Source organism: Ranitomeya imitator, chromosome 1 (genome assembly GCF_032444005.1).
Source record: "Ranitomeya imitator isolate aRanImi1 chromosome 1, aRanImi1.pri, whole genome shotgun sequence".
NCBI classification, from domain to species: Eukaryota; Metazoa; Chordata; class Amphibia; order Anura; family Dendrobatidae; genus Ranitomeya; species Ranitomeya imitator.
Window position 1 is genome coordinate 99,713,213 of NC_091282.1, and position 1,153,433 is coordinate 100,866,645.

The 1,153,433-nt window shown below is 44.5% G+C and overlaps 6 protein-coding genes across 16 annotated transcripts; 4 read left to right on the forward strand and 2 right to left on the reverse strand.

The window, feature by feature from the left end:
* Window positions 1-138,626: 138,626 nt before the first annotated feature.
* KIF2A (kinesin family member 2A) lies at window positions 138,627-228,474 on the forward strand. 6 transcript variants are annotated; one of them, XM_069749157.1, is made up of 21 exons: window positions 138,656-138,942; window positions 164,334-164,428; window positions 177,254-177,373; window positions 177,994-178,048; window positions 179,028-179,150; window positions 180,450-180,550; window positions 182,917-183,012; window positions 183,305-183,359; window positions 185,026-185,188; window positions 185,872-185,962; window positions 187,885-187,948; window positions 193,883-193,974; window positions 201,893-202,035; window positions 202,216-202,420; window positions 210,832-210,942; window positions 217,430-217,497; window positions 220,652-220,765; window positions 223,891-224,041; window positions 224,906-225,007; window positions 225,471-225,606; window positions 228,060-228,474. In XM_069749157.1, exons 1-21 carry the CDS (start codon window positions 138,882-138,884, stop codon window positions 228,143-228,145), a joined length of 2,232 nt encoding a protein of 743 aa, XP_069605258.1. In that variant the 5' UTR covers window positions 138,656-138,881; the 3' UTR covers window positions 228,146-228,474. The 6 variants fall into 6 exon arrangements, with proteins under 6 accessions (XP_069605300.1, XP_069605258.1, XP_069605276.1 ...); XM_069749175.1 differs by having other exon boundaries at window positions 138,681-138,942; window positions 179,028-179,093; XM_069749168.1 differs by having other exon boundaries at window positions 138,689-138,942; window positions 179,031-179,150.
* An 18,271-nt stretch (window positions 228,475-246,745) lies between these two features.
* Window positions 246,746-267,891, reverse strand: DIMT1 (DIM1 rRNA methyltransferase and ribosome maturation factor). The gene is made up of 12 exons (XM_069749301.1): window positions 267,296-267,891; window positions 265,136-265,209; window positions 264,938-265,024; window positions 262,615-262,676; window positions 259,918-260,011; window positions 259,355-259,404; window positions 255,922-256,045; window positions 255,296-255,388; window positions 254,720-254,784; window positions 248,139-248,202; window positions 247,392-247,498; window positions 246,746-247,304 (listed from the first exon to the last, which is right to left on the reverse strand). Exons 1-12 carry the CDS (start codon window positions 267,351-267,353, stop codon window positions 247,262-247,264), a joined length of 921 nt encoding a protein of 306 aa, XP_069605402.1. The 5' UTR covers window positions 267,354-267,891; the 3' UTR covers window positions 246,746-247,261.
* IPO11 (importin 11) lies at window positions 267,573-895,806 on the forward strand. Of its 3 annotated transcripts, none has more exons than XM_069749262.1 (30): window positions 267,573-267,705; window positions 285,914-286,064; window positions 295,153-295,253; window positions 329,811-329,883; window positions 329,986-330,189; window positions 367,589-367,721; window positions 373,340-373,398; window positions 377,876-377,924; window positions 384,605-384,675; window positions 397,039-397,231; window positions 400,159-400,311; window positions 403,564-403,607; window positions 415,197-415,287; window positions 415,744-415,791; window positions 418,437-418,542; window positions 420,155-420,281; window positions 449,215-449,248; window positions 452,635-452,675; window positions 458,249-458,365; window positions 475,323-475,436; window positions 509,607-509,722; window positions 536,071-536,147; window positions 572,140-572,219; window positions 575,041-575,121; window positions 613,271-613,366; window positions 614,532-614,645; window positions 620,844-620,965; window positions 682,350-682,445; window positions 733,862-734,009; window positions 895,522-895,806. In XM_069749262.1, exons 1-30 carry the CDS (start codon window positions 267,605-267,607, stop codon window positions 895,684-895,686), a joined length of 3,105 nt encoding a protein of 1,034 aa, XP_069605363.1. In that variant the 5' UTR covers window positions 267,573-267,604; the 3' UTR covers window positions 895,687-895,806. The 3 variants fall into 3 exon arrangements, with proteins under 3 accessions (XP_069605363.1, XP_069605371.1, XP_069605379.1); XM_069749270.1 differs by having other exon boundaries at window positions 733,862-733,952; XM_069749278.1 differs by lacking the exon at window positions 733,862-734,009.
* On the forward strand, window positions 460,181-465,187 carry LOC138657493 (squamous cell carcinoma antigen recognized by T-cells 3-like). The gene is made up of 3 exons (XM_069745273.1): window positions 460,181-460,975; window positions 464,682-464,742; window positions 465,150-465,187. The coding sequence occupies exons 1-3, from the start codon at window positions 460,181-460,183 to the stop codon at window positions 465,185-465,187; spliced, it is 894 nt and encodes a 297-aa protein (XP_069601374.1).
* Window positions 655,455-663,809, forward strand: LRRC70 (leucine rich repeat containing 70). The gene is made up of 2 exons (XM_069749289.1): window positions 655,455-655,569; window positions 661,813-663,809. Exon 2 carries the CDS (start codon window positions 661,820-661,822, stop codon window positions 663,668-663,670), a length of 1,851 nt encoding a protein of 616 aa, XP_069605390.1. The 5' UTR covers window positions 655,455-655,569; window positions 661,813-661,819; the 3' UTR covers window positions 663,671-663,809.
* On the reverse strand, window positions 833,446-837,311 carry LOC138663112 (uncharacterized). 4 transcript variants are annotated; one of them, XM_069749238.1, is made up of 3 exons: window positions 837,160-837,311; window positions 836,907-836,972; window positions 833,446-836,466 (listed from the first exon to the last, which is right to left on the reverse strand). In XM_069749238.1, exons 2-3 carry the CDS (start codon window positions 836,922-836,924, stop codon window positions 834,829-834,831), a joined length of 1,656 nt encoding a protein of 551 aa, XP_069605339.1. In that variant the 5' UTR covers window positions 836,925-836,972; window positions 837,160-837,311; the 3' UTR covers window positions 833,446-834,828. The 4 variants fall into 4 exon arrangements, with proteins under 4 accessions (XP_069605339.1, XP_069605320.1, XP_069605350.1 ...); XM_069749219.1 differs by having other exon boundaries at window positions 833,446-836,972; XM_069749249.1 differs by having other exon boundaries at window positions 833,446-834,735; window positions 836,328-837,311.
* Window positions 895,807-1,153,433: the final 257,627 nt, after the last annotated feature.

Sequence of the window (1,153,433 nt, forward strand, 5' to 3'; positions counted from 1 at the left end):
TATTATTATGTAAACCATGTCTCCTATCCTGTCGGCTCCTGCATTGATTTTACAGAAGCCGATAAATGAATTAATAGCTATTCTTCAATCTATCTCGCTATGCACTATAAAGGTATATATATACTATATATATGTGTGTCACTGACATGTACAGTACAGACCAAAAGTTTGGACACACCTTCTCATTTAAAGATTTTTCTGTATTTTCATGACCATGAAAATTGTACATTCACACTGAAGGCATCAAAACTATTAATTAACCCCTTTCTGACCTCGGACAGATAGTACGTCCGAGGTCAGATCCCCTGCTTTGATGCGCATCAAAGCCGGGACATGTCAGCTGTTTTGAACAGCTGACATGTGCCCGTAATAGGCGCGGGCAGAATCGCGATCTGATGGCACCTATTAACTAGTTAAATGCCGCTGTCAAACGCAGACAGCGGCATTTAACTACCGCTTCCAGACGGGCGGCCGGAAATGACGTCATCGCCGACCCCCGTCACATGATCGGGGGTCAGCGATGCGTCAGGATGGTAACCATAGAGTCCTAGAGACCTCTATGGTTACTGGTCACCGGTGGCTGTGAGCGCCACCCTGTGGTCGGCGCTCACAGTACACCTCCATTTCTGCTACAAAGCAGCAATCAGCATATCTGCTATGTAGCAGAGGCGATCGTGCTGTGCCTGCTTCTAGCCTCCCATGGAGGCTATTGAAGCATGGCAAAAGTAAAAAAAAAAAGTTAAAAAAAATGTGAAAACAATAAAAAAAATATAAAAGTTTAAATCACCCCCCTTTCACCCCAATCAAAATAAATCAATAAAAAGAAAATCAAATCTACACATATTTGGTATCGCAGCGCTCAGAATCGCCCGATCTATCAATTAAAAAAAAGCATTAACCTGATCGCTAAACGGCGTAGCGAGAAAAAAATTTGGAACGCCAGAATTACGTTTTTTAGGTCGCCGCGACATTGAATTAAAATGCAATAATGGGCGATCAAAAGAACGTGTCTGCACCAAAATGCTATCATTAAAAACATCATCTCGGCATGCAAAAAATAAGCCCTCAACTGACCCCAGATCACGAAAAATGGAGACGCTATGAGTATCGGAAAATGGCGCAATTTTTTATTTTTTTTAGCAAAGTTTGGAATTTTTTTTCACCACTTAGATAAAAAATAACCTAGTCATGTTAGGTGTCTATGAACTCGTACTGACCTGGAGAATCATAATGGCAGGTCAGTTTTAGCATTTAGTGAACCTAGCAAAAAAGCCAAACAAAAAACAAGAGTGGGATTGCACTTTTTTTGCAATTTCACCGCACTTGGAATTTTTTTCCCGTTTTCTAGTACAAGACATGCTAAAACAAATGATGTCGTTCAAAAGTACAACTCGTCCCGCAAAAAATAAGCCCTCACATGGCCAAATTGACGGAAAAATAAAAAAGTTATGGCTCTGGGAAGGAGGGGAGTGAAAAATGAACACGGAAAAACGAAAAATCCCAAGGTCATGAACGGGTTAACACATGTGGAATTATATACTTAACAAAAAAGTGTGAAACAACTGAAATTATGTCTTATATTCTAAGTTCTTCAAAGTAGCCAACTTTTGCTTTGAGGACTGCTTTTCACACTCTTGGCATTCTCTTGATGAGCTTCAAGAGGTAGTCACTGGGAATGGTCTTCCAACAATCTTGAAGGAGTTCCCAGAGATGCTTAGCACTTGTTGGCCCTTTTGCCTTCTCTCTGCGGTCCAGCTCACCCCAAACCATCTCGATTGGGTTCAGGTCTGGTGACTGTGGAGGCCAGGTCATCTGGCACAGCACCCCATCACTCTCCTTCTTGGTCAAATAGCCCTTACACATCCTGGAGGTGTGTTTGGGGTCATTGTGCTGTTGAAAAATAAATGATGGTCCAACTAAATGCAAACCGGATGGAATAGCATGCCGCTGTAAGATGCTGTGGTAGCCAAGCTGGTTCAGTATGCCTTCAATTTTGAATAAATCCCCAACAGTGTCACCAGCAAAGCACCATCACACCATCACACATCCTCCTCCATGCTTCACGGTGGGAACCAGGCATGTAGAGACCATCTGTTCACCTTTTCTGCATCGCACAAAGACATGGTGGTGGGAACCAAAGATCTCAAATTTGGACTCATCAGACCAAAGCACAGATTTCCACTGGTCTAATGTCCATTCCTTGAGTTCTTTAGCCCAAACAAGTCTCTTCTGCTTGTTGCCTGTCCTTAGCAGTGGTTTCCTAGCAGCTATTTTACCATGAAGGCCTGCTGCACAAAGTCTCCTCTTAACAGTTGTTGTAGAGATTTGTCTGCTGCTAGAACTCTGTGTGGCATTGACCTGGTCTCTAATCTGAGCTGCTGTTAACCTGCGATTTCTGAGGCTGGTGACTCGGATAAACTTATCCTCAGAAGCAGAGGTGACTCTTGGTCTTCCTTTCCTGGGGTGGTCCTCATGTGAGCCAGTTTCTTTGTAGCGCTTGATGGTTTTTGCAACTGCACTTCAGGACACTTTCAAAGTTTTCCCAATTTTTCGGACTGACTGACCTTCATTTCTTAAAGTAATGATGGCCACTTGTTTTTCTTTACTTAGATGCTTTTTTCTTGCCATAACACAAATTCTAACAGTCTATTCAGTAGGACTGTCAGCTGTGTATCCACCTGACTTCTGCACAACACAACTGATGGTCCCAACCCCGTTTATAAGGCAATTAATCCCACTTATTAAACCTGACAGGGCACACCTGTGAAGTGAAAACCATTTCCGGTGACTACCTCTTGAAGCTCATCAAGAGAGTGCCAAGAGTGTGCAAAGCAGTCATCAAAGCAAAAGGTGGCTACTTTGAAGAACCTAGAATATAAGACACAAATTGATGCCTTCAGTGTGAATGTACAATTTCCATAGTCATGAAAATAAAGAAAAATCTTTAAATGAGAAGGTGTCCAAACTTTTGGTCTATATATATATATATATATATATATATATATATATATATATATATATATAATATCTATTCTATCTATTCTATTCTAACCTGCCAGTGTGATTTTACTGTATACCATACATTAATTACCACCTTTTCTTCTTTCTTTCTATCTATCAATTATATATATATACCGTATTTTTCTGACCATAAGACGCACTTTTTTTCCTCCAAATTTGGGAGGAAAGTGTGGGTGCGTCTTATGGTACGGATGTAGCATGTGGGGAGGGAGGCAGCAGTGAGTGGGATCGCACTGTTATCCCACTTCAGGATGTCCCCACTGCCCAGAATCAGCTCTGGAGAAACCATGTGCTCCCGACGATTAAGTGCAGTGAATATTCATTAGCGGCTCCCCGCCCACCTATCAGCTGAGCGGTGAGCCAGAAGCAGCAAATGCTTAAGCAGGGACACACATGGCTTCTCCAGCGCTGATTCCTGCAGCAGCTGGGCAGGTCTGTGTGTCTGGGGGAGAGGAGGCAGCAGCAGGGGCCAAGGGAGAGAGGAGATGGCTGCATACCTGCCTGCCATGCCTGGGCTGGACGCTGAGTTCTGTGCAGGAGGACCTGTGATGATGTCAGGAGTGGGCGGGCTGGAGCATCACATGGCAGCTCAGAGCCCTCCCTCTTCTTGACATCATCACAGGTCCTTCAGGCTCTCCAGTCTCCACACTGCAGCTTCCTCATAACCTGTGCTATGGAAATGAAAGAGGGACTGCTCTGTGCACAGTAATGGGATGCTCCAGCTTTAACCTCACCATAGTGTGGCTGGCTGCCACATTTAAGAGGTTAGTCTTTACAAAACACAATAAAGCACTCTGCCACTCCTTTGGTGAACTATAACTCCCAGCATGTCATAGGATCTGCAGGACATGCTGGGAGTTATAGTTCTCAAATGGGATTTTAAAGCAGCACTCCAGTGTTATTTTGCAGTGCTGGAGTGGTGCTTTAAATATAAGCCCTGTGCCCCCATTCTTATACTCACCCTCCAGCATCTTCATATAGTACTGTACAGACACCACACTTGTCCCGCAGCTTCCAACATAATAACATACTATTATATATAATAACACCACATATAATAGTATGTCATTTATGTTATTAAATATTTTACCACATTTTTTAGCTTCAAATATTTTTTTTCCCTATTTTCCACCTCTAAAACCTGGGTGCGCCTTATAGTCCGGTGCGTCTTATAGTCCGAAAAATACGGTATATATATATATATATATATGTGTGTGTGTGTGTGTGTGTGGTTTGATGAATATTTCCTTTGAAAACGATGTGTAAATGACAGAGAACTGCCTTATGTAAAAGCTCATGTTAAAATCGCAATGCACTCGGATGTAAATCGGATGCTAGATGTGAATATCGCCTTGTACTCGCATGACACTCGCATGACACTATAGCACTTTTCCCTTTTTCCCAGAAATCGAAACGTTTTTTTTTTTGCGCATATGGGTATGAGCCGTAAAAGTGAGGTTTGCGTGTTCAGGGTGCTGCTGTCTTCACAAGATCTCATGTGTCGTCACAGACTCATTCCTGGAGAGTAGGGTTGAGCGAAACGGGTCGAACATTTTCAAAAGTCGCCGACTTTTGGCTAAGTCGGGGTTTCATGAAACCCGATCCGACCCCTGTGCGTGGTCGGCCATGCGGTACGCGACTTTCGCGCCAAAGTCGCGTTTCAATGACGCGAAAAGCGCCATTTCTCAGCCAATGAAGGTAAACGCAGAGTGTGGGCAGCGTGATGACATAGGTCCTGGTCCCCACCATCTTTGAGAAGGGCATTGCAGTGATTGGCTTGCTGTCTGCGACGTCACAGGGGCTATAAAGAGGCGTTCCCGCCGACCGCCATCTTACTGCTGCTGATCTGAGCTTAGGGAGAGGTTGCTGCCGCTTTGTCAGAAGCAGGGATAGCGTTAGGCAGGGTCCATTAACCACAAAACCGCTTGTGCTGCAGCGATTTGCACTGTCCAACACCACCCTCGGTGTGCAGGGACAGTGGAAGTTTTTTTGTTTTTTTTCCCCCTCAGCGCTGTAGCTCATTGGGCTGCCCTAGAAGGCTCCCTGATAGCTGCATTGCTGTGTGTACGCCGCTGTGCAAACCAACTGCTTTTTTCAAAGCACAAATCCTCTTGTTCCTTCCTTTCTGCACAGCTATCTTTTTTGTTTGTCCACACTTTTTATTTGATTTGTGCATCAGTCCACTCCTTATTGCTGCCTGCCATACCTGGCTGAGATTACTGCAGGCAGGGAGATAGTAATTGTAGGACATTCCCTGTTTTTTTTTTTTTTTGGTGGGAGATTAAGATTGGCAATTTGGCATTTCTGCTAGAGTGCCATCCCTGTGTGTGCCATCTCTCTCACATAGTGGGCCATAGAAAGCCTTTTCATTTTTCTGTATTTTTTTTTGTGGGGTGTATAAATTCTCCCTGATAAAAATACAGTGGGAGATTAATATTAGCCTTTGGGCTTGTGTGCCAGTCCTGAGTGTGCCATCTCTCTCACAAATAGTGGGCCATAGAAAGCCTATTTTATTTTTTTTGGGGTTTTATAAATTCTCCCTGAAAAAAAGGGAGATTAATATTGGCCTCTGGGCTTGTGTGCCAGTCCTGAGCGTGCCATCTGTGCCAGCCCTGAGCGTGCCATCTCTCTCACAAATAGTGGGCCATAGAAAGCCTATTTAATTTTTTTTTTGGTTTTATAAATTTTCCCTGAAAAAAGGGAGATTAATATTGGCCTCTGGGCTTGTGTGCCAGTTGTGAGCGTGCCATCTGTGCCAGCCCTGAGCGTGCCATCTCTCTCACAAATAGTGGGCCATAGAAAGCCTATTTAATTTTTTTTTTTGGTTTTATAAATTCTCCCTGAAAAAAAGGGAGATTAATATTGGCCTCTGGGGTTGTGTGCCAGTTGTGAGCGTGCCATCTGTGCCAGTCCTGAGCGTGCCATCTCTCTCACAAATAGTGGGCCATAGAAAGCCTATTTAATTTTTTTTTTGGTTTTATAAATTTTCCCTGAAAAAAGGGAGATTAATATTGGCCTCTGGGCTTGTGTGCCAGTTGTGAGCGTGCCATCTGTGCCAGTTGTGAGCGTGCCATCTCTCTCACAAATAGTGGGCCATAGAAAGCCTATTTAATTTTTTTTTTGGTTTTATAAATTTTCCCTGAAAAAAGGGAGATTAATATTGGCCTCTGGGCTTGTGTGCCAGTTGTGAGCGTGCCATCTGTGCCAGTCCTGAGCGTGCCATCTCTCTCACAAATAGTGGGCCATAGAAAGCCTATTTAATTTTTTTTTTGGTTTTATAAATTCTCCCTGAAAAAAAGGGAGATTAATATTGGCCTCTGGGCTTGTGTGCCAGTTGTGAGCGTGCCATCTGTGCCAGTCCTGAGCGTGCCATCTCTCTCACAAATAGTGGGCCATAGAAAGCCTATTTAAATATTTTTTTGGTTTTATAAATTCTCCCAGAAAAAAAGGGAGATTAATATTGGCCTCTGGGCTTCTGTGCCAGTCCTGAGCGTGCCATCTGTGCCAGTCCTGAGCGTCCCATCTCTCTCACAAATAGTGGGCCATAGAAAGCCTATTTTTTTTTTTTTTGGGGTTTTAGAAATTCTCCCTGAAAAAAAAAGGGAGATTAATATTGCCCTTTGGGCTTGTGTGCCAGTACTAAGCGTGCCATCTCTCTCTCTCTCTCTCTCTCTCTCAGTCAGTGGGCCATAGAACGCCTATTTTTGGTTTTATTTGTTTTCTAAATTCTCCCTGAAAAAATCATTTTATTTTATTTGGTTTCTAAATTCTTCCTGATAAAATCATATTTTTTTTATTATTTTTTTTTCTAAAGTCTCCCTGAAAAAAACAAAACAAAAAAAAAAACAAACAAAAAAAACAGTGGGGGATTAATATTGGCCTTTCTGCTTGTGTGCCAGTCTTGACTCCTGTGTGCGTCATCTCTCACTCAGTGGGCCATAGAACGCCTATTTTTTGTTTTATTAGTTTTATAAATTCTCCCTGAAAAAATCATTTTATTTTATTTGGTTTCTAAATTCTTCCTGATAAAATCATATTTTTTTTATTATTTTTTTTTCTAAAGTCTCCCTGAAAAAAAAAAAAAAAAAACAGTGGGAGATTAATATTGGCCTTTCTGCTTGTGTGCCAGTCTTGACTCCTGTGTGCGTCATCTCTCAGTCAGTGGGCCATAGAACGCCTATTTTTGGTTTTATTTGTTTTATAAATTCTTCCTGAAAAAATCATTTTATTTTATTTGGTTTCTAAATTCTTCCTGATAAAATCATATTTTTTTTATTATTTTTTTTTCTAAAGTCTCCCTGAAAAAAAAAAAAAAAAAACAACCAAAAAAAACAGTGGGAGATTAATATTGGCCTTTCTGCTTGTGTGCCAGTCTTGACTCCTGGGTGTGCCATCTCTCTCTCTCTCTCTCTCTCTCTCTCCAATTGTGGTCCATAGAAAGCCTATATTTTTTTTCCTTGATTTGGGTTCCAAAATCTACCAGAGAAAATAACTACATCAATCATTGGTAGAAAAATATTGGCCTCTGGGCTTGTGTGCCACTCCTGACTCCTGTGTGCGTCATCTCTCAGTCAGTGGGCCATAGAACGCCTATTTTTGTTTCTATTTGTTTTATAAATTCTCCCTGAAAAAATAATTTTATTTTATTTGGTTTCTAAATTCTTCCTGATAAAATCATATTTTTTTTATTATTTTTTTTTCTAAAGTCTCCCTGAAAAAAAAAAAAAAAAAAAAAACAAACCCCCCAAACAAAATGGGAGATTAATATTGGCCTTTCTGCTTGTGTGCCAGTCTTGACTCCTGGGTGTGCCATCTCTCTCTCTCTCTCTCTCTCTCTCCAATTGTGGTCCATAGAAAGCCTATATTTTTTTTCCTTGATTTGGGTTCCAAAATCTACCAGAGAAAATAACTACATCAGTCATTGGTAGAAAAATATTGGCCTCTGGGCTTGTGTGCCACTCCTGACTCCTGTGTGCGTCATCTCTCAGTCAGTGGGCCATAGAACGCCTATTTTTGTTTTTATTTGTTTTATAAATTCTCCCTGAAAAAATAATTTTATTTTATTTGGTTTCTAAATTCTTCCTGATAAAATCATATTTTTTTTATTATTTTTTTTTCTAAAGTCTCCCTGAAAAAAAAAAAAAAAAAAAAAACAAACCCCCCCAAAAAATGGGAGATTAATATTGGCCTTTCTGCTTGTGTGCCAGTCTTGACTCCTGGGTGTGCCATCTCTCTCTCTCTCTCTCTCTCTCTCTCTCTCCAATTGTGGTCCATAGAAAGCCTATATTTTTTTTCCTTGATTTGGGTTCCAAAATCTACCAGAGAAAATAACTACATCAATCATTGGTAGAAAAATATTGGCCTCTGGGCTTGTGTGCCACTCCTGACTCCTGTGTGCGTCATCTCTCAGTCAGTGGGCCATAGAACGCCTATTTTTGTTTTTATTTGTTTTATAAATTCTCCCTGAAAAAATCATTTTATTTTATTTGGTTTCTAAATTCTTCCTGATAAAATCATATTTTTTTTATTATTTTTTTTTCTAAAGTCTCCCTGAAAAAAAAAAAAAAAACAAACCCCCCAAAAAAATGGGAGATTAATATTGGCCTTTCTGCTTGTGTGCCAGTCTTGACTCCTGGGTGTGCCATCTCTCTCTCTCTCTCTCTCTCTCTCTCTCTCTCTCTCCAATTGTGGTCCATAGAAAGCCTATATTTTTTTTCCTTGATTTGGGTTCCAAAATCTACCAGAGAAAATAACTCCATCAATCATTGGTAGAAAAATATTGGCCTCTGGGCTTGTGTGCCACTCCTGATTCCTGTGTGCGTCATCTCTCAGTCAGTGGGCCATAGAACGCCTATTTTTGTTTTTATTTGTTTTATAAATTCTCCCTGAAAAAATCATTTTATTTTATTTGGTTTCTAAATTCTTCCTGATAAAATCATATTTTTTTTATTATTTTTTTTTCTAAAGTCTCCCTGAAAAAAACAAAACAAAAAAAAAACAAACAAAAAAAACAGTGGGGGATTAATATTGGCCTTTCTGCTTGTGTGCCAGTCTTGACTCCTGTGTGCGTCATCTCTCACTCAGTGGGCCATAGAACGCCTATTTTTTGTTTTATTAGTTTTATAAATTCTCCCTGAAAAAATCATTTTATTTTATTTGGTTTCTAAATTCTTCCTGATAAAATCATATTTTTTTTATTATTTTTTTTTCTAAAGTCTCCCTGAAAAAAAAAAAAAAAAACAGTGGGAGATTAATATTGGCCTTTCTGCTTGTGTGCCAGTCTTGACTCCTGTGTGCGTCATCTCTCAGTCAGTGGGCCATAGAACGCCTATTTTTGGTTTTATTTGTTTTATAAATTCTCCCTGAAAAAATCATTTTATTTTATTTGGTTTCTAAATTCTTCCTGATAAAATCATATTTTTTTTATTATTTTTTTTTCTAAAGTCTCCCTGAAAAAAAAAAAAAAACAAACCCCCCAAAAAAATGGGAGATTAATATTGACCTTTCTGCTTGTGTGCCAGTCTTGACTCCAGGGTGTGCCATCTCTCTCTCTCTCTCTCTCTCTCTCTCTCTCTCTCCAATTGTGGTCCATAGAAAGCCTATATTTTTTTTCCTTGATTTGGGTTCCAAAATCTACCAGAGAAAATAACTCCATCAATCATTGGTAGAAAAATATTGGCCTCTGGGCTTGTGTGCCACTCCTGATTCCTGTGTGCGTCATCTCTCACTCAGTGGCCCATAGAAAGCATATAGTTTGTTACATTTGTTTTCTAAATTCTCCCTGCAAAAATCTATTTTTTTTTTTTTGGGGGGGTTTCTAAAGTGTTCCTGAAAAAAATAAAAATAAAAAAAAAATAATAGTGTGACATTAATATTAACATTTGTGCTTCAGTGACAGTCCTGCGTGTGGGGCATCTCTCTAATTTGCAGCCACCAAAAACAGAGTGTGTAACATTGGGCCTGATTTTCGCTGTGGTCTCACCAACCTGTAAAGGGGTAGCTAAATCATACTGAAGTTATAGCTCACCGTGTAAGTTGTGTGACTGCAACAAATAACGTTAGTTTGGTTACGTTTTTAAAACAATGAGGAAGTCTAGTGGAAGAGGTCGTGGCCGGGGGCGTTCATTGTCAGCTGGTAATGAGGGTAGTGGTAGTGGTGGAGCATCAGGTGGTCGTGGGGAAAAAAATATTGCACCTAAGTCTGGAGCTGTGGAGCCAGGTTCGTCGTCCGGCTACACAAGGCCTCGAACGCTCCCTTTTCTGGGATTAGGAAAACCGCTTTTAAAGCCGGAGCAGCAAGAGCAAGTTTTGGCTTATCTTGCTGACTCAGCCTCTAGCTCTTTTGCCTCCTCTCGTGAAACTGGTAAAAGTAAAAGCAGCGCGTCGTTAGTGGATGTTCACGGTCAGGGACAAGTCACTTCCTTGTCCTCTTCAGCAAAAACAACAACAGAGAAGAATGCAGCAGGCGACACAACGGGTTACTCCATGGAGCTCTTTACACATACCGTCCCTGGCTTAGAAAGTGAAGCAGTTAACAGTCCATGCCCATTACAAGTTGAATCTGACATGGAGTGCACTGACGCACAGCCACAGCCAGACTACTATGCTGGTCCTTTGACTCAGACCACAACATTGCCCTCGCAGGGTGCTGATCAAGAATCAGACCCTGATGAGACTATGTTGCCCCATCACGAACGCTATACCACCAAACGACACGGTGACACAGACGAAGTTGCGCAGTAGGTACAAGAAGAGTTATTAGATGACCCAGTTCTTGACCCCGATTGGCAGCCATTGGGGGAACAGGGTGCAGGCGGCAGCAGTTCTGAAGCAGAGGAGGAGGAGGGGCCGCAGCAGGCATCAACATCGCCACAGGTTCCATCTGCCGGGCCCGTATCTTGCCCAAAACGCGTGGCAAAGCCAAAACCTGGTGGAGGACAGCGTGGCCATCCGGTTAAAGCTCAGTCTGCAATGCCTGAAAAGGTATCCGATGCTAGAAAGAGTGCAGTCTGGCATTTTTTTAAACAACATCCAATTGATCAGCGCAAAGTCATCTGTCAAAAATGTTCTACTTCCTTAAGCAGAGGTCAGAATCTGAAAAGTCTCAATACTAGTTGCATGCATAGACATTTAACCACCATGCATTTGAAAGCTTGGACTAACTACCAAACGTCCCTTAAGGTTGTTGCACCCTCGGCCAATGAAGCTAGTCATCAACGCAACATCCCTTCCGGCAGTGTAGGACCACCATTTAGCGCACCACCTGCTGTATCTGTGCAGGTATCTTTGCCAGGCCAAAGCAGTCAGGGTCAGGGAATCACCAGTTTCGTAGTAGGAAACACTGCATCTAGGGCACCGGCGGCAACAATACCATCTCCCACCGTCTCTCAGTCTGCCATGTCCACCGGCACCCCCGCTAGTTCCACGATCTCCAGCTCTCCAGTCCAGCTCACCCTACATGAGACTATGGTTAGAAAAAGGAAATACTTAGCCTCGCATCCGCGTACACAGGGTTTGAACGCCCACATAGCTAGACTAATCTCGTTAGAGATGATGCCCTACCGGTTAGTTGAAAGCGAAGCTTTCAAAGACCTGATGGACTACGCTGTACCACGCTACGAGCTACCCAGTCGACACTTTTTTTCCAGAAAAGCCATCCCAGCCCTCCACCAGCATGTTAAAGAGCGCATCGTCCATGCACTCAGGCAATCTGTGAGCACAAAGGTGCACCTGACAACAGATGCATGGACCAGTAGGCATGGCCAGGGACGTTACGTGTCCATCACGGCACACTGGGTAAATGTGGTGGATTCAGGGTCCACAGGGGACAGCAAGTTTGGGACAGTTCTGCCTAGCCCACGGTCTAGTAAACAGTAGTCTGTAGCCGTTCGCACCCCCTCCTCCTCCTCCTCCTCCTCGTCCTCCTGCAGAAGCAAGAGCTCGTCCACAGACCGCAGTCGCACAAACACTCCATCCGCACCTGCCACTGTTGCACACCAGGTCTCCCATTATGGGGCAGCTACTGGCAAACGTCAGCAGGCTGTATTGGCTATGAAGTGTTTGGGCGACAATAGACACACCGCGGAAGTTCTGTCCGAGTTCTTGCAGCAAGAAACGCAGTCGTGGCTGGGCACTGTAGATCTTGAGGCAGGCAAGGTAGTGAGTGATAACGGAAGGAATTTCATGGCTGCCATCTCCCTTTCCCAACTGAAACACATTCCTTGCCTGGCTCACACCTTAAACCTGGTGGTGCAGTGCTTCCTGAAAAGTTATCCGGGGTTATCCGACCTGCTCCTCAAAGTGCGTGGACTTTGCGCACATATCCGCCGTTCGCCTGTACACTCCAGCCGTATGCAGACCTATCAGCGTTCTTTGAACCTTCCCCAGCATCGCCTAATCATAGACGTTGCAACAAGGTGGAACTCAACACTGCACATGCTTCAGAGACTGTGCGAACAGAGGCGGCTGTTATGTTTTTGTGGGAGGATACACATACACGGGCAGGCAGTAGGATGGCAGACATGGAGTTGTCAGGTGTGCAGTGGTCGAAGATTCAAGACATGTGTCAAGTCCTTCAGTGTTTTGAGGAATGCACACGGCTGGTTAGTGCAGACAACGCCATAATAAGCATGAGCATCCCCCTAATGCGTCTGCTGATGCAAAGTTTGACGCACATAAAGGAGCAGGCGTCTGCACCAGAGGAAGAGGAAAGCCTTGATGACAGTCAGCGATTGTCTGGTCAGGGCAGTGTACATGACGAGGTACCGGGCGAAGAGGAGGTGGAGGATGAGGAGGATGATGGGGATGAGTATATTTTTAATGAGGAAGCTTTCCCGGGGGCACGGGAAATTGGTGGCGTGGCAAGGCCGGGTTCTGGTTTTTTGAGGGACACAAGTGACGTAGATTTGCCTGCAACTGCCCCTCAACCAAGCACAACCGCAGATTTGACAACGGGAACTTTGGCCCACATGGCGGATTATGCCTTGCGTATCCTCAAAAGGGACACACGCATTACAAAAATGATGAACGATGACGATTACTGGTTGGCCTGCCTCCTTGATCCTCGCTATAAAGGCAAATTGCAAAATATTATGCCACATGAGAACTTGGAACTAATATTAGCAACAAAACAATCAACTCTTGTTGACCGTTTGCTTCTGGCATTCCCTGCACACAGCGCCCGTGATCGTTCTCACACGAGCTCCAGGGGCCAGCAGACCAGAGGTGTTAGAGGGGCAGAAATCAGAAGTGGCGTTGGCCAGAGGGGTTTTCTGACCAGGTTGTGGAGTGATTTTTCTATGACCGCAGACAGGACAGGTACTGCAGCATCAATTCAAAGTGACAGGAGACAACATTTGTCCAGTATGGTTACAAACTATTTTTCATCCCTTATCGACGTTCTCCCTCAACCGTCATTCCCATTTGATTACTGGGCATCCAAATTAGACACCTGGCCAGAATTGGCAGAATATGCATTGCAGGAGCTTGCTTGCCCGGCAGCTAGTGTCCTATCAGAAAGAGTATTCAGTGCTGCAGGTTCAATACTAACAGAAAAAAGGACTCGTCTGGCTACCCAAAATGTAGATGATCTAACCTTCATTAAAATGAACCACAACTGGATTTCAAAATCTTTTGCCCCACCCTGCCCGGCTGACACCTAGCTTTCCTATGAAAAGGTCTTGCCTGTGGACTATTCTGAATGACTTTTCCAATCTCGTAATTTTCTTCACCTGATTGTCCAGCATACGACATGTTTCCACCTCACGAAATGGCCAAACTCCCCACACGGGGCCGTGCTATCGACACTTTGCGCTTGGACCCTTGAGAGTGCTGTTTGTCTGAAGAGGTGGGTGTGGCCGCTTTTGGTCGACGGCACTGCCACTGGGTCCCTCATAGTACAATAAAGTGTCTCTGGCGGTGGTGGTGCGCACCCAACGTCAGACACACCGTTGTAATATGAGGGGCCCTGTGCCTGTACCGCCGGCCACAAGACAGTTCCCCCCCCCCAGCTCAAACAGTGCTCTACCACTAGCAAAATTATCTCTCACAGCTTCACCAATGTGTAGTCTAGGCGCTGACATCCTTCAATGCCTGGCACTGACAATACCATTGTTTTGACATTTTTGTTATGTTAGGCCTTGGAAGCCTGTCTGCGGTCCCTTCTTTCTACAACTACTACACTGACCAGGCCACTGCTGGCCGTGTTACCCTGGAACCAATTTAAAAGTGCCTACAGTCAGCCCAATTTTGTTATGTTAGGCCTTCGAAGCCTGTCTGCGGTCACTCCTTCCACTAGACTTCCACTGACCAGACCACTGCTGCCCGTGTACCCCTGGAACCAATTTAAAAGTGCCTACAGCCAGCCCAAGTTTGTTATGTTAGGCCTTCGAAGCCTGTCTGCGGTCACTCCTTCCACTAGACTTCCACAGACCAGACCACTGCTGCCCGTGTACCCCTGGAACCAATTTAAAAGTGCCTACAGCCAGCCCAAGTTTGTTATGTTAGGCCTTGGAAGCCTGTCTGCGGTCACTCCTTCCACTAGACTTCCACTGACCAGACCACTGCTGCCCGTGTACCCCTGGAACCAATTTAAAAGTGCCTACAGCCAGCCCAAGTTTGTTATGTTAGGCCTTGGAAGCCTGTCTGCGGTCACTCCTTCCACTAAACTTCCACTGACCAGACCACTGCTGCCCGTGTACCCCTGGAACCAATTTAAAAGTGCCTACAGCCAGCCCAAGTTTGTTATGTTAGGCCTTCGAAGCCTGTCTGCGGTCACTCCTTCCACTAGACTTCCACAGACCAGACCACTGCTGCCCGTGTACCCCTGGAACCAATTTAAAAGTGCCTACAGCCAGCCCAAGTTTGTTATGTTAGGCCTTGGAAGCCTGTCTGCGGTCACTCCTTCCACTAAACTTCCACTGACCAGACCACTGCTGCCCGTGTACCCCTGGAACCAATTTAAAAGTGCCTACAGCCAGCCCAAGTTTGTTATGTTAGGCCTTGGAAGCCTGTCTGCGGTCACTCCTTCCACTAGACTTCCACAGACCAGACCACTGCTGCCCGTGTACCCCTGGAACCAATTTAAAAGTGCCTACAGCCAGCCCAAGTTTGTTATGTTAGGCCTTGGAAGCCTGTCTGCGGTCACTCCTTCCACTAGACTTCCACAGACCAGACCACTGCTGCCCGTGTACCCCTGGAACCAATTTAAAAGTGCCTACAGCCAGCCCAAGTTTGTTATGTTAGGCCTTCGAAGCCTGTCTGCGGTCACTCCTTCCACTAGACTTCCACAGACCAGACCACTGCTGCCCGTGTACCCCTGGAACCAATTTAAAAGTGCCTACAGCCAGCCCAAGTTTGTTATGTTAGGCCTTCGAAGCCTGTCTGCGTCCCGTTCTTTCAACTACAACTACACTGACCAGGCCACTGATGGCCGTGTTCCCCTGGAACCAATTTTAACTTGCCTACAGCCAGCCCTATGTTATTATGTTAGGCCTTCGAAGCCTGTCTGCGTCCCGTTCTTTCAACTACAACTACACTGACCAGGCCACTGATGGCCGTGTTCCCCTGGAACCAATTTTAACTTGCCTACAGCCAGCCCAATGTTAGGCCTTTGATGCCTGTCTGCCGTCACTCCTTCCACTAGGCCTCCACTGACCTGTCTATTGCTGCCCGTGTACCCCTTGAACCAACCTAATAAAATATTTAAAAAATTAATTTGATTATAAAAAATAAGATCGTGTTGAGATCTCAAATGCAGACATTTTAACAATCAAAACAAACACACAACAAATATCTGGAACTGTACTACAAAGGTCCAACAGCTACAATTTCTTTCTCCTGCAAGAAGTTAACTGAAAGTTTTTTGGAGTTGTTAACACAGATATGGCATCCACCGAGTGTTGTCCTGTCGCGTCTCCTTTAAATTATTTCCAATAAGATGTTAAACTATTAATTTAATAAAATCAATAATTAAAAAAATAATTGAGTAAGTCAAAAGCACATTGCAAATAAACATTAATTACAAATCAAGAAGCATGGCGCGTCCGAGGGTGAGTAGATACCGAATAAGAATATAATCACCCTCGGACGCGCAATGCTTATTTACAACAGCCTTCCTTCCTAAGAATCAGCCCTTTCGTGGTGTAGAGAGAGGTTGTGTTACACTCCAAGGTGTTCCCCGGGTTGCCTTTCATGAGCTTCGATCTTCCGGCTCTCGTTTAGTAGTTGGTGGAAACTACGCTGCATTAGGCCTACAAATTTGGTATGGGGTGTAGAGACAGGTTGTGTTACACTCCAAGGTTTTCACCAGGTTGCCTTTCCTGAGCTTCGATCTTCATGCTCTCGTTTAGTAGTTGTAGAAAAGTACGCTGAATTAGGCCTACAAAATGGGTATGGGGTGGAGAGAGATGGTGTGTTACACTCCAAGGTGTTCCCCAGGTTGCCTTTCCTGAGCTTCGATCTTCCGGCTCTCGTTTAGTAGCTGTTGGAAACTACGCTGCATTAGGCCTACTAATTGTGTATGGGTGAAACAGTGGCGCATCTGCGGTCCCTCCTTCCACTAGGCCTCCACTGACCTGTCTACTGCGGCCCGTGTACCCCTTGAACCAACCTAATAAAATATTTAAAAAATTAATTTGATTATAAAAAATAAGATCGTGTTGAGATCTCAAATGCAGACATTTTAACAATCAAAACAAACACACAACAAATATCTGGAACTGTACTACAAAGGTCCAACAGCTACAATTTCTTTCTCCTGCAAGAAGTTAACTGAAAGTTTTTTGGAGTTGTTAACACAGATATGGCATCCACCGAGTGTTGTCCTGTCGCGTCTCCTTTAAATTATTTCCAATAAGATGTTAAACTATTAATTTAATAAAATCAATAATTAAAAAAATAATTGAGTAAGTCAAAAGCACATTGCAAATAAACATTAATTACAAATCAAGAAGCATGGCGCGTCCGAGGGTGAGTAGATACCGAATAAGAATATAATCACCCTCGGACGCGCAATGCTTATTTACAACAGCCTTCCTTCCTAAGAATCAGCCCTTCCGTGGTGTAGAGAGAGGTTGTGTTACACTCCAAGGTGTTCCCCAGGTTGCCTTTCCTGAGCTTCGATCTTCCGGCTCTCGTTTAGTAGCTGTTGGAAACTACGCTGCATTAGGCCTACTAATTGTGTATGGGTGAAACAGTGGCGCATCTGCGGTCCCTCCTTCCACTAGGCCTCCACTGACCTGTCTACTGCGGCCCGTGTACCCCTTGAACCAACCTAATAAAATATTTAAAAAATTAATTTGATTATAAAAAATAAGATCGTGTTGAGATCTCAAATGCAGACATTTTAACAATCAAAACAAACACACAACAAATATCTGGAACTGTACTACAAAGGTCCAACAGCTACAATTTCTTTCTCCTGCAAGAAGTTAACTGAAAGTTTTTTGGAGTTATTAACACAGATATGGCATCCACCGAGTGTTGTCCTGTCGCGTCTCCTTTAAATTATTTCCAATAAGATGTTAAACTATTAATTTAATAAAATCAATAATTAAAAAAATAATTGAGTAAGTCAAAAGCACATTGCAAATAAACATTAATTACAAATCAAGAAGCATGGCGCGTCCGAGGGTGAGTAGATACCGAATAAGAATATAATCACCCTCGGACGCGCAATGCTTATTTACAACAGCCTTCCTTCCTAAGAATCAGCCCTTTCGTGGTGTAGAGAGAGGTTGTGTTACACTCCAAGGTGTTCCCCGGGTTGCCTTTCATGAGCTTCGATCTTCCGGCTCTCGTTTAGTAGTTGGTGGAAACTACGCTGCATTAGGCCTACAAATTTGGTATGGGGTGTAGAGACAGGTTGTGTTACACTCCAAGGTTTTCACCAGGTTGCCTTTCCTGAGCTTCTATCTTCAGGCTCTCATTAAATTGTGGTTAAATGGAACAACTGCATTTGGCGTACTAGTTGGTTTGGGGCCTACTATCGGTGTCTGCCGCTCCTTGCTGTTCTCCTGGTTTCCTGTCCTGAAATTCCATTTTCAGCCTCTCGTTAAGTAGTTGTTAATGTTAAACTGCATTTGGCCTACTAGTTGGGTTGGGGCCTACTATCGGTGTCTGCCACTCCTTGCTGTTCTCCTCCACTGAACAAAGCTGTGCCGCCTGTTTACTACGGTTGCCAATTTTGAACTGCATTTCGACTACTTACTGATTTGGCCCTACTCTCTGTGTCAGCCTCTCATTCCAGTTGTCCTCCACTGCAATGCCCCCTGGTTATTCCTGTGTTACCAATTTTGAACTGCATTTAGCCCACTTTCTTCTTTGGGCCTATATCTGTGTTTCCACTTCATCGTGCCCATTGCCCAGCCAGTGATAGATGAGTCTGCTGGTACATTGACCCATAACGCAACATTCCCCGTGCACGCTACACAACAACATTGTGACCCTGCTGAAAGTCAGGTTGCTCTTCCCGCATACCATACCACCTTACACGGGGACAAAGAGGAAGGTGCAGATGAAAGTGCAGGTTCCTTCATCAGGTGGGGGGAGGAATACTAGTTGGCGACGTCACTGGCACAGGGCCTCTCATAGTACGCAAAAGTGTTGCTGCCGGTGGGAGGCGCCCCCGCCGTGCAAACACACCGCTGTACTTTGAGGGGCCCTGTGCCAGTGCCAATGCCAACGAGTGGGCCCCCCCTGCTTGCTCAGGTTCACAGCACTTGCAAAGTTGAAATACTTACCTCTCCCTGCTCCACTGCCGTGACGTGGTCCAGATTTCCTGGGCCCACTAATTACTTGAACCAGCCCTACCCCCCACAACTTTAGCCAAATGACCCCCAATTTCAAATGCCTTCCAATTATTATAAGGTAAATTACGCTTGACAAGCTTCATTAAGAAGAATGGATGGTTTTGACATTAAAATGGGCACTCTAGGTGTTTTCCTGGCCCCCACTCACTGCCGACTATGCTGCCCCATTGACTTGCATTGGGTTTCGTGTTTCGGTCGATCCCGACTTTACGTCATAATCGGCCGATTTCACTCGACCCGACTTTGGACATAGTCGGGTTTCGCAAAACCCGGCTCGACTCTAAAAAGGTCAAGGTCGCTCAACTCTACTGGAGAGATTTTCCCTTCATGTGTTTCCTCCTTACGTACAACCTATTTTTCAGCCCTCCCTGAGAAAATAAATGCTCCCCCCCTCTTTCAATACTCTGATATGCTGTGTACAACCTCATTCCTGCTGCGTTTTCTTGCACCAAGAGAAGAGGGAGAGCAAACAGCCATCAAAGCTCGGAGCAGAACTTTGATGGATCTGTATCTGATTTACGGTAATAGACCACTGGATAGGTGAAGGATGAACAGTATATACACTGCAAAATCAAACTGGTAGGAAATGTTTAATTAAGACTGTTTAGAAAGTTTCATAATTTTGTATTTAGGAAATAAATGAACAAAAGATTCAGTCAAAGATGTATATAACTTTTGAATTGATTTCTTTGTTAAAAGTGTTCAGAGGAAAGGCATCATTATAAAATAAGAAATAGGTGTCACTTACCATACAAAACTCCACCACCTCTGTTCCCTGCGGAGACCATTGAGTCAACTGACCACTAAAGCAACTAATTGGCTGCAAGGTCAGTGATGAGCTGTTCCTGATCTAGCTTCTTCAATAACCCCTGGCCTTGGACTAAATTTGTTTATGTGATGCTGATCTCGGAATCATCTAACACTTCTATCTTTATCTGCATCAATTAATCCAATGGGTTAATTTAATGGGTCTCATGCATATATTACAAAGACTGACCTATTGAGAAGATAATGCAGGCGACTAACCAATAATGTAAAAAGCTACATATTTTATTGAAAAATAATAATATCATTTATGAACAGCCAGCAATCCAAACAATGTAAAGAACAACAAAAGACGGAAGAAAGGGTGGAGTAAGTTGAAGAACCACTGGAGCATGTGTGAAACGCGCGTTGGGCAGTCTGGACATCTTGAATAGTTTTTTTTTTTTATTTTGGTTGGTAATGTGCTGCTATTTATGTATTATTTACATGTATTTACCTTTACTATGTGATGTGGTGCTGTGTTGTGATAATTACTTTCAAAATGGCCTCTTTACATCACTCTTAAGCATCAGCATAAACCTTTTACGCTTAGCTGACATCCTGCAGCATATTGCAACTTATTATTTTTTCCAATTTCTGGTACCACTTATGTACATATGCATATACCATATATTTATGGATTTTTATTCTCATTGATCGCAACATGAGGATATAAATACCAATGAGTCTTCAATTTGATCCACCCTTTCTACTGCTATTTTTTGTTCTTTACATTGTTTGGGTTCCTGTACTGTTTTTATTTGGTTTTCTTACTATTTCCATAAAGTAGCTTTTTACATTACTGGATAGTCGCATTCATGCTCCTCTCGATAGGTTAAACTTTTATCTTCATGTGTGTCACTGATGCTCAATCCTGAACCTTGCCCTTGTTTTTCAGGATTAAGCTTCCATCTACGCTCTAGACCACTACACCTAGTAGCTCCTGGTAGTGACTGCTGCTCCAGCTCCACATAGACCTCAGGTCACTTCTCTTGGCTACTACCATTTCTAACTGTGGTTCTGGTAGCTGTACTGTTAGGCCGGGGTCACACTTGAGAGTGTGATGAGAGAATCTCGCGCAAGTCTCTCGCATCAATACCCGGCACTTTCGCCAGCACTCAGACTGGAGTGTGCAGCTGCATGTATTTCTATGCAGCCGCACCCCCTGGTCCTGAGTTCCGGTGGCAGTGCCGGGTATTGAGGCGAGAGACTCTCGCGAGTTTCTCTTATCACACTCGCAAGTGTGACCGCGGCCTTAGCTTGACTGTTGACTGTTAACTTGTTCCACCTATTTACCACTGTCAGATAGAGACTCTTCTGGAACATGCAACCTGGGAATTCTTCTGCAGCCAAATTCAATCTTATTTGTGGGGGCAAGGTCGAAGACTAGGGGATGACTTCGGCTCATTATAAACCCATCACTTGAGAATTAGGGCTATAAACTGTGTGATATTCACAGCACAAATTGCCTTAAAATAAAATATGACTAAATAAAACACAGCCACAACAGCCAAGAATCCTTTAAAGCAGTGTTCCCCAACTCCGGTCCTCAAGACCCCCCAACAGGTCATGTTTTCAGGATTTCCTTAGTATTACCAGGTGATAATTGCATCACCTGCGCAGGCAATAATTCCATCACCTGTGCAATACAAAGGAAATCCTGAAAATCCTGAAAACATGACCTGGTGATGGGCCTTGAGAACTGAAGTTGGGGAACACTGCTTTAAGCCAGTTTCACACGTCAGTGGCTCCGATACGTGTGGTGACAGTTTTCTCACGTAACGGAGACACTCACACACGTAGACACATTAAAATAAATGTATCTCAGCAGATGTCAGCGTGTTTTCATGGACCGTGTGTCCGTGTGCAAAACACGGAGACATATCAGTGTTTGTGGGAGCTCATGGATCACACGGACCCATTAAAGTCAATGGGTGCGTGTAAACATGTACCGCACACGGATGCCGTCCGTGTGCTGTCCGTGTGCTTTTTTTAAAGTCATAGGGTTAAAATTGAAACAAATTGTTTCAATACACGGACACGGACACATGGACAGCATACAGACTATAAACACAGACACATGGATAGCACACGGATGACACACGGATGGCCTACGTGCACACACGGACACACGGATAGCTCCGGGACTATTTCTTCCGGTACCGGAAATATCTGGACGTGTGAGACTTGCCTTAAAGGAGCCTAGGACTATCTAACCGGATTCCATGTAAGGCCAGGATCACACATACACGAGATACGGCCGAGTCTTGCAGGTGAAACCCAGCCCTGGCTCCGGCACTCCAGAGCGGAGCGTGCAGCTCCATGTATTGCTGTGCGGCTGCACGCTCCGCTCCGGAGTGCCGGTGCCAGAGTTGGTTTTTCACCTGCGAGACTCGGCCATATCATATCATATATGTGTGATCCCAGCCTTAGTCAAAAAAAAGTCATGTAAAAATAATATATATATAAAAAAAAACCTCACATACACACAAGCACATTTTTTACAACAAATAAACTTTGTTAAATATCAGTGACTCCCAAGCATTAGGGTATGTGCACATGTTGGGCCTGATTCATCAAACCTTTCACACCAGAATTTTGGCGTTAAAAGCTTTTTTTTAAAAAAAAAAAAAATAGCAAAATTTAGCAATTTTTTGCAGTTTTCTTCCAGCTCCAGGTATTTGCAGCTTTGCAAATTTGCAGTGTTTTTATTTGCATTTTTCCTTATACATTTGAATGGGTGAAAAAAAATGCAAAAACGCTAAAACAATTGACATGGTGCAGATTTGAAAAACTGCATTGAATGGTTCAAGTCTGCAAGGAAAAAAATAAGCCTCATTTGCACGAGATTTCAGAAATCTCATTCACTTTGCTGATACTGTAAAGAGCAGGGGGTTTTTATCCCAGAAAAAATGCATGAGAAAGAAACAAAGTGTGTGAACAAGCCCTTAGCTAGCGTGTTTTTTATTTTACATGGTGTTTGATGAGTTGTGTTTTCCAAGGAAAGAAAATAATATGTCCTTCTTCATTAGAAGCTAGAAAATAAGTCAAATAATATTAATACTAATATCAGTACTGAAATCTGGCACCCTGCTAAAGTAAAATTGGTATTGCAAACAAAAAAAAAGCTTATACTACCATGTCCAATAAAAAAATGTAATGTCCCTAGGTATGCAAAGAGGAAAATCCAAAAAGTATTCATGTTTTCAAAGCCAAAAATAAATATATAATAAGTATTTGGAGCCATTCCTACAGCACGAAAATCTTCTTTTTGCAGTTTTGTATGAAGAAGTGAATAGATGTTATTATGCCGGACCAGATGAAGGCTCCCAACCTTACACCACAGTAAAGTCCTTCATTTATGCCCCAAACAAACCTCCACGATTTTTTCCATCTTAAAAAATGTATCTCTTTTACATATGTCTGTACTTTGTAATTTATAGCCTACCTCTCCCTCTGATCTATGGGCATTTACTCTGCGTTTTATGTGTCTTTTGAGGATTTTCAGTTTTGCATTGTAAAAAAAAGAAGTCTTTTTGACTGTATATCATCAGCATCTCCAGAACAGGGGGAAGAATGATGGCACATTTCAATGCATCGCCACTTTCACTTTTTTGACATATAAGAAAAAAAAAGTATTGCTTATTTATATTCTGGAGCTGGATCGGCTCTGCAGAGCTTGGCTAATGAAACTTACCATTGTCACACTGGAGGAGGGGTAATAATGACATCTCCGGCATCTCATCATACTGCGCCATTTCCATTAATCAAATGAAGGGACTAATAAGAAGAAACATACCGTAATTATCTCAGAGGCTCTGCAGCAGGGCCGGCTCCAGGTTTTTGAGGGCCCCGGGCGAAAGAGTCTCAGTGCCCTCCCCCCCCCCTTTAACACATACCACGATTCATGATGCCCAGATACAGCAGAGAAATATAGGTATAGTCCAATGCCATAATTCACTTCTTACATGAGTGACAGCTATTGTAAATTCTGCAGTGTATATATACAGGAGGAGAGGTACTGTGCGGTGTATATATACAGGACAGGAGGAGAGGTACTGTGCGGTGTATATATACAGGAGGAGAGGTACTGTGCGGTGTATATATAGAGGGGAGTGGTACTGTGCAGTGTATATATACAGGGGAGTGGTACTGTGCGGTGTATATATAGAGGGGAGTGGTACTGTGCAGTGTATATATACAGGGGAGTGGTACTGTGCAGTGTATATATACAGGGGAGAGGTACTGTGCAGTGTATATATACAGGGGAGCGGTACTGTGCAGTGTATATATACAGGGGAGAGGTACTGTGCAGTGTATATATACAGGGGAGAGGTACTGTGCAGTATATATATACAGGGGAGAGGTACTGTGCAGTGTATATATACAGGGGAGAGGTACTGTGCAGTGTATATATACAGGACAGGAGGAGTCGTACTGTGCGGTGTATATATAGAGGGGAGTGATACTGTGCGGTGTATATATACAGGGGAGAGGTACTGTGCAGTGTATATATACAGGGGAGAGGTACTGTGCGGTGTATATATACAGGGGAGAGGTACTGTGCAGTGTATATATACAGGGGAGAGGTACTGTGCGGTGTATATATACAGGGGAGAGGTACTGTGCAGTGTATATATACAGGACAGGAGGAGTCGTACTGTGCGGTGTATATATAGAGGGGAGTGGTACTGTGCAGTGTATATATACAGGGGAGAGGTACTGTGCAGTGTATATATACAGGGGAGAGGTACTGTGCAGTGTATATATACAGGGGAGAGGTACTGTGCAGTGTATATATACAGGGGAGAGGTACTGTGCAGTGTATATATACAGGGGAGAGGTACTGTGCAGTGTATATATACAGGACAGGAGGAGTCGTACTGTGCGGTGTATATATAGAGGGGAGTGGTACTGTGCAGTGTATATATACAGGGGAGAGGTACTGTGCAGTGTATATATACAGGGGAGAGGTACTGTGCAGTGTATATATACAGGGGAGAGGTACTGTGCAGTGTATATATACAGGGGAGAGGTACTGTGCGGTGTATATATACAGGGGAGAGGTACTGTGCAGTGTATATATACAGGACAGGAGGAGTCGTACTGTGCGGTGTATATATAGAGGGGAGTGGTACTGTGCAGTGTATATATACAGGGGAGAGGTACTGTGCAGTGTATATATACAGGGGAGAGGTACTGTGCAGTGTATATATACAGGGGAGAGGTACTGTGCGGTGTATATATACAGGGGAGAGGTACTGTGCAGTGTATATATACAGGGGAGAGGTACTGTGCAGTGTATATATACAGGGGAGAGGTACTGTGCAGTGTATATATACAGGGGAGAGGTACTGTGCAGTGTATATATACAGGGGAGAGGTACTGTGCAGTGTATATATACAGGGGAGAGGTACTGTGCAGTGTATATATACAGGACAGGAGGAGTCGTACTGTGCGGTGTATATATAGAGGGGAGTGGTACTGTGCAGTGTATATATACAGGGGAGAGGTACTGTGCAGTATATATATACAGGGGAGAGGTACTGTGCAGTGTATATATACAGGGGAGAGGTACTGTGCAGTGTATATATACAGGACAGGAGGAGTCGTACTGTGCGGTGTATATATAGAGGGGAGTGGTACTGTGCAGTGTATATATACAGGGGAGAGGTACTGTGCAGTATATATATACAGGGGAGAGGTACTGTGCAGTGTATATATACAGGGGAGAGTTACTGTGCAGTGTATATATACAGGACAGGAGGAGTCGTACTGTGCGGTGTATATATAGAGGGGAGTGGTACTGTGCAGTGTATATATACAGGGGAGAGGTACTGTGCAGTATATATATACAGGGGAGAGGTACTGTGCAGTGTATATATACAGGGGAGAGGTACTGTGCAGTGTATATATAGAGGGGAGAGGTACTGTGCAGTGTATATATACAGGGGAGAGGTACTGTGCGGTGTATATATACAGGGGAGAGGTACTGTGCAGTGTATATATAGAGGGGAGTGGTACTGCGCAGTGTATATATACAGGGGAGAGGTACTGTGCAGTGTATATATACAGGGGAGAGGTACTGTGCAGTGTATATATACAGGGGAGAGGTACTGTGCGGTGTATATATACAGGGGAGAGGTACTGTGCGGAGTATATATAGAGGGGAGTGGTACTGTGCAGTGTATATATACAGGGGAGAGGTACTGTGCAGTGTATATATACAGGGGAGAGGTACTGTGCATTGTATATATACAGGGGAAAGGTACTGTGCGGTGTATATATACAGGGGAGAGGTACTGTGCGGAGTATATATAGAGGGGAGAGGTACTGTGCAGTGTATATATACAGGGGAGAGGTACTGTGCATTGTATATATACAGGGGAGAGGTACTGTGCAGTGTATATATACAGGGGAGAGGTACTGTGCATTGTATATATACAGGGGAAAGGTACTGTGCAGTGTATATATACAGGGGAGAGGTACTGTGCGGAGTATATATAGAGGGGAGAGGTACTGTGCAATGTATATATACAGGGGAGAGGTACTGTGCAGTGTATATATACAGGGGAGAGGTACTGTGCATTGTATATATACAGGGGAAAGGTACTGTGCAGTGTATATATACAGGGGAGAGGTACTGTGCGGAGTATATATAGAGGGGAGTGGTACTGTGCAGTGTATATATACAGGGGAGCGGTACTGTGCAGTGTATATATACAGGGGAGAGGTACTGTGCAGTGTATATATACAGGACAGGAGGAGTCGTACTGTGCGGTGTATATATAGAGGGGAGTGGTACTGTGCAGTGTATATATACAGGGGAGAGGTACTGTGCAGTGTATATATACAGGGGAGCGGTACTGTGCAGTGTATATATACAGGACAGGAGGAGTCGTACTGTGCGGTGTATATATAGAGGGGAGTGGTACTGTGCAGTGTATATATACAGGGGAGAGGTACTGTGCAGTGTATATATACAGGGGAGCGGTACTGTGCAGTGTATATATACAGGACAGGAGGAGTCGTACTGTGCAGTGTATATTATTATTATTATTATTATTTATTATTATAGCGCCATTTATTCCATGGCGCTTTACATGTGAGGAGGGGTATACATAATAAAACAAGTACAATAATCTTGAAAAATACAAGTCACAACTGGTACAGGAGGAGAGAGGACCCTGCCCGCGAGGGCTCACAATCTACAAGGGATGGGTGAGGATACAGTAGGTGAGGGTAGAGCTGGCCATGCAGCGGTTTGGTCGATCGGTGGTTACTGCAGGTTGTAGGCTTGTCGGAAGAGGTGGGTCTTCAGGTTCTTTTTGAAGGTTTCGATGGTAGGCGAGAGTCTGATATGTTGTGGTAGAGCATTCCAGAGTAGGGGGGATGCACGAGAGAAATCTTGTATGCGATTGTGGGAAGAGGAGATAATAGGGGAGTAGAGAAGGAGATCTTGTGAGGATCGGCGGTTGCGTGCAGGAAAGTACCGGGAGACGAGGTCACAGATGTATGGAGGAGACAGGTTGTGGATGGCTTTATATGTCATGGTTAGGCTTTTGTACTGGAGTCTCTGGGTGATGGGGAGCCAGTGCAGGGATTGACAGAGGGGAGAGGCCGGGGAATAGCGGGGGGACAGGTGGATTAGTCGGGCAGCAGAGTTTAGAATAGATTGGAGGGGTGCAAGAGTGTTAGAGGGGAGGCCACAGAGCAGGAGGTTACAGTAGTCAAGGCGAGAGATGATGAGGGCATGGACTAGGGTTTTTGCAGATTCTTGGTTTAGGAATGTGCGGATCCGTGAAATATTTTTGAGTTGGAGGCGGCAGGAAGTGGAAAGGGTTTGGATATGTGGTTTAAAGGAGAGATCAGTGTCAAGGATTACCCCAAGACAGCGGGCTTGTGGGACTGGGGAGAGTGGGCAGCCGTTTACTGTAATGGATAGGTTCGTTGGGGAGATCGCGTGAGATGGGGGAAAGATGATGAATTCTGTTTTGTCCATGTTAAGTTTTAGAAATCTAGTGGAGAAGAAGGATGAAATAGCAGACAGACATTGAGGGATTCTGGTTAGTAGGGAGGTGATGTCTGGTCCAGAGATGTAGATCTGTGTGTCGTCAGCATAGAGATGATACTGAAAGCCGTGAGATTCTATGAGCTGTCCCAGGCCAAAGGTGTAGATGGAGAAGAGCAGGGGTCCTAGAACTGAACCTTGCGGGACTCCGACAGATAGGGGGCGAGGTGAGGAGGTGGTGTGTGAGTGGGAGACGCTGAATGTACGGTCAGTTAGGTATGATGAGATCCAGGATAGGGCCAATTCTGTGATGCCAAGGGATGAGAGGGTCTGCAGCAGCAGGGAATGGTCCACTGTGTCAAAGGCAGAGGACAGGTCCAGGAGGAGGAGGACAGAGTAGTGTCGCTTGCTCTTGGCGGTTAATAGGTCATTGGTGACCTTAGTTAGGGCAGTTTCAGTGGAGTGGTGTGACCGGAAGCCTGATTGAAAGCGGTCGAAGAAGGAGCAGGAAGATAGATGGGAGGACAGTTCAATATGGACATGTTGTTCCAGTAGTTTTGAGGCAAAGGGGAGAAGTGATATAGGGCGATAGCTAGATACAGAGGATGGGTCAAGAGAGGGTTTTTTGAGGATAGGTGTGATTGTGGCATGTTTAAAGCTTGAGGGGAAAATGCCAGTTGTTAGTGATAGGTTAAAGAGATGGGTTAGGGTTGGGATGAAGACTGTGGTGAGGTTTGGGATGAAGTGGGATGGGAGTGGGTCAAGTGCACAGGTGGTGAGATGCGATCTTGAGAGTAGAGTGGAGAGTCCGTCTTCTGTAATGGTGGAGAAGTTGGTTTTGGAGGTGGAGGGCTGGGTAGTTGGGAGGAAGGGTTCTGGGGGTTGTTTACTAAAATTGTCTCTGATGTTCTCAATTTTCTGCTTGAAAAATGAGGCGAAGTCTTCAGCTGAGATGAGTGGGGAGGGAGGAGGTGCTGGGGGACGGAGGAGAGAGTTGAAGGTGTTGAATAACTGTTTGGGGTTGTGAGACAGGGAGGATATGAGAGATGAGAAGTAGGTTTGTTTTGCTGTGGCGAGCATGGTTTTGAAAGCAGTGAGGGACTGTTTGAATGCGATGAAGTGCTCGATGGAGTGGGATCTTTTCCATCTGCGCTCAGCAGCTCTGGAAGCTCGCCTCAGTTCTTTTGTCATGCTGGTGTGCCAGGGTTGTCTGTTGATTTTGCGAGCTTTGGTATGTGTGAGAGGGGCAAGAGATTCCAAAGCTGCAGCTATTGTGGTGTTATATAGAGCGGCAGCATCATCCGCATTGTGTAGGGAGCTTATGTCTGTGAGAGGGAGGAGGGATTCAGAGAGTGAGTGAAGATCAAGGTGTTTAAGATTTCTGCGAGGGTGAGAGAGTTTGTGGGGTGGGGGTTGTAGACAAGGAGTGGAAAGGGAAGAGAATGTAAGTAGGTTGTGGTCAGAAAGAGGAAGAGGTGAGTTTGAGAGGTTGGATAGGGAGCAGAGGCGGGTGAGAATGAGGTCCAGTGTGTGACCATCTTTGTGGGTGGCTGTAGAAGACCATTGAGTGAGGCCAAAGGAGGAAGTGAGAGATAGAAGTTTAGTGGCAGCTGAGAGGGAAGTGTCAATGGGGATGTTGAAGTCGCCCATGATGATAGTGGGGATGTCGGCGGCGAGGAAGTGGAGTAGCCAGGTGGTGAAGTGGTCGAAGAAGGTGGTGGCTGGCCCTGGGGGACGGTAGATGACAGCCAGTTGGAGGTTGGAGGGGGAGTAGATGCGCACAGAGTGCACCTCAAAGGAAGGGAGGATAACAGAGGGTGGCAGTGGGATTGGGGCGAAGGAGCAGTTATCTGACAGGAGAAAACCAACTCCTCCGCCATGCTTGCTGCTGGGGCGGGGTGTGTGAGAAAAGTGGAAGCCACCGTAAGAGAGTGCCGCAGGGGAGGCTGTGTCAGAAGGGGTGAGCCAGGTTTCAGTGATGCCGAGGAAGGAGAGTTTGTTATTGATAAAGAGGTCATGGATAAATGGAAGTTTATTGCAGACAGAGCGTGCGTTCCATAGTGCTCCAGATAGGGAAATTGGGGGAGTGGGGGCAGGATGAATGGGTATGAGGTTACTGTGGTTGCGAGGACGTGTAGAGGATCGTGGCAGGGGATTAGAAATGAGTGTGGGGATGTGATGAGGAGGGCCAGGATTTGGGGATATGTCGCCAGCAATGAGGAGCAGCAGACAGAGCGTTAGAAGGTGTGAGCTGGATAGGTCATGATGTGGCCGTGTGTGCCTGGCGAGAAAGGATTGTATGTGGAGGAATAGTTCTGTGGAGGAGGTGAGATGACTGGGGAGGATGGAGGGAGAAATGACTAGTTCTTTACTGGGTGGAGGGACTACAGGAGATAGGAAGAAATAGAGTAGTATGGGGGTGAATGTGAAAAGAAACCGAAACATTATAGTGGTTTTCTATTCCTTTACCTTCCAGTCAATTCCAGTCCAATTCTAGTCTAATTCATAGCAATTAAAAAACTGCAATTTCTAAGATGGTCAGACACGTCTGGTCAGACTCATGGCTATGAATTTATGGGCACCTAAGGGCTCACAGCTGAGAGGGAGGATGTGGGCGTGTGTGTCTAGAGCACATGTTCACAGTTAAGCCAGGTCATAAAGAGGGGGTGGGGTAGATGGCCACTCAGGTATGCAAGCAAGAAGCAAGGGAAGTGAAATACGAATGGATAGAAAACAATGGGTAAGCAAAGCATACCAGGTGGGAATTATATGCAGTTCACATAAACACACATTGCAGGAAAGGTAGAGTAGATGGACAGCAGCATACCAGGTGGGAATTATATGCAGTTCACATAAACACACATTGCAGGAAAGGCAGAGTAGATGGACAGCAGCATACCAGGTGGGAATTATATGCAGTTCACATAAACACACATTGCAGGAAAGGCAGAGTAGATGGACAGCAGCATACCAGGTGGGAATTATATGCAGTTCACATAAACACACATTGCAGGAAAGGCAGAGTAGATGGACAGCAGCATACCTGTGGGTAGACAAAACAGCTTGATTAGAGGATACAGGTGGTGATGAGGATGATGAAAGTACAGCAGTGATGAATGCTCAAATGCCCCATGGAATTCTAGTCTAATTCATAGCAATTAAAAAACTGCAATTTAAAAATGCAATTTCTAAGATGGTCAGACACGTCTGGTCAGACTCATGGCTATGAATTTATGGGCACCTAAGGGCTCACAGCTGAGAGGGAGGATGTGGGCGTGTGTACCTCTCCCCTGTATATATACAGGGGAGAGGTACTGTGCAGTGTATATATACAGGGGAGAGGTACTGTGCAGTGTATATATACAGGGGATAGGTACTGTGCAGTGTATATATACAGGGGAGAGGTACTGTGCGGAGTATATATAGAGGGGAGTGGTACTGTGCAGTGTATATATACAGGGGAGAGGTACTGTGCAGTGTATATATACAGGGGAGAGGTACTGTGCAGTGTATATATACAGGGGATAGGTACTGTGCAGTGTATATATACAGGGGAGAGGTACTGTGCAGTGTATATATACAGGGGAGAGGTACTGTGCAGTGTATATATACAGGGGAGAGGTACTGTGCAGTGTATATATACAGGACAGGAGGAGTCGTACTGTGCGGTGTATATATAGAGGGGAGTGGTACTGTGCAGTGTATATATACAGGGGAGAGGTACTGTGCAGTATATATATATACAGGGGAGAGGTACTGTGCAGTGTATATATACAGGGGAGAGGTACTGTGCAGTGTATATATACAGGGGAGAGGTACTGTGCAGTGTATATATACAGGACAGGAGGAGTCGTACTGTGCGGTGTATATATAGAGGGGAGTGGTACTGTGCAGTGTATATATACAGGGGAGAGGTACTGTGCAGTATATATATATACAGGGGAGAGGTACTGTGCAGTGTATATATACAGGGGAGAGGTACTGTGCAGTGTATATATACAGGGGATAGGTACTGTGCAGTGTATATATACAGGGGAGAGGTACTGTGCAGTATATATATACAGGGGAGAGGTACTGTGCAGTGTATATATACAGGGGAGAGGTACTGTGCAGTGTATATATACAGGGGAGAGGTACTGTGCAGTGTATATATACAGGGGAGAGGTACTGTGCGGTGTATATATACAGGGGAGAGGTACTGTGCGGAGTATATATAGAGGGGAGTGGTACTGTGCAGTGTATATATACAGGGGAGAGGTACTGTGCAGTGTATATATACAGGGGAGAGGTACTGTGCATTGTATATATACAGGGGAAAGGTACTGTGCGGTGTATATATACAGGGGAGAGGTACTGTGCGGAGTATATATAGAGGGGAGAGGTACTGTGCAGTGTATATATACAGGGGAGAGGTACTGTGCAGTGTATATATACAGGGGAGAGGTACTGTGCAATGTATATATACAGGGGAGAGGTACTGTGCGGTGTATATATACAGGGGAGAGGTACTGTGCGGAGTATATATAGAGGGGAGAGGTACTGTGCAATGTATATATACAGGGGAGAGGTACTGTGCAGTGTATATATACAGGGGAGAGGTACTGTGCATTGTATATATACAGGGGAAAGGTACTGTGCGGTGTATATATACAGGGGAGAGGTACTGTGCGGAGTATATATAGAGGGGAGTGGTACTGTGCAGTGTATATATACAGGGGAGCGGTACTGTGCAGTGTATATATACAGGGGAGAGGTACTGTGCAGTGTATATATACAGGGGGAGTGATACTGTGCAGTGTATATATACAGGGGAGAGGTACTGTGCAGTGTATATATACAGGGGAGAGGTACTGTGCAGTGTATATATACAGGGGAGAGGTACTGTGCAGTGTATATATACAGGGGAGAGGTACTGTGCAGTATATATATGGAGGGGAGAGGTACTGTGCAGTGTATATATACAGGGGAGAGGTACTGTGCGGAGTATATATAGAGGGGAGTGGTACTGTGCAGTGTATATATACAGGGGAGAGGTACTGTGCGGAGTATATATAGAGGGGAGTGGTACTGTGCAGTGTATATATACAGGGGAGAGGTACTGTGCAGTGTATATATGGAGGGGAGTGGTACTGTGCAGTGTATATATACAGGGGAGAGGTACTGTGCAGTATATATATGGAGGGGAGTGGTACTGTGCAGTGTATATATACAGGGGAGAGGTACTGTGCGGTGTATATATAGAGGGGAGTGGTACTGTGCAGTGTATATATACAGGGGAGAGGTACTGTGCAGTGTATATATACAGGGGAGAGGTACTGTGCAGTGTATATATACAGGGGAGAGGTACTGTGCGGTGTATATATACAGGGGAGAGGTACTGTGCAGTATATATATGGAGGGGAGTGGTACTGTGCAGTGTATATATACAGGGGAGAGGTACTGTGCGGAGTATATATAGAGGGGAGTGGTACTGTGCAGTGTATATATACAGGGGAGAGGTACTGTGCGGAGTATATATAGAGGGGAGTGGTACTGTGCAGTGTATATATACAGGGGAGAGGTACTGTGCGGAGTATATATAGAGGGGAGAGGTACTGTGCAGTGTATATATACAGGGGAGAGGTACTGTGCGGTGTATATATACAGGGGAGAGGTACTGTGCAGTGTATATATACAGGGGAGAGGTACTGTGCAGTGTATATATACAGGGAAGAGGTACTGTGCAGTGTATATATACATAGTAACATAGTAACATAGTAACATAGTTAGTAAGGCCGAAAAAAGACATTTGTCCATCCAGTTCAGCCTATATTCCATCATAATAAGTCCCCAGATCTACGTCCTTCTACAGAACCTAATTGTATGATACAATATTGTTCTGCTCCAGGAAGACATCCAGGCCTCTCCTGAACCCCTCGACTGAGTTCGCCATCACCACCTCCTCAGGCAAGCAATTCCAGATTCTCACTGCCCTAACAGCAAAGAATCCTCTTCTATGTTGGTGGAAAAACCTTCTCTCCTCCAGACGCAAAGAATGCCCCCTTGTGCCCGTCACCTTCCTTGGTATAAACAGATCCTCAGCGAGATATTTGTATTGTCCCCTTATATACTTATACATGGTTATTAGATCGCCCCTCAGTCGTCTTTTTTCTAGACTAAATAATCCTAATTTCGCTAATCTATCTGGGTATTGTAGTTCTCCCATCCCCTTTATTAATTTTGTTGCCCTCCTTTGTACTCTCTCTAGTTCCATTATATCCTTCCTGAGCACCGGTGCCCAAAACTGGACACAGTACTCCATGTGCGGTCTAACTAGGGATTTGTACAGAGGCAGTATAATGCTCTCATCATGTGTATCCAGACCTCTTTTAATGCACCCCATGATCCTGTTTGCCTTGGCAGCTGCTGCCTGGCACTGGCTGCTCCAGGTAAGTTTATCATTAACTAGGATCCCCAAGTCCTTCTCCCTGTCAGATTTACCCAGTGGTTTCCCATTCAGTGTGTAATGGTGATATTGATTCCCTCTTCCCATGTGTATAACCTTACAGTTATCATTGTTGAACCTCATCTGCCACCTTTCAGCCCAAGTTTCCAACTTATCCAGATCCATCTGTAGCAGAATACTATCTTCTCTTGTATTAACTGCTTTACATAGTTTTGTATCATCTGCAAATATCGATATTTTACTGTGTAAACCTTCTACCAGATCATTAATGAATATATTGAAGAGAACAGGTCCCAATACCGACCCCTGCGGTACCCCACTGGCCACAGCGACCCAGTTAGAGACTATACCATTTATAACCACCCTCTGCTTTCTATCACTAAGGGGAGAGGTACTGTGCGGAGTATATATAGAGGGGAGTGGTACTGTGCAGTGTATATATACAGGGGAGAGGTACTGTGCGGAGTATATATAGAGGGGAGAGGTACTGTGCAGTGTATATATACAGGGGAGAGGTACTGTGCGGAGTATATATAGAGGGGAGTGGTACTGTGCAGTGTATATATACAGGGGAGAGGTACTCTGCGGAGTATATATAGAGGGGAGTGGTACTGTGCAGTGTATATATACAGGGGAGAGGTACTGTGCAGTGTATATATGTAGGGGAGTAGTACTGTGCAGTGTATATATACAGGGGAGAGGTACTGTGCAGTATATATATGGAGGGGAGTGGTACTGTGCAGTGTATATATACAGGGGAGAGGTACTGTGCGGTGTATATATAGAGGGGAGTGGTACTGTGCAGTGTATATATACAGGGGAGAGGTACTGTGCAGTGTATATATACAGGGGAGAGGTACTGTGCAGTGTATATATACAGGGGAGAGGTACTGTGCGGTGTATATATACAGGGGAGAGGTACTGTGCAGTATATATATGGAGGGGAGTGGTACTGTGCAGTGTATATATACAGGGGAGAGGTACTTGCGGTGTATATATACAGGGGAGAGGTACTGTGCAGTATATATATACAGTGGAGAGGTACTGTGCAGTGTATATATACAGGGGAGAGGTACTGTGCGGTGTATATACGTCAACAGCCACCCAGCCCAGGCCCCTAGCACCTGTCCTGTATATATATTATATACACTGTATCTATACAGGCTGTGCTGGGGGCCTGGGCTGGGCGGCTGCTGTAGTATATATATGTCAGCTGCAGCCGCCCAGCCCATGGCCGCCCCCCCAGGTCACCCAGACTGTCAGAATATACAGCGATATAGCATGGCACTCACTCAGGTGCCGGTAGCAGCTCCTCCAGTCAGGAATCTGCCTGTGCCTGATTAGTTCAGCACTGCACACAGCCAGGAGAGCAGAGCAGGAGAACTCTCCGCCCACAATGTCACGCTGGCTGTGTCCTTAACCCCTATGTGCCTGGCCCTGCACTGACTGAGAAGATGCTTGTGCCAGGCAGGGCAAATTGAAAGGGTAGAAAGGGTTAAAGCGGCCAAATGGATGTATGACTGCGTGAGTGGGCCCCCCTGTCTTGTCAGGGCCCCGGCACTTGCCCGGGTGCGCCGGGAGCTGACGCCGGCCCTGCTCTGCAGTCAGAGTATAGTAAACCGCGGCACATTCAATTGCGGCTGATCGATGGAAGCAAGACAAATAAAATAATATAAAATAATGAAAAAAAGCAGGAAATCTTATTGATTATTCTAAGGGCTTGTGCAAGGAGATCGTATAATTGGTATGAATGAGATCCGATAAAACATCGGATTGCCCCCAGACCAATATTCTTTAATAGGGCCGTGCATATGTCCGATTATTTTTTCTCAGACAGAGAAAGTACAGAGAGGAAAAAATAGCAGCATGCCCGAGTTGGCCATGCAAGTCAATGAGGCCATGGAAAACATGAATTTTTCATGGACTGACAGAATGGAGAAGATGGAGACATTTTATTTTTTGCCATCTTTTCATCTGAGCGAATCGGATTATGCTATGCACTCACTCCGATCAAAGTGTAATTAATCATCCTGATGCTCTCGTGTGTAGAGTTGAGCAAATTTTTCCAAATTCGGTTCCGATTATGATCGGTGCCGAATATTGTTTTAGCAATATTCTCTGAACACAGCCGAACGTCATTGGAGTCAATGGGGGTAGAAATGAACATATATATTCAGGACCGATCATCAAATATAAATTCAGCACAAATAGGGTACCAATATGGCAAATTCAGATTCGGCGACCGATTCTGAACATATTTGCTCAACTCTACTCTTGTGACCCTAGTCTAATATTGACCTCTGCCAGTCCCGAAACCTTGGTTTTTCCAGCTGATTGACAGCCAAGCATCTGCTGAAGACCACCATGCCTGTCATGATGGTTTTCCTGTGAACGTCAGCTTCTGGCCGGTGTTAGTGTTCATACGAGACTGAGATTTTTTTCTACACCCAGCAATACTGTGGTACTACACTATATAGCACAAGTGATCGGATGATTGCAGGTTCAAGCCGCCAAGAAAGCTAATAAATGCAATTAAAAGTGAAAAAAATATTTTAAACAAATATGAAAAAATATAAATATAATAGTTCAAATAACCCCAATTAAAGATAAATAATTTTAAAAAAATACACGATGTGGTTACATCAGGAAAAGCCAAAACTATCAAAACATAAACTTTATTAACCCTATTGGTAACCAGTGAAATAAGAAAAAAAATCTAAACGCCAGAATTACGTTTTTTCGGATGCTCTAACTCTGCAATAAGACGCCACTAAAACATTGTATTTACCTCAAAATGGTATCAATAAAAACGTTGGCTTAGGGAGCACAAAACAGGACACAGCCCCATTGACCAAACTTGGTCTCAGGTTACAGGTCTCAGAAAATGGCGGCAGAAGCAATTTTTTTTTGACAAATCTCTCTTTTTTTTTTTTCTTTCGTTACTTAAAAAAATATGTTTATTTGGTATCCATAAGGCTTGATGGAAAAGTCAAAACGTTATGGCTCTAGGAAGGAGAAGAGAAAAAGATGAAAATGCAAAAATGAAAAATAGCCATCTCTGGCAGGGGTTCAAACATTGGGCTCCCCATAATAAATAGATGTGTCAGGTCTTCCAGAGAAAGAGCACCTTTTTGTAACCACTCCTCTGCCCTAGCTATGGCCAAATTCAGATCTGGTTTTATTTTGTTTGTTCTTAAAAAACAGACCTTTTTAATAAGTGTCCTGGATCCAATTTTCACACATTTTTGGTCCGTTTTCAAGTATGCAAAGAGAAATATTCCAAGCTTCTCCTACGTTTAAAACAGTAAAAATCCGTGTGCTGCCCATTCACAGATGCATTAATTTTAATAGTCAAATTTGATTAGTGACTTTGACAAAAAAAGGACACCTTTCCATTCTTTGGGGGGTGGACACTTGGTCGGCCAAATAAAAAAAAGAAAGCTCAGACCTGTAAACAGCCCCATAGATTATAATGGCTGCATGGTCGACCCTTGAAAAACAAGGATAGAACACATGAAAAATGGACGTCTGAATGAAGCCTAATGGATGAATAGGATTGCACCTCTATTAACCCAGAATTCTGTAAAATTAGATTTGTAATACTAGTTTAACCTGAATTAGTAATTGTAAAGCTGCCTTTTCTCCCAGGTACCGGCTTATTTGAATTTGATGTAGATACTAAAATTTCCAAAAGTTTGAAAATGTTGAGTTTCCTTTTACAATATACAGTGTAAATTCTCCGAGCCCATTAGGATTTCCTGTTAATGTTGGCTTGATTTAAGGTAAATGGCATCGCGGAGTGCAAATAGCATAGCATGTTACAAATGCTGCAAATGGGTTTAAGGTAAATGTTACACGACTGCCCGGCTCTTAGCTAGGATTCTGGAAAACAAATAATTCATTCACTTCTCACATTTGCCTTTTTTCACTCTAGAAGAAGTATACTGGACTTTCCATAGAATAATATAGTAATAGCAGCAAGAGAAATAGCAATGTGCAGCGCTGGGATTGTAAGAATTCTAATGCTGGTATATTTTTTTACCAATACACAGACACATATGAGACTCCCGAAACACCATTATTCCCTAAATGCTCTCTAATCTACATCTGCTACAGCACTCAATACACTATTCATTTCTGTAAAGAAGACCTGTCACTTGCCATAAATATGTGTTTTTTGGGGTGTTTTTTTTTTTCGCTTGGTCTGAATGTTGCTGGATGCCTGAATTTTGCTATTTTTCTTTTGCTCCTGCTTCTCTCTGCTCATGAGATACGGCATACTTTCCCTGCATGAAAATCTAGTATGGTCATCCATGTAGGCAGAGTCGTAAATTTGTCTCTATGGAAGTTTTTATGAGAACTTTGCCCACCTTCAAAACGAACCTGAAGACCTACCTCTTCCGGCAAGCCTACAACCTGCAGTAACCACCGATCCACCAAACCGCTGCACGACCAGTTCTGCTCTCACCTACTGTATTCTCACCCATCCCTTGTAGATTGTGAGCCCTCACGGGCAGGGTCCTCTCTCCTCCTGTACCAGTTATGACATGTATTGTTTAAGATGTAAGGTGCCGTGAAATAAATGGCGTTATAATGCGTCGTGCTTTTGCGGACCGTCGGGAGAAAAAAACCCTACATGTAAGGTTTTTTTCTCCCGACGGACCGCTTTTTCCGACCGCGCATGCGCGGCCGGAACTCCGCCCCCACCTCCCCGCACCTTACAATGGGGCAGCGGATGCGCCGGAAAAATGCATCCGCTGCCTCCATTGTGCAATGCGTTAAACGCTAGCGTCGGAATCTCTCCCCGACGCATTGCGACGGGGAGATTCCGACGCTAGTGTGAAAGAAGCCTAACCTAGTTCTTTGGGGAAACTAGTAGAACCCATGATTTGTGGTCCTTTGTACTTCCATCTCTTTTAGGCTATGTTCACATATTGCGGGTTTTTTATGCCAAGTTTAAGCTGCATTTAAGCTGTTTACAAAAAGCAGCTTTTTCTTAATTTTAGCTGCGTTTTTTGCTTAGTTTTTGCTGTGTTTTTGGTGCATTATTTTACTGCAGTTCTGTCAGCGTACATCTGTCTTTTGTGCTTACTGATAAAGTTTAGTGCATCAAAAAAATCAAATTCAAGTTCATCAGGTTTTGGCACCAAAAACGCAGCAAAACCTGATACACGCGTTGTTTCCTTAATTTTTTAAGCGTTTTTGCACTATATTGCTTTCAATGGGTGAAAAACACTGAAAAAATGCTGAAACAAATGACATGCTGCATTTTGCAGACACCAAGCTCTTATGACAAAACAGTCAGAATATAAAAACCAAGGTGTGTGCATGAGGTTTCTGAAATCTGATTGACTTTGCTGGTACTGTGAAAATGTGCATAAAAAACGTGTGAACATAGCCTTAGGTAAAGTACTAGCGATGCCCCTTTTCTTCCTGTGTGTAATACAATAAATACAATACACGTGGTTTGGGATCTAAGAGCAGACAAGCCTTATACACTGACAGACACTGGCTGTGTGTTCTTGTCTCCGAGGAATCGCTATTAATTGGACCAACATTAGCAGATCTGAAGGTCCCTTGTGTCTCACCCCAAGTTAGCTCTCCCAGGAATGGGGTTTCCACAACAGCATATGACAGGTCCTCTTTAGGCAGCTATGTCAGGCTGGAGAGAGTCTCACCATAGTGTTCTTCAATGTCCTACCTCAGCCTTTGGTCTCTACCCAATTGCCTTTGTTGGTGACTACTTCCTGGTCTATCAACAGCAGAGACCCTCAGCACTAAGTTTGCACTCTGCAAAATTGTGCCAAACCTCCTCCTGTTATATACACATGACTGCCCCTCCTGAAAGAACACCAAGCTCTTTCTGGGCCTAACCAGTACGGCATACTTCCAGTATCTTACATCTAGAAGAGCTCCACTCCATGTTTAGTAACAACACCCATGCGATGGAGGTATAGGGAGCTGTAAGTGTGGCGCCCCAGGGTCCTTGTCATCACAGTAGCATTGCTTTCCTCACGGGGAGAGTGATGTTGCGCTTGAAAGCAAGAAGGGATAACTGCAACCAGGTTCCACAAACATGCAACACATTCACACTCCAGGCCACCAGGGGGAGCTTTTGATCCTACTTACTAGGTGTCTGAGGCAGAAGAAGGTTTTACAGAGCTGTGCCACCGCAGTGCAGCAGCTTCTGGAAAGAGACATTGAGAAAGCCGAATACATTGCAGAGAACGTGCAGAAGGGCAAAGCACAGGAGAGGATACCAGGGGGAGACCAGCCCCGAGCAGGCTGCCTCCTTCTGAGGCGCAGAGACCGGTAGCCGGAACACCGAGGTTGTAAGGACTTCTATGACTTACATCAGAGACTGGCAGGACAGCTGAACTCCAAGTTACCTGTCTGATCTAACACCCAGGAGGCACAGTGGCACCTCTCAGAGGCCGGGGCGTGCTAGAGTCCCTGTAAACAGCCTCAAGCCACCAGTCATATGGGTTATGTCCTATCCTACCCAGGGGACAGAGAGAGAGATAACATCTGTGAGGACCTTATGTGGAGCTTTAAGCCATAAGGGACTACACCACCGCGGCGCTAGAGGAAGGCTTTTGATTTCCACCTGGATAAGGGAACTCCTAACTTGCCTTCAAGCTGGCTGGACTCTGCCTGCCCTGTGATCTGGTACCCTGGACTGCGGATGCTGAAGTCTTCAGTAAACCAAGGTAAAGAGACTGCAAACCTGTGTCCTCATTCTTTACTGCACTCCTCACAATCTTCCATCTACACACCAGGAGCTCTGGGGATATACTTCACCTGTGGGATGGTATACCATCTAACTGCCATAACATCACCCCAGAGGACCCCTTAAAGCAGCGTCGGTTCCCACTGACCGAATACCACAGGTGGCGTCACAAACACAAACTTTATTCCCTTTAAAGACCTTTCCCTTTAACGTTGATGCCCAGGGCCATGGACCGTGTGAACCGCAAGACCCGGTACCGAGTACCCCATGGCCCTGTGGGCGCGTCATAATCAATCATCCAGACCACCTCCAAAATCACCTAAATACAATGCAAAACAACATGATATAACAAATAATAGTTCTTTCAATCCCATAAGGACACAGACATTTTTTTTATTTTCCTTTTTCATTTTCTATCCTTTTCTATCAACTTTTCTTTTTTTCTGTCTATGTAGCTGTACAAGGACCTTTTTATTTTTACAGGACAAGTGGTAGTTTTGAATGGCGCCATTCACTTTGTCTTATTCAGCATTCCAGTGCCAACTGAGAAAGTCTGCAGTGCCCGCTTCTGGCTCACACAGTGTACAGAAGTAGCCGCTAGACCAGAAGTGGTGCTAATGTTTTTCCCTAATCTAGAATCCACAGAGACTTTTGACCAGTATGGGGCACACAAGGTGAATGTTCTTAAATGGGTGTTCTACAATGTGGGCACCACAACTAGGATGTAGCAGTAATATCTACACACAGGAGAAAATTGAAGAAAAAAAACTCCAACTATATGAGGAAGAACACCTGATATATTTCTAAATTATCCCAATGGTTTCCTGATTCCGTGCTGCAATGCATCGTGAGAGCTGAGTTGACAGCCATTGTTTCTCCTCGGGGGTGTAACTATAGTAGGTGCAGGCGGGTGCAGTCGCATCCCTACCCTGGTTCCTAGAGGACCCAAAATGTATCTGGTCCATATTTATTTATATTACTCACTGATATTACAGTGCCATTAATTCTCCAGCGCTTTGCAGACATTATCATCGATGTGCCCGGTGGGGCTCACAACCTAAATTCCCTATCAGTATGTCATTGGAGTAAAGCTATGAAAAGATCAGCACTAATAAAGACCTGTAATAGATGGAGGGTCCTGTTGGAGATTTTGCATTGGAGCCCACAAGCTTTACGCTACTGTTTCCACCTATCCAGCTTTCTTTTTCTTCCCTGACAAAGAGTGAAACACGTGACCGCTCATACAGGAGAAGCTGCAGCCAGGAGATGAAGCAGCCAGGGAGCCGGGTAAGTATTTTATTAACAGCGGGGGGGGGGGGGGGGAGGGGGAGCACACAGGGGGTGGAAGGGGGGTGGGGACAGAGAACTTTATTTTAAACACCAAAAAGAAAAAAAGATTTTTCATATCATCTCTCCAGCGAACACTGCTGGAGAGAAGAAATGAATGGCGGCTTCAGCACCACGCTGGGGGGACAGCGCTTACTGTTGCGCTGTCTCCTGCACGGCACACGGACTGCACACGGACAACATCTGTGTGCGGTACGTGTTTTACACGGACCCATTAACTTTAATGGGTCCGTGTAATACGTGCGCTCCCACGAACACTGACATGTCTCCGTGTTTTCCAAATGGACACACGGTCCGTGAAAACACGCTGACATGTGCAGAGACACATTGATTTTAATGTGTCTACATGAGTCAGTGTCTCCGGTACGTGAGGAAACTGTCAGCTCACGTACCGGAGCCACTGACGTGTGAAACCGGCCTAAAGGAGTTTGGAAGCTAGAAGCCACTGAAGACCGGCCTCGGACAAGTCATTCAAGACACATAGGGCCCGATACATTAGAATTACTTTTTGTATTCCAGTTTTAATTAAATGGACCGCAGGAGTGAGATGCACCTAATTTATTAAAGGCAATCTGTTACCAGGATTTTGCTATGCCATTTGAGAGCAGCATGATATAGGCGAAGACACACTGATTCCAGTGATGTGTCACTTACTGGGCTGCTTGTCGTAGTTTTAATATAATCACAGTTTTCTCTCCTGCAGATCTAGCAGTTCTCTGAATGATGAGCCCTGTATAACCCCACCCACACCACTGATTGGCAGATTTACATGCACACTGTGCATAGTCAGAAAGCTTCCAATCAGTGTTGGGGTGTGTGGTTATACAGAGCTCAATACTATGGAGGACTGCCTGACAGCAGGTCTACTCGTCCTCCAGCGATAATCTCCTGCTGATAAAACTTTTTATCAAAGACGACAGCAAGCAGCCCAGTAAGTGACACATCTCTGTCCTTACATTATATTGCATATCAGAATCAGACTTTTAATTTAAAAAGGCTCAAAAAGAACAAGACAGCCCTCCTCCCAAAAAAAAGCATTTTGATTTTGCACCAATTAATGAAAAATTTTGTTCCCATTTTCTTGAATTTGGCACAAAAGTCCAGCGCGAAAAGGAAAACAGTAAAATGAATTTAAAAGAGGCAAATTATCATGATTAATCAGGGCAGTAATCTGTACAATGTAGTTGAAAGCGGAATTACGCTTACATGATTTTTTTCCATCAGCATTGTTCCCTCCATGGATGCTGCATTCACCCAGAAGCTTTACTGTAACAGCCGTACGTACAAAGGCACCTACAGAATATGAATATTCAGCACAAGAAATGTACAGCTGCTCTGGAAATAATGAACACATGTGAGAACAATCTGTCTCTTTATTTACTAGTAATTAGATTATGTGTTTTTTTTTCTTTTGAAGAAAATAAGCTTTATTGCTTCACAGAACAACAGATTACACAGACACTCCGAGCCCTTTGTGTTGTAGCTGCTCATTGTTCAGTTAGTAGAAAGAACGGGAACGCAGCGCCATCTGCTGACATGATGATGCAATGTCAAATAAGTGGGGTCCAGTAAAAAAAACGGTGTATATTGCGCCATCTCCAGTGTACTCGCCTCATCCGGCCCACTTTACACTAATTATCTGCTGCACTCTACAGACACATTTGGAGAAAATCACACCAGCGCAACTTTTAATCTCCTCTTTAATTTCCTGACCGACTACATTTTCAGGCTTTATCATACCCGTGTTTTAAATGTCTTTAAAAAATGTTCTCATTCGGATATTTATATCATTTTTGCCTTTTTTTGCGATACTTGGTGCTTAATTTTATGCCGTTTTTATTCCCTTTTTTTTGCTGATATTGGAAGAAAATGTAAATGTTTGTTTATGACTACAAAGGATTGCTAAGATAATTTTAAATTGTGTTCCCCTTTCCATAGAGCTTTTATATGTTTGATTTTTTTAAAAAAAAAACAGGGGGCAGAGCTAGAAACAGCAATTTAGACTGGCTGTGTCTCTTTTGTTTTATTTAGTTACATTTTTGTTTTATTTATTTTTTTACTTATTTTGCACACTGTTCCCTCCATGAGGTCTTCAAAGACCATTGGAGAGTATTTTAACATATTAATAAATCCTTGTTTATTTCTCCTGTAATTGGAGCTGGCATATCAGCCACAGCTACAAGGAAATTTCAGCCTCCTGCCTGTATAGAAAAGCTGACTGGGGTTCCTAGGACCCAGAAGCTCCTGCTCCTTCCCTACAACCAGGGATCACATGACCACTGGGTCTGGAGAAGGAAGCACTGTCAGAGAAGAACAATTCAAAAGATAAACCTTTTTTGTCTTTTCTGTGGGGAGTCTGGCTGTGCCTGACAGTTAGCTTCCCAACCTTATAGCCAGGAGCAGGGCCGGACTGGGACTAAAATTCAGCCCTGGCATTTGAAGTCACACAGGCCCACTTGTCACATGGTACTGTATAAAATCTTTGCACACTTGTAGGTTACAAGAAGTGAGGGGAGTGTAACACGACTATATAACATATAATCACAGCTGTATCCAGCATTACAGCTCAGTCCTATTTATTGCTTTTAGTTGCAGTACCAAGAAAAGCCGCTACTTTAACTACATAACTGGATCTCGTAGATAATGAAGGGATTGAGATGACCAAAGGCTATGGAACCTCATTCTGATGCTCCATAAACTTTGCCTACAGTCACTTTTGGTTCCGCTGCGCAGCACGAGACCCGGTGACTCTGAAGAGCGGTGACATTAGTAACGTCACCGCTCTTCAGATATTCCGGGTCTTGCGCTGAGCTCGGTGACTGTGAAGAGCAGTATTGTTACTACCGTCACCGCTCTTCAGAGTTTCTGGGTCTCGCCAGGTCTGGGCTAATAGTGGGGGTTTCTGCCCCATAGAATGTAATGCAGCCAGCCCCCCATAGAATGTACTACAGCGCAGCCCCCATAGAATGTTATGCAGCCAGCCCCCATAGAATGTAATGCAGCACAGCCCCCATAGAATGTAATACAGCGCAGCCCCCATAGAATGTAATGCAGCCAGCCCCCATAGAATGTAATGCAGCCAGCCCCATAGAATGTAATGCAGCCAGCCCCCCATAGAATGTAATACAGCACAGCCCCCAAAGAATGTAATGCAGCCAGCCCCCATAGAATGTAATACAGCGCAGCCCCCATAGAATGTAATGCAGCCAGCCCCCATAGAATGTAATACAGCACAGCCCCCATAGAACGTAATACAGCGCAGCCCCCATAGAATGTAATGCAGCCAGCCCCCATAGAATGTAATGCAGCACAGCCCCCATAGAATGTAATACAGCGCAGCCCCCATAGAATGTAATGCAGCCAGCCCCCATAGAATGTAATGCAGCCAGCCCCATAGAATGTAATGCAGCCAGCCCCCCATAGAATGTAATACAGCACAGCCCCCATAGAATGTAATGCAGCCAGCCCCCATAGAATGTAATGCAGCACAGCCCCCATAGAATGTAATGCAGCCAGCCCCCATAGAATGTAATGCAGCCAGCCCCATAGAATGTAATGCAGTCAGCCCCCCATAGAATGTAATACAGCGCAGCCCCCATAGAATGTAATGCAGCACAGCCCCCATAGAATGTAATACAGCGCAGCCCCCATAGAATGTAATGCAGCCAGCCCCCATAGAATGTAATACAGCACAGCCCCCATAGAATGTAATACAGCGCAGCCCCCATAGAATGTAATGCAGCCAGCCCCCATAGAATGTAATGCAGCACAGCCCCCATTGTTGTGAATTCTGTTGTCAAACTCCCTCCTGTGGTCGTGAATGGTACTTCGGCGAGTTCTGTCTATGGGCTCCCTCTGGTGGCTATGAGTGAAGCTGCTGCTTCTGAGGTTCCTTACACAGGTGACGTGGGTTATCCTTTGGTTGGCTGCTCTATTTAACTCCTCTCAGATCGTTACTCCATGCCAGCTGTCAATGTTTTTGCATTGGTTCAGTTCGCTCCTGGATCTCTCTGGTGACCTGCCTTCTCCTGCAGAAGCTAAGTTCCTGATAGTCATTATTTGTTCATTGTTTTCTTGTCCAGCTGGTTATTATGATTTTGCCTTGCTAGCTGGGAGCTCTGGGATGCAGAGTGGCCCCTCCACACCGTGAGTCGGTGCGGAGGTCTTTTTTGCACACTCTGCGTGGTCTTTTGTAGGTTTTTGTGCTGATCGCAAATTACCTTTCCTATCCTCTGTCTATTTAGTAAGTCTGGCCTCCCTTTGCTGAAACCTGTTTCATCTCTGCGTTTGTGACTTCCATCTTATCTCACAGTCAATATATGTGGGGGGCTTCCTTTACCTTTGGGGAATTTCTCTGAGGCAAGGTAGGCTTTATTTTCTATCTCTAGGGCTAGCTAGATCTTAGGCTGTGACGAGGCGCCTAGGGAGCGTCAGGAGCGCTCCACGGCTATTTTTAGTGTGTGTGATAGGATTAGGGCTTGCGGTCAGCAGAGCTCCCACATCCCAGAGCTCGTCCTGTATGAGGTTTAACTATCAGGTCATTCCGGGTGCTCCTAACCACCAGGTCATAACACCCCATAGAATGTAATACAGCCAGCCCCCATAGAATGTAATGCAGCCAGCCCCCATAGAATGTAATGCAGCCAGCCCCATAGAATGTAATGCAGCCAGCCCCCCATAGAATGTAATACAGCACAGCCCCCATAGAATGTAATGCAGCCAGCCCCCATAGAATGTAATGCAGCACAGCCCCCATAGAATGTAATGCAGCCAGCCCCCATGGAATGTAATGCAGCCAGCCCCATAGAATGTAATGCAGCCAGCCCCCCATAGAATGTAATACAGCGCAGCCCCCATAGAATGTAATGCAGCACAGCCCCCATAGAATGTAATACAGCGCAGCCCCCATAGAATGTAATGCAGCCAGCCCCCATAGAATGTAATACAGCACACCCCCCATTGCCCCACAATCCAGTTATCACTCATTGATATATTTATAAAAAAAAACACTCTCCTCACCTCTCCTCGTGTCGCACGCTGCTACCGGCTCCGGTCTCAGCAGCTGCAGTCTGCCCGCCCGACACACAGCAGGTACGTGATGATATGATGTCATCGTGCACCCGCAGTTTCAGAGGCAGAGAGGGGAATGAAGGGAGAGGGAGCGTTAGCGGACGCTCTCTCCTCCATCATTGCATTTAACTGTACTGGCGTCATAGACGCCGGTATAGTTGAATGCGGCGGCACTGGCAGGTGGGTGAGTCGGCGGCGGGGGGTTGAGTCGGCGGCAGGGGGGGGAGTCGGCACTGGCAAGCGTCCCACAACTGCCACCAGCCCTTCTGGCATTTGCCAGAAATGCCCGATGGCTAGTCCGGCCCTGGCCAGGAGCATAGCTACTGGGGGTCAGAGGATGCGGCCGCTCGGTGCTCAGATGGGCCCACCCAGAGCTATGCCATCCTAAACAATATTGGTGTGCGCTTTAAGCCTACAGTCTACAGAATGGCAGGATCAGGGGCAGAGATATTGCCTGTGCAGCCGGTTCAGCTGCACTGGAACCCATGGGTGAGGGTGACCCTATCAAGAAATGTAAATCTCTACCAATTGGCACTTGTTTCCCCATCTATTGTATGCGCAGCAGTATGAGGGTAGCCTACAGCACACACCACAGCTCATCCACTGCCGTAAAATCACTGCTGTTTTACCCATCATGCAGGAAGCTCAGTAGTCGGAATCTATAGGGAGGGAGAAATTGTTTACCGGTGCACTGCAGTCTACAGGGCCGAGAGCAGACAGTTTAGAGAGGTTCCGTGTGTGCACGTCTCTCCCCTGCTGTTTATCTGTGTTCCTCTGGGACGGACCAGCTCACTGCACTGCGCTCATTATAGGCCCGGATTCCACAAAGGAACACGCTGAGTTCTGCTTACGCTAGTTGGGACCAGGATTTGTGCCCCGTGACAGTAAAGCGCAAGAGACCATCAGGAGCCAAAGCTTAGTCCACTCTGGTCCAATCCTGCCAATCCTGAGAGGTTTCCATCTACGGACAAGCCGAGAAGATCGGGAAGAGAATTCAACAGACGGAATGCGACTGTGGATGTGAGAAGGGCCATCAGTCCCAGCTGTCCTCTACGGTACCGCGGTCAGCTTGGATGAGGTTCTCAGGTTGGGAGGGGGATGGTTGGTGCTTGGGAGGCTCAAGGGCTTTGATAGACTACATCAGAGAGAGATTTGAGGCCTAGCGGGAAAACCCGGTGACCCCAGCTAGGGTCAGAATTGCAGACAGAGAACTTATGCGGTGACTCCCAGGCAGTGTCGGACTGGGTGCCAAGGGCCCACCAGTAACAATGACTGTGAGGGCCCACTTTTCACCTGCATATAAATATAACACTACACTACAATACCTCATTCACAAACTTTCCTATATCTCTATATAATAATAAACTGGGGAGTTTGATGAATGATAGGATGCTGTTTTTTTCTGTACAGTGTAAATCATGTGAATTATGCCAAGTACTGCCCATATAATGGGGTTGGGGCCCATATATGCACACGGGCCCACCGGGGGATTCCCCTGGCACCACCATTGTGAACAGAACATTGATGTTAGATGAAGACTTTCTTTGCTTTTCCAAGTTTATTGTTATCTTTGTTTGGATGTTGATCTGCAGAGTTACTAACACTAATTGTTTAGAGTTACTTTAAATCAATGGATATGAATAGAACTATGATCTGTTTCCGCCTCATGCCTGCATCACATATATTTCAGTGATCATTTGTGTGCATGCATGCTGTGTTTGTGCTAATGGTTATGGATGGAATTGATGAAGGATGTGTATAGAGGGGCTTTTCACAATATTAGAATATCATCAAAAAGTTAATTTATTTCAGTTCTTCAATACAAAAAGTGAAACTCTTATGTTATATAGCACAAGCCTCCTCGGTATCCAGATTTTGGCGCCAACAGACACAAGGCCGGAACAAAACCTTTAGTTAGGTATGTTGACTCTACGGACGTTTTCCTACCGGAATCAATGGCCAGAAACCCTGGATTTTTCACTATGTTTTCATGCTGTTCAGTAAGGATCCTTGCTACATTCAGGTGGTGACACAGCACGCAGCGAACTCCAGGAAGGACTTATGTTTTCCTCTCTGTTCTGACGGAAGAGGAGTCTCTGTGAAACAATATAAGGTGGAGCAGTGATTCAGCTCCAACAGACTTTGTCCACGGAACCCTCTCTGATGTGTAAATATATATATATTTGGTTAATTTTGTAATATTCTCCATATGGTCAAGAATGGACTTTTCCTCTAGTTTCTTGAGCCTATACAGGGACGGGAGGGGAACATTTGGTTGGGAAATAGGAATATAAATATAAATATCTATTATTAAGATTGTGAACCACTGTGCTAGACCACAGGCGAGCCCGTGCTTTGTACTTACTTAAAGGGAACCTGTCACCTGAATTTGGCGGGACCGGTTTTCGGTCATATGGGCGGAGTTTTCGGGTGTTTGATTCACCCTTTCCTTACCCGCTGGCGGCAAGATTGCCTTGCGCAGGCGTGTACTACGGAGGACATAGAATGAACTTCAATCCAATATTGCAGCCAGCATGCAGCCAGCGGGTAAGGAAAGGGTGAATCAAACACCCGAAAACTCCGCCCATATGACCGAAAACAGGTCCCGCCAAATTCAGGTGACAGGTTCCCTTTAATTAAACCAGTTTTCTCTCAGGGTGTAATAAAGTAACGGTGGCCAGTTCAGACAGGCACGCCATCAGGTACCGTATTTTTCAGACTATAAGACACACTTTTTTCCCAATAAATTTTGGGGTAAAATGGGGGTGCGTTTTATGGTCGCAACATACTTACAAATCCTGTGGCGGTGGCAGCAGTCCGGATGCAGCCTCCCTTCCCAGGCCGGTGTGGCTGTGGCGGTGCGACGGGGCTCTGTGGTGTGGTGGTGGCGGGCTGTGCTCCAAGGCAGTGGCAGCGGCTCTCTGTGCTCCGTGGGGGGCTCAGCCAGCGTTTCGTCAAAGCCCGGGGGCCCCCGCTCATCCGTTAATGCCATCAGCGAGGCTGTAATCTATGGCAGTCTTACTAAATTCAAAGGGTTTTTCCATATCAGAAAAATTATAAAAATGGAATGATTTCAAAACTGCAGAAAAAAAGACATAGACCGCACATCAAATGTTATGCAATACATGAGATTTTTAGACAACATTTTGATTTAAACGTATCAGCGACTGCCGGGTCACGGCGAACTCTGTAGTCAGGGACTTTAATATCACTTTACAGAAATCCTCCAATTCTTCAATTTTCTGCCATGAGGAATAGGTGTAATGATGATGCAATGTATCAAGAGGATTATTCTAAACTATCGTTAAGTTACCCTGCATTGTGGACTCTGAGAGCTGGGTACATTGACATGCATTGCCTGCGCATAATTAATGACCATTAAATGTAGAAGGGATATTGCATATTCTATACACGTTACTCCAGGGATGCATGAAGAGGCACGGCATCTAGTAGAAGTTTGCATTATGCCCATAGTTTTGGCTATGTTCTTTATAGCTACAAATTCTAGCTGTATAGGCAATTAAATTTGCCCCTTTAACACTGATACCAGGGCATGTATTTGTTTTCTTGTAATATGTATTGTGTTCTAGCTACATTTACTCTACACTGTAATAAATATGTTGGATTTTGCAGCATGGATGGAGCGCGCCATCTAGTGGTGCAGAACGAAACCTCGGGTTCAAATTAAAACTTCAGCTTTCAGTCATGAGGTTGTATCAGCCATTTTTATTTTATTTTTTTATAACTGAGGTTTTTTTTTACATTTTTAAAATATAAAGTTACAGAAAAAAACAACAGAGAATATTCAAACATCGTAGTTTGACTTAGTAGTCTATTAATGACAGGAAATAAATGAACTCAATGCTGAAGAACCCATTTCTTACATCAAACATTGCACCTGAATAATGCCAAGGCAAAACATTGGCAAATGATGGATGTAACATATTTATATATTAATATTATTTAAAGAGGTTGTTCAGGATATTTCTTTTCTCTTCTTCATTATAGGCTAGCAGAGCTAAAAAAAAAACAAAAAACAAACAGCTACTTACGGGTACTCACCCTATGCAGGTCCAGCTATGCTTCTCTGACACTGCCCCGGTCTTTGTTTACAGGCTGCAGCGGTGACTTCATAACTACAGTGCACGTGACCACTGCAGCCAATCACTGGATGCTGCCAACATAGGCAGAGCTGCTGAACTCAGTGATTGGCTGCAGCGGTCAAGTGCATTGTAGTCATTATGTCACCGCTGCAGCCTGTAGATCAAACTAGGGCAGCAGCAAACAAATATGGAGCACGAGCAGCACATTCAGCGAAATGAACCTTTTATTAACCCATGCGATGTTTCAGCTCCAGTTTTAGCTCCGGAGACTTTTCTCGAAGACAGCAGCAAAGATGCATCACTGGACTAATGTAGGGTAACAGTATGGAGTCACAGTATGGGGATGGAGTAACAGCTGTGATTAGTATCATATAAATCTGCAATACTATAATAAAAAAAATCAAGGAAACACCTTTAATTTAAGACTATGATCTCTAAGATTACTCTGAAATATTATAGCCATGTCATATCACCCATATAATAGTGTTCCCTAAAAAAATTAATTAAATAAAAGAAAGTTTGGAATATTGGAAATATTTCCTACATAATTCATGGTGTGTTTATGTGACAATACACATGAAAAATCTTGAAAATTTTCTATAAGCTGATATATCCTGCTTCCTGCAGATTGATTCTCAGTTTGACTGTGTAGACTAGGACAGGATGAGCAGAGTCATATCTTCTCATTACCATTGCTAATTGGGTAAGTCAGATAGTGCTTGCAGGATTATAGTCAGGTATGTTTTACTCTAAAATGTGGCAGCTGCAGAATCGTTCAGGGCGCATAAATCTGATGACAAGGACCCTTTAATAACAGTTTTATGTCACTGCTGGAAGTCTAGACAAGCCATGATAATAACACTATAAACACAAAGAAGACTGTAGGCATCTTCCCTCACTTCATCGCTTTCTGGAGACTCTATATAGATATTTATCATCTGCCATAAAAGAAACAATCATTTGCATTTTTCTATAATGTCTTAAGAAGTAATACTGAATAAGGCCTTGTTCAGACGGCCATTTTTCATGTACATGTGCTATGCATGGTTTACACGGACAGAACATGTACTCATCATTTATGATGCTGTTCATATTCCTGTGTTTTTTTGCAGACTGTGTATTCTTTCAGAGATCACGGAGAAGTCAGTTTTTTATCGGCATCATGGACCAAAATTACCAATACATGTCTATGAGTCTGAAAATGATGGATTGCACACTGATGGCATCTGCGAGCTGTCTGTGATTAACTTTGTATTGGATAGGAAAAGCTTTGTCCTTTATTTATTCATGTAATTATCTAAAAGTGAAAATCACTGAAGAAATACTGATGGTAGGAACTGACACACAAACACCGATGACACTCATACCAATTTTTTCGTATTCTTGAACAAACAAGGACGTCTGAGCGAGGCCTAATTGCATATTTAGAGCATGCTTACACCTTAACGGGGTTTTCCCACTAACAAAATTTAGAGAGGACACTGTGTGTGTAATAAGGGATGGTAATATACATAATAAAGGAGACAATGTAAGATATACAGCATATATGTGTGTGTTGCTATATATATATATACATATACAGTTAGGTCCATATATATTTGGACAGAGACAACATTTTTCTAATTTTGGTTATAGACATTACCACAATGAATTTTAAACAAAACAATACAGATGCAGTTGAAGTTCAGACTTTCAGCTTTCATTTGAGGGTATCCACATTAAAATTGGATGAAGGGTTTAGGAGTTTCAGCTCCTTAACATGTGCCACCCTGTTTTTAAAGGGACCAAAAGTAATTGGACAATTGACTCCAAGGCTATTTCATGAACAGGTGTTGGAAATCTCTTCGTTATGTCATTCTCAATTAAGCAGATAAAAGGCCTGGAGTTGATTTGAGGTGTGGTGCTTGCATTTGGAAGGTTTTGCTGTGAAGTAAACATGCGGTCAAAGGAGCTCTCCATGCAGGTGAAACAAGCCATCCTTAAGCTGCGAAAACAGAAAAAACCCATCCGAGAAATTGCTACAATATTAAGAGTGGCAAAATCTACAGTTTGGTACATCCTGAGAAAGAAAGAAAGCACTGGTGAGCTCATCAATGCAAAAAGACCTGGGCGCCCACGGAAGACAACAATGGTGGATGATCGCAGAATAATCTCCATGGTGAAGAGAAACCCCTTCACAACAACCAACCAAGTGAACAACACTCTCCAGGAGGTCGGCGTATCAATATCCAAATCTACCATAAAGAGAAGACTGCATGAAAGTAAATACAGAGGGTTCACTGCACGGTGCAAGCCACTCATAAGCATCAAGAATAAAAAGGCTAGACTGGACTTTGCTAAAAAGCATCTAAAAAAGAACAGCACAGTTCTGGAAGAACATTCTTTGGACAGATGAAGCCAAGATCAACCTCTACCAGAATGATGGAAAGAGAAAAGTATGGCGAAGGCGGGTACAGCTCATGATTAGGGTTGAGCGACCTTGACCTTTTTAGAGTCGAGTCGGGTTTCGCGAAACCCGACTAGCTCAAAAGTCGAGTGGAGTGGAATCGGCCGATTATCGCGAAAAGTCGGGGATCGACCGAAACACGAAACCCAATGCAAGTCAATGGGGGAGCATAGTCGGCAGTGAGTAGAGGCCAGCAAAACATGTACAGAGCCCATGTTAATGGCAAAAACATCCATTCTTGTTACTGAAGCTTGTCAATCTTAATTTAGCTTATAATAATTGTAAGGCATTTGAAATTGGGGGTCATTTGGCTAAAGTTGTGGGGGGTAGGGCTGCTTCAAGTAATTAGTGTGCCCAGTAAATCTGGACCACGTCCCGGCAGTGGAGCAGGGAGAGGTAAGTATTTCAACTTTGCAAGTGCTGTGATCCTGAGCAAGCAGGGGGGGCCCACTCGTTGGCATTGGCACTGGCACAGGGCCCCTCAAAGTACAGCGGTGTGTTTGCACGGCGGGGGCGCCTCCCACCGGCAGCAACACTTTTGCGTACTATGAGGGGCCCTGTGCCAGTGACGTCGCCAACGAGTATTCCTCCCCCCACCTGATGAAGGAACCTGCACCTTCATCTGCACCTTCCTCTTTGTCCCCGTGTAAGGTGGTATGGTATGCGGGAAGGGCGACCTGACTTTCAGCAGGGTCACAATCTTGCAGTGTAGTGTGCACGGGGAATGTTGCATTATGGGTCAATGTACCAGCAGACTCATCTATCACTGGCTGGGCAATGGGCAGGATGAGGGGGAAACAGATATGGGCCCAAAGAAAAAAGTGGACTAAATGCAGTTCAAAATTGGTAACAGGACTAACCAGGGGGCATTGTTTTGTTCAGTGGAGGACAACTGGAATGAGAGGCTGACACAGAGAGTAGGCCCAAATCAGTAAGTATTCTAAATGCAGTTCAAAATTGGCAACAGTAGTAAACCGGCGGCACAGCTTTGTTCACTGTAGGAGAACAGCAAGGAGCAGCAGACACAGATAGAAGGCCCCAACCCAACTAGTAGGCCTAATGCAGTGTTGTTTTCAACAACTACTAAACGAGAGCCAGAAGATCGAAGCAATGGAGAGGAAACCTGGGGAACACCTTGGAGTGGAAGACACCGTCTCTACACCCCAGACCCAACTTGTAGGCCGAATGCAGTGTTGTTTTCAACAACTACTAAACGAGAGCCAGAAGATTGAAGCAATGGAGAGGCAACCTGGGGAACACCTTGGAGCGGAAGACACCGTCTCTACACCCCAGACCCAACTTGTAGGCCGAATGCAGTGTTGTTTTCAACAACTACTTAAGAAGAGCCAGAAGATCGAAGCAATGGAGAGGCAACCTGGGGAACACCTTGGAGTGGAACACACCGTCTCTACACCCCAGACCCAACTTGTAGGCCGAATGCAGTGTTGTTTTCAACAACTACTTAAGAAGAGCTTTAAGATTGAAGCAATGGAGAGGAAACCTGGAGAACACCTTGGAGCGGAAGACACCGTCTCTACAACCCAGACCCAACTTGTAGGCCGAATGCAGTGTTGTTTTCAACAACTACTAAACAAGAGCTTTAAGATTGAAGCAATGGAGAGTCAACCTGGGGAACACCTTGGAGCGGAAGACACCGTCTCTACACCCCAGACCCAACTTGTAGGCCGAATGCAGTGTTGTTTTCAACAACTACTAAACAAGAGCTTTAAGATTGAAGCAATGGAGAGGAAACCTGGAGAACACCTTGGAGCGGAAGACACCGTCTCTACAACCCAGACCCAACTTGTAGGCCGAATGCAGTGTTGTTTTCAACAACTACTAAACAAGAGCTTTAAGATTGAAGCAATGGAGAGGCAACCTGGGGAACACCTTGGAGCAGAAGACACCGTCTCTACACCCCAGACCCAACTTGTAGGCCGAATGCAGTGTTGTTTTCAACAACTACTAAACGAGAGCTAGAAGCTCTAAGCTATGGAGAGGAAACCTGGGGAACACCTTGGAGCGGCAGACACCGTTAGTAGGCCCTACCGAAGTAGTAGTAGTAGCTCCAATGCAGTTTTCAAATTCCTATAGGCTGAAAACCAGACTATTGACGCTCAGCTTTTTTAAAAGGAGGACAGCTGTATTGAGTGGCGCAGACAGACACAGGTAGTAGGCCTTAAACACAACATTTGGCTCAATGCAGTTTAAAAAAAGGTTACGGGGTACACAGGCAGCATTGGTCTGTTCAGTGGAGGACAATTTCAATTATGGGCCACAGACAGAGTTTGTATGCCTACTATTAAAAAAAGGATGCTCTATGCAATTTAAAATAGATTCCAGGGGTACACGGGCAGCAGTGGTCTGGTCAGTGGAGGACTAGTGGAAGGAGGGACCGCAGACAGGCGTAGTAGGCCTAACATAACAAAATTTGGCTGTAGGCACTTTTAAATTGGTTCCAGGGGTACACGGGCAGCAGTAGACAGGTCAATCGAGGACTAGTGGCAGAAGGGACCGCAGACAGGCGTAGTAGGCCTAACATAACAAAATTTGGCTGTAGGAACTTTTAAATTGGTTCCAGGGGTACACGGGCAGCAGTAGACAGGTCACTGGAGGACTAGTGGAAGGAGGGACCGCAGACAGGTGTAGTAGGCCTAACATAACAAAATTTGGCTGTAGGCACTTTTAAATTGGTTCCAGGGGTACACGGGCAGCAGTAGACAGGTCACTGGAGGACTAGTGGAAGGAGGGACTGCAGACAGGCGTAGTAGGCCTAACATAACAAAATTTGGCTGTAGGCACTTTTAAATTGGTTCCAGGGGTACACGGGCAGCTGTAGACAGGTCACTTGAGGACTAGTGGCAGGAGGGACCGCAGACAGGCATAGTAGGCCTAACATAACAAAATTTGGCTGTAGGCACTTTTAAATTGGTTCGAGGGGTACACGGGCAGCAGTAGACAGGTCACTGGAGGACTAGTGGAAGGAGGGACCGCAGACAGGCGTAGTAGGCCTAACATAACAAAATTTGGCTGTAGGCACTTTTAAATTGGTTCCAGGGGTACACGGGCAGCAGTAGACAGGTCACTGGAGGACTAGTGGAAGGAGGGACCGCAGACAGGCGTAGTAGGCCTAACATAACAAAATTTGGCTGTAGGCACTTGCAATTCTCTTGCAGGGGTACGCAGGCAGCATTGGTGTTGTCGGCGGAGGCCGATTGTAATGAGTGTCTGCCAGTTAGTACTCCAAAAAAATAATTAGATGTTAATGTCTCGCATTACAACAAAACCAAAACACAAAAGGGTGGAATACTTAGGTACAGGGGTGGGCTCCTCTACTGAGTTTTAGACCTAGTAATTTGGCACTAATTATTTACTGGTGTAAATATAGGACACTGCCCCTGACTATGTTAAGTACCATCATACATGTCAACACATTGGTATTGTCAGTGCCAAGCATTGAATGATGTCAGCGCATAGACTAAACATCGGTGGAACTGTGAGAGATAATTGTGCAAGTGGTAGAGCAATGTTTGAGCTGGGGGGGAACTCTCTTGTGGCCGGCGGTACAGGCCCAGGGCCCCTCATGTTACAACAGTGTGTCTGACGTTGGGTGCGCACCACCACCGCCAGAGACACTTTATTGTACTATGAGGGACCCAGTGGCAGTGCCGTCGACCAAAAGCGGGCACACCCACCTCTTCAGACAAACTGCACTCTCACGGGTGCTTGCGCCAAGTGGCGAGACCACGGCCCCGTGGGGGGGATTTTGGCCATTTAGGGAGGTGTAAACATGTCGTATGCTGGACAAACAGCTGCTGCAAATTACGCGATTGGAAAAGTCAGTCCGAGTAGTCCACAATCAAGACCTTTTCATAGGAAAGCTAGGTGTCAGCCGGGCAAGGTGGGGCAAAAGAATTCGAAATCCAGTTGTGGTTCATTTTAATGAATGTTAGATCATCAACATTTTGGGTAGCCAGACGAGTCCTTTTTTCGGTTAATATTGAACCTGCAGCACTGAATACTCTTTCTGATAGGACACTAGCTGCCGGGCAAGCAAGCTCCTGCAATGCATATTCTGCCAATTCTGGCCAGGTGTCTAATTTGGATGCCCAGTAATCAAATGGGAATGACGGTTGAGGGAGAACATCGATAAGGGATGAAAAATAGTTAGTAACCATACTGGACAAATGTTGCCTCCTGTCACTTTGAATTGATGCTGCAGTACCTGTCCTGTCTGCGGTCATAGCAAAATCACTCCACAACCTGGTCAGAAAACCCCTCTGTCCAACGCCACTTCTGATTTCTGCACCTCTAACACCTCTGGTCTGCTGGCCCCTGCAGCTCGTGTGAGAACGATCACGGGCGCTGTGTGCTGGGAATGCCTGAAGCAAACGGTCAACAAGAGTTAATTGTTTGGTTGCTAATATTAGTTCCAAGTTCTCATGTGGCATAATATTTTGCAATTTGCCTTTATAGCGAGGATCAAGGAGGCAGGCCAACCAGTAATCGTCATCGTTCATCATTTTCGTAATGCGTGTGTCCCTTTTGAGGATACGTAAGGCATAATACGCCACGTGGGCCAAAGTTCCAGTTGTCAAATCTGCGGTTGTGCTGGGTTGAGGGGCTGTTTCAGGCAAATCTACGTCACTTGTGTCCCTCAAAAAACCAGAACCCGGCCTTTCCACGCCACCAATTTCCCGTGGCCCCGGAAAAGCTTCCTCATTAAAAAAATACTCATCCCCATCATCCTCCTCGTCCTCCTCCTCCTGTTCGCCCGCTACCTCATCCTGTACACTGCCCTGAACAGACAATGGCTGACTGTCATCAAGGCTTTCCTCTTCCTCTGCTGCAGACGCCTGCTCCTTTATGTGCGTCAAACTTTGCATCAGCAGACGCATTAGGGGGATGCTCATGCTTATTATGGCATTGTCTGCACTAACCAGCCGTGTGCATTCCTCAAAACACTGAAGGACTTGACACATGTCTTGTATCTTCGACCACTGCACACCTGACAACTCCATGTCTGCCATCCAACTGCCTGCCTGTGTATGTGTATCCTCCCACAAATACATAACAGCACGCCTCTGATCACACAGTCTCTGAAGCATGTGCAGTGTTGAGTTCCACCTTGTTGCAACGTCTATGATTAGGCGATGCTGGGGAAGGTTCAATGACCGCTGATAGGTCTGCATACGGCTGGAGTGTACGGGCGAACGGCGGATATGCGAGCAAAGTCCGCGCACTTTGAGGAGCAGGTCGGATAACCACGGATCACTTTTCAGGAAGCACTGCACCACCAGGTTTAAGGTGTGAGCCAGGCAAGGAATGTGTTTCAGTTGGGAAAGGGAGATGGCAGCCATGAAATTCCTTCCGTTATCACTCACTACCTTGCCTGCCTCAAGATCTACAGTGCCCAGCCACGACTGCGTTTCTTTCTGCAAGAACTCGGACAGAACTTCCGCGGTGTGTCTGTTGTCGCCCAAACACTTCATAGCCAATACAGCCTGCTGACGCTTGCCAGTAGCTGCCCCATAATGGGACAACTGGTGTGCAACTGTGGCAGCTGCGGATGGAGTGGTTGGGCGACTGCGGTCTGTGGACGAGCTCTCGCTTCTGCAGAAGGACGAGGAGGAGGAGGAGGGGGTGCGAACAGCTACAGCCAACTGTTTCCTAGACCGTGGGCTAGGCAGAACTGTCCCAAAATTGCTGTCCCCTGTGGACCCTGCATCCACCACATTCACCCAGTGTGCCGTGATGGACACGTAACGTCCCTGGCCATGCCTACTGGTCCATGCACCTGTTGTCAAGTGCACCTTTGTACTCACAGACTGCCTAAGTGCATGGACGATGCGCTCTTTAACATGCTGGTGGAGGGCTGGGATGGCTTTTCGCGAAAAGAAGTGTCGACTGGGTAGCTCGTAGCGTGGTACAGCGTAGTCCATCAGGGCTTTGAAAGCTTCGCTTTCAACTAACCGGTAAGGCATCATCTCTAACGAGATTAGTCTAGCTATGTGGGCGTTCAAACCCTGTGTACGCGGATGCGAGGCTAAGTACTTCCTTTTTCTAACCAGAGTCTCATGTAGGGTGAGCTGGACTGGAGAGCTGGAGATCGTGGAACTAGCGGGGGTGCCGGTGGACATGGCAGACTGAGAGACGGTTGGAGACGGTATTGTTGCCGCCGGTGCCCTAGATGCAGTGTTTCCTACTACGAAACTGGTGATTCCCTGACCCTGACTGCTTTGGCCTGGCAAAGAAACCTGCACAGATGCTGCAGGTGGTGCGGAAAATGGTGGCCTTACACTGACGGAAGGGATGTAGCGTTGCTGACTAGCTTCATTGGCCGAGGGTGCTACAACCTTAAGGGACGTTTGGTAGTTAGTCCAGGCTTGCAAATGCATGGTGGTTAAATGTCTATGCATGCAACTTGTATTTAGACTTTTCAGATTCTGACCTCTGCTTAAGATAGTTGAACATTTTTTACAGATGACTTTGCGCTGATCAATTGGATGTTGTTTAAAAAAATGCCAGACTGCACTCTTTCTAGCATCGGATCTCTTTTCAGGCATTGCAGACTGAGCTTTAACCGGATGGCCACGCTGTCCTCCAACAGGTTTTGGCTTTGCCACGCGTTTTGTGCCATCTACGGGCCCGGCAGATGGAACCTGTTGCGATGTTGATGCCTGCTGCGGCCCCTCCTCCTCCGCTTCAGAACTACTGCTGCCTGCACCCTGTTCCCCCAATGGCTGCCAATCGGGGTCAACAACTGGGTCATCTATAACCTCCTCTTCTAGCTCGTGTGCAACTTCGTCTGTGTCACCGTGTAAGTCGGTGGTATAGCGTTCGTGACGGGGCAACATAGTCTCATCAGGGTCTGATTGTGGATCAGTACCCTGAGAGGGCAATGTTGTGGTCTGAGTCAAAGGGCCAGCATAGTAGTCTGGCTGTGGCTGTGCATCAGTGCACTCCATGTCAGATTCAACTTGTAATGGGCATGGCCTGTTAACTGTTTCACTTTTTAAGCCAGGGACGGTATGTGTAAAGAGCTCCAGGGAGTAACCCGTTGTGTCGCCTGCTGCATCCTTCTCTGTTGCTGTTTTTGCTGAAGAGGACAAGGAAGCGACTTGTCCCTGACCGTGAACATCCACTAACGACGCGCTGCTTTTACATTTACCATTACATTTACCAGTTTCAGAAGAGGAGGCAAAAGAGCTAGAGGCTGAGTCAGCAAGGTAAGCCAAAACTTGCTCTTGCTGCTCCGGCTTTAAAAGCGGTTTTCCTACTCCCAGAAAAGGGAGCGTTTGAGGCCTTGTGTAGCCAGACGACGAACCTGGCTCCACAGCTCGAGACTTAGGTGCTATATTGTTTTTCCCACGACCACCCGATGCTCCACTACCACTACCATCATTACCAGCTGGCAATGAACGCCCACGGCCATGACCTCTTCCACCAGACTTCCTCATTGTTTTAAAAACGTCACCAAACTAACGGTATTTGTTACTGTCAAACAACTTACAAGGTGAACTCTAACTTCTGTATGATTTAGATATCCCTTTATAGGTGGGTGAGACCGCAAGGAAAATCAGGCACGATGTTACACACTGTTTTCTGTGGCACCAAATGAGAGAGATGCCACACACGCAGGACTGTCACTCAAGCAGAAAGGCCAATATTAATCTCCCACAGGTTTTTTTTTTATTTTTTCAGGGAGAATTTAGATACCAAATTTAAAAAAAAAAATACACTAGGCTTTCTATGGCCCACTATTTAAGACAGATGGCACACTCAGGACTGGCAGACAAGCAGAAAGGCCAATGTTAATCTCCTACAGGTTTTTTTTTATTTTTTCAGGGAGAATTTAGATACCAAATTTAAAAAAAAAACTAGGCTTTCTATGGTCCACTATTTAAGAGAGATGGCACAATCAGGACTGGCAGACAAGCAGAAAGGCCAATATTAATCTCCCACAGGTTTTTTTTTTTCAGGGAGAATTTAGATACCAAATTTAAAAAAAAAAACAACTAGGCTTTCTATGGCCCACTATTTAAGACAGATGGCACACTCAGTCAGGACTGGCAGACAAGCAGAAAGGCCAATATTAATCTCCCACAGGTTTTTTTTTATTTTTTCAGGGAGAATTTAGATACCAAATTAAAAAAAAAAAACTAGGCTTTCTATGGCCCACTATTTAAGAGAGATGGCACAATCAGGACTGGCAGACAAGCAGAAAGGCCAATATTAATCTCCCACAGGTTTTTTTTATTTTTTTCAGGGAGAATTTAGATACCAAATTAAAAAAAAACAAACTAGGCTTTCTATGGCCCACTATTTAAGAGAGATGGCACAATCAGGACTGGCAGACAAGCAGAAAGGCAAATATTAATCTCCCCTGTTTTTTTTAATTTTTTCAGGGAGAATGTAGATACCAAATTAAAAAAATAAATAAATAAAAGGCTTTCTATGGCCCACTATTTAAGAGAGATGGCACGCACAGGACTGGCACTCTAGCAGAAAGGCCAATATTAATCTCCCACAACTTATTTTTTTAGGGAGAATTAAAAAAAAAAAAAAAAAAAAGGGACTGTCCTACAATTACTATCTCCCTGCAGTAATCTCAGCCAGGTATGGCAGGCAGCAATAAGAAGGAGTGGACTGCTGCACAAATTACATTAAAAGTGTGGACAAACAAAAAAGATAGCTGTGCAGAAAGGAAGGAACAACAGGATTTGTGCTTTGAAAAAAGCAGTTGGTTTGCACAGCGGCGTACACACAGCAATGCAGCTATCAGGGAGCCTTCTAGGGCAGCCCAATGAGCTACAGCGCTGAGGAAAAAAAAATGTAGCTTCCTCTGTCCCTGCAAACAAAAGGTGGTGTTGGACAGTGGAAATCACTACAGCACAAGCGGTTTGGTGGTTAATGGACCCTGCCTAACGCTATCCCTGCTTCTGACGAAGCGGCAGCAACCTCTCCCTATGCTCAGATCAGCAGCAGTAAGATGGCGGTCGGCGGGAACGCCTCTTTATAGCCCCTGTGACGCCGCAGACAGCAAGCCAATCACTGCAATGCCCTTCTCTAAGATGGTGGGGACCAGGACCTATGTCATCACGCTGCCCACACTCTGCGTCCACCTTCATTGGCTGAGAAATGGCGCTTTTCGCATCATTGAAACGCGACTTTGGCGCGAAAGTCGCGTACCGCATGGCCGACCCCACACAGGGATCGGGTCGGGTTTCGTGAAACCCGACTGTGCCAAAGTCGGCGACTTTTGAAAATGAACGATCCGTTTCGCTCAACCCTACTCATGATCCAAAGCATACCACATCATCTGTAAAACCCGGCGGAGGCAGTGTGATGGCTTGGGCATGCATGGCTGCCAGTGGCATTGGGTCACTAATGTTTATTGATGATGTGACATAGGACAGAAGCAGCCGAATGAATTCTCAGGTATTCAGAGACATACTGTGTGCTCAGATCCAGCCAAATGCAGCCAAACTGATTGGTCTTCGTTTCATACTACAGATGGACATAAAACATAAAGCCAAAGCAACCCAGGAGTTTATTAAAGCAAAGAAGTGGAATATTTTTGAATGGCCAAGTCAGTCACCTGATGTCAACCCAATTGAGCAGCATTTCACTTGTTAAAGACTAAACTTCAGACAGAAAGGCCACAAACAAACCGCAACTGAAAACCACTGCAGTGAAGGCCTGGCAGAGCATCAAAAAAGAGGAAACACAGCGTCTGGTGATGTCTATGAGTTCAAGACTTCAGGCAGTCATTGCCAACAAAGGGTTTTCAACCAAGTGCTAAAAATGAACATTTTATTTAAAAATTATTGAATCTGTCCAATTACTTTTGTTCCTTTTAAAAACAGGGTGGCACATGTTAAGGAGCTGAAACTCCTAAACCCTTCATCCAATTTTAATGTAGATACCCTCAAATGAAAGCTGAAAGTCTGAACTTCAACTGCACCGGAATTGTTTTGTTTAAAATTCATTGTGGTAATGTCTATAACCAAAATTAGAAAAATGTTGTCTCTGTCCAAATATATATGGACCTAACTGTATATATATATTGTGACAAAACACTCTGGGATTGCCTTTGCTGGGGTCAAAGGACACGTGGTTTGTGCATTGAATCTGAGGCGTACAGCAGGTTTCTGAGCAGGCTGACCTCAGGTCAGATTTATTAACGTGAAAGCAACACAAAAAACAAAACATAAAAATAAATCCTAGCCTGTCCGGCACTAACTAAACAAATACGTTGCTATCTCAACAACTGGGGGGCTTCTCCCACCCAGCTAACATCACACAATTCTTGAGCAGAGCTCTTCACTCACGTTTGTCTCACACAGGCAGGCAATCTGTGTGCCCCAGGCAGACACTGGAAACACCCAGCTGGTCATCTTTTATTCCTGCAATCATTAACCCATTAGCACCCTGAAGATACTGAGTGGCCTAATTCACATAGGACAAACACCTGGGCGAGATATATCTGCCTCCAACTACCACACCAGCATGAGTCTTACATATCCCCCCCCCCCTTGCTCAGACCACTCCGGTCGAGCAAGAACACTTTTGAAACAGTGCACTCGGGATAGGGCATCGGCGTTCCCCATCTGCACCCCAGGTCGGTGCTCCACCGTAAAAGAGTAAGCCTGCAGGGCAAGGAACTACCGGGTTACCCGACTATTACGGTCCTTGTGGAGGTGCATCCACTTGAGAGGGGCATGGTCTGTGACCAGCCTAAACTTCCTACCAGCCAGGTAATACTTGAGGGAGTCGAGAGCCCATTTAATGGCTAGGCACTCTTTTTCAACCACCGCATACCTCTGCTCATGTACATTCAGTTTCCGACTGAGATAGAGGACCGGGTGTTCGACTCCGTCCCTCACCTGGGAAAGTACAGCTCCGACACCAGTATCAGAGGCATCAGTTTGTACCACAAACTCGCTGCTGAAATCAGGAGTCACTAGTACGGGCTGAGAGCACAAAGCCCGTTTCAGGCTGTGGAAGGCCTCTTCAGCAGCTGAGGTCCATTTTACCATGACGGAACCCTTCCCCTTGGTAAGATCCGTCAAGGGAGTAGCCATGGCTGCAAAATTGGGTATGAACCGGCGATAATAGCCGGCAATCCCCAGGAAAGCCTGCACTTGTTTCTTGTTCACTGGTTGTGGCCAGCCCTGAATTGCCTGTATTTTGTCGATCTGGGGTTTAACCACTCCTCGGCCAATCACGTAGCCCAAGTATCGGGCTTCTTCAAGCCTGATGTGGCATTTCTTGGGGTTTGCCGTTAAACCTGCATCTCGCAGGTCATCAATCACCGCTTGTACCTTCTGGAGATGAGTTTCCCAGTCCATGCTGTAAATTACGATGTCATCCAGGTAGGCAGTAGCGTACTGTCTGTGAGGCCTCAAGACTCGATCCATCAATCTCTGGAACGTTGCGGGAGCTCCGTGAAGTCCAAACGGCATATAGACATACTGGAACAGACCTTCCGGTGTAGCAAATGCCGTCTTCTCTCTGGCCGCCTCGGCCAGAGGAATCTGCCAGTACCCCTTTGTTAAATCCAGGGTCGTAATGTATCGGGCTTTACCAAGCCGGTCGATCAACTCATCGACCCGGGGCATAGGGTACGCATCAAATTTAGAAACTGCATTCAGTTTCCTAAAGTCATTACAAAACCGGATGGAGCCATCCGGTTTAGGTATCAACACAATTGGACTGGACCAGGCGCTGTGTGACTCCTCAATGACTCCTAAGTCCAACATTGCCATCACTTCCCGGGAGACGGCTTCACGGCGGGCTTCCGGAATCCGGTAGGGCTTCACATGAACAGTGACGCCAGGCTCTGTGACAATCTCATGTTTCACCAACTTACTCCGGCCAGGTTTTTCGGAGAAAAACTGTCGGTTCTGTAACAAAAATTGCTTAACCTCAGATTTTTGTCGTTCTGAGAGAGTCTCAGCAACCTGCACCTCTGGTACAGTAGGTGAACAAACCGGACGGGGCAGATCCGCCGTTAGGGCAGAGCGGTCTTTCCAGGATTTTATCAGATTCACATGATAAATCTGTTCCGGTTTTCTCTTACCCGGCTGGTACACTGTATAGTTCACTTCACCAACTCTTTCTCGGACCTCAAATGGGCCCTGCCATTTCGCCAGGAATTTACTATCCACCGTAGGGATTAGGACCAACACCCTATCGCCGGGTGCAAATGTACGGACCTTAGCGCCTCTATCATAACTTTGCCTCTGGGCTCCCTGGGCCTGTAACATATGGTCCCTAACAATGGGCATGACAGCGGCAATACGATCCTGCATTTGTGTTACACGGTCGATCACCGTTTTAAAGGGAGTGACTTGACCTTCCCAGGTTTCTTTTGCGACGTCCAGCAGTCCCCGGGGACGACGGGCGTACAACAGTTCGAAAGGCGAAAACCCTGTGGAAGACTGGGGAACTTCCCTAATGGCAAACAGCAAATAGGGTAACAAGTAATCCCAGTTCTTCCCATCTTTGTCTATCGCCTTCCGGAGCATCTGTTTTAAGGTTTTGTTGAAGCGCTCAACCAGGCCATCTGTTTGAGGGTGATAGACAGACGTACGCAACGGGTCTATTTGTAAGAGCCTGCAGAGCTCCTTCATTACCCTCGACATAAAGGGAGTCCTCTGGTCGGTGAGTATCTGTTTTGGAATTCCCACCCGACTAAACACTTGTACCAATTCCTTGGCGATCGTCTTGGTAGCTGTGTTACGCAAAGGGACGGCTTCCGGGTAACGAGTGGCATAGTCCATGATGACGAGGATATGTTGGTGCCCACGTGCGGATCGGGGAAGGGGCCCAACCAAATCCATCCCAATTCTCTCAAAAGGGACCCCAATGATAGGAAGGGGTACCAAAGGGCTACGGAACTGAGATTTAGGGGCCGCGATTTGGCACTCTGGACAGGACTCACAATAGTTACGCACATCACAATGTATTCCAGGCCACACAAAACAATGCAATATCCTTTCTGTGGTTTTCTGTACCCCCAGATGCCCCCCCATTATATGTCCGTGGGCCAAATCCAGTACCTTCCGCCGATAAGGTTTGGGTACCACTAACCGTTGCACTGTGTCTTCCCCTTTTTTTTCTACCTGGTAGAGCAAATCATTTTCAAGAACCATATACGGGTACGCTAGCCTAGTGTCAGGTTCTACGGGTACCCCATTTATCATTTTTACATTTTTCCTAGCCGGAGTTAGGGTAGGATCTTTCATTTGCTCGCTGTGGAAGTCATCCACCTGGACTCCCAAATCTGGCAGGCAGGGTGCCGGATGGCTGTCTGCCTCCGCCTCTCGCTGAGGTTCCTCAGTTTCCTCTGTTTCCCCCGCCATGACGGAGAAGGGGTACTGAAGGTTAGATTCACCAACCTCCCCAGCAACATCTTCCTGTGGGGTCTCCTCTAGGGACTCGGGACCTCCAGATGGCATGGTAGAAGATTCACGGGTACAGCTACCGTGAAGGAGCAACTGATTCTCCCACAACTGCCAGAAATAGGGAAAATCCCTGCCCAGGATTACATCCTGTAACAATGCGGGGACGAGTCCCACTTTGTGCTGCACTGACCCATAGGGAGTAGAAATCCATATGACCGCTGTTAAGTACGAGCGGGTGTCACCATGCACACACGTCACAGAAAACTTGTCAGACGGACCAGACGGAAGTGCCACCAGACTAGCTTTCACCAGAGTCACCACACTTCCAGAGTCTAGTAATGCCACAACATTTTTCCCATCAACAGATAATTCACACAGGTGTTTCACTGTATCATTTTGACCCGCATTCACACTCACTAGCTGTGTAACCAAAGACATGCGTTTTCTAGAGTCTATAACATCGCACTGCATGGGTTCAGCGGTAACAGGACAGTTCGCAGAAACATGACCCTTCTCATGGCAGCGGAAACACCTAACAGGTCCCCTACTGAGACCACCGTCCAATACTCTTGGTCTCGGAGTGCGAGCAGTCCCGGACTCCTCCCCCACAGTTTTAAGCGATTTTCCTTCACCCGTGGTCCCTGGAACAGTCTTACCGGTTCCACGAGGAAGAGGCACAGACCGGGAGTTGGCGGTGTCGTCGGGAAGTCCTTCTGCCACGGAATAACGTTCGACCAACTCCACAAGTTGATCCGCTGTCGTGGGATTTCCTTGGCTTACCCACCTTTTCAGCGCTGGGGGTAGTACTCTCAGGTACTTGTCCAGGACAACCCGCTGGATTATTTCGGGTATTGTCAGTACCTCGGGTTGCAGCCATTTCTTTGTCAAGTAGATCAGATCGAACATCTGAGACTGCGCCGGTTTATCTTGCTGGTATGTCCACTGATGTACCCTCTGTGCACGGACAGCCGTCGTCACACCCAGCCGGGCCAGGATCTCAGCTTTCAGCTTCTCAAAGTCCTGAGCGACCTCCGGGTCCAAATCATGGTAAGCTTTTTGGGCCTCGCCGGAGAGAAACGGGGCAATCAAATCGGCCCATCGTGCCTTCGGCCACTTCTCTCTCAATGCCGTCCGCTCAAACGTTGTCAGGTATGCCTCGACGTCATCTTCTGCAGTCAGCTTTTGCCAGTATCGACTCACATGGATTCTTCTGGACTCTGCTTCCGGGTCAGCGTCAGGCATGCTCACCAGGCGCTGCGCCACCTGTTGGAGAAGTTGGCGGTCTGCAACCATCATGTCCAGTAACTCCTTCAGCTGTGCGGCCATCAAGCGATTAGCTTCGTGCTGTGCGGCAGTGGCCTGCTGCTGTACGGCAGTGGACTGTACTAAGGCTTTCACCACGTCTTCCATGCTGTCGCCTGTGCCACGGTATGCCCGCGTTCTCCACCACAATGTGACAAAACACTCTGGGATCGCCTTTGCTGGGGTCAAAGGACACGTGGTTTGTGCATTGAATCTGAGGCGTACAGCAGGTTTCTGAGCAGGCTGACCTCAGGTCAGATTTATTAACGTGAAAGCAACACAAAAAACAAAACATAAAAATAAATCCTAGCCTGTCCGGCACTAACTAAACAAATACGTTGCTATCTCAACAACTGGGGGGCTTCTCCCACCCAGGTAACATCACACAATTCTTGAGCAGAGCTCTTCACTCATGTTTGTCTCACACAGGCAGGCAATCTGTGTGCCCCAGGCAGACACTGGAAACACCCAGCTGGTCATCTTTTATTCCTGCAATCATTAACCCATTAGCACCCTGAAGATACTGAGTGGCCTAATTCACATAGGACAAACACCTGGGCGAGATATATCTGCCTCCAACTACCACACCAGCATGAGTCTTACAATATATATATATATATATATATAGTGAGATGGCACTCCCTGAGTGCGTTGGGGGACACTCGCTTGGCAACGGGATTAAAGCACACAGTAACATTTTTCTCACATAAACAGTCTATCCGGTTTATTTCCAGAGCATAAACCGCATCACAAACAGTTCTTTATATACATCAATGGAACATAATAACCACCAACAGTCTTTTCCAATGGCAGATACTTCTCTGCCATTATTATAACCCCCTTTCTGGAGTTACCTTCCTGGAGCTCCTGCTCCACACACTGACTCCTTGTCAGTCCTTGTTCCCAGGGAAGCTGCCTAACTGGGATCACCGTCCCGGACGATGCTTTGCTCACCAGGCCACCAGACAGTTTCAGACCCACAGAAGGACCGTAGCTTCCCCAACACAGCCATCACAGTCTCGGCAGGACCAAGGCCTCACCCCATGCTCGTCAGGACTCCGGTCCTACTCCCAGGACATCCAACACAGAGGCCATCCAGGTCCATGGCCTCTCCATGTGCTATTCAGGGATCCAGTCCACACACAGGACTTCCCAACACACATGCCTTCCAGGTCCACATCCTCTTAGTGTGCTATTCAGGGATCTGGTCCACACACAGGACCTCCCAACACACAAGCCTTCCAGGACCTTACACACTGACCATGTAACCAGACCTCAGTCACATTATATCACAGAAGCCACTCCCATAGATGGGAGCCAGACCCGCTCAGAGAGAGACCACTGCAAAATTTTCAGTTTGTCTATTTTTCTCTTTATAAGCATATTTTTGAGTAAAATGTAAATTGTTCTTTTATTCTATAAACTACTGACAACATGTCTCCGATTTTCCAAGCAATACATTTTGTATTTATTTTCTGAAAATGAAAAATGATCAAAATAGCAAAAAAATGCATTGCTTGCAGACCTCAAATAATGCCAAAAAAACCAAGTTCATAATCATTTAGAAACAACAATACTAATGTTTTAAATCAGGAAGAGTTCAGAAAGCAATATTTTGTGGAATAACCATGATTTTTAATCAGAGCTTTCATGCGTCTTGGCATGTTTTCCACCAGTCTTTCACACTGCTTTTGGGTGACCTTATGCCACTCCTGGTACAAAAATGTAAGCAGTTCTTCTTTGTTTGATGGCTTGCGACTATCCCTCTTCCTCTTGATTACATGCTAGATGTTTTCAATGGGGTTCAGGTCTGGAGATTGGGCTGGCCATGATAGTTATTTGATGTGGTGGTTCTTCATCCACACCTTGATTGACCTAGCTGTGTGGCATGGTGCATTGTCCGGCTGGAAAACCAGTCCTCAGAGTTGGGGAACATTGCCTGAGCAGAAGGAATCAACTGTTTTTCCAGGATAACCTTGTATGCTGCTTGATTCATATGTTCCTTGCAAAGATTAACCTGCCTTGCTAAAGCATCCCCAGATCAACACCGATCCTCCACCAAATTTCACAATAGGTACTAGGCACTGTGACTTGTACGCCTCTCCAGGTCTCCGTCTAACCATCAGACGACCAGGTGTTGGGCAAAGCTGAAAATTAGACTCATCAGAGAAGATTACCTTACTCCTGTCCACTATGGTCCAATCCTAATTGTCTTTGGCAAACTTCAGACTGGCTCTCCTTTGTTTCTCATTGATAAAAGGCTTTTTTCTAGCTTTACATGACTTGAGTCTTGCCTCAAGGAGCATGTTACGAACTGTTCTTGTCGTGCACTTCACCCCAGCTGCCATTTGTCATTCCTTTTGTAGGTCACTTGATGTGATCCTGCGGTGGCTGAGTGACATTCGAATAAGATGATGGTCATCCCGGTCAGTGGAGAGTCGTTTTTGCCCTCTGCTGTTCTGTAGTTTTGCTGTCCCCACTGTCTACTGCTTGACCTTGTTGTAATGGCCTGCCATCTTAGAAATTTTAAGGATGGAGGCAACATGACGCTCACTGTGTCCCTCTGCTAGTAAAGCCAGAATTTAGCCCTTCTTTTCCTCACTTAAGACTTTTCTTTTCAACTCCTTTGGCATGGTTAAAAGTTATTTTTTCATTCCTATCACTCTTGGGATATTACTAGCACTTGTTCTGCCATCCAGCTTGTGCTATTGCAAGAGGATTGTGAACACCACAGCAGGGGTTTTTTTTATACTTTCCTTCGTTAAATAAGATTTGGTTCAGGTGATCACCTAATCTGAAGCACATTAAGTAGAATGAGGTGTACTCTGGTGGGAATTCAACTGACACTGGAATGGAATGGCTGTCAGACATGTACAGAAGCTGATTTTTATAAAACTGTGCAGTGGTCGCTTAATTTTTGCCAGAGCTGTATATATATGTAGAGAGAGATTTTTCACCATGAAAGGATGGGGGCCAAGACACGTTTCTTGCATAGGGACCACAAGTTGTCAGTGTCTGCCCCTGACTTAATATACATGGTACAATTGTAGAATAGCAGGAACATGGGATTCAGTGACAAGCAGGAGGCAGAACAAGAGTTTAAGGGTTTATTACAAGGGATACTCCTCGCAGGGAGAGGAAGGGTTAAAAGGGGAATAAAACTGGGTTTAGTGTCGGGGTGAGAAGAAACGGCTATGAAACAGGTAAACTTATCTGTCTGATGGATTCCGGGTTGTGGAAGCTTGAAATTCCACGGTGGCGCCATAGGTGACACGTGAAGTCTCTGGCCTGTTCCTGAAGGAAGATGAGGCACTGTCTCTTGACGGAAGCAGCGCATCCTGCCTCCCCGAGGCGAGGTCCAAGGTTACCGGAATGAAATATGTGGTGTGAAGCAGTCTCCGGAAAGTGCCTTAGTCCAGTGGCGGTGACGGGGATAGAGCTACCCGGCTCTATGTTATTTGCCTGGTCAAGTTTAGGCCGCGCACTCGCGGCAGTCAGTGGAACAATGCGGGACAGACCCTCAGTCGCAGGGGTGAGCGGGCACACGAAGCTACAACCCTCACAGTCAGTATGGGACTGAGGAGCTGCAGCACAGGCCTGGACTATCGCGTAGCCCCACGAAGAGTAAGTCAACCTTCTCAGGCTTGCGTGCTCTGTCTTCCGCCAAGTGTCCTGCTTTGCCGCGCACCGCGCCTTTTATGCCTGACACGCCCCCTACAGTCGAGTGCAAAGGTCTGTCCGGGTCAGAAAGCTTTCCCCCCGGCAACAATGATGACAGCCTCGATTGTTCTGGAACCGACAAGAGAGAGGCATCACCGGTAGTGTTGAGCGATACCGTCCGATACTTGAAAGTATCGGTATCGGATAGTATCGGCCGATACCCGAAAAGTATCGGATATCGCCGATACCGATATCCGATACCAATACAAGTCAATGGGACACCAAATATCGGAAGGTATCCTGATGGTTCCCAGGGTCTGAAGGAGAGGAAACTCTCCTTCAGGCCCTGGGATCCATATTAATGTGTAAAATAAAGAATTAAAATAAAAAATATTGATATATTCACCTCTCCGGCGGCCCCTGGACATCACCGCGGGTAACCGGCAGGCTTCTTTGTTTAAAATGAGCGCGTTTAGGACCTGAGAATGACGTCGCGGCACGCGACCAATCAGAAGCCGCGACGTCATTCTCAGGTCCTAAACGCGCTCATTTTAAACAAAGAAGCCTGCCGGTTACCAGCGGTGATGTCCAGGGGCCGCCGGAGAGGTGAATATATCAATATTTTTTATTTCAATTCTTTATTTTACACATCACTATGGATCTGATACCGATTCCCGATACCACAAAAGTATCGGAACTCGGTATCGGAATTCCGATACCGCAAGTATCGGCCGATACCCGATACTTGCGGTATCGGAATGCTCAACACTAATCACCGGCCTAGTCCAGCTTCCTACACAATGCCTAAGGGCTATGGAGAAAGCCACAGAGCAACAAAACAGGAAATTCCAGCTTGTACTACTGTTTGTGTAGTCTGTTCCAGACTTCTGCCATTAGAAACAGCAAGGGCTTCCACCACAGATGGAAGCATAGAGGGTTTTTCCTGAGTGTCAAGAGTGAACTTGCCAACAAGACAAAAAATAGCTTCCAAGAGAGCAAGGTTTTTGTCATTGTAAGGCCCCTTTCACACATCAGTATTTTGCCATCAGTCGCAATCCGTCAAATCTTAAAAAAATGCCGCTGGATCCGTTTTTTTCTCATAGACTTGCATTAGCAACGGATTGCGACGGATGGCCTCACGTTTCATCCGTCGTTCGCCGGATCCATCGAAAATTGTTTGTCCAGCGGCTGGAGACAATGGACATAGTAACGTCTTTTGTGTCCGTCGAAAAAACGGACCATGACGGATCCGTTGCCGTCCGTTGTTTGCTAGAATAGAAGCCTATGGTGCCTGATCCGTCAAATCCGTCAACGGATTCTGTTTTTTTTTAACTGAGCATGCTCCGATTTTTTTAGGATCCAATTCACCGGATCAGCTAGTCGGATCTGGAGAAAAACGGATCCGTCGCATCAGTTTTTCACAATCTATGACGGATCCGTTTTTTTCAAAAATCGAGGGATTGCGACTGATGGCAAAAAACTGATGTGTGAAAGGGGCCTAAGGAGTGTCACACCAGAGGAGTCTGAATGCCAGCCCTGTGCAATTGTAAGAACAATTGAGGTGTCATAAAACTGGTAAAACACTTACCTGTGTATAAATACCTGATAATGTGGCATCCAAATGCGCGGTGGGCATTGTGCGGGTCAGTGTTGTCTATTGTTGCTTAGTATCGGTGGCTTCCGGCCCCTAGAGTGCTGACGCCTGCGCAATGCGCAATGGATAACGCTGTATGCCACCTGTCTTTGCTTGTCCTGCCATTTCCGGGCGAATCTTCACAGCTGCGTCCACTTGGACGCCACATTATCAGGTATTTATACACAGGTATTTGGAGCGAAAACCATACACCCCTGATGAAGCCACCGTAGTGGCGACACGCGTAGGGTACTCGCTCTCTTTCTGCCTGTCAGTACATTTGGGTTATTATACCCGCTAACTTTTTGGGGAGGTGACTGTTGTGCATGCCCTTGTTGGTTTTACATGTAACCTAAGTGTTCATTCATAGTGTTATGCTTCTGTACTAGTACCGGGACAGTCAGGGCTATTGTGCTGGTCCAACTCCGTATTATTTGGGGTATAGGAGTTTTTTGGCTTATTCTGAGCTTTATGTGCTATCTGCCTGCATTTATTTAAGTGTTTCCATTATATGTGCATTGTTATATGGCTTTGGGCCTCACTCTAAGTTCATCCAGAGCTCTTGTACCTATATTACACCCATTTATTTCTATCATCGCACTCTCTTGGGTGCTTTGTAGGATGTATGTACGTTGGTTTTGACACTATGTATGGTTAGGAATATGCTGTCCATATAGTATTGTGAGGAGCAGTTGCACACTTATGTCTGTCATTATTACTACCATTATATATGTTCTCTCCCCTTCTACATATGTACAGGCATGTGCCATTTGTTTGGCACTAGTTTAATATGTGCTTTTAGATGTTTTTAATGTCCTTTTGTCCTGTGTTATATATGTTATACCCTAATAAAGCTGTGTTTTGGAATATATTCTCTATTGATTGGTGATCCCCATTGTATATGGCCTGTGCTTCTTTCTCTGTTTTTTGCAGTGAAGACATCGCTGAATCGGCGTCACACACGCCGATTCAGCGATGTCTGCGGTAGTCCAGCGGCGAAATAAAGTTCTGGACTTTCTGCTCCGACCAACGATGTCACAGCAGGATCCAGATCGCTGCTGCGTGTCAAACACAACGATATCGCTATCCAGGACGCTGCAATGTCACGGATCGCTAGCGATATCGTTGTGAAGTTGGTCAGTGTGAAGGTACCTTTAGTTTTAAAACGGTAAAAAAAATAAAAATAATTAAAAAAAAAAATTAAAATCACCTACTTTTCCCAATCTGAAAATAGACAAATTAAAAAATATATAAAAACAGCATCTTTGGTGTCATCATGTTCATAAAAATCTTATCTTCTTATATGTAAAGGTAATTTCGGTACGGCGATTCCTGCTTTCACTTGAATTCCGCCAACAACCGCCAGTTACAGATAACCTTGGCAAAGGCCAATATGGCTGAAACGTCGGATACTATCTGTGTACATTGGTGGAGGATTAATAAAGCATCACTTTAGGAAAAACAACCTATGGTACTATCATTTATTAATTTTTTTTAGTGCTAAAATTTCCTACATAAGTATTATTGATGGATGTCATTCTTCTAGGCGCGAATCATACACAGCAGAACAGACCTTTTCTTCTTAGAAAATATAACATTATTATCAAACCAATGCAGTAAACGCCACAACAAAAAATCCTAAAGTTAGAATTGCATTTTTTCGGTCTTTTCACCTCCCAAAAAATAAAATAATAATAAAAAAAAATGTCTCATATACCCCATAATAGTATTATTAAATAATTCAGCTTATCTCAAAAAATACATAAAGTCATACAGCTACACTGACGATAATATCAAAAAAGTTATGGGTCTTAGAAAATGGCGACATAAAAGACAACTTTAGTTTACAAAGTTCCGTATGTAAAAATATATATAAATTTTGTATTGCCGTAATCACACTGATCAGGAGAATTATGTTATCAGGTCATCTTTAACCATGTAACAAATGGTGGAAAAAAAATCGTTTTTATTCACTATTTCACCAAAGTTGGATTTTGTTTTTTTTTGTTTTTTGGTAAATGAATGGTGATATTCAAAACTACAACTCGACCCATAAAAAAACAAATTCTTATAGGGCTATGTCAATGGGGGGAAAATGTACTACTGATTGATGGCTGGGGGTTTCTTTTTCCAGTAAAAGATAGCATTCCAGACTTTAAAATCCCTGGCAAGTCGGCAAATTTTCTGTCAATTCCACTAGTATTAAACAGGAGCGTTCTAATATATTTTCTAATAGTTTTGTCATAAAATATAATAAGTTGATGATACATGCTAAGACAATTGGGATCAAAGGGTGGAAGGAGAGGTTTGTAGATGTTTTTCACGCTTGCTGAAGGTTAATGAGACATATATCCCAGGATATAAAACGAAATGATGGTTTATTCGACGCATTTCAAAGTACAAATAACTTCTTCATCAGGAAGGACCACATAGAGAATATAACTTTTAAGGCCTATAATCAGAATGTAAATTGCCAATGTTAACATTCATTAAACTAATATATTTATGGGCTCAAGATGAGCACTCCTGAAATGAATGGCGTCTTCCATATTGAATAATCAAGTAGAGTTTATATCTGCCCCCATTTCATTAACGTAGACTTAGTACTGAGGCCGGCGTCACACTAGAGAGTTTTAAGGACGTATGAGAGGCGCAACAACAACGCAGCTCCTATCTGCCGTATATTTCGCAGCCGTATTTTACAGGCTGAGAAAATCGCAGCATGCTGCGTTTGTCAGCGTATTTCGCAAAAAATCCACCAATGAAAGTCTATGGGGGCGAGAAAAATATGGATTACACACGGACCATCAGTGTGACTTGCGAGAAATACGCACCGGTGTTCTATAGAAAAGCCGGCAATTCAGTGCGGAGTACAGTAAAATCACACTGACAGGTTAGAATAGAATAGATAGAATAAATATCTGCACATAGTATAGGTATATATATATATATTCACTGTGTGCAGAATTATTAGGCAAGTTGTATTTTGATCACATGATCCTTTTTATACATGTTGTCCTACTCCAAGCTGTTCAGGCTTGAGAGCCAACTACCAATTAAGTAAATCAGGTGATGTGCATCTCTGTAATGAGGAGGGGTGTTGTCTAATGACATCAAAACCCTATATAAGGTGTGCTTAATTATTAGGCAACTTCCTTTCCTTTGGCAAAATGGGTCAGAAGAGAGATTTGACGGGCTCTGAAAAGTCCAAAATTGTGAGATGTCTTGCAGAGGGATGCAGCAGTCTTGAAATTGCCAAACTTTTCAAGTGTGATCACCGAACAATCAAGCGTTTCATGGCAAATAGCCAACAGGGTCGTAAGAAGCTTGTTGGGTAAAAAAAGGCGCAAAATAACTGCCCATGAATTGAGGAAAATCAAGCGTGAAGCTGCCAAGATGCCATTTGCCACCAGTGTTGCCATATTTCAGTGCTGCAACGTTACTGGAGTAACAAAAAGCACAAGGTGTGCGATACTCAGGGACATGGCCAAGGTAAGGAAGGCTGAAAAACGACCACCTTTGAACAAGAAACATAAGATAAAACATCAAGACTTTTTAAAAGGTTTTATGGGCTGATGAAATGAGAGTGACTCTTGATGGGCTAGATGGATGGGCCAGAGGCTGGATCAGTAAAGGGCAGAGAGCTCCAATCCGACTCCGACGCCAGCAAGATGGCAGTGGGGTACTGGTATGGGCTGGTATCATCAAAGATGAACTTGTGGGACCTTTTTGGGTTGAGGATGGAGTGAAGCTCAACTCCCAGACCTACTGCCAGTTTCTGGAAGACAACTTCTTCAAGCAGTGGTACAGGAAGAAGTCGGTATCGTTCAAGAAAAACATGATTTTCATGCAGGACAATGCTCCATCACATGCCTCCAACTACTCCACAGCGTGGCTGGCCAGTAAAGGTCTCAAAGAAGAAAAAATAAAGACATGGCCCCCTTGTTCACCTGCTCTGAACCCCATAGGAAACCTGTGGTCCCTCATAAAATATGAGATCTACAGGGAGGGAAAACAGTCCACATCTCGGAACAGTGTCTGGGAGGCTGTGGTGGCTACTGCACGCAATGTTGATCGTAAACAGATCAAGCAACTGACAGAATCTATGGATGGAAGGCTGCTGAGTGTCATCATAAAGAAAGGTGGCTATATTGGTCACTAATTTTTTGTGGTTTTGTTTTTGCATGTCAGAAATGTTTATTTCTAAATCTTGTGCAGTTATATTGGTTTTCCTGGTGAAAATAAACAAGTGAGATAGGAATATATTTGGTTTTTATTAAGTTGCCTAATAATTCTGCACAGTAATAGTTACCTGCACAAACAGATATCCTCTTAAGATAGCCAAATCTAAAAAAAAACACTCCAACTTCCAAAAATATTAAGCTTTGATATTTATGAGTCTTTTGGGTTGATTGAGAACATAGTTGTTGATCAATAATGAAAATAATCCTCTAAAATACAACTTGCCTAATAATTCTGCACACAGTGTATGTCAGTGAGACACACACACACACACACACACATATATATATATGTGTATATACAGTGGGGCAAAAAAGTATTTAGTCAGTCAGCAATAGTACAAGTTCCACCACTTAAAAAGATGAGAGGCGTCTGTAATTTACATCATAGGTAGACCTCAACTATGGGAGACAAACTGAGAAAAAAAAATCCAGAAAATCACATTGTCTGTTTTTTTAACAATTTATTTGCATATTATGGTGGAAAATAAGTATTTGGTCAGAAACAAACAATCAAGATTTCTGGCTCTCACAGACCTGTAACTTCTTCTTTAAGAGTCTCCTCTTTCCTCCACTCATTACCTGTAGTAATGGCACCTGTTTAAACTTGTTATCAGTATAAAAAGACACCTGTGCACACCCTCAAACAGTCTGACTCCAAACTCCACTATGGTGAAGACCAAAGAGCTGTCAAAGGACACCAGAAACAAAATTGTAGCCCTGCACCAGGCTGGGAAGACTGAATCTGCAAAAGCCAACCAGCTTGGAGTGAAGAAATCAACAGTGGTAGCAATAATTAGAAAATGGAAGACATACAAGACCACTGATAATCTCCCTCGATCTGGGGCTCCACGCAAAATCCCACCCCGTGGGGTCAGAATGATCACAAGAACGGTGAGCAAAAATCCCAGAACCACGCGGGGGGACCTAGTGAATGAACTGCAGAGAGCTGGGACCAATGTAACAAGGCCTACCATAAGTAACACACTACGCCACCATGGACTCAGATCCTGCAGTGCCAGACGTGTCCCACTGCTTAAAGGGAACCTGTCACCTGAATTTGGTGGGACTGGTTTTGGGTCATATGGGCGGAGTTTTCAGGTGTTTGATTCACCCTTTCTTTACCCGCTGGCTGCATGCTGGCCGAAATATTGGATTGAAGTTCATTCTATGTCCTCCGTAGTACATGCCTGCGCAAGGTAAGATTACTTTGCGCAGGTGTGTACTACGGAGGACAGAGAATGAACTTCAATCCAATATTGCAGCCAGCATGCAGCCAGCGGGTAAGGAAAGGGTGAATCAAACACCCGAAAACCCCGCCCATATGACCCAAAACCAGTCCCGCCAAATTCAGGTGACAGGTTCCCTTTAAGCCAGTACATGTCCGGGCCCGTCTGAAGTTTGCTAGAGAGCATTTGGATGATCCAGAGGAGTTTTGGGAGAATGTCCTATGGTCTGATGAAACCAAACTGGAACTGTTTGGTAATAACACAACTTGTCGTGTTTGGAGGAAAAAGAATACTGAGTTGCATACATCAAACACCATACCTACTGTAAAGCATGGTGGTGGAAACATCATGCTTTGGGGCTGTTTCTCTGCAAAGGGGCCAGGACGACTGATCCGGGTACATGAAAGAATGAATGGGGCCATGTATTGTGAGATTTTGAGTGCAAACCTCCTTCCATCAGCAAGGGCATTGAAGATGAAACGTGGCTGGGCCTTTCAACATGACAATGATCCAAAGCACACCGCCAGGGCAACGAAGGAGTGGCTTCGTAAGAAGCATTTCAAGGTCCTGGAGTGGCCTAGCCAGTCTCCAGATCTCAACCCTATAGAAAACCTTTGGAGGGAGTTGAAAGTCCGTGTTGCCAAGCGAAAAGCCAAAAACATCACTGCTCTAGAGGAGATCTGCATGGAGGAATGGGCCAACATACCAACAACAGTGTGTGGCAACCTTGTGAAGACTTACAGAAAACGTTTGACCTCTGTCATTGCCAACAAAGGATATATTACAAAGTATTGAGATGAAATTTTGTTTCTGACCAAATACTTATTTTCCACCATAATATGCAAATAAAATGTTAAAAAAACAGACAATGTGATTTTCTGGATTTTTTTTTCTCAGTTTGTCTCCCATAGTTGAGGTCTACCTATGATGTAAATTACAGACGCCTCTCATCTTTTTAAGTGGTGGAACCTTGCACTATTGCTGACTGACTAAATACTTTTTTGCCCCACTGTATATATATATATATATATATATATATATACACATATATATATATATATATATATATATATATATATATATATATATATATATATTTAATACAGCGCTAAATAGAAAAGCCCGTAATTCAATTGCCAGCTTTTGCTATCTCCTTCCCAAACCCGACAGGATATGAGACATGGTTTACATACAGTAAACCATTTCATATCCCTTTTTTTTACATATGCCTCACTAATAATGGTAGTAGTGTGCGTGTGTAAAATTTTGTGGCTCTAGCTGTTAAAATAAAGGGTTAAATCACGGAAAAAATTGGCGTGGGCTCCCGCGCAATTTTCTCCGCCAGAGTGGGAAAGCCAGTGACTGAGGGAAGATGTTAATTGGTCCCCCCTGGCTAAAAACATCTGCCCCCAGCCACCCCAGAAAAGGCACATCTGTAAGATGGGCCTATTCTGGCACTTAGCCTCTCTCTTTTCACTCCCCTGTAGCCAGGGCCGGACTGGCCATCTGGCAATTCTGGCAAATGCCAGAAGGGCCTGTCTGGTCATGGGCCACCTTGTGTGCTATGTTGTTAACAGAATAGGTGTTCTCAAGACACCCATGCTGTTAAGAGTTGTGATGGAGCACAAAGTTGCTGACTCCGTCACCTAACCCCAGCAGGCCACGGGCATCATTAGAAATATTGGTCTTGTAGAAAATCTTCCTTTCCTCCATCCAGGTTAATATTAGTAATATATTCCATCTGGTTCATGGGGATGGGACAACATGGCTCTCTGTGATTTCAAATGCCAGGACTGAATTTCAGCCCTAGTCCCATACCTTTCCGCTGACTAGTCATGTCCCACGCTGTAAATCCATCTGAAGGGGTTAAATAATTTTAAAAGCAGGAGCCTGCTAATGCAGCTGTGCTCCTGCCTGTAAAAACTAGGGAATTAATGGAATGCAGGGGAATGTAGCATCGTAGACTTGCAGTGCTGCGCCCCCTGCTGGCATAACCGCATATGAACTCTAGCGTGGGAATTTTTCTGAATATTTTCTCACGCTAGAGTTCATAAGAGGTTATGCCAGCAGATGGATTTACATCGTGGGACTTGACTGTAACGCCGTAGAGGTATGGGATATTGTTGTTTTTTTATTTTAACTTTGTTTCAGGTGAGAAGGGTCTTCAATTGGATTGAGCGTATAATAAAGATATTACAACACCATGTGTATTTATTTCATTAAAATACTTTTTCCAAATGTGTGTGTTTTTTTAACCCTTTATTAATATTGGATTAATAATGGATAGGGGTCTTATTGACACCTCTCCATTATTAACCAGGCTTAATGTCACCTTACAATAGCAAGGTGACCTTAACCCTTTATTACCCTATATCCCACTGCTACAGGGGAGTGGGAAGAGAGAGGATAAGTGTCAGAATAGACCCATCTTACAGATGTGCCTTATCTGGGGTGGCTGGGGGCAGATGTTTTTAGCCGGGGGGGCAATAACCATGGTCCCTCTCTAGGCTATTAATATCTGCCCTCAGTCACTGGCTTTCCCACTCTAGCGGAGAAAATTGCGCGGGAGCCCACGCCAATTTTTTCCGTGATTTAACCCTTTATTTTAACAGCTAGAGCCACAAAATGTTGCACACGCACACTACTACCATTATTATTGAGGCATATGTAAAAAAAAAGGGATATGGAATGGTTTACTGTATGTAACCCATGTCGGGTTTGATAAGGAGGTAGCAAAAGCCGGCAATTGAATTACCGGCTTTAAGCTATTTAGCGCTGTATGAAATATAAATATATACAGGGTGGTCCAAAAGTAGGTGGACAGTATGTGTAATAGGGTTATGAAGGGGGAGATTTATCAAACATGGTTTTTGGGGTTCAAAGTTCTCACCACACATCTAGATAAGTTTCTTGGGGGGTCTGGTTTCCAAAATGGGGTCACTTGTGGGGGGTTTCTAACAGGGGCAGACTGGGCCGGGTGACAGGAATGCATTTGTCCCCGGGCCGCTGCCTAAGCCACTGCACAGGGTCGCTGGAGGACCTGTGATGAGCAGGAACAAGAGGGCGGGACACGCAGCGTTCACCTGTGGCCGGAGCCATGGCCGGCTTCAGTAATGTGCACGCTGCGGTGAGAGGGGGCAGCTCCTGGCACACAAGAAGAGGAGGAGGAGGCTGTGTTACTTCCATAGTGATCGCACGCAGCCTCCTCTTCTGTATGCAGATCTGTCTCCCATGTCTGCGTGCTCAGCCAGGCCTGGAGGGGGAGGAGCTACAGCATGCAGAGCAGCAGCACAGGATGGCAGGACATGGACAAGATGAGAGGAAGATGCTCTGTGTGCCCACAGTCCAGCACACGCCAGGTAACCTCTCCAGCTGCCCATCTCAACAATTGCTGTGCTAAGTGGCAGGGGGAGGGGGGCATTTAACAAATTAAACATGGCAGGTCGTCAGAGTATGTGTGTTTTCCTGAATATGTGTGTGTGTTTTCCTGAGTGTGTGTGTGTGTGTTTTCCTGAGTGGGTGTGTGTGTGTTTTTCTGAGTGTCTGTTTTCCTGAGCGTGTGTGTTTTCCTGAGTGGGTGTGTGTGTGTGTATGTATGTGTGTGTGTTTTCCTGAGTGTGTGGGTGCGTGTGTTTTCCTCAGTGTGTGTGAATTTTCCTGAGTGTGTGTGTGTGCGTTTGTGCCCGCACGGCAGCAGTTAAAGCCGCAAGCCAATCAGAGGCTGGCAGCTGACATCAGCGCGCATGTCGCCAGCATATGACGTCATTGTTATTCGCCGGCGAGTCCGCTCTGAAATGCCAGGGATGGACGTCGGCACTGGACCGTGGCCAGGTTAAGAGAAAGGTGTTTTTTTTATTTTTATTGAATGCGGCAAGCCCGGGGCAGAATGGAGACACGGGGGCAGGAATGGAAACAACACGGGGCAGGAATGGAAACAACACTGGGCAGGAATGGAAACAACACGGGGCAGGAATGGAAACAACACAGAGGGTAGGAATGGAAACAACACGGGTGGCAGGAATGGAAACAACACATGGGGCAGGAATGGAAACAACACAGGGGGCAGGAATGGAAACAACACAGAGGGCAGGAATGGAAACAACACAGAGGGCAGGAATGGAAACAACACTGGAGGCAGGAATGGAAACAACACAGGGGGCAGGAATGGAAACAACACAGGGGGCAGGAATGGAAACAACACATGGGGCAGGAATGGAAACAACACAGGGGGCAGGAATGGAAACAACACAAGGGGCAGGATGGAGACACAGGGGGCAGAATGTGAGACATGGGGGCAGGATGGAGACAAATAGGGCAGGAATATGGAGACAGATGGGGCAGGATGGAGGCGGGCAGGAACATGGTGCAGGATGGAGACACATGGTGCAGGATCATGGGGCAGGATGGATACAATGGAGATATGGGGTGGTAGGATCATGGGACAGATGGGGCAGGATCATGGGACAGATGGGGCAGGATGCGGAGATCATATGGGGCAGAATGGATCCTTATGTGGGCAGAATGGGAGAACATAAGGCTGGAGCCAGGAATGAGATACACGGGGGCCAGGATGGGGGATATTATTACCATAGGGGCTAATTAAGGGATATTATCACGGCAGTGATGTATTTATTTTATTTTTTGAGGATACTGTTTTAAATGATGGGGCGGTCCTGTTACTGTGCAGAGCGACATTATGTCGCCCTTTTTCTTCATCTGGTGCAGTGTAGAAGTTTGGAAAAAATGAAGTAATGTGTTCTGCAAGCGGTGCTCTAGATAACTGTGTTATTTCCTGCAGAGACCGATCCTGGCTGGAAGATGTGATGGCGGTCTGTGCTGGTTGAGGATGAAAAGCAAAGCTGAAGGACTTCACGTAGAGATGTCACTGGTGAGTCAGTGTGTTACCTGTACACTGACACCATACACTATATACAGAGTTCCTGTGCACAATGTCACCAGTGATCACTGTATTACATTTACACTGACACTATATACAGAGCTCCTGCATATATTGTCACTGGTCATCACTGTATTACCTTTACACAGACACTGCATACTAAGTACAGATCTCCTGTGCAAAGTGGCACTTTTGGTGATAGTATATTATTTTTTTTTTATTATTGATGATCAGTATTGTAGTATTCAGTCACTATGTGGTGGTAATATGTGGTCCGGTCATGGTGTTGCAGTATTTGTCTCTTGTATGTGTTATTATTCGGTAACTGTGCTGGTAATATGTGGACTGGTCATGGTGTGGCGGTATTTGTTCCCTGTATGTGGTGTTATTGGTCACATGTGGTGGTAATATGTGATCTTGACATGGTGCGATGGTGTTTGTCCCTTGTATATGATATTAGTCGGTCACTGTGGTAATATGTGAACTAGACATGGTGTGGCAGTGTTTGTTCCTTGTATGTGGTAGTATAGGTCACTATGTGGTGGTAATATGTGGTCTGGTCATGTTGTGTTGGTATTTGTTCCTTGTATGTGGTTTTATTGGTCACCATGTGGTAGTAATATGTGGTCTGGAAATGGTGCAGTTGTATTTGTCCCTTGTATGTGATATTGTTGGGTCACTGTGGTGGTAATATGGTGTCTGGTCATGGTATGGTGGTATTTGTCCCTTTGGATATGACATTATTGGTTATTTAAAAAATTGAAAAATAAATTAAAATATACCTAAATTTTTAATAGGTTAGCGTAGAGTAGGGCTCTGCCAAATGAGTTTACCTTGTCGTGGTGGCAGATTAGAAAAATCTTTTGGCCAAAACAATAGCTGCTGGCTATATGGCTGCCGTCACACTAGCAGTATTTGGTCAGTATTTTACATCAGTATTTGTAAGCCAAAACCAGGAGTGGAACAATTAGAGGAAAAGTATAATAGAAACATATGCACCACTTCTGCATTTATCACCCACTCCTGGTTTTGGCTTACAAATACTGATGTAAAATACTGACCAAATACTGCTAGTGTGATGGCAGCCTATGTGTGATCTGGTGGTGGGAACTGTTAATGTGTGATTGGTGAGAAGTGGAGTTTTTCTAAGAGAGAGCGGTGGGGCTGTGGACAGTTCGAGGGGTGGAAGCGAGGCTGGGGTTAGAGCCAGGGCAGAGTCTCAATGGGCCCCGAAAATTTGGCCAGTATGGGGCCCCAAAATTCCTAGTGGCAGCCCTGTTTGAAGTATCTGTATGGTGATGTTAAGGAGGTTTTTTATGCTGCCGTTCTGGAGTTATGGAGGTACTGTATGGGTGGCGAACAGCGGGAATGGTGAGCAGTGATCCACGTATGAGCTGAAGATTACATGGCCTGACAAGGGGAGAGGAGGGAAGGGAGTATTGGGCAAAGTGTTTTACTGCTAGCGCATTTCAAGGACTGTGGTGTGTGTGTGTGTCATTATACAGTGGGGCTGTGCGTGTGTACCATTATACAGTGGGGTTGTGCGTGTGTGTGTCATTGTTGCATTCACTCTGTGTCATTCTATGTGACTGCAGACTTGTGAATCCTCACATTGTTCGCAGTGCTTTGCTTATTCAGTGGGTGTGTGACTGCAAGTTTGTGATTTGCATACATGCGGTCACATGCCGACTAGACTTGCATGGCCTAATGCAACTGTATTGAACAAGGCCAGAAACAGTCTACTCAGAATGTGGCTGGGAATATATATATATCGCATGCTTGTGGTCACAAGACCACCTGTTCCCGCCACCAGAGAATCTTCACAGCGCACAGTGCGCACGATATGAGGATTCACACATAGTGACTGTAGACATGTAGCATAAGATCCAACAACCCCTTTAAGGATGGGCCACTGCTGTGTGCTTGCCCCCCAGGCTAAAATTTGCCAGCCAGCCCCTGGTTTCTACTGTTTAGGTACATCAGGGGCTTTCCAAACGCATTCCAAAATGTCACTACTTCCCTTCCGAGCTCCGACGTGTGCCCAAACAGTGGTTCCCCCCACATATGGGGTATCAGCGTACTCAGGACAAATTAGACAACAACTTTTGGGGTCCACTTTCTCCTTTTACCCTTGGGAAATAAAAAAAATTGTTGCTAAAAGATCATTTTTGTGACTAAAAAGTTAAATGTTCATTTTTTTTCTTCCATGTTGCTTCTGCTGCTGTGAAACACCTGAAGGGTTAGTAAACTTCTTGAGGCTATGTGCACGCGTTGCGGATTCTCTGCGGATCCGCAGCGTTTTTTGCAGTGCAGAAATGCTGCAGATCCGCAATAGATTTACAGTACAATGTAAATCAATGAGAAAAAAAAATGCTGTGCACACTTTGCGGAAAATCCGCTGCGGAAACGCTGCGGTTTAAAAGAAGTAGCATGTCACTTCTTTTTTGTGAATCTGCAGCGTTTTGGTACCCATTCCATTAAAGAAAACCGCAGGGGTAAAAAACGCAGCAAATCCGCAAGAAAACCGCAACAAAAACGCTGCGGAACTGCACAGAAAACGCAACAAATCCGCAGGTGCCTTTTCTGCCAGAACAGGCAGAATCCGCACCGGAAATTCCTAAGCCTAATCCGCAACGTGTGCACATAGCCTGAATGTGGTTTTGAGCACCTTAAGGGGAGCAGTTTTAAGAAAGGTGTAACTTTGGGGTATTTTCAGCCATATAGACCCCTCAAAATGACTTTAAATGTGAGATGGTCCCTAAAAAAAATGGTTTTGTAAATTTTGTGGTAAAAATGAGAAATCGCTGGTCAACTTTTAACCCTTATAACTTCCTAACAAAAAAATTTTGTTTCCAAAATTGTTCTGGTGTAAAGTAGACATGTGGGAAATGTTATTTATTAACTATTTTGTGTCAGTCTCTGGTCTAACAGAATAAAAATTCAAAATAAATATTATTAATAATAATAATAATAATAATAATATTAATAATAATAAATCTTATTATTTTCTGTCCAACTACTTTTGGACCATCCTGTATATATATATATATATATATATATATATATATATATATATATATATGTCTCACTGATATACATATATATATATATATATGCATATGCATCTTCACTGACTTGACATCACCCCTCTCAAAGCTGGAATGGTGTTTTCAAAGCATTGCCCATGTGTTCTCCAAACCAATCTCCAGCTATCAATGTGTCAAAAATAAAAATGCAATTCATCGCTAAAAAGGGCACTTCTGCCTGGGGTGGATTAAGGGTAGCCAGGGCCCCGGGCTGTTCAGACTCTGTGGGCCCCCCGGTCATGTGACGGGGTCATCATATACCTGAACCAGATTATTCCAGAAAAATAGTTGCTGAGTGAAACTCCACTTCTCACCTATCACACATTAACAGTTCCCATCACCAGATCACACATATAACCAGCAGCTTTTGTTTTGGCCAAAATATTTTTCAAGCCGCCACCATAACACAGTAGACGCTTTTGGCCGGGCCCTACTCTTTTGTAACCTATTAAATATTTGTTAAAATATGCAATACAATTTAGATATATTTTTATTTATTTTTCAATTTGTAAAATGATCAATAATATCACATACAAGGAACAAATTCAACACCATGACCAGACCACATATTACCACCACATAGTGACCAAATAATAGCACATACAAGGGACAAATACCACAACACCATGTCCAGACCACATATTACCACCACATAGTGACCAAATAATAGCACATACAAGGGACAAATACTGAAACACCATGACCAGACCACATATTACCACCAGGGACCGAATAATATCACATACAAAGAACAAATACCAACGCACCATGACCAGACCACATATTACCACCACAAAGTGACCAAATAGCACATACAAGTGACAAATACCGCAACACCATGACCAGACGACATATTACCACCACATAGTTACTGAATACTACAATACTGATCAGTAATAAAAAAAATCACAATACCATTACCATAAGTGCCAGTATTCACAGGAGATCTGTACAGCATCTCTGCCCCATTGTCCAGCATCTCTGCCCCCAATGTGCCCAGCATCTCTGCCCCCAATGTCCAGCATCTCTGCCCCAGTTTCCAGAATTCTGGCCCATTGCTGCTCTCAATAAAATAATTTAAAAAACGAGTTCTTCTCACCTGACCGCGCTCCTTCGGCAAAGCTCCCTCCCCGCAGCTGAAGCGCGCACTCGCCGGCGACTGACAATTTTATCAGACGCCAGTGACGTGTGTGCTGTGGCTCAGGGGTGTCAAACTGCATTCCTCAAGGGCCACAAACAGGTCATGTTTTCAGGATTTCCTTAGCATTGAACAAGGTGCTGAAATCATTATGTATGTAGGTGATTAAATTATCATCTGTGCAATACAAGGAAATCCTGAAAACATGACCTGTTTGCGGCCCTTGAGGAATGCAGTTTGACACCCCTGCTGTGGCTGATGTCAGCTGCCAGCCTCCGATTGGCTAGCGGCTGTTAACTATTGACGTGCGGGCGTGGGCCCGCACGTCAATAGCGTTAAACTGCTACAGTGCTGGTAGGGGCCCGGTGAGCAGATGAGATGGGGCCCAATGCGGGCCCCCTCTGCCCACCAGGCCAATACGTCAGTCAGGGCAGTAATGCCCTGATGGCGGCGGTCAATCTGAATGGAGCGCCCCCAGACACAGGGCCACAGGTTACTCGGTACCGGTCCTCTCTGTCTCAGTTCTGGGGTTGTCACAGTGGCGGGACCCGGTCCGTGACCCTGCTAAGGGGCGTCCAATGAAAGGGTTCGTGACGCCACCTGTGGTGTTCGGTCAGGGCGACCGACGCTGCTTCGGGGTCCGCTGGGGTGATGGAATGGCAGCTAGAAGGTATACCTTCCCACAGGTGAAGTGTATCCCCAGGGCTTCCCAGTAGTGTAGGTGGCGATGGTGTGAGGCGCAGTCAATAACGAGGACACAGGGTTGCAGTCTCTTTACCTCTTTACTGGTGACTTCAGGATCCTCAATCCGGAGCACTGTTAACAGGGCTGTTGTGAATTCTGTGGTCAAGCTCCCTCCTGTGGTCATGAGTGGTACTTCGGCTGGTTCTGTCTATGAGCTTCCTCTGGTGGATGTGAGTGGGGTTGCGGCTTCTGAGTTTCCTTCCTCAGGTGACGAGGTTAAGTCGTTAGGTGCTGCTCTATTTAACTCCACCTAGTTCTTTGTTCCTGGCCTCCAGTCAATGTTCCAGTATTGGTCTTGCTTTCTCCTGGATTGTTCTTGTGGCCTGTCTGCCCTGCATAAGCTAAGTTTTGCTTGTGTTACTTTTGTTTGCTATATTTTCTGTCCAGCTTGCTATATTGGTTTTCCTTGCTTGCTGGAAGCTGTGAGACGCAGAGGGAGCACCTCCGTACCGTTAGTCGGTGCGGAGGGTCTTTTTGCCCCTCTGCGTGGTTGTTTGTAGGATTTTGTGCTGGCCGCAAAGCTATCTTTCCTATCCTCGGTCTGTTCAGTAAGTCGGGCCTCACTTTGCTAAAATCTATTTCATCTCTGTGTTTGTATTTTCATCTTAACTCACAGTCATTATATGTGGGGGGCTGCCTTTTCCTTTGGGGAATTTCTCTGAGGCAAGGTAGGCTTATTTTTCTATCTTCAGGGCTAGCTAGTTTCTCAGGCTGTGCCCGAGGCGCCTAGGTTTGGTCAGGAGCGCTTCACGGCTACCTCTAGTGTGGTATGATAGGATTAGGGATTGCGGTCAGCAGAGTTCCCACGTCTCAGAGCTCGTTCTATGTTAGTAACTATCAGGTCACTTTGTGTGCTCTTAACCACTAGGTCCATTGTGGTTCTGAATCACCTGTTCATAACAGTACTGGAGGCCCAAAGTACTAATGCTTCTCAATAGTGGGAAAAGAGAAGTTCTGAGACCATTTTTTTTTCTCTGTACTGTGTTTTGCCTTTCTTTTCCCCTAGACATTTGGGTGGTTCAGGACACAGGTGTAGTGATGGACATTAAAGATCTGTCTTCTTGTGTGGATCATCTCACTGCAAGAGTACAAAATATTCAAGACTTTGTGGTTCAGAATTCTATGTTAGAGCCAAGAATTCCTATTCCTGATTTGTTTTCAGGAGATAGAGCTAAGTTTCTGAGTTTTAAGAATAATTGTAAACTGTTTCTGGCTTTGAAACCCCGCTCCTCTGGTGACCCAGTTCAACAAGTTAAGATCATTATTTCTTTATTACGTGGCGACCCCCAAGACTGGGCATTTTCCCTTGCGCCAGGAGATCCTGCATTATGTAATATTGATGCGTTTTTTCTGGCGCTCGGATTGCTGTATGATGAACCTAATTCAGTGGATCAGGCAGAGAAAAATTTGCTGGCTCTGTCTCAGGGTCAGGATGAGGTAGAGATATATTGTCAGAAGTTTAGGAAGTGGTCTGTGCTCACTCAATGGAATGAATGTGCGCTGGCAGCAATTTTCAGAAAAGGTCTCTCTGAAGCCCTTAAGGATGTCATGGTGGGATTTCCTATGCCTGCTGGTCTGAATGAGTCTATGTCTTTGGCCATTCAGATCGGTCGACGCTTGCGTGAGCGTAAAACTGTGCACCATTTGGCGGTATTATCTGAGCATGGACCTGAGCCTACGCAGTGCGATAGGACTTTGACCAGAGCTGAACGGCAAGAACACAGACGTCAGAATGGGCTGTGTTTTTACTGTGGTGATTCCACTCATGCTATCTCCGATTGTCCTAAGTGCACTAAGCGGTTCGCTAGGTCTGCCACCATTGGTACGGTACAGTCGAAATTTCTTTTGTCCGTTACTTTGATCTGCTCTTTGTCATCCTATTCTGTCATGGCATTTGTGGATTCAGGCGCTGCCCTGAATTTGATGGACTTGGAGTATGCTAGGCGCTGTGGGTTTTTCTTGGAGCCCTTGCAGTATCCTATTCCATTGAGAGGAATTGATGCTACGCCTTTGGCCAAGAATAAGCCTCAGTACTGGACCCAGCTGACCATGTGCATGGCTCCTGCGCATCAGGAGGATATTCGCTTTTTGGTGTTGCATAATCTGCATGATGTGGTCGTGTTGGGGTTGCCATGGCTACAAGTCCATAACCCAGTATTGGATTGGAAATCAATGTCTGTGTCCAGCTGGGGTTGTCAGGGGGTACATGGTGATGTTCCTTTTCTGTCTATTTCATCATCCACCCCTTCTGAGGTCCCAGAGTTCTTGTCGGATTACCAAGATGTATTTGATGAGCCCAAGTCCAGTGCCCTACCTCCGCATAGGGATTGTGATTGTGCTATCGATTTGATTCCTGGTAGTAAATTTCCTAAAGGTCGACTGTTTAATTTGTCTGTGCCTGAACACAACGCTATGCAGAGTTACGTAAAGGAATCCTTGGAGAAGGGTCATATTCGCCCGTCGTCGTCGCCATTGGGAGCAGGGTTCTTTTTTGTGGCCAAGAAGGATGGTTCGCTGAGACCTTGTATTGATTACCGCCTTCTAAATAAAAATCACGGTCAAATTTCAGTACCCCTTGCCGCTGCTGTCTGATTTGTTTGCTTGGATTAAGGGGGCTAGTTGGTTCACCAAGATAGATCTTCGTGGTGCGTATAATCTTGTGCGTTTTAAACAGGGCGATGAATGGAAAACTGCATTTAATACGCCAGAGGGCCATTTTGAGTACCTGGTTATGCCATTCGGGCTTTCTAATGCTCCATCAGTGTTTCAGTCCTTTATGCATGACATCTTCCGAGAGTACCTGGATAAATTCCTGATTGTATACTTGGATGATATTTTGGTCTTCTCGGATGATTGGGAGTCTCACGTGAAGCAGGTCAGAATGGTGTTCCAGGTTCTGCGTGCGAATTCTTTGTTTGTGAAGGGGTCAAAGTGTCTCTTTGGTGTTCAGAAGGTTTCATTTTTGGGGTTCATTTTTTCCCCTTCTACTATCGAGATGGACCCTGTTAAAGTTCAGGCCATTTATGATTGGACTCAGCCGACATCTCTGAAGAGTATGCAAAAGTTCCTGGGCTTTGCTAATTTTTATCGTCGCTTCATCAATAATTTTTCTAGTATTGCTAAACCGTTGACTGATTTAACCAAGAAGGGTGCTGATGTGGTCAATTGGTCTTCTGCTGCTGTGGAAGCTTTTCAAGAGTTGAAGCGTCGTTTTTCTTCTGCCCCTGTGTTGTGCCAACCAGATGTTTCGCTCCCGTTCCAGGTCGAGGTTGATGCTTCTGAGATTGGAGCAGGGGCTGTTTTGTCGCAAAGAAGTTCTGATGGCTCGGTGATGAAACCATGCGCCTTCTTTTCCAGGAAGTTTTCGCCTGCTGAGCGTAATTATGATGTTGGCAATCGAGAGTTGCTGGCCATGAAGTGGGCATTCGAGGAGTGGCGTCATTGGCTTGAAGGAGCTAAGCATCGCGTGGTGGTCTTGACTGATCACAAGAACTTGACTTATCTCGAGTCTGCCAAACGGTTGAATCCTAGACAGGCTCGTTGGTCGCTGTTTTTCTCCCGTTTTGACTTTGTGGTTTCGTACCTTCCGGGCTCTAAAATTGTGAAGGCGGATGCCCTGTCTAGGAATTTTGTGCCCGACTCTCCGGGTTTGTCTGAGCCGGCGGGTATTCTCAAAGAGGAAGTAATTTTGTCTGCCATCTCCCCTGATTTGCGGCGGGTGCTGCAAAAATTTCAGGCTAATAGACCTGACCGTTGCCCAGCGGAGAAACTGTTTGTCCCTGATAAATGGACGAGTAGAGTTATCTCTGAGGTTCATTGTTCAGTGTTGGCTGGTCATCCTTTAATCTTTGGTACCAGAGATTTGGTGGCTAGATCCTTTTGGTGGCCGTCTCTGTCGCGGGATGTGCGTTCGTTTGTGCAGTCCTGTGGGATTTGTGCTCGGGCTAAGCCCTACTGTTCTCGTGCCAGTGGGTTGCTTTTGCCCTTGCCGGTCCCGAAGAGGCCCTGGACACATATCTCTATGGATTTTATTTCAGATCTCCCAGTCTCTCAAAAAATGTCGGTCATTTGGGTTGTTTGTGATCGCTTCTCTAAGATGGTCCATTTGGTACCCTTGTCTAAATTGCCTTCCTCCTCTGATTTGGTGCCATTGTTCTTCCAGCATGTGGTCCGTTTACATGGCATTCCGGAGAACATCGTTTCTGACAGAGGTTCCCAGTTTGTTTCGAGGTTTTGGCGAGCCTTTTGTGCTAGGATGGGCATTGATTTGTCTTTTTCCTCGGCTTTCCATCCTCAGACAAATGCCCAGACTGAACGAACCAATCAGACCTTGGAAACATATCTGAGATGTTTTGTTTCTGCCGATCAGGATGATTGGGTGTCCTTTTTGCCTTTGGCTGAGTTCGCCCTTAATAATCGGGCCAGCTCGGCTACTTTGGTTTCGCCGTTTTTCTGCAATTCTGGTTTCCATCCTCGTTTCTCTTCAGGGCAGGTTGAGTCTTCTGACTGTCCTAGTGTGGATACGGTGGTGGATAGGTTGCAGCAGATTTGGACTCATGTGGTGGACAATTTGACATTGTCTCAGGAGAAGGCTCAACGTTTCGCTAACCGCAGGCGCTGTGTGGGTCCCCGACTTCGTGTTGGGGATTTGGTTTGGTTGTCATCTCGTTATATTCCTATGAAAGTTTCCTCTCCTAAGTTTAAGCCTCGTTTCATTGGTCCGTATAGGATTTCTGAGGTTCTTAATCCTGTGTCTTTTCGTTTGACCCTTCCAGCTTCTTTTTCCATCCATAACGTATTCCATAGGTCATTGTTGCGGAGATACGTGGCACCTGTGGTTCCATCCGTTGATCCTCCTGCCCCGGTTTTGGTTGAGGGGGAGTTGGAGTATATAGTGGAGAAGATTTTGGATTCTCGTATTTCGAGACGGAAACTCCAGTACCTGGTCAAGTGGAAGGGTTATGGTCAGGAAGATAATTCCTGGGTCTTTGCCTCTGATGTTCATGCTGCCGATCTGGTTCGTGCCTTTCATTTGGCTCATCCTGGTCGGCCTGGGGGCTCTGGTGAGGGTTCATTGACCCCTCCTCAAGGGGGGGTACTGTTGTGAATTCTGTGGTCAAGCTCCCTCCTGTGGTCATGAGTGGTACTTCGGCTGGTTCTGTCTATGAACTTCCTCTGGTGGATGTGAGTGGGGCTGCGGCTTCTGAGTTTCCTTCCTCAGGTGACGAGGTTAAGTCGTTAGGTGCTGCTCTATTTAACTCCACCTAGTTCTTTGTTCCTGGCCTCCAGTCAATGTTCCAGTATTGGTCTTGCTTTCTCCTGGATCGTTCTTGTGGCCTGTCTGGCCTGCATAAGCTAAGTTTTGCTTGTGTAACTTTTGTTTGCTATATTTTCTGTCCAGCTTGCTATATTGGTTTTCCTTGCTTGCTGGAAGCTCTGAGACGCAGAGGGAGCACCTCCGTACCGTTAGTCGGTGCAGAGGGTCTTTTTGCCCCTCTGCGTGGTTGTTTGTAGGTTTTTGTGCTGGCCGCAAAGCTATCTTTCCTATCCTCGGTCTGTTCAGTAAGTCGGGCCTCACTTTGCTAAAATCTATTTCATCTCTGTGTTTGTATTTTCATCTTAACTCACAGTCATTATATGTGGGGGGCTGCCTTTTCCTTTGGGGAATTTCTCTGAGGCAAGGTAGGCTTATTTTTCTATCTTCAGGGCTAGCTAGTTTCTCAGGCTGTGCCCGAGGCGCCTAGGTTTGGTCAGGAGCGCTCCACGGCTACCTCTAGTGTGGTATGATAGGATTAGGGATTGCGGTCAGCAGAGTTCCCACGTCTCAGAGCTCGTTCTATGTTAGTAACTATCAGGTCACTTTGTGTGCTCTTAACCACTAGGTCCATTGTGGTTCTGAATCACCTGTTCATAATACAGGGCTGTCTGAGACCGGCCGGTCCGAAGGCACATCCAGAGTTCCCTTTGCAAGTGGAAATCAGTGCCTACCAACGAGCGCCTGTGTGTTGCAGTCCTTCCCTGCTGAGCATTCGGGATAGTCCTCACAACTGTCGTTTCTATTCTGATGTTCTGCTTCGTCCCCCAGTTTGTTATGGCTAGGATGCACCCGTTTGACGGAAAGGCTCGGAGCTATTCTGAGACCCTAGAGACGCCCCTCTCCATGTTTGCCCCCTATGTCTTCTTAGGTGTTGTATGTTAGACAGCCAACCTAAAATCAACTGTCCTGCCTCTGTTTGAAGTAATGCTTGGAGTCAGTTACTTCCTCGGCGTTCTGGCCACCAGCTATGCGCCTCAGTAGGATGTTGCCGATCTCGGGGCACGACTCCTACTGGTTCTCCTTTGTGCTTTGATCTCGTTTCTCACTTCTCCACAATATACTTCGCTTCGTGTCCTTTCTTTAGATACCGCCGCAAGGTAGTGCAGGCGCGGTTCTGTAACGATCTGTCCTTGTCGCTAAGTCACTGCCAGGTTCCCTGTTATGAACAGGTAATTCAGAACCACAATGGACATTGAAGTTCAGAGCACACAAAGTGACCTGACAATTACCAAAAACAAAGGACGAGCTCTGAGACGTGGGAACTCTGCTGACCGCAATCCCTAATCCTAACACACCACACTAGAGGTAGCCGTGGATTGCGCCTAACGCTCCCTATGCAACTCGGCACAGCCTGAGAAACTAACTAGCCCTGAAGATAGAAAAATAAGCCTACCTTGCCTCAGAGAAATTCCCCAAAGGAAAAGGCAGCCCCCCACATATAATGACTGTGAGTAAGATGAAAATACAAACACAGAGATGAAATAGATTTAGCAAAGTGAGGCCCGACTTACTGAATAGACCGAGGATAGGAAAGATAGCTTTGTGGTCAACACAAAAACCTACAAACAACCACGCAGAGGGGCAAAAAGACCCTCTGCACCGACTAACGGTACGGAGGTGCTCCCTCTGCGTCTCAGAGCTTCCAGCAAGCAAGAAAAACCAATAAAGCAAGCTGGACAGAAAAAATAGCAAGCAAAAATAACACAAGCAAAACTTAGCTTATGCAGGATAGAAAGGCAACAGGAACGATCCAGGAGGAAGCAAGACCAATACTAGAACATTGACTGGAGGCCAGGATCAAAGCACCAGGTGGAGTTAAATAGAGCAGCACCTAACGACTTAACCTCATCACCTGAGGAAGGAAACTCAGAAGCCGCAGTACCACTCTCATCCACCAAAGGAAGCTCATAGACAGAACCAGCCGAAGTACCACTCTCGACCACAGGAGGGAGCTTGGTCACAGAATTCACAACAGTACCCCCCCCTTGAGGAGGGGTCACCGAACCCTCACCAGAGCCCCCAGGCTGACCAGGATGAGCCACATGAAAGGCACGAACCAGATCGGCAGCATGGACATCAGAGGCAAAGACCCAGGAATTATCTTCCTGACCATAACCTTTCCACTTAACCAGATACTGGAGTTTCCGTCTCGAAACACGAGAATCCAAAATCTTCTCCACTATATACTCCAATTCCCCTTCAACCAAAACCGGAGCAGGAGGATCAATAGATGGAACCACAGGTGCCACGTATCTCCGCAACAATGACCTATGGAACACGTTATGGATGGAAAAAGAAGCTGGAAGAGTCAAACGAAAAGACACAGGATTAAGAACCTCAGAAATCCTATATGGACCAATGAAACAAGGCTTAAATTTAGGAGAGGAAACCTTCATAGGAATATAACGAGATGACAACCAAACCAAATCCCCAACACGAAGTCGGGGACCCACACAGCGCCTGCGGTTAGTGAAACGTTGAGCCTTCTCCTGGGACAAAGTCAGATTGTCCACTACATGAGTCCAAATCTGCTGCAACCTATCCACCACAGTATCCACACCAGGACAGTCCGAAGACTCAACCTGCCCTGAAAAGAAACGAGGGTGGAACCCAGAATTGCAGAAAAACGGCGAAACAAAAGTAGCCGAGCTGGCCCGATTATTAAGGGCGAACTCAGCCAAAGGCAAAAAGGACATCCAATCATCCTGATCAGCAGAAACAAAACATCTCAGATATGTTTCCAAGGTCTGATTGGTTCGTTCAGTCTGGCCATTTGTCTGAGGATGGAAAGCCGAGGAAAAAGACAAATCAATGCCCATCCTAGCACAAAAGGCTCGCCAAAACCTCGAAACAAACTGGGAACCTCTGTCAGAAACGATGTTCTCTGGAATGCCATGTAAACGAACCACATGCTGGAAAAACAACGGCACCAAATCAGAGGAGGAAGGCAATTTAGACAAGGGCACCAAATGGACCATCTTAGAGAAGCGATCACAAACCACCCAAATGACCGACATTCTTTGAGAGACGGGGAGATCCGAAATAAAATCCATAGAGATATGTGTCCAAGGCCTCTTCGGGACCGGCAAGGGCAAAAGCAACCCACTGGCACGAGAACAGCAGGGCTTAGCCCGAGCACAAATCCCACAGGACTGCACAAAAGAACGCACATCCCGCGACACAGACGGCCACCAAAAGGATCTAGCCACCAAATCTCTGGTACCAAAGATTCCAGGATGACCAGCCAACACCGAACAATGAACCTCAGAGATAACTTTATTCGTCCACCTATCAGGGACAAACAGTTTCTCCGCTGGGCAACGGTCAGGTCTATTAGCCTGAAATTTTTGCAGCACCCGCCGCAAATCAGGGGAGATGGCAGACAAAATTACCCCCTCTTTGAGAATACCCGCCGGCTCAGACAAACCCGGAGAATCGGGCACAAAACTCCTAGACAGGGCATCCGCCTTCACATTTTTAGAGCCCGGAAGGTACGAAACCACAAAGTCAAAACGGGAGAAAAACAGCGACCAACGAGCCTGTCTAGGATTCAATCGTTTGGCAGACTCGAGATAAGTCAAGTTTTTGTGATCAGTCAAGACCACCACGCGATACTTAGATCCTTCAAGCCAATGACGCCACTCCTCGAATGCCCACTTCATGGCTAGCAACTCTCGATTGCCAACATCATAATTTCGCTCAGCAGGCGAAAATTTCCTGGAAAAGAAGGCGCATGGTTTCATCACCGAGCAATCAGAACTTCTCTGCGACAAAACAGCCCCTGCTCCAATTTCGGAAGCATCAACCTCGACCTGGAACGGAAGCGAAACATCTGGTTGGCACAACACAGGGGCAGAAGAAAAACGACGCTTCAACTCCTGAAAAGCTTCCACAGCAGCAGAAGACCAATTGACCACATCAGCACCCTTCTTGGTTAAATCAGTCAACGGTTTAGCAATGCTAGAAAAATTAGCGATGAAGCGATGATAAAAATTAGCAAAGCCCAGGAACTTCTGCAGACTCTTCAGAGATGTTGGCTGAGTCCAATCATAAATGGCCTGAACTTTAACAGGGTCCATCTCGATAGTAGAAGGAGAAAAAATGAACCCCAAAAATGAAATCTTCTGAACACCAAAGAGACACTTTGACCCCTTCACAAACAAAGAATTAGCATGCAGGACCTGGAACACCATTCTGACCTGCTTCACATGAGACTCCCAATCATCCGAGAAGACCAAAATATCATCCAAGTATACAATCAGGAATTTATCCAGGTACTCTCGGAAGATGTCATGCATAAAGGACTGAAACACTGATGGAGCATTAGAAAGTCCGAATGGCATAACCAGGTACTCAAAATGGCCTTCGGGCGTATTAAATGCTGTTTTCCATTCATCGCCCCGTTTAATACGCACAAGATTATACGCACCACGAAGATCTATCTTGGTGAACCAACTAGCCCCCTTAATCCGAGCAAACAAATCAGACAGCAGCGGCAAGGGGTACTGAAATTTGACCGTAATTTTATTTAGAAGGCGGTAATCAATACAAGGTCTCAGCGAACCATCCTTCTTGGCCACAAAAAAGAACCCTGCTCCCAATGGCGACGATGACGGGCGAATATGACCCTTCTCCAAAGACTCCTTCACGTAACTCCGCATAGCGGCGTGCTCAGGTACAGATAAATTAAACAGTCGACCCTTAGGAAACTTACTACCAGGAATCAAATCGATAGCACAATCACAATCCCTATGCGGAGGTAGGGCATTGGACTTGGGCTCATCGAATACATCCCAGTAATCAGACAAGAACTCTGGGACCTCAGAAGGGGTGGATGATGAGATAGACAGAGATGGAACATCACCATGTACCCCCTGACAACCCCAGCTGGACACAGACATTGATTTCCAATCTAATACTGGGTTATGGACTTGTAGCCATGGCAACCCCAACACGACCACATCATGCAGATTATGCAACACCAGAAAGCGAATATCCTCCTGGTGCGCAGGAGCCATGCACATGGTCAGCTGGGTCCAATACTGAGGCTTATTCTTGGCCAAAGGCGTAGCATCAATTCCTCTCAATGGAATAGGACACTGCAAGGGCTCCAAGACAAACCCACAGCGCCTAGCAAACTCCAAGTCCATCAAATTCAGGGCAGCGCCTGAATCCACAAATGCCATGACAGAATAGGAAGACAAAGAGCAGATCAAAGTAACGGACAAAAGAAATTTCGACTGTACCGTACCAATGGTGGCAGACCTAGCGAACCGCTTAGTGCGCTTAGGACAATCGGAGATAGCATGAGTGGAATCACCACAGTAGAAACACAGCCCATTCTGACGTCTGTGTTCCTGCCTTTCAGCTCTGGTCAAAGTCCTATCGCACTGCATAGGCTCAGGTTCATGCTCAGATAATACCGCCAAATGGTGCACAGATTTACGCTCGCGCAAGCGTCGACCGATCTGAATGGCCAAAGACATAGACTCATTCAGACCAGCAGGCATAGGAAATCCCACCATGACATCCTTAATGGCTTCAGAGAGACCCTTTCTGAAAATAGCTGCCAGCGCACATTCATTCCATTGAGTGAGCACGGACCACTTTCTAAACTTCTGACAATAAATCTCTATCTCATCCTGACCCTGACACAGAGCCAGCAAATTTTTCTCTGCCTGATCCACTGAATTAGGTTCGTCGTACAGCAATCCGAGCGCCAGAAAAAACGCATCAATATTACATAATGCAGGATCTCCTGGCGCAAGGGAAAATGCCAAGTCTTGAGGGTCGCCACGTAATAAAGAAATAATGATCTTAACTTGTTGTACTGGGTCACCAGAGGAGCGGGGTTTCAAAGCCAGAAATAGTTTACAATTATTTTTAAAATTCAAAAACTTTGCTCTATCTCCAGAAAATAACTCAGGAATAGGAATCTTAGGTTCTAACATAGGATTCTGAACCACTAAATCTTGAATATTCTGTACATTTATAGCGAGATTATCCATCAAAGAGAACAGACCTTGAATGTCCATGTCCACACCTGTGTTCTGAACCACCCTGATGTAAAGGGGAAAAGAAAGACAGAACACAGTGCAAAGAAAAAAAAATGGTCTCAGAACTTCTCTTTTCCCTCTTTTGAGAAGCATTAGTACTTTGGGCCTCCAGTACTGTTATGAACAGGTAATTCAGAACCACAATGGACATTGAAGTTCAGAGCACACAAAGTGACCTGACAATTACCAAAAACAAAGGACGAGCTCTGAGACGTGGGAACTCTGCTGACCGCAATCCCTAATCCTAACACACCACACTAGAGGTAGCCGTGGATTGCGCCTAACGCTCCCTATGCAACTCGGCACAGCCTGAGAAACTAACTAGCCCTGGAGATAGAAAAATAAGCCTACCTTGCCTCAGAGAAATTCCCCAAAGGAAAAGGCAGCCCCCCACATATAATGACTGTGAGTAAGATGAAAATACAAACACAGAGATGAAATAGATTTAGCAAAGTGAGGCCCGACTTACTGAATAGACCGAGGATAGGAAAGATAGCTTTGTGGTCAACACAAAAACCTACAAACAACCACGCAGAGGGGCAAAAAGACCCTCCGCACCAACTAACGGTACGGAGGTGCTCCCTCTGCGTCTCAGAGCTTCCAGCAAGCAAGAAAAACCAATAAAGCAAGCTGGACAGAAAAAATAGCAAGCAAAAATAACACAAGCAAAACTTAGCTTATGCAGGATAGAAAGGCCACAGGAACGATCCAGGAAGCAAGACCAATACTAGAACATTGACTGGAGGCCAGGATCAAAGCACCAGGTGGAGTTAAATAGAGCAGCACCTAACGACTTAACCTCATCACCTGAGGAAGGAAACTCAGAAGCCGCAGTACCACTCTCATCCACCAAAGGAAGCTCATAGACAGAACCAGCCAAAGTACCACTCTCGACCACAGGAGGGATCTTGGTCACAGAATTCACAACAGTTCCCACACCTGACAGGGAGCCCCTCTGAATCTTCCCCGCAACACCCCCTGCCACGGGATGTTGCCTGGACAAAACCCAGCCAGCTTCTGACTAACTTCCAATCCAACCCCCAGTTTTACCAAAGTGTGAGGAGTGGCCTAATAAATAGAACCTTTTGCTCCCCCTGGTGGCCGGAGTGTGAAGTGTAGTGTGTGACTGTGATACCTGGTCAGGTGAACTCCTTTAGTGCCATCAGACGTACCATCACTCCCCTTAGTGGCAGAGCGACATTACTGCAACGACCAGATCTTTGGGGCGCTGCACTCCCCCCGGTTAAATCCAGTACTCCCGGACTGGGAAGAAGAACAACAATACATGTTAGCAAAAGACATACAAATTTTTGAAATACAGGGAACAAATAAATATAACAATGCTTCCCTTTATGGGAGGTGAGAACACTTGAACGTTACAAACAAAAACAAGATCAAATATTTTAAATAACACTCTGACTATAAATAACTTCTGGTACCCTGCCGGGTATTCTACTAAGTGCAAATTCTGAACAATAATTTAACTTCTCCTTTAAGGGCATATAGGCTGAACCCACTAAAGGCTTACTATAAAAATACTATAATGCAAACTTAACTTTTTCTTTATTTTCTGTCTTTACAAATGCAGGACCGCCTAGCTCCTTGTCTGGGCCTACTGCCATCTGTTCTTCTGTCAGCGCAACTAACCATCTTTCTATGGTTCTCAGGAGGACTCTCTAACCCCTACGGGTTCACTGTGTTGAAATTCGGCTTCCAACTTTTCCTGTCCTCAATCTCTAGTAACATTATTAACATTTCCTAAATCTCAACATTATTACAATTTAACTTTCTTAAGGCAACATTATACTTAAGTGCAACACGTGAACATTCTCTTTAAGAGGGAACTAAGTCTCTTTGAGATAGAGAGAATCTGCACTATCTGCAAGTCCTATGGAAAGCAAGAACTTCTATGCTGTATTCATAAACAGTCTCTTCAAAAAGTCCTCTTTCCTTTGTAAAACCAGTAGAGGGCACCTTCAAGAAGGTGCGAACTATTTACAAAACAGCTTGTGAACCATTCACCGTCCATGATTCGGCAGTCTTTTAAACAATGATAAACTTGTGCAAAGTAGAAAAATGTAAAACAATAGGGATCCCGGGTCAACAAAGGGATCCCTTTAAGAAATAACCCTAGACGGGTTTAAAGCAGCAAAAGCAGGAAACAGTTAACTATTTACAGTTCGGGGCTTCGAGGTTTATTCTCGCGACGGTAGGTTGCAAAGCATCAGTTGGTAGCGAACACTTCCTGGCCTGGGAAGATCTGTATCTGGACTCTCATCTGATGCCGTATTACCGTCGTTGATTTGTCTCCCCGATGTGGTCAAGTCATTAGTGGGTCTGATACGGATATCAACTCTGGTAGCAGATTCAGCAGGAGGAACAATACTCACGGTGACAGTGGTGCTAGGACCCGCTAGTTCCAAGACTAGGGGGTTAATGTTGTTAATCTTAATCGCGGCAGTAGATGGCGCCACAGTAGGCTCATATCGTTGAACATTCTTGGCATACCATCCTTGCTCACCCCTGTGGCAGGTGTAAGTCACATGATCCCCCCTGCACAAGCTTCGATTAGCGGCCCCACCTCGGGACGGAATTTCCACGTTATAGTTGGCAACGAAGATTTCAGTCAGCAGTCCCGGCTCTAGTATGAAGCCCCAACCCCTTCTCGGGTAAAAGGCTAACACTGTCCCTCGTCTCACCGGATCCTTTTTGCCAAGTTTAGTCTTAGATTTCGGTACTTTTTGGACAGTCTGTTTTGTTTGTTCTCGGCTTTCCCATTGTGAAACTAAGCATTGTCTGTACTGCTCCCAGGTGAGCCCAACAACGTAGGAGCCCTCCTGTCTGGACCCGTCTGGTTGGATCCTTGGCGCATCCCATTCAAAGATCACCCCCTCGTGGCTCATGTCTAAAGTCTCACCCATAGATATCGGTAGCGGGGGCAATATCCCCTTCATGGCGTAAAGGGCTGTCGCCCCAATCTCGGCAGCAGGAGACCGGTCATAGATGGGATGGGGAGCGGTCGCCGGAGCTGGATCGGTCGGTGGGTCGTTTTTGGTACCTGCGTCTGACATGGTCCCACCGATGTCGGTCGGTCCCGCTGATGAGGACACTGGAGTCTGCTGCGGCTCGGACCGCGGTTCTCCCGATACAGCCCTCGGTGATGGCTCTGACCTACATTGCTTCACATCGGCTGGCTCCACGCTCGGAATAGGCTGACTCGGCTCCTCCGCCCGCGGCTCCAAGAAGTCCGAACCCTCCAGCTGCGGCAGCTTCGAGTCCGGGTCCACCTCCGGCTGATGGGGACAGGCCAGGATCACTCCTTCGTCGTTCGGGTACCCGCTGGTCGTCATCCCCACTCCGGGATCTGCGATGGCACACACACGCTGCTCCTCCATTTTCTGGGGGTGGAGCTCTTTCTTGTCTTGGTTCCCGCCGTTGCAAATCAGGGGGCGGTTCTCCTCTGCTTCGGGGCAGATCGTCCTCCCGCAACAGTAATCGGAGGGGGCGATCAGCACTTCTGGCGCCACTTCGATAGTCTCCTCCCATAGCACGCCCTCCTTCTTCTCCTGCACTCCTCGTGGCGCGGCAATGGCGGCGGTTTTGGCAGGAATCTTGGCAGCAAATAGCAATACACAGTCTCGGCAACAAATCACAGTTGAAACACGTTTCAATCACAGTTACAAGGCACACATGACCTGATTCTTCAGGCTTAAGCACGATCCTGTTCGTGATGCCAAGTTGGAGCGCCCCCAGACACAGGGCCACAGGTTACTCGGTACCGGTCCTCTCTGTCTCAGTTCTGGGGTTGTCACGGTGGCAGGACCCGGTCCGTGACCCTGCTAAGGGGCGTCCAATGAAAGGGTTCATGACGCCACCTGTGGTGTTCGGTCAGGGCGACCGACGCTGCTTCGGGGTCCGCCGGGGTGATGGAATGGCAGCTAGATGGTATACCTTACCACAGGTGAAGTGTATCCCCAGGGCTTCCCAGTAGTGTAGGTGGCGATGGTGTGAGGCGCAGTTAATAACGAGGACACAGGGTTGCAGTCTCTTTACCTCTTTACTGGTGACTTCAGGATCCTCAATCCTGAGCACTGTTAACAGGGCTGTCTGAGACCGGCCGGTCCGAAGGCACATCCAGAGTTCCCTTTGCAAGTGGAAATCAGTGCCTACCAACTAGCGCCTGTGTGTTGCAGTCCTTCCCTGCTGAGCATTCGGGATAGTCCTCACAACTGTCGTTTCTATTCTGATGTTCTGCTTCGTCTCCCAGTTTGTTATGGCTAGGACGCACCCGTTTGACGGGAAGGCTCGGAGCTATTCTGAGACCCTAGAGACGCCCCTCTCCACGTTTGCCCCCTATGTCTTCTTAGGTGTTGTATGTTAGACAACCAACCTAAAATCAACTGTCCTGCTTCTGTTTGAAGAAATGCTTGGAGTCAGTTACTTCCTCGGCGTTCTGGCCACCGGCTACGCGCCTCAGTAGGATGTTGTCGATCTCGGGGCACGACTCCTACTGGTTCTCCTTTGTGCTTTGATCTCGTTTCTCACTTCTCCACAATATACTTCGCTTCGTGTCCTTTCTTTAGATACCGCCGCAAGGTAGTGCAGGCGCGGTTCTGTAACGATCTGTCCTTGTCGCTAAGTCACTGCCAGGTTCCCACGCCTGACAGGGACCCCTCTGAATCTTCCCCGCAACACCCCTGCCACGGGATGTTGCCTGAACAAAACCCAGCCAGCTTCTGACTAACTTCCTATCCAACCCCCAGTTTTACCAAAGTGTGAGGAGTGGCCTAATAAATAGAACCTTTTGCTCCCCCTGGTGGCCGGAGTGTGAAGTGTAGTGTGTGACTGTGATACCTGGTCAGGTGAACTCCTTTAGTGCCATTAGACGTAGCATCACTCCCCTTAGTGGCAGTGCGACATTACTGCAACGATCAGATCTCTGGGGCGCTGTACAAGCGGTAGCCCAGGGCCCCCCACACCACTGGGCCCTGGGCTACCGCCCAGATTGACCTCATTATAATCTGCCCCTGACTTCTGCAATTAGTTAATCCTTTGTTTTCGATGCAATAATAACTGGAGATTGGTCTGGAGTCCACTTAGGCAACACCATGAAAAGACCTTCATCAGGCTTATTCATACCCGTCCTACTTCTGGGTTTATAATATGGGGTGATATTATGAATGGTAGCCAGACCCCTGGAACCAGTGTTACGGCCATATCGCCAAAGTGCCCCAGTAGTAGTTTTTTAACAAGACAACACCAGGATGCATATTGCTGATGCTAATATGAGCATCCTACATGGCATCAAAGTGCTACCTTGGCCTACAGCATCTCCGAACCTGTTTCCCATCTAACATATCTTGGATGTTATTGGACAATAATTGTAAAAGAGCTACCAATTAAAAAATGTTGTTTCCATTTTTTTTATCATTTGCATCTCATTAACATATCTATCAATTCTGTGATTTCCATCTTTTCATGACTTTTCCCTCTTGATGTTGTAATTTCAATGTTGAAGAATGTATGGCTACTTTCACACTAGCGTTAACTGCAATCCGTCACAATGCGTCGTTTTGCAGAAAAAACGCATCCTGCAAAAGTGCTTGCAGGATGCGTTTTTTTCCCCTTAGACTTGTATTGACGACGCATTGCGACGGATTGCCACACGTCGCATCCGTCGTGCGACGGATGCGTCGTGCTTTGGCGGACGGTCGGAAGCAAAAAACGCTACATGTAACGTTTTTTGCTGCCGACGGACCGCTTTTTCCGACCGCGCATGCGTGGCTGGAACTCCGCCCTTACCTCCCCGCACCTCACAATGGGGCAGCGGATGCGCCGGAAAAATGCATCCGCTGCCTCCGTTGTGCAGTGCGTTAAACGCTAGCGTCGGAATCTCTGCCCGACGCATTGCGACGGGGAGATTCCGACGCTAGTGTGAAAGTAGCCTATAGAAAAGGAACATTTTTGAACTCTTGTCATTTTCACACTATTCCATGGGGGAGGTCTAGAATTCTACTTTCTGTTCTTTCAAGAAATCCTCATGTAGATTAGCAGCGATATACTGACTCAGACCCAATACTTTGTATTGAAGCATCTAATGAGCGTGTGCAAACGTCATTGTGAAGAGAGAAGGATAAGAAAGAGCTGTGAAATCCCATATAGTAAGGGTACCGTCACACTATACGATTTACCAACGATCACGACCAGCGATATGACCTGGCCGTGATCGTTGGTAAGTCGTAGTGTGGTCGCTGGGGAGCTGTCACACAGACAGCTCTCCAGCGACCAACGATGCCGAGGTCCCTGGGTAACCAGGGTAAACATCGGGTTACTAAGCGCAGGACCGCGCTTAGTAACCCGATGTTTACCCTGGTTACCAGCGTAAAAAAAACCAAACACTACATACTTACATTCCGGTGTCTGTCCCTTGCCGTCTGCTTCCCGCACTCACTGACTGCCGGCCGTAAAGTGAAAGCACAGCACAGCGGTGACGTCACCGCTGTGCTCTGCTTTCACTTTACGGCCGGCAGTCAGTGAGTGCGGGAAGCAGACGGCAAGGGACAGACACCGGAATGTAAGTATGTACTGTTTGGTTTTTTTTACATTTACGCTGGTAACCAGGGTAAACATCGGGTTACTAAGCGCGGTCCTGCGCTTAGTAACCCGATGTTTACCCTGGTTACAAGCGAACGCATCGCTAGATCGGTGTCACACACACCGATCTAGCGATGACAGCGGGAGATCCAGCGACGAAAGAATGTTCCAAACGATCTGCTACGACGTACGATTCTCAGCAGGATCCCTGATCGCTGCTGCGTGTCAGACACAGCGATATCGTATGGATATCGCTGGAACGTCACGAATCGTACCGTCGTAGCGATCAAAATGGCACTGTGTGATGGTACCCTAAGTGGTGGATGGTGTGTTACATTATCTGATGCATATACAGGTGTTACCTGTCATGGTAATTCTGTCTGTGATGAGAATGACACTTTTGAAACATTTTCTGCCAAAAAAACAAAAAGTAATGACTCTAAAATAGTCCCAGGGGTCAGTGTGAAATTTGCAACATTTGATTTTTTTAAAATACAGATTGTGAAAAAAATGAAGATATATAAAAATGAAACTTTGCCCCCCAAAATTTAAATATACGTATTACTAAAAAAAAATGATTGAAACAATAGGTCATGTATCACTAGGAATGCTGTTTCTAGACAGTTGGCTACCTGCCTGTGAGATATGAAGCCATTCTTGCTTTGCGGAGGATCCCATCCATGATGTCTATATAGTCCTATAGGTGATATGGATAGGGCTTGTCTTCAGGTGATGATAACCCTCTCAATGTTTAACCTCCTGAAATGCTTACTCACGGTGACCTGTTTGGTGTATATCGCTAGTCATAATTTATGTCACTATTTCCATCTTGAATTATTTTTTTAACTCTTCAACCTAAAATTTAAAAAAAAAAAAAAGGTTAAGTTTCTACAAAAATAAAAAAAAATATTTCTTGTTTATTTCATATTTAGGTCTGAAAATTCTTCTTCCTCAAAATAGATTTCCCAACTTCCTAAATGTAAAGTTGTACTTGGTTTGCATGACCTCAGTGAGGACTTCAACTCAGGAAACAGCTGAACATCTGACACTGCTCCCCCATGACCACAATGCTGGCATTTGTACAGCGCAGGATGTGGGGAAGGACTAAATATTTTGCAGATCTTGATTGCTGCCCATATACTCTTATTTTATCACTGCTATGGCAGGTGCAGACGGGCGTATTTAGCGTATTTTTGGTCTGAGTGTGATCCAACAAAACATCGAACCCAACCCAGACCAATGGGGCCATGTACATGTTTAATTTAAAATCGCTGCATGCCCGAGTTTGATCCAATATTCAGCTCACACTTGGCCATGCAAGTCAATGAGTTCTTGGAAAACATTGGACTGCAATCGGATGCCATCTGAGTGCAATCCAATTTCTGCACACTGAAACAATGGAGAAGATGGAGAAATCATTTTCTCCATCTTCTGCTCATCCGAGAGAATCAGATCACACAGTGATCAAACGCTAATCAGAGTTTGATCAGAGTGTCATTTTCATAATCATGGGTTTCAGAGAAAAGGAAGAGAAGCGGCACTCACCTCCGGCAATTTCTATAAAAGGCACTTTATTTCAGTCATAGGGTTGCGCACAGAGACATCAATGAAATGTGCAACAGCTGTTTCACATGAGTACACGCTGCTTCTGGATCACACCAATAAAACAAAATACAGTGCCTTTTATTGAAATTGCCAGCAGTGATTGCTTTCCTCTGAAACCCATGATTTAATACACGTTTTAAGTTGAGCACAGCAACATATGGCGATTATAACCCGGATATTTTTTCTTTGACCCTTATTTGCATAATCATCCAGATTCTCCCAGATTCTCTCAAATGAGAGCACCTGCCCCTAAATTTGTATCTGACAGAAGAAAAACTCTGTATAGCTCTATGAAAAGCGACTTATGCAACAAGTGTGTATAAAAAAAGTGTAATATGATAATGTGCACGGCTGGCATCACCACCCGGCAAACCCTGGTAAGTGCCGGATCCCAGGACAAAGGGAGGGGTTGGGGACCGTCATCCTTCAAGTACTCACTTCAGCGATGCTCCGGTCTCTTCTGCGTCTTCTGACTCACTGTGATGTATCAGGGCAGAGGTTGTGATGATGTCACTACAGCATGCCCTCTGCCGAGCAGTGCAGAGAGTCAGAAGACACCGAGGACACCACAGCAGCAAGGAACAAGGAGAGGCGAGTATTTATTTTCTTATGTATGTAGCAATATATGAGGTCATTATACTGTATGGAGGACTATATGGTGCTCATAAGGCCGGTTTAACACGTCCAGATAATTCCGGTACCGGAAAAAATCGGTACCGGAATTATCCGTGTCCGTGTGCCCCTACGTTTCTGTGGCACATCAGTGTGGCACACGTGCAGCACACGTGTGCCGCCCGTGTGCCCACTGGGTACCACACGCACCGTGCTGGGTACCACACGTACCAGCATCTGGTGCTGAAGCCCCGATTCATATCTTCCCTGCAGCAGCGTTTGCTGCAGAGAAGATATGAATAATAGTGTTTAAAATAAAGATCTATGTGCCCACCGCCCTCCCACCCCCTGTGCGCCCCCCCGCTGTTCTGAAAATACTCACCCGGCTCGCTCCCTCACTGGCGCTGCTTCCCGTTCTGGCCGCATCTTCTCCTGTATGCAGTCACGTGGGGCCGCCGATTACAGTAATGAATATGTGGCTCCACCCCTATGGGAGGTGGAGCCGCATATTCATTACTGTAAATGAGCGCCCCACGTGACCGCATACAGGAGAAGATGCGGCCAGAACAGGAAGCAGCGACAGCCAACGAGGGAGCTGGGTGAGTATTTTCAGAACAGCAGGGGGCGCACAGGGGGTGGGAGAGTATTATTCATATCTTCTCTGCAGCAAACGCTGCTGCAGGGAAGATATGAATCGCAGCTTCAGCACCAGTGGGGGGGACAGCGCTTAATGTAGCGCTGTCTCCTGCACGGCACACGGACTGCACACGGACAACGTCCGTGTGCGGTACGTGTTTTACACGGACCCATTGACTTTAATGGGTTCATGTAATACGTGCGCTCCCACGAACACTGACATGTCTCCGTGTTTGGCACACGGAGACACGGTCCGTAAAAAATCAATGACATCTGCACAGATGCATTGATTTTTATGTATCTACGTGTGTCAGTGTCTCCGGTACGTGAGGAAACTGTCACCTCACGTACCGGAGACACTGACGTGTGAAACAGGCCTAATACTGTATGGAGGACTGTGTGGTGCCTAAAATAGTGTATAGAGCACTATGTGGTGCCCATAATACTGTATGGAGGACTATGTGGTGCCTATAATGGTATATAGAGGACTATGTGGTGCCCATACTACTGTATGGAGGACTATGTGGTGCCCCTAATAGTGTATAAAGGACTATCTGGTGCTCATAATACTGTATGGAGGACTATGTGGTGCCCCTAATAGTGTATAGAGGACTATGTGGTGCCCATACTACTGTATGGAGGACTATGTGGTGCCCCTAATAGTGTATAGAGGACTATGTGGTGCCCATAATACTGTATGGAGGACTATGTGGTGCCCCTAATAGTGTATAGAGGACTATGTGGTGCACATAATACTGTTTGGAGGACTATACTGTACTGTCTAAAATAAAAAGTCTGCAATCATTTTGTGTGCTGTGCACTGCGAGGATTTGCTGGTTTCTGAGTTATTGTAGAATTTACAATATATATCACTCATGTAATATAAGAAGTAAGTAAAATCTTTGGCATTGTACTATACCTACTGTATATTTCTTATCTGTGCGTCATGAATCGTGGTATGTGTTGAAGGGGCCCACTGAGACTCTTTCACCGGGTCCCTCGAAAACCTGGAGCTGGCCCTGGTCATCTGCATTGGCTTGTAAGAAAACATTTTACACAGACAAATGGATTTCATGTTTTTCTTCCCTTTGCATTGAGTACAATGATGTATGTCACACACACACACAACAACTGAAGAAGACTAGCCAGTCCAGGAATTGCTGAAGGGAAATGTGAATAAAGGTACCTTCACACTGAACAACTTAACAACGATATCGCTAGCGATCCGTGACGTTGCAGCGTCCTGGATAGCGATATCGTTGTGTTTGACACGCAGCAGCGATCTGGATCCTGCTGTGACATCGCTGGTCGGAGCAGAAAGGCCAGAACTTTATTTCGTCGCTAGACTCCCGCAGACATCGCTGAATCAGCGTGTGTGACGCCGATTCAGTGATGTCTTCACTGGTAACCAGGGTAAACATCGGGTTACTAAGCGCAGGGCCACGCTTAGTAACCCGATATTTAGCCTGGTTACCAGTGTAAATGTAAAAAAAAAAAAAAACACTACATACTTACATTCCGGTGTCTGTCGCGTCCCCCAGCGTTCTGCTTCCCTGCACTGTGTCAGCGCCGGCCGGCCATGAAGCAGAGGACAGCGGTGACGTCACAGCTCTGCTTTACGGCCGGCGCTTACACAGTGCAGGGAAGCAGAACGCCGAGGGACGCGACAGACACCGGAATGTAAGTATGTAGTGTTTATTTTTTTTTACATTTACACTGGTAACCAGGGTAAACATCAGGTTACTAAGCGCGGCCCTGCGCTTAGTAACCCGATGTTTACCCTGGTTACCCGGGGACTTCGGCATCGTTGGTCGCTGGAGAGCTGTCTGTGTGACAGCTCTCTAAGTCCGGAGGAGAGTTTGTTATTCTTACAGCAGAAGAAGGGTTAATCAGCAAACAAATGGACAGCTGCAGGTCCTAGAAACCACAGGATTTTGCAGAGAAGACAGTCAGCTGGACAAATGATGACCTCTGCATTCACTGGACAAGGGGTGAAACCTGATGTGAAGCCCTGCAAAGGAAGGCGGCCATATGAGAAGAGAGCAGGGGCCAAAGTAGGAACAGGTGCAGATCAGGTACTTTTTTTTTTTGTGACACACGTGGTCATAAACTTATTTTTATGATCTGATGCTCCAAAATTTGATGGGGACATTAGCATAATTGCCAAAATTTCTGGAGGCATTAAACTTAATCCCACCCCGCACTCTTGGGATTCCCCCTTGTCCGCCCAGGAACTCCTTAACTTTTGGGCAAGGTTTCTAAAAAGAAGGGTGCTATCTCTTCAAAAGAAGGGTGCCGAGAAGGAGAAAACTAACTGGTCAAAGCATATCCACAGATTAGTGCTATGCACCTGAACAAAACCTACATGTGCATTTAAAAAAAAATACAAATTTTAGCAGTTTCATTGTGTATAGGGTGGGCCATTTATATGGATACACCTGGGTGGGCCATTTATATGGATGCACCTAAATAAAATGGTTGGTGATATCAACTTCCTGTTTGTGGCACATTAGTATATTGGAGGGGGAAACTTTTCAAGATGGGTGGTGACCATGGCAGCCATTTTGAATTCGGCCATTTTGGATGCAACTTTATAAATGGCCCACCCAGGTAAATCCATATAAATGGCCCACCCTGTATTATTCAAAGCTATACAAATGATTAGGCAAAATGTGGGAAACATCCGTTCATGTGGGCTCTTTTCTAATAAACTACACTTGAAAAAGTAAAAATGTAAGGTTCCCTGTCTGCAAGTGTAAACATGCCCTATTGCACAAAAATGATGCAGTATAGATATTTAGTGATCACCCGGTAAAATGCCTAGAGGACACCTTTTAGGCAAACATTTGTCTATCAGAGTAACGGGAGTAAATGTAAAATGCTCGTGACAAACATGATTTCATCACAGCCGATTTCTGTCCAACTTCACTTTCTGCACCGTGAGATGGATGAGAAGTTTCAGCCTTTGCGACTAACTTTTATAGTCAAAGAGAAAAAAAAGGAAAGCGTAATAGGCTATAAGTCGGCCATTAGGCTAGGGCACAAAAGCTTCAAAAAAGAAAAAAAGTTGCAAACTAAAAAGAAATATATGGGTTTTTCAATGTCATTATCGCATTAAAGTTTGACAAATAAAACCTGAATTCCTAGTTTTGGGATTTTTTTTGCTCATTATGACACCCAACAATTGTAATAAAAAGTCGTATGTACAGACAAAATGGTATCAATGAAAACTAAAGCTTGTGATATAGAACATAAGCCCTCACTCAGCTCTTTTGACGTAAAAATGATGGCTCTCAGAATATGGTGACACAATTTTTTTTTTTTTTTTTTAATGCAGTGTACTTATTTATTTGATATCACTGTAATAGTTCTAATCCACAAAATGAAAGATAAGAGAAATTGAGGGCACAACAAGTATGAATTGGGATCATCAACCACACAACTAAAATGTACGTACCGTACTGTCATATGAAAAGAAAGAGAGCTGTGTAAAGGAGTCAGGATCACTAAGCGTAAAAGATCATCCAATCTTTATTGAAACAACAGACAAGTTACATAATTACTGAGAAGCAATTAAAAAGCCAAAAGACTACAAATAATTACCAGGAATATCCATGTAAGGACTAGCGACCTTATCCATGTTCATGTAAGGACTAGCGACCCTATCCATGTCTCGGTAAGGACTAACGACCCTATCCATGTGCCTGTAAGGACTAACGACCCTATCCATGTCCATGTAAGAACTAACGATCCTATCCATGTCTGGACTAATGACCCTATCCATGTCCCTGTAAGGACTAACAACCCTATCCATGTCCCTGTAAGGACTAACGACCCTATCTATGTCCATGTAAGAACTAACGATCCTATCCATGTCTGGACTAACGACCCTATCCATGTCCCTGTAAGGACTAACAACCCTATCCACCATGTCCCTGTAAGGACTAACGACCCTATCCATGTCAATGTATGGACTAACTACCCTATCCATGTCCATGTAAGGACTCGCGATCTTATCCATGTTCATGTAAGGACTAACGACCCTATCCATGTTCCTGTAAGGACTAACGACCCTATCCATGTCCATGTAAGGACTAGCGATCTTATCCATGTTCATGTAAGGACTAACGACTCTATCCATGTCCATGTAAGGACTAGCGATCTTACTCATGTTCATATAAGGACTAACAATCCTATCCATGTGCTTGTAAGGACTAACGATCCCATCCATGTCCATATAAGGACTAACGACGATATCCATGTCCCTGTAAGGACTAACGACCCTATCCATGTCCATGTGAGGACTAACGACTCTATCCATGTCCATGTAAGGACTAACGACCCTATCCATGTCTCGGTAAGGACTAACGACCCTATCCATGTGCCTGTAAGGACTAACGACCCTATCCATGTCCATGTGAGGACTAACGACTCTATTCATGTCCATGTAAGGACTAACGACCCTATCCATGTCTCGGTAAGGACTAACGACCCTATCCATGTGCCTGTAAGGACTAACGACCCTATCCATGTCCATGTAAGAACTAACGATCCTATCCATGTCTGGACTAACGACCCTATCCATGTCCCTGTAAGGACTAACGACCCTATCCATGTCCATGTGAGGACTAACGACTCTATCCATGTCCATGTAAGGACTAGCGATCTTATCCATGTCCATGTAAGGACTAATGACCCTATCCATGTCCCTGTAAGGACTAATGACCCTATCCATGTCCCTGTAAGGACTAATGACCCTATCCATGTCTATGTAAGGACTAACGACCCTATCCATGTCCATGTAATGACTAACGACCCTATCCATATCCATGTATGGACTATCGATCTTATCCATGTCCATGTAAGGACTAACGACCCTATCCATGTCCCTGTAAGGACTAACGACCCTATCCATGTCCCTGTAAGGACTAACGACCCTATCATGTCCATGTAAGGACTAATGACGCTATCCATGTCCCTGTAAGGACTAATGACCCTATCCATGTCCCTGTAAGGACTAACGACCCTATCCATGTCCCTGTAAGGACTAACGACCCTATCCATGTCCCTGTAAGGACTGACGACCCTATCCATGTCTATGTAAGGACTAACGACCCTATCCATGTCCATGTAAGGACTAACGACCCTATCCATGTCCCTGTGAGGACTACCGACCCTATCCATGTCCATGTAATGACTAACTACCCTATCCATATCCATGTAAGGACTATCGATCTTATCCATGTCCATGTAAGGACTAACGACCCTATCCATGTCCCTGCAAGGACTACCGACCCTATCCATGTCCATGTAATGACTAACTACCCTATCCATATCCATGTAAGGACTATCGATCTTATCCATCTCCATGTAAGGACTAACGACCCTATCCATGTCCCTGTAAGGACTAACGACCCTATCCATGTCTCTGTAAGGACTAACGACCCTATCATGTCCATGTAAGGACTAACGACGCTATCCATGTCCATGTAAGGACTAGCGATCTTATCCATGTTCATGTAAGGACTATCGACCCTATCCATGTCCCTGTAAGGACTAACGACCATGTCCATGTGCCTGTAAGGACTATCGACCCTATCCATGTGCCTGTAAGGACTAACGACCCTATCCATGTCCATGTAAGGACTAACGACCCTATCCATGTCCCTGTAAGGACTAATGACCCTATCCATGTCAATGTAAGGACTAATGACCCTATCCATGTCAATGTAAGGACTATCGACCCTATCCATGTCAATGTAAGGACTATCGACCCTATCCCAATATACTCACTGAGGTAACCCACAAAAAAAAATTGGTTTTCAAGGATTTCAAATGCAATACCCTGGGAAAAAGTAACAACCTTACAATTAGACCTAACAGTCAATAGAAAACAATGAATGCGGCACCAGGACCAAGACACCGGTATGATATCAGTGTACCCTGCTAAATAGCTCCTTTTACAGTCCCGTTAAGAAAGGAACCTGGATGCTACCAATTATGCAGTGCAACAAATGTCCAAGAGAAAGAAAGGCAGCACTTACCGTTCCAGTCCGATCGCTGCCTGCTCTTGTTCTCCCCGCTGCTATGTTTTGAACCGTTGTGAATAAAGGATTGTGTCAAGAAGGGTTAGTGCTGCCTTCCCTTTGTCTTGGACATTTGTTTCAATTAGTCCTACTGGCATACAAAAAGAACCATAATATACAATGCGCAAATACAAATGAGGCAGCTAGACCAGAATACAGGATAATCAATGAAAAAATGTTGTAGAACCATATGACCATACAAATAATACTGATAATTTGTATGAGAATATTTTGTGCTGTAACGTAATGAAGTGCTAGTGCTAGTACTAGTGGTGCTGGAGGCAGATAGCCATATATAGAAATAAGTGCAGGTATTTTAAAAACATGCCTGCCTGCGCAGTGGACACTTCTGGATGCTGTTCTGAACTTTTGTTCTCTCGCTCATCTTGTCACATGGTAATGATTAGATATCTTATAGACATTGTGATGCAGTGACCCCTGTGGCAGCTAGGGGGCGCTGTGTGTGCTCTTTGGGATGTGCATGGAGGCATATCCATTGTGATAATGGTGGTGAAACAGTGACTGGCTGTGTTGTGAATGGCCGATATGTGTCGCAGAGGGAGTCTGCGTGGCAAGTCTGATGCAATGTTGTTGTTCTGGGACCTGTAGTCCCTCAAGAGTGTATATGTATGGTGTAGTTGTAAGGGAGACTTACTAGGCTAGTTGTGTGAGATGGGTGGGACAAACTAGCCACACATCCACACTCCCACCCAGGGGAGTGGTTAAGGGTATATAATGTGACCAGGGTGTGGGTCACAAGTTCCTGTGTGGTTCCAGAGGAAGGTGTTGTGAATTCTGCTCTTGGGCTCCCTCCGGTGGTTATGAGTGGTAGTGCTGCGGTAGTTGGATCGCAGCATTTATCAGGTGTATCCATTTTTTGCAATTTGGGCTGGGCTATTTAAGTCCTGCTTTATCCTTTAGTCAGTGCCTGTTGTCCATTGTTTTTGGAGGATTCACATCCATACCTGGTCTCTCCTGTTCTGCTGTTCATTTCATCAAAGATAAGTTCTGGCTTTGTTTTTGCTGTCCACCTGCTGTGGACCTTATAGTTCTGTGCATTTTCATGTTTTGTCTTGTCCAGCTTTGTCTGTGAAGGATTTTTTTGCAGCCAAGCTGTGTCTCTGGAGATGCAGATATACCCTCCATGTCTTTAGTCAGATGTGGTGTTTTGTATTTTCTGTGGTGGATATTTTCTAGTGTTTTAATACTGACCGCATAGTACTCTGTCCTATTCTTCCTTTTTAGCTAGTATGGCCTCCTATGCTAAATCCTGATTTCATGTCTGCGTATGTTATTTTCCTCTCCTTTCACAGTCAATATTTGTGGGGGGCTGTCTATCCTTTGGGGATTTTCTCTGAGGCAAGACAGTTTTCCCGTTTCTGTCTTTAGGGGTAGTTAGTTCTTAGGCTGTGTTGAGGGGTCTAGGGAGTGTTAGGTACCCCCCACGGCTGCTTCTACTTGCGCTGCTAAGTTCAGGGTTTGTGGTCAGTACAGGTACCACCTTCTCCAGAGTACGTCTCATGCTGCTACTAGGCCACCAGATCATAACAGTACAACTGGCCAACAATGAGTTAAATGCATCTCAGAAGAATGGAAGGAAGCTCTTGAGCCATTTTTTTTCCAGTCTGTATTGTGTTTTCTTCCCTCTTAATCTCTGGGTGGCTACGGAACCTAGTAATAACATGAATGTTCAGGAGTTAGTTTCTCGGGTGGATCAGCTTGCTGCTAGGTTACAGGGTATTTCAGATTTTATTATTCAGACTCCTGCCTTAGAACCTAAGATTCCCACTCCTGATTTATTTTTTGGTGACAGATCCAAATTTTTGAGTTTCAAAAATAATTGTAAACTGTTTTTTGCATTGAGACCCCGTTCTTCTGGTGATCCCATTCAGCAGGTTAAAATCATCATATCCCTGCTGCGTGGTGACCCACAGGATTGGGCATTTTCACTGGAATCTGGCAATCCTGCTTTGCTTAATGTTGATTCTTTCTTTCAAGCATTGGGGTTATTGTATGATGAGCCTAATTCTGTGGATCAAGCTGAGAAGATCTTGTTGGCCCTGTGTCAGGGTCAAGAAGCGGCAGAATCGTATTGCCAGAAATTTAGAAAATGGTCTGTACTGACTAAATGAAATGAGGATGCCTTGGCGGCAATTTTCAGAAAGGGTCTTTCTGAATCCGTTAAAGATGTTATGGTGGGGTTCCCCACGAATGCTGGTCTGAGTGATTCTATGTCTCTGGCCATTTAGATTGATCGGCGCTTGAGCGAGCGCAGAGTTGTGAACACTGTGGCGTTGTCCTCCGAGAGGAGCCCTGAGCCTATGCAGTGTGATAGGATTTTGTCTAGAGCTGAACGACAAGGATTTAGGCGTCAGAATAGGTTGTGTTTTTACTGCGGCGATTCTGCTCATGTTATTTCTGATTGCCCTAAGCGTACAAAGAGAATCGCTAGTTCTGTTACCATCAGTACTGTACAACCAAAATTTCTGCTATCGGTGACCTTGATCTGCTCATTATCGTCATTTTCTGTCATGGCATTTGTGGATTCAGGCGCCGATCTGAATTTAATGGACTTAGAATTTGCCAGACGTTGTGGTTTTCCCTTGCAGCCTTTCCAGAACCCTATTCCTTTAAGGGGGATTGATGCTACACCGTTGGCTAAAAATAAACCTCAGTTTTGGACACAGCTGACCATGCGCATGGCGCCAGCCCATCAGGAAGATTGTCGTTTTCTGGTGTTGCATAATTTGCATGATGATATTGTGCTGGGTTTTCCATGGTTACAGCTACATAATCCGGTGTTAGATTGGAAATCCATGTCTGTGACTAGTTGGGGTTGTGAGGGGGTTCATGGTCATGTTCCTTTGATGTCAATTTCCTCTTCCCCCTCTTCTGAAATTCCTGAGTTTTTGTCAGATTTCCAGGATGTATTCGATGAGCCTAAATCCAGTTCCCTTCCACCTCATAGGGACTATAATTGTGCTATTGACTTGATTCCAGGTTGTAAGTTCCCTAAGGGTCGACTTTTCAACCTGTCTGTGCCAGAACATACCGCCATGCGGAGCTATATTAAGGAGTCTTTGGAGAAGGGGCATATTCGGCCATCTTCTTCACCATTGGGAGCAGGGTTTTTTTTGTTGCCAAGAAGGATGGCTCCTTGAGACCGTGTATTGATTATCGCCTTTTGAATAAGATCACGGTCAAATTTCAATACCCTTTGCCTTTGCTTACTGATTTGTTTGCTAGGATTAAGGGGGCTAGCTGGTTTACTAAGATTGACCTTCGAGGGGCATATAATCTTATTCATATTAAACAGGGTGACGAATGGAAAACTGCATTTATTACGCCCGAAGGCCATTTTGAATACCTAGTGATGTCATTCGGACTCTCTAATGCCCCATCTGTGTTCCAATCCTTCATGCATGATATCTTTCGGAGTTATCTTGATAAATTCATGGTTGTATATTTGGATGATATTTTGATTTTTTCCGATGATTGGGAGTCTCATGTGAAACAGGTCGAGATGGTATTTCAGATCCTCCGTGATAATGCTTTATTTGTGAAGGGGTCGAAGTGCCTCTTTGGAGTGCAGAAGGTTTCTTTTTTGGGCTTCATTTTTTCTCCCTCATCTATAGAAATGGATCCGGTTAAGGTTCAGGCCATTCATGATTGGATTCAGCCCACATCTGTGAATAGCCTTCAGAAATTCTTGGGCTTTGCTAATTTTTATCGTCGTTTCATTGCCAACTTCTCCAGTGTGGTTAAACCTCTGACCGATTTGACGAAAAAAGGCGCTGATGTGACGAATTGGTCCCTTGCGGCTGTTTCTGCCTTTCAGGAGCGTAAACGCCGATTTACTTCTGCCCCTGTGTTGCGTCAGCCGGATGTTTCTCTTCCATTTCAGGTTGAGGTTGACGCGTCTGAGATTGGGGCAGGGGCCGTTTTGTCTCAGAGGAATTCTGATGGTTCCTTGATGAAACCGTGTGACTTCTTTTCTCGGAAGTTTTCGCCTGCGGAACGCAATTATGATGTCGGCAATCGTGAGTTGTTGGCTATGAAGTGGGCATTTGAGGAGTGGCGTCATTGGCTTGAGGGGGCCAAGCACCGTATTGTGGTCTTGACCGATCATAAGAATCTGATTTACCTCGAGTCTGCCAAACGACTGAATCCTAGACAGGCTCGATGGTCCCTGTTTTTCTCCCGTTTTGATTTTGTGGTCTCGTACCTTCCTGGTACTAAGAATGTTAAGGCGGATGCCCTCTCTAGGAGTTTTTTTCCTGATTCCCCTGGGGTTCTTGAGCCGGTCGGCATTCTGAAGGAAGGGGTGATTCTTTCTGCCATCTCCCCTGATTTACGACGGGTTCTTCAGGAATTTCAGGCTAATAAACCTGACCGCTGTCCAGTGGGGAAACTGTTTGTTCCTGATAGATGGACTAGTAAAGTGATTTCTGAGGTTCATTGTTCTGTGTTGGCTGGCCATCCTGGGATTTTTGGTACCAGAGATTTGGTTGGTAGGTCCTTTTGGTGGCCTTCTTTGTCGCGGGATGTGCGTTCTTTTGTGCAGTCCTGTGGGATTTGTGCGCAGGCTAAGCCTTGCTGTTCCCGCGCTAGTGGGTTGCTTCTGCCTTTGCCGGTCCCTGAGAGACCTTGGACGCATATTTCTATGGATTTTATTTCAGATCTCCCGGTTTCCCAGAGGATGTCGGTTATCTGGGTGGTTTGTGACCGGTTTTCTAAGATGGTTCATTTGGTACCTTTGCCTAAATTGCCTTCCTCTTCTGATTTGGTTCCATTGTTTTTTCAGCATGTGGTTCGTTTGCATGGCATCCCAGAGAATATTGTGTCCGATAGAGGTTCCCAGTTTGTTTCTAGGTTTTGGCGGGCCTTTTGTGCTAGGCTGGGCATTGATTTGTCTTTTTCTTCCGCATTTCATCCTCAGACAAATGGTCAGACCGAGCGAACTAATCAGACTTTGGAAACTTATTTGAGATGCTTTGTGTCTGCTGATCAGGATGATTGGGTGGCTTTTTTTGCCATTGGCCGAGTTTGCCCTTAATAATCGGGCTAGTTCTGCTACCTTGGTTTCGCCCTTTTTTTGTAATTTTGGTTTTCATCCTCATTTTTCTTCAGGACAGGTTGAGCCTTCTGATTGTCCTGGTGTGGATTCTGTGGTTGACAGGCTGCAGCGGATTTGGGCTCATGTGGTGGACAATTTGGTGTTGTCTCAGGAGGAGGCTCAGCGTTTTGCTAACCGTCGTCGGTGTGTTGGTTCCCGGCTTCGGGTTGGGGATTTGGTCTGGTTGTCTTCCCGTCATGTTCCTATGAAGGTTTCTTCCCCTAAGTTCAAGCCTCGGTTTATTGGTCCTTATAGGATTTCTGAGATTATCAATCCGGTGTCTTTTCGTTTGGCCCTTCCAGCCTCTTTTTCCATCCATAATGTGTTCCATAGATCTTTGTTGCGGAAGTATGTGGTGCCCGTTGTTCCCTCTGTTGATCCTCCGGCCCCGGTGTTGATTGATGGGGAGTTGGAGTATGTGATTGAGAAGATTTTGGATTCTCATTTTTCGAGGCGGAAGCTTCAGTATCTGGTCAAATGGAAGGGCTATGGCCAGGAGGATACTTCTTGGGTTGTTGCCTCCGAGGTTCATGCTGACGATTTGGTTTGTGCCTTTCATTTGGCTCGTCCTGATCGGCCTGGGGGCTCTGGTGAGGGTTCGGTGACCCCTCCTCAAGGGGGGGGGGGGGGGGGGGTACTGTTGTGAATTCTGCTCTTGGGCTCCCTCCGGTGGTTATGAGTGGTAGTGCTGCGGTAGTTGGATCGCAGCATTTATCAGGTGTATCCATTTTTTGCAATTTGGGCTGGGCTATTTAAGTCCTGCTTTATCCTTTAGTCAGTGCCTGTTGTCCATTGTTTTTGGAGGATTCACATCCATACCTGGTCTCTCCTGTTCTGCTGTTCATTTCATCAAAGATAAGTTCTGGCTTTGTTTTTGCTGTCCACCTGCTGTGGACCTTATAGTTCTATGCATTTTCATGTTTTGTCTTGTCCAGCTTTGTCTGTGAAGGATTTTTTGCAGCTAAGCTGTGTCTCTGGAGATGCAGATATACCCTCCATGTCTTTAGTCAGATGTGGTGTTTTGTATTTTCTGTAGTGGATATTTTCTAGTGTTTTAATACTGACCGCATAGTACTCTGTCCTATTCTTCCTTTTTAGCTAGTATGGCCTCCTATGCTAAATCCTGATTTCATGTCTGCATATGTTATTTCCCTCTCCTTTCACAGTCAATATTTGTGGGGGGCTGTCTATCCTTTGGCGATTTTCTCTGAGGCAAGACAGTTTTCCCATTTCTGTCTTTAGGGGTAGTTAGTTTTTAGGCTGTGTTGAGGGGTCTAGGGAGTTTTAGGTACCCCCCACGGCTGCTTCTAGTTGCGCTGCTAAGTTCAGGGTTTGCGGTCAGTACAGGTACCACCTTCTCCAGAGTATGTCTCATGCTGCTCCTAGGCCACCAGATCATAACAGGAAGGTCCTGGAGAGCCTGTGTGTTGGGAGGTCCTGGGAGTAGGACCGGATCCCTGAATAGCACACTGAACTACCTGTGTTGGATTTCCTGGGAGTAGGAGTCCTGAAGAGCACATGGTGGGACTTTGGACCTGGTGGCCTGGGGTGTTGGACAGAGGTCCTGAATAGCACCTGGACAGGTCACATGCTGGTGTGTTGGATTTCCTGGGAGTAGAAGTCCTGAATAGCACACTGAACAACCTGTGTTGGACTTCCTGGGAGTAGGAGTCCTGAACAGCACATGGTGGGGCTTTGGACTTGCTAGTAGCCTGGGGTGTTGGACTGACGTCCTGAATAGTACCTGGACAGGTCATATGCCTGGGGTGTTGGACAAGGTTCTGAATAGCACCTGGACAGGTCACATATGCGGTTCATGTGAGGAGGAGATAGCAGAGTGTTGGATTTCCTGGGAGTAGGAATCCTGAATAGCACACTGGGCAACCTGTGTTGGGAGACCTGGGAGTAGGAATCCTGAAGAGCTCATGCTGGTGTATTGGGAGGTCCTGGGAGTAGGACCGGATCCCTGAATAGCGCACAGAAAGACTATGATTCTTTATGGTCTATGTGGGGGAAGCTACCGTCCTTCGGTGGGTCTGAACTGACTAAGATATGCCGCCCAGACAAGTTGGTGATCCCTGTGAGGCAGCTTTCCCGGAGGAGTGGACTGACAAGGAGTCAGCAGGTGGAGCAGGAGCTCCCGTCAGGTACCTATACAGACTGTTGGTGCTTGTGATGTTCCATGAACTGTGTGGTCTCCCACGGTGACTGAACGGAGTGAGGTTCGGCGTGTTTAGAGACCGCAACCCAGTGTCATATGCGCTATATGTGACTAGGGACATTGGTGAAGAGTACGGCGTACCAACACCCATGGTAACTGGGCAAAGTGAGAGGTCCAGCATGTTTAGTGTCTGTGAGACAAAGCCGTAAATAAAGTGTTGAAGACAAAGCTGCAAGTTAATGTCACCAGTTGGTGCCTATTGTGTTTGATGAAATGTAAATGTGAACTGTGCACAACCCGGTTTATGACACTTTAATAAACCATATAGACTGTGTTTAAGTCGAAAATCGTGCCTGACTACGTTAATCCCGTGCCAAGCGAGTGTCCCCCAATACACTTAGTGAGAGCAATCTTACAACATGTATAAGTAGGGCTACGTTCACATTAGCGGTGCGTCGGGCGCAGCCGCGGCGACGCATGCGTCATGCGCCCCTATATTTAACATGGGGGCGCATGGATATGCGTTGTCTTACATTTTGTGACGCATGTGTCTTTTTTGGCGCAAGCGTCAGGGCGCAGAGGACGCAGCAAGTTGCATTTTTTTGCGTCCAAAAGCAAGCCAAAAATGGACGCCTGCGTCACAAAAACATGCGTTTTTGCATGCGTTGTGCGTTGCGTCGCCGAAGCAACACACAACAACGCAAATGTGAACGTAGCCTAAGACAGACTTTTGCCTCTTTCCCACCATCACCCCTGAGGAAGCCACGTGCTATGGCGATACGTGTGTTGTTTCCTGCTCTGTATTGTATGATGCATACAGGTCCCACTATGCGTGATTTCATTAATTACTAGGTTGTCAGTCTTTGTTTACCCCGGGTTTGCCCTATGTCTTATATCGAGCAATTTTGATTTATTTTGGTCTGATTATTTTCTATAGCTCCTGTTTTGCTTGTCTCATCTAGCAACCTCATTTTGCGCATTTGCATATCATTGTATGCGAATGTGTTAGAATTTTTGAGCAGCTTTAACGCAATTGGGCCTGATAGTTTTTCATTGATTATCCTGTATTCCGGTCTAGCGGCCTCATTTGTATTTGCACATTGCATTTTATGATTCTTTTTATATACAAATAGGACTAACCTCAGCGAGCATATTGGAATAGGGTCATTAGTCCTTACATGGACATTACTGGTGGTTATTTGTAGCCTTTTGCCTTTTTAATTGTTTTTAATTAATTACCGTATGTCTCTTGTCTGTTGTATCAATAGAGATTGGTTGGTATTTTACAATTGGTGATCCTGACTACTTTACATACTGTTATTTGTTCAGGATGTGGTAAGTGTACAGATATAAAACAATGGCATAATTGCTGGGGGGTTTTTTAACTTTAAATAAGGAAATACTAAAAGTTATTAAGTTATATAAACCCCAAAATGGTGCTACAGACAAACACAACTCATCATGCTAAAAAGAAGCCCACCTATAGCTATGCTGACAAAAAAAATATGGCCCATTTAATGTGACGAGGAAAAAGCAGGTGAGTTTTTGTGTAGGTTCTGCACTGGAACAGCACCACTGCGGGAGAGGAACATAATCTGTTTACATTTCCAATGGGCCCCGTTTTATTTAAAGGGAATCTGTCACCAGGTGTTTGCTACCCTATTCAAGAGCAGAATAATGTAGGGGAAGAGATCCTGATTCCAGCAATGTGTCACTTACTTTGCTTGTTGCTGCAGTTCTGATTGAAAACTATTTTATCTGCTGCAGATCCAGCAGTTCTCTGAATACTGAGCTCCGTATAACCCCGCCCACACCACTGATTCGTAGCTTTCTGTGCACTGTGCAGAGGCAGAAAGCTGCCAATCAGTGGTGAGGGAGCTGTTGGACTGCATGGCAGTAGGTTTACTAGTCCTCTCCTTATCAACCCCTGCTGATTAAACAATGATTTTATAAAAACTACGCCACACAGCCTAGTAAGTGACACATTGCTGGAATTAGTGTCTGTGCTCTGACATTATGCTACTATGAGATTAGGTAGAAAAAAATTGGTGACTTTTCTCTGTAGGAAAAACTGTCAAAGTAGTGGACTTCCCCTTTAAAGAAGCTCATTAACTATTTTTCTAAATTAGACTTGTGGGGGTATACAATCTAATCTGAATCAAGGATGGAAATTAATAGAAGACGGCTGTTAATCCTTGGGATGGACACTATGAACAGTGAATTCCTTCGGTCTCGGCAATGCTGTATTGAATTTTTCAGTGATACCTTCAAGGATGTTCTACACCAATACATCTAATGGCCTCCATAGACATCAGACTAAAATTGTCCAAATCCACTGATATTGGTGCCAACTTTCTAATGTGCACAGGAGCCTCCTGACTTTCCCCTTGGGGGAAATAAGAGTCGGCAAGTTACAATTTTGACTCCTGACCCTTTTGTTAAGGTACCGTTACACTAAACGACTTACCAACGATCACGACCAGCAATACGACCTGGCCGTGATCGTTGGTAAGACGTTGTGTGGTCGCTGGGGAGCTGTCACACAGACAGCTCTCCAGCGACCAACGATCAGGGGAAAGACTTCGGCATCGTTGAAACTGTCTTCAACGATGCCGAAGTCCCCGGGTAACCAGGGTAAACATCGGGTTACTAAGTGCAGTATTTACCCTGGTTACAAGTGAACACATCGCTGGATCGGCGTCACACACGCCGATCCAGCGATGACAGCGGGTGATCAGCGACCAAAAAAAGGTCCTGATCATTCCCCAGCGACCAACGATCTCCCAGCAGGGGCCTGATCGTTGGTCGCTGTCACAAATAACGAGATCGTTAGCGGGATCGTTGCTACGTCACAAAAAGCGTGACATTGCAACGATATCATTAATGAAATCGTTACGTGTGAAGGTACCTTTACTCAGTATAATTTGCGGCCAGGGCCATCTGATAATGGCTTTCTCCGCTCTCACCTTTGGAAACACATGGAGAGTTTGGCTAAGCTGAACGCTCGTGTGCATGGGACAGTCGAGAGAGACGGCTGTCGGCACGACTGTTTGCTCTACTGCTATCTAATGTGTGTAGGGGCCTCCAGTCTATCTTGATAATATTCTTACATCGCCTTCTCAAGTCTATCCATTTTCTCTACCACATTCCTTGTCTCTGTAAAGATTCACCAAAAATGTTGCTTTTCAATATTGGCTCAGAGATCTCAAGGCTCTAACCTAGGAAGGGAAAGATTATAAAGACTGGACGAACGGTCACGAAACTCTTCTTGGCACTCAAGGAGGAATAAGTAGGAAAAGGAATAAATACTGTACACTCATTGTGGCATTCTTCTAGTCTACATGAAAAAAACGCTTATGAAAAATGTCTCATATTTGACTTTAGAGTTTATAGGGAACCAGTCACCATTATAATGCAGTCCTGTCTGCAGGCACAATGTTATAGTGTGGGGGGAACTGAGTAGATTGATATAAACTGAAGTTTTATGAGACAACATTCAGCATAACCTGTTCTTTTTAATCACTAAAAAAATGCATACCTATATATGAGGATGAACTTTGCTGGATAACATTTCACCTATAGATGATTCTTAGACTAGTTGTTTTTCATCTGTTTTCAGATAATCAATAACAACAACTTTTCTAACTTTAACCTTGGAAATCCAGAGTTATGTTGTCTGCTGCCACATTCCTGCTGATTGCCCTCATCTCACCGATCGGCAGTGGGCGGTTAGTCATCATCCTGCTGTTGCTTGGTCATCCCAATTATTATGATAGTGCACTGCCAGATATGGTTCCAGTGCTTATAAAGGGTACTTGACTAATTTCTGATGTCACCAGTTTTGGAATATTCATCGCATACAATGTTGTTTGCTCATGGCTCAGTGTTCTTAGGGCACTGCCAGAGTTTCAGATATGAAACCATCCAATTCAGTAGCATTAGGATAAGGACAACGTGTCCGGCTGTGATAAAAAGTTACTAAGCATGATTTAAATCTATAAAGATTATTATATACTAGATGGTGGCCCGATTCTAACGCATTGGGTATTCTAGAATATGTATGTAGTTTATTTATGAAGATTTTAGAATAATGCAATGAATACACAGGATTCGGCCGCCGGGCGCAACTAATCAGTGAAGCGTGGTTGAAATCCCGCGTCAATTCGCGGCCAGACTGCGCCTGTCTCTGATTGTTTGCGGCCGGCCAGGTGCGACGAACACGTAGTATATAGCACAGTCTACGTAATATATAGCACAGCCCACGCAGTATATAACACAGCCAACGTAGTACATTAAACAGCCACGTAGTATATTGCATAGCCGCGTAGTATAAAGCACAGCCCACGTAGTATATAGCACAGCCCACGTAGTATATAACACAGACCGCGTAGTATATTGCACAGCCACGTAGTATATAGCACAGCCCACGCAGTGTATAACACAGGCCGTGTAGTATATTGCACAGCCACATAGTATATAGCACAGCCTACGTAGTATATAGGACAGCGACGTAGTATATAGCACAGCCCACGCAGTATATAACACAGCCCATGCAGTATATAACACAGCCCACGTAGTATATAGCACAGCCACATAGTATATAACACAGCCAAGTTGTATGTTGCACAGCCCACGTAGTATATAGCACAGCACACATAGTATATAGCACAGCGAGGTAGTATATAACAGCCCACATAGTAAATAACACAGCCACATAGTATATTGCACAGCCACGTAGTATATAGCTCAGCCCACGTAGTATATAGCACAGCGACATAGTATATAACACAGCCCACATAGTATATAACACAGCCCACGTAGTATATAACACAGCCCACGCAGTATATAACACAGCCCACGCAGTATGTAACACAGCCCACACAATATATAATACAGCCCACTTAGTATATAGCAATGTGGGCACCATATCCCTGTTAAAAAAAACAATGAAAATAAAAAATAATTATATACTCACCTTCCGTCGGCCCCCGGATCTAGCCGAGGTCTTTAGCGATGCTCGTCACGATGGTCCGTTCCCAGTAATGTCTCGCGGCAATAACCCGTGATCATGTAGCGGTCTCGCGAGACCGCCACGTGATCTCGGGTCATTGCCGCAATGCATTCTTGGGACCAGAGTGTCGCGAGGAGAGGGAAAGGCTGGCGTGGATGGCGGGAGGTGAGAATATAATGTGGTTTTTTTTTTTTAACATGATATGTTTTTACTATTGAGGCTGCATAGGCAGCCTCAATAGTAAAAAGTGAAGCGGTAAATCCTGCCCCAATATCGCTGATTGGTCGCGGCCAGCCGGGCGCGACCAATCAGCAATCCGGGATTTCTGTTACGGAAGTTACAGACAAACAGACGGAAGTACCCCTTAGACAATTACATATATAGATTGAGAGTTTTTTTTAATATGGATTTTCCTGTTGCAAAGACAAATCCAGAAATGTAATTTTTTTGTCCACAGCTTAAAAAACACTCTGAAAAAATGCCCCATGCACAGTATAGGTGCATATTTAAGTGAGTAGACCAGGATTTTTCAAAAATGGGCAAAAAAGTGTTAAAATAATAAACCCCCATTACTTCGGTGGTCCCCAAATTCCTTCATTCCTTGATATCACTTTCATCGTTCACAAAACCACACAGTTAACGAGATATTACCATCTCCAAGATGCAATATGTAGTAGGTGTAATAATAATAACACAGGTCTGCAAAAGATAAAATTTCAAGAGCTGTTTTGGTTATTCCACGTAATCTTTGTTTCCTGGTGCGCTGAATTCGAAAATGACCTCCGTTTTGGCATAGGACATCATGTTCCCTGACGATTTAGGGTAACTATGTTAAATAAGGCAATACTGAAAAATAAATGAAAATAGACTTAGAAAATTAATTTTTTATTACAAATTTTTCATGAAAATCATTTTTGAACTGCAATGAGCTCACTAAGACTCACTAAACTCAATTTGTTTCCTCTGTGAGGCTCCTCTTGGTACATTTATGCTTGTGAGTAGCCTCTGGAATGTCTTTCTGAAGCGTCCAACAGTAGTCTGCCAGTACTGTAAAGCTCCATTTTCCCTGGTGTCTTCTTTCCATTTCTCAATGTCCTGGTGGAATCGTTCACCTTGCTCTTCACTCACAGCTCCCAAATTTTCAGGAAAGTAGTCAAGGTTGAAATGGAGGAAATGCACTTTCAAACTCATCAGGCAATCTACGCTCGTAAAGCTTGAAATGCTTTCAGCTTATTAAAGTAATGAATATGCGGCTCCACCCCTATGGGAGGTGGAGCCGCATATTCATGACTGTAATCGGCTGCCCCACGTGACCGCTCATACAGGAGAAGGTGCAGCGAGGACAGGACGCTGCGAGGGAGACGGGTGAGTATTTGAGTAACAGCGGGGGGGGGGGGGGGGAGGGCGCACAGGGGGTGGGAGTTGGGTGGCGACAGGGATCTTTATTTTAAACACGAGGACAAAAAAAAGGATTTTTCATATCTTCTTTCCAGCGAACGCTGCTAGAAAGAAGATATGAATGGCCGCTTTAGCACCACGTGTGGGGGGGGGGCAGTGCTTACAGTAGCGCTGTCTCCTGCACGGCACACGGACTGCACACGGACAGCGTCCGTGTGCGGTACGTGTTTTATACAGACCCATTGACTTTAATGGGTCCGTGTAATCCGTGCGCTCCAACGAACACTGACATGTCTCCGTGTTTTGCACACGGACACACGGTCCGTGAAAACACGCTGACATGTGCAGAGACACATTGATTTTAATGGGTCTACGTGAGTCAGTGTCTCCGGTACGTGAGGAAACTGTCACCACACGTACCGGAGCCACTGACGTGTGAAACCGGCCTTAGTGCAACAGGTGAAGGACACATCATGCTTACTTCCAGTTCTAAGGTATCCAGCAGTGCCATCAGCTCAGAACTAGCAGCAAACGGTGGAGCCCAGCTACACTCACCTGCAGGTCACAGAAGTCTGGACATAAGTGGTCTTCATGAAATAACTGCAATCAAAAGATGTATTTTTAACATGGAAACAAGTCCAACTATGTATGAAAATATAGGAACTGGGGTGCACAAAAATGGCTGCAGGTGCTCTCAACAGATAAGTCAAATCTTGAAATATTGGATGCACCAGGCAGTTTGTTCACCAAAGGGCTGGAGAGTGATACAATAATGAGTTTCTTCAGGTGCTATTAAAGATCGGTGGAGGTTCATTGCAACTTTGGGGCTACATTTCAGCAAACAAAATGATCGATTTGATCAGGAATAATGTTGTCTTCAATAATGAGAAATGCAGTCAGGTACTTATGCATCATGCAATACCTTTAGGGAGGTGTCTGATTCTATAAATTGATTCTGCAGCAGGACAATAACCCTAAACATACAGCCAATGTCACCTAGAAGTATCTGCAGCATAAAAAAAAACATGGAGTCCTGGAAGTGATGATATGACCCCCACATAGCCCTCATCTCAACATCCTCAAGTCTGTCTGGGATTATATGAAGAGACAGAAGGATTTGCACAAGCGACATCTGCAGAAGATCTGTGGTCAGTTCTCCATGATATTTGGAACCTCCCTGCTGAGTACATTCAAGAATTGTGCAAGCATACCTGGAAGAAATGATGCAGTTTTGAAGGCAAAAGGCCGTCACATCAGATATTGATTTTATTTAGATTTATCATTTGTTTTTCTTTTCACTTTGAATTTTGCTACTGTAATTGAAAAAAAAAAAACTACCAACACTTTTATTTTTTAAAGCGTTCTTACTTTGCAGCATTTTCCCCATAACTGTCGAAAACGTTTGCACAGTATTGTATACATGTACACGACCGTTCAAAAGTTTAGGGTCACCCAGACAATTTTGTGTTTTCCATGAGAACTCATACTTTTATTAATCAAATAAGTTGCCAAATGAATTTAAAATCTAGTCCAGACATTGACAAGGTTCGAAAATAAGATTTTTATTTAAAATAATAATTTTCTTCTTCAAACTTTGCTTTTGTCAAAGAATGCTCCTGAAACGCCCGCCAGGGCAGCAGGGTACTCGGTACCAGGTCCGGTCTTAAAGGGGATGTCACGGTGGCTGCGACCTGGTCCGTGGCCTTGAGTGCCCAATGAAAAGGAAAGGTCTTTAAAGGGATTTGTAATGTCTGTTGTTTGTGATACTACCTGTGGTATTCGGTCAGTAGGGACGACGTTGCTTAAAGGGGTCCTCTGGGGTGATGTTGTAGCAAGATGGTAAGGCTTCCCACAGGTGAAGCGGGGTCCCCAGGGCTCCCAAGGTGTGTAGCAAAGATGGTGTATGCCGACAAATAAGTGGAGGACACAGAGTTTGCAGTCTTTTACCTGGTTTACTGAAGGTAGCAGTCCTCAGTCCAGGGTACCAGGTGTAGGGTAGCTGTAGACCGGCCGACTTGGAGACAATAAGGGATCCCACTCCAGGTGAGGTCCATAAGCCTTTCCTACTTGCGCCAGATGGCGAGGTCCCTGCGGCTTAAAGCTTGCTGACAGGGTCCCCTCTCTCCTGTCCTAAAACAGATGTCTGTACAATAGGCAGTTTGAGCCTGTTTAAAGGATGTCTTAGATGACTCGGATCTTAAGGTCACTGCTTCACCTCAGACCTGTTACAGGCAATTGACATATAGTACTATGCCCTCCGATTCTGTTGCACGTCCTGGAGAACAACACGACCTCGGGCTCCCGGTACCCGGCTTCTGTGCTCTGGCTCTGAGGGTGTCCTTCCGCTGTTCCCCTCCTGAGCCCTTTCCTCCACTGTGCTTCTTCCCTCTAAGCTCCTTCACAATTCAACTCCTCTCGTTATCTCTCTTTCCAGAGGCTGCAGCTCCCTCGTGGCTGCTCGGCCTCTACGTCTACTCCAGATGTCCTTCTGCTCTCCTGGAGACCAACTGTCTCCCTCCAATGTCTCTCTCAGACTGCCTGGCTACTCCTCCAGACCAGGATACATAAAGTGTAAGGAAGCTCCCTTGAATCCAGGTCCCCCTCCTGGCCTAGATTCAGATGTGTTGAATGTGAGTGCCTTACCTGATAGAAAGAATCCCCCTTGCCTCCTAGCATGACATCACCCTCCCCGAAGGGAAGGCAACATCACTGCAGCAACCGGCTACCTGGGGTGCTGCACTCCCTTTGCAGCAATTACAGCATTGCAAACCTTTGGCATTCTAGCAGTTAATTTGCTGAGGTAATCTGGTGAAATTTCCCCCCATGCTTCCAGAAGCCCCTCCCACAAGTTGGTTTGGCTTGATGGGCACTTTTTGCGTACCATACGGCCAAGCTGCTCCCACAACAACTCAATGGGGTTGAGATCTGGTGACTGCGCTGGCCTTTCCATTACAGATAGAATACCAGCTGCCGGCTTCTTCCCTAAATAGTTCTTGCATAATTTGGAGGTGTGCTTTAGGTCATTGTCCTGTTGTAGGATGAAATTGGCTCCAATCAAACGCTGTCCACAGAGTATGGCATGGCGTTGCAAAATGGAGTGATATCCTTCCTTATTCAATATCTCTTTTACCTTGTACAAATCTCCCACTATACCAGCACCAAAGCAACCCCAGACCATCACATTATCTCCACCATGCTTGACAGATGGCGTCAGGCACTCTTCCAGCATCTTTTCAGTTGTTCTGCATCTCACAAATGATCTTCTGTGTGATCCACAAAAATTTAAAATAAGCAATATATTTTGTTCAATTTCACAATTGTGTTCCACTTGTTGTTGATTCTTCACCAAAAATTTACATTTGGTATCTTTATGTTTGAAGCAGGATATGTGGGAAAAGGTTGAAAAGTTCCAGGGAGCCGAATACTTTCGCAAGGCACTGTATTTAAAAATTCACCAACCCAGTGTAAGGCAATAGTTTTGCCACAAGCCAACATATTAACCTGTCCAAAAATCCCTACAATAGCCTGCTATCCCTTCCTGACAGTGGGGGTTGGCACCCTAAAAGATACGATTGTTTTGGCGCCTCCACTCCATGGCGGCTGTCCCAGATTTGCCCTGGTAGCCCCTAATGATCCACAGGTGGGAATACAATAAGCATAGTAAAGAATAGAATGGATAGAACTTAATTAACAAAAAAATATATCTGACAGGTTATGAACCAGTTCACTCTTGTATAGATGACAATCAGGAATAATACTTCTTATCTTAGGATGTAATACACTATAGCAAAGACTGTATAGCAGCAAGGAAAATTGTGCACCTCATACAGATACGACACATAAATTGTGGGGGTCAAAATCCAAATATAACAATGCTCTCCCCACTAAACAAGAAACAGTTGACCATATAACAAGAGTAAATCATTAAATCCACATAATTGTCAGGAACAACAAGGTTTGTTCATAATAATTCCTGTTATGATGCGGTGGTCTAGGAGCAACATGGAACGAGCTCCGAAGAAAGTGGTAACTGTACTGACCGCAGTCCCTAAGCTCAACACAACACTAGAAGTAGCCGTGGAATGCTCCTAACTCTCCCTAGGCATCTCGTCACAGCCTAAGAGCTAACTACCCCTAAAGATAGAAGCAGGAAAGCTATCTTGCCTCAGAGAAAATCCCCAAAGGATAGATTAGCCCCCCACAAATAATGACTGTGAGTGGAGAGGGAAAAGACATACACACAATGAAACCAGGATGAGCACAGGAGGCCAGTCTAACTAAATAGATAGGACAGGATGGAATACTGTGCGGTCAGTATAAAACACTACAAAAATCCACGCAGAGTTTACAAAAAATCTCCACACCTGACTAAAGGTGTGGAGGGCAAATCTGCCTCCCAGAGCTTCCAGCAAGACAGAATTAATTCACACTGATAAGCTGGACAAACATAGAAAGCACAGAATGGATAAGTCCACAATCTATGGACAGAAAAGGGCAAGCAAAAACTTAGCTTAGCTGAACTGGTCAGGATAACAGGGAACTCCAAAGAGATGTGAATCCAACCAGGAACCATTTACAAGTGGCACTGGCTGAAGATAGAGCCAGACTTAAATGGCCGAGCAGAAGAGACGATAAGTGGAGGCAGCTGATGACAGCTAACTCCAAGGAGCAGCCATACCACTAGAAACCACAAGAGGGAGCCCAAGAGCAGAACTCACAAAAGTGCCACTTACAACCACCGGAGGAAGCCCAAGAGCGGAATTCACAACAAATTCCCAACCAACAATAAGAATACACAGCGGGGATTTTAACCCCTACTTAGCTCCAGCCTTGACGAGTTTACGTCTTTAGGGTTCATCAGGAGGCCCAATAAGGAACCTAGCAGTGCCACAGATGTGAGGTGTCCAGATGAAAAGGCATACCTCAATGTCTGTGTTCTTTTGCCCATATTAACATTTTCCTTTTATTAGCCAGTCTCAGATATGGCTTTTTCTTTGTCATCTGCCCTGAAGGCCAGCATCCCGGAGTCGCCTCTTCACTGTAGACGTTGACACTGGCATTTTGCATGTACTATTTAATGAAGCTGCCAGTTGAGGACCTGTGAGGTGTCGATTTCTCAAACTACAGACTCTAATGTACTAGGCTTGTTGCTCAGTTGTGCAGTGGGGCCTCCCACTTCTCTTTCTATTCTGGTTAGAGCCTGTTTGTGCTCTTCTCTGAAGGGAGTAGTGCACACCGTTGTAGGAAATCTTCAGTTTCTTTTGGCAATTTCTCGCATGGAATAGCCTTCATTTCAAAGAACAAGAATAGACTGTCGCGTTTTACATGAAAGTTCTTTTTTTCTGGCCATTTTGAGAGTTTGATGGAACAAACAAATGTAATGCTCCAGATTATCAACTAGCTCAAAGGAAGGTCAGGTTTATAGCTTCTCTAATAAGCCAAACTGTTTTCAGCTGTGCTAACATACTTGCACAAGGGTTTTCAAGGGTATTCTAACCATCCATTAGCCTTCTTACACAGTTAGCAAACACAAAGTACCATAAGAACACTGGAGTAATGGTTGTTGGAAATGGGCCTCTATACACCTATGAAGATATTGCATTACAAACCAGACATTTGCAGATAGAACAGTCATTTACCACATTAACAATGTATAGAGTGTATTTCTGAATCATTTAATGTTAGCTTCCTTGGAACAAATTGTGCTTTTCTTTCAAAAATAAAGGTACCGTCACACATAGCGACGCTGCAGCGATACCGACAACGATCCGGATCGCTGCAGCGTCGCTGTTTGGTCGCTGGAGAGCTGTCACACAGACAGCTCTCCAGCGACCAACGATCCCGAGGTCCCCGGTAACCAGGGTAAACATCGGGTAACTAAGCGCAGGGCCGCGCTTAGTAACCCGATGTTTACCCTGGTTACCATCCTAAAAAGTAAAAAAACAAACGCTACATACTTACCTACAGCCGTCTGTCCTCGGCGCTCTGCTTCTCTGGTCTGGCTGTGAGCGCCGGGCAGCCAGAAAGCAGAGCGGTGACGTCACCGCTCTGCATTCCGGCTGACCGACGCTCACAGCCAGAGCAGGAGGAGAGCAGAGCACAGCGCTGGAGGACAGACGGCTGTAGGTAAGTATGTAGTGTTTGTTTTTTTACTTTTAGGATGGTAACCAGGGTAAACATCGGGTTACTAAGCGCGGCCCTGCGCTTAGTTACCCGATGTTTACCCTGGTTACCAGCGAAGACATCGCTGAATCGGTGTCACACACGCCGATTCAGCGATGTCTACGGGGAGTCCAGCGACGAAATAAAGTTCTGGACTTTCTTCCCCGACCAGCGATCTCCCAGCAGGGGCCTGATCGCTGCTGCCTGTCACACTGGACGATATCGCTAGCGAGGACGCTGCAACGTCACGGATCGCTAGCGATATCGTCTAGTGTGACAGTACCTTAAGCAAATTTCTAAGTGACCCTAAACTTCTGAATGTATAGTAGTGAGAAGAACTAAGTACACCCTGTTTGAATTATATAATTCATGTATCAGGACATGAAAAAAATCTGGTCCTTAGAAGTTCTTAACATTACGCAAATACAACCTCAAATAAATAACGTATGAAAGTTACACCATGTCAATACTTATTTAACACAAACTAGCCAAAAATTGTAGAATCCTGCATTTTACCTGCGGATTACCTGCGGATTTACCGCGGTTTTTGTGCGGGTTTTCACATATGTTTTACATGTGCGGATTCCAATTATGAAGCAGGTGTAAAACGCTGCGGAATACGCAGAAAGAATTGACATGCTGCGGAAAATAAACCACAGCGTTTCCGTGCGGTATTTTCCACAGCATGTGCACTGCGGATTTTGTTTTCCATAGGTTTATATGGTACTGCACAACGCATGGAAAACTGCTGCGAATCCGCAGTGTCAAATACGCAATGTGTGCACATACCTGAATACTCAACCTCTACCGACAAGCCTACAGCCTGCAGTGATCCTCAACCTACTGAACTGCCGCACAACCAGCTCTACCCTCACCTATTGTAGACTCACCCATCCCCGGCAGATTGTGAGCCCCCGCGGGCAGGGTCCTCCCTCCTTATGTACCTGTTAGTGCCTTGTTTTATGCTCATGTTTATTGTATTTGTCTATATTTGCCCCCTTTTTCCCATGTAAAGTGCCATGGCATAAATAGCGCTATAAAAATGTGAATAAAATAATAACACCCTTATATTTAAAGGGAATCTGTCGGCAGGATTGTGCACAGTAACCTACAGACAGTGTCAGGTCGGCACTGTTATACTGATTACATTGATACCTTGGTTGAGGAAATCCATCTTGTGGTTGTTTAATCTTTATTTTCAGTTTTGAGTTAATGATATGCTCCTGCTCTGGGGCGGCCTGCGGGGGTCTTCATGTGGTGCTCTGCTTGGGTATTCATAATGCAGATTGCTGACAGGTCACTGATCCCTCACCGACCTGCCCCCTACTTTGAATAATGAATATCTGTACATACTTAAAAAAAAACCCAAAACCTTTTGCAGGCAGGTGCAGCCGTAGCACCGGCGCTGCAGCATAATCGCATGTTTTATGTACCAATAATAACTGTTCTTCATGTTATTCAGCTAGAAAACAAAATGTGAAAATGGTGCCCGCTCCCCCTGCGTAGGTAGCAGCTCTCGGTGTATGTAGCTGTGAGGCGATAGCTGCTGTGCGCATGCGCCGGTGGCGCCATCTTATTAGAAAAGAAAAAAAAATTCCTTCTCCAAGGTGGCGCCGCCCGCGCAGTAGCAGCTTGGCTATCTCTGAAAACTACAGCCTGGGACGCAGAAACAGCCCTCACACCGCCCCATCGATGGGAAAAGAACACATTTGGCTACTTTCACACTGGCGTCAGCACGGGGCCATCGCCATGCGTCGGCCCGACGGACGTTGTGAAATAAATGAACAACGGGGGCAGCGGATGCAGTTTTTCAACGCATCCGCTGCCCCATTGTAATGTCCAGGGAGGAGGGGGCGGAGTTTTGGCCGCGCATAAGTGGTCGAAAATAGCGGCCGCGACGCACAAAAAAATGTTACATGGAACTTTTTTTGTGCCAACGGTCCGCCAGAACACGACGCATCTGTCGCATGACGGATGCGACATGTGGCCATACGTCGCAATGCATCGCTAATACAAGTCTATGGAGAAAAAACGCATCCTGCGAGCACATTTGCAGGATGCGTTTTTTCTCCAAAACGACGCATTGCGACGGACGTCACACGACGCAAGTGTGAAAGAGGCCTTACATGGCGTCGCCTAGTGTCGCCGTAAGCGCAGAGCTGAAGGAGCACGTTTTCGGGTCCTTTTTACCGCCCAATGAACGCCATAAGGAATTGCATCTCTTTCATCTCACTTGACGTTTCTTTTCTGTTTTTTTAGTGCATCATGTGGTGAAGTGAATGGTGTCGCTCCAAACTACAATAACAAGATCTTATTCAGCTGTGGAGACACAAAAATAAAAAATACAAGTTCAGGATTTTGGAAGAGAGTAACATGAGTTTGCAAAACAAAAGAAATAAAACTTTTGCATGAAATAGAGTCATTGCACAAGTCCACAGGCTGTTGCCTATAGCAACCAATCAAAGAGCAGCTTTCATTTTTCAACAGCAACTTAGAAAATGAAACGTGAGCTGTGATTGGTTGTTATCGACAACACTTTTTCACACTGTACTTTGTCACAGAAAGCATCCTAGACCTAATGTGTGAATGGAGCTTTTTTTCCAGTGAGTTCAGTGCGCTCAGTGCGCGTCCCCGGCCATTCCGCGTACATTCACCGCTTATGTATGTTTGCCGGTTGGTCCTGGATATACTAGACTTCCTTCTACGCATGCGCGTCTTTCTAGCAGCTCGGGTGACGTCAGCGCGCACGCGTGTTGCGGTTCCTCCTAGTTTCAGTTACGTCTCCTCCTTCTCTGGCTGTGAATGTGACCGGCAGAGGCGCCTCACCGCCCGCACCCCACCTCCTCCAGAGCCCCGTCCCGTCCTCCCTCCTCCTCCTGTTTCCCCGGCATCGCTTGGCCTCATTTTTCAAACAATAATAGGCAGTGTGTGCCCACCGAGCGCGGGAGAGCGGCCGGCAGCAGCAGAAGGGACCGGGGCACGGAGGAGGAGGCGGCGGCATGGCTTCCAGCTTCGGCAAGATCCAGATTGGGATCTATGTGGAGATCAAGAGGAGCGACGGTGAGTGTGGTGTCCATTCATTCTGTGCGGGAGCCGCCATTGTGCCGGGGCCTCCCCGAGAGGGCAGGGCGGCTGCAGAGCATGGAGCGGCTGTGACAGTGCGACTGATGGGGCTGGGAGGTGCTGTGCTCATCGGGCGATGGTTGGCTGCGATCTGATGGGAAATGCTGGTGACAGGAGATGGCATGTCTGCGGGGCTGGAGAGCGGGGGTCTGGGGGCCAAGATGGGACAGCAGAGTATGGGGCATAGGACTGATGGGCCGGGGCGTGGAGGGGGCGACTGCGTAGGACGGGCCGGAGCGTGGAGGAGGCGACTGCGTAGGACGGGTCGGAGCGCGGAGGTGGCGACTGCGTAGGACGGGCCGGAGCGCGGAGGTGGCGACTGCGTAGGACGGGCCGGAGCGCGGAGGAGGCGACTGCGTAGGACGGGCCGGAGCGCGGAGGGGGCGACTGCGTAGGACGGGCCGGAGCGTGGAGGAGGCGACTGCGTAGGACGGGCCGGAGCGCGGAGGTGGCGACTGCGTAGGACGGGCCGGAGCGCGGAGGTGGCGACTGCGTAGGACGGGCCGGAGTGCGGAGAGGGCGACTGTGTAGGACGGGCCGGAGCGTGGAGGGGGCAACTGTGCAGAACGGGCCGGAGCGCTGAGGTGGCGACTGCGTAGGACGGGCCGGAGCGCTGAGGTGGCGACTGCGTAGGACGGTCCGGAGCGCGGAGGGGCTGACCGCGTAACACGGTCCGGAGTGCAGAGGGGGCAACCGCGTAAGACGGTCCGGAGGGGGTGACTGCGCAGGATGGGCCGGAGCGTGGAGGGGGCGACTGCGCAGGATGGGCCGGAGCGCTGAGGTGGCGACTGCGTAGGACGGGCCGGAGCGCTGAGGTGGCGACTGCGTAGGACGGGCCGGAGCGCGGAGGGGCTGACCGCGTAACACGGTCCGGAGTGCAGAGGGGGCAACCGCGTAAGACGGTCCGGAGGGGGTGACTGCGCAGGATGGGCCGGAGCGTGGAGGGGGCGACTGCGCAGGATGGGCCGGAGCGTGGAGGGGGCGACTGCGCAGGATGGGCTGGAGCGTGGAGGGGGCGACTGCGCAGGATGGGCCGGAGCGTGGAGGGGGCGACTGCGCAGGACGGGCCGGAGCGTGGAGGGGGCGACTGCGTAGGACAGGCTGGAGCGCGGAGGGGGCGATTGGGCAGGACGGGCTGGAGTGTGGAGAGGGCGACTGGGCAGGACGGGCCAGAGCACGGAGGGGCCGACCGCGTAAGACGGTCCGGAGCGCGGAGGGGGCGACTGCGCAGGACAGGCTGGAGCGCGGAGGGGGCGACTGGGCAGGACGGGCTGGAGCGTGGAGAGGTCGACTGGGCAGGACGGGCCAGAGCACGGAGGGGCCGACCGCGTAAGACTGTCCGGAGCGCGGAGGGGGCGACTGCGCAGGACAGGCTGGAGCGCGGAGGGGGCGACTGGGCAGGACGGGCTGGAGCGTGGAGAGGGCGACTGCGCAGGACGGGCCGGAGCGTAGAGGTGGCGACTGCGTAGGAATGGCCGGAGTGCGGAGGGGGTGACCGCGCAGGACGGGCCGGAGCACGGAGGGGGCGACTGCGTAGGACGGGCCGGAGTGCGGAGGGGGTGACTGCGTAGGACGGGCCGGAGTGCGGAGGGGGTGACTGCGTAGGATGGGCCGGAGCGTGGAGGTGGCGACTGCGTAGGACGGGCCGGAGCGCGGAGGGGGTGACTGCGTAGGACGGGTCGGAGCGCGGAGGGGGTGACTGCGTAGGACGGGTCGGAGCGCGGAAGTGGTGACTGCGTAGGACGGGCCGGAGCGCAGAGGGGGTGACTGCGTAGGACGAGCCGGAGCGTGGAGGTGGCGACTGCGTAGGACGGGCCGGAGCGTGGAGGTGGCGACTGCGTAGGACGGGCCGGAGCGTGGAGGGGGTGACTGCGTAGGATGGGCCGGAGCGTGGAGGTGGCGACAGCGTAGGACGGGCCGGAGCGCGGAGGGGGTGACTGCGTAGGACGGGTCGGAGCGCGGAAGTGGTGACTGCGTAGGACGGGCCGGAGCGCGGAGGGGGTGACTGCGTAGGACGGGTTGGAGCGCGGAAGTGGTGACTGCGTAGGATGGGCCGGAGCGCGGAGGTGGCGACAGCGTAGGATGGTGCGGAGAGGGCGACTGTGTAGGACGGTCTGGAACGTGGAGGTGGCGACAGCGTAGGATGGTCCGGAGTGCGGAGAAGGCGACTGTGTAGGACGGGCCGGAGCGTGGAGGGGGCAACTGTGCAGAACGGTCCGGAGCGCTGAGGTGGCGACTGCGTAGGACGGGCCGGAGCGCGGAGGGGCTGACCGCGTAACACGGTCCGGAGTGCAGAGGGGGCAACCGCGTAAGACGGTCCGGAGCGCGGAGGGGGTGACTGCGCAGGATGGGCCGGAGCGTGAAGGGGGCGACTGCGCAGGATGGGTCGGAGCGTGGAGGGGGCGACTGCGCAGGACGGGCCGGAGCGTGGAGGGGGCGACTGCGTAAGACAGGCTGGAGCGCGGAGGGGGCGATTGGGCAGGACGGGCTGGAGCGTGGAGAGGGCGACTGGGCAGGACGGGCCAGAGCACGGAGGGGACGACCGCGTAAGACGGTCCGGAGCGCGGAGGGGGCGACTGCGTAGGACAGGCTGGAGCGCGGAGGGGGCGACTGGGCAGGACGGGCTGGAGCGTGGAGAGGGCGACTGCGTAGGAATGGCCGGAGTGCGGAGGGGGTGACTGCGCAGGACAGGCCGGAGCACGGAGGGGACGACTGGGCAGGACGGGCTGGAGCGTGGAGAGGGCGACTGCGCAGGACGGGCCGGAGCGTGGAGGTGGCGACTGCGTAGGAATGGCCGGAGTGCGGAGGGGGTGACTGCGCAGGACAGGCCGGAGCACGGAGGGGGCGACTGCGTAGGACGAGCCGGAGCGCGGAGGGGGTGACTGCGCAGGACGGGCCGGAGCGCGGAGAGGGGTGACTGCGTAGGACGAGCCGGAGCGCGGAGAGGGGTGACTGCGTAGGACGAGCCGGAGCGCGGAGGGGGTGACTGCGCAGGACGGGCCGGAGCGCGGAGAGGGTGACTGCGTAGGAATGGCCGGAGCGCGGAGGGGGTGACTGCGTAGGAATGGCCGGAGCGCGGAGGGGGTGACTGCGTAGGAATGGCCGGAGCGCGGAGGGGGTGACTGCGTAGGAATGGCCGGAGCGCGGAGGTGGCGGCTGCGTAGGAATGGCCGGAGCGCGGTGGGGGCGACTTTAGGTCTCTGTCCTTGTCCTGGTACCGGAGTCTGGTATATTATCTGGAGATGGATGAAGGCGGTACATGATCCCTCTGCTCCCATATATCAGTGTGTGCAGGTGACACCCTGGGTGGCAGTAATCAGGGTCACTGTGGGGTGCGCTGCTAGGTGTATGTTGTGGTGTCACTTTACCTAGTGACCGGCTGCATAGTGTCGGACAGACGGCTGCTGTGTGTGGCTGCGCAGTCTCTGGTTACATTAACACCTTTCTCCCCGTTCTCCATCCTCTTTGTCTTTTGCATGTAGTTCTTCATCTTTCCCTGCTCCTTGGTGTCAGTGGTTCTGCAGTCAGGGCACATGCAGGGAGCCGCATCCTAATGACTATTAACTCCGCGTGGCCCACCACCCTGCTCCATGCTCCCCCCCCATCGTGCTGAGATCCCGGTACATTTGCAGTGGCGGCACGTTGTGGTGACGCGCTCCCCTCCTCGCTGAATGTTAGGTGATCATTGCCACAGTAACCGGGATCACTACAATGAATGACTTAATTGTGTCAGGCGCTCGCTGTGTACGCTGCAGGGCTGCCGGCTGGGTTTGGCAGGTGTAAGCCTTATCTTCTGGGTCTGGGATTTGTGGGTGCAGAACTGTGCGTTAACCCCTTTATGACCTGCAGGAAAGCCCATGGCCTTTGTGTTTCCCTTTTTTTGAGATTGCTGACATCCCTGTCCTGGAAACATAAAATGTCAAAAGGACCTAAATCCCCCTGTGCCCAGAGCACTCCCTCCTCCTCCTCCAGGCAAGGGGTCGTAGCGGAGATTCTCCTCCACGAGGTGTGCGGTGCACTGCATCAGGATGCCCGGCCCTGCCTGCTGATTGGTCCGCGTGTCCTATCATCCTATCGCTGGCACTGCGTACGAGTGCCAGGACTTGTTGCTATGGCCAGGCTGGTGAGATGGAACGCTTTTTTTTACTGTATGGTGGCACATGGTTCTTATACTGTCATCACCTGAGCTCAATCCTCCAGGATCATTCGGGAGACCCATGTGGTTTGTTATTATTCAGCATCACAAAGCTCAGGGCTGGCGCTGTGATGCCACCTTCCTGCCTTACATCCCTGCATGGTATTTATGTGGCACGGACAGCGTATTAAGGAAGCTCTGCACTCCGCACACTACAGGATGAACTTTTACTGCACAAGTTTAGAGTTTCTGCTCTGATCTTTTCATGAAGTCGTCATTTATTGCGAAGTCCATCTATAAGCCATCACAGACGCCAGTAACACCGGATGGCATTTTTTGGTGCCAGCTCTAGAATGACAGCCGTGATCTGATCAGTTCTCTCTGCTCTGGTCATAGCTGAGGACGGACTCATAGATTTGCTTGTCGCTGCCAGTCCTGTAGGCTTTGATGGAGGAGTTGTGCATGTTCAAATGGAGCTTGTGATGAAAAAGGTTGTAAAAGCTAGTGACAAATATGTGTCGTCTGGAAACTATTAGGGCGCAGGCAGATGGCTGTTTAAATTGGACCGAGATCGCAATGCAGTGCACGGACTGGCCAGCGGCCCTCCTCCCGACCAGCGTGTGACGGCTTCATGTATTTCTATACAGCTGCCACATTCCGGGTGGGAGAACCGCAGCCACTCCGAGCATAGTATTATCATCTGGGTCCGAGTTATAAATCACACAGCGTCTTCTGTGCCTCTGCGGGGGTCACTTAGTAAATTTTGTCTATAGCCTTAACAGGCACATTGAGAAAGTGATCTCTGCTCCACGCAGCAATCACAGTGATCTGGCAGGTCACAAAAGCAGACTCATGACGCCGCAGCGGACTGGAGCTGCGCTGGAAACGTCAGAAGACGGCGATCGGCTCACCTTTATCTCCGCCACTCCTATACCTCCTTTCCCTTCTCCATAGACTTTCATTAAAGTAACTCTCATCAGGCAGTGAGCTGAAACTCTGTCCTCACTGAAGAAAGTCTAAAGAGGTTGTCTGCTACTTATCCTAGGATAATAATGGCTGAAACGTTACCATATCTCATGCACGCACTGTGCAGAAAATTGAGCAGAGATGCGGGTTTTCTTTTAGCCAGATCTTATAAATTTGCGCTGTATATTTTAGGCACTTATTTTGACCGTTGCACTAAAGCTAGGTCTAGAAACCGCCAGCTTTAGATCATTGCTTGCCATCGTGTGCGCTTTGCCTACATAATCCGCCATTTCTTATCAACGAGGTGGCCGGTAACCTAGGCAACAAGCAGTAAACTATAGAATTAAAAATCCTTCTGTTCTTGGTAGTGGAGAGTATTTTTAATAGGAGGTAAGGTACAAAGTTACTTGTTGTTGTTTACCCATTTAAGATGAAGTAGACAACCCCCCTTTAAAACAGTAGAATTGGGCAGGGTATTACAGTTTGATAAATACCTGATAATCTGTATATAGCGTAGTTCCCCTCCACGCCCCATACTTGTCACTGGCTTGTGTCTCCAGGCGTCTGATGCAGTCATTGATTTCAGGAAGAAAACTAGTAATAAATGTAGCAGTAGTGATGACACATGAGCCATGCGGTGCAGGAATGTGCTGATTGACGTAATAATGGAAACTTTACCCACATTTACGTAGCCTTCAGGTCCCGGCACGGTGGACTGGACACAGATTCTAGTCGTTGACTAGCAGGAAAACAGGATCTGACTACTAATGTTTCCCACAAAGGCCCCTTTAACACATGTTTTTTGCTATCAGTCGCCATCCATCGAATTTTGGAACAAACGGATCCGGCGACTGATGTTGCCGGATCCGTTTTTTTCTCATAGACTTGTATTAGCGACGGATTGTGACGGATGGCCTCACGTTTCATCCATCGTTCGCTGGATCCGTCAAAAATTGTTTGTCCGGCGGCCGGAGACAATGGACAATGTAACGTTTTTTGTGTACGTCGAAAAAACGGACAGTGACGGATCAGTCGCCGTCCGTTGTTTGATCGAATGGAAGCCTATGGGCTCCGGATCCGTCAAATGACGGAATCCGGCGACAGATTCCGTTTTTTTAAACTGAGCATGCTCCGATTTTTTTTTTTTTTTTTTTCAGGATCCAATTACCCGGATCAGCTAGTAGGATCCGGCGAAAAAACGGATCCGTCGAGCCAACGGATTGTGACTGACTGCAAAAAACTGATGTGTGAAAGGGGCCTAAGTTAATCAACTACTGGGCCACCCTTTATTAAAGGAGCGGTCAATTCTAGTATTTAAAAAATTAAAATAAAAGTCCCTTATTTTACCATCCATGTCTCCACTATTGCTCCCAATGATATGGGCTACAGCTCTGCCGCACAGGTGTACTGTAGACTGTATAGGTATCCGCAATCCTTGCTGCTGTGGCGACCCCCTTTGGCTCCGGGTCCACCACAAACTATCATTCCTCTACAGGGCAAGATGCAGAAATTGGTCTTTCACCATCAGGTTCTTCAATTTCTTGAAGGTGGAAATTGATAACCCTGGACCCCACTGCTCATGGTTGTAAGCCCGTCCAACCCATCACCGTAGCTGTGGTTAGCTCTACGATGAAGGATCTGGAACCCTTTGCTGTACACTTCTGGAGTCAGCTGGTACTTCCTTATCAGGGCCTGTCTGCTGCCCTCATAGTCTCTATCTTGTTCTCGAGGGAGAGCGGCAAACACCTCCAGAGCTTTGCCTCATAGCCCTAGGGCTAAAGGTACCGTCACACTTAGCGACGCTGCAGCGATACCGACAACGATACGGATCGCTGCAGCGTCGCTGTTTGGTCGCTGGAGAGCTGTCACACAGACAGCTCTCCAGCGACCAACGATCCCGAGGTCCCCAGTAACCAGGGTAAACATCGGGTAACTAAGCGCAGGGCCGCGTGCAGGACAGTATCAAGCCCACTGGTTATCGGGCAACTGGTACCGTCTGCAGGCCTTTTTGAATCCCCTCAAAAATGTGTCCAGATCTGCGTCCTTGTCCATGACGGGAAAATGCTTGGGACGGGGTATAGAGGCATTGACAGTACTGGACTCAATGCTCAGCGGGGTACACTGCTGTATCTAGAGACAGGCTAACGCCAGCTTGTCGCTCTCGCGCTGCAATATCATGTGACTGTCGCAGACAATCAGTGGCTTCAGCCTTAAAGGGACACTGTCACCTGAATTTGGAGGGAACAATCTTTAGCCATGGAGGCGGGGTTTTGGGGTATTTGATTCACCCTTTCCTTACCCGCTGGCTGCATGCTGGCTGCAATATTGGATTGAAGTTCATTCTCTGTCCTCCATAGGACACGCCTGCACAAGGTAAGATTACCTTGTGCAGGCATGTATTACGGAGGACAGAGAATGAACTTCAATCCAATATTGCAGCCAGCATGCAGCCGGCGGGTAAGGAAAGGGTGAATCAAACACCCAAAAACCCCGCCTCCATGGCTAAAGATTGTTCCCTCCAAATTCAGGTGACAGTGTCCCTTTAACAGTTCTGGCCAAGCAGAAGACTCACTAGGTTGGAATTGGAAAAGCTGCAACCAAAACATTTTGCTAGTCATCAGCTTTCTTCTATGCAGAGAAAACATGAATGGATGGTTTCCCAAGTATTTTTAAGCAACCGGTAAGTGAAAGATGGACCGCACATGGCTGCCATCTTTTTCCGTCTGTATTTCTGTCCACCTGTTCACTTGAAGCACAAGTTGAACCAGAGGAGGACATGTTTCCTTTTTATTTCATGTGGCCCTCTTGTATAGCCCCATAGAATATGATGTGCCCGTGGAAAACATGGGTGAAAATAAGGCCTGGCAACTTGCATTCGGGTGGAATACTTCATCTCCATTCCTGTAAGTTATGTTGTAGGTTGTCCACATGAGAGCGTCCTGCTTACACTTGTATAGGTTTGCGCTGTGTGAACTTCTGTTTCCTGGCAGGAAGATTGCTTGCTGACTTCAGAATAGGGCGAGTATCAACCATGTGGTAGAAAGACGCTGGCACAGGGATCATGTTATGCTTTACCAGTTGGGGCCAGTGTTAATGGAGCCCATTAGATGAGATACCTGGGACAGCTGGCCTAGGTTAGGGAATGGCAGGTACTATGCATATGGTGTCAGGGAGAGCACTGCAAGGGGTGATAGAAATCAGTGCAGATACGTGATCATTTGTATAAATTTACCCATTAAGGGAAAACGGTCACCCTCCCCCCACCCCCCGGGACGATAAGACCTATTAGGCTATGTGCACACGCTGTGGATTTTGCTGCGTTTCCGCAGCTGCGGGTCCGCAGCTGCGGGTCCGCAGCGGTTTCCCATGAGTTTACAGTACAATGTAAACCTATGGGAAATGAAAACCGCAGTGCACATGCTGTGAAAAAAAAACGCGCAGAAACGCAGCGGTTTACATTCCGCAGCATGTCAATTCTTTGTGCGGATTCCGCTGCGGGTTTACACCTGCTCCAATAGAAAACTGCAAGTGTAAACCCGCAGTAGAAACCGCGATAAATCCGCAGTAAAAACCGCAGCGGTTTTGAACTGCGGTTTTTCAAAATCCGCTGCGGAAAAATCTGCAGTCCTCCTGGATACGTGTGCACATACCCTTAATATGGGCATACAGGTGATAGAGATGCTGCACTAGTCCTACCTGTATGCCTCATGTTAATGGTTTTGTTGCTGAGAAATCTTATTTTATTTCCTTATGCTAATTATTTCTTCCAGGCTCCGGCGCTTGTGGTGCTCGTTACAATACTACCCTCCTCCCATCATTGTCAGTTACGGCCCCTGAATCCCACGCCTGCGCCCCGCACTCCCTCAGCAATGCCTTCTATGGAGCTGCTATCAGGGATCTTCTGCGTAGGAGACTTCCGCTCCAGTGACCTTCGGGGTGCGCGCCGATAAGGTGCTCTCCCCACTTCCTCCCTGCACAGTCATCGCTAGGAACCATATTTACACAGCGATGACTATGCAGGGAGGAGGTTGGGAGAGCTTATTATCGGCACGCACCCCGGAGGTCACTGGTGCGGAAGGCGCCTGCGCAGAAGATCCCTGAATGCAGCGCCCATAGAAGGGAGGATGAGGTATGTACTTCTGAGGGAGTGCAGGGTGAAATAAAATAAGATTTCTCAGCAGCAATACTATTAATATGAGGCATACAATACAGGTAGGTAACATTTGTATCACCTGTATGCCCATATTAATGAGTCATATACGTCCCAGATTGGGACAAATTCCCTTTAAAATAGGGGTAAATCCCAGCAGAACATGTCTTGTTCTCACAGAGCAGAGCCGTTTCCTACATGAACATATGACTGCGTCAGCCATACATTGGTCGCAGTGATGAAGACGTCTACAGACACCTTCCTACCGCAATACACCGGTAATGACTTCACAGGCTCTGGGGCTGGATACATGGTAATACGGTGCGGTATGTGGTGTGCGATACCGGTTCATATTATGTCCTCATGGTATTCTGCCATTTTTAAAAAGGAGAATGACCTGTTTGAATCAAGAAAAAAGTGTTTTTATTTTATTTTTTCATAGCATGAACGTTACTGAAAAAAAAGGTAAAAACAAACAAGCAAATACTTTCACACTTGCATTTTTTAGCTTCCATCACAATCCGTTGCTTTTTGAGAATATGAAATCGACAGAGAAATGAAGCCAGCTCGCCACCTTCCAGGTGCACAGAACCCCCGTCCTGATAAGACGATGTGCAACATAAGAGAGAAAAAAGGGTCTTTGTTCCAGCTCCTTGAGTAAAATCTTCAAATTTATTTCACGAATTTAAAAATAACAAGACATGCTCCAAGACCGCACCAGACGCACACAGAAACAGCAGGGACGCGTTTCGATCACAACAGCGATCTTTATCAAAGCTTTGATTTTTGAGGATCCTGCATTTTCCCATAGACTTGTATTAGCGACGGATTGTGACAGATGGCCATCCGTCGCGTCCGCCGTGCACTGGATGCGTCGTGTTTTGGTGGACTGTCGTCACGAAAACATATTCAGTGTAACATTGAACATTTGTTCAAACATGTTCAATGTAACGTTTTTTCGTACGTCGGGTCCGCCATTTCCTACCGCGCATGCGCAGCCGGAACTCCGTCCCCTCCTTCCCGGGACTTTACAATGGGCAACGGATGCGTTGAAAAACTGCATCCGCTGCCCACGTTGTGCCAAATTTTCACAACATGCGTCGGTACGTCGGGCCGACGCATTGTGTCGGCCCGTACCGACGCAAGTGTGAAAGAAGCCTTACTGGACCTAGTATTACTCACACTTCCTGTTCTGTGTAGATTACTTTTCAACAGTCTCATTATCAATAGACTGTTTTACAATGGCAGAGATACAATGGCACAGTAGATAAAGCAGGATTCACCATTGGCAGTAGGCAGTGTCACAGCTCACCTCCTCCCCCTCCCTTCACAATGACCAGATCAGTGTGTGCCAAAAAAACTGTCCTCTACAAGTCAGATAGGCAGAGCCTGTTACTGCCCAGGTCAATGAGGCTGCTGAAAAGAACAGAAAGTAGTCTAGTATTGGGCCACTGAAAATTGCCGAAGATTTCAGATTTTTTTTCTTTTACACATAGATCAGGATATGAATGACTGAGGGGCTTCGCTCGTTCTTCAATAGCGCCCCCCTTTCCTGCCGCCCAGCTTTCTGCTTGCGTAGGGGTGCGGTGCTGTACTGAAGACTGACAGCTCTCGGACCAGCGGCATGGTTCACCACTGCTCTAAACCGTGCGTTCTCCCGTCCTTCCAGCAGAGGTAACATTACGAAAAGTGCAGGGGCACTGAATCGGGCCGGACCTAGCAATGCAGTCCACTATAATGCAGCACTTGTAGTGTCTAAAGCACAGAGCATACCAGCACATGCTCCTTACACAGGAAATCGGCCATCTCTGACTGACTGCAGAGGTGGCTGGTAACCTAAGTAACGAGCAGTAAACTGTACAAATCGCTCCGTTTTTGAGAACCAATGATTTTTTTTAATAGGAGCTACATTGCAAAGTTACTCATTTTTACCAGCACTTTGCAATTTGATTCATTTAAGAAATTAAGACAACCCATGTAAAAAAAAAAAAATATATATATATATATATATATATATATATATATATTTACCATCCTGACTAAACTTAGCGGTATTAATGCTTACTGTTTGCTCCTGGGCCTAGGCTCTTTAGATGCAGGCCTAGTAGAGAAATGTGTGTTATCCCTTTTGTGGCTGCAGGAAATCCCATCGCCTCGTGTTTCCCTTGATTTATTTTCTTTTTCAGCAGAATAGTGGTAATCCGAAACAAAAACACCAAGAGCAGGAACTAGAGCTGTCCCCCTTCTATCCAGGCAGCAATGGGGGTCCGAAGATTCTCCTCCTCTGTGTTCTGGCGGGATTATAGGAAATGTGGGCCAGTACAAGTGTCCGGACTTGTTGTTGTGGCCGATTTCCTTACTGTTATGACCTTCGCTAAATCATCCGTGATCATTCGCTGTTACAACGGGAAGACCCATGTCATTTTTTTTTTTATGCTGTCACAAATTTCAGCATTGACGATGTGATGCCAGCTTCCCATATTGCAGAGTGAGGCTAAGTTCACACTGGGCGTTTTTAATGCAAAGTCTGAGATTTCAGCAATCTCATGCTCACACATTATTTTTTTGTCTTCAGGATTTTGGGCATTGCATGGTTTTTTTTTTGTGTTTTTCACCTATTGAAATGAATGGGTGGTGAAAAAATGCACCAAAAATGCAGATATCAGGTTTTGCTGTGTTGTTTTTTTTTTGTGTGTCACAACCTGATTCTATAGAATAGGACTTTTTTTTTCCAACACTAAACTTTATCTGCGTGCCCAAGAGACAAATCTAGCATGCCAAAACCGCAGCAAAAAAATGCAAGAAAAAACAGTGAATCAATAAAAACCTGCTTTTATTCTGCAGCTTCCACCATATGGTTCCAGAGATATGGGCCTTTTTACTTGGTGTGCCCATTGTGGTCAATTTTGTGGTCTTTTCCAAGTGGGCCGGGTTCAGTGTAATAATGCAGAGCAGCCTAAAGACTCCCCCCTTCAGATAATACTCTGAGAATCGCCCCCTTAATATAGACCATAGAAATTGACAGGAAATAAAATAGCCCATATCTCCGAAAACGTATGGTGGAAATAAAAACAGCCAAAACCGGAGAATTTAGGAGAGTAGTGGGAATAAGAAAAGATCAGAACCTTGTCACTTGTGACCTGGTGGCACGGCAGCTTTAAGGAGTCTGTGAACCCTGCAGACTATAGGGTGGACATTCATAGCCCAAGTATACAGTTTCTTCTCTCATCTATTCTTGAAGTCGTCATTCCCTGCGGCTCTTGTCTCTAAACCCTCACAGATGCCTGTAGCACCGGATGGCAGCTTCTGGTACCAGCTCGAGAATAAGAGTGGTGATCTGGCCGCCTCTTTTCCCCCGGCCGCCTCTTTTCCCCCGGCCGCCTCTTTTCCCCCGGCCGCCTCTTTTCCCCCGGCCGCCTCTTTTCCCCCGGCCGCCTCTTTTCCCCCGGCCGCCTCTTTTCCCCCGGCCGCCTCTTTTCCCCCGGCCGCCTCTTTTCCCCCGGCCGCCTCTTTTCCCCCGGCCGCCTCTTTTCCCCCGGCCGCCTCTTTTCCCCCGGCCGCCTCTTTTCCCCCGGCCGCCTCTTTTCCCCCGGCCGCCTCTTTTCCCCCGGCCGCCTCTTTTCCCCCGGCCGCCTCTTTTCCCCCGGCCGCCTCTTTTCCCCCGGCCGCCTCTTTTCCCCCGGCCGCCTCTTTTCCCCCGGCCGCCTCTTTTCCCCCGGCCGCCTCTTTTCCCCCGGCTGCCTCTTTCCCCTGCTCTCGCTCTAGCTGAGGATAGGTTTATAGATTTGCTTGTTCTAGGCTCGGCTGTCTCTGCCAGTCGCATAGACTTTGAATGGAGCATCCGAGCACATGCACGACTGCCTCTCCTGGCAAACTGTGGACAAGTGTAGATAGACTTGTATCACAAGAACGGCCGTGGTTTTTTAGCTGCTTGTGTGCAGTTCTCCATTCACTTCTATGGGCATTGTTAATAATTGCTTTGATGGGCGACTTGTGCTTCAAAGTCACAGACCCCAAAACACGACATTTAATATGAAAAAGATGACTGGATTCGCCGTAATCGCTGCGGTGCGACACCCGCATGGTATCTTGCTGTAACTACTAATCAGAAATGGCGCAGTAGGTTCCTGCAGGTGGGAAGGAGGTGGTGCACGGGGCTCCCACCCAGGGGCCACAGGCTACTGATGTGACCACTGGACCTCAGGGTCCTACTAATCACTTCGCTCATCTCTATAAATCAACGATTATTGTGCAGCACACCGAACCCATGATTTTATTTTTTAATTTTTTTATATGTAGAACTGTTTGAGGGCTTGTTTTTGGCTTTGAGAGCTATAGTTATCTTCTTAGAGTATATACCGTACAAATGTTTGCTTTTTATTCCATTTTTTTGGGGGGGATGCCAGAATACAAAAAAAGCCTTATTCAGATTTTTTTTCCTTTTCCTATACTGTGTTTATCGTTAAATAAGTTTAGATTTTTATATACCAGTATTACATTTTTCCAAATGCAGCAATACCAAATATTTAAATTTTTTTATGGGGAAAAGGCTAGTTAAAACTTTTTCTATTTTATTTTTTTCTATTTTTTTTAGCTTTTAATTTTTTAAAAAATTATATTGCATTTTTTTCCCTTTTTTTTCCATGGGACTTGAACCTTCAATTGCTTGTTCTATATACTGCTATGCTGCAGTATATAGTAAAAATAACCGTCTCCTATGTGAAAACAAATATGGTGGTACAGGGAGCTTTGAGTACACTCCTCGATACCACTGGTTCTGGAGTATGGGCGCACGCAGTAATCAGAACCGTTTTTATGCCGCTGTCAGAGATGGACAGCATCATCCAAATGGATAAATATCAGTTAGCAGGCGACCTAATGGGGCCTGCACCCCCGCAATGTGTGGGGCCACAGCTCAAGTCCTGAGCCTGCTCTGATGAGCTGCACTCTTGGTTTTTGCATTAATTATATGCTTGTGTGGGACATCGGGCCCCGTGGTGTTTGTGCTGAATCCTCCGACCATCACTGCTTGTGCTCAGAAGTCCAAGAACAAAGCTCTTCTGTCATTTATCTGGACTTTGTAACATATGGAGCCACATTTATTGTATCCTTTTTTATTGTATATCTTTTTTACCCGCTTCGCATGTTTTCCCTTTGCAGTGCATAAGGTGAAGGCCTCTACAAATCTATTTGAAAACCGTGCAGCTTTTACAGCAGATTTTTACTTTCTGGCAATCGTTTTCATGGTTTTGCGCATTAACCCTCCTCGTTCCTCTGCCAAATGATGCAGCCCTGCCCGCTGCGCTTCTGTTACACGGCTGGTTTGTCTGGCCCGACTTTTGGGCTATGTTCACATGCAGCTTTTTTTAATGCAGATTAAAAGCTTGTTTTTACAGTACCAGCAAAACCTATGAGATACAGAAATCTCATTTTTACCTGACCGAATTTACGAACTAACCTGCAGCTTCTTAATTCTTTCAGCAGTTGTATGGCATTTTTTTTTCACCCATAGAAAGCAATGAGAAAGTCATAAAATGCTGCAGTGTTTTTGGTGACTAAAACTAATGTTATTAAACTTGTACTGTAGACAGAGTACTAAAAAAACCACTTAAAAATAAAAATGCTGTGAGACGAGTGTATTTTTACTGCCATGAAAGCAGGTGTTGGCAGTAGAAGAAAACGCTGCATGTGACCATAGTTTTTCGGGGTGGTGATCTTTACAGTTTACAAAAGTTTTCCTGCTGAAATAGCTGTTTTTTAGGCAGCTTAACCCCTTCAAGACCTTGCACTTTCCCATTTTTGCGGTCTCATTTTTCACTCCCCTCCTTCCCAGAGCCATAACTTTTTTTATTTTCCTGTCAATTTGGCCATCTGAGGGCTTGTTTTTTTTGCAGGACAAGTTGCACTTTTGAAAGACATCATTGGTTTTAGCATGTCGTGTACTAGAAAACGGGAAAAAAATTCCAAGTGCCGTGAAATTGCAAAAAAAGTGCGATCCCACACTTGTTTTTTGTTTGGCTTTTTTTCTAGGTTCACTAAATGCTAAAACTGACCAGATATTATGATTCTCCAGGTCATTACGTGTCCATAGACACCAAACATGTCTAGGTTACGTTTTATCTACAGTAAGTGGCAAAAAAAAATTCCAAACTTTGCTAAAAAAAAAAAAAAAAAATTGCTCAATTTTCCAGTACCCGTAGCGTCTTCATTTTTTGTGATCTGGGGTTGGGTGAGGGCTTATTTTTTGGGTGCCGAGCTGGCGTTTTTTAGGATACCATTTTGGTGCAGATACGTTCTATTGATCGCTCGTTATTGCATTTTAATGCAATGTCGCGGCGACCAAAAAAACGTAATTCTGGCGTTTCTAATTTTTTTCTCGCTGCGCTGCTTAGCGATCAGGTTAATAATGTTTTTTTTTTTATTGATCGGGCGATTCTGAACGCGGCGATACCAAATACGGTATGTAGGTTTGATTTTATTTTATTTTGAATGGGGCTAAAGGGGGGTGATTTATACTTTCATATTTTTTTTTTTTTTATTTTTTTTTTTACTTTTGATTTTTTCTACTTTTGCCATGCTTCAATAGCCTCCATGGGAGACTAGAAGCTGGCATAGCCTGATCGGTAGTGCTACATAGCAGCAATCATCAGATCACTCCGATGTAGCTGAATTACAGGCTTGCTATGAGCGCCGACCACAGGGTGGTCACAGCAAGCCAGCATCAGCAACGATCATGTGACGGGGGTCGGCAATGTGCTAATTTCCGGCCCGATGGCCGGAAGCGCCAGTTAAATGCCGCTGTCAGCATTTGACAGCGGCATTTAATTAGTTAATAGCGGCGGGTGAATCGCGATTCCACCCGTCACTATTGCGGGCACATTCGAAACAGCTGACATGTCCCGGCTTTGATGCGGACTCACCGCCGCAGCCCGCATCAAAGCGGGGGTACCGACGTCTGCAGTAAGCAGTACAGAGTTAAAGGGATTACGTCTTTTTTTTATGTAGCATGTCAATTCTTTGTGCGTTTCTGCAGCGTTTTTCACCCATTGACTTCAATTGAGTCAGTGAAATCCACAGCAAAAACGCTGGTATAAAAGTGTTTGCGGATTTGCTGAGGTTTTTTGCATTGTACCATCTTCCTATGGTGTTTCCCATGCTGTCATCTGTGTGACAGCGTGGGAAACACCGGCGCGGTCATTTTTATCGTCGGTAATGCTACCACCGTTTACTGTTGGTCAGAGTGTTGCGGGGTAACGCTGTTGGATGTTAGTGTGACCCCGCAGCTGTGACTGCGACCTGCGGAAAAGCTACCGCCGGAAAGACTGTCGGTCAGAACGCTGCGGTGTCATGCTGTCAGATGTCAGCGTGACCCCTCAGCTGTGACTGTGGCACACAGGCATGGGCTGATGAGACTACTGATAAGTGACAGCAGGTGCCTCTGATGGGAGACGTAGTCTCATCTGGTGGAGCCTGTGCTCACAGTTTAAAAAAAAAAATTAAATTACATACATATTCAAATAAAAAAAACCCCAAAAAGCATTATACTCAACACCAAATCCCCGATGCCCTCGTCTCCTAGAAATAATGTAAAATAATAAACCAGCATATACTTACCTGTCCGCCATAGTCCAGGTAATCCAGATTGTCCCACGGCGATCTCGCGTGTAGAACAGTCACATCAGGAGATGTGACTGCTCTACCCAGTCACCGGCGATACACTGACAGGAGGTAATCACTGAGCTGCCGTGAGAGAGTTCCCCGGAGTTCATCAGCTCCGGTGCTCTCACTTACGCCACCTCTTCTGCATGGGAAAGTTCTCACGCAGCTGTGCCGTAAGTGAGCGCACCGGAGCTGATGAACCCAAGCTGAAGTCCGGGGAACTCTCTCACCGCAGCGCAGTGATACACTGCGGGAGAAATTACCTCCTGTCATTGTATCGCCGGCTGTCTTTGAGAGCAGTCACATCACTGATGTGACTGCTCTTAAAGTGATCAGGATTGTTATGGGACATTAGGTTAGGAATATTGTAGGTTATTATTTTATTTTTGTTACAGGAGACGTTGGCGACAGTGTGGATTAGGCGTTCAGTAAGGCTGCTTTCACACATCAGTTTTTTGCCATCATTCACAATCCGGCGAATTTTGAAAAAAACGGATCCCGAAAAAATTGCTGCCGGATCTGTTTTTTTCTCATAGACTTGTTTAAGCGACAGATTGTCCCTGTCCGTTTTTTCACCAGACACACAAAAAAACAAACATAGTAACGGTTTTTGTCCGTTGAAAAAACGGACAGCGACGGATCCGTCACTGTCTGTCGTTTGCTGTAATGGAACCCTATGGCGCCAGATCCATCAAATGATGGAATCCGGCAACGGATTCCGTTTTTTTAAACTAAGCATGCATTTTCCATTCTGGGGTCTCTCTGTCTCTCCCTAGTCGGATTCGGCGAAAAAATGGATCCGTTGCATCAGTTTTTCACAATTTGCTACGGATCTGTTTTGTTTTGTTTTTTTCAAAATTCGCCGGATTCAGCCTGACTGCAAAAAAAAAGATGTGTGAAAACTGCCTTAGTATGGTTTAATTAAGATTATTAAAGGAGACTGTCAAATAAAGGACTTTATTCTGGATGTCTGAGATTTTATACAGTACCACTGTGGGGTTAATAATGGATAGGTGTCTTATAGACATCTCACCATTGCTAACCTGTGGGCTTGATGTCACCTGACAATTCAATGGTGACATCAACCCCATAAATATGAACCCCACTTGCCACCGCCACAGGGCAAGTGGGAAGAGCAAGGCTAAGCGCCAGATTAGGCGCATCTTATAGATGTGCCTTTTCTGTGGCGGCTGAGTGCAGATGTTTTTAGTCTGGGAGAGGTCAATATCCATGGCCCCTTCCTAGGCTATTAATATCAGCCTGCAGATGTCTGCTTAGCCTTCGCTGGTTAGATCTTATCGTGGGACCCTATGTCAATTTTTTTTCTGGGCTCCCCCTGTAAACCAGCCAGTAAAGTCGAAGCAAACAGCTGTGAGCTGATATTAATAGCCTGGGAACCTTTATGGCTATTGGCTCCTTCCCAGAATATTAACAGCAACCTTCAGACTTCGACTTTCCTTCTGCTGATTATTTAAATTATGCGGGCGCCTACACAATTTTTTTTTTCCATTTTTTTTTCTTTATAAGGCTATGTGCACACGTCAGGATTTTCTGCAGAATTTTCCTGAACAAAACCGGACTTTTTCTGCAGGAAATCCGCATGTATTTTTTTCTTCTTAGTTTTTTACCGCGTTTTTTTGTGTTTTTTTTTCCCGGAGCTTTCCCAATTCAATTAAATAGCTGTAAAAACGCGAAACATCCGCAAAATGAATGAACATGCTGCATTTTTTTTACCGCGATGCGTTTTTTCGTGGAAAAAAAGCAACATATGCACAAAAACTGCGGAATGCATTATAAATGATGGGATGCATATGTGTGCGTTTTTTAAGCATTTAAGCGTTTTTTTATAGCGGAAAAAATGTGAAAAATCCTGAACTTGTGCACACAGCCTAAATGTCTGTTTTGCTCCTGAGGTAAGGATCTCGGCTTCTAGTGGAGATGAATCTGTGCTTCAATTTATGTGCATGCTCAGTAGTGGGGCAAGGCTGTGGAGTCAGAAGTCAGAGATATTGAGGAGTCAGAGTCGGAGGTTTGGCTTAAGGTACCGTCACACATAACGATATCGTCAACGATATCGTTGCTTTTTGTGACGTAGCAACGATATCGTTAACGAAATCGTTCTGTGTGACAGCGACCAACGATCAGGCCCCTGCTGGGAGATCGTTGGTCGCTGGGGAAAGTCCAGAACTTTATTTCGTCGTTGGATCTCCCGCTGACATCGCTGAATCGGCGTGTGTGACGCCGATTCAGCGATGTCTTCACTGGTAACCAGGGTAAACATCGGGTTACTAAGCGCAGGGCCGCGCTTAGTAACCCGATGTTTACCCTGGTTACCACTGTAAAAGTAAAAAAAAAAACCAGTACATACTTACATTCCCGGTGTCTGGTCACGTCCCCCGTCGTCAGCTTCCCGCACTGACTGTGAGCGCCGGCCGTAAAGCAAAGCACAGCGGTGACGTCACCGCTGTGCTTTACGGCCGGCGCTCAGTCAGTGCGGGAAGCTGAAGGCGAGGGACGTGACCAGACACCGGTAATGTAAGTATGTAGTGTTTTTTTTTTTTAACTTTTACAATGGTAACCAGGGTAAACATCGGGTCACTAAGCGCGGCCCTGCACTTAGTAACCCGATGTTTACCCTGGTTACCCGGGGACTTCGGGGACCAAACAGCGACGCTGCAGCGATCGACATCGTTGTCTAGATCTCTGCAGTGTCGCTTAATGTGACGGTACCTTTACTCCACATCCCTGGTTCTGAGGTGCAGTATACAGCAGAGCTGAGAACTAACCTCACCCACACCAGGCTCTGTATGTAAATTGTAAATTGACAGTGAGCTGCTTATCACAGGAAGGTGTGTGGTCGGATGAATGCCCGCGCGCCAGCTAGTCACCGCAATGATAATTCCCCAATAATAAAACCTTTGTAAGTAAACAGCATACAGCCTGATAAGGCTACTTTCACACTAGCGTCGGAATCTCCCCGTCGCAATGCGTCGGGGAGAGATTCCGATGCTAGCGTTTAACGTACTGCACAATGGAGGCAGCGGATGCATTTCTCCGGCGCATCCGCTGCCCCATTGTAAGGTGCGGGGAGGTGGGGGCGGAGTTCCGGCCGCGCATGCGCGGTCGGAAAAAGCGGTCCGTCAGGAGCAAAAAACGTTACATGTAGCGTTTTTTGCTCCCGACGGTCCGCAAAAGCACGACGCATCCGTCGCTTGACGGATGCGACGTGTGGCAATCCGTCGCAAATGCGTCGTCAATACAAGTCTATGGGGAAAAAACGCATCCTGCAAGCACTTTTGCAGGATGCGTTTTTTCTGCAAACGACGCATTGTGACGGATTGCAGAAAAAGCTAGTGTGAAAGTAGCCTAAGTCACACATCTGTGAATTCAGTGTTTTATCCCCTACCTTATGCTGTCCTCAGATTACGTAGCAAAGATCTGCTGACAGATTCCTTTTAAGCAAAATAAATCGCAACTTTTGGCATTTTTGTCAGTAAAATGCAATTTTTTTGGCCCGGAATATGTATAACTCCTACATACCCTCCAGTCACGGGTCTGAAACTGGCAAATCCCTGCAGCCCACAGTGCGAGCGTTAGGGGGGTTTCATAAGTCTGCAGTCACACAGAGTCACTGCAGACTTATTGTTTTGGACCCGACAACCCCTTTAATGATATTGAGGGCCAGAGCGTACAGAGTCAGGTCACCACAGCGCCATCCATTGGACAGTGTGTATGGAGCTGTGGCTTTCTAGTTCTGTACAGCTGATCAGTGGGGATGCTGGGTGTTGGTGTCCCCAACACATGGGTGGGCTTATTAATACTGATGCAGTGCATTTAAAAAAAAAGTAAAAATGGTGCAAGACTAAATATGGAGTTTGGTCGTAATGCTACATTTTCTATCCATTTTAGTCCAAAAATTGACAGCCTTGATCAAAATACAGCAGGTTGCTTTCTATGAATTTGCATGTTCGGCCCCCAGGCTTGCACTGCTTTTTTTTAACATTTTTTTTATTTTTTAATGCAAAGTAAAAGTTGCTTTTTACAGTACCAGCAAAAGCTGAGATGTCCGAAATCTCCTGCACACAATTTTCTTTTTCCTGACCTGAATTTGAAAACTACTTTTTGTTTTTTAAAGCTGTCAATTTTTAAGAGTTTTTGCAGTTTTTTTTTTACCCTCAAAGTCATTGTGCAAAAAAAAGCAAACCCTGCACTTTTGCTGCATTTTTGGTGAAGTTTTATAAACAGCTTTTTTTTACTGCCAGGAGAGCAGGTTTTGGCTGCAGAAAAAAAACGCAGCAGTAAAGCAATGTGTGATCTTGGTAGTAGTATCTTAGGCTACGTTCACATTTGCGTTGTGCGCTGCTGCGTCGGCGACGCAATGCACAACGCAAACAAGAGCACATGCAAAACGCATAGTTTTGCGACGCATGCGTCCTTTTTTTGCCGGATTTTGGACGCAAAAAAATGCATCTTGCTGCGTCCTCTGCGCCCTAACGCTTGCGGCAAAAAAGACGCATGCATCGCAAAACACATGTTAAATATAGGGGCGCATGACGCATGCGTCGCCGCGGTGGCGCCCGACGCACCACCGCAAGACGCTAATGTGAACGTAGCCTTACAAGGAAAAAAAAAAAGTTTTGGCAGCCTTTGCCCTCATTCAGAGGTTGTGTATGTCCTACCCATGTTTTTCACAAAGCCAATATAGTCTGTTGAGCTGCTCACATGTCCATGGATGTTTTTTTTTTTTTTTTTCAGACCTTTTGGCTAAAAAATCATGGAGACGTCCATTTTGGTTCCTAGTCACCCATACTTGTCTAATGGTCTGAGAAATTCACGGCCATTTTGATAACAATCAATGCTTTTTCCAGCATGATGGAGACAATGCCATAAGGCAAAAGTGGTAACTGAGTGACTTAGTGAGCAAAACATTGAGATTTGGGGTCCAGAACTTAAGCAGTGAGCGCTGACAAGCAGCTGAACTTTGGACTGGCAGTTACCTGGTGTACGGCCGGCTGTACGCTGACACAGTCCTCCATTATTTCTGGATGGGCCCTTTGTATATCTATTGCTCGCTCTGTCACATCACGGACATTAGTATGAGGTGAATAAGTGTTTCTAGACCTCATGATGGCAGATTTTCTGCACCACCATAGTACGCACTGTCTGTAGTCATAAGTGGTTAATCTGACCAGTTATTTAGTTATTCCTGCTCACGTCTGTAAAGATGAACATGTGGGACTCCAGCCGAGGAGCTGACGTCTCTGAGCTGCAGACAAGTAGCAGTTTCCTCCTATTTTTAGGTCCACAATTAAGACCTACTAATTAGCGTTTTATCTCCACTGGTGTGGCCACAGAGGCTCCTGTGTCTTCTCTGTAGCATCTCCATCTAGATATCTGTGCATTTTGGGAACCTCATTTTCAGCTCTGACTGAGGCTTTAGGGCCTGTTCACACGTTGTGTTTTTCAATGGTAAAAAACGCTGCAGTTTATAGTGCCATTAAAGGAGGTTGTCTAGTCAAAACTGATAAGTCTGCAGTCAGTCTGTGTGACAAGCCCTTCTCATCTAGTGTTTCCCCGAGTCAATGCTTTTCCACCCATTCAAATGAACGGGGGAAAAACACAGCAAAGTTGTGCGTAAAAACGCGTCAAGAGCGAACATTATTGTACGTCGAGGTTTTCGTGCTGAGGCCATGTGCACACGTTCAATATTCAGTCAGTTTTTTACCTCAGAATTTGTAAGCCAAAACCAGGAGGAGAAAAATCTGAGGAAAAGTATAATAGAAACCCGTCACCACTTCTGTATTTATCACCCTCTCCTTGCTTTGGCTTACACATACTTGGTAAAATACTGACCAAATACCGAACGTGTGAACATGGACTTACGCTCTGGTGCAGAAAAATCCTCTACAATCACTGATCATGGGCACAGAGCCTGGTGGTTCAGTCCAGTATCGCATGCCATCAGTTTCTCCCTGTTTCGCGGTTATTATATCAGTACATTCCTATCTGATTTTTTTCTGACAATGAAGCTAAACATGATTACTTGTATTAATACAAGAAAAAAAAGTCTCGCCACCCACAGTACTGATGAGAAAGAACAGGGAAGTGATTGTACGTGGAGCGTGGGGACTGGGTGTGATAATGTAGCATATTAATTAACGAGGGGAGAACCTGTTGGATCACTGAGATGCACGGACGATCAGTTCACATTTTGCCTCATGAGTCTGCATCATACTTTTTGCCTTCTTTATATGTTCTGTATAGTCTGATAATGGGACTGAAGTATCTCGACAATTGTTGCTCACGCTTGCAAATATGAAGTATGTCCTCATTGTCGATCCACCAGATCCTTATATTGGGGGGGCTGCTTGTTGCAGAGGTTCTACATGATTGTGATGTCTAAGGTCGGGGCACTGTGCATGTTCTGTCATACCAAACTCCCCCAGCCATGTCTGGATGGAGCTTGCCTCCACTGGGCACAGTCATGGGGAACAGAAAATGGCCTTAAACTGTTCCAAATTACAGAAGCCAAAATTGTTCAATATGGCCTGCTGAAGCATTGAGATTTCCCTTCGCTGGAACTAAGAGGCCAAAGCTGCCTCCCTAAAGAAGAAACATCCCCAGGGTATTCCTGTACTTCTCCTTCACCAGACCTTACAGTTGTTACAATGCAGTCAGGCCGGTAACGTTCTCCTGACATTCGCCAAACCCAGAGAATCGTGAGTCCATCACTCCACAACAGAGGCAGCCACTGCTCTACAGTCTAGTGGTGGCAGCTTTAGGCCATGTTCACACAGTGCGTTTTTTACTGCGGAACCGCCGCGATTTTGCCGCTGCGGCTCCGCAGCTGTTTTCCATGCAGGGTACAGTACACTGTACCCTATGGAAAACAGGAACCACTGTGCACATGATGCGGGAATCGGGAAAAAAAGCCGCGCTGAATAGCCGCGGTAAAAAAGAAGTACCATGTCACTTCTTTTTGCAAAACTGCAGCGGTTCTGCACCCATTGACCTCCATTGTGAGGTCAAACCCGCCGTAAAACCCGCAGATGAAAAATATATCTGCGGGTTTTACTGCGGTTTGTGGTGCAGAACCGCTGCAGTGTGGCTGCCCCCCGTGCCCCAATCCCATCCCCCCATGCTGTGATGCCACCCCCTCGTGCCCCGACGCCCCCCCCCCCGTGCCCTCATCTCCCCCCTTATACTTACCCGGCCTCCCGGTGTCCGTCCGGCCGTCTTCTCCCTGGGCGCCGCCATCTTGCAAAATGGCGGGCGCATGCACAGTGAGCCCGCCGAATCTGCCGGCCGGCAGATTCGTTCCAAAGTGCATTTTGATCACTGAGATATAACCTATCTCAGTGATCAAAATAAAAAAAATAGTAAATGACACCCCCCCCCCCCTTTGTCACCCCCATAGGTAGGGACAATAAAAAAATTAAGAATTTTTTTTTTTCCCCACTAAGGTTAGAATAGGGGTAGGGGTAGGGTTAGGGTATTTTCAGCCATTTTAACCCTAAAAAACTTCCTAGAAAACACACAGACTCTGCATAGAAAACTGCATCAAAAAACGCATCAAAAAATGCACAAAAAAAGCACCAAAAAAAGGACCTGCGTTTTCTGCCAAGAGCTGCGGTTTTTAGTCCTGAAAAAAAAGGAGGGAAATCAGGAACGTGTGAACATACCCTTACACTACTTCACCCGATGCTTGGTGCCGTACGGCCATGACGCTCCCGGCACACAGTTTCTGTGCTGAAGGCAATACCAGAGGAGATGTGGACTCTGCAGTTATGGAGTCAGCGGAGCGTTGGTGGCTTTTATGCCCTCTGGTTCGGCATGGTGAGGGGTGGTATGTTATATACCGGGGGCCATGAGGCTGAATGAAAACGTGAATTCAGTAAGACGTGTCCGATACGTTTGCCCATATAGTGTGAATCCGATGTAAGTATGAGTTTATCATGGGAGCCACGGTGCTGGCCACTCCTTATATATATGAACAGTGCCCACCACTCCATTAGAGGAGAGCAATCATTCTGCTTCTGTTTGGTGACCGGAGCTGTTTGGTGAACAGAGCTGATGGCACCGAGTTTTGTGCACAGCCATGCTGGATCCTCTGGTAGGAGCGCTGCTCTGCTAGTAGAGAGCTCCTAATTATGGACTCATCCCCCTATTAAATTTGTTGCTAAATTACCTGTCTGAAATGGACAAACCCATTGGACTTGAATCTTTAAACTGAAGTTTTCCTTTCCATTCACATCCGAAGCTAAGTTCAGAGTTCCACCTGTACAAAGTAGTAAATCAGGACCGTGGGGTATTTACACAGGATGACCACTGTCATGGACTTCTGCACCGCTTGAAATATCTGGCTCAGTTTCTAATTTTGGCATTTTTCATTAAACGAGCTCCAATTTATTTTCTTAGGTCGAATTCATCAAGCCATGGTGACGTCTCTGAATGAAGACAGCGAGAGCATCACTGTCGAGTGGATTGAAAATGGGGACACTAAAGGAAAAGAGGTAACGCTGCCATTTTTGGGCAATTATGTTTCACTACAGTAGTGCGCCAAGATAAGACTGGGTTCATATTGTGTTAATAGCAGCCCGTTAAACACATACATTAACGGGCTGCTGTTAACGCAAGTGCCGTTATGGCAGCCCGCTAGCGCAGATAGAGCATCTGCTAGCTCTATCTGCGCTAGCGGTGACGGACCCGGAAACGCTGCAGCCCGCATCTCAGGGTCCGTCACTCAATAATGGCACATGGCTAGCGCACGCCCATTGTGGGCATGTGCTAGTGATGTGTCCGACGTTGCATTCAATGGCGGCGTTACCGGACTACGTTACACCGCGGTCTAACGGACGCTAGGAACGCAATGTGTACCCAGCCTAATAGTTTACTTTTTTTCCTACTGCATGAGGCTGTGTGCCCACGATCCGAAAGTAGCAGCGTTTTGGATGCAGCACATTTTCGCTGGATCCAAAACGCTGTGTTCTATTGAATGCAGTTAAATCCGCATGTGTTCACTGATCCGTGTTTATTTACCGCATCCAAATACGTTCTATTGGTGAAATTTCATTTGCAGAGACTAGCGTCTCCTCAAGAGAAATAGACATGCTGTGGATCTGAAAGACTCACCTCATGTCAGTGTCCGCGGGAGATCCGCATCGTGGGCATGTGATTTCTAGAAGTCCCATCCACTATGCTGTATCATCTGGCCGCTGCGGTTTTGATGTTGCATAAAAACACGGCGTCAATACCTTCAGCAATTCGTGATCAAGGGCATGCACCCTTGTCTTGCTTAGCATCTACTTTTCAGTGTTTTGCATCTTGTGGTCCGATCAGATCTATCTTACTGCTAATATTATTATGCATTGTCCGTTAATCTATAAAGGTACAGTCCTGAACTAGCATGTGAAACCAACATTTCAAGACCTGTCCTGGATCAAACCTTGTGGATTTGGAAATCATTTGATGATTAATTTTATTCCCACCAGCTGACAAATCCAGCCTGCTCCATCTCTACATATGGTGAGGAAGTGGCAGACCACCCCTCATATGCAGAGGGGGTACACAATGTAATCCGATCCTGCATCGGCCTCTTTTACCAGTGCTGCTGCTCATATGTCACTTACTGCTATCACCGTACATAACGCAGCAGTGTGGGAAGGATAAACTGCGCTGTGAGTACTCTGTGGCTGTGGATTTCTTTTGTTACTATTTGCTGCTGATTCTGGGGGTGTGATGGTTTCTTGCCTTGTTTTTAGTATTGTAAAGGGAGTTTTCTGTGACTACGGGGAAGTGAGGAGCCTGGTATGACTACAGGAGATGAAGAGCCAGGTGTGACTACTGGGAAAGTGAGCGGAGGGACCAGGTGTGACTACACAAGAGGAAGAGCCAGGTGTGACAACGTGGAAGTGAGAGGAGAGGCCAGATGTGACTACTGGGGAAGTGAGAGGAGGGACCAGGTGTGACAACTGGGGAAGAGAGAGGAGGGGACAGGTGTTTCTACTGGGGAAGTGAGAGGAGGGGCCAGGTGTGACTACTGGGGAAGTGAGAGGAGGGGCCAGGTGTGACTACTGGGGAAGTGAGAGGAGGGGCCAGCTGTGACTACTGGGGAAGAGAGAGGAGGGGCCAGCTGTGACTACTGGGGAAGAGAGAGGAGGGGCCAGGTGTGACTACTGGGGAAGAGAGAGGAGGGGCCAGGTGTGACTACTGGGGAAGAGAGAGGAGGGGCCAGGTGTGACTACTGGGGAAGTGAGAGGAGGGGCCAGCTGTGACTACTGGGGAAGAGAGAGGAGGGGCCAGCTGTGACTACTGGGGAAGAGAGAGGAGGGGCCAGGTGTGACTACTGGGGAAGAGAGAGGAGGGGCCAGGTGTGACTACTGGGGAAGTGAGAGGAGGGGCCAGCTGTGACTACTGGGGAAGAGAGAGGAGGGGCCAGCTGTGACTACTGGGGAAGAGAGAGGAGGGGCCAGGTGTGACTACTGGGGAAGAGAGAGGAGGGGCCAGGTGTGACTACTGGGGAAGAGAGAGGAGGGGCCAGCTGTGACTACTGGGGAAGTGAGAGGAGAGGCCAGATGTGACTACTGGGGAAGTGAGAGGAGGGGACAGGTGTTTCTACTGGGGAAGTGAGAGGAGGGGCCAGGTGTGACTACTGGGGAAGTGAGAGGAGGGGCCAGGTGTGACTACTGGGGAAGTGAGAGGAGGGGCCAGCTGTGACTACTGGGGAAGTGAGAGGAGGGGCCAGCTGTGACTACTGGGGAAGAGAGAGGAGGGGCCAGGTGTGACTACTGGGAAAGAGAGAGGAGGGGCCAGGTGTGACTACTGGGGAAGTGAGAGGAGGGGCCAGGTGTGACTACTGGGGAAGTGAGAGGAGGGGCCAGCTGTGACTACTGGGGAAGAGAGAGGAGGGGCCAGGTGTGACTACTGGGGAAGAGAGAGGAGGGGCCAGGTGTGACTACTGGGGAAGTGAGGAGGGGCCAGCTGTGACTACTGGGGAAGTGAGGAGGGGCCAGCTGTGACTACTGGGGAAGTGAGGAGGGGCCAGCTGTGACTACTGGGGAAGTGAGGAGGGGCCAGCTGTGACTACTGGGGAAGTGAGAGGAGGGGCCAGGTGTGACTACTGGGGAAGTGAGAGGAGGGGCCAGGTGTGACTACTGGGGAAGTGAGAGGAGGGGCCAGGTGTGACTACTGGGGAAGTGAGAGGAGGGGCCAGATGTGACTACTGGGGAAGAGAGAGGAGGGGCCAGCTGTGACTACTGGGGAAGAGAGAGGAGGGGCCAGCTGTGACTACTGGGGAAGAGAGAGGAGGGGCCAGGTGTGACTACTGGGGAAGTGAGGAGGGGCCAGCTGTGACTACTGGGGAAGTGAGAGGAGGGGCCAGGTGTGACTACTGGGGAAGTGAGAGGAGGGGCCAGGTGTGACTACTGGGGAAGTGAGAGGAGGGGCCTTAGCTCATATACGATTTTTGTGACAGATTCCTTTTAGGCTGTGTGCACACGTTGCGGTTTTTTCGCATTCGCGGTTTTTCCCGATAAAAACGCTATAAAACCGCAAAAAAAAAAACGCATACAATAAGCATCCCATCATTTAGAATTAATTCTGCATGTTTTGTGCACATGATGCGTTTTTTTCCCGCGAAAAAACCGCATCGCGGTAAAAACCGCAGCATGTTCATTAATTTTCCTTTTTTTTTTTGCGGATTTCCCACTCCAAAATGCATTGGGAAGTGTCTGGAAAAAAAGTGGCAAAATCGCGGCAAAAACGCATGCGGTTTTCTTGCGGATTTCTTGCAGAAAATGTCCGGAATTCTCAGGAATTTTCTGCAAGAAATCCTGAACGTGTGCACATAGCCTAAGGTTTCAGCATATTTTTTTTAATTTCCTTGGCATTTTACATTTCATATTTTCAAAATAGTTTTTTTGTTGAGAAAAATACCTATACGAGTGAAAAACAATTCATGGATTCCATAATTGTAATTTTAGGTCCATAAACCTGCTCGGACAGTACTGCGGATAGTCAGTGTGTGTTATGTGTACATTCAGGCTATGTTCACACATTGCGGTTTTTACCGCGGAACCGCGGCGATTTTGCAGCTGCGGGTCCGCAGCAGTTTCCATAGCGTTTACAGTAACATGTAAACCCTATGGAAACCGCAAACCGCTGTGCACATGCTGCGGGAAAAACCACGCGGGAACGCAGCGGTTTACAACCCGCAGCATGTCACTTCTTTGTGCAGAATTGCAGCGATTCTGCACCCATAGAAATGCATTGATCCGCTTACTTCCCGCATGGGGCTGTGCCCACCTTGCGGGAAGTAAGAGCGAATAATGTGCGGGTGGTACCCGGGGGGGAGGAGAGGAGCCTCTCCTCCAGGCCCCGGGAACCATATTTGAGTAAAAAAAAAAAAAAAAAAAGAATTAAAATAAAAAATCATGATATACTCACCTCTGAAGTCTCAGCGCTGCACGCGGCCGTCCGGTCTCAGGTTTGCTATGCGACCAAGACCTGCGGTGACGTCGCGGTCACATGACCGTGACGTCACGAAGGTCCTGGTCGCACAGCATCTTTGGAACCGGACCGCCGCCTGCAGCGCCGAGGAGATCGGGACGTCAGAGGGTGAGTATATCATTATTTTTTTATTTTTAACATTACTATTGATGCTGCATATTGCTGCATATGCAGCATCAATAGTAGGGGTAAATCCCGCAGCGGAACCCGCAGGACAAACCGCGATAAATCTGCAGGGATAACTGCAGCGGGTTTGCCCTGCAGATTTATCAAATCCGCTGCGGGAGAACCCGCAGGGACAGGACGCAACGTGTGAACATAGCCTCAGTGATGGTGATGGATTAGTGGTGCAGATTCCTGGGGCGCCACCACTAAATGTGCGAACATGACGCCCCGCCATCTTGGTGCCGTACTGGTATTACGAGGCAATCCTGCTCCTTCCCCTATAATTGTAGCTGGGAATCCACCTCCATAAATAAACTACTCCCCAGAACCACCAGCTCTTTGTGTTTGTTACTTACCCTATGAACTTGCTTCCTACAGCGCGGAGATTATTCATGTCCTGCTCGTCTCCTGTGTGTCATACAGCAGATACAGCGGAAACAGAGGAGTAGACAAGTGAGCGGGGGATGCACTGTGTGTTTTACAGAAGAGTTGTCACTAAATTAATATTAATTAATACAAAATGTACCCCCTACAGAAAAATTAATTGCAGGTTTGGTTTTTGCAGGACGATTTGTATTTTTCACAAATGCATAGGAATCTTATTTTATGAGGGAGGCAAGATTCATTCTACGATTTAGACCATGTTGCATATAGGATGATGTTTTACGAGTCATGATTATGACGACACAAAACTTATATCCCATATATTGTTTCACATGTGGATCAGTCTAATGTCTTGTTTTTGGTTGAATGAGTTGTCGTTTTCATTGGGATACATTCAGACAGAGGGAGCATCCTGCTGTCCAACACCTTAGCTGCCTTGGCTGCCCTCGTCTGCGCCATCTAAGGTGTTACGGTTGGGATTTGCACTGTCTCCCGTACCGACAGTGGAGGATTATGTATTACTGCACTACTCCTGCTACTGATCTCATAGATGCACGGACAGCTCCCACATCATCGTCATGTTGGTTTTTTTTTTTTTTTAGATAACGTTAACATATAGTGATGCTTCTTTTTAATTCTGTGACATGTTGTATATTTTTGGACATCTCACCCATGCTGCATTTTGATAAAACCCCACTGTCCCCAATAAACGGCAACCTTGTGTTTCTAGGCTATCCAATGTTTCATTATAGACTTTAAGGAGACTGCCTTGTATGAAAGGTACTCCGACCCAAACCCACCAAATGGAGACTGCTTTATCTGGAGCTCCAGGTGAAGCAACAGCGAAACACTTCACATGATTGCAGTCACCATTAGGTGGGTATGAGTATTGTGGGACTGTTTGGGGGGGAGAATTGATTTGTTTCGCTCATTCTAAATCAGTTAATACATTTCTTATGTGATATGTTTAGTGAATCCTACATTGAGCAGGGGGTTGGGGATGAAGACCCTGGAGGTCCCATCCAACTCTAACATTCTATGATAATTTATGTGCAGTCTCTTTTGCTGCTGTACTTGTTACTTAATGGCGATTGCATTTTCTTTATCGCCTCTCATTGGGGGACACAGGAACCATGGTGTATGCTGCTGCCACTAGGAGGCTGACACTATGCAAATAAAAAAGTTAGCTCCTCCTCTGCAGTGTACACCCCACCGACTGGCATTATACTCTCCAGTTTAGCTTAGTGTCAGTAGGAGGTGGACACGGGTCTTTCATTAGACCCTTAACTACCTCAATGTGCGTCGTTTTTCTTTCAGGTTTTCGGATGGGATACAGGGTGAGCAGTCACACCTGTAGTCCCACATTATGGACTATGAGTACGGCGTGTACTGCCACCCCGTATCCTCATAGATCCCTATCCAGGACCAAGATCCTAGCACACAAGCGTGCTTAGAAGTCCGGTCCTGGCTCCGTCCCCCACCCACTCGCCCACCAGAGCCTGTCGGTTGTGGAGACGAGGACGTCCATCAGCTCCCTGGACGTCTCATCCCCCTTTCAAGGTTAGTACCAGCGTGGGATTTTTGAGGTAAGTATCCGGCGCCGCGGTTTCCCCCCATCCCTTCCTAGAGTTTCCTGGGGGTCTTACTAGGGGCTCCCATATCCCGGGTCGCTGCTTGCATGGATTCCCGCAGCACGACCTGGGCTTGCAGTTTTCTCTGCAGACCCTCTCTTACGGACGCGGGGCCGTTATAGGCTGCCGCGCCGTTTGCCTACCAGTGTGGGCTCCGCGTTTCTCCTCCTTCGATAGGGGCCACATCTTCTCCCCGCGGCGCACTGCCTCTGCGCCGCGGTTTTCCAGGGGGCACACAGGCGCTGCGGCCCTGTCGGGCCGGCGCGCCGCAGTTTTTGCCGGGGGCTTTCCGGCGCTGCCGCCTTGACAGGTCGGCTCGCCGCGTTTTCCGGGGCACTCAGGCGCTGCGGCCCTGACAGACCGGAGCGCCTCTTCTTCCTGCGGTGCGCTGCTCTGGTGCCGCAGGGGGCTTCTCGGCAGCAGGTTTCTCTAGCGGCGCAGCCTAGTAGGCTGCTGCGCCGCCTGTGTTTATGACGGCGCACCTTTCCAGCGCATCTTTCCGGCGCCGCGGTTATCCTCCTCAGCCGCCGGCTCCTACTTTAGGCCCCGGCTTCTCCCGGGGCCTACTTCCGGTTTGCGCGCTCCCTCTCTTCTGGTCTGCGGGCGGGCTTTTTTTCCCGCCCGACATATTTGTCCTGCCCACCGGCGCCTCCGTGGCTGGCTCCGCCCACTTCCTCCAGGGATTAGTCACTCTTCTGGTGTGCACTCTGCAGCAGCACCTGCTCAGCCCCGCACGTGTTTTTTACTGTGAGCTCAGCGATCTGCGCAGAACACGGCCCCTCAGGACAGGAGTTCTCAGCGGACTTGTGGGACATCTTCCAGGACCGGGTCCGTGAGTAGCTGCACTGCAGACTGACACCCTTCTCTGCCCCACTGTCCCCTAACCCACTGGCATCTTCAGGGATCTCTCAAAATGTCTTCTAAAGGGGGCCGCTCTCGTCCCCCTACTTCTTCATCTTCTGCCTTAGTCACGTACTTTGCATGTTCGTCCTGTAACAGCAAACTTCCCTCAGGTCAGTCCTCCCCGCTGTGTCAGTCCTGCAGCAACCCAATTGTTCCCACCGCCCAGGATCCTCCGGCTGTTCCGCCCGAGAGTGATCCCCCCCATCCCAGGCTGGGCCGCCTCTCTGTCCCAATCGGTGGCCGATTTAACACGGGTATCTCAAACCCTGGTGTCCGCGCTGGATCGGTTACCCCTGCAGACCCCTGCCGTGGCCAGCGGGTCGCAGGAACCGCCGCCCGAGACCTCCTTGCTAAGCTACAAAAGGTCCAGACAGGAACGTCGGTCTGAGTCCTCTTCGCGTTCCATCTCGCCGCACGGCCCTCCCCCGCGGTTGGTGTCCCACCGATCCTCCTCCCCTGAGTCAGGCGAGGCATTATCTGATGCGCCCTCAGAGGATATTTCGGAGCTGGATCCTAACCAGATCGCCACCATGAGTGAGACGGTCCAGAACCTCATTCGGGCTATAAACCAAACCTGTGGCATTCAGGATCCCTCTACGGAACCCGCAGATCAGGCGGTTTCGTTTAGACGGGCCAAACCACCTTCAAAATTTTTCGCTCCTCATCCTGAATTTGAGGAAATCCTGGCCAGAGAGAGAGAGAATCCAACCAGACGTTTTCAGAGGGGTAAACGCCTGGGGGTGTTGTATCCGTTTTCACCAGAACTTACCGCTAATTGGACGGTCTCTCCCTCGGTGGATCCCCCTGTTTCCAGGCTGTCCACCAACACGGTGCTTCCACTGTCCGGCGGAGCGTCTCTGAAGGATTCTAACGACAGAGTTATAGAATCCTTCGCGAAATCTGCCTTTGAAGCGGCTTCAGCAGCGCTATGTCCAGCCTTTGCTTCCACTTGGGCTTCAAAATCCATCTCAAAATGGGCCAAGGATCTACGGCGAGGTATCCTGGACGGGACACCTCCCGCGCAATTAGCGGAACTTGCCAACCAGATTTCTCACGCTGGTGAATACCTGGTTTCCGCCTCCCTGGATGTCGCGTCTTGTTCGGCTCAGGCTTCCAGCAATGCCGTTGCCATCCGCCGGACCGTTTGGCTCAAGGCCTGGCAGGCGGACTTGTCCTCCAAAAAGTCCCTCACTAGTCTGCCCTTCCAGGGTTCTCGTCTCTTTGGTTCCCAGCTGGACCAAATCATTAAGGACGCCACCGGGGGTACAAGTTCTCTTCTCCCCCAGGCTAAACCTCGCCGCCCTCCTCCTAGACGGCAGTTTCGCTCTTTTCGGCCTTTTCGTCGCTTCGCTGCATCAAACTCTTTTTCCCAGCAGCAGCAGAGGCCACAGGCACGTCAGGAGAAGAAGGCGGTGTCCTTCAGGCCCACTCCGTCCTGGCGTCCTCGCTATTCCCAGGGTAGATCGTCCAGGCCCAGGACTGGAAGATCCACCTCCGCATGACTCTCGGCAAGACTCCAGCCCAACTCCCAGGTTGGGGGGCCGTCTTCTCCGTTTCAGGGACGTCTGGATTTCCGCAGTAGAGGATGCATGGGTCAGGGAAGTTGTATCCTCTGGATACAAAATAGAGTTCGCCTCCCGACCCAGGGATCGTTTCTTCCAATCCCGTCCTCCAAGAGATCCCGCTCTAGTTCCAGGCTTCTTTGCAGCCATCGCTTCTCTGCTCAAATCCGGGGTAATCGTTCCCGTCCCAGAAAAGGAACGGTACACGGGTTTCTACTCGAACCTCTTTGTGGTACCGAAAAAAGACGGCAAGGTTCGTCCCATTCTGGACCTCAAATTGCTGAACAGGAGGGTTCGCCTGAGACACTTCAGGATGGAATCCCTTCGTTCAGTAATTGCTTCCATGGAGGCTCAGGAATTTCTATGCTCTATAGATATCCAGGACGCCTACCTACATGTTCCGATATTTCCCGGACATCACCGTTTCCTGCGCTTCGCAGTGCAACAAGATCATTTTCAGTTCGTCGCCCTGCCATTCGGTCTCGCAACCGCGCCAAGGGTGTTCACGAAAATCATAGCGGCGCTGATGGCCATCTTGAGAGTCAGAGGCTTGGTCCTGTTTCCATACCTCGACGACATCCTCATCAAGGCTCCGTCCTTTGCTCAGGCCCACGAAAGCCTGTCCATTGTTCTCGACACCTTATCCCGTTTCGGGTGGCTGGTCAACCGGAAGAAGTCCTGCCTTATTCCTTCTCAGCGCATCATCTTTCTGGGCATGCTTTTCGACACTCGTCAGTCCAGAGTCTTCCTTCCCAAGGACAAGAGATCCACCCTTTGTCGGGACATACGCTTGCTCCAGGGTCCTCGGCCTCCCTCCCTCCGATCGGCCATGAAGGTTCTGGGGAGGATGGTAGCTACCTTGGAAGCGATCCCCTTCGCCCAATTCCATTCTCGACCCCTTCAGCAAGCCATTCTGTCTCAGTGGGACAGGTCGGTCTTCTCCCTGGATCGGCCGATCAGACTCTCCTTTCGGGTCAAGCGGTCTCTCAACTGGTGGCTGACGTCACCTCTCATCTCCCAGGGCAGGTCCTTCCTTCCGGTTCACTGGCAGGTGGTGACAACGGACGCCAGCCTGATCGGCTGGGGTGCGGTTTTTCGCCACCTGACGGTTCAGGGCCGTTGGTCGCCGCAGGAGTCTTCTCTGCCGATCAACGTCCTCGAAATTCGGGCCATCTTTCTGTCCCTCCGCCATTGGGAAAGGATCCTCAGGGGCCTTCCAGTCCGGATCCAGACGGACAACGCCACGGCTGTGGCATATGTCAACCATCAGGGGGGGACTCGGAGCTCCTTGGCTCTTGCCGAGGTATCCAAGATCCTCCTTTGGGCAGAGGCAACGGTTCCGGTGATATCCGCGGTGCATATCCCCGGCGTGGAAATCTGGGCCGCCGACTTCCTCAGCCGCGAGGGTCTCGCAGCAGGGGAATGGTCCTTGCATCCGGAGGTCTTCCATCAGATTTGTCTTCGATGGGGAACTCCGGATGTGGATCTCACGGCGTCTCGAATCAACAGGAAGGTTCCGCAGTTCGTCTCCAGGTCCCGCGATCCTCTCGCAGTGGGCGTCGATGCTCTGGCCATTCCTTGGTCACAGTTCGAACTGCCCTACCTGTTCCCACCCCTTCCATTACTTCCCAAACTGCTGAAGAAGATCAAAGCGGAAGGGGTGCCGGTCATCCTGATCGCCCCGGATTGGCCCAGGAGAGCTTGGTTCGCGGAACTCGTCAACCTTCTCGCGGACGCTCCCTGGCGCCTTCCAGACAGGCCCGATCTGCTGTCCCAGGGTCCGATCTGCCACCCGAATTCTCGGTCGCTCAGTTTAACGGCGTGGCTGTTGAGACCGCGGTTCTAAGAGCGTCCGGCCTTTCGGACCGGGTGATTCACACCATGATTCAGGCTCGGAAGCCTTTGTCTTCCAGGATCTACTACCGCACCTGGAAGGCCTACTTCCGTTGGTGCGAGTCCAACCGCGTTCCGCCTATGGTTTTTTCCCTGCCTTCTCTTTTGGCCTTCCTTCAGGCAGGACTGGATTCGGGCCTGGCTCTTAGTTCCCTGAAGGGTCAGGTCTCTGCGCTTTCCATCCTCTTTCAGAAGACCTTGGCCTCTCGGCCACAGGTTAAGACCTTCTTTCAGGGGGTAGCCCACGCCGTCCCGCCGTACAGGGCCCCTGTGGAGGCATGGGACCTAAACCTGGTACTGGACGTTTTGAAGGTTTCTCCCTTTGAACCTCTTAGGGAGATTCCTCTATCAGTTTTATCTTGGAAGGTGGCCTTTCTTGTGGCCATCACGTCCATTCGCCGCGTTTCCGAGCTGGCGGCACTGTCTTGCCGCCCTCCGTTTTTGGTCATTCACCAGGACAAGGTGGTCTTCCGACCCCCACCTTCTTTTCTTCCTAAGGTGGTTTCCACCTTCCACCTCAACGAGGACATCGTTCTACCTTCCTTTTGTCCAGCTCCGACTCATCCTCTGGAGCGATCGTTGCACAAGCTAGACCTCGTCAGGGCAGTGAGGATTTATCTGGATAGAACATCCTCTTTCCGGAAGACGGATTCCTTTTTCATCATTCCTGATGGCACGCGCAGAGGCCAGCCGGCTTCTAAAGCGACTATTGCTCGATGGATCAGAGTGGCAATTTTGGAGGCTTACCGGGTCAAGAACAGAGTGCCCCCTCCTGGGATTAAGGCTCACTCTACCCGGGCAGTCGGCGCCTCCTGGGCGGTGCACCACAGGGCTTCCGCCCTACAGCTTTGCAAAGCGGCAACTTGGTCTTCCATCCACACGTTCGCCAAATTTTACAAGGTCCATACCTACGCATCGGCGGACGCCAGCCTAGGCAGAAGGATCCTGCAGGCGGCAGTGGTGAGTCCTCTGACCTGATGGAAGTCTGTTTTTCCCGCCCTTGGGACTGCTTTGGGACGTCCCATGGTTCCTGTGTCCCCCAATGAGAGGCGATAAAGAAAACAGGATTTTTGGTTGCTTACCGTAAAATCTGTTTCTTGAAGCCTCCATTGGGGGACACAGCTCCCTCCCAATGTTTTTCTGTTGTTATCTGTTCTATGACTGTTCTCACGTTACAGTTCTCAAGTTTGTGTTTATGGTTTTCAACCTTGTTTCATTATCTCCTACTGCTTTCTCACTAACTGAAGAGTATAATGCCAGTCGGTGGGGTGTACACTGCAGAGGAGGAGCTAACTTTTTTATTTGCATAGTGTCAGCCTCCTAGTGGCAGCAGCATACACCCCATGGTTCCTGTGTCCCCCAATGGAGGCTTCAAGAAACAGATTTTACAGTAAGCAACCAAAAATCCTGTTTTTTTGTGTGTGTTTTTTGGAGGGTGGGTGGGTTGCTCAGTGTCAAAATTAACTCAATTTACCCGCTGCCTCTGGTGATGTCCCATCTAGACTCCATGACCTCTTCAGCTAATCACTGGGCTCTGTGGTGATACCTGTATAGTTGGCACTACAACTGCTGCCGTCATGTGCATTTTAGCCGTGATGTCACCGCTGCTGCCTGTCTACATAGACCAGGGCGAGTGGCGGTAAGCAGCGCTGTGGAGTCGGAGTCATGGAAATTGGGGAGTCGGAGGTTTGGCTTACCGACTCCACAGCCCTGGCGGTAAGGCAGCGCTGGAGCTGCGCTGTGTGATTAAAGCTTGTTTTGTTATTTTTACACTGGCGAGTGAAAATAATTCAGGAAAACTCCTCTAAATAGTTTGTCCTGGGTTTTATCAACCACCTTATGTTGACAAATCTAATAAGGTAATAACCATGACACCTGTCAAAAATTTTATCTCGCAGGATATATATATATATATATATATATATATATATATATATATATATATATATATATATATATATATATATATATATATATATATATACATACATATATATATATATATATATATATATATATATATATATATATATATATATATATATATATATATATATATACACACACACACAGCGTATATATTTTGTATGCTGTATAGCCATCTATATGGCGCTGACTGATGCTTGTAATGCCTTTTCATTCGCCTGTGGCTTGAGTAGCCGTATTACCCAGTTCATGGCAGCTTGTACATTTCTAGAATAGATGTGTTGCAAGAAATGTACATTTTTTTAGGTGTCTGATTTCAGTGACTGTAATGGATTGGTTAATAATATATTCCTTTATTTTTTCAAAGATTGATTTGGAGAGTATATTCTCACTCAATCCTGATCTGGCCCCTGATGAAGAAATTGACCCTGGTCCTGAAATGCCTCCTCCCCCTACTCCAACAACAAAAGTTAACAAAATTGTGAAGGTTAGTTGCGTAACTAAATGAAAACTAAGTGTCCTGGAGCTTCCGTTCCCTCCTGCCATTGTCTTACCTGCTCTGATATAAAAACCCATCTCTATTTTAATTGTATGTAGTTTGACAGATGCACAAGGACCCGCCCCATCTCCCTGTAGGCGGGCGAGGGCCCGGCCCCAGCTCCCTGTAGGCGGGCGAGGACCCTCCCCCACTACTGACAGATCGGTGCGCTGCTCCTCCATCTGAGCATGCATGTGTTCTGTGTCCGGAGATGCGAGTGAGCCGATGTCGGGCACATATGACTGCAGCTTATTTCCAAAGAAAACAAAAAGATTGGGCATTTGAATGCAACTTACCCAATTGTCCTCTCTCCCAACATCATCTGTCAGCATTGGCCACCATTATCATTAGATGTCCAGCAGATCCTGCTGATATTGGTGTGTTTGGGTAACTTTACTGTGTGTGTATGTTACCCACCAGCAGTTCTTCATAGATATAAGGGAGGTGCTAATAGGGCACAGTATGCTATTGGAAAAAAAAAGGTGGCAAAGAAAATTATGTATTTTGCCCCAAAAGTTGCACCAACCACCCACTTTTTTTTCTTCTCAACATTTTTTTCTCTTTGATAGAATCGGCGCACGGTGGCTCCAGCGAAGAACGAAACACCTGCAAAGGACAATAGAGGTAAGATTGGCGCTTGCTGCGGCTTCCATGTTTTCCACTATTCCATGTCTGCCGCCATCTCTGCTGATGTCAGGGAGCAAAATTACCCATGCAAGTCTGAGTCCATGAAAATCAGGGACAACCCACGGATGGAATCTGTGTGTAATCTCTATGCTGTCCGTGATTAACATTGTGATGTGTAGAAGAAACTTTTTACAATTTTTTTTTTTTTCCATATGTAAAAATCACTGAAACAATGGTAAACTGTTAGTAACTGAAACGCTGATGAAAATCACTGATACCACTCAGACAGTTTTGTATATATGCTAAAAATCACTGACGGCCGGCCTTGGGTCAGAAATCTGCGGTCAATCTATGTGACTGCAGACTTGTGAATCCTCACATCTTGCTCATCATGAAGGTTCTTCGGTGCCTGCAACGAGCGCTCATCTGACCTCGGTTAGACTATTTTCATACATGTGGCCACATTCCAACTAGACTGTATCTGGCCTCGCTCAGTCTAGTAGGCATGTGACCGCATGTATGCAAATCACATACTTGCAGTCACACTCCCACCACATGTGAGGATTCACATAGTGACTGCAGACTTGTAACCTAAGGCCGAATAACCCCTTTAAGTGAAAATTTGCTGTTCGCTGGAACATCACTGATCCCTGAATGGGGCTCTGCAATTTTGCATCTGAATTGAGTATTTGCACCACTTTATTTCTCTCATATGGGGCAGCTCGCAGCGCTTGGATATCTCGGGCGGTCCCATAAACAATGGCAGAGCAGTGGTACGGATGCTTCGCCACCGCTCCGTTCTTTGGAATGGTGGTGGGATCCCCAGCAATCCAATCTGCTAGTTGTCACCTAACCCCTTGGATAAGTAATTACTGACGATCTGAGTACAAAACCCTGCTTCTCTTACATGGAGTTATTCACGAATTGTCATTGTCCGCTGAGTCTAATTCTTGTTTTTTTTTAATCTCCCTTTCAGCAGTCGTTTCAGCCCGGGCACGGCCAACCCAACCCGTAGAACCGCCGGCCTCTGCACAGCAGAATGGTAGTGTTTCAGATATATCTCCAGATCAACCTGGAAAAAAGGACTTTGGCCCTCCTTGTATGTAACATATGTCTAGGATTGCTTCATATTCTATGTGCACTTTCCCACACGCTGCCTAGAAGCCATAAGCACTCAGTGTTAGTATCGCACCCGACGGCGGACTCATGGGACCATGCCTACAGGAGCATCTCTAGCGCTTTTTATCTTTTTTTTTTTTAGTTCTTTTTTTACGTGAATCCCCATATGTGCGCACTCATTTGCATGCAAATATTGTCCTTTTTTCTTTTGCATGTAACATTTCTTTGAGCTTCCGTAGTCCTTGTTATTGGGACCATGCACATTACCATCTGCCGGGAGCCATGGCTACTGACAATGCTTTGTATTGCTCTCTGTATTATCCCGGTAGTGATTTTAAGATGGTGCGTGTTGCTTAAAGCACCACTCCAGCGTGTTTTTTTTTTGTATTTCAGTGCTGGAGTGGTGCTGCTAATCTAATTTACCCTGACCATCATCTGCACTCCCAGTGAGCATGTGCGGCGGTCAGTGCAGCTAAACGGCCGCTCCGTCATGGTTTAGCTGCAGGTTTTCATAATTGGCTAACCACTAATTATACGTGGCAGGTTTATACAAAGCTGACTATCAGCATAACGTGTGTCAGAGTTTCATTGCCGGAAAATAAGCCTCTGCCTGTAGTGGTTTATATAGAAGGCCGCCGCAGCGTAATCCTCGATGTGACAGCCACCTCTGAATAGGCGGCTGACGGTGTCGGTGTGCGAGACGCCAACTCGGCAGTGAGGATATCCCTATTTCTGTCCTTAGCTGTGCGGATAGACTAATGCTGCATAGTATTAATCATGATGCATGTACTATAGCCGAATAGCTGCAGACCTGACCCAGATGTGTCATAAATGTGCGGCCATCAAGGGTCTAACCTCAAAGACCCTCTTCTCCAACCCAATGAGGTCCATCTTGGTCCTCCTACCAGCACAGAAATGGCGGCCACCTGGATTACTGGGAGGACTATTGGGTAGATCCTGGTGATCTAATTGTATTACGTGTCGCCGATATGTCAGAGGGTTCTGTTATGTTATGTCCAGCGATGTCATGGAAGGTGTCGGGGAGTGGATGGGTCACTACTTCACTGGCCTTTTTCTGTCATTATAACACCTCTGATTTGCCGACCTCTGTTCTATAGTTTCCTTGCAGGGTGTTTTTTTTTTTTGCTTTGTGTTTTTCTTTAGTTTGTTGTATATAGTGCACATTTTATATAAAAATAATATCGCTTCTAGGCATCGTAGCTAACATTTGTGTGGTATTGGTGCTCTCTAATATGGTGACTGTTCTGTTGTTCACCAGCCAGGAGAAAATCTAATTGTGTGAAAGAAGTAGAAAAGCTTCAAGAGAAGAGAGAGAAAAGACGGTTACAGCAGCAAGAACTGCGGGAGAAGAGAGCCCTGGTGAGCAGACGCTTGTATGGCCTGTGCCCCCTCTGATCCGCTCCGGACCACTATGACGGGAAGGTCCATCTTCACATCCAGATGTCTTATGGTTTCCGTGCATCTACGTATAGATCTGTTTAGTGTCTCCAGTGCTTGTAATGGTATATACGGTACATACGTTGTGTAGTCTGATCCTGTATAAGTGCCTAATTCCTACTGACTTGGAGCTGGTAGTTTGCCAGAATAGGGGCTCAGATTAATGAGTGGTTTGGGAGCATTGCTTGCATGTTCTGTACCGACTCCCAGGTTTGTCCGTATACCTGCAGTCCTCTGGAAAGCTGCAGATGATCCTGCATTCACCGCTGCTGTTTGTCCTATGGTTTTATCTCACTCCACTGAACATGAGAGCGGTGGGGCTGAGGTTAGTGAGGCTTTTGGTCAGGCAGCAGAGAAAAGCTTTCCTCTTCTCACAAGTGCTTTTACTGTACAGAGCATCGGCCACCGGAGTGTAGAAGTCCCATGTGTAGTATTATGCAGAAGACTTTTTTTTCCCCTAAAGTGTAAATTGGCCTAAACAGGTGTCTGTGACCCTTGTGCCGTTGACAGTGCTCCCTCTGAAGACACATGTCTGCATAGGAGCTGTGGACATTATTGATTAGATTTCTTTGTAATTGCTTTCATTTGCATCTTAGGTCTTTAAAGTGGCGGCACCAAGTACCATATTTTGCAGTTTATAAGACGCACCTGATTATAAGATGTACCCCAAATTTTGAGAAAAAATAGGAAAACATTAAGAAAATGTTGGTGCTTGTTACAATTCATGTGTCTTATTGCTTACCAGAGGTGGTGGCTGCGTTGAAGCGGGGTCCCAGGATCGCTGCTGGCGGAGGCAGGAGTGGGGCGATGCTGCAGACCCAAGACTGGGAGAAAGGGGTGTTAAGATGTGCAACGCTTCGGGTGATCGGTGGTGGGGGGGCTCTGCCAACATTTTGTGAAAGCCCGGAGCCTTTTCACTTCCATGGTTTACTTTGCGGTGGAGTCTTGGAAAATGGCTCCCGGGGGTGGCGCATCCGCAGATGGAGATCTTGGCGCTGAGATCTCCATCTGTGCATGCGATACCCCCGGCAGCCTTTTTCCCTGAGTCCACCGCAGTGTAAACTATGGAAGTGTGGGGGCTATGGGCTTTCACAAAATGTTGGCGGAGCCCCACCACCACCGATCACCCGAAGCGTCGCACATCTGAACACCCCCTCATCCCAGACTGCGGACTGCAGTAACGCTTCACTCCTGCCCCCACCAGCAGCGACCCTGGGACCCCGCTCCACCGCGGCCAGTAAGGTATATTCAAATTATAAGACTCATCCGCATTTTCCCCATTTTGGGGAAAAAAGATGCGTCTTATAATCTGAAAAATAAGGTACATGCTATCCTATATCAGTAGGATAGAGTTAGGGGATATTTTATTGATCACTGGGGTCTGAGAGTTGGGAAGTCCACCGAATCCAAAAGCAAATGAAGCATCGAGGTTGCACACATCTGCTCCGTTCATCCTCTGAGACTGCTGGAAATTGGCGAGTGCATTAGTCGGCTATCTCTGCCAGTCTCATAGAGAAAGAAAAGAAGAAAAGTGCCATGCTCGACCTCCGCTGCACTCAGACGGGGTCCTGCAGAGCGCTCTTCTCTGGATCACGGAGGGTCCCAGCTGTCAGACTCCAATGATCCTGCAGTCAATACTTGCACAGGCGCTGTAGATGATTCTGATTTTCCCTGCTTAGAGGAAACCTGTCGTCTGATCCTTCTGCCGCCGTGCATGTTGTACTCTGAAACGTTGCAGCATGTAGGACTAAACGTAGTGTGAAGATCTGTCCGGGGGCTGTGTTTCTGCTGACTAGTCTGTGGTGTAGGACCCTGGTGGGTTCTCATCGCTCTGCTCCTTCAGACTGATAGGTCTTTCTCTATATATACACATACGGAGACTTATCTGTCAAAGCTGTGTGGTGGAGGTCAGCTGCCGGGGTCCTACCTCAGATTACTCATTGGACATCTTCACGTGCCGCAGAGTCCGAGTGACGCATGCATGGCTGCGATTGGCATCCAGACTGATTACTTCTGTCCATGGTTGGGGCAATATCCGTTGGATGTCGGACTCTTTTTAGCAAGATGGTGGTTCTGGTGTTTTGGTTTTTTGTTCCCTGCAATATCAGGAATTTCACCGGTGCCAGCAATGTTCTATTAGGCTAGGACTGCACCAAGACTTTCTGCAGTAGAGCGTAGTCCTGGCCTTACGGGTAGGCAGAGGAGCCGACGGCACATGGATGGCGGCACACTTCTGTATGACGTCATCATTTACGATCTGCCAATATGTCGTCTTCTCACATTTGTAGGATGTTGATGCTACCAACCCAAATTATGAAATTATGTGCATGATAAGAGATTTCCGAGGAAGTTTGGATTACCGGCCCTTAACTACTTCAGATCCAGTAAGTTCGATTTTTCATTGCTCCGGTTATGTATTTGTTATATTCGTGGGTCACTTTTAGATGTCAGTTTTGTCATATTGCAGTGACCGGACCTCCTACAGTTACTGATCTGACATCAGCAGAGTCTTCTATGGCTCAGGAGAACTGCAGGAGGTCCCGGCATTGGGGGCTATGTGCCGAAGATAGAAAGCAGCCATTTTACTCCGTGTAAAGCCCCAGTCCTCCTGCGTGTTCGCAGCTTCTGTGATTTGCAGTTGTCAAAACTAATGATGTATCTTGTCTTTCACTACAGATTGATGAGCATCGGATATGTGTGTGTGTTAGAAAGCGCCCGCTAAATAAGAAGGGTAAGCACCGATGTGTACGGGTAAACTCGCCTCCACTTTTCTGTGACATGGTAGACTTTGTTAGGGGAGCTCCGCTACTTGGTTCACCCACCGACCACCAGTGATCTTCCAACATGTACGACGCTTGAGCTAAGCGGGTGATATTTACTAGGTATACACTAAACTGTCACAGTCGCATGGCTCGTTAATACTTACCGCCATGTTTTATTATTTGTGTCTGCTTTGGGCCGATCTGCCGTGCTTCATGCTAGGCGGAATATTGTGCCACTGTGGGTGCCAAAGATAGCAGGAGCCTGGATTCCAATGTGCGTGGTTCCTTGTACATGCTTCCACATTGTGCTTGGAAATTTCATCACTTTTTTTTCTGCCTTTTTTTTTCATTTGCAACCCTGTAAATTCCTTAAAACGGCTGTCCAATGAAAACAAATTATTGCCTATTTACACGGAAGGTGGTAACTTGTTGATCGGTGGCTCTCTGATTCATGGGATCTGCACCGATCGGCAGAATGGAGCACAATTGTTCCCGACAGGTAGCTTTTATCCCCAGTACAAAATGGAGCGGCTGGACAAACGCCAGACCACCTCTCCATGCATTCTATATAGTGCTGTCCAAAGTGCGAATGCCCTATAGATAATGAATGGCGCTGCAGTCGAGCACGCACACTACTGCTCGCTTCAATAATGGGGATAAAATTGCCCCATTCTGCCAGTCGGTGCAAGTCCCAGAAGTCAGACCCCCAGTTATCAACCAGAGTAGATAAATGATGACTTGTTTTCAGCGGTCAGCCCCTTTAAATATGAAAGTTGATGGCATTTTACTCATGGGCAGAGAATGCCCCATTTAGGGTGTGATGCTTTTTGGTAAGTGCTGTGCTGATTATTGGGCACCGTCCCTGTGGCTGCGGACATTTGGTAGCCGTGGTGTCTGACAAGGTGGGCTCCACATGATATATAAATGTCTGAGTATTGCTGGCAGCTGATGTGGCATCAGAAGTATCAGGCGCCCTGATCCAACCTCTTGTTTAGCATCAAACATGTCTCGAATAACTCCAGGACAGTGACCGCTTAATTGTGCTGCGTCTGCACTGAAAAAGAAATGATGTGAGGGCACCCGGGGACATAAGTAGCGGGAGACACAGGAGGTTTACATCAAGTGCAAAAATAAATCACAGGAAAATCAGAGAAGTTTCACCCCTTCATGACCAGGTCATAGTGTATCTTATGGAATGACTTAACCGAATACTCCAGACTTTTCACTGTACATGGGTTGTCACGTCCATGTGTAGATGATACGTTGTGAAATAACGCGCCTCCTCTGGGGCTGCAGACTGGGCAGCCTGTGGCCACTGTTTCCTCTTACAGCCTATGGATAAGTGGTTTGGCATGGCTGCTTGCTGGCACAAATGCAATGTCGGGCAGCTGCATTTTGTATATTTGAGTACTGAGGTGACGGCAGTTTGTTAGTGTGGAGGGGTTATCCAGTGCCTGTGACTTCCACATCGGGTTGTGTGGCATCCATTGGTGCTGCCCAGGGATTGTGCTGGGGTCCTATTAGAATAGAGATGCTTGGAGGGTGCCCACCGATACCTGGCAAGAGGCTGATGGACCCCATGAAAGTGAGAACACCGCTCCGAAGCTCGATTGTCACATTTTCCTTTTTTTGCAGAGAACAGTGTGAAGGATCTGGATGTGATCACCATTCCTAGCAAAGATGTGGTGATGGTGCACGAGCCCAAGCAGAAGGTGGACCTCACGAGGTTCTTAGAAAACCAAACGTTTCGCTTTGACTATGCCTTTGACGAGACTGCGCCAAATGAAATGGTCTACAGGTAGGTAACCGAGCACTGTCCTGGCCTCGCTGTATTGTCTGTAGAAATGTGAGTGCATCGCCCTTCTCACAGCGAGTACGGCACAATGGGCTGGCAGGTATCACCGACAGAGGATTCCACCGCTGAGCTGGGCTGCCGTCACCGCTCCTCTGACAATTGTAGGAGCGTTCCCCGCAGCAGCATTCTGCAGGCTGACCTCATTCTAGGTGTGTTTCACTGAAGGAATTTCCATGACGCTGATTCTATAGATTTCCCTGCAGAACACAATGATGACATTTCAGAACTTGTTTTGTGGTTGTTCTTTATCATCTTTTCCATTATTATGTATCGCAGTGCTGCAGAAAGATCAGAGTTGCTCTCGGTCGTCCCTTTACATTTATAGGGTACAATATGTATTTACTAAATTCATAAGAGACCCCCGGTGAGGACCCAGCAGTGCAGAACAGGCCAAAAAAATCTGCGCTGAATCTGTCCCGGGCATTTGCTTTCAGTTTTGCGCTTGAAACCTTAAACCTGTCTGCTTTGAAGAATTTGCAATAGTTTTGCATGTAAATTTGTAGAAATTGGAATCTTAAAAGCTTATAAAAAGGTAGAAAGTACAAGATAAGTTACAAACCCCACTGTACTGACTACACCAGCAGATTGCCCCTGAATGTTAATAGAATCTTTTTTTCCCCCCTTAGGTTCACTGCTCGGCCTCTTGTAGAAACCATCTTTGAAAGGGGAATGGCCACTTGCTTTGCTTATGGACAAACTGGAAGTGGGAAAACCCATGTATGTATTTTGCCTCTTCATGTTCTTTAACGGGAAGGTGCCATTAAAAAAAAAAAAAGTTTTTTCAACAGCTGAAAAAATGTAAATTAGTAATAACTTTTTAGTTGAAAAAAAAAGTTTTGAATGAAGTAAAATATGAAAAATAATTTCAAAAAGTGTAATATGGGCTGTGTCTGATCACGTGTGTGACGTCTCCTCTCCTCCCCTTCAGGGTAAGAGGGTGAAGTTTAGGATCACAGTGCGGGGCCATTTTGCTGGTGATACAGACAAGTAGACGTCACCGAGGCCAGCAGCCCCGATTCTGTTAGTGCTGCTCGCTGTATCACAAGCTGGGGTTAGATACGTGCAGTGTATCGCACACGTAGAGTAACGCGCTGGGATAAGATACAATGCTCAGTGTAGACTGCTCCTATAGAAGTAGTAGACTTCTATGGGAGCAGTGGTGTAATGTGTGATCCAGCTCCATCCATTTTATGGGAGCAGTTGTGTAATGTGTGACCCCTCTTCATCCACTACATTGCTACTCCCATAAAAGTAGACAGTGAGGTCACACTTTACAGGACTGCTCCTAGTAACTGGGAGGAGTGGTGTAATGTGTGACCTCGCTCCGTCCACTTTTATGGGAGCAGTGGTGTAATGTGTGACCTTGCTCCGTCTACTTTTATGGAAGCAGTGGTGTAATGTGTGACCCCTCTCCATCCACTTTTATGGGAGCAGTGGTGGAATGTGTGACCCTGCTCCGTCCTCTTTTGTGGGAGCAGTGGTGTAATGTGTGACCCCGCTCCATCCTCTTTTATGGGAGCAGTGGTGTAATGCAGGGGTGTCAAACTGCATTCCTCAAGGGCCGCAAACCATGCGTGTTTTCAAGATTTCCTTAGCATTGCACAAGGTGCTGTAATCATTATGTGTGTAGGTGATTAAATTATCACCTGTGCAGTACAAGGAAATCCTGAAAACATGACCTGTTTGCGGCCCTCGAGGAATGCAGTTTGACACCCCTGGTGTAATGTGTGACCCCGCTCTGTCCCCTTTTATGGGAGCAGTGGCGTAATGTGTGACCCTGCTCCGTCCTCTTTTATGGGAGCAGTGGTGGAATGTGTGACCCCGCTCCATCCTCTTTTATGGGAGCAGTGGCGTAATGTGTGACTCCGCTCCGACCTCTTTTATGGGAGCAGTGGTGTAATGTGTGACCCCGCTCCGTCCTCTTTTATGGGAGCAGTGGCGTATTGTGTGACCCCGCTCCGACCTCTTTTATGGGAGCAGTGGTGGAATGTGTTACCCTGCTCCGTCCTCTTTTATGGGAGCAGTGGTGGAATGTGTTACCCCGCTCCATCCACTTTTATGGGAGCAGTGGTGTAATGTGTGACCTCGCTCCATCCACTTTCATGGGAGCAGTGGTGTAATGTGTGACCTCGCTCCATCCACTTTGCTGCTTTAATGCCCAGTTCCTGCCTCTTTAGAGTGTGCTTTCAGCTGCTGCTCTGCGAGAGATGTACTCTATTTACAGGCATTCAGAGTAGGAGACTTTCCCTGTCTGAGCCTCTCTCCACACCGAGACCTTACTGCAGCATGATGTTTGGGCGAGAAGAAAGCAAAATAAGGAAATAAAGCCCATCACAACATTTCATAACTTTGCGGTGGCTGGAGAAGATGACTAAATATAAAAGTTTTCTTACTCTTTCGAGTCTATTCACACTTCATTTCATTGGACGACGTGAGAAAAGCAAGCATCTGTCTGACGGGTCCATTGGGCAATGCCTTCCTGCTCTGCGGATAGTCTGCGTGTTGTCATAGTATGATCTTCAGCGATCCGCACGTTATTGGATCAGATTAGGTTTTCATTCCATGGCTCTTGATAAAGATACAGGATTTTTACGTGTACTGGAATGGAAACTTATTTTATTCTTTGATCTGCATTACAGACCATGGGTGGTGATTTTTCTGGAAAGAATCAAGACTGTTCAAAAGGAATATATGCTCTTGCAGGTACAACTTCTAATAGGAAATTGCAATCTTTCATCTATCCATGCGTACTGAACTGTGGTGTCACGGAACAGCTCCTTTTCACAAACGCTGACAAGAGAGCGTTCTTAAAGGAATCTGTCACCAGCTATGCTGTGGAATCACAGGGTAGCCTTATGTAGGAACAGCGAGCCTGTACTTACTGGACTGCTTGGCGCAATTTTGAGAAAATCCCTGTTTTTTCTGCTTTGTGTAGCAGAGCTCAGAATGCTGAGCTGTGTATAGCCTCACCCACACCACTGATTGGCAGCTTCCTGTGCGGACTGTATTCCAGTATCTTTGTGATAATCTCCTGCTGAGAAAACACTGATTGTACTGAAAGTACAGCAAGCTGCTGAACAAGTGACACAGACTTGGAATCAGGCTCTCTCCCTCTACATTAATAATAATAATAATAATAATAATAATAATTATTATTTTATTTATATAGCGCCAACATATTCCGCAGCGCTGTACAAATTATAGAGGGGACTTGTACAGACAATAGACATTACAGCATAACAGAAATCACAGTTCAAAATAGATTCCAAGAGGAATGAGGGCCCTGCTCGCAAGCTTACAAACTATGAGGAAAAGGGGAGACACGAGAGGTGGATGGTAACAATTGCTTTAGTTATTCGGACCGGCCATAGTGTAAGGCTCAGGTGTTCATGTAATGCTGCATGAACCAGTTAACTGCCTAAGTATGTATCAGTACAGACACAGAGGGCTATTAACTGCATAAAGTGTATGAGAACATGATACGAGGAACCTGATTATTTTTTATTTTTATTTTTTTATGATAGGCGACACAGGGATTGTTAGGTTAATGCGTTTAGGCGGTAGGGCAATCTGAACAAATGAGTTTTTAGGGCACACTTAAAACTGTGGGGATTAATCGTATTAACCTGGGTAGTGCATTCCAAAGAATTGGCGCAGCACGTGTAAAGTCTTGGAGACGGGAGTGGGAGGTTCTGATTATTGAGGATGCTAACCTGAGGTCATTAGCGGAGCGGAGGGCACGGGTAGGGTGGTAGACTGAGACCAGAGAGGAGATGTAGGGTGGTGCTGAGCCATGGAGTGCTTTGTGGATGAGGGTAGTAGTTTTGTACTGGATTCTGGAGTGGATGGGTAGCCAGTGTAATGACTGGCACAAGGTAGAGGCATCGGTGTAACGGTTGGTGAGGAATATGATCCTGACTGTAGCATTCAGCACAGATTGGAGCGGGGAGAGTTTGGTAAGAGGGAGGCCGATTAGTAGAGAGTTACAATAGTCCAGACGAGAATGAATAAGTGAAACAGTTTTTGCAGAGTCGAAAGTAAGAAAAGGGCGAATTCTAGAAATATTTTTGAGGTGCAGATAAGAAGAGCGAGCCAGTGATCGGATGTGGGGGGTGAATGAAAGCTCAGAATCAAGGATGACCCCAAGGCAGCGGGCATTATGCTGCTCTCAGATTTTTTAGCAAACCCTGCTGACAGATTACCTTAAACACTCATCGATATGTATGTCTGTGCATATTGGGGTAGACACAGGAACCGTTTCTATTTAAAATCCGGCTGATTTATTGCAGTCCTCATAAACCATGTCACCAGAAAACTTAAAAAACAGCCTTTGTCCGGCACAAGGAAAAACATTAAGGAACGAGTCCATACAATAGTGCGGGTTAGAGTCCAGCTTCTCTGTCCTTTTAGCAAAGGCGCTCAATCCAGGAGATCTGCAACCTATTGTATATACACACATGTGGTATGTAGTCGGCCATCACTCATCTATACGCAGCAATCGCATTGAGTAATTATTTCCTTCAGTATTTTTGGTTGTAACCCTGGATCACTTAAACTATATCGATGGACAATGTAAAACTCTTTAATTTCACTGGTGCAGAATGGACAATTTTCAATCCGATTTGAACCCATTGAGGCCGAATGGCGGAGACTTGTCTAAGAGTTAGAAAAACGACCAGAAGAGAACTCCTCCAAAACTAAAGTGTAAACAACAAGTCTTTATTGCATGCTCACAATCTACTATGTAATTGTCTAAAGGTACCTTCACACTGAGCGACTTAACGATAGCGATCCGTGACGTTGCAGCGTCCTGGCTAGCGATATCGTTATGTTTGACACACAGCAGCGATCAGGATCCTGCTGAGAGATCGCTGGTCGGAGCTAGAAGGCCAGAACTTTATTTCGTCGCTGGATCACCCGCTGACATCGCTGAATCGGCGTGTGTGATGCCGATTCAGCGATGTCTTCACTTGTAACCAGGGTAAACATCGGGTTACTAAGCGCAGCCCTGCGCTTAGTAACCCGATGTTTACCCTGGTTACCCGGGGACCTCGGCATAGTTGGTCGCTGGAGAGCTGTCTGTGTGACAGCTCTCCAGCGACCACACAGCGACGCTGCAGCGATCGACATCGTTGTCTTTATCGCTGCAGTGTCGCTTAATGTGACGGTACCTTAAGGGTCACTTCCGTGTCTGTCTGTCTCGGATATTCATTGGTCGCGGCCTCTGTCTGTCATGGAAATGCAAGTTGCTGATTGGTCTCACCAGCTGCCTGTCATGGCTGCCACCGTACGATTAGTCCCTCCCTACTCCCCTGCAGTCAGTGCCCGGCGCCCGCTCCATACTCCCTGCAGTCAGCGCCCGCTCCATACTCCCCTCCAGTCACCGCTCACACAGGGTTAATGCCAGAGGTAACGGACCGCGTTATGCTGCGGGTAACTCACTCCGTTACTGCCGCTATTAACCCTGTGTGACCAAGTTTTTACTATTGATGCTGCCTATGCAGCATCAATAGTAAAAAGATCTAATGTTAAAAATTAGTCCGACGATGCGCCTGCCGCCAGCTTCCGTTCCCAGAGATGCATTGCAAAATTACCCAGAAGACTTAGCGGTCTCGCGAGACCGCTAAGTGATCCGGGTATTTTCGCAATGCATCCTGGGAACAAAAGATGGCGGCAGCCGCACGCGCATCGCCAGAGGTTGCTGGATCTACGCTGGATCCCGGCGGGTGAGTATATAACGATTTTTTATTTACATTTTTTTTTTTTTTTATCAGTGATATGATGCCCACACTGCTATATACTACCTGGCCAGTGTTAAATACTGCGTGGGCTGCGTTATATACTACATGGCTGCTATATACTATGTGGGCTGTGTTATATACTACGTGGCTGTGTTCTATACTGCGTGCTATGCTATATACTACGTGGCCACTGTTAGATACTATGTGGGCTGTGCTATATATTACGTGGCCGGTGTTACATACTACGTGGGCTGTGTTATATACTGTGTGGCTGCTATATACTGCGTGGCTGCTATATACTGTTTGGGCTGTGTTATATTCTACGTGGGCTGTGTTATTTACTGCGTGGCCTATATTAACGCATCGAGTATTCTACAATATGTATGTACTATGTACTCCTATATACTACATGGCCTGTGCTATATACTATGTGACTGCTATATACATACATACATACATACATACATACATACATATTCTAGAATACCTGATGCGTTAGAATCGGGCCACCATCTAGTAATATTAAAAACACATAACAGAAGGCGAATGAATAGGTGGTATCTTAGTTACATGCAAAAATCATTGGCACATTTGTTATTAAATCTAGCGCAATGGAGTAATTTACATCTACCGTATTTTTCAGACTATAAGACGCACCGGACCATAAGACGCACCCCAAATTTGGGGTGAAAATTGCAGAAAAAAAGATTTTTTTTATAAGATGGGGGTCCGTCTTATTGTCCAAATTTGCAGTATCTTACCTGAGGGATGGCGGTGGCAGAGCAGGGTCACAGGAGGCATGGTGTCGGCAGAGGTGGGGTGATGCAGTACGGCGTGCACCTGAGCAGGGTCCCTTCCTGCTTAGATGGGCGACGCCACGGCTTGGTGTCCATGGGGGAGTTTCAGCAGTGGTGTGGCAACGGCAGAGGTGTGGGGATGATGAGCGATATGACGTGAGCAGGGTCTCTTCCACAGGTGAGGTGACGCAGCGGCCCGGTATCCAATGTGAGCAGCAGAGCCGAGTTAATCACCGGTTTCTTGGCGGCGGCCATCTTCATGAGGCCGCGCGTGCGAAGATGGAGTGCTCTGCTTCCCGGGGCTTCAGGAAAATGGCCGCGGGAGGCCATGCGTGCACAGATGGAAATCGCGGCGGCCATTTTCCTGAAGCCAAGATCTAAATCTGCGAACTCGGCTTCAGGAAAATGGCCGCCGCGATCTCCATCTGCGCACGCGTGGCCTCCCGCGGCCATTTTCCTGAAGCCCCGGGAAGCAGAGCAGTCCATCTGCGCATGCGCGGCCTCAGGAAGATGGCCGCCGAGAAATCGGTGATTAACCCGGCTCTGCTGCTCACATTGGATACCGGGCCGCTGCGTCACCCCACCTGTGGAAGGGACCCTGCTCACGTCATACCGCTTATGATCCCCGCACCTCTGCCGCCGCCACCACACCACTGCCGGTTAGCCTGCATTACGACTATAAGACGCACCCCCCATTTTCCTCACATTTTTTGGGGAGAAAAGTGCGTGTTATAGTCCGAAAAATACGGTAATTATACATGTAAAATAAAATTAATAAATATTTTCCACTGTTTGGATGTAGTAACAGAAAATCCATATATGATCAGGAACGCGATCTTAAAAGTTTAAGTAATTGTGAATTGTATAAATAAACCAAGCAAAGGAAAAAATTGTATCGCTATATAAATCAACAGCGCTACCTGCTGGACAATGATGTGTAAGGCGCTTGTTGTAAGATGCATTGTACAGTGCATATGTAAATGTATATACAGTAAATGTACAAAACATGCAAAAATAAGTGAAAATAAATAAAGTCCGTCGTGGAAGATGCAATAACATGCTAGTGCAAAAACCTATTTCCAACACCTAATGAAAGACTATTGAGGATGCATGTATCGCTGCATTTGTTGCAAGAAATGAATCGCACGTTTAAAGAAGCGATGTGGCTAGGAAGCACGGGTAAAAATAATATATCAAAATAAAATATTTACCACCAGTCCCCCTGACGCACGAAAGAGGTTCCTTTCTGAACATATATGGATTTTCTGTTTCCTACATCCAAGCAGTGGAAAATATTACCTTTATTCTGTATTTATTTGCATGTATAATTAGCTAAAGGGAGAAATTTACACCTAGAAGCTGAGTATTCTAAGATACATGCAAAAATCATTGCACATTTAATGAAGACACCACCTGTTCATTCTCTGCATTGCAGCTCCTTCTTTTATGTGTTTTATGTGAGCATCGTTTATGCTTTATCTTTGGAGGAGTTCTCGTTTTGTCTTTTTTTCTCATTCGTTTTTGAACTCCTATTTATGGATATTTCCCTCCTTCCTTGTGCAAGAATTAGACTAGTGCAATGTGCAATTTCTCCGAACACATTGACGTTCCATATAGAAAATGTATTACTGAATAAGCCTTTTCACTTTAGTGGGTCAGTGTTGAGTCCCGGGGAAAGACTGATCTACAATCTGGCTGCACCTGCATGTGAAAGTCGTGTTTTTTGCACAGATTCTTCCAGAGGTTCCCAATGCAATTCCGCCAAAAAATCCACAAAATTAATGAAGATCCGGTGGTTTTTTTTTGTGGAAAAAAATGCAGCATGGGCAAAAAAATTGCGGAATGCATTAAATTGATGGGATGCTTAATCTAAGCGTTTTTTTAAGTGTATTTGCAGCGGAAAACCACCGTAAAAACACGAAAAATCCGGAATGTGTGCACATAGCCTCAAGACATCTCCGTTCTGCTGCTCACTTTCACCTGTTAATATGTGTAGCTTTGTCATTACATCCTTCTTCCATCTTTCATCCCGGTCCATATCTTTATCCTTAATGGAATTTCTGGTGTTTTTAATCTGATTTTTTTTTTTCCTCACACAGCAAGAGATGTATTTCAAATGCTAAAGAAACCAAATTATAAGAAGCTGGAACTTCAAGTCTACGCTACGTTTTTTGAAATCTACAGTGGTAAAGTAAGTGTTTAATGATTGCAAAGGACTTTGGAAGTAAAGATCCTTTAATTTGCTTTTTATATGTATACCCCGGCGCTCCCAAACATTTTGGATGTAAGTTGAAGCTGCTGGTGCCTAGACAGCTGCTGCGCTCAGTCTGTCCTCATCATAAAACAAAGCCAAAATTTATAAAAGGTCACCGCGCTAAAACTACTAAAAACAAATAAATAAGTGGATAAGAAAAGAACAAAAAACAAAGTCCAGCTCACCATGTCGACATTCCCAAGTGCTCGGAGCACGGAACCGCTGTGCCAGGGCGTAGACAAACAGGAAAGAGAAGGAGATCCAGCTCAACGATGTAGTGAAAAATCCATAGTTTTATTTCACTTCAAAATATAGTGTAAGGATAAAACATCAGCATACAGAAAAAGTTAAAAACCAAGGTCAACGCGTTTCCGGTGACTAAGCACCCTTAATCATGATCATGATTAAGGGTGCTTAGTCACCGGAAACGCGTTGACCTTGGTTTTTAACTTTTTCTGTATGCTGATGTTTTATCCTTACACTATATTTCTCTTACTCCCATGACGGCACCACGGAGAGAGAGGGATCCGCCCTCAGGGACAGGAAACCCACAGGTTAAAATGGCGGGACCTCTCCTCCACCTCAGTTCGGTTTCCTGTCCCTGACGGGGAACCCACAGTTACCTGACGTCGCGGGATACCGGGGACCATCTGGCCGAATTCAGGCAGCGGGCGGCCCTGCCGCGGTCGTAGGTGGAGGTCCTCCCTGAAGGCACAATCCGGGGTCGGCGGGCCTTGTACGAATGTGCAGGGAAGAGGCAGTGAAGAGGACACCAGTCTGCCTCTTTCCTTCAGCAGCAGCAGCTGGTAATAGCTAGCGGCGGCTACCTGGTATGTTACCGCCGGCTTAGGGTCCTGGGAGGAGGTGGCGGCGGTCACCAGCAGGAAGCGCCAACAGGAGACAGCAGCGGCAGCTGCTGCAAGGCTTCCGTCCCTCCTGGGAGCCGACAGGAGCACGCGCGCGCCTGGGGCTGGCGGCGCATGTGCGGGGGTCATTTCCGGGTCGGCGCAGGGCACCTCTGGGAATCCGGATGCTGCTTTGTGCTGTATGCTACAATATGAAAGCGGAAGAAGAAGAACGCTAGGCAGTTAGCAGAGGAAACTGCAATCCCCGCAGAAGAAACGACCGCAGCAGCGCCATCACCTGCAGCGGAGACCGCAACAGCAGGGCGGACCTGTGCAATGCCACAACTCGGGATCACAATGCAGCAGAGGCTCCAGCGGATCCGGGAGAAAATCAACGGTTCAAATGGAGGAAGCTTCCCCAAACACCAGAACCGGTATCTCCCCCACATTAGGAGGGTAAGTGACCTCCGTGAATGTATATATTCCAAATAGGGATTCATTGTGGAAAGGCACATCGAAAATCAAACATAAAGTGTGCCCACTTTGCTCCACAAATTTACCCGCTACCTGGGTAAAGAAACTATGCGACATGCATAGAGAACACAATAGGTAAAAGAAACGCAAGGCCAGACATAAATCCCAGGAGTCTAGCGTTAAGTATAGTTCAGATAGCTCTACGTCCTCCTTTGCATCCTCAAAGGGTGGAATCTTATGTTTGACGGACTAGAACAAAGGAATCGCAGGGCGTTCCTGTTAAATAAAAGATTCGGGCCCTAATAAAAAAGGAGTGGTAAAGGCCAGATAAAAAAGTCTGTTAACACCTAAGAGAAAATACCTATTTGACCAAAATTAGATGTCGCAATTGCGAAGACCTCTAAAAAAAAAAATAAAAAAAATTTTTTTGCATTGCCCTTTGAAAGCATAGGAACTCTCAAAGACCCTATGAATAAAAGGGCCGACATCTTCTTAAAAAAGGCTCCTGGGAAGCAGCTAGCGGGGGTTTAAATCCCGGGATAGCTGCTACATATACTGCCAGAGCATGACTAGATCACCTGGAGACCCAATTAAAAGATAAGACTTCAAGAGAATCTATACTAGTCTCGGTGTCAGTAATGAGGGGAGCCGCAGCATGTATAGCGAACTCCTCCATAAATTCAGTGAGACTGACAGCAATATCAGCCTCATTCTCAAACGCAGCAAAAAGAGCGCTGTGACTGAAGTGCTGGCCAGGTGATCTACAAACTAAGGCCAGCTATGCTCCATACCATGTCAGGGCGAATTTTTATTCGGGCCCACCCTGGATGATATTCTTGGAAAAGCTGTGGAAAAGAGAAAAAAAAAAAAAAGCCTTCCTAGGTTTTCCCAATCAGTCTTATAGACGGCCCTTTTCAAGGTTGAGGATGGGAGGATAAGAGATTTAAAGGCAGAGACTTCATGTTTAACAAACAGGATAATAAGCGGCCCCAATGAAGGTGCGCCTCAGGTAGGAGGGAGACTGACATACTTTCTCCAATTCGGAAAAAAAAAATTAGTAAACATAATCAAGACGGGTCTGAAGTTGAATTTCCATACGATGCCACATCATCAATTTGTCGCAACACCACAGAGGGAATCAGAGATCAAATAGCTGGCCATTCAAAAGTAAGTCTACAGTCTCCTTTTTAAAGAACGTCCTACAGGAGGTCCCACAGCAGGAGGGGACAACAGGTTTCTACTCCCCTCTTTTTCTATGGACAAAGCCAGATGGAACTTTCAGGACAATAATAAACCTGAAGAACTTAAACAAATACCTTGTGATAGACAGCTTCAAGATGGAAACAATAAAATCATGTGTCAGAACCCTTCATCTGTCTTGCTTTATGACTGTAATAGACCTAAAGGATGCATACTACCATGTGCCGATCCATCCGGATCACCGAAAATATCTCAGCGTGGCGGTAGTGATGCAAGGGGAATTGAGGCATTATCAATTCAAAGCTCTCCCCTTTGGTCTTGCCATAGCCCCGAGGGTGTTTACAAAATTAATGGCAGAAGTGATGGCTCATATAAGGGAACAAGATGGGTTAATTGTTCCTTATCTGGACGACCTCCTAGTGATGGGCAGATCCTCTCTACATTGCAGTCAGCAGTCGGACAAAGTGACAACAGCCCTATCAAATCTGGGTTGGTTTTTGAACCTAGAGATATCCAAAATTATCCCAACACAAGTACAGCAGTACTGGGGGACAATAATAGACTAAAAAAAAAAAAAAAACGAGAGTCGTCTAACAGAGTTAAAAATTTCCAACATGACACAGTTGGTGAAGCACTTATAACATTCTCCAGTCATTTCTTTAAGGAAAGCAATGTCTATATTAGGATCGATGACAGCCTGCATCCCGGCGATCCAGGGGGCTCAGTATCATTCCAGAGATCTCCAGTGGGAAATCCCACCTAGAGGGAGATTTAGAAAAGCGCTTGAAAATCTCCTCGCAAACAATGACTTCCCTAGCCTGGTGGATAGACTCGACCAATCTCGCCAGGGGGGGTTCCATGGATATGGCCGGTCTCAGTAACCCTCACCACGGATGCAATTCCATGGGGTTGGGGAGCTCACTTAAAAGATCAAATTGCCCAGGGCCCATGGTCAGAGGGGGAAAGCTCTTCACTTCAAACATGAAAGAGTTTTTTGGCAGTAAATACGCGCTAGACCATTTCTTAGTTCCCCTCCGTTCCCATCACGTAAGGGTACTGACAGACAACAGGACGGTAGTGGCGTATTTGAATCACCAGGGGGGTACGAGGTCCCAATCCCTGATGGAAGTAACGAAATCCATTCTGTTACAAGCAGAATCCAACCTATCCTCCCTAACAGCCCTTCTTATCAAAGGGTCAGAAAATCAGACAGCAGATTTATTAGCAGAACACAGCTAAAACAGGGAATTAAACCAGCAAATATTTAATCACATAGTGGACCGTTGGGGGACCCCGGATATAGATCTATTCGAGAACAGTCAAAACCAGAAAACAGAGAAATTCTGTCCAATAGATCCACGGGGGAATCCAGTGACCCTAGACGCCTTTCTAATTCCCTGTAATTTCCAAATAACATACGCCTTTCCCCCGATAGCATTGATTCCATTAGTCCTGGGGAAATTCCAGGACGACAGAGCAAAGATGATCATGATAGCCCTTTTTCTTTTGGCCAAAAAGAACGCGGTTCCCATGGCTACGCCTAATGTCGGTAACAGACCCTTGGGTCCTCCCAGATATCCCGAATCTTCTGCGCCAGGGGCCAATAAACCATCCACAAGTAAAAAAAAAAAAAAAAAAACTTGCATATGGCAGCCTGGAATTTGAGAGGGAACTTTTGACCAGGAAAGGGTTTTTCTCCAAATTTAGTCTGAACTCTGTTAACCAATAGGAATCGAGTAACTACCAGTGCGTATGGCAAAGTCTGGAAAAGATTCCTCTCTAATTCAGGTATCAGCTTATCGGGAGAGACCCCAGTTCAGGGAATACTAGAATTCCTCCAAAAAGGATTAGAGAAAGGCTTGGCAACGAGAACTCTAAAAAGTTCAAGTCGCAGCATTGGGCGCCCTTTATAACTGTGACTGGGAAGGGAACACTAGATTAAAAGGTTCGATAAAGCTTTAACTAGATCTAGGCCAGTTGTACATCATACTACGCTTCCTGGGATCTGAACGTAGTACCTTCTGCACTAACCAAAGCGCCTTTTGAACCCTTATCACAGGCTTCCTTAAAAATAGTTTCCCTGAAAACCTTGCTTCTGTTAGCACTAACCTCGGCTTGCAGGATCAGTGACTTACAGGCTCTATCAGCTTATCTGCCTCTAACCCAGATATAAAAGGACCGCGTAGTCCTTAAAACTGATCCATCCTCCCTTCCTAAAGTGGCATCACGCTTCCATAGATCCCAGGAGATATCCTTACCATGTTTTTGTCCAACCCCCCCCCCCCCCCCAAAAAAAAAATATATATATAAATAAAAAGGGGAAAAACCTTGCACACACTGGATGTGAAGAGATGTCTCACCCAATATATATCAGCCACGAAGGAGTGTAGGAAAGGGAGGTCTCTGTTTGTCTATTTTCAGGGGCCAAACAAAGGACACAAAGCATCAACAGCCACGTTGGCAAGATGGATGTGGGACGCCATTGCCCTGTCATACGCCTCATCCAAGGAAGCCACTCCAGAAGGAATTAAGGCTCATTCAACCAGATCGGTGGCGACCTCTTGGGCAGAGCGAGCTGGATCATCACTTGACCAGATATGTAGAGCAGCCACTTGGTCCTCTTCCTCTACTTTCTTTAAGCACTACCAGCTGGACCTATCTTCCTCTTCAGACTTAACCTTCGGGAGAAGGGTTCTGGAAGCAGTAATCCCACCCTAAAACTCACATCCTATGAAATTCTCTCCGTGGTGCCGTCATGGGAGTAAGAGAATATCGTAGTTACTCACCGATAACGGTATTTCTCTGAACCCATGATGGCACCTGTATATTCCCTCCCTTCACATATGGGTGTGCACACTTCTAGTTAGCCATTAATGCTTAGCCACGCGGTGGGGGAAAAAAAAAAAAAAATTTTTTAAATAACAATATAATGATGATAAACGATGACTTGAAAGACTTTCTGTGTGTGTAAATAACTACTTAAGTTACAGGTGAAGTCCTGTCAAGGATCTATAAAACAAACTGAGGTGGAGGAGAGGTCCCGCTTTTTTAACCTGTGGGTTTCCTGTCCCTGAGGGCGGATCCCTCTCTCTCCGTGGTGCCGTCATGGGATCAGAGAAATACCGTTATCGGTGAGTAACTACGATATTTGAAGTGAAATAAAACTATGGATTTTTCACTACATCGTTGAGCTGGATCTCCTTCTCTTTCCTATAAGAAAAGAACACACCACTATTTGGCTAAAAGACCATTCCCATATTGTCCAAAAATGGTTTGATACTTTCTAGATAGATATAGATAGATAGATACACCAGTTGTTAATGTATGGCCAATCTTTCTAGGTATGCTGGTTACTAGCAGATAACCAATCAATATTAGCAGTCATACAGCGGGGAAACAATAGCACAATAGGTCCCAGACATATGCAACTCAAAAAAAGTCTTACTTTTTGATGATGCATCGCTGAGATGTCGGTGCTGTGTATTCACTGCCTCGAAGTGTGCTGGCAAGGATGGTCAGTAAGCTGATTCCAAATGAGCAGAGGCAGCTGCTATTTGAAGAGAACTTAATGTGTGCGCTAGTTCATGGAATGCGCTGACATGCAATGCCTCCGTGAGTTCAGCTTGGGGGTCAGTGCGGTAGAGAGCGGTGGAGATCAGGGGAGCGTCCTCCCCTATTGGTAGAGCACTGCTACGCTCACCAGAGATCCCGACAGGCGGCGTTCCTCGGCTGAAGGTGCCGCTAGACTGTAGCAGTGTGTGGAGAGGTCTGGGTGACGTCACCTAGAGCTGAGACTTGGAGAAGGGGGACGCCTCGAGGCAGTGAATACACAGTACCAACATCTCAGCGACGCAACATCAAAAAGTAAGACTTTTTTTTGTGTTGCATATGTCTGGGACCTCTTGTGCTATTGTTTCCCCGCTTTATGACTGCTAATATTGATTGGTTATCTGCTAGTAACCAGCATACCTAGAAAGATTGGCCATCCATTAACAACTGGCATATATAAATGTGGTGAGGTTTGGGATGAAGTGGGATGGGATCGGGTCAAGTGCACAGGTGGTGAGATGCGATCTTGAGAGTAGAGTGGAGAGTCGATCTTCTGTAATGGTGGAGAAGTTGGTTTTGGAGGTGGAGGGCTGGGTAGTTGGGAGGAAGGGCTCTGGGAGTTGTTGACCAAAACTGTCTCTGATGTTCTCAATCTTCTGCTTGAAAAATGAGGCAAAGTCTTCAGCTGAGATGAGTGGGGAGGGAGGAGGTGCTGGGGGACGGAGGAGAGAATTGAAGGTGTTGAATAACTGTTTAGGGTTGTGAGACAGGGAGGATATGAGAGATGAGAAGTAGGTTTGTTTAGCTGTGGTGAGTGTGGTCTTGAAAGTAGTCAGGGACTGTTTGAATGCGATGAAGTGCTCGTTGGAGTGCAATCTTTTCCATCTGCGCTCAGCCTTAAAATATTGTATGTTAGTTTTCAATTGCACAGTTTTCGTATAACCAAAAATCATGCCCATTATTATTACAGAATACGGGCACAAAATAAAGGATGAATTGGCCTCTAAGAGTACGTTTACATGGTTCCTACACAGAAATGTCCAGTTATTCGACACCTTCCATTGATCTGAGCGATTCCTAATCAGCCATCATGGGGTCTGAATTATACACTGCAGAAACAATGTTGTGACCTGTCCCTTATTGATATGGATTTACAAAGCGGGTCAGATAGCGATACATGAATTAATCCGCTTGTCGATTCACGACACAGAAACCTGCAAACCTCCAGCTGAAATCTGAGGGTTCGCCTGCCATATAGATCACTGTGGATTCTCTTTGACACATTTTTCGTCACGAAAAACCTTCCATGTATGTCAACATGAAAGCTTCACCCACACAACCTGTGCACGGACTGGTCGCAGTTCTCCTGACCTCCAACCTGACAGCCTCAGAGGGATATATGAGGCCGTCATGTTTAGGACTGTGTTATACAGACATATGAATTTCGCCTAAGACATGGGAGCCAGACTGGTGATGGTAGAGAAGAGCGGCGACATGGAGCTTATAGTATAAATTCACTGGCAGTGGGCGAAGCGCTTTATCTATGACCTGCGGAGCAGGTGAAGGCCACTTTCCCACTATTAATGTTGATGGTCCAAGACACCACTGATCACCAGGGTACAGCGCCTTCAGTTCTCCTCGTATAGTTGGCGGGGTAGACTTCCTCACTTGGCTGATTCCATGTCTCCCGTATTCTTGTGTCTCGCCATCACTTGAGGCTCTCAATGGTCAGTCCTCTGACCCAGGAATAGGAGATACATTATCGAGGATTTGTTCTTTGTTTTAAGGTTTTTGACTTACTCAACCGGAAAACCAAATTGAGGGTCTTAGAAGATGGCAAACAGCAAGTTCAGGTGGTCGGCCTACAGGAAAGAGAAGTGAAATGTGTAGAAGATGTTCTGAAACTCATCGAGATCGGCAACAGCTGCAGGTACGATCTGCGATGAGACCGCTTTATGCATTTATTGGGCCCTATTATTATGTAGATTTCGTTACCTTCTACTATTATAAGGACGGACTTATTCTCATTTTTAGCCATGCTTCCCATTTCCCCCATGTACTATACAAGAGAATTGACTGTTTTGTTTTTGTTCCCCCCTCCCCACTTTAGGACGTCCGGTCAGACCTCGGCTAACGCTCACTCTTCTAGAAGTCATGCTGTGTTCCAGATAATTCTGCGACGGAAGGGGAAACTCCATGGTAAATTTTCTCTGATTGATTTGGCTGGAAATGAAAGAGGCGCCGACACCTCGAGTGCGGACAGACAGACACGACTCGAAGGGGCCGAGATTAACAAGAGTTTATTAGCACTAAAGGTGGGTTTTTTTGCACTGAAAGGCAGATTGTCGTGTCAAAAAAACGTGCTGTGATTGGATCTATCTTCTGCCATCTTGGTTCTCTTATGAAGCCCGGCCAGCCAGGTTAAAGTCCCATACGGCTGTTTAACCCCCTAAATGCGAGGGGATGGGGGGAACATTTAGGAGGCAAGGAGAGAGAGGGGGGCTCCCTCACCCATCCGATCAGCGCCCCTGCTATGTCATCGTCAGAGCCCAATGGACATCACAGCAACCCGAGGTTGTCATGTTGACCTCTGGGTCTACCAGCGATGGTGGCTGCTTAGACCATGCCAGAAGCATTTTCTAAGAGGCTTCTGTAAGTGTAATACTAACATGTATAATGCATTGCAATGTATCGTACAAGAGGTCAGAGTAATAAAAGTTAAAGTCCCATAGAGGGACTAAGTAAGACAGTAAAAAAAAATTGAAGAAAAATATTTAAAAAAAATATTGTATACCCTTATTATACTTACCTTTTTTGTAAAAACAAAAATAAACAAAACAAAGTACACACATTTGGTATTGCCGCGTCCGTAACGACCTGATCTAAAAAAATTGTCAAATTAGTTAATCTCTTCAGTGGACACCATAGCAAAAAATAAAAAAAAAAATGGTGCAAATGGCCGAAAGTTTTCTCACCCTTTAAATTGTTCTAGAAGAAGTCAGATTGTACATAATTTCACACAAAAAAACAAAGATGAATCAGACAAAATTGTTGGTACCATCAGCTTAATATTTGGTTACACACCCTTTGGAATAAATAACTGCAATCAGTCACTTCCTCTAGCCATCAGAAAGCTTCTTTCACCACTCAACTGGAATTTTGGTCAACTTCTTCTCCCAACTGAAATTTTAAGATTTCCCTACAGGTGTTCAATGGGAGTTAGATTTGGACTCATTGTTGGCCGCTTCTAAACTCTTCAGCACTGTTTCCATCCATTTTTGGGTGCTTCTTGAGGTGTGTTTGGGGTCATTGTCCTGCTGGAAACCCATGACCTAGGACGCAAACTAAGCGTTCTGACACTTAGCACTACATTGCGAACCAAAATCCATTGGTAATCTTCAGTTTTCATGATGCCTTGTACACAGTCAAGGCACCCAGTGTCAGAGGCAACAAAAATGCCCTAAATCGTCTTTTAATTTCCACCATATTTGACTGTAGGTACTGTGTTCTTTTCTTTGTAGGCCTCATTCCATTTTCAGTAAACAATAGAATCATGTGCTTTACCAAAAGCTCTATCTTGGTCTCATCTGTCCACAAGATGCTTTCACGAAAGGATTTTAGCCTACTCACGTACATTTTAGCAAAGTGCAGTTTAGCTTTTTTATGTCTGTGTCAGCACTGGGGTCCTCCTGGGTCTCCTGCCATAGAGTTTTTCATATCATTCAAATATTGAAAGATAGTTTGCTCTGACACTGATGCACCCAGAGGCTGCAGGTCAGCTTGAATTTCTTTGGAACTTGATTGGGGCTTCTTATCCACCATCCGGATTATCCTGCGTTGCAACCTTTCATCAATTTGTCTCTGCCGTCCACGTCCAGGTAGATTAGCTAAAGTGCCATGCGTTGTAAAGTTCGTGATTATGTTGGGCATTATAAAGAAACATCAAGATCTCTGTCCCCCGACAGTTCTCTTCTCCTTTTCCTTTCTCCATGCTTAGTGTGGCACACACAGACACACAATGTCAACCCCTTCTTCTTTATCGCCTCTCATTGGGGGACACAGGAACCATGGGTGTATGCTGTTGCCACTAGGAGGCTGACACTATGCAAATAAAAAAGTTAGCTCCTCCTCTGCAGTGTACACCCCACCGACTGGCATAATACTCTTCAGTTTTTAGCTTAGTGTCAGTAGGAGGTGGACACGGGTCTTTCATTAGACCCTTATCTACCTCAATGTGCGTCGTTTTCTTTCAGGTTTTTCGGAAGGGATACAGGGTGAACAGTCACACCTGTAGTCCCACAAAGCGGACTATGAGTACGGCGTGTACTGCCACCCCGTATCCTCATAGATCCCTACCCAGGACCAAGATCCTAGCACACAAGCGTGCTCAGAAGTCCGGTCCTGGCCCCGTCCCCCACCCACTCGCCTAACAGAGCCTGTCGGTTGGAGGAGATGACAGCTCCGTGGACGTCTCATTCCCCTCAGGTTAGTAACGGCGTGGGATGTTTAGGTGAGTATTTCCCCTCCATTCCCCCGGGATCTTTTCTCAGATGTCCCCCGGTCCTCCCTCACAATGTGGGGGCATAGTAGTCCCTAAATGCGAATCTTCTCATGGCGTTTATTTTATAGGGATCCCAGGGACAGCCACAAGGGCAGTATCTCATTTTCCTAAGCTCTCCTTCATTGGCGGCCGCAGTGCTCTCCCTGCAGCCGCACAGCTCGCCACAATGTCTCCCTTACAGTGTCACAGCCTAGCAGGCTGCCGCGCCGCTCCCCCTGCGGCCTCACTGCTCGGCGGCCACAATGTGTCCTGTGTCTGCACGGCGTCCTTGGCAGGATGCCGTGCCACTTACTTTCTGCGGCGCTCCTGCGCCGCGATTCTCCGGCAGCGCCGGCTTCTAATTTAGGTCCCGGCTTCTGCCGGGGCCTACTTCTGGCGCCGCGACCCCGCCACTTTCGCTTTCTTCGCTTTCCCGGGCGGCCTTGGCAGGCTGCCGCTCTACTCAGTCCCTGCGGCGCACTGCTTCGGCGCCGCGGTTCCCTTCTCCGGCGGCGCCGGCCTCTAATTTAGGTCCCGGCTTAGGCCGGGGCCTACTTCCGGTCCCGCGCTCCTCCACTACCGCTTCTGCGGGCGGGCTTTTTCCCGCCCGACATTCCGTGCCCTGCCCACCGGCGCTTCTATGGCTGACTCCGCCCCTCTTCCAGGGACAACGTCTGTGGGCCCTCACCGCTTCTCAGGAGCAGTTGCTCACGCAGCGCGACCCCCACATCGCCACCGCACTCCGACTACAGCACCTCAGGGCAGGAATTTCACCTTGTTTTCATCGGAGACCCACCGCAAGCGGAACATCTTCCAGGACCGGGTCCGTGAGTAGCTGCACTGCAGACTGACACCCCCTCTGCCCCACTGTCTCCTAACCCGCTGGCATTTTCTTCAGGGACCTTCTCAAAATGTCTACCTCTAAAGGGGGCCGCTCTCGTCCTCCTGCTTCTTCCTCTTCTGTCTTAGTCAAGTACTTTGCATATTTCAGTCCTGCAGCAACCCGATCCCACTGCCCAGGATCCCCCGGCCGATCCGCCCGAGAGTGATACCCCTATCCCAGGCTGGCCTCCTCTCTGTCCCAATCGGTGGCCGATTTAACACGGGTGTCTCAAACCCTGGTGTCCGTGCTGGATCGGTTACCCCTGCACACCCCCACAGTAGCCAGCGGGTCGCGGGAAATTCCGTCCGAGCCGTCCACGGCTAGCCGCAAAAGGTCCAGACAGGAACGCCGGTCTGAGTCCTCTTCTCGCTCCATCTCGCCACTCGGTCCTCCTCTGCGGTCGGCGTCCTCCCGATCCTCCTCCCCTGAGTCAGGCGAGGCGTTCTGATGCCCCCTCGGAGGATGTTTCGGAGCTGGATTCGAACCAAATCGCTACCATGAGGGATATGGTTCAGAATCTTATTAAAGCGATAAATCAAACCTGTGGCATCAAACAGTCCTCTACGGAACCCGCAGATCAGGCGGTTTCGTTTAGACGGGCTAAACCACCTTCCAAGTTTTTCGCTCCTCACCCGGGATTCGAGGAGATTATGGCTAGAGAAAGAGAGAACCCGACCAGACGCTTTCAGAGAGGAAAGCGACTTGACGTGTTATATCCCTTCTCTCCGGAGCTCTCCGCTGATTGGACTGCTTCTCCTTCAGTGGACCCTCCAGTTTCCAGACTGTCCACCAACACGGTTCTCCCACTGTCCGGCGGAGCATCTCTGAAAGATTCTAACGATAGGGTCATAGAATCTTTCGCGAAGTCAGCCTTTGAGGCGGCCTCAGCTAGTCTTTGCCCGGCCTTCGCTTCCACTTGGGTTTCAAAATCCATTTCCAAATGGGCCAAACAGCTCCGTCAGGGCATTCTGGACGGGGTTCCATCCGGACAGCTGGCGGAACTTGCCAACCAGATTTCTCACGCGGGTGAATATCTGGTCTCCGCCTCCCTGGACGCCGCGTCTTGTGCGGCTCAGGCGTCCAGCAACGCGGTTGCCATCCGCCGAACCGTTTGGCTTAAGGCCTGGCAGGCGGATTTGTCTTCTAAAAAGTCCCTTACCAGCCTGCCTTTTCAGGGGTCTCGTCTCTTTGGTTCTAAGCTAGACCAAATCATTAAGGACGCTACAAGGGGCACGAGTTCCCTTCTTCCCCAGGCCTAGCCTCGATGCCCTCCTCCTAGACGTCAATTTCGGTCCTTTTGGCGCTTCGCGGCATCAAATTCCTTCTCCCAGCAGCAACAGAGGCCACAGGCCGTCAAGAGAAGAAGACGGTATCCTTGAGGCCCACTCCTTCCTCGCTACTCCCTGGGTAGATCCTCCAGGTCCAGGACTGGAAGGACCTCCTCGGCATGACTCGACTAGTAGCCAGCCCACCTCCCAGGCTGGGCGGCCGTCTCCTCTTCTTCACGGACGTCTGGATCTCCTCGGTAGAGGACGCTTGGGTCAGGGAAGTTGTATCCTCAGGAACTCTATCTTGTATCCCTTCTCGACCCCGGGATCGTTTTCTTCGAATCCCGACCTCCAAGAGATCCCGCTCTAGTTCCGGGTTTCTTCGCAGCCATCGCGTCTCTCCTCAAAGCCGGGGTAATCGTTCCTGTCCCAGAAAAAAGAACGGTTCACAGATTTCTACTCAAACCTTTTTGTGGTACCGAAAAAAGACGGCAGAGTGCGTCCCATTCCGGATCTCAAATTACTGAACAGGAGAGTCCGTCTAAAGCACTTCAGGATGGAATCCCTTCGTTCGGTAATCGCTTCCATGGAGGCTCACGAATCTCTGTGTTCCATAGATATTCAGGACGCCTACCTCCATGTTCCGATATTTCCAGGACATCACCCATTCCTGCGCTTTACGGTGCTCCAGGAACACTTTCAGTTCGTCGCCCTGCCGTTCGGTCTTGCAACCGCCCCAAGAGTCTTCACGAAGATCATGGCGGCACTGATGGCCACCTTGAGGGTCAGAGGTCTGGGTCTTTTTCCATACCTCGACGACATCCTCATCAAGGCTCCGTCCTTTTCTCACGCCCACGAAAGCCTGTCCATCGTTCTCGACACCCTAGCCCGTTTCGGGTGGTTGGTCAACCGGAAGAAGTCCTGTCTTATTCCTTCTCAGCGCATCATCTGTCTGGACATGCTCTTCGACACCCGTCGGACCAGGGTCTTTCTCCCCGAAGTCAAGAGATCCATTCTTCGTCGGGACATAAGCGTGCTCCAGGGCCCTCGGCCTCCCTCCCACCGATCGGCCATGAAGGTTTTGGGGAGGATGGTAGCAACATTGGAAGCGATTCCCTTCGCCCAATTTCACTCTCGACCTCTTCAGCAAGCCATCCTGTCTCAGTGGAACAGGTCGGTCTTCTCCCTGGACCGCCCCATCCGACTCTCCCCCCGAGTCAAACGGTCTCTCTACTGGTGGCTCATATCACCTCTCATGTCCCAGGGCAGGTCCTTCCTTCCAGTTCACTGGCAAGTGGTGACGACTGATGCCAGCCTGCTCGGCTGGGGTGCAGTGTTTCGCTACCTGACTGTACGGGGGCCGCTGGTCGGCGCAAGAGTCAGCCTTACCGATTAATGTCCTCGAGATACGGGCCATTTTTCTGTCCCTTCGTCACTGGGAAAGGATTCTCAGGGGCCTTCCTATCCGAATCCAGACGGACAATGCCATGGCGGTGGCATATGTCAACCATCAGGGGGGAACTCGGAGCTCCTTGGCCGAGGTATCCAGGATTCTCCTTTGGGCAGGGGCAACGGTTCCGGTGATATCCGTGGTGCATATCCCCGGCGTGGACAATTGGGCCGCCGACTTCCTCAGCCGTGAGGGTCTCGCGGCAGGGGAATGGTCCTTACGTCCGGAGGTCTTCCATCAGATTTCTCTTCGATGGGGGACTCCGGACGTGGACCTCACGGCGTCTTGAATGAACAGGAAGGTTCCGCGGTTCGTCTCCGGATCTCGCGATCCTCTCGTAGTGGGCGTCGACGCTCTGGCCATTCCTTGGTCACAGTTCGGGCTGCCCTACCTGTTCCCACCCCTTCCCTTGCTTCCCAAACTGCTGAAAAAGATCAAAGCGGAAGGGGTGCCGGTCATTCTATCGCCCCGGATTGGCCCTGGACAGCTTGGTTCGCGGAGCTCGTCAATCTTCTCGCGGACGCTCCCTGGCGCCTTCCAGTCTGGCCCGATCTGCTGTCTCCGGGTCCGATCTGCCACCCGAATTCTCGGTCGCTCAGTTTAACGGCGTGGCTGTTGAGACCGCAGTTCTAAGAGCGTCCGGCCTTTCGGCCCGGGTGATTCACACCGTGATTCAGGCTCGGAAGCCTTCGTCTTCCAGGATCTACTATTGTGCCTGGAAGGCTTACTTCCGTTGGTGCGAGTCCAACCACGTTTCACCTATGTCCTTTTCCCTGCCTTCCATCTTGGCTTTCCTTCAGGCAGGACTGGATTCGGGCCTTGCTCTTAGTTCCCTAAAAGGCCAGGTTTCTGTACTTTCCATCCTTTTTCAAAAGACTTTAGCTTCCAGACCACAGGTTAAGACCTTCCTTCAAGGAGTATCCCACGCGGTCCCTCCGTACAGGGCCCCTGTGGATTCATGGGATTTAAACCTGGTACTGGACGTTCTGAGTGTTCCCCCCTTTGAACCTCTCAGGGAGGTTCCCCTATCAGTTCTGTCTTGGAAGGTGGCCTTTCTTGTGGCCATCACTTCTATCCGCTGCGTTTCTGAGTTGGCGGCCCTCTCTTGCCGACCTCCGTTCTTGGTCATTCACCAAGACAAGGTGGTCCTCAGGCCTCCGCCTTCCTTTCTTCCTAAGGTGGTTTCCACCTTCCATCTCAACGAGGACATCGTTCTACCTTCCTTTTGTCCAGCTCCGACTCATCCTCTGGAGCGATCGTTGAACAAGCTGGACTTCGTCAGGGCAGTGAGGATCTACTGGGATAGAGCGTCCACTTTCCGGGGGACAGATTCTCTTTTCATCATTCCTGATGGCCCGCGCAGAGGCCAACCGGCTTTTAAGGCGACTATTGCTCGCTGGATCAAAACGGCAATTCTGGAGGCTTACCGGGTTAAGAACAGAGTGCCCCCTCCTGGGATCAAGGCTCACTCTACCCGGGCAGTCGGTGCCTCCTGGGTGGTGCACCACAGGGCTTCCGCCCTACAGCTTTGCAAAGCGGCAACCTGGTCTTCCATCCACACGTTCGCCAAATTTTACAAGGTCCATACCTACGCTTCGGCGTACTCCAGCCTAGGCAGAAGGATCTTGCAGGCGGCAATGGTGAGTCCTCTGACCTGATGGAAGTCTGTTTTTCCCGCCCTTGGGACTGCTTTGGGACGTCCCATGGTTCCTGTGTCCCCCAATGAGAGGCGATAAAGAAAACAGGATTTTTGGTTGCTTACCGTAAAATCTGTTTCTTGGAGCCTCCATTGGGGGACACAGCTCCCTCCCAATGTTTTTGTTATAGGTTCTATGACTGTTCTCACGTTTACAGTTCTCAAGTTTGTGGTTTTGGTTTTTCAACCTTGTTATTTTTCTCCTACTGCTTTCTCACTAACTGAAGAGTATTATGCCAGTCGGTGGGGTGTACACTGCAGAGGAGGAGCTAACATTTTTATTTGCATATTGTCAGCCTCCTTGTGGCAGCAGCATACACCCATGGTTCCTGTGTCCCCCAATGGAGGCTCCAAGAAACAGATTTTACGGTAAGCAACCAAAAATCCTGTTTTATCTGGTTTCAGGTGTGATTTCCATATTGCCCACACCTGTTACTTGCCACAGGTGAGTTTGCAGGAGCATCACATGCTTGAAACAAAGTTGTTTACCCACAATTTTGGAAAGATGCCAACAAATTTGTCTGGCCACTTTTGGGGTTTTCTGTGAAATTATGTCCAATTTCCCTTTTTTTTTTTTTCTCTCCTGTTTTTGTGTTGATCCAATACACACAAATGAAATAAACGTGTGTAACGAAACGTGTAATTGCAATTTCAGTTATATATGCACATCTGTTTGTGTATATTTTCCTTTCTATTTGAGTTTGTGGAGGAAAAAACAAGCCCAAAGAAACTGAAAATGTCCACGTCTCCAGGGGGTAGCAATTAATATATTGAGTATAACATTAGTGATGCATTACTGTTTCATCCTCAAAAGTGCTTATGTAATCAATTCTCCCCAAAATGCTGGATTTGTTTCTCCATAGATGATCTGCTTCTTCTTTGTCTTCAGGAATGCATTCGAGCCTTGGGTCGGAACAAGCCTCATACGCCATTCAGGGCTAGTAAACTGACCCAAGTTCTGCGGGACTCCTTCATTGGTGAAAACTCTCGTACCTGCATGGTAAGCCTCAGCTCTGTTTGCAGAAACCTCTAACAGCGGCAGGAGTTGTATACTTTTATAATAGAATGAAACACTGAATGATCCATATTTTTCCAAGATTTTTTTTTAAAAATATTTTGTTTTAATTTTCTTCCCATTTTCGAGATCTGCTTGCTGTCAGTGAAATGAGTATATATTTGCACCCAATTCAAATATAAAGATATACATGTAAACTATCTGCTGTGGATTTTTCACACCAAAAACTGCAGTAAAATCCATGTTACATGCTAAGGCTGCATGATAAAACATTGTAAAAGGTGATATCTGCAATGAAAATCTGCATATTAAAATCCACATCACAGGTCATTTTATGTCCGGAAAATAAAATTTCATCCATTTATTTTTAATTCTCATTTTTTTTCTGAGCTTGTATTGACTATGCCTGCACCACATCACCCTTCTCTGACTTTAAACTGAGATCCTGAATTTGATAAATTAAAACAAAGTATATTACGCTGCATTTAGACGGACCCTTAATTGTGGAATGAGCGTTCCTAGATATTCCTTTTTTTCTGACAAACGACTATCTGCCTTTCTGAACAGGCCAGCAAACTGCTTGCACGGGATTAAAATGCAAGCTGAAAGATCACCACTTTCGGTAGCATGTTGTCTTGTGTAAACAGAAGACGTGCTGCCGATAACATGATGGTTTATTCGCGCAGATAGTCAATTTATTTTACTCGCTGACATAATCACTGTTCTCATTGGGGCTCACAATTCTAAATTCCTTATCGCTATGTCTTTTTGAGTCTATGCGCAGAGAGCTTTTGTATTAGCAATTGTTCTGAAAGTATAGGATTGTGGTTTACCAATCTGACAGACTATTAAAGAGGACTTTTCACCAGTTTGAGCATGCTGAACTGGACAAATCAGGGAACAATAGCTGTAGAATTGAATAAAATGTATTTTTTTTATTCCGCCTCTCTGTTGAAGGTGTTAACGTTTAGGCTATAATTTGTTAAGCCCAACTGTGCACTACCTAAGATTTTTCTCAAGGGGTGTGTACTTCTTCCCCTGTATGCGTTTGATCAATCAGTGGGGGGAGGAAAAAGTACACACCTCCACAGTAGCTTAGAACAGGCTTTCTCCTGTGTGAGGCATTTAATGACTGTTCTTTTCACTGATCTAACTGCAGAGGTATGTGTGACTGCAAAGTTCCTTGAGCATATACATTTCAGCTTTCATGTCATGGCAGCCAGTGTGGGGGAGAGAGGGGCAGTACGCCAGATCTGAGCTCTGTCTGATTATTACAAATACCTCTGCAGCTGTAGTTCTCCTTTCACAGCGCTATCAGCTCTGATGTACCCCTCTTCCCCCTCCGTGTCTGCTGTGAGATGAAAGATGAAAGCTTTGGTAATTCCAACAGGTTGTAATCCCATACCGCTCAGCACATGGATCAAACTGTCTGTCATTACATGTCTCACATAGGGGAAAGCCTGTTCTAAACTATTGTGGGGGCGTGTTCTTTTTTTCCACTTTATGTTGCTGCCTGCTTATGATTGGTCAACTTATGCAGGGGAAGAAGTACACACCCTCAGAGACAAATCTCTGGTAACGTCCTTTGGAACTATATCATAAATTATAACCTAAACTTTACACGATAATATCTCTGCAGCAGAGAGCAGAAATAACAATCAACAGTCATGTAATAGCCTGTTTATACAGTTAGATTGCATTTATATGCACAGAGTGGTCTGTAACGGGTCATTCTGTGCACATAGACTACCATTGTTTACCCAGGGTGATGTGCTGCCAAGAACGATGATTTTTCTTTATCGCCTCTCATTGGGGGACACAGCAACCATGGGTGTATGCTGCTGCCACTAGGAGGCTGACACTATGCAAATAAAAAAAGTTAGCTCCTCCTCTGCAGTGTACACCCCACCGACTGGCATTATACTCTTCAGTTTAGCTTAGTGTCACTTGGAAGCGGCTTCAGCGGCTCTATGTCCAGCTTTTGCTTCCACTTGGGCCTCAAAATCCAGCTCAAAATGGGCCAAGGATCTACGGCGAGGTATCCTGGACGGGGCGCCTCCCGCGCAATTAGCGGAACTTGCCAACCAGATTTCCCACGCCGGTGAATACCTGGTCTCCGCCTCCCTGGATGTCGCGTCTTGTGCGGCTCAGGCTTCCAGCAATGCCGTTGCCATCCGCCGGACCGTTTGGCTCAAGGCCTGGCAGGCGGACTTGTCTTCCAAAAGTCCCTCACTAGTCTGCCCTTCCAGGGCTCTCGTCTCTTTGGTTCCCAGCTGGACCAAATCATTAAGGACGCCACCGGGGGTACAAGTTCTCTTCTCCCCCAGGCTAAGCCTCGTCGCCCTCCTCCTAGATGGCAGTTTTGCTCTTTTCGGCCTTTTCGGCGCTTCGCTGCGTCAAGCTCCGATTCCCAGCAGCAACAGAGGCCACAGGCACGTCAAGAGAAGAATGCGGTGGCCTTTAGGCCCACTCCGTCCTGGCGTCCTCGCTACTCCCAGGGTAGATCCTCCAGACCCAGGACTGGAAGATCCACCTCCGCATGACTCTTGGCAAGACTCCAGCCCAACTCCCAGGTTGGGCGGCCGTCTTCTCCTTTTCAGGGACGTCTGGTTTTCCGCAGTAGAGGACGCAGGGGTCATTGAAGTTGTATCCTCTGGATACAAGATAGAGTTCACCTCCCGACCCAGGGATCGTTTCTTCCAATCCCGTCCTCCAAGAGATCCCGCTCTAGTTCCGGGCTTCTTCGCAGCCATCGCTTCTCTGCTCAAATCCGGGGTAATCGTTCCCGTCCCAGAGAAAGAACGGTTCACGGGTTTCTACTCGAACCTTTTTGTGGTACCGAAAAAAGACGGCAAGGTTCGCCCCATTCTGGACCTCAAATTGCTGAACAGGAGAGTTCGCCTGAGACACTTCAGGATGGAATCCCTTCGTTCGATAATTGCTTCCATGGAGGCCCAGGAATTTCTAGGCTCAATAGATATCCAGGACGCCTACCTCCATGTCCCGATATTTCCCGGACATCACCGTCTCCTGCGCTTCGCAGTGCAACGAGAACACTTTCAATTCGTCGCCCTGCCATTCGGTCTCGCAACAGCGCCAAGGGTGTTCACGAAGATCATGGCGGCGCTGATGGCCATCTTGAGAGTCAGAGGCTTGGTCCTATTTCCATACCTCGACGACATCCTCCTCAAGGCTCCGTCCTTTGCTCAGGCTCACGAAAGCCTGTCCATTGTTCTCGACACCTTAGCCCGTTTCGGGTGGCTGGTCAACCAGAAGAAGTCCTGCCTTATTCCTTCTCAGCGCATCATCTTTCTGGGCATGATTTTCGACACTCGTCAGACCAGAGTCTTCCTTCCCAAAGACAAGAGATCCACTCTTTGTCGGGACATACGCTTGCTCCAGGGTCCTCGGCCTCCCTCCCTCCGATCGGCCATGAAGGTTCTGGGGAGGATGGTAGCTACATTGGAAGCGATTTCTTCGCCCAATTTCACTCGCGACCTTTTCAGCAAGCCATTCTGTCTCAGTGGGACAGGTCTGTCTTCTCCCTGGATCGGCCGATCAGACTCTCTTCTCGGGTCAAACGGTCCCTCAACTGGTGGCTGACGTCACCTCTCATCTCCCAGGGCAGGTCCTTCCTTCCAGTTCACTGGCAGGTGGTGACAACGGACGCCAGCCTGTTCGGCTGGGGTGCGGTTTTTTGCCACCTGACGGTTCAGGGCCGTTGGTCGTCGCAGGAGTCAGCTCTGCCAATCAATGTCCTCGAAATTCGGGCCATCTTTCTGTCCCTCCGCCACTGGGAAAGGATCCTCAGTGGCCTTCCAGTCCGGATCCAGACGGACAACGCCACGGCTGTGGCATATGTCAACCATCAGGGGGGGACCCGGAGCTCCTTGGCCCTTGCCGAGGTATCCAAGATCATCCTCTGGGCAGAGGCAACGGTTCCGGTGATATCCGCAGTGCATATCCTCGGCGTGGACAACTGGGCCGCCGACTTCCTCAGCCGCAAGGGCCTCGCGGCAGGGGTATGGTCCTTGCATCCGGAGGTCTTCCATCAGATTTGTCTATGATGGGGCACTCCGGACGTGGATCTCACGGCGTCTCGAATCAACAGGAAGGTTCCGCAGTTCGTCTCCAGGTCCTGCGATCCTCTCGCAGTGGGCGTCGATGCTCTGGCCATTCCTTGGTCTCCGTTCGAGCTGCCCTACCTGTTCCCACCCCTTCCATTTCTTCCCAAACGGTTGAAGATCAAAGCGGAAGGGGTGTCAATCATCCTGATCGCCCCGGATTGGCCCAGGAGAGCTTGGTTCGCGGAGCTCGTCAACCTTCTCGCGGACGCTCCCTGGCGCCTTCCAGACAGGCTCGATCTGCTGTCCCAGGGTCCGATCTGCCACCCGAATTCTCGGTCGCTCAGTTTAACGGCGTGGCTGTTGAGACCGCGGTTCTAAGAGCGTCCGGCCTTTCAGTCCGGGTGATTCACACCATGATTTATGCTCGGAAGCCTTCGTCTTCCAGGATCTACTACCGTACCTGGAAGGCTTACTTCCGTTGGTGCGAATCCAACCACGTTCCGCCTATGGTTTTTTCCCTGCCTTCTCTTTTGGCCTTCCTTCAGGCAGGACTGGATTCGGGCCTGGCTCTTAGCTCTCTAAAGGGCCAGGTTTCTGTGCTTGCCATCCGCTTTCAGAAGAGCTTGGCCTCTCGGCCACAGGTTAAGACCTGTCCCGCCGTACAGAGCCCTTGTGGACGCAGGGGACTTAAACCTGGTACTGGACGTTCTGAGGGTTTCCCCCTTTGAACCTCTTAGGGAGATTCCTCTATCGGTTTTATCTTGGAAGGTGCCCTTTCTTGTGGCCATCACGTCTATTCGCGGCGTTTCCAAGCTGGCGGCCCTGTCTTGCTGTCCTCCGTTTTTGGTCATTCGCCAGGACAAGGTGGTCTTCCGGCCTCCACCTTCTTTTCTTCCTAAGGTGGTTTCCACCTTCCACCTCAACGAGGACATCGTTCTACCTTCCTTTTGTCCAGCTCCGACTCATCCTCTGGAGCGATCGTTGAACAAGCCGGACCTCGTCAGGGCAGTGAGGATCTATCTGGACAGAACGTCCACTTTCTGGAAGACGGATTCTTTTTTTCGTCATTCCTGATGGCACGCGCAGAGGCCAACCGGCTTCTAAAGCGACTATTGCTCGCTGGATCAGAATGGCAATTTTGGAGGCTTACCGGGTCAAGAACAGAGTGCCCCCTTCTGGGATTAAGGCTCACTCTACCCGGGCAGTCGGCGCCTCCTGGGCAGTGCACCACAGGGCTTCCGCCCTACAGCTTTGCAAAGCGGCAACTTGGTCTTCCATCCACACGTTCGCCAAATTTTACAAGGGCCATACCTATGCTTCGGCGGACGCCGGCCTAGGCAGAAGGATCCTGCAGGCAGCAGGGGTGAGTCCTCTGGCCTGATGGAAGTCTGTTTTTCCCGCCCTAGGGACTGCTTTGGGACGTCCCATGGTTCCTGTGTCCCCCAATGAGAGGCGATAAAGAAAACAGGATTTTTGGTTGCTTACCGTAAAATCTGTTTCTTGGAGCCTCCATTGGGGGACACAGCTCCCTCCTAATGTTTCTCAATTTCTATGTTCTATGACTGTTCTCACGTTTACAGTTCTCAAGTTTCTGGTTATGGTTTTCAACCTTGTTGTTTATCTCCTACTGCTTTCTCACTAACTGAAGAGTATAATGCCAGTCGGTGGGGTGTACACTGCAGAGGAGGAGCTAACTTTTTTTATTTGCATAGTGTCAGCCTCCTAGTGGCAGCAGCATACACCCATGGTTCCTGTGTCCCCCAATGGAGGCTCCAAGAAACAGATTTTACGGTAAGCAACCAAAAATCCTGTTTTTTTTAATATAACGCAAAAAATCATTTCACCCGGCGAACCAGTGTTTTGCTCATTCAGCCGGTGAAAAGAAATCTGTTGTTCGCACTACAAAATGAATGTGAAACTAGCGTCCCTAGTAGCGCTCTTTCACCATAGTCGTGCAGTGTAAATGCTCCCTACTTGAATGTTTGCTTAGTTGATGGCTTTACACTTAGACAAAACTGTCATTTTGAGTAAATGTGAATTTTTTTCATAAACATACCCAATCTGCTTTACTCCATATAGATGAAGCTACGCCAATAATCTTCTAAATCCCTGAAGAGTACTATAGAAAAAACCTTAGTGTTCATCCGTATCTGATCCTGTTAATGTACAGAACACATCTGATATGGCAAATTCTGTGTACACTGATTTTACTTTTTTGTATTACCCTTGCCGAGGCTTTTTTGGCCAGTTATCATGTTTTGCGTGCAAAATCCAATAAATATGTTTTGAAGATGAAACAAAGTGTATTGGAAAGTTGCCGATTAGAGAATAACTAGGCTCTATTTTAATAGAATCGGAAACCAATTTCCAGGTTTGACGATGAATAATTGTGGATTTACTTGTAGATCGCTACTATATCTCCTGGAATGGCATCTTGTGAAAACACCTTAAACACCTTAAGATATGCAAACAGGTAATTCTTCAGCAGATATACGGACTAATGAAAAACAATTCCTAAAAAAAAGAAAGCCATTCTTGCCTTCGGGATCTGTTTCCCCACTTTGCCGCCGCTGCCATGTTGGTCTCCGATGGTGCTGAAGTGACGACGTCCTGACCACCTATCAGTGACCTCATTGATCAGGTCAGTGGCGTCCGTGACATCGCCACTTCCGGTCTGGTGGACAGCTTCAGAACCATGGCCTTTTTCGGGGAACTATGGCTTTTTTTTTTTTTTTACTATTTATATAGATGGCTTCCCAATGGTAACTTTGTATGCATGTAAGTATATAGGGATTGGGGTTATTTAGGGGCAATATCCTGGGATTACTTGCTGAACACGTGGCACATAGTTGGCTTCAAAGTACGCAGATCACGAATTTGGTTGGCACTGCCAATAGAAAGCAGGAATTGCTGACTGTCAGTGTGAATTTTTTGCTTAAATGTCCGATCTGACAATAGTATTTATTGTATCTCGATGAGTCACTGAGTTATACGTTAATCTGTATCGTGCCCAATGGTCGTGGCATGTAAAAAGTTTTTACTGTTATTGTGAACAGTTAAACAAGTTGAAGATTAAATGATCTCTAAAAGGCCTAAAGTTAAAGATGACACATTTCCCCAATAATATATTGTTGTTTTTTTTTTACATTTCAGAAATTACAAAAACGAAAATGGGCCAATGTAAAAGTTTTGCCACCCTTGGAGATTTGTGTGCTTAGATAAGGTTTCAGACCTTAGCCTGTTAGGGTTATGGCCTGTTCACTGTCATCGTTAGGAAAGTCCAGGTGATGCAAATTTCCCAGCTTTATAAGAATCTAGCCTCCTCTAACCTTGTGCCAAAAAACAGCAGCCATGGGTTCATCTAATCAGCTGCCTAGCAGTCTGCAAATGAAAATGGTGGAGGCCCACAAAGCAAGAGAAGGTTATCAGGAGATAGAAAAGCGTTTTCAAGTTGCCTTTTCCTCAGTTACAAATATTATTAAGAAATGGCAGTTAACAGAAGCAGTGGAGGTCAAAATAAGGTCTGAAAGACCAAGCAAAATTTCAGTGAGAGCTGCTCATAAGATTGCTAGAGAAACAAATCAGAACCCTGCTTAACTGCAAAAGATTTTAAGAAATATTTAGCAGACTCTGGAGTTGTGGTACATTATTCTACTGTTCAGAGACACCTGCATAAATATCGACTTCATGGAAGAGTCATTAGAAGAAAACTTCTCTTGCATCCTCACCATGAAATTCAGCATCAGAAGTATGCAAAAGAACATCTAAACAATAGTGATGAGCGAATATACTCGTTACTCGAGATTTCCAGAGCACGCTCGGGTGACCTCCGAGTATTTGTTAGTGTTCAGAGATTTCGTTTTTTTCGCTGCAGCTGGATGATTTACAGCTACTAGCCAGCTTGATTACATGTGGGGATTCCCTGCCAACCAGGCAACCCCCACATGTACTTATGCTGGCTAACAGATGTAAATCATTCAGCTGCGACGATGAAAACTAAATCTCCGAGCACTAAAAAATACTCAGAGGACCCCCGAGCGTGCTCTGGAAATCTCGAGTACCGAGTGTATTCACTCATCACTACTAAACAACTCTCATACATTTTGGAAAGAAGTCCTGTGGCCGATGAGGGTAAAACAGAATTCTTTGGCCACAATGATCAAAGGTATGTGTGGAGAAAAAATGGGCACAGGATTTCAGAAAAAGAACAACTCGACAACCATTAAGCATGGGGATGGGTCAATCATGCTTTGTGATTGTGTTGCAGCCAATGGCACGGGGAACATTTCACGGATAGAGGGAAGAATGGGTTCAATGAAATTTCAACAAATTCTTGCTACGAACAGATCATCTGTAAAAAAAAAAAAAAAAAAAAAAGACAAAAAAAAACAAAGCTGAAGTCTGAAAAGAGGATGGCTTCTACAAAAAGAACAATGATCCTAAACACACGTCAAAATTAGAGATGAGCGAATTTGATCGGGCCAGGGCTTATCCGGCAAGCTATAGTGCTTTCTGAATAAGCTGCAGAGGGAACTTGCTTCCTGGATCACTTCGGCTGATCAGCAGTTCGGCTGCGCAGCTGCATGTGTTGCATGCCTGTGTGTTGGGCTCTCCATGCTCTGTTGTGACTGTCACACAGCCGCGACACATGCAGCTGCAGAGCTGGACAGCTGATCAGTCGGAGCGATCCAGGAAGCCGGTTCCCTCTGCAGCTTATACAGTAAGCACTATAGCTTGCCGGATAAGCCCTGGTCCGATCAAATTCGCTCATCTCTAGTCAAAATCCACAATAGACTGCCTCAAAAGATGCAAGTTGAAGGTTTTACAATGGCCCTCACAGTCCCCTAATCTGAACATCACTGAAAATCTGTGTCTAGACCTCAAAAGAGCAGTGCATGAAAGACGACCCAGGAATCTCAGAACTGGAAGAATTTTACAAGGAAGAATGGATGAAAATCCCTCAAACAAGAACTGAAAGACCTTTGTCTGGCTACAAAAAAAATGTTTACAAGCTGTGATATTTTCAGTAGGCGTGCTACGAGGTACTAACAATGCAGGGTGCCCAAACTTCTGTATTCGCCCATTTTCCTTTTTCTAATTTATAAAATGTAAAAAAAAAAAAAATAAATAAAAAAAAAGAATAACAAAAAAAAAATAAAAAAAAATAAAATAAAATATATATATATATATATATATATATATATATATATATATATATATATATATATATATATATATATATATAATTTAGGCCTTTTACAGATCATTTCATCTTCAACTTGCTTAACTGTTGACAATATCAGTAATTTTGACCAGGGGTGCACACACTTTGACCTTCCACTGTATGTAATAACCACTGATGGTTCTTTGGTCTGTCCATGAGTCCAGGACCCTCTGGTACCCAGCGCTCGCCCATCGTGCCAGTTGACGCTGATGGGCAGATCGGCGATCATCAGTGATTGATATTCCTGAGTCAGTGCTCCTATTACTGCATGTTACAGATAATGTCTAGCTGCTGCATATTGTGGATATTTCTCTGTTTTCTGCTTTCCTGTATGGACAATGCTAAAATGTCTTCTTTGCTTGTCACACTTTGCTTCGTGCTCCTGCTGTGTCTCGGGCTCCAGGGTAAAGGAATTTGGGATTAGTCCATCGGATATTCCCTTCTCTCAGGGTAGCGGAAGTCGCTCTGACCTCTCTCCTTCCTATGAGTATGACGACTTCTCTCCTACGCTCACCAGGTCTCCAGCTCTTCTCCTGTATACTTGTGGCCTGTCCCTTTCTTTACCGCTCACCTTTTCAGTTCACTGTCGTCTTGCATGTTTTCTTTACATTTTCATCATAAGTTTGTAGCGCACATTTCCTTTTGGTCATGTTTTTGCATTGAGTTTTTGTTGCTGTGAGTGTGAAGAGGTTTCCTTGTTCCAGCGTAGAACATCTTTTCATAGCCAACAATTACCGCTGCTGATTGTTCCCCAGTCCTGAGGCTTGGTGACAATGGCAGCTATGGCAGTCGGGTCCTTACAGCTCCTTTGGTTTCTGGCTAATATCGTGAGAGCCACAGTGAGGAGGAACATATGCCTCCATAGTGGTTATGGGCAGGGGCTGTTTGGACAATTCTTTAAAAGAGTAAATAACGTAGGATTAATGATGAGCCAACGTGCTGGGATAAGGCATTTTCTAAGCATGCTTGTGTTCTATCCTGCCTTGTCGAAAACTATGTTTAAGTCCCCATGGCTGCATGTCCCACCGATGTTCGGCAGCCGCAACACATGCATGGATTGCCTGTGTTTTTAGGATCCGTGCCACAGAATAGTACGGGACATCCCTACGAGAACTACACCATGTTCCAAATTATTATGCAAATGATATTTTTTCTCGGATTTTCCTAAATGGTCGGAGCAAATGACAGTCAGTCTAATAAAAGTCATCACCCGTTAGATTATACATCGAGTTTTATTGAAGAAACCTCCCAATGATAACAGTATAATCTCCAAAATAAATAAAAACTCAAAATGCACTGTTCCAAATTATTAGACACAGTAGAATTTCTAAACATTTGATGTTTTAAAGAACTGAAAATGCTCATTTGTGGAATTTGCAGCATTAGGAGGTCACATTCACTGAACAATAAAGCTATTTAACTCCAAAACCTCCTAACAGGCCAAGTTAGGCTGGGTTCCCATTGCGTTATGGGACCGCGTTTAACGGACAGCGTTGCACGGCGAAATTAACGCCGTGCAACGCGTCCGTTATCGCGCCCATTGAAGGCAATGGGAACGCGCTTCACTGGCGCGTGCCATGTTCGGCACGCGCTAGCGACCGCCGGTGTTTCCTGGCGCGCCGCGGACGCTGCAAGCAGCGTCCGAGGCGCGCCCGCGGTCCGTTCCCCGCTCTCGCAGAGTGGGGACGTTACCGCGACCCCGACCGCAGCCCCATAGAAAATATTGCGTTAGCGCAATCCGCTAGCGCTAAACGGATTGCACTAACGCAATGTGACCCTAGCCTAACATGTTAACATAGGAACCCTTCTTTGATATCACCTTCACAATTCTTGCATCCATTGAACTTGAGTTTTTGGAGAGTTTCTGCTTGTATTTCTTTGCATGAAGTCAGAATCGCCTCCCAGAGCCGCTGTTTTGATGTGAACGGCCTCCCACTCTCATAGATCTTGTGCTTGATGATACTCCAAAGATTCTCTATATGGTTGAGGTCAGGTGAAGATGGTGGCCACACCATGAGTTTATCTCCTTTTATGCCCATAGAAGCCAATGATATTCTTTGCAGCATGAGATGGGGCATTGTCATGAATGAAGATGATTTTGCTCCTGAAGGCACGTTTCTGCTTTTTAGACCATGAAAGAAAGTTGTCAGTCAGAAGTGCTATTTACTTTACAGAGGTCATTTTCTCATCTTCAGGAACCTTAAAGCGTCCTACCAGCTGTTTCCCCGTGATTCTGGCCCAAAATGTGACTCCTCCACCTCCTTGCTGATGTCGCAGCCTTGTTGGGACATGGTGGCAATCCACCAACCATCCACTACTCCATCCATCTGGACCATGCAGGGTTGCTTGACACTCATCAGTAAACAAGACTATTTGGAAATTAGTGTTCATATATGTCTGTGCCCACTTTAACCATTTCTGCTTGTGAACACTGTTTAAGGGTGGCTGAATATTAGGTTTATGCACTACAGCTAGCCTTTGAAGGATCCTACACCTTGAGGTTCGAGGGACTCCAGAGGCATCAGCAGCGTCAAATAACTGCTTACTGCTTTGTAATGGTATTTTGGCAGCTGCTCTCTTAATCCCATGAAATTGTCTGGCAGAAACCTTCCTCATTATGCCTTTATCTGCATGAACTCTGTCTGTGCACTGTTTCAGTCACAAATATCTTCACAGTATGATGATCACTCTTAAGTTTTCGTGGAATATCTAATGTTTTCATACCTTGTCCAAGGCATTGCACTATTTAATGCTTTTCAGCAACAGAGAGATCCTTTTTGGTTCCCATATTACTTGAAACCTGTGGCCTGCTTAATTATGTGGAACATAATTTTTAAGTAGGTTTCCTTAAATTAGAATCACCTGGAAAACTAATTATCACATGTGTTTAAGATTGATTTCAGTGATCCATTGAGCCCTGAGACACAATACCATCCACAAGTTTATTATAAAAACAAAACAAATCTTTGACACTTAAATCCAATTTGCATAATAATTTGGAACACAGTGTATTAACCCTTGTGACTAAAGAGGGGTTCCTGAAGCTGAGAAGAACATGAAATATACTAGTGGGTGTTAGTTTTTTTTTATACCACCACTGATTATCACTTCTGTGACCTTTTCTAATTGGTAAAAAGGTTTGCAAGGATGTTTTGGGGGTGAAAGACTTTCTTTAAGGGTCTATAGTCAGTGTGTGATGACACGTTTTTTTTGTTTTGTTTTGTTTTTTTTTTTGGGTGGGTGGGGGGGGGGAATGGGATCATATTTTGCAAAATTGCAGCGAAATCTGACACTTGACAGAACCCTCTGATGCTTATCAAGCATGTGTGGGGCCCACAAGCCCTGCTGTCTCCAGCCTGGAAAAAACGAGGTCTTTCAGTGCATCGTGTACCATTCACTCCCCAGAGCAGCATCCTACACGGCCAGTAGATCGGGGTCCTCTGTGGGGGGATGAGGATAGTGCTGGCACTTCACAAGTCTGAGCTCTGGAACAAGGAGGTCTCACGGCTGACATTATACATTCAGATCGTTCCTCTCGGGATTACTTTTTCTATATTATTATTTTTTTTCTGTTGACCGAACATTTGACAAGAAAGAAAAAGCCTCTGAGCCCCCGGACTAATGATCTGCTGCTCGTTACAGGGTGAAGGAGCTGACCGTGGACCCGAGCACTGCAGGAGACGTCCGCCCCATGTTACATCATGCCCAGAACCAGCTGGATGACCTGGAGTCGCTGTGGGGAGTGGGCAGTTCTCCGCAGAGGGATGACCTCAAGCTCTTATGTGAACAAAATGTGGGTGGCTGCACACGTCACACCGGCAGCTCCGTGACTTGGTCATGTACATTGTGCCCCCTGTAACTTACGTCCTACGCGGTGACCTGAGGGATGGTTGGTGCCCAGAATTGCTCTGAGCTGTAAATGTGACCCTGGAGTAAAGGGTGAATCATATCTGCTGCTTTGGAGGGGCAAATCTTAAAAGGGTGGTTTGTATAGTCGAGTAAAAAAGAACTAGTGCTGGATCAGTGCCCAGTCCTGTCCTCTGTGGCTGCCGGGCCATGACAATCTTCACTGCATCTCCAACATCCTCAGCGCCATTTGCACTTACGAGACTACATGATGCACATACTATCAACAGGCGAGGCTTAATGAGTGCAAGAGGCGGCCATGATGCCCGGCGCAGAAGTGAAGACCGGCTGCCACCATGGACCAAACTATACACCGGGCCAGGACTGAGCAAATCTTTTTGCTCAATTCCAGTAGTTTGGGAATAGAATAGAAAAAATCTTGACCCAACCAGAAACTACGCCCCCTATGCCCAAATGGTGAGTGTAACACTGCAGTTCATCCTTATGGAGTGAGGTTCGGCTGCAGTACTACACCAAGCCCACAGACTAGAGTGGCGCTCTTTCTGGACAAAAGTTACACTTTCATGCCGTGTCATATTCTGGCATTGGGATTAATAAATCTGAAAACCATTGTGCGCCCTTCGCACTAAACCACGGCCACTTTTACAGGTTTTAGGGCTCAGTTTACTTCCACAACTGGTGTAAATGGCCTAATAAATACGGGCCATAGATTTTTTTTTTTTTGCCTTGTCGCCCAGAACCATTCATTCTCACTATTTAATACGTGTTGTCATTTTTGTATAATATTCAGGAGGAAGAGGTTTCGCCGCAGCTCTTCACCTTCCACGAAGCCGTGTCTCAGATGGTGGAAATGGAGGAGCAGGTAGTAGAAGATCACAGAGCTGTGTTCCAGGTGGGACCCACACGTCATATACATAGTTCTTGTGTGGAGCATGAGTGATGTCTATAGATGCACTACCTCCTGTAGGTTTATAAGTGGGGGTCAGAGTTGTGCTATGTACAGCGAAACCTCCACATACCTCATCCGGATCCAGTGTCGTGTGACAGATCCATCATATTTCTGGATTGTTCTTGCAATGGAAATTGAAGCCTTTCATGTGAGCAGTCAGTGGGTGATTTGGGTGTAGATGTCTCGCTGCTGTCTGCAGCCTCCACATTAGCTGCTTATACCTGTAGGTTGATGTTACCCTATGGCCCTTTCTTGTCCCTGGCACTCTCAGGAGTACCCTCTACCATAGTTATAGCCCCTTACAGTGCCCATCCCGTGTCTGATGACTGCTGCCGCCACTTTCCAGCCCTTACACTTGTGACCTCCCAGCATAATCTCAGGAGTTGCTGATTTGTTTCATGCATAGGAATCGATACGATGGCTGGAAGATGAGAAGGCTCTGCTAGAAATGGCTGAGGAGGTGGATTATGACGTGGATTCCTATGCTACACAACTAGAAGCAATCCTAGAACAGAAGATTGACATCCTCACTGAATTACGGGGTACGTACGAGGCTACTCGTCAGTTCTGCTGACCACTGCCAGCACTGGATCCTCAGTAAAGGCCATCAACATCAAGTTAGTGGGATTGGGTTCTGGATACTGCCAGGTGATTGGAGGAACTGCAAGCTCATCCCCTTGTTTGCTAGTATTGCTACGTACTTCTGGCAGTGTCTTCGCCTGGTATTAAGGCATAGATTCATTTCCTTTGTCAGATCCACTCTTAGGGTATGTGCACACGTTCAGGGTTTCGTGCAGAAATTTCCTGACAAAAAACAGACTTTTCAGCCAGAAATCCCCCTTCCTTTTTTTATACGTTTTTTTCTCATTTTTTTGCGTTTTTTCCCAATGCATTAAATAGCGGGAAAAACGTGAAAAATCCGCAAAATTAATGAACATGCTGCTTTTTTTACCGTGATGCGTTTTTTCGCGGGAAAAAACGCATCATGTGCACAAAAATAGCGGAATGCATTCTAAATGATGGGATGCATAATGTATGCGTTTTTATCACGAAAAAAAGCGAAAAATCCTGAACGTGTGCACATACCCTTAAAATTAGAGCTGTGCCTGTTACACAGTAATTGGCACTTGACGCTTACTTCAGTGCTGCAACTTTTTTTAATCAGTTGATTTATTGGGGTGCCAAGAATTGGACCATCTGGTAATAATGTAGGTTGTAATGTAACAAAATAGGTAAAAACCATGGGGTGGGGGGAGAGACTTCCGCAAGCCACTCTATTTGGCATTGCTATATTCAGAAATGTCGGCTCTATCAAGATATAAAATAAATAATCCGATTGGTAAGAAGAAAAAAAAAAATAACAAAACTCCAAACTGCTTTTTTTGGTCGCCTCAACATTGCAATAAAATAACAGCGCCAGGCCAGTTTTACCATATAGTGAACATGGTATTAAAAAAAAAAATTGTTATAGCACTTTTTTTTTTGCAATTTCAGCTGCTTTGAATTTTTTTTTTTTATTTTCCAGTGCAGTATATGGCAGTATAAATGGTGTCATTCAAAACTACAACTCATCCTTCAATAAACAAGCCCTCGTATGGCTATGTAAGGCCTCGTTCACATTTACGTCGGTACGGGGCCGTCGCAAACCGTCGGCCCGGCGTACGTTGTGCAAAATTGTGCACAACGTGGGCAGCGGATGCAGTTTTCCGACGCATCCGCTGCCCATTATGAAGTCCGGGGAGGAGGGGCGGAGTACCGGCCGCGCATGCGCGATCAGTAATGGTGGATTCAACGGACGAAAAAACGTTCCCTTGAACGCATCCGTTACACGACGGACGCGATGTGTGGCCATCCGTCGCAATCAGTCAATAAAAGTCTATGGCAAAAAAACGCATCCTGCGGGCACATTTGCAGGATCCGTTTTTTTACGAAAACGACAGATTGCGACGGACGGAAAAAACAGAAGTGTGAAAGAGGCCTAACTGGACAAATACAAGTTCTCACTGTTGGAAGAAGTAGAGAGAAAAATGGAAAAGCGCTAGTTGGTGTTCATGGCAGCTGGGATCTTGCTGGAGACCCCCATGGCTGCCATCTTGGAATTTCTGTTTAGAGCAACCACAGGCTGAGCTTTATAGGAGACTGAAATTTACGCTACAGTTACAAACGATCGCAGGTTTGTCTTTTAAGGAACTAAAAAATATATAAAAAGGAATGTTCTAACTGCCCACCTTTTTAGCTATTAAAAGTAAAGAAATTAAAAGTATAAAAAAAAAATTTGGGGTCTGCATGTCAGTAAAAGTCCGTTCTACAAAAATATAACATTATCCTGTTAGATAAGCTTTGTGAAGAGAGAAAAAAAAGAAACCTCAGAATTTGTAGTTTTTCAGACCCTGCACTATTCTGGTCTCAAAATGGTATGTATGCAATCGTCCGCTCGCAATGCAAAAAACAAGTCTGAAACGTAAAACAATACGGCTCTCAAAAAATGGCGACACAAATCAAATTGCTTTTTTTTTTTCCTTTTAACCTTTTCACTAGACATGAGTAAATATCGTTGGTAATACCAGGTCATTTTACCATATATACATTGATCATGAAAATATAATGGAGGAATTGCATTTCTTCTCTCGATTTCATTCTTGGATTTTTCCCCCCCCATTTTTCCAGTACTTTATATGATAGTCATTCAAAAGTACAACTCGTTCCCCAATAAACATGCCCTGATACGGTTGTGTCAATAGGGGGAAAAAAAAAGTTATGGCTCTTGGGGAAAGGAGAGAGTAAAAACTAAAGCGCATAAATGAAAAATGGCCCAGTCCCAAAGTGGTTAAAGGGATCTTCTCGGACATCATTTATGGCACGGCGTGCCGGGCTATGGAATGAATACCTCTCCGTTCATGGAGGGGTGTGAGGGGCCCTAAGACGGGTCTGTCAGGTATTTATACCACATGCGATGGCTGAGATGGGACAAGTAATGGACTGTTTGTTCTTTCAGATAAAGTGAAATCGTTCCGAGCTGCTTTACAGGAGGAGGAACAAGCCAGCAAGCAAATAAACCCCAAGCGACCACGGGCCCTTTAAGAGAAGGCTTGAATGAAGGACGACCGTATAAAAAACTTTCTCCTGTAACATAGAATTATTATTATTATTAAACTGTGGCCGTAAAAACCCCATTACTTGAACCGTTAAGTCAACTTTTTATACCGTCAGTGGAAATGTCCTTCTCTTTCTGTTGAACGGATGTCTAACCACTACACTGACGAGCGGCACAAACTTATCGGTAGGGACTACGAGGCACTTTGTCCAAAATACTTCATTCAATGTCTCATTTTTCACACGTTTGTCTTTTTTCTTTTTGTCATTTTTTTTTTCTTCCTTTTTTTATTTTAATAAATAACTAAAAAACTTTGTACGGGAGGTAATCCTCCAATTTTTTTATTTTTTTTTTTGCCATCCAAAACTTCATATTGCTGCAAAATGCTAAAAGCTGGTTGGAAGCTCCCTGCATGTTTGCCTAATCCATCGGTGATTGTACAGGTCCAGATATTATGGACTCGCTGTGCACAGCTCCTATGTGCCTTCCTGAAGGCTACTGACCCAACATGTTTCGTTACGCACAGCCTTAATAAATGCTCCAGTTCATCACATATCTATGTTTGTGGTAGGATGTGCAATACGGAAGAACAGAGGTTATACTGTACAGAACAGCGTAGGTACATATACCGTATATATTTTATTTTTCTTTATTTTTTATCTCCCTCCAGCTCAATGCACCTTATATACCGTCGTCTTTAATTTTTTAATTTGATTTCTTTTTTAATTTAATTTCCCCCCATTTGGTATTTGCCAACTTTCCCCCAAGAAGTTACAAATGTTTTATTTTAACCTTCAGTCTCTACATTGAGTTGACATAGTGTAAATTGTATAGCTGCCAGCTAATGTGAAGCCTGTCAAACCAAAATCCTTGTATGACCCAGATGCCCGTGGTTCTTTGGCGCTCAAGATGGCCGCACATCGTGGAGATTGCCTGTGTGCAGGCGTCGTTCTTGTGGCTGAACTTACCTGCTGGATGCCGGTGTACGGGGCTGCCTACATTTAGGGAAGGATTTATCTGTCATATGATATACTGATACTGATGGAAAGATTTGTTTCCCCATATATGTGTATATGGGTGTGCAAACGTCTGTACAATTCACCAATGTGGAGCATTTGTGGCCTAACAGGACAATCCACCTTTCCATTCTATCTGTATAGATGGCTGTGTGTGTTCATTAATGAGGGGCGAACGTGCTCGGATAAGGTGTTATCTGAGCATGCTCAGGTGCTAACCGAATATCTTTGGTGTGCTCGAATATTATGTTTGAATCCCCACGGCTGCATGTCTCGTGGTGGTTCAACAGCCACAACACATGCAGGGGTTGTCTAACAAACAGGAAATCCCAATATGTATTGCGGCTGTCAAACCACGGTGAGAAATGCAGCCGCAGGGACTCAAACATATAATTTGAGCACACTGTCAGCAGCAAAGCATGCTCAGATAACACCTTATATGAACACCTTCCCTCATCACTAGTAGTCATGCAATAAATGCTTAACGCCATTACAAAAAAGGTCTTGAATACGGGCTTTGAATAGACTGTAGATGGAACAGTTTTTATCTGCTTCATAAACACATTTCTTGGCAGCAGAAAATCTGCAGCATTTTACCGTACCAGCAGAGGGAATGAGATTTCCTGCACCCGCTGCTTATTTTTTCTATGCAGTGTCAGATCTGTTTCATGTCAGTTCTTGCAGCAGTTTTTACCCATTAAAATGAATGGGGAAAAAAATGAAAGCACATGCAAAACTGTAGCAAAAGAAAAACGGGCTTATTTCCACGCAGCGTTTTTCCTGCCGACACTGCAGATTTTTCTGCAGCAAATGCTGAACATGGAACCGTTCAATCAAGGCGGATGTGATTTCAGGAAGACTCTTACCCACTGTGCCCTTTTGTTGCATTTTTCCCCTTATGCTTTCTATATGGAGCCTGGATAAAATGAATGTAAATAACGCAGTTGCATTTTTATCTGAAAATTTATCCCTGCAATAACGAGCGCATTAAATACTGCATCAAAACATAGAAAACTAGGGGAAAACGCGTTAAAAGTGCCGCAAGTGTGCAATAATGAGAGCAGATGGCGTAATTGGTGTAGATGACGGCGAAGCACAGACCTTTTGGGGTCATGTACGTGACCGTATCGCACCCCCATGCCAGCCCTGAATTGTATGAGGAGGTGTAACGTGGCCGTGCATTTTCTGTACACCTCTGACTTTATAATGATATTTCTGGTATTTTGCGCCATAGTTCTGAGTGCAGTTGTGGCGTTCTCCATCAGATGCCGTATTCCAGAGATGTGCACCAGGAGCATTGTGCCTCCATCACATGGCGCGGCTAGAAGTAGCCTCCACATTGGCACAGCGCGCTTGTGGTCCTGTAGTTCGCCACCATACGGGCTCTGTGCATATGGCGCTGCCCTTGGTGTAGCTTGTTTGCACATAGAGGATTTCCTGCCTCCTGTGATCCAGCTGCTCCTTCCATCTTTTATTAGGTATACCCTAAGACCGGACCCGGCTGCTTACTGCCGTCCATGGTGCCTGCGTCTCCTGTAAAATACTCATCCGTGACTCCATCTTCCGCTTGTACAGTGCACATGGATTATTACTGTATAATTAAGATTTTATTTTTTTTTTTACTTTTATATTAGAAAGGAGTGCGGCCATTAATGAAGTTTAGGTGTGGCATTTGCTTCACTGACAGAGTGATGGCGCTATTCCCCATTTTGCACCACGTTTTACTGTCTAAATTCCAAAAGGAATAAAACAAATGTTTGCGGTTAGTCCATGCTGTTCATCTGTACATTTCATCATACAGAAGGTCCTTACCGGTGACCATCAAACGATATAAAGTATACAGTCACTGCCTTATGTTCATTCTGTTAACTTCTGCCTTTCGCACACTAGTTAACAATAAACAGAACAATGTTGGCAAGAATGGCGCTTCTCTGCTTCTGTCTGCTTACTGTCTTGGCTGCATGTGAAGAAGATAATGGTTGTTACTTATCATGCCGATAAAACGTATTGGGTATGAAACTTGCCGGAGATGGGCTGAGTTGATAAAGGGAATCTGGTAGCACGGAATGACTGTTCAAACCAAGCTCAGGATCTAGGTGCACCCTTGGTGTGGCCAAACAGTTAATACACCTTCCAAGCTTCTTGTATTCCCTCTTTCTCCACCACCAACTCTTCTTTGATTGTCAGCTCCGGTTCTATAGAGGAAGAGATGGATGGAAACAAGTAGGTGGGAAGGTGCACGTAAAGGTTTGGCTGCACCAAGGGCGCACCGAGCTCATGAATTTAGTTTGAACAGTCATTTTGTTTATATAGGTAATTTAAAGGTAAATGCATCAGTTTCTTTCTCACTGATGTTGCAAAGTTTATGTACCGGCAATTCCACAGGACACGTACGGTAACGTATATCACGATTATCTAAAAGGGCGCTGTGTGGTCGGAGCAGTCCCTATGTTATAAGTAAGCGCTTGTTTCAAGGAGCGAGTGCCCCCTGCATTGTTCTCTAGGTTTGTACATAGCCATGGCCAAAAGTATTGACACCCTTGCAATTCTGTCAGATAATACTCTTTGGTATTCTCTTCATTTAATTTGTCTTAAATGAAAAAACACAAAAGAGAGTGAAGCAAAAAGCAAGACATTGATCATTTCTCACAAAACTCCAAAAATGGGCCAGACAAAAGCATTGGCACCCTCAGCCTAATACTTGGTTGCACAACCTTTAGCCAAAATAACTGCGACCAGCCGCTTCCGGTAACCATCAATGAGTTTCTTACAATGTTCTGCTGGAATTTTAGACCATTCTTCTTTGGCAAACTGCTCCAGGTCCCTGATATTTAAAGGGTGCCTTCTCCAAACTGCCATTTTCCAGGACGTCCTCCTGACAGCACCCTGGAGGACGTCCTCCTCCCCTTGCTGGGACAGGAAACAGACGAGTTTAAAAGGTCATGTCCCACCCCCAGTCCTCAGTGTTTTTCCTGTCCCTGCAAGGAAGGGACGCACGAGCGAAAGCTGCGCAAGGCTTACCAGAGCTCAGGGGGATCGTGCGGCTTGCCAATACCCTTCCCCCTGTCAAGAGGCTCAGGGCAGAAACCCTCCGGTGGGGGGTCCCTCTGCTCCAAAGACCAGGAGTGGGACGAGGCTCCTGGTGGCAGCCGCTCCTCCTGGTGGGAGGCTCTCGGCTGCGGACGCCATCCACGCTGAGTGCAGACCTCCAGGAAGCAGTGCGGTGTCCAGCATGGCGTCTCCAGACGGAAGTTCCCGGGGACGCGTCACTTCCGGTTTTTCGGCATCCGGTACCGTCATTTCCGGTATTGCTGCATGTGTGGGGGAAAGCGTGCATTCCAGCGCGGATTGCAGAGCGGCTGAAGCGTTCCTGATCTGGCGCTAGGAGCCGTGGGGACCTGCAACTTTCAGCATGGATGTGAGCATGCCAGTCGAGGAGGGGGTAAGTGCGCATAGCGCGGATTCCCCTAATTGTACGCAGGAGCAGGCTTACCCCAGTGCTTATCCCTACCTTATGTCTTTAAGGATAAGGGAACCCCCGCTGGCCCCTCTGGTCAAGTTAAAAGATCCGGCAAGGCCTCTGGGAAATCCATTAGATGCCCTATTTGTAGTACGAAGCTCCCAGACTCCCATGGGAAAACCTTGTGTGCAGATTGCACATCTAAGGTTATGAGGGACGAACAACCCGCACTGCTGTCTGAGATGAGGTCTCTTATACGCGAAGAAGTACAAGCTTCTTTGTCTAGCATGGTGCAGAAATCCAGTCCTATTCCCAGCCGCAAGAGAGCCAGACGGGAGCGAGACTTAAAAGAGCAGGAGTTTACTTCTGAGGACAAGTCTGACTCAGAAGACTTCGTCTCAGAAGAAGATGGAGAAATTCCGTCAGGGATCCAGGACCACCAAAGAAAATATCTCTTCCAAGCTGAAGAGACGAATGACCTTGTGCAGGCTGTACGTTGCACTATGCCGATAGAGGAAACTGCTAAGCCACAATCCAGGCAGGACCTGATGTTTGGGGGACTTATGTCACGCCAGCAAACAGTGTTCCCGGTCAGTGAGCATATTAAGGCTATGATACTGGAGGAGTGGAAAGAGGCGGAACGCCAGCTGGTACTATCTAAAGACTTCAAAGCTCGTCTACCATTCGAGCCTGAAGACATAAGACTTTGGGAAGAAATTCCCAAGGTAGATGTTCCAGTGGCAAAGGTGGCTAAAAAGACAGCCATACCATTTGAGGACTCGTCAAACCTGCGTGATCCCATGGATAGGAAGACTGACATACTGTTGAAAAGAGCCTGGGAATCTTCTGCGGCTCTAATTAAAACTAACATAGCTGCTACTTCGGTAGCTCGGTCTACGTACCTATGGATGGGTCAATTGGAGGAGCAAAGAAAAAAAAAAGTTGAATTCCAGCTCCTTAAAACATGACGTTTATTGTATCCAAATAAAAAATCCAAATGTCCATGGTGTGCAACCTCCCACCGGTAAGTGCCTGGGATGACAGAGATAAACGGCTACGCGTTTCGATCGGAGTGATCTTTATCAAAGCCATGGCTTTTGGATTTTTTATTTGGATACAATAAACGTCATGTTTTAAGGAGCTGGAATTCAACTTTTTTTTCTTCTTTTCTCTGATGATTGGATCGTCTTCCTGCAGCGGAGTTCCGTGCACCTGCGGTGATTTACCGGTGAGCTGGCTACAAACTCTTTTTCTCTTTGTTATTATTTATACAATTGGAGGAGCACCTGTCCAATAAGACCCTGAGATCTGAAATACTAAATTCTCTCCCTAGAATGAGATCCGCCACGGCTTTTCTGTCCGATATGACTGCTGAGTCAGTCAGATTTTCGGCTAGAAGTGGTTCCCTATCCAATGCAGCTAGGAGGGCGGTTTGGCTGAGATCTTGGTCTGGGGATAATGCTTCTAAATCTAAACTATGTTCAATTCCCTTCTCAGGAGCAAGGGTATTTGGGCCCTCCCTGGATACTGTTCTAGAGTCGGCCTCTGACAAAAAGAAAGGGTTTCCGGAAGAGAAACCTCAGAAACCTCAGTCCTTTCGGAGGGGATTCCCCTTCAGGAGACAGTCTGATTTTAGAGGAGGTAGATCCAATAGAGGTTCTTATAGGGGTTCCCGTAGCCAGGGAAATAGAAACAGAAGTTTCTTCTTTAGTCCCTCCTCAAAACCTAAGCCACAATGACGCCACACTCATAGGGGGTCGGCTCCGTCATTTTACGCACAATTGGGCCCGGGTCACCCAGAACCAGTGGGTCCTTCGGACCGTGTCAGAAGGCTACAATATCGAGCTTTACTCCCCCCCCACCAGACATTCATGTGCCTACGGTAGTATCGCGAGACTCTCCCATGATGTTAGACCTAAGGAATATGCTTTCCTCAGAGGTCATAGTTCCAGTACCACCACTAGAGGTAGGCCTGGGGCATTACTCCTCCCTTTTCTCTATAACAAAACCATCCGGCGAATCTCGCACGATAATAAATCTGAAACCTCTGAATGCCTGGGTCAGATACAAGAGGTTCCGTATGGAGTCCATTCGATCTGCAATCCTCCTCATAGATCAGGATGCCGTGATGTGCACTCTCAATTTGAAGAGCGCCTATTACCAGGTTCCCTATACATACCAAAAGAAACTGGCGCACAGCTATAAACCTATATATATATAAACGGGGGGTGCAAGCAGCAGCATAATAACATGACAAAAAGAAGAAAGAAAAGACGCTGCTACAAAAATTGCACACCACCCAGTATATAGACATACAAAAACAAAACACTTTATTGGCATAGACAATAAAAGCAATTAAAATCATAGAACCACTGTAAACCACCTGGATATAAATACATGTATTTATATCCAGGTGGTTTACAGTGGTTCTATGATTTTAATTGTTTTTATTGTCTATGCCAATAAAGTGTTTTGTTTTTGTATGTCTATATACTGGGTGGTGTGCAATTTTTGTAGCAGCGTCCATTCTTCTTTTTGTCATATTACCAGGTTCCCATCCACCTTTCATCTCGGAGGCTTCTGAGGTTTGCGGTAGTTCTGCCGTCCGGGACCTGTCACTACCAGTTCCAGTGCCTTCCGTTCGGTCTTGCCTCAGCACCCCGTATCTTTACGAAACTGGTGTCTGAGATTGTTGCTTTCCTAAGGAACCAAGGGATCATAATAATCCCATATCTCGACGACTTCCTCCTGGTAGCAAGAACGTCAGAGATTCTATCAGACCACAGGAACCGAACCATTTCTGTGATGGAAGAACTAGGATGGGTCATAAACTGGCGGAAATCCAACCTAACTCCAGAGCGCAGGAAGACCTTTCTGGGAGTATGTCTGGATTCAACAAGCAGAATATCACTCCTACCCGAGGCCAAGTTGGATGCTTTACAGTCCCAGATCTGGCTCTTATTAGAGCACAGAGTATCGATAAGGACGGCCATGAGAGTTCTCGGTCTAATGACGGCTTGTATTCCATGTGTAAGATGGGCACAGTTCCATTCAAGGCCACTGCAGAAATTAATCCTTTCCAGATGGGACAGGCACCTGTCTTCTCTGGACAGTACTTTAAGGCTACCACATTCCGTAAGAAGGTCTCTCCTCTGGTGGACAGAGCCAGCGAACTTAAGAAGAGGAGTATTATGGTCTGCCGATCCCCATGTAGTAGTTACTACAGACGCCAGCGCCTGGGGCTGGGGAGCTCATTTAGAAGACAGGATTCTTCAAGGGAGATGGCCGGAAGACGTTATCCACTGCTCCTCCAACTACAAAGAGCTGTACGCTGTTTGGGAGGCCTTGAGAAGGAACAGACATATCCTGGAGAAACGCCATGTCAGAATAATGTCCGACAACGTGACAGCAGTCTCTTTCCTGAAACATCAGGGAGGCGCAAGACACCATCTGCTCCAGGAATTGGCGGGGAGAATATTTCGTTGGGCAGAAAGATCAGTCCTATCCATTAAGGCGATTCACCTGGAAGGCTCCCAGAATGTCATAGCAGACTATCTCAGCAGGAGAAAGGTGTTCGCAACAGAGTGGGAACTCAACCAAGATGTCTTCCAGGACTTGTGTCTACGCTGGGGAACTCCTTGTATAGACCTATTCGCAAACAGGAGAAACTCGAAGGTCTCAAAATTCTTCTTTCTGAACCCTTGGGATCTTCCGGAAGGAATAGATGCTCAGAGCCAGGATTGGACGGAACCTCTCTCGTTTGCATTCCCTCCTCTGGCATTAGTCCCGGCTGTTCTCAGAAAGATCAAGGAGGATCAAGCTCGTGTCATATTGATTGTTCCATACTGGCCAAGAAGGAGTTGATTTTCCCTTCTATTAGAGCTGGCAACCGAGAATCCAGTAGAGCTTCCTCTCAGAGCAGATGTAATCCACCAGGGTCCGGTATTTCACCCGAACCCAGAGAAGCTCCATCTATCAGCATGGATCCTGAAGGGTTCATCCTGAAGGCAATAGGTCTGTCAAGCCAAGAAATAACTACTATCAAGTCCTGTAGGAAGCCTGTTACATCAGCAATTTACCTGAAGATCTGGAGGCGGTTTTGTCTGGAAGGTGGCAGGTCTGAGGTTTCGGCAGGCACTCCCGACTTACCTGGAATTCTAGATTTCCTACAGGCTGGGTTTGACAAAGGTCTCAAACCAAGCACCTTGAAAGTGCAGATTTTGGCACTTAGCTCCTTTCTTGACTATCCCCTGGCGACTCACCGGTGGATAGTTAGATTTATCAGAGCCACCCAAAGGTTGCGCCCCACCATTAGACACTTATCGCCCTACTGGGACCTTAATTTGGTCCTCAAATTCCTCTGTAGGGACCTCTATGCTTCAACTGATAATATGCCCATCTCGGTTCTCACACGTAAAACGGCTTTTTTAGTAGCAATTACCACGGCTAAAAGAGTGGGGGAAATTCAGGCCCTGTGCACTAGGGACCCGTACCTCCAAATTAGAGAGGACTGTATAATTCTTAAACTAGACCCCTCTTTTATTCCAAAAGTAGGAACAATTAAAAATAGAAATCAAGAGATTGTGTTACCATCTTTCTGCAATAACCCTGCCAATGCTAAAGAAAGGGCCCTTCATTCGCTGGATGTCAGGCAGGCAGTTCTTGACTACCTGGCAGTCACCAACTCATGGCGCATTGATCCGAACCTATTTATTCTGTATGGGGGAAAGAATAGGGGTAAGAAGGTCTCTAAGGCCTCTATTGCGCGGTGGATCACGTCTGTGATCTCTGAGGCCTACCAGTCAGAGGGTGTCTCTCCTCCAAAAGGTCTCCATGCACATTCTACTAGAGGGATGGCTACTTCTTGGGCAGAGAGGGCAGGCGCCTCTAGATCAGATCTGCAAGGCAGCGATGTGGGCTAGTGCCAACACCTTTTGTAAACATTATAAACTTGATGTTTTGTCTGGTCAACATACTGCATTTGGGAGAAAAGTTCTCCAAGCGGTAATCCCACCCTGAGGAGGTGCTTTGGTACTCTCCAGGGTGCTGTCAGGAGGACGTCCTGGAAAATAGGTATTAAGCTTACCGTTAATGATGTTTCCAGGAGTCCATCCTGACAGCACGGGTAGTTCCCTCCCTGTAATATCTAATCTATATCAGGTTATAGTATCCTGACTTGTATGTAACATGTTCCTAGCATATGATGTAATATGTTTTTGGATACAATGTAATATGTGTGTTACCATTTTCTGCATTTCCTTGAAGCAGTTCTTGTTACAACACTGAGCACTGGGGGTGGGACATGACCTTTTAAACTCGTGTGTTTCCTGTCCCAGCAAGGGGAGGAGGACGTCCTCCAGGGTGCTGTCAGGATGGACTCCTGGAAACATCATTAACGGTAAGCTTAATACCTATTTTTAGATCTCTCCACAGGTGTTCTGTGGGATTCAGGTCTGGACTCATTGCTGGCCAACTTAGGCTGCTTTCACACATCAGGTTTTTTCTTTCAGGCACAATCCGGATCCGTTTTTTTCTTATGCCAGATCTGTTTTTTCCCATAGAGTTGTATTAGCGCCGGATTGTGCCTGAAGGACATGCGTTTCATCCGTTTTGTGCCGGATCTGTCCCTTCAGGCTTTTTTGGCGGACACAAAAAACGTTCACTGCAACATTTTTTCTGTGCGGCGAAAAAGCCTGAAGGGACGTTTCCAGCAATAAACGCATGGAACGGATGTGTGAATGAACGTTTCCGGCTACCGAATTCGTTTTTTACACATTGAGCATGCCCAGAAGCTTTGTTTTTGATAAACTGGCATTCTCTCTCTTTACACCGGATCCGCGTTGAAATCTCTTGTCAATTTTTATTTTTCGTCCACATCTAGGGAGGTTAGCCACAGTGCCATGGGCTTTAAACTTCTTGATGACAGTGCGCACGGTAGACACAGGAACATTCAGATCTTTGTTCTAGCTCACTCTCTGACTTTGAAGAAGAAGAAGTAAACAGGCTCCTTGCATCTTCTCGCCCGACCACTTGCACCAGTGACCCCATTCCGTCACATCTCCTCCAGTCCCTTTCCCCAGCTGTCACCTCTCACCTAACAAAAATATTCAACCTTTCCCTCACTTCCGGTATTTTTCCCTCCTCATTTAAGCATGCCATCATACATCCATTACTTAAAAAACCATCCCTCGATCAAAACTGTGCCGCTAATTATAGACCTGTCTCTAATCTTCCCTTCATCTCTAAACTCCTCGAACGCCTGGTCCACTCCCGTCTTACCCGCTATCTCTCAGATAATTCTCTTCTCGACACTCTTCAATCTGGCTTCCGCTCTTTACACTCTACTGAAACTGCCCTCACTAAAGTCTCTAATGACCTACTAACAGCTAAATCTAATGGTCACTACTCCATGCTAATTCTCTTGGATCTCTCTGCAGCATTCGATACTGTGGATCATCAGCTCCTCCTCACTATGCTCCGCTCCATCGGCCTCAAGGACACCGTTCTCTCCTGGTTCTCCTCCTATCTCTCTGACCGATCCTTCACTGTATGTTTTGCTGGTTCCTCCTCCTCTCACCTTCCCCTTACTGTTGGGGTTCCTCAAGGATCAGTCCTAGGCCCCCTCCTCTTCGTATACTGCCCCTATTGGACAAACAATCAGTAGATTTGGTTTCCAGTACCATCTCTATGCTGACGACACCCAATTATACACCTCTTCTCCTGTTATCACGCCGACCTTTTTAGAAAACACCAGTGATTGTCTTACCGCTGTCTCTAACATCATGTCCTCCCTCTATCTGAAACTAAACCTGTCAAAAACTGAACTCCTCGTGTTCTCTCCCTCTACTAACCTACCTTTGCCTGACATTGCCATCTCCGTGTGCGGTTCCACCATTACTCCAAAGCAACATGCCCGCTGCCTTGGGGTCATCCTTGATTCTGACCTTTCATTCACCCCCCACATCCGATCACTGGCTCGCTCTTCTTACCTGCATCTCAAAAACATTTCTAGAATTCGCCCTTTTCTTACTTTCGACTCTGCAAAAACTCTTACTGTTTCACTTATTCATTCTCGTCTGGACTATTGTAACTCTCTACTAATCGGCCTCCCTCTTACCAAAGTCTCCCCGCTGCAATCTGTCCTGAATGCTGCTGCCAGGATCATATTCCTCACCAACCGTTACACCGATGCCTCTACCTTGTGCCAGTCATTACACTGGCTACCCATCCACTCCAGAATCCAGTACAAAACTACTACCCTCATCCACAAAGCACTCCATGGCTCAGCACCACCCTACATCTCCTCTCTGGTCTCAGTCTACCACCCTACCCGTGCCCTCCGCTCCGCTAATGACCTCAGGTTAACATCCTCAATAATCAGAACCTCCCACTCCCGTCTCCCAAGACTTTTCACGTGCTGCGCCGATTCTTTGGAATGCACTACCTAGGTTAATACGATTAATCCCCAATCCCCACAGTTTTAAGCGTACCCTAAAAACTCATTTGTTCAGACTGGCCTACCGCCTCAATGCATTAACCTAACGATCCCTGTGTGGCCTATTTAAAAAAAACAAAAAAAAAAAATCAATCAGGTTCCTCGCATCATGTTCTCATTCACTTTATGCAGTTAATAGCCCTCTGTGTCGTTACTGCTACATACTTAGACAATTAACTGTTTCATGCAGCTTTACATGAACACCTGAGCCTTACACTATGGCCGGTCCGAATAACTAAAGCAATTGTTACCATCCACCTCTCGTGTCTCCCCTTTTCCTCATAGTTTGTAAGCTTGCGAGCAGGGCCCTCATTCCTCCTGGTATCTGTTTTGAACTGTATTTCTGTTATGCTGTAATGTCTATTGTCTGTACAAGTCCCCTCTATAATTTGTAAAGCGCTGCGGAATATGTTGGCGCTATGTAAATAAAAATTATTATTATTATTATCTTTGGAGATGGACTTGTAGCCTTGAGATTGCTCATGCTTCCTCACAATTTGGTTTCTCAAGTCCTCAGACAGTTCTTTGGTCTTCTTTCTTTTCTCCATGCTCAATGTGGTGCACACAAGGACACAGGACAGAGGTTGAGTCAACTTTAATCCAAGTCAACTGGCTGCAAGTGTGATTTAGTTATTGCCAACACCTGTTAGGTGCCACAGGTAAGTTACAGGTGCTGTTAATTACACAAATTAGAGAAGCATCACATGATTTTTCGAACAGTGCCAATACTTTTGTCCACCCCCTTTTTTATGTTTGGTGTGGAATTATATCCAATTTGGCTTTAGGACAATTCTTTTTGTGTTTTTTTTCAGTTAAGATAAAGTAAATGAAGATAATACCAAATAATTTGTGTTTGCAATCATTTTCAGGAAGAAACTGAGTATTATCTGACAGAATTGCAGGGGTGTCAATACTTTTGGCCATGAGTGTACTTGGTGCCTGCCTCCCTCTTTTGATTGCTGGCTGCTGTCTTACGCGAATGGGCAGTAACCTAGTGTGAGCGTTTCCATGAGAAAATCCTAGCGCATGTGCCACACTACGTAACCTCGCATGTGCAAGATTTGCCAGCGCTACACAGTTACATCGGTGGCAGAGAGGGATGGAAACGAAGTGTGGGCGTGCATCTTTCAGACTTGGCTACAGTGCTTGCCGAAGAAGCTGCACAGCGAACCCGGATACCTGGATCGCTCCGGCTGATCAGCTCTTTGGCTACGCAACTGCATGTGCCGCGGCTGTGTGACAGTCACAGCACATGCATGGAGAGCCTGGGGGTTGTGACTGTCACACAGCCGTGACACATGCAGCTGGCCAGCCGGAGCGATCCGTGTTCCCAAAAGCTGTTTCTTCGGTAAGCGCTATAACATGAGGGAGCCGACGGTGTTCGCTCCTCTCTAGTGACTATCTCCTGGGACGAGGATATCCTGAAATTTGGGGATCTCGTAAAATTCCAAAAGACTTGGCACATTCCACAACAAGCCCCCATATGAGCCCACAAAAGGGAGGTATGTTGGCATACCCTTCATCTAATAAAAATCAGAGTTTGGGTCTTGGTAGTTCTGGAAGGTACAGCTTGCTATGGGTTCTGCCCGTTTCTAAGGAGTACCTACCTCCGGTTAGCACCGTTTGTATATGCAGTATTGTTTCTTTCCTCATTTTGTATCTGCTTTGTGCATTTTTTTTATTATAAAGACTGCCTATCTTTCTGGATTAAGTATATATAATTTAATAGCTCCGTTCCTTTTGCTTCGTAAACCGCACCCCTGAAGCCACACACTACCTGTAAGCCCAGGGTCACACTTGCGAGAAACTCACGCAAGTGTCTCACATCAGTACCCGGCACAACCGCCAGCACTCGGACTGTGCAACTGCATAGAAATACATGCAGCTGCACTCTCCGGTCCCGAGTGCTGGCGGCAGTGCCGGGTATTGATGCGAGAGACTCGCGCATCACACTCACAAGTGTGACCCCAGCCTATCAATGTCCAATGGTCTCCATGTGCCTGTATGAGCTCCCTACAACATCTGGGCTTGGTCCTGATGAGGCGGCAGATGTTCTTAGGGATTTCCTCCCAGACCTGGATTAAAGCATTAGTCAACTACGGTAAAGTCTGTGGTGTAACGTGGCGATGGTGGATGGAACAAGACATGTTCCAGATGTTCTTGATTGCATTCAGGTCTGGGGAACGGGCGGGCCAGTCCATAGCATCAATGCCTTCATCATGCAGGAACTGCTGACACACTCCAGCCACGAGACCTAGCATTGTGATGCGTCAGAAGGAACACGGAGCACCTGCTCATACAAGGGGTCTGAGGATCTCATCCCAGTACCTGATGGCAGTCAGGATACCTCTGGCGAGCACATAGGGGGCTGTGCAGTCCTCTAAAGAAATGCCTCCCCATACAATTACCAACTCACTTGCAAAGTGGTCATGCTGGATGATGTTGCAGGCAGCAGAACATTTTCCACGGCGTCTCCAGACTCTGTCACATGTGCTAGTGTAAACCTGATCTCAACTGTGAAGAGCACAGAGCGCCAATGTTGAAGCTGCAAATTTTTCTGTTCTCTGCAAATTGCCTTGGACGGTGTTTGGCTATAAGCACAACACTAGAGTTGAGCGAATTTCCTTGGGTCCCCTTATTCGGCAAGCTATAGCACCTATCGAATAAGCTGCAGAGGAACCCAGCTTCCTGGATCGCTTTGGCCAATCAGCTGTTCGGCTCCGCAGCTGTATGTGTCGCGACTGAGTCACTGTCACAGCACATGCATGGAGAACCTGTTTGTTGGGCTCTCCATGCATGTGTTGTGACTGTCACACAGCTGCGACACATGCAGCTGCGGAGCCGAACAGCTGAACGCTGGAGCGATCCAGGAAGCTGGGTTCCCTCTGCAGCTTATTCGGTAGGTGCTATAGCTTGCCAAATAAGCAGGGACCTGAGCAAATTTGCTCAACTCTACCTAACACCGACTTGTGGACGTTGGGCTTTCATACCACCCTCATGAAGTCGGTTTCTGACAGTTTGAGCAGACACATGGATATTAGTGGACTGCTGAGGTCATTTTGCAGGGCTCTGGCACTGCTCCTCACACAAAGGAAGAGGTAGGGGTCCTGCTGCTGGATTGTTACCCTCCTTTGACCCCCTCTATGTCTCCTGGTATCTGCTCCCTGCTCTGGGTACTGCTGACAGACAAAGCTACCCTTCTTGCCACAGCTCGCATTGATGTGCCTTCCTGGATGAGCTGCACTACCCAAGCAACTTCTGTGGGTTGTACACACCGCCTAATGCTACTGTGCGGTTCCTCTAGGGGTGAGCGCAATGACAAAATGCGAAAGTGACCAAAACAGCCAACAAGGATGAGAACGTAAAAAATGGTCTGTGGTCACCCCCATGCATAACCACTCCTTTAGAGGGGTGGTCTTGCTAATTGCCTATCATTTCTGCCTGTAGTCTGTTCCATTTGCACAACAGCAGGAGAAATTGATTCACAATCGGCATTGCTTCATAACTGGATGGGTTGATTCCACAGAAGTGTGATTGACTTGGAGTTAAACACAATGTAAGTATTCCTTTTACTTTTTGAGCAGTGATATACAGTGGGGCAAAAAAGTATTTAGTCAGTCAGCAATAGTGCAAGTTCCACCACTTAAAGGGAACCTGTCACCTGAATTTGGCGGGACTGGTTTTGGGTCATATGGGCGGAGTTTTCGGGTGTTTGATTCACCCTTTCCTTACCCGCTGGCTGCATGCTGGCTGCAATATTGGATTGAAGTTCATTCTCTATCCTCCATAGTACACGTCTGCACAAGGCAAGATTGCCTTGCACAGGTGTGTACTATGGAGGACAGAGAATGAACTTCAATCCAATATTGCAGCCAGCGGGTAAGGAAAGGGTGAATCAAACACCCGAAAACTCCGCCCATATGACCCAAAACCAGTCCCGCCAAATTCAGGTGACAGAGTCCCTTTAAAAAGATGAGAGGCGTCTGTAATTTACATCATAGGTAGACCTCAACTATGGGAGACAAACTGAGAAAAAAAAATCCAGAAAATCACATTGTCTGTTTTTTTAACATTTTATTTGCATATTATGGTGGAAAATAAGTATTTGGTCAGAAACAAAATTTCATCTCAATACTTTGTAATATATCCTTTGTTGGCAATGACAGAGGTCAAACGTTTTCTGTAAGTCTTCACAAGGTTGCCACACACTGTTGTTGGTATGTTGGCCCATTCCTCCATGCAGATCTCCTCTAGAGCAGTGATGTTTTTGGCTTTTCGCTTGGCAACACGGACTTTCAACTCCCTCCACAGGTTTTCTATAGGGTTGAGATCTGGAGACTGGCTAGGCCACTCCAGGACCTTGAAATGCTTCTTACGAAGCCACTCCTTCGTTGCCCTGGCGGTGTGCTTTGGATCATTGTCATGTTGAAAGACCCAGCCACGTTTCATCTTCAATGCCCTTGCTGATGGAAGGAGGTTTGCACTCAAAATCTCATGATACATGGCCCCATTCATTCTTTCATGTACCCGGATCAGTCGTCCTGGCCCCTTTGCAGAGAAACAGCCCCAAAGCATGATGTTTCCACCACCATGCTTTACAGTAGGTATGGTGTTTGATGGATGCAACTCAGTATTCTTTTTCCTCCAAACACGACAAGTTGTGTTTCTACCAAACAGTTCCAGTTTGGTTTCATCAGACCATAGGACATTCTCCCAAAACTCCTCTGGATCATCCAAATGCTCTCTAGCAAACTTCAGACGGGCCCGGACATGTACTGGCTTAAGCAGTGGGACACGTCTGGCACTGCAGGATCTGAGTCCATGGTGGCGTAGTGTGTTACTTATGGTAGGCCTTGTTACATTGGTCCCAGCTCTCTGCAGTTCATTCACTAGGTCCCCCCGCGTGGTTCTGGGATTTTTGCTCACCGTTCTTGTGATCATTCTGACCCCACGGGGTGGGATTTTGCGTGGAGCCCCAGATCGAGGGAGATTATCAGTGGTCTTGTATGTCTTCCATTTTCTAATTATTGTTCCCACTGTTGATTTCTTCACTCCAAGCTGGTTGGCTATTGCAGATTCAGTCTTCCCAGCCTGGTGCAGGGCTACAATTTTGTTTCTGGTGTCCTTTGACAGCTCTTTGGTCTTCACCATAGTGGAGTTTGGAGTCAGACTGTTTGAGGGTGTGCACAGGTGTCTTTTTATACTGATAACAAGTTTAAACAGGTGCCATTACTACAGGTAATGAGTGGAGGAAAGAGGAGACTCTTAAAGAAGAAGTTACAGGTCTGTGAGAGCCAGAAATCTTGATTGTTTGTTTCTGACCAAATACTTATTTTCCACCATAATATGCAAATAAAATGTTAAAAAAACAGACAATGTGATTTTCTGGATTTTTTTTCTCAGTTTGTCTCCCATAGTTGAGGTCTACCTATGATGTAAATTACAGACGCCTCTCATCTTTTTAAGTGGTGGAACTTGCACTATTGCTGACTGACTAAATACTTTTTTGCCCCACTGTATATCTCAATGTTGTTTGAGCATCTGCGTGTGTACATGTGTGAGAGTCTATGTAGCGAGTGTAATGTGTGCTTTAGGCGGCATTATTCTATGGACGGTGCACAGTATTATTAGTATATAAGACCATACACACAACATTATTGGCCTCCGCTTGATTTATCCCTCCAATGGATGCCATACAGTGGTATTTGTCACCTTTAGCCTCCCATATTATACCAGTTTACCTTTTTTTCTGTACATTGTACACAATAGCACTTTTTTACTATGATATTCTAAACATTTTGTGGTATATTGGCCTGAAAAAGACATACCGATAGGAAATTTAGATTATGAGCCCCATGGGGGACAGCAATGATAATGAGTGCAAACTGTAAAGCGCTGCGGAATATGTTAGCGCAATATAAAAATAAAGATTATTATTATTAAAAAGGCAGAAAGGTTAATGGTTCTCCAGAGACCACCATTGCCCCCTTGTAATTTTGCAAAAGAGTGTTGACAGCATAAAACTGATTGCAGATTGAAATATATGTATGTGACGTGCCCAAATATCTGCAAATTTAATTTCTGCATATTGTAAAAGGGGTTCTGTAAAACAGATTTTTGGTTTGGAATTTACAGCTAAAATCTGCCAGAAATAAGACGCATCTGTGGCTACAGTCACACAATCAGGAAAGGACAGGGAGTGTCAGTCTATTGAGAGGCTCAGCGTAAAAACTGCAACATTTCAGGAAAATATTTTACTTAAGTTGAGCAAAAAGATTGGCAAGGCTCTGGTCTGGCATCCATGTTAGTGGTGCGTGGCAGCTGGACAAGGGCATGGCAAGCTTCCTCAGCTGACACTTGGCTGCTGGCATATCCAGGGTACCTCTTGCATTTACGAGGCCCCCATGACTTTGAGATGCACATCACACGAGGCCAGGATGTTGGCAATCGAGTGTCAGCCAATGAAGTTTGCATTGCCCTGATCTGTCTACCAAGGAGTATCGATGAGAATGCCGCACCACAGCCCAGCAAATCTTATTGTTCCACTTACATTTTTGTTTTTCTACAAATAACCAAAACTGAAAGCATTAAAAAGGATGCAGCATGAAACATGATGTCTTGATACATCTTTGTTTTACTTTTTAAATAACATTTTTCCAGTTTCTGGTAAATTTCATCACTCACCCGCAAGCAAAATATTTGCGGAACTTAAATGTAATTTAGGATTACATAACAAGTATGGAGATAAAGGGCTGTACAAGGACATCATTACATACAAGTGAGTCGGCCATATAAATCAGACATATTGGAAAGCAGTGCTCGGACTGGTCCGACCCGAGTGTGACACCTTCATGTATTTTTATGCAGCTGTTACCCTCAGGTCGGGAGAGCCGGGGGTCCGATTGCTCCCTTACTGTATCTGTAGAATGTCAGCTCTATGCACAAAGGAGTCCAAGCTCAGCGCCTGAGTCTTCTGTGCACAACGCCGGTCCGGCTGGGTGATGTTCCTCGCTTACGTACATGGCCACTTCTCTGTACGCCAGGATAGTGGCTCTGTGTCGACCCCAGACATTATATGAAATAACACAATACCCTATTAAAAGTTTATAACAACGTCAAAGTCTCCAGAAAATTAAGAGAAGTGGATTCCTTCTGCATTGAACCCGTGAAGTAATCTGTAAAAGAGAAAAAAATGGATACATTTAGATAAAATTCTAAATACAATTTCTAGATATAATTCTTGCAACTCAATGTGAAGTCACCTGATAAAATCATCGATGTCCATAGTACGGGCTCGTTTTTCACTGAATCCGGTGTCTGCGAGGATTTTGGCAATTTTCTCAGCTATGCTGAAGTTTTCTGGAATTGGCTGTCAGGAAGTGAGAGTTTTGTGTTACATTATGTCAGGTCTCCTTGTTCATGGTCCTTGGACAAGTCCACATTACCCACACGAATGCCTATTGCTGCCATTTCTCCACCCAAAAATTAAATACTCCGTGTTGCATGGTTTCCTACATCTCAGATTGCAGCTACAAACTATATGGCCGTCCGGTCTCGCTCCACTGCAGGGCAGACGCTGCCCGTACACAGGAGATTTTTCTTGGCAGATTAAGTCAGTTTTGAGAGGTTTAATCCATAAAGTCTAATGTGTAGGGACAGCCCAGACAGACAGAAATGTGATCCAGTGAGATCATGTGGGTGCTCGGAGGCCGCTGACCTCTCTCCTATAGAAACAATACAGGTGTCATGGTTTATACAGATTTGGGGAATCTGTCACCTAAATGCGGAAAAAAAAAAATTATAGAGATGGACGGGGTCAGTTTCACCACTGCCGGGGCACAATCATGTCCAATGTGGACAGTAAAGCTAGCCGCCCACTGCACTAATGTTTTGGTGACCTGAATCCTTCCTATTTTTTCTATATAAATAAATTGTAAGCTGGTAATAGTCAGAGGTGATGTGACAAAATGTGACACCCCAGGGGCGACATTCTGTATATTAGCACTTACAGTGTTGTGCAGGGAGCAGTGTATCCTATAATTCTTCTCCAGCAGCTCCTGGACCGCACTGGATCTGGGGAAAAAAAAAATATATATTTTAGCAACACAGATACAGTACAGACCAAAAGTTTGGACACACCTTCTCATTTAAAGATTTTTCTATATTTTCATGACTATGAAAATTGTACATTCACACTGAAGGCATCAAAACTATGAATTAACACATGTGGAATTATATACTGCTGATGACTGATGACTGCTTTGCACACTCTTGGCATTCTCTTGATGAGCTTCAAGAGGTAGTCACCGGGAATGGTCTTCCAACAATCTTGAAGTAGTTCCCGGAGATGCTTAGCACTTGTTGGCTCTTCTGCCTTCACTCTGCGGTCCAGCTCACCCCAAACCATCTCGATTGGGTTCAGGTCTGGTGACTGTGGAGGCCAGGTCATCTGGCGTAGCACCCCATCACTCTCCCTCTTGGTCAAATAGCCTTTACACAGCCTGGAGGTGTGTTTGGGGTCATTGTCCTGCTAAAAAATAAATGATGGTCCAACTAAACGCAAACCGGATGGAATAGCATGCCGCTGCAAGATGCTGTGGTAGCCATGCTGGTTCAGTATGCCTTCAATTTTGAATAAATCCCAAACAGTGTCACCAGCAAAGCTCCCCTACACCATCACACCTCCTCCTCCATGCTTCATGGTGGGAACCAGGCATGTAGAGTCCATCCGTTCACCTTTTCTGTGTCCACGGTGGTTGGAATCAAAGATCTCAAATTTGGACTCATCAGACCAAAGCACAGATTTCCACTGGTCTAATGTCCATTCCTTGTGTTCTTTAGCCCAAACAAGTCTCTTCTGCTTGTTGCCTGTCCTTAGCAGTGGTTTCCTAGCAGCTATTTTACCATGAAGGCCTGCTGCACAAAGTCTCCTCTTAAGGCTGCCGTCACACTAGCAGTATTTGGTCAGTATTTTACATCAGTATTTGTAAACCAAAACCAGGAGTGGGTGATAAATGCAGAAGTGGTGACCTGTTTCTATTATACTTTTCCTCTAATTGTTCCACTCCTGATTTTGGCTTACAAATACTGAGGTAAAATACTGACCAAATACTGCTAGTGTAACGGCAGCCTAACAGTTGTTGTAGAGATGTGTCTGCTGCTAGAACTCTGTGTGGCATTGACCTGGTCTCTAATCTGAGCTGCTGTTACCCTGCGATTTCTGAGGCTGGTGACTCGGATAAACTTATCCTCAGAAGCAGAGGTGACTCTTGGTCTTCCTTTCCTGCGGCGGTCCTCATGTGAGCCAGTTCCTTAGTAGTGCTTGATGGTTTTTGCCACTGCACTTGGGGACACTTTCAAAGTTTTGCCAATTTTTCGGACTGACTGACCTTCATTTCTTAAAGTAATGATGGCCACTCGTTTTTCTTTACTTAGCTGCTTTTTTCTTGCCATAGTATGCATCAGACTTCTGCACAAAACAACTGATGATCCCAACCCCATTTATAAGGCAAAAAATCCTACTTATTAAACCTGACAGGGCACACCTGTGAAGTGAAAACCATTTCTGGTGGCTACCTCTTGAAGCTCATCAAGAGAATGCCAAGAGTGTGCAAAGCAGTCATCAAAGCAAAAGGTGGCTACTTTGAAGAACCTAGAATATAAGATATAATTTCAGTTGTTTCACACTTTTTTGTTAAGTATATAATTCCACATGTGTTAATTCATAGTTTTGATGCCTTCAGTGTGAATGTACAATTTTCATAGTCATGAAAATACAGAAAAATCTTTAACCTTTGTCATGCTGCATAATTTTACAACGTTAACAGGCTGAAGAGGTACAATTGTACCTTCATATATATTTTATTTAAATTTGGCCAATGTATTCTGGACCAAAACTGCAGAGATGTCACGAAATTTCAGCCCTTTTTTCGAAAAAAAAAGTTATTGCAATTTTAAAATGGAATAGTTACAATTGTACCCAGTGGCGTAACTACAAAGTTAGGGGCCCCGGTGCGAACTTCCAAATGGGGCCCCCCCCCTGCAGCCCTGCCATACAACTCAATGTAACCCCCATAGAATAATGGCCACACATGATGCTCAATACTGTATAACGGCCACCACACATGATGCTGCATACTGTATAATGGCCACACATGATGCTCCATAGTGTATAATGGCCACACATGATGCTCCATAGTGTATAATGGCCACACATTGCTCCATACTGTATAATGGCCACACATGATGCTCCATACTGTATAATGACCACCCACACATAGTGCTTCATAGTGTATAACGGCCACACAGTTCTCCATACTGTATAATGATCCCACATAATGCTCAATACTGTATAATGACCACAAATGATGCTCCATACTGTATAACGGCCACACATGATGCTCAATACTGTATAATGACCCCCCTCCTGTATGCATGGCTCATCTCCCTCCTATCCCATATACATAGCTCATATTACCCCTCCTGCATGCATGACTCATATCTCCCCATGTATGCATGGCTCATATTCCGCCCCTGTATGCATGGCTTATATTCCCCCCTGTATGCATGGCTCATATTCCCCCCCCCTGTATGCATGGCTTATATTCCCCCCTGCATGGCTTATATTCCCCCCTGCATGGCTCATATTCCCCCCTGCATGGCTCATATTCCCCTCTGCATGGCTCATATTCCCCCCTGCATGGCTCATATTCCCCCCTGCATGGCTCATATCCCCCCCTGCATGGCTTATATTCCCCCCTGCATGGCTTATATTCCCCCCTGCATGGCTTATATTCCCCCCTGTATGCAGGCTTATCTCTCCGCTCCTGCTCGGCGCGCCGGCTTATGTCCTCCTTCATCCCCCGTCCCCCCGGCCCTCATACTCACCTGTCTTCCCACTGCACGGCCGTGCCGACATCCCTCGCGCTCTGTCCCGACTCCAGGCGGCGGCGCCGGCGCAGCACCTTCTTCCTGCTTGAGCGGTCATGTGACACCGTTCATTAAGATCATGAATATGCGCATATTCATGAACTTAATGAGCGGTGTCACGTGACCGCTCAAGCAGGAACGAGCTGCAGTGCAGACGCCGAGACCATCGCTGGAGCAGGGTGAGTATTCAAGGCAGCGGCAGCGGCGGCGGCGGGGGGGGCCCTGGAGCGGGGGGAGGCACTGCCAGTCCGAGCCTGCCTGCCGGGCCCGGGCCCCTGACCTGCCGGGCCCGGTCGCATTGGCGACCGCTGCGACCGCGGTAGTTACGCCACTGATTGTACCTACTCAGCCGGACGAAGGTTAAATGAGGTGTGTCCAAACTTTTGGTCTGTACTGTATATACTGAGTATGATACATGCATGTCTATATGGCTGCCATCATATTTATATTCCTAATAGAAGGCTACTTCTGGCCACAGAACACAGCGGATGGCTGGCAAATCCTGACAACAGTCATTGCAGCCATGAGTTTAACAATGACTGACATACTGGATATACATTGAGGGTTTGTGGTCCTAAAATACGGGACCAAAGAATGAGAGTGCTACTGCGACTCCACCTAATACATGAAACCTACAAGAGATCAGGAGTATACTCTCATGAATATAAATATAGAAAAATAGAGCCTTAAGTCGTTAAATGGTAGTATCAAAAGTGAATATTTGTTTAACAAAAGCTCATTAATACTACAAAAATGGCTAAAAGCCAAAATACACAAGCACATGACGAGAGGACAGGGGAAAGAAGACATAAAACAAAAAACAGCCAGAGAAGGTTCATCCCTATATGCTGGTACTAGAACAGAAGATCGATACGATCAGAGAAAGCTTTGGCCCACAGCGCCCACTGCCCCTCTTAGCTGCTCAACCCTGCTCCTCCAAAACCAGCTTCTCCACCATGACAGAAGATCAGCTCTCCACCCTCCTGTCAAGATCACACCTCACCACCTGCACGCTTGACCCGCTCCCATCCCACCTCATCCCTAACCTTTCCATGGTCTTCATCCCAACCCTAACGCACCTCTTCAATCTTTCACTCACAACAGGTGTCTTCCCCTCATCCTTCAAGCATGTCAAGATCACACCCATCCTCAAAAAGCCCTCCCTCGACCCATCCTCTGTGTCTAGCTATCGCCCGATATCTCTTCTCCCTTATGCCTCCAAATTGCTGGAGCAACACGTCCATCTTGAACTGTCCTCCCACCTCTTCTCCTGCTCCCTCTTTGATCGGTTACAATCAGGCTTCCGAACCCATCACTCAACTGAAACTGCCCTAACTAAAGTCACCAATGACTTGCCAGGAGCAAGCGACACTACTCTGTCCTCCTTCTCCTGGACCTGTCTTCTGCCTTTGACACTGTGGACCACTCCCTTTTGCTACAAATTCTCTCATCTCTTGGCATCACAGACTTGGCCCTTTCCTGGATCTCATCATATCTGACAGACCGAACATTCAGTGTCTCCCTCCCCCACACCACCTCCTCACTTCGCCCTTTGTCAGTCAGTGTTCCTCAAGGCTCTGTTCTAGGACCCCTACTCTTCTCCATCTATACTTTCGGCTTGGGACAGCTCATAGAATCCCACGGTATGCAGTACCATCTCTACGCTGATGACACGCAGATCTACCTATCCGGACCTGACCTCACCTCCTTACTTACCAAAATCCCGCACTGTCTGTCTGCTATTTCAGCCTTTTCTGCTCGCTTTCTACAACTGAACATGGACAAAACAGAATTCATCATCTTTCCCCTATCTCACTCTACCCTTCCACCAGACCTATCCATCAATGTCAATGGCTGCTCCCTTTCCCCAGTCCCACACGCCCGGTGCCTCGGGGTGATCCTCGACTCTGCCCTCTCTTTCAAGCCACATATCCAAGCCCTTGCCTCCTCCTGCCGTCTCAAACTCAAAAATATTTCCCGGATCCGTGCTTTCCTTGACCGCGACACCGCAAAAACGCTAGTGCATGCCCTTATCATCTCCCGCCTCGACTACTGCAACCTCCTACTCTCTGGACTCCCCTCTAGCACTCTGGCACCGCTCCAATCCATCCTACACTCTGCTGCCCGACTAATCTACCTGTCTCCCCGCTATTCCCCAGCCTCTCCCCTATGTCAAGCCCTTCACTGGCTTCCTATCGCCCAGAGACTCCAGTTCAAAACCCTCACAATGACATACAAAGCCATCCACAAACTGTCTCCTCCATACATCTGTGACATGGTCTCCCGGTACCTACCTACACGCAACCTCCGATCCTCTCAACACCTCCTTCTCTACTCCCCTCTCATCTCTTCTTCCCACAACCGCATCCAAGACTTCTCCCGTGCTTGCCCCATACACTGGAACTCTCTACCCCAACACATCAGACTCTCGCCTACCATAGAAACCTTCAAAAAGAACCTGAAGACCCACCTCTTCCGACAAGCCTACAGCCTGCAGTGACCCTCAACCTACTGAACAGCCGCACAGCCAGCTCTTCCCTCTCCTAGTGTATCCTCACCCACCCCCTGCAGACTGTGAGCCCTCGCGGGCAGGGTCCTCCCCCCTTATGTACCCGTGTGCCTGTTATCTGCTCATGTTTAATGTATTTGTCTATATTTGCCTCGTATTCACATGTAAAGCGCCATGGAATAAATGGCGCTATAAAAATGTATAATAATAATAATAATAATAATACTAGGAGTGGGTTTGAAATTTGTAAGACAGGCATCCCACAGTCCAAAAGTAATTACATAGGGAGCCCATGTATGCAAATACCGTTACCAGTATAACTAAAGTACCCTCACTCATAAGACCTAACATAGGCGCGAAACGCGCGTTGTGGCCTATTTTCAGCCTGCCGAGGTTTCTCCCTCCCACATGGGTAAGCACTCGCTGTGTTAGGTCTCATGAGTGAGGGTACTTTAGTACTGGCTGTTTTTTGTTTTATGTGTTCTTTCCCCTGTCCTCTCGTCATGTGCTTGTGTATTTTGGCTTTTAGCCGTTTTTGTATTATTAATGAGCTTTTGTTAAATAAATATTCACTTTTGATACTACCATTTAAAGACTTAAGGTTCTATTTTTCTATATTTATATTCATGAGAGTATACTCCTGATCAGTCATTGCAGCCATGCAGGGTCAGACATCATGGAAGAGAAAGGGATGGATGCAACAGGATGGAGGTTTCTGTACTACGTCTTTGACCCTAGAGACCATTTGTAAGTTATGGCAGATGTACATGGATAATGGGGATTGGAAAATCTTAGTAGATTGTTCAGCCCCCAGAAATAAGTTATGTTCAGCTTAAAAGGAGTCTGTCAGCACAAACTGACTGTTCAAACCAAGCACAGGTGCTCCGTGCACCCTTGGCGTGGCCGAGCAGGTCACTGCACCCTCTCACCCACTTGTTTAACATCTATCTCCGACCTTTTCTGGCTATAGTAAAGTCAGAGCTGTCAATCAAGGAAAAGGGGGTGGAGATAGAAGCAAAGCAAGTAGGTGGTAAGGTGCACGGAACTGATTGGCCACATCAAGGGAGCACCGAGCGCCTGTACTTGGTGAGAACAGTCATTTTGTGCTGACCAACTACTTTACATTGCACGTGAATTATAGACAACACTTACTTAAATGCCGATGAAAGGATTTTGTTTTTCCTTACAAATGCAATTCTCACCAAACCGTCCCATTCCTAGAAAAAAAGCAAGAATGGAATTATTCATGAATCAGACCATGCAAAATCCTTACATAACACCCATGGGTACGATACTTTTCCTCTATCTCTACCCCTTCTAGTCTTTGATTAACAGCTCAGGCTTTATAGAGGCAGAAATAGATGGAAAACAAGGTGGGAAGGTGACCTGAAATGTTTGGCCACACCAAGGGTGCACTGAGCGCCTGCGCCTGGTTTGAACAGTCATTCTATGACTCCCTTTAAGCTTCTGTTGTGTAGACAGGTGATGTTTGGCCTGAGGACAATGATATGCTGTGAGAATGGCGGTGTGGTCGGCCTTTGTGATTAAAGCGCAGGAGAAGGGCTTACAGATGGCAGTCGCTTAACACCCGTTGGCCCTGTAATGTCTACTGGAGGACGTCCCTTGCGTTACCAGTAATCTCAGATTATATAATGCTATTTTACCTTAAGACCTATAGTAGGACATTTACCATCACAGCTTTCATGGCGATAAGTTTTTTCAGCGTACCTGAAAGTTTATGGGAGGAGGAGGATTTCTAGGCTCTATTCTCACAACGCTGGACTCCACTTTTGGAGGGGGTCTGAAGTTGTTCTTTCCAACCTGTAAGTGGAAAATAAAAGATGATATTAGGATGTGATCCTGCTTCCATGTGACGGCACCACACACAGAAGATTGCACCGATCCAGTCACATCACAAACTTGTATCAGTGAGACTCAAATGCTAAAAAATCCTCAAATCACTAGAAGGGAAGGGCAGAGACACAACATCCTGACGGATGGAGAGTTTAGCCATCCACAACTGAATACTGTCCCATCAGGGTTTCTTTTTCTAACCAAGAGTCAAATTAATGCGGCAAAATCTGACAGCCACAGAATGATATCGCCCAGTGAACAGCACATTAATGGTATGGCCCAGGAAAGATACACAGGTTTTAAGACATCAATCCAGATCTCGGAGACTGGGTACAAAGTGTCCCTGAGTACTGTGCTCTCAGGGGTGGACAGAATTGCTCAATAATGTGACGTGGCTCAGGACAAACAAGTGAAAATGATGAAAACTTCTGACGATTCCGTGAATATGCAAAGGGCAACACAGAAAAGTGGTGTGCCCCGAGGAGCCAGCGCCACCTTACCTTCATCAGGTGGTCTACACGAGCCAGGAGCTGGGTGTTAATGGACAGGCGGCAGTACAGTTTGTCTCCGGGCTGAGCCACCAACCGCATGGCAAACTCTCTCTGAAACATCAGCACCGCACATCTACAAGGCGAATGAAGAGCAAAAACAGCACAAATAAAGTAACATAGTAACATAGTAACATAGTTAGTAAGGCCGAAAAAAGACATTTGTCCATCCAGTTCAGCCTATATTCCATCATAATAAATACCCAGATCTACGTCCTTCTACAGAACCTAATTGTATGATACAATATTGTTCTGCTCCAGGAAGACATCCAGGCCTCTCTTGAACCCCTCGACTGAGTTCGCCATCACCACCTCCTCAGGCAAGCAATTCCAGATTCTCACTGCCCTAACAGTAAAGAATCCTCTTCTATGTTGGTGGAAAAACCTTCTCTCCTCCAGACGCAAAGAATGCCCCCTTGTGCCCGTCACCTTCCTTGGTATAAACAGATCCTCAGCGAGATATTTGTATTGTCCCCTTATATACTTATACATGGTTATTAGATCGCCCCTCAGTCGTCTTTTTTCTAGACTAAATAATCCTAATTTCGCTAATCTATCTGGGTATTGTAGTTCTCCCATCCCCTTTATTAATTTTGTTGCCCTCCTTTGTACTCTCTCTAGTTCCATTATATCCTTCCTGAGCACCGGTGCCCAAAACTGGACACAGTACTCCATGTGCGGTCTAACTAGGGATTTGTACAGAGGCAGTATAATGCTCTCATCATGTGTATCCAGACCTCTTTTAATGCACCCCATGATCCTGTTTGCCTTGGCAGCTGCTGCCTGGCACTGGCTGCTCCAGGTAAGTTTATCATTAACTAGGATCCCCAAGTCCTTCTCCCTGTCAGATTTACCCAGTGGTTTCCCGTTCAGTGTGTAATGGTGATATTGATTCCCTCTTCCCATGTGTATAACCTTACATTTATCATTGTTAAACCTCATCTGCCACCTTTCAGCCCAAGTTTCCAACTTATCCAGATCCATCTGTAGCAGAATACTATCTTCTCTTGTATTAACTGCTTTACATAGTTTTGTATCATCTGCAAATATCGATATTTTACTGTGTAAACCTTCTACCAGATCATTAATGAATATGTTGAAGAGAACAGGTCCCAATACTGACCCCTGCGGTACCCCACTGGTCACAGCGACCCAGTTAGAGACTATACCATTTATAACCACCCTCTGCTTTCTATCACTAAGCCAGTTACTAACCCATTTACACACATTTTCCCCCAGACCAAGCATTCTCATTTTGTGTACCAACCTCTTGTGCGGCACGGTATCAAACGCTTTGGAAAAATCGAGATATACCACGTCCAATGACTCACCGTGGTCCAGCCTATAGCTTACCTCTTCATAAAAACTGATTAGATTGGTTTGACAAGAGCGATTTCTCATAAACCCATGCTGATATGGAGTTAAACAGTTATTCTCATTGAGATAATCCAGAATAACATCCCTCAGAAACCCTTCAAATATTTTACCAACAATAGAGGTTAGATTTACTGGCCTATAATTTCCAGGTTCACTTTTAGAGCCCTTTTTGAATATTGGCACCACATTTGCTATGCGCCAGTCCTGCGGAACAGACCCTGTCGCTATAGAGTCACTAAAAATAAGAAATAATGGTTTATCTATTACATTACTTAGTTCTCTTAGTACTCGTGGGTGTATGCCATCCGGACCCGGAGATTTATCTATTTTAATCTTATTTAGCCGGTTTCGCACCTCTTCTTGGGTTAGATTGGTGACCCTTAATATAGGGTTTTCATTGTTTCTTGGGATTTCACCTAGCATTTCATTTTCCACCGTGAATACCGTGGAGAAGAAGGTGTTTAATATGTTAGCTTTTTCCTCGTCATCTACAACCATTCTTTCCTCACTATTTTTTAAGGGGCCTACATTTTCAGTTTTTATTCTTTTACTATTGATATAGTTGAAGAACAGTTTGGGATTAGTTTTACTCTCCTTAGCAATGTGCTTCTCTGTTTCCTTTTTGGCAGCTTTAATTAGTTTTTTAGATAAAGTATTTTTCTCCCTATAGTTTTTTAGAGCTTCAATGGTGCCATCCTGCTTTAGTAGTGCAAATGCTTTTTTTTTTTTTTTTTTGAAAGTCATTCAGCAAATTACACCACTGGAAATAGAAGAGTCTTTGTAATGGTGGCTTAATGGATTCACTACTACTTGGTAAGTACCACCATCATGTAGTGCAGGAAGGCTGTATTGGGACTTCATGTATCCAGACACGGAGGTCAGGAGATGGAGGCCAGACACGGAGGTCAGGAGATGGAGGCCAGACACGGAGGGTCAGGAGATGGAGGCCAGACACGGAGGGTCAGGAGATCGAGTCCAGACACGGAGGTCAAGAGATCGAGTCCAGACACGGAGGTCAGGAGATGGAGGCCAGACACAGAGGTCAGGAGATCGAGTCCAGACACAGAGGTCAGGAGATCGAGTCCAGACACAGAGGTCAGGAGATCGAGGCCAGACACAGAGGTCAGGAGATTGAGGCCAGACACAGAGGGTCAGGAGATCGAGGCCAGACACGGAGGGTCAGGAGATCGAGGCCAGACTTGGAGGGTCAGGAGATCGAGGCCAGACTAGGAGGGTCAGGAGATCGAGGCCAGACTAGGAGGGTCAGGAGATCGAGGCCAGACTAGGAGGGTCAGGAGATCGAGGCCAGACACGGAGGTCAGGAGATCGAGGCCAGACACGGACTAAGGATTGGAACCACAGCTATCTAAGGCGCATGACTGTAGCGTTAGAAGCTCATCTCCACAGGTCGGACTTCCCAAACTTGTGTGATCGGCTGCAGAGCCGCATCTGATCAGATATTGAAGGAAACCGCACATGGAGTTGTTGCAGTCAAAAATGACAAACTTTCTAGTGGAAACCGCTTGGAAAAAAACTCATTTTTCCTTTCTGTTTTTCCCCCAGTCTCCTGATTGAACACTTAGTGTGCAGTGTTTACCATCAGGAGCCACTTCAAAGAAACGACATGCACTTTTTTCCATAAGAAAAAATATATATTAAAAAACGCTCAAAAGACAGAACGTACAACAACAAACGTGATTGTACAATAGAAATAAATAGAAAGTCTTTCAAGCGTTTTTTTTTTCCATCCATAAAATAAACTCCTTAAAACTTCTTTGAGCACATACGCCAACACTACATCGCGGGCATGTAAAGCAGGGAAGGGGCAGATGAACCAGAACCAGAGACACTTGTGCAGAGTAACTATTATCTGCTATATACAGGGAAGGAGGTCCTGTTCACGGAGAACTTTCCCTAATAGGGTTTGTGAGAAGAGTCCCCTAGTGACACAGCGCATCCAGATACTGATTAGACGCATCGGTCTATGTGAGATCTACTCATAACTCACCTGAAGAATGGTCTGTGAAGAAGAAGCTTGAAAACAAACGGTGAGGAGATCTACAGAAGAAAATTATCACTGTTACACAGGAGAGGTGGATATTAAAGCCGTTTCTAACAGAGGCACGACCTGCCTGTTCTACATGGCGCCGAACAGTCACTGACCGCTCCTGCCGGTGATATTGCTGCTCCACATCCACAGAGCAGTTCTTCTTCTTCCGGGCTGCTCTGTTGGCGGGACATAACTGCCGACGTCATGCTGATTGTCAGCCAGCACCCCGCAATTAGGCAGCGGGGAGCCAGCTGTCAATCAGCATGACATAGGCAGTTACGACCCATCAACAGAGTAGAGCGGAACAGAAGACACTGCTCTGTCGAAGTGACGTCAGCAGCAGCCGCTGAATCGGGACGGCTGGGAGCCGGCGGAGATCGGCAACGTGCACAACATGGAGTTAGTTAGCAGCTACTTGCCTGTTAGTTCTTAGGCATACTATATAAAAACAAAATCCCTGAAAGCCCCTTTACATCCATGGAAAGTCCTATAGGAGCAGGCAGGAGCGAAGGTTACAGTACCTGGTAAGGTAAATTGGCCACACACAAGTCAAAAAACGGCAGATCGGCCTTCAACACGTCACCAACCAGGACTTGTAGTTTACTCGACACAGGCCTAGAGGATAAGAGAAAACACATCAGTCCTAAGATTTCCACCACTTCAAACTTAGGCTGGAAAATGTTCTGATTCACGGCAGACATGACTGCCCTCTGAGACCAGCCTGAAGAAATAGCGGCGCACGCATCCACCGGTATCCGGCTGGTAGAACTAGAATCTGGTAACTGGGGAACGGACTTAAAACTACATCTTCCAAATTCATGAATCTTCTTGTCAGTCATGGGCCCGACTACCAACAGATTTCTAGAGATTTAATAACTATATTGATTTATTCTTGTTACAATTGTCCAGTTCTCCCCATCACAAGTCCCCCCCCCACAGCTGTCAAAACACTACAACGCCCATCAGGTAGTCATGCCATGCTAGGAGTTGTAGTTTTGCATTACTGCAGGTTGGGAAAAACTCCATTATTTACATGCAAAAAACACGCCATCTAGTGGCTTCACAGAGAATTGATAAAGCAAAATGTTTAATGCTCCATCACTTTTCAAGATGATCTAAAAGTTACAAATTAACCCTTTCACACAAAGCGATTTTCCATGTTTTGTGCTCTTGTCTTGTTCCAAAAGCCATAATTTATTTTTACCATGTACATAGCCAGTAGGGGGCTTTGTTTTTTTAAGGGATGAGTTATATCTACTACTCATTTTTCCAAAAATGACCCCAAAAACCAAAGTTTCACAATTGTTTTAGACAAAGCATTATGATTCCCCAAAACAATTAGATAAGGGCGACACCGATATTGTATGTTTTTTTTTTAAGTAGTAAAAGAGAATTTGGAAATTAAAAAAAAAAAAAATAATAATAATTATTTACACTTATATAAACAATTTCTGAGACCTGTAACATTTTCACATGCATGGAGCGGTGTCAGTGCTTGTTTTCAGCGTGGTGCGCTGTCTTTTTTAATTGATGCTATGTTGGGGTAGATCCGGGCTTTTGCTCGCTTTTTACTGCATTTTTTTTATTCTAAGTGTTGTGGCGACCAAAAATACGCAATTCTGGCATTTATAATTTTAATGTTAACTTCGTTTACCGTTCGTGCTAATTTGTTTTTTATTTTGATGGATCGGACTCAGCGATACTAAATGTTTGTTTTTTTGTAATTTTGGTATTTTTAATAGGCGAACGATCTTATTTTTTATATTATTTTTACAATTTTAAAAACCTTTTTTTACTTTAATTCTGTATTTTCTTTAGGGACTTGAACCTGCAATTGTCTGATCGCTCATATTATATAAAGCAACATTGCAGTAAATAGTAAACATCCCGGTCTCTTAGGAGCGATTGGTCTTCACTGTCACAGCAAGCATGGGCTCCTTCAGCAGACCCCCAGATGCAATGGCAACCCATCGCCACCCTGCAGTCAGGACGAGGCAGGGCCGAGGGAAGCGTTGGACCAGTGCGTTCCCTGGACCGCGTGCTTTCAGTGCGGCTGTCAGATTGCACAGTACATTGGATGGTAAAGTTAATGGTGTGGTTCAAAGCTACAACTTGTCCCTCCCTAAAATAAGCTGCCGTGGTGACAGGGAAAAATCAAAAGTCATGGCTGTTGGAAGAAAAAGTGTTTTAAAAAAACTCAAGTTTTAAAGGGAACCTGTCACCTCAAATTGGCGCACGCGCAGTATGCTTTACCCAACTGCGGGCAAAGCCGAAAATCATTACTGCGCATGCGCACTATGTCCCGCAACACAGCGAAATACTTCCGGGACATAGTGCGCATGTGCAGTACTGATTTTCGGCTTTGCCCGCAGTTGGGCAAAGCATACTGCACGTGCGCCACTGAAGATTGCATTGCGCACGCGCCAAGTATGGAGCACACATACTCTAATTCACTAACATTGCGGACAACAGGGATGGACGGGGTGGAGAAATAAAGACGAAACACCGCCCATCGGACCGGTAAAAACTAACTTAAATATCCTGCCAATTTGAGGTGACAGGCTCCCTTTAAAAGTCAGAAGGTTGGTTTCTGAATAGATCGGTGGGTGTCCATCTGCTGGGACCCCGCAAATTGCCTAAATGGGGCACTTTAAATTTGGGCTACAGTTCACATGCCCATTGCTTTATTCATTCTCTATAGGGCGGCCAGAAAAAGCTGAGCGCAGAATTCAGTAGTCCCATAGGGAATGAGTAGATTGGCAACTGAATGCTAACAGGGATAAAAGTCCCAGCGTTCGGACCCCCACTGATCTATACGGTAAGTTAACACCTATCCTGTGGGTAGATAATAACTTGGTTTCATTGCACAACCCCAATAATGTAAATTAGTACCTGTGTTTTTGTTGCATTTTTGTAATGTCAAAAACTTAAAAAAACAAAACAAAAAAAAACACACACGTGTTTCAAATAGAAGAGAAAACAAAAGTAAGTCGATGGGAGAAAGATGCCACAGTAAAAAAGGTCTGCAAACACTAAAAAGTTCAGTATGTACTGCATGTATTATTTCCGTACTGACTCGCAATGAACATCTGGCCACAGACTTTTGGCTGCAGAACTGTTTCCTAAAAACAATGGGTTTAGATTCGCCCCCGATAAAAGTCCCAGCACGTAAGGCTTCCCCCAGATGTAAGGGATAGTGCACCCCTGTGTAGACTTACGTGCCCTGGACTCTCTTCTGAAGCTCAGCGACGAGTCGAGTATCCAGTTCACAGGCGACAACCTGGAAAGAACGAGATGGGAGATTATTAATTTATTTTACTCACTTATATAGCACCAATAATTCCGCAGCACTTTATGGGGCTCACAATCCAGATTCCCTATCGGGATGTCTTTGGAGTGGAGGAGGAAACAGGAGGAAACCCACACAACCACGGGGAGAATATACAAACTCATTGCAGATGTTCTTCTTGCTGGGATTTGAACCCAGGACCCCAATGCTATAAAGCAACAGTGCTATCCACTGAGCCACCGTGCTGCTCATATATAGTACAGTGCTAATGACTGAGCTGCTGTGCTGTCCATATATAGTACAGTGCTAACCACTGAACCACCGTGCTGCTCATATATAGTACAGTGCTAACCACTGAGCCACCGTGCTGCCCATATATAGTACAGTGCTAACCACTGAGCCACCATGCTGCCCATATATAGTACAGTGCTAATGACTGAGCTGCTGTGCTGTCCATATATAGTACAGTGCTAACCACTGAACCACCATGCTGCTCATATATAGTACAGTGCTAACCACTGAGCCACCGTGCTGCTCATATATAGTACAGTGCTAATGACTGAGCTGCTGTGCTGTCCATATATAGTACAGTGCTAACCACTGAACCACCATGCTGCTCATATATAGTACAGTGCTAACCACTGAGCCACCATGCTGCCCATATATAGTACAGTGCTAATGACTGAGCTGCTGTGCTGTCCATATATAGTACAGTGCTAACCACTGAACCACCATGCTGCTCATATATAGTACAGTGCAAACCACTGACCCACCGTGCTGCTCATATATAGTACAGTGCTAATGACTGAGCTGCTGTGCTGTCCATATATAGTACAGTGCTAACCACTGAGCCACCGTGCTGCTCATATATAGTACAGTGCTAACCACTGAACCACCGTGCTGCTCATATATAGTACAGTGCTAACCACTGAGCCACCGTGCTGTCCATATATAGTACAGTGCTAACCACTGAGCCACCGTGCTGCTCATATATAGTACAGTGCTAATGACTGAGCTGCTGTGCTGTCCATATATAGTACAGTGCTAACCACTGAGCCACCATGCTGCTCATATATAGTACAGTGCTAACCACTGAGCCACCGTGCTGCTCATATATAGTACAATGCTAATGACTGAGCTGCTGTGCTGTCCATATATAGTACAGTGCTAACCACTGAGCCACCGTGCTGCCCATATATAGTACAGTGCTAACCACTGAGCCACCGTGCTGCTCATATATAGTACAGTGCTAATGACTGAGCTGCTGTGCTGTCCATATATAGTACAGTGCTAACCACTGAACCACCATGCTGCTCATATATAATACAGTGCTAACCACTGAGCCACCGTGCTGCTCATATATAGTACAATGCTAATGACTGAGCTGCTGTGCTGTCCATATATAGTACAGTGCTAACCACTGAGCCACCGTGCTGCTCATGTATAGTACAGTGCTAACCACTGACCCACCGTGCTGCTCATATATAGTACAGTGCTAACCACTGAGCCACAGTGCTGCTCATATATAGTACAGTGCTAACCACTGAGCCACCGTGCTGCTAATATATAGTAGTGCTAACCACTGAACCACCATGCTGCTCATATATAGTACAGTGCTAACCACTGAACCAAAATGCTGCTCATATATAGTACAGTGCTAACCACTGAGCCACCGTGCTGCTCATATATAGTACAGTGCTAACCACTGAGCCACTGTGCTGCTTATATATAGTACAGTGCTAACCACTGAGCCACCGTGCTGCCCATATATAGTACAGTGCTAACCACTGAGCCACCGTGCTGCTCATATATAGTACAGTGCTAACCACTGAGCCACCGTGCTGCTCATATATAGTACAGTGCTAACCACTGAGCCACCGTGCTGCTCATATATAGTACAGTGCTAACCACTGAGCCACCGTGCTGCTCATATATAGTAAAATGCTAACCACTGAGCCACCGTGCTGCTCATATATAGTACAGTGCTAACCACTGAACCAAAATGCTGCTCATATATAGTACAGTGCTAACCACTGAGCCACCGTGCTGCTCATATATAGTACAGTGCTAACCACTGAGCCACCGTGCTGCTCATATATAGTACAGTGCTAACCACTGAGCCACCGTGCTGCTCATATATAGTACAGTGCTAACCACTGAGCCACCGTGCTGCCCTAATGACTTTCCACTGCATGTCCCGGCGTCTTGGTGCAGCAGACGGACAAGTCCCACCATCCTGATGAACATCTTACTTTTTTGGCTTTCTCCAATAACTTGACAGTCATGTTCCCCGTGCCGGGGCCAACCTCCAGCACAACATCTGTGGGTCGTATTGCAGCCTGGAAAACAGACACAATCCACCGGTCACCATCCATAAACCATCTCTATGTACCCCACACATGAGGCATCATCATCATCATCATCATTGGCAAAACACACAGAACACAAACCTTATCAATGATGCTGTTCACGATGAGCGGGTTTTTCAGGATATGCTGACCGATGCCAGTGTTGAACATAACCCCTAAAAAAAAGAGAAAATACAATATAAAAAGGTTTTTTTAAATAACAAATGCAATGAATTTCAGGTATATTGGAGACAAACACAGGGGGCGACAGAGCGATGGAATCAAAAATATCATTTGGCTCCTAAACCATCAGAATTTGGAGTGGGAGGTGTCGTTTTACCTGAACTAGAAACGGAATATTCTAGCCCCCTGCAGTCGGTCCCCGGAAGTGATGTCCCTCTAAAGTGGGCAGACGGTCGATTTTGGGATTTGAATCAGCAGTTGGTGTTTTTCAGGGGTGAAATGACTTTGCGCCACTGATCATACACCAGGATTACACACACAGTGATGGCAACGTCCGATTCGGCTCACTGCAGACCGGCCCTGATGGGTTCTGGGCATCAGAGCGGGCAAACAGACAATTTCCACAGATTTACACATTTGCCTGCTTTGATGCCCAGAACCCATCAGGGCCGGGGCTGCACTGACCTAAAATCTGACGTGGTCATCACTGTGTGTGTAAGGCCGGGGTCACATCTGCGAGTGCAATGAGAGAAATTGCGCATCAATACCCGGCAGTCAGGACAGGAGCGTTCAGCTGCACGTGTTGCCATGTACGTGTTGCCATGTACGTGTTGCTGTGCACGTGTTGCCATGTACGTGTTGCCATGTACGTGTTGCTATGTACGTGTTGCCATGTACGTGTTGCCATGTACGTGTTGCCATGCACGTGTTGCCCTGTACGTGTTGCCATGTACGTGTTGCCATGTACGTGTTGCCATGCACGTGTTGCCCTGTACGTGTTGCCGTGCACGTGTTGCCATGTACGTGTTGCCATGTACGTGTTGCTGTGCACGTGTTGCCATGTACGTGTTGCCATGTACGTGTTGCTATGCAGCCGCACGCTCCGGTCCTGAGTGCCGGGTATTGATGCGCAATTTCTCGCATTGCACTTGCAGATGTGACCCCGGCCTAATGCTGTGTGGGATCAGTGGCCCAGTGTCATTTAACCCTTTCAGTAACGCCTTTTGATGCCCATTTTGTATCAGCCGCTGGTAAGTGCAATCACATCAGGCGCCTCGCTGCATTGATTATTATTTTATATTTTTGTGGTTAAAAATGTAAAAAACAGAAAAAAAGACCCTGTCTAAGGGTATGTGCACACGATGCAGATTTAGTGCATTTCTGCTGCAGAACTGCACTGTGATTTACAGTACAATGTAAATCAATGTGAAAAAAAAGAGCTGTGCACATGGTGCAGAAAAATCTGCGCAGAAACGCTGCAGATTTCAAAGAAGTGCATGTCGCTTCTTTTGTGCAGTTCTGCAGCGTTTCTGCGCCCTCCATTATAGAAATCTGCAGGGGTAAAATCTGCACAAAAACTGCAACAAAAACTGCACCTGCGGATTCTGCCAGGAGATGCAGATTTAGTGCAGAAAATTCTGCACCCCATTTCCTACGTGTGCACATAGCCTAATAAGAAACCCTCCTCAGCACGGTCACCTCCGGGGATCTCTGCGTCGTGCTGCGCCTCCATTAGGCTGGGTTCACATTGCGTTAGTGGGTGTCCGATGACGGAATCCGTTACATAGCGCCACTAACGCAATGTAACGGATCTGTTAGCGCACCCATTGACCGCAATGTATCTAACGCATCGCTAACGTATGCCATTTTAGGCATGTGTTAGCGATGTCCTGTTATTTTCTGACGGACCTCGAACGCTGCTTGCAGCGTTTTGGGGTCCGTTCTCGCTAGCGCAGATCGGGCACCTGCGCTAAACGCGATCCCTTTTCAGACATTGCGTTAACGCAGTCCGTTAGCGTATGCGCTATTATTATTATTCCTCCTGGAAATAATCTGACAATGGGGCGGCACCAGTCGGAGGCGTGTCGTGTCCCCTCACTTGTGATTGGTCGGTCTCAGACTTTTATAGGAAAACTCCACCAAATAAATGTCCACATTTCCAAGAGGAATAACACAAAGAAAAGATGTTGGAGATGTTGTGTGGGAGATCAGAGCCGTCAGGGTTGCGGTCAGAGACACGGGCACAGTGCTGTGCACACTCCCTGCGGTATCTGGAGCCGCACACGGCCCCGCACTCACCCTGGCTCCGGGGCTCCTGGTGTTTGCGGCTTTTCTTCTCAGACTTCACTTTCGGCATCTTAATCTTCTTCTCGTACTAAACAGCTAAACTACAACGTGCTAAACTCCAGGCCGGCGCGGAGGAATGACGTCACCAGTCCCCGCCGCTGTCGCCAGATGCATGCCGGGAAGTGTAGTCCTGAGCTTCTGAAGTGGCGGCTCCAGGAGAGGAATATTACAGTATAGAGGTAGCGCAGCGGCCCGGGTGAGAGACGGCTCCGGGCTGCACGGTCCTGCTCGGTGTAATGGCGGCGCGGGGTCTCCTTGTCTATGACTCCGTGCACCTGCCGGGAGGACGGCCGCACTCTCGCGATACTCGCTCTTCTCGCGCTGCTCTCACGTCCACTGCGCACGCCGGGAGCAGCAGAGAGGTGAGTGTGCGATCAATGCGAGTCCCGTCCTCGCCCGCGCTCCGTGTGCCCGGGAGCCACGTGCAGCTCAGCCCTTGTGTGTGCAGCCCGGAGACCCCGTGTGACCGGCGCCGCTCTGCGGGTGCAGACTGCAGCTTACCCGTCCGGTGCATGCTCTACTGCCCTACATGCCCCAACACCGGGGGAACGGAACACAGGGGCTCTCCGGGGGCAACAATCACAGGGTCCCCGGAGCAGTGTCAGAGTAATGCCCCCACAACAGCGCCGGCCTCAGTACCCCCATAACAGCGCCGGCCTCAGTACCCCCATAACAGCGCCGGCCTCAGTACCCCCATAACAGCGCCGGCCTCAGTACATCCATAACAGCCCCGGCCTCAGTACCCCCATAACAGCGCCGGCCTCAGTACCCCCATAACAGCCCCTGCCTCAGTACCCCCAATAACAGCCACGGCCTCAGTACCCCCATAACAGCACCTGCCTCAGTACCCCCATAACAGCCCCGGCCTCAGTACCCCCAATAACAGCCCCTGCCTCAGTACCCCCATAACAGCCACGGCCTCAGTACCCCCATAACAGCGCCGGCCTCAGTACCCCAATAACAGCGCCGGCCTCAGTACCCCAATAACAGCCCCTGCCTCAGTACCCCCAATAACAGCCACGGCCTCAGTACCCCCATAACAGCACCGGCCTCAGTACCCCAATAACAGCCCCTGCCTCAGTACCCCAATAACAGCCCCTGCCTCAGTACCCCCATAACAGCCACGGCCTCAGTACCCCCATAACAGCGCCGGCCTCAGTACCCCAATAACAGCCCCTGCCTCAGTACCCCCAATAACAGCCCCGGCCTCAGTACCCCCATAACAGCGCCGGCCTCAGTACCCCAATAACAGCCCCGGCCTCAGTACCCCCATAACAGCACCGGCCTCAGTACCCCCAATAACAGCCACGGCCTCAGTACCCCCATAACAGCACCGGCCTCAGTACCCCAATAACAGCCCCTGCCTCAGTACCCCAATAACAGCCCCTGCCTCAGTACCCCCAATAACAGCCACGGCCTCAGTACCCCCATAACAGCGCCGGCCTCAGTACCCCCATAACAGCGCCGGCCTCAGTACATCCATAACAGCCCCGGCCTCAGTACCCCAATAACGGCCCCTGCCTCAGTACCCCAATAACGGCCCCGGCCTCAGTACCCCCATAACAGCGCCGGCCTCAGTACATCCATAACAGCCCCGGCCTCAGTACCCCAATAACGGCCCCGGCCTCAGTACCCCCATAACAGCCCCGGCCTCAGTACCCCAATAACAGCCCCTGCCTCAGTACCCCAATAACAGCCCCTGCCTCAGTACCCCCAATAACAGCGCCGGCCTCAGTACCCCCATAACAGCGCCGGCCTCAGTACCCCCATAACAGCGCCGGCCTCAGTACCCCAATAACAGCCCCTGCCTCAGTACCCCAATAACAGCCCCTGCCTCAGTACCCCCAATAACAGCCACGGCCTCAGTACCCCCATAACAGCGCCGGCCTCAGTACCCCAATAACAGCGCCGGCCTCAGTACCCCAATAACAGCCCCTGCCTCAGTACCCCCATAACAGCCCCGGCCTCAGTACCCCCAATAACAGCCCCTGCCTCAGTACCCCCAATAACAGCCCCTGCCTCAGTACCCCCATAACAGCCACGGCCTCAGTACCCCCATAACAGCGCCGGCCTCAGTACCCCAATAACAGCCCCTGCCTCAGTACCCCCAATAACAGCCACGGCCTCAGTACCCCCATAACAGCACCGGCCTCAGTACCCCAATAACAGCCCCTGCCTCAGTACCCCAATAACAGCCCCTGCCTCAGTACCCCCATAACAGCCACGGCCTCAGTACCCCCATAACAGCGCCGGCCTCAGTACCCCAATAACAGCCCCTGCCTCAGTACCCCCAATAACAGCCACGGCCTCAGTACCCCCATAACAGCACCGGCCTCAGTACCCCAATAACAGCCCCTGCCTCAGTACCCCAATAACAGCCCCTGCCTCAGTACCCCCAATAACAGCCACGGCCTCAGTACCCCCATAACAGCGCCGGCCTCAGTACCCCCATAACAGCGCCGGCCTCAGTACATCCATAACAGCCCCGGCCTCAGTACCCCAATAACAGCCCCTGCCTCAGTACCCCAATAACGGCCCCGGCCTCAGTACCCCCATAACAGCGCCGGCCTCAGTACATCCATAACAGCCCCGGCCTCAGTACCCCAATAACGGCCCCGGCCTCAGTACCCCCATAACAGCGCCGGCCTCCGTACCCCCATAACAGCCCCGGCCTCAGTACCCCAATAACAGCCCCTGCCTCAGTACCCCAATAACAGCCCCTGCCTCAGTACCCCCAATAACAGCGCCGGCCTCAGTACCCCCATAACAGCGCTGGCCTCAGTACCCCCATAACAGCGCCGGCCTCAGTACCCCAATAACAGCCCCTGCCTCAGTACCCCAATAACAGCCCCTGCCTCAGTACCCCCAATAACAGCCACGGCCTCAGTACCCCCATAACAGCGCCGGCCTCAGTACCCCAATAACAGCGCCGGCCTCAGTACCCCAATAACAGCGCCGGCCTCAGTACCCCAATAACAGCCCCTGCCTCAGTACCCCCATAACAGCCCTGGCCTCAGTACCCCCATAACAGCGCCGGCCTCAGTACCCCAATAACAGCCCCTGCCTCAGTACCCCCAATAACAGCCACGGCCTCAGTACCCCCATAACAGCGCCGGCCTCAGTACCCCAATAACAGCGCCGGCCTCAGTACCCCAATAACAGCCCCTGCCTCAGTACCCCCATAACAGCCCTGGCCTCAGTACCCCCATAACAGCGCCGGCCTCAGTACCCCAATAACAGCCCCTGCCTCAGTACCCCCAATAACAGCCACGGCCTCAGTACCCCCATAACAGCGCCGGCCTCAGTACCCCAATAACAGCGCCGGCCTCAGTACCCCAATAACAGCCCCTGCCTCAGTACCCCCATAACAGCCCTGGCCTCAGTACCCCCATAACAGCGCCGGCCTCAGTACCCCAATAACAGCCCCTGCCTCAGTACCCCCAATAACGGCCCCTGCCTCAGTACCCCCATAACAGCCACGGCCTCAGTACCCCCATAACAGCGCCGGCCTCAGTACCCCAATAACAGCCCCTGCCTCAGTACCCCCAATAACAGCCACGGCCTCAGTACCCCCATAACAGCACCGGCCTCAGTACCCCAATAACAGCCCCTGCCTCAGTACCCCAATAACAGCCCCTGCCTCAGTACCCCCATAACAGCCACGGCCTCAGTACCCCCATAACAGCGCCGGCCTCAGTACCCCAATAACAGCGCCGGCCTCAGTACCCCAATAACAGCCCCTGCCTCAGTACCCCCAATAACAGCCACGGCCTCAGTACCCCCATAACAGCACCGGCCTCAGTACCCCAATAACAGCCCCTGCCTCAGTACCCCAATAACAGCCCCTGCCTCAGTACCCCCAATAACAGCCACGGCCTCAGTACCCCCATAACAGCGCCGGCCTCAGTACCCCCATAACAGCGCCGGCCTCAGTACATCCATAACAGCCCCGGCCTCAGTACCCCAATAACAGCCCCTGCCTCAGTACCCCAATAACGGCCCCGGCCTCAGTACCCCCATAACAGCGCCGGCCTCAGTACATCCATAACAGCCCCGGCCTCAGTACATCCATAACAGCCCCGGCCTCAGTACCCCAATAACGGCCCCGGCCTCAGTACCCCCATAACAGCGCCGGCCTCAGTACCCCCATAACAGCGCCGGCCTCAGTACATCCATAACAGCCCCTGCCTCAGTACCCCCATAACAGCCCCGGCCTCAGTACCCCCATAACAGCGCCGGCCTCAGTACATCCATAACAGCCCCGGCCTCAGTACATCCATAACAGCCCCGGCCTCAGTACCCCAATAACGGCCCCGGCCTCAGTACCCCCATAACGACCCCGGCCTCAGTACCCCCATAACAGCCCCGGCCTCAGTACCCCCAATAACAGCCACGGCCTCAGTACCCCCATAACAGCGCCGGCCTCAGTACCCCCATAACAGCGCCGGCCTCAGTACATCCATAACAGCCCCGGCCTCAGTACCCCAATAACAGCCCCTGCCTCAGTACCCCAATAACGGCCCCGGCCTCAGTACCCCCATAACAGCGCCGGCCTCAGTACATCCATAACAGCCCCGGCCTCAGTACATCCATAACAGCCCCGGCCTCAGTACCCCAATAACGGCCCCGGCCTCAGTACCCCCATAACAGCGCCGGCCTCAGTACCCCCATAACAGCGCCGGCCTCAGTACATCCATAACAGCCCCTGCCTCAGTACCCCCATAACAGCCCCGGCCTCAGTACCCCCATAACAGCGCCGGCCTCAGTACATCCATAACAGCCCCGGCCTCAGTACATCCATAACAGCCCCGGCCTCAGTACCCCAATAACGGCCCCGGCCTCAGTACCCCCATAACGACCCCGGCCTCAGTACCCCCATAACAGCCCCGGCCTCAGTACCCCCATAACAGTGCCGGCCTCAGTACCCCCATAACAGCCCCGGCCTCAGTACATCCATAACAGCCCCGGCCTCAGTACCCCCATAACAGCGCCGGCCTCAGTACCCCCATAACAGCCCCTGCCTCAGTACATCCATAACAGCCCCGGCCTCAGTACCCCAATAACAGCCCTGGCCTCAGTACCCCCATAACAGCCCCGGCCTCAGTACATCCATAACAGCCCCGGCCTCAGTACCCCCATAACAGCCCCGGCCTCAGTACCCCCATAACAGCGCCGGCCTCAGTACATCCATAACAGCCCCGGCCTCAGTACCCCAATAACGGCCCCGGCCTCAGTACCCCCATAACGGCCCCGGCCTCAGTACCCCCATAACAGCCCCGGCCTCAGTACCCCCATAACAGTGCCGGCCTCAGTACCCCCATAACAGCCCCGGCCTCAGTACATCCATAACAGCCCCGGCCTCAGTACCCCCATAACAGCGCCGGCCTCAGTACCCCAATAACAGCCCCGGCCTCAGTACATCCATAACAGCCCCGGCCTCAGTACCCCCATAACAGTGCCGGCCTCAGTACCCCAATAACAGCCCCGGCCTCAGTACATCCATAACAGCCCCGGCCTCAGTACCCCAATAACAGCCCTGGCCTCAGTACCCCCATAACGGCCCCGGCCTCAGTACCCCCATAACAGCACCGGCCTCAGTACCCCCATAACAGCCCCGGCCTCAGTACCCCAATAACAGCCCCGGCCTCAGTACCCCCATAACAGCCCCGGCCTCAGTACCCCCATAACAGCGCCGGCCTCAGTACCCCAATAACAGCCCCTGCCTCAGTACCCCCAATAACAGCCACGGCCTCAGTACCCCCATAACAGCACCGGCCTCAGTACCCCCATAACTGCCCCGGCCTCAGTACCCCAATAACAGCCCCGGCCTCAGTACCCCCATAACAGCGCCGGCCTCAGTACCCCCATAACAGCCCCTGCCTCAGTACCTCAATAACAGCCCCTGCCTCAATACCCCCAATAACAGCCACGGCCTCAGTACCCCCATAACAGCGCCGGCCTCAGTACCCCAATAACAGCCCCTGCCTCAGTACCCCAATAACAGCCCCTGCCTCAGTACCCCCATAACAGCCCCGGCCTCAGTACCCCCATAACAGCGCCGGCCTCAGTACCCCAATAACAGCCCCTGCCTCAGTACCCCCAATAACAGCCCCGGCCTCAGTACCCCCATAACAGCGCCGGCCTCAGTACCCCAATAACAGCCCCTGCCTCAGTACCCCCAATAACAGCGCCGGCCTCAGTACCCCCATAACAGCGCTGGCCTCAGTACCCCCATAACAGCACCGGCCTCAGTACCCCAATAACAGCCCCTGCCTCAGTACCCCAATAACAGCCACGGCCTCAGTACCCCCATAACAGCGCCGGCCTCAGTACCCCCATAACAGCGCCGGCCTCAGTACATCCATAACAGCCCCGGCCTCAGTACCCCAATAACAGCCCCTGCCTCAGTACCCCCAATAACAGCCACGGCCTCAGTACCCCCATAACAGCGCCGGCCTCAGTACATCCATAACAGCCCCGACCTCAGTACATCCATAACAGCCCCGGCCTCAGTACCCCAATAACGGCCCCGGCCTCAGTACCCCCATAACAGCGCCGGCCTCAGTACCCCCATAACAGCGCCGGCCTCAGTACATCCATAACAGCCCCTGCCTCAGTACCCCCATAACAGCCCCGGCCTCAGTACCCCCATAACAGCGCCGGCCTCAGTACATCCATAACAGCCCCGGCCTCAGTACCCCAATAACGGCCCCGGCCTCAGTACCCCCATAACGGCCCCGGCCTCAGTACCCCCATAACAGCCCCGGCCTCAGTACCCCCATAACAGTGCCGGCCTCAGTACCCCCATAACAGCCCCGGCCTCAGTACATCCATAACAGCCCCGGCCTCAGTACCCCCATAACAGCGCCGGCCTCAGTACCCCAATAACAGCCCCGGCCTCAGTACATCCATAACAGCCCCGGCCTCAGTACCCCCATAACAGTGCCGGCCTCAGTACCCCAATAACAGCCCCGGCCTCAGTACATCCATAACAGCCCCGGCCTCAGTACCCCAATAACAGCCCTGGCCTCAGTACCCCCATAACGGCCCCGGCCTCAGTACCCCCATAACAGCACCGGCCTCAGTACCCCCATAACAGCCCCGGCCTCAGTACCCCAATAACAGCCCCGGCCTCAGTACCCCCATAACAGCCCCGGCCTCAGTACCCCCATAACAGCGCCGGCCTCAGTACCCCAATAACAGCCCCTGCCTCAGTACCCCCAATAACAGCCACGGCCTCAGTACCCCCATAACAGCACCGGCCTCAGTACCCCCATAACAGCCCCGGCCTCAGTACCCCAATAACAGCCCCGGCCTCAGTACCCCCATAACAGCGCCGGCCTCAGTACCCCCATAACAGCCCCTGCCTCAGTACCTCAATAACAGCCCCTGCCTCAATACCCCCAATAACAGCCACGGCCTCAGTACCCCCATAACAGCGCCGGCCTCAGTACCCCAATAACAGCCCCTGCCTCAGTACCCCAATAACAGCCCCTGCCTCAGTACCCCCATAACAGCCCCGGCCTCAGTACCCCCATAACAGCGCCGGCCTCAGTACCCCAATAACAGCCCCTGCCTCAGTACCCCCAATAACAGCCCCGGCCTCAGTACCCCCATAACAGCGCCGGCCTCAGTACCCCAATAACAGCCCCTGCCTCAGTACCCCCAATAACAGCGCCGGCCTCAGTACCCCCATAACAGCACCGGCCTCAGTACCCCCATAACAGCGCTGGCCTCAGTACCCCCATAACAGCGCTGGCCTCAGTACCCCCATAACAGCACCGGCCTCAGTACCCCAATAACAGCCCCTGCCTCAGTACCCCAATAACAGCCACGGCCTCAGTACCCCCATAACAGCGCCGGCCTCAGTACCCCCATAACAGCGCCGGCCTCAGTACATCCATAACAGCCCCGGCCTCAGTACCCCAATAACAGCCCCTGCCTCAGTACCCCCAATAACAGCCACGGCCTCAGTACCCCCATAACAGCGCCGGCCTCAGTACATCCATAACAGCCCCGACCTCAGTACATCCATAACAGCCCCGGCCTCAGTACCCCAATAACGGCCCCGGCCTCAGTACCCCCATAACAGCGCCGGCCTCAGTACCCCCATAACAGCGCCGGCCTCAGTACATCCATAACAGCCCCTGCCTCAGTACCCCCATAACAGCCCCGGCCTCAGTACCCCCATAACAGCGCCGGCCTCAGTACATCCATAACAGCCCCGGCCTCAGTACCCCCATAACGGCGCCGGCCTCAGTACCTCCATAACGGCGCCGGCCTCAGTACCTCCATAACGGCGCCGGCCTCAGTACCTCCATAACGGCCCCGGCCTCAGTACCCCCATAACAGCCCCGGCCTCAGTACCCCCATAACAGCCCCGGCCTCAGTACCCCCATAACAGCCCCGGCCTCAGTACCCCCATAACTGCCCCGGCCTCAGTACCTCCATAACGGCCCTGGCCTCAGTACCCCCATAACGGCGCCGGCCTCAGTACCCCCATAACGGCGCCGGCCTCAGTACCTCCATAACGGCGCCGGCCTCAGTACCTCCATAACAGCGATAGATTAATTCCTGTATAGCTGCTCCAGCCTTGTTGCCTCCATAGCAGTACAAGTCTAATTGCCTTTTTAACCTTGACAATCTTGAAACCGGAGCCCGACTTACTATACCAGTGTCGCTATACTGCCCTCCATGATGGTGCTAGTCTAATATCAGTGCATTACCTCTATATCATTAACCCCTTCACTCCCCAAGCCTGTTTGCGCCTTCATGACCGAGCCAATTTTTACAATTCTTCTGACCACTGTCCCTTTATGAGGTTATAACTCTGGAACGCTTCAACGAATCCCACTGGTTCTTTTTTAATGCAAAATTGGTAGGAATCGTTAACAGACATCATTTCATGTATGGAGAGCCTCTAATGTGCCTAAACAGTGGAAACCCCCCACTAGTGACACCATTTTGGAAACAAGACCCCGCAAGGAATGTGTCTAGAGGTGTGGTGAGCACCTTGAACCCACATGTGTTTCACAGAATTTTACAATGTTGAACTGTGAAAATGAAAAAAAAAAACATTTTCCAGCAAAAATGTTGGTTTTGACCCAATGTCTTCATTTTCACAAGGGTAATAGGAGTGAAGTGGACCATCCAGTTTGTTGTACAATTTCTCCTGAATACGCCGATACCCCATATGTGGTCAAAAACTACTTTTAAGGCAGAGTGCAAAGGTCAGGAAGGAAGAAGCACCGTATTAGAGTTCAGATGTTGCTGGAATGGCTTGAGGGTGCCATGACACATTGGCAGAGCCCCTGAGGTGCCAGAACAGCAGAACACCTCATAAGTGATGTCATTTTACAAACTATACCCATAAATGTAAGCCATAATCATCAACATTAACAAATAAACACTTGAAATACACTGTGTGCAGAATTATTAGGCAAGTTGTATTTTGATCACATGATCCTTTTTATACATGTTGTCCTACTCCAAGCTGTTCAGGCTTGAGAGCCAACTACCAATTAAGTAAATCAGGTGATGTGCGTCTCTGTAATGAGGAGGGGTGTTGTCTAATGACATCAAAACCCTATATAAGGTGTGCTTAATTATTAGGCAACTTCCTTTCCTTTGGCAAAATGGGTCAGAAGAGAGATTTGACGGGCTCTGAAAAGTCCAAAATTGTGAGATGTCTTCCAGAGGGATGCAGCAGTCTTGAAATTGCCAAACTTTTGAAGCGTGATCACCGAACAATCAAGCGTTTCATGGCAAATAGCCAACAGAGTCACAAGAAGCGTGTTGGGCAAAAAAGGTGCAAAATAACTGCCCATGAATTGAGGAAAATCAAGCGTGAAGCTGCCAAGATGCCATTTGCCACCAGTTTTGCCATATTTCAGAGCTGTAAAGTTACTGGAGTAACATAGTAACATAGTTAGTAAGGCCGAAAAAAGACATTTGTCCATCCAGTTCAGCCTATATTCCATCATAATAAATCCCCAGATCTACGTCCTTCTACAGAACCTAATAATTGTATGATACAATATTGTTCTGCTCCAGGAAGACATCCAGGCCTCTCTTGAACCCCTCGACTGAGTTTGCCATCACCACCTCCTCAGGCAAGCAATTCCAGATTCTCACTGCCCTAACAGTAAAGAATCCTCTTCTATGTTGGTGGAAAAACCTTCTATCCTCCAGACGCAAAGAATGCCCCCTTGTGCCCGTCACCTTCCTTGGTATAAACAGATCCTCAGCGAGATATTTGTATTGTCCCCTTATATACTTATACATGGTTATTAGATCGCCCCTCAGTCGTCTTTTTTCTAGACTAAATAATCCTAATTTCGCTAATCTATCTGGGTATTGTAGATCTCCCATCCCCTTTATTAATTTTGTTGCCCTCCTTTGTACTCTCTCTAGTTCCATTATATCCTTCCTGAGCATCGGTGCCCAAAACTGGACACAGTACTCCATGTGCGGTCTAACTAGGGATTTGTACAGAGGCAGTATAATGCTCTCATCATGTGTATCCAGACCTCTTTTAATGCACCCCATGATCCTGTTTGCCTTGGCAGCTGCTGCCTGGCACTGGCTGCTCCAGGTAAGTTTATCATTAACTAGGATCCCCAAGTCCTTCTCCCTGTCAGATTTACCCAGTGGTTTCCCATTCAGTGTGTAATGGTGATATTGATTCCTTCTTCCCATGTGTATAACCTTACATTTATCATTGTTAAACCTCATCTGCCACCTTTCAGCCCAAGTTTCCAACTTATCCAGATCCATCTGTAGCAGAATACTATCTTCTCTTGTATTAACTGCTTTACATAGTTTTGTATCATCTGCAAATATCGATATTTTACTGTGTAAACCTTCTACCAGATCATTAATGAATATGTTGAAGAGAACAGGTCCCAATACTGACCCCTGCGGTACCCCACTGGTCACAGCGACCCAGTTAGAGACTATACCATTTATAACCACCCTCTGCTTTCTATCACTAAACCAGTTACTAACCCATTTACACACATTTTCCCCCAGACCAAGCATTCTCATTTTGTGTACCAACCTCTTGTGCGGCACGGTATCAAACGCTTTGGAAAAATCGAGATATACCACGTCCAATGACTCACCGTGGTCCAGCCTATAGCTTACCTCTTCATAAAAACTGATTAGATTGGTTTGACAGGAGCGATTTCTCATAAACCCATGCTGATATGGAGTTAAACAGTTATTCTCATTGAGATAATCCAGAATAACATCCCTCAGAAACCCTTCAAATATTTTACCAACAATAGAGGTTAGACTTACTGGCCTATAATTTCCAGGTTCACTTTTAGAGCCCTTTTTGAATATTGGCACCACATTTGCTATGCGCCAGTCCTGCGGAACAGACCCCGTCGCTATAGAGTCCCTAAAAATAAGAAATAATGGTTTATCTATTACATTACTTAGTTCTCTTAGTACTCGTGGGTGTATGCCATCCGGACCCGGAGATTTATCTATTTTAATCTTATTTAGCCGGTTTTGCACCTCTTCTTGGGTTAGATTGGTGACCCTTAATATAGGGTTTTCATTGTTTCTTGGGATTTCCCCTAGCATTTCATTTTCCACCGTGAATACCGTGGAGAAGAAGGTGTTTAATATGTTAGCTTTTTCCTCGTCATCTACAACCATTCTTTCCTCACTATTTTTTAAGGGGCCTACATTTTCAGTTTTTATTCTTTTACTATTGATATAGTTGAAGAACAGTTTGGGATTAGTTTTACTCTCCTTAGCAATGTGCTTTTCTGTTTCCTCTTTGGCAGCTTTAATTAGTTTTTTAGTAACAAAAAGCACAAGGTGTGCGATACTCAGGGACATGGCCAAGGCAAGGAATGCTGAAAAACGACCTCCTTTGAGCAAGAAACATAAGAATAAACATCAAGACTTGGCCAAAAAATATGTTAAGACTGTTCAAAGATTTTATGGACTGATGAAATGAGTGACTCTTGATGGGCCAGAGGCTGGATCAGTAAAGGGCAGAGAGCTCCACCCCGACTCAGACGCCAGCATTGTGGAGGTGGGGTACTGGTATGGGCTGGTATCATCAAAGATGAAGTTGTAGGACCTTTTCGGGTTGAGGATGGAGTGAAGCTCAACTCCCAGACCTACTGCCAGTTTCTGGAAGACAACTTCTTCAAGCAGTGGTACAGAAAGAAGTCGGTATCGTTCAAGAAAAACATGATTTACATGCATGACAATGCTCCATCACATGCCTCCAACTACTCCACAGCGTGGCTGGCCAGTAAAGGTCTCAAAGAAGAAAAAATAATGACATGGCCTCCTTGTTCACTTGATCTGAACCCCATGGAGAACCTGTGGTCCCTCATGAAATGAGAGATCTCCAGAGGGGGTAGCCGAGACCCTGATCATGTTCTTTGTGGTCTCGGCTACCCCCCGCAGCCGAGACCCCAAAGATTCTCCCGGTGCCGGCCGGCGGGCGCACTGCGCATGCGCCTGCCATTGTGAAGATGGCGGCGTCCATCGGGAGCCACGAGAAGCACCGGGGGGACACAGGTAAGTATTGGGGGGCTACCTGGGACCCCATTTCTCTGTCCTCTGATGTGCGATCACATCGGAGGACAGAGAAATTAAAAAGAAATCGCGTTTTTTTTTGTTTGTTTTTTCGATCGCCGGTAAACGGTTAATTACCGGCGATCGCAAATGCGGGGACGGTAAAAAAAAACCCGAATCATGTTCTCTGGGGTCTCGGCTACCCCCGGCAGCCGAGACCACGGAGAAAATCCAACTCTGGGGGGCGCTATTTACTTTTTCCACAGCGCCGTTAATTAACGGTGCTGTGGTTTAAGTACCCTTAGCGGCCGCCGTTAAAAGGCGTATCGGCAGTCGTTAAGGGGTTAAAATAGTAATTAAAATGTATTAATGCACTGTTTGCAAACATTTCTATATGAAAAATATTATATATTTTTCTATAAATATACATATTTACCACTAGGGGGAGCATTTTCCGTTTTATACCTCAAGCAGCTACAGTAAGATTTAGCAGCTGTACTGTTAGCAGCAAAATTGGGGCAGTAACTGCTGACATCACCATTTCCCTCCCCTTTTGGGTGGTCTAATATCCCTGGGGCAGAATGAAGAGCAGCATCACGGGGCAGCACCATTTTGTGTGTGACTGCCCTGTGACCTGCTATCACCAGCAGTTACTGCATAAGAGGCACAGCTTGTTTACAGAGGAGCAGAACACAGTGGGCTCAACAGCATTTTTTGTGAATAACAGTCTTGCCATCCCCCTTCCCCCACCTTAATCCCTGTCCTGTCAGCTGCCCTGCTCTCTCTCCAGGTGTCACCTCCCTCTCTGCAGGCTGTGAGTGCAGCTTACCAGAGATCACAGGGACTGTGTGTGAGGGGGAGGCGGAGACACAGCAGGAGAAGCACACAGGGCAGGGTGCGAGGAGCAGAGGATGTCTGCCCACTGTGCCCAGGACGTGCCTGCTTGGAGTACAGAGGAGCAGTGAGGGCTTCTTCTGTCCGAGTCCGCACCATGTGTGGAGACGGGAGCAGCGCCGTAGGGAGGAGACACATCCCGACCCAGGCTGCCCGGCTAGGTAAGACCTGAGTGCTCCGATCGCCGGCCACGGCAGCACTACCGCAGGACCTCTTCATGCCCCATAGGGGACAGGAAAAACACTGGAGGTGGCAGGAAGGGGAGGGTATTTAACCTCTTTGTGTTTCCTGTCCCCCATTAGGGCGGGGAGACATCCTCCAGTACCGCTGTCGTGGAAGGTGACTGGAGAAAAATATTTTTTTATTTTCACGACTCGACATTCTAAACTTCTGTGAAGCACTTGGGCATTCAAAGTTCTCATCACACATCTAGATAAGTTCCTTGGGGGGTCTAGTTTCCAAAATGGGGTCACTGGTGGGGGGTTACTACTGTTTAGGTACATCAGGGGCTCTGCAAACGCAATATAACGCCCACAGACCATTCTATCTAAGTCTGCATTCCAAAACGGCGCTCCTTCCCTTCCGAGCTCTGCCGTGCGCCCAAACAGTGGTTTACCCCCACATATGGGGCATCAGCGTACTCGGGATAAATTGGACAACAACTTTAGTGGTCCAATTTCTCCTGTTACCCTTGTGAAAATAAAAACTTGGGGGCTACAAAATCTTTTTTGTGGAAAAAAAAATATTTTTTTATTGTCACGACTCTGCATTCTAAACTTCTGTGAAGCACTTGGGCATTCAAAGTTCTCACCACACATCTAGATAAGTTCCTTGGGGGGTCTAGTTTCCAAAATGGGGTCACTTGTGGAGGGTTTCTACTGTTTAGGTACATCAGGGGCTCTCCAAACGCAACATAACGCTCGCAGACCATATCAAAGTCTGCATTCCAAAACGGCGCTCCTTCCTTCCGAGCTCTGCCGTGCGCCCAAACAGTGGTTTACCCCCACATATGGGGTACCAGCATACTCAGGACAAATTGGACAACAACTTTTGGGGTCCGATTTCTCTTGTTACCCTTGTGAAAATAAAAACTTGGGGGCTACAATATCTTTTTTGTGGAAAATTTTTATTTTTTTATTTTCACGACTTTGCATTCTAAACTTCTGTGAAGCACTTGGGCATTTAACGTTCTCACCACAAATCTAGATAAGTTCCATGAGGGTCTAGTTTCCAAAATGGGGTCACTTGTGGGGGGTTTCCACTGTTTAGGCACATCAGGGGCTCTCAAACGCGACATGGCGTCCGATCTCAATTCCAGGCAATTCTACATTGAAAAAGTAAAACGGCACTCCTTCTCTTCCAAGCTCTGCGGTGCGCCCAAACAGTGGTTTACCCCCACATATTGGGTATCGACGTACTCAAGAGAAATTGCACTACAACTTTAGTGGTCTAATTTCTCCTGTTACCCTTGTGAAAATAAAAATTTGGGGGCAAAAAGATCATTTTTGTAGAAAAAATGTGATTTTTTTATTTTCACGGCTCAACGTTATAAACTTCTGTGAAGCACATGGGGGTTCAAAGTGCTCACCACACATCTAGATAAGTTCATTAAGGGGTCTAGTTTCCAAAATGGTGTCACTTGTGGGGGGTTTCCACTGTTTAGGCACATCAGGGGCTCTCCAAACGCGACATGGCGTCCAATCTCAATTCCTGCCAATTCTACATTGAAAAAGTAAAACGGCACTCCTTCTCTTCCAAGCTTTGCGGTGCGCCCAAACAGTGGTTTACCCTCACATATGGGGTATCGGCGTATTCAGGAGAAATCGCACAACAAATTTTGTGGTCTAATTTCTCCTGTTACCCTTGTGAAAATAAGAATTTGTGGGCAAAAAGATCATTTTTGTGTAAACAAATGCGATTTTTTTATTTTCACGGCTCTACGTTATAAACTTCTGTGAAGCTCTTGGGGGTTCAAAGTGCTCACCACACATCTAGATAAGTTCCTTAAGGGGTCTAGTTTACAAAATGGTGTCACTTGTGGGGAGTTTCCACTGTTTAGGCACATCAGGGGCTCTCTAAACATGACATGGCGTCTGATCTCATTTCCAGCCAATTCTGCATTGAAAAAGTCAAACGGCGCTCCTTCACTTCTAAGTTCTGCGGTGCGCCCAAAAAGTGGTTTACCCCCACATATGGGGTATTGGCGTATTCAGTAGAAATTGCATAACAAAATTTATGGTTACATTTCTGTTTTTACACTTGTGAAAATAAAAAAAATGGTTCTGAATAAAAATGTTTGCAAAAAAAAGTTAAATGTTCATTTTTTCCTTCCACATTGTTTCAGTTCCTGTGAAGCACGTAAAGGGTTAATAAACTTCTTGAATGTGGTTTTGAGAACCTTGAGGGGTGTAGTTTTTAGAATGGTGTCACACTTCATTATTTTCTATCATATAGACCCCTCAAAATGACTTCAAATGTGATGTGGTCCCTAAAAAAAAAAGGTGTTGTAAAAATGAGAAATTGCTGGTCAACTTTTAACTCTTAGGGTACCGTCACACTATAACATTTTGATCGCTACGACGGTACGATTCGTGACGTTCCAGTGATATCGTTACGATATCGCTGTGTCTGACACGCAGCAGCGATCAGGGATCCTGCTGAGAATCGTACGTCGTAGCAGATCGTATGGAACTTTCTTTCATCGCTGGATCTCCCGCTGTCATCGCTAGATCGGTGTGTGTGACACCGATCTAGCGATCTAGCGATGCGATCCAGCGATGCGTTCGCTTGTAACCAGGGTAAACATCGGGTAACTAAGCGCAGGACCGCGCTTAGTTACCCGATGTTTACCCTGGTTACAAGCGTTAAACTAAAAAAAAACAAACAGCACATACTTACATTCTGGTGTCCGTCAGGTCCCTTGCCGTCTCTGCTTCCCGCATTGTGACTGCCGGCCGTAAAGTGAAAGCAGAGCACAGCGGCTGTGCTTTCACTTTCACTTTACGGCCGGCAGTCACTGAGTGCGGGAAGCAGACTGCAAGGGACCTGACGGACACCAGAATGTAAGTATGTGCTGTTTTTTTTTTTTTAGTTTAACGCTTGTAACCAGGGTAAACATCGGGTAACTAAGCGCGGTCCTGCGCTTAGTTACCCGATGTTTACCCTGGTTACCCAGGGACCTCGGCATAGTTGGTCGCTGGAGAGCTGTCTGTGTGACAGCTCCCCAGCGACCACACTACGATTTACCTACGATCACGGCCAGGTCATATCGCTGGTCGTGATCGTAGGTAAATCGTATAGTGTGACGGTACCCTTATAACTCCCTAACAAAAAAAAATTTTGTTTCCAAAATTGTGCTGATGTAAAGTAGACATGTGGGAAATGTTATTTATTAACTTATTTTTCCTGACATATCTCTCTGATTTAAGGGCATAAAAATACAAAGTTTGAAAATTGCAAAATTTTAAAAATTTTCACCATATTTCCGTTTTTTTCATAAATAATCACAAGTAATATCGAAGAAATGTTACCACTAACATGAAGTACAATATGTCACGAAAAAACGATCTCAGAATCAGCGGGATCCGTTGAAGCGTTCCAGAGTTATAACCTCATAAAGTGACAGTGGTCAGAATTGCAAAAATTGGCTCGGTCATTAAGTACCAAATTGGCTCTGTCACTAAGGGGTTAAGCTTAATTTAACAAAAAAACAAAATACAAGAAAACTGGTGGCACCTTCCCTTTAAGTTGCCTAATAGTTCTGCACAGTAATAGTTACCTGCACAAACAGATATCCTCCTAAAATAGCCAAATCTAAACAAGAACCCACTCCAACTTCCAAAAATATTAAGCTTTGATATTTATGAGTCTTTTGGGTTGATTGAGAACATTGTTGTTAATTAATAATAAAAATAATCCTCTAAAATACAACTTGCCTAATAATTCTTTACACAGTGTAGACCACTATGTTTGTAATGACTATATATGATATACGAGTTTCACTTTTTGTATTCGAGAACAAAAAATTAACTTTTTGATGATATTCTAATTTTGGGAGAAGCACTTGTATATATCTGTCCTATATAGACACCTACAGTGGGGAGAATAAGTATGTAACACACTGCCGATTTAGCACTTTTTCTAGGGTTTGGCAGGTACCTATGTGATCACTTTTTATTTTATGCCAGGCATATTGTGTGTCTCTTTTTGAGACATTCCTAATAGTATACTTATTTTTTATTCATTTACTTGTGAATATATTGATTAATAAACTCATTATATTTGATATCAGTGTATGGATCTCTTCTGTTCCTGGGTTGCAGTATGTGAAGTGCATACTCCCGGCCAGTTTTTGAGCTATCACAATTCACTTGTATTGGTCTAGGCCACGCACGTCTAGCCGGCACGTGATTACATACCGGTATATACAGACTTGTACCCCAAGGCCAGACAAAACCTTTCAGCAAGGAATTAAACGCTGGCGCCTTCCTTTTGACATCTAGTAAACTATGGAGGGTCTTCCAAGCAGAAAACTCTTGAAGAATGGCCGGCTCACTTCTTGGTGCCATTGGAAAACTAAAATAGTTAAGAGACGCTCAAAAACCGGAACAGCCAGGGCAGTGGAGTTGGTAAGCCAGACCTCTGACTCCGACTCCTCAATTTTCATGACACCAACTCTACCAAAAAGGGCTCCAACTCCACGACTCCGACTCCAAAGCGCTGCTGAAAATTCCCCGCATTTTTATACAGTAGCATTGTGGATGAGATTTTATGGGATCCGATTCTCATGTAAAAAAAAAAATCCACAGCATAAATAGACCTGTTCTGTGGATTTGTAGTCCGCCGCTTGTCAATAATTCTCATTCTTCTCAATCGCTACCTGTTCACACCTTGCAGTGCAGTGTAACAAATTTGCAGCTTTTCTGCAAAGGAATCTGCAATAACACTTGGTAGTTTTCTGTGGACACAGCCCTGTTAGACATAATGAGAATATAAGCGGGTCCATTACTGATCAGGATATAGCGGGAAGCTCGGATGGCTGGGGTTGGGAGCAATCATTTCACACCAAGGCTTTATTTCCCTTTGCTGGTGTTAGGACATTTGCTGACTTGTGAGCTTTTTCTTCTGCAGGTTCCCGGATCTGATGGATCTGAACAGTGCCAGCAGCGTTGTGCTTCAGGTCCTGACACAGGCGAGCAGCCAAGATTCGAGGGTCCTGAAGCCGGCGGAGGAGCAGCTCAAGCAGTGGGAGACCCAGCCCGGCTTCTACACCGTTCTCCTGGTAGGTCCTAAGGGCGCTGTCACAGGCCTTCATGTTGATTGTGAAGCCTAAAGATGATTGCACAAAGAGCAGAAGTAGAGTCGCTCCTGTGTAATTCCTCTCCCACTCCTGACACTGGACTAAAATACTGCATCAGGATGGCTTGTGTGAACGCACCCATAGAGTACGTGCACCCGTTATCTTCAGGCAGGTCTGATCTGAAACCCCGGCTGAAAAAGCTCCCAGAAAATGCTCGAAAGAATGATCACATGCATTTTTACATTTTTATGGAAAAGCGACTCGCTGTTCGAATGTTCAGTCTTTTAGCAGTGAGCTGACCATTTTTCAAGCATCTTTACTCTGAAGACAATGCTTATTTTACAATGCAAGACAATGGGAAGCCTCAAAAGAATCCTTGATAGCTTTACAAGTATCTTCGCAGCGGTTTTAGCTTTAAGGAAACACTAGTGATTTCTTTATTATTGAATGGGGTTAAAAAGAAAAAAAAACTTCCAGAAAACACCAGTAAAAAAAAACAAAAAACAAGCAGTCAAAAAAAAGAAAAGAAAAAAGCTCAGGAAATGGCCCCCTTCAAAAAAAGCACGAAAAAGTGCTCCAGGAAAAAACACAAAACTCTGGTGTTTCCTTGAATAGTAATTTTCTTGAAAGGCTCAGCAGGGTGTACACACAGCCTAAGGGGAGGTTCTCATGTTGTGGATTTTCATTGTAAATTTGCATGCAGAAAATGTAAAACCTAACGGAATAACAGCCAAGTAGCTAAAACCCCAACAACTCTCATCCACACGTTGCTGAAAAGCTTCTGCACGGAAATTGACATACGGTGCAAATTTTTAAGATTTCAGTTCTTCTTGTAAAATCAGCGTGGATGTCTCTTTTTTGCAATGGAAAAGGTGAAATATGCGCCAAATTTGCAGCAAAATTCACAACGTGTGAACTTCTCCTTGTTTTGTAAAAACAAAATGAGCAAATGCCCTGCAGACTGCAGTAAGTAAGTAAATAATAATAGTGCAGGGTATTTGCTCATTTTGTTTTTATCTTTGGTTCTGTTTGTTAAATGTTAATATGCACCTAAACGTTGCACTTACTCCACCATGTATTCCGGATCATTTTCTTGGTTTTGTTTTACTTTTTTCGTACTCTGTAAATATACGTGCATGGTTCCCGTTGTATGGACTGGGAATTTTGTCTATATAGTTTTCATCGGGTGGGTGTCTGAACTGTCAGGACCCAGGTCCTGCTCTGCCACCGTCTATTTTGACATCTGCGGGCATACAGGTCCTTCTCAAAAAATTAGCATATAGTGTTAAATTTCATTATTTACCATAATGTAATGATTACAATTAAACTTTCATATATTATAGATTCATTATCCACCAACTGAAATTTGTCAGGTCTTTAATTGTTTTAATACTGATGATTTTGGCATACAACTCCTGATAACCCAAAAAACCTGTCTCAATAAATTAGCATATTTCACCCATCCAATCAAATAAAAGTGTTTTTTAATAACAAACAAAAAACCATCAAATAATAATGTTCAGTTATGCACTCAATACTTGGTCGGGAATCCTTTGGCAGAAATGACTGCTTCAATGCGGCGTGGCGTGGAGGCAATCAGCCTGTGACACTGCTGAGATGTTATGGAGGCCCAGGATGCTTCAATAGCGGCCTTAAGCTCATCCAGAGTGTTGGGTCTTGCGTCTCTCAACTTTCTCTTCACAATATCCCACAGATTCTCTATGGGGTTCAGGTCAGGAGAGTTGGCAGGCCAATTGAGCACAGTAATACCATGGTCAGTAAACCATTTACCAGTGGTTTTGGCACTGTGAGCAGGTGCCAGGTCGTGCTGAAAAATGAAATCTTCATCTCCATAAAGCATTTCAGCCGATGGAAGCATGAAGTGCTCCAAAATCTCCTAATAGCTAGCTGCATTGACCCTGCCCTTGATGAAACACAGTGGACCAACACCAGCAGCTGACATGGCACCCCACACCATCACTGACTGTGGGTACTTGACACTGGACTTCAGGCATTTTGGCATTTCCTTCTCCCCAGTCTTCCTCCAGACTCTGGCACCTTGATTTCCGAATGACATGCAAAATTTGCTTTCATCAGAAAAAAGTACTTGGGACCACTTAGCAACAGTCCAGTGCTGCTTCTCTGTAGCCCAGGTCAGGCGCCTCTGCCGCTGTTTATGGTTCAAAAGTGGCTTTACCTGGGGAATGCGGCACCTGTAGCCCATTTCCTGCACACGCCTGTGCACGGTGGCTCTGGATGTTTCCACACCAGACTCAGTCCACTGCTTCCTCAGGTTCCCCAAGGTCTGGAATTGGTCCTTCTCCACAATCTTCCTCAGGGTCCAGTCTCCTCTTCTCGTTGTACAGCGTTTTCTGCCACATTGTTTCCTTCCAACAGACTTACCATTGAGGTGCCTTGATACAGCACTCTGGGAACAGCCTATTTGTTGAGAAATTTCTTTCTGGGTCTTACCCTCTTGCTTGAGGGTGTCAATGATGGCCTTCTTGACATCTGTCAGGTCGCTAGTCTTACCCATGATGGGGGTTTTGAGTAATGAACCAGGCAGGGAGTTTATAAAAGCCTCAGGTATCTTTTGCATGTGTTTAGAGTTAATTAGTTGATTCAGAAGATTAGGGTAATAGGTCGTTTAGAGAACCTTTTCTTGATATGCTAATTTATTGAGACAGGTTTTTTGGGTTATCAGGAGTTGTATGCCAAAATCATCAGTATTAAAACAATAAAAGACCTGACAAATTTCAGTTGGTGGATAATGAATCTATAATATATGAAAGTTTAATTGTAATCATTACATTATGGTAAATAATGAAATTTAACACTATATGCTAATTTTTTGAGAAGGACCTGTATAGTGAGGTGAAATACTAGAGTTAGGTACTTTCCTGATTGGGTCACCTTGTCGTGGCAGGATGGCTTTTTTTGATTAATATAGTGTTAGCTAAGTGCCCCTATGCTCAAGGCTGTGGAGTCGGTAAGCCAAACCTCCGACTCCTCAATTTCCATAACATTGACTCCGACACCACCAAAATGGGCTCCGACTCCATGACTCTGACTCCACAGCCCTGCCTATGCTATTTACATGTATTATTACATAGTTACATATTACATAGGTATTTTCTTACTGCAGGGTATGTGCTCATTTTTTATCCTAAGTCCTTTCTCTGCATAAAGGCAGAAGCTCAATAGAGAAATGGGTCATGTTCATACCTGTGGTAGTTGTGCAGCCAAATGATTGTTCTCTTAGGACAGTGTTCCCCAAGTCCGGTCCTCAATAGCCACCAACAGGTCATGTTTTCAGGATTTCCTTAGTATTGCACAGGTGATAATTGCATCACCTGGACAGGCAAGCATTCAATCACCTGTGCAATACTAAGGAAATCCTGAAGACATGACCTGTTGGTGGCTCTTGAGGACCGGACTTGGGGAACACTGTCTTAGGATATAGAGGCTTTCATTTTTTTTTTTTTTAAAAAACATTTCTGCAAAGAAATCATGAGTTTTCCCAACCCAAATTTACGTAAAAGACACTTATTAAATAAGCTCTTTTTTCAGTGGGAACATTGCACCGCTTCTCATACAGCCGGTTTCCAGAAAAGCTGCAAGAAGTGACATAGCTAATACCGCTGTAATTGGGCTGATTCCAAGACCGCAGTGGATAGCAGATCACGGATTAGTCACATGACAGTTTACACTGGGAAATCGCGGCTGAAAGTTGGGTTTTGTCCCTAATTTCTGCAGCAGATTCTGAAGCAGTACATTTTTTGGACGTGTATTGGCTGGTTAGCGTAATTTAAGAATGGAATGAAGTATTTTGGGCAAGTGCCGGTATCCCCCACTCAGGTGCATCAGTATATACCCACCTAGCAAGGGAGTCAGTAATCGAAGGACCCCTTTTCCTATAAGTGAGGGTCTTCCATCCTCATGTGGAAGTTTCAGCTTTCGACACGGTCTTTCTAGTAGCTCGTCCGCTGTCACCATCTTGTACCCGTGACGTTGCGGGTCTTCTTACACCGAATGGATTAATAACGACTCCTGTTTATGGGTCTTCATCTCCTGTGCGTTTCTTGGCGTCAGTCTGATCCGCGGAGATTTCCGCCTGTCACTTGACTCTCGATGAGCCGCGCTCGCTTCATTTATCTCACTTTCTATTGGCAGGCCTTTCTTCTGCTGTCAGATGCATTGTCACATTTTATCTATGTCCAACTGACATTTTTTAATGTTTTCTTGACGTTTTTCTGCTTTCTGTAGTTCTGGCTCCACGATTTGATTTTTTTTCTTGTACACATGACATAAATTTCATTTGATTCTCGGTTCACATTTTATTTTGCACTCAGTCTGCAAAAACTTTGCATGAATACCTCCAGACCGCTCACTGCGATATCCTGCGTGTTTATATGGAAGCTCAAACTTTGTTAAAGGGGTGTTCCCACCCTAGACCTTTATTGTCTATAGTTTGACAGATGCAGGACCATCTGGGACCCATACCTACCACCAAAATGTGCGGAACCCCCCCCAAACCTTGGCGCTCCAGTTGAAGCAGCTTCTGGATTCAAGCAAAGAAGAATGAGCGGAGAGATATGCAACTTTCGGAATCGGGCAACCATGCTTGCTGTCCATCTGTTCTGTGCTTGGATATGGCGGCAGACAGCTGCTGGCAGGGCAGTACGGGGGGATCAGTGGACGTCTACAGGCACAAACTGCTCCACCAGCTCCGCTGCCTGCGAAAACACACGTAACAGTTCTCAGACCGGTCACCAGGTCAAAAGTGGCCCATTTTTGCTTCTGTTTTATTCCCTCTGCTTACTTATTTACTTACCACAGGGTATTTGCTCATTTTGGTTCCTTTTTTCCCTCTTCTTTTTTCCCCTTGGTAAAGAGAAGAAAAATGACTCTTAAAACACACTCCAATCAAAGTTTTTATTCTTCTAATATATTGCAATCACCATATTATATATAGCACTGTGCACTGACAATTGCTAACTTTACCTCTCTACTCAGCTAATTCCTCTCTTTTCTCTGCTCTATGTAGACACAGGAAGTCTCTTGTCCCTGCATTTATCTATTCCCTTCTTCACCTCCTGATCCAGCTGCACAAACACCCCCCCCCACCAGGGACTTTTGCAGTGATGACTCAGACAGAGGAAAAAGTACCTCCTGTTTCTACATAGAGTTTAGAAAGATTCAGCTAGTCAGTTATTAATCACTGATGTCATAGACCTAATGGAAAAGCGAAGAATTAACTGGGCAGAAAGGCAAAATGAGCAGTTGTAAGTACACAGTGCTGTATAATATGATGACTGCAATATATTAACAAAATACAAATTTTGATGGGAGGAGGGGTGCTTCTTTAATAAAAAGGCCCATATCTCTGGCTGATTTTTTTTAAACACTTTTTAAAAAAATCAGTACTCATGCGATCAGCTGGAACGCAATAAAAGCAAAAACTGGAAACTTTTGAATTGGTGATGTGTCCTCTTTAAGATCAGGGATGCAACCGCAGGGGTGTAGCTAGAGTCCAGTAGTCCCACAACGTGCCACAGGATCTTCTTCCTGTTCACTGCAATGAAGTGATGACCTTGTGCTCGATGCTGATGATCTCCGCTCCGAGCCTCGGAGGCAGAGCAGGGAGCCATTGACTCTCTGCTCCTCCATAACTGGATATGTGTCCTCAGGATCTGGACCCTTTTTTATCAATATCTTTGACACAGTGAAGAATAACTCATGTAAATAAGACCCTCTACCACATTGATCTATTCGCTGAACTAAGGTTTGTTTTGAAACATGACCGAAAAAAACCATAGCAAGCGATTGGAGGTTGGTCAAACTCTGAGGAGATATTTGCTTCATCTGGTTGAACGTATGGCCTTGGTGCCGCAGGTCTAACCCCTGAGCCATTCTCTTCCCACAACCTCAAAATGGGCATTATACCCTTTTCCCAAAATAAAATAGTCCGTCGTGGTCGTGGCCCTTGTATGTAGATGTCTGCGTTAAGCATTGACTCTTCGTATCCATGTACTTTGTTTTTTAGGCTTCAATAAAATTGTTTTGTGGCTCATTTAATAGCGCTTGTGTCACGGCCTCCACAGGTTTATTGTGTCTGTGTGCGGCTAATGTTGGGAATAACAATTCGGAGCGGAATTTAATATTCACCTTTAAACACAATGATGCATACAGATTCTTTTTACAGACAAGTGTGCGTCGGAGGCAGCGCATCTGTTCTCCTCGGGGCCCGTCCTGGAACAGTCACTTAAAAAGCAAATAGCGGGAGGGTTATTGGTGATGATGGCGGCTGTCTGACCTTTCTCTTTCACTATGCTGGAAATCCCTCCTTCAATCAGCACCGAGGCAGTTTCTAAGATCATGTAATTGTACCTGGTAAATGAGGATTTATTTCACTACTCGTTTCAAACAGTCTTTTTGCGGTGAGGAAGAATGACGGAGCGTCTCCTCTGTTTTGCGTCTGATCCCTTTCATTTAATGTGTTGCTCTCTGTATGCTTTGCTGAGTTTCACAAAGATTTGGAATTTTAAGATTTCTTTTTTTTTTTAATAAATATTTTAAAGGGTTATCTGGTACTTAACAGTTGATGACCTATCCACAGGTTAGGCCATTAGTATGAGATGGCCCCTACACAGAACAGAAACTGCGCCGACAATGTGCGGGCGGGTGACAGCAGTTTTTCAAGTGGCTTTTTCATGAGCTGTAAAGGTGCTGTCCAGTGATGGTATATGCGTCTTCGCCGCGGTTTTTCGCTGTGAAAACGCATACACAACACAACCCATGTTAAAAATAATTAAAAAAATAAAAACTGTTATAGTCTTACCTGTCGACGTCCCGTGCAGCCCCCGCAGCCTTTCCGATGCTCGCGATCCTGCCTTTCCCAGTGATGCATAGCGAGACAATGACCTGTGATGAAGTAGTGGTCTTGCGAGACCACTACGTCATCGGGTCATTTCGCTATGCATCACTGGGAACGGGAGCTGCCGGCAGCATCGCTAGCATCGGGAAGGCTGTGGGGGCTGCGCTGGACGCCGGAAAGTGGGAATATCACAATTTTTTATTTTTTTTAATTATTAACATATCTTTTTACATGCAGCATCAATAGTAAAAAGAGAGAGCGAGAGAGAATTTCCCTGATGGGAAATTCTTCCACACATGCTTCCATTATAGCCAACGACGGACAGCGCAGGATCCATCGCTGAGCGGTTTTCCGACGTACACAAAAAACGTTTCTATGTGTGTTGTCTCCGCCCGACGGACAGTGATTTTACGACGTATCCAGTGCACAACAGATGAAACGGACCCTGCTCTAATATTCAGTGCAGGTCCCAATGGTTGGATCCCACCATTCATCAAGTTACCACCGGTCCTGTGGATATGTGATAACTTATTTTTATTAGGCAATCCCTTGAAGTCCTGGACAACCCCTTTAAAGAGAAAAATACTAGTGATGAGCAAATATACTCGTTACTCGAGATTTCCTGAGCACGCTCGGGTGTCCTCCGAGTATTTTTTAGTGCTTGGAGATTTAGTTTTAATCGCCTCAGCTGAATGATTTACATCTGTTAGCCAGCATAAGTACATGTGGGGGTTGCCTGGTTGCTAGGGAACCCCCACATGTAATCAAGCTGGCTAAGAGATGTAAATCATTGAGCTGCGGCGATGAAAACTAAATCTCCGAGCACTAAAAAATGCTCGGAGGACACCCGAGCGTGCTCGAGAAATCTCGAGTAACGAGTATATTCGCTCATCACTAAAAAAGACAAATCCACTGGTCAATGTTGTGCTGTTTCTGAAAGAAAGCAACCATGTATTTCTAATCCTAAAAAAAACCACTTTAAGGCCCACCACAGGCAAAAAATTTCAAGAGATCGCTCAGACTGTGCTTTTCTATATAGGAGTCTGGTGTAATGTACCAGGGAACTTTTTTCAGCACATTATTTGATAAAGTAATCAGAGATCTACAATGTCCCGCAAAAACAAACCCTCATAGCTATGTCGATGTAGAAAAATATATATATATAGTTCTTGCATAAAAGTATAAAAATAAAATCATGTCCAGGTCGTTAAAGGGAACCTCTCATGCTGAATATGGTATGTTATCTGCAGGCCGTCTGTTACACAGCAGGCGGAGTTCAGCAGATTGATGTTCAGTTTTGATAGAAAGTTTGGGTACATTTTCATTCATTCTTGCATTTTATTCATTGAAATTCATGGTGATGGTATTTGGTTGAGTCCAGTGGGAAGGCGGCCTGGGTGTCCTTCTTCAGACACATCTCACCAGCCTGGTGCAAAGCTCAGACATTGCACCACGTGGGACTTCTCGTTTAATGGTGCACTCAGTAGGTAACAAAAGTTGCACATTTTAGCTCCGATATGGCGTGTGTCTATACTTGCACTTTTTTTTTTAGCAAGAAAAAGTGTCTCAAACACTTTGATAAATTCCACCCCATGGGGCAGATTCATCAGATGTTTTCAGAGATCTGATGTAAAACTGTTTGCCCTGTCCAAAATTTTTTTAGTTGCGTAAAATTCTTGCAACCTTTTACATTTTTTACATTTTTTTAAAAATCCGTCCCACCCAATGTTTGAGCCCAGCCTAACAAATTCCACGTATCATTATTGACTCCACAAAAACAACATAAATTTAAGGCAGAAATGTCACTAACTGGTGTGATATTTCTGCCTCTGAAATATTCCAAATTTATTAAAAAGACCATTTATGAATGGATTTGGTGCACCTCACTCCGGCGCACGCTTGGCATACTAAGCCCCAATCTTGATGAATTGGCCTTTATATGTTTTCAAAGGGATTCTGATCACTCTCTATGTGTTGAGTTTGTTTTTGTTTTGTGTTTTTTTTATATTTTTTACCCATAGTTTTGGTATTCTTGCCTTGCAAAATACAAAATTCTGAAACTATCAAAAAGAAAAAGATACCAGTGTGAACAAGGAAAATGTACTACCACAAATTACTTTATTCCTTTCTTACTTTGTGTGTTTCCTTTGGCTATAACTTCTGTCTTGTAACTTGCTGTGTTTTTGCTTGTAGAATATCTTCTCCAATCATTCCCTGGATGTGAACGTGCGATGGCTCGCCGTGCTCTACTTTAAGAACGGGATCGATCGCTACTGGAGAAGGGTGGCCCCGAAGTAAGTCCCATTTTTCTAGTGCAATGCGTCCCAGGTTGTTGCTTTCTTGTTGCGCTCCTCTCATCATGGCGAGGTTTTATCTTCTACTTCCCCGATACAAAACCAATGTAAATTATTAATTGTGATGTATTTTAGTATGTGTTAGTGCAAAGACCCTGTCCTCATTCTCGCGGCCTCATCCATAATGCAGGCTCTGATTTATTCATCACTGACAATTTATAGTGGGATGACGCATTCTTGTGCAATCCTAAATGACTGATTTGGAGACTTGACGCAGTATGATGTTTTATAAATGTGTCAGAGGAATGGAAATCTGCTGGTGTCATGGCAGACAGCAGTAAGAGAACAATTGTACATTGACAGAAAATAATATGTATATGGCCGGACCCCTGGTATGTTTCCCCCTGGTATGTAATGCTCCGCAGCACAGTCAGAGTGGGCTGCTGCAGTGGGATTATTTTTTTTTATGTGGATCGTCTCCAAAACTGCTTCAATTACTCTTTGAATATTTTTCTTTACGATTATATGGTCAAAATCCACATTGCTATGTCTCATAAGATTTTGAAAACCGCGCCAAGGAAAAAGCAAAGTGACATGTTAAACATGGGATATGGATTCCTTGTGGAATCTGCACGAAAATTTACATTGAAGTACAAGGCTATGTTCGCACGTTTTTCAGCTTTTTGTTCATTTTTTTAATGAAAATTTTCTGCTTTGTTTTACAGTACCAGCAAAGTCTTAAGATTTTAGAAATCGCACGCACACAACTTGTTTTTTTTTTTCGTCCTCAGTATCTTGCGCAATACCTTGGTTTTTGCAGAATGCAACAAGTCACTTCTTTCAGTGTTTTTTCAGCATATTTCACCCATTGAAAGCAATGAGTGGCCCCCCAAAAAAACGCTGAAAAAATGTTGCGAAAGAAATGTTACTCAACGTGTGCACATAGCCTAAAAGGCTGCAAAAATTGTGTTGGGGGGGGGGGAGAGCTTTAAAAAATGCATCATATCTGAAAACCCTCATCAAAAAACGCATTGATGTCTGAAATGGATTTACATTGAAATTAGATTTTATGCCCTCCTGAAAATCCTCTATGTTAACACTCCGAAAGCCACATAAAAAATGTTTCGGAATCAAAGAAGTGCCATGTCGCTCCATTTATTTTATGCATCTTGGTTTATTAATACCTTTTATATGAATATTAATGTGGATTTCCCATTGACATGAATAGGCAGCTTTTTCGTAGCGTTTTTAAAGTGTTTTTTATATTGATTTTGGCATGGATCCACTTAAAAATCCATGTAAAAATAACTGTGAGATCGTATTGTTAGGTCCTGTGTGTTTGAAGGCGGCAACAACAGAAAGGGTGAGATCTGTCTCTTAGAGTGACATGCTGTGGACTTTCAAAGCAAATTCATACACTGAAAGGAGGTCAATTATTGGCCAAAATCTCTCTGTCTAGATAGATAGACATATCAGGGTTATTCCTGAAAAAGCAAGTTAGGAGATAACTGTTGGGGTTATCTCCATTGTCTATGGGACTGTTGTGTACAGCACTGAGCTATTTCCAACCGTTGGGATCTCCAGCATTCTCAATGTGATGACTCTGGAACTCTCCTTGAAAGTTACGCTCGCGCTTGGCCCCTACACCATTCATTGTCTATGGAACTATCTACAGTAGTACAACACTTGGCTATTTCCAGCAGTCCCATAGACGATGAGTGGAGCAGAGGCCGAGTGTGCGCATCTCCTCTTGTTTGAAGACGAGAGAAAGAGGCCCTTTTTCGATCTTCGGATACCTGGGTCTGTTGGCCCCCCAGATAACTTGCTTTTCTGGGAATAACTTTTACCCTAAACATCCATGGTATGTTCTGTGGCAGAGAACAAGTGGCAGAGAAGGTTATGGACAGCTGCTCTAGTTTTCCTACCGCCATACATTAATCCATAACCCTAATATACAAAACCACACATGGCAAAGCAAAAATTAAAAAAAACATGGTTTCATAGGGAAAATTTATGGGACCAAATATATGAGTAATAGATGAGGACAGACATGCCGTGGTCATGAGGTGCCGCAGTTTTCTATATTTGTTGGCAGACTCATTATTCTCCAGCTCCATTTTTGGAGGGCCAGGCTGTAAAGAACAGACGTCTGTACCAGTAGATGTCACTGTAGATTCACTGATGGTGGATCCCGGACGGAGCGAGGCCGTCATTTCTCAAACACTTTCTGTATGATATTGAGACTAGTTGCTTTATAAACTGAGGTAATTTACGCTACTGATTGATGTCGCTCCAAATCCCAGAAAGCAGCAATCATGTCCTTTGTTCAATGGCAAAATCTGACCATGAGATGAGTACTTCAGGTACAGGGGTAACAACGATGACTAGGCCTGGGTGTGGGTGGTAGTCCGTCTGGGTGCGTGATATCGTGGGGACAGAAAATGGACCATAAATGACGGCCGTGTCTTATTGGGCCTGGACAGAAAACACATCTTTATATCTGACCGCCAATACTCCTTGTCTAACTTCCACCATTTTTGTGACCTCTGCTTGCTGTCTTTGAATAGGAACTTTTCTCTTTATCAACCTGCAAAAGGGGATTTTCTAAATGTCTGTGGGCAGACATGTCAGTAAGAGATTCATCTACAGTACAGACCAAAAGTTTGGACACACCTTCTCATTTAAAGATTTTTCTGTATTTTCATGACTATGAAAATTGTACATTCACACTATGAATTAACACATGTGGAATTATGTAGTTAACAAAAAAGTGTGAAACAACTGAAAATATGTCTTATATTCTAGGTTCTTCAAAGTAGCCACCTTTTGTTGTGATGACTGCTTTGCAAACTCTTGGTATTCTCTTAATGAGCTTCAAGAGGTAGTCACCGGAAATGGTTTTCACTTCACAGGTGTGCCCTGTCAGGTTTAATAAGTGGGATTTCTTGCCTTATAAATGGTGTTGGGACCATCAGTTGTGTTGTGCAGAAGTCTGGTGGATACACAGCTGATAGTCCTACTGAATAGACTGTTAGAATTTGTATTATGACAAGAAAAAAGCAGCTAAGTAAAGAAAAATGAGTGGCCATCATTACTTTAAGAAATGAAAGTGAGTCAGTCCGAAAAATTGGAAAAACTTTGAAAGTGTTCCCAAGTTCAGTGGCAAAAACCATCAAGCGCTACCAAGAAACTGGCACACATGAGGACCACCCCAGGAAAGGAAGACCAAGAGTCACCTCTGCTTCTGAGGATAAGTTTATTTGAGTCACTAGCCTCAGAAATCACAGGTTACCAGCAGCTCAGATTAGAGGCCAGGACAATGCCACACAGAGTTCTAGCAGCAGACACATCTCTACAACAATTGTTAAGAGGAGATTTTGTTCAGCAGGCCTTCATGGTAAAATAGCTGCTAGGAAACCACTGCTAAGGACAGGCAACAAGCAGAAGATACTTGTTTGGGCTAAAGAACACAAGGAATGGACATTGGACCAGTGGAAATCTGTGCTTTGGTCTGATGAGTCCAAGTTTGAGATCTTTGGTTCCAACCACGGTGTCTTTGTGCGACGCAGAAAAGGTGAACGGATGGACTCTACATGCCTGGTTCCCACCGTGAAGCATGGAGGAGGAGGTGTGATGGTGCTTTGCTGGTGACACTGTTGGGGATTTATTCAAAGTTGAAGGCATACTGAACCAGCATGGCTACCACAGCATCTTGCAGCGGCATGCTATTCCATCCGGTTTGCGTTTAGTTGGACCATCATTTATTTTTCAACAGGACAATGACCCCAAACACACCTCCAGGCTGTGTAAGGGCTATTTGACCAAGAAGGAGAGTGACGGGGTGCTACGCCAGATAACCTGGCCTCCACAGTCACCAGACCTGAACCCAATCGAGATGGTTTGGGGTGAGCTGGACCGCAGAGTGAAGGCAAAAGGGCCAACAAGTGCTAAACATCTCTGGGAACTCCTTCAAGATTGTTGGAAGACCATTCCCAGTGACTACCTCTTGAAGCTCATCAAGAGAATGCCAAGAGTGTGCAAAGCAGTCATCAAAGTAAAAGGTGGCTACTTTGAAGAACCTAGAATATAAAACATAATTTCAGCTGTTTCACACTTTTTTGTTAAGTATATAATTCCACATGTGTTAATTCATAGTTTTGATGCCTTCATTGTAAATGTACAATTTTCATAGTCATGAAAATACAGAAAAATCTTTAAATGAGAAGGTGTGTCCAAACTTTTGGTCTGTACTGTATACCAGACCACACAGGCACCTCAAATACAATATCAAGGGTGCTAGGATGTATTACACCAGTTCACTACGAGAACTAAATATAAAACTATTTACTTTATTTAGTCACGGGTAAGATCACAAATAATAAAAAACATATTAGGGATAGCATGAAATGACAAGGATTCACCAAAACAGGTGACAACACCGTGCCCAACAGGTATACAATGTCCAAATATTGTAAACAAATATATGCTCCACAATCAGCTCCAAAAGTGCAAGTGCATTGTGCAAATATACAAAACAATAGCAGTACATATCCATCACTTAGTGAGTAGGTTTTAGTAATGTACATGCACAAAGTGCAAAGTATCCCCCGGAAGAAGGTACTACGCCGAAACGCGCATTGGGGTGGGTGGCAGCGCGGTCCCCCAGGTAATTCCATTGACAGTCCACGTTACCTTTCTTTATTGATCTTGCTCTGTGTTCACTTTGAATCATTACTATGACAGCTATGTCAGGTTAAATTGCACTTTGTGCATGTACATTACTAAAACCTGCAGGATTGTCGCCCGTAGGGGTATGTTATTTTCTTATATTGCAGGCCAGTTTTAAGTCATATTGGTGGTTATTACAGGGTTAAAACTATATAGTGTGAAACGCCTGAATGTTTCAGAGAACAGATCACTGCTTGTCATTGTGCAGCTGGCTGATTCATTCTTCGCTTTGTTTGGAGACATGAAAAAGAAAAGAAGAACGATCACAAAGCCCAAAGTGTAATACAAAAGCTTAAGGCTGTGTGCACACGATGTAGATTTGGTGCAGAATTTTCTGCATAAAATCTGCACTAAATCTGCATCTGCTGGCAGAATCCGCAGGTGCGTTTTTTATGCGTTTTTTGATGCGTTTTTGATGCGTTTTTTACCAATGGATTTCTATTATGGAGGGTGCAGAAACGCTGCAGAACTGCACAAAAGAAGTGACATGCACTTCTTTGAAATCTGCAGCGTTTCTGCGCAGATTTTTCTGCACCATGTGCACAGCTTTTTTTTTTTTTTCACATTGATTTACATTGTACTGTAAATCACAGTGCAGTTCTGCAGCGTTTCTGCTGCAGAAAAATCTGCTGCAGTTCTGCACTAAATCTGCATCGTGTGCACATACCGTAAATCATTTTATTATAAAATATATATTAATACAGGCAAGAGGAAGAAAAAGTGCATATGTGCGGCGCAAAGGTACATAGATAGTGGCCAAGTGACTGTCTACACTAGCAACCAATATTCATAACCTACTATGTATTTCCATTCCCTCTATAGTCACCTTATGGCTAGGTGTCAATAAATCAAGCCAGCATTGTGGCATGGCATCATAGCCCTTAATACAGTCACATACCTCCCAACCGTCCCGGATCCAGCGGGACTGTCCTGATTTTGACAGTCAGCCCCGCGATCCCGGGCGGGACATTAATTGTCCCGCACTGGTTGGGAGGTATGTGAATCACCCGGTCGGTCAGCTGAGAGCTCCCTGCACCCGGCCAGCACAGAAGCACATAATGGCTGCTCTGTGCACAGGACCTGTGATGAGGTCACAGGATGGGAGGAGTCAGGGGTCACATGATCGGATTCGGGAGGAGGACCTCCGTGTACAAGACTTTGCTGGTTGCCATGGCGCCGGAGGAGGGTAAGGCAGCGTATGTGTGAGGTCAGGAGGTGTTTACAGGGTGGATGTAGCAGAGCCGTGTGTGTAAGGGGTGTACGGAGCCGTGTGCATGAGGTGTACGGAGCGCAGCCGCGTGTGTACGAGGTGTACGGAGCCGTGTGTACGAGGTGTACGGAGCCGTGTGCATGAGGTGTACGGAGCGCAGCCGCGTGTGTACGAGGTGTACGGAGCAGAGCAGCATGTGAAAGGTGTACGGAGCGGAGCCGTGTGTAAGGGGTGTACAGAGCACAGCCGCGTGTGTACGAGGTGTACGGAGCGGAGCCGTGTGTGTAAGAGGTGTATGGAGCACAGCCGCCTGTGTACGAGGTGTACGAAGCCGTGTGTACGAGGTGTACGGAGCACAGCCGCGTGTGTACGAGGTGTACGGAGCACAGCCGCGTGTGTACGAGGTGTACGGAGCCGTGTGTACGAGGTGTACGGAGCCGTGTGCATGAGGTGTATGGAGCGCAGCCGCTTGTGTACGAGGTGTACGGAGCAGAGCAGCATGTGAAAGGTGTACGGAGCGGAGCCGTGTGTGTAAGGGGTGTACAGAGCACGGAGTCGTGTGTAAGAGGTGTTCGGATGAGAGCAGAGTGTGAAAGGTGTATGGAGTGGAGCCACGTGTGTACGAGGTGTACAGAGCAGAGCCACGTGTGTACGAGGTGTGCGGAGCAGAGCCATGTGTGTGCAAGGTATACGGAGCGGAGCAGAGTGTGCAATGTGTATAGAGCGGAGCCGTGTGTGTCTACGAGGTGTACGGAGTAGTGCCGTGTGTGTACGAGATGTATGGAGAGGAGCCGTATGTGTATGAGGTGTACGCAGCGGAGCCGTGTGTGTGCAAGGTATACGGAGCGGAGCAGCTTCTGCAATGTGTATGGAGCGGAGCGGTGTGTGTATGAGGTGTACATAGTGCCGTGTGTACGAGATGTATGGAGCGGAGCCGTATGTGTATGAGGTGTATGGAGCGGAGCCGTGTGTGTATGAGGTGTATGGAGCGGAGCTGAATGTGTATGAGGTGAACGGAACGGAGCCGTGTGTGTTTGAGATGTATGGAGTGGAGCCGTGTGTATGGAGCGGAGCCGTGTATGCAAAGTGTACGGAGCGCAGTCGCGTGTGTAGGAGTAGCTATGTGTGGCCATTATACGGTACGAAGTATCATGTGCGGCCAATATACAGTATGGAGCATCATGTGCGATCATTATACAGTATGGAGCATCATGTGTGGCCATTATACAGTATGGAGCATCATGTGTGGCCATTATACAGTATGGAGCATCATGTGTGGCCATTATACAGTATTGAGCATCATGTGGGGCCATTATACAGTATGGAGCATCATGTGGGGCCATTATACAGTATAGAGCATCATGTGGGGCCATTATATAGTATGGAGCATCATGTGGGGCCATTATACAGTATGGAGCATCATGTGGGGCCATTATACAGTATGGAGCATCATGTGGGGCCATTATACAGTATGGAGCATCATGTGGGGCCATTATACAGTATAGAGCATCATGTGGGGCCATTATACAGTATGGAGCATCATGTGTGGTCATTATACAGTATGGAGCATCATGTGTGGCTATTATACAGTATGGAGCATCATGTGTGGCCGTTATACAGTATGGAGCATCATGTGTGGCCGTTATACAGTATGGAGCATCATGTGTGGCTATTATACAGTATGGAGCATCATGTGTGGCCGTTATACAGTATGTAGCATCATGTGTGGCCGTTATACAGTATGTAGCATCATGTGTGGCCGTTATACAGTATGGAGCATCATGTGGGGCCATTATACAGTATGGAGCATCATGTATGGCCATTAAACAGTATGGAGCATCATGTGTGGCTATTATACAGTATGGAGCATCATGTGTGGCCGTTATACAGTATGTAGCATCATGTGTGGCCGTTATACAGTATGGAGCATCATGTGGGGCCATTATACAGTATTGAGCATCATGTGGGGTCATTATACAGTATGGAGCATCATGTGCGGCCATTATACAGTATGGAGCACTGTGTGGCCGTTATACAGTATGGAGCATCATGTGTGGCCATTATACAGTATTGAGCATCATGTGTGGCCATTATGCAGTATGTAGCACTGTGGCCATATTTTTTGTTTATAATTATTCTTTATGAACAGTGTGATCAGCAGTGCTAAATGGGTGTGGTTGAGACGTGGATATGGGTGTGACTAGTGAATGGGTGTGGTCAGAGGCGTGGCCTAAAATTTGCCGCGGCACGCGTTGCGCGCCGCTAACTTTGTCCCTCTTTCCCAGCTTCAAAAGTTGGGAGGTATGACAGTCATGGACTGCATTAGACAATTAAACACAATGGTACCATAACTTAAGAGACACCACTAAGAGGGAAGCTCGGTCACACGTACACTCCCTGAAGGAATAAGGGGAATACAATACTGAGCACTTTTTTTACTTGCCATAATTGAAATTACAGTGGATTTCCCTTCCTTTGTTTTTGTCTGGTAGTTTAGTTGCTTGTAGTTTTTATTGATTTTGCTCCTCGTGCAGTGACTTCCTATCATCTTTCCTTCAACTTTGACTGTTGTGAATTCTGTTTTCGGGCTCCCTCCTGTGGTCATGAATGGTACTTCGGCTGGTTCTGTCTATGGACTTTCTCTGATGCCTGTGGGTGTTTCTGAGTTTCCTTCTACAGGTGACGAGGCTAATTCGTTAGTGGGCTGCTCTATTTAACTCCACTTGGATCCTTGTCCGATGCCAGCTGTCAATGTTGTAGCATTGGTCTAGTTCGCTCCTGGATCTTCCTAGTTACCTGTTTCCTCCAGCAGAAGCTAAGTTTTGCTTTGCTTTTTTCTTGTTTGCTATTTTTTCTGTCCAGCATGCTTATGTGAATTTTTGCCTTCCTTGCTGGAAGCTCTGGGACGCAGAGGGGTGCCTCCGCTCCGTTAGTCGGTATTTTTCCCTGCACTCTCTGTGTGGCTTTTGTAGGGTCTTCTGTCTGTTTAGTAAGTTGGGCCTCTCTTTGCTAAATCTATTTCATCTCTGTGTTTGTGATTTCATCTTACTCACAGTCAATATATGTGGGGGGCTGCCTTTTCTTTTGGGGAATTTTCTCTGAGGCAAGATAGGCTTGTTTTTCCTATCTCTAGGGCTAGCTAGTTCTGAGGCTGTGACGAGGTGCCTAGGTCATGATAGGAGCGCTCCACGGCTATTTCTAGTGTGCGTGATAGGATTAGGGATTGCGGTCAGCAGAGGTTCCACTTCCCAGAGCTTGTCCTGTATTAATGTGCTATCAGGTCTTTTCTGGTGCTCTAACTACCAAGTCCACTATTTGTCCTAACCACCAGATCATAACATTTGACCAAGTTTCCTGTGCCTTTGTAGCTCACACATCCCCAAAACATCAGCGATCCACCTCCATGCTTTACAGTAGGAATGGTGTTCCTTTCATCATAGGCCTTGTTGACCTCTCTCCAAATGTAATGTTTATGGTTGTGGCCAAAACGTTCAATTTTGGTCTCATCACTCCAAATTACCTTGTTCCAGAAGTGTTGAGGCTTGTCTCTGTGCTGTTTTGCGTATTGTAGGTGAGACATTTTGTCTCATTTGTGCAGTAATGGCTTTCTTCTGGCGACTCGACCATGCAGCCTATTTTTCTTCAAGTGCCTCTATATTGAGCATCTTGAAACAGCCGCTCCGCTAGTTTTCAGATAGTCCTGTATTTTAGCTGATGTTATTTGTGTGTTTTTCTTTGCATCCCGATCAATTTTCCTGGCAGTTGTGAATGACATTTTTATTGGTCTACCTGACCATGGTTTTGTTTTGACAGAGCCCCCAATTTTCCACTTGTTAATCCGAGTTTGAACGCTGCTGACTGACATCAATTCCTTGGATATCTTTTTGTATCCCTTTCCTGTTTTATACAGTTCAACTACCTTTTCCCGTAGATCCATTGACAATTCTTTTGCTTTCCCCATGACTCACAATCCAGAAATGTCAGTGGCTGGATGAAAGATGCAAGAGTCTGTCTGGATCCTAGAAACTCACTCAGCTTTTATGCACACACACTGATTACAAGCAAACAGGTCACAGGTGAGGATGTTACCTTTAGTAGCCATTCAAACCCACTTGTGTCAACTTCTGTGGATGTTATCAGGCCAAAATCACCAGGGTATGCAAACTTTTGATCAGGGTCATTTGGATGTTTTGGGTTGTCATTATGATTTAAAAACACAGTAGTTTGGCATTAAATGGCTTCACCCAACCACTAACCATGAATGGAGTAAAAGTTTTGGTGTAATCATTAGTGATGAGCGAGTATACTCATTGCTCGGGTGGTCTCCGAGTATTTGTAAGTGCTCAGAGATTTAGTTTTCCTCACATCAGCTGAATGATTTACAGCTGCTACATGGCTTGAATAAATGTGGGGATTCCCTAGCAATCAGGCATTCCTCACAGGTACTCAGCCTGGTTAGCAGCTGTAAATCATGCAGCTGTGTCAACAAAAACTAAATCTCCGAGCACTTATACATACTCGGAGACCACCCGAGCGTTCTCTGGAAAACCCGAGCAACGAGTATACTCGCTCATCTCTAGTTATCATTCATATTCTCTGCAAAAAAGGCAGAGAAAGCAAAAATTCTGCCGGGGTATGTAAACTTTTGAGCACAACTGTACATAGAAAGCTGTGGAGTTGGTGAATGCAGCTTTCTGAGCTCTGCTACATGCTACAGCTAAAAACTCTTAGGCTATGTTTCCACCGTCAGGAATTCCTGCGCTTTGGATGCAGCGGATACCCCACTGTGCCCAGAGCGCCACCCCCTGTTGTACGCGCGGTAATTCCGGATGTGATCATTGAACACATGTGGAATCACCGCATCCTATACATAACTGTGTTATTTATCTTGTGGAGACGGAGCATCTCCGTAAGATAAATAGACATGCTGCGGTCTGGAAAGACGCTCCGCATGTCCGGTTACGCAGGGCCGCCGGATGCGTGGCTGCACGCAGTGTGGAGATGGGATTTCATAATATCCCCTCCACTGTGCTGTAACATCTGGCCGCTGCGGATGGGACGCTGCGGCTGTACGCAGTGCCCAATCTGTAGCAAATCCTGAAGGTTTCCTGACCGTGGAAACATACCCTAATTGTATCACATCCAGATAACTAAATGACAATCGCAGGAAGCTCTTTTTCCTACATTGTGCTTCTCTCAGATTAGGTAGCAAAAAATCTTCTGACAGATTCCTTTAAGATTAGTTTTCTTAAATGGGTTATTCCACTACAGAGAATTCTTTTAATGTCAGAAGTAACTACTGTGGCGATCATTTTGATTTTTGCATGTTTGGCCTTTGAGACCACCAGCATACAGCGGCAGATGGTGGTCTCCACATTGTACATGGATGGCCTGTTGGGACTGACCTGCTGTAGCCAGGAGTAACTAAAGAGTAAGAAGAAACCGCAGTGTTACACTCCATGTGCCGCTCACATCCATCTGATAACATCTGATCCGTGGGGATGCCACTTGTCGGACTTCCACTGATCTGATATCGATCATAGTAGTCAAAAATGCCTTGGAAAGCATACTTGCAGTTTCAGGTCACCTCCAGAATTATCTGTGTACCTAAGGAATAAAGTGATTTCTGTCCATCATATGACTTAAATCCTACATTGTTACCTCTCTCTTTACTTATCAGTTGTCCCCGAGCTAGTGGGTGTAGACTATCTACTATATTGTCATCCATATTCAGTGCACAGAGCCATGAGGAGATCCTGTTTCCCTATATCTCTATAGCACACCCTTGCAAGCAGTAGCTGCAGCATATACTGAGCAGGGTAGATGTGAATACGGCTCTGGGGTGAGATATCACCCTTACTAGAAAACTACAGCATCCTATGTGTGTATTTCACTACTTCTTTTCGTCTCAGCCCCTACTTCTTTTTCCTTGTATGTCTTACTTCTTACTCTATAGACTTTAATATGGAGCTGTGGTCTGTTAGGTTTAAGCTGAATTTTTTAGCTAATGTTTAGTGGAGGGGGAGGAGAAGTGGCTCATCAGTGGGAAAAGAAGCCACATTTCGGAGGTATTTTTACACGTTTATAAGGAAGTTTGGTAAATCAATCTTCAGTCAGCTCCCTCTAGTGGAGACTATAGACAGTCACAATTTGATGGCCCCTAACAGAGTACCATCCCATATGCAGACGTAATATTGGTTGGACCTCTGATTAAAGGTGAACGTTTATCTTCAAGCTTACAGTACAACTTTTTTTTTACCAGTAAGTTCACCGAATTTCTGCTGTTTCTTTTTCCTTTTTTGTCTTTCTTCTAATTTGTGAGCACTTGTGATGTGAAGTGACACAATGGTATTATTTTACATCTCAGCTGTTGAACCTTCTACCATTTGAAGCCAGTGTTACAGTACAGACCTGTCATCAAAGACTTTCAATAATCCTCGCTGACAGAGGGCATTAATCATGAGCCGAGTATCCCGCTGACTCAGTCAGAAATGATCCCAACTTCCCGAAAATCTGCACATAGTAATTTCTGCACTAAGGATGTGTCAAGCTGAGCTTTAAAGAGACGGCGTCCTACAGAAGCCACTAAAGACATCATTTATTTTACAAATCAGTCGCTGTGTTCAAAAAGCACAAACGTCCTGTCACTGCACCCTAGTCGCCTGTTTACTGACTAAATTATTTGCTTGTCTTGAATAGTCTTAGCATCCTGTTGATTGCCACAATTTAGCAACGAGTAAGCACAATAAAATATGCAAAAATTCCACCCTGAACTGCCCATCACGAGTGCGATCAGTGCCGTAAGTCAGTAGAGATTGTGCAGTGAGACCTTTAACCGCTTCTTACTAGAATCCATCACTCTCCCCATAGGGGTACGTTCACACAATGTCTATTTTGTCTGGCGGTTCTGCCTGAAAAATCTCCCAGAAAATGCTCAAAAGATTTAACATATCCATTTCTATATAAGAGCAACTTGCTCATATTTTTCGTATTAATTTCTCCCATTTGCTTCCAAATTCCTTGAGCAGCACGTCCATGCTGAAATTTCCTCTCACTTTGCATCTAACTCACTCTTTGATAGCCTACAATCTGGCTTCGGCCCCCATCATTCCAAAATGATGCCTTGACCAAAATTACTAGCGACTTACAGCCAAAGCTAACAGACAATTCTCTATACTCCTCCTTCCAGACCTGTCCTTTGCCTTCGACATAGTTGACCACTGCCTCCTACTACAAATCCTTTCTTCCTTTGGTGTCAAAGACCTTGCCCAATCCAGGATCTCCTCATACCTTACCAACCGCACATTTACCGTTTCCTACTGCCACACTATCTCCTCATCTCGCCATCTCTCGTAGATGACCCTCAAGGCTCTCTCCTAGGACCCCTAGTCTTCTCCATTTATACCCTTGGCCTGGGACAACTCATAAAGTCCTATGGCTTCCAGTACTATCTACAGTCAAGGAAATAATTATTTGATCCCTTGCTGATTTTGTAAGTTTGCCCACTGACAAAGACATGAACAGTTATGAGTAACATTGAGATATAGAATGTCAAAAATAAAATCCAGAAAACCACTTTGTATAAATTGATTTGCATTTTGCAGTGAGAAATAAGTATTTGATCCCTCTGGCAAACAAGGCCTAATATTTGGTGGGAAAACCCTTGTTGGCAAGCACAGCAGTCAGATTTTTTTGTAGTTGATGATGAGGTTTGCACACATGGCAGGAGGAATTATGGTCCACTGCTCTTTGCAGATCATTTCTAAATCATTAAGATTTTGAGGCTATCGCTTGGCAACTCGGAGCTTCAACTCCCTCCATAAGTTTTCTATGGGATTAAGGTCTGGCTAGGCCACTCCATGACCTTAATGTGTTTTTTTTGAGCCACTCCTTTGTTGCCTTGGCTGTATGTTTTGGCTCATTGTCTTGCTGGAAGACCCTGCCACGACCCAATTTTAATGTCCTGGAGATTGTCACTCTGGATTTTACAGTACATGGCTCCATCCATTCTCCCATTGATGCGGTGAAGTAGTCCTGTGACCTTAGCAGAGAAACACCCCCAAAACCTAATGTTTCCACCTCCATGCTTGACAGTGGGGACGGTGTTCTTTGGGTCATAGGCAGCATTCTTCTTCCTCCACACGCGGCGAGTTGAGTTAATGCCAAAGAGCTAAATTTTTGTCTCATCTGACCACTGCATCTTCTCCCAATCAGTCACAGAATCATCCAGGTTTTCATTGCCAAATTTAAGATGGGCGTGCACATGTGCCTTCTTGAGCAGGGGGACCTTGTGCGCACTGCAGGATTTTAAACCTTTACGGCATAATGTGTTACCAATGGTTTTCTTGGTAACTGTGCTCCCAGCTGCCTTGAGATCATTAACAAGTTCCCCCTGTGTAGTTTAGGGTGATCTCTCACCTTCCTCATGATCAAGGATACCCCAAGAGGTGAGAGTTTGCATGGTGCCCCAGATCGATGTCGATTGACCTTCATTTTGTATACCATTTTCTTACTATTGCACCAAAGGTTGTCTTCTTCTCACCCAGCGTCTTACTTATGTCTTTGTAGCCCATTCAAGCTCTGTGCGGGGCTATGATCTTGTCCCTGACATCCTTATAACGCTCTTTGGTCTTGCCCATGTTGTAAAGGTTAGATTCTGACTGATTATTTGAGTCTGTGAACAGGAGTCTTTTATAAAGGTGACTATGTAAGACAGCTGTCTTTAATGCAGGTAACGAGTTGATTAGGAACATCTAACCGGTCTGTAGAAGCCAGAACTCTTAATGGATATTAGGGGATCAAATACTTATTTTTCACTGCAAAATGCAAATAAATTTATATAATTTATACAATGTGATTTTCTGGATGTTATTTTTGATATTCTATCTCTCAATGTTAAAATTAACCTACCCTTAAAATTATAGACTGTTCATGTCTTTGTCAGTAGGCAAACTTACAAAATCAGCAAGGGATCAAATACTTATTTCCTTCACTGTATATGCTGATGACACTCGGATTTACCTCTTTGGCCCAAATGTCACCTCTGTGCTGTCCAGAATCCCAGTGTCTATCAGCCATATCCTCCTTCTTCTCCTCTCGCTTCCTCAAGCTCAATGTGGACAAATCTGAACTAATTATCTTTCCTCCACCTCACATAATTTCCCTACCTGATCTATCACAATAAATGACATCACACTTTCTCCTGTACCAGAAATCCGCTGCCTCGGAGTAACCCTTCACTCTGCCCTGTCAATAAAACTGCACATTCAAGTTCTCGCCACCTCCTGTCGCCTCCAGCTCAAAAATATTTCCAGAGTCCATCCTTTCCTCAACCCTCAATCTACTAAAATGCTTGTGCATGCCCTCATCATCTCCCGCCTCGACTACTGCAACATCCTCCTCTGTGGCCTACCTGCTAACACTCTCACACCTCTCCAATCTTGCGGACCAATCCTTCAGGTGTTTTGTGGTCTGAAGATGCGCCGTAGTTTACAATACAAATCAATGTGTGACGATGCACGAAGAAAAACGTAAAGTGGACCCACTGGACCGTGACGACGAACCCCTCACGGACGAGCTGATTAGGTGGACCGCCCCCTATACAGGGAGAGTTAGGGGCAGGCCCGTGAGGGACTATAGCCTCGGAAGCTGGGGAAAACAATACTGATAAGGACAAAAGAAAACGTGGGACCAGGAGAACCAGGAGAGATACCGGATGAGCGAGATTGGTAGAGACACGGGACGGAGGACAGGAGTGCAGAGTTGCAGGACTGTATAAACAGAGGCTGTAGAGACACAGGACTGTAAAGGAGCAGGACTGCTATGATAGGTGGCACACGGGACTGGACTGAAGAGACCCAGGGAAGCAAAGGCACAGGGACACAAGACTGGCAATACAGGAAGAGCAGGAGCACTGGAACGCAGAGACCCAGGGAAGCAGACACACAGGTATGGCGCTGGAAGAAATACAGAGAACCAGGATCAGGGGAAACAGGGACAACACAGCACTAGCGAGGGGCCAAGAAGACTTGCAACCACAAATGATCTACAGGCACAGAGGATAGGGTGGGAGCAGCTTACATACCGATGCGACGCAGCACTTCCGAGTGAAGGTCCTCCAAGACGATCGAGAGGACGAGAAGGAGCGCCAGTGGGAATATCAAAGGTGCGCACGCGCAGTGCTGAATCTGGTGTGCGCGCGCCCAACGAGCAGGAGCGGCCGGGAGCGAGCGCAGAGAGGAGGACACCGCAGGAGAGGAGGCGTGCCAGAACGCCAAAGACAGGTGAGTATGACAGGGCGCGGGAGGCGGCAGCGACAGCGGCATGACACAATGGAAAGGTTCAAAAGATGCTTGAATGTCTTTTTGAGTGTTTTCACTTTGAAACTGCTTTCTTTTAGATCGGAGAAAAAAAAAAGTGATTGGAAAATGCCAGTGCCAAAGACCACCCGAAAACATTGGAAAAACACTCAAATAACTCACCGCCAGTCAAAAATAAAACACACTCTCAGGAAATTGCCAAAAAGACACAACTGTCAAAAAGATGCTTTAGGACAAATACGCCAATAAGTCCTGAAGTCTCTTCCGTTTGGAAAACTTGGCATTTACGCCCACGTGTAAAAGGGGTTGTGTTCACATGCACTTAAAGTAATCATTACATTATGGCCCTAGACTTATGTGGGTCCGCCATTTTCCTCTTGTACTCGAGCAGAAGACAAAATCACTTTATTACCTTTTTTGATTTCTTTTTTTGTAGGATGCACAATGCTCAACAGGCGCTTGTTCTGAATGTAAGCACTGGCAACGACAACGCTTCTATTGGACCCAGTGATAACTTCACCACCAGGTGTCTGCTCAGCTTGGAAGAATTTAGGGGTCCTAGCTTACCCACCTCTAAGCTGTTATCCCCTGTAACTGGGGTGTCTGTGGATACAAGTTATTTGTTGTAAAGTGTAAACAGTAAAATTATACATATATATTGTTACAATTCAAATATTTTTTTATAAATTGTGAACCCCCAAAGGGTCACTGAAAAATAATGCACTTTCTCCTGCATAAAGCAAAGCCTTATAACGGCCATATCCATAAACAGTATAAAACCACTAGGGCTGCTGAAATGTGGAGGGGGAAAAAAGACTGGTCATCAAGTCTTTCTGGCCTGGTCATTAAGGAGTTAACAGCATTTCAGGACTTGGCGTGAAATTGATTATTGGGATTTTTAATTACCGGTATTTAAAACGTAATTAAAGGGTTTTTCTGGGAATATACATTATTGACCTGTTCTTCGGATAAGCCGCTGATGTGAAATCTGTGGGTGTACGACCCCCGCTGACGAGCAGAATGATGGCCGTCCCCCAAGAATTCCAATCCCTTACTGTGTATGCAGGCTCCGCCGCTCGTCCTGGTACTGCCGCCGTGCCCCATATATATGCATAGTCTGTGTACATCACCCGGGAGAACAGGATCCAGTAGAGTTGTTCACCCTTTGATGCCAAGCATTGATGCCGGATAAGCTACCTGTGCTGCTTTAATGAAAAGTGTGTGTCGACTGACAGTCCTCCAGCACAGCGAGTAATGGGTTAAACTATTGGATCAAACCCTGCTGAAGTAGTAAGAATCTGCAACGCTTCCGGTTATGTGTGCAGTATTGGCGTACTGAAGAGTTTGGCCACTGCTTTATTTTTAATGATGGACTATCCTTATAATAGGCCACCAATATCTGATTGGTAGGGGTGCGACACCAGCACCTCCCCGATAAGCTCTTACTGCTGGCCAATGAAAGTTCTCAGATGCTACCGGAATACATTAGCTCTATCAAAACGGGTACTATGGATCCATCCCTCATTAATTTGGATAGTGAGTGGATCTGCTTTACCCGTATATAAATGATGGAGCTGCTGTGTTCCGGCAGGATCCGAGAACTTACGACCGTTGCTGGGTATTGCACTCCTCACGGTCAGATATTCATGGCATGTCCTAAGGATAGACAATCAATTAAGCAAAGTAGGGGCCATCTCTTTTAAAGGGAATCCGTCAGCATAAAATGACTATTCAAACCAAGCACATTCATATAGTCCACCCTTGCCATGGCCATCACCTTCCCACCCATCTATCTCAACCCTGCTCTTACTTGATTGACAACTCTGGTTGTACGGGAGTCCAAGATTAATGGAGAACAAATAAAGGGAGAAGGTGCACAGAACTGCTCGGACACGACAAGTGTGCACCAGGTGAGCACCCGTGCTTGGTTTGAACAGTCATTTTGTGCTGACAGTCTTCCTGTAAATGGCTGTATATTTAATGTAGCAATACGTCCGCTTCTAAAAGTAATGAAATATAAATTCTCCTTAGAATTTTGTAATAGTCCCCGCTGGGTCTTAACATAGTTTCAGAACCAATTTGTGAGCCGCCTCAGTGTCCCTATCGCCGGTATCTTCATTTTACAGCAGCTGCGGTATTATATAACAAGGACATGGAACTGCAAAGTAATTTGTGGCCCCAATCGTACTGATTTTATATGCAAGATAATGGAGGTTATGATCCTCTTTTATGTGAGGAAGAAAGTGCCGAGAACTATTCAGGAGGGTTCATTTAAACAAAAATAACACAAAAGGTTCTTCTTAATTTTCCCGACGCTGTGTTCTGTGCCGACTCCCTTGTTAGGCACACAGTGGTAGCATTATTTATTACGCCCATAGCGTCTCACAGATTGACAGTGACCCACATTGAACTTCAAGACGGCTATTGAAGAAAGTTGGCAAGTCATTAGACGTTAAGATAAGAAGGGAAGAAAGGAACGTTTGCAAAAGCCGAGATGTTTGATATGTGTGGACAGAAGCTCTAAAAGCCATCTGATGTAGTTGTCAATCCGCGTTCTTCTGATCCTTCACAAAGTAAAGGAGAGCGAACAAGATGCTTCTGAACAGAAGCGAGACGCTCTCCCCTCTCTGGATTTTTAGCACCCCCCCTTCTTACCTTCTGATGTCACCTCAGTTCTGGCTTCTTGATATGCCTACCTTGTCTCGAATTTGCAGTACAAACAGTAGATTTGTTGTGCTGGTCTCCTGTCCCATGTGTTCTGTCAATATACAAATTTATTTTCATGTAATGATTTTTTTTTTTTTTTAGTCACTAAATAAAAACTGAAAAAAATGAGCCGAAGTATAATTTGGTACACATGCAACGTATAGGAGCACGTTCACACTGGCCATTAACCCCTTTACCCCCAAGGGTGGTTTGCACGTTAATGACCGGGCCAATTTTTACAATTCTGACCACTGTCCCTTTGTGAGGTTATAACTCTGGAACGCTTCAACGGATCCCAGTGATTCTGACATTGTTTTCTCGTGACATATTGTACTTCATGACAATGGTAAAATTTCTTTGATAGTACCTGCGTTTATTTGTGAAAAAAACGGAAATATGGCGAAAATTTTGAAAATTTCGCAATTTTCCAACTTTGAATTTTTATGCAATTAAATCACAGAGATATGTCACACAAAATACTTAATAAGTAACATTTCCCACATGTCTACTTTACATCAGCACAATTTTGGAACCAAAATTTTTTTTTCTTAGGGAGTTATAAGGGTTAAAAGTTGACCAGCAATTTCTCATTTCTACAACACCATTTTATTTTAGGGACCACATCTCATTTGAAGTCATTTTGAGGGGTCTATATGATAGAAAATACCCAAGTGTGACACCATTCTAAAAACTACACCCCTCAAGGTGCTCAAAACCATATTCAAGAAGTTTATTAACCCTTCTGGTGCTTCACAGGAATTTTTTGAATGTTTAAATAAAAATGAACATTTAACTTTTTTTCACAAAAAATTTAATTCAGCTCCAATTTGTTTAATTTTACCAAGGGTAACAGGAGAAAATAGACCCCAAACATTGTTGTACAATTTGTCCTGAGCACGACAATACCCCACATGTGGGGGTAAACCACTGTTTGGGCGCATGGCAGAGCTCGGAAGCGAAGGAGCGCCATTTGACTTTTCAATGCAAACTTGACTGGAATTGAGATGGGACGCCATGTTTCGTTTGGAGAGCCCCTGATGTGCCTAAACATTGAAACCCCCCACAAGTGACACCATTTTGGAAAGTAGACCCCTTAAGGAACTTATCTAGATGTGTGGTGAGCACTTTGACCCACCAAGTGCTTCACAGAAGTTTATAATGTAGAACCGTAAAAATAAATAATCATATTTTTTCACAAAAATTAACTTTCCGCCCCCAATTTTTTATTTTCCTAAGGGTAAGAGAAGAAATTGGACCCCAAAAGTTGTTGTACAATTTGTCCTGAGTACGCTGATACCCCATATGTGGGGGTAAACCACTGTTTGGGCGGATGGGAGAGCTCGGAAGGGAAGGAGCGCCGTTTGACTTTTCAATGCAAAATTGACAGGAATTGAGATGGGACGCCATGTAGGCGTTTGGAGAGCCACTGATGTGCCTAAACATTGAAACCCCCCACAAGTGACACCATTTTGGAAAGTAGACCCCCTAAGGAACTGATCTAGATGTGTGGTGAGCACTTTGACCCACCAAGTGCTTCACAGAAGTTTATAATGCAGAGCCGTAAAAATAAAACAAAACATTTTTCCCACAAAAATTTTTTTTAGCCCCCAGTTTTGTATTTTCCCAAGGGTAACAGGAGAAATTGGACCCCAAAAGTTGTTGTCCTATTTGTCCTGAGTACGCTAATACCCCATATGTTGGGGTAAACCCCTGTTTGGGCACACGGGAGAGCTCGGAAGGGAAGGAGCACTGTTTTACTTTTTCAACGCAGAATTGGCTGGAATTGAGATCGGACGCCATGTCGCGTTTGGAGAGCCCCTGATGTGCCTAAATAGTGGAAACCCCCCAATTATAACTGAAACCCTAATCCAAACACACCCCTAACCCTAATCCCAACAGTAACCCTAACCACACCTCTAACCCTGACACACCCCTAACCCTAATCCCAACCCTATTCCCAACTGTAAATGTAATCTAAACCCTTACTGTAACTTTAGCCCCAATCCTAACCGTAACTTTAGCCCCAACCCTAACTGTAACCTTAACCCTAGCCCCAACCCTAACTTTAGCCCCAACCCAAACTGTAGCCCTAACCCTAGCCCTAACCATAGCCCTAACCCTAACTTTAGCCCCAACCCTAACTGTAGCCTTAACCCTAGCCCTAACCATAGCCCTAACCCTAACCCTAGCCCTAACCCTAGCCCTAACCCTAGCCCTAACCCTAGCCCTAGCCCTAACCCTAGCCCTAACCCTAGCCCTAACCCTAGCCCTAACCCTAGCCCTAACCCTAGCCCAAACCCTAGCCCTAACCCTAGCCCTAGCCCTAACCCTATTGGAAAAATGGAAATAAATACATTTTTTTAATTTTTCCCTAACTAAGGGGGTGATGAAGGGGGGTTTGATTTACTTTTATAGCGGGTTTTTTAGCGGATTTTTATGATTGGCAGCCGTCACACACTGAAAGACGCTTTTTATTGCAAAAAATATTTTTTGCGTTACCACATTTTGAGAGCTATAATTTTTCCATATTTTGGTTCACAGAGTCATGTGAGGTCTTGTTTTTTGCGGGACGAGTTGACGTTTTTATTGGTAACATTTTCGGGCACGTTACATTTTTTGATCGCTTTTTATTCCGATTTTTGCGAGGCAGAATGACCAAAAACCAGCTATTCATGAATTTCTTTTGGGGGAGGCGTTTATACCGTTCCGCGTTTGGTAAAATTGATAAAGCAGTTTTATTCTTCGGGTCAGTACGATTACAGCGACACCTCATTTATATCATTTTTTTATGTTTTGGCGCTTTTATACGATAAAAACTATTTTATAGAAAAAATAATTATTTTTGCATCGCTTTATTCTCAGGACTATAACTTTTTTTTTTTTTGCTGATGATGCTGTATGGCGGCTCGTTTTTTGCGGGACAAGATGACGCTTTCAGCGGTACCATGGTTATTTATATCTGTCTTTTTGATCGCATGTTATTCCACTTTTTGTTCGGCGGTATGATAATAAAGCGTTGTTTTTTGCCTCGTTTTTTTTTTTTTTTTTCTTACGGTGTTTACTGAAGGGGTTAACTAGTGGGCCAGTTTTATAGGTCGGGTCGTTACGGACGCGGCGATACTAAATATGTGTACTTTTATTGTTTTTTGTTTTTATTTAGATAAAGAAATATATTTAGGGGAATAATATTTATTTTTTTTTTTTCATTATTTAGGAATATTTTTTTTTATTTTTTTTTTACACATTTTGAAATTTTTTTTTTAACTTTTTTACATTGTCCCAGGGGGGGACATCACAGATCAGTGATCTGACAGTGTGCACAGCACTCTGTCAGATCACTGATCTGACATGCAGCGCTGCAGCCTTCACAGTGCCTGCTCTGAGCAGGCTCTGTGAAGCCACCTCCCTCCCTGCAGGACCCGGATCCGCGGCCATCTTGGATCCGGGGCTGGAGGGAGCAGGGAGGGAGGTGATCTTTGATCGCGGTGTGCCAGGGGTTAATGTGCCGGGGGCGGTCCGTGACCGCTCCTGGCACATAGTGCCGGATGTCAGCTGCGATAAACAGCTGACACCCAGCCGCGATCGGCGGCGCTCCCCCCGTGGTCATGGGGGCCCACCCCACCTCGACGGGATAGTACGTCCCATGTCAGAAAGGGGTTAAGCAAATAGAAGCTGCGATGGAAACAAAATGAGCAAATACCCTGCTGTAAGTAAAACATTATAGTGCATATCAATAACATAGGGCACTTAGTAAACACCCAAAACATTTTGTTTAAAAAGCGAAAAGTCATCCCACCACGTCAAGGTGTACCCAAATCGGGACAGTCCTATGTATCTACTAGGTTTTCACTAATTAATTGAGTTGAAATGCTTAAATAAATAAATTAAATACACAGGGCAGAAGAATATAGGGGTGTATATAGCTGTGTTTATCACATATAGACTGGACATAGGATCGCTCTTTCGGTGAACCGCCCAGAGAAGAATTGGTAAGGTTAACATATAGGAAAATTGGTTAGTTTAGTATTTTCCAAAAAATTGAAACTGCTTTTCCTATTTGCATTTTCAGTGTTTCTTCTTGAGATGTGGAGTGCCCGCCTGGGCCTTGGGGTTATTCGGTAGCGGGCCAGTTCTTAAAGGGGACTTGTCGCTGCAGCAGTGACCGGTGCCGTGGCCCTGGGCATCCAATATAATAGTCAATGAAGTGGGGAATTAAAGTTTATGGGATTAAAGTTATTGTTCCTGACGCCACCTGTGGAATTCGGCAATAAAGGTGATATTAGCTGACGCTGCTTAAAGAGACCGCTGGGGCTGATGGTGATGCAGCAGAGTTGGCAGTGCTCTCCACAGGCAGAGCTTTAGTCCCAGGGCACTTAGGTTGTAAAAGATGAAGATGTTGATAATGGATGTGGTGCAGGGGGGATGGCACAGTAAATAAGTGTGAGGATACAGCAGGGTGCAGTTTCCAATGCTTTACTCACAGTTCTTATTTGCCCCATCCGGGGTGCTGTGTCCTCCGGTTCAGTGGTCCAGGCAGCTCTCAAGCAAATTGGGTGCACTTTCCAGAACCCCCTTTCTTATGTCCTTGTCTGGCCGTCTCTCTGCACTGGCTTCACCTCTCCTTCCCTTCGCCTGCCACACAGTATCCCAAGCCAGCAGCCATGGATCTTGTCGGGTGGTGAGCTCTTGTCCCCCTGGATCCTATCCGGCTGCCTTTTGAGCGAATGTGTGCAGATGTGGCTGTGCTTCTTGCAAAAGCCACATCCTCCGGTTATCTAGCCGAGTCCTTAATTTCTCCACTAGAATGGGGCCGATCCCATGACTGCGACCTGGTCTCTCCTCCTGACTATGGTCAGCGTGAATATGAGCCCCATGGGTGGACTTCTCACTACCCGTGCCTCTTGGACCCCTTCCTTCTCTTCCTTCTGTAGTTTCACTTTCCTTCAGCTTTTTCTCTCTCTAGCTCCCTCTGACAGGGAGCTCCTCAGCACCTCTGCTTCTTTTCACTTCCTCTCACTGACTAACTTTCTAGATCTTTCCTGACTCCCCCTACTGTTTCCATGACATCTCTGCTTTCTCCACCCACACCCTCTACCTATTAACCCTCTCTAGACTGGGATGAGCCCATCCTCCCTAAGGGTACACCCAGATTCCTTGACTGAAGTGTCTAGTGTTGGATGCTGGTGTTGGGGTTCTGTGCAGTGCCTCTCCTTACCTCAGAGTGGAATACCACACCTCTGGATGAGGTGCAGTATCTCTGTGGCGACTGGACCCCAGGGGCACCACAGACCCATTAGTGGCGTCTTAAAAAAAAAAGCATGTTAATCATGCCTTGTGGTGCTTCCATGTAATGGCATCAGCTAGGCATTTTTCCATCTTTCATAGATGACCTGTCACTTGAATATGTAATTTTTTTTTGCCTGGTATAAATGCAGCTTTTCTCCTGAATTCGGCGTTGCTTTAATTATTTTTCTGCTTCTCTCCGTTCCTGAGCTATGGCCCTCCCTTCTTTGTATATATATCTAGTCTTGTTAGTCAAGAGGGCATAGTCTTGATTAACACACCCACAGAAAAGAATTGATGGTCCCACCCTGTTGACTAATTAGACTATATTTACATACCACACAACCACCCCTATCTTCGAATATCGGCGAAACCCGCATAGGGGCGGCCGGCTGGGGTCCAGGGTCTCACTTCTCATGTACGTTTTAGCACAGCACATGCAGTATATGAGGATTATCCGTGTTGATTTGCACTATTGGCCCTGGTTGCACTTTATAGTGATTCTTTGTACCTGAACTCTCCTGCATTTGCAGATTACGCTCTGCCGGGCACAATTTGAGTTCAGGTGAACTGTCTTTCTATATACTATGGCTTGTGTGCTATCTTTTCTTACATGGTTTTTCTATTTGTGGATGATTAATTGGACATGATTAGCTATAAAGTACCATTGCACTTTATATCCATTTGTATTTATATATGACAGTCTATAAAACAATGTAAATTTATGATTACTTGAAATCTTTTTACTTATTGATACTATTTATTTATTGATACTGTTGTTCTCATACCTGGTTCTATTTCCCCTTTAGTCCTGCTTGGTTTGCGGTACTCCATACTACTTTATTGATTTTGGTTGTTATAATTAATAAAATATTTGATTTTGCTAAAAAACTCTTGACCTCTTTTGTCTTTTGACACTAATAGGGGTGGTTGTCTGGTATGTAATTTTGGAGTTTATTCTTACTTTCTACCTGGTTTGAGATTTCTGGTGTTTAATTATATTTACATACTAGCTGAAGAGCCCGGCGTTGCCTGGGCATAGTAAATATCTGTGGTTAGTTATAGCACCTCACTTCTCTTATTTTCCCATCACGCCTCTCATTTTCCCAATCACATCTTTCATTTTCTCCCTCACTCCTCTCATTCCCCCCTAACACTTGTCATTTCGACCTCACATCTGTCATTTTCCGATCACTCCACTATTTTCCCTCACTCCTCTCATTTTGCACTCACACCTTTTCATTTTTACCTCACACCTCTCATTTTCACCTCAGTATATACATGTTTGTCATCTCCCTTATATATAGTATACACCTGTATGTCATCTCCTGTATATAGTATATATCTGTATGTCATCTCCCCTGTATATAGTATATACCTGCTGTGTGTCATCTCCCCTGTATATAGTATATACCTGTATGTCATCTCCTCCTATATATAGTATATACCTGTATGTCATCTTCTATATATAGTATATACCTGTATGTCATCTCCTCCTGTATATAGTATATACCTGTGTGTCATCTCCCCTGTATTTAGTATATATCTGTGTGTCATCTCCTCCTGTATATAGTATATACCTTTATGTCATCTTCTATATATAGCATATACCTGTATGTCATCTCCTCCTGTATATAGTATATACCTGTAGGTCATCTGCTCCTGTATATAGTATATATCTGTGTGTCATCTCCCCTGTATATAGTATATACCTGTGTGTCATCTCCTCCTGTATTAGACCTCATTCACACGTTATTTGCTCAGTATTTTTACCTCAGTATTTGTAAGCTAAATTGGCAGCCTGATAAATCCCCAGCCAACAGGAAGCCGTCCCCCTGGCAGTATATATTAGCTCACACATACACATAATAGGTCATGTGACTGACAGCTGCCATATTTCCTATATGGTACATTTGTTGCTCTTGTAGTTTGTCTGCTTATTAATCAGATTTTTATTTTTGAAGGATAATACCAGACTTGTGTGTTTTAGGGCGAGTTTCGTTTGTCAAGTTGTGTGTGTTGAGTTGCGTGTGGCGACATGCATGTAGCGACTTTTGTGAGATGAGTTTTGTGTGGCAACATGCGTGTAGCAACTTTTTGTGTGTCGAGTTGCATGTGACAGGTTAGTGTAGCAAGTTGTGTGCAGTAATTTTTGCGCATGGCGAGTTTTGCGAGTGGCGAGTTTTATGTGTGGTGCCTTTTGAGTATGTGCAAGTTTTGTGTGAGGCAACTTTTGCATGCGTTGCAACTTTTGTGCATGTGGCAATTTTTCCGCGTGTGCAAGTTTTGCGTGTGGCGAGTTTTGCACTTGTGGCGAGTTTTGTGTGAGCCTAGTTTTTGCATGTGGCGAGTTTTGCGCATGGCGAGTTTTGAGCGGCGACTTTTGTGTTTCGACTTTTATGTGGCGAGGTTGGTGTATGTGTGGTGAAATGTGTGCTGAGGGTAATATGTGTTCAAACACGTGGTAGTGTGTGGAGCATTTTGTGTGTGTGTTCATATCCCCACGTGTGGTGAGTATCCCATGTCGGGCCCCACCCTAGCAGCTGTACGGTATATACTCTTTGGCGCCATCGCTCTCACTCTTTAAGTCCCCCTTGTTCACATCTGGCAGCTGTCAATTTGCCTCCAACACTTTTCCTTTCACTGTTCCCCATTATGTAGATAGGGGCAAAATTGTTTGGTGAATTGGAAAGCGCGGGGTTAAAATTTCACCTCACAACATAGCCTATGACGCTCTCGGGGTCCAGACGTGTGACTGTGCAAAATTTTGTGGCTGTAGCTGCGACGCCTCCAACACTTTTCCTTTCACTTTTTCCCCATTATGTAGATAGGGGCAAAATTGTTTGGTGAATTGGAAAGCGCGGGGTTAAAATTTCACCTCACAACATAGCCTATGATGCTCTCGGGGTCCAGACGTGTGACTGTGCAAAATTTTGTGGCTGTAGCTGCGACGCCTCCAACACTTTTCCTTTCACTTTTTTCCCCATTATGTAGATAGGGGCAAAATTGTTTGGTGAATTGGAACGCGTGGGGTTAGAATTTCGCCTCACAACATAGCCTATGACGCTCTCGGGGTCCAGACGTGTGACTGTGCATAATTTTGTGGCTGTAGCTGCGACGGTGCAGATGCCAATCCCGGACATACACACATACACACACACACACATACACACACACACATTCAGCTTTATATATTAGACTAGCTGAAGAGCCCGGCGTTGCCTGGGCATAGTAAATATCTGTGGTTAGTTATAGCACCTCACTTGTCTTATTTTCCCATCACGCCTCTCATTTTCCCAATCACATCTTTCATTTTCCCCCTCACACCTCTCATTTTCTCCCTCACTCCTCTCATTCCCCCCTAACACTTGTCATTTCAACCTCACATCTGTCATTTTCTGATCACTCCACTATTTTCCCTCACTCCTCTCATTTTGCACTCACACCTTTTCATTTTCACCTCACACCTCTCATTTTCACCTCATCACCTCAATATATACATGTTTGTCATCTCCCTTATATATAGTATACATCTGTATGTCATCTCCTGTATATAGTATATACCTGTATGTCATCTCCTCCTGTATATAGTATATACCTGTGTCATCTCCCCTGTATATAGTATATACCTGTGTGTCATCTCCTCCTGTATATAGTATATATCTGTGTGTCATCTACTCCTGTATATAGTATATACCTGCATGTCATCTTCTATATATAGCATATACCTGTATGTCATCTCCTCCTGTATATAGTATATACCTGTAGGTCATCTGCTCCTGTATATAGTAGATACCTGTGTGTCATCTCCTCCTGTATATAGTATATACCTGTATGTCATCTCCTCCTGTATATATATGTACTTGTATGTCATCTCCTCCTCTATATAGTATATACCTGTGTGTCATCTCTCCTGTATATAGTATATATCTGTGTGTCATCTCCCCTGTATATAGTATATATCTGTATGTCATCTCCTCCTGTATTAGACCTCGTTCACACGTTATTTGCTCAGTATTTTTACCTCAGTATTTGTAAGCTAAATTGGCAGCCTGATAAATCCCCAGCCAACAGGAAGCCCTTCCCCTGGCAGTATATATTAGCTCACACATACACATAATAGACAGGTCATGTGACTGACAGCTTCCGTATTTCCTATATGGCACATTTGTTGCTATTGTAGTTTGTCTGCTTATTAATCAGATTTTTATTTTTGAAGGATACCAGACTTGTGTGTGTTTTAGGGCGAGTTTCGTTTGTCAAGTTGTGTGTGTTGAGTTGCGTGTGGCGACATGCATGTAGCGACTTTTGTGAGATGAGTTTTGTGTGGCAACATGCGTGTGGCAACATGCGTGTAGCAACTTTTTGTGTGTCGAGTTGCATGTGACAGGTTAGTGTAGCAAGTTGTGTGCAGCAAGTTTTGCGCATGGCGAGTTTTGCGAGTGGCGAGTTTTATGTGTGGTGCCTTTTGAGTATGTGAAAGTTTTGTGTGAGGCAACTTTTGCAACTTTTGTGCATGTGGCAATTTTTCCGCGTGTGCAAGTTTTGCGTGTGGCGAGTTTTCCATGAGGTGAGTTTTGCACTTGTGGCGAGTTTTGCAAGAGCCTAGTTTTTGCATGTGGCGAGTTCTGCGCGTGGCGAGTTTTGAGTGGCGACTTTTGTGTTTCGACTTTTATGTGGCGAGGTTGGTGTATTTGTGGTGAAATGTGTGCTGAGGGTAATATGTGTTCAAGCATGTGGTAGTGTGTGGTGCATTTTGTGTGTGTGTTTATATCCCCGTGTGTGGTGAGTATCCCATGTCGGGGCCCCACCTTAGCAACTGTACGGTATATACTCTTTGGCGCCATCGCTCTCATTCTTTAAGTCCCCCTTGTTCACATCTGGCAGCTGTCAATTTGCCTCCAACACTTTTCCTTTAATTTTTTCGCATTATGTAGATAGGAGCAAAATTGTTTGGTGAATTGGAAAGCACGGGGTTAAAATTTCACCTCACAACATAGCCTATGACGCTCTCAGGGTCCAGACGTGTGACTGTGCAAAATTTTGTAGCTGTAGCTGCGACGCCTCCAACACTTTTCCTTTCACTTTTTTCCCCATTATGTAGATAGGGGCAAAATTGTTTGGTGAATTGGAACGCGCGGGGTTAAAATTTTGCCTCACAACATAGCCTATGACGCTCTCAGGGTCCAGACGTGTGACTGTGCAAAATTTTGTGGCTGTAGCTGCGACGGTGCAGATGCCAATCCCGGACATACACACAGAGAACAGTGGGATTTACTTTATGTAAAAAATATATATAGTGACGGCTCGTCTTTATATTATAATGATGTGACGACAACCTCAGAAAATCGAATGCAAATGACACGGCAGATTCACCACAATAGTGCTAACATCTGGAGGACAAAACCTTCTACACTAAAAGAAAATCCCGAAGTTTGTGAATGTACCATAAGAAAACTTTATTTGTTAAGATATGTAATCAAATTTCACAAAACAAACTGCATAATTGATTAAATAGACATCTTAGACCTAGTGAGGCTGGAGTATTCACTCGGAAATCCATATCAAAGTGGCTGTATAATCTACATATGAAATTAGCATTTTATGAGTTCAGCCAAAATGAGAGTTTAGAATTAGTGCAAGTGTATTCAGCCTTATTGACAGCGGCAGCTTGTACTCAACAGTGTAAGGTCTCAGTATCGGCATAGATGAAGGACATTTAGAAGCGGTCAGTCAGGCTAGGTGGGTAGAGATTCCTCAGCAGGGAGAAGGTGCACTGAGGAACGGTCAGGCTAGGTGGGCGGAGATTCAGCAGCAGGGAGGAGGTGCACTGATGAACGGTCAGGCTAGGTGGGCGGAGATTCAGCAGCACAGTGGAGGGGAACTGAGGAGCGGTCAGGCTAGGTGGGTAGAGATTCCTCAGCAGGGAGGAGGTGCACTGAGGAACGGTCAGGCTAGGTGGGCAGAGATTCAGCAGCACAGTGGAGGGGAACTGAGGAACGGTCAGGCTAGGTGGGCAGAGATTCAGCAGCAGGGAGGAGGTGCACTGAGGAATGGTCAGGCTAGGTGGGTAGAGATTCCTCAGCAGGGAGGAGGTGCACTGAGGAACGGTCAGGCTAGGTTGGCGGAGATTCAGCAGCAGGGAGGAGGTGCATTGAGGAACGGTCAGGCTAGGTGGGCGGAGATTCAGCAGCACAGTGGAGGGGAACTGAGGAACGGTCAGGCTAGGTGGGTAGAGATTCCTCAGCAGGAAGGAGGTGCACTGAGGAACGGTCAGGCTAGGTGGGAGGAGATTCCTCAGCAGGGAGGAGGTGCACTGAGGAACGGTCAGGCTAGGTGGGAGGAGATTCAGCAGCACAGTGGAGGGGAACTGAGGAACGGTCAGGCTAGGTGGGTAGAGATTCCTCAGCAGGGAGGAGGTGCACTGAGGAACGGTCAGGCTAGGTGGGCAGAAATTCAGCAGCACAGTGGAGGGGAACTGAGGAACGGTCAGGCTAGGTGGGCGGAGATTCAGCAGCAGGGAGGAGGTGCACTGAGGAACGGTCAGGCTAGATGGGTAGATATTCCTCAGCAGGGAGGAGGTGCACTGAGGAACGGTCAGGCTAGGTTGGCGGAGATTCAGCAGCACAGTGGAGGGGAACTGAGGAATGGTCAGGCTAGGTGGGTGGAGAGTGGAAGGGAGGAGGTGCAGTGAGGAACAATCAGACAAGGTGGGCAGAGATTGGAGATTCAGCAGCAGGGTGGAGGGGAACTGAGGAGCGGTCAGCCTAGGGTGGGGTGAGATTCACCAACAGGAAGGAGAGGCTCTGATAAGCGGTCAGGCTAGGTGGATGGAGATTCAGCAACAGGGAGGAGGGCCACTGAGGCGCTTGTCCGGCTAGTTGGGTGGAGATTCAGCAACAGGGAGGAGGGACACTGAGGAGCGGTCAAACTAAGTGGCTGGAGATTCAGCAGCAGGAGGGAGGGACTCTGAAGGGCTGTCAATTGGGCTGGGATGGCAGAAATTTAGTTTAAAGTTTACAAATAATTATATAGATTATACGAGCATCTTGACACTGATCTACAAAGTAAGCACAACAACTTCATCAGGTTTCTTTAATAATGTATGCAGTTTGTATTGTAGAAAAATTTGGTCAGAGTGATCTGTGGTCATTGGCACCTGATGCTTTACCTGCCCCTGTGTCGCTAACTATGACTGCCTGCTTTCTGCAATAAGAATCAATCCTTATCCTGTTGTCTGAGACTTTTTTCTTAGAATACTTGACCCTTTCCTATTAAATAAAGTTTTCCTTTTCAACCTTTAACATTGAAATTCACTGGCAGATCAATTTTATAATTACAGCTATAAATTTCAAGTGTTGCTCTTAGCGCTCAATTGGACCTGAGTGAATAATATCCATTTTATTGTAAAAGTCATATTGATCATTTTTTTTGTGCTAAAATATTTTATTCACTCAGAAAAGTATTTTTCTATTCCGGATTGTCGTAAACATTTTTCTTCAGCTTTTTGCTTCCAGACCTTTTTGCATCGGTATGTATTCTGGTATGATGGCGTGGTACCATTCCTCATCCATTCTGCTCTCTGGTGCCAGCTCTTATGGTGCTTTTCTGGGTCTTCTATCCAAACTACCATACACATCTGCAGCATAATCTAATTTATTGATTAGCAAGGGTCCCTTACTGAGACCATTGTTTAATTATATTTTACTTTTTAATGAGTTTTCCTTTTTGTACTTCTGCCTTAAAGGAGTGTCACGATTCCTCCGCTCAGTGTCAGTGGACGCAGTGAGTGATTGCTCAGTTGTCAAGTCTTGTGCAGGGGAGGGCTGAGCTGTAGGTATTTTGATTGACAGCTCAGATGTCCAATTTGAGAAGGTGGTTGAGCTTACTTTGTGTTTTTCTTTTCTTAGTGATTACCTAGCTATTTTACTTAGATGTCAGTCTCCGATAACTGCCAGTCGTAGCTTTCAGCTCAGTGTGGTGTTTTCCCTGTGCTTTGAGCCCTGAATTCAAACATTCTGATCTTCTGTTGCTGGACCTTGGATTTGTCTATTGACTACCTGTCTTCCTTGACACGCTCTGACCTTGGCATTCTGACTCTGGACTGTGACCTGACTATGCCTTTGTCTCTTCCCTCTGTTTATGATGTACCCTCCTGGCTCTTGACTGACTACCCTGACTCATGGCTTGTCCGTGAGAAGTGACTTAGCTTCACAAGGGATTTTCCAAGACTAAATTATTGATGGTTTATTCTAAGTTTTTATGTAGATTCTGATTTACGGCTCCTTGACATTTGGGACGCCGTTGCCCAAATGGGGCTGAGCTGCAGTGACATGTACAGTTACACATAAAATTCAGTCACTGCATCTGAGTAACTATTAAACGGACCACAGCCCCTCATTTTAAGGCTTGGCTGGATTGCTACCTGTAAACTATCAATGTTTGAGTCCTGAATACCCCTTTACAGGGTATTTCAACAGTCATTCTGTGCTGACAAAATACAGGCACTTGGTGCCAAACATTTAAGAGCACCTTCCCAACTAGAATCATAGAATTATAGAATGTTAGAGTGGGAAGGTACCACAAGGGTCATCATGTCTATAGCCCTGCTCAATGCAGGATTCACTAAACCATCTCAGACAGTTGTCTGTCCAGCCTTTCTTTGAAGACTTCAATTGAAGGAGAACTCGCCACCTCTTGTGGCTGCCTGTTCCACTCATTAATCACCCTCACTGTCAAAAAGTTTTTTCTAATATCTAATCTGTATCTTCTTTTTTAAAGTGTGGTGCCCAGAACTGGGCACAGTATTCCAGATGAGGTCTGACCAAGGAGGAGTAGAGATGGATAATTACTTTATGTGATCTAGACACTCTGCTTAATACATCCTAGAACTGCGTTTGCCTTTTTTGCTGCTGCATCACACTGTTGACTCATGTGCAGTCTGTGATCTACTTGTTTTCCCTCTATCTCCACCTCCTCCTCTTCTTTGATTGGCAGCTCTAGCGTCATAGAGCCAGAGAAAGGCAGAGAGTGATGAAAAACAAGTAGGTGGGAGGGAGCACTTAAATGTTTGGGCGCATCAAGGGTACACGGAGTGCATGTGCTTGGATGGAGCAGTCATTCTGTGCTCACTGAGTCCATGTAAAAGCATGCAAAAAAAACAATGGTTTGCCATTGCATGGCTTGACACCTTTGAGGTTATGGTTATTATGTACCCCATTCTTTGCCATTTTCTTAGTCGTAGATTGTCTTTTATTTCATTCTTTATTCACTTTACTGTGTCATTTTATTTCATTGTATTTCTTCATTTTTCCAGCTTCATTACAAATGTATTTCTATTATGGTAAAATCCGTTGTACCGCTGCAAAACTGACTTTTTATGAGGATCATTAAAAAAAAACCCTTAGGTCTAGTTAAAATCTAATCTCTTTCTCAGCTGAGCCTGATTGAGCGATATTCTAGCACTAGTCGCAGGTGTTGGCAATTCCACCTCGGTCGTGCTCCACACTGCAAAGCATGCCATCAGTGATTTGTGTGTAGGTGGTCGGCTGACCGCTCATTTCTGTAGCTAAGTTAGTTGGCCATAGAAGGGGCAGATTTAGTTGCTGAAATGAGAGAGTGAGTGGAACCTCATCTTACACTAAAGGTGGGAAGTTGGACAACCCCGAGACTGGGACCTGGGCAACCTCTACTCATTTTTAGTACAGAATCCCATTAAATGGGCTATCTCAACTTGATAAATGGGTAAAATTGCAAATCCGAGGGATTTCTAATTTTATCGTTTACTGTTCGTTGCCTAGTTACCGGCCACCTCTTCAGTCCATCAGTGGTAACCAGTCTATACTAGGCAAGGAGTGCAGTATTTATAAGCTCTTTGTTATACAGCTAGAAAGTTTTGCTCTTAAGATAGGCATATCGCTGAACCAAGCTCAGAGTCGCTGCGCTCCTCCGATGCTGCCAAGCCAAAACTGCGTATGCTAATAACATGGGAGGATGCACCGTTTTGACCAGCGCCTCAGCCATGCCACCGGGCTGAACTGCCAATTATCATGAACGCACCGCCCTCTGACTAGCACGGAGGCCGGGAAGCAGGGGAATGAAACGCTCCTGAAGACTGAATTTAGAATAACAGTTTAATGACCATTTTGACTGGAAATGTAGTTCAGTAAGGGGTGTTCTGTGACTTAAGCACAGCACTATATACCGTATGTTGATTTGATGGCATTATTGGCATAACTCTCTCCAACAGCAGCACTCTCACGTTCTGCAACTCAAGTTTGGATATTCTGTTTTTCTTTTGTTCTTTAACAGTGCCCTTTCAGAAGCCGAGAAATCGACATTGCGCGCAGGACTCATCACCAACTTCAATGAGCCAGTAAATCAGGTTAGTGCACTGTGGTACTGATGAGTAGCTCGCACGTTGCATCAGGATCCCAACGGAAAAGGATTTTCCATATTTTGCCTTGTTTGTCTGTCCGTCTTCTAGATTGCCACCCAGATTGCTGTCCTGATCGCTAAGGTCGCACGACTGGACTGTCCGAAGCAATGGCCGGAGCTGATCCCTACCCTCATTGAATCAGTAAAGGTTCAGGATGATCTGAGACAGCACCGCGCGCTCCTCACCTTTTATCACGTGACCAAGACCTTGTCTTCTAAGAGACTCGCTGCAGACAGGAAACTATTCCAAGATGTAAGTGCGACTCCGACACGTAATGGTCTTACTTGTTGAGTTAAAGTGTTCGATCAGTGTCGCTCCTCAGGTATCATGAGTGTTAAAATCTATACCCAACCTCTCATCTGTCCTCCCTCAATGCCTTTCACTGCAGAGGGACGGAGATAAGACCGAAACAGTATTCTGGCTACACAGCCCCCTAACACAGTATGATGTCTCCACAGCCCCCTAACACAGTATGATGTCTACACAACCCCCTAACACAGTATGATGTCTCCACAGCCCCCTAACACAGTATGATGTCCACACAGCCCCCTAACACAGTATTCTGGCTACACAGCCCCCTAACACAGTATGATGTCTCCACAGCCCCCTAACACAGTATGATGTCTACACAGCCCCCTAACACAGTATGATGTCTCCACAGCCCCCTAACACAGTATAATGTCACCACAGCCCCCTAACACAGTATGATGTCTCCACAGCCCACGCACACAATAAATATGATGTCTACACAGCCCCCTAACACAGTATAATTTCTACACAGCCCCCTAACACAGTATGATGTCTACACAGCCCCTTAACACAATATGATGTCCCCACAGCCCACGCACACAATAAATATGATGTTTCCACAGCCCCCTAACACAGTATGATGTCTAGACAGCCCCCTAACACAGTATGATGTCTACACAGCCCCCTAACACAGTATGATGTCTACACAGCCCCCTAACACAATATGATGTCTCCACAGCCCCCCAACACAGTATGATGTCTCCACAGCCCCCTAACACAGTATGATGTCTCCACAGCCCACGCACACAATAAATATGATGTCTCCACAGCCCCCTAACACAATAAATATGTCTACACAGCCCCCTAACACAGTATTCTGTCTACACAGCCCCCTAACACAGTATGATGTCTCCACATCCCCCTAACACAGTATGATGTCTACACAGCCCCCTAACAGTATGATGTCTACACAGCCCCCTAACACAGTATGATGTCTCCACAGCCCCCTAACACAGTATGATGTCTACACAGCCCCCTAACACAGTATGATGTCTACACAGCCCCCTAACACAGTATGATGTCTCCACAGCCCCCTAACACAGTATGATGTCTACACAGCCCCCTAACACAGTATTCTGTCTACACAGCCCCCTAACACAGTATGATGTCTCCACATCCCCCTAACACAGTATGATGTCTACACAGCCCCCTAACACAGTATGATGTCTCCACAGCCCACGCACACAATAAATATGATGTCTCCACAGCCCCCTAACACAATAAATATGATGTCTCCACAGCCCCCTAACACAATAAATATGTCTACACAGCCCCCTAACACAGTATTCTGTCTCCACAGCCCCCTAACACAGTATGATGTCTACACAGCCCCCTAACAGTATGATGTCTACACAGCCCCCTAACACAGTATGATGTCTCCACAGCCCCCTAACACAGTATGATGTCTACACAGCCCCCTAACACAGTATGATGTCTCCACAGCCCCCTAACACAGTATGATGTCTCCACAGCCCCCTAACACAGTATGATGTCTACACAGCCCCCTAACACAGTATGATGTCTACACAGCCCCCTAACACAGTATGATGTCTCCACAGCCCACGCACACAATAAATATGATGTCTCCACAGCCCCCTAACACAATAAATATGATGTCTCCACAGCCCCCTAACACAATAAATATGATGTCTCCACAGCCCTCTAACACAATAAATATGTCTACACAGCCCCCTAACACAGTATTCTGTCTCCACAGCCCCCTAACACAGTATGATGTCTACACAGCCCCCTAACACAGTATGATGTCTCCACAGCCCCCTAACACAGTATGATGTCTCCACAGCCCCCTAACACAGTATGATGTCTCCACAGCCCCCTAACACAGTATGATGTCTACACAGCCTCCCAACACAGTATGATGTCTCCACAGCCCCCTAACACAGTATGTCTCCACAGCCCCCTAACACAGTATGATGTCTACACAGCCCCCTAACACAGTATGATGTCTACACAGCCCCCTAACACAGTATGATGTCTCCACAGCTCCCCACACAGTGTGATGGATCTCACAGTCTCCCACACACATAATGATGTTCCTAACAGCGCCCCACACATTGTATGATGGTTTTCACAGCCCCCACACATATGGTATGATGGCCTTCACAGCCTCCCACACAGTATGATTCCCACAGCCCCACATACACAGCCTCCCCCGATACACAGCCTCCCATATAGAATGATGGCCCCCATAGACCCCCCACAAAAAGTATGATGGTCCCCCATGCCCTCCCCATGCACAGTATGATGGTCTGAATAGCCTGCCACACACTGTATGATGTCCCCACAGCGCACCAAGCACAATATGATGGACCTCATAGCACACACAAGGTATGATGGTCCCCACAGCCCCTCACAATATATGATGATTTTCTCAGCCCCCCTATATACAATGTTTGTCCTCACAGCTCCCCTACATCCCTGTATACAGTATGATTATATATATATGTTTGTCCACACACAGCCCCCTTATGCACTGTGAGCCCACACATTTACACATATAGATTAATATATTGACATACCCGCCTTGCTTCCCCGTTGTTGCGACACTTTGTTATGGTCTTTGATGTGTGCAGAGTTCCCGCACACCAGACGCGATGTCGTTGCATCTGCTGTCCCTATCACATATGCTGAATGTTATAAAAAGGAGCGGCGTCTCCATCCTGCACCATCATATTCACCGCTTTTGGCTTTCTGAGGATGCAGATGGAGGTTATATTGAGACACTGGGCCGGGGAGGGCGGCCGCATGGTGCGGCCCATGGGCCAATGTTTTCAGGCCTCCTGTCCATGTACGGTAGTTTAGATTTAGGTATCCGCTATCCTGGAGGAGCTGTACAATGAGCCACCGTACTCCTCTCTATCAGGTGATTGATTGGCAGCACCCACTTGAATCTCCATTTCTGCTCTATACATTATACCCTGGAGACACAGCAGTAGTAATAGAGCTGCCATCCCAAATACGGTGAGAAATGTAGACTGGTCTGAAACCTTCAGATATATACGGTAAGCACATCCTAAATGAGGGGTTAGATATATCCCATAATGTATTGTGCATTGCCCCAATACTACAAAGTACCCATTGTCTGGTCATTGAGCGATCGTCTGATTCCTATAGCCAGGAGGACATCATGGATTACTAGCAAAACTCTTAACCCCCTCTTGATATGTTTCGTTTTTTGAAGTGATCTTCTTGGTCATGGGTGCCAAGGTTGTCCCCTCTCAGGCCTCCTGTATCATTGTTGTGTGCTACATGTATACTTTTATATGTATGGCTGTATAATGTTCTCACATTTTGTAATTTTTTGAGAATACCAAATCCTATCATGGAGGCGTCTTATTGTGTGTGTTTTACCTAGAAGGCTAGTCAGTGACTACCTTTACGGCCATCAGTTTTGTGTTATGTTTATACTTGGGACCAATCACAATTTTTGGGGGACAATCCCATGAACCAGACCACAAAAGGGATGGGGGATTCTGCCACATCACTCCCAAATGTTGGTTGTTCTGGAACATTTAGGGGTTTTGTAAGAGGTTTCTCTAGGTGGGTCACAAATTTAGTATTGTAACTGTTGGTATGGATAAATTGGTGCATGGCTTTAAGGAGTAGTAATATTATTATTTTTTGTTGGTATTACTGATGTACAGTGATGGCTTGCAAAAGTATTCACCCCCTCGGCTTTTAACCTATTTTGTTACATTGCAACCTGTGTTTAAATATTTTTGTAACCTGATTTGTGTGTGATGAATCAGCACTAAATAGTCTACGTTAGTGAAGTGAGGAAAAAATATAGGCATAAATTAAATTTATGGGATCAAATAACTAAAAATTGGCATGTTCATATGTATTCACCCCTTTTGCTATGAAGTCCCTAAAAATTTCATGTGCAAGCAATTACTTTCATAAGTCAGGTGCTTCATTAAAGGAAGTCCACATGTGTCCAATCTTAAGAGTCCTATGGTCTGTAATGTAACGCCAGGCATCACTAACCAAACACCATGCAAACCAAGGAGATCTCCAAGCAAGTCAGGGACAAAGTTGTTGAGAAGTTCAAGTCAGGGTTGGGTTATTAAAAAAAAAAAAAAAAAAAGTCCCAATCTCTGATGATCCACTGGAGCACCATGAGCAACATCAGATCCATTATCATCAAATGGAAAGAATATGTTACCACAACAAACCTGCGAAGAGATGGCCGCCAACGAAAACTCTTAGCCTAGGCAAGGAGGGCATTAATCAGAGAGGCAGCACAGAAGATTGAAGGCAACCCTGGAGGAGCTGCAGTTTCCAAGCAGACACTGGAATATCTGCCTAAACGACCACAATAAACCGTACTCTCCATAGAAGTTGCCTTTATGGAAGAGTGGGCAGAAAAAAGCATTTACTTACACACAAAAATTGTAAGACTCGTTTTGAATTTGCCTAATGTCATATGGGACACTCCCCAAATATATGGAGGAAGGTGCTGTGATAAGATAAAACCAAAATTGAACTTTTTGGCCACCAATGAAAATGCTATGTCTGGAGCCAAGCTAACAGCCCATCACCTCAAGAACACAATTCTCACAGTGAAACATGGTGGTGGCAACATCATGCTGTGGGAACATTTTTCGGTAGCAGGGACAGGGAAAATGGTCCTAGTCGAGGGGAAGATGGATGCTTCAAAATACAGGGATATTCTTGAGCAAAACCTGTTTCAGTCTGTCAGTGATTTGAGACTTGGATGGAGGTTCACCTTCCATCAAGACAATGACTCAAAGCATGCTGCAAAAGCAACACTTGAGTGGTTTAAAAGGGAAACGTGTAAATGTTTTGGAGTTTCCTAGTGAAAGCCCAGACGTTAATCCAATTGAGAATCTGTGGTTGGACTTGGACATTGCTGTTCACTAGAGGAAATCATCTCACTTGAAGGAGCTGGAGCATTTTTGCCTTGAGGGATGGTAAATAATCCCAGTGGAAAGCTCATAGAGATTCATCAAAAACACCTGTAAATACCGCAAAAAGGAGTCTCCACAAAGTACTGACTTTTTTGGGGGGTGAATAGTTGTGCACACTGAAATTTTCAGTTATTTTATCCTATTTGTTGTTTGTTTCTCAATAAAAAGAAAACCAAATAAGTGGGGTGAATACTTTCACAAGCCACTGTATACTCTGCTGTCTTGTGGCTACATTCTTATTTAATGTCATTCTCCGTGGTGACTGTCGTTTCTTTCAGCGTATTCCTTGTAGCCCGCTCACCATCACCCTCGGCTGAATGCCACTTTACACATTTTGTTTCTTTAATTTACTTACAACTATTTACAGTTTATCACATAAAAATGACTGTGAATGGCTCGTCGTTTCCAGTGATTGCTCTAAGCTCATTTTCAAGAGCTCCTCAAGGATGTGAAACGGCTTCCGATTTATTTGTGGAAAGAAGCTGAGTTGAGTGGGGATTTCACAGGCCGGTGTCCTCCACACGTGCGGAAGTGTGATAAAATAATAAACGTGTTCTCAAGAGTCTCCGGAAAGAAATATCTTCACAGACGACACGTGTTTTCACCTCCTTCTTTGTGCAGAATTTCATTTTACTATTCGTATTGGGTTATGGAATAATTAGTGTTGATGTCTCGGTCTAGGGCAATAGGTTTAAAGAGAACTTGTCACTGATTCATGCTACCCAAACCACGAGCAGCATGGGTCAGAGCCTGGATCGCGATTACCGATAGGTATGTTTCTTGCTGAAACGCTCTAATGTTTCAGAGAAAAGATACTTTAAAAATTCGGCTGGGGACCATATTTGGAAATGAGACTAGTCTGATACTCCCCACAGCCAGCGCTGCAAGAAGTGATTGACAGGTCTCACGCTATGGGATCCTTGTGCCAAACCAGGCCTTATCTGAACTGAGGAACTGAAAGGACAGCCAGACGTAGCTCATGATTAAAGAGGTTTCCACTACTAGGACAACCCGTTCTTAAACATATTAAACTAAATGTTCGGCCCCGATAAAGTAATAAAGCCTATACTCGCCTCCTGTGCTGGCTCCCTTCCAGCGGTGTCGACACTCGCGGTCCCGTGGCTGTGTTGCGGTGGAATGACACATGATGCCCGGCGCCCAATCAGTGCTGACGTCACTATCTACACCTTTGTACGAAGGGCACATGAAGAGGAAGTCTGCGATCAGCTTCATCCCTGGTTTCCTCTTCATGTTCGGTTCGTATGAAGGCGGGGACAGTGACGCCAGCACTGTTTGGGTGCCGGTGTCACAACGACCGCACGAGGAGGAGTGGAGAGCGAGTGTATACACCGCGGGAATGTCGCCGGCACGGAAGGTGAGAATAGACTTTATTATTTTATCAGGGCTAAACATTTAGTTTAGGAAGGGCTTGTCCTAGTAGTGGACAACCTTTTTTAAAACCTTGGCTTGGCTTGGCTTGGCTTGGTTGGATGGCTTTTGTACTTTTTGGTCAAAAAATGTTAAACAGCTACCTTACATTTTTAACGTTTGCAGCAATATTAGAGTTCATGTATTCATTAATCACATGCTGGAGATGGACACCAAGACTTTGTAGACTACACTAGCTGTCCTCCTCTAGTAGGCGTATTGAACTGAAAATGGCGCACAACCAAACACTCGGTGACGCCGTCTGTGTTATTATAGTCTGGCTCCCCCTCTCTGAGCATACGCCTGAATCCCATATGAAAGGGCCCTTGGACAAGTGACTGATACATATCTTAGTCCAGCATTTTATACAGTTTTCTTTTCCACAGCACATAGTATGGTATATAATATGGTATAGTCTTTACCAGTATGAAGATCCCTGACTCCAGTGATGCTTGTATTTTGCTTTTTATGTTTTTGTTTTCTTTTGTATTTTTTTAGTTAGAAGCTTTACAGTTCCTCTCTTATCTTACACAGATGCGTATTGTATCCTTATTTAGGAGTCACACAAAATGGACTAAATTATTGCAGAATTACTTTTTTCCATATTTTATTTTCCGATGATTATTTTTTATAGTCTAAAAGTATGATAACTTTTTTTTTGTATTATCTTTTCCTGCTATGACGATGCTCTCCGCTCACTTGGGTCAGTGATAAAGTAAAATGAAAATCTCATTTTGGTTATATATTTCCTAATCTCACATACGGCTTAATCCGTCTCAGGAAAGTTCCATGATAACGCTGCTCTTGCCTGTTAATTGGCCTGATTTGCATGTAATTAAGGGAGTGGGGTAAGCACTTCTTAGCAGCCCACCATATATCACGCCATTTCTTTCCATCTATTCTACTCTATGTGAGCCGTACTTGTGCGGCCGCTGCTGTGAAGTCGTGCTTTATAACCTGTGGATTTCTGCTGAAGACATCACTCCCAATATTCCCGCAAGCAGCACTATGGTTTTCTTGCTTTCCCGCCCACTTGTTTGGCATCTGCTGTCATTTTGTGCCTCATGAATGTTTGCAGTGTTTGTTTAGTGCATTTTTTATATGAATTTCTGCATCCAACACAGAAAGTAAAATACATTGTAAATCATATTACACAAAATATAAATGAGGCCCCCAAAAATGTCCCTATCTGCCAACCTCATTATTACTTATCATCCTGCCAGGCAGAACGGAGTGATCATTTGCTGAGCCGCTTGCACATGTTCCAGCAGTTAATGATCCTGACTTTTGGGGTCCGCTTGCCAGATGTTTTCTCACTTTTATTCCATGCCTCCCTCTTCTTTCTCCCCTTTCCATAGACATTAATAGGCAGCTGTAATCTGATCCCTAAGTGAACTGGCAGCTGACTTGCCTTGATCAATACGGATTTTAGCTGAATACATTACTTACGTTTGTTTTTAAATTACGGGTTTTGTACAAGATTATACTGAACCAAAATATATTAGTAATTTTATATCCTTAACTACTGTAGTTTTGGGTGCACTGTGTGAGCCACGTCTTGCATTACTGATCTTCTTCCTCAAAGTCAATGGGACTGCAAAATTGCATCTGGGTATTTGGATCAGTGTCAAAGCCTCTATATGGGGGCTCAAAGTCTCCTTTTAAAAGGAGTCTGACAGCACAGTGCAGGCACTCGGTGCACCCTTGGTGTGGCCAAACCTTTAAGTGCATTTTCCCACCTACTTGTTTTCCCTCTATCTCCACCCCACTAATTTGATTGACATGTTTGGCTTTATAGAGCCAGAGAAGGGCGGAGATATATGTAAAACAAGCAGGTGGGAAGGTGCGCTTAACAGTTTGGCCACACCAAGGGTGCACCGCGTACCTGTGCTTAGTTTGAGCAGTCATTCTGTGCTGACACAGATCTCATACAGTATGAAGACCCACTGTGAAAATCACTGCACTATATCACAAGTGCCATTTTCTCATGCCCACATCTCAGTGCCCCTCCTCTGCTGAAAACTCATGCTCTGCAGTATAAGGTAATTGATAACTTCTGCCCAGTGCCGATCTCTTGCATTTCAGAGGGGACACAGACCACGCATGCCGACGTTTCTGTATTATCCGCTGACCTCATGTAGACAGAGCAGCTGCTACTCCTCTGCTCTGATCTCTTGTTTAAGAGTCACTGCCGATATCATCCTAATTTACCACTGGCTCCCCGCTGTCTAACTGCGGGGAGCCGGCTGTTAATTAGCAAGACGTTGGCAGTTACGCCCCTTCGACAGCAGAATGGAAGAAAATGACTTGCTTTGCTGACTGGAGGTGAAATGAAGCAGGATAGTCACCGCCCGTGCTGGAAGAGGTGGTCCCCGTGCAGAACAGGCAGGTAGTTAGCAACTTACTACCTGTTATTTTTTAGCCCCATATGCAAAAATAGTAAAAGTCTTGGGTAACCTCTTTAAAAAGAAAAAAAATCTGTGCATGTCTGGTATTGCCGTGACCGTCCTGGCCTGGAGAATCGTCCTGCCAATTCATTTTTACCATACAGTGAAGACCGTGAAACCTCCAAAATCAATGGTGGAGTTACATTCTTTTCTACTTTTTGCCCCACTTGCAATTTTTTTTCATTACATTTATATGGTAGTGTGAGTCATTCAAAGCTACAGTCCATCCCACTAAACAGCAAAGGAAAAATGCAAGAGTAAAAACGAAGATTGGCTGCAGAGGCGAGGGGTTAATGAGGAAAGCGGTGCGTTATCTCATACACTGCGATCCTCTGTAACTGCGTCAGCCCACGAGAGATCTGCCTTCCCGCAGCGCATTACTGACGGATCCGGCATCATTTGTTGAAGGGCATTGCGTTATTCCTTCCGACTGCTTATTTGCCTCGTGTAGATTGCTTGTCAGGTAGAAGCATTCGTTATATAAGAAAAAAGTGTAATAGCCGTCCTGACACGCGAAAGCCGCCATCATTCGTTAATTTGTCATCCTCTTAAATAATTGAAAACGAAGAGTCGCGCAGTATAAACCTTTTTTTTTTTTTTTTTTACCAAGTATTAAATATTCTATTCAGCTGCTTTTTAAATTAGTTTTGAAATGGTTTTCCGTGACTTGACGGTTGAAATGAAGTGCAACGTAAATCCCAATCATTATATCAAGGGGTAGAGCGAAACTCTGCGCCAGCCGTATCCCCTCCCCCACCCATCTCCCTCGTTTTCCTAATATCCTTGCTATTAAGTAATTGGCTTTTACCTTCTTTTCGCCTGAAAGTTATTTTCAAGTCCTGCGGTGACGGTCCCAAGCTAGTTTAGAGTGCAGACTCAATTTCATATGTAATGAATATATTTCTTCCCCTCGGAACCAGTTGCTATAGTGAATATAGCAATATGCTCTTAAAGTCTTACCTGCTGCTCGCTGCGTCCCAGCCTGTTGTCTATTATCCATCTGTAAGACTCGGGTAATTGGAGTTTAGGCCGGAGAGTGACATGAATCCGAAGCGGTCATTATAATAATGTTATAATACATTTGACATTTCTTCGATTTAAAGGGTTGAAGCACTTTTTATGCTTTTTAATTCCCTATCTAATCACTCGCTCATATTGCCTGTGTCTTAAAATCATCCCCCAAATCCAACCTTTTCTCAACTTTGAAACTGCAAAAACTCTTAGTCGCTCTCCTTCATTCTCGTCTGTACTACTGCAACTCTGTACTGATCGGTCTTCCTCTGACCAGACTTTCTCCTCTCCAATCTGTGCTGAATGCGACAGCCAGGATCATATTTCCAGCTGCTACACCGATGCCCCCACCTGGTGCCAGTCATTGCACTGGTTGCCCATCCGCTACAGATTCTTAGGGCACTGTGCTATATGTATATATTTTATATAGTTATTAGTAATATGTCAGTGTTGGCAAGTGGATTCATATGACGACACCTTAGTGAATTCCCAGGGCAATATTTTAATCATCTAGTCAATCTTATTGGTTTGCCTGCTTTTTTCAGCTCCACTATCATTTTGTGGGCTGAATTTTTCTAAAGTAGTATAATTAGGGCTAATTACCATCAACAAAAATTTTATAGGATGCCATATTGTTCGTATTAGATCACTGGATATAAATACATTAGCACACCATAGGAAATGTACAATTTCTCATCTCTTATTAGTTTGTCCTTGAATCTTTTGTAGTCGTAACTATTTTTAATCAATAAAAAAGTATTCTTATATTTTAATTAGATTAATAAGTTATATTTTATATTAGCTATTACTCCAATTGGATTAGACAGTGAGAAGAATACAATAGAAACATATCTCTCTGACCCGCAAAGATCTCCACATTTCGGCAACACCCTATATCTCCTCCTTCATGCCTATCACCCTACCTGTGCTGTCCATGCTGCAACTGATCTAAGACTAACATCCTCCATAAACCGAATCTCGCATTTCCTTTTCTTAGACTTCTCTCGTGCTGCGTCAGTTTTCTGGAATGCACTTCGCCGCATGGTCTTATTAATACCGAGGCCCACATTTTAAAGGGTGCTTTAAAGACACATTTCTTTACACAGACCTATCACCTCAATTCACTATAATGGCTTTTTCCTGTTCCCTCTTTCTAGGTTTTCATTAGATCCCTCCTATTCATCTGTCTCCACATCCTCCATGCACCCAGTAGCACTTAATAACTGCACGTCGATATTGGCTGACAAGCACGTTCTGCCTATTGTGTCCCCCTATTTCCTTACAGGTTGTAGCTTGTGATGTCTTTCTTGTCTGTATATGTCCCTGCTTAATTGTAAAGTAGTGCGGAATATATTGGCGCCATATACATAAAATAATTATTATTTTACTTGTTGGAAAGTTGACACGGAGCTCAGTTATCCCACAAACGACAGCTTGTCACATTGCAAACTGCTGCCAAATCTGATTTGTCTTCTGTTGCTGAAGGTTTTGGTTATTTTTACGGTATTTTTTTTTGTTATATGTAGACCTATTGTAACCACTTTGCAGTATATTTTTACTATTTTTTTTTTATAGCTGTAGTTACATATTTTATCCAGATGGGGGAGCTGTTTAACAAGTTACTGTAAAAATCAAACTGTAGGTCTGTAATTTATATAGAAAAAAAAAACAGGAAAATCTGCATTTGGGTTACTGGGTGAAATTGTCCACTTATAGGAATAATGCAATTTACTAACTAATTTCTATAGAAAGAGGGCAGAAGAACGATAGGTAGGTATTAATAGAAATGTATGGTAGATAGAGAACCAGTAGCTGGTGTAGTTATGTGTATAATATAGCAGGAAATTAGAATATGTCCCTATACATAAAGGATTTTTGGGTTTCTAGGTGTCTCGTTTGTCATATGTCATTTGACGCTTGCATTATAAAGAGTACCATAGTTATATAACATGTAGATTATGGTGCAATGCTGAGAATGTAGCTAGAAATCTGTAAAATACACGTATGTTATGAAAGGTAATTCAGTACCACAATGGACATAGAGGTCAGCGCACATACAGTGACCTGACAATAACCCAAAAAACAAGAACGAGCTCTGAGACGTGGGAACTCTGTTGACCGCAATCCCTAATCCTCTCCGACCACACTAAAGGCAGCCGTGGATTGCGCCTAACGCTCCCTATGCAACTCGGCACGGCCTGAGAAACTAGCTAGCCTGAAGATAGAAAATAAGCCTACCTTGCCTCAGAGAAATACCCCAAAGGAAAAGGCAGCCCCCACATATAATGACTGTGAGTTAAGATGAAAAGACAAACGTAGAGATGAAATAGATTTAGCAAAGTGAGGCCCAACTTTCTGAACAGAGCGAGGATAGGAAAGGTAACTTTGCGGTCAACACAAAACCCTACAAAAACCACGCAAAGGGGGCAAAAAGACCCTCCGTACCGAACTAACGACACGGAGGTACACCCTCTGCGTCCCAGAGCTTCCAGCAAGCAGTAAAAAACAAAATGACAAGCTGGACAGAAAAAAACAGCAAACAAATAGCAAAGAGGAACTTAGCTATGCAGAGCAGCAGGCCACAGGAACGATCCAGGAGGAAACAGGTCCAATACTAGAACATTGACTGGAGGCCAGGATCAAAGCACTAGGTGGAGTTAAATAGAGCAGCACCTAACGACTTCACCACATCACCTGAGGAAGGAAACTCAGAAGCCGCAGTACCACTTTCCTCCACCAACGGAAGCTCACAGAGAGAACCAGCCGAAGTACCACTTGTGACCACAGGAGGGAGCTCTGCCACAGAATTCACAACAGTACCCCCCCCTTGAGGAGGGGTCACCGAACCCTCACCAGAGCTCCCAGGACGACCAGGATGAGCCATATGAAAGGCATGAACAAGATCGGGAGCATGGATATCAGAGGCAAAGACCCAGGAATTATCTTCCTGAGCATAACCCTTCCACTTAACCAGATACTGGAGTTTCCGCCTTGAAACACGAGAATCCAAAATATTCTCCACAATATACTCCAACTCCCCCTCCACCAAAACCGGGGCAGGAGGATCAACAGATGGAACCATAGGTGCCACGTATCTCCGCAACAATGACCTATGGAATACGTTATGTATGGAAAAAGAATCTGGAAGGGTCAGACGAAAAGACACAGGATTAAGAACCTCAGAAATCCTATACGGACCAATAAAACGAGGTTTAAACTTAGGAGAGGAAACCTTCATAGGAATACGACGAGAAGATAACCAAACCAAGTCCCCAACCCGAAGTCGGGGACCCACACAGCGTCTGCGATTAGCGAAACGTTGAGCCTTCTCCTGGGACAAAGTCAAATTGTCTACTACATGAGTCCAAATCTGCTGCAACCTGTCCACCACAATATCCACACCAGGACAGTCCGAAGACTCAACCTGCCCTGAAGAGAAACGAGGATGGAACCCAGAGTTGCAGAAAAACGGTGAAACCAAGGTAGCCGAGCTGGCCCGATTATTAAGGGCGAACTGAGCCAAAGGCAAAAAGGACACCCAGTCATCCTGATCAGCAGAAACAAAGCATCTCAGATATGTTTCCAAGGTCTGATTGGTTCGTTCGGTCTGGCCATTAGTCTGAGGATGGAAAGCCGAGGAAAAAGACAAGTCAATGCCCATCCTACCACAAAAGGCTCGCCAAAACCTCGAAACAAACTGGGAACCTCTGTCAGAAACTATATTCTCTGGAATGCCATGTAAACGAACCACATGCTGGAAAAACCAAATCAGAGGAGGAAGGCAATTTAGACAAGGGTACCAAATGGACCATCTTAGAGAAGCGATCACAGACCACCCAAATGACTGACATCTTTTGAGAGACGGGAAGATCTGAAATAAAATCCATAGAGATATGTGTCCAAGGCCTCTTCGGGACCGGCAAGGGCAAAAGCAACCCACTGGCACGAGAACAGCAGGGCTTAGCCCGAGCACAAATCCCACAGGACTGCACAAAAGTACGCACATCCCGCGACAGAGATGGCCACCAAAAGGATCTAGCCACTAACTCTCTGGTACCAAAGATTCCAGGATGACCAGCCAACACCGAACAATGAACCTCAGAGATAACTTTATTCGTCCACCTGTCAGGGACAAACAGTTTCTCCGCTGGGCAACGATCAGGTTTATTAGCCTGAAATTTTTGCAGCACCCGCCGCAAATCAGGGGAGATGGCAGACACAATTACTCCCTCTTTGAGGATACCCGCCGGCTCAGATACACCCGGAGAGTCGGGCACAAAACTCCTAGACAGAGCATCCGCCTTCACATTTTTAGAGCCCGGAAGGTATGAAATCACAAAGTCAAAACGGGCAAAAAACAACGACCAACGAGCTTGTCTAGGATTCAACCGCTTGGCGGACTCGAGATAAGTCAAGTTCTTATGATCAGTCAAGACCACCACGCGATGCTTAGCTCCTTCAAGCCAATGACGCCACTCCTCGAATGCCCACTTCATGGCCAGCAACTCTCGATTGCCCACATCATAATTTCGCTCAGCAGGCGAAAACTTCCTGGAAAAGAAGGCGCATGGTTTCATCACCGAGCAACCAGAACTTCTCTGCGACAAAACAGCCCCTGCTCCAATCTCAGAAGCATCAACCTCGACCTGGAACGGAAGCGAAACATCTGGTTGACACAACACAGGGGCAGAAGAAAAACGACGCTTCAACTCTTTAAAAGCTTTCACCGCAGCAGAAGACCAATTGACCAAATCAGCACCTTTCTTGGTCAAATCGGTCAATGGTTTAGCAATACTAGAAAAATTGCAGATGAAGCGACAATAAAAATTAGCAAAGTCCAGGAACTTTTGCAGACTTTTCAGAGATGTCGGCTGAGTCCAATTATGGATGGCTTGGACCTTAACAGGGTCCATCTCGATAGTAGAAGGGGAAAAGATGAACCCCAAAAATGAAACCTTCTGAACACCAAAGAGACACTTTGATCCCTTCACAAACAAAGAATTAGCACGCAGGACCTGAAACACCGTTCTGACCTGCTTCACATGAGACTCCCAATCATCCGAGAAGATCAAAATGTCATCTAAGTACACAATCAGGAATTTATCCAGGTACTCTCGGAAGATGTCATGCATAAAGGACTGAAACACTGATGGAGCATTGGCAAGTCCGAATGGCATTACTAGATACTCAAAATGGCCCTCAGGCGTATTAAATGCAGTTTTCCACTCATCGCCTCGCTTAATACGCACAAGATTATACGCACCACGAAGATCTATCTTGGTGAACCAACTAGCCCCCTTATTCCGAGCAAACAAATCAGATAACAATGGCAAGGGGTACTGAAATTTAACCGTGATCTTATTTAGAAGGCGGTAATCTATACAAGGTCTCAGTGAACCATCCTTCTTGGCTACAAAAAAGAACCCTGCTCCTAATGGCGACGATGACGGGCGAATATGCCCCTTCTCCAAAGACTCCTTCACATAACTCCGCATAGCGGCGTGCTCAGGCACAGATAAATTAAACAGTCGACCTTTTGGGAATTTACTACCAGGAATCAAATCGATAGCACAATCACAATCCCTATGCGGAGGTAGGGTGTCGGACTTGGGCTCATCAAATAAATCCCGGTAATCAGACAAGAACTCAGGAACCTCAGAAGGGGTGGATGACGAAATAGTCAGAAATGGGACATCACCATGTACCCCCTGACAACCCCAGCTGGACACAGACATGGATTTCCAATCTAATACTGGATTATGGACTTGTAGCCATGGCAACCCCAACACGACCACATCATGCAGATTATGCAACACCAGAAAGCGAATAACCTCCTGATGTGCAGGAGCCATGCACATGGTCAGCTGGGTCCAGTACTGAGGCTTATTCTTGGCCAAAGGCGTAGCATCAATTCCTCTCAATGGAATAGGACACTGCAAGGGCTCCAAGAAAAACCCACAACGCCTAGCATACTCCAAGTCCATCAAATTCAGAGCAGCGCCTGAGTCCACAAATGCCATGACAGAATACGATGACAAAGAGCAGATCAAGGTAACAGACAGAAGAAATTTTGACTGTACCGTACCAATGGTGGCAGACCTAGCGAACCGCTTAGTGCGCTTAGGACAATCAGAGATAGCATGAGTGGAATCACCACAGTAGAAACACAGCCCATTCAGACGTCTGTGTTCTTGCCGTTCAACTCTGGTCAAAGTCCTATCGCACTGCATAGGCTCAGGTTTAAGCTCAGGTAATACCGCCAAATGGTGCACAGATTTACGCTCGCGCAAGCGTCGACCGATCTGAATGGCCAAAGACATAGACTCATTCAGACCAGCAGGCATAGGAAATCCCACCATGACATCCTTAAGGGCTTCAGAGAGACCTTTTCTGAAAATAGCTGCGAGCGCACCTTCATTCCACTGAGTGAGTACGGACCACTTTCTAAATTTCTGACAATATACCTCTATTTCATCCTGACCCTGACACAGAGCCAGCAAATTCTTCTCTGCCTGATCCACAGAATTAGGCTCATCGTACAGCAATCCGAGCGCCAGGAAAAATGCATCGATATTACTTAATGCAGGATCTCCTGACGCAAGAGAAAATGCCCAGTCCTGAGGGTCGCCACGCAAAAAAGAAATAACGATCCTAACTTGTTGAACTGGGTCACCAGAGGAGCGAGGTTTCAAAGCCAGAAATAGTTTACAATTATTTTTGAAACTCAGAAATTTAGTTCTATCTCCAAAAAACAAATCAGGAATAGGAATTCTCGATTCTAACATAGAATTCTGAACCACAAAGTCTTGAATACTTTGTACTCTTGGCGTGAGCTGATCCACACATGAAGACAGACCTTTAATGTCCATTGCTACACCTGTGTCCTGAACCACCCAAATGTCTAGGGGAAAAAAAAGGCAAAACACAGTGCAAAGAAAAAAAATGGTCTCAGAACTTCTTTTTTCCCTCTATTGGGAATCATTAGTACTTTTGGCCTCCAGTACTGTTATGAAAGGTAATTCAGTACCACAATGGACATAGAGGTCAGCGCACATACAGTGACCTAACAATAACCCAAAAAACAAGAACGAGCTCTGAGACGTGGGAACTCTGTTGACCGCAATCCCTAATCCTCTCCGACCACACTAAAGGCAGCCGTGGATTGCGCCTAACGCTCCCTATGCAACTCGGCACGGCCTGAGAAACTAGCTAGCCTGAAGATAAAAAATAAGCCTACCTTGCCTCAGAGAAATACCCCAAAGGAAATGGCAGCCCCCACATATAATGACTGTGAGTTAAGATGAAAAGACAAACGTAGAGATGAAATAGATTTAGCGAAGTGAGGCCCAACTTTCTGAACAGAGCGAAGATAGGAAAGGTAACTTTGCAGACAACACAAAACCATACAAAAACCACGCAAAGGGGGCAAAAAGACCCTCCGTAGCGAACTAACGGCACGGAGGTACACCCTCTGCGTCCCAGAGCTTCCAGCAAGCAGTAAAAAACAAAATGACAAGCTGGACAGAAAAAAACAGCAAACAAATAGCAAAGAGGAACTTAGCTATGCAGAGCAGCAGGCCACAGGAACGATCCAGGAGGAAACAGGTCCAATACTAGAACATTGACTGGAGGCCAGGATCAAAGCACTAGGTGGAGTTAAATAGAGCAGCACCTAACGACTTCACCACATCACCTGAGGAAGGAAACTCAGAAGCCGCAGTACCACTTTCCTCCACCAACGGAAGCTCACAGAGAGAACCAGCCGAAGTACCACTTGTGACCACAGGAGGGAGCTCTGCCACAGAATTCACAACACACGTAGCAATCATATGCACAGGAAAAGGTCATCTTACAGTAGGACGCTGCGAGCCACGGCCGGTGGGAGGTTCTGACTCGTGGATGACTCCTTGTCCTGGACTTGGAGCACCCACAGTAGCGTAAAGAACTAAAAGTATTTCTTCAGTACAGAGTTGAAACCTTTCATTTTACTTCCTTAAATCAGATAATATAAATTCACCGCCACTCATTTTTGGCTTTACTACATGTAGCTTTGCCTTAGACCCTATGCATTGCAAAGTGAAATCCGCAGTGAAAGAGCAAGAGCATAAATTCACACGCTATGGAATGGGATCGACATGATCGATTTTTTTTCAGTCAATGAAAGTTTTCATCATCCTAGCTTCTCTTGTTATACGCTGTGGATTCCCTCCCGCAGTGAAAACATTCCTGTAAAGGAAATGTCCAACGCTAAAAAAAAAAATATCTTTTTGTAGGCATGGATCTTTTCAAACATTAATGTTGTCCAACACAATGCATAGCACTTAAAAAAAAAAATACATAGAAACCAAGTTTCTGTGATACCGTATGATCCCAGAAAAAAAGAAGCGATCTACTTCTACTTCTAAGTCTACTTCTAAAGCAGATAGATGAAGCTGCAACCCATAATGAGGTCCTGGTTATGGGGGACTTTAACTACCCGGATATTAACTGGGAAACAGAAACCTGTGAAACCCATAAAGGCAACAGGTTTCTGCTAATAACCAAGAAAAATTATCTTTCACAATTGGTGCAGAATCCAACCAGAGGAGCAGCACTTTTAGACCTAATACTATCTAATAGACCTGACAGAATAACAAATCTGCAGGTGGTTGGGCATCTAGGAAATAGCGACCACAATATTGTACAGTTTCACCTGTCTTTCACTAGGGGGACTTGTCAGGGAGTCACAAAAACACTGAACTTTAGGAAGGCAAAGTTTGACCAGCTTAGAGATGCCCTTAATCTGGTAGACTGGGACAATATCCTCAGAAATGAGAATACAGATAATAAATGGGAAATGTTTAAGAACATCCTAAATAGGCAGTGTAAGCGGTTTATACCTTGTGGGAATAAAAGGACTAGAAATAGGAAAAACCCAATGTGGCTAAACAAAGAAGTAAGACAGGCAATTAACAGTAAAAAGAAAGCATTTGCACTACTAAAGCAGGATGGCACCATTGAAGCTCTAAAAAACTATAGGGAGAAAAATACTTTATCTAAAAAACTAATTAAAGCTGCCAAAAAGGAAACAGAGAAGCACATTGCTAAGGAGAGTAAAACTAATCCCAAACTGTTCTTCAACTATATCAATAGTAAAAGAATAAAAACTGAAAATGTAGGCCCCTTAAAAAATAGTGAGGAAAGAATGGTTGTAGATGACGAGGAAAAAGCTAACATATTAAACACCTTCTTCTCCACGGTATTCACGGTGGAAAATGAAATGCTAGGTGAAATCCCAAGAAACAATGAAAACCCTATATTAAGGGTCACCAATCTAACCCAAGAAGAGGTGCGAAACCGGCTAAATAAGATTAAAATAGATAAATCTCCGGGTCCGGATGGCATACACCCACGAGTACTAAGAGAACTAAGTAATGTAATAGATAAACCATTATTTCTTATTTTTAGTGACTCTATAGCGACAGGGTCTGTTCCGCAGGACTGGCGCATAGCAAATGTGGTGCCAATATTCAAAAAGGGCTCTAAAAGTGAACCTGGAAATTATAGGCCAGTAAGTCTAACCTCTATTGTTGGTAAAATATTTGAAGGGTTTCTGAGGGATGTTATTCTGGATTATCTCAATGAGAATAACTGTTTAACTCCATATCAGCATGGGTTTATGAGAAATCGCTCCTGTCAAACCAATCTAATCAGTTTTTATGAAGAGGTAAGCTATAGGCTGGACCACGGTGAGTCATTGGACGTGGTATATCTCGATTTTTCCAAAGCGTTTGATACCGTGCCGCACAAGAGGTTGGTACACAAAATGAGAATGCTTGGTCTGGGGGAAAATGTGTGTAAATGGGTTAGTAACTGGCTTAGTGATAGAAAGCAGAGGGTGGTTATAAATGGTATAGTCTCTAACTGGGTCGCTGTGACCAGTGGGGTACCGCAGGGGTCAGTATTGGGACCTGTTCTCTTCAACATATTCATTAATGATCTGGTAGAAGGTTTACACAGTAAAATATCGATATTTGCAGATGATACAAAACTATGTAAAGCAGTTAATACAAGAGAAGATAGTATTCTGCTACAGATGGATCTGGATAAGTTGGAAACTTGGGCTGAAAGGTGGCAGATGAGGTTTAACAATGATAAATGTAAGGTTATACACATGGGAAGAGGGAATCAATATCACCATTACACACTGAACGGGAAACCACTGGGTAAATCTGACAGGGAGAAGGACTTGGGGATCCTAGTTAATGATAAACTTACCTGGAGCAGCCAGTGCCAGGCAGCAGCTGCCAAGGCAAACAGGATCATGGGGTGCATTAAAAGAGGTCTGGATACACATGATGAGAGCATTATACTGCCTCTGTACAAATCCCTAGTTAGACCGCACATGGAGTACTGTGTCCAGTTTTGGGCACCGGTGCTCAGGAAGGATATAATGGAACTAGAGAGAGTACAAAGGAGGGCAACAAAATTAATAAAGGGGATGGGAGAACTACAATACCCAGATAGATTAGCGAAATTAGGATTATTTAGTCTAGAAAAAAGACGACTGAGGGGCGATCTGATAACCATGTATAAGTATATATGGGGACAATACAAATATCTCGCTGAGGATCTGTTTATACCAAGGAAGGTGACGGGCACAAGGGGGCATTCTTTGCGTCTGGAGGAGAGAAGGTTTTTCCACCAACATAGAAGAGGATTCTTTACTGTTAGGGCAGTGAGAATCTGGAATTGCTTGCCTGAGGAGGTGGTGATGGCGAACTCAGTCGAGGGGTTCAAGAGAGGCCTGGATGTCTTCCTGGAGCAGAACAATATTGTATCATACAATTATTAGGTTCTGTAGAAGGACGTAGATCTGGGTATTTATTATGATGGAATATAGGCTGAACTGGATGGACAAATGTCTTTTTTCGGCCTTACTAACTATGTTACTATGTTACTATGAAGTAGTTAAAAAAAAAAATTCAAAGTTTTTATTGAGAATGAATGAAAAACTATGTAGAACAAGGAGAACCTCTAGAGGAACACGAAAAATCTGTATATAGCAACAATGGTATGGACCAATAGGCTAAGCCTTTATAAAGGTACAGGGTAATATAATGCTAATGCATATACAGAACATATACTGCTCAACAAAAACTACACAATGTAACCCCAAGTCAATCACACTTTTGTGAAATCATCCTGTCCAGTTATGAAGCAACACCGATTGTGAATCAATTTCTCCTGCTGTTGTGCAAATCGAACAGACAACAGGTAGAAATGATAGGCAATTAGCAAGCCATCGCCTATAAAGGACTGGTTCTGCAGGGGGTGACCACAGACCATTTCTCTGTTCTTATCATTTTTGGCTGTTGTTTTGGTCACTTTTGCTTTTTTTTGTTGCTCTCACTCCGAGAGAGTTTACAGTAGCATGAGGTGGTGTCTACAACCAACAGAAGTTGCTCAGGTAATGCAGCTCGTCTGGGATGGCACATCAATGAGAGCTGTGGCAAGAAAAGAGACAGACCAGGAGATCAGCAGCAGGACCGCTACCTCCTTCTTCTTTGTACAAGGAGGTGCAGTGCCAGAGCTCTGTAAAATGATCTCCAGCAAGCCACTAACATCCATGTGTCTGCTCAAACTGTCAGAAGCAGATTTCATGGGGGTCTGACGTCCACAAGTGGGTGTTGATCTTAAAGCCCAACACCGTGCAGGGCGATTGACATTTGCAGAGAACACCAAGATTGGCAGATTCAACACTGGTGCCCTGTGCTTTTCACTAATGAAAGCAGGTTTACACTGAGCACATGTGATAGAGTCTGGAGACGCCATGGAGAATGTTCTGCTGCCTGCAACATCCTCCATCATGACTGGTTTGGCAGTGGGTTGGTAATGGTGTCCATGTGCTAGCCAGAAGTAGCCTGACTGCCATTAGGTACCGAGATGAGATCCTCAGCCCATTGTGAGACCATATGAAGGTGTGATTGGCCCTTGGTGCCTTTTGATGCATGACAATGCTTGGTCTCATGTGACCGAAGTGTGTGAACAGTTCCTGCATGATGAAGGCATTGATGCTATGGACTGGCCTGCCTGCTCCCCAGACCTGAATCCAGTCAAGCACATCTGGGACATCATGTCTTGTTGCACCCACCAACGCCACGTTGCACCACAGACTGTCCAGGAGTTGGCGGATGCTTTAGTTCAGGTCTGGGAGGAGATCCCTCAGGAGACCATCCGCAGCCTCATCAGGAGCATGCGTTGTAGGGAGCTCATACAGGCAAGTGATGGCCACACACAACTACTGAACATGTCTTGAAGCATTTCCACTAATTTGATGTTCCACTTTGATTTTGAGCATCATTCCAAATCCAGACCTCCATGGGATATTTATTTTGATTTACATTCATAATTTTTATTTTTTATTGTTCTCAATGCATTCCATTATGTAATGAATACCGTATATACTCGAGTATAAGCCGAGATTTTCAGCCCAAATTTTTGGGCTGAAAGTGCCCCTCACGGCTTATACTCGAGTCATGGTCGGCGGGTGAGGGGAAGAGAGGACTGTCGCATACTCACCGGCTTCCGGGGCTCCTGGCGCTCCCCCTGCCTGTACCATGGTCTTCGGTGTCGCAGCTCTTCCTCTGTTCAGCGGTCACGTGGTACCGCTCATTAAAGTTATAAATATGGACTCCACTCCCATAGAGGTGGAGCCGCATATTTATTCCTCTAATGAGCGGTGCCAGTGCCTCTGACAGAGGAAGAGGCTGCTGCACCCGGAGACCATCTGTCCGGGAGAAGGAGCCAGGGACGCCGGGAGCATGTGAGTATTACATATTTACCTTTCCACGTTCCACCCGCCGGGCGCCGCTCCTTTTTCCCGTCCTCTGCACTGACTGTTGAGGTCAGAGGGAGCGATGACGTACTAGTGTGCTGTTGTGAATTCTGTGGTCAAGCTCCCTCCTGTGGTCATGAGTGGTACTTCGGCTGGTTCTGTCCATGAGCTTCATCTGGTGGATGTGAGTGGGGCTGCGGCTTCTGAGTTTCCTTCCTCAGGTGACGAGGTTAGGTGCTGCTCTATTTAACTCCACCTAGTTCTTTGTTCCTTGCCTCCAGTCAATGTTCCAGTATTGGTCTTGCTCTCTCCTGGATCGTCTTGTGGCCTGTCTGCCCTGCATAAGCTAAGTTCTGCTTGTGTTAATTTTGTTTGCTATTTTTTCTGTCCAGCTTGCTATATTGGTTTTTCTTGCTTGCTGGAAGCTCTGGGACGCAGAGGAAGCACCTCCGTGCCGTTAGTCGGTACGGAGGGTCTTTTTGCGCCCTCTGCGTGGTTTTTTTGTAGGTTTTTGTGCTGACTGCAAAGCTATCTTTACTATCCTCAGTCTATTCAGTAAGTTGGGCCTCACTTTGCTGATACCTATTTCATCTCTGTGTTTGTATTTTCATCTTTACTCACAGTCATTATATGTGGGGGGCTGCCTTTTCCTTTGGGGAATTTCTCTGAGGCAAGGTAGGCTTATTTTTCTATCTTCAGGGCTAGCTAGTTTCTCAGGCTGTGCCCGAGGCGCCTAGGTCTGGTCAGGAGCGCTCCACGGCTACCTCTAGTGTGGTGTGATAGGATTAGGAATTGCGGTCAGCAGAGTTCCCACGTCTCAGAGCTCGTCCTATGTTATTAGTAACTATCAGGTCACTTTGTGTGCTCTTAACCACCAGGTTCATTGTGTTTCTGAATCACCAGTTCATAACAGTACTGGAGGCCCAAAGTACTAATGCTTCTCAATAGAGGGAAAAGAGAAGTTCTGAGACCATTTTTTTTCTCTGCACTGTGTTTTGTCTTTCTTTTCCCCTAGACATTTGGGTGGTTCAGGACACAGGTGTAGTGATGGACATTAAAGGTCTGTCTTCTTGTGTGGATCGAGATGATCTGCAAGAGTACAAAATATTCAAGACTTTGTGGTTCAGAATTCTATGTTAGAACCTAGAATTCCTATTCCTGATTTGTTTTCTGGAGATAGAGCTAAGTTTCTGAGTTTTAAAAATAATTGTAAACTATTTCTGGCTTTGAAACCCCGCTCCTCTGGTGACCCAGTTCAACAAGTTAAGATCATTATTTCTTTATTACGTGGCGACCCTCAAGACTGGGCATTTTCCCTTGCGCCAGGAGATCCTGCATTATGTAATATTGATGCGTTTTTTCTGGCGCTCGGATTGCTTTATGATGAACCTAATTCAGTGGATCAGGCAGATAAAAATTTGCTGGCTCTGTGTCAGGGTCAGGATGAGGTAGAGATATATTGTCAGAAGTTTAGGAAGTGGTCTGTGCTCACTCAATGGAATGAATGTGCGCTGGCAGCAATTTTCAGAAAGGGTCTCTCTGAAGCCCTTAAGGATGTCATGGTGGGATTTCCTATGCCTGCTGGTCTGAATGAGTCTATGTCTTTGGCCATTCAGATCGATCGACGCTTACGTGAGCGTAAAACTGTGCACCATTTGGCGGTATTATCTGAACATAAACCTGAGCCTATGCAATGTGATAGGACTTTGACCAGAGCTGAACGGCAAGAACACAGACGTCGGAATGGGCTGTGTTTTTACTGTGGTGATTCCACTCATGCTATCTCCGATTGTCCTAAGCGCACTAAGCGGTTCGCTAGATCTGCCACCATTGGTACGGTAAAGTCGAAATTTCTTTTGTCCGTTACTTTGATCTGCTCTTTGTCGTCCTATTCTGTCATGGCATTTGTGGATTCAGGCGCTGCCCTGAATTTGATGGACTTTGAGTTTGCTAGGCGCTGTGGGTTTTTCTTGGAGCCCTTGCAGTATCCTATTCCACTGAGAGGAATTGATGCTACGCCTTTGGCCAAGAATAAGCCTCAGTACTGGACCCAACTGACCATGTGCATGGCTCCTGCGCACCAGGAGGATATTCGCTTTTTGGTGTTGCATAATCTGCATGATGTGGTCGTGTTGGGGTTGCCATGGCTACAAGTCCATAACCCAGTATTGGATTGGAAATCTATGTCTGTGTCCAGCTGGGGTTGTCAGGGGGTGCATGGTGATGTTCCATTTCTGTCTGTTTCGTCATCCACTCCTTCTGAGGTCCCAGAGTTCTTGTCGGATTACCGGGATGTATTTGATGAGCCCAAGTCCAGTGCCCTACCTCCGCATAGGGATTGCGATTGTGTTATCAATTTGATTCCTGGTAGTAAGTTTCCTAAAGGTCGACTGTTTAATTTATCTGTGCCTGAGCACGCCGCTATGCGGAGTTACGTAAAGGAATCCTTGGAGAAGGGTCATATTCGCCCGTCGTCGTCACCATTGGGAGCAGGGTTCTTTTTTGTGGCCAAGAAGGATGGTTCGCTGAGACCTTGTATTGATTACCGCCTTCTAAATAAAATCACAGTCAAATTTCAGTACCCCTTGCCGCTGCTGTCTGATTTGTTTGCTCGGATTAAGGGGGCTAGTTGGTTCACCAAGATAGATCTTCGTGGTGCGTATAATCTTGTGCGTATTAAACAGGGCGATGAATGGAAAGCAGCATTTAATACGCCCGAGGGCCATTTTGATTACCTGGTTATGCCATTCGGGCTTTCCAATGCTCCATCAGTATTTCAGTCCTTTATGCATGACATCTTCCGAGAGTACCTGGATAAATTCCTGATTGTATACTTGGATGATATTTTGGTCTTCTCGGATGATTGGGAGTCTCACGTGAAGCAGGTTAGAATGGTGTTCCAGGTCCTGCGTGCTAATTCTTTGTTTATGAAGGGGTCAAAGTGTCTATTTGGTGTTCAGAAGGTTTCATTTTTGGGTTTCATTTTTTCCCCTTCTACTATCGAGATGGACCCTGTTAAAGTTCAGGCCATTTATGAGTGGACTCAGCCAACATCTCTGAAGAGTCTGCAAAAGTTCCTGGGCTTTGCTAATTTTTATCGTCGCTTCATCAATAATTTTTCTAGTATTGCTAAACCGTTGACTGATTTAACCAAGAAGGGTGCTGATGTGGTCAATTGGTCTTCTGCTGCTGTGGAAGCTTTTCAGGAGTTGAAGCGTCGTTTTTCTTCTGCCCCTGTGTTGTGCCAGCCAGATGTTTCGCTCCCGTTCCAGGTCGAGGTTGATGCTTTTGAGATTGGAGCAGGGGCTGTTTTGTCGCAAAGAAGTTCTGATGGCTCGGTGATGAAACCATGTGCCTTCTTTTCCAGGAAGTTTTCGCCTGCTGAGCGTAATTATGATTTTGTCAATCGAGAGTTGCTGGCCATGAAGTGGGCATTCGAGGAGTGGCGTCATTGGCTTGAAAGAGCTAAGCATCGCGTGGTGGTCTTGACTGATCATAAGAACTTGACTTATCTCGAGTCTGCCAAACGGTTGAATCCTAGACAGGCTCATTGGTCGCTGTTTTTCTCCCGTTTTGACTTTGTGGTTTCGTACCTTCCGGGCTCTAAGAATGTGAAGGCGGATGCCCTTTCTAGGAGTTTTGTGCCCGACTCTCCGGGTTTGCCTGAACCGGCGGGTATTCTCAAAGAGGGGGTAATTTTGTCTGCCATCGCCCCTGATTTGCGGCGGGTGCTGCAAAAATTTCAGGCTAATAGACCTGACCGTTGCCCAGCGGAGAAACTGTTTGTCCCTGATAAATGGACGAGTAGAGTTATCTCTGAGGTTCATTGTTTGGTGTTGGCTGGTCATCCTGGAATCTTTGGTATCAGAGATTTGGTGGCTAGATACTTTTGGTGGCCGTCTGTCGCGGGATGTGCGTTCGTTTGTGCAGTCCTCTGGGATTTGTGCTCGGGCTAAGCCCTGCTGTTCTCGTGCCAGTGGGTTGCTTTTGCCCTTGCCGGTCCCGAAGAGGCCTTGGACACATATCTCTATGGATTTTATTTCGGATCTCCCCGTCTCTCAAAAGATGTCGGTCATTTGGGTGGTTTGTGATCGCTTCTCTAAGATGGTCCATTTGGTACCCTTGTCTAAATTGCCTTCCTCCTCTGATTTGGTGCCATTGTTTTTCCAACATGTGGTTTGTTTACATGGCATTCCGGAGAACATCGTTTCTGACAGAGGTTCCCAGTTTGTTTCGAGGTTTTGGCGAGCCTTTTGTGCTAGGATGGGCATTGATTTGTCTTTTTCCTCGGCTTTCCATCCTCAGACAAATGGCCAAACTGAACGAACCAATCAGACCTTGGAAACATATCTGAGATGTTTTGTTTCTGCTGATCAGGATGATTGGGTGTGCTTTTTGCCTTTGGCTGAGTTCGCCCTTAATAATTGGGCCAGCTCGGCTACTTTGGTTTCGCCGTTTTTCTGCAATTCTGGTTTCCATCCTCGTTTCTCTTCAGGGCAGGTTGAGTCTTCGGACTGTCCTAGTGTGGATACTGTGGTGCATAGGTTGCAGCAGATTTGGACTCATGTAGTGGACAATTTGACATTGTCCCAGGAGAAGGCTCAACGTTTCGCTAACCGCAGGCGCTGTGTGGGTCCCCGACTTCGTGTTGGGGATTTGGTTTGGTTGTCGTCTCGTTATATTCCTATGAAAGTTTCCTCTCCTAAGTTTAAGCCTCGTTTCATTGGTCCGTATAGGATTTCTGAGGTTCTTAATCCTGTGTCTTTTCGTTTGACCCTTCCAGCTTCTTTTTCCATCCATAATGTATTCCATAGGTCATTGTTGCGGAGATACGTGGCACCTGTGGTTCCATCCGTTGATCCTCCTGCTCCGGTTTTGGTTGAGGGGGAGTTGGAGTATATAGTGGAGAAGATTTTGGATTCTCGTATTTCGAGACGGAAACTCCAGTACCTGGTTAAGTGGAAGGGTTATGGTCAGGAAGATAATTCCTGGGTCTTTGCCTCTGATGTTCATGCTGCCGATCTGGTTCGTGCCTTTCATTTGGCTCATCCTGGTCGGCCTGGGGGCTCTGGTGAGGGTTCGGTGACCCCTCCTCAAGGGGGGAGTACTGTTGTGAATTCTGTGGTCAAGCTCCCTCCTGTTGTCATGAGTGGTACTTCGGCTGGGTCTGTCCATGAGCTTCATCTGGTGGATGTGAGTGGGGCTGCGGCTTCTGAGTTTCCTTCCTCAGGTGACGAGGTTAGGTCGTTAGGTGCTGCTCTATTTAACTCCACCTAGTTCTTTGTTCCTTGCCTCCAGTCAATGTTCCAGTATTGGTCTTGCTCTCTCCTGGATCGTCTTGTGGCCTGTCTGCCCTGCATAAGCTAAGTTCTGCTTGTGTTAATTTTGTTTGCTATTTTTTCTGTCCAGCTTGCTATATTGGTTTTTCTTGCTTGCTGGAAACTCTGGGACGCAGAGGAAGCACCTCCGTGCCGTTAGTCGGTACGGGGGGTCTTTTGCGCCCTCTGCGTGGTTGTTTGTAGGTTTTTGTGCTGACCGCAAAGCTATCTTTACTATCCTCGGTCTATTCAGTAAGTCGGGCCTCACTTTGCTGATACCTATTTCATCTCTGTGTTTGTATTTTCATCTTTACTCACAGTCATTATATGTGGGGGGCCTTTTCCTTTGGGGAATTTCTCTGAGGCAAGGTAGGCTTATTTTTCTATCTTCAGGACTAGCTGGTTTCTCAGGCTGTGCCCGAGGCGCCTAGGTCTGGTCAGGAGCGCTCCATGGCTACCTCTAGTGTGGTGTGATAGGATTAGGAATTGCGGTCAGCAGAGTTCCCACGTCTCAGAGCTCGTCCTATGTTATTAGTAACTATCAGGTCACTTTGTGTGCTCTTAACCACCAGGTTCATTGTGTTTCTGAATCACCAGTTCATAACAGTGTGCGCGCCGCCCTCTGCCTGAACAGTCAGTGCGGAGAGACGCCGAGACGGGACGCTGAGGAGCTGCGGGCAGCAAGAGAGGTGAGTATGTCATTTTTTTTTATTGCAGCAGCAGCATTCTATATGGCACAGCTTTATATGGAGCATCTATGGGGCAATAATGAACGGTGCAGAGCATTCTATATGGCACAGCTTTATATGGAGCATCTATGGTGCAATAATGAACGGTGCAGAGCATTCTATATGGCACAGCTTTATATGGAGCATCTATGGGGCCATAATGAACAGTGCAGAGCATTCTATATGGCACAGCTTTATATGGAGCATCTATGGGGCCATAATGAACGGTGCAGAGCATTCTATATGGCACAGCTTTATATGGAGCATCTATGGGGCCATAATGAACGGTGCAGAGCATTCTATATGGCACAGCTTTATATGGACCATCTATGGGGCAATAATCAATGGTATGGAGCATTATATGTGGCACAGCTTTACATGGAGCATCTTATGGGGCAATAATGAACTGTATGGAGCATCTATTTTTATTTTTGAAATTCACCGGTAGCTGCTGCATTTCCTACCCTAGGCTTATACTCGAGTCAATAAGTTTTCCCAGTTTTTTGTGGCAAAATTAGGGGGGTCGGCTTATACTCGGGTCGGCTCTTACTCGAGTATATACGGTAAATATTTGCAACTGTAATATTTCATCCAGTGATATATAGGATGTGGTATTTTAGTGTTCTCTTTATTTTTTGAGCAATGTATAAACTTCCCAATATACTCAAGGTTAGCCAGGATTTCAAGATAATATCATGATCCCAACAGTGCTGTTTCCCCAAATACTATAATATCCGTATGAATGTTATAGTTACCTATAGTCTCCTATAGTCCGTGAATTTGCTGCCACAAAAGGTCTAACAGGCTGGTGTGCCCTCTGCTCCGACCTTTTTTCCACCTCACTGGCTTCTTGCTGGGTTCTTAGCCAATTGGTCTATACTATTGTTGTTATATACAGGTGTTTGTTGTTCCTCTAGGGCAGAGTTCCCCAACTCCAGTCCTCAAGACCCACCAACAGGTCACGTTTTTCAGGATTTCCTTAGTATTGCACAGGTGATAATTTCATCACCTGCTCATTCCATTAATTCCATACCTATGCAATACTAAGGAAATCCTGAAAACATGACCTGTTGGTGGCTCTTGAGGACTGGAATTGTGAAACACTGCTCTAGGGGGTACTCCATGTTTTACATAGTTTTTTTATATTTATTCTCAGTAAACTTTGAATTTTTTTTTTACCATTTCTTAGATCTCTTCTTTTTTTCTGTGATCATATACAATGGTGTTCAAAAGTCCTGCATAGGCGTGAAGAAAACTATACGTTTCATACTTCTGCATCTCTGCAGTGATACTGCAGCTGCGCTGCGCTGGACCTACCCAGGACCCACGTGTCCTTTTGCAAGCAGGATATCCTTTACACCGTTCAGTGAATTTTGCCAACAGCGAATATATGAATAAGACCCTATGAGGGTTGAAACGTTATGTTCTTGTCGTCTCACCATTTTCTCTATCCCTGCACCAATTCCTTATTCATGAATTGAGTTATTGCCGCATCTACACCTGTATAATAGTCTTCACAAGCATCTGTCAAGAGTGTGCGGCGACTTGAACATTAAGGTACCGTCACACTTAGCGACGCTGCAGCGATACCGACAACGATCCGGATCGCTGCAGCGTCGCTGTTTGGTCGCTGGAGAGCTGTCACACAGATCGCTCTTCAGCGACCAACGATCCCGAGGTCCCCGGTAACCAGGGTAAACATCGGGTAACTAAGCGCAGGGCCGCGCTTAGTAACCCGATGTTTACCCTGGTTACCAGCGTAAAAAAACAAACAGTACATACTTACATTCAGCTGTCTGTCCCTTGCCGTCCGGTTCCTGCACTGACTGCTGGCCGCAAAGTGAAAGTGAAAGCACAGCACAGCGGTGAGTCACACAGCGGTGACTCACCGCTGTGGCTGTGCTCTGCTTTCACTTTATGGCCAGCAGTCAAGGCAGGAACCAGACGGCAAGGGACAGACAGCTGAATGTAAGTATGTACTGTTTGTTTTTTTACGCTGGTAACCAGGGTAAACATCGGGTTACTAAGCGCGGCCCTGCGCTTAGTTACCCGATGTTTACCCTGGTTACCAGTGAAGACATCGCTGGATCGGTGTCACACACGCCGATTCAGCGATGTGTACGGGGAGTCCAGCGACGAAATAAAGTTCTGGACTTTCTTCCCCGACCAGCGATCTCCCAGCAGGGGCCTGATCGCTGCTGCCTGTCACACTGGACGATATCGCTAGCAAGGACGCTGCAACGTCACGGATCGCTAGCGATATCGTCTAGTGTGACAGTACCTTAACTCTAACTCCTTATTCAGATAAGATTTCCAGTTCCATTCTTTATTAGGCATGCTGCCCCCCTCCTAGAAAAGCACAATTAGATGCAATTTAAATGGCTGTCCTCTTTGACTAATAGTTGGGGTGCACTTGGGGTTCACTCTGAAGCCCTAAGGGCTTAGTCAGGCGGCCGTATAACTTGGTCCGAGGTCGGAACGCAGTACACGGACTGGCCAGCAGCTCTCCAAACACGAGTGTGACAGATTTCACGTATTTCTATTCCGCTGTCACGCTCTGGTTGGGAGTGCCGCCGGCCAGTCCGCGCAGAGCGGTCCGACCTCGGTCCAATGGATACGGCCGTCTGACTGCGCCCTAACAGAGAGTATGGACAGGTATTGACCACAATGGATCAGAACTGGTGATGAGCGAGTGTACTCGTTGCTGGGGTGGTCTCCCGAGTATTAGTGTTCGGAGATTTAGTTTTCATCGCCTCAGCTGAATGATTTACATCTGTTAGACAGCTTCATTACATGTGGGGATTCCCTAGCAACCAGGCAACCCCCACATGTACTTCGGCTGTCTAGTAGCTGTAAATCATTCAGCTACTGCGATGAAAACTAAATCTCCGAACACTAAGGCTATTTGCACACATTACGGATTTTGCTGCGGGTCCGCAGCAGCTTTCCATGCCTTTACAGTACAATGTAAACCTATGGAAAACGCAATCCGCAGTGCCCATGGTGCGGAAAAAAATTCACAGAAACGCTGCGGGTTACATTCCGCAGCGTGTCAATTCTTTGTGCGGATTCCGCAGCGGTTTACACCTGCTCCATAATAGGAATTCGCAGGTGTAAAACCGCAGTGGAATCCGCACAAAATCCACATAAAATCCACGGTAAAAAAACGCAGTACCTTTTACCTGCGGATTTCTCAAATCTGCTGCGGAAAAATCCGCAGAGCTCAAAATTACGTGTGCACATACCCTAACTAATACTCGGAGGTCACCCGAGCGTGCTCCGGAAAACCCGAGCAACGAGTACATTCGCTCATCACTAATCAGAACCTTGACGTTACAACCAGAGATGTAGGTCAGGTTAGACCACTCTAGGAACCATTCAAACGTTTTTAGTGGGCTAGCAAAAGAAACCATGATTTGAGGCAGGGGGTACAGGGCTTCCTGGGACATTGTCAGTAAGGCTATGTGCCCACGTTGCGTTTTTTTAAGCGTTTTCGCTGCGTTTTTCCGCCGCGGAAATGCTTAAAAGACGCCTACAAAACGCATCCCGTTATTTTTAATGGCATTCCGCAATGGTTGTGCCCATGCTGCGTTTTTTTCCGCATTAATTAATTTTGCAGAATTGCATCGATTTTGTCACTATAGAATTGTATTGGGATGCGTGAAAAAAATGCCTCAAAAACGCGAGAAAAATGTGAGTGGATTTCCTGCCAAGGGTGTCCGGTTTTGATGAGGAAAATTCTGCTTACATTCTGCCACATGGGCACATAGCCTAAAAGCCTGCCTGTTAGTTTTGAGATGACACAAATTTGACGGATGGGCGCTCTCTACATATCCCAGAGGTAATAACTCTCTGTACATTCATACACCCTCATTATATCGGAATTAGTTATTGATTAATTGTCCACTTCATGCGGGAAAGACCTCTTGGTTTCTTCCCTCCTAAATATGTGATGAAACGGCAGCCCCATGTAAGGCTACCGCTGAATAATCAGCTCAGCCCGGAGCAGATGCTGTCATACCTGCTTACATTACATTTAAGTGGCCCATTAGCCCAATCAAGTTCTCATGCGGTTTTCTACCACGCCGTGATAATTGATGTCTATTGATGAACACTTTTCTAGTTGATAAAAAAAAAAAATGACGAGGTTTGAGAAATGGCTGCTCCACATCCTTATTGATATTTTGCGGTCTCCCGTTTATGGATAAAGTAGAAGGCGGATAATCATACATCTCTTCTTGAGAGCACAGAGATAATTATTTTGCTTCAGTAATTGAGATTCTCATCAATGAAACATTCCACTCGTAGCCGTACACCTGCTGTGATTTTAGAGAGAGGTAATAGGAGTTTGCTAGATGGATTTGAAGATGCCATCTGAATTTTAGGAGAACGTCATAAATAAGACCAATATTTAAAGGGAAACCCAACTGCTAGCTGCTGTCCACACCTTCACAGACAATTTTTTTTTTCTATTGTTCATCTGCTTGCTAAAAGCAAAGCTAAATGGGTTGCAAATTGTTCGTAAAAACAAGCACATTCACGTCTTATCAATAATCCTCTTCGTTCTTAAGAACTTAGGGATTTTTAATTGTTTAGTTTACAAAAACCGTGGAGCGCGCCAGCTCTTTGCTTTACGGGATCCAGCTAGCTTCAAAGTTGAATTTACAAAAAAAAAAGCTGCAAAAGCCAAATGGTGCTAAATGTTTTAATAAAACCCTTTTGCAAATTTTAGCTATAAATACATGTAGTTAAGAAAAACAAATGTTGCAAAGGTGAACGCCACCTTTAAGCATTAGGATTCACTTTCGAGGCAGCATTAAAGAAAAACGAACACTCGAGCTGTGATTCTTTCCAGGATTTTACTCATTGTGGTTTTTATAGCTCAGATGGGCAAAATGTGCTAAGAGTTTATTATGGTGAAACCCCAGCCAGTATTGTACGTGCACTAGGAATCATTATCCTTTACACTGCTGTGATTAAAGTGGAGTATAGAGCTGGGAATAAGAAACAAAAGATACCCGCGCAGTTTGGGTTGCGATGATAAATGTCCCTTCTGATAACACGCTGTCCTTTAGCAGAACGCTGCGGCTCCAATGGTATTTTATCCAGCTACGCAATATGTTTTTGCATTTCAGACAAGTAGCGTCTAATATTGCTGCTAATTGTAATTGTCGGAGATGAGACCGGCTGTAGGAAATGTAATAGGTGAAAATGAAGTCTGGTCTCAACTAATACCGGGAGTAAACATGGCCCTTCTGGTGCCTATCACTCTCTACACCCCATACATATTAATGGTAGGCTCAACTCAACCACTACTGGCATCAGCTTATCTAGCGTGAGATCAAAAAGGTCTTCACCAGCATCATCTGTCAGGAAGAAGTCAAGATGACCCCGGACACACTGGACGGTCAGCCAGTCCAACGTTAATGGTGTATACGGAGGTACTCTAATCCCATGTCACACTTCAGTAATGTCAGTGCTGTAAGGATTGCAGCCATGGGACCTGACAGTGACATGTAAAACATATTGGTGCTAATACCTAGATGTGATGCGAACAGTCTCCCAGCCACATTAGCCTTTCCTACTCCCTACAGTCCCCAGTTCCCCCAAGTCAGCAAGATTATTCGTAAATATCTACCTGTCACCAGCTAAGATGACACTTTACGTACAATTATTAAGCCGGGCTGCAGATGCATTACTAAAAGGGGACTCGCCCTCGGCAACATGCTATCTCCCAGTCTTCTAAAAAATCCCAGCTCCCCTTCCACCTGGCTGTCTATTAGGGGCTTCCATAAATGTGGGGGGAATAGATGTAATGTCTGCAAATATGCCCTGAATGGAACAAGGTTTTTCCTATTTCATCCACCATTAATTTAAGTCTTTTATTAATTGCGACACCAATCATGTAGTATACTGTATCAGATGTCTGCAATGTCATATTAACTATATTGGCTGTACAATCCTCAAGCTCAAAAAACGAATAGCGGAACATGTATCCAATGTAACCTGCAATAATGGCTCCTGTTCTGGAGTGACTAAGCATTGTGTTTGCAGCCACAAAGGCGACTGTTACGTGATACGGAACCACTCAGCACCCAGAATATGTTGTGCAGTTATATGTATGTATAATAGGTTCCATGTGAGATGCATGTCCCTAATGCATCAGCCCACAGGCTGCGCCCCTGGGCAGAGGGGACACGATATTCCCCTTTTGTCTGCCCCCCCACCTTTGTAATTCCCACAGTAAATATCGTCAGGCTCCGGCCACCTGCGGCTATAGTAATGTATGTCTGGCCTGCCGCTTTTCTATTGGCCTGCCCTGTGTATCTGTGTGATATATTCTGTGTCCTGTGAGCAAAGTGTTGTCAGAGTGGAAATATGTGGAGAAGCAGTGATCTTTTATATGCGCCCATGTAACCAAGCAATTCCAGCCAGCATCCTTCATTCAGACTCCAACCAAAGCAGAGTGGACCTCCAGAAACACAGGGTGGTACTGAAAGAGGTACCCCAGCTTGGTAGACCCCGTTACAGCGACCTTTCACATTTTGCCTTTTTTTTGGGTTGGAAAAGGACTTTAATGATGAGGGAGGCATTCTGGATTCTGCTTCTCAACCCCAAGTTCCCTAATGGAATGAATGTTAAGAACGATCTGCTCTACATATGTTAATAGCTTGTCACGTCTGTGGTTTCTGCTCGCCTGTTTCTTTCTCCTGCTGTAATTGATTTGTAATCAGCATTGTGCTGGGATTGGACATTCCTCCCTATATAAGTCTTTTTTTCTTTTCTGATATCCTATGACTAAGGGTGCACAATGCACCTGAAACGCGTCAGGCTGTTTATGGGGTTTACTTCTTTTTATATCATGGATTAATAAATAAACTTGTGTGAATTTTACCTGGATGATATGCTATCTACAATCCTTTTTTTTTCTACTGCTTCCAGTGCTGTGTTTCACCAGCGGGATTAGCACCCTCCAGCTCCATTTTTGCTGCTTCTTGGAATTTGGATTCCAGCGCTGAGGCTCCCTACCTTCCTCGAGGTGTAATGTTGATCTGTCTAGAGTTGGGCACCTAGGACGGAGTAATTGTATTGCTGCATTTAAGGGCCTTGCACGTGAACGTATTTTCGTTTTGAGTGTGATCCGACGAAACATCGAATTGCACTCGGTCCAATGTTATTCTATGGGGCCGTGCACATGTCAGATTTGTTTTTACTCAGACCGAGTCTATCTGAGGCAAAAAATCTCAGCACACAGCTTGCATCTGTAAACCGGATCACATTCGGCCATTTAAGTGTATGAATCCGTGGAAACCATCACACTTCACTGGGATGACATGCGGCACAGACTGACAGAATGGAGAGGATGGAGAAGTATTTTATTTTCTGTCTTCTTCACATCCCAGAAAATTGGATCACACCACGATCATACTCTGACCAGTGTGTGATTAGGGTAATCGGCCTGATTCTCTGGGATGAGCGAAAATAACGCTGTGTGACCCTAGGCTAACTTTTGGTAACTATAACAGTATAAATGCACCGAAATGTTAAGCAGCAGCACTGAATGTCAAGCAGCAGCTGCAATAACGAACAAGATGGATCTGTAAAAATATAACACTACTCCTCTATAAATCACTTTTAAGGCCACTTTATGTATATGGGATTCAGTTTTGGTCTCCACATTTGAAAAAAAGATATTGGAAATTTAGAGTTGATTCAAAGGTGGCAGCTAGATTATTACATGGGATGGAAGGCCTCTCCTACTACGGAGAGGTAGAGAAGTTGGGTTTAGAAAAAAGTCATCTCAAAGGAGATCTCATTTACATGTATAAATACTTGTATGATTACTACAAAGGACGGGCACATGACTTATTCCTTCCTAGGACCTTACAAATGACAATAGAGCAATTATAGCATTTATTACCTGTAGAGTTAAAGGGATTCTGGCATCTAAGCAGGAAAGGGTTTTTTACAGTTAGAGCAGTCAGATTATGGAATGCCGACCACAGGAGGTAGTAATGGCATCTAAAAGAAGCGCTGGATGCTTTTCCAAAATAAATACCATTATGGTCTACGAATAATCTAGCAATGGATAATGTATAATTGATGGAGAACTGTATCCACATAACTATGGAGCATAATGCAGACTGTAACACCAGATCAGTACCGGCTAATCTATTAGATGGATTATTCCGACCTCTAAACTAGTGTTCATTAGTGACTTACCCCGACCTTCTGAGACGTACGGTCTTAGCCATGGAGACATTTTCTATCCACTTGCGTTGATAATAAAGTGTAATATATTTTCCTCTGCTGTGTTTATCTGTCACCAAAGTCACAGGAGATTCCTCCGACTCCGCTGGACTTTAAAGACAGAGTAATTTTTCACGTTAATTCCCTGCACTGCATAGTATGTATCATTGTCAGTCACTTAGAGAACTCACTGACTGCGGTTTCCTGTAGATTAATCTTGCAGTAAATGTAAGGTGACTGGATGCTGAATGCCAATTTAACTTTGATTTAGTGAAGCCCTGAAACGCTCTTCGCTTTGCTGGCGTTTTCTTCGCTCTTGACTTGTGTTTTCTGACGACACTTGGATTGATAATTGCCGTCTCTGATCTTTTTTTTCTATGTTGCTTTCTAGCTGGCTGCGGAGGTCTACGGCTTTGCCTGCTGCCTGTGGAATCATCACGCTGACACGTTCCTGCGGCAGGTCTGCGCAGAAGGGGAATCGGCAGCTGTGAGCTCCTTAGAAAGAGCCTCGCTCTCATTAAAAGGTGCACACTAAAGTTTAAAGGTTCTGATTACCCAAATTTCCTAGTATGACAATCAAGTCACTCCTCCGTCATGGTTCTTGTTCTGGAGCTGCGATCTCCAACCTGTCGCTTTCCAGAGACATGGAATCCTAGAGATTGGTGGTACCCTGGTCCAGTGGCCGTGGCAGTATTCTGTGGTCGCTCAACAGGAACCCTTCACACGTCATCCTACCCGCTGTAAGCCCTGGCGTCTCTTTTAAATAGTAGTCCTGGCCCAACGTCATGCGTGCATCATGTTGTAGCAATGATGTTGCACCGTGCCAACGCATCAGAGATGGCAACAGGGATTCCAGCAGATAGGAGGAGGTTCGAAGGGCTCAAATCCGACGCCCAGGATCTTACAAACGTATTCACTGCTATTAAATCTACAACTCTGAGCAACATGCCTAAGACATCTAGAGCAATCAGAGTATGCGAAGTATAGCAGATCCATATTGGCGGGTCATAGGCACCCACCAAAGTCATGGGGCATCCACACCGACAATACAGATCCCCAAATCTTATACTTTCATTAACAATCCAGTCTTCCAATAAACGGGCAAAATGTGATCGCTGGCGTGTTTTATACGGGCTGACGATCAGGAATGAACGTTCTTACTGACGCTCCTTTACTGATTTTCGGCTTGTGCAAATGCACTGTAGTCTTCTACACTGATAAGGGATTAATAATTACAAGGGCTAATACCGCCCATTGCAGTGCCCATGAGACTTGCAACTTGTTTCTGGACCAGATCTGCAATATATTCTGAGGCAGTCAATTGGGGCAGTGAAAAAAAACTTTTTAAATTGTATCAACGAATGGCAGCAAAGAACTGCAAAATATATATATTTTGTTAATTTAATTTCAATTAATGTCCCCACAGAGGTCTTTACAATAAATCTAATGTGTGTGGATATATATATATATATATATATATATATATATATATATATATATATATATATATATATATATATATATACATATACAGTACAGACCAAATGTTTGAACACACCATCTCATTTAAAGATTTTTCTGTATTTTCATAACTATGAAACTTGTACATTCACACTGAAGGCATCAAAACTATGAATTAACACATGTGGAATTATATACTTAACAAAAAAGTGTGAAACAACTGAAATTCTGTCTTATATTCTAGGTTCTTCATAGTAGCCACCTTTTGCTTTGATGACTGCTTTGCCCACTCTTGGCATTCTCTTGATGAGCTTCAAGAGGTAGTCACCGGGAATGGTTTTCACTTCACAAGTGTGCCCTGTCAGGTTTAATAAGTGGGATTTCTTTCCTTATAAATGGTGTTGGAACCATCAGTTGTGTTTTGCAGACGTCTGGTGGATACACAGCTGATAGTCCTACTGAATAGACTGTGAGAATTTGTATTATGGCAAGAAAAAAGCAGCTAAGTAAAGAATAACGAGTGGCCATCATTACTTTAAGAAATGAAGGTCAGTCAGTCTGAAAAATTGGGAAAACTTTGAAAGTGCCCCCAAGTGCAGTGGCAAAAACCATGAAGCGCTACAAAGAAACTGGCTCACATGAGGACCGCCCCAGGAAAGGAAGACCAAGAGTCACCTCTGCTTCTGAGGATAAGTTTATCCGAGTCACCAGCCTCAGAAATCGCAGGTTAACAGCAGCTCAGATTAGAGACCAGGTCAATGCCACACAGAGTTCTAGCAGCAGACACATCTCTACAACAACTGTTAAGAGGAGACTTTGTGTAGCAGGCCTTCATGGTAAAATAGCTGCTAGGAAACCACTGCTAAGGACAGGCAACAAGCAGAAGACACTTGTTTGGGTGAAAGAACACAAGGAATGGACATTAGACCAGTGGAAATCTGTGCTTTGGTCTGAAAAATATTTAGAATTGAGAGTCCTCAGTGGTTGATACCTTTTAATGGCTAACTGAACACATGGTAACAAATTGCAAGCTTTCGAGACTACACAGGTCTCTTCATCAGGCAAGCTTGCAATGTGTTACCATCTTTTCAGTTAGCCATGAAAAGGTATCAACCACTGAGGACTCTCAATTCTAAATATTTTTCTATCTACTGGCTAACACGGTACTAAGATATATTGCTTTGGTCTGATGAGTCCAAGTTTGAGATCTTTGGTTCCAACCACCGTGTCTTTGTGCGACGCAGAAAAGGTGCGGATGGACTCTACATGCCTGGTTCCCACCGTGAAGCATGGAGGAGGAGGTGTGATGGTGCTTTGCTGGTCACACTCTTGGGGATTTATTCAAAATTGAAGGCATACTGAACCAGCATGGCTACCACAGCATCTTGCAGCGGCATGCTATTCCATCCGGTTTGCGTTTAGTTGGACCATCATTTACTTTTCAACAGGACAATGACCCCAAACACACTACCAGGCTGTGTAAGGGCTATTTGACCAAGAAGGAGAGTGATGGGGTGCTACGCCAGATGACCTGGCCTCCACAGTCACCTGACCTGAACCCAATCGAGATGATTTGGGGTGAGCTGTACCGCAGAGTGAAGGCAAAAGGGCCAACAAGTGCTAAGCATCTCTGGGAACTCCTTCAAGATTGTTGGAAGACCATTGCCGGTGACTACCTCTTGAAGCTCATCAAGAGAATGCCAAGAGTGTGCAAAGCAGTCATCAAAGCAAAAGGTGGCTACTTTGAAGAACCTAGAATATAAGACATAATTTCAGTTGTTTCACACTTTTTTGTTAAGTATATAATTCCACATGTGTTAATTCATAGTTTAATTGCCTTGAGTTTGAATTTACAATTTTCATAGTCATGAAAATGCAGAAAAATCTTTAAATGAGAAGGTGTCCAAACTTTTGGTCTGTACTGTACATTCTGTATGTTTATTACAAAAAAATATTATGTTGTACAACAACAGAAATAGGAAAAAATATTATATAAATTCTCCACCATTAATACGACGTTATAGAGCCATATCATTCAAATAGACACAACAGTTTTGGCTGCTGAAATTAAAGAAGGCAGGGTAAAAAAAATTTACTAGTCTGACCTGTCTGATGAAAAAATACTTCACTGTCCAATCCTACGACAGTGACAGTACTTGGGCTGGTAGCTATAGCCCCAATGACAAAAGCTGTCCAAATGTCCCAAGACCTATCTATGGTTCACATAAACCATCTAAGGTAATACATTTGCATCACACTTTCATTATAAGAAAAACTTTTTCTCGGCCTCAGACTTCTTTATTTTTCCCCTTATCTACTATATAATTGTCTAAGGGTCACTTCCGTCTTTCTGTCTGTCCTTCTGTCACGGTTATTCATTCGCTGATTGGTCTCGCCAGCTGCCTGTCATGGCTGCCGGGACCAATCAGCGACGGGCACAGTCCGGAAGAAAATGGCCGCTCCTTACTTTTGCAGTCAGTGCCTGTCGCCCGCATAGTCCCCTTCGGTAACTGCTAACACAGGGTTAATGCCGGCGGTAACGGAACGCGTTATGCCGCGGGTAACACACTCCGTTACCGCCGCTATTAACCCTATGTGTTCCCAACTTTTTACTATTGACGCTGCCAATGCTGCATCAATAGTAAAAAATGTAATGTTAAAAATAATAATAATAAAAAAAAAACCTCCGTAGTCGCTCCCGCCGGCCGCCATCTTCCGCTGCACTTTCCGGTGGCAAAGATGGTATGGCAGATGGACCTGCCATGACGTCACGGTCATGTGACCGCGACGTCATCACAGGCCCTGCGCGCATGCGCGACATGGACCTGCCATGATGTCATGGTCATGTGACCGCGACGTCATCACAGGCCCTGCGCGCCTGCGCTAGAAAGACCTGCCATGACGTCACGGTCATGTGACCGCGACGTCATTACAGGTCCTGCGCCCATACCAACGCTGGGACCGGAAGCTGCCGTGGACTACAAGGGGCCTTCAGAAAGGTGAGTATATGTTTATTTTTAATTTTTTCACCTGTGACAAACCTGGCTTGGCAATATACTACGTGGCTGGGCAATATACCACGTGACTGGCCAATATACTACGTGGCTCTGTGCTGTATACTACTGTGCTGTGCAATATACTACGTGGCTCTGTGCTGTATACTACGTCACTGGGCAATATACTACGTGGCTCTGCTGTATACTACGTTGCTGTGCGATATACTACGTCACTGGGCAATATACTACCTAGCTGGGCAATATACTATGTGACTGGGCAATATACTATGTGGCTGCGCAATATACTACGTGACTGGGCAATATACTACGTGGCTGCGCAATATACTACGTCACTAGGCAATGTACTACGTCACTGGGCAATATACGTGGCTGGGCAATATACTACGTGGCTGGGCAATATACTACGTGGCTGGGCAATATACTACGTGGCTGGGCAATATGCTATGTGGCTGGGCAATATACTACGTGGCTGGGCAATATACTACCTGGCTTTGCAATATACTACGTGGCTGGGCAATATACTACGTGGCTGGGCAATATACTACGTGGCTGGGCAATATACTACGTGGCTGGGCAATATACTACGTGACTGGGCAATATACTACATGGCTGGGCAATATACTACGTGGCTGGGCAATATACTACCTGGCTTTGCAATATACTACGTGGCTGGGCAATATACGTGGCTGGGCAATATACTATGTGGCTGGGCAATATACTATGTGGCTGGGCAATATACTACGTGGCTGGGCAATATACTACGTGGCTGGGCAATATACTACCTGGCTTTGCAATATACTACGTGGCTGGGCAATATACTACGTGGCTGGGCAATATACTACGTGGCTTTGCAATATACTACGTAACTGGGCAATATACTACGTGGCTGGGCAATATACTACGTGGCTTTGCAATATACTGCGTAACTGGGCAATATACTACGTGACTGGGCAATATACTGCGTAACTGGGCAATATACTACGTGGCTGGGCAATATACTACGTGGCTGGGCAATATACTACATCGCTGGGCAATATACTACGTGGACATGCATATTCTAAAATACCCGATGCGTTAGAATCGGGCCACCATCTAGTTTAGGTAATAATCTTTTTACATATTGGACAAAATGTCCTACAACAACAGTTTTATATTAAACAGAACTATAAAATAGACCTGGCAGATGATGTAAAGGAAAGCGATCGATCCTTGGAACTTGTCGCTTTGCTCTGACTTCAATTATTGAGTTATTAACTCCGGCTTGAAGGATTTTTCCCATGTGATAATTTCTCATGTCACCCTTTGAAGCAATGGGGAAGTGGGAATCTAGAAAATCAAAGCGAGTCATAATAAATGTTAACCTCTGGAGGAAAGCAATGAGATAGAGAAGGAAGAATAATAAATAACATCACCAATACAAAAAGGATGCATGGATAAAATGCAAATGACAGCGACAAAGTGGCTGAATTTGGCCTTTTAGATTTCATCACTGTTGTTTTTCGGTGAGGCCAGTGACTCTGGGAACCTTTCCAATCATCTCGACTTCTGCTTTCTGCCTTGAGTTAAATGCTGCTCAGGGTGGGATTTATTTGTTTGCAGAATATGATCATCAAGGTTGTGGCCTCTTTTGAATTAAAGTGCATCTTTTGTGTTTGTATCTTTAGTTTTGCGTAAACTGACGGTTCATGGATTTGCCAATCCTCTCCAGAATGCAGAAGTCATGGTAAGGACACATTATAATTATCTCAGAATTGTAAAATGGCCTTTATTTGTGCTTGTGTATGAGAGCTAGTGATGGCAGCAGCATCCTGGACAATCAAGACTTGCATCCAGCCTCTTTGATACAGAAAAGCAAAAGACACAAAAATAACAAAATAAAAATTTGGCAGTAAAAAAAGGGATAAAAAATTTAAAACAACTCTGGGAGATAATTAATGGCATCCGCTGTTTAGCTTCAAGCCGAAGACAAAGTTGGACTAGCCTGTGATTAATCAGAAATTAGGCTTGCCTATCCCCCACCTTGTCAGTGTTCACATGACTCGGATTAGACTATAAGTGGTGGCTTTGATGCTTAAAGGGGTTATCTACTACTAGGACAACCCCTTCTTGATCAAAATGTTTGGCCCCGAGAAAATGAAAAAGCTTATACTCCCCTCCCATGCCGACGCCATTCCCACGGTGTCCGCATTCGCGCTCCCGGGGCACCCCTCTAGTGTTTTAATAAATGACGCCGGCGCCAAATCAGTGCTGGCGTCACTGTCCCCGCCTTCAGACAAATCGAACATGAAGAGCAAGTCCGGGCTGCAGCTGATCTCCGACTTCCTCTTCCTGCTCAATTTGAGGCAGGGACAATGACACCAGCACTGATTGGGCATTGGCGTGACGTGTCACAACAACGCACAAGAACCCCGAGGAGAGAGAGTGCCGACACCGTGGGAACAGCGCCAGCACGGGTGGTGAGTATAGCCTTTATTATTTTGTGGGAGACAAGCAAGGAGTATGAGAAGAAGCTGTTCAAGTAGTGGACAACTTCTTTAAGGCCACAGTAAGACGGCCATATAAATCGGATCGCAGTGCATGGCTTGGCCAGCGGCTCTTCCGACCCGAGCATGACAGATTCATGTACTTCCATGCATCTTTCACGCTCAAGTTGGGAGATGCGCCAGCCAGTCTGTGCCGTGTGGTCCGAAATTGGTCCGATTTATGCTGTCATCTGACTGCTCCCTTAAGGGAACCTGTCAAGGCAGGTAACGATATTAAGTGTCAACCTGAAGTTAAATAGCAATATAAAGGTGCCCAGTCACTGTATTGAAAGTGCGGCTCTCGGAAGAAAATGAACTTTATTCTACCTGGAGCCGCAAGCTTTCAGTTATACAAGCACTCAGTATACTGTGAACAACAGCTGTGAGTATGCCCCAGCACTTGGACAGCGCTATCTCTGCAGTACATCAGTGCAATGCCAGCTGTCAGGCAAAGTGCTGGGCTGTGCTTACAGCTATCACTCGCAGTATACTGAGAGGTGACGGTAGTTGTGCTGGCACACCCGTAATGCTGACAGGCGGCAGCTCGCGGGAGGAATAAATGTCACTTTCTACTGGGAGTTGGATTTGAAATTCAGTGGCTGAGCACCTTTGTATTGCTATTAAGATTAATAGCGTTGTCCAACCTACAATATTTTCATCCAAAAGGCAAGTTTTATTCCATGTTCTATGGAACAAAACCGTTATTATCACCAAACACAAGCATAAAGGGTAAAAAACTATTTCCAAAGACCTTAGTATTCCAGCTTCAATAGTTTGAAATATTATCATAAAGTTTACTACTCATGAAACAAATACAAATTTTCCAGGTGAAAAGTGGAAAATTAGCAATCTTATTGGTGGAATGTTCTGTGTACAGATGAAAGCAAACTAGAGCTCTTTAGCAATGTATACCAGCATTATGTATGTAGATGAGATAAAGCCTAGTAAGAAGGTGCAACCTACATCCAGTAAAGCATGGTGGAGGCTCCATAATGGTGTAGGGCTGCTTTGCTGTCAGTGTGTCTTTTGGGGCTGGATACTTTTAATGTGTTCCAATAATAATGAAATCAAAGGATTATCTGAACATTTTGGAATTAAATTTGCTCAAAAGTGGAAGAAAACAAAAAAAAATGAGTCCAACAGCAGGATAATAACCATTGAATGGAGCTGTGCCTTTCCGCACTATTGTATACATCCGACTGCAGGATCTAATAACAGCTGATAGGTGGGTGTCGGACCAAGCAAGCATTGCTGCACTAGGAGCAACGTTGTAACAAAATTGTCCATGTCTTAAAGGGGCCGCTTTCGGAAAGCCCCTGTCCTTCGACCACAGTTTGTTCTGTGATTGTCGGCAGCATTGACGTCACGTTGACAGCAAATCAGTCAGCACTGCAGACAAAAACAGACACCAGAAGCAGCGGCGTAACTCAGCACCCGGGGAAGTTTCTTTTTAACACAAACTGGAGCTGGGGGAGGGGTTTTCTGAAACTGGAAAACCCCTCTAAGGCTTGCGTGTAAAGTCTTTTATTTTGCATTTCTGGCTAATTTACTTTTTTTTTCTCTGCCTGTCTGCCTCTCTAAGCGTCTGTCCGTCTCCCTGTGCCACTTTCTCTCTACCTTTCATTCTGTGAATCCTTCCATTGAGGTCCCAGCAGATTTCATCTGTGAAGTCGATGCAGTGGTAGATTACCCATCTGACCCCTGTAGAGCAGACGTCCGTGTTTGACTATCGGGCTGCGCCCCACAACCTCCGTTCATATTTGCTGGATTATTACCTGTGACTTTAACATTTGGTCCGCAGTCTCCTCCGCGATCTTTCTCTTCGGCAGACGCGACGCTGCGCTCTTGCCGGGAAGATGGAATGTGATTATTTTTGTCAATCAATTTACAGATGAGTGACAGAGCGCTAATTGACTATTAGAGCTCTACCTACATGATCAAAATGTTATTACGGATAATTAGCGTCTGTTAACACACACACTGCTCGCTGAATATAAAGTATCATTGACAGTTTCCTGATAACATGGCAGCGCTGTTATGGAGGGCTGACTACCTACAGGAGGGGGATACATGCACCCTGCACAGGACTCTGGCACCATACACATTCATGGGATTCTGCTATTAGGGGCAATGGAGCTTTGCTTCATAATTAACGTAACTGGCATCGGCTATCCACATGACAAGGAAGAACTTACTTAACAATTCCGTTTAGTTTGGTCATGCTGATTATCATGATGTAGGTGCCCCATAAACCAGAGACGATTTGCCTAAACTCACGACGCTAGGAGAGACGAAAGCTGCTTTACCCCGCACATTCATTTATCGCCTGATGGTTTCATGATTGTCGAGCTCTGGTTCACAGAAAATCCACAATTTAGCAATCAAAGGCAAAGCCATACGTTATGTTCGGTGTGTAATACCTTTGAACTACTCAGAGCTGGGTTTAACCTATATATTTAAAGGGAATCTGTCACCAGGTTTTTGTGAGCACAGAGACCCCGATTCCAACTGTGTACCACTTACTTGTCTGCCTGCTGCAGTCTGGACATAATCCCTGTTTTTTCCCTGCAGATTCATCAGTTCTCTGAATGCTGAACTCTATATCCGCGCCCACACCACTGATCATCATGAAATCTGGCACTGGCACTTCTTGTTTAGTACAGCTTGCTTTTTAGCAGGCTCATTATCATCACAGACAGGATTACTGAATTTTTCTACTATATTCTTTCTATTTTGCCTTTAAATGAGAATTTAGCAATTATTTTGCTATTTCTCAACCTTGTTTACCAGTAAACCAGTCTGTGAAGTCAGGGTTTCACCTGAAGAGTTATAGATGAACATTCAGCCGCTGACCCTTCTAAATAGAAGTTTTGTAGATGTGCAGTGGACAGGACTCCCTACAACATGAGGCATTGCTGGAAGATGATGGATATCTACTATATAATTGTCTAAGGGTCACTTCCGTCTGTCCTTCTGTCTGTCACGGTTATTCATTCGCTGATTGGTCTCGCCGGCTGCCGCGACCAATCAGCGACGGGCACAGTCCGGAAGAAAATGGCCGCTCCTTACTCCCCGCAGTCAGTGCCTGTCGCCCGCATACTCCCCTCCGGTCACCGCTAACTCAGGGTTAATGCCGGCGGTAACGGACCGCGTTATGCCGCGGGTAACGCACTCCGTTACCGTCGCTATTAACCCTGTGTGTCCCCAACTTTTTACTATTGACGCTGCCTATGCGGCATCAATAGTAAAAAAATTTAATGTTAAAAATAATAATAAAAAAAAAAAACCCTGCTATACTCACCCTCCGTAGTCGCTCGGCATATGCAGCATCAATAGTAAAAAGTTGGGCACACTTACAGGGTTAATGGCAGCGTTAACGGAGTGCGTTACATTACATTATGCCGCGGTGTAAAGCAGTCCTAAAACGCTATGTGGCGCTGACTGGAGGGGCCAATTCGTGGCCGGACTGTGCCCAGCTGGCCGCGACCAATCAGCGACCCGGGATTTCCGTTACAGAGAATCAGACAGACAAACACACGGAAGTGGACCATAGACAATTCTATAGATAGATATATAAATAACAAGTCACAGATAAAAAACCTCACACTGTTTCTTGTAACCAGTGCTTCTTGATCATAAGAAAATGATGGTGAAATTAACTTTTTTTTTTTTTTGCAGGGATTTCTTCATGCCGTGTTTGACCGAATAAGACAGTTTTTAGAATGCAGTAAGTAATGTATTTTTTATGTTTAAAGGGAGTTTATCTCCTCCAATACTCAAATTAAACTGCTCAGACATTTATGCAGGGCACTTGGCTCCTGTAAAAATCAGACTGGTCTTACAGATTGAAATTATTTTGTTTTATTACATTTGTAAATGATGGTGCTTCGGTGCACCCTTGGCCAAATACTCAGTTCACCATTCCGTCCCCTTAAAGAACAACTCCTCCTCCTCTGATCAAAATTTTTATACTCTAAGGCTATGTGCACACGTTCAGGAATTCATGCAGAAAATTCCGGACATTTTCTGCATGAAATCCGCAAGAAAACCGCGTGCGTTTTTGCCGCGGTTTTGACGCGTTTTTTCCGCGGTTTTTTCCGGACACTTCCCAATGCATTTTGGAGTGGGAAATCCGCAAAAAAACCGCAAAAAGATAGAGCATGTCCGGATTTTGTGCCTGATGCGTTTTTTTTGCGGAAAAAAACGCATCATGTGCACAAAACATGCGGAATTCATTCTAAATGATGGGATGCTTATTGTATGCGGTTTTTTTTGCGGTTTTATAGCGTTTTTATCGGGAAAAACCGCGAAAAAACCGGAACGTGTGAACACAGCCTAAGGGTATGTGCACACGTTCAGGTTTTTTTGCATTTTTTTGCGTTTTTCCACGATAAAAATGCTATAAATACTCATTAAAAACGCATGCATTATGCATCCTATCATTTAGAATGCATTCTGCAATTTTTGTGCACATGATGCGTTTTTTCCATGAAAAAAACGCATCACGGTAAAAAAAACAGCATGTTCATTAATTTTGCGTTTTTTTCGCGTTTTTCCCGCTATTCTATGCATTTGGAAAAAACGAAAAAAGAAAAAAAAACGCGGAAAAAAAACGCATGTGGATTTCTGGCAGAAATGTCCGGTTTTTGTCAGGAAAATTTCTGCCAGAAATCCTGACGTGTGCATATAGCCTTAATATACTGCAGTCATCATATTATACAGCACTGTGTCCTTACAATTGCTCATTTTGCCTTTCTACCCAGATAGTTCTTTTATTTTCCATTATGTTGATTAAAAACTGATCAGCTGAATCCTTCTAAGCTCTGTGTAGAAACAGGAGGTCAATTTTCTCTGTATGAGGCATGAGTCACGGCAATTCTTGGCAGGGGGGAGTGGAGCAGCTGGGTCAGGAGGTGGAGAGAGGAATTATAAATGCAGGGACAAGAGACCTCCTTTTTCTACATAGAGCAAAGAGAAGAATTAGCTGGGTAGAAGGGTAAAATGAGCAATTGTAAGTACACAGTGCTGTATAATGTGATGATTCTAATAAAAGGATAAAAACTTTTTTGGGAGTGCTTCTTTAATGACCATCCTTTGACTCTCCCCTTATGGTGGTTGACAACGTTCACTTGGAGTGCTGTTTGTATTGAATTTTTTGCTCTCTGATCACCTTGACCTGTCTGCAGCTGCTGCTCACTGCATTTATTCGCCCAGTTAGGGTAATCGATGTTGACAGGAGAGGGAGATAAGAGCACTCACAGTGTCACTCTCCTGTCAGCATCGGCCGCCCGCTGCTGTGTGATCCTGTGTGCAGCGAGTGGCCATTGCCAACACTATACAGGCATCACACTGACACCGTGTAAGCTCTCAGCTCCTCCACGTGCAGACATCGCAGACCGTGCTCCCTGGAGCCCTGTCAATCATCACAAGGTCAGTTGAACAGGAGAGTAGTTGATGGGACATAGTATTGTACTGGGCCACACCAAGGGTGAACCGATGCCCACTCATTTACATATGTAATGAAACATAATTAAACTCTATACTACAAGCCTGATTTCTATAGGGGATCACTCCCCTTAATGTGTAATTGAGAAATGGTTTGTTTTCCATATTGGGGGTGACAGGCTCCATTTTAATTGTCTGTCCATAAACATAAATGTGAATAGATAGTGTTGTAGTACATATTATTGTTTTTGTGCCATTTTTAGACTAATTCATAAAGTAAATCATCAGACTTTTTATATATATTTGTTTTCAAGTCGCTGTAAATGATCTAAAACAACGAAAGAAGCCATAGTCGCCTAATCCTCACACCGCTGATCCGGCCATGATGCTCCGACCACCTTATTTAATACAAGAGATCATCAGCATGTGACTGCTGTAGCCAGTAATGGCCCGAGTAGTTATGTGCCATCACGGCTGCCATCGCTCCGGGTGATGCCAGTAGTAACGCACATGGCCACTGCCTGGCACGCTGCCCACTTGTAACAGACACCAGGATGGCGGATCGGGCATTATCACTGGAACTGTGAGCGACACTAGCACTGGTTATTTTGTTATTTTACACCATTTATCAGCTGCTTAAAAATTTGCATTTGTGAAACCCCCTATAAATATCTTACATACAATAGATTGGATGTGGTTACCCCTCTAGACATCTAAGAATCATGCAGAGATTTCCTTTCCCAAATTTGTCCTTTCTGTTGACTTTCAAGAATTTTAATTAACATTCAACAAGCAAATAAAACTAGTTGACTTCCAGGTCTCCGTATACCGGGATGTAGCGCCCCCTTCCTCCTGGATTTTCCTTCCTCAGTGTAGCATCTCCGTAGAAACATATTTGTCTTTTCAGAGAACCTATAAATGACACTAAAATATCTTATATAAGTAGCTGTGAAGCCCCCGCTCCTGTGAGTCACATAAGCCCTCCGTGACGAGCCGTGCAGACAAAGCCGTAGACACTTGCGTGAGAGACGATAATGTAATGAGCAGAGGGTGCACCTGTGTGAGACGTCTGCAGAGGATCTGTCTACTCTCCTGAGAAGTCTGTCCTAGAAAATACTTACATTCCCCATAAAATAACACTAAATGTTGCCACATGCAGTTCTATTAGTCTACCTGGAGATTTATGATTTTCAAGAAAGGTAATTCCAGGGTTTGAATACACTGCTCAAAAAATAAAGGGAACACTTAAACATCAGAATATAACTCCAAGTAAATCAAACTTCTGTGAAATCAAACTGTCCACTTAGGAGGCAGCACTGATTGACAATCAATTTCACATGCTGTTGTGCAAATGGAATAGACAATAGATGGAAATTATTGGCAATTATCAAGACACCCTCAGACCACATCTCAGTACCTATGCTTTCTGGCTGGTGTTTTGGTCACTTTTGAATGTTGGTTGTGCTTTCACAGTCGTGGTAGCATGAGACGTACTCTACAACCCACACAAGTGGCTCAGGTAGTGCAGCTCATCCAGGATGGCACTTCAATGCGAGCTGTGGCAAGAAGGTTTGCTGTGTTAGTCAGCGTAGTGTCCAGAGGCTGGAGGCGCTACCAGGAGACAGGCCAATACCAGGAAATGTGGAGGGGGCCGTAGTAGGGCAACAACCCAGCAGCAGGACCGCTACCTCAGCCTTTGTGCAAGGAGGGGCACTGCCAGAGCCCTGCAAAATGACCTCCATCAGGACACAAATGTTCATGTGTCTGCACAAACGGTTAGAAACCGACTCTACGAGGATGGTCTGAATACCCGACGTTCAGAGATGGGGGTTGTGCTCACAGCCCAACACCGTGCTGGACACTTGGCATTTGCCACAGAACACCAGGATTGGCAAATTCGCCACTTGCACCCTGTGCTCGTCACAGATGAAAGCAGGTTCACACTGAGCACATGTGACAGACGTGACAGAGTCTGGAGACGCCATGGAGAGCGATCTGCTGCCTGCAACATCCTTCAGCATGACCGGTTTGGCAATATGTCAGTAATGGTGTGGGGCGGCATTTCTTTGGAGGGCCGCACAGCCCTCCATGTGCTCGCCAGAGGTAGCCTGACTGCCATTAGGTACTGAGATGAGATCCTCAGACCCCTTGTGAGACCATATGCTGGTGCGGTTGGCCCTGGGTTCCTCCTAATGCAGGACAATGCCAGACCTCATGTGGCTGGAGTGTGTCAGCAGTTCCTGCAAGATGAAGGCATTGAAGCTTTGGACTGGACCGCCCATTCCCCAGACCTGAATCCGATTGAGCACATCTGGGACATCATGTCTCGCACCATCCACCAACGTCACGTTGCACCACAGACTGTCCAGGAGTTGGAGGATGCTTTAGTCCAGGTCTGGGAGGAGATCCCTCAGGAGACCATCCGCCGCCTCATCAGGAGCATGCCCAGGCATTATAGGGAGGTCATACAGGCATGTGGAGGCCACACACACTACTAAGCATCATTTTCTTGTCTTGAGGCATTTCCACTGAAGTTGGATCAGCCTGTAACTTCGTTTTCCACTTTGATTTTGAGCATCATTCCAAATCCACACCTCAGTGCTATATTAGTTGTGATTTACGTTGATCATTTTTAGGTTTTATTGTTCTCAACACAATCCTCTATGTAATGAATAAAGATTTACAAATGGAATATTTCATTCAGTGAAATCTAGGATGTGGGATTTTAGTGTTCCCTTTATTTTTTTTGAGCAGTGTACAGTGTTAATTTGACAGCTCTCTAATATGTATAGAGAGCTTAAGGCGTGTGGCTGTTTTTTCATCCTAATCTGAGAGCAGCACATTGTAGAGATAGATACCCTGATTCCAGTGTTATGTCCCAGTATACTGGATTGCTTGCTGTAGTTTTGATAAAATCATTATTTTATCAGCAGGAGATTATCACTAGAGGACTAGTAAACCAGCTGCCATGTAGTCCTCCATATTCATGAGCTCTCCACCACCACTGATTGGCAGCTTTCTGTGTACACTGTGCATAGTCAAAAAGCTGTCAGTGAGTGGTATGGGCGGGTTTATACAGCTCAGCATTCAGCATTCAGAGAACTACTACATCTGGAGCAGAGAAAGTATTAATTTTCAAAAAACTGCAGTCAACAGCTCAATAAGGGATACATCGCTGGAACCAGGGTCTCTGCTCCTACTTCGTGCTACTCTCAGTTGAGGTAGCAAACATCTGGTGATTGACTTGTACAGTGATGCAGAAGACATAAGAGGGTAGAAGATAATAGAGGGCGCAAGACATTAGGTGAGGGTAGAAGCTCCTTGTGATGACATGGGTGGGTCAGCGAGTGCCCAAAACCGCATGGATCAGGGCTCATCCAAACAAACGCCCACTGTCCTTTTACTATGGGCATAATATTACTCAGTCAAGAAAGGGTGAGGGTAAAATAGTGTGGTGATAACTTACTGAACCACAAAACAGACAAATAACACACAGAACAGTCCAAGCAAAATACTTAAGATGGTGCAAAATTACAGAGTCTCACCCTTTGGCTGACTATCTGGGATAAGAGCAGTTGTGACTTCAGAGCTTCCAGGGCCGACTCCCCCCACCTGTGGCACGGACAGAGAGTAGGCAACGACAAGCTTAGGAAGCTGACAGTCCATTAAGGTACAAGGCCAGGTGACCGGAGGGTCACAACCTGGCTTCTCATGGAGCCAGGTGACTGGTAGGTCCCAATCCTAGCTTTCCCAAAAGTATCCATGGGGCTCAGGAGACTGGTGGGTCCAAATACTGACTTCCCCAAACGTATCCATGGTTTCACTGATGGTCAATAGTGCGGATCTGTATTCTTTCAGCCAGGGCCGTGGTCCCCTAAGCTGGCATCTTGTAGAATGTCAAATCTGTGTCCCTTCTGATGGAGCCATGATCTGGCAGTTATCCTGTAGAGTGTTCCTGGGTGTGGTTTGGTAAAGAGTCTCTGTTTTTTGGATCTTTTGGATGTATTGGACGTGTTGTTACAGAGGCATATCCTCTTTATATAGTTCACAACTGTTGTTCTTCAAGCCATCATCCAGAGGTCAAGAGCTATGTGTGATGAAATTAACTCACATTATTTGAGTATTTACTCAGTTAGTATATTTTTTACTCCTCTGTTTTGCAAGTCAGCAAGCCACAAGACCCACACAATGGTCAATTAACATATTAAGCAAACATTCATTGTTCAATGATCCTGCATCACTGTCTTGCAAAGATAACAGTCAATAAGCTGTAGGAGCTGATATAAGTGGCAAACATCAGTCATTCTAAAATATCAAAAATCAACGTTTAAGACTCATATGACAACACTGTATGGTTCTTGACCAACTAAAGAACAAACACATAAAATTCAAAAGTCAACATATAGATAACAATCTATGCCTCCTGGCTTATTGAAAATAGACGTCTGGATAATTAAATGCTGTGTCGTCACACTGCTCATATAGCGGTGTGTTGGTGGCAGCAGGGTTATTGAAGGTTGTGGATTTTCCTCAAAATATATTTTTTATGTTGTTTTTGAAGGTTTCGAATGTGGAAAAGTTTGCCCGGTCGTGGCAGTGAATTCCAGAGCAAGGGGGCAGCACAGGATATGCTGACGTGCCGCCTCCCTAAACAGTCTGATGCTGTCCTGTCTATGCTGACTGTAGAGATCGTATTATTAAGAGGCATTGCGACTCAGTTGTCAGTTTATTCCTACATTTCCAGGAGGAATAGTAGAGGAATGGCACGGTGCAGACTTCTAAAGATGCTCAAAAATAAACTTCTTTGCTGCTTATCTAACAATTTCTAGGGGATCTAATCCACACAAGAGAAGGGTTTGTAGGACAATTTTAGACTGACTTGTAAGGTTTGTGAATAACACATTATCATTCTCCAGGTAAAAGTATATATTTTTTAATCAGTTGTAATTTTTTGTATTTTAGGTCGAGGGGTCGGAGCCGAACATTCATGCAGGGAGAGGCTGGAAAAGGTCATCATACTATTCACTAAAGTGGTAAGACGTCAGCAGATGCCACCAAGGCAGCTTCAGTCTTCACGTCAATGTCGTGCCCTGATCTCCATTCAAGTCATGATTGATCTGTATTCGTTAAACCTGCTGCTTTGTCGCCGCACCAATTCCTTTTTCCGATCGTCACTTAGTCCACTTCAGCTGAAGTGCGGAGTGAAGCCTTTATCGCCGGCACCTGCCTTTGCCTTTAGAAATATGTTTTTAACGTTAAAATGACCCACGGCTTGAAGAGGATGGAGGAGGCGCACGCACCGCAAGGAATACCGTTCTCTTTGATGTTCCTCCGTTCATGGTCTGCGCTTCATCTCCATTACATTGCACATATAATAGGCTACAGTATGGAGTGGGAGAGCGACAATTACCACGAGCTGTTCCCTTTTTCCTGCTGTCACATAATTCACACTTCAGATCGCTCTCTACTCCTCTGTGTTCGGGGAAAGCTTCCCTCTCCTGTGCTCGGTAACGTCGCCACTGTAGTTCTGTGGCCTCCACATCAATACTCAGGGAACGATAGCCTCAATTTGTGCTTGTTTTCATGTCTGTTCTCTAGAATATAATGTGGCTTTTTATGACATCAGGATGTACGCTCTCTAGAAAGTACTGTGGCTTTTTATTACATAAGAAAGTACGCTTTCTAGAATGTACTGTGGCTTTTTATTACATGAGAAAGCACGCTTTCTAGAATGTACTGTGGCTTTTTATGACATCAGGATGTGCGCTTTCTAGAAAGTACTATGGCTTTTTATTACATGAGAAAGTACGCTTTCTAGAATGTATTGTGGCTTTTTATTACATGAGAAAGTACGCTTTCTAGAATGTATTGTGGCTTTTTATTACATTGGGACGTGCGCTCTCTAGAATAGACTGTGGCTTTTTATGACATCAGGATGTGCGCTCTCTAGAATGTACTGTGGCTTTTTATTACATGAGAAAGTACGCTTTCTAGAATGCACTGTGGCTTTTTATTACATCAGGATGTGCGCTCTCTAGAAATTACTGTGGTTTTTTATTACATTGGGACATGCGCTCTCTAGAAAGTACTATGGCTTTTTGTGACCTCGGGACGTGCGCTCCCTAGAATGTACTGTGGCTTTTTATTACATTGGGACGTGCGCTCTCTAGAAAGTACTGTGGCTTTTTATGACATCAGGATGTGCGCTCTCTAGAATGTACTGTGCCTTTTTATGACATCAGGATGTGCGCTCTCTAGAATGTACTGTGCCTTTTTATGATATCAGGATGTGCGCTCTCTATAAATTACTGTGGCTTTTTATGACATCAAGATGTGTGTTCTCTAAAATGTACTGTGGCTTTTTATGACATCAGGATGTGCGCTCTCTAGAATGTACTGTGCCTTTTTATGACATCAGGATGTGCGCTCTCTAGAAAGTACTGTGGTTTTTTTTACATCAGGATGTGCGCTCTCTAGAAAGTACTGTGGTTTTTTTTACATCAGGATGTGCGCTCTCTAGAAAGTACTGTGGCTTTCTACAACATCAGCACGTACGTTTCTAGAATAGACTGTGGCTTTTTATGACACCAGGATGTGCGTTCTCTAGAATGTACTGTGGCTTTCTATGACATCAGGATGTGCGCTCTCTAGAAAGTACTGTGGCTTTCTACAACATCAGCACGTACGTTTCTAGAATAGACTGTGGCTTTTTATGACACCAGGATGTGCGCTCTCTAGAATAGACTGTGGCTTTTTATGACATCAGCACGTACGTTTCTAGAATAGACTGTGGCTTTCTATGACATCAGGATGTGCGCTCTCTAGAATATACTGTGGCTTTTTATTACATGTGAAAGTAGACCTTTATAAAACACTTGTGGAGCTTGTAAGCAATGAAGTAAATGGAAGCCGCTCTCTCCATAGATTGTAGCCGAGGAGATATTCCGAGATCTCAAGGTTTTGTAGCCTCGTGTGACATTGGCCTTAATTAATGCGGCTTATCTCAAAACAGCCATTAATCTCCCGCAGATCTGAGCTGCAGCAAGCAATACTGACTCAAGAAAGTGTCATTATCATTTCAGCCAAAAGTGTCTGCTAACATAATCCGCGCCATTACCGGAGAGCGAGCTAATGGCTCATATTGGCAGAAGGGTGGGCGATATTTTGACTTTCTGTTTCTACGGTTTCTGTTCTAGCTTCAGAGTAAATCAGTGAAACTTACAGACTTTTTATCAGAAATGGAAAGGTGACCCTGCGACGTTACCTCTAATTCTATTAGATTGTCCATGTAAAGTTACATGGAAAGAATATTATCCATCCATCCGCTGTCCGGAAAAAAAATAACAATTCGCGAACATGTTTTCGTAAGTATTTTGTGCTGTTCCTCTATTACTCTTCTTGGAAACTTACGTTCCCAGCCAATCAGATGTGTGTGGACAATGATAGACTGGTCTGATCGATGGGGTCCATATGCTTTAAAGGGGGTGATCTTGTACCACCTGAGGCTGTTCTGCGTGGGATCTGAGCGGTGCTGATGGGTCTACGACCCCACACACCTGCCGAGACTTGTGTATGATCAGCAGGTATCGTGCACGTGTCTTGGTCTGATTAAACAAACGTTAAAGGGGGTATCTGGCATCGCTAACCGTGGTGGCGGAAGTGAGCGGTGCCGATGACGTTGCAACCCCATATTTAGAAGAGGTGGAACAGGAAATTATCAAAATTATCAGGTTTGCTTCAGAACACCTTTATTGCGTTGTTTCCAGATCCAAAAAGACACATTGCATCTGCGAATACGCTCTCTGGAGCGCGACCTTTCATGTCACAGACCCTTCGTCAGACTGAGTGTAAACGCAAAGAGGTAGGACAATATAAGAAAACCTAACCCCATCCAGACACGTGTATGTTCAGGAGGTATCGTGTACGTGTCCTGGTCAGCAAGTATGCACATGTCCTGTCTAAGGAGCCGGACACCCGATCGTGCACTCGTCCGCGTCAGATGACCCCTTTAACTTGTTTTTTTTTTTATTGGCTTAACCCTGGTTTATGTTGAACTAATTGGTGAAAATAAATATTTGATACACTGACGATTTTGCTTTTTTTCCCCCCACCTACAAAGAATGGAGAGGTCTGTAATTTTTATCATAGGCACAGTTCACCTGTGAAAGACAGAATCTAAAAATAAAATCCAGAAAATCACATTGTAAGATTTTTCCTTCATTAATTTGAAATTTATTGCATTATATAATTATTTGATACAATAGAAAAAAAATATTTGATACAGAAACCTTTGTTTGCAATTACAGAGGTCAGACATTTCCTGTAGTTCTTGACCAAGTTTGCACACACTGCAGCAGGGATTTTCCCCCCTCCTCCATATAGATCTTCTCCAGATATTTCTGGTTTCATCGCTGTCGCTGGACAACATTGAGTTTCAGCTCCCTCCAAAGATTTTCTGTTGGGTTCAGGTCTGGAGCCACTCCAGGACCTTGAAATGCTTCTTACGTAGCCACTCCTTAGTTGCTCTGGCTGTGTGGTTTGGGTCATTGTCATGCTGGAAGACCCAGCCACAACCCATCTTCAATGCTCTTACTGAGGGAAGGAGGTTGTTGGCTAATATCTTGAGATACATGACCTCATCCATCCTCCCTTCAATGCGATGCAATCATCCAGTCCCCTTTGCAGAAAAGCATCCCCAAAGTATGATGTTTCCCCACTATGCTTCATGGTTGGGAGGTATTCTTGGGGTTGTACTCATCCTTCTTCTTCCTCCAAACACGGCGAGTGGAGTTGATACCAGAAAGTTGTATTTTGGTCTCATCTGACCACATGACCTTCTCCCATGCTTCCACTGGATCATCCAGATGGTCATTGGAGAACTTCAAACAGGCCTGTCATGTTCTGGCGTGAGCTGGGGGGCCTTGCGTGCCCTTCAGGATTTTAATCCATGATGGTGTAGTGTGTTACTAATCGTAATGTTTGAGACTGTTGGCCCAGCTCTCTTCAGGTCATTGACCAGGTCCTCCCGTGTAGTTCTGGGCTGATTCCTGGCCTTTCTTAGAATCATCCTTACCCCTGGAGGTGAGATCTTGCGTGGAGCCTCAGACTGAGGAAGATTGTCAGTCATCTTGTGTTCCTTCCATTTTCTAATAATTGTGCCAACAGTTGTTGCCTTCTCACCAAGCTGCTTGCCTACTCATTGGTGGCGTCAGCGCAGCGGGACTCTTCCCATATTTACTCCATAAAAACTGAGGAAGGGAAAGTGGTTACCCAGGGTGGGCAAATATTAGAAGTTTTTTGGGCATTCTATAGTGAATTATATTCCTCTAGGGGGGTAAAGGGAAAAGAGGAAATGACTAGCTATTTGAATGGGGTTGAGTTGCCAAGGCTAAGTAAGGAAGACTGTGAATGGATGGATAAACCGCTTGGGGAGGAAGAGTTAAGGGCAGCTTTTTCAGGTATGGCGGGGTGGGGGGGGTAATGCCCCAGGGTCTGACGGCATTCCGACTGAGGTCTATAAAATTCTTCAGGATGACTTAGTGCCTAAATTGGAAGGGGTATTCAATAATTCGTTGGAGAGGGGGGAGTTGCTTCCGTCTATGAGGGAAGCTATTGTGGTGGTTATTCCTAAGGCTGACAGGGATCCACTGTTGCCAGAGTCTTACCGACCTATTTCACTTTTAACGGCTGATATTAAGATTCTGGCTAGGGCTCTGGCGAACAGGCTGACCCAGGTGATTGATAAACTGATTCATTCGGACCAGTCAGGCTTCATGCCCAACAAATCAACGGCACTTAATTTGAGAAGGTTATTTTTAAATATGCAAATCCCTTCTGATAATGCTGGTAGGAGGGCTGTGGTATCTTTAGATGCCACTAAGGCATTTGACTGTGTAGAGTGGAATTACTTGTGGTCGGTGCTGGATCGGCTGGGATTTGGTCCCAAGTTTATCTCTTGGGTGAAGTTGCTGTACTCTGACCCAACGGCCAAAATTAGAGTTAACAATAATTTATCGGTGAGTTTTTCCCTGTTTAGGGGCACTAGGCAGGGGTGTCCGCTGTCCCCGCTGCTTTTCGCTCTTGCTGTAGAACCGCTGGCAGCCAAAATAAGAGGTACACAAGAGGTGAGAGGTTTTGTGTATGGTTTACAAGAAGATAAAGTGGCCTTGTATGCTGATGACATTTTGTTGTTCCTGGAGGATTCGGAGGGGACCCTTCACAATGCGGTAGCTATTATTGAGGAATCTGGGAGGTATTCAGGTCTCAGGATCAACTGGGACAAATCTTGTATGATGCAGATTGATGGGGACAAGGTAGGTGATGATGGGGGGGAATCCACTTTCCAGATTAACCCCTTAGTGACCGAGCCAAATTTTTGAAATCTGACCAGTGTCACTTTATGTGGTAATAACTCTGCAACGCTTCAACAAATCCCAGTGATTTTGAGATTGTTTTTTCGTGACACATTATACTTTATGATAATGGTAAATTTAGTTCAACATTTTTTGTGTTTATTTATAAAAAATATAAAAAATTTGAGAAAAATGTTAAAAAATTAGCAATTTTCTAAATTTGAATGATTATCCCTTTAATCCAGATAGTCATACCACAGCAAACCATTAATAAATAACATTTCCCACATGTCGGCTTTACATCAGCACCATTTGTAAAATGTTATTTTATTTTGTTAGCATTTTAGGAGGTTTAAAAATGTAGCAGCAATTTTTCATTTTTTCAAAGAAATTTACCACATTTATTTTTTTAGGGACTTATCCATGTTTGAAGTGACTTTAGGGGTCCCATATATTGGGAAACCCCCAAACGTGATACCATTTTAAAAACAGCACCCCTAAACATATTGAAAACTGCTGTCAGGTAGTTTATTAACCCATCAGGTGCTTTACAGGAATTAATGCAAAGTGACATGACAGAAATGAAAATGTGTATTTTTACCACCTAAATGGCCCTAACTTTTGAACAGGTTACAACAGCCGTCAGACTCTAAGGCCGCTATTTGGTCATGAATTGCCATCGCAAACATCAGGACAACAAAATCATGATCTGAGGGCACCAATTGGGATAAAGAAGAAGCCCCCACACTCTGTTAACCATTTATAATGATGTAGTCACTATTGACAGCAGCATCTAAGGGGTTAAACAGATTTAGAAGGTGCAAATACTGATCATGGCTGATACAGCAAGTTGTCAGCTATAGTGTACAACCAACAGATGCTGGATTGTCATCTGTATGGGGAGGCCATTCTCTTATATGTCAGGTCAGTTAAAAGGCGTATTGGCGGTCATTAAGGGGTTAAAGGTGGTTCATAAATTTAAATACCTGGGGATTCAGATTGCTCTCCCTTTAACTAGTTTTGAGGAACTGAATTTAAGCCCGTTTCTACAGAAGATTTGCACCAAAATTTTGGCATGGAAAAAATTGCATTTGTCGGTAGTGGGTAGGGTAAATCTTATAAAGATGATTGTAATGCCACAGCTTCTTTATGTGATACATAATTCTCCCATTTGGATCCCACAGTGTAGATTTCGTAAGATTAGGTCTTTGTTTGGCGATTTAATTTTGGGGGGTAAGTGTCCAAGGTTCAAACAGGAGATACTTCAAAGGCCTAAGGCAGAGGGTGGGTTGGCGCTTCCCAATCCCTGGTTATACTTCCTGGCAGCACAGTGCCAGCATTTCAGGGGGTAGGGAGATGATACGGGGAGAGAGTTAGTACCCAATTGCTTGAGCTCTTTATTTACAGGAAAGGTACTGAGCGAGAGTCTGGAAGGAGGTCGCTTTCAAAAATTGGGGTCTCAATATTGTACCATTAGATTAATCCATAAGGTATGGGTAACAGTCAAGACTATTAGGGGTGTGGGGAACCTTACCAGATACTCACCGATTTGGGGAAATTTGTATCTACCAGAACTTGGGCAACTGAAGGGGTTCCGAGCTTGGATGGAGGCTGGCATTAGTAGGATTGGGCAGTTGCAGTCTCAGGGTAAACTTAGGTCTTTTGAAGCACTGCAGGAGGAATTTTCAATTGCCGCGGTCTGAACTATATCAGTATAGCTGCATCTCTCATGCATATTTAGCACAATGTAAAAGGAGTCCCATAGTGTTGCAAGTAGATCTTATGCTGGACTTTATCCTTAAAAACAGTGGTACGAAGGGGGCGATTTCAGGGATATATGAGTATCTCCTTTTTTCTTTTCTTGATAAACACCCTATTAAGGCTAGAGGTAAATGGGAAGCGGAATTGGGAGAAATTGATCATGATAAATGGGAATCAATTTTACAGTACGTGCCTAGGATTTCTATGAGTGAACCGGGGAGGCTGTCACAATTATTTGTAATTCATAGGGCCTATAGAACGCCCGATTTATTATTCAAGGCTGGGATGAGGTCTGACTCGCAATGTCCTAGGTGCTCACAATTTGAGATTCTTCATATGATGTCCTTCTTTTGGATAGTAGTATTAAATAGAATTGAGGTGGTATATAATTGCACTGTTCCCAGACATCCCCTGGTTTGTATTTTGGGGTATGTGGAGGACATAGTAATTGACAAAACACTCAAAATTGTTATTGCTAGGTTGTTATTTATTGCTAGGAAATTGATCGCCAAGTTTTGGATTAGGGAAGAGCCTCCGACGAGGGGAGATTTTCTGGCGCAGGTGGACCACAGTCTTTCTTTGGAGAGAAGTATATACACTAAACGTCAGAAACTGGACCTTTTCTATCAGCTGTGGCAACCTTGGCTTGACTTGAGCTAAGGGGTGGGCCCGAATTTGTGAACTCTAGGGTATCTTGGGGGGGTTTGGGAGCATGGTTTACAATCTATAGGATGACGAAGATCGGTCGGCTCTTGGCGGGTCTCAAAGTGGGGGGGGAATGGGGTTAAGTTGATATAAAAAAGAAAAATGTTATTGGAGTTGTATGCAAATTGTATTGAATATTGTTTGTATTATTTTGATTGCCTAATAAAAATTTATCTGATCAAAAAAAAAAAAAAAAAGCTGCTTGCCTACTGTCCTGTAGCCCATCCCAGCCGAGTAGGAGGGCTTCTTAAAGAAAATTGGCTTAGCATATGTTAAAGTATTGCAGATTTACCGCTCTCCTGCAACAATGTACAGTACGGTTCCTGTAGATATCATTTTCAAAACCCCATCCAGATGGAGCAGAAAAAATCTGCACAGAAATCATGACATACAGCAGATATTGTGACCCGCAGCAAGCTTCTTTTTATGTTGAGAGTCACTGGTTTCTCAAACAGGTGGTGGATCAGCAGTAAGTGGTTTTCAGTGGATTTGCAGTGAGATCCACTTCAATACGAGCTGCACTACCTGAGAACGGCCACTAAAGTTTCCAGAACTGTGAAGTTTCAGCTCCGAACTTTGTATGACGTGAGCTTAATTAGGGGGGAGCTGGGTGTTGCACCCCTTCCAAACGCATCTTGATGACCCATTTAAAGACACATGCACCATTATCTGCCTGCCCCATTCCAAAATGAAATATTAAAGTATTGATTTTTTTAGTATCTATGACTTTTTATGTTTACCCCACCATATAGAGACTAAATTGTTGCTTTAAGAGTCTTCCAGGTATTCCGTATTTAGCACTCGGGGTCATTGTTTTTGCTTTTAACTACAAGTTGATTTTTGTGACAGTTTCCTAGTGAGACTACTTTAGTTGTCGGCCAGCGAGCCATAAATCATGCGGCAATGTGTTGTTTGTGCCTCATTTATAGAAGATGTGGAAGGGCGCGGACGGAAATGAAATTGCGCTAGGTCTGTGCCATGCTGCCAGTCGCCGTCTCCATCGCCTGGCGACATCTAATAATATTTCAGGCATTTCAGTAATGACATTTATTTCTATTGAAAGCTCTGGAAAGGATCGCTGGTCACAAAGCTAAAACCAGAAGAAATGCTTTAATAAGAGTCGGAGTAGAATGATTACTATTCCATTATGGACCAGGGCAGTCCTGCGTATGGATGCTCTGCGCTCCCATGCTATGCCATATTTCTGTGTGATGGTATTTATCTTTTGGCCAGTCAAGTATAGTAGATAATTGTGCCCAAAGCCGCCGGTGAGGTTGGCAATGACGTACGGTTGTTTCTACGTAAGACACAGTGACCGAACCATACGGGAAAAGGCTGGCCATCACCGAGAGCGGGGGACATGAGTGACATCTGGGAAAGCTAGCAATGGAAATTCGGAAATCGAATCCTTAGCAATTTCCTAAAATAATGATGTTGCATAGATCCCTTTGGTCATGTGTGGGATCAATTTAGGCAATGATGGAGAGTAGACGAAGAGAAGCCATATTCACCATGGCTTCCCTCTTCTTCCAGAATGAAAGCACAATTTTTGTCAACCTGTTGGGTCTTTGATTCGCAGATACTGGGACCAAAACGAAGGTTTTCTGGTTTAGAAAAATACACCTTTAGGCTTCATTGCAATGTCCCTTCTTCACATCCGTGTTTTTTTTTTTGGGCGATTAGAGCAGTCTACGCTGCTGTTCACATATCAGTGTCTTTTGTGTATCCTGTGTCCGCGCAAAAATCACAGAGACATCTCTGTTTTTGTTTCCTTCAGCACAGATGAAAAGTGCCCATAGAAATCTGTGAGTCAGTGACTTATCACAGACGGCATCAATGAACAGTCAGTGTACTCTCCATGATTAACACTGCAAAGTAAAGAGGCTTTGTCATTTATTTCTCCATATGTGAAAATCACTGATGAAACACTGAAGGGAAAAGTGGACACACTGACCAAACACTGCTGGAACGCAGATCCAAAACACTGATGACACTCATGCCATGCTGTACATGACAAAATATAGATGTCTGACTAAGGCCTCAGGCTGGGCTACAACTCCCGGGTAGTGAAGCCAAGGATCACTGCTATATCGCGGCATAATGCATGTGAATAGTACCGCAAAAAGTCTGAGCCAAGTGCATTTTTATGACTAGCTTGTTGCAGCACCTTACAGGATACTGTACAGATGAATTCACTTGAATTATGCTGCAACATACAGCGATATTTGGCCTGAGGCAAGATGCCTGTCATCGTCTGGGACAGCAAAGACCCCCGGCTGGGGGAAATCTAAGCTGGCCAGACACTTGGAGGAGAGAGTGTGCTGCCCCAGATCCATGGGCAGTGAAGCAGGCACCGGGACCGTGTGGTGCTCCGCCGAAGGGACTTTAAGCGTCCAGATTCCGGCGTATGGACTATCTACACTCTCGGTCACCGTGGCTGTGGTGGGTACGGCTGTGGATGTCGTTAGGGAGAGAGCAGGAAGTTGATGTTGCACTTTCTTCAATCCTTTTATTAAACAAAAAAAAATAGAAAAAACGCAATAGCACTCACCAATCAGTGGCAATTCAAACGTCCTTTATTAGAACATGCAGCAAATCATCTTCACGGTTCAAGGGAGGGAGTGAAAGTAGGAGTGCGACAGGCAAGACGACGACGATCGTTTCGCGCTAATATCAAGCGCTTCCACGGGTCTCCTTTTATTAAACCGTTTTCCCTGTTGGATTGCAAATTGAGCCTGGCACTGAGTCTGTCCTGTCCTTTTCTGTACAAGGTGCCGAGGTGTATAATGACTGTGGCCTAGTCGAGTCGGCTGGGACTACCACCCCGTGTCACCTTGTTACATATAATATTTCTGGTTTTCTATATGAATTTATCTCATATACAGGTATATATTTATATCAGCAGAGTATTATTTTTGTAGACACATCTGACATCTTCTTCTTTGATAGGTTCCCTAAAAGTTTACTTAGAAGTTTATACTCTGTGACTCTTATATAGCAGTCTTTTGATTCTGTGATGTTCGTATACAATTCAGCCTTAAAAGAGCACTGAGATCTCACGTTTCCCCATTAAAGAAGCACTTATCCTGCCATCAAAGTTTATATCCTCTTAATATATTGCAATCATCCTATTATACAACACTGTTTACTTACAATTGCTTACTTCGCCTTTCTACCTTTTCTCTGCTCTGTGTAGAAACATAAAGTTTCTTCTCCCTGCATTTATCATCCCCCTCTTCAACTCCTGACCCAGCTGCTTCCTCCTCTCCCTGCCGGGGGCATTTGGGCTGCATGCTTACGATCAGTACTACAACTGTTCTGGACACAGCGTATTTTCTCTGCATCCAAAACACTGTTGTTCAGTACAAGCACGGTGGATGGGATTGATAGAATCCCGTGGCACTGTGCTTCTTTTCTACACTGCATAAAATCAAATGCGGTGCGGGTTTCTGAGCCGCAGCATGTCAATTTCTCTTGCGGGAAAGCTTCGTCTTCTGTGCAGAATTTCCCCATAGACTTGCATTAGATGCGGTAAATTTGCAGTTTACAAAAAAGCACGTGCGTTGTAGCCCAAAAATACGCAAGGGATAGTATGGGGGAGTCTTTTTTCAAATAAAGTGTTTTTTTTTCTGTGTGCGTTTTTATTTTTGATTACTGGGTTAGTAATGGGGGTGTTTGATAGACACCTCTCCTTTACTAACCCCAGGGCTTGAGGTTAGCTGTGATTTTTGACAAATCACAGCTTATATCACCCCCAATACTTTTCCCCCGACTGCTACCGCGCCAGGGCATTTGAGAAAAGTCTGACAAAGCACCCGAATTGGTGCATCTAATGTGATGTGCCAATTCTGGGGTGTCTGAGAGATGGTGTTTTTAGGCTGGGAAACCATGAACCTTCCCAGCCTGATATTATCAGCTCACAGCTGTCTGCTTTACCTTTGCTGGCTATAAAAAATACCCCCTATCCCCCAACCACATTTAGTTTTTTTTTATTACGGTAATTTATTAGGTTAATACAAATAAACACTCGCTGCACTGATTATATATCTCACAGATATCTTTCTATCCCATATCTATATCTACAGTGGAAACTAGAAGTAATAAAAAGGCAACGCATTCTCTCTCCCATTATTCTGGCATTTGGCAAATCTTAATAATTATGGTAATCCTAATTGACCTAAAATAATAATAATAATAATTGTGATTTCATGTCAGATATTGAGAAAAACATGCAGATGTGTCTATTGATATAGTGTAGGTAAACTTCTCATCTACCTATATCATACCTATCTATATCTTTGCACTTCTAATCTAACATACCAAAGAGAGACAAAAGAGAGATTCTGCTAGCCGCTTATAACCACGTGATGTCATTAACCTAATGGAAAAGAAGAATTATCTGGGTAGAAAGGTAAAATGAGCAATTGTAAGTTCACAGTGCTGTATAATATGATGACTGCTATATATTAAGAGGATAAAAACGGTGATGGGAGGAGGAGGAGGGCTTCTTTAATATTCTTTTTATTTTACTATTTTTTAAGTAATTAAAGATTCAAGATTCCTTTCTTTTTCCCCCAGCTTTTAGATTTTCTGGACCAGCATCCATTTGCGTTCATTCCCCTGATCCAGAGAGCGCTGGAGTTTGCAGTCAGCTATGTTTTTACGCAGACCGGGGATGGGATTGTGTTTGAGCGTTTCATAGTTCAGTGCATGAGTCTCATCAAGATGATTGTGAAGAATGATTCTTTCAAGCCATCCAAAAACTTTGAAGGTACTGCATTTATTTTCTTCAGGACGACAAATGAAATCAGTGTTTTTTCTTCTTCTTCCCATTGTCTTTATTTACTCTTATTTCTATATCCCATATACTAAACTTTTATTTTTTTGTTTTTTTTCTAAAGGTCACTTACACCTTTGCCAACAATATATAAATATATATATATTTATTTTTGCATAAATACTATAAAAAAAAGCAACAAAAAAATTAAGCATTATTGCAAGTAGTGTTGATGCCATCCTCCCGTTTTGTGTCCACAGCTCACATGCAGTTCCGTTTGTCTGTATGTTGCGTGTGGTCTTGTCTTGCGGTCAGTCCCATGTTGCTCTTGTGTTTGCCTTCTTAGGTTGGTAAAAGGAAGGAGTAGAGCTTGTGGAGATAAACGTGACTCTTAGGTCAGACTACACACAAACACTGCTTGTAGTCTGTAACCATAGAGACACAGTCACCTTCACAAATTGGTAGATTTTTAATAATGCATCAATTGAGTTGCAAAAGTGGTTGAAAAGCACACAATCACATAAAAAAGGTACGGTAGTTTAGCGACTTTCACAAATCCTTTGGAATTAGTGACCTTACAGAATGGGTTTTGTTCTTCCTTCAATGGAATCTGTCTGCACATTTTGTTATGTAATCTAACAACAGGATGATGTAGGGACAGAGACCCTGATTCCAGCGATGTATCACTCAGTTTACTGGGTGCAGCAGTTATGATAGAATCACAGTTTTCTCTGCTGCAGATTTAGCAATGCTCAGAGCCGCCCACACCACTGATTGGCTGCTTTCTGTGTACACTGTATACTGACAGCTAATCAGTGATGGGCCGGGGTTGTACTAATAGACACATGACACATAGTCCTGTAGTGATAATCTTCTGATGATAAAACACTGATTGTGTTGAGACAAAAACACAGCCTAATAAGTAACACATCACTACAATCAGTATCTCGGCCCCTACCTCTTCTTGTGCTCAGATTACATATCAAGAACCTGCTGACAGATTCCCTTTAAGACTGATAGGTGCCTCAGCCCACTAGTCTGACTTTTAGGACAAGGTGTTCTGTTGCAGATCCTATGAGAGATTAATTCATCTGTTTGCACCATCTACCTAGTGGCAAAAGGTCATAAAAGTGGCTTAAGGTACCGTCACACTAGACGATATCGCTAGCGATCCGTGACGTTGCAGCGTCCTCGCTAGCGATATCGTCCAGTGTGACAGGCAGCAGCGATCAGGCCCCTGCTGGGAGATCGCTGGTCGGGGAAGAAAGTCCAGAACTTTATTTGGTCGCTGGACTCCCCGCAGACATCGCTGAATCGGCGTGTGTGACACCGATCCAGTGATGTCTTCACTGGTAACCAGGGTAAACATCGGGTAACTAAGCGCAGGGCCGCGCTTAGTAACCCGATGTTTACCCTGGTTACCATCCTAAAAGTAAAAAAACTAACGCTACATACTTACCTACCGCTGTCTGTCCCCGGCGCTCTGCTTCTCTGGTCTGGCTGTGAGCACAGCGGCCGGAAAGCAGAGCGGTGACGTCACCGCTCTGCTTTCCGGCTGCCCGGCGCTCACAGCCAGACCAGAGAAGCAGAGCGCCGGGGACAGACAGCGGTAGGTAAGTATGTAGCGTTAGTTTTTTTACTTTTAGGATGGTAACCAGGGTAAACATCGGGTTACTAAGCGCGGCCCTGCGCTTAGTTACCCGATGTTTACCCTGGTTACCGGGGACCTCGGGATCATTGGTCGCTGGAGAGCTGTCTGTGTGACAGCTCTCCAGCGACCAAACAGCGACGCTGCAGCGATCCGGATAGTTGTCGGTATCGCTGCAGCGTCGCTAAGTGTGACGGTACCTTTACTCCTGTTCTCAGAAAAAAAAAAAAGTTTTGCTTTTTTCCTGGCGCTCTCAGGCTAAGTGCACACGTTGCAGAATTGCCGCGGAAATTTCTGCTGCAATTCCGCAACTCCTGCCGCGGGTATATCACATGCGAAATTGGCATGCGTATTCCCACTAAACACTAGCGTTTTACAAGCGTTTTTAGCTTGCAGAATGCTAGCGAAAACTGATTGACCGGTCACACAATCATAGTGTTTGACAAGCATGACCAAGTTTTTACTATTGATGTGGCCTATGCAGCATCAATAGTAAAAAGAGCTAACGTTAAAAAAAAAAGTAATAAATTATGATATTCTCACCTTCCGGCTTCCCTCGCAGCTTTCCCGCTCCTCGCGATGCTCCGGTCCCAGTAATGCTTTGTGGCATGACCCCAGATGACGTAGCGGTCTTGCGTGATGCTACGTCATCACACGTCATTGCCGCAAAGCATGCTTAGGAACGGGAGCGTCGCGAGGAGCGGGAAAGTTGCGGGGGACGCCGGAAGCTGAGAATATCACTATTTTCTATTTTAATTCTTTTTTTTAACAATTATATGGTGCCCAGTCTGTGGAGGAGTCTCCTCTTCTCCACCCCCGGTACCATCCGCACATGATCCGCTTACTTCCCGCAAGGTGGGCATAGCCACATGCGGAAAGTAAGCGGAGCAATGCATTCCTATGTGTGCGGAATCCCCGCGATTCTGCACTTTAATGAACATGCTGCGTTTTTTTCCGGAATGCGATTCCGCCGCGGAAAAAAAATGCAGCGTGTGCACAAAAAATGCGGAACGCATTCTAAAAATAGGATGCTTAATGTATGCGTTTATTTTGCGGTTTTATAGTGAAAAAAACGCGAAAATTCCTAGACGTGTGCACACAGCCTTACAGTTTTTCTAATGAGTGGATGAGGACTAGCAGTATGGTGGGAACCAACCACGGGCCGACACTTTAGTCTGTGGCACACTGGCAGCCCAAGATGAACCACATGTTGATTTTTTACGTGCGATTTAACATCTGAAACCATCTCACATACGTTTGTTTGTTTTTTCAGACAGCAAACCAGAAACCATCAATGCCCACCAAATCAAAATGTCCTTCTTCACGTACCCGACGCTGATGGAGATATGTCGCAGGCTGGTCACACATTACTTCCTTCCCAGTGACGAAGAGCTGGCAATGTGGGAGGAAGATCCCGAGGGTTTCGGTAAGAGCGCACCCTCTTCATGGGACTTCCCTTGGAATTGTTATGCCATTTTGGAAACTTCTTTTTAATTGTCTTGAATATAAAATATTTAACCGTTTGTTGAAGGTGTAGAGGGAACAATGATGATTTTCTTTCTTGAGTTAACCATTTTTATCATTTTTAGTGCCGTTATTTTGAGCCGTATCCACTTTCCCATGCCATTAATAATAAGATTTGCCACTAAACTCCATTGTGCCCGTACTAGACATTTTACGGCGGGCTCTCATTGAGATGAGCGGAGGTAATCCCGGCTCAGTGAGTCCCACGTTCATTAATCACAGCCTGGCCACCTAGTTACGAGGTTTGATCACTGAGCCACCACCGGCTCCGTCGTATTGGATTTCCAGGTTCCAGAGTCGGCTCTCTAGAGAAATGCGTGCATACATTTTCACGATCATGTTTCCTGCCCAGCAGTTAATTGCTTTCAGCGTGTGATAAATAGTTTACGACCGTTCCTCTGGGGTCTGCGTTCACGTGGGCAGCGCTGCTCGCTGTGTGATCCAGGCTGCCCAACTCTATACTTCTGCTTAACACAATTGTTTTTTTTTTTATTTTCATGTCGTAACCCTTTCCGGTGGATTTAATTGAGAGCAATGACTCGCAATGGCACACAGGCATTAAACTTTCATGTCGGATGTGACTTCTATTTTTTTTCTGCTGGTGAAAAATTTCATACGATCGAAAAAAACCAGACACATTAAAGCAATGCATTATACTGGGGTCACGTGCCATTATTATCCCCATAGGCAATAACAGAAGTGGTGCTCAACATGCATATTTAATGGGTATTACCATCTCTTGCATTTATAGCAGGCAGCCATTGCCGTATGTGAATTTCCCAGAGGAACATGCATGGCTTATAAGTCTCCTCACTCTGACATGCCAGGCCTGGCTTGTCACTCTGCACAATGAGAAACGTTACCCCTTACATCCTAGACTCCAGAAATGAGCTTTACTTAAATAGCATTTTAGCAATTTCTAGTTTTATCACTAAGGTCCTTCTTCAGGCTTAGTGAACAGGTGTAATGGCAAAGTGGAAACCCACGATACACCATCAAAGCCCGATAGATGTGGGTCCTAGTTTGGGGACTTTCACCTCTCTTGAGCAGGGGTGTCAAACTGCATTCCTCGAGGGCTGCAAACAGGTCATGTTTTCAGGATTTCCTTGTACTGCACACAGGTGATAATTTAATCACTAACTCATTATTTGTGTAGGGGATTAAATTATCACCTGTGCAGTGCAAGGAAATCCTGAAAACATGACCTGTTTGCAGCCCTCGAGGACTGCAGTTTGACACCCCTGCTCTTGAGGACAAGGCCCTATCTCACACCACCTGGAGTAGATAGGTAGCTGCACATGTGTAGCTCTCTCCTCACACTTCTGTGGGTGTTTGAAGCGCTAAATCCACTGCAACTATAGTTAAAAGGACAGGGAAGCGAGTCAGAGTTGATGGGAAGATGGATGAGCTAAATACAGGGCAATCCTGGGAGGGAAACCTGTTAAGAGGTTACAAAAGACCCGAGACTGAGGCGTAGGTTCACCTTCCAGCAGGACAAGGAGTCTAAACATCCTGCCAGAGCTACAATGGATGGTTTATATCAAGCATAGTCATGTGTGTGAGTGGTCCAGTCACCGTCCAGACCCAAATCCCACTGAGAATCTGTGGCAAGACTTGAGAATTGCTGTTCACAGACGCCTCCATCCAATCTCATGGATTGAGAGCGATTGTGCAGAAAAGAATGGGTAGAAGCAGGGCTGTGGAGTCGGTAAGCCATACCTCCGTCTTTCCATGACTCCGACTCCACAGCCCTGCATAGAAGCTGGTAGAGACAGACCCCAAAAGACTGCTGGTCCTATGAAGTATTGACTTGGGGCTGAATACAAATGCACGTCACAATTTTCAGATACACATTTTTTAAATCATTAGAAAAGCCTGTATCGTTTCCTTCACACTTCCCAAATGCTTTCTAGTTTGTGTTTGTGTATCATATAAAATCCCAATAAAATAGATTTACGTTTCTGGGTGTAACGCAAAAAAATGTGGAAAGGTTCACAAAATCTGAATACTTTTTGAAGGCACTGTGTGTGTATATACAGTAGGTAGGAGGTGTGCGGAGACCCCCACCGATCGCTCTGCACTGCACAGCTGTATGAGCAGTGAGCGGCTTACAGGCTCATTAGTAAGTGTATGGGTTTGTGCACCACTATCGCCACTGAGCAGTCTGCAGACCCATAGCCTTACTATGGAGCCCGTACACAAGACAGTGGTGGTCTCAGGACCCAGAGCCCCACTATCAGCATCACATAGTGCAGGGGTGTCGAACTGCATTCCTCGAGGGCTGCAAACAGGTCATGTTTTCAGGATTTCCTTGTACTGCACAGGTGATAATTTAATCATCAACTCATTATTTGTGTAGGTGATAAATTATCACCTGTGCAGCACAAGGAATTCCTGAAAACATGACCTGTTTGCAGCCCTCAAGGAATGCAGTTTGACACCCCTGACATAGTGGCTGTTATAAAATGTACATTTTCTTGTTAAAGGGAATTTGTCATCAGGTTTCTGCTACCTCATCTGAGAGCAGCGTAGTGTAGGCACAGAGAAGCTGAATCCAACGATGTATCACTTTGATTACTGAGTGCAGCTGTTCTGACACAGAGCTTTTATATTTAGCAATGCAGCAGAGCTGAGGAAGCTAACCCCGCCCACAGCAGGCTCTGTCCATAGACAGTGAGCTGCTTATCACATTAGAGGGTGTTGTCGGTCCAGGAGGCATGTGCTGCTGGGTCACAGCAATGATAAGCACTTGGTGCTAAAATAATAATTGTAGGCAAATAAAACCACATTTCTGAAATCTGTGTTTAACCCCTACAGCATGCTGTCTTCAGATCACATAGCAAAAACCTACGGACAGATTCCCTTTAAATGATGATTGCCTTTGAAACTGTTCAATTCTGTCTGCCTTCGGCTTCCACTAGAGGGAGCCCAGGAGTATGCTGCATACCATCTAACTGCTCAGCTATTTCCTAAGCTCCCCCTAGTGGTGGCTACGGAGAGGTGATAATTGCATAATTAGTGATGCATTGGTTTAATGCATCCTATGTCCTTGCGGGATCTTCTTTACATTGCGCCGAGAATTTTTTGTGTAATTTGTGAGTTAGAACTGATAGTGTCAGATTCGTGCCAGTAATCCTTCTCATTTTCTCTGCAGCCGTGGAGGAAAGTGGTGGAGACTCATGGAAGTACAGTCTGAGGGTACGTTTCCTAAATTATTCAGCCTTGCCCTTTCTTACAATTCATGAAATAGGTATCATCGCTGCTCATGCGCTACAACAGGAAAATGTTCTAGAATTACATCCTTTAGGTCCTAAGGGTCTTTCTTCAGAATGTCATCTTTCCTAATCCCCTTCTGTTCTCCAGTAAAATAACCTTTTCAGGATACTTTCTTTAATTTTCTATATGGATTTTCAGCTTTAATTTTTGCTATGTATTATTACAGTTTGCCCTTTGCATATTAACTTTTTGGGCGGTATGATACATCCATGTACAAACACGCGTCAACATCTTAATGGATGAAAGTTCTCAGCAAAACTGAAGATTTTGTAATGCAAGTTATATTATTAACCTTAATTTGTGTTTAATTTCCTTTGTGTGTATTGAAGTAGCCCCCAAACAACAGAGGAAAAAAGGCAAAATTTCGCACAAAATCCCAAAAATGGGCAAGACACATTTTTTTGCACCCTCAACTTAATATTTGGTTGCACACCTTTGGTATAAATAACTGCAATCAGTCGCTTCCTGTAACCATAAACAAGCTTCTTACACCTCTCAACTGGAATTTTGGACCATTCTTCTTTTGCAAGCAGTTCCAGGTCTCTCATATTTGAAGGCACCTTCTCCCAACAGCAATTTTAAGATCTCTTCACAGATGTTCCATGGGGTTTATATCCGGACTCATTGCTGGCCACTTCATTGCCATGGGTCATAAACTTCTTTATTATGTTGCTCACCGTGGACAAAGGATCATCCAGATTTCTGGAGATGGACTTGTAACCTTGAAATTGTTGATATGTTTTGACAATTTTGGTTCTCAAGTCCTCAGACAGTTCTATTATGCTCTTTCTGTTCTCCATGCTTAGTGTGGCACACACAAACGCGCAATGCAGAGATTGACTCACCTTCTTCCCTGGTTTCAGGTGTGATTTTCATATTGCTCACACCTGTTACTTGCCACAGGTGAGTTTGACTGAGCTTCACATGCTTAAAACAAAGTTGTTTACCAACTATTTTGTAAAGGTGCCAACAATTTTGTCCGGCCAATTTTTGGGGTTTTGTGTGAAATTACCGTATGTCCAATTTGCATTTTTTTCTCAGGTTTTTGTGTTTCAAACTTCAAACAAGAGCAGGATTTATTAACAGATGCATAAATCTTACAAACCAAAAAGTTTTGTTGCTCAGTTAAATTTTTATAAATTTTAAACATAAAAGTGTGGGTCAATTATTATTCAACCCCTAGGTTTAATATTTTGTGGAATAACCTTTGTTTGCAATTACAGCTAATAATCGTCTTTTATAAGACCTGATCAGGCCGGCACAGGTCTCTGGAGTTATCTTGGCCCACTCCTCCATGCAGATCTTCTCCAGGTTATCTAGGTTCTTTGGGTGTCTCATGTGGACTTTAATCTTGAGCTCCTTCCACAAGTTTTCAATTGGATTAAGGTCAGGAGACTGACTAGGCCACTGCAACACCTTGATTTTTTGCCTCTTGAACCAGGCCTTGGTTTTCTTGGCTGTGTGCTTTGGGTCGTTGTCTTGTTGGAAGATGAAATGACGACCCATCTTAAGATCCTTGATGGAGGAGCGGAGGTTTTTGGCCAAAATCTCCAGGTAGGCCGTGCTATCCATCTTCCCATGGATGCGGACCAGATGGCCAGGCCCCTTGGCTGAGAAACAGCCCCACAGCATGATGCTGCCACCACCATGCTTGACTGTAGGGATGGTATTCTTGGGGTCGTATGCAGTGCCATCCAGTCTCCAAACGTCACGTGTGTGGTTGGCAACAAAGATCTCGATCTTGGTCTCATCAGACCAGAGAACCTTGAACCAGTCAGTGTCAGAGTCCTCCAAGTGATCATGAGCAAACTGTAGACGAGCCTTGACATGACGCTTTGAAAGTAAAGGTACCTTACGGGCTCGTCTGGAACGGAGACCATTGCGGTGGAGTACGTTACTTGAGAAATCGCTCCTGTCAAACCAATCTAATCAGTTTTTATGAAGAGGTAAGCTATAGGCTGGACCACGGTGAGTCATTGGACGTGGTATATCTCGATTTTTCCAAAGCGTTTGATACCGTGCCGCACAAGAGGTTGGTACACAAAATGAGAATGCTTGGTCTGGGGGAAATTGTGTGTAAATGGGTTAGTAACTGGCTTAGTGATAGAAAGCAGAGGGTGGTTATAAATGGTATAGTCTCTAACTGGGTCGCTGTGACCAGTGGGGTACCGCAGGGGTCAGTATTGGGACCTGTTCTCTTCAACATATTCATTAATGATCTGGTAGAAGGTTTACACAGTAAAATATCGATATTTGCAGATGATACAAAACTATGTAAAGCAGTTAATACAAGAGAAGATAGTATTCTGCTACAGATGGATCTGGATAAGTTGGAAACTTGGGCTGAAAGGTGGCAGATGAGGTTTAACAATGATAAATGTAAGGTTATACACATGGGAAGAAGGAATCAATGTCACCATTACACACTGAATGGGAAACCACTGGGTAAATCTGACAGGGAGAAGGACTTGGGGATCCTAGTTAATGATAAACTTACCTGGAGCAGCCAGTGCCAGGCAGCAGCTGCCAAGGCAAACAGGATCATGGGGTGCATTAAAAGAGGTCTGGATACACATGATGAGAGCATTATACTGCCTCTGTACAAATCCCTAGTTAGACCGCACATGGAGTACTGTGTCCAGTTTTGGGCACCGGTGCTCAGGAAGGATATAATGGAACTAGAGAGAGTACAAAGGAGGGCAACAAAATTAATAAAGGGGATGGGAGAACTACAATACCCAGATAGATTAGCGAAATTAGGATTATTTAGTCTAGAAAAAAGACGACTGAGGGGCGATCTAATAACCATGTATAAGTATATAAGGGGACAATACAAATATCTCGCTGAGGATCTGTTTATACCAAGGAAGGTGACGGGCACAAGGGGGCATTCTTTGCGTCTGGAGGAGAGAAGGTTTTTCCACCAACATAGAAGAGGATTCTTTACTGTTAGGGCAGTGAGAATCTGGAATTGCTTGCCTGAGGAGGTGGTGATGGCGAACTCAGTCGAGGGGTTCAAGAGAGGCCTGGATGTCTTCCTGGAGCAGAACAATATTGTATCATACAATTATTAGGTTCTGTAGAAGGATGTAGATCTGGGGATTTATTATGATGGAATATAGGCTGAACTGGATGGACAAATGTCTTTTTTCAGCCTTACTTACTAACTATGTTACTATATTACTTATGGTATTGACTGAAACCAATGTCCCCACTGCCATGAGATCTTCCCGGAGCTCCTTCCTTGTTGTCCTTGGGTTAGCCTTGACTCTTCGGACAAGCCTGGCCTCGGCACGGGAGGAAACTTTCAAAGGCTGTCCAGGCCGTGGAAGGCTAACAGTAGTTCCATAAGCCTTCCACTTCCGGATGATGCTCCCAACAGTGGAGACAGGTAGGCCCAACTCCTTGGAAAGGGTTTTGCACCCCTTGCCAGCCTTGTGACCCTCCACGATCTTGTCTCTGATGGCCTTGGAATGCTCCTTTGTCTTTCCCATGTTGACCATGTATGAGTGCTGTTCACAAGTTTGGGGAGGGTCTTAAATAGTCAGAAAAGGCTGGAAAAAGAGATAATTAATCCAAACATGTGAAGCTCATTGTTCTTTGTGCCTGAACTACTTCTTAATACTTTAGGGGAACCAAACAGAATTCTGGTGGGTTGAGGGGTTGAATAATATATGACCCTCTGAAAAGACTTTTCACAATTTAAAAAAAAAATAAAGAAATAACATTCTTTTTTGCTGCAGTGCATTTCACACTTCCAGGCTGATCTACAGTCCAAATGTCACAATGCCAAGTTAATTCCAAATGTGTAAACCTGCTAAATCTGCAGGGGGTTGAATACTACTTGTAGGCACTGTATATATATCTCAACTTGCACATATCTTCACAGTATCAATCAAATATGGTGTCAAGTCTTACATGGGTTGTCTCCTCTTGGTAAATGGGCAAAATTACCGTACTGACTGCTTGTAAAAACAAAACTCTTTATTAAAAAAATCTTCTCTTTTCTCAAGAATGGAGGGATTGTTAATTTTATAGTTTACTGCTCTTTGGCTAGGTTACTCTGATGGACTGCAGCGGTGGCCGATTTCCTAGACAAGGAGCGTGCGCTTACAAGCTGATTGGCTTAGAGCTCTGCAGCCGGCGGGATCTGGCCAGCTTCAGTGCTTTTCCGATGGTGCAGCAGTGAAGCTGCCTCTATTTGCAGCATCAGAGAGTGCACGGTTTGGGTCAGCAGTGCAGTTGTGCCATCAGCATGAACTGTCAATCAAAAGGCGTGCCACCCTCATCCCCGGCAAACTGGAACGTGGGAGAGGCGCATTCCTGAACAAAATTTGAAGGGTTGTCCTCTTCTGAACATCCACTTATTAATTGCCCAAGGTTAGGTAAGAAATGTAAAAATATCGACACTCACTTTCTGGATTAGTCTGCTTTTTATTTAGCTCGGCTTTGACAAACAATTGGACAATTGTGTATCATTTTTTTCTCTTACCTCCCTGTGCTCATTAATAAGGGATTATCCTATATTAGGGAACTAATTTAATTTGAAAACGACCTTGATCATGGACAGGAGGTAAATAAATAATGTGAACTGAACTGAACAATTGCTAACGCCTTTTCATACAGGACGAGGACTAGAACTTTATAAAGTGCCACCTATTGTAAGTAGCAATCCTAATAGTCAACGTCATCCCTTTAACTAGCCTTGCTACTTAGGATCAAAGCCAGAACAGAATCTCAATTTGCAGACACAGTGTTTCGGGATATTGCCCCTCATCAGTGCAAAGCATGAGCTCTGATTTAGCTTGGAGGCTTAAAACAGGCATCTAAGGGGTAACATTGCATGCGTCTCTGAGGTATGCTCTTTGCACAACATTTTTTATTGTCCTGCTTCTCATAGTATCCTGTATTGTTTTGTGTCTACAGCTCCCATGCAGAAATTGTGTGGCCATAGTAACACAAAATGAATCTGTTTTCTATCCTTTCCCCAAATTGTCGATTACTCACCAAATGTACATCATTGAGCTGCAGGTGACAGATCGAACGGGGGTTTATCAGCAAGACAAGTGATGTTCTTAGGTATTTGGTTTTGAATACTGTCCTTGGGACTTTAAAATTACATTTTTATTGAACGGTTAAATAATTTTCAATCACAAAAATACAACTAAAGAAAAGAATAGCTTGGACAATATCCGCATCGATATATCATAGAATATAAGTATAACGTCCAATAAAACATCAAGTTATAGGAAGAAAAAAGAGGGAAGGGAATGTTTTAGGCCATCAGTAATACAATTATGAAGTTACTAAAATCCAGTGGAAACCGTACAGAGCATAGCCAGGCGCGAACCAACGCGGAGCACAAACCGGAGAGAGAAGAAACGCAGCGGAGAAAAGGGTGGGTCCCATCAGTCTGATGTAAGATCGTAGGCATCGGGTTCTGGGGGTTCAATCACAGTATCTATCACAGCCAGTGGGGGATGGGGCAATCGCATGTTCCATCCTATTAAGAAGGGCTATCTCACAGAACCACTCCTCCACAGTAAGTACTTTTCCAGTGACGAGGATTGATATTCTTAGCAGCCTGTACAAGGTAGCTTAGTAAAGACCTTTTGTATCTGGTGAAACTAGTTGGGATCATAAAGAGCAAAAGAGATTCAGGAGAGCCCGGCACAGAGAGACTAGTCATTTTTTAATAATCTGAATTACCTGAGTCCAGAAACCTCTTATTATGGGACAGCTCCACCAAATGTGTGTCATCGTCCCCTCTTCCACTCCACATCTCCGGCATCTATCTGATACTGCAGGAAACCACATAAGAAGTAATATGGGAACCCGGTACCATCTGGAGATGATCTTAAAGGGAACCCCTCCCTGTTGGTTTTGCTGTATGTCCGAATAAAGTATGACGTTTTTACCTGGGTAAGTGCGCTCCATCTTCATTTTTTTCTTAAAGGGAACCTGTCACCTCATTTTTGAGCTCTAAGCTGCGGCCACGGCCTTTCGGGACTTATCGACAGCATTCTAGAATGCTGTAGATAAGCCCCCAATCTAACCTGCAAGAGAAGAACGATAAGCTATATTATACTTACCCAGGGGTGGTCCGGTCCGATGTGCGTTGCATTTTCGCGTCCGGCACCTCCCATCTTCATACGATGTCGTGATCTTCCTTGCTTCTTGTCGCGGCTCCGCGCAGGCGTACTGATTTGCCCTGTTGAGGGCAGAGTAAAGTACTGCAGTGCGCAGGCGCCGGGAAAGGTCAGAGAGGCCACAGCTCATAGCTCAAAAATGAGGTGACAGGTTCCCTTTAAAGGAGGTCTCTTGAGTTTTGGTTGCAATTGATGTTTTGTGAGCAAATTGAAAACAATTAGCCTATTGTGAGTCTTCAAAAAATTTGCCCAGTTTTCAATAGGGTGGTCTGACAGTTGTAGTATGGGCTATTAGGGGCAGCACGGTGGCTCAGTGGTTAGCACTGCAGCCTTGCAGCGCTGGAGTCCTGGGTTCAAATCCCACCAAGGACGACATCTGCATCGGGGACAGTGATGATAATATGTGCAAAACTGTAAAGCGCTGCGGAATATGTTAGCACTATATAAAAATAAAGATTATTATTATAAAGTGTTTATAGGCAATGAGATGGGGTGCAAGGGTGGAGACGACGAAAGGCATAATTTTTCAAAATTTGTAAGATTGAGCCCTCTATCTTTGCTAACATGGGAATAGAAATGTTGCAACTGTCATTCATAGTCGGCTCCTGGAGGGATAGAGCAGTCCCGAAATATTAGATAGTATATGAGCAAAGTGAAGAGGGTGATATTTACTTCTCTCCAGAAATCGATTGGAAGATAGCCCCGGTAAAATGGTGGGATTGTCTGATATTGAGTATAATGGGCCCCGAAGGTCAATTAGAGAGATCTTCTTATTGCCTCGACACAGGGATAGGATTGTACAGTATGTGCTGTAGGATTGTTGAGAGGGTTTAAGGGCTGAGGAACGTGGGTTCCAGGGAAGTGTAGTTAATGCTCTTAGACAAATAGTTTGTGCTATATGAACCCAAAGCCTCTCATGTTGATGGTGAAAATAATTGAGTATTCTAGCATGGACTGCGGCCATATAGTATTTTCTACAATCCGGGAGACCGAGGCCTCCCATCTGTTTAGACCTGACTGATATATCACCACGAATACGTGGACGACCATTCAGCCAGATGAACTTACAAAAGCTACTACGTAGATGTTTCCAAAAGGTTTAAAGGGATTCTGGTCGGGATAGTTTGAAAAAGGTAAAGCAGTCTAGGTAAAATATTCATTTTTAATACATTAGCTCTGCCAAACCATGAGAAATCCTTCACAGTCCATGACTTAAGGTCCTTATGGACATGACCAAGTAAGGGTTTGTAATTGAGGTGAAACAGTCGAGAAAGATCACTATGTATGTGTATACCTAAATATTTTATACCCTGTGATGGCGAAAAAAAAGGGACATTTGATTGGATGCCAGCCTGAGCGGTAGTTGGCAAGGAAATGTTGAGTGCCTGAGATTTGAAGTGTTTTGGAAATTGGACCATGTGCTAAAATTATCCACTTCTGCCATGATAGATGAAATAGACGTATGTGGGCTTGTAGTGTACAGAAGGACATCATCCGCAAAGGCGGAGCACTTATATTCCATTTGCCCCATAGTAATACCTTTAAAGGGAACCTGTCACCTGAGTTTGGCGGGACTGGTTTTGGGTCATATGGGCGGAGTTTTTGGGTTTTTGATTCACCCTTTCCTTACCCGCTGGCTGCATGCTGGCCGCAGTATTGGATTGAAGTTCATTCTCCGTCCTCCGTAGTACATGCCTGCACAAGGCAAGATTGCCAGGTGACAGGTTCCCTTTAATATCAGGGTTATCAGGAATAGAGGATAGTAAATGTTCTATCACTAGGATATACAGGAGAGGGCACCCCTGCCTTGTTCCTTTAATCTCACTGTAGGGTTAGAATAGAGGGCCATTTTTTTGAGTTTTTTGAGGGCGTAATAGATGGCTGACCATGATATTCTGTCAAACGCTTTTTCAGCGTCAAGTGACAGTATTGAAAGAGGTATGTTTCTTGTTTGAGCGTAGTGAATGATATCAATGGTTTTTAGTGTGTTATCACGGGCCTCTCTACCGAGACGTTTTTTATTCTATCAATTTGTAAAATAAAAAAAAAATCTAAATATTTGTTTTGCTTTTCTACTTGTCATTGTAAAAAATGTTCTTGACAGACTTCTCGTTTTCTTTACAACACGTAAAGCAAACCAACACAACTGCGTAATGTCGGACTGTGATGCCAAGGTCCCACCAGTTACCTACTCCGGGGCCCCACTTTTCTTCTACATGTAAATGTGAAATTATCCTCAGTCACAAATTTATATCACAATGAACTGGGTAAATTGATAAATGAATAAGATGCCGCTTTTTTTCTGTATTCAAGTATATTGGTCCATGTACTGCTCATATAAGAGGGCGGTGACCACTCCTACACTGGGGCCCACCGGAAGATTCTCCTGCTCTCCTGTGGGCCAGTCTAAGCCTGCAGTACTGCGTTTTACCCATCATTAACTGGCAGCAGTAGGACCTATTGCGGAAAAGGACTGGGAAAAGAAAGCGCAATAGGGTCTTATCCAATGACAGAGGGGTGTGAAAAGAAGGGCAGAATGCACTCACCTTGCTCAGTAGCTGGAAGACAACATATAACAGGCACATTTCACCTGCTGCACAAATACGGAGCAGACAACCACAGACACAGAGGAGGAGAATGGAGGTATCACTATGCGCTGCTGAAATCAAACAGTCGATGAAAATAAAACATTTATTTAAACAGGTTTAAAAGTCAACGCGTTTCGAGGTCACGCAGGACCTCTTCATCAGGACAAACCTGGATTGATAACGAATGGGAAAGTAGTAAATCTATAATTATTTTATTCTAGATTTCCTACTTGATTATCTTTTCTGAACTCAGAAAACCTCTCTAATTATTTATCCTGTATATGTGTATCTCTTTATTGGCTTTATGCGTTGCCACCTTATGTAAATGTTCTGTAAATTGATAACTACACGACTGTTTGCTTTTCTCACATGGAAAGTGTCTTGTCTATCAAAGCTTTTATTGTGTACATCAAGGAGATGCAGACGTACCCATGTAAAAATAGCAAAAAATATTACAAAGTAAAGGAATAACATGCCAGACATGACAGATGCTGTCATAAAGTAAGGAGCCGTAAAGAAGAAGTACATACGGCTGTCTACTTTCCATAAATTCACATAAGGAATGGAAGATTATTCACTACTGAATTCCAAGATTCATTCATGGCACGTCCACATCTGGGATAAACATTAACTGATATATCGGGTGGGGTATAACGTGTGGAGAGGGGCGACCAGGTACAGAGGATTAGGCAGACCCGCAGCCACAGGCATTGCGGTACAGTCTGGAACCGGTATTGTACCGATGTCTCAATGCTCCCTTATGAAATGCAGAAGGTCTAAGCCGGTGGGATGGCTAACTACTTCTTCAGGCCCAGAATTCCCATAATCCCAATCGTTGAATATTGATCTGACTTGTTATTTAGCGATATCATGAGTTTATCCATATTTCTCAAATAATCTTTGAGCTGGATGTGGGTGTTGCACCATTTTCCTTCAAAAGAAAAATAAGTCACTTGGCATTAGCTTTCATTCCATGTTTGAGGGGTTGTTCTTGTTGGATGATGACAGATGAAAAGTGTAGAAAAACCAGCAATCAGTATCCAGTGTCCCTGCAGTGCCACCAGTGGTGAAACTATGCATTACACTGTTCTCGCTGGAGCCAACAGTCTGTCTGATTAAAGAGGACGGGTCATAAGTGGGCAATTTTTTGGTAATATTTTATTCCCACTGCACCTGTTATGACCTGGTGGTTAAGAGGCCACACTGATATGACCTGGTGGCTAGAACGCAACATGGAGCGAGCTCTGAGAAGGTGGTATCTCTACTGACCGCAGTCCCTAATCCTAACAACAACACTAGAAATAGCCACGGGATGTTCCTGACTCTCCCTAGACACCTCTTCACAGCCTAAGAAATAACTACCCCTAAAGAAGGAAATAGAAAGCTATCTTGCCTCAGAGAAAACCCCCAAAAGGAAAGATAGCCCCCCACAAATATTGACTGTGAATGGAGAGGGAAATGACGTACACAGAAATGAAATCAGAATTCAGCAAAGGAGGCCAATACTAAACTAGATAGACAGAGAGAAAAGGATACTGTGCGGTCAGTATAAAAAGCTACAAAATCCACGCAGAGTTTACAAAAATGAACTCCACACCGACTCACGGTGTGGAGGGGCAAATCTGCTTTCCCAGAGCTTCCAGCTAGCCTGAATAAGACATAGTGACAAGCTGGACAAAAAGAGAAATATTTGCAAAGCAAGAGAGTCCAAACAAATGGACAAACAAAAACTACCAAAAACTTATCTTCTGCAGACAAGGACTGGCCAATGGCCATATTAAAATTCTAAGGAGAGAACCAAATCCAACCAAGAACATTGACAGCAGGCATGGACTAAAGCCCAGAGCAGGTTTAAATAACAAACCCAGGCAAGGCGATTAGTGAAGGCAGCTGCTACAGCTATTTAAAGGAGCAGCAGTTCCACTCGAAACCACCAGAGGGAGCCCAAGGGCAGAACTCACAAAAATACCATTAGCAACCACAGGAGGGAGCTCCAGAACGGAATTCACAACATGCACCCCTGGGTATTTAATTTTTTTTTTTGCAAATCCGAAGCGAAGACATTAAAAAGAAGCTCTAAATAAAAAGGCCCATCTCTCTGGAACCATATGATGTAATTAAAAAAGAAAAACTGTATTACTCAGGGGAGCAGAGGGAATAAAATATCAGCTAAACTGGACACTTTTAATACTGTGACAGATTCTCTTAAAGAGTAACTACATTTGTTTTATTTTTTTATATTTAGTTATTAGTCGTCCTTTTTTCTAAGTTTGAAAGTATGAACTTTTGTAATATTCTACACTACAATCTTTTACTTCCTTTTCTCCCAAATAACATGTCTAAAGGTTTGTTTTAACTGACTAGTTCATGTTCCTTTAGAAGCTGCTTTCAACTGTTGCTCTAGCAGGGATCCATACTCTATTTACAAACACTTTTGAACCTCTGCTCCTCTCCATCCTGGTCAGACAGGGAAGGTTTAGTAAATAGTGTTTGAGTATGGATTCTCTTTGAGCAGCAGTTGAAATCAGCTTCTAAAGGAGCATGAACATTAACTATGTAGTTAAAACAGCACTTTCAGTATGGTGTATGGGAGAAGGAAGCAAATTAAGTTAAAATAGTAAAATAACTTTGCAATGCATAGAGAATTATTATGTTACTCTTTGAAGTGTGGATAGGCTACTGTAGATCCACACATGGAGATTTAGAGTCTAGAGTTTCTTTTGATTCTTCTTTGTCTGTATTAAACCTTTGAGAATTTTCTGTTTCTTCCCCAGCTTTGTTCGGAAGTGCTTTTCATTGATATTTTCCATGAATACAGTCAGACTCTCACACCCGTGCTCTTAGAAATGGTTCTTGCCCTTCAAGGTAAGTGTTTTTTTTATTGACATGATAGAAGTGATTAGGGTGATCCCTCAGTCGCATTGTCCTAATTTCAGTAATGAGATGACAGTAATGGAGTAGCACTAAATATCAGAAGCTTTTGTTTTTTCGTTTTATGAAAAAATATTGACTTTTGTTACTACAATAAAATGTCACGGTCTTATTAAGTGAGAGTAAAATATAAAAAAAAAAGAAGAAAGAAATAAAAAAAAAGAAAATAGCAATTTTTTTGTGTCGTAGGGAGCAAAAGTTTAGGAAAATGGGTAGAACTTAAGGTGCCCATAAAGAAAAGTGAGCAGTTGACAGATGTCATGGAAAGATGGATCGGGCATATTAGATTTCAACATACTCGAGTTTTTATTTCCGTGGCAGATAAGCTGCTGCCCACCTCTATATCCTGCAGTTTTTTTTTTTTGCTTATGATTCCCTTTTTGTTTTCAGGTCCCACTCCTTTGGAAGACCAAAATGCGATACTTATTAAAGAAACTGGTAGGTATCATGAATTCGTACCCTTGTCACTTTTTATAGAAATGTTATCAATTAAAGTTCATCTCTTGCTGTAATATGAGGCTTAACCTGGCAGTAAGTGTTCAGTTTCCTGACAGCGCCACCACAGGGGAAACTAAGTATAACACATTACCCACTCAAATCAGTGCCCTGTGTGTGTAATGTAGGACGGGACAGATCCTCGAGTGAGAAACACTCAGAATATCCTCTCTCCATGAGATGAAAATCCTGAGCAGACAAACTCCTCTATTAATACTCTAGAATTGCCTAACAAGATGTATGGAGTGTTTTTTTTTTTTAACTGGTACAACCAAGTAATGCCTCTAGGGCAGTGGTGGTGAACCCTCCCGATGGGCATGAGTGCAATCTAGTCAGTACTACCACCACTGCCACTCTCCTCTGCATGCGTGCCATCTCCTCAGCCCGCGTGCCATCCACCTCATCACTTGCGCCGCCGCCACTCTCCTGCAAGCGTGCTCTCTCCTCAGCCCTCACGCCATCCACCTCATCACTATCACCACCACCACTCTCCTCTGCACGCGTGCCCTCTCCTCAGCCCTCACGCCATCCACCTCATCACTATCACCACCACCACTCTCCTCTGCACGCGTGCCCTCTCCTCAGCCTGCGTGTCATCCACTTCATCACTGTCACCACCTCCAGTCTCCTCTGCACGCGTGCCCTCTCCTCAGCCCGCGCGCCATCCACCTCATCACTATCACCACCACCACTCTCCTCTGCACGCGTGCCCTCTTTTCAGCCCGCGCGCCATCCACCTCATCACTATCACCACCACCACCACTCTCCTCTGCACGTGTGCCCTCTCCTCAGCCCGCGCGCCATCCACTAGCGCCGCCGCCACTCTCCTAGAGTCTAAGATCTACACTTTCATGTGGGTGTTGTGACAACTGTGCAATCATCAGAACCAGGCAGTGATGGATTGTCATTGAAAGGAAAAGCCAGCTCACTGTGGTAGCCTAATTTGATCCAGAGCTCAGAGTAACATCAGTGCCTGGGACAGGAAGTGCCATGAGTTAAGGTGTGAACCAGTAACGCGTAGGTATTTTTCTTGATGGACTAAACCTTGAATGTGAAAATGCCTTTTGAACCTTTTCAATAAAGATGGAGATTTAAATCCATGAAGTTGGATCTTCTGTTAAAGTAGATATGGATTATGCCTGGACATTGATCCCTTAAAAGGGTTGTCCATGACTTTAACATTGAGAGCCCATCCTTAGGATAAGTTATCAAAATCTGATCTGTGGGAGCGTGACATCCAGCACCTCCACTGATCAGCTGTCCCTGGTGTCAGTGGCTTCAGGAACTGCTCAGTTATGGAGGTGCATAACACAGCTCCGTCAACTATATAGTGGTCACAGCAGGGTACTGCACATCTGCTCTCTGTTCAAATCAGTAAGGTGTGGCTCCCTATTCAAATCAATAGGGTGTGGCTCCCTATTCAAATCAATAGGGTGTGGCTTCATATTCAAATCAATAGGGTGTGGCTCCCTATTCAAATCAATAGGGCGTGGCTTCCTATTCAAATCAATAGGGTGTGGCTCCCTATTCAAATTAGTAGGGTGTGGCTCCCTATTCAAATCAATAAGATGTGGCTTCCTATTAAAATCAATAGGGTGTGGCTCCCTATTCAAATCAGTAGGGTGTGGCTCCCTATTCAAATCAATAGGGTGTGACTTCCTATTCAAATCAATAGGGTGTGGCTCCCTATTCAAATCCGTAGGGTGTGGCTCCCTATTCAAATTAATAGGGTGTGGCTTCCTTTTCAAATCAATAGGGTGTGGCTGTGCTGTACCCGGCTGCGGCCACTATTCAGTCAACGGAGCTGTGTTATGCACCTCCATCCATAACTGAGCGGTTCTGACCCACAGTTTGGCCGGGTTCTGGGTGTTTCACCCACATTCAGCACCCCCTATCAACCCATCAATGATCTATAATGTGATTGCGGGTTACTAATTGTTTTCTCCAATAGGCATGTGCCTTCTAGGCCATGTTGTAAAAAATAAATCAATAATTTGAAAAATAATCCCACTTGCCCCAAAAATAGTAAAAGTTTTGGTCCATGTACTTTATTTTTGTTGCAATAGCAAACCACAGAAATTGATATAGTCTCTCTGAATATACAACAATCCATGGAAAAGAAAGAATAGAGTTTTTATATACCCCAAAATAACAAAAAAAAATACAATTTGATTAGTAAAGACAGGCAAAATAAAAAAAAAGTTGTTATTCTTGGAATGTATTAATGAAAAAAATTGCCCTGCTGTATATAATAGCTGGCCGTGTGGTAAGGGTTAATCCCTGCTGGGGAAGTGAGGTGATAGCATTGCATGTAATGGGCGTCTGACCGCAGGGATGCTCTGTAGTCGGGGCTCTGACAGGGCGGCCATGTAGAATTATGGTCTGGAGATGGCCACGTCCAGCGCTCGACCTGTAGGTCACGTTTCATCTCCCGCTCTCTGGATCAGTGGTGGTCTCATCAGTCAGACCCTAAATGATCATCTGGTAGCTTTCAGAATGTTTTAGGCCTTTCTCTTACAGAATTTCGTTCCTTTTTTGTTTCTGTTCTGTAAGTACCAACAAATCCCCTTTCGTTCATCTTCCCCCAGTTTACAATGCTGTGGGACTGGCCGCCTACGAATTATTTGATAGCGTGGACTTCGATGAATGGTTTAAAAGCCAGTTGCTAGGAGAACTGCAAATTACCCATGATAGGTAAGAACATTTCATCCATCTACAGTGCGAAATCACTTTTTTATTATTTTGTGTGTCGGCCGTATGATTTATGTCACATGAGTAACTCGCTTTATGGCACCGCTGTGGCAGTAAGAGGAGATGCTGCACGTCTCCCGTGATCTATATAGAACATACTTCGCTCACAGAGTTTTGTGCTTTTATATATATAGTTCTATATTTTCATAACCAGGAATATTTTCAGATTTCATTTCATGAGAAAGATTAAAGAGGTTGTTCACTACTTTCTCATTGATGACCTCTCCTTAGAGATTGGTCGTCAACGTTTGATCGGTCGGGGTCTGACATCCAATCGTTGTTCTCCGTGTTGGTGGTGGCTGGAAATGCAAAATTGCGGAGCTGCTCCGTATTCTGGTAGTGTAGAGCACATTTGCCTCCTACTGATTTGTGCAGGAGGCCGCTACCTGAAGATGGAGAAGCTCCGCAATCGAGCTGTTTTTGCCGCTTGTGCCAACACCAAGAACAGTTAATTAAATGCTGGGCGTCCGACCCCAACCGTTCAGACAGTGATGACATATTCATAGGATAGGTCATCAATGAAAAATTAGTGGACTACCTCTTTAAAGGGAATCCAGGTTTTTGCCCCCTTATCTGACAGCACCCTAATGTAGTGGCAGATAGCCGAGCCCAGTAAGTGATATATTCCTGGAATCAGGGTCTCTACCCTATGTTGTTCTGCTCTCAGATAAGGTAACAAAAACCTGGTGACATATTCCCTTTAAACAAGACCCTATGCAAGGGAAAAAAAACTGTATAGACGCATTGCTTAAGCGTTGCCATGGCTTACTTTTTCACAAAAGCGCAAAGGGTCCCAGAGGTGAAATCATTAAATTATGACGTATCCCAGTGACACGTCTTTGTTTTAAAGGCTATAGTCACCACCGACATGAAAATATTGATTTTTACCAGTTACCTTTTAGATAATAATACTGCAATAAGCTCCAGTCTCCAATTTCATTCCTTCATTCATTTTCAGACTCCTTGACATGCAGGTTGTAGCCCTATCCAAGTTTCATATTTTTGTGTTATGGGAGTGTCTGTCCCAGTAATACATGTTGGATGTGAGGTCTGTGTATATACAGACTGCTGGCTGTTGCCGCCTTCACTTTCTTTCATGGTTCAGCCCAGCTGCAATACTGCATGTATTTCCTCTCCCACTCCATGTCTATAGCCTCACCCTCCATGCGACCGTAGATACTTTCCCCTGCGTACAAACCTCTCCCGCCTGCTATTGCTGGCACTGAGAGAATGGAGGGGTGTGCAAGCCAAGCTGTCAGAACAAGGAGCAGGAGCTCTGATGGATTGCCATCTTTACCTTTATTTATTTGCAGAGCACTGAGAAAGATAAAGTACTTACAGACACTATGCAGCAGCAAAATGGTACAACATTTTCAATGAAGATAATATATCGAAGGGTGCTTTTAGGAATCAAATGAACAATATGAAAAAATCTGTGCACAAAATTGGTCCTTTTAATAAAAATATAATACTCCGCACTGGCCAATAGAGATCGCACAATAGACAGACTCTCTTTTCTGTTCGGCATGTTGACTGTTGCATTTGATTTTTCTAGGTATAAGTTGTTGCGACGGAGAGTAATCTGGTTGATCGGACAATGGGTTTCTGTAAAATTCAAGGCCGATTTGAGACCGTCGCTGTATCAAGCAATTCTCAGTTTGCTACAAGACCAGGACTTGGTTGTAAGTAGGCGAACTGTTCCGCTTCATCCCGGCTTCATTCATTTATGGGACACGAGTTGATAATTGCTAATTAAAAATTGATCATTTAGTTTAAAAAAAAAAGTTGATAATTAAAAGTTGTGAGAAGAAAACTGAGCATTAGGGTCTGAAATGTTTGCGTTTCACCCCAAAAGATGAAAAGTAGCAGCTTAGCGGTGAACGATCCTTTCCTTTCCCAGCTTTGTATTTTCGAGGATTCTGTCATTAAGTATAAATCATTTGTAAAATTAATGTGAGATGAGATTTTAATGTGCTCCGGCTCATTGCAGCGCGAGGCAGCTGAGCCTTTCCATCCGCCGAAAATAGATATCAGATGTCAAAGGCTTCATCAGAGAAGTAATTGGCGGGAAAATGGGAGGAACCAGAAGCTGGAAAGAAACCAGATCGGTGCTTAATGAGCGCCAGGACTCATTAGCCGCCAGCATGTACATAAAGCGCGGGCCCGGACAGGACTGCCAATGAAGGCTTTACATTCTTACCGTTAGGACGCTTCAAAATCTCAAATCAATGTCTTCCTATATCCTTACAAGGTCAAAGAATTGTGATCTCTAGGTTCCTTTATCTGGTATAAAAATATTTGTACCCATCGATCGATCGATTGAGCTACCTGTCATGATATTTTTCGGTATTCTATAATTATTACCACTGGGCCCTCCTGCTGTGGGCTGCAGCTGGGACTCAGTAGTCACAATCAGTGACTAGCGCTCGTGCAGAGTCTCCCAGGTGATAGAATATCACCATGTCACCATTTTGGAGAACAATTTAGGGGTCTAAACGCTACGGATGGGTTCCCTTTAAGCCGAGAGATCCGCCTTTATGTGGACCTGCCACCAGATTTTGCAATACTAACTTCATATATTATTAAAGTTGTTACCCGGGATTTTGGTTATTTTTTTATATGGGGCTAAGAAACAACAGGCAGGTAGTTTTAATTTCGCTATTGTTTTTATTTTATTTTTTTGATTGCACAGGTCAGTTCCGATTACTACAATACCAAACGTTCATCATGCATTTTTTTTTCTATTTAAGTGATGAAAAAAAAAATTCAGAGTATTGTAATTTTATTTAAAAAAACACATTTTTTTTGCTGTCACCATTCTACAAGACTAGTACATATTTTATTTTTCTGTTGATGGGGCTGAGTGAGTGTTTGCTTTTTTATTAGTCTAAGGCAGGTGTGAGTGGTGTGTGGTGTATGTGTTTGACATGTTAGCAATATTTGTGCTGCATGTGTCTGATATATGAACGGTGTCTGCTGCATTTGCCATATATATCAGCGCTGTCTGTGCTGCATGTGTCTGATATATGAGCGATGTCTGTGCTGCATGTGTCTGATATATGAGCGATGTCTGTGCTGCATGTGTCTGATATATGAACGGTGTCTGTGCTGCATGTGTCTGATATATGAGCGATGTCTGTGCTGCATGTGTCTGATATATGAGCGGTGTCTGTGCTGCATTTGTCTGATATATGAGCGGTGTCTGTGCTGCATTTGTCTGATATGAGCGGTGTCTGCTGCATTTGATATGTGAGCGGTGACTGTGCTGCATTTGTCTGATATGTGAGCGGTGTCTGTGCTGCATTTGCCATATATATCAGCGGTGTCTGTGCTGCATGTGTCTGATATATGAGCGGTGTCTTCTGCATTTGCCATATATATCAGCGCTGTCTGTGCTGCATGTGTCTGATATATGAGCGGTGTCTGTGCTGCATGTGTCTAATATATGAGCGGTGTCTGTGCTGCATTTGTCTGATATGTGAGCGGTGTCTGTGCTGCATGTGTCTGATATATGAACGATGTCTGCTGCAATTGTCATATATATCAGCGGTGTCTGTGCTGCATTTGTCTGATATGTGAGCGGTGTCTGTGCTGCATGTGTCTGATATATGAGCGGTGTCTGTGCTGCATGTGTCTGATATATGAGCGGTGTCTGTGCTGCATGTGTCTGATATATGAGCGGTGTCTGTGCTGCATTTGTCTGATATATGAACGATGTCTGCTGCAATTGTCATATATATCAGCGGTGTCTGTGCTGCATTTGTCTGATATGTGAGCGGTGTCTGTGCTGCATGTGTCTGATATATGAGCGGTGACTGCTGCATTTGTCATATATATCAGCGGTGTCTGTGCTGCATGTGTCTGATATATGAGCGGTGTCTGTGCTGCATTTGTCTGGTATGTGAGCAGTGTCTGTGCTGCATTTGTCTGGTATGTGAGCTGTGTTTTTGCTGTGTGTCTGATATGTGAGTCGTGCTGTTTCTGCTGCATGTGTCTGATATGTGAGTGCTCTGTGTCTTTTATGTGAGCGGTGTGTGTCTGAAATGTCAGCAGTGTGTGTCTGATATATGAGCAGGGTGTATTGTATGTGTCTGATATGTGAGCGGTATTTCAACTGAATACTGGAGTAGGCAATCCCAGTCTTGGCCATCCTTCTCCACGACCTTGTTAAGCATGGACTTTAGTGTTTTGTTGAACCTCTCCACAAGGCCGTCCATCTGCTGATGGTACACAGACATCCTGTGTGATGTAATTTGGAGAGCCTTACATAGCTCTCTCATTACCTTGGACATGATCGGGGATCCTTGGTCCGTCAGGATCTTCCTTGGCATGCCCGTCTGGGAGAAAATATGGACTACACCTCGGCCTTTACTCTTGGTGGATGAGTTAATCAGTGGTACCGCCTCCGAGTACTGTGTTGCATAGTCCATGACCATCAAGATGTATTGGTGGCCACTGGCGGATTTAACTAGGGGTCCACCAGGTCCATGGCAATTCGGTCAAATGGGACCTCTATAATAGGTAATAGAACAAGGGAATTGTTGAAGTGAGAAACTGGAGTAGTTAACTGACATGTGGGTCAGGATCGACAATAATTAACAATATCCCAGTGGCACCCAGGCCCAGAAGAACTTAGGAAGGATCCACTCTTGGGTTTTGCTGTGCCCAGATGCCCCCCCAAGACATGAGAATGGGCCAGGTCCAGTACCCTACGCTTACAAACAGCTGCTCTAATACTTCCCCTCTCTATTTAAGGACCTGATATAGCAAATCCTCATAAACTGCGAAATTAGGAAGCCTGGTGTCAGCCCCCGGTTCTTGGGCAACCCCATTTATCACAGTAACATTGCCCATACCTCTTTTTAACATAAGGTCCTCTATTTGAGCAGTCCTATAATCCCCCCAGAAACCCACAGCTCAGGAATCCTCATAGGTCACTGTCTCGTCTTCGTCGTCAGCAAGGGGAACTTATCCGCCTCGGACTGCAGTGGGGATTCTTCATGGGCGAACTGGCTCCTGTCTAAGTTAGCGGGCACCCCGCCTTTCCCCAAGAGTCGCAGAACAGGCTAAAGTCTTTCCCGATTATCACTGGGTGTAGCAAGTCTTTGACTACTTCAACTTTATGGGACTCAATGCCACGGTTCATTTTATAGTCACTCTGGTGACGAGGTAGTCCTTGGTGTCCCCATGGATACAGCTGACGCCCACATGTTTCCCTGGGATCAACTAGTGGGGGAGTGTGGCCCTTCCAAGGTCACCAAAGTTCTCTGAGCCCAAGAGTCCCGACACCCGTATTCCATTTTTTGTCACAGGGCATGCCAGTCCATCTGTTCAAAGGACATAGGACAACGGCTATGTGTCCAGGACTGTGACATCTCCTGCAGAGCAAGATTGTGGGGGAGTGTGGCCCTTCCAAGGTCACCAAAGTTCTCTGAGCCCAAGAGTCCCGACACCCGTATTCCATTTTTTGTCACGGGGCATGCCAGTCCATCTGTTCAAAGGACATAGGACAACGGCTATGTGTCCAGGACCGTGACATCTCCAGCAGAGCAAGTCTTTACCAGCGGCCTTTGGCAACCCCTAAGTGACCTCTTGGGAACTCTGACTTCCCCCCGTGATGGCTTTACTACCCCTCTTTTGGGACTCTGGCTCCCTCTGGGTACCCCAGTAAGGGGTTGCAACACCACTAATATTTCTTAGGGATCTCTCAACCACCTGGTGCGTTTCTACTAGGCCAACCCGGTCGTCCGCATTTCGGGGATCTCACTGGGTTACCCAGGTCTGCACTGGCCTGGGAATGAAGGGATTCTGGCCATTAAGACCCGCTCTACTATCTGTGCTGGGGTGGAGGACTCCGGCTGCAACCACTTCTGTACCAAATGCAGCAGATCGAACATTTGGGAGCGAGGTGGTCATCATCACCTGGGGTCATTTTTTGCATCGCTTATCTTACCACTTTCTGGACATACGTATCATCACCTGGACTTGGGGAAGGACCGGCTGGTCTCCCATGGCGTCTGCGAGAAGTTCAATCTGCCACATAAGCACCTCCTGTTGCTGTTGGAGCTGCTGCTGTTGGAGCTGCTGCTTCAGTTTATTTGTTCCTTGTGCACTCTGCTGCTGTTGTACCTGCTGCTGCTGCTGTTGATGCTGCTGTTGTTGGACCTGGACCAGGTGTTTGATCAGCTCCTCCATACTGTCTGATGTCGCTTTTTGTCTTATGGCCGCCTTCATCCAGGACATGCAGTTTGTCCACAGCCATCACACGTGCTTCCTTGGGAAATTGGCCGCACTTCCAGCACCTGCTCACTCGGCAGCACACAGATGTAGGCACATGAACACCGTCTCTTTAAGTCTCTCACTGGTTTTTTTAAGGGGGCTGCATAAGCCAGTGCAGAGTAAGCAAAAATAAGCAAAGCCTTTATTGGCCAAAGGAAAAACAAAACTTAACATACAGCACAGTCCGTGTTGTTGTGGGGATCCACCCGTTCAGGAGACAATAACATGCAAGGGTTCAGCTTCCTTGTAAGGACTAAAAACACAAAAAGGAGGAAAAAAACTCCACTATTCTAGAGAAAACACAACAAGAAAAACAGGCAAAAGGTGCTTACCTGTCCAGGCCTCAAATGAAATGCACTAATATGGTTCAGTGGGCCCAAGTAAAGATGGCAATTGCACAGGTGCGGTAATACCAAATGAGACAGCCAGCCTACAATCAGGGAATGGCTGCTTGGCACACCAGTGCAAATAAATAATCTGCAGCAGTGTTCACACAGAGTATGCAAAGGACGTCACGACACATAGCACCGGAGTTCCACTCTCCAGGCCTACCGAACCATCAGAAGGCCGACAATTTATATCCCAGACTATACCATAGGGTGGAGATATAGAGAACAACCTCCCATCCACTCTATTGTTCTAAAAAAAAAACAACAGCCCTTAAAATGGCCAATTAACCCCTTTCAACACCTAGTGTGCTGGACCAAACGTCTATGCTTCAGATCACCGAAGCTAGTAGCCTCAATGAAACATATCTCCCCTCCAGTGACTTTGTCACAGTACATGTAAAAAACAACCTGAAATTCCTGTCCTTGATGTGCGCTCTCATTGTGGTCCTCTTTTCTATCTGATCTTCGCTGAACTAGTTCTAGAAAGTGTAAGTTTGTAACTAGATTTATCATTATTAAGGGCAATTTTCTTAATTAGCAGCTTGTGTATCCCATAAATAATCTTGAAGTCCCGTCCAAAGTGTGATCGATTCACGCAAACTTCAACAAATGCAGAATATCTCATTATTAATATGTATCAGGCGATATCCCCTTCTTCTTCACTCACTAAGAGGCAGAGAAGGAGGCGGGGGGGGGGTCACAAAAATCACATTAGTAATTTCTTTAATTGGCTAAATGCTGTATCGTTTTGTCAGCATTGTTCAGGACAGGCAGCATAATGAATACATTTCACGGCAGCGAGCCGCTCCTCATTAAATAACTGTCAAGCGTTTCCTTAAGGTTTTACTAGAGAATTTTTTCTCAGCCCTTTAAGCTGTAATAATTTTACTATTTATAATGACAGTAATTGAAGTAATAGGTACTAAATGTTAATTGCTATTTATGAGAGCGCATATTCATAAGGAGATGGTGTTTTGATATGAGTGGTTATGTTACAAACTAAATCACTATTTGGAGTATATAAAGCCCTTACTTTATTTGCAAAAGTGTTAATCTATATAATTGGTATAAAAAAAAATGACATTTTGCCACTGTTTTAAGTTTTCTATGTACGGTGTTAATTGTTTTGTAAAAAATGACATGTTAAAGGGAACGTGCCAGGTTCCCAAATGTCCCCACACTTCCACCAGTCTCATACAGAGCCTTATTCATGCTTTTTAATAAAGTGTGTTGTGTGATAAAACTGCTGTGCTAAGCTGAAAAAGCACTTTTTCATGGCTTTTTCCTCCTCTCATGTATGCTAATTAGCCGGGACTAGTCCAGTGGGGGTGTCTATTCCCCGGACTAGTCCCTGCCGCTGGTGTGAGACATCTCAGTAAGTTATACAGAGCCAGAATCTGGGTGTCTGTCCCTATTTTATGCTGCTCTCAGATGGTTATTCTTTTTCAACAGACTCTGTCACCAGGTTTTTGCCATCTGAGAGCAGCATGATGTATGGGCAGAGACCCTGATTCAAGCGATGTGACACTTACTGGGCTGCTCGCTGTAGTTTTGATAAAATAACTGTTTTATCAGCAGGAGATTACCACTAGAGGACTAGTAAACCTGCTGCCAGGTAGTCCTCCATATTCATGAGTTTTGTATAACACCACCCACACAACTGATTGGCAGCTTTCCTTGTCCACTGTGCATAGCCAGGAAGCTGCCAATCAGTGGTGTGGGGGCGGGGTTATATCGAACATGATTTTATCACTGCTACAGTAAGCAGCTCATTAAGTGACACATCGCTGGAATCAGGGTCTTTGCCTCTAAATTTTGCTGCTCTCAGATAGGACAGCCAAAACTTGGATATAGATCAGTGGGGTCTGGTCAGTTGGTTCAGCAAGTCCTATCGATATGCCACAACTGAAAAAAATCCTTTAATTGGTATTACTTGCAGCGCTGGAATCCTGGGTTCATATCCCACCAACGACAACATCTGCAAGGAATTTGTATGTTCTCCCCGTGTTTGCGTGGGTTTCCTCCGGATTCTCCGGTTTCCTCCCACATTCCAAAGACCACCTCTCGCTGTGCCGTCTGCCTTTACTAACATTTATGATAGAGTGGGTCGTTCTAAAGGCTTCCCGATACCAGTATGGTCCTTTACGAGGACGCCACCAGTGTAACAGGTCAGGTTGTGAAATTATCTGGGCTGCTGAGTTCCGGTAAAGTGAAATCTAAATGCTTCAGCAAACAATTGGACAATTGTAGCCGCCACATTTGTGGGAACAGTTTGGGGACGGCCTTTTCTGTTCCCAACACTGTGCCCCAGTGCACAAAGCAAGGTCCATAAAGACATGGTTAGGGCAGTTTGGTGGAAGAACTTGATCGGCTGCACTGAGCTCTAACCTCAGCCCCAGCCAAAACCCTTGGGAAGAACTAGAATGGGGATTGTGAGCCCGGCCGTCTCCTCCAACATCATAAATGGTCTTCTGGATGACCGATCCCTCCAAACTCTTGTAGAAAGTCTTCCCAGAAGAGTGGGAGTCGTTATGTCTGTAGAGTGGAAATCAGCTCCTCAATGATGTCTATGGGTTTCCAGCTGTAGGATGGGATGTTATAAAACTCCTGTAGGTTTCCCGATACTTTCACCAACCTAGGGTATATCGATTGCAGTGTTTTCCAGACTACGGCTCATCTGGATGTTTGGTGCCAACTTCTCCTGCCATCCAGAGAGCCAGCACGTCAGACAATTAAGTGCCGTATTCTGCCATACAGTAGGCTTCCTTCTCCTTGGCTTCTTAGACCGCTCCTAATGGAGAATTAATTGACTCTCCTACAATATACAGTTCTTGTCTGGTCTCCAGACTTGTTGATGGTCCCTCCTACGTGTCTGAGCGCACTGTTATACAATAAAAACATGCAAGCAATGGGAGTAAAGCGTGAAGGAGCGGGAGTAATTTAAGGAAATGGGTGCTTCGGAGAGAAATTGTATAGCAAAAAAGAGAGAGGCTTAAATTCTGGCTTTCTGCTCGGCAGCAGCACAGAGACAAATCTTCCACGTCTCGGAGATCAATGTGACTATACAAAAACATTTCTTCAAATGAGAGTTCATACACTACACGGATTAGGAAACCTTTCTCAGGGAAAAAAAAGTCGCCAATTCGCTTCTTAATTTTTTTCTTGTCTTTCATCTTCACATATTCCAAGCTTGTCAGTACTAAGTGCTAGCGCTAAATGTCGGAGAAAGAGAACGGAAACTTACTGGGGTTTAGGACAGGTGATCGACAAATGCAAGTTAATGTGTTTCTTGCTTTTAATAACATCCAGCAAGACTGCGGAAACCGATAAAGCCGCTCTGAATCCGGCAGCAGCAGGACGTTACCAATGGTTTATCAGATGTGCGGCGACAATACATGTGTGTGCTGCCATTACTGCCCGCCGGCTGATGCTTTGTCTTTTGTTCTCCCCCGCGGTTTGTGTTGTCCTGTATCTTTGTTCTCTTATGAAGTATTCTGTCTTTATTGCTGCTAACAATGTCGTCCGCCTATCTCCACCTTCTGTAGAAAGCGTCCACAAGGGTGCAATAATGTTTTTGTTGACTTGGTAATTGGAAAATAAATTGCCTTTTTCGCACGGAAATTGGAATTAAATAGTTATCTGCTTGCGAGCTGGAACACTCTTCATGTCCTGGCTGACATCTATGTGCTCATATACAGAAACATGATGATAATCTCCTAACATATATTTCTTCGAAGAGACGTCTTCCTTTGCTTTGAGCCATGCTCATTTTTGTTAACTTGTCGGGAGCAATTTACTTAAAAACTCTACATGGTAGATTATTACAAGTTTCTCTTTATTAATAGGGTATTTGTGTCTGATGATTGCTGTTAGCTGCTGACAGTATGAGCGTTCTGCCATCTATCCTCACCGCCCTATGTCCGTGTATGCTCAGCGTGGCCAAGCCTTTGTGTTTTCAATGGGCAGAGGGGAGTAAGCCTCCGTCAGAGGTCTGTAGCACCAGATTATCTCCAGCCAGGAAAACACAATTATTCTTTTATTTCATAATTCCAATTCTTCTCTCTTTTGATATCAACTGTCAGTGGAGAGTAGGTAGACCATCAAACACATCATGCATAGAGATTGTCCATTACTTTTTGATTGATGACCTATCCTCAGGATCGGTCCAATATCTGATTGGTTGGGGTCCGTCACCCGTGTCGGTAGCGGTGTGCGGCCGGAAATACCGCTCTGTCTGATAGAGGCCGGGAACTGCGCATTCGCTTCCTATTGATTTGATTAGGAGGCAGATGTGCAGTACGCTGCCAGTGGTCAGCAACACAGATGACGGATGATCGGCGGGGGTGCCTGGTGTCGGACCCTGAGGATAGGTCATCAATGAAAAGTAATGGACAGCCTGTTCAAAGCAAAACCAAAATAATGAGTCAGAACACGTGTTGCTATAAGTGCAATGTTTAGGTGCAGATTCACACCGTGGCCCTTAACAAACAAAACTAAGGATAAAAGCAAATGATCACATACCCTTCAGTAGGTAAATAGTAATAATTAGTGATGAGCGAGTATACTCGTTGCTCGGGTTTTCCTGAGCACGCTCGGGTGACCTCCGAGTATTTGTAAGCGCTTGGAGATTTAGTTTTTTTTTTTTTTTTTTTTCAAATCTGTTTATTAAATTTTGACATTTCCAATACAAACCAAACATTTCCAATTCAAACAAGACAGTGGAAATAACAATAACCCAGAACCCACCCCAACCCAAAAAACCCTATCTCTGCATGTGTATAGACAACGAGATGTATTATGGAATTGGTGTGTTGCCTCCTATCCGCTGTAGTAAATACCATTGGGTATTCTCAAATTGCGTTCTTAGCCTCTCTCTAGTCTCCAGAGGAAGAGACGGAATGAATGTAGCCCACGTGGATAAAAATCTACCCGCCAACTTCTCCCTGTTAGTCAATGCGTCCATCCACTCCATTCTAAATATGAATTGGATTTTGGTGCGGATAAAAGAAAGCGATGGGACTGTTGGACTCAACCACTGATGTAGTATACTTTTCCTAGTCGCTGAAGCCCATATCGTGAGTGTTGCTTTGGTATATCTGGGCAGTTTGTGAAATGTCTCGTCTAGAATATTAAAAATAGCCCAGTGTGGAGTGAGTGTGAAGTTGACTCCACACAATCTCTGCAGTTCATCATGAACATCGCCCCATAACGCTTGAATTTTCGGGCAACTCCATAAGTGGTGAAATATGTCGGTGTTGCGAGATTTGCATTTAGAACATAGGTAAATGGTGGAGGGAGACATCCTAGATTGTAAGCAAGGTGTAATGTAGGCTCTGTGTAATATTAAGAGTGTCATGTCAGTGTAGCTGCTATATGGCAGAATTTTCCTTTGTGCCGAGGTAGTGTCAAGGAGGTCCTCCACCCTGAGGCATGGCAAGTCCCTCAACCACCTCGCCACTCCCGTGGTTTTTCCTTCCCAAGACCACTTTTTGCGAATCGGCGAGTAAATGCTACTTATAGAGGCCGGTTGGGATTTGGCATTTCTAATAAACCCATCCAGGTTGATTCTCCCCTCTACCGCCCCCCCATCGACTGACACTTCTGTGCTAAGCTACGTGCCTGAAGAAATAGGAAAGGTCTATTACTAAATAGTGAGAAGCGCTGTGACGCCGCTTCATAGGATAACACCGAGAAGTTGAGATCCAATAGGTCAATTACCTGCCCACAACCCTGGGAGGCCAAAAGTTTGTAAGAGGATGGTGCAGAGCCCCTCAAGAATCCAGGGTTACCCAGAAAAGACTGATATGGGGATAAACCAGTCTTTAGTTTACAAATTTTGTACAGCGTCGCCAAGTCAGTAATGTTTCCCATAGTGACGGGTGTTCCTGTATCCCCTTTGGAAGATCCTCCCCATGTAAGTGTAACAGAGCCGACAACGAGATATGTGGGTAGATTTGTTGTTCCAGATTGACATTAGCGAAGTGAGAGACACCCCTTATCCAGTCAATGGCATATCTAAAATTAGCCGCCAAGTTATATCTTCCCAAATCAGGAAGATTGACCCCGCCCTCCATTCTTGTCACCTGCAATCTTGCAAAACTTATGCGTGTTCCACCTCCAACCCCCCAAATAAATTTACAAAAGTTTGAATTCAGTAAACCAAGATCTGTTCTAGACAGGAGAAGGGGCAATGTTTGAAAAGCATATAGCAGTTTAGGAAATACATTTTAATTAAATGACATCTCCCGGAGAATGACAGTGTGAAATGTTTCCACGAATGGAGGAGGTTAATTATGGAGGAGATTAATGGTTTGTAGTCAGCTCTATATAGAATGGATGGGTCCGTCGGCAGCCTTATCCCCAGATATTTGATTGATTCCTGGCTCCAATGGAATGGGAACAAGGGATCACCCCACTTCCCGGACCTGAAAACCGCCAAGGCCACAGATTTACTATAGTTAACCTTAAATCCGGAGCAAATGCCAAATTTCTCTAAGATAATCATAATGGCCGGGATTGCTTGAGCTAGGTTGGCAATGAATAAAAGAACATCATCAGCAAAAGCTGAAATTTTAATGGATGCAGCCCCCACCTTCACCTCTTCAAATGTTGCCTTGTTTTGCAGCGTCCTCAGGAATGGATCCAATGCTATATTAACCCCTTCATGACCTTGGGATTTTTCGTTTTTCCGTGTTCGTTTTTCGCTCCCCTCCTTCCCAGAGCCATAACTTTTTTTATTTTTCCGTCAATTTGGCCATGTGAGGGCTTATTTTTTGCGGGACGAGTTGTACTTTTGAACGACATCATTGGTTTTAGCATGTCGTGTACTAGAAAACGGGAAAAAAATTCCAAGTGCGGTGAAATTGCAAAAAAAGTGCAATCCCACACTTGTTTTTTGTTTGGCTTTTTTGCTAGGTTCATTAAATGCTAAAACTAACCTGACATTATGATTCTCCAGGTCAGTATGAGTTCATAGACACCTAATATGACTAGGTTATTTTTTATCTAAGTGGTGAAAAAAAATTCCAAACTTTGCTAAAAAAAAAAAAAATTACGCCATTTTCCGATACTCGTAGCATCTCCATTTTTCGTGATCTGGGGTCGGATGATGGCTTATTTTTTGCGTGCCGAGATGACGTTTTTAATTATAGCATTTTGGTGCAGATACGTTCTTTTGATCGCCCGTTATTGCATTTTAATGCAATGTCGCGGCGACCTAAAAAACGTAATTCTGGCGTTTCGAATTTTTTTTCTCACTACGCCGTTTAGCAATCAGGTTAATGCTTTTTTTTAATTCATAGATCGGGCGATTCTGAGCGCGGCGATACCAAATATGTGTAGATTTGATTTTTTTTAATTGATTTATTTTGATTGGGGCGAAAGGGGCGTGATTTAAACTTTTATATTTTTTTGTTTTTTTCACATTTTTTTTAACTTTTTTTTTTTTACTTTTGCCATGCTTCAATAGCCTCCATGGGAGGCTAGAAGCAGGCACAACTCGATCACCTCTGCTACATAGCAGTGATCTGCTGATCGCTGCTATGTAGCAGAAATGGAGGTGTGCTGTGAGCGCCGACCACAGGGTGGCGCTCACAGCCACCAGTGATCAGTAACTTCCGTAATTTCCGGCCGCCCGGCCGGAAGCGGTAGTTAAATGCCGCTGTCTGCGTTTGACAGTGGCATTTAACTAGTTAATAGGTGCGGGCAGATCGCGATTCTGCCCGCGCCTATTACGGGCTCATGTCAGCTGTTCAAAACAGCTGACATGTCCCGGCTTTGATGCGGGCTCACCGCGGAGCCCTGCATCAAAGCAGGGGATCTGCCCTCGGACGTACTATCCCGTCCGAGGTCAGAAAGGGGTTAAACAAGAGAGGAGACAAAGGGCAGCCTGACACGTCCCCCGCTGGATCTCAAAGGGCCTAGACAACATGTTATTTACAGACATCCTAGACAATGGCTGTCTATAAATTGATTTGACGGCTTCACAGAACCATGGGCCAAATTCTTTAAACGATAGCAGCTCGTATAAGTAATCACACGAAACCCTATCGAACGCCTTATCAGTGTCAAGGCTAACCACGATAGTTTTCATAAGTTTATGCGCTCTACTATAAGATATGGCACCCAGAGCTGTCCTGATGTTGTACGTAATGGATTTCCCATGCACAAAGCCAGTTTGCTGTGGCGAGATTAAATTTGGGATTATTCTTTGTAGTCTGTCGGCCAGAATTTTAGTTAAAATTTTGAAGTCCGAATTAAGTAGTGAGATGGGTCTATATCCTTCAACTTGCATATGATCTTTACCCAGATTTGGAAGGACAATAACCACCGCCTCATTAAACCGATCAGGGAGATGGCCAAATTTAACTGTTATTACAGTGGGGCAAAAAAGTATTTAGTCAGTCAGCAATAGTGCAAGTTCCACCACTTAAAAAGATGAGAGGCGTCTGTAATTTACATCATAGGTAGACCTCAACTATGGGAGACAAACTGAGAAAACAAAATCCAGAAAATCACATTGTCTGTTTTTTTAACAATTTATTTGCATATTATGGTGGAAAATAAGTATTTGGTCAGAAGCAAACAATCAAGATTTCTGGCTCTCACAGACCTGTAACTTCTTCTTTAAGAGGCTCCTCTTTCCTCCACTCATTACCTGTAGTAATGGCACCTGTTTAAACTTGTTATCAGTATAAAAAGACACCTGTGCACACCCTCAAACAGTCTGACTCCAAACTCCACTATGGTGAAGACCAAAGAGCTGTCAAAGGACACCAGAAACAAAATTGTAGCCCTGCACCAGGCTGGGAAGACTGAATCTGCAATAGCCAACCAGCTTGGAGTGAAGAAATCAACAGTGGGAGCAATAATTAGAAAATGGAAGACATACAAGACCACTGATAATCTCCCTCGATCTGGGGCTCCACGCAAAATCCCACCCCGTGGGGTCAGAATGATCACAAGAACGGTGAGCAAAAATCCCAAAACAACGCGGGGGGACCTAGTGAATGAACTGCAGAGAGCTGGGACCAATGTAACAAGGCCTACCATAAGTAACATACTACGCCACCATGGACTCAGATCCTGCAGTGCCAGACGTGTCCCAATGCTTAAGCCAGTACATGTCCGGGCCCATCTGAAGTTTGCTAGAGAGCATTTGGATGATCCAGAGGAGTTTTGGGAGAATGTCATATGGTCTGATGAAATCAAACTGGAACTGTTTGGTAGAAACACAACTTGTCGTGTTTGGAGGAAAAAGAATACTGAGTTGCATCCATCAAACACCATACCTACTGTAAAGCATGGTGGTGGAAACATCATGCTTTGGGGCTGTTTCTCTGCAAAGGGGCCAGGACGACTGATCCGGGTACATGAAAGAATGAATGGGGCCATGTATCGTGAGATTTTGAGTGCAAACCTCCTTCCATCAGCAAGGGCATTGAAGATGAAACGTGGCTGGGTCTTTGAACATGACAATGATCCAAAGCACACCGCTAGGGCAACGAAGGAGTGGCTTCGTAAGAAGCATTTCAAGGTCCTGGAGTGGCCTAGCCAGTCTCCAGATCTCAACCCTATAGAAAACCTTTGGAGGGAGTTGAAAGTCTGTGTTGCCAAGCGAAAAGCCAAAAACATCACTGCTCTAGAGGAGATCTGCATGGAGGAATGGGCCAACATACCAACAACAGTGTGTGGCAACCTTGTGAAGACTTACAGAAAACGTTTGACCTCTGTCATTGCCAACAAAGGATATATTACAAAGTATTGAGATGAAATTTTGTTTCTGACCAAATACTTATTTTCCACCATAATATGCAAATAAAATGTAAAAAAAACAGACAATGTGATTTTCTGGATTTTTTTTTCTCAGTTTGTCTCCCATAGTTGAGGTCTACCTATGATGTAAATTACAGACGCCTTTCATCTTTTTAAGTGGTGGAACTTGCAATATTGCTGACTGACTAAATACTTTTTTGCCCCACTGTATATAGCTCACACAAGTGAGGGGCCAGGTATGTCCCTAGAATCTCATAGTGCTCGTTGCTGAATCCATCTGGGCCTGGTGCCTTAGATAATTTAAGTTTATTTATGACCTGTAAAATTTCCGAGGGTGTTATGGGGGGAATTAATGGCCTCCCTCTCTTCCTCCGTGAGTGCAGGTGCAAGGTGCTCTCTGAGAAACTCCCCACTCCTCCCTCCACCCGGCTCCGATCTGTACAAATCGCCAAAAAAATGATCTAAATTCATTCACTATCTCCTCATTGTTTGTTAGAATGTGACCGTTGCGTTGTTGTATTTTATTTATTCTTGTTGCTTTGAGTTTGCATGCAGGGTTGAAGGCTTTGCGCCTGGCAGCCAGGGCTGCCGAATAATCCTGGAACAGGAGTAGTTTGTGGTTTTCATACAACAGGGATCGTTGTTTTCTGTACGCTGACAAAATGCGGACTTTGTCTTGAAAGTCTAGGACTTTAAAGATGACTGGTCTCGGTCTGTCACCTTCCCCTCCTCTCGGGGCCCCAGCCTGTGTGCTCTCTCAATGGCCATTGCACCTGATGCTGGTAGTACCCCAAGAGATTTTGGCAGCCATTCTGATGCTATTTTGACCAACTCCGAGGGAGGGACAGACTCTGGGAGGCCTATAAGTCTCAGGTTATTACGTCGAGACCTATTTTCAAGGTCATCTACTTTGTCCATAAGGTCTGAGATGTCCTTTTCTTTGCCATCTAGTTTGTCTTTGAGGGCCTTGGTAGAGTCCTCCAGGTCTGAGATTCTTTGTTCCGCTTCTGCTATGCGCGCTCCCTGAGTATTAACTCGTGAGACAGTTGTGTCCAAGGAGGTTTGAAAAGCTGCTAAACGGTTGTCTATCTCAGGCATCAACCGATCTATGATAGCAGTTGCAATTGATTGTGGGTTCTCGGTGTTAACGTCAGCGTTTTGAGACGTGGGAGATGTGCCTGCCTGGTTGCTTGTGGAACTTCTGCCAGACTTGGCATTTTTACCCACAAATTTGTCCATGATGAGATAGATGCCTGAAGTAGTTAGTAAAGTTGTCAGTGATATCGCTATGCGCGTTAGTTACATCTGAGAATAGATTGGGAAGTCTTGTAAATTGTCACAGCTTTGCTGCCAACTTCCACGTTGTGCAGGCTTTTTCCTCAGTCTCTCACAATTATTGTGCCAGAGGGATTTATAGAGCTCCTCACCAAGATATTACAAATAAACTTCAGTCAGTATGTGGCTGTGATTGGAGTCTGTGCTGTTCTGAATTGTTTGGCTGTACAGTTTACCCAGCAGAGAATTAATGGTGTTGGCGCAACTTTCTGCAAAATGGCGATGGCTCTCTGTCTCCTCTCTCTCACCTTCCCCGTCTAATGTCACTATTATCACCTCTGTCCTTCTCAGACCCCGCTCACCTTCCTCCAGAAGCAATTGCCAACCCACTCTGTCTCCTGCAGTAGATCTTCAGTGTGTTGCAGCCTGTAGCCTGTGGTAAGAGGACTTAGCACGTTCTCTGGCAGGACGGCGCCGGACTGATTCCTGCTCCCACACCTTCTTATCCTGCCGCTTCTAAATTTACCTGTGCCTGAGGTACTGCCGCTTCCCCCGTCACCGGTCACCTTATTTCAGCGGCAGCAGCAGTGACTTGGCTCTCTCACCCTCTCCCGGCCTCCGGTGTGATGAGGCTTGGCGCGCTTTTCGGCAATATGGCGCCGATTCACCTGCTCTTCCCGTGCTGTCTCTCTTCTTCCCCGCTGCCGCTATCGCTCGCGGGCAGGAGCACCACAGGACTCCACCGATGCCTCTCACCCTCCTCCTGGAGCTATCCGGTGAGTCCGCTCAAGTTTCTGATGGGGCGCGCTGCTCGCCCTTCCCCCACCGGCTCCTTCTCTGTCTCAGACCTCCGGCTGTTGATTATGAGCGGCGCTGCTTGCGGCACAGACTGCGCCCTGTGACTCCGAGGGAAGTCCGGAGAGCTGGGTCAGTGTTTGTTGACCCTTGTCCGGCCCTTATCCTGGCCTTTGTGTTATATGATATGACGCTAATGTGCTTTATATGCGTCCACGGTCCAGGAGCTCTTGTTAAAAAGCGGCCATCATCAGGCTCCGCCTCCCGGAACGAGATTTAGTTTTTGTCGCGGCAGCTGCATGATTTACGGCTGCTGGAGAGCTTGAATACATGTGGGGATTCCCTAGCAATCAGGCAACCCCCACATGTACTCAGGCTGGCTAGCAGCCGTAAATCATGCAGCTGTGTCAACAAAAATGAAATCTCCGAGCGCTTACAAAAACTCGGAGACCACCCGAGCGTTCTCTGGAAAACCCGAAAACCCGAGCAACGAGTACACTCGCTCATCACTAGTAATAGTACATGTAAATAACATAGGCTGATCAAAAGAGCGTAGATTTTTGTCTGATAAATTACAGCAATGTGAATGTGCACCTGCTCATCCAATTCTGGAACAATTTCAAGGGTGCCAATACTTTCGGCCATGACTGCAGGCATTAAGGGCTCGCTCACACAGGCGATGACACTCTTTTGAGAGAATCAGATGGATTATGGTAATGACACCCTGTTGAATCTGTAGTCCGAGTGTCAGCTTACTGTGATCCGATTCTGCTGCATAAGAGAATTGTATCAAAGGTGTGGAGAACCTAATTTCTCCATCTTCTCCATTGTCTGTATCTGCGTATATCGGACTGCACTGAGATGTCATCTGAGTGCAGTCCAATGTTTTACACACAGCCATAGACTTAAATGCACGCGATCTGATTGGTGGAGCGGATTCGGCATGAAGAAAACGCTTATCAGTAATGCGCCATAGTATAACATTGGTCCTATAAAACATCGGATGGCACTCATCCGAGTTATACGCTTGTGTGAGCGAGCCCTAAGGATGTAAAGCTTGAGGGCTCCCTTGCTGTATACGAAGCCCCAGGACCCATCTGATCAGTGTTAGCTCTGGTAATGGATCAATGGTGTGATGTTGCTGTTTTCTTGCTCTTAGATTATATTGGATGGTTTGCTAATAACCGTTTTTGTCTTGTGAAGCAATTATTCTTAACCGTTTTAGGTCTCCAAATTACCTCTAAAATTTGTAATAATTCATATTGATGTTTATTCATAATTTTAAACAAATTCTTAATATTTTTTCTGATTCCAAACCTTTCTCTATCCCTTAAATGGGAGATAAACTTTCATCAAACTTTGCATCATTCAATAGTACTAGTGAATATTAGTAGTGATGAGCGAATATACTCATTACTCGAGTTTTCCCGAGCACGCTCCGAGTATTTTTTAGTGCTCGGAGATTTAGTTTTCCTCCCCTCAGCTGAATGATTTACAGCTTTTATCCAGCATAAGTACATGTGGGGGTTGCCTGGTTGCTAGGGAATCCCCACATGTACTTATGCTGGCTAACAGATGTAAATCATCCAGCAGCGGCAATAAAAACTAAATCTCCGAGCACTTATAAATACTCGGAGGGCACCCAAGCGTGCTCGGAAATCTCGAGTAACGAGTATATTCACTCATCACTAAATATTAGATACTTTAATAGATCTTACCAGAGAAATGCGCCTCCTCCCCCACTTATGAGCCATTTCTATCCCTCTTCCCGACTCTATCCCTCACCGCTTCATGAACTGAGAAGAGAAGAGCGACCAAGGTTATTAGAGAACTGGGGGGTCTGCAATACCAAGATAGGTTATTACACTTGGGGCTATTTAGTTTGGAAAAACGAAGACTAAGGGGTGATCTTATTTTAAAGGGAACCTGTCACCCCGTTTTTTCAGATTGAGATATAAATACTGTTAAATAGGGCCTGCGCTGTGCGTTACTGTAGTGTATGTAGTGTACCCTGATTCCCCACCTATGCTGAGAAATACATTACCAAAGTCGCCGTTTTCGCCTGTCAATCAGGCTGGTCTGGTCAGGTGGGCGTGGTGACATCGCTCTTTTCTTCCCCAGCTTTGCGTTGGTGGCGTAGTGGTGTGCGCATGTCCAAGTTCCGAATTCCCTGCGCGCGCGCGTGAAGAAACAGCGCGCGATCTGCGCTATTATCCCTTTCATCGGTGGGGGCGGCCATCTTCCTGGGGCCACGCGTGCGCAGATGGAGTGCTCTGCTGCACGGGGCTTCAGGAAAATGGCCGCGGGATGCCGCGCGTGCGCAGAAGAGATCGCGGCGGCCATTTTCCCAAAGCCGAGTTTGCATCTCGGCTTTGGGAAAATGGCCGCCGCCCACGGTATGCTCTGATATGGGTATACCGTGAAGTTTGGTAGAGCAGCTTAGTTTACATTTTTTGCAAAAAACGTATCAACCAAATACCCTGTTTTTTACATCTTTTACTAGCACTTGCGGATTACTGCAATTTTTTTCAAACTGAGTGTTTTTGGTTTTACTATTCTCTTTTGTGTCTTCAGAAAAGTATAATGTTACAGGGTATATACACTAGATTCCTTGAAAGGGTGTTGATCCAGGGAACTAGTCTGATTGCCGTATGTGGAGTCGGGAAGGAATTTTTTTCCCCAATGTGGAGCTTACTCTTTGCCACATGGGTTTTTTGCCTTCCTCTGGATCAACATGTTAGGGCAAGTTAGGTTAGGCTATGGGTTGAACTAGATGGACTTATAGTCTTCCTTCAACCTTAATAACTATGTAACTATCATCTGTGTCTTGTTCAGACAAGGTGGACTGCCAGAACAGTGAGGGGTCAGGTTACACTATACTCTATAGCTGAATGAGGAGCAGAGTGAGAAAATAGAAAGCTCAGCACCTTCTTTATCACTCCCTCTGCTAACAAATCTTTTACATCACCCCAGAACCTGATTCACATCTGGGCGTTGTATTTTGCCCTCCATTCTGCTTCTGCTGCTCTCTGGGGGCTAAAATGGAAAGAAGAACAGGAATTCCTTCATTGTGCTCCCTATGGGAGACATCATAGTAGCCAGTCTCCTCCCACCAGCTCAGAGTCAATTGCTAAAGATTTTGAGCCTGCAGAGGGGAAAACTGGTGAAAATGCAGAGTGCATGTTCTATAATGGGCAGAAATAGTTTACTTCCTCAAGTGTATTCTGAAAAGTTATTTGAAAGTATGGTTCCCCTTTCAGGGGTGGATGACTAGTGAGGTCTCCTCTGTTGAGATGAGTTGATTTTAGCTGAACACACAAGATGTCATGATACAATTGTCTCATTTCGATCGGCAGACCTCAGCTGTTTGTCTGCTTTTCTCTAATCCAGGCTTTACGTTGGTTATGTCTGTGGGGATATTCGTATATTGGATTATTCCAAGCACCACTACATATCCTTTCTCCCCTGCACACATCATCACAGTACAGTCTACACTGGTCCTTCTCATCTGCAATATTAAAGGGAATCTGTCAGCAGCTTTTTGGTATGTAATCTGAAGACAGCATGAGGTTGGGGTTAAAGCACCGATTTCATCAATGCCTCTCTTATTAAACTCTGCGGTTTTGTTTGCTTGCAGTGATTGGTTTAGCACTAGCAGCTTATCATTGCTGGGACGCAGTAGTGTGCTTTCTAGTCTGACACGCCCCCTCCTGTGATAGGCAGCTCACTGTCTGTTGACATTGTACATACAGAGCCTGGTGTGGGCAGGGGCAGATTTTTTTTCACTGACTGAATCTGTGTTTGCAAAAAACCACAGCATGCTCCATTTTTTTCTGGAAATCGGATGATGCTCACCCATTCAAGTCTATGGATGTGAGAAAGTAATATTATGCCACACAGAGCCCTATAGAATCTGATTTTTACAGATATATTGCAATTCTGTAACCTAGAAACTGCAAATGGTACCACCAGCGTTGAACCTTCTCTGCCTCTGTAATTCTCTTAAAATGCTTCATTGGGCAAAATATTAGAAGAAGTGTCTGGCATTAGAAATAAGACTGCGTTTGCTTCCAGAAATTGTGCCACTGTTATCCATGGGCAGTGTCTGGTGCGGTAACTCAGCCCCACTCGAGTGAATGCAGTAGATCTGAAATGTTAGACACACAAATTGGGGGAGGGGGGGAGTAGACCATTTTTTTTTTCTGACCCCATAAAACCCTTAAAGGAACCTATCCCATTGTACATTCACTCCTAACATGGTATTGAGCAAATTGATTTCCAGGTTTTGTAGGACAAAGGTCCAATATAATTTGTCTTTAAGGCTACTTTAACAGTATCGTTAACTGCAATCCGTCACAATGCGTCGTTTTGCAGAAAAAAACGCATCCTGCAAAAGTGCTTGCAGGATGCGTTTTTTCCCCATAGACTTGTATTGACGACGCATTGCGACGGATTGCCCCACGTCGCATCCATCGTGCGACGGATGCGTCGTGCTTTGGCGGACCGTCGGGAGCAAAAAACGCTACATGTAACGGTTTTTGCTCCTCACGGAGCGCTTTTTCCGACCGCGCATGCGTGGCCGGAACTCCGCCCCCACCTCCCCGAACCTCACAATGGGGCAGCGGATGCGCCGGAGAAATGCATCCGCTGCCTCCGTTGTGCAGTGCGTTAAACGCTAGCGTCGGAATCTCTGCCCGACGCATTGCGACGGGGAGATTCCGACGCTAGTGTGAAAGTAGCCTAATACATTTACCGTATAACTTTTTTTATGTTTAGAAGTTTAGGGGGCGGTACTACTGTGTAGAACCGCCTACTGGACTCCTAAATTTAAAAAAAAGAGATGCAAATTTATAAAATACAAGTCATGATGAATCTTTTTCTATTCAGCTCCTTCTGCCCTATAGATGTTACCTACGGATCTGCAGCTGTTTTTAATCCCTTGCAGGATTATCGGGATTTCTGTAACTTTGATTACTATATTTGGTGAAATTCTACACTTGTTTGTCGCAGGCGAGGTATACACCCTGTAATAAATTTGGCAAAATTTGCTTGTTTTTATTTTTTTTTATACTTATATTTGAAACATCACTAAATCTCCTCCAATGTTCCCTCTTCCCCAAAACTTGATAGATTGTGATTGGCCAAGCCAGCAGCGGATAGTAAAGTATTGTCATTATATGTTATTACTGATCATTTACATATTTTCCAGTGTGCCATCTGTTTCTCACCTTCATCAGAATACTTTTTTTAATCTGCTAATTTAACACTGACAGACTGGGATATGTAAATTTTCTGTTGTCCAAAATGCTCAGTTCTTTCTATGCTGATATAAAAATATACGGTAATCTGATTAAAAAAAAAAAATTCCTTGCACCTCTAAAATGTCATTGCATCTGTGTCGTTAATTTAGAATCGGAAGGCAGGAGGATTTAGTGCAGATACGCGCAGATAGCTTAGGACAAACTCTGTGCTGTTAAAGACAATTAATTGTGCCATTAATTAAAACATTTAAAGATAAGCGTCACATGGAGGCTGATAAGCGTGCAGTTCTATCGCCTTAATGCCATCATGAACAGTGCAGCTTTCAGCTTAGATTTAGTCGCTTTGCAGTCAGGTTTCGTCTGTTTATCTGCATCTGCTAATTATAAGCGGTCTAATTAGGTAAGGTCTAGCTGCCAAATCCCCCCTTACCATTATTACAATATCTGATAACACGTGACAACTACAGCAGGTGAAATAAAAATTGAACACATCAACAATTTTCTAAGTAAATATATTTCTAAATGTGCTATTGACATTACATTCTCACCAGATGTCGGAACAATCCATCCAATCCACACAGGCATAAACATCAAATCATAGACATCCATAAATTAAGTTATGTGTAATAATAAGAAATGTAAAAAAGTATTGAACACACTTACTAAAATTTAAGTAATACTTCATACAATATCGTTTGTTGTTGATGACCGCTTTATCTCACCTTTTGTGTGGAGAAACTAGTCACAGGCATTGCTCAGGTATGATTTTTGCACATTCTTTCAGACAAACACTCTTCACATCCTGAAGGTCCCGTGGGCTCCTTCTATGAACTCTGAGCTTTAGTTCCTTCCATACATTTTCTGTTGGAGTCAGGTCTGGTGATTGGCTCGGCTATTCTAGCAGCTTGACTTTCTTTCTCTGAAACCAATCGAGAGTTTCCTTTTTTGTGTGGGATCATTGTCTTGCTGAGATTTCCAACTTCATTTCATCTTCGTCATCCTGGTAGATGGCAGAAGATTTTTTTTATCAAGAATGTCTCAGAACTTTTGTCCATTCATCCTTCTTTCAATTGTATGAAGTTCGCCAATGCCGTATGGTGAAAAACAGCCCCACACCATGATGTTACCACCTTCAAACGTCACTGTTGGTATGCTGTTTTGGAGTGATATGCTGTGCCTTTTGGCCTCCAAAATGGTGTGAATTATGGCATCCAAAGAGTTAAATTTCGCTCTTATCTGACTAGACTATATCCGCCTACTATGGCACACACTTGTCTAAATGTTGTCGAGCAAACATTAAATGCTTTTGAACATGCTTTTTGTACCATACAGGCCATGGAGGCTGAGTGCATTACTTAAAATTTTCTTTGAAACAAATTATACCTGCTGATTTCAGGTCTTTTTGTAGCTCTCCACAGCTGGTCCTTGGCTCTTGGACAACTGTTCTGATCATTCTTTTCGCTTCTTTGTCTGAAATCTTGCTGGCAGCTCCTGGTTGTGGCCAGTTTAAAGGGGTTGTCCGATCCAAATCAATAAGTCTGCAGTCACTATGTGTGACTGCAGACTTATAAGTCACCCCAGCGCACGCACTGTGCTCTGCGGGGTTTGCCAGTTTCTGAGCGGTTTCACCGGTTTTATGCATGTTCTTTCCACTTCCGGATTATGGCCCCAACAGTGCTCACTGGAGCCTTCAGTAATTTAGAAATTCTTCTGTAACCAATGCCATCGGTATGTTTTGCAACATTAAGGTTGAGAAGGTCTTAGATACATAGTTACATCGGTTGAAAAAAAGACCTAGGTCCGTCAAGTTCAACTTTTTTCCAACAATTGTACATCTTGTCACTAAACTAATTATAACCCACAATGTTATGTGTACTAAGGAAATCATCCAGCCTAAAAGCTGTTATAGTATCTGCCATTACTACCTCTTGTGTTCGGCATTCCACAGTCTGACTGCTCTAACTGTAGTTTTTGTTGAATCAGTTGCATGATTTACGGCTGCTAGCCAGCCTGAGTACATGTGGGCGTTGCCTGGTTGCTAGGGAATCCCCACATGTATGCGAGCTGTCTATCAGCTGTAAATCATGCAGCTGAGGCAACGAAAACTAAATCTCCGAGCAGTTACAAATACTCGGAGACCACCCGAGCAACGAGTATACTCACTCATCACTAGTGACCACACAAGTGATTTATAGAGGGGTAATAATACATTGGGATTGCTGGATTTTATCTCTCTTTTTATACACTCTAAATTCTTGTTTGCTATTGCGGCTGCTTCCTGACATTGAGTACTGCTGCTCAGCTTACTTGTAACTAGAATACCCAAATCCTTTTCCTGTTCTATATTCCCGAGTATACTCTCATTTAACATATACGCAGCAATAGGATTCCTAGGTGCATCACTCTACATTTACCTACATTAACTCCTTCACCCGAAGCCTGTTTTCACCTTCCTGACAAAGCCAATATTTACAATACTGACCACTATCACTTTTTGAGGTGATAACTCTGAAACACTTCAATGGATCCCACTGATTCTGAGATTCTTTTATTGTGATATATTGTGCTTCATGATAGTGGTAAAATTTCTTTGTTATGACTTGCGTTTATTTGTGAAAAAAACAAAACAAAACGGAAATTTGACAATAATTTTGAACATTTTGTTTAATACACTCCTCATAGTCCTCCATATAGTATAATACACTCCCTATAGACATCCACATAGTTTAATACACTCCCTATAGTCATCCACATATAGTAGTTTAATACACTCCTCATAGTCTTCCATATAGTATAATGCACCCCATAGTATAAAGTACCCGATAATTCTTCATTTAGTATAATGCATTCACCTTAGTCCTCAATACAGTATAATGCAGGTTCCATATAGTACATATAGTTTAATGCACTGCCCATAGTCCGATAGAGTATCATGCAGCCACCCCATAGAATATAATAAAGCCCCCTCAGAGAATGTAATGCAGCAGCTCCCCATAGAATATAATGAAGCCCCTCATAGAATGTAATACAACCCCCTATAGAATATAATGTAGTGCGCTCATAGAGTATAATGCAGTCCCACCATGCAATATAATGTAGTCTCCCCCATAAAATATAATGCACGCCCCTCATATAGTATAGTGCATCCCCATAGAACGTATAGCCCCTCATATAGTATAATGCCCCCTGTAGAAGATGATGTAGCCCCCCTCATAGCGTATAATTCAGCCCCCCATAGAATATAATGCAGCCCCCCTCATATAGTATAATGTAGCCACCTCCTAGAATATAATCCAGCCCCTCCCCCCCAGAATATAATCCAGCTCCACAGACCTACAGTATTGTGGCCATCAGTACTCACTCGTTAATATATATATATATATATATATATATATATATATATATAAATACAAAACCACAATACTCACCTCTCCTCCTCATTCCCCGCTTGTCCAGGCTCTGCTCCAATCTCAGCAGCGGCACTGCCCGGCGCACAGCATGGTGTGCGATGAAGTGACGTCATTGTGCACCCTCTGTGTCAGAGGCAGAGGGGAATGAGGGGGAGGGAGTTGCATAGTCTGTCTGCCCCTAACACCGGCTGTGTGTGTAAGCTATACTGAATTGGAAACTAAAACATAATGCAGATCAACAGCAATGCCTCCACTTATTGGACAGCAGTGTGAGCAGCCTCTTCTTACCTCAGCACCACTGGTATCTCCAGTACTAGATTATATAGACAGAGTGGACAGCAGTGTGAGCAGCTTCATCTTATCTCAGCACCACTGGTATCTCCAGTACTAGATTATATAGACAGTGGACAGCAGTGTGATCAGCCTCTTCTTATCTCAGTACCACTGGTATATCCAGTACTAGATCATAAAGACAGAGTGAACAGCAGTGTGATCAGCCTCTTCTTATCTCAGTACCACTGGTATCTCCAGTACTAGATCATAAAGACAGAGTGGACAGCAGTGTGATCAGCCTCTTATTATCTCAGCACCACTGGTATCTCCAGTACTAGATTATATAGACAGAGTGGACAGCAGTGTGAGCAGCCTCTTATTATCTCAGCACCACTGGTATCTCCAGTACTAGATTATATAGACAGAGTGGACAGCAGTGTGAGCAGCCTCTTATTATCTCAGCACCACTGGTATCTCCAGTACTAGATTATATAGACAGAGTGAACAGCAGTGTGATCAGCCTCTTCTTATCTCAGTACCACTGGTATCTCCAGTACTAGATCATAAAGACAGAGTGGACAGCAGTGTGAGCAGCCTCTTCTTATCTCAGTACCACTGGTATATCCAGTACTAGATTATTTAGACAGAGTGGACACCAGTGTGATCAGCCTCTTATTATCTCAGCACCACTGGTATCTCCAGTACTAGATCATAAAGACAGAGTGGACAGCAGTGTGAGCAGCCTCTTATTATCTCAGCACCACTGGTATCTCCAGTACTAGATTATATAGACAGTGGACAGCAGTGTGAGCAGCCTCTTCTTATCTCAGTACCACTGGTATATCCAATACTAGATTATATAGACAGAGTGGACAGCAGTGTGATCAGCCTCTTATTATCTCAGCACCACTGAGATCTCCAGTACTAGATTATATATGCAGAGTGGACAGCAGTGTGACCAGCCTCTTATTACCTGAGCACCACTGGTATCTCTAGTACTAGAACATATAGACAGAGTGGACAGCAGTGTGAGCAGCCTCTTCTTATCTCAGCACCACTGGTATCTCTAGTACTAGATTATATATGCAGAGCGGACAGCAGTGTGACCAGCCTCTTCTTATCTCAGCACCACTGGTATCTCTAGTACTAGATTATATATGCAGAGCGGACAGCAGTGTGACCAGCCTCTTCTTATCTCAGCACCACTGGTATCTCTAGTACTAGATTATATATGCAGAGCGGACAGCAGTGTGAGCAGCCTCTTCTTATCTCAGCACCACTGGTATCTTCAGTACTAGATTATATATGCAGAGTGGACAGCAGTGTGATCAGCCTCTTATTATCTCAGCACCACTGGTATCTCCAGTACTAGATTATATAGACAGAGCGGACAGCAGTGTGAGCAGCCTCTTCTTATCTCAGCACCACTGAGATCTCCAGTACTAGATTATATATGCAGAGCGGACAGCAGTGTGACCAGCCTCTTCTTATCTCAGCACCACTGGTATCTTCAGTACTAGATTATATATGCAGAGTGGACAGCAGTGTGAGCAGCCTCTTCTTATCTCAGCACCACTGAGATCTCCAGTACTAGATTATATATGCAGAGCGGACAGCAGTGTGACCAGCCTCTTCTTATCTCAGCACCACTGGTATCTTCAGTACTAGATTATATATGCAGAGTGGACAGCAGTGTGATCAGCCTCTTATTATCTCAGCACCACTGGTATCTCCAGTACTAGATTATATAGACAGAGTGGACAGCAGTGTGAGCAGCCTCTTCTTATCTCAGCACCACTGAGATCTCCAGTACTAGATTATATATGCAGAGCGGACAGCAGTGTGACCAGCCTCTTCTTATCTCAGCACCACTGGTATCTTAAGTACTAGATTATATATGCAGAGTGGACAGCAGTGTGAGCAGCCTCTTCTTATCTCAGCACCACTGAGATCTCCAGTACTAGATTATATATGCAGAGCGGACAGCAGTGTGACCAGCCTCTTCTTATCTCAGCACCACTGGTATCTCCAGTACTAGATTATATAGACAGAGTGGACAGCAGTGTGACCAGCCTCTTATTATCTCAGCACCACTGAGATCTCCAGTACTAGATTATATAGACAGAGTGGACAGCAGTGTGAGCAGCCTCTTCTTATCTCAGCACCACTGGTATCTCCAGTACTAGATTATATAGACAGAGTGGACAGCAGTGTGAGCAGCCTCTTCTTATCTCAGCACCACTGAGATCTCCAGTACTAGATTATATATGCAGAGTGGACAGCAGTGTGAGCAGCCTCTTCTTATCTCAGCACCACTGGTATCTCCAGTACTAGATTATATAGACAGAGTGGACAGCAGTGTGACCAGCCTCTTATTATCTCAGCACCACTGAGATCTCCAGTACTAGATTATATAGACAGAGTGGACAGCAGTGTGAGCAGCCTCTTCTTATCTCAGCACCACTGGTATCTCCAGTACTAGATTATATAGACAGAGTGGACAGCAGTGTGAGCAGCCTCTTCTTATCTCAGCACCACTGAGATCTCCAGTACTAGATTATATATGCAGAGTGGACAGCAGTGTGAGCAGCCTCTTCTTATCTCAGCACCACTGAGATCTCCAGTACTATATCTGATAAAAAGAGTAGACATCTGTATAAGAGGATTCTTCTTGCCTCAAACCCCTCCCACCCACACCACGATATCTCCAGTGTTAAATCAGAAAGACAAGGTGGAAAGCAATGTGAGCAGTCTCTTCTTATCTATGCACATCTGATAGCTCCAATATTGGAATGTCCAATGGAAGACCCATTTTCCTACACGTCCAGAGAGGCGATGCAGCTTCCTACTACTACTATTCAGTTACCTGTCTTCTTATTACCATTCTAGGACTGCTTTCTGTTAGAGTAACAAATCTGCGGCCATTTTGATGCCCTACATTGATTACCTCAGTAGGCAAAACAAATGTATTTTACTAGTAAGAGGTATGTAGGGATTTATTTGTAATGACATTTTGTTTCTTTATTTTTTTCTTTTCCCTTTAACAAATGTGTGTGTTATCGCCGTTACAATATATTTACATAATGCTGTAGTAACGGCACATAACCGGCATCTTTAATGACAGAGGTTTGTTTTATCTTTTGTATTCTTGTCTTCCAGGTTCGCATTGAGGCAGCTACAACCTTGAAGTTGGATATCCTTCGGCTGTGTGTTTGCAAATGGAAATATGTTGCTCTATTCATAAATGCCATCCTAATTAAATCCGTGTTGCCCCTGCTGAGCACTGCGGTACCACTTTGCCCTTAAAACTGTTTAAGCTTCTGAAAATAGAAATAATTGATTATCAAATATGAACGGTGACAGTGACAACAGCGTTTGTTTATTGAACGCGGCCACAATTTCCAAACTTTGCATGAGTTCCATTGTAACAAATGGCAAGGGTCGGCCATGTAGGAAAATTAATATTATTAGCATTAATAATATAAAGTGAATGTACATTCATAATAGTAAGCCTATGTAGGTAGTCAATTCAAATATGTGACTGTTCTGGCAGATATCAGAGGCTGCAGATTATATATTAGACTTTAATCTCTTTATTTAATACACACACACTGTGGTGCAGTTACCATGTAGAAGAGTGTGTATGTATATACAGTACAGACCAAAAGTTTGGACACACCTTCTCATTTAAAGATCTTTCTGTATTTTCATGACTATGAAAATTGTAAATTCACACTGAAGTCATCAAAACTATGAATTAACACGTGTGGAATTATATACTTAACAAAAGTGTGAAACAACTGAAATTATGTCTTATATTCTAGGTTCTTCAAAGTAACCACCATTTGCTTTGATTACTGCTTTGCACACAAGAGGTAGTCACCGGGAATGGTCTTCCAACAATCTTGAAGGAGTTCCCAGAGATGCTTAGCACTTGTTCGCCCTTTTGCCTTCACTCTGCGGTCCAGCTCACCCCAAACCATCTCGATTGGGTTCAGGTCTGGTGACTGTGGAGGCCAGGTCATCTTGCGTAGCACCCCATCACTCTCCTTCTTGGTCAAATAGCCCTTACACAGCCTGTAGATATGTTGGGGTCATTGTCCTGTTGAAAAATAAATGATGGTCCAACTAAACGCAAACCGAATGGAATAGCATGCCGCTGCAAGATGCTGTGGTAGCCATGCTGGTTCAGTATGCCTTCAATTTTGAATAATTCCCTAACAGTGTCACCAGCAAAGCACCATCACACCTCCTCCTCCATGCTTCACGGTGGGAACCAGGCATGTAGAGTCCATCCGTTCACCTTTTCTGCGTCGCACAAAGACACAGTGGTTGGAACCAAAGATCTCAAATTTGGACTCATCAGACCAAAGCACAGATTTCCTCTGGTCTAATGTCCATTCCTTGTGTTCTTTAGCTCAAACAAGTCTATTCTGCTTGTTGCCTGTCCTTAGCAGTGGTTTCCTAGCAGCTATTTTACCATGAGGGCCTGCTGCACAAAGTCTCCTCTTAACAGTTGTTGTAGAGATGTGTCTGCTGCTAGAACTCTTTGTGGCATTGACTTTTTCTCTAATCTGAGCTGCTTTTAACCTGCGATTTCATTTCTGAGGCTGGTGACGCGGACAAACTTATCCTCAGAAGCAGAGGTGACTCTTGGTTTTCCTTCCCTGGGGCGGTCCTCATGTGAGCCAGTTTCTTTTTAGCGCTTGATGGTTTTTGCCACTGCACTTGGGGACACTTTCAAAGTTTTCCCAATTTTTCAGACTGACTGACCTTCATTTCTTAAAGTAATGATGGCCACTCGTTTTTCTTTACTTAGCTGCTTTTTTCTTGCCATAATACAAATTCTAACAGTCTATTCAGTAGGACTATCAGCTGTGTATCCACCAGACTTCTGCTCAACACAACTGATGGTCCCAACCCCATTTATAAGGCAAGAAATCCCACTTATTAAACCTGACAGGGCACACCTGTGAAGTGAAAACCATTCCCGGTGACTACCTCTTGAAGCCCATCAAGAGAATGCCAAGAGTGTGCAAAGCAGTCATCAAAGCAAAAGGTGGCTACTTTGAAGAACCTAGAATATAAGACATATTTTCAGTTGTTTCACACTTTTTTGTTAAGTATATAGTTCCACATGTGTTAATTCATAGTTTTGATGCTTTCAGTGTGAATTTACAATTTTCATAGTCATGAAAATACAGAAAAATCTTTAAATGAGAAGGTGTGTCCAAACTTCTGGTCTGTACTGTATATATATATATAGGGAGAGAGACACACACACACACTCTTCAATATGGAAATTGCAACACCAAGAGGGAAAAGTCGTGGAATTTTGGAAATCACAGGGTACATAGACATGATCTGCAAATGATGAAAAAAATGGAAACATTTTTGCAACCATCTCGATTTGTTCAGTATTGAGTATTAGCACCAGGTGCAGAAATACACACCTTAGAAGCGATCAGTGAGGCTATTAATGGTTGTCTGAGGAATGTCCTGCTCTGCTGAATGCACTTTGGCAAATCATCAAGATCCGCTGCTGGCTGCTCCTTATGCAATTGCGGTCCAATGACATGAGAGATGTGCTTGATGGTAGATAAGTTCAGAGACGCAGCAGGTCGTGGGTGCATTTGCAACGTGTGGCCTAGATTTGTCATGTTGAAAAATGTCTCTCCTTGTACACTTTTGTGAAATGACCATACAACTGGTTCTACGACCAAATTAATGCAACGCCGAGCTGTTTGTGTGCATGGAATGAAGACCAGAGGGGTCCTGTTTCTGTGCATTATGCTGCTCCATAGTTCAGGAAGTAGAGTAGGACCGGTGTGATGTTCCCCCGTGAAGGACTTCTTCATGTTCTTGCCCTACAGATGGAGGCTAGAATGGGGGTCTAGCCTTTTCAATGACGAGTCCCACATTTACCTTGGACACAATGATAGCCAGAAATTGGTCTGGAGGGCACATGGGTAATACTGTGATGAGGCCTTCACAAGGGAATGTCCCACCAGTCCTACTCCTGGAATTATGGCGTGGCATGCCATAATATATGATAGCCTGACCCCTGTAGTCTTCATTCCAGGTACACTAACAGCTCAGCCTGACATTGATTTGGTGGTGTGACCAGTGGTACGGCCATTTCTCCATGATAACGCCAGGCCGTATTTTGCTTGTGCTACTGTGAGCTGCCTGAATAGCCTGATGAGTTGCACGCCCAAGTGCATTCAGCGTGCAGACCATTCTTCAGATCACCATTAACATCCTCATTGATGGTGGCCAAGGCTGTAAGTGTGGGGATTTCTGCACATTGTGCTCTTACTCAGTACTAAATTGAGATGTTTTGAAAATGTGGTTTCCATTATTTGCATATCATTAATATGTATATCTGTCATGTGACTTCCATAATTTCACTGCTTCTCCCTTAGTGTTACAGCTTCAATGTGGAGTATGTATATAAATATACACTTGTATAATTATTCTCCAGTTCTGCTGCGCTTACAGCAGTATAAGCGTCAATAAGGCTCATTGTTACTGTACTAATTCTTTATGGTTGACCTTTTCCTTAATTTTCCAATTTACCAGTTGATGATTTTGAGTTCAGGACTGAACCATTTCTGCCGGTAGGTGCAATAAATACCAATAACAATGTTGGTAATATAGGATGTGGATGCAGTTTTTGCACAAAAAATGTTTTCTTACAGTTCTCTTATTTTGATTCTACGCTAAAGTTTTTAACTGATGTACTGTTAAAATAATATCTACCGTAATAGTAATAGTTTATGTCCTAAAACCAGTAAGAACAACACATAGACATTGCCATGAGTGAGTCCATCCTAAACAGTGGTTGGCTTTTCAGTAAGTGAATTTTGAAGACTCTCCTTTGTGTGCCATACTCACTTCTATTGAGAAGCATATAATGGGAGAATTCTGTCCGTGTAGATTTCCTCGACATATCAGGCGCCAGGCTTGTTGTATATTCATCTGCTGGTTCTGGAAGCCTGTGTCTGGAGTTTGTATTTGTTCCTGCAGTTTCTGTCTTTGGTTTCCTTTTAAGGTACAGTTACACTAAACGACTTACCAACGATCACGACCAGCGATACGACCTGGCCGTGATCGTTGGTAAGTCGTGTGTGGTCGCTGGGGAGCTGTCACACAGACACCTCTCTCCAGCGACCAACGATCCGGGGAATGACTTCGGCATCGTTGAAACTGTCTTCAACAATGCCGGAGTCCCCCTACAGCACCCGGGTAACCAGGGTAAACATCGGGTTACTAAGTGCAGGGCCGCGCTTAGTAACCCGATATTTACCCTGGTTACCATTGTAAAAGTAAAAAAAAAAAACACTACATACTCACATTCCGATGTCTGTCACGTCCACCGCCGTCAGCTTCCCTGCACTGACTGTGTCAGCGCCGGCCGTAAAGCAGAGCACAACGGTGACGTCACCGCTGTGCTCTGCTTTACGGCTGGCGCTGACAGTCAGTGCAGGGAAGCTGACGGCGGTGGACGTGACAGACATCGGAATGTGAGTATGTAGTGTTTTTTTTTTTTTTAACTTTTACAATGGTAACCAGGGTAAATATCGGGTTACTAAGCGCGACCCTGCGCTTAGTAACCCGATATTTACCCTGGTTACAAGTGAACACACGCCGATCCAGCGATGACAGCGGGTGATCAGCGACCAAAAAAAGGTCCTGATCATTCCCCAGCGACCAACGATCTCCCAGCAGGGGCCTGATCGTTGGTCGCTGTCACACATAACGAGATCGTTAGCGCGATCGTTGCTACGTCACAAAAAGCGTGACGTTGAAACGATATCGTTAACAAAATAGTTATGTGTGAAGGTACCTTTACTGCTGCATACTATGGTTAAGGAGCTGATATTTACTCCCCAGTACACGTGGCTTTATAAGTGACGTGCCATTTCTCATTTGTCATCATTGTGCAATAACTCTTTGGCTATATTTGCTTACTAAGTAGAAGGCTACTAGTCTAGAACTTACCCCTAAACCCCCAATGGCAGTAGGTTACTGTTCTGAACACTTTTTGTAACATTATGTTTCTATAAGACTTTTTCTTTGACCCTTTCATTTCTGCAGACAAGACCTGGGCAAACTGTGGTCTTCAGGCCACATTCTGCCCTTTGAATGTTCCTGTCCGACCCTCGGACTGAGACAGCGGAAGGGCTGAAAACAGTGGCCTACAACTGCACAATACGGCCTCCCTGCCCTGCGTCCCGATTTTCTTCTATCTTCATGCTCGGGGGGCAAATAGTGATGGATGTAATGGTGAAGGCTGGAGCCCACGGTTCCTTCTTCCACCATTCAGCGTGTGTGACCGAGACAGCAGACCTGTAGACATCCTTATATCGTGTGCTTGCTGGATTCAATCTGCTATTCTGGAAGTTCAGGCTAAGAAAGCGCACCACCAGCTTGGTCACAGCTCTCTCCACCTGATTAGTAGGAGCCTCCTGTGCTGTATGCCTCTTGGATAGTCTACAGTCCAAAAGTTTGCAGAGCTCTTACCTTTGTGTCGGCAGAAGGGTTCAGCAAGCTGCAGTCACTCGGTGGTAGCCTGACTGATTGCTATTCTTCCTTCTGTAATAGTGTTATCTTTCCCCACTCCAAGACTACTTTGGGATGTCCCATGGTTTCCTGTGTCCCCCAAAGAGGTGTCTGAGATTTTTCATGCTCGCCATAAAATCACTTTCTCGTAGCATTCATTGGGGGATCCATCAACGTCCCTTGTTTTGGTACTCAATATGGTTGCCTACATGCCAGGTGTAGTCTGCTGGGTAAGAACCAAGTTTTGTTTATCGGTTTGTTCTTAGTGTGAGTTTCCTGGTGGAAGTAGACTTCACCCCATGGTATGCTTCATTTCCACAATGAAGGCTACAAGAAACATCTTACAGTCATTACTAAAAATCCTCTTATTTTTTTTGTCTGAAACGCACTGGTGCTTCAGAGAAGATATTGTTTGAAGATGCCTTTCCCAGCGCTGCTCCAGGTGATTGACAGGTCTTTATATACATACACGAGAGAGACCTGTCAATCACCTGGAGCGCAGTGCTCATGATACAAACACTTTATTGATCCTGAGGGAAATTACGGATGTGAGGATCCACATATTTGTAGTCACGTAGATTGACTGCAGACTTGTAGCTTAAGACTGGACAATCTCTTTAAGAGCGGCAAGTGTTAATGTGTCAATGTGTCATCACTTGATGAGCTCGTGTCGGCATGCCATTACTCTCTATCCCCAAGTGATCATCTTCTACTTTTCTCTCTTGCCCAGCTGTCACTATGTGAGATAGATAAGATGTTGGATCTGGAATAAAATGCTTCATCTATTCCCACTTCTGCTTTTTTTTTATAAATTTACTGAGTAAAATACCCTTTGTTCTTTTTTCCATTATTCATCTGATCAGTTTTTGTGACGTTCATTCTAGTATTTAGAGGAGATGGGATTTTTATGAGCATGCACATACATTTTATCCCTGTAACCTCAAATTAACGAGATTGATAATTCATTTACACTACTTTATGGCATTATAATGTAGCAATCAGATATCTTAGATCGTCTAAACGCATGACGAGGTTACAGTTCCGGAGATGCAGTATTTTTGCATAATGGAAATACCGACTTTTGCCGACAATTCTGGAAAACATTAACTCTGTCCATAGTCTGGAACTAATTGTTGGCTGATAATTTCGATCTACGAGGTGCTAATCATACTTAGTTTGTTTAATGGTAACTTGACAGCTGATACATGCTGCCCGAACCACAGGCAGTATGTATCCCGTACTGGCTGTATGATCTCAGCCAGCTGTTTTTGACTTTGAAACACAGCGGCCTTTCAGAGGAATACATACTTTAAAACCACTTCGAAGACTAGTCGAAAGGCAGGTTTCTGGCGGCTTCTTCCTCCCTTCACACCTCGGATGACCGATCTGCCCCTGCGTGCGTGTATAGGGAGAAACCGGTCACTCTTGTGGCGTGGGCATGAAGAAGTTGCTGGGGACCTGCCTTTCTGACTAGTCCCCCGTGCTTTTAAAGTGCAGGATGATTCACGCACTACTGTACCCGGAAAAATTGCTGTAATTTCTAAAAGAGACCATCTATCATACTGAAACTTGGACTTGTACATACCTTGGTTCATAAGGAAGTGATGTTTTAAAGCAAATGTTAAAAAATGTCTCCTGTTCGCGTTCAAGCACTCGTCATTCCATGTTGTTGAATGTTTTCCTCACGACGTCTGGGGTCATTGCCTGAATTTCTCGCTGTATGTTTTCTCAGAGTACCTGTAATGTTCATGGCTTATTACTTTACACCAAACCTTTCAAATACCCCATTGGAAAAATCTGGCGGTGATAAATCAGGCGACCTTGGTGGCCACAGTCCCTCAATAACTCTGTCGACGTTGTTATGTGGAATACGACATGCCTTTCTCCTTGGAAAACCTGTGCAACAATTTACGTGGAGATGCCAGAAGTCGCTGTTTGGCATCTTGATTTGTTTCCTCTGACATATTCGGACGTCCTCCATCCCTATCCAGTAATGTTCCTCTACGTTCCAGTTTATTCACCAATGACAGAATACATGGTTTGGATGGCAGATTTCGATCTCTAAACTTCTTTAGAAACTCAGTTTGGCAGTTTTCACAATGAAAGCCGATCCTCCATACTGTATCTGTACATTGTTACCAAATGACAAAGGAATTCTGCAGGAGTGAAATGCAAGAACCAAACAGTAAATGCAAGTCTATCTTGTTGTGGAGAAGATCGGCGGGGCGAGACCACTCGGCGCAAGGATGTTTCTTACTGCTGAGGTTCATTGCACTTTCACTTCTCATGAACCAAAATATGTACAGTCTAATTTTCTGTATTGTCGACCGTCTCTTTTAGAAGTTAAACCAATTTTTCCAGGTAAATCAGCAAGTGTATGTTTTTCTCTGAAATTGCGCAGCATTTCACAGTCAAACATACCTGTCTAACATCATACAGCCAGTGTCCGATACAGGTTCGTGCAGCATGTATCTGCTGTCAGGTTCCCTTTTATGAGAGTCTTTTATGTGAACCTGTCATCTCTCCTAATCACCGCTGTCTCTTTAGTGGCCGCTGCCTTCTACTGTGAAACAGCCCCTATTATTTGAATAGAACCACACCAATCTGATATTGATGACTGTCCTATGAATAAGGATAATATAATTGTAGTGGAACACCCATCAAGTTGTCCACTAATTGGACAACTTCTAAAACCCCTAGCTTGGCCCCATAAAATAAAGCTTATACTCACCTCCCATGCTGGCGCCTTTCATGTGGTGTCGGCACTCGCTCTTCCAGGGTTCCGGTGCTGCTGTTGTGACATGTGACGCTGGCGCCAAGTCAGCGCTGGCCTCACTGTCCCCACCTCCTGTCGAAATGAACATGAAGAGGAAGTCAAGGACTAGCTGCAGCCTGGACTCCCTCTTCATGTTTGATTTGTCCGAAGGAGGAGACAGTGATGCTAGCGCTGATTGGGCAATGGCAGCACGTATGACAACAGCAGCACCGGAGAGTCAGTGCCGACACTGCGGTAACTGTGACGGCGTGGGAGGTGAGTATAAGCTTTACTATTTTATCGGGGCCAAACATTTTGATCAAGAAGGGGTTGTCCTAGTAGTAACCCCTTTAAAGCTTATGTTTCCCAATCAATCATTTTTACCAAGATCTGCCCTTGATCTAATATTTATTGCGACAAGGCTGAAAAATGGGAAAATAAAAAATTGTGTTGTGTCCATAAACATTAGGTAAAATGTCTGCCAGTTTTGATGACTTCTGCTTGATCAATGAACATCCTACTGTTACTGGGGGTTGTCAGACTCTATTTGGATGGCAAAGTGAAATAAAGATTGGGTATATTGGATTACATGCCCACCCTTCCATTCCCAGAGGAGATAAGCCGCTGCCAGAGGAGAGGGGTCTTCTTGTTTATCTCCCCCTTTCCAGGGAGGAATCCTGCATCCTCTGCTGAGAGTGCATGTTAATTGGTGAAAAAATAGCTGTGAGTCATTTCAAGCGCCCATCGAAATAAACCTGCACTCTCTGGGTGATCCTGCATGTGTGTGAATATATACATTAAAAATACATACTTTATAGTCATTTTATTTCTATTTTTGTGGGTAAATAATCTGTCTGATTTTCTTTGTCTCAGTACCTGGAGTCCATCTTCAGTCTGCTTTTCCAACTGCTTCAGCAAGTTACAGAATGCGATTCAAAGATGCAGATCCTCCATGTCCTGTCTTGTGTCATAGAAAGGGTGAATTTGCAGGTAATTATGTAACTGCGTATGCTTTTCTGCAGGACGGTGCTTTGATTTAGCATGTTGAGTCTCGAGGGGGTCTGATCTGCTCTGGGCAAGGTTCACATCCAGAGCTGGAAACAATTGATCGGTGAGGGTGAAAGGTCTCGGACCCCTCTGAGTTTGTCACTGATGACATTGTCCCCAGGATCAACATCATAGTAGTGGAAGTAGAAGGGTAGGCTTCTAGAAAGATGTGGTTTAGTGATATCTATTTAGCAAAGAAAAAAAAAAAAACTTAAAGGGGTTCTCCAGGAATAGAAAAAAACATAAATACCGGTAACTAAAGGAATTGTCATCATAAATAAATTTTAGTGATGAGCGATCATGCTCCAATATGGTGTTATCCAAGCATGCTCAAGTGCTAATCGAGCATGTTGACGTGCTCGAATACTATGTTCGAGTCGCCACGACATGTATCGCGGCTGTTCAACCGGCACAACACATGCAGGGATTGGCTGTCTGTTAGGCAACAAATTGTTTTTTTTTTTTGGCATAGACCTACGAGCGCCTGTTATTTGGAAGGATGGGTTCTACTTTTGAATGACGCCATTCATTTTATCATGTGATGTACTGGAAAACGGGAGAACATTCCAAAACTCAATGCCACCATTGTTTTTTGAGTTTTGTTCTTGCAACGTTTATTATATGGTAGGAATGAGTTGGTAATATGATTCTCCCAACCATTACGAGTATGCATAGGCTTATGGGGGGTGGGGGGGAGGTTAAGTGGTGGAAGAAATTCTGAAATTTGTTAAAAAGAAAAAAAAAAACATAATGTTTTCAATTTTGGGTGGATAGGGCTGGGTCTGGTTTTGTTTTGTTTTTTTACAGCCTGAATTGTTTTTTGTTTTATACCTATTATAAGTACCCCTTATAAGTATATAAGGGGACAATACAAATATCTCGCTGAGGATCTGTTTATACCAAGGAAGGTGATGGGCACAAGGGGGCATTCTTTGCGTCTGGAGGAGAGAAGGTTTTTCCACCAACATAGAAGAGGATTCTTTACTGTTAGGGCAGCGAGAATCTGGAATTGCTTGCCTGAGGAGGTGGTGATGGCGAACTCAGTCGAGGGGTTCAAGAGAGGCCTGGATGTCTTCCTGGAGCAGAACAATATTGTATCATACAATTAGGTTCTGTAGAAGGACGTAGATCTGGGGATTTATTATGATGGAATATAGGCTGAACTGGATGGACAAATGTCTTTTTTCGGCCTTACTAACTATGTTACTATGTTACTATGTATTTGCTGTTGTTTTGATCACCTCTTATTGCATTTTTTCTCAATGTTGGTCATAGAGCTGCAATTTTAGTGTTTTACATTTTTTTTCTCATTTCAGGGTTTACTAATCATGTTAATTAATTTTATATTTTACGGATGTGGAGATACCACCACATACTTGTGTTTTGTTTTAGCAACCTTTTCTTACCTCAGCACCCCTAGTATCTAGTGTTAGATCAGATAGACATGGTGTACAGCAATGTGAGCAGTCTCTTCTTACCGCAGCACCTCTGGTATCTCCAGTATTAGATCAGATAGACTGGGTGGACAGCAGTGTGAGCAGCCTCTTCTTTCCCCAGCATCCTGACATCTAGTGTTAGTTCAAATAGACATGGTAGGCAGCATTGTGAGGAGCCTTTTCTTTCCTCAGCACTCCTGGTATCTCCAGTGTTAGATCAGATAGATATGGTGGACAGGAGTGTGAGCAATGTCATCTTACCTTACCACCCCTGGTATCTCCAGTCTTAGATCAGATAGGAGTGGAGGAAGGAGAAGAGGAAATGGAATCAGACAGAGAAGAGCACGAAGGTGGCTCACCTGAGGGAACCGGACAGTCCTCCTCCTCCGAGGAAGACAAGAGAGAAACCGAAGCAGAAATTCAGAGACTTGAAGAGCAGCTTTCTATAAATGCCTTTGACTACAACTGCCACGTGGACCTCATAAAACTCTTGCGGCAGGAAGGAGAATTGGATAGGTTAAGACGCGCCCGTCAGAAGATGAGTGAACTGTTCTCATTATCTGAAGAGATATGGTTGGATTGGATGAAAGATGAAATGAAGATTGCAGAAGACGGTTCAAGTCGTGAGGTTGTTTATGAGCTGTTTGAGAAAGCTGTGAAAGAGTACATTTGTCCAGAAATTTGGTTGGCGTATGCACAGTATTCTATTGGAGGGATGGGAGAAGAGGGTGGCATTGCCAAAGTTCGCTCTATCTTTGAGAGAGCATTAACAGCTGTTGGACTCCATATGAGCAAAGGATCGACCGAATGGGATGCCTACAGAGAGTTTGAGAATGCAATATTAGGAACCTTACAGCGTTTGCCGGGAACCATTCCTTCAGCAGAGCAACAGCAGATGCTGACTACCCAACTTGAGAAGATCCACACACTTTTGAAACGCCAGCTAGGTGTACCCCTTCTAGATGTGGCATCAACCTATGTAGAGTATGAAGAATTAGATATGGTGGACAGCAGTGTGATCAGCATTTTCTTACCTCAGCACTCCTGGTATCTAGTGTTAGATCAGATAGACAGGATGGACAGCAGTGTGAGCAGCCTCTTCTTACCTGCACTCCTGGTATCCAGTGTTAGATCAGAAAGACAGTGTAGACAGCAGTATGAGCAGCCTCTTCTTACCGCAGCACCTCTAGTATCTCCAGTATTAGATCAGATAAACATTATGGACAGCAGTGTGATCAGCCTCTTCTTACCACAGCACCTCTGGTATCTCCAGTATTAGATCAGATAGACAGAGTGGACAGCAGTGTGAGCAGCCTCTTCGTACCTCAGTACTCCTGGTATCCAGTGTTAGATCAGATAGATATGGTGGACAGGAGTGTGAGCAACGTCATCTTACCTTACCACCCCTGGTATCTCCAGTCTAAGATCAGATAGATATGGTGGACAGCAGTGTGGGCAGCATTTTCTTACCTTAGCATCCCTAGTATCTCCAGTATTAGCTCAGATAGATGTAGTTGACAGCAGTGTGAGCAGCCTCTTCTTACCTCAGCACTCCTGGTATCTCCAGTATTAGATCAGATAGACAGAGTGGACAGCAGTGTGAGCAGCCTCTTCTTACCTGCACTCCTGGTATCCAGTGTTAGATCAGAAAGACAGGGTAGACAGCAGTATGAGCAGCCTCTTCTTACCGCAAGACCTCTGGTATCTCCAGTATTAGATCAGATAGACAGAGTGTACAGCAGTGTGAGCAGCCTCTTCTTACCTGCACTCCTGGTATCCAGTGTTAGATCAGAAAGTCAGGGTAGACAGCAGTATGAGCAGCCTCTTCTTACCGCAGGACCTCTGGTATCTCCAGTATTAGATCAGATGGACAGAGTGGACAGCAGTATGAGCAGCCTCTTCTTACCGCAGGACCTCTGGTATCTCCAGTGTTATATCAGAAAGACAGGGTAGACAGCAGTGTGAGCAGCCTCTTCTTACCGCAGCACTCTGGTATCTCCAGTATAACATGCAAAAGTCCAGTAGGAGCACATCACCCCACACATGAAGGGAGATGGCAGAGCTTCATATTGCACTTGTTGACCAATTCCTGTCCTAATAACATTTTAGGACAGGTTTCTGTCATTGTAACACGACAGTGGCCATTTTAGTTTCAGAATACGGTACTTACCTCCTTAGTCAAAATGCGTGTACTTAGGAATTTATTTTTCAAGACATTTCCTTTAGTTATTTATTTTTTTCCATTTCTGGAAATTCCCTTTAAATATAAATTACTACTTTGAATAAGAAACATCTTTGAAACTGCATTGTGCTGTGTTTCTACTATTCCTCCTGTGTGAATACACTGACAATTAGGTGTTCATAGTTTCTTTGTCAGTTAGTCAATTATTCCAGTATCAAATTATGTTAGGGAGTAACCTATTGTAAGGGAATGGTGGCACCTAATTGTTAATTTATCCAAATATTTCCAGGAATAATAACAGAGGAATGATACAATGCAAGGTTCTGTGGCAGGTGCTGCTCAAATGTTATTTTAATGGGAAAGCAAATCATTTCTCCTTCGCCTCATTGGGGGACACAGGACTGTGGGTGTATGCTTCTGCCGCCAGGAGGCTGACACTAAGTAAACTTGAAAAAAAGTTAGCTCCTCCTCCATCGTATACACCCTGACACTGGCTACCAGAGACTCCAGTTTATGCTTAGTGTCTCAAGGAGGCACATCTCTGGGTCCTGGATCTTTGGACCCGATTTTCAACATCTTTGGATTGAAGGGGCGACGGACCTTTTTGAGGGTCCGATCTCCCCAAACCATCAACGGGCAAGTACGTGCGATTTTTCTCCACGTATCCTTTCCCGCTACGTGGGATTCTTCACCGGACTTGGCCCTGACCACCCTGAGGTAGCTAGACTCCAGGCTGTACAGGTACCCGTAGATATCCGTGTGTTCCCTCCTGATTTCTACACCCCTGCGAGGCGGTGTTAGCTGGGGTGGTGGACGGTCCCTCTCCTTATCCTGGGGATAATGGAGATAGGGTTCCTGCACCGTCATTTGTTTTACCCCTCGCTGAGTGCGGTGTGACAAGGGGGGCTCCTGGCATTACCTGCTGCTGCGTCCTCCGGGAGTGCTGTGCCTTTTTGGCTTTGCTCGGCGCTGCGGCGTTAGGACAGCGGCGCTGCAGCATGATCCGGCGCTGCGGAGTTAGGACATCGGCGCCGCAGCGTTAGGAGCAGCGCTGCGGATGTATGATGCGGCGCCGCTGTCCCCCCAGAGACTTCGGCCCTGCCTGGCTTCCTGCGGGCGTGGGGCAGCTTCCTGGAGCCCGGGACTTCCGCCAGCAGACCGCGCTGTGAGGCTCCGCCCCCTCCGGCGCGTCACTTTCGGTTCCGGCTTCTCCTTTCTCTGAGGGGGAAAAATTGAGGCCCGGCTTCGGGCCTGCTCCAGGCCGCAGCATTGATTGGCGGTTCCTCCCCCCTAAGGCCTGCTGTGCATATAAGACAGCGCATTTGGGCTCCGCATCGTGCTTTCAGGATCCATCACTGGGGACACAGGACTGGGGTAAGTGCTTCTCCCTCCATCTGGCTGAAGCATTCTTTTTGTCCCAGTCTCTGGCCCTGGGTATAGCTTTACGGATCATTATGTCTAGAAGGGTTAAGACTCACACTGTTCTTTTTACCAGTTGTGTATCTTGTCGTGCCCCTTTTCCGCACGCCCAAAGCAATCGCCTCTGCGAGGCCTGTGACTCTGAACGCGCCCAGGAGCCCCCCCCCTGCCAGTTCTCCAGTAGTCTCTCCGGCTCCGGTCCCTCAAGCAGATGCTGGGGCAACTCCGCCAGAATGGGTAACGTCCTTGTCGCAATCCATGGCGTCCCTTACTGAAGCGATCAAATCTCTGCAGACCCCGGCAGTCAGGGCCGGTAGTCCACCTGTCTCGGAGAGGGCCTCGGGGTCTCAGGAGTCTTCGGCCTGCAGGGGCCGCGCTCTCACTAGGCAGACGCATGGAAAGCGGATTCGCAAAGCGTCGTCCAGGCACTCAGGTGCTTCCGCATCCTGGAGTTCCGTATCTCGTTCTCCTTCCCCTGCAGAGAGCGGGGAAGTTGAGACTGACTACGAGTCAGAAGGGTCTCTTAATTTTGAGAATCCTGGGTTTCAGGAGTCTGTAGATAGCCTAATTGAGGCTGTCAATCAGTCTTTGGGGATAGAGGACGAGCTCGCCTCATCTTCTGATCATAAGGTCTCATTTAAGCGGGCTAAACGGGCCCATAGGGTCTTTTCCTCTCACCCTGAGTTTGAGGACCTGATTCGACGCAACCGGGAGCACCCGGACAAGCGCTTTTCAGGGCAAAGAGCTCTGAAGGCTAGGTATCCCTTTGCTTCGGAACTTTGTAGTAAATGGGCAGAAAATCCTTCTGTAGATCCTCCAGTGTCCCGTTTAGCCTATAACACGTTGCTATCTCTCCCTAATGGCTCATCGATTAAGGATCCTACGGATCGTCTTATAAAGAGCTTGGCTCGTTCCGTCTTTGAGGCCTCAAGTTCGGCACTTTTTCCTTCCTTTGCAGCAACTTGGGTTGCCAGGGCTATGATATCTTGGTCAGAGTCGTTATCAAAGGCTCTCCAAGAAGGTAATTTGTCAGCTGAATTGGCAGAAATGTCATCTCAGGTAGCAATGGCTGGTAGCTATCTGATTAACGCATCCCTAGATGCGGCAGATTGTGCTTCTTCGGCTGCGTCTAATGCTATTGCCATCAGAAGGGCCCTTTGGTTAAGGTCCTGGCGGGCTGATTCTACCTCTAAAAAAATCACTTACATCCCTACCGTATCAGGGTGGTCGTTTGTTCGGAGAGAAGCTGGATCAGCTCATTTCTGACTCCACAGGAGGGAAGAGTAAGTTTCTTCCTCAGCAGAGGTCTAGACAGAATTTTCGTCACCAATTTCAGGCCCGTTTTAGAACCTTTTGCAATGTTAGATGGGCCCCAGCATCAGGCTCTCCTGCGCAGGGTCGACCCAATCAGGACCGAGACGGTTGGATCCCTTATACGGCCAGCCAGGGGGGAAGAATGCGTCCCCAGTCCACTAGATCCAGAGGATCTAGGACTGAAAGATTTTCGGCTAAGTGACTGGAGGCCTCCTCTGGGTGTCTCCAACAGAGTAGGCGGACGTCTACTTTTATTTCGCCAGGTCTGGCTTCAGGTAATCCACGACCGGTGGGTTGGAGAGCTCGTATCATCAGGGTACAAAATAGAGCTGGTTCAGCTGCCTCCCCCCCGGTTCTTTCCATTCCGTCTTCCCAGGTCCAAGTCTCTTCGTCAAAGCCTGTTCAATTCCGTAGAGTCCCTTCGTATCAGCGGTGTCATTTCTCCTGTTCCAAGAGAGGAAAGGTTTCAGGGCTTTTATTCCAATCTTTTTGTAGTGCCCAAAAAGGACGGAGCAGTGAGGCCTATCCTAGATCTCAAACTCTTAAACAGGTTTGTCCGCGTTCGTCACTTTCGGATGGAGTCTCTACGGTCAGTTATCGCCTCTCTGGAAAAGGGAGAGTTTTTGGCCTCAGTAGACGTTCAGGATGCTTATCTACATATTCCCATCTTTCCGCCTCATCAAAGATTTCTCCGGTTTGCCGTAAACAGTCTACACTTTCAATTCACGGCATTACCCTTCGGGCTGGCCTCCGCTCCCAGGGTATTCACAAAAGTCATGTCTACTGTAGTGTCCATTCTGCACTCCCGAGGTATAGTTATCTTGCCATACCTAGACGATCTGCTGATCAAGGGACCGACTTTTCAATCTTGCAGGGAAAATGTCGGCATCACTCTGGACACCCTTTCTCGTCTAGGTTGGCTGGTAAATTTAAGGAAGTCATCCCTACAGCCGTCACGGAAGATCTCATTTTTAGGCATGATCTTCGACACCTCTCAGGCCCTATCAATCCTTCCCCAGGACAAGGTCCTAGCCCTTCGGCGGGAAGTGAAGAATCTTCAACAACCGTACCCTCATACGATTCGGTCTGGCATGAGGGTGTTAGGAAAGATGGTTGCAACTATAGAGGCGGTTCCGTTTGCGCAGCTTCATCTTCGACCCCTCAAACAAGCTATCCTATCAGTATGGAACAGAAATCCTCTCTCTCTCAACCGCAGATTTCGGTTGTCTCTCCAGGTCAGGCAGGCCCTCTCTTGGTGGCTAAACATAGTAACATAGTAACATAGTTAGTAAGGCCGAAAAAAGACATTTGTCCATCCAGTTCAGCCTATATTCCATCATAATAAATCCCCAGATCTACGTCCTTCTACAGAACCTAATAATTGTATGATACAATATTGTTCTGCTCCAGGAAGACATCCAGGCCTCTCTTGAACCCCTCGACTGAGTTCGCCATCACCACCTCCTCAGGCAAGCAATTCCAGATTCTCGCTGCCCTAACAGTAAAGAATCCTCTTCTATGTTGGTGGAAAAACCTTCTCTCCTCCAGACGCAAAGAATGCCCTCTTGTGCCCGTCACCTTCCTTGGTATAAACAGATCCTCAGCGAGATATTTGTATTGTCCCCTTATATACTTATACATGGTTATTAGATCGCCCCTCAGTCGTCTTTTTTCTAGACTAAATAATCCTAATTTCGCTAATCTATCTGGGTATTGTAGTTCTCCCATCCCCTTTATTAAGCAGCTCATCTCTACTCAGGGGGAAGCCCTTTCCCCCAACCAATTGGCTAGTGGTCACAACAGATGCCAGTCTCCTGGGTTGGGGAGCAGTATTCTTTCATCACACAGCTCAGGGGCTCTGGTCTCCTCTGGAATCAGCCCTCCCCATCAATATCTTAGAGATTCGAGCAGTTCGACTAGCCTTGTTACATTTCCACCATCTTCTGGCAGGTCGCCCTGTCCGAATTCAATCGGACAACGCCACAGCGGTAGCCTACATAAATCACCAGGGGGGCACCCGCAGCAAGGCAGCCATGCAGGAGGTAAAACAAATTCTTCTCTGGGCGGAGAGAAATCACTCTGTGATCTCAGCGGTCCACATTCCGGGCGAAGAAAACTGGGCGGCAGATTTCCTAAGCCGTCAGGGTCTAGCCTCCGGGGAATGGTCTCTCCATCCCGAGGTATTTTTGCAGATATGCAATCTTTGGGGGACTCCGGACGTGGATCTAATGGCGTCCAAAACGAATTGCCGAGACCCCCAGGCAATCGCCGTGGATGCGCTGGTACTGTCTTGGAACCAGTTTCATCTCTCTTATCTGTTCCCTCCTCTGGCTCTGCTCCCGAGGGTAATCAAGAAGATCAAATCAGAGAGAGTGCCGGCCATCCTGATCGCTCCGGATTGGCCACGACGGACCTGGTATGCAGACCTGGTACAACTTCTCGCCGGGGTTCCTTGGCGGCTCCCCGATCGGCCGGATCTTCTATCTCAAGGGCCGATCTACCACCAGAACTCAGAGGTCCTACGTTTGACGGCCTGGCCGTTGAATCTTGGGTTTTAACTCAGGCAGGATTTTCTCAAGAAGTGGCTGATACCATGATCAGTGCACGTAAGTCCGTCTCGGCCAGGATTTATTATCACACTTGGAAGGTGTTCCTTTCCTGGTGTAGAGAGCGCGGGCTGCCTCCTCTGCGTTTTTCTGTTCCAAACATTCTAGCCTTCCTTCAAGCAGGCCTTGATTCTGGGCTTGCTCCAAGTACCCTTAAAAGGCAGATTTCGGCTTTATCAGTCCTTTTTCAGCGCAAGATTGCTACTAATCGTCAGGTCAGGACTTTTTTCCAGGGAGTCGCTCATAAGGTCCCTCCTTATAAGACTCCTTTGGAAGCTTGGGACCTTAATCTGGTCTTAAGGGCTTTACAGAACGCTCCCTTTGAGCCTCTTCAAGATGTTTCTTTGATGTTTCTTTCTTGGAAAGTCGTATTTTTAGTGGCCATAACGTCCATAAGACGGGTATCGGAGCTGGCAGCCCTTTCTTGTCGTCCCCCTTTTTTGCGTTTTCATCAGGACAAGGTAGTGCTCAGACCAGCACCGTCCTTTTTGCCGAACGTTGTTTCATCATTCCACATCAATGAAGATATTGTTCTGCCCTCTTTTTGTCTGGCACCTACGCACCGTGTAGAAAAAGCTCTCCATACGTTGGATCTGGTGAGGGCTCTGAGGAGGTACGTTTCCCGAACGGCTCCTTTTCGCCAGACAGATGCTCTGTTTGTCCTTCCGCAGGATCGCAGGAAGGGATGCGCGGCTTCAAAATCTACCCTGGCCAGGTGGATAAGGGCGACCATTCAGGAGGCTTATCGCTCCATGGGCATGACGGTTCCGGCCGGAATCAAGGCTCATTCGACTAGAGCAGTGGGGGCTTCCTGGGCCATTCGGCACCATGCCTCAGCAGAACAGGTTTGCAAGGCTGCGACCTGGTCTAGTCTGCATACGTTTGTCAAACATTATAATGTCCACTCCCAGACCTCTGCAGATGCAAGTCTGGGTAGAAGGATTCTTCAAGCGGCAGTGGCGCATTTATAGACAACCATCATCTGGATGTCTTTTACTGGTGAGTTATTTTTTCCCACCCAGGGACTGCTTTAGGACATCCCACAGTCCTGTGTCCCCCAATGAGGCGAAGGAGAAATAGGGATTTTTGTATTACTCACCGTAAAATCCTTTTCTCCAAGACGCTCATTGGGGGACACAGCTCCCTCCCTGGTAGCCTTATGGCTGCTTTGGTTATATCTGATTACATTAGTCAGTAGGATCTTTTCTAGACATAAGTTTTCTGTATTTATGCTGTTATATTATTTTTTGTGTTTTGTTCTCCTGCTTTTTGCACCAAACTGGAGTCTCCGGTAGCCAATGTCAGGGTGTATACGATGGAGGAGGTGCTAACTTTTTTTCAAGTTTACTTAGTGTCAGCCTCCTGGCGGCAGAAGCATACACCCACAGTCCTGTGTCCCCCAATGAGCGTCTCGGAGAAAAGGATTTTACAGTGAGTAACACAAAAATCCCTATTTTAAATCAGACATATCAGGAGTAGTGACAGGTCCTCTTTAAGGACTATATTTCCAAAATGTCTATGTAGCTCATTTTACTTTTCAGGATTTACAAAATGTAAGTTATAGGCTTGTGCACATTTTGCATCAGTATATGCTTCCTAAATTCAAGGTTGAGCAGTTTTCTAAATCATTTTTATTACATTTTTCTGCCATTTTGCTGCTGCGGTGACAGCAAGTCCCTTATCTTGGTGAGTTATCACCAAAAATGTTACAAATCCATCAGGATTTTTTTTCTTGGTCTTGCCAGATCTCTGTCCATTCCTTTTTTCAGTGTTTGGTCAGTTTCCAACTTACGTCCTATCGGTAACTGCGATTTCCGGCCTGGCTCTGGGATTCAGAATCAACAGAATCCTAAGCAAATTTATTTATTTAACTCACTTATATAGCGCCATTAATCCCACAGCACTTTACAGACATCATCATCACTGTCCCCATCGGGGCTCACAATCTACATTACCAATCAGTATGTCTTTGGGGTGTGGGAGGAAACTGGAGAACACTTGAGGAAACCTACGCAAACACGGGGAGAACATACAAACTCCTTACATCTAAAACTATTGAATTTGGGTTTCGATATCCTCGTCCAGTCCGGACATTGCCATTTCCACTATAGCGGTGAATGTCAAACATGTGAAACGTCCATCGAGTCTGCAGCAGGCAGGGGGAATATTTGTGCACAGATCTCCATGACATGGACGGGGGGAAAAAAGTATCTCAATGAAGGCAAGGAAAACAGTCTGTCATAAAAAAAGAAAAGAGTAATAAAATTCACCGCACTCTCTATAGATCAATTATGCAAAAGGTGCTGAAATTTATTGACATAAACTGGGAGCATAACAGAATATTGCAGTATATGCGATTAACAACGTTTCGGCTCAACCAGAGCCTTTATCACGTATCGCTGTGGAAAAAGGAATACGCAGAGAAACAAAAAATAAATATAAATAAAATCAACATAATAAAATAAAATAACATGACAATGATGGGTCATCCTTGAGATCAAGTGACACATGTCCACCAACAGACATATGTGGACGTCTGAAGAAGTGAAGAATCAGGAATCAAGTGTCAGGGTAGGGTGCAAAAAGATCCTGCGTCTCCTGCGGGTAGGGATAGTATAGTGAGTATACTATGATGCCAGAGAGAAAGGAGATAATCCAGATCCAAAACACACAACACATTTATGCCCCATAACAATAGTATAAATCAAATGATCCAGAGCCCATGATCAGAGACAGTAGCATAGTTGGTTACCTTGTTCCAGTAATGGAATAGAGTGTAGAGAGGGGAGGGGAAAGAATCCCAGCAATAAAATGTAAGCTCTGTAGAAGATAGTAAACAAGGAATAACTTGGATAAGTAATGAAGAACGTGCCCATAGAGTCTGATAAAGTACCTCAAGCAATGCCCTGAGTACGCTTATAGAGGCTCCCTTCAGGAAATGTGGACCTGTGTGGGGTAAATGATATGTTTGTATTGCCCCTGAGGAGATAGTGTATAAGGGTTAATAAGTGCAGGAGGACGTGCCCATAGGAACAGACTAAATACCTTGCAGCAGTGTGATAGCTACGCCTGCAGAAGCTTATTAGTGAACGATGTGGACCTGTTTAAAGAAAACAGTATGCATATATCTCTAATGAATTGGTCTGATGTAATCCGAGACGAGTGCCAGCGGTATATGAGGTTTACCTGTGTTAGAGCGGCGCTCCCGCGCTGTGCTCTGGTGCCGCGTTGAGCTGGTCTGCAGCAGGGACCGCATGTGTGTGTTAAATGGTCGCCGCACCGGAAATGGAAGGTGCGGACCGGAAATGACGTATCGCTACTCACTCGGACCTCAGTGCGCATGCGCAGCCTCTGTTGTAGCAACCCTGTAGCCATGTGCTGTCTGTGGCTGGGAGTGCAGCACTGTGTGAATGAATGGAAGGCTCTGGCGGGGATGTAGCATGATATGGGGACTATGTAGTGGCCGTAACCGTAGTAAATCGCTGTAAGATAATAAAATAGGCTCTGGCGGGGATATAATGTATTACGGGGACTATGTAATGGCCATAACAGTAGTAAAACTGAGTAACCCCTGCAGGATAAGGTCACCTAGAATCAAATGTTTAAAATATATAGGAAATATATAGGAAAGGATAACAATTGAGGGGAAAGGATTACAGGTAGGGGGCCGGGGGCAACTCACCCAGTTTAGTAATAGTAGGTCTTTTGAAGTCCTAAATTATCGGGTGTGAAAGAAAGGGGATATAGTTATTTAGTGAGATACATTAACAAGGCTCATACTAACCAGTCAATCTCTCTATTGAGTCCTTTGGGAGTCAAGGTATCCAATTTATAGATCCAGTGGGTTTCACGTGCTTTAAGAAGTTTAATATGGTCACCCCCTCTTCTAGGGCGAGGGACATGTTCGATGACCTGAAATTTGAGCTGGGCCACAGTGTGTCTAGATTTTGTAAAATGATCCGGTAGAGGTAACCAATTTTTGCCGCATCTGATTGTGGACTTGTGGCTGGCAATTCTGTCCTTTATATGTTGCGTGGTTTCTCCTATGTATAGGAGACCACATGGGCATTTAATAAGGTATACCACAAAATTTGAGTCACACGTGTAGAATCCACGTACTGGATAGGACTTACCGGTTCTTGGGTGGGTTATAGTATCTGATTTAATGACGTTCGAACAAGCTGCACAATTGAGGCAAGGAAAGGTGCCATTACGTCGGGTGCCCAATAGTCTCTGCGTAGTAGTAGACCGTTTACTGCCAATATCGGCCCTCACGAGTTTATCCCTAATGTTGGGGGGTCTTTTATTGCACATCAGGACTGGTTCTTTGAAAGGAGGGATGGACGGATAAGATTTGGCTAAAAGAGGCCAATGCCTCCTGATGATGGAGTGAACTTTTGGTACCAATGGGTGAAATACATGTACAAATGGAATCCTTTCATGTGTGTTTCTCGGAGGTCGGGGTGATGGGGGTGAAAGAATACGTGCTTTTTCTTCTATGAGGAGTTTTGGAGGGTAATGTCGTGCTCGGAATTTGGAGGTCATGGCATCCAGTCTGTCATTCAGCGTGATTGGGTTGGAGACAATACGTGCTACTCTGTTAAGTTGGGAACGCGGTAGACTGTCTTTCAATGAGCGTGGATGGCAGCTGGTGTAAAGAAGGAGACTGTTGCAGTCGGTAGGTTTGCAATAGATGTCGGTAGACAGGTCTCCGTTAGAGTCCTTAAGGACCATGGTGTCCAGAAAAGATACTGAGTGGGTGTTGTAATGAATGGTAAACTGGAGTTCCGGGAGGATAGAATTTAAGTAAGAATGAAAAGATAACAGTGTATCTGTAGTACCCGTCCAGATGAGAAAGATGTCATCAATGTATCGATGATAGCATGCTACATGTTGTAAGAAAAGACTACTGGTAAACACATGAGTTGTTTCAAAATGGTTCATAAACGCGTTGGCATAAGCCGGCGCCACATTCGAACCCATAGCGGTACCGCACTTCTGGATATAAAAAGTATCCTCAAATAGAAAATAGTTTTCATACAACACTAGGGTGAGTAGGTCCAGGCAGAACTGGATGGCATCTTCCGGTAATGAAGATTGACATAATAGTTGTCTAGTGGCCTCAATGCCTTTGGTGTGCTGGATAGACGTATAAAGGCTACAAACGTCTAGTGTAACCAGGGTACTATTGGATGGTATCCTGGCTAGCTGTTTGATGACGTCAAGGAAATGTCCGGTGTCCAATAGAAAAGATCGAGTGGTTTTGACTAGTGGTGTAAGGATTCTTTCTAGAAAGACAGATAGGGGAGACAAGACGGAGTCCGTTGAGGCAACTATAGGTCTGCCAGGGGGATTTTGTAGTGATTTATGCACTTTCGGTAACACATAGAACACTGGTGTCACAGGGTGAGGATTAGTAAGAAATGATGCTGTTTTTTGATCAATGGTATGACGGGTCAGATATGTGTCAATAACTGTTTTTATTTTCTGACTAATGGCTGTAACTGGATGTCTAGAAATGACATCATAGGTGTTGGTGTCTGCCAGTTGACGGTAAATCTCACTCATGTATTGTGTACGGTTCATCACCACAATAGCTCCCCCTTTGTCCGCTGGTTTTACTATAATAGATGTATTAGTATGTAGTGAGGACAGAGCTTGTTTCTCAGTGGAGGTAAGGTTAGAGTGTGGAGGAAACAGACCAAGCCGTTGTTGGTGTATAAGAGAATCGACCTCTTGGTCCACCAGAGAAATAAATGTTTCCGTAGCATGATAGATCCTAGGAGGACAAAAGTTACTCCGATTCCGGAGCCCAAGGTTAGTGATGGATAATGTGGGTAACATATCATTATTAGTAGTTGGAGGTATCGGAGTACGAGTAATGTCTGTATTTAGTCCAAAATGAGTCTTTAATCTGATTGTCCGATAGAAACTCTCCAAGTCCTTCTTAAGTTGCAAGGCGTCCCAGTTCGGAGTAGGGCAAAAAGAAAGTCCCTTCTGGAGTACTGAAAACTCTGCGGGGGAAAGAAGGTAATCCGATATGTTGATCACTAGGTTAGTGGTCTCACCTGTGATCTTGTTGTCATTTTTTCGCTTTGCTCGCCTAATGGGTCTCCTTGGTGATGCCCTCCTCTGGGTCCCTTGGATAAAAAACGCCGGCGGTTGGAATTGGTATTGGTCGAGGAATCGCTTTCGGAACTGTGAGATCCATCTCGGCGTGGATATCGCGATCGGTGCCAGGTGGAGGTAGAGGAATCGGTCCATTTGTAAACCTTGTTGCTGGCGTAGTCCTCAGAGTCACGTTGGAATTTAAGTCTTTTGCGCTCTTGTAGAACCTTCTGGTGATCAGCAAGTGCTTTTTCTGTTTTGGTCTTGAGGGAAGACCACTCCGTGGAAGAAAGGGTAGTAGAAAGCTGTGCCTCTATATTCTGAATATTCTGTTTAGTCTCCACTATTGCCTTTTGGAGGAACTCTATAGTGAGTATAATTATATCCAGAGAGCACTTGTTGAGAATTTTTTTGTATTTCTCACAATATTCCGGATTATCGGAAAAGAGAGTGGGATGTAAGTTGCACCTGAGTCCCCTTGGTATCTTGTTTTGCCTATGGTATTCGGCTAGAGTGGTGCAATGTAGGTCGTAGGAGATAAGTCTACGCCTTTCTTTCTCAAAATCCCTGGTCCTCAGTTCATGGACTGGGGTCCGGAGGAATTCGCTAGAACCTGTCACATGGGACAGTATATCAGAGCTAGTGGCAACATCATACGCAAAGGTGTCAGTAGACATGAGAATACTTGCAATGATGTACAAGGAATAGCCGGTGCAACAGCTATAAAAAAAGAAAAGACATGATGAGAAAATTTCAGGATAGAAGCTGTGATCGCTAGATACAAACACCTCACATCCAGCCTATATTTATGGAAGGGACACTCCCACAAGAGAAAAAGCTGACATTTGAAATTGTATGAAAATTGCATATTGTCGGGTCTGAAAATGAATGAAGGAATGAGGATGGCAGGCTGAAACTTTGTGCAATTTTACTACATAAAGTGTCCATAAGCTTTAAGACAATATATATAATCTGCAACAGCTCAATAGTAATTTAATTTCTATTATTAAGATATATTGTTTTCAATGTAAAGTACTTTGTTCTTATTGATTTGGGGAGGATGAGATGAGAATGGCTTGAATATGAGTTAAGTAAGTAAGTGATCGTGTCATTGTGGCCATAGCGGAATGAGAGTTGTAAGTGCTTAACTGAGAGTCCCTGCATGGATGGAGCACATTGCATTCATGTATAAGTATAGAACCAGAAACACATGGGCTACTTGCACATTGAACAAGTCTGTAGGAACCTGTTCACACCTCCAAAAAACTTGAAGACACAAAAAAGCACAGTGAGGTCAAAAATACTCTGTTGTAAAAAAAAAATCACAGTAATAAGCAAGTGCTTGTCAAAAGATGGAAAAAAACAGGGTATTTAGTTGATACGTTTCTTTGTAAAAAAATGTATACTAAGCTGCTCCACCAATCGTCAAGGTATACCCATATAGAGCAGTCCTATCTAATGTATATAATCCCTATCTGATGTATTTAAAAACCTGATCATCTGTATAGTACCTGTATAAGCAGGGTTCAGAGAGGGAATATCCATGTGGACATGCTAGATGGAACAGCTTAAATGCAAATGACCCATAAGGAGTGGTAGACTCCCCAGTCTTGTAGAAACAAGAGAACAATTATAGAACCAGAAACACATGGGCTACTTGCACATTGAGCAAGTCTGTAGGAACCTGTTCACACCACCAAGAAACTTGAAGACACAAAAGCGCACAGAGAGGTCAAAAATACTCTGTTGTAAAAAAAAATCACAGTAATAAGCAAGTGCTTTTTTTTCATCTTGGCAATTATAGTAACATGTTGCGATGTGTTTGCCATTCATAGATTCGGCCTTTCGTTGGTTGTCTTGTTCAGTATTTACCTCTCCTGTGGAAGCAAAGTGAAGAACACAACATGCTGCGATGCGCCATCCTGACGACATTAATTCACCTGGTGAAGGTAATCATCAGTCCATTCCCTATTCGTTATATTGGATCCTAGCTAGGGATGAGCGAACGAGCTCGGATGTTTATAGTTGTGTACTGGACATACTGGTGCCGAAAAACCTGGCTGTTAGGTTGCCAAAAGCCCAATAAAACGTAGCTGAAAAGGAAATGTTAAAGCCTTCACCTGTACTTGATTTCACGGAGTCTTTTAGCTCCGGTCCGCTGAAAAAAAAATGTCTGTAAAATTGCTGAAAAAACACCTCTTCCTACTCATTGACATTGAAAAATGACTTGCTGTTCGCACATTCAGTCTTTAATGTATTTTTAATTAGCTCCCTTTAAGCCTTTGTGCACATGTTTAGAATTTGTGGCAGATTTTTCGGCTGTGATGAACAGTTATTGAAGGTAAGACTCTTTTCAACAGTTGCTTGTTTTTTTTTCAGTTTTTTTATTTGCTTCCATTTTTTCCCCCCATTCATTTGAAGGTGAGGGGGATGTTGCAAAAAGAATGGAGACCCTGCAGATTTGAAAAATTTCTTTGAAGGTTTACATCTGCAAGGAAAAAATAAGTAGCGTGTGGATGAGATTTCAGAAATGTCATTCACGTAGCTGATACCGACAAACTCTTTTTTGTCCACAGTAAATAAATACAGCACAAATGCAACATGTGAACAAGCTCTAAGTGTTTAAAAGAAACGACCTGTCGATTATTTAGGCGTTTTCAGCTTTGAATCTGCTCCATACACAAGAACACCATGAAGAGCCTTGGGTGTTTTTTTTTTTTTTTTTTAAACTTTTCGTAAATGTGCTTGAGACCTTTTTGTCTACAAAAATGTTACTATTTCATTCATTACTTAATGTAGATTTACATTAACTATGACTGGGACCAGCCTGCAGGTCCATGGAATCCGCACTTTAACTGCTTAACGCCCTTCCATGTACACTTTTATTTTAGGTCACTAAGGAAAGTATAAAGCTGGCTCAGGAGCTAAGCCTTCTCGACACCAAATAGGTGCTGGCTGGGTTACACAGCCGGCATCTGTCTGTAACTGCAGCAACTGGAGCTTACTCCGATCTCTGCATTTAAATAATGACATTGCTTTCATCGGCCCCTTGTGACTCGTTTACAAAGTTGATTAAAGTTATCATGGTAGCCATGGGGCTTGCTGAAGGTCCCCGAAACTGCCCTTTTAGTCCTCCTATGAACCAGAGGCTGGGCTTCAGCATTGGACTGGGGTGCCAAGGGCCCAGCAGTAACCAACTTTAGGGCCCCACTTTTCAGCTACATGCAAGTGTGACATTATCCTCAATCACAAATTTACATAACAATGAACTGCATAGATTGTAAATGAATAAGATGTTGCCTTTGTCTATACATAGTGATTCAAGTATATAGTGCCAAGTACTGCTCATATAAGAGGGTGGTGGCCCACTATTGCACAGGGGCCCACCGGAGGATTCTCTTGTTCTCCTGTGGGCCAGTCTTCATAGGTCAAATGTGATTTTGCTATCTAACCTGCAATACTGTGGCATTGTGTATAGCACAAGTGATCGAACGATTGCAGGTTCAAGTACCCTAATAGGAGTAAAAAAAATAAAGTGAAGATAACAAAAATAACAGTTTAATACATATATATTATTATTTAACGACCTTCAGTTCAGTCTCGAGCCATGGTGACTTGATGGATGAACGCTCTGTAGGAAGATTGATCTTATGCAAGCCGAGATAGATCCACCAGTGTGTTCTTCATCGTTATCTCGATAGTATTAAGCCATCGGATTGCTGGTCTTTCACTTTGTCTTCTTCCTTCTATTCTTCTACCTCAACCTCCTTCAAAAATAAGGAAATGTAAAAATTAAATAAAACATATTTGGTGTCACCTTGTTCAAAAAAAATCTGATCTGTGAAAATATGAAATTATTGAAGAATGTACTTCGAATGCCAAATTATAAAGAGGAACGACTGAGTTGCCATTTTTTGGAGTCTCCACATCCCCAAAAATTTCAATAAAAGTAGATCAAAATGTTATGTGTACCCCGCAAATGATATGAATAAAAAACGTCCGCTTGGGAGGCAAAAAAAGACCCCTAATATAGCTACTTTACTACTAAAATAATGATATTAAGAAACCTGGAGAAGATTGGTATTGACGTAATTATGCAGATCTGGAGAATCGTGATGCAAGGTTCTTTTTTATAAACAAGGAAAGCAAAAACCATAACCCAACAAACTATCTCAAACAAGTACGTCAATGAAAAAAATTAATAAGTTATCACTATTAGAGTAAGAGGAAGGAAAAATGAAAAGTTCTCTTGTCCTTAAAGGGAACCTGTCAGCAGAATTTTGCTAAGTAAACTACAGGCATTGTGATGTTGTCGCTGTTGTACTGACTAAACTGATACCTGGAGTGAAGAAATCCATCATGTGGTTTTTGTGTAATCAGTGTTGGAAGTTTTCAGTTAGGCTAAGTTCACACTGGGTGTTTTTGCTGCATTTTTTTCTGGAGCAAAACCTGATTTCTCGACGGGAAAGAACCTGCAGCAAAAACGCATGTTTTGCTGCAGTTTTGGTTCATTTTTTTCATGCATTTTTTGGGCTAAATTGTGTCTTTGTGCATGCTAATGAAGTGCCCCCAGAGAAAAAAAACTACTTCCTGTAGAACCACACTTCTAGATCACTATTGAGTTAAAAAAAACACCTCACAGCACTCGGACCATGCTAGTGCTGTCAGATTTTTACACACCGATTTCCTTTTAAAAGTCGGCAATTCAGCAGCCGCGTACAATAAAATCACAGCAGGGCCCGACAGGATAGAATAAATGGATTACATTCAATATATACACCTAGAATAGATATACAGATCTCAGTGACATATACAATTAGTACAGTGTGTGTGCAGCTTACTGTACATGTATTTAATTATTGAAAGATTATTTTTCTGAATAAAAATGGCGTGGGCTCCCTCATAATTTTCTTAACCAGTAGAGGGAAAGCCGACGGCTGGGGGGCTGATGTTTATAGCCTGGGAAGTGGGTAATACCCCTTGAGCTTCCCAGGCTATTAATATCAGCTCACAGCTGTATATATATAAATAGGAGAAAAACTGGAGTAACCAATAAATAAGTTAGAAAGTACAAAATTTATTTAAAAAAAATCAAAGAAAAACACATATAATAAAATTGTCAATCAGGACAAGGACACGGAAGTACATACAGTAGTGAGGTGCACATGGGAGTTCAGAGGTAGTACATCTATCTGATTTACATAAGTAGAGCCAAAAATAAGGCACAATAAATAAAGTCCAAGTATTGTATAACAATGCGGGGATCCACAGCAGCAGTGGGAGCTCTATAGCAAGGTTTAAAGCCAAAAGTAAGGCAAAAAAAAAAAGTCAGGGTAAATCAACATAGATCAAGCCCAGCTGGAGATCCGCAGAGTAAAGGGACTGTATCATAAATTAAGGGCAAAACTTACCAGGCCCAGTGCACAACACTACTCAGATGGTAATGAGCCCCAAATGATGGCCATAAAATATTGTGAATGTGGGTTGATACTACTTAGTATCCCCACTTTTGGCATATTAAATATGCAATGGGGTTTTTTTCTTCTGTGTCACAGCTGTATATGTAGCCTTTACTGGCTATAAAAAAGGGGGAACCCTCCAAAAAATAATGTAGGGTCCCCCTATAATTAATAACCAGCACAGGCTAGGCAGACAGCTGCGGACTGATATTAATGGCCTAAGAAGGAGCCATGGATGTTGCCCCCCCACTTCCAGGCTAAAAACATCAGCTCTCAGCCGCAGTTCAAATTCACCACAGTGAAATTCTCCCAGTGAACTATGGTGAACTCGCCTCTGTGGGAATCTCACCAATGTCACCACAGTTCAGCCCAGCAGGGAATGCAGCCTCAGTGACCTCGATGACGTCACTGCCGGTCACTGATGCTGCTCTCACAGCAGCTCACTCACCAGTGGTTCTCAGCAACCGTCAAGGTTGAAAATTGTTTATCCCCAGACATGGGTTACGGTGTGGGACAGAACAATGGACAGATGAGGGATATGGTTGTTTTTTTATTTTTGTCTTATTACAGGAGACCAGGGATTCAGTGGAATTATTTTTAAATAAAAATGTAAAATCATTTTGTTTTATTTTTGTTAAAAGACTATATTCTGGCTGTGTCTTTATTTACAAAGTAACTATAGGATTAGTAATGGATTGGTGTCTTATAGACACCTTTCCATTAGTAATCCGTGGGTGTGATGTCACCTGACAATACAAAGGTGACATCAACCCCACAAATTTGAACCCCTCTCGCCACCACTACAGGGCAAGTGGGAAGAGCCGGGCAAAGCGCCAGAATTGGCACCTTTTCTGGGAGGTTATGGGCTACTATTTTTAGGCTGGGGGGATCAATATCCATGACACCTTACCAGCCTGATAATACAAGCCCCCAACTATCGGATTTATCAAGGTTGGTTGTCAAAAGGGGGGTGATCCCATGCCATTTTATTTTTTATTATTTATTTAAATAATTAAAAATACGGCGTAGGGACCCCTCTATGCTTGATAACCAGCTGAAGCTGACTTGTTATCAAAAAAACAGGGGAATCCACACAGGTTTATTTTTAATTATTTACAGCGCAGGCTGCAGCTGATGAATACTCTCATCAGCTGTTCTTGTTCTCGCTGTTATTAGCGGCAGCAAACGTCGGCTAATGGGAGCAGTAGTCCCATCAGCTGACACTAGTGACCGAAGGTAAACTTTATACCTCAGATCACAGCTGCTGGCTCACGCTGTCTTTTGTCTGAGTGGGAACTGCAGCTTTCTGACCGGCGGTGATGATTTTCCTGCCGATCAGAAGCAGTGTTTGCTACGATGTCATGCAAATGACAGCGTGGCAAACTCTTTAGTGACTGGGGTCCTGGTTCGGGTCCGGGTTCTGTTCTGGTACCCGAACCACAACTTATTATAACTGTCCGGCCAAACCCAAACATCCAGATGTCCGCCAATCTCTAACTATAACCTGTCTGATGTCACCGCGAGCATGAGAAAGTTCTCACGCTTGCAGTGCCGTCTGGAAGGTTATAGGAGTTTACCGCGAGACGCTGCTCAGTGTCTCTGCTGGATGGCAGGCTCTGAGGTCACATCCTGCTGTCCTTGACTTTTCTGCAGCTTTTTTTCACCACCCATTCAATTGAAAGGGTTAAAAACGCTAAAAGAAGTGACATGCTCTATGTCCAAAATAACATATAAAGCACAAAATACTGATGACTAAAAAATTATGTGTGTGCATGAGATTTCTGAAGTCTCATAGGCTTTGCTGGTACTGTAAAAAGCAGCTGAAAATTTGCATAAAAAATGCAGCAAAAAAAAATTGCCCCGTGTGAACATAGCCTGAATGAGATGCCCATGCTCCAGGACAGGACTGTGGGCAGAGTCTCATCTTCCTGCTCTAAGCCAGAGAAACCAAGGAAAGACCGGCCCCCAGGCCGCCCCGAAGTACAAACATGTTCCCCATCATAGAGAGAGTGAGAGAGACAGACTGTGGGCAGATCTCTCCTTGGTTACTCTGGCCTAGAACAGGAAGATAAGACTCTGCCTACAGTCCCTCTCCGGAGAACGAGCATCTCATTAGCTGAAAAATTCTAACACTGATTACACAAGAACCACAAGACGGATTTCTTCACCCCAGGTATTATTTTAATCAGTGTAACTGTGGCAAAATGACACTACCTGTAGTTTACTCCACAAAATCTTGCTGACAGGTTTGCTTTAAGAGATTAAATTGAAAGGTTCAACACACATACAGGTCCTTCTCAAAAAATTAGCATATAGTGTTAAATTTCATTATTTACCATAATGTAATGATTACAATTAAACTTTCATATATTATAGATTCATTATCCACCAACTGAAATTTGTCAGGTCTTTAATTGTTTTAATACTGATGATTTTGGCATACAACTCCTGATAACCCAAAAAACCTGTCTCAATAAATTAGCATATCAAGAAAAGGTTCTCTAAACGACCTATTACCCTAATCTTCTGAATCAACTAATTAACTCTAAACACATGCAAAAGATACCTGAGGCTTTTATAAACTCCCTGCCTGGTTCATTACTCAAAACCCCCATCATGGGTAAGACTAGCGACCTGACAGATGTCAAGAAGGCCATCATTGACACCCTCAAGCAAGAGGGTAAGACCCAGAAAGAAATTTCTCAACAAATAGGCTGTTCCCAGAGTGCTGTATCAAGGCACCTCAATGGTAAGTCTGTTGGAAGGAAACAATGTGGCAGAAAACGCTGTACAACGAGAAGAGGAGACCGGACCCTGAGGAAGATTGTGGAGAAGGACCGATTCCAGACCTTGGGGAACTTGAGGAAGCAGTGGACTGAGTCTGGTGTGGAAACATCCAGAGCCACCGTGCACAGGCGTGTGCAGGAAATGGGCTACAGGTGCCGCATTCCCCAGGTAAAGCCACTTTTGAACCATAAACAGCGGCAGAGGCGCCTGACGTGGCCTACAGAGAAGCAGCACTGGACTGTTGCTAAGTGGTCCCAAGTACTTTTTTCTGATGAAAGCAAATTTTGCATGTCATTCAGAAATCAAGGTGCCAGAGTCTGGAGGAAGACTGGGGAGAAGGAAATGCCAAAATGCCTGAAGTCCAGTGTCAAGTACCCACAGTCAGTGATGGTGTGGGGTGCCATGTCAGCTGCTGGTGTTGGTCCACTGTGTTCCATCAAGGGCAGGGTCAATGCAGCTAGCTATCAGGAGATTTTGGAGCACTTCATGCTTCCATCGGCTGAAATGCTTTATGGAGATGAAGATTTCATTTTTCAGCACGACCTGGCAGCTGCTCACAGTGCCAAAACCACTGGTAAATGGTTTACTGACCATGGTGTTACTGTGCTCAATTGGCCTGCCAACTCTCCTGACCTGAACCCCATAGAGAATCTGTGGGATATTGTGAAGAGAAAGTTGAGAGACGCAAGACCCAACACTCTGGATGAGCTTAAGGCCGCTATTGAAGCATCCTGGGCCTCCATAACATCTCAGCAGTGTCACAGGCTGATTGCCTCCATGCCACGCCGCATTGAAGCAGTCATTTCTGCCAAAGGATTCCCGACCAAGTATTGAGTGCATAACTGAACATTATTATTTGTTGGTTTTTTTGTTTGTTATTAAAAAACACTTTTATTTGATTGGATGGGTGAAATATGCTAATTTATTGAGACAGGTTTTTTGGGTTATCAGGAGTTGTATGCCAAAATCATCAGTATTAAAACAATAAAAGACCTGACAAATTTCAGTTGGTGGATAATGAATCTATAATATATGAAAGTTTAATTGTAATCATTACATTATGGTAAATAATGAAATTTAACACTATATGCTAATTTTTTGAGAAGGACCTGTATTGTCCCTGAGGACCTAAGTTTTTATTTTTTCATTGGAGATGCTCCTTTTGATGTGTATGTGGTGTTGTAATAAAAAAAAAATCTGCACAAGAGGGAACCCTGATAGAAAGTTGTTTTTGTGCTTGGCTCTTTCAACCCTGTTCCCAAATAAACTTCTTCACTATGTAGAAACTGTTGCAAAGCTGCGAGCGCACATTACTGCTTCTCGCAGGAGTTGTAGGTGAACACTTCTGCTTTATGGTGTCAGCGCTCTCATACATCAAAGATTCAGCGCTAAATCCGTCTGCACACGGTAATCTGGTAAAAAGTGTCAAGTGATTTACATAATGGGGATTCTGTCTCCTCTCCTCTCTTCAGCGATGCTTGTCCGTCCACTGCCCGGGATTCTGCATTGGTTCGGAGCAGAAGGGTTTTTCTTCACTTCCCTTTTACTCTTCAGTTTTGTGCCAAAACGTAGCCGACAGATGTAATAACGCTGTCTGTTCCACAGAAAAAGCTGACGAACAGAACAGTAGAAAATCTGTTCATGAATTTGCACCGTCTACTCTTGTCATCACATATGGTAAATTCTGTACAGGAGTAAAAATTGTCAATCTGCCAAATCCGAGAACAACAGTAACATAGTGAGCAACACTGAAATAAAGGAGCAGATCCTTAAAATTATACTTTGATAAAACAGTACAACGTGTAAGGTTCCCTTTAACGTAACCGTGTGCGGCATGTTATAGAGCAGGAGGAGATGAGCAGATCAATATACCGTATGTTATATGGGTAAATATGCAGTATAACTTGTCTTGGTCATTTAACCCCTTGGTGAGAGAGCCAATTTTGTACTTAATGACCGGGCCAATTTTTTACAATTCTGACCACTGTCACTATACGAGGTTATAACTCTGGAACGCTTTAACGGATCCTGCTGATTCTGAGGTTTTTTTTCACGACATATTATACTTCAAGATAGTGGTAAAATTTCTTCAATATGACTTGCGTTTATTTATTAAAAAAAAAAACGGAAATTTGCCAACATTTTTGAAAATTTTTTAATTTTCAAACTTTTAATTTTTGTGCACTTAAATCAGAGAGTCTTGTCACACAAAATAGTTACGAAATAGCATTTCCCACTTGTCTACTTTACATCAGAGCAATTTTGGAAACATCATTTTATTTTGTTAGGACATTATAAGGGTTAAAAGTTGACCAGCAATTTCTCATCTTTCCAACATTTGAAGTGACTTTAACCCCTTCATGACCTTGGGATTTTTCGTTTTTCCGTGTTCGTTTTTCACTCCCCTCCTTCCCAGGGCCATAACTTTTTTATTTTTCCATCAATTTGGCCATGTGAGGGCTTATTTTTTGCGGGACGAGTTGTACTTTTGAACGACATCAATGGATTTAGCATGTCGTGTACTAGAAAACAGGAAAAAAATTCCAAGTGCGGTGAAATTGCAAAAAAAGTGCAATCCAACACTTGTTTTTTGTTTGGCTTTTTTGCTAGGTTCACTAAATGCTAAAACTGACCTGACATTATGATTCTCCAGGTCAGTACGAGTTCATAGACACCTAACATGACTAAGTTATTTTTTACCTAAGTGGTGAAAAAAAATTCCAAACTTTGCTAAAAAAAAACAAAAAAATTGCGCCATTTTCCGATACTCGTAGCGTCTCCATTTTTCATGATCTGGGGTCGGTTGAAGGCTTATTTTTTGCGTGCCGAGATGACGTTTTTAATGATAGCATTTTGGTGCAGATACGTTCTTTTGATCGCCCGTTATTGCATTTTAATGCAATGTCGCGGCGACCAAAAAAACGTAATTCTGGCGTTTCGAATTTTTTTCTCGCTTCGCTGTTTAGCGATCAGGTTAATGCTTTTTTTTAATTGATAGATCGGGCGATTCTGAGCGCGGCGATACCAAATATGTGTAGATTTGATTTTTTTTTTAATTGATTTATTTTGATTGGGGCGAAAGGGGTGATTTAAACTTTTATTTTTTTTAATTTTTTTCACATTTTTTTTAACTTTTTTTTTTTTAACTTTTGCCATGCTTTAATAGCCTCCATGGGAGGCTAGAAGCAGGCACAGCACGATCGCCTCTGCTACATAGCAGCGATCTGCTGTTCGCTGCTATGTAGCAGAATTGCAGGTGTGCTGTGAGCGCCGACCACAGGGTGGCGCTCACAGCTACCGGCGATCAGTAACCATAGAGGTCTCAAGGACCTCTATGGTTACAATGGAGAAGCATCGCCGACCTCCGATCATGTGACCGGGGTCGGCGATGACGTCATTTCCGGCCGCCCGGCCGGATGCAGTAGTTAAATGCCGCTGTCTGCGTTTGACAGCGGCATTTAACTAGTTAATAGGCGCGGGCAGATCGCGATTCAAAGCGGGGCTTCTGACCTCGGACGTACTATCCCGTCCGAGGTCAGAAAGCGGTTAAGGGGCTTATATGATAGAAAATACCCAAATGTGACACCATTCTAAAAACTGCACCCCTCAAGGTGCTCAAACCCACATTTAATAAGTTTATTAATCCTTCAAGTGCGTCACACAAATTTTTGGAATGTTGAAGGGAAAAATTAACATTTAACTTTTTTCACAATAAATTGTCTTTGGACTCAAATTCTTAATATTTTCACAAGAGGAGAAAGTGGTTGTGCAATGTCTCCTGAGTACGCCGATACACCATGTGTCGGGGAAAGCCACTGTGTGGACGCATGGCAGGGCTGGAATCAATGGAGGGCGCCATGTTGCATTTGGATATTCCCTGATGTAGCTAAACTGTGTAATTCCCCCAATTCTATCTCCAGCCCTAACACAGCCCTAACCCCAACAGACCCCCCTAACCCTAATCCCAACGCTAACCCCAACCCTAACCCCAACACACCCCTAACCCTAATCCCGACGCTAACCACAACCCTAACCCCAACACACCCCTAACCCTAATCCCAACGCTAACCACAACCCTAACCCCAACACACCCCTAACCCTAATCCCAACGCTAGCCACAACCCTAACCTCAATACCACCGTAACACCAAGAGGACAACCGTAACCCTAACTCCAACACTAGCTCCAACCCTAATCCTAACTGCAAAGAATGGAAAAAACACTTTTCTTTATTATTACCGTATGTACTCAAGTATAAGCCGAGGTTTTCAGCCCCAAAAAATGGGCTGAAAGTGCACCTCCCGGCTTATACTTGAGTCATAGAAGGGGGGGGGGGGGGGGATGGCAGGTGAGGGGGAGCGATGCCTGTCAAATACTTACCTGCTCCCGGTGCTCCTGACGCGGTCCCCGCATGTCCCACGGTCTTCGGGCGCCTGCAGCTTCTTCCCCTGTTCAGCGGTCACTGGTACCGCTCATTAACCCCTTTACCCCCAAGGGTGGTTTGCACGTCAATGACCAGGCCAATTTTTACAATTCTGACCACTGTCCCTTTATGAGGTTATAACTCCGAAACGCTTCAACGGATCCTGGTGATTCTGACATTGTTTTCTCGTGACATATTGTACTTCATGATAGTGGTAAAATTTCTTTGATAGTACCTGCGTTTATTTGTGAAAAAAACGGAAATTTGGCGAAAATTTTGAAAATTTTGCAATTTTCAAACTTTGAATTTTTATGCAATTAAATCACAGAGATATGTCACACAAAATACTTAATAAGTAACATTTCCCACATGTCTCCTTTACATCAGCATAATTTTGGAACCAATTTTTTTTTTTGTTAGGGAGTTATAAGGGTTAAAAGTTGACCAGCAATTTCTCATTTTTACAACACCATTTTTTTTTAGGGACCACGTCTCATTTGAAGTCATTTTGAGGGGTCTATATGATAGAAAATGCCCAAGTGTGACACCATTCTAAAAACTGCACCCCTCAAGGTGCTCAAAACCACATTCAAGAAGTTTATTAACCCTTCAGGTGTTTAATAGGAATTTTTGGAATGTTTAAATAAAAATGAACATTTAACTTTTTTACACCAAAAATTTACTTCAGCTCCAATTTGTTTTATTTTACCAAGGGTAACAGGAGAAATTGGACCCAAAAAGTTGTTGTCCAATTTGTCCTGAGTACGCTGATACCCCATATGTGGCAGTAAACCACTGGGCGCATGGGAGAGCTCGGAAGGGAAGGAGCGCTATTTGACTTTTCAATGCAAAATTGACAGGAATTGAGATGGGACGCCATGTTGCGTTTGGAGAGCCACTGATGTGCCTAAACATTGAAACCCCCCACAAGTGACACCATTTTGGAAAGTAGACCCCCTAAGGAACTTATCTGGATGTGTGGTGAGCACTTTGACCCACCAAGTGCTTCACAGAAGTTTATAATGCAGAACCGTAAAAATAAAAAATCATATTTTTTCACAAAAATTATATTTTTGCCCCCAATTTTTTATTTTTCCAAGGGTAAGAGAAGAAATTGGACCTCAAAAGTTGTTGTCCAATTTGTCCTGAGTACGCTGATACCCCATATGTGGCAGTAAACCACTGTTTGGGCGCATGGGAGAGCTCGGAAGGGAAGGAGCGCAGTTTGACTTTTCAATGCAAAATTGACAGAAATTGAGATGGGACGCCATGTTGCGTTTGGAGAGCCACTGATGTGCCTAAACATTGAAACCCCCCACAAGTGACACCATTTTGGAAAGTAGACCCCCTAAGGAACTTATCTAGAGGTGTGGTGAGCACTTTGACTCACCAAGTGCTTCACAGAAGTTTATAATGCAGAACCGTAAAAATAAAAAATCATATTTTTTCACAAAAATTATATTTTTGCCCCCAATTTTTTATTTTTCCAAGGGTAAGAGAAGAAATTGGACCTCAAAAGTTGTTGTCCAATTTGTCCCGAGTACGCTGATACCCCATATGTGGCAGTAAACCACTGTTTGGGCGCATGGGAGAGCTCGGAAGGGAAGGAGCGCCGTTTGACTTTTCAATGCAAAATTGACAGGAATTGAGATGGGACGCCATGTTGCGTTTGGAGAGCCACTGATGTGCCTAAACATTGAAACCCCCCACAAGTGACACCATTTTGGAAAGTAGACCCCCTAAGGAACTTATCTGGATGTGTGGTGAGCACTTTGACCCACCAAGGGCTTCACAGAAGTTTATAATGCAGAGCCATAAAAATAAAACAAAATTTTTTTCCCACAAAAATTATTTTTTAGCCCCCAGTTTTGTATTTTCCCTAGGGTAACAGGAGAAATTGGACCCCAAAAGTTGTTGTCCAATTTGTCCTGAGTACGCTGATACCCCATATGTGGGGGGGAACCACCGTTTGGGCGCATGGGAGGGCTCGGAAGGGAAGGAGCGCCATTTGGAATGCAGACTTAGATGGAATGGTCTGCAGGCGTCACATTGCGTTTGCAGAGCCCCTAATGTACCTAAACAGTAGAAACCCCCCACAAGTGACACCATTTTGGAAAGTAGACCCCCTAAGGAACTCATCTTGATGTGTTGTGAGAGCTTTGAACCCCCAAGTATTTCACTACAGTTTATAACGCAGAGCCATGCAAATAAAAAATATTTTTTTTTCCACAAAAATTATATTTTAGCCCCCAGTTTTGTATTTTTCCAAGGTTAGCAGGAGAAATTGGACCCTAAATGTTGTTGTCCAATTTGTCCTGAGTACGCTGATACCCGATATGTGGGGGGGAACCACCGTTTGGGCGCATGGGAGGGCTCGGAAGGGAAGGAGCATCATTTGGAATGCAGACTTAGATGGATTGGTCTGCAGGCGTCACATTGCGTTTGCAGAGCCCCTAATGTACCTAAACAGTAGAAACCCCCCACAAGTGACCCCATATTGGAAACTAGACCCCTCAATGAACTTATCTAGATGTGTTGTGAGAACTTTGAACCCCCAAGTGTTTCACTACAGTTTATAACGCAGAGCCGTGAAAATAAAAAATCTTTTTTTTCCCACAAAAAATATGTTTAAGCCCCGAGTTTTGTATTTTCCCAAGGGTAACAGGAGAAATTGGTCCACAAAAGTTGTTGTCCAATTTGTCCTGAGTACGCTGATACCCCATATGTTGGGGTAAACCCCTGTTTGGGCACACAGGAGAGCTCGGAAGGGAAGGAGCACTGTTTTACTTTTTCAACGCAGAATTGGCTGGAATTGAGATCGGACGCCATGTCGTGTTTGGAGAGCCCCTGATGTGCCGAAACAGTGGAAACCCCCCAATTATAACTGAAACCCTAATCTAAACACACCCCTAACCCTAATTCCAACGGTAACCCTAACCACACCTCTAACCCTGACACACCCCTAACCCTAATCCCAACCCTATTCCCAACTGTAAATGTAATCTAAACCCTAACCCTAACTTTAGCCCCAACCCTAACTGTAGCCCCAACCCTAACCCTAACCCTAGCCCTAACCCTAGCCCTAACTCTAACCCTAACCCTAACCCTAGCCCTAACCCTAGCCCTAACCCTAGCCCTAACCCTAGCCCTAACCCTAGCCCTAACCCTAGCCCTAGTCCTAGCCCTAACCCTAGCCCTAACCCTAGCCCTAACCCTAGCCCTAACCCTAGCCCTAATGGGAAAATGGAAATAAATACATTTTTTTTGATTTTTCCCTAACTAAGGGGGTGATGAAGGGGGGTTTGATTTACTTTTATAGCGAGTTTTTTAGCGGATTTTTATGATTGGCAGCCGTCACACACTGAAAGACCCTTTTTATTGCAAAAAATATTTTTTGCAATACCACATTTTGAGAGCTATAATTTTTCCATATTTTGGTCCACAGAGTCATGTGAGGTCTTGTTTTTTGCGGGACGAGTTGACGTTTTTATTGAAAACATTTTTGGGCACGTGACATTTTTTGATCGCTTTTTATTCCGATTTTTGTGAGGAAGAATGACCAAAAGCCAGCTATTCATGAATTTCTATTGGGGGAGGCGTTTATACCGTTCCGCGTTTGGTAAAATTGATAAATCAGTTTTATTCTTCGGGTCAGTACGATTACAGCGATACCTCATTTATATCATTTTTTTATGGTTTGGCGCTTTTATACGATAAAAACTATTTTACAGAAAAAATAATTATTTTTGCATCGCTTTATTCTCAGGACTATAACTTTTTTATTTTTTTGCTGATGATGCTGTATGGCGGCTCTTTTTTTGCGGGACAATATGACGCTTTCAGCGGTACCATGGTTATTTATATCTGTCCTTTTGATCGCGTGTTATTCCACTTTTTGTTCGGCGGTATGATAATAAAGCGTTGTTTTTTGCCTCGTTTTTTTTTTTTTTTTTTTCTTACGGTGTTTACTGAAGGGGTTAACTAGTGGGACAGTTTTATAGGTCGGGTCGTTACGGACGCGGCGATACTAAATATGTGTACTTTTATTGGTTTTTTTTTTTTATTTAGATGAAGAAATGTATTTATGGGAATAATATTTTTTTTTTTTTCATTATTTTGGAATATTTTTTTTTATTTTTTTTACACATTTGGAAAATTTTTTTTTTACTTTTTTACTTTGTCCCAGGGGGGGACATCACAGATCAGTGATCTGACAGTTTGCACAGCACTCTGTCAGATCACTGATCTGACATGCAGCGCTGCAGGCTTCACAGTGCCTGCTCTGAGCAGGCTCTGTGAAGCCACCTCCCTCCCTGCAGGACCCGGATCCGCGGCCATCTTGGATCCGGGGCTGGAGGGAGCAGGGAGGGAGGTGAGACCCTCGCAGCAACGCGATCACATCGCGTTGCTCCGGGGGTCTCAGGGAAGCCCGCAGGGAGCCCCCTCCCTGCGCGGTGCTTCCCTGCACCGCCGGCACATCGCGATCATCTTTGATCGCGGTGTGCCAGGGGTTAATGTGCCGGGGGCGGTCCGTGACCGCTCCTGGCACATAGTGCCGGATGTCAGCTGCGATAAGCAGCTGACACCCGGCCGCGATCGGCCGCGCTCCCCCCGTGAGCGCGGCCGATCGGCTATGACGTACTATCCCGTCCAGGGTCAGATAAGCCCAGGGCACCTCGACGGGATAGTACGTCTAAGGTCACAGAGGGGTTAAAGTTATGAATATGGACTCCACTCCCATAGGGGTGGAGCCGCATATTCATTACTGTAATGAGCGGTACCATGTGACCGCTCACTACAGGAAGAAACTGCCGCTCCCGGAGACCGTGGGACATGCAGGGATCGCATCAGGAGCACCGGGAGCAGGTAAGTATGTCATATTCACCTGTCCGAGTTCCACCCGCCGGGCGCCGCTCCGTATTCCCATCCTCTTGCTGTGACTGTTCAGGTCAGAGGGCGTGATAACGTATCAGTGTGTGCGCCGCCCTCTGCCTGAACAGTCAGTGCGGAGAGACGGGACGCTGAGGAGCAGCGACGAGAGGTGAGTATGTCATTTTTTTAAATTGTTTTTTTTTTTAGTGCAGCAGCATTACATGTGGCACAATGCATGGCAAGAACTGCATGAAGTGTCTATGGGGCATCTATGGGGCCATAACTGCATGGAGCATTATATGGAGCATCTATGGGGCCATAAAGAACTGCATGGAGCATTATATGGGGCTCTTGATTCAATATGGATATTCAAAAACACTTAGCCTACTGATGTCTCAATTAATTTTACTTTTATTGGTATCTATTTTTATTTTTAACATTTACCGGTAGCTGCTGCATTTTCCACCCTAGGCTTATACTCGAGTCATTAAGTTTTCCCAGTTTTTTGTTGCAAAATTAGGGGGGTCGGCTTATACTCAAGTATTTACGGTATTTGTATCTAATGGGGTGACAAAAGGGTGTTTGATTTACTTTTTTTTTTTTTTTTGCTGAATCATATTTATTAAAAAAAAATTTTTTTTCAGATTAAACAGATAAACACATTAAACAGATAAACACAACAATTCTGCAAACAGAGCAGAGTAGAATAATAATACAATAAGAAAACAGACAATCCAACACAAGGGGGGGGGGGGGGGAGGAAGGGGGTAGGTACACATAGGTATGCAACTGTAGATTATTTAGATCGAAGGTCTAAACATTAATTAATCTACCAAAATACCGGTTCCTGAAAGTCAAAGCTCCATATAAACTATACAGCCAGGCACAGAGCAAGAATTTGTCACGGGCCGAGATATCAGATCCCGGATCACCACAGCACAATCCTCTTCACGAAGGGATAAAGGAAAACCGGCTACCAAGCCACGGCTTCCAGATCTGAGACTTTTTTGTTTTTGATGACGCAGATAACACCAGCGCCCGTTCGTATTGGCAATGAAGGTTCATCCTATCAATCTCAGATTGTATGGTCGGTGCGCTAGTCACTCTCCACTTGGAAGCTATTGCCAGTCTAGCGGCTATAAACAAATGTGAGAACACACCTCTCAGTTCATGTGGGATCTCATCCAATCCAATATGCAATAAAACCATACTAGGTCGCAGGGCCATTCGAATCCCAGTCGCCTCGGCTATCACGTCCTCCAAACTAACCCAAAGATTCAGTAATTTCGGACACGACCACCACATATGGCTAAGCGTCCCAACATACCGCAGCCTCTCCAGCACAATGGGGAGCATTGAGGGCCAAAATAGGCAACTTTAACTGGGTAGTAGTACCAGCGTAAGTGGACTTTTTTCAATTGCTCCAGATGGTTTACACAGGAGGATACTCTCCGAACCTCTAACACCGCATCCCGCCACCCATCAGGCGCTAGGGTGACCTGCAAGTCATCCTCCCACTGACTCATGAATTTCAACTTAACCTCTGAGTCAGGATCATTCAGGGCTACAAAATAGATACACTGCGAGTACTAGGACCAGGCCTATTTTTTTTTATTTTGATCAATGTTATAGGGTCTATCACAGTGATCAAAATGAACCATTAGGAAAAATCTTCTATTGTTGCCGGGTGATTTTCCTCCAGGGAAGAGACGCGGATGGCCGGAGGACGGAGCGGGAGGGTTCGGGGATGGCAAAAGTACCGGGGTGGGCTCAGGGAATCCTAGATCATATCAGAGGAGAGAGAAATAAATGGGAAACCAGACTTTTTTTTTTTTGCGGTCGCTGTTAGGCTAAGTTCACACAGGGCCTTTTTGTTGTGTTTTTTTTGCTGCGTTTTTTATGCCAATTTTCAGCTGCTTTTTACAGTACCAGCAAAGCCTATGAGATTTCAGAAAAAAATTCTCATTTTTGTGTGATCAGTATTTTGTGCTTTGCTGCGTTTTTTGGACATAGAGCATGTCACTTCTTTCAGCGTTTTTCACACATTGACCTGAATGGGTGTTGAAAAAACGCAGCAAAAATGCAGGTATCATTATTTGCTGCTGAAAATTCAAGGACATTAGCATGGACAAAGAGAAAAAAAAAAGGACCAAAAAAAAAAAACACGCACCAAATGCGCAACAAAAAACGCACCAAAACCTGCGTTTTTGACACAGCTTCTTTCCTGCCAAGAAGATCAGGTTTTGCTGCTGAAAAAAAAGCAGCAAAAACGCCCTGTGTGAACCTACCCTTATTCGGATAAGAACTGTGATCACAAGACTGGGGACGATAAAAACTGACCCAAACCATGTTTTTGGGGGTCTCAGCTACCCCTGGTAGCTGAGACCACAGAGATTTTCTGACCCCGGGTGCGCTATACACATATTTTTCGGCGCTAAGGAATAAATACCCTTAACTTCCTCCGTTAAAAGGCGTATCGGCGGTCGTTAAGGGGTTAAATCACTGTTATTAATTTGTTTTTTTTCCAGTGGGTGGTGCAACTTGGCTGTCTCTGTAGGGTTGAGCGACTTTTACTTTTTTAGGGTCGAGTTGGGTTTCGCGAAACCCGACTATCTCAAAAGTCGAGTCGAGTGAAATCGGCCGATTATGGCGAAAAGTCGGGGATCGACCGAAACACGAAACCCAATGCAAAGTCAATGGGAAATCTTTTTCTCTCTCTCTCTCTCTCTCTCTCTCTCTCTCTCCCTTCCCCTCCTCCTCCCCCTCCGTCCCTGAACAGAAAAGCTGGTGTTACACATTTTCAAATCGCTACAGCGCACAAGCGACAAGATGGCGATAGGCGTCCATGCCCCTAAGACCTATGTCATCACTCTGCCCACGCTCCTTCATTGGCTGAAAAAATGGCGCCAAACGCGACTTTGGCGCGAAGATCGCCGACCGCATGGCCGATCCCACACTAGGATCGGGTCGGGTTTCATGAAACCCGACTTTGCCAAAAGTCGGCGACTTTTGAATTTGTCCGATCCGTTTCGCTCAAGCCTATGTCTCTGTGTGCACATATACAGGGAAGACTATCAATCACTCAGGAGACCACCCACTGGACTACTAACTGTAACTTTTATTTTCCTCATTTAAATCTCTGTTCTTTCAATATTTAGTCTGCTGAGGAGTACTACTTGGCTCTCTCTGTAGGCAGATATACAGGGAAGATTGTCAGGCGCTCATAAAACTCACTACTGAGCACAGAAATATCTGGGATTTAAAGGGAACCTGTCACCCCGTTTTTTGAGATTGAGCTATAAATACTGTTAAATAGGGCCTGCGCTGTGTGTTACTACTATAGTGTATGTAGTGTACCCCGATTCCCCACCTATGCTGAGAAATAACTTACCAAAGTCGCCGTTTTCGCCTGTCAATCAGGCTGGTCAGGTCGGGAGGGCGTGTTCACAGCGCTGGTTCTTCCTCAGCTTTACGTTGGTGGCGTAGTGGTGTCCACATGTTGAGGTGACTAATCCACTGTGGGCACGTGAACAAGCAGCGCGCGATCTGCGCTGTCATCCCTTTCGTCGGTGGGGGCGGCCATCTTCCTGGGGCCGCGCGTGCGCAGATGGAGTGCTCTGCTGCACGGGGCTTCAGGAAAATGGCCGCGGGATGCCGCGCGTGCGCATTAGAGATCGCGGCGGCCATTTTCCCAAAGCCGAGATGCAAACCGCGGCCATTTTCCTGAAGCCCCGTGCAGTAGAGCACTCGATCTGCGCACGCGCGGCCCCAGGAAGATGGCCGCCCCCACCGACGAAAGGGACGACAGCGCAGATCGCGCGCTGCTTGTTCACGTGCCCACAGTGGATTAGTCACCTCAACATGCGGACACCACTACGCCACCAACGTAAAGCTGAGGAAGAACCAGCGCTGTGAACACGCCCTCCCGACCTGACCAGCCTGATTGACAGGCGAAAACGTCGACTTTGGTAAGTTATTTCTCAGCATAGGTGGGGAATCGGGGTACACTACATACACTATAGTAACACACAGCGCAGGTCCTATTTAACAGTATTTATAGCTCAATCTCAAAAAAACGGGGTGACAGGTTCCCTTTAAAGAGAACCTATCACTTACTCAAAAAAATTAAAGTTAAAGTCCCTGAACTCTCCTGATTCTGCCGCTCTTTTCCAGTTTGCACTGTGTTGCTCTTTTCTAGTGATATTCAGATTTGTTTCTTTTTCAGGAGCGCAGTATGTGATATCTCTGTTTTCAGTATTCCACAGTCTGACTGCTCTAACTGTAAAGAACCCTTTCCTATTTAGCTGCCGGAATCATCTTTCTTCCACCCGTAATGAATGCCCCCTGGTCCTCAGTACGGTGTTTGGAAGGAATAAGCCATTAGCCAGTGCTTTGTATGGTCAGCACGTATATTTATATTTATACATATACAGTGGGGCAAAAAAGTATTTAGTCAGTCAGCAATAGTGCAAGTTCCACCACTTAAAAAGATGAGAGGCGTCTGTAATTTACATCATAGGTAGACCTCAACTATGGGAGACAAACTGAGAAAAAAAAATCCAGAAAATCACATTGTCTGTTTTTTTAACATTTTATTTGCATATTATGGTGGAAAATAAGTATTTGGTCAGAAACAAAATTTCATCTCAATACTTTGTAATATATCCTTTGTTGGCAATGACAGAGGTCAAACGTTTTCTGTAAGTCTTCACAAGGTTGCCACACACTGTTGTTGGTATGTTGGCCCATTCCTCCATGCAGATCTCCTCTAGAGCAGTGATGTTTTTGGCTTTTCGCTTGGCAACATGGACTTTCAACTCCCTCCAAAGGTTTTCTATAGGGTTGAGATCTGGAGACTGGCTAGGCCACTCCAGGACCTTGAAATGCTTCTTACGAAGCCACTCCTTCGTTGCCCTGGCGGTGTGCTTTGGATCATTGTCATGTTGAAAGACCCAGCCACGTTTCATCTTCAATGCCCTTGCTGATGGAAGGAGGTTTGCACTCAAAATCTCACGATACATGGCCCCATTCATTCCTTCATGTACCCGGATCAGTCGTCCTGGCCCCTTTGCAGAGAAACAGCCCCAAAGCATGATGTTTCCACCACCATGCTTTACAGTAGGTATGGTGTTTGATGGATGCAACTCAGTATTCTTTTTCCTCCAAACACGACAAGTTGTGTTTCTACCAAACAGTTCCAGTTTGGTTTCATCAGACCATAGGACATTCTCACAAAACTCTTCTGGATCATCCAAATGCTCTCTAGCAAACTTCAGACGGGCCCGGACATGTACTGGCTTAAGCAGTGGGACACGTCTGGCACTGCAGGATCTGAGTCCATGGTGGCGTAGTGTGTTACTTATGGTAGGCCTTGTTACATTGGTCCCAGCTCTCTGCAGTTCATTCACTAGGTCCCCCCGCGTGGTTCTGGGATTTTTGCTCACCGTTCTTGTGATCATTCTGACCCCACGGGGTGGGATTTTGCGTGGAGCCCCAGATCGAGGGAGATTATCAGTGGTCTTGTATGTCTTCCATTTTCTAATTATTGCTCCCACTGTTGATTTCTTCACTCCAAGCTGGTTGGCTATTGCAGATTCAGTCTTCCCAGCCTGGTGCAGGGCTACAATTTTGTTTCTGGTGTCCTTTGACAGCTCTTTGGTCTTCACCATAGTGGAGTTTGGAGTCAGACTGTTTGAGGGTGTGCACAGGTGTCTTTTTATACTGATAACAAGTTTAAACAGGTGCCATTACTACAGGTAATGAGTGGAGGAAAGAGAAGACTCTTAAAGAAGAAGTTACAGGTCTGTGAGAGCCAGAAATCTTGATTGTTTGTTTCTGACCAAATACTTATTTTCCACCATAATATGCAAAAAAAATGATAAAAAAACAGACAATGTGATTTTCTGGATTTTTTTTTTCTCAGTTTGTCTCCCATAGTTGAGGTCTACCTATGATGTAAATTACAGACGCCTCTCATCTTTTTAAGTGGTGGAACTTGCACTATTGCTGACTGACTAAATACTTTTTTGCCCCACTGTATAAATGAAATCCCTTTTGAGACGTCTTGTTTCTAATCTAAACAAGCCCAACTTTTCCAATCTCATCCTAAGAGAGGCCTTCCATCCCTTGTAATAATCTAGTTGCCCGTCGTTGAACTGATTCTAATTTCTGAATATCCTTTTTTAAATGTGGAGCCCAAATCTGGATCCCATATTCTAGATGTGGCCTCACCAGTGATTTATAAAGGGGTAACAATACATTGGGATCACAGGATTTTATCTCTTTTTATACACCCTATTATCTTGTTTGCTTATGCGGCGCTGCCTGACATTGAGTACTGCTGCTCAGCTTACTTGTAACCAGAATACCCAAATCCTTCTAATGTTCTGTAGTCCCGATTATACTCCTATTTACTGTATATGCAGCAATAGGATTACTCCGTCCTAGGTGCATCACTCTTCATTTATCTGCATTAAATCTCATTTGCCAAGTGTTTGCCCATTCAGACTTTCTGCCGACATGCACTTTCACCCTTCATTTCAAGACGCCGCCGATCACAGCTTCTTAGACTTCTAGAATAGCTGTCGAGCTGTCATTGACATTGAATGGGAGGGAGGGATGAACGCGCGGGTGCGCACATCTCCCCGAGAAGACTCTGAAGAAATTGACAGTTGGTCCGTGAGTAGAGAATTCACATATTGCACTCCAAAAGTGAATATCTCTGCAATGGAGTGTTTCATCACAAACTGGACAAGAGCAGCTGATTCAGGGGAGCTCAGGGATTTTTAATAGGTATTTAATTATTTTTTTTTTTTTAGAGTAAGTGACAGGTCTCCTATGCATAGAAGACGTTCTTCTGTAAATGATAAAAGATAAATAAATATAGCTCCTCCTACTCTTTAAACTATGTTTAACGGGCCCAGGTTCCTTTTAAAGTGTTTATCTTGAAAAAACTATCTCAACCATGAGGTAATTGAATCATGCTTGTTGGGGAAAGAATCCTTCCTGATTCCAAATTATGTAGAAATAACCAAAATATATTACTGAATCAGTGCAGTAGTTGAGTACATAAAGCTTGTGATATGTCTTTGAAGAAAGACATTTAGACATCTCTTGTATCACTGAGTTCCATAGTCTCACCGCTCTTACAGTAAAGAATCTCATCTATCATTATGTAGAAACCTTTATTCCTCTACTTGTAAAGAAAGACCCTGTTTTATAGCTGCAGGCCTACAGTATGAATAAAGCATTGGACAAATTGCTGGATTATTTTGAAATTTTTAAATAGAAATTAGACTGTTTTTTCTAAACTAATCCTAAATTTGATAATATTTGTTGCATTTGCGGTCCACAAATTTAGCTCCAGATTAGCTCCAGTTTAGCTCTAGTACAGCTCCAGTATAGCTCTAGTACAGCTCCAGTACATCTCTAGTATAGCTCCAGTACAGCTCCAGTACAGCTGCAGCTCCAGTAGAGCTCCAGTACATCTCCATCACATCTCCAGTATAGCTCATGTACAGTTCTAGTATTGCTCCAGTACAGCTCTAGTTCAGCTGCAGCTCCAGTACAGCTCCAGTACGTCTCCAGCACATCTCCAGTATAGCTCCTGTACAGTTCTAGTATTGCTCCAGTACAGCTCTAGTTCAGCTGCAGCTCCAGTACAGCTCCAGTACATCTCCATCACATCTCCAGTATAGCTCATGTACAGTTCTAGTATTGCTCCAGTACAGCTCTAGTTCAGCTGCAGCTCCAGTACAGCTCCAGTACATCTCCAGCACATCTCCAGTATAGCTCCTGTACAGCTCCAGCACATCTCAAGTATAGCTCCTGTACAGCTCCAGTACAGCTCTAGTATTGCTCCAGTACAGCTCTAGTTCTGCTGCAGCTCCAGTAGAGATCCAGTATATCTCCCGTACATCTCCAGTATAGCTCTAGTACAGCTCTAGTGCAGCTGCAGCTCCAGTACAGCTCAGTACATCTCCAGTACAGGTCTAGTACATCTCCAGTATAGCTTCAGTACAGCTCTAGTACAGCTCCAGATCCAGTACAGCTCTAGTACAGCTCTAGTACAGCTCCAGTATAGCTCCAGTACAGCTCTAGTACAGCTCCAGTACATCTCCAATATAGCTTCAGGACAGCTCCAGTACAGCTCTAGTTCAGCTGCACCTCCAGTAGAGCTCCAGTACATCTCCATCACATCTCCAGTATAGCTCATGTACAGTTCTAGTATTGCTCCAGTACAGCTCTAGTTCAGCTGCAGCTCCAGTACAGCTCCAGTACAGCTCCAGCACATCTCCAGTATAGCTCCTGTACAGCTCCAGCACATCTCAAGTATAGCTCCTGTACAGCTCCATTACAGCTCTAGTATTGCTCCAGTACAGCTCTAGTTCTGCTGCAGCTCCAGTAGAGATCCAGTATATCTCCTGTACATCTCCAGTATAGCTCTAGTACAGCTCTAGTGCAGCTGCAGCTCCAGTACAGCTCAGTACATCTCCAGTACAGGTCTAGTACATCTCCAGTATAGCTTTAGTACAGCTCTAGTACAGCTCTAGTACAGCTCCAGTATAGCTCCAGTACAGCTCTAGTACAGCTCCAGTACATCTCCAATATAGCTTCAGGACAGCTCCAGTACAGCTCTAGTTCAGCTGCACCTCCAGTAGAGCTCCAGTACATCTCCAGCACATCTCCAGTATAGCTCCTGTACAGCTCCAGTATTGCTCCAGTACAGCTCCAGTACAGCTCCAGCACATCTCCAGTATAGCTCCTGTACAGCTCCAGTACAGCTCTAGTATTGCTCCAGCACATCTCCAGTATAGCTCCTGTACAGCTCCAGTACAGCTCTAGTATTGCTCCAGTACAGCTCTAGTTCAGCTGCAGCTCCAGTAGAGATCCAGTAGAGCTCCAGTATATCTCCAGTACAGCTTAGTATAGCCCCAGTACATCTCTAGTACAGCTCCAGTACATCTCCAATATAGCTTCGGGACAGCTCTAGTACAGCTCCAGTAGAGCTCCAGTACAGATCCAGTACATCTCCAGCACATCTCCTGTACAGCTCCAGTACAGTTCTAGTATTGCTCCAGTACAGATCCAGTACAGCTCTAGTTCAGCTGCAGCTCCAGTACAGCTCCAGTACATCTCCAGCATATCTCCAGTATAGCTCCTGTACAGCTCCAGTATTGCTCCAGTACAGCTCCAGCACATCTCCAGTATAGCTCAAGTATAGCTCCTGTGCAGCTCCAGTACAGCTCTAGTATTACTCCAGTACATCTCTAGTCCAGCTCCAGTAGAGCTCCAGCACATCTCCAATATTGCTCCAGCACATTTCCAGTATAGCTCCTGTATAGCTCTAGTATTGCTCCAGTACAGCTCTAGTTCTGCTGCAGCTCCAGTAGAGATCCAGTAGAGCTCCAGTATATCTCCTGTACAGCTTCAGTACAGCTCTAGTATAGCCCCAGTACATCTCTAGTACAGCTCCAGTATAGCTCTAGTATAGCCCCAGTACATCTCCAGTACAGCTCCAGTACAGCTCCAGTACAGCTCTAGTTCAGCTGCAGCTCCCATACATCTCCAGTATAGCTCTAGTACAGCTCCAGTACAGCTCTAGTGCAGCTCCAGTATAGCTCCAGTACAGCTCCAATACAACTCTAGTACAGCTCTAGTACATCTCCAGTATAGCTTCAGTACAGCTCTAGTACAGCTCCAGTACAGCTCCAGTACATCTCCAATATAGCTTCAGGACAGCTCTAGTACAGCTCCAGTAGAGCTCCAGTACAGATCCAGTACAGATCCAGTACAGCTCTAGTTCAGCTGCAGCTCCAGTAGAGCTCCAGTACAGCTCCAGTATAGCTCCAGTACATCTCTAGTACAGCTGCAGCTCCCGTAGAGCTCCAGTACAGCTCCAGTACAGCTCCAGCACATCTCCAGTATAGCTCCAGTACATCTCTAGTACAGCTGCAGCTCCCATAGAGCTCCAGTACAGCTCCAGTACAGCTCCAGCACATCTCCAGTATAGCTCCAGTACATCTCTAGTACAGCTGCAGCTCCCGTAGAGCTCCAGTACAGCTCCAGTACATCTCCAGCACATCTCCAGTATAGCTCCTGTACAGCTTCAGTACAGCTCTAGTATTGTTCCAGCACATCTCCAGTATAGCTCCAGTACAGCTCCAGTATAGCTCCAGTACAGCTCCAGTACAGATCCCAGTACAGCTCCAGTACAGCTCCAGCTCCAGTATAGCTCCAGTACAGCTCCAGTACAGCTCCAGCTCCAGTACAGCTCCAGTACAGCTCCAGTACAGATCCCAGTACAGCTCCAGCTCCAGTACAGATCCCAGTACAGCTCCAGCTCCAGTACAGCTCCAGTACAGATACAGTATAGCCCCAGTACAGCTCCAGTACAGATACAGTATAGCCCCAGTACAGCTCTAGTACAGATACAGTACAGATACAGTATAGCCCCAGTACAGCTCCAGTACAGCTCCAGTACAGATACAGTATAGCTCCAGTACAGCTCCAGTACAGCTCCAGTACAGATACAGTATAGCCCCAGTACAGCTCCAGTACAGATCCAGTACAGCTCCAGTACAGATCCCAGTACAGCTCCAGCTCCAGTACAGCTCCAGTACAGCTCCAGTACAGATACAGTATAGCCCCAGTACAGCTCCAGTACAGATACAGTATAGCCCCAGTACAGCTCCAGTACAGCTCCAGTACAGCTCCAGTACAGCTCCAGTATAGCTCCAGTACAGCTCCAGTATAGCTCCAGTACAGATACAGTATAGCCCCAGTACAGCTCCAGTACAGCTCCAGTACAGCTCCAGTATAGCTCCAGTACAGCTCCAGTATAGCTCCAGTACAGATACAGTATAGCCCCAGTACAGCTCCAGTACAGATACAGTATAGCCCCAGTACAGCTCCAGTACAGCTCCAGTACAGATACAGTATAGCCCCAGTACAACTCCAGTACAGCTCCAGTACAGCTCCAGTATAGCTCCAGTACAGCTCCAGTACAGCTCCAGTACAGATACAGTATAGCTCCAGTACAGCTCCAGTACAGATACAGTACAGATACAGTATAGCCCCAGTACAGCTCTAGTACAGCTCCAGTACAGCTCCAGTACAGATACAGTATAGCCCCAGTACAGCTCCAGTACAGATCCAGTACAGCTCCAGTACAGATCTCAGTACAGCTCCAGCTCCAGTACAGCTCCAGTACAGATACAGTATAGCCCCAGTACAGCTCCAGTACAGATACAGTATAGCCCCAGTACAGCTCCAGTACAGCTCCAGTACAGCTCCAGTACAGATCCAGTACAGATCCAGTATAGCCCCAGTGTAGCTCCAGTACAGCTCCAGTACATCTCCAGTACAGATACAGTATAGCCCCAGTACAGCTCCAGTACAGCTCCAGTACAGCTCCAGTACAGATACAATATAGCCCCAGTACAGCTCCAGTACAGCTCCAGTACAGCTCCAGTACAGCTCCAGTACAGATCCAGTATAGCTCCAGTACAGATCCAGTATAGCCCCAGTATAGCTCCAGTATAGCCCCAGTACAGCTCCAGTACAGCTCCAGTATAGCTCCAGTATAGCCCCAGTATAGCCCCAGTATAGCTCCAGTACAGATCCAGTACAGCTCCAGCTCCAGTACAGATCCCAGTACAGCTCCAGCTCCAGTACAGCTCCAGTACAGCCCCAGTACAGCTCCAGTACAGCTCCAGTACAGCTCCAGTACAGCTCCAGTACAGCTCCAGTATAGCTCCAGTACAGCTCCAGTATAGCTCCAGTACAGATACAGTATAGCCCCAGTACAGCTCCAGTACAGATACAGTATAGCCCCAGTACAGCTCCAGTACAGCTCCAGTACAGATACAGTATAGCCCCAGTACAGCTCCAGTACAGCTCCAGTACAGCTCCAGTACAGCTCCAGTACAGCTCCAGTATAGCTCCAGTACAGCTCCAGTACAGCTCCAGTACAGATACAGTATAGCCCCAGTACAGCTCCAGTACAGCTCCAGTACAGATACAGTATAGCCCCAGTACAGCTCTAGTACAGCTCCAGTACAGATACAGTATAGCCCCAGTACAGCTCCAGTACAGATCCAGTACAGCTCCAGTACAGATCTCAGTACAGCTCCAGCTCCAGTACAGCTCCAGTACAGATACAGTATACCCCAGTACAGCTCCAGTACAGATACAGTATAGCCCCAGTACAGCTCCAGTACAGCTCCAGTACAGCTCCAGTACAGATCCAGTATAGCCCCAGTGTAGCTCCAGTACAGCTCCAGTACATCTCCAGTACAGATACAGTATAGCCCCAGTATAGCCCCAGTACAGCTCCAGTACAGCTCCAGTACAGCTCCAGTACAGATACAGTATAGCCCCAGTACAGCTCCAGTACAGCTCCAGTACAGCTCCAGTATAGCTCCAGTACAGATCCAGTATAGCCCCAGTATAGCTCCAGTATAGCCCCAGTACAGCTCCAGTACAGCTCCAGTATAGCTCCAGTATAGCCCCAGTATAGCCCCAGTATAGCTCCAGTACAGATCCAGTACAGCTCCAGCTCCAGTACAGATCCCAGTACAGCCCCAGTACAGCTCCAGTACAGCTCCAGTACAGCTCCAGTATAGCTCCAGTACAGCTCCAGTATAGCTCCAGTACAGATACAGTATAGCCCCAGTACAGCTCCAGTACAGATACAGTATAGCCCCAGTACAGCTCCAGTACAGCTCCAGTACAGATACAGTATAGCCCCAGTACAGCTCCAGTACAGCTCCAGTACAGATACAGTATAGCCCCAGTACAGCTCCAGTACAGATCCAGTACAGATACAGTATAGCCCCAGTACAGCTCTAGTACAGCTCCAGTACAGATACAGTATAGCCCCAGTACAGCTCCAGTACAGATCCAGTACAGCTCCAGTACAGATCTCAGTACAGCTCCAGCTCCAGTACAGCTCCAGTACAGATACAGTATAGCCCCAGTACAGCTCCAGTATAGCCCCAGTACAGCTCCAGTACAGATACAGTATAGCCCCAGTACAGCTCCAGTACAGCTCCAGTACAGCTCCAGTACAGCTCCAGTACAGATCCAGTATAGCCCCAGTACAGCTCCAGTACAGCTCCAGTACAGCTCCAGTACAGATACAGTATAGCCCCAGTACAGCTCCAGTACAGCTCCAGTACAGCTCCAGTACAGATCCAGTATAGCTCCAGTACAGATCCAGTATAGCCCCAGTATAGCTCCAGTATAGCCCCAGTACAGCTCCAGTACAGCTCCAGTACAGATCCAGTATAGCTCCAGTATAGCTCCAGTACAGCTCCAGTACAGCTCCAGTATAGCCCCAGTATAGCCCCAGTATAGCTCCAGTACAGATCCAGTACAGCTCCAGCTCCAGTACAGATCCCAGTACAGCTCCAGTATAGCTCCAGTATAGCTCCAGTACAGCTCCAGTACAGCTCCAGTATAGCCCCAGTATAGCCCCAGTATAGCTCCAGTACAGATCCAGTACAGCTCCAGCTCCAGTACAGATCCCAGTACAGCTCCAGTATAGCTCCAGTACAGATCCAGTATAGCCCCAGTATAGCTCCAGTATAGCCACAGTACAGCTCCAGTACAGCTCCAGTACAGATCCAGTATAGCCCCAGTATAGCTCCAGTATAGCTCCAGTACAGCTCCAGTACAGCTCCAGTATAGCCCCAGTATAGCCCCAGTATAGCTCCAGTACAGATCCAGTACAGCTCCAGCTCCAGTACAGATCCCAGTACAGCTCCAGTATAGCTCCAGTATAGCTCCAGTACAGCTCCAGTACAGCTCCAGTATAGCCCCAGTATAGCCCCAGTATAGCTCCAGTACAGATCCAGTACAGCTCCAGCTCCAGTACAGATCCCAGTACAGCTCCAGTATAGCTCCAGTATAGCTCCAGTACAGCTCCAGTACAGCTCCAGTATAGCCCCAGTATAGCCCCAGTATAGCTCCAGTACAGATCCAGTACAGCTCCAGCTCCAGTACAGATCCCAGTACAGCTCCAGTACAGCCCCAGTATAGCCCCAGTATAGCTCCAGTACAGATCCAGTACAGCTCCAGCTCCAGTACAGCTCCAGTACAGCTCCAGTATAGCTCCAGTACAGCTCCAGTACAGCTCCAGTATAGCCCCAGTATAGCCCCAGTATAGCTCCAGTACAGATCCAGTACAGCTCCAGCTCCAGTACAGATCCCAGTACAGCTCCAGTATAGCTCCAGTATAGCTCCAGTACAGCTCCAGTACAGCTCCAGTATAGCCCCAGTATAGCCCCAGTATAGCTCCAGTACAGATCCAGTACAGCTCCAGCTCCAGTACAGATCCCAGTACAGCTCCAGTATAGCTCCAGTACAGATCCAGTATAGCCCCAGTATAGCTCCAGTATAGCCACAGTACAGCTCCAGTACAGCTCCAGTACAGATCCAGTATAGCCCCAGTATAGCTCCAGTATAGCTCCAGTACAGCTCCAGTACAGCTCCAGTATAGCCCCAGTATAGCCCCAGTATAGCTCCAGTACAGATCCAGTACAGCTCCAGCTCCAGTACAGATCCCAGTACAGCTCCAGTATAGCTCCAGTATAGCTCCAGTACAGCTCCAGTACAGCTCCAGTATAGCCCCAGTATAGCCCCAGTATAGCTCCAGTACAGATCCAGTACAGCTCCAGCTCCAGTACAGATCCCAGTACAGCTCCAGTATAGCTCCAGTATAGCTCCAGTACAGCTCCAGTACAGCTCCAGTATAGCCCCAGTATAGCCCCAGTATAGCTCCAGTACAGATCCAGTACAGCTCCAGCTCCAGTACAGATCCCAGTACAGCTCCAGTATAGCTCCAGTACAGATCCAGTATAGCCCCAGTATAGCTCCAGTATAGCCACAGTACAGCTCCAGTACAGCTCCAGTACAGATCCAGTATAGCCCCAGTATAGCTCCAGTATAGCTCCAGTACAGCTCCAGTACAGCTCCAGTATAGCCCCAGTATAGCCCCAGTATAGCTCCAGTACAGATCCAGTACAGCTCCAGCTCCAGTACAGATCCCAGTACAGCTCCAGTATAGCTCCAGTATAGCTCCAGTACAGCTCCAGTACAGCTCCAGTATAGCCCCAGTATAGCCCCAGTATAGCTCCAGTACAGATCCAGTACAGCTCCAGCTCCAGTACAGATCCCAGTACAGCTCCAGTATAGCTCCAGTACAGCTCCAGTACAGCTCCAGTATAGCCCCAGTATAGCCCCAGTATAGCTCCAGTACAGATCCAGTACAGCTCCAGCTCCAGTACAGATCCCAGTACAGCTCCAGTACAGCCCCAGTATAGCCCCAGTATAGCTCCAGTACAGATCCAGTACAGCTCCAGCTCCAGTACAGCTCCAGTACAGCTCCAGTATAGCTCCAGTACAGCTCCAGTACAGCTCCAGTATAGCCCCAGTATAGCCCCAGTATAGCTCCAGTACAGATCCAGTACAGCTCCAGCTCCAGTACAGATCCCAGTACAGCTCCAGTATAGCTCCAGTATAGCTCCAGTACAGCTCCAGTACAGCTCCAGTATAGCCCCAGTATAGCCCCAGTATAGCTCCAGTACAGATCCAGTACAGCTCCAGCTCCAGTACAGATCCCAGTACAGCTCCAGTATAGCTCCAGTACAGATCCAGTATAGCCCCAGTATAGCTCCAGTATAGCCACAGTACAGCTCCAGTACAGCTCCAGTACAGATCCAGTATAGCCCCAGTATAGCTCCAGTATAGCTCCAGTACAGCTCCAGTACAGCTCCAGTATAGCCCCAGTATAGCCCCAGTATAGCTCCAGTACAGATCCAGTACAGCTCCAGCTCCAGTACAGATCCCAGTACAGCTCCAGTATAGCTCCAGTATAGCTCCAGTACAGCTCCAGTACAGCTCCAGTATAGCCCCAGTATAGCCCCAGTATAGCTCCAGTACAGATCCAGTACAGCTCCAGCTCCAGTACAGATCCCAGTACAGCTCCAGTACAGCCCCAGTATAGCCCCAGTATAGCTCCAGTACAGATCCAGTACAGCTCCAGCTCCAGTACAGCTCCAGTACAGCTCCAGTATAGCTCCAGTACAGCTCCAGTACAGCTCCAGCTCCAGTACAGCTCCAGTACAGATCCAGTACAGCTCCAGTACATCTCCAGCATATCTCCAGTATAGCTCCAGTACAGCTCCAGCTCCAGTACAGCTCCAGTACAGCTCCAGTACAGATCAAGTACAGCTCCAGTACATCTCCAGCATATCTCCAGTATAGCTCCAGTACAGCTCCAGCTCCAGTACAGCTCCAGTACAGATCAAGTACAGCTCCAGTACATCTCCAGCACATCTCCAGTATAGCTCCAGTACAGCTCCAGTATAGCTCAAGTATAGCTCCTGTGCAGCTCCAGTATAGCTCCTGTGCAGCTCCAGTACAGATCCAGTACAGATCCAGTACAGATCCCAGTACAGCTCCAGCTCCAGTACAGCTCCTGTGCAGCTCCAGTACAGATCCAGTACAGCTCCAGTACAGCTCCAGTACAGCTCCAGTACAGCTCCAGTACAGCTCCAGCTCCAGTACAGATACAGTACAGATCCAGTACATCTCCAGTATAGCTCCAGTACAGCTCCTGTGCAGCTCCAGTACAGATCCAGTACAGCTATGTCTTTTACCTAATGCACAAATCTGTGCACAATATTCCCTGAGTGATTTAAGTAAACCTTCTGTTGTCGTCTTTTGTGTCTGCTCCTGTTATTATTGTACTTGCTGTGGCAGCAGCTGCTTGGCACTGGCCGCCTAAGGCCGTGTTCCCACGTAGCGTAAATACTGTGCTTTTTTATTCAGACAATCTGCTGCGTTTATCTGTTAAGCAAAGTGGATGTGATTTCATGAAAGCTCCTGTTCACTGTATGTTTAAAGTTGAAGAATATTATTGACGTGCATTTTTTGTCTATAGGTTTCTGTGGAGAGCCTTAGAAAGGGGGGGGGAAACATTTTCATTTTTAAGCGAAAAATAAAAACTTTTAAAGTTTTTCTGTACCCAAAAAATGCATTAAAATGCTGTCTCAGATCTGCAGCAAAATGATAACTAGAGAAAAATATTAGTGCGTATTTTGATGCAGACACCTGCAGAAAACCTACAGAGAAAAAGCAACAGAAAAAAAAACTGCATTTACTCTAGGTGTGAATGGCCTAAAGGGAACGTGTCTCCAGGAAATGACTTACTGTATAAATCAGGATTTTATGATAAAATTATATTTTTTGTTTCTTGTTTTTTCTGGTGATGAGTGAATGTGCTCGGATAAGGTGTTATCTGAGCATGCTCAATAATAGGTGCGAGTCCCCTCGGCTGCATGTCCCTTTGCTGTTAGACAGCCACAACACATGATGTTTGTTTGGCAATAACTACACGTGTTGTGGCTGTTAGACAGCCAGAGACATTCAGCCGCGGGGACTCGCACACATTATTCGAGGACACTGAAGACACCCGGTTAGCGCCCGAGCATGCTCAGATAACACCTTATAGGAGCACGTTCGCTCATCACGAGTGTTCTCCTTGTCACAAGTTCCATTTATAAATTGGCCACCAGATGTAATATCAGGCTCGTGGTTTGTGTTCTTTTCCGCAGCTACATTCCTATTGTGAATGGTTGATCATTAGCCATCTGCCATATATAGAGGCGCTGCCTGTCTTTGTGACCTTGTCTGTAATGATAATGAGACTGCTGAAAACTCAGAACAGCATGTATATGTCTTGAATTAGACTTGGTAGCAAAAGGGAGAATTGCAGGTTTTCTGAATGTTTTATTTATTGTGGTATGGAAAAAAGTAAGTAAAGTTGAAAAAAAAAATACATTTAACAAAAAAAAAACTGATTTAAAAGGAACGTGTCTGGTGATTTATGCTAGTCACACCACGGGCAGCATGACTGCAGGATCCCAGCAAAGTATATCCTCCCTGAAACACGTCAGCATCTCAGAGAAAGTATACTGTAAAGATCCAGCCCGATACCATAGCCGGGAATGAGACTTGTCGGGTCCCTGGCCTTGACCCGTCTCTCTCTCACCTGCTAATTACCTCTATCAGCGCTGGGAAGAGCCGGCCAAGGGTGGAGCCGGACCAGTCTCATCACCGCCTGTGGTTCCCAGACACATCTTTAAAGTATATTTTCCCTGGGTTTCAGAAAATGGTATCTCTGGTATCAGTTGTGCAACCAGTAGGTCCCTTTAAAAGTAAATTTACCATCCCCCAACATTCCGCACATAAGTTTCATCCTTATTTCATTTATCTATTGTGTTTTACTATTCAATGTATAATTTTCACATTATTTTTCACGTCCCAAGTGCATAACCTTCCATTTTTCTACATTGAACTTCACTTGCCTGTCGGCTGAATTGACGGGAAAAACAAATGTAAAGTTCATATATAAATATTTAAATTTTCAGTAACAGAGCAGAAAGCCGCTATTCTGGGAACATATTGTGTCGTGAAACTAAAGGATAAAGGTCGCTAAGTTTTATGTTTTATCAATGGTAAATAGGCCACACTGATATATATTTATACTTTTTTCTTTGATTTTGGAAAAAGGGCCTAAGTGGAGAAAGCCAGAATTTATATCCATTCCTGCTTCCTGTAATTCAGCTGAGCACAGACGTCTCGCAGCCGCCGCACATTTACCTCCTGGAAGACGGCCTGGAATTATGGTAAACTTGTTTAATTCTAGATGTGTTCCTGCTGTAAACCTGGGATGATGGGAATGGCCGATATTGCTTTTTGTCTGATACTGAATTCTTTTCTTTTTTTTTGCATGTGGTCATGTGTACGTGCCTGAACTAGAGATTTACAAACTAAGAAAAAAACTATATTATAGAGCAACTGTGTTGTAGTTTCAGCACAATCAGTGTCTTATCAGCAGGAGATTATCACTACCTGACTAGGCCTCATGTGCACAGCAGTCAGGCTAATCTGTGTAACCCTGAACAAACCACTGATTTTCAGCTTGCTGACCATGTACACTGTAAGCGGCCAATCCGTGGTGTGAGCAAGGCTATACACAGCTCAGCATTCAGAGCTCTGCTACATCTACAACAAATAAAACAGCATTCTATCAGAACTACACCAAGCAGCCCAATGACATATCCCTGGAATCAGGCTATCTTGCCCTACATTGTGCTGCATTTTACGTTTAATGTCATTGATAGCAGCCAAGTGGTATAAGTTTGGGGATTTCTGCACGTGGCACTTGTACTCTATAGTGAATAAATGAAGATAGTTTGAAAATCTATGACCCGATTCATCAAAGCTTTTACTTAAAAAGTTTTGAAATGTCACATAATTTTGGTGCAACTCGAGACTATAAAATTTCGCGAATTTTTGCGTTCTTAGCCATTTTTGCCCAGCTCCAACAAAGTGGACAGCGTTGGGGCAGGATGGGGGAATGGTGACCACCGCTGGTATAATTCATAGCAAGAAAAAGCGTTTGCTACGCTCAAGTCTTAGGCTGGGTTCAGATTGCGTTAGTGCAATCCGTTTAGCGCCTAGCGCTAGCGGAATGCGCTAACGCAATGTTTTGTAAAGGGGTCGCGTTAAACGTCCCCGCTCTCGCAGATCTCCGATCTGCGAGAGCGGGGAACGGACCTCGGGCGCGCCTCGGACGCTGCAAGCAGCGTCCGCGGCGCGCCACAAAACACCGGCACATTGCTAGCGCGTGACGAAAATGGCACGCACTACTGATGCGCGTCCCCATTGCTGTGAATGGGCGCGCTAACAGACGCGTTGCACGGCGTTAATTTCGCCGTGCAACGCTGTCCGTTAGCGCGGTCCCATTAACGCAATGGGAACCTAGCCTTACTCCGGCAGGGACTGGAGTAGGATTTGCCGTGAGACGCACACCACTTGTCCGACGCTCCTAAGTCTTCTGAGTCTTCATGCCTCGGCCGCTTCTGACTCCAGCCCATCTCCTCATCAAGGCCGACGTGGTTTCCTTCTATAGATCAGTTTTAATAAATGTTTGTAATTGAGAGATCTTTGAGTCTTAATTATTCTCTATGATGGAGCTTACACCTTACTTTATTCTATTAGCCGGTGACAAGCCACCATTTTCCCACCAGTGAAGTGATGGCCACGTGCTGGTGAAAGCTTCATCTCTCAGAAACCTTGTCACAAACCCAAGAACTGTTGTTTTTTTCTTTATTTTTGCTCTAAGTCTATTTAAACCTTCTTGTATAACCTATTCTGCAGGTTTTATACTTTTGCTGACATTCTGCGATTTTGGCAGACAGAGCAATCAATCGATCTATTGATAATTCATCCATATCGCGGTTAGCTGTCATATAAACGTGTCCTTAATATTCCTCTTTGTCAGAGGAATGTGTGGTCTGCCCTTGGTCCGTTCTCTCCCCCCAAGCTCCTTCATATAACACCGGCAATATATCATTTCAATGACTTGAGACGGAGCAGGTCATCATAGAGGGGACACATAAGCAATATGAATATGATAGATAAATAACTCTTCAGCTCCCATGAGGCTTTCTCCACTCCACTAGATGAAGAGAAAGACACAGGGAGGCCATTTTAATCTTTGAAGTCTATGCAGTCCTATGTAAGAAGACCAAAAACTCTTGTTCAACCCTTAATAAAGCTAACCATATGTATAAAATAGCTGTGCTCCATATTGCCCGAAGTGTCCGATAACTCCCAGTTTTTCATCATATATCATGATTGGTCATTTAGTCAGTCATTGTTAATTGGGGATCATTAAGAGGGCCCCCATTCACATCAGCTTATTCCTTTGATTGGTGGGACTCGCTGACATTAAGGCTAAGGCTTCATAGCATGTGTAGTGCGACGTTAAAATTACATTGTCACATTAAACTGATTTATTGTGGTGCCATCTTGCGATCTGCATCCTACCGCAACTGCGACAGTCGCAAATTTTTCCAATTGTGTTTGTTGTTGCTGGTCGGAAGTTTCAGGCAACTTACTTCCTATAGACCTCAATGCAAGTCACATGCGATTTGGCTGAGAATTGCTGTCGCGTGACTCTAAAGGTGTTTTCCAACTAAACGCATTTCTCAGTTATCAATCATACACAGGAGAGGTGATAAAGGTATGATGGCTGGGGTCTGACCACTGGGACCCCCACCAATCTCAAGAACTCGTCCCAAAGTCACCTATGTCAGTGGAGAGGTACTGCAAATGCTTGCCCACTGCTCTTCACTTCTATGTGACTGCGAGAATGGCGGTCATGAATGTGCAGCACGGCAGGGTACTTTCCAACCACTGTTCTTGGAATCTGTGGGGTCCTACTGGTCAGACCCTCTATGTAGGGAATTTGTTCAGTGGTAAAACCTCTTTAGTCCAATGTGCATTGGGCTGCTTAAAAAGGTTTTCCGGGAATGGAAAAATTAACTACAGGAGGTGTCATAAATTTTTAAATACTTTTCATGTTCAAATCACACTCATGTTCAGGTAAAATGAGCTAAATTGGATACTACATTGTTACACTGACAGACACCTGTCTTAGAATATTAATAGGACCGGTGTTTGTGAGCATGTGCGGTAGAAAGCTCAGCCGCTCGGACCTGGAGATACCTAAAGCATGTCATATCATTCAGAAAGACAGGGTGGGCAGCAGTATGAGCAGCCTCTTCTTCAGCACTAGAGATGGCCGAACCCGAACAGTTAAGTTCCGGATTCGTACCGAACACCTACTGTTCGGGCACGGAAGCCAAACACGGACTTCACCTGTAAGTCCGTGTTACTGTTCGGCCCCCTGAACACCTGGTGTTTCTCGTGCTGTCATGCATCACAGCGTGAGAAACGCCGGCAGCTCTGATCGGCGGTAAAATTAATATTATCAGAGAGCTGCGGCTCCCTCGCTGTCATATGACAGCATGACCCATGACCTCCGGTCACTGGCGTCGGCTGATGGGACCACTACTCCCATCAGCCTACGCCTGCTGCCACTAATAACAACGAGAGCAGGTCGCGGATGATGGGAGTATTCATCAGCCACCTCCTGCTCTCTAAATAAATAATAAAATTAAAAAAAGACAAAGACAAAACTGATTTCAACCCTTAGATATCAGCATCAGTAAGGCTGGTTATAAAGAATAGAGGGGTTTCCACATCATTTTAAAAAAAAATTATTTAAATAATTAAAAAAAAAAACGGCATGTGGTTTCCCCCCATTTTTGACAACCAGCCAAGCTATGCAAACATCTGGTGACTGGTAAGGGGCTATGGATCTTGGCCCCCCCAGCCTAAAAATTAGAAGTCTGCAGCCGCCTCAGAAAAAACTAATCTATTAGAGGAACCAGTGCTGTCGCTTTACCCAGTTTTTCCCACTTGCCCTGTGGCGGTGGCAAGTGGGGTTCATATTTGTGGGGCTGATGTCACTTTTGTATTGTCTGGTGACATCCAGCCCACAGCATAGTAATGGAGAAGCGTCTATAAGATACCTATCCATTACTAATCCTATAGTTATATGGTAAATAAAGACACAGCCAGAATAACCCCTTAGCGACCGCCGATACGCCTTTTAACGGCGGCCGCTAAGGGTACTTAAACCACAGCGCCGTTAATTAACGGCGCTGTGGAAAAAGTAAATAGCGCCCCCGAAGTCGGATTTTCTCCGGGGTCTCGGCTGCCGGGGGTAGCCGAGACCCCAGAGAACATGATTCGGGTTTTTTTTTACTGAACCCGCTTTTGCGATCGCCGGTAATTAACCGTTTACCGGCGATCGCAAAAAAAAAACAAAAACGCGATTTCTTTTTAAAGGGAACCTGTCACCCCCGTTTTTTGAGATTGAGCTATAAATACTGTTAAATAGGGCCTGCGCTGTGCGTTACTATAGTGTATGTAGTGTACCCTGATTCCCCATGTATGCTGAGAAATACATTACCAAAGTCGCCGTTTTCGCCTGTCAATCAGGCTGGTCTGGTCAGGTGGGCGTGTTCACAGCGCTCTTTTCTTCCCCAGCTTTCCGTTGGTGGCGCAGTGGTGTGCGCATGTCCAGAGTTCCGACTTCCCTGCGCCCATGTGAAGACACAGCGCGCGATCTGCGCTGTAATCCCTTGCATCGGTGGGGGCGGCCATCTTCCTGGGGCCGCGCGTGCGCAGATGGAGTGCTCTGCTGCACGGGGCTTCAGGAAAATGGCCGCGGGATGCCGCGCGTGCGCATTAGAGATCGCGGCGGCCATTTTCCCAAAGCCGAGATGCAAACTCGGCTTTGGGAAAATGGCCGCCGCGATCTCTAATGCGCACGCGCGGCATCCCGCGGCCATTTTCCTGAAGCCCCGTGCAGCAGAGCACTCCATCTGCGCACGCGCGGCCCCAGGAAGATGGCCGCCCCCACCGATGCAAGGGATTACAGCGCAGATCGCGCGCTGTGTCTTCACGTGGACGCAGGGAAGTCGGAACTCTGGACATGCGCACACCACTACGCCACCAACGGAAAGCTGGGGAAGAAAAGAGCGCTGTGAACACGCCCACCTGACCAGACCAGCCTGATTGACAGGCGAAAACGGCGACTTTGGTAAGTTATTTCTCAGCATACATGGGGAATCAGGGTACACAACATACACTATAGTAATGCACAGCGCAGGCCCTATTTAACAGTATTTATAGCTCAATCTCAAAAAACGGGGTGACAGGTTCCCTTTAATTTCTCTGTCCTCCGATGTGATCGCACATCAGAGGACAGAGAAAAGGGGTCCCCGATCGCCCCCCGATACTCACCTGTCTCCCCCGGTGCTCCTCGTGGCTCCCGATGGGCGCCGCCATCTTCAAAATGGCGGGCGCATGCGCAGTGCGCCGGCCGGCCCCGGGAGAATCTTACCGGGGGTAGCCGAGACCCCAAAGAGCATGATCGGGGTCGGTTTTACCGACCCCTGTTTTGCGATCGCCGGTAATTAACTGTTTACCGGCGACCGCAAAAAAAAAAAAAAAAAAAGCAAAGTGTAATTCTCTGTCCTCTGATGTGATCGCACATCATAGGACAGAGAAATAGGGGGATTCGGGGACCCTATTATACTTACCGGTGTCCCTGGGTCCTCCTGCTGCTCCTCCTGGCCGCCGGCATCTTCTGGGGAAAAGAAAATGGCGGGCGCATGCGCAGTGCGCCCGCCATCTGTCTCCATCTGCCAGCCGGCAGGAGAAGAGCAGTTGGGGCTAAAATTATGGTTAGGGCTAAATTTAGGGTTAGGGTTGGGGCTAAATTTAGGGTTAGGGATGGCGCTAAATTTAGGGTTAGGCTTCTTTCACACTTACGTCGGTACGGGGCCGTCGCAATGCATCGGCCCACATACCGACGCACGTTGTGAAAATTGTGCACAACGTGGGCAGCGGATGTAGTTTTTCAACACATCCGCTGCCCAATCTATGTCCTGGGGAGGAGGGGGCGGAGTTACGGCCACGCATGCGCGGTCAGAAATGGCGGATGCGACGTACAAAAAAACGTTACATTGAACTTTTTTTGTGCTGACGGTCCGCTAAAACACTGATCCAGTGCACGACGGACGCGACGTGTGGCCATCCGTCACGATCCGTCGGCAATACAAGTCTATGGGCAAAAAACGCATCCTGCGGGCACATTTGCAGGATCCGTTTCTTCTCCAAAACGACGGATTGCGACGGATGCCAAACGACGCAAGTGTGAAAGTAGCCTTAGGGCTAGGGTTAGGGTTGGGGCTAAAGTTAGGGCTAGGGTTGGGGCTAAGGTTAGGGTTAGAGTTGGGATTAGGGTTAGGGTTTGGATTAGGGTTGGCATTAGGGTTAGGTTTGGGATTAGGGTTAAGGTTAGGGTTGTGATTAGGGGTGTATTAGGATTAGGGTTAGGTTTGAGGTTAGGGTTGAGATTAGGATTAGGGGTGTGTTGGATTTAGGGTTTTGATTAGGGTTATGGTTAGGGTTGACATTAGGGTTGTTTTGGGGTAAGGGTTGTTATTATCATTAGGGTTAGTGATTAGGATTATGGATCAGGTTGGGATTAGGGTTAGGGGTGTGTTGGGGTTAGGGTTGGAGCTAGAATTGGGGGGTTCCCACTGTTTAGGTACATCAGGGGGTCTCCAAACACGACAGCCAATTTTGCGCTCAAAAAGTCAAATGGTGCTCCCTCCCTTCTGAGCTCTGCCGTGCGCCCAAACAGTGGGTTACCCCAACATATGGGGCATCAGCGTACTCGGGATAAATTGGACAACAACTTCTGGGGTCAAATTTCTCCTGTTACCCTTGTGAAAATAAAAACTTGGGGGCTACAAAATATTTTTTGTGGAAAAAAAAAATATTTTTTATTTTTATGACTCTGCATTATAAACTTCTGTGAAGCACTTGGGCATTCAAAGTTCTCACCACACATCTAGATAAGTTCCTTGGGGGGTCTAGTTTCCAAAATGGGGTCACTTGTGGAGGGTTTCTACTGGTTAGGTACATCAGGGGCTCTTCAAACGCAACATAACGCCCGCAGACCATTCTATCAAAGTCTGCATTCCAAAACGGCGCTCCTTCCTTCCGAGCTCTGCCTTGCGCCCAAACAGTGGTTTACCCCCACATATGGGGTACCAGCATACTCAGGACAAATTGGACAACAACTTTTGGGGTCCAATTTCTCTTGTTACCCTTGCGAAAATAAAAACTTGGGGGCTACAATATCTTTTTTGTGGAAAAAAAAAATATTTTTTATTTTCACGACTCTGCATTCTAAACTTCTGTGAAGCACTTGGGCATTCAAAGTTCTCACCACACATCTAGATAAGTTCCATGGGGGGTCTAGTTTCCAAAATGGGGTCACTTGTGGGGGATTTCTACTGTTTAGGCACATCAGGGGCTCTCCAAACGCGACATGGCGTCCGATCTCAATACCAGACAATTCTACATTGAATAAGTAAAACGGCACTCCTTCCCTTCCAAGCTCTGCGGTGCGCCCAAACAGTGGTTTACTCTCACATATGGGGTATCGACGTATTCAGGAGAAATCGCACAACAACTTTTGTGGTCTAATTTCTCCTGTTACCCTTGTAAAAATAAGAATTTGTGGGCGAAAAGATAATTTTTGTGTAAACAAAAGCGATTTTTTATTTTCACGGCTCTACGTTATAAACTTCCGTGAAGCACTTGGGGGTTCAAAGTGCTCACCACACATCTAGATAAGTTCCTTAAGGGGTCTGGTTTCTAAAATGGTGTCACTTGTGGGGGGTTTCCACTGTTCAGGTACATCAGGGGCTCTCCAAACGTGACATGGCGTCCGATCTCCATTCCAGCCAATTCTTCATTGAAAAAGTCAAACGGCGCTCCTTCACTTCCAAGTTCTGCGGTGCGCCCAAAAAGTGGTTTACCCCCACATATGGGGTATTGGCGTATTCAGGAGAAATTGCATAACAAAATCTATTGTTACATTTCTGTTTTTACACATGTCAAAATAAAAAAAATGGTTCTGAATTAAAATGTTAGCAAAAAAAAGTTAAATGTTCATTTTTTCCTTCCACATTGTTTCAGTTCCTATGAAGCACGTAAAGGGTTAATAAACTTCTTGAATGTGGTTTTGAGAACCTTGAGGGGTGTAGTTTTTAGAATGTGTCACACTTCGTTATTTTCTATCATATAGACCCCTCAAAATGACTTCAAATGTGATGTGGTCCCTAAAAAAAAATGGTGTTGTAAAAATGAGAAATTGCTGGTCAACTTTTAACCCTTATAACTCCCTAACAAAAAAAAATTTTGTTTCCAAAATTGTGCTGATGTAAAGTAGACATGTGGAAAATGTTATTTATTAACTATTTTTCGTGACATATCTCTCTGATTTAAGGGCATAAAAATACAAAGTTTGAAAATTGCAAAATTTTAAAAATTTTCGCCATATTTCCGTTTTTTTCATAAATAATCGCAAGTAATATCGAAGAAATGTTACCACTAACATGAAGTACAATATGTCACGAAAAAACAATGTCAGAATCAGCGGGATCCGTTGAAGCGTTCCAGAGTTATAACCTCATTAAGTGACAGTGGTCAGAATTGTAAAAATTGGCTCGGTCATTAAGTACCAAATTGGCTCTGTCACTAAGGGGTTAAAGTCCTGTGTTTGAAATAAAACCAAAACACACATTTTTTCTGTCATATTTATAAATGTAAAACACATTTATACTCACCTTATGCCCATTTCACTAATGACATGGTCTCCTATAAAAAAAAAAAGCTAAAATAAAAAGCAACCATATCACTCACCTGTCCATCATTCCGTCCCACTCCAGAATTCCATGTCTGGGATTAACAGTTTTCAACATGAACAGTAATGAGATGCGATCGTCCAGGCTGAGAACCACTGAGGAATGAGCTGCTGCAAATGCAGCCCCAGTGACTAGCGGTGACATCATTGAGGCTGCGTTACCAACTGGGCCAATGAACTGCGGTGGCCTCTAGCACATTGAGAAAAAGTTGGACCACAGATTTCTGACCCAGCGGTAATGATTTTACTGCGGATCAGAGGCACTTTTTTCTGTATATGACAGCTTGGCAAACACTGGATGGTCTGCCCCCCATCAAGAGAGTGGGGTCCGGGTTTGGGTAGTGTTTTGGTAGTCGAACCAAACTTTGTTTTAACTGTTTAGCTGAACCCGAACATCTAGGGGTTCGCCCATCACTACTCGGCACCCCTGGTGTCTCCAGTATTAGATTAGATAGACATGGTGGACAGCAGTATGAGCAGTTTCTTCTTACCTTTGGCACCCCTGATATCATCAGTATTAGATCAGATAAACAGGATGGACAGCAGTGTGAGCAACCTCTTCTTAGTCTAGCAATCCTATCATCTCCTATATTCTGTCAGATGTATAGGAGAGAGAGCGATGTGAGCAGCTTCTTCTGACCTCAGCACCTCTGGTGTTTCAAGTATTAGATCAGATAGACATGGTGAACAGCAGTGTGAACAGCCTCATCTTACCTCCACACTCCTGGTATCTCCAACATTAGATCTGAAAGACATTGTGGAGAGCAGTATGAGCAACATCTTCTTACCTCAGCACTCCTGGTGTCCAGTGTTATAACAGATATAAAAGAAAGACAGCAGTGTGAGCAGTCTCTTCTGACCTTAGCAACCATGTTATCTCCAGTGTTAGATTAGATTGACAGGGTGGACAGCAGTGTGAGCAGCCTCTTCTTACCTCAGTACCTCTGTTATCTCCAACATTAGATCAGATATACAGAGTGGACAGCAGTGTGGGCAGTGTTATGAAAGGTAATTCAGTACCACAATGGACATAGAGGTCAGCGCACATACAGTGACCTGGCAATAACACAAAAAACAAGAACGAGCTCTGAGACGTGGGAACTCTGTTGACCGCAATCCCTAATCCTCTCCAACCACACTAAAGGCAGCCGTGGATTGCGCCTAACGCTCCCTATGCAACTCGGCATGGCCTGAGAAACTAGCTAACCTGAAGATAGAAAATAAGCCTACCTTGCCTCAGAGAAATACCCCAAAGGAAAAGGCAGCCCCCACATATAATGACTGTGAGTTAAGATGAAAAGACAAACGTAGAGATGAAATAGATTTAGCAAAGGGAGGCCCAACTTTCTGAACAGAGCGAGGATAGGAAAGGTAACTTTGCGGTCAACACAAAACCCTACAAAAACCACGCAAAGGGGGCAAAAAGACCCTCCGTACCGAACTAACGGCACGGAGGTACACCCTCTGCGTCCCAGAGCTTCCAGCAAGCAGAAAAAAACAAATTGACAAGCTGGACAGAAAAAAACAGCAAACAAATAGCAAAGAGGAACTTAGCTATGCAGAGCAGCAGGCCACAGGAACGATCCAGGAGGAAACAGGTCCAATACTAGAACATTGACTGGAGGCCAGGATCAAAGCACTAGGTGGAGTTAAATAGAGCAGCACCTAACGACTTCACCACACCACCTGAGGAAGGAAACTCAGAAGCCGCAGTACCACTTTCCTCCACCAACGGAAGCTCACAGAGAGAACCAGCCGAAGTACCACTTGTGACCACAGGAGGGAGCTCTGCCACAGAATTCACAACAGGGCAGCCTCTTCCCTCAGCATCCCTGGTGTCTCCAGTACTAGATCAGATATACAGGGTGGACAGCACTGTGAGCAGCGTCTTCTTACCTCAGTACCTCTGTTATCTCCAACATTAGATCAGATATACAGAGTGGACAGCAGTGTGAGCAGCTTCTTACCTCAGCATCCCTGGTGTCTCCAGTACTAGATCAGATACACAGGGTGGACAGCAGTGTTGGCAGCCTCTTACCTCAGCATCCCTGGTGTCTCCAGTATTCCATCAGATATACAAGGTGGACAGCAGTGTTGGCAGCCTCTTACCTCAGCATCCCTGGTGTCTCCAGTATCCCATCAGATATACAGGGTGGACAGCAGTGTTGGCAGCCTCTTACCTCAGCATCCCTGGTGTCTCCAGTACTAGATCAGATATACAGGGTGGACAGCAGTGTTGGCAGCCTCTTACCTCAGCATCCCTGGTGTCTCCAGTACTAGACCAGATATACAGGGTGGACAGCAGTGTGGGCAGCCTCTTACCTCAGCATCCCTGGTGTCTCCAGTATTCCATCAGATATACAGGGTGGACAGCAGTGTGGGCAGCCTCTTACCTCAGCATCCCTGGTGTCTCCAGTATTCCATCAGATATACAGGGTGGACAGCAGTGTGAGCAGCCTCTTACCTCAGCATCCCTGGTGTCTCCAGTATTCCATCAGATATACAGGGTGGACAGCAGTGTGGGCAGCCTCTTACCTCAGCATCCCTGGTGTCTCCAGTATTCCATCAGATATACAGGGTGGACAGCAGTGTGGGCAGCCTCTTACCTCAGCATCCCTGGTGTCTCCAGCTTTCCATCAGATATACAGGGTGTACAGCAGTGTGGGCAGCCTCTTACCTCAGCATCCCTGGTGTCTCCAGTATTCCATCAGATATACCGGGTGGACAGCAGTGTGAGCAGCCTCTTCTTACCTCAGTCCCTCTGTTATCTCCAGTATTCCATCAGATATACAGGGTGGACAGCAGTGTGGGCAGCCTCTTACCTCAGCATCCCTGGTGTCTCCAGTATTCCATCAGATATACAGGGTGGACAGCAGTGTGGGCAGCATCTTACCTCAGCATCCCTGGTGTCTCCAGTATTCCATCAGATATACAGGGTGGACAGCAGTGTGGGCAGCCTCTTACCTCAGCATCCCTGGTGTCTCCAGTATTCCATCAGATATACAGGGTGGACAGCAGTGTGGGCAGCCTCTTACCTCAGCATCTCTGGTGTCTCCAGTATTCCATCAGATATACAGGGTGGACAGCAGTGTGGGCAGCCTCTTACCTCAGCATCCCTGGTGTCTCCAGTATTCCATCAGATATACAGGGTGGACAGCAGTGTGAGCAGCCTCTTACCTCAGCATCCCTGGTGTCTCCAGTATTCCATCAGATATACAGGGTGGACAACAGTGTGGGCAGCCTCTTACCTCAGCATCCCTGGTGTCTCCAGTATTCCATCAGATATACAGGGTGGACAGCAGTGTGGGCAGCCTCTTACCTCAGCATCCCTGGTGTCTCCAGTATTCCATCAGATATACAGGGTAGACAGCAGTGTGGGCAGCCTCTTATCTCAGCATCCCTGGTGTCTCCAGTATTCCATCAGATATACAGGGTGGACAGCAGTGTGAGCAGCCTCTTCTTACCTCAGTCCCTCTGTTATCTCCAGTTTTCCATCAGATATACAGGGTGGACAGCAGTGTGGGCAGCCTCTTACCTCAGCATCCCTGGTGTCTCCAGTATTCCATCAGATATACAGGGTGGACAGCAGTGTGGGCAGCATCAGAAATCACCAACCACACAACTGAAGAACCGATATCAAATCTTTGTAGAGGATGAAGATGGCACACCTAAGAATGAAGCAATACCAGCAAGCAAAAAAGAAAAGGGCACACAGCAACAAGTGACAGCAAAAAGTACAGCCAAGAAGCAACGAAGAGTGGTGGTGGTGGGAGACTCACTACTGAGAGGCACAGAAGCAGCCATCTGCAGACCGGACATAACTGCAAGAGAAGTATGCTGCCTTCCAGGTGCGATGATCAAGGATGTGACCGATAGGATACCAAAGCTCTTCAGCTCCAAGGACGTCCACCCATTTCTTCTGATACATGTTGGCACCAATGACACGGCAAGGAAGGACCTACCGACAATCTGCAAGGACTTTGAAGAGTTGGGGAAGAAAGTAAAGGAACTGGATGCACAGGTAGTTTTTTCTTCTATCCTTCCAGTAGATGGGCATGGCACCAGGAGATGGAACAGGATCCTTGATGCAAACAACTGGCTAAGACGATGGTGCAGACAACAAGGATTTGGATTCCTGGACCACGGTGTGAATTACTGGTATGATGGACTCCTCGCCAGAGACGGACTACACCTCAACAAACCTGGGAAACACACATTCGCCAGAAGACTCGCTACACTCATCAGGAGGGCGTTAAACTAGAAGAAGAGGGGACGGGAAGAAAAACATTAGACTCGAACAAAGACGACCCAGGAAAACATACTCAGAAGGGAGGTAAGAACATTTCTAAAACAATCCACAGTGAGGAGATTGGAACAAAACAAAATCCTCTAAACTGCATGCTCGCAAACGCCAGAAGCCTTACAAACAAGATGGAAGAACTAGAAGCAGAAATATCTACAGGTAACTTTGACATAGTGGGAATAACCGAGACATGGTTAGATGAAAGCTATGACTGGGCAGTTAACTTACAGGGTTACAGTCTGTTTAGAAAGGATCGTAAAAATCGGAGAGGAGGAGGGGTTTGTCTCTATGTAAAGTCTTGTCTAAAGTCCACTTTAAGGGAGGATATTAGCGAAGGGAATGAGGATGTCGAGTCCATATGGGTTGAAATTCATGGAGGGAAAAATGGTAACAAAATTCTCATTGGGGTCTGTTACAAACCCCCAAATATAACAGAAAGCATGGAAAGTCTACTTCTAAAGCAGATAGATGAAGCTGCAACCCATAATGAGGTCCTGGTTATGGGGGACTTTAACTACCCGGATATTAACTGGGAAACAGAAACCTGTGAAACCCATAAAGGCAACAGGTTTCTGCTAATAACCAAGAAAAATTATCTTTCACAATTGGTGCAGAATCCAACCAGAGGAGCAGCACTTTTAGACCTAATACTATCTAATAGACCTGACAGAATAACAAATCTGCAGGTGGTTGGGCATTTAGGAAATAGCGACCACAATATTGTGCAGTTTCACCTGTCTTTCACTAGGGGGACTTGTCAGGGAGTCACAAAAACATTGAACTTTAGGAAGGCAAAGTTTGAACAGCTTAGAGATGCCCTTAATCTGGTAGACTGGGACAATATCCTCAGAAATGAGAATACAGATAATAAATGGGAAATGTTTAAGAACATCCTAAATAGGCAGTGTAAGCGGTTTATACCTTGTGGGAATAAAAGGACTAGAAATAGGAAAAACCCAATGTGGCTAAACAAAGAAGTAAGACAGGCAATTAACAGTAAAAAGAAAGCATTTGCACTACTAAAGCAGGATGGCACCATTGAAGCTCTAAAAAACTATAGGGAGAAAAATACTTTATCTAAAAAACTAATTAAAGCTGCCAAAAAGGAAACAGAGAAGCACATTGCTAAGGAGAGTAAAACTAATCCCAAACTGTTCTTCAACTATATCAATAGTAAAAGAATAAAAACTGAAAATGTAGGCCCCTTAAAAAATAGTGAGGAAAGAATGGTTGTAGATGACGAGGAAAAAGCTAACATATTAAACACCTTCTTCTCCACGGTATTCACGGTGGAAAATGAAATGCTAGGTGAAATCCCAAGAAACAATGAAAACCCTATATTAAGGGTCACCAATCTAACCCAAGAAGAGGTGCGAAACCGGCTAAATAAGATTAAAATAGATAAATCTCCGGGTCCGGATGGCATACACCCACGAGTACTAAGAGAACTAAGTAATGTAATAGATAAACCATTATTTCTTATTTTTAGGGACTCTATAGCGACAGGGTCTGTTCCGCAGGACTGGCGCATAGCAAATGTGGTGCCAATATTCAAAAAGGGCTCTAAAAGTGAACCTGGAAATTATAGGCCAGTAAGTCTAACCTCTATTGTTGGTAAAATATTTGAAGGGTTTCTGAGGGATGTTATTCTGGATTATCTCAATGAGAATAACTGTTTAACTCCATATCAGCATGGGTTTATGAGAAATCGCTCCTGTCAAACCAATCTAATCAGTTTTTATGAAGAGGTAAGCTATAGACTGGACCACGGTGAGTCATTGGACGTGGTATATCTCGATTTTTCCAAAGCGTTTGATACCGTGCCGCACAAGAGGTTGGTACACAAAATGAGAATGCTTGGTCTGGGGGAAAATGTGTGTAAATGGGTTAGTAACTGGCTTAGTGATAGAAAGCAGAGGGTGGTTATAAATGGTATAGTCTCTAACTGGGTCGCTGTGACCAGTGGGGTACCGCAGGGGTCAGTATTGGGACCTGTTCTCTTCAACATATTCATTAATGATCTGGTAGAAGGTTTACACAGTAAAATATCGATATTTGCAGATGATACAAAACTATGTAAAGCAGTTAATACAAGAGAAGATAGTATTCTGCTACAGATGGATCTGGATAAGTTGGAAACTTGGGCTGAAAGGTGGCAGATGAGGTTTAACAATGATAAATGTAAGGTTATACACATGGGAAGAGGGAATCAATATCACCATTACACACTGAACGGGAAACCACTGGGTAAATCTGACAGGGAGAAGGACTTGGGGATCCTAGTTAATGATAAACTTACCTGGAGCAGCCAGTGCCAGGCAGCAGCTGCCAAGGCAAACAGGATCATGGGGTGCATTAAAAGAGGTCTGGATACACATGATGAGAGCATTATACTGCCTCTGTACAAATCCCTAGTTAGACCGCACATGGAGTACTGTGTCCAGTTTTGGGCACCGGTGCTCAGGAAGGATATAATGGAACTAGAGAGAGTACAAAGGAGGGCAACAAAATTAATAAAGGGGATGGGAGAACTACAATACCCAGATAGATTAGCGAAATTAGGATTATTTAGTCTAGAAAAAAGACGACTGAGGGGCGATCTAATAACCATGTATAAGTATATAAGGGGACAATACAAATATCTCGCTGAGGATCTGTTTATACCAAGGAAGGTGACGGGCACAAGGGGGCATTCTTTGCGTCTGGAGGAGAGAAGGTTTTACCACCTACATAGAAGAGGATTCTTTACTGTTAGGGCAGTGAGAATCTGGAATTGCTTGCCTGAGGAGGTGGTGATGGCGAACTCAGTCGAGGGGTTCAAGAGAGGCCTGGATGTCTTCCTGGAGCAGAACAATATTGTATCATACAATTATTAGGTTCTGTAGAAGGACGTAGATCTGGGGATTTATTATGATGGAATATAGGCTGAACTGGATGGACAAATGTCTTTTTTCGGCCTTACTAACTATGTTATGTTACTATGTTATGTTATGTTACCTCAGCATCCCTGGTGACTCCAGTATTCCATCAGATATACAGGGTGGACAGCAGTGTGGGCAGCCTCTTACCTCAGCATCCCTGGTGTCTCCAGTATTCCATCAGATATACAGGGTGGACAGCAGTGTGAGCAGCCTCTTACCTCAGCATCCCTGGTGTCTCCAGTATTCCATCAGATATACAGGGTGGACAGCAGTGTGAGCAGCCTCTTACCTCAGCATCCCTGGTGTCTCCAGTATTCCATCAGATATACAGGGTGGACAGCAGTGTGAGCAGCCTCTTCTTACCTCAGTCCCTCTGTTATCTCCAGTATTCCATCAGATATACAGGGTGGACAGCAGTGTGGGCAGCCTCTTACCTCAGCATCCCTGGTGTCTCCAGTATTCCATCAGATATACAGGGTGGACAGCAGTGTGGGCAGCATCTTACCTCAGCATCCCTGGTGTCTCCAGTATTCCATCAGATATACAGGGTGGACAGCAGTGTGGGCAGCCTCTTACCTCAGCATCCCTGGTGTCTCCACTATTCCATCAGATACACAGGGTAGACAGCAGTGTGAGCAGCCTCTTACCTCAGCATCCCTGGTGTCTCCAGTACTAGATCAGATACACAGGGTGGACAGCAGTGTTGGCAGCCTCTTACCTCAGCATCCCTGGTGTCTCCAGTATTCCATCAGATATACAAGGTGGACAGCAGTGTTGGCAGCCTCTTACCTCAGCATCCCTGGTGTCTCCAGTATCCCATCAGATATACAGGGTGGACAGCAGTGTTGGCAGCCTCTTACCTCAGCATCCCTGGTGTCTCCAGTACTAGATCAGATATACAGGGTGGACAGCAGTGTTGGCAGCCTCTTACCTCAGCATCCCTGGTGTCTCCAGTACTAGACCAGATATACAGGGTGGAAGCAGTGTGGGCAGCCTCTTACCTCAGCATCCCTGGTGTCTCCAGTATTCCATCAGATATACAGGGTGGACAGCAGTGTGGGCAGCATCTTACCTCAGCATCCCTGGTGTCTCCAGTATCCCATCAGATATACAGGGTGGACAGCAGTGTGGGCAGCCTCTTACCTCAGAATCCCTGGTGTCTCCAGTATTCCATCAGATATACAGGGTGGACAGCAGTGTGGGCAGCCTCTTACCTCAGCATCCCTGGTGTCTCCAGTATTCCATCAGATATACAGGGTGGACAGCAGTGTGAGCAGCCTTTTACCTCAGCATCTCTGGTGTCTCCAGTATTCCATCAGATATACAGGGTGGACAGCAGTGTGGGCAGCCTCTTACCTCAGCATCCCTGGTGTCTCCAGTATTCCATCAGATATACAGGGTGGACAGCAGTGTGGGCAGCCTCTTACCTCAGCATCCCTGGTGTCTCCAGTATTCCATCAGATATACAGGGTGGACAGCAGTGTGGGCAGCCTCTTACCTCAGCATCCCTGGTGTCTCCAGTATTCCATCAGATATACCGGGTGGACAGCAGTGTGAGCAGCCTCTTCTTACCTCAGTCCCTCTGTTATCTCCAGTATTCCATCAGATATACAGGGTGGACAGCAGTGTGGGCAGCCTCTTACCTCAGCATCCCTGGTGTCTCCAGTATTCCATCAGATATACAGGGTGGACAGCAGTGTGGGCAGCATCTTACCTCAGCATCCCTGGTGTCTCCAGTATTCCATCAGATATACAGGGTGGACAGCAGTGTGGGCAGCCTCTTACCTCAGCATCCCTGGTGTCTCCAGTATTCCATCAGATATACAGGGTAGACAGCAGTGTGAGCAGCCTCTTCTTACCTCAGTCCCTCTGTTATCTCCAGTATTCCATCAGATATACAGGGTGGACAGCAGTGTGGGCAGCCTCTTACCTCAGCATCCCTGGTGTCTCCAGTATTCCATCAGATATACAGGGTGGACAGCAGTGTGGGCAGCATCTTACCTCAGCATCCCTGGTGTCTCCAGTATTCCATCAGATATACAGGGTGGACAGCAGTGTGGGCAGCCTCTTACCTCAGCATCCCTGGTGTCTCCACTATTCCATCAGATACACAGGGTAGACAGCAGTGTGAGCAGCCTCTTACCTCAGCATCCCTGGTGTCTCCAGTACTAGATCTGATATACAGGGTGGACAGCAGTGTGGGCAGCCTCTTACCTCAGCATCCCTGATGTCTCCAGTATCCCATCAGATATACAGGGTGGACAGCAGTGTGGGCAGCCTCTTACCTCAGCATCCCTGGTGTCTCCAGTATTCCATCAGATATACATGGTCGACAGCAGTGTGAGCAGCCTCTTACCTCAGCATCCCTGTCTCCAGTATTCCATCAGATATACAGGGTGGACAGCAGTGTGAGCAGCCTCTTACCTCAGCATCCCTGGTGTCTCCAGTATTCCATCAGATATACAGGGTGGACAGCAGTGTGGGCAGCCTCTTACCTCAGCATCCCTGGTGTCTCCAGTATTCCATCAGATATACAGGGTGGACAGCAGTGTGGGCAGCCTCTTACCTCAGCATCCCTGGTGTCTCCAGTATCCCATCAGATATACAGGGTGGACAGCAGTGTGAGCAGCCTCTTACCTCAGCATCCCTGGTGTCTCCAGTATCCCATCAGATATACAGGGTGGACAGCAGTGTGAGCAGCCTCTTCTTACCTCGGTCCCTCTGTTATCTCCAGTATTCCATCAGATATACAGGGTGGACAGCAGTGTGGGCAGCCTCTTACCTCAGCATCCCTGGTGTCTCCAGTATTCCATCAGATATACAGGGTGGACAGCAGTGTGGGCAGCATCTTACCTCAGCATCCCTGGTGTCTCCAGTATTCCATCAGATATACAGGGTGGACAGCAGTGTGGGCAGCCTCTTACCTCAGCATCCCTGGTGTCTCCAGTATTCCATCAGATATACAGGGTGGACAGCAGTGTGGGCAGCCTCTTACCTCAGCATCCCTGGTGTCTCCAGTATTCCATCAGATATACAGGGTGGACAGCAGTGTGGGCAGCCTCTTACCTCAGCATCCCTGGTGTCTCCAGTATTCCATCAGATATACAGGGTGGACAGCAGTGTGGGCAGCCTCTTACCTCAGCATCTCTGGTGTCTCCAGTATTCCATCAGATATACAGGGTGGACAGCAGTGTGAGCAGCCTCTTACCTCAGCATCCCTGGTGTCTCCAGTATCCCATCAGATATACAGGGTGGACAGCAGTGTGAGCAGCCTCTTCTTACCTCAGTCCCTCTGTTATCTCCAGTATTCCATCAGATATACAGGGTGGACAGCAGTGTGGGCAGCCTCTTACCTCAGCATCCCTGGTGTCTCCAGTATTCCATCAGATATACCGGGTGGACAGCAGTGTGAGCAGCCTCTTCTTACCTCAGTCCCTCTGTTATCTCCAGTATTCCATCAGATATACAGGGTGGACAGCAGTGTGGGCAGCCTCTTACCTCAGCATCCCTGGTGTCTCCAGTATTCCATCAGATATACAGGGTGGACAGCAGTGTGGGCAGCATCTTACCTCAGCATCCCTGGTGTCTCCAGTATTCCATCAGATATACAGGGTGGACAGCAGTGTGGGCAGCCTCTTACCTCAGCATCCCTGGTGTCTCCAGTATTCCATCAGATATACAGGGTAGACAGCAGTGTGAGCAGCCTCTTCTTACCTCAGTCCCTCTGTTATCTCCAGTATTCCATCAGATATACAGGGTGGACAGCAGTGTGGGCAGCCTCTTACCTCAGCATCCCTGGTGTCTCCAGTATTCCATCAGATATACAGGGTGGACAGCAGTGTGGGCAGCATCTTACCTCAGCATCCCTGGTGTCTCCAGTATTCCATCAGATATACAGGGTGGACAGCAGTGTGGGCAGCCTCTTACCTCAGCATCCCTGGTGTCTCCACTATTCCATCAGATACACAGGGTAGACAGCAGTGTGAGCAGCCTCTTACCTCAGCATCCCTGGTGTCTCCAGTACTAGATCTGATATACAGGGTGGACAGCAGTGTGGGCAGCCTCTTACCTCAGCATCCCTGATGTCTCCAGTATCCCATCAGATATACAGGGTGGACAGCAGTGTGGGCAGCCTCTTACCTCAGCATCCCTGGTGTCTCCAGTATTCCATCAGATATACATGGTCGACAGCAGTGTGAGCAGCCTCTTACCTCAGCATCCCTGTCTCCAGTATTCCATCAGATATACAGGGTGGACAGCAGTGTGAGCAGCCTCTTACCTCAGCATCCCTGGTGTCTCCAGTATTCCATCAGATATACAGGGTGGACAGCAGTGTGGGCAGCCTCTTACCTCAGCATCCCTGGTGTCTCCAGTATTCCATCAGATATACAGGGTGGACAGCAGTGTGGGCAGCCTCTTACCTCAGCATCCCTGGTGTCTCCAGTATCCCATCAGATATACAGGGTGGACAGCAGTGTGAGCAGCCTCTTACCTCAGCATCCCTGGTGTCTCCAGTATCCCATCAGATATACAGGGTGGACAGCAGTGTGAGCAGCCTCTTCTTACCTCGGTCCCTCTGTTATCTCCAGTATTCCATCAGATATACAGGGTGGACAGCAGTGTGGGCAGCCTCTTACCTCAGCATCCCTGGTGTCTCCAGTATTCCATCAGATATACAGGGTGGACAGCAGTGTGGGCAGCATCTTACCTCAGCATCCCTGGTGTCTCCAGTATTCCATCAGATATACAGGGTGGACAGCAGTGTGGGCAGCCTCTTACCTCAGCATCCCTGGTGTCTCCAGTATTCCATCAGATATACAGGGTGGACAGCAGTGTGGGCAGCCTCTTACCTCAGCATCCCTGGTGTCTCCAGTATTCCATCAGATATACAGGGTGGACAGCAGTGTGGGCAGCCTCTTACCTCAGCATCCCTGGTGTCTCCAGTATTCCATCAGATATACAGGGTGGACAGCAGTGTGGGCAGCCTCTTACCTCAGCATCTCTGGTGTCTCCAGTATTCCATCAGATATACAGGGTGGACAGCAGTGTGAGCAGCCTCTTACCTCAGCATCCCTGGTGTCTCCAGTATCCCATCAGATATACAGGGTGGACAGCAGTGTGAGCAGCCTCTTCTTACCTCAGTCCCTCTGTTATCTCCAGTATTCCATCAGATATACAGGGTGGACAGCAGTGTGGGCAGCCTCTTACCTCAGCATCCCTGGTGTCTCCAGTATTCCATCAGATATACAGGGTGGACAGCAGTGTGAGCAGCCTCTTACCTCAGCATCCCTGGTGTCTCCAGTATTCCATCAGATATACAGGGTGGACAGCAGTGTGAGCAGCCTCTTACCTCAGCATCCCTGGTGTCTCCAGTATTCCATCAGATATACAGGGTGGACAGCAGTGTGGGCAGCCTCTTACCTCAGCATCCCTGGTGTCTCCACTATTCCATCAGATACACAGGGTAGACAGCAGTGTGAGCAGCCTCTTACCTCAGCATCCCTGGTGTCTCCAGTACTAGATCTGATATACAGGGTGGACAGCAGTGTGGGCAGCCTCTTACCTCAGCATCCCTGGTGTCTCCAGTATCCCATCAGATATACAGGGTGGACAGCAGTGTGAGCAGCCTCTTCTTACCTCAGTCCCTCTGTTATCTCCAGTATTCCATCAGATATACAGGGTGGACAGCAGTGTGAGCAGCCTCTTACCTCAGCATCCCTGGTGTCTCCAGTACTAGATCTGATATACAGGGTGGACAGCAGTGTGGGCAGCCTCTTACCTCAGCATCCCTGGTGTCTCCAGTATTCCATCAGATATACAGGGTGGACAGCAGTGTGGGCAGCCTCTTACCTCAGCATCCCTGGTGTCTCCAGTATTCCATCAGATATACAGGGTGGACAGCAGTGTGGGCAGCCTCTTACCTCAGCATCCCTGGTGTCTCCAGTATTCCATCAGATATACAGGGTGGACAGCAGTGTGGGCAGCCTCTTACCTCAGCATCCCTGGTGTCTCCAGTATTCCATCAGATATACAGGGTGGACAGCAGTGTGGGCAGCCTCTTACCTCAGCATCCCTGGTGTCTCCAGTACTAGATCAGATATACAGGGTGGACAGCAGTGTGAGCAGCCTCTTACCTCAGCATCCCTGGTGTCTCCAGTATTCCATCAGATATACAGGGTGGACAGCAGTGTGGGCAGCCTCTTACCTCAGCATCCCTGGTGTCTCCAGTATTCCATCAGATATACAGGGTGGACAGCAGTGTGGGTAGCCTCTTACCTCAGCATCCCTGGTGTCTCCAGTACTAGATCAGATATACAGGATGGACAGCAGTGTGGGCAGCCTCTTACCTCAGCATCCCTGGTGTCTCCAGTACTAGATCAGATATACAGGGTGGACAGCAGTGTGGGCAGCATCTTACCTCAGCATCCCTGTTGTCTCCAGTACTAGAGCAGATATACAGGGTGGACAGCAGTGTGGGCAGCCTTTTACCTCAGCATCCCTGGTGTCTCCAGTATCCCATCAGATATACAGGGTGGACAGCAGTGTGGGCAGCATCTTACCTCAGCATCCCTGGTGTCTCCAGTATCCCATCAGATATACAGGGTGGACAGCAGTGTGGGCAGCATCTTACCTCAGCATCCCTGTTGTCTCCAGTACTAGAGCAGATATACAGGGTGGACAGCAGTGTGAGCAGCCTTTTACCTCAGCATCCCTGGTGTCTCCAGTACTAGACCAGATATACAGGGTGGACAGCAGTGTGAGCAGCCTTTTACCTCAGCATCCCTGGTGTCTCCAGTATCCCATCAGATATACAGGGTGGACAGCAGTGTGGGCAGCCTCTTACCTCAGCATCCCTGTTGTCTCCAGTACTAGACCAGATATACAGGGTGGACAGCAGTGTGAGCAGCCTTTTACCTCAGCATCCCTGGTGTCTCCAGTATTCCATCAGATACACAGGGTGGACAGCAGTGTGGGCAGCCTCTGCTTACATCTCAATCCTGGTATTTCTAGTACTAGATTAGAATATCCGCTGGCAGAATATGATTAGAACTACAGTCTACCTGCCGCACTCCACAGGTTGCTCCCTATACACCTGCATAGACGCCTGTCAGTTTAGTGGCGCAAGATAGGGAAAAACTGGTAATAACTTGTCTTCTTGTCACTGGCCGCTGTTTTACGTATGTTTTCTTTAAGGCACTGCAATATTTTCCAGTAAAACATATGTGTCTGCAGCAAATGAGCATTGCTCCAATTCTTGTTCCCCGGGGTTCTGGCAGCAAAAATCCAATGTCGGGTTTCCTTTAGAACTTCTCTCATTCACACTGCAGACTGAATTTGATGTTTTTCTGCTTATATATATTGCGATTTACTTTGTTTATTTCTATTTCTATATGAAGATGTTTTTGTTTATGTGGCGCAGTACTAGCACGGAGCTGAGGAGGGCAGCACAAGCATACTTTTCCTGCCAGTTTCTGGCATTAATTTTTCGATTGCTGCGTCTCTGTCCCGATTCAATATTTGTGTACCACAGATAACATTGTAAACATTGTAATATAAAGGATATTTTTTTTCTTTGTGCGCTCGTCCCAAAGACTTCACAAATAACTAATAACACTGTTTGTTCAAAAAAACATAGTAATATAGTTCAACATCCTTAACTTTATCTTCCATTCAGATCCAAGTAGTAATATATATTTATGATCAGATATTACGGTCCGTAGTGATTCTGAAGGCTCTCGCTATGTATTTTGGAGTCACCTTTTTTTTTCCCTTGGGAAAAAATAAAAAGAAATGCTTCTCTTTGCTTGATGCCTCTGCGGGGATTTGACATTGGCAGCTGAGAGGAGACATCTCACCGAGTCCATCTCTTCATTCACTCTGTGAACAAGGTTTGCTGACGTCCAGGAGACGGAACAGAGGTCATGTCTGACTGATGTCGTCTCCATTACAGATGGCTAGAATTAGACCTGTGCCGTGGGGGGATATTGCCCATGTTAAGGGACCCCTGATATAAATTGTACTAACGATTGACAACCGTAGCGCGCTGAGTGCAGATTATATTGAGCGTTAACTTTCTTGCTCTGGCTGACAAGATTCCTAGACGGTAGATCATGGCAATCAACCAGATCACGCCTTCCAAAAGTTATTTAAGGTTTAGTAGAAAAATACAATCTTTAAGGGGTTGTCCAGATTTTTCACAAAAGTCTTGTGAATCCTCACAGCATGCGAAGTGCCGGCTGCAAGACCAGGCGGTCATGTGAATGCATTCTTCCTGCCACATTCCGACTAGATTCCGTGCACATCTAGTCGGTCAATCTTGGGGTCGGTCAATCTGATGATGTGGCCCTTGGACAAAAACAGGTTATACAGTGTCTTGTGAAAGTATTCGTTCCCCCTGGAACTTATCAACCTTTTCCCACATATCATGCTTCAAACATAAAGATACCGAATGTAAATTTTTGGTGAAAAATCAACAACAAGTGGAACACATTTGTGAAGTTGAATGAAATTTATTGGTTATTTTAAATTTTTGTGGAAATTCAAAAACTGAAAAGTGGGGCGTGCAATATTATTCAGCCCCTTTACTTTCAGTGCAGCAAACTCACTCCAGAAGTTCATTGTGGATCTCTGAATGATCCAATGTTGTCCTAAATGCCTAATGATGAATATAATCCACCTGTGTGTAATCAAGTCTCCATATAAATGCACCTGCTCTGTGAAAGTCTCAGGGTTATGTTTGTAGCACAGAGAGCATCATGAAGACCAAGGAACACAACACAACAGGCCGGTCCGTGACACTGTTGTGATCACTCTGGATGAACTGCAGAGATCTACAGCTGAGGTGGGACAGTCTGTCCATAGGACAACAATCAGTCGTACACTGCACAAATCTGGCCTTTATGGAAGAGTGACAAGAAGAAAGCCATTTCTCAAAGATATCCATAAAAAGTGTCATTTAAAGTTTGCAACAAGCCACCTGGGAGACACACCAAACATGTGGAAGAAGGTGCTCTGGTCAGATGAAACCAAAATCGAACTTTTTGGCAACAATGCAAAACGATATGTTTGGTATAAAGACAACACAGCTCATCACCCTGAACACACCATCCACACTGTCAAACATGGTGGTGGCAGCATCATGGTTTGGGCCTGCTTTTCTTCAGCAGAGACAGGGAAGATGGTTAAAATTGATGGGAAGAAGGATGGAGCCAAATACAGGACCATTTTTGAAGAAAACCTGTTGGAATCTGCAAAAGACCTGAGACTGGGACGGAGATTTGTCTTCCAACAAGACAATGATCCCAAACATAAAGCAAAATCTACAATGGAATGGTTCACAAATAAATGTATCCAGGTGTTAGAATGGCCAAGTCAAAGTCCTGACCTCAATCCAATTGAGAATCTGTGGAAAGAGCTGTAAACTGCTGTTCACAAACGATCTCCATCAAACCTCACTGAGCTCGAGCTGTTTGCCAAGGAGGAATGGCCAAGAATTTCAGTCTCTCAATGTACAAAACTGATAGAGACATACCCCAAGCTGTAATCGCAGCAAAAGGTGGCGCAACAAAGTATTAAGTTAAAGGGGCCGAATAATATTGCACGCCGCACTTTTCAGTTTTTGAATGTCCACAAAAATTTTAAATAACCAATAAATTTCGTTCAACTTCACAATTGTGTTCCAGTTGTTGTTGTTGATTTTTCACCAAAAATTTACATTTAGTATCTTTATGTTTGAAGCATGATATGTGGGAAAAGGTTGTAAAGTTCCAGGGGGCCGAATACTTTTGCAAGGCACTGTTATAACCTGTTTTTGTCCATGGGCCACATCATCAGATTGACCGACCCCAAGGGCTGAGATGGTACTTAAATATTAGGCGATGTTTCCTTCTCAGATGTTTATGGCATATCTAAAATACATGCTTTAAATATTTAAAGGGAAACTGTTACTAGATTTTTGCTACCTTATATGAGCGCAGTGTAATGTAGGGGTAAAGGCCCTGATTCCAGCGATGTATTATTTACTTTACTGCAGTTTTGATTAAAAACTTTTTTCTCTGCGGCTCTCTGAATGCTGGACTCTGAGATTAGGTGGCAAAACCTGGTACAGATTCCCTTTAATAGTTGCTAGTTCCGTTGAGGACTTCCACCTATCGGAATTTTAGAGGCACGATTCTCCCACATATGCAATCCAGAAAGAAAAGAAAAATGATCAACAGAAATTGGGAATAATGCAGGCGGATCGACGCATTTGTTGGTGAACTTGCAGCCCCATCAGTATAAAGACCCAAAGTATATTTTCTAAGTAATGGGGCATCTGTCATCAGGAACGTAGAAGTGAACTTGTCTTTTATTGTCCTACCCCGTAATGTCATTAGTTTGATGACCCCATTATTTCATTTTTTCGATGGTCACATTCATTATGTATATTTTAGGGCAAATGTTCTTGAGAAGTTTCAGCTGAATTGTTCCAGTTGCTTGTATTAGTTTGCGTGGATTATGGAAAATGTAGGTTAGGCTGATGTATGCGAGATATTAAATCAGCACTGTCACTAATTATGCATATGTGAAAAGATGGAACGATCTTACAGTTATTATCTTTTTTAGGTTAGTGACATTGGAAAATTGTCCATCCATTACTCCCGAACTGCTGAGGATTTTTCACAACATGCCTGCACTCCTAGGTAGGTGATTTTTATTTTTTCTAAGTCATTTCTTCAATATAATATTTTGCCATCCTGGAGCGGTCGCAAAGCTGTAAAAAAATCTGTGACTTCGTGATACCCACACGCCTAACTGGAAAGTATTTTAGCTTTTGCTAACAAAGAACTTTTCAATTTAATGAGGAAAATGCCAAGTGTCGCACAGATATTGCTTCTTATCCAGAAAAGCTCAGGTCCTTACACTGTGAATAATGGGACCTGCAAAAGAAAAAAAAGAAAAAATGTTATGCTTTTATTTAAATCAGTTGTGTTATTCTGCGGCTTAATGATAAATAGGAAAAGTAGAAAGTCTGCTTAAGAGTGTCAAAACTAAGTAAAATAAATGTCTTAAGATATGAAAATCTATATACTTGAAGTTGTTGCTGATTTAATCCAAATGTATTTTAAAAGTAATATCAATTATAATGAGCAAAACTGAAGAAAGTGTGAACATGGATTTAAAGGGACACCTATGTAATAAAAAATTAAATACAATTACATTCTTACCCCTGAAGAAGCTAACTAATAATGTGTCATGCTCATTGGTGTATGTGACCTGCCTGCTGCTAGAGACATACAATGACATTCCTGCCCCTGAAGAAGCTAACTATTAATGTGAAACGCTCACTGGTGTATGTGATCTGCCTGCTGCTAGAGAAATACAATGGCATTCTTTCCCCTGAAGAAGCTATTAATGTGAAACGCTCATTGGTGTATATGATCTGCCTGCGGCTAGAGACATACAATGACATTCCTGTCCTTGATGAAGCTAACTTAATGTGCAACGCTTACTGGTGTATGTGATCTGCCTGCTGCTAGAGAAATACAATGGCATTCTTGCCCCTGAAGAAGCTAATTATTAAAGTGAAACACTCATTGGTGTATGTGGTCAGTCTGGTTCTAGAGAAATACAATGACATTCCTTCCCCTAAAGAAGCTAACTAATAATTTGAAACACTCATTGGTGTATGTGATCTGCCTGCTGCTAGAGACATACAATGACATTCCTTCCCCTGATGTAGCTAACTATTAATGTGAAACGCTGACTGGTGTATGTGATCTGTCTGGTGCTAGAGAAATGCAATGGCATTCTTGCCTCTGAAGAAGCTAACTATTAATGTGAAACGCTCACTAGTGTATGTGATCTGCCTGCTGCTAGAGTCATACAGTGGCATTCGTGCCCCTGAAGAAGCTAACTATTAATGTGAAACACTCATTGGTGTATGCGATCTGTCTGCTCCTAGAGAAATACAATGACATTCTTGCCCCTGAAGAAGCTAATTATTAAAGTGAAACGCTCATTGGTGTATGTGGTCAGTCTGGTTCTAGAGAAATACAATGACATTCCTTCCCCTAAAGAAGCTAACTAATAATTTGAAACACTCATTGGTGTATGTGATCTGCCTGCTGCTAGAGACATACAATGGCATTCTTGCCTCTGAAGAAGCTAACTATTAATGTGAAACGCTCACTGGTGTATGTGATCTGCCTGCTGCTAGAGACATACAATGGCATTCTTGCCCCTGATGAAGCTATTAATGTGAAACGCTCACTGGTATATGTGATCTGTCTGGTGCTAGAGGGTTCTGTAACCTGGGTAAAACAATCTTACAAGCTGTACATTGTCTTACCCTTCTGTGTATGTAACTTGGGGTGATACATTGTACTTTACTTCTCTGCACCCCTTTCTTTGGGAGCCCCCATATTTATTAGCTCTTCTGTTCCCCTCCCCAGATCCCACGCGTTGTCATCTTTGGCTAGAAATGTCTGTGCAATAATAACATGTGCTGTAATATCCTAATATGATTAAATTAATGAAGTGTTACGTTCGATGCCATATCCGTGACTCAGGTTATCTTTTGTGTAGTGGAGCTTAACTACTGTATTGAGTCATGGGCAGTGACGTATTGGTTATGAGGGTCAGTTTGTCATATTTTGAGAGTCCACCTCTATTGCAAACATGTCACATGGGTTTTCTTTTGGTCAGAATTATGGTATTCTGCAAGTCTTTATTCTTCTATCTGAGATTCCAATCCACTTCTATTATTCCAATTCAGTGTTAGTTTCTGGAAAACAGTGAGTTATAGAAAGCTGTGGCCTTATGATGTTTAGCTTCATCATGAATGCCCGCTAGTCACTTTAAACTAAATCTTTGCCCTTTGAGGGTAGAGCCAGATGGCGCAGCCGGCATCATGTGACCGACACTCTAGCCACCTTAGTGGCCACCATCCCTATGATTTTATTTCACGGTTGTGTGGCTTTTCCCCTCCGATGGTGGGCGGAGGATTGTCTACACTGGGGCTCTACAGCCGGCACAACATATGGCACGCTACCCTTAAAGTTTATGCACAGTTTTGTGCTTAAACTTTTTACTGTTCATTTGCTTCCTTACTCCAAAGTTAAGCAACTGACTCATTAAAAATGTTGTGCCATTTTGCTGAAGCAAAGACCTTCACCTAAACAGCTGTCTGCAAAATCTGAGCTGTTCTCCTGGTTTTGATGGCCGTCGTTGCCCCCTTCTCCTCTCTCTCTGTGTTAAAGCTCCCATGCACATTGAATAAAAATAGTTTGAACACTGTTTTGTCAGACTTTGTTGACCATCTAATATGCATTGGGGCCTCTCCTGTCCCTTGGTTGAATACGTTGGGGACATAAGGATCGGGCAATTGTTATTCAATCACTCAATTCTTCTGTTTGGCGGGGAGATAAGCATCTGTCAGTGGCTCTCTCATAGAGAGCAAGAAAAGCTTGGCTAGGCCAAGTGTTTTGGCGCATGGGACGGTGTGTCGACAGAGATAGAGTTCACCCATGTGATAGTTCGCTCGGCAGCTGTGTAGTGTGAAAGGCCAGCTTTGGGCATCACATCGGGAATGAGAGGAGTTTGTACTTGGCAGATTAAAGAGGACAGAGGGAACACAGCATTTAAGTTGTTAGGGAGGGCGGACATCTTATTTGGGTGTAAATAGAGGAAAGCACTTGATCCGTTCATTAGCTGTATAAGGGAAAATCATTCCAGGAATTAAGCTGTGCTGATGTGTGAGAGCAAATGAAGACATCATCCTGAACACACAAAACCCACACCCCACATGAATTACTGGGATGGACACGTCCACAAGAGAACATTTTGAAAGTAAGATCAGGTGGTAAACTGCATATTATGAAGTCTGAAAATAAGCAATGGAGGATTGCAGCCTGAAACTCACTGCAATCATAACTAAAGGTGCATGTAAAAAACATTATTTTTTCATGCCAAAGGTGTCCTTAGTCTATAACACTGCTTATCACGAAGGACCTTGCACTTGGACACCCACTGATCCTCTAAAATAAAATTTTAAAAAGTGGAAATCGCCCATGTTTTATGTCCTTTTATAATATCTATATATATTTAAATCTGAGTGTGTGTGTGTGTATGTATCAAGCCACGCCCACTCCACATAGACCTGCCCACTCTGCATAGCCACACTCACTGTTAGCGCACACAGGCGAAGACACATTCACCTCGAAATCCACCCTGCAAAACTCACTGGCTGTGATGTCCAAGCCGCTGCGAGCTACAATCAGGGTGGCAAGCACAGGCCACATTTAGTGGAGTGAGGGGAAAATAGTGGAGTGAGGGGAAAATGAAGAGATGTGAGAGGAAACTGAGAGTATACAGGGGAAAATAGTGGAGTGATCGGAAAATGACAGGTTTGAGGTCAAAATGACAGGTGTGAGGTGGAATATGAGAGGAGTGAGGGGAAAATGAGCAGTGATGGGAAAATTAGAGAAGTGAGGTGCTGCTGTAGTATGAGGCTGTGTATAGAAAAGAGAGAGGCGCTGCAGGTAGATGCTATGTATAAGGCCACATTCACACGTTCAGTATTTGGTCAGTATTTATAAGCTACAACCACGACTGGGAGAAAAATACAGAAGTGGTGACCTGTTTCTAATATACTTTTCCTCTGATTGTTTTACTCAAAGTTTTAGCTTACAAATACTGAGGTAAAAATACGGACCAAATAACGTGTGAACGAGGTCTAAAGGAGAAAAGTGTGGTGCTGCAGAACAAGTAGGCTGTGTATATGATATGCTTTATTGCAATTAGTGCAATTTGAAATGTCCATTAACAAGGCTCAGGGACAGTCCTTGAAAGTAGTAGGGATCGATTTGCAATCTCCATGGTTTTCTAATGGTTTCAACTTTACGTGGCCTGTTCAAGAGTTGGAACTGCCAAAAATCTTTTCATCTTTGCACCAGAAGGAATAAAACAAAAATTATGTTTATCAAAAGGCTCTTGAATGAGTTGAAAATAAAATACTATCATTACTTGGGTAATCATTTAGTTAATTTGTGTTGCAAATCTGTAGTGTTGAATATATGATGTAAAATGTTTTTGTGCAATATAATCATTACAATTTGTTATAACTAACCACAGTTAGTTACTATGCCCGGGCAACGCCGGGCTCTTCAGCTTGTAGGTTTATAAAAGTCAGATCTGTTGACATGGTTTAGTTATCAGTCAGACCTTTCCTTACATCACCTATTTCTTGACTTTTAAAATGCAATTTATATTAATTGATATCGCTTGGAATCCTATTAGTTACTGGCACATCTGAAATGAATTATTAGTTCATTATGTTTCCGTCAGCCTCAATCATTCATTGCTAATTTCCCGTTCAGCTGTCGTGAGAACTCAAGGCTCCGGAAACACCTCTATGAATCGTCTCGCTGTTCTGCCATTAATCTCTTGTATGTCCAATCGGATATAAATGTTTTCCGGAATATTTTTGTTGGAATTCAAATAAAATTAGAAAAACTGAAAATTCATCTTTTATTTCTAATTCTGTTACCGTAATATTCCGGGTGTTTATTCTGTAAAAATATCTTACTGGTGGCCGTACAGTTCACAATAATGTAAGAGGCTCCTCTCAATATTCACAGTTCGTGTAGCTTAATTACATTTAATAAAGTCCAGGCACACAGCGTGCCGACAGAGACAGATGCCCACTTGACGTCCAAAGTGTTGTTTCACACAATTGCCAACGCACAGGCGCAATATTCAGTTGTGCATGACAATAGCCGTTCTCAGTTTCTGAGTAAATAGATGAATTATTGATATCTGCTTTTGATTCATCCCATGTTTTGTAATATATATTTTTTTTAGTTCTACAGTTAGACAAAATATTGTATTGTTACAGAAACTCTGCAAAACTGAATTACCGTATGTCTAGTGCTGGGGATGAGGGTGCACTTTACGGAACATAGTTTCTCTCTTCGGTGTTATTCTTCTCCTCTAATGTCCTTCATGAGGAATAACACAGAATATCGGTGTATAGTTGACAATAATACATGAGAGCTGATTTAACTCCTTTCAGTATTATATTCCCTGAATATGCAGATTTTCTTATTAGTGATTAGCGAACGTGCTCGGATATGGTGTTATCTGAGCATGCTCTGCTTCTAACCGAAGGTCTTCAGCATGCTCGAATACTATGTTCGAGTACTCGCAGCTGCATGTCTCTCGGCTATGTGACAGCTGCCACAAATGTAGGAATTACCTGTTTGTTAGGCTGTCACAGCCACGAGACATGCAGCCGCGGGGACTCAAACATAATTTTCTTTTCTAGTTCTTATAAAATGTCACCTTTATTTTCAACCAGCTCTCAAATGATACTATAATACCCAATATTAGGTTTTTGTTCTGGGACAACTGTTGCAACTTGAATATTTTGTAACTTATCACAATAACACTATTAGATTAGAGAAATAAGATATCTAATACAGATGAAGCAAATATAGAAAAAGTTGCTGAATTGTGTTAGTTACTATGTTGAGGACGGGGGTCCAGTACAGGGCAGATGACATACAATAAGGATACAATGGATCCGTCCTAACTTAGTTTTCTAAGTTACAATTTATTCTTATACAGGTAGAAAGCAGAGGACTGCATATATCAGTATAAAAAAATGGTGCTCATTACATAAGTAATAAAAAGTATAGCACATACATTAGAGACCAGTGGAGTACATTTCTATAGATGGAGTGCTACAGAATATCTGTAGTACAAGCAGAAAGTACAGTGCACAAAGTACAGGTAGAGTGCACTACAGAACATGTAGTACAGGTAGAGTGCACTACAGAACATGTAGTACAGGTAGAGTGCACTACAGAACATGTAGTACAGGTAGAGTGCACTACAGAACATGTAGTACAGGTAGAGTGCACTACAGAACATGTAGTACAGGTAGAGTGCACTACAGAACATGTAGTACAGGTAGAGTGCACTACAGAACATGTAGTACAGGTAGAGTGCACTACAGAACATGTAGTACAGGTAGAGTGCACTACAGAACATGTAGTACAGGTAGAGTGCACTACAGAACATGTAGTACAGGTAGAGTGCACTACAGAACATGTAGTACAGGTAGAGTGCACTACAGAACATGTAGTACAGGTAGAGTGCACTACAGAACATGTAGTACAGGTAGAGTGCACTACAGAACATGTAGTACAGGTAGAGTGCACTACAGAACATGTAGTACAGGTAGAGTGCACTACAGAACATGTAGTACAGGTAGAGTGCACTACAGAACATGTAGTACAGGTAGAGTGCACTACAGAACATGTAGTACAGGTAGAGTGCACTACAGAACATGTAGTACAGGTAGAGTGCACTACAGAACATGTAGTACAGGTAGAGTGCACTACAGAACATGTAGTACAGGTAGAGTGCACTACAGAACATGTAGTACAGGTAGAGAGCACTACAGAACATGTAGTACAGGTAGAGTGCACTACAGAACATGTAGTACAGGTAGAGAGCACTACAGAACATGTAGTACAGGTAGAGTGCACTACAGAACATGTAGTACAGGTAGAGTGCACTACAGAACATGTAGTACAGGTAGAGTGCACTACAGAACATGTAGTACAGGTAGAGTGCACTACAGAACATGTAGTACAGGTAGAGTGCACTACAGAACATGTAGTACAGGTAGAGTGCACTACAGAACATGTAGTACAGGTAGAGTGCACTACAGAACATGTAGTACAGGTAGAGTGCACTACAGAACATGTAGTACAGGTAGAGAGCACTACAGAACATGTAGTACAGGTAGAGAGCACTACAGAACATGTAGTACAGGTAGAGTGCACTACAGAACATGTAGTACAGGTAGAGTGCACTACAGAACATGTAGTACAGGTAGAGTGCAAAGCAGTACAGGTAGAAAGAAGAACATTATATGTACTGTCCCTTTTTTCTTCCTGTAGTACTCACTAGATGTAGTTCATGTACAGAGCACTACAGTACGTGTAGTACATATATAAAGTGGAATCCAGGTAGATAGTATAACACACATAGTACAGATAGAAAAGCGTATGGTACAACTAGTACAGCTAGAGAGCACTACAGTGCATGATGTGGTAAAGTACAGGTAAGAAGCACAATTCATGTAGTATAGGTACAGTGAAGTACAGCACATATAGTGCCGGTAGAGATGAGTTTTGTACATGTAAAAAAATGAAAGAAATACAGTGTACAATATGTATCACAGGTAAAGACACTTCAGTACACGTAGTATGTCATGCTGGTAACTTGCACGCCTTTTCAGCTTCGTCCTACTCGCTACGTAGTGCAGGTAGATTGCATTACAGTACATATAGTGCAGGTAGAGTGCATTACAGTACATATAGTACAGGTAGAGTGCATTACAGTACATATAGTACAGGTAGAGTGCATTACAGTACATATCGTACAGGTAGAATGCATTACAGTACATACAGTACAGGTAGAGTGCATTACAGTACATATAGTACAGGTAGAGTGCATTACAGTACATATCGTACAGGTAGAATGCATTACAGTACATACAGTACAGGTAGAGTGCATTACAGTACATATAGTACAGGTAGAGTGCATTACAGTACATATAGTGCAGGTAGAGTGCATTACAGTACATATAGTGCAGGTAGAGTGTCATTACAGTACATATAGTGCAGGTACAGTGGAGTACAATACATGTAGTACAGAGATCAGTACTATACAGCTAGTACAGCTAGAGTGCATTACAGTACATATAGTGCAGGTAGAGTGCATTACAGTACATATAGTACAGGTAGAGTGCATTACAGTACATATAGTGCAGCTAGAGTGCATTACAGTACATATAGTACAGGTAGAGTGCATTACAGTACATATAGTACAGGTAGAGTGCATTACAGTACATATAGTGCAGCTAGAGTGCATTACAGTACATATAGTACAGGTAGAGTGCATTACAGTACATATAGTACAGGTAGAGTGCATTACAGTACATATAGTGCAGGTATAGTGGAGTACAATACATGAAGTACAGAGATCAGTACTATACAGCTAGTACAGGTAGAGTGCATTACAGTACATATAGTACAGGTAGAGTGCATTACAGTACATATAGTGCAGGTATAGTGGAATACAGTACATATAGGGCAGGTAGAGTGCATTACAGTACATATAGTGCAGGTATAGTGGAATACAGTACATATAGTACAGGTAGAGTGCATTACAGTACATATAGTGCAGGTAGAGTGCATTACAGTACATATAGTGCAGGTAGAGTGGAGTACAATACATGTAGTGCAGAGATCAGTACTATACAGCTAGTACAGGTAGAGGTACATCTAACTCAGTCGTGCATATTAAAAAATAAAAGAAAAGAAAACCAGCATGTCTACTGTCTCCATAGGTTCTTGTTTGTTTCCCCTCATAGTCACATAAATCCAGTTAACATGACTACTAATCGTTGTGAAAAGCTGAAATATAAAAAGCCTTTAATCCATTGTACTCCACAAATAATAACTAAAGAGTGGGAAAATCAAAGCATTCATCTTTCTTCTTGCTTGCGGCTACAATACCCCTGATGAACCCCCGTTCCATCCATATGGGGGGGAAACGCGTCGGGCACTGGTCGGGGAGACTGCTGCTGTCTGCTTAATTAGATGTCCGGATTCATCTGAAGAAACCGTATACCCACCACGGACCCGGGCTACTTGTATCTAACATCACCCCATATCTACTACGGGCCTCCAGATGAGTATTGATCGCTCTCTGTTGTGTTTTTTGTGAGGGGGATTATTGTGTCCTGCCCCATCATTTGTTACACCTATGGAGGTTTTGTGGTGGGTTGTGACGATATCTGTCACTTTGAAACATATATTGAAACAATAACACCTGCTCTTGTGAGATATATATTGCTATTATAAAAACAGCATACGCTAATTTGGTGCGACTTAGTGTTAAATATTGTTTCAAATGTGACTACGGGCAATCTGTATTAAGCATTGATGCTTCTTTGTTTGGGCTTTAGGAGTTATATATCTGATTTTCTAGCTGCTGTATTTTGCTGCTCAACTGAGGTCTTTGATGATAGTGTACTATATGGTTGACTTTTTGTATAGCGGGTGACCATGTTTGTATACCATAGCATTTGACTATACACCTCAAATATTTCTCTACTCCTTTAGCCAGATAAGGATCGCATGTTTATATCAAATATGGACAATACTAATATTTTTTCATTCACCCCATTTTTGTGAATTTTTTTGTTACTTATGGTTATTACTATAGACATAACTGTCTATTATATCAAATAGACGTATTTCCAAGCAATGCATCAGATCCTTCATATATTTTTGATTATTATATCTCTCTGCTTTTTTGTTTTATTTTTATTTTTTCTTCTTTTTGGGGTGTTTGGGTTTGTTTGTGGGACATTCTCTTTATTCTATTCCTATTAGGGACAGTTTAGGGCTTCTAGGGTCAGTCGACGTTGAGTGGGGGCGCCTACCGCTTCACATTAGGGTGCCAACCCCCACTGCTAGGTAGGTCTTCCGTTAGGGATCTGCTAGGTCTTTTTTAGGGTTCCCTATTTAGGGTCCTCCAGGGATTTCCTAGGGTTAGTCGACGCGGAGTGGGGGCGCCAACCGCAGTAACTTAGGGTGCCAACCTCCACTGATAGGTAGGTCTCAGTGCAGACTCTTCCTAGGGCCCTATAGGTACATAATTATATGTTTGTTAGTATTTTGTTTGTTATTTATGGAAAGAGTATTTTTTAGGGATCTATAATAAAGGTTATTTTTTAGGTATCCTTGTTTGTTTTGGTTTTTTTTGAGTTGGTCTAGGATTCCACATATATTTGGACTTAGGTTGTTTTTTTGAAAATCAAAGTATGCAGACTTTGGCCCCAGGCAGAAGTCGCTGCCATTATTATTGGCAGAATGTAAGATGGGGGCTAATATCGGCACGCTTCCTTCCCCCTGTGATGTGTTCCGGCACATCCCCATTATCAGTCCCACGCCCGCATTATGAGCCGCTCAGCCCCCAGTCAATATTTACCTGCGGCCCCCTGTAATGCCATTCTAGCTCATGTTTAGGATTTCCATTGATATTTCCTTTGTCATGAAGAATGTGAATGTAATAATCATTACACGGGTTTATTATGTGTCTCGTATATTCATCCTGGAGAGACGGAGGAATCGCCCCACGCGCCGAACTCCATTACATTCCTAACATATCGTCCTTCCATTTGTGAAGCTGAATGAAGACTGCACGTGTCATTTATATACAGCAGATGCAGCCGTGGAGAGCGGGACCCTTCATTCCCGTTTATGAGCCTGCTGACATCGTGTCTCCCCTCACCTTGTGTTATGGATGAGGGGGGGACGCCTACATAATTCCATCATGTCTAACAATAATATAAAAAGATCACCATTAGTGATGAGTGAGCATATAAGGTGTTATATGAGCATGCTTGTGTCCTCATCAGGTATTTTCGGAGTGCTGGAATACTATGCGCGAGTCCCCGCGGCTGTTGGACAATCACAACATAAGCAGGACTGTTTGTTAGACGATCCCTCCACGTGTGGCTGTTATGTAATTACATATTGTAATTAATTTGACGGTTTATGTTTAATCAATATTTATGTTTTTTATGTTTATTCTTTTTATTGACAGTTTTCACAGATTAACCACATATTCAATTGCAAGGGCATTAACCGCCTCCTGGGTAATTTTCCACCAACCTATCTAAATAAAGGGATTGTTTGGTACCGTATTTACTTTTTCAGTGGGAGGAGTTGTCGTTTTGAGTAATACAATTCATTTTACCATAAAATTTGAAGACAGAAAAAAAAAAAATTCCAAGAAATGGTGAAAGAAAAAATACAATTTCTCCTTTGATTTTTGGACTTTGATTTAACGGTGTCTATTATGAAGTAAAAATGACCTGACAATTGGATTATGCCGATGACTATGATTATGGCAATGCCAAACTTGTGTCATTTTGTTCTTTTACTTTCAACTTTTTTTCCCCCTTTATCTAACTATGCAAGCGCTTATTTTTTAGTGGCGAGCTGCTGTTTTTATTGATACCATTTTGGGATATCTGCAATGTTCTGATTGCTTTTCATTGCATTTTTTAGGGAGGTCCAGCAGCCGAAAAACCATAATTCTGTTTTGATTTTTTTTTCCTCTTTAAATCATTTACCACATGGATTGCATAATTTAATATTTTGATAGATTAAATTATTTTTTTATTTTTCTTAATTTTAAATGCGAAAAAAAGGAGTGATTCCAATTTTTTTTTATATTTTATTTTTTTTAATCCTTAGTGGACTAGTACCTGCAAGTTAACACAGCAGCATGTAGTCAAAATGAATGACGAGTCACTGTGTAAAATTCATAGGACGACTACGATGCCATGGGGGCTTTCTGTAGGCATCTGGCACATTGTCCCTTGATCGCGTTGTGGGGGGCCGGTTACACAGCCAGCACCTATTGAGTATGGTGCAGGCTTAGCCCAGTCCACAAACCGGCACCATACCCCCCACCACCCCTTCAGCTTCCTTCATAGCACTAGAGAAGCACATCTTCTGTATAAAGGTGACTATATTTTGACAGATACATATTAATAGTAACATAGAAGCGCATTCATTTTGAAAGTACAGTATATCGATGTTCTAGAAGACTGAAATCAGAACAGCTATAACAACTACTATGGCATCTTTCAATGTTTTGAGCATAAAAATGAATAATATTTGCAATTTACATGGTGTTTAAAGGGGTTATCTGAAAACCTATAATGCTCTCTATGAATTTTATGAATATTTATCTGTAAGCCTTAATCACTTTTGTAATTTTGCTTTATTATAAATTAAATAAATGCTATTCTCCCTATCCAGCTAATTCCTAAATGGGTATTATCATGGGCAGCACTGTGGCACTTACCACACCTTCTGTAACCACTGCCCCATGATGATGTTCTGTTTCAGGGGGTGATGGAGAAGTGACTGCAAATGTTGTGGCTGCCACACTTCTTTGGTCACCATCACCACAGTCCCTGTTTTTGTCCCTGCTGTCTCTTTGCCTGAAATATGACATCAGGGAGCGGTGATAGAAGCACTGTGAGTGACAGCAGCACCCCCCTGATGCCATACTATTTTGTGAGGTTGTGATAGAAGCTGCAGAGAAGTGGCTTCAGTGCCATCCTCCAGTGGCGACCCATGTGAGATTCCCCTGAAACAAAATGTCACAGGAAGTAAAGAAAAAAATTACAGATATAGGGATTAGCAGGATGGCGAGACGAGTAGTGAATTTTATAGTAAAGTGAATTCTAACAGTATTTATGGGTTAAAGATAGGTAGTTATAAAGGGCATTATAGGTATCAGACCCCTTTAGCAAATGATCCAATAAGGCGTTATGACACTGTCTAACAAGGTAGTGTGCCAAATGGTGCTCAAACTCTATAGCAAAGTGCAGGGCTATCTGATGAGCTGAAGGCTGGTGGTCACACATGGTCAGTCATGCTCCCGACAGCCAGGTCTCTGTTCACTGCAGGACATCCAACAGCAATTCCTTACAGGGCAGAAGGCCATTTCTATTGACTCACTACATTGAGTAGAGGATCACGCTAGTGAGAGCGGGTGTGACAGAGCAAGTGGAACTACCAGCTCTCATATCATCAAATGGGCCTGCACATTGCTGAACCCTGCTCTCTTGAGCCTTATTCACACAGCCATTTTTTGTCATCGTGCTCCAATGCAGGCATACTTCTCTGCCCTGTCGAGTGAAGAGCAAAGTACTGCAGTGCGTATGCTCAGGAAAGGCCAAAGAGCCCCGGCGCATGCACACTGCAGTACTTTACTCTGCCGTGGTCATGGCAGAGAAGTGCGCCTGTGCAGGAGTGCAATGTCGGGGAACAGTGTGTGGATGACGTAGGACGCGTCATCCACATGAGGCAAGATGGAAGACGGCATCAGACCTAGCCCATCATTCCCAAACGCCCTGTAGGTGAATATAATATAACCTTTTTTTTTTTTGTTGCAGGCCGGATTGGGGCATATATACAGCATATTAGAATGCTGTATATCAGGGCTGAAAGCAGCTGGCCTTACCTCATATGGACAAACCTGGTGACAGGTTCCCTTTAAGGAACCCTTCTTTTAATTCAGCATGGCAAAAAGCAACCAGATGCCAGAATCTCACTCACCAAAGCTCCTTGCCCGTAATGTCTTTTCAGGCCCATTCTGTCTAATGAGTATTATGCACAGCAGTGTAAAAACGATATTGTTGTGCTCCTGTTTGTTTATTACTTCTTCTAAGTGCTCCAGCGTTCGGAAACTGTGAAGCGGTAAAAACAAGAAGCGTGTTTGTTCTTCGGGTGGCTTTCGCTGGCAAGCAGCTTGCTAGTTATAGTTTAAATGATAGAAAAAAAAGCTGCCCCAAAAATAACGGCAAAACTACTAGCAAAGCTACTTCAGGGATAAGACACCCGCATTTTATCTGAAGCAGCTTCACCTAGGAAAACCTTGATGGGTTCACTGGTGTCTTAAGGAAGGTACCATGACTTTTTTAAATAAATCTTTTTATATGTGTGTCTAGTGTGAGTATATGAAATTACTCACCTACCGCCGCTCTCTCCAGGAGGATCTGGCGCTGCTCTGCTCCTCTTCTCAGTGACGTCACCGCTGCTCTGCTCCTCTTCTCAGTGACGTCATTGCTGCTCTGCTCCTCTTCTCAGTGACGTCACCGCTGCTCTGCTCCTCTTCTCAGTGACATCACCGCTGCTCTGCTCCTCTTCTCAGTGACGTCACCGCTGCTCTGCTCCTCTTCTCAGTGACGTCACCGCTGCTCAGACTCTCCGGGTCACGCCGCGCTCTGCGTCACCATTGTTTTTACAATGTTAGTGTATGGCGCATCAGAACATTTTAGAAGAGACTTAGGGCTCACAGGACTTAGAGTGAGGCGGATAGTGAAAAGAGCGGTGACGTCACTGAGAAGAGGAGCAGAACAGCTCTGGATCCCACAGAAAGCCGTGGTAGATGAGTATATTATTGACACACTACATTACACACACAGAGTTCTTAATACAAATGCCTTCATGCTCGGGCTCCTTTGAATATGTCGTGTGCACATACCTTATGTGACGTTTTGATGCCACTTTTCTCCTCTGCAGCACGTCCTGACATCAGGTGTAAACTTTAGATGGAAAAGTTTGCGTCCTACATAAGTGAAAGTCTGCTGTAAACAGTTTTACTTTCTGTCTGATGTCTCTAGCTTCTTTATTAATTTTTTTTTTCTGTGTCCTAATTTTTCGACACGATCACCTTACTTAATTGCGTGCCAAGCTTAGACTGGCACAATACATCCACATTACGGATGTGCCAAGAAGGCATTTCAAGTAAAAATAAATTGCCAGCTTTTGCTGAGAAGAGCGACTGCCTTATTTTTCTTTTCCTGCTAATAATAAATGTTTTCTTGTAAAGCTATAAAAGAACATCACTTCTTGCCAAAGCAGCTGCAAAAAATCATCACGAAGAATTAGCCAAATCAGTCAACCCATTAATTTCCTAATATATTAGATGTCAGTAATCAAAACATTTGTTGTACGGGATCCACATGGCAAGGAGTGTTTCTGTAAGATTGTGTGTACTGAACAATGATGGGCTTTGTAATGTGAATAAAGTGGGACGATATTTGCATTCTTTTTTAATTTGTTTTTTTTCTTTTCTTTTTTTCGTGCTTTATGCTACAAGTTTTCAGCACTACTTGAGAACTAGATGGCTAACTCCGTAATACATGTGCAGGTCTTGTCCTCCAGAGCTGTTCTTACACAGTACCTACCACCCTTTTTATTTTATAATAGTGGGCAACCCCAAGAATGGTGATTTTTCAAAATATAAGGTGGTGGCAAAAGTGCCCATAACTCTCCCTAATGTCTCCCGAAAGGGACCAACTTTCTAGTAAAAAGTCAGGCCCGAACTTCAGGTTGTTGCAGGTCAGATTCCTGTCTTGGAGAGTGGGAACCCACAACCCTCCTTGGCCCCTGTCTCAAGGAAAGTGCGAGATCTCACTCTTCGTACTAACCCAGCACTTCCGCATCCTTTATGAAGTGATGACCAAACTGTAACCGCACTAATGATGTTACCGTTCGGTGTGAGATCTCTCGATAATCCACAAGATCTTTCACCAGAGGGACCGCGGAGGGTTGTGGGATCCTGGCATGCAGTGTGACATCCCACACCCCTCACTGATTCCTCTGGCAGTGAAGGTGCAAGAAAGGGGAAGGGGAGTGTTAGGACTCTACTTTTCCTAGAAAGCTGGGCTCTTTCCCGGGACGTTAGGGAGTGGTTTGTGCACAGTTGACACTAACTTTCAGCATATTTAGAAAAATCTCCTGGTCTAATCTGGTGCTACCCACTCTATTTTTTTATTAAATAAGAAGGTCAGCCCTGGATTGGTTAGAGGTACTTATATAGGTGGTCTGTCTTATGACGGATGGACAGTAACGTGCTACCTTTTTCTGTGATATCCATTTTTTTCAACTGACCAAATGGACAGGAGTTATATTCATGAGACCGTACCCTCCGGGAATCTATCGATTTGACCAGGGGAAGCTGCGGAGAGCTACATATCTACTACAGAAATCCCAATGTGATCTCCCAGCCATTTACACAACAGGATGCAATGCTTTTCTATATTCTGTGCCACATAATTGAGAGTATCTGCTTAATTGAAGAGGGTCTTGACAGGACTCTTTCTCCTTTTTTAAGGAGGACCTGTCACATGGTCAAAAGTGGCCACATGTTTTCTCTTATTTTAATCTCGCTGCTTTTCTGAGTATTTTGTTCTCTGTTTTTTTTTAAATCGGCCATAATACTTTCTATTCAGTACTTATTTTCATCCTCTTTAACGAGGGGTGTGGCTCACAGTAGCCATGGGGTTGTGTCTTTATGCTGATTTGCATATTTAACCTGTGAGCCACGCCTCCTTGGTAAAGACCATAAAAACAAAGGACTGAATAAAAAGGCCCGTACCTCTGGAACTGTATGGTGGGTTTATAAATGTTGCAGAACTCGGGAGCAGTGAGAATAAAGTAAGAGGAGAAACTGTCCACGTATGACTTGGTGAGTGGTCCTCTATAAATGCTTCTATGGTCTATAGAGCTTCATCTAGTCTTTTCTAGTTTGTTTGCTGTTTTTGCCCCACATCTAGATACATTGGCCAAGATAAAGTATTTTTTTTTTAGCACTTAACACCTAGGGCAAATGCCCCGGCGCCCAAGACTCTCAGGATAAGACAAGTCTCCTTGATTCTTCTCCAGCAGGCCCATGCACTGCACCATGTCTGACCTGCCTGGGTCAGAGTCCAACTTCAATCGACTTTGACAGGAAACAAATATGTTTGACCGTAAGCTACCCCCTCCTGTTAGATATTTCCTGCAAGCGGCATACCAGTCAAATAAATATGGCTCTCGTCACCATCCATAGCTTTGACAATCCTTTTATTCTCGTTCTTGATGGGTCGGTAAATTTCTGTAACGTACTTCATGTTCTTTTTTTTTTTTTGTTCTACTTTTTTTGTAACTTTTCTAGAAAGTAAAGTAATTTAGTTTTTCATTCCTTGGGTTAATCAGGTGTAAAGTGAGCTGGCATTTGGCTGCAGACACCAGAGTCTTGCTGTATGGGGCACATGAGCAAGTAATGTAATATTTATTCAGCACTGTTCTTTACACGGTTCAGTGTTTTACCCACCATATCTTTATGGTATCTGGTCTGCAACCTGCCTCTAGCTCTCCAGTGCTTAGTCATTGAAGTAGCATTGATGAGCCCTTAAGGGAGCAGCAAGCATCTACAGACGTTTCCTTCAGTATGCGATTTCCATTTTTAGGTTCAAGCTTGCACATATTGTATAATAATACATGCTGAAGTCCCTTGGAATAAAAACTGAAACCGAGAATATAAAGTTTTCACCATGGTGAATTCTGCATAACTGCAGTATTGAACGACCAGCAATTACTTATGTACGTAGAGGTAGGTAGACAGACAAAGTTAAAGTCAAGAGATTCAAGTTGCCCGAACCACAGGCAGCATGAAGTAGACACTGGTTGGTCAGCAGTAAATGAATGTTCAGAGCAGGCTCAGAAACTTGTAGAGTTAATAAAAATCCAATTCCAGTGTCCAGTTCCATTACCACATTTGCATGAAATTTTTCTTCATTCTTTTATGCTAATGAGATGCTCGGGGCACACTTGGTGTGGCCGAACAATCCAGCTATGGCTTTATATGAGCCAGAGGAAGGTAGAGATAGATGGAAAACAAGTACAGTAGATGGGAAGGTGCACTGAACTGTTTGGCCACACCAAGGGTGCACCGACCATCTCATTAGCATATGTGAATAAAGAACAATTTCTGTCAATCACAGCTATGGATATGGACACTAAGGCACAAATTATCAACTAATACCTACTAATATATGTATTTTTTCATCTTTATAGCTTGCAGCCAGGACCTAGTGTGAAAAAATAGGAGGTTTGTCCTTGTAGGGTGCTCTTATCTAGTGCAGGACAGCCCACCTTATCTAATAGTAGGGGCATGACCAATAGCCTGCACGCCGGCATGGTGCACTACACGTATCCTTGTGACTGGTGCCCTATAAAGGCCTTATCTGTGCGCGTTTATGATGATAAGTAGTGATGAGCGCAAGCGCTTGATACTTGAGTTTGCCGAGAGTGCTCGGGTATGCACCAAGTATGGCGGTTGAATAGCGGCCCCCAGAATCCGTGTTGTAGGAGGGTCCTTGGCACCCCAGTTCAATGCTGCCTAGACACAATAAAAATGTCCACCACGAGCTGACAATCAATTCTGCATGGGGAGCACTGACTGATTCCAGATGATGTCGAGAGAAAAGAATGATCGAGAGATTGAAGGCAAACTTCTGGTCCTTGTATTGGGGTCCTACAGAGGTCCGTTCCTCTCTCCCCATAGTGAAGACAGAAACACTTGGCAGACACAAGCGCTCATGTGTATCGGGAGCCATGAGGGCCATGTGGGCACGTTCAGGATTGAAGGCAAACTTCTGGTCCTTGTATTGGGGTCCTACAGAGGTCCGTTCCTCTCTCCCCATAGTGAAGACAGAAACACTTGGCAGACACAAGCGCTCATGTGTATCGGGTGCTGTGAGGGCCATGTGGGACCTTCAGGCCGACGCTTGCTTCACACCCACAGTATGTCCACCAGACTTTTTTTCTTTTGCCTGACATGGCAAGCTGCGAACATTCACTTTTCTAAACCGTCCTGTTGTACAGCCATGATTGAGAAAAAGCCCAATGTCACGGAAGGTTGATTACTTCTAATCTCCATTGTTTGCCGCCTGTATTGTTTTAGCCGACTGTTATCACCAACGTTAATTACACGGATTTCGCCGCTATCTTGTGTAGATTCTGTCTGTAATGATAGAGGGCATACACGGAAGACCAAGCTGGAAAGAAATAATTATAGGCAAGCTTGCTGTAAGTTTGTCTTCCCACTACCTGCAGCACATGATTGGCAGCTTCTGAGGTAAAACTCATTTTAGAAGGAAATAATTCTATTTCCAGATATCATCAATTTCCTTTGTATCACACAAAGCAGCAGTAATAGCCGCAGAACCTTGCAGTAATATGGAGATTATCTGGGAAGCCGACACCATTTCTTATTAGTAATTATCTCTCAATTAAAATTCTCTCTTGTGGAATTTTTTTTAATTTTTCTTTCCCTTTTTTTTATTCCTTTACTGAAATGTGATTTTGCTATTAGTGCATGGCTGATGGTGGATGGGGGTGCAGAAGCCCTCTGGAGACATCCTCGGACAGTCTTTCCACAGACTGTGACTTTAATGGCCTCCTACGACGGGCCAAAGAAGGAAAGTCGGACAGTTGTGGCACTACAGTATGTGGAGTTCCAAAAACTGGACTCAAGATGTACGCCTTTCCTTAAAAAAAATCGCTAAAAGTCCGTTAGTGGACATCCTCTGAGGGGCTTATGTGTTTCAGGTGAAGCTGAGTGTGTCACCTAAATGTGCTGACATGGAGTTCTCCACATAGATCACCCAGTCTGATTAAAGGGAACCTGTCATGCTGACAATGTTATCTGATCTGCAGGCAGGAGGATATGAAGCAGATCAGGATGATGTACATATTTGTGGGAAAAGTTTTAGTAAAACTTGCATTTCAGTCATTGAAATCCCTGCCGTTGGCTTGTATAAGAGTCCAGTGGGCGGGCCTATTCAGTGATTGACAGTCTTTTCTGTAGGTACACCCACTGGACTCAAATGAATGCAGACATCAGGGATTTCAATGAATAAAATACAACTAAGGGCTCGCTCACACTAGCATATAACACGGCTGAGTGCTGTTTGGTGTTTTATAACACTCTGCCCAATGTTATACTATGGGGCCGTGCAGATCTGGGATTTTTTTTGCATGAGAAAACAATCGCAGCAGGCCGTGAGTGGCTCCGTAAATCGGACTATTTGTATCCATACAAGACTGTGTGTGCGTGGGAAACATCGGACTGCACTCAGATGACATCCGAGTGCAATCCAGCATCCGCTGACTCAGACCATGGAAAAATTAATAGTAATACCAAAAAAGTCCAACCAAAGTCCAAAAAAGTATTCCGGGGGCGTGTCCGGGTATAGACACGCCCCCGGAAGAAGCCAGGGCGAAACGCGCGTCGGGGCGCTGGGAAAGAGACGTGGGAGGACGTACATCATTGAGACCGTTACTTGGTAATTATTTAGATCCTTTTTTCCCTATCTGCCTTACGTTTATACGGGTCTTATGATAGGCTTATGGAGATATGGTGGGGTGGGAGTGTTTGTAGGGCTGCCTCTATTTATGGGACCTTGATGCTTTGGAAAGGATGCGATTTGCACCTATATTTATATGTGTCCATTCAGCAACGTAGGCGGTCTGTCATATTTGTACCTTATTTTGCTCTAATGATATTTTTTTGATGTGCTCTTCACGGCCTTCCCATGGGGTATTACCCGGATGATATGTTGTAGTTTTTTTAAATATATGTTTATTGGTTGTATTGTTTCTGATATTTTTTTTTGTAATAAAATTTAATTTTAGTTTTTATTTATGGTCGGCTTCTTTATAGATGACAGGGACCTACTGCCATCTTGTGGTTAGTCTACATGGAAAAATTAAGTTCTTCATCACAGTAAGATGACACTTGGATCAAACATCGAGTGACCGCATAATCGACCCGATTCTCTTGCATGCGAGGATATACGCTGGTGCGCTCGAACCCTGATCCTGAGCCTTTTCCAATAAACCTATATATATCATTCTGCTTGGCTTCCGATGGTGTACACAGATCGGCTTCATGTACAATGTGACAGGTTCGTTATAAAAATGTGCATTGCTGCGCTCCTTAAAGGTCCGCTCCCACAACGGCATTTTATTTTATTGCCCACTCTGTGGGCAATAAATTGTAGTGAATGTGTCTTCTGCCGTTTCCAGCGCTGCTCCGGTCCTCTTCTCCATCACATGACTCCTCGTTTGCACCTCATTGAGAAGGTGACCTTCTGTCCACACAGAAGACACAGTGTGAACTGGCAGGTCAGAATTGTGGTCTCGTAATCCGGGAGAGGACTGGAGCAAGGCGACAAATGGCTGAAGACGGAGACCAGTAAGTATTTTATTGTAATCCCTGCACGCACATTACTAACTGCTAACCAAAGGGACAATAAGAAAAAACACTGGGGTGGTCCATAAATGCTGCTTAGCCATGGAGATTTTAGAGTTTGAGTCTAGGAGACCTGGTTGGCAATCTTATATGGCCGCCAGCTTCCCATAAACAGCTGTCTCAGTGTTTTTACATTTTAATACAACTAGCCAACCGGATGGTTTTATTATTCATCTCTATGATTCTTCCTGTTTGTGCTGACCTTCGTAGGGTGCAGATGGGGAAACCTGCCTGGACCCATGACTGATACTTCTCGTGGAAGATCTGGGCTATTTTCAGGCGTGAACTATAGTAGGTTGCATAGCATTGATTTAGGAAGATGTAAGTATTGTGTTTTAGCTAGAAAACCTTCTTTAACTCCAGAATGGCAGTAAGCAGGGCAAAATTTAGGGGAAAAATTAAGGTTTTTCTTTTTTAATAATCAACAGTATGTGTCTGATAATCATCAAGTTGTTGGAGTGCAGTGAGCCCTTTTCTTTAGTGCATTTGTGTGAAACCCCTTAAATCATTGTTCTCCACATTCCAATACACACGCTGGTCTTTTCTGATGACGGACTCTGTGACCACCTGCGATCTTATTTATATGGCATAGAGGTGGTCTCCAGACCTTTGTTGCGTGTATTATTATTATTATTTATTTATATGGCACCATTAATTCCATGGTGCTGTAGATGAGAAGAGGTTACATCAAAATACAAATATCACTTACAGTAAACAAAACAATGACAGACTGGTACAGAGGGAAGGGGACCCTGCCTTTGCGGGCTTACATTCTACAGGATTATGGGGAAGAAGACAGTAGGTCGAGGGTTGCAGTAGCTCCAATGGTGTTGAGCTGGACGTGTGGTCTTAACAGGCTGTAAGCTTCCTTGAAGAGGTGGGTTTTCAGGTTTCTTTTGAAGGATCCAAAAGTAGTGGATAACCGGATGTGTTGGGGCACTGAATTCCAGAGGATGGGTGATATTCGGGAGAAGTCTGGGAGGCGATTGAGTGAGGAGCAAATAAGCGTGGAGGAGAGGAGGTCTTGGGAGGACCGGAGATTTCGTGAGGGAAGATATTGAGAGATTAGTGTGGAAATATACGGAGAAGAAAGGTTATGGATGGCTTTGTAGGTCAGTGTTAGTAATTTAAACTGGATACGCTGGGAAATTGGGAGCCAGTGAAGGGATTTGTAAAGAGGTGAAGCAGGAGTGTAGCGAGGAGAGAGATTAATTAGTCGGGCAGCAGAGTTAAGGATGGACTGGAGGGGTGCGAGAGTGTTAGAAGGTAGGCCACAGAGGAGTATGCTGCAGTAGTCGAAGCGGGAGATGATTAGGGCATGCACGAGCATTTTGGTAGCGTGTGGGTTGAGGAAAGGATGGATTCTGGAAATATTTTTGAGCTGGAGGCGACAGGAGGTGGCGAGAGCTTGGAGGTGCGGTTTGAAGGACAGGGCAGAGTCAAGGGATACTCCGAGGCAGCGAATTTTGGGGACAGGGGAAAGTGTGATTTCATTTACTTTGATAGATAGATTAGGTAGGGAAGATATGCGTGATGGAGGAAAGAAAAATGAGTTCAGATTTGTCCACATTGAGTTTGAGGAAGCGAGAGGAGAAGGAGGAGGATATGGCTGATAGACACTCTGGGATTCTGGAGAGCAGAGAGGTGACATCTGGGCCAGAGAGGTAGATCTGAGTGTCATCGGCATATAGATGGTACTGGAAGCCATAGGACCTTATGAGTTGTCCCAGGCCGAGTGTATAGATTGAGAAGAGTAAGGGTCCTAGGACAGAGCCTTGGGGGACTCCAACAGAGAGGGGGCGAGATGAAGAGGTAGTATGGGAGTAGTAAATGCTAAATGTGCGGTTGGCAAGGTCTGAGGAGATCCAAGATAGGGCAAGGTCTTTGACCCCAAAGGAAGAGAGGATCTGTAGTAGGAGGCAGTGGTCAACTGTGTCGAAGGCAGAGGACTGGTCTAGGAGGAAGAGTTTAGAGAATTGTCTGTTAGCTTTGGCTGTAAGTAAGTCTTTAGTTATTTTGGTCAGGGCAGTCTCAGTGGAATGGTGGGGACAGAAGCCAGATTGTAGGTTGTCGAAGAGAAAGTTAGATGCAAAGTGAGAGGAAAGTTCAGCATGGACGTGCTGCTCAAGGAGTCAGGAAACAAATGGGAGCAAACATATGGGGCGATAGCTGGACATACCGCTTGGGTCAAGGGATGGCTTTTTGAGGATAGGTGTGATTGCGGCATGTTTGAAGGCAGAGGGGAAGGTACCAGAAGTTAGTGAAAGGTTGAAGAGATGGGTTAGGGATGGGATTAGTGTGGTGGTGAGGTTGGGGACGAGGTGGGATGGGATGGGGTCAAGTGGTGAGGTGTGATTTGGAGAGAAGATGAGCAAGCTCTCCTTCAGAGATTTTGGAGAGTGAAGTTATGGGGTTTGGGCATTGGTGTCTCATACAAAGGGGTTGTGGTGGTTGGACAACAAAGACTTGCCTTGTTCGGTCTATCTTATTTTTGAAGTGCATGGCAAAGTCCTCGGCAACGATTAGGGAACTCGGAGGGGGCAGTGGTGGGCAGAGGAGGGAGGTAAAAGTGTTGAACAACTGTTTAGGGTTGTGGGATAAGGGAGAAACGAGGGTTGTGAAGTAGGCCTGTTTAGCAGAGGTGAGAGCAGATTTGAATGCCAGTGTTGCTTGTTTGAGTGCAGTGAAATCATCTTGTGAATGCGTTTTCTTCCAACACCGTTCTGCAATTCTGGATACTTGCCAAAGCTTTTTAGTGATGTTATTGTGCCAGGGTTGTCTATTGGTTCATCGCACTTTGCTATGCATGACAGGGGCGACCGTGTCAATAGCTGATGCAAGAGTGGCATTGCAGAAAGCAGTGTCTGTGTCGTGGAGTGAGGATATAGAGGACAGTGGTAGGATAGAGTCAGAGAGTGTGTTGGTGTCTAGGTGTGCGAGGTTCCTGCGTGGGTGCGCATGGTGCTGGACATGGATGACAGGTGAGGAGGACAGGGATGAGAAAGTGAATAGATAGTGGTCAGATAGAGGGAGGTTATGAAGTTAGATAGGGAGCATAAACGGGTGAAGACCAGGTCTAATGTGTGTGTGTCCGTCTATGTGGGAGGCTGAGGAGGACCACTGAGTAAGTTCAAGGGATGAAGTAAGGGACAGGAGTTTGGAGGCTGCTGACTGGTGGATGTCAATGGGGATGTTGAAGTCACCCATGATGATCGGTATATGATGGCCATTTGGAGGTTGTAGGGGGAGTAGATGCAGACAGAGTGGACGTCAAAAGAGGGGAGGATAAGGGAGGGTAGAGGTGGGATTGGGTTAAAGGTACAGTTGGAAGAAAGGAGAAGGCCCACTCCTCCACCGCGTTTGTTGCCAGGGCGAGGAGTGTTGGTGAAGTGGAGGCCACCGTAATATAGTGCAGCAGGGGAGTCTGTGTCAGAGGGTGTCAGCCATGTTTCGGTGATGCCCAGAAAGAAAAGATTACGAGAGGTAAAGAGGTCGTGAATCACATGGAGTTTATTGCAAATGGAGCCGGCATTCCATAGTGATCCAGAGAGAGGGTGCACGGGGGTGGGCGTCATGGGCATGGATTTGAGGTGGGCAAGATTTCGGGTGTTTATATTGGGTTGGGAGCTATAGGAGGGGTAGTAATAGGAGGTAAGAGCTGTGGGGGCCCAGGGTTGGGAGATATGTCTCCAGCAGTGAGGAGAAGTGTTGTGAATTCTGTGATCAAGCTCCCTCCTGTGGTCACGAGTGGTACTGCGGCTTCTGAGTTTCCTTCCTCAGGTGATGAGGTTAAGTCGTTAGGTGCTGCTCTATTTAACTCCACCTAGTGCTTTGATCCTGGCCTCCAGTTAATGTTCTAGTATTGGTCTTGCTTCCTCCTGGATCGTTCCTGTGGCCTGTCTGCTCAGCATAAGGTAAAGTTCTGCTTGTGTTACTTTTGTTGCTTATTTTCTGTCCAGCTTGCTTTTTGGGTTTTGCTTGCTTGCTGGAAGCTCTGAGACGCAGAGGGAGCACCTCCGTACCGTTAGTCGGTGCGGAGGGTCTTTTTGCCCCTCTGCGTGGTTGTTTGTAGGTTTTTGTGTTGACCGCAAAGCTATCTTTCCTATCCTCGGTCTATTCTGTAAGTCGGGCCTCACTTTGCTAAATCTATTTAATCTCTGTGTTTGTATTTTCATCTTAACTCACAGTCATTATATGTGGGGGGCTGCCTTTTCCTTTGGGGAATTTCTCTGAGGCAAGGTAGGCTTATTTTTCTATCTTCAGGACTAGCTAGTTTCTCAGGCTGTGCCGAGTTGCATAGGGAGCGTTAGGCGCAATCCACGGCTACCTCTAGTGTGGTTTGATAGGTTTAGGGATTGCGGTCAGCAGAGTTTCCACGTCTCAGAGCTCGTCCTATGTTTTGTGGTTTTTGTCAGGTCACTTGTGTGCTCTGAACTTCAAGGTCCATTGTGGTTCTGAATTACCTATTCATAACAGAGAAGCAGAGAGAGACAGAGCAGGTGGGAGAAGGAGAGTGGGCGGCTTGTTCTGTGTTTTATTAGGAGGGATCTGAGGTTGAGGAGCAGGTCAGCAGAGGAGGTCAGGTGGGGAGGGCGCCAGGAGGGAAGGAGAGATTATTACTTGGTTAGGGGGTGCTGGGATTTGAGGATAGCGAAGGAGAGTGAGGAGTAAGGGAGCCAAAACTGTTAGAGCGTACAGTTAGGTCCATATATATTTGGACAGAGACAACATTTTTCTAATTTTGGTTATAGACATTACCACAATGAATTTTAAGCAAAACAATTCAGATGCAGTTGAAGTTCAGAATTTTAGCTTTCATTTGAGGGTATCCACATTAAACTTGGATGAAGGGTTTAGGAGTTTCAGCTCCTTAACATGTGCCACCCTGTTTTTAAAGGGACTAAAAGTAATTGGACAGATTCAATAATTTGAAATAAAATGTTCATTTTTAGTACTTGGTTGAAAATCCTTTGTTGGCAATGACTGCCTGAAGTCTTGAACTCATGGACATCACCAGATGCTGTGTTTCCTCCATTTTGATGCTCTGCCAGACCTTCACTGCGGTGGTTTTCAGTTGCTGTTTGTTTGTGGGCCTTTCTGTCTGAAGTTTAGTCTTTAACAAGTGAAATGCATGCTCAATTGGATTGAGATCGGGTGACTGACTTGGCCATTCAAGAATATTCCACTTCTTTGCTTTAATAAACTCCTGGTTGCTTTGGCTTTATGTTTTGGGTCATTGTCCATCTGTAGTATGAAATGACGACCAATCAGTTTGGCTGCATTTGGCTGGATCTGAGCACACAGTATGTCTCTGAATACCTCAGAATTCATTCGGCTGCTTCTGTCCTGTGTCACATCATCAATAAACACTAGTGACCCAGTGCCACTGGCAGCCATGCGTGCCCAAGCCATCACACTGCCTCCGCCATGATTTACAGATGATGTGGTATGCTTTGGATCATGAGCTGTACCACGCCTTCCCCATACTTTTCTCTTTCCATCATTCTGGTAGAGGTTGATCTTGGTTTCATCTGTCCAAAGAATGTTCTTCCAGAACTGTGCTGGCTTTTTTAGATGTTTTTTAGCAAGACCAGTCTAGCCTTTTTATTCTTGATGCTTATGAGTGGCTTGCACCGTGCAGTGAACCCTCTGTATTTACTTTCATGCAGTCTTCTCTTTATGGTAGATTTGGATATTGATATGCCTACATCCTGGAGAGTGTTGTTCACTTGGTTGGCTGTTGTGAAGGGGTTTCTCTTCACCATGGAGATTATTCTGCGATCATCCACCTCTGTTGTATTCCGTGGGCGCCCAGGTCTTTTTGCATTAATTAGTTCACCAGTGCTTTCTTTCTTTCTCAGATGTACCAAACTGTAGATTTTGCCACTCCTAATATTGTAGCAATTTCTCGGATAGGTTTTTTCTGTTTTCGCAGCTTAAGGATGGCTTGTTTCACCTGCATGGAGAGCTCTTTTGACCGCATGTTTACTTCACAGCAAAACCTTCCAAATGCAAGCACCACACCTCAAATCAACTCCAGGCCTTTCATCTGCTTAATTGAGAATGACATAATGAAGGGTTTGCCCACACCGCTCCATGAAATAGCCTTGGAGTCAATTGTCCAATTACTTTTGGTCCCTTTAAAAACAGGGTGGCACATGTTAAGAAGCTGAAACTCCTAAACCCTTCATCCAATATTAATGTGGATACCCTCAAATGAAAGCTGAAAGTCTGAACTTCAACTGCATCTGAATTGTTTTGTTTAAAATTCATTGTGGTAATGTCTATAATCAAAATTAGAAAAATGTTGTCTCTGTCCAAATATATATCGACCTAACTGTATGTCAGCATGATAAGAATAAGTGTGGCAGAAAGGGAATAAAATTTAGTACATTTATTTACCCCTTCCCGACCTGTGACACAGCGTATGCGTCATGAAGGTCGGTGCCAATCTGACCTGTGACGCATATGCTGTGTCACAGAATGATCGTGTCCCTGCAGATCGGGTGAAAGGGTTAACTCCAATTTCACCCGATCTGCAGTGACAGGGGGAGTTGTACTTTAGCCCGGGGGGGTGGCTTTGCCCCCACGTGGCTACGATCGCTCTGATTGGCTGTTGAAAGTGCAACAGCCAATCAGAGCAATTTGTAATATTTCACCTATGAAGAGTGGTGAAATATTACAATCCAGCCATGGCCGATGCTGAAATATCATCAGCCATGGCTGGAAATACTGATCTCCAACCCCCCCCCCCATCGCCACCAATCTCCGCAGTCCTCCGTTCTGTGGTCCGCTCCCCTCCGTCCTCCTGTCCGCTCCCCCCATCCTCCTGTCCGCTCCCCCGTGCTCCGACCCCACCCCCGTGCTCCGATTCACCCCCATGCTCCGATCCAAGCCCCCTGTGCTCCGATCCACCCCCGTGCTCCGATCCCACCTCCGTGCTCCGATCCAACCCCCCGTGCTCCGATCCACCCCGTGCTCCGATCCACCCTCTGTGCACCGATCCAACCCCCCTGTGCTCCGATCCACCCCCCGTGCTCTGGTCCACCCCCCCGTGCTCCGATCCACCTCCCCCCATGCTCCGATCCACCTCCCCTCGTGCTCCGATCCACCTCTCCCCATGCTCCGTTCCACCCCCCCATGCTCCGTTCCACCCCCGTGCTCTGATCCACCCCCCCGTTCTCCGATCCACCCCCCGTGCTCCCTCCACCCCCTCATACTTACCGAGCCTCCCGGTGTCCGTCCGTCTCCTCCATGGGCGCCGCCATCTTCCTAAATGGTGGGCGCATGCGCAGTGCACCCGCCGAATCTGCCAGCCGGCAGATTCGTTCCGGGTACATTTTGATCACTGTGATAAAACCTATCACAGTGATCAAAATAAAAAAGATAGTAAATGAAACCCCCCCCCTTTATCACCCCCATAGGTAGAAGCAATAATAAAATAAATATATATTTTTTTCCTCTAGGGCTAGGGTTAGCGTTAGGGTTTATTGTAAGGCTGTGTGCACACCTATCCTGGTCCTCTGAGGATTTTTCCGCAGCGGATTTGATAAATCCGCAGTGCAAAACTGCTGCGGATTTATTGCGGATTTACCACGGTTTTTCTGCAGATTTCACTGCGGTTTTACAACTGTGGTTTTCTGTTGGAGCAGTTGTAAAACCGCTGCGGAATCCGCAAAAAGAAGTGACATGCTGCGGAATGTAAACCGCTGCGTTTCCGTGCAGTTTTTTCCGCAGCATGTGCGCAGCGTTTTTTGTTTCCCATAGGTTTACATTGAACTGTAAACTCATGGGAAACTGCTGCAGACGCGCAGCTGCGGAAACTCTGTGGATCCGCAGCGTTTTCCACAGCGTGTGCACATACCCTTAGAATTAGGCTATGTGCACACGGTGCGGATTTGGCTGCAGATCCGCAGCATTTTGGCCGCTGCGGATTCGTAGCAGTTTTCCATCAGGTTTACAGTTCCATGTTAACCTCTGGAAAACCAAATCCGCTGTGCCCATGGTGCGGAAAATACCACGCGTAAACGCTGCGTTGTATTTTCCGCAGCATGTCAATTCTTTGTGCAGATTCCGCTGCGTTTTACACCTGTTCCTCAATAGGAATCCACAGGTGAAATCCACACAAAAAACACTGGAAATCCGCGGTAAATCCGCAGGTAAAACTCAGTGCCTTTTACTTGCGGATTTTTCAAAAATGGTGCGGAAAAATCTCACACGAATCTGCAACGTGGGCACATAGCCTTAGGGTTAGGGTTGGAATTAGAGTTAGGGTTGGAATTAGGACCAGGGTTGGAAATAGGGTTAAGATTAAGTTTGTGGTTAGGGTTATGGTTAGGGTTAGGGTTAGGGTTGGGATTAGGGTTAGGGGTGTGTTGGGGTTAGGGCTGTGGTTAGGGTTGGGATTAGGGTTAGGATTAGGGTTGGGATTAGGGTTAGGGGTGTGTTGGGGTTAGGGCTGTGGTTAGGGTTGGGATTAGGGTTAGGATTAGGGTTGGGATTAAGGTTAGGATTAGGGTTGGGATTAGGGTTGGGATTAGGGTTAGGGGTGTGTTGGGGTTAGGGCTGTGGTTAGGGTTGGGATTAGGATTAGGGTTGGGATTAGGGTTAGGGGTGTGTTGGGGTTAGGGCTGTGGTTAGGGGTGTGTTGGGGTTAGGGTCGTGATTAGGGTTATGGCTACAGTTGGGATTAGAGTTAGGGGTGTGTTGGGGTTAGTGTTGGAGTTAGAATTGAGGGGTTTCCACTGTTTAGGCACATCAGAGGTCTCCTTACGCAACATGGCGCCACCTTTAATTCCAGCCAATCTTGCGTTCAAAAAGTCAAATGGTGCTCCCTCCCTTCCAAGCCCCGACGTGCGCCCAAACAGTGGTTTACCCTCACATATGCGGTACCAGCATACTCTGGACAAACTGCGCAACAACTATTGGGGTCCAATTTCTCCTGCTACCCTTGTGAAAATGAAAAATTGCTTGATAAAATATCATTTTTGAGGAAAGAAAAATGATTTTTTATTTTCACGGCTCTGCGTTATAAACTTCTGTGAAGCACTTGGGGGTTTAAAGTGCTCACCACACATCTAGATAAGTTCCTTGGGGGGTCTAGTTTTCAAAATGGGGTCACATGTGGGGGAGCTCCAATGTTTAGGCACACATGGTGTCCGCTAACGATTGGAGCTAATTTTTCATTCAAAAAGTCAAATGGCGCTCCTTCCCTTCCGAGACTTGCCGTTTGCACAACAGTGGTTTGTGACCACATATGAGGTATCGGTGTACTCAGGAGAACTTGCCCAACACATTTTAGGATCCATTTCATCCTGTTACCCATGTGAAAATGAAAAAAAGTTTTGTGAAAAAAGTACTTTTTCATTTTTACGGAACAATTTGTGAAGCACCTGGGGGTTCAAAGTGCTCACTATGCATCTAGATAAGTTCCTTGGGGGGTCTAGTTTCCAAAATGGGGTCACTTGTGGGGGAGCTCCAATGTTTAGGCACACAGGGGCTCTCCAAACGCGACATGGTGTCCGATAAAGATTGGAGCCAATTTTTCATTGAAAAAGTCAAATGGCGCTCCTTCCCTTCTGAGCCCTGTCGTGCGCCCAAACAGTGGTTCCCCCCCACATATGGCGTATCGGCGTACTCAGGACAAATTGTACAATAACTTTTGGGGTTCAATTTATTCTTTTACCCTTGGGAAAATAAAAAAAATTGTTGCTAAAAGATCATTTTTGTGACTAAAAAGTTAAATGTTCATTTTTTCGTTCCATGTTGCTTCTGCTGCTGTGAAGCACCTGAAGGGTTAATAAACTTCCTGAATGTGGTTTTGAGTACCTTGAGGGGTGCAGTTTTTAGAATGGTGTCACTTTTGGGTATTTTCAGCCATATAGACCCCTCAAACTGACTTCAATTGTGAGGTGGTCCCTAAAAAAAATGGTTTTGTAAATTTTGCTGTAAAAATGAGAAATCGCTGGTCAAATTTTAACCCTTATAACTTCCTAGCAAAAAAAATTTTGTTTCCAAATTTGTGCTGATATAAAGTAGATATGTGTTTAATGTTATTTATTAACTATTTTGTGTCACATAACTCTCTCGTTTAACAGAATAAAAATTCAAAATTTGAAAATTGCGAAATTTTCAAAATTTTAGCCAAATTTCCATTTTTTTTTTACAAATAAACACAAAAGTTATCGACCTAAATTTACCATTAACATGAAGCCCAATATGTCACAAAAAAACAGTCTCAGAAACGCTAGGATCCGTTGAAGCGTTGTTGAGTTATTACCTCATAAAGGGACACTGGTCAGAATTGCAAAAAACGGCCAGGTCATTAAGGTCAAAATAGGCTGGGTCATGAAGGGGTTAACAGTGGTTAGCTTTACCTTGTGTTCACTTCTAGCTAATTTCTGGCATATTTGTGCTATCATGTTTGCTGTTATCCTTCTAGACACAGACCAAGGTCCAGACAGACCTGCGTCTCTGAATTTATAACAGGCTAAAGGTACCGTCACACTTAACGATTTCGTTAACGATATCGTTGCTTTTTGTGACGTAGCAACGATATCGTTAATGAAATCGTTATGCGTGACAGCGACCAACGATCAGGCCCCTGCTGGGTGATTGTTGGTCGCTGGGAATGATCAGGACCTTTATTTGGTCGCTGATCAGCCGCTGTCATCGCTGGATCGGCGTTTGTGACGCCGATCCAGCGATGTGTTCACTGGTAACCAGGGTAAACATCGGGTTACTAAGCGCAGGGCCGTGCATAGTAACCCGACGTTTACCCTGGTTACCATTGTAAATGTAAAAAAAAAAACCACTACATACTTACATTCCGGTGTCTGTCCCGTCCCCCGGCGTCAGCTTCCCTGCACTGTGTCAGCGCCGGCCGGCCGTAAAGCAGAGCACATCGGTGACGTCACCGCTCTGCTTTACGGCCGGCGCTTACACAAGTGCAGGGAAGCTGACGCCGGGGGACGCGACAGACACCGGAATGTAAGTATGTAGTGTTTTTTTTTTTTACATTTACAATGGTAACCAGGGTAAACATCGGGTTACTAAGCGCGGCCCTGCGCTTAGTAACCCGATGTTTACCCTGGTTACCCGGGGACTTCGGCATCGTTGGTCGCTGGAGAGAGCTGTCTGTGTGACAGCTCCCCAGCGACCACACAACGACTTACCAACGATCACGGCCAGCTCGTATCGCTGGTAGTGATCGTTGGTAAATCGTTTAGTGTAACGGTACCTTTAGTGCTCATGAAATAGGCCAGGTGTGATCAGGAGGGAGGGGCAGCAGGAAGACTGCTCACAGACACAGGAGGGGATTAATTAGAAGTCAAAAGGGAAAATGCAAGGGGAAATAGATCCAAATGGAAAGATAAAGCCAACCATGTATTGGCATCAAGGAATTAAAATGAGAAAACATGCAGGGGTGTGTTAAGCCAGTACAAGCTGCTGGCAGCCTTCTCTGTATTCTTTAAACCATTTATTAGTGTCATCAAGTGCAACTTGTATACTTGAAGAATGGAAAATATTTCATTTATAGCCATCGATAATGGCGCGGAATATAGATAGTTTTCAGCACTATTGAACTCATCTTAGCCCTACAGCAGCGAGGCAGGATGAAAAGGCAATATAGATTGATTGTGGAGATTTGCAGTTGATTCTGTGAGCTAACCCTGGGATGCTGCAAACATATTTTTTTTCTATTCTTAGTAAAAGAATTTGATGAATGCAGACGCCGATATAAAGCATGAAAATCTGTAATATAGATCTTAAGCATAAGAGAATGAAAGCTTTGCAGAACTGCTGCTACTGGCGGTAGATGTAGCAGCCGGACACCCATTAGTAGGGAGGTAGCGTCAACCATCTTTATTTGCTTAGTTTTTGCTTTCATAATTTTTTTTTTATAGTTCTTTATTATTAGTTTTTTTATAGCACTTTATTTATTTAGGCGAATATAAATGAAATCAGAAGATGAGTTGCCGTCATTTCCAGGCCCACAGCCTGTGCTTCATATGACCTTTACGTCTACATAACTTTCACTGGGAAATCTTCCTAAAGCAGTTATTAAATCTTTATGTACAGTTCCTCCCAAAATATAAAATCTAGTTCCCCGTCAGTCCACAGCGACTTGTAAGGCATCATGCACACAACTTTGCTTCCATGTGTGGCACCATATTGTCTCCCTCCTAGAATCAATCCTGGTGGAGGACAATTTGTTTTTAACTGTCATCCGGTGGAGCATGCTCTTGTTGGTTTCGGTATGAGAAATGGTCATATATGAAGGCACAAAAACCAATGGGTACCAAATTACTGCTTCCTGCGACTTGGAAATGGTGCAGAGTTGTAATCCGGCCATGTACAAGAGCCTCAAAGGGGTAGTCCACGACTGGGATACCCTTTCTTGATCAAAATGTTTGGCCCCCATAAAATAATACAGCCTATACTCTCCTCCCGAGCTGGCGCCATTCCCGCAGTGTCAGCACTCGCTCTCCCCGGGGCTCTCATGCGGTGTTGTGACACCATCGCCCAATCAGAAGAAGAGGCAGCCAGTGCTGCAGCTGATCCCGGACTTCCTTTTCATGTCTCTTTTGTCCAAAGGCAGAGACATTGACGCTAGCTCTGATTGGGGTCACATGTCACAACTAGTGATGAGCTAATATACTTGTTACTCGAGATTTCTCGACCATGCTCGGAGATTTAGTTTTTGTTGCCGCAGCTGAATGATTTACATCTGATAACCAGCTTGATTACATGTGGGGATTCCCTAGCAACCAGGCAACCCCCACACGTACTTATGCTGGCTAACAGATGTAAATCATTCAGCTGTGGCTCTAAAAACTAAATCTCCGAGCACTAAAAAATACTCGGAGGACACCTGAGCGTGCTCGAGAAATCTCGAGTAACGAGTATATTCGCTCATCACTAGTCGCAACACTGCATGAGAGCCCCAGGGAGAGCGAGTGCAGAAAGCGCAGGGATGGAGTATAGGTTTTATTATTTTAGCGGGGCCAAGCGAGGTGTATGACAAGAAGGTGTCCAAATAATGGACAACATCTTTCAGGTGACGTTATGTGATTAAGCAAATGGGTGAAGTATCAGAAATTTTGGTAAGAATTGTTTGATGGCAGGAAAGATCACCTTTTCTTTATCCAAGTAAAAAAGCCACAATTTATATTTGTTTGCTCCGTAAGGCAGTAATCCGTCACTGCAGCAGAATCATACAATGCGAACACAGAGCAAAATAAAAATGGTGGAATAATTTCCATGTTCAAGATCCCCGAATTATAAAGTAAAGGGCTACAAGGAATCTATGAGCAGTGTTAACCACTCAAAACATCTGATGGCGCTATACAGAGGAAATCCATGTGCTGACGCCTTCAGGGATTCAATCGCGAAGACCCAACTGGGGACAACTCTTCATTTGTAATGCCCAGGCCTCTCTGAACTCAACACTCCCAAGCCTGGGGCTGTCTATATGGCCACCATAGCTAGAGATACTCATAGATGCTATTGTAGATAAGAGAAGGGGGCTCTGAAAGGCAATCTACCTCAATTAACTCTGGATTTTTTAATACAGAAGTTAAAACTGTGTAAGGCTCTGTTCACACCTTGCATTTTTTGCTGTGTTTTTTTTAAGGCTTCTTTCACACTTGCGTTGTGTGACGTGCGTCGCAATGCGTCATTTGGGGGAAAAAAACGCATCCTGCAAAGTTGCCCGCAGGATGCGTTTTTTCTCCATAGACTTGCAATAGCGACGCATTGCGACGTATGACCACACGTTGCGTCCGTCGTGCAACGGATGCGTCGTGTTTTGGCGGACCGTCGGCACAAAAACGTTACATCTAGCTTTTTGTTTGTGCGTCGTGTCCGCCATTTTTGACCGCGCATGCGCGGCCGAAACTCCGCCCCCTCCTCCCGGACATTATAATGGGGCAGCGGATGCGTTGAAAAACTGCATCCGCTGCCCCCGTTGTTCATTTATTTCACAGCGTGCGCCGGTACGTCGGCCCGACGCAAGTGTGAAAGAAGCCTTATCCAAATCAAAAGCAGCTTTTTAAAATACCAGCAAAAGCTGTGAGATTTCAGAAATCTCATGCACACACTTTGTGTTTTTTTCCTGACTGAATTGGAAAACTGCTGATTTTATGAAAACTGCAGCATGTCACTACTTGCGTTTTTTTCACCCATAGAAAATAATGAGTGAGCGCTTAAAAGCAGCAAAAGCGTAGGCATCAGTTCTTGCCGCATTTTTAGTGTAAAAAAGCAGGTACAGAAGGATGTGAAACCCATTTATTTTTGTGATTTTTCTCAAGTTTAAACCAAAATGTCTCACCTGAGTATGGCAGATAGGATTAGCACAGTTTAATTATATGTATGCAAATAAACATTCCTTGACCAACTCAATGGCCGACCAATGTGTGAAAGTAAAGAATGACTGACCAATGTGTGAAAAAAGAATACCTGACCAACTCAATGGCCAACCAATGTGTAAAGGTTAAGAATGACTGAACAGTGTGTGAAATTGAACAATACTTGACCAAGTCAATAGCCCACCAGTGTGTGAAAGTAAAGAACGACTGACCAATGTGTGAAAAAAGAACAATTCCTGACCAACTCAATAGTCGACTAATGTGTAAAAGTTAAGAATGACTGACCAATGTGTGAATGTAAACCATGCCATCTGTGTGCTGTCCGTTTTTTACTCAATATGTCATAGAAGCTTGACTTGTTTTTTTTGCCAGCAAATCGAAAGGATGGCACATAGGTAATAAAAATGGACATATTAACCATAAATGGATGAAAGCAAGATCGAGCACACTGATGAAAATGAAAGTTTTTTTCTGATATGCAAAAAAAAAAGTAATCGTCTTTATCTGAATGACGTGTAATAGAATTGTTTTATTCTCCATCTTCATTTCTAACAATACGTTTTCCTCCTAGAATTAAGTTCAGAGAACCTGCGCATTTGCTTCAAGATCATCAACGCTTACATGTTCTTTGTTTCCTCGGAGTTCCTGCAGGTACGATGTTTCCGTTGCCCTGTAACCCGGTTTGTTTGCCTTTTTGTGCTCGATCTACGTTGCCCAAATAGTAGCGGTAATGGTTTTACTAAACCTTCATGCTCTTACTGAGAGACAAGTTGAAAGCATATAAAAATGACACTGGGAGCTTGCCGAATAAAATAGAGGCTACGGGTGAGCGATGTAAACACAGTTTTCTTATAATTTTCAAATGATTCGCCAACACACATAACGCTTGTCGCCGTGTTGCAATGATTGATGAACGCTTATGTTTTGGCATTTGACATTTTTACAATTCCGTCTGTGCCAGAAGGGGCAAAACACAGCAGAGAATTATTATGTCTGATATCGCTCATAAAATTCACAATGCTCTTTAAATATCCATTCCTTCTCGTGCAGCGTATTTATTGGTGCCATTAGTTTTTTATGCTGTTTTGCACTTTGCTTTGTTGTGTTAAGAAATAGAAGCATTAAAGGGGAACAAAAACCCATAGTGAAGTATAAAATCTACGACGAGTAATAAATGAGATTTCTTGGTCGTCAGAGCAGCAAGTGCAAAATTGAATCTGAGCTTCACACTGCTGTCTGGAAACACTATGCAGCTCATCCTAACCACGTTCATGTTTTCTTTTCACATGTATGATGAAATACTCATGTTGGATAAAGTAATCTGTAGTCATCAGTTAATTAAGCTACTGATGGAGCAGAGCCCTATATATCCATTTTCCACTTGGACATCCGTTGTTATCTGATTATATACCCATATTTCTTGTTCAAAGACAAGTCCAGCCATACTTTTATATGGCCAGTTCATCCCTCTGTTACCCAGAAATCAGTGTATGACTTGAGAGGTTTTTTTTTTAAGATCTGCAGCCTCTGTCACTCCAGCTCTATTCCTCACCCAGCTCGTTTGCCTGGGATAAGGCTGTCAGTCAAGCAGGAGGAGGCGGCGCTGGACAGGTTATAGAGCTGGAGTGACAGATGCTCCAGATCTACAAATAGCTCTTCAGCCTCATTTACATAATTTCTCAGTTATGGAGAAACAGCCTAGCCATGTAAAGGTAGTGTTGGACTTGTCTTTGACAGAGCTATATGCACATATAAACACTTTAGGTTGTGAAATGCTGCTGGCAGATTCCCTTTAAAGCTTAGGCTAAAGGGAGACCTGTATCAAACACCAAAAATTCTCTTGGATTGCAGTTAGTTCATACTAAATTGGAAAGCTCGGGACCCTAAAAGAAGTTTCCGTGTAGCCCCAGCCTAAATTTCTTTGTAATTAGAGCAAATCTATATTTTTTTATGAGTTTTGTTTTTAGATCGTTAATATCAAAAGTTCACTGATTAAACTTGTATTTAAAGGGTTATTCTCAAGTTGTCTCTTGAGCAGCTAGTAACTCTGCAGTCTACTAATTTCCTGGTATCCGTTGGGGCGTGCACTCCTCCTTGAGTGACAGTTCTATTGAGTAGCAGAGTTGTAGTATTATGAGAACTATAAGGCTGCCGTCACACTATCAGTATTTGGTCAGTATTTTACATCAGTATTTGTAAGCCAAAACCAGGAGTGGGTGATAAATACAGAAGTGGTGCATATGTTTCTATTATACTTTTCCTCTAATTGTTCCACTCCTGGTTTTGGCTTACAAATACTGAGGTAAAATACTGACCAAATACTGATAGTGTGACGGCAGCCTAAAGCTAAGCACAAGTTCAGCTGTCAGTGGTTTGTTCTGGAGTATATATTCACATCATTGTATTTATATGTAGCGTTAACAGGGATTTGAACAAACACACAGTTCTGGACTGTGAAAGCCGTGTTGCTGGGTGACAAGGATGGGTTTGTTTGTGAAGTTATGGTGGGGGTGCGAGAGGAATTGTTATTTTACAGGACCGATAACAGCAGCATGTCAGGATCTGAGAAGGATGGGGAGAGACATGGCTGGGATGTTAGGAGTTGACTCCTCTCCTGGAATGTAACTGCTGCGTTCACCCGGCCATAGTCTGGACAGGCACTAGTGACTGAGATCCATGGAAATCAGCTATACACTTTGAAAAATAAAAGCTGTAATTGAAATAGAATGACAGCAAGTAGAAAAAAATCAAGTCAACTTCAAACTTGCTTATTTTCATGCTGTCAAACTAACTAAAGCATTTTAACAACTTGAGAATACCCCTTTAATAGCTTTATTACATCTGAATAAATAGTAATCTACAAACCCATTCATCTGTTCTCTTTTGTGTTGCCATTATGTAGGGTTATGAAGGTTTGCTGCTTCTCATCCCCCACAGAGGCATTGCATACATATTAACACTTTTGTAAATATGCTGTACATCTTTTTTTTAATAACGATGCATTGTAAAGTGTTAGGAATATGTTTATAGCTGAACCCAACCATTATCCAAGAGTACACTGTCTTACCCTGCCACATTGCTTGCCCCTAATAGCGCAAAAATTGGCTTGAAAATGATAATAAAATATAATTAAGATTTAATTAAAATGTTTGATCATCAGTCATTTTTCCTATTGCTACTTTTGTGCATTTACAATTATAATAAATGAGACATTGATAAGGAAATAAATGCAGATATATACAGGCACAAAGCAAAATAAAACTAATGTATGTAAAAAAAAATTACTGCATACTCAATGATTTAATAAAGTGCTTTATTAATATGATCTCATCTGTCAGCGGGGCTGCTGTTTTCTTTTTCATATCACAGGAATGAATAATAATCTGAAGATTATTGAGGTTGTTTCTTGGACATGAAAAATTAAAGAAATTGTAAAATTGGATGATAACGGTACACCTTTTTTTTATTGCAGATATATGGAGCCAGCCTCTGCCAGTCTTTTCTGGAAATCTTAAAAGATATAACCGTTGAGGGTCAAGTGCAAGTTCTGAAGGTAATCTTATGTGTCATTCAATCCTTCTTTGGATCATACCTTCATTCTTTCCCCAGTTTTGAGTTGTTCACAGGGCATCCCAATGTAGAAGTCCCCAACAATTAATAGTGAGGGAACCTGGAAGCAATTGGTTAAAGAGTTAAGCCACATATACATGAAAGATAGCTGTCGACTGAACGATTGATTTACCGCCATCTCTCGCTATATCCCCCGTACACAGGAGCTCTTGACAGAGTTCTCCTGTGTTCTCTTAGGCTAGTGTCAAGGTAAAAATATACGTCTTTATACACCCCGACACTAGGTTTACATTGCGCTAGGGGAGTCCGTCTAACGGACACGTTTTTAAGTACTGAAAACGCAATATAACGCACATACTAACGCGCCCATAGACTTGCATTGTGTGACACATGCCAAAATTGATATGCGTTTGTCACATAACGTTTGTTTCTGACGTACCTTGGAACGCGGCTTGCAGCGTTTTTGGGTCCGGCCAAGTTAACGCAATACTAACAGAAGCGTTCATTCTGCCATAGAAGGCTATGGCAAATGCAGTCAGACGCAAATCATGAAAAATTTCCAAATAGAACCACACGTTTTAATAGCGCTTGAGGGTGGTCCATGTGGTCATGTGACAGGAAATCTGATGATGTATCTCATCCTTCACATGTGAGAGCAGAACATCAAAGGTCTCAATGGACATCCGTAGATAACGTTGGAATTTGAAGGGATGATCCCGAAGCTGAACATACAGGGTGTGAAAGGCACTATATGTATTCCGTAAGAAATTCACTTCGTGGATCCAATATCTCCTTTGCGAACTACGCTTTCTCTGCCGAAGTCGCAACCGCATCAAGCGAAATCTAATGAGCTCAGACACAAACATCTTGCTAGCAGAAGTTCACTAAAAAAAGGTTTCAAAATGGAGAATGAGTCTGCACCCACACCCGACGCTGACAAAAGGAAAAAAAAAAAGAACAACTTTATTGACAGTAACAAACACAGACAAACGGATACTTCGGTAATGGACATCCAAATGAAAAAACGCAATCACATGTGTTAACGCAAGCATTACCGTGACGACGATTTTACACAAATTTTGGCTCCTTTTCTGTACATGCGTTTAACGGATCCGTTTAACGCCATGTATTTGACGCAATGTGAACTTAGCCTTAGAGAGCTGCTGCTTCTCTGACAGTGGCTTTTCTCCTGGAGAACAAAAGTATTGTGTCTGAAATCAGATGTTTCAGATTCTTCTTCCCCCTGACATCACCTGTTGGGGGAGAGTGAAGAGGATCCAATACACATTAGACGGCCTGTGGATCCCGCTCTTGTAGGCAGGTTTGCCCAGCATTAGTCTAATGTGTATGAGGACCTTTGTTCCTATCTTGTAAATTTATATCATAGTCACTGACCATGTGATATATACAGTGGGGCAAAAAAGTATTTAGTCAGTCAGCAATAGTGCAAGTTCCACCACTTAAAAAGATGAGAGGCGTCTGTAATTTACATCATAGGTAGACCTCAACTATGGGAGACAAACTGAGAAAAAAAAATCCAGAAAATCACATTGTCTGTTTTTTTAACATTTTATTTGCATATTATGGTGGAAAATAAGTATTTGGTCAGAAAAAAAATTTCATCTCAATACTTTGTAATATATCCTTTGTTGGCAATGACAGAGGTCAAACTTTTTCTGTAAGTCTTCACAAGGTTGCCACACACTGTTGTTGGTATGTTGGCCCATTCCTCCATGCAGATCTCCTCTAGAGCAGTGATGTTTTTGGCTTTTCGCTTGGCAACACGGACTTTCAACTCCCTCAAAAGGTTTTCTATAGGGTTGAGATCTGGAGACTGGCTAGGCCACTCCAGGACCTTGAAATGCTTCTTACGAAGCCACTCCTTCGTTGCCCGGGCGGTGTGCTTTGGATCATTGTCACGTTGAAAGACCCAGCCACGTTTCATCTTCAATGCCCTTGCTGATGGAAGGAGGTTTGCACTCAAAATCTCACGATACATGGCCCCATTCATTCTTTCATGTACCCGGATCAGTCGTCCTGGCCCCTTTGCAGAGAAACAGCCCCAAAGCATGATGTTTCCACCACCATGCTTTACAGTAGGTATGGTGTTTGATGGATGCAACTCAGTATTCTTTTTCCTCCAAACACGACAAGTTGTGTTTCTACCAAACAGTTCCAGTTTGGTTTCATCAGACCATAGGACATTCTTCCAAAACTCCTCTGGATCATCCAAATGCTCTCTAGCAAACTTCAGACGGGCCCGGACATGTACTGGCTTAAGCAGTGGGACACGTCTGGCACTGCAGGATCTGAGTCCATGGTGGCGTAGTGTGTTACTTATGGTAGGCCTTGTTACATTGGTCCCAGCTCCCGCGTGGTTCTGGGATTTTTGCTCACCGTTCTTGTGATCATTCTGACCCCACAGGGTGGGATTTTGCGTGGAGCCCCAGATCGAGGGAGATTATCAGTGGTCTTGTATGTCTTCCATTTTCTAATTATTGCTCCCACTGTTGATTTCTTCACTCCAAGCTGGTTGGCTATTGCAGATTCAGTCTTCCCAGCCTGGTGCAGGGCTACAATTTTGTTTCTGGTGTCCTTTGACAGCTCTTTGGTCTTCACCATAGAGTTTGGAGTCAGACTGTTTGAGGGTGTGCACAGGTGTCTTTTTATACTGATAACAAGTTTAAACAGGTGCCATTACTACAGGTAATGAGTGGAGGAAAGAGGAGACTCTTAAAGAAGAAGTTACAGGTCTGTGAGAGCCAGAAATCTTGATTGTTTGTTTCTGACCAAATACTTATTTTCCACCATAATATGCAAATAAATTGTTAAAAAAACAGACAATGTGATTTTCTGGATTTTTTTTCTCAGTTTGTCTCCCATAGTTGAGGTCTACCTATGATGTAAATTACAGACGCCTCTCATCTTTTTAAGTGGTGGAACTTGCACTATTGCTGACTGACTAAATACTTTTTTGCCCCACTGTATATCATATTTTTTGGACTATAAGACACACTTTTTAGCAAGAAAAAATCTTGCTAAAAAGTGAATGTGCCTTGCAGTCCGGAGGCAGCTTCTGTGATCCAGAAGAGCGCTGATACTGTGTCCTACCTGGTCACTGAGAGACATGCTCTTTGGTCCCTGCCCCTAGTCCTGTGATTGGTGCAAGAGACAATGAAGGACCTTTCTGGTAATGTGTTGATATATACAGTGGCATGTAAAAGTTTGGACACCCCTGGTCAAAATTACTGTCCTTGTGAACAGTTAAACAAGTTAAAGATGAAATGATCTCTAAAAGGGCTAAAGTTAAAGATGACTCATTTCATTTATATTGTAGGGAGAAATAAAAACGATATATTGTCATTTTTTGAATTTTAAAAATTATAATAAGGAAGTTTGGGCACCCTTGCAGATTTGTGCGCTCAGATAACTTTGACCAAGGTTTAGGATCTTAATTAGCCTGTTAGGGTTGTGGCTTATTCACTGACATCATTAGGAAAGGTCAGGTGATACAAGTTTCCCAGCTTTATAAAAACCTAGCCTCCTCTAACCTTGTGCCAAAAATTAGCAGCCATGGTTTATTTTAATCAGCTGCCTAGCACTCTGAAAATGGTGTAAGCCCACAATGCAGGAGAAAGCTATAAGAAGATAGCAAAGCATTTTCAAATTGCCCTTTCCCCAGTTACAAATGTAATTAAGAAATGGCAGGTAAGAGGAACAGTGGAAGTCAAGCTAAGGTCCAAGACCAAACAAAATTTGAGTGAGTGCTGCTTGTAGGATTGCTATAGAGAGGCAAATCAGAACCCTCACTTAACTGCAAAACACTGTCAGAAACATTTAAACTCTGGAGTTGAGGTACATTGTTCTACTGTTCAGACACCTGCACAATTATGGCCGTCATAGAAGAGTCATAAGAAGAAAACCTCTCCTGTGTCCTCACCATAAAATTCAGCTTCAGAAGTATGCAAAAGAACATCTAACATAGTAACATAGTAACATAGTTAGTTAGGCCGAAAAAAGACATTTGTCCATCCAGTTCAGCCTATATTCCATCATAATAAATACCCAGATCTACGTCCTTCTACAGAACCTAATAATTGTATGATACAATATTGTTCTGCTCCAGGAAGACATCCAGGCCTCTCTTGAACCCCTCGACTGAGTTCGCCATCACCACCTCCTCAGGCAAGCAATTCCAGATTCTCACTGCCCTAACAGTAAAGAATCCTCTTCTATGTTGGTGGAAAAACCTTCTCTCCTCCAGACGCAAAGAATGCCCCCTTGTGCCCGTCACCTTCCTTGGTATAAACAGATCCTCAGCGAGATATTTGTATTGTCCCCTTATATACTTATACATGGTTATTAGATCGCCCCTCAGTCGTCTTTTTTCTAGACTAAATAATCCTAATTTCGCTAATCTATCTGGGTATTGTAGTTCTCCCATCCCCTTTATTAATTTTGTTGCCCTCCTTTGTACTCTCTCTAGTTCCATTATATCCTTCCTGAGCACCGGTGCCCAAAACTGGACACAGTACTCCATGTGCGGTCTAACTAGGGATTTGTACAGAGGCAGTATAATGCTCTCATCATGTGTATCCAGACCTCTTTTAATGCACCCCATGATCCTGTTTGCCTTGGCAGCTGCTGCCTGGCACTGGCTGCTCCAGGTAAGTTTATCATTAACTAGGATCCCCAAGTCCTTCTCCCTGTCAGATTTACCCAGTGGTTTCCCGTTCAGTGTGTAATGGTGATATTGATTCCCTCTTCCCATGTGTATAACCTTACATTTATCATTGTTAAACCTCATCTGCCACCTTTCAGCCCAAGTTTCCAACTTATCCAGATCCATCTGTAGCAGAATACTATCTTCTCTTGTATTAACTGCTTTACATAGTTTTGTATCATCTGCAAATATCGATATTTTACTGTGTAAACCTTCTACCAGATCATTAATGAATATGTTGAAGAGAACAGGTCCCAATACTGACCCCTGCGGTACCCCACTGGTCACAGCGACCCAGTTAGAGACTATACCATTTATAACCACCCTCTGCTTTCTATCACTAAGCCAGTTACTAACCCATTTACACACATTTTCCCCCAGACCAAGCATTCTCATTTTGTGTAGCAACCTCTTGTGCGGCACGATATCAAACGCTTTGGAAAAATCGAGATATACCACGTCCAATGACTCACCGTGGTCCAGTCTATAGCTTACCTCTTCATAAAAACTGATTAGATTGGTTTGACAGGAGCGATTTCTCATAAACCCATGCTGATATGGAGTTAAACAGTTATTCTCATTGAGATAATCCAGAATAACATCCCTCAGAAACCCTTCAAATATTTTACCAACAATAGAGGTTAGACTTACTGGCCTATAATTTCCAGGTTCACTTTTAGAGCCCTTTTTGAATATTGGCACCACATTTGCTATGCGCCAGTCCTGCGGAACAGACCCTGTCGCTATAGAGTCACTAAAAATAAGAAATAATGGTTTATCTATTACATTACTTAGTTCTCTTAGTACTCGTGGGTGTATGCCATCCGGACCCGGAGATTTATCTATTTTAATCTTATTTAGCCGGTTTCGCACCTCTTCTTGGGTTAGATTGGTGACCCTTAATATATGGTTTTCATTGTTTCTTGGGATTTCACCTAGCATTTCATTTTCCACCGTGAATACCGTGGAGAAGAAGGTGTTTAATATGTTAGCTTTTTCCTCGTCATCTACAACCATTCTTTCCTCACTATTTTTTAAGGGGCCTACATTTTCAGTTTTTATTCTTTTACTATTGATATAGTTGAAGAACAGTTTGGGATTAGTTTTACTCTCCTTAGCAATGTGCTTCTCTGTTTCCTTTTTGGCAGCTTTAAATAGTTTTTTAGATAAAGTATTTTTCTCCCTATAGTTTTTTAGAGCTTCAATGGTGCCATCCTGCTTTAGTAGTGCAAATGCTTTCTTTTTACTGTTAATTGCCTGTCTAAACAAAGCCTGCATTATGGAAACAAGTCCTGTAAACCAACGAGGGTAAAACAAAACTCTTTGGCCACAATGATCAAAGGTATGCATGTAGAAAAAAGGGCACAGGATTCAATTAAATTTCAACAATTTCTTGATGTAAACATAACACCATATTTAAAAAAGCTGAAGTTTAATAGATGATGGTTTCTACAAATGGATAATGATCTTATACATGTGTATGTAAATATAAAACATATAGATCCTTCTATAGAAATCCATATTTAGGATCAAAAAGTGTTTCTAGACCACAATATTAAAACAATAAATTTATTAATTCAACAAATGTAGACCATACAAAAATAGAATACATTGGTGCCTGAGACCAAACAAAAAGAGAGGCCAGCATAGTATAAGGGGGCAAAAAAGTTACTATAGAATTTCTTCACTATATTCAAATGGTCTTTTAGGTGATATTGAAGTGCATATGTACTCAAAGAAAGTATTACATATTATCAGTCAAAAGGAATAATCCAGTATTTACAAAATACTATCTGTGTTATTGGTTGGATCAGAACATATCCACAGCTCCCAAGCACATGCTAAGGGCACGGTTATGCCAACAATAGAAAACACATAGTCCCTACAGCTGTGGTGTTCCTTCACATACACACAAGTGACAATTCACCTATCAATCCACATACTACCTAGGAAGGTCTCCACCAAACAATTCACTGTCAAGTGGCAGGCTGGTCCTCCGAACCCCAACGCGCGTTTCGCGGTTGCTTCTTCACGCCCCCAGAACAAACATGGACAGCCCCTTTTACTGAATGTGCTGTGAAGCTATATGTGAATAAAACACACAGTGCAGAGAAACACTAATAATAATATATTTCATCTCTATTCTACCCTAGTGCATTAAAATTTGTGATAATGACCCCTCCACTTCCTTACACAGCTAGGGAAGTTTTAATTACAACGAAACATTTTTTTCTTATTTTCTGCTCTCTAAACCTGGGGTGCATCTTATTGTCCCAAAAATTGTCCCAAAAATGCAGCATGTTGGTAATGGGGCATCGTTATGTCACTGGAGAGGTGGCACACGTGTGTCTCTTTCCATTTATTTGTCTTAACATGCTGAGTAATTTACTTAACTCTCCTACAAATCATTTAATTAATATAGATGTGCATCCCAGCAGTGGGACCCCAGTCTATTATTTATCTTTTATCCCCTGGAAGAGATTGGACAGACCCTTTAATTTCCCTGTTGTAACACAGTAAATATATTCAGCTGAAATCAATGCATTTCCCATGTAATGAATGGACTGGAGCTCCACATTGATGAATGCTCTGTGCTGGTGGTATCCACTCTGTCTTACTAGATGAAGTCTAAAACAGTTCCCTATGTGATTATTGAGAATTCCCCAATACAGCATTTCAAAATATCTCTATATTTTTCCTGGACCATACTCACCTTTTGCATGGAGCCTGACTGACACCTGCAGCTTGTACTGAGCAGTGTGAGATCTCAGCAGCAGGGAGGGCTGAGACTAAAGGTACCGTCACACTAGACGATATCGCTAGCGATCCGTGACGTTGCAGCGTCCTCGCTAGCGATATCGTCCAGTGTGACAGGCAGCAGCGATCAGGCCCCTGCTGTGCTGTTGCTGGTCGGGGAAGAAAGTCCAGAACTTTATTTGGTCGCTGGACTCCCCGTAGACATCGCTGAAGCGGCGTGTGTGACACCGATTCAGCGATGTCTTCACTGGTAACCAGGGTAAACATCAGGTAACTAAGCGCAGGGCCGCACTTAGTAACCCGATGTTTACCCTGGTTACCATCCTAAAAGTAAAAAAAAACAAACACTACATACTTACCTACAGCCGTCTGTCCTCCAGCGCTGTGCTCTGCACTCCTCCTGTACTGGCTGTGAGCGTCGGTCAGCCAGAAAGCAGAGCGGTGACGTCACCGCTCTGCTTTCCGGCCGCTGTACTCACACAGACAGTACAGGAGGAGTGCAGAGCACAGCGCTGGAGGACAGACGGCTGTAGGTAAGTATGTAGTGTTTGTTTTTTTTTACTTTTAGGATGGTAACCAGGGTAAACATCGGGTTACTAAGCGCGGCCCTGCGCTTAGTTACCCGATGTTTACCCTGGTTACCGGCATTGTTGGTCGCTGGAGAGCGGTCTGTGTGACAGCTCTCCAGCGACCAAACAGCGACGCTGCAGCGATCCGGATCGTTGTCGGTATCGCTGCAGCGTCGCTAAGTGTGACGGTACCTTTAGGAACTGTTATTCTCACTATGTGGCCAGAGTTTCTATTAATGTTTCGTAAAGGATTGCACTCTCATTCTGACATGGATTTTCAAAGTGACTAATCCAGCCTCACCAGGTCTAGGAGTTCTGTTTAATAATGTATGCGGTTTGTATACTAAAATCTGGTGAAAGGTCCTCTTTCATGTTCAGTTCTTACCAGATCCCATTATTTCACACTGTTTGATTTCAGAGAATATGCCTGTCATCTGATGTTTGAAATATTAGCCTGTTTCTTAAAGTGTAAAAAAAGTGACATTTTATTTAGCCAGTTTTTTATAGATTTGTCATCTTGTTAATAACTGTTAAAACTGGTGCAGATTCTGGGACCCTACTGAGTTTAAGGTTGGACTTATGACAAGCTAGGTCGTCAAGTTTTTAAATGAAGGTCTTTATTATTAAGGGAAAAAGCAATCCAAAACTACAGTACCCTGCAAGAAAAAGTGATTGACCCCTAAACCTAATAACTGGTTGGGCCACCCTTAGCAGCAACAACTGCAATCAACTGTTTGCAATAACTGGCAATGAGTCTTTTACAATGATCTGGAGGAATTGTGGCCCACTCATCTTTGCAGAATTGTTGTGATTCAGCCACATTGGAGGGTTTCCGAGCATGAACCACCGGCGTCAGCACTCGGCGCACCAGTGCAAGTGCCGGGGCCCTAGCGAGACGGGGGGCCAATTCACGGTACAGTACACTGAGGCTCCGGGGGGCCGATGAAGGCAGGGCCGGCATTAGTGGCAGGCAGCTTCCTAGGGCACCCTCTCCCCCAGGGGCCCTCAGCTAGCGTCACATCATGCAGCCGCTTATGAGGCCCCTGTGAGGCAGGGGGGCCCGCCAGCCACCAGCGCCGACTTCCCTGCCGCCGCCGCATTGAACTATACCGACGTCTGCCGTTACAGTTCAAAGCAATGATAGAGCAGAGAACGTCAGCTGACGCTCCCTCTCCCATCATTCCCTGCTCTGCCTCTGAAGTCATCGCGCACTCACTGTGTGCCAGGCAGTGCAGCCGCTGAGACAGGGGCAGGGAGCAGCGCGGGCGCGAGTTGAGTGCGGTGTTTTTTTTTTTTTTTTTACTATAACAGTAAGTACTGGACTGTGGGGCCATTTTCGGAGGGGGGGGGGGGATGCGAGCTCTGCTATATACTACATGGCTGTGCTATATACTACATGGCTGTGCTATATACTATGTAGGCTGTTATATACTACGTGGCTATGCTATATACTATGTGGGCTGTGTTATATACTACGTGGGCTGTGCTATATACTACGTGGGCTGTTATATACTACGTGGCTATGCTATATACTACGTGGGCTGTGTTATATACTATGTGGGCTGTGCTATATACTACGTGGCTGTGCTATATAGTACGTTGTTGTGCTATATGATACCCATTTTGCACTGTTACAAATGTTCTACGTTAATACTGTCTAATGTTTACTTTACTTTAAAAAATTGTCATATTCAATGTATGCAGTTTTTTCTTTGCAGCAAGTTCAGCTAACAATAAAATGGCAACTGAGGAAGAGGGAGTAGGTCACAAAAATCGGCATATAAGGAATTGACTTATATAAAGCCTCTCTGCTATATGGTATTGTAGAATTCACAATAGCTATCACTCATGTAAGAAGTGAAATCTGGCATTGTACTATACCTATATTTCTCTGCTGTATCTATGCATCATGAATCGTGGTATGTGTTAAGGGGGGGGGGGCACTGAGACTCTTGCCCAGGGCCCTCAAAAACCCGGAGCCGGCCCTGAGGTCATGCCACATCATCTTAATCGGATTAAGGTGAGGACTGTGACCAGTCCACTCCAAAGTTTTAATTTTGTTTTTAAGTCATTAAGAGGTGGAGTTGCTGCTGTGTTTTGGATCATTGTCCTGCTGCTTAACCCAAGAACGCGTCAGCTTGAGATCACGAACATATGGCCAGACATTCTCTTTCAGGATTTTTTTTGGTAGACTGCAAAATTCATGGTTTCTTCTGCCACATCAAGTCTTCCAGGTCTTGAAGCAGCAAAACGGCCCCAGACCATCACACTATCACCGCCATATTTTACTGTTGGCATGATGTTCCTTTTCTGAAATGCTGTGTTATTTTTACACTAGATGTAATGGGACATATACCTTTCAAAAAGTTAAACTTTTGTCTCGTCCGTCCATTGAGCATTCTCCCAAAAGTCTTGAGGATCATCAAGTTGTTTCATGCTTATGGTACTTGTCTGTGATTTGACTGCTCTAAAATAATCAGGTCACAGACAAATTGCACAAATGATTTTGGTTGTGCAGGGTATCTGAGAATTGCTGTCATTTGAAACATCACAATGTGCTGTAGTCTGTGGATTTTATGGATGGTTCATTCAGTTTCAGTATATAATGCTTTATTTTGCTGTAGGGAGGTGAGGGTTACTGATAATAGCTTATCAGGATCTGGGAAGAACTTGTTCATTGAGACAGATTTTTTTTTGTGTGGTCATTTTGATCATTGGAGATTTCTTATTCTGGAGCTGCACTCACTATGATGCTGATTCACCAGTTCAGGACTGTGCCATTTCCCCCTTCCTGATCATGCACATTTTCGGATTTTATCGTACATGCACTCTAAATAAAAAAAATGTTGTCTCTCTTCTTCATGATGCCTGGGGCTTAAATTTTGTCAATTTTAAATTCCTTTTTTCTTTGCTTTGCTGATATTGGGTGAAAATGTACACAAATTTAGAAATACGGGTGAAATAAGTATTGAACACGTCACCAATTTTCTAGGTAAATCTATTTGTAATGGTGCCATTGACATGAAATTCTCAACAGATGTCGGTAACAACCCATCCATTCCACACAGGCAAATAAATCAAACCATAGATGTCCATAAATTAAATTATGTATATTAATGAGAACTGACACAGGGAAAAAGTATTGAATACATGAAGAAAGAGAGGAGAAAAAAACATGGAAAGTCATGACACCAGGTGAAATCTATCAGTAATTAAAAAGCAATCCTGCCACTTAGTGAAAAATATCAGCTTGTTCAGCTGATGGCCTAGAATAAGGTGTATCACTACCAAAGTGCCGCACAAGAAACATTTCATGATGGGTAACATCAGCTGTCTCAATACTTTTGTAACCTTATTGTTGCAAACCATATTGATGGCATTGGTTACAGAAGAATATCTAAACTACTAAAGTTTCCAGTGAACTCTATTGGGGCCATACTCTGGAAGTAGAAAGAGCATCATTTGGCCAAAAACTGACCATGACCAGGTGCCCCTCGCAAGATTTGAGAAGGAAGAATAAAAAGAATTATTAGACGAATTGTTCAAGAGCCAAGGACCACCTGTGGAGAGCTACAGAAGAACCTGCAATTAGCAGGAATAATTGTTTCAAAGAAAAATATAAATAATTCATTTAATTTCCATGGTCTGTATGCACGTTCAACACAGAAGCCTTTATTGTTTATTGTTAGACAAGCCTGTGAAATACTGGGAGAATATAGTCTTGCCAGATTAGACCAGAATTAAACTCTCTAGTTGCAGTAATACACACCATGTTTGGAGGTCAAATGGCATTGCGTATCACCCTCAAAACACCATACCAACAGTGAAGTTTGGAGGTGGGAACATCATGGCATGGGGCTGTTTTTCAGCATATGGCAATGACAGACTTCATATGATTTGAAGGAAGAATGAATGGACAAATATACTGAGACATTCTGGATAAAAATCTGCTGCCATCTGATAGGGTGATGAAGATAAAAACAAGGGTGCACATTTCAGCAATACAATGATCCCAAACACATAGCCAAGCAAAATCTCAATTGGTTTCAGAGATAGAAAATATAGCTGCCAGAATGGCCCAGCCAATAGCCTTACCTGAATGCAATAGAACATTTTTGGAAGGAACTAAAGCTCAGAGCTCAAAGACGGAGCCCACAGAACCATCAGGATTTGAAGAGTGTTTGTGTGAAAGAATGTGCAAAAATCATACCTGAGCAATGCCTGTGACTAGTTTCTCCATACAGGAGGCGTCTTGAAGCTGTCATGACCAAGAAAGGCTTTTGTAGTATTAAATTTCAGTAACTTGTTCAATACTTTTTCCCTATGTTTTTTTTTATTACCCATAACTTACCGTATGTATAAGCCGACCCGAGTATAAGCCGAGGCACCTAATTTTGCCACGAAAAACTGGGAAAACTTATTGACTCAAGTATAAGCCGGTGTGCAATCTCCCCTCATCCCCATTCTTGTATGCATAGCTCCTCATCCCCATCCTTGTATACATGGCTCCCATGAGAAAAGCATAAAAAAAAAAACATCCTACTTACCTTCCCTGTGCGCCCTCGCCTTGTTCCGGTGCCCGCAGCTCCAGCGGCTGAGCAATCACGTGTCCCCACTCATTAAGGTAATACATGTTCACTTCACTCCATGCCTGTGGGAATGGAGAGCGGTGAATATTCATATTTCTTAAGTAGTGTGCACCCGTGATAGCCCGACAGCTGCTGGAAACCGGCTGCTGCGGCTGACCCTGCGATCTATAAGAGAAATGAATATTCACTGACAGTGCAGTGAATATTCATTTCTCTTTAGCAGCGGGCAAAGGCTTTAGCCGCAGCAGCCGGCTTCTGCCTCCTGTAACTTGCTGCCCGCCATTCCTCCTCCCCTGCCGTCTTCTGGGACAATGACTCAAGTATAAGCTGAGGGGGGGCGTTTTCAGCACAAAAAAATGTGCTGAAAAACTCTGCTTATACTCCAATTACGGTATATACGGTAATTTACCGACATCTAGAGTTTGATATCTTTGCCTGTGTGGATTGAATGGGTTGTTACCGACATCTGGTGAGAATTTCATATTGAAATTTAGAACTCGCTTATCAGTAGAGTTTGCCTCTGATCCCTCTCTATCTCTGCTAAATCTTTCCAATTGTGTGATGGAGAATATGTAACATAAAAAGTTTTTTTTTCTCCTTTTGTTGGTTTCGAAAATCATTTCTAACTGGTCTAGTGAATCTTCCACCAGGTTGTAATAATTTAGAAGTATTAATCCCCATTACTCTGAAAGCTCAGAAACTTAATAGGAAAGTCAGATGCTTCTTTTATAAACTGCAAAATCCTGCAAAGTGCATTGTCATTTCTCAGTATCTTGTATTTTCCTTTAATTTTGTACTTCAGGATCTTATTTGCTGTTCTTTTGATGTATTTAAGCAGCTCCGACATCAAAGTCGCTGCCGATACTTCAAAGTTGCTGACGACTTTACACAACCAGCGTGTCTAAAATGTGCGCAATTTCCAAAACGTGACCTCTAATCGCCTTTAAAAAAAATTTGTCTTGCTATAACCTAGTTTGTCCTTGTAACTTCTCATAAATGATACCTGGGCACGCTCCGATTATAACATCCCGTTCTCACTGTCACACAGGATGAGTGCGCCCGGCAATGTCAGGAGTACAGATGGCCAATTACGGAGATTTTCGGCACCAAGTCAATGTGCATAGGAAGATTGCTGAATTTTATACTCCTGTGGGTAGAATAAAGTATGTCAGGATTGTGGTACAATGTTATTGTCCTAAATCCTGGTTAAGTGCACTCATTTTGTCTTCAGATTATAACTTTTATTTTCAGAATATGTCCTAAGTTTAATAATGTGGTATAACCATGGATTTAAGGCCGGTTTCACATTTGCGGTTGTGTTCGCAGCGTTTCTTCCGCAATTATCCGCATTCATTGTGTTTTCCTATATTTAACATTAGGGACGCATGTGTCTGCGATCGGTTGCGTTTTGCCGCGTTTGACGACGCATGCGTCGTTTCGTCATCTGCGGTTTGGCGCGGTAAACGCAGCATGTAGTAATTTTGGAGGCATCAATTTGCCGCCTAGAAACGTATGCGGTTGTTAGCGCAAGGAATGCGGCAAAAAACGCATTACTGTCTATGGGAATGCATGCGATTGCATACACATGTCTTTGCGTATGCATGCGTTTGATGCGCTTGCGTACTTCGGACTGCGCATGTCCAGGAACTGATTAAGACATGCCCATTAAAGACACACCCTCCTGGAAATACCAAACGCATGCTCATAAAAAGCGCAAACACATGTAAAACGCATGCAAACGCTGCGTTTTTTTACCATCATGTGTAAGCTGATGTGGATAATAAATGCTGCATTACCAGACGTTTGCATGCATTTTTGCATGCGGTTGCGGATGATACGCTGCGGACTTAACCGCAAATGTAAAACTAGCCTCAGTGTGCCCCTCATTGTATTTGCTAGTTATCAGTATAACGTCCGCTCTTCATCTATGTAATTTTCTATGTTTTACCTGTTCACTTATTTGTCCCATCCTCTTCTCAATGTGGAGGCCACTGTTCAATCGGAGATGGCTTTATGATTGGCACCACATTTGTTTAAACCGTTTCATTGTCCTTTTGTGGCTAAGCTTAGGCTCTTTTTACACTTGTCATGGGTTTGATTCTTAGAGGAGCCATTGGGGGCCTCTTTTTGGAAAATGGTTCTGACTAGAGTTGGTGAAAATCGATTTGCAGGACCCTGTCCATCGACCATTTCGCTAGTACGTGGCTGCTGGACGGTAGCTCTGAGAACCACCTCCTCCCTGTCGGCATTTATGGCTCTTCATTTGATATTCATCAGGCCAGCTAATAAAAAGAAGAGCCGCGGATGTGATCAAGAATGAGGCGGTTCTCAGGGCTACCATCCAGCAGCCACAGATCATGGAGCGGATCTTGAAAATTGTTTTTCACCAACTCTTGTAAATCCCTTGAATTCTAAGTCCCGTACATTGAGCCCATGTTCCTATTTAAAGACATAAAGACACCATTGAACTGTAAGTTTTGTTGTGTGTTTTTTCTTCCATAAATGCTTCTATGGGGATCTTGAAAAAAGCTTGTAAAAACACAACATTAAATCTGCACCAAAAAAAATGCTCAAAATATGGGAAATAAGTCAAAGTCACAGTTCTTTTGTTACAATGACAAGCGCAGAACTCCATAGTGGTGTTAGTTCTCCCTTAATGGAGGAAGATGACCAGTTGTCTATATTCTTTTGTAAGTCACTAGGAAAAAGAAAATGCTAAAAAGTGCAACAATCAGAGCAGATTGCTATTGTGTACTTCGGAGCAAACACCTGCGGAAAACGTAGAATTGTTTTAATTTTTTTATTGGGCAGAGTACTATTCTGCTAATCATCAAGTAAATAAGAAAAGTGACCATGTGTAAATAGCATTTTGCATTTTCCCAACTCTGACATTTTTTTCAGAAAGATTGGGGTCACACTTGAAAGTTCAATGCGAGAAACTCATGCGAGTCTCTTGCATCAATACCCGACACTGCCGCCTGTGGTTTGGACTGGAGAATACGGCTGCATAGAATTACATGCAGCCGCAAACTCCGGTCTCGAGTGCCGGCGGCAGTGCCAGGTATTGATGTGAGAGACTCACGCGGGCTTCTCACATTGAACTTGCGAGTGTGACACCGGCCACAGGCTGACTTTTCATCCTACGGCTACCAAATGCTCTGCTTCCAAAACCACTTAAAGGGAATCCGTCACCTCATGTCACCTATCTAAACTATTAATATGAAAATACAGGTTATAGACTGCTGAGGAGAGTGATCCCTGCGTGTCTCATATCGCATGTCTGGTTGTTGAGAAATCTTCTTTTATCAGTTCATGTAAATGACCTCTTCCAGGCTATGGGCAGGACGTTGCCCAGAAGATAACTCTGCCTCCGCACATCATCTCCATATATCTCTCCTCCTATCAGTCTTACTCCATTCCTCTGACGTTGGCCACTTGAGAGGAAATCTCACCCCGTGCGCATTACTGTTCTCTTCTTTCCTCCGCAGGCTTCCTCTCTTGTATGTGCAGAGGTGTCAGGTGCCTTCTGCCCAGGTGGTGTTCCCGGTGTTTTCCAGCTCGCACGTCTAATGATGCTGGTAACACTGGGAACAGCAAGTGCGCAGAGTGCACTTAATACCAGTGCCTATAGAAGGCGACAGTAATATGCACAGGCGAGATTTCCTCTCAAGTGGCCAACGTCTCAAGGACGGAGTAAGGCTGATACGAGGAGAGATGGAGTTGAACTGCGGAGGCAGAGTTATCTTCCGGGCAGCGTCCTCCCCAATAGCCTGGAAGAGCTCATTTATATAAAGAGATAAAAAATGATTTATCAATAACAAGGCGTCTGATATGAGACAGACAGATATGAACATTTTCAGAATTGTATAACTTGTATGCCTATGTTAATAGCTTAGATAGGTCAAACGTGGTGAGAGATTCCTTTTTAAGCGGTCATATGATTACGCAGGTAACCTGAGGTATTACCTTCAAAACCATTTAACCATTGGCCACCAAGAAAAACCTCCAAGAAAACAACCAAACATAAATCATGAATGTTGTTGACCCCCAAATCACATTGAATCTGAGTTTTCTTTTATATCCCAGTCACTTATCTGCTCCCGATATTGGCTGATCAGTAGATGGGCATACAGCATGTGCCATCATACCCAAGGAACAGAGGAGCTTTCCGGGAACAAAATGTATCCGCCTGGAGTACACCTATTCATGCCTACCTATGTAGCACCCCTACAGGAGAACTGAAGCATTACATCATAAGTACTGAAATACATGAGCAGTCCGATGGATGGACTTGGTGGGTCCTCCAGAGACAAGGATCCTCTTGGTAGACCCTCTACTCTGGATAGTCCTCTCCAATCTCCAAATCTTTCCCTTAGATTACTTTATCTTGTCTTTCTCTCTTGACGCCAGTTGCCCATACGATTAGCACGTTGTTATCTGAGATACAGAACCTGAGATCCCATTTCTAAAGCACAAATAAGCCGGCGGTTTTTAGCATTCCTGTCACTAGGCTGTCCAGCTACAGCACTTACCAGGATATGAATAAAATACCTTCAGGTTATTTGTTTCTGACCAAAGTGAGATACAGCAACAATTCCCCAGCGTCTCGTTCCTTCCTATTTTTTTCCCTTCCCTTTTCTTTCTGGCAGGTCCGTTACGTGCAGCCACCCGGTTAATGCCGAGCTTTTTTTCATTTTCTTTGAACACGTGTTGCAAAGCTTCATGGAGGATTTACCTCTGTGTGGCTGCATCATTTGTGATCTTCAGATACATTAAGATAATGATCGCAAAGGCCAAGGTTCATCAATTAGCTTTTCATTACAGGGATGAAATTGCCCAAATTTGCATTTCTTGGAAATTATTGTAAGTGCAAAGGTACTATTAAGGTTAAAACTACAAAACAACACTGAATTACTATAATATCCACATTATTACCATGATTTCATAGCAATTTCCAATTTTTTCTTATCCCATGTTGCTTAAAGGGGCCATCGTGCACTATTATATTTATGGCCTTTACTTAAGGATAGATTATTAATGTCTGATGAGTGGGCGCAACAGGCACCCCCACCAATTAGCTGCTTCCCGTGCTAGTGGCAGCCGGATGGGTTCAGTAGTAGAATGTAATTACACAGCTACCACAACTGCATATCGGTCGCAGTCGTTTACCACACATCCACAGTAGGTGAAGTTGTGCAGTACCCGACCTCACCACTGCACAGTTGATGGAGCTGTGCTACGCAGCTCGGCGCATCCAGCCGCTACTGTGACCGAAAGCAGCTGATCGGCGGGGGTGTCCGGTGACACGCACACACTGAAGGGTAGGCCGACAATATAAAAGTACTGGATGACTAACTTAAAGGGATCCTAACAGCTGAAAATTGCTGCCCGGTATACAGGTAGTATAGTAATCTCAATCAGGTATGTTTAACTCTGGAACGCCGCAGCATTTTAGAGAGAAAGATAGTTGAAAAGCTGCTAAGGACTGAGCAGCACGAGAGACTAGTTAAACTTCCGGGACCCAGCGACTTCACCATTCCTGCTGCTCTGGAATGACAGGTCTCTCCCTGTGTACGTTTATAGAGGCCACCAGGGACCCATCTGTCCGACTTGTTTCCCTTGTGACTTTTAAACCATGGCTTTATTTGAAACGCCCAATATTTCTGAGTTAACCATGCCTGACTGAGACCGTGTAGCATTTATCAGCTGTCAAGTTCCCTTTTAAGCTGTATAACACTTCACTGAGAATTAAAAAAATCTTGTTTATTTGCTTCATAAATGCTACTAAATATTCTAAATTAAAAACTTTCTATCATATTTCTGCTGCAAAGTGTCTCTAAATCCTTTCTCTTGCTCAGTGGTTTTGAGGAAATGCAACAAATCCATAAGATCTACTGATTCTGATGGTCACTACTTCCCCTTCCCTTCTCTCAGTGCCTTGATGGGCACAGAAAAGAGACTATAGACAAGGAGGAAAATACATGGAGAGGGAAAAAAGCACAGTTTTGGAGCTATGCCGATATATGAAAGCAAGTGAAGACAGTGGCACCTTGAATACACACACAGCTCACATCCAGCCTACATTACCGAGAGAGTCACTCCCACCTACATTACTGAGAGAGACACTCCCACGAGAATAAAATCTGATTCTTGGATCAGGCTGCAAACTGCCTATCACGGGGTTTGAAAATGAATGAGCTAAAGCTAAAGGTAATATGAGCATATGATCAATATTTTTTTTCATATTTGTATCCATATAAGTCGCATTTCAGCGCCTGCATGGAAGGAAAACTAGAATGTGAAAGATTGGTTTTGGAATGATCTTACTGCTAAGCTCAGGGCAGATTGATATTGCTGCCGGAATCTGGGCTCATTGTTATCATGTTATTGTATCACTCAGATATTGTATTCTTTATTTTTCTTACTGAATGAAACTTTATCCCTTCAAAGATGTCTTGATCAAAGCAAAGTCTAGAATTCATTAGCCCACTGCTGTCACACTGAGGTATGAGGCTGTAAAGGATGAGGTTTCTTTATTACACAGAAATCTATAACTCTCATGTTTATCAAGAGCGGGTTTTGTTCCAATACAAAGCAGTGCGCCTGATACCGACAGGTCCTCGCGGCCGGAGAGGGAAAATCTATTATTAAATGTGAACCACAGATGAAAAAGACTAATGCAGGGGACTGACGTGTAGTCCTGTGGTGCTTGGGGTGTGGGTGGCATCAGGTCAAACTTATTTCTGGCTATTTGTTTGTCTTGAGGTGAGCTATAAGTACAGTACTTGTTATTTTTCCATGATTCTTAGTTTCCAATCCCAATACTTCTACTCTGTGGGCTGTTATGTGGCTCATCATACTGCAGGACAATCGTCTCCCACACCTGTACTTACCTTTTGCTTCTGTGTTTGTTGCAGACGACACAGGGCTACAAAGCAGCAGTTCTGTCTAGCATTCTGGATATTTGTAGTACCATCCAGGCACCAAGCTTGTGGGTTTATTCCTCACATTATTTTCTCCCTCACTCCCTCCTCCCTCACAGTGCCGCGCTTAGTAACCCGATATTTACCCTGGTTACCAGTGTAAATGTAAAAAAAAACAAACAGTACATACTTACATTCCGGTGTCTGTCGCGTCCCTCGCCGTCAGCTTCCCGCATTGACTGTGAGGGCCGGCCGTAAAGCGGAGCACAGCGGTGACGTCACTGCTGTGCTTTACGGCCGGCGCTTACACAGTGCAGGGAAGCAGAACGCCGGGGGACGCGACAGACACCGGAATGTAAGTAAGTAGTGTTTGGTTTTTTTTTACATTTACACTGGTAACCAGGGTAAATATCGGGTTACTAAGCGCGGCCCTGCGCTTAGTAACCCGATGTTTACCCTGGTTACCCGGGGACTTTGGCATCGTTGGTCGCTGGAGAGCTGTCTGTGTGACAGCTCTCCAGTGACCACACAGCGATGCTGCAGCGATCGGCATCGTTGTCTAGATCGCTGCAGCCTTGCTAAATGTGACGGTACCTTTAGGCCTCTTTCACACTTCCTGCTTACGTCGCAATCCGTCGATTTTTGAAAATGCAGGATCCTGCATTTTCCCATAGACTTGTGTTCCCGATGGACGCGACGTATAGCCACACGTTGCGTCCGTCGTGCACTGTAGGCGTCGGGTTTTGGCGGACCGTCATCACAGAAAAATGTTCAAGGGAACGTTTTTCTGTACGTCGCATCCAGTGTTTCAGACTGCACATGCCCAGCAGGAAATATCGCTCTCATGATCATTCCTGCTCGGCAACGCAGATGTAAGTGTGAAAGCAAACACTTCCGTTGGTATGTTGCGCCGACGCTTCGTGACGGCCCCGTACCAACGGAAGTGTGAAAGAAGCCTTAGTTTTCTGACTTCTATTTTTTTACCTGGCTTACACAACCTTTCTGCCAGCCCGCTCCACTGGCCAGCAGTAACTCCATGGACTCAACCAGTGGGACCCTGTGAAAGTCCAAATCACTTTATAGAGAAAAAAAGGAGACATGCACACACAAGGGGATATTGAAAGGTACAGATCCCTTTATAGTGGTTAAAGGGTGAAGGACGGGTTTCCTCTAGGACTTGCTAAATACAATAGCTTGCACTAAGCCTATTTGTGAAAACCCTGTTAACAGTTTCCAGGCTAATACGACCAGAGCCCTACTCCATTTGTGGCTAGGCGGCACTTAAGGTACCGTCACACTTAGCGACGCTGCAGCGATACCGACAACGATCCGGATCGCTGCAGCGTCGCTGTTTGGTCGCTGGAGAGCTGTCACACAGACAGCTCTCCAGCGACCAACGATGCTGGTAACCAGGGTAAACATCGGGTAACTAAGCGCAGGGCCGCGCTTAGTAACCCGATGTTTACCCTGGTTACCATCCTAAAAGTAAAAAAAAACAAACAGTACATACTTACCTACAGCTGTCTGTCCTCCAGCGCTGTGCTCTGCACTCCTCCTGTACTGTCTGTGTGAGCACAGCGGCCGGAAAGCAGAGCGGTGACGTCACCGCTCTGCTTTCCGGCTGACCGACGCTCACAGCCAGAGCAGGAGGAGTGCAGAGCACAGCGCTGGAGGACAGACGGCTGTAGGTAAGTATGTAGTGTTTGTTTTTTTTACTTTTAGGATGGTAACCAGGGTAAACATCGGGTTACTAAGCGCGGCCCTGCGCTTAGTTACCCGATGTTTACCCTGGTTACCAGTGAATACATCGCTGAATCGGTGTCACACACGCCGATTCAGCGATGTCTGCGGGGAGTCCAGCGACCAAATAAAGTTCTGGACTTTCTTCCCCGACCAGCGACAGCACAGCAGGGGCCTGATCGCTGCTGCCTGTCACACTGGACGATATCGCTAGCGAGGACGCTGCAACGTCACGGATCGCTAGCGATATCGTCCAGTGTGACGGTACCTTTAGGCTATGTGCACACGTAGGAAATGTGGTGCAGAATTTTCTGCACTAAATCTGCATCTCCTGGCAGAATCCGCAGCTGCATTTTTTATGCGGTTTTAGTGCGTTTTTTGTGCGGAATTGATGCGGATTTTGTGCAGTTTTAGTGCAGATTTTACCACTGCGGATTTCTATTAATGGAAGGGTGCAGAAACGCTGCAGAACTGCACAAAAGAAGTGACATGCACTTCTTTGAAATCTGCAGCATTTCTGCGCGGATTTTTCTGCACCATGTGCACAGCTTTTTTTTTCACATTGATTTACATTGTACTGTAAATCACAGTGCAGTTCTGCAGCGTTTCTGCTGCAGAAAATAACGCTGCAGATCTGCACTAATTCTGCACTAAATCTGCATCATGTGCACATACCCCTAGGGTATGTGCACACGTAGAAAGCTCCTCTGTGGATTTTTCCGCCTCGGATTTGATAAATCTGCAGTACAAATCCGCTGCGTTTTTTCCTGCGGATTTATCACGTTTTCTATTGCGGATTCCGCTGCAGTTTTACATCTGCAGTTTTCTATTGGAGCAGATGTAAAAACGCTGCGGATTCCGCACAAAGAATTGACATGCTGCGGAAAATAAAACGCTGCGTTTCCGCATGGTTTTTTCTGCAGCATGTGCACTGCGGATTTTGTTTTCCATAGGTTTACATTGTACTGTAAACTCATAGGAAACTGCTGCGGGTTCGCTGCTGCGGAAACGCTGCAGATCCGCAGCAAAATCCGCAACGTGTGCACATACCCTTAAAGTATATAATCCCTTTCAAGAACATTTTAAAACAAAATTGATTACTTGCATTTATTTTGGGCAAAAAATATTTTTTTGCAATTGGGACTCATTGATGGTAAAAACGGTCACATGGACCCTAAAAATGGATACGAATTGGATCAAGCACACTGATGAAAAGGGTCCGTTCTTGTTCCTTGTATGAGAAAACATAATGTCTGGATGAGACCTAAGGCCTCCTTCAGACGTCCGTTTTTTTTCGAGTACATTTTCTATCCGTGTTTTTTATGGATAGCTCATGTACGCATTAAATCTATGCGACTATCTACATGACATTGCGGACTGCTTATCTACAAAAATATCATTGAGACATGTCCATTTTAGATCAGAGTAATGTATCAAAATGACACATACAAGTCTATGGGTATGTGAAAATCGCGGATAGCACACAAGTGCCATCTATGAGCTATCTGTGATTATCTGTGAAATGGGGAGGAGAAAGTTTACCATTTTAATTTTTGATTTTTTTATAAGTGAAAATCCCTGATAAAACAGAGATGGTAAAAACTGACCCACTGGTGGAACTCTGATCCAAAACACTGACAAACCGCAGACTGTGTGAATGAAGCCTTAGCCAGCGGCTGACATGTGCAGAGCCTTAGCCAGCGGCTGACATGTGCGGAGTCCTTGTGCTGCTCTTCCAGTATTCTGGCCATTTTCATTTTTCGTGGTTTCTGATTCAGAAACATTTGGGGCAAAAATAAATCTCTTTCTAGTGAAAGTTATCTCATTCTCACGATGCACTTTATTTCTCATGTCACCAGTGAAAAGCTGGAGAAGTTTCCTAACTTTGTGATGGGCCATTTTCCTGTACAATCTCAGTGTGTCCACATGGTATCACGATGCAGAATTATTACTGGACCAGTGAATGGGAGATAATGTTCCTTACATGCTGCACTATTACACTCCGCATGCTTCAGGTTTTCGGAAATGTTCACTTTTTTGTAAGTACAGCATTATATCCTAGCCGCCACGGGTCGCAGCTGTATCTATTAGCTCACGGGGAGAGGACTTCATATACATAATTTCTTGTCTGTGTATTTTCACAGTTTTGCTCTCAGATCTGTATTTTTCCTCTGGCTTCCTCTTCATGTGCTCAATCCTAGCACTTTGTGTGAAGTGTTGCAAAAGCAGCCGCCCGGAGACCTGGGAAGATTCTGAAAAAAAATTCTCTCTGTAAAATCCACTTTTGATCCATTAAAGAGATCATCTCTCTAAAGCAAAGAAACTATTGGCAATAAACCTAAATAGGTCAAAATACTTCAATTATATATTTATTCAAAAGGGACTTTTCCTCGGGGGATTGATTTGTCCTAATTTCCTCTCACTAGTTTAATAGCTCCCTCTTCCATTTCTCTCCATGATTTTTTGGCATATATGTAAGCGTGATTTATTTATCAGTTTCTGATGTGGCGCCTGATTTTATATGGTGGTATTCAGAGTTGGGTTCCTGATCTGTGACAGCTCTTTAGGATATATTGGATGTAATTTTTGCCGGGTAGATGGCACAAGACCAGTGAGGCCATTGATCGTCTGCAGCTGTCAATTGTTGTAGACCGGAACTCACCACTGCAGCCGTGTCAGCAAAGACCGGTGTGGAGAAATGTTCAAGAGACAGGAGCTTTATCAGCTAAGTAATACATATTTTGTTGTTTTCCATCATTAAAGGGAACCTGTCATCCCAAAAATCGAGGGTGAGGTAAGCCCACCAGCATCAGGGCCTATTTACAGCATTCTGGAATGCTGTAGATAAGCCCCCGATGTAACCTAAAAGAAAAAGAGGTTAAATTATACTCACCCAGGAGAGGTCCCGGTCCGATGGGTGTCACAGTCCGGTCCGGCGTCTCCTATCTTCATCAGGTGACGTCCTCTTCTCGTCTTCACGCTGCGTCTCCGGCGCAGGCGTACTTTGTCGGCCCTGTTGAGGCTGAGCAAAGTACTGCAGTGTGCAGGCACCAGGCCTCTCTGACCTTTCCTGGCGCCTGCGTACTGTAGTACTTTGCTCTGCCCTCAACAGGTCCCGGACTTAAATTAAGTAAATAAAAGAATCGATGAATAAATTAATCTTTATTGGCATACAATCATAAAATGTTAGAGTTTGCAAGGAACCTCCAGGGTCATCGTGTCCAACCCATTGCTCAATGCAGAATTCACTATACTATCTCAGATTGATGTCTGTCCAGAATCAGTTTGATGACTTCCATGGAAGATGAACTCACCACCTCTCGTGGCAGCCTGGTCCACTCATTGATCACCCTCACTGTCAAAAAGTTTTTTCTAATATCTAAACTTTATCTTCTCCTTTTCAGTTTCATTTCATTGTTTCCACTGGCAAATGAGAATAAGGATGATCCCTCTACACTGTGACATCCCTTCAGGGATGATCTTCACGTGATCTGGACTCTATGCTTCTCATAATACATCCTACAACTATGTTTGCTTCTTTTGCTGCTGCATAACACCGTTGACTCATGTGCAGTCTGTGATCTATTAGTATACATAAGTCTTTTTCACAAGTACTGTTGCTTAGTTCTTATTCTTCCCATTCTGTAGATGTAATTTTCATTATTTTTTTTTGCCCAGATGCAGAATCTTGCCTTTGTCCCTGCTAAATACCATTCTATTAGTTGCTGCCCATTAATCAAGCCTATTTAGATTATTTCTGAATCCTTTCTCTGTCTTCTCTAGTGTTATCTATTTCTCCTAGCTTTCCATCTTCTGCAAATTTGATTTGTTTACCTTCAGTTCTCTCATGCATATGATTTATAAAAATATTGAACAACACTGGGGCCAGGACAGAGCCTTGTCGTACCCCACTTGAAACACTCTTCCAATTGCATGTGCAACCATTTATTACCACTCTTTGGGTACGATCACTGAGCCAGTTATGAATCCACCTAATTGTACCCTTGGCAATCTCATGCTTGGTCATTTTTTCAATAAGGATGTATGAGATACTTTATCAAATGCTTTGCTGAAATCGAAATATGCTATATCTACCGCATTTCAATAATCCACCCAGTCAGTGATTCCATCATAGAAATTAGATAAGTCAGGCATGACTTATTTGCTACATACCCATGCTGGCTTTGTTTAATTACTGTATTTTTATCCAATTACTTACATACATGCTGTTTAATAATTTGTTCAGAGATCTTCCCTGGTATAGACGTAGGGGTCACTCACCTATAGTTTTCTGGCTCCATCTTCTTTTCTTTTTTGAAGATAGGGACAACATTTGCCTTTCTCCAATCCTCAGGGACTTCACCTGTTCTCCAGAAATGTTCAAAGATTCTGGTTAGTGGTCCTGCAATTTCCTCTGCTATTTTTTCAGTACCCTAGGATGTACTTCATAATTAGTTTAAATAGCTGTTTATAGATAGTGTGGATTCTTTAGTTCTTTCGATAGCATAGTGAAGCTCAGTTGATGTTACATTTGCTTTCTTACAGAACACAGATGCAAAATAGGAAAAGTTTGGCCTTCTCAAACTTATTTTTGACCATTATTGTATATAATGAGCATAGTAGATTTAAAGATATATTTTATGAGGAATGCAGAAATAGCCAGGACTGACTGACGGACAAATGTGATGTCAGAGGGGGCATGGTAAAAAGGAGAACATAAGTGTTGTATTAGGCACAATATTCGGATTTGTCACCACTCCCTGACTCTCGTTTTGCCCAGCTTCTTTCTTGGGCATATTATATTAATAATAAATTATATGTAAAATATTAAAAGTTTTGCTTCCACAACACAGCATTAACTGTATAATCATTTTCCCCTCATCATACACAGTAATATGGGATTTTCTTACCGCGCAGCATTACAGAACGCTTATTGGAAAGGGACATCTGTTCCTAGTCACACAGTTTGCTAATCATATAGTTTTCTTCTGAAGCTGGCATCATTGAAGATCCAGCCTTGGGAACAAAGCACAGATGTTTTGTGGGCTTTGAGTTAGGAGATTATATGAATTGGAACAATCACACACTAAATATAAACTCTCATGGATTACTAATGCCCATTGTATTTTTGCATCACTTGTTACCAGTCTTTTGTTCTAATGGTAATTGCTCTGTTCTGAATATTTTGCTGCTTGCATGTTCCTACTGTATCAGAGATAAGAACAATATCATGTTTGTGCTCAGAAATTGACTAATATTTATGCAAAATAATATAAATATAATAAGTTTCCTCTCCAGTCATGTGTAGTGTGCCAATGTGATGAAACGTATATCTAAGGCTACGTTCACATTGGCGTTCCGCCAATGTGCGTCGCTGTTGCGCCGGCGACGCGCCGGCGACGCAGCGGCGACGCAGCGGCGACGCGCCCCTATGTTTAACATAGGGGACGCGTGCGTCGTTTTGGTGGCGTTTTTCGCCACGTGCGTCGTTTCCGACGCTAGCGTCGGACGCAAGAAAACGCTACATTGTAGCATTTTCTGTGCGTCCGATTTTCGTCAAAAACGACGCACGCGTCGCAAAACGCGCGCGTTTTTGCGCGCGTTTGCGCGCGTTTTTACGTGCGTCGCGCGTTGCGTCGCCGACGCAGGGCGGCGCAACGCTAGTGTGAACCTAGCCTAATTGTGTATTTGTAAATTACAACATAGTTTCAAAACTCCAAATATTCTTAATATACCTGTGCTAGGTCAAAAGCTATGGTAGAAGACCTATTCTCTGGGGTAAGTAGTGTTTATCCAGAGCATTCTGGTTCATGGATATATTGTCAGCACTTAGAATGGGATAACCAGTCCCTATCTACCTTTTAAGAAAGTTAGGATTAGGAGCCCTAATATTTTTTATTGATAAACAAAGACTTTGGCAGAACATAGAGAAAAATCTACAATAATTAAATGGTTACTGTCATTTCAACAAACGGGGAGTCCCCTTTTTGAAAAAGCTGTCACGCGAAACGTGCGTCAAAGGGGCCAGCAGGGGGGACGTGTGGATGCCACCAGTTACTGTGGGTAAGCAGGATTAACCCTTCGGGTATTGGTGTCTGGTGTGTTTTGTACTTATTTTCTGACTGTTCACCAGCCCTCCTATTATGCATGGTACTGTTAGTGCTGGCATCTGGTGAATATGTGATCCTGCTCACCCTTGGCTATACGTCGCCCACCTTCTCTCTGCTGTACCAGCATGTCTCCTTAATCTTCTCCGTTTCGGTGCTTTATTATCATTATTATTTATTGTTATAGCGCCATTTATTCCATGGCGCTTTACATGTGAGGAGGGGTATACATAATAAAAACAAGTACAATAATCTTGAACAATACAAGTCACAACTGGTACAGGAGGAGAGAGGACCCCGCGAGGGCTCACAATCTACAAATGATTGCACATTATGTTGATATGTGATAATTGTTTAATAAAATTAATTTATTTTATTATATGGTGGATTTTTTGTACTTTTTTTTTTTTTTTTTTCCCTTGGTGTTTTATATCTTTGGGAGTATTCCTCTGGTCACCAGTTGTTGGAGTGAATTCTCTCAGGGAGTGAGGTTGCTTTTCTCTCTTGACCGCAGTGTTACCAATTGCTTATTTGATTAATGTTTTAAGGTACAGGAGGCATTGCAGAAAATGACTCTGAATGATGGTGTTGAGGTTTCCTGATCGTCTTTAAAAGTGTGGCTGACAGGGAGAAACTGCCACCAGAGCCATGGGCAGAGTTGCTCCATACCTTACGGGGGAACCACAGAAATCATGCTACAACCGGGCCCTGCAGGATGCAAAGGAGTATGGCAAGCTAAAGATGGAAATTCTGGCACGTTTGGGCATAACCCAGTCCGTCAGGAAGCAACGGGTGCACCTCTGGCACTACCAAAGAGACAAGCCTCCCGGATCCATGATGTTTGGCTTGTTACACCTAGTGCAAAAATGCCTCCAGCCTCAGACCTGCTCTACAGCGCAGATTATGGAAAGAGTGGTGGTGGACTAATTTATCCACTCTCTACCAAAGTCCGTGCAGTGTTGGGTTGACCAAAGATATGCACTGAATACTTGGCCATGGAGATCTCCTTGAGCAGTAAAGTGGGCCTATGGTCACATTGCTGGTTGACCCAAAAGAAAGGGCACAAGCCCAAGTCTGAGGAGTGCACAAAGACCCAAGATAGTTAAGATTTGGGTTCAAAGGTTACAACCATGCATACCCTTATCTATTGGAGGAGTAGAGTCCTGGGTCATATATCAGCCGTTTGACCTTGGAGCTGGTGTAGTGCAGTGTAGACCGACTTTACTCCTACCTTACCTACTCTGCCTGCATTGCTGTTCCTCAGGAATGCCCAGTGACTGAACAGTGTCCAAGTGACGGGACTTCTGGACTCAGGGAGTTTGGTGGCCCTGGCAAGGGCCACACTTCTGCATGTGCTAGTGTCTGGGAAGGGAGTGGAGGTAAAATGTATCCTTGGAGATGCCAAGAACTATCTCATGGCTCAGGTCGACATATGCACAGACTGTGGTTCCGTGTCCCACCAAGTGGAAGTGAGTAAGGACTTGTTGCATGCTATTGTTATCAGTCTTGATTTTCCTTTGTTCTGGGACTTATGGGCTAAATCTGTAGTACCCAGTAATCCAGTATGTCGCCAGGAATCTGCTATGGTAACAAGGTCACGTGATGTAAATGTTGAAATTACATTCACTGTATGGGCCAAAAAGGAGGATGAGGAAGGGCAGCGAGGAAGGGTATGGAGAAAAGCCAGGTAGGCTCGGGTTAAATCCTAGCTCTACAGGTGCTGATTAGATCACCCGGCTGGCCTTCATATAACCAGGCTACATGTTCTCCTCAGTCAGTCTGCTGGGGAGGCTGAGCAGACTGGTTGTGTCTGGAAATTTCAGAGAGAAACAAGCCAGAATCTCTTTGAGAAGAGTCTGCACTGGTTGTGTGCAGAGAACCGCAAGTATCAGTGGTTGTTATGGATAATCGCTGTTTTGTTTGACAGAACTGGGGCTAGCTCAGCCATATATGAGTAGCCAGGGTCTGCTCTGATTAGTTATTGCCTGGACAAGGCTAGAGATTTGTTTGCTTTTGTTTTGGTGCCGTGTAACCTGTTGAAACCAATATAAACTGATCGTGTTAGGACCAAAACTGCATGGCCTGTGTGAACGCTACCTAAGACCTAATGCCTTCATTAACGTCCCCGGCGCCTGCGCCTTAAGTTCCCATCATGCGATGAGAGTCGAAGGGCAGCGCAAACTGCGCATGCCCAAAAAAGGAACTTACAGCGCAGGCGCTGGGGATGTTAATGAAGGCACAGGAGGCGGCACCCGGAGTATGGAGGGGCAGAGTGATGGCTGGGAGGCGTTTTGTGTCCAGGGGGAAAAGACATTCCCCCCACCTGGACAGACTACAGGTATGGTGGGCAAATAAAAAAAAAAACGAATATTGCAGCATTGGAAGGGACCCCAAATAAAAGAGCCACCTTGACAGAATGCAGCATTAGTGCTGCACAAGGTGGCTCTTTTAGTTAAAAATGCTGGGGGGGCGGTTCCCTTTAAATGGCTGGTTTGTGCAGGGTGGGAATCTCACCTACTGAGACACTGGGGGTTCCTCGACCCCGGTCAGTTTTAGAATATGAAGGAGAGGTGGCCACTTTACTTTTCATTGAAAGTTATGGGCAGAGCCAATAACTTCATGTCTAGCTCCCATAGATATTCGCTACTTCGCCATTCTACTACAGGTGAACTGGTCGCTAAATGATTGGGTGGTAAGGCACCTCTGTTTTTCTGGTAGGGAGAGTCCTAAAACATGAGACTTGTACTTATCTGACATGTATAGCATATGGATGGGGATTCTTTTAGATCTATGTAAAATGTGGGTGACATTTCCTGAGTTATGATGATTTTTTGGGGGGCAATACAGCGGCTCAGTGGTTAACACTGTAGCTTTGCAGCACTGGGGTCCTGGATTCCCATCAATGACAATATCTGCAAGGATTCTGTATATTCTCCCTTTGTTTTACATAGGTTTCCTCTGGGGCTTCATTTTTCTCTCACACTCCAAAGACCTAATGATAGGGAATTTACATTGTGAGCCCTAATGGGGAGAGCGGTGATGATAATGTCTGTATAAGCGTTGCATAAACTGTTGCATCATCATCCCCGCCCCCAGTGGGAACATATATGAGACGTGGTTACAGACTACTGGCAAAGCCTGTATTTTCTAATCCTCCTTCTAATTTACCAAATGTAGGATGGCATGGTGGCCAATCCAAGAATAGTCCGAGTTTCACCGATGTGTGAAATCAGCCTAAGACATGGGAGGAATGGATAACGAGGAGCATCAGAGTACATGTAGTCTGGTACTACAGAGAAACATCAGTCTGTCAAGGAACTGTTGAGAGACGCAATAGATTTTTAAAGGGAATGTGTTACCATATTTTTGGTACCTCATCTTAGAGGACTATAGTGTGGGGAAAGAGACCTTGATTCCAGCAATATATCACTTAGTTTAGTGGGTGCAACAGTTGTGATGCAACCAGAGTTTTTAGATGTAGCAGAGCTCAGAAAGCTGCCCCTGCCCACACCACGGCTCTCAGTGTGTATTATATATTGACAGTGAACTGCTAATCAGGACTTTAAGCCTAATTGGACGATTTGACACCTGGGTTTTAGTCGGGCAATGCTAATCTCCTGCTGATAAAACACTCGTTGTATGGAAACAACAGCACACGGCCTAATAATTGACACATTGCTGAAATCAGTGCCTCAGCCCCTACCTCATGCCGTCCTCAGATAACACGGCAACCTACAGATTCCATTTAATTTAATTGAGACTATTTTTTTAAAGTGTGAATATTAATTTTAAGTATATTAGAATAAAAAAATGGAAATTGGCCTTCGTTATGTCTATGACATATGTTCTTTTATGTCATATTCTGTTTTCCTGCCGATGAGATACAAACACCTTTCTGAAGAAACAAAACAGTTATTTCATCGTTATTGTTCTCAGACATGAACGCACTCCATTTGTTAAATGTAGAAGCTGCTGGATGCACTCAAATTGAATTTTTTCGACCCAAGGACTTTCTATTAATCTCCAGTATAAATGCTTTCCGGAGTCCCATAAGTTAAACGTACTTGGGTGTGAATTTAAGCCATTTCTTCCTGGAGTTCACCCCCGTCCCAAGGTGAAGGGTTTATTGTTATTTATGTAGCTTGTACTGGACTTGGTTTACTGTACACAGAACTTTTGCTGTATTTTATATTATTCACTGACCTATAAAATAAAGCTTTTAGTCGCTTTGCTTTCCTTTTAGAATTTTCCATTTTTTTGTAGGATTTGTTGAATTTTACCAAACAATTTTTTCAATAGTTTTTCCCCTTCCGAGTGATGATGAAGACCACTATGATCTGGGGCCGATGTTATAACTTGGGAGAGTCACAATGTATAAACTAGATTTACCATCAGCTCCACTGCAAAGAAAATAAAGCACTGGAAATTGGACTGTCCATGGTTTAGAAGTGGTAGAGGCAGAATTAATTAGGGCTTTGACCCATTGGGTCACTTCTTCAGAACAATGGCTGGCGACCTCAAAGTCTGATCTGTGCAGGTGCGACCATTGAGCCGAAATGTTGAGAAGCCCTCTACAATGAATGTTTTGGGACTTTTTTTTCGCACCCATCCAGGCACAGTGTAAAGAAATACAACATCAATATTCAATGGAAACATCAATATTCAAAAAAGCGTATCTGTGACACCCGATCACATACAATAAATACGAAAAAATATACTGGATGCCAGCTCTCAAAGTGTTAAAGAGACACTGTATTCGTAACATGCTCATAGATAAAATAAGATAAATAAGCACATGGATTAGAACAATAAATTAATAAATCAATTAGTATAAATATAGAGCTCAAATATTTTAGCTGACTTTAATGAAATCTAAACTAATTATAGATGATTCCAACAGGTTATCCCCAAGAAATACATATAGAGTGATTAAAAATTCATTAATGTGGTTATATTGTATGAGACGCGTGCAGAAATTAATGCGTACTAGATGAGAAAATCTCTCCAAGGGGAATATTAGCACAAAGTATCATGCAGACATTGCGGGGCGCAGAATGCTGGAATTAAATCAGAAGTCTGGCAGATGTATTGTCACTGGTCTGGGGGAAACTCCACAGACATAGACACTTAAAGGGGATGGCCACTTTATCTTTACCTTATTAGATGTGTTGGAGACATGATTTTGTGCCACTTACCAATATACACTGCTCAAAAAAAAAGGGAAGACTTAACAGAATATAACTCCAAGTAAATCAAACTTCTGTGAAATAAAACTGTCCACTTAGGAAGCAATACTGTTTGACAATCAATTTCACATGCTGTTGTGCAAATGGAATAGACAAGATATGGAAATTATTAGCAATTATCAAGACACCCTCAATAAAGGAGTGGTTCTGTAGGTGGGGACCACAGACCACATCTCGGTACCAATGCTTTCTGGCTGATGTATTGGTCACTTTTGAATGTTGGTTGTGCTTTCACACTCGTGGTAGCATGAGACGGACTCTACAACTCACAAGTGGCTCAGGTAGTGCAGCTCATCCAGGATGGCACATCAATGTGGTGAGCTGTGGCAAGGAGGTTTGCTGTGTCTGTCAGCGTAGTGTCCAGAGGCTGGAGGCGCTACCAGGAGACAGGCCAGTACACCAGGAGACGTGGAGTCGGCTGTAGGAGGGCAACAACCCAGCAGCAGGACCGCTACCTCAGCCTTTGTGCAAGGAGGAACAGGAGGAGCTCTGCAAGAGCCCTGCAAAATGACCTCCAGCAGGCCACAAATGTGCATGTGTCTGCACAAACGGTTAGAAACCGACTCCATGAGGATGGTCTGAGTGCCCGACGTCCACAGATGGGGGTTGTGCTCACGGCCCAACACCATGCAAGACGCTTGGCATTTGCCACAGAACACCAGGATTGGGAAATTCGCCAATGGCTCCCTGTGCTCTTCACAGATGAAAGCAGGTTCACACTGAGCACATGTGACATACTTGACAGAATCTGGAGACTCCGTGGAGATCGATCTGCCTGCAACATCCCTCAGCATGACCGGTTTGGCAGTGGGTCAGTAATGGTGTGGGGTGGCATTTCTTTGGAGGGCCGCACAGCCCTCCATGTGCTCACCAGAGGTAGCCTGACTGCCATTAGGTACCGAGATGAGATCCTCAGACCCCTTGTGAGACCATAGGCTGGTGTGGTTGGCCCTGGGTTCCTCCTAATGCAGAACAATGCCAGACTTCATGTTGCTAGAGTGTCAGCAGTTCCTGCAAGATGAAGGAATTAAAGCTATGGACTGGCCCGCCCGTTCCCCAGACCTGAGTGCGATTGAACACATGTGGAACATCATGTCTCGCACCATCCATCAACGTCACATTGCACCACAGACTGTCCAGGAGTTAGCAGATGCTTTAGTCCAGGTCTGGGAGGAGATCCCTCAGGAGACCATCCGCCACCTCATCAGGAGCATGCCCAGGCGTTGTAGGGAGGTCATACAGGCACATGGAAGCCACACACACTACTGAGCATCATTTCCTTGTCTTGAGGCATTTCCACTGAAGATGGATTAGCATTTACCTTCATTTTCCACTATGATTTAGAGCATCATTCCAACTCCAGACCTTCGTGGGATATTAGTTGTGATTTACGTTGATCATTTTTAGGTTTTATTGTTCTAAACACATACCACTATGCAATGAGTAATGATTTACAACTGGAATATTTCATTCAGTGATATCTAGGATGTGGAATTTTAATGTTCCCTTTATATTTTTGAGCAGTGTGTAGATACCGTATATATATATATATATATATATATATATATATATATATATATATATATATATATATATATATATAAATATGTATATATATATATTGTCTAAGGGGTACTTCCGTCTGTCTGTCCTCAACTTTCGTAACGGAAATCCCGCGTCGCTGATTGGTCTCGGCAGCTGCCTGTCATGGCTGCCGCGACCAATCAGCGACGGACTCAGTCCGATTGGTCCCTCCCCTGCACTCACTGCCCGGCGCCCGCTCCATAATCCCCTCCAGTCACCGCTCACACAGGGTTAATGGCAGCGGTAACGGCCCGCGGTGTAACGCACTCCGTTACCGCTGCTATTAACCCTGTGTGTCCCCAACTATTTACTATTGATGCTGCCTATGCAGCATCAATAGTAAAAATATGTCATGTTAAAAATAATAAAAAAAACAAAAAACCTGCTATACTCACCATCCGCCGCCTTTCCTGCTCCTCGCGACGCTCCGGTGGCCGCTACATTGCAAGCGGCAGCTTCCGGTCCCAGGGCTGGTGTGCGACAAGGACCTGCCATGACGTCACGGTCATGTGACCGCGACATCATCACAGGTCCTGCTCATACCAGCCCTGGGACCAGAAGCTGCCGCTTGCAATGGAGCGGTCACCGGAGCGTCGCGAGGAGCGGGAAAGGCGGCAGATAGTGAGTATAGCAGGACTTCAACGGGCCTTCGGAAGGTGAGTATATGTTTATTTTTTATTTTAAGTCTCTATACTACGTGGCTCTGTGCTGTATACTCCGGCGCTGTGCAATATACTATGTGGCTGGGCAATATACTATGTGACTGGGCAATATACTACGTGACTGGGCAATATACTTCGTGACTGGGCAATATACTACGTGACTGGGCAATATACTTCATGACTGGGCAATATACTACGTCGCTGGGCAATATAATACGTGACTGGGCAATATACTACGTGGCTGGGCAATATACTACGTGACTGGGCAATATACTACGTGACTGGGCAATATACTACGTCGCTGGGCAATATACTACGTGACTGGGCAATATACTACGTGGCTGGGCAATATACTACGTGACTGGGCAATATACTACGTGACTAAGCAATATACTACGTCCCTGGGCAATATACTACGTGGGCTGTGCAATATACTACGTGGACATGCATATTCTAGAATACCCGATGCGTTGGAATCGGGCCACCATCTAGTATATATATATATATATATATATGTATATATATATATTTGTATTTTTTTTCAGGTTCTTTTTTACTTGTTCATGTAGCCAGCTCTCCTGTCCGCAATTTGGTTTCTGATGGAGGAGGGACATGTGTCTATCATCAGCCTCATCTAACAGAAAAGTTGTTTTCCCATTTGTGGTATTTTTAGTTGGTGGAGGCTGTTGGACATGTCTGGGACACATGCTCTTCCACCAGCTGCCATTGTGTTAACCGGAGAGCTGTGCTGTGCCGCCTGTGATGATAGCTGTGCCGCCTGTGAGGATAGCTGTGCCGCCTGGGAGGATAGCTGTACCGTCTGCGAGGATAGCTGTACCGTCTGCGAGGATAGCTGTACCGTTTGCGAGGATAGCTCTACCGTCTGAGGATAGCTGTACCGTCTGTGAGGATAGCTGTACCGTCTGTGAGTATAGCTGTACCGTCTGCGAGGATAGCTGTGCCGTCTGTGAGGATAGCTGTACCGTCTGTGAGGATAGCTGTACCATCTGCGAGGAAAGCTGTACCGTCTGCGAGGATAGCTGTACCGTCTGCGAGGATAGCTGTACCGTCTGCGAGGATAGCTGTACCGTTTGCGAGGATAGCTGTACCGTCTGAGGATAGCTGTACCGTCTGTGAGGATAGCTGAACCGTCTGTGAGGATAGCTGTACCGTCTGCGAGGATAGCTGTGCCGTCTGCGAGGATAGCTGTACCGTCTGCGAGGATAGCTGTACCGTCTGCGAGGATAGCTGTGCCGTCTGCGAGGATAGCTGTGCCGTCTGTGAGGATAGCTGTACCGTCTGTGAGGATAGCTGTACCGTCTGTGAGGATAGCTGCACCGTCTGTGAGGATAGCTGTACCGTCTACGAGGATAGCTGTACCGTCTGTGAGGATAGCTGTACCGTCTGCGAGGATAGCTGTGCCGTCTGCGAGGATAGCTGTACCGTCTGTGAGGATAGCTGTACCGTCTGTGAGGATAGCTGTACCGTCTGCGAGGATAGCTGTACCGTCTGCGAGGATAGCTGTACCCTCTGCGAGGATAGCTGTGCCGTCTGCGAGGATGGCTGTGCCGTCTGTGAGGATAGCTGTACCGTCTGAGGATAGCTGTGCCGTCTGCGAGGATAGCTGTGCCGTCTGTGAGGATAGCTGTACCGTCTGTGAGGATAGCTGTACCGTCTGTGAGGACAGCTGCACCGTCTGTGAGGATAGCTGTACCGTCTGTGAGGATAGTTGTACCGTCTGTGAGGATAGCTGTACCGTCTGCGAGGATAGCTTTGCCGTCTGCGAGGATAGCTGTGCCGTCTGCGAGGATAGCTGTGCCGTCTGTGAGGATAGCTGTACCGTCTGTGAGGATAGCTGTACCGTCTGTGAGGATAGCTGTACCGTCTGCGAGGATAGCTGTACCGTCTGCGAGGATAGCTTTGCCGTCTGCGAGGATAGCTGTGCCGTCTGCGAGGATAGCTGTGCCGTCTGTGAGGATAGCTGTACCGTCTGTGAGGATAGCTGTACCGTCTGTGAGGATAGCTGTACCGTCTGGGAGGATAGCTGTACCGTCTGCGAGGATAGCTGTGCCGTCTGCGAGGATAGCTGTACCGTCTGCGAGGATAGCTGTACCGTCTGCGAGGATAGCTGTACCGTCTGCGAGGATAGCTGTGCCGTCTGTGAGGATAGCTGTACCGTCTGTGAGGATAGCTGTACCGTCTGCGAGGATAGCTGTGCCGTCTGCGAGGATAGCTGTACCGTCTGCGAGGATAGCTGTACCGTCTGCGAGGATAGCTGTACCGTCTGCGAGGATAGCTGTGCCGTCTGCGAGGATAGCTGTGCCGTCTGCGAGGATAGCTGTGCCGTCTGTGAGGATAGCTGTACCGTCTGTGAGGATAGCTGTACCGTCTGCGAGGAGAGCTGGACTAAGATGTACAAGAGAAGAATCCGTGATACCTATGTTATAATAGTATAAAAGACATCATGTCCCCGACACATCAGCACTGTCCCCAGTGTGTTGTTAGTGATGCCATGTGCATCACAAACACTTTTTTTTAATTAAAAATGGCAGTCTAATCTTGTGGAAAAAGCACTTTATATAGTTATATCATACCTGCTCATTTAGTTATAGGGGTGTGCTCCATTTTAACCAGTCACAGTAGGTTCCGCCCACACAATTTGGGTGATGTTCCCGGGGTTGCGCCGACGTCACTCAAATCCTCTTTGAAAAGTCCCGCGCACACGGTGAAGCCGGGCACTACACACAGCTACACTGTGCAAGCGTGGCTGCCCGATCGACACTTTGCGAGTGCAGGATTTTTCAAAACGGATTTGAGTGACGTCAGCACAACCCCAGGAACATCACCCAAATTGCGTTGGTGGCGCCAGCAATGACTGGATGAAATGAAGCACACCCCGTTGATTAATGAGCAGGTACAATCTAACTACATGATTACAGCCCCATTTTTAATGAAAAAAAAACATGTTAGTGATGCACATTGCATCACTAACACTCGGGGGGCAGTTTACATGCTAAGAAGGACATGTCAGGTTCCCTTTAAGTAGGAAAAAAAAATGACCGCCAAAAGAGGACAATCCCTTTATGTGTTATCTCAGTGCAGGAAAGAACGTTTGATAACCTCACATCTCCATCACTGTTTTGCATAGTTCGTATTGTCGTGTATTAGGACCTGTTTTGTTTGCTTTGCTCATTGGGATGATAGATATTCTGTATCTTTTTTTTTTTTTTAGGTTGTGGAGAATATCCTCATGGTAAATCCAGTTGTTGGACCACAAATGTTTCATGCCTTGCTGCCGCCAGTCTTTAGAGGCATTCTGGATGGAGAGGTAATCTGTTTATTGCATACGGTAATGGAACAGATATTAGATGCCCATGGTATACAGTGATTGTATAATGCCGCGATATGGCCAGGGAATAATGACATCATACAGTGAGCAGCAAAGTGCAAAATAAGCAGCCGCCACATCTAATGGTTGGCATCTTATGGCTAAAGATCTCTTTTGTAGATTTGCTGCATATGCTTTTTTGAGTTATTTCGTGTGCATCACATCTGCATCCTACATGGCAGTACAGGTCCCACTTTCTGGTAGCACATATGGCCACTAATGCTCTAGATGACTCATTAGCCTGTTAAAACTTCAGTATCATGAGCCCTTACCAGATAGTGTCTACTGATTAATGACAATGATTCCCATAACAGTGCCAAACACCATATTCCTACCATTAAAGGAAATCTGTCAGCAAGTTTTTGCTAAGTAATTCTAGAGCAGCATGATGTAGAGTCTGAGACTGAGACCCTGATTCCAAAGATGTGTCACTTAATGGGATGTGTGTTGCTGTTTCAATACAATCAGTGTTTTATCAGTAGGAGATTAGCATTACAGGTCTCGCTGCCTTGTGCCTCCTTGTCCAACCTTATCCCCAGCGCTGATTAGCAGCTTTCTGCCTATGCACAGTGTACACAGAATGCTGCCAATTAGTGGTGTGGGTGGGGTTATACAGAGCTCGTTTTTCAGAGATCTGGTAGATCTGCAGCAGAGAAAACAGTGATTGTAGAAAATTGAAAGCATGCAGACCAGCAAGTGACACATCGCTGGAAACGGGATCTCTGCCCCTACGTCATGGTGCTCTCAGATTACATAGCAAACAATGCTCTTCATCTGTGACCTTTGGTGACATGCTGACCATCCAAACATACAATATTGCCCCTTACTCATGTCTGAGCAGCTCACCATTCCTTAATCACTTGTTAGTATGAACATAGAAGGTTTGTGGCTGAGAGACTTGTTCACCTGTGTTATGTGGACTCCGAGGCAATTTTTGGATGGTGTCAGATCCATTTTTAGTTTTCATTTGCCCGATTTTAGCTTGCTTTTTCTTGGCCGTCTTGTTTTTAGAGACCTCTTATGCCACTGCTCTGGAGAAAAAATCTGGGATTGTGTCATACTGAATATTCAAAATACTAAATTGTACATTTTTGTCAACTTGTAGAGATATCCTGTTGTAATGTCTACCTACCTTGGTGTCCTTGGACGTGTCCTTCTGCAGAACCAAGCCTGCTTTTCTTCATTATTAAATCAGATGGCACAGGAGTACAGTCAGGAGGTTAGTATGGGATACACAAGTAAAGCGAATCCTCATGAATATGCTGATCGCTCTTGGAAACAGTGACGATACTGAGGCATGAGAAAAATGAAGCTTTTTCTAAGATGTCCACCAAATAAAACATGATTAGTAAAGAATACAGCGGTCCTTAATGCGCTATGCATTGGTGCATGCAGCAATTTATTTTTCTTATGAATTTGTGAGAAAACTCTTTGCTGAATTGAGAAATATGTGATGATGCTGTCAACTATCTCTGTTTAGGCAGCTGTAGATGTAAATTAGATATACTTACTCAAAAATTATGTGTATAACCCTCATATTTGGGGCTTTTTTCCTTATTTTTGTATTTATTTTTTTTTGTTAAACAACATTTTCACCCTCATGTGTCACGCACAGTGTAGGAAAGACTTAAGTGCAACACGAAGGGATAATTGGAAAGGAACCCAACACTAGGGAAGGGAGGGGTGGGTGTAGTCACCATGTCTACCCTAATGTCCCTATATAAGTTCTTCACCTATTTATGAGCAGTCTAGAACAGAATGAACACTAGTCAATCCCCACTACCACTAAATACAGAAGGGATACACAAGCAAGAAGAACACTTAGCTTGAGTAGACTCAGAGAGAAACACAGACCTCCTTCAAATATCAAAGAAGAAGATAGCTGACTGCTATAACTCCGAGCCTCAACAGGGAAATGGAAATATCACCGGCAACTTCCATTGGCAAGCTGGGAGTTATAAACACCCCGCTCCAGGTTTGTCAGCTAGAGCCGGGGAAGAAGTCTACAGAGCAAACTGCTGAGACCTTCTTCAGTCAGTTGCAGAGCGACGGTCTGCAGCCTCCGACACATCTGTGCTTCTTGATTGGTCTTCCACTCCTTTCTTACAATATAATATTGCAGCTCCATCCCCCTCTTTTCCCCTCCTCTCTGCCTGCCCAATATTTTAACATTGCCTGAACTAGCAACGTGTGAGCAGTCGACTTGCAACTTATCATACAAAACTTCCATTTCCTGGAGAAGGCAATGGTTGTAGCTTTGATCACATGCATGTCTACTTGTACACTGTGTGAACACCCCTTTAAATCACTGTATTCCGGGTATTTATTCAGTCCCATTGCCACAGGTGTAGTACTCATACCTTTAACCATGTGAAAGAAGGGGTCGTTCTAAAGAGCGCACTGAATTTGAGCATGATTCTGTAATCGGAAGCCACCGGTATGACAAGTCAGTGTGTGAAAATCAGGAATGTTGTTGTCACGGCACAGTTGCAAGATATCCCCGGGCTAGGGCCCCTTCCCTATCCCTAAAGCTAGGGGCGTCCTGGCCATCTCTGCTCACCGGATTATTTCTGATGGTGAAAACGCTGGGGCCCACTAGCCTTACTGAGCTACTGAATCAGCCCTTATCTGTCCCTCCCTCACCCAAGTTGTTGTGTATATGAATACACAAACCAGTCTAAGAAGGGAAGTGGAACACCGGGAAGTATAGGAAGGGAAAAATAAATAGGAGAGGATGAGAATATGCACACAGACAAATCACCAAGCTACAGTCTCCTGAACAACACTCCAAAATGCCTCCTCAAACAACCAACACCTCCAGCTCCAGAACCAGGCAGTTTCAAAATAACTTTCATTACCTGCTTGCCGGAGGCGAGTATATAGAGCAGAAGAGAGTGGCCAACACTGAACAGCTGAGAGCAGGAAAGCTTCCAGGAGCTCTCAACTGAACAGATTAACCCCTGCACTGCTAGTAGAAACCTGCACTGTTTAATATGAAGGTGAAGTTCTTCTAATCAGTACAGGGGTACGAGAAATCAGACATCACGGATCAGTTGCATTAGTTTTTCACAATTTGCAACGGATCTGAAAAGCTGATGTGTGAAACTAGCCTTAGCCAGACTGCATGGACGTCAGGTGCTGGTACCCACATCCTCACTTCAGGACCGTAACCCTTCCAGTGTACCAGATACTGAAGCGACCAACGAATCAATCGATAAGCAAGGCGGAATGCTATATGATTGACTACAGCCACAATCTTATAAGCCAATGAACCTAGGTCCCAGTTTCCAAGAAGGAACCTTCAACTTAATGTTCCTCGAGGACAACCACACCAATCACCAACACACAGCTCTGTACCCACCAAACGTCTCCGATCAGCCACACACTTAAATTTGGACGCCATCTTCTTCAGATTATTAAAAACCCCTTGCCACACAGATATAATAGATCATGAAAACTGTTCCACTTGTTCATTTAAAATTTGAAGATGGAGATTCACAGGTATGAACAGTTTACCTAATGGACAGGCAGCAGGTCTGTCCCTTTGAGCCTCTACAACCTCCTTCTCCAGATCAAAGCATATAGACACAATAACCAACCCTTTTTGTAGTATAGGAACCGGTTCACAATTATCTCTACCCCCAGGAAAACAACGAGATAAGGCATCTGCCTTAATGTTTTTGTTCCCCGATCCATATGTCACAAAAAAGTTTAATGTGGTGAAGAATAACGATCATCTTGCCTGTCGAGGCGCTAGGATGTTTTTTCAATTCTACATATAAAAGATTTTTATGATCCGTGATTACCATGACAGGATGAACTGCCCCCTCCAGAAAATTATGCCACTCTTCAAAAGCCAATTTAATTGTCAAAAGTTCCCTCTTACTAATGTCATAGTTTTTATTCTTTGAAAGACATTTTCGTTGAAAAGTATACACACGGACGCCATTTACCAGGAGATGGACCCTGCGACAATACAGTGAGACGCATCAACATCTACAATTAATGGCTGAGTGCCCTCAGACTGTATAAGAATTGGTTCAGGTGTAAAACACTTTTTCAAGGTATCTAATGCTTCCCTGGCCGAACTGGACCATATGGAAAAGTCCGTAACTTTCCTGGTCATAATCAGCAAAGGTTTGGCCCTACTGAAACATTTTTGATGAACATACGGTAGTATTTTGTTAAACCAAAAACCCTTTGTAACGCCTTTAAGTCCTCAAGACAATCCCAATCCAGTAACACCCAGGCTTTCACTGGATCCATGCGAAAACTGGTGGACAATAATAAATAACCCAGAAAATCCCCTGAACCAAGAGCTTACATTTCTCTGGTTTGACAAATAGTTTCTTATCTCTGAGTATCTGTAAGACTTGCCTGACATGTGCCTGATGTGACTTGAAGTAAGGCAAATAAATGAATATGTTGTCAAGATAGATCACATCAAATCTACCTTCCAGGTGACTAAAAATGTCATTTACAAAGTGCCGAAAGACGGCAGGAGCATTCGTCGACCCAAATGGCATCACAAGGTATCATAGTGTCCCTCGGGTGTATTGAAGGCTTTTTTCCACTAATCCCCCTCCTTAATACAAACTAGATTATACGACTCCTTAGGATCCAGTTTTGGAAACCATTTTACTCCTACAATCTTGTTAAAAAGGTCCGGGGTGAGAGGGAGAGGATCTTTTTTCTTCACAGTGAAATACCCTGCAACAATGGGGGATGAGGATGGTCTGATATGACCCTTTGACATACTTTCAGCGATATGGTCCTTCACGGCCTACCTCTCTGGAGCAAAGATATTATATAGTCTGCTCTTTGGCAGCTTAGCCCCAGGAATAAGATTAACGGCGCAATCATAACGACGATGGGGAGGAAAGTTGACATTTCCAAAGTCAGGTATTCAGTCACAGATTGAGTACCAAACCTGGCTATCTGAGTGCCCAAACAATGTCATTGAAATGACTCTGTACACTTTACCACCTCCTGAGTCTGCTAATTACCACAGGGTTGTGCAGCGTAAGCCAAGGTAGTCCAAGAACCACAGGAGAGGGCAAATCCTCTGGCACCTAACAGTTAATATATTCTGAGTGCATAGCCCCTACTTGTAGATGTATCCCTCAGAGTAAAATACCCCTGGCTCAAGGGTGCGGTGTCAACGGGGATTATGCGTATAGGTTTTGACAGTGTATGTGGTTTGTGGCCCTGGACCTGGACAAACCTAGCATCAACCAAATTAAACCCCTCCCCACTGTCCAGAAAGGCTGAAATATCCACCTTATTTTAACCCAGATGGATCTCAGTCAGTAGAAAAAAATTTGATCTACCTTAATCACTCCACAACCTGGGCTCCTTAGTTTTTTGGCGGTTGTATACAGTGTGGGAAGGACAAGTACGAAGGACAAGTACCCACAAAATTACCCTTTCCATTACAGAAAAAAGACACTCCCCTTTATGCCGAACTATAGTGAAGTGCTTCTAATAAGTGCAGGAGTACGAGAAATCAGACTGCCTTCTGGCTCCTCTCTGACGCGGTAAACCTATGACAGCTGTGCAGATTCCTCTGAATCCTCCTTTAGCATTAAGATCAACACAAAAACTATGCTCCGGGAGTTTAATGACATGGGTTTCCATAGCCAAGCAACCACATGCTAGCCTTACATTTCCAAGCACAATGCAAAGTGATGGATTGAGTGGTATAATGCATGTTGCCTCAGGCGGAGTGGAAAAGTGTTCTATGGAGTAATGTATCAAGGGTCTCTATGTGGAAGTCTGATGGACAAGTCTCGGTTTAACAAAAACCAACCTTACTGCAATGTACCTGCATGACTGCATTATGCCAACTATGAAGTTTTGTGGAGGAGGGATAATGCCATGAATGGGTTTTCCAAATATTTTGTCAATGGTACGCTTCCAACTTTGTGAGAACAATTTGAGTAAGGACCTTTTCTTTTCGCATGACTAGGCCTCTATTGTACAAAGCAAGTTCTATAAGGCCATGGTTAGGTGAGTTTGGTGTGGAAAAACATGACCGTCCATGCTGAGCTCTGACCTAATCCTCATTGTACACTTTTGGGAAGAACCAGGATGGAGATTGCGAGCCGATCCTCTCATTCATCATCAGTGTTTGACCTCATAAATATTCTGAATGAATGGGCAATTTTTTTTAATTGTCTCCAAAACCACAACCTTTTACCCTTTTTGTTTCCTCTGCTGAGGTGACATTACATGGCCATAAGCCAATTATGGCATAGTCTCGCTATAATCTTGTAATGTGATCTCACTGCCTGGAAGAGAGAAGTCGGGAAACGTAATGGGCTTCAGATACATTTTGAGGCTTTGGGTTTATCTAAGCCATTTTTAATTTCTCACACTCTGCACAGAGAAATGGTTTTCCAGAATCCTTCGTTATCTTGGAAAAGCCGTTTGATTCATAAATTGGTGTTAAAAAGCTACATTTTGCAGTTCACAGTAATCACTATTTTTGTCAGTTCTCCGCATAAGACTAGATCCTTTAAAGAGTTGTCCCATCAACATTATTTATCACCTCTATACACGAAAAATGTGAAATATATGATGGCTGGGGATCTAGCTGCCGAGAACTCAAAGTTGCCTGCGTGAATGCTGGGGTGGTGAGTATGTGCCACCGCCACTCTTATAGACTCCGAGTGGAGCAGTGTTCACACTTGCTACGATTGCATTCACATGGGAGACTCTTGGACCCTTGTTCTCGTGATCAGCGGGGTTTCTAATGGTCAAACCCTCAGTGATCCTACACTTATGGGCTTTCCAGCTGAGTTACCGCCAGTAATAAAGGACTCATTGACTTACAATGGGCCCATCATGGAATATTTTTCCCAACATATCTGACACAAGTTTTCAGTGTAGGCTCTGAGCAGTGTCCCGAAGCAAATGGAGCACAGATTATATGTGGAATTCCATATTCTAATTGGCCACTCGAGAAAGATATAGCAAATGTATATTTCTCTACTTCACTGCAGTGTTACCTTCCAGACATGTCCACCCACATGGAGTGCATTAGTTGTACACTTCGGCAGAGACAAGCAGGTAATGAGGTTATTTGATGGTTTACATGACAGATTATTAGGTTTGGGTTTTCCAGTTTTGCCTTAAGAAAAGTCCAAGAAGTAGCAATGTAGCATTCAGGGAATTGAGTTCAGTTTGCATTCAGTTAAAGGGAAGTGATTACAAGGAGAAAGTCCCCGAGGCTGAGAGAGAACACTCTTGTACCTATTCTGCCAGGAATTACCGCCGGTATAATTACGCTATCGCAGGCTTCCGCGTAACAATGGCTGATCTGGTAACATAATTTGTTCTTCCTGTTTATTGAAGTAGAACTTGTTCTTTTAGTTCTTTTTGTATGTTGCTCATCATTAGATGATTGTCTTTTCAGGCTGACCAGATTCTCGGAAATATAATTGAAATGTGGGTGGATAGGATGGACAACATCACACAGCCGGAGAGGAGGAAGCTTTCTGCTCTTGCTTTGGCGTCTCTGCTGCCCACAGTTAACAGGTAAGAGTAGTCCGGTGTGTGCTCTTCTGTTGTTAGAGGTTTTCTATTATATTACAAGGATCTCAAGCCCCTTATATGCCTGTAGGCGACTATCACAAGGGGCACGATAATTATTACAAATGCTGGGAATAAAGAGTGGATCTACTGTGCTGTTGTTGACCTAACCCCTCTATAAATTAGTATAGTAGCTCTGGGCATTGCCATAAATCATGCAGAAATGACATTGAAATGTCATTGACTCCTCTTTGTATTAATCAATCAAACTGTATCTCTTCATAAATGAGAGTACAAATTATCAAAGTGATTGAAAAAAAACAAGCAGCATTGCTATTTACTTTGTGATAATGACGAGGAACTTTAAAGGCAATCTGTCAGCAGGTTATTGCTATGTAATCTGAAAACACCAGGAGATAGAGGCTGAAACTCAGAATTCAGGGTTGTGTCACTTGTCAAAGTGCTGTTTACTAACTGTGAAGGATTTACAGCTAAGAGATTAACATTACTGGACTACATTAGTCCAGCCACGCCCCCTCCTGTGATGAGCAGCTCACTGTCTATGGACTTTGTACATACAGAGCCTGGTATGGGCGGGATTAGCTTTCTCAGCTCTGCTGTATTCTAAATCTAAAATTTCTGATTGTGTCACAGTGGCTGCACCCACTAATCTAAGTGACACTTTGTTGGATTAAGGGTCTCTTTATCTACATCATTCTGCTCGCAGATGAGGAAGCAAAAACCTGCTGACTGATTGCCTTTAAGGAATTTTTAACTCTACTGATTGTTGCTCATTACATGGGCTGTCGGCCACCTCTGCAGTCTATCAGTGATGACCAGTTTCCTAGACAAGTTCCCAGTGATTACAAAGTCTTTGCTTTAGATCTTGTAAACCCATTGCAGGATCTGGCCAGTTTCAGTGCCCCCACTGATGGTGCAGAGGACATACAACGTGGGCCAGGGGAGTGACAGTGCTTGTCAAAACTGTCAATCAGGAGCTTATAGGCAAGCTGGGAGGCAGGGGAGCGATGCATTCCTGAAACTAAATGGTCAGACAGCCTTTTCATTGCAGCTATATAGACATACAGTTACACATCCCTGGAGATTTTGATGGTGCAGCTTAAGCATTTCGGAAATATTCAGTAGTAATATATAAGCTCGGAGTCACAATGTTGATGTGCATTCGGCTTACCCCTACTAAACAATAAGTAAAATCAGACTCCTGATTCTAGAATCTCTGATTTCATAAAGCGTTTACCCACAGCCCTCTACTAGCCTTTATATGTTAGCATTTACATTCAATTTAACCATGGTAAGTGTTATTGCAGTTTAATTATTTTTTACTATAGAGAATATGTAATATCTATCTGTCTGTATACAAGCAAACCAAAGAGTACAGCAGTATGCTTTATGCGCTAAGCCTAGTATAACCCCTGACACCACACTCCCTGAAGAAGCACATTGCGAAACACGCATTGGGATCTGCCTATCCCGCCTCTGCAGCAGATTGGTCTCCTCGGTTTGCCTATGCTTTGTTACTTTGAGTCATTCAATATACCAGTGTCAGTGCCTGTACTTGGCCCAGTTTCCTCCTGGATTTTCACCTGTATTTGGATTGCTATCTTATATAGAAATGTATGTCACTTCTTACCAATTCTTAACATCTGACTGCTCCTTTCTATTAGGTCGGTTTTGACCACTTTATAAACTTTGCACTTTATATTACTTTACTCATAGTTATTTCCCTTCAGGTTATTTCATGGCCTGATGACTATATACTTATAGAGTCACTACCTGTGTATTTCTTTCTTTTTTGACTCCTATTAGGCACGTATATAGACCTTTATACCAATCCCTTGCTCATACGTGGCACTAAGGTGTTGCTACCCTTTTATATTTTATATATTTGTTCATGTTTATACTATATCAATATATATATTTAGTACTGCTCTGTTATCCATTTTTCCTTTGGTTATCAGCTATATACAACCATTACAGTGGCGATTCATCAAGACTTGAGTAGCACAAGCTCACTCTATGCCAGTCTTGACAGAGTAACGACACCAAAGAGTCTCTTGCCACTTAATGAATTTGGCGCCTCTTTCAAGAAGAGTCACACTGACACATTTGGTGAATTCCACAAGGTGAGAGGCCACATGTCACCCCAGCTCCTCCTCTCCAGCCCTGCCCATTTCAGCAGAGCTGATCGAAAGTGGCGAGAAAAAAACAAACAACATTTTTGCACAGAAACGTTGTGACTTTTCCAATGTTTTATGCTACTTTTATGGTGAAAAGCTTTCATGTATTGGCCCCTATATTTGTCTATCCATCCTGATCTAATCCTAAATCAAGTTATAATTGTAACGTAAGTAACACTGACTGTACTTGTCATGGCTTGGTATATATTGTACAGCAAGAAACCATTGAGTTTTTGAAGTTGGTGTTAGAACCCATAAAAAAGTGGGCAAGAGCAGGGAATGAGCAGCTTTGACAGGGGCCAAACCGTGATGTCTACACAACTTCTACAGAGTTTCTTCAAAGGAGATGGAAGGCCAATCGGCCAAGTGTTAGTCATTGGCATTCATAACTAACTGATGTAGATAGAGAGCAAATACTAACATGTCTGGTTATTGCTGACAATGACAGAAAGACGCCAGAGCATAAGGCGCATCATAGATTGCACTGTAATGGGTTGAGCAGCCTGACCTCCATCTATGGCCGAATGTGCCTACAAATTGGCATATGAGCATCAGAATTGAAGAATGGAGAAAAGGAAGATGTTGCCTACATTTCTTTCACAACATGTGGATGGTTGCGCACGTTGCTTACTTTAGGAAAAGATGACACCAGGATGCATTAGAAAGGAAGGCAAGCAAGTAGATGCATGTTGCTGCTCTGGGAAACCTGGGTCTTGTGGATCTTAGTTTGGCATATCCCACATCCCTGAATCCCATACTCTTGAAGTGCATTGAGAAGACCGCAAAGAGTCCAAAGTGATGATTCTCACTCCAGATTCCCCAGATTGCTACTAATGCATGGTGTTCTGTAGGCCGGAGCAGTGTGGACAATGAAGAGGACACATCACAAGAGAGCACCTGTCCCTTCAAACACGTGATGAAGGGGATTGCCGATGGCTGGATGTCCATAATCTGTCCTGAAGATAGGCTTTCAAATTTAGAAAACTTTATAACCCCTTTAATAACAGAAAGTATTGCCTGTTATTCCAGTTCCATCATTGTACAAAAAAATCACTCAACTTTCTAAACACGTGCCTTCTTACATATAACAAATTGGAAAAAAATAATGTTCAGGGACTGAATTTTTTTTAAAAAGATATCAGTCTGTTTGTTAATGTAAAAAGTCATTGATTACTGATGCATGTGCCCAGCTATGATATATGAATATGTCCCCCATGTCAATTACCTCTGGCTTTCCCAATAATAAGGTGGAGACCAACAAGATTACTGGTGTTAGTGAAACTCCAGAGAGCCAATTATCTAGATTGACACTTCCCTAGTTTATAGCTGGCCATAGAACTTCACTTATAGCTAGCCATTATCTTTATTTGGGTGGCTTCTTTTAATGAGCATAATCTATCAGTAGCTATTGGATCCATTCTTTTTCTGTGATAGTTAGATGGGCAGGAGAAATTTCACTCTATAGGTTATATGCTGTCATATTTAAGGCGAAGTTCCCATCATAAAGCGTTAAATCAGTAAAGTAAAAACAGAGAGTGAAGACAAAATATTTTTTGTTGATTCATTGAATCATAATTGACCAATAACAATTTTTCAGTTGCGGAAGTCAAATGATGCTGAAACCATTTATCCGCCCCATCCGCATTGTTACAGTACAAGGTCTTTTCTGACAATAGAAAAGTGAACTTGGAACATAGAAAAACCTTTTCAGGACTGTTAGCTTACAGTCTTAGTTCGAACAGGATTCCTATGATGTCATTACATTATAAATGATGTCGTGTAGGCAAATACTAGCCTTTTGGTTTTGGTAAATAACATCTTAGGGCGCTTTCTGTTGTCCTTGACCATCGGTTCATCTCGGATCACAATGCAGTGACCGTATCTCCCGAACCGAGCGCGACCTCCTCGTAGAAATATATGAAGCTGTCACAGTCGGATAGGGAGACACACTGCCAGTCCGTGAATTGCGATCCGAGATCGGACCGATGATCACAGACATCTGAAAGAGTCCTTAGTTGGCAACGGATGAATACTAGGCTTTTTATTAGGTTTCATGTTTGGAGCCTTAATGGATCCTACATATTTCTTAGTTTGTTCGGTTCAATTCCTGAATCCCATGTGAAAAAAATTCCATAAAATGTCGACAATGTGAAGCTCTTCACGGTTGAATGGGATTCTTTCCCACTAAAAGTATTGTTTCTAGAGATGAGCAGTCCTGTTTTGGGGGTGACTTAGAGCAAAATATGGTAGCGTATAATGATACGGGGGTACCCATGCCATCATATAGTCTCCTGTCCGTAAATTCCTTTTCTTTCATCGGAAGCATTGGCAGCATGTATTCCACTACATAAGCTCGTTGAAGGTCTCTTTATTTCAGCATTGATTGATTCTTTCCAGCTATAGTCCATTTCTCTCCTAGGTGTTTACCTTCCTGTATAAATTTTGCTAATTCCATCTGTCACCTCTGCAGATTACATTACCAGAATGTTATCTTTGCTTTGATCTGACTCCCCTCAGTCTATGTGATGAATCTTCCCTACTGTGGAAGAACATGAAAGATTCTTCAATGTACTGCCTGGAAAAAAGAAAGAGGCTTAATTGGTTCAGTAGTAAATAGCGAACTTCACAGATTTTTTCTATTGTCTATTGGAGTCTTAACAGCCAGAATATGGTCTCACAATTGGTAGCCAAATCTACTCAAAAGCTAAACCAGACAAAAAGAAAAAGCTAAACCAGACATGAAGCTGATTTGTTTGGGTGCAGATTTACAACAACAAAAACTGAAGAATAAAAAAGCAGATACAAAACAATCAAGTCATAAAACAAACCACCATCATAGTTGTAGAAGTGCTGATCTAAATCATTTATCTAAAAGTTCTCATCAAAGCCAAATCCTACTCAGAAATTAAAGCAGTTAGCAAAGTAATGTGTCTGCATGCAAATGGCATTGCTAATGGTAAAAGTAAAAAATAAATACCCGGTAATAGAAATGAAACAACAAACTGTAAAATAAGCCTAAGATAGCTCCCCTGTCCTTTCACAAAATGAGTGAAACTAGAAAAAGGTGGTCTTACTTCTTCAAGCCCCATAACAAGTTAAAACTGATTTTGGTGCCCATACCAGTCTAATATGACTAGGAAATGTCCCAGTTGTCAGCCGGTATCTTGTCATCGTCTCTTGAGTTGGTGGTTTCTTTTCACCCAACAGCACTACCTTCCCTCACTTCCCAGCATACATTGATCCTGTCATTGTCCAGTGGCTTGTCTGACCTAAACTAAAAGCCATCCTTTCTGTTATGTCGTGTGACAGGAGAGCAGAAGCAGAGAGACCAAGCCTTGCCCCAACTTTCTAGATTTTCTACCTCTGGAGATGGATTACACTTCAGAACAGGCAGTGGACCGCTGGCTAGAAGTGCCACACCTCGTGACTGGTATTTTGTAATGATTTTGTTCATGATTTTTTAAGGAACCGGTCAGGTTCCCTCAAGCCACCAAACTACCACTAATATCATACACATCATTATCCTTATTTTTTTAATCAGGTGCATTGTCTGGATAAACTCTGGCGTGATGACCATCATAAATGCTTTTGTTTCTCCTCTGTTGATGTGCTAATCAGCCAGGTCTAGTATGTTTGGCGTGGCTTCTATTTCCCTGGACTAGTTCTGGCATTGGGTGCTACATTGTGCGCCAGCATGAGATCTTCCATGCTGAAGCTATGAATGGCGAAACACAGAGTGTTCTTGCTGCTCATAGCTCAGGAGTTGTCTGTCACCACACACTTAATTAAAATGTATTGGAAAGGGAAGTGTCCCAGAATGGGTTAATCTAAACTCATGACTTCTAAGGATGATGGGGGTATAAACCTTCCTAACGCTAGGGATTACAATCTGCTGTGGTCCCATGCTGTAATGTCTTTATACTCTCTTTTACTCCACCTTCCCAGGAGCTGCGGTATGATCAGACCATGTTCCTGTACGGTCAGACACAGCCATTACACAGTACACAGCAGGGGCACATTTATAAGATTATCTCAGCACAGGAACATTTTATATAAACACATCCAATTGTGGAAGGTATTATTATTCCAAAATCTATTGATTAAAATGAACTTTTGCTCATGCATGAGACTATTTTCGCATTCAGTATTTCTAAAACAGACCCAGCAGCAGATAAGTTAACTGCTTGCCCCAAATGCCAACTTCCTAATTCTAATCTTTACCATGGCATTTGGCTGTGCCCAGATACTGCATCTTTCTAGAAATCAGTCTCAAATTTAGAAAGCACATTTTATACCTCATTACACCCCCTATCTCCTCAAATAGCACTCCTCCACTACTGAGAAGGCTCAGAGTTAGACAATAATGTCTGCAAACGTTTGCATATCATAATACTGCTATTGAAGAAATGAATTCTTAAACACTGGTTAAAACCCTTCTCCCCCTCTATACCTGACCTGATAACCCAGCTTAAACTTTATTTGGAGACTGGATGGTGGCCCAATTCTAACGCATCGGGTATTCTAGAATATGCATGTCCACGTAGTATATTGCACAGCCCACGTAGTATATTGCCCAGTCACGTAGTATATTGCCCAGCCACGTAGTATATTGCCCAGTCACGTAGTGTATTACCCTGTCACGTAGTATATTGCCCAGCCACGTAGTATATTGCCCAGTCACGTAGTATATTGCCCAGTCATGTACTATATTGCCCAGTCACGTAGTATATTGCCCAGTCACGTAGTATATTGCCCAGTCATGTACTATATTGCCCAGTCATGTACTATATTGCCCAGTCACGTAGTATATTGCCCAGTCACGTAGTATATTGCCCAGTCACGTAGTGTATTGCCCAGCCACATAGTATATTGCCCAGCTACGTAGTATATTGCCCAACCACGTAGTATATAGCCCAGTCACGTAGTATATTGCCCAGCCACATAGTATATTGCCCAGTCACGTACTGTATTGCCCAGCTACATAGTATATTGCCCAGCCACATAGTATATTGCCCAGTCACGTACTATATTGCCCAGTCACGTAGTATATTGCCCAGCCACTTAGTATATTGCCCAGCCACGTAGTATATTGCCCAGCCACGTAGTATATTGCCCAGCCACGTAGTATATTGCCCAGCCACATAGTATATTGCACAGTCACGTACTATATTACCCAGCCACATAGTATATTGCCCAGTCACGTAGTATATTGCCCAGTCACGTAGTATATTGCACAGCCCGCGTAGTATATTGCACAGCCTGCGTAGTATATTGCCCAGCGCGCAGTATAATGCCCAGCCCGCGTAGTATATTGCCCAGTCCGCGTAGTATATTGCCCAGCGCACGTAGTATACACTGTGTTCCAAATTATTATGCTAATTGGATTTAAGTGTCATAAAGATTTAATTGTTTTGTTTTTCAAATAAACTCGTGGATGGTATTGTGTCTCAGGGCTCAATGGATCACTGAAATCAATCTTAAGGTAACGTTACACTTAGCGATTTACCAACGATCACGACCAGCGATACGACCTGGCCGTGATCGTTGGTAAGTCGTTGTGTGGTCGCTGGAGAGCTGTCACACCGACAGCTCTCCAGCGACCAACGATGCCGAAGTCCCTGGGTAACCAGAGTAAACATCGGGTTACTAATCGCAGGGCCGCGCTTAGTAACCCGATATTTACCCTGGTTACCATTGTAAATGTAAAAAAAAAAACAGTACATACTCACATTCCGGTGTCTGTCACGTCCCTCGCCGTCAGCTTCCCTGCACTGACTGTGAGCGCCGGCCGTAAAGCAGAGCACAGCGGTGACGTCACCGCTGTGCTCTGCTTTACGGTCGGCCGGCGCCGCTGACACAGTCAGTGCGGGAAGCTGACGCCGGGGGACGTGACAGACAACGGAATGTGAGTATGTACTGTTTTTTTTTTTATTTACTTTTACAGTGGTAACCAGGGTAAATATCGGGTTAATAAGCGCGGTCCTGCGCTTAGTAACCCGATATTTACCCTGGTTACCAGTGAACACATCGCTGGATCGGCGTCACACACGCCGATTCAGCGATGACAGCGAGTGATCAGCGACCAAAAAAAAGGTCCTAACGATCTCCCAGCAGGGGCCTGATCGTTGGTCGCTGTCACACATAATGATTTCGTTAACGATATCGTTGCTACGTCACAAAAAGCAACGATATCGTTAACGAAATCGTTATGTGTGACGGTACCTTAAAACACATGTGATAATTAGTTTTCCAGGTGATTCTAATTCAAGGAAAACTACTTAAAAATAATGGTCCACATTATTAAGCAGGCTACAGATTTCAAGCAATATGGGAAATAAAAAGGATCTCTCTGCTGCTGACAAGTATTAAATAGTGCAATGCCTTGGACAAAGTATGAAAAAATTAGATATTTCACGAAAACTTAAGAGTGATCATCATACTGTGAAGAGATTTGTGACTGAAACAGAGCATAGACAGAGTTCATGCAGGTAAATGCATAATGAGGAAGGTTTCTGCCAGACAAATTAATTGGATTAAGAGAGCAGCTGCCAAAAAACCATGACAAAGCAGCAAACAGTTATTTGAAGCTGCTGGTGCCTCTGGAGTCCCTTGAACCTCAAGGTGTAGGATCCTTCAAAGGCTTGCTGTGGTGCATAAACCTAGTATTCAGCCACCCCTAAACAGTGTTCACAAGCAGAAACGGTTGCAGTGGGCCCAGACATAGATGAAGACTAATTTTCAAACAGTCTAGTTTACAGATGAGTGTCGAGCAACCCTGGATGGTCCACATGGATGGAGTAGTGGATGGTTGGTGGATTGCCACCATGTCGCAACAAGGCTGCGACGTCAGCAAGGAGGCGAAGGAGTCATGTTTTGGGCCAGAATCATGGGGAAACAGCTGGTAGGGCCCTTTAAGGTTCCTGAAGGTGTGAAAATGACCTCTGCAAAGTATATAGAGTTTCTGACTGACAACTTTCTTCTATGGTCTAAAAAGCAGAAACGTGCCTTCAGAAGCAAAATCATCTTCATGCATGACAATGCCCCATCTCGTGCTGCAAAGAATACCTCTGAGTCATTGGCTGCTATGGGCATAAAAGGAGATAAACTCATGGTGTGGCCACCATCTTCCCCTGACCTCAACCCTATAGAGAACCTTTGGAGTATCATCCAGCAAAAGATCTATGAGGGTGGGAGGCCATTCATATCTAAACAGCAGCTCTGGGAGGCGATTCTGACTTCATGCCAAGAAATACAAGCAGAAACTCTCCAAAAACTCACAAGTTCAATGGATGCAAGAATTGTGAAGGTGATATCAAAGAAGGGCCCTATGTTAAAATGTAACTTGACCTGTTAGGAGGTTTTGGAGTTAAATAGCTTTTTTGTTCAGTGAATGTGACCTCCCAATGCTGCAAATTCCACAAATGAGCATTTTCAGTTCTTTAAAACATCAAATGTTTAGAAATTCTACTGTGCCTAATAATTTGGAACAGTGCATTTTGAGTTTTTATTCATTTTGGAGATTATATTGTTATCATTGGGCGGTTTCTTCAATAAAATTCGATGTATAATCTAACGGGTGATGACTTTTATTAGAATGACTGTCATTTGCACCGACCATTTAGAAAAATCCGAGAAAAATATAATTTGCATAATAATTTGGAACACAGTGTATTTCCCAGCCCGCGTAGTATATTGCACAGCCCGCGTAGTATATAGCAATGTGGGCATCATATCCCGGTAAAAAAAAGAATGAAAATAAAAAATAGTTATATACTCTCCTTCCGTTGTCCCCTGGATCCAGGAAGTGTTTACCGACGCTCCTCGCGCGCTCCGGTCTCAAGAGTGCATTGCGGTCTCGCGAGATGATGACGTAGCGGTCTTGCGAGACCGTTACGTCATCATCTTGCGAGATTGCAATGCATGGACCGGTCACCGGAGCGTCGCGAGGAGCGGGAAAGGCGCCGGAAGGTGAGTATATGATGATTTTTTTTTTTATTATTATTTTTAACATTAGATCTTTTTAAAAAACTATTGCTATCTTTTTACTACATTTTATATGAATGTCTACTTATTTCTCTACATTTCAGTTCACTCGTTGTGTATGTCCTATTCTAATGTATAATGTTCTTCTGTCAACTCCACTGTCATGTCAACTATGTAATTCTTTTATGATTTTTATGATTTAAGTTTTGATGCTATGATTTTTTGATTTTAGTTGTGCTGCTGTGATACTATAATTTCCCACGGGATCAACAAAGTGTATCGTATCGTATTGATGCTGCATAGGCAGCATCAATAGTAAAAAAGTTGGTCACACAGGGTTAATAGCAGCGGTAATGGAGGGGGTTACACCGCGGCATAATGCGGCCCATTAGCGCTGCCATTAACCCTGTGTGAGCGCTGACTGGAGGGGAGTACGGAGCGGGCACTGACTGCGGGGAGGAAGGAGCGGCCATGTTGCCGCCGGACTGCACCTGCCGCTGATTGGTCGTGGGCGTTTTACCACGACCAATCAGCGACTTGGATTTCCATGACAGACAGAGGCCGCGACCAATAAAATATCCGTGACAGAAAGCAGGAAAGACAGAAGGACAGACAGAAAGACGGAAGTGACCCTTAGACAATTATATAGTAGATTGAACAGAATTATGCCATTACAAATAAAGAATCACAAGCAGGTAGATTTCTACTAAAATGGAAAAAGTCTACTGGGAAATACTGTAATAAGGAGGAGAAAAGGAAAACTATGCCATCTTTCACACAACTGCTTGGTATATCCTGGAAGATCTTTAAAACAATTTTGGCCAGGTCCGAATTGATAGTTGACCGAGAAGTGAGAAACTATGGCTAGACTGAACTAATACTCTTATTTCTCTTTTTAAGATGTCTTTTATGATGACTTGTTTTATTGTTTAACCCTTTTTGACATTTATTTGTTTCCCTTTTGTTTTTCCAACTTAAATTTTGGGTATGAATTAACCAAATGGTCTCCAATTAGGATCCCGAAAATGTGGCATAAACCAAACTCTTGTTTAACCAGTCTAAGTACGGGATGAAAATGTTATCAATCTAGTTTGTTGGAGTTGTTGAAGTTACCGCCATTGTTTTAAAAACTGTTGCAATAAAAAAAAAAAATAAATAAATAAATATATATATATATATATATATATATATATATATATATATATAATATTCATTGGTGGCCCCATTGGGGGCTTTAAGGAGACAGATATATTCCTTTTAAATATTATCAGATTATCAAAAAAGAGACCGGGACTGTTTAACACCCATTTAGCACCCCACCTGTATTCTAAGTGCTCACCCCAGTGCGCGGACCCCTTCCGGTCATTGATGGCATGTCTTAGTAATATGCCACCATCTCGAGATTGATCTTTAAGTGCTCAGTGCAGTCACATTTTTTATTACTGCAGCTGGTCTGAGCTTTGTGGTTCTCATAGGTGACTATACAGATTTACTTAGAGCTTGTCAGAGGAACGTTCTGTTCTGCGGCATAAGTAGCGCCCCCCACCCGCAATCTGCTTTCTACTTATTCAAAGTGCGATGAGTCTACAGGTATTTGGAATAAGTGCCGGTTTGAAAATCCCTTTTTCTTGTTATTAATGGCTTTGCAGGCGGTGGGAGAGCGACAAGTTCTTCGGCACTTTGAGCGACTGGAGAGTCAATTATTCAAAAGCATAACAGTGTTAAATTACATTTTGCTGTCTTGTAGTGGAAAGCTCAAATATACAGAGGAATATGAAATCATCTTCTCTACGGCCGACGGTTTCCTTCACGTGTTAACCTGAAGAAAGCAGTTTGGTTTTTTTTCCGCCTTCTGGAGTAGACCGAGTGCTCATTTTTAAGGCTGATGACGTTCTGGTCCAGCGGTTTCGTCAGAACTCTTACCTTCCTTCTATAACGTATTAGTTTCCAAGGTCCCGTACTGGGAAATGTCTGCTGCGGTGATCACCACCATTTGGGCTTAGCACTTCATTTGTTGGTTACAGTGTGTGATTCAATGTGCATACAATGGATCTTCTGTTTGAAGAAGGCAAATTGGTACTAAGGGAAATCTTAATTTTAGGGGATCATTCCCATCTGGACATTTCTGGTTTATTTGTAAGATATGTTGATGCTGTTTTCACCTATGGAACCATCAGCTATCTGTCCTATCTAGAGAATGGTGGTCCCCACATCCCCTATTCAAATTTACAGAAGATACTAGAATAGTCAGTCACTGGTTTCCGTAGTGAAAGCCCCATGCAGAGGGTCACTTTAACCCCTTCACTGCCGTACATGTACAGTGGTTGTGCGCCATCAGTCTATGAGCGGGCTCAGTTATTGAGCCCGCTCCATGCAGTATCAGGGCCTGCTGTTATATAGCACCTGACAGTCACTGGTGCGACCAGAGTTAGCTCTGATTGCATCACTTTAACATCTTCAATGCTGCTGTCAATCATGACAGAGGCACTTAACAGCCTTTAACATGGCAGAACGTAACAGGCTTTAAAAAGGCAGCACTCACTTTTGATAAATACTGGTGTCAAATACTGACCAAATACTGAGCGTGTGAATGTGGCCTCACTGGATAATACAGGAACATTTTTTTTTAACACAGCCAATTGTGGATCTTATTATTATTATTATTATTATTATGATTATTCAAACATTTATTGATTAAAATGTATTTTATTCGTAGGACAAACTTTTACATTTCCCCATGCAGCTCTAGTGCTACCTCCCTGCTGCTGCCCCTTGTCTTTATTGACATGGCTGCAGGATGAGGTCTCGACTACAGCATGTGACCACCGCAGCCAATCACTGGGATCAGCAGTGATGATGAGGTAGGCGGCGCATTATCCTGTGACTGGCGGCAGTGGTTATATGCTCTAGTCATGACATCACCTCTATCAATGGTTGTGGGCTGCTGTATACCGTAAGTAATGCTGTGTTTTGTTATTTTTTGCAAAGCAAGCCTGTTGACTAAATAAATAAACTGAAAGTGGAAAACATCATTAACACGAAAAATATAACAAAAAATTGTAGCAGGTATTAAATTAGTGAAAGAATAATATTTCAGTGCTAATTACACCTATACACTGTAATTGTGTATTATCAAAAATAACATGTTGTTTAAATCAATTTTTTGTGTTAAATGCATTTTTTAAGACTGTCGTACTTTTTATTTATTTTTTTTTTCAATCTTCCATATCTATTAAAAAACAAAAAAATTTCAATTTTCACAATGGCCAGTAGGACATATACTAGACTCGCAAACTCGAGCATATTACTGAAAACTGCCCGCTTCTTAGACCATGTAAACTTACACTAGACAGTCCTGAAACGAGCCAGATTTACCCTAGTGTTTCATGCTGTTTAATAAATCTGTCTAAGACCGGAGTAGGACACAATGTATAAAAAATCGGTCTGATTTTGTCTGCTGAGAAGCGCGCAAATGTTCTCCGTATGGTGATCCGTATGTAATCCGTTTTCAAAGCAATGATGATATTTTCTCACATCTAAGGATCCGTATGACATGCGTATGGCTTTACATTTCTCACTGCTTTTCCCCAATTAATTTAATGGCTCAATTGGCTGAAATGTGGAAAATATGTGCGTATTTTTCGCAAGTCACACTTATGGTCCCTATGGTGTCCGATTTTTTTTCTCGCACCCATAGAGTTGCATTGGCGAGACTCGGCCGATATACTCGTAAAATCGCAGCATGCTGCAATTTCACTCGCATGCTGAATATGCCCGAGAAAACAAAAGGTGATCTGAGTTTCCCCATAGATTAATACAGGTCCGAGTGCTATGCGATTTTTTTAGCGCATAGCACTCGTCTGTATTCTACAGTAGTGTGACTCCGGCCTAAATGTAAGGCTTTCTTGTGGTAACACCACCTATTAGTTAGCATCCCTGGTGCTAGAAATGTGTGCAGAATTTTGGCACATTTGTTTTTTTCATTATGTCGCATGTTATGCCACCCCATTTTCCCGATAAGCCACATTCTGTCTTCAGTGAGGCCACGCTCTCTAGTCAGATTAAAAGGGTCCTCTAACAGTGAGGTAAAATAGAGTCCCTGATATCATTTAAGCTGTAGCCCGACCTAGTCACGTGTCAATGCGGGCTACTGACTGAAGACATACAGCTCTTGTAAACTGGGTCTCAACTGACAGGTGCTGTAACACACGTACCCCATCATCACTAGGAGCACAGCTGTGATATGCAAAGAAATATGTTTTAAACCACCCACATTGTGATCAGCAAGGAAATCTCCAGCTTCGTCCTACTTCTATTCCTCAACCATTAGTTTGACAACTGTATTGCAGTGTGCAGAAACTGACTTCACCCACCTGAAAAGCAAACACTGAGGAGCATAAAGCTGGGCAGGAGATAACCACTGTTGTGCTTAGCGAGGAAGAGATATTTGAGATATATTCCTTCTCATGATGGCCATCTACTGAGATATGTGTCATACAGCTTTTGTCAGTTGAGACGCAGGTCTTGGGAGCTGTATGTCTTCAGTTTGCAGCCCATACTGACACGTTTCTAGGCAGGCTGCAATTTTAATTATATCAGGGACACCATTTTATTTTGTCGGAGAACACCTTTACGTCCAAAACAGTGTCTAAAACACATCATAAACATAGTTTAAACCATGAAAAATTTATGTTTTGCAAATTACGGCAGAATTCTAGCGCATCTAGCTTGATAAGTATGCCCACAGTTCTTAAGTGCAGACTTTTCAGCATTTTCATTACTTTTCAGGATCACAATGAAAAGTAACACCATTACATACAGTACAGACCAAAAGTTTGGACACACCTTCTCATTTAATTTTTTTTCTGTATTTTCATGACTATGAAAATTGTACATTCACACTGAAGGCATCAAAACTATGAATTAACACATGTGGAATTATATACTTAACAAAAAAAGTGTGAAACAACTGAAAATATGTCTTATATTCTAGGTTCTTCAAAGTGGCCACCTTTTGCTTTGATTATTGCTTTGCACACTCTTGGCATTCTCTTGATGAGCTTCAAGAGGTAGTCACCGGGAATGGTATTCCAACAATCTTGAAGGAGTTCCCAGAGATGCTTAGCACTTGTTGGCACTTTTGCATTCACTCTGCGGTCCAGCTCACCCCAAACCATCTCGATTGGGTTCAGGTCTGGTGACTGTGGAGGCCAGGTCATCTGGTGTAGCACCCCATCACTCTCCTTCTTGGTCAAATAGCCTTCACAAAGCCTGGAGGTGTGTTTGGGGTCATTGTCCTGTTGAAAAATAAATGATGGTCCAACTAAACGCAAACCGGATGGAATAGCATGCCGCTGCAAGATGCTGTGGTATCCATGCTGGTTCAGTGTGCCTTCAATTTTGAATAAATCCCCAACAGTGTCACCAGCAAAGCACCCCCACACTATCACACATCCTCCTCCATGCTTCACGGTGGGAACCAGGCATGTAGAGTCCACCCATTCACCTTTTCTGCGTCACACAAAGACACGGTGGGTGAAACCAAAGATCTCAGATTTGGACTCATCAGACTAAAGCACAGATTTCCACTGGTCTAATGTCCATTCCTTGTGTTCTTTAGCCCAAACGAGTCTCTTCTGTTTGTTGCTTGTCCTTAGCAGTGGTTTCCTAGCAGCTATTTTACCATGAAGGCCTGCTGCACAAAGTCTCCTCTTAACAGTTGTTGTAGAGATGTGTCTGCTGCTAGTACTCTGTGTGGTGTTGACCTGGTCTCTAATCTGAGCTGCTGTTAACCTGCGATTTCTGAGGCTGGTGACTCGGATAAACTTATCCTCAGAAGCAGAGGTGACTCTTGGTCTTCATTTCCTGGGGTGGTCCTCATGTGTGCCAGTTTCTTTGTAGCGCTTGATGGTTTTTGCCACTGCACTTGAGGACACTTTCAAAGTTTTCCCAATTTTTCGGACTGACTGACCTTCATTTCTTAAAGTAATGATGGCCGCTCGTTTTTCTTTACTTAGCTGCTTTTTTCTTGCTATAATACAAATTCTAATATTCTATTCAGTAGGACTATCAGCTGTGTATCCACCAGACTTCTGCACAACACAACTGATGGTCCCAACCCCATTTATAAGGCAAGAAATCTCACTTATTAAACCTGACAGGGCACACTTGTGAAGTGAAAACCATTCCCGGTGACTACCTCTTGAAGCTCATCAAGAGAATGCCAAGAGTGTGCAAAGCAGTCATCAAAGGTAAAGGTGGCTACTTTGAAGAACCTAGAATATAAGACATATTTTCAGTTGTTTCACACTTTTTTGTTAAGTATATAATTCCACATGTGTTAATTCATAGTGTCACAGTCATGAAAACACAGAAAAATCTTTAAATGAGAAGGTGTGTCAAAACTTTTGGTCTGTACTGTACGTATTCAAAAGATAACACTTCTTTACAAACAAAGAGGTTCTGAGTCAGTCTACCGCTTCTAATATCCCTATAAAGAACAGGAATTAGGAGTCTAATATGAGACATATCCTTCAATACTTGGCTTTCACCTTTGTACTAGGCAGTAGAAGCCTTGATGTGCAGAGCAGCTGCCATTTGTTCGTGCTTGTCAATTTATTTTTCAAAGTGGAAAATGTTGATTTGCATCTAAAAGGCCAAAAAGAACCCGATTTTAGGTGTGAAAATGCACTTAATGCATGTACATTAACCTACCATCCTGTAAATCATGTTGCCTTTAAAGTTCATAGATGCGAGCCAGCTTCAAGTACAGGTAACCTTAAGAGTTGTTCCTGAAGGTTACATGTTTTATTCAATGTGAAAAAGTCATATTTTAATTGTAGAAGATAGATGCAAGGGTATTAGCCACTGAAGACCTCATTTTTCACTCTCCTAAAATGCTGTAGATTTGCATTTTCCCTGCGTGCACCGTTCCATTACAAAGAGCATAAGTGCACAGGCATCTGTAATATCCGGGCTAGAGATGAGTTTTTCCTCTTAAAACATTGTTTATTTGTTCACATTTTAGTTGTATTTTTTCGTATTTTCTTGTTTTATTATTATAGCTTTTTTATGACTTATTGTACAATTCTTCTGAACTAAAAGAAAACAGTTAGATGAGGGAGGGGGTTATTCATAGCTCCCATGGTGAATGTGGATATCCTTAAGGCCCCTTCACATTTAGCGACGCTGCAGCGATACCGACAACGATCCGGATCGCTGCAGCGTCGCTGTTTGGTCGCTGGAGAGCTGTCACACAGACCGCTCTCCAGCGACCAACGATGCCGGTAACCAGGGTAAACATCGGGTAACTAAGCGCAGGGCCGCACTTAGTAACCCGATGTTTACCCTGGTTACCATGCTAAAAGTAAAAAAAAACAAACACTACATACTTACCTACAGCTGTCTGTCCTCCAGCGCTGCGCTCTGCTTCTCTGCTCTCCTCCTGTACTGTCTGTGAGCCGGAAAGCAGAGCGGTGACGTCACCGCTCTGCTTTCCGGCTCACAGCCAGTACAGGAGGAGTGCAGAGCGCAGCGCTGGAGGACAGACAGCGGTAGGTAAGTATCTAGTGTTTGTTTTTTTTTACTTTTAGCATGGTAACCAGGGTAAACATCGGGTTACTAAGCGCGGCCCTGCGCTTAGTTACCCGATGTTTACCCTGGTTACCAGTGAAGACATCGCTGGATCGGTGTCACACACGCCGATCCAGCGATGTCAGCAGGAGTCCAGCGACGAAATAAAGTTCTGGACTTTGTTCAGCGACCAACGATCTCCCAGCAGGGGCCTGATCGTTGGTCGCTGTCACACATAACGATTTCATTAACGATATCGTTGCTACGTCACAAATAGCAACGATATCGTTAACAATATCGTTATGTGTGAAGGTACCTTTATTCACTGTAGTTACCCTTTTTTACCAATTCAAGTAAGCACTGTTGTCCCAGGGCCATCACTTATGTGAAAGCAACTAGTCTAATGGCCCATTTAGAAAAGCCAGTGATCGGGGAACATGCATTCTGAATCCTAACTATTGGCCCTTCTAAAAATTCGAATTAGAAATCATTGTTATTGGCAGCACGCAAGCAACTGATGTTCTGCCGATAACCTAGTAATTTATGGGCATGGAATATTCACTGTCCTGTCTGGTCAGGCCAATGACTTATGCTTGGCTTGCATGAAACCTCTCAGTCATCATTCATGGTCTGGATCAGTCTGTGATAAAGGGTCCTATCTGCAGATTGAAAACCATACATTTGCTGTTATTTTGATATTATTCTCTTTATGGGGGTCTACATCCTGAGACCCCCATGATTGCCTAAATTACTCCCCCCCCCTCACAGAGGTGCAAAATTCAGGAGACAGGAGCGGCTAGTTCCTGCCACAGTGTGCTTCCTGTTATGCTAATGTAGCAACTCACTTGGGAAAATAGGTAAAGCTGAAAAACTGCAACTGCCCCTGCCGATTCCTGTACAGATTGCAGATCCTGACCCCGCAGACCCAGTTGTTTCTGCGTGAGCTGAGATAGCCCTAACCACAGACTAGATGATGGCAACTCGGACCTATGCTGCCTGAAAGGCTGTCGAGCGCTTCATGTTCCTCCTAAAGAACTGGTGGGCAGAGCAGAGATTAAATTATCTACAAAAGGGAAAGTATGTTGAAAAAGGAAAAGATCCCAGAGTGAGTAAAATAAACCACAAAATACAAAATAAAGGATTAAGTATGTACTATTAGAGAATATGACGACTACTCCCTAAAAAGAAACACGAGCTAGGTGCAGGGTAAAGAACAAAAACGGAAAGAGAAAAACCATAGCTTTTCTTTCACTGATTGGCTTTATTCTGCAGCAGTATGGCTGGACATCCAAGTGAGACTATCACCAACAAGAAATACTAACAAGGTCACAGTATATAAAGCCACACCCGAAAGATGATAGGGTAGATAAATTAGTAAATGAAAACATCTGTAATCCTAAACTGATTGCAGCAATGATAACAGAAATACTCAGCGAAAAGATGTCTGCTGTGGCCCGGCGGACAGAGAAGCCGACCACAAAGCACAGGCTCAAGGGTTCAAACCCAGAAGCACGACCCTTCCTATTGTATTCATACTCAGTTCTGTGCGCACCTCCTGAGTTGTACACGTCTTGGAATGTTTCTGAGCAATCGGTGGAGGTCTCAGGATCTGGACCCACACTGAACTACTTGCATTTAAGACAACAACATATGGAAAAAACTAGCAGCAAATCTTTACTTACTCTTTAAAGGTTTATGCCCATCTTAGCAAGGATAGATGATACCTTGCTGGTGGTACCAATGCTAGGACCCCCATAATTCTGAAAACGCGTCTGATGTGCCTGCTGAAATGGAGTGATGGCCGCGCATGTGCTCCAAGTCCTTTGCATAGGTGACAACTGAATGAGATGGGAATAACCCTTTAAAGTTGCGGTTTTCTGCAACCTGCTTGCTCATCATATTTCTAAGGAAAAGCCGAAAATCTTTTCCAACGTTAAAGGGGTTGTCCACTACTTTACTATTGATGCCCCATCCTTGGGAATAGGAGCTGAGCTACCGTTCTTGGCATCAACCATTAAACAGTGTAATTTGCTGTGGTGCTCTGCTCCATACATCCGACCTCTACTGATAACAGCGGATCAGTGGTGATGTCAGGTATCGGACCCCCACTAATCTGATATTGATGACCTACCCCCTTTATGGCAACCTAAGTAGAGAAATTATAATACATTTCTGTAAGACCTGATGCATATGGCCTATCATGTGTCGGATGGATCCATAATATTGAGCCAATAGATTACTATGGACCCACACTTTAATCCTGTGGTTTTATACCATAAATTACTATATTACTATACCGTAAATGCTTAGGGTTGTTTTTTTTTTTTTGATGTGCAGAACATAGTGCTGCATATATACAAAACTTGGTGACTGTGTGCCGCCATACAACTTTTCCAAACCCTACATTTTTTTTAATTTACGTTTTTATTTATTTGACCATTTTGGACCAAACTGCAAAAAAAAACAACCTATTCCTTCATCTTGGCATCCTTTTACAAGGTATTTTTTTTTATTTTTTAAAAGAATGTATTGATCAAAAAAAAGTTCAAAAGAAAATTGTGTCAATGGGAGTCATTTATTTCCCATTGTGTCTAATTTCAGGCAATTTACCGTAATTACAGCCTTTGCCCGTAGCATTGCCACTTACAAAACACTGCTGAATATATTTAATCTTTGTGTTTTCAGAACAATTCTGCCTCTGATCAATTTATTTATTGTCGTCAACTTGGGGCATATTTTCGGCGCTGCATAAATCACGATGGCCGGCTACTCTGCCCTCGTTAATATTCATAGTGGGGATTATATTAGCTTTAATCTAATAGAAGCTGGCGGCTACACACCAGATACAGGTGGCTTGGAACAATGAATATTGATGCAGCAATTGCAGGCGACTAAGTCCAGCTGCACCAGACCAATATGTTTTCCCCGAGTTTCTGATAAAGAAGGGTTTTCCAACTCTAGGAAGTATTGGCGTGTTTGAAGAGATCTCTCCTTCACTGCTAGAAATAGATGTAAGATTGTTACTCTCGGTTTACATAGGGATCGGCTCCGGTTTGTTTAGGATTCTTTTTGCAGCCAAGGGTGGGAAAACTATTCTTATCTTTAAGAAAAATAAAATAGAGACTTTAGATATTAGAAAAAAAAACTTTTTGACAGTGATGGTAATCAATGAGTGGAACAGGCTACCACGAGAGGTGGTGAGTTCTCCTTCAATGGAAGTCTTCAAATAGATGCTGCACAGACATCTGTCTGAGATGGTTTAGTGCCTCCTGCATTGAGCAGAGGGTTGGACACGATGACCCCGGAGGTCCCTTCCAACTCTACCATTCTAGGATTCTATAACCGTTTATACATAAATGGGATCCATCGAGAAATGCTTAAAATCCCTTTCAAAAGAGACTTGTCCACACCATCATGGTTCTTTTGGGAATGCAATCCATGACGCCAATTTGGACAGAGAACAGTTTGTAGTTCGCAACGAGAGTCCCCCAATTTCTTGTACCCGGTGAGCCGCATTCATCTTGTCAGATGGCGTGGAGTTGCAAATCAAAAATGGCTAATAAATCAAAAATGGCTAATGCTGACACATATTTCAGAGTACAATGTGACACTACAAACTGGCATTGTTTGGAGGTTACTAAATGTCAGCAGAAACCTAATGAGATTCCCTTTAGCAGTTTTTCAGAGTAATCTGAGAGCAGTATGATGTTGGGACAGAGACCCTGATTCTAGTGATGTCACTTACTGGGTTCTTTGGGGACATTTTGATAAAATCACTTGTTTTCCTCAGTGCAGATCTAGCAGTTCTCTGTATGCGGAGCTCTGTATAACCCGGCTCACACCACTGATTGTGGAGAAAGTTTTGATGTGCAATCCACACAGTCAAGGCTCTTGAATTTTTCAAAATTTGCAAATTATTTGTGCAACAAAATAATGTTATGCCAGGTACGGGGACATACGCAACCTAAATTTCAGAGCCGTCCTGCACAGCACGCTAAGCACCAACTTCCATCTCATTACACTGTGCATGGTGACTATATGGTAAATACCTGGGACCGGTCAAAACGTCCCTGAAATTTATGTTGCATATGTCCCCATACCTGGCATAATGTTATTTTGTTTCACAAATTGCAAATTTTGAAAAGTTCCAAGAGCCTTGAGAGGGCAGTTGCTTTCTATCTTTCCACTACCCTGATTGGCAGCTTTCGGTTTACACTGTGCATAGGTAGAAAGCTGCTAATCAGTGTCTACAAATATCTAAAGGGCTGTTATAGTGTAGAGGGATCATCTCTATTCTCATAGGCACAGGCTGCTACGAGAGGTGGTGAGTTCTCCTTCAATGTAAGTCTTCAAACAGAGGCTGGACAGACATCTGTCTGAGATGGTTTAGTGAATCCTGCATGGAGCAGGGGGTTGGAGACAATGATCCTGGAGGTCCCTTCCTACTCTTAACATTCTGTGATTCTATGAGTGATAGGAAGGGGTTACACAGAGCATGAGGACTACATGGCACGACTCAAGTAGTCATCTAGTCATAATCTGCTAATAAAATACTGATTTTATTGAAACTATAACAAGCAGCCTAATAAATGACACATCGCTGGAATCATAATCTCTGGCCCTACATCATGCGGCTCTCAGATTAATTTCCTATTCTAATGTATAATGTTCTTCTGTCAACTCTACTGTCATGTCAACTATGTAATTCTTTTATGATTTTTATGATTTAAGTTGTGCTGCTGTGATACTATAATTTCCCACGGGATCAATAAAGTGTATCGTATCGTAATTCCATGTAATTGTCAGTGCCTGAACTCCTAAGATGATCCACACTGCAGAGCATTAAGCGGAGCATGGGACTCCCAAGACAATAGCTCAGGACCATTGTTCTAGACAATGAGAAAAGGGTGCCACATGTTTTTGTACATATGGAGAGAAGTGCTGGGTTGGGACAGATCACGAGACGCAAAATGGGCCTGCTATAGATGTCAGGAGGGAGTTTTGTTTATTAAATTCTTTTACTCCATCACTTCGTTTTTCTAAATAAATGACAATTTCAGAAAAGAAGACTGATCTATAAGCAATCAAGGGCACAATGTACCTTGTACCTTCATTAGACAGCTAGGAGCATATGCTATGTATTGACATATAGACCAATCCATGTAGCGATTCTGCGAAACACAAGCTGACAACCATTAGTGTATGGAAATAGGATTTCTTTGCATGGGTTGTTTTTATTTTCTGCCATTGGGGCAAAATTGCATACACTTTTGTGGATTTGCCTTTCTGACAAATGGGGGAAAGTTCCTAGGTAACCAAGATGGAAGCGGTCATTTTGGTAATTTTTTTTTGCTGCCCAACTTTTCCAGACAAATATAGCATATGAAAGTCAAAGTTTACATGACGGTAAAATGCACAAGTATAGTAAAACTTGAGAATATTCCTAATCAGGAAGCCGGGAAAATGGCCCGATTCTGTTCGCAAATCTATTCATCATAAATTAATTTAAATTGTAAGAACTCAACCAGAAACAAACCACATTACTGTCTAAAAATCTGTTTGAAAAACTAATCTTCAGATTGCATTAAAGATTAAACACTACATATGTATTATTCTAGCCTGTTTCCATGTTGTGGAGGATTGGAAAATAGTTTAATAGTTTAATGACGCTTCATTTGAGAATCTCCAGCACATGCTGGGATGCTCAAATGAGATATCATCAGGTTGCATAGCCTGTACTCACTGCCACGACCTTTGTCCCCTACCCTGAAATGATGCATCATCAGTGACTCCATTTCATGCAGAGTAAGAGCTCCCTTTTTACTGTGCAATATTCTTTTCAGTGGACAGTGACAGTTCGCTCCCCTGTCAGCTCTAATGAGAAGTGACAAAGTGGCTAGAGAGCGCACTGTCAATGCAGATTACCCGACGACGGATGTCAATTTGGGGAGCCGGACTTGTCTCTTTTCTGTTCGCAATGAGCACTGACAGTGCGTTCTCTAGCCAGCTCGTCACTTCTCATCATAGCTGATGAGAGAGAGCACTGTCACTGTGCACTGAGAAGAAGCTATTCACCCAATAGGGCCTGAAATAATTCATCTCGTATATTGATGCCAGGAGACTATCAGGAAATGGATGTCACTGATGATGCTTTGTTTTGGGGTGGGGACAGAGGCTGTGGTAGTGACCGCAACTTCTTGCCTCTTGACGCTTATGTGAGTAACCAAGAATTGACTGGGGATTCTCAAACGAAGCGTCATTAAATGTAAATAGGTAAAAAAAATGAAATAATGCATATAGCATATATAGAAAAAATTATTGAATTTTTAATTAAACCACATTAGAAAAACTATTATATTATTAAAATTAATAGACATTTAAGATGAAAAATCATTATTAGTTTCCGACCACATGTCAATAGAGACTAATGTCACAAATATTGAGCTGTAATATTTACATACATTTTCCTAAATCATTGTGTGCATGGCTTTAATTAATGGCATTTCTATATGCTAAAAAAAGCATTTGTTTTATATAAATATAGGGGGAAGTTTCTCCTACTCGCGCCTGTATTTGTCTTTTTCCATGAGCCTATATCGCCTGACACAGCCATAACCGGAGCCGCCATTTCCAATATTACAGATCTCCTATACATCTCTTTACAGTAGCCGAGACGAGCATTTGAGGAGCTTGTTACAGAAGGCTCTATGCTATTTCTCGAGTTTGGCAAGAACGTATTCTGAAATCCGAGCGTAATGTTCACACGGAGAAATTCATTTCCTTAGCTTGCATCTCGCTCTGTAATTTACTGATTGATTCTCTGCGGGACACAGTCAATAAATACTTACTGCCTTCTTCAGAATGTGTTTCATACGACAATATCTCCAAGCAAATCAGCACAACGCCGTCTTCATCAAACAAGCGGAAAAAAAAACGAAAACCAAAGCAAATGCATATTTACCTTGCCTTAAAGAAAATCTCCATAGAACTAGACGGGATCGAGCTTGAGGTTAGGAAAAGCGATGTCCTTAATGAAATCATATTGCTGGTTTTATACTCAGACAATTCACTTAGATTTTCTGAAAAATTGCTCCAAATCAAATGTGCGTTATATCACGTGCGTGTCCTGGGCTAAATGAATTTACAGATACAAAATTATATTAAAAAAAAAGACTGCTCGAAATACAAAAAAAATGTCATCAAGTGATCCTGCGCACAATAAAATGTGCAATTGTACAATTACCCCGTTAAAATCCAAATGTAATGAAATTTATGGATTTATCAATTCGGTTCGTGAAAAGTGTAAGGCACAGACCAAGACGTATCATCACTGTACTGTACTCTACCCATGAAGCGAGCGAGTTCATAGATTTGGAAATAAAATGATGAGATGGATGATTCAAGTTCATATTGGGATTCCTTAAAGAACACTGTCTCCAGGTTTTTTGTTCCTTCCATCTGAGATCAGCTTGTTGTACCCCATGATTCCAGTGATGTATCACTTACTGAGCTGGTTGCTGTCATTTTGAAAGCCGTTTTATCTGGTGCAGATCTACCCGTTTTCTGAATGCTGAGCTGTGTATAACCCTGCCCAAACCACTGTACACTGTGCATAGGCAGAAAGCTCAATGAGTGGTGGGGGTGAGATTATACCAAACTCATGAATATGGAGGACTACATGGCAGCAGGATTACTAGTCTTCTAGTGATTATTTCCTTCTGATAAAACAGTGAATTTTTATCAAAACTACTGCAAGCAGCCGAATAAGTGACACATCGCTGAAATCAGGGTCTCTGTTTCTACATTATGCTGCTCTTAGATTAGGTAGCAAAATCCTGGAGACAGATTCCTTTTAACCCCTTAGTGACAGAGCCAATTTGGTACTTAATGACCAGGCCAATTTTTGCAATTCTGACCACTGTCACTTTATGACGTTATAACTCTGGAACGCTTCAACGGATCCCGCTGATTCTGAGATTGTTTTTTTGTGACATATTGTACTTCATGTTAGTGGTAACATTTCTTCGATATTACTTGCGATTATTTATGAAAAAAATGGAAATATGGCGAAAATTTTAAAAATTTTGCAATTTTCAAACTTTGTATTTTTATGCCCTTAAATCAGAGAGATATGTCACAAAAATAGTTAATAAATAACATTTCCCACATGTCTACTTTACATCAGCACAATTTTGGAAACAAAATTTTTTTTTGTTAGGGAGTTATAAGGGTTAAAAGTTGACCAGCAATTTCTCATTTTTACAACACCATTTTTTTTTAGGGACCACATCACATTTGAAGTCATTTTGAGGGGTCTATATGATAGAAAATAATGAAGTGTGACACCATTCTAAAAACTACACCCCTCAAGGTTCTCAAAACCACATTCAAGAAGTTTATTAACCCTTTACGTGCTTCACAGGAACTGAAACAATGTGGAAGGAAAAAATGAACATTTAACTTTTTTTTGCAAACATCTTAATTCAGAACCATTTTTTTTTATTTTCACAAGCGTAAAAACAGAAATGTAACCATAAATTTTGTTATGCAATTTCTCCTGAATACGCCAATACCCCATATGTGGGGGTAAACCACTTTTTGGGCGCACCGCAGAACTTAGAAGTGAAGGAGCGCCGTTTGACTTTTTCAATGCAGAATTGGCTGGAATTGAGATCGGACGCCATGTCACGTTTAGAGAGCCCCTGATGTGCCTAAACAGTGGAAACCCCCCACAAGTGACACCATTTTGGAAACTAGACCCCTTAAGGAACTTATCTAGATGTGTGGTGAGCACTTTGAACCCCCAAGTGCTTCACAGAAGTTTATAACGTAGAGCCGTGAAAATAAAAAATCGCTTTTGTTTACACAAAAATGATCTTTTCGCCCACAAATTTTTATTTTCACAAGGGTAACAGGAGAAATTAGACCACAAAAGTTGTTGTGCAATTTCTCCTGAGTACGCTGATACCCAATATGTGGGGGTAAACCACTGTTAGGGCGCACCGCAGAGCGTGGAAGAGAAGGAGTGCCATTTTACTTTTTCAATGTAGAATTGGCTGGAATTGAGATCGGACGCCATGTCGCGTTTGGAGAGCCCCTAATGTGCCTAAACAGTGAAAAACCCCCACAAGTGACACCATTTTGGAAACTAGACCCCTTAAGGAACTTATCTAGATGTGTGGCGAGCACTTTGAACCCCCATGTGCTTCACAGAAGTTTATAACGTAGAGCCGTGAAAAAAAAAATTGAATTTTTTCTACAAAAATGATCTTTTTGCCCACAAATTTTTATTTTCACAAGGGTAACAGGAGAAATTAGACCACTAAAGTTGTTGTGCAATTTCTCCTGAGTACGTCGATACCCAATATGTGGGGGTAAACCACTGTTTGGGCGCACCGCAGAGCTTGGAAGAGAAAGAGTGCCGTTTTACTTTTTCAATGTAGAATTTCCTGGAATTGAGATCGGACGCCATGTCGCGTTTGGAGAGCCCCTGATGTGCCTAAACAGTAGAAATCCCCCACAAGTGACCCCATTTTGAAAACTAGACCCCCCATGGAACTTATCTAGATGTGTGGTGAGAACCTTGAATGCCCAAGTGCTTCACAGAAGTTTATAATGCAGAGCCGTGAAAATAAAAAAAAAAATTTTTTTCCACAAAAAAGATTTTTTAGCCCCCAAGTTTTTATTTTCACAAAGGTAACAAGAGAAATTGGACCCCAAAAGTTGTTGTCCAATTTGTCCTGAGTATGCTGGTACCCCATATGTGGGGGTAAACCACTGTTTGGGCGCACGGCAGAGATTGGAAGGGAAGGAGCGCCTTTTTGGAATGCAGACTTTGATAGAATGGTCTGCGGGCATTATGTTGCGATTGCAGAGCCCCTGATGTACCTAAACTGTAGTAACCCCCCACAAGTGACCCCATTTTGGAAACTAGACCCCCAAGGAACTTATCTAGATGTGTGGTGAGAACTTTGAATGCCCAAGTGCTTCACAGAAGTTTAGAATGCAGAGTCGTGAAAATAAAAAATATATTTTTTTTCCACAAAAAAGATATTGTAGCCCCCAAGTTTTTATTTTCACAAGGGTAACAGGAGAAATTGGACTGCAATAGTTGTTGTCCAATTTATCCCGAGTACGCTGATGCGCCATATGTGGGGGTAAACCACGGTTTGGGCGCACGGCAGAGCTCAGAAGGGAAGGAGCGCCTTTTTGGAATGCAGACTTTGATAGAATGGTCTGTGGGCATTATGTTGCGATTGCAGAGCCCCTGATGTACCTAAACTGTAGTAACCCCCCACAAGTGACCCCATTTTGGAAACTAGACCCCCCAAGGAACTTATCTAGATGTGTGGTGAGAACTTTGAATGCCCAAGTGCTTCACAGAAGTTTAGAATGCAGAGTCGTGAAAATAAAAAATATTTTTTTTTCCACAAAAATGATATTGTAGCCCCCAAGTTTTTATTTTCACAAGGGTAACAGGAGAAATTGGACTGCAATAGTTGTTGTCCAATTTATCCCGAGTACGCTGATGCGCCATATGTGGGGGTAAACCACTGTTTGGGCGCACGGCAGAGCTCGGAAGGGAAGGAGCGCCTTTTTGGAATGCAGACTTTGATAGAATGGTCTGTGGGCATTATGTTGCGATTGCAGAGCCCCTGATGTACCTAAACTGTAGTAACCCCCCACAAGTGACCCCAATTTGGAAACTAGACCCCCCAAGGAACTTATCTAGATGTGTGGTGAGAACTTTGAATGCCCAAGTGTTTCACAGAAGTTTAGAATGCAGAGTCGTGAAAATAAAAAATATTTTTTTTTTCACAAAAAGATATTGTAGCCCCCAAGTTTTTATTTTCACAAGGGTAACAAGAGAAATTGGACCCCAGAAGTTGTTGTCCAATTTATCCCGAGTACGCTGTTGCCCCCTATGTGGGGGTAACCCACTGTTTGGGCGCACGGCAGAGCTCAGAATGGAGGGAGCACCATTTGACTTTTTGAGCGCAAAATTGGCTGTCGTGTTTGGAGACCCCCTGATGTACCTAAACAGTGGAAACCCCCCAATTCTAGCTCCAACCCTAACCCCAACACACCCCTAACCCTAATCCCAACCTGATCCATAATCCTAATCACTAACCCTAACCATAATCACAACCCTTTCCCCAAAACAACCCTAATGTCAACCCTAACCATAATCCTAATCAAAACCCTAAATCCAACACACCCCTAATCCTAATCTCAACCCTAACCTCAAACCTAACCCTAATCCCAATACACCCCTAATCACAACCCTAACCCTAATCCCAAGCGTAACCCTAATGCCAACCCTAACCCTAATACCAACCCTAATCCAAACCCTAACCCTAATCCCAGCTCTAACCCTAACTTTAGCCCCAACCCTAGCCCTAACTTTAGCCCCAACCCTAACCCTAGCCCTAAGGCTACTTTCACACTTGCGTCGTTTGGCATCCGTCGCAATCTGTCGTTTTGGACAAGAAACGGATCCTGCAAATGTGCCCGCAGGATGCGTTTTTTGCCCATAGACTTGTATTGCCGACGGATCGTGACGGATGGCCACACGTCGCGTCCGTCGTGCACTGGATCAGTTGTGTTTTGGCGGACCGTCGGCACAAAAAAAGTTCAATGAAACGTTTTTTTGTACGTCGCATCCGCCATTTCTGACCGCGCATGCGTGGCCGTAACTCCGCCCCCTCCTCCCCAGGACATAGATTGGGCAGCGGATGCGTTGAAAAACTACAGCTGCTGCCCACGTTGTGCACAATTTTCACAACGTGCGTCGGTATGTCGGGCCGACGCATTGCGACGGCCCCGTACCGACGTAAGTGTGAAAGAAGCCTAACCCTAAATTTAGCCCCAACCCTAACCCTAAATTTAGCCCCAACCCTAGCCCTAACCCTACCCCTAACCTAACCCTACCCCTAACCCTAACCCTACCCCTAACCCCGGAGAAAATCGGCCTCTGGGGGGCGCTATTGACATTTTCCACAGCGCCGTTAATTAACGGCGCTGTGGTTTAAGTACCCTTAGCGGCCGCCGTTAAAAGGCGTATCGGCGGTCGCTAAGGGGTTAAAGGTGTTTTCCAATTATGTTTTTGATTGATAAGGCATGCCAAGGTTAAAAATGCCAAACTTAGCTTTATACAACCCTGTTTGGGAGAGAAGAACAGACAAATCGCGGCGCCCTAAGTGCGCAAACACAATATTATAGTCTTTAAAGGGTGCACAATTTTATGCAATCACCTGATAGAAGACTAATATGTCTTTAGATTGTGTATCCTCCAAAATCCCTCTGGGATACTCAATATACAGGGCTTGCAGCTTGCCTCGGGTGGATCCAAGTGAAAGAGCCAGAGTCAGGCTCACACAGGATGAGTAAATCAAGAAAAGCACATCCAGCCCATGAATGGCAGCGCTTCCCAGGACTCACATCCAAAGATGATATTTTATATTTTTTATTTGATAAGTTAAAATAGAGGAGATACAACACGTTTCGGATACAGTGTATATCCTTCTTCAGGTTTCATAAAAACACAGTACAAATCCTACTAGTATAAAATTCAATCACACTTATATATAGTAGCAAACCTTTTATCCCAGCCTCAGAAACTTGATTTGGGGTGTGGGCCTCATTCAGGAACACACCCACTGATTGGTATTGCCTTGTTAACATTGATGCAAGAGAAAAAAAAAAGCACAAAAAAAACTTTAAACTCTCTCTATGATTTCATTCAATCCATTTGGAAATAATGTTCCTGTCATGCTGCTGCAGTGCAGTATAACGCCACCTCCACCAGAGGGAGCTTGAGAGGGATGTGAGACTGCGTACACAGAGAAGCACCACAAATCAGCAGCACAGGCGCCACCAAGTGGCGAGAGAGTGGTCAGACAGGCCGGGTCAAAATACAATCGGAAGCAGAAGTACAAGAAGGGATAAGCAGTAAACGTGGTCAGAACAAGCCAGGAGATTCAGCAGCGGTCAGAAGCGGATAAGACAAAGTCAGAAAACAGAAGCGAGTCCGAAATACGAGCCAAGTCAGGTACCAGAGAATCAAACGGACAAACAGACACGCTGGGAAAAGGGCAGACAGAGGGAGTTAACAGACACGGCACAAGTCAGTGTTCAAATCTCAAGCTACCAGAGTCAGGTTCACAGCCGAAGGCAGAAGTATAGCTGACACTGCCAGCAAGATTCATGGGAGCTAAATAGCAAACCTGAGCCCAGAATGAGGCAGAGCAAAGTTAACCCTTGACATGATTCGCCCGGAAAAAGGGCAGACATGAATAAACCCTGGAACGGATCATGACAGTTCCCAGTCGATATATCCAAAACGTTTCTTTCCGGTTTAAAAGAGCATTCCTGTTTGCAACACCGGAGGGTATCTGCTCCACCGGAGTTACTTTTATGTAAAAAAATTCTGTGACCATTAATGCTGGACTGCAGTGTCTGTACAGTGCATCCCACATATTGCAAACCGCAGCTGCATGTGATGACATATACAGCATGATCACTACAACAGGTGAGTCTTTGGCTACGTTCACACTAGCATTGCGCCGCCCTGCGTCGGCGACGCAACGCGCAACGCACGAAAAAACGCGCGCAAAAACGCGCACGTTTTGCGACGCGTGCGTCGTTTTTTGACCAAAATCGGACGCACAGAAAATGCAACTTGTTGCATTTTCTTGCGTCCGACGCTAGCGTCGGAAACGACGCAAGTGTCGAAAAACGCCAACCTAAAAACGCACGCGTCCCCTATGTTAAACATAGGGGCGCGTCGCCGCTGCGTCGCCGGCGCAACAGCGACGCACATTGGCGGAACGCCAATGTGAACGTAGCCTTTGTGAGATTTCAAAGACATCACCAGTATTATTGCATTTGATAGTTTTAGCCCCGTGATCTAGGATCCCACAGGTGCAACATTTTTTGGAGTTACATTTAAAAACTCCGGTTCCTTGGAGAACACCACATAAAATTTGATCCTTTTATAAATGTTTTTCTTTTTGAGTCCAACAGTTTTTTTAATTTACGGGGGGCCACCAAAGTTTTCCCCTTTCTATATGTAATCCCTGGTTTATCAGGGAGATGTTTTCCCAAAACAGGGTCACGCTTCAAGATATACCAATATTTTGAAAGCACAGTTCTTATGACTTTATTTCCCCTATTGAATGTTGTCACAAAATTCAATTTCCAGTGATCATCACTTTTTTTCTTTACCAATAATCAAATTATCCCCCTTCCTGGTTTTTCCTTTTAAACATTCCTCCTGGGTTTTTATTTTGTTGTCCCTATATGCATCATTTATCAAATTTTTCGGGTATCTTTTTTCCTTAAATTTTCTTTTTAGAATTTTAGACTGAGCTACATAATCAGATTCTCTCGTACAATTCTCTCTGATGCGAAAAAATTGGCTGTGGGGTATATTAATTATCCTTCCACTTCTTGTAATGTGCACTGTTGAAATCTAAAAAACCATTTGAATCCACTTTTTTGAAGTGGGATTTTATAATAATTTTTTCCCCACTATGGCTGATCTCTAGATCAGAAACACCATTTTTTTTTATTAATTTGTGATGTAAAGGTAATCCCCCAGGTTATTGAGCTCCAATATTAATTGTGCCGCTTCCTCCTCTGTCCCCTTCCATATGATAATCAGATCATCTGTGAAGCTCTTATAAAGCCTTATTTTGTCATAAAAAAACAGGCTTAGAAAGTGACGATGAGGACCCAAATCGCCCCATAAATAGGTTTGCGAAACTTGGCGCGGCACGAGTCCCCATTGCGGTGCCGAGCAACTGTAAGTACAGTACACCTTCAAAAATGAACACATTGTGTTCAAGAATGACATTCAGACCCTTTAACAGAAAATCAATGCTAAATAAAAGCCCACTGCATTTACCCCATTTCGTGATCTATGTTGGAATATAATGAATGTACATCCAATGAGATAAAGGAATAGTTATCTTCCCATTCAATATCCCTCAGTTCCTCGATTAATTGTGTGGAATCTCTCAAATATGAAGGAAGAGACTTTAGCTTTATGAACTTAGCTTTATGAACACCCGCCTGCCCTGTCTCTTCATTACCATTTCTGGTCTTTTTTGACAGGCCTCAGCGGTGACATCACAAGAACAGCTCATGAGACCTCTGCAGCCAATCACTGGGCTCAGTGAGACCCATTTAAGCTTAGATCATACATACTAGATTAATATGAACTGAACCGACTAACCGTCTAGTGTTCGGGCCTCCCGACTCTGGCAATCTGAGTATCAACACCTGATCCTTTTCTTCTAAGTGGATAAAAGCCACCATCCGAAATGTCTGACAACTACTTCATTCCGTGTTGTCACTCAGAATGCACGTATGCATGGCCAAACTGATGTGTATGGGGGGGCCGGTGATTCGATAGGATAGCTGTCTGACGGGTATCTGATGTAATCGGAAAGCGTTTAAGGCGTTGACCACTACTCGGAACGCCCCTTATGAATGCCCATGCATCCCCCTAAGTGACGGCGCCGTTCCAACTGTGTCTGCATTGGCTTTCCCTGGGATTGTGTGACATTATGTCACGCATTCCCTGCATCATCACAAAATGACGTATTTGAGTTTTAACAATTTTTTATATATTTTATTTTTCATATCTCAAGATTAAATAAAAAAATAAAAACAAAATGTCACACTGGCCACTATACATAATATTAATCTCTTACTTCCTGTTCTTCACCTGAACATCAGAAGTCATAACATGTATGTGGTGTGCTCATAACATTCCTCTGTTTTTGATATCTGTATATACTGCGTGGTGTGCATCTTTACAGTGGCACTTTTTTTCATTTACTGTATTGTAAGACTGCACATTCTCAGAGGTGTGGTGAGTTGTGTTTGAGCCCCCGGTCTCCATCCTTCTCCTTTGATCGCGTTGTTTGGTGGACACTTGGCCTACATGTCTCCACTTTGGAGTTCCACCTCTAGTTTGTAAGTCTCCGCAGGCTCTCCCTGTATATAAATAGCAAAATCATTTTAGGCTGAATTTAGATGTACGTGTTCGGCAGTCCGAATACAGACCATGATTTCCGCGCTCGCCAAGTGTATCCTGACTGAAATTCGGCAACCTCATTGTCATAGAGGTCTAGTCAGGAGATCTGCATCTGAAAATCACAGTTTGTACTTAGACTGTGAAACATGGACGTCTGACAAAGGTCTAACTTACTGACCACTGCTCATAAATCTGCATCATATGTGATTGGCTGCAGCAGTGAAGTCACATCTACAGCATATGACCGCTGCAGCCAATCACTGAGCTCAGAGGTCTCACAAAACAACTTTTGTATTTTACAAATTAATAATAGCTCCACACTAATGACAGGTGCAATATTTGAGCCCAAATAAGATGAGTCCTAGGTGGCGAGTGACTGGTTGGTGCCACGCTGGACCCCTGTGTCTGGGCCTCTGGCCGCAGTAATGTCTGAGGCCGCCCTGCTGCAGCTCATGCGTCTGTAGTACAGATCCCTTCTAGCTCCTGGGGCCGGTGTCGGACATTTGTGTCCTCTGGAGATATACTACAGCTCATATGTTAGACTTCAGTCACTGTCTTATTTTGGACAATAGCTCAGTAGCAAAGTATGGACGACTTCCTGCGTACGATTTCCTGTATCCATAGCAACCATTTGTATCCTGTCCGGACTGTGCCAGCCAATTGGGAGTAGAGCATTTCCTGTTCACTCCTAAAAAAAAAGAAATCACATGTAACGCACTTTTTTCTCCAATTGTCATCCGACTAGCACTTACTACTCATCCAGAAAACAATGAAACTGCAAGAAGATTTCTAAAATGAGCAACATTCTGGGGGTAAGAGACTGAGATTTATTGCAACTTCTTCTAGTAAGTATAGTAGATATTCTGTAGAGTCACACTGCTTGGGGCTTGGCTCACTAACAGAAACGCTTATACTGGCCTGTGCCAGAGTCATGCTCGCCCGAAGCATAGCTTCAGATAAGAAAATATATATTAATCATCCTCTGCAAGAAGGGTAGTGTGTGTGTGTGTATGCATCCTGCACATATCTGCGTGTGTCTGGTTTATTTTCATTTCTTTTCTTTCTTTCATTCTTTCTTTCATTCTTTATTTCATTCTTTCTCGCTTTCTCTCTCTTTTTCTTTCATTTTTTTCTTTCTCTTTTTCTTTGGCTTTCATTCTCTTTCTTTCTCTATCTTTCATTCTTTTTCTTTCTTTCCTCTTTCTTTCTTTCTCTTTTTATTTTTTCTATCCCTTTATCTCTTCTCTTTCTCTTTCTCTATCTGTCTTTCATGTAGCACTTTCTCTTGCTGCTCTTTTTTCCCATAACAGACTATGTTCATACACTGCATTTTTTCTGCGTCATTTGTGCAAATTAAAAGCTGTTTTTTACAGTACCGGCACCAGCTATGGGAATTCAGACATCTCCTGCAGCATGTCAATTGTTTCAGCATTCTGGCAGTGTTTTTGACCCATAGAAAGCAATGAATAAGTGCAAAAATGCAGCAAAAACACTGGCATCAGTTTCTGCAGCGTTTTTAGTGAGAAAATGCAGGTACTGCACTTATTTTTGTAACTTTAAACCGCAATGTCTTGGCCTCCACACATGAGCCTGGCTGTTAGTATTTGTACAGTTTAGTTAAATTAATGATCAGCATTAAAGTGAAGAATGCCCGGCCAATGTGTAAGAGTGAAGAATTCCCGACCAACTCAGTGCTTTACCAATGTGTAAGAGTGAAGAATTCTCGACCAACTCAGTTCTGTACCAATGTGTAAGAGTGAAGAATGCCCAACCAATTCAGTGCCCTACCAATGTGTAAGAGTGAAGAATGCCCGACTAACTCAATGCTGGACCAGTGTGTAAGAGTGAAGAATGCCTGACCAACTCAGTGCTGTACCAATGTGTAAGAGTGAAGAATGCCCGACCAACTCAATGCTGTACCAATGTGTAAGAGTTAAGAATTCCCGACCAACTCAGTATTGTACCACTGTGTAAGAGTGAAGAATGCCCGACTAACTCAATGCTGTACCAGTGTGTAAGAGTGAAGAATGCCTGACCAACTCAGTGCTGTACCAATGTGTAAGAGTGAAGAATGCCCGACCAACTCAATGCTGTACCAATGTGTAAGAGTTAAGAATTCCCGACCAACTCAGTATTGTACCACTGTGTAAGAGTGAAGAATGCCCGACCAACTCAGTGCTATACCAATGTGTAAGACTGAAGAATTCCCGACCAACTCAGTGCTGTACCAATGAGTAAGAGTGAAGAATGCCCGACCAACTCAATGCTGTACCAGTGTGTAAGAGTTAAGAATTCGCGACCAACTCAGTGCTGTACCAATGTGTAAGAGTGAAGAATGCCCGACCAACTCAATGCTGTACCAGCGTGTAAGAGTGAAGAATGCCCGACCAACTCAATGCTGTACCAATGTGTAAGACTGAAGAATGCCCGACCAACTCAGTGCTGTACCAATGTGTAAGAGTGAAGAATGCCCGACCAACTCAGTGCTGTACCAATGTGTAAGAGTGAAGAATTCCCGACCAACTCAGTGCTGTACCAATGTGTAAGAGTGAAGAATGCCCGACCAACTCAGTGCCCTACCAATGTATAAGAGTGAAGAATGCCCGACCAACTCAATGCTGTACCAGTGTGTAAGAGTGAAGAATGCCCGACCAACTCAGTGCTGTACCAATGTGTAAGAGTGAAGAAAGCCTGACCAACTCAGTGCTGTACCAATGTGTAAGAGTGAAGAATGCCCGGCCAACTCAGTGCTGTACCAATGTGTAAGAGTGAAGAATGCCCAACCAACTCAATGCTGTACCAGTGTGTAAGAGTGAAGAATGCCCGACCAACTCAATGCTGTACCAATGAGTAAGAGTGAAGAATGCCTGACCAACTCAGTGCTGTACCAGTGTGTAAGAGTGAAGAATGCCCGACCAACTCAGTGCCCTACCAATGTGTGAGAGTGAAGAATGCCCGACCAACTCAGTGCTGTACCAATGAGTAAGAGTGAAGAATCCCCAGCCAACTCAGTGCTGTACCAATGTGTAAGATTGAAGAATGCCCGACCAACTCAATGCTGTACCAATGAGTAAGAGTGAAGAATGCCCGACCAACTCAGTGCTGTACCAATGTGTAAGAGTGAAGAATGCCTGACCAACTCAGTGCTGTACCAGTGTGTAAGAGTGAAGAATGCCCGACCAACTCAATGCTGTACCAATGATTAAGAGTGAAGATTGCCCGACCAACTCAGTGCTGTACCAGTGTGTAAGAGTGAAGAATGCCCGACCAACTCAGTGCCCTACCAATGTGTAAGAGTGAAGAATGCCCAACCAACTCAGGGCTGTACCAATGAGTAAGAGTGAAGAATGCCCGGCCAACTCAGTGCTGTACCAATGTGTAAGACTGAAGAATGCCCGACCAACTCAGTGCTGTACCAATGAGTAAGAGTGAAGAATGCCAGGCCAATTCAGTGCTGTACCAATATGTAAGATTGAAGAATGCCCGACCAACTCAATGCTGTACCAATGTGTAAGGCTACGTTCAGACTAGCGTTGTGCGTCGGTGACGCAACGCACAACGCACGCAAAAACGCGGCAAAACGCACGCAAAAATGCTGCGTTTTGCGACGCATGCGTCGTTTTTTGCCGAAAATTGGACGCAAGAAAAATGCAACTTGTTGCGTTTTCTTGGTCCGACGCTTGCGGCAAAAAAGACGCATTTGTCGCAAAACGCAACAAACAAAAACGCATGCGTCCCCCATGTTAAACATAAAGGCGCATGACGCGTGCGTCGCCGCTGCGTCGCCCGACGCTAACCCGACGCACACTAGCACAACGCTAGTCTGAACGTAGCCTAAGAGTGAAGAATGCCCGGCCAACTCAGTGCTGTACCAATGTGTAAGATTGAAGAATGCCCGACCAACTCAGTGCTGTACCAATGAGTAAGAGTGAAGAATGCCCGGCCAATTCAGTGCTGTACCAATGTGTAAGATTGAAGAATGCCAGGCCAATTCAGTGCTGTACCAATATGTAAGATTGAAGAATGCCCGACCAACTCAATGCTGTACCAATGTGTAAGAGTGAAGAATGCCCGACCAACTCAGTGCTGTACCAGTGAGTAAGAGTGAAGAATGCCCGACCAACTCAGTGCCCTACCAATGTGTAAGAGTGAAGAATGCCCGGCCAACTCAATGCTGTACCAATGTGTAAGATTGAAGAATGCCCGACCAACTCAGTGCTGTACCAATGTGTAAGAGTTAAGAATTCCCGACCAACTCAGTATTGTACCACTGTGTAAGAGTGAAGAATGCCCGACCAACTCAGTGCTATACCAATGTGTAAGACTGAAGAATTCCCGACCAACTCAGTGCTGTACCAATGTGTAAGAGTGAAGAATGCCCGACCAACTCAGTGCTGTACCAGTGTGTAAGAGTGAAGAATGCCCGACCAACTCAGTGCCCTACCAATGTGTAAGAGTGAAGAATGCCCAACCAACTCAGGGCTGTACCAATGAGTAAGAGTGAAGAATGCCCGGCCAACTCAATGCTGTACCAATGTGTAAGACTGAAGGATGCCCGACCAACTCAGTGCTGTACCAATGAGTAAGAGTGAAGAATGCCAGGCCAATTCAGTGCTGTACCAATATGTAAGATTAAAGAATGCCCGACCAACTCAATGCTGTACCAATGTGTAAGGCTATGTTCAGACTAGCGTTGAGCGCCGCTGCGTCGGCGACGCAACGCAAAACGCACGCAAAAACGCACGCAAAAACGCTGCGTTTTGCGACGCGTGCGTCGTTTTTTGCCGAAAATCGGACGCAAGAAAAATGCAACTTGTTGCGTTTTCTTGGTCCGACGCTTGCGGCAAAAAAGACGCATTTGTCGCAAAACGCAACAAACAAAAACGCATGCGTCCCCCATGTTAAACATAGGGGCGCATGACGCGTGCGTCGCCGCTGCGTCACCCGACGCACACTAGCACAACGCTAGTCTGAACGTAGCCTAAGAGTGAAGAATGCCCGACCAACTCAGTGCTGTACCAGTGAGTAAGAGTGAAGAATGCCCGACCAACTCAGTGCTGTACCAATGAGTAAGAGTGAAGAATGCCCGGCCAATTCAGTGCTGTACCAATGTGTAAGATTGAAGAATGCCAGGCCAATTCAGTGCTGTACCAATATGTAAGATTGAAGAATGCCCGACCAACTCAATGCTGTACCAATGTGTAAGAGTGAAGAATGCCCGACCAACTCAGTGCTGTACCAGTGAGTAAGAGTGAAGAATGCCCGACCAACTCAGTGCCCTACCAATGTGTAAGAGTGGAGAATGCCCGGCCAACTCAATGCTGTACCAATGTGTAAGATTGAAGAATGCCCGACCAACTCAGTGCTGTACCAATGTGCAAGAGTGAAGAATGCCCGACCAACTCAATGCTGTACCAGTGTGTAAGAGTGAAGAATGCCTGACCAACTCAATGCTGTACCAATGTGTAAGAGTGAAGAATGCCCGACCAACTCAGTGCTGTACCAGTGAGTAAGAGTGAAGAATGCCCGACCAACTCAGTGCCCTACCAATGTGTAAGAGTGAAGAATGCCCGGCCAACTCAGTGCTGTACCAATGTGTAAGATTGAAGAATGCCCGACCAACTCAGTGCTGTACCAATGAGTAAGAGTGAAGAATGCCCGGCCAATTCAGTGCTGTACCAATGTGTAAGATTGAAAAATGCCCAACCAGCTCAATGCTGTACCAGTGTGTAAGAGTGAAGAATGCCTGACCAACTCAGTGCTGTACCAATGTGCAAGAGTGAAGAATGCCCGACCAACTCAATGCTGTACCAGTGTGTAAGAGTGAAGAATGCCTGACCAACTCAGTGCTGTACCAATGTGTAAGAGTGAAGAATGCCCGACCAACTCGGTGCTGTACCAATGTGTAAAAGCGAAGAATTCCCGACCAACTCAATGCTGTACCAATGTATTCGGTAACCATTACCCGACTAATTCAACCCCTCCCCCAATGATTACATTTGCAAATGTGTGCTTTTTCATGAGCTTATATATCCTTATCTCATGGCCTTTGCTTTATATATGAATCCAGCTTTTTTGTTCATAATAGTCACTATTTTTTCAGACATAAAACACACTAAACAATTTGCTCAAATTGCCCCTTTTTTTCCAAAAATGTTTTATGGTTTCACTTATGTCTTACATTGGTGGCCTAGCACCTTGTATTCTTCATGTTTGCAAGATAGAAGCAAAGCTGAACTTTAGGATCCTGAAAAAGCAGTAAGAAAAGCAGCAAAAAGCTTGCATCTTTCTGCAGTTTTTACAGCCAAGAGATCAAGTATTGGCTGCAGAAAAAAAGCAACAAGAAAGCAACTTGTGAACATAGCTTTATATAAAGCGACTGTATCTATGTTCTGTGACAGAGCTGTTTTCTTTTCAAATATTTTGTCTTTTTTGATTCTCTCCATTTTTCTTTTTCTTTCCTTCTCTCTTTTTATTTCCTCACTCTTCTTTTTTTCTTTTTCTCATTATTTTTTCTTTCTTTTTCTATTTTCTTTTTCTTTATTTTTTTTTTCTTTCGGTTTCTTTCCTTTTCCCTCTCTCTTTTTTTCCATATAGCCCATAGGATGAATGTACACTACCATTTATATTGATACAGTACAAGAGCTGAGCATAGTGCTTGTCATTTCACAATCTCAGAGGACAAGTATACTCCTGTATATAATAAATGTGCCACTGCATTATTGCTCCGTTCGTTCTATTAGTTTTTTTACATGGGATTGTTTGTCCCTTTCCAAATTCCCGACTCGCCATACTGTACGCTCACCATGTTAGAACACATCACTTAGTATGTTGTTTTTATTACTACTCTTGCTTGTCCAATATTTGTCCTCTGCCAGTTTTTCATTAAACATTGGCATCTATTAACATGAAGTATAACTTATCAAGCGATGGCAGAATATTCATTTTCCAAAGCAGCAGAGCATGTAGCTTGGTTTTGTTCTAGTAAATTATGGGCCTTGTTCAGCAAAATGTCTTCTTAATGCGTGACTGTTTGTTTTCATTTTGCTTGCCAGAACAATTATGAGCAACAAACAAAGGAACGTGCACAGATGCAAGCGCTTTCTCACCCCCCTCCACATGTGCCTGAGTGGCTATGTCTTCCTGTTGCTTCTGCAGGAAAGGATCCTTTGCTGCCCCACCATTTGCCACATTTGTTTGGAAAAACAGGTTAATTGCCGAAGCGTGGGTCTAACTGCAATCCCGAGGAACTTTCCCAAAACAACCACTCTCATATATTTAACCGGCAACAATATCACTAATGTAAGCCCCAATGAGCTGTCAGACCTTAAGGATCTCGCTGTGCTTTTCTTGGACAATTCAAACATTTCATACATACATGCAGAAGCATTTTCCTCCTTAAAAAGGCTTTACTCATTGTATCTCAATGATAATTACATCCAACGTTTGGACACATCAATATTTCATGGACTTCTTAACCTTCATTATCTGTACCTTCAACAAAATTGGATTGACCACCTTCCTGATGGGTTGTTTGGCCACCTGAAGTCAGCCCGACATTTATACCTACAGAAGAATAGAATCGGTGTCCTCGGCAGCAATCTCTTTTTTGGGATGTTTAACCTTCATACCCTAAACTTAGCCAACAACCATATCTCCCAGATATCTGACTCTGCATGGCGTCATCTAGAAAACCTGGAAAATCTATACCTCGAAAGTAACCATTTAAAGCAAGTGCCATCCAATGCTCTGGGATTACTCAAAGGTCTCAAAAGACTTTCCTTATCAAATAACCACATTGGATCAATACACAATTTTGCTTTCCGGGGACTTAACTCTTTGCAGTATTTGTTTTTAGAAAATGCAAATATTCAGGCAATCAGTGACAAATCTTTTAATGGGCTGAGTAATCTCAAACAGCTGATCTTGAGTCGGAATGAGCTGCATACCCTTGATTCAAAGACTTTTACCAGCCTAAATCAATTAGGGTACCTACAGTTGGACAGAAACGAAATAGTGGCCATATCGAATAACACTTTTGAAGAAATGGGGCCTTCACTAAAAGTTCTTAACCTTGCATTTAATAATCTCACATCCCTACAGCCTCGAGTGCTTCAACCCCTCATCTCGTTAAGTCATTTCCAAGCCAGTTATAATCCATGGCACTGTGGCTGCAACTTGTTGGCACTTAGAAGCTTTCTACTTTCTTCATCTTCTAGATTCAGTTTGCATTGTCACAGCCCACCACAGCTCCAGAACCGACCACTGAGGAATGTGAAATTTACTGAATTTAAGAATTGTTTGGATAGTACAACAAATGCTTCACCCAGGTTCTTTCATATCTTATCAGCAAGTACTGAAAAGATGCACAGGAATATGAAAAGTGTCACTTACAAACCTCTACTAAGCTCTCTGAGTACCCATACAACGTTTTTTGCCCAATCAACGTCTACGGAAACCATTAACATTGTGCGTAGCCATCAAGGACTAAATGCTAATGAGCAATTTTATGAAGAGATTAATCTGTCCAGTAATGGTGTGAGCCCTGAACCCCTAGACATTGTTACAGTGTCCCTTAAGCCAGTTGTCCTATGCCAGCCCACGGCAGAAGATCTACACCAGTCATTCTACATTTTGCTCTCATTTTTTATTCTGTCTTGTATTGTCATTTGTTTTTTAGTTTATAAAGTTATTCATCTAAAAAAGAAACTAAGGATTCCAGAACACCAAGGAGAGAGTGTGCTGGAATATTATAGCTGCTATCAGACGGGAAGGTACCAGACAACAGATCCCATAACCATTCCACCACCCAATCCCTTGCCAAGTCCTGACATTGACTTAATAAGGCCATTGAAGCGCACTCCATCAGATTCTCAGACACAGGTCATCTTGTTTGAACATTCTGCTCTCTGATTTCCACTCAGTAGTCTAAACTATTCCTGTACTAGCATGTTATGAATAATACAAGGGGGTGTCAAAAAGAAATAGGGCTGGATATTTATAGTAATGGCTTCCGCCGCTCTATAATGTTTGTGGAGACCTTCTGAGTCAGTTTGTCAACCAGGGATGTTGGGAAAGGTAGCGTTTGGCTCCAGTAATTTTTGTTTTCTAACGAGTTGACCAATCTTTTGCCTATTTTGTGATGACTGAATCACGTGAACAACGTGCGTCTATGAAGCTTTGTTTTCTTTTTAGAACAAAGGCATAAAAAAAATAAGTTTCACGTTAAAATTCGATGACAGGAACTCTGTTAATGGTTCCTCAGTGGTTCTACAGCATTATTCCAAGAAAGCTTGACGAGATATCATTACTTATTCATCAGTTCAAGCGGTGAAAGGACGCGTGGAACAAGATTGATCATCAGTTGACATTTCACCTTGTTTAAAATGGGAGAATCTATCATAAACTTGGGTTTTACACATGACTGCTTCCTTGTACATTGTATGTAGCATATCAAGCGATTGCCATGTGTTTTTTTTCCCGAAAAGAAAAAAGAACTTCATAGCTGCATGTTGTGCGGGTTAATCGGCCAACACCACATAGTCAAAATATTGTACAGCTCATTGGGAACAAAAATTGGAGGCAAACACATCTTTCCACAACAATGTCGTCTAAAATACTCACTTAAAATGGCTCCATGAACGTTCACCTTGCGGCGGAAGCCCGTACTCCAATCGTTCCGCCTTCCAGAAGATGATTCCTGTTACTTTAACTACTTGTAGTTCGTTTCCAAGTGTTTGCAGTGTAAATTTGGCATATCCGCTGGAAAAGCTCCAACCATATATGCCAAATGTGTCCAAAGGTTTCCCTCCATCCTACAAAAGAGCGTCCCTTTGAGCTCCACTGGGCTGGTAGATATTGGTATGTCAGGCATTATATAGTAGCAGGAGAGACTACAAAATGGTCATGTGCATAATTGTATTTCCACCCCAAATAATTGTACTTATTTATAACTGGAAGTGAACAAATAAAAAGATGTTTTAAGTATCGATAGTTGAATATCTAAAAAAAAAATATATATAAATCCTGAAAATCACAGATTTTTCCTCTGAAATTTTGTAGTTTTCTCCCTTATAAACATGGTAGAGCTGTGAGCAGAAGGCTGTACGGAGTTATGAAGTCCTTGTAGTACTACAGAGCCGTAGGTCTAGTCATACCAATATATGGTCCTATACTATGACAGATCAACACCGCATCCATACAAGCTTTCTGCAAGCGGGGACCCTGAAGAGACTTGATCTTACCGACACATTGGGAGAAGTTTGCTCTGTGGATCGATTACCTTCACTTTTGACAAAATAATAATTCCAATATTAGCATTGTATAAAATTATTATTTACTGAGCTCCACAATATTTTATTCTTTAGATGTATCAGACACTCTCAGACAGAATGCCTTACTTCCTCGGCTTCAGCCTTTCCAGGAAAATCTCTTTCCTGTGAAATCCTAATAGAACTTGAGATGCGTAAAACTGACAGCTGTCACTAGATTGACATTTATCTTAAAAGTAAAACTGGAAAAGCCGGAGACCTGCTCAGTGCTGCTTCAAAGGTTTACGAGACTCCTCAGATGCAAGTACAAAAAGCTGTACTCATTCAGTGACAAATGCATAACATTTTATTGTACGGCACAAAGTGGTAAAATAAGGCTATGCACCCGTGTTTCTAGAACAGTGCACTCAATTCTTAAAGTATTTGTACAGGAATAATATACTGATGACCTATCCCACCGAATAGGTCATCAATATAAAAACGGCTGTCCAACACCTTCCTGCTGTCACCGGTCAGCTGTTTGGCGCTCCTGCTGTCACCAGTCAGCTGTTTGCCGCTCCCGCTGTCAATGGTCAGCTGTTTGCCGCTCCCGCTGTCACTGGTCAGCTGTTTGCCACTCCTGCTGTCACCGGTCAGCTGTTTGCCGCTCCAGCTGTCACTGATCAGCTGTTTGCCGCTCCCGCTGTCACTGGTCAGCTGTTTGCCACTCCCATTGTCAATGGTCAGCTGTTTGCCTCTCCCGCTGTCACCAGTCAGCTGTTTTCAGCTCCCGCTTTCACCAGTCAGCTGTTTGCCACTTCCGCTGTCACCGGTCAGCTGTTTTCAACTCCCGCTGTCACCGGTCAGCTTTTTGCCACTCCTGCTGTCACCGGTCAGCTGTTTGCCACTCCCACTGTCACCAGTCAGCTGTTTGCTACTCCCGCTGTCACTATCAGCTGTTTTCAGCTCCCGCTGTCACCGGTCAGCTGTTTACCACTCCCACTGTCACCGGTCAGCTGTTTGCTACTCCTGCTGTCACCGGTCAGCTGTTTTCAGCTCCCGCTGTCACCGGTCAGCTGTTTGCCACTCCCACTATCACCGGTCAGCTGTTTGCTACTCCCGCTGTCACCGGTCAGCTGTTTGCCACTCCCGCTGTCACCGGTCAGCTGTTTGCCACTCCCGCTGTCACCGGTCAGCTGTTTGCCACTCCCGCTGTCACCGGTCATCTGTTTGCTACTCCCGCTGTCACCGGTCAGCTGTTTTCAGCTCCCGCTGTCACCGGTCAGCTGTTTGCCGCTCCTGCTGTCACCAGTCAGCTGTTTGCCGCTCCCGCTGTCAATGGTCAGCTGTTTGCCGCTCCCGCTGTCACTGGTCAGCTGTTTGCCACTCCTGTTGTCACCGGTCAGCTGTTTGCCGCTCCTGCTGTCACTGGTCAGCTGTTTGCCGCTCTCGCTGTCACTGGTCAGCTGTTTGCCGCTCCCGCCGTCAATGGTCAGCTGTTTGCCGCTTCCGTTGTCAATGGTCAGCTGTTTGCCTCTCCCGCTGTCACCAGTCAGCTGTTTTCAGCTCCCGTTTTCACCAGTCAGCTGTTTGCCACTTCCGCTGTCACCGGTCAGCTGTTTTCAACTCCCGCTGTCACCGGTCAGCTGTTTGCTACTCCCGCTGTCACCAGTCAGCTGTTTTCAACTCCCGCTGTCACCGGTCAGCTGTTTGCCACTCCTGCTGTCACCGGTCAGCTGTTTGCCACTCCCACTGTCACCGGTCAGCTGTTTGCTACTCCCGCTGTCACCGGTCAGCTGTTTTCAACTCCCGCTGTCACCGGTCAGCTGTTTGCCACTCCTGCTGTCACCGGTCAGCTGTTTTCAGCTCCCGCTGTCACCGGTCAGCTGTTTGCCACTCCTGCTGTCACCGGTCAGCTGTTTGCCACTCCCACTGTCACCAGTCAGCTGTTTGCCACTCCCGCTGTCACCGGTCAGCTGTTTCCAGCTCCCACTGTCACCGGTCAGCTGTTTGCCACTCCTGCTGTCACCGGTCATCTGTTTGCCATTCCCACTGTCACCGATCAGCTGTTTGCCATTCCCACTGTCACCGATCAGCTGTTTGCCACTCCCTCTGTGGTCGGATGCAGCATAGCTCCATACACAGTGTAGTGGCCATTCGCAAGTATTTCAGCTCACATCCCTCCTCAATGGAGCTGAGCTGCAGTCCCTTTGTACAGTCACTACACAGTGTATGGAGATGGGCTGTTCTGCTGGCTCTGTATACTGGATAAATCCGACCGCATAGTGATATGTGATATTGACGACCTATACTTAATGTCAGCAGAGACCAGTGTTTGTTCATTCTTCCTGTACAATAGTGATGTACGTACTGGTGCATGCACAGTGACTGTATGAACCTGAGCAAGGAAACATCCGCTAATGGCAGCAAGGAAAAGTCCTGATCCTCAGATCCTTGCTGCCATCATCAAACAACCAATGATGTTCTGACATCCAAAAAATAAAATTTACTTAAGGTACCGTTACACTAAACGACTTACCAACGATCACGACCAGCGATACGACCTGGCCGTGATCGTTGGTAAGTCGTTGTGTGGTCGCTGGGGAGCTGTCACACAGACAGCTCTCTCCAGCGACCAACGATCAGGGGAACTACTTCGGCATCGTTGAAACTGTCTTCAACGATGCCGAAGTCCCCGGGTAACCAGGGTAAATATCGGGTTGCTAAGCGCAGGGACGCGCTTAGTAACCCGATATTTACCCTGGTTACCATGAAGTCATGACGTCACCGCTGTGCTCTGCTTTACGGCCGGCCGGCGCTGACACAGTCAGTGCGGGAAGCTGACGTCAGGGGACGTGACAGACAGCGGAATGTGAGTATGTACTGTTTTTTTTTTTTTTACTTTTACAATGGTAACCAGGGTAAATATCGGGTTACTAAGCGCGGCCCTGCGCTTAGTAACCCGATATTTACCCTGGTTACCAGTGAACACATCGCTGGATTGGCGTAACACACGCCGATTCAGCGATGACAGCGGGTGATCAGCGACCAAAAAGAGGTCCTGATCACTCCCAGCGACCAACGATCTCCCAGCAGGGGCCTGATTGTTGGTCGCTGTCACACTTAACGATTTCGTTAACGATATTGTTGCTACGTCACAAAAAGCAACAATATCGTTAACGAAATCGTTATGTGTGAAGGTACCTTAAGAGTCTCTGCGGCTGGCAGTGTTTATGTGGATTGCAGGATGTTTTTGAAGAACGATGTGTAATAAGTACAGTATATATTTGGGCGAGCATTTGTCGGTCTGTAAATATTGGGCACTGGTGCACTTTTCTCAAATATTGGCAAGTATGTTTTAAAAGGAATCCATCAGCAGGTTTTAGCTATGTAATCTGAAGATAGAAGCTGAGATACAGCATTGAACGATATCTCATTTATTACCTTGTGTACTGTTGTTTAGATATAGTGACATTAGTGTGACCATAAGTGATTAGCACTGTGAGATTATACTGCCCCCCTTGTGGTAAGCACTGTCAATAGCCATTGTATATAGAAAGCCTGCTGTGGGCGGGGTCAGCTTCCTCAGCTCTGCTGCAGTCTACGTCTAAAAGTGCTGATTGTGTCACAACTGCTGCAACCAGTAAACTAAATGATACATCGTTGGAATTGGGGTCTCTTTTCCTGCATTCTACTGCTCTCAGTTGAGATATCAAAAACCTGGTGACCGAATCCCTTTAAGGCCCTGTTGCCCAAACCTTCTGAGTCTGACTGTCTGTATGGGGACTTTCCGACTTTTCCCTGACACATGAAGGGGACGATTTCCGTTTGGAATTCCAATGGCTAATCCTTTTGTTCGTCGGGGAAGTTAGCAGCTTTCAGAGAAGTCTGGCCGCAGCTCTCAGAGAACACAGAAATGCTCGGCCGAGTAGTTGACCCAAGGGAGAGAGATACCTACTGTGTATGGGGGCGGTTCACCCCTTTACCCCCAAGGGTGGTTTGCACGTCAATGACCAGGCCAATTTTTACAATTCTGACCACTGTCCCTTTATGAGGTTATAACTCTGGAACGCTTCAACGGATCCTGGTGATTCTGACACTGTTTTCTCGTGACATATAGTACTTCAAGATAGTGGTAAAATTTCTTTGATAATACCTGCGTTTATTTGTAAAAAAAAAACAAATTTGGTGAAAATTTTGAAAATTTCGCAATTTTCCAACTTTGAATTTTTATGCAATTAAATCACAGAGATATGTCACACAAAATACTTAATAAGTAACATTTCCCACATGTGTACTTTACATCAGCACAATTTTGTAACCAAAATTTTTTTTTGTTAGGGAGTTATAAGGGTTAAAAGTTGACCAGCAATTTCTCATTTTTACAACACCATTTTTTTTTAGGGACCACATCTCATTTGAAGTCATTTTGAGGGGTCTATATGATAGAAAATACCCAAGTGTGACACCATTCTAAAAACTGCACCCCTCAAGGTCCTCAAAACCACATTCAAGAAGTTTATTAACCCTTCAGGTGTTTCACAGGAATTTTTCGAATGTTTAAAAATGAACATTTAACTTTTTTCACAAAAAATTTACTTCAGCTCCAATTTGTTTTATTTTACCAAGGCTAACAGGAGAAAATGGACCCCAAAAGTTGTTGTACAATTTGTCCTGAGTACGCCGATACCCCATATGTGGGGGTAAACCACTGTTTGGGCGCATGACAGAGCTCGGAAGCGAAGGAGGGCAATTTGACTTTTTAAATGCAAAATTGACAGGAATTGAGATATGACGCCATTTTGCGTTTGGAGAGCCACTGATGTACCTAAATATTGAAACCCCCCACAAGTGACACAATTTTGGAAAGTAGACCCCCTAAGGAACTTATCTAGAGGTGTGGTGAGCACTTTGACCCACCAAGTGCTTCACAGAAGTTTATAATGCAGAACCGTAAAAATAAAAAATCATATTTTTTCACAAAAATTATCTTTTCGCCCCCAATTTTTTATTTTCCGAAGGGTAAGAGAAGAAATTGGACCCCAAAAGTTGTTGTACAATTTGTCCTGAGTACGCTGATACCCCATATGTGGCGGTAAACCACTGTTTCGGCTCATGGGAGAGCTCGGAAGGGAAGGAGCGCCGTTTGACTTTTCAATGCAAAATTGACAGGAATTGAGATGGTACGCCATGTTGTGTTTGGAGAGCCACTGATGTGCCTAAACATTTAAACCCCCCACAAGTGACACCATTTTGGAAAGTAGACCCCCTAAGGAACTTATCTGGATGTGTGGTGAGCACTTTGACCCACCAAGGGCTTCACAGAAGTTTATAATGCAGAGCCATAAAAATAAAACATTTTTTTCCCACAAAAATTTTTTTTTAGCCCCCAGTTTTGTATTTTCCCTAGGGTAACAGGAGAAATTGGACCCCAAAAGTTGTTGTCCAATTTGTCCTGAGTACGCTGATACCCCATATGTGGGGGGGGAACCACCGTTTGGGCACATGGGAGGGCTCGGAAGGGAAGGAGCGCCATTTGGAATGCAGACTTAGATGGAATGGTCTGCAGGCGTCACATTGCGTTTGCAGAGCCCCTAATGTACCTAAACAGTAGAAACCCCCCACAAGTGACACCATTTTGGAAAGTAGACCCCCTAAGGAACTCATCTAGATGTGTTGTGAGAGCTTTGAACCCCCAAGTATTTCACTACAGTTTATAATGCAGAGCCGTGCAAATAAAAAATATTTTTTTTCCACAAAAATTATATTTTAGCCCCCAGTTTTGTATTTTTCCAAGGGTAACAGGAGAAATTGGACCCTAAATGTTGTTGTCCAATTTGTCCTGAGTACGCTGATACCCGATATGTGGGGGGAAACCACCGTTTGGGCGCATGGGAGGGCTCGGAAGGGAAGGAGCATCATTTGGAATGCAGACTTAGATGGATTGGTCTGCAGGCATCACATTGCTTTTGCAGAGCCCCTAATGTACCTAAACAGTAGAAACCCCCCACAAGTGACCCCATATTGGAAACTAGACCCCTCAAGGAACTTATCTAGATGTGTTGTGAGAACTACAGTTTATAACGCAGAGCCGTGAAAATAAAAAATCCTTTTTTTTCCCACAAAAAATATTTTTTAGCCCCCAGTTCTGTATTTTCCCAAGGGTAACAGGAGAAATTGGACCCCAAAATTTGTTGTCCAATTTGTCCTGAGTACGCTGATACCCGATATGTTGGGGTAAACCCCTGTTTGGGCACACGGGAGAACTCGGAAGGGAAGGAGCACTGTTTTACTTTTTCAACGCAGAATTGGCTGGAATTAAGATCAGACGCCATGTCGCGTTTGGAGAGCCCCTAATGTGCCTAAACAGTGGAAACCCCCCATTTATAACTGAAACCCTAATGCAAACACACCCCTAACCCTAATCCAAACCCTAACCCTAACTTTAGCCCCAACCCTAACCCTAACTTTAGCCCCAACCCTAACTGTAGCCTTAACCCTAGCCCTAACCTGAGCCCTAACCCTAGCTCTAACCCTAGCCCTAATGGGAAAATGGAAATAAATACATTTTTTTATTTTTCCCTAACTAAGGGGGTGATGAAGGGGGGTTTGATTTACTTTTATAGCGGGTATTTTAGCGGATTTTTATGATTGGCAGCCGTCACACACTGAAAGACGCTTTTTATTGCAAAAAATAGTTTTTGCGTCACCACATTTTGAGAGCTATAATTTTTCCATATTTTGGTTCACAGAGTCATGTGAGGTCTTGTTTTTTGCGGGACGAGTTGACGTTTTTATTGGTAACATTTTCGGGCACGTGACATTTTTTGATCGCTTTTTATTCCGATTTTTGTGAGGCAGAATGACCGAAAACCAGCTATTCATGAATTTCTTTTGGGGGAGGCGTTTATACCGTTCCGCGTTTGGGAAAATGGATAAAGCAGTTTTATTCTTCGGGTCAGTACGATTACAGCGATACCTCATTTATATTATTTTTTTATGTTTTGGCGCTTTTATACGGTAAAAACTATTTTATAGAAAAAATAATTATTTTGGCATTGCTTTATTCTGAGGACTATAACTTTTTTTATTTTTTTGGTGATCATGCTGTATGGCGGCTCGTTTTTTGCGGGACAAGATGACGTTTTCAGCAGTACCATGGTTATTTATATCTGTCTTTTTGATCGCGTGTTATTCCACTTTTTGTTCGGCGGTATGATAATAAAGCGTTGTTTTTTGCCTCGGTTTTTTTTTTCTTACGGTATTTACTGAAGGGGTTAACTAGTGGGCCAGTTTTATAGGTGGGGTCGTTACGGACGCGGCGATACTAAATATGTGTACTTTTATTGTTTTTTTTAATTTAGATAAAGAAATGTATTTATGAGAATTTTTTCATTATTTAGGAATTTTATTTTTTTTTTTACACATTTGGAATTTTTTTTTAAACTTTTTTACTTTGTCCCAGGGGGGACATCACAGATCGGTGATCTGACAGTTTGCACAGCACTCTGTCAGATCACCGGTCTGACTTAGAGCAGTGCAGGCTTCACAGTCAGAGGTAGGAGACCCTCGCAGCAACGCGATCACATCGCGTTGCTGCGTGGGGCTCAGGGAAGCCCGCAGGGAGCCCTCTCCCTGCGCGATGCTTCCCTGTACCGTCGGCACCCCGCGATCATGTTCGATCGCGGTGTGCCGGGGGTTAATGTGCCGGGGCGGTCCGTGACCGCTCCTGGCACATTGTGCCGGGTGTCAGCTGCGATAGGCAGCTGACACCCGGCCGCGATCGGCCGCGCTCCCCCCGTGAGCGCGGCCGATTGCTATGACGTACTATCCCGTCTAGGGTCAGATAGGCCCAGGGCACCTCGACGGGATAGTACGTCTAAGGTCAGAGAGGGGTTAAAGTCATTGGATAAGTTATTTAACCATTGTTGCCACTGATTTATTTCTTGGAATAACTCAATCTGATGGCGGTGATAATTAAAGGATAGTAATAAAATAGGTGTTGGGGTAAGAAGTGCAAGCAGCCCAATGTTTGTGATCATAAAGTAGTATATGATTATCTTCCATTTACCCAGCTGTCGTATGCTAAGGATCGCTCATCTCTGAAATATCTCTTTATCAGTAACTACTCCTAAACCACATCAGGTAAATCCAGAGCGATGGAAAGGTTTGCCACTGATAATACAGAACACTTCAATGATGAAGAAGGACCACAGACACTTAATGATTAGTGATGAGTGGATATACTCGTTACTCGAGATTTCTCGAGCACGCTCGGCGGTCCTCCGAGTATTTTTTAGTGCTCGGAGATTTAGTTTTTCTTGCCGCAGCTGAATGATTTACATCTGTTATCCAGCATAAGTACATGTGGGGGTTGCCTGTTTGCTAGGGAATCCCCACATGTAATCAAGCTGTCTAGTAGCCGCAAATCATGCAGCTGCGGCTATGAAAACTATATCTCTAAGCAGTCACAAATACTCGAGACCACCCGAGCGTGCGCTTGGAAACCCGAGCAACGAGTACACTCGCTCTTCACTACTAGGCAACTATTGTAAAATAATTGTGTATAGAGGCCCTGATTCATCACAGTGAGTTTGTGCAAGCCAAGATTTGCAAAAATGTAACATCTTTTAGTGGTTTCTCTCCAGTTCCGCCAAAATTGGGCAAGACTGGAGTGTGCCACAAATCTGGTGTAATTCATGATAAGCAGTGACTGACTTGAGTAATATTAGTGGTGCACGCCACTTCTCAGCTGCTTCTGATCCTTTAAGAGGCGCTTTTGACTCCCAACACGTCCCATCATCAAGAGCAGCGGGAACAGCACCAGTCTTGGTGACTCGAGGCCAGAATGTCATTGGACTAAGATTCGTTTTTTTTCCAAACACATGATCACAGAAGAACCATAATATAGATATAGCCTGCTAAGATTTTTTTTGAAGAATGTTTGTGCAAACGTATTTTATATTATATAAGTTCAAAGTCTAAATTTCTGCGGAGCCCATGGGCGCTGAGGGGAGGTTGTTTTAAAATCCTTCTGTATTTACACAAATCTGTACAATTAAATTATTGTTTAGTATTTCTTTGTGGATTCTACACTGTAGCTTTTTATTAACGTCATTTCATGATTTACTTCCCGCTGTCCAGAGCAGCAACCATCTTCATCATTTCATTAAAGAAAACTTTCTTTTTTTTTTTTGTCATCACAGTTTGTAAAAAAAAAAAAATACTCTGCAAAACGAAAACTTGCTAGACCCATACTTGTTCTGGAGCATGAAATACCAATTTATGGATTGTGGAAAATAATGACACGCGGGAAATTTCTCAGTATTTGTGGTTTATGGTCTTGCTTTGTCGCCCCCTCTATCCTTGCAATCAGCGTCCTCTTGCTTGCTTCATGTGGATGATGCACCGGACATCAGCCACACAGTGCCCTGCCAAGTGCGCCTGTAGGAGGGGGCATTCACATGACACAAGCAAGAAGATGGCGATTGCAAGGATAGAGGAGGCGACAAAGCAAGAGGAGGCGACAAAGCAAGACCAGCAACAGCCATCGAACTGGACCACGCTATACTGGCCGATTATAACATGTATTTTTTGGGCTATGCAGAGAGGGTTGGGGACTTATATACAGCTCGTAGACGGCTGTAAAAGAGCCATTAAAGGTGGTGACCTTACTTTATATTGGGAAAACTTGGTGACATGTTGCCTTTCAGAGCTGATTGAAAGCAAATCTTTCCTAAGTGATCTACATTGATTAGGATAAATAATCAAAACCTTAGATTAAAGACAAAATAAGTAAATACCCTGCAGTAAATAAATAAATAAATAAATAGCAATAGTGCATGAAAATAACATAGGAAATTTAGCTGACAATTTTGATTAACCCATTACTTGCCAAATTAAAATTTGTACAAGTACGGATTTTCCAGAAAAGGGCGTCCCAATATTCAATTAAAAATGACAATGACATGATTTCCTATTTTGAAAACATTCATTTTACAAACACAACACAAAGAAATTGGACCTAATTATTAAAATGATAAAATCTTAGTTGCTAGAAGCTAAAGATTAGGCGTCCCCAAAAAAGGACATTGGTAGATAATGGGTTAAAAAAACATAAAAGCCATTTGTCACGGTGACCTCTATTATTAAAACCTTACCATAAGTCAAATGACGTAAATGCGAATAAAGGCAGAGCAGGACATAGACCCAGATTAATGGAGCTATATTAATATGGTGTCCAGCTCACAAGGGAGACCCCTCCCTTATTTGCAAAAACCTGCAACAAAAGCCTAAAGGCTGCCTTCCCACGATCAGTAATGGTAGCGTTTTGGGCGCAGCACATTTTTGCTGCTTCCAAAGCGCTGCGTTGTAGAGTACAAACGCTGTGGATGAGATTAAAAGAAATTAAATGCCCACTGTTCTCTTTTAAGCTATGTAAACTCACCAGTGATGTGGGTTTCCATTCCGCAGCATGCCAATGTCCCTATAGACTTCCATTAGATATGGAAAATCCACAGTTAAAAAAAAAAGAACATGCGTTGTATAGTGCATTTATACAGCACAAACGCCACTCAAAAATGTATCTTTATCATAAATAGGAAGCAATAGGTACAGTGGGTACGGAAAGTATTCAGACCCCTTTACATTTTTCACTGTTTCATTGCAGCCATTTGGTAAATTCAAAAAAGTTCATTTTTTCTCATTAATGTTCACTCTGCACCCCATCTTGACTGAAGAAAAACTGAACTATAGTAATTTTTGCACATTTATTAAAAAAGAAAAACTGGACTATCACATGGTCATAAGTATTGAGACCTTTTGCTCAGACACTCATATTTAAGTCACATGCTGTCCATTTCCTTGTGATTCTCCTTGAGATGGTTCTACTCCTTCATTGGAGTCCAGCTGTGTTTAATTAAACTGATAGGACTTGATTTGGAAAGGCACACACCTGTCTATATAAGACCTCACAGCTCACAGTGCATGTCAGAGCAAATGAGAATCATGAGGTCAAAGGAACTGGCCAAGAAGCTCAGAGACAGAATTGTGGCAAGGCACAGATCTGGCCAAGGTTACAACAGAATTTCTGCAGTACTCAAGGTTCCTAAGAGCACAGTGGCCTCCATAATCCTTAAATGGAAGAAGTTTGGGACCACCAGAAGTCTTCCTAGTCCTGGACGTCCAACCAAACTGAGCAATCGTGGGAGAAGCGTCTTGGTGAGAGAGGTAAAGAAGAACCCCAATATCACTGTGGCTGAGCTCCAGAGATGCATTAGGGAGATGGGAGAAAGTTCCACAAAGTCAACTATCACTGCAGCCCTTCCCCAGTCGGGCCTTTATGGCAGAGTGGCCCAACGGAAGTCTCTCCTCAGTGCAAGACATAGGAAAGCCTGCATAGAGTTTGCTATAAAAAACACATGAAGGACTCCCAGACTATGAGAAATAAGATTGTTAGATCAGATATACAGGGTGGACAGCAGTGTGAACAGTCTCTTCTTTCCTCACTACCTCTGGTATCTCCAGTATTAGATCAGATAGGGCGGGCAGCAGTGTGAGCAGCCTCTTCTTTTCTTAACACCCTGGTATCTTTAGTGTTGGATGATAATTTGTACTGGAAATAATACTGGAATTACATCTTCGCAACCATTAGAGGAAGGGAGTGGAGCTTCCTATTCGACATGCTACCAGTCCCCTGTACAATTAACTTTCTAAGAGACGGTAGCCATTTAGATGTTCAAGAGTGGGCATCTCTGATTTTTGCTTTAGTTGTGGAATAGCTCAAGGGACTTTTATACATGCTGGATGGTCTTGTCCCCAGCTCTCACCATTGGTCGGAGATAGTCCTCTTCATGCATATCTATTTTGCGTTCCACAGAGTCCTCTCCTTATGGGTTTGTCTCCTGGGGGTCTTTGACGACTTGATCCAGAATTCCAACACACAACTTTTTTTTCACATTCTTCTTTTCTGTGCCTGGAATGTGGTCATAATCCGCATCGGACTGGAGTACCTTGGGCCCACCAAAGAAAATCATTCATGGAGCCCACTATGTAGTCCACTTTGATTAAAAATGGCATAACATAAACCATATCTTTAGTGTACTCACTCCAACTCCACCAGTCCATATTTATCAAATGTTTCTCTTAATGATCAGTTTTGTGCAAATTGCAAGAGTGCAACTTTTAAGCATGGTATTGCACTTCCTAATATTAAAGAGAGAGCTGGCTCCAGTGTATCAAATGTTGCATAACTGTATACGGTAATTTTGCTCAAATTGCGACTTTTTATGACTGTTAAAAATGGTTGCTTTATAAATGTATTTGTTCCGTGCACTTTTTTTTATACTGCCAGGGCTGGGACAAGGGCGCTCCATCTCTCCATGCATGAACATAAAATCAACATTAATCCCTTGGTACAAATGAGCGTACCAGTAATTGGTTACTATACAGCTTGCGGCTTGAAGACCCCCAGTGCTGCCATCTTTGTACTCCTGAAGTCTAGGCCAGCCTTAGACTATAGTCATACAGGACAATTATTTACACTTGTACTGCAAGTTTGTGCCCTAGGCAGTCGCGTACCTCTTCCTACCCTTCTTCCCAGCCTCGCGATGACTGGTCTAGGATATGCGCCTTCAGTTTAGAAACATATAAAATATAAAGGTGGCTGGCAGCACTCACTTATCGGGGCGCTCATTCCATATACAGGGAACCCTCCTGGGTAACACAAATACTCCAACACAGAAGAACAGCACTCCAACCGGGTGTAATAATCCAATAATGAATCTTTATTCAGCCATAGTAAAACAGCGACGTTTCGACCATAGATTGGTCTTTTTCAGTTTAGAAACAATCATAGATAGCTTGTTTGTTTTTCCACATTAAAGGTAACCATCTCCCATTTTCTGAAAATTTTTACATTTAGACACCGGTGCTGAAAACTGGTGTAATAAATGGTGACAAACACTGATAGATTTGGCTTCGGCATACACAACTATGAAATGTTACAATTTGTGCTAACGTTTTGGCAAAACTCGATGATAAATGTCCCCTGATATTTATTAACCACTAAACCAATGTTTAATAGCACCAGTGTCGTGGAACGCTCAGAAAGTCAGCACTTCCGATTTGACATGAATAATATGTCAATTTATACTGCGGATATTCACCAACAAAGTCTCCCTTTGCAATGCAAAGGATGAACTCAGCAGTAACGGTGCACCATGGGCTCAGAAGTAGGGATGAGCGGACCCGTGGAAGTTCGGATAACAGTATTGTTCCCGAACTAGAACCTGAACCCAAATCTCATAGAATCAATGGGGACCCAAACTATGGAGCTGGAAAATCCCTCTCTCTCACTCACTCTCTCTCTCTGTCCTTTTCTCTCTGTCCTCTCTATCTCCCTCACTCTCCCCTCCCCCTTTGTCCGTGTCCCACTCTCTCTTTCTCTCTGTCCCTCTACTTCTCTATCCCATTCTCCCTTTCTCTCCCTCTTTGTCCCTCTCACTTTTTCCCTCTCTCTCTCTGTCCTCTCTATCTTCCTCACTCTCTCTTCCTTTGTCCCTGTCCCACTCTCTCTCCCTTTCTCTCTGTGTCCCTCTCTCTTTCTCTCCCTCTCTCTCTGTCCCTCTACTTCTCTATCCCTTTCTCTCCCTCTTTGTCCCTCTCACTTTTTCCCCCTCTCTCTGCCACTCCCTCTCTCTCTGTCCTTCTCTCTCTGCCCCTTTCTCTCTATCTCCCCCTTTCTCCACTTCTGTCTCTCTCTCTATCCCTTTCTCTCTGGTCCCTCTCTCTTTCTCTTTTTCTCTCGTTTCTCTCTGTCTCTCTACCTTGCTTTCCATCTCTATCCCACTCTCCCCCTTTGTCTCCCTCTTTGTCTCCCTCTCCCTTTCCCCCTTTGTCTCCCTCTCCTTTTCCCTCTCTTTCTCCCTTCCCCCACCAGATCAGCTGCAGTTTATGCAGAAAAATAGAGGTTCCTCTTAAATCCAGAATGTTAAGGTGCAGACAAATGATTTCCACTAGGTAAATAACTCTGCATTCCATTATTGTGTGCTTAATCATTGTAAAGAATGGAAAGCGCTTTTCATAGATTTGTGTTCGCTTTGTGTCATTTCCGGTTATTCGATGTAAAAAATGTAATTAAATCCACTGTGATTACTAAGTTAGAGGAGCTGTCATTTCTCCTGACATGACTTTTTATTAAATACTTGTTTTCAACATAACACATTTTTTTTGTCAAACTCTTGTTTATGTCATTCCTGTGTTATTCCTCCTGGAAATGTGTGGATTCATTGTGCCTAAATGTAAATTAATTATTATTATTTATTATTATACATTAATAATTATTAATTATATAATTAATAATATAATTATAATTATTATACATTAAATTAACAGGACTTTTGTAAAATGTACATTTTTCACCCAAGATTTAAGTAGCCGTATAAACTTAAATAACACAAAAAAGTTTGCCTTCGTTTACCTAAATCCAGCGCCACTTTTCTAGTGGATGTAAATAAGTGCGACCAGGTGAAGCTCCTGAGGGGGCGCTGGATCTGGGAAACTCTTATGAGAAATTGTCATTTTTGACGTTTGCTCGCCTATGCAATGTTCACTTTTATTTTTTACGTCTTTCTTATTGTTATAGGAGTCATTTTTTTACTAGGCTGCATATTATTGTATTTTTCTTTTTTTCGCATTGATAATTTCATATACTTGTGGTACGTGTGAATAAGAATATCTATAAAACTTGGCTTGTCAGGTTTAATGAGACCTAGAGGTGGTGAACTGTGGCCTTTGTACTCTGTTATTGATATGCTTTCCGTTATGCCTGCTGAGCCATTAGCCATGTACCATGGAAGAAGGGAGCAGTAGGGGAGAAATTATGTTCTGTACAGTAATTGTCAAGGGGCATTGTATGGACAGATGCAGGCGTGAGGAATGCATTTATAAGCCATTTCTTTCTTTTATCCATTTTTATGGTTTGTGCTTGACCTCTGATTTTTCAGTTTTAGAATTCATAGTCATTAGCTGTCTGGTTAAGACCCCATTCACATGTACATGTTATATCCATTTCTTTTATTACAGATAGAACAAGTATCTGTTATATTCTATGAACATGTTCACGTTTGGTTATTTTTGCATAAAACAAAATTGAGTCTGTATTTGATCCAATCTGTGGAATAAGGTTGCCTCAAGTGGGCCTCTGAAAAGAACAAATGGCACACTAATGTTTAATGGGTAGAGGAACTTTTGTTTTTTATGTAATGTCAAGAATGGTCACATTAACCAAAAAATGGATGAAAATCAGGTTAAAAATGTGGATAAAAATTGAGCTGTTTTTCTGTCACTCACACAAAAAACTCCAGATGTTTGAATAATCCTTAAAGAGATTGTCCACTACTTTTTCGTTGATGACCTATCCTGCCGTGGCCATTATCAGAAGACAGAGCAGTTCCACAATCGAGCATTTCCGGTCGGCAGCCACAACGCCGAGTACAGCTGATTGGCAGGGGTGCAGGGTGTCCTAAGGATAGGTCATCAATGAAAACATAATGGACAACCTCTTTAAAATATCTAAGCAATTAGATGCTCTATTCCTAATTAAAAGTTGAGAGCCTCACATTTAACTCCCTGAAGTCACAAAGTGGAGAGCAGGTGCAAAGATGAAGACCTGACCTGTCATGATCCCAATGGCAGGGGATCACAAAAGGACAAGCACACAAAAAACAGAACAAGCTCTAGGGTGATGGAAACTGAGCTGACCGCGATCCTGAACCTAATTCACAACACTAGCAGTAGCCGGGGAACGTGCCTACGATGATTCTAGACGTCTCGCGCCAGCCGAAGGACTAGCTTCCCCTATTAGAAGAAACAAAGACCTCTCTTGCCTCCAGAGAAACACCCCACAGAAATAGCAGCCCCCCACATGTAATGACGGTGAAATGAGAGGAAAGCACATACGTAGTAATGAAAACAGATTCAGCAAAATGAGGCCCGCTAAAACTAGATAGCAGAGGATACAAAAGTGAACTGCGCGGTCAGCGAAAAACCCTACAAAAAACCATCCTGAAATTACCTGAACTCATGTGCCAACTCATGGAACATGAGGAGTAATATCAGCCCACTAGAGCAACCAGCAACAAGGAATCACATAACTGCAAGCTGGACTAAAACAAAAATAAAGCAAAACGTGGAACAGGAAAATCAAAAACTTAGCTTGTCCTGAAGATAACTGAAGCGGAAAGCAGAGGTAACAAGACACACTGATTACATTGATCGCCGGCGAGGAAATGACAAGAAAGCCAGGTTAAATAGGAAACTCCCATATCCTGATAGAACAGGTGGACACCAGAGACCGCAGAGAACACAAGTCACCCAGTACCATCTGTAACCACCAGAGGGAGCCCCAAAACAGAATCCACAACACTGACCATGTTCTAAATGAACAGGTCATTAATTTTGTAATGTTCATTTCAACTCCGGTAGACCAGAACAATCTATGATGAGCTCATTTTTGTTGATTTGCTGCATGGACTTGGCCTTGTACATTAATAAGCAGTTTTTTTTGTGCATGCTAGGCCATCTCCATTGACTTTCGTATGTTCCATTGAATTTAATCTCTTGATCCTCAGCAATAGAGTTGGTGCAAATCGATTTGCACCACCTGATCCATAGACCACGTTAGTAATCTGTGACAGCTAAAAGGGAGCTGTGAGAACCGTCTATTACCTGACTGCATCCATGGCTCCTCTTTTGACTAGCCAGCCTGTTGTGATGCACATGTGATGGCGCACCAGGCCGGCTAATCAGGAGGATTATGACTAACATCGGGTAAGAGGCAGTTCTTGTGGATACCACCCATAGCTTACTGACATGGCCGATAGGCTAGGTTATGTGAGTCGATTCACACCAACTCTACTCCACATTTAGAATTGGAAGTGATACTTCAACAAATGAGAATATAACGAAGTATGATTGGTGTGAAACGCCATGGTGGCTTATTAAAAAGAAAAGGCTGTGGATGCTGTCAAGAGGCAGTCTTCACGGCTCCCATCCAGTGGCCACAGATTATGTCCAATGGACTGGGTTATGTGAATCGATTCGCACCATCTCTACTCCATAGTTATTTCCTCATGTGACTCAATGTCACTTCGGAGTCTACCAGGAAACTTTTAATTTTTACTGATGATTGTAGAGTCTCTTAGCAACTTTTCTGCAGTGTTGTAAGTGTTCAGGACACCATTGCTTTCTTTTGTCTGGGTTGAACGTTTCCTTCTACCAAATATGTATCAATGAAAATATTAATGATACCAATTTACGTTATTGTGTTTTTTTCCTTACAGTGTTATCCAAGATAAGTTCTGTGGAATCATTAATGTCTGTGTGGAAAGTCTTCATGATGTAATGACGGAAGATCCAGAAACAAATTCATTCAAGGAGTAAGTGTCACTAATTAGAAACACTGATCACAAGAACTCCTTAGCGTATGGAGGTGACGCGTTTCATAACGTTCTTCACCAGAATGACATAAGCTTTCCTGACATTACAATTACAACGCACCTTATAGTTTATTGTATGAAATGAACCTTCATCAGTAAGAATGGGTCTGGAAAAAAAATCAGTTGTTAGAGAATCCGATGAAGATCCATTGTGGCACCGAACCGTAACATGACTTATCTTCTTGAATTTTACTTTTTTTTTTCTAGCTCTTTTTATTTATTTTGTTGCTCATTGGATACTAGATTTACTATATTCAAGGAACAATATCATATGTCAGAGCTTTCTGTAGCATTACTTTTCTACAATGACGCCCGCTCCCGGTAGCTGGACCTGCTGCTTCTTCCACCCCTGATTTGTACCAGTATGCGATGCGCTTCACCAAAGGCTCAATGTATGCCCATGGCTCATGGAGCACTTTACTTTGCGGATTATACAGTGATATCATTTACACCCATATGCTCAGTAAAAAAAGAGCAATTGGCACTCGCTGCATCTGAGCTGCAGGAAATGACATTTTAGGAGGAAGGAAGGGAGAACCAGGACCAGCCTGTAAAGCGCATGGCATGGGGGACGCTCCAATCAAGACTCCGCTATGCATGCTGGGAGTTTCCTACGGAATGTCCTCAAAAGCTGAAAAACCCTAATAACCCAGAAGTGAGGGTATCTAGAGAACGGTAGGGAAATTTAAATTGGCAATGTTCTTTACGGAAAAAAATGTTGGCTAATTAGATCTCACTGACCTAAAGTAAACTCTCCAAAGAAAAATCTCTAACGTGTCACCCAGTGAAAGTAACAATTCTTCAATACCTGACCCTTCAAGAAGCCTTGTAACATGACCAGGAATAATAGCCTAGAAGCGACTAGTGGATTGAGATTGATTCGGAGTTTCTGAAATTTGCATTCAAATTAAAACACTCTGCAGTTCAATTCTTGAAACAGAAAAAAATGCCCTGATGCCATTTTGGTAACCATTAAGGGTGGTAAAAAAGAAAAAACTAATACCCCGATTTTGAAACCAAACTATCCTCTCATCACTGTGTAGTTAAAGGGGGTCTCCCTCAAACAAAGTTAATTTTAATCAGCATTTTGATCAATAAATCATTGAATAATAATAAGTTCCACAATTGGACGTGCTTAAAAAAACGTTCCTGTGCTGAGATAATCTTATAAATGTGCCCCTGCTGTGTACTGTGTAATGGCTGTGTCTGACCGTGCAGGGACATGGTCTGATCAGACCACAGATCTTTATATTGATCCTTATTTCCAAAATATATGTCCCCAACATTGCTCATATTTTTTTGGCCCAATCAACGTACTTTCGTAGTTTCTTTGGTTTATAATCATTGATAGAAGTGTCCTGTGTCTAATGACTTACATGAGGGTTATAGTGTATCTCAACTTTCACAAGATTAAGGCTCTGCAGTATAATAAAGAACACCTAATCAGAAGGGTACTCTCGAGTTAAAATAAAATACCACTATTCAGAAGGGTACCCTCGAGTTAAAATAAAATACCACTAGGTCCACTGGACCAATAAAATAAATAAATAGAAGTTATAAAGACGCCAGTGAAGACCCAAAATTTGTCAAATATCAAAATGTAATTTTATTGATTATTACATATAGTAGGACCACCAATATAAAATACAACATCAAAACAACAAACTTTTAAAACCTCGGGAAGTGGAGGAACACAGCATCTATATCATGCCCAATGGGTAATGAACATGGAAGTTATAATAATGAAACAAATTCATTTAAATGATAAAGTATCGGTAATTCTTAAGTGAGTAGCTCCACAAGTAATGATATGTCTATTGTATGAAGACACATAAAGCATGTCTGGCACTGTAATCAGTACTATAAGGTGCAAGTGATGCCGTAAAGAAATGAAATAAATATATCAACTCTCAGGAAAACAACAATTGAAATGGAATCCATAGAAGTATAAAAGATAATGTGCATGAAAATAATCAGAATAAATACTGCCCAGTGAACTCTATGCCCAGGAGCTTGCTATGTAACCTTCACTTTCCCCTCCAACTCAGGTTTCGCAAATGCTTCCTCAGGGAGTCTGCTGTACAATCATATTTTTTAGTCACTTTTTGTTTTTGCTGATAACCCACAGCATGGACCCCCCAATGTTCGTACTTCAGGTTGCAGTAAACTACAGGGCTATGGAGTCGGAGTCAGAGCCCGTTTTGGTGGAGTCAGAGTCGGTGTCATGGAAATTGAGAAGTCGGAGGTTTGGCTTACCGACACCACAGCCCTGGTAAACTAGTCAGCATTCTGCTTGTCACATTTAGTTGCCGTCTCCAGAAGAGAGTGCTGTCAAATCCTATAACTCTCGCTTCCGCACTGAAGATGTTAGCATAGACGTAGGAGAAGGTTGTTGTCTAGTTTAGTGACTTCAGGCGATCCGGGTTACTGCACTGCTTGCTGTATGACTTTTAATTTGTCATTTTTTATTATGTGATGAAATGATAAGAACGGTGACTATTCTCTATAGGGGTATGTAGCGAAAAGGGACCTAAAAATACCAGAATCACTTTGGACGAAAATTTGGAAGCACAACATGACAAAATATAAATTAATAATAATAATTAGGAATACATTTTATAAATGGTGACCGGGTTTCTAATACGTTTTCTGTGACTCGGTCATCCGGGTACTTTTAGAAGGAGCGCTCTGAGCCATGTTACCAGGGGCTCATCTGTGCTCTATACTCTATAGTATCTGACAATGCTACCGAGCTAAACTAACAAATAATGATCACGCCTCAAAACATACGCGATACTTCCCTCTTTTGGGAAATCTGCCAGACTTTGTGATTTAGTAGCTTTATTTGAATGGCTATCAAATATTTATCCTCATGAAAGAACACTAATATATCATTTATGGCGCTGGTGCCAGATACTGGCAAACGTTACATTTTTGGTGTGCGTATTGCTGATAAGAATTTGCTGCAACCACCAGGATCAGAGTTTTGGGACCCTGGACGCTTTGCCCGGCTCTTCCCTCTTACCCTTTGTGGGGTTCATATTTGAAGTCACCTTTGTATTGTATGAAATGCCCCATGACAGTGCGGCAAACTTGGGGCGTTCGTGCTCCCCATTCAAGTGAATGAGGTCCGGGTGCTGTTCTGGTACCCAAATCAAACGTTTTTGTTTTTTTTTAACTGTTCAACCAAAGCCGCCGGACCCGAACATCCAGGAGTTCGCCTATCACTAATCTTGATTTATTTTTAGTTTTTTGGTTTTTTTTTTTGTCATTCAAAAGTAGTAGAAGATAACTAATAAACCATATAAAGTTGGTATCGACATAATCATATCGACCTGTAGAATAAAGACAACATTATATTTCTACCTCTTAGTTAATGCCACATCGTGGATTCACTGTTTTAGATTTTTTTTATATTTCACACCAATAGTTGTTGAAAGTTAATGAATAAAATAAAAATAGAGCCATTCAAAAAATACAATTTGTCTTAATAAAAAAACATCAACAACAACAAAAAAACACTTCTTAACAACTAAGTCGAGGGAAAAAATATTAGTTAACGCTCTTGGAAGGTGATGAAGAAGCTAAAGTAGTGACTTGTCTGCAAGGTTAAACAGACTATGGTGTAAAGGGATTAAATAGGAACTCAAACACATTAAAACAGTCCCAACACCTTCCAGACTATTCCATATGTGTTCCTCTAATTTCCCTCTGTTAGACCTGTTGTAAGAGAATATTCCAGCTTCGGTCTACTATCTTGACAGTAGAAATCGTCGTCTCTGGGTAGTCCAGGCTCTCATAAAGGCAGGTATCATATCTCCAGGCTCCCATAAAGTTAGTTTTGTGTATTTTATTTCGTTTTTTTATTTTACTCGCTGATATTGTGCCATTAATTTCACAGCACTTTACAGACATTATCATCACTGTCCCTGTTGGGGCTCACAATCTAGATTCCTCTTTGGAGTGTGAGACATATAAACTCCTCGCAGATGTTTTCCTTGGTGGGATTTGACCCCAGGATCCCAGTGCAGCAAAGCTACGGTGTTCCATCCTCCATTCCCCGGTTATCGGGGTTGTCTAATCTTTTTTTTAGAAGCACACTTCTCTGCCTCCTGCTTGTAGGTGATGGTGCACTTTGGAAGATTAACAGTTCAGACCAGTGGAATGGTTGAGCCACTAGTCCCAGCTCCGCACCTTGCCTTGCTGCAAGCAGAAGCACCTTTGCCACTGCAGTAATGGCGGGCGCTACAGGGGTCCTGAAGCTGAGCAGCAGCAGAAATCCAGCCAGCTGTCAGAGCATCACCTGGAGGCTGGAAAGCAAAGAGCTCAAAGCAAGCTCACGCTATTTACCTAGGAAACCGGCCACCTCTTATAGACTGCAGAGGTGGACTGTAATCTTAGCAATGAGCAGTAAACCAGAGTTTAAAATTCCTGGATTTTTTTTAAGAACCGAGAGGGTTTTTAATAAGAGGTAAATTGCAAAGCTGCTTGTTTTTATAAGCACATTTTACTCGTTTAACAAGACGAGGCAATCCCTTTAAGCTCTGTTTATAAGAAGCTGCAGTTATTCTTAATCTCCCTAAGCCAAGTGCCCCATACTCAATCAAATTACATGGCAGCTACAACGTTATACTGTGCTGCCCACTGTGAATACCTCCTGCAGACATGGCACCACACATCCCTGGGGTACATGTATTGCAGATAGAATGATCTACATTGTGGGATCTTAAACAGTGGCCTATGCCGGTGACATGCAGGCCTAATGCACAGGAGAGGCTGGACACCGTGCCATGTGCAGCTGCATGCCTGTCACAGGCAACGACCATAGTACAGGGCCTATTCTGCATGATAGTTTATTATTCAGAGAGCTCTGATGGGCAGTGGACATTGTTGGTGGAAATTCAAATGATATAGTGTGGTTTCCACTATTTGCCTTTTAGAGCCAGCCATTCACAAATAATAAGTGACGTCATATAAATACGTGTGAAGTAATGCCGTCTTATATTATGGGCAGTGCTTTTGTTCATCACAAGTATTTTCAGACAGATATTCGCCTTGTGTTTGTGCTATTGATTTGATTTATTGGCTGATGTCTTCTAAGGGAATCACTGTTCCTTTCACAGTACACCTGTGTGCTGTCTAATGGCAGATCTTCCAGTTTGCAGTGTGTGTGTTTAAATATATACGGTATATATTGTGAGGCAGTGACGCCTGTTACAGCTAGGGGGCGCCGTTTGTTCTCCCCAGGATGCGCACAGAGGCGTAGTGAGGCCATGAGGGGGCGTTGTAGCTTCAGGTGTAGCTGTGATTATAATTGTTAAAAGCCCTGTAGTATAGTTGAGTCTGAGGAGTCTCCGGTGTGTCAGGGCCAGAGTGAGGCCTGACAACCCACAGCATACACAGTGGTGCTGCGGTCCACGATGACTGGTCACGGATGTGGACAGGTCTTGTGCCCAGAGGTAAACCGGAGGTAGACTGTCCTGTGCCCGAATGAAGGACTGGCGTGTGTCACAGGTGCAGACAGGAGGATGTCAAGGTCTGTGTACAGCTGTCAGTAGAGACTGTGATACAGCGGTGCAGGACACCCACGGAACTAGTCAGAGGAGGAATAGCGTGTGTAGTGACTGCAATATAAAGGATGCTGTTATGAACTGCTGTGAATTGAACACTGAAGTTATATCCATTTGTGTGGATTGGAACCTTTTCTGTGTGAAGACAACATATTAAAGAGACTTTTATGTTTGAACTTTGTGGGTCACTACCTCATCGCTGGCTACCGGTGCACTACATTATATATATATTTATCCAGGTGTCACAGGATCCCACTTGTTGAATTTTGGCTGTATTGCCAGTTAGCAGTATTTCCTATAACCTGCCATTGTGCCAGATTATCACGGTGCATGTAAAGCATTTCCATGGAACAGTTGTCCTGTATACCTCGAACTGTGTTGCCAGACTGAAAGGCTAAGAATGCATTTCCACAGTCCGACTTGCGGCAATTGGACAAAGCATTGATCTGTGCATGTAAGCCGATCGGCAGTTGATTAATAGCCAGTTTAGACAGGCGAATGTGCTGCCGAGAACGATGATTTTTAATCAAGCTGATTAGTAGCCTGCCCAGTTAAGCTGGTATTTATAAAACAATCTTTCCTGGGAATACTGGTTGCTAACGAACAGATCAGCCTTGCATACTTGGGCTTATAAGTCTTTGACATTTAAACCATCGACACCTTTATATCTTCTATCTGTTGCTGCATTCCTTCAAAATTAGCTTTTTAACTCATAAATAGTGATGAACGAATATACTCGTTACTTGAGATTTCTCGAGCATGCTCGGGGGTCCTCCGAGTATTTTTTAGTGCTCGGAGATTTAGTTTTTCTTGCCGCAGCTGAATGATTTACATCTGTTAGCCAGCCAGCATATGTACATGTGGGGGTTGCCTGTTTGCTAGGGAATCCCCACATGTGCTTATGCTGGCTAACAGATGTAAATCATTCAGCTGCGGCAAGAAAAACTAAATCTCCGAGTACTAAAAAATACTCGGAGGACCCCGAGTGTGCTCGAGAAATCTCAAGTAACGAGTATATTCGCTCATCACTACTCATAAACACATGAAACATGTGAAACCGAGCACTTAACGAGCCTCTGCCTCCCAAAGTTTTTTCCCTGCTTTACACTAGTCTCTTATACTTGTTTGATAGCTCACTGTGTGACCTCATGTGCAAGCCAAGGAAATCAGACTGTGATCTATCAATCAAGCTAAAGAGGCTGGTGCTGGGCAGGCAAACAACTTTGAGATGCAGAGTCTTGGGAAGTGCTCCATTATGCTTAGAGCACTTAACACCTAATTTGTATATGAATTGAAATGCTCAGTTCCCAGGAATGCAGCATCAGATAGAAGATATAAAGATGTCCATGGATTTGCATTTAAAAAAATCTGCATGCTTAAATTTATTTTTATGTAGACAATATGCGTTGCTTATATAGCTCCATTGATTCCACAGCGCTTTAGAGACATAATCACTGCCCCCATTGGGGCTCACAATTTAGATTCCCTATTAGTTTGTCTGTTAAAATGTGGAAGGAAACCAGAATACTCAGAGGACGCAAACATGGGGAGAACATACAAACTCCTTGCAGATGTTGTCCTTGGTAGGACCACAGCACAGCAGAATCTTACTGACCGATGCCTTTTCGGGCTCTTCTGTCATGAGATAGCCTGAAAAGCAGTGTTCGATATGACAGCTTTAAGCACAACTTCCATGATGCGTGCTGCAATTATTGTCACTTTTTCTTAATATGTCATTGTTCTGTTTGTGTCAATACATTGACAACTTGGTGTTACCAGTCCTCTTGCCAAAATAACTGGCTCCCCACACACTGACTCTATCTTATTATAGCTGACACCAAATTGTGAGCAATAAATGGGAAAATAGGAGTTGTAATCTGCGCTGCTGTGCTAGGTTAAAAAAAAATACGGAGGATGTGATGAAGGATTTATACCATTCAGTTTATTCTCAATGTGTTTTGAAGTTGAACCTACTTCTTCAGGAAAACAGCAGTACTCCTGATGAAGAGGTCGGTTCAACAGAATAAACTGCATGGTATAAATCCTTCATCACATCCTCCAGATTTTTTTTTTTTACCTAGCACAGCAGCGCAGGCTACTACTCCTATTTTCCCATTTATTGGTCTACAGGGTGAGATTTCCTGACCTGGGGATGCAGCTGTCACATTTTGATTTCTAAGTTGTGAGTTTTACAACCCCAAAATGCAATCAAACTCCTTATCTCTTACCTTGACTCATCTATCCACTGGATACTGTTGCGCTTGGTATCACTCCTTCTTTCTATCAAATTGGGAGGGCACAGTCCTATGTCAGAGGAAATGGTAACACCCCGTTGTGAGTTTGGCCAGACAGATGTCTTTGTGAGTAACAGCACTAACTCTAGATAAAATGATTTTGTTTTTCGACAAAAAAGGCCAGTCTTATTCTTACATTTTGAGGAATTACAGAGGGACGTCCAACAACCTTGTAATTGAAGAATTGTTTTGTAATCAGGAATACAAACATGAACTAAAACTTGACTGATGGGCCCTAAGCAAATCCAATGACTGGAGTCACTTTCACTTTGTTTTCCACCCTGCCCAGTCCACTGTGATGGCTTGTTCTGATGAGTGCAGAGTTTAGACATCTTTTGCCCCTCAATTCTACAGTCACCCCCAAACTAGTACAGACCACAGTCCAATTATTTATACTAAATTAATCTAGTTATCAGAGCCCTAAGAACCCTAGACAAGACTCCTTAATATTTTCAGACCCCAAGACCATGTCCCCTAAATTAATTCAGATCCCAAACGAGACTACTTAATTTAGACCAAGATTAAAAGCGTAAGGGTATGTGCACACGTTCAGTATTTGCAGCAGAAAAATCTGCTGCAAATACTGATATGTTGGCAAAAAACACTGCGTAAAATATGGTGTATAGAAACTGGTCCTAAACGTGGCAGCATTGCTGATGTAAAACGGCAGGCTAGACAGGCAGAAGCTCTTTGTGATGAGCATTGGCAATGTATAATATGGTCACTATTGCCCCTGGAGCCTTGTGCCCCTCGCGGCTCATGCAGACAGCCCATATTCTCATTTAATTACCAATTTTCTAAATTTATTTGTTAGGAGACTTGATTTTTCCTTCAGGCAATAACAATACAACTTCATTTCCCTGCCGCTCAGTTGTGTAACTTTATGGACCTAATTAAAAATCTACTAAATTTAAAATATTATTTGTCTTGAATATCACTGCTCGCGCTCAGTTGTGTAACTTTATGGACCTTATTAAAAATCTAAGTAAAAGTATTATTTGTCTTGAATATCACTGGTCTCGCTCAGTTGTGTAACTTTATGGACCCAATTAAAAATCTACAAAATTTAATATATTATTTGTCTTAAATTTCAGTGGTCTGCTCATATAGGACAGATTGACGCTGTGCGTTATGTGGGCCTACTGGACCCAGATATGACAGCAACCCGCACCCCCTGCTGCTGCATTCTCTGGAAGTAATCGAACATAGATTCCTTTTGAGTGACAGCCAGCAGAGATTTTGAAAACTGCCAAAAAATGAGGCATGAAGTTATATTGAAAACTTGACTAAAATTGCAGTATATATGAAAAAAAAAAAACTTTATTTGTTGAAACCAGGACACCCCATCAAACATTTCATTTTACACATCATCCATAGTGCAGACAAAATGCCCGGCCGCTCGTGATGTGTGCAGGGGGTCGGTGATGTGTGAGATTATAGGATAGACTCCTATACAAGAACGCCGTAGTGCATGTATAAAACATGTGCACCAGGCTGTAAAGTTGGACTCTTTCATCTCTTACAGTTTTACTGCAAATGAGTGGGTTATACTGATACAGACTGATGGTAGGAAATATTATTAGAAGTCCTTTACTTAACGTGCACTAAGCATTGTCTGTATCGCCAGAAATAGTGATCAGGAAGCAGAGGCCGAGATTCCAACGTTTCACCAATGGTGAATATCAGACCGAAAACTAAACAGATGGAAAAGGTGCAAGTTATTTTCTGTGAAAAATATTTTAGCAAAGTAAAAAAGCATGCACATGTTCAGGACTTGATGTGATGACTTTTTCTTCCCATTATGACCCTGTGCCTGTTACTTATAATCCTAACCCATACAGTAATTACTTTGTTTCTGAGATGCTTTGTCATGTGAGAGTAGCCGTAAAGGGCATATGTCAGTAGGATCAGCCCTCCTAAGCTGTCTACATGGGTGTGTGGCTCATAGGACGCGGAATAAAATGATACCCTGATATCTGCGATACGATGTTTTATTCCATTGAAATCCGTGTTTTTTTAAATATCTAAATGAGTTGGTACGATCTACAAGCCGGACATCGGTCTCCCTGAGAATCTGCCTCCAGCACTTATTATAAATGAAAGGGGGCATTACCAGTGTGAGGCATGTAGATCAGGAGAGCAGACTGTCAGTCATTACATGTCTCGCACTGGTAATGCCCCCTTTCATTGATGATAATCTCTGGAGGCAGATTCTCAGGGAGATCTATGTCCGGCCCATAGATCTTAACAGCTCATTTTCATAAGAAAAACATGAATTTCTCTGAAATAAAACATCGGCTTGCAGATATCAAGATATCATTTTATTCAACTTTTTATGACGTACATTCCCCTCTAAACGAGCGACTTAGGCGGGTTGATCCTACGGACAGATTCCTTTTCAAGCGGAACTGTCACTTGAGCAACCATGCTATTCTATTGTCCGTGTTTGTGTTTAAAGGGGATGTTTCCGTTCAGTAATTGAGTGTTCCCGGCTGCAGGTTATAATAAAGAAACAAACTACGCTGTACTCCTCCCGTTGCCACCAGCGAGTCTCTGCTGCTCCTGGTGTTAGTCATTGGCTGCAGCGCCATGTGTCGTGTGGCATCCAATCGGTACGCTCAGCAGCTCTTGGGGGGAGGCGTTTCGTCTAGACTGGCAGAGCACATTGATTGGCTGCCATTTTATCGAAGTGATTTTGGCACTGCAGCCAATGCCACACAGCAGGAGGATTGGTGCACACTTGCAGGTGGACCGGGGAACTTGAGTACAACGTGGTTTGTTTCTTTATAATATCTGCAGCTGGCGACATTTATTTGCTGAAAGTGGACAAACTCTTTAAACTGTGTCTCTAATCAATCAATCTTTAAAAACTTAATTATTTTTCTAATTGACTTAAAATTACTTTTCTAACCTCACTTTGGATATACACAGTTGGGAAAATAAGTATTTGATACATTGCCGATTTTGCAAGTTGTCCCACCTACAAAGAATGGGAGAGGTCTGTATTTTTTATCGTTCAACTTCAAATGTGAGAGACAAAATCTAAAAATAAAAATCAGAAAATCACATTGTATGATTTTTACGTAATTAATTTGTATTTTAGTGCATGAAATAAGTACGGTATTTGATCACTTACCAATCAGCAAGAATTCTGGCTCTCACAGACCTGTTTTTTTTATGAAGCCCTCCTACTCTACACTCATTACCTGCATTAATTGCACCTGTTTGAACTCATTACCTGTATAAAATACACCTGCCCACACAATCAATCACACTCCAACCTCTCCACCATGGCCGAGACCAAACAAATGTCTAAGGACACCAGGGACAAAATTGTAGACCTGCACAAGGCTCTGATGGGCTACAGGACAATAGGCAAGCAGCTTCGTGAGAAGGAAACAACTGTTGAATTATTAGAAAATGGAAGAAATGCAAGATGACTGTCAATCTTGCTTGATCTGGGGCTCCATGCAAGATACCGCCTCGTGGGGTAAGAATGATTCTGAGAAAGGTCAGGAATCAGCCCAGAACTACGCGTAAAGACCTGGTCAATGATCTGAACTGGGACCACAGTCTCAAACATTACTGTTATTAACACACTACGCTGTCATGGATTAAAATCCTGCAGGGCACGCAAGGTCCCCCTGCTCACACCAGGACATGTCCACTATCTGGATGATCCAGGGGAGGCATGGGAGAAGGTCATGTGGTTAAATGAGGCCAAAATAGAACTTCTTGGTATCGACTCCACTCACCATGTTTGGAGGAAGAAGAAGGACAAGTACAACACCAAGAACATCATCCCAACCATGAAGCACGGTGGGGGAAACATCATACTTTGAGGGTGCTTTTCTGCAAAGGAGCTGGACAACTAAACTGTTTTTAAAGGATGATGCGTGGGATCCTTAAGAAGCATTTTAAGATCCAGGAGTGGCCTAGCCAGTCTCTAGACCTGAACCCAAAAGAAAATCTTTGGAGGGAGCTGAAATTCAATGTTAGCACCGAAACCTGAAAAATCTGGAGAAGATCTGCATGGAGGAGGGGGCTAAAATCCCTGCTGCAGTGTGTGCAAACTTGGTCAAGAACTACAGGAAACGTCTGACCCCTGTAATAGCAAACAAAGGTTTCTGTACCAAATATTACATTATGTTTTCTATTGTATAAATTGCTTATTTCATGCAATTAAACGCAAATTAAATATTTAAAAATCAAACAATGTGATTTTCTGTTTTTTCTTTTTAGTTTCTGTTGCTCACAGGTGAAGTGTACCTACGATAAAAATTACAGACCTCTCCGTTCTTTGTAGGTGTGAAAGCTTGCAACATTGGCAGTGTATCAAATACTTATTTTCCCCACTGTATTTTTCTTACTCTTGATGACTACACATTTGAAACTCCCTGCATGCAGAGGGGAGGCTCAGATGGGACGGCGTCAGTGACGGCCACTCAGTGAGTTGTTCCTACATGATGCAGTCCCTCCATCCTGCTTGTTCTAACACCTTTTTAATGAAATAGAATAATATTAGTGACTGGGTTGGTGGGGGTTTCTGAGCAGGTTCAGAAATTTGAAGTGAAAATGTTTTTTAATACATCCCGTTCATATGGACTACCTGCACCCACCACTGGAGGGAGCGTAGGCGCCAAATACACTTTATACAGGGTGGGCCATGTATAAGGATACACCTAAATATATTGGGAATTGCTGGTGATATCAACTTCCTGTTTGTGGCATATTAGTATGTGGGAGGGGAAAAACTTTTCAAGGTGGGTGGTGACCATGGCGGCGATTTTGAAGTCGGCCATTTTGGATCCAACTTCATTTTTTTCAATGGGAAGAGGGTCATGTGACACATTGAACTTATTGAGAATTTCACAAGAAAAACAATTGTGTGCTCGGTTTTAACGTAACTTTATTCTTTCATGAGTTATTTACAAGTTATAATTGACAAAAACCACACTGGCGCTATGTGTAACTGTGCCTAAAAAAGGGGGAGGAGAGGAGGAAAGGGGGCAGGGGAAGGAAGCTGCTGGTATTGAGACAGATCTGTGCTATTTTCTGTCAGGTATATTCACAAAAATAATAATAAATAGAAAATTCCACGCTATAAAGGATATAATTAAGGCTGGTGTCTTAAATCGCCAAAAGCAGTACGTGCATATAAATATATTTTAAATTAAGTTCAGTTAGATCAATTAGATCAATCACACTCAGAGGTTTCTAAGTCAAAGTGCTGTGTTTACTACTCCATATAATAGTCCAGTTAATGGCCACTCATTTAACATGATTATAAGTTCCACATGCCTTTTTTGTTTATATTAGGAGAGTTATATAATCCGGTACGTGAAGGGTGAAGTGCTATATGGAGACCCTCCGTGGTCCGCTGGGTGGACAGCTGTTAGTTGTAAGAGAGAGAGATGGCCGATGCAGCTCGGCCGTACGACCAAAATGTGACGTCACAGGTCTACGGAGTCTCAAAGGGTCAGAAACAACAAACGCGTTTCGAAGTCTTCATCTGACCCTTTGAGACTCCGTAGACCTGTGACGTCACATTTTGGTCGTATGGCTGAGCAGCATCGGCCATCTCTCTTTTTTTTTTCTCCTCGTGTAACCATGGACGCCTCCGGCCGGGACGTCTCTGGCTCTGCACGCTTCGGTGCTTTTTCCCCCTGCTTAACACCCGGCAATACAGAAACTACACATACCATCTAGCTCTGCACAAGAGTTACAACTAACAGCTGCCCACCCAGCAGACCATGGAGTGTCTCCATATAGCACTTCACCCTTCACGTACCGGATTATATAACTCTCCTAATAAAAAAAAAGGTATGTGAAACTTATGATCATGTAGGACATTATTGCAAGAGAGCTTGGCTGAGTAGATTACACAAGAAGGAAAACACACAGCAAGTCAGCAGGATCTAGGAGCAACATGGCAGATGTGACAACCTACATGGTGAGCTGCAGCATGTGCTACATGTTCACAGATCGACCAGAAGAAGAATCCAATTTCACCTGTCAGAAGTGTAGACTAGTGGCCCTTTTAGAAGAAAAGGTGCGGGGTCTGGAAGAAAGAATAGCAACTTTGAAACTCATCAAAGAGAATGAAGACTTTCTAGACAGAACAGAAGCATCTCTACTGGTCACAGAAGGTGAAAAAAGTGTCAGAGAACCTCCAAAAGCAGATGAGTGGAAGCATGTGACCAAAAGAAGCAAGAAGACCATGGAGAAATCACCAACCACACAACTGAAGAACCGATATGAAATCTTTGTAGAGGATGAAGATGGCACACCTAAGAATGAAGCAATACCAGCAAGCAAAAAAGAAAAGGGCACACAGCAACAAGTGACAGCAAAAAGTACAGCCAAGAAGCAACGAAGAGTGGTGGTGGTGGGAGACTCACTACTGAGAGGCACAGAAGCAGCCATCTGCAGACCGGACATAACTGCAAGAGAAGTATGCTGCCTTCCAGGTGCGATGATCAAGGATGTGACCGATAGGATACCAAAGCTCTTCAGCTCCAAGGACGTCCACCCATTTCTTCTGATACATGTTGGCACCAATGACACGGCAAGGAAGGACCTACCGACAATCTGCAAGGACTTTGAAGAGTTGGGGAAGAAAGTAAAGGAACTGGATGCACAGGTAGTTTTTTCTTCTATCCTTCCAGTAGACGGGCATGGCACCAGGAGATGGAACAGGATCCTTGATGCAAACAACTGGCTAAGACGATGGTGCAGACAACAAGGATTCGGATTCCTGGACCACGGTGTGAATTACTGGTATGATGGACTCCTCGCCAGAGACGGACTACACCTCAACAAACCTGGGAAACACACATTCGCCAGAAGACTCGCTACACTCATCAGGAGGGCGTTAAACTAGAAGAAGAGGGGACGGGAAGAAAAACATTAGACTCGAACAAAGACGACCCAGGAAAACATACTCTGAAGGGAGGTAAGAACATTTCTAAAACAATCCACAGTGAGGAGATTGGAACAAAACAAAATCCTCTAAACTGCATGCTCGCAAACGCCAGAAGCCTGACAAACAAGATGGAAGAACTAGAAGCAGAAATATCTACAGGTAACTTTGACATAGTGGGAATAACCGAGACATGGTTAGATGAAAGCTATGACTGGGCAGTCAACTTACAGGGTTACAGTCTGTTTAGAAAGGATCGTAAAAATCGGAGAGGAGGAGGGGTTTGTCTCTATGTAAAGTCTTGTCTAAAGTCCACTTTAAGGGAGGATATTAGCGAAGGGAATGAGGATGTCGAGTCCATATGGGTTGAAATTCATGGAGGGAAAAATGGTAACAAAATTCTCATTGGGGTCTGTTACAAACCCCCAAATATAACAGAAAGCATGGAAAGTCTACTTCTAAAGCAGATAGATGAAGCTGCAACCCATAATGAGGTCCTGGTTATGGGGGACTTTAACTACCCGGATATTAACTGGGAAACAGAAACCTGTGAAACCCATAAAGGCAACAGGTTTCTGCTAATAACCAAGAAAAATTATCTTTCACAATTGGTGCAGAATCCAACCAGAGGAGCAGCACTTTTAGACCTAATACTATCTAATAGACCTGACAGAATAACAAATCTGCAGGTGGTCGGGCATTTAGGAAATAGCGACCACAATATTGTGCAGTTTCACCTGTCTTTCACTAGGGGGACTTGTCAGGGAGTCACAAAAACATTGAACTTTAGGAAGGCAAAGTTTGAACAGCTTAGAGATGCCCTTAATCTGGTAGACTGGGACAATATCCTCAGAAATAAGAATACAGATAATAAATGGGAAATGTTTAAGAACATCCTAAATAGGCAGTGTAAGCGGTTTATACCTTGTGGGAATAAAAGGACTAGAAATAGGAAAAACCCAATGTGGCTAAACAAAGAAGTAAGACAGGCAATTAACAGTAAAAAGAAAGCATTTGCACTACTAAAGCAGGATGGCACCATTGAAGCTCTAAAAAACTATAGGGAGAAAAATACTTTATCTAAAAAACTAATTAAAGCTGCCAAAAAGGAAACAGAGAAGCACATTGCTAAGGAGAGTAAAACTAATCCCAAACTGTTCTTCAACTATATCAATAGTAAAAGAATAAAAACTGAAAATGTAGGCCCCTTAAAAAATAGTGAGGAAAGAATGGTTGTAGATGACGAGGAAAAAGCTAACATATTAAACACCTTCTTCTCCACGGTATTCACGGTGGAAAATGAAATGCTAGGTGAAATCCCAAGAAACAATGAAAACCCTATATTAAGGGTCACCAATCTAACCCAAGAAGAGGTGCGAAACCGGCTAAATAAGATTAAAATAGATAAATCTCCGGGTCCGGATGGCATACACCCACGAGTACTAAGAGAACTAAGTAATGTAATAGATAAACCATTATTTCTTATTTTTAGTGACTCTATAGCGACAGGGTCTGTTCCGCAGGACTGGCGCATAGCAAATGTGGTGCCAATATTCAAAAAGGGCTCTAAAAGTGAACCTGGAAATTATAGGCCAGTAAGTCTAACCTCTATTGTTGGTAAAATATTTGAAGGGTTTCTGAGGGATGTTATTCTGGATTATCTCAATGAGAATAACTGTTTAACTCCATATCAGCATGGGTTTATGAGAAATCGCTCCTGTCAAACCAATCTAATCAGTTTTTATGAAGAGGTAAGCTATAGGCTAGACCACGGTGAGTCATTGGACGTGGTATATCTCGATTTTTCCAAAGCGTTTGATACCGTGCCGCACAAGAGGTTGGTACACAAAATGAGAATGCTTGGTCTGGGGGAACATGTGTGTAAATGGGTTAGTAACTGGCTTAGTGATAGAAAGCAGAGGGTGGTTATAAATGGTATAGTCTCTAACTGGGTCGCTGTGACCAGTGGGGTACCGCAGGGGTCAGTATTGGGACCTGTTCTCTTCAACATATTCATTAATGATCTGGTAAAAGGTTTACACAGTAAAATATCGATATTTGCAGATGATACAAAACTATGTAAAGCAGTTAATACAAGAGAAGATAGTATTCTGCTACAGATGGATCTGGATAAGTTGGAAACTTGGGCTGAAAGGTGGCAGATGAGGTTTAACAATGATAAATGTAAGGTTATACACATGGGAAGAGGGAATCAATATCACCATTACACACTGAACGGGAAACCACTGGGTAAATCTGACAGGGAGAAGGACTTGGGGATCCTAGTTAATGAGAAACTTACCTGGAGCAGCCAGTGCCAGGCAGCAGCTGCCAAGGCAAACAGGATCATGGGGTGCATTAAAAGAGGTCTGGATACACATGATGAGAGCATTATACTGCCTCTGTACAAATCCCTAGTTAGACCGCACATGGAGTACTGTGTCCAGTTTTGGGCACCGGTGCTCAGGAAGGATATAATGGAACTAGAGAGAGTACAAAGGAGGGCAACAAAATTAATAAAGGGGATGGGAGAACTACAATACCCAGATAGATTAGCGAAATTAGGATTATTTAGTCTAGAAAAAAGACGACTGAGGGGCGATCTAATAACCATGTATAAGTATATAAGGGGACAATACAAATATCTCGCTGAGGATCTGTTTATACCAAGGAAGGTGACGGGCACAAGGGGGCATTCTTTGCGTCTGGAGGAGAGAAGGTTTTTCCACCAACATAGAAGAGGATTCTTTACTGTTAGGGCAGTGAGAATCTGGAATTGCTTGCCTGAGGAGGTGGTGATGGCGAACTCAGTCAAGGGGTTCAAGAGATGCCTGGATGTCTTCCTGGAGCAGAACAATATTGTATCATACAATTATTAGGTTCTGTAGAAGGACGTAGATCTGGGTATTTATTATGATGGAATATAGGCTGAACTGGATGGACAAATGTCTTTTTTCGGCCTTACTAACTATGTTACTATGTTACTATGTTACTATGTTAAATGAGTGGCTGGATAAACACAGCACTTTGGCTAAGGCTTCTTTCACACTAGCGTCGGAATCTCCCCGTCGCAATGCGTCGGGGAGAGATTCCGAAGCTAGCGTTTGCTGCATTGCACAATGGAGGCAGCGGATGCATTTTTCCGGTGCATCCGCTGCCCCATTGTAAGGTGCGGGGAGGTGGGGGCGGAGTTCCGGACACGCATGCGCGGTCGGAAAAAGCGGTCCGTCAGGAGCAAAAAACGTTACATGTAGCGTTTTTTGCTCCCGACGGTCCGCCAAAGCACGACGCATCCGTCGCTCTACGGATGCGACATGTGGCAATCCGTCACAAATGCGTCGTCAATGCAAGTCTATGGGGAAAAAACGCATCCTGCAAGCACTTTTGCAGGATGCGTTTTTTCTGCAAAACGACGCATTGTGACGGATTGCAGAAAACGCTAGTGTGAAAGTAGCCTTAGAAACATCTGAGTGTGATTGATCTAACTGAACTTAATTTAAAGTATATTTATATGCGCGTACTGCTTTTGGCACCAGCCTTAATTACATCCTTTATAGCGAGGTATTTTCTATCTATTTTTAGTTCTTTACAAGTTTCTCTTGGTTTACAGCCATTGACATATCCCAGAGGTTAACACTTGAGGAGAGGATAGAAAAAATTGTGTTGATGCCTGGTGAACGCAGTACCCGGGTCATTGCAGCAGATTTCAATGCAAGACACCCTACGCAAGATAACTGTCAACATTCCCATTTGATTTAGGTGTATCCATATAAATGGCCCACCCAAAAAAGTTTGCCTCATCACTGAACATAATGTTCTGTGTAAACTGAGGGTCCTGTTCCAATTTTTGTTTTACCCATTCTGCAAATTCAGTGTGCCGATCTGGGTCATCCTCGTTGAGATGCTGCAGCAGCTGGATTTTGTAAGGGTGCCATTTGTGAGTAGCTAATATCCGCTGAAGGGATGTTCGACTGATGCCAGATCGGCGCGCCAAGTGGGAAGCGTTAGCCAGGGTTCATTGCATAGAGCAGGAATATTCTCGAGTATCTGGATTATTCCTTACCAGCTCAATTGCATAATGGATCAAAGTTTATTTTCTATGCAATTCCAAATGTATGTTTCCACTAAGGGGTGTATGCACTTGTGTTTTACAAAGCTATCGGGCATCGTAATTAATTATTCAATACAATTAGTGTTTTTATCAGCAGGAGATTATCAATACAGGACAACTGGCCTTGTGCCTTCTACTCCAACTACTCCCCCAGCACTGATTGGCAGCTATCTGTCACTATACAATGTACATAAAGCTGTGGTGTGTACTCAACAGCTGAGATTTGCCAGCCACCACCTTCTTTGATCACTTCACCACCTCGCTACTTCATTTCCTTTCTGAGGACATCCCCACTATCATCATGGGCGACTTTAACATATCCATTGACACTTCCCTCTCAGCTGCCACTAAACTTCTATCTCTCACTTCCTCCTTCGGCCTCACTCAATAGTCTTCTGCAGCCACTCACAAAGATGGTCACACATTGAACCTCATCTTCACCCGCCTTTGCTCTCTATCTAACCGCTCTAACTCACCTCTTCCTCTTTCTGACCACAAAATACTCACATTCTCTTCCCTCTCCACTCTTTGTCTACAATCCCCACCCCACAAACTTGCACACCCTCGCAGAAATCTTAAACACCTTGATCTTCATTCACTCTCTGAATCCCTCCTCCCTCTCACAGACATAAGTTCTTTACACAATGCAGATGATGCTGCCGCTCTATATAACATCACAATAGCTGCAGCTTCGGAATCTCTTTCCCCTCTCACACATACCAAAGCTCGCAAAATCAACAGACAGCCCTGGCACACCAGCCTGACCAAAGAACTGAGGCGAGCTTCCAGGGCTGCAGAGCGGAGATGGAAAAGATCCCACTCCAACGAGCACTTTATCGCATTCAAACAGTCCCTCACTACTTTCGAGACCACACTCACCACAGCTAAACAAACCTACTTCTCATCTCTCACATCCTCCCTCTCTCACAACCCTAAACAGTTATTCAACACCTTCAACTCTCTCCTCCGTCCCCCAGCACCTCCTCCCTCCCCACTCATCTCAGCTGAAGACTTTGCCTCATTTTTCAAGCAGAAGATTGAGAACATCAGAGACAGTTTTAGTCGACAACCCCCGGAGCCCTTCCTCTCAACTACCCAGCCCTCCACCTCCAAAACCAACTTCTCCACCATTACAGAAGATCGACTCTCCACTCTACTCTCAAGATCGCATCTCACCACCTGTGCACTTGACCCGATCCCTTCCCACTTCATCCCAAACCTCGCCACAGTCTTCATCCCAACTCTAACCCATTTCTTCAACCTATCACTAACAACTGGTGTTTTCCCCTCAAGCTTTAAACATGCCTCAATCATACCTATCCTCAAAAAGCCCTCTCTTGACCCATCCTCTGTATCTAGCTATCGCCCTATATCACTTCTCCCCTATGTCTCAAAACTACTGGAACAACACGTCCATCTTGAACTGTCTTCCCATCTATCTTCCTGCTCCCTTTTCGACCACTTACAATCAGGTTTCCGGTCACACCAATCCACTGAAACTGCCCTAACTAAGGTCACCAATGACCTATTAACCGCCAAGAGCAAGCGACACTACTCTATCCTCCTCCTCTTGGACCTGTCCTCTGCCTTTGACACAGTGGACCATTCCCTATTACTACAGACCCTCTCATCCCTTGGCATCACAGACTTGGCCCTATCCTGGATCTCGTCATACCTAACTGACCGAACATTCAGCGTCTCCCATTCACACATCACCTCCTCACCTCACCCCCTATCTGTCGGAGTCCCACAAGGTTCAGTCCTTGGGCCCCTGCTCTTCTCCATTTACACTTTTGGCCTGGGACAGCTCATAGAATCTCACGGTTTTCAGTATCATCTCTATGCTGATGACACACAGATCTACATCTCTGGACCAGATATCACCACCCTACTAACCAGAATCCCTCAATGTCTATCCGCTATTTCTTCCTTCTTCTCAGCTAGATTTCTAAAACTTAACATGGACAAAACATGTCTTCCTTCATCTCACACGACCCCCCCAACAAACCTATCCATTACAGTAAACGGCTGCCCACTCTCCCCAGTCCCACAAGCTCGCTGTCTCGGGGTAATCCTTGACACTGATCTCTCCTTCAAACCGCATATCCAAGCCCTTTCCACTTCCTGCCGCCTTCAACTCAAAAATATTTCAAGGATCCGTACATTCCTAAACCAAGAATCTGCAAAAACCCTAGTCCATGCCCTCATCATCTCCCGCCTCGACTACTGTAACCTCCTGCTCTGTGGCCTCCCCTCTAACACTCTCGCACCCCTCCAATCTATTCTAAACTCTGCTGCCCGACTAATCCACCTGTCCCCCTGCTATTCCCTGGCCTCTCCCCTCTGTCAATCCCTTCACTGGCTCCCCATTACCCAGAGACTCCAGTACAAAAGCCTAACCATGACATACAAAGCCATCCACAACCTGTTTCCTCCATACATCTGTGACCTCGTCTCCCGGTACTCACCTTCACGCAACCTCCGATCCTCACAAGATCTCCTTCTCTACTCCCCTCTTATCTCCTCTACCTACAATCGCATACAAGATTTCTCTCCCACATCACCCCTACTCTGGAACTCTACCCCAACATATCAGACTCTCACCTACCATCGAAACCTTCAAAAAGAACCTGAAGGTTCTCTTCCTGCAAGCCTACATCCTGCAGTAACCACCGATCGACCAAACCACTGCACGACCAGCTCTATCCTTACCTACTGTATCCTCACCCATCCCTTGTAGATTGTGAGGCTTCGCGGGCAGGGTCCTCTCTCCTCCTGTACCAGTTGTGACTTGTATTGTTTAAGATTATTGTACCTGGTTTTTTTTATGTATACCCCTCCTCGCATGTAAAGCGCCATGAAATAAATGGCGCTATAATAATAAATAATAATCTGCAGCAAAGAAAGTTGTGATTCCATCATAACTGCTGCACCTAAGTGACCCATCTCTGGAATCTCAGACCCTAACTCATTCTGCTGTTAGATTATATTGAAAAAACCTGATGATTGATTTCCTTTAATATCAGTTGTTTCCTCTTTCCACATGGATTTGGATTCAGGGTCTACCCGCACCATGTCTGTTCTCTGCATCCTCTCTTGGCATCAGGAGGATTTGGATGCCAGAAAGGAGGATCAGGGAATGGCGCTGTCTTTGCCACCAAGAGAAATCAAGGTGCAGGAACTTCAGGTTGCTTGTAGGTAAAATATTATTCAACCTGATATAAAACAAATAAAAACTATGTACACAATACGTTTCGGCTGTTTGCAGCCTTCTTCAGGTGTTTTTTTTTCCTTTAGGTACTTTATCACTGTTTACTAATAAAGCCCATATAGCGCTCGTACCTGCGCCACGTCTACTTACTAAATGAACTTGTTTAGTCAGGATGGACGTGCTCCTGACTTTCCAAATAATCGGAATTGTTTATTGCCCCGTTTTCTGCGGAACAGGCCATTGTTCTTGCTACAGGTGCATAAAATGACTCCTTTATTTGAAAAATGACCAGAAACGTCTCCATCTATGCACATAAAACATGACGCCCAGCAGTTTGATGTGCGACTACATGACCATGTCAGGAATATTGCTGTGGTTCTAGCATTGCACTCCCTCGCACACTGAATGGACGGGAATATCAATCTGTGTTTTCAAGGGTATAAAAATAGCCATCACTTTATCATGAAGAATTTCCTGCGAGGAGCTGTAATGGCTTTATGGAATGCTTCATCCATAATACTTCCCAGCTTCTAGCTTCAAAAGTCAGGGGCTTGACGAACGCTGGATCATCTTAAGAATAAAAAATGAGCATAACAACACACAATTACAGTATCATAAATATGCCTCTATCGTCAGTGCCGCGTTAAATCATTAACGTCACAACGTGCCTTCCATGGGTTTAGAGATGATTGTTGGCGGGACTGCTGCGGCTCCGCTTGTTACATCCTACCGTGCTCAATCGGCAGCACTGAGTACAGGCAATTTGTTCTATTGTTGGAGTTATTACCAGTGTTCTTATTTTTTTGCAGGACTTTTAAGTGTATTTTATATAGAAAAAAAGTAACATGTGATTGTATTAAAGCTACTTTGGTATACAATGAAGAACAAAAACATTAACTAGAACATAGATTGCAGCCACAGATGCAGCATTGCTAACCAGTAACGTAAAATGAATATTTTTTTCAGTCTTCTATCCTTATTTTTGCCACAATTTTGTGGAATGTAACACTCGGGAGATACCTTTAGCACTGTTCGTTCTTTGCTACTTGGCCTATTAGCGTATTGTGTGAAATGGCAGAACTAATGTGACTTATTCATGACAGAGCAGTGAGGGTATAACAAAATAACGTCGCAGATCTATATCCTATTCAAGGACAGTGAAAAGATTTCACATTGAGTATGGGTATGAGGGAAGAGAGTGTAGTTATAGAGTAGAGTGAGGGGAAATGAGACAAGGCGTGGAATATGGGTGGTGAAAGAGAGCCAAACTATGGCGCAAAGGAAGGAGAACAGAGTCAGGCTATAAAGTACAGGAGAAAGGAGTTAACGGAATTTTTTGTGTTGAATGATGAGAGTGCAGATGCTCTTACGGTATGGGAAGCCATGAAGGTGTACTTAAGAGGACTGTTGTTTAGAGATATTAGTAGATGTCAGCGGAAGACGAGAGAGGCGGAGAAGGCAGCGATTGATGGGCTAAGGGCAGCGGAGGATGAGATGGTAATAATGGGTACTCCTGAAGCTGGGAATAGATTAAAAGCAGCCCAAAGCCACCTGGAGAAAATTTTGTTGGGAAAGGCTGAAAGGAAGCGGGAATTTCAGAAGCTTGCTTACTATCAGGAGGGTGAGACTGTCATTCACATGCTGTCGCTGGTGGTTTCTGCCCAGAGGAGTACTTCGTTTGTCCATTCTCTGGTTTCCAGGAATGGTACTAGAGTCTCCGAAGACTCAGAGATTTTGAAGGTTTTGCGGACTTTTACGTGGACCAATACTCCTCTCGGGTAGACGTGTCGGCGGGAGACACAGTGACGTTCCTTGAGGGACTGGGGCTCCCGAGGCTGAGTGATAGAGAGGGCCTGGAGGCTCCCGTCACGGAGGAGGAACTGGGTCGGGCATTACAGTCTATGGCTAATGGGAAGGCGCCTGGAGTGGATGGGTTGCCCGCTGAATTCTATAAAAATATGGGGGAGGTGCTAATTCCCAGATTAAAGGCGGTTCTAGATGAGGCTAAGAATAGAGGGTATCTGCCAGCATCCATGAGAGAAGCTATAATAGCGGTTATTCCTAAGGAAGGGAAAGATTTGGGGCAACCTGAGTCACACCGGCCAATTTCCTTGCTCACCATGGATGTTAAGCTTCTGGCCAAGGTGTTGGCGACTCGGTTGACGAGTGTCATCTCCAAGCTGGTGCACCCAGATCAGTCTGGCTTTATGCCTGATAGATCCACGGCGGTCAACTAGGCTGTTTATAAATCTGCAGCTTAGGTCCAACAACTGTGGCCAGAGGGTTATCGCATCCTTAGATGCCCATAAGGCATTCGACAGTGTGGAATGGTGATATCTCTGGTAGGTGTTGCAGTATATGGGGTTTGGCTCGCAGTTTGGGTCCTATATTCGGTTGCTGTACTCACAGCCGGTGGCTAGAGTCAGAGTGAATGGGGATTTATCTCGGACTATACAACTAGCTAGAGGGACGAGACAGGGGTGTCCGCTCTCTCCTCTTTTGTTTGCTGTGGCAGTGGAACCATTGGCTGCTAAACTTCGACAGTCTGACGAGGTGTCTGGGTTTAAATATGGGATGATTGAAGAGAAGGTAGCGCTATACGCGGACGATATTCTACTGTTTCTGGCTGACCCGGCCGCTTCCTTGGGGGGTGCCATTGGGCTTATTGAAAGATTTGGCTCTTTGTCGGGGTTAACGATAAATTGGAGTAAATCTATTTTGTTTAGAGTGGATGACGTAGGGGAGGATGGGAATGAGCCGCTGGAGGATGGGCGACTGAAGGTGGTAAGTCAATTTAAATACCTAGGGATATGGATCTCTATGCCTGTTACGGATTACATACATGGGAATCTAACTCCGGTCTTAGGCGTTCTTAAGGCAAAAGTGGATGCTTGGAATAAGTTGCATTTGTCTGTGGTGGGCAGGGTGAATCTCATTAAAATGATTTTGATGCCGAAAATTCTATATGTTCTTCACAACTCGCCAGTTTTGATACCGCGTGGGAAATTTAGGCAGATTAACTCCCTGTTCAGGAATCTGGTATGGGGGAGACAATATCCACGTATCAGACTGGAGACGCTTCAAAGACCCAAGGAAGATGGGGGATTGGCTCTGCCCAACCCTGAAGTATATTTTCTTGCAGCCCTGAGTCAGCATTTAAAGGGCTGGGCGCATGAGGGGTCGTCCAGTGCGGTACAGCAATTGATGGAAATGGTGACAAAAAGAAGGCCAGTAATACAGTGATTGGAGGATAGATCCCTGGGGGCTTTGGGGAAACTGTATCCAACTATATTATTGATATGTAAGCTGTGGGGCAGATTGAAACATACACAAGGGATTACGGGTCTGACCAGATTCTCCCCGCTATGGCATAATAATAATTTACCGGAGTTTGTAGCACTGGGGGTATTACCAGAATGGCAGGCCAAGGGGGTTCAATACGTGTATCAAATAATTGAGCAGAGGGAGTTGAAATCCTTTTCCCAATTGCAGGTGGAGTTTGGTCTCGGGCCTGCGGGGGAATATCAGTATTTGCGGATGAAACACGCATTTGCAGCTCAGAATATGGACGGATGCATCAGAATCCAAAAGGATATAGTGTTGGAATATGTGTGTGGTGAAGGGACTACTGGCGGGGTAATTTCTACTCTTCATAAAGACTTGCTGCATACACACCTTTTGGGGTTTTAGATAAAGGCAAGAGCTAAGTGGGAGAGGGATGTGGGCCCAATGGAGAATGAAACTTGGGAGTCGGTGCTGGAGTGGGTCCCACGACTGTCACTAAATGAACCATATAGGCTGTCACAGCTCTGTATAATACACAGAGTCTATAAATCTCTGGAAGTATTGTATAAGGCAGGTTTGCGTAATGACTCTGAATGGCCGAGGTCTACAGATGCGGGTATATTTCATATGATGTGGACGTGTCCGAGACTGGCTGCTTTTTGGTTGGTGGTTTTGAGTCGTGTGGAAGGAGCGTATAGATGCACGGTGCCAAGGGATCCGATGGTGTGCTTGTTGGGATATGTGGATGAGATTGGAGTGGATAACACCCTGAAGATAGCTAGTGCCTCCGGACCCCGGCTTGTCACTTGGCAGTGGATTCTTTGTGGGACTCACGTAGAGGTAATATGTGGAGGATTTGACTCTGTGCACTTTACATTTTGTGGGATGTTGAGGAATTACATAATACTATTTTGATTAGGGGTGCTTTGTGATATGGGGAAATTGCGCCCTCAGCACTTGCTTTAAAAACTGTGGATATGATTTCCGGTTTCCTTTTCTCCTTCTCTCCACTGCTTATGTTATATTATATTATTAATGCTCAATGAATAATACTGCAATGTGTCACTCGTTAGATTTATAGCTATATACCTCTATAATAATTTTTAAAGATGTTTATTTGTGAAAAAAAAAAATTTCCATTAGAGTTCCACTCTGCCTGCCAGGCCTTCGGTTTTGCTTGGTCTGAGGCACCATCTGATTTTAATGTTTGGCTATTTGTATTTAAATAAATAAATTGTTGTATTTTTTTACAAAAAATTGTGTTTGGAAACACTTCTTGATCCTAATGCTGTGAAATCACAGAAGGGTCGTTATGTTTAAATCTTGTTATGAAGTGTGGCCCATTCCCGTGTAGGGTTTAAGGGTCGGGGTAGTATGTTTATCAATCTATAGACTGCAGGAAAGTGAGCAAAGCTGTAGAGTGTAGGTAATGGGAGAGAGCCAAGTTGTAGAGCAAAGAGAGAAGAGAGGCTATGAAGTACAAGAAGGGAAAGTGCCAGGTTATACAACAAAGACAACCAAGTTATAGGTGGTGGAAGAGAGCCAAGCTATGGAGCAAAGGGAGGAGAACATAGTCAGGCTATGAAGTACAGGGAAGGTGAAAGTGCCAGGCTAGAGGAAAGAGAACCAAGCTATAGAGTATACGTGGTGGAAGAGATCCAAGCTATGGAGCAAAGGAAGAAGAGAGTCATGGCATAAAGTACCGGGGAGGGAAGAGAGCCAGCCAATAGACTACAGGACAGAGAGCCAAGTTATAGAGTACAGATATTGTAAGAGAGCCAAGCTATAGAGCTAATAGAGGAGTAGAGAGTCTGACTATAAAGTACAGGAAAGGGAAGATTGCCAGGTTATATAATACAGTAAAGGAAAAAAACAATCTATAAAGCAGAGAGTGTGACTGTAAAGTACAGGGAAGGGAAGAGTGCCAGCCTATGCACTACAAGAAAGAGAGACAAGATTTGCAACAAAAAGAGAAGAGAGTCAAACTATAAATTACAGGGAAGAGGAAGCGTGCCAGGCTATTGAGGATCATAAGTGAGCCAAGCTATAGAGCAGGGGTGTCAAACTGCATTCCTCAAGGGCTGCAAACAGGTCATGTTTTCAAGATTTCCTTGTACTGCACAGGTGATAATTTAATCACCTAAACACATAATGATTACAGCACCTTGTGCAAAGCTAAGGAAATCTTGAAAACACGCATGGTTTGCGGCCCTCAAGGAATGCAGTTTGACACCCCTGCTATAGAGTACAGGGAAGCCAGCCAAGCTATAGAGTACAGGGAAACCAGCCAAGCTATAGAGTACAGGGAAACCAGCCAAGCTATAGAGCAAAGAGAGAAGTGAGTCTGACTATAAAATATAGGAAAGGGAAGAGTGCCAGACTATAGAGTACATTGAAGGGAGGTGAGCCAAGCTGAAGAGTACAAGTGATGAAAGGGAGCCAAGCTCTAAAGTAGCAGTGAGTCTGACCATAAAATATAAGGAAATGATGAGTACCAGGCTATAGAGTACATTGAAGGATAGCGAGCCAGCCTATAAAGTGCAGAAAAGGGTGCCAAGCTATAGAGTACAGGCGAAAGCAAAAAGGGTCTAGAAGAGTACCAGGCTGTAAAGTAAAGAGAATAAATTAGAAGGTAACCAGACTATAGAGCAAAGAAAGGAGAAAAGTACCAGGCTGTACAGCAGAGGGAGCAGAAGAAAGCCAGGCTATAAAGTGGAAGGGTACAAAGAGAGCCAGGCTATAGTACTGATGGGCTGTAGATATACAGTGGTACCGAAAGTATTCAGACCCCTTTAAATTTTCCACTCTTTGTTTCATTGCAGCCATTTGGTAAATTTAAAAAAAAGTTCATTTTTTTCTCATTAATATACACTCTGCACCCCATCTTGACTGAAAGAAAACAGATGTAGAAATTTTTGCAAATGTATTAAAAAAGAAAAGCTGAAATATCACATGGTCATAAGTATTCAGACCCTTTGCTCAGTGTTGAGTAGAAGCACCCTTTTGAGCTAGTACAGCCATGAGTCTTCTTGGGAATGATGCAACAAGTTTTTCACACCTGGATTTGGGGATCCTCTGCCATTCTTCCTTGCAGATCCTCTCCAGTTCCGTCTGATTGGATGGTGAACGTTGGTGGACAGCCATTTTCAGGTCTCCAGAGATACTCAATTGGGTTTAGGTCAGGGCTCTGGCTGGGCCAGTCAAGAATGGTCACAGAGTTGTTCTGAAGCCACTCTTTTGTTATTTTAGCTGTGTGCTTAGGGTCATTGTCTTTTTGGAAGGTGAAATTTCAGCCAAGTCTGAGGTCCAGAGCACTCTGGAAGAGGTTTACATCCAGGTTATCTCTGTACTTGGCCGCATTCATGTTTCATTCAATGGCAACCAGTTGTCCTGGCTCTGCAGTTGAAAAACACCCCCATAGCATGATGCTGCCACCACCATGTTTCACTGTTGGGATTGTATTGGGCAGATGATAAGCGGTATGTGTGGAGAAAACCAGGCACTGCTCAAAATTATCACCAAAAAAGTCTATCTTCTCATAGTCTGGGAGTCCTTCATGTATTTTTTATCAAACTCTATGCTGGCCACTCTGCCATAAAAGCCTGACTGGTGGAGGGCTGCAGTGATAGTTGACTTTGTGGAACTTTCTCCCATCTCCCTACTACATCTCTGGAGCTCAGCCACAGTGATTTTGGGGTTCTTCTTTACCTCTCTCACCAAGGCTCTTCTGCCACGATTGCTCAGTTTAGCTGGACGGCCAGGTCTAGGAAGATTTCTGGTGGTCCCAAACTTCTTCCCTTTAAGAATTATGGAGGCCACTGTGCTCTTAGGGACCTTGAGTACTGCAGAAATTCTTTTGTAACCTTGGCTGGATCTGTGCCTTGCCACAATTCTGTCTCTGAGCTCCTTGGCCAGTTCCTTTGACCTCATGATTCTCATTTGGTCTGACATGCAGGCCATGTGCACACATTTTCGTGTTTTTTTCGCGTTTTTTCGCTATAAAAACGCGAAAAAAACGCTTACATATGCCTCCTATTATTTAAAGTGTATTCCGCATTTCTTGTGCAAATGTTGCTTTTTTTTCCGCGAAAAAATCACATTGCGGAAAAAAAAGCAACATGTTCATTAAATTTGCGGAATTGCGGGGATTCCGCACACCTAGGAATGCATTGATCCGCTTACTTTCCGCATGGGGCTGTGCACACCATGTGGGAAGTAAGCAGATTATATGCGGTTGGTACCCAGGGTGGAGGAGAGGAGACTCTCCTCCACGGACTGGGCGCCATATAATTGGTAAAAAAAAGAATTAAAATAAAAAATAGTGATATACTCACCCTCTGATGGCCCCGGAGTCCTCCTGCCTCTCATCGGTGCATGCTCTCTCTTCCATTCCTATAGATGCTCTGTGTGAAGGACCTGCGATGACGTCGCCGTCTTGTGATTGGTCGCTCATGTGACCGCTCACGTGACCGCGACGTCATCGCAGGTCCTGCACACACACACCATCTATAGGAACGGACGCCGCTGAGGAGATCCGCTGTCTGATGGTGAGTATAAACATTTTTTTTATTTTTTTATTATTTTTAAACATTCTATCTTTTACTATTGATGCTGCATAGGCAGCATCTATAGTAAAAAGTTGGTCACACTTGTCAAACACTATGTTTGACAAGTGTGACCAACCTGTCAGTCAGTTTTCCAAGCGATGCTACAGATCGCTTGGAAAACTTTAGCATTCTGCAAGCTAATTTCGCTTGCAAAATGCTAAAAAAAAACCTCGACAAAACCGGGGAAAAAACGCAAAAAAAAATGCGGATTTCTTGCAGAAAATTTCCGGTTTTCATCAGGAAATTTCTGCAAGAAATCCTGACGTGTGCACATACCCGAACTGTGAGCTGTGAGGTCTTATATAGACAGGTGTGTGCCTTTCCAAATCAAGTCCTATCAGTTTAATTAAAGACAGCCGGACTACAATGAAGCCGTAGAACCATCTCAAGGAGGATCACAAGGAAATGGACAGCATGTGACTTAAATATGAGTGTCTGAGCAAAGGGTCTGAATACTTAATGACCATGTGATATTTCAGTTTTTCTTTTTTAATAAATATGCAAAAATTTCTACCTTTCTGGGGGGTTTTCAGTCAAGATGGGGTGCAGAGTGTAAGAAAAAACTGAACAGGGTGAGAAAAAACTGAACTTTTTTGAATGTACCTAATGGCTGCCGTGAAACAAAGAGTGAAAAATTTAAAGAATACTTTCTGTACCTACTGTAGCTAACCAATGAGCACAGAGATGAGAAGAGAGCCAAGCTATAGAGAAAATGGACAAAAAGAGACAAGCTTTAGGGTACAGGCAAAGCAGGCCAGCCTATGTAGAAAAGATATTAGAAGAGAAGCTTGCTACCGAGCAAAGTGGCAAAAATAAGCCAAGCTATAGAGTACAGGGAAAAGAGCCGTAGAGGAGAGGAATAATGGGGACTGAAATCCTCTATATTGATAAGTCTCCCACAGCGAGCCCTGGCCACATAGAAACAATTGAGCTGCACAAAGCTGGAAAAAAGAAACTAAAACTGAAAGTTGAATATTCAGGTAAACGTTAACCGGTATTTATTTTCTTTTACTCGCTTATGTAGCGCCATGACACAGCGCCTCAATGCAGACACAGTTCCTATTATTTCATTCTGCTGAGTATTTTCATTCTTTACCCCTTTACCTCTTATATCAGGGTGACATTCTCAGAATGTAAATGACAGCATTTTAGGATCCACATGCTTTGCATGTCCCCATCTACAGACGTAATATTCGTTGGTGCTGAGAGTCGCAAATTTTCTCCAGATATTTCGTACTCTTTAAATCTCTTACTGACCCATAGTGAAATATCACAGCATTTCTGCACCTCAATAGAAATAAAACTTCTCAAGAAATCGAAAATGCCAAAACCCAAATCCACTCAATTCAAAGAGGAATTAGGATTAAGGGATTTTAATTAATGCAAAAGAAATTGTGAAAAAGAAAGAAAACCTGCTAAAATTTCAGAAATATCCTTCAGTTTTTCCTAGCTTTTGAGTTTTTTTTCCTCAAATGAAGTAAGCCTAGATTTGGAAAGCTGACTGATAAGCACATAAATTCCCAATCTTCTGTCATGTCTTTGGGTCACACCTCACAGACATCTGTCTTGGCTCACAGTCCGCCACCAAGGAATGGCCGTGTCACTCATCTTTGCCCTTTGTCATAACCCTGAAAAGAATTGTATCTCTGAATGATGTCAACATCAATGCCTTTGAAATCAATGGAAATGAATGTCACCAAAAACAAATAATTAAAATGCTAATGCGTATGCCTTAGTTTAATCTAAGCCAAATATTTTCTTAAAAAAGAAGCAATTGATGAAATACTTGTAGCAGAATTAAAGGGCCACTGTCACCCCCTCCAGCCGTTATAAACTAAAAGAGCCACCTTGTGTAGCAGTAATGCTGCATTCTAACAAGGTGGCTCTTTTAGTTTTGTGTTCAGGTATTACTAAAATAAAGCGCTTTGAAACTTTGCAAAAATACCTCTCTTTGTCCACGGAGGCGGGTCCTCAATCCCCAGCTTGAACGGTACTCTGCCGTCACTCACATCTTCAGGGGCTTTCGGCGCCGCCCCTCCGCGCTGTTTTCTCTTCAAATCCGGCGCCTGCGCTGTGTAAATCTTTGTGGGGCTGGCGCAGTAAGCTCTGGCGGTCTGACGTCCCAGCCAGGCTTGGAGACTGCGCCTGTGCTGGCAGTGCGGCCACCCACCTCGGTAATCCCTGCCCCGCTGTTGTGAATTCTGTGGCTGAGTTCACTTCTGTGGTCACAAGTGGTATTGCAGTCTCTGGGCTTCCTCCCTCAGGTGTTTTGGTGAGCTCGTTGGCTGCCTTGCTATTTAGCTCCACCTGAGTCTGTCTTCCTTGCTCCTAGTCAATGTTCCAGTGTTGGATCTGAGCTACTGCATCTTTCCTTGGGCCTGCTGCTCTGCTAGATAAGTGCTTCTAGTTTGTTTTCTGTTTTTTCTGTCCAGCCTGCTATTAACTTTTGCTGGAAGCTCTGAGAAGCAAAGGGGTGCACCGCCGTGCTGTTAGTTCGGCACGGTGGGTCTTTTTGCCCCTTTGCGTGGTTTTCGTTTTAGGGTTTTTTGTAGACTGCATAGTTCTCTTTGCTATCCTCGCTCTGTCTAGAATATCGGGCCTCACTTTGCTGAATCTATTTCATTCCTACGTTTGTCTTTTCATCTTGCTAACAGTCATTATATGTGGGGGGCTGCCTATTCCTTTGGGGTATTTCTCTGAGGTAAGTCAGGCTTGTATTTCTATCTTCAGGCTAGTCAGCTCCTCAGGCAGTGCCGAGTTGCATAGGTAGTGATAGGCGCAATCCACTGCTGCTTATAGTTGTGTGAGGATAGATCAGGTACTGCAGTCTACAGAGATTCCACGTCTCAGAGCTCGTCCTATTGTTTTTGGTTATTGCCAGATCTCTGTATGTGCGCTGATTACTGCACGCTGTGTTGCCTGATTGCCGGCCATAACAGTACTAGGAGCCAACCAATGATTCCCAATAGAGGGAAAAAAGAAATCCTGACATCATTTTTTTTTCTTAGCTCTGTCTTCAGTCTTTTTTTTCCCCTAGACATTAGAGTGCTTCAGGACACAGCTGTGGACATGGATATTCAGGCTCTGTGCTCCTCAATGGATAATCTCGTTGTAAATGTACAAAAGATTCAAGATACTATTGATCAGAAATCGATGCTAGAACCAAGAATTCCGATTCCTGATTTGTTTTTTGGTGACAGAACTAAGTTCCTGAGCTTCAGAAATAATTGTAAGCTATTTTTGGCCTTGAAACCTCATTCTTCTGGTAATCCTATTCAACAGGTTTTGATTATTATTTCTTTTTTGCGCGGCGACCCACAGGACTGGGCGTTTTCTCTTGCACCAGGAGATTCTGCATTGAGTAATGTTGATGCATTTTTCCAGGCGCTGGGATTGCTTTACGATGAGCCTAATTCAGTGGATCAGGCTGAGAAAAATCTGCTGGCTTTATGCCAGGGTCAGGATGATGTAGAAGTATATTGTCAGAAATTTAGGAAGTGGTCAGTACTCACTCTGTGGAATGAATCTGCACTAGCGGCTTTGTTCAGAAAGGGTCTCTCTGAAGCTCTTAAGGATGTAATGGTGGGATTTCCTATGCCTGCTGGTTTGAATGAGTCTATGTCCTTGGCCATTCAGATCGGTCGTCGCTTGCGCGAGCGTAAATCTATGCACCATCTGGCGGTATTGTCTGAGAGTAAACCTGAGCCTATGCAGTGCGACAGGACTATGACTAAAGTAGAACGGCAAGAACACAGACGTCTGAACAGGCTGTGTTTCTATTGTGGTGATTCTACTCATGCTATTTCTAATTGTCCTAAACGCACTAGGCGGTTCGATAGCTCTGCCGTTATTGGTACTGTACAGTCCAAATTCCTTTTGTCCATTACCTTAATGTGCTCTTTGTCATCGTATTCTCTCATGGCGTTTGTGGATTCAGGCGCTGCCCTGAATCTGATGGATTTGGATTATGCTAAACGTTGTGGATTTTTCTTGGAGCCTTTGCGGTGTCCTATTCCGTTGAGAGGAATTGATGCTACACCTTTGGCCAAGAATAAGCCTCAGTACTGGGCCCAGCTGACCATGTGCATGGCTCCTGCACATCAGGAAGTTATTCGCTTTCTGGTACTGCATAATTTGCATGATGTGGTCGTGTTGGGGTTGCCATGGCTGCAAACCCATAATCCAGTATTGGATTGGAACTCTATGTCGGTAACCAGCTGGGGTTGTCAGGGAGTACATGGTGATGTTCCATTTTTGTCTATTTCGTCATCCATTCCTTCTGACATCCCAGAGTTCTTGTCGGACTTTCAGGATGTATTTGAAGAGTCCAAGTCTGATGCCCTACCTCCGCATAGGAATTGTGATTGTGCTATCGATTTAATTCCTGGTAGTAAATTCCCTAAGGGTCGTTTATTTAATTTGTCCGTACCTGAACACACCGCTATGCGCAGTTATGTGAAGGAGTCCCTGGAGAAGGGACATATTCGCCCATCGTCGTCACCATTGGGAGCAGGGTTCTTTTTTGTAGCCAAGAAGGATGGTTCGCTAAGACCGTGTATTGATTACCGCCTTCTTAATAAGATCACTGTTAAGTTTCAGTATCCCTTGCCATTGATTTCTGACTTGTTTGCTCGGATTAAGGGGGCTAGTTGGTTTACTAAGATTGATCTTCGTGGTGCGTATAATCTGGTGAGAATCAGGCAGGGAGATGAATGGAAAACGGCATTTAATACGCCCGAGGGTCATTTTGAGTATCTGGTGATGCCGTTCGGACTTGCCAATGCTCCATCTGTTTTTCAGTCTTTTATGCATGACATTTTCCGTGAGTATCTGGATAAATTCTTGATTGTTTACTTGGATGACATTTTGATCTTCTCAGATGATTGGGAGTCTCATGTGAAGCAAGTCAGAATGGTTTTCCAGGTACTGCGTGCTAATTCCTTGTTCGTGAAGGGATCAAAGTGTCTCTTCGGTGTGCAGAAAGTTTCATTTTTGGGGTTCATCTTTTCCCCTTCTACTATCGAGATGGATCCGGTTAAGGTTCAGGCCATCCAGGATTGGACTCAGCCGACATCTCTAAAAAGTCTGCAGAAATTCCTGGGCTTTGCTAATTTTTATCGTCACTTCATCTGTAATTTTTCTAGCATTGCCAGACCATTGACCGATTTGACCAAGAAGGGTGCTGATTTGGTTAATTGGTCTTCTGCTGCCGTGGAAGCTTTTCAGGAGTTGAAGCGTCGTTTTTGCTGTGCCCCTGTGTTGTGTCAACCTGATGTTTCTCTTCCGTTCCAGGTCGAGGTTGATGCTTCTGAGATTGGTGCAGGGGCGGTTTTGTCACAGAGAGGTTCTGGTTGCTCAGTGTTCAAACCATGTGCTTTCTTTTCCAGGAAATTTTCTGCTGCTGAGCGTAATTATGATGTGGGCAACCGAGAGTTGCTGGCCATGAAGTGGGCATTCGAGGAGTGGCGTCATTGGCTTGAGGGTGCTAAGCATCGCGTGGTGGTATTGACTGATCATAAGAACCTTACTTATCTTGAGTCTGCCAAGCGCTTGAATCCTAGACAGGCCCGTTGGTCGTTATTTTTTGCTCGTTTTGATTTTGTGATTTCATACCTTCCGGGCTCTAAAAATGTGAAGGCGGATGCTCTGTCTAGGAGTTTTGTGCCCGACTCTCCGGGGTTGTCTGAGCCGGCGAGTATCCTCAGGGAGGGAGTCATTGTGTCTGCCATCTCCCCTGATTTGCGGAGAGTGTTGCAGAAATTTCAGGCTAATAAACCTGATCGTTGTCCGGCCGAGAAACTGTTCGTCCCTGATAGGTGGACTAGTAAAGTTATCTCTGAACTTCATTGTTCGGTGCTGGCCGGTCATCCAGGAATCTTTGGTACCAGGGAGTTGGTTGCTAGATCCTTCTGGTGGCCATCTCTGTCACGGGATGTGCGTGCTTTTGTGCAGTCCTGTGGAATTTGTGCTAGGGCTAAGCCCTGCTGTTCACGTGCCAGTGGGTTGCTTTTGCCCTTGCCGGTCCCGAAGAGGCCTTGGACACATATTTCGATGGATTTCATTTCTGACCTTCCCGTTTCTCAAAAAATGTCGGTCATTTGGGTGGTCTGTGATCGCTTTTCTAAAATGGTCCATCTGGTGCCCTTGGTTAAATTGCCTTCCTCCTCTGATTTGGTGCCTTTGTTCTTCCAGCATGTGGTTCGTTTACATGGCATTCCTGAGAATATTGTTTCTGACAGAGGTTCCCAGTTTGTCTCGAGGTTCTGGCGAGCCTTTTGTGGTAGGATGGGCATTGACCTATCTTTCTCCTCGGCCTTCCATCCTCAGACTAATGGCCAGACCGAACGAACCAATCAGACCTTGGAAACATATCTGAGATGTTTTGTTTCTGCTGACCAGGATGATTGGGTGTCATTTTTGCCGTTGGCTGAGTTCGCCCTTAATAATCGGGCCAGCTCGGCTACCTTGGTCTCTCCATTTTTCTGCAATTCTGGGTTCCATCCTCGTTTCTCTTCAGGACAGGTTGAGTCTTCGGACTGTCCTGGTGTGGATTCTGTGGTGGACAGGTTGCAGCAGATCTGGACTCAGGTAGTGGACAATTTGACCTTGTCCCAGGAGAAGGCTCAGCTTTTCGCTAATCGCAGACGCCGTGTGGGACCCCGACTTCGTGTTGGGGATCTGGTTTGGTTATCTTCTCGTCATATTCCTATGAAGGTTTCCTCTCCTAAATTTAAACCTCGTTTTATTGGTCCGTATAGGATTTCTGAGATTCTCAATCCGGTGTCTTTTCGTCTGACCCTCCCAGACTCCTTTTCCTTACATAATGTATTCCATAGTAACATAGTAACATAGTAACATAGTTAGTAAGGCCGAAAAAAGACATTTGTCCATCCAGTTCAGCCTATATTCCATCATAATAAATACCCAGATCTACGTCCTTCTACAGAACCTAATAATTGTATGATACAATATTGTTCTGCTCCAGGAAGACATCCAGGCCTCTCTTGAACCCCTCGACTGAGTTCGCCATCACCACCTCCTCAGGCAAGCAATTCCAGATTCTCACTGCCCTAACAGTAAAGAATCCTCTTCTATGTTGGTGGAAAAACCTTCTCTCCTCCAGACGCAAAGAATGCCCCCTTGTGCCCGTCACCTTCCTTGGTATAAACAGATCCTCAGCGAGATATTTGTATTGTCCCCTTATATACTTATACATGGTTATTAGATCGCCCCTCAGTCGTCTTTTTTCTAGACTAAATAATCCTAATTTCGCTAATCTATCTGGGTATTGTAGTTCTCCCATCCCCTTTATTAATTTTGTTGCCCTCCTTTGTACTCTCTCTAGTTCCATTATATCCTTCCTGAGCACCGGTGCCCAAAACTGGACACAGTACTCCATGTGCGGTCTAACTAGGGATTTGTACAGAGGCAGTATAATGCTCTCATCATGTGTATCCAGACCTCTTTTAATGCACCCCATGATCCTGTTTGCCTTGGCAGCTGCTGCCTGGCACTGGCTGCTCCAGGTAAGTTTATCATTAACTAGGATCCCCAAGTCCTTCTCCCTGTCAGATTTACCCAGTGGTTTCCCGTTCAGTGTGTAATGGTGACATTGATTCCTTCTTCCCATGTGTATAACCTTACATTTATCATTGTTAAACCTCATCTGCCTCTCATAGGCCATTGTTGAGGAGATACGTGGCACCTATGGTTCCATCTGTGGAGCCTCCTGCCCCTGTTTTGGTGGAGGGGGAATTGGAGTATATTGTGGAGAAGATTTTGGATTCTCGTGTCTCTAGACGGAAACTCCAGTGTCTGGTCAAATGGAAGGGTTATGCTCAGGAAGATAATTCCTGGGTTTTTGCCTCTGATGTCCATGCCCCAGATCTTGTTCGTGCCTTTCATGTGGCTCATCCTGGTCGGCCTGGGGGTTCTGGTGAGGGTTCGGTGACCCCTCCTCAAGGGGGGGGTACTGTTGTGAATTCTGTGGCTGAGTTCACTTCTGTGGTCACAAGTGGTATTGCAGTCTCTGGGCTTCCTCCCTCAGGTGTTTTGGTGAGCTCGTTGGCTGCCTTGCTATTTAGCTCCACCTGAGTCTGTCTTCCTTGCTCCTAGTCAATGTTCCAGTGTTGGATCTGAGCTACTGCATCTTTCCTTGGGCCTGCTGCTCTGCTAGATAAGTGCTTCTAGTTTGTTTTCTGTTTTTTCTGTCCAGCTTGCTATTAACTTTTGCTGGAAGCTCTGAGAAGCAAAGGGGTGCACCGCCGTGCTGTTAGTTCGGCACGGTGGGTCTTTTTGCCCCTTTGCGTGGTTTTCGTTTTAGGGTTTTTTGTAGACTGCATAGTTCTCTTTGCTATCCTCGCTCTGTCTAGAATATCGGGCCTCACTTTGCTGAATCTATTTCATTCCTACGTTTGTCTTTTCATCTTGCTAACAGTCATTATATGTGGGGGGCTGCCTATTCCTTTGGGGTATTTCTCTGAGGTAAGTCAGGCTTGTATTTCTATCTTCAGGCTAGTCAGCTCCTCAGGCAGTGCCGAGTTGCATAGGTAGTGATAGGCGCAATCCACTGCTGCTTATAGTTGTGTGAGGATAGATCAGGTACTGCAGTCTACAGAGATTCCACGTCTCAGAGCTCGTCCTATTGTTTTTGGTTATTGCCAGATCTCTGTATGTGCGCTGATTACTGCACGCTGTGTTGCCTGATTGCCGGCCATAACACCCCGCACTGTGTTATGCATTATGCACAGTGCTGGGCTAGGATTCCTGGGCATGCGCACTGCGTGTGTCAGACTGTCACCCAGGTCCCCCGCCTTACAGCCTCTGTCTATTCAGCTGATCGTGCCTCCTTCTCCTCATAGCAATCGCCGGGACGATCAGCTGAATAGACAGAGGCTGTAAGGCGGGGGACCTGGGTGACAGTCTGACACACGCAGTGCGCATGCCCGGGAATCCTAGTCCCGCACTGTGCATAATGCATAACACAGTGCGGGGCAGGGATTACCGAGGTGGGTGGCCGCACTGCCAGCACAGGCGCAGTCTCCAAGCCTGGCTGGGACGTCAGACCGCCAGAGCTTACTGAGCCAGCCCCACAAAGATTTACACAGCGCAGGCGCCGGATTTGAAGAGAAAACAGCGCGGAGGGGCGGCGCCGAAAGCCCCTGAAGATGTGAGTGACGGCAGAGTACCGTTCAAGCTGGGGATTGAGAACCTGCCTCCGTGGACAAAGAGAGGTATTTTTGCAAAGTTTCAAAGCGCTTTATTTTAGTAATACCTGAACACAAAACTAAAAGAGCCACCTTGTTAGAGTGCAGCATTACTGCTGCACAAGGTGGCTCTTTTAGTTTATAACGGCTGGAGGGGGTGACAGTGGCCCTTTAAAGAAAATATGAGATCAGCTCACTAATCATTCTCAGAATTACCATGCTAGCTTTGTTTCTAATAGAAATAAATTAGAACGAATATTGTCCGAAACGCGTCAGTTATGTTGCGGAATGTAAATTACAAAGGTACTTATTTTATCGAATGTTATATGCTAAAGCGTCTTCTGTGTTTCTATATAAATATGTACAAACAATGACAAGATTTTTTTTATCCCTAATCCCATGGTTATGTACATAATTCCACCATAAAATTGTTCATTGATAGACAATAGTGATGAGCGAACCCGAACCCTTCTCCTGGAGTCCGCTTTACAGGTCAGAGAGGAGAGAGAGATTTTCCAGCTTCATAGGTCTGGTCCCCATTGATTTCTTTGGGGTTCAAATTCTGGTACCCAAACTGAATCTTGGACTACAGTTCTGTCGAACCTGACATACCTGATGTCATGATCCAGTTCTCAGTTTGTGTTCAGTTGTCTTATCTCTGGACTGGTCATGTGGGAGTTAATCCCCTCTGCCTCACTTTTAAGCTGGCTGAGCTATTTAAAGGGACTCTGTCACCTGAATTTGGAGGGAACAATTTTCAGCCATAGGGGCGGGGTTTTCGGGTGTTTGATTCACCCTTTCCTTACCCACTGGCTGCATGCTGGCTGCAATATTGGATTGAAGTTCATTCTCTGTCCTCCATAGTACACGGCTGCACAAGGCAAGATTCTCTGCTCACCCCTTCTGTACCGCGCTGCTATCTCCGTGTATGACCTTGGCTTGTCTGACTTCTCTTTCATTACCTGTGACACCTGTGTTGTTGTTCAGTGTTGCTGCGCTGTGTGTACAACCTATTTTCCTCTAACCAGCACCCCCTGATGGAGGTTGCTTTATACTGCACTGCAGCAGCACATTACACCTGAACTCCCAGTAGTCCACTTATCCCTAATATGCAACTTTCCTTATCTAATTTACATGTATTAACATTTCTTTCTTATTGCTAAGGAGGGGATTAGCAAAGACATACTGTAGGTGAATAGAATATTTGCAAGATGCTATACTATAGGATAACATTATCCAATAATTCAGCCTTACATGATTGTGTTGTCTGCTTTAAATAATTCTTATTTTTTTGCTTAAAATGTCCATCAAAAACCTGCTTACCGTACTTAGTGTCCCACTAATGAGAGCCCACTAATTGGCTGTATACAAGTGTTTGGTTTCTCTGCAGTGACACCACAGGGCTAATGAGGTATTGCATGTCCCTTACTGAAGTTATGGTCCCCCAGGGAGAGAGGCTCTTTCAATCCAATCTCCTACTAACCATCTCTAATAGCTCATGTGATCACTGTATAATGGAGACGTGTATAATTTTCTATCAGAGTCTATTACCTTTCCATTTTATAATAAAGATCCAATGTTACATCCTGATAAAAGCACAAAAGACCTAAAACTTTTGTCATTGAAATGTTTGCTTCGATTATTATTATAAATTTTTATAGCGCCATTTATTCCATGGAGCTTTACATGTGAAAAGGGGGCAAATATAGACACATACATTAAACATGAGCAAAAATCAAGGCACTAAGAGGTACAGAGGACCCTGCCCGCGAGGGCTCACTGTCTGCAGGGGATGGGTGAGGATACAGTAGGAGAGGGTAGAGTTGGTTGTGTGGTGGTTGAGGATCACTGCAGGCTGTAGGCTTGTCGGAAGAGGTGAGTCTTCAGGTTATTTTTGAAGGTTTCTATGGTAGGCGAGAGTCTGTTGTGTTGGGGTAGAGAGTTCCAGAGTATGGGGGAAGCATGGGAGAAGTCTTGGATGCGGTTGTAGGAAGAAGAGATGAGAGGGGAGTAGAGAAGGAGATCTTGAGAGGATCTGAGGTTGGGTGTAGGTAAGTATCGGGAGACCATGTCACAGATGTATGGAGGAGACTGGTTGTGGATGGCTTTGTATGCCATAGTAAGAGTTTTGAACTGGAGTCTCTGGGCGATAGGAAGCCAGTGAAGTTCTTGGCATAGGGGAGAGGCTGGGGAATAGTGGGGAGACAGGTAGATTAGTTGGACAGCAGAGTGTAGGATTGGAGTGGTACCAGAGTGCTAGAGGGGAGGCCAGAGAGTAGGAGGTTGCAGTAGTCAAGGTGTGAGATGATGAGGGCGTGTACTAGTGTTTTTGTGGTGTCGTGGTCATGGAATGCGCGGATCCGGGAAATATTTTTGAGTATGAGACGGCAGGAGGAGGCAAGGGCTTGGATATGTGGTTTTAAAGAGAAGGCAAAGTCGAGGATCACCCCGAGGCAGCGGGCGTGTGGGACTGGGGAACATGAGCAGTCATTGACATTGATGGATAGGTCTGGTGAAGGGGTAGAGTGAGAATGGGGAAGGATGATGAATTCTGTTTTGTCCATGTTCAGTTTTAGAAAACGAGCAGAAAAGAAGGCCGAGATAGCAGACAGACAGTGTTGGATTTTCATAAGTAGGGAGGTGAAGCCAGGTCCAGATAGGTAGATCTGCTTGTCATCGGCGTAGAGATGATACTGCATACCGTGGGATTCTATGAGCTTTCCCAGGCCGATGGTGTATATGGAGAAGAGTAGGGGTCCTAGAACAGAGCCTTGAGGAACACTGACGGACAAGGGGCGAAGTGAGGAGGTGGTGTGGGAGAGGGAGACACTGAATGTTCGGTCTGTTAGATATGATGAGATCCAGGATAGGGCCAAGTCTGTGATGCCAAGAGATGAGAGGATCTGAAGCAGAAGGGAGTGGTCCACAGTGTCAAAGGCAGAAGACAGGAGAAGGAGGACAGAGTAGTGTCGCTTGCTCTTGGCAGTTAGTAGGTCATTGGTGACTTTAGTTAGGGCAGATTCAGTTGAGTGATGGGTTCGGAAGCCAGATTGTAACTGATCAAAGAGGGAGCAGGAGGAGAGATGGGAGGACAGTTCAAGATGGAGATGTTGTTCCAGTAGTTTTGAGGCATAAGGGAGAAGAGATATCGGGCGATAGCTTGTGCTGAGACTCCTTTCAAACCTTTTACATAGTTGCATAGGCTGAAAAAAGACCTAGGCCCATCAAGTTCAACCTTTCTCCTTGTATTTAATGTGTGTATTGGGAAACCTTTGACATCTAAATGCTAAATGTGTCAGTACAGGTTAGTACCAGGTGCCAGTTGCATAACACTGACGACATCTGCCAGGTAAGTTGCAGGCTCAGTTCCTGAACCTGTTCCATACAGCCGCATTTGATGTAGACTGTACTGTAATGTTCTACATTGGGATTGGGTTAATGGCATCTGTTAAGCAGATCTGTCATGAGAAAGCTCACAATGTGAGACAGAGTGTGTTCTCTCCATGTTTCCATGTTTGTGTCGTCTTTCCTCTGGGTTCTCCGGTTTCCTCCCACACGCCAAAGACATACTGATAGGGGGACACTGATGATAATGTATGTAAAGCGTTGCGGAATTAAAGGCGCTATGTAAGTGAATAAAATAAATTTTAAAAATCACATTACCTAACCCTACTTTATATCACTAATGCCCTGGAATCACTAAGTGAGTGGCACAGACTTCTTTATAGAGTCTTTCAAGTTACAGTACATTTTTTTTTCTGGTCTTTATTAACGTATTTTACGCCAAATTCTTCAAAATTGTGCACGTTTGATGAATTTTGTGAAAACTAAATAATGCTCCTTATTTTTCTCTTTAACCATTATTGGAACTTTTTCTTGTAAAATGACGCATGTTCTGTTAAAATGTTGCACAAATTACGCAAAATAAATAAAATCACTCAGGAGAGGGTGGAGCCGGAGTACATTGGCTCAAAAATTTTTCTGTTGATGAACCAGCCAAAAACATCTAGAAACCCCAATCCCATGGAACAATGCTAAATATTAAAGAAAAAGGCAAACACATAAAAAAATAGACTTTAAAAACTGCCCAAATTAAAAAACAATAAAACTCAAATAAAAAACACCAAAAACTAGAAAGGGAAAAAAAAAGGCACAAATGCAATAATGAATCGGACCCTTAGTCTTGTATGAGAATTCCGAGGTTTGCTGCGTTCTCTAGAACTGGTTCATCCGGCCAAATGGAGGGATGGGTACAACTTTTAATGAGCTGTCCTGCCACGTCTACCTCTCCAGGCGTGCTGATCTTCGCTGTCATTCCAATGTTACCCCTCTGTTTTATGTCACTGGTAATTGGCGAACAATGTGCCGCACAGAATATGCTCGTGTGCAGGTTACCGTGTGTAATCTAATGATAACGTCTAGAAAGGTGCAGTTCAGGGAGATGGCAAAGGTATTTGTATGCTTCTCGCACGTCTGCCTCTATCATATGTCACACAGCTGTTTAGCTGCAGGCAGTTTGCTACTTAATGCATGCATGTTCAGGTGCATTGTGGGTAGAAATTTAAGCTTTCCATGAAATTAAATGGATTTTTTCAAACTTTTTTTTGCACTAAAATTAAGCCAAAGTCTGCGATTCACGGAAAGACGGTTCCTTCATCCATGATTGCAGAATATAAAGTAACGCTAATTGGACTGGAGACAACTAAATACAGAGAAACTAGATGTTGATGCAGCAGGAATGTTAACCTGTAGGATCTTAGGCTTCATTCAGATGTCTGTTACTATGAGTGTGGCTCCTGTTTTTGTCATTTGCATGCCAGGCCAAGCTTGTCTCTCTCCGGAAGGAGAAATGTTACCCCTTAAGGTACCGTCACACTAAACGATATCGCTAGCGATCTGTGACGTTGCAGCGTCCTCGCTAGCGATATCGTTCAGTTTGACACACAGTAGCGATCAGAATCCTGCTGTGATGTCGTTGGTCGGGGCTAGAGGGCCAGCACTTTATTTAGTCGCTGGACCTCCTGCTGACATCGCTGAATCGGCGTGTGTGACACCGATTCAGCGATGTCTTCGCTGGTAACCAGGGTAAACATCCTGTGCACTCACTGTGAGCACAGCGGCCGGAAAGCAGAGCGGTGACGTCACTGCTGTGCTTTCCGGCCGCTGTGCTCACAGCCAGTACAGAGAAGCAGAGCGCCGGGGACAGACAGCGGAAGGTAAGTATGAAGCGTTTGTTTTTTTTTTACTTTTAGGATGGTAACCAGGGTAAACATCGGGTTACTAAGCGCGGCCCTGCGCTTAGTAACCGGATGTTTACCCTGGTTACCGGCATCGTTGGTCGCTGGAGAGCGGTCTGTGTGACAGCTCTCCAGCGACCAAACAGCGACGCTGCAGCGATCCGGATCGTTGTCGGTATCGCTGCAGCGTCGCTTAGTGTGACGGTACCTTTAGATCCCAGTCTTAAGCCTCTCACCTATCCAAATCAGATATCGTACTTTGCACTGATAAGGGGCAATACCCCGAAACAAACTGTCTGCAAACTGAGATTCTGGGCTCTTTTTTTTTATCCTAAGTCATGTGGCAAGGTTCGTTAAAGGGTCGATAATGACTTGAAGGATTGCTGCTTCCAATAGGAGGCACTAGAGATCTAGTCCTCTGAAGAAGCAATTTGCATGTTATTTGCTAAGTAAGAAAAGATGCTTCTCTAGCTGTTAGAATGTAAAAATCAACAGCACTCGGATGAGACCCGGATAGCATTTGTGCGCCGTCCGTTCTTTTTTCCACAGACTTTTTCTTTTATGTGAGTTATTTTGATCACAACATCAAACCAGAAACGACCATTTTTCACAAAATGGTTACATGCTATATCCGTGAAAAAAATAAACAGATCTAACTCATATTAGAAAAGCAGAATTAAAGTAATGATGTACGATTTAAAAAGGATTTCGTATGACTCACTTGTCAGTAGCTACCTGACCGTACAATTGAATGCAGCTTAGCTGTAATACCAGAAGAAGAAAAAAGGCAGACTCTGTCTTACCATCTTTACAATACCCCTTTTCTTTTCTTTTTCTTGGTCACTTAACTCTACCACTATGAGCATTTCAAGCCTTCGCATTGCATCCAGTATTGACTCCTGAACATATGCTTTTCCTAGACGTTCACGCAGTTGATCAGTGGTGTATCACCAATGATCGCCATTCATGCGATTGCTATGAGTGGGGGTGGCCCAGTACAAAACGATCCCAATGTGCGCTGTATATTGTAAGAAAGCAGAACGTAAAGTCCTGTATGGGTGGGTATGTGTCACTGAGAAGGCTGGCCTCGGTGATGTAAGTCCTGGAAGAAAGCGCACCACTAGCAATAAATTACGGAGATGGTTTTATTTTCACTGGCTCCTGGGTCCAGAATTTAGGAACGACCAAAAGAGTCTGGGTGGGAAAGGTTGCTCCCATACTCCAGTTCTGGTCCGGGTCTTTCAGGCCTAATAACAGGCAGAAGGGTTAGCTCAGCAGATGGTGTTGTGCTGAGGCGGGAGATAGACTGGAGATTTGTTTTGCCTTACGTAAAAGAAAATGACTGTATTTTGTTGTTATTCTTTTGTGCTGAAGAAAGCTAGTTTCTTTTTTGGGATGAAAAGTTTATGATGGACAATAAACTTTACTTTGTTTTGGTTAAAACCTGGTGTCTGTGTGTGTCCAAGCGATGACCAGAGAGCTAAAACCCCTACAATACGTATTACAGGAGGATTTGTATGGTATAAGCTCACATGCTGAGCCTGCACCATAATCAGTGGGTTCTAGCTGTTTTACACAGCAAACACCTGACGATAACCTCTGCAATTGAAGCAGGTTAGATGAGGGGTCTCAGTCACCCTTTGTGGGTGTTTGTTGGGCTGTTTAATGGCATATCGAGGGCCCCATACATACCTTGGATATGGGCCCCCAGGATTTCTGTGTACGCCCCTGACACTGACTTTTACTTCTGTATAAATGATAGGTTGATATTGGTTGGTTTAGGGAATGACGTTCTTTAATTTTGAAAGAAATACATGTAGTTCCATATTCTTGAGAAATTTACTGGTTTCCAGTTAGAAATGTCAGTAAAAAAGAAATTGACCGTTGCTGATTTTTCACGTCCAATCTTTCCATATGCAAGGTTTTCAATAATTTGTTTGACTAATTGGAGTGATGCCGTGTGTTACCCCAGAATGTGCAATTTCGGAGCCTAGACCATTGGGATGAAGCTGCACAGCAAAGGAAAAAAAAGGTTGCACTCGATGGTCTCATGGTCATGACCATGACCATATAACAGGTCTCTTGGGTTGTACGGAGCTGTAAGAGGACATCCATAGAAGTGTGTGGCACCTAATTACAACTTCTGCCTCAGTTATCATACAGAGTTTTCCCTGTCAGGGTCTGCTGAAATCTGACAGAACAAAACTGCAGCATGTTCTGTCAGGTCGCCATGTTATGCATCTATTCTTCCCTTGAAGCATTGCTTCTGGTGGGAAATAGTCCTGTAATACCAAGCCACGCGGAGCTCCTTAGGGCAGCACACAGATTGCCTACAGCCTTGTAGTCTGCAGGGACTCCAGACCGTTTCTGGGCATATGTTACAGACATGACAGATTAGAAGAATTTTCAGACAATTTGGCTTTTTAGTTAGTGAAAATGAATAATCGGTATACAACAATATAGAGTGTGAGACTGTATGTCCATTGTTAGTGTATTTCCTACTATTAATAGCACATAGTAGCGTCCTTTCTCATGATCTACAGTTGGAAAGTGTGAAGATACTAATTTCATACAAAGACTTAAAAAAAATACAAAAACTGAGCTTGGTTTGAGTTGGTATACATGCAGCACATAAATGCATGTTCACATTGGCCATAAAAGATACAAAACCTACAAGAAACAAAATGAGCAAAAACCCTGCTGTAACTAAAAAAGTAAAAAGCAAAAAGTGCATCTAAATAATACAGGGTTCTCAGTAAGGCTACTTTCACACATCAGGTTTTTGGTTTCAGGCACAATCCGGCAAATTTGCTAAAAAACGGATCCGGTGTACATAGTGAAAAAACGGATGCAAACTGATGCACCGGATCCGTTTTTTAGGTGGATCCGGCTCTATGTACTGCGCATGTCCTTTGAGTTCCTGGGGGAGAGAGAGAGAGAACGAAAACGGATCCGGATCAAAACGGATGAAACGCATGTCCATCAGGCACAATCCGGCAGTAATACAACTCTATGGGGAAAAAACGGATCAGCTGTAAGAAAAAAAACTGATCCAGATTGTGCCTGAAACTGCCGGATTGTGCCTGAAACCAAAAACCTGATGTGTGAAAGCAGCCTAATGCTGTTTTTGATGAAAAATAGCATAAAAGCCATCCCACCATCAACAAGGTGACTCTGATCGGGATTGTCCTACGCTGTCTAATATTAAAAACCTTACCATGTGTCAGAGTTGAATAAGGGCAGACAAAAGGACAGGGTCCCAACCAGTGGACGCCAGTCTGGGGAAGCCTTTAAATGTAACTTCCAGCTCAGGAAAGGGAGGCCATACCCCGGCTTGCACAGAATGCAAAAATACAAAGAAAAAAAAAACTGATCTTGGTTTGAGTTGCTATACATGCAGCACATAAGCACATGTTCACATTGGCCATAAAACATACAAAACCTACAAGAAACAAAATGAGCAAAAACCCTGCTGTAACTAAATAAGCAAAAGCAAAAGTGCATTCAAATAACACAGAGTTCTTAGTAATACTGTTTTTGATCAAAAATAGCATAAAAGCCATCCCACCATCAAGTTGACTGATCGGGACTAGTTTTTATTGTACAAATCAGTAGTACATGTGAAAATAAGCAGCTTTGTAATTTATCTTATCAGAGAAATCTGCTTCTTTTTCCATCTGGACAGATTTTCCACTAGCAATTCATGGGTAAAATCTGCATTCAGTGACACAAAATGTTCCCATTATTAGATAGGAGATGACAGTTGGTGCTTTTAAAATTCTATAGAGGGGGAGGAGCTAGAGACGGACTTTCTGCTACAAGTTCTTTTGAAACGACAGTTAGTGCTTCTAAAGTTCTGTGGAGGGCTGTAACTGTCATTTCAGGAGAACTTGCAGCAGGAAGTCTGTGTCGGCCTCTAGCCCCTCCCCCTCCATAGAATTTTGAAAGCACCAACTGTCATCGCCGATCTCAGTAATGTCTGTATTTAGACAGATTTTACCCCAGGAATTAAGAATTTTGAGAATGAATGATGATTGATGATAAGATATATTACAAAGTTTATTATTTTTGTAATGTTGATTTATGAACTAAAAAATTAAAACCATGGCTACTCTCTAAAACAACGCTTGTACGGCTTCAGATGAAGCGATTTCTGTAAATGTCGTCTTGTTGTGTTTTTTTTTCCATTTGAAAGCAGCTTATCTCCTCACCAAATAAAAAGGAGCAAGTGATTGAAATCCAACCTTATGTCTCCTGACATGATCTGTTGAGGGACAGTCGAATGGTCCCCCATAAACATTAGATGACGACTTTTATGTAAGGAGTATGGGCTTCCTGAAGGGCATCTGTTTTTGTAGAAAAGAAGTTGTTTTTCATGACTTTTTGGGGGATATAATATGAAAAAAAAGAAATGAAAAATAAAACAAGTGAAAAAATACAAAAACAAGAATAATTTTGAATAATATTAAATAATTTACCCATAATAAAAATAACTAAATATTGTCACAAAATTATAAAAAAAAACATGCAAACAAATGAAATTATATAGGAACACTTAAGAAGGCAAAGGCTGTTAAACTACCAAAATCTCTAAAAAAAAAAAAAAAAATATATATATATATACAGTGGGGCAAAAAAGTATTTAGTCAGTCAGCAATAGTGCAAGTTCCACCACTTAAAAAGATGAGAGGCGTCTGTAATTTACATCATAGGTAGACCTCAACTATGGGAGACAAACTGAGAAAAAAAAATCCAGAAAATCACATTGTCTGTTTTTTTAACATTTTATTTGCATATTATGGTGGAAAATAAGTATTTGGTCAGAAACAAACAATCAAGATTTCTGGCTCTCACAGACCTGTAACTTCTTCTTCAAGAGTCTCCTCTTTCCTCCACTCATTACCTGTAGTAATGGCACCTGTTTAAACTTGTTATCAGTATAAAAAGACACCTGTGCAGACCCTCAAACAGTCTGACTCCAAACTCCATTATGGTGAAGACCAAAGAGCTGTCAAAGGACACCAGAAACAAAATTGTAGCCCTGCACCAGGCTGGGAAGACTGAATCTGCAATAGCCAACCAGCTTGGAGTGAAGAAATCAACAGTGGGAGCAATAATTAGAAAATGGAAGACATACAAGACCACTGATAATCTCCCTCGATCTGGGGCTCCACGCAAAATCCCACCCTGTGGGGTCAGAATGATCACAAGAACGGTGAGCAAAAATCCCAGAACCACGCGGGGGGACCTAGTGAATGAACTGCAGAGAGCTGGGACCAATGTAACAAGGCCTACCATAAGTAACACACTACGCCACCATGGACTCAGATCCTGCAGTGCCAGACGTGTCCCACTGCTTAAGCCAGTAGATGTCCGGGCCCGTCTGAAGTTTGCTAGAGAGCATTTGGATGATCCAGAGGAGTTTTGGGAGAATGTCCTATGGTCTGATGAAACCAAACTGGAACTGTTTGGTAGAAACACAACTTGTCGCGTTTGGAGGAAAAAGAATACTGAGTTGCATCCATCAAACACCATACCTACTGTAAAGCATGGTGGTGGAAACATCATGCTTTGGGGCTGTTTCTCTGCAAAGGGGCCAGGACGACTGTTCCGGGTACATGAAAGAATGAATGGGGCCATGTATCGTGAGATTTTGAGTGCAAACCTCCTTCCATCAGCAAGGGCATTGAAGATGAAACGTGGCTGGGTCTTTCAACATGACAATGATCCAAAGCACACCGCCAGGGCAACGAAGGAGTGGCTTCGTAAGAAGCATTTCAAGGTCCTGGAGTGGCCTAGCCAGTCTCCAGATCTCAACCCTATAGAAAACCTTTGGAGGGAGTTGAAAGTCCGTGTTGCCAAGCGAAAAGCCAAAAACATCACTGCTCTAGAGGAGATCTGCATGGAGGAATGGGCCAACATACCAACAACAGTGTGTGGCAACCTTGTGAAGACTTACAGAAAACGTTTGACCTCTGTCATTGCCAACAAAGGATATATTACAAAGTATTGAGATGAAATTTTGTTTCTGACCAAATACTTATTTTCCACCATAATATGCAAATAAAATGTTAAAAAAACAGACAATGTGATTTTCTGGATTTTTTTTCCTCAGTTTGTCTCCCATAGTTGAGGTCTACCTATGATGTAAATTACAGACGCCTCTCATCTTTTTAAGTGGTGGAACTTGCACTATTGCAGACTGACTAAATACTTTTTTGCCCCACTGTATATATATATAATAATAATAAAAAATTAAAAATAAGTAATAAAATAAAATCAGTCATGAGGGGGTTAAAGTGTGAGCCCAAGGTGCTGCTTTCCATCCATCACTTTCTAAATAAAATGACGTGAAGTGTGATCATAAAGCGCAGTATAAAAGCTTCTTCCGCTACGGCTCTGTCTGTCAATATATTAGTAGACGTCTCAGTGCAGATGAGTTCTGCTCAGCTTTCTCATTTATCCCTGTAGACTTCATTATAGCGGCCAGAATGGATGTCGTGTTTTCCCGCATATTTATAGAGGCCGCTTTACATTATTTTTCTTTACTAGCCAATTATACATCCAGCTGATTAGTGAGATGTTCACCAAATTGACAATGAAAGTAATAACATGCGCCAGGCCTTAGTAGTCATCTTCCTTTTCCTTAGTATTTTATTAGTTCTTAATCTCATATTTAACTTTTACGGATTTCTAATGGGCTAAAGCCCCAGATTCATTGAGGGGAGTGGCGGGGGATCATAATTAGGAGGGTTCGATTTGCTGAATACAATATGAAGATGCAGCCGGCCATAGATTTCCTCTGCAGCGGATGCAGCCATGTTTTTCTTATGTTGTACAATGCCTTTAGTGATATTTTTTTTGATTGGTTCTGCAATATTTTGCATCTCATTTTTGTTATTTTTGCTTCCAGTTGTCTGTTAAGGTCCCATAACGAACCGCAAGATATTCAGGTGAATGAAGAGGATGAGCCTCCGACGGAGCAGGATAAGAGGAAAAGAATGGTATGCCATATAATAAAAAGTACACAAGACGGAAAGTCCACATGGACACATAAAATTGTAAGTTAGGTTCACACTTGTACTGTGCTCTCCGCTGGGCACTACATTGGGGATCCAAAACCAGGATTCTGCATGTTTTGTGCATGTCCGAAAAAGAAGAATCCTGCCCGAAAGGAGGCCACATTGACTATGCTGTCTTTATTAAAGTGAATGGCTCTATCGGGGTTCCTGACAAAATTCTTCTGTTCAGAGATTTTAAGAGAAACCCCAACTTAGTGGTCAGCTGACAGCCCTGCATGAGTGTGAACCAAGTCTTAGACGCGCTGTATGGACCTGTTCGCATCTACTGTTCACTTCATTGCATCAACCTGTGTCTTGACTTTGTTAAAGACCATGCTGACTCTGAGATATAGCCATAATGTAATCTACCTGGTAATGTCCTCTACCTCCTGCCTTCCCCATGGTCTGGTTCATCATCACAGGCTGTATCAGAGAAGCTCCAGTGGGCCACCACAGGTTGCCCACCATCGATCCAGAATTGATAAACCTCCTGGCCTTCCTGTTCAGATGGAGAGCATTTAAGCTACTAAACATTTCTTCTCTTGCCCAAAAGAGCTTCAAGAACCCCCCGGAGCAAGTAATTTTCCACTCATGTCTGTGCCTTAATAGCGTCTTTAACCTGCGCTCTAATTTCCTATCGTCAATCTTCATCTTTAGTCAGATAACTGCGGGCCGGGTCTTCCAATCCGCACACTCGAGAAACCAGCAGTATATCGAACACGACTGCAATTACACACATAAAATGAAGTTTACTAATCATTACTTCCTGACGGTATCTTCTCTAAGAAAACCATTTAGGGGGCATTAAGTAACATACCGCAGAGAGGCCGGTGTCGCACACAACCTTTGCGCCATTCTTGTGCTCTGTCTTTATTCTGTGGGGTGTTCATGTAGGCACACTTCAAGGCCGGTAACAAAGCGTTTAATTAGGTGTAAATGTGTAAATGATTTGTTTTAATGAATTTACTATTGGAAAAGATGAAAGTGAAAATTGCAGCTTTGAGGGTTTTTTCTGAAGCGACCAAGGCTATAAATGTATCCGTATCTGAACCATGTATTTTTATTAATGCCAGCGCCACTAAATAAGATGTGACAATCAACTGCTGCTGGGACATCATCATCCAATGCCTTAGCTCGCGTGGGGACCTGGAACACTGTAAATTAGATTGATTATTTGCGGGTTGTGGGATTTGTCAATCTACATTAGAAATGTCATGGAGTAATTAACTGTAGCAACGTATCCCTCTCATCCTATCTATTTTAGTTATTGCCGCCTCGATCGGTCTGAAACGTAGAAGTTCTGACACTTATTGGATCAGACTTCACTGAGTCAATGACGTCCACAATGTCTACCTCTCGGGAAAATACTGTACATTGTACGAAGTGGATGGTGTAATATGTACAATGGTTCCACACATAATTAAAAAAAAGAATGTTAGGTCATCGTACCGTGGTTCTGTCTCCTGGTGAGAACTTCAGAAAGCCCTTGTCACCCTGCCACAGTTTGTTTAAGAAGAAAATCCCAATTTTACTCACCCTCCCTGGATCCAGAGTGGAGTCTCCGCCACTTCTGCTCCCACTGTCTGTTGTTGTCTTCAAAACCGATGTCACGTCGACAGCACTGCAGCCAATCAATGATTTCAATCTTTGAGTAGCTTATACCGTCAACGCGACCAAAGCCGCCGAGCTCTGTTTTTGGTCACAGAGTTGTGGACATGCAGACCAGTAATGGGTACCAGGAGCCGCGGTTGAGACTCAGTGCTGGACCTGGGAGGGTGAAGATGATTTTTTTTTTATCAAAAAAACTGCCCCTGGAGACAAAAAATTGCCCCTGATCAACCATTTAACACAGGGAACTAATAGCTGACTCTACTGCAGCCCTAAGAAGAAAAGTACTGGAGGAGGGCGCCTAGAGGGCCAGAACTGTCCTTCACCCTTTATGGTTGGCAGCTGACCCTGACTTAGCCTTAATCATGCCTCTATCCTGGAAATTACGTATTTGGCTGCAGTGTGTGTCCGTTGTCTTATATCGGTTTGTTCTTTGTGGTGGCTGGCTGGCGTATTCCATGGATTTTAGGCTTTTTTCTGTCCGATATACTTGGCATTACTGATTTTTAGGTTATTTAAAGTATGGCCCGAGGAGGTAGGTATGTGTTCTATGCCGATTCCGTCCATAAAATACAGTAAACCTATTAACTGTAGAAGGAAAGCTTCCATAGTCGAGAAGACTAGATGGTAAATCAATATAGTCATGCAGTGGTATGCATCAATGTTACCAGGGAATCGATAGTCACACAAGACATTATCATGACTTTTCCTCCAGTAATGACTGTATTATTTCTGTACAAACTGGTTATGCTTTACGTTCTCAGTGGTTCTGTTATGTATAGGACACGTATGTGTCTGTAACGCCACGAAAAAACACTGCTGAAATGTGGACTGATTTTCTCATGTGAATGAGGCCTTACTTTACACATTTTTCAGGCAGTCAAGCAGATGTTCTAAGCACAGTCTAGATGCAGAGCTTAGGTCATCTTCCATAATTAATTTATACTTTCCTTCTCGGCCTGTTCTCCCCTCTAAAAAATGGATACTCCTGCTGTCACAGCTGCGCTCCTCACGGGGGGCATGCACAAGAAGGCGCCATATTATTATGATAATTCTATTTATCTGGTACTCACATATTTTGCATTGATTTTGCTCCCTCTTACCATTGGGATTCCCAATTTAAATCCCGAAGTAAGCCCATAATGTGTTTTTTAAGAATATGGGAGGAAACCAGAGTACCTGTAAAAATAAAATCCATGCAAAAAAATAGGGCGAATATAAAATTTCCTGTTGTGAATTCTGCTCTTGGGCTCCCTCCGGTGGTTATGAGTGGTAGTGCTGCGGTAGTTGGATCGCAGCATTTATCAGGTGTATCTATTTTTTGCAATTTGGGCTGGGCTATATTGCCTTGCTTAATCCTTTAGTCAGTGCCAGTTGTCCATTGTTTTTGGAGGATTCACATCCCTTCTGGTCTCTCCTGTTTGCTGTGCTTTTCTTCAAAGATAAGTCCTGGCTTTGTTTATGCTGTCCACCTGCTGTGGACCTTATAGTTCTGTGCATTTTCATGTTTTTGTCTTGTCCAGCTTAGTCTGTGAAGGATTTTTTGCAGCCTAGCTATTTCTCTGGAGCTGCAGATATACCCTCCATGTCTTTAGTCAGATGTGGTGTTTTGTATTTTATGTGGTGGATATTTTCTAGTGTTTTAATACTGACCGCATAGTACTCTGTTCTATTCTTTCTTTTTAGCTAGTATGGCCTCCTATGCTAAATCCTGATTTCATTTCTGGGTATGTTATTTCCCTCTCCTCTCACAGTCAATATTTGTGGGGGGCTGTCTTTCCTTTGGGGATTTTCTCTGAGGCAAGATAGGTTTCTGTTGTGAATTCTGTGGTCAAGCTGCCTCCTGTGGTCATGAGTGGTACTTCGGCTGGTTCTGTCCATGGGCTTCCTCTGGTGGATGTGAGTGGGGCTGCGGCTTCTGAGTTTCCTTCCTCAGGTGACTAGGTTAAGTCGTTAGCTGCTGCTCTATTTAACTCCACCTAGTTCTTTGCTCCTTGCCTCCAGTCAATGTTCCAGTATTGGTCTTGCTCTCTCCTGGATCGTTCTTGTGGCCTGTCTTCCCTGCATAAGCTAAGTTCTGCTTGTGTTTCTTGTTTGCTATTTTTTCTGTCCAGCTTGCTATTTTGGTTTGTCTTGCTTGCTGGAAGCTCTGGGACGCAGAGGGAGCACCTCCATACCGTTAGTCGGTGCGGAGGGTCTTTTTGCGCCCTCTGCGTGGTTGTTTGTAGGTTTTTGTGCTGACCGCAAAGCTATCTTTCCTATCCTCGGTCTATTCAGTAAGTCGGGCCTCACTTTGCTAAAATCTATTTCATCTCTGTGTTTGTATTTTCATCTTTACTCACAGTCATGATATGTGGGGGGCTGCCTTTTCCTTTGGGGAATTTCTCTGAGGCAAGGTAGGCTTATTTTTCTATCTTCAGGGCTAGCTAGTTTCTTAGGCTGTGCCGAGGCGCCTAGGTCTGGTCAGGAGCGCTCCACGGCTACCTCTAGTGTGGTGTGATAGGATTAGGGATTGCGGTCAGCAGAGTTCCCACGTCTCAGAGCTCGTCCTATGATATTAGTAACTATCAGGTCATTTTGTGTGCTCTTAACCACCAGGTCCATTGTGTTTCTAAACCACCAGTTCATAACAGTACTGGAGGCCCAAAGTACTAATGCTTCTCAAGAGGGAAAAGAGAAGTTCTGAGACCCTTTTTTTTTTCTCTGCACTGTGTTTTGTCTTTCTTTTCCCCTAGACATTTGGGTGGTTCAGGACACAGGTGTAGTGATGGACATTAAAGGTCTGTCTTCTTGTGTGGATCATCTCACTGCAAGAGTACAAAATATTCAAGACATTGTGGTTCAGAAATCTATGTTAGAACCTAGAATTCCTATTCCTGATTTATTTTCTGGAGATAGAGCTAAGTTTCAGAATTTCAAAAATAATTGTAAACTGTTTCTGGCTTTGAAACCCCGCTCTGTTGTGAGTTCTGTTTTTGGGCTCCCTCTGGTGGTTACTGATGGTACTGGGTGATTTGTGTTCTGCTGTCTCTGGTGTCCACCTGTTCTATTAGGATTTGGGAGTTTCCTATTTAACCGGGCTTTCTTGTCATTTCTCCGCCGGCTATCAAGGTTATCAGAGTGTTTTGTTACCTCAGCTTCTGGCTTCAGTAATCTTCAGGACAAGCTAAGTTTTGATTTTCTTGTTCCACGTTTTGCTTTATTTTTGTCTTGTCCAGCTTGCATATAATTGTCTCTTTGCTGCTGGTTGCTTTAGTGGGCTGTATTTGCTCCTCATGTTCCATGAGTTGGAACATGAGTTCAAGTAATTACAGGATGGTTTTTTGAAGGGTTTTTTGCTGACCGCGCAGTTTACTTTTGTATCCTCTGCTATCTAGTTTTAGCGGGCCTCATTTTGCTGAATCTGTTTTCATACTGTGTATGTGCCTTCCTCTCATTTCACCGTCATTATATGTGGGGGACTGCTATTTCTGTGGGGTATTTCTCTGGAGGCAAGAGAGGTCTGTGTTTCTTCTAATAGGGGAAGTTAGATCTTCGGCTGGTGCGAGACGTCTAGGATCAACGTAGGCACGTTCCCCGGCTATTGTTATTTGTGTGTTCAGGTTTAGGGTCGCGGTCAGCTCAGGTTCCATCACCCTAGAGCTCGTTGGTGCTTGTCCTTTTGTGATTCCCTGCCATTGGAATCATGACAGTATAGCCGGCCAAAATGTTTGGGCTGAAATAGGAGGAAAAGTAGTCTGAGGAAGTTTTTTTTTTTTTTTTTTTTTTATCTCCTCTGAGGTTGCTGCCTAGCCTTAATTGCAGCCAGGCTGATTTTTTTTTTTCCTCCTCTTAATCCTTGAATGGCTCTGACCTTAGCTGTTTATCATGGACGTCCAGAGTTTAGCTTCCAGCTTGAATAATCTTGCTGCTAAGGTTCAAAATATACAAGATTTTGTTGTACATGCTCCTATGTCTGAACCTAGAATTCCTATTCCAGAGTTCTTTGCTGGAGATAGATCTAGTTTTCTGAATTTTAGGAACAATTGCAAGCTGTTCCTTTCTTTGAATTCTCGCTCTTCTGGAGACCCTGCTCAGCAGGTTAAGATTATTATATCTTTCCTGCGGGGTGACCCTCAAAATTGGGCATTTGCATTGGCACCAGGGGATCCTGCGTTGCTTAATGTGGATGCGTTTTTTCTGGCATTGGGTTTGCTCTATGAGGAACCTAACCAGGAGATTCAGGCTGAAAAAGCTTTATTAGCTCTCTCTCAGGGGCAAGATGAAGCAGAAATATATTGTCAAAAATTTCGGAAATGGTCAGTGCTTACTCAGTGGAATGAGTGCGCCCTGGCTGCAAAGTTCAGAGATGGCCTTTCTGAGGCCATTAAAGATGTTATGGTGGGGTTCCCTGCGCCTACGGGTCTGAATGAGTCTATGACTATGGCTATTCAGATTGATCGGCGTTTACGGGAGCGCAAACCTGTGCACCATTTGGCGGTGTCTTCTGAACAGGCACTTGAGACAATGCAATGTGATAGAGTTCAGTCTGGAAGTGAACGGCAAAACTATAGGCGGAAAAATGGGTTGTGCTTTTATTGTGGTGATTCAGCTCATGTTATATCAGCATGCTCTAAACGCACAAAAAAGGTTGATAAGTCTGTTGCCATTAGTACGTTACAGTCTAAGTTCATTCTGTCTGTGACTCTGATTTGCTCATTATCATCCATTTCCGTCGATGCCTATATAGATTCAGGCGCTGCCCTGAGTCTTATGGATTGGTCATTTGCCAAGCGATGTGGGTTTAGTCTTGAGCCTCTGGAAGTCCCTATTCCTTTGAAGGGAATTGACTCTACACCTTTAGCTATGAATAAACCTCAGTACTGGACACAAGTGACCATGCGTATGACTCCCGTTCATCAGGAGGTGATTCGCTTCCTGGTATTGTATAATTTACATGATGTTCTAGTACTTGGTCTGCCATGGTTACAAACTCATAATCCAGTCCTTGACTGGAAAACAATGTCTGTGTTAAGCTGGGGATGTCAGGGGGTTCATGATGATGCACCTCTGATTTCTATCGCTTCATCTACTCCTTCTGAGGTTCCTGTATTTTTGTCTGATTATCGGGATGTTTTTGACGAGCCTAAGCTCAGTTCGCTTCCTCCTCACAGGGATTGCGATTGTGCTATAGATTTAATTCCTGGTAGTAAATTTCCTAAAGGTCGTTTGTTCAATCTGTCAGTGCCAGAGCATACTGCTATGCGGGATTATGTTAAGGAGTCCTTGGAAAAGGGACATATCCGTCCATCTTCGTCCCCTTTGGGAGCAGGTTTTTTTTTCGTGGCCAAAAAAGATGGGTCCTTGAGGCCTTGTATAGATTATCGTCTTTTGAATAAGATTACCGTAAAATATCAGTATCCTTTGCCTTTGTTGACTGATTTGTTTGCTCGCATTAAGGGGGCTAAATGGTTCACTAAGATTGATCTTCGGGGTGCGTATAATCTTATACGAATAAAGCAAGGTGATGAGTGGAAAACCGCATTTAATACGCCTGAGGGCCATTTTGAGTATTTGGTAATGCCTTTCGGACTTTCTAATGCTCCTTCAGTCTTCCAGTCCTTTATGCACAATATTTTCCGTGAATATCTGGATAAATTTATGATTGTGTATTTGGATGATATTTTGGTTTTTTCTGATGACTGGGAGTCTCATGTTCAGCAGGTCAGGAAGGTGTTTCAGGTCCTGCGGGCTAATTCCTTGTTTGTAAAGGGCTCAAAGTGTCTCTTTGGAGTCCAGAAGATTTCTTTCTTGGGGTATATTTTTTCCCCTTCTACTATTGAGATGGATCCCGTCAAGGTTCGGGCTATTTGTGACTGGACGCAGCCTGCATCTCTTAAGAGTCTGCAGAAGTTCTTAGGCTTTGCTAATTTCTATCGTCGTTTTATAACTAATTTTTCTAGTGTTGTTAAGCCTTTGACGGATTTGACTAAGAAGGGTGCTGATGTTGCTGATTGGTCTCCTGCGGCTGTGGAGGCCTTTCGGGAACTTAAACGCCGGTTTTCTTCTGCTCCTGTGTTGCGTCAGCCTGATGTTTCGCTTCCTTTCCAAGTTGAGGTTGATGCTTCCGAGATTGGAGCGGGGGCGGTTTTGTCACAGAGAAGCTCCGATTGCTCGGTGATGAAGCCATGTGTGTTCTTTTCTAGAAAATTTTCGCCCGCTGAGTGGAATTATGATGTGGGTAATCGGGAACTTTTGGCCATGAAGTGGGCATTTGAGGAGTGGCGTCATTGGCTGGAGGGTGCTAGACATCGTGTGGTGGTCTTGACTGATCACAAAAATCTGATTTACCTTGAGTCTGCCAGGCGTCTGAATCCTAGACAGGCTCGTTGGTCACTGTTTTTCTCTCGTTTCAATTTTGTGGTTTCATACCTGCCAGGTTCAAAGAATGTGAAGGCGGATGCTCTTTCTAGGAGTTTTGTGCCTGACTCCCCTGGAAATTCTGAGCCCACTGGTATCCTTAGGGATGGGGTGATTTTGTCGGCCGTCTTCCCAGACTTGCGACGTGCTTTGCAGGAGTTTCAGGCGGGTAAACCTGATCGTTGTCCGCCTGAGAGACTGTTTGTTCCGGATAGTTGGACCAGTAGAGTCATCTCTGAGGTCAATTCTTCTGCGTTGGCAGGTCATCCTGGAATATTTGGTACTAGAGACTTGGTGGCCAGGTCTTTTTGGTGGCCTTCCTTGTCGAGGGATGTGCGTTCTTTTGTGCAGTCTTGTGAGGTTTGTGCTCGGGCTAAGCCTTGCTGTTCTCGAGCCAGTGGATTGTTGTCACCTTTGCCTATCCCGAAGAGGCCTTGGACGCACATTTCCATGGACTTTATTTCGGATCTCCCTGTCTCTCAAAAGATGTCTGTCATCTGGGTTGTGTGTGACCGCTTTTCTAAAATGGTTCGTCTGGTCCCCTTGCCTAAGTTACCTTCCTCCTCTGAGTTGGTCCCTCTGTTTTTCCAGAACGTGGTTCGTTTGCATGGGATTCCGGAGAACATCGTTTCTGACAGGGGATCCCAGTTTGTGTCTAGATTTTGGCGGACGTTCTGTGCTAAGATGGGCATTGATTTGTCCTTTTCATCTGCATTCCATCCTCAGACGAATGGCCAGACGGAGCGAACTAATCAGACCTTGGAAACTTATTTGAGCTGTTTTGTTTCTGCTGATCAGGATGACTGGGTTACCTTTTTGCCGCTGGCCGAGTTTGCCCTTAATAATCGGGCTAGTTCTGCTACCTTGGTTTCTCCTTTCTTTTGTAATTCGGGGTTTCATCCTTGTTTTTCCTCTGGTCAGGTGGAGCCTTCTGATTATCCTGGAGTGGACATGGTGGTGGATGGGTTGCATCGGATTTGGAGTCATGTGGTGGACAATTTGAAGTTGTCCCAGGAGAAGGCTCAGCAGTTTGCTAATCGCCGTCGCCGCGTGGGTCCTCGACTTCGTGTTGGGGATTTGGTGTGGTTGTCTTCTCGTTTTGTTCCTATGAAGGTCTCTTCTCCTAAGTTCAAGCCTCGGTTCATCGGTCCTTATAGGATCTTGGAAATTCTTAACCCTGTGTCGTTTCATTTGGATCTCCCGGCATCGTTTGCTATTCATAATGTGTTCCATCGGTCGTTGTTGCGGAGGTATGAGGTACCTGTTGTTCCTTCGCTTGAGCCTCCTGCTCCGGTGCTGGTGGAGGGAGAATTGGAGTATGTTGTGGAGAAGATCTTAGATTCTCGTGTTTCCAGACGGAAACTCCAATATTTGGTCAAGTGGAAGGGTTATGGTCAAGAGGATAATTCTTGGGTGGTTGCCTCTGATGTTCATGCTGATGATTTGGTCCGCGCTTTTCATAGGGCTCATCCTGGTCGCCCTGGTGGTTCTCGTGAGGGTTCGGTGACCCCTCCTCAAGGGGGGGGTACTGTTGTGAGTTCTGTTTTTGGGCTCCCTCTGGTGGTTACTGATGGTACTGGGTGATTTGTGTTCTGCTGTCTCTGGTGTCCACCTGTTCTATTAGGATTTGGGAGTTTCCTATTTAACCGGGCTTTCTTGTCATTTCCCCGCCGGCTATCAAGGTTATCAGAGTGTTTTGTTACCTCAGCTTCTGGCTTCAGTAATCTTCAGGACAAGCTAAGTTTTGATTTTCTTGTTCCACGTTTTGCTTTATTTTTGTCTTGTCCAGCTTGCATATAATTGTCTCTTTGCTGCTGGTTGCTTTAGTGGGCTGTAATTGCTCCTCATGTTCCATGAGTTGGAACATGAGTTCAAGTAATTACAGGATGGTTTTTTGAAGGGTTTTTTGCTGACCGTGCAGTTTACTTTTGTATCCTCTGCTATCTAGTTTTAGCGGGCCTCATTTTGCTGAATCTGTTTTCATACTGTGTATGTGTCTTCCTCTCATTTCACCGTCATTATATGTGGGGGGCTGCTATTTCTGTGGGGTATTTCTCTGGAGGCAAGAGAGGTCTGTGTTTCTTCTAATAGGGGAAGTTAGATCTTCGGCTGGTGCGAGACGTCTAGGATCAACGTAGGCACGTTCCCTGGCTATTGTTATTTGTGTGTTCAGGTTTAGGGTCGCGGTCAGCTCAGGTTCCATCACCCTAGAGCTCGTTGGTGCTTGTCCTTTTGTGATTCCCTGCCATTGGAATCATGACACCGCTCCTCTGGTGACCCATTTCAACAAGTTAAGATCATTATTTCTTTATTACGGGGCGACCCTCAAGACTGGGCATTTTCCCTTGCGCCAGGAGATCCTGCATTATGTGATATTGATGCGTTTTTTCTGGCGCTCGGATTGCTTTATGATGAACCTAATTCAGTGGATCAGGCAGAGAAAATCTTGCTGGCTCTGTGTCAGGGTCAGGATGAGGTAGAGATATATTGTCAGAAGTTTAGGAAGTGGTCTGTGCTCACTCAATGGAATGAATGTGCGCTGGCAGCAATTTTCAGAAAGGGTCTCTCTGAAGCCCTTAAGGATGTCATGGTGGGATTTCCTATGCCTGCTGGTATGAATGAGTCTATGTCTTTGGCCATTCAGATCGATCGACGCTTACGTGAGCGTAAAACTGTGCACCATTTGGCGGTATTATCTGAGCATAAACCTGAGCCTATGCAATGTGATAGGACTTTGAAAAGAGCTGAACGGCAAGAATACAGACGTTGGAATGGGCTGTGTTTTTACTGTGGTGATTCCACTCATGCTATCTCCGATTGTCCTAAGCGCACCAGGCGTTTCGCTAGGTCTGCCACCATTGGTACGGTACAGTCGAAATTTCTTTTGTCTGTTACTTTGATCTGCTCTTTGTCATCCTATTCTGTCATGGCATTTGTGGATTCAGGCGCTGCCCTGAATTTGATGGACTTGGAGTTTGCTAGGCGCTGTGGGTTTTTCTTGGAGCCCTTGCAGTATCCTATTCCATTGAGAGGAATTGATGCTACGCCTTTGGCCAAGAATAAGCCTCAGTACTGGACCCAACTGACCATGTGCATGGCTCCTGCGCATCAGGAGGATATTCGCTTTTTGGTGTTGCATAATCTGCATGATGTGGTCGTGTTGGGGTTGCCATGGCTTCAAGTCCATAACCCAGTATTGGATTGGAAATCTATGTCTGTGTCCAGCTGGGGTTGTCAGGGGGTACATGGTGATGTTCCATTCCTGTCTATTTCATCATCCACCCCTTCTGAGGTCCCAGAGTTCTTGTCGGATTACCGGGATGTATTTGATGAGCCCAAATCCAGTGCCCTACCTCCGCATAGGGATTGCGATTGTGCTATCGATTTGATTCCTGGTAGTAAGTTTCCTAAAGGTCGACTGTTTAATTTGTCTGTGCCTGAGCACGCCGCTATGCGGAGTTATGTAAAGGAATCCTTGGAGAAGGGTCATATTCACCCGTCGTCGTCGCCATTGGGAGCAGGGTTCTTTTTTGTGGCCAAGAAGGATGGTTCGTTGAGACCTTGTATTGATTACCGCCTTCTTAATAAAATCACAGTCAAATTTCAGTACCCCTTGCCGCTGCTGTCTGATTTGTTTGCTCGGATTAAGGGGGCTAGTTGGTTCACCAAGATAGATCTTCGTGGTGCGTGTAATCTTGTGCGTATTAAACAGGGCGATGAATGGAAAACAGCATTTAATACGCCCGAGGGCCATTTTGAGTACCTGGTTATGCCATTCGGGCTTTCCAATGCTCAATCAGTATTTCAGTTCTTTATGCATGAAATCTTCCGAGAGTACCTGGATAAATTCCTGATTGTATACTTGGATGATATTTTGGTCTTCTCGGATGATTGGGAGTCTCACGTGAAGCAGGTTAGAATGGTGTTCCAGGTCCTGCGTGCTAATTCTTTGTTTGTGAAGGGGTCAAAGTGTCTCTTTGGTGTTCAGAAGGTTTCATTTTTGGGTTTCATTTTTTCCCCTTCTACTATCGAGATGGGCCCTGTTAAAGTTCAGGCCATTTATGAGTGGACTCAGCCAACATCTCTGAAGAGTCTGCAAAAGTTCCTGGGCTTTGCTAATTTTTATCGTCGCTTCATCAATAATTTTTCTAGTATTGCTAAACCGTTGACTGATTTGACCAAGAAGGGTGCTGATGTGGTCAATTGGTCTTCTGCTACTGTGGAAGCTTTTCATGAGTTGAAGCGTCGTTTTTCTTCTGCCCCTGTGTTGTGCCAGCCAGATGTTTCGCTCCCATTCCAGGTCGAGGTTGATGCTTCTGAGATTGGAGCAGGGGCTGTTTTGTCGCAAAGAAGTTCTGATGGCTCGGTGATGAAACCATGTGCCTTCTTTTCCAGGAAGTTTTCGCCTGCTGAGTGTAATTATGATGTTGGCAATCGAGAGTTGCTGACCATGAAGTGGGCATTCGAGGAGTGGCGTCATTGGCTTGAAGGAGCTAAGCAACGCGTGGTGGTCTTGACTGATCACAAGAATCTGACTTATCTCGAGTCTGCCAAACGGTTGAATCCTAGACAGGCTCGTTGGTCGCTGTTTTTCTCCCGTTTTGACTTTGTGGTTTCGTACCTTCCGGGCTCTAAGAATGTGAAGGCGGATGCCCTGTCTAGGAGTTTTGTGCCTGACTCTCCGGGTTTGCCTGAGCCGGCGGGTATTCTCAAAGAGGGGATTATTTTGTCTGCTATCTCCCCTGATTTGCGGCGGGTGCTGCAAAAATTTCAGGCTAATAGACCTGACCGTTGCCCAGCGGAGAAACTGTTTGTCCCTGATAAATGGACGAGTAGAGTTATCTCTGAGGTTCATTGTTCGGTGTTGGCTGGTCATCCTGGAATCTTTGGTACCAGAGATTTGGTGGCTAGATCCTTTTGGTGGCCGTCTCTGTCGCGGGATGTGCGTTCGTTTGTGCAGTCCTGTGGGACTTGTGCTCGGGCTAAGCCCTGCTGTTCTCGTGCCAGTGGGTTGCTTTTGCCCTTGCCGATCCCGAAGAGGCCCTGGACACATATCTCTATGGATTTTATTTCGGATCTCCCTGTCTCTCAAAAGATGTCGGTCATTTGGGTGGTTTGTGATCGCTTCTCTAAGATGGTCCATTTGGTACCCTTGTCTAAATTGCCTTCCTCCTCTGATTTGGTGCCATTGTTTTTCCAGCATGTGGTTCGTTTACATGGCATTCCAGAGAACATCGTTTCTGACAGAGGTTCCCAGTTTGTTTCGAGGTTTTGGCGAGCCTTTTGTGCTAGTATGGGCATTGATTTGTCTTTTTCCTCGGCTTTCCATCCTCAGACAAATGGCCAAACTGAACGAACCAATCAGACCTTGGAAACATATCTGAGATGCTTTGTTTCTGCGGATCAGGATGATTGGGTGTCCTTTTTTCCTTTGGCTGAGTTCGCCCTTAATAATCGGGCCAGCTCGGCTACTTTGGTTTCGCCGTTGTTCTGCAATTCTGGTTTCCATCATCGTTTCTCTTCAGGGCAGGTTGAGTCTTCGGACTGTCCTGGTGTGGATACTGTGGTGGATAGGTTGCAGCAGATTTGGACTCATGTTGTGGACAATTTGACATTGTCCCAGGAGAAGGCTCAACGTTTCGCTAACCGCAGGCGCTGTGTGGGCCCCCGACTTCGTGTTGGGGATTTGGTTTGGTTGTCGTCTCGTTATATTCCTATGAAAGTTTCCTCTCCTAAGTTTAAGCCTCGTTTCATTGGTCCATATAGGATTTCTGAGGTTCTTAATCCTGTGTCGTTTCGTTTGACCCTTCCAGCTTCTTTTTCCATCCATAAGGTATTCCATAGGTCATTGTTGCGGAGATACGTGGCACCTGTGGTTCCATCCGTTGATCCTCCTGCCCCGGTTTTGGTTGAGGGGGAGTTGGAGTATGTGGTGGAGAAGATTTTGGATTCTCGTATTTCGAGACGGAAACTCCAGTACCTGGTTAAGTGGAAGGGTTATGGTCAGGAAGATAATTCCTGGGTCTTTGCCTCTGATGTTCATGCTGCCGATCTGGTTCGTGCCTTTCATTTGGCTCATCCTGGTCAGCCTGGGGGCTCTGGTGAGGGTTCGGTGACCCCTCCTCAAGGGGGGGTACTGTTGTGAATTCTGTGGTCAAGCTCCCTCCTGTGGTCATGAGTGGTACTTCGGCTGGTTCTGTCCATGGGCTTCCTCTGGTGGATGTGAGTGGGGCTGCGGCTTCTGAGTTTCCTTCCTCAGGTGACGAGGTTAAGTCGTTAGCTGCTGCTCTATTTAACTCCACCTAGTTCTTTGCTCCTTGCCTCCAGTCAATGTTCCAGTATTGGTCTTGCTCTCTCCTGGATTGTTCTTGTGGCCTGTCTTCCCTGCATAAGCTAAGTTCTGCTTGTGTTTCTTGTTTGCTACTTTTTCTGTCCAGCTTGCTATTTTGGTTTGTCTTGCTTGCTGGAAGCTCTGGGACGCAGAGGGAGCACCTCCGTACCGTTAGTTGGTGCGGAGGGTCTTTTTGCGCCCTCTGCGTGGTTGTTTGTAGGTTTTTGTGCTGACTGCAAAGCTATCTTTCCTATCCTCGGTCTATTCAGTAAGTCGGGCCTCACTTTGCTAAAATCTATTTCATCTCTGTGTTTGTATTTTCATCTTTACTCACAGTCATTATATGTGGGGGGCTGCCTTTTCCTTTGGGGAATTTCTCTGAGGCAAGGTAGGCTTATTTTTCTATCCTCAGGGCTAGCTAGTTTCTTAGTCTGTGCCGAGGCGCCTAGGTCTGGTCAGGAGCGCTCCACGGCTACCTCTAGTGTGGTGTGATAGGATTAGGGATTGCGGTCAGCAGAGTTCCCACGTCCTATGATATTAGTAACTATCAGGTCATTTTGTGTGCTCTTAACCACCAGGTCCATTGTGTTTCTAAACCACCAGTTCATAACAGGTTTCCTGTTTCTGTCTTTAGGGGTAGTTATTTCTTAGGCTGTGTCGAGGGGTCTAGGGAGTGTTAGGTACCCCCCACGGCTACTTCTAGTTGCTCTGTTAAGTTCAGGGTTTGCGGTCAGTACAGGTTCCACCTTCTCCAGAGTACGTCTCATGCTGCCCCAAGGCCACCAGATCATAGCAGTAAAACTGGCCAACAATGAGTTAATTGCATCTCCGAAGAAGGGAGGAAAGATTTTGAGCTATTTTTTTTTCCTTAGCCTGTTTGGTCTGTTCCTCCCTCTTAATCTCTGGGTGGCTGCGGAACCTAGTAATAACATGAGTGTTCAGGAGTTAGTTTCTCGTGTGGATCAGCTTGCTGCTAGGGTACAGGGTATTTCAGATTATATTGTTCAGACTCCTGCCTTAGAACCTAGGATTCCCACTCCTGATTTATTCTTTGGTGACAGATCCAAATTTTTGAGTTTCAAAAATAACTGTAAACTGTTTTTTGCATTGAGACCCCGGTCTTCTGGTGATCCCTTTCAGCAGGTTAAAATCATCATATCCCTGCTGCGTGGTGACCCACAGGATTGGGCATTTTCTCTGGAAACTGGCAATCCTGCTTTGCTTAATGTTGATTCTTTCTTTCAAGCATTGGGGTTATTGTATGATGAGCCTAATTCTGTGGATCAAGCTGAGAAAATCTTGCTGGACCTGTGTCAAGGTCAAGAAGCGGCAGAATCGTATTGCCAGAAATTTAGAAAATGGTCTGTACTGACTAAATGGAATGAGGATGCCTTGGCGGCAATTTTCAGAAAGGGTCTTTCTGAATCCGTTAAAGATGTTATGGTGGGGTTCCCCACGCCTGCTGATCTGAGTGATTCTATGTCTCTGGCCATTCAGATTGATCGCCGCTTGCGCGAGTGCAGAGTTGTGCACACTGTGGCGTTGTCCTCTGAGCGGAGCCCTGAGCCTATGCAGTGTGATAGGATTTTGTCTAAAGCTGAACGTCAAAGATTCAGGCGTCAGAATAGGTTGTGTTTTTACTGCGACGATTCTGCTCATATTATTTCTGATTGCCCTAAGCGTAGAAAGAGAATCACTAGTTCTGTTACCATCAGTACTGTACAACCTAAATTTCTGTTATCTGTGACCTTGACCTGCTCATTATCATCATTTTCTGTTATGGCATTTGTGGATTCAGGCGCCGCTCTGAACTTAATGTACTTAGAATTTGCCAGACGTTGTGGTTTCCTCTTGCAGCCTTTGCAGAACCCTATTCCTTTAAGGGGCATTGATGCTACACCGTTGGCTAAAAATAGAGCTCAGTTTTGGACACAGCTGACCATGCGCATGGCGCCAGCCCATCAGGAAGATTGTCGTTTTCTGGTGTTGCATAATTTGCATGATGATATTGTGCTGGGTTTTCCATGGTTACAGCTACATAATCCGGTATTAGATTGGAAATCTATGTCTGTGACTAGTTGGGGTTGTCAGGGGGTTCATGGTCACGTTCCTTTGATGTCAATTTCCTCTTCCCCCTCTTCTGAAATTCCTGAGTTTTTGTCAGATTTCCAGGATGTATTTGATGAGCCCAAATCCAGTTCCCTTCCACCACATAGGGACTGTGATTGTGCTATTGACTTGATTCCAGGTTGTAAGTTCCCTAAGGGCCGACTTTTCAACCTGTCTGTGCCAGAACATGCCGCCATGCGGAGCTATATTAAGGAGTCTTTGGAGAAGGGGCATATTCGGCCATCTTCTTCACCATTGGGAGCAGGTTTTGTTTTTGTTGCCAAGAAGGATGGCTCCTTGAGACCCTGTATTGATTATCGCCTCTTGAATAAGATCACGGTCAAATTTCAATACCCGTTGCCTTTGTTTACTGATTTGTTTGCTAGGATTAAGGGGGCTAGCTGGTTTACTAAGATTGACCTTCGAGGGGCATATAATCTTATTCGTATTAAGCAGGGTGACGAATGGAAAACTGCATTTAATACGCCCGAAGGCCATTTTGAATACTTTGTGATGCCATTCGGACTCTCTAATGCTCCATCTGTGTTCCAATCCTTCATGCATGATATCTTTCGGAGTTATCTTGATAAATTCATGGTTGTATATTTGGATGATATTTTTATTTTTTTCCGATGATTGGGAGGCTCATGTGAAACAGGTCAGGATGGTATTTCAGATCCTCCGTAATAATGCTTTATTTGTGAAGGGGTCAAAGTGCCTCTTTGGAGTGCAGAAGGTTTCTTTTTTCTCCCGCATCTATAGAAATGGATCCGGTTAAGGTTCAGGCCATTCATGATTGGATTCAGCCCACATCTGTGAAGAGCCTTCAGAAATACTTGGCTTTGCTAATTTTTATCGTCGTTTCATTGCCAACTTCTCCAGTGTGGTTAAACCTCTGACCGATTTGACGAAGAAAGGCGCTGATGTGACGAATTGGTCCTCTGCGGCTGTTTCTGCCTTTCAGGAGCTTTAACACCGATTTACTTCTGCCCCTGTGTTGCACCAGCCGGATGTTTCTCTTCCATTTCAGGTTGAGGTTGACGCGTCTGAGATTGGGGCAGGGGCCGTTTTGTCTCAGAGGGTTTTGTCTCGGGGGGTGGGGTCAGAACAGTTAATAATTTAAGAAATAGAAGTACAGAGAGGAACATAAAGTGCATGTATACTAATGCCAGAAGCCTCGCCAACAAAATGGACGAATTGGAACTAATGTTGTTGGAGCATAATTATGACATGGTGGGGATATCTGAAACGTGGCTGGATGAGAGCCATGACTGGGCTGTTAACTTGCAGGGCTATAGCCTGTTCAGAAATGACCGTACAGATAAGCGAGGGGGAGTGGTGTGTCTATATGTAAAATCGTCCTTAAAACCCATCCTGCGTGATAATATAGGTGAATTTAATGAAAATGTAGAATCCCTGTGGGTGGAGATAAGAGGAGGGGGAAAAAATAATAAATTACTGATAGGGGTTTGTTATAAATCTCCAAAAATAATGGAAGCAATGGAGAATATCCTCGTAAAGCAAATAGATGAAGCTGCGACTCAAGGAGAAGTCATTATTATGGGGGACTTCAACTACCCTGAAATAGATTGGGGAACAGAAACCTGCAGTTCCAGCAAAGGTAATTGGTTTTTGACAACTATGAGAGACAATTACCTTTCACAACTGGTTCAGGACCCAACAAGAAAGGGGGCACTGCTAGACCTAATATTAACCAACAGGCCAGACCGCATATCAAATATAAGGGTTGGGGGTCACTTGGGAAATAGCGATCACAAAATAATAAGTTTTCATGTATCCTTTAAAAAGATGTGTAGTAGAGGGGTTACAAGGACACTAAACTTCAGGAGGGCAAATTTCCAACGGATGAGAGAGGATCTTGGTGCAATTAACTGGGACGATTGTTATGGCTGGCAATCAGGCAACACAGCGTGCAGTAATCAGCGCACATACAGAGATCTGGCAATAACCAAAAACAATAGGACGAGCTCTGAGACGTGGAATCTCTGTAGACTGCAGTACCTGATCTATCCTCACACAACTATAAGCAGCAGTGGATTGCGCCTATCACTACCTATGCAACTCGGCACTGCCTGAGGAGCTGACTAGCCTGAAGATAGAAATACAAGCCTGACTTACCTCAGAGAAATACCCCAAAGGAATAGGCAGCCCCCCCACATATAATGACTGTTAGCAAGATGAAAAGACAAACGTAGGAATGAAATAGATTCAGCAAAGTGAGGCCCGATATTCTAGACAGAGCGAGGATAGCAAAGAGAACTATGCAGTCCACAAAAAACCCTAAAACGAAAACCACGCAAAGGGGCAAAAAGACCCACCGTGCCGAACTAACAGCACGGCGGTGCACCCCTTTGCTTCTCAGAGCTTCCAGCAAAAGTTAATAGCAAGCTGGACAGAAAAAACAGAAAACAAACTAGAAGCACTTATCTAGCAGAGCAGCAGGCCCAAGGAAAGATGCAGTAGCTCAGATCCAACACTGGAACATTGACAAGGAGCAAGGAAGACAGACTCAGGTGGAGCTAAATAGCAAGGCAGCCAACGAGCTCACCAAAACACCTGAGGGAGGAAGCCCAGAGACTGCAATACCACTTGTGACCACAGAAGTGAACTCAGCCACAGAATTCACAACAGTACCCCCCCCTTGAGGAGGGGTCACCGAACCCTCACCAGAACCCCCAGGCCGACCAGGATGAGCCACATGAAAGGCACGAACAAGATCTGGGGCATGGACATCAGAGGCAAAAACCCAGGAATTATCTTCCTGAGCATAACCCTTCCATTTGACCAGATACTGGAGTTTTCGTCTAGAGACACGAGAATCCAAAATCTTCTCCACAATATACTCCAATTCCCCCTCCACCAAAACAGGGGCAGGAGGCTCCACAGATGGAACCATAGGTGCCACGTATCTCCTCAACAACGACCTATGGAATACATTATGTATGGAAAAGGAGTCTGGGAGGGTCAGACGAAAAGACACCGGATTGAGAATCTCAGAAATCCTATACGGACCAATAAAACGAGGTTTAAATTTAGGAGAGGAAACCTTCATAGGAATATGACGAGAAGATAACCAAACCAGATCCCCAACACAAAGTCGGGGTCCCACACGGCGTCTGCGATTAGCGAAAAGCTGAGCATTCTCCTGGGACAAGGTCAAATTGTCCACTACCTGAGTCCAGATCTGCTGCAACCTGTCCACCACAGAATCCACACCAGGACAGTCCGAAGACTCAACCTGTCCTGAAGAGAAACGAGGATGGAACCCAGAATTGCAGAAAAATGGAGAGACCAAGGTAGCCGAGCTGGCCCGATTATTAAGGGCGAACTCAGCCAACGGCAAAAATGACACCCAATCATCCTGGTCAGCGGAAACAAAACATCTCAGATATGTTTCCAAGGTCTGATTGGTTCGTTCGGTCTGGCCATTAGTCTGAGGATGGAAGGCCGAGGAGAAAGATAGGTCAATGCCCATCCTACCACAAAAGGCTCGCCAGAACCTCGAGACAAACTGGGAACCTCTGTCAGAAACAATATTCTCAGGAATGCCATGTAAACGAACCACATGCTGGAAGAACATAGGCACCAAATCAGAGGAGGAAGGCAATTTAACCAAGGGCACCAGATGGACCATTTTAGAAAAGCGATCACAGACCACCCAAATGACCGACATTTTTTGAGAAACGGGAAGGTCAGAAATGAAATCCATCGAAATATGTGTCCAAGGCCTCTTCGGGACCGGCAAGGGCAAAAGCAACCCACTGGCACGTGAACAGCAGGGCTTAGCCCTAGCACAAATTCCACAGGACTGCACAAAAGCACGCACATCCCGTGACAGAGATGGCCACCAGAAGGATCTAGCAACCAACTCCCTGGTACCAAAGATTCCTGGATGACCGGCCAGCACCGAACAATGAAGTTCAGAGATAACTTTACTAGTCCACCTATCAGGGACGAACAGTTTCTCGGCCGGACAACGATCAGGTTTATTAGCCTGAAATTTCTGCAACACTCTCCGCAAATCAGGGGAGATGGCAGACACAATGACTCCTTCCTTGAGGATACTCGCCGGCTCAGATAACCCCGGAGAGTCGGGCACAAAACTCCTAGACAGAGCATCCGCCTTCACATTTTTAGAGCCCGGAAGGTATGAAATCACAAAATCAAAACGAGCAAAAAATAACGACCAACGGGCCTGTCTAGGATTCAAGCGCTTGGCAGACTCAAGATAAGTAAGGTTCTTATGATCAGTCAAAACCACCACGCGATGCTTAGCACCCTCAAGCCAATGACGCCACTCCTCGAATGCCCACTTCATGGCCAGCAACTCTCGGTTGCCCACATCATAATTACGCTCAGCAGCAGAAAATTTCCTGGAAAAGAAAGCACATGGTTTGAACACTGAGCAACCAGAACCTCTCTGTGACAAAACCGCCCCTGCACCAATCTCAGAAGCATCAACCTCGACCTGGAACGGAAGAGAAACATCAGGTTGACACAACACAGGGGCACAGCAAAAACGACGCTTCAACTCCTGAAAAGCTTCCACGGCAGCAGAAGACCAATTAACCAAATCAGCACCCTTCTTGGTCAAATCGGTCAATGGTCTGGCAATGCTAGAAAAATTACAGATGAAGCGACGATAAAAATTAGCAAAGCCCAGGAATTTCTGCAGACTTTTTAGAGATGTCGGCTGAGTCCAATCCTGGATGGCCTGAACCTTAACCGGATCCATCTCGATAGTAGAAGGGGAAAAGATGAACCCCAAAAATGAAACTTTCTGCACACCGAAGAGACACTTTGATCCCTTCACGAACAAGGAATTAGCACGCAGTACCTGGAAAACCATTCTGACTTGCTTCACATGAGACTCCCAATCATCTGAGAAGATCAAAATGTCATCCAAGTAAACAATCAAGAATTTATCCAGATACTCACGGAAAATGTCATGCATAAAAGACTGAAAAACAGATGGAGCATTGGCAAGTCCGAACGGCATCACCAGATACTCAAAATGACCCTCGGGCGTATTAAATGCCGTTTTCCATTCATCTCCCTGCCTGATTCTCACCAGATTATACGCACCACGAAGATCAATCTTAGTAAACCAACTAGCCCCCTTAATCCGAGCAAACAAGTCAGAAATCAATGGCAAGGGATACTGAAACTTAACAGTGATCTTATTAAGAAGGCGGTAATCAATACACGGTCTTAGCGAACCATCCTTCTTGGCTACAAAAAAGAACCCTGCTCCCAATGGTGACGACGATGGGCGAATATGTCCCTTCTCCAGGGACTCCTTCACATAACTGCGCATAGCGGTGTGTTCAGGTACGGACAAATTAAATAAACGACCCTTAGGGAATTTACTACCAGGAATCAAATCGATAGCACAATCACAATCCCTATGCGGAGGTAGGGCATCAGACTTGGACTCTTCAAATACATCCTGAAAGTCCGACAAGAACTCTGGGATGTCAGAAGGAATGGATGACGAAATAGACAAAAATGGAACATCACCATGTACTCCCTGACAACCCCAGCTGGTTACCGACATAGAGTTCCAATCCAATACTGGATTATGGGTTTGTAGCCATGGCAACCCCAACACGACCACATCATGCAAATTATGCAGTACCAGAAAGCGAACAACTTCCTGATGTGCAGGAGCCATGCACATGGTCAGCTGGGCCCAGTACTGAGGCTTATTCTTGGCCAAAGGTGTAGCATCAATTCCTCTCAACGGAATAGGACACCGCAAAGGCTCCAAGAAAAATCCACAACGTTTAGCATAATCCAAATCCATCAGATTCAGGGCAGCGCCTGAATCCACAAACGCCATGATAGAATACGATGACAAAGAGCACATTAAGGTAATGGACAAAAGGAATTTGGACTGTACAGTACCAATAACGGCAGAGCTATCGAACCGCCTAGTGCGTTTAGGACAATTAGAAATAGCATGAGTAGAATCACCACAATAGAAACACAGTCTGTTCAGACGTCTGTGTTCTTGCCGTTCTACTTTAGTCATAGTCCTGTCGCACTGCATAGGCTCAGGTTTACTCTCAGACAATACCGCCAGATGGTGCACAGATTTACGCTCGCGCAAGCGACGACCGATCTGAATGGCCAAGGACATAGACTCATTCAAACCAGCAGGCATAGGAAATCCCACCATTACATCCTTAAGAGCTTCAGAGAGACCCTTTCTGAACAAAGCCGCTAGTGCAGATTCATTCCACAGAGTGAGTACTGACCACTTCCTAAATTTCTGACAATATACTTCTACATCATCCTGACCCTGGCATAAAGCCAGCAGATTTTTCTCAGCCTGATCCACTGAATTAGGCTCATCGTAAAGCAATCCCAGCGCCTGGAAAAATGCATCAACATTACTCAATGCAGAATCTCCTGGTGCAAGAGAAAACGCCCAGTCCTGTGGGTCGCCGCGCAAAAAAGAAATAATAATCAAAACCTGTTGAATAGGATTACCAGAAGAATGAGGTTTCAAGGCCAAAAATAGCTTACAATTATTTCTGAAGCTCAGGAACTTAGTTCTGTCACCAAAAAACAAATCAGGAATCGGAATTCTTGGTTCTAGCATCGATTTCTGATCAATAGTATCTTGAATCTTTTGTACATTTACAACGAGATTATCCATTGAGGAGCACAGAGCCTGAATATCCATGTCCACAGCTGTGTCCTGAAGCACTCTAATGTCTAGGGGAAAAAAAAGACTGAAGACAGAGCTAAGAAAAAAAAATGCTGTCAGGATTTCTTTTTTCCCTCTATTGGGAATCATTGGTGTGGCTCCTTGTACTGTTATGGCTGGCAATCAGGCAACACAGCGTGCAGTAATCAGCGCACATACAGAGATCTGGCAATAACCAAAAACAATAGGACGAGCTCTGAGACGTGGAATCTCTGTAGACTGCAGTACCTGATCTATCCTCACACAACTATAAGCAGCAGTGGATTGCGCCTATCACTACCTATGCAACTCGGCACTGCCTGAGGAGCTGACTAGCCTGAAGATAGAAATACAAGCCTGACTTACCTCAGAGAAATACCCCAAAGGAATAGGCAGCCCCCCACATATAATGACTGTTAGCAAGATGAAAAGACAAACGTAGGAATGAAATAGATTCAGCAAAGTGAGGCCCGATATTCTAGACAGAGCGAGGATAGCAAAGAGAACTATGCAGTCCACAAAAAACCCTAAAACGAAAACCACGCAAAGGGGCAAAAAGACCCACCGTGCCGAACTGTCAGCACGGCGGTGCACCCCTTTGCTTCTCAGAGCTTCCAGCAAAAGTTAATAGCAAGCTGGACAGAAAAAACAGAAAACAAACTAGAAGCACTTATCTAGCAGAGCAGCAGGCCCAAGGAAAGATGCAGTAGCTCAGATCCAACACTGGAACATTGACAAGGAGCAAGGAAGACAGACTCAGGTGGAGCTAAATAGCAAGGCAGCCAACGAGCTCACCAAAACACCTGAGGGAGGAAGCCCAGAGACTGCAATACCACTTGTGACCACAGAAGTGAACTCAGCCACAGAATTCACAACAGACGATATCCTGAGACACAAAAATACACAAAAAAAATGGGAGACGTTTATTAGCATCCTGGATAGGAGCTGTGCACAGTATATACCGTATGGGAATAAACATACTAGAAATAGGAGGAAACCAATATGGCTAAATAGAGCTGTAAGGGGTGCAATAAGTGACAAAAAGAAAGCATTTAGAGAATTAAAGGAAGTAGGTAGTGAGGAGGCATTAAATAAATACAGAAAATTAAATAAATTCTGTAAAAAGCAAATCAAGGCAGCAAAGATTGAGACAGAGAGACTGATTGCCAGAGAGAGTAAAAATAATCCTAAAATATTCTTTAACTACATAAATAGTAAGAAACTAAAAAATGATAGTGTTGGCCCCCTTAAAAATAGTCTGGGTGAGATGGTGGATGAGGATGAGGAAAAAGCCAATATGCTAAATGACTTTTTTTCATCAGTATTTACACAATAAAATCCCATGGCAGACAAAATGTCTAGTGATAAAAATTCCCAATTAAATGTCACCTGCTTAACCCAGCAGGAAGTGCGGCGGCGTCTAAAAATCACTAAAATTGACAAATCTCCGGGCCCGGATGGGATACACCCTCGAGTACTGCAGGAATTAAGTACAGTCATTGATAGACCATTATTTTTAATCTTTAAAGACTCCATAATAACAGGGTCTGTGCCACAGGACTGGCGTATAGCAAATGTGGTGCCAATATTCAAAAAGGGAACAAAAACTGAACTCGGAAATTATAGGCCAGTAAGCTTAACCTCTACTGTGGGTAAAATCCTGGAGGGCATTCTAAGGGACACTATACTGGAGTATCTGAAGAGGAATAACCTCATGACCCAGTATCAGCACGGGTTTACTAGGGACCGTTCATGTCAGACTAATTTGATCAGTTTCTATGAAGAGGTAAGTTCCGGATTGGACCAAGGGAACCCAGTGGATGTAGTGTATATGGACTTTTCAAAAGCTTTTGATACGGTGCCACACAAAAGGTTGATACATAAAATGAGAATAATGGGGATAGGGGAAAATATGTGCAAGTGGGTTGAGAGCTGGCTCAGGGATAGGAAACAAAGGGTGGTTATTAATGGAGCACACTCGGACTGGGTAGCGGTTAGCAGTGGGGTACCACAGGGGTCAGTATTGGGCCCTCTTCTTTTTAACATATTTATTAATGTAGGGGGCATTCAGAGTAGAATTTCAATATTTGCAGATGACACTAAACTCTGCAGGGTAATCAATACAGAGGAGGACAATTTTATATTACAGGATGATTTATGTAAACTAGAAGCTTGGGCTGATAAATGGCAAATGAGCTTTAATGGGGATAAATGTAAGGTCATGCACTTGGGTAGAAGTAATAAGATGTATAATTATGTACAAACACAAAAAAATACCGCGCTATAACCGCCCCTCTAAGGAGGCTACTAGTGCATGAATACCCTATTGGTATATGTAAGATCAACTGGCTGCGGGCCCAAAGTGAAAGTACAAATAAAGTGCACGCTTATATTACGCCCCTAATTGGCACCTGGTTCCACAGCACAATCTAGCTCCAACAGTATTAATATTTACTCACATCTACCTGCTTAAGGGTAGAGAATTACCTACTTCAGCCGCAGGGTTGATGAGGCTGGCGTGCAGGGATCCCGTGGCGTTCCTATACAGCAGGTGGGGCGGAAGAGATGCTTTGGCCGCAGGGTGGATGTGACCGGCGTGCAGGGTTGCTGCGCCGCTCCGGATCAGCGGGTAGGACGGAGGAGGTGTGGGCAGTGCAGAGCCAGAGGCGCCCCGGCCGGTAGCGACACTGGATGCACGCAAGAAACAGGACGGTGGCCGATACCAGTCGGCCGCTCGACCTGGCAGTGACGTCACTAGCTACGGAAGCAGCGAAGGGTCAGTTTCAACCAACGCGTTTCGAGGTGGGACGCACCTCTTCGTCAGGGTTACGGACCCCTCCCTGTGAAGCCACATATATTGATGTAAACTAATTACCTCCGCCCCCCCACCTTAACCCTTTGCAAGCCTGATTAACCTATCGGTATATTGTGAGCTGTCCTTCATAGATACTCTTTCCTATTAATGAGGTCAATCGGTCCTTTTTATTAATCTAATAATATATATAAAAAAAAGAGCTAAATTTTATTACCATACATTTAAGACTACAAGTAGACAACAATAAATAATAATAGATAATAAAATAGCTATAAATACTATAAATACTAAAAATACTATAAAAATGCACATGCGTGCAATTGGTTGAGTGAACAGTAATTCATTAAAAAGACAACAAACTGCTATGATATTGATATAAACACTAGAAAAAAAATATATATATATATAGAATAAAAAGGACCGATTGACCTCATTAATAGGAAAGAGTATCTATGAAGGACAGCTCACAATATACCGATAGGTTAATCAGGCTTGCAAAGGGTTAAGGTGAGGGGGCGGAGGTAATTAGTTTACATCAATATATGTGGCTTCACAGGGAGGGGTCCGTAACCCTGACGAAGAGGTGCGTCCCACCTCGAAACGCGTTGGTTGAAACTGACCCTTCGCTGCTTCCGTAGCTAGTGACGTCACTGCCAGGTCGAGCGGCCGACTGGTATCGGCCACCGTCCTGTTTCTTGCGTGCATCCAGTGTCGCTACCGGCCGGGGCGCCTCTGGCTCTGCACTGCCCACACCTCCTCCGTCCTACCCGCTGATCCGGAGCGGCGCAGCAACCCTGCACGCCGGTCACATCCACCCTGCGGCCAAAGCATCTCTTCCGCCCCACCTGCTGTATAGGAACGCCACGGGATCCCTGCACGCCAGCCTCATCAACCCTGCGGCTGAAGTAGGTAATTCTCTACCCTTAAGCAGGTAGATGTGAGTAAATATTAATACTGTTGGAGCTAGATTGTGCTGTGGAACCAGGTGCCAATTAGGGGCGTAATATAAGCGTGCACTTTATTTGTACTTTCACTTTCACTTTGGGCCCGCAGCCAGTTGATCTTACATATACCAATAGGGTATTCATGCACTAGTAGCCTCCTTAGAGGGGCGGTTATAGCGCGGTATTTTTTTTGTGTTTGTTCATTGCTATTTAGTTTATTGACAGAGGTCGGCACAACCCCTGCCTAAGTACCAGCTGCTTTCCTGTAATTTTTATTTATTTGTTCTTTCCCTCTCTCCTCTTGGATTCATAGTAGTGCAGCGCCAGTGTGGTCATTGGTTGAGTATATGTATAATTATGTGCTTAATTCTAAAACTCTGGGCAAAACCGTCAATGAAAAAGACCTGGGTGTATGGGTGGATGACAAACTCATATTTAGGGGCCAGTGTCAGGCAGCTGCTACAAAGGCAAATAAAATAATGGGATGCATTAAAAGAGGCATAGATGCTCATGAGGAGAATATAATTTTACCTCTATACAAGTCACTAGTTCGACCACACTTAGAATACTGTGCACAGTTTTGGTCTCCGGTGTTTAAGAAAGACATAGCTGAACTGGAGCGGGTGCAGAGAAGAGCGACCAAGGTTATTAGAGGACTGGGGGGTCTGCAATACCAAGATAGGTTATTACGCTTGGGGCTATTTAGTTTGGAAAAACGAAGACTAAGGGGTGATCTTATTTTAATGTATAAATATATGAGGGGACAGTACAAAGACCTTTCTGATGATCTTTTTAATCATAGACCTGAAACAGGGACAAGGAGGCATCCTCTGCGTTTGGAGGAAAAAAGGTTTAAGCATAATAACAGACGTGGATTCTTTACTGTAAGAGCAGTGAGACTATGGAACTCTCTGCCGTATGATGTTGTAATGAGTGATTCATTACTTAAATTTAAGAGGGGACTGGATACCTTTCTGGAAAAGTATAATGTTACAGGGTATATACACTAGATTCCTTGATAGGGCGTTGATCCAGGGAACTAGTCTGATTGCCGTATGTGGAGTCGGGAAGGAATTTTTTTCCCCAATGTGGAGCTTACTCTTTGCCACATAGGTTTTTTTTGCCTTCCTCTGGATCAACATGTTAGGGCATGTTAGGTTAGGCTATGGGTTGAACTAGATGGACATATAGTCTTCCTTCAACCTTAATAACTATGTAACTATGAATTCTGATGGTTCCTTGATGAAACCGTGTGCCTTCTTTTCTCGGAAGTTTTCGCCTGCGGAACGCAATTATGATGTCGGCAATCGGGAGTTGTTGGCTATGAAGTGGGCATTTGAGGAGTGGCGACATTGGCTTGAGGGGGCCAAGCACCGTATTGTGGTCCTGACCGATCATAAGAATCTGATTTACCTCGAGTCTGCCAAACGGCTGAATCCTAGACAGGCTCGATGGTCCCTGTTTTTCTCCCGTTTTGATTTTGTGGTCTCGTACATTCCTGGTACTAAGAATGTTAAGGCGGATGCCCTCTCTAGGAGTTTTTTTCCTGATTCCCCTGGGGTTCTTGAGCCGGTCGGCATTCTGAAGGAAGGGGTGATTCTTTCTGCCATCTCCCCTGATTTACGACGGGTTCTTCAGGAGTTTCAGGCTGATAAACCTGACCGCTGTCCAGTGGGGAAACTGTTTGTTCCTGATAGATGGACTAGTAAAGGGATTTCTGAGGTTCATTGTTCTGTGTTGGCTGGCCATCCTGGGATTTTTGGTTCCAGAGATTTGGTTGGTAGGTCCTTTTGGTGGCCTTCTTTGTCGCGGGATGTGCGTTCTTTTGTGCAGTCCTGTGGGATTTGTGCACGGGCTAAGCCTTGCTGTTCCCGCGCTAGTGGGTTGCTTTTGCCTTTGCCGGTCCCTGAGAGACCTTAGACGCATATTTCTATGGATTTTATTTCAGATCTTCCGGTTTCCCAGAGGATGTCGGTTATCTGGGTGGTTTGTGACCGGTTTTCTAAGATGGTTCATTTGGTACCTTTGCCTAAATTGCCTTCCTCTTCTGATTTGGTTCCGTTGTTTTTTCAGCATGTGGTTCGTTTGCATGGCATTCCGGAGAATATTGTGTCCGATAGAGGTTCCCAGTTTGTTTCTAGGTTTTGGCCCACCTTTTGTGCTAGGCTGGGCATTGATTTGTCTTTTTCTTCTGCATTTCATCCTCAGACAAATGGCCAGACCGAGCGAACTAATCAGACTTTGGAAACTTATTTGAGATGCTTTGTGTCTGCTGATCAGGATGATTGGGTGGCTTTCTTGCCATTGGCCGAGTTTGCCCTTAATAATCGGGCTAGTTCTGCTACCTTGGTTTCGCCTTTTTTTTGTAATTTTGGTTTTCATCCTCGTTTTTCTTCAGGGCAGGTTGAGCCTTCTGATTGTCCTGGTGTGGATTCTGTGGTTGACAGGCTGCAGCAGATTTGGGCTCATGTGGTGGACAATTTGGTGTTGTCTCAGGAGGAGGCTCAAAGTTTTGCTAACCGTCGTCGGTGTGTTGGTTCCCGGCTTTGGGTTGGGGATTTGGTCTGGTTGTCTTCCCGTCATGTTCCTATGAAGGTTTCTTCCCCTAAGTTCAAGCCTCGGTTTATTGGTCCTTCTAGGATTTCTGAGATTATCAATCCAGTGTCTTTTCGTTTGGCCCTTCCAGCCTCTTTTTCCATCCATAATGTGTTCCATAGATCTTTGTTGCGGAAGTATGTAGTGCCCGTTTTTCCCTCTGTTGATCCTCCGGCCCCGGTGTTGATTGATGGGGAGTTGGAGTATGTGGTTGAGAAGATTTTGGATTCTCGTTTTTCGAGGCGGAGGCTTCAGTATCTGGTCAAATGGAAGGGTTATGGCCAGGAGGATAATTCTTGGGTGGTTGCCTCCGATGTTCATGCTGACGATTTGGTTCGTGCCTTTCATTTGGCTCGTCCTGATCGGCCTGGGGGCTCTGGTGAGGGTCCGGTGACCCCTCCTCAAGGGGGGGGGTACTGTTGTGAATTCTGCTCTTGGGCTCCTTCCGGTGGTTATGAGTGGTAGTGCTGCGGTAGTTGGATCGCAGCATTTACCAGGTGTATCTATTTTTTGCAATTTGGGCTGGGCTATATAGCCTTGCTTGATCCTTTAGTCAGTGCCAGTTGTCCATTGTTTTTGGAGGATTCACATCCCTTCTGGTCTCTCCTGTTTGCTGTGCTTTTCTTCAAAGATAAGTCCTGGCTTTGTTTTTGCTGTCCACCTGCTGTGGACCTTATAGTTCTGTGCATTTTCATGTTTTTGTCTTGTCCAGCTTAGTCTGTGAAGGATTTTTTGCAGCCTAGCTATTTCTCTGGAGATGCAGATATACCCTCCATGTCTTTAGTCAGATGTGGTGTTTTGTATTTTCTGTGGTGGATATTTTCTAGTGTTTTAATACTGACCGCATAGTACTCTGTTCTATTCTTTCTTTTTAGCTAGTATGGCCTCCTATGCTAAATCCTGATTTCATTTCTGCGTATGTTATTTCCCTCTCCTCTCACAGTCAATATTTGTGGGGGGCTGTCTTTCCTTTGCGGATTTTCTCTGAGGCAAGATAGGTTTCCTGTTTCTGTCTTTAGGGGTAGTTATTTCTTAGGCTGTGTCGAGGGGTCTAGGGAGTGTTAGGTACCCCCCACGGCTACTTCTAGTTGCGCTGTTAAGTTCAGGGTTTGCGGTCAGTACAGGTTCCACCTTCTCCAGAGTACGTCTCATGCTGCCCCAAGGCCACCAGATCATAACAATTTCCATACTGGAGTCAGTCGCAGGAAGGGATAGTCTTACCTCCATGTGGTGGACACAAGGCAAGTGAGCAGAACAGTCTGAATTCATTGTGATTAACCACCCATCTACTGTGTGGGGGTGCATATAATTCTTTCCTTACAGCAGAAAGAAGACTCAATGTACCTGATCCCTTGATCCTAAGGAAAAAAGCCACCGCCAGAATGGTGGGGCAGCAGCTCATTCTTTTCTCCCCATGGAAAACTCTTGTATGCTCAGCTAAATATGTGTTAGAAGGTGAGATAGTGGGTAGACTAGGAGTGAATGTGTAATTAGCCAACAGCTATCGAAGGTATGTAGGCACCGTATCACTGTAAAATGATTACAAGCAACATATCAGTTACCTAGTATGAGTACAGGTGGCCATGCAGATTAGTCTTTGAATGCTCATGTTACCACTTTCATGTTTATTTCAGTTAGGCTGGTTTCACGCATCTGTGTTTCGAGTATGGACCGTGATGTCAAGATCGACTGCAGCTCTCCTGACCTAAACTTAACAGTCTTACATAGGTCTATGAGGCTGTTGAGTTCAGGTCAGGAGACCTACAGCCGATTTGGACATAGGATCTGTACTCAGACTGGAAACATAGATGTGTGAAACCAGCCTTAGAAGTGTAGATTATGGGAAACCGGTCGCTACTCGTCACGATTTTCTAATTCTACTTTCTCCGGGGAACAGTCGGGAGACAACATACATATTGGACTCTCGTTTGATTGACAGCTCTACCTCGCCACTCCACACACACACATGTTGTCCGTAGGGCATACATGTCAAACTCAGGGCCACAAGCCAAACCTGGCCCGCAATATAGCTGTTTGGCCCATGAGAAATATCAACTGTCTACTAGATATCAACTGTTTACCAGAGCTGGCCTACCAGTAGACAGCTCATACTATTATTACAAATCCCATTTCTGGTCCAGCACGCTCCTTTGTTACTACAAGGCTGTTTACAACACGCCCCATGTTAATGCCTTCACCAGCCCTGACGAAGGGCTTCAGCCCTGCTATTTGTAGCAATAATAATCATCTATGAATTCCAGCCCCGCTTGTCATGCCAACCCATCAGAGCCCCATGATCATGTGACAGGGCGCCGATGGGTGAGGTTTGTGACTCTTCCTCTAAGGGCGAGTTAAATGCCACTGTCACAGATTGACAGCGCCATTTAACATGTTAAACCAGGATTGTGATTCCACCTGCAGCTGGTAGGGGCACATTACAGTGGATCAAATCAGCTGTCAAGTGCCGGAAAAGATGCAGGCTTAGCGCCGGAGCCCGCATCAAATTCTGGAACCCGACCTATGGCATGCGTCACAGGCCATGAAGGGGTTATGGAAAAATTAGTTTTCTTATGAAAAGGTTCATTGTTATATTTGATAATAAAGGAAAACGTCCTCAGTTATAGATATTTTTTAATAAATATCAAGGTTAGCCTGCGACGTTTGTCCAAATTTTTAATTTTGCCCATTGTGTATTTGCGTTCGACATCCATGCCATGTGAAGAGGCGACTTACCCACTGCCCGACATCTCCGTCAAAGGATCATCTCCACATGTTGAAATCCAACATTCCTACTTTTGTTTACTACTACATCTACCACTGGAGGGAAATCGAGCCACCCTCATACACATCGAATGGTCGGCTAGTCCAAAGATAAGCAGTATAACGACAGCAAAATTTCAAAAATCATCAAATTGTTTAAAATGAACTTGTTACCATGAAAAGGCATTCAATCTGCAGGCACCATGTTATAGAGCAGAAAGAGCTGAGCACATTGATGTATAGTTTTGTGGGAAAATATTTAGTATACCTGTGTTTTATTAAACCTCTGTTTTTTGTGAGACTTTCAGTCCAGTGGTTTGTCCTATCAGTGACTGACAGCTTTCTGTGTACAAGTGTGCATATAGAGGTAGCTGTCAGTCACGGATAGGGCCGCCCACTGGACTGAAAAGCTCAGAAAGACCAGAGGATTAAATGATTAAAGCACAGGTTATATTGAATCTTTTACCACACAATTATACATCAATCTACTCAGCTTCTCCTGCTCTGCAGCACGATGCCTACAGGTTGGAGTACATTTTCATGGTGACAAGTTCTCTTTAAAAATAAGTTTCATGTTTTTGTGCCCTAGAACACTAAGAATCAAAGAACTTGACATTAATGTGAATGTAGCAGGATTTTGGTGTTTTTTTCTGCTTGCCCTACACAGGGCTGTATTTGCCACTAGGCACTTGAGGGCACGTGCCTAGGGCGGGGACGATGCGGGGGGGCGTCACCTGAGCAAGGTTTGTTTTTTTTGTTTTTTGTTTTATTTTTTTTAAAGTCCTGGGTCACCTCCCGACCGACCGCCCCCCGCCCGCCTGCCTGCCTCCCACCCTACTTGAAGACGATACTCACCCTGCTCCAGCGATGCCTGGTCTCAGCGTCTGTAGCGCGTCCTGAGTGAGCGGTCACGTGGTACCGCTCATTAAGGTCATGACTATGCGCATATTCATGACCTTAATGAGTGGTACCACATGACCGCTCACTCAGGAAGAAGGTGCTGCGCCGTGAGTCGGAACAGAGTCAGAGGGATGTCGGCGCGGCCGCGCGTTGTGGGACAGGTGAGTATGAGGGACTGGGGGGAGAAAGAGGACGGGGAGCCCGGAGCAGAGCCATGGGAGAAGGAGCGGGGGGTGGAGAAATGAGCCATGCATACAGGGGGATTATGAGCCATGCATACAAGAGGTGGGGGGGAATTATGAGCCATGCATACAGGAGGGGGGAATATGAGCCATGCATACAGGGGGGGAATTATGAGCCATGCATACAGGAGGGGGGGATTATGAGCCATGCATACAGGAGGGGAATATGAGCCATGCATACAGGAGGGGGGGATATGAGCCATGCATACAGGAGGGGGGATATGAGCCATTCATACAGGGCGGTAATTATGAGCCATGCATACAGGAGGGGGGGATATTATGAGCCATGCATACAGGGGGGGAATTATGAGCCATGCATACAGGAGGGGGATGGTCGTGGAATATGAGCCATGCATACAGGAGGTGGGGGGGAATTATGAGCCATGCATACAGGAGGGGGGGGATTATGAGCCATACATACAGGAGGGGGGAATTATGAGCCATGCATACAGGGGGGGATTATGAGCCATGCATTCAGGAGGGGGGATATGAGCCATCATACAGGAGGGGGGGAATAAGCCATGCATACAGGAGGGGGGGAATATGAGCCATGCATATAGGAGGAGGGGGGGAATATGAGCCATGCATATAGGATGGGAGGGAGATGAGCCACACATACAAGATGGGAGGGGGGCATTATACAATATTGAGCATCATATGGGGTCATTATACAGTATGGAGCATCATGTGGGGTCATTATACAGTATGGAGCTTCATGTGTGGCCATTATACAGTATGGAGCATCATGTGTGGCAAATGGCCATTATCCAGTATGGAGCATCATGTGTGGCCATTAAACAGTATGGAGCATCATGTGTGGCCATTATACAGTGTGGAGCATCATGTGTGGCCATTATACAGTATGGAGCACTGTGTGGCCATATTTATTTTTGTTTATAATTATTGTATATGAAACAGTGTGATCAGCAGTGCTAAATGGGTGTGGTTGGGACGTGGATATGTGTGTGACTAGTTGTGAAATGGGTGTGGTCAGAGCCGTGGCCTAAAATTTACTGCGGCGCGCTACGTGCGCCGCAAACTTTAGACCTCTTTCCCTCCTTCAAAGGTTGGGAGGTATGGTACTGCATCTGCCAGAACACGGCAAGTGCCACAAATCCCATAGGGAATGAATGAGGCAGAACGCAGTGTTGCCATAAGTGATCCGTTATGCGGCAGATGCAGAAAAACTGCCGGATCTGCTGAAAAAGGCGACTTTCACATCAGCGATTCTTGCCAAAGTCTATGCCGATAGTGTCATACTCACCAAAGGGGGAGGCAGCACTAAAAGTGCCTTGCGCAGCAGAAAATCTAAATACAGCACTGGCCCTACATAACATTAGCCTCAGCTGAGGATAGGGTTAATCGTAACTTTGCTGGTAACCACTATTGGCGCGGATATTAGCAGGCACTTACTGCAGTCTAGGCTTCAGGAACGCAGTCTGTTTAGCGTTTTTTACATATAGGCAGTTAATTAAATAAATTTGTCATAAAGCATTTACCTTGTAATTAAACCCCATTACGGGAGCTCACATTGAGCGAGAGAAAGACTTAGAAGGGTTTCACGTCTTCCCTGCTGAGGCGCTTCCTTAATTAAAGTAAATTGCAATTAAATCATAAGTTAGACCTGATCATTGTTAGATCTGTCAGCCAGCGTTTCTTCCTAATAATGGCTCTTGTCAATCCCTGAGTGACGTTGTGACTTGTGAAGTCTAATGAGAGGCTTGCAGTGGCTTTCACGATGATTGTTTGATATGGGATCTGCATTTATTTCCCCCTGCATTTTGATTTCCGCTGCTGCCGAGGATCAGTGGAGCGGCACAAAGAAAAGATCAAAATGTGCTTTCTTCTGATGCAGACCTCTGGCCTTATTCGGGAGCCAGGCCGCTTTTACTGTTTGGATTTATTAGATATTTTTTTCTATTTTGAATTTTTTTCAGAACACCAGAGGTGTGATGGAAATGTGCCTAAGTAATGGAAATACAAACTAATGTGTATGGCCACCTGATGTTGGTGCCTGGTACATGAGCATCCGTACCACCACCCTTTTCTTCACACAGATGACTACTGGACTTGGGATCTATGGGGCCTCAGCAATCACTTCTTAATCAGGGGAAAAAAATTAAAGGGGTTATTCATACTTTAAAAAAAAAAATTTAAATTTGCATTGTGAGGAAAAAATACAGGTACTAAAGTTTATCTAAAAGCAAAGATGCCAAGTAGCTTTGTTCTGAGCCATACTCGGTCCGCTGTTTAGTCTCCTACTGTGGATACATGTTTTCCTTTCTCTGTGTCCACAAAGTACCAAATGCCACTAGCCCCAAAATGTCCGGGGATGGATCATATCACAGTTCTGTATACACTATAGCACCCCCTAAAGCTTTCTTTTATCATTAACTTTAGGAGCAGGGGCAGTGCTGCTGTCTGTCTTCTCGGGTTTTCTGCTGTCTGACCCCTTCAGCTTCACTACATCACACTTATCAAGAATCCTTTGTGTCATGTCCTCCCTATTCTCACCTTTATCACTGATCAATGAACATGTACAACATATAGAGTGTAGAAGAAGGCTGTCGGGGATGGGATGCTTCAGCAAAGGAAGGGGTGGAAGATTTAGAAAGGGAGACTTCAGATCAGAAATTTCGAGGGGAACTTGGTTCCTATTTCCATTCATCCAGAGGGCGACCGCCCGTCATTTGCCACCAGCGCATGAAAACGACAGTGCTGCTGCTAACAGGAAGACAGACTAGAACCATACCAGAAGCACTGGTGAGGTGTAATCAATACAGAGGAGGACAATTTTATATTACAGGATGATTTATGTAAACTAGAAGCTTGGGCTGATAAATGGCAAATGAGCTTTAATGGGGATAAATGTAAGGTCATGCACTTGGGTAGAAGTAATAAGATGTATAATTATGTGCTTACCGTAATTCTAAAACTCTGGGCAAAACCGTCAATGAAAAAGACCTGGGTGTATGGGTGGATGACAAACTCACATTTAGTGGCCAGTGTCAGGCAGCTGCTACAAAGGCAAATAAAATAATGGGATGCATTAAAAGACACATAGATGCTCATGAGGAGTACATAATATTACCTCTATACAAGTCACTTGTGCGACCACACTTAGAATACTGTGCACAGTTCTGGTCTCCGGTGTATAAGAAAGACATAGCTGAACTAGAGCGGGTGCAGAGAAGAGCGACCAAGGTTATTAGAGGCCTGGGGGGTCTGCAATACCAAGATAGGTTATTACACTTGGGGCTATCTAGTTTGGAAAAACGAAGACTAAGGGGTGATCTTATGTTAATGTATAAATATATGAGGGGACAGTACAAAGACCTTTCTGATGATCTTTTTAATCATAGACCTGAGACAGGAACAAGGAAGCATCCTCTACATCTGGAGGAAAGAAGGTTTAGGCATAATAACAGACGCGGATTCTTTACTGTAAAAGCAGTGAGACTATGGAACTCTCTGCCATATGATGTTGTAATGAGTGATTCATTAATTAAATTTAAGAGGGGACTGGATGCCTTTCTTGAAAAGTATAATGTTACAGGGTATATACACTAGATTCCTTGATAGGGTGTTGATCCAGGGTACTCTTTTCCACATGGTTTTTTTTGCCTTCCTCTGGATCAACATGTTAGGGCATGTTAGGTTAGGCTATTGGTTGAACTAGATTGTCTTAAAGTCTTCCTTCAACCTCAATAACTATGTTACTATGAAATAGGTTTTGGTTCTGTGAAAATCCTATTAAAGTTGACTTAATACCATACCATGGCTGCCGCCTCCACTCACCAGATCAGGAGTCTCTTTTCCCCAATGTGAATGGAGCGGCAGTGGAAAATGTCCTGCCTTTTCATTCAAACTTTATGGGACTGATGTATATAACTGAGCTAAGCACTCATTTTCCATCAGCTCCACAGGCTTTACGGCATCATACATTCTTGACTAAAATGACAGTCCTTTAAAACGGTTTATTGTCATTTTTGAGAATCAGTGAGTTGTCCCAGTGATCAGACTCCGTTTATCCACAGGACTAGTAATAGATCAGTTTTAACTCTGGAATAGTTTTTTAACCCCTTCCCGACATTTGACGCCACGTAGGCGTCATGAAAGTCGGTGCCAATCCGACCCATGACGCCTATGTGGCGTCATGGAAAGATCGCGTCCCTGCAGGCCGGGTGAAAGGGTTAACTCCCATTTCACCCGATCTGCAGGGACAGGGGGAGTGGTAGTTTAGCCCAGGGGGGGTGGCTTCACCCCCTCGTGGCTACGATCGCTCTGATTGGCTGTTGAAAGTGAAACTGCCAATCAGAGCGATTTGTAATATTTCACCTATTATAACGGGTGAAATATTACAATCCAGCCATGGCCGATGCTGCAATATCATCGGCCATGGCTGGAAATACTAATGTGCCCCCACCCCACACCACCGATCGCCCCCCCAGCCCCCCGATCTGTCCGGTACACTGCTCCAGCTCCCCTCTGTCCTGTGCTCCGCTCCCCCCCCCGTGCTCTTGTCTGCTCCCCCCGTGCTTCAATCACCCCCCCCGTGCTCCGATCACCCCCCCTGCACTCCGATCCACCCCCCTCCGTGCTCCGTTCCACCCCCCCCCCCCGTGCTCCATTCCACCCCCCCGTGCTCCGTTCCACTTCCCCGTGCTCCGTTCTACCCCCCCGTGCTCCGTTCCACCCCTCCCGCGCTCCGATTCACCCCCCCATGCTCCGATCCCCCCCCGTGCTCCCCCCCCCACCCTATCATACTTACCGATCCTGCCGGGGTCCGTCCGTCTTCTCCCCGGGCGCCGCCATCTTCCAAAATGGCGGGCGCGCTGCGCCCGCCGAATCTGCCGGCCGGCAGATTCGTTCCAAAGTGCATTTTGATCACTGAGATATAATCTATCTCAGTGATCAAAATAAAAAAAAATAATAAATGACCCCCCCCCCCCCTTTGTCACCCCCATAGGTAGGGACAATAACAAAAATAAAGAATTTTTTTTTTCCACTAATGTTAGAATAGGGTTAGGGTTAGGGTTAGGGCTAGGGGTAGGGTTAGGGGTAGGGTTAGGGGTAGGGGTAGGGTTAGGGTTTCGGTATGTGCACACGTATTCTGGTCCTCTGCGGATTTTTCCGCTGCGGATTTGATAAATCCGCAGTGCTAAACCGCTGCGGATTTATGGCGGATTTACCGCGTTTTTTCTGCGCATTTCACTGCGGTTTTACAACTGCGATTTTCTATTTGAGCAGTTGTAAAACCGCTGCGGAATCCGCACAAAGAATGTAAACCGCTGCGTTTCCGTGCAGTTTTTCTGCAGCGTGTGTACAGCGATTTTTGTTTCCCATAGGTTTACATTGAACTGTAAACTCATGGGAAACTGCTGCGGATCCGCAGCGTTTTCCGCAGTGTGTGCACATACCTTTCGAATTAGGCTATGTGCACACGGTGCGGATTTGGCTGCGGATCCGCAGTGGATTGGCTGCTGCGGATTCGCAGCAGTGTTCCATCAGGTGTACAGTACCATGTAAACATATGGAAACCAAATCCGCTGTGCCCATGGTGCGGAAAATACCGCGCGGAAACGCTGCGTTGTATTTTCCGCAGCATTTCAATTCTTTGTGCGGATTCCGCAGCGTTTTACACCTGTTCCTCAATAGGAATCCGCAGGTGAAATCTGCACAAAAAACACTGGAAATCCGCGGAAAATCCGCAGGTAAAACGCAGTGCCTTTTACCCGCGGATTTTTCAAAAATGATGCTGAAAAATCTCACACGAATCCGCAACGTGGGCACATAGCCTTAGGGTTAGGGTTGGAATTAGGGTTGTGGTTAGGGGTGTGTTGTGGTTAGGGTTGTGATTAGGGTTATGGCTACAGTTGGGATTAGGGAAAGGGTGTGTTGGGGTTAGGGTTAGGGCTGTGATTAGGGTTATGGCTACAGTTGGGATTAGGGTTAGGGATGTGTTGGGGTTAGGGTTAGGGTTAGGGCTGTGATTAGGGTTATGGCTACAGTTGGAATTAGGGTTGTGGTTAGGGTTAGGGGTGTGTTGGGGTTAGGGTTGTGGTTAGGGGTGTGTTGGGGTTAGGGTTGTGATTAAGGTTATGGCTACAGTTGGGATTAGGGTTAGGGGTGTGTTGGGGTTAGTGTTGGAGGTAGAATTGAGGGGTTACCACTATTTAGGCACATCAGGGGTCTCCAAACGCAACATGGCACCACCATTGATTCCAGCCAATCTCGTATTCAAAAAGTCAAATGGTGCTCCCTCAATTCCGAGCCCTGACGTGTGCCCAAACAGTGGTTTACCCCCACGTATGGGGTACCAGCATACTCAGGATAAACTGCGCAACAATTACTGGGGTCCAATTTCTCCTGTTACCCTTGTGAAAATAAAAAAATGCTTGCTAAAACATCATTTTTGAGGAAAGAAAAATGATTTATTATTTTCACGGCTCTACGTTGTAAACGTCTGTGAAGCACTTGGGGGTTCAAAGTGCTCACCACATATCTAGATAAGTTCCTTGGGGGGTCTAGTTCCTAAAATGGGGTCACTTGTGGGGGGTTTCTACTGTTTAGGCACACCAGGGGCTCTGCAAACGCAACGTGACGCCCGCAGACCATTCCATCAAAGTCTGCATTTCAAAAGTCACTACTTCCCTTCTGAGCCCCGACGTGTGCCCAAACAGTGGTTTACCTCCACACATGGGGTATCAGCGTACTCAGGAGAAACTGAACAACAACTTTTGGGGTCCAATTTCTCCTGTAACCCTTGGGAAAATAAAAAATTCTGGGCTAAATAATTATTTTTGAGGAAAGAAAACGTATTTATTATTTTCACGGCTCTGCATTATAAACTTCTGTGAAGCACTTGGGGGTTCAAAGTGCTCACCACACATCTAGATAAGTTCCTTTCGGGGTCTAGTTTCCAAAATGGGGTCACTTGTGGGTGGTTTCTACTGTTAAGCCACATCAGGGGCTCTGCAAACGCAACGTGACGCCCACAGAGCATTCCATCAAAGTCTGCATTTCAAAACGTCACTACTTCACTTCCGAGCCCCGGCATGTGCCCAAACAGTGGTTTACCCCCACATATGGGGTATCAGCGTACTCAGGAGAAACTGGACAACAACTTTTGGGGTCAAATTTCTCCTGATACCCTTGGGGAAATAAAAAATTGCAGGCTAAAAGATCATTTTTGAGAAAATAATTTTTTTTTTTATTTTCATGGCTCTGCGTTATAAACTTCTGTGAAGCACTTGGGGGTTCAAAGTCCTCACCACACATCTAGATTAGTTCCTTTGGTGGACTAGTTTCCAAAATGGGGTCATTTCTGGGGGATCTCCAATGTTTAGGCACACAGGGGCTCTCCAAACGTGACATGGTGTCCGCTAATGATTGGAGCTTATTTTCCATTTAAAAAGCCAAATGGCGTACCTTCCCTTCCGAGCCCTGCCGTGCGCCGAAACAGTGGTTTACCCCCACATATGGGGTATCAGCGTACTCAGGACAAACTGGACAACAACATTTGGGGTCCAATTTCTCCTATTACCCTTGGCAAAATAGGAAATTCCAGGCTAAAAAATCATTTTTGAGGAAAGAAAAATTATTTTTTATTTTCATGGCTCTGCGTTATAAACTTCTGTGAAGCACCTGGGGGTTTAAAGTGCTCAATATGCATCTAGATAAGTTCCTTGGGGGGTCTAGTTTCCAAAATGGGGTCACTTGTGGGGGAGCTCCAATGTTTAGGCACACAGGGGCTCTCCAAACGCGACATGGTGTCCGCTAACAATTGGAGCTAATTTTCCATTCAAAAAGTCAAATGGCGCGCCTTCCCTTCCGAGCCCTGCCGAGTGCCCAAACAGTGGTTTACCCCCACATATGAGGTATCGGTGTACTCAGGAGAAATTGCCCAACAAATTTTATGATCCATTTTATCCTATTGCCCATGTGATAATGAAAAAATTGAGGCGAAAAGAATTTTTTTGTGAAAAAAAAGTACTTTTTCATTTTTACAGATCAATTTGTGAAGCACCTGAGGGTTTAAAGTGCTCACTAGGCATCGAAATAAGTTCCTTGGGGGGTCTAGTTTCCAAAATGGGGTCACTTGTGGGGGAGCGATAATGTTTAGGCACACAGGAGCTTTCCAAACGCGACATGGTGTCCGCTAACGATGGAGATAATTTTTCATTCAAAAAGTCAAATGGCGCTCCTTCCCTTCCGAGCCTTACCATGTGCCCAAACAGTGGTTTACCCCCACATATGAGGTATCAGTGTACTCAGGAGAAATTGCCCAACAAATTTTAGGATCCATTTTATCCTGTTGCCCATGTGAAAATGAAAAAATTGAGGCTAAAATAATTTTTTTGTGAAAAAAAAGTACTTTTTCATTTTTACGGATCAATTTGTGAAGCACCTGGGGGTTCAAAGTGCTCACTATGCATCTAGATAAGTTCCCTGGGGCATCTAGTTTCCAAAATGGGGTCACTTGTGGGGGAGCTCCAATTTTTAGGCACACGGGGGCTCTCCAAACGTGACATGGTGTCCGCTAAAGAGTGGAGCCAATTTTTGATTCAAAAAGTCGAATGGCGCTCCTTCCCTTCCAAGCCCTGCCGTGCGCCCAAACAGTGGTTTACCCCCACATATGAGGTATCAGCGTACTCAGGACAAATTGGACAACAACTTACGTGGTTCAGTTTCTCCTTTTACCATTGAGAAAATAAAAAAATTGTTGCTAAAAGATAATTTTTGTGACTAAAAAGTTAAATGTTCATTTTTTCCTTCCATGTTGCTTCTGCTGCTGTGAAGCACCTGAAGGGTTAATAAACTTCTGGAATGTGGTTTTGAGTACCTTGAGGGGTGCAGTTTTTAGAATGGTGTCACTTTTGGGTATTTTCAGCCATATAGACCCCTCAAACTGACTTCAAATGTGAGGTGGTCCCTAAAAAAATGGTTTTGTAAATTTCGTTGTAAAAATGAGAAATCGCTGGTCAAATTTTAACCCTTATAACTTCCTATCAAAAAAAAATGTTGTTTCCAAAATTGTGCTGATGTAAAGTAAACATGTGGGAAATGTTATTTATTAACTATTTTGTGTGACATAACTCTCTGGTTTAACAGAATAAAAATTCAAAATGTGAAAATTGCGAAATTTTCAAAATTTTCGCCAAATTTCCATTTTTATCACAAATAAACGCATAATTTATTGACCTAAATTTACCACTAACATGAATCCCAATATGTCACGAAAAAACAATCTCAGAACCGCTAGGATCCGTTGAAGCGTTCCTGAGTTATTACCTCATAAAGGGACACTGGTCAGAATTGCAAAAAACGGCAAGGTCTTTAAGGTCAAAATAGGCTGGGTCATGAAGGGGTTAAAGGGCATCCGTCAGTAGGATCAACCCTCCTGAGCCGCCTATATGGGCATGCAGGTCGTGGAAAGTTCTGTCACATGATACCTTGATATCTGCAATCTGATGAATAGTTCCTGTTGTGAGTTCTGTTTTTGGGCTCCCTCTGGTGGTTACTGATGGTACTGGGTGACTTGTCTTTCCTGGGTTTCTGGGTTCCACCTGTTCCATCAGCATATGGGAGTTTCCTATTTAACCTGGCTTTGCTGGCATTTCCTCGCCGGTTATCAATGTATCCAGTGTGTCTTGTTACCTCTGCTCCCTGCTCCTAGAACCTTCTGGACAAGCTAAGTTTGGATTTTCCTGTTTTGTGTTTTGCTTAATTTGGTTTTTAGTCCAGCCTGCAGATATGTGATTCTCTGCTGCTGGTTGCTCTAGTGGGCTGAAATTGCTTTTCATGTACCATGAGTTGGCACATGAGTTCAAGTAATTTCAGGATGGTTTTTTGAAGGGTTTTTCGCTGACCGCGCAGTTCACTTTTGTATCCTCTGCTATCTAGCTTTAGCGGGCCTCATTTTGCTGAAACTGTTTTCATACTACGTATGTGCTTTCCTCTCATTTCACCGTCATTATATGTGGGGGGCTGCTATTTGCTGTGGGGTATTTCTCTGGAGGCAAGAGAGGTCTGTGTTTCTTCTGATAGGGGAAGTTAGACCTTCGGCTGGAGCGAGACGTCTAGGATCATCGTAGGCACGTTCCCCGGCTACTTTTATTTGTGTGTTAGGTTCAGGGTCGCGGTCAGCTCAGGTTCCATCGCCCTAGAGCTTGTTTGTATCTGTGCTTGTCCTTTTTGTGATCCCCTGCCATTGGGATCATGACAGTATAACCGGCCCACAAAGTGTTAATTGTATTGGCTGAAGTAGGAGGATAAGTAGTCTGAGGAAGTTTTTTTTTTTTTTTTTTTCCCCTCAGAGTTTGCTGCCTAGCCTTATTGCAGCCTGGCTACTTCCTCCTCCTCTTAATCTTTGAATGGCTCTGATCTCAGCTGTTTATCATGGACGTCCAGAGTTTGGCTTCCAGCCTGAATAATCTTGCCACTAAGGTTCAAAATATACAGGATTTTGTTGTACATGCTCCTATGTCTGAACCTAGAATTCCTGTCCCAGAGTTTTTTTCTGGAGATAGATCTCGTTTTCTGAATTTTAGGAACAATTGCAAGTTGTTTCTTTCTTTGAAATCTCGCTCCTCTGGAGACCCTGCTCAGCAAGTCAAGATAATTATATCTTTCCTGCGGGGTGACCCTCAGGATTGGGCATTTGCATTGGCACCAGGGGACCCTGCGTTGCTTAATGCAGATGCGTTTTTTCTGGCATTGGGTTTGCTCTATGAGGAACCTAACCAAGAGATTCAGGCTGAAAAAGCTTTGTTGGCCCTCTCTCAGGGGCAAGATGAAGCAGAAATTTAGTGTCAAAAATTTCGGAAGTGGTCGGTACTTACTCAGTGGAATGAGTGCGCTCTGGCTGCAAAGTTTAGAGATGGCCTTTCTGAGGCCATTAAAGATGTTATGGTGGGGTTCCCTGCGCCTGCTGGTCTGAATGAGTCTATGACTATGGCTGTTCAGATTGATCGGCGTTTACGGGAGCGCAAACCTGTGCATCATTTGGCGGTGTCGTCTGAACCGTCACCTGAGATAATGCAATGTGATAGAATTCAGTCCAGAAGTGAACGGCAAAAGTATAGGCGGAAAAAAGGGTTGTGCTTTTATTGTGGTGATTCAGCTCATGTTATATCAGCATGCTCTAAACGCACAAAAAAGGTTGATAAGTCTGTTGCCATTAGTACTTTACAGTCTAAGTTAATTCTGTCTGTGACTCTGATTTGTTCATTATCATCCATTTCCGTCGATGCCTATGTGGATTCAGGCGCTGCCCTGAGTCTTATGGATTGGTCATTTGCCAATCGCTGTGGGTTTAGTCTGGAGCCTCTGGAAGTCCCTATTCCTTTGAAGGGAATTGACTCTACACCTTTGGCTATGAATAAACCTCAGTACTGGACACAAGTGACCATGCGTATGACTCCCGTTCATCAGGAGGTGATTCGCTTCCTGGTACTGTATAATTTGCATGATGTTCTAGTACTTGGTCTGCCATGGTTACAAACTCATAATCCAGTCCTTGACTGGAAATCAGTGTCTGTGTTAAGCTGGGGTTGTCAGGGGGTTCATGATGATGCACCTCCGATTTCTATCGCTTCATCTACTCCTTCTGAGATTCCTGTGTTTTTGTCTGACTATCGGGATGTTTTTGAGGAGCCTAAGCTCAGTTCGCTTCCTCCTCACAGGGATTGCGATTGTGCTATAAATTTAATTCCGGGCAGTAAATTTCCTAAAGGTCGTTTGTTCAATCTGTCAGTGCCAGAGCATACTGCTATGCGGGATTATGTTAAGGAGTCCTTGGAAAAGGGACATATCCGTCCATCTTTGTCCCCTTTGGGAGCAGGTTTTTTTTTCGTGGCCAAGAAAGATGGTTCCTTGAGGCCTTGTATAGATTATCGTCTTTTGAATAAGATTACCGTAAAATATCGGTATCCTTTGCCATTGTTGACTGATTTGTTTGCTCGCATTAAGGGGGCTAAATGGTTCACTAAGATTGATCTTCGGGGTGCGTATAATCTTATACGAATAAAGCAAGGTGATGAGTGGAAAACCGCATTTAATACGCCTGAGGGCCATTTTGAGTATTTGGTAATGCCTTTTGGACTTTCTAATGCTCCTTCAGTCTTCCAGTCCTTTATGCACGATATTTTCCGTGAATATCTGGATAAATTTATGATTGTGTATTTGGATGATATTTTGTTTTTTTCTGATGACTGGGAGTCTCATGTTCAGCAGGTCAGGAAGGTGTTTCAGGTCCTGCGGGCCAATTCCTTGTTTGTAAAAGGCTCAAAGTGTCTCTTTGGAGTTCAGAAGATTTCTTTCTTGGGGTATATTTTTTCCCCTTCTACTATTGAGATGGATCCCGTCAAGGTTCAGGCTATTTGTGACTGGACGCAGCCTACATCTCTTAAGAGTCTACAGAAGTTCTTGGGCTTTGCTAATTTCTATCGTCGTTTTATAACTAATTTTTCTAGTGTTGTTAAGCCTTTGACGGATTTGACTAAGAAGGGTGCTGATGTTGCTAATTGGTCTCCTGCGACTGTGGAGGCCTTTCAGGAACTTAAGCGCCGGTTTTCTTCTGCTCCTGTGTTGCGTCAGCCAGATGTTTCGCTCCCTTTTCAGGTTGAGGTTGATGCTTCCGAGATTGGAGCGGGGGCGGTTTTGTCACAGAGAAGCTCCGATGGCTCAGTGATGAAGCCATGCGCGTTTTTTTCTAGAAAGTTTTCGCCGGCTGAGCGGAATTATGATGTTGGTAATCGGGAACTTTTGGCCATGAAGTGGGCATTTGAGGAGTGGCGTCATTGGCTAGAGGGTGCTAGACATCGTGTGGTGGTCTTGACTGATCACAAAAATTTGATTTACCTTGAGTCTGCCAGGCGTCTGAATCCTAGACAGGCTCGTTGGTCACTGTTTTTCTCTCGTTTCAATTTTGTGGTTTCATACCTGCCAGGTTCAAAGAATGTGAAGGCGGATGCTCTTTCTAGGAGTTTTGTGCCTGACTCCCTTGGAAATTCTGAGCCCTCTGGTATCCTTAGGGATGGGGTGATTTTGTCTGCTGTCTCCCCAGACTTGCGACGTGCTTTGCAGGAGTTTCAGGTGGCTAAACCTGATCGTTGTCCGCCTGAGAGACTGTTTGTTCCGGATAATTGGACCAGTAGAGTCATCTCCGAGGTCCATTCTTCTGCGTTGGCAGGTCATCCTGGAATATTTGGTACTAGAGACTTGGTGGCCAGGTCTTTTTGGTGGCCTTCCTTGTCGAGGGATGTGCGTTCTTTTGTGCAGTCTTGTGAGGTTTGTGCTCGGGCTAAGCCTTGCTGTTCTCGGGCCAGTGGATTGTTGTCACCTTTGCCTATCCCGAAGAGGCCTTGGACGCACATTTCCATGGACTTTATTTCGGATCTCCCTGTCTCTCAAAAAATGTCCGTCATCTGGGTTGTGTGTGATCGCTTTTCTAAAATGGTTCATCTGGTACCCTTGCCTAAGTTGCCTTCCTCCTTTGAGTTGGTCCCTCTGTTTTTTCAGAATGTGGTTCGTTTGCATGGGATTCCTGAGAACATCGTTTCTGACAGGGGATCCCAGTTTGTGTCTAGATTTTGGCGGACTTTCTGTGCTAAGATGGGCATTGATTTGTCCTTTTCGTCTGCATTCCATCCTCAGACGAATGGCCAGACTGAACGAACTAATCAGACCTTGGAAACTTATTTAAGGTGTTTTGTTTCTGCTGATCAGGATGACTGGGTTACCTTTTTGCCGCTGGCCGAGTTTGCGCTTAATAATCGGGCTAGTTCTGCTACCTTGGTTTCTCCTTTCTTTTGTAATTCGGGGTTTCATCCTCGTTTTTCCTCTGGTCAGGTGGAACCTTCTGATTGTCCTGGAGTGGACATGGTGGTGGATAGGTTGCATCGGATTTGGAGTCATGTGGTGGACAATTTGAAGTTGTCCCAGGAGAAGGCTCAGCAGTTTGCTAATCGCCGTCGCCGCGTGGGTCCTCGACTTCTTGTTGGTGACTTGGTGTGGTTGTCTTCTCGTTTTGTTCCTATGAAGGTCTCTTCTCCTAAGTTCAAGCCTCGGTTCATGGGTCCCTATAGGATCTTGGAAATTCTTAACCCTGTGTCGTTTCGTTTGGATCTCCCGGCATCGTTTGCTATTCATAATGTGTTTCATCGGTCGTTGTTGCGGAAGTATGAGGTACCTGTTGTTCCTTCTCTTGAGCCTCCTGCTCCAGTGCTGGTGGAGGGAGAATTGGAGTATGTTGTGGAGAAGATCTTGGATTCTCGTGTTTCCAGACGGAAACTCCAGTATTTGGTCAAGTGGAAGGGTTATGGTCAGGAGGATAATTCTTGGGTGGTTGCCTCGGATGTTCATGCTGATGATTTGGTTCGCGCTTTTCATAGGGCTCATCCTGGTCGCCCTGGTGGTTCTCGTGAGGGTTCGGTGACCCCTCCTCAAGGGGGGGGTACTGTTGTGAGTTCTGTTTTTGGGCTCCCTCTGGTGGTTACTGATGGTACTGGGTGACTTGTCTTTCCTGGGTTTCTGGGTTCCACCTGTTCCATCAGCATATGGGAGTTTCCTATTTAACCTGGCTTTGCTGGCATTTCCTCGCCGGTTATCAATGTATCCAGTGTGTCTTGTTACCTCTGCTCCCTGCTCCTAGAACCTTCTGGACAAGCTAAGTTTGGATTTTCCTGTTTTGTGTTTTGCTTAATTTGGTTTTTAGTCCAGCCTGCAGATATGTGATTCTCTGCTGCTGGTTGCTCTAGTGGGCTGAAATTGCTTTTCATGTACCATGAGTTGGCACATGAGTTCAAGTAATTTCAGGATGGTTTTTTGAAGGGTTTTTCGCTGACCGCGCAGTTCACTTTTGTATCCTCTGCTATCTAGCTTTAGCGGGCCTCATTTTGCTGAAACTGTTTTCATACTACGTATGTGCTTTCCTCTCATTTCACCGTCATTATATGTGGGGGGCTGCTATTTGCTGTGGGGTATTTCTCTGGAGGCAAGAGAGGTCTGTGTTTCTTCTGATAGGGGAAGTTAGACCTTCGGCTGGAGCGAGACGTCTAGGATCATCGTAGGCACGTTCCCCGGCTACTTTTATTTGTGTGTTAGGTTCAGGGTCGCGGTCAGCTCAGGTTCCATCGCCCTAGAGCTTGTTTGTATCTGTGCTTGTCCTTTTTGTGATCCCCTGCCATTGGGATCATGACAAGTTCCCTCAAAAATCCACATTTTTTTTATATACAAATGACTAAAAAGATCCCTTTGCCAAATTAACCAGATAATTTGCATATTTGAAAAATGTTTATTTTTTAGGGGAAACCATTTATCAGATTGCGGATATGAAGGTATCATTTGACACAAATTTCTATGACCTGCATGACTATACAGATGGCTTTGGATTGTTGAGCCTCCTGACAGATGCCCTTTAAGATTTGCCAGGAGATACTCTCCAAGTACATTTTGTATTTGATGGATAGTAACCTATATTGTACTTCAGTCAAGTGTGATTTGCAATTGACATCTCAGCGTGACCTCGTCAATATGTCAGAGCTACCAATTTAAGTTATTTCAATGTTAATTAACTTTAGGCTGATCGCATCATCCAGGACCTCTTTAATCTCCGAGGGCCAGATATGCTAACTATGGAGTTTAGCATTTGACATAAATGCAGATGTGCAGCAGCCATGAGGCTTCATAGGTTGCAGGTGCACCTGGATCCTAGTGCCAGAGGTGACCTATAGCCTGTCAGCCATGGTTAGGGGCCCTATGCCAGATCCTCCTCGCACATACCCACTTCCATCTTAGCCTGGTTTGACCCGATACTAAGCATTTCTATTACAATCTATTTCAGTGTCCTAAAATGATATTTTTCTACCAATCTGTTCTCTAAAATTAATATGACTTTGACTTAATTCAACATATTTAAATCTGTTTACATGACGATTATCCTTTTATTCCCTTATCTAGAGATTTACAAATGATTTTAATGTAAAAGCTTATCAAACTTTATTTTACCTAACAAAGCATGAAATCCACCATTCTGTCTGGACTGGCGTACGCAATGCTACGTGACACTGGCTGCAGCTAGAATATAAAGGATAGAACGCATATCATGGTATCATATTAAATGCTAACTCGTCAGTGAGTTTTTAGAAGTTAAGTACCTGTAATGACAATTACTTCCATATTTATATTTCATAAGTACATGTCTCCTTTGTCTTGTAATCCATCTGCAAATTCTTATGCAATTGAGCTTGCAAGTGCAGGATTTTGGTCTGCATTTACAGCTCTCAGACCTCTTTCTCCTCCTGGCATCGGCCTCTTTCTCCTACTGGTACTGGCCTCTTTCTCCTCCTGGCACCAGCCTCTTTGTTCTCTTGGCATTGGCCTCTTTCTCCTCCTGGCACCAGCCTCTTTCTTCTTCTGGCACTGGCCTCTTTCTCCTCCTGGCAGCGGCCTGTTTCTCCTCCTTGCACTGGCCTCTTTCTCCTCCTAGCAGCGGCCTCTTTCTCCTCCTGGCACCGGCCTCTTTCTCCTCCTGGCACTGGCCTCTTTCTTCTCCTGGTACCGGCCTCGTTCTCCTCCTGGCACCTGCCTCTTTCTTCTCCTGGCACCGGCCTCTTTCTCCTCCTGGCACCGGCCTCTTTCTCCTCCTGGCACCGGCCTCCTTCTCCTCCTGGCACCAACCTCTTTCTCCTCCTGGCACCGGCCTCTTTCTTCTCCTGGCAGCGGCCTCTTTCTCCTCCTTGCACCGGCCTCTTTCTCCTCCTAGCAGCGGCCTCTTTCTCCTCCTGGCGCCGGCCTCTTTCTCCTCCTGGCGCCGGCCTCTTTCTCCTCCTGGCACCAACCTCTTTCTCCTCCTGGCACTGGCCTCTTTCTTCTCCTGGTACCGACCTCGTTCTCCTCCTGGCACCTGCCTCTTTCTTCTCCTGGCACCGGCCTCTTTCTCCTCCTGGCACCGGCCTCTTTCTCCTCCTGGCACCAACCTCTTTCTCCTCCTGGCACCGGCCTCTTTCTCCTCCTGGCATCGGCCTCTTTCTCCTACTGGTACTGGCCTCTTTCTCCTCCTGGCACCAGCCTCTTTGTTCTCTTGGCATTGGCCTCTTTCTCCTCCTGGCACCAGCCTCTTTCTTCTTCTGGCACTGGCCTCTTTCTCCTCCTGGCAGCGGCCTGTTTCTCCTCCTTGCACTGGCCTCTTTCTCCTCCTAGCAGCAGCCTCTTTCTCCTCCTGGCACCGGCCTCTTTCTCCTCCTGGCACTGGCCTCTTTCTTCTCCTGGTACCGGCCTCGTTCTCCTCCTGGCACCTGCCTCTTTCTTCTCCTGGCACCGGCCTCTTTCTCCTCCTGGCACCGGCCTCTTTCTCCTCCTGGCACCGGCCTCCTTCTCCTCCTGGCACCAACCTCTTTCTCCTCCTGGCACCGGCCTCTTTCTTCTCCTGGCAGCGGCCTCTTTCTCCTCCTTGCACCGGCCTCTTTCTCCTCCTAGCAGCGGCCTCTTTCTCCTCCTGGCGCCGGCCTCTTTCTCCTCCTGGCGCCGGCCTCTTTCTCCTCCTGGCACCAACCTCTTTCTCCTCCTGGCACTGGCCTCTTTCTTCTCCTGGTACCGACCTCGTTCTCCTCCTGGCACCTGCCTCTTTCTTCTCCTGGCACCGGCCTCTTTCTCCTCCTGGCACCGGCCTCTTTCTCCTCCTGGCACCAACCTCTTTCTCCTCCTGGCACCGGCCTCTTTCTCCTCCTGGCACCGGCCTCTTTCTCCTCCTGGCACCGGCCTCTTTCTCCTCCTGGCACCGGCCTCTTTCCCCTCCTGGCCCGGCCTCTTTCTCCTCCTGGCACCGGCCCTTTCTCCTCCTGGCCCTGGCCTCTTTCTCCTCCTGGCCCCTGCCTCTTTCTCCTCCTGGCACCGGCCTCTTCTCCTGGCATCGGCCTCTTTCTCCTCCTGGCACCGGCCTCTTTCTCTTCCTGGCACCAGCCTCTTTCTCCTCCTGGAACAGGCCTCTTTCTTCTCCTGGCACTGGCCTCTTTCTCCTCCTGGCACTGGCCTCTTTCCCCTCCTGGTACCGGCCTCTTTCTCCTCCTGGCACTGGCCTCCTGCCAGTGATTGACAGGTCATTCTTCTCAGTGAACTGCTACCTCAGCAACCATCTTGTCGAGATGCCATCATTCCCAAGGTCGGCACATGCGCAGATTGATAGTCTGGCATTTGCAACGTCATCAGCAAGTTACCGCACATGCACCACCCCTACGATTGACTGCATCTGCGTTAGATGTATGCCGGAGTGAGCAGGTGACAGTCATTAACTGGCAGGAGGCCAGCGCTGTAGCAGAAAGAGGCTGGGGAGCTGTAGACGCAGGCCAAGCCCCTGCAATAGCAAGCTTATTTGCATAAGAATTCACCAATGGATTTTGAGACAACAGATAACACAGACTAATAATAAACAGATATGGAACTAATCATATCATTTCAGGCACTTTACTGTAATGACGTTACTTTTTAAATAAATTTAACTAGTAGGTTGAGCAAGAAGTTATAAAACCAACATGCTCTACTCGCCAATCGTCATCTAGTTGGTGCCGAAATGGTAGAGTCTTAACCGACTGACTTCGTCGTGCTAAAAAAATATGTTCGAGTCCGCGCTCCTGCATGTCTCGCGGCTGTTCGACAGCAGTATCACATGCAGGGATTGCCTGTTTGCATTCTCGGATAACACCTACTCGGAGCACGTTCACTCATCATTAGTGGTACTGAAACATAGAACATTGGACCGTATGTAGTAGTGCGAAATAGCAAAGTGATCTATTTGTACATAATATGCAAATATCACTGGTTTGCAGTAATTATTGAGGGCATTGTGTCCTTTTAGGTCTTTTACATTTCATTTTTTTTAATTTGTCGCCTTCCATACTGAGAGGTGGTAGGAGGCACGGCCCAGTTTTAGACTTAATTAAGCACAGCAGACATCTTTGCTTCTGATTCTCTTTTAAACGTAGCAGAAGCTGGAAGGTGTAAACTTTGCCTCTCCGCTTACACATGACCTCATCAAATAAACTGTGTTTTCGGCAGTTTATGACCCATGGAAAAATTGTGCTCCATTCTTTGCTCAGACTGACATCTTCCTCGACGCCATGTAACAGAGGCACAATAGCGTAAATATTTTTGACTGCCGTATAAGACGTAAGTCATCCAAAATACAAGCCTGTAACTTTCTGTTTTCACAGCTCCATTTCCTCCCAGGCTTTGCCAACTCACTGAGAATTGTTCATCAGAGGGTTTTTTTGGTTTCTCTTTTAATGAAATTTTGTAAGCAGCTTCCCTCTCAGCACCAGACTATGTGCACTCCGCGCTTTGAATATAAAATGTGATTCGGGAAGCTGTCACATCAGATTGTACATCATCCCGAATTTGATCACAATACTCCACTTTGTAAATTGTGGTTCTTCGCCCTGATGGAGAAGACTCAGAACCTTAAAAATAAAAGATATATTGATAGACTTACTGTAATATGTCTAAATAGATTTTGGACTGACGGAGACAGATATGATATAGAGCAATATATCCGAGGTGTTGTAAGTACAAGATGGAAACATATAAGATATATGATGGATGGAGTAAGCAGATAAGTATGAGACAGTGATAATGTCTGTAAAGCGCTGTGCAATATGTTAGTGCTATGTAAGGAAGCAAAATAAAAAACAACAAACTCGAGATAGAGAGATATAAGAAGAATAGATTGATATGAGATATTAATTTTTTTTAAATAAAAGGTGGGTCGGTTATAATTGATTTTACGGTAGCTTACCTGAGGGGCGGCGGTGATGGAAGGGGGTCCTGGTGGCAGGGTCACTGCCGCAGGAAACTGGCAGAGGCAGGAGATGCTGTGGGCCCCAGGCGGTGGATTTCGGAAAAAAATGTCCGCCGAAGACAGTGCCGAGATCTTAATCTGAGCATGCTGCATCTCCAGCGGCCATTTTTCCTGGGCCCACTGCATTAAAGACTGTAGAAAGTGCGGGGCTCCGGGCTTTTACAACGTGTTGATGTAGACCTCACACCGCTACCAGAGTGGGGCCCACAGTATTGCCCCACTCCTGCCACAGCCAGAAGCTTCCTGCAGCAGCGACCCTGGCTCCACCGCAGCCTGTAAGCTCCACTGCAGCTACAATTCAGATTATAAGACGCACCCCCATTTTCTCCCCAAATTTGAGGGAAAAAAGTACATCTTATATTCCAAAAATACGATTTGATTGATAGATGTTAGATAGATTGATTTTTACTTTTTTACTCAGCCTTTTCCCCTGGAAGAAAAAAAATGATTCTTCTTGTTTGATGATCTGCTACCTGACAGATTAGCGGTGTCGCAGTGAATCGTGGCTAATTCTGGGCCCGGCTGATCTCGCCTTCCGTTCCAAGCTGTTTACATTTGTTGTGCTTTGATACTTGAACAAATGCTCTATTCTGTCCCAACTCCAGGGTCATCCTCGGATGTCGTACACGGCAGATCAGATCGAAACAAGAAATGTTTTCTGTAAAGCTTGTGTTAGCCAATTAACCGGAGAAGTACAAGCCGGAAGATCATTTTCCAGTAGTCAGAAATACCGTACTTATTTTTTTCATTTAAAGGCCCTTTAGTAAAATTCCGAATGAGCTAATTATATCCTTTCTTTGGTTTTTTTTCTTTCGAGGTTATGACTGAACAGGGGAAATGAGTAAATAATCGGAAGAGTCTGCATCAGGTTTATGTTGAATTAAAGTACTTAGCAAGTAGCAATGAAATTGATTTAGTCCCGGAGGACTTTGTTCGACTCTTTCGAAAACAGGCAGGTTTCTTTACTTGCTCCGAAAGGTCAAGTCTTTGTGATATTTTGTGGACACTGAGAGATGCAGGCATGATGACAGATCCTGATGGTAATTACTGTGACCTTAACTTACAGCGCTGTGCCGAATAAAAGAAGCGCTATGGGTAACGAAATAAACAAAGAAATCCAGGTAGTAGAAAAAGTAAAAGTAACAGAACAATTTTTTTTTTTTAATGTATAGTTGGGTAAAAGTGAGTGAAACTAATGACTGAAGATACAAATCCAAAGACCTATACCCTATAAAACTATGCAGGTTCCAAAAGGTCTACACGAAAGCTGCTAAGTTTGGCTTGAATTATATTTTTCATGTTATTTTTTTTTCTAACCTCTTCCAACCGTGGCAATTTATTTTCTGCCCTTACTTTTCTAGCAAGACAAGTTATAGTTTTGAATCAATCATTTGACCATGCAATGAACTTTAAAATGGGAAAAATATAAATTAAAAGTGGGGTGAAATGATGAAAAAAAAATCAATTCCATAAAAAGTGTTTTTTCCTCTATTTTTTTTTTTTTTTGAGACTCCTATTTTTTTTCTTTTTCCATTTTTCCTACAATCATGTCACAGATAGAAGGGGGAACCTTGGAAGCTAGTACATGTTTCCAATGCAAACAAGCAATAGAATTTCCTCAGTTATTGACAGAGGAGCCCCTTCACATCAAACCCCCACCGCCTGTCAAGTTTACACTTTCCTGACCAGGCCACATTTTACAATTCTGACTAGTGTCATTTTATGTGGTAATAACCCTGGAACACTTCAACGGATGTAAGTGGTAAATTTAGGACGATATTTCTTGTTTTTGTTTGAGGAGATACCGTAAAGTTAGCAAAAATGTTCAAACTTTTAGTTATTATGACATAATGTACCAAAAATGACACCATTTTAAAAACTGCACCCCCTTCCCACCTCAACGTACTCAAAACCACATTCAAGAGTTTTATTAACCCTTTAGGTCAGGGGTCCACAACATTTTTTGGCCCAAGGGCAACATCGCCATGCTGAACTGCAGGACTGCCAGCATTTTTTAAAGAGATAGTCAGATGAATACATCACTGAACCATCATTAATACATTACCCGACCAAGATTTTGAGTATTTGAGAAGGATTTGGAAAGTTTCTGCTCCAAAACAATCATTGTGGACACAACCCAACATAAACTGAATGTTTTGTAGCAAATCTTCCTCGTAATCTCAAATCTCTAAGTTTGGGCACTTTTTAAGGTTTAACATATGGTAGCTATGAAACACATTATGGATTACTACACATTGCCCCTTTCCAAAAAAACACCCCACACGCTGCCCTTCTCCAAATTACCCCCTTCGCACACACACAGTGCCCTTCTCTAAAATCTCCCCTCACACTGCCCTTTTCCAAATTACCCCCTCACACACACGCAGTGCCCTTCTCTAAAATCTCCCCTCACACTGCCCTTTTCCAAATTGCCCCCCTCGCACACACAGTGCCCTTCTCTAAATTCTCCCCTCACACTGCCCTTTTCCAATTTTCTTCCCTCGCTATATTATGCTCCATTTCCCAGTCTCACCTAATTGTTCCATAATGTCTCAAATTGCCACATTATGTGCCCTTGTAGCAATTCAGCCCTCCCGACCCCCGACCCTGCCTCATCCAAAATAACAAGACATTTAATCTTCAGCTCCTCCTGGACCGCTTACCAGTGCCCAATGTCTTTCTGCCTGTGTGACCCAGGCGCCAAAAGCAGTGTGTTGACGTTAGCAGCATGTGGACCTCATCCCGCTGCTGCACGTAAGGCACGGGCTGACGAGCACTCCACTACCCCTTTGCCGCGCCGCCATTTTCAAATACGGTATATTCACATCTGACAGACTCGAACATGTTTGAATGCAGTAAGAAGGCGCTCACACATCCCGGACAGCTCTGCGGGCTGCATGTTGTGCCGACCTGCTTTAGGTGCTTCGCAGGAATTAAAGAAATGTGGAAGTAAAAAAATTAACATTTTACTTTTTCCCACAAAAATGTTGCTTTAGCCCCAATTTTTTTTAATTTTGCAAGGGTAACAGGAGAAATGTACCCCAACATTTGTTGTGCAATTTCTCCTAAGTACGCTGATACCCCATATGTTGTGAAAAACAACTGTTTGGGAACAAGGCAGGGCTCAGAAGAGACGGCGCGCGATTTGACTCTTGGAACGCCAAATTGGTTGGAATTGATAGGGCACACCATGTAGCGTTTGGAGAGCCCCTGATGTGCCTAAACAATGGAAATCACCCACAAGTGACTCCATTTTGGAAACTACACCCCTCAAGGAATTTATCTAGACAAGTGATGAGCACCTTGAACCCACAGGTGCTTCACAACGTTGAACCGCGAAAGTGAAAAAAATTTGAATTTTCCTGCAAAAATGTTTCTTTAGCCCCTTTTTTTTCACAAGGGTAGCAGGAGAAAATGAACCACAAAATTTGTTGTGTAATTTCTGCTGAGTACGCCAATACCCCATATGTGGTGGGAAACTGCTGTTTGTACACACTGTGGAGCTCTGAAAGGAAGGTGTAGTGTTGGTGAGCGCCTCCACATGGTCCCCCCCCTACATCATGCGTTGACACCAGCTTACTCTCCGCCCGACCCCGACGTGCTCCTCGCATACTCCCTCCTCCTTTCCTGTGCATGTTGCATTGTGTTCCAGCTGTGTTCATGGTGCGTGTGCTCCTCAATTCTTAAAGGTGCACCGCATTCACATAGTAAAATTCCCCCAGTTACCAGTTGGGAGGCATTTAGTTAATTTGTGCACATACAAGGTGTCTCCCATCCAATAGCTGGGAGTCTTCTTGTTTAAAAGGCACCCTCCCCAATTAGGAGGTACCCGAGCAACCCCTGTAGTTACGTTAGGTGGTTTGGTGTGTGTGCAACTGTATGTTTCCAGGTCCCCTGTCCCTTGTATGTTAGTAATATGTAATATTCCTGTGTTCTGATAGTGAAGTTATCCCCATATCCTATGTTGCCGTTAGTCTAGTATAATTTGCCCTTTTTCCTGTCACCACTTCGGCAACATCCTTTTTCTGAAACTGTGTCTGCGGTATCAATACCAGCCAGTCCAGTATCCTTTGTTCCTGGTCCTAGTGCGGCCAGCTCCAGAATGGTTCCTGATATCTACAGATCTGAACAAGAACCTGTCTCCTACATCCACGTAGTCTGTCCAACTCCAAAGTCCGGTTAGTCAGTGACCTCTGCCACGTCTCCCCGCATCTGCTAACACAACCCCTGGGATCGGCAGCTGCAGTTCTGGCCCTGGCTAGAAGTGGGCATTGGCGTCTACCTGCAGCCCAGTCTGTCTCCACCATCAGAAGCTCCAGCGAACACCAGGTAGCCACTTAGTTACGCCCCTTTATATGCAGGTCTGGCCCTGTGGCACAGTGGGTCCACGAACTACGTGCGCAACCAGTGAACATGACGTGACTTAGGTAATCTTTTTCTGGAATATTCACTGATGATGATGGTTTTAACAGTTTTGGAATAAACGTTGAGTTGATCTACTCGTGTATGCTGAATCCCCGACTACCTTGGAAGTTTCTGTGTGGGATTGACTCTCCCACATGCTTCTGTAACCGTGTTTCTCATGGTTACTGGACGATAACCTGAATAAATGTTATAGGTTTTTTTCTTTTCTTTATATATTCGTGGTTGAAGTATACTTGATATTTTGCTTTGAAGTTCCAATGTCGCTCTGCAATATATTCATATGTCGCTATTGGACTGTTACGGCCACGTGTATTTCCCATCCTGATGCTGTTTGCAGCTTCGGACACTAGGCCTGCCGCTGTGCCACTCTACATTCTACGGAAACAAACAATGAAAATGAGGCAGGACAAGATTTATGTTGATGGAAAATAACAGGCAAGATCCTAACATGGAAGTCGTGCAAGCAGCTTGCTAAGACGAATAGTTCAAAGTCTCCTGCTGCTATGGCCCGCGGTTTCAATTTTTTTTTCACCTTTTTGAAAGGGGCACATGTTTTGGCTTACTGGCAGCTCACCCAAGCATCCATCTATTCTGGTGTAGATAAATTAGAATGTCAAATGTTTTATTATCAGAAATATGTAGGCAAACAATGAAAAAAAGCTTCGACAGGGCATAAAATCAGATTTAGTATTGAATCCTGTTGAGATTCATTTTTTGTGTTTTTCGCCATGAGCGTGAGCGATGTCAGTGGTGGCAAGCAGAACATTATCCATTAATGTCAATATATTAATCCCACCCCAGGCCATCTCCAGGATGGATTGCAACAATTTCGTGTGCTTTCCCACCATGCAGCAGGACATCTTCACTTCACATGTGCTAAACGTTTCCCATAGGCATCGCTAGAAGGACAGTATTCATCTAATCTCCTGTATATTCTCTCAGGGTGGCATTCCATTCCAAGCTGGATGGACTATAAAAAAGATAATGTCATCAGGTCATGGTTAGAAGAGGATGTCAATGCTTCAATTTACATAGTCTACTAATCTGTTTAGCATATGTAAAGCAAACCTAAACGGTCTCTAGGTTTTGGGAATCTGAACCACCAGCATGTTGGGGTAAAAGACTTAAAGGGGTTATCCAGGACTATATATATATATATATATATATGTGTGTGTGTGTGTGCTCAAGAACTAACCGGCAGATAGTTGCTTATTACCTTTTGTCTCCAGCTCAGAGCGGTTACAGATAACTCCTGTTAGCGATTCTGTGTTTTCCAGTGATATCACATTGACAGAGCGGTTGCTTCTTTTCCACTCTGCTCTGTTGACAGGCGCCCATGTCGTGCTAATTAACAGCTGGCTCCCCGCTGCATGACTGCAGGGAGCCAGCTGTCATCAGCATGACATTGGCAGTCACACCCCATTGACAGAGCAGCCAGTAGAAGGAAGAGCTGCTCTGTTGATGTGATTCAGCAGAATTGCCGGCAAGAGCGGTTTGTGATCGTTCTGAGCCAGCACCGAGCAGAAGGTAGTGAGTAACTGCCTGCTTGACAATTTTTTGCCACATGAGAAATAAAAAAAAATGTCCTGTGTAACCCTTTTAATACCTTACCCAAGATAAGTCTGTGAATCTCATTTAGTCACCTTGGTATCTGTTCTATGTTGAGCTTTTGACAGGTGATCCTAGCTGGGAGTGGAGGCCAGTCATTTCCCTTGGGAACTAGGTGCCAAGGCAGGATATAGTACTGGCATCCGGGTATATACAGTAGATTTAACTTCAGATGAAAATGTTTTAAAAATGCACAATCTTATATACACTGCTCACAAAAATAAAGGGAACACTTAAACAACAGAATTTAACACCAAGTAAATCAAACTTCGATGAAATCAAACTATCCACTTAGGAAGCAACACTGTTTGACAATCAATTTCACATACTGTTGTGTAAATGGAATAGAGAACAGATAGAAATTATTGGCAATTATCAAGACACACTCAATAAATGAGTGGTTCTGCAGGTGGCGACCACATCTCAGTACCAATGCTTTCTGGCTGATGTTTTGGTCACTTTTGAATGTTGGCTGTGCTTTCACACTCGTGGTAGCATGAGACAGACTCTACAACCCACACAAGTGGCTCAGGTAGGGCAGCTCATCCAGGATGGCACATCAATGTGAGCTGTGGCAAGAAGGTTTGCTGTGTCTGTCAGCGTAGTGTCCAGAGGCTGTAGGTGCTACTAGGAGACAGGCCAGTACACCAGGAGATATGGAGGGGGCGGTTGGAGGGCAACAACCCAGCAGCAGGACCGCTACCTCGGCCTTTGGGCAAGGAGGAACAGGAGGAGCACTGCCAGAGGCCTGCAAAATGACCTCCAGCAGGCCACAAATGTGCATGTGTCTGCACAAACGGTTAGAAACCGACTCCATGAGGATGGTCTAAGTGCCCAACATTCACAGATGGGGATTGTGCTCACAGCCCAACACTGTGCAGGACACTTGGCATTTGCCACAGAATATCAAGATTGGCAAATTCGCCACTGGCGCCCTATGCTCTTCACAGATGAAAGCAGGTTCACACTGAGCACATGTGAAAGACATGACAGAGTCTGGAGACGCCATGGAGAGCAATCTGCTGCCTGCAACATCCTTCAGCATGACCGGTTTGGCAGTGGGTCTGTAATGGTGTGGGGTGGCATTTCTTTGGAGAGCTGCAGAGCCCTCCATGTGCTTGCCAGAGGTAGCCTGACTGCCATTAGGTACCGAGATGAGATCCTCAGACCCCTTGTGAGACCATATGCTGGTGCGGTTGGCCGTGGGTTCCTCCTAATGCAGGACCATGCCAGACCTCATGTGGCTGGAGTGTGTCAGCAGTTCCTGCAAGATGAAGGCATTGAAGCTATGAACTGGCCCGCCCCTTCCCCAGACCTGAATCCAATTGAACACATCTGGGACATCATGTCTCACACCATCCACCAGCGTCACGTTGCACCACAGACTGTCAGGAGTTGGTTGGTTGCTTTAGTCCCGGTCTGGGAGGAGATCCCTCAGGAGACCATCTGCCGCCTCATCAGAAGCATGCCCAGGCATTGTAGGGAGGTCATACGGGAACGTGAAGGCCACACACACTACTGAGCATCATTTCCTTGTCTTGAGGCATTTCCACTGAAGTTGGATCAGCCTGTAACTTCAGTTTCCACTTTGATTTTGAGCATCATTCCAACTCCAGACCTCCGTGGGATTTTAGTTTTGATTTACGTAGAAAATTTTTAGGTTTTATTGTTCTCAACACATTCCACAATGTTATGAATAAAGATTTACACCTGGAATCTTTCATTCAGTGATATCTAGGATGTGGGATTTTAGCATTCCCCTTATTTTTTTTGAGCAGTGTAGTTTATTCATGATACCAGCGTTATTCTTCAACTATTTACCCTCCAGGTTGTTCACATTGGGAAACATTTTTTCATGTCTATGAAAAGCAAAAGGTGTGTGCCGTGATGGCTGAGAGCCTAGCGATATGCACTCCTGACTTCCTTTTACGTACTTTCCACAATGCATTGCATTATAGTAATGCTTTCTCTCCATCTAGAAAAGCAAAAATAATGTACTAGGACAAGAGTGCTGGTATGGTGCCAGGCCACACGTTGCAATTTGCAAAGTTAATTTCCCAGAGGAGCATTGCATGGCTTATAAGGCTCCTTACGCTGGCAAGCCAGGCTTGTCGCTCTCCACAATGAGAAACGTTACCTTTTAGGTCCCTTATAAGGCTAGAGCAGCAAACTGAATCTTTGAAGGAAATCCTGCATACACTTCAGATTTGTTTGTGCCTTCTGTAAATATAGGAATAATTGTATGTAAATGCAGTAGATGTAGAGCAGTTTTACAATGTGCTAAACCCTCAGCATAGACAACAATGGTGCAAAGTCTATTTCAGGGCAGGCTGACCATCAAAGCAATACATGGAGCTCTGGGTGAAATGAAGACTCATAGTCCTTTGATAAATAAGAGCAATTCTTTAAAATGTAATTGCATTTTATTCACCAAAAATCAAATGGATCATGGCTATAGTATTTGGTAAGGATGTTTCCTGCCCCAGAACGCTGTCTTTGTTTCCTTGTACAATGACCCAGTGGTGCATTGTTCATTCACAAGTGATCACTGGAGAAACATGTGCAAGTTATTTGTCCTATATCCTGCTAAATCGCAATTTAGGCAGGCATCAAACAATGTGCCTTCATGGTGTAGATGAAACTACCCCCCACCTGCCCCTATACTCACCCCATACATGACCTCCTCGTGTCTTTATCTTCTCGCCAGTTGTTCCTCTGTTTTCATCTCTGTTATTAAAGTAAAATATTGTGTACTAAGAGACAGTCGTGACCTATACATTTTATTTCCTAAGATACAACTAAAAATACATTATTTTAGGATTAGTTATTATTAATTTACCATCCACGGAGGTTAACAACAGGTAGTAAAACCCTGAACATGCTGTTCTTTATCAGAACTGTTGTGTTTGGCCACTAGTTTCTGGAAATGTGTTACATCTGGCATCCATGGGTTCTCACCTTGCCAGTCACATATGTCACTTTTCCTGGGCACCATAAGGCACTAGTGTGGCAGTGACTATAGGACTTACAGCAAATATATTTGCAGAAAAAAAAATCATTTTGGTAAATGTTAGATATAGACACATTCTCCACTTACAAAACGAATTGATGTTTGGTGCTGATCACATCGACATGTGATTCCTTCTATTCTCTAACATTATATATGAGGATTTGAGGATCTGTCATACAGACGCCATAAAGTGTACCTATCAGTTCAGTTGTTTTTTTCATAATAAGCAGTTAATTTGTGTGCTAGAATAATGTCTGACCGTAAGGTTAGCTGTATTTGTTTTTCACCACTCCATGCTACTTTTCTGAATTAGCGGGCACTAGCTCTAATGATGTTCTCTTATGCACAGGAGCGCCTTGTTCCCCCCATCCAAAATGCTTTTTGTGCTTCTAATGAACTAATTGAGGGTTCTTCATGTCCTCGGTGATCTTCTCTTGCTCTTCCAGTCTCAATACAGTCCAGCTTTTCCACAATGAGACATGGTACGTGGTAGCCTATCTCCATACTTGACCACCCTCTACACCCCAAAGACTCTGTTAAATCGGACTAAAGGCCTATTAGCTTGAAACGCATAGACCCGTGCCCCCCTATTATCCCTTTTCCCTTCACCCTTTTATTTTATTTTTTATATTTTTTGATCTTAGATATTTTTAATGTCACTATTAAAAGTCATATTTTAATATCTTTACCTTCTGCGGATGGTGGAACTTCTTTCCTCGTGCTGTTCCTGCCCAGAAGTTGGTCTCGAGTCCGTATTCATTCATTAAAGTAACATTTTTCCGCACTAGGTGAGCCGGTCTTCCTTCCTCCTCTTACACGGCCTTGTACATGCCTGCATTACTTTCCTACAAGCTGATCCTTTTTTACAGGTAGGTTAGATTTTACACTTTCATTATTAAATATTACACTCTATGTAAGGATATGACGAGAAGGCAAAAACTGTCTTGGTTCTTGTAGAAACAGCCCAAAATGTCCAAACCTCATGTGTGAACAGATACCGCTTTGCCACAATGGATATTCAGATAAATGATAAATTGCTGGGAGCCCCCTTTTCTGCCCATTAGGCTACATTCACATAGACCGCTGAATTTATTGCATTAGTCTCCTCTAAAAATTACGTACATAGCTGGCTCTGTGTGTAGCTCCGTAGATTAGTGGACAGGTGCAGGACCTGTCTGATCTAGCATGCTTTGTAAGCCGGACCCTGTGAACACACTGCAGATTTTTACACGAGATCCTTGTAGAAATATGTCCATGTGCATTAGCCCATAGGCTAACATTGGGTCCATGTGCTGTTCCCTCTCTACACCGACATCACACCGACCAAAAATTAATTTGTCTGTGCATACCCATCATGACCTCAGTGAGTAGGATTTTGTCCATAGTGTTGGTTAATCATTTGTACTGCCTCCCCATTTATTCTCTAGAGGGGCAGCAGTGTACAGCACTTGTCTGTTTCTGTCGCTATTGAATGTAGCATAAGGCACATACTTCTCCCCAATATTAACATTGAATGTAGCAGCAGAACACATGCTTCACCCGTTATTGACTTTGAAAGTAGCAGCAGGGCACATGCTCCACCCCCAATATTGACTTTGAAGGTAGCAGCAGGGTGCATGCTCCACCCTCGATATTGACTTTGAAGGTAGCAGCAAGACACCTGCTCAACCCCCAATATTGACTTTGAAAGGAGCAGCAGGGCACATGCTCGACCCCGATATTAACACTGAATGTAGCAGCAGAACGTATGCTCCATCCCCGTTAATGAATTTGAAAGTAGCAGCAGGGCGCATGCTCCACCCCCGATTTTAACATTGAAAGCTGCAGCAGGGCGCATGTTCGATCTCCGATGTTGACTTTGAAAGTAGCAGCAGGACACATGCTCCACCCCGATTTTAACATTGTAAGTAGCAGTAGGGCACATGCTCCACCCCCGATATTGACTTTGAAAATAACATGCTTCCCCTCCTATGTTGCATTTGAAAGTACCAGCAGGGCGCATGCTCCACTCCCAATATTGACTTTGAAGGTAGCAGCCAGGCTCATGCTCCACCACAATGTTGACTTTGAAAGTAGCAGTAGGGCACATGCTCCACCCCTGATATTGACTTTGAAAATAACAGCCGGGCGCATGCTACCCCTCCCATGTTGAGTTTGAAAGTAGCAGCAGGACACATGATCCACCGCCGATGTTGACTTTGAAAGTAACAGCAGGGCGCATGCTCCATCGCCAATGTTGGCGGTGAACGTAGCAGTAAACATTAGATGGTCGGCCATTCTGCTGATTTTGGTAGGTATAGCCAATATTAGGGTGTTTGGAGACCTTTAGAGATAATGAGGTCTTTTTTAGTTGCATTATTTTTGCCTTTGCAGACCTTTGTAAAAGCGTTGACTTTTATATTCAGTAAATAGTCGGATAAGTCGCAGTTGATACTCGTTACCTTTCTCACCAGTCTGCTCCTTGTATAGCTTCCTTCTGCAGCCTTCTACATTTCTCAGCCTCCGTATGACTTATTATAATTATCTCTTTTTCTCGGTTTTCACCCATAGGGGAACAGGCAGCAGGTCTCGTGGGAACAGGAGATGAAGCATTTCATCATATTCCCACCCAATTTTTCACTAACAAGTCGCTCTTTCCTTCAGGAGTTTGTAATTTCCTCTCTGCGCTCGGGGCCTCCTCTGCTGGCATCACCACAGTGCTTCCTAATGATGTCATGAATAATTGTCGTGCCGCCTGTACATCTCATCACTTTACACATGATTTTGGTGTCAGTTCTAGTGAGACCAGTAACCCCACAGCGTTGCCTCCCAGAGGGCGCCAGCATTTGGAAAACTTTCATCCTTAGAATTGGAGGCGGCTCTGACATTTTTCTCACTATAATATCAGAGAATTACATTGTCTCCAGTGATTTCTTTTTATCCCTTTTCATGTTATCGCCCTCTTGGTAAGGTACAATGAGAGCTCTGGACACATCAGTCCCTTGGTTTATTAATGAGTTTCTATCCCTCTGCTTTTTTGTCAATATCATATTTTTATAATTTATAAATAAAAATATTTTAAAGGAACCTGTCCGTAGCTTCATGGTTAGGAAACTAAAATACATAATAGTCTTATACCTTGTTTTTTGCCTACAGGCTTCCTTAATTGCTAGATTAACATCTGATTGTGGCCACTATGTCATATGTATTGCCCTTAAAGTGTCACACATGTTTTCCTGCAGCCTCTTCCCCGTGTGCAGAACATGTGCGCGGCGCATGCGCAGTGCATCACCAATGCCTTTGCCAATCAATGGAAGAGGACTGTAATAGTGCCTGGTTTGGCAAAGTGACAATGAGCGAGATTTAACATGCTGATACCTGTGACATTGTGGTAGCGATTAAGCCTCCAATTCATTATGGGTATGCTGTCAGCACACTGTTCAAACCAAGTACAGGCGCTCGGTGCACCCTTGGTGTGGCCAAACAGTTAGGTGCACCTTCCCACCTACTTGTTTACCATCTATCTCCTACTTTTTGGGGCTCTATAAAGCCAGAGCTATCAATCTTAGAAGAGGGGGTGGAGATAGAGGGGAAACAAGTAAGTGGGAAGGTGCATCTAAGTGTTTGGCTGCACCAAGGGTGCACCAAGCTCCTATATTTGGTTGTACCTGTTATTTTGTGCACTGAGCACTCTAGTGTTAATGAAGGGTTTGCTGGAGTACTATGCTCCTAATTTATTACGAGACACACGCCTCTTAATGAATTCGGCACATCTTCTCAGTAGTGTGACTCTGCGCATCAGCAGAAAATGCTACTCCATTCTGGGACTGGAGTAACATTTCTGGCGTAAAAATTCATCACTGAATTTGATGATCAGGTGTGGCCGTGTCACACCCCAGCTCTCCACATGTTGTTGAAGCTGCTGTAAACTGGCAGAAAATGGCAGAAGTCGTAAAATGTTTGCACTAAAATCTTGTAATTTTTTCAGAAGTTATTTTACACAATTTTCTGGCTTAAAAACGTTGATGAATCACACCACCAATGTTAGTCTAAAACGTAGGAGTAAACCTGGGGGTGAAATAATGAGTGGAACCTATACAATGTGCCTCATTCCTAATTTATATTTTGTTTCAAAGTGGATTTTCTCCAAAATGGAATATTACTTTGGGGCAAGGAAGGTACCCTGCAACTCGTCTTTTAATGCATTACACATAAAGCTATTTAAAGGGAATCTGTCACCCCCTGGGAAGCTTTTAAGCCATTACTATGGGCATACAGGATACCTCCCGTGCATGTCACACTGCCCTGGCGCCACAGAGGTACGTCACAGGTCAGTGTGACGTGTCTGTCCGTAGTAATAGCGTGAAAGCGTCCAAGGGGTGACAGATTCCCTTAAATTTCCAAATCCTAAAGGTAATGTCTAGTTCCTTTCATGCCTGTAAAATGTGAATGTAGTTAATCTACTGGCTCATCAAAATGTCCTGGAAGCTGAAATTTAGAAAGTTTTTTTTATGGCCCTAAAACGGTTAATGTGCATGATAAAGGAAAACAATACTTTTTATAACTATTGTAAAGCCATTGCTTTGATTGTTGGGGATGGGGAGCAATTGATCAGCACAGACCATATTAAAGTACAGTGGTCTTCACTGTACCACCAATTTATCAATATGCGATCTAGAGATAAAACAGGCCAGTTACTGTATGTACTTGTATGGACACTGTCCTCAGTTGTGCTGACTCAGCCACTCCATGTTGATGATCGGCTCCTGGGTTTGTTCACTGAACTGTTTGTTACTTCCGTTTATATCTTAATATATATTGGTAAATATTAATATTCATTAATCCATTTTAGAAATCTAGAGACTCAGTTATAATCCTGACTATATTAATGGGGTTCTACACAATATGAATAACATGGCTGATTTTTTTTGCCAAAACAGTGCCACACCCGTCCACAGGTTGAATTCGGAAGCCTCTTGTGTTCACTTTTTAGACAAGATGGATGTTTGTAATGTGCTTAGAGGATAAGAGTGCTTGTTCTGCAAGTATGCAATAGGGGTGTTCAGTTTAATAGTCTTTAACTAAAGTGTTTAACCAGCGAAAAAGGGTCATAGTGGAAGAGCCGAGTGCTTTTCTGCTAGAACACCACTGTTCACCAAAACACATGCCCTTCGACCTTGTTTGAATGCAGTGGGGGTCCTTACATGTATACTACTACCCCATTTAATGAGAGTGACAGAGAAAGCCAAGTACAGCACTCAGCATTTCTCATCAGTCCCATAGCACTCGGCTATCCTCATGAGTCCCAAAGCACTCGGCTGTCCTCATCAGTCCCAAAGCACTCGGCATCCTTATCAGTCCCAAAGCACTCAGCTATCATAATCAGTCCCATAGCACTCGGCTATCCTCAGTCCCATAGCACTCGGCTATCCTCATCAGTCCCATAGCACTCGGCTATCCTCATCAGTAGCATAGCACTCAGCTATCCTTATCAGTCCCATATCATTCGGCTATCCTCCTCAGTACCACAGCACTCGGCTATCCTCCTTAGTCCCACAGCACTCAGCTATCCTCATCAGTTCATAGACATTGAGTGGAGTGGGAGGGCGCACATGTGACCTCAGCTCCATTCATATTCACCAGAAAAGGGGCCTGAGCACTCCCACTCTGTTGAGCATGGTTCTCCCATAGTGTATAGATGATAATCGTGGTCCAACTAATTTATTAAGTTTATCAACACATTAAAAATGTTGCATTGGGAAGTAAATGGCCAGTAGAGTAATTCCACAGAGGGCATTTGCGCTTGTGCGCTGCATGGCATGCCTTTATGGGACTGTGACTGGTAGTGTAGTGTTTGTTTTGGTGAGAAAAATTTGGGACAAAGGTTGTTAAACTGCAGCTTTATTTTATTAAACACGATTGTTACACCTGACCTGTTTATCCAGAACTTTACTTTAAGACTCACACACATTTTTTCTTGGGCTTTTAATAACACACTTTGGTCCTCCAACATGTACCAAGCCAGCCATCTCCACACATGCCAGTGACAGCCATCTCCACACATGCCAGTGACAGCCAACTCCCCACATGCCAGTGACTGCCATCTCCCCACATGCCAGTGACAGCCATCTCCCCACATGCCATCTCCCCACATGCCATCTCCACACATGCCAGTGACAGCCAACTCCCCACATGCCAGTGACAGCCAACTCCCCACATGTCAGTGACAGCCATCTCCCCACATGCCAGTGACAGCCATCTCCACACATGCCAGTGACAGCCATCTCCACACATGCCAGTGACAGCCAACTCCCCACATGCCAGTGACTGCCATCTCCCCACATGCCAGTGACAGCCATCTCCCCACATGCCAGTGACAGCCATCTCCCCACATGCCATCTCCCCACATGCCATCTCCACACATGCCAGTGACAGCCAACTCCCCACATGCCAGTGACAGCCAACTCCCCACATGTCAGTGACAGCCATCTCCCCACATGCCAGTGACAGCCATCTCCCCACATGCCAGTGACAGCCATCTCCACACATGCCAGTGACAGCCATCTCCACACATGCCAGTGACAGCCAACTCCCCACATGCCAGTGACTGCCATCTCCCCACATGCCAGTGACAGCCATCTCCACACATTCCAGTGACAGCCATCTCCCCACATGCCAGTGACGGCCATCTGCCCACATGCCAGTGGCTGCCATCTCCCCACATGCCAGTGACAGCCATCTCCCCACATGCCATCTCCCCACATGCCAGCGACAGCCAACTCCCCACATGCCAGCGACAGCCAACTCCCAACATGTCAGTGACGGCCATCTCCCCACATGCAAGGGCCGGCCATCTCCCCACGTGCCAGTGACGGCCATCTCCCCACATGCCAGTGACGGCCATCTCCCCACATGCCAGTGACAGCCATCTCCACACATGCCAGTGACAGCCACTTCCCCACATGTCAGTGACAGCCATTTCCCCACATGCCTGTGACGGCCATCTCCCCACATGCCTGTGACGGCCATCTCCCCACATGCCATCTCCACACATGCCAGTGACAGCCATCTCCCCACATGCCAGTGACAGCCATCTCCACACATGCCAGTGACAGCCATCTCCACACATGCCTGTGACGGCCATCTCCCCACATGCCAGTGACGGCCATCTCCCCACATGCCAGTGACGGCCATCTCCCCACATGCCAGTGACGGCCATCTCCCCACATGCCAGTGACGGCCATCTCCCCACATGCCAGTGACGGCCATCTCCCCACATGCCAGTGACGGCCATCTCCCCACATGCCAGTGACGGCCATCTCCCCACATGCCAGTGACGGCCATCTCCCCACATGCCAGTGACGGCCATCTCCACACATGCCAGTGACGGCCATCTCCCCACATGCCAGTGACGGCCATCTCCCCACATGCCAGTGACGGCCATCTCCCCACATGCCAGTGACGGCCATCTCCCCACATGCCAGTGACGGCCATCTCCACACATGCCAGTGACGGCCATCTCCACACATGCCAGTGACGGCCATCTCCCCACATGCCAGTGACGGCCATCTCCCCACATGCCAGTGACAGCCATCTCCCCACATGCCAGTGACAGCCATCTCCACACCTGCCAGTGACAGCCATCTCCACACCTGCCAGTGACAGCCATCTCCCCACATGCCAGTGACGGCCATCTCCACACATGCCAGTGACGGCCATCTCCACACATGCCAGTGACGGCCATCTCCACACATGCCAGTGACGGCCATCTCCCCACATGCCAGTGACGGCCATCTCCCCACATGCCAGTGACGGCCATCTCCACACATGCCAGTGACGGCCATCTCCCCACATGCCAGTGACGGCCATCTCCACACATGCCAGTGACGGCCATCTCCCCACATGCCAGTGACGGCCATCTCCACACATGCCAGTGACGGCCATCTCCCCACATGCCAGTGACGGCCATCTCCCCACATGCCAGTGACGGCCATCTCCACACATGCCAGTGACGGCCATCTCCCCACATGCCAGTGACGGCCATCTCCACACATGCCAGTGACGGCCATCTCCCCACATGCCAGTGACGGCCATCTCCACACATGCCAGTGACGGCCATCTCCACACATGCCAGTGACGGCCATCTCCACACATGCCAGTGACGGCCATCTCCACACATGCCAGTGACGGCCATCTCCACACATGCCAGTGACGGCCATCTCCACACATGCCAGTGACAGCCATCTCCCCACATGCCAGTGACAGCCATCTCCACACCTGCCAGTGAACTGAGTAATAACATTAATTAGCTAAAGTAATGTTTAATAGTTGTTCCCCTTGTGGTCCTACCTTCTTGCAATGCTATGAAAATGTTCTAATTAATCTCCATAATGATACAGGTCCCAATGTCTCTTACATGATGCCTGCACTTTCTTTGATTGCAATTACGGTATAAGAAAATCACCGGTACTGAATGTCTCTTGATTCTGCAGGTGATTGTTTTGTTACGGACTGAAAATTAATAGAATAATTCTGAACTTTTCAAGGAGAAAATCTGTATTTTTTTATCTAGGCTTAATAAATTTATTTGACTATTCCTTTTTTTTAACTTTTTTTTTTTTTACTTATTTTCCTTTTACTCTTCCTTTGGCTTATAAGCCCGTATGTGTGACCCTAATACCGGTAATAGTCTAAGATCGTGGAAGTTACTTTCAAAGATATATCTGTTTATGCACTTGTCCATGTACCAGCCCCAATGGATAGTAGTTTTGAATTTTAAAGGTAATGTTTCATCATAAATTTAGGTATTATTAATATTGGTTTCTTATATTAAATGTGTGTTAAAAAAACAAAATCCTCTCATTTTTACACTGACCACTGGGGTTATTTTAGCCTCACACTTCCTGTCATTGTAGGAAGTGTTTTCAGAAGTCTCATTATCATCACAGTCATGATTACAATGATAAGCTCCCTCTCCCTTCGCAATGACGAGTGCACTCACTCATTAGATGCTTCAGTGCAAAAGATAGGTGCTAAGCCAGGCTACTGCTGCTAATGTGCATTTCCTGAAACAAAAAGTCTAAGGGTATGTTTCCACGGTCAGGATTGCATCAGGATTTGCTCAGGATTTGACGCAGGTAAATCCTGCACCAAATCTGCACCTGAGGTCACTGGCAGGTCACCTGCTTTTTTCATGCGTTTTTTTTTTTCATGCGGATTTGTGTGTGTTTTTGTAAGCTAAATATATGCCAAAAAAAAAGAATTGTGAAGTCATTTCTTGTCCAACCTCTTTATTTACGTACTCCATTGAAGAATAATGTTTACACACATAGACTGACAGATAGATATAGATAGATCCATCGTATCTATATCGTATCTATCTATCTATCGTATCTATCTATTATCTCTCTATAAATTATTATTATTTATTTATATAGCACCATTAATTCCATGGTGCTGTACATGAGAAAGGGGTTACATACCTGGTTATAGATATGGTCTAAAATTCCAGCAGAGCATTGTAAGAAACTCATTGATGGTTACCGGAAGCGGTTGGTCGCAGTTATCTTGGCTAAAGGTTGTGCAACCAAGTATTAGGCTGAGGGTGCCAATACTTTTGTCTGGCCCATTTTTGGAGTTTTGTGTGAAATGATCAATGTTTTGCTTTTTGCTTCATTCTCTTTTGTGTTTTTTCATTTAAGACAAATGAAATGAAGATACTAATGCCAAATAATTTGTGTTTGCAATCATTTTCAGGAAGAAAATTAGTATTATCTGACAGAATTGCAGGGGTGTCAATACTTTTGGCCATGACTGTACATCGGTCCCCCAGTCGCTGTCTTTCCCTCTGTGGCGCAGAAAATTGCACGGGAGCCCACACCATTTTTTTCAAATACCCATGGATCTTCCCAGGCTATGAATATCAGTCCGCAGCTGTATATTTAGCCTTTACTGGCTATTGAAATAGTGGGACCCCCCACAAAAAAAATGACGTGGGGTCTCCCTATAATTTATATCCAGAAAGGCTACGCAGACAGTTGTGGGCTGATATTCATAGCCTAGAGAGGGGCTACAAATACCAGCTCCCATCCGCCCCATAAATGGCGCTTAGCCTCTCCCCACTCCCGAGTAGCGGTGGGATATGGGGTAATGAAGGGTTAAGCCGGCTTAGTAATGGAGAGGCGTCGATAAGATATCTACCATTACTAATCCTATAGCACTGAAAGGGTCAATAAAACGCACACACATGCAGAATAAAGTATTTTAATGAAATAAAACACCACACAGTTTTGACCATATTTTTATTGTACTGGTAATCCAAGCGAAGCCCTCGTCTCCAGGAAAAAAAGAAAAATAATAAACCAACGGTATACTCCCTGAGTCTGACGTAGTCCATGTAATAATTAGTGTCCCATGACGAGTCCGGCTCTGCTACATCTGGATGCCTGACATCCACACATAGCAGAGCTTGTAGATAATCGCTGAAGGTAACTCTCCAGCGATTACCTACACTGCAGCGTTCTCACAATCAGCTGACCGTGAGAATCAGACTAGTGACCGGGGATAACCCCCCGCTCATGTGCACGGCAGTTCTCGTGATAAGATAAGTTATCGCGAGAACTGCAGTGGACATGGACTTCCAGCGGTGGGACAGGTAAGCCGGCATGTAAATTAGGAGACATGCGTAGTAAGCTGCATTTACGCAGTTACTACGCATGTGACTAATCATTAGATGGGGTTTTAGCGCATCTAATGATTATCTATGGGTAATTTACGGTGCGACGACGGAGCGTCGCCGCATTGTAAACAGACATGCTGCATTCTGAAAAGACGCGCCACATGTCCGTTTACGCGGGTCTGCCGCCTGCTTGATTTACTGCATAGTGGAGACGGGATTTCAGAAAATCCCCTCCACTATGCTGTAACATCTGGACACTGCATGTTTGACACTGCGGCTCTACGCAGCGTCAAACACGCAGCGTTTCCGGACCGTGGAAACATCCCCTAAAATAGCCCACTTAACCAGGGTGAAAATGACAGTTATTTTTTTTTTGTTTTTATAAAAGTCGTGAAATGAAGAAAAAAAAACAAAATTTGTAAAATAAAAATAAATAACACAAAAACATGATTTCAACAAGAGGTCAGTTTCTGATAAAACATTCCAACATTCTCGCCTTCCTGTCCAGTGCCATAATAATAATAAAGCCCAGCAAAAACAATGCAACTAATGATTTTGTAAAAAAAAAAAACAAAGTTTTGTTTTTTTCACACATAGTGAAACATCAAATACAATATAAATATATATAAATTTAGTCTCACTGTGATCATATCGTCCAGCAAAAAAAAAAGTTAATGTACAGTTTACAAAATTGCAGTGAAGGCGATGTCTATGGGGCGCACCGCTGAGTACTGCCCTACATTCATACACCGTTTTAGGTTACATTCTCACATACGCAGTCCAGCTCTGATCTGTTTTTTTTTTTTTCCATGTGTGGCCATCAGAAATATTGCTAAACCCATCTATGGCGTATTAATGGGATTGGCTATGGATGTGTGATCAGTGGCATTCTGATTGCAAGGATCCTCATCCATCAGATTTTGGTTTGCAGAAGACAGAGATCGCAGCCCAAAGTCGAAGACCCCATACTTACCAACTTTTAGGCTAGTCCTTCCATATGACACTACATGTGATTTTCTTAGCCATGCTCCCTTACAGGTCATGTCTCCTCTGTGTTTCTTCAATGCTTCTTAGTGGAAGTAATGTTCTGAATGCATTGATTTTTATGGGTGTGCGGCAACGTTCGGTTTGCTCTTTGGTGATTTGCCAACTATGGGATACCCACCAATGCAACATACATAAACTGCCTCCCCATATCTGACCTATTCTCTGCCGTTGCAAGCCAGAAACCCGCTTTTGGAAGAGCAGCCGTTCGATGGAGTTGAAGGTCTCTACTGAAGCCTCCTGTGAAGCCCCCTGATTTATACGGTTTTGGAGAAATGCTAATAGGATAAATGGTGATCTGCTGGTTTTGTTAAAATACGGAATAGATGTTTTACAAGATTTTTAATTATTTTTCCCATGGTCAAAAACCTAATCTCAGAAAAATATGTTTTCCTCCTGCATTACAGTAATGGTTTGTAGTGACGGGATAGGCCGTTGCGTTCTGTTTTTTTTTTATGCTGTGCTGTTAGATATTGTAATTATTTCATACTAGTGGACAGGTCTCTTAGGGAATAGACAAATGCCTCTAAAATGTGCTTCCTGGTATTGCCGTAATTATTGTGTTGCCAGTTCGATGTTAAGAAAAGTCTCCCTGCCGGAATTATGTATTCTTCTCATGTAAATGCAGCAGAGTGTGTAAATGTGCAAGCATTATTTACTCTTCACTTGCGCTACAAGTTCTGGGCTGGAACGCCTTAATTTCCCTGGGCCATACACATGTCCTTCATTCTGTTCCTCAAGAAGCGTTCTGTGTTATTCTGCTGATTCAGTTCACAAGTATGAAGGAACAAGTTGTCGTGAAATGAGAGGGACGCTGGCGAGGCACCTTCTGCAGTATCGCTAGACCAGGATTTCCTGCACTGGGTATGTTGTTCTATTCTTCCCTCTCACCAGTTGTATCTGTGCTGATTGATAGTGAAACATACAGCGTTAACCCCTCAATAACCAAGGAAATTTGCATTTCAAGTCCACATTTTTTTTTACTAAGTCATTTAGCCATTTATCATTTTGAACCTTTGCAAAACAGTTTATAACTAGTGATGAGCGAATATACTCGTTGCTCGGGATTTCCTGAGCACGCTCGGGTGATCTCCGAGTATTTGATAGTGTTCGGAGATTAAGTTTTCATCGCCTCAGCTGCATGATTTAAAGCTATTAGCCAGCCTGAGTACATGTGGGGGTTGCCTGGTTGCTAGGGAATCCCCACATGTAATCCAGCTGTCTAGTAGCTGTAAATCATTCAGCTGCGGTGATGAAAACTTAATCTCCGAACGCTAACAAATACTCGGAGACCACCCGAGCGTGCTCAGGAAAACCCGAGCAACGAGTACACTCGCTCATCACTATTTAATAACTGAAAAAAAAATTTTTTTAGTCGGCTCACGGTCCTCGTCTCACTCCAAGGGTCTGTCCGTCAGTCAGGGTCATGGCTCGGCGATGAAGAATCCGCTGCACCTTCAGAGGTCTTATTTACATAAAACTTTCATTTTATTGAGAAACAGTTAAAAAATGTAAAAAAGCACAGTTACATGCAGCAGATCAAACCAGTGGACATCTAGAACAACATGTTTTTAGTCATGGTCTAAGGCCTTGTTATAGGCCCAAGCATGTTGTTCTAGATGTCCACTAGTTTGATCTTCCTGCATGGAACTGTGCTTTTTTACATTTTTTAACATTTTCACAATAAAATGGAAGTTTTATACAAATAAGACCTCTGAAGGTGCAGGGGATCCTTCATCGCCGGGTCAAACATTTTTCGTCTGGATTGCAAAACAGTGGCACCACGATTCCTCAAGCTCGACATTTTTCACGGTCTTGGTGAGGAGGTGGTGTAGAGTGCAAGTTGACTTTAAGGCCAGGGTGACATGATTGTATATTCTCTCTGCAAGAGAATCGGAGCAATTAGGCTAATGACACTGCGCAAACTCAGTTTGGGCCGAGTGTCAGTTTACTGTGATCCGATTCTCTTCCCTGTTTGCAATAGTACAAAAGATTTCTTAGCCATTCCTTCTTAGCCATTCCTTTGATTAAGGTGGGCAGGCTTCGTCTTATCATCAGCTGAATAAAATGAACTGACTGGCAGGAAATTAATCTTTTCTCTGCAAACTGAGGACAACTATATACACTTGAAGACCAAAAGGATAAAAATGTTTTGAACTTTTGGTTTTCAGGCTTCATATCTCACCATCCACTACTACTTCGAACGTAAGTGTCACCCAAGCAGATGGTGCACGTGGTTCTTGGACCCACTGTGCCACGGGGCCAGGCTTACCTAGGAGGGGTATAGCTTAGAGGCTAACTGGTGTTCACTGGAGCTACTGATGGTGGAGTCAGGCTTGAGCAGCAGATAGCCGCCAGGTACCATTCCTAGGCAATCTGGGTACTGCAGCTTCTGACCCCAGACATGGACTAGACTCAGGCTCCTTTCAGACCATTCCTCGGGCAGGACGAATACTGACATGGAGTCACAGACGGGACTGGATTCGGAGACTGCAGTCCAGTCCAGGTACACAAATTACACATTCAGTCACAAGGGTCTCAGGAAACGGATTCAGGCATTGGCCACACACGGACCACGTGAGCAGGTTCAGGCCCTAGCCGCAGAAGGACCTGGGGTTCAGGTTAAGAACACTGACCGCACAAGGACCAGAGATTCGGGTCCAGGCACTGGGCACTCAAGGACTAGGTGTTCGGATTCAGGTACTAACTTCAGGATACTAGGACACGGGATGACCTGGCAAGATACAGTTGCACACATTACCAACTACTAGGAATCTATAGCGGCTGCTCAGTCTCCTCGCTAATGGGGAGGTGCCTTTTATACTCAGATGCCTCTCAGCAATTGGCTGAGGGCTTTTTGCCATGTGCGCGCTTCCCCTTTAAGAGCAGAGAGCACGAAGGGGACCACACCGCACGGCTAGGGCGGTAAATATGCAGGCTTCCCTGTGTGGAGGGGGAAGAAGAACCATGCAGGGGCACCGACTTTAACGTTACAGTAAGACTGCCATCATTTTATAGACAATCATCTTGACTATCTCATACATAAATTTGACTTGCAACTATTTTGTATATGATTAGATAGGCAGATTCTTGTCATGTAACTACATTGTTACTGTTTTGCTTCTAAAAACCTAAATTTTAATTTTATTATATTGTAAATCCATCTTTGGTTTTCAACACTGCCTGAATCCTTCTCTTGACTGAAATATAATCCCAGGTCTCTTTTATACATTCCTAAAGTTGGTGCATGCTGGTCGACTCCTTTGGGTATGTATATAGCTTTTTCTTCAACTCTGTCCACAAGTGTTCGATTGGGTTGAGGTCTGGGTACTAATTCAGTACCTCTACTTCATTGTTATTGAACCATTTATTTGATAATCTCGACAAACGCTTCGTGTCCTTGTTCTGCTGGAACACTATGTAGTCCTTTTCATACCCATAGTACTCGAGTGTATGAAGTAACTTGTCTTGTAGGATACTCACATATAACTCAGCATTGAGACCACCATCCAACCTGGTCAAGTATCCAACGCCTTTGGCCGTGAAACAACCCCATATCATCAGGCTTCCTGCACCGAACTTGGTAATTCCTTCAATTTCTCGATCCCGTTTTCCCTTGTTTCTTCCAGACTTACTTGCATCAGAGCCTAGTCTATTGACTTTCATCTCATCTCTTCAAATCACCTGTTTCCAATCTTTTTCTGTCCACTTTTCATACTTTTTTGTAAACTAGAGACAACATTTGTTATGACAGTATTGAAGTTGAGACGTCTTCCCCTCTTTTTTTCGGGTCACCATTCCAGACTGTCACACGATGCTTGTATGAAACACACTAGCCACCTCCACTGCTGTGTTTATTGCACCAGAACTGATAGACCTTGTGATGAGCCGACTTGTTGACTCCGATATTTTGCCTGGATGTCCACCTCTTGGCTTTTGAATGGATGGTCGACTGGACTTCTTTCCGTATTCTTCCGTCATGGCACTCGTGTGATGCAGTTTAACATTTTAATTGGCCGTGAGACTGCTATGGATGAGCTGGATGATGCAGTTTCTCTTTTCATGGGAAATCTTCTTCATGGCTGCTCCTCGATTTGAACCAGTGACCTTTCGCTTGTGAATCAACCAAATAACATACTGAGCTATCGGGGAATGTGAGAGCAAGTTGAAATTTGTAGTATACTGGAAGAAAAAAGATTTTTCCACTAACAGGAGCAAAACCGTAACAATGCAGTGATATGACCAGAATCTGCATAACTAATCATATGCTAAATAGTTGCTAATCAAATACATGTATGAGATAGCCAAGATGATTGTCTATAAAATAATAGTAGTCTCACATTCGAAGCAGTATTGGATGGTGAGAAGTGGAGCCTGAAAGTCAAACGTTCAAAGCATCCTTACCCTTTTGCTCATCAGTGTATCTGGATTAATTTGAACAGTTATTTTTAGGTTTAGTATTATTTTTAAAAGCTGGTCTGCCAATTTTAACAATTGCTGCTTGTTAAAAGGTTCTTCTGACAATAAACTGATCACATACTGCTTTTCTGCTGAGATCTTCTACGTCCAGCTGTAAAGTGTAGACAATCCCAGCTTCAAGTCTATTTTAACAACTCTCCTTGAAATCAGTTGTCTCTGTAATATATGGATGTGCCTACAGGGTTGAGATCGCAATATGGATTTTATGACCCAATAGAGCCATATTTTGTATCTACTAATATCTAAATTGACAGTGATCAATTGATTTCCTTCCATGGTACAGGCAGGCACAGGAGGGATAGGATTGGAGATATGTGTCCGATTCCTGGAACCCCCGCCGGTCAGAAGACTTTCGCTATCTTTGTAAGGCTTTATTCACACATCAATATTTTTGATCAAGAGTCTCTCCTAAACACAGAACAGGTCTCAATCTTTCAATATGGCTTTTCACATAGTTTGGGCTAAAAAACACTGATGAAAAATACTGACGTGTAAATAAGCCCTATGTCTCTTAGATATTACAAATAGACATAGGTAACATGCATGCTCCCTTCAGCCTGGTTTCTCAGGACCCCCTGCTTTTGTGTTTGGTGGGGTCTCTAGCAGGAAGTTACTTATCATTCATCCTTTAAGTAGATGTAGCTCTATAAAGTAAAGACTCCACTAAACTTCTATTCATCTGTGGTTTCCTATCCCTGTGACATGGCGAGGAGGATTTGTCGTTAATGATTATTGCTTTAATGCTTACATTTTCTGCAGTCTTTAGGTTTTATAGCTTAACAGTGTTCAGATTTTTAATACGTAAAGTCCATATACACCTTCACACAGATTTTTAATTTATAATTTACTTACAAAATTCAAAGATAAAGGGGCTATGCAGTCTTGTAATAAAAGTATATATGACTGCAGATTTCTGGATCCTAACAGCGTGTGCACAGCATGCTGTCAAGATCATCCGGGGTTGCCAGAGCGCGCAGGCGGTCACATTGTGAATCGCATACTTCTGGCCACAATCCAACTAGATGTGCTCAGCCTTGCTCAATTAATTTGCATTGGGGGAGGCCGAGCATGTCTAGTCATCATGTGTCTGCATCTATGCAAATCTCATACTTGTGGCCATGTGATCGCTAGCTTTCACCAGCAACATTGGAGAATCCTGACAGCATGGGGGGCACGCACTGCAAGGATTCAGAAATCCTTTATTACAAGACCAGACAACCCCTTTAACCAACTTTCTAAATATTCTTTATTAACAAAAAAAACTCTACTATATTGCTTGCTGCTCGTCTACCCTTCTTTTAGTGTTATTGACGACAGCAGGAATTGTACACAGATTTCCACATTGTAGACAGGAAAGAAAGCAGCATGCATGGTCTCAGGGAGCGCAAAGAAAACAGGCTATAGAATAGAGAGACGTAAGTGCATTGTAGAAGCTGTGTTGATATATGAGCTAATGAATAACTTACATTCAGCCTATAATGGGGAAAATAAGTATTTGATACATTGCTGATTTTGCAAGTTTTCCTACTTAGAAAGAATGGAGAGATCTATATTTTTTATCAGAGGTACACTTCAACTGTGTGAGACAGAAAAAAATCCAGAAAATCACATTGTGAGATTTTTACATAATTATTTGTATTTCATTGTATGAAATAAGTATTTGCTACAATAGAAAAATAGAACTTAAAGAGGTTAGATTATACTCACCCAGGGGCGGTCCCGCTGCTGTCCAGGTCTGTTGGGCGTCGCGGTCCGGTCCGGGGCCTCCCATTTTCTTACGATGACGTCCTCTTCTTGTCTTCACGCTGCTTCTCCGGCGCAGGCGCACTTTGTCTGCCCTGTTGAGGGCAGAGCAAAGTACTGCAGTGCGCAGGTGCTGGGCCTCTCTGACCTTTCCCGGAGCCGCAGCGTGAAGAGAAGAAGAGGACGTCATTGTAAGAAGATAGGAGGCCCTGGACCAGACCGCAATGCCCATTGGACCAGAACCGGCCCGGGACCCCTGGGTGAGTATAATCTAACCTCTTTTTCTCATCTTTCAGGATACATCGGGGGCTTATCTACAGCATTACAGAATGCTGTAGATAAGCCCCTGATGCTGGTGGGCTTAGCTCACCTTCGATTTTGGGGGTGACAGGTTCCCTTTAATATTTGATGCAGAAATCTTTGTTGGCAATTACAGAGGTCAGACATTTTCTGTAGTTCTTGACTAAGTCTGCAAACACACAGCAGCAGGGCTTTTGGCCCACTGCTCCATACAGATCTTTCAGGTTTTGGGGCTGTCTCTGGTCAACATTGGGTTTCAGCTCCCTCCAAAGATTTTCTATTGGGTTCAGGTCTGAAGACTGACTAGGCCTCTCCAGGACCTTGAAATGCTTCATATGGAGCTACTCATTAGTTGCCCTGGCTGTGTGTTTTGGGTCATTGTCATGCTGTAAGACCCAGCCAGGACCCATCTTCAGTGCTCTTACTGAGGGAAGGAGGTTGTTGGCCAAAATCTCACGATACATTACCCCATCCATTCTCGTTTCAATACAGTTCAGTCATCCTGTCCCCTTTGCAGAAAAGCACCCCCAAAAGTATGATGTTTCCCCCACCGTGCTTCACGGTTGGGACGGTGTTCTTGGGGTTGTACTCATTTCTCTTCATCCAAACACGGCGAGTGGATTTGATACCAAAAAGTTCTATTTTGGTCTCATCTGTCCACATGACCTTCTCCCATGCCTCTTTTGGAACATCCAGATGGTCATTGCCGAACTTCAAATGGGACTGAACAAGTCCTGGTGTGAGCAGGGGATCCTTACGTGCCCTGCAGGATTTTAATCCATGATGGTGTAGTGTGTTACTAGCGGTAATGCCTGAGACTGTAGTCCGAGCTCTCTTCAGGTCATTGACCAGGTCCTCCCGTGTAGTTCTGGGCTGATTCCTGACCTTTCTCAGAATCATCCTTACACCTCGAGGCGAGATCTTGCATGGAGCCCCAGACTGAGAAACATCGACAGTCATCTTGTTTTTTTTCATTTTCTAATAATTGTGCCAACAGTTGTTGCCTTCTCACCAGGCTGCGTGCCTATTGTCCTGTAGCCCAACCTAGCCTTGTGCAGGTGTACAATTTTGTCCCTGGTTTCCTTAGACAGCTCTTTGGTTTTGGCCATGGTGGAGAGGTTGGAGTGTGATTGAGTGTGCGGACAGGTGTCTTTTATGCAGGTAACGAGTTCAAACAACTGCAATCAATACAGGTAATGAGTGCAGAGTAAGAGGCCTTCTTAAAAAAAAAATTAAAAGGTCTGTGATAGACAGAGTTCTTTCTGGTTGGTAGGTGATCAAACACTTATTTCATGCAATAAAATGTAATTTAAGTATGCAAAAATCAAACAATGTGATTTTCTGTTTTTGATTTTTATATTCAGTCTCTCACAGATGAAGTGTACCTGAAATAAAAATTACAGACCTCTCCATTTTTTGTAGGTGGGAAAACTTGCAAAATCGTCAGTGTATCAAATACTTATTTTCCCCACTGTATATTACTCGCAGAGACACTCCCACAAAGGAAATATTGGAAACCTGGAGCAGTCTACCAGCTGCACATCAGGGATCTAAAAGTGAATAAAGATTGCAGAATGAAACATGTAAAAAATTTTTTACTAAAAGTAACCACTAACAATGTAAAAAAATATGTTTTGGGCATTAGCATGTAAAGTGAATGACATAATATAAAATATGTAACATATAAAACCTTTCTCTACATGAGATTTACAAAGAGTGTGTTCTCCTTTTAATATTTTTTTTTAGGCTTCAGAGCCAAAATATATCAGGCCTCCCTGCTAGCTCAGTGTCTGCACAGAACTCACCGTGATGATTTGCATTTTGGATAATTTCCTTTTTACATCAGACAGGAGGCGATTCTCCCGCTGTCTGATGACCAACTTGTCGACTCTATCCAGTAATATCCCATGAAATTTACAAAGTCATTGAATGTTTTATTTATATATCAAATGTAATCTGGTGCTTAGATGTAATCATAGGCTTTAATGGACCTTTGCTGGTTTTGGCCGCTTCTTATTTTAATGTCCTGTGATGCTTCGCTGTTTCAGGGCGACACCTTAGCTTATTCAGTTTCCAGAAATATAATGAGCAGATGAGCTGCAGGATTTATTGCCCTGTCTCATATCTTATTATAGAATTGCTAAGATTGGCTCCGCATTATCACTCATGTCCCGAAGGTATGGCACATAATAAGTCTTGCAATTTAACATAAATGATCATTATGTTTTTTTGCAATGTTTTTTTTTCCTTGTTGTAAATTGATATCTCTAGAACTGGTTTATCTGCTGTACAGATAATGACTGGCTGTACAATTAGCCAACAAAGAGATCCTCTTTTATCCCAGGCATTCCGGTGAATTATTTTCGATTTGATTGGGAAATCTATAGAATGTTTCCTTAATTAATGTCACTAATGAGGAGACTAGAGAACATTGACTTTCTTGCAAAGCCATGTTCACACAGTTTTTTCTTGACATGGATTTTTCTGACTGACTAATCCACATCTAGGACTTTTACATCATATATTACCAAGTTTTGACTAGCTCCAAACCAGCACAAGAATGTGCCTTGTCAATAGCCCGGAACCAGTTCCAACAAAATATAGCTCTTTAAACAGTGCCTTAGGGTATGTCCTCATGATGAGGAAACACTTTGAGTTTGACGCTGCCTACTTGTGCAGCATACAAGCCACAGCGTCCAGATGTTACAGTGTGGTGGATGGGACTTAAAGAAATTCCATGTCCACTATGCGTTCCAGAGATGCCCGCAGCTCCCCTGCAAAGATGGACATTCGGCGTGTCGCTTTAGACGGTAGCATGTCAAGTTCTCTTGCGTAGACTCGAGTCTCCGCAAGAGAAATTTCACCCATAGAATGAATTGGACGCAATGAATCCGCACAGTTCAGTAAACACATGCGGATACATTCAATTATCGGCAGCACTTTGGAAGCAGCGAACATGCGCTGCGTCCAAAGTGCTGCCAGGTCCGGATCATCTGCACATACCCTTAATCTTTTTTAATTTGGACATCAACCAGAGGAGGTCAGAGGAGACTTCTCAATCCAAGATACAGTTGTGCTCAAAAGTTTACATACCCTGGCAAAATTTTTTGCTCTCGTGGTCTTTTTTCAGAGAATTTGAATGATAACACCATGGCTAGTGGTTGGGTGAAGCCATTTATTGTCAAACTATTGTGTTTTCTCTTTTTAAATCATAATGACAACTCAAAACTTCCAAATGACCCTGATCAAAAGTTCACATACCCCATTTCTTAATACCGTGTATTGCCCCCTCTAACATCAATGACAGCTTGAAGTCTTTTGTGTTAGTTGTGTATGAGGTTCTTTATTTTTTCAGATGGTAAAGCTGCCCACTCTTCTTGGCAAAAAGCCTCCAGTTCCTGTAAATTCCTGTGCTGGCTAGCATGAACTGCGCGCTTGAGATCTCCTCAGAGTGGCTCAATGATATTGAGGTCAGGAGACTGAGATGGCCACTGCAGAACCTTCACTTTGTTTTGCTGTAGCCAATGACATGTTGACTTGGCCTTGTGTTTTGGATCGTTGTCAAGTTGGAGCGTCCAAGTACGTCCCGTGCCCAGCTTCCAGGCTGATGAGTGCAAATTTGCCTCCAGTATTTGCTGATAACGTGTTGCATTCATCTTTCCTTCAACTTTGACCAAATTTCCTGTGCCCTGTGGCTTTGTAGCTCACACATCCCCCAAACATCAGTGATCCACCACCGTGCTTTACAGTAGGAATGGTGTTCCTTTCATCATAGGCCTTGTTGACCTATCTCCAAATGTAACATTTATGGTTGTGGCCAAAAAGTTAAATTTTGGTCTCACCACTCCAAATTACCTTGTTCCAGAAATGTTTAGGCTTGTGCTGTTTTGCGTATTATAGGCGAGATACTTTGTGGCATTTGCGCAGTAATGGCTTTCTTCTGTTGACTCGACTATGCATCCCATTATTCTTCAAGTGTCTCCTTATTGTGCATCTTGAAACAGCCACACCGCTAGTTTTCAGAGAGTCCAGTATTTCAGCTGATGTTTTTGTGGGTTTTTCTTTGCATCCCGAACAATTTTCCTGGCAGTTGTGGACAAACAAATTGCCCAGTCACGTAGTATATTGCCCAGCTACGTAGTATATTGCCCAGCCACGTATGTAACAGGTTAAAAAATAAACATATACTCACCTTCCGAGGGCCCCTTGTAGTCCCGTTGCCTGTGCGCGGTGCACTTGGCAGCTTCCGGTCCCAGGGTTGATATGAGCGCAGGACCTGTGATGACGTCGTGGTCACATGACCGTGACGTCATGGCAGGTCCTTCTTGCATAGCATCCTTAGCACCGGAACCTGTCGCTTGCACTGCCGAGGACAGGGCGCGACGTCGGAGGGTGAGAATAACGTTTTTTTATTATTATTATTTGTAACATTAGATCTTTTTACTATTGATGCTGTATACGCAGCATCAATAGTAAAAAGTTGGTCACACAGGGTTAATAGCTGCGTAACCGGAGTGCGTTACACCGCGCTCCGGTAACGCTGGCATTAACCCTGTGTGAGGGCTGACTGGATGACTGGAGGGGAGTATGGAGCGGGCACTGACTGCGGGGAGGAAAGAGCGGCCATATTGCCGCCGGACTGTGGCCGTCGCTGATTGGTCGTGGCAGTGGTCGTGGGCGTTTTGCCACGACCAATCAGCGACTTGGATTCCATGACAGACAGAGGCCGCGACCAATGAATATCCATGACAGACAGAAGGACAGACAGAAAGACGGAAGTGACCCTTAGACAATTATATAGTAGATATGTTTCTGCTGTTAGGAAACTATATGCAAGTCCAGTGTTTTCCTTATTTTTCTACTGCTAATCATAGATTTGGGTTCATAATCAAAGGAGTTCATCTTCACCTTCTTTCTCAGTTATTCATCATTATTTAACATTCTCAGATATATCTAATGCTCCCTTCTTCCAGAAGTTGTCTGTCAGAAAACATATTGGTTCTGCTGAGATGCTGCAAGCTTTATTTCTAGGTTATTAAATACTTCCGTGCCTCACTAGAGATGCATTAACAGAAATGTGTAAAGCTTTATAACTTAGTCTGCGAGAGTTAATACATTTATTTGTGTTCCCTATTTAAGTTTTGGGACAATCACAGGTTTCTGTATGTGTGCAGTTCCTCTCCGCAGCCAGTTGGTAGCATTGAATGCACAAGATACATCCTGAAAACTGCTTGCTTCCCTTGTCGTTTATTATCATTTATCTGAAAACAATCTCCGCATTCAGAGTGCTCTCCCAATTAACTTTGGCCTTTCATTCTGTTAGTCCGCTCATGCCTGTTTATGGTGTGATTTACAATGCAGATCTAACATACGGTACGTTTATTGTTCATTTACTGCATTATTACTTGTCCTAGGGGCTCCCAATGTGGTCCTTCCAAAAATTAGTACGTAGTTTCTCTACATGCTGTATGCCTTTAAAGCATAACTGACATTTTAATTTTTATAGCATAATGTACAGTAAGCAATTTTCATAATCTTTCAAATATACTTTATAAATTAATTACAAAAGAAAACCTTTTAGATGTCATCCTCAGTGTATATCACAGACACAGGGTAATTAGCTGACAGGGCAGAAAGAACTCCGTAACATCGGCACTTCCACTCAGTGTTTACCACACTGCTCCTTCTGCCCTGTCAGCTGGTTCCTGTGCCCTCAGTGACATCGGCACTTCTCAGTGTTATTGATCGTCATGAGCCTCATTTTCTGGAATTTTCATCACTCACAGGCAACACAGGAGCCAACAGCTGACAGAATAACACTGAGAAGTGCCGATGTCACTGAGCCCACAGGAACCAGCTGTCAGGGCAGGAGAAGTAGCTATGTCACTGAGCTCCTTCTGCGATGTCAGCTGATTGTCCTGTGTGCCTGTGCTATACACTGAGGAAAACTGCCTACATCATTGAGTACTTCTTTAGTAAAACTGTTAAAATAACAAAAGAATAATGACTCAATTTGGGTTTATAAGGTCATAGTCAAAGCTGTCCATCTCTCCGTCTCTAGCACCGTATGCAATGCAGCTTAAGAACATTCACTTTAAATTACGATTGGTTGAGATGAAAAGAACTCGTGTTACTTTCAATTGACACTAAGTGCTGAAAATGTCTTTTTCTTACTTTTGGGAGTTTAAAATACCATCATTTGTCTTTCTTGATATGTGTAACATCCTAATTAGACCTTTTGTAATGGTTTGTGTGTTTCACAGATGTTCTCCATTGAACACCTGTCCTCCAAAATAATGAGTGTAATTACTTTGTGATGTGATATCTTGTTTCTTTCTTAGAGGATTGGATTTTTTTTTCTTTTCACCTCAACAGAACAATTGGATAAAGTGTGAAATTGTGTTTTTTTGTATGTCCTGGGGTAAGGCACACACAAGATGGGATAATTTGGTAGGCTTTTTTTGGAATAATATGATGCACCCAGTAAGGGCGGATGGTTTCTGCTTGCAATCAATATGTGGTCTAGTTGTCCATTGGGAACTAATGAAATCATTAATGATATCGATAATAAGTAGATACTCATCCACAGTTTCTGTCTATGCCTTCTTTAGGTTCTTTTTCTTAGTCATTCCCACGTGCCGATCGGTAAACTTTTACTGATCGGAGGCCATTTAACTGCTTGTTCGCACAAATAGTCCAAAGATGAATGATGCTTCACTTGATATCCATCTTGAATATTTTCTTCTCATGAATCTTTTGAACTTTAGAATTATAAACTGAAAATTGTTTGAAAACGGTCTAATAACCATTACTATATTGACGAGAAGCAAACATTGGATCTCTACGATCACGGCTGACGTCTTTTTATCTTGATATTTTATTAACAAACTCCTGAATTTGCAAAGCCAGCAAATTGCAAAAACTTTTGCTTTTTATGGAGGTGGTTACACTTCCTGATGAACTAATTAATCAAGGGCATTTGATTAGCTGTACCTGTCTCCCACTTACAAAAGCTCAGTTCCTGTAGAATCAGTAAGGGTATGTGCACACGATGCGTACTTGCTGCGGGTCCGCAGCGGATTTTACCATGCAGAAACGCTGCAGATCCGCACTATGATGTACAGTACGATGTTAGTTAATGGGAAAAAAAAGATGTGCAGACGGTGCGGAAAAATCAGTGCGAAATTGCTGCAGATTTCAAAGAAGTGCATGTCACTTCTTTTGTGCGGATCTGCAGCGTTTCTGCACCCCTCCATGTTAAAAATCCGCTGTGGCAAAACCTGCACAAAATCCGCAGCAATTCCGCACAAAATCCGCATAAAAACCACTGCAAATCCGAGGCTGCTGATTCTGCCAGGAGATGCAGATTTTGTGCAGAAAATTCTGCACCTGTTTTTCCTACGTGTGCACATAGCCTAAGGGTGTACTTAATTATTTATACAATGCTTCTGCATTCTTGCCTTGTTCTTGCTAATTAAATAATAACATGGTGTAACTTGTAATAGCAAAGTGTTACCTTCTAAGGACCAGATCTTATTTTTTTTTTATTATGTCCTGATATGTAAAATGCTAAAATTCAAACAAGGTGTACCGTAATTACATTTACATTCATGAGAAAAGCTATGTTCGGCTGAAGGGAGGTAGACACGTTACTGCCAGAGCCCTCCCACAGCAAATTATATTCCATGGGACCAGGGATCGGGTCTTGTTGAAATGGAATGGGTGTAGGATCAGCAATAATTTTCACGAGCAAGAATATGATGAAAAGTGCTGCTATAAAGCTGATAATAAAGATAATACAGGGTTACACCATTGAAAATTGGTGGTGGTCACAGCTCAGGTTCATCTATTACGTCACTCTTTTTGCAGAGTGACCTCTGCACACGTTACAGAGCATGCCATAACATTCCTCGAAAAGTCAATGGGTTGATTTTTGACCTCGTCTTTCTATTTGCAGTTATATCCTTAAAAGCCTACAATGATGACTACAAAATAATTATTATAGAAAATTGTTGCATTATTATCACACAGTTCTTTCACAATTGCATAAAAAACATGAAAAAGAGGTTTGATCATCCACTAGTAATTAGACGGATGTATATGTGTATGTATGTATATACTGTATATATATATATATATATATATATATATATATACATATATATATATATGTATATATATATATATATATACAGTGGGGCAAAAAAGTATTTAGTCAATCAGCAATAGTGCAAGTTCCACCACTTAAAAAGATGAGAGGCGTCTGTAATTTACATCATAGGTAGACCTCAACTATGGGAGACAAACTGAGAAAAAAAAATCCAGAAAATCACATTGTCTGTTTTTTTAACAATTTATTTGCATATTATGGTGGAAAATAAGTATTTGGTCAGAAACATACAATCAAGATTTCTGGCTCTCGCAGACCTGTAACTTCTTCTTTAAGAGTCTCCTCTTTCCTCCACTCATTACCTGTAGTAATGGCACCTGTTTAAACTTGTTATCAGTATAAAAAGACACCTGTGCACACCCTCAAACAGTCTGACTCCAAACTCCACTATGGTGAAGACCAAAGAGCTGTCAAAGGACACCAGAAACAAAATTGTAGCCCTGCACCAGGCTGGGAAGACTGAATCTGCAATAGCCAACCAGCTTGGAGTGAAGAAATCAACAGTGGGAGCAATAATTAGAAAATGGAAGACATACAAGACCACTGATAATCTCCCTCGATCTGGGGCTCCACGCAAAATCCCACCCCGTGGGGTCAGAATGATCACAAGAACGGTGAGCAAAAATCCCAGAACCACGCGGGGGGACCTGGTGAATGAACTGCAGAGAGCTGGGACCAATGTAACAAGGCCTACCATAAGTAACACACTACGCCACCATGGACTCAGATCCTGCAGTGCCAGACGTGTCCCACTGCTTAAGCCAGTACATGTCCGGGCCCGTCTGAAGTTTGCTAGAGAGCATTTGGATGATCCAGAGGAGTTTTCGGAGAATGTCCTATGGTCTGATGAAACCAAACTGGAACTGTTTGGTAGAAACACAACTTGTCGTGTTTGGAGGAAAAAGAATACTGAGTTGCATCCATCAAACACCATACCTACTGTAAAGCATGGTGGTGGAAACATCATGCTTTGGGGCTGTTTCTCTGCAAAGGGGCCAGGACGACTGATCCGGGTACATGAAAGAATGAATGGGGCCATGTATCGTGAGATTTTGAGTGCAAACCTCCTTCCATCAGCAAGGGCATTGAAGATGAAACGTGGCTGGGTCTTTCAACATGACAATGATCCAAAGCACACCGCCAGGGCAACGAAGGAGTGGCTTCGTAAGAAGCATTTCAAGGTCCTGGAGTGGCCTAGCCAGTCTCCAGATCTCAACCCTATAGAAAACCTTTGGAGGGAGTTGAAAGTCCGTGTTGCCAAGCGAAAAGCCAAAAACATCACTGCTCTAGAGGAGATCTGCATGGAGGAATGGGCCAACATACCAACAACAGTGTGTGGCAACCTTGTGAAGACTTACAGAAAACATTTGACCTCTGTCATTGCCAACAAAGGATATATTACAAAGTATTGAGATTAAACTTTGTTTCTGACCAAATACTTATTTTCCACCATAATATGCAAATAAAATGTTAAAAAAACAGACAATGTGATTTTCTGGATTTTTTTTCTCAGTTTGTCTCCCATAGTTGAGGTCTACCTATGATGTAAATTACAGACGCCTCTCATCTTTTTAAGTGGTGGAACTTGCACTATTGCTGACTGACTAAATACTTTTTTGCCCCACTGTATATATATATATAGATGGTGGCCCGATTCTAACGCATCAGATATTCTAGAATATGTATGTAGTTTATTTATGAAGCTTTTAGAATAATACATTGAATACACAGGATTCGGCCGGCCGCAACCAATTAGCGAAGCGTGGTTCAAATCCCACGCCAATTCGCGACCGGACTGCGCCTGTCGCTGATTGTTTGCGGCCGGCCACTTGGTATATAGCACAGCCACGTAGTATATTACACAGCCACGTAGAATATAGCACAGACACGTATATAGCACAGCCCACGGAGTATATAGCACAGCCCACGGAGTATATAGCACAGCCACATAGTATATAACACTGCCCACGGAGTATATAGCACAGCCACGTAGTATATAACACTGCCCACGGAGTATATAGCACAGCCCACGGAGTGTATAACAGCCCACATAGCATATAACACAGCCACATAGTATATAACAGCCCACGCACTTAGTATATAACACAGCCCACATAGTGTATAACATAGCCCACGTAGTGTATAACACAGGGCACGTAGTATATAACAGCCCACGTAGTGTATAACACAGCCCACATAGTATATAGCACAGCCCATGTAGTATATAGCACAGCCCACGTAGTATATAGCACAGCCACGTAGTATATTGCACAGCCACGTAGTATATTGCACAGCCGCGTAGTATATTGCACAGCCCACGTAGTATATTGCACAGGCCACGTAGTATATTGCACAGGCCACGTAGTATATTGCACAGGCCACGTAGTATATAACACACCCCATGTAGTATATTGCACAGCCCACGTGGTATATTGCACAGCCCACGTAGTATATTGCACAGCCCACATAGTATATTACACAGCCCACATAGTATATTGCACAGCCCACGTAGTATATTGCACAGCCCACATAGTATATAGCAATGTGGTCATCATATTCCTGTTAAAAAAAAAAAGAATTAAAATAAAAAAATAGTTATATACTCACCTTCCGTTCGGGACCGGATTCAGGTGAAGCATTTACCGATGCTCCTCGCGCGCTCCGGTCCCAAGAGTGCATTGCGGTCTCATGAGACCGCTACGTCATCATCTCGCGAGATCGCCATGCATGGAGCGGTCACCGGACCGTCGCAAGGAGCAGTAAAGGCCTGTTCTGGATCCGAGGGCCGACGGACGGTGAGTATATAACTATTTTTTTTTTCATAATTATTTTTAACATTAGATCTTTTTACTATTGATGCTGCATAGGCAGCATCAATAGTAAAAAGTTGGTCACACAGGGTTAATTGCATCGTTAACAGAGTGCGTTACACCGCGGCATAACACGGTGCATTAGCGCTGCCATTAACCCTGTGTGAGCGCTGACTGGAGGGGAGTATGGAGCGGGTACTGACTGCGGGAAGTAAGGAGCGGCCATTTTTCCGCCGGACTGTGCCCGTCGCAGATTGGTCGTGGCTGTTTTGCCGCGACCAATCAGTGACTTGGGATTTCCGTTAGGCTGGTTTCACATTTGCGGTTTTTTTTTGCGTTTTTGCGGTAAAAAACGCAAAAAAAAGCATGCGTTTTTTCCCCTATATTTAACATTAAAAACGCATGCGTTTATTTGCATGCGTTTTGACGCGTTTTTGCAATGCTGCGTTTTTTCTCTGCATGCGTTGTGTTGCAGAAATGCAACATGTAGTAATTTTTGCGGCGTTTTTTTGCCGCAAAAAAAGCATGTGTTTTTTCGCCGCAAAAAAACCCATTGATGTCTATGTAAATGCATGCGTTTTTAAGCACATGCGTTTGTTTGCATTAAAAACGCATGCGTTTTTATTTAAAAAAAAACAGAAAACACACTGATATGTCACACCCCCCACCATAAAGGTGATACAGGGATCCTAACCCTAAAGGGATCCTAACCCTATCCCTAACCCTACCCCAAACCCTAACCCTAAAGGGATCCTAACCCTACCCCAACCCTAACCCTAAAGGGATCCTAACCTTAACCCTAACCCTAGTTAGGGTTAGGATCCCTTTAGGCTTAGGGTTATGATCCCTACCCCTAACCCTACCCCTAACCCTAACTATTTCTGTTTATAGTGGGTTTTTTACTTTATTTTGATGATTGGCAGCTGTCACACATTTCTCAGCATGCGTTTAAAAAACGCAAACGCATGTAAACGCATCAAAGCGCCGCATTTTTTTCACCACATGCAAAAACGCATGCGTCAAAAAAACGCAGCGTTTGCACATGTTTACATGCGTTTTTTCACCATGCGTTTTTTTTAAAAACGCATGCGTGAAACCAGCCTTACCGACAGACAGACAGAAAGACGGAAGTGACCCTTAGACAATTATATAGTAGATATATTTACAGTATATACTAGATGGTGGCCCGATTCTAACGCATCGGGTATTCTAGAATATGCATGTCCATGTAGTGTATTGCCCAGCCACGTAGTATATTGCCCAGCCACATAGTATATTGCCCAGTCACGTAGTATATTGCCCAACCATGTAGTATATTGCCCACGTAGTATATTGCCCAGCCACGTAGTATATTGCCCAGTCACGTACTATATTGCCCAGATACGTAGTATATTGCCCAGCCACATAGTATATTGCCCAGTTACGTAGTATATTGCCCAGCCACGTTGAATAACCTTTTTTTTATTATTATTATTTGTAACATTAGATCTTTTTACTATTGATGCTGCATACACAGCATCAATAGTAAAAAGTTGGTCACACAGGGTTAATAGCTGTGTTAATGGAGTGCGTTACACCGCGGCATAACGCGGTCCATTAGCGCTGCCATTAACCCTGTGTGAGGGCTAACTGGAGGGGAGTATGGAGCGGGCACGGACTGCGGGGAGGAAGGAGTGGCCATTTTTCCGCCGGACTGTGCCCGTCACTGATTGGTCGTGGCAATGGTCGTGGGCGTTTTGCCACGGCCAATCAGCGACTTGGATTTCCATGACAGACAGAGGCCGTGACCAATGAATATCTGTGACAGAAAGACAGAAAGACGGAAGTGACCCTTAGACAATTATATAGTAGATATATATATATATATACATTGTGATGTACCAACTAGTGGTGTACTGAGGAATAGATGTGTATCGCACAGACAGAAGTCTGCTGCAATCTGAATCCCAAGACAGGTGGCTGGGTCTTGTAGTCCCACAAGCCTGTATTTTTAGTAAAGGGCTGGATTTAGGGTTAACCAGAAGTGATGGGTGGGACTGGTTAACAACACACCTCCCAAGGGGTGTGCTCCTGTAAGACAGGAAGGTGGTGTTTGTTTCCTGTGTGCAGCACATGGAGGGGAGTCCATGTGTGAGACTGGAGCTGGCCGGAGCTCCTGAAGGTCCAGGAGACACCAAGGGTGTGGATACGGACAGAAGCCAGAGGAAGCCAGGCTGGGAAAACCTGAGTTGCTGTTAGCCAGGTAACACAGAACCTGGGGCATGGTGTTCTGACGGACGTCAAGCATTTAAGCTGTGTATATGGAATCAGACTGGAATGGACTGTTTGTGGGTTCTGTATGGTTCACATGGCCTACCATGCATTATGGAGTGGTTTATGATGCTATGATAAACCAGAGTTTGGACTTGAGTAAACGAGAATCTGCTCCCGTGTAGTTGAACATTGCCGCAAAGTGAGTTTGTCCCAATCGCTAGTGATCGCTACATCACTATATATATATATATATATATATATATATATATATATATATATATATATATATTATTTTTATTTTTTTTTTTGCATACAGTTGTGCTCAAAAGTGTACATACCCCGGCAGAATTTTTTTTTTTCTTTTCCATTTTTCACAGAATATGAATGATAACACCTAAACTTTTTCTCCACTCATGGTTGGTGGTTGGGTGAAGCCATTTATTGTAAAACTACTGACCCAACCAGTTTTGGTGTTATCATTCATAGTCTCTGAAAAAATTACAAGAAAGCAAAAATTCTGCCAGGGTATATAAACGTTTGAGCACAACTGTGTACATGTACAGTATATGTATTCACACACAATTCTTTTGTGAACAATGGCCTCCTGATTTTATCGAGGGGATAATTTTCCAATACCATAAGATAAAACTCTTCATATAACATAGCTTTCTGCTCACTTTATTTCCTCTCATTCTGTCTTGTTGACTTTTCTTAAAGCATCACTATGATTACTTTGTGCTCCTTCCATAAAAGCGAAATGCCATGAAACCTTTCCCGCAGTGCTTTAGGGACAATGATCATTTTGAAATTAAGAGTTTCCATAGGAATATATTGCTTGCTTTGTATAACTCCTAATATGCCATGTAAACAGTCAGTAATGAGGCTTGTGGAGGCTTGTATACAGAACCACTTAAGTTCTAATGAAGTACAGTTGCAAGTGCATTACCGAACGCTGCTGTTATCTGCAACACAAGCCAGCTCAGGGTAATGATGATTTATATTGCTGCAAAGGGCGAATAAACTTTAGATGTTTGTTTAGTTTTAAAGTAACTTGGGGTCAGTGTGTATAACAGGAAGCTTCAGTGTGTAAAAGGGGTTCTTCCCTTTGGACAATCCCTGTGTATTTTGGAGGGTCTTGTGACAATAAACTACAGTGGTGCTTGAACCTGTAATAATTTTTCATTCATCTGCCTAAGGCTAGGTTCACATAGCGTTATGGCGGTACGTTTAACAGACTACGTTACACCGCGGCATAACGCGGTGTAACGTAGTCCGTTAACGCCACCATTGCTTGTAATGGCGAACACATCGCTAGCGCACGCCAACATTGGGCATGCGCTAGCGATGTGCCGTCATTTGAGTGACGGACCTCGTACGCTGCTTGCAGCGTTCGCGGTCCGTTCCTCGCTAGCGCAGATCGGCTAACGCGATCCCTCTTAGGACATTACGTTAGGGCAGTCCGTAGCGCTATGCGCTAGATGGACTGCCCTAACGCAATGTGAACCTAGCCTAAATTTGACCCAACACTGTATCAGATTTTCACACAAGTCCTAAAAGTAGATAGAGAACCAAATCAGTTGAACGGATAAAAAAAATTAGACTTCGTAATTTTAATTTTTTGAATGAGAAAAATGGTCCAATATCACATATCTGTGAGTTGTAAAAATACATGACCGTTTAAGATTAGCGGATAATTTGAAGGTGAAATTGTTTTGATGTTTTCAATCAGTTTTGATATAAAAAATGTGAGTGGGAAACCTGTTTATAGAACAGAGCTCTATCTAGACTGATCTTCCCAGCATGTTTGTAGAAGCATATAACACTCCCCCCACACCCGATCAGTGGATTTTGCTATACTTTGTTGTGCCCTTCAACACTCCTCTTACTGTAAATGCATTATTTGAGTTTGAATGGCGTGCGCATGATCGACAACAGGTCCATTTACATGGTGCTCTTTAGAGCGCCGGTTCTCGGGATCATGGGGACGCCGCGGCTCTTGTCAGCACCGAGAGAGCACATGCACCAGGGCCTGTGCAGAAGTTTTAGTTTCAATGAGTTTTATTTTCATCAACATATCAATTTTACAACAAGTTCCCACACAAGGGAGTTCAATAAACTTCTATATAAACCAAGAAAAAGAAGTATACATATACAAATATAACTTCGGTAATCCGAGTATGACGAGACAAGTACAAGGGGAGACATACAAGAGGAAAATCAGGGTGGGAAATAAGATTTTGTGCTACTCTTTATAACCGGTTACAGTACAGTTACAAGACGAGGTAAAGTTTTGTTCTAATTTATAGGCTCCTCCTCCCCCCCCTCCCCCACCCCACCAAACACCCCCGAACTCCCAAACCCCATTCCCTCAGTTATCAGAGGGTTTTTTTTCGAGTTATTGTTTTGGTGGAGTCTCAAATAGATAATGACAGGGTCTGATCGAGGTTCAAATTCGTGTTGAGATCCATCCATGGCTTCCAGACTTGGTAAAAGGTGTTCCACAGATCGTCTCTTGTTGCATGGATGCGTTCGTATAGTAAAATTGTATTCATCTTGTCTCTAACTGATTGCATAGAGAGTAAAGGCGACCTCCAGTTGGTAGCTATATGAAGTTTAGTGGCCATGCACAGCTGGTTAATCAACTTGTGGAACCGATTAGAGAAACCTGGATATTTGGCTCCTAAGAGAAAGGCGGCCGGGTCAAGTTGCACTGGTCTCCCAAACATTTTCTCAGTCAACAACCCAACCTCTCGCCATAGAGCCGAGACAACCGGACATTCCCACCAAATATGCTTCATGTCGCCCACAATGTTACATCCCCATAAGCATTTATCCGTCACATTTGGGTATATGGCATGGAGTCTACTTGGGACCTGGTATGCCCTATGTAGGAGTTTAATGGATGTCTCTGCCAGGGAAGCTTGATGGCTACCCCTGGAAATTGTCACAGCATCGTCTCCAAACCTCTAAAGTTAGTTGAATACCCAGGTCCTCCTCCCATTGGTTCATGTATTTTAATTTGTCTACTCCGTGTGTAATGTTCAGAGGCGAGTATAGCAGAGAGATTGTTCCCCTACCCAACGGGTCATCTAAACATCTCTGTTCGAAGCTAGTCACTTGAAATGGGGTCCTGTGCTGTAAGATTCATTCCGCGAAATGGAATACCTGACAGATACGCAGGGCTTGCCTGGCGGGTGGATTATGTTTTTGGAGGAATTCTTGTCTGGTTAAGAGTATGATGAAGGGTGAACATAGCTGTTTTAAGGTGGATATTCCATTAGCTATCCACCAAGCATATGGGCGGGGATCGAGTCCGGGTGCGAACATGGGATTGCAGAAGAGAGGGGTTAACGGGGAGGCTATGGACTGGAGGCCAAACTTAAACCTCTCCTTCCTCCAGAGGATCAGGGAATGTGCCGTGAATGACGCCGTAACGTGTAAATTTTTTGGGAGTTTTTGTGTGGTCCACATAAGGCTAGGTAGGGAAAATGGGTGCAGGAGTGATGATTCCAGTCTAACCCATCTGGGTGCGCAGCTGGGAGCACATGCATTGGTTAGTTGGGCCTGTTGAGCAGATTTGTAGTATAATGTAAAGTTGGGTAAGGATAGCCCCCCTAGCTTCCTGTGTATGAACATGGTTTTTTGCCGGATTCTGGGTTTTTTTCCCTGCCAAATAAATTTTGAGATCAAAGAGTGAATTTCATGGAGCGTCCTATGGGGTAACGGAATGGGGAGGGAGCGGAACAGGTATAGGAATCTGGGCAGGGAGACCATCTTGATTGCGTGCAATCTGCCCAGCCAAGATAGCTTCATGGTGGCCCATTTAGTGAGATCCGCTTGGAGACTTTTTATTAATGGGAGGTAGTTCCACTTAAATAGAGTTGATCGATGTGAGGTGAGGTTTACTCCAAGATATGTTATGTAATGTTCGTTCTGCGTAAACTTGAACTGAGAGATTATATTTGTTTGCAAATTTTGGGGGGTATTGAGGAACAAAGCTTCGGATTTATCAACATTAATTTTGAGACCCGAGACCAGCTCAAATCTATGGAGGACCGAAAACAGGTTTGGAAGGGTGGTGAGTGGGCTAGAAAGAGTCAGCAGCAGATCATCTGCGAACAAGCTAGCTTTATATTGTGTGCCAAATCCCATAGGACCAAGTATGTCCGGGTTTAGCCATATGGTTTCAGCCAGTGGCTCCATGGCCATGGCAAATAGAGCTGGTGAGAGTGGGCAGCCCTGTCTTGTCCCTCTTTGGATAATAATAGGGGTGGGTCGGGTGGACGGGAGCTTCAGATATGCTGCGGGTTTGTCATATAATAACTGTAGACACGAAATGAAGTTGTGGGGGATGCCAAATCTGGATAAAACTTCGAATAGGTAGGGCCACGAAACTGAATCAAAGGCTTTCTCTATATCTAAAGCTAGTAATAGTAGGGACTGTTTGCGATGGTTTGCCGCGTGTATAATATTTAAGTTCCTTCTGATATTGTCGGGGCCTTGTCTGTTGGGTATAAACCCCACCTGGTCGCGGTGGATGAGGGCAGGTAGAAGTCTGTTAAGTCTAGCGGTGATGATAGACGTGAAAATTTTAAGGTCAGCATTTAATAGTGATATAAGCCTATAGTTTTTGGGAAGGAGGTGGTCTCTCTTTGGTTTGGGCATTACTGTCACGTGGGCAAAGTAGAATTCCGGGGGCATCTGGGAGCCATTCAGTAGGGCATTGCAATAGTTTTTAATGTGGGGGGTGAGGGTATTCGTGAACTTCTTGTAATAAAGTGCCGTGAGGCCGTCGGGCCCGGGGGCCTTATTTTTTTAAAGATTTTTAATTGTTGTGGATATTTCGTCTGCCGATATAGGTGCTTGGAGTTGGTCTACAGCAGAGTTTGGGATTTTAGGCATTTTTAGATCGCCTAGAAAGGATGATAAAAGTTGTGGCGGGGAGGGCTGTGGGGGTGAGTACAGCTTTTGATAATAGTCCCGAATCGTGTCGTAAACAACATCTGGGTGGGCCGAGACTCGTCCCTTGGAGTCTTTAATAGAGGTGACATTGTTTAGGAGTTCTTTACATCTGAGCCTACGTGCCAGCATGCCAGTCGGTTTGTTAGCGTATCTATAGAAGGTGGACTTAGTCCATGTTAGCGCTCTCTCTGTTTTGTTTGTCAGGATAACGTCCAGTTGTAACTTAGTGTCTCTAATCTGTTTGGTCAGGAAGAGAGAGGTAGTGGTCTGGTTGGCAAGTTCGAGTTTCATGAGTTTGGTTTCTAGGCGTGTTTGTAATTCAGACCTTCGTTTCTTTTTGGTGGATGCGATTTTAATTATGGAGCCAGTAATAAATTTTTTGTGTGCCATCCACACAACCCCAGGGGGGGTGTCTCCACTAGAGTTGGTCTGGAAGTACAGTTCCAATTCTTCTTTGATTTTGGAGAGGGCAGTGGGGTCAGTGAGTAGGGATTCGTTCAACCTCCATTTAAATAGTTTAGAAGTGGTGACGTTAAATTTAAATGCTGGTAGGACTACATCGTGGTTAGACCACGATGATGGAATGTGGCGAGAGTACAGGACCGAGGTAAGCGTTTTTGCTGTAGTTAAGTGTAAGTCTATTCGCGAATAGGTTTGATGTGCAGGGACCAACCAAGCAAGAGAAAAAAGATGATTCACGGCCAGAATATTAGCAAAAAATGTATAAACTTTATTTATATAAAAGATACACAAGTGCATGGGAAGTGATATAAAAACATGGCGCCACAAAGCTGGGCGCTGCAGAAAAAGCAACCGGAGGCACGTACACAGAGAAGACCATCCACATAATATACTAGTCATATACTGCTTATCATAATAGAAGCCAAAATTCACTAAATCAGGAGAAACTTAATCCATAACAATAATACATACGGCTATATGTGGCAAAAAAGCCATTGAAGTGGGAGAACAGATTATCAGTGGTGATACCTACAGGCTACAGTCACAGAGATACTAATGAAAAGTGCAGAGTAAGAATATAAATATAATGAGACCTAGCACTGCCTATCGGTACAATAATAGTTAGATCAATGATACCACCGATAGCAAGTATCACCGAATAATACCCACCGCAATGTGGACTGGAGTTCCTGGGGACGTGCCTCCGCCCCAACGCGCGTTTCGGTGCTCACACCTTCGTCAGGGGGCAGACAATGGACGTGAACAACGGATTTAAAAAGAGACAACCCCGGAAATGTACAGCGGCATGAACCGGAAGTAACCGCCCAGCGTCATGGCAACCACGACGCCGGCACACACCGGGAAAAGCCGAAGGACGCCGAAGATCACAGGGGCCCCATGTGACCCAAAGCGTCCAACGGCCGACCCGGACATGCACAGGCGCACCATCACCAGACAGCCTGCACGGAGTAGACAGCCACAATAGGTAATACAACACTTGCGGACTAAAAACTTAGCAAGTGAAACCGCTCTGGGCACAATATATATCGGGGCACACATGAATAATGCAAAGTAACAAATAACAATGCTATAGCCCGGACCCATACATACATGAAATACACAGAAGTCATTTAAATAGCAAATACGAATAGCACCACCAAGATCGCGTACCCAAGCATAGAGACTGAGTAAATGGAAGAAATATACAGTCACCCAAAGAGTTGTAAACTCAACACCAACCATATTAGGGAAGATCACAAATAATCAAAAGCTGCCAACAAACCCGGTAGACCATATATAAATATTATACGTTTATATGCCCCGGACCATTCCCTCCCCCGCATATCAATGGAACACCACCCAAGCATAATATATCCACCAATGCGATACATATATGGCAGAAGTCCATGCAGATCCTCATGTTGAAGGCATCCTAATCAAGGGAATAATTTCCTTTGCTGGTAAACACGACTTGATCCAGGGGATAGGACAGATCAGGGCAGAAGCAAATCCATACGGAGTCAGCTAGTACTAAAAGAAAATAACAGCAGTTAAAAACCAAAAATAAAAACAACACTAAAAAGCAGCGACCACATCATGACGCCACCTCAGCAACACCAATGACTATAGGAAAGGGGCATAACTGATGTTGTCGTTGAGACCTGCCGGCTGGACCGTGTTGAGCGTCCAAATCCACCGAGACTCAACACGGGCCAGCCGCTGGAAAGTACCCCCTCCACGGATACCCATCTCCAAAGTATCAATCCCCCTAGCCCTAAGGAGGCCAGCATCACAGCCATGGAACCTTTTAAAATGGCGTGGCAGTGTTTTAAGAGTAGTGATGTCCTCCATCGCGGCCGCCGCGCCAATGCCCAAAACATGCTCGCGTATACGTGTCTTAAGATGGCGAGTGGTCATACCAACATACATCTTTTCACACGGACATGTCACCATATATATAACGTTCTTACTAAGACAGGTGATTTTCTTCTTGATTTTATATTCACGCGTGCCATCGGAGTTAGAAAAAGTCGTAGCCCTCTCAATGTTTGGGCATGCGACGCACCGGCCGCAAGGAGAACATCCCACCCGAACCGGCATAGCGTCCAGGAACGTGCTCACACCCTCACCAGTGTAATGGCTATGCACTAGCATATCCCTGAGGTTCCTAGAACGTCTAGCCGCGATGCCCGCCCTCTCAGGTAAGTAACGAGCAATGACAGGGTCCGCCAGTAGGACATGCCATGATCTCTGGAGGATCCTTTGCATCATTGGGAACTGGGAATTAAACGTTGTGACGTACCGGACAATATCAGTTGACTGTTTATCCTTATTTTGATAGAGCAGTGATTCCCTTGAAGTATGCCTCGCTCTATTGAAGGCTCTTTTAATACTACGGTTGCTATGCCCTCGAGCAACCAACCTATTTTTTAGGTCATTGGCCTGGCAAAGGAAATCAGCTTCTGTCGAACATAGTCTCCGCAGGCGGAGGAACTGACCCGTAGGAATAGCCTGGATGACATGGCCAGGATGCGAGGAGGAGGCGTGCAACAAAAGATTAGTAGACGTAGGCTTCCTATAAATTACCGTCTGCAGGCATCCACGATCATCACGTCTCAACGTGACATCGAGAAATTCGATGGTGTTACTGTCAAATTTAAAGGTCAAAACTATATTACAAGAATTATTATTGAGGGATGTCATGAACTCCCGCAGACCATCCGTGGAGCCCTGCCAGATCATCAAGACATCATCAATGTACCGCGTCCATAGCAGGACGCGGCACATTGACTCCGGACGATCTAGCAGGGGGAGGTCCCTCTCCCACAGCCCCAGGAACAGGTTAGCATAAGCAGGGGCAAAAGGAGCCCCCATAGCTGTTCCCTGGAGCTGCAGGAAGAAGGACCCCTTAAAAACAAAAAAATTGTGAGTCAGGGAAAACTCCAATAAATTATAAATCAAATCTCTAATTTCAGCCGAAAAATTGGATGTATCCAAGAAGGATTTAATGGCTCGAAGACCGTCCTGATGCCGTATACTAGTATAAAGTGATTCGACATCAGCCGTCACTAACAGGTCACCATCCTCAAGGTGCACCCCATCAACACGTCTCAAAAGCTCACCAGTATCCTTGAGATACGAAGGTAGGCACTCCACCAATGGTTGTATCTTGGAGTCAATCCATTGGTTGACCTTCTCGAGGTAGTTCCCTCTCCCGGAAATAATAGGCCGACCAGGGGGCGTCCTCATGTCCTTGTGGACCTTGGGGAGAAGATAGAACGTAGGGATAGTGGGATCACGTACAACCAATGCTGATGCCAATTCACTGGTAATAGTCCCCAAATCCCTCGCCTCCTTAATAATAACATTAAGTTGTTGTACATAGGCGGACAAGGGGTTAAACGTTAGCCTCTTATAGCACTCTCGGTTATTAAGTTGACGAAAGGCCTCCTTTTCATACATGGCATTTGGCCAGATGACCACGTTGCCCCCCTTGTCCGCCGGTTTAAAAACTACATCCCCAAGGTCCTGAAGGACACGAAGACGCTCCCTCTCCTCCCTTAACAAATTATCCCTATAGATGTGGCGGGGAATCTTAAGAAATTCCTTAGTCACCAATTGGACGAATAGGTCCACATTTGGACATGTGGAAAGGGGAGGAAATTTTTTCGACTTAGGACGAATAGAGGAAGGAATCATACCTCCTTCAGGTGTGTCATGTTCGGCAGCCATTTCTTCTAATATGCGTAGGGCTATCTGTTCTTCCTCTGTAGGAAATAATGCAGCCAGGTTACCATTAAAGAAATATTTCTTAAAGACCAATGATCTGGCGAACAAATGAAGGTCCTTGACAGCCTCAAACGCATCAAATGGTGCTGCAGGAGAAAAGGAGAGACCTTTCTCCAATAATTTGAGATCAATATCAGTAAAACAATGTGAGCTGAGATTAATTACCTTGTTGTTATATTTTCTGGGCTCAGAGGGGTAGTCATCCCGTCTATACGGATGGAACACAAAGTCTCTCTGGTTCCGTGTTGCCATTCTTGACCTAGTGGTCATAGACGAGGCTGAACGATCAGATATGTCACTAGCCGACGAGATTGACGAATGAGAAAAGTATGTGTAGCCTTTTATTGGGCCATTCATCTCTCTCCATACATCTACCAGACAGTTGTTTTTCATTAAGCCTGTGCAGAAGTTTTAAAGAGTCGGTGGCCCATTTTGTAGCTCAGAGCCATCGGGCATCTGCCCGCCTTAGCAGATTGCCAAGCTGGACCTGTGGATAAGAAACCCGAGCTGCCTAGGATCCAAAATACGATAGGAGACCAGATGCGGCGTGAATGCAGTTTTATTTGTCAACGTGTTTCGAGGTGATCATACCTTTTCATCAGGACAAACCACAATGTGGGTTTCTTATCCCCTTCCATCTGTAAGTTTGTATACATTCCCTAATTATGGATCTTACTCTAGATCTGCTGTTCATTTCAGCTCCTAAAGCAGAATGAATTAGCCAGCACTTTCAACATGGTCGTAAAAATATGGTAATGAAACATAGTACAAATATGCATAATTTTACAACGGCTGATGGAAATGAGAAGGACCTGGATGAACCCCACCAACATTACAGAGTTGAAGCTATTTTATAGGCAGGAATGGGCTAAAATTCCTCCAAGCTTTTGTGCAGGACTTATCGACAATTACCGAAAACGTTTAGATGCAGTTATAGCTGTACAAGTGGGTCACATAAGCTACTGAGAGCAAAGGTACACATACTTTTTCTTCACATGTGAAAAGGTCTAACATTTTTGACTCATTTCTTTGATTTGTTTTCTTTACTTTTAGGACTTTTGAAAGTCTTAAGTTAATTTTATGCCAAAATATGGAAAAGTCTGAAGAATTCACATACTTTCAAGCACTACTTAACAAGACTCCAGTGATCAGCTGTAATCTTTGGAAAAACCTAGGAAAAAATGTTCAGTATCACTGCAGCGCCATCACAGGGAAATCCTTTATTACACAGTTGTCATTCGTGACAGTAGGCTGTCTTTGTAATGGAGGTCAAGACAGATCCTACAAAGTGAAATGCAAGATTCGCATTGAATGAAGTGGACTCAGTTCTGTAATAGAGTGGTATTACGGTACTTTCTAAGTTTTCCCATGTACAGCCGGTTCCAAACAGAGTAAAAACAGTCAAGTGGACGTAGCTATGAACCAGAACTGCACCCATTACCTTCTCAGGATCCTTTGTTTGTCCAGAATTCACCCTTCTGGCCCACCAGTCATTTAGATCAGAAGAGCAGACTGTCAGTTTTTACATGTCTGACACTGGTAGTGCCCCATTTCATTTAAAATACCCTCTGGAGTCAGATCTTCAGGGAGATCTATGTCCGGCCCATAGATCTTAACAGTTAATTTACATTTTAAGAAAACGTAGATTACTCTGGAATAAAACATCGGATTGCAGATATCAAGGTGTCATTTTATTCAGCTTCCTATGACCTAGATGCCTATATAGGCAACGTAGGAGGGTTGATCGTACTGACAGATTCCCTTTAAAGGAAGCCTGTCACCAGAAAATAACACTATTAACCTGCACATATGGGATTAATCTGCAGGTTAAAAGTTCACTTAGGCTACGTTCACATTTGCGTTGTGCGGAGCTGCGTTGGCGACGCAACGCACAACGCAAACAAGAACGCATGCAAAACGCATAGTTTTGCGACGGATGCGTCCTTTTTTTGCCGGATTTTGGACGCAAAAAAATGCATCTTGCTGCGTCCTCTGCGCCCTAACGCTTGCGGCACAGAAGACGCATGCATCGCAAAACGCATGCAAACGCATGTCCATGCGCCCCCATGTTAAATATAGGGGCGCATGCGTCGCCACGGCTGCGCCCGACGCAGCCCGGCAGAACGCTAATGTGAACGTAGCCTTAGCCGAAAGCTGCTGGGAGAAAATTAACTTTGTTCCCCCCGGCAGCGTTCTGGTTTCAGTTGCGAGCATACAGAGCGGCGGCTTTAGGCTATGTGCACACGATGCGGATTTTGCGCAGCAGTTTCCCATGAGTTTACAGTACAATGTAAACCTATGGGAAATGAAATCCACAGTGCACATGCTGCGGAAAAAAACGCATGGAAACGCAGCGGATTATTTTCCGCAGCATGTAAATTCTTTGTGCGGAATCCGCAGCAGTTTTACACCTGCTCCAATAGAAAACTGCAGATGTAAAACCGCAGCGGAATCCGCATTAAAAACCGCAGCTGTTTTCCAATGCGGATTTATCAAATCCGCTGCGGAAAAATCCGCAGAGGATCTTTCTACGTGTGCACATACCCTTAACCCCCTTTCTCTTTACTCAGAGCGGTGAGTGAACCTTCGCTGGCACCACCCCCGTAACTAATACTGGAACACTGCCGGGGGAGGAATAAAGTTCCCATTAGCTTTCGGCTAAGTGCTAGAGCCTGGTGGCTAAGGGTATGTTCACACTATGCGGTTTTTACCACGGAACCGCCGCGATTTTGCCGCAGCGGATCCGCAGCAGTTTTCCATGCAGTGTGCAGTACAATGTTACCCTATGGAAAACAAAAACCGCTGTGCCCACATTGCGAAAAATCATGGAAAAAAACGCGCGGAATTGCTGCGGAAAAAAAGGAGCATGTCACTTCTTTGTGCAGAATCGCAGCGATTCTGCACCCATAGAAATGCATTGATCCGCTTACTTCCCGCATGGGGCTGTACACACCATGCGGGAAGTAAGCGGATAATGCGGGGGTTATACCCGGGGTGGAGGAGAGGAGACTCTCCTCCAGGCCCCGGGAACCATATTTGAGTAAAAAAAAGAATTAAAATAAAAAATAATGCTATACTCACCTCTGAAGTCTCAGCGCTGCACGCGGCCGTCCGGTCTCAGGTTTGCTATGCGACCAGGACCTGCGGTGACGTCGCGGTCACATGACCGTGACGTCACGAAGGTCCTGGTCGCACAGCATCTTTGGAACTGGACCGCCGCCTGCAGCGCCGAGGAGATCGGGACGTCAGAGGGTAAGTATATAATTATTTTATTATTTTTAACATTAATATTGATCAATAGTAGGGGTAAAATCCCGCAGCGGAACCCGCAGGACAAACCGCGATAAATCTGCAGGGATAACCGCAGCGGGTTTGCCCTGCAGATTTATCAAATCCGCTGCGGGAGAACCCGCAGGACAGGACGCAACGTGTGAATGTGGCCTTATAATGCTATTAACCTGCAGATTAACCCTATATCTGCAGGTTAATAGCGTTTTTTCTGGTGACCAAGTCCCTTTAACCCCTTTCTGCCATTAGACGTACTATTCCGTCCATGTGGGGTGGGCTTTACTTCCCACGGACGGAATAGTACGTCATAGGCGATCGGCCACGCTCACGGGGGGAGCGCGGCCGATCGCGGCCGGGTGTCAGCTGCTTATCGCAGCTGACATCCGGCACTATGTGCCAGGAGCGGTCACGGACCGCCCCCGGCACATTAACCCCCGGCACACCGCGATCAAACATGATCGCGATGTGCCGGCGGTGCAGGGAACCATCACGCAGGGAGGGGGCTCCCTGCGGGCTTCCCTGAGACCCCCGCAGCAACGCGATGTGATCGCGTTGCTCCGGGGGTCTCTTACCTCCGCCCTGCAGCAAGTCCCGGATCCAAGATGGCCGCGGATCCGGGTCCTGCAGGGAGGGAGGTGGCTTACCAAGTGCCTGCTCAGAGCAGGCACTTGGTAACGCTGCAGCGCTCTTTGACAGATCGGTGATCTGTCAGAGTGCTGTGCAAACTGGCAGATCACCGATCTGTATTGTCCCCCCCTGTGACAAAGTAAAAAAGTAAAAAAAAAAATTTACAAGTGTGTAAAAAAAAAAAAAAATCCTAAATAATGAAAAAAAAAAAAATATTATTCCCATAAATACATTTCTTTATCTAAATAAAAAAAACAAAACAATAAAAGTACACATATTTAGTATCGCCACGTCCGTAACGACCGACCTATAAAACTGGCCCACTAGTTAACCCCTTCAGTAAACACCGTAAGGAAAAAAAAAAAACGATGCAAAAAACAACGCTTTATTATCATACCGCTGAACAAAAAGTGGAATAACACGCGATCAAAAAGACAGATATAAATAACCATGGTACCGCTGAAAGCGTCATCTTGTCCCACAAAAAACGAACCGCCATACAGCAACATCAGCAAAAAATAAAAAAGTTATAGTCCTCAGAATAAAGCGATGCAAAAATAATTATTTTTTCTATAAAATAGTTTTTATCGTATAAAAGCGCCAAAACATAAAAAAAATGATATAAATGAGGTGTCACTGTAATCGTACTGACCCGAAGACCTGGTTTTTGCTAATTCTGCCTCACAAAAATCGGAATAAAAAGCGATCAAAAAATGATACGTGCCCGAAAGTGTTACCAATAAAAACGTCAACTCGTCCCGCAAAAAACAAGACCTCACATGACTCTGTGGATTCAAATATGGAAAAATTATAGCTCTCAAAATGTGGTAACGCAAAAAATATTTTTTGCAATAAAAAGCGTCTTTCAGTGAGTGACGGCTGCCAATCATAAAAATCCGCTAAAAAACCCGCTATAAAAGTAAATCAAACCCCCCTTCATTACCCCCTTAGTTAGGGAAAAATAAAAAAAATTAAAAAATGTATTTATTTCCATTTTCCCGTTAGGGCTAGGACTAGGGTTATGGTTAGGGCTAGGGTTAAGGCTACAGTTAGGGTAAAGGCTACAGTTAGGGTTAAGGCTACAGTTAGGGTTAAGGCTACAGTTAGGGTTAAGGCTACAGTTAGGGTTAAGGCTACAGTTAGGGTTAAGGCTAAAGTTAGGGTTAGGATTACATTTGCGGTTGGGAATAGGGTTGGGATTAGGGTTAGGGGTGTGTCTGGGTTAGAGGTGTGGTTAGGGTTACCGTTGGAATTAGGGTTAGGGGTGTGTTTGGATTAGGGTTTCAGTTATAATTGGGGGGTTTCCACTGTTTAGACACATCAGGGGCTCTCCAAATGCGACATGGCGTCCGATCTTAATTCCAGCCAATTCTGCGTTGAAAAATTTAAACAGTGCTCCTTCCCTTCCGAGCTCTCCCGTGTGCCCAAACAGGAGTTTACCCCAACATATGGGGTATCAGCGTACTCAGGACAAATTGGACAACAACTTTTGGGGTCCAATTTCTCCTGTTACCCTTGGGAAAATACAAAACTGGGGGCTAAAAAATAAGTTTTGTGGGAAAAAAAAGATTTTTTAATTTTCACGGCTCTGCGTTATAAACTGTAGTGAAACACTTGGGGGCTCAAAGTTCTCCCAACACATCTAGATAAGTTCGTGGGGGGGTCTAGTTTCAAATATGGGGTCACTTGTGGGGGGTTTCTACTGTTTAGGTACATTAGGGGCTCTGCAAACGCAATGTGACACCTGCAGACTATTCCATCTAAGTCTGCATTCCAAATGGCGCTCCTTCCCTTCCGAGCCCTCCCATGCGCCCAAACGGTGGTTCCTCCCCACATATGGGGCATCAGCGCACTCAGGACAAATTGGACAACAAATTTTGGGGTCCAATTTCTCCTGTTACCCTCGAGAAAAAACAAAACTGGGAGCTAAAAAATAATTTTGAGGGGATTTTTTTTTTTTTTCACGGCTCTGCGTTAGAAACTGTAGTGAAACACTTGGGGGCTCAAAGTTCTCACAACACATCTAGATAAGTTCCTTTGGGGGTCTAGTTTCCAATATGGGGTCACTTGTGGGGGGTTTCTTCTGTTTAGGTACATTAGGGGCTCTGCAAACGCAATGTGACGCCTGCAGACCATTCCATCTAAGTCTGTATTTCAAATGGCGCTCCTTCCCTTCCGAGCCTTCCCATGCGCCCACACGGTGGTTCCCCCCCCCCCCCACATATGGGGTATCAGCGCACTCAGGACAAATTGCACAACAAATTTTGGGGTCCAATTTCTCCTGTTACCCTTGGGAAAATACAAAACTGGGGGCTAAAAAATAATATTTGTGGGAAAAAATTTTTGTTTTATTTTTACGGCTCTGCATTATAAACTTCTGTGAAGCTCTTGGTGGGTCAAAGTGCTCACCACACATCTAGATAAGTTCCTTAGGGGGTCTACTTTCCAAAATGGTGTCACTTGTGGGGGGTTTCAATATTTAGGCACATCAGTGGCTCTCCAAACGCAACATGGCGTCTCATCTCAATTCCTGTGAATTTTGCATTGAAAAGTCAAACGGCGCTCCTTCCCTTCCGAGCTCTCCCATGCGCCCAAACAGTGGTTTACCCCCACATATGGGGTATCAGCGTACTCAGGACAAATTGTACAACAACTTTTTGGTTCCAATTTCTTCTCTTACCATTGGGAAAATAAAAAATTGGGGGCAAGCTCTGTCATGCGCCCAAACAGTGGTTTACCTCCACTTATGGTGTATCGGCGTACTCAGGACAAATTGTACAGCAAGGTTTGGGGTCCATTTTCTCCTGTAACTCTTGGCAAAATAAAACAAATTGGAGCTGAAGTAAATTTTTTGTGAAAAAAAGTTAAATGTTCATTTTTATTTAAACATTCCAAAAATTCCTGTGAAACACCTGAAGGGTTAATAAACTTCTTGAATGTGGTTTTGAGAACCTTGAGGGGTGCAGCTTTTAGAATGGTGTCACACTTGGGTATTTTCTATCATATAGACCCCTCAAAATGACTTCAAATGAGATGTGGTCCCTAAAATAAAATGGTGTTGTAAAAATGAGAAATTGCTGGTCAACTTTTAACCCTTATAACTCCCTAAAAAAAAAAATTTTGGTTCCAAAATTGTGCTGATGTAAAGTAGACATGTGGGAAATGGTACTTATTAAGTATTTTGTGTGACATATCTCTGTGATTTAATTGCATAAAAATTCAAAGTTGGAAAATTGCGAAATTTTCAAAATTTTTGCCATGTTTCCGTTTTTTTCACCAATAAACGCAGGTAATATCAAATAAATTTTACCACTATCATGAAGTACAATATGTCACGAGAAAACAATGTCAGAATCACCGGGATCCGTTGAAGCGTTCCAGAGTTATAACCTCATAAAGGGACAGTGGTCAGAATTGTAAAAATTGGCCCGGTCCATAACGTGCAAACCACCCTTGGGGGTAAAGGGGTTAAACTCAATAATGAAACAGTATGCAGTCAGATGTCTGGGCTGGAGATTTACATTGTTATATCTAATATATAATTGCCTAGAATACTACTTCCTGCAATTTGTGCCAACTTCCGTGGCTTTGTCCGGAGCTAATGTCCAGAGATAATGTCCGGAGCTAATGTCCGGAGCTAATATCCGGAGCTAATGTCCGGAGATAATGTGCGGAGATAATGTCCGGAGCTAATGTCCAGAGCTAATGTCCGGAGCTAATGTGCGGAGATAATGTCCGGAGCTAATGTCCGGAGCTAATGTCCGGAGATAAGTGACGTCAACAGTGTCCAGTGTCTGATTGGTTGCCGCCTGCTGCGAGCGACCAATCAGAAACGTGCCGTACTGTGACACACTCCGCCCGCCATTTTGGTGTGATTTTTGAATTTTTACCTCACAGCAAGTTTCTACTGCGTGGAGGCGGGCCCAGTGACGTTGCTCTTCAAGCTCCTGCCGAATTTCGTCAAAAAAATGATAATACCATTTACCAAAACTATATATATTTAGTTGTGAAATGGTTAAGTGACATTTTCACACCAATTTTGAACTTTTGTTTGGTGTTTTCTCCATATACTGCCTATTATTTTTGTTCTTTCTTACTATTATTTATTAATTGTATTATTCTTACATTTGAATAAATAAAGTATACCGTATATACTCGAGTATAAGCCGAGATTTTCAGCCCATTTTTTTGGGCTGAAAGTCCCCCTCTCGGCTTATACTCGAGTCATATACCCGGGTGTCAGCAGGTGAGGGAGAGCGGGGGCTGTGTAATCATACTTACCTGCTCCCAGCGCGATCCCTGCAGTCCCTGGCTTCTCCGGCGCTGCAGATTCTTCCTGCACTGAGCGGTCACATGGCACCGCTCATTACAGAAATGAATAGGCAGCTCCACCCCCATAGGGGAGGAGCCGCATATTCATTTCTGTAATGATCGGTGCCATGTGACCGCTCAATTACAAGAAGAAGCTGCAGCGCCGGAGAAGCCAGGGACTGCAGGGACCGCGCCGCAGCAGGTAAGGGGAGCGCAGCGCTATAATAACCTGCTCCTCGCTCCGGCTCCGTCTGCAGCGTCCTCTAGCAATGACGCTCAGGTTAGAGGGCGCTGTGACGTAGTCAGTGCGCGCCCTCTGCTGAGCGTCGGTGCTGGAGACGGAGCCGCAAGAGGAGCAGGTAATTATTGAAAGCGCCGGCGTCCTGAGAAGAGAGGTGAGTATGTGATTTTTTTTTTTTTTTTTTATGGCAGCACCAGCAGCATTCTAAGGAGCACCTATGGGGCCATAAAGGTGCAGAGCATATAAGGGGCACAGCATTATAAGGAGCACCTATGGGGCCATAAAGGTGCAGAGCATATAAGGGGCACAGCATTATAAGGAGCACCTATGGGGCCATAAAGGTGCAGAGCATATAAGGGGCACAGCATTATAAGGAGCACCTATAGGGCCATAAAGGTGCAGAGCATATATGGGGCACAGCATTATAAGGAGCACCTATGGGGCCATAAAGGTGCAGAGCATATATGGGGCACAGCATTATAAGGAGCACCTATGGGGCCATAAAGGTGCAGAGCATATATGGGGCACAGCATTCTAAGGAGCACCTATGGGGCCATAAAGGTGCAGAGCATATAAGGGGCACAGCATTATAAGGAGCACCTATGGGGCCATAAAGGTGCAGAGCATATAAGGGGCACAGCATTATAAGGAGCACCTATGGGGCCATAAAGGTGCAGAGCATATATGGGGCACAGCATTATAAGGAGCATTTATGGGGCCATAATCAAAGGTGCAGAGCATATATGGCACAGCATTATAAGGAGCATTTATGGGGCCATAATCAAAGGTGCAGAGCATATATGGCACAGCATTATGAGGAGCATCTATGGGGCCATAATCAAAGGTGCAGAGCATATATGGCACAGCATTATGAGGAGCATCTATGGGGCCATAATCAAAGGTGCAGAGCATATATGGCACAGCATTATAAGGAGCATCTATGGGGCCATAATCAAAGGTGCAGAGCATATATGGCACAGCATTATGAGGAGCATCTATGGGGCCATAATCAAAGGTGCAGAGCATATATGGCACATCATTATAAGGAGCATCTATGGGGCCATAATCAACGGTGCAGAGCATTCTATATAGCACAGTTGTATATGGAGCATCTATGGGGCAATAATGAACGGTATGGAGCATCTATTTTTATTTTTGAAATTCACCGGTAAATGCTGCATTTTCTACCCTAGGCTTATACTCGAGTCAATAAGTTTTCCCAGTTTTTTGTGGCAAAATTAGGGGGGTCGGCTTATACTCGGGTCGGCTTATACTCGAGTATATACGGTATATGGATTCTAGACTCCCGATTCTTTAGAATCGGGCTGCCATCTAGTATAAAATAATAAGCTGTAACTGCTATGAAAATATATGAAAAAATGAATCTGTAGAGAACTGAGTACCTATAAGTAACATTCAGATAAAAAGTAATGATTTACAAGCAGGACAAGGTGAGTAAAAATGGCATTCTTTTATTTTCACTATAAAGAAAGCCATTTTGCTATTATACTTTCAGCTTTGTAAACTAAAATGCGTAAAGGGATTACACGGAGAGTGTTAGTTGCTCTTTTGATCTCCTTGCCCTTAATAAATAGTACTAAACCCTTAGCCACTGTTCCTGCCAGTAAACTGTCACAAGTGACGCCGAAGCATGGTCTCTATAGTTCTCAACAATATAGGAATGTGGAAGCTGCAAATGCGTAAACCTCATGTGACAAAATGAGTGAAACAGTTGTAAGTGCAATTAAAGTGCATGTCCATCTAAATTACCCGCCCCGCCCCCCCCTTTGTGTGCAGGAAATTTCAGTACACAGCCTGTGTGACCCCGGTTCATATTATAAATGACAGGGATGCATGATAGCCTTCCCGCAGCCAGTACGTGCAGTCTAGGTAAGGTTGTGCTCCTCTACTGTGTGGCTGTAGTGTCGATTTCCCTATAGAAAGGTCCACTCTGTAATAAATCAATGAAGATGGAAGAGATGGCACATCCAAAGGTAGGTCAAAGTCAATATTCTTAAATCTTGTATCCATTAAAACGACACACAAGGGATTTAAAACCGACGCGTTTCTGGCGAATCACTTACTCTTAATCATGAGCGAGTGACTCGCCAGAAACGCGTCGTGTCAAATCCCTTGTGTGTCGTTTTAATGGATACAAGATTAAAGAATTATTGACTTTAACCTGCCTTTGGATGCGCTGTTTCTTCCGTCTTCCCTTGGTTCGTTACTGCTGTGCTGCACTGCAGCAGCCATAGACATTGCACCCTTTCGTCTGCACTAGAATTAGCATGATCAAGCTCCTTCACCTTTCCTCTTCACGCTGCCATTCTGTAATATTTCTTTCAGAAGTAGGTAAAATGAATTACCCTATATACTCGAGTATAAGCCGAGATTTGCAGCCCATTTTTGGGGGCTGAAAGTGCCCCTCTCGGCTTATAATCGAGTCATTGTCCTAGGGGGTCGGCGGGGGAGCTGCAGGAGCTGCGGCTGTCACATCACACCCCCTTCCCGTGCTGTCTCTGCACGTCCCTGCTTCTCAGATGGTCTCTGGCACCGGCAGCTCTTTAATTACTTTAATGAGCGGTACCATGTGACCGCTGAACACAGGAACAAGCCAGGAGGGGGTGAGTATGGCGGGGGAGGGTGAGCCATGCGATATTCACCTGTCCCCGTTCCACCACCGGGCTGTGTCTTCCGCGTCCTCTGGCTGTGACGTTCAGGCCAGAGGGTGCAATGATGTGGTTAGTGCGCGCCCTCTGTCTGAACAGTCACAGCCAGAGACCCGGAAGACACAGTGGTGCACGGCGGTGGAACGGGGACAGGTGAATATCGCAAGTGCCGGGGGACTGAGGCAGCGGCGGCACCGACACCAGGCCCCCATAGCGCGCCGGTGCCCCCACCTGCTCAGGACACCGGCACCTGGCACCCAACGACGAGAGGTGAGTATGTCATTTTTTTTTTTTTTTAATCGCAGCAGCAGCATATGGAGCATCTTATGGGGCCATCAACCTTTATGGAGCAGGATATGGGACATATTTTTCTGTGGCGCATCTTATGGGGCCATCAATATGCTTTGTGCAGCATTATATGGGGCTTATTTTAATATGGAGCATCTTATGGGGCCATCATTAACCTTTGTGCAGCATTATATGCGGCATGTTTTTTGTATGGAGCATCTTATCGGGCCTATGATGAACTTTATGGAGCATTATGAGGCATATTTTGTATGGAGCATCTTATGGGCCCATCATGAACTGTATGGAGCATTATATGGGGCTCCTGATTCCATATGGATATTCAAAAACACTTAACCTACTGATGTCTCAATTAATTTAAATTTTTTTTGGTATCTATTTTTATTTTTGAAATTTACCAGTAGCTGCTGCATTTCCCACCCTAGGCTTATACTCGAGTCAATAAGTTTTCCTATTTTTTGCGGCAAAATTAGGGGTCTCGGCTTATATTCGGGTCGATACGGGTATATGTAGCTGTAAAAACTATCCAAAGTGTTTACAGACTTCTGACTGTCTTAAAGGGGTTGTCTGATTTTGACTCTCATATTCATATGCCACGTTAGGGGGTTATGGGTGTCATAGAGAGATCATTTCTAAGAGCATGTGCGAAGGAGTCTTGTAACATATTTGTAATAACTTATTGGACCTGAAAGGTTTTTTATTACCAACTAACCAACTACATTTATCACATACTAGATGGTGGCCCGATTCTAACGCATTGGGTATTCTAGAATATGCATGTCCACGTAGTATATTGCCCAACCACATTGCCCAACCACGTAATATATTGCCCAGCCATGTAGTATATTGCCCAGCCACGTAGTATATTGCCCAGCCACGTAGTATATTGCCCAGTCACGTAGTATATTGCCCAGCCACGTAGTATATTGCTCAGCCACGTAGTATATTGCCCAGTGACGGAGTATACAGCACAGAGCCATGTAGTATACAGACTTACAATAAAAAATAAACATATACTCACCCTCCCTCCGTTGAAGTCCTGGTCCTGTGTGCAGTGCACGTGGCAGCTTCCAGTCCCAGGGTTGGTATGGGCACAGGACCTGTGATGACGTCGTGGTCACATACCATCCTTGCCACCGGAACCTGCCGCTTGCATGGAGCGGTTACCGGATGTCGTGAGGAGCGGGAAAGGTGCCGGAATGTGAGTATATGATGATTTTTTATTTTTTTAATTATTTTTAACATTAGATCTTTTTACTATTGAGGCTGCATAGGCAGCCTCAATAGTAAAAAAGTTGGTCACACAGGGTTAATAGCAGTGTTAATGGAGTGCGTTACACCGCGGCATAACGCGGTCCATTAGTGCTGCCATTAACCCTGTGAGCGCTAACTGGAGGGGAGTACGGAGCGGGCACTGACTGCAGGGAGGAAGGAGCGGCCATGTTGCCGCCGGACTGCGCCCGTCGCTGATTGGTCGTGGCAATGGTCGTGGGTGTTTTGCCACGACCAATCAGCGACTTGTATTCCCATGACAGAGGCCGCGACCAATGAATATCTGTGACAGAAAGAAAGACAGACAGAAGGACAGAAAGACGGAAGTGACCCTTAGACAATTATATAGTAGATAACCTATCTGCTATGATCGCTTGGGGTCTGACTGAAGAATTTTTCCCTGTGTGAATGGAGCTGTACAGCTCATGATTGACTGTTGCTCCATCCATTTCTGTGAGACTGACACAATGGCTTTTTACCATAAGTACCGCTGAAGTGAATGCAATGATAATCACATAGTCGAGAGTTTTACTGGCATATTGTATTTATTTAATTTTGTGATGAATTGGAGAACTTAAAAGTAAACTGTCATGCGGATTGTGCACAATAACCTAATGGCAGGAATGTACCGAGACTTTCCTAATGATTAAATCCATACCTTGTTTGTAGAAATTCGTTTTGCCATTTTTGAGAAATCAATTGTTGAAATCATACACAGGTGAGCTGCAAGTGCTTCGGGGTGGGACTTTGCACTTACAGCTGCCCTGCGGTCTCTCCTCACTCCCTTCCCACCCCAGCCTCCTGTTTCTGACTGACTGATCACTGAAACGAGAGTAGCCTGTCAGGCAAACACATGAGGTAGGCACCTGGTGTAAAATAGGAGGGGAGGGCAGGAGAGCTGCAAGTGCAGTGTCCCCCCACCCTGAAGCACTTGCAGCTCATTTGCATACAATATCAATGCTTGATTTCTCAGTAATAGCCAAACAGATTTCTGCTATCAAAATATGTCTGGAGCCCAGTAAGCGGGCTCTCCAGTGCATGTATGGCCTCCATGTCATTTATTGTCCATGGTACTCCCAGAGAAAGCCGACCACAGCGCTCAGCTATTTCCCACAGTGCCATAGGATGGAGGTCGAGCATGCTTTGCAGAGGTCTGTTCTTGCGAATGTTGGGGGTCCCAGCAGTCAGACCCCAGCGATCAGTAAGTTTTCACCTATTCTATAGATAGGGGTATCACTTAATATCTTGGGAATAACCCTTTAATCATGAAACATAACATCCTGTCCACTATTCCGACCATTCTATTGTCGGTTTACCAAGCGATGATCCAGTATGCTTCACTATCCAGCAACTTGCAGCTATGGCCGCCTCCCAGGCACATCTGTTGACTCTTACAAATATGAAAAAATAAGGCTCGAATTGACCAAATGTGTGTCCTTTAAACACGTTTACATTTTGTAGAAAATTTGTGTAAATTTCAAGAACAGAAGAACATCATTTTAGACAGCAGAGTAATTATCAATGGGCAAATTATAAAACCTTAGTGTGACATCCTTCCTACTCCTGTGTGTGTCGCCGTCAGTTCCACTTCTCTTGTGTCATTATATCAGTGCTTGAGATGCAGGTGTCGGCTCAAGAGTTTATTACTTTGAAACGAATTCTGGAAATGAATCCTGTTTGATGTCACAATATTTTCAGCTCTCGTCTTCACTTATAAAATTTCTTATTTTAATGGGGTTGAAAGTTGTTTTTTGAAAATAAAACAGGATTTTCAAGCCTCATACATTTGTCTTCTATGGGACTCTAGGGGCATGCTCTGTGAAATGCGCAGAAGTCATTGAATAGGAATTTGGCAGGAAAAAAAATGAGCTTTTGCCACTTTTTCTTACCATGAATGTATTACATCAAGAAAGGGAATCTGAGAATGTCATAAAATTCACTGTGATAAGCACTTGGACATCGGTGTTCTGCTTACACCATGGTATGGTCATGTGTTACCTCCGTGGACATCCCTATGACGGTATAAAGGTAGGGTTTCCTCTTGTATGCCACGAACAGTTATGATATTCAAGGGGTTAACCAACACAGATTTCTATTTTTGTTGTAAAAATGTTGGCCCCTTTAACTTTATTTTCACAAACATATTGAGGATATGATTGTGTGGCAATTGCTGCAATTATTAGTGACTACATCCTCATGGACAACCGGCTCTCTGCTGCCTAACTGCGGGGAGCCAGCTGTCAATAAGCATGATGTTGGCAGTCATATTCCTTTGACAGAGTAACACTACCGGTCAATCCCACCAAGGACAACATCTGCAAAGAGTTTGTATGTTCTCCCCATGTTTGCGTGGGTTTCCTCCGGGTTCTCTGGTTTCCTCCCACATTCCACATTCCAAAGACATACTGATAGGGAATTTACCGTTGATTGTGGGACAGTGCCGATAATGTATGTAACGTGCTGTGGAATTAATGGTGCTATATAAGTGAGTAAAATAAATAAATACAAAAATAAATAAGAAGAGTTGCTCTGTTGACGTGGAGAGGTACCTACCTGTTAGTTTTTAGGTTTCCATACATTAGTTGTAGCCTCCAGTTACACTAAGCTTGAGCTTCACACAAGTGATTCCAAAGTGTTACATCCGATGTCTATAGCTGGATCACAAAGAACATAATGCATTATTTTTTTGCCTGTTTGTAGGACCAATCCGCCACAAAAACTGATGCGCCTGGTATTTGGGGATGATCAGCGCTCATAACGAGCTATAGGGTCACTTCTGCCATCAGTTTTCATCTGGTATTTCTGTTCCATTTTAGACGAAAAAACACCTTGACGGTCTTATAGATGGAAATAAGCTTCTGCATTGGAAAGTCCAATCTGCAAACAGTGAATTTCAGAAGTTTTTTGGGTGAAGCTTGACACCATTTAAAAAAAAATGTAGAAATGTTGGAAATAGGTTTGCACGTGCCCATGCAATCCATCTGTAGAAGGAAAGCTCCATTTTCAGAAACCAGAGCATTGGATAATTGCTGATATTTACAACGATAAAGCTGAGGATAGGCAGCTTGGATTGGAGTCCTAAATGAAAAGCTGACGGTACCTGCACTTTAATCTCTAGAATATTGGGAGCAATTTTGCAGATTGATAAAATGAGTCTTGCTGTGTTCATGATGAATTGGAGAAGATGCCGTCGGTGAAGGGGAAAACCAATTACACTGGGGTTGGTATCAGCCGAGGTACAATATGAACGGCTCGGAGCGTTGGCCTCATATTGGTGCTTTTATCAGGTGAAATTTCAATTGTTTGAAGCAGATTATTAGCTTTGTCTTTGCAGGGGAGTCTGAGAATTTGAAATGAGCAACACAGACCTATGTTATTCCATACCAAAATCTATCGCCATTCATATCATGGATGTAATTCAGTTAATTAAAAATGTTTCCTTTGGAGTTTTCTTTTGTTATATAACCTAGGTAACGTATTTGCTATGTTCTGATAATCCATTCCCCGAGAGATTGCCCCAAACATATCATGTCATTGTTACATTGTAACATTATTATAGGTTGAAAAGTAAAACCTTTCGTAAACTTCACTATTTAATCAAAAGGAAGGCAAAGCATGAACCCTGTGGGCAATTGTGGGGCATCTTACCTTGTTGGGTGGGATTCATATTTTGCAATACAGTAGACATAAAAGTAAGGAGCATTATTTGAAAAGATCTGCAGCTAATACTGTGAAGCAGCCCGGGCTTCTTTGGCCTCACTCACAGTTTCCAAGGTGCCCACCCAATGCATGCACAATGGGGTACATGATAAATTGTTTAAGTCCTGGGAGGCAGGAAGCCAGTTACACCTTTTGCACATTTATCGTTCATTTACTTGCTAAATGCAAAGTTAGGCAACTTTTATAATAGTTAAAATTAAAATGTTTCTACCGTATTCGTCCTGTATCTAGATCAGTCGTTTTGCAAAACTGATACAAATCTGTCAGAGCTCCTGACTACTTTATCTGCTTCACCGTTCCTCCCTCAGTGTTAGGCCTCTTTCACACGTCAGTGTCTCCGGTACGTGTACTGACACTGACACACGTAGACCCATTCAAATGAATGGGTGTATGCACATGTCTCCGTGTTTTCACAGACCGTGTGTCCGTGTGCAAAACACGGAGACATGTCCGCTTTTCTCCGGCAGCACGTACCGCAATACGTCCCACACACGTGCACATGGAGAACAGTGTGCACTCTTCTCCGTGTGCACGTACCACCCGCAGGAGAGACAGCGCTACAGTAAGCGCTGTCCCCACTGCGTGTGGTGCTGAAGCCGGCATTCATTCCTTCTCCCCAGTAGCATTCGCTGGAGAGAAGGAATGAAAAATCAAGGTGTTTTTTTGTTGTTGTTTGTGTTCAAAATAAAGTTTGGGGTCACCTCCCGCCTCCCATCCCCTGTGCGCCCGCCCGCTTGTCGTTCCTACGATGTATGCTCTCAGCGCCGGCAGCAGGTCCTGTGTGAGCGGTCACGTGGTACCGCTCATTACAGTGATGAATATGCGCATATTCATAAGGATGAAGATGTGTCCTTTTTTTCTGAGTGAAAATTGTATTATTATTATTTTTTGTACAGTTTTGGGAACTTAGCCTTATGGAGAGCAGAAAATACAGGCTGTAGACAAGGAGAAAAACACATGCAAAGGAATTTAGTGCAGTATTGGAATGAGGCTGTTACATGAAAAAAGAGAAGATCTCAGCACCCAATATACACACACACACAGACCTCACATCCAGCCTGTATTACTAGAAGGGAAACTCCCATACGAGAAATATGTAAAATCTGAAACTTGGATCAGACTTTTATGAAATTAAAAAGTTTGACGGTTTATAGCACAGCACCTACAACCCATGCATATTAAGAGCCACCTGCTTCATTGTCAGGTTTCATCCATTACTGCATCCATTTTTCTGCGTACAAGTGTAACCAGACCTTTACTGCCTAATGATGCACATATTGTATAGAAATAAAAAATGATTTAGAAAAACAGAATACATGAGGCCTATGGACCATTTGTTTGTCAAAATGTGAGAAGAGCGGAGAATGCTGAGTAATCGATGCACCCATGTACTGAGTGCATGCCACCAGCAGAATTGCATAAATTCCGTGCATTATATGAAGAAAGCTAAGGCCCTATAGTATGCATTATTGTTTGAAATCTATGTGGGCATAGCTTCCATTTATGCTAACAATGCTTATAGATTCTGATGACATTTACAGTTTAAATTCTACCAGTGTGTTAAGGCCTAAAACATTGAATTCTCCACACACTGACGTATCCCAAGCCTATGTTTAACCCTTTAATCACTACCTATATGCCTTTGTATGGCAGTCATTAAATGGCCTTATTCCAAAGTATAGCGGTATCACCTATATATTAGTAGCTTTATTTAATTTGACTCGATTACATAGCGTCCTTCATTCCACAGCGCTTCATGGACATTATCACAATTGTCGCCATTGGGCCTCACAATCCAGGTTTCCTATCAGTATGTCTTTGGAATGTGGGAGGAAACCAGAGAACCCAGAGGAAACCCACGCAAACACGGGGAGAACATGCAACCTCCTTGCAGATGTTGTACTTGGTGGGATTTAAATCAAGGGCTCCAGCGCTGCAAGGCTGCAGTGCTAACCACTGAGCCACCATCCTGCCTGACACCATGCTGCATTGGCCATGATTGGCGTTAGGGCCAATTGTTGCCATTTAACGCCTTAAGTTCCGATGGCAGCATCTAGATATGTTGAAGCATTTCTTTCAGCGTTATTGGTAATTACTACAAAAGTGATGCCGTATTTGATATATGGAGCTAGGTAATCTAGGCTAAAATTGGCTGTGTCATTAAGAGGATGATGTGTAAGTCTTTTGCAGGAGGACTGTTTCTGATCCTTTGATGAATGCCATCCATCACCAAAAGGATCCCTGCCAGTCCCCCATCATATTGCTCCCTGGGTCCACTAGACAAAGACCGAGCCTTCGATTTCAGTGGGGACATCATTTGACAGCTGCACCAATCACTGGCTACATCAGTGAACAACGCAGTATCACAGCAGCCAATGACTGGCTGCAGCGGTCACATGATCATACGACAAGAATCAGATGGATATGATTGCTGTCCGATAAGCATTTTACAGTAGAAGATAACTGGCCTCAACAGTGATGTTATTTTGAGGTGACCTTGGAATGCCTCGACTACAAATGACATCAACCGGCCTCTGCTTTGCTTCGGGCTGCACTTTTATAGAGCGCTGAAGAGAAAAAGGGAGAAGAGAAGTGAAGAGGCTGGAAATACTCATCCAGCATAAAGTACCTTTGGATAAATCAATAATACATTGAAGTACATAAAACTTTGTGAAATATCTTCTTTTCCAGTTTTCAAACCATTGAGTTTTTGATGAGGATTTTTCTGCTAGAAAAAAAACTGCCTTGGAAACCAGAAGCTGATTTTAGTGCTTTTATTTCTAAATTCATTTTTAGGGCAGTTTCCTGGCATAGGGTTGTTTTTTCTGTCCTAATTGATTCAGTGTCCAAATTTGGAACTCTAAGATGACATGTTGCTTTTTCTATTAGTGCAGCTTCCCTCGCAGATTTACCTGCTCTTCTGTCCATAAAATGGCCGCTGATAGAGGAGAATGTGACCAGACCTGTTTATCAGTCTCCTCTAATAGAAAGGCAGCATTCCCATGTGTGGTGTTTTATAATTGGAGGAGGCTGATAGAGAGGTCAAGTCACATGCTCCTCTATTAGCAGCCATTGTAAGGTCAGAAGATCTCTCCAGTATATAAGAAAAACTGCACTAACAAGATAAAGTGTCCAACATCTTTTATTTAGCAAAAAACCCATGTAGAGTCAGCATAAATTCTACCCAGGAGTTGGGGGAGTGCTTTAGGAGAATCACTATGTTAGTGCGTGAACATTAGGAGCAGGGGCATCTGATTGGCTCAAAACAGGAAAAACACACCCACTTGGCAATCCAGGAAGGAATGAAAAAGACAACAACATGTAGTTTAGGTATATTTCTGTCAACACTACATCTACATGTACATGCACCTACTGGAAAAGAATTATTTGCAGTGACAGATACCGTTTAAGGCCTCCTTCACATGTCCTGATAAAGCGAGTACTGGTGTTATCCATGTACGTGATTTGTGTGCCATCTGTGTGTAGCATACTGGAATAAAATGCACAATAGAAATGACAGATGTTTAAGTGTTAAAGATTGACAAAGATAGAGATAGATATTGTGTGGATAGATAGCTATGGGGTAGATAGCTAGATAGACATCCGTGAGATATATTTAGTGCTTTGTGTGTTGTTGTGTACTTTACTTGTATTAAGCTAATGAATAAATAAATAAAAAAACAATGTGGGTATACCCCTATTTTTGAGAACCAGCAAAGTTAAAACAGACAGATGTGGGCTTATACTATCAGGCTGGGAAGGTCCATGTTGTTGGGCCCTACCCATCCTACAAAAATCTCAGCTGCTCCAGAAGTGTCGCATCACACTAGATATGCCAGTACTCCAGAAATGGATACGTGAAAAACATTGAAAGAGAGAAATACAAACAGGAGACTTTCCCTCGTTCACCAATTTATTTGAAAAAAATATTCCCACGCGGGTCCAACACTGTTCAGTGTTCCCCAAAACCAGCCTTGGTGACTGTGAATAGCAGTAAAGTTACTACTATTCACAGTCGCTGGGTCTCGCTGAGCGGAGCATGAGCCAGCCTACAGCTGCTTTACCTTTGCTGGTTATCATGACCTCCATATAATTTTTTAAATTTATTTATTTGTTTAATACAAGTACATTACTCTACAGACACAAGGCACTATTTATATATCTCACGGATTTCCATATGTTTATCTCATATCTAGCTTTTTCTTTGACACTTAAACATCTGTCGTTTCTATTCTGCATTCTATTCGGGTATGTCTGACACGGATGTCACACTTTGTCATCTGTTTGCGAGACATATTAACATTCATGCTGCCGTAAAGAGTGGGCATGTCTATGTGTGGGGAACACGGTCCATGTAAACTAACGGACACGTGCGCAGCCCCATAGATTATAATGGGTGTGCATGTGTACATGTGAAAACTTTCACCACACGTACCAGAGACACTAACGTGTGAAGGAGGCCTAAAGAGTAGCCGTCAATTTATTATTTTTCATAACTCAATAGTTCAAATAAAAATAAGCAACTTTTCTAGAAACCTTCCCTACTATGTCACCTAAACTGATCTTTCATCCTCTAAATTCATAGCTAATATCTGTATTCAGCGTATACAGATTTCCACATTACTGAGATAGATGAGTTTGTGCTCATAAAGTTCTATGGAGAACACAAAATGTCTGTGTCTGCTGCTAGCTCCTACCCAGTTGTCATCCATCTCAGTGATGGATGAAATCTGTCTTCACTGAAAATAGATTTTACCCTTAAATTGTGTGTAAAAGATCAATCCAGAAGGAGAAAAAGCAGAATTCTCTGATAGGATTTATTGCCAAGTTTCTAATTTTCATGTGTACATAGTACTACTAAAAAAAAATGTGTTTAATTATATAATCGTTTCCTTTATACTAATAGAGACCTCTTAAATGTAGGTTCAGCCTGTGATCCGGATCAATATTAATAATCCACAGAACAAACACTAATTACTTTTTCCTTCTTGAACAATTCATGGAATAAAATGTAAAACGAAGGTTATACCTTACTTTATTTAAACTCAAGCTTGGACTGACCGGTTTGATATTTTTCCATTCTATCATTCATTCCTTGGTATCATAAGCTTCATGGTAACACTTCACTTTATAGTTTTTGTTTTCTTGAAAACCTCAATTATCACCTCCTGTCTCTTGCTGGACATGTCTGTGTTTTGTGTCTTTCCCTTTTCTTTTTAGTAGCTGACAGTCACTATAACTTTGTTCCATGTCTTCTTCCTTCACCTCTGGTCTGATAATTCTCAGGTTTTTTTTTCTTCCATCCATCCCATATTAATACTTTATAGCTCCATCCTACCATATCTCTGTAATCCAATTTTCACATTGTACTCATTCTAATTACTTCATTTCTTTTTGCTCTGCTGTTACATGACATTTTTACATTAATTACACAACCGAACCTAAAAGCTCTCAAGAAGCTCAACCCGTTGTCTACTTATGAAATGATTTAATAAATGGAAGAATGCAGCATGGTGGTCTAATGTCTAGCAGTCTCATAAAAAGTGAATTGTGAATATTATCTCTTATAGTCGTTACTGATGACATTATATTTCAGAGTGTAAAGCTATCCATGGACAGGAGAGAACTGCCTCCCGAATGATGGGTTTGTCACCATCTACGTTTCTAACATAAGCTTTCCCATCTAGTCCACCAAAATAGCCATGTTCTTTTTCTGGCGGTCTATCTGGCTCCACTTATATTAAGGGTAACAATAGGACTAGATGAAATGTAACTTGACTATTTTACCCTCAAAGTATTCTACCACTCAACATAAACATGAGATTGCCAACAGACATCTATTATATGTGACGAGACATATTTTCCATGGGGTAAGGCCACATTCATACATCTGTGTGTCACGATCTGAGCACATCCTGTGATTCACGGACCGGCCATGGGTCTCCAGACCCGAACTCTTCTCATGAGAATGTCAAGCTCATGTCAGGAGGTCTTGGGTCAATATTTGGATCGTCGCTCATGGATGTGTGAGCGTCTATCATCATTTCTATTCATCCGATATAGGGTGCTAAACGCCTCAGTTCACCATATATAGTTGGCAGAAGTGAATTTCTAGTTTGCAGTGAAATTGGACAGATGATAATTTTTTAAAACGTGTCCATTTAAAAAAATATGTATTTCATGCTATGCTAATTATATAAAACTACCATCCTAATAAGGGTAATGCTCTGAAATGCCCCCATTTGGAATGGAGTAATAGCCACGCATGCAGTCTACCTGTCAACTCATTCTGTATAGGACTGCCTGAGATAGCTGGGCAGAGCGCTTGGCTCTGTCTGACACCACTACAAAGAGTGAATGATGCTTTGGTGTGCATGAACTCCATTATTACAGGGGCATTTCCTGTGGAAAGTTGATAATTTTTAATGACGGGCATCACATTTGCTCCACAGTCCACTCTGTATGAGACTTGTGGAGATTGCTAAGCAGAGCCCTTGACTTTTTTGGCAATCACATAGAGTATGAATGGAGCTGTGTCAAACATACGCTGCATGACTGTGGCAATATTTCCTGTGGTTACGTAATAACTTTCATTGTTGGGAATAATTCTTTAAATGATGAAGCAACTAAATACCTGTCTTGTGAAAGGGGCTGTTCAGAATTAGTTAGCGAGACTACTCTTGTGCATTAAATTGAATTGGGTTGAACTATATTACCTAACACAACCTATGGAAAAAGTAACTTTGTTTTAGGGGTAAAGAAGAACCTTTTTTCTAACCTTGGACAAGTACCTTCCCAGCCACCTGATCACTAGGAGTGTCACGACCCACAAGGGTTGGACCAGCGGATGGCACAACAAACACCAACAACAGGGATAGAAAAAGGGGAAGGAAGGCCCTAACAATAGGGAACAAGAGATGGGGCACCTCCTAACACAGCATGTGCCTATCCCTAAGCTCCCCTAATGCCCTATTTGTGTCCTCCTGCCCGCCACTCTTGCGTGCCTCGTTCCCGTCACCTCACTATACCCTAGCTAGTGCACTGGCCGGCAAGGATGCTAGCCTACAGATGGTGTAAACACGGGGTAGTGACAAGCACGAGACAGACAAAGACAAGGAATAAGCCAACTTAGCTTTCAAACTGCTGCTGCAAGCTCCACACAGCAGAGCATTCGGAACCAGAACCTCAAGCAGCTGATTCACGCTGACACGAGAGAGCTCCACACTCATAGGCTGGTCTCCAGAGAAAAACTCTATCACCAAGTCAGCTGATGCGTCAGGTGACTATTTAAAGGATAGTAGGAGTGGTCACCACCCACATCAGCTGACCAGCAAAGCAGCAGCTGCCAGCAAGGCAAACTGACATTAACCCTTGCTGGCCTGAAAGGAAAAAAGTTACATTTACCGTATTTTTTGGACTATAAGACACACTTTTTTCCTCACAAATGTGGAGGAAAATGGGGGGTGCATCTTATAGTCTGGATATATTGGCTCTGGCTGTGGTGGGGAGGTGGGGGAGCAGTATCAGAGGAGCACCGGGTCACAGAGGCAGGAGCCGGCGGCTCCGGGCTAACTCCTGTGCCCGCTGCTAAAGAGAAATGAATATGCACTGCATTCCACGCCCATGGGAGTGGAGGGCAATGAATATTAATTTCATCCTGGTATGATTGATTGGCCCCATCCCGTTGCTCGTATGATTGGCCCCCATCCAGTTCCTGGTATACATGGCCCTATCAGAAAATATTTAAAAAAAATACACATTACACTCAACTACACAGCGCTCCCTCGCAGCATCCTGCTCCGGTGCCAGCAGCTACTTAATGCTTGTAAGCAGCGCATGGCAGGGACGTCATGCGCTGCTCACAAACAGAGCCCAGCTGCTGGAATACTCACCGGGACCGTTCAGCGCAGAGAGTGGTGAGTATCCATTCCTCTTCAGTAGCGCGCACTGTCAGCCGCCTGCTTCTTGTTGCTGCGGCAGTCACGTGTGCCGATACTTAAGAGAAATGAATATTTAGAATATTCATTTCTCTTATGTATCGGCACATGTGACCGCCGACAGGAAGAGAAGAGAGCCTAATGTAGGGAAATACTTTTTTATTAGATTTATGAGCATATAGTATAAAAACTACAATAATTGATAACGTTGTTTGTGTATCATATCTTGCTTTCCCTTGAACAAAGCAAAAATATTAACTATTGTCAGCAGTAACACAAGTGTCCAGGACAAATTTGGTTCTATGCTGTGTCAGAAAACAAAAGAAGACTCGTAATGTCCATTATGTTCTAGCCACATCTGAGCTTCACCGAGAATCTTCTAAGCTGAGTAATCAAATCATGGAGTCAACCAAAGCAGATGGAAAATGCAGCTCAGTTTGGTTTTTTCCATGTTTGGGGAAGTAAAACAGATATTTTATCCTTTACTTTATGACTTTTCTCTCTTCAGAGAGTAGTAAAGAGAACCTGTCACCAGGTTTTCCCAATATAAATTACGGCCAACACCTTTAATTCCTCTTGTATAGTATTCTAGCAAGCTGTATAAGTGCCAACCTCCCTCTGTATAGCCCCAAAAAATTCCTTTTATAATCCCCTCATATGGTCTGTCCAGTACAATGGATATTGCTGGTCTTGCTCCAGCATCTCCTCAATCCCTGCAATCTCCGTCCTCCTGCTTCCTTCATGTGGATGACCCATCCTACGTCATCCACACAGTGTCCTCAATCACTCTTCTGGCAGATGTAGAGCACTCTATCCTGCTGAGAACAGAACAAAGTACTGTAATGCGCATGTGCCAGCTTTACAACCGAGTTATTGGCGCTCTTTGGCCCTTCCCGGTGAATGCACATTACAGTTCTTTGTTCTGACCTCAGCAGGGTAGAGAGAAGTACGCCTGCGCACAAGCTTGTTTTGGATGATTTCGGACTAGTCATGGTCATTGTGGATGATATAGGATGGGTCATCCACATGAACCCAGAAACGAGGATGGCGATTGCGAAGAGATAGAAGGCATCAAAGCAAGACCAGTGACGCCCATCGGACCAGACAATGTTGTATTAGCGGATTGTAGAATGTAATTTAGGGGATATACAGAGGGAATTGGAGGCTTGTAAACATACTGCTAGATTGCTGTTGAAGAGGCATTAAAGGTAAAGGCCGTAGTTTTATTGGGGAAAAACGGGTAACATGTTCTCTTTAAACATCCATAACGAAAGGCTTCTAGCAGAGAGAATGGCTCACGAGAGAATAGCTTTTAATGCAATTGAACATGGAGATTTTTTATATTCAAAGTATAAGCACAGAGGAATTGGTGGACAAAAATGAACATTTTATGATTCAGACTATACATTGATGTCTATCTGTGTTTTGTTTTGCGTATAACATGATTAATTCATAGTAGAAAGTATCTAGGCTTCTAGTAACTTTTACTTCATGATTAACTTGAACAAAAAGACTTAATAGAACAAGTCAAGGACCTGTGGATCTCCCGAGTTTTGGTTGGAGGTCTTACCTTCTAGCTGGAGCTTCTTCTTTATCAATAGCCAGTAACACAGTTTTGCCATTGTACCATAACACAGCTAAACATAGAAGTAGTGTATTAGTAAAACCTGCATAAAATGTATTAAATTTCATTCCGATGAAGAAACTGAAGGTCATTCCTGGCCTGAGGAAAATATATCTGATGAGCGAGGCCAATGTGCGTATATTTGGTGTGCACCGAATACAGATGCCTCTCCGCACTTTCCAGGGGATAATCCGCGTGTCACATGCGATGTCGTCCCACTCCTGACATTCTTTTGAGGAATTATTAAGTAGATGAAAAACAGTTGATTAAACAATGCTTAATTATTTTAATTAAATTCAATCCTCTCTTGATAATGTGAGTGGAGTGTTTTATTAATTCCAATTACGGAGGCTTATAAATGGCTTTCGTTTTGCAAAATGAGGGAAGGTAATGATCCATATAAATTAGAGTGAGAGAACATTTTTATCATTTATTAATGTATTTTGTATATTTGTATCTATCGTATATTGCTACCTGTGGTGGAGATCAGCATCTGATGATCAGGAAATTTCCTTTTTCTACCCTTTGTTCCTATCTCTTACCCTCCCCTACCAGGAAAAAAGTGGGAAATTAATATCCATTTGTTCAACTTTTCTTGTCTGCTAACATTTTCAATGTGTTCTTCGCCACTTATCATTCTCCAATCGGGGAGTTGTGTGGCGTAAAACACACCACAGCTTGTCATGATTTAGATGAACTGTGACGCTACACCCCCATTCCTGCACCATCCCATTCCAGCTTTGCCCATTTTGGCAAAATTAGTGTCAAGACTTTTTTTCACAACTCTGTGTTGGGCAAAAATGCTGCAAATTTTTAAAGAAATAAACGCCATAACATAATCATCAGGCATGAGTGGATTGATTTTTTGGGGACCTTGGTCCAGCGTCCAGGTCAGTGGTAAGTGGCAGCTAGACAAGAGACCAGTGTATCTCTTTCCTTTTCATTAGCCACGGCTGGCGCAACGTCATCTGTACGTCATGTCACACAGATGATATCGTTCCAGCCTTGAAAAATCAAATGAGACTTCGGAAGGTAAGAGATTCATGGGCCAGGTGCAGATGACCTGCATGCTGAATAGGAGTCCCACGATCTGCTCATCTCTAGTAATCACTTTTGATGAATAAGTGCCCATGGTCTTCTTTCATAGTGCACATGCCCACCCACGTTAGCCCTCATTTTTAATGCCAAGTTTTCACTCATTGTGATTATAGATCATGAGCACTTCTAGTTTAGTATATTATTCGGTTTAAATTCCCTTTATCTTTTGCTTTAGTAGTCTTCCCAGATAAACAGATGAAGCAAAGATTATTGTGAACCAGAATTCACCATATTGATAACTTTTCCACGAATATTATTTCACTTAAGAGGATCAAGATAACAGTGCAAAAGCCATTAACCGATGTCACATTAGATGTTGGATTACATGTTTTTTTCTGTGCAATGAGACCCCAGTGCTGTTATCTGAGTCATGTTAACCTTTGCTAAGATCTGTTTGCAGCCCACTTATTAATAACTGAGATTAAATGTCACCTTTGATCAGAAATTCTTCTGCCTGTGATGCTGATTTCACTCATGATTTGGATAATTTTTCTATTCTTTCGATCCAAATCATCACTCACTTGTTCTCCCTTCCCTAGCTGCCTGTATTACATTCAATTGTATCCAACCAAAGAATGGTGATTAATAGTTAGTCATCTCCTTTTTCGGAAGACTTTCCTTTCAGGCAGATATTTTCAAGCCTGAAAAGCTAGTTTAACCCCCAAGGGTGGCTTGCACGTTAATGACCGGGCCAATTTTTACAATTCTGACCACTGTCCCTTTATGAGGTTATAACTCTGAAACGCTTCAACGGATCTTGATGATTCTCACATTTTCTCGAGACATATTGTACTTCATGGTAGTGGTAAAATTTCTTTGATATTACCTGCGTTTATTTGTGAAAAAATGGAAATTTGGTGAAAATTTAGCAATTTTTCAACTTTGAATTTTTATGTCACACAAAATACTTAATAAGTAACATTTCCCACATGTCTACTTTACATCAGCACAATTTTGGAACCAAATGTTTTTGTTAGGGAGTTCTAAGGGTTAAAAGTTGACCAGCAATTTCTCATTTTTACAACACCATTTTTTTAGGGACTACATCACATTTGAAGTAACTTTTAGGGGTCTATATGATAGAAAATACCCAAGTGTGACACCATTCTAAAAACTGCACCCCTCAACGTGCTCAAAACCACATTCAAGAAGTTTATTAACCCTTCAGGTGTTTCACAGGAATTTTTGGAATATTTTTTTTTAAAAAATGAACATTTAACTTTTTTTCACAAAACATTTACTTCAACTCCAATTTGTTTTATTTTACCAAGAGTAACAGGAGAAATTGGACCCCAAAAGTTGTTGTACAATTTGTTCTGAATACGCTGATACCCCGTATGTGGGGGTAAACCACTGTTTGGGCGCATGGCAGAGCTTGGAAGGGAGCGCCGTTTGGAATGCAGACTTAGATGGATTGGTCTGCAGGCATCACGTTGCATTTGCAGAGCCCCTGATGTACCTAAACAGTAGAAACCCCCCACAAGTGACCCCGTACTGGAAACTAGACCCCCCAAGGAACTTATCTAGATGTGTTGTGAGAACTTTGAACCCCCAAGTGTTTCAGTAGTTTACAACGCAGAGCCGTGAAAATAAAAAATCATTTTTTCCCACAAAAATTATTTTTTAGCCCCCAATTTTTTTATTTTCCCAAGGGTACCAAGAGAAATTGGACCCCAAAAGTTGTTGTCCAATTTGTCCTGAGTACGCTGATACCCCATATGTTGGGGTAAACCCCTGTTTGGGCGCATGGGAGAGATCGGAAGGGAAGGAGCACTGTTTTACTTTTTCAACGCAGAATTGGCTGGAATTGAGATCGGACGCCATGTCGCGTTTGGAGTTTGGAGAGCCCCTGATATGCCTAAACAGTGGAAACTCCTCAATTCTAACTCCAACCCTAACCCCCGAACACACCCCTAACCCTAATCCCAACTATAACCATAACCCTAACCACACCCCTAACCCAAAAATACCCCTAACCCTAATCCCAACCCTAACCACACACCTAATCCCAACCCTAACCACACCTCTAACTCCAACACACCCCTAACCCTAATCCCAACCATAGCCCTAACCCTAATCCCAACCCTAATCCCAACCTTAAATATAATCCTAACCCTAACTTTAGCCCCAACCCTAACTTTAGCCCCAACTCTAACCCTAACTTTAGCCCCAACCCTAACCGTAGCCCTAACTAACTTTAGCCCAACCCTAACCCTAACTTTAGCCCTAACCCTAACTTTAACCCAAGCCCTAACTCTAACTGTAGCCCCAACCCTAACCCTAATGGGAAAATGGAAATAAATATATTTTTTTATATTATTTTTCCCTAACTAAGGGAGTAATGAAGGGGGTTTGATTTACTATTTATAGCTGGTTTTTAGCAGATTTTTTATGATTGGCAGCGGTCACATACTAAAACACGCTTTTTATTGCAAAAAATAGTTTTTGCGTCTCCACATTTGAGGGCTATAATTTTTCCATATTTTGGTCCACAGAGTCATGTGAGGTCTTGCTGAAACCTTCTTTCCATGATAATCTTGCATTTTAAACTAGCTACCTATCATCCAATGAACGAGCAAGATAAGACTTGCTTACCGGCGCCAACATCTTCTGAGAGCCCAGGCACCGCAGCATCGCCCTGCTTCCTGTGACCCTGCTCTACCGGTAAGCTTAGTTCGGATTATAAGACACATCCCTATTTTCCTCCCAAATTTGGAGGAAAAAAATGGTGTCTTATAATCCGAAACATACGGTACTTAAGAAATGTTAGTTAAAAGGAACAGTGGAAATCAAGATAGGTTCTGAAAGACCAAGCAAAATTTCAGTGAGAGCTGCTCGTAGGATTGCTAGAGAGGCAAATTAGAACCCCCTCCTGAGCGCAAAAGACTTTCAGAAAAATTTAGCTGAGTCTGAAGTTGTGGTACATTGTTCTACTTTCAGAGATACTCGCACAAATATGAACTTCATGGAAGAGTCATCAGAAAAAAAACCTCTCCTGCGTCCTAACCATAAATTCAGCGTCAGAAGTATGCAAAAGAAACAAAAAAAAACCAAGCCTTATGCATTTTGGAAACAAGTCCTGTATACCAATGAGGTTAAAATAGAACTCTGTGGCCACAATTGTCAAAGGTATGTGTGGAGAAAAAAGGGCACAGAATTACAGGAACAGAACATCTCACCAACCATTAAGCATGGGGGTTGATCAATCATACTTTGGGGTTGTGTTGCAGCCAATGGCACAGGGAACATTTCATGAGTAGAGAGAAGAATGGATTTAATGAAATTTCAACAAATTTTTGATGCAGACAGCACAATCTGTAAAAAAAAAAACTGAAGTTGAAAAGCACATGGCTTCTACAAATGAATAGTGATCATAAACACAAGTCAAAATCCACAATAGACCACCTCAAAAGACGCAGGCCGAAGATTTTACAATGTCCCTCACATTCCTCTGATCTGAACATCATTGAAAATCTGTCGCGAGACCTCAAAATAGCACTGCAGGCAAGATGATCAAGGAATCTCACGGAACTAGAAGAATTTTCCAAGGAAGAATGGATGAAAATCCCTCAGACAAGAATCGAAGGACTAGCTACAAAAAGCGTTTACAAGCTGTGATAGTTTCAAAAGGAGGTACCAACCATGCAGGGTGCCCAAACTTTTGCATCTGCCCATTTTCCTTTTTGTAATTTTTAAAATGTAAAAGATGAACAATTATATATAAATATATATATTTTTTATTATTATTATTTTTTTCATTATTTTCTTTTGCCGAAAATGCAAAGGAAACGTGTCATCTTTATCTTTAGTCCTTTTAGAGATAATTTTATCTTCAACTTGCTTTACTGTTCACAATAACAGTAATTTTGACCAGGGGTGCCTAAACTTTTACATGCCACTGTAGTATCCCTTCTCTGCATTTCTTTGCTGGCTATATTTCCTGGTGTATGTATACTTAGGAGTTCCAGCTCTTTATGCTAGGGGTTTAGCATGCTGGGTAAACTCCAATTGTATTCTTGCTGCAATTTGATTTGCTTTCCCTCCCATCATCTTTTCCTTTTTACCACTTTTAGATTCTTGGGAGGTATATTTTGTTCTTTTTATTTTTGGTACTCCTTATCCTTTACCCCTCTACCTTATTTGAATGTGTCTTAGTTTCTCACCTTGGTCATAAGTATTCAGACCCTTTGCTCACACACTCATATTTAACCCCTTTCTGACATTAGACGTACTATCCCGTCGAGGTGGGGTGGACCCCTATGACCACCGACGGGATAGTACGTCATATGCGATCGGCCGCGCTCATGGGGGGAGCGCGGCCGATCGCGGCCGGGTGTCAGCTGCCTATCGCAGCTGACATCCGGCACTATGTGCCAGGAGCGGTCACAGACATGATCGCGAAGTGCAGGCGGTACAGGGAAGCATCGCACAGGGAGGGGACTCCCTGCATGCTTCCCTGAGCCCCCCGCAGCAACGCGATGTGATCGCCTTGCTGCGAGGGTCTCCCTACCTCCCTCCCTGTAGCAGGCCCGGATCCAAGATGGCCGCAGCATCCGGGTCCTGCAGGGAGGGAGGTGGCTTCACAGAGCCTGCTCAGAGCAGGCACTGTGAAGCCTGCAGTGCGCTGAGACAGATCGGTGATCTGACAGAGTGCTATGCAAACTGTCAGATCACCGATCTGTGATGTCCCCCCCTGGGGCAAAGTAAAAAAAAATGTCCAAATGTGTAAAAAAAAAAATATTCCTAAATAATTACAAAAATATATATATTATTCCCATAAATACATTTCTTTATCTAACTAAAAAAACAAACAATAAAAGTACACATATTTAGTATCGCCGCGTCCGTAACGGCCCGACCTATGAAACTGGCCCACTAGTTAACCCCTTCAGTAAACACCGTAAGAAAAAAAAAAAACGAGGAAAAAAACAACGCTTTGTTATCATACCGCCGAACAAAAAGTGGAATAACACGCGATCAAAAAGACAGATATAAATAACCATGGTACCGCTGAAAGCGTCATCTTGTCCCGCAAAAAACGAGCCGCAATACAGCATCATCAGCAAAAAAATAAAAAAAGTTATAGTCCTGAGAATAAGGCGATGCAAAAATAATTCTTTTTTTTTTTTAAATTGTTTTTATCATATAAAAGCGCCAAAACATAAAAAATGATATAAATGAGGTGTCGCTGTAATCGTACTGACCCGAAGAATAAAACTGCTTTATCAATTTTACCAAACGCGGAACGGTATAAACACCTCCCCCAAAAGAAATTCATGAATAGCTTGTTTTTGGTCATTCTGCCTCACAAAAATCGGAATAAAAAGCGATCAAAAAATGTCACGTGCCCGAAAATGTTACCAATAAAAATGTCAACTCGTCCCGCAAAAAACAAGACCTCACCTGACTCTGTGGACCAAAATATGGAAAAATTATAGCTCTCAAAATGTGGTAACGCAAAAAATATTTTTTGCAATAAAAAGCGTCTTTCAGTGTGTGACGGCTGCCAATCATAAAAATCTGCTAAAAAACCCGCTATAAAAGTAAATCAAACCCCCCTTCATCACCCCCTTAGTTAGGGAAAAATTAAAAAAATTTATTTCCATTTTCCCGTTAGGGCTAGGGTTAGGGTTACAGTTAGGGTTGGGGCTAAAGTTAGGATTATGGTTGGAGCTAAAGTTACGGTTAGGGTTTAGATTACATTTACAGTTGGGAATAGGGTTGGGATTAGGGTTACGGGTGTGTCAGGGTTAGAGGTCTGGTTAGGGTTACTGTTGGGATTAGGGTTAGGGGTGTGTTTGGATTAGGGTTTCAGTTATAATTGGGGGGTTTCCACTGTTTAGGCACATCAGGGGCTCTCCAAACGCGACATGGCGTCCGATCTCAATTCCGGCCAATTCTGCGTTGAAAAATTAAAACAGTGCTTCTTCCCTTCCGAGCTCTCCCGTGTGCCCAAACAGGGGTTTACCCCAACATATGCAGTATCAGCGTACTGAGGACAAATAGGACAACAACTTCTGGGGTCCAATTTCTCCTATTACCCTTGGGAAAATACAAAACTGGGGGCTAAAAAAATAATTTTTGTGGAAAAAAAAAGATTTTTTTATTTTCACGGCTCTGCGTTACAAACTGTAGTAAAACACTTGGGGGTTCAAAGCTCTCACAACACATCTAGATGAGTTCCTTAGGGGGTCTACTTTCCAAAATGGTGTCACTTGTGGGGGGTTTCTACTGTTTAGGTACATTAGGGGCTCTGCAAACGCAATGTGACACCTGCAGACCATTCCATCTAAGTCTGCATTCCAAATGGCGCTCCTTCCCTTCCGAGCCCTCCCATGCGCCCAAACAGTGGTTCCCCCCACATATGGTGTATCATCGCACTCAGGACAAATTGGGCAACAAATTTTGGGGTCCAATTTCTCCTGTTACCCTCGGGAAAATGCAAAACTGGGGGCTAAAAAAATAATTTTTGTGGGAAAAAAATTTTGTTTTATTTTTACGGCTCTGCATTATAAACTTCTGTGAAGCCCTTGCTGGGTCAAAGCGCTCAAAACACATCTAGATAAGTTCCTTAGGGGGTCTACTTTCCAAAATGGTGTCACTTGTGGGGGGTTTCAATGTTTAGGCACATCAGTGGTTCTCCAAACGCAACATGGCGTCCCATCTCAATTCCAGTCAATTTTGCATTGAAAAGTCAAATGGCGCTCCTTCCCTTCCGAGCTCTCCCATGCGCCCAAACAGTGATTTACCCCCACATATGGGGTATCACCGAACTCAGGACAAATTGTACAACAACTTTTGGGGTCCAATTTCTTCTCTTACCCTTGGGAAAATAAAAAATTGGGGGCAAAAGATAATTTTTGTGAAAAAATATGATTTTTTATTTTTACGGTTCTGCATTATAAACTTCTGTGAAGCACTTGATGGGTCAAGTGCTCACCACACCTCTAGATGAGTTCCTTAGGGGGTCTACTTTCCAAAATGGTGTCACTTGTGGGGGGTTTCTACTGTTTAGGTACATTAGGGGCTCTGCAAACGCAATGTGACACCTGCAGACCATTCCATCTAAGTCTGCATTCCAAATGGCGCTCCTTCCGAGCCCTCCCATGCGCCCAAACAGTGGTTCCCCCCACATATGGTGTATCATCGCACTCAGGACAAATTGGGCAACAAATTTTGGGGTCCAATTTCTCCTGTTACCCTTGGGAAAATACAAAACTGGGGGCTAAAAAAATAATTTTTGTGGGAAAAAAAATTTGTTTTATTTTTACGGCTCTGCATTATAAACTTCTGTGAAGCCCTTGCTGGGTCAAAGCGCTCAAAACACATCTAGATAAGTTCCTTAGGGGGTCTACTTTCCAAAATGGTGTCACTTGTGGGGGGTTTCAATGTTTAGGCACATCAGTGGTTCTCCAAACGCAACATGGCGTCCCATCTCAATTCCAGTCAATTTTGCATTGAAAAGTCAAACGGCGCTCCTTCCCTTCCGAGCTCTCCCATGCGCCCAAACAGTGGTTTACCCCCACATATGGGGTATCACCGAACTCAGGACAAATTGTACAACAACTTTTGAGGTCCATTTTCTCCTGTTACCATTGGTAAAATAAAACAAATTGGAGCTGAAGTAAATTTTTTGTGAAAAAAAGTTAAATGTTCATTTTTATTTAAACATTCCAAAAATTCCTGTGAAGCACCAGAAGGGTTAATAAACTTCTTGAATATGGTTTTGAGCACCTTTAGGGGTGCAGTTTTTAGAATGGTGTCACACTTGGTTATTTTCTATCATATAGACCCCTCAAAATGACTTCAAATGAGATGTGGTCCCTAAAACAAATGGTGTTGTAAAAATGAGAAATTGCTGGTCAACTTTTAACCCTTATAACTCCCTAACAAAAAAAAATTTTGGTTCCAAAATTGTGCTGATGTAAAGTAGACATGTGGGAAATGTTACTTATTAAGTATTTTGTGTGACATATCTCTGTGATTTAATTGCATAAAAATTCAAAGTTGGAAAATTGCAAAATTTTCATAATTTTCGCCAAATTTTCGTTTTTTTCACAAATAAACGCAGGTACTATCAAATAATTTTTACCACTGTCATGAAGTACAATATGTCACAAGAAAACAATGTCAGAATCACTGGGATCCGTTGAAGTGTTCCAGAGTTATAACCTCATAAAGGGACAGTGGTCAGAATTGTAAAAATTGGCCCGGTCATTAACATGCAAACCACCCTTGGGGGTAAAGGGGTTAAAGGGAACCTGTCACCCCCAAAATGGAAGGTGAGCTAAGCCCACCGGCATCAGGGGCTTAGATAAGCCCCAGATATAACCTGAAGGATGAGAAACAGAGGTTAGAATATACTCACCCAGGGGCGGTCCCGCTGTGGTCCGGTCCGATGGGCATCGCGGTCTTTTCTGGGGCCTCCCATCTTCTTACGATGACATCTTCTTCTTGTATTCACGCTGCGGCTCCGGCGCAGGGGTACTTTGTCTGCCCTGTTGAGGGCAGAGCAAAGTACTGCAGTGCGCAGGCAGCGGGAAAAGTCAGAGAGGCCCGGCACCTGCACACTGCAGTACTTTGCTCTGCCCTCAACAGGGCAGACAAAGTACGCCGGAGCCGCAGCATGAATACAAGAAGAGGACGTCATTGTAAGAAGATGGAAGGCCCCGGACCGCGACGTCCCATCGGACCAGAACTGGACCGGGACTGCCCCTGGGTGAGTATAATCTAACCTCTTTTTCTCATCTTTCAGGATACATCAAGGGGTTATCTACAGCATGCCAGAATGCTGTAGATAAGCTCCTGATGCCGGTGGGCTTAGCTCACCTTCCATTTTGGGGTGACCGGTTCCCTTTAAATCACATGCTGTCCATTTCCTTGTGATCCTCCTTGAGATGGTTCTACGGCTTCATTGGAGTCCAGCTGTGTTTAATTAAACTGATAGGACTTGATTTGGAAAGGCACACACCTGTCTATATAAGACCTCACAGCTCATAGTGCATGTCAGACCAAATGAGAATCATGAGGTCAAAGGAACTGGCCAAGGAGCTCCGAGACAGAATTGTGGCAAGGCACAAATCTGGCTAAGGTTACAAAAGAATTTCTGCAGCACTCAAGGTTCCTAAGAGCACAGTGACTTCCATAATCCTTAAATGCAAGAAGTTTGGGACCACCTGAAGTCTTCCTAGAACTGACCATCCAGCCAAACTGAGCAATCGTGGGAGAAGAGCCTTGGTGAGATAGGTAAAGAAGAACCCCAAGATCACTGTGGCTGTGCTCCAGAGATGCAGTAGGGAGAAGGTTCCACAAAGTCAACTATCACTGCAAACCTCCAGTCGGGCCTGTATGGCAGAGTGGCACGACGGAAGCCTTTTCTCAGTGCAAGACATTTGAAAGCCTGAATAAAGTTTTCTAAAAAACACATAAAGGACTCCCAGACTATGAGAAATAAGATTCTCTGGTCTGATGAGACGAAGATAGACCTTCTTGGTGATAATTCCAAGCGGCATGTGTGGAGAAAACCGGGCACTGCTCATCACCTGCTCAATACAATCCCAACAGTGAAACATGGTGGTGTCAGCATCATGCTGTGGCGGTGTTTTTCAGCTGCAGGGACAGGACAACTGGTTGTCATTGAAGGAAACATGAATGCGGCCAAGTACAGAGATATCCTGGATGAAAGTCTCTTCCAGAGTGCTCTGGACCTCAGACTTGGCCGAAGGTTCACCTTTCAACAGGACAATGACCTTAAGCACACAGCTAAAATAAGAAAGGAGTGGCTTCAGAGCAACTCTGTGACCATTCTTGACTGGCCCAGCCAGAGCCCTGACATAAACCCAATTGAGCATCTCTGGAGAGACCTGTAAATGGCTGTCCCCCAACGTTCACCATCCAACCTGACAGAACTGGAGAGGATCTACAAGGAAGAACGGCAGAGGATCCCCAAATCCAGGCATGAAAAACTTTTTGCATCATTCCCAAGAAGACTCATGGCTGTACTAGCTCAAAAGGGTGATTCTACTCAATACTGGTCAAAGGGTCTGAATACTTATGACAATGTAATATTTCAGTTTTTATTTTTTAATAAATTTGCAAAAATGTCTACATTTCTGGTTTTTTTCTGTCAAGATGGGGTGCAGAGTGAACATTAACGAGAAAAAAAATGAACTTTTTTTGAATTTACGAAATGGCTACAATGAAACAAAGAATGAAAAATTTAAAGGGGTCTGAATACTTTCCATACCCACTCTGTGTTCTGCCTAATAAAGCTGTTTGACATGACCCTGCAATAGGTAGTAAACAGTAGTATTGATCTGTCATGTGTACACGGAAGCCCCGAACATTCAGCAGACTACTAGTGATCAATAGGATCGATTGTACTAATTGCCATGAAACAATCATGTAACATGGTCATACACATCAATTAAACCTTTACCGAACTTGTCAACAGAATTGGCCAACCATCTTGCGTGTAGGGGATATCCCAAGTATCAGCAGCGGCAGATGTGGAGGTAAAGAACAACCAGGAATGTTGGATTTTAGCTAGCCTCATTCCTTGTTCTCCAGAATTAAAGACCATATTTTCTCCTAGCATCTTCATATTCATATATTTGCCCCTTTACCTTTTGGGTTTCTCCATACTCTGATCCCATTTATCGCCATATGTTACCTAACACTTTATGCATAACTGAACACGTACTTGGTGTTTTCTCGATTCTGTGTCTAATAGGAAATGATACAGCATTCTAATAACATTGTAAACACTTATCTGGTAGGCAATATTGCAGTCATTAAAATGCATTATTAATTAAAAAGTAAAATATGGGTCATAAAGCACATTCCCAGGCTCAAATACAAATTTCATGATTGTTATTCATGCTGTATACACATAATATATTGCTTGCCTCTTTCATACATTATTTACTTTTCTGAAGTTTTTTTTTATTTTTAGAACTGGCTTTAATTTTTTATTTTCTTCTACTTGACATTTACAATAACGTAGAATATTTTGTGATTTCCTTTGGGAAAGGTTTATCATATTATAAAATCATTTGTAGTTTTAAAGAAAGATACCGATCCATTATCCAATTATAGGAATATAATAACATCATTAACCCCTTTGCGACATCCTCTGTATATGTACGGCGCATGTTGGAAGCAGCAGTATGGAGCGGGATCCCACAGTGGGCCCACCCCATACCTGGCAGGTGATGGCTGTGTATGATAGCCAGGACCTCCCCTATCAATTGATTGTTAGCTTGTTAAATGCTGATGTCAAACTGTAACAGTGGTATTTAACACGTCAATGCACGCACATCATTAACTCCACCCATCAGCGCATACGTGACATGATCGCTGGTCGCCGATGGTTCACCGTGACAGCCGGGCGTCTGCTGATGACCCCATGCTTGTCATTACGGAGGTTCTTTGAAACCCTGCCTGTGGCCTGGCTTCAATGGAGACTGTGATTTCTGCTATATTCAGCGATGCTGTGGCATCACTGCATGTAGCACAAGCGATCAGACAATCGCATCTTCAAGTCCCCTAAGGAGGCTAACAAAAGCAGTAAAAAGTAAAAAAAAAATATATATATATATATATATATATATATATATATATACAGGTCCTTCTCAAAAAATTAGCATATTGTGTTAAATTTCATTATTTACCATAATGTAATGATTACAATTAAACTTTCATATATTATAGATTCATTATCCACCAACTGAAATTTGTCAGGTCTTTTATTGTTTTAATACTGATGATTTTGGCATACAACTCCTGATAACCCAAAAAACCTGTCTCAATAAATTAGCATATTTCACCCATCCAATCAAATAAGTGTTTTTTAATAACAAACAAAAAAACCAACAAATAATAATGTTCAGTTATGCACTCAATACTTGGTCGGGAATCCTTTGGGAGAAATGACTGCTTCAATGCGGCGTGGCATGGAGGCAATCAGCCTGTGACACTGCTGAGATGTTATGGAGGCCCAGGATGCTTCAATAGCGGCCTTAAGCTCATCCAGAGTGTTGGGTCTTGCGTCTCTCAACTTTCTCTTCACAATATCCCACAGATTCTCTATGGGGTTCAGGTCAGGAGAGTTGGCAGGCCAATTGAGCACAGTAATACCATGGTCAGTAAACCATTTACCAGTGGTTTTGGCACTGTGAGCAGGTGCCAGGTCGTGCTGAAAAATGAAATCTTCATCTCCATAAAGCATTTCAGCCGATGGAAGCATGAAGTGCTCCAAAATCTCCTGATAGCTAGCTGCATTGACCCTGCCCTTGATGAAACACAGTGGACCAACACCAGCAGCTGACATGGCACCCCACACCATCACTGACTGTGGGTACTTGACACTGGACTTCAGGCATTTTGGCATTTCCTTCTCCCCAGTCTTCCTCCAGACTCTGGCACCTTGATTTCCGAATGACATGCAAAATTTGCTTTCATCAGAAAAAAGTACTTGGGACCACTTAGCAACAGTCCAGTGCTGCTTCTCTGTAGCCCAGGTCAGGCGCCTCTACCGCTGTTTATGGTTCAAAAGTGGCTTTACCTGGGGAATGCGGCACCTGTAGCCCATTTCCTGCACACGCCTGTGCACGGTGGCTCTGGATGTTTCCACACCAGACTCAGTCCACTGCTTCCTCAGGTTCCCCAAGGTCTGGAATCGGTCCTTCTCCACAATCTTCCTCAGGGTCCGGTCTCCTCTTCTCGTTGTACAGCGTTTTCTGCCACATTGTTTCCTTCCAACAGACTTACCATTGAGGTGCCTTGATACAGCACTCTGGGAACAGCCTATTTGTTGAGAAATTTCTTTCTGGGTCTTACCCTCTTGCTTGAGGGTGTCAATGATGGCCTTCTTGACATCTGTCAGGTCGCTAGTCTTACCCATGATGGGGGTTTTGAGTAATGAACCAGGCAGGGAGTTTATAAAAGCCTCAGGTATCTTTTGCATGTGTTTAGAGTTAATTAGTTGATTCAGAAGATTAGAATAATAGGTCGTTTAGAGAACCTTTTCTTGATATGCTAATTTATTGAGACAGGTTTTTTGGGTTATCAGGAGTTGTATGCCAAAATCATCAGTATTAAAACAATAAAAGACCTGACAAATTTCAGTTGGTGGATAATGAATCTATAATATATGAAAGTTTAATTGTAATCATTACATTATGGTAAATAATGAAATTTAACACTATATGCTAATTTTTTGAGAAGGACCTGTATATATATACTAGATGGTGGCCCGATTCTAACGCATCGGGTATTCTAGAATATGCATGTCCTCGTAGTATATTGCCCAGCCACATACTATATTGCCCAGCCACATACTATATTGCCCAGCCACATACTATATTGCCCAGCCACGTACTATATTGGCCAGCCACGTAGTATATTGTCCAGCCACGTAGTATATTGCCCAGCCACGTAGTATATTGCCCAGCCACGTACTATATTGCCCAGCCACGTACTATATTGCCCAGTCACGTAGTATATTGGCCAGCCACGTAGTATATTGCCCAGCCACGTAGAATATTGCCCAGTCACGTAGTATTTTTCCCAGTCACGTAGTATATTTCCCAGCCACGTAGTATATTGCCCAGCCGCGTAGTATATTGCCCAGCCACGTATGTAACAGGTTAAAAAATAAAAAAGAAACATACTCACCATCCGAAGAGCCCATTGTAGTTCCGGCGCTTGTGTGCGGTGTCCGGTCCCAGGATTGGTATGAGCGCAGGACCTTCCATGACGTCGCGGTCACATGACCATGACGTCATGGAAGGTCCTTCTCCCATAGCATCTTTGGAAGCGGAACCTGCCGCTTGCAGTGCCGAGGAGAGGATGCGACGGCGGAAGGTGAGAATAAGGGTTTTTTTTATTATTTTTAACATTAGATCGTTTTACTATTGATGCTGCATACACAGCATCAATAGTAAAAAGTTGGGGACACACAGGGTTAATAGCGGCGGTAACGGAGTGCGTTACCCGCGGCATAATGCGGTCCATTACCGCCGGCATTAACCCTGTGTTAGTGGTGACCAGAGGGGAGTATGCGGGCGACAGGCACTGACTGCGGGGAGTAAGGAGCGGCCATTTTCTCCCGGACTGTGCCCGTCGCTGATAGGTCGCGGCAGCCATGACAGGCAGCTGCCGAGACCAATCAGCAAATGAATAACCGTGACAGAAGGACAGACGGAAGTGACCCCTAGACAATTATATATATATATATATATATATATATATATATATATATGAAAAAAACACAAAGTTACCCTCACCCGCCCTTTCACCCATTGAGAATAAAGATATTTTTTAAAAAACGTGGTATCGCCGCATACAGAAATGTCCAATCTATTAAAATATAAAAACAATTAACCCAATCGGTAAACACCGTAAACAGAAAAATTCAAGAACGCCGAAATTACGTGGGGTTTGCCGCTGCAAATCCTCAAAAATGCTGTAACAAGCGATCAAAAGTCACATCTATCCCAAAATGGTACTAATAAAAATGTTGTCTTGCCCCGCAAAACATAAGCTATCGCAGCTCCATCAGCATAAAAAAAGAAATGTTAAGGTCTCAGAAAATGGCTTCACAACCCCAAAAAAAATGTTTTTGCAAACTTCTGATTTTTTTTAACCACTAAAATAATCAAACAAAACTGGACATGTTCGGTATCTCAATGATCCTATGGTTGAGGAGATTCATATTGCATGGTCATTTTTGCCACAAAATGTACACCGTGTCAACAACTCCCAAAAATCAATGTCAGAATTGTGTGTTTTATTTTCACAATTTCACTTCGCTTGGAATTTTTTTCCCATTTTTAAGTACACAATGTGGGGAGAATAAATGGTGTAATTCAAAAGTACAACTTGGCACCTAAAAAGAAGCCCTCATATGTCTGCGTGGACAGGTACAGTCAAGCATGTGCACTACTACTCTTCTAATGGGGATAAAAGTGCCCCATTCAGGCGATCCTGGAGTTTTCAGCGGTTCGACCTCCTACCGATATAATAATAACTTGATCCATCTAGACTACCCCTTTACTAGGAGTTTGTCAGGCCAGAATGACTGTTTCAACCAAGTACAGCTGCTCTGTGCACCCTTGCTGTGGCCAAACATTTAAGTGCACCTTCCACCTATTTTTTTTTTTTTTACATCCACCTCTGCCTTTCTCTGACTTTGTGAAGACAGACCTGTCAATCAAAGAAGAGTGGAGATAGAGGGAAAACATGTAGGTGGTAAATAGCACTTAAATGTTTGGCCACACCAAGAGTGCACCGAGTGCCTGTACTTGGTTTGAGCAGTCATTCTGTGCTGACAGACTCCCTCAAAAATCTGGAGTGAAATATGTAATAAAGACACATTAAAACATTACCACCCTCCGCCCACCTCCATGGGTAGCATAGCGTCAAGGTTCTCTGAATTATCTATGAACCTAACCCTGCCTCCTTAATGAGGCACCAGATCCGAGGTCAGACACCAAGTTGTGTTCTGAAGAGGAGCCATAGAAGAGCGCAATTCCATTATTCTTTTGGTCTCCAGACTATCCATGTTTCAGAAGTTTTGTGTGCATCATAACATCAGAGACACCCAGAAGTTCACTATGGAATAGAATCAATTAGCACAGCCAGGTCCATTTGTCCTGCTAGTAATTAGTGATGAGCGAGTATACTCGTTGCTCGGGTTTTCCCGAGCATGCTCAGGTGGTCTTTGAGTATTTGTAAGTGCTCGGATATTTAGTTTTCGTTGCCTGAGCTGCATGATTTACAGCTGCTAGACAGCTTGAATACTAGGATTCCCTAGCAACCAGGCAACCCCCACATGTACTCAGGCTGGCTAGCAGCCGTAAATCATGCAGCTGCGTCGACAAAAACTAAATCTCCGAGCAGTTACAAATACTCGGAGACAATCCGAGCGTGCTCGGGAAAACCCGAGCAATGAGTACACTCGCTTATCACTACTAGTAATCCATGGCTTTGGGAAAGGAGCTTTGAAAACCACCTCTTAGATGATGGCATACGTGGTTCTTCTATTGATTTACTGGCCTGGCAAGACATCTTTGTTGCAATGTAATGCACATGCGATGTATAACCAGGCCGGCTCCTCAAAAAAAAAAATCCACAGATACTATCCGGTAAAAGGCAGTTCTCATGGGTCTTCTCCGTTAGACACATATTACTTGAGTGACCCATGGACCAAGTCACGCAAATCAATTAGCACATGGTCTACTATGGAGCCATTTACACACAGACACTGAAAAGACTTTCTAATAATTGCATCTATGGCGAAAATGCTAACATGTCTGCACCTGTCATAGCAGCCTTATGTACTCGACTTGATGGTGGTAGTAGTAAGATTTAGGCAGACCAACATTTTCAGTGATCGGAACTGTGTTCGATAAGATTTACAAGCATTGATATCCCTGCATGACCTGAAGGTGTCCGCTACAGGTGGTGGAGTGACTTTGCGTCTCCGCTTGTTTTTATCCTGTATTCTTGAATGTTACGGACAATGAAGTGCCATATATGTGGTTCTGTACACTGCACCATGTGACTTCAAAGCACTAAGGCATCATTGTCACATCGAGTGCTCTTCAAGGACTGCGGACCTTTATTCATCTTTTTCTCTGCAGTGACAGATAAAAGAGGAGTGGTAAGGATTTTATGTAGTACAAATTATCCTTTGTGAGTATTACGTTGTAGAGTGAAGAGCCCACCATAGTGTACTGTTGTAGAGACAGAAATTCAGAACCCTTTATTTCCTGCACTTAAAGAGATATTCTCATTAAATTGCTTAGACATCATGAAAAAGCAAGTTGGAATTGACTTGCTTTTTCTGCCTGCTATCATTCTTTTGCTGGGAGAGATTTTTTCTTACATAATGTACAGATATATTAGAACCAGTATGAGAGCCGGCTGTCAGTCAGTGCTGGAGACACACTTAGAGCTGCCACTCACTGTGCACTGAGCTTTGACTGAAGCCGGCTGCACCACTTTGATTGAAACAGGAACACATGGGCTACCTGCACAGAGAACAAGTCTGTAAGAACATGTTCACACACCACCAAGAAACCTGAAGACACAAAAGAGAATGGTAAAACCAAAAACACTCAGTTTGAAAAAATGTTTGCAGTAATCCGCAAGTGCTAGTAAAAGATGTAAATAACAGGGTATTTGGTTGATACGTTTTTTGCAAAAAATGTATACTAAGCTGCTCTACCAATCTTCACGGTTCTCTTGTTCTCTTGTGTCTACAAGACTGGGGAGTTCCACCACTCCTCTTGGGCTAGCTGCACAAAAGCTGTTCTACCCTGTATGCACACATGGATTTTTCCTCTCTGAACCCTGTTCACACAGGTAATGTACAGATGATCAGGTTTTTAAATACATCAGATAGGGATTGCATACATTAGTTAGGACTGCTCTGATATGGGTATACCGTGAAGATTGGTAGAGCAGCTTAGTATACATTTTTTGCAAAAAACGTATCAACCAAATACCCTGTTATTTACATCTTTTACTAGCACTTGCGGATTACTGCAAACATTTTTTCAAACTGAGTGTTTTTGGTTTTACCATTCTCTTTTGTGTCTTCAGACCACTTTGACTGAAAGAAAAACACCAAAAAAGGACACATTCAAGAAAAAACACCAAAAACAGGCAAAGATGCTTACCTGTCTAAACAGGCCTCAATACAAATGCACAAGCAGGGTGCAGCGGACCCAAACAAAATAGCAAATGCACAGGTGCGATACCTAATGAAACAGCCAGCCTTCAATAAGGGTTTGGCCGTGTGGTACACCAATGCACTAAGATAAAATACTCTGTATGTGGCGTGTTCACACAAGGAATGCAAAGCGTCTGGCTGCAGCCTATTAATGACGCCATATGGCGGGCTGCCCAGTGCTAAAATGCATCCTGTGTGAACAGAGGCCACAGTGTACAGAACAATTCGGGCCCAGCTGCACCCTGCAAAAAATATACGTGCAAAAAAACATAAATATATGTAAGGTCTTAGTTGATATTAGGGCCATAATATGGAAGCTGGCAACCCACGCCAAGGGTCCTTACGTATTGCCAGCTATTTTGTTTGGGTCCGCTGCACCCTGCTTGTGCATTTGTATTGAGGCCTGTTTAGACAGGTAAGCATCTTTGCCTGTTTTTGGTGTTTTTTCACTTTGACTGAAAGCCCAAGGCTTCCAGGAGGAATAAAGTTAATTTCCTCTCAACAGTGGGGGTCTAAGTGCAGGCTCCTGGCAACTTCAGAGCACTATTAACTTCCAGATTAACCCCATACCTGTAGATTATTATTGATTTTTACATCACAGGTTCCCTTTAATATCAGTACATTAATAAAAATAATATATACACCAAGATTTGCTCAACAAATAACAATAAATCTTGCCCTCCCCAAACAAGGGCAGAAAGTACTCTATATCAAATATCCCCCAAGGTTCGCCGAGGGATGCCGAGGTTCGCACACTAGGCCCACCTATCAGGTAATATACCGCTTATCAAGCTGCTATACATATACTTTGGGCATCTTGTCTATCTATGGGTGAAGACCATCATATGATCTCGTGTCACTCCCTATTAGGGGTTATGGTACCATATGGGTTATTTTGACACGTGGGATACATTGTTGGAGTGTGTCTCCCCATGATCCAGTGATGTTATTGTATGTATATGCTTGGCCTAGTATTTTGATGCTTACTTATGGCAATGTAGTCCCTCATTTGTGAGGATTTGCACCTTTTTTCATCTATGTAGTAATGCATACTATTTTATATTGTTCTTGTTTTAGAAATGATATATGTTTAATAAAATTTACATTTTTAATATAGTACTATAGTGGTGACCGAATTATTTTTTGGTTTACACGTTTTGTGATGGATTAATAAAAATAATCAGTAGTTAGTTGTGTAACAAAAATATAAAGTATGCTAGTCTTTAACTTAGTATGTAAATTAACTTTTATACATAACAGAGTTGGCAGAATTTATTTGAGTTGTGTGTATTATATGGTAATATGGTGTACAGCACAGACCAAAAGTTTGGACACACCTTCTCATTTAACATAGTAACATACATAGTAACATAGTTAGTAAGGCCGAAAAAAGACATTTGTCCATCCAGTTCAGCCTATATTCCATCATAATAAATCCCCAGATCTACATCCTTCTACAGAACCTAATAATTGTATGATACAATATTGTTCTGCTCCAGGAAGACATCCAGGCTTCTCTTGAACCTCTCGACTGAGTTCGCCATCACCACCTCCTCAGGCAAGCAATTCCAGATTCTCACTGCCCTAACAGTAAAGAATCCTCTTCTATGTTGGTGGAAAAATCTTCTCTCCTCCAGACGCAAAGAATGCCCCCTTGTGCCCGTCACCTTCCTTGGTATAAACAGATCCTCAGCGAGATATTTGTATTGTCCCCTTATATACTTATACATGGTTATTAGATCGCCCCTCAGTCGTCTTTTTTCTAGACTAAATAATCCTAATTTCGCTAATTTATCTGGGTATTGTAGTTCTCCCATCCCCTTTATTAATTTTGTTGCCCTCCTTTGTACTCTCTCTAGTTCCATTATATCCTTCATGAGCACCGGTGCCCAAAACTGTACACAGTACTCCATGTGCGGTCTAACTAGGGATTTGTACAGAGGCAGTATAATGCTCTCATCATGTGTATCCAGACCTCTTTTAATGCACCCCATGATCCTGTTTGCCTTGGCAGCTGCTGCCTGGCACTGGCTGCTCCAGGTAAGTTTATCATTAACTAGGATCCCCAAGTCCTTCTCGCTGTCAGATTTACCCAGTGGTTTCCCATTCAGTGTGTAATGGTGATATTGATTCCTTCTTCCCATGTGTATAACCTTACATTTATCATTGTTAAACCTCATCTGCCACCTTTCAGCCCAAGTTTCCAACTTATCCAGATCCATCTGTAGCAGAATACTATCTTCTCTTGTATTAACTGCTTTACATAGTTTTGTATCATCTGCAAATATCGATATTTTACTGTGTAAACCTTCTACCAGATCATTAATGAATATGTTGAAGAGAACAGGTCCCAATTCTGACCCCTGCAGTACCCCACTGGTCACAGCGACCCAGTTAGAGACTATACCATTTATAACCACCCTCTGCTTTCTATCACTAAGCCAGTTACTAACCCATTTACACACATTTTCCCCCAGACCAAGCATTCTCATTTTGTGTACCAACCTCTTGTGCGGCACGGTATCAAACGCTTTGGAAAAATCGAGATATACCACGTCCAATGACTCACCGTGGTCTAGCCTATAGCTTACCTCTTCATAAAAACTGATTAGATTGGTTTGACAGGAGCGATTTCTCATAAACCCATGCTGATATGGAGTTAAACAGTTATTCTCATTGAGATAATCCAGAATAACATCCCTCAGAAACCCTTCAAATATTTTACCAACAATAGAGGTTAGACTTACTGGCCTATAATTTCCAGGTTCACTTTTAGAGCCCTTTTTGAATATTGGCACCACATTTGCTATGCGCCAGTCCTGCGGAACAGATCCTGTCGCTATAGAGTCCCTAAAAATAAGAAATAATGGTTTATCTATTACATTACTTACGGTAGTTCCCTTAGTACTCGTGGGTGTATGTCATCCGGACCCGGAGATTTATCTATTTTAATCTTATTTAGCCGATTTCGCACCTCTTCTTGGGTTAGATTGGTGACCCTTAATATAGGGTTTTCATTGTTTCTTGGGATTTCACCTAGCATTTCATTTTCCGCCGTGAATACCGTGGAGAAGAAGGTGTTTAATATGTTAGCTTTTTCCTCGTCATCTACAACCATTCTTTCCTCACTATTTTTTAAGGGGCCTACATTTTCAGTTTTTATTCTTTTACTATTGATATAGTTGAAGAACAGTTTGGGATTAGTTTTACTCTCCTTAGCAATGTGCTTCTCTGTTTCCTTTTTGGCAGCTTTAATTAGTTTTTTAGATAAAGTATTTTTCTCCCTATAGTTTTTTAGAGCTTCAATGGTGCCATCCTGCTTTAGTAGTGCAAATGCTTTCTTTTTACTGTTAATTGCCTGTCTTACTTCTTTGTTTAGCCACATTGGGTTTTTCCTATTTCTAGTCCTTTTATTCCCACAAGGTATAAACCGCTTACACTGCCTATTTAGGATGTTCTTAAACATTTCCCATTTATTATCTGTATTCTTATTTCTGAAGATATTGTCCCAGTCTACCAGATTAAGGGCATCTCTAAGCTGGTCAAACTTTGCCTTCCTAAAGTTCAGTGTTTTTGTGACTCCCTGACAAGTCCCCCTAGTGAAAGACAGGTGAAACTGTACAATATTGTGGTCGCTATTTCCTAGATGCCCAACCACCTGCAGATTTGTTATTCTGTCAGGTCTATTAGATAGTATTAGGTCTAAAAGTGCTGCTCCTCTGGTTGGATTCTGCACCAATTGTGAAAGATAATTTTTCTTGGTTATTAGCAGAAACCTGTTGCCTTTATGGGTTTCACAGGATTCACTTTCCCAGTTAATATCCGGGTAGTTAAAGTCCCCCATAACCAGGACCTCATTATGGGTTGCAGCTTCATCTATCTGCTTTAGAAGTAGACTTTCCATGGTTTCTGTTATATTTGGGGGTCTGTAACAGACCCCAGTGAGAATTTTGTTACCCTTTTTCCCTCCATGAATTTCGACCCATATGGACTCGACATCCTCATTTCCTTCGCTAATATCCTCCCTTAAAGTGGACTTTAGACAAGACTTTACATAGAGACAAACCCCTCCTCCTCTCCGATTTTTACGATCCTTTCTAAACAGACTGTAACCCTGTAAGTTAACTGCCCAGTCATAGCTTTCATCTAACCATGTCTCGGTTATTCCCACTATGTCAAAGTTACCTGTAGATATTTCTGCTTCTAGTTCTTCCATCTTGTTTGTCAGGCTTCTGGCGTTTGCGAGCATGCAGTTTAGAGGATTTTGTTTTGTTCCAATCTCCTCGCTGTGGATTGTTTTAGAAATGTTCTTACCTCCCATCTGAGTATGTTTTCCTGGGTCTTCTTTGTTCAAGTCTAATGTTTTTCTTCCCGTCCCCTCTTCTTCTAGTTTAACGCCCTCCTGACAAATTTAAAGATTTTTTTGTATTTTCATGACTATGAAAATTGTACATTCACACTGAAGGCATCAAAACTATGAATTAACACATGTGGAATTATATACTTAGCAAAAAAGTGTGAAACAACTGAAAATATGTCTAATATTCTAGGTTCTTCAAAGTAGCCAGATTTTTGCTTTGATGACTGCTTTGCACACTCTTGGCATTCTTTTGTTGAGCTTGAAGAGGTAGTCACCGGGAATGGTCTTCCAACAATCTTGAAGGAGTTCCCAGAGATGCTTAGCACTTGTTGGCCCTTTTGCCTTCACTCTGCGGTCCAGCTCACCCCAAACCATCTCGATTGGGTTCAGGTCTGGTGACTGTGGAGGCCAGGTCATCTGGCGTAGCCCCCATCACTCTCCTTCTTGGTCAAATAGCCCTTACACAGCCTGGAGGTGTGTTTGGGGTCATTGTCCTGTTGAAAAATAAATTATGGTCCAACTAAACGCAAACCGGATGGAATAGCATACCGCTGCAAGATGCCGTGATAGACATGCTGGTTCAGTATGCCTTCAATTTTGAATAAATCCCCAACAGTGTCACCAGCAAAGCACCACCACACCATCACACCTCCTCCATGCTTCTCGGTGGGAACCAGGCATGTAGAGTCCATCCGTTCACCTTTTCTGCGTCGCACAAAGACACGGTGGTTGGAACCAAAGATCTCAAATTTGGACTCATCAGACCAAAGCACAGATTTCCGCTGGTCTAATGTCCATTCCTTGTGTTCTTTAACCCAAACAAGTCTCTTCTGCTTGTTGCCTGTCCTTAGCAGTGGTTTCCTAGCAGCTATTTTACCATGAAGGCCTGCTGCACAAAGTCTCCTCTTAACAGTTGTTGTAGAGATGTGTCTGCTGCTAGAACTCTGTGTGGCATTGACCTGGTCTCTAATCTGAGCTGCTGTTAACCTGCGATTTCTGAGGCTGGTGACTTGGATAAACTTATCCTCAGAAGCAGAGGTGACTCTTGGTCTTCCTTTCCTGGGGTGGTCCTCATGTGAGCCAGTTTCTTTGTAGCGCTTGATGGTTTTTGCCACTGCACTTGGGGACAATTTCAAAGTTTTCCCAATTTTTCGGACTGACTGACCTTCATTTTTTAAAGTAATGATGGCCACTCACTTTTGTTTACTTAGCTGCTTTTTTCTTGCCATAATACAAATTCTAAGTCTATTCAGTAGGACTATCAGCTGTGTATCCACCAGACTTCTGCATAACACAACTGAGGGTCCCAACCCCATTTATATGGCAAGAAATCCCACTTATTAAACCTGACAGGGCACACCCGTGACGTGAAAACCATTTCCGGTGACTACCTCTTGAAGCTCCTCAAGAGAATGCCAAGAGTGTGCAAAGCAGTCATCAAAGCAAAAGGTGGCTACTTTGAAGAACCTAGAATATAAGACATAATTTCAGTTGTTTCACACTTTTTTGTTAAGTATATAATTCCACATGCGTTAATTCATAGTTTTGATGCCTTCAGTGTGAATGTACAATTTTCATAGTCATGAAAAATCTTTAAATGAGGTGTGTCCAAACTTTTGGTCTGTACTGTATATATTTATGTGTGTGCATGTATGTATATATATATATATATATATATATATATATATATACATATATATATACAGTCATTGCCAAAAGTATTGACACCCCCGCAATTCTGTCAGATAATACTCAGTTTCTTCCAGAAAATGATTGCAAACACAAATTATTTGGTATTATTATCCTCATTTAATTTGTCTTAAATGAAAAAACACAAAAGAGAATGAAGCAAAAAGCAAAACATTGATCATTTCACACAAAACTCCAAAAATGGGCCAGACAAAAGTATTGACACCCTCAGCCTAATAATTGGTTGCACAACCTTTAGCCAAATTAACTGCGACCAACCGCTTCTGGTAACCATCAATGAATTTCTTACAATGCTCTGCTGGAATTTTAGACCATTGTTCTTTGGCAAACTGCTCCAGGTCCCTGTCCCTGATATTTGAAGGGTGCCTTCTCCAAACTGCCATTTTTAGATCTCTCCACAGGTGTTCTATGGGATTCAGGTCTGGACTCATTGCTGGCCACCTTAGAAGTCTCCAGTGCTTTCTCTCAAACCATTTTCTAGTGCTTTTTGAAGTGTGTTTTGGGTCATTGTCCTGCTGGAAGACCCATGACCTCTGAGGGAGACCCAGCTTTCTCATACTGGGCCCTACATTATGCTGCAAAATTTGTTGGTAGTCTTCAGACTTCATAATGCCATGCACACGGTCAAGCAGTCCAGTGCCAGAGGCAGCAAAGCAACCCCAAAACATCAGGGAACCTCCGCCATGTTTGACTGTAGGGACTGTGTTCTTTTCTTTGAATGTCTCTTTTTTTTCTCCTGTGAACTCTATGTTGATGCCTTTGCCCAAAAAGCTCTACTTTTGTCCCATCTGACCAGAGAACATTCTTCCAAAACGTTTTAGGCTTTTTCAGGTAAGTTTTGGCAAACTCCAGCCTGTTTTTTTATGTCTCGGGGTAAGAAGTGGGGTTTTCCTGGATCTCCTACCATACAGTCCCTTTTCATTCAGACGCCGATGGATAGTACGGGTTGACACTGTTGTACCCTCGGACTGCAGGGCAGCTTGAACTTGTTTGGATGTTAGTCGAGGTTCTTTATCCAACATCCGCACAATCTTGCGTTGAAATCTCTTTTGTCAATTTTTCTTTTCCAACCACATCTAGGGAGGTTAGCCACAATGCCATGGGCTTTAAACTTCTTGATGACACTGCACACGGTAGACACAGGAACATTCAGGTCTTTGGAGATGGACTTGTAGCCTTGAGATTGCTCATGCTTCCTCACAATTTGGTTTCTCAAGTCCTCAGACAGTTCTTTGGTCTTCTTTCTTTTCTCCATGCTCAATGTGGTACACACAAGGACACAGGACATAGGTTGAGTCAACTATAATCCATGTCAACTGGCTGCAAGTGTGATTTAGTTATGGCCAACACCTGTTAGGTGCCACAGGTAAGTTACAGGTGCTGTTAATTACACAAATTAGAGAAACATCACATGATTTTTCGAACAGTGCCAATACATTTGTCCACCCCCTTTTTATGTTTGGTGTGGAATTATATCCAATTTGGCTTTAGGACAATTCTTTTTGTGTTTTTTCATTTAAGACAAATTAAATGAAGATAATAATACCAAATAATTTGTGTTTGCAATCATTTTCAGGAAGAAAATGAGTATTATCTGACAGAATTGCAGGGGCGTCAATACTTTTGGCCATGACTGTGTATATATATATATATATATATATATATATATATTACTGTATATATTATATATATATATATATATATATATATATATATATATAATTGTCTAAGGGTTTTTCCGTCTGTCTGTCTGTCTGTCTGTCCTGGAAATCCCGGCTCTCTGATTGGTCGAGGCCGCCAGGCCTCGACCAATCAGAGACGGGCACAGCATCGACGTAGAAATACCGCGTCTCTGATTGGTCGAGGCCGCCGATGATGTCATAAAGGACGTAAACATCTCACGTTTATGATTCAGCGACAGGCACAGTATCGACGTAGATGTCATAAATGGTTGCCATGGCGACGATGATGTCATAAAGGTTGCCTCGACCAATCAGCGACGGGCACAGTCTGCCGCGAATTCTGGAATCATCATTGTCCATATACTACGGGGACATGCATATTCTAGAATACCCGATGCGTTAGAATCGGGCCACAATCTAGTATATATATATATATATATATATATATATATATCCATATATCCATATATACATTATATACACTGAATATTGACATACTAATCCAACAAGTTGTGTAATTATGGAAGTCTCAGGATGGATATACTCATTAATTCTATGCAAATGATGAGAAGATTGAATCATCATTTTCAGAACATCTTAATTTATTCAGTATCAAGTATAAGCATCATGCACAGAAATGCAAGCAGTTAATCAATTTGACTGCCATCAATGAGGTTATTACTGGTTGTATAAGGAATATTCTGCCACACTGAATGAACCTGCACAATTCATCAAAATCCGCTTCTTGCAGATCCTTTTGTAATTGCTAATCAATGACGTCCCAGATGTAACATAGTAACATAGTAACATAGTTAGTAAGGCCGAAAAAAGACATTTGTCCATCCAGTTCAGCCTATATTCCATCATAATAAATACCCAGATCTACGTCCTTCTACAGAACCTAATAATTGTATGATACAATATTGTTCTGCTCCAGGAAGACATCCAGGCCTCTCTTGAACCCCTCGACTGAGTTCGCCATCACCACCTCCTCAGGCAAGCAATTCCAGATTCTCACTGCCCTAACAGTAAAGAATCCTCTTCTATGTTGGTGGAAAAACCTTCTCTCCTCCAGACGCAAAGAATGCCCCCTTGTGCCCGTCACCTTCCTTGGTATAAACAGATCCTCAGCGAGATATTTGTATTGTCCCCTTATATACTTATACATGGTTATTAGATCGCCCCTCAGTCGTCTTTTTTCTAGACTAAATAATCCTAATTTCGCTAATCTATCTGGGTATTGTAGTTCTCCCATCCCCTTTATTAATTTTGTTGCCCTCCTTTGTACTCTCTCTAGTTCCATTATATCCTTCCTGAGCACCGGTGCCCAAAACTGGACACAGTACTCCATGTGCGGTCTAACTAGGGATTTGTACAGAGGCAGTATAATGCTCTCATCATGTGTATCCAGACCTCTTTTAATGCACCCCATGATCCTGTTTGCCTTGGCAGCTGCTGCCTGGCACTGGCTGCTCCAGGTAAGTTTATCATTAACTAGGATCCCCAAGTCCTTCTCCCTGTCAGATTTACCCAGTGGTTTCCCGTTCAGTGTGTAATGGTGATATTGATTCCTTCTTCCCATGTGTATAACCTTACATTTATCATTGTTAAACCTCATCTGCCACCTTTCAGCCCAAGTTTCCAACTTATCCAGATCCATCTGTAGCAGAATACTATCTTCTCTTGTATTAACTGCTTTACATAGTTTTGTATCATCTGCAAATATCGATATTTTACTGTGTAAACCTTCTACCAGATCATTAATGAATATGTTGAAGAGAACAGGTCCCAATACTGACCCCTGCGGTACCCCACTGGTCACTTCGACCCAGTTAGAGACTATACCATTTATAACCACCCTCTGCTTTCTATCACTAAGCCAGTTACTAACCCATTTACACACATTTTCCCCCAGACCAAGCATTCTCATTTTGTGTACCAACCTCTTGTGCGGCACGGTATCAAACGCTTTGGAAAAATCGAGATATACCACGTCCAATGACTCACCGTGGTCCAGTCTATAGCTTACCTCTTCATAAAAACTGATTAGATTGGTTTGACAGGAGCGATTTCTCATAAACCCATGCTGATATGGAGTTAAACAGTTATTCTCATTGAGATAATCCAGAATAACATCCCTCAGAAACCCTTCAAATATTTTACCAACAATAGAGGTTAGACTTACTGGCCTATAATTTCCAGGTTCACTTTTAGAGCCCTTTTTGAATATTGGCACCACATTTGCTATGCGCCAGTCCTGCGGAACAGACCCTGTTGCTATAGAGTCACTAAAAATAAGAAATAATGGTTTATCTATTACATTACTTAGTTCTCTTAGTACTCGTGGGTGTATGCCATCCGGACCCGGAGATTTATCTATTTTAATCTTATTTAGCCGGTTTCGCACCTCTTCTTGGGTTAGATTGGTGACCCTTAATATAGGGTTTTCATTGTTTCTTGGGATTTCACCTAGCATTTCATTTTCCACCGTGAATACCGTGGAGAAGAAGGTGTTTAATATGTTAGCTTTTTCCTCGTCATCTACAACCATTCTTTCCTCACTATTTTTTAAGGGGCCTACATTTTCAGTTTTTATTCTTTTACTATTGATATAGTTGAAGAACAGTTTGGGATTAGTTTTACTCTCCTTAGCAATGTGCTTCTCTGTTTCCTTTTTGGCAGCTTTAATTAGTTTTTTAGATAAAGTATTTTTCTCCCTATAGTTTTTTAGAGCTTCAATGGTGCCATCCTGCTTTAGTAGTGCAAATGCTTTCTTTTTACTGTTAATTGCCTGTCTTACTTCTTTGTTTAGCCACATTGGGTTTTTCCTATTTCTAGTCCTTTTATTCCCACAAGGTATAAACCGCTTACACTGCCTATTTAGGATGTTCTTAAACATTTCCCATTTATTATCTGTATTCTCATTTCTGAGGATATTGTCCCAGTCTACCAGATTAAGGGCATCTCTAAGCTGTTCAAACTTTGCCTTCCTAAAGTTCAATGTTTTTGTGACTCCCTGACAAGTCCCCCTAGTGAAAGACAGGTGAAACTGCACAATATTGTGGTCGCTATTTCCTAAATGCCCAACCACCTGCAGATTTGTTATTCTGTCAGGTCTATTAGATAGTATTAGGTCTAAAAGTGCTGCTCCTCTGGTTGGATTCTGCACCAATTGTGAAAGATAATTTTTCTTGGTTATTAGCAGAAACCTGTTGCCTTTATGGGTTTCACAGGTTTCTGTTTCCCAGTTAATATCCGGGTAGTTAAAGTCCCCCATAACCAGGACCTCATTATGGGTTGCAGCTTCATCTATCTGCTTTAGAAGTAGACTTTCCATGGTTTCTGTTATATTTGGGGGTTTGTAACAGACCCCAATGAGAATTTTGTTACCATTTTTCCCTCCATGAATTTCGACCCATATGGACTCGACATCCTCATTCCCTTCGCTAATATCCTCCCTTAAAGTGGACTTTAGACAAGACTTTACATAGAGACAAACCCCTCCTCCTCTCCGATTTTTACGATCCTTTCTAAACAGACTGTAACCCTGTAAGTTAACTGCCCAGTCATGGCTTTCATCTAACCATGTCTCGGTTATTCCCACTATGTCAAAGTTACCTGTAGATATTTCTGCTTCTAGTTCTTCCATCTTGTTTGTCAGGCTTCTGGCGTTTGCGAGCATGCAGTTTAGAGGATTTTGTTTTGTTCCAATCTCCTCACTGTGGATTGTTTTAGAAATGTTCTTACCTCCCTTCTGAGTATGTTTTCCTGGGTCGTCTTTGTTCGAGTCTAATGTTTTTCTTCTATGGGAAGCAATCTGGAGACACTGTAACCTACTGTAACACATAGTAACACAGAACTGATCAATAAAAGTATCTGTTATTGCAATCTAAGGGCCTTTAACACGAAACGATGATTACCAGAATGAACATTAGTTTACCATCTTTGCCCAGTGTAAACTGCTCCCAATGAAATGATGAAACACTTGTCTCTCGCTGATCACATCTTTAGTGTCAGCATTAAAATGATCATTGGCCGTTTGTCAAACCCTTTGTGTAAAGGTGACCAACTTCACTGACCAACTTCACAACGATATCGCTAGCGATCCGTGACGTTGCAGCGTCCTGGATAGCGATATCGTTGTGTTTGACACGCAGCAGCGATCTGGATCCTGCTGTGACATCGTTGGTCGGAGCAGAAAGGCCAGAACTTTATTTCGTCGCTGGATTTATTTCGCGCAGGGCCGCGCTTAGTAACCCGATGTTTACCCTGGTTACCATTGTAAATATAAAAAAAAAAAACACTTCATACTTACATTCCGGTGTCTGTCGCGTCCCTCGGCGTTCTGCTTCCCTGCACTGTCAGCGCCGGCCAGCCGTAAAGCAGATTACAGCGGTGACGTCATCGCTGTGCTTTACGGCCGGCGCTCACAGTGCAGGAAGCAGAACGCCGGGGGACAGACACCAGAATGTAAGTATGTAGTGTTTGTTTGTTTTTACATTAGCACTGGTAACCAGGGTAAACATCGGGTTACTAAACGCGGCCCTGCGCTTAGTAACCCGATGTTTACCCTAGTTACCAGGGGACTTCGCATAGTTGGTCGCTGGAGAGCTGTCTGTGTGACAGCTCTCCAGCGACCACACAGTGACGCTGCATCGATCGGGATCGTTATCTAGATCGCTGCAGCGTCGCTAAATGTGACGGTACCTTTAGTCTTGAAGGGCATCAGACTGTCGCACAAACGTTCCCCCTCCATGATCTATGTTACGTGTATCGAGCGCCAATAGTCTTTCTGTATTGTTAAAATGAGATCATTGGGATAATTTATTAGTCCGTCTAAAAGGATCCAAAATCACTAATGAGCAGTAAACTAAAAAATTAAATGCCCTCTGTTCTTGAGAATAAAGGATACTTTTAATAAGAAGTAAATTGCAAAGTTGCTTGTTTTTACAAATATTGTATTCATTTAAGAACTTTATAGGGAACCTGTCACCCCCAAAATCGAAGGTGAGTTAAGCCCACCAGCATCAGGGGCTTATCTACAGCATTCTGAAATGCTGTAGATAAGCCCCCAATGTATCCTGAAAGATGAGAAAAAGAGGTTAGATTATACTCACCCAGGGGTGGTCCCGGTCTGGTCCGATGGGCGTCGCGGTCCGATCCGGCACCTTCTATCTTCATCAGATGACGTCCTCTTGTCTTCACTTCATGCTGCGGCTCCGGTGCAGGCATATTGATTTGCCCTGTTGAGGGCAGAGCAAATTACTGCAGTGTGCAGGCGCCGGGCCTCTCTGACCTTTCGTGGCACCTGCGCACTGCAGTACTTTGCTCTGCCCTCAACAGGGCGGACAAAGTATGCCTGCGCCACAGCATGAAGACAAGAAGATGACGTCATCCTATGAAGATTGGAGACCCCGGACCGCGACGCCCTTCGGACCCGGACCAGAATGCTGTAGATAAGCCCCTGATGCTGGTGGGCTTAGCTCACTTTCGATTTTGGGGGTGGCAGGTTCCCTTTAAGCATATACACTGGAGGCCATTAAGAAAGCGAGAATGGGGGCCAAGATTGGCCAAATGGTCCCGTCTGTGTTATTATAGCTACAAAGTTGAAATGGGCAATTGGATTGTAGCCAAAAATGAATGGGTTTTTCAGGGATTAAACAATTAATTTGAACTCAAAATTGCCATAAATTATCAGCCATTTTTCTGTTGAAGTCCCATTGTGGCTAGAATTTAGTACCTGCTTCATGATCTTGTGCGCACGGATAGACAACCAAGGCAGTGGGTTCACACCAGACTGGCAATGGTGGTTATGCTTTTACTCATAGCTCTTGGCTGCAGTGTGATACATCATTTATGCTCGACGAGGAGATGAGTTTGTCGAAGTGTTTTGTTGTCACTGTATAATAATGCAGATTTCTCTCTGTTCTGTCCATTCCTAGATTGCTTTGAGAGACCCTGTCCATTCCATATCCCTCCAGCAGTTTGTCTATGAGAAACTCAATGCACAGCAGCAATTACTGGGAGATGAAGGATTCCGGTCACTGATGGAAACGGTGGATACCGAAATAGTGAAGCAGCTGCAGGAGTTTTTACAGCGATTCTGAAAATTTCCAAATATTATTTGTTACAAAGTCATACAAGGGATTTCTTTAGTAAAGACAACATTTTGCAAAATTATTTTTGTTTCATTAACTGGAGAAATAAACATTGTGATAAGACTGTGATATTACCTTGTGTATGAATGTGAATATACTTATTTTTTTAAGTTAGTTTCCAATAAAGTTTTATATATAATACAGGAAAAATATATCTTTATACAATGTTAGCCGATAGGTAGAAAAATATTAAAACTTGAGAATCTTGTGGTGCCTGGGGCCAACACCAGAGAGAGCCTAGGAGTTGACTGCATACTGGTATACATTACACTCATTAAGAACAAATGTAATAGGCTCCTTCTAGTGGTGGCAGTAAGAGGACAGGATGTTATGTGTTTTACATCTATATGTAGAAATCATAGATCCAGAATTAGATTAAGAAATGGATTTCCACCACCATTTGGTACTAGAAAAATGATACAAGGTAGAAATCGGAACAGGATTACAATGGTCGAATGGCTCATTCTAAAGAGCTCGCTGATACAGGCATAGTCCTGAAAATGGAGTCACACCTGGAACAAGTCAGTTCATTTCTTCCCTAAATAGTCCAATACCTGTGAGTGATATTATTAAGTGGCAGGAACTGCATCAACTCAACCATAAAAAAGCTAAAATGTAAAATTGCAAAGCCGGGTCGGGTCACAAAGTGTTGGTGAGCAGAGGGCATAAAAGTAACCAACGGTCTGCCAACTCCATAACTGCAGAGTCCAAACCTCCTTTGATAATAACACTAGCACAATCACTGCGTGCCCACCAGGAGCTTCATGGCCGAGCAGCTGCAGTCATACATCACCAAGCACAATGCTGAGTGTTCAACAGAGTGGTGTAAAGCCAGCTTTGTGTGATCAGTTTGGGGAAGACCCATTTCTGTTCCCCAATACTGTGCCCAGTGCACTAGGTCAATAAAGACATGGGTGAGAGAGTTTGGTGGAAGAACATGCCTGGATCTCAACCCTGCCCCAGATCTTTGGGATGGACTAAAATGTACTTTCCTCCAACATCAGTCTGGCCTCACAACCGCTGTTGTGAATGAAGGAGCAAAAATTCCCACAGACACAAAATCTCTATATTAATACAGTTATGTGAAAACTTTTTTGCCCCCTTTCTGATTTCCTATTTCTAAAAACAAAATTATGACTTTGGAATGGCCTAGTCAAAGTCCTGACCTTAATCCGATTGAGATGCTGTGGCATGACCTTAAAAAGGCGGTTCATGCTCGGAAACCCTCTAATGTGGCTGAATTACAACAATTCTGCAAAGTTGAGAGGGCCAAAATTCCTCCAGAGCCTTGTAGAAGACTCATTTCCAGTTATCGCAAACATCTGATTGCAGTGGTTGCTGCTAAGGGTGGCCCAACCAGTTAGGTTTAGGGGGCAATCACTTTGTCACACAGGGCCCTGTAGGTTTGGATTTCTTTTTCCCTTAATAATAAAGACTTTTATTTAAAAACAGCATTTTGTGTTTACTTGTGTTATCTTTGTCTAATATTTAAATTTGTTTGGTGATCTGAAAAATTTATGTGTGACAAACATGAAAAAGGATAGGAAATGAGGAAGGGAGCAAAGACATTTTAACACAACTGTATAGATCTAGAATGAGATGTCTTAAAAGCTCCTGTAGGTGTAACGTGTAGCTGTCCCAATACTTTGCCCATTTAGTGTACAAGAAATATAAAAAGATGGCAATGTTTTACATTAAAATTGGTTTTGAAGACCTTAAAGGGAACCTGTCACCCCCAAAATCGAAGGTGAGCTAAGGCCACCGGCATCAGGGGCTTATCTACAGCATTCTGTAATGCTGTAGATAAGCCACCCAATATCCTGAAAGATGCGAAAAAGAGGTTAGATTATACTCACCAAGGGGCGGTCCCACTGCAGTCCGGTCTGGGGCCTCCCATCTTCTTACGATGACGTCCTCTTCTTGTCTTCACGCTGCGGCTCCGGCGCAGGCATACTTTGCCCTGTTGAGGGCAGAGCAAAGTACCACAGTGCGCAGGCGCCGGGAAAGGTCAAGGAGGCCCAGCGCCTGCGCACTGCAGTACTTTGCTCTGCCCTCAACAGGGCAGACAAAGTGCGCCGGAGCCACAGCGTGAAGACAAGAAGAGGAAGATGGGGGGCCCTGGACCGCGACGGACCGCCCGCCCAGATCAGTATAATCTAACCTCTTTTTCTCATCTTTCAGGATACATCGAGGGCTTATCTACAGCATTGCAGAATGCTGTAGATAAGCCCCTGGTGCCGGTGGGCTTAGCTCACCATCGATTTTGGGCGTGACAGGTTCCCTTTAAAGAGGAACGTTTCATTTTTAAAATAGCAACTAGAAGAGATGAGAGAATATATTAGAGTGGAATTTAATTGTACTTGAATTTTAAAAAATACAAATTCACCAAAATGAAAACCGGGAAAGAAATTGTTCCGACTCCTATGTGTAATGAAAATATTCCCTCAGGTGTAGCCTCCTAAAGTAATTTTCCATGTCGCTGCAGAGTTAAGTTTCATCCAAGACTTTAAGAGGACATGACGAGAGTCCTCTAAAAAGAAAAATCAAGTTCCACTTTTTGGGGTTTGTAAGATGAGAGATTGATGACACAGATGTCTGTGTCAGTGGTTATGCCATAGTTGTAATAATTGTCAGGTTTTGGCTTTGTTTTGTATCTGTTTGCGCCTCAATTCAAGATTCAATGCAGTCTATGTAGTTTTTTTCCTTGTTATGAACAGAAGAGTCTGTACTTTGTAATTGTGCTGCTGTAATTTTTGTTCTGTGCTTTCTGTGTGTTCCTTCGTGTTTTAAACCTCCCTTGGAGTTGATGGTCTTGATTCTTCATTCAAAAGTTGGTTCTTTAGACTCTCAGATGTCCTATGATGCAGGTTTTGTGCTTAAAGAGTATTGCATGTATGTAGGATTGGATTAGTAAGACAGAGTCCTTTTTGAATTTGATTCACTTTTTGCATTCAGATAAGAAAAAAATATTGCTGTCCAATTGTGCACTTTTCCTCAGAATAGACTTTTGTTCCATAAAGATACTATACATTCTGGTATCCTCCATTTTGTTACAGGAAAAATATATCTTTGTACTGTTAGCTAGTATAAAAATAATCAAACTTGAGAGTCTTCATTGGTTGATAAATTTTAATGGTTAACTGAAAAGGTAACAAGTAGCAACTTTCCAGACTACTCCGATCTCTCCATCAGGCCTAGTATAAGACAATATCTGAAGAGTCACGTATTTAAACACAGCATAACATAGAATAGTGCAATAAAAAGACAAGTGACACAGAATAATCAATTTCGGAAGGGGAGAAACAGCCGTGGCAAGAAGTGGAGCAGACTGCTAGCAACGCCAGAACTCACGTCCACTTTCAAACCTCAGAGGTTACTGTGCGTCATATGGTCGTGTTGACAGAAGTCTAGGAGTTCCATTGCACAAGGGCGGAAAGAAAAGAACCAGAACACAAGCATTAGGGCGGCCAGAGAGGGGAGTATTAGTTATTTTTAACCAATACTTGAAGTCCGGTTCTCTTCTTTCCATCGTCGGACATGCTGCATCTCTGGCCTCTTTATTATAGTCCTGGACTTTCAAATGCATCCAGGCCGGAGTTTACTGTGTGTCATAAGGTTACAATGACTAGTCAGCCTCATGACATGCAGTGAGCTTGGGCCCGGAGGCAGCCGGGAGCCTAGTTTATACTGAAGGAAGGGGGATCTCGACAGTCAAGAAGAGATTACATTCGACACCTCAACCTGGACACAACTTTCATTTGGATAAGTATATAGACTCCTGAAGACAATTAGTAAACTCCACCATCCTGGACAAATATAGAAGACAACTTTCCGACATCAGTACCCAGGAGAGGAGGACCATACAATCTTTTAAAGCCAGTAAAAAAAATCATTAAAACTGCAGGCAATAGTTATGATGAACTACATGAAGGACTCAAAGACTACACAAAATTGGGGTCTGACCCCTACACAGGACTACTACAAAGAACTATAGAAGTTGGTCACTTGTCAACCTGACAAGTCTATAATTGATGATGACCTGACACCAGAGAGTCCATGAATAGACATTCTATATGCTTCACAAATCTGGAAATCCAGAAGGACCAATGATTACATGTGTTGGTACCCCTAGTGAGCAAGTATCTGGTTGGGTAGAGGTTGTTCTTAAACCCTTGGTAAAGGATACACCCAGCTACATTCAGGATGCAACTGACCTATTGAATAAACAAGTAGCAATTAGTGATGAGCGAATATACTCGTTACTCGAGCATGCTCGGGGGTCCTCCGAGTATTTTTTAGTGCTCGGAGATTTAGTTTTTCTAGCCGCAGCTGAATGATTTACATCTGTTAGCCAGCATAAGTACATGTGGGGATGCCCTAGCAACCAGGCAACCTCCACATGTACTTATGCTGGCTAACAGATGTAAATCATTCAGCTGCGGCAAGAAAAACTGAATCTCCGAGCACTAAAAAATACTCGGAGGACCTCCGAGCATGCTCGAGTAACGAGTATATTCGCTCATCACTAGTAGCAATAGGTCTTTTTTACCAAAAGGAACCATTCTTACCACCATGGATGTGGAATCTTTGTATTCTAATATCCCACACCAGGATGGATTAAATGCCTGCAAAATCTTCATTAAAATAGAGGAATTGAGTCTGATTGTTACAAAATTCATCCTCACACACAATTACTTTGCATTTAATCAGGGGCGGATTATCAGAGGGTCAATATGGGCGGTAGCCCAGGGCCCAGTAGTCTGGGGGGGCCCTGGGCTACCGCACAGATTGACCCTCCACTAATTGTCTGAATGCCCGCCGGCATTTGTGTGCCCCCGGACCCGGTGGGCAGAGAGAGGGGGCCCGCATTGGTTGGGAGGTGCGTGTATCAGCCGGTCAGCTGAGAGCTCTGAGTCCCTGCACCAGGCCTGCACAGCAGCACACCACATAATGGCTGCTCTGTGCACAGGACCTGTGATGAGGTCACAGGATGGGAGGAGTCAGGGGTCACATGATCGGGAGGAGGACCTCCGTGTACAGGACTTTGCTGGTTGCCATGGCGCCGCAGGAAGGTAAGGCAGCGTATGTGTGAGGTCAGGAGGTGTTTACAGGGTGGATGTAGCAGAGCCGTGTGTGTAGGAGGTGTATGGATCAGAGCAGCGTGTGAAAGGTCTATGGAGCGGAGTCGTGTGTGTACGATGTGTACGAAGCCGTGTGCATGAGGTGTACGGAGCGCAGCCGCGTGTGTACGAGGTGTACGGAGCAGAGCAGCGTGTGTATGAGGTGTACGGAGCGGAGTCGTGTGTACGGAGCACAGCCGCGTGTGTACGAGGTGTACGGAGCCCAGCCGCGTGTGTATGAGGTGTACGGAGCGGAGCCGCGTGTGTACGAGGTGTACGGAGCACAGCCGCGTGTGTACGAGGTGTGCGGAGCACAGCCGCGTGTGTACGAGGTGTACGGAGCACTGCCGCGTGTGTACGAGGTGTGCGGAGCACAGCCGCGTGTGTACGAGGTGTACGGAGCCGTGTGTACGATGTGTACGGAGCACAGCCGCGTGTGTACGAGGTGTACGGAGCACAGCCGCGTGTGTAAGGTGTACGGAGCGGAGCAGCATGTGAAAGGTGTACGGAGTGGAGTCGTGTGTACGAGGTGTACGGAGCACAGCCGCGTGTGTATGAGGTGTACGGAGCGGAGCAGCATGTGAAAGGTGTACGGAGTGGAGTCGTGTGTACGAGGTGTACGGAGCGCAGCCGCGTGTGTACGAGGTGTACGGAGCAGAGCAGCGTGTGTACGATGTGTACGGAGCACTGCCGCGTGTGTACGAGGTGTACGGAGCACAGCCGCGTGTGTATGAGGTGTACGGAGCGGAGCAGCATGTGAAAGGTGTACGGAGTGGAGTCGTGTGTACGAGGTGTACGGAGCACAGCCGCGTGTGTATGAGGTGTACGGAGCGGAGTCGTGTGTACGAGGTGTACGGAGCACAGCCGTGTGTGTACGAGGTGTACGGAGCACAGCCGCGTGTGTACGAGGTGTACGGAGCGGAGTCGTGTGTAAGAGGTGTACGGAGCCATGTGTACACGGTGTACGGAGCACAGCCGCATGTGTACAAGGTGTACGGAGCGGAGTCGTGTGTAAGAGGTGTACGGAGCCATGTGTACGAGGTGTACGGAGCACAGCCGCGTGTGTACGATGTGTACGGAGCACTGCCGCGTGTGTACGAGGTGTACGGAGCACAGCCGCATGTGTACAAGGTGTACGGAGCGGAGTCGTGTGTAAGAGGTGTACGGAGTGGAGTCGTGTGTACGAGGTGTACGGAGCACAGCCGCGTGTGTATGAGGTGTACGGAGCGGAGCAGCATGTGAAAGGTGTACGGAGTGGAGTCGTGTGTACGAGGTGTACGGAGCACAGCCGTGTGTACGAGGTGTACGGAGCACAGCCGCGTGTGTACGAGGTGTACAGAGCGCAGCCGCGTGTGTACGAGATGTACGGAGCGGAGTCGTGTGTAAGAGGTGTACGGAGCCATGTGTACAAGGTGTACGGAGCGGAGTCGTGTGTAAGAGGTGTACGGAGCCATGTGTACGAGGTGTACGGAGCACAGCCGCGTGTGTACGAGGTGTACGGAGCACTGCCGCGTGTGTACGAGGTGTACGGAGCACAGCCGCGTGTGTATGAGGTGTACGGAGCACAGCCACGTGTGTATGAGGTGTACGGAGTAGTGCCGTGTGTGTACGAGATGTATGGAGAGGAGCCGTATGTGTATGAGGTGTACGCAGCGGAGCTGTGTGTGTGCAAGGTATGCGGAGCAGTGTGTGCAATGTGTATGGAGCGGAGCGGTGTGTGTATGAGGTGTACGGAGTAGTGCCGTGTGTACGAGATGTATGGAGCGGAGCCGTGTGTGTATGAGGTGTATGGAGCGGAGCCGTGTATGAGGTGTATGGAGCAGAGCCGTGTGTGTATGAGGTGTATGGAGCAGAGCCGTGTATGAGGTGTATGGAGCGGAGCTGAATGTGTACGGAGTGGAGCCGTGTGTGTATGAGATGTATGGAGTGGAGCCGTGTGTACGGAGCGGAGCCGTGTATGCAAAGTTTACGGAGCGCAGCCGCGTGTGTAGGAGTAGCTATGTGTGGCCATTATCATGTGCGGCCAATATACAGTAAGGAGCATCATGTGTGGCCATTATACAGTATGGAGCATCATGTGCGGTCATTATACAGTATTATTGAGCATCATGTGCGGTCATTATACAGTATGGAGAATCATGTGTGGCCATTATACAGTATGGAGAATCATGTGTGGCCATTATACAGTATGGAGCATCATGTGCGGTCATTATACAGTATGGAGCATCATGTGTGGTCATTATACAGTATGGAGCATCATGTGCGGTCATTATACAGTATGGAGCATCATGTGCGGTCATTATACACTATGGAGCATCATGTGCGGTCATTATACAGTATGGAGCATCATGTGCGGTCATTATACACTATGGAGCATCATGTGTGGTCATTATACAGTATGGAGCATCATGTGCGGTCATTATACAGTATTGAGCATCATGTGCGGTCATTATACAGTATGGAGCATCATGTGCGGTCATTATACACTATGGAGCATCATGTGTTGTCATTATACAGTATGGAGCATCATGTGCGGTCATTATACAGTATTGAGCATCACGTGGGGTCATTATACAGTATTGAGCATCACGTGGGGCCATTATACAGTATTGAGCATCATGTGTGGCCATTATACAGTATTGAGCATCATGTGGGGTCATTATACAGTATTGAGCATCATGTGGGGCCATTATACAGTATTGAGCATCATGTGGGGTCATTATACAGTATTGAGCATCATGTGTGGCCATTATACAGTATTGAGCATCATGTGGGGTCATTATACAGTATTGAGCATCATGTGGGGCCATTATACAGTATTGAGCATCACGTGGGGTCATTATACAGTATTGAGCATCATGTGGGGCCATTATACAGTATGGAGCATCATGTGTGGCCATTATACAGTATGGAGCATCATGTGTGGCCATTATACAGTATTGAGCATCATGTGGGGTCATTATACAGTATTGAGCATCATGTGGTCATGTGGGGTCGTTATACAGTATGGAGCACTGTGTGGCCATTATACAGTATCGAGCACTGTGTGGCCATATTTTTTTTTTATAATTATTCTTTATGAACAGTGTTAGCAGTGCTAAATGGGTGTGGTTGAGACATGGATATGGGTGTGACTAGTGAATGGGTGTGGTCAGAGGTGTGACCTAAAATTTGCTGCGGCGCGCAAATTTCAAAAGTTGGGAGGTATGGTAATATGTGGTCTGGAAATGGTGCGGTGGTATTTGTCCCTTGTATGTGCTATTATTCGATCACTGTGGTTGTAATTTGTGGTCTGGTCATGGTGCGGTGGTATTTGTTCCTTGTATGTGATATTATTGGTCAAGATATACCTAAATTGTATTGCAGATTTTAACAAATATTTCCTGGGTTACAGTAGAGTAGGGCCCGGCCCTTTTTCTGGAATAATCTGGTTCGGGTATATCATGACCCCCGTCACGTGACCCCCTGTGACGTGACCCCCGTCACATGACCCCCGTCACATGACCGGGGGGGCCCACAGTGTGTGAACAGCCCGGGGCCCTGGCTACCCTTAATCCACCCCTGCATTTAATAATTACCGTACATATATTTACAGGAGACTGGTACAGCAATGGAAAGCAAAATGGCACCACAATATGCAAATATTTTCATGGCCAATATAGTAACTTTTATCCTCTTGTCTCATCAAGCCTATGGCCTATTATTGAAGACACAAAAGAGCACAGTGAGGTCAAAAAATACTCTGTTGTAAAAAAAAAATCACAGTAATAAGCAAGTGCTAGTCAAAAGATGGAAAAAACAGGGTATTTAGTTGATACTTTTTTTTGCAAAAAAATGTATACTAAGCTGCTCCACCAATCGTCAAGGTATACCCATATAGAGCAGTCCTACCTAATGTATATAATCCCTATCTGATGTATTTAAAAACCTGATCATCTGTATAGTACCTGTATAAGCAGGGTTCAGAGAAGGAATTTTCATGTGGACATGCTGATGGAACAGCTTTGATGCAAATGACCCATAAGGAGTGGTGGACTCCCCAGTCTTGTAGAAACAAGAGAACAATTAAAGAACCAGAAACACATGGGCTACTTGCACAATGAACAAGTCTGTAGGAACCTGTTCACACACCACCAAGAAACTTGAAGACACAAAAGAGCACAGTGAGGTCAAAAATACTCTGTTGTAAAAAAAATCACAGTAATAAGCAAGTGCTAGTCAAAAGATGGAAAAAACAGGATATTTAGTTGATACATATCAGGTACTATACAGATGATCAGGTTTTTAAATACATCAGATAGGGATTATATACATTAGTTAGGACTGCTCTATATGGTTATACCTTGACGATTGGTGGAGCAGCTTAGTATACTTTTTTTTGCAAAAAACGTATCAACTAAATACCCTGTTTTTTCCATATTTGTACTGGTAGTACAAATGCTTTGGAAAAGCGCTAAGCCCACCCCCAAGAAATCAAGGGATTTCTGCATTCCCAAATCCAAATGCTCCCTCCCTTCTGAGCTCTACAGTGTGCCTAAACCGAAGTTAACATTCACATGTTTGGCAGGGGTATAATTTCCAAAATGGAGTTACTTGAGGGGGGATGCTGCTCTTGTGGCACTTAGGGGCTCTGTATATGGAGTCCGCAAACTATTCTAGGATAATCTGTGCTCCAGGAGTCAAATAGTGCCCGGTCCCTCCTGAGTCTCTCCATATGGCTAAACAGTACTGTCCAGCCACATATGAGATATTGCCATGTTAAGCAGAAATTGTGTGGCAAATTTTGATGCCATTTTTACCCAATTACCCATATAAAATGTGGGGCTAAAATGAAATTTTTGTTGTAAAAATGTAATTATATTGTTTCCTTACTGTGGTCTAAAATTTTGTAACATACCTGTGGTGTTCATATGATCACTGCACCCCTAGATGAATTTATTGAGAGGTGTAGTTTGTAAAAAGGGGTCACTTAAGGGGGCATTCTCCTGTTCTGGTACATCAGAAACTTTCCCAGTGGGTTATGGCACCCATAAACCATAACAGTAAACTCTGCACTATAATAAGGCGCTTCTTCCATTCAGAGCTGTGCCTAAAAAGTAGTTCCCGATTACATGTAGGGTATTGGAGCAATCAGGAGATCTTGCACAACAAACTATGAGATCCATTTTTTCCTATTAGTGCTTACAAAAATTAAAAAAATTGGGACTAAAACAATAGTTTTGCAGTAAAAATGTAATTATTCTTCATTGCCCAATGGTTTAAATTTCTGTGAGGCACATGTGTTTTGTCAACATGCTCACTGCACCCCTACATGAATTCATTGGTTTTTCACTATTTAGGCACGTCGGGCTCTCCAAAAGTGATCATCAAATGTTGATGTGGTCCTTAACCCCTTTACCCCCAAGGGTGGTTTGCACGTTAATGACCGGGCCAATTTTTACAATTCTGACCACTGTCCTTTATGAGGTTATAACTCTGGAACGCTTCAACGGATCCCAGTGATTCTGACATAGTTTTCTCGTGACATATTGTACTTCATGACAGTGGTAAAAATTCTTTGATATTACCTGCGTTTATTTGTGAAAAAATATGGAAATTTGGCGAAAATTATGAAAATTTTGCAATTTTCCAACTTTGAATTTCTGTGCAATTAAATGACAGAGATATGTCACACAAATTACTTAATACGTAACATTTCTGACATGTCTACTTTACATCAGCACAATTTTGGAACCAAAATTTTTTTTTGTTATGGAGTTATAAGGGTTAAAAGTTGACCAGCAATTTCTCATTTTTACAACACCATTTTTTTTTAGGGACCACATCTCATTTGAAGTCATTTTGAGGGGTCTATATGATAGAAAATACCCCAGTGTGACACCATTCTAAAAACTGCACCCCTCATGGTGCTCAAAACCATATTTAAGAAGTTTATTAACCCTTCTGGTGCTTCACAGGAATTTTTGGAATGTTTAAATAAAAATGAACATTTAACTTTTTTTCACAAAAAATTTACTTCAGCTCCAATTTGTTTTATTTTACCAAGGGTAACAGGAGAAAATGCAAAATTTTCAATGCAAAATTGACAGGAATTGAAATGGGACGCCATGTTGCGTTTGGAGAGCCACTGATGTGCCTAAAAATTGAAACCCCCCACAAGTGACACCATTTTGGAAAGTAGACCCCCTAAGGAACTTATCTAGAGGTGTGGTGAGCACTTTGACCCACCAAGTGCTTCACAGAAGTTTATAATGCAGAACCGTAAAAATAAAAAATCATATTTTTTCACACAAATTATCTTTTCGCCCCCAATGTTTTATTTTCCCAAGGGTAAGAGAAGAAATTGGACCCCAAAAGTTGTTGTACAATTTGTCCTGAGTACACCGATACCCCATATGTGGGGGTAAACCACTGTTTGGGCGCATGACAGAGCTCGGAAGAGAAGGAGCGCCGTTTGACTTTTCAATGCAAAATTGACAGGAATTGAGATGGGACGCCATGTTGCGTTTGGAGAGCCACTGATGTGCCTAAACATTGAAACCCCCCACAAGTGACACCATTTTGGAAAGTAGACCCCCTATGGAACTTATCTAGAGGTGTGGTGAGCACTTTGACCCACCAAGTGCTTCACAGAAGTTTATAATGCAGAACCGTAAAAATAAAAAAATCATATTTTTTCACAAAAATTATCTTTTCGCCCCCAATGTTTTATTTTCCCAAGGGTAAGAGAAGAAATTAGACCCCAAAAGTTGTTGTACAATTTGTCCTGAGTACGCTGATACCCCATATGTGGGGGTAAACCACTGTTTGTGCGCATGGGAGAGCTCAGAAGGGAAGGAGCGCCGTTTGACTTTTCATTGCAAAATTGACAGGAATTGAGATGGGACGCCATGTTGCGTTTAGAGAGCCACTGATGTGCCTAAACATTGAAACCCCCCACAAGTGACACCATTTTGGAAAGTAGACCCCCTAAGGAGCTTTATAATGAAAAGAAGGGTGCACTCTAGCCGTATATGAAAGATGGTCTAAGGTGTGCAAAGCCAAGTCCAATAATGTAAATACCTAAACTAAACAGAGCAAAGAATGGACTACAAGAAGGCTCGCACAACCATATATAATATGAAAATGCAAAAACGTTTATTCAAAACACCACAACACAACAAATAAAAACACGATATCCTATATAAATCACCCGCATATATAAATATATACCTGTAGGAAATAAATCCATATGGCTGTATCATATGTACCATGCAATGAACTGAGTTAAGCACAGGACATAATACCTCGGACACTGTAACGGCTGAAACCAGAGCCCACATAAATATAATAATCCACAGTGGCCCCGCTATGAAAAGAATACCCCCTAATAGAGTCTGGATGAGAAAATAAATAATAATGAGGTATAATACCTATACAGACCTAAAGGGTGACATAGCGCCAGAATGTCAATCTGTTCAGCTCAGTCAAAGAGGAGCTGAGCCAACACCCGCACCTAAACCAGCCATGAGATCCTAAACAGATGTCCATGCCTAAGTGTCCGGCATAAGGATACAAAAATGGGGTGAAAGGAGAACGCCCCACGCGTATCGCCGCCGCAGCGGCTTCGTCAGGGGAAGTCACTCTGCATTTAGGCAGAAGTAGCCGTGGAGTGTACCTAACACCTAGACACCTCGTCACAGCCGGAGGACTAATTACCCCTAAAGATGGAAAGAGGAATACTATCTTGCCTCAGAGAAAATCCCCAAAGGATAGACAGCCCCCCCACAAATATTGGCGGTGAGTCGGAGAGGAAAAAACACACATAGGCAGAAAACAGAATTTAGCACAGGAGGCCACACTAGCTAAATAGGACAGAATAGGACAGAGTTCTGTGCGGTCAGTAAAAAACCCTTCAAAAACATCCACTGCAGAAATAACAAAAATACCTACATCAAACTAAGGAGACGCCAGAAAGTGAACCATCACTTCACAAGAAACATTGACAACTGGCAAGGGCTAATGAATCCTGCACACTTAAATATCCCAGTCCGAACAGCAATTAGCAGATACACCTGGCCAAGACTGTGACTCAGAGACAACTGCATTCCCACCTACAACCACTGGAGGGAACCCAAGAGCAGAATTCAGAACAATACCCCTTCCCCTTGAGGAGGGGTCACCGAACCCTCACCAGCACCTCCAGGACGATCAGGATGAGCCAGATGAAAGGAACGGACCAAATCAGCAGCATGGACATCAGAGGCAAAAACCCAAGAATTATCCTCCTGGCCATAACCCTTCCATTTGACAAGGTACTGAAGCTTCCGCCTCGAAAAACGGGAATCCAAAATCTTCTCAACAACATATTCCAACTCCCCATCAACCAACACAGGGGCCGGAGGATCAACAGAGGGAACAATGGGCTCCACATATTTCCGCAACAAAGATCTATGGAAGTCATTATGGATAGCAAAAGAGGCCGGAAGCGCCAGTCGAAAAGACACCGGATTAATAATCTCAGAAATCCTATAAGGACCAATAAACCGAGGCTTAAACTTAGGAGAAGAAACCTTCATAGGAACATGACGGGAAGACAACCAGACCAGATCCCTAACCCGAAGCCGGGAACCAACACACCGACGACAGTTAGCAAAACGCTGAGCCTCCTCCTGAGACAACACCAAATTGTCCACTACATGAGCCCAAATCTGCTGCAACCTGTCAACCACAGAATCCACACCAGGACAGTCAGAAGGCTCAACCTGCCCAGAAGAAAAACGAGGATGAAAACCAAAATTACAAAAGAAAGGCGAAACCAAAGTAGCCGAACTAGCCTGATTATTAAGGGCAAACTCGGCCAATGGCAAAAAAGCCACCCAATCATCCTGATCAGCAGACACAAAGCATCTCAAATAAGTCTCCAAAGTCTGATTAGTTCGCTCGGTCTGGCCGTTTGTCTGAGGATGAAATGCAGAGGACAAAGACAAATCAATGCCCAGCCTGGCACAAAAGGCCTGCCAAAACCTAGAAACAAACTGGGAACCTCTGTCGGACACAATATCCTCTGGAATACCATGCAAACGAACCACATGCTGAAAAAACAACGGAACCAAATCTGAAGAGGAAGGCAATTTAGGCAAGGGCACCAAATGAACCATCTTAGAGAACCGGTCACAAACAACCCAGATAACAGACATCTTCTGGGAGACCGGAAGATCAGAAATAAAATCCATCGAAATATGCGTCCAGGGCCTCTCAGGAATAGGCAATGGCAAAAGCAACCCACTAGCACGGGAACAACAAGGCTTAGCCCGTGCACAAGTCCCACAGGACTGCACAAAAGAACGCACATCACGTGACAATGAAGGCCACCAAAAGGACCTACCCACCAAATCTCTGGTACCAAAAATGCCAGGATGACCAGCCAACACGGAACAGTGAACCTCAGAAATCACTCTACTAGTCCACCTGTCAGGAACAAAGTTTCCCCACAGGACAGCGGTCAGGTTTATCAGCTTGAAATTCCTGAAGAACCCGTCGTAAATCAGGGGAAATGGCAGAAAGGACCACCCCTTCTTTCAGAATACCGACCGGCTCCAAGACCTCAGGAGAATCAGGCAAAAAACTCCTAGAGAGGGCATCAGCCTTAATATTCTTAGAACCTGGAAGGTACGAGACCACGAAATCAAAACAGGAAAAAAACAAGGACCATCGAGCCTGTCTAGGATTCAGCCGTCTAGCAGACTCGAGGTAAATCAAATTCTTATGATCGGTCAAGACCACAATACGGTGCTTAGCTCCTTCAAACCAATGTCGCCACTCCTCAAACGCCCACTTCATAGCCAACAACTTCCGATTGCCGACATAATTGCGTTCAGCAGGCGAAAATTTATGGGAAAAGAAGGCACACGGTTTCATTAAGGAACCAACAGGATCCCTCTGAGACAAAATGGCCCCTGCCCCAATCTCAGAAGCGTCAACCTCAACCTGAAACGGAAGAGAAACATCCGGTTGGCGCAACACAAGAGCAGAAGTAAATTGACGTTTAAGCTCCTAAAACATCTTTAACGGATTCAGAAAGCCCCCTTCTGAAAATTGCCGCTATAGCGTCATTATTCCATTTAGTCAACACCGACCATTTTCTGAATTTCTGACAATACAATTCTGCCGCCTCTTGACCCTGAGACAGGGCCAACAAGGTCTTCTCAGCTTGATCCACAGAATTAGGCTCATCATACAATAATCCTAAAGCCTGAAAAAAGGAATCAATATTAAGCAAAGCCAGATTTCCAGATTCCAGAGAAAACGCCCACTCCTGCGGATCGCCACGAAGCAGTGAAATAACGATTTTTACCTGCTGACTGGAATCACCAGAGGATCGAGGTCTCAGTGCAAAAAAAAGTTTACAGTTGTTTTTGAAACTCCAAAATTTAGACCTGTCACCAGAAAATAAATCAGGAGTAGGAATCTTTGGTTCTAAAGCAGGAGTCTGAAAAATATACTCACAAATACCTTGCACCTTAGCAGCAATCTGGTCTACACGAGAAGCTAAATCCTGAACATTCATGCTTGCACCAGGCTCCTCAGTCACCCAGATATTAAGAGGGAGGAGAACACAAAATAGACTGGAGAAAAAAAAAATGGCTCAAGAGCTTCCTTCCCTTCTTCTGAGATGCATTTAACTCATTGTGGGCCAGTTGTACTGTTATGATCCGGTGACTTTGGAGCTGCATGATAACTTTCACTGGAGATGGTGGCCATTGTGCTGACCGCAATCCTGAACTTAACACCGCAACTGGAAGTAGCCGTGGAGTGTACCTAACACACCTAGACACCTCGTCACAGCCGGAGGACTAATTACCCCTAAAGATGGAAAGAGGAATACTATCTTGCCTCAGAGAAAATCCCCAAAGGATAGACAGCCCCCCACAAATATTGGCGGTGAGTCGGAGAGGAAAAAACACACACAGGCAGAAAACAGAATTTAGCACAGGAGGCCACACTAGCTAAATAGGACAGAATAGGACAGAGTTCTGTGCGGTCAGTAAAAAACCCTTCAAAAACATCCACTGCAGAAATAACAAAAATACCTACATCAAACTAATAGATGTAAGAACGTAAATCTGCAACTCCAGTGAATCCTACAATCAGAGCCGGAATAAAACTGAAACCAGCACACAGCAGTGTGCCACAGATACAAAGAACCAAACACTTATCTTTGCAGAATTTGGCAGCAGGCAGGAGAAGCCAGAAAGTGAACCATCACTTCACAAGAAACATTGACAACTGGCAAGGGCTAATGAATCCTGCACACTTAAATATCCCAGTCCGAACAGCAATTAGCAGATACACCTGGCCAAGACTGTGACTCAGAGACAACTGCATTCCCACCTACAACCACTTGAGGGAACCCAAGAGCAGAATTCACAACACAGTGCCCCTAATGTACCTAAACAGTAGAAACCCCCCACAAGTGACACCATTTTGAAAAGTAGACCCCCTAAGGAACTTATCTAGATGTGTGGTGAGCGCTTTGACCCACCAAGGGCTTCACAGAAGTTTATAATGCAGAGCCGTAAAAATAAAACAAAAATTTTTTCCCACAAAAAGTTTTTTTTAGCCTCCAGTTTTGTATTTTCCCGAGGGTAACAGGAGAAATTGGACCCCAAAATTTGTTGTCCAATTTGTCCTGAGTGCGCTGATACCCCATAAGTGGGGGGGACCACTGTTTGGGCGCATGGGAGGGCTCGGAAGGGAAGGAGCTCCATTTGGAATGCAGACTTAGATGGAATGGTCTGCAGGTGTCACATTGCGTTTGCAGAGCCCTGTTGTGAATTCTGTGGTCAAGCTCCCTCCTGTGGTCATGAGTGGTACTTCGGCTGGTTCTGTCTATGAGCTTCCTCTGGTGGATGTGAGTGGGGCTGCGGCTTCTGAGTTTCCTTCCTCGGGTGACGAGGTTAAGTCGTTAGGTGCTGCTCTATTTAACTCCACCTAGTTCTTTGTTCCTGGCCTCCAGTCAATGTTCCAGTATTGGTCTTGCTTTCTCCTGGATCGTTCTTGTGGCCTGTCTGCCCTGCATAAGCTAAGTTTTGCTTGTGATACTTTTGTTTGCTATATTTTCTATCCAGCTTGCTATATTGGTTTTTCTTGCTTGCTGGAAGCTCTGACACGCAGAGGGAGCACCTCCGTACCGTTAGTCGGTGCGGAGGGTCTTTTTGCCCCCCTCTGCGTGGTTGTTTGTAGGTTTTTGTGATGACCGCAAAGCTATCTTTCCTATCCTCGGTCTATTCAGTAAGTCGGGCCTCACTTTGCTAAAATCTATTTCATCTCTGTGTTTTGTACTTTCATCTTAACTCACAGTCATTATATGTGGGGGGCTGCCTTTTCCTTTGGGGAATTTCTCTGAGGCAAGGTAGGCTTATTTTTCTATCTTCGGGGCTAGCTAGTTTCTCAGGCTGTGCCGAGTTGCATAGGGAGCGTTAGGCGCAATCCACGGCTACCTCTAGTGTGGTATGATAGGATTAGGAATTGCGGTCAGCAGAGATCCCACGTCTCAGAGCTCGTCCTATGTTAGTAACTATCAGGTCACTTTGTGTGCTCTTAACCACTAGGTCCATTGTGGTTCTGAATTACCTGTTCATAACAGTACTGGAGGCCCAAAGTACTAATGCTTCTCAATAGAGGGAAAAGAGAAGTTCTGAGACCATTTTTTTTTCTCTGTACTGTGTTTTGTCTTTCTTTTCCCCTAGACATTTGGGTGGTTCAGGACACAGGTGTAGTGATGGACATTAAAGGTCTGTCTTCTTGTATGGATCATCTCACTGCAAGAGTACAAAATATTCAAGACTTTGTGGTTCAGAATTCTATGTTAGAGCCAAGAATTCCTATTCCTGATTTGTTTTCTGGAGATAGAGCTAAGTTTCTGAGTTTTAAGAATAATTGTAAACTGTTTCTGGCTTTGAAACCCCGCTCCTCTGGTGACCCAGTTCAACAAGTTAAGATCATTATTTCTTTATTACGTGGCAACCCTCAAGACTGGGCATTTTCCCTTGCGCCAGGAGATCCTGCATTATGTAATATTGATGCGTTTTTTCTGGCGCTCGGATTGCTGTATGATGAACCTAATTCAGTGGATCAGGCAGAGAAAAATTTGCTGGCTCTGTCTCAGGGTCAGGATGAGGTAGAGATATATTGTCAGAAGTTTAGGAAGTGGTCTGTGCTCACTCAATGGAATGAATGTGCGCTGGCAGCAATTTTCAGAAAAGGTCTCTCTGAAGCCCTTAAGGATGTCATGGTGGGATTTCCTATGCCTGCTGGTCTGAATGAGTCTATGTCTTTGGCCATTCAGATCAGTCGACGCTTGCGTGAGCGTAAAACTGTGCACCATTTGGCGGTATTATCTGAGCATGGACCTGAGCCTATGCAGTGCGATAGGACTTTGACCAGAGCTGAACGGCAAGAACACAGACGTCAGAATGGGCTGTGTTTTTACTGTGGTGATTCCACTCATGCTATCTCCGATTGTCCTAAGCGCACTAAGCGGTTCGCTAGGTCTGCTACCATTGGTATGGTACAGTCGAAATTTCTTTTGTCCGTTACTTTGATCTGCTCTTTGTCATCCTATTCTGTCATGGCATTTGTGGATTCAGGCGCTGCCCTGAATTTGATGGACTTGGAGTATGCTAGGCGCTGTGGGTTTTTCTTGGAGCCCTTGCAGTATCCTATTCCATTGAGAGGAATTGATGCTACGCCTTTGGCCAAGAATAAGCCTCAGTATTGGACCCAGCTGACCATGTGCATGGCTTCTGCGCATCAGGAGGATATTCGCTTTTTGGTGTTGCATAATCTGCATGATGTGGTCGTGTTGGGGTTGCCATGGCTACAAGTCCATAACCCAGTATTGGATTGGAAATCAATGTCTGTGTCCGGCTGGGGTTGTCAGCGGGTACATGGTGATGTTCCTTTTCTGTCTATTTCATCATCCACCCCTTCTGAGGTCCCAGAGTTCTTGTCGGATTACCGGGATGTATTTGATGAGCCCAAGTCCAGTGCTCTACCTCCGCATAGGGATTGTGATTGTGCTATCGATTTGATTCCTGGTAGTAAGTTTCCTAAAGGTCGACTGTTTAATTTGTCTGTGCCTGAGCACGCCGCTATGCGGAGTTACGTAAAGGAATCCTTGGAGAAGGGTCATATTCACCCGTCGTTGTCGCCATTGGGAGCAGGGTTCTTTTTTGTGGCCAAGAAGGATGGTTCGCTGAGACCTTGTATTGATTACCGCCTTCTAAATAAAATCACGGTCAAATTTCAGTACCCCTTGCCGCTGCTGTCTGATTTGTTTGCTCGGATTAAGGGGGCTAGTTGGTTCACCAAGATAGATCTTCGTGGTGCGTATAATCTTGTGCGTATTAAACAGGGCGATGAATGGAAAACAGCATTTAATACGCCCGAGGGCCATTTTGAGTACCTGGTTATGCCATTCGGGCTTTCTAATGCTCCATCAGTGTTTCAGTCCTTTATGCATGACATCTTCCGAGAGTACCTGGATAAATTCCTGATTGTATACTTGGATGATATTTTGGTCTTTTCGGATGATTGGGAGTCTCATGTGAAGCAGGTCAGAATGGTGTTCCAGGTCCTTCGTGCAAATTCCTTGTTTGTGAAGGGGTCGAAATGTCTCTTTGGGGTTCAGAAGGTTTCATTTTTGGGTTTCATTTTTTCCCCTTCTACTATTGAGATGGACCCTGTTAAAGTTCAGGCCATTTATGATTGGACTCAGCCGACATCTCTGAAGAGTCTGCAAAAGTTTCTGGGCTTTGCTAATTTTTATCGTCGCTTCATCAATAATTTTTCTAGTATTGCTAAACCGTTGACGGAGTTAACCAAGAAGGGTGCTGATGTGGTCAATTGGTCTTCTGCTGCTGTGGAAGCTTTTCAAGAGTTGAAGCGTCGTTTTTCTTCTGCCCCTGTGTTGTGCCAACCAGATGTTTCGCTCCCGTTCCAGTCGAGGTTGATGCTTCTGAGATTGGAGCAGGGGCTGTTTTGTCGCAAAGAAGTTCTGATGGCTCGGTGATGAAACCATGCGCCTTCTTTTCCAGGAAGTTTTCGCCTGCTGAGCGTAATTATGATGTTGGCAATCGAGAGTTGCTGGCCATGAAGTGGGCATTCGAGGAGTGGCGTCATTGGCTTGAAGGAGCTAAGCATTGCGTGGTGGTCTTGACTGATCACAAGAACTTGACTTATCTCGAGTCTGCCAAACGGTTGAATCCTAGACAGGCTCGTTGGTCGCTGTTTTTCTCCCGTTTTGACTTTGTGGTTTCGTACCTTCCGGGCTCTAAAAATGTGAAGGCGGATGCCCTGTCTAGGAGTTTTGTGCCCGACTCTCCGGGTTTGTCTGAGCCGGCGGGTATTCTTAAAGAGGGGGTAATTTTGTCTGCCATCTCCCCTGATTTGCGGCGGGTGCTGCAAAAATTTCAGGCTAATAGACTTGACCGTTGCCCAGCGGAGAAACTGTTTGTCCCTGATAAATGGACGAGTAGAGTTATCTCTGAGGTTCATTGTTCGGTGTTGGCTGGTCATCCTGGAATCTTTGGTACCAGAGATTTGGTGGCTAGATCCTTTTGGTGGCCGTCTCTGTCGCGGGATGTGCGTTCGTTTGTGCAGTCCTGTGGGATTTGTGCTCAGGCTAAGCCCTGCTGTTCTCGTGCCAGTGGGTTGCTTTTGCCCTTGCCAGTCCCGAAGAGGCCCTGGACACATATCTCTATGGATTTTATTTCGGATCTCCCCGTCTCTCAAAAAATGTCGGTCATTTGGGTTGTTTGTGATCGCTTCTCTAAGATGGTCCATTTGGTACCCTTGTCTAAATTGCCTTCCTCCTCTGATTTGGTGCCATTGTTCTTCCAGCATGTGGTTCGTTTACATGGCATTCCGGAGAACATCGTTTCTGACAGAGGTTCCCAGTTTGTTTCGAGGTTTTGGCGAGCCTTTTGTGCTAGGATGGGCATTGATTTGTCTTTTTCCTCGGCTTTCCATCCTCAGACAAATGGCCAGACTGAACGAACCAATCAGACCTTGGAAACATATCTGAGATGTTTTGTTTCTGCGGATCAGGATGATTGGGTGTCCTTTTTGCCTTTGGCTGAGTTCGCCCTTAATAATCGGGCCAGCTCGGCTACTTTGGTTTCGCTGTTTTTCTGCAATTCTGGTTTCCATCCTCGTTTCTCTTCAGGGCAGGTTGAGTCTTCTGACTATCCTGGTGTGGATACTGTGGTGGATAGGTTGCAGCAGATTTGGACTCATGTGGTGGACAATTTGACATTGTCTCAGGAGAAGGCTCAACATTTCGCTAACCGCAGGCGCTGTGTGGGTCCCCGACTTCGTGTTGGGGATTTGGTTTGGTTGTCATCTCATTATATTCCTATGAAAGTTTCCTCTCCTAAGTTTAAGCCTCGTTTCATTGGTCCGTATAGGATTTCTGAGGTTCTTAATCCTGTGTCTTTTCGTTTGACCCTTCCAGCTTCTTTTTCCACCCATAACGTATTCCATAGGTCATTGTTGCGGAGATACGTGGCACCTGTGGTTCCATCCGTTGATCCTCCTGCCCCGGTTTTGGTTGAGGGGGAGTTGGAGTATATAGTGGAGAAGATTTTGGATTCTCGTATTTCGAGACGGAAACTCCAGTACCTGGTTAAGTGGAAGGGTTATGGTCAGGAAGATAATTCCTGGGTCTTTGCCTCTGATGTTCATGCTGCCGATCTGGTTCGTGCCTTTCATTTGGTTCATCCTGGTCGGCCTGGGGGCTCTGGTGAGGGTTCGGTGACCCCTCCTCAAGAGGGGGGTACTGTTGTGAATTCTGTGGTCAAGCTCCCTCCTGTGGTCATGAGTGGTACTTCGGCTGGTTCTGTCTATGAGCTTCCTCTGGTGGATGTGAGTGGGGCTGCGGCTTCTGAGTTTCCTTCCTCAGGTGACGAGGTTAAGTCGTTAGGTGCTGCTCTATTTAACTCCACCTAGTTCTTTGTTCCTGGCCTCCAGTCAATGTTCCAGTATTGGTCTTGCTTTCTCCTGGATCGTTCTTGTGGCCTGTCTGCCCTGCATAAGCTAAGTTTTGCTTGTGTTACTTTTGTTTGCTATATTTTCTGTCCAGCTTGCTATATTGGTTTTTCTTGCTTGCTGGAAGCTCTGAGACGCAGAGGGAGCACCTCCGTACCGTTAGTCGGTGCGGAGGGTCTTTTTGCCCCCCTCTGCGTGGTTGTTTGTAGGTTTTTGTGATGACCGCAAAGCTATCTTTCCTATCCTCGGTCTATTCAGTAAGTCGGGCCTCACTTTGCTAAAATCTATTTCATCTCTGTGTTTTGTACTTTCATCTTAACTCACAGTCATTATATGTGGGGGGCTGCCTTTTCCTTTGGGGAATTTCTCTGAGGCAAGGTAGGCTTATTTTTCTATCTTCAGGGCTAGCTAGTTTCTCAGGCTGTGCCGAGTTGCATAGGGAGCGTTAGGCGCAATCCACGGCTACCTCTAGTGTGGTATGATAGGATTAGGAATTGCGGTCAGCAGAGTTCCCACATCTCAGAGCTCGTCCTATGTTAGTAACTATCAGGTCACTTTGTGTGCTCTTAACCACTAGGTCCATTGTGGTTCTGAATCACCTGTTCATAACAGAGCCCCTAATGTACCTACACAGTAGAAACCCCCCACAAGTGACACCATTTTGGAAACTAGACACCCTAAGGAACCCTTCTAGATGTGTTGTTAGAGCTTTGAACCGCCAAGTGTTTCACTACAATTTGTAACGCAGAGCCGTGAAAATAAAAATAAAAACTTTCCCCCAAAAATTATTTTTTAGCCCCCAGTTTTGTATTTTCCCGAGGGTAAGAGGAGAAATTCGACCCCAAAAGTTGTTGTCCAATTTGTCCTGAGTACGCTGATACCCCATATGTGTGGGGAACCACCGTTTGGGTGCATGGGAGGGCTTGGAAGGGAAGGAGTGCCATTTGGAATGCAGACTTAGATGGAATAGTCTGCAGGCGTCACATTGCGCTTGCAGAGCCCCTAATGTACCTAAACAGTAGAAACCCCCCAAAGTGACCCCATATTGGAAACTAGACCCCCCATGGAACTCATCTAGATGTGTTATGAGAACTTTCAACCCCCAAGTGTTTCACTACAGTTTATAATGCAGAGCCGTGAAAATAAACAATCTTTTTTTTCCCACAAAAATTATTTTTTAGCCCCCAGTTTTGTATTTTCCCAAGGGTAACAGGAGAAATTGGACCCCAAAAGTTGTTGTCCTATTTGTCCTGAGTACGCTGATACTGCATATGTTGGGGTAAACCCCTGTTTGGGCACACGGGAGAGCTCGGAAGGGAAGGAGCACTGTTTTACTTTTTCAACGCAGAATTGGCTGGAATTGAGATCGGATGCCATGTCGTGTTTGGAGAGCCCCTGATGTGCCTAAACAGTGGAAACCCCCAATTATAACTGAAACCCTAATCCAAACACACCCCTAACCCTAATTCCAACGGTAACCCTAACCACACCTCTAACCCTGACACACCCCTAACCCTAATCCCAACCCTATTCCCAACTGTAAATGTAATCTAAACCCTAACTTTAGCCCCAACCCTAACTGTAGCCCCAACCCTAGCCCTAACCCTAGCCCTAACCCTAACCCTAGCCCTAATGGGAAAATGGAAATAAATACATTTTTTTAATTTTTCCCTAACTAAGGGGTGATGAAGGGGGGTTTGATTTACTTTTATAGCGAGTTTTTTAGCGGATTTTTATGATTGGCACACACTGAAAGACGCTTTATATTGCAAAAAATATTTTTTGCATTACCACATTTTGAGAGCTATAATTTTTCCATATTTTTGTCCACAGAGTCATGTGAGGTCTTGTATTTTGCGGGACGAGTTGACGTTTTTATTGGCAACATTTTCGGGCACATGACATTTTTTGATCGCTTTTTATTCCAATTTTTGTGAGGAAGAATGACCAAAAACCAGCTATTCATGAATTTCTTTTGGGGGAGGCGTTTATACCGTTCCGCGTTTGGTAAAATTGATAAAGCAGTTTTATTCTTCGGGTCAGTACAATTACAGCGACACCTCATTTATATAATATTTTTATGTTTGGCGCTTTTATACGATAAAAACTATTTTACAAAAAAAATAATTATTTTTGCATCGTTTTATTCTCAGAGCTATAACTTTTTTATTTTTTTGCTGATGATGCTGTATGGCGGTTCGTTTTTTGCAGGATAAGATGACGTTTTCAGTGGTACCATGGTTATTTATATCTGTCTTTTTGATCGCGTGTTATTCCACTTTTTGTTCGACAATATGATAATAAAGCGTTGTTTTTTGCCTCGTTTTTTTTTTTCTTACGGTGTTTACTGAAGGGGTTAACTAGTGGGCCAGTTTTATAGGTCGGGTCGTTACGGATGCGGCGATACTAAATATGTGTACTTTTATTGTTTTTTTTTCTATTTAGATGAAGAAATGTATTTATGGGAATAATATTTTTTTTTTCATTATTTAGGAATATTTTTTTTATTTTTTTTTACACATTTGGAAACATTTTTTTTTACTTTTTTATTTTGTCCCAGGGGGGACATCACAGATCGATGATCTGACAGTTTGCACAGCACCGATCTGACATGCAGCGCTGCAGGCTTCACAGTGCCTGCTCTGAGCAGGCTCTGTGAAGCCACCTCCCTCCCTGCAGGACCCGGATGCCGCAGCCATCTTGGATCTGGGCCTGGAGCAGGGAGGGAGGTGAGCAGACCCTCGCAGCAACGCGATCACATCGCGTTGCAGCGGGGGGCTCAGGGAAGCCCACAGGGAGCCCCCTCCCTGCGCGATGCCTCCCTGTACTGCCGGCACATCGCGATCATCTTTGATCGCGGTGTGTCGGGGGTTAATGTGCCGGGGGTGGTCCGTGACCGCTCCTGGCACATAGTGCCGGATGTCAGCTGCGATAGGCAGCAGACACCCGGCCGCGATCGGCGGCGCTCCCCCCGTGAGCGCTGCCGATCACATATGACGTACTATTCCGGTGGTCATAGGGGCCCACCCCACCTCGACGGTATAGTACGTCTAATGTCAGAAAGGGGTTAAAAAAATGGTTTTGTAAATTTTGTTTGAAAAATAAAATGATGACCAATTTTTAACCCTTCAAACTTCTTAACAAAAAAATTCTGTTTAAAAATTGTGCTAATGTAAACTAGACGTGTTGAATGTTACTGATTAACTATTTCGTGTCACATAGCCCTCTGGTTTAAGGGCATAAGACTTTAAAGTTTGAAAATGTCAAAATTTTCACAAAATTTCCGATATTTTCACAAATAAATGCAAACGATATTGAGTAAATTTTAACACTAACATGAAGTACAATATATCACAAGAAGAAAATCTCAGAATTACTGGGATACGTTGAAGCGTTCCAGAGTTATTACTTCAGAAAGTGATACTTGTCAGACTTAAATAATGAGGCCTGTTCATTAACCTACAAAGTGGCTCAGCAATTAGGCTATGTGAACACGTTCAGGTTTTTTTGCGTTTTTTTGCAGTAAAAACACTATAAAAACATTAAAAACGCATACATTATGCATCCTATCATTTAGAATGCATTCTGCATGTTTTGTGAACATGATGCGTTTTTTTCCGCGGAAAAAAACACTGCGGTAAAAAAAAGCAGCATGTTCATTAATTTTGCGGATTTTCTGCGTTTTTCCCGCTATTCTATGCATTTGGAAAAAAATGCGTAAAAAATGCGGTAAAAACGCATGCGGATTTCTGGCAGAAATGTCCGGTTTTTGTCAGGAAAATTTCTGCAAGAAATCCTGATGTGTGCACATACCCTTAAGGAGTTAAAATCCATCTTTCCAGGCCTCCTGTATGTTTTGTATGCAGCCCCAAATCTGAAAAACATTTTTGTCAGAAACTCCTTGTCCTCTTCAACAACTACATGAATATTTCCCTGCAACCAGATTTATGATGACAATGGTTTGCATAAATATTCCCACCTCAGGACTAGAAGATGCCCAGTTCCTTTACCTTCACCACATCTAATGTGGCCTACTTAATTATATGCACAAAATGTCCGCATTGATGCAGTAATTGATGCAAAAGGAGCCCTGACCAAGTATTGAGTGCATTTACTGAATATACATTTCAGTAAGCTAACATTTTGGATTTTAAAATCATTTTTCAAGATGGTGTTCTAAAGTATTCTAATTTACTGAAATGATGTAAAATAACTTTTTGATGATATTCTAATTTAGTGAGAAGCACCTGTAGCAGTTCTCGGAATGCTGAGCTCTGCTTAACCCCACCCACACTTCTGATTGGTAGCTTTTTGGGTACAATGCGCATAGACAAAAATTTGTCAATCAAAGGTGGGGCCGGGGTTATACAGAACTCATGAATATGGAGCCCATACATAGAAACAAGCAATCCGCACTGCTGCACTACTCAAGCTAGTTTGCCCAGCTCCGGGGTCATAAACGCTATAGGCATGTATGCCTGGACTTATGGGTTCTCACCCAGGGAAGGAACAACGCCAAAAGTCCATATCAAAGAAAATTATGCGGGTAGCACTCACCGTCCTGTAAAATCCGTAATTTATTCAAGCGATTAAAACATTTTCAGCAGGAAAGTAATGTGTGGGATACACTGACAACGGCCTTATCAAGCAATTGCGCATCTACGGGTCTTAGAGAAAGAAAGCATTAACAAAATATTGTCCCTTTGGACGAGGGAAAAATCCTTTAAAGGTTCCGGCCTGGAGCGCAATACATCTATATGCCGGCTGACTAAAACCGGAAAGTGGTTCTGCGCATGTCCATTATCGCAATATAACAAGCAGTTCTGGTTTGTATATGGCTATAATATCTTTTTATTAGTGGTTAATGCACCATGGGGAATAGGGTGTGATTTGTGGTTAACCAGTATTATTATAGGAATTTCTGGATTATATTATAATTATAAGACCCGGTGGATTTTGGGTAAAATGGGCGGGTCCTTAAAGAGCTGGCCTGATTGGCCTCTGACCCTACTGCGAGATATTTAAGCCCGCAGTACACAAGTCTAGTCAGGTATGCCTTTTCATACGGACACCTCACATCTGTGGCACTGTTATGGAACCTTACTGGGCCTCCTGATGAACCGTTAGGATGGGGAAACGCGTCGAGGCTGGATCTAAGTAGGGGTTAAAATCCCCGCTATGTATTTCTTTCTGGTTGGGAATAATTACTAACAGAATTTTGTTATTTCTGACCAAAATGCGTATATATTTTTGTGATTTGCTCTTGATGCATAGTCAGCTATCCTTTGATTTTGGTAGGTGAAAATATTGATATGGCTATATAGCCAGATGGCTATCCCCACCACTTTGGTATATCAAACCCTAAGACAATAAGTGTTTTGCTTTGACTATTGTATAGACAACAGCAATTTGGTACATAACCTGTGATATATATTTTTATTTCTATCCATTCATCCCTTTACTATGCCAATCGTATTCCCACCTATAGATGGATAGGGGCTGCCAGGGCTAATCTGGGACAGCCACCGCAGAGTGAGGACACCAAAACAATCGTATCTTTTAGGGTGCCAACCTCCGTTGCTAGGAAGGGATAGCAGGCTTATTGTAGGAATTGTTTGGCAGGTAATATATCGGTTTTTGTGCTACAATTATTGCCTACAAAAGGGCTGGTGAATATTTTAAATATATCTAATAAAAGAGTTTTTAATGGGAATATAAGTGTTCACTTAGAGAAAGAAAGCCACTACTGCGCAAATGCCACAAAGTATCTTGCCTACAATATGCAAAACAGCCTCAAAAGTTCTGGAACTAGTGATGAGCGAGTGTGCTCGTTGCTCTGATTTATCCGAGCACGCTCGGGTGGTCTCCGAGTTTTTGTTGACACAACTGCATGATTTACGGCTGCTAGCCAGCCTGAGTACATGTAGGGGTTGCCTGGTTGCTAGGGAATCCCCACATGTATTTAAGCTGTCTATCAACTGTAAATCATGCAGCTGAGGCAATGAAAACTTAATCTCCGAGCAGTTACAAATACTCGGAGACCACCAGAGCGTGCTTGGGAAAACCCGAGCAACGAGTATACTCACTCATCACTACCATAAACTTTACATTTGGAGACAGGTCAACAAGGCCTATGATGAAAGGAATGCCATCCTTACTCTAAAGCACGGAGGTGGATCGCTGATGTTTTGGGGATGTGTGAGCTACAAAGGCACAAGAAACTTGGTCAAAGTTGAAGGAAAGATAAATGCAGCACGTTATCAGCAAATACTGGAGGCAAGTTTGCACTCATCAGTCCGGAAGCTGCGCATGGCACACACTTGGACGTTCCAACATGACAACGATCCAAAACACAAGGCCAAGTCGACCTGTCATTTGGCTACAGCAGAACAAAGTGAAGGTTCTGGAGTGCCCATCTCAGTCTCCTGACCTCAATATCATTGAGCCACTCTGTATACTGAGTTTGATATTCTATATTACAAAAACTCCGCTCTGATTCCTAGAGATAAATTAAAGCACTTGTCCACAACTCGGACAACCACTTCTCAATCCCTAACACTTATTCTCACCTCCAGTGCCGGCACTAGTCCAGCAATGTCAAAACTGGTGCCACAACGTCACACGATCCCTGTAGCCAATCAACACTGGTTTCACTCCCCCCAGTTGCACACATTTGGAGCAATGGAAAGAACAGCAACCTCTTTAACGAAGAATTCAGAGCAGAATCTATTTAATCCTTTGTTTTTAAAAATACATTATGTTCATTGTGGATATTCACTTTAAAAATTTCATCTGTACATGATAACAAAGACTTTTGACAAGACCGAATGTCAATAACATATATCAATAGGATCACTAAAATATATCAATTAGGGGTTTAGAACAGATAAGCTATTGTCATCCCAGAGTGAAAGTGTCCTTACCTCCGTTTCTACCCCTTACACTGGTCAACACAAAAAAATCATCAGCAAAAGTAATATGTCTGTTTTATGGAGTTTCATGTGCTGATTCCAAAAATATGCTTAGTTTTGCTCTATCACATAAAGTTTCTGAGATAGAAGTATTTTTGTTATTACGTTATTTCTGCATTTTCAATGTATGTAGTTTTTCCTATGTTATTCCCATTTCCTTGCTTGTCTTAAATGTCAATTTTCTAACACGGACAACAACAGTAAAGGTTTTAGTGAGTTTTACGGGAAGGAGCATTGACAGTGCAGTCAACCAATGATTGCTTCTCATAAAGACATGTTATAGGGAGGAGCTAAGTGTTATGAGGTGGTAAGATTTGAGTCAGTCAGAAAAGGATGGTGATGGCACCAAGGACTGGTATGTGAGACTCTGACAGGAGACAGGACTCTACAGGGATCCGAGCCCTGCCACAGGGAGATAGAAGGGAAGGCAGCGGACAGCCGCCATTGTGAGAGGATTTTCATTGCATTTCTGGGAGGGCAAGTCACCTCAGAGGGAAGTAAACAGCTCAGCCACTGAGGTGTAACTGAGTGAGGGTCTCCACCGAGACACAACCTGAAAGCAGCCAATATCACCCTGAGAAACTGCCTGTCTGCACATGTTCATCTGTAAGGAATAGGCTGACCCATTTACCTCACAACTGTATATAGTTATCTACCAGATTACCTCCAGTAAATTCAGTTCTAAATACAAGCTGGCTCTGTCATCTCTGGGGAAATATCTACAAATAGTCGGTCGGCTCATTGCATTTTTTGAGTTTGTCACCACCATTGAACTGAACTTACTCTACTGTTTGATCTGATTTAAAGGACAAAAATGCCTCAACAGTGTATCAATCATCTGATCAGATTCTGCTATGTGTGTGGTTCCTTTACACCAAAAGGCCAAGTACGTTCAATCACTCATGATATTAAAAAGATGTACTTTAAGTGTCCACTTGGTGATCAAGACAAAAGCTGGGCCCCTCATGTGATATGCTCAAGTTATTCAAATGGTCTTCGTGACTGGTTGAATATTAGGAAAGTGGCTGTGCCATTTGCTGTTCCCATGATTTGGAGAGAACCCAAAAATCATAGTGATAAGTGATAACTGCTACTTTTGTTTTGTCAAACTGAAGGGCTTTTCTACAAAGAACAAACATAAGATTAATTACCCTGAACTTGAATCTACGATTAGGCCAGTTGCACATGATGGTACCTTGCCAGTTCCTGTACCACCGTTGTCTGGATAGGATGAAAACGAAGTAGAATAAAAAGAATATGGAGCTGAAGCTACTGGCAAAGACATGGAGACCTCAAGTCAAGATGAGTATGTACCTGATGGAGCAGCCAAGCAGCCAGAATGCTTTACTCAGCATGAATTAAATGATCTCATCAGAAACCTTTCGTTGTCAAAAGATAAAGCTGAACTTCTTACATCTTGGTTGAAACAGAAGAATCTTCTTAATGATGATGTCAAAGTGTGTTATTACCGAAACAGAAGTAACACTTTAACACAATTTTTCACAGTTGATGGACCAATGGTGTACTGTAATAATGTTAATGGCCTCTTTGAAGAACTGAATCAAGAGTATTTTGTTGCAGATTTGTTGTTTATTGACTGATCCCAGAGAAGTTTGAAAGCAGTGTTGCTTCACAATGGAAATATGAAACCATCAATCCCTATTGCTCACCCATGTCATCTAAATGAAAGTTATGAAAATCTGTCTGTTGTTTTGGATGCTATACAATATAAGCATCATCAATGGAATATCTTTGGCGATTTGAAAGTGATTGGTCTGCTAATGGGAATGCAAGGAGGTTTCACAAAATATTGTTGCTTCTAGTGTTTATGGGGCAGTAGAGCATTATGTTCGCCGTGATTGAGGACAGAGAAGCTTCTATGCTCCAGGTAGTGAGAATGTTCAGCATAATCCTTTAGTTGCTCCATTACATATAAAGCTGGGATTGATTAAAAACTTTGTGAAAGCCATGGCAAAGACAAATTCACAAAGGTTCCAGTACATTTCACAGAAATTCTCCAGCATTTCACCAGCAAAACTGAAGGAAAGTGTATTTGTTGGTTATCCGATCAGAGAGCTTATGAGAGATGATGTGTTTGAAGGAACTCTAAATGATAAGGAATTGAGATCTTGGAAAAGCTTCAAGTGGATCTGTGAAAACTTCTTAGGAAAACAAAAATCTCCAGAATATGTTGAAGGTGTTGAGGAACTGCTAAATGCATACCAGTGTCTTGGATGTCGCATGTCTCTGAAAATGCACTATTTGTATTCACATTTAGGGTATGTTCACACGTTCCTGATTTCCATCCTTTTTTTTTTCAGGACTGTTTTTTAAAAAACTGCAGCTCTTGGCAGAAAACGCAGGTCCTTTTTTTGGTCCTTTTTTTGTCCTTTTTTGATGCGTTTTTTGATCCTTTTTTTGATCCTTTTTTTGATCCTTTTTTTATGCAGTTTTCTATGCAGAGTCTGTGTGTTTTCTAGGAAGTTTTTTAGGGTTAAAATGGCTGAAAATACCCTAACCCTACCCCTAACACTAACCCTACCCCTAACCCTACCCCTAACCCTAACCCTACCCCTAACCCTACCCCTAACCCTACCCCTAACCCTAACCCTATTCTAACCTTAGTGGAAAAAAAAAAATTCTTAATTTTTTTATTGTCCCTACCTATGGGGGTGACAAAGGGGGGGGTGTCATTTACTATTTTTTTATTTTGATCACTGAGATAGGTTATATCTCAGCGATCAAAATGCACTTTGGAACGAATCTGCCGGCCGGCAGATTCGGCGGGCGCACTGCTCATGCGCCCGCCATTTTGCAAGATGGCGGCGCCCAGGGAGAAGACGGCCGGACGGACACCGGGACGCCGGGTAAGTATAAGGGGGGGAGATTAGGGCACGGGGGGGCATCGGAGCACTGGGGGGGGCATCGGAGCACGGGGCGGTGGGATTGGAGCACGGGGGGGCGGGATCGGAGCACGGGGGGGCAGCCACACTCCGCCCACGCACTTCCGCCCGCTTCCCCGCACTTCCTGCTGCAGCGGTTCTGCACCACAAACCGCAGTAAAACCCGCAGATATATTTTTCATCTGCGGGTTTTACTGCGGGTTTGACCTCACAATGGAGGTCAATGGGTGCAGAACCGCTGCGGCTCCGAAAAAAGAAGTGACATGGTACTTCTTTTTTCCCGCAGCTATTCAGCGCGGCTTTTTTTTTTATTTTCCGCATTGTGGGCACAGCAGTTCCTGTTTTCCATAGGGTACAATGTAATGTACCCTGCATGGAAAACAGCTGCGGACCCGCAGCGGGAAAATCGCGGCAATTTCGCATGAAAAAAAGGATCGTGTGAACATGGCCTTAGATTTCTTCCCTCAAAATCCTAGACATGTAAGCAATGAACAAGGCGAGTGGTTTCACCAGGACATTAAAGTAATGGAACACCGTTACCAGGGTTTCTGGAATTACTCAATGATGGCAGATTACTGTTGGATTGTATGTAGGGACAACCCTGAAAAATCGTATCAACGACAGTCCAATGTCAAGCACTTTTAATTTCTGCTCATATTTTGGTTTCTATTTTGCATCTGAAATTATTTTGGTTCAATAAAAACTGTTTTGTAAGGTGAACCATTTTTTCTGATATGTAGATTACTATTTTCTTAACCCTGCTGTTTTGTTCGCATTTACTATACACTTGTAGTGTTCCGGGTCACTATGACCCGGCTTATTAAACCTTGATTTTAGACACTCTAACTCCATTTTTTTTATACTTTTTGCTTACTAGACTGTTTGTGAACATGTTTGGTAGTAAAAAAAAAGAAAAATGAACTAGAAACCTTTTTTTTGTTTTTTTATTCTGAAAAAACAGATCCATCCAATGAGCAAAACGTAAATAGAAAACCACATATTTTGTAAAAAACAAACAAACAAAACAATCAAATCAAACATTTTGTGATAAAAAATTAAAGATAATAAACATTACAATGTGAATATATTTACATGATCATATAAATTTACGGATTCTTGCATGAAAAACAATACACATGATTTTGGCATAGAAATGTTTTACAGCCAGAACATGTTATACTCGTCTTGTTGTCACAAGTAGAAGGGCAATAGCTGCATCTTTTTCTTTTGATGCCGGAAGAGGCCATGGGGGTAGAAGCACACAGCTGCTCTCCAAAGAAACTGAAAGGTAACATGTCTGGGCTATCATATGTGTACTGATAAGAGCAGAGAAGATAAGAACCCTTCTGAAAACAAGCAGATAAGCCAGGAAGACAGACTTACTTAGCAAAAAAAAATTATTTGCAAGACTTTACAGCTCAGCTTTACAAAAAAAAAAGTCTTAGACAGCGCGTTCTGAGCAGTCCGTTCTGCGCATAATATACACGTGTAGTGCACACCTAGTGATCTCTCCGGATGCACTCTACATTTTAGAATAGACTGCGCACCAAAAATAATCAATATAAAACCATTTTTATGGTGCGCAGATCTCAATGCATACCCCCGGTAGAGCGCGTGTACGACCCCATTGAAATAATTTAGGAAATAAATCAATTGATATACAATAGTAGATGCAATAAATAGACCCAACTGAGGTTATAACTCCTTTATTTCACTGAAAATATGGCCTCACAGCTGTAAAAAACGATGTTGGGTCACTATGACCTGAACACAATAAGTGTAACTTTTTGCGTGTAGCAAAAAGTAAACGAAAAAAAAAAAAATACTCATAGGTAGGTCCCCCCAAATGAGGAAAAGTCAAGGAGTCTCAAGTATTATAGACTTACAGAAAAAAATCTACAGGGCCGCAAAAAGTCTGTTCGGGTCACTATGACCCGAACAGAACAGCAGGGTTAATGTGGCCAGTATATTTACTATACCTTATAATAATGATGCGGCTCCATGGAAACTATACGTGCTACAGAAAAACTATATACATTTTTTAAATCAGGACAAAAAGATGATTCAGAAAAGTACAAAGTCACCTGCGATGAATATGAAAATATTTTTTATAGACCTATATGTTATAAGAGCGTATGTGCTGGAAGTGCCACTGAGGATGATGGTGTCAAAACGATCTTATGGATATTGTCAGTGTATTTACAAAATCAGGGTTGGGGCTGTGACTTGTACAACTATCAGGATTAAACTACTGATCTCAGTGGACAAAGTTTATATTAAAGAGAATCTGTCAGTAAGATCAACCCTCCTAAGTTGTATATATGGTCTTCTAGGTCATAGGAATCTGATCTGATATCCTATGTTTTGTTCAAGAGAAATCTATATTTTTCTTAGAGGGAACCTGTCTGCTCCCCCATACCACCAGAACCACCAGCAGTTGTGTCTGCATATAAAAATTCCCTGCCTAACAGTCCCTGTATTACATTACGCACATAAACAGATGTTTAGAAAAAGTATTTCTAAAGTCCATTTATGATCTGTAAATGAGGCCTTTGACTAGTCGATGGTGCTTAAGTTTATCTTGACTAGTTGGCCCACTAAGCATGTTATCACGCCCCTGTGGGCGTCTTAACATAATTTACAATCGCCCACATCATCACTAGCGCTATACTTACCTAGTGCATGCGCTCAGCTTCTTTCCCTCACTGCATTCATCCTCTGAAGCCAAGTGTATGTATACTGGCTTCAAAGAGGCGCACTGTGCATGATCGGAAGGGGAGAAAAGTTCTGATAATGTACAGTGCGCCTCTCTGAAGCTGGGACGCAAAGTGGAATTCGTTGAGTACAATAAAACATAAAAATGATCAATGTAAATTAAATTTAATATCTTATGGAGGTCTGGATTTGGAATGATACTCAAAATCAAAGTGGAAAATCAAATTATAGGTTCATCCAAATTTAGTGGAAATGTCTCAAAACAAGGAAATGATGCTCAGTAGTGTGTGTGGCCTCCATGTGCCTTGTATAACCTCCGTACAATGCCTGGGCATGATCCTGAGGAGGCTGTGCAAGTTCTCCTGAGGGATCTTCTCCCCGACTTGAATTAAAGCATAAGTCTACTCCTGGAAAGTCTGTGGTGTAACATGGTGTTGGTGGATGGAACGAGACATGATGTCCCAGATGTGCTCGATTGGATTCAGATCTGGGGAACATGCAGGCAAGTCCATAGTATCAATGCCTTCATCATGCAGGAATTGCTGGCACATTTCAGCCACATGAGGCCTAGCATTGTCATGCATGAGAAGGAACCCAGGACCCACTGCACCTGCATATGGTCTCACAATAGGTCTTAGGATCTCTTCTTTGGCATAAAAATTGACTTCACTCATCTCTAGTAGTTTGACCTAGTGATCAACAGAGGTCACGATGTCTTTGCTGGAGCAGTTGAACATCTATAACCGTGATATTTGATCGTGAATCATTTATACCTTGCATGCCCTCAGATTAATATAGGAGAGAATCTCACATTTTAATTTTGTACAGTTAAAAAAAAATAATAAAAAAATTACAGAATAATTTATGGTAATACAAACTATATAGCAGAACATTTTAAAAATGTTTTAGAAAAGGCTTTGACTAAATTTGTAATTGTCTCCTGTCCTGATATCTGCACATCGAGAGCATAGAGCAACGTCATGTCAAAGGTCCTCTCTTTAAAGCAATAGGAAATCTTTTGTAGTCCTTGACTTGAATTTCTTGGATATGTAAGATGTGATGGCAATTCGGGTTATAAAAGAGTTTTTGACATGAGCATAAAAGAGATGGAAATGAATTGTTTTCAGATGCCAAGCTTTCATCCTATGTCGGGTGTTCGGTTGGATTCTCTACGTTAGCTCAGAAGAAAGCTATGTCACAGCAGTTCCGTCTTCTTCCTGCTGATTCTGCTCTATTTTGATGCTGATCAAACCGTTTTATTCTCCACTACAGGACTGGATGTAGATTTCTTCTTTTTAATTATCTCCTAACTAACCATTTGGTTAATGCCATAATTATTTCCGGCTTCCAGTCTCTGAACGATGCATACTTGGCAGTTTTTAGTTGGCATCACTTTGAAGGTGCTCATTTTAAGTCATAGCACAATAAAGGTTTCTTGGCATGTATATTTGCATGCCCTACAGTGGCTTGTGAAAGTATTCACCCCCTTAACTTTTTATCTATATTGTTATATTACAATCTGTGTATAACCCCTTCATGACATGCGCCGTTCATGTACTGTACGGCGCATGTCGTGTCTCCCCATTTGATGTGGGCTCCGAAGGTGAGCCCAAATCTTTCCCGGCACATGTCAGCTGTTTTGAACAGCCGTGGTTGTTAACCCGTTAAGTGCCGCTGTCAAACTCTGACAGCATTATTTAACAAAGTGTTTCCCAAACTCCAGTCCTCCCGGACTCCAACAGGTCATGTTTTCAGGATTTCCTTAGTATTGCACAGGTGATGGAAGTACTAAGAGTTCTTCCACTTGTACAGAACTATGGAAATCCTGAAAACATGACCTATTGGGAGCCGTGAGGACTGGAGTTTGGGAAATACTGATTTATCACATGCTTCCGACCATCGCGCCGGATATCTGCCCATCGGTGACACCTGTTACATGATCGCAGGTGGTGACCCATCCGGCGATGGGTCGGCATGACAACCAGAGGTCTCCTGCACACCTCTATGGTTGTCAATGCCGGATTGCTATGAGCACCGCCCGGTGGTCGGCACTCATAGCAAGTCAGCAAATCTCCTACATACAGTTAGGTCCATATATATTTGGACATAGACAACATTTTTCTAATTTTGGTTATAGACATTACCACAATGAATTTTAAACAAAACAATTCAGATGCAGTTGAAGTTCAGACTTTCAGCTTTCATTTGAAGGTATCCACATTAAAATTGGATGAAGGGTTTGGGAGTTTCAGCTCCTTAACATGTGCCACACTGTTTTTAAAGGGACCAAAAGTAATTGGACAATTGACTCCAAGGCTATTTCATGGACAGGTGTGTGCAATCCCTTTGTTATGTCATTCTCAATTAAGCAGATAAAAGGCCTGGAGTTGATTTCAGGAGTGGTGCTTGCATTTGGAAGGTTTTTCTGTGAAGTAAACATGCGGTCAAAGGAGTTCTCCATGCAGGTGAAACAAGCCATCCTTAAGATGCGAAAACAGAAAAAACCCATCCGAGAATTTGCTACAATATTAGGAGTGGCAAAATCTACAGTTTGGTACATCCTGAGAAGGAAAGAAAGCACTGGTGAACTCATCAATGCAAAAAGACCTGGGTGCCCACGGAAGACAACAGTGGTGGATGGTGGCAGAATAATCTCCATGGTGAAGAGAAACCCCTTCACAACAGCCAACCAAGTGACCAACACTCTCCAGGAGGTCGGCGTATCAATATCCAAATCTACCATAAAGAGAAGACTGCATGAAAGTAAATACAGAGGGTTCACTGCACGGTGCAAGCCACTCATAAGCATCAAGAATAAAAAGGCTAGACTGGACTTTGCTAAAAAAAATCTAAAAAAGCCAGCACAGTTCTGGAAGAACATTCTTTGGACAGATGAAACCAAGATCAACCTCTACCAGAATGATGGAAAGAGAAAAGTATGGCGAAGGCGTGGTACAGCTCATGATCCAAAGCATACCACATCATCTGTAAAACACGGCGGAGGCAGTGTGATGGCTTGGGCATGCATGGCTGCCAGTGGCACTGGGTCACTAGTGTTTATTGATGATGTGACACAGGACAGAAGCAGCCGAATGGATTCTGAGGTATTGAGAGACATACTGTGTGCTCAGATCCAGCCAAATGCAGCAAAACTGATTGGTCGTTATTTCATACTACAGATGGACAATGACCCAAAACATAAAGCCAAAGCAACCCAGGAGTTTATTAAAGCAATTAAGTGAAATATTCTTGAATGGCCAAGTCAGTCACTGGATCTCAACCCAATTGAGCATGCATTTCACTTGTTAAAGACTAATCTTCAGACAGAAAGGCCCACAAACAAACAGCAACTGAAAACCACCACAGTGAAGGCCTGGCAGAGCATCAAAAAGGAGGAAACACAGCGTCTGGGGATATCCATGAGTTCAAGACTTCAGGCAGTCATTGCCAACAAAGGGTTTTCAACCAAGTACTAGAAATGAACATTTTATTTAAAATTATTGAATCTGTCCAATTACTTTTGGTCCCTTTAAAAGCAGGGTGGCACATGTTAAGGAGTTGAAACTCCTAAACCCTTCATCCATTTTTAATGTGGATGCACTCAAATAAAAGCTGAATGTCTGAACTTTAACTGCATCTGAAATGTTTTGTTTAACATTTATTGTGGTAATGTCTATAACCAAAATTAGAAAAATGTTGTCTCTGTCCAAATATATATAGACCTAACTGTACAGGTGATCTGATCATCACCTGTATGTAGCAGAGCCGATCGAGTTATTGCAGCTTCTCATCTCCCATGGATACTATTGAAGCATTTCAAAAGTGAAAAAAAGTTTTAAAAAATATATAAAAAAAATAAAAATACAAAACTTCAAATCACCCCGCTTTCGCCCCATTCAAAATAAAAGAATACAAAAATCAAACCTATACATATTTGGTATCGCCGCATTTAGAATCGCCCGATCTATCATTATAAAAAAAAATAACCCAATTGCTAAATGGCGTAACGAGAAAAAAATTCAAAATGACAGAATTACGTTTTTTTTGGTCCCTGCAACATTGCATTAAAATGTAATAACGAACGATCAAAAGATCGTATTTGCACCAAAATGGTGTCATTAAAAATGTCAGCTCAGCACGCAAAAATAAGCCATCACTCAACCCGAGATGACGAAAAATGGAGACGCTATTGGTGTCGGAAAATGACACAATTTTTTTTTTTTTTTTAACAAACTTTGGATTTATTTTACCACTTAAATAAAAGATAACCTAGACATGTTTGATGTCTATGAACTTGTAATGACCTGGAGAATCATAGTGGCAGGTCAGTTAGCATTTGGTGAATAGGGTAAAAAAAATCCAAAAAACAGTTGTGGAATTAAACTTTTTTGCAATTTCACCACACTTGGAATTTTTTTCCTGTTTTTCAGTACACGATATGGTGGAGCCAATGGTGTTGTTCAAAAGTACAACTCATTCCGCAAAAAATAGGCCCTCATTTGGCCATATCAATGGAAAAATAAAAAAGTTATGGCTCTGGAAAGAAGGGGAGTGAAACACTGAAACGCAAAAATGAAAAAGGGCTCCGTCTTGAAGGAGTTAAATATTTTTGTAATCCGATTTGTGTGTGATGCATCAGCGCTAATAGTCTAAATTGGTGAAATGAAGTGAGAAAAATATAGGCATAAATAAAATGGGATCACATAACTAAAAATTGACTTGTGAATATGTATTCACACTCTTTGCGATGAAGACCTTGAAAATTTCTGGTGCAAGTGCAGCGCCCCAGGGTCGTAGTCGTTGCAGTAATGTTGCTCCTCCACCAGGGGGAGTGATGTTACGTCTGAAGGCAATAAAGGAGATCACCTTGCCAGGTATCGCAAACCACACAACAGACTTCACACTCCAGGCCGCCAGGGGGAGCCTTGCTTCTATCTATTAGGGCACTCCTCACAATTAGGTAACACTAGTGGTCTGGATAGAAAGTGAGACAGAAGAGTGGGAGAAGCTGGCTGGAGTGAGAGGGAGCCAGAGGCAGACTGAGGTCTGCGGAGGACGAGGGTCCACGGAGCTGCGCCTGCCCCACGTGCGGCAGCATCTTAAGAAAGAGATATCAGAAGGGAATTGTCTTGTAGTGAGTGAGAAACAAAGTCATAGCAAAAGGATTTATTCACACTGCGGGGCTGGGATTCCTGGGCATGCGCACTGGGACCTGGATGAGTGGCTTAGGGTGGTTTCACACTTGCGTTTTTGTCTGCAGCGTTTTTTGCACAAAAAAACGCATGCGTTTTCTCCCCTATATTTAACATTGAAAACGCATGCGTTTTTTTGTGTACGCGTTTGGTCGCGTTTTCAATCGCATGCGTTTTTTTACTGCATGCGTTCATTTTCAAAAATGCAACTTGTAGTATTTTTGAGGCGTTTTTTGTTCACAAAAAAACGCATGCGTTTTCATGTGTTTTTTGGGGTCAAAAAACACATTGGAGTCAATGGGAACGCATGCGTTTTTTTGTGCATGCGTTTGCATGCGTTAAAAACGCATGCGTTTTTTAAAAAAAAACACACTGATTAACCACCCCACACCTTAAAATTGATAAAGGGATCCTACCCCTAAACCTAACCCTACCCCTACCCCTAACCTTAACCCTACCCCTAACCCTACCCCTAACCCTAACCCTACCCCTAACCCTACCCCTAACCCTACCCCTAACCCTACCCCTAACCCTACCCCTAACCCTAATCCCTTTAAGGGTAGGGGTAAGGTCTAGGGGTAGGGTTAGGGGTAGGGTTAGGGGTAGGGTTAGGATCCCTTTAGGGTTCGGGTTAGGGTTAGGGGTAGGGTTAGGGTTAGGATCCCTTTAGGGTTAGGGTTAGGATCCCTACCCCTAACCCTACCCCTAACCCTAACCCTAGCTCTTTCTGTTCATAGTGGTTTTTTTTACTTTATTTTGATGATTGGCAGCTGTCACACATTTATCTGCATGCGTTTAAAAAACGCAAATGCATGAAAAAACGCATGTAAACACGTCAAAACACCGTGTTTTTTTCAATACATGCAAAAACGCATGCGTCAAAAAAACGCAGCGTTTGCACACGTTTACATGCGTTTTTTCACCATGCGTTTTTTTTTTAAAACGCATGCGTTTTGAAACGCAAGTATGAAACCAGCCTTAGACATGCAGTGCGCATGCCCAGGAATCCCAGCCCCGCAGTGTGAATAAATCAGAAGACACTGAGGGGCTGGGATTCACAAGCAGGGCGGCCGCACAGGCGCAGTCAGCGAGACTGCATATGAGGACAGACGGGCATCGCTCACTGCGCCTGCCCCAGGCAAGACAAAAGAGCGCACGTGCCGGCAGATTTCAAAACAAGGAGCCGAGGAGGCGGCACCCGGCGCCAAGAAGACTTGAGTGATGGCTGTGTGGTGTCTGCAGCAGGGGGGGGAAAGACCTGCCTCCAGGACTGAAGACAGGTATTTCGGACAAATTAAAAAATGGATTATTTCTGCATTTACAGCACCAATAACTAAAAGAGCCACCTTGTCAGAATGCAGCATTACTGCTGCACAAGGTGCCTCTTTTAGTTTCAAACGCCTGGGGGGGTGACAGGTTCCCTTTAGGCCTCTTTCACACGTCAGTGTCTCTGGTACGTGTAGTGACAGTTTTCTCACGTAACGGAGACACTGACACACGTAGACCCATTAGGATCTATGTGTTTCTGCACATGTGCGTGTTTTCACACGGACCGTGTGTCTGTGTGCAAAAAATGTAGACATGTCCATTTTTTACCGGCAGCACGGACCACACTACGGGCAGCACACGTGCACACGGAGAACAGTGTTCACTCTCCTCCATGTGCACGTACCGCCCGCCCTATAGTAAGCGCTGTCCCCCTGCGTGTGGTGCTGAAGCCGGTATTCGTTCCTTCTATCCAGCAGCGTTCGCTGGAGAGAAGGAATGAAAATTCAATTTTTTTTTTTTTCTTAAAAATAACGTTTGCGTCCTCTCCTGCCTCCCATCCCTTGTGCGGCCCCCCTTCCCCCGCTTGCCTGCTGGGAAATACTCACCCAGCTCCTGCGATGTCTCCTCTCTGCGCCGGCAGCAGGTCCTGTGTGAGTGGTCACATAGTCCCGCTCATTACAGTGAGGAATATGCGCATATTCCTCACTGTAATGAGCGGGACCATTAAAAAAAAGACATGTATTGTTCTGATTAGGACCGCAGTAATCATACCATTTTTATGTTTTGACCTTGGTGCTTGGTGGTTCTTGGAATTTTCTTTGATTGTGACATGCAGGACCGGGTACTACATGACAGCAGTGATCGGATTTGGTAGCTGCGCAGAGTAACTCCAGGATTATGCTATTCTTGCATTCTAAAATGACGCTTTTTTATTAAATGTATTTCCATTTAGTCCCTTTTTTTTTACTGATTTTATGTTCCAAACATTTTGTATACCAGCCACATTATATGTAATAATGCATTCACTAAATTGTACATGCTTATTCCATTCTTCTTTCTTACTTTCCATCATTCTTCATTCTGGTCACAAAGGTCATTAAAATGATAACTGAAACTTGCTTGTAAGGAGCAATAACCACAGAAAAAGTAATTGCAGAAGTTGTAGGAATTAGCAACATGCCTCAAAAGCCCTATGAACTAAACACCAATCCTATGAAAATTCCCTCTAAATGGAAAAATCAATTTGGATGAAACAAGAAAACAAAGTCGAGAGGAAAGGAAAATTACAAGAACTCATATGAGAGTGAAATTGAAAGATTTGACATAACTGCTAGAATTACAGATCGAACTATTTGCAACTAACCTCTAATCGAGACAGAAATGAAATCTGGTGTAATACTGAACAAGGTGACCCAAGTGTTCCAGGACGAATCACAATAAACAATTTCTGGTGAAATGTGAACTCAATCGATAGTTCATATAATGCTGAAATTGATGCTCTGTACTTACTTACAAATAGTCTCAAGATGGCAAATTCAAAGTAAAAAATGCAGCCAGAAGAACTGGTAAAGCTGGAGTCATAGATAATTCCATATATTGATTGTAGAATCTGCCACATTGTGAGTGATTACAGTCCCAGGTTCTATAATCCTTGAATAATATTAGACCTAAAAAATTCCTAGGCTGGATATGCATTACCCAGTTTCTCCATATTGGTTTTAAAGAGTATTTGCTTCTTCCTCTTCCTGGATTGAACTTTTACTCAGGACCCGACAAAGTAGAGATGAATGAGAGAAACAGGAGTAAGAAAAAAAATTTCTTTACTAAACGAACTGGGAAAACATATGAAAATTTGTAAGCAGGAATGGCACTTAAACAATACATCATCTCCTCAATTTAGAGGTACAAAGTTGGTGGTTACAAGTTGCAGCACTGAAAGAGCAAATTACTATGAGTGCCTCCATCTTTCCTTGTATGGGCTGCCTGGGTCAAGGTGTGTCACCTCAACCCCTCACAACTATTCTCAACTAACAATTCATGTGGGCCACATGCATCCAGGTGTGCTGCTGCATCTTCTCACCTGTTCACACTTGCTACAAAACCTTAGGAGAAACCCTGTCCTAGCCTGGCCAGTCTTCACTATGACCCCCAGGTCTGACTCACAGTTGACGTTCTTATCTAGTATAGATGGTGCTTCCCATAGGTGCCCACTTACCTGCTAAAAGGGCTACTTCTGCCACTTGACACTTGGACACTTTAGAACTTGTTCATTGAATATAGTCTTCTCTGTTCTTCAGTCACAACACACTTAAAGGGACACTGTCAGTACGGAATGACTGTTTAATCCAAGTACAGGCGTTCGGTACTTCATGGCAGGGCCAAGCATTTATATACACCTTTCCACCTTCTTGTTTTCATCTATCTCGCTCTTCTCTGGCTTGATGAAGCCAGAACTTTCAATAATCAAAGAGGTGGGTGGAGATAGAGGGAAAACAAGCAGTTGGGAAGGTGGAATTAAATGATTAGCCCCGCCATGATGCACAGAGTGGCAGGACTTAGTTTGAGCAGTCGTTCTGTGCTGACAGGGTCCCTTTGAGCAATGCTGGTCAGCCAACAATAGGTCCTTCTCCTTTCAGTACTTTTCAATAACTGACTAGAAAACAGGAGCTAGGTTCCAATACCCACTTAACGCCTCATAACATTGGCTGGCCCTATAGTTAACCCTGTCTGCCAACTAACTAACTAACTAGGCCGCCAAATAGATAAAACAACATATAAACCAGGACAATAGATTATATTACCATAATGTCTTCAGCAGGGGTGCTGTTCAGCTTCTCCACTACTTTACACTATCTCCGACAGCTAATTGCTGTAAACCCAGACCTGTCAAACAAGAAAGAGGGAGGTGGACATACTGTAGGTGGGAGGGTGCACTGAACTGTTTGACTATGACATGTGTGTTGTGAGTGCCTGTGTGTGGCTTGAATGGTCATTTTGTAATGAATGATAGATTTCCTTTTAACCCCTTACCAATATCCGCCGCCGTACATGAACGGCAAAAGGTATATGGAGCAACTTCACCGGGAAACTCGCCCCATACCTAGCAGGTAATGACTGCATGTTACAGCACCACCCTCTATCAACTACCAAAGATTGTTAACCTGGTAAATGCCGCTGTTAAACCTATCGGTGCGCCTGTGACGTGATTGTGAGTTGCCAATTGGTTGCTATGACAACCAAGGGTTTGTTGAATACCTTTGGGATTGTCACTAAAGAGCTCTCTTGAAACCAAGTCTGTGGCCAGGCTTCAAAGGAGACCATGATTTTTACTACATACAACAATACTATGATATTGATGTATATAGTGGACTAACAAGTACATTAAAAAAATTTTTTAAAGTTTTAAAAATGTGAAAAAAATTAAAGTTTAAATCACCCCCTTTTCCCCTACTGAAATAAAGATAATAAATCAAATTTTAAAAAAATACACATGTGGAATCAACGTGTTCAGAAAAGTCTGATCTATCAAAATATAAAAATAATTAACCCGGTTGTTAAACGTCGTAAACAAAAAAAATTCAAGAATGGCAAAATGAAGGGTTTTTTTCTCTGCAATACGACAAAAATGGTGTAAAAAGCTATCAAAATGTCATATCTATCCAAAAAGGTATCAAAAAGTCTCACCTCACTAAAAATAAGCCACACACAGCTCCATCAACCATAAAAATTAAAATGTTACGAGTCTCGAAAATTAAAACTATAAATTTTATAGACGTAGATTAAAATCTTAATTCCCCAGACCGTTCGTGTGCACACCTGAATTAAACACACGGATATACACCTATAAATAAAGTTACATATAGAGGGATGCTTTCCCTGCTCTAGACTGTGAATCTGCCCCTATCTAGCAGCGGAGGTTGGCACCCTAGGGATTTACGAAGTGGCTTACCCTAGCTGCCCTCAGTTTGCCCTGTAGCAGGGGTTACTTATCAATACTGAAATAATATCTTTGCCTATTCGGGGCAGAGTAAGATAGTGGCCAGTTTTAAGTCACAAAGTTGTGCACCCTGGTCAGACCAATATCTTCCAAGAGGAGCATAGAAAGATCGGTGGGACAGACATGTCAGCAAAAATTATAGTTAATCTTTAATGCCATTCCTCTTAGTAATCCATAATATGTAGATTTTAAGGGGATAGTTTCCCTACAAACATCTAACAAATTCTTTCTCTACCTGCCGGTGGAAGTTGGCATCCTAGGGGGACAGTATATCGTGCCCACCCGCTCCGTGGTGGCTTCCTCTCACTTTCCCTAATTCGACCTCATGGAAGGTGTTATGATAAGGTAATTCAGTACCACAATGGACATAGAGGTCAGAGCACATACAGTGACCTGACAATAACCCAAAAACATAGAACGAGCTCTGAGACGTGGAAACTCTGCTGACCGCAATCCCTAATCCTCTCCAACCACACTAGAGGCAGCCGTGGATTGCGCCTAACGCTCCCTATGCAACTCGGCACAGCCTGAGAAACTAGCTAGCCTGAAGATAGAAAATAAGCCTACCTTGCCTCAGAGAAATACCCCAAAGGAAAAGGCAGCCCCCACATGTAATGACTGTGAGTTAAGATGAAAAGACAAACGTAGAGATGAAATAGATTTAGCAAAGTGAGGCCCGACTTTCTGAACAGAGCGAGGATAGGAAAGGTAACTTTGCGGTCAACACAAAACCCTACAAAAACCACGCAAAGGGGGCAAAAAGACCCTCCGTACCGAACTAACGGCACGGAGGTACACCCTCTGCGTCCCAGAGCTTCAAGCAAGCAGAAAAAAACAAATAGACAAGCTGGACAGAAAAAAACAGCAAACAAAATAGCAAAGCGGAACTTAGCTATGCAGAGCAGCAGGCCACAGGAACGATCCAGGAGGAAACAGGTCAAATACTAAAACATTGACTGGAGGCCAGGATCAAGGCACTAGGCGGAGTTAAATAGAGCAGCACCTAACGACTTCACCACATCACCTGAGGAAGGAAACTCAGAAGCCGCAGTACCACTTTCCTCCACCAACGGAAGCTCACAGAGAGAATCAGCCGAAGTACCACTTGTGACCACAGGAGGGAGCTCTGCCACAGAATTCACAACAGGAAGGAGAAGAGATGGGTGAGGGAGGTGTATTTGTGAAGAGAAAGATATATATTCCAACCTATACGTTTATGTGTGATGAGTTTGACCAATAGTAACTAATTAGTCCATGTATGGTAACCAACAGATAGCAAAGGTAATCATATGCATTTCTGTCACAGGTAATCAACGATATAGTTTCTATTTTAGATAATTCTATGTGAAAAAGGTTTTGATTTGTACTACGAACGATATTATAATGATATCACTTATGCATGTGTTGTGACAGTGACACGTGCAGCTGCGACGCCGATCAGCTGATCAGCCGGTGCGTTCCATATATCCGGGTTCACTCGGCAGCTTATTCGGTAAGCGCTATATCTTTCCAAATAAACGGGGGACCCAAGGAAATTCGCTGAACACTAATGATTACCTTTGCTATCTGTTGGTTTCCATACATGGACTAATTATTGGTTATCACACATAAATATGATGTCAATATATTATAGGGATGTGAAATAAGTTATAATCCATAATAAATTATTAAAAAATATTATAAATATTGTGGTGCGGTAACCCATGTTACAGCCAGGGGGTGCTGTGTGTGTGCTTCAGGATGTGCTTGGAGGCATAATTATGATGATGAGACAAAGTCCGGCAGGATTGTAAATGACCAGTATGTGTCGCAGAGGTGCTCTGCGCTGTAAGCTCAAAATGATATGGTTATGCTGGGACTTACAGTTCCACAAGAGTTTGATGTGTTTACTTATAAGGGTGGGCTTATAGGGTTAGCTGGTGAGCTGGGCAGGACTGGCTAACCACACATACTCCCATCTAGGGGAGTGGTTACAACCATATAATGTGACTGAGGTCTGGTCACATGGTCAGAGAGTATGGATCTGTTTGCTCCATAGGAGCAAGGTCCTGGACAGTCGGTGTTGGAAGCTCCTGTGAGTGGAGTCTTCCTGGAAGCACCTAGAGAGACCGTGGACCTGAATACTCAGGGTGTTGGACTGTCCTGGGATGGATTGGAGTCCTGCAAGCACCTGGTGAGAGTGTGAGTCCTGGAATGGTCAGGGTGTTGGATTGTCCTGGGATGGACTGGAGTACTGCAAGCACCTGGTGAGAGTGTGAGTCCTGATGGTCTGTGTTGGAAGCTCCTGTGAGTGGAGTCTTCCTGGAAGCACCTGAGAGACCGTGGACCTGGTGGTCTGTGTTGGAAGCTCCTGTGAGTGGAGTCTTCCTGGAAGCACCTGAGAGACCGTGGACCTGGTGGTCTCTGTTGGAAGCTCCTCTGAGTGGAGTCTTCCTGGAAGCACCTGAGAGACCATGGACCTACAGAGCCTGGGACGGCTTCTGTACTGGCGAAGCCAGGACTGACATGGAGTCACCTTGAGGAGTGGAGCTCCTGTAAGGTAACTCCAGATAACAATGGGTTAGGGGCAGACACTGATCTGCCATTGGAAAAGACTGTCGATGGTTAATGTGTTCCATTGATGTGTATAATGAACTGTTTGTTATGTGGTTTATGACGGTTAATAAACCGGAATAGACTGTTTAAGTGGAGAAATCGTGCCTGAGTGTCTAAATCCCGTGCCAAGCGAGTGTTCCCCAAACCCACTCAGGTAGCGTATCACCACAATATATACAGTAAAAGTGTAAAGGTGCTAGTGGAGTATAAGGTTCATGGTACAAAAATAAAAAGAAGAGGATGTTCTCAACTTCATAATACTTCCTAATTCAAACAGTTGGTGAAAACCTCGCACAGATGTTCATAAGAGCCGAGGAGCTGTAATATGCATATAATAACCTACACAAAAGGATAACAAAACAGGAAAAATCACCACAAATTAGACTAGATAAAGTAATGAAAGCAAACAATCACTTCTGTCATTTGATAACACGTTTCATCTAATGATACACTGAATAATTTGATTTAAGAGCTAGATATGGAATTAAAAAAAATGGTAGAAAGAAATATACGAGTCCCAACCTAAGATGTGTCATCGAGACCGTAATGATATCTGACCGTATCTATCTATATAATCGTCTAAGGGGTACTTCTGTCTGTCTGTATGTAATGGAAATCCCGCGTCGCTAATTGGTCACGGCCGGTCACGGTGACAGACTTAGTCTTACCCGAATTGGCCCCTTCCTACGCTCCTCCAGTCAGTGCCCCCTCCCTACTCCTCTCCAGTCAGTACCAGTGTGTTGCCCCATCCCAGACCAACTTTTTACTATTGATGCTGCCTATGCAGCATCAATAGTAAAAAGATATAATGTTAAAAATAATTAGAAAAACAAAAAAATTTTGCAATTCTCACCTTCTGCTGTCCACCGATGCACGTGATGCTGCCGCCAGCTTCCATTCCCGATGATGCATTGTGAAATTACCCAGATGACTTAGCGGTCTCGCGAGATTGGCACAGCTTCGGTGGACGCCGGAGGGTGAGTATATAACTATTTTTTATTTTATTTTTTTTTTAACAGGGATATGGTGCCCACACTGCTATATACTACGTGGGCTGTGTTATATACTACGTGGGCTGTGCTATATACTACGTGGCTGCTATATACTACGTGGGCTGTGCTATATATTACATGGGCTGTGTTATATACTGCCTGGCTGCTATATACTACGTGGCTGTGTTATATACTGCCTGGCTGCTATGTACTACGTGGCCTGTGTTATATACTATGTGGGCTGTGTTATATACTACGTGGCTGCTATATACTACGTGGCTGTGCTATATACTACGTGGCTGTCTGTGTTACGTGGGCCATACTATATACTATGTGGCTGCTATATACTATGTGGCTGCTATATACTAAGTGGCTGTGCTATATACTACGTGGCTGTCTGTTATATACTACGTGGCTGTGCTATATACTATGTGGGCTGTGTTATATACTAAGTGGCTGTGCATTCTAGAATACCCGATGCGTTAGAATCGGGCCACCATCTAATATATATATATATATATATATATATATATATATATATATATATATATATGGAGAAATATAAAAGACAGTTCACAGTTTATTAGATTATCAGCACAGGAAAAAATTTTGACACATCCAATTGTTAAATAATTTTTTATATGACAAAAATATGGCATTTATCCTCAGTACATCCAGTTACTTTACGCTGATTTGCAAAGTGCGGCTTATAAACATATAAAGTTTCTTATATCAGACAAGTTGCAGCTCTGATTAGAGATGATTGGACTGAAGGTAAACCAAAGAAGGACGAAAGTAATGCCGTAATTAGGAGGAACATTTCTAAGTCTTGCTGTTATTTACATTTGACAAGTCTTTTCATATCTTGAAAAGGTCAAAGCTTAATGGCGACAAGATGTTTATAAAAGCAGCTAGGTCCTAGCTCAAGGTTCACACTGAATTTCCAGGCTGATTTTCCAATTTTTCAAAATCCTGCAGCCGCATAGCTAGATATGAAAGCCAAGTCTGTTTATCATGCGCTACCTTTTGGATTGACTCATTTTCTGAATTGCGTCACTGGTGAAGAAGCAAAGAACTCAGACAGATTTTCCAAGAAAAGCATTGAGTGATATTGATTGTGAAACATATATGTCATTCTGAATTTCAGTAATTAGAGTTGAGCGACCTTGACCTTTTTAGAGTCGAGCCGGGTTTTGCGAAACCCGACTATGTCCAAAGTCGGGTCGAGTGAAATCGGCCGATTATGACGTAAAGTCGGGATCGACCGAAACACGAAACCCAATGCAAGTCAATGGGGCAGCATAGTCGGCAGTGAGTGGGGGCCAGGAAAACACCTAGAGTGCCCATTTTAATGTCAAAACCATCCATTCTTCTTAATGAAGCTTGTCAAGCGTAATTTACCTTAAAATAATTGGAAGGCATTTGAAATTGGGGGTCATTTGGCTAAAGTTGTGGGGGGTAGGGCTGGTTCAAGTAATTAGTGGGCCCAGTAAATCTGGACCACGTCACGGCAGTGGAGCAGGGAGAGGTAAGTATTTCAACTTTGCAAGTGCTGTGATCCTGAGCAAGCAGGGGGGGCCCACTCGTTGGCATTGGCACTGGCACAGGGCCCCTCAAAGTACAGCGGTGTGTTTGCACGGCGGGGGCGCCTCCCACCGGCAGCAACACTTTTGCGTACTATGAGAGGCCCTGTGCCAGTGACGTCGCCAACTAGTATTCCTCCCCCCACCTGATGAAGGAACCTGCACTTTCATCTGCACCTTCCTCTTTGTCCCCGTGTAAGGTGGTATGGTATGCGGGAAGAGCAACCTGACTTTCAGCAGGGTCACAATGTTGTTGTGTAGCGTGCACGGGGAATGTTGCGTTATGGGTCAATGTACCAGCAGACTCATCTATCACTGGCTGGGCAATGGGCACGATGAAGTGGAAACACAGATATAGGCCCAAAGAAGAAAGTGGGCTAAATGCAGTTCAAAATTGGTAACACAGGAATAACCAGGGGGCATTGCAGTGGAGGACAACTGGAATGAGAGGCTGACACAGAGAGTAGGGCCAAATCAGTAAGTAGTCGAAATGCAGTTCAAAATTGGCAACCGTAGTAAACAGGCGGCACAGCTTTGTTCAGTGGAGGAGAACAGCAAGGAGTGGCAGACACCGATAGTAGGCCCCAACCCAACTAGTAGGCCAAATGCAGTCTAACATTAACAACTACTTAACGAGAGGCTGAAAATGGAATTTCAGGACAGGAAACCAGGAGAACAGCAAGGAGTGGCAGACACCGATAGTAGGCCCCAAACCAACTAGTACGCCAAATGCAGTTGTTCCATTTAACCACAATTTAATGAGAGCCTGAAGATAGAAGCTCAGGAAAGGCAACCTGGGGAACACCTTGGAGTGTAACACACCATCTCTCTCCACCCCATACCCATTTTGTAGGCCTAATGCTGTGTACTTTTCTACAACTACTAAACGAGAGTCGGAAGACCGAAGCAATGGCAAGGAAACCTGGGGAACACCTTGGAGTGTAACACACCATCTCTCTCCACCCGATACCCATTTTGTAGGCCTAATGCAGTGTAGTTTTCTACAACTACTAAACGAGAGTCGGAAGATCGAAGCAATGGCGAGGAAACCTGGAGAACACCTTGGAGTGTAACACACCATCTCTCTCCACCCCATTCCCCATTTTTTAGGCCTAATGCAGCCTACTTTCCGACACCTACTAAACGAGAGCATGAAGATCGAAGCTCAGGAAAGGCAACCTGGGGAACACCTTGGAGTGTAACAACAACCTCTCTCTACACCACGGAAGGGCTGATTCTTAGGAAGGAAGGCTGTTGTAAATAAGCATTGCGCGCCCGAGGGTGATTATATTCTTATTCGGTATCTACTCACCCTCGGACGCGCCATGCTTCTTGATTTGTAATTAATGTTTATTTGCAATGTGCTTTTGACTTACTCAATTATTTTTTTAATTATTGATTTTATTAAATTAATAGTTTAACATCTTATTGGAAATAATTTAAAGGAGACGCGACAGGACAACACTCGGTGGATGCCATATCTGTGTTAACAACTCCAAAAAAACCTTTCAGTTAACTTCTTGCAGGAGAAAGTAATTGTAGCTGGTGGACCTTTTAGTACAGTTCCAGATTTTTGTTGTGTGTTTGTTTTTAATGTTAAAATGTCTGCATTTGAGATCTCAACACGATCTTATTTTTTATAATCAAAATAATTATTTTTTTATTTTAAGATGTTGGTTCAAGGGGTACACGGGCAGCAGTAGACAGGTCAGTGGAGGCCTAGTGGAAGGAGGGACCGCAGATGCGCCACTGTTTCACCCATACACAATTTGTAGGCCTAATGCAGCGTAGTTTCCAACAGCTAGTAAACGAGAGCCGGAAGATCGAAGCTCAGGAAAGGCAACCTGGGGAACACCTTGGAGTGTAACAACAACCTCTCTCTACACCACGGAAGGGCTGATTCTTAGGAAGGAAGGCTGTTGTAAATAAGCATTGCGCGCCCGAGGGTGATTATATTCTTATTCGGTATCTACTCACCCTCGGACGCGCCATGCTTCTTGATTTGTAATTAATGTTTATTTGCAATGTGCTTTTGACTTACTCAATTATTTTTTTAATTATTGATTTTATTAAATTAATAGTTTAACATCTTATTGGAAATAATTTAAAGGAGACGCGACAGGACAACACTCGGTGGATGCCATATCTGTGTTAACAACTCCAAAAAAACCTTTCAGTTAACTTCTTGCAGGAGAAAGTAATTGTAGCTGGTGGACCTTTTTAGTACAGTTCCAGATTTTTGTTGTGTGTTTGTTTTTAATGTTAAAATGTCTGCATTTGAGATCTCAACACGATCTTATTTTTTATAATCAAATTAATTTTTTAAATATTTTATTAGGTTGGTTCAAGGGGTACACGGGCCGCAGTAGACAGGTCAGTGGAGGCCTAGTGGAAGGAGTGACCGCAGACAGGCATCGAAGGCCTAAAATAATAACACATGGCTGTAGGCAATTTTAAATTGGTTCCAGGGTTACACGGGCAGCAGTGGTGTGGTCAGTGGAGGCCTAGTGGAAGGAGTGACCGCAGACAGGCATCGAAGGCCTAAAATATTAACACATGGCTGTAGGCAATTTTAAATTGGTTCCAGGGGTACTTGGGCAGCAGTGCCCTGGTCAGTGTAGTAGTAGTTGAAAGAATGTACCGCAGACAGGCATCGAAGGCCTAAAATAAAAAAATTGGGCTGGCTGTAGGCAATTTTAAATTGTTTCCAGGGTTACACGGGCAGCAGTGGTGTGGTCAGTGGAGGCCTAGTGGAAGGAGTGACCGCAGACAGGCATCGAAGGCCTAAAATAATAACACATGGCTGTAGGCAATTTTAAATTGGTTCCAGGGTTACACGGGCAGCAGTGGTGTGGTCAGTGGAGGCCTAGTGGAAGGAGTGACCGCAGACAGGCATCGACGGCCTAAAATAATCACACATGGCTGTAGGCAATTTTAAATTGGTTCCAGGGGTACACGGGCAGCAGTGGTGTGGTCAGTGGAGGCCTAGTGGAAGGAGTGACCGCAGACAGGCATCGAAGGCCTAAAATATTAACACATGGCTGTAGGCAATTTTAAATTGGTTCCAGGGGTACTTGGGCAGCAGTGCCCTGGTCAGTGTAGTAGTAGTTGAAAGAATGTACCGCAGACAGGCATCGAAGGCCTAAAATAAAAAAATTGGGCTGGCTGTAGGCAATTTTAAATTGGTTCCAGGGTTACACGGGCAGCAGTGGTGTGGTCAGTGGAGGCCTAGTGGAAGGAGTGACCGCAGACAGGCATCGAAGGCCTAAAATAATAACACATGGCTGTAGGCAATTTTAAATTGGTTCCAGGGTTACACGGGCAGCAGTGGTGTGGTCAGTGGAGGCCTAGTGGAAGGAGTGACCGCAGACAGGCATCGAAGGCCTAAAATATTAACACATGGCTGTAGGCAATTTTAAATTGGTTCCAGGGGTACTTGGGCAGCAGTGCCCTGGTCAGTGTAGTAGTAGTTGAAAGAATGTACCGCAGACAGGCATCGAAGGCCTAAAATAAAAAAATTGGGCTGGCTGTAGGCAATTTTAAATTGGTTCCAGGGTTACACGGGCAGCAGTGGTGTGGTCAGTGGAGGCCTAGTGGAAGGAGTGACCGCAGACAGGCATCGACGGCCTAAAATAATCACACATGGCTGTAGGCAATTTTAAATTGGTTCCAGGGGTACACGGGCAGCAGTGGTCTGGTCAGTGGAAGTCTAGTGGAAGGAGTGACCGCAGACAGGCTTCGAAGGCCTAACATAACAAAAATGTCAAAACAATGGTATTGTCAGTGCCAGTCATTGAAGGATGTCAGCGCCTAGACTACACATTGGTGAAGCTGTGAGAGATAATTTTGCTAGTGGTAGAGCACTGTTTGAGCTGGGGGGGGGGGGAACTGGCTTGTGGCCGGCGGTACAGGCACAGGGCCCCTCATATTACAACGGTGAGTCTGACGTTGGGTGCGCACCACCACCGCCAGAGACACTTTATTGTACTATGAGGGACCCAGTGGCAGTGCCGTCGACCAAAAGCGGGCTCACCCACCTCTTCAGACAAACAGCACTCTCAAGGGTCCAAGCGCAAAGTGGCGATAGCACGACCCCGTGTGGGGAGTTTGGCCATTTCGTGAGGTGGAAACATGTCGTATGCTGGACAATCAGGTGAAGAAAATTACGAGATTGGAAAAGTCATTCAGAATAGTCCACAGGCAAGACCTTTTCATAGGAAAGCTAGGTGTCAGCCGGGCAGGGTGGGGCAAAAGATTTTGAAATCCAGTTGTGGTTCATTTTAATGAAGGTTAGATCATCTACATTTTGGGTAGACAGACGAGTCCTTTTTTCTGTTAGTATTGAACCTGCAGCACTGAATACTCTTTCTGATAGGACACTAGCTGCCGGGCAAGCAAGCTCCTGCAATGCATATTCTGCCAATTCTGGCCAGGTGTCTAATTTGGATGCCCAGTAATCAAATGGGAATGACGGTTGAGGGAGAACGTCGATAAGGGATGAAAAATAGTTTGTAACCATACTGGACAAATGTTGTCTCCTGTCACTTTGAATTGATGCTGCAGTACCTGTCCTGTCTGCGGTCCTAGAAAAATCACTCCACAACCTGGTCAGAAAACCCCTCTGGCCAACGCCACTTCTGATTTCTGCCCCTCTAACACCTCTGGTCTGCTGGCCCCTGGAGCTCGTGTGAGAACGATCACGGGCGCTGTGTGCAGGGAATGCCAGAAGCAAACGGTCAACAAGAGTTGATTGTTTTGTTGCTAATATTAGTTCCAAGTTCTCATGTGGCATAATATTTTGCAATTTGCCTTTATAGCGAGGATCAAGGAGGCAGGCCAACCAGTAATCGTCATCGTTCATCATTTTTGTAATGCGTGTGTCCCTTTTGAGGATACGCAAGGCATAATCCGCCATGTGGGCCAAAGTTCCCGTTGTCAAATCTGCGGTTGTGCTTGGTTGAGGGGCAGTTGCAGGCAAATCTACGTCACTTGTGTCCCTCAAAAAACCAGAACCCGGCCTTGCCACGCCACCAATTTCCCGTGCCCCCGGGAAAGCTTCCTCATTAAAAATATACTCATCCCCATCATCCTCCTCATCCTCCACCTCCTCTTCGCCCGGTACCTCGTCATGTACACTGCCCTGACCAGACAATCGCTGACTGTCATCAAGGCTTTCCTCTTCCTCTGGTGCAGACGCCTGATCCTTTATGTGCGTCAAACTTTGCATCAGCAGACGCATTAGGGGGATGCTCATGCTTATTATGGCGTTGTCTGCACTAACCAGCCGTGTGCATTCCTCAAAACACTGAAGGACTTGACACATGTCTTGAATCTTCGACCACTGCACACCTGACAACTCCATGTCTGCCATCCTACTGCCTGCCCGTGTATGTGTATCCTCCCACAAAAACATAACAGCCCGCCTCTGTTCGCACAGTCTCTGAAGCATGTGCAGTGTTGAGTTCCACCTTGTTGCAACGTCTATGATTAGGCGATGCTGGGGAAGGTTCAAAGAACGCTGATAGGTCTGCATACGGCTGGAGTGTACAGGCGAACGGCGGATATGTGCGCAAAGTCCACGCACTTTGAGGAGCAGGTCGGATAACCCCGGATAACTTTTCAGGAAGCACTGCACCACCAGGTTTAAGGTGTGAGCCAGGCAAGGAATGTGTTTCAGTTGGGAAAGGGAGATGGCAGCCATGAAATTCCTTCCGTTATCACTCACTACCTTGCCTGCCTCAAGATCTACAGTGCCCAGCCACGACTGCGTTTCTTGCTGCAAGAACTCGGACAGAACTTCCGCGGTGTGTCTATTGTCGCCCAAACACTTCATAGCCAATACAGCCTGCTGACGTATGCCAGTAGCTGCCCCATAATGGGAGACCTGGTGTGCAACAGTGGCAGGTGCGGATGGAGTGTTTGTGCGACTGCGGTCTGTGGACGAGCTCTTGCTTCTGCAGGAGGACGAGGAGGAGGAGGAGGAGGAGGGGGTGCGAACGGCTACAGACAACTGTTTACTAGACCGTGGGCTAGGCAGAACTGTCCCAAACTTGCTGTCCCCTGTGGACCCTGAATCCACCACATTTACCCAGTGTGCCGTGATGGACACGTAACGTCCCTGGCCATGCCTACTGGTCCATGCATCTGTTGTCAGGTGCACCTTTGTGCTCACAGATTGCCTGAGTGCATGGACGATGCGCTCTTTAACATGCTGGTGGAGGGCTGGGATGGCTTTTCTGGAAAAAAAGTGTCGACTGGGTAGCTCGTAGCGTGGTACAGCGTAGTCCATCAGGTCTTTGAAAGCTTCGCTTTCAACTAACCGGTAGGGCATCATCTCTAACGAGATTAGTCTAGCTATGTGGGCGTTCAAACCCTGTGTACGCGGATGCGAGGCTAAGTACTTCCTTTTTCTAACCATAGTCTCATGTAGGGTGAGCTGGACTGGAGAGATGGAGATCGTGGAACTAGCGGGGGTGCCGGTGGACATGGCAGACTGAGAGACGGTGGGAGATGGTATTGTTGCCGCCGGTGCCCTAGATGCAGTGTTTCCTACTACGAAACTGGTGATTCCCTGACCCTGACTGCTTTGGCCTGGCAAAGATACCTGCACAGATACAGCAGGTGGTGCGCTAAATGGTGGTCCTACACTGCCGGAAGGGATGTTGCGTTGATGACTAGCTTCATTGGCCGAGGGTGCAACAACCTTAAGGGACGTTTGGTAGTTAGTCCAAGCTTTCAAATGCATGGTGGTTAAATGTCTATGCATGCAACTAGTATTGAGACTTTTCAGATTCTGACCTCTGCTTAAGGAAGTAGAACATTTTTGACAGATGACTTTGCGCTGATCAATTGGATGTTGTTTAAAAAAATGCCAGACTGCACTCTTTCTAGCATCGGATACCTTTTCAGGCATTGCAGACTGAGCTTTAACCGGATGGCCACGCTGTCCTCCACCAGGTTTTGGCTTTGCCACGCGTTTTGGGCAAGATACGGGCCCGGCAGATGGAACCTGTGGCGATGTTGATGCCTGCTGCGGCCCCTCCTCCTCCTCTGCTTCAGAACTGCTGCCGCCTGCACCCTGTTCCCCCAATGGCTGCCAATCGGGGTCAAGAACTGGGTCATCTAATAACTCTTCTTGTACCTCCTGCGCAACTTCGTCTGTGTCACCGTGTCGTTCGGTGGTATAGCGTTCGTGATGGGGCAACATAGTCTCATCAGGGTCTGATTCTTGATCAGCACCCTGCGAGGGCAATGTTGTGGTCTGAGTCAAAGGACCAGCATAGTAGTCTGGCTGTGGCTGTGCGTCACTGCACTCCATGTCAGATTCAATTTGTAATGGGCATGGACTGTTAACTGCTTCACTTTCTAAGCCAGGGACGGTATGTGTAAAGAGCTCCATGGAGTAACCCGTTGTGTCGCCTGCTGCATTCTTCTCTGTTGTTGTTTTTGCTGAAGAGGACAAGGAAGTGACTTGTCCCTGACCGTGAACATCCACTAACGACGCGCTGCTTTTACTTTTACCAGTTTCACGAGAGGAGGCAAAAGAGCTAGAGGCTGAGTCAGCAAGATAAGCCAAAACTTGCTCTTGCTGCTCCGGCTTTAAAAGCGGTTTTCCTAATCCCAGAAAAGGGAGCGTTCGAGGCCTTGTGTAGCCGGACGACGAACCTGGCTCCACAGCTCCAGACTTAGGTGCAATATTTTTTTCCCCACGACCACCTGATGCTCCACCACTACCACTACCCTCATTACCAGCTGACAATGAACGCCCCCGGCCACGACCTCTTCCACTAGACTTCCTCATTGTTTTAAAAACGTAACCAAACTAACGTTATTTGTTGCAGTCACACAACTTACACGGTGAGCTATAACTTCAGTATGATTTAGCTACCCCTTTACAGGTTGGTGAGACCACCGCGAAAATCAGGCACAATGTTACACACTCTTTTTTTGGTGGCTGCAAATTAGAGAGATGCCCCACACGCAGGACTGTCACTGAAGCACAAATGTTAATATTAATGTCACACTATTATTTGTTTTTTATTTTTATTTTTTTCAGGAACACTTTAGAAACCCCCCCAAAAAAAAAAGAAATTTGATTTTTGCAGGGAGAATTTAGAAAACAAATGTAACAAACTATATGCTTTCTATGGGCCACTGAGTGAGAGATGACGCACACAGGAATCAGGAGTGGCACACAAGCCCAGAGGCCAATATTTTTCTACCAATGATTGATGGAGTTATTTTCTCTGGTAGATTTTGGAACCCAAATCAAGGAAAAAAAATATAGGCTTTCTATGGACCACAATTGGAGAGAGAGAGAGAGAGAGAGAGAGAGAGAGAGAGAGAGAGAGATGGCACACCCAGGAGTCAAGACTGGCACACAAGCAGAAAGGCCAATATTAATCTCCCACTGTTTTTTTTGGTTGTTTTTTTTTTTTTTTTTCAGGGAGACTTTAGAAAAAAAAATAATAAAAAAAATATGATTTTATCAGGAAGAATTTAGAAACCAAATAAAATAAAATGATTTTTTCAGGGAGAATTTACAAAACAAATAAAACCAAAAATAGGCGTTCTATGGCCCACTGACTGAGAGATGACGCACCCAGGAGTCAAGACTGGCACACAAGCAGAAAGGCCAATATTAATCTCCCACTGTTTTTTTTTTTTTTTTTTTTTTTTTCAGGGAGACTTTAGAAAAAAAAATAATAAAAAAAATATGATTTTATCAGGAAGAATTTAGAAACCAAATAAAATAAAATGATTTTTTCAGGGAGAATTTAGAAAACAAATAAAACCAAAAATAGGCGTTCTATGGCCCACTGACTAAGAGAGAGAGAGAGAGATGGAACGCTTAGTACTGGCACACAAGCCCAAAGGGCAATATTAATCTCCCTTTTTTTTTCCAGGGAGAATTTCTAAAACCCCCCCCCAAAAAAAAATAGGCTTTCTATGGCCCACTATTTGTGAGAGAGATGGGACGCTCAGGACTGGCACAGATGGCACGCTCAGGACTGGCACAGAAGCCCAGAGGCCAATATTAATCTCCCTTTTTTTCTGGGAGAATTTATAAAACCAAAAAAAAAATTAAATAGGCTTTCTATGGCCCACTATTTGTGAGAGAGATGGCACGCTCAGGACTGGCACAGATGGCACGCTCACAACTGGCACACAAGCCCAGAGGCCAATATTAATCTCCCTTTTTTCAGGGAAAATTTATAAAACCAAAAAAAAAATTAAATAGGCTTTCTATGGCCCACTATTTGTGAGAGAGATGGGACGCTCAGGACTGGCACAGATGGCACGCTCAGGACTGGCACAGAAGCCCAGAGGCCAATATTAATCTCCCTTTTTTTCTGGGAGAATTTATAAAACCAAAAAAAAAATTAAATAGGCTTTCTATGGCCCACTATTTGTGAGAGAGATGGGACGCTCAGGACTGGCACAGATGGCACGCTCAGGACTGGCACAGAAGCCCAGAGGCCAATATTAATCTCCCTTTTTTTCTGGGAGAATTTATAAAACCAAAAAAATATTTAAATAGGCTTTCTATGGCCCACTATTTGTGAGAGAGATGGCACGCTCAGGACTGGCACAGATGGCACGCTCACAACTGGCACACAAGCCCAGAGGCCAATATTAATCTCCCTTTTTTCAGGGAGAATTTATAAAACCCCAAAAAAAATAAAATAGGCTTTCTATGGCCCACTATTTGTGAGAGAGATGGCACACTCAGGACTGGCACACAAGCCCAAAGGCCAATATTAATCTCCCACTGTATTTTTATCAGGGAGAATTTATACACCCCACAAAAAAAAATACAGAAAAATGAAAAGGCTTTCTATGGCCCACTATGTGAGAGAGATGGCACACACAGGGATGGCACTCTAGCAGAAATGCCAAATTGCCAATCTTAATCTCCCACCAAAAAAAAAAAAAAAAAAAAACAGGGAATGTCCTACAATTACTATCTCCCTGCCTGCAGTAATCTCAGCCAGGTATGGCAGGCAGCTACTATCTCCCTGCCTGCAGTAATCTCAGCCAGGTATGGCAGGCAGCAATAAGGAGTGGACTGATGCACAAATGAAATAAAAAGTGTGGACAAACAAAAAAGATAGCTGTGCAGAAAGGAAGGAACAAGAGGATTTGTGCTTTGAAAAAAGCAGTTGGTTTGCACAGCGGCGTACACACAGCAATGCAGCTATCAGGGAGCCTTCTAGGGCAGCCCAATGAGCTACAGCGCTGAGGGGAAAAAAAAAAACTTCCACTGTCCCTGCACACCGAGGGTGGTGTTGGACAGTGCAAATCGCTGCAGCACAAGCGGTTTTGTGGTTAATGGACCCTGCCTAACGCTATCCCTGCTTCTGACAAAGCGGCAGCAACCTCTCCCTAAGCTCAGATCAGCAGCAGTAAGATGGCGGTCGGCGGGAACGCCTCTTTATAGCCCCTGTGACGTCGCAGACAGCAAGCCAATCACTGCAATGCCCTTCTCTAAGATGGTGGGGACCAGGACCTATGTCATCACGCTGCCCACACTCTGCGTTTACCTTCATTGGCTGAGAAATGGCGCTTTTCGCGTCATTGAAACGCGACTTTGGCGCGAAAGTCGCGTACCGCATGGCCGACCACGCACAGGGGTCGGATCGGGTTTCATGAAACCCCGACTTAGCCAAAAGTCGGCGACTTTTGAAAATGTTCGACCCGTTTCGCTCAACCCTATCAGTAATACAAGTAATTATAGTCATAAAAGCACAGTGGATAGAAGCACATGTCACAAGCTCTTAGATGGAGCAGTTCTGCAGGAGAATTTTAACACTCTTAATTTAATTACTCATGGGATGATATTATATATTGTAAATCTTAACTTATGTTGTGAGTACAGAATAAACATTGCTATTTATCTACTGTCTCTACCTAGTAAAGTATAAGAAAAAGATGCAAATCTGTAGTGTAGAAACCTCTCTGAAAACCTGCTTTGGCTGAGTGGAGTAAAATTAAAATTTCCCTTATTCACAACTCATCGTGATATCTCAATGTGCAGTTTAATCTCTCACTCATCATATCTCTGCAGGTCAAAGGTTTTTCCAGAATTCTATATTAATGATATCTCTTTAGGAAAAGCTATACATATTAAATTGCCTGTGTGTCATTTCCCTGGGCTCCTTTTTGCTTATATCTGCTGTAGGGATTTAGCTCTTTGATGGTTGGCAGCGTTCAGGGCCGGCATCAGCAGCAAGTGCCCACTCATGCTGTCTGGGAATCTGGGATACAGGCGACTCACCCCCCGCCAGCACTGACTCACCCCCCGCCAGCACTGACTCACCCCCCCGCCAGCAGTGACTCACCCCCCGCCAGCACTGACTCACCCCCCGCCAGCACTGACTCACCCCCCCGCCAGCAGTGACTCACCCCCCCGCCAGCAGTGACTCACCCCCCCGCCAGCACTGACTCACCCCCCGCCAGCACTGACTCACCCCCCGCCAGCACTGACTCACCCCCCCGCCAGCAGTGACTCACCCCCCGCCAGCACTGACTCACCCCCCGCCAGCACTGACTCACCCCCCCGCCAGCACTGACTCACCCCCCGCCAGCACTGACTCACCCCCCGCCAGCACTGACACACCCCCCCAACAGCGCCTTCTCACCCCTCCGCCAGCACTGACTCACCCCCCCCAACAGCGCCTTCTCACCCCTCCGCCAGCACCGACTCACTCCCCCGCCAGCACCGACTCACCCCCCGCCAGCGCCGCTACATTCAACTATACCGGCGTCAGTTTAATGCAATGATGGAGGAGAGAGCGTCAGATCATTCCCCTCTGCCCCTGACTCTGCGCGAGCGCTATGATGTCATATCATCACGTACCTGCTGTGTACCAGGCAGACTGCAGCTGCTGAGACCAGAGCCGAGCCTGGAGCACCAGGAGCAGCGCGGGGCACGAGGAGAGGATTGTGTGTGTGTGTTTTTTTTAATCTATCAATGAGTGATAACTGGATTGATGGGCCTTTCTGGAGGGGCTACATTAACCCCTTCATGACCTTGGGATTTTTCGTTTTTCCGTGTTCGTTTTTCACTCCCCTCCTTCCCAGAGCCATAACTTTTTAATTTTTTCGTCAATTTGGCCATGTAAGGGCTTATTTTTTGCGGGACGAGTTGTACTTTTGAACGACATCATTGGGTTTAGCATGTCGTGTACTAGAAAACGGGAAAAAAATTCCAAGTGCGGTGAAATTGCAAAAAAAGTGCAATCCCACACTTGTTTTTTGTTTGGCTTTTTTGCTAGGTTCACTAAATTCTAAAACTGACCTGCCATTATGATTCTCCAGGTCAGTACGAGTTCATAGACACCTAACATGACTAGGTTATTTTTTATCTAAGTGGTGAAAAAAAATTCCAAACTTTGCTAAAAAAAAAAAAAAAAAATTGCGCCATTTTCTGATACTCGTAGCGTCTCCATTTTTCGTGATCTGGGGTCGGTTGAGGGCTTATTTTTTGCATGCCGAGATGACGTTTTTAATGATACCATTTTGGTGCAGATACGTTCTTTTGATCGCCCGTTATTGCATTTTAATGCAATGTCGCGGCGACCTAAAAAACGTAATTCTGGCGTTTCGATTTTTTTTCTCGCTACGCCGTTTAGCGATCAGGTTAATGCTTTTTTTTAATTGATAGATCGGGCGATTCTGAGCGCGGCGATACCAAATATGTGTAGATTTGATTTTTTTTTTATTGATTTATTTTGATTGGGGCGAAAGGGGGGTGATTTAAACTTTTATATTTTTTTTATTTTTTTCACATTTTTTTTTACCTTTTTTTTTTTTTACTTTTGCCATGCTTCAATAGCCTCCATGGGAGGCTAGAAGCAGGCACAACGCGATCGGCTCTGCTACATAGCAGCGATCTGCTGATCGCTGCTATGTAGCAGAAATGGAGGTGTGCTGTGAGCGCCGTCCACAGGGTGGCGCTCACAGCCACCGGTCATCAGTAACCATAGAGGTCTCTAGGACCTCTATGGTTACAATGGAGACGCATCGCCGACCTCCGATCATGTGACGGGGGTCGGCGATGACGTCATTTCCGGCCGCCCGGCCGGAAGCGGTAGTTAAATGCCGCTGTCTGCGTTTGACAGCGGCATTTTACTAGTTAATAGGTGCGGGCAGATCGCGATTCTGCCCGCGCCTATTACGGGTACATGTCAGCTGTTCAAAACAGCTGACATGTCCCAGCTTTGATGCGGGCTCACCGCGGAGCCCTGCATCAAAGCAGGGGATCTGACCTCGGACTTACTATCCCGTCCGAGGTCAGATAGGGGTTAAATTCTATGGGGGGTTGTATTATATTCTATGGGGGGCTGTATTATATTACATTCTATGGGGGCTGTATTACATTACATTCTATGGGGGCGGCTGTATTACATTCTATAAGGGGCTATATTACCTTACATTCTATGAGGGGCGGCTTGTATTACATTCTATGGGATGCTGTGCTGTATTATATTCTATGGGGGGCTGTATTGCATCCTGTGGGGGGGCTGTATTATATTCTATGGGGGCTGTATTATATTCTATGTGGGGCTGTATTACATTATATGGGGGGACTGTATTACATTCTGTGGGGGGCTAGATTATATTCTATGAGGGGCTGGATTACATTCTATGGGGTGCTATATTATATTCTATGGGGGCTGTATTATATTCTCTGGGGCTACATTATATTCTATGGGGGATGTATATTCTACGAGGGAGAATTGCATCATACTCTTATGGGACTACATTATATTCTATGGGGAGGTAGGTTGTATTGTATTCTATGTATTAAATGTATTCTATGTATTAAATTTATTATATTCTAAGAGGGGTGATTGCATCATACTCTATGAGGGGGCAACATTATATCCACTGGGGCTGTATCATATTATATGAGGAGGGCTGCATTGTATTCTATGGAGGGGCTACATTATATTGTATGGGGGCTGCATTATACTCTATGAGGGCGCTACCATATATTATATATGCAGGGGCTGCATTATACTATATGAGGGGGGCTGCATTATGCTATATGAGAAGGGCTGCATTGTATTCTATGGGGGGGCTGCGTTATACTTTATGAGGGGGCTACCATATATTATATATGCAGGGGCTAAATTATACTATATGAGGGGGGCTGCATTATACTATATGAGGAGGGCTACATTATATTCTATGGGGGGCTGCGTTATACTTTATGAGGGGGCTACCATATATTATATATGCAGGGGCTGCATTATACTATATGAGGGAGATGCATTATACTGTATTCTCTGGGGGCTACATTATACTCAGGGTGCTACAATATATTCTGTGGGGTGGCTGCATTATACTATATGTGGGCTGCATTATACTGTATCGAGGACTATAGGGAATACAATATACTATATGAAGAACTATGGGGTGCATTATACTATGGGAAGTGAATTGTACTACATGGATGACTATGGCAGTGCATTATACTATAAGAGCACTATGAGGAGTGTATTATACTATATGGAGTACTGAGCAGTGTATTTTAATATATGGAGGACTATGAAGAGTGTATTATATTATATGGAGGACTGAGGAGTATATTATACTATATGGAGGACTGTGGTGAACATTATAATATATGGGGGACTATGGGGTGTATTATACTAAACAAACAAAATGCTGCCTATTCATCAAGCTGTAAGCATACAGGTGCTGCTCACAAAATTAGAATATCATCAAAGTTAATTTATTACAGTTCCTCAATATGAAAAATGAAACTCCATATTATATAGTCATTATAAACATAGTGATCTATTTCAAGTGTTTATTTCTGTTAATGTAGATGATTATGGCTAACAGCCAATGAAAACCCAAAAGTATTCTATAATGTTGATTTGCCTCTAATATTACAGGTACTGATACCCTGAGACCTGTGGACCTTAGATCACCAGAGTTAACCATCTGCTAAAGCACAGGATCTACATGTCACCTACTCCAAGAGTGACACAGTGCCGAAACACCACTATCAGGACTTATTTTCTAGAACACACACGTGGACTTGTAAGTGACTAAGTGACCAATCATTACTATATATTAGGTCGGACTCAGAGTTCCACTTGCGAGAACCTCGCATCACTTCACCCTGCACAGCCGCCTGTTCTTTGGACAGGAGTGTGCAGCTGCATAGAAATACGGACGTTTCGGGTGATGCAATGCAAGGCTCGCGCATCACTCTCGCATAATTGAAATACAAGGGGTTAACTTATATAAAGCCCCTCTGCTGTATGGTATTGTAGAATTTACAATAGCTATCACTCATGTAAGAAGTGAAATCTGGCATTGTACTATACCTATATTTCTCTGCTGTATCTATGCATCATGAATCGTGGTATGTGTTAAAGTGGGGGGGGGGGGGGTGGTTCACTGAGACTCTTTCGCCCGGGGCCCTCAAAAACCTGGAGCCGGCCCTGGCAGCGTTCACACAGGCATGCAGTTTCTTGTCCAAGCAGGAAATTTTATTAACGCTATAAACTTCCAGCAGAAAGTAATAACAAAACAAAGAGTCCACACAACAGTATGAAAAACAGCGATTCAGCCGCTCAATAGTTAAAGTCCAATACTTTGCCTCTTACAGAGTGTAAGCAACTTACACCGGTCCTCTACCAGACCCAAATACCGGAAAGTTTGCACCTCTACCCCCAGACAAGGAATGAACAGCTCAACTGCCCTTTTAAACCAGCAGCACCTCCTGGATTTGAAGATGGGAATGACTAGTTCTGCCCATCTCATTTCATTATTCCTAACAAACCTGGACCCATACATTATTAACTATGGTTGAGCAAATTTTTCAATGTTCAGATTATGATCACCGGCTAATATTGCATTTGCAATATTCGCCAAACGCAGACGAGCGAATATAGCAAATATAATAAATTTGGATTCGGCGATTGTTTCCAAACATATTTGCTCATCTCTATTACTAACCTTCTCAGTGCTTCCTATGCAAGATTCTGCCAGCTGCATGTCTACACTGCACAATGCTGTACATACAGTTGTGGCTGTGGTGGGAATTGGGGCCTAATCCCATTCTTGTTGGCTGATCCGAGGGGTTCACGGGAACCTCACTCCCCAAAATATTTATAGCCTATTCTAAGAACAGGCTATCAATATTAAAATCATGAAAACCCTTTTAGCACAATGATTAATGAAGTCGAGCTACATTTGTATCATAAATATTTCTGCAAGTTGTGAAACTTAGCGTTCTTTAGCTGTATTCTGTGCAAATGCAAAGCCACCAGCATGCGATATCAGAAAATGTAATGGCTAACAAGCAGGATGCAAAGTTGTTCATGGAGCTATACAGCTCAAAAAACATGAATGAAACTTTTACCAAACCTTTGGTTTAGTAACTAATTTTGTGTTAATCAATACTATCATTGATAGAAAGTAAACCAAAATATTGTGTGTAAATACAAAGTGGAAGTGCATTCTAGGATAGTTTTGTAGGACAGGCCACCATTGTGTGATCAATAAAGGTTCGAACATCAAGGCCACAAGCAATCAGCAGGGTAAGGCTGGGTTCACACTGCGTTGTGTGAACCCGTTTAACGGACTACGTTACACCGCGGCATAACGCGGTGTAACGTAGTCCGTTAACGCCGCCATTACAAGCAATGGCGAGCGCATCGCTAGCGCACGCCCACAATGGGCGTGCGCTAGTGATGCGCCGTCATTGAGTGACGGACCCGAGACGCCGCCTGCAGCGTTTCCGGGTCCGTCACTGCTAGCTCGCCGCTAGCGCAGATGGAGCTAGCAGAAGCTCCATCTGCGCTAGCGCTGTGCAAGTACCGGCACTTGCGTTAGTGCAGTCCGTTTAACGGATATGTTGAACGGACTGCACTAAGGTAGTGTGAACCAAGCCTTATTAGGGCTGCACTGCTTGCTTGCCCCATGCCAGCCACATTACCAGACACAGCTGTGTTCACATGGATGGAACTTTGTCTGGTACTGAAGTGGAATTGGGCCTAAGTTACATTACTTGAGCACATTTACACATCTACATTTAAAGGGGGTTATCTGGGCAAAAAGTGGTCTTTACCTGGTGGTTGAATTCTGTATAAATAACAAAATAATGACGATGATGATTTATCTGAGGGCAGTGATAGAAGCTTCTGATGATGTCTCATTTCAGAAATGCTGCAGAGGCATGATAGAACCAGTGTGCCTGTGCTGCACTTCTCCCACAGTTTCTATCAGCGTCTTGAATCCACAACGTCTTCAGAGAGAGGTGATGAATTAAACTGTAGTAACTGCAGCACTTCCACCTGATGACGTCCTGTTCCAGGAGTAGCGATAGATGATACAGAGAAGTGAGTGCAGCCCCAGCCTCCTGTGACATCCCTTTTAAGACTCCTCTCAAAAGAACATCACAGGAAGTAAAAAAAGAGACCATGTATAGAGATTAGCAGAAGAAGTAGAAGTATAGGGCGTTTTATAATAAAACAAATTACAAACGTGCTTTGGCTGTAAAAATAGATATATAGAAAGGACATTTTAGATATCGGTACACCCCTATAAACTTGGCTACATCTATATATCAGTATTTAGCGTAGTCTTAAGTATTATGTGCTTACCAAAGTCTTGCATTCCACTTGCCATAATAAGAGTTTCATGTGTATAGCTTCCTCAGGGTTGGTTAGGATTTTGATAAGCACATAAAGGATATTTAAAATTTTGGCTAGAACATTTAGCAAACACATAATGGTAAGGCTACTATAAATACTGATATATGGACATGATGATTTTATATACTTGTATCCTTTATTACTATCTCCTTGCACTTTATTACATGTGTGATGGAAATATATATATTTCATATAGATCTCACTTGCATATATACTCTTATATACTCACAACTAATATATACACTATAATCCATTGCTTAAATTGGCTGACATAAACTGATATAAGCCAGACAGACTGTTTGGGGCTTTCCAGACAAAAAGAGGAACAACACCAGATGTGCTAAGTGATGGGTAGTCGTCTCAATTTTTTTCTAATTGCAGAAAAGGTGACAGTTACACTTTAGTTGATTAATCATCATTCATATGTGCATTAATCACAATATTCCATATATATTTAGATAACCAATAACAGATGAGCTTGAACATATGGTAATTAACTAACCCAACCCTAACCACTCCCTTTTTTATGCAATTATAAAACCATGTATGTACAATAAACCAGCAGTATTGATGGAATGTTATTCTGTCACCGTCGGTGTACAGTGTCATTCTTGAGCGCTCAAAATATTTAACCTAATTGGTAACGGCCGCAGCACACACCAGTCTTGGTCTATACTACTTGTCAGTCAGGTGTGGTCACCAACGCATTCCCAGGTAGTGTAAAAAGTCCACGCCCTTATCCAAACCCTGGGATATAAGTCAAGGTGTCTACTGTGTGCCATGTATGTGTTCTATGTTTATGTACTGTAGATCCGGGAGGTAGTTGGAACAGTGTGTGATTTTGCTTGTGGTTGCTGGGAAACCAATAACAGGAAGTCAAATCACTCGATAAGTTCTCACAGATTCCCGTGCACTGGAGGGAGAGGTGTTCCCAGATGTCCAGACTCGGATGGTGATCACTTAGGCTTCTTTCACACTTCCGGTTTTTTGGCGTCAGTCTGCTCCAACATTGTGACGGATCAACGGATCCGTCAAAATTGTTGAGCATACGGTTCTAACGGATCCGTTTTTTTGACGCATCCATGTATCTGGGAAAAGTATGTACTTTTTGGAGCATGCTCAATTGAAAAAGCGGATTAGGGTGATGGATCCACCAAACGACGGTCGCGACGGATCCGTCGCCCATAGGCGGCCATTCTATGAAATGGCGGATGCGACAGATCCGTTGCGAACCGCCATTTCAGCGCAGACAAAAAACATTGCAATGTCCGTCAATGTCTAGACGACGTCCTCCAAATTTCAATGGATCCGTCACATGGCGGATGGAACGGACGACGATCCGCCACAATCCGTCGCTAATGCAAGTCTATGGGAAAATAGCGGATCCGCCCCCCCAAAAAATGGCGGATCCGCTATTTGACGAAAACGGTGGATTCAAACTGCCGCCAAAAGACTGAAGTGTGAAAGAGGCCTTAGACGGATACTACAGATTCCCGTATCTGGGGAGCCAGGCAGGACATCCAGAGCGGAGGGTGGTAGTCCCAAACATTTCAGTGCTCTGTGCGATTGGCAGTTGTCGGTTACCAGGATGGCTCATACGTGTCACAGAATAATAAAGAGGTCTTCGATTTCTCCCGTACGTTTATTGATGTTGTTAATGTAATGTGCTGTCGCTTTTATTATAGAGTTGTAACCTAAAGAATTTTTTTGCACATTTCCCCTGAAATATCCCTTGTAAATCACACTGTCACATCTGTTTTTGCTCTGTTTCCTGTTTTTGTATTCTGAGATAACTTCTAGCTGTAGCATAGAAACTTTGAGGAACTGAAACTGAGCCATATCTGTGACTGTGCTGTGTGATACCTGTTTTTAGATACATGACTTTAGTGACTTTAGATACACCAGCAGAAAAAAGGGGAAGTGTCTGAGACAAAGTGTTAGAAGCTGTTTCAACTTTTTGAAGTTTTTGGAATGGGGAATAAAGAGGGCAAACAGGAGGGTCTTTTACTTCCTGATGAGAAAACTGCCCCCAGATAGTAGCTGAACAAGAAGGTGTTAAGTTTTATGATCTGGTGGCCTTGGAGCAGCATGAGACGTACTCTGGAGAAGGTGGAACCTGTACAGACCGCAAACCCTGAACTTAACAGCGCAACTAGAAGTAGCCGTGGGGGGTACCTAACACTCCCTAGACCCCTCGACACAGCCTAAGAACTAACTACCCCTAAAGACAGAAACAGGAAACCTATCTTGCCTCAGAGAAAATCCCCAAAGGAAAGACAGCCCCCCACAAATATTGACTGTGAGAGGAGAGGGAAATAACATACGCAGAAATGAAATCAGGATTTAGCATAGGAGGCCATACTAGCTAAAAAGAAAGAATAGAACAGAGTACTATGCGGTCAGTATTAAAACACTAGAAAATATCCACCACAGAAAATACAAAACACCACATCTGACTAAAGACATGAAAGGTATATCTGCATCTCCAGAGAAATAGCTAGGCTGCAAAAAAATCCTTCACAGACTAAGCTGGACAAGACAAAAACATGAAAATGCACAGAACTATAAGGTCCACAGCAGGTGGACAGCAAAAACAAAGCCAGGACTTATCTTTGAAGAAAAGCACAGCAAACAGGAGAGACCAGAAGAGATGTGAATCCTCCAAAAACAATGGACAACTGGCACTGACTAAAGGATCAAGCAAGGCTATATAGCCCAGCCCAAATTGCAAAAAATAGATACACCTGATAAATGCTGCGATCCAACTACCGCAGCACTACCACTCATAACCACCGGAGGGAGCCCAAGAGCAGAATTCACAACAGTACCCCCCCCTTGAGGAGGGGTCACCGAACCCTCACCAGAGCCCCCAGGCCGATCAGGACGAGCCAAATGAAAGGCACGAACCAAATCGTCAGCATGAACATCGGAGGCAACAACCCAAGAATTATCCTCCTGGCCATAACCCTTCCATTTGACCAGATACTGAAGCCTCCGCCTCGAAAAACGAGAATCCAAAATCTTCTCAACCACATACTCCAACTCCCCATCAATCAACAATCAACGGAGGATCAACAGAGGGAACAACGGGCACTACATACTTCCGCAACAAAGATCTATGGAACACATTATAGATGGAAAAAGAGGCTGGAAGGGCCAAACGAAAAGACACTGGATTGATAATCTCAGAAATCCTATAAGGACCAATAAACCGAGGCTTGAACTTAGGGGAAGAAACCTTCATAGGAACATGACGGAAAGACAACCAGACCAAATCCCCAACCCGAAGCCGGGAACCAACACACCGACGACGGTTAGCAAAACGTTGAGCCTCCTCCTGAGAAAACACCAAATTGTCCACCATATGAGCCCAAATCTGCTGCAGCCTGTCAACCACAGAATCCACACCAGGACAATCAGAAGGCTCAACCTGCCCTGAAGAAAAACGAGGATGAAAACCAAAATTACAAAAAAAAGGCGAAACCAAGGTTGCAGAACTAGCCCGATTATTAAGGGCAAACTCGGCCAATGGCAAGAAAGCCACCCAATCATCCTGATCAGCAGACACAAAGCATCTCAAATAAGTCTCCAAAGTCTGATTAGTTCGCTCGGTCTGACCATTTGTCTGAGGATGAAATGCAGAAGAAAAAGACAAATCAATGCCCAGCCTAGCACAAAAGGCCCGCCAAAACCTAGAAACAAACTGGGAACCTCTATCGGACACAATATTCTCCGGAATGCCATGCAAACGAACCACATGCTGAAAAAACAACGGAACCAAATCAGAAGAGGAAGGCAATTTAGGCAAAGGTACCAAATGAACCATCTTAGAAAACCGGTCACAAACCACCCAGATAACCGACATCCTCTGGGAAACCGGAAGATCTGAAATAAAATCCATAGAAATATGCGTCCAAGGTCTCTCAGGGACCGGCAAAGGCAAAAGCAACCCACTAGCGCGGGAACAGCAAGGCTTAGCCCGTGCACAAATCCCACAGGACTGCACAAAAGAACGCACATCCCGCGACAAAGAAGGCCACCAAAAGGACCTACCAACCAAATCTCTGGTACCAAAAATCCCAGGATGGCCAGCCAACACAGAACAATGAACCTCAGAAATCACTTTACTAGTCCATCTATCAGGAACAAACAGTTTCCCCACTGGACAGCGGTCAGGTTTATCAGCCTGAAACTCCTGAAGAACCCGTCGTAAATCAGGGGAGATGGCAGAAAGATTCACCCCTTCCTTCAGAATGCCAACCGGCTCAAGAACCCCAGGGGAATCAGGAAAAATCTCCTAGAGAGGGCATCCGCCTTAACATTCTTAGTACCAGGAATGTACGAGACCACAAAATCAAAACGGGAGAAAAACAGGGACCATCGAGCCTGTCTAGGATTCAGCCGTTTGGCAGACTCGAGGTAAATCAGATTCTTATGATCAGTCAGGACTACAATACAGTGCTTGGCCCCCTCAAGCCAATGTCGCCACTCCTCAAATGCCCACTTCATAGCCAACAACTCCCGATTGCCGACATCATAATTGCGTTCCGCAGGCGAAAACTTCTGAGAAAAGAAGGCACACGGTTTCATCAAGGAACTATCAGAATTCCTCTGAGACAAAACGGCCCCTGCCCCAATCTCAGACGCGACAACCTCAACCTGAAATGGAAGAGAAACATCCGGCTGACGCAACACAGGGGCAGAAGTAAATCGGCATTTAAGCTCCTGAAAGGCAGAAACAGCCGCAGAGGACCAATTCGTCACATCAGCGCCTTTCTTCGTCAAATCGGTCAGAGGTTTAACCACACTGGAGAAGCTGGCAATGAAACGCCGATAAAAATTAGCAAAGCCCAAGAATTTCTGAAGGCTCTTCACAGATGTGGGCTGAATCCAATCATGAATGGCCTGAACCTTAACCGGATCCATTTCTATAGATGCGGGAGAAAAAATGAAGCCCAAAAAAGAAACCTTCTGCACTCCAAAGAGGCACTTTGACCCCTTCACAAATAAAGCATAATTACGGAGGATCTGAAATACCATCCTGACCTGTTTCACATGAGACTCCCAATCATCGGAAAAAATCAAAATATCATCCAAATATACAACCATGAATTTATCAAGATAACTCCGAAAGATATCATGCATGAAGGATTGGAACACAGATGGAGCATTAGAGAGTCCGAATGGCATCACAAGGTATTCAAAATGGCCTTCGGGCGTATTAAATGCAGTTTTCCATTCGTCACCCTGCTTAATACGAATAAGATTATTTGCCCCTCGAAGGTCAATCTTAGTAAACCAGCTAGCCCCCTTAATCCTAGCAAACAAATCAGTAAGCAAAGGCAACGGGTATTGAAATTTGACCGTGATCTTATTCAAGAGGCGATAATCAATACAGGGTCTCAAGGAGCCATCCTTCTTGGCAACAACAAAAAAAACCTGCTCCCAATGGTGAAGAAGATGGCCGAATATGCCCCTTCTCCAAAGACTCCTTAATATAGCTCCGCATGGCGGCATGTTCTGGCACAGACAGGTTGAAAAGTCGGCCTTTAGGGAACTTACAACCTGGAATCAAGTCAATACCACAATCACAGTCCCTATGTGGTGGAAGGGAACTGGATTTGGGCTCATCAAATACATCCTGGAAATCTGACAAAAACTCAGGAATTTCAGAAGAGGGGGAAGAGGAAATTGACATCAAAGGAACGTGACCATGAACCCCCTGACAACCCTAACTAGTCACAGACATAGATTTCCAATCTAACACCGGATTATGTAGCTGTAACCATGGAAAACCCAGCACAATATCATCATGCAAATTATGCAACACCAGAAAACGACAATCTTCCTGATGGGCTGGCGCCATGCGCATGGCCAGTTGTACTGTTATGATCTGGTGGCCTTGGAGCAGCATGAGACGTACTCTGGAGAAGGTGGAACCTGTACAGACCGCAAACCCTGAACTTAACAGCGCAACTAGAAGTAGCCGTGGGGGGTACCTAACACTCCCTAGACCCCTCGACACAGCCTAAGAACTAACTACCCCTAAAGACAGAAACAGGAAACCTATCTTGCCTCAGAGAAAATCCCCAAAGGAAAGACAGCCCCCCACAAATATTGACTGTGAGAGGAGAGGGAAATAACATACGCAGAAATGAAATCAGGATTTAGCATAGGAGGCCATACTAGCTAAAAAGAAAGAATAGAACAGAGTACTATGCGGTCAGTATTAAAACACTAGAAAATATCCACCACAGAAAATACAAAACACCACATCTGACTAAAGACATGAAAGGTATATCTGCATCTCCAGAGAAATAGCTAGGCTGCAAAAAATCCTTCACAGACTAAGCTGGACAAGACAAAAACATGAAAATGCACAGAACTATAAGGTCCACAGCAGGTGGACAGCAAAAACAAAGCCAGGACTTATCTTTGAAGAAAAGCACAGCAAACAGGAGAGACCAGAACAGATGTGAATCCTCCAAAAACAATGGACAACTGGCACTGACTAAAGGATCAAGCAAGGCTATATAGCCCAGCCCAAATTGCAAAAAATAGATACACCTGATAAATGCTGCGATCCAACTACCGCAGCACTACCACTCATAACCACCGGAGGGAGCCCAAGAGCAGAATTCTCAACAGTTAAGTATGTGAATAATTTCAGGCGGCTGATGAAAGTATTTGGGATTCATAAGGAAGGCAGACTTCAGGCTGTGGAATGGCATGACGTATTGAAAAAGAAAAAAGGAAAGTTAGTTGATGTTAAGTTGTTGAAGCATGCAAAGGCATGGTATAAAGTAGCAGCAAACTTACATCGTTTATAAGATACAAAAAGATATGTGAACAAACCAGGATATGATTTCTATGTGTATAAGATGGGGAAAGGTGTTAAGCCATCAGCGCCTCCCCATATGGGGATGGGAGATATTGGACATGTGCAGTCTGCTCCCAACAGAATCCATGGTATAGAGAAAATTGCACAGAGTGTGGCGCTCCCCGCCCCTCTCTACAGGGAGAAGGCATCATTGCTCCAACCATGCCCTCCCAGGCTACACAAAAGGGGAGGAATTTTCTCCTCCTCCCCCTCCTCTGTCACTTCCCTCTTCTTCTTTTTCACATTTCTCTCCTCCTTTTCTTCCACACCTCTCTCCTTCTCCTCCACACCTTTCTCATCCTTCTCTGCCACACCTCCCTTTTCCTCCTCCTTCTCTGCCACACCTCTCTTCTTCACCACACTTCTTTCTCCCTCCTTCTCTGCCACACCTCTCTCCCCCGTACACCATGCAGGGGTGCTGGCAGTAGCGCTACAATGTAAGACCCCATCTCTTCATAAAGTATGTAAAAAAAATTGTGCAATTTTCTTGAGTTATAGCAGCTCCTTTTAATTATTCTCTTGCCTAGCAATATTCTGAAAGCTGAGTTTATATCTTCCAGCAATCCATGCTGGCTCACTGCTGTTGGTCAATCACTTTTGTTTTTCATATTTCATTATATACCAAGTTTCACACAACCATAATATAGCTGCATTATTTTGGTTGTTAAATCTAGACTCCCAACAAAATGAGCCTATGGTCCATTAGAGTCATGTGGGGTCTGGACTAAGAGTAACACAGAATGTACAGTATGTATCCAATTTGTATATATCTTTATACTCTGGATCATCACTGGACCAGATTATTGCCAAGGTTGTTGGTTGTTGTTGGCAGTAGCTTATCAAACTTCTTCTGATAGTTTTGTCCTGAAAGTGCCATCTCTCGCTTTATCTTTTTAAGGATACGGTACATCTGGACTTAGAGGTAGAGTCCTGTGCAGATATAATGTATATGTCTTTCAAGTTTCTGCAATTTACATTTATTTTATTATTTTAAATATTACCTGATTAAATGTTACATTATTCTGCTACGGAGCTGGATGAGGCATCAGCGACACTTAATTTGTATTCCTGTCACTGGCACTAATGCTTTTATTACTAAGACATTTTAAGCCTAGGAGAAAATAAGTAACTCTGAGCCGATCTCCCACTCCTTCACCTATTACCTGACAATGAGAATGTCAGTTGTCAACTAACAGTGCAAAACACACTTTACCTCTTTAATCAGTTTTTGATGGAGCTGAGAAATTCAAGCTGAACTTTTATAATGTTATAATGTACTCAATTCAATGTATTTGTTTTCTCTTCCATAATCTCTATTAGCTCAAAATGAAAATTTTGGGACATAATTGTAAGCACAATTGTGATTTTTCTCCCAAACTATTTTTTTTATAAAAAAAAATCTTGCTTCTGAGCTGTCCCTGGTCTCTTACCTGTTGTAACATAAAATAATTACCGTAGTTAATCATTTATTATATACTAGATGGCAGCCCGATTCTAAAGAATCGGGAGTCTAGAATCCATATATACTTTATTTATTCAAATGTAAGAATAATACAATTAATAAATAATAGTAAGAAAGAACAAAAATAATAGGCAGTATATGGAGAAAACACCAAACAAAAGTTCAAAATTGGTGTGAAAATGTCACTGAACCACTTCACAACTAAATATATATAGTTTTGGTAAATGGTATTATCATTTTTTTGACGAAATTCGGCAGGAGCTTGAAGAGCAACGTCACTGGGCCCGCCTCCACGCAGTAGAAACTTGCTGTGAGGTAAAAATTCAAAAATCACACCAAAATGGCGGGCGGAGTGTGTCACAGTACGGCACGTTTCTGATTGGTCGCTTGCAGCAGGCGGCAACCAATCAGACACTGGACACTGTTGACGTCACTTATCTCCGGACATTAGCTCCGGACATTAGCTCCGGACATTAGCTCTGGACAAAGCCACGGAAGTTGGCACAAATTGCAGGAAGTAGTATTCTAGGCAATTATATATTAGACTAGATGGTGGCCCGATTCTAACGCATCGGGTATTCTAGAATATGTATGTAGTTTATTTATGAAAATTTCAGAATAATGCAATGAATACACAGGATTCGGCCGGCCGGGCGCGACCAATTAGCGAAGTGTGGTTCAAATCCCACGCCAATTCGCGGCCAGACTGCATCTGTCGCTGATTGTTCGTGGCCAGCCGGGCGCGACTAATCAGTGAAGCCAGGACAAGCTCCAGATTTTTGAGGGCCCCAGGCGAAAGAGTCTCACAGCCCACATAGCATATAACACAGCCCACGTAGTATATAGCACAGCCATTTTGTCACACCGTAAACGGAGATAAAGGGGCAGGACGGCGTACTGGGACCCGCACTTGTCCCTACCATTTAAATGGGGCCCTGGCTTTCCCTTATCTCAGGGGTACCTATGATGGTTAGGAGGCCCGAGCCGCCAGCGTATCCCTGTCTCCTGTGCAGGCCCTATCAGGGGCCCCATCTCCCCCCAAAGGAGGTGGACTGCACCAGTGTAATAATACAACAAATAGCAGGGTATACAGACAAGGTAACTAAAAGTCTCAAACTCACCAAATGCTCACACAACCACAGAGGAAACACAGAGAAGAGAAGAGAAGGAATAAACTTAGGAAGAAAAACAGGTTTAACATACAACCAAAACCGCAGACACCAATCTCTGTAAATATACCTCCAACACCAACACTACGCTCCTTCAACCTCCAAGCCAGGCAGTAGAACTGATCACTGACACTAGCTGAAGTCAGGACTGGGTCTATATAGAGGATCAGATTACAAAATCCACTTCAGCTGAGAGACCCAGCTCTCAGCAACTTAGCAATAAAGTTAACTCCTGCCCTGCTGGCACAAAGCAGCTAGGTCAGAATACAGGTGAAGAGCTTCTGTTCACTGTGTGTGAATGAGGCCCAGAGCGCTGCGGTTCTCTGGAACCTCTCTGTCGCGGTAGCCCCGTGACACACGTAGTATAGAGCACAGCTACATAGTATATTACACAGTCACGTAGTATATAGCACAGCCACGTAGTATATTGCACAGCCAAGTAGTATATTGTACAGCCACGTAGTATATAGCACAGCCCACGCAGTATATAACACAGCCCACGCAGTATATAACACAGCCACATAGTATATTGCACAGCCACGTAGAATATAGCACAGCTTATATCTGTATATAATGGGGACAGAAAAAAATTAAACATTTTGCTATAAAATTTAACAAGAAACATACCATAAAGCATACCATCCCTTGTCACCAAAATGTTGAGTGTAAGTTACAGTGTCCCCTGGATACAAGTTCCTGTCCGGGTGTCCTTCCCTGAGGTGAGATTCCACATCTCTTCTGTTGACAAACACCTCTGAATACAGGTCTGGCTCCTTTATGAATCCCCTGCCCCTGTTTAATCTGAAAGCCACTGCAGTGCCCTGCCTCAGCAGGGCCTGGTTTGCTCGTTTGTCTCTGCAGTCCTGGGCCTTAGTGTACAGATCTTTCTCATCAAACGCTTTACGCCTGGCCTGGTGTTCCTTATCCTTTTCTTCCCACTCATGTGCAAGCTGCTGCTGCTATTCCCCCCAGCTGTGGACTTCCATCACTTATTCTTCCTTTCTTTCTACCCCGGGGAAGCTCTTCCACCTCCGCCTTCAGGAACTCCGGGACCTCTGGTGACGGCTCGCCGTGGCTTCCATCCTGGTAGCTGGGGGAGTCCTCGGCTTCCACCCCACACTCCGGGTCATGGCCACTTGCAATCTTCCTCTCGGTCTCTCCTTGCGGTTCCTGCTCTCTCCCTCAGGGGTGGAGCTTCTTCTTTTTCTTTCTCCCGCCATTCAGAATCAGGAGGCGGATCTTGTTGGTTGACTGGCATGTCCAAAGGGTGCAAAAGTATTTGGAATGGGCAGCCATTGTTTTTACGCCGCTCAGCTAGTCCCCGCCCATGATGGCGCACTTTTATTTCTTTTATAATGGCAGCAATTTTGGCAGCAATTCACAGTCTCACAACAAATCACAGTCTCCTAGTTGTCACTCTCCTGTGGTTTGCTCTCCTGCACGCTCACTACAAATCTGTTCTTCCTTCTGTATTCTCTCAATCCAGGAGCAGCAGCACCTCTGGCTGCACAGCCCTCACACATCTCTCTGCCTCAGACTGCTTCAGTCTGCTGTCTGGCACCAACTGACTGACTTTCTCTCCAGACCACTATATATATAGGGGAGCCACCTCCTTCTGGCCTGGAGTGTGAACATGTTGTATGCTTGTGTTACCTGATAGAGAAGATCTTCGCCTGCTTCCAAGCGTGACATCACTCCAGTGGCGTATCTAGGGGGGGCAGCCGGGGCATGTGCCCCGGGCGCAGCCGGCAGGGGGGCGCAGTCGGGCCGCCTAATTCAGCGGTCCGCAGTGTCTCTCCTGGTGGCTGCATTCTGCTGCTCCCGGTCTGGGAGTCAGCTGTTCTCTGTGCCGACTGTCAAGCTGACAGCCGGCACAGAGACGCTGCAGAGCGCCGGCTCCCAACCTGTGCAGAGGTGGAGGGGAGCCCCTGCAGAGTGGCTGCCGCGGGCAGGGAGAAATCCCTGCAGCTCCGCTGCCCAGCAATTGGTCTTCCTGCTTCCTCTTGCTTCCTCTCACACAGACGCGCCGCTGGATGATGTCATCATTCAGCGGCCGGCTGTGTTAGAGGAAGGCGATGAGATGCTACGGTAGAACGCGAGGAGAGGTGAGAGGTGTATGTGAATGTGTGTGTATGTGAATGTGTGTGTGTGTATGTGAAGTGTGTGTGTGTGTATGTGAATGTGTGTGTGTGTGTGTATGTGCGTGTGAATGTGTGTATGTGAATGTGTGTATGTGTGTGTGAATGTGTGTATGTGTGTGTGAATGTGTGTATGTGAATGTGTGTATGTGTGTGTGAATATGTGTATGTGAATGTGTGTATGTGTGTATGTGAATGTGTGTATGTGTGAATGTGTGTGTGTATGTGTGTGTGAATGTGTGTGTATGTGAATGTGAGTGTGTGTGTGTGGGGGGGAGGAGAGGGCAATGATGGGGCTGACGGGGAGAGAGCAATGATGGGGATGGTGGAGGAGGACAGGGCAATGATGGGGCTGATGGGGAGAGAGCAATGAAGGGGATGGTGGAGGATGAGAGGGCAATGATGGGGCTGACGGGGAGAGAGCAATGATGGGGCTGACGGCTGACGGGGAGAGGGCAATGATGGGGATGGTGGGGGAGGAGACGGCAATGATGGGGCTGACGGGGGGCATATGTCCTTGGGGGGGGAGGCGCTGAAATGAATTCTTGCCCCAGGTGCCAGAAACCCTAGATACACCTCTGCATCACTCTCCCATGAGGAAAGCAATTCCACTGTAACAACCAGGACCCGGGGGTGTTACACTGCCTTCTCATAGGGATAGCTCCAAGTATGGGATCTTCAGGACTATAAACCTCAGGGCCCTTAACACTTTCTGCAGTGGTGATAATGCAGTCTCTGTGAGTGCATCAGTTGTGGGATGACTGATGTCAGCCATAGTTTAATTCCAAAATCTTGAAAAAGGCTTTATGAAATGGTTCACACCAGGCATTAAAATAAGTGATGCAACTAAACTGCTCTGGCTCCCAATGGCTCAATTGCTTGAAATAAAAGATAGATTTTTTTTTATTTAATAGTGACATTCCTGTCTGCAAGCTAGTATTACACTCACTGTGAATAAAACTGGGATATTATACCAGAGGCAGTCTGTACAGTCTCTGAACATCACCTCTTTAGCTGCAACATTGAGACTTTTGTCCTTCATACATAATTACTAAACCGTACGGGAGGGATGGGGTCAAATGAAGAATTGCTAAAGGTATATACTAAATATTATATTGAATGCAGCTTCATCTCAAGGCTACACGACTATTAATCCCTTCCCGACATATGATGTATTATTACATCATGGATGCTGTCTCTGATGTGATATGGAAATCGGTATTCCAAGCAAAAGTATCTATCTGTAAGGTGCCCAAGGCGATAGCTGCTGCTCCATAACACCCTGGCACTTTACAAATAAATTGTGTCCCAGTCCATATGTCTTGTGCTGTGTACATTGCATTGTACAGGGTGGGCCATTTATATGGATACACCTGGGTAGGCCGTTTATATGGATAAACCTAAATAAAATGGGAATGGTTGGTGATATCAACTTCCTGTTTGTGGCACATTAGTATATGGGAGGGGAAAACTTTTCAAGATGGGTGGTGACCATGGTGGCCATTTTGGATCCAACTTTATAAATGGCTCACCCAGGTGTATCCATATAAATGGCCCACCCTGTACTTAATTGCAGCCTGGAGGGCTTTGTTGTATCCAAGTCCTCGATTCAGGGAACAGACGCACACATCAGGGGGCACCTGGTTCATTTTAACTAGTTCAACTTTACTGAACAGTTCAAGTACCATAGAATTTAACACACAGTATTGGGTACAGAACCCTTCGCCACTTGCTTCGTTCATACAGTACATTTCCATAATTTTCTTACGTTCAGCTTAGGCTATCCATACTTTCCTGTTAGCCCTAGGAATTTCCCATCTGGCGCCGCAGTATTCCCGAGATTCTCTGTCTCCCTCACACTGTTCCCCATCCGACTTCATCTCTATGGAAGGGATAAATGCACTTTCCTCAGTATCTAGTTTTGGCCATAGGTTCAGACATTGCAGGAAAGTCCGCCGGAAATTTGGTACAACATGAACAATATGTACTTTATGTGCCTCCAGTCCACTGCACCTTGAACTTGGCCTTGTCTCTTAGGCCGGAGACACACACAACGTATAAAACTACGGTCCATTTTTGACAGCGGAGAATCGCACAAATGTTACCAAAACAGTGATCCGTGTGCAGTGTGAGGATGCGACTTTCTCGCATCAAATGATCCATTTGATATCCGTGTGACATCCGTATGGTGAGATTTTCTCGCAGGCTTGCAAAATGGACATATAACAGTTTTTCCACCTGAAAAAATTTAAATCATCAACAAGAACCTTATTTAATGGCCCTAAAACAGGTGGCAGCCACCAATCTATGCAGTAGAGTCCCTGCTTTTGTTGGTGCACTTCTGATTGATGAGCAACATGTCTGATCTACTGACTTTTAACACCACAGACCGTGTGCTTTTCAACTGGGTACTTTCCCAATGTTTTGGCCAGCCATACCCAGTTATTGTAGATCCGAGGAGGCGGAGACGGATGTGGGTACATCCACTTCTGAAGCAACGGATCAATAAAGGCCATTTCAGCTGTCTGTATGCTGCTCTGAGGACTAATCCTGACAAGTTCTTCAGCTATTGTCGGATGAGGATTCAAACATTTGATATTTTGTTGGAGATTTTGAGACCAGGGATCACCAAGAAGGACACCAGGATGCGCAAATCTATTTCAGCAGAAGAGCGTCTTATCCTTACGTTACGGTATGTAGAAATACTCATTGTTCCAAAAATGTTTAGATTTTAATGTTGTTACCCCTTTTTAAAATTAGCTAATTAAATGGTTATGTAACTTCCACATTATTTGGCCTTCTTTTATAATATTTAATTTTCTAAAACATCAAAGCCATCACATGTCCTTAATGTTTTACGAATCATGCCATCTTAGTTATCTACTTTTATTTTGTGGCCATATAACACTGTATTGTGTTCATTTTATATTTTTAAATAATACTCTGTTTTCTTTTAGCTTCCTTGCCACTGGCCTATCATATGCGGCACTGCATTTAGAGTTTTTACTGGGCAAATCAACAATTTCTGGAATTGTGCAGGATACATGCACGGAAATCTGGAGAAGACTCCATCAAGAGGTGATGCCTGAACCCAAAATGGCAGACTGGTTACGTATTGCACAAGGATTTCAGGACACCTGCCAGTTTCCGAACTGTATTGGTGCTCTTGACGGAAAGCACATCCGTGTGCGTAAGCCGCCGGGTTCAGGGACCCAATTCTATAATTATAAACAGTTTTTCTCTGTAGTGCTGTTGGCCCTAGTCGACAGCAACTACAGGTTTATAATTGTAGATATTGGGGCCTATGGGAGAACTGGAGACTCTAGAGTCTTCAGTTCTTCCATTATGGGTCGGCGGCTGCGCAACAATGAATTGGATCTCCCACCCCCAAGTCACATACCAGGGACTAATTTGGATGTGGTGCCTTACATGATGGTAGCAGATGAGGTGTTTCAATTATCAAGGAACGTCATGAGGCCCTATCCACGAGAGGCCTGGACTACCGGCGGCGAATTTTTAATTAGCGTCTTTCCCGGGCCCGCCGTCTGGTAGAGTGTTCCTTCGGCATTCTCAGTGCAAAATGGCGGGTACTTCAGTCTGCAATCCAACTGAGTGAAGGCAATGTCAATGGCGTGATAAAAGCATGTGTTGTTCTTCACAACTTTACAAGATACCATGATTGCCCATCATCTGCTGCAGATGAAATTGATTCTGCAAATACTGTCTTGTCAACTACACGTGTTCTTCCTTCACGTCGTCAGCCCTCAGGCCTAAAAGTTTGTGATGTGTTAACCAATTTTTTTGTGTCACCAGAGGGATCGACTGTTTGGCAAGACAATGCTGTTTTGCTTTAAAGTTTAGTTATATTGTAAGTTAATAAATCGCATAATTTTCCAGTTTTAATTGTGTATTATGTTTCTCCTTCATAAATTCGATAAGTGTGTTAAGTTGTCACATCATGTATGTAGTTGGACCAATACATAACACTCAGATTTGTTAACCAATTTTTAATGCTCAAAGCATATATATATATATTATCCAAAAACATATTCACAGCATATGTAATTGTAGCCATATTAACCAGAGGAAACCAGAAAGATGAACATGCCAAAGTCACAAATAACTTAGCACATAAAAAAGCCTAAATGACAGGCAAAACTTTTTAGTACAAATTACAGGTTCTGGTAGGTTGGGGGTGGTGATGGTGATGGCGGGTGTTCAGCATGTGCGGAACTTGGCCTAGGTGGTTGACCAACCAAACTGTCAACCTGTGGTATGGCAGATATATATGGAGGGTGTTGTTGCAAGTTTCTATCCTGTGTATGAGGTAAAACGATGTTGAGGGTAGAAGGGCATCAAGTCCTGGGTACTGGATTGTCCCATTTGGTCAGACCCCCCAATATGGCCATGTCGAGCAGACACATGTTGGGACCAGCCTCCAAACATGTGTCTGTTCAAGTGGTCATATTGGGCAGTTGCAGGATATTCATAAATTGGCCTGTTTTGGGGTTGTTGGGTGCTTTGGGCAGGCTGTTGTTGTGGAGCTATACGTGGCGGGGGTGGTGCTGCGACTGTTTGGGTTTGGTCCTGTGGAAGGTCTTGCACCGCCAGAAGGTTTGTAGCTGACATTTGCCACCATTCGAGGTAGTTAAAAACATGAGTCGGGTTGTTTGGGGGTGTTGCCGCATCTATAACAATTTGTATACAACCTCTGGTCCGCGGCCTGAGCGAGCGTGGAATGGGCCGTAAATAGCGGGCAAGACTGCGGAAGTACGCTTCTTCCCCATCGTCATGGGCAGCCCTGGACAAATAGTCCAACACCCCTGTATCCACTTGCCTCCTGGTGCCAGTGTTAGAAGCCACCCTTCTGTGCCGACCACGGTTTGGTCTTGTAGTAGGCTGTGGTGATGTATCCAGAGCCAATGTTGGACTGCTGCTCTGGGCTCCTTCCTTCACCTCTGGATTTGCCTCCTGTGTGGCAGAATACGCTGCTGCTGGTTGTGGTGGTGGTAGTGGTTGGTTAATGCTTGTTGCTTGGCCAGATGGTCCAGCCATTTCGGCACCTTCACCAACGGGGTCAATCACCAACTCAGAGTCAGATGCGGTCTCCCTTTCTGTCAGATTTGACTCTGTTCTGGATTTCAAAAATGAATTTTTAAAAAAAAATTTAGAAACATATTCACGTTATAAGATGTGTTAAATATTTTGAGACATGCATGCACTTACAGTCTGAGCTCCATCACCGGTGCAAGAAAATTAAGCCGATCAAAATAAAGATATTTTCTTTTTTTAGTTGCTGCATCACCACTCCGCCCAGAAACTTGACGTTCACGCCGGTATTGGTCCCGGCAACTCCGCCAGCGTCTAGTGACATCATTGACTGCAAAGATCCAAAATACTTTTTTTTAAATATCAAGCACATAACTCAAACCGTTACAGGGTTTGCAATCACACACGAGCCCTGGTGCCTAGGGGCACCTAAAATTCCTTTGGGTCTATATTAAAGGACTATAGCTACTACATTTCATCCATATTTGTGTGTCTTGGTAATGTTTTTGCATCCTCAATCAAGAGCTTGGATCATTTACTTCACTCATAAACACACCACATATGATGTGTTCATGCTTATTTTTATCAGGAACCCAATATAAAACCCCATTTTTTGTTAAAGGATGGTACTTACAAATTTCTTGCTGAACCTCTTGAGGTCGCTCATCAAAATCGGGGAACAAGTGGCGACAGATTGACCTCCATGCTGCGTCTTTACGTGCACGGTCTGCATAATGTGCGTCGCGTTGGTCCCATAATTCTGGTCTATCATGGACCAGAGCAATCAGCATCTCGACATTTCTATGCCTGGCCATGCTGCTACACAGTGCACTCCGTGGAGGCGTGCTTCCTGCTCTGCAATCCAGCATGGGCCAGAAATTAGCATGCCAAAGCTTCCTAATAATGGATGATTCAATTTCCTGTCACCTGGAGAAGTCTTCCGTATTTTTCGCAATGCACACGCATGGTCCGTATGTAATCCGATTTTTTCTCGCACCCATAGACTTGCATTAGTGATTCTTGGCCGAGATATGCTGACAATCGCAGCATGCTGCGATTTCACTCGGATCCGGAATATGGGCGAGAAAAAAATCGGATGATGGGAGCTGCACCATAGATTAACATTGGGACGAGCGCGATGCGATTTTTTATCGCATTGCACTCGTCCGTATTACAGTCTAGTGTGACCCCGGCCTTACAAACACTCTAACGCTCTCTAACTGGGAAGTGGTTCCCTTTTCTACTTTCCCTCCTGCTGTGGGCTGAACCAAACACTTAAAGGTATTTTCCCACAAACAAAAGTTCATTTTAATCAATAGATTTTGGAATAATAATAACTTACATACAAGTGCTTCTCACAAAATTAGAATATCATCAAAAAGTCAATCAAATCAACAGATCATATTTGCACCAAAATGGTATCATTAAAAACGTCAACTTGGCACGCAAAAAGTAAGCCCTCACCCAACCCCAGATCACGAAAAATGGAGACTCTACAGGTATCAGAATATTGCGCAATTTTTTTTTTTTAACAAAGTTTGGATTTTTTTTTCACTACTGAGATAAAAAAGAACCTAGAGATATTTGGTGTTTGGTGTCTATGAACTCGTAATGACCTGGAGAATCATAATATCTGGTCAGATTTAGCATTTAGTGAAACTAGTAAAAAAGCCAAACAAAAACAAGTATGGGATTGCACTATTTTTGAAATTTCACCGCACTTGGAATTTTTTTTCCCTTTTTCTAGTACACGACATGGTTAAACCAATGATGTCATTCAAAAAACAAGCTTGCACACGGCCATATTGACAGAAAAATAAAAAAGCTATGGCATTGGGAAGGAGGGGAACGAAAAACAAAACCGCAAAACTGAAAAAAGCTCAGGGGGTTAAGGGGTTAAAGGGTATTTGTGACCAGGCTTTTGCTACAAGGTTTTTGCCACCTAATTTGAAAGCAGTGTAATGTAAGGAGAGAGACCCTATTTCCAGTGATGTGTCACTTACTGGGCTGCTTGCTGTAGTTTTGATAAAATCACAGTTTTATTTGCATGAGATTATTATTAGAGGACTAGCAAACATGCTGCCATGTAGTCCTGCACATTCATGAGCTCTGTGTAACCCTGTCTCTCATACACTGATTGGCAGCTTTCTGCTTATGCACAGTGTACACTAAAAGCTGCCAATCAGTGATGTGGGCGGGGTTATACAGAGCTCAGCATTCAGAGAACTGCGCGACCTGTAGCAGATAAAACAGTGATTTTATCAAAACTTCAGCAAGCAGCCCAGTAAGTGAAAACATCGCTAGAATCAGGGTTTCTGCCCCTTCATCATGCTGCTCTCAGATAGAGTTGTAAAAACCTGGTTACAGATTCCCTTTTAGTTGAAGACATGTTATTGTTTGGATATAAATAGAAGAAAAATAGTAAGTTGATTATAACATTCTAGTGATAAATATGCTTTTTAGAAGTGGTAATTTTAGGTGCCCATTTCTAGCAACAGCCAAAGTTTATTAATTCTTTTTTATCTATTACTGACACATATTTTTTGCAAAATTGACAATAGGAAGTGCAGCCATATCAGTAGGAATCGTTTAGCATCTCCAAAACAGATGAGGACACTGTTACTTTGTCAGCATGTCCAATCTGTTTCATAGTAATGGTTTTACCAATAATTTCTGAGTATTGAATGCGGAGATGACCACAGTTATGGATGCAAAAATGGTCGCTGCAACAAAACAAAAAATAATAACATTTCTTTCTTTAAGAAGATAAAATCTAATTAAAATGCATTGTCTCTTGCTTCTAATGAATTCTGCTAATATTTGACCATTTATTGTTTTGGGTGGAAATCCTCTTTAATTTACTGCCTCAAAATATGTTGAAAGGTTTTGTCTGACCAATTTTTCTAAACCTTATGTGTATTTCTCGCTCTGGACTTTCACCAGCTTACTAGACCTTTTATGATCTTAGATCTATTATGCATAGTGTTTCATTTTAGTCAATTTATTGGGTTAGATGTGGTCACTGAACCTTCCGTTTCTATAAGAAAAGGTTATTTGTGGCATAAGATACATCGCTATAGAGGTGTAGCATTTGATGAAACTGCCAGGCAGACTTTCCAGGTATATGTCCCTTAGCCTTTGCACCATCCTGGTATATATATCCCTCACCCTAGTATGTGTCCCCTATCCTGTGCTGTATCCTTATATATATATATATATATATATATATATATATATATATATATATATATATATATATGTGTCCCCCATTCTGCCACTGTTCTTTAATGTATTGTGGTGATTCTTCACTATCTGTGGACGGGGAGTACTCGCTTGGCCTGTCATTGAGGTATACGCTGGGACACTCATGGTTAAAACAAAAGTCCATTCGGTTTATTGATACACAGCATAAACCGAATCTCAGATACTTGGAACATGCAGCACCCCGTGCACCATCCGGCAACTGGTCGGCTCTACAGTACCCATGGTCTTCGCTGAGTCTTGGTTTGCCTAACATGGATTAGTGTCCGCTGTCTGTGATGACCCCACCGGTTCCCGGATACCTCTTATCTTCAGAGGCGTCCTCTCCAGAGGTGTACCACAGGCTGCCTCTCTCTGGCTCAGCCTAGCCAGCACTGCCTGTGCGCAAACACACAGACTCCATCTTGGGTCTCTAGACACACACCCCCTTAGGTGGGGTATGCAAGTGACTGGACCCACCCATCTCTCCAAGTCACCTGGAAGCCTTCCCAATGTATAGTAACCCTCAGCAGTAGATCTGCTGAGCAAAACAAGCCCAGGCTACCATCACAGGGCCACCCACCTCTGTGATACATACCGCCCATTAACCACATGGCCACTCGCCATACCACAGTGTAGAAAAAAATAAAGCATTATACTCACCATAAACACACATAGAAGTCATGAGGCCCCATAGCAGAAGTTGAATTCACTCCCAATAGTCCTTCATATACTATAATGCACAGTCCATATTCCTCCATATACTATAATGCACCCCTCCATAGTCCTCCATATAGTATATAGGACCCCATAGTCCTCCATATAATATAATTCACAGCCCATAGTCCTACATATTAGTATAATACACAGCCCATATCCTTCATATAATATAATGCACAACCCATAGTCCTCCATATTAGTATAACACACAGCCCATATAATGCACAGCCCATAGTTCTTCATGTAGTATAATGCACAGTCCATAATCATTCATGTAGTATAATGCAAAGCCCATAGCCATCTGCAGCGCCCCAGGGTCCTGGTCGATGCAGTAATGTCATTCTCCTCTAGGGGAGAGTGGTGTTACGTTTGGAGGCAAACAAGGACAGCTGCATCCAGGTATCACAAAGATGCAACACATTTCACACTCCAGGCCACCAGGGGGAGCTCTTGCTCCTATTTATTAGGTCACTCCCCACACTTAGGTAAAACTGGTTGCCTGTAGGGAAAGTTAGTTAGTTGCTGTCTGAGCTTCGCTCAGGTAGTTGGTCCCTGACAGGGGTTGGGATCCTGTCAGAGATCGAGGGAGAAGGATACGGAGCTGTGCATGCCCTCAGAGCTGCAGCTCCCAGAAAGAGACATCGAAGGCAGAACTGTATTGCAGCAAGCGTGCAAAGAAGTCATAGCAAAGGAGTGGATATCAGAAGGGGACCAGCCCTACACAGGCTGCCTCCTGTACAAAACACATCATTAGTAAAATGCTGGAAGGTAGCAGGGGCGTTGCAAAGGCCAAAAGGCATAACCAGATATTCAAAATGTCCATATCTAGTTTTAAAGGCTGTTTTCCACTCATCTCCCAGGCAAATTCATATGAGATAATAAGCCCCTCTTAGATCGAGTTTGGTAAAAATTCTGGCAGAACACAGTCTCTCCAGCAATTTAGGAATTAAGGGGAGTGGGCGGCGATTTTTAATGGTAATATTATTTATTTCCCTGTAATCAATACATGGCCGCAGGGATGAGTCCTACTTTTCTAAAAAAAAACAAGGGTGCTCAAGCTGATGAAGAAGAAGGTTAAATGAAGCCTTTCTCTGTATTTTCATCTAGATAGTCCTTTAGTACTTTCAATATAGCTTCAGAAAGATTATAAACTCACCCGTAATGGATGCTCCAGAAAGCAATTCAATGGGACAGTCGTAAAAACGATGAGGAAGCAGTTGATCGGCTTACTTCTTAATGCAGACCTCACTGAACTGCTAGTACTGAGGTGATAGTTTATCATCATTCTGATGAGAAATCTCAGATATTTGCATTTGTTTGAGAACAGATAAATTAGCATGCCAATTGTTCTTACAGTACTCAGAGGGAAAGTTAATGGTCCTCGATTCCCAGTTGATAGATGGGTTGTGAATTCAAAACCAGGGATTCCCAGAATAACTGGAAATTTTGGACAAGAAATAAGATGGAAACTAACAGCTTCATGATGATTCTGTTCAATACAGATTTTAAGTTCAATTGTCTCGTGAGTAACAGGTCCAGAAGATAAAAGTGATCCATCCACAGTTTCCATATCGATTTAGTCCTACTTGCTATGTAGTAGTTATGGGTGTTTCCAAATACTCGCATACTTTCCATTCTTCATTCAGTGAGTCACTGATCAATTTAGATGCATAGTTGAATAAAGTCATCTAAATTATCAGGGGTCTCAACCCTTGCAAGTTCATCCTTAATTAGCTCTGATAATAATCCTTGTCAAAATTGACTCCTCTGGGCAGCTAAACTCCTTGTGGTGTCTGCCACCTAGCGGCGGAATTCTGAGGTATATTAAGCAACAAGGCGCCATCCTTGACGTAGGTTATGCACTTTGTTTTCAGCTGTAGCACAACAATTTGGATCATCAAACACTTTATCCATAGCAGTGATGAAGGAAACTAAGTCATTTAGGAGGTTAGAGTTCTTTTCCACATAAGGTGAGGCCCATGCAATAGCCTCATCAGTCAGTAGATTAATGACGAAAAGAACCATTTTCCTATCAATGGTAAATGGAGAAGGTTGCATCTGGAAATAGATACAACACAGATTAAGGAATCCATGATAATCATAACGATCCCCGCTAAATTTTGTGGGCAGCAGCTTGCATGCATTTGATTCTGAGCCTGAGTTGTGCAAATCCAGAAGTTGTCTCTGCAACTCAATAATTTCCTTTTGCTGACCCATCACCTGTGTTTGTAACTTAAATTTTTTTTGTTAGTACGGGCACCAAAATCCTGAAGATCAATGACTTGTTGCTTCAGTTGGGCTGCAACAGACTCCATTTTTTGTGCGAGATTATTCTGTTAAGGACTGAGCTGAGTTGGAGTAGTGATATTACAACCACTAGGGGCAGCACCGGCAGGTAGTATCACAAGGATATACCCAGAGGTCGGTACACAGAGCAGCAGTGTAGTTGGAAGTATAAGCAAGAATTGTAGTCAGGATATAACCAGATCGGTACGTGGAGCAGCACTAGGATCTTGAGGATAAGTGGAAATCGCAGTCAGGATATATTCAGCGTTCGGTACATGGAGCCGCAGTATAGTTGGGAGTATAAGTAGGTAACGTAGTCAGGATATAGACAGAGGTCGGTACACGGAGCCGCAGTAGGATCCTGAGGATAAGCAGCAGGTGGGAAGAAGCTAGACTAAATGCTGGAGCTCAATAATCTCTCAATGAAGGAAGTGCAGTGCCAGGTTTAAGTAGGGTGCTCAATCACAAGATCATAGGGTGAGCCAATCAGAAACTTGGGGGGGAAAGATCAGGAACTCAGGTTGTAGACATCAGGAAAAACACAGTTACTAGTATCTGATTTAGCAAGGAACTGTCCAGCATATGAATAGCTCAGAGGGAAGAGCAGCCACCTGGTGCACAAGAGCTGCTGGGTTTGAATCCTGACAATGGGATTGACAAGGCGATGGCTAGGTGGATTCATAACTGACTCAGTGATCATACTCAAAGAGTGGTAATAAAAAGTTGCACATCCAATTGACATAGTGTTTCAAGTGAGGTACCACAGTGCTGAGTCCTACCCCCAGTGTTGTTCAATATTTTTATAAATGATTTAGATAAGGGAACTGAAGGTAAATGAAATGATTTGCCGATGATGCAAATCTAGGAGGAATAACTAACACTAGAGAAGACAGATAAAGGATTCAGAAGGATCTAGATAATTTGGAAGAATAGGCATCAACTAATAGAATGGTATTTAACAGGAAGAAATGCAAGATTCTACATCTAGGCAAGAACAACGAAAATTACATCGGAGGAATAGAACTAAGTAACAGCACGTTTGAAAAAGACTTGTCTATACTAATAGATCACAGTCTGTATATGAGTCAACAGTATGATGCAGCACCAAAAAAGCTAAACACAATTCTGGGATGTGTTATGAGAAGCATAGAGTCTAGATGACATGAAATAAGTATCCCCCTCTACTCCTCCTTATTCATACCTCATCTGGAATAAGGTGTCCAGTTCTGGTCATCACATTTTAAAAAAGACATTGAAAAACTGGAGCAAGTTCAGAGAAGAGCTATCAGGGTGGTGAGTGGACTGCAAACTATGTCATACGAGAACGGTTAATTAATCTGGGATTGTTTAGCTTTCAAAAAAGAAGGCTAAGAGGAGACTTAATAGCTGTCTACAAATATCTGAAGAAATATCACAGTGTAGAGGAATCATCCTTATTCTCATTTGTACATGGAAACCCAAGAAGCAAAGCAATGAAATGAAACTAAAAGGAAGAAAATGCAGATTAGATATTAGAAAAAAACAGGCAGTGGAACAGGCTGCCATGAGAGGTGATGAGTTCTCCTTCAATGGAAGTTTTCATACAGAGGCTGGACAGACATCTGTGTGAGATGGTTTAGTGAATCCTGCATTGAGCAGGGGGTTGTACACAATGACCTTGGAGGTCCCTTCCAACCCTAACATTCTATGATTCCATGATATTACACAGCCCATAGTCATCCAAGTAGTATAATGCACAGTCCATGTCCTTCATATAATATATAATGCACGGCCCATACTCATTACTCATCTATGTAGTAGGATGGCCACCATGTACTCATGCATTTAAAAACAATTAATAAATACTCACCTTCCCTCTGATCCTCGGTATCCCCTTCTGAAACCAGAAGCTGAATTAAGTGTGCAAACTACGGGAGAGAATAATTAAATTGCCATGCCTGGTCACGTGCATGCTGATGTCAGCTGCCGGCCTCTGTTTCGCTGGCAGCATGTATTGCGGCTCACAAACCCTAAAGTATTTGCTCATCGTCAGGCCCCTCACTTGCCGGGCCCAGTCACAGCAGCGACTGGTGCGGCCGCGGTAGTTGCAGGTTCCAGGCCAAGTGAGCGCAGAGTTGAATATTACGGTACTTTTTTTGTTGTTTTTTTAACCTTTTGCTGGTAGGCTGCACCTGGCTGCCATTTTTCTGAATTTGTACAGAATTCCATTTGAATAAAGTCATCCATCTCTACCTATAAGACATCGCATCTGTGAATTTTACAAAATCACACTGGATTTTCTTTATATTATTTTACCCAATATGTGTTTGAGAACAAGCCAACAACTTTCTTTCTAAAAAACAGGAAATTAGATGGAAAGTTGTAGGCATTATATGCACATGAATTCCACTGATGCGCTATCACATGAAATTACGATGCACATATTTCTTGAGATAACATCAAAATACCTCTTTTAATTCCATGTATATGCAACTTGTGCAGGTCGAGTCGTGTTATTGTATTATATTACACTATCTATATTATGCAATATTTTTATGTAACTTCATGAATATAAGTCTCAGATATTACTTGTGTGCTGATGACTGTTTAAAGATAACAAATGATTGATTGTGATAAAGAACAGAAAACTGTCAGAATATCCTCAAAAACCACAATAAAGCTAATGTCAATTGTGCTCTCTCCATTTGTAAGAGTGAGCATTAAAGATGCAAGTTCCTATCTTTAGATTAAATGAGCAGTGGAAAATGTTCAGCATCTGAGTGATATATTGTCAATCATGAGTAATTGCCTTGAAGAAAAATGTAATTTCTACAGTCATCTTAAGGAATGTGAAAACCTCTATTTTTGCAAGCAGACAATACATTTGATTTTTTTTTTTATTCTGCAGAGCTACCTATAGTCATAATTGCAAAAGAAAAATCAGTATTCAAAAAGAAAAGGTTTAGGGAAGTTTTGGCATGGAATAAACACTAAAATCAGTCTAAAATACGGTAAGTATAATAAATAGTAATAATAATAATAATAATAATAAAACTCACTGCCTCATCTATCTACCAGGTACAGAGTTTAGTGCAGACCTAAACAACATACAGCCCGCGGTCTGCATGCTACCTGACAAAGCATTTCTGGGGGCCTTTCTAGCAGCCAGCAGAGAGCTGGCAGACGACAGTTTCCTTCTTTTTATGTTCAATTATATTTGCCAATACATTTGAGCACATGAGCCCGGGATAGGACCAGAGGAGCTCTCGTCAGATACCACTTCGATGTGCTGCGACATGTTGAGGTCATCATGCTGCTCACCTCATCATACTGCTGCTGTCACCGCAGTGTTGCAGAGGCAGTGAAGACGTAGCTCAGACGACTAACACTGATAAACATGCTATGGAGGAGCAGAAGACTGAAAGTACAGATTTTTATTGTGTGGAAAATTGTGAGAGGGGGCGCAGTGTAGAAGTATGTTATGGAGCATGGGCAGGCAGTATGGAGAGGTGGGGACATTATTGAGATGGACATGTAGGGGTCAGTGTGGATATGGGCAGTGTGGGGGACAGTATGGAGAGGTAGCAGAGTGGGTTGGACAAAATGGAGAGGAGCAGCATGGGACACTGAAGATGGGGACAGCATGAAGGAGCTCAGTGTGGAGGCCATGGTTCATAAGGCAGGACAAAGAGGCAGTTATAGTTCATAAGGAAGAACATTGTGGTGGTTATAAATTCTAAGAGGGAAGAGTGTGGAGTCTATGTATCATAAGAGGGATAGTGTGGGGATCATGTTTTGTGCAGGGAACAAAGTGAGAGGCAGTTATTATTCAGGGGCACAGCATGTACAGATACTTTTTGCATAAGGCATTATAATGATAGTTTTATTTTGAAGGGCACTGTAGTTGCATATGACCAGAGAAGAGGGAATTTTGCAGATGAGTTGTGAATGTGAAATCTCATCTTTGCATCTATACTATTTGGAGACAAAAGGTACAGTATGGGAATGACTACAATCAGTGAAGATGTCATCTATAAGGTACCTTTATGTAAATATTTATTTGTGATGCTTACTGCATCTAATCAATACAGTGGTACCTATATGGTCCACAGTTTGATGATAGCTATTAACAACAACTCCCAGCGTCTCATTACCATTTTTAAGGATATACTGTGAGTTGCAGGTTCATGTGATAAAAATGTATATGGTGGAGGCTGACCTAACATTTCAGTTGACTACTGTACCAAGCTTGGTGCTGCTTTGATGTACTAATGATGGTTTTGGTGCTGTAATCATGTACTGGTGATAGTTCTGATGCTCTATTCATGGACTGATGATGGTTCTAGAACTATATTTATTGATGGTGGTTCTAGTGCTGCATTTATGTACTGATGTTGGTTTTTATGCTGTTTTCATGTACTGCTGTTGGTTCTGCTGCTGGATTCATGTATTGATGGTGTTCTGGTGATGATTCATGTACTGACATTATGTATTTATTTACTGATAGTGGCTCTGGTTATGGATTCATGTGCTGATGGTGATTCTGGTGACAGATTCATGTACTGATGGTGGTTCTGATCTTGTACTCATATAGCATACCATATCTGATCATATAATGTGCTACTTCGCTATGTTACAGTTCAAAATGTCTCCAAAACTTTTGAGAAATTTTGAGATTTTGGGGTTAATCTGGAGAGTTTTTGCTCAATTTCTCAAAAACTCAGCATAGGTTAGGGTGTGTTCATACTGAGTACGCAATAGCAGTTGTGTGGTACCTAAAACTTAACGTTTAATCTAGTTAAGTAAAACAATTTAATGTACAAATGCAAAAACAGTCATAAAGTAAGGTCCAGCTGGACCTAAAGTGTAAATACAGTGCAAGGAGCCACTATACCTGTCAGTTAGTAGTTTAGGGAAGTTTAATGCTTTTCTTGAAAGGGTCTATAGGGTATCAACTCTGGCAAATATAGTAACACAGGAACTGTAAATGTTCTTGAAAAATAGCCTGATCTACTTCTTTAGTTTTAGTTTTACACCTAGATATTTCTCTAAATATATAAGCCCCGTAGATAGGCCTTCATGGATTCCGATACCATCGGAACAGATGCCGAGTCTTGATTAAATTGGAAGAAATACTTCAAGTCTGCCAATACCCTGTCCACATTAACAATCTGCAACCAGGATGAGTTAAGCTTCTATATTTGTGAATGACCCAAAGCCATATTCCCAGAGTTGAGAGACACACTGATTGGACTGTGATTTGAGATAACCCTGGGGAAGTATCCCACATCGCATGCCAATCTATCCAACAAGTTGTTTCCCTGTGCTAAATCTATACATGACAGATAATTGTACGATGAAGAGTAGCGTGAGTATTGATACATGTCGAGAAATCTTTATCTCCATAGATCAACCAATGCCACCTCTTGAACATAGACTCTGAAATGGATTATATTTCCGGTATCACCTATTGAGTCATGCTTGCTTTTGCCCCAGTAGGCATCAATAAAATTTTTAACATCTCCTATAATCAAGAGAGGAACTCCTTGATTAGAACCAAATAATACTAATATCTTTGGTAGTACTTTGCTAGTATAAAGCAGCGGAATATAAACCGATGCAATACATAAAATAATCATATAGGAAAAAATTACCGCACACTCAAAACTGGTATGATGCAAATAGGTATATGCCAGGTTTATTCAAATGAAACAAGTAGGTTTTCCCGTCATTTACCATTGCCACTCTTATGTACTTTTACTAAAGGATCAAAGTAACCCATGAATAAGACCCGGGAGGGTCGAAACGTTGGGTTTCTTTCATCTATTTCTCTATGTGGCAACCTACTTTTTTTCTGAACAACTCCTTTAAGAAACTTACTCAAGACATTACCATAATGCAAGAAGCAAATTTCGTAGGCACAACTAATCAGTGGTGCTCAAGTATGTGCCCAAGTCGCATTCAGTAATAGATAAACTTGGCACACACAAGTCACTGTGTGCAGTGAAGATTTAATGAATTAGAGTACATACAGTAGACGTTTCGGTCCATTTTGACCTTCATCAATGTACCTCAGTAAAGTACTTATAGAGTGTATAGGTCATATAATGGGGATAGAAATACCCCTCTGTAATGGACTGTCCGGATATGACGGGAATAGACACAACGTCTTAAGGTATTCGTGGGTAATGGACGCAGTATCCACCGCTAGTCCCATGCCAAACAGTAGGTCAAACTGTCATGGCCAAATTTACTTTTTATCCAGTTCTCTACATATTCAGTAAGGGCATACCCTTCTGATTTTTCAGGAATTCCAATTAGAATGGGATTACTTCATCTGAGACAGTTTTCAGTGTCATCAATTTTAGACAAAAAATCAGATATGCGTTGGGCTGACATTATCTGTACTTTCTTGAGCCCCACAGTGTGGTCTTCATTAGTGCCCACTCTTTCATCTATGGCCCTTGAAACTGAGTCCTTGGCTGACAGAGATGTTCCTCCAGCCTTCCTTTGGTTTGTGGTACATTTTTCAGGGTACAGCTTGGTATAATATGTTTTTTAATAGGTTTTCGGCAGGAGTGCTCTCTGATGCGTCAAACTACATACCCCATTAGGCCATGCCCCATTTTCTGACAGCATCTAACGGCATTGGACACAAATACTGATACTTTAGATTCTCAGCTATAATAGACATCTATGATTTTTGCTTTCTTAAATCTTTATGTTCCTCTGACATTTCTATCATGTTCCTTTTACTACCAAAACTAAAATCATCTTGCTCTGTCTATTAACTTAGGGCTGCAGCATACATAAGGGAAATCTGTGATAAGCTTATTACACATGTTTTGCTGTGATAGACTTATCACAGCCTGGTTAGCAGAAAGTAGTAGAGTTGTTCTCTTTGGCAACTCCTCGCCTCACTTTTTATTGCAATTTTGTGAGAGTAGAAACAAAAACCTGTGTGGACAGCAGTACAAAACAGTAATAATGCCCCATGTGGTAGAAAGAAACACAAACAAAACCCCTTTCCGACATCGGCCGTAATAGTACGCCGATGTTGGACTCCCCATTTGGTGCAGGCTAGGCTTTCCGGGCACATGACAGCTGATATATACAGCTGACATGTGCCGGCAACAGCCACGGGTGGAATTGCGATCCACCTGTGGCTGTTAACCTGTTAAATTACGCTATCAATCACCACTCCAGCATTTCTTTTTTTAATTTTATCACTGGAGTGATGCCACTAATCAAACTCCCTGAACTTAGTTTCATACTTACCAGCTATCATCTTCTTCTGTTATGGGCGCCACTCCAGTGGTTTGTGACATGTCGGATCGGTCAGAAGTTGTGGTCACAAGATGACGTTGTGGTACTGGAGCGGCACCAGAAACAGCATAAGATTAAGACTGTTAAGTATAATACTATGGACAGGGAATTTAGATTAATGGTACAGCTGCAGCAACAAAAAATGTTGGAGTGGTGCTTTAAATACATCAAATAATCTGGAAAGGAAAGTGAAAAGTGAAATAGCCATCTCACTGACAGCGGGTGCACGAAACTCTGTCCTGATCAGACGTAACAGGCAATGTAAAATGATTAAACTGCTCCAGCTCCTTTGTAAAATCCAGACTTTATTCAATCCATGTTAAAATAACAGATGCTCCAGAGTCATATGTGAACAGGGGGAAACAAGTGACGTATTTCCATCGCCGCAGCGATCTTTATCAAAGCTTTGAGAGGCTCCTTCTCCAAAAGGTTTGTGAAAATTGGGAGACATGACCGATTTCGTAGCACAATTTAGAGAATTCTTTATATATTTCAATGTTTTTATGAATTTCCTACATCTAGCGTTATTTTGAAGGGATGTACAGTACAGACCAAAAGTTTGGACACACCTTCTCATTTAAAGATTTTTCTGTATTTTCATGACTATGAAAATTGTACATTCACACTGAAGGCATCAAAACTATGAATTAACACATGTGGAATTATATACTAAACCCCTTCCCGACCCATGACGCCACGTAGGCGTCATGAAAGTCGGTGCCAATCCGACCCATGACGCCTATGTGGCGTCATGAAAAGATCGTGTCCCTGCAGATCAGGTGAAAGGGTTAACTCCCATTTCACCCGATCTGCAGGGACAGGGGGAGTGGTAGTTTAGCCCAGGGGGGGTGGCTTCACCCCCTCGTGGCTACGATCGCTCTGATTGGCTGTTGAAAGTGAAACTGCCAATCAGAGCGATTTGTAATATTTCACCTATTATAACGGGTGAAATATTACAATCCAGCCATGGCCGATGCTGCAATATCATTGGCCATGGCTGGAAATACTAATGTGCCCCCGCCCCACCCCACCGATCGCCCCCCCAGCCCTCCGATCTGCCCGGTACACTGCCCCGCTCCCCTCCGTCCTGTGCTCCGCTCCCCCCGTGCTGTTGTCTGCTCACCCCTGTGCTCCAATCACCCCCCCGTGCTCCAATCACCCCCCCCGCACTCCGATCCACCCCCCGTGCTCCGTTCCACCCCCCGTGCTCCGTTCCACCCCCCCGTGCTCCGTTCCACCCCCCTGTGCTCCGTTCCACCCCTCCCACGCTCCGATCCACCCCCCCATGCTCTGATCCCCCCCCCGTGCTCCACCCCCACCCCATCATACTTACCGATCCTGCCGGGGTCCGTCCGTCTTCTCCCTGGGTGCCGCCATCTTCCAAAATTCGTTCAAAGTGCATTTTGATCACTGAGATATAATCTATCCCAGTGATCAAAATAAAAAAATGATAAATGACCCCCCCCTTTGTCACCCCCATAGGTAGGGACAATAAAAAAAATATAGAATTTTTTTTTTTTTCCACTAATGTTAGAATAGGGTTAGGGTTAGGGGTAGGGTTAGGGTTAGGGTTAGGGCTAGGGTTAGGGTTAGGGTTAGAGCTAGGGTTAGGCCTAGGGTTAGAGCTAGGGTTAGGGCTAGGGTTAGGGTTAGAGCTAGGGTTAGGGCTAGGGTTAGGGTTTTGGTATGTGCACACGTATTCTGGTCCTCTGCGGATTTTTCCGCTGCAGATTTACCATGTTTTTTCTGCGCATTTCACTGCGGTTTTACAACTGCGGTTTTCTATTGGAGCAGTTGTAAAACCGCTGCGGAATCCGCAGAAAGAAGAGACATGCTGCGGAATGTAAACCGCTGCGTTTCCGTGCAGTTTTTCTGCAGCATGTGTACAGCGATTTTTGTTTCCCATAGGTTTACATTGAACTGTAAACTCATGGGAAACTGCTGCGGATCCGCAGCGTTTTCCGCAGTGTGTGCACATACCTTTCGAATTAGGCTATGTGCACACGGTGCGGATTTGGCTGTGGATCCGCAGCGGATTGGCCGCTGCGGATTCGCAGCAGTGTTCCATCAGGTTTACAGTACCAAGTAAACCTATGGAAAACCAAATCCGCTGTGCCCATGGTGCGGAAAATACTGTGCGGAATCCGCAGATGAAATCCGCACAAAAAACACTGGAAATCCGCGGAAAATCCGCAGGTAAAACGCAGTGCCTTTTACCCGCGGATTTTTCAAAAATGATGCTGAAAAATCTCACACGAATCCGCAACGTGGGCACATAGCCTTAGGGTTAGGGTTGTGATTAGGGTTATGGCTACAGTTGGGATTAGGGTTACGGCTACAGTTGGGATTAGGGTTAGAGGTGTGGGGGGGTTAGTGTTGGAGGTAGAATTGAGGGATTTCCACTGTTTAGGCACATCAGGGGTCTCCAAACGCAACATGGCGCCACCATTGATTCCAGCCAATCTTGTATTCAAAAAGTAAAATGGTGCTCCCTCAATTCTGAGCCCCGGCGTGTGCCCAAACAGTGGTTTACCCCCACATATGGGGTACCAGCATACTCAGGATAAACTGCGCAACAATTACTGGGGTCCAATTTCTCCTGTTACCCTTGTGAAAATAAAAAAATGCTTGCTAAAACATCATTTTTGAGGAAAGAAAAATGATTTTTTATTTTCACGGCTCTGCGTTGTAAACATCTGTGAAGCACTTGGGGGTTCAAAGTGCTCACCACATATCTAGATAAGTTCCTTGGGGGGTCTAGTTTCTAAAATGGGGTCACTTGTGGGGGTTTCTACTGTTTAGGCACACCAGGGGCTCTGCAAACGCAACGTGATGCCCGCAGACCATTCCATCAAAGTCTGCATTTCAAAAGTCACTACTTCTCTTCTGAACCACGACGTGTGCCCAAACAGTGGTTTACCCCCACACATGGGGTATCAGCTTACTCAGGAGAAACTGGACAACAACTTTTGGGGTCCAATTTCTCCTGTAACCCTTGGGAAAATAAAAAATTCTGGGCTAAATAATTATTTTTGAGGAAAGAAAACGTATTTATTATTTTCACGGCTCTGCGTTGTAAACTTCTGTGAAGCACTTGGGGGTTCGAAGTGCTCACCACACATCTAGATAAGTTCCTTTCGGGGTCTAGTTTCCAAAATGGGGTCACTTGTGGGGGGTTTCTACTGTTTAGCCACATCAGGGGCTCTGCAAACGCAACGTGACGCCCGCAGAGCATTCCATCAAAGTCTGCATTTCAAAACGTCACTACTTCACTTCCGAGCCCCGGCGTGTGCCCAAACAGTGGTTTACCCCCACACATGGGGTATCAGTGTACTCAGGAGAAACTGGACAACAACTTTTGGGGTGAAATTTCTCCTGTTACCCTTGGGAAAATAAAAAATTGCAGGCTAAAAGATCATTTTTGAGAAAATAATTTTTATTTTTTATTTTCATGGCTCTGCGTTATAAACTTCTGTGAAGCACTTGGGGGTTCAAAGTCCTCACCACACATCTAGATAAGTTACTTTTGGGGTCTAGTTTCCAAAATGGGGTCACTTGTGGGGGATTTCTACTGTTTAGCCACATCAGGGGCTCTGCAAACGCAACGTGATGCCCACAGAGCATTCCATCAAAGTCTGCATTTCAAAACATCACTACTTCACTTCCGAGCCCCGGCATGTGCCCAAACAGTGGTTTACCCCCACATATGGGGTATCATCGTACTCAGGAGAAACTGAACAACAACTTTTGGGGTCAAATTTCTCCTGTTACCCTTGGGAAAATAAAAAATTGCAGGCTAAAAATCATTTTTGAGAAAATATATATATTTTTTTTTCATGGCTCTGCGTTATAAACTTCTGTGAAGCACTTGGGGGTTCAAAGTCCTCACCACACATCTAGATTAGTTCCTTTGGGGGTCTAGTTTCCAAAATGGGGTCATTTGTGGGGGATCTCCAATGTTTAGGCATACAGGGGCTCTCCAAACGTGACATGGTGTCCGCTAATGATTGGAGCTAATTTTCCATTTAAAAAGCCAAATGGCGTGCCTTCCCTTCCGAGCCCTGCCGTGCGCCCAAACAGTGGTTTACCCCCACATATGGGGTATCAGCATACTCAGGACAAACTGGACAAGAACATTTGGGGTCCAATTTCTCCTATTACCCTTGGCAAAATAGGAAATTCCAGGCTAAAAAATCATTTTTGAGGAAAGAAAAATTATTTTTTATTTTCATGGCTCTGCGTTATAAACTTCTGTGAAGCACCTGGGGTTTTAAAGAGCTCAATATGCATCTAGATAAGTTCCTTGGGGGGTCTAGTTTCCAAAATGGGGTCACTTGTGGGGGAGCTCCAATGTTTAGGCACACAGGAGCTCTCCAAACGCGACATGGTGTCCGCTAACAATTGGAGCTAATTTTCCATTCAAAAAGTCAAATGGCGCGCCTTCCCTTCCGAGCCCTGCCGTGTGCCCAAACAGTGGTTTACCCCCACATATGAGGTATCTGCGTACTCGGGAGAAATTGCCCAACAAATTTCATGATCCATTTTATCCTATTGCCCATGTAAAAATGAAAAAATTGAGGCAAAAAGAATTTTTTTGTGAAAAAAAAGTACTTTTTCATTTTTACAGATCAATTTGTGAAGCACCTGGGGGTTTAAAGTGCTCACTAGGCATCTAGATAAGTTCCTTGGGGGGTCTAGTTTCCAAAATGGGGTCACTTGTGGGGGAGCTCCAATGTTTAGGCACACAGGGGCTCTCCAAACGCGACATGGTGTCCGCTAACGATGGAGATAATTTTTCATTCAAAAAGTCAAATGGCGCTCCTTCCCTTCCGAGCCTTACCATGTGCCCAAACAATGGTTTACCCCCACATGTGAGATATTGGTGTACTCAGGAGAAATTGCCCAACAAATTTTAGGATCCATTTTATCCTGTTGCCCATGTGAAAATGAAAAAATTGAGGCTAAAATAATTTTTTTGTGAAAAAAAAGTACTTTTTCATTTTTACGGATCAATTTGTGAAGCACCTGGGAGCTCAAAGTGCTCACTATGCATCTAGATAAGTTCCTTGGGGCATCTAGTTTCCAAAATGGGGTCACTTGTGGGGGAGCTCCAATTTTTAGGCACACGGGGGCTCTCCAAACGTGACATGGTGTTCGCTAAAGAGTGGAGCCAATTTTTCATTCAAAAAGTCAAATGGCGCTCCTTCCCTTCCAAGCCCTGCCGTGCGCCCAAACAGTGGTTTACACCAACATATGAGGTATCAGTGTACTCAGGACAAATTGTACAACAACTTTCGTGGTTCAGTTTCTCCTTTTACCATTGGGAAAATAAAAAAATTGTTGCTAAAAGATAATTTTTGTGACTAAAAAGTTAAATGTTCATTTTTTCCTTCCATGTTGCTTCTGCTACTGTGAAGTACCTGAAGGGTTAATAAACTTCTTGAATGTGGTTTTGAGTACCTTGAGGGGTGCATTTTTTAGAATGGTGTCACTTTTGGGTATTTTCAGCCATATAGACCCCTCAAACTGACTTCAAATGTGAGGTGGTCCCTAAAAAAAATGGTTTTGTAAATTTCGTTGTAAAAATGAGAAATCGCTGGTCAAATTTTAACCCTTATAACTTCCTAGCAAAAAAAATTTTGTTTCCAAAATTGTGCTGATGTAAAGTATACATGTGGGAAATGTTATTTATTAACTATTTTGTGTCACATAACTCTCTGGTTTAACAGAATAAAAATTCAAAATGTGAAAATTGCGATATTTTCAAAATTTTCGCCAAATTTCCGTTTTTATCACAAATAAACGCAGATTTATTGACCTAAATTTACCACTAACATGAAGCCCAATATGTCACGAAAAAACAATCTCAGAACCGCTAGGATCCGTTGAAGCGTTCCTGAGTTATTACCTCATAAAGGGACACTGGTCAGAATTGCAAAAAACGGCAAGGTCTTTAAGGTCAAAATAGGCTGGGTCATGAAGGGGTTAACAAAAAAGTGTGAAACAACTGAAATTATGACTTATATTCTAGGTTCTTCAAAGTAGCCACCTTATGCTTTGATGACTGCTTTGCACACTCTTGGCATTCTCTTGATGAGCTTCAAGAGGTAGTCACCGGGAATGGTCTTCCAACAATCTTGAAGGAGTTCCCAGAGATGCTTAGCACTTGTTGGCGCTTTTGCCTTCACTCTGCGGTCCAGCTCACCCCAAACCATCTCAATTGGGTTCAGGTCTGGTGACTGTGGAGGCCAGGTCATCTGGCGTAGCACCCCATCACTCTCCCTCTTGGCCAAATAGCCCTTAAACAGCCTGGAGGTGTGTTTGGGGTCATTGTCTTGTTGAAAAATAAATGATGGTCCAACTAAACGCAAACCAGATAGAATAGCATGCCGCTGCAAGATGCTGTGGTAGCCATGCTGGTTCAGTATGCCTTCAATTTTGACTAAATCCCCAACAGTGTCACCAGCAAAGCACCCCCACACCATCACACCTCCTCCTCCATGCTTCACGGTGGGAATCAGGCATGTAGAATCCATCCGTTCACCTTTTCTGCATCGCACAAAGACACGGTGGATTGAACCAAAGATCTCAAATTTGGACTCATCAGACCAAAGCACAGATTTCCACTGGTCTAATGTCCATTCCTTGTGTTCTTTAGCCCAAACAAGTCTCTTCTGCTTGTTGCCTGTTCTTAGCAGTGGCTTCCTAGCAGCTATTTTAGCATGAAGGCCTGCTGCACAAAGTCGCCTCTTAACAGTTGTTGTAGAGATGTGTCTGCTGCTAGAACTCTGTGTGGTATTGACCTGGTCTCTAATCTGAGCTGCTGTTAACCTGTGATTTCTGAGGCTGGTGACTCGGATAAACTTATCCTCAGAAGCAGAGGTGACTCTTGGTCTTCCTTTCATGGGGCGGTCCTCATGTGAGACAGTTTCTTTGTAGCGCTTGATGATTTTTGCCACTGCACTTGGGGACACATTCCCAAGTTTTCCCAATTTTTGGGACTGACTGACCTTCATTTCTTAGGGTAATGATGATCATTCGTTTTTCTTTACTTACCTGCTTTTTTCTTGCCATAATACAAATTCTAACAGTCTATTCAGTAGGACTATCAGCTGTGTATCCACTAGACTTCTGCACAACACAAATGATGGTCCCAACCCCATTTATAAGGCAAGAAATCTCACTTATTAAACCTGACAGGGCACACGTGTGAAGTGAAAACCATTCCCGGTGACTACCTCTTGAAGCTCATCAAGAGAATGCCAAGAGTGTGCAAAGCAGTCATCAACGCAAAAGGTGGCTGCTTTGAAAAACCTAGAATATAAGACATAATTTCAGTTGTTTCACACTTTTTTATTTAGTACAGTGGGGCAAAAAAGTATTTAGTCAGTCAGCAATAGTGCAAGTTCCACCACTTAAAAAGATGAGAGGCGTCTGTAATTTACATCATAGGTAGACCTCAACTATGGGAGACAAACTGAGAAAAAAAAATCCAGAAAATCACATTGTCTGTTTTTTTAACATTTTATTTGCATATTATGGTGGAAAATAAGTATTTGGTCAGAAACAAAATTTCATCTCAATACTTTGTAATATATCCTTTGTTGGCAATGACAGAGGTCAAACGTTTTCTGTAAGTCTTCACAAGGTTGCCAGACACTGTTGTTGGTATGTTGGCCCATTCCTCCATGCAGATCTCCTCTAGAGCAGTGATGTTTTTGGCTTTTCGCTTGGCAACACGGACTTTCAACTCCCTCCAAAGGTTTTCTATAGGGTTGAGATCTGGAGACTGGCTAGGCCACTCCAGGACCTTGAAATGCTTCTTACGAAGCCACTCCTTCGTTGCCCTGGCGGTGTGCTTTGGATCATTGTCATGTTGAAAGACCCAGCCACGTTTCATCTTCAATGCCCTTGCTGATGGAAGGAGGTTTGCACTCAAAATCTCACGATACATGGCCCCATTCATTCTTTCATGTACCCGGATCAGCCGTCCTGGCCCCTTTGCAGAGAAACAGCCCCAAAGCATGATGTTTCCACCACCATGCTTTACAGTAGGTATGGTGTTTGATGGATGCAACTCAGTATTCTTTTTCCTCCAAACACGACAAGTTGTGTTTCTACCAAACAGTTACAGTTTGGTTTCATCAGACCATAGGACATTCTCCCAAAACTCCTCTGGATCATCCAAATGCTCTCTAGCAAACTTCAGAAGGGCCCGGACATGTACTGGCTTAAGCAGTGGGACACGTCTGGCACTGCAGGATCTGAGTCCATGGTGGCGTAGTGTGTTACTTATGGTAGGCCTTGTTACATTGGTCCCAGCTCTCTGCAGTTCATTCACTAGGTCCCCCCGCGTGGTTCTGGGATTTTTGCTCACCGTTCTTGTGATCATTCTGACCCCACGGGGTAGGATTTTGCGTGGAGCCCCAGATCGAGGGAGATTATCAGTGGTCTTGTATGTCTTCCATTTTCTAATTATTGCTCCCCCTGTTGATTTCTTCACTCCAAGCTGGTTGGCTATTGCAGATTCAGTCTTCCCAGCCTGGTGCAGGGCTACAATTTTGTTTCTGGTGTCCTTTGACAGCTCTTTGGTCTTCACCATAGTGGAGTTTGGAGTCAGACTGTTTGAGGGTGTGCACAGGTGTCTTTTTATACTGATAACAAGTTTAAACAGGTGCCATTACTACAGGTAATGAGTGGAGGAAAGAGGAGACTCTTAAAGAAGAAGTTACAGGTCTGTGAGAGTAGGAAATCTTGATTGTTTGTTTCTGACCAAATACTTATTTTCCACCATAATATGCAAAAAAAATGATAAAAAAAACAGACAATGTGATTTTCTGGATTTTTTTTTCTCAGTTTGTCTCCCATAGTTGAGGTCTACCTATGATGTAAATTACAGACGCCTCTCATCTTTTTAAATGGTGGAACTTGCACTATTGCTGACTGACTAAATACTTTTTTGCCCCACTGTATATAATTCCACATGTGTTAATTCATAGTTTTGATGCCTTCAGTGTGAATGTACAATTTTCATAGTCATGAAAATACAGAAAAATCTTTAAATGAGAAGGTGTGTCCAAACTTTTGGTCTGTACTGTATATTATACTGGAAGTTTCATGACAGACAGTGTTTGTTTACAATACTCTGTTCCTGGCTAAAAAAAATGATTGTCCTGATAAGTGACTTCATCTAAAAACTCAGAATTTTCCAATTTAATTTTTTTCTTTTAATTTCCTGTTTGTTTGTTTTTTAAGTCAGAAAAATCAGAAAACCGCTGTCATACTTGTATAAGGCAAAATAATGTAATCTACTACATTTTGTGCACATTTTGCTAAATGCAATCTCCTAACATGAAGGTTATTACAATGGAGATTAATAAATGTATCATTATTTGTTACCTTTATGCCTGAATTCTGCAGTGAGTCAGTCAACCACTCCTGCAGTGCATATAACTACTGAAGCTGCAATACACGGCCGACCATAGCAAACTACTGACATTTTAGAAGCATAAAATACTTAAAATATATTCCTCTACTTGTAGATACAGAACTGAGATTTATAATAAAAAATATATTTTGTTGTGCTTGGATGGTGTCCCTATACTTTTAAGTAAATGCCAGCAGAGCAATCTCTTTTGATCCATAAATCCATTCTTGGTTTATCTAAACTTGGTATGAAAAGAGTGAACTTTTCTTTCAAGTCCAGTCAACCAAAGCTTATAACAATATTCAAGAAAGTACTGGTTCTCCTTAAAGAAACCTACGGAGTATGGAGTTTTCAGGTATTTAGGGCAGCACAGTGGCTCATTGGTCAGCACTGGGGTCCTGGGTTTAAATTCCATCGAGGACAACATCTTCAAGGAGTTTGTATGTTCTCCCCATGTTTACGTAGGTTTCCTCCGAGTTCTCCAGTTTCCTCCCATACTCCAAATACATACTGATAGGGACTGCCCCAATGGGGACAGTGATGATGATATATGTAAAATGCTGGGAAAATATGATGGTGCTATAAAGGCAAAGCATAAATAATATGTACATGCAGAGGTTTTTTTGACATGTCTGCTTCATTAAATGGCTGAAGAATAAGTTCAAAAGTTTACTAGACTTCCTATTCATTTCTTGTTATAAACCACCTTGCTGACCATATGTTTTGCCCTTTTTCCTCTTCAAGTTTTGGAAATTGTCTGGTGGCAAAAAAAGAAGCTACTGATGGAATCCCCTCCAACTGTCCCATCAGAAAGCTGCAAAATTCACTTTAAGAATAAAACTCTTCGAAAACACTTCAAAACGGCTTCAGGAAAGAACAACTCCTCCTAAAACACACCAATGAAACAGCGTTACCTAAGTTTCCTATAGGAAACTTGTTGTTTTTGGAAGCCTAAAAAACATTAAAACCATCTGTGTGCACACATATTTAATGAAGGTGCTGCAGGAGAGAAAAGTATGCCATCTAGCTCTATTGCAGAACAAAAGAAATTTGCAAATACGCACCCTGGAACAAACTGTAGATGAGTTTCTGGCTGGGCATTTATCCCTGTACATGATGCAAAGTTCATTAAAGGGTGGGACATTGACTTAAGGGGACCGCCTCTCAAAGGTTGTACTTGCAAGATTTTTTTTATTTTGTTCTAAAGGAGATTATTTGAATGTAAAGATCATATTACACACTTTTCCCAGGTCCATGCTTCCTTCCCCTGGATCCGCTGCTCTCTGTTGTGCTCCACATCAGGTTTTGCAAGTCGCCCGGCATGGATCAGTGACATCTTCTCCCTAGACCTATTTAAGGCCCAGTGACACACACACTGTGTCATGGTATTGAGTTTCTAAGATTCCCAGTCCTATGTTAGGTGTGCTCCACCATTTGTCATGTTTTGTTTTGTATTCGTGCTTGTATTCATATCTTCTTGATTCCACTGCAACCACCATGCTGATCCTGGATTTCTTGCGATTCTTTTCAGTCCTTGCTGCCAACGTGTCTTCCTGCTCTCTGTATTGATGCTTAAGGTCCATGTGTCCACCTGGACCTGGGGATTGGAGGATCCATCTCACCTGATGGATGCAACAAAAAAATGTGTTGGACATCACCGACATCAGAGGGGAACTGTTGTGAATTCTGTGGCAGAGCTCCCTCCTGTGGTCACAAGTGGTGCTTCGGCTGGTTCTCTCTGTGAGCTTCCGTTGGTGGAGGAAAGTGGTACTGCGGCTTCTGAGTTTCCTTCCTCAGGTGATGTGGTGAAGTCGTTAGGTGCTGCTCTATTTAACTCCACCTAGTGCTTTTATCCTGGCCTCCAGTCAATGTTCTAGTATTGGACCTGTTTCCTCCTGGATCGTTCCTGTGGCCTGCTGCTCTGCATAGCTAAGTTCCTCTTTGCTATTTGTTTGCTGTTTTTTTCTGTCCAGCTTGTCTATTTGTTTTTTTCTGCTTGCTGGAAGCTCTGGGACGCAGAGGGTGTACCTCCGTGCCGTTAGTTCGGTACGGAGGGTCTTTTTGCCCCCCCTGCATGGTTTTTGTAGGGTTTTGTGTTGACCGCAAAGTTACCTTTCCTATCCTCGCTCTGTTCAGAAAGTTGGGCCTCACTTTGCTAAATCTATTTCATCTCTACGTTTGTCTTTTCATCTTAACTCACAGTCATTATATGTGGGGGCTGCCTTTTCCTTTGGGGTATTTCTCTGAGGCAAGGTAGGCTTATCTTCTATCTTCAGGCTAGCTAGTTTCTCAGGCCGTGCCGAGTTGCATAGGGAGTGTTAGGTGCTATCCACGGCTGCCTTTAGTGTGGTTGGAGAGGATTAGGGATTGCGGTCAACAGAGTTCCCACGTCTCAGAGCTCGTTCTTGTTTTTTGGTTTATTGCCAGGTCACTGTATGTGCGCTGACCTCTATGTCCATTGTGGTACTGAATTACCTTTCATAACAGGGAACCAGAAAACCACAATGACAATGCCAGACTTTGGATTGGAAAGGGTTCATCTTTGTTGAGTTAGGAGTTATAGTGTGTCTTCCTTTCCTGCTAAAGTTGATGTCTCAAGAAGGCGCTAATTATTCATTGGACAAATGGAGCAAAGAAGCGCCCAAGATATGAAGTAAATTATGGAATGCCATGTGCAAGTCACACATCAAAACTAACGATGTCCTATCTTTTTTTTTTACTTTTGAGTTTTTGTTTTTTTCATCCCCATTATGAAATGGAAAAAAAAATGTAAATCAGTAAAAAAAAGTATGTATTCATAGAAGAGATTAATTTATTTTATATTTATGTAGATCACATTTTCAGCCACTATCAAATATACCGGTATGTATTTGTTTTTTGTATTGCTTTGATCTTAAATTGGAAAATGGAGGAGATTTACAAGTTTTATTTACATTTTTCTTTTAATATTTGTAAACATATTTCTTTTTCTTTCTTTAGTTCCCTTAGGGGACATTAACTTGTGATAATTTTATTGCTTGTTCTATATCCTGCAGCACCCAATATATTCACAATATAGAATGAAACTGTGTTCTTCTGTGAAGCTGAACTGCCTCGGAGTAACTCTCGACTCTGCTCTGTCCTTCAAACCCGCACATCCAATCTCTTGCCACTTCCTGCTGCCTGCAACGCAAAAATATTTCCAGAATCCGTCCCCTCCTCAACCCTGAATCTACTAAAATATTAGAACATGCCCTCATCATCTCCCACCTCAACTGCTGCAATATCCTCCTCTGTGGCCTCACCGGTAACACTCTTGCACTTCTTCACTCTGTCCTTAACTCTGCTGCATGACTAATCCACCTCTTGCCTCACTATTTCTCTGCATCTCCCCTCTGAAAATCCATTTACTGCTTTGAACTACTAACATTGACCTACAAACCGTCCATAATCTGTCTCCTCCATATATCTCCAAACTAATCTCCCTTTACCTTCCAATACGTAATCTCCGGTCCTCTCAAAATGGTCTTCTGTCCTCCACACCTACACATTCCTTACCCAATTGCCTTCAAGACCTCTCCCGCATTCTGGAATTCGGTGCCCAAATGCGTCCGACAGTCTCGGAAAATTCAAATGGAATTTAAAAACCCATTTCTTCAGGAAGCCTTACACCTGCAATGACCACGCTGCCTCCTAACCACCACCAGAGCTGTCGCAACCCACCCACTTACTGCCTCCTTCCTCATTATCTGGGGTACAGTAAGCCCACAAGGGCTGGTCCCTCTCACCGTTGTATCTGTCTGTCATTATTAGTTTGCTCACTGTAATTTAAATTTATATTTTGGATGTAACCCCTTCCCATGTACAGCACCATGGAACCGATGGTGCACTAAAAATAAATAATAAAGGAAGGCGTTATCAAAACTTAGACCAAAATAAGCCCATAGCTGCCTTTACAAAGCAGCAACAAAAATCCCAGGGAAAAAAACAGCACTGGTGATGTCAAGCAAGAAAGGCAGCTGCTGCCTAGAGGCCAAATTGGAAGAAAAGGAGACCCGAATTGCCACAGATATTCCACAATTTTATTCAACAGCAAGACAACGACCCGAAACATACAGCCAATGTCAGTAAGAACTATGTTCAGTGTAAAGAAGAACAAAAAATCCTGGAAGTGATAATATGGCCATACAGAGGCCTGGTCATTGAGTCTTTCTGGGATTACATGGAGAGACAGAAGGATTTGCACAAGAGACATCCACAGAAGATTTGTGGTTAATTCTACAAGATGTTGGGACCATATTGTCTGCCAAATTCCTTCAAAGACTGCGTACAAGTGTACCTAGAGTTGATGCTGATTTCATTTAGATTTCTTTTTTGTTCATTCATTTTTCATTTTGTTAATTGATGAAAATGAAATATTAACACTTCAAGTTTTAAAAGCTTTCTAATTTTACTGCTTTTTCCTTACTTGTCTAAAACTTTTGGTCAGCACTGTATGTATTAGGTTTGTTCTATGCATTTTAGTATGATTTTTACAGTAGTAAAGTTCCATTATAATATCTACATTGGGACAAACAAGCATCTTGTCTGATGTTTCTCTACAGATGGAAATCTAGAAAGCCTGTAACAGGTGCAGCATAATACAATCTCATAAGCAATTGCTCATTAAACAGCTAATAGTGCGTCTATATAAATGTCCAGCAGTGCTCAGATTGTCAATGTAGCAGCCTAATGAGTCAGTCGCCAATGCCCCCCTCTGTTACCATGAAAGTTGCTGCATTGCTGTAGCATTCAAAGCCCAGGCTTAATTATCCCAGTAGCTTTGCCTAAGCAGTCATTGAAACTAAGTAATAGCGATGTCTAAGCTCCCATAAAGCGTTGCATGCTTCAGCAAAATCCACTTACTTTCTTAACATTCCTCTCTGTATGTAACCCCCATAAAAATGGCTTACATTGCTTATACTGGGGCTGACTCAGCTTTCAGAAGATGTGTTGCTCTAGTGGGCACACCAGAAGCAAGCAGGGGATAGGAATTGTTAGCATCTGTGTCTTCCAATCATGGTCCCAAGGGTCATCCCTAAATCCTAAACTCATGCATAAGACGTATTTTGGAAATAGCTACGTCTGCCTGCTTCTCAATAAGAATTTCCTATTTATAGTGTATGCATATAGGAGTTTAATTTTCATAAAATAGAAATGGGAAGAATTTCATTGGAAAGGTGAACTTAAAGAGAACCTGTTGGCACAAATTTATACGTTAAAGCAATGAAATCACTATTATGGCACTGTTATATAGGTTAACATGGAAGAAATCAACCTTGTTTTTCATCTTTAATCATCATTTGAAGTTTTCGGCTATTTAGATTTGGGTGCACAGGGGACAGACAGTGCACTGGGTTTTCTCCTCCCTGTCTGTGATTCCCCAGCTTGTCCACTTCTTCTTGGGAACAGGGTAATCTTTTATTTTATTACTAGCTGAAGAGCCCGGCGTTGCCTGGGCATAGTAAATATCTGTGGTTAGTTATAGCACGTCACTTCTCTTATTTTCCCATCACGCCTCTCATTTTCCCATCACGCCTCTCATTTTCCCAATCACATCTTTAATTTTCCCCCTCACATCTCTCATGTTCTCCCTCACTCCTCTCATTCCCCCCTAACACTTGTCATTTCGACCTCACATCTGTCATTTTCCGATCACTACACTATTTTCCCTCACTCCTCTCATTTTGCACTCACACCTTTTCATTTTCACCTCACACCTCTCATTTTCACCTCAGTATATACAGTACATGTTTGTCATCTCCCTTATATATAGTATACACCTGTATGTCATCTCCTGTATTTAGTATATACCTGTATGTCATCTCCCCTGTATATAGTATATACCTGCTGTGTGTCATCTCCCCTGTATATAGTATATACCTGTATGTCATCTCCTCCTATATATAGTATATACCTGTAAGTCATCTCCTCCTATATATAGTATATACCTGTATGTCATCTCCTCCTATATATAGTATATACCTGTATGTCATCTCCTTCTATATATATAGTATATACGTGTGTCATCTCCCCTGTATATAGTATATATCTGTGTGTCATCTCCTCCTGTATATAGTATATACCTGTATGTCATCTTCTATATATAGCATATACCTGTATGTCATCTCCTCCTGTATATAGTATATACCTGTAGGTAATCTGCTCCTGTATATAGTATATACCTGTGTGTCTTCTCCTCCTGTATATAGTATATACCTGTATGTCATCTCCTCCTGTATATAGTATGTACCTGTATGTCATCTCCTCCTCTATATAGTATATACCTGTGTGTCATCTCTCCTGTATATAGAATATATCTGTGTGTCATCTCCCCTGTATATAGTATATACCTGTGTGTCATCTCCTCCTGTATATAGTATATACCTGTATGTCATCTCCTCCTGTATATAGTATATACCTGTGTGATCTCCTGTATTAGACCTCGTTAACACGTTATTTGCTCAGTATTTTTACCTCAGTATTTGTAAGATAAATTGGCAGCCTGATAAATCCCCAGCCAACAGGAAGCCCTCCCCCTGGCAGTATATATTAGCTCACACATACACATAATAGACAGGTCATGTGACTGACTGCTGCTGTATTTCCTATATGGTACATTTGTTGCTCTTGTAGTTTGTCTGCTTATTAATCAGATTTTTATTTTTGAAGGCTAATACCAGACTTGTGTGTGTTTTAGGGCGAGTTTCGTTTGTCAAGTTGTGTGTGTTGAGTTGTGTGTGGCGACATGCATGTAGCGACTTTTGTGAGATGAGTTTTGTGTGGCAACATGCGTGTAGCAACTTTTTGTGTGTCGAGTTGCATGTGACAGGTTAGTGTAGCAAGTTGTGTGCAGCAAGTTTTGGGCATGGCGAGTTTTGCGCGTGGTGAGTTTTATGTCTGGTGCCTTTTGAGTATGTGCAAGTTTTGTGTGAGGCAACTTTTGCATGTGTTGCAAATTTTGTGCATGTGGCAATTTTTCCGCGTGTGCAAGTTTTGCGTGTGGCGAGTTTTCCATGAGGTGAGTTTTGCACTTGTGGCGAGTTTTGCGTGAGCCTAGTTTTTGCAGGTGGTGAGTTTTGCGCGTGGCGAGTTTTGAGCGGCGACTTTTGTGTTTCGACTTTTATGTGGCGAGGTTGGTGTATGTGTGGTGAAATGTGTGCTGAGGGTAATATGTGTTCAAGCACGTGGTAGTGTGTGGCGCATTTTGTGTGTGTTCATATCCCCATGTGTGGTGAGTATCTCATGTCGGGGCCCCACCTTAGCAACTGTACGGTATATACTCTTTTGCGCCATCGCTCTCATTCTTTAAGTCCCCCTTGTTCACATCTGCCAGCTGTCAATTTGCCTCCTACACTTTTCCTTTCACTTTTCCCATTATGTAGATAGGGGCAAAATTGTTTGGTGAATTGGAAAGCGCGGAATTAAAATTTCACCTCACAACATAGCCTATGATGCTCTCGGGGTCCAGACGTGTGACTGTGCAAAATTTTGTGGCTGTAGCTGCGACGCCTCAAACACTTTTCATTTCACTTTTTTCCCCATTATGTAGATAGGGGCAAAATTGTTTGGTGAATTGGAACGCGCGGGGTTAAAATTTTGCCTCACAACGGAGCCTATGACGCTCTCAGGGTCCAGACGTGTGACTGTGCAAAATTTTGTTTCTGTAGCTGCGACGCTTCCAACACTTTTCCTTTCACTTTTTTCCCCATTATGTAGATAGGGGCAAAATTGTTTGGTGAATTGGAACGCGCGGGGTTAAAATTTCGCCGCACAATATAGCCTATGACGCTCTCGGGGTCCAGACGTGTGACTGTGCAAAATTTTGTGGCTGTAGCTGCGACGGTGCAGATGCCAATCCCGGACATACACACACACACACACATACACACATACACACATTCAGCTTTATATAGTAGATTTACTGCATGAGACCTAGATTGCTGGTTACCGCTACATTCCAGTAGCGGGGGCCAAACATACACAATGCTCACAGGTTCTTTCCAAAATAGTTTTTTAGCACTGATCTACAGCCGTCTACATCACTGGAATATAATATTAGCTCCGAAACTGGCCAGCTTCAGTGCCACTCCAGTCCTCATGTTTCCTTGTCTGAAGAGATGGTTAAAAAATATTGAAATTATGTTTTTACATCTGCTTTAAAGGGAACCTGTCACCTGCCTTTTTGTATATAAGCTGCGGCCACTGTCTTTAGGGACTTATCTACAGCATTCTGTAATGCTATAGTTAAGCCCCCAATGTAACCTGAAAGATAAGAAAAAACAAGTTATATTAAACTCACCTGGGGGCGGTCCCAATACGGTCCGATGGGTGTCACGGTCTGGGTCCGGAGCCTCCTATCTTCATGTGATGACGTCCTCTCCCTTGCTTCCTGTCACAGCTCCTGCACAGGCGTACTTTATCTGCGCTCTTGATGACAGCGCAAAGTACGGCAGTGCACAGGCGCTGAGCTTCTCGGACCTTTTCTGGCGCCTGCGCACTGCAGTACTTTGCTCTGCCCTCAACAGGGTAAATAAAGTATGCCTGTGCAGGAGCCGCGACATGAAGCAACGAAGAGGACATCATCGTAAGAAGATGGGAGGCGCCGGACCCGGAACGTGATGCCCATCGGACTGAACCACACCGGACCGGAGGTAAATGCCATGATGTCCCATTGTATCCACCTGACTGCTGCAGTTAATCACAGGTCTCGGCATCAAGTGACTGAGGAATGGAACATTGTCATTTCTTGTCCTGCTGTACGGAGGGTCCGTACAAAAAGGCACTTTTTTGCCCTATCTGTAAATAATAATTTAAGGTGCCTGTAATTTGTTTTGCAATGTTATTATCCTAATTGTACAGTTCACAGTGAATGCAGCTGATGTCGTCACACCAGAATTATGGGATGTAGACATGTTTCACTTGTAGACATATTAATTTATTACGGTTTTCCAATGTGTCCATAATAAATATTGTCTGTCAGTGATTGTTTGGTAAGCTGTCTAGAAAAAAAATAAAGCCTTGTTGGCAACTCTTTATTGAGAGGATGAGATTTTTTTTTTCTGATTTGCTGAAGACAGTTTAGCCCTTTAAAGTTTGTATTGTAGGTAATTAGTAAGACCTGAATGCAATGACCATTCATAGTTGGAAAGAGAAAACACCGTAAAACAGTATAGGGTTATTGTTGATTTTATATTATCGTACTTATGTTACTGAGTAATCATCTGTTTTTTAGTCAAAAGTGTTGAAAACAATGGTTTCGTTCTTAAAGATACGAGTAGCTTTTACTCGAAGAATCAGATTTTCCAAGGCATTCCTACATTACAGAGATTTTTCCTGAAGCATTGTTTTTAGGGAAGAATAAGGCTCCCTATGGAGTAACCATATGGCGGCCCATAGGGTGCCTACAGCCTTGAAATATAGATCTCTAGGGAATACTTCGGTTTAACCTCAGCTAGCACTCATTTCTTCTCACATCAATCATAACAATGATTGAAAAGTCACTTCTCACTTGTCACTTTCGAGTATATAAATCTTTCAGCTTTCCTGTAACCTTCAGTTTCTTTCACTTTAATTAAAGCCAGCAGTCATTTTAACAATATACTTCCCTCAATTATCTATCCTATGAGCAATGAACCTTATAGAAATGTGTCAGCTCTTACACGGACCATTTTCTTCTCGCTTCTTATGAACCCACAGACCTAATTAAAATGAATCTGACATGTATTATCATAAGCCGTGCACTAACGCGAATATGTAAATATTTATTGGACCTATTATTTCGAGTAAACGGCAAGTGCTTTCCATAATCCTTATCATGCCCTGTGGCATTGCAGGTAATCTTAAAATTTTCAATTACTATTAACGTGATTACCGTAAGCAAGAAAATAACATCGGCGGGAGCCAAGAATATCTTCGCATTTCTTGCAATTTTAATCCCTGTCAGTGGGGAGTCATCTCCATAATCTAAGATGACAAAATCCTCGATAACTTTGGCCTTAATGTTAAATTGTAAATGTTATACATTCTATCCCAGAGGCTTTAAAGCAACTTTTCTGTCTGGATGTTTCATGTTTGTAGAATTTCCTCTTAATTCAGAGATAACGGAAGGAGTGAAAAATGCCCATTTTCCGCTCTTTAATGTCTTTTCATGACGCTGTCATATTGAAGTCCTTGCTTGTTTCTTCCAGCCACCTTCTGCCCTATATTTACATTCTTCCAATTCTCCAAGGCCCTAATGTATAATGTGACATGGCAATCATGTGCAAATTCACGACCTTCTCTGATCTTAAACATCTTAAAAAATAAACATCTTACATCATGAACAATTTATGACTAGTGATGAGCGAACACTAAAAACGCTCTCGATGCTCGTTACTCGAACTGAGCAATTACTAATGTTCAGATGCTCGTTTCGAGTAATGGGAGTTGATGGGAAATCCGAGCATTTTTCTGGCAGACCCTACAAGGAGGTCTGGGGGCAGTGAAAATGTTCATATGGATGGGAAAAGTGCTCACTGGAAGGAGAACAGCATAGGGAAAAACCCTGGAAGCATCTCTAACTTCCAGATCGCTGCAGAGAACAATGGTGTCACACTTTTACTTCATTTTAAGGAGAGACAAGAAAACATTCAAAACCAATAAAAACTTGTTTACAGGAAAAAAAAAATTAAGAAATATTATTTCCTGTAAAATGACTTGTATGTAAAGCAATATTTAAAAAATGATTAAAAATAATTTAAGTAAGCCAAAATTGAAATTTTTATAAAAAAATTGGGAATTTCAGTATAATTTATGAAGGAAGCAAGAACTGCCAAAAATTTTATAGAAGAGAAACTCAGAAACACCCTGTATTAGACAAAAAGGAGGACTTCATACACATTCTGTTCATATTGTCATGTAGTGGTACTCCTAGACTCATAAAGGCTATGCACTAAGTGCAAAACATGCCAAAAATTGCAAGCAGGGTCACCCATACACCCTTGAAGGCAACAACTGTATGACCTCATTCAAATATTGAGAAGCAAGTGTAATTGTGCTCCTACACTGATAAAAGCTCTGCTCACAGTGCAAAACCAGGAAAAAAATAAAGGTATGGTCTTCCATAGACCCTAGAAGGCAACAACTGGAGGGTCTCATTGAAATAGTGAAAATTAAAAACACTTTATGTGCTGCTGTCCATCCAGGATTTTATCAGAGTCCTCCTGACTTGGTGACTTAAAAACAACATGACTTATTGGCAACTACCTCCTTAGACAAAATTTGCCATTTTCCACTTTTATCTTCTTATGACTGTGGATGCTCTAAGTTTTGTGCATCACTAAACAGCATGTCCTCCTGTCCCTCTTGGAACATGCAGGGTGAGAGGCAACAATCAAGAAATATTGATGTAAAGAGCTCCTTAAAGTGTTCTAGTGTGGATTCATTGGTCTCCTGGGACTCGACATAGTGGGAGGAATTAGGATCAGGGTGAGGATTAAGTGATCCAGACTCTTGGCTGGTGAGGCTGAGCCATGTGGAAGAAAGGGTGGTGCTGGCAAGCATGCTGGAAGCATTATTTGCTATCCAACCAAACACATGTTCGCACTGGTCTGGCTTCAGAAGTGGTAATCCATGCCTCTCTGAAAAGTGGGACAGGAAGCTGTGTGTTATGGACGGCATGCTTCTTGTGCTCCAGCAACAGGTGTAGTTGCACCTGCCACACGTCCTCGGCATCTACATGCACCATAATCAGCACTTCCTCTTCCCCATCCCTTACCAAATTTACACATTTTCTAATTGCTAGGTCTCCTTGATTAATTGAAAATACATGTTTTTAATTAAAAAAAATGGTCACCTGCAGCAAGCAAAACATTCTTTTTTTAGTTTAAAACCACCATAATTAACACAATGCAGGTAAAACTATATGGATGACAATGCAGTCAATTTTTTCACAAAAAAAAGTCTCCTGCAGCAGCCAAAGGGTTTTATTTAGTTTAAATAGTAATAACGGTCCTAGGAGCGCTGGAAATGAGACCAAAACAGGGATTTTAGTGTTGAACCACAACGCGTTTCACCGGTTAAACCGTCTTCATCAGGTGGAAGTTGAAGACGGTTTAACCGTTGAAACGCGTTGTGGTTCAACACTAAAATCCTTGTTTTGGTCTCATTTCCAGTGCTCCTAGGACCGTTATTACGATTTACTGCATTTTGTATCCTCCTAGAAGGTTAACAGCTGGAGCTGCGGTGGACCTTTTGTTTTCAATTCTAACTGTGACCCTCACAGCGCTCCCTAGTCACTGCTTTCTTTTCCCTTGAATTTCATTATTTAGTTTAAAGTCACTGTAATTTAACAGAGAGCAAGTAAAACTGTATGGATGACAATATACCTACAGCAGCTATATATGGAAACGGACTACAAAGCCCTAAGCCCTGCCTAGAGACTGAATTCGGCCACTCTGTCCCTAGGGTAAATGCAGGATGTATCGCATAGAAATGGCAAAGCACAAGGTTAGTCCTTAAAAGGACTTTTGGTATAGTGGTTAAGCAACATTGTTACCACTAGAGAACTCTGATTCATGAAATTGTGCATACAGACCTAGACAACTACTCTCTACCTCCAAACAGTCCCTGAGCGGTGTAATAGCATCTGTGTGCCGAATGTGGTGCCTCTGGTCCATTTATAACTTCTGATGAGGTAATGCGGACAGCCAATCACAGTAATGCAACTACCAAGATGGCTACGGCATTACAGTGACTGGCAGGCAATCCCCACATGTGTATTGGCTGTGTAACAAGCACCCAACATGCGGGGCAAAGCGAATGTGCTTGGGTTGCATTGTCATTTTATGTTGACACACTCCCTTTAAAGGAAAATTACAAGTGGAGGTGGTAAATGAAAATCTGACTATGGCCGGGGTCACTTGCACGAGTCTCGTGTCTCAATGCCCGGCACTGCCGCCGGAACTCGGGACCGGAGCTTGCGGCTACATGTATTTCTATGCACCTATGATTTCAAACTGGAAAATTTAACAGGTGAAACAGTAGCACAAATATATTATTGACCTAAATTTATCAGGGACCAAAGATGGAAACTTAGGTCAATGACATCTAATAATGTCCATTAGTCATGTTACATGGAGTCTGCAGCAAATAAAAATGCATTAAAGATTATGAAAATTGATCTAGCTGACATAAATACGTCTTGAACCATAGCTTCACCTAAATGAATGTTTCAGGGTTTTCTTTTGAAAATAACTGAGAGCATCATAATTGGAGTAAGTGCGATGGAGTGACCCTCTAAAGCCTTGCAGGTCTATGCAGTGCTATTTTCCATTACTACTGCCTTCTTCGGAGCGGTATTATGTTAACTCTCCCTGTGTGTTGCAAGAGATGGCTGTCTGTGACTTTTAGGGCACAATTCATTAAACAGGTTATGACAGTTTTCTGGATTTAAAATGGTCAGATAGGTGTGCAAACCACCACTGAGCAAAAAGCAGTGACTTTATGACCTTTTATGCTCACCAGGCTCGCTCACACGAATGTATGACATGGCCAACTGCTATCTGATGTCTTGTCAGATTGCATTTGACTCAATCTTATACTGTGGGGCAGTGCCGACTTGCGCTTTGTTTCTCATGCTGCATCGGCATGAGAAAAAATTGCAGCATGCTGCCTGCGAGTGCATTCAATAATCAGACCATGTGCACCCATATAAGTCTGAGGATGGCATCTGAGTGAAGTCTGACAATCATAGACTCAGACAATGGAGAAGATGGAAAAATTATATACATCACATGGAATACGCTGGGGCCGATGTATATCCACCACACGGGATACGCTGGGGCCAATATATATATCCACCACAAGGGATACGCTGGAGCCAACATGTATCCACCACACGGGATACGCTAGGGCCGACGTATACAGTGGGGCAAAAAAGTATTTAGTCAGTCAGCAATAGTGCAAGTTCCACCACTTAAAAAGATGAGAGGCGTCTGTAACTTACATCATAGGTAGACCTCAACTATGGGAGACAAACTGAGAAAAAAAAATCCAGAAAATCACATTGTCTGTTTTTTTAACATTTTATTAGCATATTATGGTGGAAAATAAGTATTTGGTCAGAAACAAACAATCAAGATTTCTGGCTCTCACAGACCTGTAACTTCTTCTTTAAGAGTCTCCTCTTTCCTCCACTCATTACCTGTAGTAATGGCACCTGTTTAAACTTGTTATCAGTATAAAAAGCCACCTGTGCACACCCTCAAACAGTCTGACTCCAAACTCCACTATGGTGAAGACCAAAGAGCTGTCAAAGGACACCAGAAACAAAATTGTAGCCCTGCACCAGGCTGGGAAGACTGAATCTGCAATAGCCAACCAGCTTGGAGTGAAGAAATCAACAGTGGGAGCAATAATTAGAAAATGGAAGACATACAAGACCACTGATAATCAACCTCGATCTGGGGCTCCACGCAAAATCCCACCCCGTGGGGTCAGAATGATCACAAGAACGGTGAGCAAAAATCCCAGAACCACGCGGGGGGACCTAGTGAATGAACTGCAGAGAGCTGGGACCAATGTAACAAGGCCTACCATAAGTAACACACTACGCCACCATGGACTCAGATCCTGCAGTGCCAGACATGTCCCACTGCTTAAGCCAGTACATGTCCGGGCCCATCTGAAGTTTGCTAGAGAGCATTTGGATGATCCAGAGGAGTTTTGGGAGAATGTCCTATGGTCTGATGAAACCAAACTGGAACTTTTTGGTAGAAACACAACTTGTCGTGTTTGGAGGAAAAAGAATACTGAGTTGCATCCATCAAACACCATAGCTACTGTAAAGCATGGTGGTGGAAACATCATGCTTTGGGGCTGTTTCTCTGCAAAGGGGCCAGGACGACTGATCCGGGTACATGAAAGAATGAATGGGGCCATGTATCGTGAGATTTTGAGTGCAAACCTCCTTCCATCAGCAAGGGCATTGAAGATGAAACGTGGATGGGTCTTTCAACATGACAATGATCCAAAGCACACCGCCACGGCAACGAAGGAGTGGCTTCGTAAGAAGCATTTCAAGGTCCTGGAGTGGCCTAGCCAGTCTCCAGATCTCAACCCTATAGAAAACCTTTGGAGGGAGTTGAAAGTCCGTGTTGCCAAGCGAAAAGCCAAAAACATCACTGCTCTAGAGGAGATCTGCATGGAGGAATGGGCCAACATACCAACAACAGTGTGTGGCAACCTTGTGAAGACTTACAGAAAACGTTTGACCTCTGTCATTGCCAACAAAGGATATATTACAAAGTATTGAGATGAAAGTTTGTTTCTGACCAAATACTTATTTTCCACCATAATATGCAAATAAAATGTTAAAAAAACAGACAATGTGATTCTCTGGATTTTTTTTCTCAGTTTGTCTCCCATAGTTGAGGTCTACCTATGATGTAAATTACAGACGCCTCTCATCTTTTTAAGTGGTGGAACTTGCACTATTGCTGACTGACTAAATACTTTTTTGCCCCACTGTACATCACATGGGATATGCTGGGGCTGACGTATATGCATCACACAGGATACGCTGGGAGTTGATGTATATGCAGTACATCACATGGGATATTGTTATGTTTGCTAATGACAGGTGTTATGAAGGCAATCCAGAAACACAGTGTGCTTAGCGATCAGAGCGCACACAGTGATCTGAGAAATACCCAAAAATACAAGAACGAGCTCTGAGACGTGGAAACTCTGTAGAATGCACACCTGATCCTATCCTAAACACAACTAAAAGCGGCTGTGGATTGCGCCTAACAACTACCTAGGCAACTCGGCACAGCCTAAGAAACTAGCTAGCCTGAAGATAGAAAAATAGGCCTGACTTGCCCCAGAGAAATTCCCCAAAGGAAAAGGCAGCCCCCCACATATAATGACTGTGAGTAAGATGAAAAGACAAAACGTAGGGATGAAATAGATTCAGCAAAGTGGGGCCCGATATTCTAGGACAGAGCGAGGACAGTAAAGCGAACTTTGCAGTCTACAAAAAACCCTAAAGCAAAATCACGCAAAGGGGGCAAAAAAAAACCACCGTGCCGAACTAACGGCACGGCGGTACACCCTTTGCGTCTCAGAGCTTCCAGCAAAACAAAAGACAAGCTGGACAGAAAAAAAGCAACAAAAAAGCAAAAAGCACTTAGCTATACAGAGCAGCAGGTCACAGGAACAATCAGGAGAAGCTCAGATCCAACACTGAAACATTGACAAGGAGCAAGGATAGCAGCATCAGGCGGAGTTAAGTAATGAAGCAGTTAACGAGCTCACCAGAACACCTGAGGGAGGAAGCTCAGAAGCTGCAGTACCACTTGTGACCACAGGAGTGAATTCAGCCACAGAATTCACAACAGGATATGCTGTGGCCGACGTATATACATCACATGGAATATGCTGTGGCCGACATATATACATCACACAGGATGTGCTGGGGCCGACGTATGATCATCACATGGCATACACTTGGGCCGACTTATATACATCATACGGAATACGCTGGGGTCGACGTATATACAGTACAGACCTAAAGTTTGGACACACCTTCTCATTTAAAGATTTTTCTGTATTTTCATGACTATGAAAATTGTACATTCACACTGAAGGCATCAAAACTATGAATTAACACATGGGGAATTATATACTTAACAAAAAAGTGTGAAACAACTGAAAATATGTCTTATATTCTAGGTTCTTCAAAGTAGCCACCTTTTGTGTTGATGACTGCTTTGCACACTCTTGGCATTCTCTTGATGAGCTTCAAGAAGTAGTCACCGGGAGCGGTCTTCCAACAATCTTGAAGGAGTTCCCAGAGATGCTTAGCACTTGTTGGCCCTTTTGCCTTCACTCTGCGGTCCAGCTCACCCCACACCATCTTGATAGGGTTCAGGTCTGGTGACTGTGGAGGCCAGGTCATCTGGCGTAGCACCCCATCACTCTCCTTCTTGGTCAAATAGCCCTTACACAGCCTGGAGGTGTGTTTGGGGTTATTGTCCTGTTGAAAAATAAATGATTTTCCAATTAAATGCAAACTGGATGGAATAGCATGCTGCTGCAAGTTGCTGTGGTAGCCATGCTGGTTCAGTGTGCCTTCAATTTTGAATAAATCCCCAACAGTGTCACCAGCAAAGCACCCCCACACCATAACACCTCCTCCTCCATGCTTCACAGTGGGAACCAGGCATGTAGAGTCCATCTGTTTACCTTTTCTGCGTCGTACAAAGACACGGTGTTTGGACCCCAATATCTCAAATTTGGACTCATCAGACCAAAGCACAGATTTCCACTGGTCTAATGTCCATTCCTTGTATACTTTAGACCAAAGAAGTCTCTTCTGCTTGTTGCTTGTCCTTAGCAGTGGTTTCCTAGCAGCTATTTTACCATGAAGGCCTGCTGCACAAAGTCTCCTCTTAACAGTTGTTGTAGAGATGTGTCTGCTGCTAGAACACTGTGTGTCATTGACCTGGTCTCTAATCTGAGCTGCTGTTAACCTGCAATTTCTAAGGCTTGGTTCACACTACATTAGTGCAGTCCGTTCAACATATCCGTTAAACGGACTGCACTAACGCAAGTGCCGGCACTTGCACAGCGCTAGCGCAGATGGAGCTTCTGCTAGCTCCATCTGCGCTAGCGGCGAGCTAGCAGTGACGGACCCGGAAACGCTGCAGGCGGCGTCTCGGGTCCGTCACTCAATGACGGCGCATCACTAGCGCACGCCCATTGTGGGCGTGCGCTAGCGATGCGCTCGCCATTGCTTGTAATGGCGGCGTTAACGGACTACGTTACACCGCGTTATGCCGCGGTGTAACGTAGTCCGTTAAACGGGTTCACACAACGCAGTGTGAACCCAGCCTAAGTCTGGTGACTCGGATAAACTTATCCTCAGAAGCAGAGGTGATTCTTGGTCTTCCTTTCCTGGGGCGGTCCTCATGTGAGCCAGTTTCTTTGTAGCGCTTGTTGGTTTTTGCCACTGCACTTGGGGACACTTTCAAAGTTTTCCCAATTTTTCGGACTGACTGACCTTCATTTCTTAAAGTAATGATGGCCACTCATTTTTCTTTACTTAGCTGCTTTTTTCTTGCCATAATACAAATTCTAACAGTCTATTCAGTAGGACTATCAGCTGTGTATCCACCAGACTTCTGCACAACACAACTGATGGTCCCAACCCCGTTTATAAGGCAAGAAATCCCACTTATTAACCCCTTCAAGACCCAGCCTATTTTGACCTTAAAGACCTTGCCGTTTTTTGCAATTCTGACCAGTGTCCCTTTATGAGGTAATAACTCAGGAACGCTTCAACGGATCCTAGCGGTTCTGAGATTGTTTTTTCGTGACATATTGGGCTTCATGTTAGTGGTAAATTTAGGTCAATAAATTCTGCATTTATTTGTGATAAACACGGAAATTTGGCGAAAATTTTGAAAATTTCGCAATTTTTACATTTTGAATTTTTATTCTGTTAAACCAGAGAGATATGTGACACAAAATAGTTAATAAATAACATTTCCCACATGTTTACTTTACATCAGCACAATTTTGGAAACAAAATTTTTTTTTGTTAGGAAGTTATAAGGGTTAAAATTCGACCAGCGATTTGTCATTTTTACAACGAAATTTACAAAACCATTTTTTTAGGGACCACCTCACATTTGAAGTCAGTTTGAGGGGTCTATATGGCTGAAAATACCCAAAAGTGACACCATTCTAAAAACTGCACCCCTCAAGGTACTCAAAACCACATTCCAGAAGTTTATTAACCCTTCAGGTGCTTCACAGAAGCAGAAGCAACATGGAAGGAAAAAATGAACATTTAACTTTTTAGTCACAAAAATTATCTTTTAGCAACAATTTTTTTATTTTCCCAATGGTAAAAGGAGAAACTGAACCACGAAAGTTGTTGTCCAATTTGTCCTGAGTACGCTGATACCTCATATGTGGGGGTAAACCACTGTTTTGGCGCACGGCAGGGCTTGGAAGGGAAGGAGCGCCATTTGACTTTTTGAATCAAAAATTGGCTCCACTCTTTAGCGGACACCATGTCACGTTTGGAGAGCCCCCGTGTGCCTAAAAATTGGAGCTCCCCCACAAGTGACCCCATTTTGGAAACTAGACGCCCCAAGGAACTTATCTAGATGCATAGTGAGCACTTTGAACCCCCAGGTGCTTCACAAATTGATCCGTAAAAATGAAAAAGTACTTTTTTTTCGCAAAAAAATTCTTTTAGCCTCAATTTTTTCATTTTCACATGGGCAACAGGATAAAATGGATCCTAAAATGTGTTGGGCAATTTCTCCTGAGTACACCAATACCTCACATGTGGAGGTAAACCACTGTTTGGGCACATGGTAAGGCTCGGAAGGGAAGGAGCGCCATTTGACTTTTTGAATGAAAAATTATTTCCATCGTTAGCGGACACCATGTCGCGTTTGGATAGCTCCTGTGTGCCTAAACATTGGCGCTCCCCCACAAATGACCCCATTTTGGAAACTAGACCCCCCAAGGAACTAATTTGGATGCCTAGTGAGCACTTTAAACCCTCAGGTGCTTCACAAATTGATCTGTAAAAATGAAAAAGTAATTTTTTTTCACAAAAAAATTCTTTTCGCCTCAATTTTTTCATTTTCACATGGGCAGTAGGATAAAATGGATCATAAAATTTGTTGGGCAATTTCTCCCGAGTACGCCGATACCTCATATGTGGGGGTAAACCACTGTTTGGGCACTCGGCAGGGCTCGGAAGAGAAGGCGCGCCATTTGACTTTTTGAATGGAAAATTAGCTCCAATTGTTAGCGGACACCATGTCGCGTTTGGAGAGCCCCTGTGTGCCTAAACATTGGAGCTCCCCCACAAGTGACCCCATTTTGGAAACTAGACCCCCCAAGGAACTTATCTAGATGCATATTGAGCACTTTAAACCCCCAGGTGCTTCACAGAAGTTTATAACGCAGAGCCATGAAAATAAAAAATAATTTTTCTTTCCTCAAAAATGATTTTTTAGCCTGGAATTTCCTATTTTGCCAAGGATAATAGGAGAAATTGGACCCCAAATATTGTTGTCCAGTTTGTCCTGAGTACGCTGATACCCCATATGTGGGGGTAAACCACTGTTTGGGCGCACGGCAGGGCTCGGAAGGGATGGCACGCCATTTGGCTTTTTAAATGGAAAATTAGCTCCAATCATTAGCGGACACCATGTCACGTTTGGAGAGCCCCTGTGTGCCTAAACATTGGAGATCCCCCAGAAATGACACCATTTTAGAAACTAGACCCCCAAAGGAACTAATCTAGATGTGTGGTGAGGACTTTGAACCCCCAAGTGCTTCACAGAAGTTTATAACGCAGAGCCATGAAAATAAAAAAAAAAATTATTTTCTCAAAAATGATCTTTTAGCCTGCAATTTTTTATTTTCCCAAGGGTAACAGGAGAAATTTGACCCCAAAAGTTGTTGTCCAGTTTCTCCTGAGTACGCTGATACCCCATATGTGGGGGTAAATCACTGTTTGGGCACATGCCGGGGCTCGGAAGTGAAGTAGTGACGTTTTGAAATGCAGACTTTGATGGAATGCTCTGTGGGCGTCACGTTGCATTTGCAGAGCCCCTGATGTGGCTTAACAGTAGAAACCCCCCACAAGTGACCCCATTTTGGAAACTAGACCCCCAAAGGAACTTATCTAGATGTGTGGTGAGCACTTTGAACCCCCAAGTGCTTCATAGAAGTTTATAATGCAGAGCCGTGAAAATAATAAATACGTTTTCTTTCCTCAAAAATAATTATTTAGCCCAGAATTTTTTAATTTTCCCAAGGGTAACAGGAGAAATTTGACCCCAATATTTGTTGTCCAGTTTCTCCTGAGTATGGTGATACCCCATATGTGGGGGTAAATCACTGTTTGGGCACATGCCGGGGCTCGGAATTGAAGTAGTGACGTTTTGAAATGCAGACTTTGATGGAATGCTCTGCGGGCGTCACGTTGCGTTTGCAGAGCCCCTGATGTGCCTAAACAGTAGAAACCCCCCACAAGTGACCCCATTTTGGAAACTAGACCCTGAAAGGAACTTATCTAGATGTGTGGTGAGCACTTTGAACCCCCAAGTGCTTCATAGAAGTTTATAATGCAGAGCCGTGAAAATAATAAATACGTTTTCTTTCCTCAAAAATAATAATTTAGCCCAGAATTTTTTATTTTCCCAAGGGTTACAGGAGAAATTGGACCCCAAAAGTTGTTGTCCAGTTTCTCCTGAGTACGCTGATACCCCATATGTGGGGGTAAACCACTGTTTGGGCACACGTCGGGGCTCAGAAGGGAAGTAGTGACTTTTGAAATGCAGACTTTGATGGAATGGTCTGCGGGTGTCAAGTTGCGTTTGCAGAGCCCCTGGTGTGCCTAAACAGTAGAAACCCCCCACAAGTGACCCCATTTTAGAAACTAGACCCCCCAAGGAACTTATCTAGATATGTGGTGAGCACTTTGAACCCCCAAGTGCTTCACAGACGTTTACAACGCAGAGCCGTGAAAATAAAAAATCATTTTTCTTTCCTCAAAAATTATGTTTTAGCAAGCATTTTTTTAGATTCACAAGGGTAACAGGAGAAATTGGACCCCAGTAATTGTTGCGCAGTTTGTCCTGAGTATGCTGGTACCCCATATGTGGGGGTAAACCACTGTTTGGGCACACGTCAGGGCTCGGAAGTGAGGGAGCACCATTTGACTTTTTGAATACGAGATTGGCTGGAATCAATGGTGGCGCCATGTTGCGTTTGGAGACCCCTGATGTGCCTAAACAGTGGAAACCCCTCAATTCTAACTCCAACACTAACCCCCCCACACCCCTAACCCTAATCCCAACTGTAGCCATAACCCTAATCACAACCCTAACCCCAACACACCCCTAACCACAACACTAACCCCAACACACCCCTAACCCTAACCACAACCCTAATTCCAACCCTAACCCTAAGGCTATGTGCCCACGTTGCGGATTCGTGTGAGATATTTCCGCACCATTTTTGAAAAATCTGCGGGTAAAAGGCACTGTGTTTTACCTGCGGATTTTCCGCGGATTTCCAGTGTTTTTTGTGCGGATTTCACCTGCGGATTCCTATTGAGGAACAGGTGTAAAACGCTGCGGAATCCGCACAAAGAATTGACATGCTGCGGAAAATACAATGCAGCGTTTCCGCGCGGTATTTTCCGCACCATGGGCACAGCGGATTTGGTTTTTCATATGTTTACATGGTACTGTAAACCTGATGGAACACTGCTGCGAATCCGCAGCCAAATCCGCACCGTGTGCACATGGCCTAATTCTAAAGGTATGTGCACACGCTGCGGAAAACGCTGCGGATCCGCAGCAGTTTCCCATGAGTGTACATTTCAATGTAAACCTATGGGAAACAAAAATCGCTGTGCACATGCTGCGGAAAAACTGCACGGAAACGCAGCGGTTTACATTCCGCAGCATGTCACTTCTTTGTGCGGATTCCGCAGCGGTTTTACAACTGCTCCAATAGAAAATCGCAATTGTAAAACCGCAGTGAAATGCGCAGAAAAAAACGCGGTAAATCCGCCATAAATCCGCAGCGGTTTAGCACTGCGGATTTATCAAATCCGCAGCGGAAAAATCCGCAGAGGACCAGAATACGTGTGCACATTCCTAACCCTAACCCTAGCCCTAACCCTACCCCTACCCCTAACCCTACCCCTAACCCTACCCCTAACCCTAGCCCTACCCCTACCCCTACCCCTAACCCTAACCCTAACCCTAACCCTAACCCTACCCCTACCCCTAACCCTAACCCTATTCTAACATTAGTGGAAAAAAAAAATTTCTTTATTTTTTTTAGTGTCCCTACCTATGGGGGTGACAAAGGGGGGGGGTCATTTATTATTTTTTTTATTTTGATCACTGAGATAGATTATATCTCAGTGATCAAAATGCACTTTGGAACGAATCTGCCGGCCGGCAGATTCGGCGGGCGCACTGCGCATGCGCCCGCCATTTTGGAAGATGGCGGCGCCCGGGAGAAGACGGACGGGACCACGGCTGGATCGGTAAGTATGATAGGGTGGGGGGGGACCACGGGGGGGGGGGATCGGAGCACGGGGGGGGGAATCGGAGCGCGGGAGGGGTGGAACGGAGCGCGGGGGGCGTGGAACGGAGCACGGGGGGGCTGGAATGGAGCACGGGGGGGTGGAACGGAGCACGGGGGGGGTGGATCGGAGTGCAGGGGGGGTGATTGGAGCACGGGGGGGTGATTGGAGCACGGGGGGAGCGGACACGAGCACGGGGGGGAGCGGAGCACAGGACGGAGGGGAGCCGGAGCAGTGTACCGGCCAGATCGGGGGGGTGGGGGGGCGATCGGAGGGGTGGGGTGGGGGCACACTAGTATTTCCAGCCATGGCCGATGATATTTCAGCATCGGCCATGGCTGGATTGTAATATTTCACCCGTTATAATGGGTGAAATATTACAAATCGCTCTGATTGGCAGTTTCACTTTCAACAGCCAATCAGAGCGATCGTAGCCACGAGGGGGTGAAGCCACCCCCCCTGGGCTAAACTACCACTCCCCCTGTCCCTGCAGATCGGGTGAAATGGGAGTTAACCCTTTCACCCGATCTGCAGGGACGCGATCTTTCCATGACGCCGCATAGGCGTCATGGGTCGGAATGGCACCGACTTTCATGACGCCTACGTGGCGTCATGGGTCGGGAAGGGGTTAAACCTGACAGGGCACACCTGTGAAGTGAAATCCATTCCTGGTTACTACCTCTTGAAGCTCATCAAGAGAATGCCAAGAGTGTGCAAAGCAGTCATCAAAGCAAAAGGTGGCTATTTTGAAGAACCTAGAATATAAGACATAATTTCAGTTGTTTCACACTTTTTTGTTAAGTATATAATTCCACATGTGTTAATTCATAGTTTTGATGCCTTCAGTGTGAATGTACAATTTTCATAGTCATGAAAATACAGAAAAATCTTTAAATGAGAAGGTGTGTCTAAACTTTTGGTCTGTACTGTATTTAAGGAGGAAGATCGGACCGTGGTAACCTGTACCGAGCCGGGTCTGGAACTGTTGAGGCTGCCTCCCTTGTTGCCTGGGGGAAGGAATGATGAGCTGGACTGACCTCATGACCCGGGTAGGAGGGGCAGCTTAAAAAGAAAAGCACACGCAGCTGCGGGTAGTTTGCCGCAAATGTGCAGCAGCGCACAGCTTTGGGAGCAGTGTCCTCTGTCCTCTGAGCACCGGCACCATGATGGGCTGCCTTGTTTGGGCCCTGCCGCTTGCAGTGGGATCAATGTGGAGAGAGGTACCATGTACTCAGTAGCTGTAGAGAGTAGTACCGTGCGCTCAGTAGCTGCCAGAGACAGAAGCGCCTTGCGCTCAGTAGCTGTGGAGAGAAGTACCGTGAGCTCAGTAGCTGCCAGAGACAGAAGTGCCATGCGCTCAGTGACTGTGAGTACTCCGCCCGTGCTGGGGAGAGAAAGCCAAGTACCAGACAGTAACATGCCACTTGCTTCTCTCCCATTTACGTTTGACTGTGAGAGTGCCGTGGCTTTGATTGTTTCAGACACACGTGTTTATGGACTAGGGGCTCAGCGGAAGGTACCGGAGACCAACAGCTGCTGCCAGAAGAGGAACGATCATCACCTAAGGAACCCCATCTGAGGATATTACCCAGCTGCTGCCGATTCTACAACCTTCCCTCCTGCAGGACCATCTGCTGCAGAGGACCATAAGGCAGGGGTGTCAAACTGCATTCCTCGAGGGCTGCAAACAGGTCATGTTTTCAGGATTTCCTTGCATTGCACAGGTGATAATTTAATCACCTGCAGAGAATGATTCCAGCACCTTGTGCAATGCTAAGGAAATCTTGAAAACACGCATGGTTTGAGGCCCTCGAGGAATACAGTTTGACACCCCTGCCATAAGGGACACGATAAGTTCTTTCATTGGACTGCTATTGCTTTACAGTTGTTTTCCTTATCATCACTCCTTTAATCATTAACCTCCCTGCGAGGAGTGAATACCTTATTTATTAAATTCTTAAATCTTGTTAACACTTGCCCTGCCTCTTGTCTGTCACTGCATCCCACCAGCCTGCTTACATATACACTGTGTGCAGGATTATTAGGCAAGATGTATTTTAGAGGATTATTTTTAGTATTGATCAACAACTATGTTCTCAATCAACCCAAAAGACTCATAAATATCAAAGCTTAATATTTTTGGAAGTTGGAGTGTTTTTTTTTTTAGATTTGGCTATCTTAGAAGGATATCTATTTGTGCAGGTAACTATTACTGTGCAGAATTATTAGGCAACTTAATAAAAACCAAATATATTCCCATCTCACTTGTTTATTTTCACCAGGTAAACCAATATAACTGCACAAAATTTAGAAATAAACATTTCTGACAAGCAAAAATAAAATCCAAAAAAATTAGTGACCAATCTAACCACCTTTCTTTATGATGACACTCAACAGCCTTCCATCTATAGATTCTGTCAGTTGCTTAATCTGTTTACGATCAACATTGCGTGCAGAAGCCACCACAGCCTCCCAGACACTGTTCCGAGAGGTGGACTGTTTTCCCTCCCTGTAGATCTCACATTTTATGAGGGACCACAGCAGAGGCATAGCTAGGGTTTTGGATCAGGGTGGACGAAACTTCTGAGTGGGCCCCTAACCAGGTAACCTTAATTACAACTCGGTAATGTGCCCTAATAGTGGAGGAGAACCTCAGCAGATGACCACGCTATTACTGAAGATATAACGACCAACATAGATATTACCGCCATATGGTCAGTGGTAGATACCAGCCCTACAGAACATATAAGAGATCACAGCACAGTTACAGATAGTGACTTACCGCTGACATTCTTTCTGATGGAATCGTTCACTTTTCCCATCTTTTCCATCTGGCCCAGAGCGACATGACAACTTCTTCCAGCCAGGACTTGGCTGCAGAAAATACAACAAAGATACGTTTAACTTCTGATATTTCAGTCACATCACCATCTATTCCCAACCTGCACAAACTCCTCATCCTGCTGATACCCCAATACTTGGGCTGGTGAGGACCCAGCGGTCATGGTGCACATTGGCACTAATGACAAAGTTAGAGGTAGGTGGAAGGTCCTTAAAGATGATTTCAGGGAATTAGGCTGCAAGCTGAAAGCAAGGACCTCCAACGTGGTATTTTCCGAAATACTGCCGGTACCACGTGCCACACCAGAGAGGCAACGGGAGATTAGAGAGGTTAATAAGTGGCTCAAGAATTGGTGTAGGAAAGAGGGGTTTGGGTTCCTGCAGAACTGGGCCGACTTCTCAGTTGGCTACAGGCTCTACGCTAGGGACGGGCTGCACCTCAATGGGGAGGGTGCAGCTGTGCTGGGGGAGAGAATGGCTAGAAGGTTGGAGGAGTGTTTAAACTAGGAATTGGGGGGGAGGGTATTCATTTTATAGGAGGGGAAGATAGTGCAGACAGAGTCCTGGGCACAAATAAGGAAGTTGGGGGTGGCGGTGGCATGGGGGGTGGGGTCAGAACAGTTAATAATTTAAGAAATAGAAGTACAGAGAGGAACATAAAGTGCATGTATACTAATGCCAGAAGCCTCGCCAACAAAATGGACGAATTAGAACTAATGTTGTTGGAGCATAATTATGACATGGTGGGGATATCTGAAACGTGGCTGGATGAGAGCCATGACTGGGCTGTTAACTTGCAGGGCTATAGCCTGTTCAGAAATGACCGTACAGATAAGCGAGGGGGAGGGGTGTGTCTATATGTAAAATCATCCTTAAAACCCATCCTGCGCGATAATATAGGTGAATTTAATGAAAATGTAGAATCCCTGTGGGTGGAGATAAGGGGAGGGGGAAAAAATAATAAATTACTGATAGGGGTTTGTTATAAATCTCCAAAAATAATGGAAGCAATGGAGAATATCCTCGTAAAGCAAATAGATGAAGCTGCGACTCAAGGAGAAGTCATTATTATGGGGGACTTCAACTACCCTGAAATAGATTGGGGAACAGAAACCTGCAGTTCCAGCAAAGGTAATCGGTTTTTGACAATTATGAGAGACAATTACCTTTCACAACTGGTTCAGGACCCAACAAGAAGGGGGGCACTGCTAGACCTAATATTAACCAACAGGCCAGACCGCATATCAAATATAAGGGTTGGGGGTTACTTGGGAAATAGCGATCACAAAATAATAAGTTTTCATGTATCCTTTAAAAAGATGTGTAGTAGAGGGGTTACAAGGACACTAAACTTCAGGAGGGCAAATTTCCAACGGATGAGAGAGGATCTTGGTGCAATTAACTGGGACGATATCCTGAGACACAAAAATGCACAGAGAAAATGGGAGACGTTTATTAGCATCCTGGATAGGACCTGTGCACAGTATATACCGTATGGGAATAAACATATTAGAAATAGGAGGAAACCAATATGGCTAAATAGAGCTGTAAGGGGCGCAATAAGGGACAAAAAGAAAGCATTTAGAGAATTAAAGGAAGTAGGTAGTGAGGAGGCATTAAATAAATACAGAAAATTAAATAAATTCTGTAAAAAGCAAATCAAGGCAGCAAAGATTGAGACAGAGAGACTCATTGCCAGAGAGAGTAAAAATAATCCTAAAATATTCTTTAACTACATAAATAGTAAGAAACTAAAAAATGATAGTGTTGGCCCCCTTAAAAATAGTCTGGGTGAGATGGTGGATGAGGATGAGGAAAAAGCCAATATGCTAAATGACTTTTTTTCATCAGTATTTACACAAGAAAATCCCATGGCAGACAAAATGTCTAGTGATAAAAATTCCCAATTAAATGTCACCTGCTTAACCCAGCAGGAAGTGCGGCGGCGTCTAAAAATCACTAAAATTGACAAATCTCCGGGCCCGGATGGGATACACCCTCGAGTACTGCAGGAATTAAGTACAGTCATTGATAGACCATTATTTTTAATCTTTAAAGACTCCATAATAACAGGGTCTGTGCCACAGGACTGGCGTATAGCAAATGTGGTGCCAATATTCAAAAAGGGAACAAAAACTGAACTCGGAAACTATAGGCCAGTAAGCTTAACCTCTACTGTGGGTAAAATCCTGGAGGGCATTCTAAGGGACGCTATACTGGAGTATCTGAAGAGGAATAACCTCATGACCCAGTATCAGCACGGGTTTACTAGGGACCGTTCATGTCAGACTAATTTGATCAGTTTCTATGAAGAGGTAAGTTCCGGATTGGACCAAGGGAACCCAGTGGATGTAGTGTATATGGACTTTTCAAAAGCTTTTGATACGGTGCCACACAAAAGGTTGATACATAAAATGAGAATAATGGGGATAGGGGAAAATATGTGCAAGTGGGTTGAGAGCTGGCTCAGGGATAGGAAACAAAGGGTGGTTATTAATGGAGCACACTCGGACTGGGTAGCGGTTAGCAGTGGGGTACCACAGGGGTCAGTATTGGGCCCTCTTCTTTTTAACATATTTATTAATGACCTTGTAGGGGGCATTCAGAGTAGAATTTCAATATTTGCAGATGACACTAAACTCTGCAGGGTAATCAATACAGAGGAGGAAAATTTAATATTACAGGATGATTTATGTAAACTAGAAGCTTGGGCTGATAAATGGCAAATGAGCTTTAATGGGGATAAATGTAAGGTCATGCACGTGGGTAGAAGTAATAAGATGTATAATTATGTGCTTAATTCTAAAACTCTGGGCAAAACCGTCAATGAAAAAGACCTGGGTGTATGGGTGGATGACAAACTTAAATTCAGTGGCCAGTGTCAGGCAGCTGCTACAAAGGCAAATAAAATAATGGGATGCATTAAAAGAGGCATAGATGCTCATGAGGAGAATATAATTTTACCTCTATACAAGTCACTAGTTCGACCACACTTAGAATACTGTGCACAGTTCTGGTCTCCGGTGTATAAGAAAGACATAGCTGAACTGGAGCGGGTGCAGAGAAGAGCGACCAAGGTTATTAGAGGCCTGGGGGGTCTGCAATACCAAGATAGGTTATTACACTTGGGGCTATTTAGTTTGGAAAAACGAAGACTAAGGGGTGATCTCATTTTAATGTATAAATATATGAGGGGACAGTACAAAGACCTTTCTGATGATCTTTTTAATCATAGACCTGAAACAGGGACAAGGGGGCATCCTCTGCGGTTGGAGGAAAAAAGGTTTAAGCATAATAACAGACACGGATTCTTTACTGTAAGAGCAGTGAGACTATGGAACTCTCTGCCGTGTGATGTTGTAATGAGTGATTCATTACTTAAATTTAAGAGGGGACTGGATACCTTTCTGGAAAAGTATAATGTTACAGGGTATATACACTAGATTCCTTGATAGGGCGTTGATCCAGGGAACTAGTCTGATTGCCGTATGTGGAGTCGGGAAGGAATTTTTTTCCCCAATGTGGAGCTTACTCTTTGCACATGGGGTTTTTTTGCCTTCTTCTGGATCAACATATTAGGGCATGTTAGGTTAGGCTGTGGGTTGAACTAGATGGACATATAGTCTTCCTTCAACCTTAATAACTATGTAACTATGTAACTGAGCCACTCTGGCCATATGTGTCCCTATTACTGCACCTGATACCCCAATACTGAGCCGCTGCTGCCGTATGTGTCCCTATTACTGCACCTGATACCCCAATACTGAGCCGCTGCTGCCATGTGACCCTATTACTGCACCTGATACCCCAATACTGAGCCGCTGCTGCCGTATGTGTCCCTATTATTGCACCTGATACCCCAATACTGAGCAGCTGCGCATGCTGATACAGTTACAGTAGCGTAGCTCCGGGTGGACCCTCTCAGAGCACCATGCCCAGCGCGCCCGCACCCTCTGCCCCCCTGGTAGCTTTGCTACTGGACCACAGGTTCTCTATGGGGTTCAGATCAGGTGAACAAGGGGGCCATGTCATCATTTTTTCTTCTTTGAGACCTTTACTGGCCAGCCACGCTGTGGAGTAGTTGGAGGCATGTGATGGAGCATTGTCCTGCATGAACATCATGTTTTTCTTGAAAGATACCGACTTCTTCCTGTACCACTGGTTGAAGAAGTTGTCTTCCAGAAACTGGCAGGAGGTCTGGGAGTTGAGCTTCACTCCATCCTCAACCCGAAAAGGTCCCACAAGTTCATCTTTGATGATACCAGCCCATACCAGTCCCCCACCTCCACCTTGCTGGCATCTGAGTCGGAGTGGAGCTCTCTGCCCTTTACTTATCCAGCCTCTGGCCCATCCATCTGGCCCATCAAGAGTCACTCTCATTTCATCAGTCCATAAAACCTTTGAAAAGTCAGTCTTAAGATATTTCTTGGCCCAGTCTGGATGTTTTATCTTATGTTTCTTTTTCAAAGGTGGCCGTTTTTCAGCCTTCCTTACCTTGGCCATGTCCCCGAGTATCGCACACCTTGTGCTTTTTGTTACTCCAGTAACATTGCAGCTCTGAAATATGGCAAAACTGGTGGCAAATGGCATCTTGGCAACTTCACGCTTGATTTTCCTCAATTCATGGGCAGTTAGTTTGCACCTTTTTTGCCCAACAAGCTTCTTGCGACCCTGTCGGCTATTTGCCATGAAAAGCTTGATTGTTCGGTGATCACGCTTCAAAAGTTTGGCAATTTCAAGACTGCTGAATCCCTCTGCAAGACATCTCACAATTTTGGACTTTTCAGAGCCCATCAAATCTCTCTTCTGACTCATATTGCCAAAGGAAAGGAAGTTGCCTAATAATTAAGCACACCTTATATAGGGATTTGATGTCATTGGACAACACCCCTCCTCATTACAGAGATGCACATCACTTGATTTACTTAATTGGTAGTTGGCTCTCAAGCCTGAACAGCTTACAGTAGGACAACATGTATAAAAAGTATCATGTGATTAAAATACAACTTGCCTAATAATTCTGCACACAGTGAACACCACACAGGATATTCTAGGGCCGACATATATGCATCATATTAGACTATTAGTCAATCCCACAAAATTCGCACGCACGCTCATTCACACTGGAATATACACGTGTGCTTATTCAAGTATAAGAAGACACACAGGAAAACACATGCAGCAAAACACACGTGTTCTTACACATATAGGAGTATACACACTGGAAAAGACACACATGTGTAACACCCCAGGTAACTGGTTATTACAGTGATGTTGCCTTCCTTTCGGGGAGGGTGATATCATGCTTGGAGGCAAGGGGGATTTCCTTTACCAGGTAAAGCAACCACATACAACATATTCTGAATCTAGGCCAGAAGGGGGAGCTCAGGACCCGGATTCAGGGGGGCTTCCCTCAGCTTTAAGTATTCTGGTCTGGAGGAGGAGTTAGTTCAATAATGGAGAGACACTGGAGAGTGAAGAGCAGACAGCGGAGCAGTGCAGCCAGGATTTGTGCTGCAGCTCCAGGAAAGAAAGGAACTCGAGGGGTGCGGAATGTGGTGGAGCTACTGAGGAAAGGAGCACAGTGGAAAAGGAAGGGGGCTTAGAGGCAAACTGTGACCGGGTACCCTCAGAGCCAGAGTGCAGGAACTGGGCACCAGGAGCCCGAGGTCGTGTTGTGCTCCCTGATCCGTGACAGAACCGGAGGGCATTGAACTGTATGTAATTTGCCCACACCACACCTGAAGAGAAGATGAAGCTGCACCCGAAGAGCCCTGGTCATGACAGAAACCCTGTAAAACGGCTCAAGCTGCCGCCATACAGGTGCCTGCATGGTTCCTGTTGCCAGCAAACTTCAGGCAGCTGGCGACCTCGTACATCAGTGCAAGTAGGAAAGGCTAACGGACCTCACCTGGGAGAATGACCTACCATTGCCTCTAGGCTGGCCGGACCACATCAACACCTCTGCCTGGTACCCTGGACTGTGAACTGCTACCACCAGTAAACCAGGTAAAGACTTTACAACTCTGTGTCCTCCACTTATTTGCCGGCATACACCATCCTTGTCTATACAGCTTGTGAGCCCTGGGGACCCCGCTTCACTTTGGGAAGCGTTACCATCTTGCTGCAACATCATCACCCCAGAAGACCCCTTTAAGCAGCGTCAGTCCCCTCTGACCGAGAGCCACAGGAGGCATGACGAATAAACTTTATTACCAAATTCCCTTTAAAAACTTTTCCCTTTTAAGTGAGCACTCAGGGCCACGGACCGGGTCACAGCTACCGTGACATCCCTTTTAAGAGTGACCAAACCTGGCACCGAGTATCCCCATTGCCCAGGTGGGCGACTCACATGCACGCTCACCGTTCCCGGCAGCACATTAACCTCTGTAAAATAGAAATGCTGCAGAGAACAATGACAGCAAAAATCAATTACTGATTTTTCTATGGGCATGAGAAGTGTGATCAGATAATATACATCCATAGATAGACAAACACGTAGCAGATGGACAGTCACTTGATGGCCACCATCGGCCAGTGTAAATCCACCCTTAGATGCTTTCTGTAATGAAAACAATTAGACAAATCCCCTTTATGAATTAAAGTTATTTACACAGTGGTACATTGATAAGTGCAGTAAGATTTTCGTACCATCAGTTGCAAGTGCCACAGTTTCTTTTGAATGGTGAAAACAAAGAGTTATATAGAACTGTTGTATAGTCACAATGGGGTCCTGCTTTTTATTTTTTGTAGAATGTATTTGTTCTAGCTTTCTACTATCGAGTGTAGCCTCAAAGCACCAATATCATAAAGCAGCCATTTCCTTCAAAGCCCTGAAGCCTCTAGCCTATATGATGTAATACAAAAGAAAAAGTTCTGACAACAGCAAAGAACATTGTGGATGGGACATACAGTGGGGAAAAAAAGTATTTAGTCAGCCGCCAATTGTGCAAGTTCTCCCACTTAAAAATATGAGAGGCTACTAAATGACATCATAGATAGACCACAACTATGAGAGTCAAAATGAGAAAACAAATCCAGAAAATCACCTTGTCTGATTTGGCAAGATTTATTTTGCAAATTATGGTGGAAAATAAGTATTTGGTCAATAACAAAAGTTCATCTTAATATTTTGTTATATATCCTTTGTTGACAATGAAAGAGGTCAAATGTTTTCTGTAAGTCTTCACAAGGTTGGCACACACTGTTGGTGGTATGCTGTCCCATTCCTCCATGCAGATCTCCTCTAGAGCAGTGATGTTTTTGGCTTTTCGCTTGGCAACACGGACTTTCAACTCCCTCCAAAGGTTTTCTATAGGGTTGAGATCTGGAGACTGGCTAGGCCACTCCAGGACCTTCATATGCTTCTTACGAAGCCACTCCTTCATTGCCCTGGTGGTGTGCTTGGGATCATTATCATCCTGAAAGACCCATCCATGTTTCATCTTCATTGCCCTTGCTGATGGAAGGAGGTTTGCACTCAAAATCTCACGATACATACCCCCATTTATTCTTTGCAGAGAAACAGCCCCAAAGCATGATGTTGCCACCCCATGCTTCACAGTAGGTATGGTGTTCTTTGAATGCAACAGTTCTACTTTGGTTTCATCAGACCATATGACAGTCTCCCAATACTAGTCTGGATAATCCAAATGCTCTCCAGCAAAATTCAGACGGACCCGGACATGTACTGGCTTAAGCAGGGGGACACGTCTGGCACTACAGGATCTGAGTTCCAGGCGGCATAGTGTGTTACTGATGGTAGTCTTTGTTACAGTGGTCTCAGCTCTATGCAGGTCATTCACTAGGTTCCCCCGTGTGGTTCTGGGATTTTTGCTCACCGTTCTTGTGATCATTTTGACCCCATGGGGTGAGATCTTGCGTGGGGCCCCAGATCGAAGGAGATTATCAGTCGTCTTATATGTCTTCCATTTTCTTATTATTGTTCCCACAGTTGATGTCACCACACCAAGCTGCTTTCCTATTGCCTGGTGCAGGGCTACAATTTTGTTTCTGGTGTTCTTCGACAGCTCTTTGGTCTTCACCATAGTGGAGTTTGGAGTGTGACTATTTGAGGTTGAGGACAGGTGTCTTTTATGCGGATAACAAGTTCAATCAGGTGCCATTACTACAGGTAATGAGTGGAGGACAGAGGAGCCTCTTAAAGAAGTTACAGGTCTGTGAGAGCCAGAAATCTTTCATGTTTTTAGGTGAACAAATACTTATTTTCCACCATAATTTGCTACATAAATCTTGCCAAATCAGACAAGGTGATTTTCTTAATTTGTTTTCTCATTTTGACTCTCATAGTTGTGATCTACCTATGATGTCAATTACAGGCCTCTCTCATCTTTGTAAGTGGGAGAACTTGCAGAATTGGTGGCTGGCTAAATACTTTTTTCCCCCACTGTATCCTCACATCAGATCTGCTCTATCCTAACAGTCTCAGAAGTCATATGACTCCACATACACATTCATACCTATACACATTTATTACAATATATTTTAAAGGAGACTATAAACTTTTTGGGCACATGCATAGCATATTATATTACAATAGAAGCCATACAAAATTATGTACAGAATCCATGCACTATTGACATTAAATAGGCTAATAGATAAAATATAAGGAAAAAATAATTATATTGTAAGAGTGGACTGTATGTGGTACTAAAGGAATAATGGCCATCACCTTTTAACCCCTACACAGGGATCTGGACTTACAACACGCGGAAGCTGCGGGCCAGTGGAGCAAGCTGCCACAGGATAGTAGACAAGCCAGGTCAAAACCAGAAAGTCCAATCTATCAAAATATAAAATAAAGGAATCAGATCAATAAACGGCGTAATGAGAAAAAAAATGTAAACACCAGAATTATGGTTTTTGACTGCCACAACATTGCAATAAAATATAATGAGAGGCAATCAAAACATCATATCGTCTCCATAATTGTATCAGTAAAGACTTCAGTTCAGGGCGCACAAATCCCTCACACAGCCCCATATCCCAAAAATTAAAAAAGTTAGGGGTCTTGGAAAATGGAAACAAAAGCCAATTATTTTTTTCTATAAATTTCTGAAATCTTTTTCACCATTTAAATAATAAAAAAAACCTATACAGTACATGTTTGGTATAATTGTACTGACCTGAGGTATCACGTTGCCTTGGAAGTTTTACCATATAGTGAACATAGTAAATAAAAAAACTAAAAACAATTGTAGAATTGCACTTTTTTTTGCAATTTCAACATGATTGAAATTTTATTTCTGTTTTCCAGTGCATCACATGATAAAATGAATGGTGTCATTCAAAAGTACAACTCATCTCGCAAAAAGACATGCCCTCATACAGCTATGGGGACAGAAAAATAAAAAAAAATATTGCACTCGGAATAAGGGGAGAAAAAAATGAAAATGTAAAAAATGTAAAATAGCTTGGTCATTGTTAAATATTAATTGTAATTTTGTAATGGTAATATATAGCATACTGTGATAAACTTTCCAATTGTATTTTAATACTCTGATCATTTCAAAGCTATCATGGTAACGTTCTGGAACTTAAAGTGAACCTGTCACCAGGTTTGGCCATTATAAAATACGGCCACCACCTTTCAGGGTTTATCTACAGCATTCTATAATGCTGTAGATAAGCCCCCAATCTGACCTAAAAGATAAGAAAAATTAGTTTTATTATACTCACCTGGGCTGCGGTCTGGTCCGATGGGTGTCGCAGGTCCGGGCCTGGCGCCTCCCATCTTCTTATGATTGCCGCCCTCCTGCTTGCTTCATGGCTCCCCGGCATCGTGCTCTTGCGCAGGCATACTTATGCGAGCAAAGTAAAGCAGTATGCAGGCGCCAGGAAAGGTCACAGAGTCCCAGCGTGTGCGCACTGCAGTACTTTGGTCTGCCCACAACAGGGCAGATAAGTACGCTTGCGCAGGAACGTAGTGCCAGGGAGCCATGATGCAAGCGGGAGGATGGCATAGCAAGAAGATGGGAGGCGCCGGACCTGGACCAGCGACATCCATCGGACCGGACCGCCCTCCCACTGGTGAGTATAATAAAAGTTATTTTTCTTTTCTTTCAGGTCAGATCAGGGGCTTATCTACAGCATTATAGAATGCTGTAGATGAGCCCTGAAAGGTGGTGGCCGTATCTTATTTCGGCCGAACCTGTTGACAGGTTCGCTTTAAATGGATGGGGCATGAGGTAAAACTCCTATCTAGGGCACCAATAGAATTTTTTGTATTGTAGTTTCAGGCCAAATAAAAAATGAGCTGAAACAAATGTTCTGAATATGGGTATGATTTTAGAAACTTTTTCTGCTATTTAGGACTTTTCGTCCTAAAACTCCCTACAATGAAAGAAGTGTGCAGTTCCCAACATAGTCAAAAGTCTATTTTACATACTGTACATACATACCGTTGGTGAGGTAAGAAATGTTACTTAGAACAGCCACAGATGTGAAATAATTGTGAGAACATTTCAAAGTATTCATAGTTCAGTGTGAGATAAAAGCAGGAAATATATATCTGCACATATGTAAATTAATCAGAAAATTGGACACAAATCAAGTCTACATCTAGGAGACAGCATCAGTCACATTGACTTGACATATTTTTTTTTCCCTTGTTTGAATAATTTACAAGCCGCATAATTGTATTTCTGTGTCATTTTATGTCTGGCCATTAGATCTGACAGGTAATTAGCTGGAATATATTCCACCAGTCAGACAAGGCGTAGACAAACTCACACTCATTCAGCTTCTATCTGCATTTATCGTCCTCACAGTATAATCAAAATATGTGATGAGTGAAGGTCCACACTTGAATGTGGCCTATGTGTAATTGTCTTCATCTATAAGAGATCATTTTATTAAAACTCCGAGAATGTGAAGGAACAATAGAACCATGAATTATTAACCCCTTAGTCAGGGCTGTATTTACGGTATGTGCACACGAATTCCTGATGTCTGCGGATTTTTCCGCAGCAGATTTGTGAAAACCGCAGGTAAAAGGCACTGCTTTTTACCTGCGGATTTCCTGCGGAATTACCGCGGATTTACCGCGTTTTTTGTGCGGATTCCACTGTGGTTTTACACCTGTGGTTTTCTATTATGGAGCAGGTGTAAAACCGCTGCAGATTCCGGACAAAGAATTGACATGCTGCGCAATGTAAATCACTGCGTTTCCGCGCGTTTTTTCCCGCAACATGTGCACTGTGGATTGCGTTTCCCATAGATTTTCATGGTACTGTAAACGCATGGGAAACCACTGCGGACCCGCAGCTGCGGAAACGCTGCGGATCCGCAGCAAAATCCGCAGCGCGTGAACATAGTCTTAGAGTTTATGCTGCCCTAGGCACTTTTAGTGCTGCCTCCCCCTTTGGTGAGTATGACACTATCGGCAGTGACTTTGTCAAAAATCGCTGATGTGAAAGTAGCCTTTTGCAGCAGATCCATCAGTTTTTCTGCATCTGCTGCTTAACGGATCACTTACGGCAACACTGCGTTCGGCCTCATTCATTCCCTATGGGACTTGCGGACATTTGCGGAACTTGCCGCGATCTGGCAAACGCGGTATCATACCTCCCAACCTTTGAAGAAGGGAAACAGGGACAAAGTTTGCGGCTCGCATAGCGCACCGCGGCAAATTTTAGGCCATGCCTCTGACCACACCTATTTCACAACTAGTCACACCCATATCCACGCCCCTACCTGCAGGTGGTTGGGCATTTAGGAAATAGCGACCACAATATTGTGCAGTTTCACCTGTCTTTCACTAGGGGGACTTGTCAGGGAGTCACAAAAACATTGAACTTTAGGAAGGCAAAGTTTGAACAGCTTAGAGATGCCCTTAATCTGGTAGACTGGGACAATATCCTCAGAAATGAGAATACAGATAATAAATGGGAAATGTTTAAGAACATCCTAAATAGGCAGTGTAAGCGGTTTATACCTTGTGGGAATAAAAGGACTAGAAATAGGAAAAACCCAATGTGGCTAAACAAAGAAGTAAGACAGGCAATTAACAGTAAAAAGAAAGCATTTGCACTACTAAAGCAGGATGGCACCATTGAAGCTCTAAAAAACTATAGGGAGAAAAATACTTTATCTAAAAAACTAATTAAAGCTGCCAAAAAGGAAACAGAGAAGCACATTGCTAAGGAGAGTAAAACTAATCCCAAACTGTTCTTCAACTATATCAATAGTAAAAGAATAAAAACTGAAAATGTAGGCCCCTTAAAAAATAGTGAGGAAAGAATGGTTGTAGATGACGAGGAAAAAGCTAACATATTAAACACCTTCTTCTCCACGGTATTCACGGTGGAAAATGAAATGCTAGGTGAAATCCCAAGAAACAATGAAAACCCTATATTAAGGGTCACCAATCTAACCCAAGAAGAGGTGCGAAACCGGCTAAATAAGATTAAAATAGATAAATCTCCGGGTCCGGATGGCATACACCCACGAGTACTAAGAGAACTAAGTAATGTAATAGATAAACCATTATTTCTTATTTTTAGGGACTCTATAGCGACAGGGTCTGTTCCGCAGGACTGGCGCATAGCAAATGTGGTGCCAATATTCAAAAAGGGCTCTAAAAGTGAACCTGGAAATTATAGGCCAGTAAGTCTAACCTCTATCGTTGGTAAAATATTTGAAGGGTTTATGAGGGATGTTATTCTGGATTATCTCAATGAGAATAACTGTTTAACTCCATATCAGCATGGGTTTATGAGAAATCGCTCCTGTCAAACCAATCTAATCAGTTTTTATGAAGAGGTAAGCTATAGGCTGGACCACGGTGAGTCATTGGACGTGGTATATCTCGATTTTTCCAAAGCGTTTGATACCGTGCCGCACAAGAGGTTGGTACACAAAATGAGAATGCTTGGTCTGGGGGAAAATGTGTGTAAATGGGTTAGTAACTGGCTTAGTGATAGAAAGCAGAGGGTGGTTATAAATGGTATAGTCTCTAACTGGGTCGCTGTGACCAGTGGGGTACCGCAGGGGTCAGTATTGGGACCTGTTCTCTTCAACATATTCATTAATGATCTGGTAGAAGGTTTACACAGTAAAATATCGATATTTGCAGATGATACAAAACTATGTAAAGCAGTTAATACAAGAGAAGATAGTATTCTGCTACAGATGGATCTGGATAAGTTGGAAACTTGGGCTGAAAGGTGGCAGATGAGGTTTAACAATGATAAATGTAAGGTTATACACATGGGAAGAGGGAATCAATATCACCATCACACACTGAACGGGAAACCACTGGGTAAATCTGACAGGGAGAAGGACTTGGGGATCCTAGTTAATGATAAACTTACCTGGAGCAGCCAGTGCCAGGCAGCAGCTGCCAAGGCAAACAGGATCATGGGGTGCATTAAAAGAGGTCTGGATACACATGATGAGAGCATTATACTGCCTCTGTACAAATCCCTAGTTAGACCGCACATGGAGTACTGTGTCCAGTTTTGGGCACCGGTGCTCAGGAAGGATATAATGGAACTAGAGAGAGTACAAAGGAGGGCAACAAAATTAATAAAGGGGATGGGAGAACTACAATACCCAGATAGATTAGCGAAATTAGGATTATTTAGTCTAGAAAAAAGACGACTGAGGGGCGATCTAATAACCATGTATAAATATATAAGGGGACAATACAAATATCTCGCTGAGGATCTGTTTATACCAAGGAAGGTGACGGGCACAAGGGGGCATTCTTTGCGTCTGGAGGAGAGAAGGTTTTTCCACCAACATAGAAGAGGATTCTTTACTGTTAGGGCAGTGAGAATCTGGAATTGCTTGCCTGAGGAGGTGGTGATGGCGAACTCAGTCGAGGGGTTCAAGAGAGGCCTGGATGTCTTCCTGGAGCAGAAAAATATTGTATCATACAATTATTAGGTTCTGTAGAAGGACGTAGATCTGGGTATTTATTATAATGGAATATAGGCTGAACTGGATGGACAAATGTCTTTTTTCGGCCTTACTAACTATGTTACTATGTTACTATGTTACCATACCCATTTAGTACTGCTGATCACACTGTTTCATAAACAATAATTATAATAAAAAAAATATGGCCACACAGTGCTCCATACAGTATAACGACCCCACATGATGCTCAATACTGTATAATGACCACACATGATGCTGTGTACAGTATAATGGGCTCACAGTGCTCTATACTTTATAATGGCCACACAGTGCTCCATAATGTATAATGGCCCCACATGATGCTCAATACTGTATAATGGCCACACAGTGCTCCATACTGTATAATGGCCACACATGATGCTCCATACTGTATAATGGCCACACATGATGCTCCCCTCCCACCCTGTATGCATGGCTCATCTCCCCTCTCCCATCCTGTGTGCATGGCTCATCTCACCCCCCTCCCATCCTGTATGCATGGCTCATCTCCCCCTCCCATCTTGTATGCATGGCTCATCTCCCCTCCCATCCTGTATGCATGGCTCATCTCATCCCCCCCTATCCTGTATGCATGGCTCATCTCACCCCCTCTCATCCTGTTTGCATGGCTCATCTGTCTCCCCTCCCATCTTGTATGCATGGTTCATCTCACCCCCCATCTCATCCTGTATACATGGCTCATCTCTCCCCCTCCCATCCTGTATGCATGGCTCATCTCCCCCCTCCCATCCTGTGTGCATGGCTCATCTACCCGCTCCCATCTTGTGAGCATGGCTCATCTCACCCCCCTCCCATCCTGTATGCATGGCTCATCTCCCCCCTCCCATCCTGTATGCATGGCTCTTCTCCCCTCCCATCCTGTATGCATGGCTCATCTCATCCCCCCTATCCTGTATGCATTGCTCATCTCACCCCCTCTCATCCTGTTTGCATGGCTCATCTGCCTCCCCTCCCATCTTGTATGCATGGCTCATCTCACCCCCACTCTCATCCTGTATACATGGCTCATCTCCCCCCTCCCATCCTGTGTGCATGGCTCATCTCCCCCCTCCCATCTTGTGTGCATGGCTCATCTCACCTCCCTCCCATCCTGTATGCATGGTTCATCTCCCCCCTCCCATCCTGTGTGCATGGCTCATCTCCCCCCTCCCATGCTGTATGCATTACTCATCTCCCCCCTCCTCTCATCTTATATGCATGGCTGATCTCCCCCCTCCTATCCTGTATGCATGGCTCATTTCACCCCCCCTCCCATCCTGTATGCATGGCTCATCTCACCCCCATCTTATCCTGTATGCATGGCTCATCTCACCCCACCTCCCATCCTGTATGCACTCATTAAGGTCATGAATATTTGTCCATGTTCATCACCTTAATGAGCGGTACCACGTGACCGCTCACACAGTACGAGCTGCCGGCGCTGAAACCAGGCATCGCTGAAGTAGGGTGAGTATGCCGTCTTCAGGGAGGCAGGCAGGAGGGCAGGAAAGCGGGCGGGTGGCCGGTGGGTGGGAGTCTGTCGGGAGATGACCCCGGACTTTAATTTAAAAAAAAAAAACAGAAAAAAAAAACTTGCTCAGGTGCCACCCCCCTGCATCGTCCCGCACGTGCCCTCAAGGTGTTGAGCCATCCAGAGCCATTTTATCTCTGGGTGGCTGAGGAGCCTTGTGCTAGCATGAATGTTCAGGAATTAGCTTCTCGTGTAGACCAGCTTGATGCTAGGGTACAGGGTATTTCTGATTATATTGTTCAGACTCCTGTTTTAGAACCGAAGATTCCTACTCCTGATTTGTTTTTTGGTGACAGGTCCAAATTTTTGAGTTTTAAAAACAACTGTAAACTGCTTTTTGCTTTGAGACCTCGATCCTCCGGTGATTCCATTCAGCAGGTTAAAATCGTCATCTCCCTGCTGCGTGGCGACCCGCAGGATTGGGCGTTTTCCCTGGAATCTGGGAATCTGGCTTTGCTTAATGTAGACTCCTTTTTTCAGGCTTTATGATTATTATATGATGAACCTAATTCTGTGGATCAAGCTGAGAAGACCTTGTTGGCCCTGTCTCAGGGTCAAGAGTTGAGAATTGTATTGTCAGAAATTCAGAAAATGGTCTGTGTTGACTAAATGGAATAATGATGCTTTGGCGGCAATTTTCAGAAAGGGTCTTTCTGAATCCGTTAAATATGTTATGGTGGGGTTTCCCACGCCTTCCGGTCTGAGTGATTCTATGTCTCTGGCCATTCAGATTGACCGGCGCTTGCGGGAGTGCAGAACTTTGCGCGCTGTGGCGTTGTCCTCAGAGCAGATTCCTGAGCCAATGCAGTGTGATAGGATTCTGTCTAGAACGGAACGACAAGGATTCAGACTTCAGAATAGGTTGTGTTATTATTGTGGCGACGCTTCTCATGTCATTTCAGTCTGCCCTAAGCGGACAAAGAGGATCGCTAGTTCATTTACCATCAGCACTGTACAACCTAAATTTCTGTTATCTGTGTCCTTGATCTGCTCATTGTCATCATTTTCTGTCATGGCGTTTGTGGATTCAGGCGCCGCCTTGAACTTAATGGACTTTGAGTTTGCCAGGCATTGTGATTTTCCCTTGCAGCCTTTGCAGAACCCTATTCCTTTAAGGGGCATTGATGCTACACCCTTGGCTAAAAATAAGCCCCAGTTTTGGACACAGGTGACCATGCGCATGGCGCCAGCCCATCAGGAAGATTGTCGATTTCTGGTGTTGCATAATTTGCATGATGCTATCGTGCTGGGTTTTCCATGGTTGCAGGTACAAAATCCTGTGTTGGATTGGAAGTCCATGTCTGTGACTAGTTGGGGTTGTCAGGGGGTTCATAATGATGTTCCTTTGATGTCAATCTCCTCTTCTTCCTCTTCTGAAATTCCAGAGTTTTTGTCTGATTTTCAGGATGTATTTGATGAGCCCAAGTCCAGTTTCCTTCCACCGCACAGGGACTGCGATTGTGCTATTGACTTGATTCCAGGCTGTAAGTTTCCTAAGGGTTGACTTTTCAACCTGTCTTCACCGTTGGGAGCAGGGTTCTTTTTTGTTGCTAAAAAAGATGGTTCCTTGAGACCCTGTATTGATTATCGCCTCTTGAATAAAATCACGGTCAAGTTTCAATACCCTTTACCTTTGCTTACCGATTTGTTTGCTAGGATTAAGGGAACTAGTTGGTTTACGAAGATTGACCTTCGGGGGGCATATAATCTTGTTCGAATTAAGCAGGGTGATGAATGGAAAACTGCGTTTAATACGCCCGAAGGCCATTTTGAATACCTTGTGATGCCATTCGGGCTCACTAATGCTCCATCTGTTTTTCAGTCCTTCATGCATGATATTTTCCGGACTTATATTGATAAGTTCTTGATTGTATATTTGGACGATATTTTGATTTTTTCCGATGATTGGGAGTCTCATGTGGAACAGGTCAGGATGGTATTTCAGATCCTTCGTGACAATGCCCTGTTTGTGAAATGGTCTAAGTGTCTCTTTGGGGTGCAGAAGGTTTCTTTTTTGGGCTTTATTTTTTCTCCCTCGTCTATAAAGATGGATCTGGTTAAGGTTCAGGCCATTCATGATTGGATTCAGCCCACATCCGTGAAGAGCCTTCAGAAATTTTTGGGTTTTGCAAATTTTAACGCCGTTTCATTGCTAATTTTTCCAGCGTTGTTAAACCCTTGACCGATTTGACGAAGAAAGGCACTGATGTGGCGAATTGGTCCTCTGCAGCTGTCTCTGCCTTTCAGGAGCTTAAACGTCGATTTACTTCTGCTCCGGTGTTGCGCCAACCGGATGTTTCTCTTCCATTTCAGGTTGAGGCTGATGCTTCTGAGATTGGGGCAGGGGCCGTTTTGTCTCAGAGGGATCCTGTTGGTTCCTTAATGAAACCGTGTGCCTTCTTTTCCCGTAAGTTTTCGCTTGCTGAACGCAATTATGATGTCGGCAATCGGGAGTTGTTGGCTATGAAGTGGGCGTTTGAGGAGTGGCGACATTGGCTTGAGGGAGCTAAGCACCGTATTATGGTCTTGACCGATCATAAGAATTTGATTTACCTCGAGTGTGCCAAACGGCTGAATCCTAGACAGGCTCGATGGGCCTTGTTTTTTTCCCATTTTGATTTCGTGGTCTCGTACCTTCCGGGTTCTAAGAACATTAAGGCTGATGCCCCCTCTAGGAATTTTTTTGCCTGATTCTCCTGAGGTCTTAGAACCGGTCGGTATTCTGAAAGAAGGGGTGGTCCTTTCTGCCATTTCCCCTGATTTACGACGGGTTCTTCAGGAATTTCAGGCTGACAAACCTGACCGCTGTCCTGTGGGGAAACTGTTTGTTCCTGACAGATGGACTAGTAGAGTGATTTCTGAGGTTCACTGTTCCGTGTTGGCTGGTCATCCTGGCATTTTTGGTACCAGAGACTTGGTTGGTAGGTCCTTTTGGTGGCCTTCTTTGTAGCGTGATGTGCGTTCTTTTGTGCAGTCCTGTGGGACTTGTGCGCGGGCCAAGCCTTGTTGTTCCCGTGCTAGTGGGTTGCTTTTGCCATTGCCGGTCCCTGAGAGGCCCTGGACGCATATTTATATGGATTTTATTTCTGATGTTCCGGTTTCCCAGAGGATGTCGGTTATCTGGGTTGTTTGTGACCGGTTCTCTAAGATGGTTCATTTGGTGCCTTTGCCTAAATTGCCTTCCTCTTCGGATTTGGTTCCGTTGTTTTTTCAGCATGTGGTCCGTATGCATGGTCTTCCGGAGAATATTGTGTCCGACAGAGGTTCCCAGTTTGTTTCTAGGTTTTGTCGGGCCTTTTGTGCTAGGCTGGGCATTGATTTGTCTTTTTCTTCTGCGTTTCATCCTCAGACAAATGGTCAGACCGAGCGAACTAATCAGACTTTGGAGACTTATTTGAGATGCTTTGTGTCTGCTGATCAGGATGATTGGGTGTCTTTCTTGCCATTGGCCGAGTTTGCCCTTAATAATCGGGCTAGTTCGGCTACTTTGGTTTCGCCTTTCTTTTGTAATTTTGGTTTTCATCCTCGTTTTTTTTCTGGGCAGGTTGAGCCTTCTGAATGTCCTGGTGTGGATTCTGTGGTTGACAGGTTGCAACAGATTTGGGCTCATGTGGTGGACAATTTGGTGTTGTCTCAGGAGGAGGCTCAACATTTTGCTAACCGTCGTCGGTGTGTTGGTTCCCGGCTTCGGGTTGTGGATCTGGTCTGGTTGTCTTCCCGTCATGTTCCTATGAAGGTTTCTTCTCCTAAGTTTAAGCCTCGGTTTATTGGTCCCTACAGGATTTCTGAGATTATTAATCCGGTGTCTTTTCGACTGGCGCTTCCGGTCTCTTTTGCGATCCATAATGTCTTCCATAGATCTTTATTGCGGAAATATGTGGAACCCGTTGTTCCCTCTGTTGATCCTCCGGCCCCTGTGTTGGTTGATGGGGAGTTGGAACATGTTGTTGAGAAGATTTTGGATTCCCGTTTTTCGAGGTGGAAGCTTCAGTACCTTGTCAAATGGAAGGGTTATGGTCAGGAGGATAATTATTGGGTTTTTGCCTCTGATGTCCATGCCGCTGATTTGGTTCGTGCCTTTCATCTGGCTCATCCTGATCGGCCTGGGGGCTCTGGTGAGGGTTCGGTGACCCCTCCTCAAGGGGGGGGTACTGTTGTGAATTCAGCTTTTGGGCTCCCTCCGGTGGTTGTAGAGGGTAATGCAGTTGTGCCTGGACTGCAGGAGTGGACAGGTGTATCTACTAATTGCAAAACTGACTGGGGTATATAGCTTTGCAGGATCCTTTAATCAGTGCCAGTTGTCCATTGTTCTGGAAGGATTCACTTCCCTGCTGGTCTCTCCAGTTTGCTGTGTTTTTCTACTAAGATAAGTCCTGGCTTTGTTTTTGCTGTCCACCTGCAGTGGACCTTATAGTTGCAATTCTGACTGGGGTATTTAGGTTTGTAGGACTCATTAGTCCTTGCCAGTTGTCAATGTTTCTTGGGAAGTGTTGGACCTCTGTCTGGCTTTTCCTGCTTAGCTGCTAATTCAGCAAAGATAAGTGTCTGTTTCTTTTTCTTTGGCACACAAGCTGTGTGCTTGTTTTTTGATTGTATTCTTGATCTGAGTGTAGGAGTCTCTGGAGTTGCAGATATACGTTCCACGTCTTTAGTTAGATGGAGGAATTTTTTGTATAATCTGCTGTGGATATTTTTGGAAGGGTTTTAATACTGACCGCACAGTACTCTGTCCTATCCTTTCCTATTTTAGCTAGAGTGGCCTCTTGTGCTAAATCCTGTTTTCTGCCTGTGTGTGTCTTTCCTCTCCTACTCACAGCCAATATTTGTGGGGGGCTGCCTATCCTTTGGAGTTCTGCTCTGAGGCAAGGTAGAATTCCTATTTCCATCTATAAGGGTATTTAGTCCTCCGGCTGTGACGAGGTGTCTAGGGTTTGTTAGGTACACCCCACGGCTACTTCTAGTTGTGGTGTTAAGATCAGGATTTGCGGTCAGTATAGTTACCACCTACTCCAGTGAAAGTTTTCATGCTGCTCCAAGGTCACCGGATCATAACACCTGTGTGGCTGGCATCAACAGGAAACGGACAGGGATCCATGTTATACTGACCGGGGTCAGTGAGGGACTGTGGTTCCACTGGAAAGCTTAATGTGTAGAGACGGTGTTCAGGCTGTTGCATACTACCAAGTTCCTGAGGTTGCAGTTTATGCTGATGTGGAAATAAACCTAAGAGACTGTTTTTGTATGAAAATTGTGCCTGTGTGGATTTATCCCGCTGCCAAGCGGGTGTCCCCCAAGACATGCAGTAAGCGTTATCTTACAAAGGGTATCAGGAGAAAATGGACCACAAAGTTTGTTGTGCAATTTCTCCTGAGTACGCCGCTACCCCATATGTGGGGGAAAGACACTGTTTGGGCACATGGCAGGGCTCAGAAGGGAGGGAGTACCGTTTGACTTTTTGAATGCAAAATTGGCTGGAATCAATGGTGGGCGCCATGTCACGTTTGGAGACTCCCTGATGCACCTAAACAGTGGAAACCCCCAATTCTAACTCCAACTCTAACACACCCGTAACCCTAATTTAAACCCTAACCATAACCACAATACTTACCCCAACACCACCCTAACCCCAACACCACAACCCTAACCCCAACACAACCCTAACCCTAACCCTAGCTCCAACCCTAACCCAGCCCTAACCCTAGCTCTAACCCCAACCCTAAACCTAGCTCCAACCCTAACCCTGGCCCCAACCCTAACCATGGCCCAACCTAGTCCAACTCTAACCCTAGCTCTAACCCCAACCATAACCCTAGCTCTAACCCCAACCCTAACCCCAACTCTAGCCCCAAACCTAACCCTAATGAAAATGTAAAAAAAATAATTTTTTATTTATTTATTTTTAACTAATTAAGGGGGTGATAAAGGGGGTTTGATTTACTATTTTTTGTTATTTTGATCACTGTGATAGGGTCTATCACAGGAATCAAAATGAACCAAAAGGAAAAATCTTCTATTGTTGCCAGGTGCCGACCGGCAGATTTCAGAAGGCGCACTGTGCTTGCGCCCACCATTTTTTTCCCTGGAGAAGACGCCAAGGACTGGGGGACAGGGTCGGAGTTACCAAGGATGCCATAGGTACCGGGGGGCTCAGGGGACCACATTTCTCTCTCCTCTGGTATGCTAGATCATATCAGAGGAGAGACAAATAAATGGGAAATCAGACTTTTTTTGTGGTCGTCGTTATTCAGTGAATAATTATTTGGTGAATAACGGTAATCGCAACAGTTGGAACAGTAAAAAATGAACCAAATCATGTTCTCAGCTACCCCCAGTATTTGAGACACCGGAGATTTTCCGACGTTGGGGGGTGCTATACTCTTATTTCTCAGCGTCGTTAAAAAGTGGTGCTGAGGAATAAATACCCTTAACTGCTGCTGTTAATAGGTGTATCGGCGGTCGTTAAGGGGTTAAAACTAGGTCAGCATTCAAGTATTTCCAAATAGCAAAGGAGAGATCCCTAAAATGAACAGGATTTTTATGTCTTTCCCACTTTTTTTTAAAGTTGTAAATACAATTGCTCTTACAATTTCTCATTGACACATCTGTTACCGATCCATCTTCACTGTCTGGACAAAGCATTATGCACACCTCTTGAGGGCGCTATTTCATGTTTTCCATTCAACATAATTGAAAAAGGTGTCTAAAATCAATCCCATCGCCATGCTAACTGCCATTACTAAAATTTCTGAGGGAATGGATCGTTCTAAAGAGCTCACTGGATTTGAGTGTGGTCCTGTAATAAAATGTCACCACTGTGATAAGTCAGTTCACAAAATTTCTCTCCTAAATATTGTACAAAACTCTGTTAGTGGTCTTATTGAGAACTGGAAGGCAACTCAGCTGCAAAGTGGTAGACAATGTAAATCCTCTGATATTAACATCAGCACAAAAGCACTGGAGTGTAATGGCATGGGTTTCCATGGCCGAACAGCTGCATTCAAGCCTTACATCACCAAGCACAACGCACAATGGGTTAGATGGAGTAATATGAAGGTATCACTACTGGACTTTGTAGCAGTGGAAACTTGTTTTTGTGTAGTGACGAATCATACTTCTCTATCTGTTGGCTGAGTCTGGATTTGGCGTATTGCAGGAGAACGTTACCTGCCTGGCTGCATTTTACTTTATGAGGGATAATGATATGAGGTTGTTTTACAGGTATTAGTGTGGCACCCCAGGTTCCTGGTCGTCACAGTAATGTCGCTTTCCTCGAGGGGAGAGTGATGCTACGTTTGGAGGCAAGAAAGGATAACTGCAACCAGGTACCAGGAACATGCAACACATTCACACTCCAGGCCACCAGGGGGAGCTTTTGATCGTATTTACTAGGTGACTCTCTCTCTCTCTCTCTCTCTCTCTCTCTATATATATATATATAAATACTGGTAGTCTGTAGGGAAAGTTAGTAAGTTCCAGACAGCAGTCTGAGGAGGACAGATGGTTTACGGAGCTGTGCATGCCACAGAGCTGCAGCTCCCGGGAAGAGACATTTAGAAAGCAGAATTGATTGCAGTGAGTTAGCAGGAGAGGAAGCACAGGAGAGGATACCAGAAGGGGACTAGCCCCAAGCAGGCTGCCTCATTCTGAGGTGCAGAACACTTGTAGCCGGAACACCGAGTTTGTGAGGACCTCCACGCCTTACATCAGAGACTGGCAGGACAGCTAATTGCACGTTACCTGTCCGCACCAACACCCAGGAGGCACAGTGACACCCATCAGAGCCGGGTCAACTAAGAGACCCTATAAACAGGCTCAAGTCACCAGTGATACGGGTTATGTCCTATCCTATCTGGGGGACAGAGAGAAAGAGATAACATCTGTGAGGACCTTATGTGAAGCTTCTAGCAGTAAGAGACTACAGCGCAAAGAAAGGCTTCTATTTTCCACCTGGATAAGGGGACTCTGGACTTGCCTCCAAACCGGCCGAACCCTACCTGCCCTGTGATCCAGTGCCCTGCACTGTGGCTGCTGAAGTCTTCAGTAAACGAGGTAAAGAGACTGCAAACTTGTGTCCTCGTTCCTTATTGCACCCCTCATCATTCTACCATCTAGACACTGGGAAGCCCCGGGGACATACTTCACCTGTAGGAAGTTATACCATCTAGCTGCCATAGCATCACCCCAGAGGACCCCTTAAAGCAGCATCGGTCACCCTGACCGAATACCACAGGTGGCGTCACGAACATAAACTTTATTCTCTTTAAAGACCTTTCCCTTTTACATGGGCGCCGAGTGCCACGGACCGGGTCGCAGCCATCGTGACATCCCCCTGTGAACACCGGACCGTACCCCACGGCCCTAGCGGGTGACTCATTAGTTCCAGTGAAGACCTTTCAAACAATTGTAGTTTTCAACTTTATCTGAACAGTTTGAGATATGGTCTTTCTCTGATCCAGCATGTCTGTGACCAGTGCATAAAGCAAGGTTCATAAAAATATTATTGGGGGAGGAAAAATTTGACTAGCCTTACAGAGCCCTGACCTCAGCCCTAACTAACACTTTTGGGACGATCCAGAATAAAGATGTCAAGTCAGGCCCTCTTGTCTAACATCAATATGCATACGTCAGTTTAATTGTGTTGTAAATTGTGGCATAGTTGAACACATATGAGTTTGGTCACAAAAGCTATATTTAAAGAACAGGAATCTATTAACATCTGATCTTCACAATGCATGTTTCATGGCATAAACAAAGCAGATTTCTGAGGACCTCAGATAAAGTGCTGTTGATGCTCTACAGACTGAAAAAGGTTAAATAAAAATCTCTAAAGAGGCGGACTGTGATCAAATGAAGGAATTTAAGACCGTTGTTACCCTCCCTAGGAGTAGTTGACCAACAGAGATCATTCCAAGAGCAAGGCATGTAATGGCTCTCACGGTCACAAAGGAGCCCAAGGTCACCTCTAAACATCCCTAAAATAATTCCGGAGATTCTCCTTCCCCTCTTGCTAGTGGTAACTATAGAACTGGGCTGCTTAAGCAGTGCAGGTGAGAGAGGGAGTACATGTCTTTGTCATCCTAGTTCTGCAGCACAGAAGTACATAGTCTGTAGAACTACAGAGCCTGAGAATTCACAGTAGTCCATGCTGGCGAGTGTCACTACCTGCTCTAATGTGCTGGAGGCAGTGCTGAGCAGTAGAGGATGGGCCCAAGAAGAGAGAAAGCCATGCTTTGCCAATCAAGGATGCACATCCCAAGATGTGGGATAGAAGTTGGGCTGACTGGAAATTGTCACTGCAGGAGCCGGCATCATTGAGGAAAAGGCACGCATGTTAATTGATGCAGTTTTATTCTCTTTCTTCAGATAGGGCGGGATGAGGCAAAGCCTAAATCATGCATGCAGACGCAGTGCATGTGCTGTATGCTTAGAAGAGAGATAGTTGGAGCCAGGGGCACTACTCTGGCTCAAGGAGGCCCACTGGCAGCCTCCTCTAGCCCTGTATCTCTCCTGTGCTCCTTTCCTGTCCGCTAGCAATCACTGCCTAGCAACTGACTCCTCCTCCCGACCAGAGAGAGCAGCTCCCCTCAAGTCAGGTGTAGAGCTCCCCCTTCTGGCCTGGAGTCAGAATGTGTTGCATGTAAGGTTACCTGCCAAAGGGATTACTCCTGTCTCCAGGCATGGCATTACCCTCCCCGAGAGGAAGGCAATACCACTGTGGTACCTGAACTCCTGGGGTGCCACATACAGTATGCTGCTAAAAGTAGGTTTTATTTTCAAGCCTTGCACTTACTATCACTTTGGTAGGCAAACCATACCATTGTGTTAATGTAGTTGTTTTGCCATGAAAGATAATTTTGTTGTTAATTTTTCATCTTTCAGTGAACCAGATTAATAATACTTAGTTGATGGCCTAATATTCATTTCCGCATTAACCTTATCAGAACCTCCATGAATTAGCTGGAAAAGAGAGAAGCTCATAAGAGTCTCTTTCTGGGGGTCCTGATATGTCTATTAATTAGTCGGAGAAGCCATAAATGTTCACATGCAATGCTTAATTTCTCACGTGGTAGTGCTGTAGGAGAATTAAGGGGGTTTTCTGAGCAAAATCCGCATTTCTGTAGTGCCTTCATCAAACTGAAGGTCTGATGAATCCTGACAGTGTGCTATAAAAGTTCAAGTACTTACAGTCAGGTGGCGAGCGCTTGATCCGGCAACAGACTGACGTCCTGACAGTGTCATTATTTGACAAACTCTGTGCGATGAGGCGCCGCAGAAATTTAGGTTTAGTTTGAAAAATCCCTATAAACACTTGCTGCTAGGTTCCAATGCAGAGTAAGGGCATAGTCACACAGCAGTATAACACGGACCACGATTGCATGGCAGTGCACGGACTGGCCAGCAGCTTTTCTGATTACATGCTGTTACACTAGAGCCAAGAGAGCCGACGGACAGTCCGAGCACAGCGATGCGATCATCATCCGTGTTATATGGTTGTCTGACTGCACCCTGAAGCTGATGAATCCAATAAGACAACCTGTAATTAGCTAGGGATGGGGAATGTCCCCTTTAGGTCAGGGTCACATTAGTGTATAGCATCCGATGCAGTAGCGTAGCTACCGGGGGGCAGAGGGGGCCATCGCCCCAGGCCCGGTGCTCAGAGGGGGCCCACCGGGAGCTACGCTACTGCAACAATATCGGCATGCGCAGGGCGCGATACAGTTACCTTCTGCGGCAGAGCAGGGAGAATCGATCTCCCTGCTTTGCCGCCCGCTATGGGACCCCTGAGCAGGTTGGGGGGCCCGGTGCCAGTAGTGGGCCCCCCTCCCATCAACGCACTGATGAGGGAAGGAGCGCTGCGCTACGCTCCTTCTCCATCATCCCTCTGTCAGCGTCTGGCATCACCAACGCTGACAGTGGGTGCGATGACGTCACCACTCGGCACCCGCTGTCAGAAGATGAGCATGAGGTCGGAGCATCCCCGGAACAAGGAGGAAGAGAGGTGTGTATTTATTTATGGGTTTTTTTATGGGGGCTGCATTATACTTCAGGATCTGCCTATAAGGGTACTGCCTTAAGCTTCAGGATCTGCCTATAGGGGGGCTGCCTTATACTTCAGTATCTGCCTATAGGGGGCTGTCTTATATTTCAGTATCTGCCTATAAGGGGGCTGGCTTATACTTCAGGATCTGCCTATAGGGGGGCTGCCTTATACTTCAGGATCTGTCTATAGGGGGGCTGCCTTATACTTCAGGATCTGCCTATAAGGAGGCTGCCTTATACTTCAGGATCTGCCTATAGGGGGGGCCGCCTTATACTTCAGGATCTGCCTATAGGGGGGCTGCCTTATACTTCAGGATCTGCCTATAGGGGGGCTGCCTTATACTTCAGGATCTGCCTATAGGGGGGCTGCCTTATACTTCATGATCTGCCTATAAGGGTGCTGCCTTAAACTTCAGGATCTGCCTATAGGGGGGCTGCCTTATACTTCAGGATCTGCCGATAATGGGGCTGCATTATACGTCAGGATCTGCCTATGAGGGGGCTGCCTTATACTTCAGGATCTTCCTATGGGGTGCTGCCTTTTACTAGAGTCTGCCTATGGGGGGCTGCCTTATACTACAGGGTCTACTTATGGGGTCCTGTCTTATACTACAGGGTCTACTTATGGGGTGCTGTCTTATACTACAGCGTCTGCCTATGGGGGTGCTGTCTTGTGCTATAGAGTCTGCCTATGGGTACTGCCTTGTGCTATAGAGTAGGGCTATGGGGAGTACATTATACCATATGGAGTCCTATGGGGAGTGCATTATACTATATGGAGTCCTATGGGGATTGCATTGGGGAGGGCAGAACGGTGGCTCAGTGGATAGAACAGTAGCCTTGCAGCGCTGGAGTCCTGGGTTCTAATCCCACATTGGCAACATCTGCAAGGAGTGTGTATGTTCTCTCTGTGTTTGCGTGGGTTTCCTCTGGGCACTACGGTTTCCTCCCACACTCCAAAGACATACTGATAGGGCTCACAATCTAAATTCCCTATCAGGGACAGCGATGATAATTTGTGCAAAACTGTGTGCCCCTTACTTTCTAGGGAGCAAAATATGGGCACTTGCACCCGGCATTACTATATTCAAGAGGGGTGCTTTATAATTTAGAAGGCACAGAAAACCACAGAGGAGGTGCAGTAATAGGGACACATACTGCAGCAGCGGCTCAGTATTGGGGTATCAGCAGGATGATGAGTTTGTGCAGGTTGGAAATAGATGCTGATGGGGCTGGAAATGTGAGAAGTCAGATGTGTCTCTGCAGACGAGCCCTGGCTGGAGGAGTTGCCATGTCGGTCTGGGCCAGATGGAAAAGATGGGAAAAGTGAACGATTCCATCAGAGAACATCAGCGGTAAGACATTATCTGTAACTGTGCAGTGATCTCTTACATATTCTGTAGGACTGGTATCTACCACTGACCATATGGCGGTAGTATCCATGTTGGTCGTTTTATAGAGATTATCTTCAGTAATAGCGCGGTCATCTGCTGAGGTTCTCCTCCATTATTAGGCCACGTCACCGAATTGTAATGAAGGTTACCTGGTTAGGGGCCCACTCAGAAGCCTCGCCCCCCCTGAACCAAAGCTACGCCTCTGATCCGATGCAATATGCTAATGACACTCGGCCCAAACTCTGCTGTGAACGTGAGCCGAGTGTCAGTGCTCTGTGCTCCGATCCTTTTGCATGCGAGAATCGGATTACAGGTGAGGAGAAGAAGGAGAGATTAATCTCTCCATCTTCTCCATTGCCTGTCTCAATGTATACCGAACTGCACACACCCATTGACTTGAATGGGTGCGTGCCATGCGAGATACGCTGCCAATCACAGCATGCTGCAATAATTTTCTCATGCCAAATCGGCATGAGAAACAATTTGCAAATCTGCTCTGCCTCATTGAATAACATTGATCTGAGTTCAATGCAAGATTTTCTCGCATTGCACTCCTCCGTATTAAACGCTAGTGTGAGCGAGCCCTTAAGCAGTTTTTTTTGTTTTGTGTGGCATAAGTGAATATTTTTAGTCTACCAGCAACTTTTCTCCAAGCATATCAAATAGATTTAGCTTTCTTAAACAGTTATAAATTACAAGATTTTTTACATGTGAAGTCATTTATACGTTGTGGATGCCAGTGGGAATTCATATCATTTAATAGACTCTTCATCAGTAATCTTCCATTGGTGATGTTTTATTGAAGGCCTTATATATTTTGTATGAGTCATGTATTTCCGTATTTCCAGACAGACCATTGAAGGCATTGCAATGAGAATTTTTCAGCCCTTATTAGATGATGTTAAGGCTTTTTACAAGATGGAAGTTACCTGGGTACATTTATGATTGCTGTTATATACAGCAAAGAGATCAGAACTGTAGATATAACCAAAAAGTATGCACCAAACTGTAGTCATGTAATGTGCTTCTTAATGCCAACCAGCAATACATTCATAGGTGCAAGGTGAGTACTGGTCTTTTTAATCAGACAATAACCATCAACAGCCTACCTGTGTGTTACCGTGTATATAGAAATAGCTATCCAGAATGTTGTATGATATATATACTTTTGAACAAGGCCACCATGAGGGTATTACAGACCTCACTGACATAAAGGGCCCCCCATCTTATGCTCACCGGGCCACAGGGGCAGTATGATTCTGCCGATGTAGTAACTGAACGTGCGTCCGAGACACACGTTCAGTTAAAATCTATTGCCATGCGAACCCGCACAGGAATAGTTAAAAGCCGCCAGCCCATCACAGACTAGCAGCTGACGTCAGCGCGCACGTCTTCGGCGTTTGATGTCATTGCTGTTCGCCGGGAAGTCTGCACTTGAAATGGATGGAGAAGACAATGCCGATAGACCGCGGCCAGGTAAGAGGTAAGGAGAAAGAGTTTTTTTTTCCTTTTATAGAAAACGGCAAGCCACAATATGTTTAAGCAGCAGGATGGAGACATCATGCCCCATGATCCTGCACCACATGGGGCAGGATGGAGACACATGGTGCAGGATCATGGGGCAGGATGTAGACACACAGTGCAGGATCATGGGGCAGGATGGAAACACATGGTACAGGATCATAGGGCAGGATGGAGACCCATGGTGCAGGATCATGGGGTTGGATGGAGACACATGGTACAGGATCATGAGGCAGGATGGAGACACATGGTACAGGATCATGGGGAAGTATGGAGACAGATGGAGACATTTGGTGCAGGATCATGGGGCAGGATGGAGACCCATGGTGCAGGATCAAGGGGCAGGATGGAGACAGATGGAGACTCATGGTACAGGATCATGGAGCAGGGTGGAGAGAGACAGATGGGGCAGGAACATGAGACAGGATGCAGACACATAGTGCAGGATCATGGGGCAGGATGGAGACAAATGAGGCAAGATTATGGGACAGATGAGGGAAGATCATGGGACATAGGAGGCAGGGCCATGGGACAGATGAGGCAGGATCATTGGATAGATGGTGAAGGATCATGTGACAGATGGGGCAGGATCATGAAACACTTGGGGCAGGATGGAGACAGATGGGGCAGGATGGGAGATCATATGGGACAGAATGGAACATTGCATGGGGCATAAATGAGACACACGAGGGCAGGATGGGATAACCTATGAGGGCAGGATGGGAGAACATATGGAGCCAGAATAGGAGACCATATGGCTGGAGACAGGAATGAGACACAAAGGGGCCAGGATGAGGGATATTATTATTGTAGGGGCAAATTAAGGGATATTATTACTACAGTGATGTATTTTGTTTTTGAGGATACTGTTTTCAATAGGGGAGTGCTAGTACTGTGCAGGGTGACAATATGTCACCTTTTTTTGGGGGAAAAATTTTGGAAAAAAAATAAGTAATGTGCTCTAGGTAACTGTTACTTCCTGCAGAGACGAGTCCTGGCTGGAAGAAGTGATGGCAATCTGTGCTGGATGAAGTTGAAAAGTAAAGATGAAGGACTTCAGCTAGAGATGTCACTGGTGGGTTAGGGTGTTACCTGTACACTTACACTATATAGTATATAAAGAGCTCTCACGTATAATGTCACTGATGATCCCTGTATTACCTGTACACTATACACAATATACAGAACTCTGGTGTATAATGTCACCGATGATCCCTGTATTACCTGTACATTGACACTATATACAGAGCTCTTTAGTATAATGTGACAGATGATCCATGTATTACCTGTACACTGACACTATATACAGAAATTCTGTGTATAATGTCACTGGTGATCACTGTATTACCTGTGTACTGACACTATATACAGACAGGGCCGCCATCAGGGCATTACAGGCATCACTGCCGTATGGGGCCCGGTGATGAGGAGCAAAAAGGGGGGCCCGAGCGAGCACGCTGGCAGCCGGTCCGGTCCGCGCTCTGCTCGGGCCCCCCCTGACATTTTTATTGCGGCTGCGGCTGCAGTGCCACTCTGCTGTGCCTGCTGTCCCTAAAAGTGCCTTGTACCTTTAAGGCGGCCGGGCCCGCGGTGCATCATGGGCCCGCCCGCCGCAAGTTAGTGACGTCACACGCTGCCCTGCTCCACTTCCTCATTCCGGGACCAGAGCAGAGCAGCGTGCGGCGCCGCGGTGTGTGACACCACGTGGTCCGTGGACGGCGGAGGGAGCAGAGAAGAGGCAGCGTGGGACCACCGGACGACGAGGGACCCGGCCGGCGGACGAGAAAGGCAGGCGGCTGCAGCGGGGGACCGGCAGAGGAGAGGGCAGAGGCAAGCGCCGGCCCGGCGGCAGCGGGCCCGGGGCCAGAAGAGGCAAGCACCGGCGGGCGGCGGCAGCGGGGGACCGGCGGGCGGCGGAGGACCAGTCAGACGGCAGAGGAGAAGAGGCAGGCGGGGGAGGGGGCAGTAAAGCTGGACAGGGGGGGGGGCAGAAAGCTGGACACGGGGGGGGGGGGGCAGAAAGCTGGACACGGGGGGGGGGGGGGCAGAATGCTGGACACGGGGGGGGGGGCAGAATGCTGGACACGGGGGGGGCAGAATGCTGGACACGGGGGGGGGGCAGAATGCTGGACACGGGGGGGGGCAGAATGCTGGACACGGGGGGGGGGCAGAAAGCTGGACACAGGGGGGCAGAGTGCTGGACAGGGATGGGGTAGAGTGCTGGGCAGATTGCTGGACAGAGATGGGGCAGGATTGGACACAGGTGGGGCAGAGTGCTGGGCAGAGTGCTGGACAGAGATGGGGCAGAGTGCTGGACAGAGATGGGGCAGGATTGGACACAGATGGGGCAGAGTGCTGGGCAGAGATGGGGCAGAGTGCTGGGCAGAGATGGGGCAGAGTGCTGGGCAGAGATGGGGCAGAGTGCTGGACAGAGATGGGGCAGGATTGGACACAGGTGGGGCAGAGTGCTGGGCAGAGATGGGGCAGAGTGCTGGGCAGAGATGGGGCAGAGTGCTGGACAGAGATGGGGCAGAGTGCTGGACAGAGATGGGGCAGGATTGGACACAGATGGGGCAGAGTGCTGGGCAGAGTGCTGGGCAGAGATGGGGCAGAGTGCTGGGCAGAGATGGGGCAGAGTGCTGGGCAGAGATGGGGCAGAGTGCTGGGCAGAGATGGGGCAGAGTGCTGGACAGAGATGGGGCAGGATTGGACACAGGTGGGGCAGAGTGCTGGGGCAGAGTGCTGGGCAGAGATGGGGCAGAGTGCTGGACAGAGATGGGGCAGAGTGCTGGACAGAGATGGGGCAGGATTGGACACAGATGGGGCAGGATTGGACACAGATGGGGCAGAGTGCTGGCCACAGATGGGGCAGAGTGCTGGACAGAGATGGGGCAGGATTGGACACAGATGGGGCAGAGTGCTGGACAGAGATGGGGCAGAGTGCTGGACAGAGATGGGGCAGAGTGCTGGACAGAGATGGGGCAGAGTGCTGGACAGAGATGGGGCAGAGTGCTGGACAGACATGGGGCAGAGTGCTGGACAGAGATGGGGCAGAGTGCTGGACAGAGATGGGGCAGAGTGCTGGACAGAGATGGGGCAGAGTGCTGGACAGAGATGGGGCAGAGTGCTGGACAGAGATGGGGCAGAGTGCTGGACAGAGATGGGGCAGAGTGCTGGCCACAGATGGGGCAGAGTGCTGGCCACAGATGGGGCAGGATTGGACAGAGATGGGGCAGAGTGCTGGACAGAGATGGGGCAGAGTGCTGGACAGAGATGGGGCAGAGTGCTGGACAGAGATGGGGCAGAGTGCTGGACAGAGATGGGGCAGAGTGCTGGACAGAGATGGGGCAGAGTGCTGGACAGAGATGGGGCAGAGTGCTGGACAGAGATGGGGCAGAGTGCTGGACAGAGATGGGGCAGAGTGCTGGACAGAGATGGGGCAGAGTGCTGGACAGAGATGGGGCAGAGTGCTGGACAGAGATGGGGCAGAGTGCTGGACAGAGATGGGGCAAGATTAGAGACAGATGGGGCAGGATGGATACGATGGAGACAGATGGGGCAGAATGGATACTCATGAGGGCAGGATGGGAGAACATATGGCTGGAGCCTGGAATGAGACACACGGGGGCTAGGATGGCGAATATTACCATAGGGGCTAATTAAGGGATATTATTATTGCAGTGATGTATTTATTTTATTTTTTGAGTATACTGTTTTAAATGGGGGGGCGGTCCTGTTACTGGGTAGAGTGATACTATGTTGCCTTCTTCATGTGGTGTAATGTAGAAGTTGGGAAAATTAAGTAATGTGTTCTACAATCGGAACTCGAGATAACTGTTTTATTTCCTGCACCTGCAGAGACGAGTCCTGGCTGGATGAAGTGATGGCGGTCTGTGCTGGATGAAAGATGAAGGACTTCACCTAGAGACGTCACTGGTGAGTCAGTGTTACCTATACACTGACACTATACACTGTATACTATATACAGAGGTCCTGTGTACAATGTCACCAGTGATCACTGTATTACCTATACATTATATACAGAGCTCCTGTGTATAATGTCACCGGTGATCACTGTATTACCTGTACACAGACACTGCTTACTAATTACAGATCTCCTGTGCATAATGGCACTGCTGGTGATAGTATTGTGGGTTTTTTTTTTATTACTGATCAGTATTGTAGTATTCAGTCATTGGTGGTAATATGTGGTCTGGTCATGGTGTAGCGGTATTTGTTCCTTGTATTTTATATTATTCGATCACTGTGGTGGTAATATGTCATCTGGTCATAGTGCTGTGGTATTTGTTCCTTGTATGTAGTATTATAGGTCATTTTAAAAATTGAAAAAGAAATAAAAATATACCTAAATTGTATTGCATATTTTAACAAATATTTAATAGGTTACAGCAGAGTAGGGCCCGGCCAAAAGTGTCTACCGTGTTATGGTGGCGGCTTAAAAAATCTTTTTGGCCAAAACAAAAGCTGCCGGCTATATGTGTGATCTGGTGATGGGAACTGTCAATGTGTGATAGGTGAGAAGTGGAGATTTTCCAAGAGAGAGCGGTGGGACTGTGGACAGTTCGTGGGGTGGAGCCTGGAGGCGGGGCTGGGGTGGAGCCTGGGCGGAGTCTCAAGGGGGCCCCGAAAATTTTGCCAGTATGGGGCCCCGAAATTTCTAGTGGCAGCCCTGTATACAGAGCTCCTATTTATGATACCACTGGTGATAACTGTTTTACCTGTACACTGACATTGTATACTAAGTACAGAACTCCTGTGTATAATGGCACATATAGATTGGTATTATATTTGTCATGGCTAGGAAATGGTTAATGTCCTGTTCTCTCAGGGTTAATTTTGCTGGCCTCCCTTTGGATCTGGGAGGGATATTTATACTCACTCCAGACTAGGATTCCCTGTCAGCTGTACTTTTGTCTGGTCTGTATGCCTGACCCCTGGAGTGTGTCATAAGTTTGCAATTGTGTTCATTGCTCTCCGTGCTTTACTCGGCTTGTTTGTTCTTTTGGATTTCTGACCTCTGTCTTCTCTTCTGACAATCCCATCCCCTTTGGTACCTTGTGATCACCTCGTTCTGATATTAGCTTGTTTGACTACTTACCTGTGTGTTTTGTCTCCTCTGCACTCCGGCGTTTGGCTCTGCCCCTGACCACCTCCCAATCTGTCACATGGTTCAAGTCCTGTTTGTTACCTGGTTAGTTTTGCTCAGCTCCCTTGCTGCTGTGTGCAGCTCTCCCCGCAGCAGGAATACCCGGGAGTCGTGACATTATAGCTGATCATACAGTCTTTTCCCTGAAGGTGGGGTGTTAGTATATTATGGATCCGGTACAGGCTCTCACGGAGCAGGTTAATGAGCTCTCCCAGCTTATGCAGAAGCTGTCCATGGAGCAGCAAGTCCTAGTCCGCTCGCACGAACAGGGGTAGAGAGATGTGGCTGGTGTCTTACAGGGGTCTGCCCCATTGACGTTCCAGGAGGGGAGCTCCACTGATGTATCTCTAGCGGACCCCGAGCCACCGGTAAAGTTACCCGACAATTTTTTCCAGAGATAAAAAAATTGTTTAGGGTCTTCAAGGAGGGATGCAAGCTGTTATGACCTGGTGGTTAGGAGCACCCGACCTGATAGTTAAACTCATACAGGACGAGCTCTGGGATGTGGGAGCTCTGCTGACCGCAAGCCCTAATCCTATCGCACACACTTTAAATAGCCGTGGAGCGCTCCTGACGCTCCCTAAGCGCCTCGTCACAGCCTCAGAGCTAGCTAGCCCTAGAGATAGAAAATAAAGCCTACCTTGCCTCAGAGAAATTCACCAAAGGAATAGGCAGCCCCCACATATAATGACTATGAGTAAAGATGAAAGTCACAAACGCAGAAATGAAATAGGTTTCAGCAAAGGGAGGCCAGACTTACTAAATAGACAGAGGATAGGAAAGGAATCTTTGCGGTCAGCACAAAAACCTACAAAAGACCACGCAGAGTGTGCAAAAGGGTCCTCCGCACCGACTCACGGTGCGGGGTGCCACTCTGCATCCCAGAGCTTCCAGCTAGCAAGGCAAAATCAGGATAACCAGCTGGACAAAGAAACAATGAGCAAAAATAACAATAAGAAACTTAGCCTCTGCAGGAGAAGACAGGTCACCAGGCAGATCCAGGAGCGAACTGAACCAATGCTAAAACATTGACAGCTGGCATGGAGTAACGATCTGAGTGGAGTTAAATAGAGAAGCCAACCAAAGGATAAACCACGTCACCTGTGTAAGGAACCTCAGAAGCAGCAGCTTCACTCATAGCCACCAGAGGGAGCCCATAGACAGAACTCGCCGAAGTACCATTCACGACCACAGGAGGGAGTTCGACAACAGAATTCACAACAGCAAGCTGTTTTTCGAATTGCGTCCCTGGGCTTCTGGAAATGAAAGGCAGAGGGTGTGGATCGTAATGTCCTTGTTAAGGGGGCATCACAGGCATGGGCTTTCTCTCTCTCTCTTCCTCTGCTGCTGAACGTATGTCTGTGAACCTGTTCTTTGAGGCTCTGGGGTACATTTATGATGAGCCTGATAGAGTGCATCTGGCAGAGGATATGGTTATGAGTGTGACACAGGGGAGGCACTCTGCTGAATGGTCCTGCTCAGAATTTAGACATTGGGTAGCCGGAGTATCTTGGAATGACTCTGCCCTGAGGGGGTTGTTCTACAAGGGCCTGTCTGACCGTCTAAAGGATGCCCTGGCACTTCATCCTCCTCCTGATACCCTGGAGGATGCCATGAGGCAGGCGGTCCGGATAGACCAGAGACTCCGTGCTAGAGGAGAGATGCAACAAGAGACTTCCTTGTGCTCCAAATTGTGTGATACTGCACCTGTATCTGAGCCCATTGAGATTGGGTCAGTCTCGGTTGTGGAGAAAGAGAGAAGGCACCATAGAGACAACCTACTATGCTTTTACTGTGGAGCCTCTGGACATTGGAAAAGGAACTGTCCCTCCTGTCCTTCTTCAGTGAAACTTCACAGAAACAACTGAGTCTGGGCAACAACTGAGGAGGTTGTCCAGACTCCCAGGTACTTTTTTTCTCGCTTGCAAAAATTGTGCTCTAGGTGGAATAGGAACTTGCTGTCGGTCCTGTGGTGACCACCACCTTTGTTGACTGTGGTTCTTCCATTAATTTGATTGATGCCCAAGTTGTGACTCGTAATAAGATAGGGAGAGTCAGGCTGAAAGACCCTGTTAAAATTGTGGCTGCTGACTCATCCCCTCTTACCCGGGATGGAATTTGTTTCAGGACTAATGTCTTTTCTCTGAAAGTGGGTTCCACTCACGTGGAAAAATTAAGTTGTTTCATTATGAATAATCTGCCTGTAGGACAGGCATTGGGGATGCACTGGCTGCAACGCCACAATCCTGTCATTTATTTGGTGGCTGGGGAAATTGATCAATGGGGATGTAAGGATAATAGTCCGTGTTGTACCCTTTTGTCAGCCTGGTAAAGTCTGTATCTGTGCCGTCTGTCAGTCTGGAGGGTATTCCGGAGTACCTGAAAGACTTCAAAGAAATGTTTTCCGAAAGTGAGGCTGAGGCACTTCTTACCACATCGACCTTGTGATTGTGCTATTGATTTAGCCTCAGAAGCCAAATTACACAAGGCTCGTCTGTACAATTTGTCCGGGCCTCAGCGACAAGTAATGAAAGAGTACATCACAGAGAGCCTCCGCAAGGGACATATTCGGCCCTCTGTCTCACCCGTGGCAGCAGGATTTTTCTTTGTGAAGAAAAAAGATGGTGATTTGCAACCGTGCCTCGACTTTCGGGAACTGAATAAGATTACTATGAAGAACACCTACCCTCTTCCTCTGATTCCCGATTTATGTAATCAACACACGGTGGCCAAATGGTTTTCTAAGCTTGACTTACGAGGGGCTTATAACCTTATAAGGATCCGGGAGGGAGATGAATGGAAAACAGCGTTTCTGATGACGAAGGGTTTGTTTGAAAATTTTGTTATGCCCTTCGGTCTCGCTAATGCCCCTGCTGTTTTCCAGAATGTCATTAATGTTGTTTTTTCTGATTTGATTGGGTGCTATGTGGTCATTTACCTGGATGACATCTTGATATACTCAGAGGACAGTCAGTCACACTTACACCATCTATGTTGGGTTCTTATGAGACTCAGGGAGAACCATTTATACGCTAAGCTGGAGAAGTGTTCATTCTTTATGAAAGCACTGTCTTTTCTGGGCTTAATTATATCAGGGGAGGGATTCCGCATGGATCCGGGGAAGGTTCAGGCTATTTCAGATTTTGTGCGACCTCATGACCTGAAGGGGTTGCAACGATTCCTGGGCTTCTCTAATTATTATGGGAAGTTCATTAAAGAGTTTTCGCAGGTGGTGAAACCCTTGATGGACCTCACTCTCAAAGGGGCAGAGGTGAATAATTGGTCCAAGGCTGCAAAAAATTCCTTCCTGACACTGAAGAAATGTTTTACTTCAGCACCCTTGTTGATACAACCCGATCCGTCAAGACCTTTTATCCTGGAAGCCGACGCTTTGGAGGTGGGGGTGGGAGCAGTGTTGTCCCAGGGTCCATCCACCCTTACTAACCTTAAATCCTGTGCCTTTTTCTCTAAAAAATTCTCTTTGACGGAGAGAAATTATGATATCGACAACAGGGAATTGTTGGCGGTTAAATTGGCCTTCGAAGAGTGGAGGCATTTTCTGGAGGGGGTTGTTCATCCCATTACGTCATCACTGATCATAAAAACCTGGCCTATATCAAGTCTGCTAATAGATTGACCCCCAGACAGGCTTGGTAGGCACTATTTTTTATTGATTTCATTTTACCCTTACGTTCCGACCACGGTCTAAAAATGTAAAGGCGGATGCCTTATCCCGAAGTTTTGATCCTGTGTCCCCTCCAGAACCTCCTTCCTCTATTCTTCAATCGGGAGTGGTTCTGGTAGAAGTCTCATCTGAGTTACAGAGAGAGATTTTGGAAGCACAAGCTCCCAGGAATAAACCCCCAGGAAAATTGTTTGTACCCGAACATTTCCGTCTCACACTCCTCCAAGAATTTCATGATTCTGTGTTAAGTGCTCACCCTGGGATTAAAGCTACCAGGGGGGCAGTAGCTAGGAGATTTTGGTGGCCCTCTATGGATACTGATATCAAAAGGTTTGTAAAATCTTGTGGGGTGTACACTTACTGTAAGAGCTCTCAGGTCCGGCCGGCAGGGAAATTGGTACCTTTGCCAATTCCAGATAAACCATGGACACACCTGTCTGTCCATGGACTTTATCACTAATCTTCCGTCTTCCAAGGGCAACTCAATAGTATGGGTAGTGGTTGATAGGTTTTTTAAAGCAAGCACACTTTGTGCCGTTACCTGTGTTACCTTCTGCTGAAACCTTGGTTCGTTTGTTTATACAGCACATAGTCCGGTTGCATGGGGTCCTGTGAATGTGGTGTCTGACAGGGGTGTGCAGTTTGTGGCCAGGTTTTGGAGGGCTTTTTGAAAGAAGTTGGGGGTTACGTTGTCTTTCTCCTCTGCTTATCACCTGGAATCTAATGGACTGACTGAGTGCACGAATCACGAACACATTTTGAGGTGCCTGGCCTCTTCCAGACAGGGGGACTGGTGTGAGGTATTGCCCATGGCAGAATTTACATTCAGTTGTCGTATTAATCAGTTTACTAGTAAATCTCACTTTCAGATCAATTATGGGTTTGTTTCGCAGTTTGGAGAACTGCATGAATTCTGGTTGCCCTGGTGCTGAGGGTATGGGGCAACAGTTAAAGGGAAGCTGTCACTCCCAAAATCGAAGGTGAGCTAAGCCCACTAGCATCAGGGGCTTATCTACAGCATTCTGGAATGCTGTAGATAAGCCCCCTGATGTATCCTGAAAGATGAGAAAAAGAGGTTAGATTATACTCACCCAGGTGCGGTCCCAGTACAATGGGCGTTGCGGTCCTGGGCCTCCCGTCTTCTTACGATGACGTCCTCTTCTTGTATTCACGCTGCGGCTCCAGTGCAGGCGTACTTTGTCTGCCCTGTTGAGGGCAGAGCAAAGTACTGCAGTGCGCAGATGCCGGGAAAGGTCAGAGAGGCCCGGCGCCTGCGCACTGCTGTACTTTGCTCTGCCCTCAACAGGGCAGACAAAATATGCCTGTGCCGGAGCCGCAGCATGAAGACAAGAAGAGGACGTCATCGTAAGAAGATGGGAGGCCCTGGACCGGACCGCGACGCCCATCTGACCGGACTGCAGCGGGAACTCCCCTGGGTGAGTATAATCTAACTTCTTTTTCTCATCTTTCAGGATACATCGGGGGCTAATCTACAGCATTACAGAATGCTGTAGATTAGCCCCTGATGCTGGTGGGCTTAGCTCATCTTCGATTTTGGGGGTGATAGGTTCCCTTTAAGAACCCTTTGGAGGGAGGTTCAAGGGAACATCTCCAAAGCCCAGAAGTACAAACATTTTGCAGACAGGAGGAGGGGGTCAGCTCTTGCGTTCGCTGTGGGGAAGAAGGTGTGGGTGTCTACCCATAACATCAAACTTAAGATACCCTCTATGAAGTTGGGTCCCAGGTTTGTAGGTCCATACAAGATTGTAGAGGTGATCAACCTGGTGGCCTATAGATTACAGTTGCCCACCTCTGTTGTGAATTCTGTGGCAGAGTTCACTCCTGTGGTCACAAGTGGTACTTCGGCTGATTCTCTCTGGGAGCTTCCGTTTGTGGAGGAAAGTGGTACTGCAGCTTCTGAGTTTCCTCCCTCAGGTGATCTGGTGAGGTCGTTAGCTACTTCTCTACTTAACTCCACCTGATGCTTTGATCCATGCTTCCTGTCAATGTTCCAGTGTTGGACTTGCTTTTCCCTGGATCATTCCTGTGGCCTGCTGCTCTTCATAGCTAAGTGTTTCTTACGTTTTTTTTTGGTTGCTATATTTCTGTCCAGCTTGCTTTATTGGTTTTCCTTGCCTGCTGGAAGCTCTGAGACGCAGAGGGACCACCTCCGTACCGTTAGTCGGTGCGGAGGGTCTTTTTGTCCCCTCTGCGTGGTTATTTATAGGTTTTTGTGCTGACCGCAAAGTTATCTTCCCTATCCTCGTTCTATTCAGCTAGTCGGGCCTCTCTTTGCTAAACCTGTTTCATCTCTATGTTTGTGTTTTCATCTTGCTCACAGTCATTATATGTGGGGGGCTGCCTTTTCCTTTGGGGAATTTCTCTGAGGCAAGGTAGGCTTATTTTTCTATCTTTAGGCCTAGCTAGTTTCTCAGGCTGTGACGAGGCGCCTAGGTTCTGGTCAGGAGCGCTCCACGGCTACCTTTAGTGTGGTTTGATAGGATTAGGGTTTGCGGTCTGCAGAGTTCCCACGTCTCAGAGCTCGTTCTATTGTTTTGGGTGTTTGTCAGATCACTGTATGTGTTCTGACCGCTATGTCCATTGTGGTACTGAATTGCCTTCATATCAGTTTTCATAACAGTACAGGAAGCCCACAGTGCTAATGATTCTCAATAGAGGGAAAAAAGAAGTTCTGAGACCATTTTTTTTTCTTTGCACTGTGTTTTGTCTTTTTTTTCCCCTAGACATTTGGGTGGTTCAGGACACAGGTGTAGCAATGGACATTAAAGGTCTGTCTTCATGTGTGGATCAGCTCTCAGCAAGAGTACAAAAGATTCAGGACACTATTGATCAGAAATCTATGTTAGAGCCGAGAATTCCTATTCCAGATTTGTTTTTTGGAGATAGAATTAAATTTCTGAGTTTCAAAAATAATTGTAAACTATTTCTGGCTTTGAAACCTCGTTCTTCTGGTGACCCAGTTCAACAGGTTAGGATCGTCATTTCTTTTTTGCGCGGTGATCCTCAGGACTGGGCGTTTTCTCTTGCGTCAGGAGATCCTGCATTGAGTAATATTGATGCGTTTTTCCTGGCGCTTGGGTTGCTGTACGATGAGCCTAATTCAGTGGATCAGGCAGAAAAGGATTTGCTGGCTCTTTGTCAGGCTCAGGATGAGATAGAGGTATATTGTCAGAAATTTAGAAAGTGGTTAGTGCTCACTCAATGGAATGAATCTGCGCTGGCAGCTATATTCAGAAAGGGTCTCTCTGAAGCCCTTAAGGATGTTATGGTGGGATTTCCTATGCCTGCTGGTTTGAATGAGTCTATGTCTTTGGCCATTCAGATCGGTCGACACTTGCGTGAGCGTAAATCTGTGCACCATTTGGCGGTATTACCTGAGCTTAAACCTGAGCCTATGCAATGTGATAGGACCTTGACCAGAGTTGAACGGCAAGAGCACAGACGTCTGAATGGTCTGTGTTTCTACTGTGGTGATTCCCCTCATGCTATCTCCGATTGTCCTAAGCGCACTAAGCGGTTCGCTAGGTCTGCCACCATTGGTACTGTACAGTCAAAATTTCTTCTGTCCGTTACCTTGATCTGCTCTTTGTCATCGTATTCTGTCATGGCATTTGTGGATTCAGGCGCTGCCCTGAATTTGATGGACTTGGAATATGCTAAGCGTTGTGGGTTTTTCTTGGAGCCCTTGCAGTGTCCTATTCCATTGAGAGGAATTGATGCTACGCCTTTGGCCAAGAATAAGCCTCAATACTGGACCCAGCTGACCATGTGCATGGCTCCTGCACATCAGGAGGTTATTCGCTTTCTGGTGTTGCATAATCTGCATGATGTGGTTGTGTTGGCGTTGCCATGGCTACAAGCCCATAATCCAGTATTGGATTGGAAATCCATGTCGGTGTCCAGCTGGGGTTGTCAGGGGGTACATGGTGATGTTCCATTTCTGTCAATTTCATCATCCACCCCTTCTGAGGTCCCAGAGTTCTTGTCTGATTACCGGGATGTATTTGATGAGCCCAAGTCTGATGCCCTACCTCCGCATAGGGATTGTGATTGTGCTATCAATTTGATTCCTGGTAGTAAATTCCCAAAAGGTCGATTGTTTAATTTATCCGTACCTGAGCACACCGCTATGCGCAGTTATGTGAAGGAATCCCTGGAGAAGGGGCATATTCGCCCGTCATCGTCGCCATTAGGAGCAGGGTTCTTTTTTGTAGCCAAGAAGGATGGTTCGCTGAGACCTTGTATAGATTACCGCCTTCTTAATAAGATCACGGTTAAATTTCAGTACCCCTTGCCATTGTTATCTGATCTGTTTGCTCGGATTAAGGGGGCTAGTTGGTTCACAAAGATAGATCTTCGTGGTGCGTATAATCTGGTGTGAATTAAGCAAGGCGATGAATGGAAAACTGCATTTAATACGCCCGAGGGTCATTTTGAGTATCTTGTGATGCCGTTCGGACTTGCCAATGCTCCATCAGTGTTTCAGTCCTTTATGCATGACATCTTCCGAGAGTACCTGGATAAATTCCTGATTGTGTACTTGGATGACATTATGATCTTCTCGGATGATTGGGAGTCTCATGTGAAGCAGGTCAGAACGGTTTTTCAGGTCCTGCGTGCTAATTCTTTGTTTGTGAAGGGATCAAAATGTCTCTTAGGTGTGCAGAAGGTTTCATTTTTGGGGTTCATCTTTTCCCCTTCTACTATCGAGATGGATCCTGTTAAGGTCCAAGCCATCCATGATTGGACTCAGCCGACATCTCTGAAAAGTCTGCAAAAGTTCCTGGGCTTTGCTAATTTTTATCGTCGCTTCATCTGCAATTTTTCTAGTATTGCTAAACCATTGACCGATTTGACCAAGAAGGGTGCTGATGTGGTCAATTGGTCTTCTGCTGCTGTGGAAGCTTTTCAAGAGTTGAAGCGTCGTTTTTCTTCTGCCCCTGTGTTGTGTCAACCAGATGTTTCTCTTCCGTTCCAGGTCGAGGTTGATGCTTCTGAGATTGGAGCAGGGGCTGTTTTGTCGCAGAGAGGTTCTGATTGCTCAGTGATGAAACCATGCGCTTTCTTTTCCAGGAAGTTTTCGCCTGCTAAGCGAAATTATGATGTGGGCAACCGAGAGTTGCTGGCCATGAAGTGGGCATTCGAGGAGTGGTGTCATTGGCTTGAAGGAGCTAAGCATCGCGTGGTGGTATTGACTGATCATAAGAACTTGACTTATCTCGAGTCTGCCAAGCGGTTGAATCCTAGACAGGCTCGTTGGTCGCTGTTTTTTGCCCGCTTTGACTTTGTGATTTCGTACCTCCCGGGCTCTAAAAATGTGAAGGCGGATGCTCTGTCTAGGAGTTTTGTGCCCGACTCTCCGGGTTTGTCTGAGCCGGCGGGTATCCTCAAGGAAGGAGTAATTGTGTCTGCCATCTCCCCTGATTTGCGGCGAGTGCTGCAAAAATTTCAGGCTAATAAACCTGATCGTTGTCCAGCGGAGAGACTGTTTGTCCCTGATAGGTGGACGAATAAGGTTATCTCTGAGGTTCATTGTTCGGTGTTGGCTGGTCATCCTGGAATCTTTGGTACCAGAGAGTTAGTGGCTAGATCCTTTTGGTGGCCATCTCTGTCGCGGGATGTGCGTACTTTTGTGCAGTCCTGTGGGATTTGTGCTCGGGCTAAGCCCTGCTGTTCTCGTGCCAGTGGGTTGCTTTTGCCCTTGCCGGTCCCGAAGAGGCCTTGGACACATATCTCTATGGATTTTATTTCAGATCTTCCCGTTTCTCAAAAGATGTCAGTCATTTGGGTGGTCTGTGATCGCTTTTCTAAGATGGTCCATCTGGTACCCTTGTCTAAATTGCCTTCCTCCTCTGATTTGGTGCCATTGTTCTTCCAGCATGTGGTTCGTTTACATGGCATTCCAGAGAATATCGTTTCTGACAGAGGTTCCCAGTTTGTTTCGAGGTTTTGGCGAGCCTTTTGTGGTAGGATGGGCATTGATTTGTCTTTTTCCTCGGCTTTCCATCCTCAGACTAATGGCCAGACCGAACGAACCAATCAGACCTTGGAAACATATCTGAGATGTTTTGTTTCTGCTGATCAGGATGACTGGGTGTCCTTTTTGCCTTTGGCTGAGTTCGCCCTTAATAACCGGGCCAGCTCGGCTACCTTGGTTTCGCCATTTTTCTGCAACTCTGGGTTCCATCCTCGTTTCTCTTCAGGACAGGTTGAGTCTTCGGACTGTCCTGGTGTGGATGCTGTGGTGGACAGGTTGCAGCAGATTTGGACTCATGTGGTGGACAATTTGACCTTGTCCCAGGAGAGGGCTCAACGTTTTGCTAATCGCAGACGCTGTGCGGGTCCCCGACTTCGTGTTGGGGATCTGGTTTGGTTATCTTCTCGTCATATTCCTATGAAGGTTTCCTCTCCTAAGTTTAAACCTCGTTTTATTGGTCCGTATAGGATTTCTGAGGTTCTTAATCCTGTGTCTTTTCGTCTGACCCTTCCAGATTCTTTTTCCATACATAACGTATTCCATAGGTCATTGTTGCGGAGATACATGGCACCTATGGTCCCATCTGTTGAGCCTCCTGCCCCGGTTTTGGTGCAGGGGGAATTGGAGTATATTGTGGAGAAGATTTTGGATTCTCGTCTTTCAAGACGGAAACTCCAGTATCTGGTTAAATGGAAGGGTTATGCTCAGGAAGATAATTCCTGGGTTTTTGCCTCTGATGTCCATGCTCCCGATCTTGTTCGTGCCTTTCATGTGGCTCATCCTGGTTGGCCTGGGGGCTCTGGTGAGGGTTCGGTGACCCCTCCTCAAGGGGGGGGTACTGTTGTGAATTCTGTGGCAGAGTTCACTCCTGTGGTCACAAGTGGTACTTCGGCTGATTCTCTCTGGGAGCTTCCGTTTGTGGAGGAAAGTGGTACTGCAGCTTCTGAGTTTCCTCCCTCAGGTGATCTGGTGAGGTCGTTAGCTACTTCTCTACTTAACTCCACCTGATGCTTTGATCCATGCTTCCTGTCAATGTTCCAGTGTTGGACTTGCTTTTCCCTGGATCATTCCTGTGGCCTGCTGCTCTTCATAGCTAAGTGTTTCTTATGTTTTTTTTTGGTTGCTATATTTCTGTCCAGCTTGCTTTATTGGTTTTCCTTGCCTGCTGGAAGCTCTGAGACGCAGAGGGACCACCTCCGTACCGTTAGTCGGTGCGGAGGGTCTTTTTGTCCCCTCTGCGTGGTTATTTATAGGTTTTTGTGCTGACCGCAAAGTTATCTTCCCTATCCTCGTTCTATTCAGCTAGTCGGGCCTCTCTTTGCTAAACCTGTTTCATCTCTATGTTTGTGTTTTCATCTTGCTCACAGTCATTATATGTGGGGGGCTGCCTTTTCCTTTGGGGAATTTCTCTGAGGCAAGGTAGGCTTATTTTTCTATCTTTAGGCCTAGCTAGTTTCTCAGGCTGTGACGAGGCGCCTAGGTTCTGGTCAGGAGCGCTCCACGGCTACCTTTAGTGTGGTTTGATAGGATTAGGGTTTGCGGTCTGCAGAGTTCCCACAGCTCAGAGCTCGTTCTATTGTTTTGGGTGTTTGTCAGATCACTGTATGTGTTCTGACCGCTATGTCCATTGTGGTACTGAATTGCCTTCATATCAGTTTTCATAACACACCTCCTTCAAAATATTTAATGTTTTCCACAGGTCCTTATTAAAACCTGTGGGGATGGTTAGAGAAGATTACTTATCCAATGTTCCGCCAGTTTTGGTAGAGGGTCAGCCGGAGTACGAGGTAGGGCACATCATTGATTCACGGTGGGTGCGTCAGGAGCTTCAGTACCTAATCCACTGGAAGGGATATTCCATTGAGGATCGGTCATGGGTTCCAGCCAGTTCTTTGCACGCTGATCGACTGGTTTGGGCTTTTCATGCCAGATGCCATGAGAAGCCTAGGGGTCCAGTGGCCTCTCGTTAAGAGGGGGGTGCGGTCATTTTTATGACATGGGTAATGTCCTGTTCTCTCAAGGTTAATTTTGCTGGCTTCTCTTTGGATCTGGGAGGGGTATTTATACTCACTCCAGAATAGGATTCCCTGTCAGGTATACTTTCGTCTTGTCTGTGTGCCTGACCCCTGGAATGTGTGCTCGGTTTGCAATTGTGTTCCTTGCTCTCCGTGCTTTACTCTGCTCATTTGTTCTTTTGGATTTCTGACCTCTGGCTTCTCTTCTGACAATCCCCTGTCTCTCCCCTTTGGTACCTCATGATCTCCTGGTTCTGATCTTAGCTTGTTTTTCTACTCTCCTGTGTGTATCGTCTCCTCTGCACCCCGGTATCTGGCTCCGCCCCAATCACCTCCCCTCTGTCACATGGTTCATATCCTGTTTGTTACCTGGTTAGTAACCCGGCGCTTTGCTCAGCTCCCTTGCTGCTGTGTACAGCTCTCCCCACATTAGTAATACCCGGGAGTCGTGACAGTATTTTTTAATTAATGATCAGTATTGTAGTATTTGGTGACTGTGGTGGTAATATGTGACCTGGCCATGTAGAGGCTATATACCTAAAGAGTATTGGAGATTTTAACAAATGTTTAATAAGTTACAGTAAAGTAGGGCCTGGCCAAAAGAGTCTTCCTTGTTGAGGTAGCATATAAAAAATCTTTTGGCCAAAACAAAAGCTGCTGGCTAGGTATCTGATGATGGGAATGTGTGAAAGGTGAGGACGTGGTGCAGAAGTGGAGTTTTTCAACAGTGAGTGGTGAGACTGTGGAAGGTTCAAGGGTGTGGATGGAGGTGGGGTTGGGGTCGAGCCTGGGCAGAGTCTCAAGGGGGCCTGAACATTTTGCCAGTATGGGGCCTTGAAATTTCTGGTGGCAGCCTTGGTTATAAATGCAGAATGGACAGCATATTTAGCATGACAGGTGTCTCTGACTTGTTCCCGTGGATGTCCTGCACCGCTGTATCACAGACTCTTTACCCACACAGCTGTACACAGCCCAGGATATCCTCTGGATAGCAGATGGGCACCATATCCACCTGTTTGCAATCCTTACACATGCCAGTCCTCTTTCAGGCACATGCTGTGGTAGCCATGCTGGTTCAGTATGCCTTCAATTTTGAATAAATCCCCAACAGTGTCACCAGAAAAGCACCCTCACACTATCACACCTCCCCCTACATGCTTCACGGTGGGAACCAGGCATGTAGGGTCCGTCCGTTCACCTTTTCTGCGTCGCACAAAGACACGAAGGTTGGAACCAAAGATCTCAAATTTGGACTCATCAGACCAAAGCACAGATTTCCACTGATCTAATGTCCATTCCTTGTGTTCTTTAGACCAAACAAGTCTCTTCTGCTCGTTGCCTGTCCTTAGCAGTGGTTTCCTATCATCTATTTTACCATGAAGGCCTGCTGCACAAAGTCTCCTCTTAACAGTTGTTGTAAAGATGTGTCTGCTGCTAGAACTCTGTGTGGTATTGACCTGGTCTCTAATCTGAGCTGCTGTTAACCTGCGATTTCTGAGGCTGGTGACTCGGATAAACTTATCCTTAGAAGCAGAGGTGACTCTTGGTCTTCCTTTCCTGGGGTGGTCCTCATGTGAGCCAGTTTCTTTGCAGCGCTTGATGGTTTTTGCCACTGCATTTGGGGACACTTTCAAAGTTTGCCCAATTTTTTGGACTGACTGACCTTTATTTCTTAAAGTAATGATGACCACCACTCGTTTTTCTTTACTTAGCTGCTTTTTTCTTGCCATAATGCAAATTCTAACAGTTTATTCAGTAGGACTATCAGCTGTGTATCCACCAGACTTCTGCACAACACAACTGATGGTCCCAACCACATTTATAAGGCAAGAAATCCGACTTATTAAACCTGACAGGGCACACTTGTGAATTAAAAACCATTCCCGGTGACTACCTCTTGAAGCTCATCAAGAGAATGCCAAGAGTGTGCAAAGCAGTCAACAAAGCAAAAGGTGGCAACTTTGAAGAACCTAGAATATAAGACATAATTTCAGTTGTTTCACACTTTTTTGTTAAGTATATAATTCCACATGTGTTAATTCATAGTTGTGATGCCTTCAGTGTGAATGTACAATTTTCATAGTCATGAAAGTAAAGAAAAATATATACATATACATATACATACAGGGTGGGCCATTTATATGGATACACATAAATGAAATGGGAATGGTTGGTGATATCCACTTTCTGTTTGTGGCACATTAGTTTATGGGGGAAAACTTTTCAAGATGGGTGGTGACCATGGCGGCCATTTTGAAGACGGCCATTTTGGATACAACTTTATTTTTTTCAATGGGAAGAGGGTCATGTGACAGATCAAACTTATTGAGAATTTCACAAGAAAAACAATGGTGTGCTTGGTTTTAATGTAACTTTATTCTTTCATGAGTTATTTACAAGTTTATGACCACTTGTAAAAAGTTGTCCATTGTGATGGATTTTCAATGCAACCCTCTTCCCCCACTCTTAACACACTGATAGCAACACCGCAGAAGAAATGCTAGCATAGGCTTCCAATAATCGATGTTTCAGATGCTGCATATCTCATGTCTTCACAGCATAGACAATTGCCTACAGATGACCCCAAAGATAAATGTCTAAGGAGGTCACATCGGGAGACTTTGGTGGCCCATGACGACCAATCCACATTCCAGGAAACTGTTCATGTAGGAATGCTCGGACCTGACCCCCATAATGTGGTGATGCACCATCACTTTATTCTGCTGTAGCCAATAACAGGTCAATTCGGCCTTGTGTTTTGGATCGTTGTCATGTTGGAACATCCAAGTACGTCCCATGCACAGCTTCCGGGCTGATGAGTGCAAATTTGCCTCCAGTATTTGCTGGTAACGTGCTGCATTGATTTTTCCTTCAACTTTTACCAAGTTTCCTGTGCCTTTGTAGCTCACACGTCCCCAAAACATCAGCGATCCACCTCCGTGATTTACAGTAGGAATGATGTTCCTTTCATCATAGGCCTTGTTGATCTCTCTCCAAATGTAACGTTTATGGTTATGGCCCAAAAATTAAATTTTGGTCTCATCATTCCAAATTACCTTGTTCCAGAAGTTTTGAGGCTTGTCTCTGAGCTGGTTTGCGTATTTTAGGCGAGATACTTTGTGGCATTTGCACAGTAATGACTTTCTTCTGGCAACTTCACCATGCAGCCCATTTTTCTTCAAGTGCCTCCGTATTGTGCATCTTGAAACAGCCACACCGCTAGTTTTCAGAAAGTCTTGTATTTTAGCTGACATTATTTGTGGGCTTTTGTTTGTCCCTGAACAATTTTCCTGTCAGTTGTGGACAACATTTTTGTTGGTCTACCTGACCATGGTTTTGTTTTTACAGAGCCCCTGATTTTCCATTTGTTAATCACAGTTGGAATGCTGCTGACTGGCATTATCAATTACTTGGATATCTTTTTGTATTCCTTTCCTGTTTTATACAGTTCAACTACCTTTTCCCGTAGATCCGTTAACAATTCTTTTGCTTTCACCATGACTCACTATCCAGAAATAACAGTGGCTGGATGAAAGATACAAGAGTCTGTCTAGATCCCAGAAACTGACTCAGCTTTTATGTACACACACTGATTACAAGCAAACAGGTCACAGGTGAGGATGTTACCTTTAGTAGTCATTCAAGCCCATTTGTGTCAACTTCTGTGCATGTTATCAGGCCAAAATCACCAGGATATGTGAACTTTTTATCAGAGTCATCTGGATGTTTTGGGTTGTCATTATGATTTAAAAAGAGAAAGCACAGTAGTTTGACAATAAATGGCTTCACCCAACCACTAACCATTTAGTTTAAGAAGGTGCTGTCCTAGTAGAGGGTTAGGGACCTAGGGTTAGAGTAGAGGACAACCCTCTGTTTCCATATCTGTTCTAGATTTACTTACAGTATGTTTTATCTCTATGTAACTTTATGCTGTTACTGCAGTGTATATTTTTTGTATTCAATAAATTATTATTTTTTACTTGATCATGTTTACTCCTTCAAGGTCACTCTAGATTTGAGTTCTATTCATAGTCATAATTTTTGAAGTATTTTTTTTGCACTGTAAAGATTTGTAAGTAGACTGTGGTTTCACAATGTGCTGTTTAAGGTCTCCTGAAAAGGCACCAAGAAATAAATGACATTGAGGACCGTAGACACTTGTTTGACCAAAGAAACTCGATTCAGCAGATGAAAGACACATCATGTTTACTTACTTTTGAAAACGGAAGATATTCAGCATCGCACTCAGTTCAAAACTGTCAGCAACCAGTTGAATCCAGCTGAACCAATCCAATGTGTAAGATTTATGTTTTGGCCATTTGCTTTGCATTTGTTGTTGAAAAAAACCATCAACATTTTTATTTTTTGAAAGTGTTCATACATTGAAGCAGTTTTTCGAGCCATGCCTAATACTTTTGTACAGCATAGACACGTCCACAGAAAAATCGACAGTTTCAAAAGCTGGTTTGTTATTTCAAATACATATTCTGACATTTTACCAATTTGTTTGGATGCTATCGATATGACTGTTGATGTTATTTTTGGTCAAGTGGGATTCCTTCTCCTTCCGACTGTGATTCCTGCCATTGTGAATACTGCTAATTTGAGTCCTTATGGATGACACAATCACTAAAATGAGATCTTACCCTACGTTTTCAATTGCAAAAACAAAAGCTAAGTTTCATCTTATTACATTTCTTTTACTTGGGGGATTTTAGTGTTTTTGAGCAGTGACAGTATCGTTATGGCAATGTTTGATCAATAGATGAGGATTTTATAGGATGTGATATATCCCTGGAAGAATGTCTTAGCAATAAGTTTATTGCTTCAGTGTACACGTTTTGTCTCGGCTTACTTAGTTACTCCATGTGGAAGTGTGGAGACGCCTTACTACATTGGGATTTAAAGTAATTGAATTTCAGTGATAGACAATTTTAATTTCTTACTGTGCCAATATGTATTTTGCTTAATTATAAATTGTGCATTGTTAACTCAGGTAATGGAAATCTTCTAAACAAATCTCATTTTTTATATTTATGGGAAAGAATACCTTGTATCAAATTCAAATTACTACCATGCAGAGCAACGACTGTGTGCGAGTTGTGCCACCCTATGAAAGTTAGATTATAAAAATTACTATTTTCGGTGGTTTAACCCCTTACCGCTGAAGCCTGATTCGACAATCCAGACAGCATCATTTTTCAAATCTGACATGTGTCACTGTATATGGTAATAACTGTGGAATGCTTCTTCCAAACCCAGAAAAATATTTAGAATTGAGAGTCCTCAGTGGTTGATACCTTTTAATGGCTAACTGAAAAGATGGTAACAAATTGCAAACTTTATAAGCTAATGATGATCTTTGACACTCTTAGTGCAGGAATGAATGTGTCGCATGGATTTATGTCTTTTTACATCAACTCAGGAACTAAGGAATTTGCCCCTCAAACCATGTGGGGTCATCACAACAGAACCAGACCCCAATCAGAGGACAATAAAACATTCCTTATCTAAGAACTGGTCCAATATTTATGGACATAACTGTTTATCACTCATGGTAATTCTGCTTCATGTTACCTGTCTTATCTATGTTTTTTTTTTCTGTGATGTGTTGTGCATAAATATGTGATTCTCCAGGATTTCTTTTAGGCTATGCCTGATGAAGAGACCTGAGTAGTCTCGAAAGCTTCCACTTTGTAACCATCTTTTCAGTTAGCCATTAAAAGGTATCAACCACTGAGGACTCTCAATTCTAAATATTTTTCTATCTACTGGCTAACACGGTGCCAAGATATATATCTTTCCTCTTCCAAACCCAGTAATTTTGAGATTGCTTTCCTGACACTTTCTATTTCATGATAGTGGTACATTTAGGTCGATTTGATTTGTGTTTATTTATGAAAGTAAATTGAAAATTTGGCAAAAGTCTTGAAAAATTTTCAATTTTCAAACTTTTAATTTTTATGCCCTTATAATAGTCATTCCACAAGATTATTAGGATGGTTAAATAATGGTTAAAAGTTTACCATCATACTTTCATTTATTCAACAACATTTACTAAATCAATTTGTTTACGCGCCTATTCAAATTTTAAATGTCTTTGGGGAGAGGACTTGAGGTAACAAACTTTTTTTGAAAAGTTGACAAATATGGTAAAATAAATTAAAATCATAAATGGAGAGTAGAACAGCTGAAATCCCTTTAGTCTAACACCAATACATACCGACTTTTACTACATTGTACCATGCAAGAGAAAGGATGAATGCATAAATGGCTATTATGCCAGGTGGACTCAATATACCTAAAATACAAACATTAATGCATAAACCAGGAGAGAAAATATCCTATAGTGGAGGAATCCAAAATACAATGAATATGAGGATATGTGAAAGTCCAAGTGGACCACTTGGACCCCCACCAACCAGATATTAATGACCTATCCTAAGGATATACCATCAGTGTGAAGGTTCAGGACAATCCCATTAAAGTTGTTATTGGCATAAAAAGAGGTAAAAGTCCATGTGCCCACATAGTGTGTGCATCTATAACCAGCAAGAAACGTCCAGGTAATGCTGCTCAAGAGAAACAGACTGTTAGGGGTCGAGTTCCCGCTTCTGCACAGTGGGAATCTCGGGCCGTTTCTGCTGCGGTCTCCCATTCTTCTCCTGCCGCAGTGGAACCTGCTCAGCGCAGATGTCGGTCCTTGCGTCTGGCTCAGTCTCACTCTGTGCTTAGGCTTGCTGTTGCTTTTCCAGCTTTTGCCATTAAAGCCAGTGCTGGGCTGCAGCGAGCGGACGCTTTTGGGACTAAGTCCTGCTTTTTCCCTTCTGAGCATGCCCAGGGAGAGATCTCCTGTTGGAGATCGAGGGTCACATGCTCAGATGCTGCAGCGGTTTCCATTGGTCCTCCTGTAAGGTCATGAAAGTGCTAACTTCTGTGGCAGCTGCCCATTGGTCCTTTATTGGAAGGTCCTGAATGTACTGCAGCTATATAAGCTTCACATGACCGCATGGCCATGCGCTAGTGTACAATTGCATACGTGTGTTTGTTGTGAGTGCAAGTCGTCCTTGGATGCCCCTACCCTATTGTATGACTGTTCGCGTAAGGTGTATGGCTGCTATCTAGCGCCCGACTAACCTCACTACGTCTTACACACGAATCAGTGTCCATTGCTGTGACCGCCAGTGCGGCGCCACGCGCCAGTAGTGCGCTTCCTACCCACGTCCGGGTGTCTGGTGGTGTCTGCCAGCTCGGCACAGTTCGCACTTCGGTGCTCTCAAACTATTTGTTATTACGCCCAGTTGCGGTGTTGTGCGCAAGTAGTCAGAACGGACTTCTACCCTGAGTCTTAGAACTGAGTTCGCTGACTCCTTGCTTGCACTCTTTAGTGTGGTATTGCGGTCCTGTGGCTTAACAGGGTTCGCTTCCACGCCATATAGCGCTGCCATTTACTAGCAGCAGGTTTTCTCCTGCATGGTGGACTCCGGACTGAGAACGCAATTATATTATTTCACCTTATACTTGGTGCGTTCCGCCAGTCCTAACACAGACACTGACAGAACGAAGAGGACTGATGAAATAGAGAAGCAGCAGTTGTGCAAAGGGTGGGAATATCTGATAAGCTGACATAGAAAGAAGTGCTATTGAGATGGCAGCCAACTGGGCACATGCGGGAGGGGCACCTGCTGACGTCAGGGAATATTTCAGCTAGATGCTGCACATGGGGGTCATTATACAAGGAAGGGACCCATAATGGGGGTCATACAAGAAAGGGGCCCAAAATTGAGATCATTATACTAGAAAGGGGGTCATTATACCGGGAAGGGGCCAAGTATCAGTGTCATTATACAAGAAAAGGGCCCAGGATTAAGGTCATTATACCAGAATGGGATCCAGGATGGGGGTCATTATACTTGGAAGGAGGCCAGGATGGCCAACATTATTATAAGATGGGGGACATTTTACCAGCAACGGACCCTTGGTGAGGGGCATTATACTAGGATTGGTGAAATTGTAAGAGGGTGGGGCTCAGGCTGGAGGTCCTTATTACAGGAGGGGGCCCATAAGGGGGATCATTATACCAGAATGGGGGGCATTATAACAGGAATGAGACAGTGCAGAGAACATTATAGGAAAGTGCCATAATGGGGACACAATTACACGTGTGTCTTTATAGGATCTATAATGTTTCAAAGGCCAATTGTCTTCTGACCAACATGAAGGTTGGGGCCCAGGTTCAAAATTTGCATCAAGGCACATGGGACTCTAGTTATGCACTGATGGCAACTGTTCATCTACTTTACCTTTTAGGCAAATTCTTTGAATGTTGTTATATACACATTATATATATTATGACCTAAGTCATTAGAGGAGGGTTGCTTTCGTCTCTATACTAAGGTTCATGCAGACATCCATGCAATTCGATCCGAGGTTGAACCTCAATGCATGGACTTGCTGCAGCTCTCCTGACGTGAGCATGATAGCCTCACATCAGACAGTCTGTGTAATGCATGAGCCATTAAGGAGATTTTGTTCATGTGGACCATTGCTATCTAGGCCCTTCCCCCTATCTTTTTTGTCTGGTCTCTTCAATACTATTGACTATTTATCCTCCCCATTTATTAATTTATATAAATATGATAATATGTAATAAGTAGGTTTCACATATTTTTGTCTCTACCCCCATTTTGTGTGTCCTTTTTTGCAAGTTTAAAACTTATACACTTTGTGATTGAACTTTTGGACTAGATTATATTAATTAGGAGGATGTTTTAAATCATATTCTGGGAGGTTCTTTCTAGACCCTAAAGAGAAGAAGGAGATGCTTGTACAATGGAGATGGTAGTATGATAGCGGCCTGTTGCCATTGGCCAAAAACCTTACTCCAATAGAAAGGAACACTGCGTCTGGATTACACTAACAGACTGGCATAATTATAGCAGGTGCAGGAGCCTATGAGGGGCCCAAAAGGTCCATTTGACACATATGAAAAGACTATTACTATAAAGACCTGTGATAGTTGGGAGATCCTGTTAGAGACTTTGCATTGGGTCCTTGAGGTGTAATAATGAAACATTTGATTTTGCTAGCCGATGTGTTTAGGTAGTAAGAAGTGCCACATTGAGTCTACTGACCTTGTGTTCAAGGACATGACCACAGCTCCGTGGTTGGAACTGTTGCTTTGCATTGCTGGGGTCCTGGGTTCAACTCCCACCAAGGACAACATCTGCAAGGAGTTTGTATGTTCTCCACTTGTGTATGTGGGCTTCTTCTGAATGTGGAGCCCAACTTAGAACAAGGATGATGATGTACGTAAAGTGCTCTAGAATGAATGGTGCTATACAAATGAGTAAAATAAATAAATAAGTCCTCACATGAGTAATACACCAGCCTATGGGACTTATGCAAATACTAATTCACCACCAGCACCTCATCTGGAGTCCAGCATTTTTTAGCGATGTCCCAGCTTGGAACTATTGTGCTTGACCCAAATGCCTGAATTCTGTGTGGTATACTTTATTATAAAGTACATAAAATTGTTTTGATGGCTCACACTGTTGCAAAACGCAAATGTTATTACTTCATGCCTCTCTACAATGTTTTGAAATACATTTTAAAAGTGACACCTAGAGTTATTACTTGACCTAAAAAGCCTTCAAGACTGGACAGTATTAAGAGTAAGTAATATATCACTTCAGTGCGATCACCGCATTGATAAATTATGAAACAACACATTGCTGGCAAAAAAGAAATATTAGAGCTGAAAGTCATATCCAAGGAATTTATTAAAAACAAATCTAATATTAAAAATAGAGTCTAGCTAAATGGAAGGACAAGATGTTCACGGATATCCAGTGTCTGCAAATATGCAGGCGGAAAAACTTTTTAGAAGCAGCAGTGGTTTAATAGCATAACACAGAGATTGATAGCGCTGTCACTGAGGACTGTCAGAAACACAATTTCTATCAGATAAGTAATATATATGGTTTGCATTATACTTCTGCTTAATAATTGGTTGCATGATATGATATATCAAGAAATACTCCCTATTTCCCAATATGATCTGTTTATTTTCTTACAAGGATTCATCTTTCAGCTGTAAGTGGATCATAGTTATACCAAAGTGTGATAAGGTTGTCTTAACACTTGCATCATGGCTTCCTAAAAGCACAATCACAGGAGAGACGGGAACCATTCTGAAAAATAACCCAATTAATCCTATTCAAAGATGGGTGAATTTATTTGACTGGAATTGAATTCTACTTAAATTTTACAAAAATCTGTATTCTTCAGAGTATTGTTTTTCTGTAAATTGCTTCACGTGATTTCTGAAAAATGGCCGCCAACTGTGACCATCAATTTGCTGAACTGTGGAGGGCACGCAAAAGTTTAAAATATAGAAAAAACATAATGCCTCACTGCTCACCTGTCCCTGCATCCCTGCTGCCTCTGGTACCCTGCGTCCTGTCTTCAGGACCTTTTCTTTCCACAGTTGTGCACCGGTGACTTTACTCTAGACCAGGACTACCGACCACAATCCTTGGAAGTCAAGGCAAGCCATAATGTTTTGATATCAAGATGCGCGGTGACCACCGAGGCCTGTTCTAGATTGAAGACATCAGTGCACAACTGCAAAAAGAAAAGTTATGTGGTGACTATTAGGTTTTTTTCTATATTTTTTTACATGTTGTGTTAATTATACTCTGGTGTGAACCCAGAGAAGAAAAGGGAACATTTCACTTGCACAGAATAACTTACTTGAAAATTGAGTTTCCTAGTGAAAGCTGCACAATTTGTTAGATCCACTCATTTCTAATCCTGATGGATCATATTTGATTCATAACTGGGTCAGTCGATCTTTCAATAGGGTGCAGTTTTTCTCTCAGAACCTGGAACTCTAACATTTTTCCTGTGCTTCCCCCTACTCTGAATCTCTCTACCCTAACATATCAGACTTTTGCCTACTGTAGAAATCTTCAAAAGAAACCCAAAGACTTACCTCTTCCGACAAGCCTACAACATGCAGTACCCCTCGTTCCACCATACAACTGCACGACCAGCTCTAAACTCACCTACTGTATCCTAAAAACATCCCACAAAGTTAGACCTTAAAGGGAACATATACTGAATGATTAAATCATGTTTGGATGCATAGCAGAGTGAAGGGAAGGAGTGACGTCCAGGAACGCAGACTTTGATGGAATGGTCAGAGGGCATCATGTTGCATTTGGAGAGCCCTGGATGTGCCATAAAAGAATGGAAATGGATCGCCCCCAGACACAGGGCCACGAGTTCTCGGTACCGGGCCTCTCTGGTTCGGTTCTGAGGCTGTCACGGCGGCTAGACCCGGTCCGCGACCCTGCTAAGGGGCGTCCAATAAAGGTGGTGCAGTCTGTCAGGGGTTGGTGACGCCACCTGTGGTGTTCGGTCAGGGTGACCGACGCTGCTGTGGGGTCCGCTGGGGTGATGGAATGGCAGCTAGATGGTATACCTTCCCACAGGTGAAGTATGTCCCCAGGGCTTCCCAGTAAGATAGATGGTGATGGTGTGAGGTGCAGTCAATAACGAGGACACAAGGTTGCAGTCTCTTTACCTCTTTACTGAAGGCTTCAGGATCCTCAATCCAGAGTACGTTTAACAGGGCTCTCTGAGACCGGCCGGTCCGATGGGCACTTACAGAGTTTCCTTCGCAGATGGAAATCGTTGCCTACCACTAGCGCCTGTGTGTTGTAGTCCTACCCTGCTGAGCATTCGGAATAGTCCTCACAACTGCTGTTCTCGTTCGTCGTTCTCTACAGCTCTCTCTCTCTTTAGTTCCAGATGTTGCTAGTTTCTCGTCCCCCAGTATGTTTTGGCTAGGACGCAACCGTATGACGGGAAGGCTTGGAGGTCTTCCGGGACCCTAGAGACGCCCCTCTCCCAATGTTGCCCCCTATGTCTTCTTAGGAAATTTAGGGTAGACAGCCAACCTATAATTAACTGTCCTGCGGAGTTCTAAGTAAGGCCTGAAGTCAGTTACTCCCGCGGTTTTCCGGCCACTGGCTACACGCCTCAGTAAGATGTTGCCTCGGTCTCACGGCACGACTCTTACTGGCTCTCCTTTGTGCTTGATCTCGTTTACACTGTTCCACAATATCCTTCCCTTCTTATCTCTTTCTTAGGATGCCGCCGCAAGAGGTGCAGGCGTGGCTCCGTAACGTTCTGTTCTGTTTGCTAGGCACCTGCCAGGTTCCCATGCCTGACAGGGACCCCCTGTGTCTTCTCCCTGCAACACCCCCTGCCACGGGATGTTGCCTGAATCCAACCCAGTCAGCTTCTGACTAACTTCCTCCCCAACCCCTAGTTTTACCAATGTGTGGAGTGGCCCAATAAATAAAGCCTTTTTCTCTCCCTAGTGGCCAGAGTGTGAAGTGTAATGTGTTCTGGTGATATCTGGTCAGGAGAATTCCTTCAGTGCCATCAGACGTACCATCACTCCCCTTAGTGGCAGAGTGTCATACTGCAACGACCAGATCTCTGGGGCGCTGCAGAAACACCTCACTAATGACCCTATATTGGAATTGATCTAGTGTGTCCTGGTATGTGAATTTTATAATGTGCTGACATACGTAAATTGTGTAGAGTGCATCAGGTTGACAAAAGTGCGTTGCTAATATGCTTAGGTGACAAACCGCACAATGCTGAAGAGTTGTGGACAGCTCTGAAAGAGCAGGCAGATCTATGGCTGACACCGCTGAACCTACAGCTAGGCATGGTCATGTGTGACAATGGCCAGAACCTGGTGGCGGCTCTGAGGCGAGCTCACACATGTACCATGCCTGGCTCATGTGCTTCAGCTCGTTGTTTAGCGGTTTCTCAAAACCTACCCAGAGCTGCCGGATCTGTTTGTCAAAGTCAGCTACAGCTTCCACCACCCGTGCCATGCTTCAGCAGCGTTTGCAGCTTCCGGCTCACGACTGGTGTGTGATGTCCCCACGCGTTGGACTGCAGGAAAGGATTTGTGAGCAGAAGAGGGCAGTTGTTGACTACCCGCATCAACAAGGCCGTCGTATTCAGTTCAGACTCCACACATAAGACCTCAGGAGTGGACATGGATGTCAGACATGTGTACCATCCTCCAAAACTTTGAAGACTACACCAAGATGGTGAGCGGCGATGACGCCATTATTAGCGTCACCATCCTGCTTCTCTGTGTTCTGAAATGCTCTCTGCTCACAATCAAAGAGGATGCATTGCAGGAGGAGCACAATGAGACGAATCAAGGAACCATACAGGATGATTACACACAGCCCAACCTCATCTCTTCCCAATGTGGATTGGGTGACGAGGAAAAGGAGAAGGAAGAACAGGAGCTAGTTTCATGCGCTATAGACAGTACTACAAGCACAACTGTCATACCGTCTGTTCAGCGTGGATGGCCTCAGGACAGGGAGGAGGAAGGGAGCATGGTCAGTCATTCTCTTGGTAAGGACACAGAAGTCTTGCCTGTTAGCAGTCGGGCACACATGGCTGAATTTATGTGATGCTGCCTTTCCTGTGACCGTCGCATTCTCAAAATTTTGGGTGACAATCATTACTGGTTGGTGACCCTTCTAGAACCATGCTACAAGGAGAACTTTTTATCTCTAATTCCCAAGGCAGACAGGTCTACCAAAATGGGGCAGTACCAGAAGGCCCTTGTTGCGGAATTATTAAAAAAAATTCCCATCTGAAAATGCTGGCGGCAGAGGTCACAGTTCCTTGGACAACCGAGGAGTACAGATGAGAGAGACACAACTCCAATCCAGCAGAGGCAGGGGAACAGTGTCAAAGTTCTGGGAGAGTTTTCTCAGATCCTCCTATCGCTGGAGTGCAAAGTTTTGGAAGATGCTGAGGGAACACCTTGCTGACCGTACCAACATCCTCTGTGATTCCTCTGTGCCTTATAATTATTGATTATTCAAGCTGGACACATGGCATTAACTGGCTCTCTACGCCTTGGAGGTCCTGGCTGCTAGCGTTTTGTCAGAGCGGGTTTTTAGTGCCGCTGGTGGAATTATAACTGATAAGCGCATCTGCCTCTAAAGTGAAAATGCTGACAGGCTGACTACTATAAAAATGAACAAGGGCTGTATTGGGCCAGACTTCTCAACACCACCGAATGATAGCAGCATAACATAAGCTCAAATCTAGTGTCTTTTTTTGGGGAGTTCTATTCCCATGCACCTCTTCATACCCACACATGTCCTCATCCTCCACCACCATATCACCAGGGTGACCGTGGTCCGTGATGCAACACTCACATAATTGTTTTAAAGGGTGTTTATGATGCCCTTAAAAAAATTGTTATATACAGTATATTCATGTGTACCCCCATGGGTAAATGTTTGTCAGCCCATACACTTAGTGCATAGGCATTACAAGACTAGGAGACCCGCTCCTTTCTAATGGGAATTTTTTTTTTATGAGGCCCTCCTCCATGTCTCTTCCAAGGGGCATTGGAGTGCCTCCAAACTTTTGGCAGCCCTTGCATTCACTGCATAGGCAAACACTATGGGAGACCCACTTCCTAATAATGGGAACATTTTTTCATGAGGCTCTCCTCTACGTCTCTTCAAAAGGGCATTGGAGTGCCTCCAAAATTGTGGCAGCCCTTGCATTAACTGCATAGGCAAATACTATGGGAGACCCAATTCCTAATAATGGGAACATTGTTTTCAGGAGGCCCTCCCACCTCTACGTCTCTTCCAAGGGGCATTGGAGTTCCTCCAAATTTTTGGCAGCTGTTGCTTCACTGCATAGACAAACATTATGGGAGACCCACTTCCTAATAATGGGAACATTCTTTTTCATGAGGCCCTCCTCTACGTCTCTTCCAAGGGGCATTGGAGTAGGTCCAATTTTTGGCAGCCCTTGCATTCACTGCGTAGGCAAACAATATGGGAGCCCCCTTGTTTAATAATGGGAACAACAAAGCATAGTGAGGGCCGACTGCTGGCTCTTTAAGAATAGTAAAGGCTGCCTGATGGCCCTATAAAAATACAGTAGGCTTTGTAACTTTCAGAGGCCCTCCTTCATAAATTAAACAGGATGTGTCTGATGGTGTGTCACACACCACATGGCCAGATAAGGTTGTAAAATATTAAAATGACATTTCCCAGTGAATGCATATGTTTTGGTCAAAAGCAATGCTAAAGTTCAAAAACGCATAAAAAAACGCTATGTGTAAACATAGCCCAAGGTGTGGAGGAGCTTTTTTGTTTTTGGTTATTTATTTTGCCTTATATACAAGTCATTACCCTGGATGGGATGTTCCTTAACCCCTTAATCCCATTGGACGTACTATCCCGTCAAGGTGACCTGGAACTTAATTCCCAGTGACAGGATAGTACGTCCAGTGCTGACTATCGCAGCTGACATCCAGCACTATGTGCCAGGAGTGGTCACGGATCGCCCCCGGCACATTAACCCCGCCACACTGCGATCAAACATGATCGCACTGTTCCGGTGGTATAGGGAAGCATCGCGCAGGGAGGGGGCTCCCTGCGTGCTTCCCTGAGACCCTCGGAGCAACGCGATGTGATCGCGTTGCTGCGAGGGTCTCTTACCTCCTCCTCCCTGCAGGCCCGGATCCAAAATGGCCGTGGGGCTGCATCCGGGTCCTGCAGGGAGGTGGCTGGTAAGCCTCACCACTGTGCCTGTGGGATTGCTGATCTGACACAGTGCACAAAAAAGTGTCAGATCAGCAATCTGTCAAATTAATGTGATGCCCCCCCCCCCCCAGGGCAAAGTAAAAAGTAAATAAAAAAAGTTAGGGTTGGGGCTAAAGTTAGGGTTAGGGTTGGGACTAAAGTTAGGGTTAGGGTTGGGGCTAAAGTTAGGGTTAGGGTTTGGATTACATTTACGGTTGGGATTAGGGTTCGGGGTGTGTCAGGGTTAGGGGTGTGGTTAGGGTTACCATTGAGATAAGGGTTAGGGGTGTGTTTGGAATAGGGTTTCAGTTATAATTGGGGGGTTTACACTGTTTAGGCACATCAGGTCTCTCCAAACGCGACGTGGCGTCCGATCTCAATTTCAGACAATTCTGCGTTGAAAAAGTAAAACAGTGCTCCTTCCCTTCCGAGCTCTCCCGTGCACCCAAACAGGGGTTTACCCCAACATATGGGGTATCAGTGTACTCAGGACACATTGGACAACAACTTTTGGGGTCCAATTTCTCCTGTTACCCTTGAGAAAATATAAAACTGGGGGCTAAAAAATAATTTTTGTGGAAAAAAAAGATTTTTCATTTTCACGGCTTTGCGTTATAAAATGTAGTGAAACACTTGGGGGTTCAAAGTTCTCACAACACATCTAGATAAGTTCCATAGGGGGTCTATTTTACAAAATAGTGTCACTTGTGGGGGGTTTCAATGTTTAGGCACATCAGTGGCTCTCCAAACGCAACATGGCGTCCCATCTCAATTCCAGTCAATTTTGCATTGAAAAGTCAAATGGCGCTCCTTCCCTTCTGAGCTCTGCCATGCGCCCAAACAGTGGTTTACTCCCACATTTGGGGTATCAGCGTACTCAGGACAAATTGCACAACAACTTTTCGGGTCCAATCTCTTCTCTTACTCTTGGGAAAATAAAAAATTGGGGATGAAAAGATCACTTTGTGAAAAATATGATTTTTTTATTTTTACGGCTCTGCATTATAAACTTCTGTGAATCACTTATTGGGTCAAACTGCTCACCACACATCTAGATAAGTTCCTTAGGGGGTCTACTTTCTAAAATGGTGTAACTTGTTGGGGGTTTCTATGTTTAGGCACATCAGGGGCTCTCCAAACGCAACATGGCGTCCCATCTCAATTCCAGTCAATTTTGCATTGAAATGTCAAATGGCGCTCCTTCGCTTCCGAGCTCTGCCATGCGCCCAAACAGTGGTTTACCCCCACATATCGGGTATCAGTGCTCTCAGGACAAATTGTGCAACAACATTTGGGGTCCATTTTCTCCTGTTACCCTTGGTAAAATAAAACAAATTGGAGCTGAAGTAATTTTTTTGTGAAAAAAAGTTAAATGTTCATTTTTAATTAAACATTCCAAAAATTCCTGTGAAACACCTGAAGGGTTAATAAACTTCTTGAATGTGGTTTTGAGCACCTTAAGGGGTGAAGTTTTTAGAATGGTGTCAGTCTTGGGTATTTTCTATCATATAGACCCCTAAAAATGACTTAAAATAAGAACTTTTAACCCTTATAACTCCCTAAAAAAATATATTTTGGTTCCAAAATTGTGCTGATGTAAAGTAGACATGTGGGAAATGTTACTTATTAAGTATTTTGTGTGACATTTTTCTGTGATTTAAGGACATAAAAAATTTCAAAATTTTTGCCAAATTTCCATTTTTTTCACAAATAAACGCAGGTAATATCAAAGAAATTTTACCACTATCATGAAGTACAATATATCACGAGAAAACCTTGTCAGAATCACTGGGATCCGTTGAAGCGTTCCAGAGTTATAACCTCATAAAGGGACAGTGGTCATTATTGTAAAAATTGGCCCGGTCATTAACGTGCAAACCACGGGGTTAACATATTTCCCAGGAAAATCCATTTTGGTTTCGTTTTTGTATGTTTTATTGTAAGTCTGTAAAAGTGGCGTCACACTCTGACAACATTATTCACAGCAGTGACCTGGGAGTCAGAAATGCTTCCAGGGGTCTTCCCCATGCTGTTCCCATGTCATTTGAGCACTGTTCTCATCTATGTCCGCAATTTCTAGTCTCTCTGCAGACCACCACGGGGGAAGGGGGCGCCGGAAAAATGCTCGATTTCCCATAGACTTACATTGGGCTCATTGCTTGGGTCAAGCACCCAAGCATTCCAATTTGCTCAATCCGAGCAATGAGCACCCAGGCATTTTAGTGCTCGCCCATCACTAATTGGCATGTGTTAGTTGTGTAGTGTACATCAGGATGGCATATGTGAGTTTGAATTTAGTAGTCCATGAATGTGTGGTACAATTTGGAACTTTCTTTTATACATAGGCCAGATTTGGGGGGGCAGGTGTCGCATTGATAAGTGGTGTCTTTTCGTAACCCTCTTCTGTCTCCACAGTGCATACAAATCGTACTAATGTCATGAGTAAGCCAAAAACCTAGAAAAACCCTAAAACTAACAATTTTATTACATATATTCTACAATAGACAAAAAAACAACAAACAGATCACAAAATAAATCTAAACCTCTTAAAATGGAAAGTTACCCCTATCCTTAGGTCTGCCGTCAGCGAAGGTTGGCACCATAATTTGGAAGAGAAATGGCACCCCACTCCCTGGCGACTGTCCCTGTGTAGCTCTGGAAATCTCTACGCTACACCTGCAAATAAATATATACAGTTAGGGCCAGAAATATTTGGACAGTGACACAATTTTCGCGAGTTGGGCTCTGCATGCCACCACATTGGATTTGAAATGAAACCTCTACAACAGAATTCAAGTGCAGATTGTAACGTTTAATTTGAAGGGTTGAACAAAAATATCTGATAGAAAATGTAGGAATTGTACACATTTCTTTACAAACACATTTTAGGAGGTCAAAAGTAATTGGACAAATAAACATAACCCAAACAAAATATTTTTATTTTCAATATTTTGTTGCAAATCCTTTGGAGGCAATCACTGCCTTAAGTCTGGAACCCATGGACATCACCAAACGCTGGGTTTCCTCCTTCCTAATGCTTTGCCAGGCCTTTACAGCCGCAGCCTTCAGGTCTTGCTTGTTTGTGGGTCTTTCCGTCTTAAGTCTGGATTTGAGCAAGTGAAATGCATACTCAATTGGGTTTAGATCTGGAGATTGACTTGGCCATTGCAGAATGTTCCACTTTTTGGCACTCATGAACTCCTGGGTAGCTTTGGCTGTATGCTTGGGGTCATTGTCCATCTGTACTATGAAGCTCTGTCCAATCAACTTTGCAGCATTTGGCTGAATCTGGGCTGAAAGTATATCCCGGTACACTTCAGAATTCATCCGGCTACTCTTGTCTGCTCTTATGTCATCAATAAACACAAGTGACTCAGTGCCATTGAAAGCCATGCATGCCCATGCCATCACGTTGCCTCCACCATGTTTTACAGAGGATGTGGTCTGCCTTGGATCATGTGCCGTTCCCTTTCTTCTCCAAACTTTTTTCTTCCCATCATTCTGGTACAGGTTGATCTTTCTCATCTGTCCATAGAATACTTTTCCAGAACTGAGCTGGCTTCTTGAGGTGTTTTTCTGCAAATTTAACTCTGGCCTGTCTATTTTTGGTATTGATGAATGGTTTGCATCTAGATGTGAACCCTTTGTATTTACTGTCATGGAGTCTTCACTTTACTGTTGACTTAGAGACAGATACACCTACTTCACTGAGAGTGTTCTGGACTTCAGTTGATGTTGTGAACGGGTTCTTCTTCACCAAATTAAGTATGCGGCGATCATCCACCACTGTTGTCATCCGTGGACGCCCAGGCCTTTTTGAGTTCCCAAGCTCACCAGTCAATTCCTTTTTTCTCAGAATGTACCCAACTGTTGATTTTGCTACTCCAAGCATGTCTGCTATCTCTCTGATGGATTTTTTCTTTTTTTTCAGCCTCAGGATGTTCTGCTTCACCTCAATTGAGAGTTCCTTTGACCGCATGTTGTCTGCTCACAGCAACAGCTTCCAAATGCAAAACCACACACCTTGAATCCACCCCTGACCTTTTAACTACTTCATTGATTACAGGTTAACGAGGGAGACGCCTTCAGAGTTAATTGCAGCCCTTAGAGTCCATTGTCCAATTACTTTTGGTCCCTTGAAAAAGAGGACGCTATGCATTACAGAGCTATGATTCCTAAACCCTTTCTCCGATTTGGATGTGGAAACTATCATATTGCAGCTGGGAGTGTGCACTTTCAGCCCATATTACATATATAATTGTATTTCTGAACATGTTTTTGTAAACAGCTAAAATAACAAAACTTGTGTCACTGTCCAAATATTTCTGGCCCTAACTGTATGAAGTGTCACCTGCTTATAGATAGACTAGATAAATATAGCAGAATAAAGGTAAGGGGGAAGGTAAATAATAGCTGAGTCCATAAAGAGATAATCATAGACTTGTTGCTATACCACATCCTACTGGAAAGATGAGAAATATGACAAAGGAGTGTCTAAAGCTTTTCTAATGTATGCCTCGATGTATAGCAATCAAAATATTAAGTCTTGACAAAGAGACTAAATTCAGTCCTTATATAATATTAGATGAGAAAAGTGCCTGATCAAATGCTATCGCTATTGTCACTATATAATCATTTATTGATAGTACCTGAAATGGAAAGCACTTCTTAAAATGTGTACTAAGCAGGCATGAACAGCAGCATCAACACATGCTATCATTACCATGTTCAATGCACTATACCATATTAGCATGTCATAATACAGATATTACCAGCCAAATGGCAAGTCAGCCAATCAAATATCGACAGCATTGTGGATTTTGATTAAGACCCCATATGAATGTTCATCTGGCCTCCTGACGAACCATGTTTGGGGAAACACCTAAAGGCGTTTGAAAGCACTTTAAAGTGAACCTGTCACCTGAATTTGGCGGGACTGGTTTTGGGTCATATGGGCGGAGTTTTCAGGTGATTGATTCACCCTTTCCTTACCCGCTGGCTGCATGCTGCCTGCAATATTGGATTAAAGTTCTTTCTCTGTCTTCCGTAGTACACGCCTCCGCAAGGCAATCTTGCCTTGTGCAGGCATGTACTATGGAGGACAGAGAATGAACTTCAATCCAATATTGGAGCCAGCATACAGCCAGCGGGTAAGGAAAGGTTGAATCAAACACCCGAAAACTCCGCCCATATGACCCAAAACCAGTCCCGCCAAATTCAGGTGACAGGTTCACTTTAAATACAGCTCTAGCAAAAATTAACAGACCACTGCAAAATTTTCAGTTTGTCTGATTTTTCTCTTTATAGGTATATTTTTTTTAGTAAAATGTAAATTGTTCTTTTATTAACATAGTAACATAGTTAGTAAGGCCGAAAAAAGACATTTGTCCATCCAGTTCAGCCTATATTCCATCATAATAAATACCCAGATCTACGTCCTTCTACAGAACCTAATAATTGTATGATACAATATTGTTCTGCTCCAGGAAGACATCCAGGCCTCTCTTGAACCCCTCGACTGAGTTCGCCATCACCACCTCCTCAGGCAAGCAATTCCAGATTCTCACTGCCCTAACAGTAAAGAATCCTCTTCTATGTTGGTGGAAAAACCTTCTCTCCTCCAGACGCAAAGAATGCCCCCTTGTGCCCGTCACCTTCCTTGGTATAAACAGATCCTCAGCGAGATATTTGTATTGTCCCCTTATATACTTATACATGGTTATTAGATCGCCCCTCAGTCGTCTTTTTTCTAGACTAAATAATCCTAATTTCGCTAATCTATCTGGGTATTGTAGTTCTCCCATCCCCTTTATTAATTTTGTTGCCCTCCTTTGTACTCTCTCTAGTTCCATTATATCCTTCCTGAGCACCGGTGCCCAAAACTGGACACAGTACTCCATGTGCGGTCTAACTAGGGATTTGTACAGAGGCAGTATAATGCTCTCATCATGTGTATCCAGACCTCTTTTAATGCACCCCATGATCCTGTTTGCCTTGGCAGCTGCTGCCTGGCACTGGCTGCTCCAGGTAAGTTTATCATTAACTAGGATCCCCAAGTCCTTCTCCCTGTCAGATTTACCCAGTGGTTTCCCGTTCAGTGTGTAATGGTGATATTGATTCCCTCTTCCCATGTGTATAACCTTACATTTATCATTGTTAAACCTCATCTGCCACCTTTCAGCCCAAGTTTCCAACTTATCCAGATCCATCTGTAGCAGAATACTATCTTCTCTTGTATTAACTGCTTTACATAGTTTTGTATCATCTGCAAATATCGATATTTTACTGTGTAAACCTTCTACCAGATCATTAATGAATATGTTGAAGAGAACAGGTCCCAATACTGACCCCTGCGGTACCCCACTGGTCACTTCGACCCAGTTAGAGACTATACCATTTATAACCACCCTCTGCTTTCTATCACTAAGCCAGTTACTAACCCATTTACACACATTTTCCCCCAGACCAAGCATTCTCATTTTGTGTACCAACCTCTTGTGCGGCACGGTATCAAACGCTTTGGAAAAATCGAGATATACCACGTCCAATGACTCACCGTGGTCCAGTCTATAGCTTACCTCTTCATAAAAACTGATTAGATTGGTTTGACAGGAGCGATTTCTCATAAACCCATGCTGATATGGAGTTAAACAGTTATTCTCATTGAGATAATCCAGAATAACATCCCTCAGAAACCCTTCAAATATTTTACCAACAATAGAGGTTAGACTTACTGGCCTATAATTTCCAGGTTCACTTTTAGAGCCCTTTTTGAATATTGGCACCACATTTGCTATGCGCCAGTCCTGCGGAACAGACCCTGTTGCTATAGAGTCACTAAAAATAAGAAATAATGGTTTATCTATTACATTACTTAGTTCTCTTAGTACTCGTGGGTGTATGCCATCCGGACCCGGAGATTTATCTATTTTAATCTTATTTAGCCGGTTTCGCACCTCTTCTTGGGTTAGATTGGTGACCCTTAATATAGGGTTTTCATTGTTTCTTGGGATTTCACCTAGCATTTCATTTTCCACCGTGAATACCATGGAGAAGAAGGTGTTTAATATGTTAGCTTTTTCCTCGTCATCTACAACCATTCTTTCCTCACTATTTTTTAAGGGGCCTACATTTTCAGTTTTTATTCTTTTACTATTGATATAGTTGAAGAACAGTTTGGGATTAGTTTTACTCTCCTTAGCAATGTGCTTCTCTGTTTCCTTTTTGGCAGCTTTAATTAGTTTTTTAGATAAAGTATTTTTCTCCCTATAGTTTTTTAGAGCTTCAATGGTGCCATCCTGCTTTAGTAGTGCAAATGCTTTCTTTTTACTGTTAATTGCCTGTTTTACTTCTTTGTTTAGCCACATTGGGTTTTTCCTATTTCTAGTCCTTTTATTCCCACAAGGTATAAACCGCTTACACTGCCTATTTAGGATGTTCTTAAACATTTCCCATTTATTATCTGTATTCTCATTTCTGAGGATATTGTCCCAGTCTACCAGATTAAGGGCATCTCTAAGCTGTTCAAACTTTGCCTTCCTAAAGTTCAGTGTTTTTGTGACTCCCTGACAAGTCCCCCTAGTGAAAGACAGGTGAAACTGTACAATATTGTGGTCGCTATTTCCTAAATGCCCAACCACCTGCAGATTTGTTATTCTGTCAGGTCTATTAGATAGTATTAGGTCTAAAAGTGCTGCTCCTCTGGTTGGATTCTGCACCAATTGTGAAAGATAATTTTTCTTGGTTATTAGCAGAAACCTGTTGCCTTTATGGGTTTCACAGGTTTCTGTTTCCCAGTTAATATCCGGGTAGTTAAAGTCCCCCATAACCAGGACCTCATTATGGGTTGCAGCTTCATCTATCTGCTTTAGAAGTAGACTTTCCATGGTTTCTGTTATATTTGGGGGTTTGTAACAGACCCCAATGAGAATTTTGTTACCATTTTTCCCTCCATGAATTTCGACCCATATGGACTCAACATCCTCATTCCCTTCGCTAATATCCTCCCTTAAAGTGGACTTTAGACAAGACTTTACATAGAGACAAACCCCTCCTCCTCTCCGATTTTTACGATCCTTTCTAAACAGACTGTAACCCTGTAAGTTAACTGCCCAGTCATAGCTTTCATCTAACCATGTCTCAGTTATTCCCACTATGTCAAAGTTACCTGTAGATATTTCTGCTTCTAGTTCTTCCATCTTGTTTGTCAGGCTTCTGGCGTTTGCGAGCATGCAGTTTAGAGGATTTTGTTTTGTTCCAATCTCCTCACTGTGGATTGTTTTAGAAATGTTCTTACCTCCCTTCTGAGTATGTTTTCCTGGGTCGTCTTTGTTCGAGTCTAATGTTTTTCTTCCCGTCCCCTCTTCTTCTAGTTTAACGCCCTCCTGATGAGTGTAGCGAGTCTTCTGGCGAATGTGTGTTTCCCAGGTTTGTTGAGGTGTAGTCCGTCTCTGGCGAGGAGTCCATCATACCAGTAATTCACACCGTGGTCCAGGAATCCAAATCCTTGTTGTCTGCACCATCGTCTTAGCCAGTTGTTTGCATCAAGGATCCTGTTCCATCTCCTGGTGCCATGCCCGTCTACTGGAAGGATAGAAGAAAAAACTACCTGTGCATCCAGTTCCTTTACTTTCTTCCCCAACTCTTCAAAATCCTTGCAGATTGTCGGTAGGTCCTTCCTTGCCGTGTCATTGGTGCCAACATGTATCAGAAGAAATGGGTGGACGTCCTTGGAGCTGAAGAGCTTTGGTATCCTATCGGTCACATCCTTGATCATCGCACCTGGAAGGCAGCATACTTCTCTTGCAGTTATGTCCGGTCTGCAGATGGCTGCTTCGGTGCCATAAACTTCTGACAACATGTCTCCGAATTTCCAAGCAAAAATGTTTTTTTTTCTGAAAAGGAGAAAATGTCAAAATTAAAAACAAAACAGAGCTTTCAGACCTCAAATAATGAAAAGAAAAGAAGTTCATAATCATTTAGAAACAACAATACTAATGTTTTAACTCAGGAAGAGTTCAGAAATCAATATTTTGTGGAATAACCATGACTTTTAATCACAGCTTTCATGTGTCTTGGCTGCTTTCCTCCAGTCTTTCACACTGCTTCTGGTGCAAAAATGTAAGCCGTTCTTCTTTGTTTGATGGCTTGTGACTATCCATCATCCTCTTGATTACATTCCAGAGGTTTTCAGTGGGGTTCAGGTCTGGAGATTTGGCTGCCCCTGACAGGGTTCTGATATGGTGGTCTCTTAATTGTTGCCAGAGCTGTATCTTGACATGCATATTTCTCTCCTTTGGCCTATGAACTGGCAGGTGTTTCATGCATAGATGGGAGGTATTTCAAGTATAACTTACCCCCGTCTATATTAATATCATGATTGCTATATTTTTGCACAGAGCACAAGCACTTTATATTTGATTAGCTGAGGATTGTAGGATGCACACATGGATGTGATTCTTTTTTACTGCGCTATCTGATACTAACCCTAACTCAATTCAGTAATGGAGACGATGAGTGCTACAGTATATTTTTACTGTCCATATTCTGGTTTCACACTTGCATTGGGCAGAGCTGCGGAGGGCTGCATAGTTCCACCGTTAAGCCCTGCCCACAACTGCACCTCTTCCATTCAGCTCCGCCTACATCGGCATGCATCCTGCGTACCTATCTTTAACATTGTGTACGCTGCGTCGACCGCAACAAAAGTTTGGTGCTCAATGGTTGTAGGAAGCACAGATGTTTTTTTCTTTTTTCCGCACTGACCCTAACCCTAACTCAATTCCTTAAAAAAAATACTGTTGTAGATGAGGATAACTACAGTATATTTTTACTGTCCCTAATTTAATCCTGTCAACTAATCAAAATATTTTTACTCATTTCTTTTTTTCACAAAAACAAAACAAAACAAAAAACAGCCGGAGGCCGATCAGTGATATTCATCACCAACCAGTGTTAGACGGCTATAGGAAGCATGCATGGATGTGGTGCAAAAAGGGGATGAAAAGAGAATAAACAGGAAAAAAGTCCTTGCCAAAAGCGAGCACGGGTGCTAATCAGTGGTGTGCGTCTGATCAGCGGCTCGGCGGCTGCAGAATGCACACTCGGAGTAGTGAAAAAGAGGGGGAAAGAGAAAATAGACAGACAAAAAAGTTGTGGAAAACAGCGAGCATTGACATTGATCAGTGATTTGTATCACTGATCAACATTCGGCAGCTGACAGTGCTCATATATACTGAGCTGTATAAAGTTTCTATATACACACAGTCACCTGGTTATGAATATCCGATTTGCATAAAACCTTCACTTGTCCTGGTATTTACAGTACTGGAAAAGACACTACCGGTGTTACCCATGTCCATATGTGTCATCCGTGTGTCATATGGATGGTGCACACTGACGATACAGACATACACATGAATGACACACAAGGATATATTTGATGTTAAGGAAAAACGTCCTCAATTGTAGACATCTTTTTTTAAAAATATCAAGGTTGGCTCATGACTTTGTCCAAGTTTTTAATTTTGTGTCCTCTGTGTCTTTGAGTTTGACATCCACAGACGAGAGCCATTTATTTTCTAGAGCTACTTTATGTTTAACCTAATACGTAAATGTGGTTCTAATTTGCTTCTTTGGAACAAGTAACAGACATCATTTTGCAATGGTTGATTCACTAAAAAAGTTCAAAGAGGGTCTGGATGCCTTCCTTGAAAAATATATGTCATGGGTACTAAATTCTGTGATGATACGTTGATCCAGGTAACTGGTCTGATTCCTCTAGTATGTGAAGTTGGGAAGGAACTGTTGCCTAATATTGGGCCATTAACATCTGCCTCATAGTGTTTTTGCCTTCCTCTGGATCGAAATGTTAGGTGATAGGTTGAACTCGGTGGACTTATGTCTACTTTTAACCTTAAAATTATAAATACATTTCTTTACTGGAGATGGGCCACTTATCCATGGATTTATTCTGACTGCCATATTGGGATTTTGAACTGGATAGACGGATGTCTTTTTTTTCTCCCTTTCAAGCTTTGTCAATTGTACTCTGCCATCCTTTTAGCTAATAACTAGAGCCACTCTTTTTTTTCCTCTATTTGTATGGATGTGGCAACATCCAGACTTATCTTGCACTCCCCCCATTGACCTTGCAGGTGGCGGTAATCAACTCTACCTGCCCATAAATTGTAGGTTTAGCCCAGAGTGACATGTTTGTCCGAAGTTGTAGGCTGGTGGCCCAAGAGTGGCATGTACAGTAGAGTAGGACCCATCAGGGGGAGATCACCTTGCCGTGGTTGATGGGCACACATGAATTGGCCAATTTATGCGCTAAGAATCTCACTTTTAACTGTAAGTTTTATGAAAAAAAAAATTTTGAAAAAATTTTTATGAAAAAATATTTTTGTGAAATGTATATTTGTCTGTGTTTTCACATGGCCGATTCATGTACATGTGCTGCTGTGGTCTTTTTTATCTGTGTGTTGCAGTTTGCAGCTTGCACGTATTCACATTGGGAGTGCTGATTTGTTTTTTTTCCTCTAGAGCCACTCTTAGAAAATGGACACAAAGTTGACAGCTACATTAGATTCAGTGACTCGATTAACTCATATTAACTCTCTAGATTAGAACGCCTATCAGCATCATTACCGCAGAGGATAAAGACATTATGGTGGTAAACATTTGTCAGAGAAGCACTTCTGTCACCATCAATATTGTAAGGGTCAGATACCAATACTTACAGCAGACTTCCTCCGCTAATATAACAAATGCTTATAAGATCAGGGCACATTTGATGTCACCTTTATGAATCATTCATTTCAAGTTGAAATTCTCAGCATTCACCATTTTGCTAATTTTGTTAACAGCTTAGTTCATTTTTGAATGTCTATTAGTGTATTTTACAGGCACATATGAAATGTGTTTTAAATGGATGTGACAGTAGAAAAATCATCTATTGTTTATATCAGATTTTTGTGCTAAATTTAGGTTTTGGACAATTTTTTTTACCATATCAAAATCTTTTAAAATAAAAAAATTAAAAATAAAAATGAGAACTCTGTTCTCAATGGCCACTGGGGAATTTTTTTAGACTTTATCTTCCTGTTATTTTAGGAAATTGACATGTACATTAACAGCAGTGAAAAGACTCCACCCCCATCTTTTGTATTGAGGCATCTAATGAGTGTGTGCAGAAGTTATTGTGAAGGGAGAGGGAGCAGAAGAGTCAGGTGTGACCACATCTATTGTGAACGATGGATCCTGCTTAATCAGCTGTGTATAAAGGTGCTGCCAGTCATTATAATCCTGCCTCTGATGATAAGGAGCCTGCTGCTGAAAACTCTTCCTGACAGTATCCTGGGCTCAATGTAAAAGAGGCAAGATTACTAATCTATCACTGCAGGCAAAGATTTAGCTTGCTTCCCTTTGCAAATACAATATGGCAAACAAGTTAGCACAAAAGTGTCCACAAAAGCAAACGGAATGGCACTTCAAATAAATGTAACAACCCAATGAGGGGCGATCTAATAACCATGTATAAGTATATAAGGGGACAATACAAATATCTCGCTGAGGATCTGTTTATACCAAGGAAGGTGACGGGCACAAGGGGGCATTCTTTGCGTCTGGAGGAGAGAAGGTTTTTCCACCAACATAGAAGAGGATTCTTTACTGTTAGGGCAGTGAGAATCTGGAATTGCTTGCCTGAGGAGGTGGTGATGGCGAACTCAGTCGAGGGGTTCAAGAGAGGCCTGGATGTCTTCCTGGAGCAGAACAATATTGTATCATACAATTATTAGGTTCTGTAGAAGGACGTAGATCTGGGGATTTATTATGATGGAATATAGGCTGAACTGGATGGACAAATGTCTTTTTTCGGCCTTACTAACTATGTTACTATGTTACTATGTTAATATTAAAATAATGAGACTGTATTAATTAATAATTAAAAAATACAAAACCCTTATTAAAATAACAGAGTGCCTGACAGGGGAGAGCCACAAAACCAATGCATAGATATACTCAATTGTTGAAGAAATAAACAGCTATAAATTGAGGTAGATAAATATATAGCAGGAAAAGAGAAAAAAATGACTAAGTATAATTAAAAAGAGGGGGAAAGTGTTAGTCAAGTAGTAAATCTTATGCAAAAGACATGCAAATAGTCACCATATCCAATACAAGTCATCACTGGTAATGAGCAAGTATACTCGTTGCTCAGGTTTTCCTGAGCATGCTCGGGGGATCTCCGAGTATTTGTAACTGCTCGGAGATTTAGTTTTTGTTGCCGCAGCTGCATGATTTACAGCTGATAGACAGCTTGAATACATGTGGAGATTCCCTAGCAACCAGGCACATGTACCCACATGTACTCAGGCTGGCTAGTAGCTGTAAATCATGCAGCTGTGTCAACAAAAACTAAATCTCCGAGCGCTTACAAATACTTGGAGACCACCCGAGCATGCTCGGGAAAACCCGAGCAACGAGTATACTCGCTCATCACTAATTATCCCCAGTCACATAACCTCAAGAAGCAATCACTGCTAATGTAGACATTAAAGTAAAGGAATCTCCAAAGCCAATGGCTTAAACCCAACAGTGGGGGAAGATATAAAAGTTAGGACCCAAAATCAGATAATAATATACCTCAAATTATAGAAGAGTAGACTTCCCACAACCTGACGCATGTTTCGCCGCTGGCTTTTTCCGGAATGGTGATGACTAGTGATGAGCGAATATACTCGTTACTTGAGATTTCTCGAGCACGCTCGGGTGTCCTCCCGAGTATTTTTTAGTGCTCGGAGATTTATTTTTTATTGCTGCAGCTGAATGATTTACATCTGTTAGCCAGCATAAGTATATGTGGGGGTTGCCTGGTTGCTAGGGAATCCCCACATGTACTTATGCTGGCTAACAGATGTAAATCATTCAGCTGCGGCGATCAAAACTAAATCTCCGAGTACTAAAAAATACTCGGAGGTCATCCGAGCGTGCTTAGGAAATCTCGAGTAACGAGTATATACGCTTATCACTAGTGATGACTTGTATAGGGGCCACAGATTGGATATGGTGACTATTTGCATGTCTTTTGCATGAGATTTACTACTTGATTAACCCTTTCCCCCTCTTTTTAATTATAATCAAGTAGTAAATCTCATGCAAAAGACATGTACATCACCTAGGACAATCAGCAGCATGAAAACCAGAGCCAGGACCTTCAAAAGACGATGACAGCCGGGCCTCTCCAACCCCTACGCCGTTTCGCAAACGCTTCTTCCGGGGCTGTGTGACATACACTTCCTTTTTTAATTAATTTCACTTATTCTACTCTGGTCCTAGAAGCACTATAGCTGTATAGCATTGTGTTTGCTTCTATATACATATAGGTCCAGTAGTAATCAGTATTTTTAGTCTCATTATCATTAGCAATACCGAAAGCAAGAACCTTCACAAAAAGACCAAATAATAAAAAAAGGTATATAAACTTTATTAAGACTCACATTAAAAAACATATAAATACTGGGACAGTGACCACTAGTGCAGCAAAACACAGTGGGGCCCACATAAGATCCAACCTCACAAAAAAGCAGTATGTCAAACAAAATAACAGGCTAAATATAACCGTACAGTATAGTATAAATGCCCATGGTATACATGAAAACATATAATAAAGCTCAGTACATAGAGATACGTAAATACCAGTAAGCCAACAGCACCTAAATCATAGCGCTGAAAAATGCAGGACATGAGCACACAATAGCCAAAACGTAGATGAACACAATACTGCAAAAGATATTAAATATGCGTATAGTTACCAGGAGGAGGAACTTGGGGACCCACCACACCCGACGCGCGTTTCGCACTGAAATGCTTCGTCCAAGCATTATTTGGTCTTTTTGTGAAGGTTCTTGCTTTCGGTATTGTATATGGTCTCCTTCATGACCTTATTAGGGATATCATTTGGTGTTTTCATTATCATTAGGAATCATATGCTGTATTTTCTACTCTCAGCAGGCACTATGCAATTTATGCTTGTTAATTTAAGAGCTTGACATTAATAGCAGTGTGGCCCATATGAAAAACCTATGTTTGTATATAAAATATATGTAAATATACTTATCTTATATTTAATTATACGTGACCCAGTGACCTTCTTTTTGGAGCTTCTTTCCCCACCCTGTTTTTTTATGGTTTTATATTTATATTTCATACATTATTTCAATAAAGATTATTTTTTATTAATTACATGGAATCAATTCTGTGTTTTCTGGCGGCATTACCATTCCCGTCAGTGACAGTGTGTTTTGTAAATTGTATTTGAATTGTCTGGTATTCTTGTTTCTGGGCATATGTGATTGATCCTGCAGGAACATGTTCTGATTATATCACAGATCCTGGGCAGGGAAAAAAGCAAAAGACTATACTGACATTACAGGAGGGGCTCACAAATTATTTTTATTTCAAGTAAAACATTGTTTAAAAACAGGCAGGGAAATGTTTAACCTCACAAATAAAATCAGCTGTGATCCCACACTGTAATGTCTGTATCCTCTCTTTGGCTTCCTCCCCTGCCCAGAAGCTGTGTTATGATCAGACCATGTTCCTGTACGGTCAGACACAGTCATTACACAGTACACAGCAGGGGAACATTTGTAAGATTATCTCAGCACAGGAACATTTTATATAAACACATCCAATTGTGGAAATTATTATTATTCCAAGATCTAGTCATTAAAATCAAATTTTGTTCGTATGAAAACCCCTTTAATTTCTGCAAAAATTAGGTGGGAGCAGAGTACTATACTTTCTGGATACTCAGGCAATAATATCTTGTATTTCTATAGTGCAAACATATTCCACAGAATACCGAAGTGTACTAGTTCAGAGGAATCCAGCCAAAGAAGAAGGGAGTACGGCCCAGCACTGGAGTCAGGACAGGTGAGTAAGAGTGACACCTAAGGCTACTTTCACACTAGCGTCAGATTCGGCCCGTTGCAGTGCGACGGGCCGAGATTCCGATGCTAGCGTTTGATGCGCCGCACAACGGGTGCAGCGGATGCATTTCTCCGGCGCATCCGCTGCCCCATTGGGAGGTGCGGGGAGGTGGGGGCGGAGTTCCGGCCGCGCATTGCGCGGTTGGAAAAAACGGTCTGTCGGCAGCAAAAAGCGTTACATTTAACGTTTTTTGCTCCCGGCAGTTTGCCACAACACGGCGCAACCGTCGCACGATGGTTGCGACGTGTGTCAATATGTCGCAATGCGTCGGTAATGTTACTCTATGGGGCAAAAACGCATCCTGCAAACAACTTTGCAGGATGCGTTTTTCCCCTAAACGACGCATTGCGACGTATTAAAAAAAAACGCCAGTGTGAAAGTAGCCTTACTCCAGCACTATCGCTGCCACCAGTGATTAGCTGCAATTGTTACTTGTCCTCTCTGAAAGTGAAATGAAGCAAACCTTTGGTAGACATGGGCAGGACAGTGAGAATGCATTGTTAGGTGAATCTATGTTTTTTTTTTTACCAATCTGGGCTCAATTTTAAAAAGAGTAGGATAGACATTTTATAGTCACTATAAAATGTGACTATTTTGGAAATCAAATATTAAACCCACAGGTGCTTGACAATGTAGCCTGATCTTAGCTGCCTAGCTTGTTGGACAACTACCACCTGTTGTCAAAAATCGAAATAAAAGTAAGAAAAGAAATACAAACTGCCCTTAGGATCACTGGGCATAAGGGTGTGCAATCATTTATATAGATTTCTGATATCAAAATCTTGTGGTGTTACTATGTATGTGCAGATGCCTGCAGTGAAAGGTCTCGAAAAGATGTAGGAGAAGTGCTGTATCTCGTACACTTTTGTCGAGACTCAGAAATCGGAACAAGCGTGCGGAGGGCTTCCTCCATACAGCGATTGAAACAGGTAATACCCTTGCATATAATCTAGAGTTATCTGTGTCTTGAGTTTGTGCCACAGTTTATCTCTCCATTCTACAGTATTTGGCACCACTTCTCCATATACTGTATGCACCACCTCTTTTTTACTGCAGGTATCTGCACATACATAGTAAGGCCCCAAGATTTTGATATCAGAAATCTATATAAGTGATTGCGCACCCTTATGTCCTGTGGTCCTAAGCGCTGTTTGGATTTATTTTCTTACAGTGTTATTTTGGTTGAATAAGATAAGTGTTCATGAGCTTAACCTTTCTCAGATTTTAACATTTTTATCTAGAGAAAGATGAAAGAAAACCCCTTGTGAGACTGGTGGCACTTCCTGCTAATGATCACACAGGGAGAGTTGCTTATTTGTTCAGAATAACTCCACTTATATCACTAATAACAGAAAATTGACTGGCACATCAAAAACTAGTCTGAACAGGTGCATACCAAAAAACAGCTACTTACATGTACAATATATGAAGATGGTTGCACTCAATCCTGTTAAAGCATGTCAATGTGAAATATATGAAATGTGAATGGTAAAAATGGGTTTTGAATATTAGGAAAAATACATGAAAAATACATGAGATGCTTTGCACAAAGTTTGGCCAAATAATGTCTGCCCATCAACCAACGTCAAGGTGGCCTCACGAGTCGGATGGGTCCCTGACCAGTGTGAACACCTCTCTAAGGGCTCCTTCTCACTTGTGCGAGACTCGGATGAGTCTCGTGTGGCAATACACCGGAGCTGCTGCCGTCACAGAGGAGCGTAGCATGCGGCTGCATGTATTCTTATGGCGCCGCACGCTCCGATCTGAGTGCCGGGTGCAGAGCCGGGTTTTAACCATGTGAGACTCATCCGAGTTGCTCGCAAGTGAGAAAGAGCCCTAAAGCTAATGTCTGAATGCGTGGGTAAATGTGCACACCTCTCTCAGTAACGTCTACATTTATGAGTTTGCAAGAACCAGCTGTAATTAAAATCACCACATGGTGAAAGATGGAGTGCTCAATCAGAAAGCTGGCATACAAATAACAGAAAACTGACTGGCACATCAAAAGAAATCTGACTGGCACATCAAAAACTAGTCTGAACAGGTGCATACCAAAAAACAGCTACTTAAATGTGCAATATATGAAGATGGTTGCACTCAATCGTGTTAAAGCATGTCAATGTAAAATATATGAAATGTGAATTGCAAAAATGGCTTTTTAATATTAGGAAAATACATGAGACGTTTTGCACAAAATTTGGCCAAATAATGTCTGCCCATCAACCAACATCAAGGTGGCCTCATGAGTCTGATGGGTCCCTGACCATAGTGAGAACACATCTTTAAGGCTAATGTCTGAATGCATGGGTAAATGTGGACACCTCTCTCAGTAATGCCTACATTTATGGGTTGGCAGGAACCAGCTGTAATTAAAATCACCACATGGTGAGGAGTGGAGTGCTCAGTCAGAAAGCTAGCATACAAATAACAGAAATCTGACTGGCACATCAAAAACTAGTCTGAACAGGTGCATACTAAAAAACAGCTACTTACGTGTACAAAATAATATATGAAATTGCAAAAATAGCCTTTGAATATTAGGAAGAATACATGAAATATACATGAGACGCTTTGCACAAAATTTGGCCAATGTCTGCCCATCAACCAACATCAAGGTGGCATCATGAGTCTGACGGGTCCCTGACCAGTGTGAACACCTCTCTAAGGCTAATGTCTGAATGCATGGGTGAGTGTGGACACCTCTCTCAGTAAAGCCTACACTGCTTTGCACAAAATTTGGCCAAATAATGCCTGCCCAACAACCAACGTCCACTCATACCACACCCTTGTTCAAAATCATGCAAACACATTTGTGGAACACTGGTCAGCAAAAACTTAGTTTTGAAGAGAATCTGTCACAAGATTTTTGCTCCCCTGTCTGAGAGGAGTTTAATGTAGGGGCAGAGACCCTTATTCCAGCGATGTGCCACTTACTGAGCAGCTTGCTGTGATTTTTATAAAATCACTGGCTTATCCTCTGTAGATCTACAAGTTATCTGAATTCTGAGCTCAGTATAATCCCTCCCTCCCACTTTTTGCCTATGCCTATGTACAGTGTACACAGAAAGCTACTAATCAGTGATGTGGGTGGGATTATGCAGAGCTCATGAATATGTTTGACTACGTGGCAGCAAGTTTATTGGTCTTCTAGAGATAGTCTCCTGCTCATAAAACAGTGATTTTATCAAAACTAGAGATGAGCGAACTTGTTCGGAAAATGTTCTCCAATCTTAAATTCGACACAAACGTAGCTCATTTGGATTCATGTTTGGATTTCCCAGAATTTTTTCTAAAAAGCTGCAAAAGTCAGCCAAAGTTCGGCAAATGACCGAGTTTACTAAGGGCTCTTTCAGATGTCACTGTTTCTGGTAGCAGCATGGGCCACAAAACATCCCTGTGTCATCAGTGTGACATGTACTGGCACATGGAATCAGCAGTACTGTTTGCGCTGTTCCCCAGTGCCAGTTGCTGAAGTGAAGACAGCTCACATCACTGTCCATTGCTTACGATGCGAAAAGCGCTAGCAGGGGACAATGTTGAGAGTTTTATTCAACTTTTAAGTGAGAGTAGGCAGCAGATGATGAGAGTATTCATCTGCTGCCTCCTGTGCTAAAAATAAATACATTTAAAAACATGATGTGGGGTTCCCCTGTATTTTTGATAACCAGCCAGGCAAAACTAACAGCTGCGGGCTGCAACCCTCAGCTGTCAGCTTCAGCAAGGCTGGTTACCAAAAATAGAGGGGTCCCCACACCATAATTTTAATTATTTAAGAAAATGTTTTAAAAAAAAAACGGTATGGGGTTCACCGCATTTTCAACAACCAGCCAAGCTAGAGCAGACAGCTGAGCGCTGGCATTCCCAGGTTGCCAGCTTACGTATTGAGGCCCCATTATAAACTAATACCTTACATACATTGATATTATCTTGCAGGGTGCAGTCGGACAAAGATGGCTCTGTAAACTGTTGGCCTCTATTCGCATAGCATGCATTTTGTAGCACTGGGCGGCCCGCCTGTATGTGCGTTAGCAATGGGCCGTAAACCAGATGCCTTGCATTGCGTGTGTGAATAATGCCACATACAGAATATTATCTCTTATCTTTTTGTGCACTAACACCAAACAGCCAACACTGGATTGAAAGTAGTTGTTTTATCTGTATTGTTTTGCACCTGTGTTCTTGCCATCATTAATCGGGTCTGCTGCACCCTGCCAGTGCATTTGGTTGGGGGCTTCAGCAGGTAAACATCTCTGCTTTTCAATTTTTGGAGGATTTTTAAGTCCTCTTTTTGTGTCGGTGAGCTTTTATTCCCAGGCTAGTAAGAGACCATGGATATTGGCCCCTCAGACTAAAAATAGCAGCCCACAACTGCCCCAGGAAAGGCACATCTATTAGATGTGCCAATTCTGGAGGTGTGCCTGGCTCATCCCATTTGCCTTGTGCTGGTGGGAAGTGGGGTTTATATTTGTGTGGTTGATATGACCTTTGAATTGTCTGGTGGCATCAAGGCCATGGGTTAGAAATGGAGAGGTGTCAATAAGACACCTGTCCATTACTAATCCTATAGTTATATTGGAAATAAGCACACACCCAGAATAAAGTCCTTTAGTTGAAAGAATGACACAGACTCATTTAATGAATCTAATTTAACCCATATTCACATCATCGCCCAGTCTACAGAAGCCATTGTGCCCTGTAACAGAATTTAATATTAAATGCCATATTCCCTATCTCTCCACCGAGAAAATAATAATCCATTTGTCGTGCGATGGGTCTAGCTCTGCTACATCTAGATGGCAGACTGCATTGTTGCATCATCGACTAAACAGCCTGACATCCAGCAGAGACACTGAGCAGCGTGTGAACTCCTATGACCTGACACCTCTGCGAGTGTGAGAATCTTCACGCTAAGTATACTTAGCTTTTCCTGGTCATTAAAATGGGGAACTGTTGTGAATTCCGCTCTTGGGCTCCCTCCGGTGGTTGTAAGTGGCACTTTTGTGAGTTCTGCTCTTGGGCTCCCTCTTGTGGTTTCTAGTGGTATGGCTGCTCCTTGGAGTTAGCTGTCATCAGCTGCCTCCACTTATTGTCCGCTATTTAAGTCTGGCTCTTTCTTCAGCCTGTGCCACTTGTCAGTGTTCCTGGCTGAATTCACATCTCTGCTTGGATTCTCCTGGTTTCCTGACAAGTTCTGCAAAGATAAGTTCTGGCTTTGCTCATTTCAGTCCACATGTTGTGGACTTATTTCTCTGTGCATTCTATATTTGTCCAGCTTGTCAGTATGGATTTTTTCTGTTAGCTGGAAGCTCTGGGAAGCAGATTTACCCTCCACACCTTTAGTCAGGTGTGGAGATTTTGTAAACTCTGTGTGGATTGTTTTGTAGTTTTTATACTGACCGCACAGTATCCTTTCCTGTCCTATCTATCAAGCTAGACTGGCCTCTTTTGCTAAAATCTGATTTCATTTCTGCGTATGTTATTTTCCCCTCCTCTCACCGTCAATATTTGTGGAGGGCTATCTTTCCTTTGGGGATTTTCTCTGAGGCAAGATAGGTTTCCTGTTTCCATCTTTAGGGGAAGTTAGATCTTAGGCTGTGCCGAGGGGTCTAGGGAGCGTCAGGTACCCCCCACGGCTATTTTTAGTTGCGCTGCTAGGTTCAGGGTTTGCGGTCAGTACAGATACCACCTCCTTCAGAGCTTGTCTCATGTTGTTCCTAAACCACCAGATCATAACAGTACAAGTGGCCAAAAATGAATTAAATGTATCTCAAAAGAAGGAAAAGAAAGTTCTGAACCATTTTTTTTTCTGTGCTTTGGTTTGTCTTTTTTTTTTCCTCTTGATATCTGGGTGGTTCAGGATATATGTTTTGGCATGGATGTTCAGGGTTTGTTTTCTCGTGTGGATCAACTTGCTGCAAGAGTACAGAATATTCAGGACTATGTTGTCCAGACTCCGGCTTTAGAGCCCAGAATTCCTACTCCTGATTTGTTTTTTGGGGACAGATCCAAGTTTTTGAACTTTAAAAATAACTGCAAATTGTTTTTTGCTTTGAAACCCCGTTCTTCTGGTGATCCCATTCAGCAGGTGAAAATCATCATATCCTTGCTGCGTGGTGATCCTCAAGACTGGGCTTTTTCTCTTGAAACAGGGGATCCGGCGTTATTGAATGTAGATGCATTTTTTCAAGCGCTCGGATTATTGTATGACGAACCTAACTCTGTGGATCATGCAGAAAAAACCCTGTTGGCCCTGTGTCAAGGTCAGGAAGCGGCAGAGTTATACTGCCAGAAATTTAGAAAATGGTATGTGCTCACTAAATGTAATGAAGAGGCTCTGGCTGCTATTTTCAGAAAAGGTCTTTCTGAAACCCTTAAAGATGTTATGGTGGGCTTTCCTACGCCTGCCGGTTTGAGCGAATCTATGTCTCTAGCCATTCAGATTGATCGGCGTCTGCGCGAGCGCAAAGCTGTGCACCATATGGCAGTATCCTCTGAGCATAGTCCTGAACCTATGCAATGTGATAGGATTTTGACTAGAATAGAACGGCAGGAATTCAGACGTCAGAATAGGCTGTATTTTTACTGTGGTGATTCGGCTCATGTTATCTCTGATTGCCCTAAGCGTACTAAGAGAGTCGCTAGGTCTGTTACCATTAGTACTATACAGCCTAAATTTCTCTTATCTGTGACCCTGATTTGCTCATTGTCGTCCTTTTCTGTCATGGCATTTGTGGATTCAGGCGCTGCCCTGAACTTAATGGACTTAGAATTCGCCAGGCACTGTGGTTTTTCCTTCCAGCCTTTGCAGAGCCCTATTCCTTTGAGGGGCATTGATGCTACACCCTTGGCCAAGGATACCTCAGTACTGGACACAGATGACTATGTACATGACTCCAGCACAACAGGAAGATTGCCGTTTTCTGGTGTTGCATAACCTGCATGATGTTGTTGTGCTGGTATTTCCATGGTTACAGGGACATAATCCGGTGCTGGATTGGAAAACTATGTCGGTGACAAGTTGGGGTTGTCGAGGAGTACATAGTGATGTTCCTTTGATGTCAATTTCCTCTTCCCCCTCTTCTGAGGTCCCTGAGTTTTTGTCGGATTTCCAGGATATATTTGATGAGCCCAAGTCCAGTTCCCTTCCTCCACATAGGGACTGTGATTGTGCTATTAACTTGATTCCTGGTTGTAAGTTCCCTAAGGGCCGACTTTTCAATCTGTCTGTGCCAGAGCATGCCGCCATGCAGAGCTATGTTAAGGAATCTTTGGAGAAAGGGCATATTCGGCCCTCTTCGTCACCATTGGGAGCGGGTTTCTTTTTTGTTGCTAAGAAGGATGGCTCCTTGAGACCCTGTATTGATTATTGTCTTCTTAATAAGATCACGGTTAAATTCCAATACCCCTTGCCTCTGCTTACTGATTTGTTTGCTCAGATTAAGGGGGCTAGTTGGTTTACTAAGATTGACCTCCGAGGGGCATATAATCTTGTTCATATTAAACAGGGTGACGAATGGAAAACTGCATTTAATACGCCCGAAGGCCATTTTGAATACCTTGTGATGCCATTTGGGCTCTCTAATGCTCCATCTGTGTTCCAGTCTTTCATGCATGATATTTTCCGCAATTATCTTGATAACTTCATGGCCGTATATTTGGATGATATTTTGATTTTTTCCAATGATTGGGAGTCTCATGTGAAGCAGGTCAGGATGGTGTTACAGATCCTTCGTGATAATGCTTTATTTGTGAAGGGGTCTAAGTGCCTATTCGGAGTTCAGAAGGTCTCTTTTTTGGGTTTTATTTTTTCTCCCTCGTCTATAGAAATGGATCCTGTTAAGGTGCAAGCTATTCATGATTGGATCCAACTCACATCTGTGAAGGGACTTCAAAAATTTTGGGGCTTTGCTAATTTCTATCGCCGCTTCATTGCCAACTTTTCCAGTGTGGTTAAGCCCCTTACTGATTTGACGAAGAAAGGCGCTGATGTGACGAATTGGTCCTCTGAGGCTGTTGAGGCCTTTCAGGAGCTTAAACGCCGATTTACTTCTGCCCCTGTATTGCGTCAACTGGATGTTTCTCTTCCTTTTCAGGTTGAGGTCGACGCTTCTGAGATTGGGGCAGGGGCCGTTTTGTCTCAGAGGGAGTCTGATGGTTCTTTGATGAAACCGTGTGCTTTTTTTTCCAGAAAGTTTTCGCCTGCGGAACGCAATTATGATGTCGTCAATCGGGAGTTGTTGGCTATGAAGTGGGCGTTTGAGGAGTGGCGACATTGGCTTGAGGGAGCTAAACACCGTGTTGTGGTCCTGACCGATCATAAGAATCTGATTTACCTCGAGTCGGCCAAGCGGCTGAATCCTAGACAGGCTCGATGGTCCCTGTTTTTCTCCCGTTTTGATTTTGTGGTCTCGTATCTTCCGGGATCTAAGAATGTTAAAGCTGATGCCCTCTCTAGGAGTTTTTCGCCTGATTCTCCTGGAGTCCTGGAGCCGGTTGGCATTCTTAAGGAGGGGGTGATTCTTTCTGCTATCTCCCCTGATTTGCAGCGGGTTCTTCAGGAATTTCAGGCTGATAAGCCTGACCGCTGTCCAGTGAGGAGCTGTTTGTTCCTGATAGATGGACAAGTAAGGTAATTTCTGAGGTTCATTGTTTAGTGTTGGCTGGTCATCCTGGGATTTTTGATACCAGAGATTTGGTTGCTAGGTCCTTTTGGTGGCCTTCCTTGTCTCGCGATGTGCGTGCTTTTGTGCAGTCCTGTGGGACTTGCGCCCGGGCCAAGCCTTGCTGTTCCCGCGCTAGTGGGTTGCTTTTGCCTTTGCCGGTCCCTGAGAGGTCCTGGACGCATATTTCCATGGATTTTATTTCGGATCTTCCTGTTTTCCAGAAGATGTCTGTTATCTGGGTTGTTTGTGACCGGTTCTCTAAAACGGTCCATCTGGTACCCTTGCCTAAGTTGCCTTCCTCCTCAGATCTGGTTCCATTGTTTTTTCAGCATGTGGTTCGTTTGCATGGCATTCCGGAGAATATTGTGTCTGACAGAGGTTCTCAGTTTGTCTCTAGATTTTTGCGGGCCTTTTGTGCTAGGATGGGCATTGATTTGTCTTTTTCTTCAGCGTTTCATCCTCAGACTAATGGCCAAACTGAGCGAACTAATCAGACCTTGGAGACCTATTTGAGATGCTTTGTGTCTGCTGATCAGGATGATTGGGTGTCTTTCTTGCCGTTGGCCGAGTTTGCCCTTAATAATCGGGCTAGTTCGGCTACTTTGGTTTCACCTTTCTTTTGTAATTTTGGTTTTCATCCTCGTTTTTCTTCAGGGCAGGTTGAGCCTTCTGATTGTCCTGGTGTTAATTCTGTGATGGACAGGCTGCAGCAGATTTGGACTCATGTGGTGGACAATTTGACATTGTCTCAGGAAAGGGCTCAACGTTTTGCTAACCGCCGTCGGCGTGTTGGTCCCCGGCTTCGTGTGGGGGATTTGGTTTGGTTGTCTTCTCGTCATGTTCCTATGAAGGTTTCTTCTCCTAAGTTTAAGCCTTGGTTTATTGGTCCTTATAAAATTTCTGAAATTATTAATCCGGTGTCTTTTCGTTTGGCTCTTCCTGCCTCTTTTGCCATTCATGATGTTTTCCATAGATCTTTGTTGCGGAGATATGTGGTGCCCGTTGTTCCCTCGGTTGACCCTCCTGCCCCGGTGTTGGTTGAGGGAGAGTTGGAATATGGGTTTGAGAAGATTTTGGATTCTCGTTTTTCGAGGCAGAGATTCAGTATCTTGTCAAGTGGCTCTTTCTTCAGCCTGTGCCACTTGTCAATGTTCCTGGCTGGATTCACATCTCTGCTTGGATTCTCCTGGTTTCCTGACCAGTTCTGCAAAGATAAGTTCTGGCTTTGCTCATTTCAGTCCACATGTTGTGGACTTATTGTTCTGTGCATTCTATATTTGTCCAGCTTGTCAGTATGGATTTTTTCTGTTAGCTGGAAGCTCTGGGAAGCAGATTTACCCTCCACACCTTTAGTCAGGTGTGGAGATTTTGTAAACTCTGTGTGGATTGTTTTGTAGTTTTTATACTGATAGGCAAGATAGGTTTCCTGTTTCCATCTTTAGGGGAAGTTAGATCTTAGGCTGTGCCGAGGGGTCTAGGGAGCGTCAGGTACCCCCCACTGCTATTTTTAGTTGCGCTGCTAGGTTCAGGGTTTGCGGTCAGTACAGATACCACCTCCTTCAGAGCTTGTCTCATGTTGTTCCTAAACCACCAGATCATAACAGGGAACCTCACAAAAAATTATGTAGTCCCCCTATATTTAATAACCAGCAAAGGCTAGGCAGACCACTGCGGGCTGATATTAATAACCTAGGAAAGGGCCATAGATATTAGCCCCTTTTATACTAAAAACATCAGCCTCAGCCACCCTAGAAATGGCACATCCATAAGAAGCACCAAATCTGGCACTTAGCCTTGCTTTTCCCACTTGCTCTAGTGCGATGGCAAGTGGGGTGATAGTTGGGGGGTCCTCTTCATTACTAAGCCGTGGGCTTGATGTCACTGGACAATACAAAGGTGACATCAACCCAAATATGAACCCCACTTGCCACCGTCAAATGGCACATGTGAAAAGCTGATCACAGTAGTAGATGCACCCTTTCTAGGGCAGCTGCAAGCTGCTATTATTAGGCTGGGGGGGCAATATCCATGGCCCCTTACCAGCCTGAGAATACCAGCCCCCAGCTGTCAGCTTTAGCTTGGCTGGTTGTCAAAAATGGGGAGACCCCACGCTATTTTAAAAAATTATTTAAATAATAAAAAAAAATGTGAGGACCCCTCTTGTCTTGATAACCAGCCTTGCTAACACTAACAGCCCACAGCTATCAGTTTTGCCTGGTTGGTTATCAAAAATACAGGCGAACCCACGTCAATTTTTTTTTTAAATTATTTATTTATAGCGCAATTGATGGGTCAATTCATGTCACTTTTCCTGGTGTCTTCCTCTAATTTTAGCAGTTTTGGCAGCTTTTTGTCCCCCCTGAAGGTGTTCTCTATGCGGTTTTTTTTTGCCTCCTATTGAAGTCTATGGGGTTCAGGTATGTTCGGCAAACATTTATCGATCCGAAGTGAACTGAAACTTGAAAGGATCGCTTATCTCTAACAAAACTACAGCAAGTTGCCCGCTTAATTATACTTTCCAGAAATCAGGGGCTTTGCATCTTCATTACTAAGCTCTCAGATTATGTGGCTAAACTACTATCCCCTACAGTGACTAGGGGTCATACAAAGACAACAAGCATCAGTCCAGTACTAAAAAAAATGCTTGTAAATAATGAAAGTATACTGTACTTTTACTGTTCCCTGAGAGGTCTACTGAATAGTGACCATGAAAGCTAATAGTCTGAAGTGTGGTCTGAAGAAGCTCTTCATATCTTATTTTGCTTGTCTCTGATGATTTCGTGAGTCACCTACTGCAGCTCTTGGTCCTGACCTCCTAGTCAGAGGTCAGTGAGATGCTGAGCATCTTCCAGAGTTGCAGAAGTGTGTTTTCTGTTTGTGGAAATTGACAATAAAAATTCTTTGCTACTAAAGAAAATAATAATATACAAGAGATCTATGGAGGAGAACTAAGTTAATATATAAAAAGTGTGAAGCAACCTAAGGATTCTTTTGTATCTGTTTGTAAAGCACAGGAAAACATTTTTTTAAAAAAAAACTAAAAAGCCCTAAAAAGTGATTAAATATGTGTGAACATGCTAGTAAATCCAAATACAATAAATACTGAATAATCTTATATGGTGTAAAAAAAATTAAAAAAAAACAATTTTCTGAAATTGAATTCTGAATTAATAGAGGTAGATTCTATGTTCATGGCGCAAGGTGGAGTGGATACTAGTCCATTTCTCACTCGGGTGCACCAAACTTTTAAAAGGAAGCCATCATTTGAAAACGTCCTATTGTTTGACCCCTTCCCAAAGTGGCGAATTTCTGTTTATTTGCATTTTTGTTTTTTCCCTACCTTCTTCCCAGATCCATAACTCTTTTATTTTTCTGTCCATGTAGACGTTTTTTTAGGGCTTTCTTTTGTGGGACGAGTTGTACTTTTGAATAACACCATTAATTTTAGCACATAATGTAATTAATAATGGAAAAAAAAATTCCAAGTGTGATGAAATTGTGAAAAAAACCAATTCTGACAATGTTTTTTGGGAATTGAATTAATGCCATACATTGTGTGGTAAAAAATGACCTAAAAAAGGTATTCTCTTCAACAGTACAATTACGGTGATGCCAAACATGTTCAGTTTTTTTTATTATTTTAGTGGTGAAAAAAATAAAGTTTGAAAATCAATTTTTTGGGTTGTGTTGCCATTTTCTGAGACCCGTAGCATTTAGAGTTGAGCGACCTTGACCTTTTTAGAGTCGAGCCGGGTTTCGCGAAACCCGACTATCTCAAAAGTCGGGTCGAGTGAAATCGGCCGATTATGACGTAAAGTCGGGATCGACCGAAACACGAAACCCAATGCAAGTCAATGGGGCAGCATAGTCGGCAGTGAGTGGGGGCCAGGAAAACACCTAGAGTGCCCATTTTAATGTCAAAACCATCCATTCTTCTTAATGAAGCTTGTCAAGCGTAATTTACCTTATAATAATTGGAAGGCATTTGAAATTGGGGGTCATTTGGCTAAAGTTGTGTGGGGTAGGGCTGGTTCAAGTAATTAGTGGGCCCAGGAAATCTGGACCACGTCACGGCAGTGGAGCAGGGAGAGGTAAGTATTTCAACTTTGCAAGTGCTGTGATCCTGAGCAAGCAGGGGGGGCCCACTTGTTGGCATTGGCACTGGCACAGGGCCCCTCAAAGTACAGCGGTGTGTTTGCACGGCGGGGGCGCCTCCCACCGGCAGCAACACTTTTGCGTACTATGAGAGGCCCTGTGCCAGTGACGTCGCCAACTAGTATTCCTCCCCCCACCTGATGAAGGAACCTGCACTTTCATCTGCACCTTCCTCTTTGTCCCCGTGTAAGGTGGTATGGTATGCGGGAAGAGCAACCTGACTTTCAGCAGGGTCACAATATTGTTGTGTAGCATGCACGGGGAATGTTGCGTTATGGGTCAATGTACCAGCAGACTCATCTATCACTGGCTGGGCAATGGGCACGATGAAGTGGAAACACAGATATAGGCCCAAAGAATAAAGTGGGCTAAATGCAGTTCAAAATTGGTAACACAGGAATAACCAGGGGGCATTGCAGTGGAGGACAACTGGAATGAGAGGCTGACACAGAGAGTAGGGCCAAATCAGTAAGTAGTCGAAATGCAGTTCAAAATTGGCAACCGTAGTAAACAGGCGGCACAGCTTTGTTCAGTGGAGGAGAACAGCAAGGAGTGGCAGACACCGATAGTAGGCCCCAACCCAACTAGTAGGCCAAATGCAGTCTAACATTAACAACTACTTAACGAGAGCCTGAAAATGGAATTTCAGGACAGGAAACCAGGAGAACAGCAAGGAGTGGCAGACACCGATAGTAGGCCCCAAACCAACTAGTACGCCAAATGCAGTTGTTCCATTTAACCACAATTTAATGAGAGCCTGAAGATAGAAGCTCAGGAAAGGCAACCTGGGGAACACCTTGGAGTGTAACACACCATCTCTCTCCACCCCATACCCATTTTGTAGGCCTAATGCAGTGTACTTTTCTACAACTACTAAACGAGAGTCGGAAGACCGAAGCAATGGCAAGGAAACCTGGGGAACACCTTGGAGTGTAACACACCATCTCTCTCCACCCCATACCCAATTTGTAGGCCTAATGCAGTGTAGTTTCCAAGAACTACTAAACGAGAGCCGGAAGATCGAAGCTCAGGAAAGGCAACCTGGGGAACACCTTGGAGTGTAACACACCCTCTCTCTACACCCCATACCCAATTTGAAGGCCTAATGCAGTGTAGTTTCCAAGAACTACTAAACGAGAGCCGGAAGATCGAAGCTCAGGAAAGGCAACCTGGGGAACACCTTGGAGTGTAACACACCCTCTCGCTACACCCCATACCCAATTTGAAGGCCTAATGCAGCGTAGTTTCCAACAACTACTAAACGAGAGCCGGAAGATCGAAGCTCAGGAAAGGCAACCTGGGGAACACCTTGGAGTGTAACAAACCCTCTCTCTACACCCCATACCCAATTTGAAGGCCTAATGCAGCGTAGTTTCCGACAACTACTAAACGAGAGCATGAAGATCGAAGCTCAGGAAAGGCAACCTGGGGAACACCTTGGAGTGTAACACACCCTCTCTCTACACCCCATACCCAATTTGAAGGCCTAATGCAGCGTAGTTTCCAACAACTACTAAACGAGAGCCGGAAGATCGAAGCTCAGGAAAGGCAACCTGGGGAACACCTTGGAGTGGAACACACCATCTCTCTACACCCCATACCCAATTTGAAGGCCTAATGCAGCGTAGTTTCCAACAACTACTAAACGAGAGCCGGAAGATCGAAGCTCAGGAAAGGCAACCTGGGGAACACCTTGGAGTGTAACACAACGTCTCTCTACACCATGGAAGGGCTGATTCTTAGGAAGGAAGGCTGTTGGAAATAAGCATTGCGCGTCCGAGGGTGATTATATTCTTATTAGGTATATACTCACCCTCGGACGCGCCCTGCTTCTTTATTTGGAATGAATGTTTATTTGCAATGTGGTGTTGACTTTCTCTATTATTTTGGTAATTAATGATTTTATTATTTTCATTGTTTTGCATCTTCTCGGCAATAATATAAAGAAGACGCGACAGGACAACACTCGGTGGATGCCATATGTGTGTTTTCAATTTAAAAAACCTTTCAGTTAACTACTTGCAGGAGAAAGTAATTGTAGCTGGTGGCCATTTTTAGTACTGTACCAGATTTTAGTTGTGTGTTTGTTTTTAATGTTAAAATGTCTGCATTTGATATCTCTCCAGTATTTTCTTTTTTGTAAGCAAAATACTTATTTTTATATTTTCTGATGTTGGTTCCAGGGGTACACGGGCAGCAGTGCCCTGGTCAGTGTAGTAGTAGTTGAAAGAATGGACCGCAGACAGGCATCGAAGGCCTAAAATAAAAAAATTGGGCTGGCTGTAGGCAATTTTAAATTGGTTCCAGGGGTACACGGGCAGCAGTGGTGTGGTCAGTGGAGGCCTAGTGGAAGGAGTGACCGCAGACAGGCATCGAAGGCCTAAAATAATAACACATGGCTGTAGGCAATTTTAAATTGGTTCCAGGGGTACACGGGCAGCAGTGGTGTGGTCAGTGGAGGCCTAGTGGAAGGAGTGACCGCAGACAGGCATCGAAGGCCTAAAATAATAACACATGGCTGTAGGCAATTTTAAATTGGTTCCAGGGGTACACGGGCAGCAGTGCCCTGGTCAGTGTAGTAGTAGTTGAAAGAATGGACCGCAGACAGGCATCGAAGGCCTAAAATAAAAAAATTGGGCTGGCTGTAGGCAATTTTAAATTGGTTCCAGTGGTACACGGGCAGCAGTGGTGTGGTCAGTGGAGGCCTAGTGGAAGGAGTGACCGCAGACAGGCATCGAAGGCCTAAAATAATAACACATGGCTGTAGGCAATTTTAAATTGGTTCCAGGGGTACATGGGCAGCAGTGGTGTGGTCAGTGGAGGCCTAGTGGAAGGAGTGACCGCAGACAGGCATCGAAGGCCTAAAATAATAACACATGGCTGTAGGCAATTTTAAATTGGTTCCAGGGGTACACGGGCAGCAGTGCCCTGGTCAGTGTAGTAGTAGTTGAAAGAATGGACCGCAGACAGGCATCGAAGGCCTAAAATAAAAAAATTGGGCTGGCTGTAGGCAATTTTAAATTGGTTCCAGTGGTACACGGGCAGCAGTGGTGTGGTCAGTGGAGGCCTAGTGGAAGGAGTGACCGCAGACAGGCATCGAAGGCCTAAAATAATAACACATGGCTGTAGGCAATTTTAAATTGGTTCCAGGGGTACACGGGCAGCAGTGGTGTGGTCAGTGGAGGCCTAGTGGAAGGAGTGACCGCAGACAGGTATCGAAGGCCTAAAATAATAACACATGGCTGTAGGCAATTTTAAATTGGTTCCAGGGGTACACGGGCAGCAGTGCCCTGGTCAGTGTAGTAGTAGTTGAAAGAATGGACCGCAGACAGGCATCGAAGGCCTAAAATAAAAAAATTGGGCTGGCTGTAGGCAATTTTAAATTGGTTCCAGTGGTACACGGGCAGCAGTGGTGTGGTCATTGGAGGCCTAGTGGAAGGAGTGACCGCAGACAGGCATCGAAGGCCTAAAATAATAACACATGGCTGTAGGCAATTTTAAATTGGTTCCAGGGGTACACGGGCAGCAGTGGTGTGGTCAGTGGAGGCCTAGTGGAAGGAGTGACCGCAGACAGGCATCGAAGGCCTAAAATAATAACACATGGCTGTAGGCAATTTTAAATTGGTTCCAGGGGTACACGGGCAGCAGTGGTGTGGTCAGTGGAGGCCTAGTGGAAGGAGTGACCACAGACAGGCATCGAAGGCCTAACATAACAAAAATGTCAATACAATGGTATTGTCAGTGGCAGGCATTGAAGGATGTCAGCGCATAGACTAAACATTGGTGGAGCTGTGAGATAATTTTGCAAGTGGTAGAGCACTGTTTGAGCTGGGGTGGGGGGAAACTGTCTTGTGGCCGGCGGTACAGGCCCAGGGCCCCTCATATTACAACGGTGTGTCTGACGTTGGGTGCGCACCACCACCGCCAGAGACACTTTATTGTACTAGGAGGGACCCAGTGGCAGTGCCGTCGACCAAAAGCGGGCTCACCCACCTCTTCAGACAAACTGCACTCTCACGGGTGCTGTCGCCAAGTGTCGATACCACGGCCCCGTGTGGGGAGTTTGGCCATTTAGTGAGGTGTAAACATGTCGTATGCTGGACAATCAGGTGCTGAAAATTACGAGATTGGAAAAGGCATTCAGAATAGTCCACAGGCAAGACCTTTTGATAGGAAAGCTAGGTGTCAGCCGGGCAAGGTGGGGCAAAAGATTTCGAAATCCAGTTGTGGTTCATTTTAATGAAGGTTAGATCATCTACATTTTGGGTAGCCAGACGAGTCCTTTTTTCTGTTAGTATTGAACCTGCAGCACTGAATACTCTTTCTGATAGGACACTAGCTGCCGGGCAAGCAAGCTCCTGCAATGCATATTCTGCCAATTCTGGCCAGGTGTCTAATTTTGATGCCCAGTAATCAAATGGGAATGACGGTTGAGGGAGAACATCGATAAGGGATGAAAAATAGTTTGTAACCATACTGGACAAATGTTGTCTCCTGTCACTTTGAATTGATGCTGCAGTACCTGTCCTGTCTGCGGTCATAGCAAAATCACTCCACAACCTGGTCAGAAAACCCCTCTGGCCAACGCCACTTCTGATTTCTGCCCCTCTAACTCCTCTGGTCTGCTGGCCCCTGCAGCTCGTGTGAGAACGATCACGGGCGCTGTGTGCAGGGAATGCCAGAAGCAAAAGGTCAACAAGAGTTGATTGTTTGGTTGCTAATATTAGTTCCAAGTTCTCATGTGGCATTATATTTTGCAATTTGCCTTTATAGCGAGGATCAAGGAGGCAGGCCAACCAGTAATCGTCATCATTCATCATTTTAGTTATGCGTGTGTCCCTTTTGAGGATACGTAAGGCATAATCCGCCATGTGGGCCAAAGTTCCAGTTCTCAAATCTGCGGTTGTGCTTGGTTGAGGGGCAGTTTCAGGCAAATCCACGTCACTTGTGTCCCTCAAAAAACCAGAACCCGGCCTTGCCGCGCCACCAATTTCCAGTGGCCCCGGAAAAGCTTCCTCATTAAAAATATAATCATCCCCATCATCCTCCTCGTCCTCCTCCTCCTCTTCGCCCGCTACCTCGTCCTGTACACTGCCCTGGCCAGACAATGGCTGACTGTCATCAAGGCTTTCCTCTTCCTCAGCTGCAGACGCCTGATCCTTTATGTGCGTCAAACTTTGCATCAGCAGACGCATTAGGGGGATGCTCATGCTTATTATGGCGTTGTCTGCACTAACCAGCCGTGTGCATTCCTCAAAACACTGAAGGACTTGACACATGTCTTGAATCTTCGACCACTGCACACCTGACAACTCCATGTCTGCCATCCTACTGCCTGCCCGTGTATGTGTATCCTCCCACAAAAACATAACAGCCCGCCTCTGTTCACACAGTCTCTGAAGCATGTGCAGTGTTGAGTTCCACCTTGTTGCAACGTCTATGATTAGGCGATGCTGGGGAAGGTTCAAAGAACGCTGATAGGTCTGCATACGGCTGGAGTGTACGGGCGAACGGCGGATATGTGAGCAAAGTCCACGCACTTTGAGGAGCAGGTCGGATAACCCCGGATAACTTTTCAGGAAGCACTGCACCACCAGGTTTAAGGTGTGAGCCAGGCAAGGAATGTGTTTCAGTTGGGAAAGGGAGATGGCAGCCATGAAATTCCTTCCGTTATCACTCACTACCTTGCCTGCCTCAAGATCTACAGTGCCCAGCCACGACTGCGTTTCTTTCTGCAAGAACTCGGACAGAACTTCCGCGGTGTGTCTGTTGTCGCCCAAACACTTCATAGCCAATACAGCCTGCTGACGTTTGCCAGTAGCTGCCCCATAATGGGAGACCTGGTGTGCAACAGTGGCAGCTGCGGATGGAGTGGTTGTGCGACTGCGGTCTGTGGACGAGCTCTCGCTTCTGCAGGAGGACGAAGAGGAGGAGGAGGGGGTGCGAACGGCTACAGCCAATTGTTTCCTAGACCGTGGGCTAGGCAGAACTGTCCCAAACTTGCTGTCCCCTGTGGACCCTGCATCCACCACATTTAACCAGTGTGCCGTGATGGACACGTAACGTCCCTGGCCATGCCTACTGGTCCATGCATCTGTTGTCAGGTGCACCTTTGTGCTCACAGATTGCCTGAGTGCATGGACGATGCGCTCTTTAACATGCTGGTGGAGGGCTGGGATGGCTTTTCTGGAAAAAAAGTGTCGACTGGGTAGCTCGTAGCGTGGTACAGCGTAGTCAATCAGGGCTTTGAAAGCTTCGCTTTCAACTAACCGGTAGGGCATCATCTCTAACGAGATTAGTCTAGCTATGTGTGCGTTCAAACCCTGTGTACGCGGATGCGAGGCTAAGTACTTCCTTTTTCTAACCATAGTCTCATGTAGGGTGAGCTGGACTGGAGAGCTGGAGATCGTGGAACTAGCGGGGGTGCCGGTGGACATGGCAGACTAAGAGACGGTGGAAGATGGTATTGTTGCCACCGGTGCCCTAGATGCAGTGTTTCCTACTACGAAACTGGTGATTCCCTGACCCTGACGGCTTTGGCCTGGCAAAGAAACCTGCACAGATACTGCAGGTGGTGCGGAAAATGGTGGCCCTACACTGCCGGAAGGGATGTTGCGTTGCTGACTAGCTTCATTGGCCGAGGGTGCTACAACCTTAAGGGACGTTTGGTAGTTAGTCCAGGCTTGCAAATGCATGGTGGTTAAATGTCTATGCATGCAACTTGTATTGAGACTTTTCAGATTCTGTCCTCTGCTTAAGGTAGTTGAACATTTTTGACAGATGACTTTGCGCTGATCAATTGGATGTTGTTTAAAAAAATGCCAGACTGCACTCTTTCTAGCATCGGATACCTTTTCAGGCATTGCAGACTGAGCTTTAACCGGATGGCCACGCTGTCCTCCAACAGGTTTTAGCTTTGCCACGCGTTTTGGGCAAGATACGGGCCCGGCAGATGGAACCTGTTGCGATGTTGATGCCTGCTGCGGCCCCTCCTCCTCCGCTTCAGAACTGCTGCCGCCTGCACCCTGTTCCCCCAATGGCTGCCAATCGGGGTCAAGAACTGGGTCATCTATTACCTCTTCTTGTAGCTCGTGTGCAACTTCGTCTGTGTCACCGTGGTGGTCGGTGGTATAGCGTTCGTGATGGGGCAACATAGTCTCATCAGGGTCTGATTCTTGTTCAGCACCCTGCGATGGCAATGTTGTGGTCTGAGTCAAAGGACCAGGATAGTAGTCTGGCTGTGGCTGTGCATCAGTGCACTCCATGTCAGATTCAACTTGTAATGGGCATGGACTGTTAACTGCTTCACTTTCTAAGCCAGGGACGGTATGTGTAAAGAGCTCCATGGAGTAACCCGTTGTGTCGCCTGCTGCATTCTTCTCTGTTGTTGTTTTTGCTGAAGAGGACAAGGAAGCGACTTGTCCCTGACCGTGAACATCCACTAACGACGCGCTGCTTTGACATTTACCAGTTTCACGAGAGGAGGCAAAAGAGCTAGAGGCTGAGTCAGCAAGATAAGCCAAAACTTGCTCTTGCTGCTCCGGCTTTAAAAGCGGTTTTCCTACTCCCAGAAAAGGGAGCGTTCGAGGCCTTGTGTAGCCAGACGACGAACCTGGCTCCACAGCTCCAGACTTAGGTGCAATATTTTTTTTCCCACGACCAGCTGATGCTCCACCACTACCACTACCCTCATTACCAGCTGACAATGAACGCCCCCGGCCACGACCTCTTCCACCAGACTTCCTCATTGTTTTAAAAACGTTAACAAACGAACGGTATTTGTTGCTGTCACACAACTTACACGGTGAGCTATAACTTCAGTATGATTTAGCTACCCCTTTACAGGTGGGTGAGACCACAACGAAAATCAGCCACAATGTTACACACTCTGTTGTTGTTGGCAACAAATGAGATGGCACACACGCAGGACTGTCACTGAAGCGCAAATGTAAATATTTATCTCCCACTGATTTGTGTTTGTTTTTTTAAAAAGGGAGACTTCAGAAAAAAAAAAAATTAAAAAAAAAATATTTTTTACAGAAGAATTTATAAAACAAATAAAATGAAATGATTGTTTCAGGGAGAATTTAGGAAAAAAAAAAAAAAAAGGCTTTGTAGGGCCCACTGAGTGAGAGAAGACGCACACAGGAGTCAGGAGTGGCACACAAGCCCAGAGGCCAATATTAATCTCCCACCGATTGATTTAGTTATTTTTTTTGGTAGATTTTGGAACCCAAATCAAGCAAAAAAATTAATAGGCTTTCTATGGCCCACAATTGGGGAGAGAGAGAGAGATGGCACACCCAGGAGTCAAGACTGGCACACAAGCAGAAGGGGCAATATGAATCTCCCACAGATTTTTTTTTTTTTTTTTTTTTTCAGGGAGACTTGAGAGAAAAAAAAATACAAAAAAAATGATTTTTTTCAGGAATAATTTAGAAACCAAAGAAAATAAAATGATTGTTTCAGGGAGAATTTAGAAAACAAATAAAACAAAAAATAGGCTTTCTAGGGCCCACTGAGTGACAGATGACGCACACAGGAGTCAGGAGTGGCACACAAGCCCAGAGGCCAATATTAATCTCCCACTGATTGATTTAGTGATTTTTTTCAGGTAGATTTTGGAACCCAAATCAAGCAAAAAAATTAATAGGCTTTCTATGGCCAACAATTGGGGAGAGAGAGAGAGATGGCACACCCAGGAGTCAAGACTGGCACACAAGCAGAAGGGGCAATATGAATCTCCCACAGATTTTTTTTTTTTTTTTTTCAGGGAGACTTGAGAGAAAAAAAAATACAAAAAAAATGATTTTTTTCAGGAATAATTTAGAAACCAAAGAAAATAAAATGATTGTTTCAGGGAGAATTTAGAAAACAAATAAAACAAAAAATAGGCTTTCTAGGGCCCACTGAGTGACAGATGACGCACACAGGAGTCAGGAGTGGCACACAAGCCCAAAGCCCAATATTAATCTCCCACTGATTGATTTAATGATTTTTTCAGGTAGAATTAGGAACCCAAATCAACCCAAAAAATAAATAGGCTTTCTATGGCCCACTATTTGTGAGAGAGTTGGCACGCTCAGGACTGGCACACAAGCCCAGAGGCCAATATTAATCTCCCACTTTTTTTTTTTTTCCAGGGAAAATTTATAAACCCAATAAAAAAAATAATAATAAATAGGCTTTCTATGGCCCACTATCTGAGAGAGAGAGATGGCACGCTTAGGACTGGCACACAAGCCCAAAGGCCAATATTAATCTCCCACTGATTGATTGATTGATTTTTTCAGGTAGAATTATGAACCCAAATCAACCAAAAAAATAAATAGGCTTTCTATGGCCCACTATTTGTGAGAGAGATGGCACGCTCAGGACTGGCACACAAGCCCAGAGGCCAATATTAATCTCCCACTTTTTTTTTTTTTCCAGGGAGAATTTATAAACCCAATAAAATAATAAAAAAATAGGCTTTCTATGGCCCACTATCTGAGAGGGAGAGAGATGGCACGCTTAGGACTGGCACACAAGCCCAAAGGCCAATATTAATCTCCCACTGATTGATTTATTGATTTTTTCAGGTAGAATTTAGAACCCAAATCAAGCAAAAAAATTAATAGGCTTTCTATGGCCCACTGAGTGAGAGATGGCACACACAGGAGTAAGGAGTGGCACACAAGCCCTGAGGCCAATATTTTTCTCCCACTGATTGATGTTGTGATTTTTTCTGGTAGATTTTGGAACCCAAATCAAGCAAAAAAATAAATAGGCTTTCTATGGCCCACTGAGTGAGAGATGACACAGACAGAGATGGCACTCTAGCAGAAATGTCAATCTTACTCTCCCACAAAAAAAAAAAAAAAAAAAAGGAACTGTCCTTCAATTACTATCTCCCTGCAGTAATCTCAGCCAGGTATGGCAGGCAGCAATAAGGAGTGGACTGATGCACAAATTAAATAAAAAGTGTGGACAAACAAACAAGATAGCTGTGCAGAAAGAAAGGAACAAGAGGATTTGTGCTTTGAAAAAAGCAGTTGGTTTGCACAGCGGCGTACACACAGCAATGCAGCTATCAGGGAGCCTTCTAGGGCAGCCCAATGAGCTACAGCGCTGAGGAAAAAAAAAAAAAAGGAGCTTCCACTGTCCCTGCACACCGAAGGTGGTGTTGGGCAGTGGAAATCGCTACAGCACAAGCGGTTTTGTGGTTAATGGACCCTGCCTAACGCTATCCCTGCTTCTGACGAAGCGGCAGCAACCTCTCCCTAAGCTCAGATCAGCAGCAGTAACATGGCGGTCGGCGGGAACTCCCCTTTATAGCCCCTGTGACGCCGCAGACAGCAAGCCAATCACTGCAATGCCCTTCTTTAAGATGGTGGGGACCAGGACCTATGTCATCACGCTGCCCACACTCTGCGTTTACCTTCATTGGCTGAGAAATGGCGCTTTTCGCGTCATTGAAACGCGACTTTGGCGCGAAAGTCGCGTACCGCATGGCCGACCACGCACAGGGGTCGGATCGGGTTTCATGAAACTCGACTTCGCCAAAAGTTGGCGACTTTTGAAAATGTTCGACCCGTTTCGCTCAACCCTAGTAGCATTTTCTTGCTTGGGTCCATGGATCAGTTATCAGTGTGATGGCTTATTCTTTGCAGGGCGAGACAACATTTTTATTGATACCATTTTGGAATAGACATTTTGATTGCTTGTTACAGCATTTTTTATGGTATTGCAGTGACCAAAGAAAAAAGTAAATTTGGCATTCTACTGAAGGGGGGAAAGGGAGAGAGAAAATGTTGTGGCAACAGGGGGTTGTGACAGTGCTGCTGAATTTTTATTTATGTGTGATAAAGTTGTTATATTTTATCCCTATGGCCATTGTGGTGTGTTCAGTTCTCCTACAGGCAATGCCTTTGGCCGTCCCTGTGAATGCAGTAGGTCGGTCCACTAGGGGAACCATAAATCATACAGCAGATAGGGATATAGTACAGCTTGCATTATACTAGAGATGAGATAGTTAATAGAGCTGGGATTAGCTCACAGTTTTCGATAAGTTTTTATAGAAAATGTTTCACGGTTTCAGCCAGTGAAGTAAGGACTGTCACACAGAAAATAAGCATCTAAGAAGCGACTCCTATGTGTGAGGAAACAAGGGACCAAAACAGTGTGGGGGGAGCTATTTCCCCCTCTATCTCTTGACGGCTGACGCCACATACTGGACCGCCTGACATGGTGATCTCTTTTCTACATACAGCCTCTCGGCTTAACCCTTTGGCATAGGTTTTTTTTCCCCCTATTCCTTCATTTGATGGCATGTGAACCCTAAGTGTCTTCATACTATTTATTGGACTGATATTTCTATTATATCTGTAGCCTTGTTTCCTCACACATAGGAGTCGCTTCTTAGATGGTTTATGCTTATTTTCTGCGGTTACATTTTTTTGGGCTTATTGGGTCCCTATAGCTAGCATTTGCTCCCTTACCTATACAGGAATACCCCTTCACTATATGGTTTTCTGGGAATGCCCAGAGTATACCTATTGCCTTATTGTGTATATTCATATAAGAACAAGCCATTTTTTGTGCATATACGTAGTATCATTTATATATTATTGTGCCTTAAGGTCGTCTTTATATGCTGATTTATTATGGGACCAGCAGTGTTGTTGTTTGTGTTTTAACATGTTTTTATTGTGTTCACTGTCTTTTTCAATACATTTTGCATTTTTGTAATTTGATTATATTTTGGGAGTGCACTCTATATGCATGGTTCTTTCTGTTGCTCTCCTAGTACCTGCGGTCCAGCCTATCTTCACCATCAGAAGCTCTAGTGAAAACCAGGTGATTGCTTAGTCATGCCCCTCCAGGGTAAGACCTGCCCGTGGTGCAGTGGACCCACACCCACCAGGGTTACATTACTTTTAGGCCATGAGCCCCACTGACAAGTCAGCGACAGACACAATCTTTTTAAATAATCCAGAAAATCACATTTTATTACATAATTTGCATTTCATTGCACAAAATAAGTATTTGATACAATAGAAAAACAGAACTTTTCTGTAGTTCTTTACCAAGTTTGCACAAACTGCACCAGGAATTTGGCCCACTCCTGCATACAGATATTCTCAAGATCTTACAGGTTTCGGGTCTGTCACTAGGCAACAATAAGCTTCAGCTCCCTCCAAAGATGCTCTATTGGGCTCAGATCTGGAGACTAGGTAGGCTACTCCATGACCTTGAAATGCGTCTTATAGAGCCACTGCTTAGTTGCCCTGGTTGTTTGTTTCAGGTCATTTTCATGCAGAAAAACCCAGCCACAACCAATCTTCAATGCTCTTACGGCAAGGAGGTTTTTGGCCCAAATCTCGATACATGACCCATCCATCCTTTCTTCAATATGGTGCAATTGCCCTGTCCACTTTGAAGAAAAGCACAAGTATGATGTTTCTCCCACCATGTTTTAGGGGTTGTACTCATCCTTCTTTTTCCTCCAAACACGGCGAGAGTCGTTGATACCAAAAAGTTCTATTTTGGTCTCATCTCAACACATGACCTTCTCCCATGCCTCCTCTGGATCATTCAGGTGGAGATTGGCGAACTTCAAACGGGCCTGGACATGTGCTGGTGTGATCAGAGAGGTAATGTTTGAGACTGTTGGCCGAGCTCCCTTCAGGTCACTAACCAGTTCCTACTGTATAGTTCTTGGCTGATTCCTGACCTTTCTTAGAATCCTCCTTTCCCTCACGAAGCAAGACCTTGCATGAAGCCCCAGACCAAGGATGATTGACAGTCATCTTGTCTTTCTTCCATTTTCTAATAATTACACCTGTGATAGAAATATTTATATCATGTAGATCTCACTTGCATGTATACTCCTCTATAATCATATATACTCATATAAACGCGAATATATCTATATACATTATAATCAATGGCTTAAAATGGCTGACATAAACTAATATAAGCCTGAAAGACTGTTCGGTGTTTTCCACCCGAAAAGCAGAAGAACTCCAGATGTATTAAGTGCTGATGAGATGTCTCAACTTTGTCCCAGATGCAGAGAACTTCATTTTAGTTGCTTAATCAGCAGTCAGATGTGCATTAATCACAATATTCCATATATATTCAGATAACCAATAACAGAGGAGCTAGACAATATGTTAATTAACTAACCACCCCTAACCACTCCTTTCTATATGCAATTATAAAACTATGTATCAGGAAATAAAGGATCAGTATTGATGGAATGTTATGGACACAATGTTGTGCAGTCTCATTCCTTGAGCGCTCAAAATACTCAGTCTTATTGGGAACGGCCGCAGCACACACATAGGGATAGATTTATCCAGCCCAAATTTCCATATCAAATGGCGCCCCGCGAGGCGTGGACGAAACACACGGCGATCCCGCTGACCGGAGAGACGGAGGTGTTGGCCACGGCCTTGGTTCACGGGACGGAGACGGCGCAGCTCCATAAGTAAGGTAAGAAAATGTTATCATCTTACCTGAAAGTCCCCTGTGCCCAGTCCGGGTCTATACCTCTTGCCGGTCAGGTGTGGTCACCATCGCATCCCTGGTAGTGTAAAAAGTCCAAAGCCTGTACCCAAAACCCTGGGATCAAGGTGTCTGCTGTGTGCAGTGTATGTGTTCTGTGTTTGTGTAAGATCCGGGAGAAGCAAGGAACAGTGACTGTTTGTGGTTGCTGGGTAACAGACCGCAGGAGGTCAAATCGCTCGATAAGTTATTGCAGGATTCCCGTGCATAGGAGGAACAGCTCAGTTCCGGAGCAGGTGGCTCCATATCCAGGCACACGGGTAGTGATAACTTAGAGGGCTACTGCAGATTCCCGTAGTGCCGGCAAGCCAGTTAGGTAAACCGGACCGGGGTGGTAGATTTCCCGCTTGTGTTTCTCACTCAGGCGGCCCGGGCACAGGTGTGCCCAGTGCGATTGGCAGTAGTCTGTTCCCAGTGCAACCTGCACGTGTCACAGAATAATTAAATGGGCATCTCCCGGACATCTGTATCTGTTTGGTTCGAGTCACATGTTGCCGCTTTAAGAGCATATAATTGTATAGAGAAGTTTTTTTTCTTTTCCTCTTTTTTTTCCCTTCTCCACGCTGCTAGTAGAGATATATCCATTGTAAATCACACTGTCATATCTGTTTTTTTTTCCTTTTTGCTAAGTTTCCTGATTTTGCATATATCTGGCTATGGTATAGCATTTATTTGAAGAGGTGAAACTAGATCATTTTTGCTGTGACATACTTGTTCTCAGATACGTGATCTTAGACATTGGATACAGCGGCATAAGAAAAGGGGAAGTGTGACTCTGACTGCGTTGAGCGCAGAGAGAAGGAAAAAAAATAGCTGTTTTTGTTACTAATTACTCTTTTGAAGGTCTTTATTCTGGTTTTTCATATTCTTAAAGTTTTTTAAGTTTTTTTTATTAATTAAGTTTTCCAAAGTTTTCCTTCAATCTCTTTATTTTTTACTTTTTAAAAAAGGTTTTTTTCCTTTTGTATCAAAATTTTGAGTTTTTGATCGTGTACCAGGTTTTTGATTGTTTTCTGCTCTTTTGTTTTTTTTTTGGAGTTTTTATATACTCATTTTTAGAAGTTTTTGCAGTTTTTTTCCTTTTTTTTTTTGGTTTTTCATTTTGGTTTTTGCCATGGGGAATAAGGTGGCCAAGCAACAGGAGGGTCTTTTACTTCCTGATGAGAAAACAGCCAACCAGATAGTGGTAGAACACGAAGGTGTTAAGTACGTGAAGAATTTCAGAAGGTATAAAGTATGTGAAATTCATAAGAACGGCAGAATTCAAGCTGCAGAATGGCATGACGTAGAAAGGAAAATAAGGGAAGTTAGCTGATGTTACATTGCTGAATGCTGATACATGGTATACAGTAGCAGCAGAGCTTACATCGTTTAGGTGGTACAGAGAGATATGTGAGCAAACCAGGAAGTGATTTTTATGTATATAAAATGGGGAAAGGTATTAAGCCATCAGCGCCTCCCCATGCTCTCAATAGATTCCATGATATAGGGAGTTTTTGCACAGTATGTGGTGCGCCCCGCCCAACCTTTGTACATGGAGATGACGCTGTTGCTCTGACCATGCAGTCTCAGGCTGCATCTGCCATCAAAGAAGAAGGAATTTTCTTCTTGTCTTTCTCCTCCATCTTTCTTCTCTCTATCCTCCTTTTTCTCTGTCACTCTTTCTCTCCTCCTTCTCCTCTCTCACTCTTTTCCTCTCCCTCTCTATCTCCTCTACACATCTACTCCTCCTTCTCCTCCTTCTCCACACCTCTTTCCTCCTTCACTCACCCTCCTTCTCTCCTCCTTCTTCACTCCCCCACCACACCTATCTCCTCCTGCTCTTCCTTCTCCACACCCATCTCCACGCCTCTCTTCTCCTCCTCCTCACCTCCACACCTCCCATCTTCTCCTCCCTCTGTTCTCCTCCCTCCTTCTACATCACACTCCACACCTCTTCCTTCTCTTTCGCCACACCCTTCTCTAAACCTCCTTCTCTCTCCCCCTTCTCTAAACCACCCGTCTTTTGCTCTATCAGCTCTCCTCCCTCATTCTTCACCTCCGCACGTCCCGCTTTCTGCGCACCTTACATCTCTACCTCCTTCTTTTCCTCTGCACCATGTATCTCTTCCTGTTTCACACTCTCCTTCTCCTGCTTTGTTGCCTGTTGGGCAGATGCCAGATTCAAGCAGTGAAGTGTCTCGCATCCGGTGCTCACAGCACAAGGCACATTCTATGTTCCCAATACAGCCCAGCCTCTGACAGTCATGGTATCGGGGGAGGAAGGTGGAGATCCCCCGGTAGAAGGCACCCCCCAAGCTGCAGTAGGCGGCAGACAGCTCAGCCCTGGGTGCAGAAGGGGGAGGACTGACATCATCATCATCATCTGTTGATGATGTGCAACTTCAGCACCGGTCAGAGCTGCCTACATTCACATCAACATAGAGCTATAAGCCTAGTCCACCACAGCTTCAGCAAGGGGGGAGACATCCTCACACAAAAAGGCAGCTTCTAAGTCCAAAAATCAGCCAGTGTATGACCCCAGCACACGCTGTCACAACTATTCCTCTGATGAAGATGAGGAGGGAACATCATACATGCTGCCCAGTACTAGGAAAAGAAACCCACAGGCACCAAGAATGCAGGGGCAGATAGAGGCACCACCATTACACTATGTGCACTGCACTTCAAGTCAGGTGACAATCTTTCAGACCCAGGGATGCATCTCATGCCATTTTACTGAAGAATGTAGCAGAACCAGCAAACATATATAGCCACCTGGAATGATCTCTGGGCCATAAATGGAAATAAAAGCAGGTGATGCACTCTGGCAAATCATGAAGGAACAATTCAAACTTCCAGCAGAATTAGATGTACATGCTTGGGAGTCAGGACCACAGCTAATTGAACAGCTCAGAGAGTGGGCCAAAGGCAGATTGGCAGGACAAGCCCTCAGCTTACATGACATGAATCAAGACAAGACAGAGTCTGTAAAGAATTTTTCATGGCAAAGTAATGCAAGTATTCCAAGACTTGGGCTTCACCATTCATGACCAGATACACACGCAAATGTTGGCACAGGCCTTTGTGCATGGACTGAGACAGCCAAACAGGAAACCACTGATAGTGGCTAGGCCCGAGAACAGGTCAATAGCAGTGGACTGACCCAGCAAAACGGGTTATGTGCGCCTGGGAGACTGTTTATTGCCAATTGTCGCCAAAAGTGCTGCCATTATAGCGCCACAAAGCGCACGAAGAAGGAAACAGGTGCCATGCTGCTGAGAATGCCGGAAGGGGAGCCAGAAGTGAAGACGCTGCAAAGTGTCAAGCAACACGCCGGAAGAACCGCTGCAGACTCCGGAGAGGAGACACCAACCTCAATAAGATTAGCAAAGGGGAGAAGCTATATCAAAGCAGGGGGAAGAAGTGATGGCAGATGCAGCCGCAGCCCCTGTAATGCCCCAAGACCTTGGGTTGGATGCAGCCACCGGTCTCATGGCACTCCTGTGCCTCGCCACGGACGCACCTGCAGGCTGGATCCCGCTGCCGCTACAGTGTCCATCATGCCGTTGTCCACAGTAGCCAAAGGGATTGAGTCCCAACCAGGAGTGCAGAAGACAGCCCCTCTCATGGTGACCACTGACCTGGAAGCGCAACCACCCTACAAAGACAGAGGAAGTGTCAAGTGTTACATCTATGGCAAGTTTGGCCATTTCTGGAACCAGTGCAGAGCACCCATGCAACCCAAGAGTTGGTCCAGAGAAACAGGTCAAGGAAGAAGTAAAGAAGGCAGTGAAGTACCCCGTCCATGGGACAGGGGTTAGCAAGCCAGGTCTGCAAGACACTACGCTCCTGACATGTAAAACCCCGTCTGCAGGACCAATACCTCAAATTGCCCTGAAAGTGGATGGCGTTGTCAGATCTTTTCTTCTGCACACCGGTGCAGCCAGAAGTGGGATGAGACCTGCGGAACTCGCTGATCCCACCTGCCTATCAGAATCCTCTGTGTCTCGCATGGGCATTGATGGTCAAGTCAGACATTCTCAGCTTACAAAGCCTCTGAGCGAGTGCACTCAGCCAGGACACTCTATCCTGTCCCAGTTTGTGGTGTCAAGAACCTGCCACTCAACCTGCTGGGAGCGGACCTACTGCAGAAGCTGAAGGCAACCACAGTGTTCCAAGAAGATGGGACCATGACACTTTCTTCATCCCTGACCCAAGAGGAATCATGGTCATGCTGGCGGCCCTACAAGAACCTCAAACAACCAACGGAGGCCTACCCAAGGAGGTACTGGTCGTAGTACCAGAAAGTTTATGGTCTAAGGGACCTCAGGACATGGTAAAACCTCAAGTTGCCCCAGTACGGGTGTCACTCAAGCCAGGTACCCCGTACCCTCGTAAGGCCCAGGCCAGGCCTAGAGTTATGCTGCCTCTGACCAACTGAAGATCTACCTGGAAAGAGGAATCATTGTTCCTTGCACATCGCCTTGCAATACCCCTGTCAAGAAAAAGATTGCAAAGGAGAGCCAGCCAAGTTCAAAATGGTACATGACCTGAGAGATGTGAATGACGCCACAGTGTTTAAAACTCCAATTGTGCCGAATCCACACACTCTGCTCTCAAAATGTGCCTTCCACAGCAAAAGTGTTCACAGTGACTGACCTGGCTAATGCTTTCTCCAGTGTTCACTTCATCCAGAAGACCAGTACCTGTTTGCCTTAACGCACCAGGGGGGACAGCACACATGGACAGTTATGCCACAGCGGGTCCAGAACAGCCCTTCACAGTTCAGCAAAGCAATGTCCACAGTCCTTACCAACTGGGTCACATAACATGCAGAAGTAACCCTACTACAATACGTGGACAATCTACTCCTTTGTGCACGTGTAAAGCCCATTTCTTGTCTCTCCTACTCTACCTGGCGGAGCAGCACTGCAAGGTCTCAAAGAACCAAGTCCAGTGGTGTCTGAAGTGAGTTACGTTCCAGAGACACTGTATTGCTCACCAGACGAAACATCTGACAGATAACCGGAAGACCACAGTGGAGAAGACGGTTCCTCCAACAACTCCAAGGGCACTGCAGGTCTTCCTTGGTCTAGTTTCATATTGCAGAGCCTGGATCCCTGATGCTTCAGTCATAGTAACATAGTAACATAGTAACATAGTTAGTAAGGCCGAAAAAAGACATTTGTCCATCCAGTTCAGCCTATATTCCATCATAATAAATACCCAGATCTACGTCCTTCTACAGAACCTAATAATTGTATGATACAATATTGTTCTGCTCCAGGAAGACATCCAGGCCTCTCTTGAACCCCACGACTGAGTTCGCCATCACCACCTCCTCAGGCAAGCAATTCCAGATTCTCACTGCCCTAACAGTAAAGAATCCTCTTCTATGTTGGTGGAAAAACCTTCTCTTCTCCAGACGCAAAGAATGCCCCCTTGTGCCCGTCACCTTCCTTGGTATAAACAGATCCTCAGCGAGATATTTGTATTGTCCCCTTATATACTTATACATGGTTATTAGATCGCCCCTCAGTCGTCTTTTTTCTAGACTAAATAATCCTAATTTCGCTAATCTATCTGGGTATTGTAGTTCTCCCATCCCCTTTATTAATTTTGTTGCCCTCCTTTGTACTCTCTCTAGTTCCATTATATCCTTCCTGAGCACCGGTGCCCAAAACTGGACACAGTACTCCATGTGCGGTCTAACTAGGGATTTGTACAGAGGCAGTATAATGCTCTCATCATGTGTATCCAGACCTCTTTTAATGCACCCAATGATCCTGTTTGCCTTGGCAGCTGCTGCCTGGCACTGGCTGCTCCAGGTAAGTTTATCATTAACTAGGATCCCCAAGTCCTTCTCCCTGTCAGATTTACCCAGTGGTTTCCCGTTCAGTGTGTAATGGTGATATTGATTCCCTCTTCCCATGTGTATAACCTTACATTTATCATTGTTAAACCTCATCTGCCACCTTTCAGCCCAAGTTTCCAACTTATCCAGATCCATCTGTAGCAGAATACTATCTTCTCTTGTATTAACTGCTTTACATAGTTTTGTATCATCTGCAAATATCGATATTTTACTGTGTAAACCTTCTACCAGATCATTAATGAATATGTTGAAGAGAACAGGTCCCAATACTGACCCCTGCGGTACCCCACTGGTCACAGCGACCCAGTTAGAGACTATACCATTTATAACCACCCTCTGCTTTCTATCACTAAGCCAGTTACTAACCCATTTACACACATTTTCCCCCAGACCAAGCATTCTCATTTTGTGTACCAACCTCTTGTGCGGCACGGTATCAAACGCTTTTGAAAAATCGAGATATACCACATCCAATGACTCACCGTGGTCCAGTCTATAGCTTACCTCTTCATAAAAACTGATTAGATTGGTTTGACAGGAGCGATTTCTCATAAACCCATGCTGATATGGAGTTAAACAGTTATTCTCATTGAGATAATCCAGAATAACATCCCTCAGAAACCCTTCAAATATTTTACCAACAATAGAGGTTAGACTTACTGGCCTATAATTTCCAGGTTCACTTTTAGAGCCCTTTTTGAATATTGGCACCACATTTGCTATGCGCCAGTCCTGCGGAACAGACCCTGTCGCTATAGAGTCACTAAAAATAAGAAATAATGGTTTATCTATTACATTACTTAGTTCTCTTAGTACTCGTGGGTGTATGCCATCCGGACCCGGAGATTTATCTATTTTAATCTTATTTAGCCGGTTTCGCACCTCTTCTTGGGTTAGATTGGTGACCCTTAATATAGGGTTTTCATTGTTTCTTGTGTATATAATAATGCTTTATTAGATTGAAAACTGGGTTTAAATTACATAGAATTACAGTGTGTAAAAGATGATGTTAAAAAAAACATATTGCATGTGGATTGCAAACGAATGTTGTATGGATTCCAATTGAGGAAAAAAATCACACACTTGTATAACGCTCACATGACATATGCATGATACTTACCAACTTTTCTGGCTGAGAATCTGAGTGATTTTATGTACGCAGATGTGAGGGAACCCTTTGACTGAGTCTGTGTTGCTTGCATTTTTTGATAGATAGATAGATAGATAGATAGATAGATAGATAGATAGATAGATAGATAGATATTAACTAGTTTTGCCATTTTTAAAAGGAGCTTTGGAAAATATTTTATTTTATTTCAAATTTAAACCATATCTTACTTTTGAAGGTATTTTTCCCCACCCACATACTGTAGATCCTGACATGCTATTGCTTTCTGATGACAGTGATTTCTCTCTGATTCATATGTGTCTAAGGCATTTCTGAGAACTATTATTTGATATGTGAATCAGAGATTTATTTTTATTCATTTAGAAATACGTTTTATTTCATCAGTGCTTGGTGCTTGCAGCCACGATAGATCACTGGTTGAAAATGGTTTATTTCTAATTTAAATAGCATGATGCCCAAGTGCAATTGTTTATTGGAATCAGAATAGCAAGAGAAACATTTTAATTTAGCGAATTTTTGTTAATTTTTTAAATATTTTGTAGAAATATTTATTCTTTCCAGACAATGTTCATTGCTTAAAGAGACTCTGCCACTAGGTTTTTTGCTGTGTGATTACAGAGAACCATGATGTAGAAGCAAAGACCCTAATTTCAGCGATGTGTTACTTACCGTGCTCTGCTTTGCTGTTTCAATACAATCAGTTGTTTATCAGCAGGAGATTATCAGTACAGGACAAGCTGCATTTTGCCCCCACAACTGATTAGCAATGTCAATGTCAATGTGTAAGGGAGTAGAAGCTGTCTGACACCCCCTCTGAAGATTTTTTGTCATACAAGTTACTGACATGTTATATTTATGTGTGTGTTCATCTCCTATGTGGGCTGTAACAGGAAATTGCTGGAGATGACAACCCAGCCCAAATCATGAGTAGAGTCCTAAGGGACCTAGGAAAGAAGTTACAGTGGCTTGCGAAAGTATTTACCCACTTGGCATTTTTTCGTGTTTTGGTACCTCACAACCTGAAATTTTATAGTTTTTAATAGAGTTTGCATCAGTTCATGTTCAGAACATCCCTACAACTGTGAACATTTGTGAAGCAAAAAAAACAAATTAACTGAAAACTTCAGTGTGCTATAACTATTTATCCCCTTAAAGTCAGTACTTTGTAGAGCCTCCCTTTGCGGCAATTACAGATGCAAGTCATTTTGGATACGTCTCTATGAGCTTTTCACATCTTGTTACAGTAATATTTGTCTATTCTTCAAGGCAAAACTGCTCCAGGTCCTTCAAGTTAGATGATTTCCTCTTTTTAATATATCAGTGAATGAGTACTAGTGGCCATAATAATGTGAGACTGCATTATATTCTATAGGGGGACTACATTATAGTCTGTGAGGGGAGCTGCATTATATTCTATAGGGGGCTACATTATACTCTTTGAGGGGGGCTGCATTATACTCTATAAGGGGGGCTGTATTATATTCTATGGGAGGCCACATTATATTATATGAGGGGGGTCTGCATTATATTCTATGGGGGCTGCATTATATTCTTTGAGGGCTGCATTATATTCTATGGGGGTTACATTATATTGTATGAGGGGGATGCATTATATTCTAGGATGGGGGTGCATTATACTATATGGGGGCTGCATTATATTCTATGGAGGCTGCATTATATTCTATGAGGGAGCTACATTATATTCTATGAGGGGGGCTGCATAATATTCTATAGGGGGCTACATTAAATTCTATGGGGGTTGCATTATATTCTGTGGGGGCTGCATTATATTCTATGGGGGCTGCATTATATTCCATGAGGGAGCTACATTATATTCTATGAGGGGGGCTGTATAATATTCTATATGGGGCTACAATAAATTCTATGGGGGTTGCATTATATTCTATGGGGGCTGCATTATAATCTATGGGGGCTGCATTATATTCTATGAGGGGGCTACATTATAATCCATGAGGGGGGCTGCATTATATTCTATGGGAGCTGCTTTATACTCTTTGGGGGCTGCATTATATTCCATGAGGGGGCTACATTATATTTCATGAGGGGGCTGCATTATATTCTATATGGTGGCTGTTTTATGCTATATGGGGCTGCATTATACTATATGGGGACTTCATTATATTTTATGAGGGGGGCTGCATTATATTCTTTAGGGGCAACATTCTATTCTATGAGGGGCTGCATTACATTATATGAAGGGGGTGCATTACATTCTATGGGGGCTGCATTATACTATATGGGGTTATATTATATTCTATAGGGGCTACATTGTATTCTATGAAGGGGCTGCATTATATTATATAAGTGGGGCTGCCTTTTAGTCTATGGGGCTGCATTATACTATGGGGCAACATTGTATACTATGAGGCGGCTGCATTATACTATATAAGGAGGGCTTCATTTAGTTATATGTGGGCTGCATCATATTCTATGGGAGGGCTGCATTATACTATATGGGGGCTACATAATACTCTATGAGGTGGGCTGCATTATACTATAATCACCTTCTCTCTGCTGGTGATATCTCTCCAAATCCTGGTCCTCCTCACCACATCCCCACAGTCCTACCTCCCATCCATGCTCCATCACAAATTTCCGTAACCTCTCTAACCTTATACCCATTCGCCCAGCCCCCACTTCCCAAGTCCCACTAACAGGAGCTCTGTGGAATGCTCGCTCTGTCTGCAACAAACTTTCCTACATCCACAATCTTTTTGTTACTACCAAACTTTCCTTCCTTGCCATCAATGAAACCTGGCTCCCCCTTCTGACACAGCCTCTCCTGCTGCACTTTCCTATGGTGGCTTCCACCTTTCTCACACACCCCACCCCAGCAGCAAGCATGGTGGAGGAGTTGGTTTTCTCCTGTCAGGTACCTGCTCCTTCACCCCAATTCCGCTGCCACCCTATGTTACCCTCCCTTCCTTTAAGGTGCACTCTGTGCGCATCTACTGTATGCCCATCATCAACCTCCAACTAGCTGTCATTTACCGCCCCCCAGGGCCAGCCACCACCTTCTTTGACCACTTCAACACCTGGCTACTTCATTTCCTTTCTGCAGACATCCCCACTATCATCATGGGCGACTTCAACATACCCATTGACACTTCCCTCTCAGCTGCCACTAAACTTCTATCTCTCATTTCCTCCTTCTGCCTCACTCAATGGTCTTCTGCAGCAACTCACAAAGATGGTCACACATTGGACCTCATCTTCACCCGCCTCTGCTCCCTATCTAACCTCTCTAACTCACCTCTTCCTCTTTCTGACCACAATCTACTCACATTCTCTTCCCTCTCCACTCCTTGTCTACAATCCCCACCCCACAAACTTGCACACCCTCACAGAAATCTTAAACACCTTGATCTATATTCACTCTCTGAATCCCTCCTCACAATGCGGATGACGCTGCCGCACTATATAACACCACGATAGTTGCAGCTTTGGAATCTCTTGCCCCTCTCACTCATACCAAAGCTCGCAAAATCAACAGACAGTCCTAGCACAACAGCCTGACCAAAGAACTGAGGCGAGCTTCCAGGGCTGCAGAGCGGAGATGGAAAAGATCCCACTCCAATGAGCTTTTTATCACATTCAAACAGTCCCTCACTACTTTCAAGACCACACTCGCCACAGCTAAACAAACCTACTTCTCATCTCTCATATCCTCCCTGTCTCACAACCCTAAACAATTATTCAACACCTTCAACTCTCTCCTCTGTCCCCCAGCACCTCCTCCCTCCCACTCATCTCAGCTGAAGACTTTGCCTCATTTTTCAAGCAGGAGATTGAGAACATCAGAGACAGTTTTAGTCGACAACCCCCAGAGCCCTTCCTACCAACTACCCAGCCCTCCACCTCGAAAACCAACTTCTCCACCATTACAGAAGATCGACTCTCCACTCTTCCCTCAAGATTGCATCTCACCACCTGTGCACTTGACCCGATCCCTTCCCACTTCATCCCAAACCTCGCCACAGCCTTCATCCCAACTCTAACCCATCTCTTCAACCTATCACTAACAACTGGTGTTTTCCCCTCAAGCTTTAAACATGCCTCAATCACACCTATCCTCAAAAAGCCCTCTCTAGACCCATCCTCTGTATCTAGCTATCGCCCTCTATCACTTCTCCCCTATGCCTCAAAACTACTGGAACAACACGTCCATCTTGAACTCTCCTCCCATCTATCTTCCTGCTCCCTTTTCGACCACTTACAATCAGGCTTCCGGTCACACCACTCCACTGAAACTGCCCTTACTAAGGTCACCAATGACCTATTAACCGCCAAGAGCAAGCGACACTACTCTATCCTCCTCCTCCTGGACCTGTCCTCTGCCTTTGACACAGTGGACCATTCCCTATTACTACAGACCCTCTCATCCCTTGGCATCACAGACTTAGCCCTATCCTGGATCTCATCATACCTAACTGACCGAACATTCAGCATCTCCCATTCGCACACCACCTCCTTACTTCACCCCCTATCTGTCGGAGTCCCGCAAGGTTCAGTTCTAGGGCCTCTGCTCTTCTCCATTTACACTTTTGGCCTGGGACAGCTCATAGAATCTCACGGTTTTCAGTATCATCTCTATGCTGATGACACACAGATCTACATCTCTGGACCAAATATCACCACCCTACTAATCAGAATCCCTCAATGTCTATCCGCTATTTCTTCCTTCTCCGCTAGATTTCTAAAACTTAACATGGACAAAACAGAATTCATTGTCTTTCCCCCATCTCATGCAAGCCCCCCAACGAACCTATCCATTACAGTAAACGGCTGCCCACTCTCCCCAGTCCCACAAGCTTGTTGTCTCGGGGTAATTCTTGACACTGATCTCTCCTTCAAACCGCATATCCAAGCCCTTTCCACTTTCTGCCGCCTTCAACTCAAAAATATTTCACGGATCTGTACATTCCTAAACCAAGAATCTGCAAAAACCCTAGTCCATGCCCTCATCATCTCCCACCTCGACTACTGTAACCTCCTGCTCTGTGGCCTCCCCTCTAACACTCTCGCACCCCTCCAATCTATTCTAAACTCTGCTGCCAGACTAATCCACCTGTCCCTCCGCTATTCCCCGGCCTCTCCTCTCTGTCAATTCCTTCACTGGCTCCCCATTACCCAGAGACTCCAGTACAAAAGCCTAACCATGACATACAAAGCCATCCACAACCTGTCTCCTCCATACATCTGTGACCTCGTCTCCTGGTACTTTCCTGCACTCAACCTCCGATCCTCACAAGATCTCCTTCTCTTCTCCCCTCTTATCTCCTCTTTCCACAATCACATACAAGGTTTCTCTCGCGCATCACCCCTACTCTGGAACTCTCTACCAGAACATATCAGACTCTCACCTACCATCGAAACCTTCAAAAAGAACCTGAAGACCTACCTCTTCCGGCAAGCCTACAACCTGCAGTAACCACCGATCGGCCAAACCGCGGCTCAACCAGCTCTGCCCTCATCTACTGCATCCTCATCCATCCCTTGTAGATTGTGAGCCCTCACGGGCAGGGTCCTCTCTCCTCCTGTACCAGTTGTAACTTGTATTGTTGAAGATTATTGTACCTGTTTTTATTATGGGTATACATATTAGTCCATAAATCTATAAGGAGAACACATTCAAAATGTCATGAGCACACAAGTGCCTCCCAGTAGGAAATTCAGACAGGCCACATGAATGTTAAGTTCAAAGACAAATTATTTTATTAGTATCAAAAATAGAATAAAAATATCAAACTGTAATGCACAAACCAATCATGATGTAAAAAAGTACCTCTCATCTAAATAACAGGTCACATGTGAGCATATCCTGATACCTAAAACACGTATTTTCGTCAAGCCACTGAGTGGTTATATGCCATATAATACAACGTGATGGTAGTGGTAAAAACGTATGAGGAAACCTTAATGGAAAAACCACCATGCAAAGTGCTATGTGCATGCATACAAAATAACCTCGCCTCAAGGTCCGTGGGGTAAAAGGGCCCGGAAGAAGAATTCAATTGAAACGCGCGTAGGGGTTCCACAGGTGATGTGCTCTCTCACTGTGGAAACTATGTTTTGAGGTTTTTTCCACAGTTGCATATTACCCGCTATTTTCAGATACCTCTCGTGGTGTTTATGGTCAGGCACATGGTACCATTGTTTGGGTGTTTTCCTTGGTACCAACAGTTTTAGCCCTTTTACCCCACGGACCTTGAGGTGAGGTTATTTTGTATGCATGCACATAGCACTTTGCATGGTGGTTTTTCAATTTAGGTTTCCTCATACGTTTTTACCACTACCATCACGTTGTATTATATGGCATGTAACCACTCAGTGGCTTGCCGAAAATGCGTGTTTTAGGTATCAGGATATGCTCACATGTGACCTGTTATTTAGATTGGAGGTACTTTTTTTACATCATGATTGGTTTGTGCATTACAGTTTGAGATTTTTATTCTATTTTTGATACTAATAAAATAATTTGTCTTTGAACTGAACATTCATGTGGCCTGTCTGAATTTCCTGTTTTTATTATGTATACCCCTCCTCACATGTAAAGCGCCATGGAATAAATGGCGCTATAATCTAATATGTAAAGCTGAATGTGTGTGTGTATGTATGTATGTATGTATGTGTGTATGTCTGGGATTGGCATCTGCACCGTCGCAGCTCCAGCCACAAAATTTTGCACAGTCACACGTCTGGACCCCAAGAGCGTCATAGGCTATGTTGTGAGGCGAAATTTTAACCCCGCACATTCCAATTCACCAAACAATTTTGCCCCTATCTACATAATGGGGAAAAAGTGAAAGGAAAAGTGTTGGATTGCAAATTGACAGCTGCCAGATGTGAACAAGGGGGACTTAAAAAGTGAGAGCGATGGCGCCAAAAAGTATATACCGTACAGTTGCTAAGGTGGGGCCCCGACATGGGATACTCACCACACACGGGGACATGAACACACACACAAAAGGCGCCACAAACTACCACGTGCTTGAACACATATACCACCCTCAGCACAAATTTCACCACACATACACCAACCTTGCCACATAAAAGTCGAAACACAAAAGTCGCCGTTCAAAACTCGCCACGTGCAAAACTCGCCACATGCAAAACTAGGCTCACGCAAAACTCGCCACATGTGCAAAACTCACCTCATGGAAAACTCGCCACACGCAAAACTTGCACACACGGAAAAATTGCCACATGCACAAAAGTTGCAACACATGCAAAAGTTGCCTCACACAAAACTTGCACATACTCAAAACGCACCACACATAAAACTCGCCATGCGCAAAACTTGCTGCACACAACTTGCTACACTAACCTGTCACATGCAACTCGACACACAAAAAGTTGCTACACGCATGTCGCCACACAAAACTCATCTCACAAAAGTCGCTACATGCATGTCGCCACATGCAACTCAACACACACAACTTGACACATGAAACTCGCCCTAAAACACACACAAGTCTGGTATTATCCTTCAAAAATAAAGATCTGATTAATAAGCAGACAAACTACAAGAACAACAAATGTACCATATAGGAAATACGGCAGCTGTCAGTCACATGACCTGTCTATTATGTGTATGTGTGAGCTAATATATACTGCCAGGGGGGAGGGCTTCCTGTTGGCTGGGGATTTATCAGGCTGCCAATTTAGCTTACAAATACTGAGGTAAAAATACTGACCAAATAACGTGTGAATGCGGTCTAATACAGGAAGAGATGACACACAGATATATACTATATACAGGGGAGATGACACACAGGTATATACTATATACAGGAGGAGATGACACACAGGTATATACTCTATACAGGAGGAGATGACACACAGGTATATACTATATACAGGAGCAGATGACACACAGGTATATACTATATACAGGAGCAGATGTCGCACAGGTATATACTATATACAGGAGGAGATGACACACGTATATACTATATACAGGAGGAGATGACATACAGGTATGTACTATATACAGGAGGAGATGACAACCTGGTATATACTATATACAGGGAGATGACATACAGGTACATACTATATACAGGGGCGATGACACACAAGTATATACTATATACAGTGGAGATGACACACAGGTATATACTATATACAGGAGGAGATGACATACAGGTATACTCTATGTTACAGAACCCCCAGCACCAAGAATATGTTATGCTATATATATTATGCATAATAGGTTCCATGTGAAATGCATCAGTCCACAGGCTGCATCCCTGGGCAGAGATGACAAGATATTCCCCTTCTGTCCTCCCCCACCTTTGTAATTTCCCCAGTAAATACCAGCAGGCTCCAGCCCCCTGCAGCTATTGTAATGTATGTCTGGCCTGTTTTTTTCTATTGGCCTGCCCTGTGTCTCTGTGTTATATATTCTGTGTGCTGTAAATAAAGTGTGTTCTTTTAGACTGGAAATACCTGGAGTTGCAGTCAGCTTTTATATGCTCCCATGTAATCAAGAAATCCTAGCCAGCGTCCTTCATTCAGAATCCAGCAAAAGCAGAATGGACCTCCTGAAACACGGGGGGTGCTGAAAGAGGTACTACAGCACAGTAGACCCCGTTACTCTATATACTGGAGGAGATGACACACAGGTATATACTATATACAGGAGCAGATGATACACAGATATATACTATATACAGGAGGAGATGACATACAGGTATATACTATATAAAAGAGGAGATGACACATAGGTATATAGAGGAGGAGATGACATACAGCAGGTATATACTATATACAGGGGAGATGACATACAGGTATATACTATATATAGGAGGAGATGGCATACAGGTATATAGTATATACAGAAGAGATGACATACAGGTATATAATATATACAGGAGGAGATGACACATTGGTATATACAATATACAGGAGGAGATGACATACAGCAGGTATATACTATTTACAGGGGAGATGACATACAGGTATATACTATATACAGGAGAAGACATACAGGTGTATACTATACAGTATATAAGAGAGATGATAAACATGTATATACTGAGGTGAAAATGAGGGGTGTGACGTGAAAATGAAAAGGTGTGAGAGCAAAATGAGAGGAGTGAGGGAAAATAGTGGAGTGATCGGAAAATGACAGATGTGAGGTCGAAATGACAAGTGTTAGGGGGGAATGAGAGGAGTGAGGGGGAAAATAAGAGGAGTGAGGGGGAAAATGAGAGGTGTAAGGGAGAAAATGAGAGGCATGATGGGAAAATAAGAGACGTGAGGTACTATAACTAACCACAGATATTTACTATGCCCAGGCAATGCCGGGCTCTTCAGCTAGTAATAAATAATAATAATAAGGGGGCTGCATTATATTATATGGGGGCTGCATTATGTTCTATGGGAATGTTGAATTATATTATATGGAGGCTGCTCTATATTCTATGGGAGGGCTGCATTATACTATATTGGGCTGCATTATATTCTATGGGGAGGCTGCATTATACTATTTGGGGGCTACATTATATTATATAGAGGCTGCATTATCCTATATCAGGGGGCTGCTGTTATGACCTGGTGGTCAGGACAATAATGGACCTGGTGGTTAAGAGCACACAGAATGACCTGATAGTCAGTGATAATAAAGGACGAGCTCTGGGACGTGGGAACTCTGCTGACCGCAATCCCTAATCCTATCAAACACACTAGAAATAGCCGTGGATTGCGCCTAACGCTCCCTATGCAACTCGGCACAGCCTAAGGAACCAGCTGGCAATGAAGATAGAAAAATAAAGCCTACCTTGCCTCAGAGAAATTCCCCAAAGGAAAAGGCAGCCCCCCACATATAATGACTGTGAGTAAAGATGAAAATACAAACACAGAGATGAAATAGATTTAGCAAAGTGAGGCCCGACTTACTGAACAGACCGAGGATAGAAAAGGTTACTTTGCGGTCAGCACAAAAACCTACAAAAAGACCACGCAGAGGGCGCAAAAAAGACCCTCCGCACCGACTCACGGTGTGGAGGCGCTCCCTCTGCGTCCCAGAGCTTCCAGCAAGCAAGACAACAATAAAAATAGCAAGCTGGACAGAAAAATAGCAAACCAAAGAAATACAAGCTGGAACTTAGCTTCTGCTGGGAAGACAGGTCACAAGAACGATCCAGGAGTGAACTAGACCAATACTGGAACATTGACAGGTGGCATGGAGCAAAGATCTAAGTGGAGTTAAATAGAGCAGCAGCTAACGAATTAACCTCGTCACCTGTGGAAGGAAACTCAGAAACACCCAGCAGAGGAAGTCCATGGACAGAACCAGCCGAAGTACCATTCATGACCACAGGAGGGAGCCCGACAACAGAATTCACAACAGTACCCCCCCCTTGAGGAGGGGTCACCGAACCCTCACCAGAGCCCCCAGGCCGACCAGGATGAGCCAAATGAAAGGCACGAACCAGATCGGCAGCATGAACATCAGAGGCAAAAACCCAGGAATTATCTTCCTGACCATAACTTTTCCACTTGACCAGGTACTGGAGTTTCCGTCTCGAAACACGAGAATCCAAAATCTTCTCCACCACATACTCCAACTCCCCCTCAACCAACACCGAGGCAGGAGGATCAACGGATGGAACCACAGGCGCCACGTATCTCCGCAATAACGACCTATGGAACACATTATGGATGGCAAAAGAAGCAGGAAGGGCCAAACGAAATTACTAACTGGATTGATAACCTCAGAAATCTTATACGGACCAATGAAACGAGGCTTAAACTTAGGAGAGGAAACCTTCATAGGAACATAACGAGACGACAACCAAACCAAATCCCCAACACGAAGTCGGGGACCCACACAGCGCCGGCGGTTAGCGAAACGTTGAGCCTTCTCCTGGGACAATGTCAAATTGTCCACCACATGAGTGCAAATCTGCTGCAACCTATCCACCACAGTATCTACACCAGGACAGTCCGAAGACTCAACCTGCCCTGAAGAGAAACAAGGATGGAAACCAGAATTGCAGAAAAACGGCGAAACCAAAGTAGCCGAGCTGGCCCGATTATTAAGGGCGAACTCAGCCAACGGCAAAAAGGACACCCAATCATCCTGATCAGCAGAAACAAAGCATCTCAGATATGTTTCCAAAGTTTGATTAGTTCGCTCGGTTTGGCCATTTGTCTGAGGATGGAAAGCCGAGGAAAAAGACAAATCAATGCCCATCCTTGCACAAAAGGATCGCGAAAACCTCGAAACAAACTGGGAACCTCTGTCAGAAACGATGTTCTCCGGGATACCATGTAAACGAACCACATGCTGGAAAAATAATGGCACCAAATCAGAGGAGGAAGGCAATTTAGACAAAGGTACCAAATGGACCATCTTAGAAAAGCGATCACAAACCACCCAAATGACCAACATCTTTTGAGAGACGGGGAGATCCGAAATAAAATCCATAGAAATATGCGTCCAGGGCCTCTTAGGAAACTTACTACCAGGAATCAAATTAATTGCACAATCGCATTCCCTATGAGGAGGTAGGGCACTGGCTTTGGGCTCATCAAATACATCCCGATAATCCGACAAAAACTCTGGAGCTTCAGAAGGAGTGGAAGACGAAATAGACAAAAATGGAACATCACTATGTACCCCATGGCAACCCCAGCTGGACACAGACATAGATTTCCAGTCCAATACTGGATTATGAACCTGTAGCCATGGCAACCCCAAAACGACCACATCATGCAGATTATGCAACACCAGAAAGCGGATATCCTCCTGATGTGCAGGAGCCATGCACATGGTCAATTGGGTCCAGTACTGAGGCTTATTCTTGGCCAAAGGCGTAGCATCAATTCCTCTCAATGGAATAGGATACTGCAAGGGCTCCAAGAAAAAACCACAGCGCCTACCATACTCCAAGTCCATCAAATTCAGGGCAGCGCCTGAATCCACAAATGCCATAACAGAATAGGATGACAAAGAGCAAATTAGCGTAACGGACAATAGAAATTTAGACTGTACCATACCAATGGTGGCAGACCTAGCGAACCGCTTCATGCGCTTAGGACAATCGGAGATAGCATGAGTGGAATCACCACAGTAAAAACATAGCCCATTCCGACCTCTGTGTTCTTGCCGTTCAGCTCTGGTCAAAGTCCTATCACATTGCATAGGCTCAGGCCCATGCTCAGATAGTACCGCCAAATGGTGCACAGCTTTACGCTCGCGCAAGCGTCGATCGATCTGAATGGCCAAGGACATAGACTCATTCAGACCAGCAGGCATGGGAAATCCCACCATGACATCCTTAAGGGCTTCAGAGAGACCCTTTCTGAAGATTGCTGCCAGGGCACATTCATTCCACTGAGTGAGCACAGACCACTTTCTAAACTTCTGACAATATATCTCCGCTTCATCCTGACCCTGACACAGAGCCAGCAAGATTTTCTCTGCCTGATCCACTGAATTAGGTTCGTCATAAAGCAATCCAAGCGCCAGGAAAAACGCATCAACATCACGCAATGCCGGATCTCCTGGCGCAAGGGAAAATGCCCAGTCTTGAGGGTCACCACGTAACAAAGAAACAATGATCTTTACTTGTTGAACAGGGTCACCTGAGAAACGAGGTTTCAAGGCAAGAAACAATTTACAATTATTTTTGAAATTCAAGAACTTAGATCTATCACCAAAAAA

Excerpts from the sequence above, each read along its gene's own strand:
- LOC138663112 (XM_069749219.1), bottom strand. The coding sequence starts at position 836,937 with ATGGCTGCCGAACATGACACACCTGAAGGAGGTATGATTCCTTCCTCT.
- LOC138657493 (XM_069745273.1), top strand. The coding sequence starts at position 460,181 with ATGGAATCAGACAGAGAAGAGCACGAAGGTGGCTCACCTGAGGGAACC. Across the intron at positions 460,976-464,681 it reads TCTTCTTACCTGCACTCCTG|GGTGGTCGTTTGTTCGGAGA; the intron begins GTATCCAGTGTT and ends CTACCGTATCAG. Across the intron at positions 464,743-465,149 it reads TGACTCCACAGGAGGGAAGA|GTCCAAGTCTCTTCGTCAAA; the intron begins GTAAGTTTCTTC and ends CCGTCTTCCCAG.
- KIF2A (XM_069749157.1), top strand. The coding sequence starts at position 138,882 with ATGGCTTCCAGCTTCGGCAAGATCCAGATTGGGATCTATGTGGAGATC. Across the intron at positions 138,943-164,333 it reads GGAGATCAAGAGGAGCGACG|GTCGAATTCATCAAGCCATG; the intron begins GTGAGTGTGGTG and ends TTATTTTCTTAG. Across the intron at positions 210,943-217,429 it reads AAAACTCTCGTACCTGCATG|ATCGCTACTATATCTCCTGG; the intron begins GTAAGCCTCAGC and ends ATTTACTTGTAG.
- IPO11 (XM_069749262.1), top strand. The coding sequence starts at position 267,605 with ATGACTCCGTGCACCTGCCGGGAGGACGGCCGCACTCTCGCGATACTC. Across the intron at positions 384,676-397,038 it reads TCATACTATTCACTAAAGTG|CTTTTAGATTTTCTGGACCA; the intron begins GTAAGACGTCAG and ends TTTTTCCCCCAG. Across the intron at positions 536,148-572,139 it reads CAACATGCCTGCACTCCTAG|AATTAAGTTCAGAGAACCTG; the intron begins GTAGGTGATTTT and ends TTTTCCTCCTAG.
- DIMT1 (XM_069749301.1), bottom strand. The coding sequence starts at position 267,353 with ATGCCGAAAGTGAAGTCTGAGAAGAAAAGCCGCAAACACCAGGAGCCC. Across the intron at positions 265,025-265,135 it reads TGAACAGCATCATTGATAAG|GCTGCAATACGACCCACAGA; the intron begins GTTTGTGTTCTG and ends TCTGTTTTCCAG. Across the intron at positions 247,305-247,391 it reads GACATCGATGATTTTATCAG|ATTACTTCACGGGTTCAATG; the intron begins GTGACTTCACAT and ends TCTCTTTTACAG.
- LRRC70 (XM_069749289.1), top strand. The coding sequence starts at position 661,820 with ATGAGCAACAAACAAAGGAACGTGCACAGATGCAAGCGCTTTCTCACC.